This window comes from Eublepharis macularius, chromosome 5, assembly GCF_028583425.1.
Source record: "Eublepharis macularius isolate TG4126 chromosome 5, MPM_Emac_v1.0, whole genome shotgun sequence".
Classification (NCBI taxonomy): domain Eukaryota; kingdom Metazoa; phylum Chordata; class Lepidosauria; order Squamata; family Eublepharidae; genus Eublepharis; species Eublepharis macularius.
The window spans coordinates 100,204,587-101,279,988 of record NC_072794.1 but is presented as its reverse complement, the minus strand read 5'-3'; the positions used below and the strand labels follow the sequence as shown (position 1 = coordinate 101,279,988).

Here is a 1,075,402-nt window from a genome sequence, read left to right as displayed (position 1 = left end):
GTCTTCTCTCCACCCAATGATTCTGGCATTTTACCAAGTCCCTCTAAATCTGATAGTACAAAATGTAGAATTAAGTGATTTCTGCTTTCCAACAATACCATTTCACAGCTTTGTATGTTCATTTCATACATCAGGTCATAGAAAGCACTGCAGTTTCCAGAAATCCTATGTGTGCACCAGTAATTTCCCATAACCTGAGATAAAGAGAGCTAGGTGTTGCTTTAGACTATTGTCTTGGATTTTGGCAAAATTAGCTACCATATATAGAAAAGCAAAGTCCAAAAGAGGACAAAAGGCAATGTGGTTTATTTAGTTTTTGAACACATGCTTCCCAGAGGATACTATGAAGGTAATTGGCAAAAATTCTCCAGCTGTTCAGAACTAGCAGCAGACATATTCTCCCACATAATCTTGTGCATGGGTGTGTGAACTCTCCCTTTATATTAACAATACAGAGAGTTTACAGAGCTGTGGTTAGCAAATGGCAGCCTCCAAGCTCAGTTTGGCCAATCAATGACTGCCACCTGGCCCACAGACCAATTTCTCTACCTCCCCTCTGCCTGTTGGCAGTCTACTTGCTTGCTTGCTGCCAATATAAAAGCCATACAGGCAGCTGGGCCTTTAAAAACCCTGCCTGCACATACCTAGGAAAAGTAAAGAAAAATAATAGAAAATAGGAACCTTCCATGAGTTTGTCTGTTCATTCTAGCTTATCCAGAAGCAAAGGAGGTGAGGGGACGTGGAAGCTTGCCCGTAGTTGCTCACACATGCTATTTCCCCAGTTCCTCTTGGATCAAGCCTTCTGCTAGCACGAAGCAGGATGGCATTTCAACCAATCACAAGAGAGAAGGAAAGACAGAGGCTCTCATGAGAATAATGAGAATGAATACAGTTTATATAAAGGGGCTGCCACATGTTGTTTGCAGGGGAATCTTTCCTTAGGCGATACAGTGTGGTCTGTCAGCCCAATTTTTAGCCCTAGGCAATCCTGTCAGCCAGTTCAGGTACCAACTGCTACCATATGTCATGCTTCTGTTGCTATTTCTCTTGGGAAACACAAAGACCTTAAATTACTCTGTGTAGACCTGCTCTCCTTTTCTTGGGACATTATTTCCTCTTGGTCCAGTAAGCAATGACAAGTGAGTAATCAGGTGTTCTTTTGTTTGCTTTATCATCAGAGAGGTTAAAACAATTTCCTTCTCGACTCGGGGAAGATCATTACGACATTGTAAGAGAGCCCCTGCAGTGACGGAATAACTGCAGTCTAATTATGTAACTAGCGTAACAGCTTGCCGGGGTGTATTGTTTTGAATTGATTCACTACAATTGGTATGGTGCTTTCATCACCACACAAGGTTGGGCTATTGTTCTCTGATATTGGGGGAAAGCTTGTGAGCGTGTCAATTTACTGCCAATGAAATATCTCAGAAGCTGTAGAATGAGAGCATCCCCTCAAAAAAATGCTGGAAGGAGGAATGCAGAGGAAAGTGAGAAACCTAGATGGAATGTTGAAGGAAAGAATGAAAGAATGGCAGTTGAAAGAAGACAAAGACCAAATGGGGGCAGTTGGGTGAACGGTAGTAGCTGGGGAAGGGCATGCATAATAAAAAAGATACAGAGGTCCAGAAAAGAAACAGAGAAAGGCTCAGGCAATGAAAAATGAGATCAACATTTAACTAGAGTGGACAGGGAACCTTGGCAGGGAGGATAAGGGAAACTTTTCCCATCCATAATCTATTGATCAGTAACTCCTTGGTTGTTGGTCAGTGAGTTGGTCCAAAGGCATGGAACAACTTCTTTGAAACTGAGGCTTTTGGAACCTCTGCAAGATCAGATTGGGTGGCTGTTACAGACAGTTTGTTTCTGTGGTACAGATCTACCAGTTACAAATGTTTGCAGGATACTGCCTCATTAAGTGGTGTTGGAAGACATGGTCTTCCACAGCCTTGGCCACCTGCCATTTCTTTCCAGGTTGGGCACCCACCACCTTCCCAGGTTCAGTACTTTCTGAATGTCCTTGGCCCTGCTCCTTTGCTGTCACCCCTGCAAACCTGCCTGCTTAGTGTGCCCAGATCCTTGGCTCCAGAGAGTGAACAGGCCTGAGGCTCAGCTCGTTAGCAGGGCTAGCCACCTCATCTGCCCCTGGCACTAATTATACCTCTGAGTGCTTGGAGATGCTGTTGTTGCTCATCTGTACCCAGCTCAGATGCAGAGGGTGAGGAACACCAACACAGCCCAGCTCGCCCTTCTCTAGCTCATTACGGCAGCACTATGACAGCCAAGCAAGGAGACAGTGGCAACATCACAATTCTTCTCTGGGTCTCCAGGGCACCCAGTTAATCCATGGCACCTAATGCTGTCTGCAGTAATAGGCAGCAGACTGTAAATGCCAGTACTCCAATTAGTCTTGCTCCTTGGCCCTGTCACAAGGAGGATCTCCTTCAAATCAGCATGAGGCATAGATCCCTTGGAACAGGGAATCTCACATAGTGGATGGCAAGAGTCTCCCAGGGTGACCTGGGGACAAGGACTACCTCTAATCACAAAATAGCACTGGAATCACATTTCCTCAGTCCTGCAAGGAGTTCACTGTGGTACCTCCAGGGTCAGAGAGTGCTTTGCAAATATGAGTTTTAAAGAAGCAATTGTTCTCTCCTGAGCAACAACTATGTCTGAAGATGAGCACAAATTTCATCAAGAAGTACAGCACACATCTGTCTCATGAAGAGCAAGGCTCTGCTAGCCAGTCTGCAGTTCACATATTTGGTTTCTGAAATAAATTTGATATATATATATACACACATACATTGTGCCATCTTCAACAGTGTATGGGGAACAGACATTTGATTCTTTATATCAAAACAGTGGCCACCTCCTTGACCTCCTGCTTACTCATCTGTTTGCCCCCCTCCATGTGAGCAGCACACAGCCCTGCTGTCCTTGGATCCTGTACTTTACATCCCTTTGTTTGCTCCCATTCCTATATTCCTTGTCTATTCTGCTTCCAGATTTTTGCTTCTCAGTTCACTATCTGCTTTGTCCTGCTTTTTTCAGCTTCTCTGTCTCCTGATATTTCTTTCCTTACTTCCACTACTATCACCTCTACCACCCCATCAATCCACTTGGCCTCTGTCCTCATACTGCCCACTGATTCTTCTGTATATAATCTCTAAAAGGCTCTAGCCTCTGAACTAAAGGTGCCTGGGAAGGTAAGAAGCACTGCCATGCCATTTCTAATCTTCCAACACATGATGCATGTAGAGAGACCATCCCATAGTTTCTCTCATGTACATTGCAGAAGAGCTTTAATGGGACAGTATTTTTCTGTATATTGGGTCTATAGAAAAGCTGAGAAGCATACACCACTCCTGACCTGCCTGAGGAGGGGGGCAGATGCAAAATGAAAAGAGTTTTAGACTTGATGAGCCATGTCACAGAACAGCCCCATTGGCCCTGGAATCCTGTTCCATTTTGGCCCTCCAAGATATTTAGTCACTCAGCAGTCATCATCAGTTTCTGTCTGGCAACGTGCTGCTCTTTGAGGAGCTTTCATATTTCTTTCTGGTATTTCTGCTGCCATCAGCTGGCCAGTTAGAGTATTAGGGCCAGCACTCCTAGCATTCTACCAGCAGTGTCATTTTAAAGGCTCCACCTAGCAACCACATCTCCTGCTATCTACTTATTGGCTGCTACAAGGAGGGTATATTGTACTTACACACTCCTGGGGAGATAGCAATCTAGCAAACAACCACCTCCCTTCCCCTGGCACCCATTTTAGATAGTGTGCTCAAATGGTTGCCATCTATGTGATATGGAAAACAACTACCAGCATGTAAAATAGAAACAGATTTATTGAAAAAAAAGTCCACACACATATTCTGTACAGCAGTGGATCAAGTAAAGAATACAAAGAAATGGCAGAAACATACAAGCCGCTGTTCCTCAATGTTATACATGCCCTAGCTGGTCTTATTCTAAGGCAAGCTCTTTAAGCTTACGAGTTACAGCGCTGTAAAAGTGTCCCATTACCTTGGTCTTCATCCAGGCTGCTGACCCTTTTGTTGGCTCCATGTTGCAACAGCAGCCATCCTGATGCGAGCAGCTGAAATGGACCCTGCTAAATGAACTACGCAAAACAAAACTTGCAGAATGGCCCCCCATTCTTCTTGTGTCCGGGGAATTTATTACCTCTTTCCTTCCTCCCCCTTGTGGGTCATTCCTTCTCTTGCTGTCCTTCCCAGGAAGAGATACTATTTGACATTTGGCATCCCTGAGTCTCTGTCCGTTCAAGGTATCACATTCTTGCCAGGCTGTGAGATGTCCCTTTGATCGGTCTCCAATGGTTCGAAGCATTTACATATCCAAACCTTAAGTACCAGGTGCTTGGGAGAGCCATCAACAGGATGGAGGCACTTGAGAGCAATTAAATTCTCTCTTGTTTCCTGTCCTGGTGCTAACAGAGAAGTAGTAAAATGAAAGAAGGGGGAGGTGTTGTAGCTAGAGATGGACACGAACCAGAAAAAAACAAACCGTGTGGTTCATGGCTCGTCACATTTCACGAACCACGAACTTTCATGAACCTGCCCCAATTCACGAACTGGTTTTGGTTTGTGAAAACGTCACTTCTGGGCATGCAAATCACCACTTCCTGGTCAGCATAAGGTCTGCAGGAAGCCCAACCCCTGTTGCCTAGGAAACTGATTGACTGGCACCAGGCTGTCTGCAGTGACGAACCAAAAAACCAACCAAACGAACCACCCTAAAGTTCATGGTGGTTCGTCAGAAATGGGCTCTGACAAACCGCTAGTTCGTGAACTATGAACTGGCCTGGTTCGTGATAAACTTTGGTTCATCTTTCAGTTTGTGCCCATCTCTAGTTGTAGCTCCAAAATTGAATGAATTTCTCCACAGGCCCATTAATGGCCTCTGCAAGTGTTCTACCTTGCCAAGGGTTAGATCTAAGGGCTCCCTATATCTTTCTGAGCCTATGGGTACTTCTGGAATTCTGAGGTCAAGAACTAGTGCAACCACAAAATGGCTGTTGTGGAGTGCTGTGTCCAATTGCAAAAAGTTGGCAGGTTGCAAACTAAGCTTCTTCCTACAATAAATGACTCTGTTATCAAATGGATGCTCCTTCCAGACACAAAGGCTTCCTGGGATGTTCTGAAGCAATCTCCTACTCTAATGAAGTTCAGGAAAGCCAAGACTGGCTCTTTGATTTGGGAAAGAGATGCTTTGTCAAAGAAGCAAATGGACACCAGCCATTGGCATTGCTAGGTGCTATGGCATCCATGGGCACAACAATGGGGATCACTGAACATCCATTCACAGGGCTATACATTATGTTTAGGACAAACAAGGGAGCCTAGTTCTCTCTGCAGTCTATATTTAATTGTTGCAAAGGTTTTTGTCCCATTAAAGGATGCTGGAGAAGTGAAGTACATTGCAAGAAATTGCAATTTCACAAAAAGCATTTTTGGCCAGGTGTTGGCCAGATGTCTCCAAAGAGGTGTATTAATTGGTTTCCTAGGGAACCAGTCCATAATGGTAGCTCATTAATGGAGAAAACATTTGCTCTTTTTACACAGACACTGCAGATTTCACCAAAAAAGACATTTTTCAAGCGATGCAGACATTAAATATGTAAAGTAATACTGTTGTTTTTACCAAAGTCTGTTACTGTACAAGTATGCAATCTTTAAGATTGCACAGAATTCTTCATTAAGTTGCATGGAGCGCAGCTATGGACCAGCTCTCATACTTTTTTCTATAGGAGTATGAAGGAATAGACTCACAAGCCCTGTTCCCTCAGGTCCTGGGAACTTGAAAAAGGCCCACAGTCATCCTAGGTCTCTGCCTAGTGATACAGCCCTTTCCCCTTCCTCCTGGGGAATATCAAATTTCTCACTGGGTAGTAGCCACTGCTAGTAACAAATCTGAGAGCACCAGCACTGTCCTCCACTGTCTTCCCAGGTGTGTGAGCAGGAAAGTCTTCCTAAATCTCAGAAATGGGCAGGGGAAGGGGTTTCATCACCTGGTTCCTCCTCCTGCCTGCTGAGGTGAAACACTGTTTGCTTGCTCTATACTTCATGCCAACACTCTCCTCCTCAGCCTCACCAGGAGCCCTTCCCTTTATAGCACCCTTCCAGGCCTCCCCCCTTGGGCCAGCCAATCTGTATCCATGCCTTAGGTGTTCCCAGAGCCCTCCACCACCCTCACCTGTTGCTGCCTCTAGGTACAGGACAAGCCCCTGTCTCTCAGCTTGAGGCTCCTCTTCTCCTCCGTGGCCCAATCCAATGGTGGTCTGGCTCCAGGTTAGTCCCAACCCCACCCCTCCTTCGGCAGGTCCTGCCCTCCATCCCACCAGGCATTGTTATCTCAGGTGGCTCTGCCTGGGCTTTCTCCGGCTTGGCTCGGCCTGTCACATCAGCTGCTGCCGTGCTGTTGCAGGACTCAGCTGACGAGCAGCTTGCTGCCACGCCGCCATGAGTCCCAGCTAGCTGACAGCCTTCTCCAGTCTCTTCTCAGCATCATGGGATGATCTCCTTTACGCCTTGCTGCGGCTGCCCCATAAGTTGGCTTGTGGGGGCTGGTGGGGGTGGGCTGGGGCCTTCGGTGGGGCCTCCCAGGGCCTTCTCTCAGCTGGGAGGTTGGCCCCGGGGCCAAGTCCAGGGCAGGCTGTCGCTACTCCAGACACTTATGTTGCCATTAAAAGTCTCTGCCTAACTGCTGTGTCCCCCTCTTTACTCATACCAACTAGCACAAGGACAATCAATCACACTTGCATACTTTTCATGCTATCACCTACTGTCTTCTCTTTTACTGCTCTTTGTAAAAACCAAATAAGTGTGGTATGTTTGCAGAGATCAGGTTTACAGCTTTCAAAATATACAGAAGTTTAATAAAAATATAAAGAGTACATAAGCATCAGGCTAAGCTAGGATATAAAGAAAGGTTGAAAACATGCAATCCTCTAAACCCTAAACTCTAATTAAACAATGTTTAATTAGGATAAGCTAGTAAATCATGAAATTGTATCATTTAAAATTCTATTAATATCTTAAGAGCTGAGACTTCTTCCTACTGTCCCTCAACACGTGGACATGATGGACTTAGTACAATATCCTAAGAAGAGTTACTCCAGTCTAATGGGCTTAGACTGGAGTAACTATGTTTAGGATTGCACTGTTAGTCTTTCATGGCTTGTACCCATCCAAGGAAAATGAATAAGGAGAGGACAACTTCCTTCTTGTGTCCCGAGTCAGTTCCCATTTTGGGGTCATTCTGGTCTTCCTACTTAGAAATGGAGAAATTCCTCTCTATTCTTTTGGTTGTTCCTGTCTCTCCTCTTTAGGTGTGACATTCCAGGAAAGAATGAGATATCAAGCCTTTTGTCCTTAATCTGGCCAGACTAAAAGCTGGACTCCTCTGAGCCTGGAAGAGAGACAATACATCTCCTGTAAATTTCCTTTTTTCATTCTTTTACCAGCCTCTGGAGCTTATGAGTGTAGGCCCAATGAATAAAATACCAAGGTAGATTCTAGAGTGAAGAGGTATTGCTTAATACCTGTTGCTGAAAATAATTGTAATCTCAAAATGCCTCACTGTCTTTAGACAGATATATTAGAAAGTCAATCAAGTAGCAGAAGGAAAACACTTTTTGGAGTGACATTAAACATGGTTTCCAGCACAAATGCTAGTACTCATCAATGTAAAGTGTAATATGAGAACCAGCCCTAATTCCATTAGTGTTAAGTAATGCAAATAAGTTTTGTCATTCCAGATAAACTATGAATCAAATCTCAGACTGTTTTAACTGCATGATATTGCAGTGATGATCTGAAAAAAGGAGGGGCTTGTGCAAAGCAGAATGAACCAGAAATCTCACTCAGAGACAACCCATCCAAGCTTCATAGGGCAAGTAACAGAAACAAATGACCCTGTCATAGTCTGCTGAGGGCAGAAAGAAACTACAGATGACTAATGGTTCTGGGGAGAAATCATTCAGTGAGGACGGGGTTTTCAATACAGAGGTTGTTATTTTGGGTATTAAATGAGAGATTTATCAGTGAGGCCTTAGGCCTCCCCTGTGGCCAAGCTGCAGAAACAATGAATGTTTGTAAACCATGACTATTCAAGCTGGCACCCACAAAGTAATAGGGCAGGAAATATCCTGCCTGGCTTTGACGGTACAAGGAGCATCACAGTAAAATCATATGACCTTTATCCACTCTTCATTCAACAGTCAGGGATTCCTAATCTATTTACCTACCAAATAGACATGGACCTTGAACAAGATTGTTAGTAAAAGAAACAAAAAGATAACCTTGTAGCTGACTCCACCAGGACTAGGCCAAGGATCATGAACAGTGCAATCCTAAACAGAAATCAATGAGCTTAGACTGGAGTAACTATTCTTAAGATTGCACTGTAAGTCTTTACTAGAAGATCCTTACTAGATTAAGCCATGACTGTTCGTTTTGGAAGGTTTTCAGTAGGAATTTGGAGATGGTTGGATGCTCACATTATTCCATCCACACACTTTTAAGCAAATTATTTCATTCCTTCTCTCTCAAATTGCAGAAATTTCCTCCCCGTAATTGTACCCAGGCCTTGCTTCATACCCATGAACTTGTACTTATGACAGTGGTTGACCTTTATGATCCCACCAGCCCATTCCACTGTATAAGCAGTTTTCTGCAGGTGAGTGACTCAGGTCAATGCGTGCAAAGGGATTAAAAAACAAGAGCCAGTGGGCTATCCATTAAAGAACTACAACTCAATTAAGGCTATTGATTAATCAATGAAAGCAAGCATGACTCTACTCCTCAGCAATAACAAAAATCTTGGCCAGTGATGGACAATTTCAAATTACAGAAAGGGGAGCTGGATTTCAGAACAGACCATGAATGGTGGTAAAGGATGGCTGCCAAAGACCATCATGGGTATAGTTAGCAAAACATGAGTGTGTCGATCCACAACTAATTAGAAAATCTCTGCCCAATTTTTTTATTCCAAATGAATGGCAAACTCAATGCAGCCAACAAATACACTGTGAGAAGAGGTGCCAGACAGGGGTGATAGGTGGGCATCTGAGACTGGTTTATAATTGCAGCTGGTGCTTCTCCATGACCAGGAGCTCCTCTCTTCTTATGCCTCCTTTCTAACTTCCTTTAGCACTCCATTGATCTGTAGGCCAGTGGGAAGGAATGAAATAGGTTCCTCTCTCTGTGCCTGACAACTTGGTGATTCAGCTGCAATGAATTTGTGACAGCTAAGTATCAAAGGACCATATTAATTCATGCCAATAGCATTCTAAGCCATGGACTCCCATCTCCCAGGTTTGTATGGGCTTATCTGGATCCTTGGCAATCAGTGATGAGTACCAGGCTGGGAAATGCACATACAGCAATACCCTAACTATGTTTATTTGGAAGTAAAAAGGTAAAGGTAGATAAAGGTGCAAGCACCAAGGCATTACTAACCCATGGGGGAACGTCGCATCACAACATTTTCTTGGCAGACTTTTTGTTTGCCATTGCCTTCCCCAGTCATCTACACTGTATTTGGAAGAAAGTCTCATCAATTTCAGTTGGATTTACTTGCAGCTTCAAGTGATTACATTTAGGATTGCACTGCTGCCCAAGTATGAGTGGTAATTCAGAAATGTCGCCTTTCCAGAGCAGCATGATGGTGCCTGCTAACAACAACAGCAGTGTCTGCCGGAGGGACAAGGAAGAGAGGGGTTAAGCATTGCCATGTCCTCACCAAGAAGCAGTGCCTGTATTTTTTCAGTGACCCTCCTTTTTCTTTCCATTATACACCCAAATTCATATTGTGTGCTAAATTCAGAAGTAGCATGAGAGTAAAGAAGAAATAATTGGGCTCTATTTTTTGGTCTCTTCTGCCATACTGTCTCAGCTCACATTGCAGTCACCTGTGGTTAAGTGCTGAAATTTTCAACCTTCCAGTGTCTTCTGCCTTGTGAGTCTTAATATGCTTCTAAAATGATGACACTCATTAAAGCCATGCCCATGAACGTAAAAAAAAAAACGTGCTTACACTAGACTAATCTATTTCTTTAGCTTTATGTCAAATTAGTAATGCCTAAGGCCAATGACGACCCATGGCTCCGTGGTAGAAGCTTTGCTTGGCATGCAGAAACTCCCAGGTTCAATCCTTGGCATATCCAGTTTAAAGGTTTAGGAAGCAGTGATATGAACGTCCTCCACCTGAGACTCTGGAGAGCTGCTGCCAGTCTGAGCAGAGAGTATTGACCTTGAAAGACTAATGATCTGCCTCAGTACAAGAGAGTTTCATGTGTTCAGTGAAATCAAGGAGTGTAAGCATGACATACTGCATAGGATCCATTTGTCATTTCTGGAAGAAGGGGTGGGAAATAGCCCTGTAGTGAAAGAGGCGCCCATGAGATGCTCATCAGCCCAGATCAGGAAGTGATCTAGCAGGACAGCTCTTGGATACTGATGAGGCTGTTTATACACAGCCTGGCTATCTTGCCATTTGCCTTTTAGAGGAGATGCTCCTTGGGCCAAAAAAATGCTATGAAGCAGAGGCTCCACTGCAAATCACTTCAGTCTTGCTAGCTTTATTAGCTCAGTGGAATTTTTTTTGTCTCAGTTTATTTTCTCTCTCTGTTAACAGGTGTAATAAAAAGAGGAGCCACTGGCCCATAGTCTGTCCAAACATTGGAAAAGGCCAGTGTGGGAAAGTGGGGTAATCCTGCATGCAGGAAAGACAAAGCGAGCTATGACTTGCTTTCTCTTCTAGTACTTGGCAAAGAGTATGAAGGACACTGCAGAGAACATAAATATTGTGTATCTCAATTTATTTGCCAATGCCTATCTTTTGCAACGTTTCAAAACATAAAGTTGATATTTTTCTTCCACACAATGTGGTTTTAATTTAAATTGACTTTCTGTGGACATGACACACACATTCAGCGGAGAATTGATATTAGTACACAGATTAAGATGGCAGCAGAGAAGATAGAGTATATGCTGAGCACTGGTAGGTTAAGGATGAAAGTCAGTAGAACAGGGTGGACAGGCTATATCTAGCTTAGCATGTGTTCTTGAGTATCAACATGCTATCACTACTTTTTCAGTATTGCTCAGTGTTCAACTACATGTTATACATAATTACATGTAAGAAAAAATGTTTTGGTTGTTGTGGGTTTTCCGTGCTGTATTGCCGTGGTCTTGGCATTGTAGTTCCTGACGTTTCGCCAGCAGCTGTGGCTGGCATCTTCAGAGGTGTAGCACCAAAAGACAGAGATCTCTCAGTGTCACAGTGTCTTTTCCACACTGTGACACTGAGAGGTCTCTGTCTTTTGGTGCTACACCTCTGAAGATGCCAGCCACAGCTGCTGGCGAAACGTCAAGAACTACAATGCCAAGACCACGGCAATACAGCACGGAAAACCCACAACAACCATCGTTCTCCGGCCGTGAAAGCCTTCGACAATACAAAAAATGTTTTCTTTGCTGAAAGCCAGCATGGATGGGGAAGTAACATTCAGAAGACAATGGCAGGGGCATGGAGGAACTTTACCTCCCTGCCGCTTTTCTCCAACAACATGCAAATATTGACTGCTTTCCCTACTTAGGGTTCCAGACATGTGTTTGCAAACGCATGTCTGAAACTCTACAGGCAGAAAATCAATTGGGTCAGTGAAGTTGCTTCAGAAAAACCACCATTTCTCCTCTGAGAATAATGATGCCTCCTGAGACTGCTTTTGACCAAAGCAGCAGGCTGTTGGGATTTTGTTATGCACAGTTGTGTGCAACATGTAGTTTGGCCAACATTAGAGAAGCGCTTCTGTGCCCCTACAGTCCTTCACTTGATCACACACAAACACATATCAGGTCTCAAACTCTGAAGGAGAGCTTAGATATGCCCATCAAGCCTGGCTGTGCATCTGCTTAAAAACTAGAAAATTCAGAGTCACGTAATGAAAAAAGTGTGGTAAGGAAAATGTGAGCATTTCCATTTTAGAGGGCACATTGTGTGTTGGATAATGTTAAGTGTTTTTCAGGAGTCAGGGGGAGAAGGCACTTCAATCATGGAGATTCCTCCTTGACACAAACAGGATCGTCATAATCCCATGTTGACACCTGCTAGAAATTTTTTAACAAATTAAAAAATGATCCCATTTTTGACAGATATGAGGCAGACAAACCAAGGCAGAGTGAATCACCCAAATCTGGTTGACGTTTTTAAAAGATCTGAGCTGGCCTCATCTGCTGGAGCCTGTGAGGTGGCTACATGCACCCTTGCTGTGGGCAGCAGCAGAACATTTGTTGAAGGCAGCCAGGGTAGTTTTCTGTCTTCTTAAAGGGATCATGCTCAATTAAAGAAGAGTGTGGGTAGGCAGGGAGGGAAGGCTGACAGAAGGGGAAGGAATAAAGAAAAAAAAGCTAAATGCTGGCCAGGTCTAATTTTGGCCTGAGACTCAGGTTTGGGGGCTCATTCTCAGGGCACCAGATTAAAATATCAAGGCCATCAACTTGCCCACGTACTCAACATCTTTTATGACTTAACTACTGCACATGCAAATTGGAGAAGAAATAATCTGGCACTAACAGATGGAACACATTTTACATTTGGTGCTTGCTTCATCTCCATGTTGTTGCTTTTTCTTGATGATGAATAGTCCATCTCTTCGAAGCTATACACACATTTATAGATACCAGATCATACAATTCCAAGTTGTGTGCAGAAATACTATCATTAGTATCGCGATTCCGTATATTATTACCAGGTCCTTTATGATTCTCAGCATCTGGGATAATGAGGACCTAGCAACCCTGAGCTAGTCCTATCCTAAATGACTGAATGCTCTACAGCAGTGATTTTCTAATGTTCTACTCTAAGAGAACCTTCCCAGCTTCAGTTGATTGCCAAGAAAGCTTGTATATTCCCAAGAGTTTGCTGTATACCTTAGGGCATATACTTAGGTCATTATAGGATGGTCAGGCCTGTACATCCTAGCTTATACTCAACACTTCACTGTGGTTATACAGTGCAGGGAAAAACCAGTCGTTAAAGAGAATCTGCCTTCCAATGGTTTGTCTGATGCTAATGTTCTTTCCATTGAGGAACCTCTGGACAACTTTTGAGGAAACCCAGAGCTCCCCAGAACACAATTTGAAAGCCATTATTCTAGAGCAGGAAAAATTAAGTGCTAATTTCTCCCAATGCCAGGATTCCCAGTGTTCTAATTATGGGAAGAAAAGAGGAAGACTCTTAATGAATCCATCCCTTTCCCCCACCCTTTAGTAGAGCTAGGAAGTCCAAATTACACCCCCCCCTCCAATCTTCTTAAAATAGTAGCTAAGTGTAAGGGATCATAGTCCTTCTGTACTTTTAACACTTCATAATAATAACAATAACAACAACAACATTTGCTTTATATACTGCCCTTCAGGACAACCTTGTGAGGTGGGTGGGGCTGAGAGAGCGCTGAAAGAGCTGTGACTGACCCAAGGTCACCCAGCAGGCTGCAAGTGGAAGAGCGGGGAATCAGTTCTCCAGATTAGAGTCCCACCGCTCTTAACTACTAAACCAAACTGGCCTTTATCTAACCCTGAAGATATTATAAAGATATGAAGCTGCCTTATACTAAGTTAGATCATTGTTCTATTTACTCTAGAGTATAGCAGGTGGAATTAAGGGGTTGGAGGCAGTTGATTTTATTCCTGCCATTAACTAATATTCCAAGAGATATTGTGAACTTAAACATATGCACGTGCATATCAGGATTTTGACCCCACACATTCCAAGCAGTTAGCAGAATCCTCTTGGGCAGCAGCCAGTTCAGTTCCTGCCAGGTAATGCAGCAAACAAATGCTGTACCATGAAGATCTGGAGATTTGTAAGAAACATTTAAGATTCTTTGGCTCTATGGAGTAAAAGTGTTGGGGGAAATGGGTTAAAATAGTTTAAAATCAGAGTTGCAATGGATCTTGAATCAAAGAGAGTCAGATGCCTGTTTGCTTTAAAAACAGTTTACTTCTAAAGGAAAAAGGTACATGAGGTTCCTACAAAATAAGAACCTCTATAAACTACATCTTGCTGCTACATGCTACAAACTTAGACCACGAGAGCAATGGAGATTCTTCCTCCTTCTTGTTGACCCCCAGAGAGATCACCTGACCTATTGACCAATTGTCATGTCTGTACCCCTACATCCATAACATTGTTCTATGTGCTAATGCTGTACCTTGTTTGCATTTTGCAAATGCTCTAACCAACACTTTTGTTTCTCTAACAGCCTGAGAACACAGCTGTGTTATCTCGTTTCTTTGAAGCTCACGGAAGTGACCTTGTCCTGTCTGAAATGTTACAGTTTACTTTCACGCATTCCCAGACCTTTTCCCGCGCAAACCTGTGGTCTAGCTGGGAGGGGGGGAAATGAGTGGGTATTTAGAATTGTAGTTTCCTCAAGTCTCTATTCCTATCAAGGAAGCATGTACTGCTGAGATGCTTTTTTGTCTCTGAGTAACTCTATGGAAATATATATGGAAAAGGCTGGATTTCTGAATAAAACCATTTAACCAAGAGCTTGGACTTCTTGTTGCAATGGTGCAGGGAGGTCCCTGTCTATCATATCCTGTCATCCATAGCCTGACACCAATAACAGTTTACAAACACATCTCAGTTTCCTGGGCTTTGAATCAGATAAGGCTCTGCGCCAGGTTTTCTTCCAGGTCAACAGAAACAATAGAAACACCAGGTAAACATGTTAACCCCATAATGACTGAATGTCAGACGGTGCAACATATATTCCAACCAAATCACCCAGACAGTTCATGCTGGTTCAAAAATATCCATTAAATCAAAGAGCATTCAACAAGTAGCTAGTTTATTTTTTTATTATTTATTTACTTACATTTGTTAGCTGCCATTCTACCATGCAGGAACTCAAGGTGGCTTACAATATAAATAAAAACAATCACAGATAAAAACAAAGTTACTTACAATATAAATAAAAACAATCAAAAAAGTTTTAAAACAGTTTAGTTAAGTAAGCAGGGCATTGCATGTATAGGAGTCGGAGATAAGAGAAACAATACTGATTACAAGGAAAATAGAAACAGAAATGGGAGCAGACCATTCCAAAAGAATAGGACATGGATCAAGTTTAGTAGCCAGATGTCCTAGGACCTATCCCACCCAAGCAGGACCAATGCAACTTTGAGGGAATCCAGATGATCATCTACCAAGATCTAATTTACTGCAGCATACATTTAAGTGACCGCTCACTAAATCGTTTGAGCCTATTCAGACAGCCAAGCTACTCTGGGGTGAGGAAGCTAACCCCAAAGAAGCACATTTGTCTGAACTGTGCTGTCAAGTTGTAAAGAAGATGAGATGGGATGCATGGTAAAATGCTTCAAAAGCCCACATGAAATAGAACGTGTAGTAAAAGGATTGTCTATATTGGCTCTCTTTATTGCCCTAGTGGCACAAAGTGGTAAGCTGCAGTACTGCAGCCCAAGCTCTGCTCACGATTTGAGCTCGATCCTGGCGGAAGCCGGGTTCAGGTAGCTGGCTCAAGGTTGACTCAGCCTTCCATCCTTCCAAGGTCAGTAAAATGAGTACCCAGTTTCCTAGGGGTAAAGTGTAGATGATTGGGGAAGGCAATGGTAAACCACCCCATAACAAAAAGTTTGCCAAGAAAACATCATGATGCGACATCCCCCCATGGGTCAGTAATGACTCAGTGATTGCACCTTTACTTACATTTACCTTATTGCCCTAGAGTAGTGAGGAGAATATTATCGCAGAAGTGCACCGGCTGGAAATTCTGGGAAAGCTGAAAGAATGAAAACATTGGTATCTTCAAAGCATAGACTATACTTTTCTAATTCATGAACTTTAGTTCTACTTAAACCTCCCAAATGTCCTTGTCCTATAGGGATGTCCCTTCTATGACTTCTCCATTTGTCACTCTTTATTCAAATGCCCAGATATTTTGGAATGCAGAACTACAGACATAACCTGGAGTAGATAACTGTGCATCTATTGTGTTGATGACCTTAATTTTTGGTCCATATTAGTGGGTCTAGTTAATCAATTGTTGTATCCAGTAATAAACTGGTTGGCCCCTGTATGGATGAGAAAAACAGTTTTAAAAGGGTGTATTTTAGTAGCTTTGTTCTGGACCTGGACCAAGTGGTAGCAGTTGCCAGGGGTGTCTTTCACCAACTTTAGTTGATTAGCCAGCTGCAGCACTGACTGTGCAGAAAAGCTCGTCACTGTAGTACACACCTTGGAAGCATCTAGATAAGGTTACTGTAATGCCCTCTACCTGGGGCTGCCCTTGAAGACTGTCCAAAAGCTACAGTTAGTACAGAATACTGCGGCCAGAATGCTAACTGGAGTGGGTCACAGGGACCATATCATTCCAGTCTTGTGCCATCTGCACTGTTTCTCAATTTGCTTCCGGACCCAATTCAAGGGGTTGTTATTAACCTTTAAAGCCTTATATGGCTTGGCCCCAGAATACCTTAAGAGCCACTTTCTCCCATAGGAAGCTAACCATTCACTCCGGTCATCTTCAGAGGTCCTGCTTTGGGTGCCCCCACCATCTGATGCCAGACAGGTGACCATCTGAGAAAGGGCCTTCTCATCAAAACTTTGGAACTGCCTCCCCAATGAGATTCGTCTGTCCCCCTCTATTGCTGTCTTATGCCAGTGGGTGAACACTTTTTAATTTTCTATGACATGCCACCAATAACTGTTACTGGTCTTCCTTCTTGCTCTTTGTGTTGTCTATTTGTGTGTGCTTTTATTGAATTGTTTCTATTCTTTTAAAAATGTTGCTTTAATTTTTTTAATGTTTGAAATTTCACCACCATGGGGACTCCACTTGGGTAGAAAGGCAGAATACAAATGTTTTTAAACAAACAAACAAACAAACAAACAAACAAACAAACAAACAAACAAACAAACAAACAAACAAACAAACAAACACTTTGTTGCACGCCTCCTTGAGCAGGTCTCTGGAGAAGTGACATGTATATTTTCTAAATAAATAAAATTAGACCACCCACAGACAAGCTCTATGTACTGGTGGGCAAGGGGAGAATCCTCAAGTACGCAGAAACTCACCTGCTTAACCAGTGAGATGCAGACTAAATATACTTCAGAGCCGAAGGAATTTTGAGAGCAGTTATCAGTTTTTAAAAGGGGAGGAGAAATCAGTCTGCGCAAGCCTCTGTAAGTTTAGAAAATCTTGACACAGATGAGAGAGGGAATTTCCCAATAATTTTGACTGTACATATTTCAACATAAATTATATTTTAAGCCTATTCACTTTACATTTTGGGAAATCACTTTAGATGCATTGCTAGAGTCAAGAAGTATGCAGGAATTCTTTAAAACAATGCCACCAGCAATGAAACTTTTTCAAAGGGGATAGATACAATTAACATCTGATTTTAAAAATTCACATATTTAAACTGTAGTTAATGCATTTGATTAATCACACCAATTAATAGAATAATAATGCTTTTAGTTCTGCTTTCTTTTTTTTTAAAAAAAGAAGACACTAGAAATATAGCTTCTAAGCCACATTTGTAATTTAAAAATGACTATCATCTGTAGTTTATGATGTGGCTCTCCTGACAGCAATGTTTCACATTCGGCTGCTTCAGTGAACTTTTATTTTATTACCATAGCAGAGTGGCTTTTAAAAAGTAGCTTAATATGTAAAATCAGTAGCACTTGAATGCACCTATTTAAATATATGTAAATCTGACTTTTATTCAGAAAAGGCTATTGACCCTAATGTCGCAACTAAAGAGGAGTAAGCAGACAGTTACAGCGATTTCACCTGAGGCTTTCACTCCAGCTAGAAGTGTAACTGACTCTCATTGGCTGCACCAGTACAGGGCAGAATAGGACAACAGTAAGTGAGGACTGTGGGGTTTCAGCTCCCTCCCGTAAACACGTCCATTGTTATCCTTTTCACTGTGCTTGAAAGAGCTTGATATAGTTTGGGCTTGTGTGGGAAGACTTCACAGACAGTGTTGTCTGAAAGAGACCACTTGGCTAACACAGCCAATATTTGCCATTAACTTCAAGAGGAGCCAGCATCATCATCTGTGCGCATAAGTGGGAGACACTGCAACAGACAATACTGGAAATGTTATGGAGCATCTCCTGACTTTAAGAATTCATTCATTAAATTAAACTCAAACTCTCTAAGAGTTTTCTAACAGCACTAAAGTAATATCATGAAAATTGCAGAGGGTGTTCATTAGATTGCTTGGTTGCAAGAAATTCTCCAGATACTCTGCACCAAGAAACTTATTTCCATGGAGAGGTGGGGAGAGGACAAAAAGGATGGTTATTTTAAAAGTATATTATCTGAGCTTTGCTTTTGAATAGCTGGGCCTTGGTGACTTTGCAAATATTAAATGTATGCACACATAAATTAACTCTCTCTTTCTTCCCACATACAGCCAGGCAGTTTGGTCTCAGAGAACAGATTTCCATCAGGACAGGTTTCCTTGCCAACAAAACAAGGAAGTTGTTCCAGAGCAGTAGCCATACTGGCCTGTTTCAGCACAATTAAACAGAATTCCATGTGGCATTTTGCAAACCAAAAGTTTTTATCCCAGTATAGGCTTTCATGAGTCAGAGCTCACTTTATGCATCTGATAAAGTGAGCTCTGACTTATGAATGTTATGCTGGAATAAATTTTGTTGGTCTTTAAATTGTCACTGGATTCCTGTTTAATGAAGCTTGTTGGACCCATAAGACATGTTCTCTTTTTCAGAAAGGAGCACTCACTTAGTATCTTGAAGACTGGGCTGGCTCAAGGTATTTCATCAGCCCAAAAAAAGAACATCCATTACATCCTCCTGTATTGCCAACAGTCTCTGCAGCTCAGATCAGACCTAGAAAGCAGTAGTATACGTCCAAGATAGAGGCAATGCCCATCACTTTCTAGCACTGCTAATAGCCAGAAATGAGCCAAGATCCTGCAGTGTATCAGTGCTCTCCTCATGGTGCCACCCCAAGTAAGCACTTGGGTGGCTAGGCCAGAGAAGCTGCCCTGCCTGGAGAGAGGCAAAACTAGAGTACAAGGAGTTAAGGAATTTCTCATAAGGAATCTCTGTTGACAAGAAGTAGGGGATACTGGTTCGTTAGATTGAGGTTTTTGAGGCATGGTGCTTCCTCACATTTGATGGGGTTTAGTAGGCTTTTGCTGATGCAAACATGAGCCTGGTAGTTATATAATGAGAGAGGATGAATGCTGAGCCAGGGACTGTTGTAGTCTATTGGTGAGAGTGAAAGGCAGAGAGAAGGGTTTTGGAAGCTGCTGAGAGAAGGCAGAAGAGATATTTGCTGGCTGATTACAAACCTGTTATGTTACATGGAAATAGTCCCTGTTTAACCCCAGTTTGTTTATGAGTTTGTAACCATTCACTCCTATTTTTCATCTTATAAATTAAGGGTTTTTTGTTGTTGTTGTTTAACCTTGGCTGGCTTAGAATTGTTGGCTGAGGGAAAATATCACACACAGAGACCTCAAATGCTCTGGTCGTGTTAAATGAGCCAAGTTTAAGTAAATGGTGGCAGTGTACATAAGGAAAATAAACTCTAAATTCCCTTTCCCCAATAGCCCTGGGCAGTAGCTGGATGAAAGGAAGTAAATATAGGGAACATGCTGCCTGCCTGTTGGAACCTCTAGAAGGTTAGCAGGACTCTGCCTGCTAAATTGGAGGCTAGACCAGTGGCGTATGGTAACCAACCCTTACCTGCCTGGGAAACCCCAAACCACTGAATGGAAGTTTAGGTTTCATACACCCTGCCACCCATCCTAAACCTTCCTTCACAGGTTCGGGGCTTCCCAGGCAGGAAAGGGCCAGTCAGCACATCAATTTAGCATTATTGCTGGAGAAACCGGTGAACTCAGCTGTGAAAAATATTTGCTTCCACATTTATTTACCACTGAGGTTGGCTCCCTACCTCAACACAGTTGATCCAGCCATATGGATCTATGCCACAGTAACCTCAAGGCTAGACTGTTGTAACTTCTTCTGCATGGGACTGCCCTTAAAGAGCTTTGAAAGTGCAGCTGTTGCAAAATGCCATATCTTGTTTATTATCGTGAGACAGGCAAAACAAGCATATTATGCTGATTCTGTAATTGCTTCACTGGTTGCTATTCTGTGTTCAGTTCTGAGTGCTTATTGTTGCTTATAAAGCCCTTCATGGCTTGGGACTAGGGTTGCCAGCTCCAAGTTGGGAAATTCCTGGAGATCTGGAGGGTGAAACCTGGAGAAAGTGGGGTTTGGGGAGGGGAAAGGACCTTGGCATGGCGTAATTCCATAGAGTCCATACCCCAAAGTAGCCATTTTCTCCAGGTGAACTGATCTCTGTGGCCTGGAGACCAGTTGTAATTCTGGGAGATCTCCAGCCACTACCTGGAGTCTGGCAACCCTAGACTCATTTATCTACAGGACTGCATCTCTCATTGTGCTCCATCTATCAGAGTATGGTTGCCAGGTCCCCTTACCCACCCAGTGGGAGGGAGGGAGAGAGACCTGGTGCTCAGCTTAATCTTCTTTGTGTGCGCGCTTCGTGCACGTGTGCTCCCAGGCCTGCACAATGACATCATTTCCAGGAAATGATGTCATAGTGCAGGCCCGGGAGCGTGCACATGTTTCACATCAGGCCAAATTGGGCCCCAAACAGACCCAATTTGGTGGCACAATGACATCACTTCCCAGAAATGACATTGCAGGCCCAGGAGTGCATGCACATGAAGTGCACACACACACACACAGAAGAAGAGTAAGGTGAGTGCTGGGTCTCCCCCCCACCCCGTCCTGCCAGGAGGATAAGGCATGTTCCCTTGCCTTTGCCCCTGCTGGCCAGGTGAGTAGAAGGTGGCAGAAAGTGCAGGATGGGACCAGGGGAATCCCCTGCCCTCACCAAGGGAATAGCAACTCTACATCAGAGCAAGGCCTTTGGATAGTGCCATCTTACAAACAAATGAAAAGAGTATCTGTTTGTACATTCGTGTTATTGTTAATAGCTCTCACTTGGCAGAATAACTTACCTGGCAATGTCAGAAAGGGACCACAGAGCTGCTTTTTCAGAAACTATACAATATGTTTTGCATCTAAATAGTTTGAATTTTATTTCTGCTTGCTAATGTTTTTTTAGTAATTGTTGCTGTGAATTTAAATGTACTCTTCTGAGAAAGAAGGAGGAGTGCTGGATGGGTGAATGGAGTACAATGTGATTGGACAGTAGCTGTACCCTAGGTGGTAACGTGAACTGCAGTTTTTAGAGAGTGTGCTGTGAGACTGTTTATTCTGGTTCAGTTAGATAATCTGTGTGGAGCTGAGCTGTTTGTGTGAAGTTGTGAGATATTCTGGTCAAAATAGGAAAACTGTGAGAAGCCTGAGAGAATCTTTGTCTATGTGTTTCTGAGAGAAAATATTTATTTTAGCTGAATCAGGCAAACTGTGTGGAATAGAGCTGCTAGCCCTTGGTGGGGCAGGGGATCCTAATCCTAACCCTAACCCTCTGCCCCCTGCCACCTCTCACCTGACCAGCAGTGGGGGAAGGCCCATGGAACAAGCCCAGGAGGCAAAAAAAACCCTCCCAGGCCAGCACACAGCAGGTGCCCTCCTGTTAGGTGCGACAACATCACTTCCTCAAGTAACATCATCACACTTGGCGGCAGTCTTATACTTCACAGGGACCAATTTGGGCCCCTGTAAAGCATAGGAGCATGGCTGCCACCAGGTGCGATAACATCATTTCCAGCAATGACACTATTGTGCCTGCACTATTTTTAAATTTTTTTTATTAATTTTCCATTTTTTAAATATAACAATAAAAACATATAACAAGTGCCTGCACTATTGTGCATACGTGCACTTCACTTGTGTGCAAGAAGATTGCCCAGAGTAAGTTTGGTGAGAGCCAGTTTGGTGTAGTGGTTAAGACTAATCTGGAGAACCAGGTTTGATTCCTCACTCCTCCACTTTAAGCCAGCTGGGAGACCTTTGGTCAGTCACAGCTTCTAGGAGCTTTCTCAGCCCCACCTGTCTCACAGGATGTTTAGTTGTGGGGATAATAATGGCATAGTTTGTAAACCGCTGAGTGAGCATTAAGTTGTCCTAAAGCATGGTATATAAATTGAATGTCATTGTTATTGTTGTTATTATTAAGTGCCAGCCCCCTCCCCCGGAGGGTAAGAAGACTTGGCAACCCTAATGTGGAAGCCTGAAAGGGTTCTCATTCCACAAAGTTCAGTAAATCTGTGTGGTGTTCTGATAAATTCTGTCTCAGTCAGGCAATTGTGTGTGCACCTGGGGCAGTCTGTGTTTATATAAAAGAGAAATTGTTCTATCTAGGTCAGGCAAGCTGTGTGGAAAAGAGTGAATCTATGTCTGTGTGGATGAATGTTTGTTCTGTAAGTGAAGATCTGTGTGGCAAATAAGTGTTACTCAGTCTGAATATATAACTATTTGTGAAACTATCAAACTTAAGAACTATTCTGAAACCAATACGCTTATCAAAACTCTGCAACCATCACACTTATGTTCTTATAAATAAATTCTACTTTTAAGAAAAAAACCCTTTCCCCCGCCTCACAACCATCCTCACTTGCTGACCATTCTGTCAAACTAGTATCTATAACAAGCATTCCCATATTTCAAGTTAAACCAAGAAGGTCTAAGATGAAGTATTTGGTGGCAGCAAAAACCTTTTGAGGGAGTAATGGAGGCAGTAATATAAAGATCACACAAACACAAAAGGGAAGGTGTTCTTGAGGTAAAAGCTTAGGTGAAGTAGAGAACACCTAAGGTCTGTGTGAGTGGAATTAAAATGTGTTGGCTGTAATCAGAGCCCTCCTGAGGTATAAATTTAAGGTAAAGTAAGGAGGAGCTGGATTAAAGGTCCAAAAGCAACGTTTTTAAAAGGTTATAAGGTTCAACAAACCTAAACCAAGCAAATCATTACATATACATGACTGAATTATTTTAAAGGGCATTTTTACAAAAGTGGGATGCTGTTGTGATACAAAGGTTTTGTGATACAAAGGTAAGCATTTCTGAGAAAGTTTTTAATTATATTTAGTGTGGTTTTAAATTTGTTATTGTAACCCCCGTTGAGGAGAAAGGCAGCTTAGAAATACCATAAATGTTCTTTCACACAGAAGTTATTAGAGGAATCCAAGAAACTCCCTATCTTCTGGGTCCTATTCCTATATTACATCAGGAAGAGCCAGGGCTTTTTTTCTGGGAAAAGAGATGGTGGAACTCAGTGGGTTGCTCTCGGAGAAAATGGTCACATGGGTGGTGGCCCCACCCCCTGATCTCCAGACAGAGGGGAGTTTAGATTGACCGGCGCGGAGGTCAATCTAAACTCCCCTCTGTCTGGAGATCAGGGGGTGGGGCCACCACTCATGTGACCATTTTCAAGAGGTTCCGGAACTCCATTCCCCCTGAAAAAAAGCCCTGGGAAGAGCACATTCTCTCTTAAGGTAATGAGCTCCTCAGAAGTCAAGGAGTCTGGTGGAAATGGCAGAGCAGAGACAGAACTCATTATTAAGTGTCTTCAAAGGGGCCAAACTGCCAGTTCATTACAAAACAATAATCCATCAGCAAGAGCTAAGGATTACCTTCCCTCCTTTGCCCCAGGCCTGCTTCTTCCTCAGATCATTTTAGGTTGATGGGCTTTTTAAGGCTATGGAGATGGACAACTGTTTGTGGGTTGCTTGAAGCCTACTAACAATATTATGTGCCTCACTCCTGCTAATCCCAGTATTTCCATACTGTCACAAATCTGATGTATTGTCGAAGGCTTTCACGGCCGGAGAACGATGGTTGTTGTGGGTTTTCCGGGCTGTATTGCCGTGGTCTTGGCATTGTAGTTCCTGACGTTTCGCCAGCAGCTGTGGCTGGCATCTTCAGAGGTGTAGCACCAAAAGACAGAGATCTGGTGACACTGAGAGATCTCTGTCTTTTGGTGCTACACCTCTGAAGATGCCAGCCACAGCTGCTGGCGAAACGTCAGGAACTACAATGCCAAGACCACGGCAATACAGCACGGAAAACCCACAGCAACCATTGTCACAAATCTATTTGTCTATCTGTCTAACTAATTTGACTTATATCCCGCCCTCCCCACGAATGGGCTCAGGGCGGCTCACATCATCATTAAAACACAATAAATTAGTCAACTTTAAAACAGATTTAAAAACTTATATTAAAATACTCTAGTGTCATTATACATAGTCTACTTTGGATACTAATAAAAGACCTGCATAAGTCATAGCTGTGGGTAAAACGCATAGCCGAGGGCAGTCTTGGCAAAGGTAGCGATCTTAGATAGGATAAGAGGGGACACCTGCTGGTCCTCAACCAAAGGCCTGGTGGAACATCTCCGTTTTACAGGCCCTGCAGGGCCCGGATCTCCAACGGGAGAGTGTTCGACCAGGCTGGGGCCAGAGCTGAAAAAGCCCTGGCCCTGGTGGAGGCCAGCCGGATGTCCCTTGGGCCAGGGACCACCAGGAATTGTTTATCTGCAGAGCGTAGCACCCTGCAGGGGACATAATGGGAGAGGCAGTCCCACAGGTATGCTGGTTCCAGTCCGTGGGGGGATTTAAACACCAAAGTTAACACATTGAACCAGATCCGGAACTCCACTGGAAGCCGGCACAGCTGGCATAGCACAAGATGGATATGTGCTCAAATAGGTGTTCCTGTAAGAACACATGCTGCTGCGTTCTGGCCCAGCTGCAGCTTCCAGGTCAGGCCCAAGGGCAGCCCAGCATAGAGTGAGTTGCAGTAATCTAGCCTGGAGGTGACTGTTGCATGTATCCTCAGAGCCACAGAAGCATGCAATATTACTTTAGTGTATCAGTCTAGGATCTAGGAGATGCAGGTTCAAATTCCCCCTCTGCCGTGGAAGCCCCAAGTAACCTTGAGCCAGTCTCACAATTTATTTGTCCTTTATAGTCCACCCTTCTCACTGAGACTCAAAGCAGATTACACAGTGCAAATTAGTATAGTCAGTTTCAAGAACATTTTAATAAACAATATAATAAGATATTTAAATGCAAATGTGCAAACATTTAAAACCAGCAGAAATCTAATACACCATTGAAGAAATGCTGAAACAGAGCATTAGCAATTAGAAGACTGACATATTATACATAGAACTATTTAGTAGAATTATACTTAAAGCAACATGGTAGCACATAGAGTAAAATCTATGAATCTATGATCCCTATCTGTTACGGCTAGGAAAGGGGGAAAGTGGCTTTCCTTGCTGGGAACAACTTAGATTGAGGTTTCCCTAGAAAGCACCCTGGTAGTCGCTCGCCACCACTCAGGCACCTCCAGAGAACAGCTAGACTGACCTGCTGAGAAGCAGCCCTTCCAGCTCAGTCCTAGCAAAATAACCAAGAAACAAGGTGGAAAAACTGAAAAAATATAGTGGACTGGGTAGTGCCCAAATAGTCTGGCCTGTAGGGAAGAGATTCAGAGAAATAACCCAGAGAAATGTTATATTAAGGAAACCAAAAACGCCTTTATAGACAGAAGGTTTATTATAGGAAAAAAGGGGAAAGGGTGGGTGGATTCAAAAGTGGTAGGAAAGAGGACAAAATACAAGGGGAAGCTCACTATCACACAGTCTCTCAGATAAAATAATGTTGAGCTAAGTAAACTTTACCTATCTTGTAGCAGGTTCCTCAGAGCATGTACAGAATTCCTTGCAGTACCAAAATAGTGGAGGAGTCTTTAACCCCTTGTTGACTAGTCTTGGGGGTCTCTAAATGTTCCAAAGTGGGGGACAAAGAAAAGTCCAGAGCTCCCAGATATTCATGGGGAATGGAGTCTGATCTAAGCCAGCCTCCTTGAGATCTAACCAATCCCAAGCAAAGCTCCATCTGTCAGAGACTATTTCCACCAATCAGAGAATTATTAGATGGTCCTGTGATTTTAATAGCTCTGCACTAACATGACAAAAAGAGAATCTGGCCCCAAAAAGGAGTAAGTTGGCCAGGTAGCCCTAATGTGGAATGGAGTATAAAGTGTTATTCTCTTGTAAGCCCCAGAGGTCCAAGAATCCAGACACTCTAGGTGGCACTCTTGAGCTGTATTGAATCTTAGGGTTCTGTCACACTCTCTCTTTACTGACCTACGTCTTTGAGACCATTATCTTACAGCACAGCTCTATCATCTGAGTAAAAAGCCCTCTTAAATAATTAAGTCTTGCATCATTTGTGGAAAGCCAGGAGAGTGGGAGTTTTCCTGACATCTTCAAGTAGGTCTTCCCATATGGTTGGGGCCGCTACAGAGAATACATGTGTATGCCTCTCACAGGGTGGTTGCAAGGATGAAATGGAGGAGGGGAGAATGATGTGTTCCCATTGGGAAGAAAGGCTTTGGATCCCATAGAGTAGAAAGGTGGGGTACAAATGAAGTAAGTATGTATGTATGAGTTCTACAGGTTCACAATGAATGGATATAATCTGAACCTGTAGCAAATGGAATCAAAATTAAGCTACAGTTGCAAGAAAATATATATGAAATTGTAAAGAAATATGTGATGCTTTGTATCATCCACCCACTGGGGGAATAACATGGTTCACCCGGCAGCCTCTTAGCTGGGCTTGCAATTGCAGCAGAAAGCAGTAAATGCCTGCCAACAAAAGGCATGAAGCAGACTGTCGCTCAAAAGCAGGAGTTGAGATTGATCACAGGATGTGTTAGCTTCATGAAGTCAATTGCTGGCATCTCCAGGGGATTAACGCAGCAACAAATTAATAGGAACCTCCTAGTTTACAGTCAAGCAACACATGGCGTGCTCTATGGGAGTTCTTGCAAGCAGTAGGAAACTTGAAGGGAAGCACTGAACACCCTTTCTTACACACTATTTCTAGATGTATGTTGTGTGCACATTTGGTTAAGCAATATCCCTCTCCATACCTACATTTGTTTACTGTATACATTTATGGTCAGACATGCATAGTTCAAAATGAACATTCTAGTTCCTCTGTTCCTATGGGCCATAGAATCCCTAAACACTCTGTAACCCCCCTCTTCTGTCCCCTTGGTCCTACATTTTTATCTGTTCTTGATTATAGGTTTTCATTACCCCAGTCCCAAGCAGCAAGCTTCCTTATGATATTTCCCATGCACATCACAGCCCTGCAAGCTGTAGGTGCAAGAATGACTGGCCCCAAGCAAGTGTGTGAGTAGGTTGACCCATCTCACCTCACAATGGGAATAATTGTCCTAGCAAAACAAACCATGGATCATAGGGATGACAAAGGAATATGATGGGTCTGGTATCCAACAATAAACATAACTATCCCACCCTAATGAGAAAAGGTAGGAGATGGCGGTAAAATGGTAGACAAAATCAGCAGTGGCATGTTCTACTACTCCTGGCCCCTGCAAAAGATTAGACCATTAATATCATTGACCTTCTTTGGCGTTTTTACAGTCTCAGTTCTGATTCTTCTCTCTTGCAAATGGGCCTGTATTGAAGTCACCACAGCTTGCTGCACAGATTTCTTAAGTCCCCTTGGCTGCCACTGGTTTACCCGCTATATCCTGGTAGCTTTATTCTTAAGAGCTTTAGAAACTGAATTCCAAGGTATAAGCAACATACATGAAAGTGAACCCCCCTCATTGATGTCAGGACAAGTTCAGAGAACTCAAACCCTATCAGAAAAATGGACAGACAATATTTTACTTGCATATATAAGATGGTAAATTAGAGGCAATTGTTTGCATGGCACATGCAAAACAGCATACTTAAACAACTGATATCACTCAGATAAGTAGAAGCAGGAATCAGCCCGGCTTGAACATACTTTTAAGGAGCTTCTCTGCAAATAAAGCTTTTGCTATAGATTTTTCTTGGGAGTTTTATCATGTGTACCACAGGGCCCAGAGCTTCCTGATCAAAACATTTGTGCTTGTCTTTGTTCATATAATTTCACTCTAGTTCAGAATGATGTCTGTTATTTTTTTAAACCAGATGAGATTTCCTCAAGAAACGAGTCCCTGCTGTACAATAGAACTGATATGGGGGAGGAACTTTCCACCAAGAGATAAAGTAGTACAGTACCAGAATTCAGAGCTAAGGTGGGAACCACTGCAGCAGATTTTGAAATCAGAGCCATTGTTTAGAATGCTAGTGAAATTTGCTGTAGGAAACAGAGTCCAAAGAGTAGGCTAACTGCACATTTTATGTGTCTTCTTTGCAAGCAATATTTACTCTCTTCCATATAAAAGATACTTCGCTGCCTGAAGCAAAGATCTCTCTAATAGTAAAAATATATTTAATAAACCAAATGCAGGCAATTTGCTATCCTTTAATGGGCTTTCAAATCTGCTAACTGACACAGGCTTCCTCATCACATTCAATAACTAGCCTCAATTCTGTCTTACCCTAAACTTGAATCACCCTCTCTCTTCTTTTGTAAACTTGTGATCTTAGTTTAAACTGGAATAGTGTGTGTGTGTATACATAAGTTTAAGTGTTTTTTTATTGTTGTATTTTTCAGTACACAAAACTCACGCTGTCCCCTTTCCCATCCCCTACAATACTCATCTTCCAAAATAAGGAAAAAATTAAGAAAGCAAGAAATAAAAGGCAAAAAATGATCATTTTCCTTCTTGAAATTCCAATGAATTCAGATTGCTCACAGAGGAGTTAATCAGTCCTAGAACTCCAGGAAATATGCCTACATTTGTTGAAAAATCTTCGCCAAACTTTTACCTTTATATACATATAGCAGCCAAGGGCCATCTTCACAAACCAAACTTGTATCATGGATGGAGCACTTTCCTTGATGTAAGAATAAGCTGCAATCTGTCCATCACAGTGAGCAAATCTAATAAATATTGTGAGCATCCAATATCAAGGACTACCAATACAAACAAGCCTCCATAAAATGTTTGTGAATATTAAATGTGTCCGCTGATTATTTGTAGAGAAGCAATATGGGTGAGCAGAGGTAGTATACACTACTTCTAATGCCTGCCCAAGAAATAGAAATTCAACAAGTTCAGCTTCTTATCAACACTGTACTTCCCACATCAAAGCCATAAAACAAATTAAATCAGAACTAACTAAATGGGACAAAAACACTCCTTCATAGTACGAAAAGATACCATTTCGTAAAATGATTTGCCCTTCCAAAACTTCTTTTATACGAGAGCAATATCATTACAAATCCCACAAAACAAAATAAAGCTTTGGCAAAGTATATTGAATCAATTTTTGTGGAAAAAGAAGCAACCGAGAATTGCTTTCAGAATACGTAGACTAAAAAAATCGCAAGCAGGCTTCAGTTATCCCGATTTAGAACTCTATCAAGCTACTACTAGATTGCTTAACACTCTTCAAATTTTAATCCCATCAGACACTACAGAATGAGTGAACATTCTGCAATTGGAAGTCAAACATAATAACATACAAAATCTACTTTGGAACGACAAAAAAGAACATTTGCAAAAAACAAATAACCCTTTCCTTGAAGCAATACTTAAAACTTGGGATCAATTTAGATATAAAATCATGCCAAAGATTTCTAGATTCTCCTCGTTTCTTGATCAGCAGTAGTTTCCACTAGGACAAACTAAGGCCTTTAAAGAGGCATGGTTGCAATCAAATATGACCTGCATAATAGACACATCAAACAAAGGAATCATAAGTAAAATGGAATTAGAACAAAAAATACATCAAAAATACACTGGTTCACTTATCTACAGCTCTCAAACATGTTAAACCAACTTGATATTCGGAAAATATTCAAAATATCTCTATCAGAATTCGAACTTCTTTTAGATACCAAAATTCTTTAACGGAAAGGTTTAATCTCAAAATTATATAACATTTTAATAGCTTCAGTACAGACTGACTCTGAAATGACAAACGAACTGGCATTTAGATTGTAAATCAGAATTTGCAGCTGAGCAATGGAAGGGAATCTGGACTTCAAATATATTAAACTCAAGAATAGTTACATCCAAAATCCAATCATACAAAATAATACACAGGCGGTATTTGATGTCAAAAAAACTCTCATTGATCACTACAGCAAATTCACCACTTTGTTGGAAAAGTTGCGGCAACGTAGGAACGTTTGCGCATTGTTGGTGGGAATGCCCTCAGATTGAAATCTTTTGGAAAGATGTTTTGGGATACATAAAAGAAACAACAGGCTACAAAATCCCTCTTGATCCAGAAATTTTATTTCTAGACAAATGGAACACAATTGAGATCCCTCAAATTAGAAGAGAACTGATTAACATCCTTTTTGTGGTTGCCAAAAGCTTACTAGCTTCAAACAGGAAAACACTTAAAATGCCTTCAATAGATGATTGGCTGGAAAAAATATGGGACTATTATATACAAGATAAAATATATGATAGAATATATCAAGCAGAACACTACCCAAAAGAAACTGATTTTACAGCAAAATGGTTACCATTTCTTGACTATATGACAACCGCCTAAAAACTTATTTTTTATCACTTTAGATCAATGAAATAAAAACAATTTGGTAATAAGAGATAGAGTTAATTATGTCAGTTTATTTGACTATTGTATAGTTATATACAAAATATGTACAGAATTTATAAGAATTTATAAGCATTTATATACAGTTAATGTATACTTATTGTTATCTGCTAGTTGTGTACAATGATTTTGCATTAATAAAACCTTTTTTTTAAAAAACCCACTGTACCTCCATTCTTTTATTTTATTTATTTAAAACACATATATTGCTTCTTCAGAGACCTGCTCAAGGTGGGTCACAAAATTTAAAAAATCACAAAACCGAACCCTGAAAAACCCAGCCAGCAAAAAAAACCAGGACATAAAACATCTAGCAACCCAAAAGAGCCTCACAATAATCTTCAGGCTAGAAACAGATTATAATTATAAATACATATAAAAACACAAACCTAAAATTCACACCTTCCAGTTCAGAGCACTGACCCACAGCCTCTCCAGAGACCAAGCAAGCAGAATACGGTTTGAGTTATTTGTGATACTGGAAGCTCTCCCTTTCTCAAAGGCTACACTTCCCAATCTCTGGTCCATTTCTGGGGTGCACCCACACACGTGAATTCAAGACTTCAGCTTGACAAAAGGTAAGTTCTTTAGTTAAGGAGAGTTTCTACAAAGCATGAAGCATTCTGTTCAAGCAACAAGCAATGAAACAAGAAATCCATATTGTTACTAAATACTAGAACCTGTCTATCTAAACTTAAAGGCTAACTAACTTAGTATCTCTAAGTGGTTTACCTAGTTGCATATCTCACCTAACCATCTCTCTCATATTTGATCAATAGCACAGGAACATGCTGAGAGTGATAAGAACTAGCATACAGCTTTCAGTGTCCAGCATGTAGTATCTTGTATCATAATAACTATGCAAACTGAGAAGTTGCTTTTCAGGCCTCACTGAATCATCCAGCAACACAGGAACCAATCAGAGTTAAGTCATTAATTGGCATTACAGCTGTGAGAAATCTAGGGCGTTAAGCACAGAGCGTCTTGAGAACAGTCCCTTCAAGGTCAAATCTCTACAGAACCTAGGAACTGTTCCACAGGTGTTCCCAATCAGCTCTGATAAACCCATTCCTGTGCTAGGCCATAAATTCTTACAGCACTTACGTACTTGAACCTAATTTAGCCATTTTCTCTAAAGACCTCGTCTTAGGTTGGCAACTTCCATACACTCCCTCACACAGAAGAAGAGTGGAGACAACCATCTCACCTGGCTGCATCTAAACATCCATACAATTCTCAGGCTGGAAGCAGATTATAAAAACAGTTAAAAGTTGTGTAAAAAGAAATGTTTTCACCTGACACCAAAAGGAAAGTGAGGTAGGCAAGCCTCAAGGGGAATGGTGTTCTTCAAGCTGGTGCCATCACTTTAAAACGTCTTCTCCTAGTTACTATTCTCCTTACCTCTGTAGACGGGTACAAGGAACAGGGCTTTTGAGGAGGATCTCAATAGGTGAACTGGATATTTCAAGAGGAGGCAGTCTTTCAAGTACCCTGGGTACATGTGCTGGGGCTTTAAAGGTAAGAATCAGCACTTTGAATTGTGTCTGAACACAAATGGACCATTAGTGCAGATCTTTCAGCACAGGAGTGAGATGATCCCTGTACCCAACTCTTGAAAGTATCTTGCACCAGCTGAAGTTTCCATAAAAGGTCCATCTATTACAGATGATTATGAATAAAAGACAGAGCCTCTGCCCAACAGTCCCACAGTAATCATTGCATAGTATTTCATGTTTGTTGCAATACAGTATGAGCATAATCTATTTTATGGGGTTATTATAAGGACTACTGAGAGATGTATTTGAAGAACTTTACAAACAAAAAGTGTTATATAAATGCAGAGCATTTTATTTAGTGGTTGTGAGTAATCGTTGTTATTACGGTTCATTGGAACCACAGTTTGAATGAAGAGATACAGAAGCCCAGTGAGCTGTAACCAAAGAGGCTTCTGCATCAAAGCTCACACAGCCTGCTCTGGATCCTACATCCTTTCTATCCTATCCCCAATCCAGCAGGAGCAAATGGATGGGGAGGGCTGACTCTGGAGTAGCTCAAAACAGCTTATACTCCATACACTCCATCATTTGCTGACTTCCTGCACGGCATGGGTCCCCTTCAGAATATGGCATTTGTGAGTAGCTAGCCTGTATTCCCCCAAATGAGGGCAGCCTTGACTTACAATGAGGCAGATGATGGCATGAATGGGAGGTGGAGTAGCACTTGCTTGTCCCATTCCCCAAAGACATAGACCTTGTTGTAGACAAGGACAAGGCACCAAAAAAGACTCACAAAAATAGCTGCATGCTTCCATACAGCTTTTTAATCTATCCCCAATCAAGAATGAACAGATGGATGGGGTGGAAGTCAGACCCCTCCTCCTGCTGAGGGGCAGTTTATAGATAGGAAATCATAAACACCTTTCTCATATAGCATAAGTGCAAGGCACTGCTTGGCCTAAAATAAAAACAAAATGGATGCCAGCCAGGTAAGAGCCTGGAAAATATTTTAGGAGGATCAGAGTGGCTGGCTGATTAAAGACCTCCCTCCATGTCCTGGAGATTTGCATAATTTAGGCCGATGAGGTCTCCTAAGAAACTACTGACTAATCTCATCCATGCCCTGCCTGACTTTCCCTCACCCATTACCCAGATTAAGCACCGCCTAATGCTATTCACCAAACCTGAGAGGTCTTCCCATCTGGTACTCAAAAGGTCATCAAGCATCATTTATACTTATAGTCCACCTCAGTTAGACCAATTAAGCCTCTCCCAACTCATTATCCACTTCCAGAAAACCCATTAAGCCATTGTTTGTGGAACAAAGACATCAACTTGCCCCAGGGAGCATTTTGCCCTATATCTGGACTCTCTAGCCACCAGTGAGTGTGTGCGTGTCTTTGGATCCAAACACACACACCCAAACTTGTTTGGGTCTTCTCTTCTTGAAGAGCCAGTTGTTTTGCTGCTGCCTCTGTGAACTTCTCTCTTCAAGACTGGTAACTATAGCCTTCCCTGAAACTGCTTTCTCCCCTTTTCCTCCATGATTTACTCTTAGTTAGCCTCGTATGTGTTCTGTGTGTGATTTTTGTACATTTGCCTTTTTGTTTCTCTTTTAATAAAAACCTTTCTGGTTGAACATCTGGCTGGTTCATTTTGAGAGTTCTCTTCAGGGAATAATCCTCATAAACATAGATGGAGAATCCCAGTTACCCCCCCCCCACTTTGTCTCCTTTAAACTAATTCACTCAACTAATTAGAAGACTCCCTATTTGGGAAACAAAGGATTTACCATCTCCCAAGCCTTGTTCCAAGACCCAGCTATTCTGTGCTCTAGCACAAGCTCAATATTTTGATGATATAAGACAAATTATTCTGGTGGTTAGCTGGTGTAGTAGAAAAGCAAGATTTGGGTCCAGTAGCACCATAAAGATCAATTAGATTTCCAGGGTATGAGTTTTTGAGAGTCAAAGCTGAAAAGGGGGAGCTCTGACATTCAGAGGCTTATACTCTGGAAATCTAGTTGGACTTTAAGGTGGTACTGGACCCGAACCTTTCTCTTGTAAGATAGATGGGGGCTCTTCAAACCTGTTTCTCTGAGTTGGAGCAACTAATTTAGAAAGTTTGTTTGTTTAGATATTTATACTCTTCTCTTCTCCCCAGTGGGGACTCAAATGGCTTATTCCCGTTTCCTCCATTTTATCCTTATAACAACTCTGTGAGGTAGATGAAGCTGAAAGGGAGTGACTGATCCAAACTCATCTAGCAAGCTTTCATTGCAGAGTGGGGATTCAAACCCAGGTCTCCCAGATCCTAGACAACTCACTAATATTACACTGGCTGTTCTAAGCATCTGCATGCTTCCCCACCCTCCGCTTTCTCCCTATGCTAGGTAAAGCCAGCCACCCCACTCTCTCTGCAGTACCATGGCTGCCTCAGAGAGCCTGCTAGCTCTATCATGGGAGAAACAGAAGCTGAGGCGCAACCTTATCTACAGCATCAGAACTTTGCTGTCACTACCAGAGCAATTAGCATCTCATTTAGAGTCTTTAGCTGCCATAATCTGCCTCTCACGCTGATTTACTCAGAGCAAGGATAAGAAGGAGTTACTAATGGCCCCATGGGATAAGGAGAAACCAGTAACATGAAGGCTGTGAATTTACATGGACATCCCAGGGACTGGACAGAACCAAGTATCAATTGCAGAACCCACAGCTAGAGACAAGGTATGTGCTGCGGAACCCAGCTCCTTGTGACTGCCTATTAACTCACTCAAAGCCTCATTCTCCAAGCTAGAAGAGCATCCTAGATCTCCCTTTCAACCTTCCCAATGCAACAACCCTTAGTTCTGGTGCAGTAGAAATACATCCACCTGACCTTCTCTGCAGTTAATTTCCTACTGTCCATTATTTTAAGGACACATTCTCACAAACCCCCATGGATGAGCCATGCGGTTCCAGATTTTTCTGCCTTATTGAAGTACTTATCCAACTGTCCTTCTGCCCAGGGATAGAAGTCCCCTGGAGGTTAGGCATGCATGGTGGGGTGGAATGGGAGAAGAACAGGACTGCCCGTCCAGCTTTCATAGAGAGGAATCATTGGGAACATGGATGCAGGCTGTAGAAGACCATCTGCTTGTACCAGCAGCCTGCAGCACACAGGCTGCTGCCACATGTTCTCTGGACAGTGCTACTTTTAGCTTTATCCTGAGGGACACAGCAAGTTCCCTCTATGGAGACAACATAAGCTATCAGCACAAGCATGTATAGGGAATTCTAATCAGTCCTAACATTGGAGAAAGTGCTCTCTTTCATTCTAGAGCCCATACTCGAAAAGAAAATGGTTCTTTTGGAAGGTATGTTAGCAGTCTAACATTGGGCTTGCCTCCCCAGTGACTTCCCCATATTCCTGGAGGTATGTATCCAATTCCTCTGCCTGTTGTTTTATCTATTGAAAGAGCCCAGATGCCAGGGAGAAGTGACTATCTCAGTGCAGTGACCTCTGACTAACTGGGGATATGTGGATCTAGCATCTTGTTGGCAAAGTCATTAAATATGGTTTTTATAAATGATAATGGAAGCAACATCCCTGGGGTCATTGCTTAAACACTATCAGGCTTAGCAACAGGAACAACATCCTGAGTAGGAAGTAGGGCTGATGCAAGAAAGCATCCATTGGGTGTCCCCTTCTCCTGCATACTATAGTATACATCTACATTTCTTGATCCTTAGAGTGTATACTATGGAAACTATTTTGACAGCAAGGTATGTAAAAGCCAGGTGGGGAAAGCAGCCACATACTCTCATTCATTCATGCTAGAAATCACATTTATTTAATAGCATTTCTATCAATAGCATTGGCAAAGGAGAAGCTGGGCCTGTGGATTGCCAGGTTGCAATCCAAAGGTGGAGTTGGATCCACATGGAACAGGACCAGCACTTTCCCTGGCTCACCCTGTAGTGGGGATTCTGGAATCCTGCTAGTCAGCTTTTTTCCAGAGAGCTGCTGGCAAAGAGATAGGTATCTCTTTGCAGATCCTGCATATAGACACAGCCTCCCTGTCTCATGCAACCTTTTAAAAATGCAAGCAACCTGAAAGAGGACAGGAGGGCACACCACATCAGAAACTCGGTGTGATCAAGAGACAGATGCCAGATGTGTGCTTTTAATACTGGAAATGAGGGGTGCACAGCTGAGAAGGAGAAGAGATTAAAAATTGCACAAAATGATAGGTCAGTTCTGCAAAATGGAGAGGACGTGCAGCTTGCTGACCTTTAAGAAAAGGCTAGGTGAGCAATGAAGCATTGAAACCATAAATTAAGCAAAACTTCTAATAATTCACAAAATGGCACCAGTTCAATGGAGTGAATTGTATTTCCTGTCTGTCCAACAAACAACGTCCGCTAACACCTATGGTAATTGCTATGCTGTCTAGGGAAAGAACTGCATTTTCCAGGGCATAACATTTTGAATGGTGCATGCTCAGAATATGTGATATTCCTATAGCAGAAGTACTACTTAGGGAAAAAACATTTGGATCCTAAAGAACTACAAATGAGTAACAACTGTTCATTTATTGCATGAAAAAACAATTGTGTAAAAAGGTCCTATAATTGAGTTTTTAAGTGCTGTTTGCCTCCTGGGGTGCTGGATAGAGGCAAGCTAATTACTCTCAAGCACCTTGGTTCCTCAGAGCTGAGAAATCGCTAATATTTCTGGGAGCTCTCCAAAGATCTTGAACTCAGAAGGTATATTTTGCAGGAGAAAAATTCAAGGCAGAGATGGTGGTAGCCCAAGAAGAGAAACTTGCTTCTTGGGAGGTCTTGGCTTTTTAATGCTTAGATAAACTGCAAGCTGTCCTTGTTAGTGCAGGGGCCAGATGCCATGGGATTGCTTGGATCTGAGACATGAAGGAAGCTGATCCAGGGTGCTTAGCCTTGTGCTCTTGAGACCAAGATCTAATCAGGCATCGCACTTCACCTGAGAAACTGTTTCCTAGTGCTTTCCAGACCGTGAAAACTCGCAGCCTGAGCCAAAAAAAAGGTCCTTTCCAGATGGAAGGTTCTTTCCTAGGAACATATTTCTGCCTTAGACACACTAGCCCTAATTTTTAAAAGGTCATTCTTAAAAAGGTATTTTTTGAAACTACAGAGGGTACAAAATGATGTGAGTATACAGAGGATGGAGTTGCGGAGAGGTGTCTCAGGCATCTTCAACAGGTACTCATGCCATTCATGCAACACCCATCTCCATAGCAACCTAAGCACAATAGTCCTGCTGGCTGGGGTAAGAAACATCATCGTCCAGCAGTTGCATCTAGCATTGTATCTTCTGGGAAATGGAGATTCTCCCCTTACTTTAGCAGCTACAGGATGATGGTCTGGCCTGTGGAGTTATAAGTATGAAGTCCTTCTGGGAAGAGCTCTTGTGTTGGGAAAGAGACCCAAACACAGAGTGTCAGATCTGCTGTGTGTGGGCTGGATGGCTGCCAAACCCACAACACTATCACTCTTCTGATATTTAGGGCTGTCACATAGCCGAGGTGAGCCTCATCTCATCAGAAGCTAAGCAAGGTCGGCCTTGGTTAGTAACTGGATGGGAGCCTACAGTGAAGACCAGGGCTACAGAGGCAGGCAATGGCAAACCACCTCTGATAGTCTCTTGCCATGAAAACCCCACCAGAGGTCGCCATAAGTCAGCTATGACTTGAGGGCACCACACACACAAGGAGTCTAGACTGTAGAAACTCTGCTTAGGATTGCACTGTAAAGTTCAACAATGGCCTATTTATATATACAATAATAGTATGGGTGCAGTATTACCCCTGAAACATGCCATTCCTAATCCAATACTGGGACATTAAGGGGTACCTCAGTGCCTGGGCAGGTACCAGTCCTCCTGAACAGCAAGTACTGTTATCCTGCCCCCATGATGGAGAATTCAGTGCAACCATTTATCTGCACAGGCTCCGGGAAAAGGTGGTAATTAATGAAGCTCCTTTCATTACTATTATGCAAATGTGATTAATTTCAGCTGGTATGAATATGCAAATATTACAATTATGATCTAATTACCAACACTTGTGATGGGGAACAGGCAAATGATAAAAAGCAGCTAAAACATCCCAGCGGTACCAGATGGACACAGGAGTGTGAGGTCAGTGGGCATCTGACATTTGGCAGAAAGGAACAGAAGAAGCAGGGTAGCCAGGCAGGAAGTGCGATGCAGGTACATGCTTAACACGGGGCATGGGGAGAAAAATTCATGCCTTCACCTTTTCAGTCACCTGTATGTCCTTTGCTACATTTGTCATCAGTCAGGACACACAAAACTCTGTGACAATTTATAACTACTGGAAAATGTTGCATAATGACAAGGAACTCTGTCACAGGTGCATGGAAGGAGTGGTACCCAAAGGCTTGAGACAGGATTGTCAACTTTGTTTTACTGGTTCTGCTGCTGTGCCTTGTATAGCACTCTAAGAAGCAGAGATTTAATGTCTGTGAAATGTGCCTAGTGCCAGATTTGGCAGTTCTCCAACCCCAAAGGTTTTCTTCACCCAGGAAAAGTTTGTCTGGCTCAATTTCTGTGAGTCAAGATGCTCTTAAAGGCATGAGGCAGAGGCAACACAAAAGGTGGCATCTCTAATGCAAGTTTCTCCATAAAAGGAGACAATCCACCATTTCCATGGCCAGGATTATGGGGGAACGATAAGCAATGGGACAAGTCTTGAAGAACAGGCAGAGGCTGTGAGCACTGCACCTAATCTTCTGTCCTATCCGTAGGCAAGGACCATTCCTCCAAGCATTTGCCTATGCGGGCCATATCCAGGCCACTCCTGGCTGAGTGCCATTAAAGTCATATCACAAGGAGTAACTGATTTAAACACACCAATGGCTGAGGCAAAGGCACTTCCCCATGGGACTTCATATTCACACAGCCTCTTGTTCTAACTGGGATGCTACCCATGCAGACCTTAATTAGCGTGCTGTGTGGGCTATGAATTTCCAGTGGGCTCATTAAGCACACAAAGTGGCTTTGCTTGGGAAGCCGCCCCCCAGCTTAAAGGGGACACTGTGAGAGTGCTATGTCCTACCAACCAGTGCTTTCGCCTTGCCAGCACCCTGTTTAAACCAGGCCTTAAGCAGTCAAATTAGTTCCCTTAACTCTGGTGCAGACTGTTGACCAGAGATGAGAGGGTTGGAACAAGAGGCTCATCCTCCTTCCTACCATGCTGCATTTCTGTTCATAAAAGTTCATATCGGCAGACCATCTCCTCCACAAAAGGCTACGGGGTTTAATACTGTTGTGTACTGGGCCGAGCAAGGCCTCTAAAGTAGTTACTGTATTGATTGTAATGCACTATACTGTGTTGAGCTTGAGGTTCAGTCAAGGCTCCCAAAGCCTGCATTCTCATTGGTCCATAATCCCTGCAATATCACTGGTTACTTTCTCAAGACAGCAGCCAATCGGTCCTCTATAATAAAGACCAATCAGTGGCCTGTTTACTTCAAACATTGTATATAGTTTATGCAAATGATGGTATTCTAAAGTATGTATTCTCATTGGCTATCAGTTATTCTGGGGGTGGAGCTGCTGTATATATATTGAGGGCTTCTGTTCAGTCTGTCAGTGTGTGTTGTGTTCCTGCTGAATAAAGAGCTGTTGAATCACCTAGTGTCTGAACCCACTATTTAACAAATACCATTTCCCAAATTGCTCAGCAGGCATCTCCTTCCCTTGAGTGGCTTCCGCCCCATAGATTTGCATGCTCGCTGGCTGGGTGGAGCAGTGCAATCATTTGCCTCTGCAGAGTTGCCTGGTGCACCACATGCAGCTACAGCAGCAGCAGCAGCCCATGTTTTATTTATAGATGCATAATTAGTGTTTTCCCTGGGAGAGGCAGAAGCTAAACATTGCTCATTAGAAGGGCTGAGCTTGGCACAGGCAAGGGCAGCTACATGCTGGCTCAGTGGCGAGGGGCCAATCAGGGAGTTGCTCCCAAAGGGCCCAGCCCAGATAGAAAGGACAGTTAAATAATTAGAAGGATGCCCACTCCAGAGGTGAAACTCAAGTTCTGCCTCCTACCTTATAATCAGCTGCTCTAATGAAAAATTAAGCAAGAGGACCTCCTACGGTGGTCCATCCAGCCCTTTGTCTTCAGCAGCAATTCAAAACATTTATCTTTAAAACACAAGCCAAACGTCTAGTCCTTATGACAGTAAAAGACATCTGAAAAGTTATCAGGACAAGACCCAAGAGCAATGTGGAATTTCCAGAAAGGAGGCAGGACGGCCCTCCTCTGTGTTTCTTCCTGTCTCTTTTCCACATGCCTTTATAGCCCATCTCACCCTGGTGCATTGTCACGTGCAGTGCTTGTACAGGGGTCTCATCATGTCTCCATTGCCACCTTCAAAAATGGCTAGGGAACCAATACAAAACATTTTGAATTGTATGAAATTCTGGATTTTTAAACAGATGGAGTTAGGAAACCTGAACAAGTACATGTAGTTTGTCATTTTCTGATCTTGGAATCTTGATTTTCTTATTGCAAATTTTGGAGCCCTATAGAGAAAAATCTCTACAAATAAATTGTCCCCCCAAAATATTTGGTACTATACAAGTTCATCCTGATCCAGGAAAGGAGATCCATACCCAGAAGCAGGCTTCTGCATATAAAAAGCAGTTTTATTTGTATTTATTTATTTAAAACATTTGTATGTCACTTTTCCATCCAAAACAGAGACCCCAAGGCAGTGAACATTAAAAACTAACAAACAATTTAAAACATATTAAACAATTTACATCTGAAGTATTTAAAATAGTATTAAAACAATTCAATAAAATACAGTTACACAAACACACAACACAAAGAAAAGGGAGGAGGGCCACACCAGATAAAACAAATGTCTTCACCCACTGGCAGAGAACAGCAATAAACGGGGAGAGATGAATCTCCCTGGGGAGGGAGTTTCCACATTTTGGTGCCATGACTGAGAGGGCCGTTTCTTAGGTTGCCACATATCTGGCCTCAGATGCTCCTGGCCTGCACCTGGAGCAGGATATCTGAAGATGATTGGAGTGAATGGGTAGGTAAATATGGGAAAGACCAGTCCTTAAGATATACTGGTCACAAACTGTATAGGGCTTTAAAGGTCAATACCAGCACCTTGAACTGGATCCAGAAACAAATCAGAAACTGGTGCAGATGGAACAAGACTGGAGTGATACAGTCCCTACAATCCACTCCAGTCAGCATTCTGCCTGCAGCATTCTGTACCAACTAAAGCTTTCAAGACAGTCCTCAAGGGCAGCCCTACACATAGTGCATTGTAGAGATGTTAATAGGGCGTGTGCTACAGTGGCACCTCTGACAAATGCTGCCACCTGTTTATCCAACAAGAGGCCTGGTTCCAGGAGAACCCACAAGCTTCAAATCTGCTTTTTTAGGGGGAGTGCAACCCCATCTAGAACAAGACATAACCAATTTCTTGGGTCAGAACTTCATCCTACCAGTAACACCACTGTCTTATTGGGATTAAGTTTCCATTTATTAGCCCTCATCCATCTGAAAACTGCTGATGTTAATCACATCTACATTTGTGTTTTAATGTTTCTTTAGGCAACATTGAATTTGCTGGATGCATCTTTTGACACTTATCCCCACCCAAGGAACTAGCTATTGTTCAAGTAGAGCTGAATCTATGTCACTGAATTCAGGTGTGCTTTCTGTTGCTTCTTCCAGTCAAGGGTAGCAGCAGTCATGCTCAGCCATCTCTGCCACTTAATTCACAAGGACGATCGTGGCATTTGTTGTAGGCTCATTCTTGCCTGCTGCCATGATGGTGGTGCTGGAGGCAGCAATATCTGGTAATGACAAGAGTAAGGTCGAGGTTAGTCATGGCTGCAAGAGATACAGAGCAGAACTATCAAGGTGCTGTTTCACAGGTAGACCAGTAGGTGGTACTCTTGTTTCAAAGCCAACAGAGGTCTAGGCCAGCAAGTGCCCTGCATCCTTCTGGATCCATTCCTGACACAGGAGGCAGAAAGCTTGACCCTTCCCCAGAAAGGATAGAGGAGGACAGTTTTTCACGTGCATATATTGATCCATTTGAATGCATGCATATTTAAAATTGTACTCACATGCCTAAAGTGTATACCAGTCATTTTCAAACTTTAGCTTCAGGAATGTTCTTGCCTTCCAAGGAACCCCTACGCATTTGATACAGAAAATCTCCACAGAAGAATCTGGAACATCTTTGAGGTCACACACTCAGTTCACACAGGGTGCTGGCCGGGCCTTGCTGGGCCTCACTGCTAGCCCTCATAATCCAGAATGTGTGCTAGAGCACAGCCAGCATTCTCCTGCCAGCTACATCCTACAAAGAAAGAGCAGACATGGCAGAAAAAAGATGGCTTATCTTCCAGGGAAATTGCTCTGCAATTACTAAGCCTCTCCGTGAAGAAGTGGCTGTAAATTCAACAGGACTCATAAGTTTGTAACATCACTACAACTTTGAAAGAAATAAACAGTGAAAGATTTCCCCAAAAGTACCCAGTGAGTTTCAGATAGGGACTAGAACCTGCATCATGCACTCTTCAAGCCATTATACTGCACTGCCTGTCAGGAAAAGAGGCCGTGTGCTCACACATGCAGGGTAGGGTTGTGCATAATGGAAAAAATGAGCCAAAATTACACACAGAACTCTCTGGTTCAGCTCGTTAAAGCAGCTTTCAGAATGCAGAATCAAATCTGGAAAACAAAACTGTAACAGGTCTCTCTCTCCAAAAAGCTTGTGTGTTTCATTTCAGTTCGTACTTTCCAACAGCAGGTAGGCACTGGGCTCGCTTGTTTTTCTGAACAGCGCCAATCCCAAGGGGACAGAGAACTTTATTAATTAACTTTGTTGGCTGGAAAGGGGAATGAGACCAATACGTATGGCATGAGTGGGAGATCCCAGATCCACTGGTGGGGGTAGGGGAAGGGGAACAGGCCTCCTGGGTGCACTCCTGGGGCAGCATGACAATGTCACTCCTGGAAGACTCCTGGGGCCGAATTGGGCCTGTTTGGGGCCCCAATCACCCCACTGTGGAGTGCTCCCAGATCCTGGGCTTCCTAGAGTGCACACATGCAGTTTGCACACACAATAAAACATCAACAAAGATGAGTGCCTGGTCTCTTCCCCCCCTGCCCGCCAGGAGGGTAAGGGGACCTGGCAACCCTAGTATCAATGCATCTCCCTCCCTACCCCCACATAGCTACTGAGGACATAGGTCTCCCTCCCTGCCAAACCAGTGCTCACAAGGGGAGACCCCTCCCCTCCTACCAACTTTGGAAACATTTAGAAGGGAGACTTTGTTCATAGGCTGCAGTTCAAAAGATGCTTCCCTGGGAGTAAGCACTATTGAATAACATGGGACTTGTGTCTGAGTAGATCTATTTAGAATTGTTTCTATAGACTTTCAGGGCTCTCTTTTTCTGAGTCAATTTGCAAATGTGTACCCAGTCCTCCCTTTCAAAAACAATCCTGCCTGCCTCACAACAAAAGGAAAAATTAGATCTGTTTGGGCAGTGTGTGTGTGTGTGGGGGGGATGGAATTCAGCCAATCAAAAGGAGGGATTTGGATTTGCTCCTCATTGCCAGAACAAAGCAGAAAGAAACATGAAACCAAGAGGCAATAGGAGAATGCAAAGATAATAAGTTATTGGCACTATAGAAAAAGAAAAAAGTGAACATGAAGCAGGATTATTTTTAATGTTGCTGAACTGCACTGCATGGAGCACTCTCCTACTTGGGAATGCCCTGCTGTTCCACCTGCCAACAGTCACCTTCTACAGGTCCATTGTTGTGTGTGTGTGCTGTTGTTGTTGTTATGATGCTTGAGGGAAAGCTCAGTGGATTAATGGTATAGAGTAGGAGGGGGACTAATGATTGATACTGTTTTTGGTTAAGCATGAAATCAGCTGCCCTAAAGCCTCATTTCTCCATCCTCTCTTGAAAAGAACAGCATGAGTCTGTGCATGTGCAACCAACGTGCACACAACGAACCAAAATAAAAAAAACCCAAACAGATCAATTCTAAGCTGGCATCAGTCCAGCCAGAACAAACTAGTAATGGGACAGAAGGATTCTGGAACCCCCGAAACTGAAATGGAAACTTCCTTGGTTCACACCTCTAGTGAAGGGTACTGAGAGAAACTGATATGGCTGAAATCCATACCTGTTCTGCTAACACTTGTGGCATGTGCAGAGCATGCTCATCCATTCAAGAAGCAGCCAGAAGAACCATCCTACCTGCCTTATTGCAACAGGGATGATGGCAAAAGAGGGCAATGACCAAGAGCATGTCCTTGCTAAAGCTTTTCTCCAGTGGACTCGCTGATGTTTGCACACAGGCAATTACTTCTTGGCATTACCTTTCCCTGCCTGTGCTGGTGCTATGGGGCAGCTTATCAAGTTGCCATGGCTCTCACTGTATGGCAAGTCAGCCCTTTGTTCAAGAGGAAAAGCTGCCCCACAAACATGTAAGCTGAGCAAAGGTGGACTGCTATTGGACAGGCATTTTGTGCTGCTTTAAGAGTCCCACAATACCCCTGATTAGCCCCCCTCCCCTCCCCCAAATCTTGCCATGGCACTGGGGTCTCTCTGGCTGTGCAGCTGTTTAATCCCAGCAGGAGGCTGAGAGGCGGCTCCATTTCAGTGCTGCCTGGTCCAAGCCATCTCTGCTCTAATGCAAACCATCCATCTCCATTCCAATTAGACATTACAAGGGAGTCACACGAGATGCTCCTATCGGCAGGAGCATCTCAGCTCTAACAGCTCTGCAGAGCTGGGGAATTAGGTAACCAGGCAACAGAGGAAGATGCAGCACCGCAGTGACACAGAGCTAAACCCAGCAGCATGAAGCACTCTGCAGCCCTATCCAATGACCCCTACATGTGCCCACTGAGTGCCAGTGGGCACTCCTGCCCCACACAGACCAGACAAGCCAGTTGCACAGGGTCAGCATCTAATCAACCATCCTGTGCATTTTTATCATATTAAATTCCACTTGCTGTCCCAAAAACATTTTTAATGCTAGAACTAAAACATGCAAAGGAATAATAAAATGAGCACTTTAGGACATATGAAGAATGTTTTCCCTTTACCGCCAAATAACCACAACCAGCTCTTTATATCAACTCACACCCCAAACACAGATCTTCATAAGCATCCAGCACTTTGGAGCAAAAGCTACAGCTTCCCTTGTCTGTTCTCTTCCCTGTCCTGATACCTGCCTCCTTCCATTCCCTGCTGTGTGGCACATCTGGGACTTGTTTATCACAGTGGGGAGGGAGGGGTGATTGATTGGACCAGGAAGGGAACTGGCAGGAGAAGCCACAGTGCCCCCCAGCCTGCCTCATCACATTTGCAGGTAAGCATCTGCTCTGCGGTCTGAGTTGCAAGGTGGCACTTCTACAGGCAGCTGTGGAAGTCCTTCCAGAAAGAAAGTGGGCAACACTAGTTTTGCCTATAGATATATACATCCCTGCAGCCTAATGATCTATTTTGCCTACAGACTTGTCATGCCTATACAATGAAATGAAAATTGGTATGTGCAGCCCTATAGTGACTGCTACACTCCCCTGCTCTTGCCCCAATAAGAGAAAGCCAACAAGAACAAGGTATTTCATTCACATGGGACACCATGAAGACTGTGTCCCCCTCCTGCATGTTGAGTCATGATAATTGCACACACCGAGGCTTTCTGCCTCATTCAGATTTTTTTCCTAAAAGCCAAGACTTTTTTAAAAAAAAAATAGCCAAGATTTATTTTGAATGTTAATTTATTTAGCTATATGCCTGGGTCCTAGGCTAAACAAAATATCCTTTCCAGGGAAGGGGGGTGCAACCTTACTGACCCATGATTATCCCTCCAATTAGTCATGGGAATCCTGGCTGCTCTTCCTTCTGCTCTTTCTGTAGTGGCTTGGGCTGCCTCCCTACTACCACCTGCTTTCATTCAGCTCTAATTTGTGCTAATTATTGCCTGCTCTTCTCCCCTCAGGGGGCAGGATGAGAGGATAAACACAGCCATGCAGGCGGGAATTACTGCCACACATACTTATCCCCCTACCTAACTGTTCAAGGCTGGTTGGCAAGGAGAGCTTACCTTGCCAGGTCACCCTTGCAGAAGCAGTCAAAGCAAAAGCTTTGAGTGGGTGGAAAATCACCCCCCCCCCAGGAGATTTGGCATGTGTACCGTTTCTGGGACCAGCTCAGGAAAATACACTGGTTTACACAAATTGACTTCTGCAGCAACAGTCTGCAGTAACTGAGCAAGTGATGAAAAAGGCATCTATGCTATACCTGTGTCATAAACTACTTTGCATTCATTTCTTTGCATGCACACATGACCTCTAAGCACATGCAAAAGGATCCCCCCCGAGCTCTGAGGCTCTGCGTTCACTGTGTAAAAGAAAGCAGCTAGAAAAAGACTTCTAGCTGTGACTATGAAGATGTGGAAAATACCTCTTTCCTTGTTCACCTTGAACGGTATGGTGGAAGGATCCATTACTGTAGGGCTTTGCTCAGATTGCATGGATGGACTGATAATCATATCATTAGTGAGATATCTGAATCTGCCTAAGTTGTTGCTATATTCTGTGTAGATACACTCAAGAATAAATTCAGTTGCAATTCTTACTTTCCAAAAGGGACTGAGCTGCCAGTTACATATTCTTCATCATAGGTGCAGGGAGGTTGTCCCCCACTGGAGAGATTATTAGTCATTTGCATTAAGGTCTGTGATGGGAAATCTGTTCCCTACTTCCATTCCTCAAAGCTTGGGGTATTACATTACAGGGAATGAGGCAACCTACAACTCTTTCTTCAGTGGCAGGAAAAGGGTCACAATTATGTCACGCTATATCTAACTGTTAGGCCACATTCACAGATGCCCTCTCTTGCTGTTGGTGAACAGGTGTGAAAAGAAAGTCAGTTTAAATGCATTTTTATTGGGTTTCTTAATTGATGGAGTATTGTCCAGAAAGGCTGGTTTGCATTCGGACCTTTCTGCCCTTTACAATGCATCTGTGATTTCAGTCCTTGTGTAAAACTACAGAAGACATTGGGCCTGGAGCTCTCCACATGGTATGGCACTTGCCCAGTTCAGATCAGGACTGTGGCATAATGGGATTTAAACCTTTCCCTCAAGCCGCTTTCATTACCTGAGTGGCCCTATGGAATGGCTAATTCCCCCACTGGGGCAAACATAAAACCAGTCTTATATTTAAGTTCAGAGGGAGCAGCTCTATGGGGCATTTATTGTCAGGAAAATAAAACAGGGGTAAAGGCTTAAATCCTTTTCCCTCCCTGCCACTAGCTGGAAAGAAAACACTTAGGAACTCCAATCACACCATTCCCAATGCCCAGTGCAATTTGGAAAGAAAGGCAACCTTGAAGTGAAATGCCCACTCTCTATTTCCTGTCAGAACCAAATGCTTTTATTCCAGTATCACAACATCCTTCATTATTGCAGCAGAGAGGACAATCCTGTTTGCTTCGATACTCAGAGGTTGGCAACTTTTTTCCAGGGGGAATTTCGAGGCCTTTAACAGCTGCTCAAATGCAGGGATAGAGCAGATGACACTGTGCAAAACTTCACTCCCATGCTTATCAGAAAAATCACCAAGTGCTAAATTTCTGCAAGTCAGGCAGTTGTTAAAGGCACAACCAAAACTTACCCCACCGGTTATGTGCTTAGGTGAAATAGGTCTCCATTTCCTACATTGCTATGCAGAACTATCCATGGCTGGCCGTAGCTCCCAGCAAGAATCAAGAAAACTGGAACAGCTTGCTAACCTGAACCCTGATTCCCTACTCTATACTCTCTGTTGCTAGCCCAACACTTCAGAAAGCACGGAGGAGTTTCTACTAAGATCTAAAGAGCCAATGTCTCTTGACGAGAGCAGGCACTGACGGTCAGTTGCCCAGACTTGGAGCGCTTGATGGCTACAGACATATAAATATGGTGTCAGAAGAGAAAGGAAGGTTTTTATGCCATATTTCAACCTGTTCTTCCTCTAAGTAGCTCAGAGCAGCATTCATGGTTGTTCCCTCCTCCACTTTATCCTCACAGCAACCCTGTGAGGTAGGTTGTGCTGAGAAAGTGAGTGGCCCAAGGTCACCCAGTGAGCCTTGGCGGATACTACTGTCACTACATCACACTGAGTCAATATTTGATTGTCCCTGTCAGGGAAGATGGGAACATGGGAATGAACTCTGTAATGTCCCAGGACCAGCTAAATGAGAGTGTTGGCTGCTGTTTAGTACTCCTAAAGTGACCACCCCCCATTATCCTCTCAGCATCAGGATGCCCACCGGGCTTCTACATACTCAGAGGATTCTCCTACTATGTAGAAAAAGCATGTCTTTGTAAATTAAACCAAAAGTGGTGGGGGGGGTGGAATCCTGATGAGGAGTAATGTTCCAGGAAAGGCACAGAAAATTGAAAGAAGCTGAAATTCAGTTAAGTTGGAGGGAACAAAATGAGATGAAGACACTGGTCTGCTCTAGCCCTGACTATGATTCCTTCCGGCCCCCCAACTTGTACTGGGACAGATTCTGTCAGCTGGATTCATGACCACTGTTTCAGTCAGCTCTCGGGATTTATACCATGAAGGGAAAGAAGGCTAAAAATCTTACTGTAGCAGGCAAAACTCACGTGAGAAAACGCGATATTTCGCGTTTTCCGCTCGACGACGCGCGACGTTTCGGGATGCGGAGGGCCGTCTGGAATCGGCCCTACACATTAAAACTGAGGGTTCTGGGGTTCTGAGAGGTGAGCTATCATCACATTGGGCCTGCAGTGTTACCCTATATTACATTGGCTATTAGTACTTCCATCCGGACCCAGCAGGCTGGCACACAGAAGGACCAATGAGAGGAAGTAGCAGATTTACAGATTTTGCTCTCCCCAAAATATCAGGCAGTAAACCTATGCATGAGCTCCCAGGTAACTCTGGAAGAAGCCTGTAGTATCACCTCTCACTTGCAGCTTTTCTTGCAGTCTGAGGCAAGACTGTCATTGTAGCAGATAATTGTTCTGTGTCTGTTCAGTCAACTCGGACTGAGTCAGGCAGCAACAGTAAGTAAAGGGGCTATATCCAGCATCAGGACTGCTCTGTTAAATTATGTATATATTTTGTGGGAGTTTTGTATTTAATTTAGATGCATTGCTGCTAAGCTTTCACAGAGCTGATGAAGACGGAAGTCCTGTACTTGAGCCACAGGGGATTAGGTTCGGGACTCTGGCTCCCAGCCCTTGATGGGGCACCATTAATGCCAGTTCTGAGGATTAAGAGCCTGGGGGTGATCTTGGATGCTGCCCTGAAAATGGAGGCGAAGGTCACAGCGGTTGTCAGGTCCTCTTTTTTCCATCTGCAGCAGACCAGGCAACTTGTCCCTTACCTGTCAACCCATGACTTAACTACAGTGATCCAAACAACGGTCATCTCTAGGCTAGATTACTGTAACTCGCTCTACGCGGGGCTGCCCTTGAGCCTGACCAGGAGATTACAGCTGGTACAAAATGCAGCGGCACGTTATTACGAGAGTGCCAAATAAGGTGCATATAACACCGTTCTTACGCGAGCTGCATTGGTTGCCAGTGGAGTACCAGGGCCGATTCCAGACGGCCCTCCGCATCCCGAAACGTTGCGCGTCGTTGCACGGAAATGCGAAATATCGCATTTTCTCGCGTGAGTTTTGCGCGACCTCGTGCAAAACTCGCGCGAGAAAACGCAATATTTTGCGTTTTCCACACGACAACGCGTGACGTTTCGGGATGCGGAGGGCCGTCTGGAATCGGCCCAGATCAGATTCAAGGTTCTGGTATTGACCTATAAGGCCCTGTGCGGACTGGAACCAGCGTATCTAGGGGACTGTCTCTCCCCATATCTTCCCCAGAGGCCACTCTGATCAGGGGACAAACAGCTGTTGGTGGTCCCTGGCCCCAAGAAGGCCTGCCTAGCCTTGACTATAGCCAGGGCCTTTTCGGTCCTGGTTCCCACCTGGTGGAACGCTCTGTCTGATGAATTCAGGGCCTGGCAGGATCTCCTATCTTTTCACTGGGCCTGCAAGACAGAGTTGTTCCGCCAGGCATATGGCTGAGGCTGGGCCTCCGCTGGCCTGAAAAAAGGGGTGTATAAATCTTAACCCTCCCTGTGAAGGCTGTCCACCATCCTGTTTTAAATGTGTTGTTTTTAATGTACATGAATTTTTAATTGTGTTTTTAATATGTTGTTATCCGCCCTGAGCCCACTCATGGGGAGGGCGGAATAGAAATCTGAAATAAGTAAATTAAATAAATAAATAAGAGCCTACTCTGAGACAGAGCAAGGAGAAGGAGCAGAGGCTATGCAGCAAGGAGCCTCTTCCTGAATGCTTTGCTAGCAACACTGTGGGAACATAGGCAGGAAGGGTTGCAGCTATCTCTGGAGAGGAGCTATCAGCCTGTCAGACCTCATCAGGACATAGTGGGGCCAGACATGATTCTTAGAACATGCTGAACTCATTCTGGCTAGTGCTAATATATCATTCTTTGTCAATCTGTTTGACGTATCTCTTCAGTTTTACTCCCCTAAAACAATAGTTCAGGTATAAGAATCTCTTGCTTCTTTGCCACCAAGCTTAGTCACTCACTGCCTGATTCTGTGTATGGTACTAGGAAGTTATGTCCATGAAGTTTGCTTCAACCTGTTCCCAAGTGAGCATGCATGGGATTGGAACCTTTCCAAATGATAAAAACATCCCAATATCTAAATTTCTTCGTTAGTGCTATACTTGTATTAGCTCCAATCCAATACCAATAGCACAGTGCATACAGGGTGCGGGGAAAACACTTATACTCATGGAGAGAATGCAGACATCATAATAAAACAGCATTTCCAGCAGGTTCTCAGGATACAGATTTCCAGCAATTTGACTAATTGTGGTTTGCTGTGATGTCTGAATTCACAAACCACAACTGGTTTGCTAGCACTGCCTCTTATGGCTGCCTGGCCACAGAGATGTCAGTTTGTGGAAAATGTTCTCACTGCTAGGAAGGGGAAAGGAGGCAAGAAGCACACAAACTTGGTTTTATGCACAGGTTTTTTAAGTCTGGTAGACTAAGCAGAGTTTGTTGCACAAGTCACAGTTTTAAAGAACATCAGCTTATCATGATATTTGAATGCAGCACATGTTCTCTACTTTTTAAAAAATTGCATTGCAGCTCCGGAGATGAGGGAATGAAGAACTGTATTAAAAATATAAAGCAAAAGGTTCAGTGAATGATACAGTATTCTTGCAAGAGATAACCTTGTTCTTGTTCATTTGCCATTATTATTTAAAAGACTATATGATTATTCTTGCACTTGAGTAGAATAAAAGGGGATTTTTAAAAAAATATATAAAGGTCATTAAATAGTGCATCAGCATAGAGGGTCATTTGTCATGAAAAATGTCACAGAAACTGTATTATAAGTGCCCATTGCATTAATAAAATTGCATTCCACACAGTCTTCATAACTGTAAAAGACACACTAAGTGGTGAGCATTGCATTTTCCTAATGATAACACTGCAGCTTACTAGGGAAAAATTGTGATATCCCTGCAGCCAAAACACAAAGCTGAATTGCAAGTTGGGCATGTGATGAAGCCATGGCATGGTTGTTTTGCCAAATTATGCAAGGACCTATTCACATACATATTCAGTATACCATAGGTTTGTGTGAGTCCTCCCTAACGGATTTGTACTGGACAGACTTTTGGGGTACTGCACCTTAGTTCTATTTGTGTGGGACTCCCCACTGGATAATTTCTGCACAATGGCAAGGCAAGAGTCCAGCTGCAAAGGACGAAGACACTGCTGTTGTTTGCAGCATTCCGCCCTCCAAGCCCTGCTCTGTCCCAACAAGACATAGCAAGGCCGAAGGGGTGGCAGATCAAGGCGCAGTGCAGCAGGAAAAGCTACTTGTGCTTTGTCTCCATAAGTCACAGTATTATTTCACATCCTTAAATGCAGGCAGCTGGCTCATGGCTTCTTCTTTCTACTGAGCCAGTTTTAATTACATACACCAGAGACATGGCCTGTCAGCAAAGCAGCTTCTGTCCTGCAGCAGAATACCAAGAGATGCTGAAATTGAAAAGCTGCTTCACACCAGGTTGGGGGGGGGGGGAGTACCATAGAGATAATCTCCATGTTGGAAAATCACAGTTCTCATATCCAACAAAGAGTCCCGTGGTACCTTGAAGATAAACTATTTTCTTGTAGCGTAAGGTACAATATTGTAACCCATTTCATCAGATGCATTTGTCAACTTCATTTAAAAAAAATCTATTTCACTTCTATCCTACCCTTCCTTCTGGGAGTAGGGAGGTGCATGTAGTCCCCTCACCCTTTAGAGCAACTTTGGGCAGCAGGCAAGGCTAAAAGACAGTGGTTGGCCCAAAGTTGCCTAGTGATCTCTGACTGAGTTGAGATTTGAACCTGGTTCTCCCTGTTCTTAGTCCACCACCCCTAAGTCCACCACAAGACACTACACTGGCTTTAGTCTCAGTAAAACTGTCTTTAAGTAGACCCTTTTGGTTTTGCCACAACAGACCAGTGTTACTACCTCTTTGGAATGTATTATAGCCAGGGCTTTTTTTCAGCTGGAACGCGGTGGAACGGAGTTCCGGAACCTCTTGAAAATGGTCACATGGCTGGTGGCCCCGCCCCCTAATCTCCAGACAGAGGGGAGTTTAGATTGCCCTCCGTGCCGCCGAGCGGCACAGAGGGTAATCTCAACTCCCCTCTGTCTGGAGATCAGGGGGCAGGGCCACCAGCCATGTGACCATTTTCGCCAAGGGCAACCCACTGAGTTCCACCACCTCTTTCCCCAGGAAAAAAGCCCTGATTATAGCACAGTAAAAATAGTCTGATGCAAGATTAAGAAGCCAATGTGCATGGTCTTCTCAACCAGTGTGTTTAAAATAGGAAAAATACTTGCACAGCACCAGACTCTCTACACACACACACACTTTTTCTGCACAGAGATAACATGTCATTGAGCAAAGTTAATAGCTGAAATGATACTCTGGAAAGCAAAGCTAACGTTATTAAAAGAAGCTTGATTAACCCCAGAATACATACCTTCAATCCCATAGTCCATGGCTTTGCCGCACATTTTGAGAAAGAAAAAAGAAATGCAAAAACCAGTAGTGCTGTTTTTACTACTGGGCATTAACAGTATTTTGACATTTCTAATTCTCCACCATGTCCCAGTGCTCCATTCCCTATTATACAGAGCCTCAAGGTTCTCATTTTAGTAAGAATAATTTACAATATAATCTGCAAATTACAATATTCACCATGAAGGACCATTTACCAGGACAACAAAGGGAAGCATCTTAGCTGGGGAAGAATTCTTACAGAGGGGAATGCCAGGACCACCCCATCTAGCAACACCCTCTCCAGGTGGAGCAGGTGTTGCAAACTGCAAAGAGAGCAAAGGGAGGGTGATGAATTACGGGGAGCTACTCATGTACCCATGCAATGGTGGAGCTGGGGAGATCAGTATAGGGCCACACCTGTCCAGGATAGGTCTCCTGAGCATATTCTGCTGGGTGCAGATTCTCATGCCATGGTAAGAAAAGCTGTTCCTGCCCGCCTCCTTCTTTCACCCAGCTACTAATGGCAGAGAACAATCTTTGTCCTCGTTTGCATCTGGGCCATTTCCAGATGGCTTACCTGCACCCGGTACGTCGCGCCACATTGCGGGGAAAACGCGAAATATTGTGTTTTCTCGCACGAGTTTTGCACGACATCGTGCAAAACTCGCACAGAAAATGCAATATTTCGCATTTTCCCTGCAACGTGGCGCTACGTACCGGGTGCAGGTAAGCCATCTGGAAACGGCCCAGGTCACCCAAGTCTGAGCCCAGAATGTGAGGGCAGTCTTAGTGATTCTGTGGCTCTGGGCAAAAGTCCAGGATGAGTCTCTAGAATCACTGCCACCCTCCCCCCCACCCCCACTGTGGTGAGTGCCCTTCACTTCATGTGAGGTGGATGGGAGTCACCGCTGCCACCAGAAGCCAGCTGCCCAAGCCCCAGGTGGGGCAAGTGCAACCAGAAGCAGAAGCCCTTCTTCTCTCCCCCCCCCATATCTTTGAGAGGGCAAGGCTGTGAGCAGTTTGCTTCTCCCCCCTCCATCCCAGAGCCCAGGGCAACAGCCTCTGTTGCCCATTGGCTAAAAACCCCTCTGCCAGAATGACGGGGACAGCCCTAGGGTTGCCACCTGCAGCTCCCACTTCTATGCCTTTTACAGTAGTCTGGGACACAGAAATTCAACAGGGGAAATTTGCCTCACCATTTACCAAGAAAGCCCCACAAGCACATGCATATGTACACCCAAGTACCAGGATGCTGTTAAAGGCATGGGAGTAAGAGGCCAGAACAAAGAGACAGCAACCTTGCTCCAAAGAGAGCAGGAGAGATCTGACAGCCCTAGGCAGCTTGGCTCCATTCCGGCAGCCTTGGCACCTCCAGGCTGACCTCACTGCTGGATGGAGACAATGCCTCCTTATCTCAGCATAATACACACACACACAAACTCACGGTAGCAATGGCTTAATGCCCTCAGCATCTTTGAGTCACAAAGTCTGTAGTTTAGAGGCCTCCACCTGGCTGGAGCAGTGTCTCCTTCCTCACCACCAGAGAATGACTCCCCTGACCAAAGCAACTCTGCCTTGTTTCCCAAGGGTGACAAGTCTCCCTTTCCTGTCAGCACATCTTTTGCTGTTGCTATAGTTACCTGTACTGGGTGTCCTTTATCCCATGGAACTCTCCTTAATGAGGGGTATAATGAAATGAACATTTCAAAGGAAAGGGCAGCATCATGTTCAGCCTCCTCCTCTACCCCCAAGGAGAGGGTGCAGTTAAGCACCCCACGTCTCTCCACACAGAGGGAAATCCTGCTTCCCAAGGTCCTTTTTGTCCACAGAGAAGGAGCAATGCATGACTCCACACCCTGACCCCAGCTCCTATTCTTGCAGCAGAAGCCTACGTTAGTGCCCAGTAGGAAGATGGCTGGGTTTGCTGGCAAATTGAGCTTCCCTTACGCCCTTGTTATTATCAGTACTGTGCATCGCCTCCCACCAAGAGCCAATTTGGGCAGCAATGTTGCTATGACTTTATCAGCTGCACGGCACACAGAAATTCAGGTGGTGCGCTTTGCACATCACAAGGATGCAGCAGCAGGAAAAGCTCTGACTTGTTTGTTATGCAGCTTGTGCAGACATGGGAACTCTACCTGACAAATAAAGTTGGCAGCCCTGCTCTGGTTCTCAAAGATGTTGCTGTATGTGCTTTCAGAGATGCAACCAAATCTGGGTATGGGAGCACAGGTCCTTGAGATTGCCAACTGTTTTTCTTGGCATGGCTCATGTGTACGATGGTAAAATTCCAGTAAATGTAGTGCTGAAGCAATGCATCACCCCCAAGTAGCTTCCTGTCTAACTGCTACAGGTTCTAGAAGAAATGCCCAAGGGACCTCCAAGCAGCACAGCTACAAGAAAACGTAGCTTTGCCTGCTGCCAGTGGGCTGCAACTACTCTTACACAGCACTCAGCTTTAACCTAACCAATCTGGCCTATCTTTTTCACTGCTTGTGCCCTTCTCTATGGGCATGATGAGATGACTACTTAAGTTGGTGGTGCACCAGAACTTGGCATGTAGTTCCTTAGAAAAGGTGTTGGTATCCTTACCTACTGATTTGACTACATTTAATGAGAAATGGCTTTGAGGTCCGGGGCAGGGTTTAAAAGCAGAGAATAGGAACAGAACTACTAGAGCAACACATGCCCCTTGGTTTCCACTATGATTCAAGAAATCCATCAATCTCGGGCTGATCTTCCTGCTTCCCATCCTGGGCCTGCTCCCCATCCAGGGCTAGTTCACCGTTAAGTGACCCAAGCAACTACTGGGGATGTCAAACTAGCTACGGGTGCCAGTGTGGGAGGAACTGATAAGTGTGGTGTGCCTTTCATAACCTCCTGTGCCGGTACTGTGGCACATGTCGGCACTTGCCAGGGATACTAGGAACTAGAGGTACAGGCACTTGTTCTACATGCCAACTTGGATCCTGCTCAGGTGGCACAAGACAAGGCACACAGTTTCTCTCATGCTACTGCCACCTGCTCAGGATTCATGCATGGCGGGATGCAGAAAAAAGGCCTCTGCATCCCACCTTGGATGTAATATGCTGGCCAGGCAGCAGCAGAGAAGCCATGCAGTTTCCCCGGGGCCACCAACAGGGATGCTCCATCCACCAGAGGTCCAGTGGTGTTTCCTCAGCAGCCCACCTTGGATAGTTCCCCCATAGTATAAGAAGAGGCATGCATCTTGTCTGTTGCCACCCACTCTTGGAGGCTGCTAGGGAGACAGGGAGGAGCATGCTTATGGCGATTCAATTGTTAGGGTTAGTGCTGATCCCAGAAACAGTAATTTTTAAAAAGATGGTTAGCTGTGATTAGTAGTACATGCTGGGAACATTATCTATACACCAGTGTGGAGTAGTGGTTACAGTGTGGGATTAGGATCTGGGAGAATCAGGTTCAAATCATCACTGCAGTGAAACTCACTAGCCTCAGCCCATCCCTTTCAAATGGTGGGTTGCAATGCTGAAAAGAGAAAAAAGGAGACATCCGGCAGGTTAAACGCTGGTCAACCAACAGAGCTGGGGACTGTTAGCGTTTGCTGGGAGAAAGGTTAGGAGGTTTGCTGGTTAAGCATGGAGTCCATTGGCTTCGGGTATTTTGAAGATAGGTAAGGTTTGGGTGCTGTTCCTGTCAAAAACTCTTAAGGACTTTTGTTCCATGTTATAAGTCTGAATCAGTCAAACAAGAAACCTGCTTGATAACTGTTACGTTTTCTCAGGCTCTAGGTCTCCAGTAACTTTACTACTGTAATTCTGAGAGGGCTGGAGAAAAGAAAAACAATGAAACAAGCCAGTTGTTTCTCACTTGTTTTTATCAGGCCTACTATGGTTGCTTCAAGTCTATAATCCCCTTGTAATAAGCCAAGTGAATGCAGGCAGAGCACCCCGTGTCCAAGCATTGCCCTCATTGAGGTCTAGAAGACTAAGTGTTCCCAAAAGCCTCAGTTATAAAAAATAAAAGTATAGAGAAAACTAAAACAGAAGTATTTGTCGGGTGTGAAATTTAAGTCCCTATTTTCTATGTCTGCAGACAGTATTGCCACAATGACCTTTAGCCATTCATTCTTTCTTGACCTAACCTATTTCACAGGGTTGTTGTGAAAACAAAATGAAAAATTGGGGGGGGGGTGAAAAGGGGAGGCATTGTGTGGAACAATGAAAGAACAGAAGTATAATAAGTAAATAATGCAAGTGTAGAGCATACTGGGGATAGCATATGGGCATTTCTGTCTTGTACTCTGCAGTTGTGCTGATATTGTGCTGCTGGTTGTATATAAGATCCTGCCTATGTTGTTCTAGCCAAAGCCGTACCTGAATGATGCCCATCTTACTGGGGTCATGAGATCAGGCTGCACATATTTAATTTGTAAATGTGTTTGACCCAAAAATGAATATCCTTCAAGAATTCACTTACTGGCACAGGTAATAGGATTAACAAAGGAATGGATGGGAAAGTGTCTTCTAGCATGAGGTTAACTAGCAGTACTTAACCCATCAAAGAAGATTTTCTGAATTATACAGGTCATTCACTAGCAGATGGGCAATTCCTCTACTCAGGAAGAATTATTTAGCATTTGGCAAACACAGGGACCAATAGGGAACAATGAAGAATGGGAGCTAAATCTGAATTCACATATCCTGATGCAGACTTTAAAAATTGTGCTTGAGTAGTGCAAACATTTTGCTCCAGCACCCAGAATAAACTATAACTCAGTATTAAAACAGGCATTGAGCTAGGTTTACATGAGATCCGGCTTGCTGTTCTCTTCAGTATTCTGAAGTTCTGAGTTATATGTTCCTGAAAGATTCAATTAAAATAAGCATTCAGGTGGACTTACAAAACAATAAGAAATAACCAGCAAGAAGGTTGGTTGGGTAAACTATCTAGTCCTCAGGCACAGTGCTGCCATTTGCAAGGCTGGCCTTGATTCAAGTTACTAAATTGTGCCCAAGTATAGGGCTTCCTTCTCCAAAAGGAAGGCATGTTCTGCTTTCTTGATGCCTTTTTATGAATGACACGAGTGCAGCTGGCTGAGTAAACAGTTTCCGGTTGAGGCCAGGGATTATGGGGACAGAAATTTTGGCCAAGAGACAAGAGATGTTATTCCAAAACAATCCTATTAAACTGAAAATACTTATTGTGGGCTAACAGCATAAGGATCCAGTCCCAGAACAGGTCTCATTGCGAAGGGCTATTTTCCCCCTACATGATGATTATGAGGATGGACCCAGCCCCAACATGAATAATTCATAACGCCATTAATCTCTGTGTCCAAATATCAATGCTGCAAGGGGAGTCAAAGAGCACTTAGGACTAAAAGCTTCACTTAAAGGCCTGGCTAGGTGGGGGTGGGGATTGAGGAAATGATATGGAAGGTTTGTCCAGCATTGCGGAGAAAGATATATGAAAGGGATTTGGCAACACGTAGGGTTACCAGATCAACATTTCAAAAGTAAGAGGTTATAAAGAGCTGGAAACAAGAGACATAGGTATGGAGTCTGGGGGAGGTACAGGAGAAACAGAAGGGCGTATCTGGATGGACAGACTGGAAAACAACTAAGCCGCTTGTGTCAATACAGACAAGGCAGCATTTGCAAAGTCTGGGCAGCCTCTGAAGGCAAGAAGTAGTGGCTTTAATTGTAATGCCTATGTGGTTCTCAGCAACAAATTCTTTGTCTTGCAGCTGATTCCTTTATGTGATCTCCATCCTCTCTTTGGACAGAAATTAGAGGGCTGTTGGGATAGTAATAACCAAAGGGAGTGAGAAGCCTACATGAAGACAGAAAGTAACATCTAGGAGATTAAGGAAAGAGGAATACATCTGACAGTTGCCTGTTAGCATTGTGCAGCAGCCTCTCTGACTAAAACAACCACCCAAGCCTCTAGTTGCCACTGTGCCCACCACTGACTACAAAAGGCGAGAACTGGAAAAAATAGATTCGCACCCAAGCAATATTGAGTCTTTGTGCAATACCAGGCGATGGAGCTGCAGATACAGGTTGCTCTGTGCAGACAGCATATTAATTTGCTTTGCATATCAGTTACTTTGCTAACTAGATCTTGCTATTTAAACTTCATTCAGTCCACTCAGCTCCCCAGGGCACAGTCCCTGGCAACACAGCTACACTTCAGCATAAGAGGGGTAAAAAAATACTCTCCCGGGGGCTCTGACACAGACCAGGGAGTGATGTACCCATCTGGAATTACCAGATGCTGTGTCTCAGCCACATACATGGAAGACTGAGAGACTTCCCTCTCTCAGCTTCTTCCAGACAGACAAGCTAGGGAGCCATGCCTGTCCTACCAAGGGCACTACTGAAGTACACAGATTGTGGGGTAAAATTTGGAAACTCCGGGTGCTGTCAGTAATGTAACAGAGAGGCCTGCTGTTTCTCTGCAATGATAGTTAATTCCAGACTTTCTCAGAACTTGCATCTGCCCCCTACCCCACCCCGCACTTGAGGTTAGCAGCGGCTGGGTTGTAAGAGATCCTGAGAAATTCCTGCACTTGAGAGCTATCTTTTGCAGATGCTGTCTGTGATTTAATTCTTCATCTCTCTTACTCTCGCACACACAGAACAGACAACAGTAAACATAAGATGTATGCACAGGGCAGGACTCATACTAGAGGTCACCAACCTTTTCTTTAATGAGAGCTAGTAGTGAAAACTATCCCAAGCTACTCCCCCTCCTTCCTCAGCAAACTACCAAGTTTTGTTCTGCCCAGAAACAGAATATGGACTAGAAAGAGCACTAGAAATGAAGTTATCAGCTAAGCAGCACAGAGAAAATCCTATGAAGTAAAGGCTTTTTAAAAAGAACTCTACAGCAGAACTTTTTGAGATCTTTTCCTGGTTCTTCGAGGATGCAAGGGCTTCTCTGCAGCAACTAGCAAGCTACCGGTAGCTCACAAGCTATCTGTTGGAGACCCCTGACATTGTGGGGCATCAACTGGAGAGGTATGAGCACTCTTTTCTCCGTAATTATTCCTTGTTTATTCCCTGCTACCTCATGGCAAGAGGGCACTGGGGCCACGTCAGGAGGAGTCCTGGTCAAGAGGTAGAACTGCTCCATCCATGATCAACTCTGAGCAAAAGCCTTTCACTGCCTAGTCCTTCCATGTGTCTTCAGAAATATACAGTGGTGGTATCAGCACTGTACCTATAGAAATGCACTGTGAATCTGGACGCTTAGGTTTATGATGGAGTTCACCATTTTAAAAAGCTGGGGGACTTCCTCACATTTGCCTTGATTTAACTTCCACTAGACACACAGCTTTGGGTGCTAGAGTGCCTTTTCATTATCAGACAGATGGTGTGATCATAGTAAAAAGTCTGTGCCTCAGATAACACAAGTCCATAGGACAGTAACGTTTTTTCACCTGATTTGCAACTGAATGTAAAAAATTGCACAATGTTAATTACAGGCTAGGCAGGTGCCACTGTACCATGTAGTTACTTGATCTGCATTGCAAACCATAGGTTTTGCTTGTTATGCCATTACTTGCAATAGTATCATTCCAATGTTAGTTTAGGTAGGCTGGATCATTCTGTGCTACACCATTTCTGGGGGTGCATGTGCATAGGAACTTCCTACAATTTCAGTTCAGCAAAACTAGAAGTATAAGGAAACGAGCCAGTTTGCTCTCTCATGCGTGCAACCCAGAAATCCCTGGTGTTGGCATTACATATCACCTTACACAAATGGCAGCCTTGTCTGCTGTACAGGAAGAAACTTGCATTGGCTTACCAGTGACCATTACAAGCTTCTGTGTTGCAGGCATCAGGCACATTGAAAGCACATGTCAATGGCTAAAGAGATATTGTGTGTATCTTAAGCTTTCATTCTTCCTGATACATCAGAACTTTGGGTTCACAATAATGCACCTATGACCTGGGAAGGAGACAGACAGCAAAAAACACATCTACAGCTAACTATGCAAAACAATTCATATTGTTTGATGGTTAGTAAATGTATGTCTATTAAGCTATGTATACTGAAGAATGCATTTGGTGTGGATGTGTAAATGATTATTCCAGCCATCAAGTCTGTGTTTTTTATATACTTTTCAAACTGTGGACATTCTTCAAACATAAATATAGAATGTAGTTAATTTATTAGGTATATAAGTGTTCACAGTCCTTTATACAGCAACGTAAAAAACAGGCCCTATACACCAAGGAAGTTATAATCTTAAATATCCATGACACTCAAAATGAGTTTAGAATTAACTAGTTCTATTCTAACTATTTAGCAGCAAGTAAACTGAGCAGGAGGTCAGTTCAAACATCTGCCTCAAGGCAGGGTATTTTAAGGGAAAGCAACAGTTTCCAACACATTATCCAGAGGATCAACAGAAGTGCAAAATAGCTCATAGCTCATCAAGAAGCCTCACAATGGAGTGCATGAACTTATGGCACCAGATGGATATAGAGGTTAATTCTATGGTCCTGCTATATTGGCACCTGCTAAGCCAAGGCTAACAGCAGCATAACATAGTTGTGCTCCCATTTACTCCCTGCAGCAATGTAAAAAACCCAGCTCAAGTGGCAAAAACACTGGCAAACATTCATAGACATTCACTGATTACTAGGGATGTGCACTTCAGGTTTCAGCAGCCTGAAGCAGACACAGATCAACCCTGATTTGGGTTGATCTGTGTTTCCCGAATCAGCCCCAGTAGAGCTGCCCTGATTCAGGAAACCTGAAGCAAAGCAACCTAAAGCGATTTGGGTTGCTTCGGGTTGTTCTGTGTAACCTTTTTCCCTTGCTGGGGCAAGGAAAAAGGATTTAAACAGCTCTTCTGTTCCCTCTTCCCTCTCCTGTGGTCAGGAGAGGGAGAGGGGGAGAGAGGGGGCATCAGGGAAGGGACTTGAGATGGGCTGACATAACGAGCCAATCACTGCAGCAGCCAGCAGCTCTTCATTTCCCAATTGGTGATTCTCTGGGAGTACATTGTGATTCTCTGGGAGTACATTGTGATTCTCTGGGAGGACATTGTTGTTGTTTTTTCAATTTTTAAAAAAATGCTGCTGCAGTGAGTGGCTGGTTTGAATTGGGGGCTTGTGCAACTTAAGCCATAAATTGACAAGTGTGCCCTGCTTAAGCCATGTGCTTGCCTCTCTCTGGGCTGGCTGTGCTCCTGCTGGACCAACTGGATTTTACTGGGCTACCCTGGTGGACCTAGACTGGACTGTCTGCAACAGGTTTGAGGATCACTGACTCACATTTTTTTTTTCTATTTGGGGGGAGAGGGTGGTAGTTGATTCTCTACTCTTGGTGGCTTGAAGGAGGGGGAAATTGTGGGTAAATCTTCTGTTTGATTATTGCTTCTTAAATATTGCTTCTGTTTAATCATTGCTGTGTGAGAGCTGAAGAGGGAGGGCTGAGTTTTGGCCTTGTTCTGTGCCTTGATTCTCCTGTTGCTGCATTTTAGTCCAGCTTTGCTGGGCGACTGGGAGGGAAGCACACTTCTTTTTCTGCTGCTGTGAGGTATTTGGTGCTGCCTTTGCTGTGTGGGGGCTTCTTTGGTGCAGTTTTGCTTCTGGGGGTCCACTGATTCATTTGCTTCCTGTTTACTGAATTGCTTTGCTGGGTGCTGTTGATTGGAGACGGGGGGGTTACATATTTGGGGAGGTTTCTGAGAGTTTTCTAAAAAAGAGGCTTTGAAAAGGTTTTTGGTAATTGTAGGTCTCTTTATACTTTTGCCCTCTGAATTAAATTGTTAGCTAGGGATCCAAAGCCACATCTTCTTGATTAATAGGCTTGTGTAGGAATTAGCAAGAGTTCAGGTTCTCAAGTAGTGTTGATAAATAGGCCGTCCATTTGTGCTTTTAACTAGGGTATTCCTGCCCATCTCTGGCTCCCTTGGAACCAGAGTTGGTACATTTAGAAGAAGGCTTCCCATTATAGGCTTCCCTATAGAAATTTGGGGTTCAGGGCCAGCTTGACTCCTGAAGAGGAATTCAGCTGTTTGCTAGTGTAGTGCCACAAAACTAAATAAGGCCTTGAAAAGACACTTCTGTGTCCATCTCCAGGAACAGAGCCACAAAAAAGCAAGTTTTCAGAGTAGGCAGGCAGTTAGTTCTTTAGAGTAAACTCAATTTGTGAATCAGTTCATTGCTCAGTGGGCCTTCTTAGTAAGGTTAGTTAATGCAGTTAATAAGGAACCGTACTATGGTGCAGTTCCTGTTGAGCCATTTCAGTTCTGTTAGGTGAGGGTGTAATGAATGTTGTACTGATGCTGTTGTTGTATGCTGTAACCCACCCTCAGCCCACTTGTGGGGAGGGTGGGGCAGAAATCCAAGAAATAAAATCTTTGAAAATTATTTTTGGTTTGTTTTTGGTTGTGTTTTTGGTGTGTTTTTGATTCTCTGGTGTGATGGTGGGGGTTGATTTAATCTAGGACTGTAGCTTGTGATTAAACATTGATGTGCTGTTTTTAATGAAACTTGGGAGGCCATGGGAGGAGGGTTGGGAGAGGGTCTCCTGAAGGTTTGATGCATTTTGCATCCAAAATGCCACCCCCAGCCTCCTAGAATTGCCCATTTGGTTTGGGCTGAATTCAATGGATGATTCTCTGGAGTGAAGTTGATCCCCTTTCATCAGTTTGGCTGTATTGAATGAGGTTGATCATTTGTTCACTTCTAGTTGCTCACTCACTTGCTTCATATGGTTTTGTGCATTTTAATAATTTTTTTCTTACTTTGATTCTCTGGTGAGAAGTTAGTCCTCATAGGGAATAATGCAGCTGGGGAGACCTTCTTTGAGGGGGCATAACTTGCCCCCCAAGTCCAATCTCCCTGAAACTTGGGAGGCCATAGGAGGAGGGTAGGGAGAGGGTCTTCTGAAGGTTTGGTGCATTTTGCTTCCAAAATGCCACCCCCAGCCTCCTGGGAACCTTCCCCACGGGTTTTCTCATAGGAAACAATGGAGATAGGCGGCGGCTGGGGGGACCTTCTTTGGGAGGCCATAACTTGCCCCCCCAAGTCCAAATATTGTTCTTTGCCTTATCATTCCCAGGTGGTTTTCCACTTTTGTTTGGTTGTGTGTTACCGGGAATTGCCCCTTTGTGTATCACTGGGTAAACCAGAAGCAGGAAACCCGAATCTTTTGGGGGTGCAGTTTGCAGATCAATGACACCTCACATTAGTTAGATACATGTGGAAAGCCAACAATGCTTTCTTTGTCAGAAGTCACCCAGCAGGACAACAACAGCAAAGGGCAGCAGCTGCCTGCAAACAGCCTTTTTGCCAGGGAAAAGGCAGAGAAAGGAGAACTGTCATTATAGCCAACCTGTAGTCCAGAGGATAAGAGAAACCCCTCACATAGAACTCCCAGGAGAAGGGCTTGAGTTCCAGACACTGTACACCACACTACTGCACTGGATGTCTGAGTGAGGCTTAACAGAGCCTTTCTATTGTCAATTGCTGGGAACTCACTAGGAAAAACCAAGACAACAGCAGATGTGGGTCTGACCACCTCCTTGCCAAGAGTTAGTAAGATGGTCTCTGAGAGTTTGCCCTTTCAAACTTGGAAGCTCGCATTACATGTGGTATACTGCTTTTAGTGCATAGGTCTCTAATTTTGTAATCTAGTTTTATTCACTGTTGGTTCTGTGTTTTATTCTGCTCCTACTATATTGTTTTAATCATGTGATCCATCTTGAGTCTCAGTGAAAAAGGAGAAATATATATGAAGTAAATTAATAAATGCCCTTGGTTTGGATGGAAAAGTGAGATGAACATATATGAACACATGAAACTGCCTTACACCAATTCAGACCATTGGTTGATCTTTCTTGGTAGTGTCTACATTGGCTGGCAGCAGCTTTCCAGGGTCTCAGGTTGAGAGGGTGTTTTCCAGTACCTATGATCTAAAATCCATTTTAATTGGAGATGTCAGGAACTGAAGTTGAGGTGTGCATTCAAAGCATGTACATTGCACGTGGCTCTTTCCTCCTGCATAGCAGGTCTAAAACCTTTGAATCCTGATCAAGTCTTCCAGGGGTGTAGTGATAATACACACTCTCCTCACCCTTCATATTAACCCAACTTTTTATGAAGCTGTAGTTCATTGTGACAGTACAATTTTAGCATACAAGAGGTCCCAGGTTTGCGTCCTTGCTACATATACATAGCAAAAAGAGGTGAGAACATACCTGAGACAATGTAGCATGATAACAAACCTGAGTGAATGGTGCAAAGACCAATGGTCTCTCCATACCAACTGTCATCAACAGCAGCCCATACACGAGCGTTCTCTGTGGTGGCCCCTACCCTATGAAACGGCCTGCCTGAGGAGGTAGGAGAGCCCCCACCCTCCTGGCTTTCCACAAACAATGCAAAACTGAATTATTCAAAAAGGCCTTTTTTTCTCAGCTAAGAGGGCAGTATTGTAGGAAGGGGATCCCAGATGTTTTGCTAATGAGTTAGAAACCATAGATTTCACCATTATGTTGCCTTACATATTATCTGTTGCTTTAAATATGTATTCCTATATCCTACCTGTGCTTTATGTTGTTCAATGTAAGTCCTAGAATTGATTATGTTCTGTTTCAACAATTCCTCAACCCTATACTGGATCCTTGCTAATACTATATCTTTGTAAACTTATATTCTTTTATCCCATGACATTGTTTATGGAAATGCCTGCCCTTGTCCTTGCCACTAATTGTACTCACACTATGTAATCCGCCTTGAGTCTCAGTGAGAAAGGCAAAATATAAATAACGTAAAATAAAAAAAATAAATAAGAAGAAGTAGTCATTCTGCCAAGCCTCCTCTATTCCTTCTAGGCAGCCATACACATCCTTATTCTTTTAACTGCTGTACAGCCGCTGTGATTATTTTCTGAGTAGAACATGCAATTATTTCCTTCTCTGCTCCACTTCATGCAGCCCAACTGCATCACTAGTTTATCACACCAGCAGTACATAATGGAAAGTTAAAAGGTAAATGAACTGTTGGGTGTGTTAAGTATTGCCTTTACACAAAGACAATATGAGTTCACAACTACCATAGACCAAAACAGAAGGTTACAAGTATAACTGGACAACAGCAACTACTTACAGACATGCAGGCCTAGAACACACTGCTACCTGCAGCCACCAAGCTTGAACTGCTAAACCAGAGCAGAGAAATAGAAAATATAACTTAGAAATATAGTAACACTTCACATAACAGGACACTGCTCCATCGCTTTTGCCAATGATCTAGTGCTAAGACCATAGTCAAGTTGCAGTCCAGACCTGGTGAGACATGATGGAGAACCCATTGCCTTCTCCACTGTATATTCTGCCATGAGAATAACTGAATAACAGGTATAGGGATCTATCAACTGTCATAGCAACAAAGACTCAGCAGAAACAATCATAGCTTTTAGTAAACAGCCCCACCAATAGAGAAAGTTCTTATTCTCACAGGATCACAATGCCTTTGAAAGCAGCAAGACAGACAGAAGAGTAACAGGTTTGTTGATATGTTTTTAAAAGGCAAATGATGTAGCAAGAATTAAATCGTGTTCAGGGAAACATTTGCAAAATACGTTACTATTTCTGGCAGGCATGGCAAGAGAAAGACTGGGCATGGCTAGAGTATTTTGACAATCTGGATAGTCTTAGCAGCTGACTTTGTTCACATAAAACTACATCAGTAGTCTAGTGTGGCTGGGCTGGGAGAAAGAGCTTTAGCTGGCTGTTCTCCACATTTATTCATTCCAAGGGTCTTTGCCCCATGCTGCTGGTGCAATCTGGGCCTGTGGGTTTGGTGCTCAATCTCTTCCCCATCAGGATAATTAATGGGCACTAGGGCTCACTCTCTACTGCTGACTTAATTGCTACAAGCTGCAAATGCCAGAGAGACTGCAAGGAACACAGGCAACAAGCAATAGATTAAGCGGCATTAAGTAGCAAATCACAGGTTGTCCATGCCTCCAGTTTCCACAGCTTGCTGCTCTGCGTAACCTGTCCCAGGAAAACAGGAGAAGCAGCACCAGGACTTATGGGATTTTGTGCCCCATCTGAACTCTTGTTCATCCTAACTAGTCACATTACATTTTATTCCCTTGTCTTCAGGGTAGCCAATGCCTTTACGAGGACACCACTTTAAGAGCAATAGGAAGCTCTAAACTGGAATGAAACTCGGCAATCTGGAGAGATTCCTCTTCTATTACCAGTCAGGCCTACCAAGATTTATGGTACTTCTAGGAGCACAGTGTGAACCCCAAGCAGACAGAGTGGAACCCACATTGAGCCAATCACTGTCCAGAAATAATAATGAAAGTGGACGTTCATAGAACCCTAGAACTGATTTATAGGCTAGAAAAATAAATGACAAGGCAATAAAGATCAGCTCTGAGCAAGGAAGTCTGAACTTCTCTTTTAGGGCTGTTCCTGTGTGCTAAGAGAGGTTCAGTGATCTGATGAGAACAAGAACCTCTGTCCTAAAAGGCCCAATGATAAAAAGTATTCTCAGTCCTATCCCATAGATGCAGTCCCCCCAATCATGCTAGAAAAGGAAACTGAGAGACAGTAACTTGGATATGCCACTCTAATCCAATGGAGTTGCTGCAGTTCTATGGGGTAGAAAAGGAACATGAGACCCACATATATTTCAGTAGAACAGAACTGTTAGCACCCAGCTATCAGCTGTATTGGCAGACAGCCCTGAGGCTCCCAGCTGCTCACTCCAGCTTGATAAATGTGCCCACACTATTGTGACTCCTAATGGATAGAGCAAATGGTAACTTGCCTATCTGGGACGAATTGCAAATCACATTATGGGACCACGTCCAGATCTCTAACATGCTAATTGTTCCCCAGCTCAATTAAATATTGGCACAAACATACACCCCCAATAGTCCCCAAGCAAAGGCTTAAACACTTAGTGCCTGCTACTGGCTAATTTGCATGGAACTAGAACAGGAGGGTGGAGCTCCCAGCTGTGCAATCAGAGGGGAGGAGGGAGGCCTTTGGAACTGTCAGACCACACCTTTAATTAGCTAAGATGGACAGCATTGGCAGGAGACCTGAGAAGCACATACAACCTTTGTTGCAAACAGAAGCAGCGCTGTGGAAATAAATGCATTTACAGATATAAAAATTGTGGAGACTAAGAGATGCTCTGTATAATCTGATGTATGGAATTAATGTAGAAAACTGAACTGCCAACAAAACCCTTATGGCAGAGGGATGCCTTCAGCAAAACTGGGAAAAAATGGGCAGTGTTGGGATTATTGCAGGGAAGGAGTAGACCTTGGTAGGAATCTCATATGCTCCAATCCTCTGTGCCAGCATAATATTAGGGTCAGACTAGATGTGACATTTTTAACAAGCTCATTCCCTTCAGTCATATGGTACTCGCATGTGGGATTCTCCATAAACTCCAAATAGAGTGTTTTACTTACATCAGCTGGGAACTAATTTCTCAAGCATTTCAGGGACCTAGTTCAGATTGTGACAGTGGCACAGGGGGAGAAGGGGCTTGTTTGGCCCTTAGATCAATAAATAGCTGATGTAAGTAAAAACACTCTATTTGGAGTCCATGGAGCATCCCACATGCAAGTACCTCCCTCTACCCCCACTGGAATTCATGTAACTTGGTAGCCAATCATAACACACCACAGCACCAGGAGAATATCACAAACATCTCAAAAGTCACAGCTGAAGGTTATGCTTCTCTGTGCCCATCTCTGTGAGCATAGAATCTTGGTGATGGGGGATCTTAGTAAAAGGGAGCACTAAGTAAATAGCTCAAGCTACCAATACTCCAGGCTAACAGCAAAGTAGGAAGAGGACTTTTGTCCTCTGAGTCTTTTTATGTACTCTGACTCAGGATGCTACAAACACCCACCAGGAACCTGACTTCTATTACTGCAATTGAGTCTGCCTATCCATGTATGCAGGGATAGAGGACTCACCAGAACTTTTTGCCATATATCCCCAACAAGTCAGGCATCCCTTGCTAAGCAGAGCACTGGGTTCAAACTCTAGTTACTGAATTTTAGGTAGCAAGGCCAGGAAAGGCTGCTGCCCACCAGAGCAGACACTACAGGGATGAATGAACCAATGGCTTGACTCTATGGCTGTGTATAGTGCCACTTTAGCCTACCATGGGAGAGGAAGAGAGCATATAGGCAATTAGTTCATATGGACATGTGTTGACAATTCTATGTGAACTTGAAGAAGCTGTGATGGATGCAAAAGAGCAGACCCTGCCTCACGCAGTGTGGCTTTGTGTTTCTTGCTAACTAATTCAAGAAAAGTTCGCATGTGAGGATTCAAAGTGGGAAAAGGCACATCCTGTAAAGGACTTAGTCCCAGGACCAGAGCCTTATTAGATCAATCAGGAAAAGAGAGGGTGTAATGCATGTGCATCTCTCATATGATCTTGTGTCCTTATTAAGCTTTAAACACAGAGCACCATAGTTCCCCTCTAGCCTACCATGAGAGAGGAGAAATGCACAGCAGTGGCTTTTGGGTGGCCTTTCAGCTTTGCTCCTGCACTTGCCATCTGTGCAGCGGAAGGTTTCTCAATATGTTCCTGCTCATCTGCAGTCAGATACGTAACAGTGAAGCAGAAGCAGCAGCAACCTCTACCATTAATATTTAGCACTAGTCAGAAGCAGGCCTGCAGTGAAGTCTCTGCCCAGATAGAGAAGAGGCCTCTCCTCTAGAGGCTGTACAGCTGTTGTGCCAGTGGACTGTGGATCAGACATAGGCAGGTCATTCTGACAGATACTATAATGAACACTTGACAACAACTGAAAATAAAGAATCCTGAGCACCTGGTTAGAACTGGTACTATCCTAGTCCTAATAAAGTTTTTATTTTCTGACAGAGGCTTAGAACCCAGCATCTAATGACTTCAGGCATCAACAGCATGAGAGATGGCAACCTCTTTCCCTCCTCCTCTGCTGGCTCATCTTGACCCCACCTGAGCAGCTCTAGAAAGGCAACCTTGAGCTGCCCACAATTTGCCCTTACGCAAAGTAATATGGGTCTTCTGGACTCTTTTTGGAAATGGGAAGGGTCAGTCTTGATTTCATTTACTCACACACACACACACACACACACAGAGTCCTGCCATTCCTAGGTAGCAAATCAGTCCTCCATCTACTGAGCTGGATGAATAGGAGTGATGGTGACTCATCCCTGTACACGCCGTGGGCTTGAGACGCTTTGTGTTTTGATTGTTCCTTGAATTACAAGTGAATATTTTATTGTAGGGATCAGGAAACTGTCACATTTCTATTATCACTCTCTATTCATTTCCTCAGCAACCCCGGCAAGCTTGAGAGCCCATCAAAGAAGGAGAAATGACAGTAAGTATAGGGATCACTTTGCTGCACCCACTGCTGAAATGAAACCTCTTTGGATGTGGGATGGAGCAGCCACAGAATAATCCACTGCAGGCTCATAATGCTTCTTCAGCCCATTTTGCACAAGACACACTTTCTGTGCAGGCATCACCTTTATGTTGGCAATGACATGAATCCAGCAGGAAGAAGTGTCAGGATCAGGCTGAGGTTTTGGTCCTAGTCAAACGGAGATTTTTTTCTGACTTGGAGTTCCTAAGGTGGGAGGTGGGAGCCAAAGTACAGCAGGCTCTTAGCTAAAGGCAATGCTCTGTTGACCAGACAAATGGAGAAGGCCATGCTCCCAGCGCTGGCTAATGTTTAGACAGTATGTCAGGTGAAGGAATCAGTTTTGCCTCCTGGTGTTCCCTTCTGTGCCTGAAGAGGGCTCTGGAGCCTGAACATATTCATCCCATGCCAGTTTATTAAGTGAATTTCTGCCTAGCAGAGAAGCTTACTAGCTGCCTGGCCTGATGCTTTCATTCTATGCTCTCATGCTGATCCTGCTAGTTCCTTGACTGCCATTTATAGCTGCAATGACCAGCAGATATTAACACAATCCTCATATGGAGTATGGGTATCAGGCTGACATGCTGATTCGTTCAGTGTGCCTGACACACCAAAGGCCTCCACCCGAAAACACAGGAAAAGGAATCCCATCTCCAGCTGCTGGACAGGTAGAATTAGTAATCTGCTGAAGTCTATAATTACCTGGTTCTGTGCAAGAATTTGGCTTGTATGTATTACAGACAGCACAATTTCCCCCAGTTATTCTCCACCTTAGAATATTGAATGAAATTCTATTCATGAGCAGCCAGCATTAAGTAGACCAGGTGCTCAAAGTCAACAGTTTTGAGTTGTGCACAGGTGTCTTTCAATGTTAACTCCTTGCTCCCATTGAAATTATGGACATTTTAAAACTAACATTTATCACAAAATAATACTACACTGTTTGGACAAATAAACAGGTAGAATATCCAAGCCACATGTGGCGTTGTGGCATCAGCGTTTGCTGGAAATTCAGTCATGCATATGGTAGCTAACCAAGCTACAGTCTCCAGGAGAAATGCAATGGTATGCATGTGCACAACAACATCAACATGATGTATCTATGTGGAAAGAACTCTTGGAAGACAGATAAGCTTTTATTGAATGCTCTCTGAGAAAGCTTTTATATACTCAGCCAATTCCATATCAAGCTCACGCATCACTAAATGCGGCTGAAAAATAAAACAGGTTATGGATTCACTCACCTCCATTGGACCTGCTCCAGTGTTAGGGCAGTGTTTAACAAGTTGTAAGAGTTGTACTGAGCCCATACCTCCCTACAAATCACACCATTCAGCCTACATGTAATTCTTCCTAACCCCATGTATGTGAAGGATGGCTATGATTACTCAGTGGAGAAGAAAACCTGTGTTGCCTGTGCTCCAAAACACCCTCACTCCCTTCAGTTTGTACTAGCATTGCCAAATGGCCTAGAGAAAATGGCCTGTCCTTTTAATAGAGGCTTAATGTGTGGAAATGGACAGTTGAAGCTTTTCATGGCATGGAGACAAATATCATTTTCTAGTAAATAACATCTTATTAAGCCTCTGATAAAGGAACAGGACATTTCCTCCACGACGCTACTTCATGCACTCTGGTGATGACGCCTAGCACTAAAAACAGGTTCTGAGCATGATCTTTGGCTTCTATTAATTCTAAGTCCTGGAATGAAGTACTACAATGCCTTCCTTGCAAGGAAAACTCTCACACTATTCTCTTACAGTACCAGGCAAAAGCAACCTCTAGCAACATCAAGCGTGGCCACGTAGGACTGCTGTTACATCAATTGCTAAGGATTTGGTAACCCTACATATATTTCACAAAAAAGCCCATTCAAGGCCCAGGTGTTTGCTGGCATCACTCACTGCTTTCATTCCATTCGGCCAAAGCACTGACAGAGTCACTCCCTCAGCAGCAGCAGCAGCCTTTCAGAGTCAGGCAAATGACTGCTCTGGGTCCTCAGATGAACCATCCTACCAGCTCTGGGCTTCACCCCAATGTGCACATGGTCACTGCCCTGCTCTGAGGAGAATTGCTGCCTCTCCAGCACTCCCAGGCACCGGGCATTGCAAACAAATGATACAGTCTCCGCCGCAGTGAATCCAATCAAATGCAGCAGTGCCCAAATCATGCCAGATGCCCCCGTGGCCTCTTAGAGGGAAGATACATAATCTGCTAACAGCTGAGGGCTGCAGGGGGATATGCACACTGAAGAGTAATGATTAAAGAACAAATAACAGTATAGAGCTCTGGTGTCTATGAGGGTTGGTGTTTGTTATTATTTGTGCTGCCCCATAAGAGTATATGGTATATTAGAATAACACAAGCAAGAAAAGTCAGGTTCCTGCCCCAAGGTGCTTAAAATGTAAGTTTTGACAATGCATGTGAAGGAAGACAGCAGAACAGAGGAAGAAAGGAGACGTGGAATGGATGAAAGAAAACACAGCTAGGTACTGGGAATGAGATCTGGGGCATTAAACATCATGGGAAAGGACTGTTTCAATCAGACCTGAAGGAGAATTCTGAGAAGTGCACCCTAGTGAGATCCAGGCATATGAGGCAGCAAGGGAAAATAGGTAGAGTTGTTTAAGAAACAGACCTTTCGGTGGCTGAAGGTAGTAGAGCTGGAGGTGAGACGTTTCATGGACAATCAGGATATGATGGCAGAAAGAGGGGACAGCATGGCTATGGCAAGAATACAAGAGGTGGTCTAAAAATGTAGGCACAATGTGGCGAAAGGGAACCCTGCACCAAGTATATAGACTGGTAAGACCAATGCAGTATAATGATTAGATTATTGGCCTAGGGCTCGAGAGACCTGGGTTCAAATGCTGATTCAGCCAGGAAGCTCATTGGATATTCTTGGAGCAGTCATGCTCTCTCAGCCAACTGAATTTATGGGGTTGTTGTGAGAATAAAATAGAGACTCTAAGAATCATATTTGCTACTCCAAGTCCTGTGGAGAAAAGATGGGATAAAAATGTGACAGATAGATTGGTAGGGGATCAGTGCGGGCTTCACAGGTACAAGATGCACAAGGGATGTACATCTAGTGCATACCCAAACTTTATGCAGATATCCCCTATGAGAAACTGCTCTGCTGCTAACAATATATAAACAATACATAAACTTATTGTCGAAGGCTTTCACGGCCGGAGAACGATGGTTGTTGTGGGTTTTCCGGGCTGTATTGCCGTGGTCTTGGCATTGTAGTTCCTGACGTTTCGCCAGCAGCTGTGGCTGGCATCTTCAGAGGTGTAGCACCAAAAGACAGAGATCTCTCTGTCTTTTGGTGCTACACCTCTGAAGATGCCAGCCACAGCTGCTGGCGAAACGTCAGGAACTACAATGCCAAGACCACGGCAATACAGCCCGGAAAACCCACACCAACCATCAATACATAAACTTGTTTAGAATGTTGTGTTTTTCTTATTCTTTATGTTTATTGTTTATAGTTTTTATGTTATTGTTTATAGTTTATAGTTTAAATAAAGAAAATTCTACGGTGAAGAAACTGATCTGCTGCTAAAAGAAAGAGAAAACAAATAGTTTTGTGAAAGCACTTGAAACCTAACCGATATACATGCTCAATCCAGAAAGCAGTCTGAAATCAGCCTCCTGAAACAGAAGATGGTCTACATGCTCCAGACAAATCCAGGAAAACCATTACTCAGAGCCAAGCTACAAGTGACGCCTTACACAGGTTGGACACTTGTCAGCTTCCCTCAAATTTTGATGGGAAATGTAGGTGTCCTGGTAACGGAGAGCTTGGCTCTCCATTACAGCTGCAGGACCAGGATGCCTACATTTCCCATCAAAACTTAAGGGAAGCTGACAAGTGTCCAACCTGTGTAAGGTGTCACTTGTAGCTTGGCTCTCAGCCCTTTGTAGAGTTTGCCCTCCAGATACAACGCAGCACCCAATATGCTCTCTTCCACCACTCTCCCAGTTAGTTCAGTCTGGTTCCCATGTACTTCTTGGTCCAGCCAGATAATCTACTGGTTGTTATGACAATCATACAGTCTCACTATACAAAAGCAGGGAGAAGGAACCAAGATTAGTTGTGGGAAATTGGCAGGGAGCATTCCTCCTACTATGAAAACACTGCTAAAAACACCATTAGAGAACGGTAGTGACTGCTCCCTCTTGGGGCTTCCCAGCATCATTAAGGATTTAGCAAGAAACATATTCCAAACACCAAGGTATTTTTCAGGGACAAAAATTAACAACAGACTCCCTAATTTAAAATTACACAAGACCATCAATTACCACAGCAGTATCTGGGAGTGCTGCTGGCAGTGTCAGCTTGCCAGTCATGATAGTTTTATTTGGATTTCATAATATCTGGATTATTTGGAGACAGGAAATTTCCTTAATTAATTAAATTTTTAACAAGCTAACATAATGAGCCATGTTCCTTCTCTTTACAAGCCCTCAGCTGTGACGTGGCCCAGCCTACCAGGGCCTCAGCAGCTCAGCCCCTTGCAAGCTCTTTGGCTAACTAACAACTCAAGAAACGAGAGCTCTTTGCATCAGGACCAGGATGACGCCCTTTCTGTTCTCCAGCAAAGTTGTTTGGCAGCTGAGCTTCATTGCCTCCATTGCTAAACATCCAAAAGCTGATATGGGGGTGGGGGTGGGGGTGGGGTGGCTTTCTAGAACTCTAGCTCCAAAGAATAAAAAGAAGGGCTGTACGTTTGGGTACTTTCCCACATTACAAAAAATCACTGCACATAAAAAGCTGTCTTACCAAAGGGAGGGTTGACATGCTAATTTACTGTCAGCAGCTAGGTGTTTTTTTTTTTTACTTACAAGAAGCTCTACCAGGACTGCTTTATTGCCTGTTTTTTTTGAAAGTGTAGGTTGGCCCTCACTAGCCGGTTTAGTTGCCCTGCAGCTTTTTCCTTGGAAGTTAGACACATCGCTCACCATTTGATTATTTCCTATCATGTTATTCCCTCTCATAGGGAAGGGGGAGATCTTGTGTCAGTCACTGCAGTGGCAAAACAAAGCTGCTCACAAAACAAAACAAAAATTGAAATTGAAAAAAATCACGAGGGACATTTCTATATACCTGGGGCAGCCCTCAAGTACACAGGAAATTACTGCTTTCCCCTTGTAAACAAAAAAGGGGCGAAACAACCTCAAACAAGAAGAATGGGGACAGCTTGTGTTGTGTATGCCAAGGAAAACTTGAAGCCTGAAGGTAGCATGCAAGCACCAGCCCTCCCTCTGCCCGGGAGCCACTTGCTCCTGTTCAGCCTGAAACATGATGGAGAAGGAAACTGGGGGATCGACCCCCTGGCCTACAGCCCCCATCTCTTTCCTTGACCTGTTAAGCTCTTAATGGGGCTGCCCCTTGGGAGCTCAAAGAAGCCTTGGGGGGATAGAACTTCTCTCCTGATTAATCCACAGTCAAAGAACTTTTATGCTCAGACTGGGGCCACATCCCTCACAGCAAGTAGAAATTCTGCTCCTCCAGTCTGCTTCTCCTCCCTAGCATCTCTGCTGCTCCTCCACATCTGTCAGACAAGCAGCAGGAAAACCAGCAAAAGAGGGAAAGGAAAGAAGCCAGAACAGTGGGGGCAGGGATATCAGGACCTTGCAGGTCCTATGACTGCTCTCCCCCAACCTGTAAGAGAAAAGACACAAATAATGGGACCATTTCCTTGACACTCCAAAACAGGCTTGCTGCCTTGGGAGGGAAGAAGGTTAAAATTTATTTATTTATTTTCTTCAATTTATAGTCACCCCTGCCCACAGAAGTGGGCCCAGGGCGGATCACAACAGACTTAAAATACACCACACAACTAATCAACATCACCATTAAAAGCATAAATAATACATATCATTCAATTTAAAATATATACTACAGCTATATAAATACAAATGTAAAAACAGAACATGGCAGCACGTGAGCATTTTACAGCAACTATGGGACAGACAAGAGGTGACATTGGGTGGGAGGGCATAAAATTTGACCCCCCCACCAGAGGGGGGGCACCGCCTAGCATCAACCATATGCCTGGTGGAACAGCTCCGTCTTGCAGGCCCGGCGAAATGCCAACAAGTCTTGTTGGGCCCTGGTCTCACAAGACAGAGCATTCCACCAGGCTGGGGCCAGGGCCGAAAAGCCCTGACCCTGGTCAACACCAGGCGGGCCTCCCTAGGGCCAGGGATCTTTAACAGATGTTTATCGCTTGAGCGAAGGGTCCTCTGGGGCTTATATAGGGAGAGGTGGTCCCGCAGATATGACGGTCCCAGTCCACTTAGGGCTTTGTAGGTTAATACCAGAATCTTGAACCTGATTCGGTACTCCACTGGCAACCAATGCAGCTAGCGCAACACTGGTGTTATGTGTTCCTATATTGGCGTTCTGGTGATAACCCACACCGCCGCATTCTGCACCAGCTGTAATCGCCAGATCAGGTTCAAGGGAAGCCCAGCATAGAGTGTGTTACAGTAGTCCAGTCTAGAGGTGACCATTGCCTCAACCATTGCCTCATTTGTCTCAACCATCCAGCCACGGCTTCAAAAGCATGCTCTAGGACATCCAGGGCCGATCCAGGCCATCCATCCATCAACAGATAGAGCTGGGTGTCATCCACATATTGGTGACACCCAAGCCCGAAACTTCGCACCAACTGGGCGAGGGGGTGCATATAGATATTAAATAATAAAGGGAAGAGTATTGCTCCCTGCGGCACACCACACACTAGTGGCCTACGAGACGATAACCTCTCCCCTAGCACCACCCTCTATCCCCAATCATGGAGAAAGGAGACTAGCCACTGCAGCGCTATCCCCTGAATCCCCACATCGGCGAGGTGGTGGGTCAGAAGATCGTGGTCGACCGTATCAAACACTGCTGACAGATCCAGTAAAACACTGCTGACAGACCCGCCCCGATCCAGCTGCCTGCGGAGATCGTCTGTGAAGGCGACCAGCAACGTCTCCACCCCCTGTCCTGGGTGGAAGCTGGACTGGAAGGGATCTAGGGCCAAGGTCTCCTTCAGGAAATTCTGCAGTTGTTTCTCCACCGCTCGCTCAACCACCTTAACCAGAAATGGGAGATTCGAGACTGGGCGGTAGCTGAGCAAATCGGTGGGATCCAATGATGGTTTCTTCAGGAGAGGCCGTACCACAGCCTCCTTTAATGCCCTAGTGAAAACTCCAGAGCTTAAGGACAAGTTCACAGTCGCCTCCAAAGAATCCCGTAGTCTGTCGACACTGGCTTTTACCAGCCACAACGGACACAGGTCCAGGGGACATGTGGTAGGCTGCACCACCTGCAGAATCCTGTCCACCACCTCCCCGAAAAGAGGGCTGAAACGGTCAAATATCTGCCCTGAAGATGGCCAAGGGGCCTCTAGTTCATATACTGTATCAACTGTGGCTGGTAGGTTGTGGTGGAGAGACAAGATCTTATCAGCAAAAAAGCTTGGAAAGTCCTCACAGCTTATCTCCAAATCCAAATTTTGATGGTCTCCACCTGATTGGGAGACCAATGAATGCACCACATTAAACAATTTAGCCAGGCGTAAGCTAGCTGATGCAATGGAAGCTGTGTAGAATTCCTTCTTCATAGCCTTCACTGCCATCTCATAGGATCTCATAAACAACCTGTAAGATGTTCTTGCCTTCTCGTCACGAGATCGCTGCCACACACGCTCAAGTCGTCTTAGTTCCCGTTTTTGTCGCCGGAGCTCCTCCGTATACCAGGGAGCTCGGTAGTTTCGGCAACGAAGAGGACGACGGGGGGGGGGGGGCGATTTCATCAATAGCCTCGGAGAGCCAGATGGTGAGAAGCGGCAGAGCTTTTTCTTTTTCATTTTTTGCAAGTACAAGATTGCAGGTTCCGTCCCCAACATCTTCACTTAAAAGAATCAGGTAGTAGGTAATATGAAAGACTTCTACTGGGAACCCCGGAGAGCTGCTGCTAGAGTAGAAAGTATTGACTCTTTAGCCCTATTTACATGTTACAGTGCTGTTTATAAGAAACAGTCAACATACACTTGTATATACAAACTAAAGTGGAGACCACTACCTGGATAAATGTGGAGTTGTGCATGTATTAAATGTAAAATGAGAATTCCTCATACTCATGTATGAAGAAAAATCAAGTGTACACAGATTGTATGCACCTTCACTATAACTGTTGAACTAAGCTAGTATAAGGCCACTTTATGTGTTCAAACATGTTCACCCACAGAGGCAACACACATGTATGCCTTCAAGCACATACACACACACCATCACCTTCTTCACCTTTTACTACATGCAGAGGGGAAGGAAATATTTCTTCAGTTGAAGGAGAAAAGGGGAAACAATGGACCATATCAGACTCCTTAGTAGCACATAGCATCCTGGAGGCAGGGGTTAGGGTCAAAGCATATGCTCCATGGGTGTCCTCTGACCTTAAACCCTCTCACATCAAGGATGGTATCAGCTTCAAAGGGCTCTAATCACTTTGGAATTAAAAGAATCCTGAGAGGCATTCACTAAGATCAGCAGAAAATCACATTCTCCAATCCTCATTAATTGCCCCAAGGAATGGGAAGGGGGCAGTTTCCCAGACAGTTCCCCAACCCCAATTGACACAAACATTCCGGAAAAGCTCTCTCATGCAGCACAGAGAGGGAGGAATTAATAATGCCACCACCCCTTAAGTGTCTCCTTAAGACTGGTGCTAAATGAGCACACACTGCTCAGTTTGAAGTACAATGCAGTCGTATGACAGAGCCAGACTACTGAGGATCAGGGCTTTGTGAGAGGGAAGTTACTCCTTTAGCCCCGGAGCTCAACAGTATTCCCCAGTTTTTATCCTGCTGCTGTTCCTCACAGGCCCCAGACATGTAGTCTCATGTTTGTATCTGTGACCTTATCCAGTAAACGTACAATTTGACAGTAATTCAATATACTGGTGGCCTGCGTATGGTGTTAACATATATGTGCATTCCATGCTACAACATTTTCCTTTATGTTCTAATTCTAAATGCAATAGACTGGCAATTTGAAACTGGAGAAGTATGGAGTTAGACATGTACTCCAAAGGCCACATAATACAATTCCCCTGCCGTAAGGAAAGATCCCTTACATGTAAAATATCTTTGCTGGATTCCTGGCCAGCATTACCTTAAAAGCTTCCAAGGAGATTCTAAAGAGGATGTTTCATTGTTGAACTGCTTTTAAAGTTTGAAAAAAATCCCAGTTTCTAACCTAAATTTCATTTCCTATCCTTTAAATGAATTGCAAGACTTTCTTTTATCCTCTGTAAATGTGATGAATAATTGTATTCTCTGTTCTTTCTGATGTCTTTTTAAGCAGCTGAAAATTGCTATTCCTTCATTTTCTTTTGTCCTGCCTAAACATATCCCGTCACTCTAGCCTTTCCTCATATGACAAACCTTCTAGAGTGGCCCCTTCATCACCCACGTCATTTTCCCCTGAATACTTTCCAATCTGTTGACAGCCTTCTCAAGTAATTAATCTGCAAGCATGGTTATGGATTGTTCCATTAAATGGCACTGGCCTTTAGCGCTACAGCTTTACTTTGCTGTGAGGCAAGTAAACTGTTGGTGGCTGGGAATGGAAACAGGCAAGTCCCAATTGTCCAGCTTGAGATGGGTAAGCCTGGGAAAGTCATTATGTTACTCAAATATGCAGTCTCCTAATGAGTTGGGGGAATTAGTTTAAAGGAGACAAGCAAGAAGGGGTAACTGGGATTCTCCATTTATGTTTACAGGATTATTCCCTTAAGAGAACTCTTGAAATGAACCAGTCAGATGTTCAACTGGTAAAGTTTTTTATTAAAAGAGAAAACAGAAAAACATGCAAACATCACACACAGCACACATATGAGCCTAAGAGAAAATCAGAGAGGAAAAAGGGAGAAAGACATTTCGGGAAAGGCTATAGTTACCAGTCTTGAAGAGAGAGGTCTGCGGAAGCAGCAGCAAAATGACCAACATTTCACAGAGAAGAAGAGAAGGCCCAAATGAATGAGGGGTGTGTGTGTGTTCGGATCCCAAGACACACAGACACTCACCAGTGGCTAGGGAATTCAGATATGTTCCCTGAGGCAAGCTGACATCTTCGCTCCCAAAATAATGACTTAATGGATTTTCCGGAGATGAATAATGAGTTGAGAGAGGATTAATGGGTCTTCTTGAGGTGGACTGTAGATGTATATAGTGATGATGCTTTGAGTACCGGATGGGAAAAGCTACCAGGTTTGATGAATGGCATTAGGTGGTGCTTAATCAGGGTAAGTGGGTGAAGGGAAGGGAGGCAGGGGGTGGATAAGATCGGGAGTTTCTTGAGAGGCCTCATTGTCTCTCTCCAGGGCATGGAGGGCATGGAGAGTCAGTCAGCCGCTCTGACTCTCATAAAATATTTTTCCAGGCTCTTACCTGCCCGGCATCCATTTTGTGCTAGGCAGTGCATTGTACTTCTGACATATGAGAGAGGAAATTATTTCATATCTATAAACTGCCCCTCAGTGGGAAGAGGGGTCTGACTGCTAAAATTTACTGTAAAACTAGTCTGGTCAGACTTCACATGGGTAGGAAGGAGTTTATTCCCAAGACTCTCTGGTGTCATAGTAGGTAGCAGGTAAAGTAAACTTCATGTTTTCCTACTTTCACTTACTGGCAAGGCAAGGTAAGAAGGAAATATAAGGAAGAAACATGGGCTTAATGAATGCTCTTGGGAAGTAACCACGGCTCTGTGGTACAGTGTTTGCTTTGCATACAGAAATCCCCATGTTCATCCTCCCCACATCTCCAGCTAAGAGGATCGGGCAGAAGGTGGTGTGAAAGACCTCTGTCGGAGACCCTGGAGAGTCACTGCCAGTCAGAGTAGACAGTACTGACACTGATAGATAAATGGACTGACTCAGTATAAGGCAGCTTCTTGCGTTCTCCATATCCTAGCCAACACAGACAGCTGCCTCACAAACTTAATTAGGATGAATCTGGCTTATGTGGATTTCTTTGGTTTCAAGATCTCAGAATTATTAGCAGTGTTCAAGAGGGAAATTTATGTTGCTTGTAGAAAGGGACCACATTGGACAGGGACCACATGGCTGATCCTATGCTATGTTAGAGCCAGGCGTAGTCTCAGAGGGGCCAAGGTAGGACTGTGTGATCACTACACCTCCTTTTGCAGTCTGCAATCTTCATCACAAGGATCCTCTGGAACCCTAAGCTGACAAATACGCTTTCTCTGCAATGTCTGACTGAGGTAAACCATGCAGACATGGGCACCGGGGTGGGAGACAGTTCTTCTCTGTCAAGGGCTGTAGGTTCAGCTGCTTTCTCTGAAGGCTGTCTCTGAACTCATCCTGCATCTGGAAGGGAAACCAGCATCAAAGCGGCAACAGTGCTCTAGAGGAGTCCACCAACTGCTATGCCCCCTCTATTTAGCTCTCACCATACAATCATACCCTGTAGCCAGTCTAGGACATAGAGAGAGCGCCAAGATAAATATAGAACTCAGGATTGTTGTAATAGGTGACTCAGCATGACTGGACATTGAGGAGGGAGACGCTGCATGTTTCTCTGTGTGTATGTGTCATTTTCCTGATTATCAAAATACCTCTATTTGTCTAAGGTGAGAACACCTCCCTGGCTCTTCCTCCTCTTCCTGTATCTGTGGTGAGAGTTTCTATCTCGTCTCAGGGTTTTCCAAGGAGGAGGACACATCTTTCTATAGAACTCCTGTCATGGAGGCCTGCAAGCATGGTGCTGGAAAAGCTAGCCATGCCCAATAGGGAAAGTTCATTTTTGACTAGGATTCTTTCTTCTGTCCTCTACAAGAAATGCTGAGATTGGAATCTATTTCAATAAAATGTAAGTTTTATCTTTTCTAAAATATTTGTCTAAGAACCCAATTACTGCACATTGGGAAAAGTGCTTCTGAGTGGATAACTCTTCTATCAAACAAACTATAACTATTTCCTAATAAGAATAACAGTGAAGACTGGATATGTATGTCCCACAGCATGAACAAGCACTCACATCATGTCCCATTTGCTAGCCTATGGGGTGCAGAGAAGATAATAGATGTATTGCTCTTTAATGCTCAAGCCAGTTTGCAACATCAATAAAAATAACATATGCTGAAGAGTAAAAACAGGCATTAAAAGCAGCAATAAACAATAAATAAAAGCAGCAGGTAAAAATGACTGTATCCTGCAAGTACAAGTGTGTGTGTGTGCACACACAATTAACTAAGTCTTTGGGCAAATGAAGTTTTCATCTGTTGTCTTCAGCTTAAGAAATCCGGCACCAGGTGCACCACTATGCTCAGGACATTCCACAGCTAAAGTGCCTCCACAGAAAGGCCTCATCATTGGTTGTTCCTCACTTTATCCCAGAGGGTAGGAAGGAGCACACATGGTAGAGCCTCTGACACTGGTCTTAACTGACAAGCAGGCTCAGGCGGGAATAGGCAGTTTTTCAAGTTCCCTGATCCTAAACCATTCAGTGCTTTAAAAATAAAAACAAGAACTCTGAATTGTGCCTAGAATTGTGCCTATTAGCAGGTTGGCAGCCAATATAATTCTTTTTGAACTGGCAGAATGTGCTCTCTCTAACCTATGCCAGTAAACAATCTTGCCGCCGCATTTTGTACCATCTGTAGTTTCCGATCAAAGGCATCTTGGCAAAGCATTCCAGCAGATATTCTGTCATTTCATCCCCACCCAAGCACATAGACTCCCATTTCCCTAACAGGGCCTGACTCTGTTTTCAGGTAATAAAATGGTTTAACATCCTCCCTCCCATGTACCTTGATCTACTAGGAAGAAGACCGATATTTAACATAAAATAAGCAAATACATTCATTCTCTCAGGGGACTTGTAACCTGTCTGTCTGTGGCTCATTGTTAAAGGGGTCTTCATGCAGAAAGGACAGGATGAAGAAAAGTACCAATGCCCTGTGAGAACTGCAACAAGGTGACTGTAGACTGCCTGGGGTCCTTCTAAAGGATCTGCAGTTTGGCCTTGCAAGAAGAGGAGGAATCCTGCAAGAAAACAAGAGAGAACCTTCTCAGCCACACAATGGAAAAGCATCTGCAACCTGAAGTAATTGGCTGCATCATCCTCTGTGAGCATGCAGCTTCAGATGCCTCTCAGCACAAGTCCTCGATGACCCCCAAAGGATGTGAAGCTCTGACAGTGCTTTTAACTGCTCCCACTCCCATTGGCAGCTTAGTGCCCTCCTTGCCTTGTCTTTCAAGGAAAAATCTTCACAGTGTGCAGCCACAAAGGACTGTAGTAGTACCCAGCTGACAATTAATGCAAGACCACTCAACTGGAGAAAGAGGAGCCATGGCTGCCTCAAAAGAAAAAGAGGCTTATATAAAGAGACTGAGGGCACATTAAACCAGGTTGAGGGTTAAGCTGACCCAATCAAGTTGCATATCCAACCAGTATTTTTAAAGCTCCAAAGCACCAGAAGAGGATAAACACACAGTACTTTCCACCCCACTCATTCACCATCTCCTTTCTCTACCTGTTCCCCCAACTAGGGCAAGTTCAAAGTCTTGCTTGCTTCTGGTGATGGGGGGAAAGGTAGGCAAAAGTAGAGGAGCAATGGAGCTGAAGCACAGCTTCTACTCTCACTCACCACACCAAATCTATACAGGAATGGCTGAAGTTCCAGTTGGGAAGCACTGTTAGGGATATTTTATATTAACTCATGGAACCATAAAAAAGTCAAATTTCCAAAGAAAATAGCAAAGCCATGTTTCTCTCTTCCTGAAGAAGACAAACTAACTGTTGGAGTACAGATACTGCAACAGTCTCAAGAGTCTCTGTGGCATTCAGTGTCAGCCATGTAAGGTTCATCTTAGAATAGCATTTCTCTACTTCTCCCCCTCCCTCCAGTCCATTTGAATTCTCCTCCAATTATTTTGACATTACAAAAAAAGGATGAGCCAAACCCATTTCCCCCATTGTCAGACTCCGCAATAGGATTGTTTGAGCCTGGGGGGGGGGGGGAGGGCCTGCCCTCCAACATGGCCTATTAACAGGGCATGCCACAGGAATGGCCTCAGAATTGGGGGAGAGGAGGGGGGTTTACACCACCCTTGCTCCCACTCTCCCTCCGTGGGGTTGGCGCAGTTGGCTTCCAATGATTTCTCTATCTTGCCACGCTTCCACCTTGCTCTTATTCTCGCTCTTGCCTTCACCTAGCCACTATCTACTCCTCATCGGCCATCCTGACAACTGCCCTTAAATAGCCCTTCTGGAGGCAGTCCTTGCCCTTCCACTCAGGCTATACCCTGTCTGGGCCAATCTCGCCCTCTCTCCCCTGATGGCCAAGTCAGCTGGCCTCTCTCTGCCTCTGGAGATGTGTTGGCTGGCCCTTGGTCCAACCCCTAGTCTCTCTCTCTGCTCTGCAGGGCGGGACCGGCTGGCCTACTCTGGTGGATGTGGTAGAGCTGTTGGGTCTGTCCGTCCTGGGAAGTCCAGCCATCTGCCGGTCCACCTGGGTCTTGTGTGCTCGCCGCTGTGGTTGCTGATGTGGTGGCCCCGATGTCGCTCCCAGCCACTTGTGTCCGCCTGTCTGCTGGGTTGCCCACACAAGCAGCCCTTCCCAGCTTCTCTGGCATCTTGCTGAGCCTGGCTGTCCCTCTGGGGCCCTCTGCTGCCTCCAGGCCACTCCCTGGCTCTCCAGAGGCCTCTGTGCTGCTCCCTGTCCCCAGTGGGAACCACGCAGCGGCTTGGCCTGTGGCTCTCTTGCAGCTCGCTGGCTCGTCTCTCTGTTCCAACTGCTGACCATCGTCCTGAACCACTGTAGTTGCCGCTGCTTTGGCCTCCAGCCCCGGGAGCCTGCGCTGCCACCACTAGGTGGATCCTGTGGGGGTTGGGGAGTGGAGTCCAGGGGGGAGCTGGCTTCTCCCCTCAGACACTCATACTCTTTTCCCATAATATGCCAGAAAAATTCACATTCCAGAAAGTCTATGCAGGTTTTCCTGATCTCGCTATCAACACAGAGTAATTTTGAAAATATCCAAGAAAAGATCATTAGAAAATGCAGTCTTTCCAGATGTAAGTATATGAGATGCTCAACACTGAAGTCCTACAAGTATCAATAATTACCATCTGGCAAATTCTGTGATAGCAATCAGGACATCAGGCTTAGCATTTCAAAGGCATACATAAAGGGTTGAACTTCAAGAGCGGGTGTCTGCAGATCGTGTAAAAATAGATCTCCATGGATTTGGCACAGGCCTAGATTAAAGCAATTGTGTGAAGAAGAACAAGCATTTGCATGCGTCTACACAGAATCGTAGAAACCATTAATGGGTCTTATGTTTTGCACAGAAGGTGACCATCTTCCCTTCCCTGCAAGTTTGGTTATGCGGACTTGCTTGATGCATCACATCCATAAAGCTTGAAAGTCTCTTGTAACATCGGACTCATGTAAAGATTCCATTCCAAGATCGTGTGTGGCCTACGCCAGCTGCCTAAGCGGCAAGTGTCACCTGTTGCTGCTTGCAGCGTCACAGCCAGAAACCACTTCAGCTTAAGCTCTTCCACACAAAGAGGCCAAGACAAGCATTAATGACGATCCCTTAACATGCTCCTGCAAACCTTAGGCAAACACGGCCTGCATCTAAAGAGAGAGCCTCAGGGTCTGGCTCAAGGTGGCATGGCGCCTTCAGTCTGGGGAAAGGAGAATGGCTCCTCACCTACTTGGGGGGGGGGTCTGCTTTCCTCCCCTGGCAAACAACAAGCAGAAGGCCTTAAATGGTTATGACTTTAGGATTTGAGTGAATCTTTTCCCAACTTACCGGGTAAGTTGGTGGAAACTATTATCAAAAATAAAATTAGTGGGCACATTGATGACCAAAAGCTGATGAGGAAAACTCAGCATGGGTTCTGTAAGGGAAGATCTTGTCTCACCAATCTGTTAGAGTTCTTTGAGGGAGTGAACAAACAAGTGGACAAGGGAGACCCGATAGATATTGTTTATCTTGACTTCCAGAAAGCTTTTGACAAAGTTCCTCATCAAAGGCTCCTAAGTAAGCTCAGTAGCTATGGGATAAAGGGCCAAGTCCTCTTGTGGATCGAAAACTGGCTAATTAATAGGAAACAGAGAGTGAGTATAAACGGGCACTTCTCACAGTGGAGGGTGGTGAGCAGTGGGGTGCCACAGGGGTCGGTATTGGGTCCAATGCTTTTTAACTTGTTTATTAATGATTTGGAATTGGGATTAAGCAGTGAAGTGGCTAAATTTGCAGATGACACGAAATTGTTCAGGGTGGTGAAAGCCAGAGAGGATTGTGAGGCACTCCAAAGGGATCTGTCGAGGCTAGAAGAGTGGGCATCCATGTGGCAAATGAGGTTCAATGTAGCCAAGTGCAAAGTAATGCACATTGGAACCAAAAATCCAAAATATAAATACAAGTTGATGGGGTCTGAACTGGCGGAGACTGACCAAGAGAGAGATCTTGGAGTCATGATAGATAACTCACTAAAAACGTCAGCACAGTGTGCGACTGCCATAAAAAAAGCTAATGCTATGCTAGGGGTTATTAGGAAAGGGATTGAAAACAAATCAGCCGGTATCATAATGCCTCTGTATAAATCGATGGTGAGGCCTCATTTGGAGTACTGTGTACAGTTCTGGTCGCCACACCTTAAAAAAGATATCATAGCACTGGAAAAAGTACAGAGAAGGGCAACTAAAATGATTAAAGGGTTGGAACACTTGGAAAGGGTTGGAAAGATTGAGGCGCTTGGGGCTCTTTAGCCTGGAGAAAAGACGACTGAGGGGAGACATGATAGAGGTTTACAAGATAATGCACGGGTTAGAGAAGGTAGAGAAAGATGTGTTTTTCTCCCTTTCTCACAATACAAGAACTCGTGGGCACTCTATGAAATTATTGAGCAGTCGGGTTAGAACAGATAGAAGAAAATACTACTTTACACAAAGGGTGATAAACACATGGAATTCGTTGCCACAGGAGGTGGTGGCAGCTACAAGCATTGCCAGCTTCAAGAGGGGACTGGACAAATATATGGAGCAGAGGTCCATCAGTGGCTATTAGCCACAGGAGATAGATGGTATTCTCTTTGTGGGGAGGTGGTGCTCTGTTGTCTTGGTGCTGGAAGGAAGGCAGTGGGAGGGCTTCTGGTGTCCTGGCCTCACTGACAGTCCTTTAGATGGCACTGGATTTCTAGCCACTGTGTGTGACAGAATGTTGGACTGGATGGGCCACTGGCCTGATCCAACATGGCTTTGCTTATGTTCTTATGTTCTTAACGTGTTGTCTGCATAGGGGTAGCTAGTTACGAAGACCACTGCATCATGTGTTAGAAGACCCTAGGTCACCCAAACAGCTGCAAATTTGTCTCCAAATAGTTTAAAGTGGAGCAGCAAAGGGGAGATGAGTACCAAGCCACTTTCCCTTCTACAACTGTTTCCCTAGAGACATTTTCCCAGCCAGGTGCCAAGAAAAAAAAATACACCCAGCCATGAAAAAAGCAACTTGAGAGAGGAAAGTTCTGGGTTCGAGTGGAGGGTTCAGCACCTCTCTCCTGCTTACTACTTCTCTTTAAATCACCCCTCCTTCCTCTACAGCTATGCAACCTGATCTGTGTTTTAAGATAGAACTTGTGTCACCATTGTGTCTGGTTGTGTCACTTGCTTATTTTCTGTGTCAGGAAGTAGAAGGGGCAAGGCTACTAGAAAGGTGGCTACCCTGAACAGAAGCGTAGCCTCACAGGTGTAGTGTGCATGGCACTTGGTCACGTCGCACCTCACTGATGTGCTGATCATTGTGTCCCAGCTGTGGTTGATTCACATGCAAATTGAGCACAAGACCGTTCTAGCGCTCACACACATAATGAAGAGACCGAGGACTCTTAAGAAAGTGTTGATAGGTGCCACTTCCAGTGCAGGAACATAGCTATCCTGTTGCTCCAGATTTAGGGTTGAGGTTGCTGCAGAGCAGGGTTTCATAAAAGGTGTAGAATTACATTGGTACAAAAATAAGGATGATATGGCACTGGAATGTGGGACTAGTGCTGCCAGTGCCCCAGCACCGTGCCAGTGCCCCAGCTGGCAGTGATAGTACCTGTTTCCTTGTGCAGCCATGCTGGGTGAGATTGCATTGATCTCAGCAAGTGTGTCATGTTGTCACTCTGCTTCACGCAACAGATGCCTTCCTGTCAGGCTTTTCTGAACACAACAGGTGACTTGTATGAGAAACAACACTCTGCCATGCAAAACATGCATTAGAATGAGTATGAACAAGGCAGTCTCGTACACAAGCTTGCAAGCCATTCTTGCCTTACACATCCATCCTGAGCTCTGCCTTGGTGCTGTGTTGCACAAAGCACATTTGCTGGAAAATTATGAGTGTTACAACATGAGGTGGCTTCTCATTTATTGCCAGGTGAGGAATGAACAAGCCTGTGATGAAAGGGAATTACACATTTTGCTGGAACTCACATAAAATTATATTGGCTCTGTATGTCAGTGGCTGAATTGTGGTGGAATGTTTTATCAACACTCAGTGTACCTGTCCATTTCCAATTTCACCACTGGAAACATCCCAATCAGCAGCGACTAGTTTGAGAAAGCTAACATTCTGGTGCAGATGGGCTCCCTGGCAGCAAATGCAATTCCCAATAAGATTCGGTGCTTCCAGGGTTAAAATTCTTCTGTGTGCTGCCCTCACGATCACTCTTAATCACTCTTAGAAATGATTTTATTTGCTCTTGTATGGGTTCCTGTTTCTGAGATTCCACCTCTTGAATATTTACTTTCCCCCTCCCACCAACAACTATTGAGTCTAAATTCTAGCTTCCAACTTTGCACTTTGGCAGCTGCAGTGGCTTTTGGGTTCCCTCCCCCATTTTCTTTTTTCTGCCACTATTCCAGTGTAACACATTAGTCTTTCAGGAGACAGTTGCATAAGGCCTGCTGCTTTCTGAGTCTCCCAGATGAAGAGAGCTCTTGTGAGTCAGCCAGACACCACTCCTCCTCCTCTAAATAATCAATGCCCAGCTGGTATGCTATTAGACAGGCTTGTCCCCTGTAGATCATGCTGGGTCATAAGAAAATGTCATGCTGGGATAAGCACAACCAGCACTCACCTTGGCCAGGGACTATTAACCCTATCAAGGCAGGAAAGCCCGGTAAGATTCACAGCCAAACTCTTGAACTAACTCAGCAGAACACAAGTTTTGTTGTCTTGGAGCTTCTTGAATGCAGAGTCATGCAGATAATGTGTTTGCATTATCTTACATGGAAGTATTTCATCATAAATCATAAGAAGAGTCATTTTTATAACAAAGGCAGGAAACAAGAATTTGCTTGCTTGGATTTTTCATAAGTGGAACTATTGCATGAAATACTGGTCTGTCACTACCATAATTAACACCCCTCCACCCATCTCAGCTAAGGTGAAGGAGGCGAAGCCTGTACCACAGGAACTTATCTATGGGCAAAGTGAGAGAAGGGAAAGGAAAATGTGGTGATCTCTCTATGCTTTGTGTAAAACTAAATCCAGTTGCGTTGTGGTAATTATTTATTTTATTTATGTCATTTAGCTAATGGTCTTACAGCAGTCCCAAACATATTTATTAGCACTGAAAATTAAGAAGGAATTAAAAAAACACCTCTTCAATATACTTGGGGGGGGGACTTCGTTGTGGGAGAAGGTAAACTTTTACATGCAATGTGTTGTGTAGATTGATAGTATTTTGGACCAAGAAAATTAATTAAAGCAGGATGCTATGCTGATTGAATATAGTCCTGCCCAGACCTCACTATGGTCTTCTCCATTCTCTGAGATTTTTCTGATCCCAACACTTTTTATGTAGCTATTTATTCCCATTTTTCTCCCAAGACTCAACACAATTTATAACATTCTCCTCTCCTCCATTTTCTCCAGACAACAACCCTGTGAGGTAGGTTAGTCTGAGAAACATGATTGGCCCAAGGCCACGAATGAGTCTCCATGGCAGAGTAGGGATTTGAATTCTAGTCCAATGCTCTAACCACAATGCCAGATTGGCTCTCTATGATAAGCTCTCTAAGAAAACTCTGAAAAGTGTATGTCCTCCTAGGCATATCAAATGAAAGCAGAGCTGCATAGCAGAGCTGGCAAATTAGTTGTTCTGGATTTAGAGCCTAGCTTGGGGGAAAACAGGCTAAAAGGAGCTTGGGGGCAAATGTAGGGGAGACTTGCTGAGCAGTAACTACCTGTTGAATTTCTTTGCCATTCATTAATTGAATACATGAAGCTGCCTTTTACTGAATCAGACCGCTGGTCCATCAAAGTCAGTATCGTCTACTTAGAGCGGGACCACAAGTGACGCCTGACACAGGTTGGACACTAGTCAGCTTCCCTCAAGTTTTGATGGGAAATGTAGGCATCCTGGTCTTGCAGCTTGACTCTCTGACTGCTGTCCAATGGACTTTTCAACTGTCACTTGTCCAACATTCCGCCAAGCTGCCTACATGGCAGTCGCTCTCCAAGGTCTCAGGCAGAGGTTTTTCAAATCACCTTCGACCTGATTCTTTTAACTGGAAATGCCTGGGATAGAACTTGGGAATATCTGCATGAAAAGCAGGTGCTCCACCGCTAGGGTTGCTCATCTCCAAGGGGCCAGGAGATCTCCCAATATTATGACTCCTCTCCAGGCTACAGAGATCAGTTCTCCTGCAGAAAATGACAGCTTTGGAGGGTGGACTCTATGCTATTATACTCTGCTGAGGCCCCTCCCCCCCAAACCCCTCCCTTCCCAAAGTTCACTCCCCAAATCTCCAGGAATTTTCCAATCTGGAGCTGGCAACCCATCTACCACTGAGCTATGACCCCCTCCCCTTCCAAGGCAAGCCCAGGGTTAGGATTGCTCTTTGCCTCATAAGGTGAAGTTCCACCCAAGAGAGGGCACAATAACATAGTAGATAATAACAAATGCAAGTCAGGAATCCCCCAGTTCAGATTTTGTCCTAGCCATGAATTCACTAGGCAGCCTTAGGCAAGCAGTTACTTGCTCAGTCCTTCTCTCCACCACACTAAAGTGGCCTACTTTACAGATCCGGAAATGAAAGGGTTATTGAGAAACTCTACGTGCAGCACTTTGCACTTTAAAGAGCTAAATGAATTGTAAAGTTTATTATTATTTCTACCTCATCAGAGCTCTGATTCATTCCTAATGTCTGGGAAAGTGAGAAGGAGAAAAGGTAGCAGAGGCCATTTTGGGGCTGTTTTTCCTCAGAGGTGCAATTGTGCTGATCTGTGGGAATCCTTCTCCTGGTGTTAGGCTCCTTCATCAGTCACTGTCTTGTTAAATGAGATATGGGTTCCAAGGGGAAATGACCCCAGGCTGACCCCTGCTCAGGCGCTCCCTTCCAGTCAAGAACAGCCCTCACATTTTGGACTGAGAAAGGTATGTGAAGGGGAGAGGAGGGAGGCAGGGAGGGGCAGAGATAAGCTCAGTGGAATGCAGAGGCTTCTGACAAGGGCAACAGCATCCCAGCAGCTTGTGCAAATTCCTGCTGTGCCTCCTCCGGAGGAATGTTCACTGTACCAAGCAAGAGCATGAGGAGCCCGTGGGGGAGGGGGGAACTAGCTTCCTGATGGCATTCTTACACCTGAGTACCAAACAAAGGCAATGAAAGAGGTTAGAATAATAGAAACATAGGGTTTAAAGGGACCTGTAGGGTCAATTCTAGTCAAATCCCCTGCACAAAGCAAGAAAATCACAAATACTCCCCCCCCCACTGCAACACACACACACACCTAGTGACCCTTACTCCATGCCCAGAAGATGGCAAAACACCATCAGGATCTCTAGCCAACTGGACTGGGGAAAATTGCTACCTGACTCCAAGGTGGCACTCAGCCTTACTTTGGGCATGTAAGAAGGGGCCACAAGAACTAAGCACTGATGTAGCCCTTCCTGCCCTCCTTCTCATGATCTGCCTAGGTCCACAGAATAAACATTGCTGTCAGATGACCAACTAGCCTCTGCTTAAAAACCTCCAGCCCACCACCTCCCAAGGAAGCCTGTTCCACTGAGGGACCACTCTGTCAGGAAGTTCTTCCTAATGTTTAGCCAAAAACTCTTTTGATTTAATTTCAACCCACTGGTTCTGGTCTGACCTGGGGCAGCGGAAAAAAATTATGTGCCATCATCTATATGACAGCCCTTCAGGTACTTGAAGATGGTTATCATATCACCTCACCGTTATCTCCTCTTCAGGCTAAACATACCAAGCTCCTTCAACCTTTCCTCATAGAACTTGGTCTCCAGTCCAGACCCTTCACCATCTTCGTTGCCCTCCTCTGGATACGTTCCAGCTTGTCTACATCCTTCTGAAAATATGGTGCCCAACACTGAACACAGTACTCTTGGTGAGGTCTAACCAGAGCAGAGTAGAGCGATACCATCACTTCGCATGACCTGGACACTATGCTTCTGTTGATACAGCCCAAAATCATATTTGCCTTTTTAGCTACCACATCACACTGCTGATTCATATTCAGTGTATGATCTTCTAAAGCCCCTAGATCCTTTTTGCACATACTACTGCTAAGACAAGTCTCCCCCATCCTATAATTATGTATTTGATTTTTCCTGCCTAAATGCAGAACTTTGCATTTATCTTTGTTGAAATTAATTTTATGTATTTTAGCCCAGTTTTCCAGCCTGTCAAGATCATCCTGTATCCTGACTCTGTATTCTACTGAATTTGCTACCCCTCCCACTTTAGTATCATCTGCAAATTTAATAAGCATATAAAAATGTTGAACAGAACAGGTCCCAGGACTGATCCCTGAGGCTCTCCACTTGTCAACCAATTACAGATCCATCTAACAGTAATAGGATCCAAACCACATTTTACCAACTTGTCAACAAGGATATTATTTGGAACCTTATCAAAATCATTACTGAAATTGAGATAAACTGCGTCTACCGCATTCCCTTAATCTAGCAAGGTAGTAACTTTCTTAAAAAAAAGAGATAAGGTTAGTCGGACATGACTTGTTAATAAACCCATGCTGGCTCTTAGTAATCACAGCTATCCTTTCTAAATGCTTAATGACTGACTGTTTGATGATTTGTTCTGTTTGATGATTTGTTTGATGATTGGTTAGATCCTTTGGTTCTCCCAAATTGCGTTTCTTAACCGAACAATGCCAGCCTCCATAATAAACCCATTAACCTTCCTAACAGCACAGTGCTTACTCCTTTCTGTCCCAGGCAGGTAAGAGATGCTGCCCATAGCATCAGCAAATCCATTGCAATCATCTTCCAAAGATACCTCCAGTTGCTTCAACAGCTTTGAAAAGCCAGATCAAGGGCAGGTGTCTAGTTGGAGAATTAAGGCCATTTTCACATGGCCATGTGCCTGGAAGATCGCACGAAACTCACGGCATAAAAGCATCTTCCTAGCGCGATTTCACAGCACGATCCCATTTAATGGCCCTTTTTCTGACGTCATTGGGCCATTAAAGGAGATTGTGCCGGGAGATCGTGCTAGGAAGACGCTTTATGCCATGAGTTTGCGTGATCTCCCAGGGCGCGTGTGAAAACGGCCTAAATCTGTTGACCAGTATGCTCACCACACTTGACTGATGGTGTTGCTGGAAAGATGTTTGCCATGAGAAGATATTTCTTTTTTTTATACATATAAACTTTTATTAAAATTTCTAAAATAATTATAAAACATATACATTCAACTTACTATGAATTATGTGTGTTATGTGCTGTCAAGTCACCTCCAATCTATGGCGACCTATGAATAAAAGACCTCCAACATGTCCTATCATTAACAGACTTGCTCAGATCTTGCAAACTGGAGGAAGTGGCTTCTTTTATTGAATCAAGCCATCTTGTTTTAGGTCTTCTTTTCCTACCACTTTCAACTTTTCCCAGCATTATTGACTTTTCCAGAGAGTCTTGTTTTATTACAATGTGACCAAAGTACGATAGCCTCAGTTTTGTCATTTTAGCTTCTAGAGAGAATTCAGGCTTGATTTGATCTACAACAGATTTATCTTTTTAACCATCCATGGTATCTGCAAAACTCTCCTCCAGAACCACATTTCAAATGAGTCAATTTTCTTCCTGTCAGTCAGTTTTCTTCATTATCTAACTTTCACATCCATACATAATAATAGTGAAAACCATATTTTGGATTATCTTGATCTTGGTCCCCAGAGAGACATTCTTATCTTTAAGGATCTTCTCTAGCTCCCTCACAACAGCTCTTCCAAGTTTCAGTCTTCTTCTGATTTCTTGGTTGCAGCCTCCTTTTTGGTTGATGATTGAGCCAAGGAATAAAAAATCTTGAACAATTTCAATTTCCTCATTGTCACCTTTAAATTTGTGTAATTCCTCAGTATTTATTACTTTTGTAATGACTGTAATCCTGCTTTGGTGCTTTCTCCCATAGACGCATCTCCCACACATAAGCTCTAGTGTAAGAATGCAATCTGTACATATGCTGTAGCATATTGGTAAAGTGATTGGGCTATGAATCAGCATTCTGCTGGTTTGAATCTCACTTCTGCCATGAACTCTGCAGGTAGCCTTGGGTAAACAACTCCTCTCAGTTCCAGCTCCCCAGCTGTATTGTGGGGATAATAACAACACTGACTTTGTTCACTGGTCTGAGTAGGACACTAATCTTTCTAGAGAAGCAGTATATAAGTGCAGTTGTTATTATTATCATTATCATTCTTATTTAAGGCCCCCCTAGCCCTATGGGTCACAAACCTAGGGAGCTCCCTTTATGCACTTTAGTTGGTAAACAGCAAACATTCCTCTTCAATCACTGCTATTGCTGCTCAAACTCTTCTGATTTAGAGGCAGGCACGGACTGGGGAAAAACCACGGACTGCTGGTCCATGGTCTGTTGCGTTTCACAGATCACGGACCATGAACTTTTCATGGACCCACCCCTGTTTGCGGACTGGTTCATCAGTCCGTGGTCTGTCACTTCCAGGGACCCTAGGAAGGCCCCCTTCACACTCAGAGATGCCAAATGCGCTGGGAGTCTTCAGTAGGCTCTCCTCCAGCCACCCCACCTCCCCAAGTCTGGTGAAGACTGGATTTCAGATGTCCAAGTTATAGACACCCAAAGTGGCTGCCCCCAGGGAAGTTCCATTAAATATATAATAGGAGCCGCAAATATCAATTGACTTGCATTGGCTCCATTGAGATACATTGCAGCACCAAAAAGTTGCAATAAAAACTTGGAATGGAGTTAAGAGAACCTTCCTCTGAGAACAGAAAGTGCTCTGCAGAGACACTGTTCTCTGTTATTTCTGCACAAGCTTAGATCCACTTCTCTGCTCTGGGCCTGGGGTTGCCACCCTCCAGGTGGTGGCTGGAGATCTCCCTGAACTGATCTCCAAGCCACAGAGATGAGTTCATCTGGAGAAAATGGTTGCTTTAGAGGGAGATCTCTATCCCCTCTCCAAACCCTGCCTTCTTCAGGCTCCACCCCCAAATTCTCCAGGAATTTCCCAACCTGCAGCTGGCAACCCTATCTGGGCCTGGAATGAAGGCCCCCAGAATGGAATGACAGTCCCTGGGAGCAGCTAAATTGCTCTGGAAGTGGAATGACAGCCACCAGAGTGGAATGACAATCTCTGGGAACAGATCAAAGGGAGTGGGTAAAAGTCAGAACCAGATGATTTTAAATGGATCCTCATGAATTCATATGATTTTTATATTGAAACAAAACAAAAAGGCTGTTATATTATGGATCATGTCCTAGTCTACAGACAGCACTGAAAGAATAATGCATCCACTGATCCGTGGCACCGCCACGGCGCAAAAACATGCTTCAAAAACACAGATCCTCATGGATTCTCTTGGTTTTTACATGGGGCCACCCAAAATTCACAACACAATCCCATATCATGTCTATTGCCACAAATTGCACCCAAAAAACCATGCACTCACCGCTTCGTTGCACCACCACGGCACAAAAACATGCTTCAAAACCACATATCCTCATGGTCTAGTGGCAAGCAATTCCCAAAGGGTGTGTGTGTGTCATGGGCCAGTCTCGGCTGGGCTCTCTGACTGCTGACAAGTCCTCCTCAGAGGATGAGGGGTTGGAAGAGCCAGCGGAGCCAGCAGAAGACCCAGCTGTGGTCCCAGAAGAGCCATCCAGCGACCAACAACCAGGTCCCTCTGTGCAAGCTAGTGAGGGCAAGGGGTCACGTAGAGAGGGGGAGGAACCAGCGCCTCAGAGACCCAAGCCTCTTGAGCTGGCAGCAAAGTGGAAGGCTCTAGCGAGGAAGGTCGTTTGGGAACGGCGAAGGAGCACGCGCTGCAGGCACAGCGGCGAATGGAGCTGGATGCCGAGAGCGAGGCGGGGCAATCAAGCGAAGGGGAAACACCTGGCCCTCGTCCTCTTATGCCGTCCTGAGCATATAAGGAGAATGCTGGGCAGAGCTCAGCGTGGGAGCAACGTCGTTCACCACTCCTTGTGTCCAGCAGCTCGGCTCCTGGAAGCTTCACCTCTGCCTAGTACCCTGCCCTTGCTTGGATAGATCTCCTGTTTCCTGACCTCGGCTTTGTCTTCGACCATTCCTTGCTTGTCTCTGCATTTGACTGACAACTTGGTTCTCAACCTCGGCTTGGCTTTCGGACTCTCGTTTGTTCCTTCCACTGATGGACTATTTTCCTGGCTCTCAACCCTGGCATGTCTTGGACTCTCTCTCTTGCTCTCTCCCTCTCAGCCCAGCGCCAGAGCAGGTGCCCCCAGCCCTGCCTGTGACAGGGGGGGTTCAGATCCTCCTGAAATTAACCCAGCTATGGACAACGAGCCCCTCTGCTGAGATATAGCCAGAGGGTAGCAGGCACTGGTAGACTAGGGGACGGGAGGCAGCTTGGGGATTCTTAAAATTCCCATTGTGGGGGGAGGATTTGCACTTGGCAAGGACAGGGGGTGGTCCAGAGCACTGACCCACCCAGGCACCTTTGCAGCTGGGACAAATGCTCTAAATAATAATGATACTGTTAATAAGTATAATATATAAAATTATTTTGTGAGTCCTCACAGGCTTAGCCCCTGAGCCTGGCTGTGGAACGGAAGCAGCCAGAATCTCAAGCAAAAGCTTCAAATACCTCCCTCTGTGACTGAAAAACCCACCCTGCAGTTTCTCCTGGTCTTACTGCCTACTGAAAACTGAAACCACTTGCCTGAGAAGTGGGAGGGAATGTACTCCTTCTGCTCTCATAGAAAAGAACGGGAGCTCTCTGTTTGATAGCCAGAGAAGGTATGCAGATGTCCCCTCCGTTGCCTAGGGAATTGATTGCTCAGCACTGGGATGTCTGGTTTCAGAGACCAACAGACCAATGGACCGGCCCCAAAGTCATCACGTCTATGAAAAATGCCCATCCCACAATCCACTGGTTCGCAAACGTGGAACTGGGCTGGTCCGTGTCAAATTTTGGTCTGTTTTTTGGTCCGTGCCCACCTCTATTTCTGATTCATTCAGTCATCCTTGCAGTATCAGGGCTAGATAGTACTCAATAAGATCACTTTGCTGTATGCTTACTTTCCAGTCTTTCTTGAGGAAAGCTATGCCTCATGAACAGAACAATATCAACAAATGGTCACTAAATATAGCTGGCTGCTACAACAGCAATGCCCCATTTTTCGTCTGTGGCAATAAACTCTCACTTGCACTTAGGTCATAGAATGACAGCTTCCCACGCTCTCAGTTTGATGCTTTAATGTAAAACAGGGAAGTGTGGGAAGCAGTACCCACAAGTGTCCCTGCAGGGACATACCCTTAATTACTGTGTACTTTACTTAGAAGGAGTTCTATGTCTCTTCAGTCAGAGCCTTCTGCCACCACAGAGGAGTTTCAGCCTAATTTAGGCCTCCTGCAGCAAGCCGATCCAAATAATAACAGAAGTCCTCTCTCTCAGCATCCCATGTTGATGGGGGAAATTGCCAGCCACTTACTTTCCCCTCCCCTGGAAGAAATATGTGCTTTGTGACTCTTTTAGTTCCCTTGGCCTGGCCTAGGAATTTTAAGCTGCATTCCTTATATGCATTTCTCCAAGCTATCCTAAAACACTTCCTCCCCCAAATCCTCCCCTGCTATGGAGCCATAGAGAGGCCAACTGCATTTTCTTCTTAATTCTAGCCCAGAATTTTTTTTCTTACTCTCTCTGGTCCAGAGTTCAGTTTGCACAGGGGACACCTAGGTTAAATCTCTGCTCAAGCATGAAGCTCACTGAATGGCCTACAGCAGATTTTTTAAAATCTCAGTAAGTTATGAGGATATATTTATTTTACTTCATTATTTCATATTTTAGAGTTTGTATATTACCAATCCAACAGCTTAAGGCAGTGAGATATAATGGGACATAAAGCACTTGGCATATGGAAAAGAGGTCTAGAAATAGTTATTAATATATAATAGTTAAAAATAGTCATGTTGGCAGTCTGACTAACTCAATAGTGGTACTAATCTAGGGTTGCCAGCCCCCAGGTAGTGGCTGGAGATCTCCCAGAATTACAACTGATCTCCAGGCCACAGAGATCAGTTCACCTGGAGAAAATGGCTACATTGGCGGGTAGACTCTATGGAATTATGCCATGCCAAGGTCCTTTCCCTCCCCAAACCCCACTTTCTCCAGGTTTCTCCAGATTTCACCCCCCAGATCTCCAGGAATTTCCCAGCTTGGAGCTGACAACCCTATACTAATCATAAACTCAGAAGTTAATGCAAGGGAAAGTAAGATAGGATCTGAAGCTAGCCTTATTCTAGGGGGCATATTATGTGCCAACATGTTACATCCAGGTTGTTGGCCTTTAATTGCTTCACCACCTTTATTAGGAGGTAAAGAAGTGTGGTCAAAGTGAGCTGCCATATTCAGTTTCTAAAGCCTGAAGTCTTTGAGCTGTTTCAAATTTTATTTTTAGCTGCCTTTGTTATTTCCTTGACTTATAGGAGTTTTCCTCATAATTTGGGCAATACCACAAAAGTGCCAAGAGCACACATAGCCATGGCAACATCTATGATCTGCAAGATACAATGATAGTACAGGGTTTGATGAGACTCTAAAGCTTGTACCCTAAAAATCTTGTTGGTCTAAGGTGCTGCTGGACTCACATTAACGATGGTACTGACACTTTATTGCTATCAAACCTCCATATTAGTTGGCCTCTTTCTTTCACCTCTGAGACCAGCTTTCTCTGCCACTCACATGGAGCACAAAAATGCAGTGTTGAGCAGACTAAAAGGCAACAGAGCAGGAGGCAAGACTGGACACATGCACCTTGATCACATTACACTCATGGGAATACAATGACTAAGAGATCCAGACCCACCTGGCTCCAGTGTTTTCAGACCATTAATCAGCACTTCACAATTAATCAAAATGCCTTTTGACATGATACACTCCTATTGCATGAACCTTTCTTCTAACAAAGATCCAAACCACAAACTAGCATATTCAAACAAAAGGTTTTTCTCTCACATGACTCACTACTCAGTGTAACATTCCACATTTCTATAAGGTAACTAAACTAGTTTCTAATATGCCTCCTGTCAGCACCAAACCTTCCCCTCTTTTCCTTATTAAGAAATGTTCCCCAGACATGGGAACTTCCTTCATCTTCCTCCACCAATCAATCTCTGTGAAGTTTCCTGAATTCTCCTCCCCTTTCCCAAGACTAGGAAAAAGGAAGTGTGTAGGATACAGGCTTCATTCCCTATAACTAGAACCAGAATTTACCTCTCCAAAGTATGCTTTATGATTTTACCCCCAGGTGCAGCTATAGAAATTTCCCCCTACTCGGCAAATGTTGCTTGTCTTCCTTTCTTCTCCTTGGGCCTTTGCTCTAGATCCTGGTAAGCGCCCCTCTAGCTGGCTGGCTCCAAAGCCCTCTTGGTTTGTACAGCCGCAAAGATTCTTTTTGGATGGCAGCCCAGACTGCTGGGACTCTCATTTTTAATTTTTTTAAATTTTTGTTGGTTGCAATACAAAACAACATACAAGTATGAAACATTAAAAGGAACAATCTTAATAACATACCGATCAACGTTTGACAACCACAGCTTCAAAAGCGTTTCCAAGTAAGTACAATACAACTTATATAAAGATTCGAGACCTAAGTCAACAAGGAGAACTATATCATTGTGTTAATACTCTAACAACTCATAAAAAGATTTGTCTATCCTTATTCCATCTGTGGGGTTTAATTTCTCAATATATTCCAATATGGGGAGCCAAGTTTTAATAAAAATAGAATTGTAATTTGGATATTCGATAGCCTTTAGGTGATCTGAGATCTTTTCCATTATCAAGCTATTCCAAACTTTCAAATACCAAGTTGTGATCTGCGGAGCTCTTTTTTCCCTCTAGCAAGCTGCTATAGTTGTTTTAGCTGCAAATAAGAATATGGCTAACAATTTTTTTTGTGATGTTGGTAAACCCCTATCTTGCCATATGTTTAGAAGGATTGCCTCCGGTAGCAGGGGAATTAGGAAGCCTGTCATCTCTGCAATAATTCTGATGACCTGAATCCAGAAATTCTGAATCACTTTGCACCCCCACCAACAATGATAGAAGGTACCCCGTTCCCCACACTCTTTCCAACATAAGGAGGGGGAATTGGGATCGATATGATTCATTTTTGAAGGTGTAACATACCACCTTGTTAAAATTTTTAGAGTTTGTAACTTCATATTGGTAATTTTGCATTTTAGGGGAGGAGAATTCCAAATCTCTTTCCATTGGCTCTCACTAAATACTTTTTGACAATCATTATGCCATGATTTTTGATATGGTAACAAACATGAGGTAGTATTTGAACTTAGATTATTGTACATTTGGGATATTATTCTTTTTGAGTCGCTAACATCTTGACCCATTAATATCTCAAATGTAGTGTTAAGTTTTGTTATAGAAGTTTTAATATCTGGTCTTTCGAGTAAATGCCTCACCTGCAGATATTCTAACCAAGGTATACTAACTCCTGCTTTTGCCTCAAGTGTAGTTTTGTCCATGCATATATTGTTCCTTAGTAAATCCTTAAGTTTAGTTATGTTACCTAATTTCCAATTTTGGTAAGAGTCTGCCGTCTTTGCATGTAAGAACCATTGTTGATTTAGAAAAGTAGTAAATTTTGACATATATGGCACTAAGAAACGTCTTTTTTTATCCCAGATTCTTAGTGTCAAACTCAGAAATGGGTTACTATTGATATTATGTGTTCTGAAGTTTGGAGTAGTCCATATGGCAGCTTGGAGATTCTTAAATTCCATATAGATTTGTTCCATATTTTTCCAGTCTGGTGTATATGACTGATCTAACATTATTAATAAATTTTTCAATTGGGTTGCATTGTTATATAACTTTAGATCGGGAAAGTTCAGACCACCCCTTTTATAGGGTATGTTAGAAGCTATTCTTAGTTGCCTATTGTTCCAAGTAAATTTTAAGAGTTTCTTCTGCCACTGTTTGAGATCTGTATCAGGAATGTTTATGAAGGAGGCGGGGCATCAGCGTGTATGCTAGACGCGTGAGTTTCAGGCTCCTAGATCTTCCCTTCCCCCGACAGAATTATTAGCTCCTTAAAGTGATCCTAACAAGCTACAACTATGGGCAAGACAGGAGGAAATAAAAATAAATCTTCAGAGCCGATTTCACAATCAGTAAAAACCTTTTTTTGGCAGGAGAGCACAGAAACAGCGCTGCAGCTGAACCCCACTCTACAGCCAAAATGGCCTCCGTCATTGCTGAGGAAATAACTGACACAGAAACCCAGGTACAAGAAACAAACCTAAGTATTAAAATAGATCAACTGGAAGATAAAATTGCCAATAGAATGGAGAGACTTCTGAAACCTATGAAGGATCAATTGACTGCAATATCTGAGTCTCTCCAGCAAGTAACTCGCACTGCAGACTAGAGCTCAGCTTATCCTTGCAAAAAGAAACACGCACTTTGCAGGCTAGCGAGAGCTGGATGAGAAATAAAATCATGGACCTGGAAAATAAATGGAAATCAAATAATTTAAAATTTCGTGGATTCTCAGAATCAGAAGAAGGCTCAACTGAGTTAATAGTCTACCTGTCAGGGTGGCTGGCTCAGGAACTACAATTGGAAGACGGTGTGGAACCAAATATTGTAGCTGCGTATAGGATGGGCTCCCTCCGCAACTTAAGAAAAAACACTAACAGAGATATTATTGTTAAGTTTATGGACTCACGTACTAAAGAGAAAATCCTTCAAGAGGCTAGAAAAAGAGGCTTTTTCCTTTTTCAAGGGCAGAGAATTCAAGTTTTCCAGGACTTGTCAAGTGAAACCCTTTTGCAGAGAAGAGAGCTTAAACCCATAACCACTCAACTAAACAGTGCAAACATCAGATACAAATGGGTGGCCTCCTCTAAACTCCAAGTAGTATATCAGGGAAGAACTCTTCAAGCAACAGATCTGTTATCTGGCACATCTCTTCTTAAGGAACTGAATTTATCCTCACCGGATCTGAACAAAAGCTCTACTGTCGCACAGAAATCCTCCACTATGACAGGATGGGCCACGATACCGATGAAAACAACTGCCTGAGGGAGAAAATGCATGCAAGCAACCATCATTTCTTAGAGTTTTTCTCTCCGTCAATATTGTTCTTGCCCTTACATTTCTTTTTCTTCTCTATCTGTAGCTTCAAACCTTTCTGTAACTGTAGTCCTCATCTCTTTTCTACTTCTTTGGTCGGGGGGGAAGGGGGGGTAAACCTGGTACTCATTTTAGTTCCCAGTTGTATAGGATCCTCCAAAAAAGGGGAGAACCTAACCATTCTCCTTATTTGTGTTGACACAGACAGTTTAGACCTGTGCCTCTGGAGAGATTGCTCCTTCACACGAAGGAGCAGTATTATGTTAACTGATGTTTTGTTTTTGTTCAAGGGGGTGGGATGGGGTTATTGTATTAATGTTACAGTTCTGTTTGACAACATATATTATGCAATATTGGAGGAACCATACAGAGTAGCTGAAAATAGGTTATCAAAGACTCAGAGGATGCCTTATTTCCTCATGCTCACAGTTTTATCTGTCCGTTATATCATTCTATTTAACACATAACTAGTGACAGATAGAATCAAAATTATTACTCTAAATTGCAGAGGATTAAACAATCCTATAAAACTTAAACGTGTTACTACAGCTTTAGTGAAGCAAGGGGTAGACATACTGTTTTTGCAAGAAACCCATTATAGGAAAGAAATGCCTCAGGTATTAAAGTCTAATCGTTTCAATGTGCACTTTCAAGCCCCAGGCTCATCCAGTGCCAGGGGTGTTGCAATCTTAATCTCAAAGAATGTTAGATTCCAATGTGAAGGCTCAAAAATAGATCCTAGGGGGCACTTTATTTTTGTCAAAGGGGTTCTGGAAGAAACAAAAATAACCTTGGCATCTATTTACGCTCCAAATGACAAACAAATTGAATTTCTTCATGAAACTCTATCTAATTTAAGGTTGTATGCAGATGGTGAAATTTTAGTAGGGGGGGATTTTAACTGCATAGCAGATTCAAACCTGGATCGATCCCAAAACAACAGGGTATGTCAGAGAAACAAAGCAAATCGATCACACCTCAATTTACTATTTGACAAATTTGAGTTTAAGGATGTGTGGCGTTCACAGCACGGCCTAGAGAAAGACTTTACCTATTTTTCCGCCCGTCATCAAATCCATACTAGAATAGATTACATATTGGCTTCCCTCAAAATTTATCATAATATAATCTCTTCCACCATAGGCAGTAAAATCTGGACGGACCATGCCTGGGTAGACTGTTTTTTGACCTTTCCAGAAAAAATAAAATAAGACACTCACTGGATACTGAACAAATCTCTTTTATTACACCCAACAATTAAAAAAGAAATTGAATTAGAACTGGAAAATTATTTCAAAGAGAATACAGACGGTGAAGTCTCTCAAGCAATAATTTGGGAAGCCATGAAGGCTGTAGTCAGAGGTAAAATCATATCATTAGCCTCATTCTATAAAAAAGAGAGAGAGAAGACTAGATCAGAAATTATATCCAAAATTCATGCTCTTGAAAACAAACACAAAAAATACTGCAATAAGAAAGACTATAACCAATTGACTTTAGAAAGGAAAAAGCTGGAGGCACTTGAGACATCTTCCATACAAAAGAATCTACTGTTCTTAAAACAGGGGTACTGGCACAAAACCCCTAAAACGTTACGCCTCCTAGCTTGGAAAGTTAAAAAGAAATCCTCTTCCGACCAAATTTCTTTAATTAAAAGCAATGGTAAGTCTCACACTTCCAATAATAAGGAAATCCTAGATATATTTCGTGACTTTTATTCTACTTTATATAAATCAAAGAATCCAACACCATCTGGTATTGAGGACTTCCTAAGCTCTCTTACAACCTTGAAACAAATTGCTGCAGAGCATAAAGCTTTCCTAGATCTACCGATCTCCTCTCAGGAAATCACTGAAGTCATCAAAAATCTCAAACTAAATAAAACTCCCGGCAGAGATGGGTTCCCTGCCGAATTTTATAAAAAGTTTATACACATTCTGTCAGAACCCCTTCGCCAAACTTGCAATGCAATCCTTTTAAAAGGCAACTTCCCAAAAACATGGTATGAAGCTACAATTATTGTAATCCCTAAGCCAGGGAAGGATGCCACCCTCCCATCTTCTTACCGTCCCATATCATTACTAAATCAGGACGCAAAGATATTTACAGTAGTACTGGCTAATTGTCTGAATAAAATCATAAGTCATTACATACAATCTGATCAAACTGGCTTCATACCAAACAGGAGTATTACAGATAATGTAAGAAAGACTCTAAACATTATCAATCACTGTAAAACCAATCAAATAGAGTCAATCCTGCTCTCATTAGATGCTGAAAAAGCCTTTGACAGCTTAGAAACAAATTATTTAATAAGATTGCTCTCTAGGATGGGATTTGGCCATTCTTTTATTCAAATTATCAAACTATTATATGCTTCTCCTAAGGCCCAAATAAAACTCAATGGATTGAAATCAAAAGACTTTGAGCTCACAAGAGGAACCAGACAGGGATGCCCGCTTTCCCCATTATTATTTGCCTTATCCATAGAACCTCTGGCTGAGGCTATACGGCAAAACAACGCCATTAGTGGCATCACTATTGGAAAACACGTTTATAAAATTTCCCTGTTTGCGGACAACATGGTCCTTTACCTTGCACACCCATGCACCTCATTACCAGCCCTGGAAAAAACCCTGCATGATTTTGGTTACATTTCAGGTCTTAAAATTAATAAAACCAAATCAGAAATTTACCCTATTCACCTAACTCCAATCATTAGGTCAGAGATAGCTTCTAATTTTACATATCAATGGACCCATAAGCAATGGACATTAAGATACCAGTTGATTTACTGGATATAAAAGAAGCTAACTTTAAACCGTTACAAAAAAAGATTAAAGACAAAATTAAAGAGCGGGCGGAAATGAAGTTGTCGTGGGCAGAAAAGATTAATCTGGTAAAATCTATGATTCTCCCACAATTTTTATTTAATTTCCGCATGCTACCAATTAAACTTACAGATCAAGATTCCCAACATTGGCAAAAAATTATAAACAGTTTTATATAGGATGGCAAACGCCCTAGGATAAACTATTTAACCATGAAACGGTCTGCTAAGAAAGGTGGATTATCAGTCCCAGACTTAAAACAATACTACATAGCTGCGCAACTAGCAAACATCGTAATACTAGTAAATACTGTAGAAGGTTCAGGTTGGCCACAAATTGAATCATCACACATCTACCCACACGACTTACAGGATGTGATATGGGCTGAACCTAAGAATAGACCACCTCAAATTCATACTAACCCCTTTCTAAGAACCACCTTAGACATATGGGACAAGTTAAGGCAACATCTTGCTCCAACCATCTCGCCATTATCATCTTTTATAGATCAGAATTGGTTCCCACCTGGCATGGACTTAAATTCTTTTAAATTATGGAAAGTAATTAAACAAAACAGGATTATTGATATAACCAAACATGGGATTATCCTGAACAAGGCTCAAATAGAAAAGGATACAAATGCTACAATCCCATGGTTTCAATACCTCCAAATCAGGCACCTACTAGAAAGTCAGCCACTTGTAACCTCATTAAAGCGTGAACTAACTTACTTTGAATATTTACTTAAATTAACACAATCTCATAGGAAAGGTCTAATAGCTAAAATATATGCTATTTTAAACTCAAGGAATGATCAGCTCACATTGAAATACCAAGCAAACTGGAGCAGAGACTGTAATACAATCTTATCTGATGCTCAGTGGTCTTCCATCTGGTCAGGAAACTGCTTGCAATCTAAAGCAGTGAGCATCAGAATGACATCCTTTAAAATAATGGCGAGGTGGTACCTGTCTCCCACTCTTCTCCACCGCATTAATCATGAAACGAAACTACTATGCTGGAAACAGTGTGGACAAAATGGAGACTATATTCATCTATGGTGGTCTTGCCCTAAAATTCAGTTGTTCTGGGATCGAATCATACAAAAAATTAAAACAATAACAAACTATGCAATTCCCAAGTGCCCTGAAGTAATCCTGCTAGGACTCTGGGAGGACCGGACGGTCCCATCTATTAGGAAAAATCTGATATTTTTATTGATTGCTGCGGCAAAATTGCTTTTAGCCTCAACCTGGAGACAGGAAAAAACTCCAAGTGTATCACAATGGCTCAGAAAACTGTGGGACATTTTCATAATGGAAAAAATAGCGGATCACCTTAAAGGCATAGATAATCCACAATATCAATCATGCTTTCTTGTACAATGGCTACCCTTTTTAACCTATTGTCATAATACCAATCAGTTACCTAACGTAGATTTACATACACTTAGCTTCTTTGCTATAATGTGACTTCTTATACTCAGTGTATTGTTTTCAATGTTAATATTGGCTGTTTGTTAAAACATCAAGGTTTTCATCTCTTCCACGTATTGCCCATTATGCTGTTGTTTAATTTGGTTATTTGTAGTTTTGGAAAAAGTTATATAAAAATGCAAAATAAAAAGGTAAAAAAAAAGGAATGTTTATGGAAATAGACCTGAAATAGAATAGAAACTTGGGTATAATTATGGATTTCACTATGTCAATTTTTTCTAAAAAATTAAAATCTAAGTGTTTCTACTGAGTAAATAAAGTCAAAATTGAGTTGGATAGTTCTTTATTATTATATTTTATAAGATCTTTAAGGTTTACTGGAATTTTAATGCCTAGGTAACTTAGATATTCCTTTACCCAACTATATGGGTAATTTTTTTAAATATCACTTTCTTGTTCCTTGGTCAGATTGATAGGATATATCTCATACTTTGACTGATTTATTGTAAGTCCTGAGACAAGTTCGAATTCATGTAGCTCTTTATTCAAAGTGGCCATAGAGTTTTGGGGATCAGAAAAAAACAAAATCATGTCATCTGCAAATAATGATAATTTATATTCATGACTTCCCATATTTATACTTTTAATTTCTAAGTTTTGCCTAATTTTGATCGCTAAAGGTTCTATCGCAATGGTGAATAATAAGGGAGATAGTGGGCATCCTCGACGAGTCCCTCTCCTTAGTGCAATGAGATTGGATTTCAGCCCATTAATCAGTAATTGAGCCTGTGCATCAGCATATAGTGCTCCCAAATAATCCAAAAATCTCGGGCCAAACCCCATGGACTCTAATAATTTTTGGGTGTAGTTATATTCTAGACTATCAAAGGCTTTTTGAATGTCTAGAGTTAGCACTAAAGCTGATTTATTTTTTATTTTACAATAATTAATAATATTTAATGCTTTCCTTGTATTATCTGTAATCTGATGTTTGGGCATGAACCCTGTTTGGTCCTGATGAATAAACTCTGCAATATGGGTGTTTAGCCGCTAACACCGAGGTAAATATCTTTGCATCCTGATTAATAAGGGCTATAGGACTATAGGATGCTGGATTAGATGGGTCCTTGCCACTTTTGGGGATTACAATCAAATTTGATTGTGACCATGAAGGAGGGATTGATTTTGATGTCACTATGTGGTTGCCTGTTTCTGCAAGGTGATCTGCCAGAATGTGGGCATATTTTTTATAAAATTCTGATGGCAGACCATCATTTCCTGGATCCTTGTTTGTTTCAAGTATTTTAATGTTTTTTTATTTCTATAGAAGTGATAGGTCGTTCAAGTAAATCTCTAAAGGAGTCATCAATTTTAAAGGGGTGTTTAAGGTTACCCAAGTAACTATATATTAATGTTTGAGGTGGATTGGTAGAGTTATACAATTTTTGATAAAATTGTGTAAAATTATTTAAAATTTTACTTGATTCAGAGTGTAATATACCCTCTGGGTCTCTTACTGATTGGATATATTTCGAGGCCAAATTTTGTTTGATTTTCCAAGACAGAATACGAATAGATTTAGGGGACTTGTGCCAATATTTTTGCTTTAAAAATAATTTGTTTTTTTTATTTATGAGCATTCTAGGGCTTCTAATTTCTTTCTTTCAATTAGAATTTTTTTATAAAGCTTTTTACTGCAGGTATGTTTATGTTCTGCCTCTAGAGATTGTAAAGTATTTAAGATTTCCTCTCTAACTTTATCCTTCTTCTTTTTATATGCAGAGGCCAAGGAGATATATTTGCCCTGGATGACGGCTTTCATTGCATCCCATATTATGAGGGGGGATACCCCACAATTTTGATTATTCTCAAAATATTCTGAGATTTCATTTTCCATTTGTTGGAATGATTCTTTATGAAATAAAAAAGTTTATTTAATTTCCAATTTGAAGTGGTATTTTGTTTTGTGTCAAAATTCAGAGTACAGTCTACCCACGCGTGGTCAGACCACAATTCAATTCCGCCTGGGATTCTCATTTGAGGAATCTCTGCTCAGGATACTAAATAGGTCGCTATAAGTTTCAGCTCTCTCTTCCTACTCAACTTCTTTACACCTCTGGAGCAAAACACACTGTAAAAGAGCATAGGGCTATCAGTGGCAACCAGCCATGGAGCCTAAAGAGAATCTCCACATGCAGAGGCAGTAAACATCTGAATCCCAGTGCCAGGAGGCAACTTCAGGGGAAGGCCTCAGCCTCTATGCCCTGTTGTTGGCCCTCCATAGTAAATGGTTGTCCACTGTGTGAGACAGGATGCTGGACCAGGTGGACCACTGGTCTGATCCTACAGGGCTCTTCTGCTGTCCTTAAGACTGTGTGGGCATTTGGAATATCTGCATTTTAGTATTTTGTGCACTGGCTATTTCCCTCAATAAAACTATCTCTGTTTTCACCATATTCCAAATCTCAGTGCTCTCTCCAGACTTGTCTAAGAGCCTCTTCACTTTCTTAAACTATTCCTTAGTTATTATTGTGTGTGTCATCCCCTAAAGCTGGGTGCAATACCCAATCCAGCAGCTTCTTTTAGCATAAAACATGAGAAACAGCAGAAAGAGGATTTCTCCCTTATGTTCAGAGTTCCCCAGAATGAATATGGATCAGGGCTGAAACTGGGCTTCATTCACATATATCCATGTCTACCACACACATCTCCCCCCTGACACACACACAGTAACAGAGTTAGTGGAGAAATATCGGTGTTGTGTGTCTGGGTGTGTTCTAACATGACCTGAGCACATACTGATGGCAGATTTCCATGGCGAGCCTGGAGAGGGTTTGAAATTTGGCTTTCAGCTTTCTTGGTGTACTTATATTAAGTTTGGGACTTGGCTATGGTTGTATAGGCTGGACTAAGATTGCGCATCCTTGCTAATTTCTCTGTTTGCCAAAATAGTTATCACATTGGGCTGGTCGGCGTGGTTGTCTATCCTGTCTATCCTGTTGGTTAGACTGGGCATTGGAGAGAGGCACTTTCTGGGCAGGATAGTGACTAGCAGTACACTTTGAGATTGTAGTGGTGGAGCAGGAATATCAAATTGACACCATCCTTTTAATTGCATCAGTCAGGCCTTGGTCTAAAAGGTTAAGATTCTTTTTAAAAGACATTGATGAGCAAGGAAATTCTGAGCTGCCTAGCTATTGCATGGTTATAGTTATTTAAAAGTATTTTTGTGGTGTAGAGCCAGTGGTTAGAGTGTTGGATTAGGATCTGGGAGTCCCAGGTTCAAATCCCCACTGCCATGGAAGTTCAGTAACACACGCTCAGCCTAAGCTACCTCACAGGGTTGCTGTGAGGATAAAATGGAGGAGAGGAGAATGAAGTAAGCTGGTTTTGGTTCCCATTGAAGAGAAATTTGTGAAATAAAATAAAAATATCCCATCTGGGCTACTAGACCCTTGCACATTTGTGGTATTGGATTGGCCAAAGACATGTTTTCTGTAGATCCGTTGTAGTTTACAGTCTAGCTACAGACTCATAGTTTGGGTTGCCAGGTCTCTATACCCTCCTGGTGGATGGGAGGGTGACCTGGCACTTACCTTGTGCCTTCTGTGTGTGTTTTTTTTCATGCGCAAGCAAAGCACAAGTGCACTCTCAACGCTTGTGTAATGACATCACTTCCAGAAGTGACGTTTTCACACTGGTCACAGGAGCACTTCCATGCTTTGCGTGGGGCCAGTTCTTTGAGAATCAGATCATTTGGGGATGATTTCGGCCCCAAACAAAGCACAGGAGCACAACAACATCACTTCCAGAAGTGGCACTGTCAAGTCTGCTTGCAGCAAGCGAGCCATGCATGTTCATGGGGTGCCTGTCGGTGGTGGACATGATCCAGGGGTGCCAGCAACCAGCAGGCCAGTAAACTACTGGGAGATTGCCCACCACTGGCAGGCACCTCTATCCCTACTCATAGGAGAGTTGCATTATCAGGATTTATTTATTTATTTATTTACTTCACTTATATCCCATCTTTCTCCCCAGTGGGGACCCAGAGCAACTTATATCATTCCCCTTGCCTCCATTTTATCTTCACAACAATCATCACAACAAAGTTAGGCTGAGAGTGTATGATTGGTCCAAGGTCACCCAGTGAACCTCCATAGCAGTGGGGATTTGAATCCGGGACTCCCAGATCCTAATCCAGCACTCTAACCACCATACCACACTGGCTTGCTAATTAGTGCTGTAGCCAAAAAAAATCTGAATTTGGCTAAAGAGAAGGGAATGTCCTTTGGAGGGTTCAATGTAATGTTTTGTTGCTGGACATCCTGGGGCAACCCATATGCTTTTTGAAACTTAAGCCAAAAACTGCAAATTTTTAAAATCCTTGATAGAACTCAAAGACTTGAACACTGGATTCATAGGAAAGGATGCCAGTTCATCGCAACTCTGATTTATTGCTCAAGCCTGTGAGTGTCCCCAGAATATTTTGTGAAGTTTAACCACATGGGGAAAAGGAAGATCTGAATGCTGCATTGAGTGTGTGGAGTACCTGTTTGCAGCTATGTTTTGTGTGGCATTATAAGGCAAGGAATGATTGATAAACTACAGAATCATGTGGACTGAGAGAATAATAACCAAAATTGATAGAAAGTTGATTTTGTAGCAGAAAAATTAAAACTTTCCTACACAGGAGGGAGAAAAGGATGCTAGGTTATAACTTTAGAGTTGCAAGAGAAGTTACCAGTTTCCAGGCCCCAGGTGGCCTCTCTTGTCTTGGCTAACCAGAACTTGCTGCCTGGAACCTCCTCCCAGAACCTGGACATGGACTTTATATATGAACTGTGCACAACTTGGCACTGAGGCCAATCCCCTGCAAGGGAAGGGACTTCATGGGACTAGCAGGGCACCCCTCTAGTCAGTGCCCACAAGCAACATTTCCCAGGACCACTCTGGAGTAGCCACTTTGCACCCAGATCAATGTGCCTGCTTGCCAAGATGCCAGCCACTGCTGAGATCCTTAGAGCAACTGGGACCAGTAGAGAGACAGAGAGGAGCCATGTTACAGAAACGGTTTAAAAAAGGAAAACAAAAAGGACAGCTATTTTCCTGTGGAAGCCATGACATGCCAGTGCTCTTGTCACGAACTGCTTCCCAGATGTGCTTCTTGATATGCAGATTCCAGTGACAAAGACTGTGAAGCAAGGCGCCTCCAGACTCTGTTAATCCCACAATATAATCACTCCCACCCATCAAGCCTGGGACTATCATAAAAATCAATCTCTCCCCATCCGCTCTTGCTCTCTGCCCTTTTGTTATTCTTGAGGTGTCACAAATACAAACATTAGATTCCCAAAGTGTCCATTCCCGATTTCCTTTGCCCCCGCCACCAATAAATGGTGTATTATTTACTTTTGTTAAATTTCCTGAGAACCATTTGACAGGGCATGAAGCTCACCCTGGGTCTTGCCCAGGGACAGAAATTGGCTATTTAAGGGAGATGCTCGAACCCCTTGGGTGTGCACTCCTACCCTATCCCATCTAGTGTAGTGCAGGCCATTACACTAGACACTCTGCTCCTCACTCTGCTTCTCTTTGGACAGGTGCATATTGCCCACCAACGATTTTCCTGCTAATACAACCGTCTCTATATTTTCCCCACCTTTGTTTCCTAGTCTTGTACTGAATGTGTGTGTGATTCTTGGACTCTGTATGCTCAAACGTTATTAAGTAAAAGCCTTGATTCACTGAAGTATTAGTCTCCTCTCTTATTGTACGTGCTCCAGAAACTCTGACCCTGGTATACACAGGTTATGATCCCTTAATACACACCAATTGCCTATTAATTCCCCATCTTTGAGGCAGTTTGGCTAACAAATTGCTTGGCTAAAGTCATGTGGAATGTGAGGCTACCATTATTCAGCTAAAAGACCAGTTCCAGGTCTGTAGTGTCATAATTGTACATGTGTGTGTTCCTGATGACACAATCATAACAACATGAACAAAATGTCAAGCCTATCTTTTATAATACACACACAGTATCGCGTGTGGCACTTACTTTTTAAATAAAATAGCACACAGTGATGTAGGCTGGGGTTAGGAATATTCTGTTCCCTCTCTCCTTGGAATCAGCTTCCTGAAGTGACTGCTTCCATTATCTTTGTGATAAGGCTGGGCCTGATTCTGGAGCTTTGGAAACAACAAAAGCTCCCACAGTTAAAGCCTGTATGTTCCAGGGCGAAAGTGCTCTGGCTAATGTGTAGATAATACCCATGAATTATGAGTGGTGGAAAGTAACATGAACCAGTATCAAGATCTGGAAAACCATTTGGGAATTAGGTGCTTGTAGCTGATCCCTGGAGACTGAAGGTCAAGCAGCTGTGCTCAGAGGTATGGAGGATGAGATACATACACAGAAAGAAGCCAGTGTGGTATAGTGGTTAAAATGTAAGAGTAGAATGTGGAATGTTGGGGGCGGGGTCTTGTTATTAGGACCTCTTCCCTTCCTTTCTTGGGTCTAGAATGTGGGACAGCCAAGTTCAAACTCCCACTCTACCATGGAACATTGTTAAATGACCATGAGCCAGTCACACACCTACCTCACAGGGCTGTTGTGAAGATAAATTGGAGACAAGAATGATGTAAGCTGCTTTAGGTCCCCACCAGGGTGAAAGGATAGATAGATAGATAGATAGATAGATAGATAGATAGATAGATAGATAGATAGATAGATAGATAGATAGATAGATAGATAGATAGATAGATAGATAGATAGATAGATAGATAGATAGATAGATAGATAGATAGATAGATAGATAGATAGATAGATAGATAGATAGATAGATAGATAGATAGAACATTGGTTACTAGTTATGTAATCTTCAGAGAAATTTCACTCTGCACTCCAGCTACAAAACAAATTCACAGTCATACTGTTTCTGTGCTTCATTCATGAACTATTTCCCACCATCACTTTCCTAGTACCTTGTTCAGCCTCATTCTGCTACTATTCTGACGTGACCCTGCTCCTGTGTAGAAAAAGGCATAACTCAAACTGTTTTTGCAAGGACGTTTGCAACAGACGAAAAACATCCTCCAACATTTCCCAAAGGAAACTAGGGTTGGGGCCATGGCTCAGTGTTAGAGCATTTACGCTGCATGCAAACAATGTCCCATATTCAATGAAAAGGATCAGCAAGTCAGGGATGTGAAAGACTTTGACCTGAGACCTTGGAGAGCTGCTGCCAGTAAAAGAAGACAGTAGGGGTGTGCAAGCCAAAAATTTTCGGCTATAGCCGAAAGTAGAAAGCCGAAAGAAGATTCTCTATCGTTAAAGCCGAAAGCCGAAACAAGAATCTCTTTCGGCTTTCGGCTTTCGGGATTCTTTCGGCATTATTTCGGCATTCTTTCGGCTTTTTTCTATGGGAAAATGCCTCCGTCTTCCAGGACGCCTGGAGGAGGCATTTTCCCACCGAATAAGCCCAAAATTGGTGGGGACCTTCCTCTAACCCTTCTCTAACAACCACCCAAGTTTCAGACAGATTGGACTTTGGGGGGCCATGTTATGGCCCCCCAAAGCAGGTCCCCCCATCCTCCCATAAGAAAGCGAAGGAGCAGCATATTGTTAGCATGCTGCTGCTGATCTTTCTTCATTATTTCCTATGGGGAAAAAATGAAGAGGCAGGCTTCCTTTGCCAGGGGTGGCATTTTGCATGCAAAATGCCCCCCAGCCCTCAGGGGCCCTTCTCCCACCCCTCCTCCCACCCCCCACCAAGGCTCAGCCTGCTCCCACTTGGGGGGGCCATTTCATGGCCTCCCCAAGTAGGTGCTCTAATCTCTACCACTGACAGCTGGGGGAGGCTTGTGTTGCCAGGGGTGGCATTTTGCATGCAAAATGCCCCCCAACCCTCTGGGGCCCTTCTCCCACCCCTCCTCCCACCCCCCACCAAGGCTCAGCCTGCTCCCACTTGGGGGGGCATTTCATGGCCTCCCCAAGTAGGTGCTCTGCTCTCATCTCTACCACTGACAGCTGGGGGAGGCTTGTGTTGCCAGGGGTGGCATTTTGCATGCAAAATGCCCCCCAGCCCTCTGGGGCCCTTCTCCCACCCTTCCTCCCACCCCCCACCAAGGCTCAGACTGCTCCCACTTGGGGGGGCCATTTCATGGCATCCCCAAGTAGGTCCTCTCAGCCCCTAAAGTCCACCCCTTACAGCCCCACACAAACCCAATTCCCCCCCAGCTGCCACACACAGACCCAAATCCCCACATTAGCCCCTCACAGACCCAAATCCACCCCCACCTGCCCCACACCCATAACCCCAGGAACAGGCTGGCAAAGGCCAGCCCTCTCCCTTTGTTCCCTATGCTGGGAACTTCTAAACTCTCTTTCCCTGGGCAATTCTGCACAGCCCAGGGGTGCCACAATGGTGGGCACACTTCTGAGTGCCAGCTGGTCCCTGTGAAAGAGCACCTGAACCACAGACACCCTCCCTCAAATTCCCCCACCACCTACAGAGATGGCTGGCCAGCCAGCCCCATTGTTCCCTATGATGGGAACCAACTGCACAACAAAGAATAAAACAAGAACAACACAAAATAAAGTTTTAAAAAAAATATATTCTCCCTTCCAAAGTACAAGTAGGCAAAGCATTATGACACATTACACCAGCAGTCCCCCACACAGAAAAATTAAAACAAAACTCACTTAACATCAGAGAATCACAAAGCATGATTCCTGTCAAAAACACTTTATTTCTTGAACAGCTTTAGGTTACACAGCAGGGGGGAACACCAAAGGGCATGGCAGCACTATCTTACACAAAAATAACACAACTCACTTCACATTAAAGAATCACCCCAAAAAATTGCTGTCAAAAGCACTTTATTTCTGTAACTGCTTTAGGTTACACAGTAGGAAGGCACCACAGAGCAGGAAAGCAGTGTACTACACAAAAATAACACAACTCACTTCACATCAGAGAATCACACAAACACAATTGCTGTCAAAAACGGTGAAGTGGGTTGTATTATTTTTTGTAGTACATTGCTATCATGCCCTGTTGTGCCCTCCTACTGTGTAACCTAAAGCTGTTCAAGAAATAAAGTGTTTTTGCCAGGAATTGTGTTTTTGTGATTCTCTGATGTTAAGTGAGTTGTGTTATTTTTGTGTAAGATAGTGCTGCCATGCCCTTTGGTGTTCCCCCCTGCTGTGTAACCTAAAGCTGTTCAAGAAATAAAGTGTTTTTAACAGGAATTGTGCTTTGTGATTCTCTGATGTTAAGTGAGTTGTGTGATTTTTGTCTGAAACTTGGGTGGTTGTTAGAGAAGGGTTAGAGGAAGGTCTCCACCAATTTTGGGCTTATTCGGTGGGAAAATGCCTCCTCCAGGCGTCCTGGAAGACGGAGGCATTTTCCCATAGAAAAGCCGAAAGAAAGCCGAAAGAATCCCGAAACGTTTCGGCTTTTTTCTTTCGGCTACCCGAAACGTTTCGGCATTCCCCGAAACGTTTCGGCATTCCCCGAAAGAAGCCGAAACACTTTTGTTTCGGCATTCTTTCGGCATTCTGAATGCCGAAACGCACATCCCTAGAAGACAGTATTGACCTTGATAGACCAGTGGTCTGGCTCAGTATAAAGCAGCTTCATCTGTCTGCATGTCACAGTTGTTCCTGTCTAAGCCCCCCCCCCTCCCCGCCTTCCACACAGCTGAAGTTTTTATTCTGAGCTCTGCTGAGTGCTATACTAATTTATTCTACAGTAGCCTGTCCTGTTCTGTTTCAAAAAGCCATAAGGGTATTTGACTTTAGAATAAGACACACTAGAAAAACATCTTTGTCCTACAGTGTACACCAGAGACAAGATGCTTCCATTCTCTGCTCAATGATTTAACATCTAGAGAATCTAGGGAGGAAGCTGAATCTAAGGAATCACAATGCTAGCAACTCACACTACAGATTTTAACAAGGCATCTCCTACCCCAAACAGGATGAATGATTTATCAGGAACAGGTACTATAAAACATAAACTGTCCCTGGTAAATAGGGACTGATGAAGAAAATGACTTTCTCTCGTGTGACATAAACTCCTACTGTCCCTGTGGACCAGTGACACAATCCCAATTTTTTTGGGTACCATCCTTAGTTAATCGCTGCATTCGGGAGCAAAATTTATGAAGGCCTTCTTATATTTTGTTAAGTGCCACTTAGTTTAATGAAGCCTACCTCATTGTAAATGTGCTTGATATTAGACTCTTATGCCTTACTATAGACCTGCTTTGTAGGCTTTCAGATAATTCTTGTAGCTTGTCTTCATAACATCAATATCTCTGTTGAAAGGTGGAACAACAATCCATTACTGGTCATTGGATACAAGCCTGGGTTACTTCCTGAAGAGTTAGCTAGTTATTCTACCACTGGTGGATTGGTTTGTGCAGACTTGATTACTAGCATGTGGTAAGTGAAGCCAAGACAAAGGGGACAAGAGAAGCATGTAGGAAACTTGCAGTTGTATCTTTAGGACATAAACCAAATGTTATCAGATATGAAGGGATAATGTAGACGCCAATATCATGGAATGAAAGGGATATTTGGAAAATGAGAGCAGTTTCAGATTTTGGGGAAGAGCAAATTTAATGATAAATGTGGAATTTTTTTTACAATAGATGGTTTTATGATTAGTATATGACATAGATGCTTTCTTTCTCCTTTTTTTTTGACAATTACTACAATTTTATTATCTGCCACAAATTAACAACAACAATAAAAAATTCTCAGCCTCAGTTCTTCTCTATAGGATCTACCTTAACGGCTATTTTGATAATAAATGAGAAACTTTCTGTAAAGCACTTTGCACACTAAGAAATACTGCGTAGAAAATCATAAGTAATGAAACCCTTTACCTGAGCTCTGGTTTTTGCTATGGTACGTGTTTTGGAAAAGGAGGAAAGAAGAGATCAGGAAGTTACTTGGCAGCTGTTTTGAGAACAAACTACTTCTGACAGGAATGCACAGCCAGTTCACACCTTCTGGACCAGCTGCTCAGTTGGGATTCAGCACAGACGGGAACTGCAGGACAAAATAAATTGCAGCTTCCTCAGTCTGACCCTCCCTTACATGCTGCTCAACCTCACCCCCCTGTCCTCCAACCATCTCTGCTTCCTCTTGCAGCCCAACTGGGCTAGCCCAATAAGGCTGTACTTACCATGCCAGTTTCTTGCAACTGTTTGGTATGCTACACCTGCTGCCCATGTTCAGCTGCAGTTGAGATCAGTCAGCACAATAAGAACAATGCCTGTGCCAGGTGTGGTCCCATGCTACATTGCTCCTGTTCAGACAGGAACTTTCCTTGTGATGTTATTCCTCTGTTTTCAGCTGAAGTGGGAATAGTAGAATGTACACGCCCTGACAAAGAATAACTAATTGTTGTTGTTACCAACTTGATTTCAAAACTAGAGACTTGCTGGGTAGAGCCAATGGTGGAGTGAGATAATAATCCTTGTGGGTCATGGCAGAGCTAAAAGGAATGGGGGCGGGCTACACAGGTGAAGCCAGAACTTCATCTGGACAGTCCTGGGTGGAGTAGAATATAGAATGTGGTGATCAGTCCTCCTCAGTACTAGTTACTTGTCAGAACATAGTTTATTCGTAGGACCATAAACAGTAAAACTATCGGGCAGCAAATACATTTTCTGCTCCAAGGTTTCTTGTTAGCAGCAGGTACCAAGAGACACTGCCAACCTGAACTCATAGGAATAGACCTTCTGTTGCATGAACAAGATGACATGGCAGGGTACAGAAACAGAAAAGGGTCCTTTATTTTATTTTTTATTTTATTTACATTCTTTATAGTCCTCCTTTCTCAAGAATGATTACATAGTGTAAGTCAAAGGGGCATTCAATAAACAATGCAATAGAGTTTAGATAGCATAACAAGCAGAAAACTGGTACAGAGCTAAAACAATGCTGAAACAAAGCATAAGCAATTAACCCTGACATGTTAAATGATGCAGAAACTAACTAGTAGAAGCATATTTACAGCAACAGACAGTACAGTACAGTGCCCACTCCCCATCCCTTTACCAAAGCATCATTCTGAACTTCTCCTTACAGAACAGCCCTCTTACCTGCGTAAAAAAAGCCCTCCTGAATAACTTAGTTTTGCATAGCTTGTGCACTGACAACCTGCATTAGATCTATAACACAATATTGCAATTGAACCATTTACTGCAATAGATGGACATAGACTTAAACCTGGTCCTCCTGGCCACCTGCAGTTTTCAAAGTGATCGTTTTGTATGGAGATATCTCCTGCCAGTCTGGGAGTATGGAAGCTAGATAAAGACCAGAGTGCCAGGTGCTAGAGGTATCACTGGTGGCCACTCCCCTTGTTTCACTTGGAAGGCCAAAGCTGCATAACAGCAATGGATGTAAAAGATGTTGTCTTTTGCTGCCCCTGAGGAAATAGTTTATGAGAAACATGTTGCTGGACAAAGTGACACAAGAGTATAGGTATGCCTCCTGCATGAATGGTTACTTTAAATGAGTGGAAGTTCCCACCTTTTTATGGATGTGTTCCTTTGCCTTAACAACTGTATGACAGACAGAAATACAATAGATGAAGCTTTTCCTGGCCCTATTTCTCCATGGTGGTAGAAGGTTCAGTTGTTGCATTTCTGTCTGTTAAGCAACTGTTAAAAGTACTTAAACCTGTCCTTTTAAAAAGTAGTGGCCCTTGAAGAGTTTTTGCATGACATGCACTTTTTTGTTCTATTTCTTGTTCTTTCCTCTGTGTTTTGTCTAGAACTGTCTGTACTGCTTGATACTACAATAAACATGAAATATGTATTGTACATAGTTATTAAAGTTTACAACAGTAAAGAAATTTGATAATGATAAACAATAAGAACAAAACACCAATTTTTAAAAGCCATACAACATCGCAAAATAGAAATGAGGAGAAAAAAAGAAATAAATGTTTAAACAATAAAATTAAACTTTGTTCAATTTTTTGGGCATTGAGGGGAAAGTTCTATCTCCCATCTCCAGTGATTATCACAAACATGGTGACTTGGGGGCCTTTTCTGTCATCTGCACTTGAAGGAATACTTTCATACAGCTCCAGAACAGAACATGGATGGAAAGACAGCATCTTTAGAACACAACAATTCAAAATCTACTTCTGAACAACTGCCATCTCTCCAATCCATCCAACGCAACAGAAAAAAGGACTCTATGTGGACCCCATCTGATGGTTGCAGGGCCTCTCTAGATCTCTACATGGAGTGCTTTTGCTGCCAAGCCCAAACTGACGTAAACAAGAAACATCTTCTCTCACAATACAAACTCACCCGTGCTGAAAGAAATACCACAAACAGTCATGCAGAAACCATCCAGACATCATAATTAAAGAAGCTGACAAAGGGGGAGCAATTGTCATAATGGAAAAATCTGACTACTTTCAGGAGGCCAAAAGACAACTCTTCAACACTATTTTCTATAAATAACTATCCTCAAGCCCCAATCAAGAATATCGAAAAGAACTAAACAGGATTATAAAGGAATTACCCACAGCCATACAAAAAGAAATATATATGGACACACCACAGGAACCCCAACCAGGCACTTTCTATCTTCTGCCCAAAATGCACATGCCTGGCAACCCAGGCATGCTATTGTATCGGGCATATGCCTCATCAATGCAGGGATGTCTCGGTACGGGGATTTCATTCTCAAATCGTATGCCATCAATGCCCCCAGTTATGTGTGCAACACCACACATTTTCTATGAAAAATACAAACTATTGACAATCTTCCAGATAACACCATTTTGGCCATCATGGCTGTTGAATCTCTATGCACCAACATCCCCCACAAAGCTGGACTACAAGTCACTAGGAATACCATCTCCAACAACACCACAGCTAACACCACAGCCAATCTTGCTACCAAGCACTGCCCGTTTTTTCTCACCCACAACTTCAGATTTGGTGATGATTTATTTCTTCAGATCAACGGTATAGTCATGGGCACCCACTAGGGTTGCCAGATACATGTAAGGAAATTCCTGGAGATTTGGGGGGTGGAGCTTGAAGAGGGTGGGATTTGGAGAGGAGAGGGGCCTCAGAAGAGTATAATGTCATACAGTCCATTGCCCAAACATCCATTTTCTCCAGGGGAACAAAGTTGTCATCTGGAGATAAGTTGTAATTCTGGGAGATATCCAGCCACCACCTGGAGGCTGGCAACCCTAGCACCCACATGGCGCCACAGTATGCCAGCATATTCATGACTGACTTGCAGCAGCGTTTTTTCAGCTCCCTCCGTTAACATCCTTCTTATATTTGAGATTCATTGATGACATTTTTATCATCTGAACACATGAGAAAGAAGCACAGGAGGGATTTCACCTAGACATGGGCACGAACAGCATTACGAATGGAAAAAAACCTCGAACAGGCCACTCGGCTGCTCATGAACAGGCTGTTTGTGATGCGCCATTCCAACCGAACAGGTGGTCGTTGCAAGCCTCGTTGCACTCGGCTGCTGTTCGGGAAGCCAGAAACTCAGGCACCTTCAATCAATTGCCTCGGCAATGGAGGGAGGGACTGCCTGAACTCTGTCTGCACTCCCTCTGTCTCCCCAGACACCCCAATCAAAGCCCAACTTAGCTTGATGGGCAGGTCTTCCTTCCAAGCGTGGAGCTGCAAAATCGGTTACAATTGGTAAAGTGGGAGCAGACACCAGGGGGGAGGGAGGAGGGGGTGTTCTGTGACCATGGGAACTCCAATCTCATCCCTGCAAACCCTGTTAGGCAGTTCTGACTGCCAGCCACAGACCTCCTGTGTTTCTCAATCAGACCTCTGCTTATAAAAGGGTACTGTGCTCCCAGTTCTGGCTTTCAGTTTCAGCAAGCAGTGGAGTGGGACAGAGCTGTTGATAGCCTTTGCGGGGAGAGAGAAGGAATGCACTGGAGCTGGGTTTTTTTCTGTGTGTGGTGGGTGGGATAGGGAGCTATCCCCTCTGGTTCCAGGGCTGCTGACAGGCCCTGGGGCCAAGCTCAGTGGGCACCTCGGCTGAGGGCTCACACTGATTATTATTACTATCAATATCAGTGCCTGATCTGGTGGTCAGGCTTGTGGGTGTGCTGGGTTAGGGCTCTAGCCCCAGTCTCTGGTTCCAGAGCTGCTGCCAGGCTCTGAGGCGAAGCTCTGTGAGCACCTCGGCTGAGGGTTCACAATGATTATTAGTAGTATCAATATCAGTGCCTGATCTGGTGGTCAGGCTTCTGGGTGTGCTGGGTTAGGGCTCTAGCCTCAGCGTCCGGTTCCAGGACTGCTGCCAGACTCTGGGGCCAAGCTCTGTGGGCACCTTGGCTGAAGGCTCACACTGACTATTATTATTATTATTATCAGTGCCTGATCTGGTGGTCAGGCTTGTGGAACCACTTCGACCCTTACGAATGACCTCTCCTGTCCTGCCCATCCCCTTCTTTCCGCGAAGGCAGGACGGCGGGTCATGTCAGCCACTGCTTCACGAGGAACTCTCCTGTTACTAATCCCTCCTTGGTCACAAGGGAGAGCTCAGCTGTGATTGCACAGCTGATTATATCATATAGGGATATAGCATGGTTGCACAGCATGGTGGCTCCCTTGTCAATGGGACTGACTGAACCCCTTTGAGCCGGGTGGGAATGTGTCCCGTGACTCCCGTCCTTTCTGCAAAGGCAGGAAGATGGGTGATGGCAGCTGCTGCTGCTGCCCTTCAACCCCTCCCAACTACCTCTCACTTGGGAGCTTTCCAGTTCATGGTCCATACCTCTCCCTCTCGGGTACTGCCATGAGTCCCTTCCTCACCACTTGCACCACCCCATCCCCTCCTTTTCATGACAGCAGGGAGGTGGTTGATGCCAGCAGCTGCTGATTCATGGTCTTCCCGTCCCCTTCACAGGATCTTCCAGGTGCAGCTTGTCGCCGTGGCCAGAAGCCCTTGGTCTCCCTCTACCTAATCACTCAGCAGCCGCAGTCATCAACCACCTTACTGCATAAGCAGATAATCTGTTCACCTCTGACCCAGAGGCCTGGCGGGCAGGCACATGGGGGGTGCCAGCAGCCAGCAGCCAGACCCCCTACCCCCTGAGGGGAGGCGGCCCACCACCACCTCCCCGAACCCACCAGGCCCGGTGGCCTCAGTCATCAACCACCTTGCTGCATAAGCAGATACTCAGTCCACCTCCGATCCGGAGGCCTGGCAGGCAGGCACATGGGTTGTGCTGCTGGCCAGCGGCCAGACCCCCCACCCCTGAGAGGGGATGCGGCCCGCCTTCAGGTCCACTGCATGGGGCCAAAGTGAACTGGACTGGGTGGCTCCATTTGTATTGAATGGGAGTTTCCTAGGGGCGTCAAATTTGGGAATGTATAACTCCGAGATCCATACTGCAATCTTGACCAAACTTGGGTGATAAGCCAAAAAGCAAAATAAAAGGGCTAACCAACGAAGAAATATAAATGTATTTCAATTCAATTTTGTCAAGGAATAAAGTGCATAAAGAGTGCAAATTGCTATAGAGACATACAGTCAAAATTTACAACATAGCAGGAACAGTGGCAACCAACAATAACAGCATAGGGAAACAGTCAAGAAATTCACACCAGGGCTCAACCACTAAAGCCCAATGGTGCAACAATGAGAAGTGCTGTTTGGTTCCGTTCATCTGTTTGTGTTCGTTGTCGGGAACGAACACTGAACAGCCTGTTTTTCCCGTTCATGCCCATGTCTAATTTCACCACGCCTTCAGCGGCTTCCACCCTACTATCAATCTGACCATGAATCAATCCACACAGAAGTACATTTTTAGACACCATTGTACAAATATCTGACAGAAACTTCAGAACCACCTTATACTGAAAACCAACTGATCACCAAACATATCTACATGCCTCCAGTCATCATCCAAAACACACCAAACAATCCATTGTCTACAGTGAAGCTCGAAACTCAGCCACATCTGCTCCAGTCCCTCTGACAATTCCTTACTCACAACAATGCACTTCCCAACAGGGACACAATCTCTGGGACCAGGGCCTACAACAAGAAACCAAGAAGCCAGCTCTGCCTCCATGTTCACTCCAACAACACTGGACCTAACAGCACCAGCTATACCATCTCAGGCTTATTCACTTGTTCATCTTCCAACATTACATATGCCATCAAGTGACAGCAATGCTCTTCAACTCTCTATATTGGACAAACAGGTCAGTCCCTTCATAAAAGAATGAATGGACATAAATCTGATATTAAAAAATCGTAACATTCAAAGACCAGTGGGAAAACATTTCAGTCTGTCAAGACATTCAATTGCTCAGAGTAGCAGTTCTCAGGCAAAGAAACTTCAAAGGAAAATTACAATGTGAGGTTGCTGAGGGTTTATTTGCAAATTTGGAACAATGGCCCCCCCGGGGTTGAACCAGGACATAGGATTTTTCTCACAGTACAGATACTAATTTTCTGCACTTCGCACCCAGGCCCTGTCAAGCTAACTACAATGTGTATTCTTCCTGACACTCCAATTTACAATACTCCTCTCAGCCTCTGCCTGGATTATAAGGATCCCTTTCTTTTTCCACTCCTTGTATCTGACAAAGAGAGCTCTGTCTCTTGAAAACTCATACCTTGGAAATCTAGTTGGTTCTTAAGGTGCTACTGGACCTGACTCTTGCTCATCAACATGGCTACTCACTTGAAACTAGTACATGCCTGTGACATGTTTTCATGCAACCACATTTCTCACCACAGTCAGAGTAGCATTGTGTCATGCTTTCAGGGGCTACAACTGCTTTTCCCAGCAACAAACAATTCTTAAGTTGAGCGCTGGGAAAATGTAACTTTCTCACAAACTGGGTTTGCTTGAAAAAAGACCACTCAGAGAGCAATAACAGTTTTTGTAAAATAGACTAGTTTGTAAGTCATCTTTGGTTCTATCTGAGGCTTAACTGACATCTATCAGTGCCACCCTGTTCCAGCTCCCACAGACCAGAGATCTGTTAGTATGGCAACCCTCTCTTTCACAAACAAAACTCCCATCCTTTCTCATGCTTCTTTCTGTGCACTCCTAGAAAGGGATCAAGCTCATCATCCAGGAGTTCTGGCAAAGTTACACCTAGTGGGTTCTTTTTCAGTCTGATTATTTACTCAGAGATCCATTAAACAACTCCTGGACAACAGCCCCACCCCTACCCCAAGACATCTAACAGGGCATGGAATAGGACAGCTGTCCTTTCATAAGCCAACAAGAGCTCCTTGTGCTGGTTAGAGAGCTCATTATATGGTAGGAAAGCGAAAATGTAGGGAAAACCCCTGCAAGCTCCAGCAAATCCAGGTCTTCAAGGGTCCAGAGGGCCCTGTCTGTGCCAGTAAACATTAGTACATTCCATGCCCCCAAGGAGGGCGTGTGAGCTTGCTGGGGACATCCAAGCTTCCACAGCACAGCTAGCTGTCAGCACTTTAGATAACACTTTGGAAGCCTGCGTGGAGCTGCCTGCACAATTGTTTGGGAACATTCAGAATTTGTTAAAGAAATGAATAGCTAACACAGCTTGACACAGCACTAGGGAGCAGTGAAGTCTGTATTGCTGAGAAGGGAGGGATTGCTAATTCAGAAGGAGTGTTCACAGAACCAGGCACCAGGTGCATTTGGGGCCTGGTCTGGCAGGCAGCCTGAGAACACAAGCCTCTTGCATGCAGCCTTTCCCTACAGGGCCCCAGCAATGTGGCTGGCACCCAAAAAAGTTCACTTGACATCCTCCCTCGTATTTCTGAGGCCTTCCTACGCTAAGTCCTCAGGAACCTGCTGTTGGAGGAAGCAGTTGTCCCCCACCCCCTTCTGTAGCCGAACACCAGTGAGTAAGGCAGCATCTTCCCTGCCAGTGACTGTCAGGAAGCTGAACAAGAATGGAGCTCTACCATTTCAAGTGCTTTATAGCAGAGAAGGGAGAAGAGTGGGGAAGACGGCCGCCTAATAACACACACTCAGCTCTCAATCATCTGCTTCTAAAAAGCTGCATTTGCACTCTATTCAGAGTCTCCTGTGGTGGCAGGCTCCAGCTCTTTAAAATCAAATGGTGCTTAAAATTAATTCTGTTAACTGATGAAAGAATTCTGATTGATGAATTATATTTCTCAGCTTTTTTAAAGGAACATCTGCCAACACCTTCCCCTGTGACGCCGGCACTAGTCTTGTACTCTGGGAGAGGTTGGGGAGGGAACTTACTTTTTTTGGATACAATGAACATGCATGCAGCATGTGCATGCTCCCGGGATGCTGTGATGACATCACTGTGGGAAATGACATCATCACACTGTCCCCCACTTCCAGGCACTACTCCCAGGAGGCACTGCACAGCCGTAGGAGGCCACCTGGATGCCCAGGCTTCTGCCCACTCTCCTAGGCTGCATCACACAACTGGAAGAGAGGGAGAAAGGAGAGGAGCCATGTGTCGAGTTTGGGGGGAACATTTTCCCCAGACAGTGTGCCTCAAAATACTGGACTGTCCAGGTGAAACTTGGACACCTGGCAACCGTACTCAGAATGCCAGGTGAAAAAGCAGGCCTGCTGCTTCCGAGGTGTGGTGGAGGAAGCTGGGCTCAGTACTCCTCCAGTGCTTAGGCAAGCAAGTGAGCCCACCGCTTCCTGGGTGCAGTAGAGCAGGCTGGGTCAGCTGGGCCAGATGCTCCTCTGGAGCTCAAGCAGGCCTGTGCTTCCTCAGGTGGGCTGGAAGAAGAGAGTTGGGGAGAAGGTGAAGATGGTCAGGAGGCTAGGTGGACTGGTTGGCCACTCTCCTGGGAGGGTGGGCTACCTGGAAGCAGGGGAGAGGGAGAGGATACAGAGACAGCGCAAGGAGGCCTGCTGGTGCTACCTCCAGTTTCACGGATGCCAGCAGCCACCCACCCCTCCTCCTCCAAGATCCTGCATTTTCCCCAGACGGTCCCCAGAAAAAAACCAGACTGTCCGGAGGAAAAGCTGGACACCTGGCAGCCATAAACACAGCACATCTTCTGAGTCCATTTTGTTGGTCTCTCTCACATTCTTCTCCCATCTCTACTTTCTTCTCTTGCAATGCATTATGATTCAAATGGAGTAAAAGCAGGGTGCTCATCAGAGACTGAAGTCCAAGGCATTAGTGCAGAGAGAATTATTTATTGCTGCTCTACGTTTCATATGGATTCCTTGGAATTCCCTCTCCCCTGGCATTTGTTTTTTAAAAAAAAATAAGAGCTCAATTTACAAACTTCTGTGGTTAAACAGGCATCGATCTTATGAAATTTGATAGTAAATTAGCGAGCATTGGACACCTATTTTTTATTTTAAATGTAAAATTACATTTCATTTGATTTAAATTATTTAGTAAACATCTTTAATTGACTATGCTTCTGCTTCTTTGCAGTCACTTCCAATAGCCTCCCAGTACATGCTTAGGTAACATTTCTGGCTATAATCTGGGCAGTGGGCGGTGGGGGGGGGGCTTACTAGTACCATATATCTTTAAGCAAAACTTCATCAGAGCATTTGCTGAATGTGAGAAGCCAGCAGATTGGCTATGAGGCAGAGTGCTGGAGGAAACAGTATTTAAGAGGATTCTTAGCATTTCATAGAAAATGCAGGGCACAAAGGAGCTGCACCTTCAAGAACAGGTAAACTAATATGCTGCTTTACCTACAGTCTAACAGTTGGGAAGAGGAAGCAAAGAAGATATTTACTAAAGAACTAGCCCAACTGGCAGGCAGTAGCACCTAGGCCACTTGAGCAGCTGTCTGGGAACCCAACACTGCCAAGGAACGTTGTTCCTTGGATGTCCTTTGTCTATAAGGCAGCACATGGAGATTCACAATACAACAAAGTCAGCTGTCAGAGCTGCAGAACATGACACCATGCTACATGTTTAAGCAAGTCTGGACCTTGCAAAAAACAGCTGTTATAGGAGCTCATTGACTCTTTGGAAGATGAAGGAGAGTTTTTCTCAAGTTCCTCCAGTGGTTCCAGGAAAGCCACCAATATTTTGGTGCGACTACAGCAGAACGCAAGTGTGCTTGTCATGAGACCTGTGGTATCTGTGCCCAGCTACTATTACTGTTTATAAAGTCTGTTCTGGACATTGTTAAGCATGTATTCCTGTATTGCTGTATCCTCTGTATTCCTACAAAGTCACTGGAATCTTCTCTTTATCATAACAGCTAAACTGCTTCACAAAAACACAAATGTAAGGCTATAACTCTAGTCAATGCTATGGTTCTCCAGTGGGATCCAAATAGGGATCTCATTCTTCTGGTGGGGGTGGGAGATCCCTCACTCCCAATCTCTGCCCCCCCTCACCTGGCCAGCAGGGGGACAGTCACAGGAATGTGTCACGTCCCGATGTGCTCTGGAATGCTTTCGCATTGTGCCAGGAATGATGTCACCTCAGCGCAAAGTGGAAGTGTTCCAGAGCGTGCCATGGACTCAGTAGGTGGCCTTGGGTAAGCCATTCCTCTCAGCCCTAGCTCCCCAGCTGTATTGTGGGGATAATAACAACACTGGCTTTGTCCACTAATCTGTCTTGAAGAGCGATATATAAGTGCTGTTGTTACAGGGCTTTTTTTCAGCAGGAACGTGGGGGAACGGAGTTCCGGAACCTCTTGAAAATGGTCACATGGCTGATGGCCCCGCCCCCTGATCTCCAGACAGAAGGGAGTTTAGATTGCCCTCCGCGCCGCTGAGTGGCACGGAGGGCAATCTAAACTCCCCTCTGTCTGGAGCTCAGGGAGCGGGGCCACCAGCCATGCGACCATTTTCTCTGAGGGCAGCCCACTGAGTTCCCCCACCTCTTTTCCCAGAAAAAAAGCCCTGTGTTGTTATAATAAATTTGTTAATTTTACCTGGCCTCATGTACAAGTTACAATGTCATTGGTATTTTTGTGTTCTCATCCTGGAGGTGTCTGATTTTATGGATGGAGTATTAACACATTACAGCACGAATGGCTTGCTTTAATGAAGGATTGCAATTTGCTATTCCACTCCAGCTGATGTCCCTACCCACAGAATTGCTAAGAGACCTCTCATTGGTTGTTGTGGATTTTCCGGGCTGTATTGCCGTGATCTTGGCATTGTAGTTCCTGACGTTCCTGACATTATAGTTCCTGTGACTGGCATCTTCAGAGGTGTAGCACCAAAAGACAGGGATCTCTCAGTGTCACAGTCTCAGATCTCACACTCTGACACTGAGAGATCTCTGTCTTTTGGTGCTACACCTCTGAAGATGCCAGTCACAGCTGCTGGCGAAACATCAGGAACTACAATGCCAAGACCACGGCAATACAGCCCGGAAAATCCACAACAACCATCGTTCTCCGGCCGTGAAAGCCTTCGACAAGACCTCTCATTGGTCCACTGAGTTACAAACACATGTAAGTTGCTGGACCAATATCTTTTCTGTTTCCTGCTCTAAGTTCTACTGGGCCGAATCCACACTTCCCTACCTTCCGGTTTTCCTGCACATTGATTGCACTGGATTCTATCCCGCAATGTCCCAGGCTGTGTTCACATTCCCTTTCTTACTGAGTCAGTGTTGTGCTATGCTTCGTTCACATCCCTGGGAGAAAAGTGGGATAAGGGGCGGGTCTAGATCTGCCGTCGCCGATGACATGTTATTTTTTTTAATTTAATGAGAGATTTCCGCTATATCGATTTTCCGCTGTATTGCAAATTTACTCCTTCGGCAGTAAAACATTATTCACTGTAATAAAAATGACACACACACACACCTTGATGCCTCCACGGGCTTTTTACAACGCCACTTCCCAAACTGCTTGGGAATTGAAATGGGATTGCGCAATAGCGGTAGGAAAGCACCCTTTAAAAAAAAAACTGGATGGGGGTGCGGGCATGCCTCAGACAGAGTTGGGACCATAAGGATTGCTTGGCAAAGAGGGACAGTGTTCCGGAAAGGCAAGAAACAAGGAAGTGGGGGCGGTTAAGAGGGGGCGGTCTCTTTGTGAACCGCTTTTATTTGTTCACATCCATGGTGAGAACTGTACAAGAGAAGCGTTGGAAAGCAAGACAAACTCGTCTGAGGCATAGCGCAACAGATGCGAAAGAATGGCGGGATTGAAGTAAGAGTATGTGAACAGCCCTCTGAGAAGCGCATAAATGGCAGGAAAATAGCGGCAAACTTGAGACGTGTGGATTCGGCCCTGCTCACCTAGTGCACTCCTTGCCTGTGCATTGCCATCCCACTATATGGTCAATATAGAAATCTTGCTTTGGAGTAAATTCCCAGTTATTTGTTCTGCAGTTTTCAGCTTGGATGTTTGTGCTCTCTTCATTGACAACATACTTTTGATAATCAACCATAACCAGAATGCTGAATTATCAGGATTGTCTCGTCCTTTGGTGTCTCCTAAAAACCTTTGCAATTTCTTGCATCTCTGTCCCCTGCGCCTCTCTGTGACCCATTCTCTGCATCCACCCCTATAGGCTTGTCATATTGCCTTCTTCTTCCTTTCTGGAGGTTGGAGGTTGTGTTGACTGTTGAATTACAGAGCAATGAAAGTTTGCTACTCACTACCAACATTCTCAAGAATATAAAAGGAAAATGGAAATCGATGCAATGCACCCCCACCCCTTTTTTGTGAACATGAGAGATAGTGTCAGAGTTTAGTTTGAGCCATCAGCATAATAACCCATAACCTGTTTTCAGTGTCAGTTCCTAGGTATGCAAAATGTGTAAGAAAAATTGAGTATTGTAAAGAAACTGCCTTGTTCTGTATTTGATAAGTATATCTAGAGTAAGTTTTCTCTCATCATTGAGAAATTAAGAGGTAGAGCTTCTGGGGGTTTTGTTTCAAGGCTTCTGATCCACATAGCCCAACTGCATGGACATTTCATCAGGTGCTGGCTCCTTACAAATCCATGTGACTTACTGGGAGTGCCTCAGGGAAAAAAAAAACACTTTCCCCTCTATGGATTATAGTTGTGCTCCCATCTGTGCATTATTTTGGGCCATGTGCTATTTTGCCAGCATAGCAGTTCTCTACTCATATATTCCAACTCAAAATGCTAATTACCAATAAAAGTCATTGCAAGTTTCTCAGTTTTCACCTAAATTCATTGGCATATGCCCTTCAGTGTAGGATATTCCCTGAAATGTGCAAATTGACCAGATGTGGCTGTCAAACCTAAAGATAGACAGACTGACAGATGCTTTGCATTGTGAATTAGATGTAATTGACTACAATTGACCACCCTTTTGTAAATGCCAAGCCAACTTCTTTCTGAAACAGCTTATGATTGGCAGATACATGTATACAGCTAACACTAGGCAACCCTCTTATGATGTAAGAAAGAAACAGACAAGCCTAGGGTAAAATATAAGAACTATCAAACTGAAACCTTATCACCCACAGCTTCGATGTTATACCAAGATCTGTCTTTTGACAACAGATAGTAACTGCTGGAACAACTAGGTGTGGTGAGAAAGGACTTCAGTCTGACCTTGCTCTTGCAAGAAAATGGCATGTCTGCTTCTGAGCAAGGGGAACGACCAAGAACGTCACAGCCAGCATTGTTATTGGGAGGATCTTTTGGTGCACATGGTTGGCAAGCATGTGCACAGAGGACATTAGACTGTAACCATTATTCCCAGAGCTGTCCCGTACGCTGCATATATTGTCCTTAACTCCAGTTACACAGAGAACTTTTAAGCACTGAACACAGAATGTCTGGCTGGTGTTGATCTACGCTACCTAGACTGGCTTAGGCTCTCTTTGGTAGACCAAGTTAAGACAGAGTTGCCAACTCCAGGTTGGGCAATTCCTGGAGATTTGGGGACAGTCTGGGAGAGCAGGATTTGGAGAGGGGAAGGACCTCTGTGGGGTATAATGCCAAAGAGTTCACCCTCCAAAGCATTTATTTTCTCCAAGGGAGCTGATCTCTGTAGTCTGAAGGTCAGTTGTAATCCAGGGAGATCACCAGACCCCACCAGGAAGTTGGTAAACATAAGCTAAGAGCTTGTGGGTATTCTTGGATCCAGCCTTGTTGCTGAATGGTCAGCATTATTGCTAAGATCACCTTCTTTCCATTACACCTGGATTGTAAACTGGCCCCTAGCTAATACTGCAGACCTAGCTATGCAGATCCATATCACCTCCAAATCGGACTACTGCAACATGCACTATGTGGTACTGCCTTTGAACACAATTTGTACAAAATGTAGCAATGAGATTCATGTTAGCGATCACCTGCTCACAATAGATAACTCCAGTACTACATCTGTTGCACTGGTTGCCTATTTGCTACTGGGCTAGGGTTGCCAGGTCCCTTGACTTCCCCGGCAGGAGATCAAGGGCCTGGCACTTACCTTTGCTGCATTTCTGCATCCCTGTTTGCCCATGCACTCCCGGCTTGCATGATGATGTCACTTCCAGGAAGTGACATCATTGCACAGATCAAGCGGTAGCCTGAGAGCGCTCCCGCTCTCACCAGGGGGGTGAATTGGGCCTGCTGCGGGGCATGATTCAGCACAAATCGGGCCACTGTGGGCACAGGAGTATGCTGCACCGCCCAGGGGCACACTGTGCTGCCCACGGGGGGGGGGGCCCAGGAAGTGGCCTCCCCACCAGCCAAGTAAGTGGGGACGGGGAGAGCAGGGGATCTCCCACCCCAGGTGGGGGAATGGCACCTCTATTAACTGGGCCCAATTCAAAGCATTGATTATTACCTTGAAAGCCCTTCATGGCCTATGGTCCTCATGTTTATCGACTCAAATCTCCCAGAATACTCCTATGCACCAGTAACACTCCTCAGACAACTTTCAACCCACTTTTAGGGCTGACGTATGGCAACAGGTAGATCATGGACTTTCTCTGTGACGGGCCTTGTACTCTAGAATGGACTACCTACATGGGTACAGAGGGCATTTCCCTGGCTACATTTACAAAGGTGTGCAAGACTGTTCTATTTCAGAGTGCATTTGGAGGAAGGTGAACTGTTTCAGCAGATTTAGCTGTGGGTATATGTATTTTAAGTGTGTATGTGCATGTTTTAAATCTGTGTACATTTTTAAATCTGCATTATTTTTATCTCTTAATAGACTCTATGTTCTGCAACTTGTAATTCTGCTGTTGCCTTCAGTCCAAGGAAATAAGGTGGGATATAAATATTTTAAAGAACTAAAGAAAGAAATAATAAAGTGCCCCTAACACAGCAGGATACACAAGACCTGATTGATGCACATTTTTAAACTGTGACATCAGCTGTAATTAGGGTGCCAACTCTGGGTTGGGAAATTTTTGGAGATTTTGAGTGGGTTCTGGGAACGACAGAGTTTGGGGAGGTGCGGGACCTCAGCAGGCTACAATGCCATAGAGTTCAGCCTCCAAAGCTGCCATTCTTCCCAGGGGAACTGCAGTCCAGAGATCAGTTGTAATTTTGGGAGAACTCCAGTCCACACCTGGAGGTTGGCAACCCTAGCTGTAATCTTAAAGGACGTTTCCTGGGAGTAAGTCCTCTTGAATAGCCTGGGACTTACTTCTTGCTTAGGATTGTCAATAGAGAAATTTACAGATCCTCAGCAGGTGAAGGCTCAGTGTTGGATAATAAGCATTTGTTTATTTAGTTATTTCTATTCTGTATTTTTCCCCTCATTGTGGGACTAAAGGCAGGTGTCCATATGGTTCTGAATTGAGGACCCAGAGTGCTTTTCTGGCATATTAAATCTGTATCATTCAAAGGTATAACTCCGGACGTGATGGTTTCTTGTCTGTGCGCACAGCCGGTTTTAGGTTGTGAATGTACAGGGTCCAAAGACAAGGTGTTAAGACTGGGAGTTAAGCTGAAGGTTCCACATGAGGAACCAACTTTTGGGTGCATTTTAGGGATGCCAAATCTTTGGAATGTTAATGTTCAAATTATGCCATTCTTGATTCTAATTTCATCTACTTCCCCAGTGTTTCTTGCCCCAGGATAGGTTATGATCTTTATTCCTTGCCCAGCACTCAAATCATGCCATGACTTGACACTACCTTGGATATGCTCACACATATATACACTGTTGTTGTTGACTGCAGTTTTGCATGTTAGTCCAAAGAAAATTCAAAAGTACATATAAGATTTTTAATTAGAACCAACCAAAATAATAGAAACAATCTGCAAGCTTTTCAGTTCTCCAGAACTCTTCATCAAATTAGAGGTTTAAAAGGGGAGGGAAGAAAAAAATTCAGATCCTGATCTTAATACCTTTTGTCTACAGGAGGATATGCCAGGGAGACAAGAATGGAAGAAGATGCTGACTAAGGCAGGGGTCCCCAAACCTTTGAGCCTATGGCGCATTTAGAATTTTGACACAGGTGGTGGGCAGAACCACACAAATACACATTGAGGAAACCCAAGCATAGGGGACAAGAGGAGCAATGTAAAATATATATACTGGGGGAGTGAGGGAGAGAATAAAACCAACACAGGGGTGGGAGCTGCCAGAGAAATGTTATTTTAATCTGCAGAGCCAATCAGATTTCCAGTGGCTAATCAGAAACCCTCTTAGGCCACTTAGCCCTACCCACTTTTAAAAACACTTGGCAGATGCCCAGACAGGTATCAGTGGGCACCATGGCCCCCATAGGTGCCATATTGGATACTCCTACATGCATAGTAGCTCATACCTTTGCTGCCTGCAGTAGAAAAGGGCAAGGTCAGCTCTGCTACAGACAAGGCAACTTCTCTTTTCCCAAAGCCCAGGATAAGTTGTCCAGCAGAAACATGAGAAACCTGAATCAGCCATAATGGCAAAGAATTACTGTTCCTAGCCAACTCCATCTGACTGATGAAAAAACATGAGGGGGAATAACCTGCCAGCTCCAGAAACTCTCAGCTAAGCTGCATTTTTTTCTCACTACCAAGATTACACTTTTCCACTAGAACAAGTGTCCCCTGTCACAGATACGAGATAAGGACTAGAGAAATATAGATATAATCAAGCATTAGAAAAGATGCTCAGAAAGTCCTTTTGAATGTGTCAGATTTCCCTAAGCCTTAAAATTGTTAAAACAGTGGTAATGATGACTCATGGAGCCTGGAGTACACTAAGTACCATGCACTGTTATATATATAAGCATATTAAGTAGCCATTGAGTAGAGATGCATTAAAACAGTGCTCATATGATTTTAGTATCTGGCCTCAGGAATCGGCATGGACACCAATAAAGACAGGTGTTTGGGATGTGGGAGAACCATGCTCAAGTCCCCCTAAATCTCACTGGGTAGCCTAAGACCAATTTTTTTCTCTGATCCTGTTCCTGTACTACAGGATTGTTGCAAGAATAATTAAGAGAAGACCTGAGTAGCCCTATACACTAAAAAGGATGGCAGAAATTCTAAATTAGGCAGACAAATCAACTCTCATACGTTAAATCATGTTCTTAAATGATTTCATTTCCTTTCACCGGAAATATAGGCTGATCAGCTTCTACTAGGCTGGTCATCTTTATCGGCTTTGCCCCACTGCTGCCCTGTACTTGGGCCTTGAGGCTGAAAAGCATGGAATAATAATAAAGAGAGAGTGCATATGGAATACTATCGCTCACTAATAAAATATCCACAGCAAGCCTTACTCATGAATTCAATAAGCTTAGTTTTGACTGGTTTTTATGTGGCATACTTTATTTATGGCTGTTTTATTGAGGAGTTATGGTTGATAGTTTTTATATCTTATAAGCTACTTTTGATTCATTGAGAAAAGTCAAGCAAACAATGAAACCCTTCTAAATCTGTTGAAGTAAATGTGCTTAGAAGGGTGTAACTCTGTTTAGGTTTGCCTGGAAAGTGTCTAAATAAAGCTGGAATTAGGGCAAAGGCCTTCTGTCTACAGAGTAGCACTTCCAGGCAGGCTTGAGCCTCTCTGTTTAGAAATTAACCACTGATTGATGATGGAGGGATGAAGTGGGTGACACAGAGGAACCCAACACAGAGCTATAGCTAACAGCTCTGTCGTTCAAACCCTATGCAATGTGTAGATGAGAAAGTTCAATCCACTGTTTAGCAATTTTTCTTAGACTCACCTTGCATAAAATTCCATTTGTCTCCAATCTGCTTCCTCTATATTTGCAGATTTTCCGCATTTTCAATGCCAGTAAACAGTCTTCCTCCACTCTCCCTGCTCCCCACACTGTCTGTGTGGCAAAGCCCAGAGCTATTTATATGGTAATTTATTTGTCTTGCCAGCTTCTGTTTCATGGCCACAGGGTCAAGCCATTATTTGCATTGTCCCAAGTGGGACAAGACTGAAAGCCTGTTCTCATGACTCCCTGAGTGCATGGTCCTTAGTCAGTCTGTGCCGACCTTAGCTGTACTGCCATGAACTGAGTGGTTTGTGTGAATGCAGACACTGTGTGCAAAACTAAACAGAGACTGGCTTGTGCACACTGCAGTGACATTAACTTTTGGGGCACCAGCATTCATATATTTGTCTGAGCATCACTAAATGTCAGCATGAAGTGTACTTGGTTTGGGCCAGGCACTTGGTGAGATGCTATGCAGCCGCAGCACTCAAAACATGGCTGGTCACACGCAAATTTTCAACAGATTCAACAATTCTAGAAGGGGACTTTACTGCCTCAGTATGCACTTGGGTGTAATGACATGTTCAAATGCAACCCACCCCCATGTCATACACCTCTGATACACTGTTTTTACACATGCAAGGAGACTTTTATGTGGGGACGTATGTAAGAGGACTATACAGCATGCTTTCAGCAAACATTTGAATAGGGTCTCAGTCTCAACAGCCTGTTTTCACTGTTTCATAACAAGCAAGATAAAAGTTTAAGGCATCAGTATTCAGTGCAAGATCCACAGTCACTTTTGTTGCAGTTACCAAAGGAACAGGAAAGACTGTCAATGGGCAAGGGTTGTCAGCATAGCACCCCTCTGCTCCCTCTAGCCTGTCCTGAGGAAAAACCTTTGCAATACACTCTAAACTTCAAGATTTATTCTGATTGCATTTGTATCCTGCCCTTCTTCAAGCTTAAAGCAGTGCTCTGGCTTCACAACAACCCTGTGATGTAGGTTGTTGTAGGCATAGAAATGGTGTTACTTGCCCAAAGTGCACACAGTGACCTTCACAGCTGAATGGGGATTTATACTTTCCCATCTGTAAACCCTACATCTTGTCAATTGCACCACACTGGCTGTGTGCATTCCATCTGTTAAATTTCTCCCACTCGTGCAGCTGTTACAAGCACCTGTCCCCTTCCCATCCCCCCAAATGCAAAACATCTTCAGTGACAGTGAAAGGGGTGGAAAAGAGCAAAACAAAGGTAAGAATACTATCCAGAGACAGTGGAATGATCAGACAATGACTTGGCATGGACAAGCAGGTCAGGCAGCATAGCTAAGCAGAAAGTAAATGATAATGTTTCCAAATTATAAAGGACAAAGTGACACTTGCTTTCACCGCTCTATAGGAGGAACATTTTCCTGAATATAGTAGGTAGAATTACTGCTTTATTGCTGGCAAATGCTTTATAATTTTAACAGCTGCATGACAGAGATCCAGCAAGTGCTGTTTGCTTTATCACTGCATCCCCATGCCAAGAAAAATTTGCACCTGTAGAATTTCTGCATGTTATGCAGATGTTAATGCCAGGTAGCCTATATTTGGGAGGAAGTAGTGCTAATAACAATGCATAATCCAAGCAGGATAAAAGCTAAGTGCTAGGGTTGAATCGTGAAACTTTCCCCCACTGTTAGAATAAAACAGAATGGGGGGGGGGAGAACCCAAGTAGTCTTCTGAGGTTACTCAACAAAAGCTGAAAACTTGATATAAACTCTTTTCAGTTCTGGAAGGTAAATATCCAGTCTTCCCTCTTGGATGCACACCTAAATGGGTTGAGGGGGTCTGAGCATGTCAGTGAAGCTGAGAGCAAGACCATCCAGAGTTTTGACTCTGTCAAGAATCTGAACTCCTAGAAGAGTCATCCACCCCTTTCAGGAATCAACAGTCACATTAGCAGAAGAGAAATGATAGTTCCAGTGGCAATGGAGGTGAAAGAATCCTTAAACAGTAACTACTGGGCAGAAGCAGTAGTGGAGGATGACACTAGCACAGGATCTTTCACAGACAATGGCAGTGAGTGACACTTCAACTAATCCTGGTTTGTACTGTCCAGAAGGAAACAATGGTAAACCACTTCTGATCATAACAATAATAATAACATTCGATTTATATACCGCCCTTCAGGACAACTTAATGCCCACTCAGAGCGGTTTACAAAGTGTTATTATTACCCCACAACAATCACCCTGTGAGGTGTGTGGGGCTGAGAGAGCTCCAGAGAGCTGTGACTCGCCCAAGGTCACCCAGCTGGCTTCGTGGAGGAGTGGGGAATCAAACCCGGCTCTCCAGATTAGAGTCCCGTGCTCTTAACCACTACACTAAACAGTACAAATAGCACTGTTCTTAATGAAGCAACCAGATTAAAGCTGAAAGGACATTCAGCTACCAATGCAAACAGATGCAAAGGGGATGTTAGAAGTATGTATCAAGGTTGCTCAAAATAAAAAATAATAATAAATTTATCATTTTAACATTGTAATCCTGGGAGTGAGTGAACTAAAGTGGACTAGATTAAGACATTTTCAGTCAGAGAATTACGAAGAGTTTTACTCTGGAAATGAAAAACTCAGAAGAAACAGTGTTGCTCTAATAGTGAGGCAAGATGGTGCAAGCAATCAAGGGCTATAATGCAAAGTCTGACCAAATAATATCAATCAGACTTCATGGAAGGCTTGTTAACATAGCCATCACTCATGTTTACACCTCAACTACAGATCATTAAGAGAATGACACTGAAAGCTTTTATGCAAGTGTCCAGGAAATGATCATACACCCAAACAAGATGCAATGATAATCATAGATGAGTGGAACTCAAAGGTAGAAAATAAAGCAGAATCAAATATTATCAGAGAATTTGGACTAGGATTATGAAATAAAGCAGGAGAGCACCTCATGGAATTTTGTGATGCCACTAGTTTGTTCACTGCAAACACACACACTTTAGGCAACCAAACAGAGGTTTGTCTGAATGTCACTGGATGCCCAATACAGGAATCAAATAGATTACATAATTGGAAGCAAAAGATGGAGAAGCTCTATTCACTCTGCTAAAACAAGAACAGAAGCTGAAAAGGTACCAGAGACCGTATTGCATATTTAAATCGGTTACTGAAGTATGCCAGAGAATTTCAGAAGAAAATCAGTTTGTGTTTTATAGATTACAGCAAAGATTTCAGTTGTGTAGATCATGAGAAGCTATGAATGGTTTAAAAAGATGCCACAACATCTGTATGTTTTGATGTGCAACTACAACCTGGACAAGAGGCTCCTATTAGGACAGAATATAGGGACACAGAATGATTTCCAGTCGGCTAAGATGAGAATCAAGGAAGGATGTATTTTACCTCCCTGTTTGTTCAATCTATTTGCAGAACATATATGGAAAGATGGATTAAATTTAGATGAAGATGAAGACTGGTGGAAGGAACATTAACAATTTGAGATATATGGATGACACCACATTACTGGCAGAAAATAGTAAAGAACTACTGATAAAGGTTAAAGGAGAAAGTGCCAAAACTCGATTACAGGTGAACATCAAGAAGACACAAGTAATGATTACTGAGGAATTACAACATTTTAAGGCTGACAGTGAAGAAACGAAAATTATAAAAGATTTTCTATTCCTTGGCTCAATCATCAACCAAAAGGTAGACAGAAATCAAGAAATCAGAATGAGATTGAGACTTGGAAGGGCATCCTTGAAGGAACTAGAAAAGATCCTTAAGTGTAAAGAAGTGGAATCAAGATCAAGATTTATAGTATGAAATTCCCCATGATTATGTATAAATGTGAAACTTGGACAATGAAGGAGGTGACATGAAGAAAACTGGTTCATTTGAAATGTGATGATGTAGGAGAGTTTTATAGATATCATGGATGGCCAAAAAAGACAAATAAGTGGGTTCCAGATCAAATCAAGCCTGAATTCTCCTAGAAACTAAACAACTAAACTGAGGCTATCTTACTTTGGTCACACCATGGAAGCACAAGACTCACTGGAAAATAATGCTAGGAAAAGTTGAAGGCAGTAAGAAAAGAGGAAGACCCAGCATTAGATAGACTGACTCAATGAAGGAAGCCACAGCTTTCCGTTTGCAAAACCTGAGTAAGGCTATCAAGGATGTTTTGGAGGTCATTAATTCACCATAAGTCAGAAGTGACTTCACAGCACATAAAATACACACAATGTCCAATGAGAGTGCATCATAAATCTGGCTAATCAGAGAAACTGATGCAGTATAAAGTAGATCAAATGTTAATTCAATTTTAAGGAAAGCTTAAAATTTGTGTTCATTATATATAGTTTGTGGTCTTGGAAATGTGAAGTGTATAGGAAATTAGAGTAGTTAGACACAGCTCAGAAGACAGACTAAAATTGCATATTATGAAGCGTAATTATTATTCTACCATAAAAAGCTAGTATTGGAGCAAGAATACATTAGTTTAGGGCCACTTACTGAAGTCAGAGCAGAGAGAGGCCAGAGCATCTGAAGGCCTGAAAGGGTCTATACAATCAGCAGGAAGATCTGCTCAGCAGCTTCCTTCAACATTTCCTCACTCTGCAGGGAAACTCTCAGAACACAGCTTGCAACTTCCAGTCCAGTAAATTTAATTTGTATTTTCAATAAGTTTGGTACTTAGAAAATGTTCTGAGGAGCTATGGATATCTGGAAACTATTAGGCCATGGACATACTAAAGAATCTCAAAGAAAGGGGAGATAGTATTGCCAGCAAAGCAATAATCCAAACAACAACCAGTTTAAGGCTAAAACCTGATGAAGAGCTGCTGCATTTTTTACACTAAAATCACTAACTAATAACATTACAAATTGAACTCTTATAGAATTATCTTCTACATTTTGCTTGGCAATAAAAGGAAGTGGTAAAAGACAGTTACAAAGACTGGAATAACTGATGTCACAGAAGGGCACAAATGACTAGCAAGCAAATGACTAGCATTCCCCTTTGGGTCCTCTGAGAGGCTTAGACCTCAACAGTTGCCACAGGTCTCTGCCTGCCGGCATACCATTCTCCCAAGCCCACCTGATTCCAGCAGGATTTCTTTTCTTCTCTCTGGGTATCTACACTGCCACCAACTGGGCATTTTCGGTATCTCCAGCCTAAGAAGGCCAACACTCCTACACCATCTGCTTCATTGTTTGCAAGCTCTGCCTAGGGCCTGTATCTCCTGTTTGCTCCAGTTAGGTACAGTAGGGATGGTTTACTGCACTTACACACTCCAGGGATATAATGATTTACTGGCCAACTACCACCCTTACCTGGTGCCTTTTTTAGTAACATGTTGGAATGGGGCTTAATGTGGTTACAGAGGACAAACTTCCAACATTCAAAGTAATAAAAAAATTATTAAAACAAGTATGTCTCATGTCAAGGGAATTTATCTCCTGTGCTTGCTCACCTTCCTTGGGTCAGTCTTTCTTTTCCTGTTATTCCCAGGAACAGATACAATCTAGCATCCCCACATCTCTGTCCCCTCCTAGGTGTCACATTCCTGCAAGGGTGTGAGATAGGCCTTTGATTATTCTCTGCTGGCTAGAATCATTTGTGTAACCAAATCTTGTGTTGGATGCTTGCAAGAGCTATGGCCAGGATAGGGGATGCTTGAGAGCAATTACCCTTGCTCCTGTTCTAGAGATGAGCACAAACAGCAATACAAACAAAAAAAAGCCACGAACAGCCCAATCTGCTGTTCGAGAACAAGCTGTTCATGAGGCCCCATTCTAAACGAACAGGTGGTCATTGCAAGCCTCGTTCGTTGCTGTTAGTCAAGCCAGACAGTCTGGCACCTGCAAACAATTCCCTTGGCAACTTAGGCAGGGATTGTCTGAACTCTGTCTGAACTCCTGCTGTTGCCCTGGAAACCCCAATCTAAGCCCAATTTAGCTTGATAGGCAGGTTTTCCTTTCAAGTGTGGAGCTCCAAATTTGTTACAAGGGAGCAAAGACCAGAGAGGAGGGGGGCTCCCAGCTCTGGCTTTGCAGAGAGTGGAGAGGGAGAGACAGCTGCTGTTGGCATTTTGATAGAGTGCATTGGAGCTTGAATTTTCTTTGTGTGTGGTGGGATAGGGATCTACCCCTTCAGGTTCCAGGGCTGCTGCCAGGCTCTGGGCCAAGCTATTATTTATTATTGGTACCTTTCCTGCTGCCTGCTTAGATAAGGTTTCTGGGAGTGGTGTGGTAGGGATCTTGACCAAACTTGGATGATGGCTGGAGGAGAGCCTGCTGGCCCCCACAAACAGCCAACCACGAACATGTTCATGAACAGGTCATGCTCGTAAGTGTTTGTGAGTCCCTGTTTGTTGATGGCAACAAACAACAAACATCATGTTCATTTTTTTCCCTGTTTGTGCCCATCTCTATCCTGTTCCCTGTTTCCTTACCAAAAGAGAAACTTCTTGGAGTGAATGTGAGGGGGTTGTAGCCCCATAGTGTGATTTATTCAAATGTGGGAGGGCATTTCTCTGCAATCAGAACTACTCAAGACTCTGGTAAAATGTTATAATTACAATTAGTGATGATGTAACCAGTATTCATAGCCACTGGATTCTGTTTCCAAACTTTGGCAGACTAAAATGCTTGCCTTCCATCACAGCCAAGCATTACAGCCCCAAAGGCTGTTTTCACACAGGGATTTTACCCCATAATGGCAGTGAGAAGTTCCTACTGTATTGGCATCTACACAACACCATGCACAATCCAGGCATGACTCATTTTTTCCTATTGAGGTGGGTTAAAGAAATACCTCCTTTAACTTATCAAGAAAACTACACAGTGACTGAGGGGAAAGCATCCACGTGGATCTGTAGCTAAAATTCCATTTACAAAATGAGGCAGCCCTGCGCCATTCTCCCGCCATTTAGCCTTTAAAAGAACTTTCAAACTTCCCTAGCTGAGCCACGGTGCAGCTTACTCATCACTAACTACAGTACTCTTAACAGTCAGTCTTATTTTATTTGTTCATTTATATATAAACCTATGAGTTGGGTTTTTTTTCTAAAAAACATTATTCAAAGCAATGTCCTACCAGCCCCATAGCAGCCAATGTTTCTCTGTAGATTGTGAAAGATTTATTAGTCTATATAGCATGGTGGTCATCACATAGAGCCCGCTCCAGGAAATACATTAAAATAGTACCATGACATTTCCATAAAATGGGTCTTTTGGAAAACTATTATCCTACAACTGCTGTTACTGTTTGATTAAAGAAAAACTGAAAGAGGCCTCTTCTGATACTGTATAAGAAGAGTGAAGATAGTGTAATGCTTTCCAGTTTAAAAAAAGAAGAAGAAAGGAAAATGCTTCTTCAAGTTTAGTTTTAACATATAACTTGTAGGATACTATCAGTTAATGCTGACTGAAACATTCTCTATTTATGTAAAAATTTTTATCTTGCCCTATTTTGTTTCAGAATTATGTGAAACAGATAAACAGATAAATTTTACTTCCTCGAACACAATTCAAGAAAATTCATAATTAAGACAATTGCTACAATCAACACTAAGCAATACAACCTTAGCCAAAGCGCTACTGGTTTACATGTGTGGTTTGGGATGTTTTTTTAAAAAAAGAAGATCCTATTCTCTGAAGAGAGCATGAATGCATGTGAAGGAAACTTCAGATGGTCTGCTGTCGAGATATGACGCCATTTTCTCTACACGTCTCTTGCTTTTTTTTAATGGGCACATGGGGGGAAGGGCAGTTGGAAACTCTCAATAGACCAGATTTGCTCCAGCAGCTTCTGGTTGCTGCTCCCTATTCTACTTTCAGAGGGACAACTCCGGGTTCTACTGTGGAAGAGGGAGCCTCTGTGGATCCAGGCCAGGCTTGGTTATATCCTATCTCATTCATCTGCCGTTGAGTTCTGAAAGCTCCATTTTCACTAAAGTTTATCATGAAAGTTAAAAAGTGATTTGGAGAGGTTTTTCATGATTATAAAATATGAGAGTTTTATAAGCTTTTTCTAACATTTTTTTTCAGGGAGCCACACATTGACTGGCTATATCTAGCTAACCAGAAGAACTAAACACACCTTCTGTGGTTCAAGAGACGATTGCTTCTCCAAGAATCCAGTAAATATACGAAGCTGCCTGAGTCTGGTCATTGTTCTATTAAACTCAATATTGTCTCCACCAACTGGCAGAGGGGAAGGTTGAGGGCAGGTGATACAGCAATTTTGCTCAAGCTGAACAAGTATGGGCCTGGATGTATTAAGCAGAGATTTAGTCTTAATGACTGCTAAATTCCCAATCAATTCCATGACCTGACTCTTCAGTGGGAGATGCCAGGGATGAAACCTGGGAACATGTGCTCTTCGCTAATAAGCCATAACCTTTCTCCTAAAGGCTTGGACTTGCCTTATAGAGGCTAGATTACTGTCTCCTCAAAATGGCACTCAAAGACCTCTCTTCCATTCCCTTTTGCAGTTTGCCTCTGCTAGCAGATGGCTAACCTCGCAGTGCTTTTTAAAATTTGAGCTCCTGGGGATCTCAAACATGAGGCAGTCAGTGCTTTTGGAGAACTTGTTTTAAGGGGATGAAAACTGCAAAGCAGAGGCTGCCCTCAAGTTGGCTACTCTCATCTTTTGAAAGACAGCAGGAGGGCTGAAATAGCAACAAAAGGGTCCTGGTTACTAGTAGTAGCAAAGTGTCATTACAATGCCAGAGTAATGTTTTCTGTCCTTGTATAGTTAATAAAAGACAGGCAGCCGAAGCAACCATAACTCACTTCCTGTGTGAGAAGAATCGAGCAGCAAAAGCTAATGAAAGCACACTCCTCTCCTGCTACTTGCCTGCCCTGGGCAAAGTTCCTTATTCAGTACTTCTCTGTCTCCAAACTACTTCAAAAGGAGGAATCCGTCACACAATCTCAGCAGCTGCTGCCACCCGCCAAGCAATTTAGCTGTTGCATCACAGCAAATGACTCCACACCTGCTGCCAATCAACTGCCTGAGCAATTACTTTCCCGCAATAGCTTGCATGATCAGCAGCTCTGCAAGGTGAGAGGACAAGGTGCTAATAAGCCCCAAGGAGGTACTAATGAGCCAGCAGTGGCAAAGTACCCTTTGGCCTTAGGATGACACTTAACAGTCTGCCAGGGAAATGTTTTCAAGCAATAATGCCATGGCCAGCAGGGCAGGCAAGGGGCATCTAGCACATGGCCCCATGCAGAGCACAACCAGTGAAAGAGTTCTGCCATTTGTACCATTCTGGCGTACCCCTTCCGTGCTTCCCCTGGTCATTGTAGACATCACAGAATCATAGAGCAGAAAAGATACCTTATAACCATTTAGTCCAACCCCTTGCACAATGCAGGAATAGTCCAAAACATCCCCAACAAGTATTTGTCCAGCTGTTCCTTGAAGTCTACCAAAGAGGGGGAATCCATCACATCCCTAGGCAGCCGATTCCACGGCTGGATTACTCTTATGGTGAAGAAGTTTTTCCTAATGTCCATCCGGTACCTTCCTTCCTGTAGTTTAAACCCATTGTTTTGAGTCCTAGCCTATGTTGCCAACAGGAACAGCTCCCTTCCCTCTCTAAGTGACAGCCTTTTAAATACTTAAAGAGAGCAATCATGTCTTCCCTCAATCTACTCTTCTCCAAATTGAACATTGACAGGTCCCTCAGTCTTTCCTCACAGGGCTTTGTCTCCAAACCCCTGATCATCCTGGTTGCTCTCCTCTGCATCAATTCCTATTTGTCCATATCCTTTTTGAAATGAGGCCTCCAGAACTGTACATAATACTTCAGGTGGGGCCTGACCAACTCTAGCCTGGAAGATGGCTTCTTAGTTCTTATCTCAAGTCGACACAGTCTACCTGGCCACCTGGATCCATGCTATGGTAACATCAAAACTTGACTATTGTAATGCTCTATACATAGGTCTCCCATCTAAGTTAACTAGGAGGCTCCAATTGGTGCAAAATGCTGCAGCTCAACAGTTAGCAAGAACGGGCAGGAGCATGAACATCACTCCCATCCTACAGTCACCCCATTGGCTACCTATCAGTTACCGTGGTTATTACATGCAAAGCTCTTCACAGCCTTGGCCCAACATACCTACAGGACCGCCTCCCTCCCTATGTCCCTCCACGGCAGCTTCGCTCATCCGAACATGGTCTCTTGCAGGTGCCAGCCTGCACATGGGTGAAATCAACAGCAGCCTGTACATTGGCTTTCTCTGTGGTGGCCCCTACCCTGTGGAACGGCCTGCCTGAGGAGGTCAGGAGAGCCCCCATGCTCCTGGCTTTCCGCAAACAATGCAAAACCGAATTATTCAAAAAGGCTTTTTACTCAGATAGGAGGGCGCAGTATTATAGGGAAGGAGTCTCAGATGTTTCACTAATGAGTTAGGGACCACAGACTTCACCATTATGTTGCCTTACATATTATCTGTTGCTTTAAATATATACTCCTATATACTACCTGTGCTTCATGTTGTCTAATGTCAGTCCTAGAACTGATTATGTTCTGTTTCAGCAATTATTCAACTTTGTATTGGGTCCTTGCTTATCTTATGATATTGTTTATGGAAATGTCCTTGATACTGATTGTACTAATCTCACACTATGTAATCCGCCTTGAGTCTCAGTGAGAAAGGTGGACTATAAATTACATAAATATAGTGGGATAATAACATCCTCTGATTTGGATGTTATGCCTTTGTTGATATACTCCAAGATTACATTTTCCTTTTTTTTTTTGCTGATGTGATTGACAACTATTTGTTTGGGCACAGTTATCCAAACAACTGTTACCTATCCATCTAACCATCCTAGAGTCCAGTTCACAGTCCTCCAGTTTACTCATCAGAACATCATGAGGAACATTGTCAAAAGCTTTACTGTCAAAAGCATTCCTGTGATCCAGTAAGCCTGTCACTTGGTCATAGGAGGAGATGAGGTTGGTCTGGCAGGACCTGTTGGGGACAAATCCATGCTGACTTCCCCATATCACTATGTTATCTGTCAGATATTTGTAGATTGACATCTAAGGCAACTGGTTCCTAAGGCAAGTGGCTTCTTGGGTAGGGTTTGGAGGTTTTTTGCCATCAAGTGGATAAAACATCCCCACTGGTCTACTCATGTTTAAGATTATATAGATCCTACAACAAATAATTTTTTTCATGCATATTTCAAATTTATCACCCCAATATTCATGTTTGTTCATGTAGATTTATGCAATTATAAGAGAGCCTGATCTGCCATTCAAGTTGGGAGAGGGAAACTTGAACCTTTTCTTACAGTAGCCTGAAAAGTTAAATTCATAGGACTAGTAAAGCAGTAATTTTTTTAGGACTAACCAATGTGCCTAACACAATCTGCAAACTGAGTTTCTTTGGATCTTGGCCTAAGTGGGGATGTTCAAGACTATATCAATCACAATCAGTTTCAACTGATGATCTCTTATATTACATCCCCAGCTCAGAGACCTTTCCCAGCAATTAGGAATGCCTGTTTCTTTCTGTTCTTTGAATTATTTTTCCAGTAAAAACAAGTTGGAGAATATTATTGAAGGAAGGCAGATGGCGGAAACAGTTGAACCCTTGTTGCAGGGCAGTGGGTGGGTTCTGTTCATTTGACTCTTCATTTCTGACCTGTTCAGTTAGTGGAACTGCTAAGGTGGTAACCAAGGAGAAGGGGGGGGAATCAAAGTGCGCTCACCCAAGTATGGAGAGGCACAGGAAATTAGAACAGACTGCAGATACAAAGAAAGCTGTGACCCATTCATTAATGTGTCAAGAACAATGTAGCACAGGACAGCAAAGATCAACAGGTGACAGATGTAATCTTAAGCTCCAACATGCATCTCCTGGACTTTTTCTCCACCGTTCATCTATACAACCGTGCTCCTGTTGGTTTGCAGTTTGTTTACGTAACAGGATAACATTTCAATTAAAGCAACAAAATAGAAGAGGAGATGACAGAGAGCATGAAAGGCAGGAGAAGGGAGTCTGCCAGGATTCCAACATGAAATTGAGTTTAGCAAACCATTGTTGCTCATTGCTAGCTGATAACAAGAACAAGAGGCAAACTAGTACCAAGAGCCAAAAATTTATTAGGCAGCAGCTGGAGAGGCCAAGAGCAACGGGGTGAAGAGAAAGATGATAAAAGAACATCTGTCAAAACTAACCCAACCTCTTGTCAAGGTAGAGGCCTGGGGGCAGCATGCCCAAGCCTTTCTAAAAGAACTTTGAAAAGTGATCCCTCACTCCCTGCAGGCACCTGAGGGAATTGAGAATAGCTCCCATCCCCATTAATATGTTGGAAGGGGTAGAAGAAAAATGTACAAGCCAGTCAGCAAAAGGATTCCATCCCTTTTCTCACACATTCCAAAACAACATTTCCCCTGAATCTCAGAGACGTTCAAATTGGGTCCAGCCCTTCTGGGTCTGTATTACATCATCATTTAAACACAGCATGTTTGTTTTCAACTAGCACCTTCTGAGATCTCTCTCTGTTTTCTGTTGAGAGTGGGTTTTTTTAAAAAGTACATTGATTAATATTTTAACATGAAGTAAACATTAATGTAATTTCTTAGTGGTAGGAATATTACTCTAAAATAATCACATTCTTAAAATAAACAATTGTCTTTCCCTGTACTCTCCTTCTTATGTTGAATTTTCTTTCTTTTCTAATTTACAATGCAAGACCCTTTGGGGCTGGGGCTGTTTTAAATTTTATTATAATTACAACTCAGGACCCAGTTATGTAATCGTGTTTTGTATCCTGGCCAGTTTTTGTACAATAACAGACTATATAAATGTAGGTAATTTAAGAAATAGGTAATAAAATAATTGGTTGGATCCAATCCTTCAATGAATGTAGCAATTTAGTGGGAGAGTATTCTGCCACCATTTTCTTCCCAGCACAGCCCTCTGCAAACTTCTGAAAAGCTTCTTCTGGAGGTCATGAACAGGATCCTACACCAGGAGCACTCCCAATGTTCACCCTCTCTGATCCATCTGCTGTTGACCTGACAGTCACACAACTGCTAATGTGTTGATCAGAGTATACCCTGCCAGAGAAATCTGGTTAGGAGGAAAGTAGATTGCAGTAGCGCAGGATCAAGATTCAATTTTGCTTCAGCTTCAGATTGACATGTATTAACTCAGAGGTTAACCATGCAATTTTGTAGAATAGCTTTGAGCATGTTCAGTTCAGTGTGTGTTCTCTCCTTACCTCACCTGAAAACCCCACACTTGGAATTATAGGCAGAGGTTTCTAGACATATGGTGGAGTCAACTTGAGACCAGATACCTCTCTTTGTGAGAATTATATGGAGCAAGGATCTGTAGGTTTGTGTTCCCTGGGTCTGAATGGCTACAGGTGCGTTGCTTGCAGTGGGTCTTTCCTCTCCACTTCTTGGGTTTTGCACATTTTACAGTGATTTCTGTTTCCTATAACATCAGATGATTACAGAGAGAGAGGCAGATACTGATAAACAGTCTCTTTTCTAGATACCCGAACTACATATTTCTTGCAATTTGGCTTTATGGTTTTTATAGTTATCACAGTCCAGAATACCATTTTGCTGCATGGATTCCTTGCTGCCTTCAGACTTGGTGCTTTTCCAAGTACGCCTGGCTAGAAATGATTCAAAAGAACATCTTTTACCACCTTATGAAAATTTAAATCACCCTCAGCAGCACTTTCTCTCCCAGTACCTTGACTGGAATGTTTCCCTCTTTTGGATGCTCTGCTGCTTATGGTTTTGTTTCCTATTCACATTCCTGGATTGTTAGCATAACTGGGACAATCTGAAATCACTGAGATATTGCTGCCTAGTTAGTATGTATTTATCCATCTTGTGAAATTACTGGCCACCAGAACGCACCCTCGAGCTGGTTAAGTCAACTGCCAACAGGCCTAACAAGATGGGGAAATGAGTTCAACTTCTTTTCTAAGTGATTTTTGGCTAGCGGTTTTATCATGACTAATGGCTGTGCTTCTCTGGGACACTGGGGCCTACATTCCTAGATTTTAAGATTGCTCATGAAACGTATTCACATATTTGAACGTGGAGCACACTTCATTGCCTATAATATCCTTGATAGCTTGTAATACCATACACACTGAACTAGGAATCTCATCTGTTCTCAAAATATATACTGCTTTCTCCAGCTTGAAGATAGTTATTTGGGAAAGCATTAACCTGTTTAATTTCTATCTACAATCCAACTATTAGAGGTACAGGATCCTTGCCAGGAAAAAACAAACACAAACCTGGAAATGTTATCCATGACAGAGCATATGAATGGTTGTTGTGGGTTTTCCGGGCTGTATTGCCGTGGTCTTGGCATTGTAGTTCCTGACGTTTCGCCAGCAGCTGTGGCTGGCATCTTCAGAGGTGTAGCACCAAAAGACAGAGATCTCTCAGTGTCACTGAGAGACACTGAGAGATCTCTGTCTTTTGGTGCTACACCTCTGAAGATGCCAGCCACAGCTGCTGGCGAAACGTCAGGAACTACAATGCCAAGACCACGGCAATACAGCCCGGAAAACCCACAACAACCATCGTTCTCCGGCCGTGAAAGCCTTCGACAATACATAGAGCATATGAATGTTAGAGTGACAGGTTGAACTGTGGTATTTGGTTACAAAAGGAAGGGGGGGTTGGAGTCAAGCCTTACACAAATGGAGTAAGATTGCAGAAGGAATTTTTGTTTTCCTCTTCCCTGTGTGACCCTTTCCCCTCCAAATCAGGTGTTGAGTGACTGGGGGACCTCAGGAACAATGAGGAATGCAGAAAATGGAGCTGAAAGCAGAAAGGGGAGTTGGTACAGAAATCTCTTCCATTACATAAACTGTTGCTCCATTTCTGGAGCTTGCTCTGCTTACCCAAATGTGTCTGTGTGTCTCCCAGTTTCCCCTTCTGCCTCCTGTGATACAAGTGGAGAAGAATGACCCCCTGCCAATATTGACTCTGTACCTGTTCAGACCAAGGGAAGCCTACAAACTGTTGTTCCAGAACTGGCTACATAATTTCTGTACTGATCATCCATTAGCAATTGTGACTGCAAGGTCAACACCAAAAGGTTCAGATAGAATAAAAATGGAGCGTAAGGTGAAATTGGTAGTGTTTCTTAGGTATGATCCTGAGAAGATTCCAGTATTCTGAAAATTAAGGAAGCTCATTTGATCACAACAGCTTTGAAGTTCAAAGATTCTCTTCTAAAGCCAGTTTATAGTACAAGAATGCACAGTAGTTACTCCTTTCATGCAGTGAATCTAGCTATCATCCTTCTATTCTAGGCAGGATTGCTAAGAAGCCTAAAGAAAAATGTCCTGCTCCTTTAACAGGGGCAGTTGAAGCTTTTCATGGAATGGAGGTAAGTAACATCCCATTAAAGGGACAGGACATTTTTTCTGCAGGCAGTTGCAACCATAGTGTGGTGCATCTATTGTAAATACGTTGCATTTCCCCATCACAGGGTACAATATTTTGTAAATTAGAAACTAGGACCTCTTTCTGTATAGAGGAAATAAATAGAATGGTGGTAGAGAATGTGTGTGTGTGTGACATCATTAGCTGAATGTAACTAATAATATCTCTGTACTGTGAACTTCCTGCTGTCTGTCTAGTTTTGTGAACTCTCACAAATACATTATTACGGGACAGGGTAAAAGCCGGAACGAGACGGAATAGGCCGGAACGGGCACTAAAGAAATGCCAGTGCCACAAAAAAGAGGGGGATGTGTTAGAGACACTCCAGAACAATATTTTAGAAATTAAAACTCTGGACTGGCACCCTTTAATTAACCCATTCCATGCCAAAAAGCTCCTGGAACAGCACAAAACAGCCCGGAATGGGCACTAAAGAAATGCCAGTGCCACAAAAAACAGTGGGATGTGTTAGAGAAACTCCAGAACAATATTTTAGAAATGAAAACTCTGGACTGCCCCGCTTTTATTAACCCATTCCAAGCCAAAAAGCTCCCGGAACAGCACAAAACAGCCCGGAATGGGCACTAAAGAAATGCCAGTGCCACAAAAAACAGTGGGATGTGTTAGAGACAATTCAGAACAATATTTTAGAAATGAAAACTCTGGACTGCCCCGCTTTTATTAACCCGTTCCATTCCAAAAAGCTCCCGGAACAGCACAAAACAGCCCGGAACGGGCACTAAAGAAATGCCAGTGCCACAAAAAAGAGGGGGATGTGTTAGAGACACTCCAGAACAATATTTTAGAAATGAAAACTCTGGACTGGCACCCTTTAATTAACCCATTCTATGCCAAAACGCTCCCGGAACAGCACAAAACAGCCCAGAACGGGCACTAAAGAAATGCCAGTGCTACAAAAAAAGTGGGATGTGTTAGAGACACTCCAGAACAATATTTAAGAAATGAAAACTCTGGACTGCCCCACTTTTATTAACCCGTTCCATGCCAAAAAGCTCCCGGAACAGCACAAAACAGCCCGGAACGGGCACTAAAGAAATGCCAGTGCCACAAAAAACAGTGGGATGTGTTAGAGACACTCCAGAACAATATTTAAGAAATGAAAACTCTGGACTGCCCCGCTTTTATTAAGCCGTTCCATGCCAAAAAGCTCCCGGAACAGCACAAAACAGCCCAGAACGGGCACTAAAGAAATGCCAGTGCCACAAAAAACAGTGGGATGTGTTAGAGACACTCCGGAACAATATTTTAGAAATGAAAACTCTGGACTGCCCTGCTTTTATTAACCCGTTCCATGCCAAAAAGCTCCCGGAACAGCACAAAACAGCCCGGAATGGGCACTAAAGAAAGGCCAGTGCTACAAAAAGCAGTGGGATGTGTTAGAGACACTCCAGAAAAATATTTTAGAAATGAAAACTCTGGACTGCCCCGCTTTTATTAACCCTTTCCATGACAAAAAGCTCCCGGAACAGCACAAAACAGCCCGGAATGGGCACTAAAGAAATGCCAGTGCCACAAAAAAGAGTGGGATGTGTTAGAGACACTCCAGAACAATGTTTTAGAAATGAAAACTCTGGACTGGCACCCTTTAATTAACCCATTCTATGCCAAAAAGCTCCCGGAACTGCACAAAACAGCCCAGAACGGGCACTAAAGAAATGCCAGTGCTACAAAAAAAGTGGGATGTGTTAGAGACACTCCAGAACAATATTTTAGAAATGAAAACTCTGGACTGCCCCACTTTTATTAACCCGTTCCATGCCAAAAAGCTCGCGGAACAGCACAAAACAGCCCGGAACGGGCACTAAAGAAATGCCAGTGTCACAAAAAACATTGCGATGTGTTAGAGACACTCCAGAACAATATTTTAGAAATGAAAACTCTGGACTGCCCCGCTTTTATTAACCCGTTCCATGCCAAAAAGCTCCCAGAACAGCACAAAACAGCCCGGAACGGGCACTAAAGAAATGCCACTGCCACAAAAAACAGTGGGATGTGTTAGAGACACTCCAGAACAATATTTTAGAAATGAAAACTCTGGACTGCCCCGCTTTTATTAACCCGTTCCATGCCAAAAAGCTCCTGGAACAGCACAAAACAGCCCGGAACGGGCACTAAAGAAATGCCAGTGCCACAAAAAGCAGTGGGATGTGTTAGAGACACTCCAGAACAATATTTTAGAAATGAAAACTCTGGACTGCCCCGCTTTTATTAACCCATGCCATGCCAAAAAGCTCCCGGAACAGCACAAAACAGCCCGGAACGGGCACTAAAGAAAGGCCAGTACCACAAAAAACAGTGGGATGCGTTAGAGACACTCCAGAACAATATTTTAGAAATGAAAACTCTGGACTGGCACCCTTCAATTAACCCTCTCTATGCCAATATGCTCACAGAACAGCACAAAACAGACTGCAGTTTTCTGCTGACTCGGGACTGAAAGCACACCCAGACCATGTTTTTTGCTTCCCTCCACCCCAACAATTATCTGTTGGTAGCCTGGGACTTAGCCTCAGGCGAAGAGGAGTTACCTGGCTGGATGCTCCAAGTAACAATCAAAAAATATGTCCTATTTTTTCAGTTATTTGTTTGTTTATTTATTTGAAAAAAAAAATTAAGAGATGTCCGATTAATATATATAATAAACCAAAAAAAGGAATCCACTTTAAGGATTGCTTCCCATAGACCAATTCAGTTAGAGGGCCAAAATGAAGGTGAGTGCAAAAATGATGTGAAGGGTGTGTGTGTTTGTACAGTGAACAGTGGATTAATGTGAACAAAATCAGTGATGCAAAAATTCGTGACAGCTTGGTTGGAAAGCTGCATGAAGTATTGGTATCTGAAGAGGGTTTTGACTAAAGTGTCAGCAGGTGCTTGGAGAGACGGTTCAAGCATACAGGAGGGAATAGCAGAGCTGATTTGAAGAGAAGGAGACTGGGTAAGGTTGCAACCTCCAGATAGAGCCTGGAGTTCTCCTGGAATTACAGCTGATCTCCAGCTAAGAGAGATCAACTCCCCTGGAATAGCTGCTTTGGAGGGAGGACTCTATGACATTATATGCCACCGAGGTTCCTTTCCTTCCTAAACCACACCATCCTCTGATATTACCCCTAAATCTGCTGGCACAAGCAGGAGTCAGCAACTGTAAGACTGGGGAGGCTGAGGATGGTGAAGCAGCAAATATCATACTCTAGAATGTAACAAATAAAGGGCTTCTAAGCAAGATCAGGTTTGCCATTATGGCCTCTAGGAGAAAATTTCCTATGGGATGGTGGTCTGGGGTACCACTTGTCTGCACACGACACACACACACGTCAGTGCCCAGGCAGCCAGGAGGGCCAATAAGGCTGGCTAGGCAAGAATCAGCCAGTGGTCTAGTGGTGCAGAAAAGCCTGGTGCTGCAGCTGCTGCCTATCCTCCTCACTTGGCTTGCCTTTGCCTCAGTTGCCCCATCAGTGATCCCTCTTGATCAGAGACACCAGCCACAGATGACCAATGATGAGGCAAGTGAGGCAAAGACGAGCCGAGGGAGACAGGCAGCAATAGTCCTTGGCTTCACTGTGGTGCTGCCTCCTGCTGCTGGCTTGTACTTGCATATTAGCCCATTATCTGTTGGATCTCCTCCAGATGAGGCAGTGTTGATGGAAGAGGGATGGGACCAATGGTGAAGAACCATTTTCCATGGCTTCTTTGGCAACCCTGTCCGCCCCCGTTGCCACGTCATAAAGATGATCCATTTCAGTCTGATTGTTGCCCTCATCATGGCAGACTAAGATCATTTGTTGCCCTGATGAATGCCCTACACTGATCCTCTTATTTGGAAACTGCATCCTTGTTTGTTTTCCTGTACTTCTTAGTGCCTTTTGATATCATTGACAATGCCATCCTGTGACAGCACAGCATTCATATTTGGTAACACTGTGACCTGGAACCAGGTATTTGGGACACGGGGAAGTTTATATCCCAAACATCTGTCTGCCATGCAGCCACAAATAGGTAGGTAGAAAACATGCACAAATGATGTCTTCTTCACCCACCGGTTTGTAAAGTGTGGGTTGGTGAATCCCCAAAAATGGAGCCAGGGCATCCATTGTAGATGTCAGCACTCAAAAGGCAAGGATTGGGGGGGGGGTTACCTACCCCTGTCACATATGTGGAAGAGAACAGCTTCTCACATATGTGAAGGACAAAGGCTTTACATTCAGAAGACAAATGACAGCTTTCTCCCTCCCTCCTCCACGGTATCTGAAGACAGGCCTGATCAGGTGAGCAAAGCTGCTGTGGTGGAACATAGAGGAAGAGGTTGTCCTACTGATATGCCAGGCCAAGGCCATGTCACAGTCAAGACCTTGAACTGAGTTTGATAACTGATGGCGGAGGCGGGGCGGGGGGCGTCGGGGGGAGCGGTGCAGCCGCGACCCCCGGGGGCCCGGCTGTCCTTGTCCTTGTCCTTGTCCTTGTCCTTGTCCTTGTCCTTGTCCTTGTCCTTGTCCGGGGATGGGGATGGGGATGGGGATGGGGATGGGGAATTTTATTTTTGGCAACCTCTTCTACATGCAAAACTTTTTTGGTACAAAGTTGTAATGTTATAAAATGGTAAAAATTTCATAAAATTGTAATTTTACTAACAATCCAACTCAAATAAGTTTATAGATAATTCAAACAGTATTGCTTCTATAATCATATTAGGCATAAATATTAAACATAACTTTTAAACATTAAGTAAAAAAGTATTAAATACTCGGTAGAGATGGGTTGAAGGTTCCTGAGCAGCTTGAAACCTTCAAGTGAGAACTGAAAACACGTTTCTCTGTTTTAGAGAAACTGCTTTTCAGTACAAAATAAACGGGATGTATGTTTTTGTTGCACTCTCCCAACCAGGAGACAGACTCCTCCTAAGAGTTTAATGGCTTCTTTCATTAACAAACGCTAGTCGTTTTCATTACATGAGGTATCAAAATATAAATGTTTATTTAAATAAAACATAGAAAAATAGAACAGATGAACACAACAAGAATTAAGTTTCCTAACATTTCTTAATGAAATCTAACTCAGATTAACGATGAAATGCATTCAAGCTACCGTAGCACATATTACAAGGGTAAGTTTCCTGCCTAGATCTTCATGGGATTTCTTTTGGCCAAAACCCTGATCTGCTATTTGGATTACCATTTTTATATATTATCTTATGCAGAAATCTAAGATCATTTCATATGATAACAAAGATAAATATCAAACCAATCATAATTTAGTTCTTTTTTACTATTTCCAATCATGTGACATTCTACCTAGCCAAAAGTACCACTATGCCCAGCTGCAAGATAAGAGATATGGATAGTAAAAATGACAAGAAAAGTTACATGACCAGATCATCCTTGGTCTCTGCTAACAATTACAGAACATGTATCTGATACTGTTCACTATTTTTAATTGGCTGTCAAAGATAAAGCACCAGTTATACACCATACTAGAAAAAGAACTACAGTGATGTTCATACAGCGTTATTTAGAATGCATATGTTTCACGAAGTATGTGTTCTAAACCATAATCAGCAGTCTACTGGTTTGAATCCCACTACTGACATGAGCTCAGTAGGTGGCCTTGGGTCAGCCACTCCTCTCAGCCCCAGCTCCATTGTGGGGATAAGAATAACACTAACTTGTTCACTGCTCTGGGTGAGGCACTAATATGTGTAGAAGAGCGGTATATAAGCACAGTTATTATTATTATTTATATTTCCATGACGCCATCCCTTGACCTGTGAAATTAAGTATTTTGATAAATATGAAAGTGATACAAAATATAAATGCATTGCATAATGTGTGAGTGTACATATACAAACTTTAAAAATTGTATTGGATAATACCGCAAAGCATGATTACTGAGAAAGCTGCTTTCACTGCTTTCAGTGTGGAGAGCTGCTTGTAGATCAAAACAACCTGACGAGCTGTCTTCATGCAGAGTACACTTGATTCTCTTGGCTTTCAATTCTGCTTTCGTTCAGCATGGGTAAATCAATGTGTCAGCAGTAAACATTTGTATCACTCCTCTCTGAATGACCTTTTAAATTTTACTGCCTATCGTGTCAAAGCAATTAAAATTAACAATACAGTTACTAAGCTGCTAAGATCAATTAATGGCTCTTAGGCTTTATCTATTGATCTTCAAAACCCACTGGTAACAGACTATACATACTTCTCTTCTATCCACAATATATACACAAGGATTGATTACATATTCTTATCTTCTAAATTACATATTTAAATGACATATTCTTATCTCCTAAATTAATCAGTCAAACTCTTACATCAAGGATTGGTGACAAGTTGTGGACAGACTATGCTTGGACAGAATGTACACTGAGAATAAATGACATCAAACAAATTGGAAACTAAATAAATCACTTTTATTTAACAAATAAATTTCTTCTGAAGTCTCTTTAGAAATTAAACAATAGAAACAAACTATGTGGTATTCCTCAAATCCACGTGTAGGATGCTATGGAAGTGGTACTTAGAGGGAAATTAATCTCCGTTGCCTCCTGTCATGAAGAGCAAAAAGAAAACATTAGAAATGAAATGATATCTAGAATAAGAAAACTAGAAGATGAACACAAAAAAGGCCACCCAATCTATAAACTTGCTTGCATGAAAATTAGAGGAAAAAACCTCCTCACATTCTATACAAGCTATTAAAGGCACCCAGGAAAAACTCAAACTAATTCTGTAAAATTAGCCGATGTATTTGCTGAATACTACCAAACCATTTGTACATCAGACAATCCTGACACTAATCGTATTTTAAATTATTTATCATCACAGGAAATTTGGAAAAAAACCTCACAAGAACATAATATCTGGACCAACCAGTCACAACAGAAGATGTTACAGTCACTATCAAATCCTTGAAAAAAATAACAAAGCTTCAGACAGGGATGGATTCCCTGCCAAATTTTTACAAAAAAATACATTCACCTACTTTCAACTCCACTAACTGCCACATGCAACTCTGTTATGTTAGGAGGTAGCATCCCTCTATCTTGGTCAGAGGCTGAAATAGTAGTTACTCCAAAAAAGGACAACCATATTACAAATACTAAATCTTCTCAACCAATACCCTTACTGAATCAAGACCAAAAGATCTTTACAAGCATATTTGCCAAAACATTGTCTAAATTTAAATAACCAACTACATTCATGGTTGTTGGGGGTTTTCCGGGCTGTATTGCCGTGGTCTTGGCATTGTAGTTCCTGACGTTTCGCCAGCAGCTGTGGCTGGCATCTTCAGAGGTGTAGCACCAAAAGACAGAGATCTCTCAGTGTCACAGTGTGGAAAAGATGTAGGTCATTTGTATCTACTCAGGAGGGGTGGGGTTGAGCTGAGTCATTCTGTAAGAGTTTCCCAGGGTGTGGAATGCTAATGGCGGGAGGCTTCACTGAGTCATTCTGTAAGAGTTTCCCAGGGTGTGGAATGCTAATGGCGGGAGGCTTCACTGTATCCTGAGGAGGTTCTTTTGCATATGGATTGGTGCTTGATGTGCTAATCTTCTCTGCAGGGCTATTGTCGGGTGTGGAGTGTTTTGTTGGCCTGGTGTTTTTCAGAACTGGAGCCCATGCTCTGTTCATTCTTAAGGTTTCTTCTTTCCTGTTGAAGTTTTGCTTATGCTTGTGAATTTCAATGGCTTCCCTGTGCAGTCTGACAAAGTAGTTGGAAGTGTTGTCCAGTATTTTGGTGTCCTGGAATAAGATACTGTGCCCTGTTTGAGTTAGGCTATGTTCAGCCACTGCTGATTTTTCAGGCTGTCCAAGTCTGCAGTGTCTTTCATGTTCTTTTATTCTTGTCTGGATGCTACGCTTTGTGGTCCCGATGTAAACTTGTCCACAGCTGCAGGGTATACGGTATACTCCTGCAGAGGTGAGGGGGTCTCTGCTGTCTTTTGCTGATCGTAGCATCTGTTGTATTTTTCGGGTGGGTCTGAATACTGCTTGAAGGTTATGCTTTTTCATAAGCTTTCCCATCTGATCAGTAATTCCTTTGATATATGGCAAAAACACTTTTCCTGTAGGTGACTGTTTTTCCTTGGTTGTTTGATTCATCCTGGGTTTGATTGCTCTTCGGATTTCATTTCTGGAGTAGCCATTTGCCTGAAGTGCGTGGTTTAGATGATTAATTTCCTCATTGAGAAAGCGCGGCTCACATATCCGTCTTGCACGATCCACTAATGTTTTCATTATGCCTCTTTTCTGTCGGGGGTGGTGATTGGAGTTTTTGTGTAAGTACCGATCAGTGTGAGTTGGTTTCCTGTAGACCTTGTGACCTAACTGAGAGTTTGCTTTGCGGATGACCAAGGTATCCAGGAATGAGAGTTTTCCCTCACTTTCTTTCTCCATTGTGAATTGTATGTTCAGGTGGATGTTGTTGAGATGATTCAAAAACTCCATCAATTCTTCCTCCCCATGGCTCCAAATGATGAATGTATCATCCACAAACCGGAACCATACACTGGGTTTGTGGGGTGCTGATTCTAGAGCTGTTTTTTCAAAATGTTCCATGTAGAAGTTTGCTATAACTGGGCTGAGTGGGCTCCCCATGGCCACCCCATCCATCTGTTCATAGAATTCGTTGTCCCATTGGAAGTAACTGGTTGTCAGACAATGATGGAATAAGGCTGTTACATCCTCTGGGAAAATCTGATTAATCAGTGCAATAGTGTCTTTTACTGGAACCTTGGTAAACAGGGATACAACATCAAAACTGACAAGTATGTTTTGTGGATTGAGTTTCAGAGAACTGATTTTGTTGATGAAATCTGCTGAATCTTTGATGTAAGACGAGGTTTTCCCGATGTGGTCCTGCAGGAGATCTGCCAGATGTCTAGCTAATTCATATGTCGGTGAACCAATGGCACTCACAATGGGTCGGAGTGGGACTGAATCTTTATGTATTTTGGGGAGTCCATATAGTCTAGGTGGCTGTGCTTCAGTCTTGCATAGTTTGCTGTGCGTGTCGGGATGTAGTGAGGAATTCTTGATCAGCGCATTTGTTAGCCTGGTGATTTTGCAAGTGGGATCTCGTTTTAGTTTTTTGTAGGTGGAGGGGTCCAGGAGTTCCTTAATCTTCTTTTTGTATTCCTCCGTTTTCATGATCACTGTAGCATTGCCTTTATCAGCTGGTAGAATGATGATGTCTGGATCTGCATTGAGGGTCTTGATGGCATTTCTCTCCTTGCGTGTTATATTGCTGGTGGGAAGCTTTGCCTTTCGTAGAATCCTGGCTGTCTCTCCTCTTATTTCCTCAGCTTCCTCTTCAGGTAGATGACGATTCTCCCTCTTACGTGAGAGAATCCACACTACCCGCAGAGAACTTGCTGCCACAGACAAGGAGCTATTTTGCTTGCATATCAACACCAGCCATAAAATGAGAAGTCAGGATTGGGACAAGGTCGATAATCTCACCTACAGAAAGATGGAACAAGTGTTTATCAACCACACATCCAGACAGAAGCAGAAGTTTAACAAACTACAGGAAAAAAGACAGACAAGCCCAATGCTCGACAATGCACGCATTGTCATCAATCTGACAGACCGTCAACTCTCACCAGAAGAAACCTCCATCTTGGCAAAGGGAGGAAACTTTGCAGTCACCCCCACCAGAATTCCTGTGGAAGACATCATTGCAAATGTAGAAGCTGCCATTCGTCATCTACCTGAATATATGGATAATAGATATCCATATAGCAAGGGGAACTAGACAAGGCTGTCCCCTTTCCCCATTTCTGTTTGCCATAACTATAGACAGGGCCAATGCTACCATTAGATCAACTAGGCAGCCGCCTTGGGCACAGACCTCAAGAGGGGCATAGTTTTAAACAGATTACTTTCTTGAAAAAAATGCAACTGAGAAAACCTATTGAGCACCCCCTAAATGGTTCTGTCCACAGACATCAAGCAGCTCAAGAGCTCACCGTAACTTTTTTATTTATTTATTTATTTATTTGATGTATACCCTGCCCTCCTCACAGATGGGCTAAGGGTGGCTAACAACATTAAAAAATACATTAAAATCACAGAAACATAAAATCAATCATATTTTTTTAAAAATAATTAAAATAGTCCAGGAGCAGGCTATTTAAACAAATATTGGGAGTCCGTATACAGGCATGGCAGATGGCTGAGGGCAGCTCCGGAAGAAATGGTGGTCTTAGATGGAAGAAGAAGGACACTCGCTGGCACTCAGCCAAAGGCCCAGCAGAACATCTCCGTTTTACAAGCCCTGCAAAACTGTAACAGGTCCCACAGGGCCCAGATCTCCAGCGGGAGAGCATTCCACCAGGCCAGGGCCAGGGCAGAAAAAGCCCTCGCCCTGGTTGAGGCCAGATGGATGTCCTTTGGGCCAGGGACCACCAGGAGTTGCTTGTCTGCAGAGCGCAACACCCTGCAGGGGACGTAATGGAAGAGGCGGTCCCGCAGGTATGGAGGTCCCAGTCCATGAAGGGCTTTAAATACCAAGGTTAACACCTTGAACCAGATCTGGAACTCCACTGGAAGCCAGTGCAGCTGGCACAGCACATGATGAATGTGCGCTTGGATGGGCGTTCCGGTAAGGATGCATGCCGCTGCATTCTGGATCAGCTGTAACTTCCGGGTCAGACCCAAGGGCAGTCCAGGATAGAGTGAGTTGCAGTAGTCTTGCCTGGAGGTGACCGTTGCATGGATTACTGTGGCCAGGTCCTGTGGTGAAAGATAGGGCGCCAGTTGCCTGCCCTGTCGAAGATGAAAAAAGGCACACCTGGCAACAGTCATGACCTGGGCCTCCATTGAAAGTGTAGCATCCAAGGTCACACCCAGACTCCTCACCATCAGGGAAGGTTTCAATTGTACCCCATCAACAGCTGGGAGCCGGTTCCCAGCTCGATTGCCCCATGATCCAGACACAGAACCTCTGTCTTCAGGGGATTCAATTTCAGGCGACTCTGATGTAACCATACCGTCACAGCCTCAAGACCCTTGACCAAGGAATCCAAAGCAAGATCGGACTGGCCATCTGTAATGATTCCAAGTAAATGTGTGCATGTATCTTTAAATGCTTGATGAGATAGGTGAAGAGTGGGGGGTGAAGGAGATGGATGAGTGAGTGATATGTGTCAGGCTATGGCATTCCAGACTTGATAGTCTGTTTCACTCCCTTCTGCAAGAAGACGAGGTCTTTTGATTTCAAAAGGTTTATTGTGAAAGACAGCATTCAAGCCCAGATGTGCATATTCCAGGATTAGAGATCCTGGCCGAGCAAAGCGTTGCTAGGAATGAATCATAGAGCAAAGGTTGTTACATTTCACACTCCCGGAGCCCAGCCTCCCTCCCCCCCCCCCCGAGTTCATACAGCAAAACTTCTCAGAGGTGCGCTGAGCTGGCCAAGGTCGAAACAGCAGATAAGACAAGATCCTTTCCCGTGGAATCGGCTCCTTGCAGGTGTTGCCTGGAGGGAAAGAAGTCTAAACACTACACGATTAAATATGGCGTTACTTAGGTTAAAACAGTTTCTGACAATATGATTGGTTGAGGACTGAGAGGGTGGGTGGAGTGAATGCAGTTTGAGACTGAGAGTAGAGAGAAATTTTTTAGTCAGAAGAAAGCAGGCTAGCTGTGTGCTGCCTGAATATGTTGAAGTGTTTATGAGAGAAATATAACCTGTGTGGAACCTGAACTGAGCATGTTTGTGAAAGGACACTCAGTCAGGGAAAGAGAGGCCAGCTGTGTGAATGAGAGTAAATGAAGTAACTTTAAGAACCGAGAACTACGTTTATGAAACCGATACGCTTCTCGAATAAATAAAAGCTTATTTTTGTTTTGCTATATCCCAGTGTAGCTGTCATTGCTATATCCCATTCCTATCTTCAGGGCCACATAGAACCACGAAGGAGCCTGACGCTTAGGAACGTTACCAAAGGGAAAATTTAAATAAAATATCTTGGAATAAAATATTCCGGGTGGCAGCAGACTACCCAGAGGGTTAAGGGATAGATTAAAAGAAAAATCTACCCTAAAGAAAGTAAAGGTCATAACACCATCCATCAGCAGATAGAGCTGAGTGTCATCCGCATACCAGTGACAACCTAGCCCAAAGCTGCAGGCTAACGGGGCAAGGGGGCACATATAGATGTTAAATAGCATTGGGGAAAGAATCGCCCCCTGAGGGATGCCACATACCAAAGAATGGTAAGCAGACATCTGTTCCCTGAGTGCCACCCTCTGTCCTAGATTGTGAAGGAAGGAGTTCAGCCATTGCAGGGCTGTTCCACAAATCCCCACATCGGCAAGGCAATGGATCAGAAGATTATGATTGACCATGTCAAATGCTGCTGTAAGATCTAAAAGTATCAGCAGTGCCGACCCACTCCGGTCCAGGTGTCACCGCAGATCATCTGTGAGGGCAACCAGAGCCGTCTCTGTACCATGGCCAGGCCTGAAGCTGGACTGGAATGGATCCAGGATAGAGGCATCACCCAGGTATACCTGCAGCTGTTCTGCTACCGCCCTCTCAATTACTCAAAGTTATCTCAGAAGTCTCAGTCAACTTGAGAGGAACAATCCTTAGTGAAACTACTCCTTTTTAGCTCTCCAGAGAGCCAGCTAAAAAGAAGAAAGCAAACAAATTAAGTAACTGCAGACAAAAGTATCTCCTTTTCAAATACAACACAATTCTCTCTCTCATTGTCTCACAGCAAACATGAGAAGGGGGTGGGAGTAGAAGACACTCTGTTGTGCCAGCCAGGAAAAAGGTGGGGAAATAGCTTCCAATGCTAGAAAAAGAAACTTTTCAGCAACTTGAGGAAGCCAAGCAAGAAGTGAGAAGGAAAACAAAAGGGAAAAGGTGGGAAACTGCCTCCAGAGCTAAGAAAAAAACCCACTTCTTAGAGCAAACTGTATCCCAGCAACACCAAGAGAAGAGGCAGAGTGGAAAACACTAAAATCTTCACAGCTATTCTGCTGTGTCTGGAAAGAAATGGGCAGAAAGTCAGCTTCATGGCTGCAATAAAAGGGAGGAAAGTAGGGAAATTCTGCTGTAGCAATGCGCATAGCATACTTGCTGCAGAGGAACAAGTGCAGGGAAAAATACCTCTGCACTAGAACCTACAACTATATAGCCAAGCTTTTAAGGTTTCCTCAAAATCTGAAAATCCTTTAAAGAGTTATGATGACCTCGTCCAATCCTTAAGGCCACTTTTGGTAGGTGCTCGAGAGGGAAAACTGGTCAAGACCAATTTGTCATCTAAACCTTGGTTTGATCAAAGCTGTATTTGTGCTAAAAATGCTTTAATCTATGCCTATACGCTAGCACTGAGAGCTGATGAAAAGACCAGACAAGATGCATATCGTTCTCTTTCATTTTTAAAAAAAGAAGTATAAATCACTGGTTGCTCGCTGTAAGAAAGAACATACCAGAAAACTGTGGGCCAATATAACTGAAGCAGCTACGAGCAAAAACTCAGTGGTGTTCTGGAAACTAGTGTCAAACCGCGCCTCCACAGCCGCCTCCCCCTTGGTTTCCGCTATCCCCCCAGATAAATGGACTTCTTTTTTCCAAAAAATGTATGATGATCCTATTCAACCCCCTCCTGCCCTAACAATAGAAAATCTGGCCAAATGCCCCCCAGTTCATGCCGAAGAGGTAAAAGCTTATATTAGCCAGTTAAAGAATGCAAAAGCCCCTGGGCTTGATGGAATATCTCCAGAATTACTAAAAACAAATAAGGACTGGTGGGAAACTTTCCTAGCCTCCCTATTTACTTATATTGATGAAACCGGCTACATCCCCAATGATTGGGGAATGGCTATAGTAGTCCCCTTCCATAAGAAGGGAAAGAAGGAGGATCCATCCAATTATAGACCAATCAGCTTACTAAGCATTGTAAGCAAGTTGTCTACAAAACATCTGCTGAAGAAATTTTTAGACTGGCTAGAACAGGATTATATAATTGCTGATGAGCAAGCTGGGTTTAGAGCTGGCAGGTCAACAATAGATCACTGCCTAGTAATGCAACACCTTGTAGAGAAATACGCTACAGGAGACCAAGCATCACTTTACCGGGCATTTGTTGATTTAAAAGCAGCTTTTGACACAGTCTCTAGAAATAGACTTTGGAGGAAACTGCAGGCCTCCTCTATTGATAGGCGACTGCTGTCCCTTTTGGGGGCTACGCACAAGCAAACTGCCCTGAGTAAGGTGCAGCCGAATTGGGCATTTGACTGACCCCATTCAAACTTACAGGCAGGTGTGCCTTCTAGCCCCCTTTCTGTTTATCTTCTACATCAACAATTTGGTAAACCTTTTGAATGACCCTGGATTGCACCCTCCCGAATTAGCAAATAGGCACATTCACGTACTGCTCTATGCAGATGATGCTGTATTACTTTCTAGGACCCCCATAGGGCTGAAACGAGCCCTAAAAAAATTCTCCCAATTCTGTGATACTGAACACCTTCTAACTAATTACCAAAAAACTAAGATCCTGGCTTTCGGTAAAAATCCAAAGATCAGACGATGGGAGCTTCAGGGGCATCAGTTAGAACAACTTACCAGCTTCAAATATTTGGGTGTAGTTTTGCAAGCCTCAGGTACCAAAACAACACATAGCAGCTTCATTGCTGATGTGGGAGAAAAAACAGCACACGGTATACTGAAATTCTATCGATCACAAGGGGGGCAGTATGTACCGGCTGCACTCAGATTGTTTAAAGCCAAACCATTGGCCCAATTAGTATACGGATCATTCTTGGGGCTGCCATCCTCCTCTTTCTCTCAACTTGAGAGAGTGCACTCCAAATTCCTTAGAGCTCTATTACAAGTGCCCAAATGCATGCCTAACTCATGGGTTAGACTGGAAACAGGAATGTTAAGGGTAGAGGCCAGAATCACCATCCTTTCAATTTTCAAATGGCTGTCAGGACGTCTAAACCCGCAAGGTCTGCTCCCTCTGTTATTCCAAGACAATCTAATTGGCAAAAGGCGACTCTGAAATCCCTGGGAAAATTGGGTCTTTCCCCTCAAAGTTTGCTAGTCATGGGGTTAGACCGAGCAAAATCACTCATTAAGCAGAGAGTGACAGACATTGAAAGACAAACATTTTCTTAGAGCACCAGGTTTTATTTCTTCAGATACTACTAAATATATTGCCGCTCCTGCAGCCTATTTTTACTTTCTTGAATCCAGTAACTCCAGAAGGGCATTTGCTTTAGCTAGAAGTTCAACTCTACCCTCTGCCGTTCTGGAAGGAAAGTTTAAAGCTGTCCATTACTCTCTTAGGCTTTGCTCCTATCCCCTAAGAGAAATTGACTCAAAGGAGCACATCTTCTTCAACTGCCCAAGTCATAGTAAAATTAGAGCGGAAACCATCAGTCCATTAGTAGAAAGATTCCCTGGAAGTTCAAATAAAATCAAACTTGATTATCTTTTGTCTGATCGGAATCACCAGACACCATGTCAAGTAGCAAGATTCTGTGCCCAGGTCTACAAGCAACGTAAATCACATAAGGCAGCTTAAACAACTAATTTGTGATGATCTTATTTTTTTACTCTTATATTTATTCATCGTTCTTCCCCGGTATCCAGTCTCAACTGTTTTTAAACTGATATGCAAATGGTTTTATATGTACTGGTCGCAGACTGCAATAATAAACTTGACTTGACTACCTCTGCACTAAGAACAGCAGAAATACCTGAACCTACTTCATGGGGTGAAATATCCTAGCTACCACCAGAAGAAGCTGAGAAATGGAGAAAAGCGGAGGGTGTGGTGTTGGTGTTGAAGAGAATGATAGCACATTGAAAGAGCTCCGTCTCTCCCATGCCTGAAATTTAAAATTTATGTTGAGAAGGTAAAGTAAAAATATTTACCCTTCCAACATAAAGATACGCTAAGAGATCCGAAAGGCAGATTCATATTTATTAAAGGCACTATAGAAAACCAAACTTACACATTTGGCTCAATTTATGCCCCAAACCAAGACAGCCTAATAAAATTCTAAAACAAAGTTCATTAGAATACACATGTATCACTTAGTATAATTTGCTCTAAACCATATTTTCATGACAAACCCACAGAAACAGCAGCAACATAATCTAAGAGTATAATGGAAAGCAACAAATAGAAACAGAAGGATTAAAAGTATCCTGCTCACTAGGTTGGAGGCAAGTTCTGACGACAACAGGGCCAACAACAAAGGTTCTCAGGTCAAACTCCATGGTCAAGTAACAGATTCCAAAATCAAAGACTGTGACCCACCAAGGCTCAGGCAGCCAGAACCGCAGAGCTCACCAACAGTCAAGTCCAGAATACCACAATTGTGACTAGCTAATCCCATGCTAGCTGCGGCCTTATAAAGGGAGTTTCTCCTACAGGTGAGGCTGGGTTCATTAAGCTTCTTTCTCCACAAATTACAACTGATCTCCAAATGACAGGTTTTGTGGGGATCTCCATTAAGCTTCTTTCTCCAAGCTGGCTCATCTCTGTTACTCAGGAGGAGTAGATCAGATCCTGTACTGGCTCTCCTGACATTACCTCAGCAGGGGGAAGGCCGTGGGCTGCCAGGCATTTGTTGTAATTTTTGGAGAAAGAAGCTTTAATGTTGTTAGCCACCCTTAGCCCATCTGTGAGGAGGGCAGGGTATACATCAAATAAATAAATAAATAAATAAAAAAGTTACGGTGAGCTCTTGAGCTGCTTGATGTCTGTGGACAGGACCATTTAGGGGGTGCTCAATAGGTTTTCTCAGTTGCATTTTTTTCAAGAAAGTAATCTGTTTAAAACTATGCCCCTCTTGAGGTCTGTGCCCAAGGCGGCTGCCTAGTTGGTCTAATGGTAGCATTGACCCTGTCTATAGTTATGGCAAACAGAAATGGGGAAAGGGGACAGCCTTGTCTAGTTCCCCTTGCTATATGGATATCTATTGAATGTACATTGTTAGTCCTAACTGTAGCTTTTGGAGAAAGATAAAGAGCATTAATGGCATTTTAGAATTGGTCAGAATAACACAAATGATGGGACTGGTTCCAATAGAATTAGACACCAAAGGGAAAACCCAGGAACCTCACACTAGCAGTAATACAATATCAAAAGCTTTAATCATAATAACAATTTGTTTTGTGAACGTTTTCCATAAAAGTCATAATACAAAGTACACAGTACAATGAATATGCATATACCAAACGCTAGATTCCATCTATTTCAAAGAATTTGTGAGCTCCGGCGTGGACTATAATACATATTCAGCGGTCTGTGATATTTTCATCAAAATTTGCAGATACATAGAATTGTATTTTTTGCCTACTACGGCAGGACATACATGGACCATTGAGTCCTCTTTGGTTAAAAATTCTTTGAAATAGATGGAATCTAGCGTTTAGTATATGCATATTCATTGTACTGTGTACTTTGTATTATGACTTTTATGGAAAACGTTCACAAAACAAATTGTTATTATGATTAAAGCTTTTGATATTGTATTACTGCTAGTGTGAGGTTCCTGGGTTTTCCCTTTGGTGTCTAATTTTAGAATTGGTCGCCAAAACCCATTTTTTGAAGTAAAAGTTTTAGATATGGTATTTCCACTTAATCAAATGCCTTCTCTATATCAAAGGCCAGAAGTAATGCAGGGGTTTTGTATGCTTCACAGAAATTAATTATAGTTAAAGTGTTACGTGTATTGTCTGGTCAAGGTGAATGTAGTTGGTTATTTAAATTTAGACAATGTTTTGGCAAATATGCTTGTAAAGATCTTTTGGTCTTGATTCAGTAAGGGTATTGGTTGAGAAGATTTAGTATTTGTAATATGGTTGTCCTTTTTTGGAGTAACTACTATTTCAGCCTCTGACCAAGATAGAGGGATGCTACCTCCTAACATAACAGAGTTGCATGTGGCAGTTAGTGGAGTTGAAAGTAGGTGAATGTATTTTTTTGTAAAAATTTGGCAGGGAATCCATCCCTGTCTGAAGCTTTGTTATTTTTTTCAAGGATTTGATAGTGACTGTAACATCTTCTGTTGTGACTGGTTGGTCCAGATATTATGTTCTTGTGAGGTTTTTTTCCAAATTTCCTGTGATGATAAATAATTTAAAATACGATTAGTGTCAGGATTGTCTGATGTACAAATGGTTTGGTAGTATTCAGCAAATACATCGGCTAATTTTACAGAATTAGTTTGAGTTTTTCCTGGGTGCCTTTAATAGCTTGTATAGAATGTGAGGAGGTTTTTTCCTCTAATTTTCATGCAAGCAAGTTTATAGATTGGGTGGCCTTTTTTGTGTTCATCTTCTAGTTTTCTTATTCTAGATATCATTTCATTTCTAATGTTTTCTTTTTGCTCTTCATGACAGGAGGCAACGGAGATTAATTTCCCTCTAAGTACCACTTCCATAGCATCCTACACGTGGATTTGAGGAATACCACATAGTTTGTTTCTATTGTTTAATTTCTAAAGAGACTTCAGAAGAAATTTATTTGTTAAATAAAAGTGATTTATTTAGTTTCCAATTTGTTTGATGTCATTTATTCTCAGTGTACATTCTGTCCAAGCATAGTCTGTCCACAACTTGTCACCAATCCTTGATGTAAGAGTTTGACTGATTAATTTAGGAGATAAGAATATGTCATTTAAATATGTAATTTAGAAGATAAGAATATGTAATCAATCCTTGTGTATATATTGTGGATAGAAGAGAAGTATGTATAGTCTGTTACCAGTGGGTTTTGAAGATCAATAGATAAAGCCTAAGAGCCATTAATTGATCTTAGCAGCTTAGTAACTGTATTGTTAATTTTAATTGCTTTGACACGATAGGCAGTAAAATTTAAAAGGTCATTCAGAGAGGAGTGATACAAATGTTTACTGCTGACACATTGATTTACCCATGCTGAACGAAAGCAGAATTGAAAGCCAAGAGAATCAAGTGTACTCTGCATGAAGACAGCTCGTCAGGTTGTTTTGATCTACAAGCAGCTCTCCACACTGAAAGCAGTGAAAGCAGCTTTCTCAGTAATCATGCTTTGCGGTATTATCCAATACAATTTTTAAAGTTTGTATATGTACACTCACACATTATGCAATGCATTTATATTTTGTATCACTTTCATATTTATCAAAATACTTAATTTCACAGGTCAAGGGATGGCGTCATGGAAATATAAATAATAATAATAACTGTGCTTATATACCGCTCTTCTACACATATTAGTGCCTCACCCAGAGCAGTGAACAAGTTAGTGTTATTCTTATCCCCACAATGGAGCTGGGGCTGAGAGGAGTGGCTGACCCAAGGCCACCTACTGAGCTCATGTCAGTAGTGGGATTCAAACCAGTAGACTGCTGATTATGGTTTAGAACACATACTTCGTGAAACATATGCATTCTAAATAACGCTGTATGAACATCACTGTAGTTCTTTTTCTAGTATGGTGTATAACTGGTGCTTTATCTTTGACAGCCAATTAAAAATAGTGAACAGTATCAGATACATGTTCTGTAATTGTTAGCAGAGACCAAGGATGATCTGGTCATGTAACTTTTCTTGTCATTTTTACTATCCATATCTCTTATCTTGCAGCTGGGCATAGTGGTACTTTTGGCTAGGTAGAATGTCACATGATTGGAAATAGTAAAAAAGAACTAAATTATGATTGGTTTGATATTTATCTTTGTTATCATATGAAATGATCTTAGATTTCTGCATAAGATAATATATAAAAATGGTAATCCAAATAGCAGATCAGGGTTTTGGCCAAAAGAAATCCCATGAAGATCTAGGCAGGAAACTTACCCTTGTAATATGTGCTACGGTAGCTTGAATGCATTTCATCGTTAATCTGACTGAGTTAGATTTCATTAAGAAATGTTAGGAAACTTAATTCTTGTTGTGTTCATCTGTTCTATTTTTCTATGTTTTATTTAAATAAACATTTATATTTTGATACCTCACGTAATGAAAACGACTAGCGTTTGTTAATGAAAGAAGCCATTAAACTCTTAGGAGGAGTCTGTCTCCTGGTTGGGAGAGTGCAACAAAAACATACATCCCGTTTATTTTGTACTGAAAAGCAGTTTCTCTAAAACAGAGAAACGTGTTTTCAGTTCTCACTTGAAGGTTTCAAGCTGCTCAGGAACCTTCAACCCATCTCTACCGAGTATTTAATACTTTTTTACTTAATGTTTAAAAGTTATGTTTAATATTTATGCCTAATATGATTATAGAAGCAATACTGTTTGAATTATCTATAAACTTATTTGAGTTGGATTGTTAGTAAAATTACAATTTTATGAAATTTTTACCATTTTATAACATTACAACTTTGTACCAAAAAAGTTTTGCATGTAGAAGAGGTTGCCAAAAATAAAATTCCCCATCCCCATCCCCATCCCCATCCCCATCCCCATCCCCATCCCCATCCCCATCCCCATCCTGCGCCGCTCCCCCCGACGCCCCCCGCCCCACCTCCGGCTCATATTCACCAAATATGAATGCTGTGCTGTCACAGGATGGCATTGTCAACGATATCAAAAGGCACTAAGAAGTACAGGAAAACAAACAAGGATGCAGTTTCCAAATAAGAGGATCAGTGTAGGGCATTCATCAGGGCAACAAATGATCTTAGTCTGCCATGATGAGGGCAACAATCAGACTGAAATGGATCATCTTTATGACGTGGCAACGGGGGCGGACAGGGTTGCCAAAGAAGCCATGGAAAATGGTTCTTCACCATTGGTCCCATCCCTCTTCCATCAACACTGCCTCATCTGGAGGAGATCCAACAGATAATGGGCTAATATGCAAGTACAAGCCAGCAGCAGGAGGCAGCACCACAGTGAAGCCAAGGACTATTGCTGCCTGTCTCCCTCGGCTCGTCTTTGCCTCACTTGCCTCATCATTGGTCATCTGTGGCTGGTGTCTCTGATCAAGAGGGATCACTGATGGGGCAACTGAAGCAAAGGCAAGCCAAGTGAGGAGGATAGGCAGCAGCTGCAGCTCCAGGCTTTTCTGCACCACTAGACCACTGGCTGATTCTTGCCTAGCCAGCCTTATTGGCCCTCCTGGCTGCCTGGGCATTGATGTGTGTGTGTGTCGTGTGCAGACAAGTGGTACCCCAGACCACCATCCCATAGGAAATTTTCTCCTAGAGGCCATAATGGCAAACCTGATCTTGCTTAGAAGCCCTTTATCTGTTACATTCTAGAGTATGATATTTGCTGCTTCACCATCCTCAGCCTCCCCAGTCTTACAGTTGCTGACTCCTGCTTGTGCCAGCAGATTTAGGGGTAATATCAGAGGATGGTGTGGTTTAGGAAGGAAAGGAACCTCGGTGGCATATAATGTCATAGAGTCCTCCCTCCAAAGCAGCTATTCCAGGGGAGTTGATCTCTCTTAGCTGGAGATCAGCTGTAATTCCAGGAGAACTCCAGGCTCTATCTGGAGGTTGCAACCTTACCCAGTCTCCTTCTCTTCAAATCAGCTCTGCTGTTCCCTCCTGTATGCTTGAACCGTCTCTCCAAGCACCTGCTGACACTTTAGTCAAAACCCTCTTCAGATACCAATACTTCATGCAGCTTTCCAACCAAGCTGTCACGAATTTTTGCATCACTGATTTTGTTCACATTAATCTACTGTTCACTGTACAAACACACACACCCTTCACATCATTTTTGCACTCACCTTCATTTTGGCCCTCTAACTGAATTGGTCTATGGGAAGCAATCCTTAAAGTGGATTCCTTTTTTTGGTTTATTATATATATTAATCGGACATCTCTTAATTTTTTTTTCAAATAAATAAACAAATAAATAACTGAAAAAATAGGACATATTTTTTTATTGTTACTTGGAGCATCCAGCCAGGTATCTCCTCTTCGCCTGAGGCTAAGTCCCAGGCTACCAACAGATAATTGTTGGGGTGGAGGGAAGCGAAAAACATGGTCTGGGTGTGCTTTCAGTCCCGAGTCAGCAGAAAACTGCAGTCTGTTTTGTGCTGTTCTGTGAGCATATTGGCATAGAGAGGGTTAATTGAAGGGTGCCAGTCCAGAGTTTTCATTTCTAAAATATTGTTCTGGAGTGTCTCTAACGCATCCCACTGTTTTTTGTGGTACTGGCCTTTCTTTAGTGCCCGTTCCGGGCTGTTTTGTGCTGTTCCAGGAGCTTTTTGGCATGGAATGGGTTAATAAAAGTGGGGCAGTCCAGAGTTTTCATTTCTAAAACATTGTTCTGGAGTGTCTCTAACACATCCCACTGCTTTTTGTGGCACTGGCATTTCTTTAGTGCCCGTTCCGGGCTGTTTTGTGGTGTTCCGGGAGCTTTTTGGCATGGAACGGGTTAATAAAAGCGGGGCAGTCCAGAGTTTTCATTTCTAAAATATTGTTCTGGAGTGTCTCTAACACATCCCCCTCTTTTTTGTGGCACTGGCATTTCTTTAGTGCCCGTTCCAGCCTGTTCCGTCTCGTTCCGGCTTTTACCCTGTCCCCATTATTACTACTTATTATTTAATTCAGCAAAGGCTAAGCATTGTCCCACTGTGATATTCACAAGCAAGCATCCTTATGTAATTTTTTAAAAAAATTATTATCATCAAGACTATCCTCTCCTTCCACAGAAATGCCCTCATTTAAAAATATTCCTTCTTATAATTTTCATATAATTATTTGAATGTTGTTTTAAAACAATACAAAAGCAGCAGTAAACATAATTATGGCTGTTCATCTTGCACAACAGAATCTTCCAACTCCTTTGTGAGTTGCCATCTTTTTCCTTTGGGATTGGACAGAGATCTTTAGAATGTTCAATCTATTGAGAGACAAATCAGCTACAGCTATTCCCACCCACCTGATCCCTGGTCCTGTTGTCTACTTCCTCTCATCTAATATGTGACACTTCTACCTCAGCAGGTAAGAAAAAGAGATAGCTGACAAAATCAAGGAAGTAAATGGATAGAAGTGGCTACTTAATCTCCCACTGTATGGAGAAATTTAAGTGACTTTGTCTGGCATTCAAAATATATTGGAAGCCCTTATGTTTCACTGGAAAGAAAATCAGATTATACAACGCTATTGCTACAAGATTAATGCTAATACTAGCATAATGGGAAAAAATCTGTGGACTTGTTTATATTTTGGGAAGGCCTTTGGTTTTCATTTGCTAATGCAACTGAATCTAAATGGCAACCAAGGTGCTAATTTATATTACACTTCAATCTAGATTAATTTTGGATGTACATACTCCCACATGCCCACAATGAGTCAAACAACTCAAGAGATTAAGCTTTGTTCTCAATAGCAAGTGATTAATCATTAATCAGATTAATCTAGAAATAGATATACATGGTTTGAACTCACAAAGATCAAAAATATTGTTTTAAATATATAAGTAATATGAAGAGGTAGGAAAATTGTGAGAAGCATTTTATAGGAACTGGGCCTGCCTAAGACTGAAGTAAGGAGATGACAACAAACTGCAGTGGTGATGCAGTAGTGTAAGTATATTCATCTCATCTCTGCATGCTGTAGGGTGGACTGGGATTGCATTTGTGGCTATCTAACTAAAGTGACCTAATTTAGAATGCTTGGGTGAAACTCTTATTCTGAAAGATGCTGAAAATTCCAAAGAAAATGGTAAAAAGACCATTTAGGGACTCTGAGTAAAGAGAGACTTGAAGGAACTAGTTTTATAATTTAGCTAAGGGAAGAGTCAGGGGATAGTCTCTCTGTCTATAAATACCTTCAAGGTAACTATATAAATGAAGGAAGGGAATTAATTCACAGGCTTAGATAGTGTCAGGACAAAGAAGAATCATCTGGAGTTGAACAAGAAATATTTAGGCTAAATATTGGAAAAATCTGCTGTAAAAAAAAAAGTGTTTGTAGCACAGTAGACAACCAAGAGTGGCTGAGGAAGGTCCCACTGCAGCAGGGCTCCAAACACAGGCAAGAAAACATCAGAAACGCTAGAGTGGGATATGGCTAATTTTTATAGAGATCCTTTGACTCAAACTTCCCTAGAAACGCTGCCAGCAATCCGCAGTGTAAACAAGGTGGCTGTGGGTATTCAGTTTTGACATGTTCAGTGGCTTTCCAGGTTTAAAGAGTGATGGAGAGGTGGTAAGGGCTTCTGTAATTGTAATAAAAGAAATTTCAGCAGGTTGAGCTGTAGCAAAACAAAGCTACACCTGGTCAAATCCCCTCTACTACAATCATATATCTGGTCATTCTAGTAGTGGTTCATATTATACTCCAAGATAGAAACAGACCTGCCTAATATTAGATTTAAGGCTGCAGCAAGACTGTGTTGCAGCAGGGTTACCAAATGCCATGGATTGCAGGGAAATAAAAGCAGAGAGGGAAAATATTCTTTGCTAGCCAAAAACTCATAATGTAGATAGAGTCAGGCTCTGCTGCCCAGGGCACATTTGCTTTATTTATTACTACTGAAAGATGCTCTCTTGGCAGACCCTAAGCCCTCTTTAGCAGAACCGGAACAGCATAGAGAGTGGAGGTGGATGCTGGCTTCTTATGGGTCTGTAGTGAGAGGAAGGTACAATTTCTGCATATTTGCATTCTTCTCATTCTACAAAAAAATGTGCTGACCATGGTAGCAGTGATTCTAACTGAATAACCCTAGGGGTCATCTCAGGCTGAAGGAAAATCTCTGGCTTGGAGCTTAGCTTCTGGGGACTCATTCAGGATATTTAGCATCCATGTAGCTGTTTATATCAAGATTCTATAAGCAATAAGGGGCAATGCTGTTTGATGGGAAAGGAAGGCCTTGGAGGCGGGTAAGATTGTGTTTGTCTGCACTTGATTCCTTATGAAACCTGCTCTCTGCAGCTGTTAGAGGCTGGTATTCCTTTGGATGGGATAATTATAGGCTTTTAAAAAGAGAAAATCCTACAAATCTATTTTGAGGGAATTTTTTTCCTCCCCCCTAAATTAAATAATTAAACCTGAAAAAGCCTGAAGATTGTGCATCTCAACTCTGTCACAGATAAGAAAGCTTTGCCGCTTACTTGTGCCTTTCAGCTTCTCCATTTGGTCCATGTGTGAAAGAAAGGAAATGCTTACCTGAAGAATTTCTATTCTTCCAGTAGACAGATGCGCATTCAGTTTGGGGAAGATACTGCTCCTCTAGCATCAGGAAGGCAGGCTTCTCCCAGATCCTCCGGGAAGTTCCATGCTAGAAGATTAAATAAAAGGTGAGATAAAAGGATACAAATGAGAGCAAACACCTCCCAGTCTCTACAGTTTCACCTATTGACATGGTGACATGGGCTAGAGCTGTAATATCGATACATCTGACTGGAGTGGGCAGAATGCCAAGTTGCCTTTAGGAGGAACAGAAATTCACCAAGCAAGAGATCATTCTCTCTAATCATAGGCAGGAGGGCATTATACTCAAGCCAGTCAAAAAACAGTACACCCAAGACCAGGCAAATCTACTACATAGCCCAGTTATTCTGCAAGACAAGATCCCTAAGGTTTCATATAAACTCATTTCTCCCAAGGCTGACCCTCCAGAAGTGCCCATTCCCCAAAGATTATCAAGGCAATAGCCCCTCTACTATAATAATTTATTTTAGATTTTGGAAGTAAGGTAGAGTGGTCCATGCTCTAATTCTCCAGAAATTTATAGCTATGAGATCTTGTTTCCAAGGGGTGATGGAAGTCTATGACAAGAACTGCAGACAACTAGATGGGCTAGTCTTGTCTCTGTAAAAATGGACAGCTAAACTGACATTTGAGAATTGTTACTTCTACCCTTGAGGGAGGACAGACAGATGGAAATAGGAAAAAAACAACTGCTGTAGAAAAGCTGAACTGAACTACAGAATGAAATACGGCTATAGATCTGGAAGATGTAAAGGTTCTTTCTCCACTGAGAGGACTCCTGGCTCAAATACCGAATGAGTGGACAAGATGACTCTCAAGAGAAACTTTCTAGAAGGTTCTGATCTTTAGGGTTCCAGATTTCAGGGGCAGGTTTGGTAATGCTCAAAGGACCACAAAAGGCTCCACAACTGAATGCTGTTGTTTAGTAGGGGCTCTCTGAAAACATAGCTCTCAGCAACTTCTTCAACACTGAGTGATGAGGCTTCTATTTCACCACTGGATAAAAGAATGCATCTACCAAAATAGACTAGACTTGAGATTCAAGCACAGACATCCTGCAGGAATTGTGATAGTTCAAGAACTTGTGTGGTCAGAAGGGAAACCATTGCACTATCCCTAAACCATACAGGTATGCATGCTGCTATAGACTCTAGTGGGACGCCACACCCAGTTTTAAAGGACCAGTTATTTATCTGAGTGCTTTTAACCTGCTTTTGTCCACTCAACATGGACTCAAAGAGGTTTACAGCATTACCCCCTCACATACACACAAAGGAAAACCAAAAATATTTAACCCAAGTTAACACTATTTAACACTTGGCTGTCAACAAACTATCAAACAAGAAGAGAAAGGAGGCAGAGCAGGTGGTAGCAGCTCTGGCCTTGATGGCAACAGTCTCTCCCCAGACAGGTAGATTTTACCAACTTCCAAACAGAAAGATGGAATAGAATATGCTGCACCTTAAAGACTAGCACTTTTATTTCAAGATGAGCTTTTTTGAGTCAGTGCTGACTTCTTCAGATATGTATGGAAATCAACCTGAGAATCATTCTCACGCTTTCTTTTTCCACATAATGAATCTGCACTTGAAAGACTCATGACAGAATTCATCCTTGATCTTAATCCCCATCCTGCCCAACATGCCCTATAAGAAGGTTTCTAAGTTTGATTTCCGCATCTGAAGAAGTGAGCAGTAACTCACAAAAGCTCATACTGAAATAAAAGTTCGTCTTTAAGGCACCACTGGACTTTTGTTTTAAATTCATGCTGACTGGCTTTCTTGTGGTTCAGGTGCTATTCTGACTGTGGATTTCTCAGCTCAGGCAGTTAGCCATTACCCTATACAAGCACCTGGAAATCTAACGCCAACCAACATTTGGAACAATTGTGCTTTAGATAATTACTAAACACATAAAAGCTGTCCAAATACAGTATCTCTCTCATAGACTTCTACTCTTCTAAATGTCACAAAGAAAATGTCCCCTTTCATTTTAGATGGAAGCTCAGGAATGGCAAACCTGGCACCTTAGTGCATGCATCTTCAATAGCCTGAAGTCCATTTGCCAGTTTTCTGGGGCAAATAAACAAGTTCTGCACAGTGTTGCAGCTCAGAGGGATATGATGTGCAAATACAGAACTATAAGCCTGGATTTTTCTTTAGAATATTCATGTACCACCTGTACAGAGAACTGCTTGAGGTGGCTCACAAACCAAAAACAACATAATTTTTAAGAAGTCAGGATGACAACAGGAAACATTTCCAGAATGTTTCAATTTTGTCATCGTTAGGATATCCTAAAACTGGGCACATCAGCAGGTTGCAAGCCCATCAACATGAATAGGATCAAAACCTAAACCTCTGGAATTGGCCTGTAACCACTGGTTTTGAACAAAGCGAAAGAGGAGACTTTGTGGCACCAAAAAGGTTTCAGTATGGTAGCTGTCTTGGTCTGCAGTAGAACAGCATGGTTGGAGTCCAGTAGCATCTTAGTGACCAACAAAATTTTCGGGGTATAAGCTTTTGAGAATCAAAATTCCTTTTTTCTTTGTATTTGAAGAAAAGAGCTTTGACTCTGGAAAGCTCATATCCTGAAAGTCTTGTTGGTCTCTAACGTGCCACTGGACTCAAACTGTGCAAAATCTTTAAGGCTTCCTGTTTAATTCTGCACCTGCATACTCCCCTGTGAACAAGGAGGCCTTCCCTTGGCTTCTGCTGCAGGAGAGAAGGCAAGTCAGGCACAGCTGCCCTTGGAGGCTCACTTTTGCTTCAGATCCAGATTTGGGGTGGGGGGGTGAAGAAGGGCTGTGAGCCTGCAGAGAAGAAGGCAGCTTTAAAAAAGAAAACAAGAGAGCCAAGCTGGAGCCAGCTCCAAAGCAGCCGTACTAAAATAAACTCCCAACTGTGTGATCCTAAGCAGAGTTAATCCAGTCTATGGCCATTGATTTCATTTTAGATGGAGACGCTCAGCTTGCCAAGACAAGGCAGTCAGATCTGGTTCTTGGCCAAGTCTGCATTTCAGGCTATAATAGCCACTTTGGAAGAGGCCTCGAAAAGGAGGCCTCATCAGTGGCAAAGCTCAACCAGCCTCCTTCAGCACCACAATGGCCTTCTCCTCATCATCATCTAGCTATCGGCGGGCATGATGAGCGCCTGGCCCAGCCCTCCACCCTCTTTCCCCTCCTCATCATCCTGCTCGCTGGCCTCCTTCTCTGCCCACCTGGGGGCCATGGAAGCATCTTGAGACAGAACTGGGAGATTGGATTTGGCACCCAACCTATTTATGCAGCCTTTTGCATAGCAGCACAGATGAAATTCTGGGAATAAAGGCCATGAACTGTTTACAGACTTAGGGGATTGGACTACATTTCTTCCTGAATTCATTAAGAACCAGATTTCAAGGGCAAGATTCAAGGAAGATACAAAACAATTTGATCACCACTGTCTCTGATTCATATGATGTTACCATGAGAACATAAGAAGAACCCTGCTGGATCAAACCAGTGTTCCATCTAGTCCATAAAGGTCCCTGATGCTGGCTTCCAGTGCTTGTATTCAAAGGTTTCCTGCCTCTGTATATGGAGGTCCCCTTAGCTCACCATGGCTAGGAGCCATTGATGGACCTCTCCTCCATGAAACTGTCCAATCTCCTTTTAAAGCCATGTACATTCATGGCCATCACTACACTCACTGGCACTGATACCCACAATTTAGTTACTCTTTGAATAAAGAAGAATTTCCTTTTGTCTGTCCACCAACTTTATTGAGTGCCCTGAGTGGCAGTATTATGGAAGGAGGAGAAAAAGCTCAGACTTTGGTCTCCATCCTATGCATAATTTTGTAATCCTTTATTGTGCCCCTCCTCTTATTATATCTCATTGTAATTTAGGTCCTAGATTGTGGATTTAAAAACAATCTTCACAATGCAACTAAGGAAAGATGGGGTGTATTTTTCTACACGCCTGATGGAAGTCCCGGGTTTGCAGAAAACGTTTAAGTCTATAAAAACCTACACGTGGGTAAAACCCACAAATAACAGAAGGGACACTTATACTTTTAAGAGATGAATGCCTACTGAGATCTCATGAGGCTATGTTCTGAGTTCTCAACAGCCACTTGGGGGGTTGCTAGACAACCACAGCAATAAGGTCCTGAGATGCTTGGGAGAAAAGCAAACTTACAAATATTTTAAATGAGCAAAAATATTCCTGAGCCATCTATACTTTGTTTTCTTTCAAAGGTGGCATGGACTGAAAACAGTAAGAAAAATGGAAGGGAGCACAGACAGGGAAGAGAAGAAGGAGAAGCTGACCTGGAGAAAAGAACAGGGAAAAAGTTGTTAGTGGAAGAGAAAAAAAGGGGAGTGGCTGCCAGGTGGGAGGAGGAAAAGCTGAAGACAGTTGCAGGGGCAGATAAAGGATGGTTGGTTGGAGAAAGAAAAGGAAGCAGAGAAAGTGGAGAGAGTAGAACTCCTTTGGTTTGTAGAGGGGGACATGGGAAAATGAGATGTTCTTCACAGGTCCCCTGCTTGTGTCTGAAATATTACCCAACATGGTGGGGGCATTTTGGAGAATGAATAGAAGGGAAATGAGCTGGTTCTTTTTAATATACACGGATTCTGAAAGTATCATTGGCCTGGAAAAGCCTGGAATGAAGCCTCATCTGCTGGAATAACTCACTGATGTGCTATGCTGCAATTCTCATGCTAGGAGACTTCCTTCATTTTTTTCAGATTTACTTTGCCTGATAAAATGCCGAAAGGATCAAAAGTGAGCTATCCTGGAATGCAGACTTCTTTAGCCAATTAAGCAAGCAACTGTAGTAGTGGTGCTTACTCAGTGACTCAAGAGCCACATGCAGCTCTTTGACATGTCAGCTGTGGCTCTTCTGAACACTGTTCCCCAGCGTTGCACCTGCCTCATGTTTCAGTAAAGAGGGCAAGGCCCTTATAGTTGGCATTTGGATCCTACCTTGAATCAGCCACTGCCAGAAGAATGAGTAAGCAGCAAGCCTCATGTTCAGGTTAGAAGGAAATGTGGCTCATTTGATTGATGGTAATTTTGAATGTGGCTCCTTTTTGAGCTGCTGTGTGAGTACCGCTGAACTATGGTGTGTGTCACAGAACCAAACTTGGCAAATGTCTATCTTAATGAAAGAATGCTAAAGTAGAAAAATACATGCTCCCCTCCTCCCTCACATGCATTAACCAGGTCCAGTAGTCAAGGCAAGACTTAATGGACAATGCTGGGTACTAAAAATTTAGCTGCTACTGTTCCCCAATCTACATCAAGGTGATGGAATGTTCATACTCACTGTGTCGCACAACCTAGAGAAAGCATTCAGGTAGTGAGTACCAAAGCTAGTGAGTACATTCAGGTAGTGAGTACCACACAGAGCACAACAGCGTGTTCCCCTACCACAAAGGCAGCAGTAGCAAGTGGCATGGGGACAGGTGGGAATAACACACACTCCATCCCTACACTTTACATTGCAGCCACCCCTGCTCTTTCTCATTACCTCCAGCACATCTACATTCACAATGTTGATGGTAATGGTTTCAGCAACCCTTCCCCCCTTCTCCAGTAAGCTGTGCTGTAAAGCTACAGATCAGATCAGCTGGAAAGGGGGGAACCTGAAAAGGATGAAAAAGAGGGAAAGATAGACCTTAATTCCACAGGTTTGCTAACTTCCAGATGGTAGCCGGAGATCTCCCAGAATTGCAACTGATCTCCAGGTCATAAAGATCAATTCCCTGAAGAAAATGGCTGCATTGGAGGGTGGACTGTATGGCATTATACTGCACTGAGGTCCACCCCCTCCCCAGACCCCACCTTCTTCTGGCTCCACCCCCAAAATCTTCGGGAATTTCCCAACGTGTAGCTGGCGTATAACTCTACCATTTTGAAGGCTGCAGGCACTGCCACTGCCTACAGAGCAGTACTGGAGGGTAATCTGAAGCTGGCTAGGTTAGCTGACCTCTGCCTATCACACTTCTGAGGATATGACACTCATGGACACTCTGTCTACAGACCCCTCAAATTTTTCCTTTGAATAGAATCAGAGGAAAACCTCCTTTGATCCAGTTTAATTGGAAAAACCCTAGCATAAACATGGTGGTGTGTGGACGCTTCCTTTCAAACGGGAATTCCTGTGATCTCTGTGGGTGAAAATCTCTGTGTGAAAGCAGTCAGAGCTCTGGCTTCTTCTTCCCCTTCCCTAAAACACCAACAAGGAAACATCTTGGGCTGAACTGAGGCTCAAAGCTCTTTTGATCTCTTATTAATACTTTGCTGTTTTTAATCTGCATTTCTCAGCTCAAGCCCTGGGAATCCAGTTTGTCTTTAAGGTGCCACAGGACCTGAATCTTACTCTTTGCCTATTTAGTATCTCAGGGGTGGGATTTTCCCTGAGCTGCATGTACACCTGCCTTCTAGGAATGAATAAAATAGCATCTATAACCTCAGCCTTTAACTATCCCTTCATGCAGCATCTTCCTTGACCTGCACATGAAGGCATTGGTGATTATGGCATTACGTGTGTAGGTGTCTGTTGTTTGATGAACTGGACTGTATAATTTAAATGAATATTCATGTTTCCTGTGTGCCACATACATTTTTCAAACATCTTTCTCCTTGTGGTGCTGTCTATTAGAGTTGTGCAATTAGTAACTGTCAAGTTGTAGACTTTTCTTATAGTAGTCTAGTCTCAGTACTTTGGAATGGTTTTGAAATGTGGAAGGTGCCCACTGTTCACCTTCCGGAAGGCTTGTAAAAAAAAAAAAGGCCTATTTCAAAGGAGGGTAAATGTTTCTGGGAGATTTGGCTGTGCTGTTTTTTTATCCTGTTGATAAGATTTGTTGAATTACTTTGCAACTTCTTGTTGCTTTGTTAAGCATCTTGAGTCTAAGGCAATAAAGCAGGATATCAATATTTGGTTTGTCTTTATAATGGCATAAGCCACCATTCTGAATACGACTTTCCACACACGATGGCTTCTAAGGATTTATTATAATGTTGACTTCATATCACCTGATTTAGCAGACTTGTTGTTGCATTAATGGCAGCTTTTGGCATGAAATTACTGCGCTAAATAATGTATTGACATTCATACTTCTCAAGATACAGCAATTAGCACTCATCCTACTGTGTAAGCAGGTTCCCTTAAGGTGTGCACTTGAGCTTGCAGATTTGGCTGGGGAGTGATAAATGGGGCAGCCAGGCTGGCAAAGTTGTATACACCAAAAAGAGAAGACAAGCTTACCTTTCACTGTTCAGCAAAGAAGACCCACTGTAATGGCCTTCTTCATTTATAGTTATTAATGGCAAAGTCCAGGTAAAGAAGAGAGGCCATCATTTTAAATGTCAAAAGAACATCCCCCTTTCAACACAGGAGATTAGTTTCTGTTTTAGAGCTGTCACCCTTTGCTCTTGAAAAGGGTATGTTCCTTTAAATGTGGCATGACAGATGGAAGCACAACTGGTACAGCTTCAGCGATACTATCTTTTTGCAGAGACACTGCACCCGTTGAATTTCTATCAATCATACAGCCACTAAAGGTGTAGTTCCTCTCTCAGGAAAAGAGGTGGCACATCTTTCTTTAAATAGGTAAACAAACAAGTACACAGGAGCAGCTTGTATTACCTTGAAGTCTTGAGAGTATTATAAAGAATAATATGGTATCTTGTGAGTCAAGGCTGGAGTCGACCAGTCTCCTGTTTTCCTTACTGCTGTCAGTGTATTATGTAACTGATGTGATTTAAAGAGACAGTGCTAAAGTCACAAGGTTTGCCACATTTTCCCATAGCACTTTTTTACAATGTGTGCTTCTTAGATTTTCTTTCCCACATGTCCTAGTGTTTTTTGTTTAATCAGCAACACAGACGGGTGAAAGAGAGCAGCCGATATACCTAACTTGCATATATGCTACCTGTTCAGCTATATGTGCTCTACCCAGTGCAAAAACCCTAAAACTTAATATTCATTATGCAAACAGTCCAAAGTGGAACTCCATCCCTTGCAAGGGTTGGGAAGAATATGATCTTTGTTCTCAGTGGAGACTTGTTTAAAAACATGGAATATATTTTTTTATTTATTAAAACATGTTTACCCCATCTTATCTCTTGGTTCAAGGTAGATTTTGTATGCTGCCTATACATACATATTTGCGTGGATACTTGTGTTTAGATCCTTTCCAACCTGGTTTTAGATCTGGTTATGGGACTGAAACAGCCTTCGTTGCCCTGCACCAGGAGTTAGCCAGGGGGGGAAGCAACCCTTTTGATTCTCCTGGTCCTCTCAGCAGGTTTCGATACCATTGATCATCATATCCTTCTGGACTACCTTTCAGAGCTGCAATTGGGAGGCATAGTTTTGTAGTGGTTCCAGTATATTTCAGAAGGTGGTCCTGTGGATCTCCTGCCTAGCCCTTTGGCCTGTGGCATCACACAAGGTTCCATCTTATCCCCTATGCTCTTTAACATTTACATGAAACTGCGGGGTGAGGTCATCAGGAAATCTGGGCTGGGTTGTCCCCAATATGTAGATGACACTTAGCTCTATCTTGTGTTTCCAACTGATCCCAGGGAGGCTGTAGAAACTCTAATCCGGTACCTGGAGGCACTTTTGGGGTTGATGCAGTATAATAAATTGAAGCTTAATCTGACAAGATGGAAGTGCTACTGGTGAGCAGAAGATCTGACCTGGGGCTTAAGGCATCACCCATCCTGGATGGGGTTGTACTTTACTTGAAGGAACAGGTTTGTAGTTCAGGGTTCGCTTGGACCCTACTGCTGGACAAGCAGGTGGCAGCTGTGGCCTGGAGTGCTTTTTACCAGCTTCAGTTTGTTAGCCACCTGAAGGCTTTCTTGGGCAGAAAAGATCTGGCCACTGCAGTGCATACGTTGGTTACGTCTAGATTAGATTACCTCAGTGCACTCTGTGTGGTGCTGTCCTTGAGAAGTATTCAGAAACTTCAGTAGGTGTGTGATGCTACAGCCAGAGTTGGTCCTAGGGACCATATCACTCTAGTCTTATCCTATCTACACTGGCTTCCGCTCTGTTTTTGGCCACGTTTCTGGTATGCTGGGACCAACATACCTGAAGGGACCACTTAGTCCTTGGCCGTCGTCACACGGGCATTAATTTAGCGCCAAGATAGCGGCGTATCCCGCAATTTGTGCGATTTATACCGGCTCTCTTCCGCTTTCCCCATTCTCTCTGTACCACGCATTCCTACTCTAAATCTCGAACTAATCCGCTACCGTGTGGCTGTCCGTTTACGGAAATGAACCGTTTGTTTCGGGAAAAGTTTTTTTTTTTAATTCACAACTCTTATAGCGCTATAAGGTAGTTGCGCGATAATGTTGAAGTAACACGACAGTCTCCAGCACATTTTCTGAAATGCATATAAGCCCGTCGCCGCCATTAAAAAAATATTTATCTGCCATTTCCTCCCCAATGACCTTCCCTCCCTCCTTGACAATAACCCACAAAAATCCCCCTGCCTATCTTCATATGTGCCTAGGAATCGCCATTTGACAAGTGTTTTTTATATTCCGTTATAGCGCATTAACAAGTTAAGAGCCGTTGATTTTGGCGCGCAATTTGACCGTGAGGGATTTTTTTTAGCTGGCACGCACAGTCAACTTCCGCTTTTACTGTCTCCAAGGGTGAACTGAAATTGCTGTCGTTTGGTTGGTCTTCCGCAGCGTGAGTAACATTGCTGAGGGAAATAAATTTCATCTGTAAATGTCATACCATATATTTTTGAGATTCTCTTTTGCTATAAACCCACACTTGATTCTCCCCCCCGCTATGACCTCAGTATGTTAATTTATTTATATTTATATAATTTTATTTATATTTTAATAACTGTTCTGGGATCACTGTATCACAAAGGCACTGAGACTGCACCAATATGTTACGGAAATTGGATAGACGTCAATAATAGGAAAACTGCCGAGCCTTCAAATTGAAGAAAAGTTATTTGCATTTTTAAAAGCAGTTCCACCAAAGGGAACCCCATGTCACTGGAGCTGAAATTTCTTCCCTTTGAATTCCCCCCCCCCCCAAAAAAAGGAAAAGGACCTGTTGTTCAGTTCTGGTCCTGGAAAGGGGTGGCGGGAGCAGGGGGCAGAACAAATGGACTGAACTTCTCACCAAAAAATTGGTGAAGTATGCTTTTTGAAGGTGCCACAAGTCAAGGGCTTTCAGCAACTCAGGGGCTGGGGAGGAGACAGGAGAAGATTAAAAACAACCCTTGCCCTAAATCACAATATACAAAGATGGATGCCTAGAGATTGACTGCTGCCCTTCATGGACTTCATTCCACATAGAACAAAGGAGTCCATCTGTGAAAATGTGAGATTCCACATGTGTATGGTGTACTCGAAAATAATTTTTAGAGTAACACAGAAATTCCACACAAACAGTTATTCTGTTTGCATTTGAAAACAGACACCATTGTGGTATGGTCCCTCCGCCATTTCTCACTAAGGTTGCCAGCTCCGGGTTTGGAAATTCCTGAGGAGTACTTGGTGAAGTGGAAGATGGAATTTTGGGAGGGGAGGAAACTCAGCTAGGGAGATGATTTCGAAGACTCTGATATTAAATGCTGCCATTTTCTGCAGGGGGACTGATTTCTCTCTGCAATTTGAATCTGTATAGGTTATAGCTTATATTTTGGAGATTCACCTTCCAGAACAGCAATGGCTCAGAGTGGGGACAGACTTGTTAAACGTGGTATCTCATGGAGACATAGAGAAATAATGGATCTTCTGCACTTCTGGGGAGAGGAGAAGATCCAAGAGGCCCTAAAGAACACCCATCGAAATCTGGACTACTTCGAAAGAATATCAGAGCAGATGGCAACCCGGGGCCATAGGCGATCGGCTCTGGAGTGCCGCTCCAAAACTAAGACCATGCAGCTAGAATATAAAAAGGTTGTGGCACATAATGGAAGGTCTGGAAATGCACCCATCACTTGTCCATACTACAGAGAGCTGGAAAGCATTCTTCGTGGTGACGCCAGCGTTAAGCCAAAACGACTTGCAAGAAGTATGATTCTACAAGTGATGGGTCAGGTGCGACCTGAACCCTTGGTGCTCCAGGCAGGATCGGAGGAGCTGTTCTCACACGAGCTGGAAACCATCAATGTGGTCGACATCAGGATGTCCTCCCCTTGTCATTCAGGTAACAGTGGTGTGGAAGGGGTGGGGGTAGTGGTGTGCAATCATCCAGGGAAAATCATAACATTTCTCTTCCCTTTTTAAGGGACTAAGCCAGGCAATGTGTCCTCTGCTGTGATTCCATTGCCAAAGTCCACCTGCATGCTTTTGCTGATCAGTGATGCGCTTGAATGGCAGATAATGGAAAAGACAATTTTCATACTGGAAAGGTCAAAAATTTCTAAAAGAAACAATATTCTCTACTTTTCATCTTTTACATCTATTTTCTACTTATCATCTTTTCAAGGAATGCCCAATAACACCGGAGATGAAAACAACAGTGATGTGGAACATGAGCTGGATGTCACACCTGACGGTCTGCTAGAACACGGTTAGTGTGAATGCTTGTGCCAAATACAAAACATTTTAAAGGAAATTCTCATGGTACGCGGTATGGTGTGGCACGGGCAACGTGAAACTCTATATGGAAGCACAAGGCAAAATGGAAATTTGTGGTGTTTGTGATGAAGTTGAAAACAGGGCAACATGCGTGCTCAGCGATAAACCTTGAATATTTCCAAAGTTAAAATGTAAGTAGACATTCCACAATGTGTTGTGGTTCCATGTGTGACTGGACTAACACGGAGCGTTGACTGCAAACCATGTATGCTGGCACTGATGCATCGATTATTGACATCTATATACACTTCCTGAAAAATACGGTGCCAGTAACAATGTTAGAATTAACACTAAAAGTTGACATAAATTTTTAATTTTGTTTAAGAGACCAGTGATGTCTGCATAAGCACTCCCACTGATGTGTCTGAAAAGGAAAACAACCGTCCCTCACCTGGTGCAAACTCAGAAGGTAGGTGGCAGATTATGAGGACTGATATCAGAAATAAACACCTCTATTCTGTTCAAATCAGAGCAGGAAGTATTCAACCCTTGGACAAACACAGTGTTGGAGTCCATCAAAGCCACCAAACCTCTGTGGTGCTCTCATCTATAGATATATATTAAAGTGGCTGTTTTTCCGTTTGGTTGCCGATTGAGATGATTGTTGGCAGTGCATGTCTTGGCTGTGTTGTATAATGGCTCTTTGAGAAGCTCATGATTTCAGATGGAAGAATGTTTGGTTCAAAAATGTCATCATCAATTCAATAATGCTGCAGACGCGTGGCCTTTTCAGAGTGAATTTTTGACGCCTCACAAGCATCTCTCCTTGTCATTTCACAACTCCCAGGAGCAAAGGACATGGGTTGAGACAGCTTCGTGAGGTGACACTTGGAGAACAATCTGCCACATCAACCCTCTAAGTGAAAAAACACAACCACACTCTCAATTGCAAACACTGCTGCACCTAACTAATCCTAAATTGATCAGGGGCGGGGGGTGGGCTTTGATTTGAAATCCTTCTTGACCGCAGTGACATAGTTGTAAGTTGATGTAACATGCTTCACCATAAGATTACATCGTGTTTGATTTTGTTCCACACCCACCTAAAAATTTCTTTTTCCCCCCCTAATCAGGAACCCCCACAAGGACAATGGTGGAACTGTCGCCTGGAACACGGCTAGCAAGAATCAGGTCTAGGAAAAGGGGTGGATCTGCAATCCACAATGCTGCAGACCGATTTCTGACACAGGCCTCTGAGGAACATCAGGAAGAGATGGAGCATCGCAGGAGGGAACAAGAGGAGACCAGGAAATGGCGTGAAGAGGAGGGACGCCGGCACAATGATTTTCTTCTGGAGACCAGAATGGAGCGCCAAATGTTCCAAGAGGCCTGGTCAGAAAACATTGATGTGATGCGATCATGTGTGGGAACGCTTAGAGAGTTAGGGAACGCCATTACACGTCAACAGCAGCAAGTTTCCCAACAGTTGGTCCCTGTCACTGTGCAGGAGTGCTCCTCTGACTTAGGCAGAAAGGGGGCACCCAAGAGATCTTGTGTGGGAAAAGCAAGGGATCGTTTCACACCATAGGATCACACATTTGGAACCACTGGTCAGTTCTTGTTTACACCAAAGAACGTCCACTTTATTTTCCAGGGCACTGTGTGATCATTGTTATCAAGAAAGAAAAACCACACCAGTCACTGATATGTTCAACCTTTTGGGGGGGGGGGGTTCAACTGAAAATGTTTAAATTTGAAAATGTTCCACACATGCACCGTATTTTCTCAAGTCAAGTAAAACTATATACAACGATCAGTCCCATAAAATCATGGGTCCTGGGCCTGTGAAGGCGCAGGGGTGCCTCTCCTTGACCGGTTGCGTTCCCTCCTCTCCATTGCCAGCAGCCTTCGCCCATGCCTTGATACACGGGCCTGCAGAGTTCTCACTTCTGTCTGCAAACTGCTCACTGAAACACAAACATAGAGCACTGTCAAGATCTCAAATGCTTGCTGATGATTTGGGCATTCTATCAAGACAATTACAGTCCTTACCGGAGGCCACAAGTCTGCCTTCCATTGCATGTATCGAGGAAAGGATTGTCTCCAAAGTGGGAGGATCTTGGGTGGGCTGTTGGGTATTGCGGCCGCTTGTGGATGGTCTCTCTAGATCAGTGCCCCGAGCATCACCACCTGCAGTTTCTAGGGAAAAAAAGGGATTCAATTTGATCATTATTTTCAGTGCTTGGTTATCAAAGAACAGGAAACAGTAAAGTTTTTTAAAATGTCAGCTGCTGACTGCCCAGTGTTTGTTGATAATATTGCTTTGTGTGGTGAATATGTTGCAATGTTGTTGAAAGCTCCTTCCTCTTTAAATTTATTCTTTGTAGATGTTCTGTTGTCTTTAATAAAAGATTGATTGTTTCATCAACCACTTGTTGCCTCTATTTAGCCACCTTGGTAAATCATCATTTGGTTTTTCTTTCAGTGGTGCAGACACCCACCTCCCCTCTGGAGATGTTTTTGAGGATGCAATTTTTACTCATTATTTTTCGGTCTAGATATTTTGTTGTACAGCTTGAAATGAAAGTCACTAAGCTTACCATGTGGATCATCAGTGGATGCTGTGGGAGCGCTTGTTGGCTGCTCCTCCTCAATGACAGGCTCTGTTCTGTCTTGGGAAGCTTCAGGCAGTGATCCTGCCTCATGCTGACTGTCTCTCCCCCTGCGCACAGCTGTAAAGAATTTAGATTGCAGTGGATTAGTTATCATGTCAGTGTAGCTTCTGTCCCTAGTAAGAAAACAATTAATGGTTAGCATGTAAATAGTCATCGCATCCAGGCATCGTATGATAAGAGTGGCATGATTATTTCTCAAGCACTAGGTAACCTTGATAATTGCAGCTGTTGTGTGCATGATAAAGGGTGAATCCAGGATCCCTCATGTTGTGACTTCAAGACTGCAGCACCCGAAAAATATTTAATAATTTTCCAAATATTTATTTGCCATTATAATTTGAAAAAATTGCATCCACTGTGTCTGCTCATCTTTCAATCTGAAATGAACACCACAATATCCATGCTTTTTTGTGATTCGGAAGACATCCTGGAGCCTAGCATGGGAGCTTTTCATTTTGCACATAGCACTCCAAGAATTGGCATGCAGGCATTGTCTGTAGACATAAGCAAGTGCAACCATCCCCTTTTCATCATACTTAGGAAAACACTCTGTAGGTTAACCTTTCAAAAAAACAGCCTCATAACGGATTTCCCCATTTGTCACATCTTATTTTCCACTGTGGTCACTCAGCAATCCAACACCACATATAGCACACATAAACTGCACACTAACTATCCAACATATCACAAACTAAAAAGTATAATTGGAAGCTTGACACACTCTCACCCCCCCCCCCAAAAGGCCATTGCACACAGCAAAATTAGATTGACTTACCGGCATGTCGCCTCTCCTGCCAGTTTGGTCTGCCAGCCGCCTCCCAAAGACGCATCATTGTGCCGAAATGTGGTGGTCTCCCACTCTGGCGTGGGATTCCCTGCCAGGACTCCAGAGCGGTGAAAAAATCTCCCTTTGTTCTTTTGAACTTCGAGCGACACTGTTCAGCCGTTCTTTGGAAGCCACGTGCTGTAAGTCGTCGTGACAGCACCACAAAAATTGCCTTTGTGGGTAGGTGGGTGCTGCTCATAAGTCTCTCGACCTTACCACTGCGCAGAATAAGGTCCAGCAGCGCCTCCACCTCATCATCACACCAGAAAGCGCCGCGGCGTCTGGGAGGCATTTTTTTTTTAAAGAAATGTGTCATAACGAAATAACATTTCTGAGCATGCTCAGTTCAGCCATAACCCGTATTTTGAGCGGGAAAAAATGGGGTCAAGGTTCGTGCCTTAGTGTCACAAGTGAAATTGACATTATTTTCTAGTGTGTCTAACGTATTTTTTTTCTTTGTTCGGTTATACATGTTTTGGGGATTGGAAAATAAATGGGGAAAAAACTATTTTAAAAAGAAAATTCAGGCGGCATGGCGATCTAACGTCCATTTTCTCCCACCTACATTCTGTGCAACATCCCTTGTATTGAAACCCCCCCCCAACAACAAACAAGCTAGTCTCCGTGAATTGTGTGTTTAAGTGGTGTCTGTACAACTTTTCAAAAAAACCATGAAACAATCAATGTGTTGTCTGAGGCTTTCACGGCCGCAGAACGATGGCTGTTGTGGGTTTTCTGGGCTGTATTGCCGTGGTCTTGCCAAGACCACGGCAAAACAGAACGGAAAACCCACAACAACCATCGAAACATTCAATTCTCCTGCTGTGAGAGCAGCAAGTAACACTCTCATGCGTGTTCCATTTCCCCTATTCCCGCTGAGATTGGAATCTAAATCCAATCCAAACAGGATTGTTTACTCTGGCAGGAGATTTTACCGTTGACACATCAGCCATTGCAAAAGAAACATTTTCGGGGTGCTCTGAGGGGACAGCAATTTATCAATCATTTTGCTACGATGTTATAACGAAATAAGGTTAAAAAATCAATTTTTGAACCTCCCACCTCTCCAATCTCGGATTACGGAGTGGCTTCTCTAATCCACAATAGTTCAGTTTACCCCTGCTGACCTTTTATTATGAGTCACTTTCCAGTACTCTTTACAAAGCTCCAACGCCAGACACAGTCCCATTCACCATCCTCTTTCATAGTAGGCAGTAATCGGTTTCCTATTCCCTCTTTGATAAAGAAACACATGCAAAATGTCTGTAGGTGATTGCAGTCGAGATTGCGTTCAGCAGGGACACAATTTTTATATTCTGCCACTGAGGGAATTGATAAAATGGGATGATATTGTCTGGTGAAACCGATGTGAGCTCCATACATGCCGTTAACACAGAGCAACCTGGCTTAAACTACTTGAATCTTTGGTGTGCTTTGATAGTTCCCCTCACCGCCACTGAAGCTTTATCATCGGATCAGCATTGACTCTTTCTTCTTATATCCCCCTCTTATATCAACTCATTACTTGTTTCAACAACAATTTCAAGAATCCACCATTGTAAAGGGAGTTCTAGGTCTAGTCATCAAACAACATTGAAAAAAGAGTCATAAGAAGAAATCTTTAATGTAACACAACTTCCTATGAAAAAAGGTAACCATCAACATTTTTTTCCCAAAAACAATTTTTTTTTAATAGACAACACATACATGTCACAGTTTCCACAGTGGACATTTCACCGCTGCCTCCTTTGCATGTCCATAAATTTGGCGAGAGCATCCCTGACTTCCTTTCCAGCCTCTAGCAAAGAGTTATTGTTATCCATGTTTTCGGTGTCCTCGGGAGGAACAAACACTGGAGTGGGATCTCTTAGCTCTCCAAGAACCCGCTGTCCCTTGGCCTCGCAGATATTATGAAGGATCACACAGCAAGATATGATTGAAACCAGATTTTCCTCCCTTGCCTTCAGTCTGTACAGCAAGCACTGCCAGCGCCCCTTCAGCCTCCCAAAACATTTTTCGACCTGGTTCCTACACCTGGACAAGCAGCGGTCAAAATAAATCTCTCTTGGTGTTGTTGCAAGCTTGCCATACGGCTTCATGAGCCACGGCCGCATTGGGTATGCCCCATCAGACAGGATGATGGGTGGCACAGACACTCCATCCAAGTTAAGTGTGGGGTTTCCGGGGACAAACGTGCCGGCATCCATTGCTGCGCAAATGCATGAGTTTTTAAACACAAAGGCGTCATGGTTTTTGCCACTCCAGCCTATCTCCACATCTACAAATCGGCCAGAGTGGTCCACGGTGCCCTGCAGTAGCATAGATGAGAAATTTTTACGATTTCCATACTGTTCTGGGCTCCCGCCGGGTGCACAGATGGGGATGTGGGTGCCATCAATCGCTGCTATGCAGTGCGGAAATCCCATTTTTGCAAATCCATCCATAATCTGAAATACAAAAATATAATGCAGAGAATGTCACCAGTCAAAAGGATTGTTTACTCTGGCAGGAGATTTTACCGTTGACACATCTGCTATTGCAAAAGAAACAGTATCGCGGTGCTCTGAGGGGACAGCAATTTATCAATCATTTTGATATGACGTAATATCGAAATAAGGCTTTAAAAAATTTTTTTTAAAAGCATACCTTTCCGATCTCGCCGCCAAGACACACAGTTCTCACAAGAAGTTCAGCTTCTAGTGCATGGCAAACTTCCAGAACAGCTGTTGCCACTGTAGACGGACCCAGTCCAAAGTGGTCCCCAGCGACGCGGTAACAAGCACCTGTGGCCAAAAACCAGAGTGTGACTGCGACACGCTGCTCCACCGTCACAGGTTCCCGCATGTTTGTTCGTTGCCGTTCCAGTCGTGATTGCAGAATGGCAACCAAGTCCCAAAATGTTGCCCTGTCCATCCGGAAACATTCGAGCCACTGTTGGTCGTCCCAAGTTGTCAGGACAACCCGTTCCCACCAGTCCCGACTCCGCTCGCGGACCCAGAATCTGCGTGGAACAGCCATGCTGGCAAGGGCATGCCAGCGTTCGTGAATCCTCCGTCTTCTATCCTTCCCAAAACGCCGGTTGGATGTTGAAGGTGCATCCGAGCACTGGAAAAGAATAGATGCGACTCTTCTCCTACGTTGTATGGATCGCAGGTGTGCTTGGCAAAGGACAATGGTGCTCTGAGAAAGACAGCCTACCAGCTGGGCCACCAACCGAAGCAACATCCTTTGTAGGTCCATGGTTGTCGTTTCTGAGAGTCTCAGAAGACAAGGCAATTCTGGCATCAATTTGGCTATTTACAGGGATTCAAATTTGGAGAAAAGGTGAATCAGCCAATGTCATCGCTATTTCGTTGGCGGGAAAGCAATTCCACCAATCCTTTCAAAGCGCAAATATTGAACAACATCACGCTGTTATGACGAAATGGTGTTATATCGGAATTAATCGCAATAGTTAAAAAAAAAAAGGAAGGGCGAGGGGAGGGACTGCATTGGAGTGCCCGGATGTGAAGAGGGTGTTGATAACGTTCTATATGCGCATTCCCTGGATAGTGAGGCTGACTGAAAGTGCAAATAAGAGGGGAAAGGAGGTATGTTCCACTCTAATTCCGATAACAGAGAACGCGGTTTTGGACGCTAAAATTGCGAGAAAAGAGCCCGTGTGACGACGGCCCTTATGAACCTATCCAACCAATGTGGTCATCCAGATTACAGAGTTCAAGATAAACCTTTATTGCATGCAAAATCCACATTTTCTGAGGAATTGTGAAATAACAAGCCAGTTTCTACTTGCCTGCTAGTGCATCATATTTGTATTCTGGAATACCTTTATACCGGACTCCAATGTACAGAAAGGGTGTGGAGTAATTTTGCAAGATGTACAGATTACTCATGTTGAGTAAGGAACGTTAAGGTTGTAATCTTAATGATTTCAGAAGTTGTGTTCCAAACAAGTGCACTTTTAAAAACGTGAAAATCCTCCCTTCAAAGTCTGCAAAGGTTTAGGTTTGGATCTCTGTACTCTGAGTAACTTAATTTCACTAAATGGAATTACTCACATTTATAAAATTAAGCCTACATTTAAGGAAAACATATGCTTTAAATTAAGCAATGTTTGGTTAATCAAACATTGTTTCCTGAGAGGTAAGGGAGAGGAATCTAGCTCCAGAATTACTAAATAGAAAATCCCTGGATAACAGCCTCTTAAAGTTGCCATTCTTTTATAGATTTTATGGATTTTTAAAAAACAGTTATGCAGTTTGCTGCTAATTTTGGTCTCTTGGGTAAACACAAGAGCAGGCAAATTTGCAAAACACGTCTGCATGCCAAGGTGACTCTAAGGGCTCCTTCTATCAGGTAAACATACAATTAGCATGTTTGCAAATAAATTGATTATGCACATGATTGAAGCTGGCTCCGGCTGCTGCACAAATAACATGGATTTTTTCCCCTCAAGTTCTGTAATGAGTTAGTTCCCCATCAAGCGCTTTTCTCTGTTGGGGTTCTGTGTATGTGCTGTCAGTATCATATTGTATACAGGTGGCTCTTTTTATAGACTGCAGTGCAGGTTAGCTGCAGACATGATATATCTAGAATTGACGACCAGCAAAAAGTGGGGGGTTGCCACCAGTGCCAACCAAGCCTGCTTCATCTGCTCTGTTGGGTTTGCTTGCTTCTTGTGTGTTCTGTTATTGTTATTTAAAACTGCCTGGATCTTAAAATCAACAAAGTCAAGCAGTACTTGTTTGTATTTACATATATAAAAAGAGGGAGGATTGCTTTTTATATTTTCTTTTAAGGTAAAATAATTGTATGTTTGTTGTTGGATTGACTAGAATTAGCTCAATTTCACCTCCAGCAAAATGATGCTATGATCTCATGCAAAATTGTATGGTATTAAAAACACTTTGTCTCATGGAAAAGGTGGGTGGCATAATTGTTACTTTTACATTATGAACTTCTATTGAGGGTGACCAGGTACAAAGAAGGATGTTATTCCTTTACCTTTGCTAATTTTATTTTTATCCCACATTTCTTCCAAGGAACTCATGACAGTTCACACAGGTGTTTCCTGACCCAAAATCCTATCAGAATAAGAGATGCTATCTAGCCCAAACTTATTCAGTGAGCTTTCATACTGTGTTATAGATGCAGAGGAGTTAGCCGTGTTAGCCTGTGGTAGCAAAATCAAAAAGAGTCCAGTAGCACCTTTAAGACTAACCAATTTTACGAAGAGAACTTGATTCTCGAAAGCTTATGCTACAATAAAATTGGTTCGTCTTAAAGGTGCTACTGGACTCTTTTTGATTCATACTGTGTTGGATTTGAACTCTGATCTCCAAATTCCTCATCTAATGCTCTAACCACTGCACTGACTAAGAACATTTAACAGTTTCAAATAACAGATTGTTTCACTACATGCAGCATGTCATACAGGAGTGAGAGCTAAGCTATAAGTGACGCCTGACACAGGTTGGACACTTGTCAGCTTTCCTCAAGTTTTTATGGGAAATGTAGGCATCCTGGTCTTGCAGCTTAATGGAGAGCAAAACTGTAAAACCAGAATGCCTACATTTCCCATCAAAACTTGAGGGAAGCTGACAAGTGTCCAACCTGTGTAAGGCATCACTTGTAGCTTGGCTCTGAGAAAAGCTGCAGCCACTAAAATTCTCTCCTCTGTACAACAGTTAAAGCTCTGTGCTCCTTGGCATCTGCTCATCATAACCAGTTCCTTCAAAGGTTTATCTGAGAAGGAGAAGCTGTAAAAGGTAAAAAGGATTCTTTTAGGCAGTGGAAAACTAGTCGGAGTGAGGTTGATAAAAAGGAGCATAAGCTGTGGCAAAAAAAGTGCAAGTCTGTGATCAGACAGGCAAAAAGGGAATATGAGGAGCATATTGCAAAGAACATAAAGAAAAACAATAAACAATTCTTTAAATACATTAGAAGTAGGAAACCAGCTAGGGAGGCAGTGGGGCCCTTGGATGACCAAGGCGTAAAAGGATTACTAAAGGGTGATAGGGAAATGGCCGAGAAGCTGAATGCGTTCTTTGCTTCTGTCTTCACTGTGGAAGATAAGAAGTGCATGCCCACTCCGGAAGCACTGACTTTGGGAGGGGTTTTGAAAGACCTGAGTCACATTGAGGTGACGAGAGAGGAGGTTATGCGACTGCTAGATAATTTAAAAACTGATAAATCACCGGGCCCAGATGGCATACATCCAAGAGTTCTGAAAGAACTCAAGTGTGAACTTGTAGATCTCCTCACAAAAATATGTAATCTGTCATTAAACTCTGCATCTGTTCCTGAGGACTGGAAGGTAGCTGATGTTGTCCCCATCTTTAAAAAAGGTTCCAGGGGAGATCCGGGAAATTACAGGCCAGTCAGCCTGACGTCAATACCGGGTAAGTTGGTGGAAACTATTATCAAAAATAAAATTAGTGGGCACATTGATGACCAAAAGCTGATGAGGAAAACTCAGCATGGGTTCTGTAAGGGAAGATCTTGTCTCACCAATCTGTTAGAGTTCTTTGAGGGAGTGAACAAACAAGTGGACAAGGGAGACCCGATAGATATTGTTTATCTTAACTTCCAGAAAGCTTTTGACAAAGTTCCTCATCAAAGGCTCCTAAGTAAGCTCAGTAGCTATGGGATAAAGGGCCAAGTCCTCTTGTGGATCGAAAACTGGCTAATTAATAGGAAACAGAGAGTGAGTATAAACGGGCACTTCTCACAGTGGAGGGTGGTGAGCAGTGGGGTGCCACAGGGGTCGGTATTGGGTCCAATGCTTTTTAACTTGTTTATTAATGATTTGGAATTGGGATTAAGCAGTGAAGTGGCTAAATTTGCAGATGACACGAAATTGTTCAGGGTGGTGAAAGCCAGAGAGGATTGTGAGGCACTCCAAAGGGATCTGTCGAGGCTAGAAGAGTGGGCATCCATGTGGCAAATGAGGTTCAATGTAGCCAAGTGCAAAGTAATGCACATTGGAACCAAAAATCCAAAATATAAATACAAGTTGATGGGGTCTGAAGTGGCGGAGACTGACCAAGAGAGAGATCTTGGAGTCATGATAGATAACTCACTAAAAACGTCAGCACAGTGTGCGACTGCCATAAAAAAAGCTAATGCTATGCTAGGGGTTATTAGGAAAGGGATTGAAAACAAATCAGCCGGTATCATAATGCCTCTGTATAAATCGATGGTGAGGCCTCATTTGGAGTACTGTGTACAGTTCTGGTCGCCACACCTTAAAAAAGATATCATAGCACTGGAAAAAGTACAGAGAAGGGCAACTAAAATGATTAAAGGGTTGGAACACTTTCCCTATGAGGAAAGATTGAGGCGCTTGGGGCTCTTTAGCCTGGAGAAAAGACGACTGAGGGGAGACATGATAGAGGTTTACAAGATAATGCACGGGTTAGAGAAGGTAGAGAAAGATGTGTTTTTCTCCCTTTCTCACAATACAAGAACTCGTGGGCACTCTATGAAATTATTGAGCAGTCAGGTTAGAACAGATAGAAGAAAATACTACTTTACACAAAGGGTGATAAACACATGGAATTCGTTGCCACAGGAGGTGGTGGCAGCTACAAGCATTGCCAGCTTCAAGAGGGGACTGGACAAATATATGGAGCAGAGGTCCATCAGTGGCTATTAGCCACAGGAGATAGATGGTATTCTCTTTGTGGGGAGGTGGTGCTCTGTTGTCTTGGTGCTGGAAGGAAGGCAGTGGGAGGGCTTCTGGTGTCCTGGCCTCACTGACAGTCCTTTAGATGGCACTGGATTTCTAGCCACTGTGTGTGACAGAATGTTGGACTGGATGGGCCACTGGCCTGATCCAACATGGCTTTGCTTATGTTCTTATGTTCTTATGAGACTAAGTGTTAGTTTTGCTCATGAGTTTGCCATGGGGACTTGTAGCCATACTGCAGCTGCAAGTCCCCATGGCAACTTTTATGTGAAAAGACACAGATGTAGCCAATTCTGATTAGGATAGTGGTGTGGGGAGAAGAAAGGTTTCTGCCTCTCTCCCCCGCTCCCTACACCATTTTCAGCAGCAGAAATTACCAGGGGAAACTGAAAATGGCAAGGGAGGAAGGCAGGGGCCCTTTCTCTTCCAACATTGCTGTCTTGATCAGAATCGGACCTGTCTGTGTTTTTCACACACAAGTTGCCATGGGGGCTTTCAGGTGCAGTATGGCTACAAGTTTCTGTAGTGAACTCTTATTAAAGGTAATGTCTAGTTTGGCTCTTAGAGTGCTGAATACCAGGAAGAAAAGATCTCTCACCTGTGCAAAGCACCTCTGCTGGCATTGTGTCAGTTACTGGAATCTCACAACTGCTGAAGCAGCAGGCATCAGCATTATTCTCTATGATTTCCAGTCCCTATCAGACATGCTTTTTAGTATCCTTGGGGCTGGAGAGGGGAAATCTTGTTGAGATAGAATCCTTCAAGGGATACAGCAAGAAAGAGTTTTGCCTGGCAAATATGATTGAGCCAGAGGCCATGTGTCAGGGGGGCCAGAACACTACTTCATGTATGATGCTGTTACCACAGCTAAAACAGTTTAATAGAATCCAGCTCCAAGTCACCCTCATCAAATGGTTACTGGGGTTTGCCCAGTATAAGCCTCTGTTCAAAGTACATATAGTAGCAAACGAAATATGCTGCATTAGATCATTCTAATGTGACAAAAAGATATCTACAAAGCCATAAATGGTGGTGCTTAATATTATCTGAAAAACCATGCAGTAGGAATTGGAAAGCAGTGTAGCACAATGTATGGTGCATTATGGAGCATCCTTCATAGAGAATGTCCCAAAATACATCAGAGAGAATTCATCATGAACCAGACAAGCAGAGACAAATAAGCTTCAAGGGTGACATTTATTGAGAAAAAGCAACATGGAAAGATTAGTATGGAGAGCATGCCAAACAAATGAACAGGGGGAGAAAACGTGGAAGAAAAGTCCTTCCTTGCCCCGTGGAGAATGAGAGAGGATGAAGAAAGGCTCCAGACCCTGGGATACTGCACTCAGGAGATAGCTGGGGACAAAACAGCCCTGGAAGTTTCTTGTAGTCTTTCAAATGTTTTGCTGGAGTGGTTACTGTGGATCCCAAGTAACAAATATTCTGATCTGAACCCCCAGAAGTTTATTTGCATTTGCAGTTTATTGCAGAAACTATGTCCTAACATGGCGGAGCTTGTACAAATGAGTTAATAGTCGATGATCCCAAAGTAGTTCCAAACATTCCAGGACACAGTGAATGGCTCAGGGACAAACAGTAACAGTTATTACCATTCATCCAGATAGAAAAAGTTGGTAAGTACCATCTTTTTTCTTGAGCAGGAGCAAATCAAGTTTTCTCATAAGGAAGAAATAAAAACAAAAGTAATTAGGACGGAGTAGAGAGAAAGAAGAGAATGAAAAAAAGAAAGAGATGGGGCAGAAAAATTGTCTCAGCTAATTCTGATTTTTTCCCTTCAATGGCAAATTCAAGATTGCAACATTTAAAATTATTTTTTATTGTTTTCCTGAGCACCAAATAGCCACTACCAGCATTTTATTTATTTATTTAAAACATGTTTATGCCACCTTTCTCCACAAACAGGGTCCCCAAGGCAGCAAACATCAAACATTAAAACATTTCACCTTTATAAACATTTAAAATAAATTATGTCTACAATAATTCAATAAAAATACATAAACCGACATAACACCAAAATCCAGGGAGGAGGCGAATCAGTTCTTGAGGACGTGCCAAACAGAACCAAAAAAGCCATCATCCACTGGTGGAAGACAACAATAGAGGGAGAAGGATGGTTTTTCATGGGGAAGGAATTCCAAAGTTTTGCCACCACCATTGCAAAGGGCCTTTCTTGGGTTTATACCCACCTGGCATCAGATGGTAGGGGCACCCAAAACAGAGTCCCAGAAAATGACTAGAGTGGATGAGTAGATTCATATGGGAGGACTCCTTAAGATATGCTAGCCTCAAACCTTACAGGGCTTTAAAGGTCCCAAAAAGGTCAATACCAGTACATTGAATTAGGCCAGGAAACAAACTGGGAGCCAGCATAGATGGAACAGCCTGGAGTGACATGATCACTACAGCCATTATCAGTCAACATTCTGGCTTCAGCATTCTGTACCAACTGTTAACTTCTAGACAGTTTTCAAAGGCAGCCCCTACATAAAGCACACTGCAGTAATGTAATCTAGATGTTACCAGGGCACAGTGGCAAGATCTTTCCCTCCGGGAAGGGCAGCAGCTCACTCACTCACCAAAGTTGGTGAAAAGCATCCCTGACTACTGCTACCACCTGTTTATCCAACAAGAGGCTCGGGTCCAAGAGCACTCCCAATCTACGGACCTGCCTTTTTAGGCACAGTGCAGTGCAATCCAGAACAGGAGAAAATCCACTTCCTTGTTCAAACCTTCCCCTCACCAGTGGCACCTCCATTTTGTTGGGATTATATATCAGATTAGGGACAACCACACCCAGAACAGATAGCATGCCTTCTAAGCAGGCATAAACACTGATGCTTTTCTTTTTTTAAAATTAGCCACTGGGTCCATTAACTGGGACCATGTTGGTCTCAGGCCAGGATATACAACCTCATCTGCTTCGGCTCCAACGTTTTGTCTGGCTTCAGTGACTATGTATCCTGATAGGAATGGACCAGCTTCCTTTAAGCTGTACTCCGCATGTGTTTGTTGTGTCTATAGTCGTAAGAACACTTCTGAGGAAACCTTAGGATTGCTCCCAGTATCGTTGTCAGCAGCAAGCACAAGCATGTGCAGGGGTGGTTCCACACTAATAAAAGGTAGCATAATCACCATCATCTGTACTCAGTTATAATGGCGGTTCCAGACAGTGTCATTAATCTACTGTGCTCTTGTTTTCTTGTTATGGTCCTGTTGTTTCTAGGATTTGGTGTGATTTTTGTTCTTTCTGCAGACTAGAAGTGCTGTCTCTGTGGTATGTGGACAGTCTTTGCACTACTATTTTACCATGTCCTCAAGATTACATGTTTTATCCATGTTGAAAAACATAGTTCTGTCTATCTACTACCAAACATATGACTGTTGGCATAAAAGAAATTGGCACTATTACACCATTACATCTGGCACCATTTCTATTTCTATCATTAGGTGAGCCTCCTCAAGGTATAATAGCACTAATTTGTTCGAACTAAAAAAAAAATGGAGGTATACTTTAACCAAAGTCAAAAAAGTAGCAGGAAGCAGATTAATAATTATAAAGGACCAGAATCCACTTTAAGGATGGGAAAATCCAAGAAGTAAATGATTTCAAAAGCATGATATTCAGCAATATGCAGACTCTTCCTTTGAATGCCATGTAGTACTAGTGCCAGAATGATGATTACTTCATTGCAGAATGACCCAAGTGTGGAGTTAGTCATCCTACCAAGTATCCTTTGCTAGATCATTCAAGAATCTAGGCAAAGTGTGAGATGATCTGCTGCTGATTGCTCACATTTCTTTAGTCTACTCCTGGCTTCTAAGATAATTGCCTATTGCTTTCTTCTTTCCTTCAGAGAGGATTTCAACTGAAATATGCCCAAGAATATGCATGGCTTTCCTACTTCAAAAATGGCAAGACAACAAAGAACAAGGAGAAGTTCATGTAGCAGGTGAGCAAGTGTCCATATTTAGCACCAAAATTATAGGGACCCTCCTATGAGTTTTCTTTCCCAGTATACATAATCATACCCCAAGTAGCTTCACAGCGGCACAAGACTTTGCACCCTAGCTGACTAATATGTATAGGCAATGGCAAGTGCTGCTTGTGTAACTTCTCTTTTCATGGGTTCTATGGGGCTTAGGAAGCAACTTTCACACAATTTTAAGAAATAACTTTTTTTTCTTTTAAACTTTTTAACAATTAATAAAATACAATTTAAAAAAAAAATTAACTCTTAAGTGCAACCATACAAAAAAACCCTCCAAATCAACAATGTCCTTGAAAAGGCCAACATCCAAGAAATGATGAGTCCTCTCTCATCCATTCGAAGCAACTGTACCCCAGGCTTCTGTCTTCTTGTTGGGGAATTATAGCCCTGCAAAAAACAATACACTCCCAGTAACACCAACCAAACACAATACACAAACACCACTTTAAATCATATTTTACATACAACATTTGATTACCTTCTTCAAGGCGATAAGAGCTTATAATTTATTAAGCTTCCCAGCAAACAGCCTCCTCCTCAGCAGCCTGCCTCTAACTTCTGACTCCACCCCACTGGGCTAAACCAATTAACCTCACAGGGTTGTGTGCAGGCCACAAGGAGGGGGCACATGGGAAACATCAGATGGCTGGGTGGAATGGGACAGCCACAAGCTGCAGTTGCCTGGAAGGTGGCACTTGGTCTTCGTATCACTATGGTTACTACTTAACATTTATCATCAAAGCCCCTGTGGTATACAACTTCATTGAATCCTTACTTCTGTTCATTTTTGCCCCTACATAGTCTCAGCTGTATAATCCTTAGTAAATAGCACTACTATTTGTCCAAGTTCCTGATTATTCTGGATAGCTCCATAGATAATAGCTGGTCAAACCATGTTGTACAGTAGTGTGTTTGTGTGTTGACAAAAGAGGGTGCAAACTGCCTGGAGAGGAGCAGGAATGCTGAAAGTTTACATACTTGCCCACAGAAATTGATTCAATAAAGGATATCAACCTTCCTTGTACTCACAGTGTTATTCTCTGCCAGCCCAGCAGCAACATTCCAAACAAATAAAAACCTTACAACTTAACAAAAGCCAAATACTTTTATTAGTGGCATCACTATAAACACAACAGCACTCTGAACACTACACTTGGCATCCCAGTGAACTGCAAAAGCTCCCAAGTGTGTTATAACTGGGGAAACACAGATTGCACCCCACGTCTCAAAGACTGCTAATGTTACAATGGGATTTGCTGCTGCCAGTCTAGTCAAAGCAATTTGCCTCTCTCGTGACACCATCAACTAACAAATTCATGACATGGATACAGATGTTTAGGAGCATCTGTTTCCAGAGGAGTCTGAGAAGCCAGGAGGAGTAGAAATGGATAAAACTGCTATTGTGCCTTCTTCCTCAACCCAACTTTAAATTAAACTTCTTCTGCGGTGAAAGGGTTTGTGCACAAAGGGTTTTAATGGCATTATCTTTTGACAGCATGTGACACCAGGGAGGAAATTTGCTTAGGCTTTCACTCTTTCCAGTTGGTTGAGTTTGACCACTATCACTACGTATGTCAGATCTCATGTCACAGCAGAAGTGATGGAGAACTGCATCCATCTTGTTAGCAAACTACAATCTCTTGCTCATGAAGAAATCTGGAAATATTCCCCCCTTCTTCATTCATGGGGAATCCTTGCCAAGAAAGAGAATGCCAGGCATATGTTGATGTGGCAGCATACTATCTGCTGCCTCGTGAGAGTGTAGAAATGCATCCTTGCTGCGGAAAGAGCAGTGAGTGGTATCCAAGTAGGTGTGGATGGCATTCACACAGCCCAGCAAACCCACCCCCTTCCCACTTCCAAGATCAGGTAGAATGCAAAGTTGCACTGCGATTTAGCTGTGAAGGAAAAGCTCATTGAAGGGCAAAAGGGGCAGAAGGGATGTAGAGCTTAGTTCTGCCATTTTGGAGATGGAATTTAGTTCTGCCCTCATCCCCACATTTGCTGGGTGCAGAACATCCATATGGACACTCTCCCTTCAGCCAGCCTAAGGTTATTCCAATGAACCAGATTTAAGGACGATTTTTGTTTAACATGCTTTACTGTGGGAAAGTATGGGAGCCACACACATTGTGCCTGGATTGAGCATGACGTGGTATGTGCGTTCCCAAATTCAGTGGCAGTTTCCTGCTGTCTAAATAAGGAAAAAGTCTTTCTGCAGGAGCAGCTGGTGCCACCCTCTACCTTTGGTAGCAAAAATTTAAATAACTTGCTTCTGCTATTTATTAACATTAAGTGTCCTAACTGTGTGCTAGGTCCTATAGAGAGCATGCAATAGAAGGCTTTGTTTTAAAATGCTTCCCTCCCTGGAAAAAATACAAACATTTACTACTTTAGTTGTTAAATTTCTGTCCTCCCTTTCATCTGTACAACTCAAAAACATAAACAAGTTTCCCAAGCAGCCAGGTACAAGCTAGGTGCTTGCTTGCTTGCTTGCTTGCTTGCTTGCTTGCTTGCTTCCCAAAATTTATACCCTGCTTTTCTGGCCTCATCAGGGCCATCATCTAAGAGATTAAAAACATACTGTTACCAGAACTGCTCTATTTGAATGGGGAATTAGCTTTAGCAGTCTGTAACTTAAAATTAGCGCGGATCTAACCTATGTTTACGGAGGTCCCGATTCCAGACACTCTAGTGACAAAGAGGCAGACTACAAATAGTTTCAATCACGTGTATTTACTAATAATGTGGCGTAAGCCTAAACTTGCACAAGCATACAAGAGAACACACAAGATCTAAGAAATACAGAGTAGGAAATGCAGAGACTTTCGCATTAGCGGGTTCCCAATGATGGTGGGGAATACTCACAATCCTGAAGCGAAGCAGAGACACAACAGCGAGGTGGCCCAATGCCGGCACTGGGACCACAGACGGACAGCAAGGGATTCTGGATAGGATGGCACGCGCACCATGCGGTCTGGGAGACCGGCTTAAATACCCCAAAACGTACCCTGGGGCTGGTGCTGTACTTGGTGGTTCTCACCGTTTAAAACAAAGGTTCTAATGGGCTACTGAATGGCTTGGATGGGCCACTTTGGTAATCTGATTGTGATAAGTGACACCTCAGGAAGAGGGGACAAAAGAGGGAGGGGGAAATCCAAGTGGGCTGAATGGATGTTCCAGCGGACAGGGCTTGTCCTGATGTCATCAGCTTCTGGAATGCGGAGGTTTCTTTGAGGTGCATTCTCTAAGTGCTTGGGATGGTCGGCACTTAGTTCCTTCTCCGGGGCGGCTCCTAAGATATGCAGAGCGGGGTGAGGTGCTCTCGCTGCGGACGTGGTGTGCCCGCTTCGCCGAAATGGCTTCCCAAAGCAGTCTTCTTCCCTGGGTCTTCTGGCTGCCTAAGAACATGGATGCCGGCTGGGCATAGCTGGGGCTGGATAGCAGGCTGCCCGGTAGCGAGGGCAAGCTCGGCGACCGGCCCGCGGGAGGTTCCAGGCGGGAACTGACCAAGGAGCGCCTAGCCAGGCTCGCTGGAGGTTTCCCCGGCAGGCGCCCGGCTGCTAGCAGCGGCTTGGGCCCATATGAGGCAGGCTTCCATGGAGGCAGGGGGAACAGCACATAGAACACAGTCCAAAGCAGGGAACCGGCCCGGTCCGTGGCAGATGGCTATACAGGCACGGGGCACGCTTGTAACACAGTCCAAACACACACTGGGAAGTCCAGATATAGGTCAGGGCAGGGCTGCCCAGAAAAAGAGTCCTTTGTGCAGTTATCCAAACATGGAGTCAGGGAACTACACAGTCTATGGCAGCAGCAAGGTACTTAACACGCAAGCAGGAAACTGACATGTGTAACAGAACACACACGTGCAGGGCAGTCTTTGATGCAGTAGTAAAACAGCAACGCAGGAAATTTTAACACAGTTCATGGCAGGCCTTAAAGCAGGAGAGGGGGCCTACTTGGCAACAATTCCCCCCCTCGGGGACCACGTGACGTCAGGCGCGTGGCTCCCCGAACTTGACTTCAAAGGCGAGGTGGTCGGCAATGTCCGATGGTCAAGCTTCGAGCAAAGAGGGAGTGGGAGGGGAAGGGGGAGGAGGCGTCACTCAAGAATTTAGTTTGGAGAACCACCTAACCGAATAAGTGCAATTTGGATCAGCCAATGGGCTGCAGGTCTCTGGGTTCACACCAGGAGGTGTGCTAAGTGCAACCGTCTGAATAAATAGCAATAATTCATAAGCAGTAGCAATTCATATCAATGATCAATCCATATACAGCGATCAATTCATGGGTATAAGGTTAAAAAGCAGAGGCAATTCATTAGCCAATTAAAAGCGGAAGTAATTCATGTATAGCATGAGCAATTCATAGGCATGAGATTAAAACCATAAATAAGCATATATGTAAAAGCAATTCATAGAAGGGGGAAAATTCATATACGTTGAAAGTGAAAGGTGCAAGCAGGGCATACACGAGCGAAGAAATTCATAGGACATTTCATAAAGGATTAAAAGCAATATATATATATATATATGAGATTAAAAGCAATAATTTAGGAGATTAAAACCAATTCATAGGTAAAAGCAGCAATAGTAAAAGCAAGTGCGTGGAAACAATTCATGAGGGGAGGCGGCGGAAGGGCTTATAGGGGGTCAGAAAAATAAACTTCGCAATTAAAAGACCAACTCATACAGTCAGATTAAAACCAAATTCATGGAGTCTAAAATCAGGAATAAGATAACCTTTAAAAGAGACCATTCAGGAGGGGTCCCGGTTAAAACCAAATTCATAAAGTGATAAATAGGCTAAAATCACTTCAGCGGAGGGAGTCAGGTTAAAAGGCAATTCATAAGGTTAAAAGAAAATTCATAGGAATAAAATTGATAGGGGATGATTAAAAGATCCCAGTTCATGGGAGGATCATGGGCGCACTTGCAATAGATAGAGCGAGGGATTAATTCGGGGCTAAATTCATAGGGGTAAAATTCATGAAGGCAATGGAGAGAAATTCATAGAAACTTAAAACAATAGAGTGGCACAGATCACAGACGGCTCAGTTCGCAGTATAGCTGCTAGACTGGGTTGCATATTTACAGGAACAAGCAAACTTAGTCCATGTGTTCCAAAACACACTTCCACCCCCCCTTGCTGTCTGCGTCAATCCGCAGAGCAGGGTTGGCGGGCGGCGAGAAGGGCTTCAGGCACACAGTTCTAGTCCTCATGGAGGTGGCTGGTGGTTCGAAGGCTGGCCGTGGGCTGGGAGGCGGAGAAATATGTCCCCCCCTAGTCCACAAGAGGGCCTCGGAGCAGTATCCGGCAGCAAAGCATCCATGGGGCCGGTTCAGGATCCATACACATAAAGGCATAAGCATAGTCCATAACAACATAAGTAATGAAATAAGCAAGGGATGAAAATGGGGCGCCAATAACAACCATTAAGGCAGAAGGAGGTCGGGATTGTAACGATCCAAGCGGTAGGACATCTGGAGTTGCTGGAGCTGTCGGCGGCTCCAACAGCCCAGGTAAAGCAGTGAGGCACACAACAAAACTTGGAAGGCCAAAATAACAACGATCGGGTGTAAGGCCAAATTGTAAATTCCAGTGGCAGTGGGGCTCCAGCCAAAGAGGGTTTCCCACCATGAATGCTCTCCGGTGGTCTTGATTCGTTGGACCAGGTCCAGGATCTCCTTCCCGTTGTGGGACACGACCAGCGCAGTAGTGTCCCCGTCCCTCTGGATGCTCTGGAGGGTGCGGTGGAGCTGCGGGTGGGTCAGGAGCTCACGGATTAGTTCCAGACCGATGCCAAGGGAGATGGGCTTCACATAACGATAGATGGAGGGTGCCACCAGGATCTCTTCTTGGGTCCAGACCGGTACCGTGTAGGTGAAGTCGCAGGCTGCCACCGAAGACAGGTTGCAGAAGCAGCGGTTGACTCCCGGGATCACGGGCTTGAGCTGGAACGAGTTCAGGATCACAAAGTCGCAGGCCGTTCGCACACAGGCACATCCTTTCCCAAGGTAGACCACAGTGGAGCTGTTCTCCCGGACGACCTCAAAGGAGCACTCGTTGAGGGCGTCGACTTGCGGGGCTACACAGGGGTGATGCGGTGCAAAGGCTTGGTCTTGGCAAATGAAGCCGGTCTGGTCCCGATGCTGGCACCCTTGGAGGCTGACGAGCTGCCATCCGGTCGGGGTGAAGCGGGCCCAATGGTCGGGGTGACGGGCATAGAGAACTTCGGTGTCGCTGACTTGGAGTCCCAGAGGCACGACTGGATACACGTGGAATGACTCGTGCGCACTGGTCGTTAATAAAAATAATGTAAGCTCCTGGGTGGTCGGTGAGAATGAGGAATTTACAAGAGACCACCAGGATTCAAGCTCCAGTTCAATGGGTGACAATTTGGGCATAATCAATCTTTTAATTTCCAGGGGCAAGTACCCGTCCGTGGCTTGCCGAATTAGCCCCATGGCCACAGCCTGATTTAATTGTTGGGCTTGCATACATGCCATGGCTACTGACACGTTGCGTTCAAAGGACTGCGTTCCCTTGAGCAGCAGAGAAAAATCTCTTTCAATTTGACTCTCCCAGTTAACTAAAATGGAGCTGATCTCGTGTTGCCCATTTGAAATGGAATTTAGGGACTGCACCACCGGTTTACCTAAGTCGGAGATGCTAGTCGTGACATGGGCAAACTTATTAGCGAGAGTCTCAATATTGACCGAATCCATGATTGCTAAGCCTCCGGCTGCAGGAGCAGTCCAGTCGGCAATGCTTCGTCTGGCACGCGAGAGAGAGGGAGGGGGATCGATCCACAGTTGTAGTCATGTGTTCCAACCCTTGCTACTGGCCTCCAGATAGGGAGCGCACTGCGGCAGCCTCTGGGTTATATTTAGCTCAGCTAAGTCTATGCGGATCTCTTTCAAAGACATTTGCGGGCGGACTAGAACTCTCTCTCGAATGTCAGTTTTCAAAACATGGGAGCCCACTATATGCGTGCCGCCTTGGCTTAATTGTTCATTGCTAGCAATCAAAGGGTCAATTTGGATGGCGTGGGTCTCCTGGGTCCGGATCAGCAGGGAATAATTGCCTGGTTCATGAGTCAAATTTACAAAGAGCAGCCCAAGCCAGTGAAATTTCTCTACTAGGGGCTTGGTTTGGCATTCGGGCGTCTGTTGAACCAGTATCCAATCGGGTGGGCCGTGTTTGTCTAGGTCTTCCTCTTTTACAATCCAGGTCAGGTTCTCCCAGTGCTCTATAGCAAAGGAGAGAACTGTGCCTGAAGGGGGCGTGATAGTGACCGATGCAGATTCAGTGGCAGTAGTGCCTAGTAGGATGGTCATTCTAAAGGGGTCTCCTGCCTTCCATACTGCGGCCGACACTAAAATTACTTCACAGTATGGTCCGAAAGCCTCAGTAACAGACGGCGAGGTTTCGAACTTGGCAGGGGTGGTATATTTGTCTACCACCGGGACTGCGGTGGGGGCTGGCCTGATACGGGGAAGGAACATACATGGAATTGGAGCAAGTGGTGAAACCGTATCGGTAGGCGAGTAGCACACTAGCTCTTGAGACATGGTTTTTACTCCCACACATAATATGACAAGCTCTGGGGGTCGGATCCACTGCTCTTCACAACTGCGGAAGTTGGTGCGATCCGTAGGGGTGGTCATATTGCTCTGCTGCACAACTTTGCAGACCATCATTTCATTTTCTGCTAGTGTATTAATACATCTCCAGTGGGGGTAGGGCATTAATTTGGACGGACGTCCCTCTGTTAGGGTGCCTGCCAGCACGAGCAAACACAGAGTAGCCAGGTGCCTCATCTCCCGGCCTTCCTTTCCTTTTGTGGCGAAAATATCCTGGGGAGACCTGCGGGTATAAGTACAGGTTCCCTGAGTTTGTTGCAGCAGCATAAAAAAAATGAAGCGAAGCGGGAAAAAAGGAGGGTGTTTTTCTGCCAGCACTGTCTATTAAGCGGGGTTCGAACGAGAAGTCCCGGAGCATTAAGCGAGCCTTCCAGCTTGATGCTCTGGGGGACTCCTGTGCGGGGGCTTCTTCCTAGAGCATGTATATTTCAGGGGGGGGAACGTCTTTGCGTCGAGCGAGGGTCGGCTGTACGTTAGGCGGGATTATGCAAACTCGCCCCGGGGTCCCTGGGTGCCTAGACTATGTGGCCTTCAGGTGCCCCTTGCTCGGTGGTGGGCTGCTTTTATTTTGCGGGCTGAGAGTTATCGGTCCGGCTCGGCCTGGCCTTGCCGTTTGTTTGATTGGAGAGCGGTTCTCGGTAATCTTAAGGGCTGTTGCTACAGGAGACCTTCGTCTAATTTTTCTGAAATTATTTTTAAGTAGGGGTGGTTAGGGTTGAAGGTATGTTTTATGATGGTTTGCTTTTGCTTTGCCTTTTTCCCTCTGCTTTTTTGCAGGACCTCTTGTATGTATTTCGGCAGACCATTTTTCCTAGGAACAATTTTTGGAGGGACTCCCTCGGGAGGCCCCATTTTCATGTTAAAAGAAAGAAACACACAAAGCAAAAGCACACGGGTGCGGGGTACTTTTAAGGTTGCCCTCACTTGGAAGGCCTGGCATGGCTTCGTTATAACTTCAATAAGTCTCCCCCCCTTCTTTTCCCTTATACGGTACGGGTAAGGGAAAAGATTACGTTAGATGGGGCGGGCGGCTGCTGGCAGAAAGGGCCGAAATGGAGCCGAAGACGCTCGGCAGCGTTCATCGAAAAGCGGCGGAGGCGGCCGAGATCTTTCGGCGCCGCTGGGTCTGGGTTATTCAGGGGTCGTCTTGGCGTGGGGGACTCTGGCTATGTAAATGAGGCACGCTGCCTCTTGTGCGTAGCGAACGCACCTCAATAACACATTCAGGAGGGCACATATTTACAAAATACTGGCGGGTCTTTTACTTTTGCACTAAAGCGTACTAACTGGTGGCGCCGTATAGCAACTCACCATGACGAATATGAACATTAGTAAAAGAGGGGGTTGACGGGCTGGATGGGGGTTTCCTTCAGGGGAGGCACGGCCCTCAAAGCCAAAGCCGACCATCATGCGAGAGCGTGGGTCTGGCAGGTGAGACCCCGAATCTACGTAGATGCGGGATCTTCACCAGCACGGCTGTGAAATGTTTTCAAATACAGAGATCACCTTTATTGGTGTGTCTCCAATATTGGAAATGCATTCACTTTTGGGCTAAAGCCTTCCCAACACTTGCCACAAGGCAACTCTCTTTTGCCTGTGTAATTTTTTTCCAAACATGCGGCTTAGATCCAATTAAGAATCACTTTCGCTGGTGGTCCTATTTGGCTTTGGTTGCTGTGTTTCCCCCAAGGGTCCCAACTATGGGGCCCGCCTAAGAAAGTTAAAGAATAGAACTGAAACAAAACTCTTAACATTTACATATTGTCTGCCTTTTCTCTACACTAAAGCTACAAAGGTCTGGTCTAAGGGGACACAGGGTATCTCTGGCCCAGGGCGGAGGGATATCTGGCGAATCACTGGGCAGAGGGGGGCTGGACTGGCGGCTGTTCCCCCAGGATCATACACAGGCAGGGCGGTTTGGAGCGGCTTTCCTTTCCATTCCTTTAATTGGGAAGCGTGGAAGTATTTTAGCCAAGTGCCTCCTGTCTTCCTCTGAATGGCTACCTGATAGACAGCCGGGGAGACTCTTTTCGTGATTGGGACAGGGCCTTGCCATTTGGCTGCTAACGAGTGCGCCTTCTGTGAGAACTTCTATATAGAACGAGCTGTCCTTCCTCCCACTGCCTTGGGTTCTTGACCCATCCTAATTTGCGGTCCATGTCCTTCTGAGCTGCGCCTAACTTCTGGGCCACTTGCATGTGGACGGCGTGTATGGACGAGATGAGGTCCTGAACCCAGGCGTCATTAATTACTACGGGTTGCATATCAGAAGGGAGCTGCGTGTTTAGCCAGAAGGCTTCTGGGAGCTGCATTTTCCGTCCTGTCATGACCATGTGGGGCGTGAGCCCGTGAACTGCGGTGGTGCCTCTGACGGCCATTAGAATTATGGGGAGTTTTTCATCCCAGTCTCTCCCGGAGGAGCGAACCATCTTGCGGAGCCTCCTTGAGGGTCCGGTTGGTTCTTTCTATGGCGCCGGAAGCCTGGGGATGGCCGGCTATGTGAAAGCGTTGTTGGATGCCTAATGCCTTACAAAGCTCCTGGGTAACTTCTCCGATGAAATGTGAGCCCAAATCGGAATCCATAACTCTCACAGTGCCCCATCTTGAAAATACGTTATTGAATAGCAGCTTGGCGGTGGTGGCTGCGTTGTTACGCTTACACGGGAACGCTTCGACCCACTTGCTAAAGGGATCTATGACAGTGAGACAGTAGCGATTGCCGCGGGGAGTGGGAGGAAGGGGACCGATAAAGTCAATTTGTATGCGAGCTCAGGGTCCATCAATTCTCTGATGCTGGAGGGGAGCTCTAGGTCCGGTGGGGTCTGCATTGACCATAGCGCAGGACAGACAGTTGTCCATCCATTGTGCTACTTCGGTACGCATGCCAGGCCACCAACCAACCTCTTTGACCCTCTCCAGAGTCAGGTCCTTGCCTCGGTGTCCTTGCTCGTGGACAAACTGAATCAGGTCGGCCCTGACTTCCAGGGGCACTACCCAGTGGCGTTCGCCAGCTGCATCTACTGCCCATACTATGCCTTCCTCTTCTCGAATCACTAATCTCCCTGTCTGGTCTCTTCCCGCTGCTAGGAGGCCAGCCACTTCTGGGTCGGATGTCTGTAGTTGGGCTAGGTCTAGTGTACCTGCGGTTCTTTGGGCCTGGTTGCGGGCCTGTGCCCGAGTGGTGACAGGGTGGAGGGGATAGCCTGAGGCTGGTTCTGGTACGGGAGCATTTTCAGTAGCAGCTGCCTTGGCTGCAAGGTCTGCCTGGTCATTCCAATAGGCAGTCTCCGAGTTAGTCTTTTGATGCCCTTTAACATGTGTGACCTGCGTTGGGCCTGTATGGGACAGAAGGAGCGCGGCCACGTGCTGCCACAGCTGTAGGTGGGCTATGGGTTTCCCATCGCTGATTCTCCACCCCTGATTCTGCCATACTGGGAGCCAGACCGTGGCAGCTTTGGCCGTCCAATCCGAGTCTGTGTAAATGGCGAGTGGGCTTTCTGGGGGCTCAAACTCAAGCACTGCCAGAAGCACTCGCACCTCAGCCGCTTGGCTGGAATGGGGGCGGGCTGGACCTTTGAGGATACATGCGTCGCCCACTCGCACAGCGCCGTAGCCTGTCCGAGGGGAGCCACCAACGTGAAAGGAGGAGCCGTCGCAGAACCAACATGTGAAGCCGTTCAGTCGAGCTTCCTCTAGCGGGACTCCCCAAGTGGCTGGCCAGGCAACCTGCGGTGGCAGATCCAGAGGGCATTCGTGTTCGGTCCCGGTTACTAACAGGCCATATGGGGTGGGTGGTTCAATTGCTTCTTTTTTGAATTCTACTCCGCGGTTGACCAGGGCCAGGGTCCATTGTGCTATGCGGGCGTTCGACACCTGCCCGTCCTGTATTTTGCCAGATAGGATATATTTGAGGGGCGTGTGGGTGGTCTGGACTATCGTGCACGAGCCTCCTATGATGAGTTCCCAATGAGTCAGACTCCAAACTAGAGCAAGACAAGTCTTTTGGCATGGGCTGAACTTGGTCTCTACCGGAGTTAGATTGTGAGAGGCATAGGCTACTACTCTTGCGGTCCCGGGTGGTGCTGGGTGAGCATGGCTCCTGTGCTTTTGTCCGAGACTGCTAACTGAATAAAGAACGGCTGGGTGACATCCGGATGGGCTAGAGCCGGGGCTGCGGCCAGACTACGTTTCAGCTCGGCTAAGGCTGTCTGCTGATCTGGTCCCCATTCCCAGGGAGTGTTCTTTTTAAGTAGGGCATAAAGGGGGCGAGCCTTGTCTGCAAAGGACTCGATGAAGTCTCGGGAGAAGTTGAAGGTTCCTAGAAGGGCTCTAAGGGAGGGGACGTCGGTGGGCACAGGCAGCTTGGAAATGACCTCCATTCGCTGGGCGTCCGGGGTACGACCCTCGGGTCCCAGGGTCAGACCCAGGTACTTGACACTGGTCTGAACCAATTGGGTCTTTTCCCTGCTTGCCTTGAACCCGGTCTCGCGGAGGAGTTCTAGGACTTCCCTCGTGATTTGGCGAGCTAATTCTTCCATAGGGGCGTGGACCAGGATATCGTCCACGTAGCTCAGAACATGGGGCCTCGAGGAAGGTTGGAGGCGTTCCCACATCTGGACTACATGGGCATGGCAAATACTGGGGCTGGAGTGGAATCCCTGGGGTGTCCGCTTGAATGCGTATTGCTGGCCGCAGAAAGTGAACGTGAACTTGTACCAGCAAGACTCATGCAATCGGATGGAGTGGAAGGTGTTGGCCAGGTCTATGACCGAGTAGAACCGGGACCCAGCGGCAATGGCTGTCAGGATCTCGTTGTACTTAGCCACAACCGGGGCGACTGAGGGGGTGGTGGCATTCAGGGCACGGAAGTCGACCGTCATTCTCCAGGTCACTCCATCTGCTTTCAGAACCGGCCACAATGGGGCATTGCAGATGGACTGCATCGGGAGTATGACGTCCCACTCAAGGAGTCCTTCTATGGTTTTGGCTATCCCTGCCTCAGCTTCGGCTGGGTACTTATACTGTCTCTGGGGAGGGGGGTCCTTTCCTTCAATTAGGACGCAGGCGCCCTTCACTATCCCACACTCGGCCTTATCTGTTACCCAAACTTCGGGAAAGTCCTGAACCCAGGGGTCTCCTGTGATAGGGGCGAGAGGCAAGGGGGCCTTAAGGGCTGCACACCGATGGACTGCATTGACAAAGTCTGGGCCTCCCAGGATGCGCCACAAGAGCCCGTTTGCTAAGTCAATGGTCAATCCCTCGGCTTGGAAAAACGGCATGCCCAAGAGTCTGTCATCTTCTCCCCGGTTTGCGCATGCCGAAATCCGGGTGGCCAGGCTCCCAACAGTGAGGGGGATGTCCTGCCAGACCGGGGATTCCTGCATGCCACCTCCAAAACCGGCGAGTTGCATGGTGGTAGAGGTCTGAGTTCCCTTTGTAACTATGGTGGGCCGGAGTATATTAAGTGAAGCTCTGGTATCTATGAGGAGGGTGGCAGGCTTCTTCTTTTCCCTGGGAGTCCCGATCCCTGCCTTTACTGTCGGTCTCCCCCATGTGTCCGGCTTTAGTCTGGCAACTATGCCCATGGAGGGAGACTGGGACTCGGGGCAGCCCTATTCTGATCCTTTGCCCTGGTCGGTGGACGTGGCGCTTCCTCTGAAGGGGTTGTTGGGGCTCGGGCATTCCCAGACCGCAGCTATTGGGGGACCCGGGAAAGAAAGGTCAGGCGGTAAAGGGGGCGCCGTCGGGGGTGCCGGGGGCTGCTGCTGGTCTTCCCAGTCCATGATCGCCTTCATCAGAACGGACGTGGGCTTTCCATCGAATAGCTCCATGTTCACTCCGATGTTTTTGAGGCGCATCCAAAGTTCCCAACGGAGGGGGTCCCTGGACTGGGGCGTGTTGCCGCGGTCCTTATAGCCCTCGTGGTCGCCTTGCGGTGCTCCCCAAGCGTTAGACTGATCTGGAGGTGGGTAGACCTGGTGGTTGTACGGCTGCGATGCTCGAGAGTGGGAAGGGGCTAGGGGCGCATCCTGTGACCGGGGCTCGTGGGGTCCCTGCTGGGAGGAGGAACCATAACTCGGGGTGGGTGCAAAGGAAACTCCCGGGCGGTAGTCCCTTGGCCCTCTTCCCCGGTTGAAACTGCTGCTCCTTCCCCGCAGGATTCCTCCCCTTGCCTCCGAGTACAAGTTGCGTCCCTGAGGTCGGTACTGGGAGTGGGGGCCATGGTTGGCATAAGTGACTGCACTGATTGGCTCGCTCTCTTTTCTACGGGGGGCCGGGGACTTCACATGGCAGATCGCTCCGGTTTCTCGCAACAGGCCAGCAATGCTCCTGATGCGAGCTTCCAGGTCTCCCCATGAGATGCTCCCAGGTTCAATTCCTGCCAGAGCTAGGCGGGTAGTACTGTTGAGACCATCTATGACTGCGCTTCTGAACTCTAACTCGTCGAAGTCGGGCACATCGCTTGCGTCTAAATCTACTTCGTCCGCTAGCTCAGCGAGAAGCTGCTTCCTGGCTAGGTATGCTTCTGGGTCCTCTCTGGGTTTTTGGGATTCTGCAATGTATAGGGCTTTTAAGCTCTTGGTGGGCCATAGGAATGCGCACAACTCTTTGATGGACCCATACTGACTGCGGGTGGCTAGCCTTCGGTTACAGATATAGGCATTGAGGGCCGAGACTATTTCAGGGGCGGCGCATTGGCGGGCCAGCTGGGCCACGTCGGAACCACTAGCGGAGGGCTGAGAGGTGGTTATGTGAGTGAACCATTGGATGGCCGTGTCTCGGTTTAGGGGCCCCATTCGATCTGCTATGGCTTGGAGCTCATCGGGCCTCCAATTGCGGGTTTCCTTAACGACCCGGTCTGTCTTCCTGCTGTCCTCGTCCAGGGAGACGATTTCCTTCGTGGCTACCGGATGGAGGGGCTGTGGGGCTTCCTCGGGCTGGGGCGAGGGGGATGACCAGCTGTCGGTACTGTCTTCGGGGAGGGCCAAGAGGGCTGCGGGATGCACGGCAGAAATTACGGCCTGTTGCATTCCCAGATGCTGCTTTAGGGCCTCTAGCTCCCTCTTACAAGCGGAGTGGTCCGCGGCGGCCATCTTTGCAACTTTCTGCTCTGCCATGAACTGGGCAGCATGGGTTAATTTGGCAATTTTCTCCTGTCCTTCAATTACTGCGTGCTCAGCCATATCGGCACGGGCGGTGGCTATTTCAGCCTTGTGCTGGGCGTCTTGGAGGGCAGTTGTTAGTCCCTGTTTTTCTATCATGAAGTTAACGCGTTCTGAACGCCACTTGGCAGCTCTCTCCTCATATTCCTTCTTTTCTTTCCTTAATCTCTCTATCTCCTGTTCATTGTCTTCCTGTGCAGCCTGCAACTTATTAATTAGGGACACGCTGTCCTGTAGGGCGGTGAAAAGTGCCCAAGTTCCATATCTATCTTTCTTGCTAGACCTAGGTTTCTCCTTGTCACAGAAATCCTGGAAGGCGCTTCTAACTATCTGGAGCGGGTCGGGTCCCTTGAAGGAACCGGCTTCCCAAGGGCAATCTCCCTTCTTAACTAGCCACTTCTCCAGGCGGGGCACGGTGGGGGTTGCCCGGTACATTTTTCCTTTCATTTAAGGCTGATCTCGGGGGAGGTTAAAGAGTGGATCAGCGACACCAGGGGTGGGGCGATTAAAGCTCCCTATAAGTTTTCCCGTCTATGGGCCGTTCAGAGGGGTATTTTCCTTCGGGTCCTCGGGGATTCTTAAACTGGATTCTTAGGGGTTTTAACAACTTTTCCTCTCTATGTTCCTTTGGGAGGTTTATCCTTCCCTCCGGTCCTCAAGGATTTTCAATAGGTCCTACACAGGGTTTCACCAGGGGTGGTTTTAAACGGTCCTACTTTTAGGTACACAAGGGTATTTTAAGGGTCCTACACTCGGTTCTCCTCCACCGGGGGAGAAGGGAAAATTCCTATTCCCGTTTCAAGCTTGCCTACAAGCCACGGGACCAGGAAAAGTCCGGACTAGCAACGGTGCTGCCCGGTCTACTGGCTCAGAAGGTGCTCCCAAGCTCTCTAAGCCCAAGAACCAAAAACGCTCAGTGCTTCTAAGCCTCTGCTCAGAAGCCAAAGCTCAGGGGTCTCCCAAGCCTATACTCGGAAAACCAGAAAGTGTTCCAAAGCCTCTGCTCAGAAACTGAAGTGCTCCCAAGCCTCTGCTCAGAAGCCAAAATGCTCTCAAGCTCTCTGCCCAAGAACTCAACTCAAAGTGTCCCCAGGCCTCGTGCTCAGAGACTAACAGTTAAACTGTCTCCAAGCCTCGACCAAAAGACTGAAAGTGCTCAAGGACTGCTTCTGCAAGTCCCCAAGCAAAAGTGCCCAGGAGTAAAACTACGGTACTCCCAAGCGAGGTGCGCTCAAGAGTTCAAACAACTCCCAAGCAAAATGCGCCCAAGAGTTCTACTAACTCTCAAGTGAAGTGCGCCCAAGAGTCTACCTTAAAAACTCTTAAGCACGGTGTGGCCGGCTGCCGCGGGGCTTCAGGAACCTGACTTTAGATTCCCAAAGCTAAACTGACTGAACAAACGGACTAACGATCCCTTCACATTTCCTCTGGAGCGGGGATTGAAGCCTAAGTGCTGGCAGGAACGGGGTTTGGACGGACTTAGGAGGGACGGGGGAGGGCGGAAGAGAGTTTTATATGTGCTGCTTCAGTATATATAGAGAGCCTACTTCTGGGATCCCACCCACATAGACGCGTTTAGGCGGCCCAGAAGGTGGCCAGGAACTTCACCAGTTCAGAGGTCCTCACCCACAGTACACCGGTTATAACGGCTGGAGGGCCTCGCGGTGCACCACAAAAGGCAAGTAGTCCAAAGCTGGTTGAAGGAGGAAATGGGGGAAAGCCAACCCACAAGATAGAAATGCTCGCTAGAGCCACACACACTCACACTTTTAATTCCCTGAGCTAAATTGCGCTCTGTACACTGAGATCTGGAAAATTTTCCTCTACGGCAGTTCGCTGAAAACACGCGTGTCGACTCACGTGGATTCACACGAACTGGGTTATGCCCGCATTCTCCACCAGTAAACTGTTACCAGAACTGCTCTATTTGAATGGGGAATTAGCTTTAGCAGTCTGTAACTTAAAATTAGCGCGGATCTAACCTATGTTTACGGAGGTCCCGATTCCAGACACTCTAGTGACAAAGAGGCAGACTACAAATAGTTTCAATCACGTGTATTTACTAATAATGTGGCGTAAGCCTAAACTTGCACAAGCATACAAGAGAACACACAAGATCTAAGAAATACAGAGTAGGAAATGCAGAGACTTTCGCATTAGCGGGTTCCCAACGATGGTGGGGAATACTCACAATCCTGAAGCGAAGCAGAGACACAACAGCGAGGTGGCCCAATGCCGGCACTGGGACCACAGACGGACAGCAAGGGATTCTGGATAGGATGGCACGCGCACCATGCGGTCTGGGAGACCGGCTTAAATACCCCAAAACGTACCCTGGGGCTGGTGCTGTACTTGGTGGTTCTCACCGTTTAAAACAAAGGTTCTAATGGGCTACTGAATGGCTTGGATGGGCCACTTTGGTAATCTGATTGTGATAAGTGACACCTCAGGAAGAGGGGACAAAAGAGGGAGGGGGAAATCCGAGTGGGCTGAATGGATGTTCCAGCGGACAGGGCTTGTCCTGATGTCATCAGCTTCTGGAATGCGGAGGTTTCTTTGAGATGCATTCTCTAAGTGCTTGGGATGGTCGGCACTTAGTTCCTTCTCCAGGGCGGCTCCTAAGATATGCAGAGCGGGGCGAGGTGCTCTCGCTGCGGACGTGGTGTGCCCGCTTTGCCGAAATGGCTTCCCAAAGCAGTCTTCTTCCCTGGGTCTTCTGGCTGCCTAAGAACATGGATGCCGGCTGGGCATAGCTGGGGCTGGATAGCAGGCTGCCCGGTAGCGAGGGCAAGCTCGGCGACCGGCCCGTGGGAGGTTCCAGGCGGGAACTGACCAGGGAGCACCTAGCCAGGCTCACTGGAGGTTTCCCCGGCAGGCGCCCGGCTGCTAGCAGCGGCTTGGGCCCATATGAGGCAGGCTTCCATGGAGGCAGGGGGAACAGCACATAGAACACAGTCCAAAGCAGGGAACCGGCACGGTCCGTGGCAGATGGCTATACAGGCACGGGGCACGCTTGTAACACAGTCCAAACACACACTGGGAAGTCCAGATATAGGTCAGGGCAGGGCTGCCCAGAAAAAGAGTCCTTTGTGCAGTTATCCAAACATGGAGTCAGGGAACTACACAGTCTATGGCAGCAGCAAGGTACTTAACACGCAGGCAGGAAACTGACACGTGTAACAGAACACACACGTGCAGGGCAGTCTTTGATGCAGTAGTAAAACAGCAACGCAGGAAACTTTAACACAGTTCATGGCAGGCCTTAAAGCAGGAGAGGGGGCCTACTTGGCAACAATACCTAATAAAATACATCTTAAAAACCGTTAAAATCAAACAAAAACACAATTCAAACAATTAAAATCAAGTTAAAATACACATATTTAAAAAATACAATTAAAAGCCGGGCAGGAAGGAGGGATCCCTAAAGGAATGCCAGATGAGCAAAAGAAGTCCTCACTCACAGGCAGAAGATGGCAACAGAAGGGGAAGGAACTGGGGAGGGAGTTCCAGAGAGTCTTGGTGCCATGACTGAGAAAGCCCTCTCCCAGGTTGCCATTCACCTGATCTCCGAAGGCTGGGTCATACAAGCAGGTTTCCATGCAAGCATTTGAAAAGCTCAGCCATGACATTTGGTAGATTACTCCCATTACGGTCACAGTTTGTTCCAAGAGGGCTCTTGAAATGGTCTGAAGACTGACATTTCTTGCAATCAGCGCAGCTCATCTGAATAATTCTTAAATATAAAATTATTTATTATTTTACTAAAGTGAAATTTTGACAAGCTCTGGTTTCTTATCTATCCTAGTTAACTGATTAACTCTGGATTCTTTCATTTCTTCCAACCCTACTCTTTTTTTATTTAAAAATTTCACCTATCTTCCCCTGTAGAGCTTTATTGTTCCTTTTCTGCTGAGGATTGATGGAATAAGTAACGTGTAGATGTTTCAAACCTGTTTTGTATCTGATAATTGCATGGTTTCCTTTCAATAACTTTTTTATCATAGAATTCCTATTGTAATTAAAACATACACTGGAAATGAAGAAAAGGTCCAGATGCTGTCTCCATGTATATATCTCAGTTAATTAAAAACGGGAGAGGAAAAACAAATAGAAAATGTAGGACAGACTTGTCTTCATCCTGAATACTAATTTCAGTGGAGGGGTAAGATAAGGATGCATTCATCAATGCTGAAGAGGTAGCAAGAGTATGGCTGTATTAACTATGAAACTAACAGTGCAAACCTACAGAGATACAACTTTCTAAGCCCACTGATTTCCATTGACTTAGAAGGGTGTAACACTACTTAGGACTGTACTGTAAATAATGTACAGCACAAGGCTTTAGCCAAATTGTGGGGTTTATTATATCTGGGAGAGTACTTTCCTTGATGGTGGCTATTATCAATTTTACTAGCGGCAGAGCCCATTGTGAAAAAATACAACAGGCTCTAGCAGTGGGGCTGGGCCAGGTCACAGTGGGCCAGGCCGCCACAGGCCACATTGCGGCGGGCTGAGCAGCCCCATGCTGCAGCGGGCTGCCAGCTAGGCTGCCCCCACCCAGTGGGCTGCCAGCCTTCTCCCTGCCCGGATGAATAGCAGATGGGCTCTGCTGCCACCCCCCTCGCCTGTGGGTCAGCTGGGCAGGAAGAAACTGGTGGTTCGCCTGCCTTCTTCCTGCCCAGCTGAGAAGCCCTGAGACAGCAGGAAGGCCCGGTGTCACAGCACTGGGCCTTCTTGCAGCCGCACAGTGGAGAGGCAAACTGTTTTGCCCCCACTCACTTCTTATCACTGTGTTCTGCACATGCACAAGGATACGAAGAGAGTCGGCGGCAACACAGTTTGTCTTATATGTCTTAGGATGACAAGTGAATAGTAACTATGTTTCCAGGTGTGAAAAAAAATCTTTAAAAGGCTGGTTACTTACCCAAGGAACAAAATATCCACATTTTCTGTAATGAAGCAAGTACTGTGTAAGGGCTAGGTAAATAGGGAGTTGGCAGATGAAAGATGAGGGAAAGGAGCCTTAGAGCAGGGTTTAATTCAAAGCTCTATCCATTATTTCTCATTTAGGAAAGCGAATGTACTGTTTCAGGAGTTCTACTCCCTGGAATACATATGGGCAAGATTCTTTAGAATCATAATTCAACATGCATATAATCTTTCCGCCAAGTGTTCCAGCTGGTTCACATGCATTGTCTTAGATATCCTTATAATAAGCCTATAAGACTAGTCAGTAAAGTTATCTCCATATTACAAATGGAGGGGATAAGTCTGGTAGTAACTTGCTTTAGGAACAAACTCTACCTTCGATGGAAATCTGTTTTTAGATCTCCTTATTTAAAAAAATAAAAATAAAAAACAGCTATGGGGGGGTCCAAATTTGATCAAAGCAAAGCATGGGGGACAGAGTGCATAAGTCTTGGCTAATAAGGCTAATGCCAACTTCAGAGTGGCTGATGTTTAGATCAGGAAAATTGTTGGAGCAAAGGAGACTCATATGCTTTGGACGCTTGAGGGTCTTATGTTTCTCTTTGTATTGGAATCAGAATGTTCCAAAGGGCTTGTGCCTCCTGTTAGAGATCTCCAGAAGGATCTCTTTAAATTAGGTGAGTGGGCAATTACATGGCAAATGAAATACAGTATTAGTAACTGCAATATGATGCACATACAAACAAAAAATTCTAACTTTAATATATGCTGATCAGTTCTGAATTGGCTGAGATTGAAAGAGATCTTGGAGTTATGGTAGAAGGCTCAATGAATACCAATCCAGTGTATGGCAGCAGTGAAAAAGACAAACACCATGCTGAGAGTTATTAGGAATGGGATTGAAAATAAAATGGCTGATATTGTAATGCCCTTGTTTACAGCTATGGTCCAGCCTCATTTAGAATACTTTGCATAGTTCTGGTTGCTCTGTCTCAAAAAGGATACTGCAGAGTTGGAAAAAGTACAAAAGAAGGTGGCCAAGATGGTTAAAAGTTTGAATCACATTTTAGTATGAGGAAAAAATGAAGAGTATGGGACTTCTCTGTCTAGAAAAAAGATAATTGGGAGGGCATGATAGAGGTTAATAAAATTATGCAGACAGTGGAAAAGTGATAGAGAATGTTTTCTCCCTCACCTATTATACTAGGGGTTCAACTAGATGTGATGGTGTTCCCAAATCCCCAATGTGTTAAATTAAACCAAAAAAGTTTTTGGCTAAACATTAGGAAGAACTATGTGACAGAATGGTTGCTCAGGGGAACAGGCTTCCCTGTGAGGATGTCTACTGTTCTTCTTTGGAGGTTCTTAAGTAGAGGCTAGATGGCCATCTGTCAGCAATACTGATTCTATGACCCAGTATGAACTTAGGCAGTTCATGAGAAGGAGGGCAGGAAAGGATGAACCAGTGTTCAACCCTTTCTCATGTTCACTGGGTAATGCCTATCACCACTTTGGGGTCAGGAAGGAATTTTCTTCCAGGCCAAATTGGCCAGGAACCCTGGAGGGTTTTTTAAAACTTCTACTGGGTATTGAGCAGGGTTCACCAGAGGAGTGGAGGGTCATCTATGAATTTCCTGCATTGTGCAAGGGGTTAGACTAGATGACCCTGGGGTATCCTTCAGATCTATGTTTCTGTGATTCTAAGTCCACCATGGGGCCACCTTTGTCATTTTAGGAATGACATTCTCTCTGGTTGTTGTGGGTTTTCCGGGCTGTATTGCCGTGGTCTTGGCATTGTAGTTCCTGACGTTTCGCCAGCAGCTGTGGCTGGCATCTTAAGATGCCAGCCACAGCTGCTGGCGAAACGTCAGGAACTACAATGCCAAGACCACGGCAATACAGCCCGGAAAACCCACAACAACCATCGTTCTCCGGCCGTGAAAGCCTTCGACAAGACATTCTCTCTGTTTATAAAAGCCATGAAGACCCATGGTGGACTTGAAGACAGCATCATGTCTAGTTGAGCCCTAGAATTCAGGAGTGCCCAATGAAGTTTATGGGCAGTAGGTGTTAGAAATAACAATGTCTGGTGTACTGCAGCAGCAAGAAGTAAGAAGAGCCTACCATGCAGGGGGCAGCAAGGATCACTTAGTTAGGACAGTGAGAGTAGCACCTCTCTTGTTCCCTGGGGGTCATTTCCTTGTCTTGTCTCCTATTGGGCTAAACAGGGCAATATCCTGCTTCTTCTCTCTCCTGCCACACTTCTTCTCTGTCTCTGCAAGATGTAATCAGATAGCTAGGATCTATCTCTCCCCCTTTCCCTCAAGTATGTAACTTCCTCAAATAAAGCTTTTGCCTCTCTAACTAGCTCAGCGTTTAATTCCGCAGCGTTGTTTAACACTCGCTCTAACAGGGTAATGGGCCACAGAGGCAATTAACGCAAGCTGAAGTTAAGAGAGAGCAATAAAACTTCTGCCGTAGCCGCAGGCTAAAAGCACAGAGGGCAGACAATAGAGGAAAGATGGCGGACTCCTGGGGAGCACAGCAGGGGTTCCAAGTCGACTGACTAGGCGACAACAACTACGATCTTTGGGCAGAAAGAATAAAAGCCCATCTTATTCAACTGGACGTCTGGTCTGCAGTAACAGATGAAAAACCGACTGGAGATCCACAGAAGGAAGCCAAATGGGTCAAGCAGGACAATAAGGCAAGATCTATTATCATTAATGCTTTAAGTGATAAACAATTGATAAGAGTTATTCATGAGCCCACTTCTAGACAAATGTGGACGTCTCTTCTAGAAATAAACCGTCAAGAATCAATTAAAACTAAAATTTTACTAATGAGGCAATTGTATCGGATTCAGATGAAGCCACAGCAACAGCTAAAAGATCATATTGCAAATTTCATGGAATTAACACAGAAATTAAGATCCCTTGGAAAGGAGATCCAGGATGAGGATTTGTCTATAATTTTGCTAACTAGCCTTCCTCAATCTTATACAAGCATAGTACATGTTTTGGAAATGAGAGAAAGTCTAAGCTTAAACTATGTACTTGCAAGACTGCAAGAGGAAAGTCTTAACAAACAATTTTATAAACACGAACCAAAAGGGCTAGCTTTAAGAGTCAGTTCAAGAAATGATTTCTCCTGCAGCATCTGTAGAAAGAAAGGACATTTAAAGGAAGACTGTTGGTTTCGTGATTCACAGAGAGTGAGCAAACCGCCACGAGGGACGGAAACAAAAGGCTTTGGAATGCTAATGCAGCCATTAAGTCACCTAATGCCGATGGTCAAAGGAAAAGCAGATCTGATAAGAATTGTTTAAATGTTGGTAAAAATGATCAAAGCATATGCAAATGGGCAATTGACAGAGCATGTACTAACCATCTTTGCAACAATGAGAAGTTTTTTAATGAGATGAATGAAAGCCATGATAAATTGTATACGGCAAATGGAGAGGCTTTAACAGCTCGGGGACAAGGGACCGTATCTGCATGTTGTGCGCTACCCAGTGGCCAAACTAGAGAAGTGCAGATCACTGATTGTCTGTACGTACCTGAAGTTAAGACTAACCTATTGTCTGTATCTGTGATGGCCAAGAAAGGAATTGAAACTGTATTCAAAGGAGAGAAATGTTTTATTAGCAATGAAGGTGAATTAATTGCACAAGGCACATTAGAGGATGGCCTGTATATGCTGGATTGCTCTGAAGGCGCAGTGAATTTAATTGAAAAGTGCACTTCACAAGAATTGTACTAGTCTTATCCATAGAAGGCTTGGACATGCTAATATGGATTATATATATCAGCTTGAAAGGCAGAATCTGACTAATGATTTGCAAATGAGAAAATGTCCTGATGCAGAGAAATGTGTTTGCTGTATTCAAGCCAAAGGCACAAGACCTTCTTTCACCAAACAGAGTGAGAAGCAGACGACAAGACCACTGGAGCTGATTCACAGTGATGTCTGTGGACCCATGGGAACAGAAACACCCAGTGGAAGTAAGTACTTTCTGACTTTTACTGATGATTTTTCAAGATTTACTGTGATTTACCTGCTCAAGGAAAAGAGCCAAGTACTGGAAAAATTCAAGATGTACCTAGCAATGGTGCAGAACAGATTCCAGAGAAAACCAATGGCTATCCGCACAGACAATGGAGGCGAGTATGTGGGGAAGGAGATTACAAGCTTCCTAGCAGATGAAGGAATAGAGCATCACCTGACCATGCCATACACCCCCGAACTCAACGGGATCGCGGAGAGGAAAAATCGTTCTCTCACAGAGATGTGCAGGAGCATGCTGCAAGAAGCACAGCTACCTCAAAAATATTGGGGAGAAGCTATCAGCACTGCTGCCTATCTGCAGAACATGCTACCTACAAAGGGTGCAAGCAGCACACCATTTGAACTGTGGTACAACCGCAAGCCCAATGTAAGGCATCTGAGAGTGTTTGGATCAAAGGCCTACACTTATGTTCCGAAGAAAAAGAGGTCTAAGATGGATCCCAGAACAGAAGAAGGCATATTTGTTGGATATGCACTGGGATGCAAGGGATATCGAATCCTCAACCCAGAGACAGACACGGTGAAGATCCGCCATGTGGTGTACATTGATGAAAAAGAGAAGGCAAGCAAGCCTGACACCAGAGAGTCTACACCAAAGGAAGCTGATGCAGCACAGCAGCCAGAAATTGTGCAACTCTGGGACCTGACTGAGACGCAAGAGACACCTGCAGAGCCCACAGAAAGAGAAGGGGAAGCAGAGCCAAGTGTCAGACGCTCAGACAGAATAAACAAAGGAGTTCCACCACTGAAATTCTCTTACCTGGCAAAAACAGAAGCTGTACCAGAACCTTCTAACTGGGAAGACATAGAAGGAATGCCAACAAGAGAAGCAGAGAAATGGAGAAAAGCTGCAAAAGAAGAAATTGACTCTCTGATCCAGAACAAGACATGGATTCTCACAGAACTACCACCTGGAAAAAGGACAGTAGGATGCAAATGGATTTTCAAAACCAAACTTGATGCAGATGGAGAAGTACAAAAGTACAAAGCAAGACTAGTTGCAAAGGGATATTCCCAGAAGTATGGAGAAGACTATGATGAAACCTTTGCGCCAGTAGTGAAACACACTTCAGTAAGAACACTACTGAGCATAGCAGCCGCAAGGAAGATGCATGTGGAGCATCTGGATGTGAAAACTGCTTTTCTTCATGGAGAGCTGGAAGAAGATGTGTATATGACACAGCCTCCTGGATTTGAACAGTCCAAAGACAGAGGACTTGTATGCAAACTGCAGAAGAGCATTTATGGACTAAAACAGGCTGCAAGAGCCTGGAACCAGAAATTGAACCAAATGCTCATCAAAGAAGGATTCAAGCAAGGCGGGGCAGAACGCTGCCTGTACTCAAGAAAGAAAGACAACAAATGGACTTTTATTCTGATTTATGTAGATGATATTCTCCTTTGTTATGAGGATCAACAAGATTGTGATGAAATAATTCAGCACCTGAACCAAGAGGTTGAAGTAAAGCATCTTGGAAATGTCAGTTTTTACCTTGGAGTTCAAATAGAGCGAGAGGAAGATGAAAGCTATCTTCTCAATCAAAAGCAAAAGATCATGGATTTCCTAAACTACATGGATATGAAAGATGGAAAACCAACATGTACTCCAATGGAAACAGATTTCCTGAAACAAAATGCAAACAATGAACCTCTGAGAAACATCAAAGTATACAGAGAAGCAATTGGAAAACTGCTCTACATAAGTACAGTGACCAGACCTGACACAGCAGCAGCAGTTGGAATACTGTGCAGGAAAAGTGCATCACCAAGTGTGAATGACTGGCAAGCAGTCAAAAGACTGGCAAGATACCTGAGAGGTACTGCACAACTGAAGCTCAAGCTACCAGCAAGTGACAATCCCAGACTAGTGGGATTCATGGATGCTGACTGGGCAGAAGACATCACAGACAGAAAGTCTACCAGTGGACGAGTATTCTTTTATGGTGGAGGAGCAATCAGTTGGACAAGCAGAAAGCAAGACCTAGTAGCGGCATCAACTACAGAAGCTGAATACATATCAGCAGCAGAAGCATGCCAAGAACTCAAGTGGATTCTACAACTATTAGAAGACTTTGGGATAAATGAACCCAAACCTATACAACTCTTTGAAGATAATCAATCCTGCATAAAGCTTGCAAATACAGAAAGAATTGGATCAAGAACCAAGCACATTGACATAAAGAATCACATTGTGAGAAATATGCAAGAAGATGGACTTGTTGAGCTACAGTACTGCCCTACAGAAGAAATGATAGCAGACATCCTCACCAAGCCACTTGCCAAAGAGAAATTTCAAAGTCTACGTGAAAGACTGAACTTTGTGGACTTTGTACACTAGACATTGAGAAGGGGTGTTAGAAATAACAGTGTCTGGTGTACTGCAGCAGCAAGAAGTAAGAAGAGCCTACCATGCAGGGGGCAGCAAGGATCACTTAGTTAGGACAGTGAGAGTAGCACCTCTCTTGTTTCCTGGGGGTCATTTCCTTGTCTTGTCTCCTATTGGGCTAAACAGGGCAATATCCTGCTTCTTCTCTCTCCTGCCACACTTCTTCTCTGTCTCTGCAAGATGTAGTCAGATAGCTAGGATCTATCTCTCCCCCTTTCCCTCAAGTATGTAACTTCCTCAAATAAAGCTTTTGCCTCTCTAACTAGCTCGGCGTTTAATTCCGCAGCGTTGTTTAACACTCGCTCTAACAGTAGGCTCATGGCATATGAAAGGAAATACTTATTTACTCGATAATTATTAAATTTTGGGATTCAGTGCCAGTGGGCATAGTGATAGCCATGAGTGAAGATGGCTTTACAAGAGGGTTAGACGATTCATGGAGGATACATCCATCAATGGCTACTAGCCCTGGTGACTAAATGGAACCTCCCTCAATATATAGAGGCAACAAACCTCTGAATTTCAGTGCTAGGAGGCAGCGTCAGTGGAAGACCATAGCCGCTATGGTCTTTCAAGGTAGCTGGTTGGCTGCTATGTGAAACAGGATGCTGGACTAGATGAACCACTGGCCTGATCCAGCAGACCTTGTCTTACGTTCTTCTTGTTTTCTTATGAAGTTTTCAAAAGGGTTTAAGCTGGACATAGGATTTCTACTTCATGCACTGATTCATCAGCTCTCAAGCATGACCAGCTACTTTTTGGGTATGCCTTTAAAATGGTTGTCTCACAGAAATTTATAAGCAAAGCAAGATAGAGGGAAACAGAAGCAATATTGTCAAAATACCTTCAAGGATGCCGGTCTTTGGAAACCTAAGCTGAGAACAATTAGAGACACATAACTGAAAGTACAAGCTATGACTTCAGTGCTTAAAGAATTCAGGAGGTGGAAGCTACATAGCAACAAAGGTCACAGCTCAGGAAGAATTAAAGTTGAGCACTATCTAAGCAGAGGAGGAGGAGCGGAGGAGTGTAAACAGAAAGCTCTTTTTCCTTTCTGCTGCAGAAGAACTGAAATGAAGAAATTGGGAGTATTCCACTACTCCCTGCTGTTTCTTTTGCTAAGAATTCCAAGCATTTCAGTTTTGGAGAAAAAGCACCTCAAGTTGCTTGATATCAGCTGATATAAGTAGCATACTGACCGGAGTGTTTGCAGAATGACTACTCCTATTACCAGTGTGTGCCAATAATGTGCTTACCTGTCTACTATGCAGCTTGACTAGTCCTTGCCAAAACTTTCATTTATGCCCTCCTTGGTATAAATTTCCTCTGAATGTCCATGTTGTATTCTGAAGCACTGCTGTTTATGCCAGTGAAGAAAATAATGGTTAAAGTTTGACTCGAATTTCAGAGACCCGTGCAAATCTCCACTCCACCATGGAAGTTTGCTAAATGACCTTGGGCCAGTCACACAAGCTTGGCCTAACCTACCTCAGAGGGATGTTGTGAAGATAAAACAGAAGTGGAGAATGAAATAAGCTGCTTTGGGTCCCCACTGGGTAAAAGGGGGGCTATAAATGATGCAAGTAATTAAATTATGCATCTTAGCATGGCTGATAGTTTATATATAATAATGGGATCTTTACTAATCAATGACAGATTGGAAAATATTCTGGACTTACCATTACTATTACTATTAGCACTGAAGTTAATTTTAGAGGATCCAGTGGTAAAGAGTCTGGGTGTGCTCCTGGATGCCTCCCTATCGATGGTCACGGCGGTTGCCAAGTCTGCATTTTTCCATCTTCGTCAGATCAGGCAACTTGCCCCCTACCTGACGCCCCAGGACCTGGCTACAGTGATCCATGCAACGATCACCTCCAGGCTAGATTACTGTAACTCACTCTACGCTGGGCTACCCCTGGGCCTGATCCGGAAACTACAACTGGTCCAGAATGCGGCAGCGCAGGTCCTGACTGGTATACCTTACCAGTCACACATCACACCTGTCCTGCGCCAGCTGCACTGGCTTCCAGTTGAATTCCGAATCAGGTTCAGTGTTGGTTCTTACCTTTAAAGCCCTGAGCGGGTTGGGACCGGCATATCTTCGGGACCGCCTCTCCCTGTATGTTCCCCGGAGATTGCTTCGATCAGCGAATAAATATTTACTTGTGGTCCCCGGCCCTAAGGAAGCCCGCCTCGCTTCAACCAGGGCCAGGGCCTTTTCAGTCCTGGCCCCAGCCTGGTGGAACGCTCTGTCAATGGATACCCGGGCCCAGCGGGACATATTATCGTTCCGCCGGGCCTGTAAGACAGAGCTGTTCCACCAGGCGTTCGGTGATTGAAGGGGGTGGTGCCATGTTGGCCTCCCACCTTTGGGGTGGGGGAGGGTTCTCCCCACCACTGCACTTTGTTAATTTGTTTTATTGTTTGTATATTGATTTTAGTTCTTGTTTTTATCAATTTTAACTGTTCACCGCCCAGAGCCCCTGGGGATGGGCGGTATATAAATTGAAATATAATAATAATAATAATAATAATAATAATAATAATAATAATAATAATAATAATAAACCAAACTGTCCTTGTGAAAGGGCATTCTGCACTGATGCTGCAGAAGTGAACTATTCACCTATTAACTGAGGCACTTGATCTCAGGGTGTGCCTCTGTGAGGTGTTGCACCAGAACTCTAACTGGATCAGTTCGACAGGTTCCAGCATCTATATAAGAAAACAACCCCTCTACACACCCTTCACAACAAGAGATTAGTTCTGCTGTACCAACACTTTATTTTGGTTGTGCTGCACAAGCTGTACTGAGAATGTTTGGGCAGGAATAGGTAGAGGAAAGGCCCTGCAGTGGCCATTTCACTACATCCTGTGAATTGTTCCTCAGCCCCAGAGCCAACCGTGCTATTTCCTAGTAGTACCACTGTTGTTAGTATGGGAAGCTTAGGACAAGCAAAGTGAATGAAAGACTCTTGCTACTTGCCACATGTTTGTGGCTTTAGCTTTTGCAATTAAATTTTTGTTTGCACCAAAGCAACTATACTTAATCTATGGGATCTGACTCAAATAGAAACTTTTGGTGAGTAAAGGGAAATTCTTATTTTCATTAAATACCTTCTAAATACTTAATGCATTCCACATCAGTCAGATTTTTAATTGGTTTGTTAAACAGTCAAGTGGTGAAGAGCAGGCATTTTATTGATGATAGCCCAGTTTTGTGACACATGCAGACATACATGCTGAGGATGGGATGTAGCCACAGCTGTGTCATGTTAAAGATCATAACATGTGATGTTGCATTTCCATTGCAGGCATATATTTAATTTGGATTATTAGGAGCAGGGTACAAAAGCCTCTAAACTAACTGTTACTGTAACATAGTAGTTAAGTGGCAGGGCTGCAAATCATCACTCTACTAGTTCGACTCCCACGACTGCCATGAACTCTGCAGGTGGCCTTGAGTAAGCCAATCCTCTCAGCCACAGCTCCCCAGCTGTATTGTGGGGATAACAATAACACCGACTTTGTTCACCACTCTGAGCATGGCACTAATCTGTCCAGAATGGCAGTATATAAGCACACTGTTGTTATTATTAACTGACTGATAGTCCTAAGTTGATATTTGTTCATGGAACAAACAAACAAGTAAATGGTTCATACATGCAGGGCCGGATCAAGGGGGGCAGGGGGGTAGTCTGCCCCTGGTACCACCGGGGGGGGGGCCGCCGGGAGCAGCTGCCAGCTGCCAGAGGGCGCAGGCAGCAACACGGGCAGCCTCGCAGCCCCCCACGCTGCCTTTTGCCTGCCCCGCAGGACAGGGGGCGGCCGGCTTGCCGCGCATCCCCTGTCCTGCAGGGCAGGCAAAAGGCAGCGCAGGGGGCTGCGGGGCTGCCTGCGCCATTCGCCTGCCCTGCAGGGCAGGGGGCAGCTGGCCACCCCCTGTCCTGCAGGGCAGGCAAATGGCGCGGGTGGCCGCGCTGCCTTTTGCCTGCCCTGCAAAAGCCGCCCCCTGTCCTGCGGGGCAGGCGAAAGCAGCGCGGGGAGCTGCGAGGCTGCCTGCGCCATTCGCCTGCGGGGAGGCAAATGGGGCGAGCGGCTTCCCAGCCCCGCACGCTGCCTCCGTTCCGCCCTGCATGACAACGTCACCGAAGTGACGTCATCACGCAGTGCGGGGAGCGCACGCATACTGTGTGCATGCGCGAGGCGGCCGGCCAAGGGTTGCCCCGGGCATGGGCAACCCTAGATCCAGTGCTGCATACATGCCTGGAGCCTAATGGTACTTTACAGGATAAAACTAATGTGTGACACTGTAGGTTTTTACTCTCCCCTGCAATGTGCAGCATGACTGGCTGGCTGACTTCAACCATCTAGATTTGTTTGACTGAACATATTATTTTCTACAGGCATCTCTTGCATCAGGTGGCAAAGGTGGGGATCCTGAAATGGTTCTGGTTCTGTAAACTATGATAGCAACATTGTCTTCCTATGCCCTGTCCATCTGCTGGATAATCACAGGCTCTTTTTGCTGTATGGTTGCAATCTAAGGATTAAGGCATACTTGTTTGTTTATGAATTATCATAGCTGGGTAGGCAGTGCCAGCTCCAGTCAAAGATTTAGTGGCCCTCAACCAACTAGGCAATTGGCCTGCAACACAGATGGCTAGCCTGCAAATGGTAGACATACTGTGCCCTGGCTCATCCTGTTTTCTGCTTTTGTCACAAATGATCACAGGCTGCATTCATTTGTTAGATGGCTAAACTGTTGACAAACAGGGAATTCTGCTTGGAAGTAAGTCTCATCAATTTAAATAGATTTTTCTTCTTTATAAGAGTGCTTAGTATTGCAGCCTTTTATCCTCCAGTGTCTGATGATTGTATGTGGCTCTCCCTCTGTTAAGTAATAAAAAGCCCTTTGACCTGGACAGGACTCCATCCATCATAGTTGATGTTTTACTAGATACTATGAGAATCTAAGAATAATCATGCCAGATCAGAACAACAGTTCATCCCAGTATCCGATATCCAGGAGTAGTCATTTCTAGTTATTTTAGATAAAGAATATATATCACACTGCCTTAATAATAAATTGTATAGTACTCTCTGCCTTCTGCTTCTAGAAGCCTAAGGGTTAGATACACTCCACCTATGAGGATACATGCTACTACCTTGATGGTTAATATTCCTACTAAAATTATCGTAACTACATATGCACTGAAGATGCCAAACTGACCATGACTGTCCAGGAAAAGACATTTGGGGATTGTGTCTGAATGCTCACTGAAGATATCAAAACAGTGTTTGATGCAGAGGAAAAGGCAAATTAAATACTGGGCATTAAAAGGGATTGAAAATAAAATTGCAAGTATTACAATATGCATATGTGAAACTGTCTTATATCATCAGGCCATTGGTCTATCTGTGCAATCTTTTCTGGTTGTTGGCAGTTCACCAGAGCCTAAGGTCTTCTAGTCCCGAGTTCCCTTGTCCCTTTCAAATAGGAGATGCCATGTTGAGTTGAGCCAGAAACTTTCTGTATGCTGAGCACGTGCTCTACCTGTTGCCATGGCCCTTTCAATCTCACAGTTAATGCCTCTTTATAAATATTTGGTTCAGCCACGCTTAGAATACTGAGGATAGTTCTCTTTGCACCATTTTACTATGGATATTGTAATGTTGGAAAAGATATAGAAACAGAACTGTAATATTTTCCCTTCAAGGGAAAGGCTTAGGGTGGGTAGTTATATCTATAAAGGTAATAACTAGGAGGAATGCGCCTGAATTAATGGTATGAAGAGAATGCAGAGATAATAATTTCGAATACTAGAATTTGAAGATCTCATGATAAAACTGATTGTCAGTAGGTTGAAAACATGTATATCAAAGTACTTCTTCACACTATGCATAATTATTAGGATTGCCACTCCTCCCTGTATCTGAAGAAGGGAGCTTTGAGAGCCAGTTTGGTGTAGTGGTTAAGAGTGTGGGGCTCTAATCTGGAGAGATGGGTTTGATTCCCCACTCCTCCACTTGAAGCCAGCTGGGTAACCTTGGGTAAGTCACAGCCCTTCCAGAGCTCTCTGAGCCCCACCCACCTCACAGGGTGTTTTGTTGTGGGGATAATAGTAACATACTTTGTAAACCTCTCTGAGTGGGTGTTAAGTCATCCTGAAGGGCGGTATATAAATCGAATGTTGTTGTTGTTGTTGTTGTTGACTCTTGAAAGCATATACCCTGAAAATCTTGTTGGTCTCTCAGATGCCACTGGACTCAAATCCTGCATAATTATCATGGAATTCTTTATGGGATTAGCTATGTCCTCTAACTTAAAATGGTTTGACAAATTAATAGAGGATAGGTCTGTCAATGGCTGTTAACCATTAAAAGTAGGTGGAACCTCCATGTACAGAAGCTGCATACTTTTACATACCAGATCCTATGGGCAAGCATAATGAGAACATATTCATGCCTTGCTTGGTAATTGCAGAGGCTTTTAGATTAGACGAACCTTTGTAGGAACCAACATAATATGCTAGGATATGCCATTAATTTCTATACTCTTTTTTTTAAAGAAATCTTGTTAGCTTTGTAATTTTTGTTACTCAATATCATTGTGGCTGATATCTATGAGTAACAAACATTACCTGTGTGCTAAAATATTTCCTTTTGTCTGATTTGAATGGGCAGAGGTCAGTATCATCAGATCAACAGACTTTAGTAAGGGGGAAAGCCTTCAAGCCTTTGTGGGATGGAGACCTATCTTTAGAACTCCTCATCCCTCCCCAGCTTGCTACATTCAGCTCCCATAGAGCAGAGCCACAATGTTTGTTATGCCTGGGGATCCTGTGACCTTTCTAGCCTCAGGATGAGGAGGAGTGCAGCATTCATGAAATGTAAGAAAAGATGTCAGCATACAGGAGGTCTGGGATACCGTTGCTGTGGGAACAGTAACATACTTTATCTCTTACCTTTCTGTAATTAAAATATCAACAGAAAACTCAGATGTGTTTCCACTCTGAAAATATATTATTTTGGTGCGATACATATTTTTTTGTATCTGTGGTATGTGAAAGTCACATTTGCTTCATTTACATTAACAAGCTGGAGTTGTATAAGCCATCAGCCCTATAAATTAGTTCCGGGATCTGGAAGAAAAGCTAGAGTCTTTGTAATCCAGAGCAATGAATAAGGAAGTGCAAGGCAAATTCTTCTCTCAGTGAAAACAATAATAACTATTTACTTCTAATTATGTCAGAAGTTGCACCTATTATTATAAAAAGGGGTCACATGCCTGTAACAGTGACACAACTGGAAATAAAATTAGAACCTATTTATTAATGCATGGGAAAAAATAACATTTTAACACTACTGAACAAAAAGTAGGCAAATCTTGCTTTTGTTACTAAAGTCAGCAGGATGACTGGTTTAGGCAAATGACAGAAAAGTTTGGATGAGTAGGTGCTGCCATTTAATCAGAGTCTCTTCTCAGCGCATTATTAAATTTGAATTTTAAACCGAATGTTAAAGAACTTTCTTTTGCAATAACAGATAACTGTAATTTCACATTTACTGTATATGCTATTTATTAATATGAGACACTAAAGAGATTTTTTTATTCTAAGATAGAGGTTTGCAAGCCCATTTCAGGTAAAGATTTTAAGAGCAACAGCTGGATTCACAGACCAGTTCTCTACTGCAATCTTTAATACTTTTTTAAAAAATGTAATATTCCTTGTTGTCTCTCCTATTCAGAATATATGCACATTGTAGTACTTACGTAGTTCCTCCTATCACACTTGGCTGTTCTTTGTGTTTGGGGCCATATAGGCTGGTGGTTGTTATGTGTGTGTGTGTTTTCGATAATGCAAAATCTATTTATAGTTCTAAGTGTATGCCACTCACATATGAGCTTTGCTTTTCTGAAGAAAAGCTTGGATTGCTTTCCTGATTGATGGGGGGCAGAGGGGGTGGCAGACCAACCATTCTGGAACTCCTCATTCTCTTGTTTACCCACAGAAGGAGGGTAAGTATTCACCTCAGTCCTGCTTCTCTAAGACAATGATGGAGTTTCTATTCCAGTGGCAAGAATATTTTGTGCAGTGTGTGCTGATTAATAATTAGAGATCTCTAAGTATGGCTCAAGAATTAACTGGTTATTTATTAAGAACAAATCTTCCCAGAGTTATTCTGCTTCATCCACACTGTGCCCATAGGAGTTCAGCTGGTGTATCTGCTAAAATTTCTCTCCCTGCAACATATCCTTCTCTTTCAAAGTTGTATGTAGGTTGCTGCAACTTTCCTTTTAACAGTGCAGATATATAATTTAGTGATACTCCTACCTGCGAAGGCCAAAAAAATCTTGTAGTCAATCAGTAACAGGAATATGGCATCCACTAGACCATTGAATCCAGTTTGGGTGCATAACTGCTCTGATATGTAGGTCTTCCAGTTTCTAAGTAGGGTGAACACTCCACATTAACTTGCTTCTGCATTGCCACTATACTGTTTGTATTTGGTTAATCTCCTCCATATTATATCAGTGACCCAGATGATGAGAGAAGCCTACAACTAAATTGAATCAACACTAGGTGTTATAGGAAGAAAGGAGGATGCTGGAAGGAGACATAGCAGCAACCTAACCTGAAATATCCCTACGAAGGGACTGACTTTTTATTAATTGCAGGGGGAGAGGGAGGGAGAAGAAAACAGTAAGGCTGGCCATGGCACAACATAGTTTAGATGGGGAGGGATCTTTCTGAAAGTGGTGAATCCAAAAAATAACCCAAAGGATATGGGAATAACATCTGGAGTGATTAGTTCTGGAAAACCTCTTTTTAAGGACATGCTAAACACGACCACAGTCAAGACCATGTATACCTCACAGTGCTTGGAGAAGTTCTGATGGCTGTGCAGAGTTACTCTCTCTTCACAACCAGAACTACAAATTTGAGTTGACATTTTGCTCTCTGCTCATCTGAAAGTCATCATAGCTTAGCATAGTACTGAGTCTGTATTGCATCTTCCTCATCATTCCCAGTAAAATAAAATGGATGCAAGCCATTAACAAAATCCTATCTCCTTCCATGTATCTTATACTGAAGCCTCCACTTGAAGCCAGCTGGGTGACCTTGGGTCAGTCACAGCTTCTAGGAGCTCTCTCAGCCCCACCCACCTCTCAGGGTGTATGCTGTTGTGGGGATAATAATAACATCCTTTGTAAACCACTCTGAGTGGGTGTTAAGTTATCCTGAAGGGTGGTATATAAATCTAATGTTGTTGCTGCTGCTGCTGCTCCTGTACTGCTGAATGTCACTTACAGTGCAGTTCTGAGGGCTACAGAGGCAGCTGGCTGCCAGCGCAACAGCGGTGCCACTAGTCCATTCTCTAAAGGGAATCTGCACAGTCAGGGCCAGGACGGTCATGGCATTCCCAGCAACAGTGCCTTTGTGCCCAGCAGATGGCACAGCAGTGACAGGTGGGGGAACCAACCAACCACTGCATGGCCGCCACTGGGAGCCAACTTTGGGAACATGCAAGTGGAGGGGAAGGGAGGGGCCACATGTTTGTGGGCCATGCCCTTGGCACCCCCCCATCCCTTTAAAGGCATAAGCCCCTGCCAAATAGAATGGAGACAGCAACACAAAAAGGGGGAAGGGGACCCACTACCTTGCACACTGACAGTGATCTCAGACTAGTCCATCCAGAAATAAGCCCCATGTGAAGCAATGGGTGCAACCTCCGGTAACTAGCAAAGGGAAAACAAATGAAATATTTGTTGGTTTGTTTAATATTTATATCCTGACCTCCCCGCAAGCGGGTTCAAGGCAGCTAACAACATTTTAAAACAATTTAAAACATTACAACTGTATAAATATTAAATATAGGGCTGGAGTGTGTGCCTAGCAATCACTGCTGGAGCACCAGCACCATGGTTACTGGGACAAGCCTGGCCTCAGGACACAGAACTGTGGAGTTGGAGGGGGGGTGCAAGGAGGGGCCAGTGCAAGGCCACAGACTGCTGCCACAGGTCTGCAAGCAGCCACTTGAGGTGCCCCATAGCCATCCCCTGAGGCGATGCAAGGCCCTCCAAGCACTGCTGACCATGGGCCACAGCATCCCTCTGTTTTGAACTGGGTCTCCAACCACTCCTTCTTGATGCCTGCCCACATGGATGACAGGATGGGAGAATGCACTGTGCTTGGCACTGGTCTTGCAGCAGCTCTGACTTTCCAAGTCCACCAGGGGTGCACTTCAGGTGCACCATCCTGGACCACACCAAGCTACACCCTGTCCTTGGCAGCCTCCCCCAATCTCTCACAGCCCCCTTCCACCCCATCTAAGGCTGCAATGCCTCATCCACAACCACCTGCCCCAGGGAGTCCCTGAGGCCTTAGGTCTGGAGAAAGACCACTCTGGCCGCCATAGCCCATCTCATAGAGTGAGGTTGTAAAGATGTTCCACAACACTGACAGAGAAGGGCAAAGGAGCTGGGGAGCAACAGGAAGCAACAATAATTTGGCAGGATCCAGCACTGATACATGTGGTCCCACAACCATTCCCCATGGCCACCTCATTTCCACCCCATCTACCTCAGCAGCCACGACAGTGAGGATGGCTGCCCCATTGCTGACCTCCGTCTTCTCCTAACTCACCAATAGGGTATGCATGGCATGGATGCAGCCCATTGTGGGCCCATCAGAGGATTCACCCAGGGTAGTTGATGGGCTCACAATGGCACCAATATCTTCTTCCCTTTGGCTTTGGCCGGGTCCATGATCCCTGAGCTGGCATGTGTCTCAGCCCCCTTGCTGGCCTTGGCAATGTGGCCCAGAGCAGAGACCCACTCCAACACCATACATGAGAAGGCACAGCAGCAAGCATTCACAGAACTGACCCTGGTGGTGGGAAGAGCCATACTAGCGCACACTACCAGCAGCCCATACAGCAGCACCTTCTCCCTCTCAGTTCAGTTGGGTGTGCCCTCGGTGTACTTTCCCCCACCCCCATCCAGCCCAGGATTGTGCTGTTAGTGGTATAACCATTTAACTGAGAACAAATTACAGACCTGCTGAACTACTGCTTATTTCTTCAGTGCAGCACACACATCCTAATGCCTGCTGTGTCCTTCAAATATTGCCTTCTGACAAGTCATGCTCCAAGTAGTTTGGTACAAGTTGGTACAAGTCAGACAAACTCCCTTACCTACTTGAGAGAAGTCATATTTCAAAGCAAATCTCATTCTAGCTGCTATTGCCTCAGGACTCTCAAGGAAAACAGTCTCTTGTAAGGAAGCAGCAAACTCCTCCAATAATAACGATAGAATCACAAGGATGGAGGGCAATCCAGGGGTTATTTTTCCAGTGCTTTGTAGGATTCCCTATAACTAAGCCTCCTCCAAAAGATGCCTAGCAAGCTACTTCTTTTATCACACAAAGGAAATTCTACAGCTTTTCTAGTCAACCTGTGCTATTGTTCTCCTCCATAGCCTTTAGATATATAATCACTGAATTGTTATATCAACCATTTAAAAAACCTGAAAGCTAACATGTTTATTACAACTTTCTTCCTCCCCCCGAATCTTTTGATCTGTTTAAAACTTTATTATTTATTTTTACTATTTAAGAATTTCTATGCTGTTTTATCATGTAGTCCAAATCGGTTTGAAAATCAGAACCACAGAACAATAAAAACATAAAACTTTTTTTTATAAATGTATTTATTGTAATTATAAGGAAATACAAGAACAATCAACGTCATGTATAAGGAAACAGAGAAACCAACTAGTTAACATTTGTCTAGGCTATCTAAGTGGCTGCAAATACACAAATATGACTCCGTCATCATAGAGACTTACACAGTTTGAGTAAAGACACTCTTACAAGCTAAGTAGAACATCAAAACAATCTTTAGGTTTAACAATTTGTTTAGTATAGTTATCTGTCGACAGAAATTCCAGAACTGGAAACCAAAATTCAATAAAATGTGTTTTTTAATCTGGGTTTTCACGTTGTTTGGTGTAGTCAATCAACTTAGCTAAAATAAAGAGATCCCTGACCTTCAGCAACCAGTTGGAAATGGTTGCGCAGTTTTCACTCTTCCAGGCTGCCGCGAGAACGGATTTACCCGCTGCCAACAATTGAGCTATTAAAGCTTTTCTTTCTTTTGGGATGGGGATATCATGCCAATCATTTAGTAGATTGGGGCGGGGTCACCAAACATATGATTACTTTCAAGAGGTGCAGGAACTGTGTTCCACCATGTTCCCGCTAAAAAAAAGCCCTGGGTTAGGCTGAGAAGGTGTGACTGGCTCAAGGTCATTCAGCGAGTTTTCATGGCAAACCAGGGAATCAAACCATCACTCTAGCCACAACACCATGTTGGCTCTCCCAGAATTGTGTTTATCTTGTAATTTACCACAACTTGGCCTGGATACATCTCATTTGCTACTGCTGTATCCCTACACTGTGTATTTGTTTATGTGGGACAATGCTGTTTTTCACTGAGTTACACTTTATTGTTTTCAGCTCAAGTTTCCAGTTTATCATTATATCTTTAATTGCACACTAATCCTTCAAACTTCAGTTCTCTCCAATTTTGTCTCACCGGCAAATATTTATAACTATGCACTGCACTATTTTGCCAAATAAGTAATCAAAATAGAATAAAATGCAGAGTCTCACTTCACAGCCTTAACTCTAGGAAGGAGAATTATAGATTAGTTATTTCTGCTGGTTAATAGCTTGGATTCTTATTGTTAAGCTTAATCTTGCAAATCTATAGCTTTTCTGGGCTCAGAGAATCAAACACTAACTGCAAAAGGCATTTCTATGATACCCAGGAGAAGCAAAGAGATTTCCCAAAGTCTCATCTACAGCAGGAGGTGGGAGAGCTGCAGGAAAACACTGAAAAGGTGTTGGAATGCCAAACACAGCCATATGGTTATCAAGATGTACTGCAAAGTGGAGCTACAGATGGAAACTTTCCCTTGCATCAGCATGAATGAATTCAAACATTGGATCAGACACTGGTGATACAGTCCAGAAGACTGCACCAAGCAACCTAAAAGCTGGAGAAAATCTTTAATTAACTGTAACAAACATGCTCAGTCATTAGAAAAAGTGGTGTGGGAGAGGATTAAATTCCGTCACACATATAACTCATAACATTGTTCAATGTATTCAATGCTTTTAATAATATAGTATTTAGTATTTATATAGCTCTTGAGAGTGTGCCAAGTGCTTCATGTGTATTTTTAAATTTATGTTGTTTATAGTCCACCTTTCTCACTGAGATTCAAGGTGGATTACATAGTGTAAGTCAATATGAATACTGTCTGGGATAGTCAATAAATAATACAATAGGGTAAGATAGCAGAAATCCAATACAAAGCTGAAGAAAAACAAAAATAATAATGCTGAAACAAATTATAAAAAAACAACAAATTATAAAAAAAACTGTCCAGTAGGAGCATAATTATAGCAGCAGACACTATACAATATTACAGTCTACAGTCGCCAATGCATTACTCTGAGACATTTCTTTCCAGCACAGCCCTATCATCTGAGTAAGATAGCCTTCCTGAATAATTTGGTTTTGCATGGTTTGTGGAGAGCCAAGACCCTGGAAGCCTTCCTGACCTTTTCTTGTGGGCCGTTCCATAAGGTGGGGTCACCACAGAAAATGTGCATGTACAGGCAGCTGCTGATTTTGTTCATTTGTAGGGTGGCACCTGCAGTTGAATTCCTATAACCACTGAATAGGTTCAGTAAGAATTATAACCCACGGAATATAAATATGAGGCTGAGACTGAAAGATAGTGGTTTGTTTCAGGACAGCTAGTGAGTTCACATCTGAATTAGCATACTGATGGCACCCAACTCCAAAGTTTCGGAAAAGCATTAAAAGATCTTATATACACATATATTTAAAAGCATGGTGGAAAAAAGTAGACCTTATAGCACCCTGTAGTACCAACTACAGCGTCATGCACAATCACCTTTTGAGTACAGTCAGATGAAAAAGAAACCACCTTAAGACCTTTCCCTTAACTCCTATAAATTTCTTTCTGTCATTTGTTGAAGAGAAACCGCCAACTTCCCATTACTGATTTTATATACATACACATACACACTTAATTATTCATATCCTTTCCTATTGCTTTTTTTAAGACTCAGATTTTCCACTTAGTAGCTTGGATTTCAAAGAAAAAATCCCGTAACAGAAGGGGGGGGGATTTTAGCTGGTTCCCCACTCTCGCTGCTGACCTCTGACTCCCCCCCCCCATACTGTTCCTGAGTGTCCCCTGTCCCCAAGGAGCAGAATTTGGAAGATCATTTTGGGCTGCAGCAAAGAGGGGAAGGTAAGGAATCCCAGTCTGCTGATGGAAATTTCTTCTGCCAGTGGAAATTTAATAAGGGATCCAAGCCAGTATTCCTACTGCTTATCTGCTTAGTTCTGCCATAAACTGGGAAGATGAAATTGACAGAGCCTTAGGGGAGGCAAGGATGAAATTAACAAACCCTCTGAGGAGTGATCTCCACCAGCTCTGTGTAGAGAGGTGAAACTGAAAGAGCCTTTGGCTCTGTCTCTTTAAACGATGCTTCCCAGCTAACATTGCATCTCCCTATGCTTGAGCTTTCTCATGTAAGATGTCCCATGTAGAGAGACTCAGAAATCTGACAAGAGGCAGATGTCTGAAAATACAGCAATAAACCAAGCATAAGCATATTTAAATGACACATTAAACAATGCAGAAGTTACATAGTAGGAGCATACTTACAGCAACGGGCAGCATGCAGTAGTCTATAGTCTCTATCCCTTTACCAGAGCATCATTTCCTTACTCTATAGCCCTCTTACTTGTGTAAAAAAGCCCTCTCGAAGAATTCAGTTTTGCACAGCTTGCAGAAGGCCAGGAGAATGTGGGCATGCCTAACCTTATCAGGCAGGCCATTCCACAAGGCAGGGGCCGCAACAGAGAATGCAGGCAATAATTTTGCCCATTTACAGGGTGGCACATTATGAATTATCAATTTAAAAATAAGCCATTAAAAACAAACCACTGGCATAAAAACAGCATAAAACCACCAGTAAGCATCCTAAAAATTTCCGTAAAACAGTCCTCAGTCCTCAGTCCAGCAGCAGATTATAAAGATACAAAAAGATAAAACCCATTCATTAAAATAAATGTCTCGTCCCCACACTGAAAATACTATGGTAGGCACAAGGCAGGCCCCAAGAGGAAGGACATTCCAAAGACTTTGTGCCATTACTGAAAATGCCCAGTCTCTGGACATCACCTGCCTTGCCTCTGAAGGCATGGGCATGGAGAGCAGGGTTTAAGAGGCAGGTCTTAACTGGCAGCCTGGATAGTGTAGGAAGCCTGGATAGTGTAGGAAGAGACAGTCGGAGGGCCCTGGCCTGAAGCCATTTAGGGTCTTAAAGGTAAGAACCAGCACTGACTTGTGCCTGGAAACAGATGGGTAACCAGTGCAGATCTTTCAGCGCATCGGTGATATAATCCTTGTAACCAACCCCCGATAGTAGCCTGGCCACCACATTTTGAATCAGTTGAAGTTTCTGGCAGCCAAATGTAGAGCACATTATAGTAATCTAACCTGAATGGGATCACAGAACAGATCACTATGGCCTGATCACCCCTTTTAAGGAATGACCATAGCTAGTTATCAACCAAAGCTGATAAAGGAGCTAAGTTACATGGAGAAGACCTGTACCTCCAACTGTACACCAGAATCCAGCAGAACCGCCAACCCCTTCAGAACAGACTGCCTCTGCAGTCCTTGAAAACCTCCTCCATTGAGCACAGGACCTGTTCTGTCTGGATTTAACTTCAGTTTATTGGTCATCATCCATTCCATTATCTTTTCAAGACACCTGTTCGGGACTTCCACAGACCTACCTGACAGCTGTTCAGAAGTAGAAATGGGTTTCATCCCCATATTGGTAGTACCTCAATCCACTGGTACCACCTCAGACATGGAGAGAGAGCAATTTTCAAACAGTAAAGATGTAGTGAGGTTACAAAGGCCCTCAATCTGAGAGTGCTGCAACCATCTTTGACATCCATTCTGCTGCTGTATCCCAGTTCACTCACAGTAGTCTTCCAGTCTTGTTCTATTGCCATTAATATGGACAGGTATAATGTACTTTATTGTATATTTATGTACTTTTAAGGTACACTTGCTCAAAGAGGCAGTGATTAGACCTGTTTTGAAAAAGCCATTGAGCACTTCTGGCCAGTCTCCAATCTTCCATTCTTAGACAAGGTGCTAGAGCTGGTGGTTGCTTCGGAGTGCCAGGGGCTCTTGGAAGAGACTGAATTTCTGGACCTATTTAAATCTGGCTTCAGGCCGGGGTTTAGAACAAAGACTACTCTGGTCGCCTTGGTTAATGACCTCCACTGAGAACTAGACAGGGAAAATGTGACCCTGCTAATTCTGTTTGATCTCTCAGTGGTCTTTGATACTATCAACTGTATTATCCTGTTGAGCCACCTCTTGGCACTGAGACTAAGGGGCACTGTGTTCCAGTGGCTCAAATCTTACCTGGGTGATCTGTCTCAGAATGTGGAGTTGGGGGACTCCTGCTCCAACCCATGGCCACTGGCCTATGGAGTCCCTCACAACTCTATCCCCCCCCCATGTTATTTAATATTTACATGAAGCTACTGTGAGAGGTCATCAGGTGGTTTGAGCTGCAGTGCCACCAATATGAGAGAGGCCCTCCTGACTGTCCCATCAGCTAAAGAAGCTTACCTGGTGGGTACACGAGAGAGGGGTTTTAAGTGGCAGTCCCACAAGTATCCCCAAGAGGTTCACCTGGCCCCCTCACTGCTGATCTTCAGGAGGCAGCTGAAGATGTTTTTAAGATTGCTTTTAATTAACTTTGTGTTTATATTCATTTGCAGTACTGAACTATATTTTTAAACTTTGTTTTTATTCATTTTATTATAGTTTTTATCGTATTGTAAGCTGCCTTGAGTTCCTACAAGAAAAGTGGCTAATAAACATTTTAAACAAACAAACCAGTTAGCTGGGTCAGCATCAGCATTCCTCAAGATGGGGCAGCTATTGGGGCCCAGGATTTGGATTGGGTCCACTGCCACTGATTCTTCCACACACACCCCATTGCCCTTTTCCAGCCTGCTCAACACTCCTGGCTATACATGCTGCCCAGTGGCACTGGGGAAGGGTGTGTAGGTGATGAACAGCAGCAGTGCTTGTGGTGGTGACTATAGTGGCACTTAGAGCTGCACGTACTGCCCTTTACAGTTAGAGAAAGGGCATAGGTGTGGGTGTGAACATGCAATGTGAGAGGATTTCTGGAGGGAGATAGTTGCAGCCGTGGGGGAGACCAGCAAGTGGATGGATGGGAAGGGAGGCACAAGCAGAGGGCCTGGTTGGGGCAGAGGAGGAGAGGAAGACACGTTCTGCCAGCCCCCCAGCCCCAAACATGAAACCAGCCTCACCAGTCATGATTATTGATTTGGACCATGTGCCTCCTCCCAGCTGTATTGGTCTGTCTGTGAAAAACTTACAGTTATACTTAAGTTTTTTCTAGTGTGGATAAAAGTAGCTCAGAGGGAAGCCATTTTTGTCAGGAAAATGGGGAGGGAGGGCAAAACAGCCCCTTTCCCCCTGTCAATCTTTCCCTTTAAATCATAGCCCACAGCTGCATTGTAATTCTTTTTTTTAAGTTGATACAAAAGATCACACAACTACACATAATGTGTAGTTCTGCCTTCATATGCATACCTTGTGAAATTTAAGTCTCAAATAGCAATGTCACTTCTGCTGTGGTGTCAACCTGTAAGACAAACTTAGCTATACACTCCTCCTACCCACACTGTTAATTACTTTTTCTTTGTGAATCTTACTTTAGAGAAATGTAGCAAAAAACACAAGAAACAAAACAAAAAAAACTCATCTTCATATATAAGGAACCTTGCTGCAAAAAGAATCTGGATGAGAAACTAATAGATGAGGAACTAACATTAAAATCCTAAGCAGAGTTACCCCTTCTAAGCCCCCTGATTTCAGTGAATTTGGAAGGGTTAATTCTTCTAAGACAGAAAATAGTCCTTTAAAACTGTGAATAGTTGAGGCACTTCCAGTAAGAATCTTTGTCTGGGGGCTCCTGTTGGCTCTTGGCAACGACGCTCATAGCAGCACTAAACTGGAAAAGAAAAATTGGGGAAATTCCAAAAAAGAAATGCTAATTAGAATAGAAGACTGGTGTTCCCATCACTGTTTTTGGCCTAATGATTCCTATGCCACCCATGCACTAATACTGCAAGTCTACCTGGACTACCAACAATCAGCACAGGCAGGGCTTTTTTTCTGGGAAAAGAGGTGGTGGAACTCAGTGGGTTGCCCTTGGAGAAAATGGTCACATGGCTGGTGGCCCCGCCCCCGATCTCCAGACAGAGGGGAGTTTAGATTGCCTTCTGTGCCGCTCAGCGGCGCAGAGGTCAATCTAAACTCCCCTCTGTCTGGAGATCAGGGGGCGGGGCCACCAGTCATGTGACCATTTTCAAGAGGTTCCGGAACTCCGTTCCACTGCGTTCCTGCTGAAAAAAAGCCCTGAGTACAGGGATCAAATGTTCAGAACATCTATCAAATGAAAAAAAAAAACCATTTCTCTGGAACTTGCTTGCTGCAATGCACAAAAGGTTGGTACATATATTACCCACTGAAAAAGCAAGAAATGGTGAAACAGGACCTTCCATGTTGCCAGAATCTTATTTATAGATTCAGCTCAACAGGAATATAACGGTCCGAGACCGATGATTACCTGAAAAGTTCATGTGGTGTACTTGTAAAGATATCATTGCAAAAGGGCCTCTATTTACTTCTGAGACATGCTGATAGATATCTTTAGCTGTACAAGTAAAAACAAAATAGGAAAAATGAAAACTGCAAGGGATATCAATGAGGGTAAGTACCTTGGAATTCCAGAGACAGACACAATCAAGTACATGAATGTGCTTTCCTATAATAGTCCAGCAACAAATATCAATTTAGTTTGGTGAGGAAGAGGCCTTCTAAATGTGTGGACATCAGTCTCTCCATGGACTATGTTATCATCTATCTTCCATATGAGATGCCCAGAGTGCAGTATGTGAATATTTCCTCATTAAGAGTTTGAATGAACTCACAAGCTCATTTATTATAAATGTGTAACCTACTCATCAGAGAGCAATAGCTTTTGGTTACTGCTGACCTGAGATGGGGCCAAACCAACAGCCTCCACATTATTCCCAGTTCTGCAAAGCCATCTACTTTTATTATTCAATTTTCAAACAGTTATGCTATTAATATTTAGAAACTGAATTCTGAGCATGCACTAAAACCTTCTTGCTATTCATTTATTTGGATTAAAACTGTGGTAGCTCTATTACATGCTATGGATCTATGACAAAATAAATAGGATATACATGATAAAGTGTGCTACTTTCTAAAAGCTGACTTAAAGTAGACTCTGACATTAATTAACATGAAAGCATTTCCTTTTTCTCTTATCTCATACAGCATTGCTTATTTTAAAAAATCACCATGGTTAGGAGGCTGATATGCTGAACCAGCCTGCTGTTAGCCCATCAGTATTAAAACATTGTTTTCTTGTGCTCCAATTTGTCTGTCATTTCTGTCTGCTGCCTCTAATTTATATGGTAAGTTCTTTAGAAGGGACTGGTTGTTGTATTCAGAGAGGATTTTGTGCATGACTAAAGAGCTCAGCTACAGCTGTTATAAATTTAATTGACTGAATTTATGTTCTGTCCAGTAAGCATCAGTATTCTCACACTACAGAGAGGCTAGGGTCTTCCAGGACAGAAGATTTGACTTCTAGGCAGATAAACTTTCCATTTTAGAAATGGACTGAAGGTTTGATAAGAATTAGAAGTATTCTTTCCACCTGAACCTCCTCAACCTAGTTTTTGTATACAATTATCAGGTCAGAGGCAAACTTTCTGATGTAGAAAAAAAGATTCATGCATATTGTCAGCAGAAATCTGAATACTTATCCCAGTGCTCCTCTAAACTACACTGAACTGGCTAGATACATCTTTTAATGCAAATAGGGATGAATCTGCATCCAGTGCCATCGATTGTTAGGTGTCACTACTTCCCTGTGACTTCAACTCAATAGGGGCCAAAGTACTGGCAAGTGCCATCAATAATGCAGCAAATGTAAAATAAGCAATTAAATTACATTCCTAATTCCGTACATAATTAGGGTTTCCAGGCGCCCACCAGTGGTGGGCAAACTCCCTGGGGTTTCCATTCTTGCCCGCTGACTCACCAGTGATCAGCGGGAGGTGACAAGCCCCGTGGAGGTTGCCCACCACCAGCAGCCACCCCAGGAACACATGCGGTGCACACACTCCTGGGGGGGGCATGACAACGTCACTTCCAGGGGTGACATTGTCACATCGGCCATGCAAACACTCTCATGCCTTGTTTGGTGGTGATTTTGGCCCCAAACAGGCAAAATTGGCCCTGCGCAGAGTGCAGGAGTGCTCATGCATCCAGTGCAATGACATCACCCCCGGAAGTGACGTTAATGCACATGCACTTAGGAGTGCACGTGTGCAACCTGCTGCTGGCACAAGGTACCAAGTCCCCCCATCTTCTGTCAGGTGGCCACTGATCTGCAGCCTACTGCCGGTGACCACTGATCTGCAGGAAGTGGCAAGCCCCCTGGTCACTCACCACTGGCAGGCACCCCGGGAACACGTGTGGCATGCTCCCATGCTTCGCCAGGGCCAGTTTTGGCCCCAAACAGGCCAGAATTAGCCCTGCACCAAGTGTGAGAGCACACCTGTGGCCAGCATGATGACGTCACTTCATGAATGCCAGGAGTGCACACATGGAAAGGATCATGGGCAAGGCACAAGGTAAGTGCTGGGTCCTCCCCCACCTGCCTAGAGGGTAAGAAGACCTGGCAACCCTACACATAATACTGGAACATATGAATCCCTCCCTGTTGTTTGCAGATTATTTTGCCTTCCTGGATCCACAGTGTAACGTTTTGCCTGTAAATAAGTTTTTGTGTTTTATGTATGTGGTTAGTGTAGAGTTTTGAATATATGTTTACTCTGGGATAATATGCAGGCCTCTGAAGTGAGAATGAGGGGGTTGGATAGGTGAGTGAAGTATGCTGTGATTGGTTGGTAGCTATACCCTACAGGGCAGAGTGAACTGCAGTTTTAGTCAGAGAACAGAGGGAAAGGTTTTTAGTCAGTCTTTGAGTATCTCAGCGAGAGGTTATTCTAAGTCAGTCAAACTGGTTGGAAGCCTGAGATCCTAAATTCTGTCTAAGTCAGACAAACTGTGTAGAAGCTTGAAAGGGTCTCTTCTGTCTAGGTTAGACAAGGTGTGAGGAAAGGCCTGAGTGAATCTATGTCTGTATGGATAACAGAAGTATTTATTTCTGTTAGTGAAGATCTATGTGAAAAAAATAGTCTTTCTGACTGGGTCTGTGAATATACCTTTAAGAATAAATAACTATTTGAAACCACCATGCTTTAGTGTTGCAAACTCCAGGCTGAGAAATTCCTAGAGATTTGTGAGTTGGAGCCTGGAGATGGCAGAGTTTGGGGAGAGGAGGGACCTTAGTGTGGTATAATGCCATACAGTCCACCTTCCAAAGCAGCCATTTCTTCAGAGGAACTGACTTCTGTAGCCTGGAACTGGCTGTAATTCTGGGAGATCTTCAGCTACCACCTGGAGGTTGGCAACCCTACCAAGCTTATGAACCTATTCTGAAACTGATACACTTATCAAGATTCTGCAGCTATCATGCTTATGTACTTATAAATTCTAATTCTGATTAAGCAAAAGAGAATCCCTTTTAAACCCAGCCACCAGCACAAGCTGACCATTCTGTCATATTATCTATCATCTATAACAAAGCCTTTCTATAATACCTGTTAATCAGAAGAAATATAAGGCAAAAGCCTTTGGTAGTAGCAAAAACCTTTTGGGAAGCTGCTATAGGTTACACACAGGGAGTGTTAGCGGTGGGGTTCAAACCCCAAAGGGAAGGCATTCTTGAGGTAAAAGCCTGGGTAAAATAGAGAACATCTGAAGCTGTGTGTGTGGAGAAAAAAGGAGTGTTGGTTGTGACCTGGCCCCTCCTGAGGTAAAAATTTAAGTAATATGAAGAGCTGTAATAAAGGCCAAGGCAAAGTTAAAAACAAAAAACCATTACACACACATTATTGTGGGCTTTATCCTTTTCCCCATTGACCTGATACAGCACAGCCCTGCCTCTCCCCCCACCCCAGTAATGTTCCCCAGGACATCTTTGTTCAATCTTAGTTAAACATGTGCAGGATTCTAACCTTGTTTGCATGAAGAAATGCCCAAAAACAGAGATTCATTCAATTGGACTCCTTAGCTCTTTAATTTTATTAATTATGTGTATGACATCTAAACATAATGCTTCTATTATTGTTAAAATGCCACATTCTCAGATAGTCTTCCTCTTTACTTTTAGTGAGTAGATAGTATCCAGATGGCACAATCTCATTTTCTGTTTGCTGCCGTGACCAGCTACCTTTACAAACATAGCAACTAGGCTAATTAATGGAAAATAGGAATACCAACAGCTGTTAGCTAAGGACCACTTCACACACTACTATTTTTCTACACAGAGATAATCTCTGTGTTGGAAAATAGGGATTTACCAGGAAGTATGTTCCTATGGACCTGTTATGCCGGTGGAACTGTGGTTAAAGCCTGTGAAACAAGCCATGATCCCATATCTATCCATTAGCAAAATCAGAATCACAATAGCATGTAGAAACAAGCACCAGTGTAATACCAGTAAACATTGATGCTCACAGCCCACCAATCACAATTTGCTTGTAACTACCACTGACATATTGGCAGTGATCAAAGTATGGTGATGATAAACAATCTCACTACATCATCCAGTCTGGTATATGAATTCTACACATAACATAGGCCATTTCCACATGTTCTTAAAGGGATGACCCGCTCACTGAACGCTGGCAGAATTTCCCCAGGAATCCAGATGGCTCCAGGCTGTTTGGCTTCCCTTTTTTGGCACCTTTTCTGGGAATGCACTTTCCACATTCCCAGAAAAGCGCACCAAAAAAAAAGGAAGCCAGTCTGCAGCTGTTTTGCAAATGGAGCCATCTGGATTCCTGGGGAAAAGCCACCAGCAGTTGGTGAATGGGCCATCCCTTTAAGAGTTACTGGAAATGGCCATACTGTCAAAGCAGACCATCAAGGTGCAATGGGCAGGCAGGTAGCAACAGAGCAATGATGCTGACCAGTAAAGCCCCACATAGCCTGGGACCACAGTATCTGAAGGTTTGCTTCTCCCTTGTGTGCCTTCTCACCAGCTGAGAACCTGCTTTCCAACAGCATGAACTGATTGACAAATAACCCATGTAGAAATAGCCTATGAAAGCAATTGCTTTATGCCTTCTCTGTACCATCTCAACTGCTGCAAGTAAGCCCTGCATCAAACAGGTCATGTTTACTCGAGAAGCAGCTTTTGTTTTTTAGGCTTTGGAAAGTCTGTAACTGGTTTGAGCCAATTCTAATGGTAAACAAGCCTTGGATGTTGACATCCAGAGAGACAACAGTTGATTGAAACCAGATGGGAGAGGTTATATAAAAAAAGGAATCTGCCAACTGTTGATTGGGACTATCTATCTCCCACATAAGGAGACTTGGGGGCTTGGAGTGGAGAGGTGGAGGATTCCATTCAATGGAGGTGTCAATGGCTATGTTTTTGAGGCATGATCAAGATATGGTGAGGGAATGAGCAGATTGGTGAAATTAGTTAGCAGAACATTGACTGGTAACCCAGTAAACAGGGGAATATCATGTATGATCAGACCCTTCTAGAGTATTCTATACAATGCCAACAACCCATTTCCAAAAGGAGGGTTTAGCTATCAAGTTGATATGATGATGTCAAGTAGGGGACTACACCACAAACGTGTATAAAATAAGAGTAACACCTTGAGAGAGAAATTCTATCCTCTATACCTATCACTTTTTGTATTCCATCTGTCCATTCTATTTGTCTTTGTTACCCAGTCCTTCACTGTCTGACTGCTCCAAGCAGGCAACAACTGTCCAGCCTGTTCTGTTTGCTGTGTTACTCCTGGAAATGGTAAGTTCATTAAATATTTGTTTTTTATTTTGCAGGGTTATCACTGTAGCATTACATTGATGCTAACAATATTTTAAGAATGTTCTCTTTTGATGAACTGAAGGGATCAGTAATTGAGGAAGGTACTGTTAGCTTTGATGCTGAATTTTTAAATTTATGCATGACACAGGGCCTGACAATTATTGTGTATTTCAATAAAGTTGAAAATAGTTAAGGTAATCAAGCATGAGTCCAATCTAATTTGTTTCCCACATTTTCACTAATGCTCATGTGAGGTTCAAAGACCTACAGGAGTTCTCCCAAGTTTGTGGGCTTGGAATAAAATCTCGAAATTACAATTGTTAACACTTTTCTGAAGTTGAGCCTATATTTCTTTAGGATCCCAGTGAAGATGTTTCTATTATCTCAAGCCTTTTGACCTCCCATGCATTTGATTTTAATTACCCTATTCTTGTTGAGAGTTTAGACTAATTTTTTCATATCTTCTTTTAGGACATTTATGGTTTTATTCTGCACTGTTTCAATGTGTTTTTCGACTGCTGTTTTAATTGCTGGTTCTGTTTTGTCTTTGAAGCTTTTATAACTTTTCCCTGTATTATTTATACTGTAAGTCACTTTTGGATATAGTTATATAGAGATGCAGAAGATATTGTAAATAAATATATTTTAAATAAATATACTGATGCCTACAGCCATAAATACCAGAGCTTCCTGCAAACAAGGACTTTAATCCCCTAGAAGAACAAATATAGACAGCCTGTAAGCAGTCAGTGCTGGTCAGGGAAGGAAGGGACTGCGATTCCAAACACAGCACCCAATAGCAATGCATGGAGTATGCAGGGGCTACCCAGAATAAGGGTTTTACTCAGGATTTTCCCACCCAGTTAATACTCTATTCAAGACAATTGTATCAGTGCCTCTGTGAAAAGAGGTGTTTTTGCAATGAAGACTGTCATATGGATATGAGGATTTGAGTCCAGTGGCAACTTAGAGACCAACATCTTCATGATATCTGAAGATACCATGGTATCTGAAGAAGGGAGCTTTGACTCTTGAAAGCTTATAGCCTGAAAATCTTGTTGGTCTCTAAGGGGTCACTGGTCTCAAATCCTGCTGTTGTACTGCAGACCAACATGTCTACCTACCTGGATATGAAAAAGCAGCAACAGGAAGCATGCAGGATTGAGCACTAGTAGCTGCCTAGTAATTCAGTGGAAGAGAACACTGCAATGGGAAACAGGAGATGTGGATTCAAATTCTGTCATGGGGAAATGTTTGCATTATCACTACAAGTCAAAGCTTATCTTTTGGATGTTTTGCCAGCAACAGTTCTTTTAGATGAATATGGACTATACAGGAGGACTGGAACCCAAGTTTTCCACACCACAGAACAACTCTTTAACATAGGGTTGCCAACTCCAGGTTGGGATATCCCTGGAGATTTTGGGGTGGAACTTGGAAAGGGTGGGGTTTGGGAAGGAGAGGGACCTCTGTGGGGCATAATGCCGTAGAGTTCACCTTCCAAAGCAGCCATTTTCTTCTGGGGATCTTTGTCACCTGGTGATTAGTTATAATTCTGGGAGATCTCCAGCCACCACATGGAGGTGGAAACCCTACTCCTGTTCTGCATGGCTATGTTTTTAGAGTGCTGTAATTGCATGGGAGGAAACATTGTTTACTTCCCAAAGACTACAGTGGCCCCATCCCGAGCTTGTTGCCAGCCTCTAGGTGGTGGCTGGAGATCTTCTGGAATTACAACTGGTCTCTAGGCCATAGACATCCTAGAGAAATTGGTTGCTTTGGAGGGTGGACTCTATGGTATTATACCTCTAGAATTTCTTGCCTCTAGAAACTCTGCCCTCCCCAGACTCCATTGTGAAGATATGCACATACAAAACAAAATAAACAGACTCAACTGTAAAAATACAAAGGGAAGGCAGACATGCAGAAGAACTGTTCCCAAACTGCTTCCTGTTCTTGGGAGCTCAGTACTAAGAAAATCAGGAATAAGTTGAGTGCAGAAAAGCCCAAAGATGTAGAATATGGCAAAGACTAATTGCATGATTCAGGTAACTGATTCGCTATTACCACAGATAACTCTTCTGTAGTCTGACCCTTTTGCCCCATCCAATCATGCTCTTCTTGTTGATTGCCAGTGCTTGTGGACCAATTCCCCATCTACTTAAGAGCTTGGGCCATTCACAGACTTTCAGCCTAACCTATCTCTCAGAGTTGTTGAAAGGATGAAATGGAGGAGAATGATGTAAGCCACTCTGGGTTCCCACTGGGGGAAAGGTGAGGTATAAATGAAGTAAATAAATAATCAAGAGAGCCAAGGGTGCATCGTTCTCTTTAGACCATTCTAATAGCTAGTTCTGGTAACACTGTGGCTAAGATGCTGACCCAGCTCTGCATCTCACTATCCAAATCTCTGTGGGATACAACAGAGATCTTAGGTTGTTGCCTGACAGCTGAGGCCAAATGGCTGAAAGCAAACAAATTGAAAATGAACCCAGACAAGATGGAAGTGATGCTGGTTGGGAAGGCAGGAATGTTGAAGGGCATTGTACGTCCCACTTACAATGAAGTTCATCTGATTCAATTAAGAGCCTGGGGTTATCCTGAATCTAACACTACTTCTGGAAAAGCAAGTTAAGGCAACTTCTCCCAACTCAGTCTAGCCTGGAAGATGGACCCCTACCTCAATATGGCCAGACTGGCCACCTGGATCCATGCCATGGCAACATTGAGACTTGACTACTATAATGCACTGTACATAGATCTCCCCTCTAAATTAACTCAGGGACGCCACTTGATGCAGAAAGTTGCAGCTCAGTTATTATCAGGAGCTGGGAGGACCATGAATATTGCTCCCATTCTGCAGTCACTCCATTGGCCATCAACTACCAGGCTCAAATCAAGGTATGTGACAATCACATACCAAACTCTTCACAGCCTTGGTCCATCTTTTCTACAGGACTGTCTCTCTCACTGTGTTCTACCATGGCAGCTTCACCCATCTGAACAGGGCCTTTTGCAAATGCCATTTTGCACATGGGCAAAATCAACAGTTGCCTGTACATATGCACTCTGTTGTGGCCCCCACCTTATGGAATGTGCTACCTGAAGAGGTCAGGAAAGCTCCCACTATCCTGTCTTTCTGCAAACTATTCAAAATTGAATTATTCAAGAGGACTTTTTACTCAAATAAGAGGGCTGTCTTGTAAGGAAGTGGTCTTAAAGAAATGCATAAGTAAAGGGATAGGGACTCTAGACTTTACTCCTATGTACTGTCTGTTGCTGTAAGCATGATCCTGTCTGTTTTTTAATATATCAGTCTTAGAATTGCTTATTCTCTGTTCTATCATTTCTTCACCTCTGTATTGGATTCTTGCTAATTCTAAATCTTTGAAAATTTGCATTTATGTATTCTATTACATTGTTTATTGAAATTGACTGCACTGATTTACACAGTGTAATCTGCTTTGAGTCTTGGTGAAAAAGGCAGACAATAAATAGCATAAATAAAAAAGGTTAAAATTAATCTATTATGCCCCCAACTGAAGTAACTGAATAGACAACTGAAGTGAGTAACTGAATAGAGGTGAATAGGTGTTAATGTGGTGAATAAATCAGAAGAGAACCACAATGCAAGGTAATGTCTTCTCTAATACAGAATCAGAAGTGCACTTCCAACTAAACCAATGCTTGGTACATTGATTCTAAGGAGGATAAGTTCTAACTCTGATGGTCAACTGTCCAAAAGGTATATTATCACATCGGTAATTTCGTTTCATTGAGCCACATTTAATTAACTTGTTTGTTCTTTCCATGTGCTAATGGTGAGGTGCATGTTGAGACATAAACCACTTGCTCTGGCATCACATAGAACTGTACGTAAGGGGAAAATGCAGTCCCCTGCACCTGTATTTCAGAAGCCATTAATTCATAAATGAAAGTGCCGTGTCATGATATATACTGTCCAATGTTTCCATCTAGATATTATGTTGTTAATGCATTTTGTTTTCTGTGGCTAGGGGGCTGTTGTTTCCAAGTATTCTGGTACTTCCCATTTCTGTTTTGAGTTCACACTCTTGTTCCTATTTGACCAGTAGGTATCAACAGTTGTCCACTTTCCACAACCCAATTAGGCTAATCAATAATATCAATGAAACCCATGGAAGAAAATACAGTAATTGTTTTCCTGGCAAGAAGGCCATTCCAAAAACTGAAATTGCTGTACATGATTGCAACCTTCCTTGCTGTAAGAACAGTCTGTGCCTCTGGCTTCTACTTTCCAAGCTGAGTGGGACCTCTCTCATCAAATTCCAGGATTCTAGCTAAAACAGACAATCTCCAGAAAATAAACAGACAGAAATACAACAGGAAATGCATACAACAGGGTTTAAAACTGTGTTTTGTGACCCAAAAGTAGGTTGCAGCACTCTTACAGATGGGTTGCAAGGCTCAAACACTTGAAATGGGAGATAAGGCTGTGGACCTCCTTCTTCCCTGCAATGGGAAAAGAGGGCAGAGTGACCACATTCATTCCTCTCTTCAGCTTGCACCCCTGCTTTTCCCAGATAGTCAGCTCACTATGAACTTTCTGCAGTATAGGAGGTGATGGGTGTGGACGGATGGACTGGAACTGTTGACCACCTGTGGCACTGCTGTGGTGGGCCCCAAAGGTAGAGTAAGTTTAGAAGCAGATCCCACTTCAGGTTTGAGAACCATTGACATAAGGCATTCCCAGTTTTGAGGTTCACTGTGTGGGTTCCTGACCTGTAAAATAAAACACAAGAAGGTGGATGGGTACCCACCTCTAGTTCAAGGAGGTTTAGTGCATCCTCAACATCTGCATGTGACACACAGTTAGTACATAAAGGCCATGGAATACATCACCTAGTTAAGCAAAAGCTGTCATTCTTATGTTGATCAATACACATCTTAGTGCCCATGAATCTTTTCCTAGCCAGGTTAACTAACAAGAGCACCCAAAAAGTTAGGTCAGTACCAATATATTATATGACCAACATTCAAGTCCAGTAGCACCTTAAAAACCAACAAGATTTACAAGGTATATAAGTTTTCAAGAGTCAAAGCTGCCTTCTACTGCAGATCAACATGGTTACCTATCTGAAGAGATGAGGGTTTTTTTTCTCTTACCGTACATATTATTTTATGTAGAGTACATATTATTTTATGTAGAGTGGGTGGCATATATTGGGGAATGTCCAATGAAATATCTACTGCCTGATTGAGAAGGCAATCAAGACACATTTCCTCTGTATTCCTTTTATTGTCTGGCAATTTCCCCTCTCTTCAGTTTTTCTTGTTCATCTCTTGAAGAGGGATTTAGGGTATTCCATTGTTTACATTTTGTTTGTTACCAAAATGCATCATATTTCTAGAAGTCTTCAGGACAAAGCTTCCCCTGTTGGTTGCAGGGACTCTTCTTCTCACTCAAAATGCTGAACTGAATTTGCTTTAATTTCTGTCTAACCTGTTTTAGTCATATTATTAGCTTCCTAGTATACTGTTCCCTGTCTATTGGGTTGGATCCCTCCTAACATCTACCCAGTTGGAAGGGGGCAATTTCCACCAATTTCCCCCTCATCCTTTTCTTGGGGGCCCATCACCTAGAAACAGCATTTCAGGGGGCATTTTTTTGGCTGCAGTGGGATGGTAAAAGCAAGAAATCCTTTCCATCAGCAAAATAGTAAAGAGTCCAGTAGCACCTTTAAGACTTTAGTCTTAAAGAATCCTGTAGTAGTCTTAAAGGTACTACTGGACTCTTTACTCTTTTGCAACTATAGACTCATATGGCTAACTCCTCTGGATCTATTTCCATCCGCAGTAATTTTAGGCAGGATTCAAGCCATAGTGCAAGGGATTCTGATTAAGCAGACTCAGATTCTCTGCTCTAGTTTTTCATTCCTTGGTTCCATTCCTGTTCCTTCAGTATGTGCAAAGAGTCTTTTTGCCTGTGTACTCATCAAGTTACTTGCTTTATGAACTTGGGGACAGAGTAATGTAAACTTGATATAGGAATTTAGAGATTTCTAGCTTCATTTTATATATTCAGATGATAGGTTACAGTTGACTATACAGTTAATTAGAATCCTATCCTCAATTTCAGTTGTGGGGTGGGAGGGGGGGGGCAATAGTCTGGGCCAGTCCAGTTCATGGAATTAAAAAAAAAACTTACACTGCCTTTTTTACAGGCAAGCATTACACTGTCATGGGAGGAGGCAGGAGTCAAGAGCAATTTATAGGATTTCTCCCTCTACCTCCTCCCTGCTCCATTTTTTCCTGCTTGTCCTAGCATTGCTCTACTTGCATAATAGTTCCACAAACAATAGGTAACATCCTGGTCTAATATTTTCCCATTGGCCTAGTATTGTGCTCTGCTTACATACAGGGTTTAAGAGTGGTCCCATCTCATTCAATGAATATCTCAAGGACAAGATTGCTCTAATAGAGTATTAAGTATAGTGTGGTACATGATTTTGTTTTGTGGCACAAATACATAGATCAGGCTGCGTATGTGATGGCAATCCAACACTTATAGCCTATTTCACGCATGGTCATAAATTATTTTCACATGTAGAGACTACTTCCATATAGGAAAATTGGGGGGTGTATACATACCATCAAGTTACAACTGATATAAAGTGATCCCAGGAAGGGGCTTTCCTCTGCAGAGCAACCCCACTGTTTCTTGGTGGCCTTCCATCCAAGTATTGACTCTGCTTAGCTTCTGAGATCTGGTAAGATCGGGCTATATCATATCATTCCACCAACTGATACAGGAAGATAGAAACTACTCTAAAATAACTAGGCCATGTATCTTGATGCTCAGTTTGTGAGTGAACAATAACAACAAAAGAAACACACTGAAAGTTTAGACTGAACAACATGTAAGGTAAATAATGTATCACAAAATTTGTAGGAATTATCAGTAAATATGAATAAAGTATTGTGATTGCAATGGGCTATGAATAAATAATATCCCTTTATTTTTGCATACAGGTGATCCATTTGATATAGCAGTGGTTTCCAACCTTTTTGGTATTGTGACTCATCCAGGGATGGCCTAAGAGATTGAGAAGGCGCTGGAGGGGTGGGTGCTGGGTTGAGGAGATACAAGAAGATGGCAGATGTCGACAAGGAGGTGAGGGCAATTGGGTCAGTGTGGTACTTCACTGGATGCAGGTAGAGGGCAGTGAGGCACAGCAAGGGGCTGGGCAAGAGGTTGGGATGCTGAAGGAGCACCACAAAGACAGAGCCTATGCTCACACACCCCTCTTTTTTCCCTTGTTTGAACAGCTCCCATCCACTTTCCAGCCTTTCTCCCCCTTCTTCCACCTACTTTCATAAAGTTACTAGTTGCCAGGCAGCTTTTCCTCCTTTATTATGGTTGCCAAGGGGAGGGCAAAACAAGAATGTGAGCAGCTAGAAAGGAAGAAGGGTGTAAAGGGCAGAAGCCACATTAGGGATGGCTGGCCTGTAACCCACTTTCAGAGGCTTTGTGACCCACTTTTGGGTCTCAACCCACAGGCTGGGAAACACTGTGATATAGCATGCTTTGATTTTCAAAGAACTTTTGACATGTTCCTTCTTAAAAGTTTTTAAAAATCCAGCTTGTTCTCAAGTGGCTTTACATAGCAGCCAGCTGCCTGTCTTCAACGTCAAACAGTATTTGCCACAGTAAACAAGTAAATTGTGAATGGGAAATATACAATACTATATACTATACTTTACGCAGGAACATGTAAGGGAAGTACAATGGAGTTCATTGAATGTCTTAACTGTTTATCATACTGTATTTTGCTCAGTGAATGTCCTAGCTGTTGATTATATTGTATTAGTCCGCACTATGTAATCCACCTAGGTTCTCAATGAGAAAGGTGGGCTATAAACAAACAAACAAAACAAATCTGACCACACTTCTCTAGCATCTCTTGCATGTTTGTGGAAACACATCTTTTCATACATGTTACCACTGAACCACTGGCAGAATATTGCTGTAACCTGCTGGCTATGGAATATGTGGAGCAGCTCTAATTTGTAGTGGAGATTGATAGAACTATACTTTCAACTGTCTTGCCAATGAACTAGAATGGTAGTAATGGGTAAATTCTGAAACTCCAAATTTCTAAAACTTTCTAAATGGTGGAATGGGTAGTTAAGTTGTGTGGTTTACACTGATCTGTGCTTTCTAGGTCATTGCATGGAAAAAAAACAACTGTCTGTGTAGATATTCTGGAGTTCTAGATTGCTTAGTACCCATGGAGGAGATAGAATTAAGCTCGTTAGATCTCAGCAACAGCACGGACACAGAGTCCTACAGCTTCACCATGGATTGTGCCACATGGTGTGAAGGTAGGATTTTGTATGTATATGTGTACATGTGACCATGTATATCTCTTATATTCAGTGAGTGATGTGTTCAGGGGCAACTTATTATTTTCCCTCGGTTCCATTACAGCATAAATACCACATCCTTGACTCTTAGCCTGCATTCTTGTAATTGCAAGAGAGTAAGAACTGGCTTTCAAGACACCCAATCTTATCATCAAAATTGTAGGTGAGGACTTGAAAAAAAATGGATAAAAATGGTCTCATGATGCCACTGATCGTGGCAGAAGGTTTATTATTATAATGCTTTTTATGAATATAGCATCTTAAAAGGCTACCTCCCAATCTACTAGAATCTTTCTGCAGACTATAAAAATCGATGTCGTATCCAAACTTTAAATACTCCATGTGGTTCAACTCACATTTCAGTAGAATTGGAAAATACATGTTACAAAGGCAATATATGTTTGGGATGTGGAACAAGTTCCATAGATGGGTCAAAACCCACAGCCTCTGAGAAAAGACAAAAGATTCTGAAAAGAAAAAAGTAACCTATTGTTCTCCAAAATGCAACACCATACAAATCACAAATGTACCTGTCCAGTGTGATTTGTTAAAAATTAATAGCCATCAGTTTCTACAGACACAAAACCCCTTCCAACCCACCCCCTTTGTATAATATGCTAGATTTAATTTAAGATAAAGAGATTAATTGAGCTTTGTAATGGGACAGATTCAAGATATATATTGTGGCTTGGTTTAAGAAAATTGGAATAGAAAACAGTGCCCAAATAATATTCTGATGAATATCAGGGAATAAAACAACAAAGAGGCAAGTGAGAAGTGGAGTGGTAGTGGCAAATGAGGAACCTGTACAACACACACAAACAACCCCAGGATTAAAAACCAAGTAAAGATAATGGCTTATTTGGTTTTTACCTGCTTTTTGCGTGTCTCCATCTGTCTCTGTTTCTTGTTGTCTTCTACTCTTTCATTTCAGAAGCAGTTAAGATATGGATCTCCAAGCCTGTGCTTGCCAGTATCTTTTGGCCCCAAGGCCAGGCATGCCCCAACAAGCATAAACTGTACAACACATGTAAGAGAAGCTTGGATTTTAAAGACATGGTTAAAAATGCACAACAGTGCAATTTTGATTTATGATAATTTATTTTTTTACAGCACAAGAGGATGATGGAGGAAAGTGAACTCAGGAGCAAGCAAGCACCATGGGATAAGAACATTTTCAAAGGAACACCTCATCTACCTCTCTTCAGGATCTTCAACAAAGAGGGTTGTTGTCTTACCTACTTTGTTAGCTGTCTCTACTAGAGAGAACTCTGTAGGTGGGGCTTAGAGTTCAGGCAAGAACCAGTGAGGAAGCAACCCCACCTCCAGTCTTTCTTGGGAGGAGGAGTTGCTCAGGTAGTGCTGGGCGTGTCTCTCTTGTCGCTTTTTCAGTTTTGCTAACCTTTAGCCCTGGGGCTCTAAAGCAGTTCACACCTTTTCTTGGCTAAAATTGCACGACTCAGCGAGCGAGACTAGGCGGGAGGGGGGGAAATGACCGACGAAGAAAAGAGATTGCACGTTTCTGGTTATAGCAACCCTCTTCTACCGTCTGGCAATTGTGTGAAATGGCTAGTTCCAGCGTGTAAATAATCCTTCCCCTCCGACTTTCTCCCCCAGTCGCTGGCGGGGAAGGGGGAGAGTATCCAGGAAGAGAGACCCTGCGATGTGCTAGAAGTAATACAATAAAACGACAGGGTTGAAATTTAGCGGCGCGGGGGGGGGGGTGTTGAAGAATTGTGTTAAAACAGATCGGGGGAGCCAAAACTGACACAATGAAATGGGGGGGGGGGGTCTGTGGGAAACGATGGGAAAGGGCGAGGCAGGATTTGGCGAAGTAACCCGAGGAAGGCGGGTGGTGGTGGTGGGAAGCGCTAAGGTGACTGTGCAAAGTACACACCGAGGAGTGCGTGCCTTGTTACACGCGGCGCAGAGCAGCCCTACCCTTAACAGGTTTACTCGGAAGTAAGTGCCGCTGATTTGACTAGATTTTACTCCCAAGTAAAGCGTGCATAGGACTGCAGTCTAAGGCACAAATCATACGAGTACGACAGTGGGGGGCCGGGAGGGGGGGAAGAAGCCCAATGGAGCCGTGCCACACGAGGGACTCTTCAGTTGGGGAAGTGGCAACGAAGGGCAGGGGCCATTATGTGAAGAACTGAATCGAGCGCGGCTATTAAAGCGCCGCAGCAACCCGCGCCTTGGGGGGGGGGGGGTGCAGCCGTGGCGGCAGAGAGCGAACAACGCGCGATAGTGGGAGGGGTCGCGAGGCGGGCGGGCGCGAGGCACTGCCGGGCTCTGCGGGCGGGTTGGCTGGCGCTGGGCACGCGCGGCGCGGGCCTGCTGAGGCGGCTCGGCGGTGCTGGCGGCTCTTCGGGCGGGGGCGCGCCGATTGCGTGGTCCCGCGCGCCGAGCGAGCGAGCGAAGGGAGCGGAGGGGATCCGGGCGCTGTCGGTGTGTGCGTGAGGGCGGCAAGACGGTGGCAGAACCCGACGCCTGGTTGGCGGGTCAGAGGAAGGCGGCATGCGGGTGGCGGCGCCCCGGGCGCGTGTGGTAAGTATCTGCTCGGAGTCTCGGGCTCTTGCGGATCACCCGCCGCCTGTTGAGTGGGGTCGGGGCTGGGGGAGAGTGGGCAGTTGCCTTTCCTCGCTTAATATAAGAAATGCGCCCCAATTTCCACGCCAGATATCGGGCTTCCTTCGGTGGGAGGTCCTCTGAGCGTGCCGCCGCTTTCCGCGGAACCAGCCGGTATCTGTCTCCCGGGGCAGGAGCGCCGCCTCCCCCCTTGTTCTCCTGGGAGCCTTTCGCTTCTCCCAACAGCGAGAACTTGTTCTCCTCAGAGAGGGAACCTTGGGGACCCGATCCAGTCGGCTGTGATGAGTTCTGCGGGGGGAGGGGTGACGGGCTGCATTGTTGCTCGCCTGTTTCTTGCCTGCCGCTGCAGCCACCATCCTCTTTGATTTTTTCCCCTTTTTATTCCGGATTCCAGGCGAGGGTCTTTCCTCCGATCTCCTCCCCGCCTGTATCGATCCTGGGCATTATATTTTCTAGTTAGAAATTATTACTCGGGTGTACCTGTTTCGAACTGTTGCGTGATAGGGCATGTATATCCCCCCCACCCCCAGCCACCGCTCTGCGCCGCGATTTGTATTTAGGATTCGTGTTTGTGGCTAGATATTTACAGTCAGAGTTTATTGTCTAAAGCCATAGGCCGTCACAAATTTTCCAAACATCATGTCAAGGCTCGATATTTAAAACGCTCATATTTTAAAATCAAATGGCGACGTTGTTTGCAGTCGCTCATAAAGAGGAAAAAGATCAATGTAAAGGTTGTGGAGACCCCTTTTCCATTTATGTGATGAAGGTTTTTAATTTTGTGAAAATTTAAAAGACTATGCCCGGTATTTGAAGAGAATAAAAGGGAAAGGCATCAAGTGTCTAAATAGTCTTGTAGCTTAGAAACATGAAATACATTTCCATATTAATGAAAGTAGCCTGGTGACCTTTCCCACTGAAGAGGCGATATACTGGAGTCATCGGCAGTGCCTGTAAGAAGATCACTCTGAGTGTATCCCCCCCCCCCCCGCCACGGTGTTTTTAAAAGGTGAAGAATAGAAATGATCAGACTGCCTAGCTTCTCCTGCCATGCCTGCAACCTAAGATTTTCTCAGTCAGGAATGTTGCCTTGCCTGCTTCTCCACCCAGAGACAAATGTTTAGAAACAAAATCTTTGGATTTCTCCCAGGTCTATCATACTATCTGGAAAAGAGAGTCAGTGACACCACTCCAGTAATAGCCCTGAAACCAGATGCTTTTAGAAAACCTGCTTTGCCTTTTTATATGGCAACCAAGAGTGCTGGGCTTTTTATCTTTGCAGCTTTGTTCTTTTTAACTGCAGATTGATGGAAAGAAATGAGAGAGAAACAATGAGTTTCCAGGCTTTGGTTAGACTGGTTTGTGGTTTTGCAGTCCCAGACAGCTTTAGAAAGGTGCCTTCTTGATTCAAAGTCTATGCATAGTGCTGTAAGCTAAATGTGGGGTAATTAGAAAACTACCTGAAACACATTTTTGCTCTGACAGTTGGTTATTAGCATTTATAATTTTTCTTCAAAGGAAGAGGTGCATGAAAGCCATCCAGAGCTTTGGGTATGCTCATAATTTGCATATCTAGTTTTTGTGATGCAGGTTCCTGTCACTAGAATACCATTTCTGGACAAAAATGAGACATCATGGTTTGTTTTTTGGATTTAAATAAAACGTTAAATGATAATTGGTGGTTACTGTTAAATAATGAAAAAAGTTCTGCCAGATGTCAGTATGTTATGTATTGACGACAAATTAACTTGAGCATTTTCCAGAAAACAGTGAAAGATTTCACTGCCACTGTAAATTCCTTTTTTATTTCCTCTTTGGAGTTCAATCTTGGAGGTGCTCTAATATTCTTGTGTGCAGGATTTAAACTTTTGCCCCCTGTTGGACTGGCAGGAGTACTTTAGATGAGAAGAAAAGAACCCTTTTTAAAATGCAAATGGTGTAGGCACTTTGTCAGCCAGCTCCCACTCAACCTGTTGGTTTCTTTTTAACAGAAGTAATGACTGGCAGATTGTATGAAATCCCAAGACTACTTCAGAATATCAGGAATGAGAGTAACATTTTCAGTGTTGCACTTGCCAGTATTTTTAATCTTTTCATGCTGGCCTTATCAGTGCAAAAATCTGAACTGTGGATTCAGAGTAATAATTTTTAGTTCAGTATTGTGGAAGGCAATGCAACTGATTAGAAATATTAATAGGATGTAGAAAAATGAGTGAATGCAAATGTTGGTTATTTTTCTTTATATTTTATTTCTGTAAAGTACTTCCAACTCCTTCAAGTACAGTTTCACTTGAATGTAAACCCTCAAAGAATTTATGTGCTAAGAAATGTGCGTTCATGTAAATGGATCATGACAGTTGCTTCAAATAGTGTGGAAGATCCATGCTTATTTTAGCTGTATTAGATGTAATCAGTTATAGTTATACAGACTATCAGAATGGCTACTTGTCAAGCAGAGAATTTACAGAGTGATTTGTACTAGGTATAGCTGTGTGATCAGGATTGGGAAATTAGCTGTCTTAGTGTTTGCCATGTTGAAGTTTCTGACTGTAGTTAACAGACTATAGTAAAAAAAAAAAGAATGGTTGCTCATTCCACTGCATACTCATTGACCACATATTCCTTTTCCTACTCCTATATCCTTCTCTACTTTTAGAAGGCAGAGAGAGGACCTGGGATAGATAACTGATTTTAGGTAACTGTGTTTCCATGGTACTGTGTTTATAGTGACTTCAAGACCTCCCTCCCCGCCCCGCCCAATTTTCAACCTCCATAACACAGCAGTGTGTTTAGCATAGCTGCATTATGAAGATTTTACATTTAGGGCTTAGTTTCCAGTTTAATTTCAAAGTGTTTGTTTAGTTTCCTGGAGACAATTTTTACTTACCATAGGGGAATGAACACATATGGCATAATGCTCTAGGAATGTCTTGTGCTGAAGTCTCATCAGAAGGAGTAAGAATACAGGAGCCCTAGCGTGTATGCAGATATAGTTAATTTCTGTGAGTCCTGGGAAGGCACAGGGGCTGGTTGCTTCTGTTAATCATCATATATGCTCATCAAAAGGGAAACGTTACATGACAGTTTTCGATTACCAAGACTGTTGGCTGTGTGGGGTTTTGTCATTACTGGTCCTGGGGAGACAGTAACTTCATATTAAAAACTGTGTGTAAAAAATATGTACACTTCATTTCTCAATGCTTGTCTCCCAGTGACCAGTTTTATGTTGCTGTCAGTGTACTTTAATCCTTGGTATATTACTATGCTATTGTTTTAGCTGTGGTTCTGAGAGATTACTTTTAGTAGTGTAATCAGCAAACTCAGCTTTGTAAATAAGAAATGTAGTCTGTCATCACAGCAGCTAACCTTGTGATCTGAATGGGTAGTAAAGCAGTTTCCAATAGAAATCTCTTAACTTACTAACTTGCAGGATGACCGTATTTTGGCATTCATAGCAAGAAGTTGAAAAAGATTATGACCAAAGGGCTAATGCATTCCTTTAGCTCAAAAGGTTTTCGTAATTCTGCTTAGTTACAAATATTGCTATCTGCCCTTCTTCCTTGTTTTATGTGCTGCCTGCTTATAATAGCGTTTTGGCTCTTGGCAGAAATAATAAAAGAAAATATAGTTTTCCTTCCTATATTCTTTTGCTGAAAATGTCAAAATGTTTGGAAAACAAAACGGGAAAATTTTTGAATTGATGCCTGTAGTTAACAGTGGCTGGAAGAGTGTTTGGGTTATTTTTCCTCCTTGTGTGGCTATGGTTGGACTCATGAGAATATCTGACCAACATTTGTGGCTTTACCAATGACAGTTGTCTGAACTTGTGTGTCTGAGGAAGGAGAAAGATCTAAGCTCGCCTGATGGGGGAAAAGCTTTCTTCTTTGTGTCTTCCTAATACTGGGCTGTGGGAAGAGATGCTTAATGAAGGTGATTATTGCTGGGTTCTTGGCCTTCTGTAAATCTGTTTGCAGTAGAGATTTATTCATACATTCTTAGAATCTGCAAATTGCAAGGATGGCGTTGGCTAATAGCTTACTGTCAAGGAAACACAGGGTGCTATCCCACGCATCTCTATTTAAGTATTACTTTTGCCAACAAATGTTTTAACAGAGACTGAGCAACTTTTGAAAGGAACAGAATGTATTGCTGATGATGTTATATGAGATTCTATTTTCCCTACCCTGTGTATGTATGACTGTGGACTTCCATTGAGGGTAACCTATTCAGATGTTCCCCCAATAGAAACCAATACCTGAGAGGCTACTAAAAGATATTCTAATAGCAGAAGAGCTTAGTAAACTATTTCAGCAGAGTGTGATTAACATGTTTGTGGCTGCATTGTTTGTAATTGACACTTTTGCATAAGTTGGTTTGTGTGATAATGAAAAGGTTGAGATTTGTATTTTGTATGGTAATAGGATTGTAAGCTTACAAACCCATCAAGTATTTGTTGGATCAGCTAAATACCAGTAGGCAGCAGTTTTCTGGTCTTCTTAGTACATTATGGAGGCCAAACCTTTTTGCATTCCAATTTTACAATGGTTTCTAAAGTGCTTTTCAGAAGAGGCTAAGATTTAAACTACTTAGTTCCCATTATGCAACAAAAATAATTTTTAAAAAGTCCTATACAAGATGTTAGGCCAAAATGCTGCTGTATAATGGTAACGCAATACAGAAGTGTTAAGTATCCATTCTGTAACTCAGGTAAGAGAAGTCACGTTGTTTTAGGTAACTAAATATTTTGTCTGTTGCATTTGAAATTGTGTATCTTTAAAATTACAGTATATTATACAGTTTGTGCAAAAGCTTGCACAAGACATAGATCAGCAGGACATAGACTCTGAAGTATAATTTTTAACAGCATGTAGATTTCTGCTGTAATCTTGAGATTATCAATGCTTTTAAAAACACTTTCCTGATCTGTGTAACTATAGGTAACATGAGTGATATTTTAAGAGAAATTATCAGAAGAAGTGACTAGAGACCCACATTCTGTCTTAATATAGTATGGCATCTAAGCATGTTCCAGGTTTAAGGTCTGAATTTTGATGTTGTACCATTGGGAATAATACTACTTGGACTTTGGTGGCTCATGCTGAGCAAAATACTTAGTTGTCATATTTGTATGTATTATGCAAAGTATATTTTTGCACAGATAGTGTTCTAAGCAAATCCTGTAGCTCACTGGTTTCTCATATGATCTCTAGTGCTAATACGGTTAAGAACCTTACTCTGGAGTGTAATTGTATGAACTGCAATTAACTATGGGTGTATTATTTCTTCTGGTTGTAATTCTCTATGGAATCTGTTCTGTTCATTCATATGTGCAGTTACAAATTCTTGCTTCTGGTCTTAAGCCAGTTATCAAGACTTTATTTTTAATTTAGGCACTTTTAACCTGCTTTGCTCAATGCAGACTCAAAGTGGTTTACAATATTAAACAGAGAACCATTAAATGTACACTCAAGTTATTGAACAAAAATATCTGCAGTCAACAAACTAACCCACAGGTTGGGAAGGAAGACAGAGCAGGTGGTAACAGCTCTGCTCTTGACAGAAACTCAGTCTTTCCCCAGGCAGTTAGGCAGGCATTTTAAATGTCATTTCCATGTTCAAGCATGCATCTCACTTCCATTAGGAAGCTTAAAAAAATAGTTTGATCTTGCATAATCCATAACAGTAAAATAGTTATATGTCCATGGAACTTTCTCATAAAACTGTTATCTATGTGGCTCTTAGCAAACAAAAAATGGTAGAACTAATCTGGGGCAAAGTGGTTATGCCTTTATTGAACTAGCACACATGGTCATTAATGGGAAAGCAGTGGGAAAAACTTTCATACAACAAGAAGGAACAAAATAGTACTTCGTTTGAGCTATTATGTAGGAGAATTGAGAATGATAGTTACATTTGGTTTTTTGTTGTACATAAATTTATTTAAATAATTGTATCAGAATGTTGGTGGTTTGCCTTTTAGCGGATTAGCTAATAAAACTGGATAGGATATAGAAAAAATGGTAGACCAAGATTGAGCAGTGTCAGTCAGTGTGCAATAAAATGGTGGTTAGGTCCAGAACAATAGGATAGGCAGAATGGAATGGATTTATGCTGTATGAAACAGGAAAGGAAGAAAATTCAGGTAATGGAATGTCAGAAATATAATTTCTGTATTGGGAGAAGTGTTCACATTTGAGAGGTTGTTCTTCCCTTTGTTCATTCTTTACTTTAAGGAATTTTTTTACCCACACTGTTACCAGTGGGACACAGAGACACATTTTAATATATGCTTATTTATCCTGCCTGTTCTCCAGGGAACTCTTGTTCTTTTTCATATTCTTGCGTTGTCTATGAGAATTGAACCCAGGCCTCCTGTGTGGCAAGTGAAGTTTCTAGATGTGCCTGTAATAATTGCATGTGCTGTTCTGCTAAAGTTTTCTTTTACGTTGTCATATGTTTTCTCTTTACTAATAAATCACTTCAGGGTTTCTGAGAGCCACTTCTTACCTCTGCTGTGAATATAGTAGGTGGCTTTAGGCATTACTGTATAATGACTTTCATGAGTGCTTCAAGGCTGGAAGAGGTTTGGTGTGGGAAAAAGAGCTGGTTCAGAAAAAAATTATTGCAGATTATAATGTCTGTCGAAGAAAAATAGTAATTGTCTGGTATTGGATCCAGTGAAAGGAGACTGTGGTAATTTTTTTTTCTTCGGTGACTATTGCGGCCTGTCCTATTAGGAGTTGTCTCTATGTGTTCTCCTTTGGTTTAGGCATTTTTAAAGTTCGTATGCATGATCAGAAAGCCCTTGCAGAGTTAAACTACACAGGTGTTATTTTGTCATAATTACAACTGAACTGCAGGAATTAGCCATGCTGACATCAAACCAGCTAAACCCTTGTTCCAGAGTTCACAAATGGTTTACTAGCCAGGAATCTTCTCTTGAAATGAAACAAAGTTCCACCCCTTCTTGTCTTATCCTCCTTTGAAAAATATCTTGTTTCGTGTCATGCTTCAGAGAGCACAGAAAGGAAGAGATCCTGTTTTCTTCAAGAGCTGGATTTATTACATTGCTTCTGGATGGACTGGTGATGACTGTAGCAACAACACCACTCTGTTTCCAGTGAAACACCAGTGAAAGGTTTCACTGGAAACAGATTCATGGTGGAATCTTGGAAAACTAAAATGCCAGAAACACAATATATGTATTACCGTTATTAGGACCAATCCAGTGACACCTAACAGTGTGCAAGCTTTTGCATTCTCCAGAAATCTTAATCAGGCCAGATGTTACAAAATAGAAAGGAGGGGAAAACAGATTTTAAGGTTATAATGGTCATGATGAATTTTCTGACAGGCAAAGAAGGTTCAGGGTCCAAGTTTCTGCAGGCCAGGGGGCCATGAAAGCTGGAGGTAACATAGCAACAATTCCTCCAAAAGTTCTAATCTTCCTCTTAACCGGTGAGTCTACGATAGCCTCTCTGTTGAAGCCTAGCACAGCTCTTTATGTTGCTGCTGCACCATGGAATTCACATCTTAATTCTACTCAAGCAAGTTGTCTTCACACACACACCTAATTTGTCACTAGCCTCTAAGTAGCAACAGAAGTTCCTCTAGATACCAGCAGTGGCTATGAATCTGAGAAAGAATTTATGAAAGAAAACCTGCCCATCCTCAGGAAAAAGCAGAGACACCAATGGGGTGGTGGTGGTTATTTAGCCATTGTCAGAGAAAAGAGAGTAAAATGAAGGAGGAAAAGAGAACGTTTAAACAGCTGGGGTTTCAAAGGGTGGCTGTGTTATAGTTGGTGATGGCAGGAGAAGAGGAGACACCCTCCCCAAAGCTAATGAGAAGGCAAGGGGATTAATTAAGAGCACCCATTCCCTTTCCTGGTACCTAGACAAAAAGTGTGGAAGGGAGAAGCTGCAAAAGGGACTCCTGCCTTCTCTGAAGCTTAAGGAGTGACAAGACCCTGCCCCTGTCCAAGTTATGTGAAAAACAGAGTTTTCTGGAAGGAGTCCACGTCATCTGATATATGTTCGTTATGGATTGATAAGAGCACTGATGGTAGTCACTTTAGAGCAATTAGTAAAATGGTGATCTGTGAGTATATGTTGTATATATGTATCAAATAATGATGGTTGTAACAGGGGTTGTATATATTTACTATATATTTATACAGATGCATTTTTGTTACAGTCCAGCTTTAATTGTGCCCAGAAGAAGTGTGATATACACGAAACGGGAATTGTATAGTATGCCTGCATAATCCCGTCGGCACATCTGTGGATATTATTGCAACTTGGATTGGACTGGAGTCACCTCTTCTCTTAGCTCTGTGACTTTTATGAGTGAGCCCATTGTGGCGTTTACTACAGTTTTGCTGGATATAAGTGTTTACCATAACGACTTGGACATAGGAAAAGGATTGTGATTAATTGTATTTATTGAAATTGTATATTTATTAAGGCTCCTGTGAGTTAGGTTTGGCAGAGAGTAACTGGCTTGCCCCAGATCACACAGTGAGCTTCCATGGCACAGTGAGGATTTGAATCTGGCTCTCCTACTTCATCATGCTAGTCTGGAGACAATGAATAGACAAAGGAGACAACTTGAGTGACAGTGGAGAAAGACTCAGAATTAATCCAACAAGGCCCGAGATCGAGCTCATTTTGAAGCCTGCTCTGTGGGGATGATAGCATCAATGAAACAATATTTCTCTGTCACCATTGCATTCACACTGGGAGACAGTAAATGCCTCCCTGAGAGAAGAGGTTGGCTGCTCCTGCCTTGAACTGGAAAATGGTGCATTTACTCCTAAAGAAATCTACTTTGGACCAAGGAGAGTTGAATAACTACTGTCCCTTCTCAAATGTTCCATTCTTGAGAAAGGTGATTAAATGGGTGGTGGCTGGCCAAGAGATTCCTGAATGAAGCAGACTGGATCCATTCCAATCTGATTTCAGGCCTGGTTATGGGACTGAAATGGCCTTGGTTGCCCTGGTTGATGACATGCGCGTGGTGATGGACAGGGAGAGTACAAACCTGTAAATTCCCCAGGACTTCTTGGCAGCTTTTGATACCCTCAATCGTGGAATCCTTCTGGATTGCTTTTGGAATTGGTTCTGGTCCTACCTCAAAGGTAGGTTTCAAAGTGTGGTGCTGGGGGTGGGGTCTGCTGCTCTGCCCCTTAGCCTCTGGCCTTCTGGGTTCTGCAAGGTACCATCTTGTCCCCTATGCTTTTCAACATCTTTGTAAAGCCTCTGGGAGAGGTCATTCAGAGATTTAGGTAGAATTGCCACCAATATGCACTCAGACACTCAGCTCCAATATGAACCAGTATGCACTCAGACACTCAGCTCTGTCTTGCACTTCCAGCAGATCTCAGGGAGGGAGACTGTGGAAACTCTGAACAGGTGCCTGAAGGCAGTTTTGGAATAGATGAGAGCTAGCACACTGATACTTAATCCTGGCAAAATGGAGGCGATACTGGTAAGGGGAAGGTCTGAACCAGGAACTGGGATATCTCCTGTTCTGCATGGGATTGCACTCCTCCTAAAGGAGCAGGTTCATAGCTTTGGTATGCTCCTGGACCTGTGCCTCCAGTTGGAAAAACAGGTGGCAGCTATGGCAGGAGGTGCCTTTCACAGTTTTTGCTCATAGCTAGCTGTGGCCCTTCTGGGATGGGGGGAGATCCTGCCACTGTGGTGCATGCCCTGGTAACATTGCATACTGCAATGCGCTCTTCATGAGGCTGCCTTTGAAGACTGTCCAGAAGTTGCAGTTGGTACAGACTGCTGTGGGCAGAAGGTTGTCTCGAGTTGGTTACAGGGATCATATCACTCCAGTCGGTCTACACTGGTTCTCAGTTTTTCCTGGCCCAATTCGAGGTGCTGGTATTGACCTCTAAAGCCCTATAGAGGTTGGAGTCAGTATACCTTAAGGACCACTTTCATGAACCTACTGATCCACTCTGGTCATCTCTGGAGGTCCTATTTCTGGTTCCCCTGCTATAGGAGGCTAGACAGGTGGCAACCCGTGAATGGGCCTTCTTGGTTGTGGTGCCAAAATTTTGGAACTCTCTCCTTAGGGAGATTTGACTGTCTTCCTCCAGCAGATAAAGACTTTTTTGTTCTGTTTGGCATAGCCCCAATGTACAGTGGTGTCCAGAAGGTTGATGGTGAGTTGGAAGATGCTGAAGGTATAGACACCACTGTTCAAATACATGACAGAAGCTTAAGAACTACCTTATAGAGGAAACCTACTGATTGGGAAATGTATCTACATACCTCCAGTCACCATTGTAAACACAACAAATAATCCATCATCTACAGCCAAGCTCAATGTTACAGCTGCATATGTTCCAATCCCTCTGACAGAGATTCTCACCTGCAGATCTACAACAGACATTTTTGGAATTAAATACCCATCTGATGTAGTAAGGAAACAGATCAATAAAGCCAGAATGGTACTGTGAGATAACCTGCTACAGGATAGGCTCAAATAAAATAACATTAGAATGCCACTGGTGGTCACATAGAGCTCTCAGCTCAATCTAGTTCAGTGCATCATTAATAACCTGCATCCTATGCTGGACAATGTTACTTTTCTCATAGGCATTGGGAGACAAATCTTTTCTTGTCCCCTAATGTTAAACAACTTCTCATTAATAACAATGTGCTTCCTAACATGGACACAGACTCTGAGACCAGGGCCTGCAACAAACTAAGATGCCAACTTTGTCCCCATATTCACTCCAGCACAATTGTGGGACCTAATAGTACCAGTTATACCATCTCAGGTTCATTCACTTAGAGTCATAGAGTTGGAAGGGGCCTCGCAGACCATCTAGTTCAACTCCCTTCCCAATGCAGGAACAGCCTAAAGCATCCCTGACAAGTAATTGTCCAGCCACTCCTCGAAGACTGCCAATGAGGGGGAACCAACCACATCTCTAGGCAGCCAATTCCACTGTTGAATTACTCTTAATGAGACAGTTTACAGTTCAGGCACAGCATAACTTTAGCAGATAACCGTAACATCCAGCCCCAGCCCTCAGGCATGAGCATAGCAGATGCTGCCAGCATTTGACATTCTTCCCCCCCCCCCCCAACTCAATCTCCCCCCAGCTTCTCTGGATATTTCTTATGGAAGTCTCATACTAATTTAGGCGCTCGGATATCAGTTGATTTAACCCACTCAGCTTGACTTTTAGGAAAGTATTTCCATTGGATTAGATAATACAGCCCCTCCCACTGTTTTAGTTTAGAGTCCAGAATTGGCTCAACTTCTTGGTGTGGTTGTCCCTCCACCACAATAGGGGGTGGAGCTGCAGGTTTGGGGTGCCATTTGTCCTGTCCCGGATCCTTCTTGAGAAGACTAAAATAGAATACAGGGTGAACATGTTTTAGGTTTTTAGGCAGTTCCAGTTCCACAGTTACATCATTAATTAAACAAATTACTTTGAAAGGTGCTCGATCTTTCCACCCCAGTTTTTTACTTGGCTGAGCCCCCTTGAGGTTCTTTGTGGATACATACATACTATCTCCTGCTTTCATATCCAAGGGGGGGGGGATCTCTTTTTGTCTGCTTGCCTCTTATAGGCCAGTTCAGCTTGATCCAGAGTTTGCTTTATAGATCAGTCCACCAGTTTCTTAACTCGCCCCCCTTCATGTCTGGATCAGGTTCCAACAACGGCATTGGTTTTCCTTCAACCCCCCGAGTCACTTTAAAGGGGGAGGCTCTTGACTGAACTGTGTACACTGTTGTTATAACAGTATTCTGCATAGGGAAGGAAGTTATCAATTACCTTGCTGATACTTGATATAGCATCTCAGAAATTGCTCTAATATCTGACTTGTGCGTTCTGATTGCCCATCTGTTTCCAGATGATAAGAAAAACTGAGTCCTTGTTCAATTCCAGTTACTTTTAAGAGCTCCTGACAGAAGCTGGCAACAAACTGACTTCCCTAATCTGAAATAATATTGTTGGGGAAGGAATGCAAACGTATGACGTGTTGCATGAACAAGCTCGCCAATTCCTTTGCTGTGGGGATCTTAGAGCAGGGAATGAAGTGAGCTTGCTTAGAGAACAGATCCACCACCACCACCTTCCTTTACTGGGGGGAAGACCGTGGGGTTCCACACGTGTCCTTGACACCCTTCTGCGGGGAAGCAAAGGCAACCTGCCTTCCACTGTATATATGGGTCGTGGTCATAGAGCTATCTGACTTCCTGCACTGCTGGGAATTTTGCAGTGGGACTGATAACAAAATAAAATCCATGGAAGTGGTAGCCCAGGGCCTGGAAGGAGCCTCTAATGGCTGTAGCAGCCCTGGAGGTTTCCCTCACCACTTTTTCCCCATCACACACACTTGACAAGTGGATACATACTGCGAAATGTCTTTTCTCATTCCCGGCCACCAAAACTGTCTTTGGGCTAGATGCAGTGTTTTTACAAACCCAAAATATCCAGCTAGCTTATGACTTTTTAAAACACTTCTCCCCGAAGGTTCTCAGATATATACAGTCACCCCTGGCGATACCAGCATCCATTCTCTCCCTTCACCAAAGGTTCTTGCAAAGCCTGCTCCCCCCTCCTTCTCAGTCTCTAATTCTACTCGCTCCAACCATGAATTGGGAGGGGTTGGGGGAGTTTGAGATCGTATTACAACCACTCCTCCTAGTTGGCTGAGTGTAAACATTGTGTCAATAATCTCCTCCCTCTGATTCTCATGTTGTGGGAGGCGGGACAGTGCGTCTGCTAGGAAGTTTGATTTTCCTGGGAGGTGTTTAAGAGTTAATCAAAACTTAGAGAACAACTCTGCCCACCTGAGCTGTTTTGTGCCTTAACTTTCTGGGGAATGGAGAACCTCCAAATCCTTATGATCCGTCCATACTTCAAATGGTACCAACCAATGTCTCCAAGTAGAGAGTGCCAGTTTTACAGTTGCTGCCTCTTTATCCTATACAGACCAATTTCTTTACATCTCGGAGAATTTCTTTGAGACATAAGCACAGGGGGTGCAACTTGTTTTCTGAGCCCTCTTGCAGGATCACCCTCCCTCCATGGCAACATCACTAGCATCATCTGAACAATTAACTTTTTATTCTCATCAGGTTGACACAGTATGGGTTCAGAGGTAAAAAGTTCCTTTGGTTTTTCAAATGCTTGTTGGCACTCATTAGACCAGGTCAGTTTAGCCCCCGACTTTACTCCTTTGAGCCCCTTCCCCTTGGTTTTTAGTAGATCAGTCAATGGCAGTGTGGACTGGGTGAAATTCCTAATGCCTGCTGGGCATTCCTAATGAATGGTCTATAAAAATTTGCAAAGCCCAAGAATGATTGTAACTGGCATCTCTTTTTCAGGGCCTAGGACGGCTTGTGCTTTGGCTGGGTCTATCCCCAGCCCCCTCCCTGGTACTCGATACTCCAGGAAATCCAGTTCCGCCTTGTGAAATTCACATTTTGACAACTTTGCTTATAATTGGTTCTTGTAGAGGGTGCTCAGTACCTCCCTTACCAATTTTACATGTTCTTCATGGTTATTAGAATATATCAACACATCTAAATAAACCACTTCCCCCTTTGTACAGGTGCTTATGCAAACCCTCATTAATTAAGTTAATGAAGACTCCAGGTGCCCGTTGGAGTCCAAATGGCATGACCAGATACTCAAACTGACCTATTGGGGTGTTGAACACTGTTTTCTATTCATCCTCCTTCCTGATTCTTACTCAGAAGTAAGCATCCCTTTAATCCAGTTTGGTAAAGATTTTCCCTTTTGCCACAACTCCAAGCAGGTCTCTAATTAGGGGCAATGGATATGCATTTGACATGGATACTGCATTTATTCCTCTGTAATCAGTGCACAGTCTTAGCCCCCCCACCCCATCCTTCTTCTTGTGAAATAGCACTGGGGCAGCACGGAGTGAGCTTGCAGGGCAGATGAAACCCCTCTTTAAGTTCTTGTCAATAAACCTGTGGAGCTCGGCTTGCTCAGCAGGGCTCATAGAGTACAACTTGCCCTTGGGAAGATCCTGCTTGGAGATTGACTCAATGGCATAGTCAATGGTGTGGTGGGGAGAAAGCTCATCAGCCTCCTCCTCAAAAACTGGCTTTATATCCTGGTATTTATGGGGGATCCCAACAATCTCCTCCCTTGTTAAGCACACAGTCTCAGGCATGAGAGGTGGGGTGGCATCCCTCCGAGGGTTCCACATGTGTCCCTGACACCCTCTGCAGGGAAGCAAAGGCAACCTGCCTTCCACTGTATGTATGGGTCATGGTCATAGAACCATCTGACTTCCAACACTGCCGGGAATTTTACAGTGGGGCTGATAACAAAAGTTCTTTCCTCCCAATGACTCCCCGTTCCTACCAGGATTAACTCCGTCTCATAATTACACGGGGTTTCCTTCATCGGGGACCTGTCCATTTGCTCAAACTGAAGCTGCTCTGGCAACTTAACCAGATCCAGTCCCAAACTCGTGGCCAGGGCAGGGGCGATCAAGTCTCAACTGCATCCAAAATCAATCAGGGCTCGAACCCTGATGTGGGCTCCCTGTCTTGGGTGACCAGGGTGATGGGGATAGATAAAAAACAAAGTTTCTTTGGGCCTCACCATCATTGGCACCGGGTTTTTTGGGACCTGCTGACTAGTGGTTTTCACAGCAGATGTCTGCCTTTTCCCACTGGCTGTACCTCTTCTCCTTCTCTGCTGGAGGGGGTGCCATCTCCCAAGCTCTCCAGCTCTCCGCTCATTCCTGCCGCTACTGCCTTCTTACTGGCTGGCTGGCTGGGCACCTCCTCTCTGCTTGGGACAGCTTGGCACATTCTGTTTGGACACCATCTTTGTCTCCAGTGGCACCTTCCTCTCACTAGGGCACTCAGCTGCAAAGTGGCCAGCTCCCCCGCATTTTAAACATTTGAAACCTTGTTTCAGCCTTCTCTCCTTCTAAGCTGAGCAGGGCTGTCCTTTCCCCCTAGGCTTGTCTTCCCTTCAGGACTTGGCAACTCCCCGAGTCTGCCAGCCTGATGCTGAATGTGGAGCAATTTCACCACTTGCTCCCAGTTCTCAATCTCACATGCCAACTTTATCCATCCTAGCAGGGTGCGTGGATCATCTTGGACCATTGCTTTGGCCACTAGGTCTGGATCCAAGCCGGCATGGAAAAATTCCACCTTCACCGATTCAGTCCAATCTGGCACCTCGGTTGCAAACTTGCGCACCGGCCACTTCCCCTGCCGCATGCACCTCATCTTAGTTCTCGCCCTCTCCTCCTCGTGGGGATCTTCTTACTGAACCTGTAGTGCACGCATCAAGGCTGTCATGCTTCAAAGCTCCGGGGCTTGAGCTGTGTAGAGAGTCACATACCACTTCACCCCCCCCCCACCCGGGAACCCAAGTAGCTCACCTGGCTGGCTTCATCAGGGAAGGTGTGTCCCCATTCTCTCAGGAATTCTGCCTCTTGCACTAGGAAGTACCCTAACTCCTCTGGATCTCCTTCAAAGCAGGCTTCTAATTTCTGCTGGCCCCACGGCTGCTAGGGTGGAAGTGGTGGGCCCGGGTGAACGGGTTGTGCAGATGGCCCCAATGGAACTTGCCCATCTGGAGGATTAACTGGTTGGCCCCCTTGGTCCTAGGACTCCTTGCCCTTCTGGAGGAAGGAGCAGTGGCCCCCTCAGTCCTGGGAAAGGAGTGGTGGCTCCACAGGCCCTGGGACTCCTTGTCTGTCTGGAGGGGGTGCGGTCTAGGTGGGATGGTAGCTAGTAGCCGGCATTGCACAGCTTCTATGGCCATATTCACGTGGAGGAGCTGTCCCATGAACGCATACACATTGTCCCTCAGCTGTTTCACCTCAGCTTGACACTCCATCAGCGAAGGCTGCTCCCAATGCTCCACTCCCCCTGGTTCCTCTATGGTGTCAAGAGGAATCTTCCGAAGACAACGCCTCAGAGTCTGTGGGGTCTAAAAGACTTCCCTCTGGCAATGTTACCACTCCAGCTCCAGCCAACGCACCCGCCTTGGGCCCATGCTTCTTTTCAGGGTCTTTAGGTTCAAGTTCATCCTCTGTCAACCCTGCAGTCCCAATATCCTCTCCTGGTCCAGCCATAGCTCATGTATCAGGATTCAACAGGTGCTCAGGTTCAGGAATCAGAGGTTGAAAGGGATTCCTGACAAACTGTAAGGGTCTGCCAAGTAACCTTCAAAAGATTTCACTATTGGTTAGTAAGAGCTTTATTGAAAAGTTGCTAATATGATCTTACTGTTTTTTTTGCCAGAAATGAGGGTACAAGCAGGTATCAATCATATATATCATTCAAAGGCTAACACTCCCCCCTGGTTAATCCCCCCCTTTTCCTCAAAGCTGGCTAATTCCACTGGGAGACATCTGTGCAAGGGATGAGACACAGGGAGAGATGACACACAGGGTTTCAAGGTTATGTAGGTTTCCTTTCCCATAGCCTGGATGCAAGAGCATAGTCTAGCAGAGATAACTTTAGGAACAAACAGACTTACACCCTGGGAGAGTGTAAGAGACAGCTTACAGTTCAGGCACAGCATAACTTTAGCAGATAACCTTAACATCCAGCCCCAGCTCTCAGGCATGAGCATGGCAGATGCTGCCAGCATTTGACACCCAGCTCACCAGGGGCTTTTGCATTTGTATTTTTTTAAATAATAAATTTTATATCGATATATCGACCTACTGTTATAATAATGTGCAGCAGGTACTCTGAATTCCCAACTTCCATTTTTAGCAAAAGTAAGCCTCTGACCACTTCTCTCACTGAAATAAAAGGAAAATGGCACATCTCTCCAATGGAAGGGGATAGAGACTTACGGTTAAATAAATGAAAGCTGGGAATTCAGAGAAACTGCTATGGTAGGTCAATATATTGATATATTAAAAAATCAAAACAAAACCAGGATGGGCGGAGAGGGACGGTAGGGGAGGAGTGGTTCAACAGTGTTTAACATCCAGTCATTGAAAAGTGGGTTGGAGGTGAGTGGAAATGGTCAAGACAAAGAAAACTGAAAGAAGCTTTACGCACAAGGAAAAAAATGGACTCAGAATGGACTTCCATAAAAATATCTGGGTATAAATGGTCTCAAAAGAACAGTAAAAGAAAGCAATGGGAGGGAAAACCCAAAGCGAAAACTAAAAGCAAAAACATGCTTGCAGAAATTGAAGCAGTATGAGGCCAGTACTGATGAGAAAAAATGTGCTCAAAACCCCATAGAGTATGAAGTTGTCCTGTAAGCAGCCAGTGCCTCATAAAGGATTTTTTACATGGTTTTTCTTGTTTACTGACCAACTGTAGGCTCTTTCACTAATTTATTCATTCTCTCAACAAGGCCATTGATTGATTGTACTGACTCATACTGTATAATCTGTCTTGAGTCTCAGTGAGAAAGGCGGATTATAAATGAGGTAAATAAGTAAATAAAATAAATCTGGCACAATAGAGGCAGTAGATCATCTTTTGTTGTACTACGGTCAATGGACTGTCTCCAGGGCCCTTTGGATTGCTCCTGTTTTGGCTAAATATCAGCTTCCTCTTGAGTCCTGGATGGTATCTTTATTGTTAGCGACTTTGATCCTGAAATAACTATCTGTTGCAAAGTATTTGGCCATCATGGTCTCCTTAAAACATTAAAGTGAGTGTATTCTGCTGTTTATCTGGAGAATTTATTTTATCTAATGTATTTTAGCTTTTGAGATACATCTATTTTTTTATTCTCCATTTGCTCTCGCTTGTTTTGTAATTTTTTTTATCACGTTGTGATGTATTGGTTTTACGCTCAACATCTTTTGTCATATGAGCTGAACAATAAAGGAACATGTAAAATAAATAATAAATATAAAGAAAGTGTTTTTTGTCTAATACCATTTGTGTGGAGGTATAGATTCATTTAAGCAAAAGTTAGTTGTATCCCATTATATATCAAGAGCTCTTTAGGGAATCCTTTCCTGGCAAAAGTTGAAGGATGTAAATTTTAATCACTGTCTCTGTGGAAGCCTTAGCAGCAAATTACTATGGCAAGTCTTTGGCATGATGGCTGATCATACAATCAAGGGCTAATTTCTCTCATGCGCTGGAGGCTTAATCAGCTAGTAATACAGGGGTACAGAGGTTTTTTGGGACTTTTCACTACTGGTAAAAGCTACACAGTTCTTTATTCCCCTCTTCTATTTGTTTGCCTGTCAACTGTTTTATCACCAGAAAGCTTGTGGCAGTTGCCTTTTGGGTAGCCAAACCAGAGAAATAATCAGCAGTTACAGTCTGGGCTTTTGGAAGATACACTGCCTCAAAACCAGTCCATGGGTTTTGCAGCCCATCTCTCCAGAATGAAGTGGGGCAAGGAGACCTTGAGCCAATCCCTGAAACCTATCCTACCTGCTGTCTGTTCTAACCACTCCAAGAACTCTCTTCCTCATAATTTGAAATAAGTGGAGAATTCTCATCCATACATTTTCCTTGCTAGGTAGGCAATGTTTGAACTGAGCCTTAGTATTCCTTTTGAGAGAAAGCAGCAACAAAATGTTAAGGGCCTGGGAAAGCTATTTTTTCTGATGACAGCTGTGCAGACCATCAGGCTACCTTGCAGAGTGCTTGGGGGGGAGGCGGGTGTTAAATGGCCAGAGTCAGTTAGCAGATATAATTTTCTTAGTAATCCTGTTCCTCATAATCAAAAACCAACTGGAATAAAAACAAAAGTGCTCCTGCTGCCAAACTTAAACTACTTATGTCAAGTGTTCAGATTCTTGTTTTTTTCTCTTGATTTTCTGGGAAAAGGTACTCCATAGTTTAGGGGCAGTTGCTCAGAATGCTTCTCTATATACTACATAATAACTATAATAGCCCTAATATAGTGCTTAGGTGATAAACTCAGTTTGGCACTCCTTAGTTGAAGTTCCAGTTTTGTAATGAATTCAGATACTGTACACATCTAGCTGCTATATGTGCACCTTTGATATTTCATGACCAAACACTATCTTAAATCCTTGTTACTAGTATTAAGGTTGTGGACCTCCTTGCCTCATATGCCACGGGTAGAAAAATTGGTAAGCTATTACCAAGCACATACCTTCCCTGCTTCCCCATCCTACTGCACTTACCATCCTTGCTTCCACATCCTACTGCTGTCCAAAATATCCTGTGAAATGCTGCTCCTGGGTAAGATGGGGAAACCTCTAGAAGCAGCATGAGGGTGGAGTTGGAGGGCTGCTGCAAGATTGAGGAAATTGGCAACCCCCTCTCACATATGCAAGTCTTTTCAACAGCATCCAACCCATATGTTTTAGGCTGCAGTTCTATGCACACTTGTACAGGATAGAAAAGAGTCCGGTAGCACCTTTAAGACTAACCAACTTTACTGTGGCATAAGCTTTCGAGAACCACAATTCTCTTCAACAGATGCTTATGCTACAGTAAAGTTGGTTAATATTAAAGGTGCTACTGGACTCTTTTCTATTTTGCTACTAGACTAACACGGCTAACTCCTCTGGATCTATCACTTGTACAGGAGTAAGCCTCATTGAATTCAGTTAACTCAGTGGGGCTTATTTCTGGATAAACCTGCATAGAGAGTGTTGACATGTAAACATGTTAAAACAAAAGTAGTAGTATTCCATATTAAATAAAATACCTTGAACTGTGTTACTTTGTAAAATTGTCTGGAACTACAGACAAATAACAAAAAAAGTTTGACCTTTTTATTACCAGAGTGAAATGAAAGTAGTTAACTGTAATGGTATGATTAATGAAATGTTGAATCCTAGAACTGAAAGCACACAAACATGCAAATATCTCATGTGTGTACTCTTCAAGTGAAAAATACTTTGTGCGTAGATATCTACAGTGCCATCATACAAAATATTACATTATTAGCATCCATTAACCACTTTCCTAAATTTTCCTGTAATCCAATGGAATAAAATATTTTTGTTGAACATCTGTTTGTTCTTGTAAGGTGCTTCACTAAATTTTGTTTTAATTCATGAGCTTGTGTATTTTTTCCCCGCTGTGGAAAAGTTTGGGATTTTTTGCTGTGATCTTGTTCCTTGGCAACTTCCAATTATGCCCCCTGGGTGCAATCTTCATGAAACTTGGGGTGTAGTTAGAGAACAGGAGGAGTAGGCCCCCTGCTAATTTGGTGAAATTTGGTCAAAATGACCCCTGCAGGCCACTGGACATTTCTGAATTGAGTTTCCCATAGGAAACAATGGCTGAATTTTACTGAATTTGCTCTTTATTACCAAACTGAACTTGAGAAAGAATTTGGTATTCCCTGAATTCTGAATTTTTTTCCAGTTCAGTATTACCAAACAAAATCAACTGAATTTTTTTCCTGTGCACATCCCTAGTGATATGTGAAGGAATCTGTGGATTGGGTCACTGGTCAAACACTAGCATTATAAGAAGACAGGGACAGGACATCAGACTTGCCCTTAAAGCCAGCCATCATAGGAAGGAAGAATAAGGGAAAAGAAGCTGCTGTAGTTCTCAGCGTTTCTCAGGTTTGGTGGATGATACTCTAAACTGTTGCTGGGAGAAAAGTGTCTCTGACTCTGGCTGCTGCAGGATTCTTTAGTGTCATCCTCCCTAGCATGCACAGCACCCTGAAGGTCCTGCCCCATGGTTTGATAACCACAGAGTTAAATATGAGCAATAAAATTGATGTCAGCAGAAACATTGATGTGACAGTTAAATTTACTGAAGAAATGCAGATGTGTGTGGTTTTTACCATGAACAAAATTAGAATTCTTTTAAAAATCCTCACAGCGGTGTAATAATTGATGATGTGACTGTCAGTTGGGATGACCTACCACTATGCAGAAATGACTTGAGAGAATGAGTAGACAAGATGGACAAGAACCCAAAGAACTGTGAATCTGACTCCATGAGCCCAAGATTGCTTTAGGCTTGTTTTTCTCCAGTCCCCCATGCCCCATGGCTAACTGCTTTTGAGTTTCAAAAGCAGCTTGTGGTATAGCATGAGGGCTAGCTGTTCAGAGAAAAACACAAGCCCCTAGTTGAGCCTAAGTAACGCTTTGGGTCCCAGCCATGGTGCTCAGATCTTTAGAGGATACAGAACTGGAAAATAAAGAAAACTCTGTTGTTGTTATGACTAAAAGTGAACAGCATTAGTTTGTGAACAGTAAGTTAAATTCATGTTTAAGTAATGGGGCAGCTTGAAGAAATTTAAAGAGCTATCATAAAAAGATTGCGGAAAGTTTACAGAAATTAGAGGGGGAAGGACAGGAAGCATTGCTGAATTTTGAGAAGGAATTTGCAAAATGAATGTCATCTTTATAGCCTTGGAAAATGAAAGTATTTAGTCTACTTATTGAGCTTATATGATTGTTTTACAGTTTGTCCTATGCCCATAGCAGTTCTACAAGCAATGTTGTTTACTTCTCCTTTATAGGTGGACTAATGCTGACACATACTAAGTTGTCCAATACAAACCTATTTGCTTTGTGTGAACAGAGATTTGAAACTAGGTTGAGCACTGCCCCCCCCCCCCCAATCACCAAGCAACTGTGGACTCTTGTGTAATATTACCAACCAAATGCCATATTCTAGTTGCCTTGAAACTGATGTGGAACAGAATTGTTTCCAGAGAGAACACTTCTTTTGTAATCTTTAAGTATGAAGTTTCTTCTCTGATTTCAGAATTCATTCACACTTCCTTATGTACTTGTTTTCTCGTATGCATACTTGAACTTAATAGCAGTTTACTTCACGGTTGCTTTGTGTGTTTACATACTTCTGGTTTTTCATTTGCTGTATCTCTTGCAGAGGGTCATTTTATTTGATATTATCAATTCTTTCTTTTTGCCTTTCAGTAAACTCTCATTTGGACTAGAGCGCAGGACTGTGTTCTGCTGTTGGCATACCAATAGCTTGATTGCAGAGATTGTCTTACCCACAGATACATCTCAGGTTTTCTCTTTTTTGAATGAGCAATGCTAGTTAAGATCAATCATGGAAGGTTGTTGTTAAAATGGATGATAAGAATCTGAATGTGTGTGAAGATTTTATGGTGTGTCCTTGGGAGATGGTACTGCTAAGATCTTGTGTAAACACTAGGCAATTTCAGGGTAATTGCATCATGTGAAAAGTGACCCAGATAGGTAGATATGGTAATATTTCTTACTGTGCTAACAAAATCTGACATTGGGATATGTGGTACAAACTGCTCATAATATAGGTAGAAACTGTATTGTAGTTTCAGGGTATTCCTTATATTGTGTTTTTTGTTTTTTTTCTTCTTTAAAAGGGTAATTTTTAGGGGTAAAGGTTTTAGGCACAGAAAAAGGAAACAATTCCTCTTGGTTTAGAGCTGTAGAGTGGAGGAGGAATGAATACAAGTGGAAGAAAAATTGGTGGAGCTTCCTGAAGAGATGATATTGGCAGGTCACCATTTCCAGGCAGAATTTTTTTTTCTTGACGGGACAAATTCTCTTCAGATTAGCAAAGATGTTAACAAAGAGGCAGCATGAATTATTGAAAACTTACTCTAGTGGAGTGTCCACCTTTGTTCTTACATTACTTTAACATTGTGAGGGTGATTATCAGTGCTTCTCCATCCTGAATGGCAGGGTAGCTTGGAATACCTGGGCCTTCTCAACTTTCCAAAGATTGCAACTGGCTTGTATGGAAATGACAGCTCTGGCTTCTCTTGTATGTTCTGGAGCTTTCCCTTTTGCCCTAATGATGTAGGAAGGAGCAGTGCTCCTGTGGCTCCTGTGTAAGAACACAGTTTTGGTGACCTTGAAATGTGTCAGAATTGCGTCTGTGTTTTCAGTAAGTCTTGATTTGAAGACTTTTTTTTAAAAAAAAAGCATTAGTATGTGTTTCTTACCTTCAAGCAGAGCAGGACTTGAACTAGCCTTCTGTGAACTTTCCCCCCTGTTCAGTGTCCCACAAAAGAAGCATGTATTGGTTTTTTGCTATAAATAGGAAATAGTTTGGTTGGCCAAATGTTAAATGGCTGAAAGTTGACTGACATAATCACATCTGTAGCTAAAGAGGGACAGGTTTTCTAAGTGTAACTCAGTGTTTTGGAATTATTGGTTTTCTCAGTATCCTAAGTGATTTGACAGCCTGTTGGATTCTAATTGCACAGTGTAATTAAAATAAACACCATAACACTGATCATTTATGTATTTTGCCTGTGGCTGAGGTTTTAAATTGGGAACTGTGATAGTTCAGTGAAAATGTTTTTATTACTATTATTCTGCTTGTTTTCAGTCCAGTAATATTTTTGAAAGTGGATAAAATATAGCTGCACAGTGTCATTCTGGTTTTTCATTACTTAATTGTATATTCTAGTAATAATGTAATTATTGCTTTTAACAAAATCTGCCTGACTTGAGTATTTAATTCTATCAGACTCAAGCAGTTGCTGATGAGGAGAATAAATGACAGGTTATACATGGATATGAATGCACAATTATTAGCTGCATTGGGGGAAATATGTTTTGTTTCTGTCCAATGACTAGTGTTGCAAATCAAAACAATATACCAGATGTTTTTTCTTAATGACTGCAATTCAAGGTCTTTTTTAAAAGAACAGAGATAAGATCTAAAAGAAAAGCATCTCTTGCCATTTTAAATTTTCTGTTAGTGCAGTGCTAATCTGGTTCCATTCTCCCACCCTACACTTGGACCCAGATCACCTTTTTGAGAGAGTTCTTTGGGCTTTTGATTCCCCACTCCTCCACTTGATGCTAGCTGGGTGTCCTTGGGTCAGTCATAGCTTATCAGAGCTCTCTCAGCCCCACCCACCCCGCAGGGTGATTGTCATGAGGATAATGATAACACACTTTGTAAACCACTCTAAGTGGGTGTTAAGTTGTCCTGAAGAGCATTATATAAATCAAATGTTGTTATTATTATTAGATTTTAACTAAAAAAAGGGAATGATAAGGTAGCTAATCCTGATAACTGTTCTTTTCAACTTGTAAGGTAGTAGTGAATACCACTTTAGTGCACTGACTAGCCACTGGCGTATGGGAAATACAAGTTATGAACCATCGTGATCTGACTGAGCAGAGTCAGCCCTACATAGTGTAGATTGCAGTAATCCAGTATTGAAAATACCTTGGCAAATATTACACAGAGGTTGGATCCTCCTATAGGAAATAGAGTGGCTGGCACACAGATATAGCTTGATAAACACATCTCTGACCATAGTAGCCATCAAGTATCAGAGCTGACCATCAAGTATTAAATCTGGCTCTAGAAGCACCTCCAAGTAGCAAAACTATGACTTCAGGGGAGCATGTTCCTTACCCCAAGATCAAGCTGGCAGACTAACATCTATTTAGTTATTTAAGGCATTTATAGACTACTTTTCTGTATAGCTCACCTGTGTGTCACTTGGCAAACTGCCGACACAATGTAAGATAATCTCAGTGGCCAAGTCAAGCACCACCAACTACAAGTCCTGCTAGGAAACAACTACAACCACGACTTTCATACAGGGGTATGTGACGTATTCCACACATTAGTAAGAGCATGCATGTCAGTATGAGTAAGGTGATTGAGGACATGACAGAACACCTTGAAACATTCCTGAATTATACATCTCTTCTTGTATCTTTTCTGTCTGATTACAGGCTGAGGTAGAGAACCAAAGCAGTATTGGTTGCTCTGGCAGACCATCTGCATTGCAGGTAGATATGTCAGATCCTGTTCCTGTTGGTCCTGCTAAACTTGTCAGTGGCATTTGTCACTAATAATTCCATCTAGCAACTTTTGGATCATTAAGCAGCTATAAAAGGAGTGTATCCTCACTGATTCCAATCCTTTTTGTGTGATTAGATGTAGAGTAGTGATGGAAGATGCTGAGTCAGCAGCTTTGAAGTTGACATGACGTTATCCCAGTATTCTGTACTGCCTCCTATGCTGTTTAATATGTATGTGTGAGATTGCTTAGCGTGATAATGTGTGGCTTTGAATGTGGATGTCATTAATATGTTGATGATACCCTGCTACACGTTTCCTGAGTAAAACCTCCTGAAACATCTGTTTTGATCATATGTTTATGCTTGGATGCCACGGTGAAGTGAGAACAAGCTAAAACTGAATATAGGCAAGATGGAAATGATGTTGATCGGTAAGTCTGATGTTATGTGTGTTAGGAGATGCTTACTCTGCCGGGGTGGATTTTCACAGCATGGGAATCTCCTTGAGTTTAGCATTATTAATGGAACATCAGGGTGATGGTACTTTCTTCCAAGATACAACTGATCTGTCCAAGTTGATCTGTCCTATTGTATCCTCAAGGTCGGACTTCTGTAATGAGCTCTCCATGGAGCAGTTCTTGAAGACAGCAATTAGTCCAAAGTATGGCAGCTCTCTTGGTCTAGCTGTTTCAATCATATTATATCCAGTTGTCAATTTGGAGGGCTTTTTACGGATTTTGTTAATTTTATAAGACGTTTTTGGATATTTTATATCATATATATACTTTTATCATATATACTTTTATATTTTTAGACTCAGCTGATCTGTTCCATGCTTGTGTTACCTCATGGTTGGATTACTGTAACATGCTCTACATTGGGCAAACCTTGAAGACAGCTTAGGAACTACAGCTATCCAGAATGCAGCAGCCTGATTAATGTCAAGAACTAGTCAATGGAAACATATGTGGGCTATTTTGAAACATCTACATTGGTTGCCAGCTTTTCCAGGTTCAATTCAAGGTGCTGATAATGGCCTTTAAAGCCCTTCACAGCCTGAGGTCTACATATACAATGGACTGTGTCTTCCCATATATTCCTGTACCGGTTATGGTCTTCAAGCTGGCGGTTGTTCCTCCAGTCAGCGTGGCCTGCCTGTGCCAAGGCTTTTTCCAGCACAGCCCCCATATCGTGCAGTGGGCTTCATAAAGAGGTGAGGGGAACCCCCTTGTTGGATATATTCAGGAGGCACTCCAGGGCTTGTTTGTTTATCAGGATTTTGATGGGGTATAAATCGCAGGCATCTTCAAAGGAGGTATTTGGGAGGTTATTTGATTTTAATCTGTGAGAGGGGAATCTGATTTGGGTAGAAAGGAGGTATACAGATGTTTAAAAATAAGTAAATGGTTATTTGTAAGCCACCTTGAGCCAAAAGGAAAGGCAGGCTAAAATGTTTCAAAATGATGTTATGGCATATTTGTTGCATGGAAATCACTTTGAGTTGTAAGGAAAACACACGTCTTTAAAAGCTTCAGACTTCCCCTTTTGGGGAGTGTCAGCAGAGAACCACGTGGACACCAGGGAAAACATTGGTGGATGCTGTTGCATCTCTGGACAGCACATTGGAAATTCCCAGCATAAGGTATGAGCCAGTCATCATCCTTTCCCCCCCTTTTTGTTTTGGCATTGTTTGAGGGCTGGGCTAAATACTATAAATACAGAAGCAACTGTGGGAGTTTTTGTAACAGAAATTAAATGAAGCTCCGAAATGCCCATAACAGTGGGCAGTGGGGCTGTTTTTTTGCTAATCTTCTGTGCTGACTTGGGTAACTATAAAAGAAACGCACCATCTACCTATTGAGGATGTTCATTTGCAGAATTCTCTCTTTTACCCCAGTTGGCCAGAAGCCCTTGGATTTGTTTGATGTGCAGAAAATGTTCTGAGCAATTAAAGCAATTACTTCCCTTTCACTGTAATTTCAGGATGTAAACAAGACCTATGGAAAGGGAAAGGGCAAATGGCTTCTGGACGTGAAACATACAAGACTCAAATGTACCAGTATCTGTATACTCTCTGTAAAAAACAGTGGCTGAAACATTTCAAGGTCTCTAAGCAATATAAAACATAATATAAGCCCTGTTAGGAATCTATTAAAATATTACCTGGTTCACTGAACATTCTGTGCAAGTTTCTTCTTGGAATCCATTACATTCCTTTTAGAAAGATGTTTTTAAACCCTTAGCAACCTTGTCTGGACAGGTGGGCATCAGGGGATTTTTGTAGCTTTATTTTTATAAAGAAATAGTGCGGAATTAATATTGATTTAATATAAGAGCATCACTTTATTGAAGGAATGGTCACTTTCTACTTCTGCTTTTCAAGCCTTCCACCCCCAACAGCTCCTTCAGTTGAGGTCTGTTTTTGGCAGGGGTAAGGGAATTAGGGATCGCTCTTACTCTGCTTAAAATCCATTTTTGAAAGTTTTATTGCTTGGCTTAAGCTATTATGAGACTGAAATTCAGTGCATAAATTCTTGGTATGCATGCTGTTATAAGTCAGCAGCTGTATGTTCATTGATTTGCTTACCTTTCTCTTTTAGATACATTTTATTCCATTTGTAAAATAGAGTAGTAGGACTGGACACATTTCTGTTTTAGCCTCTTATTTTTGGTTAATGTGCTGTGGAAGGCAGGTATGAATCATGAAAACTTTGTCACCGTATAGTAATTGTGCTGTTTGATCTTGAAGAATCCTGTTTAAGTCTCCAGGAGCCTAAGTGTCATATGTATACTGCCCTTAATTTCACACCAAAGACTGAGATTTTAGTATCTACAGTAATGAGGTTAATACTTAGCTCACATTTGCTTTAGGTGTTAAAAATAAGAGTTGGGCAAGTATCATTCAGGCAAAAAATGACAGAGGTGAAAACAGCCTCGGCAAATAGTAGTGATTTGTTACTTAATCTAATAGGGTTGGATCAGGTGCATTCCTTTGGCACAAGAACCCTTCCACTGTTGTAAGGGGCTGTGTGTGTAAGAGCAAATTGGATTAGCAGAAGAGTTTTTGCATTAGAGGAATGTGCATGTGCTGATGAAAAAAAAATTGTAAGATCCAGCCCAATTGTAGGTTGCTGTACATCTTAGGTGAGTAAATATATTATTTGAAAAGAAAGAATTGAATCGCAATTATGCTGTGTTTTGGCAAAACAGCTCCATTCTGAACTTCTGCCAGCTTCTGTTCTTGTGAGGTCTTGTTGTCATGAATACACATTGAAAAGTTGTATGTTATACCCTGCACTATTTCAGCAAAAATAAAAGTAGGTGCAACATTAGAAAAAAGAAAGATCTGTGAATAAAAGACAGAGGGGTACTAGACTATGAACTGTTGCAAAGATCTCTATCTGCTAAAATAACCTTGGTAAATTTTATTCATGCTCTTGGCAGGGAGAGAAATTCATCTAGCCTATAAGAGGTCAAGCAAATGTAGGTTTATTTATCATGACGACTTTGTTGCAGAAATGGAACAAGTTGCTTTTGTGCCAAATAATTCGTTGTGAAATTTTGCGAGGGACTGCTTATATATGTAGAAAGGTTGTGTATGAACTTGCTGAAAACCTGTTTCCTTAATATGGCTACAGGCTCCAAAACAATTACTGTGAGGGATTAAATATAGGTATCACATATTCAGTTTTTCCAAATTGAGAAATCATTCAAAAGCTTCAGCAGTTTGTATTCCAAAGATGCAAAATACTATTTCCTTGCTAACATAGACATAGTTATGAAGTAAAAGTAGGAACGTTGTAAAAATTCTTTTGACGCTCTGATCCAAGATTTTAGAATAAAGAATTGTCCTCAAATACCAAAATACTAGTTAGAAGCAGACAGTCTTAACTAGCAGCAGTGCTGCCTGCCATTACTGGTTGCTACAGAATTGTATTAGTTATTACATTTTAAATGTAAAAACGTAGAGTCTGGTATTGTATTCTTGTTTCAAAGAAATCCTTTTCATTTCTGATCATGTGGATAGCACAAATAAATATAGCAAAATCTTGATGTGAAGAAAATATGAATGTCTTTCATGTATATATTTCCTTTCCTTTTATTCTTTACCATGCTTAGATCACAAAATTACATCCATTAACAAGTTTAAAACACCATAAAATTGAAAAGACATAATTCAGAATCAAATAAAACATTCAAAGATAAAATATCCCAATAAGATAAACACAGTATAAAATACATAGTGGGAAAGGATAAATAAGATCTGATAAAATAGCATTTGTCCTAATATTAAAATCTCTAAACTCATGGTTTAGTTATATAAAAGCCATTTAATAAATCAGATAAATATACCTATTTTCGTTTATCCCATTCCTTTGATGTTTTAAAGAAATCACTATTGTCAGAAATTGTGTCACAGAATGAGTTGGATCAGAATCTGCCAATTACAGAGATATCACTCAGGGTTCTAAAGGTTGTTGGTTTTTAAACAGGACTGGAGTTATCCAAAGAGACCTGGATGTATGTATTTCATGTTCTCAGTGTATGTGGAAGTGTTGGAAATAAGATAGACTATGATATTGTGTCAGTTTATCAGCTAAGGCTCAGTCTGGTATCTTGGACTACTCAGAATCAGCCTAGGTATATTTTTAAACCAGATATACTGAATTGCATATCCCTACTGTTAATCTTTAAGGAACTACCACATTCATTGTTGCTTTTGATTAGGGAATGCACTTTGGAGTAGAGTTATTAACATAAACATTGTGCTTTGTGTCATAGGTCTCATTTTCTTACTCTAAAATTTGAAGTCAGTCCATTAATTTATACACAACTTTTCAGGAATACTATGAGAGTTAATTAGATAATTATTGTAAAATGTATGATAGCTTTACCTTACTCATTTAGTTTGACAATAAATGCCAGTTGCTAGGGACAACAGCAGAAGTGGGTGTTCGCTCTTGCTCTGGTTAAGATCCTCCAGAGGATGTTTGCTGGGCCATTGTGGGAAACGATGCTGGACTAGAAGTCTGATCCATCAGGCAGTTTCTATAATGTTTTTCAACAAGTGTCTCCTGGATAGTTTTACAATTTAACACTAAGTATCTTAATACATCATAAAACATTAAAATGAAAAAAAATACAATAAGACACAAGAGCTTAGCATCAAAAACTTTATAAAAGGGCACAGATTCCAGAAGCACAATTTAAAAAAAGATAGTATAGGGAACTAAATGAACATCTTGAGAGGGGATGTTCCAGAGTTCTACGGCTACTATAGAAAATGCCCTGTCTCTTCTGGAGTCTAACGTAGAACATGTTTTTAATACTTCTTTAAAATGTAGAAGCTAAAGTTTGGTGAGACATCCCTGAGAAAATGACTGAAACTTTATAAATCTAAAGCACCATCTTGAATTGCGCCTAAAACTGATAGCACAGATACCTCAATTGAGGTATAATAAGACTGTGTTACCTTAAATGCTGTCAGTAGTTGGGCAGTGGCATTCTACACTAGTTGATGTTTCTGGACTGTGTTCAGGAGCAGCACAATGCAGAGAGGTCATGAGTAGGTAAGCCAACCATTGACTATTCTATTGCCAAGGACCCTGATGACAGTTGGAAAAGAGCTGTCAGAGCCGTCTCTCCTTAGATCTGTGTCCATGTCCACATCCTCCCCTGTTTTTTCTTTCTGTAGTACTTTCACATCAACCTACTTTCCTCCCTCCGGCTGGGCTTCAAAACTTTCGCTGGCTTTATTAGAGGCGCCAGGGTTGGATATGGCTTCCTGCTCTCAGGAGACAAGGAGAAAGGAGACAGAAATCTTAACTTAAGATAGCTAGGTGCATTAGGAATTTCGCCCTGAGCCTGTTGGTGTGGGGAGGGTGGAATATAAATAATAAATAAATGCATGCATGCATTCATACATACATACATACATAAAAGTTTTGTTATGTTGAGTGCTCTTTTTGTAACTTTACCACTTTGACATGTATTATTAAGTGACTAAGCTTCTCACCTTTTGGGGATTTATATTTGTTAATTCGGCCTGACTACTATTCTTTATCCTTCAATTAATGTTTTCTTCCTGCCTCTGTGTAAAAAGTAATCTTGAGGGGAGGGTATCTGAAGTATGCGTTTGTCTATCCTATAGCCATTCACAGTCTGCTATGTGGCAAATCCTCTGTGTGTGTGCATGCACGTGTATATATATATATATATATATATATATACAGAGAGAGAGCCTGAAACATGTGGGATCATCACTGTACAAATGTAGGGAGAGGGAAAAACCAAGGTGTTCCCGTTCAGTAAGTTAAGTCCTTGGTGGTGGCAGCTGCGATAATCAATCCTAGCGCCTGGAGGGGTGGCAAGAGAAGTAAAGGGCTTCTGTGGTGGCTCTTCTCCTCACTTGTGGTAGCCCGTTCAAGACATGGGGCTGTACAATCAGCTGTGTCTTCAGAGTAGGTTGTAACAAACGTGTATTGCAGTTTCCTGCATTAATTTCTGTATGATGAATAGCAGAATCTAGGTCTTCATCTTACAGCATCTGGTGTAGTTGGCATGTTAGCTGCAGCTTGTGTAAAGTAATCCAAATCCTACTTTATTTGCTTCATTTATTTATACCCTGCCTTCCTCCCTAGTGAGGACCAAGAACAGCTTACATTATTCTTCTCTCTTCTATATTGTCCTCACAACAACTCTGTAAAATAGGTTAGGCTGAGTGTGTGTGACTGGGCCAAGGTTACTCAGGAAGCTTTCATGGCAGAGGGAGCAGTTTGAACCAGGGTATCCAAGATTCTAGTCTGATGCTCTGATCACTACGCCACACTGGTGATGGGAATCCAAGAGCAGTTCCAGGTTCTCCCCATAACTATGAACCAGCTGCCTTTTTAGGAAGAATGTGATGCAACTCAAGATGTGTATATCTCTTGCTGGTCATGAGCCATTTTGCCTGGCTTATGTTTAAAATTCATTTGCCCTCATACCATCCATTACTGATTTCTGACATCTTGCTAACACTGAGCCCCACTTGCCTAGATAGCCTCCCTTAATGGCTTCAAGTAGATTTTTAAAAGTGTGAGAGGCATGGAGTGCTGAAGAAATCTGCAAGACATTTCTCTCTGGAATGGAAGGAACAATCTCTATGTAACCATCTCTATATAATCAATCTTTACATAATCATCTCTATATACTACTTAGAAACTAGATTGGTCTAGATCTGGATAATCAGATGTATAAAAAAAACATGGAGCTGTCAAATACTTTTCCATAAAAGGCAAAATGGAGACTGGATAACTGCTCAAAAGAGCAGACTCCAAGATGGCTTCCTAACAGTCAGTGGAATATGCCCTTCCAAAGTAACAAACAGGGTATCTTAACAGAAGTGTATGATCATCTGCATTTTGCAAATGTCTCAGTAGTTTCACAGATTTTCTTAGTAGGAAGCTGTTCTTCCTCACAGCTAAAAATAGTTCCACAGGATGACCGTACAGATGCCATATTGGTCGAAAGGAAACGACAAATCAGTTGGTCTCTCTCTGTCTTGATCTAACTGCCTTCATGAGCTGATCATTTCAGTTGGTCCCCACCCCTGTGGAAGGTGAGTTCTGTGAATTTCTCCTGCCCATGACATGTAAATCAATGAAGGCTTCCTTATCCATAGAATGCAGCCTCACTCCCAATTGGGCCTATGTTTTGGACCAGAAATACATTGGAATATAAATATTGCATAGCTATAAATATTGGCCATGAAATTCTGAACTGCACCAGCAGCCTGATAGGGAGAAAGAATGACTTCCACCATTTTCAGATATCCCTGATAAAAATCAAATAACGTAATTTTGTGACTAGAGAATGATGCTGGTAAACTTAGCTTTTGTTTATATTTAAATTGTAATCATGGGAATTGACAAGATGTTGATCTTACTAGAATTGAACACTAGCTGTTTCTGCTCTATTTGTTTGATCGCTTTGGTAGTTTTACTGTGTTTACTTTTCTGTATATATTTAAAATTGGTGCTTACCTTGCTTTTGCAGAGAAGGGTGAGGTATAAACTCTTTTATCTTGTCAATAGATTAAATAATTATAGTCACTGATACTTTATCTGTTCGACAGAAAGTATTGGCACTGTAAATGGGCTATATTTTTCCTGATGTTGAATGGAGGTTACAGCAGTCTTGCTGCTCTTTTCTTGTCACAATTGAGAATGGTAATGTGTACTAGCTGCTGATGTTTATTTTAAATGTCTATATCTTGCCTTTCAGTTAGTTGATCTCCAAGATGTCGACAACATATTAAAACAATGCAGGAAATATGGCATCAGACTTTGGCTCCTGGTGGTGAAGTGGCTGAAAAAAGATGCACAGGCACATGACGTTAAAGCTTCTGTGGTATTGCTGTTGTCCTTTCAGGGTCCACACCAAAGACAGTGGAAATAGCTTTCCCACGGAAGTGAGCGATCAAGCAGCATCAGTGGGGCGGCTTCTCTTCAAGGACTTATAGAATGTGGCTCCTGGCTCATTTGCTTTAGAGTTATTTCAGAATTAAAGCATCATAAGAATTTTTCACTTTCTTGGCTAAAAGCATATCTTTATTTTGCTTTGCAAAGCACTGGTAGATAGTATTACTTGGATCTAATTCTATGGTCATCTTGGCTATCGTTTATCTATCTTCAAAGTAGGAAGAGGTCAGGTAGAATGGTGAGGGAGTTGTCTGCTCATGTGGTGAGATCTTTGAATTCTAACCAGTTTTGAAATAAAGTAACCTTAACTATACTGTCAATTAGAGGGACTGTAGATATATTGTGGAAGCTGAGATGCAAATGGCTGTTGTAGACCAGGGATGTTCAAGAGCATATAAATAGCAGTTCAGAGGTATACCAATTATATTTTTCCGAAAATTAAATAGAGCAATGTAGGGACATAATGATATGGCTAACTTCCAAGCTGTGAAGGAATGAAAACCTTTCCTCCCCTCTCTAAGTAAAATGTACTTTAAATGGTGAGAAACAGCTAGAGGCCAAATCCAGAGGTTTTTAGTCAAACCTTGTTTTGTAGCCCTTAGGCGCTCAAAGTAATGTTAACTTTATATAGTTCATTGTGAGGTAAGGATTTAATCCAGCCAGGATGCCTTCCACTGATTTTGAACATTGAATAAAGTGTGCTTGTGATCCACAAAGCACTCTAGCCATCATTAAATGTTTTAAATATCAGATTTCAGGTAGCTCAAATAAAATATAATTAATAAGGCTGAGGTTTTTGTACATATGCTGGATTAGGATTTCATGCAAAGCTATAATGTTTGAATCAGTGGATTCTTGTAATTTTAATCATTTAGATGAGAACAACCTGAACACTTTCCAGAGTAGAAAAGAATCTAGTAATATCTGTATTTTAGCCACAGAAATGAAGATCCAGAATGAACATAAAAATGCATGCTTCATTCATGTAGATGCAGGAAACTGGCATGTAAATGTTGGCTTCATATTGTTGTTTTGGAGAGGGACAGTTAAAAAGCTCATAACATGGAAGCTGTCAAGCCTATACTTGCAACAAGGTCAATAATTAAAAGTCAGATATAAAAAAATTAAACTGCATTTTTAAATTTTTGAAAAAGTTTCAGCTTTAAACTAACTTAGTTTAAAATGAAATATGTGTTTAATACTAATATATCCTATATATAATTCCATGGGTGGCCCCACTATGCATATCCAAAAAAATCTGCAAGGGATAGCCTGTACACTGTTAGGGTAGATTTGGGAATGTATGAAAGACTGTTTTTGTTTGTTAAAAAAATGAAAACTTGGGGAAGAAATTTGGGATTAAAACCCTCCCTAAGTAATTAGTGTAAAAGTGAAGAAAAGATAAGAATTACCCATGTTGGAGGAGCGAGGTAAGAGGGATGTGAGCAATTATGGGAGTTGGGGAGGGGTGAGAAAATTGGGCAGGTGGCAAAGGGAGAGTTGGGGAGAGGGAACTGACACTTGGGTGTGTGGACTGAGGGAAAGATCAGAGGCAAAGCAAGAAAGAAGGAAGTAGGGAAGTATGGGCCCTTCTGCTTTCCTGAAAGTTCTTGACAGTCTCTGTTTTTCAGCTGTTTTTTTAGGCTCAGAGTGTAGCTGCTGTAACTATTCAGGTATGCTAAACACAATCTGCAAAATTTTCTTATGAGTACCCACTTGTAATCTTTTAAAACTCAACATTATCATCTTAGGTAGGAACTCCTTTTGTTTGTAAAAAAAGAAAATTGTGTAGCAACAATCTTCACTGGTCATTATAAATCACAGTACTGTTAGTGCTTGCAATAGTGGTTTGACATTGGGACCAGAAAGTTATGATGTATCCTCATCTTTAAACAATAGAAATGGCACTAGAGGCATTTAGAACATGCACAGACTTCAGTTCTTGCTCTTCCCAGATACTTAAAGGCTTCTGTTTTGAGTTGGGTTGCCAGGTCCCTCTGTCCTCCCCTGGGACCTGGCACCTACCTTCTCTTCTGTTCCTCATGCGCACGCAAAGCATGCACACACTCCTTGGCCGTTGTGATGATGTCACTTCCAGGAAGTGATGTCATTGCGTGGGCCAGGGCTACCCTGGGAGTGCTCCCGTGCTCCATGAGGTGCTGAATTGGGCCCAATTCAGCCTGGATCAGGCAGAATCAGCTGGATTCGTGCCAGTTTGGCATAGATTGGGCTGCTGTGAAGCACAGAAGCACTCCCGTGCTCTGCAGCAGCATGGAACGAGCCCAAATTGGCCCGGATTGGCCTGGAACAGGCCACTGTGAAATGTGGGAGTGCTCCTGTGCTCCGCAGTGGCCTGAACTGGGCAGCAGGGATCAGGCCCGGATAAGTCTGGAACGGGCCACTGTAGAGCATGGGAATGCTCCTGTGCGCTACAGTGGCCCGTTCCTGTCTATTCGGGTCCAATCTGGGCTGGATTGGGCCCACGGGAGTGTGCTGCACTGTCCGGGAGTACATCCCCAGGAGACCATGCCTCTTCCACTGGCCAGGTAAGCGGGGATTGAGGGGGGTGCGGGGATCCCCTGCCCCCAACGGGGGACTGGCAACCCTAGTTTTGAGGCTTTGATTCCTTGTATTTCCACAAGCACTCTAATTTATTTTCTGTTAGTATTCTCTTTCTCTTCTGGAGTTAGGAATGCTGGTACCCACTTTCTAGTACCCCAGTCCCCTTCTCTTCATGCACCAGTGCTTTCCTTCCATTGCTTGCTGAATTTGAAAGTCTCCACAGGCAGTTTCCAACCACACCCGACCAGGGATCTCTTCAGTCTCCAGAGCTACCTCCCTGTTTGATTCGGTAGGAAAATCTCCTCTCCCTAGAACATCTATCCCTTTTTGGGGGGCCCATTTGGGAGTCTGCAGCTACCCCCAAACCTTCTTGCCAACTTTCCCCAGTTCTCCTGCCAGTGTTAAAACTGCTTTCTGTTAGGACTCCATCTCCCCCAACTCTGCACACTCTATCCCTCTCTGCTAGAAATGAAGAAAGACCCTCTTTTTAAACTTCATGCTGTCCAATCAGATCCCTTCGGAGTAGTTTGCCATTCAAAGCTCTGTTATTCTGTGGGGGATTAACCTTTAACAGTCCTGCAGCTGTGTGTATACAGCACTTCCAGGCTTTTAAAAACATGCTATCCGTCCCAAAAGTCATTGCAGGTATCATCCTCTGATCAGTATCAGTGACACTGTACTTCTATTTTATACCTAATTATTATCCAATCTAAATATATATATTTATGGCTGCTTACCAATCAGTGGTTAGCATCTTGTATTAAACAATGGCTACACAATGGAGAGCCAACAAGCAGGCCATAGAGACAGAGCCCTTTGCTTGATGTCACAGCTACATACTGAGTTGACATTCTGGTCCAATTAGCTACTGCAGCCTGAGATCATTCCTCTTCTCACTCTGTTCCAGTTCATATTGCATCAGGATATATTTAAAACTGGGATTTTTTTGTTCTCCCTCTGAGGCGGAGGACATCTTGGGTGTTTCCCTTCGCCCAATCAGGGAGGCAGGAAGTAGAAAAAAAAATTCTTCCTCTTCCTATTGGCGTCTGGAACACCCCACTCTCCAGTTCTTTCCTGCCTCCAGGGAGAGCAGTTGCCTAGGCAGTTCTCTCTGCCTATCTTCTTTATCTGCTACTTTTGCTTTCACTTTCTCTTTAAGCCCTTGCTTTCTATTCTCTTTACTCATCTCTCTCATTAGCCTCCCCTCTGTGTCCTGCTCCTTTCCTTCTCTTTGCTCTGACCTTACTGAGTCCCCCTGAGATGGAATCCAGGGACTCCGACGGGAGCTTCATGGATGCCGAGGAGGAGAACTCGGCAGCGGCGATCCCATCCCAGACCCTGAGCGACCTTCCCGGTACCGTCCTGCCCCTCGAGCTGGAACGGAATCCCGGCACCTTTCCAGCTAGCCAGCCGTGTATCTCTTCAAAGAAACAACCCAGAAGAGCTCAGGACCCGAAACCGACATTGCGCGCTCGCCGGGAAGAAGAAAAAGGCGCAAAAAAGGCAGCTGCGGAAAAGGCGGGAAAAAGCGGCAGTGTTCGCGATTTTACCCGCGCGGCTGAGAACAACGTGCTTGCCATCCTCCCGCCGGGAGATTTGGCAGAAAACGACTCCAGGCCTGCCTCACCTGCCTTGACTACTGAAAATGCTGAAGCAGCAGGTACTGTACCCATCGCTTTCGGGCAGCCGCAGACCCATGGAGAGCCCCCAGCTGGGGACTTCATTCCACTCCTGAGACAAATGATAAGGGAGGAGGTTGGAAAGCTTCACCAGCCTGTCTCCAGGTCCCTTAGCAATCGGCCCCTTACCTCTGCCTCCCCTCCTAGCAAGCAGAGATGAACTGAGGTTCACTGGCCAACTAAAGCCGCCCAAAAGTCTGCCCCAACGTACGCCAGGGACAGCGGGTGCTTCTGGGGGGATGCATCGTCCTCCGATAGCAAGGAAGGGGAACAAGGGGACTTCCTTTCTGAGGAAGAGGAAGAAGAAGAGATGTCTATCCCAGAACAGACTAATATGCTCTTCAAGGCTGAGGACTACCAATATTTACTATCCAAGACCCTGGCTGCCTTAGAACTCCAGGAGTCTCCGGAAAAGGGGGAGGAGGACCCCAAAGGTGTCAAGGGGTCTTCAAGGCCCAAAGGCTGTAGAGAATTCTTCCCTAGAGATAGTACCCCAGAAAGGGTTTTTCCTTTCCCCGAGTACTTTGAAAGGCAATTGAGGACAGAGTGGTTTAAACCAGCAGCCCTCAAACAATACCACAGCTCTGTTAAAAAACTTTATGCCTTACCTTCTTCCACCAATGAGTTCCTGCAGGTACCTAAGATCGACGCACCCGTAGCGGCATTCCAGTCCTCCAGCCTGCTGACTGAAGACGGTCAAGGAGCGGTTAGAGATAATTTGGATCGGAAGGCGGAGACTGCACTCAGACGGGCGCACGAGGCGTCAGCTATGGCCATCCGAGCGGCATCATCTGCTTCCATCGTGTCCAGGGCGGTGATCGTATGGATACGTAAACTTATCCAGCTCCTGCCGGGTAACCGCAGACGTCTGCTAGAGGGAGCCAACAGAGTCCTAAAAGCCAACACCTTTACCGCCGACGCCACTCTGGACACTTTGACTTTCTCTTCCAGGGCAATAGCTTCTGCGACCGCCACCAGGAGACTACTTTGGCTGAGAGCTTGGCCTGCGGACCTACACTCAAAGTTTATTCTCATGGCTTACCCTTTCCAAGGCGACAAACTGTTCGGAGAGCCCCTGGACAAGGTCCTGGTCGAGACCAGAGATAAGAAAAGGGCGCTCCCTAAGACACTCAGAAGGTCAGATAAACACAGTTACCCCTCCCAGTCCTTTCGGTCACAGCATGTGCTACCCAGGTTTCGTCAAGACAACAAACGACCATCCTGGAGCTCCCCCAAGCCCACTCAAAGGAAAGGATCCTTCGGTTCCAAAGCCTACAAAGTGTCTTAGTACAGAGGGTACAGTACAGACAAGGTTTCGGGCCCAAAGCTCCAAAGTCCTGACTCGGAGCAGATTCCGGTGGGGGGGAGACTACAGTACTTCCGTCATGTATGGCAAGAGACTCACTCGGACGAGTGGACCACCAAGGTAGTCTCCCAAGGGTATGTCATCGAGTTCAAATCCCTACCACCGGATCGTTTCCTCAAGTCACCTCTTCGCAAGAACCTGCAAAGAAAATGAATCACCATGAAGGCGATACAGCATCTCCTGGACATCGAAGCAATAGAGCCAGTGGCACACCACGAGACAGGCCTGGGGGTCTATTCCATCTTTTTCACGGTCCCAAAGAAAAACGGAGATTGGAGGGCAATCCTGGACTTAAAGTTCGTGAACCAATTCATCCAGCTGAAACATTTCAGAATGGAAACGTTGCGCTCCATCTCCGAGGCTCTCAGGCAGGGGGACTTTATGACCTCGATAGATCTGACCGAAGCTTACCTACACATACCCATTCATCCTTCCCACAGACGCTTTCTGAGGTTCTGCGTTGGTGGACGTCACTTTCAGTTCAGAGCGCTCCCCTTTGGTCTGGCCACGGCGCCCAGGGTGTTCTCAAAGGTCTTGATCAATCCTATTGTTCAGCTTCGGGAGTGCGGGATTCACGTCCATCCCTACCTGGACGACATCCTTCTACGGGCACATTCGAGAGAGAAGGCGACCCAGGACACGTGGACGGTTGTTCGCTGCCTCCAGGCTCATGGTTTCCTGATCAACATGAAAAAGTGCTCCATTGTTCCATCACAAAGGCTCCAACATTTAGGGATGATAATAGACACCAAGAGGGGTCTCATCCTCCTGCCGCAGGAGAAGATTCTCAAAACCAAGGACTTGATCAGATCAGTGATTCAGGACAGATCCACGCCTTTACTAAAGCTGGCCAAAGTGATGGGCACCCTTGTAGCCGCGTGCGAGGCCATCTATTGGGGTTGCTTCCACTCCCGGATTCTACTCAACTTCCTACGTCCCTTCCAATTTCGGATCATGTCCAAGCTCGACTGCCCGGTGATAGTCCCCCGGGAGGTCAAGGAGAGCCTCAGGTGGTGGACCAGGGACTCGAACCTACGTCAGGGAAAGTCCTTCCTGAACCACCAGTCGATACAACTGTTCACGGACGCGAGCCTATCGGGCTGGGGAGCAACCTTGGACGAACACCCAGCACAAGGTTTGTGGTCCAAAGAGGAGTCACGTTTACCCATCAACTTCCTGGAGATCAGAGCGATCCGCCTGGCTCTAACTCACTTCTCCAACTCAATACAGGGAAAGCACATCTTGATAAGGACGGACAACATCTCTGCCAAATCATACATAAACAGGCAAGGGGGTACCAGGTCCTCCAGGATGCACAAGGAAGCGATGGAAATCATCTCGTGGGCAGAGTCGAATCTACTTTCCATCCAAGCGGAACACATCAAAGGGACAGCCAACCTCCAGGCAGACTGGCTGAGCCGACAGTCCATCCTCCCAGGGGAGTGGTCCTTAAAACAGGAGACGTTCCGCCTGGTCACGGACAGACTTGGGGAACCCATCATGGACCTGTTCGCGACACATCTGAATTGCCAGACTCCCCGCTTCCTGTCGAGGTACCTTCACCCGCTGGCAGAGGGAACCGACGCCCTCTCAGCTCACTGGCCAGAGGGTCTCCTCTATGCCTTCCCTCCTCTTCCGGTTATCCCGAGACTACTACGGAGGATAGCAGAGTCAGACGCGGAAGTGATAATAATCGCCCCATGGTGGCCAAGGAGACCTTGGTTTTCGTCCCTACAGTCCCTAGCAGTATCATCACCTTTTCGACTGCGTACTGCTCCAGACTTGCTACACCAGGGACCGATTCTCCATCCCGATCCGGATTGGATGTGTCTGACCGCCTGGAAATTGAGAGGCAATTGCTTTCCAAATTAGGATATTCCACGCAAGTGGTTCAAACTATGCTGTCTTCCAGGAAGAAGTCGACCATGAGAATCTATAACACCGCCTGGAAGGCCTTCGTCAGGTGGGCAAAGAGGAAAAAGGTGGACTACATGCATCCTCAACTGAACTTCGTGCTGGTCTTTCTACAGGAGGGACTTGATTCGGGACTGAAACCAGCCACCTTGCGCAGGCAGGTGGCAGCGTTATCGTCAGTACTGTCCTCACAGGACGGGCTTAGTCTGGCTCGACACCCGCACATTCACTGCTTCCTGCGCGGAGCTGCTCTGTTAAGTCCTCCTACGGTACACCGTTTTCCGACGTGGAGGCTGCACATAGTTCTGTCAGCACTGACCAAGGCACCCTTCGAACCTCTGCGAGAAGTCCCAATGAAATGGCCGAAGCTTAAGGCGATTTTTCTAGTGGCCATCACATCCACCAGACGGATTTCCGAACTAGGGGCTCTCTCTATCAAACCTGGACATTGCGAATTTCATAGGGACAAGGTGGTCTTGCGCACAGACCCCACCTTCCTGCCCAAGAATATTTCCTCATTCCACAGATGTCAGGAGATCAACCTGCCTTCTTTTTGTCCCAATCCTTCTCATCCAAAGGAGAAGGAATGGCACAACTTAGATGTGAAGCGCACCATTAAGATTTATCTGACCAGGACTGAACCGATAAGGAAATCGGATTTCCTATTCGTCAATACCTCTCCACCGAACGTAGGCAAGAGAATGTCCAAGTCTACCATTGGCAGGAGCATTCGGACCTGCATCACGGAGGCCTACAAAGCCTGCAAGCGAGATGTCCCCCAAGGAATTACGGCGCACTCGATCAGAAGTGCGGCAACCAACGTGGCATTACATAACAACGCTTCAGTGGAAGAAATTTGCAGAGCGGCCACATGGTCCGCTGTCTCCACCTTTGTCAGACATTACAAGCTGAACCTATACGACTCTGCGGACGCCGCATTCGGCAGAAGGGTCTTGCAACATGTGATGCGGGATGAGAACCCTGACCCACCCAATGGATATTAACTGCTTTGGGAGCACCCAAGATGTCCTCCGCCTCAGAGGGAGAACGGACCTTTGGACACTTACCGTGAAGGGTCCTTCTCCTCTGAGGACAGGAGGACATCTTGCCCTCGCAGGGTTCTCTTAATTCCTCTGCCTCTGTTTGCCTATCTGCATCACTCTGTTCTCCATGTCTGACAGTACTGTTGTCCTGTACCCTTGAAGTTGTATGTTTATTCTCCGTGTTCTCACGTTGTTCTAGTTTCTGATGTCCCCATGTTTTAGGGATCTGTTTTTTCCCCTCTTATGCTACAAGGGCTGAGTTTTTCCGTGAATTCTTTACTGCTGTTGGAGTCACCCGAACTGGAGAGTGGGGTGTTCCAGACGCCAATAGGAAGAGGAAGAATTTTTTTTCTACTTCCTGCCTCCCTGATTGGGCGAAGGGAAACACCCAAGATGTCCTCCTGTCCTCAGAGGAGAAGGACCCTTCACGGTAAGTGTCCAAAGGTCCGTTCCCATGTACATCACTTTGCACTTAACTACATTGAACTTCATTTGTCATATTGTTGCCTGCTCATCCAATCTTCTTCCTTTAACTTTTTACAATCCGTTGGGGTATCTATCCATCTAATTTTTAGCATCCACATGTTTGGCTACTACACTCCTCAACCCCAATTTCAGAGTATTAATAAACAAATAAAGTAGCACCACTGGCCCAAATAACAATTCTTGTGGGCTCCACTGCTTGCTTACCACCATTTCTAGAAGTGCCCAGTTATTCCTATTATCTGCATTCTGTTGTTTTAAACAATTTAAATTATTCACTATTCTGAGGTCATTTGCTGTGTAGAGGATAGCAGTAATTGGCTGATCAGTACTGGGAACAGGATATAATCCTGAGGGAAGTACTACTGAGCAGTTCTTTTAATGGAGAGTCTCCATTTGCACATGTACTAAACTCCTGATTGATTTTTGCTTAGGTGTGTGTGTGTGGGGCGGGGGGAAGCTCGCTTTTGCACTCAGGCTAATGAAAGAAAAATAGGTCAGTGCTATATTACTATGTTCCTTCCAAATGGGGGCACTTTGCATTTAGAAGGTGGAAACTTGTATCACAGGGATCCCTGAATGAAAAAAGGTGTCACAACACTACTGTATTCACCTGTGCTGTCCTTCCAATGTTTCAGCCACAGAGTGTCTGATCCTCTTGACAAAGTCATGTGTCTGAATAATCTATTCTGTGTTGTCATAGCTGCAAACCTGCAGGTTTTAAAGTTATCTGCAAGGCTGCAATGGTATTATTTTGTTCATGTGAATTGCTATTTGAGAAGTTAGAGGCAGTTTCTTTCTACACTAAATCAAGAGGATCATCTGAAAGCTGGGGACTTGGGTACAGCCTCCGGTACAGAATGGGAGACAAGGAAGTCACTGTGGTCAAGATTGCACATCGATTTCGCTGGTCCGTTCCAGGGTCACACCTTCCTGATAATTGTAGACTCATATTTCCAAGTGGGTGGAGATTATTTCAGTTGGTTCTGCAACCTCCCACACTGTCATACGAGCACTGAGGAGGTTGTTTGCAACACATGGACTACTGGACACCATAGTGTGGGATAATGGGGCACAATTCACATCTGCAGCGTTCCAGTCGTTCCTGGCAAACAGGTTGATATGGCATGTTACGTCTGCCCCGTTCCGCTAATTGACAAATGGCCAAGCTAAATTAATGGTGAGAATGGCAAAAGATACCCTCGGATTATCGATGGCAAGTGGAACCAATGGTTGGCAAATTTCCTCCTAATGCAACATATCACCCCTTGTACAACAACAGGAAGGAGTCCGGCTGAGCTATTGATGCATTGGAGGTTGACAACACTGTTGAACCAACTTCACCCAGACTTGATGGTGGAGTGGCCTATATGGGATGGAGAAGCATGAGGGACCCCTTGCTCATTCTCACCATTGGTCCCAGTGTTCACCCGTAACGATAGGACTGGTCCAGCATGGATCCCTGCTGAGGTCACGGGGGCAATGGGCCCAACATCATACAGGGCAGAAACTCCTGATGGCCATGATTTACGCCAGCATATGGACTAAATAAGGAGACGATTGCCTGGACCAATCCCTTCCATTGTCAGTGCCAACAATGAGTGCCATTGCTCAGGGGGCACAGTAGAATCGAGGGACTCAGAAGGGTCTACAGGACTAGAGCAAGAGCCAAGTAAGACTGGACTGGACTCAGGAGGCCAGTTTGAGAGCCAGTTTGGTGTAGTGGTTAAGAGCATGGGACTCTAATCTGGAGAGCCGGGTTTGATTCCTCACTCCTCCACGAAGCCAGCTGGGTGACCTTGGGCGAGTCACAGTTCTCTCAGCCCCACCCACCTCAGGGTGATTGTTGTGGGGTAATAATAACACTTTGTAAACTGCTCTGAGTGGGCATTAAGTTGTCCTGAAGGGCGGTATATAAATCGAATGTTGTTATTATTATTAGGTGAACCGGAGGGTGTAGATCCATGAGAACAAAACCTAGGGGTGTCAGACACTCTTTCCCAGGGGCCACGTCGGTCACAGATGTGTCAGATGCCAGCCAAGGCATCTTCTGCACTATTATGACTAAGGGGGAAGGGGTATTATGTATTTGGACTGTTAGAGCCACTGTAGTTGGAGGTGGAGTCACTAGCTCTCCTCAGAGTTGAGAGAGTGAGAGCAGAACCACAAGTGACAAAAGGCACAGATTGGACACTTGTCTGCTTCCCTCAAGTTTTGATGGGAAATGTAGGCAGCTTGGCGGAATGTTGGACAAGTGACAGTTGAAAAGTCCATTGGACAGCAGTCAGAGAGCGAAGCTGCGAGACCAGGACGCCTACATTTCCCATCAAAACTTGAGGGAAGCAGACAAGTGTCCAATCTGTGCCTTTTGTCACTTGTGGTTCTGCTCTCAGTTAGGAGTTACAACCAGATAGAGATGGCTGCAGTTGTTGTTCCCTGTTACTGGTTTTTGTTCAATAAATCATTGATTGTTGAACCTCTGCAGTTGCCTTCCAGTCTCAATACTTATTACAGACCTTCAGCAGTGCCACCGTTAAAGATGTTGGGACTCCTTTAAGAACTGTGGTCAAAAAGAGAAGCCCTTCCACCAGCTAGTGGTTACGAAGTTGGGTCACAGTAGAGTCTAAAGATTAGAAATGTAAAAGCCCAGGAAAGAGAAAAGAACCCTGTGGGAAAAAACAGAAAGATTGTAGAGTTTTTATCCATGCCAATGCCATATATTGCCCGATAACTCTCTAGAAAATTATTTATAACTTATTTATTTACTTCATTTATTCCCCACCTTTATCCTTAATAGGGACCCAAAGTAGCTTAAGTTGTTCACCTCTCGTCCATTTTATCCTCACATTAACCCATTGAGGTAGATTAGGCTGAGTGTGTGTGACTGCCTTAAGATCATTCAGCAAGTTGCTATGGCAGAGAAGAGATTTGAGCCTGGGTGTCTCAGATCCTAGACTGACACTCTAACCATTACAGCATACTGGCTCCAAATCAAAAAAAGCCAGAAGGAATGGAGTGCAGTTATTTTTCCTTGGGGGCAGAAGTTATGCTGTATTTCCAGATGGGAATGGGAGATCACCTTTGAAGTTCCTGTGATAGAAAGGACCCGGAGTGGTTGTCCATTCCCATCTGAGCATACTGGAATCTGGTCCGCTCCAAGGTACAAAGAGGCCTGAACCTCTTTCAGCTTTTTAGCCCCCTAGGCATAATAAAAATAAAAACACACAAGATGCACATAAAAACAAGTTGTGAAATATATCAACTGCCAAAAAAATTAAGAGTCTGATTCTGAATCCCCTTTGAGCTTGAGGCCCTGGTCAAATGGCCCTCCTGGTCCTGCTGCTGATCGGCCCTGCCATAATTACTTTTTTTTGTTTCTGATGACATTTCTGATGAGGCTATAAGGAGCATGAGAGAGTTGCACTTCTGTGCCTTTTGGCACACTTCTGATTGCGTTGGGAAATGGGAAGTTAGGGCCCAGAGCTCCCTGCATAATCTCCTGCAGAGAAACCTATCTTTCATGTCCCTGTTGGAGAAGGGTGGCGCTCGGGGAGAGGGTGTCATCTCGTAGGCCACTGGTTTGTGGTGTGCCACAGGGAGCGATACTCTCTCCATTATTATTTAATATCTATATGCGCCCCCTCGCCCAGCTGGTGCGGAGTTTCGGGCTTGAGTGTCACCAATACGCGGATGACACCCAGCTTTATCTGTTGTTGGACGGGCAGCCTGGATCGGCCCCTGATGCCCTGGAGCATGCTTTTGAGGCTGTGGCTGGTTGGTTGAGACAAAGTCGGCTGAAATTGAATCCCACGAAGACGGAGGTCCTGTATGTGGGTCGTGGGGAGATGGCTTTGGGACCCCAGCTTCCTACACTTGATGGGGCAGCACTTACACTGGCCCCGAGGGTTAGGAGCCTGGGGGTGATTCTGGATTCCTCCTTGAAGATGGAGGACCAGATCACTGCAGTTGCCAGGTCTTCCTTTTATTATCTTCGGCAGGCCAGGCAGCTTGCCCCTTATTTGTCTCCCCGTGACATGACTACAGTGGTCCAAGCAATGGTCACCTCTAGGTTGGATTACTGTAACGCGCTCTACGCTGGGCTTCCCATGGGCCTGATCCGGCGGTTACAGCTGGTACAGAATGCAGCAGCGCGGGTCATTGCTGGAGCACCGGTGTGGGAGCATATTACACCGGTGCTACGCCAGCTGCATTGGCTGCCAGTGGAGTACCGAATCAGGTTCAAGGTTTTGGTGTTAACCTACAAAGCCCTACGCGGACTGGGACCGACGTATCTGAGGGACCGTCTCTCACCATATGAGCCCCGGAGGACTCTCCGCTCTGGCGGAAAACATCTTTTAAGTGTCCCTGGCCCTAGGGAGGCCCGCCTGGCGTCGACCAGGGCCAGGGCCTTTTCAGTCCTGGCCCCGACCTGGTGGAATGCTCTGTCTTGCGAGACAAGGGCCCGGCAAGATTTGCTTGCATTTCGCCGGGCCTGTAAGACAGAGCTATTCCGCCAGGCATATGGCTAACGCCGGGCAGTGCCTGCCCCCCCCCTCGTGAAGGGGGGGTTAAACCATCACCCCTATGCAAACACAGAGGCATGTATGAACCACTGGGCAGCATGAATTGTTATATTTAATGTTTTTAAATGTTTTTAAATGTATTATTTAATGTTTTTAAATGTTTTTAAACATGTTTGTATTTGTTATCCGCCCTGAGCCTGCGAAAGCAGGGAGGGCGGAATATAAATATAATAAATTAAATTAAATTAAATTAAATTAAAGTGGAATATGACTCTTTGGAATCCATCCCACTAGCAAGTGGAAAATTGCCTCAGAACCTTTGGGGACTTCTCAGATTTTTTAGTAGGCAGACCATGAGAGGGTGAAAAGTTGTCTAAAGGGCAGTGCCAGATCAGTCTCGGCCCTGTTAAAATCAAAAATTGGTTTAATTAGTTTGAATACTGTTCCTACTTTATAGAGTTTCTATGTTAAAAAGCCATCTGTATTTGCTAATCACTTGGGACAGAATTTCCTGTTTTCAACAAATTTGTGAAATAAAGTATGTTTAATTTTTCCCCTCTCTTACAGAGCTTATCATAATTTATCTGTTTCTTCAGATTTCCTGTTCATTATCAATAGCCGCAGCTCTGTGGTCACCATAGTACATATGTATGTACACTGTAGTTTGATTTCGCTGTACAAATAAAAAATTCATATTGGATGCTTTCTGTTCTATTCTTTGTGTGTGTGTTACGTGCGGTCAAGTCACTTCCAAAACATCCTTTCTTTAACAAATTTGCTCAGATCTTTCAAACTGGAGCATGTGGCTTCCATTATTGAGTCTAGCCATCTCATTCTGGGTCTTCCTCTTTTCCTACTGCTTTCAACTTTTCCTAGCATTATTAGCTTTTCCAGAGAGTTTTGTCTTCTCATGATGTGACCAAAGTACGATATCTTCAGTTGTGTCATTTTAGCTTCTAGGAAGAATTCAGGCTTGATTTGATTTAAAACCCACTTATTTGTCTCTTTGGTCATGGTATCCATAAAACTCTCTTTGGTCATGGTATCCGTAAAACTCTCCTCCATCACATTTCAAATGAAGCAATTTTCTTCCTGTCAGCTTTCTTCATTGTGCAACTTTCACATCGATACATAGTAATGGGGAATAGCATAGTGTGGGTTATCTTGATCTTGGTGCCCAGAGAGACATCCTTATCCTTAAGGATTTTGTTTTAATTCACTCATTGCTGCCCTTCCAGATTTCTTGGTTGCAGTCTCCTTTTTTGGTTGATGATTGAGCCAAGAAATAGAAAATCTTTAACTATTTCAATTTCTTCATTGTCAACTTTAAAATTGTGTATTTCTTCTGTAGTCATTACGTTTGTCTTGATGTTCAAAAACACAGAATAGAGTTGTGCAGAGTGGCTTGAAAATGTGCAGACAGTTCTTAGTAAAAATTCAGAAACCATAATGGATGCTAATCAGGATGTTGTTAGTTCTAATATAGGGCATCAGTTCACAGAGTACTTCTTTGCTAAACTTTATGCAAATTTTCATAATTAATTTGGTAAAATTCAACTTTCCGTGGCACAGAATTACTTATTTACGCATATAATATTTACAGCTAAGATTCACACATGCTGCAGAATAAGGTTAGGATGTTGAGATAGACTCCTAATGATGGAATGTTTGAGGGGATCAGGTTAGACTAAAGCAGCCATACACAATTCAAATAGTTATTTTGGCAAGAAACAATCATGCTTGGAGCCACAGGGGCTGTATTGTGAAAGAATGTATTATTAGGCCCTAACCCCTGACATTCTCAGGCCTTTCCCCATGAGTTGCAGTGTGTGAGGAGATGGGGATTCGGCAAAACTTGAGATTCAAACAGATGCAACAAAGATCATGTGTGTGAGGAGATGGGGATTTGGCAAAACTTAAGGTTCAAACAGATGCAACAAAGATCATGTTCCTCACGCTGCCTGTAAATGTAAGTTACAGGTTTGTTTGGCCTCAGTTAGCCTGGTGTCTGGAAGGGAAGAATGGTTTTCACTCTTCAGTTTCCATTTAGTTTTGCTGTTCAAAACTGTGTATCCTGCTTTATTAACGTTTTAAAGGAAGAAAATGTATGGTATTAAAACAGAAGCCTTTATATCTCAGCAGCTTGCCAAAGTGTTGCCACCTATCTCTTATGGCATGGCTGCATTAGCACTGTTGCCCTGACACTGTTGAACTGTCCCCTGCTTAGAAGCAGATCGAGTTGGGACCATGGAGTCCTACTAAGTTGCAAAACTGACAATGGGGTTCACAGGCTGCACTCCCATGTGTGCTGAAGAGCAAAATGCAGCCTCTAGGCCATATATTATGCTCTCCTGGTCTACAACCTCTTTGTGTCTGTGTTTGCTTCTTACCAACAGGGAGATTTTACATGGGGAGGAGCATTCAGAATTGGCATACTCTGCCAGTATCCCCACCATACTGAGCAGTGGCACAATGCACTCTGTCACATTTGGAGTCTGCTACCTCATTGTCTTGCATCAAGCCTATGGTAGTGGCATGGCTCAGTGTTAGAGCACCTGCTTTGCATGTAGAAGGCCCCAGGTCTAACCCCTGGCATTTCCAATTTAAAAAGGACCGAGTAGTAGGTGATGTGAAGGCCCTCTGTCTTTGACCCTGGAGAGCTGCTGCCAGTGAATAGACAATACTGATCTTGGTGGACCAGTGGTTTGATTCAGTCTGAGGCAGCTTCATGTTTTTGTGCCTAGGTTATGAGGCAGACTCTGTCTGAAGATTTATAATCTAGAATTACATTTCCTTATCACAGTATATATCCAGCCCACTGCAGCTTTCCTGGTTTTAAACTTTCAGCTAGCAGTTTCCCTACTCCAGCATCCTATCTTTGCTTTCACCTTTGCCCTGCATATTTATTATATGTTATATGCTTTCTGTGCAGGAATGGTATCTGTGTACTGCACCTTGTTTAGCACACTGCTGGTGTTAATTTACAGTAATAATCTCAGGTACTACCTTGGCAATAGTAGGTATTAAGTAAAGGGCTTCTCTCACTAGTTGTTTCACTTTTGTCACAATATGTGCAATTGCCAAGGGTAAGATGTCTTTTTGATTTCTGGTAATGCGTCATTTTCCTAGCATGTTGTTCACCACTTTGTTCTAACATAGCTCATACTCTCATGAGAGAGCTCCAGTGTCGTTTTTCTGGATATTAGTGAACTTACTGAAGGAATATTATAAAGTGTCTTAATGAAAGCAAAGATAGGCAGCCAGCCCAGCTTGATAATGGCAGGTTCACGTTTCAAAGTAACTGCCATGACCTTGACTGTGCACAGAGGAGTTATATGTGGTACCGATGAGTTGCACGGTCCTCTGAATCCTTTCTGCCTTGCTGTGGTTAATAGGGGATTTTATTATTGGTCTGGCAGTTCCAGGCAGCCACATATTTTTCAGATCTGTTTTTGAAAGTGTTTTAAACGAGAGACGTGAGAGACTGAGATACAAAGAAACCTTTTGAAGTTGAAAGTGGGTCTGCATGAAAATGAACTGCTCATCTGTGAAAGGAGTCAAGTGTGAAAGAATAGGATAGTTTCACTAAATGAATCTGATAGTCTGAATAAGACACTGTAGCAATGCTGAGACAAAAAAATTGTAAAGGTCAAAATTGATCACATGATATGAAACCAGGCAGAGGAAAATACATGAAAGGAATTGAGTGGAAATGCTTTAGTTTACGTTTTCTTTTAGTGGTCTATTTTGTCAAAAGGAACTTGAGAAAAATAATAAAAGGAGCTGGAAATCTGATTCCTTTGGGATCTTGTCCCCCTTTCATTCAACTCTTTTCTAGTTTCAAACTTATGGAGATCAAAGAGAGAGAATTCTTCATTATGTGAAATATCTCATTAGAAAGACAATTCTAATGCTGCATACTTCATTTGGCCAGTACTATTGTGCACATTTTCTTCCAAATTATCATTTAAAAAATATTCTTAGAGGAGTTCTTGTTAGTGTATTTCTTTTTTTACACTCTAGCAATCAACATAATTTGCAGTTTCCTGTACTATAAATCTGAATTACTTAGAACAGTTGAGTTGTGAAAGATATTTTGAATACCAAACGTTACAGTGAAAGTTGATGTCTAGGGCAGCGGTATCTGCATAACATTGCTATGGCCCATTTTTTATTAGTGTAACTAAGATATTATCAATTAGGTTGCAATTGGTATTTTCAGTATTAAAGCCTGTTCTATTCATCTTATTTTCTTACCTCAGCAAGCTCAGCTATTGGAGTAAATTTCAAGAGTTGATTGACAGATACCAAAATTTGGTTTTTGGATTTGTCCAAGACAGTAACTTGCCTGCAGTCTAAGCACTGTATAAAGCAGGACGGGGGTGACTTCAACCCTGCATGGTCTATATTATCTTAATGGTCCACCAAAGTGTGTTTTAATTACAAAGCAGGAGTGCATACTCAGAATCCCTGCAGACAGCTTGGTGGCTCACTGTTAACTGGCTAGAAGTTCACATCTGCTCACACCTGATGTAATGATTAAAGTGATTTCTCTTTCCTGGTTTTTGTGGCTATAATTATTTAGCCACCAACTGGACTTGAAGAAACACTTCTCCTAAGGTGGTACAGTGGAGCATTTGAGCATACCAGCAAGACTTGTACTGTGTATTGAGAGGTATGTTGATATCTAAGTGTCAAAAGCCAGTGTGCAGAGGCTTTAGATCAGAACGATCAGTATGACAGGTAGACACATCAGGTGACATAGAGTCAGATGGTTAACTTAAGAGTCAGGAGACCATGAAGTGAATGACTCAGCTAAACTCATGCATGTATCTGATTGGGTGTCTACATGTATAAATAGCTACCATGTACAGTATGGTTGGGGCTTCTTGCAAGTCCAGGTGTAGGCGAAGCACTTTGTCTCTCTGGACTGTAAACTTGTATATATTGCTCTTTATCCACCTATAAATAAATTGTATTATACACCTTTACTAAACAAACAAGGTGTGGACTCTTTGTGGATCCTCCTTAAGCTGGTGCAGTCACGCTGAATACACACTATTCAACAGGGTTATGGGCCCAGATAGACTGCGCCAAGCTGAGGAGGCTCTACTGAAGTACAGACGCAGCAGAGTCGGTGGTGGATGTTGGCACCTGACGGCCGCGGTCCCTCGGAGGAGGAATTATTGGCGGTGGAAAGTGTCAGTGACCAGGAGGAGGAGGAGGCAAACGAGCTCCCTCAGACCGGTGCAGAAGCAAGTATGGCACAGAGTACGGTCGTGTTGGTGGAGAAGCTGACCTCTGTGAACTACTCCATTTGGTCGTTGCGTATGGAGCATTTTCTAAAGAGAGAGGGGCTGTGGAAAAGTGTCAGCAACCCCCCAGCAGCCCCCAATGATGCGGAAAAGGTTGCAGATGAGCGTGCTTTAGCTCATATCGTGCTGGCTGTGGGGGATGACCAATTGCTTCACATCAGGGACTCAGCTACCAGTTCAAAGGCCTGGGAAGATTTGAAGCTGATCCATGCCAGAACATCTGCAGGGTCATTAATTATGCTGACACGTCGCCTCTACAGACTTGCTCTCAAGCCGGGGGAGAGCATGCAGAAGCATATAAACAGTTTGACGGAATGTTTCCAGCAACTGGCTGCTCGTGGAAAGCCCACGGAAGACTCTGATAAAGCATACATTCTGTTATCAAGTGTGCCTGATGTATATTTTCCTCTTATTGCAAGCCTTGAGAGCCTGGAGCCAGATAAACTCACTTATTCCTATGTTACGTCTCGTCTTCTTGAGGAAGAGGCTCGTGTTTCAACATACGGAGGCTGGCATTCAAGGAGGGAGCAACGAGCAGACGGAGGGGCCCATCGAGGGGTTTCAGCCACTGACGGCGGAGGAGTTGCTAGCAAGCAGCGGGAGGTCACCCAGTTGTCAGCAGCAGCCGTGAGAAGATGTTACAGTTGCGGCTCCACTTCTCACCTTCGTCGCTTTTGCCCGGACAGGAGAAGAAAACAACAGAAGCAGAAGCAAGGACGTGTACAGGAGCCTCGGTTTCCGGATGAACATGCGAGGCTGGTCACTGCATCTACTGCAAATACGTGTTCCCAATGACTACTGGATAGTGGCACTACTGAGTCCTTCTCCCGATCGGGGGAGGTGCTGTATAATTTACAACAAAGCAACCTGCAGTCCGTGTTGTTGGCAGATGGGAGAGAATCTTCAGTGAGTACTATGGGAACTTTGCGGTTTACAGCTCTGGAGGAGGACTTTGCGCCTGTGTATTGTGTTCCCTCTTTGTACCATAATCTATTATCAGTAAGTAGGTTGACCCAAAAAGGGTTTGAGGTCCGGTTTATAGGGGACAAATGTTCTATAAGCAGGGCTGGCAAGGTTCTAGTGAATGGGGAACTGAAAAACAATGTTTATATTGTAGAAAATAGGCAGGCAAAGGCTGACACGGTTACAAACAAGTGTAGCCATGACAATTGTGTGCATTTATTGCACAGGCGTTTAGGGCACACTAGCTTTGGGGTTATAAACAAAACTCTAACACTCCTGAAGGGAGAAAAGGTGTCAAGCTGCTCAGAGTTCCTAGTCTGCACTGTTTGCAAAGCAGTCAAAACAAAGGCATTCCCTGTAGCTAAGAAAAGTGGCCGGGTGTCTACAAAGCCACTTGAATTAATTCACATGGATCTGATTGGTCCATTCCCCAAAAGCCATTGTCAACATTGTTATGCCCTGGTCCTAACGGATGATTTTAGCCGGTACTCATGGCTGTACGTTATGAAACACAAGTCTCAAACTTTTGATTTGTTTAAGGTTTGGGCAAAAAGGGTACAAAAACAGTTGGGGCTGGACATAAAGGCCATCCAGTCTGACCAAGGGGGGAAATTCATGTCTGTAAAGTTCTCTCACTGGTGTGATAAAAATGGTGTATTGCACAGGGTAGCAAATACAAGTGTGCCACAAGAAAATGGTCTGGCAGAAAGGCATGGTGCCATTATACAGGAAAAAATGGCTGCTATGTTAGCTGATGCTGGTTTGCCAAAAACTTACTGGGCTGAGGCAATTATCTGTGCTTGTTATGTGGTAAATCGTCTGTGGTCCCGTGCTGTGAATGAAATACCTTTTAGGTTACTTTTCAACAGGGACCCTAATCTAAAGTTACTAAGGGTGTTTGGCATGACTTCTTGGGTGCATATCCCTTTAAAACAGCGGAGAAAAAGGGGCCCAAAAGCCTCTAAGATGATATTCATTGGATACCAGAGTGGCATGAAGGCCTACAGGTTCACCAATGAAAACAAAAAGGTATCGTATAGCCGGTCTGCCAGTGTATGTGAACATGGAAGTTGGAAAAGGCTTCACGGGTATGAGAGTGAAAGCCAGATTGCGTTGCCAGTTACCGATGAAATGCCTGAAACAAGTCCAGAGGGGGACGTGAGTGTGAAAGAGGAGATTAGTTCTCCAGCCAGGCAGGTAACACAGGACACACAGAGGTCTAGTCCTCCTATACGTGTGTCCAGTCGTCCTAATAAAGGTGTCCCACCTCAAAGGTATGGTTTTGAAGCTGCAGCAAACTGTGTACTGGCTAAAGAGCCAGCTACTTATTCAGAGCTTCTCACTTATGAGGGGGAAGAGAAAAAGGCTTGGCTCGAGGCCATGAAGGCCGAATATCAGTCTCTAACTGACCATGAAGTGTTTACAGTTGTACCTAAGCCAAAAGACACAAATATTATTGGTTGTAGGTGGCTGTATAAGGTGAAACGACTTCCCTCAGGTAATGTGCAAAGGAAAGCTCGCTTGGTAGCCCGTGGTTTCTCTCAGGTACAATTCCAAGACTATGACCAGGTATTTTCTCCTACTGTTAGGCCTGAAACAGTAAAATTAGCCTTATGTAAGGCAGGGGCTCAACACAAAAACATACATCATTTTGATGTCTGTACAGCCTATCTCCATGCTCCTATACAGGAATGTTTATACATGGAGCAAATACCATGGTATGAGGTGTCAAATAAACATATGGTGCTCAAATTAAACCAAGCTTTGTATGGGTTGCGTCAATCAGCACGAGCTTGGTTTCAATACCTGTCACAATCACTAAAAGCAGCAGGCTTTGAGCAGGGCAAAGGTGATGCCTGCATATTTACAAAAATGGTAGGAGGTTCAGAAGTCCAACTCCTTATTTTTGTAGATGATATATTGTGTATATATGAAACAGAAGAACAATTATGTTGGTTTAAACAAATAGCCAAGGATATTTGCAAAGTGAAACATTTGGGTCCTATCTCCAACTATTTGGGAGTGCAAGTGTCAAAAACCCAGGACGGATTTTTCCAACTGAATCAGAGAGATAAAATTACAAAGTTGCTCTCAGAGTATGGATTAACTGAAGCACATGGTGTGTCCACTCCTATGACTACAGGGTATACCAGGGAGCCAGATGATTTTCCCTGGGAAGATGTACAGAGATATCAGTCATTGGTGGGCAGTCTTTTGTATCTCTCATGTTGGGGCCGTCCAGATATAACACAAGCAATAAACATGCTATGCCAAAGGTGTGCTAAGCCTTTCCATAGGGATTGGATAGCAGCAAAACGCGTCTTAAAATATCTTAAGGCTACTCTCAACTTCTCTTTGGTTCTAAAAGCCACTGAACCTATGCAGATCACTATGTTTTGTGATGCTAGTTGGGCAGATCGCCCTGACGGTAAATCCACTACAGGACTAGCCATATTTGTAGGAGGTGCTCTCATTGCACATAAGACATTAAAATAGTCTTTGTTGGCACATTCATCTTGTGAAGCAGAGTTCGCTGCCATGAGTCAAGGTATCTTAGAGCTGGAAGTAATACAACAGGACATGAGAATGCATTGTGCAGTACCTATTGCTGTTTATAGGGATAATACAGCAGCACAACAGTTAGCCCAAGATGGTGGAATCAAAACACGCAGTAAACACATCTTAATCAGGTATTTGAACATAAGATGTGCTGTAGAACAAGGATTCATAAGATTGTTTAGATGTACATCTGGTGACAATATAGCAGACATGTTCACTAAAAGTCTGTATGCTGTACCATTTGAACGATTATGTGATGCCTTAAACTGCTCTCATACTGGCTTGGAGGAGTGTTGATATCTAAGTGTCAAAAGCCAGTGTGCAGAGGCTTTAGATCAGAACGATCAGTATGACAGGTAGACACATCAGGTGACAGAGTCAGATGGTTAACTTAAGAGTCAGGAGACCATGAAGTGAATGACTCAGCTAAACTCATGCATGTATCTGATTGGGTGTCTACATGTATAAATAGCTACCATGTACAGTATGGTTGGGGCTTCTTGCAAGTCCAGGTGTAGGCGAAGCACTTTGTCTCTCTGGACTGTAAACTTGTATATATTGCTCTTTATCCACCTATAAATAAATTGTATTATACACCTTTACTAAACAAACAAGGTGTGGATTCTTTGTGGATCCTCCTTAAGCTGGTGCAGTCACGCTGAATACACACTATTCAACAAGGTATTCATCTTCAAGAAGTAAAAATGGGAGAAATGTGAATTGATCATGAAAGAATTGAGATGGCTCTTCCAGAAGGCTGTAGAAAAGAAAAGATTTGGTTTCTTATTTTTGTGTATGTTGGACTTTTTTAAAAAAAATAGGTGCTATACAATTTTTGCACTTGCTTGGGGATTACTGATAAAAATAGCTAACAAAATTATGCCTTACTATTGATAATGATTGACAGCAGTTTATAAGCAGTCTGATTGCCACATAGGAGAATAGCCAGATGCAGAAAACGTAGAAGCACAACTAACCATGATAACTAACTTTCTCTGATCCATGATTGGCCCTCAGTGCCCAAACCCATGACCCACTTAGTGGGAAAGAACAGCAAGGAAGAAACTGAATCATGAGAAATTAAGTCTCTTTCTTGCAGAAAAGGGATCCTTCCCATTTTCTGAAACGAACTCTATTCAGTATTGCTTAGTACTATTCACTGTTGTTTGTAAAAAGACTGGCAACAACTGAATAACAACAACAACAACAACATTCTATTTATATACCGCCCTTTGGGACAACTTAACATCCGCTTAGAGCAGTCTACAAGGTATGTTGTTATTATCCCCACAGCAATCACCCTGTGAGGTGGGTGGAGCTGAGAGAGCTCCTAGAAGCTGTAACTGACCCAGCTGGCTTCAAGTGGAGGAGTGGGGAATCAAACCTGGTTCTCCAGATTAGAGCCCTGCCGCTCTTAAAACTGGCTCTCACCAAACTGGCTCTCAATAACTGCTTCATTGTCCAGTTCTGCCTTCTCTCCCCCCTCAAATAATTTCTCATGGCTGAAGAATAAATATCTGAACTTGTGGTATGTTGATGTGGCAAAAGGGACTCAGAATGCTGAAAGTCTGTGTGTTTATGTAGAATTTATTTTATTTTCTTCTCAAAGGTCTTCAGTTTTTATCCCCTCACTTCTAGTGATTGCTTTGTCAAACTGCTGTGGAATGTTCTATGAAACTGAATTTTTCTGGCTATGTAGTGTAACACAACTCCAGATACTTAGATATTCAGTGGCACCTCGTATCTCAGATGCCATATCTTTTTTTTTACTCTCAGTTATAGCAGTGACTTTTTTCAGGAGCAAGCAGATACCAACTACAAAATCACAAAATTAGTTTGTAATCTGGTGTTCTTGGGACTGAGTGTAGATCCTAATGGGTTTCTGGAATAAGTATGATGGCATGAAGACTCTTTGTTCATTAGTTGCTTTTCAAGGAGAAATCTCAACTTTATAAGAGTCTTAGCCTATTGCTAAGAGAGGGCAATAAGTGAATTAGGCTTTACCACTTTTGTTTGAATGTGAGAGCTCTCTGGATAATTTTAATACTGATGACAGCTTTCTAACATATTAGGATGGATTACTTGTTGGCCTGATCTAGTCTGGTTGTGACAGTTGATCTCAAGTTCAAAGACCTCCCCACCCCATCCCAATGTGTATTCAATACTGTTACAGTGAACAGTCTTTTGTGTCTGTAAAGGCTAACAAATTTATTTTGGCGTAAGTTTTTGTCACACAGCTGACAAAATGGGGTCTGGCTCATGATTGGTTTATAGCAACATACATTTGTTAGCCTTTAAGGTACCACAAGACGCTGTTTGGTTGTAGCAGCCTAGTATGGTTACTGCTGTGCAGTGTTATAGCACAGTAATTTAATTTGGTTTTTATTATTTTGTTATTTCCTATGTACTGTAATTTGTCAATGTGGTAATATTGTGAACAGTTTGTATTGTGGTTTAAATAGATTTTGGTTAATCAGTCTTCTCTAGTAGACTGCAATGAAATCAAGCCAGCAAGGGAAAAGCTTTTGTTAGGAAAAGTATAGGAAGTTATTGGATTAAAGTTGTTAGCATTTGTAAATTGATTATGGTGTTGCTCACTATTCCTGTCTATGAGAATGGCTATGGTCTACATGCAGCTATTGTGCAGTGCACAGAATTTTATAGACTATTTCTTATAGATATCATAGTTTTACCTGAAAAATACAGGTAAATTGGTGCACTTAACTTGCATGAAAATGGATGCTTACACCTTGTAAGATAATTTAACTGAAACATAATGTTGCAAATTATGTGCTTGTATGTTGGTACAGGATATGTACGAAGTGAATTCTATTTCCAGTTGTCCACAGACTTCTTAGTAGTTTCATGTTTCAAATGGGGTGAGCGTTTATCATTGGTTTTGAAGGAGACAGTTGTACAGCCCTTATTAAAAAAACCATTGTTGGATCCTATTGATCCAGTCAATTACCACCCAGTTTCGGATCTTCTGTTTCTCGGCAGGGTAATTGAGAGGGCAGTAGCAGAACAGCTACAGGTATTCCTGGATGATTCCTCTATCCTGGATCCATTCCAGTCCGGCTTCTGACCCGGCCATGGTACAGTACCAGTCCTGGTCGCCCTAACAGATGATCTGCGGCAACACCTGGATCGGGGTGGCACTGCTGGTACTTTTAGATCTCATTTCTGCATTCAGTATGGTTGATTACAATCTTTTGACCCACCACCTTACCACTGTGGGGATTCATGGGACAGCCTTGCAGTGGCTGAGCTCCTTTCTCTGTGGTCGGGGACAGAGGGTGACGCTAGGGAAAAAGATGTCTCCTTGCCATCCTTTGGTGTGTGGTGTCCCTCATGGGAAGATTCTTTCCCCAATTTTATTTAACATCGATATGTGTCCCCTTGCTCAGGTGGTTTGTAGTTTTGAGCTGAATTGCCACCAGTATGTAGATGACACCCAGCTCTATCTGTTGATGGACAGCCAGTTAGACTCTATCCCAGATGTCTTGACCGAGTGTTGGACCATGGTGGAGTGGTTGTGTCAGAGTCGCCTGAAATTGAATCCCCTTAAGACGGAGGTTCTGTACCTGGGTCGTAGGGTGACAGATTTGGGAATCCAGCTCCCAACCCTTGACAGAGTGCAGTTATAGCCTTCGTTGATACTGAAGAGCTTGGGCGTGCTCCTGGATGCCACACTTTCTATGGAGGCTCAGGTCACGGCTGTTGCCAGATCTGCATTTTTTAATCTTTGGCAGGTCAGGCAATTGGTGCCTTATCTCTTGCCCCAGGACCTGACTTTGATAATCTGTGCAATGGTCACCTTCAGATTGGACTAGTCTAACTTATTCGGTGCGGGGCTGCCTTTGGTCTTGACCTAGAAGTTACAACTGGTTCAGAATGTGGTGGCATGCATCCTTATTGGGATGCTGTTTAGGGCATGTATCCATCCTGTGCTGTGCCAGCTGCACTGACTTCTAGTCAAGTTCTGAATCAAGTTCAAGGTGTTGGTTTCAGTGTTAAAGTCCTTCACAGACTGGGACTTGCATACCTATGGGACCGTCTCTCCCATTATGTCCCCTGCAGGGCCTTGCACTCTGTGGATAAGCAGCTTTTGATAGTCCCTGGCCAGAGGGACATTTGGCTGGCTTCTGCAAGGGCCTGGGCCTTTTCTGCCCTGTCTTTGGCCTGGTAGAATGCACTCCAGATGGAAATCTGGGCCCTGTGAGACCTATTACAGTTCCGCAGGGCATGCAAAACAGAGGTGTTCTACCAGGCCTTTGGCTGAGAGCCAGCGAACTGTCACCTTTCCTGACCACCATGCCCTGCCTGCAATTGCCTTGGGCCTGTATCATGGCTGTGCCTGTGCTTTTATAGTAGTTTTACAGTAGCCTGGTATTGTTAGCGGCACCTGGATTTTAGCTGTCAAATTGGTTTTATATTTTTATGATGTTTTAATTGTATGTTTTCTGTTGTAAGCTGCCCTGAGCCCGTTCGCGGGGTGTAAGTCGAATAAAATAAATTTTAAAAATAAATATGTTAATTGTAGAATGTATCCATTTCAAGACGTACCCATATAACTACAGCATCCATTTAAAATTACAGTCCCAATTAATTCCGCTTTTAACTATGCTTGTTTAAAGTTCACTTAATGATGATTAAAAGCTGCCTTATTTTAGGAAAGATGTGAGAAAGCTGATAATGAGTGCCCTCATTTACAGTTATGCTGAAATCCCCTTTTAGTTATAAAGTGTGCTGGGTGACCTTCGGCTAGTCAGTCACACTCTACCTCTGTCTAGTCTGCTCACAGGGTTGTTGTGACTATAAAATGGCAGGTGGGGACATCAGTTATAAAGGGACACTGCCCTAAGCTGTAGCAGATTAAGGATAAAAATGAAATAAAATGAAAGATGTTGATGACTATGGGGACATCAGTTTTTGCTGGATTTCAGCTATTTTTAGAAATGTGTTTTCTGTTCCTGTTTTATCCAGATATTGAAATCCATTTGTCTTTTAAACTACAAGGTGGTTCTGTAGGTTCTTAGTAATAGTACTTCTTCTCCGCCTGCCTGCTTTCTCAATTCTATGCAAAACCTTTATTTTGATTGTTCACAGAAACTAAGAATAGGAATCCTATCCTTTATTGCTTCATTTACTTACAAAATGGGATTTCACCAAGCAGACAGTCACAGCATGATGCGAACTGTGCACTGCTTCTTTAAATACCTACAAACTGTATGCTGCAGCCAGTTGCATAAGCAGAATTTTTCTCTTCTATAATTAATTAATTTAAACTATTTTGAAACTGTATTTACTTACACTTGATATTTGAGTAGCACCGGCACGCTACTTTTAAAGGTGAATTGGTAAAGAGCTATGTGTTTGGTCCATAATTTGTGAAAATATGAAAAAGCTCAATCTTTTAACTTAAACCGTACTGTGAAATCCTGTGATTTGTAATCCATTTTGTTTGCATTTGCAAAGTTTTTGAGTTTATCCACTTATTAAATCAAGAGATGCTTCTCATAAACTACGGTTATGGAAACAGTTGGAGAAATAGCCAGTCCTTCATAGATCTTCTTGTCATCATGGCAAGGGCTCCTTCTCAGTGTGAAATAGACAGATATATCCTTTCTCTGTATGTAATCTCAGTGTGAGTATGGTATTGCTCTTTGAACACATTCACAAACCCTTGGAAACTGTTGTGGAAAGTCTGCCTCTCACACTACTTTTGATTTTAGAGTTTCTAGCCTGGACTGAACATTGATTGCAGAGCAGTGTCCCATAAACTAGTACTCTTACATGTTTCTCCAGATCCAGTAACCCCTAAAACACAAATTTGAGGCAGTTGCCCACATGTCAGCAATAAGGAGCTTTTGACTGAGAGATGAAGTTCTACCACAAGTTTAGAAGGAACTTACAGATAGAATAAAAATCAGGATAATTATTATTAAAGGCGAACAGTACAAGTATGGAAGGTAGCAGTGGTGAATTAGGACATCTGACCAAGAGAGTAATTCCAAGCGCCAAGAATATAAACAAGAATGTTTGGGGGGGGGGGGGTAAAAGAAAGTTTGTGTGTGAGATACATGTTGGGGGGTAGGGAGGGTTAAGTAGGCTTCAGTACAAAAGTGGGGGTTCAGGGTAATGGAACCTCTCAAATTAAGGAGGAGGGTGTATGTTGTCTCATGTTTTACTGAGCATCTGACAGGTTTGGCTTTTGCCCAGTCAATGCCTGTTGCAGCCTCTAGTATCACTTTTACATTGTTTTTTGCCGAAGACCAAGGTTACACAAACATGACATTTATTTCTGTGTATAGCTGAGTACATGAATTTTCATTGTATGGGGAAAAATATTGTGAACCTGCTGTTTATATGGAGACAGGAGCTGCCATGATGATCTGGAACTGGGGGTGAGCAGTGTAGTGGCCAAGTTTGCAGATGACACCAAGTTATTCAGGATATGAAAAAGAAGGCTTACTGTGAGGAGCTCTAGGGGGATCTCCACAAATTGGGTGAGTGGACAACAATGTGGCAAATGAAGTTCAATGTACGTAAGTATGAGGTGATGCACAAAAAATCCCAACCAAGTCTAATGGGGTCTGAATTTGCTAAACCTGAGAGAGAAAGAGACCTTGAGGTCATAGTGGACAGCTCAATGAACATGTCAATTCAGTGTGCTGCAGCAGTGAAAAAGGCAGACTCAATGCTGGGGATTATTAAGAAAAGGATTGGAAATTAATGCCTTTGTATAGATCTATCGTGTGGCTTCGTTTGGAACACTGAAGTTCTGGTCACTGCATCTCAAAAAGAACATTGCAGTGCTGAAAAAAGTACAGAAGAGGCAATCAAGAGGATTAGGGAGTTGGAGCACCTTTCCTATGAGGAAAGGCTGAAGAGGCTGGGACTTTTAAGTTTAGAGAGAGAGACGACTGTGGGGGGGGGGCATGATAGAAGTTTATAAAATTATGCACAGAGATGAAAAAGTAGACAGAACTTTTCTCCCTCTCCCAAAATACTAGAACTTGAGGGCATCCAGTGAAGCTGATGTGCAGTAAAGTCAGGACAGACAAAAGGAATTACCTCTTTACACAACAAGTGTTTAAAATGTGGAATTTACTACCAGAGGATGCAGCGATGGCCACAGGCATAGACGACTTTAAAAGAGGATTAAACAAATTCATGGAGGACAGGTTCTATCAGTGGCATGGCGACTAACAGACACCTTCACACTCAAGGCAGTAAACCTCTGAATACCAGTGGCAGGAAGTAACTTCGGGGGAAGGCCTTGGCCTCTATGCTTTGTTGTTGATCCTCCATAGTAACTGTTTGGCCACTGTAAGAAACATGATGCCGGACTAGATGGACTGCTGGCCTGATGCAGCAGGGCTCTTATGTTGTTATATCCACCATCCCTGATCCTGTAAATGGCTGCAGCTGGTTCACACCCAAGACGAATTAATCTTTTGTCAACTGTATACATGATCATGTAGAGAAAATGTGTGAATCAGCTTCATGGAGAAATTGTGTGTTGAAAAGTAGCATATGAAGGGTTCTATCTTCTTTGCCTAGCAAATATTATTAAAGAAAAAAGTTAATTGACTTGTAAGCAGGAAATCTGTATACTATTTAATCTTGAAGGAATTACCCAATTAACATGTTCCCAAATGTCTGCCCTGATGTATTGCTCAGCTAGCAATATTTTTAGCAAACTCGGTCTCGAAGGCATTGCATTGAAATCTTTCTCTTTAGTACTTCTTTCAGCAAAACCCTGCTTGGTTCAGTGCAATTAAAATAATGCTCAGCATTGTTCTAGGCCCTTGGCAACAGGCTCCTGTTTTTCTCAGAAATAGGAATTAGCCTAGAATATGTATATATGTAGCATTGAGGGGCATAGCTAGTTGGGTCTCTAACACACCCATATCAAACAGTACTAGATAATGAGAACTGTAGAAGAGATATACTAAGCCCCAGCTAGATACTCTTGAACTATACTACAGTCTCTGTTTCCTCTTCCCATCCCAACTTATGATTAAATCAGCAACTTGTTCACAGTATGTGAATGATATGTGGAGATCAAGGAATATATATTTCTAAGATACATCATATAGTATGCATGTTCCAACTTGTTTCCAGTGAGGACTAGAGATGGGCATGAACAGCAATACAAACAAAAAAAAGCCATGGACAGCCCAATCTGCTGTCAGAGAACAAGCTGTTCATGAGGCCCCATTCTAAACGAAAAGGTGGTCGTTCCAAGCCTCGTTCGTTGCTGTTCATCAAGCCAGACAGTCTGGCACCTGCAATCAATTCCCTTGGCAATGTAGGCAGGGATTGTCTGAACTCTGTCTGAACTCCTGCTGTTGCCCTGAAAACCCCAATCTAAGCCCAATTTAGCTTGATAGGCAGGTCTTCCTTCCAAGTGTGGAGCTCCAAATTTGTTACAAGAGAGCAAATACCATGGGGGAGGGGGGGCTCCCAGCTCTGGCTAGTCTTTGCAGACAGTGGAGAGGGAGAGAGAGCATTTTGATAGAGAGACAGGGAGAGTGCATTGGAGCTTGAATTTTCTTTGTTTGTGGTGGGATATGGATCTATCCCTTCAGGTTCCAGGGCTGCTGCCAGGCTCTTGGGCCAAGCTATTATTTATTACTGGTACCTTTCCTGCTGCCTGCTCAGGTAAGGTTTCTGGGAGTGGTGCGGTAGGGATCTACCCCTTCAGGTTCCAGGACTTCTGCCAGGCTCTGGGGCCAAGCTATTATTTATTATTGGTACATTTCCTGCTGCCTGCTCAGGTAGGGTTTCTGGGAGTGGTGCGGTAGGGATCTACCCACCCTCAGGTTCCAGGGCTGCTGCCAGGCTCTGGGGCCAAGCTATTATTTATTATTGGTACCTTTCCTGGTGCCTGCTCAGGTCAGGTTTCTGGGAGTGGTGCAGTAGGGATCTTGACCAAACTTGGATGATGGCTGGAGGAGAGCCTGCTGGCCCCCATGAACAGCCAACCACTAACATGTTCATGAACAGGACCATGTTCATGGTTGTTTGTAAGTCCCTGTTTGTGGATGGCAACAAACATCATGTTCGTTGTTTTTTTCTCTCTTCGTGCCCATCTCTAGTGAGGACTGGTATCTTTAGTAACTTCCCTATCTCTTCTTTATTGTTCTTATCTGTCGTTTAAGTAGCTATATTTTGTGTTTTAGTCAGGGCTGTACAAAAAAAGCTGCACTGAGAAATGAAATTCTGCGATACACATAAATATTAGCATATATTTTGCTTATTTTTGCAGGATTTATTCTTCTACTGCTAACTGAAGATAGGAAGGAGATAATTGGGACACAGCCCTATCTTCTGACATCTGAAATTCTGTGTAGAATTGTTCACAAATGTAAAATATATTTCCCTATGCATAAGCACTAGAAATCTAATTTTTAAAATATGAAATCTGGAGCATCACAGAACAATGAATTCTGCACCCAGTACTAATTCTGTTATTTTGTGTGGCATGTTGAGGAATGTATGCACCCAGCACTGATTAGAATTGTGGAAATTCTGTGCTGATTGGAATTGTTAAAATGCAGTTAAGTGGTATTGGATGAAACACTTTAATATGACAGTAACGATGCTTATATTAAGTGTGGCATAAGTGTTTATACAGTTTTTAGTTCTAGAAACTAATTCTTAAATGTGTATCATTTTTTGTCATGGTGCTAAAATTTGGAAGACATTGCTGTACCAAACCCTTAGAGTGAATTTTCTGATTAATCAAACAATTTCTTAGATCAGGTGTTAACACTTTTTCTTTGGATCTAGGGACAGACTCAAAAATTTAGGAACCAGGTTCATTTTTCACTCATCCCATGACATCTCCAGGCCCTGCATCCAGCTCCTGGAAGCCTCCTATGTGTTGCCCATTCTGTCCTCCATATCCTGCTTCAAGGAAGGATCCTCCTGAGTGCTCCACATATGCAAATCCTAGAGAGTCTCTTGTCTGACCACAGATAAAGCAAGGAGCTCAAGCTAAAAGCCTTGGAAGCAGGGTTGGCAACCTCCAGGTGGTTTCCCAAAATTACAGCTGATTTCCAGATGAGAGATCAGTTCCCCTGGAGAAAATGGCTCCTTTGGAGGATGGACTCTGTGGCGTTATATGCTGCTGAGATCCCTCCGAGACTCCACCCTCAGAATCTCCGGGAATTTCATAATCTAGAGCTGACAGCTCTTCTTGGAATGGATGTAAGCTGCTGAAAGGATGGGCAGCATCTTGTGCTCCAACCTCCCAAGCACTGAATGAATCTCTCCAACACGCAAATGAATCTCTCAACACACCAACTAGTAGCAACAGCATCAGTTTCCAGTGGGAATCTAACTGCCTTGCCGCTCCCTAGCTGACACCCATAATCTACTCTCCTTTCCTGGTTTGATCCTGAGGTGCTGCAATTCAGATGGGAAATCCTAAAGGAGGCGGTTACTATAGTAGCTGCAGTATCTCAGAGTGGTCCAGCGGGAGTTCTGAATATGTCACGGGAGGACACATTTTACTGTGAGAATCTTGTCTTCCTGTTGGAGCTGGCTGACACACTATGATAGTATGACCATGATGCCTCAGCCTCACTTAGGAGGTGTCTATTGCCACCAGACCAAAGCGGTCTCTTTTCCAGCCTCATGGGAAGGGGCAGGTAAACTGTTTATTTATTTTATTTGACTTATATCCAACCCTCCCCACGAATGGGCTCAGGGTGGCTCAAGGCATCATACTAGGCACCATGATGAAATTTCTTGGTGATCTGATGATTGAGACTCGTCATGCCTTGCCTTAGATATTCACAAATAGTATTGCTGTTGCTGGATATTCCAGAGTGAAAGAGGAAGGAGATAGGAAGGGATGTTCTTTAAGTAGGTTATTGGAATCTGGGATTGAAGGCCAATGGATACAGGGGATGTGATGAATGAATTCTAAGGAAATCAAAGAACTGGGTGAGAGGGGATGGTATGGAAAGGCTTCAGACTCCACAAACATTTCAAGATTTATAAAAAGCCAAGTATGTTCAGTGGAATATAAAGCAAATTATGAATAAGGTTCAGCATGTTATTTTAAATTTTAATAATTTTATATTGTGGCATTCTGAGTTGGTATTTTCTTTTAACTCTCTGAATAATGCATTGTACTATTGGTGATGCTTGCTGAAGATCTGCAACCCGTGTTGCAAATAACTTTAATGATTATCTCATGCTTTGGCAAGACAACATAGCTGAAGTATGCACTGAATTAATTTCCTTGAAATTATTTAATATTCTTGGAGTCAGGATTGGCTCCAGATGATGGCAATATTGGGCACTGGCCAGGGTTACAAGTCTGGCTCACTGCCCAAACCAGTCACAGCATTCTTATTTTATGCACAAAGTACCCAAGAAATGGTGTAAGAGAACTCTTGGTTTCCTTACCCAGCCTCTGGAGGTAGCTCCCTAAGAGAACCTTTTCTGAGAGCCTCCATTTCCTTTAACTGGCCTGCTTTTGGAGTGCTTGACCATAAGAAATGAAATACATCATCAGTTTCAGAGGTGTTGCCTTCATTTATTTTGGATAACTGGGGAGTTTAACATTTGTCTCACAACTGCTGGTTGTTTAGGTCAGTGGTCTTCAACCTTCATAGACCTTGGGACATAATGAGCTGTATGCATGCAATGGGAAATCATGTAACATCAGTAAAGTGACAGAAAGGGGGGGGGCAAAGTTATGACCTCACTGGCAGTGAGGCCAGGATTGTGGAGAGTTCAGGAAACATGTGGAGTACCAGAAGGTGTAATACAGGGAGGAACAAAACAAGAGTGAGAGCCATGGATGGAATCCCCTTCATTCCTGAGTGACTATGTCTCACCAGCCTGCTGTTGCTCTCAACATGCACGTGAAGAGTAATGAGACATGGCACCTTTGCTCCCTACACATGTGTACCAGGTCCTTCCAAAAAGCAACAAAAATGGGCAGCTCAGTTCTAGGTCCTACAGCCCAGTGCGTGGGTGGGGTCCCATGGGTTGAAAACCACTCATTTAGATGGATAAAGCCTGGGACATGGCTATGAGTACATATGGCAATAAATAATGAAGTCACCGGGGGGTGGGGTTAGTGACAAGGATCAGCTGTGTGCGCGCTTAGTTAAGTTCCTCTCTGGAAAAACTTGCAGTATTATTTAGCTGTTTTTCACATCATATAATTTTGCGTGCCCTTTGAACTAATTCATTGTTTGTAAATCATACGGATTTTCAATATGATCTTTGGAAGGTAGTTAGTGATGCAAGTATAAGAGCTGGCAGATACTGTAAGAGTTAATGAAAAATGATAGTTCCAGTTCCAGTTATTGTTAAAATTGTTGTTCCTTCTAATTTTTACATTTTAGGTGTCACTGATAAATTCTGTGGATGTTGCAGTTTTTGCAATCTCTTCAGTTCAGTGTAGGAGTATTTTCTTAGTGTTCTTTTTTTTCCCCTTTAGTCCAATTTTGAACACTCAGATGATGGAGTGTTCTGTAAAATAAAAATTCCCTTAAACCTTGATGCTTCATTTCCCCATGTGTTGGAGGGATGCATTGATCATGTCTTGATCTTCTTTGTAGAGATTGGGGGCTCTTCTGACTTCCTCAGGCAGGTCATTCCACAGGATAGGGGCCACCACAGAGAAAGCTCGTGTACAGGCTGCTGCTTACTTCACCTGTGTGCAGCCTGGCACCTGCAGGAGATTCTGTTCAGATGAGCGAAGCTGCCATGGAGGAACATAGGGAGGGAGGTGGTCCTGTAGGTATGCTGGACCAATGCTGTGAAGAACTTTGTATGTAATAACTAATACCTTGAACTGAGCATGGTAACTGATGGGTAGCCAATGGAGCTACTATAGGATGGGAGTGATGTTCATGCGCCTGCTCGCTCCTGAGAACAGTTGAGCTGCAGCATTTTGCACCAATTGGAGCCTCCTAGTTAACTTAGATAGGAGACCTATGTTTAGAACATTACAATAGTCAAGCCTTGATGTTACTATAGCATGGATCCAAGTGGCCAGGTCAGCTGTGTCAAGATAAGCCATCTTCCAGGCTAGAGTGAGGTTGTAGTAAGCATTTTTGCCACTGCCTTAACTTGTTTTATAGTAATAATGCTGGATCCAGTATAACCCCATGGCTCTTAACTGAGTCTGCAAGGGTCAGACGAACTCTATCAAAGTGGGGAGTACAATGTCCTTCAAGATCTCTGCTTTCCCAACAAGCATCACTTCTGTCTTGTCTGGGTTCAATTTCAATTTGTTGTTTTTCAACCATTTCACCACGGCTGTCAGGCAGCGATCTAGGATTTCTACTGCATCTTGTGGGGACCTGAATAGCAAGATACAGAGTTGGGTGTCATCTGTATATTGATGACATCCAACTCCATAGCTGTGAATGAGTTCTCTTAAAGGTTTTACATAGAGATTGAATAACATGGGAGATAAGATTGTGCCCTGCGGAACCCCGCAAGATAGTTCCCATTCTGGAGATAGTTGACCTCCAATGACCACCCTTTGAGTCTGCTCCAAGAGAAACAATTTAAACCAGTCCAGGGCACATCCTTTGATGCTCACTTCTGTTTCTAAATGCCTCAACAGGATGGCATGGTCTACTGTGTCAAAGGCTGCAGATAGATCCAATAGAAGCAGTAAGGAGGCATGGCCTTTGTCTATATTCAGACGGAGATCATTCACAAATGCTACTAGTGCTGTCTCTGTCCCATTCCGTGGTCTGAAACCTGACTGGAAAGGGTCCAAAGCGCTAGAGTTATCCAAAAAGGTATGGGGTTGGTCAGCTACTGCTCTCTCAGTCACTTTGCCCGAAAAGGGCAGATTAGAGATTGGGCAATAATTGGCCACATCATTTTTGTCTAGGGATGATTTTTTAAGTAGCGAATGGACAACCGCCTGTTTGAGCTGCTGGGGAAAACTGCCCTGAGTTAGTGATTGATTTATAATAGACCTCAGTGGTTCACTTATGTGGTCCTTTCTTGGTGTTAACAGCCGGGATGGGCAAGGATCGAGCGCACAAGTAGTGGTTTTCATAGACATCAAGATCCTTTTAAGATCTGTCATTGTGATTGGTTCAAAGCAATCCAGATGTAAGATGGATGGTGCATTTATCATTTCTTCTAGCTCGTTTGCATTGCAGCTAGCATCTAGATCAGAGTGTATTCGTGCTATTTTATCAGTGAAAAAATTAGCAAAGGCTTCGCAGCTAATTGTTCTTGGGACTGTAAAGGTTCAGATTTAGGGGTTAGGAGGCATCTGAATATCTTAAACAATTGGAATGGTTGTGAACTAGCCGATGCAATAGTTGCCGAAAAATAACGTTTCTGTGCCCCTTTCATTTCTGCTTCCTAGGTCCTCCAGTGGGTTCTGTAGCATGTTCTATCTGCTTCGGTGCGAGTTTTTCGCCAGCGCCTTTCTAGACGTCTTCCAACCCTCTTTAAGTCAGCCAGCTCTGTGGTAAACCATGGGGCCGGCATTGGTCCCAAGGGCTGGAGTGGTCAATAGGGAGCAATGGTGTCAATAGGTTCAAGGAGCTTTACGTTCCACACTCCTACAGCAGCTACCATGGGACATGTGTCTCGGATTCTAAAATCTCCCAAGGCATTTTGGAATCTAGATGGATCCATGAGCCTTTGTGGGCAAATCATTTTAACTGGACCCCCAATTTTGTGGGGAGTTGGAGCTTTATTAACTTTTGCCTTCAAAAGATGATGGTCTGACCATGGTTCAGGCCGAACCTCCAATTTTGAAACAAGGTTTCCTCTTAAAGGCTCAGTGCAGAATATTAATTCTAAGGTGTGGCCTGTTTCATGTGTAGGGCCTGTCACAATTTGCAAGAGGCCCAGGGTTGCCAGGAAAGCTATAAATTCCTGAGCTGGGCCTGACTTTGAACGCTCAGCATGGATGTTGAAGTCTCCCAGAACAATAAGTCTAGGTGTCTCCAACACCATGTCTGCTAGCAACTCCGCCAACTCAGAAAGGGTGCTTATGGGGGAGCTGGGTGGTCTGTAAACAAGCAGGATACCCAGTCTGTCTGTAATTCCCAGAGACAGGAACATGCAGTCAATACCAGTTATAGCTTGTATTGACTGCTTAATGATCACATCATTAAGAAAAGTTCCAGGTACTACTTTTGAAATCAGTTCTATATTTCTACAAATTTTGCTGATCTGAGTATTATATTTATCTCCATGGTTTGTATTCTGATATTTACATGTTGAGGCTAGACATATTTTGTTGTTCTTATACCTCAGTAATGTGCATAGAGTAGCAGGCATATGCCCTAAAGGAGCACACAACTTAAATTGTAATAGAAGGGGGAGGCAATGGGAGTGGTGAAGAAAGAGGCAGGAGTAACAGAGGACAAATACAGAATATTTAGCTATTGCTTTGACCATAAGGAAAGTTTACTTAAATATGCTGCTTCAGATTTTCTGAACAATTTTAATTGCTGTACTTTAAGTAGCAATACGTTGTATGCACCATCCTTCTCACTGCGTATGTGAGCTGTTTTTTAAAATATGTCTTCTGGGCAGTTTTCCTCATTGACTGCGATGGGTGGTGATCTGCATATGCAAGGGGATTTTCAGTCCCCAGAGGTCAGGAGCTCCCCAAGGTTAAGGGGCTCTCTGGAGCCAGTATGTCATCAAGTGTGAGGAGCAGTATCACATACATACTTTGTATATTTATCAAAGTATAGAATGTCCTTATGAAACCTTTACAACTTTGAATCATGAAAGCTTTACAAATTTGAATTGCAGCAAATATTGAATGAAAATGCCTATGGTTTGCTTTATTGAATAGAACATAGCCAGAAGCTTATTTAAATGTTTTTCACACAGTTATCCAAATTCCACTTGAACATGGCCCCCCATGCCATTCAGAGGATATCAAGTTCGTGCTGTAACTCCAGATTAATTCAATGTCTTGTACCATTTCTCACACAGTATGAGACTTTTCAGATCCCCAGAACACATTTTTAATTGCTGTATTAAACTTTCTGAGTTGCTTTACCATATGTAAAAAACTGTTATGTGAAGCTGTAATTCAAAATTTGGAAGCTGTACTTAATCAAAATTGTAAAGGTTTTATGTGGACATCCTCTATTTTCTCATCAGGCTGGATGATGATGGAGAATTGGTTGGATTTGCAGTTCCTCAGATTTTCTATTGTATGTAAATGTCAGGTTTTGTTTTGTTTGTTGGGGTGGTATCAAGCAACTGGGGTTGGATCACAAAATGTTTGATTATTTACCAGTCTTTGTCCTCCTGAATGAATTTATACTAACAACGCTCTATTGTGCTATATTTATTGTGTGTGTGTGTGTGTGTGTGTGTGTGTGTGTTATGTGCTCTCAAGTTGATTCCAACTTAAGGTGACCCTATGCATTAACGATCTTCAAAATATCCTATCACTGACAGCCTTATTCAGATCTTACAGAGTGAAGGCTGCATGACTTCCTTTATCGAGTCAATTCATACCAGGTTAGCCCTTCCTCTTTTCCTACTACCTTCCATCTCTCCTAGAATTTTTTGGTTTTTTGAGTGTCTTGTCTTTTCATTATGTGACCAAAGTACAGTAGACTTAGTTTAGTTATTTTCGCTTCTAAGGAGAATTCAGGCTTGATTTGATCTAGAACTCACTTATTTGTCTTTTTGGTGGTCAATTGCATCAGTAAAACTCTCCTCCAGCACCACATTTAAAATGAATCAGTTTTCTTCCCATCAAATTTTTTCATTGTCAGCTTTCCATGCATAGTAATGAAGAATACTGTAGTATGAGTTACCTTGATCTTTGTCTCAAGCATTACTTCCTTACACTTGAGGATCTTTTCTAGTTCTTTCATGGCTGCTCTATTTCTTTCTGATTTGTTGGTTCTAGTCTTCCTTATTTAAATGCTTTACCTTAAAATTAAATCAGATTTTTTTCATTTGGTTCTTCCTTTACGTAAAAATGTAATGCTCAGTAATAAACAGGCCATGTATATGATAGTATAATGTATTCTATTTTAAAACATGTATGTTCTTATGTTCGTATTCTGTCCAGATTTAATTTCAAACCAGTCTGTTTTTGAAGAGAACTCACCATATTAGGTTTAATGCCTATTTTTAAAGATGTTAAAAGCAATGATTTTTTTTAAAAAAAATAACCCTAAATTGGAAAAACCAGTGTGAGTTAGGGATGATGGTGAAGTTGGTTTGGTCTCTGCCATGGTGTTACTCAGGGGTGGTCCATCTATTAGGCAGATCTAGACAATTATCTAGGGCACCAAAGATGGAGAGGCACCAACTGGTCCTTCTGCCACCCTGCTATTCAGTGGCAGGCCATCTTCTTCCTTTCTTTTCCCATGGAATGAGAAGAGGAGGGCAGGCTGTGTGTTACTGCCTCCCCGAGGTTTGTGTGGGGCCAACAAGGCTGTTGTCCTGTTTCTCTGCAGCCCAGCAGGAGGGTGAGGAGGGCAGGTGCTATCATCCTGCCTCCTTGTGGTAAGGCAGAGGGCAGGTCAAGAGGGGTAGGTGCCATCATCCTGCATCCTCACAGTGGGGAGGGGACGGCAAGGAGTGCAGGCTTTGATTCTGTGCCTGCTGGCACTTCAAATTAACTTTACAATGTCTGGGGGATGGAAAAGTAACTTTTGAGACTAATAGGAAGGTATTATAAGGGACGACAGGACAGGATTAAATGTTGGAAAAATAAAAAGCTACCAATTTGTTGTGTGATTGTCCTTTCCTTTGAAATCCTAAAATCAGTTTCTGTTATTGTTAATAAGAACTTGCCCAATTTTCTTTACTTTGCTTTCTATTTCTAATGTCAGATTTGTGTCCAATCTGATATATGCCCTCATGTGCCAATAATGTCCTTCTGCTCTGTACATTGGACAAACCAGCCAACCTCTACGCAAAAGAATAAATGGACACAAATCTGACATTAGAAATGGAAACGTCCAGAAACCAGTGGGAGAACACTTCAATCTACCAGGACATTCCATCAAAGACTTAAAGGTCGCTGTAGTTCAACAGAAACCTTTCAAAAACAAAATCCAATGGGCGGCTGCTGAATTGGAATTCATATGCAAATTTGACTCTGTCAAGCTGGGACTGAATAGGGACTATGAATGGTTATCACATTATCACAGGTAACAGATTTCCTTTACAGAGGCGGGGTCTGGGGGAGCTCAGTGGCACCTGGCGTGGGCTTTCGGGAACCACAGATCTCTTTGTCAGATGCATCTGGCAGGGAGAGCTGTGGTTATCGAAGGCTCATACTGCATTGGAATTGGATGGTCTAGCTGTTTGGCTGCTACAAACTAATAGGGCAAACTCCTTTGAAGCCAACTGATCCACACACCAAAAGGAGATGTTTACATATACTAGCAAAGGAATGTTTTGGTTGCTCCCTCCCCCTCCCCCCTAATTGCCTCTTCTCTCTCCTCCTCTTCTCCTCCCTCCTCTTCTATATTTGACCAGTCTCTGTATCATGCATCTGACGAAGAGAACTTGATTCTCGAAAGCTTATGCTACAGTAAAATTGGTTAGTCTTAAAGGTGCTACTGGACTCTTTCTGAATTAGTCAGATTTTTATTTTCCAGTTGAGAGCAACCATTTCTTACTTCTTCCAGTAGCCTTTGGTGCAATCTGTTTTGCACCCACTGTTATCTAATCTAATTAAGTCTGTGACACCACCTGTTTTCTACCTTACCACGGCTATTAACTATAGGCTTCAGGCTTTTCCATAATACTTGGAAACTCCTCTCTCCGTCTCCCACCTCCTTATGGTGTTTCGTTGTTTATACTGAACATCCAGTCTGCTCAGGATTCCTGGGGAACCTGCAAAGCTTATTCACTATTTTCTGCTTGCCAAAGTGTAACATTATTGCTGCTTTTTGGTGTTTTAATAGATGACAATAGCTGTTTATTATACAACATAGTTTAGCCAATAGCTCTTTACCTCTTTGAAACCAAGTAGGTAGATAACCTGCAGGAGCCTTGCATGCACCTCTGTCCTCTACCGCTCACACACTAGTGTTTAAAATGCTGCTGTTTCAGTCAGCAGTGGGGGATGGTGAACATTGTGGCCTTCTCTCTCCTAGGTGACAGACCTAATTTCCACTGGCAATTAGGCTACTATAATTGTGCTCCTTTGAAGATAGAATGAGATAATGAATTCTTGGTGGGCAAACTATATTCTGTAACAGGTGGAGACCAGGAGGAGGGACATCACGGTTTCCAAGTGCAAAGGCACCCTGATAACTGTAAATCTCAGCCTTGAATAGATGTTACCCTCAGTTTTTGAAGTGTTTTTCTGCTATCATGAATGTTCAAATCATTCACATTTGTAAAACGAAAGTTGAGATTTCATAGAATGCAGCAGAATCTGTACTTGAATCCACTTGAAACACATTTTTCAGCAAATCTCCTATACTTTATCCACTTCATTTTACAAGCTCAAAGCTCAGTCTAATAAGAGCTTCCCTTGCTCAAGTCCTTTGACCTCTCCAGCAGAGCTGTAATACACAGAGTGGTGGCGTTAGGAAATTTTCTGTGAACAACAACAGTGTAGAAATTATCTATCTGCAGGTTTTTATGAGTGTTTTTACTTGTGCTGTATCCTCACTTTGTTGCCTTCTAGAAAATATTCAACCCAAGTCAATCCATAACCTAGACAGAATTTTGTAAAATGCTACCTGTGGTAGTGAAATCAGGTACACTAATTTTGTTTCATATGCTTTCTCCTGTATTTGTAAGCTTTTTTAAAAACAGGCCTTTTTGTTAGAAAAGTTCTAATCTTCATAAATGTCCAGCATTTCTCATTGCTTGTGGCCCATATATTATGGCTGGCTTTGATAGCTAGCCTGTGTTTGTGGTTTCACTCATCGGGCCCTTCCACAAAGTCTTCTGGTATACATGGAACATTGGAGGGGAGGGGGGGGTCTTACTTCTAATCAGGGCTTTTTTTCTGGGAAAAGAGGTGGTGGAACTCAGTGGTAGAACTCAGGACTGCACAATGACATCACTTTGGGTTAGCTGGAACAAGGGGGGAGTTTTTAAAAGTTTAAATCGCCCTTGGTGAAAATGGTCACATGGCCCATGGCCCCACCCCCTGATCTCCAGACAGAGGGGAGTTTAGATTGCCCTCTGCGCTGCTCCAGTGGCGTGGAGGGTAATCTAAACTCCCTTCTGTTTGGAGATCAGGGGGCAGGGCCACCAGCCATGTGATCATTTTCAAGAGGTGCCAGAACTCTGTTCCACCACGTTCCCACTGAAAAAAAGCCCAACTTCTAATAGTGCAGAGCTTCAAAGAAATCTGATTGCTTTTATAGTGCCATTGCAGCCCAGGAAGAGGTCAGATCTCAAGCCTGTCATTCCCCTGAATCCTCTTTGTGAGCTAGACATGCACAGTTTGCCCTTGAGACCTCTTCTTCTAATTCTCTGTGCTATATGGAGGACTTGAAGAAAGGAGGATATGTTTCACTTTGTTTTAGGGGGTTACCAGAATTAAATATATACCTATCACTGGTGGCCATACTTGAATAATGATTCAATTATATCATTTTATCTAAAAGCCAAGGGTTGGCCTCTCTGTGGATCAAAACGTGGCATGGTGTGACTAGCCATGGCTGCAGTTTGAGACTTTATAATACTAGGGAACCAACAGAATTGCAGAAAAACCTGATTTGTTAAACAAAAAATTGGAAAGTACCCATCCCCCACTAGGGTTGCCAAGTCCCTATGGGGGCAAACCGGGGGATGCGGGAGCATGGGAGGGAGTCATGTGTGTGTGGAAGGGTATTTATCGCCCCATGTTGCACCACTAATGATGTCATTCCTTGCATAATGCATGCACATGTGGGGGTACTCCAGAGTATGTGGGAGCACTCTTCACCCCCAGCATGGCATTCTTGCACCTTTCTTTCCCCCGCCAACCAGGTAGGAGGCAGCAGGGAGAAGAGGCTTGGGGCAGAGTATTCCCTGTCCCCATTGGGTTAATAAGAATGAAAGGAGGCTCCTCCACACAGATACTGTGAGAAAATGAAGATGCGGATAACCACAATGGGAGGGAAAGTTATCCAAAAACTCACAACAAGAGTAAACTCTGTAATGTGATCAATAAACATCAAGTCTCATCCAATGGAAATTCACATAATAATAATAGCAATAAGGCAAAGTTCATACACAATAATTATGTGCAGGCAAGCCGCTCAAGAGAACCTGCATAGTTCGAAGTCCAACAGATGAAGTCCACCTAATGACTGGTCTCCACTGCAGTGAGGTTGAGGAGTAAACAAACCCAATGGAAGATGCAAATGAAGGTTTCCACAAAGTATAAGATGGTAATGTTTCTTTCTTGCTGTCTTGCAATGGTGTTACAGCAGGGGAAAAGAATCCCGGAGTGCAAACTCCACCGCCCAACAACCAGGGCCGGCTGTTGCCTGTTGTTTCGATCCAAAAACACCTCCTCAGGGTTGGCAACAATTATCTCCTGTAGTCACGTAATGTATAATCAGAAATATACAAAAATTCATAAGCAACAGTATCTCTCATATACATGAGTAACATATGACCATCTATACACAAAAACTCACCAATGTAGTACACGTAGTAAAAAATAAGCATTTCATCAAGTAGAAGTCAAAAAGAGAATGAATCAAAGCGGCAGCCAAGCGCCAAGTTGCCCAGGACGCCCAGCTTTTATAGGTAAAAGCTGGGCGTAGGTAAAAGGTAAAAGTCTTAAAGAGAAATAACCCAAAAAGTAAGGCAGAGCTCAAAATGAGCAGTGACAAACGTGAGTTAATTGATACCAAGTCCAAAGTATATGAATTACAAACAGCTGACATTACAATTTAGACACAGCTTGATAATGGATACCTAAAGGAAACAACACAAATTTAATTCGTTATTTAAACCATGCAGTTTAAGGTAGCGCAAACTATGGATCCAGTAACACTCCTGCAGGCGGGTTTTTTATAAATTACAGGGAGGGACCAATTGTCCTGAATACAATGTTGTGATTGTGAGAAATGCTCCAACAATAAACCAATGTCTGTTGATTATTCTTTTAATTCCTTGAAACAAGGGGGTGAAGTCTAGAATCCAACGGAGACGGTTGTTCTGATCTCTACTCCTTTTGGTAAAAAGGGTTTCTCTGGATATCAGAGATGCACGATTTAGAGCCCTATCAAGGGTATGAGATGGATAGCCCCTATTATAGAAAGCCTGCATTAAGGATCTTGAGTCTCGTTTATAATCTCTGTTGTAAGAGGAGTTGTGTCTTATGCGAAGTAACTGACTAAAGGGAATATTTTGCTTGAGAGATTTGGGATGATGTGACATGTAGCTCAAATATGAGTTACGGTCCGTAGCTTTATGAAAGGACCTAACTGCCAAGGTGTTATTCTTGGTCTTAAAAACAACTATGTCCAAAAAACTCAAACTGGTTTGACTCCATGTCCAGGTAGCCAGACATGACTCCATGTCCAGGTAGCCATGTCCGCTTAGCCAGACATCAGATTAATGTGAGCAGGAATGCAGCCAACACTTTGGCCAGAACTATGGCCTCAGCAGTTGTTCTACGATGGCATGCTTGGTTGCGCACCACGGCATTACCAACGGAGACTCGAAATAAAGTCAAGGATCTCCCTTTCGAAGGGAAATCCTCTTCTTGGAGAAGACAGACGAATACCTGTCGCAGAAGCGTAAGGATCATCTCATGGCACACTCCTATGGAGTTCTCCCATCTACTCAGCAGGGAGGTCGTGCCCAGTGCTGGCAATCCCAGTTCAAGGGCCACCCCTACAGATACCAGCTTTATCGGGGGATATTCATCTCCTATTCAACGCCCACTCCAGGGCGGTCAAGGTGCCTTCTCCAAATGGAGACCAAAGACAGCGACATGGATCCCAGTTCCATCAGGGCAAGAAACAGGTGCAGAGGTCTAAACAATTCTAACTAGACCAGGAACCGACCCCAATTATTGGGGATCGGCTATCTAGTTATTTTCCTGCTTGGCAGTGTGTTACTTCTGATGTTTGGGTGTTAACAATTATTCATTCTGGTTATAAAATAGAGTTTGAAAGTTACCCGAGTTTGGCTCTTCCTATCTTATTGGAATCTCAGTCATGCCCCCTCCTGGGGGCGGAGTTGTAGACCTTGTTAGACAAGGGTGCGGTACAACAGTTGCAGGATGGGAACCCTCAACTTGGGTTTTACTCCAAGTTTTTTCTAGTCGAAAAGAAAGATGGCGGAAACAGACCCATCTTGGACTTGAGAAACTTAAACAGTTTTATTCCTGCCCGTAAGTTTAGGATGACTACCCTGCAGACAGTGATAACTCTCATCACCCCCAGTTGCTAGTATGAAATATTTTCATATTTCGATACATGAATCTCACAGAAAGTTCTTGAGGTTCATCATTAGGGATAAGATCTACCAATACAGGGTGCTATCTTTCGGGCTGTCCATGGCATCGAGGGTTTTTACAAAATGTGTATCAGTAGTGATAGCCTACCTGAGGACCAGAGATTGCTGCGTCTACCCGTACCACGATGACTGGCTCATAATGGGCCGGTCAGAGGTGGACGTGAATAGGCAAGTTCAGCTTATATTACATACCTGCCAGGATCTAGGCTTACTGGTGAACCAGAAAAAGTCCAAGTTGACTCCTGCTAGGGGGGTGCAATTCATAGGGTCCCTGGGAGACACGTTTTAGTTGTCCTGGTCAGGTCTTTTCCTGTATGCATCCCCACCTACCTCTCTTTTGACCAGGGTGATCAGGAGACTCCAGTTGAGGAAGCTGAAAGCAATTCTGGTAGCTCCCTCCTGGCTGAGGCAGCCTTGGTTTCACGGCCTAAGGAAATAAGCGAGAGATGTTTATCCATTTCCGTTAAAACCAGACCTGCTGTCGTGGAACAGGTCTCCACCGTGAGATACAGAGACTGACAGCGTGGTTAATCCTCTAGCAGGTTTGTTATTGGAGGGCATCGCCAACGTCATCTTGAACTCCAGGCGTCTCTCCACCAGACAGTCCTATGGGATGAAGTGGGAAAATTTAGGGAGTGGGCGTCAGTCAAGGGCCTGAACGTTGTGGATTGTCCCTTGAGTGAGGTTTTAGAGTTCCTGTTTGAACTTAAGCAGAAAGGTTTATTGAATTCATCTGTCAAGGTTTACTTAACGGCAATAGCAGCCTTTCACGCCCCTGTTTTTTTTTTTCACTTCGTATTGAAGATGTTCTTGAAAGGACTACAGAATATGTTCCTGACTGTACGTAGGGTGGTACCTCAATGGTCACTGAGCGTGGTGCTTATGAGGTTGATTTTTAGACCCTTTGAACCCCGGCTACCTGCGAACTGAAGTATTTGTCTCTAAAAGTAGCCCTTTTAGTAGCACTCATGTCGGCCAGGTGTGTTAGTCAATTGGCCACGCTCAGTAGTGAACTACCTTTTCTGAAGATACACTCAGACAAGGTGGTTCTCTGGACGAAGTTAGATTTTTTGCCTAAAGTGGTATCTAGATTTCACATGTCACAGGAGATAGTCCTACCTGTTTTCTTTAAGGAACCAAGTAGTGCATACAGGGCGCTCCTTTTTTACTTGGATAGGACCAAGTTGTTCAGACTGGACTCTCATCTTTTTGTTTGCTTTGCGGGCCCTAATAAGGGGGAGAAGGATAGCTCTCAGACCATAGCCAGGTGGGTGGTCCAAGCCATCAAGCAGTGTTATGACTGTGCTAACCTGCCTTGCCCTCTGGAGGTTTGTGCCCATTCCACAAGGTTGCAGGCGTCGTCTGGCGCTCTACTCAGAGGAGTTCTGATTCCGGACATCTGCCGAGCAGTGATGTGGTCGTTGGCCGACACATTTGTCAGGCACTACGCTCTGGACGTCCTAGACAGAAAGAAGGCCACAGTGGGTACAGCTGTGCTCCAGTTGATCTTCCTGTAAGAAAATTCAAACTCCACCACCCAGGTAAATATGTGGGACTGCACAGGAAGACCAACGATGAAAAACAGTGTTGCACTTACCTGTAACTGTTGTTCATCGAGGACTTCTGTGCAGGCACACGCACCCTCCCTCCTTCCCCGCTCTGTCTCTTCATACTTACCTGAGGGCACAGAGGCGAAAGAGGACCTGAGGGTACATGAGGGTGCCCCGCCTCTTAAGAGGGCCGTTTCAGCAGGCCGTGCATGCGCTTTGAAAGGCAGGGGCGCCCCCTAGTGGTTATTGACCTAAAGAAATCTCTGATCTCAGCAAGCCTGCGCATGCGCAGTCCCATGTGTGCCTGCATAGAAGACCTCAATGAACAGCAGTTACAGATAAGTCCAAAACTGTTTTTCTTGCTCTGTTAGTTCCTTGTTTTACAATCTGACTGATCTTCGGCTTTTGGACTTTGAGTCATCTTGTTGACTTCTCTTTTGGATTTTGGACTTGGATTCTATGAGTTTTGCGGTTTTTCTCAACTATCGAACCAGCCTGACGTCTTTCGGATTGCAGACTTAACTTGGCATTTCGGCCTTTTGAGCCTCATCCTAGGCCGCTATGGTGGAGGCAAAGGCTTCCTTTAAGAAATGCATCCAGTGTGGCACCAAGATGACACACTCTGATTTGCATGACCTCTGCCTTCTCTGCCTTGGTGAGGGGCATAATGTTGGAGCGTGCTCTGCCGCCAATTTACACCTAAAGCATGCAATGTGAGATTGGTCTGGCTCAAGACCATGCAATGGCAAAAGGTGTTTGCTGCTAAAAGAGTGCTCCCAACTGAACAACCATCCCAACCTATGGTTCAGTGTGACAGACCATCTTTTTCTTTTAGTTTTATTTTCTTTATTTAAATGGTAAACAGTAAATATAAAAGGTATAAACAATAAACCTAAAAGATAAAAAACACAACAATCTAAAGACACACTAACAATACATATAGATGTACAATAACAAACTGAGTTCCGATTTCTCCGCAACAAATATATATTGTTTTCAAAGTCTCACTTATTCTGTGTTAAACATAAGAACCCTCTTTTTTCTATTCATGTTTCTTAATCCATAAATCCAGATATCATCAAGTCATTATTATCTATTTCATGCAAAAAGTCTATAAACGGTTTCCATTCAGCCACAAATGTAGCTAATGTCTTTTCTCTAATCAGTGGAGTAAGTTTTGCCATTGATGCAAACTCAAAACTTTTATCCTCCATTCCTCCATTGTAGGCAACGTTGGAGTTTTCCATTTTTGTGCATACAGTCACTCTTGCTGCAGTAATCAAATATAGAAACAAAATTCCAAAACTTCTTTCCAACTGGCTGTCCATTATTCCCAACAGAAAAGTCTCTGGTTTCAACATATGATAAAACGTCCCTTCTTGTTTAGTACATTTCCAACAAACATTTGAGGCGTCCTTGTACATTCTAGCCAATTTTTCAGGGATCATATAACAATGATACATCATCTTACAGAACTTCTCCTTAATATTTGCGCTTAATGTAAATTTCAACCCCCTTTCCCACATATTTTCCCATTGCTCCATTAATGTCATGTCCACAATTTTTGCCCATTTAATCATACATTCTTTTACTTGCTCTTCTTCTGTCTCAAACGTCAACACTAGCGTGTACATTTTAGCAATAATAAATGCTAATCCCTCACCGGGTTTTTTTCCCCTAGTCCTCAAAAAGGATGGAGGCCTTAGGCCTGTTCTTGATGTGAGAGGTCTCAATTGGTATCTGAAGATGACAGAATTTAAAATGGTTACACTAGTGGCTGTCTTAGCCTTGTTGAAGCCTGGTGAGTGGTTTGTAGTCCTCGACCTTAAGGATGCCTACTTTCATGTGGATATTAGAAGGGACCACAAGAAGTATCACTCTTTCAAGTACTTGAATGCATTCCATCAATATACAGTTCTACCCTTTGGGTTATCTACTGCACCCTGAGTATTTACAGAATGCATAGTACTTGTCAGGGCTTTTTTTCTGGGAAAATAGGTGGTGGAACTTTCTATTATCACATGCGCGCTCCCGGAAATGCATGATAACATCACTCTTAGAAGTTTCGCCACTTCCTGGAACCCAGCACAATGCATTACAACAAGATAAATGTTAGTAAGCTTGGGAAATTACACTATTATGAGAAAGGGTTTTTTTCCCCTTTCTGTATCCTCTGCAAAAAGTGAAATCTTCCATTCCCTTTCCCAAACGTTATGCTGATCATAATCCCTTACTGATAGAGCAGCAAGAAGAAAGTAGAAGATGGAGGTTACATGACAAAAAATGAAATCTTTCATTCCCTTTCCCAAACATTTCATTTCTTTGGAATCATATTTTAAAATATGCAAGAAGGAGGAGACCTCTAAAAATCCAAAATGGGCTCAAAATGGCCTGGTCCCAGCCGTTTAGACCCCAATCTGGGCCCAAAATGGCCATTTCCGGCGATTTTGGGCCCGTTTGGGCCTGGATTGGGGCCAAACTGCTTGGATTGGGGCTGAAACGGCTGGGATTGGGTCGGTGCTGGGATTGGGTTCCCCTGCCCAGCACTGACCCAATCCTGGCCATTTCAGCCCCTATCTGGGCCCAAAAGGGCAACTTTAGGCCATTTTGGGCCATTTTCTGCTGGAATCTGGGACGAAACAGCCAGGATCGTGTCGGTGCTGGGCAGGGGAAGCCTCTCCCTCCCGACACCGACCCAGTCCCATCCATTTTGGCCCTGATACGGGCCTAAATGGTTCCAAAAAGGACATTTTTGGCCATTTTGGGCCCATTTCTGCTGGGATCGGGGCCGGAATGGCCGGGATTTGGTCAGTGCCGGGCAGGGGAACCCTCTCCTGCCTGGCATTGACCTGGTTCAGGCTGTTTTGGCCCTGATCTGGGCCCAAACGGGCACCAAATTCCCATTTTGAGCCCTTTTGGGCCCGTTTTGGTCAGGATTGGGTCCAAAACGGCCCTGATCGGGCCACCGCCATGTCGGGGAACACTCCCCCATCTGGCAGCAGCTGAATTCCTGCCATTTCAACCTGATCAAGGAGCGTGACATATGCTAATGATTTATCCTAATGAGTTCCTGCCGCTCTTTTTCTACGAAATTACCCCTGGTTACAGCTATTAAGACATAAGAACACCTATATCCTGATGAATATATTGATGAAAGCCTTCTGTGACTTGGTCACAGCCATTCATTCCTAGCATAAAACTGGAATAACCATAACCGATATTTTAACTAATACAAATTACCCTAACTTATGTTTTTAACGAATATAGAACCAATCTGCTTTCAAAAGCTGTGGGAACCATAACAATGTCAACTTCAGTCAACAGAAAAATGAAAGCAACACACACACACACTCACAGCTTCCCCCACCCCTATGAAAAGAAAGCATAATGAACTCAAAGCAGCACACACACACACAGCCCCACCCACCCACTCCCCCAATGAAAGTAAAACAATGAACTCAAAGAAACACACATACAAGAGACCTCTGAATGAAATGGAAAGCAGAATGAACTCAAAGAAGCTAAAGCCTCCTCTCCAAAGCCGACCGCAGCAGCTCTGCTTACACTCGCTGTCTCTCTCATGAATGAATGAATGAATGAATGAATGAATGAATGAATGAATGAAAAAAGCAGAATGAACTCAAAACAGCTAAAGCTGTTTTAGGAGCGGAACAGATGACAATGTCCACTGCCCGCCTTAACCCAGCTGGTATTAGAAGCAGAGCAGGTGGAATTTCCCCATCTACCTTAACACAGCTGTTATTAGGAGCAGAGCAGGTGGCAATGCCACCCCTGACCTTAACCCAGCAGGTATTAGGAATGGAGAACTTGGCAATGCCCACCCCCCTTCACCCAGCTGGGATCAGAAACAGAGCAGGTGGATTTGCCCACCCACTGCCTTAACCCAGCAGGTATTAGGAGTGGAGCAGGTGGCAATGCCCACCTCCACCTTAACCCTGATGTGATCAGAAGTGGATCAGATGGCAATGCCCGCCCTCCACCCAACTGGGATCAGGAGTGGAGCAGGTGACAATGCCCCCCCCCGCCTTAACCCAACTGGTATTAGGAGTGGAACAGGTAGCAATGCTATCCGCTGCCTTAAGCCAGATGGTATTAGTGGTGGTGCAGGTGGCAATGTCCACCCCCCACCATCACCTATTTGGAATCAGGAGTGGAGCAGGTGGCAATGCCCACCTCGCACCTTCACCTGGCTTGGGTCAGAGTCAGAGCAGGAGGCAGTGCCCTTCTTCCCTTCACCCAGCTTGGATAAGGAGCAGAGCAGGTGGCAATGCCCACCCTCTTCAACCTACTGGAATAAGCCACTGAGCAGGTGGCAATGCCCACCCTGTCTTCACCCTGCCAGAGTCAGGAGCCAAGCATGCAGCAATGCCTGCCTCCCCTTCAACCTTCCGGAATCAGGAGCAGAGCAGATGACAATGCCCGCACCCCCTTCACTCAGCTGGGATCAATAGCAGAGCACCCACCTTCACCTGTCAGGATCAAGCGCGGAGCAGGAGGCAATGCCAGTTCCTCCCTTCACCCAGCGAGGAGCAGGTGGCAATGCCCACCCCTTTCACCCAGCTGGGATCAGGCTCGGAGCTTGCAGCAATGCCTGCCCCCCTTCACCCAGCTATAGTCAGGCGTAGAACAGGAGGCAATACCCCCTCTTTACCCGGCATGCATCATGAATGGAGCAGGTATCAATGCCCACCACCCCTCCACATGGCCAAGATCAGGCAGATCAGGCGTGGAACAGATGACAATGCCCACCCTGCTCCTTCACCAGCTGGAATCAGTGACAGAGGTGGAGCGAATGCCTGCCTGCCTGCCCTCCCCTTTCTAGAACCCCTTGTATTTCCCCCCCACAATGGGCTTTGTTGCTAGTCCTTTATAAGTCTCCCCACTTGGTGCATTCTGCTCACTGCTTTGCCTTGTTCTGTGTTGAAGATTTAATATTGTTGGTACTAGGTTTTTATAGATTAAATCAGTGGTACTTGCTCTGCAGCTCATAGAGAATCCCATTTGCAGTTAACATCAAACCAAAAGAGCCATATGACTGCTGTATATCCTGATCACTGGACCACCAAACACACACACAAGTGATATTAAATATATAGCTGTAACTTTTAAAATTACCAGATATCCTTGAGCATGAAGGATTGTCTCTCTCCACCACTGTAGAACCTTAGGCAGTGCTTGTGCATCTACAGTGCGGAGAAGGACTTCCCTGTCTGTCTTCTCCTTCTCTTCTCAGCATGAGGCACAATAGCTCAGGAAAGAGAGTGAGATTGCCAAAGCTCCAGACAAGAGCAAGCTGGTCGTGGAGAAAGGGAAGTAAAACCAGCAACCCCCCCCCCCCCAGTGTGTTCACTTTGCTCTTTCCCGGGTGGCTGCCGTGGAGGTAGAGATGGTGGTTGCACTTTCTTTTCTCTGTAGCCTGCTTACTTTCCTCCTGACTGCTACCCAGATGCTGTGATTAGAGTGCAGAAGCTGTGGAGAAGGGTAAGAGGTTGTTGGAGAGGATGGGCTCTTCCATTCCTGGCATGAGACCTGCAGCTCAGGGAGGCTTGCAGCTTATTTAACTTCTAGTTCTTTCAGTGGTGGCTGTTTCAAGGTGGGAACTACATGCCAGTGACAAGGTCTACCATGCAATGGCTTTTCCCACTTTCCTAGAACATGAGGAAGATGCCACATTAGGGAACAGCAATCAGAAGAGCCACAGGTTGCATATCAAACAGCCACATGTGGGTCTTGAGCCACTGTGTGAGTATCACTGGATTAAATCTGTTTTATGTTGTTATAATAATTATTAATCCTGATGTATATTCCACATTATCTGTAGATACTTCATAGTAAGATGAAAGGTTCCATAAATATAGCTGACTGCTAATAGCTGATAGATGGTCCTGCTTTCATAAATGGTAAATTATGGACTGTTGCAATCACAGTATAGCATTAAGTGTATTTTCATTCTTGTAACAATGTAGCTTGAGAAGTAGTGAACAGTACAATGCCAACAATTTTAACAACATGCAAACTGATACTCTGTATTTATAATGAAATGGCATGAAACGAGGGTACTTTCATGGAAAAAATCTGTTAATTGTTCTGTGTGTTTGGCTTGTTTTTCTTAGTAAATTCTATTCCTGCAGATTCACATACCTATGCTTCCATGAGTAATATTCTGGCGGTTGACTTCAGTTTTATTTAGATAGTTTTATTTCCCAGTGTCCATGATGGTATTGTATTTTGATGTCTTAATTGAATCCTGATTGTTCAGCCATTTTTTTCTTTTCCTAGTTAGATTTTAAAAGGTCAAATGTCTTAGCTTGCTTATCTCTAATTGCTTGTTTCATATTCAGTGACCCAAGTTGGATTTTGAGGGAAGATCGAGTTTCTCTTGATTGTCATGGCCCTTATTCCTCTTAGCCTCTTTGGCAGCAGTAATTTTTGGGGTATACTTATGCTTTCCTGCATGTTGCAGTTGACTTGTGTAAACTACTTGTTCAGCTCCCTCTCACTCTGTTTTCAGTGGAGGTTTAATAAATTGCCTTTCGTGTGCAGTCTCTTTGAAATTCATATTGTCTAACACCACTATCTTTGAGGTATCATGGGATTATCCAGGAGGTGTACTTTAATTAGAAACTTGTTATACTTGCTGCAGATTTTAAAAATATATGTGGATTTTTATAATTCCTCCAATTAGTCTTCTTTGGTCTTTAAATTTCACTAAGCTAGAATTTCTGAAATAAATTTATTTTGAGTAGTTGAATGTTGAAAAAGTACAACTTCTCCCAGCATCAAGGGGATTATTTAAAGATTAAAGATTTATGGCTTCCAGATTGCCAGGTTTGCAGTGATGGTTTTACATTTCTCTGTGCTAGGTACTATACAGATTGGGACCTCGCAAAATCTATTCTTGGAGTAATTGGTTTGTAGGAGTAATTCCTATCTTTTGATACTGCCCAGGCTAACATAGATGGGTGCTATATTGTACCTAACTATTTCTCAACTGCGTAACCCCCAAAGCTAATTAAGTATCTTGAAAATGCAGAATTTTGAAGTTTCTAGAGCATGAGAAATTAGTCTGTATATCTAGTATAATTTTGCCATCTTTAAGAGGTCCTCATATTTTTAAATTGTTCACTTTATATATTACACCTCAGATCAATTCCAACATTTCCTTTCCTCTAGAATATTCCTCTCTGAGTTTCATGGTATAAAGTTGCATCTCCTTTCCAATATATGCTGTATATTGCAATTTTCTGTTACTACCCTTCTTTGCTTCTACTAGTTTATCTTAGAATACTTTCTCCCGCAGACAGAAGTTGTGTAATACCTTTTATTTGGACCAGCTGAATTATTACTAAACATGGTGCAAGCTTCAAGTTTTCTAGTGCGTGTCATCAGGCTGTGTTTTTAAATATCTTACAGTTTGTCTCCAATTTGCATTTTTTTCCAGATTAAATCACATTTTAATGTCTTGCTTCAGCAATCTCATCTGAGTTTTAGGAAATTTCTTTTCCTGCCCCCTCTTGCTGCATTTGCTGCATTTCCTAACTTAGAGTCTGAATATTTAATTGAGGTGTTTATCCTTATGCTGTTAATGAAGTAAGTAAAGCCAAGTGGATTCCTGTGTCATCTTTATTGGTGCGTTCCCCAGTAATAAATGCTGCAGTCACTTTATCTATCTATTAACAGCTCTTTTGTATGGTTAAAAGCAGAGCAAGACTGAAAGGCCTAACTTATTTGGAATGTATTTTACTTTACTTTGTATTTTTCAAATTTGTTAAAGATGGTAGTATAGGAATGCTTTTGTCTGGGATAAACTGAGCCATGTTTGCATAAGCAAACTTTCCTACCTGCTTTGCCCTTGAAATCATGTCCCTGGGGATCAATGGACCCCGGGAACAGCATGGGGAGCAAATTGGGGCAGCAGGAGGAGGGAATCGGGGGAAAAAATCCCTGCCCCACTTTGTACTGATAGAATCATGTTCTGCTATCAGAAAAACATGATTATGATCCAACATAGTCTGTGTAAGGTAATCAACCTACATTTAGACTTGTTTATGAAAATGGGGGTGAACATGTGATACTACTTCGCAAATTGACTGCAGCTCATTTAACAACAGCATTTTTAGAATTATGCTTGTTTGTCTGAGGCATATTTTTCAAATATATTTTTAAATTCCAATAGAAAATGCTAAAATTGAATTGTGGTTAATGGCTGTTCATGCAACAAAAGTTGTTCTGGCAGAAGATGTACAGTGTCTTCCATCCATAATATTTACCATAAAAATCCCAAGCACCTTGTTCTGCTCCTAGGATCACAATTGAAAGAATCAAGTTTGCTATCTTGTTCACTTTATTTATCACTCCCTTCCATATCAATCAAGATTGTGCTGCCCATACAGCTGCCTTGCATGCAGAACAAGTAGCTACAAATAAAGTAGTGGTGGGGGGGAAGGAACATCATGCACAACTTTCCTCCTGCACCTTTAGCTCTGATTTGTGAGAGTTACTACATGGATGAATTATGGTAGAAAGTGTTCTCATGCGAAAAGTGCTGGTTATGAAATGAGTGTTGCATTGGCACAATTTTCTTTTTATTTCTAGGACAGGCTGTAAAAATATCACTGCTAAGTCATTGGCCTGGATCCAGTGGAGGATTTTCCACAAACAAAAGGGTGGCATTTTTGCTGAGTTTCCCCACCTGGTGCTGACTCTCTTATCCTGTTGCTGGGGGACCCCTTTACTCTGGAACAGTATTTAGGAGGAGTGCAGTTTGCGATGCACTGGAAGGGGGGAAGTAAGGAAGACTCTCCCTCTGCACGGAAGTCTCTTCCATCTGCTGAAATCTCCAGTGGATGTGAGCAATTACATTTTGTTTGTTCTTGCTGCTGATCATTCATCACAACAAAACATATATTCCAGCAAAGACAGTGTAGCAGTCTGTCTGTCTGTTCTAAGTAGAATATTTAAGTAGCTGTTTATTCATTGCCATTTAGCTAGAGCAATGGGATAAAATTTTTGAAGATGAGTTGGCATTGTATTGAAATTTCTCAGGACTTAAAATTTTGCAGAGTCTTACATTTTCAAAAGTTTACAATAGAAATGCTGATGAAAGCATACCAGTAGTTTCACATGGGCTATGAGAACAACTCTGTTGATGCCTAAAAGGATTAATACTTTATTAATACTTTGCTGAGATAAGTTTTTGCTTAGTTTTTTTTGATGCTACGCTAAATATGTACACTGGGTTAACTTCTCATTTACGTTTTCCCCTTGCAGATGAGAGCTTACTGTTCCTTTGAAGAAGAATACTTGTCATTACAGATTTCTGGATTTTCTGGATTTTTCTGAAGGGAGATGAATAAAGGTTATAGCTGAAGTGTTGTAGTATTTGTCATAGTTGGTATCCAAAGCACATTTGGAATTAGACAAATAGAGATGCTGCCCTTTTCTTACAGAAAAAAAATATCAAAATTTACCCCCAGTGTAGAAAACAGCATGGAAGAAAATTAAGTGCCCTGGTACACTGCCGCCGAAGAGCCTGAAATTCAGGCTGTATAGTAGCATCTCTCTAAATCATTTGGATTTTGTACTATGAAGTCAGGACTTATTTATGTGTGCATGTCGTCATGTTATCTATATTGTAAAATATTGATTAGTCTTATACTATTTTTTAAAATATTTTTCTCTTGCAAAAGATCCTCCCTTCACCTTCCCTCTCTTTGTTGATATGCTTATCTGTTCCCTTTTGAATGAAAACAAAGAAAATCCTGAGTATCTGTTTAAGCAGCTCAGCATCATTCTCTTTATTCCCATTGCTGTTGCCATAGCCACATTCTAGTTGAGCTTTATGCTGTCAGCTTTGCAGGGAGAGATGTCATCAAAACCTTGATGCATTTTAAATATAACCGCAGATAACATACAGCAGCAAATCAGCCTCTTATTAGAAAGCTCTCTCTCCTCTGCAAAACTCTGCTCCTTATTTAATTTGTTCTCTGCAGAATGAAGAACAAACTTGCATTACTTTAATGTTTAAACAAATTACTGTAATACAGAGGCAGATATGCATGATTAAAGCTAAAATGTAATACTCTACTAGTAATCCTTTGCAGTAAAGATAGTTTAGAGGCAACAACAGTAAGGTGCATGAAGATTTAATAATTGTTAATATATTTGATAAATGGTTGAAAGAATTATATTGGCTAGAAAGTAGAGAATTTTCTTGTGTGAATACTCATAACTTTTGCAGGAACACTCTATGTATCATTTGCATGTAGAGACTAATTACGTTTAATTTGTTGTAATTCCCTGTTCTGTGTTCATTACATATTGTCTTTATTACGGCATTTGAATGCTTATTGTACTCTTTATTGTTTACAAGAAAAAATGAACTAATAATCCCCTGGTCAAATTTATCTAGCCCTTTCAAGCAAAAATAAGTGTCTCTGTGCGATAAGAAAATTGTTAAGCAACATTTGAACAGACCCATCATATGTTATAAATCTCCTGTTATACCTTTTAATTCAACATTTTGGAACATCTTTGTGTCAGAATTAATATTAGAGCCAAAGAAGCGTTGTGACTTTTCTTTTGACAAATTTTCATCACAAGTTTTAAGAGACAATTATGGAGTTCTGGCTTTAAAGGGCATATCTGACAGTACACATTTCAAGGATTTTAATGATCATACCCTCTTCTCCAAAAACACGTTACTTGTTCTTGGAGAGGAGCATGGCTGAATGAAACTAGGTATCTCTAACAGAATCCTTCTCATGTATACCCTCCTACAGTTTTTAGAATTCTCTGTCTGTGTGTGCGTAGAACAGACTTAAAAAAATTAGCCCTTAGCCCTGAGGAACTACTTGTCCCCGTGGTCTGCTGCTCAGCTTTTGCTACTTAACAGTACAGGAAAGGTTGAGGGGGAGAGGGAGGCAGTTGTTTTCTAGAGACAAGGAACTTAGAGTGTTCTTCCACCTGAAACACAGAAGAGATTTTCTCTGTCATTCACACACACACTGACTCCTGAAGACTATTTTAAGGCAGTGTGGACAGTTAAGAGTCGAACCCCAAAATTATGTTCTTCCCAAGAGAAGAAAATATGAAAGGGGCTGGACATTGTGCATACGAATATGTCAACCTTATTAAACACATGTACCCCATAGCAGGCCCTTTGCATCTTTACTTGCACAAAAGCATTTTCTGGCTGCTGCTTGCTTCCTGAGTCTTGGGGAAAATCCAGAAGGTCTTCAATAGAAAAAATAAAGAGAGCTTTGGATAGCAATGATTGACTAGCAAAGCATAGAGCTCATCCCAGGAAGGTGTGTTATAGCCATGTGCCCTCATTTTGACTGTAGGCACAGACTTTCTTATTTCTGAGCTTGACAGCCTCTTCCTGTGTCTGTTCAAACCCTCTCCTTTATTTGGAAACTAATCACAAACAGTGTTGCTCCCAAACCAGAGCTGATCTGCTCTCACTGGCAGCCACTTTGTAAGGCCCTGTTCTGGATGGCAGCCCTTTTTTAGCGGTGGCAGCCATTACCTGTTCTCAGTTCCAGATATTCCTACAGGCTTAGCAAGGTTAGGGGCCCTGCTCTATTTATTTATTTATTTATTTATTTATTTATTTATTGTCCATCTTTCTCGCTGAGACTCAAGGCGGATTACACAGTATGAGTTTAGTACAATCAGTATCAAGTACATTTCCATACAGTGTCAAGGACATTTCCATAAACAATGCCATAGGGTAAATATAAACAAGTTTACAAAGACATACCATTAGCAAGGATCCAATACATAGTAGAAGAAATGCTGAAACAGAACATAATGATTTCTAGGTGTGACAATAGACAACATGAAGCTGAAACAGAACATAATTCTAACATTTGACAACATGAAGCTTGGTAGTACATAGGAGTACATATTTAAAGCAGTAGATAGTATGTGAGGCAACATGGTGAAGTCTATGGTCCCTAACTCATTCGTGCAGCATCTGAGACTTCATCCCTACAATACAGCCCTCCTATATGAATAAAAAGCCTTTTCAGATAATTGTTTTGCATCATTTGCGGAAAGCCAGGAGAGTGAGGGCTCTCCTGACTTCGTCAGGCAGGCTGTTCCACAGGGTAGGGGCCACCACAGAGAAAGCCCATGTATGGGCTGCTGTTGATTTCACCCATGTGCAGCCTGTCAACTGTAGGAGACACGGATCAGACGAGCGAAGCTGCCGTGGAGGAACATACAGAGGGAGGCGGTCCTATAGGTATACTGAACCAAGGCTGTGAAGAGCTTTGTATGTAACAACCAATATCTTGAACTGAGCACAGTAACTGATAGGTAGCCAATGGAGTGACTGTAGGATGGGAGTGATGTTCAAGTTCTTGCTTGCTCCTGATAATAGTTGAGGTGCAGCATTTTGCACCAATTGGAGTCTCCTAGTTAACTTAGATGGAAGAACTATGTTTAGTGCATTACAATAGTCAAGCCTTGATGTTACCGTAGCATGGATCCAGGTGGCCAGGTCGGCTGTGCCGATAGAAAGCTGTCAAAGAGGCCTGGAAAAGTAAATATTTAATAGTCCTGGACATGTATACACAGTGTTCAATAATAATGTGCTCCAGCAGGGTTATGTCTTCAGAAGCTCCCTAACTAGCTTTACTTAAAAATATTCTGGGGATATAATAATGGCAGACTTTGCAGTTTCCTTCTCTGTTGTAAAACTGGAATGTTGGAGAACTGAAACATTCTGTTTCTTGGTGCTATCCTTTGTGCGCGCATTCTGTAAGGAAAATAGAACTGTAGGTTATTGAAGCAAATGGAAATTTTGAGGGAAAGCTGAATAATTTTCTTTTACACAATGAACTGGTTAATTCCATAGCTTGTGCTGCAAAAGTAAATCAGATGTAATGATGAGTCTTCACTATGTTTGGTTTCTAATAATATCTTTCCTGAACAGTGGGAATGATATGCCACTACTTTAATTACTTTTAAAATGCCGATTATAAGGTCTGTGTATTAGTGATGATCTGCTGCTGTTTCAGGTCAATAAATGCCCTATTTCAATTTATTCTAAATTGATTCTTTACAGACTTAAGGAAAATTATAATAAGGCCTTAGTCTACAGTAATGATGTCCAACCCAGGGTGGTTCATATATAATTAACTATTGGTAGTCAGTTTAGTTAAGAGCAGTGCTAAAGCTGTGTGAAGGCCAACTCTGCAAGAGCTCTCATGCTGTTGGGATTGAGAACACCTTTATTAACCACCCTCTGGGTAGTATAAGATTTAAAGATCATTGGAAAACTAGTAACATCTTCAAAAATTTCATTTCCTTAATTTATTTCTGCTATAAAACCAAAGCAATAGTTAACTGTATTCCCCTTCTAAGCTATTCTTAGATATGTGAGTTTTTGTTCCAGAAGGGATGCTGAAAGGGAGATTATGTCAGCTCAGGTTTCTTACATAAAAATCAGGTTGAAAGTACAAGTACTGAATACTTATATTTATTTAGTTAGTTTAGCATATGGAAATGTTTATTGAAGTATCAGTTTTCAACTGACCGAACAGTGGCGTGTAAGTAGTTAACAGGCATTCTTTTGCATTTAAACACACAGCTAGATTGCCCTTGCATATGGCAAGTGACATTGCCATTGTTATAGTACTTTGAAGGTCTGAAAAATGCAGCTTGAATACTCCTTCCCAGTGCTATTGGCAGAATGGTCATAGGTGGTGTTCTCAGTGTTGGAGCACAATACAAAAGGATAAATCTAAATTAACATGTTATGCCCATAGTTTACGGTGAGTCTTAATTTACACAAAAGTAGTTGTGCAGGGGCTACTAGTTGGGTCGGGGGTGGGGAGTTGTTACCCTTTCCTGCAAGAAGTTTCCTGATCTAAACTGCACCCCATCTCCAGCTGCTATTTGATGTCTCGGGAAAAGATATGTTTTCCCTAGTGGGGCTAATAGCATGTAAGGGTGGAGATTTAGCTCAAGAAACAAGTATGGGAAAAGAAGGTTAACCCTTGCTTCTCACAGTGCTAGTTCCTTGATCTAATTAGTAGTTCTCCTGCAGCTACTGTTAATTGAAAATTAAACATGGGGAGACCAGTTCATGGATCTACACTGTTTTGTGTAGTTTGATCCTCATTTTCCTGGACTTAATTGTTTAGTGGCAGCTCATTTGAGCAGAAATAAGTGAAGAACTGTAAAGCTAAAAAAGGGGTGGGGAAGCTGATTGAATTTTTGAAGAATATTTTTTCTGTACATTTTATTAAAGTTTTTAAACAGCATACACAAGAAAAGCTAATATATATAAGTTTAGTTTTCTAAACAATATTATAATTTAGAAAATTATATATGTATGTTAATACTTTTTCTTTAATTATATATACAGTATAGAAAACTATATATATATTAAAGAAAAATAAAAGGCAAAAAATAACACAAAGAAATAGGAAGGAATAACCTCCAATTTTCCCTGTGACATATTACATACTGCATACTCACTCTAAGATTACCTTAAACAAAAAAAAATCTCTTTACCCTGTACTTCTCTTTTTTACCTCCTAATCTTCAGAAGTACAAATCAGAAGTTTTTTTCCACTTCTCACAAAAAGTCTATACGGGGTTTCCAGGCAGCTATGAATTTGGATAATGTCTCTTCCTTAATCAAGGAAGTAAATTTGGCCATCTCTGCAAGCTTCATCATCTTCACTAACCATTTCTCTGTTGTAGGCAATGTCGAAGTTTTCTATTTTTGAGCATATAACAGCTATTGTCATGTACAAAAATAAAGTTCCATGAGTAATTTCTAACTGTCCATTAGTCCCAACAAAAAAGCCTCTGGTTTCATTTGTATATTAATCTTTAAGATCTTCTGAATAAATGAATGTATTTGTATCCAATTTTTTTGGCTTTTAACATGTCCACCATAAATGGTAAAATGTCCCCTCATACTGTTCACATTTCCGACACACATTTGAAACATTTTTATATGTTTTAGCTAATTTATCTGGTGACATACCAATGATACATCATTTTATAAAAATTCTCTATCGGACTAGAACTCAATGTAAATTTCGTTCAACCACAAATTTTCCCATTGTTCAATTTGTATATTTCTTCCTTTATCTCCAATTTCAACTAAAATTTATACATTTTAACAATAACATGTTTGCCATTCATACATAATTCTGTTTCAGATACCATTGTAGAGTGATCAAATCTGTACAGCCTTTTATCAGCTTTAATTAAACCTTTGTAATAATCATGTGTAAAAAACCCATAGGCAGCTATATCCTTGTGCAATCAAATCTCTCGTATTCATTTTACATTCACCTTGTAAAAAATCTCATAAGTCACAATACATCAACCGCTTCTGTTTGGTTATCATTTCCAATCTTTAAAAAAGGCTTTCTGTGTTGAGATCTACAAAGGTTTTTTTTGGGCACAGCCTAAGAGCAGAACCACAAGTGACAAAAGGCACAGATTAGACACTTGTCAGCTTCCCTCAAGTTTTGATGGGAAATGTAGGCAGCTTGGCGGAATGTTGGACAAGTGACAGTTGAAAAGTCCATTGGACAGCAGTCAGAGAGCCAAGCTGCAAGACTAGGATGCCTACATTTCCCATCAAAACTTGAGGGAAGCTGACAAGTGTCCTATCTGTGCCTTTTGTCACTTGTGGTTCTGCTCTAAGTTTCTATTTGTTCCATTCTCTCAGAATGATATGCCTTATATAGCCACATTAACTTTAACTTTATTATACCATAAATAGGCATGCCATCCAAAACTTAAATTGTTTTGGAGTATACTGCATACCCTGCAGCTGTGGAGAAGTTTACATCGGGACCACACAGCGTAGCATCCAGACAAGAATAAAAGAACATGAAAGACACTGCAGACTTGGCCATCTGGAAAAATCAGCAGTGGCTGAACATAGCCTAACTCAAACAGGACACAGTATCCTATTCCAGGACACTAAAATATTGGACAACACTTCCAACTACTTTGTCAGATTACACAGGGAAGCCATTGACATTCATAAGCATAAGCACAATTTCAACAGGAAAGAAGAGACTTTAAGAATGAATAGAGCATGGTTTCCAGTCCTGAAAAACACCAGGCTAACAAAATACATCCTACAATAGCCCTGCAGAGAAGATTAGCATATCAAGTACCAATCCATATGCAAAAGAACCTCCTCAGGATACAGTTAAGCCTCCCTCTATTAGTATTCCACACCCTGGGAAACTCTTACAGGAAACTCAGCCCAAACCCACCTTCCTGAGTAGATATAAATTGCCTGCCAACATCTTCTCCACACTGTGACACTGAGAGATCTCTGTCTTTTGGTGCTACACCTCTGAAGATGCCAGTCTCAGCTGCTGGCGAAACGTCAGGAACTACAATGCCAAGACCACAGCTATACAGCCTGGAAAATCCACAACAACCATGCAGCTATGCTGTTCCTTGAACAGCAAAGAAACACTGCTTCTTGCCTTTTTTACCAGATGGGAGGGGGGAGAAGGGAGTGAGGAATGATTCAGAGGCAGAAGGGAGAGGGATGTATTCCGAGGAGATAGTGGTCCCATAGTCTGTCCATCTTGCCTAAACAGCCATCTTTGGCCTGTATATGCCCTCTAAGATGTGCCTTGTGCTGATTCTTGCTGGTGTAAGCTCTGACCTCGAGATGGGATTCTCCCCGTCCCAGGCACAATGCTGGGAGGGAGGGGTCCACTAGGCACCTGGATTAAGAGTGTGGGTAACATCTTGATTAAGAGAGGACCAGGCAATCAGGCCTTGGATGGTGCCAGGCACTTAGCCTCATCAGTTAAGCTTAGATCACCAAGGCCAGCCTTGGTCCTCTAACTGATCACCCCTCCCTTTAATCAGTCTTTGTTAGGGATGGTGACAGGACCAGGTGAGCCCATGGACACTTTATGTATATAAATCTGAGGCAGAGCCAGCAAGAATCAGAGCCTCGGCACAGACTTGGCTACAGAGAGTGCCATGCAGAACCGGGCCTACAGAGTTCGCTCTTTGCTGATTGGGGCTCCCAGCAACTTGGCAGAGCGCAGGGCATAGGTGATCTTTCCTCTTGCTATTCTTTCTGGTGTATGGGTGGTTGTCTTTTACTTTGTATATTACTTCACTGAGCACTGATTTCCCTTGTATTGTTTCTGTGGCGTGTGTAATAAACTTTTTTTCCTCCCTCAACATCTGTGTTCTTATTGCATCCAAATCCTAAAAAGAACCACCTGCCCCTTGGCAGAACAAGGGAAGTATGAGTGGCCAGTCCTTGCAGCAGCTCTCCTTCTCTGGCCAGTGGGATTCTCAAGAAGGAGAGTGTCTTTTTAAAACTGTGGCAAAGAATTCAATTAGGAGGCTTGCCTCAGTCAGCGTCCATTTTGCTCTGGCCTGGAGATTGAGAGATACTGCCTGCTTGTTGCTGCTGTCCATTGGCTTTCTCTCCTGGCCTCCTTTGAACTGCCACTGAATCCTGCTGTCCATTGAGCGGAGTGGATTCTTGGCTGCTGCCTGGTTAGAGAGTTGTAGACTCAGGTTTTTTTTCTCTGTGGAGAGGAGTTTGGCCTGGTGTTTGCTAAGGAGAGGGGTGGGAGGAAGGAAAAGGATTTTTTTTTAAACTTTGCTTTTTGAAAACTGCTTTTTTGCTGTGGTGGGGCTTTGGTTAGGCTTTTCTGTCGGGGAGGCTTTGATTTCTGGCTTTTGAAGTTGGTTATATTTACTGGTTATATTTGCAGCTTGTTCTTCTGGGGGTTGTTTTAGCCTGTTGTGGGTAATTTGTTTGAAGTTTTATAGCTCCTGTTTTTTTTTTAAATAGATTTTATTGGATGAGGTGATATAAAGTAGTTGGTTAATACATACAACTTATCCAAATTAAACCTTTCTAAATATATAATCCCACCCTCCCCTCCCCCTTTTCTCTATTGACTTCCAACAACACTCGAACCCCCCGTTTATTCATAGAGATTATTATTTCACTATGATACAATTATATTATGTTACCCATGGTAGAGATCTTATATATATTCCCTTCGTTAAAATCTTAATAAAATTTAAAATCCCTCCAAAGACCACAATTGTCCTTTAACATCGCATTTCTTTTCCAAATATTTCTTAAACTTCTTCCAGTCTTCCAGAAAAATTCCTGGATCTTGCTCTTTCAGATTTCTAGTTAATTTGTCCATTTCGGCCATGTACAACAGCTTCCTTGTCTGTTCTCCAATATTCGGTACTTCTTTTTTCCAATATTGAGCATATAAAATTCTTGCTGCTACTATCATATAATACAACAATATCTTATCATTTCTATTAATATCTTCTAAATGTAAAGATAGTAATAACATTTCTGGATTTTTAGGGACATTGTATTGTAATATCAAAGACATTTCAGCACATATTCTAGACCAGAAGTCTCTAGCCTTTTGGCAAGTCCACCACATATGAAATAGAGAACCTTCATGCTTCTTACATTTCCAATATTTATTCGATAACTGTGTGCTAGCTATGGCTAATTTTTTCGGTGTTAAGTACCATCTATACAGCATTTTATAACTGTTCTCTTTGATACTGGTACAAGTTGATATTTTTAAGGTATTTTTCCGTAGTTGTTCCCACGCTTCCATTGCTATTTCCACTTTACCATTTGCACCTTGACTGTTTCATCTTCTGTAAGCCACTTCAATAACAACTTAAACATTTTAGATATTGCTTTACTATTATCCCCCAATAATAGTTCCTCTAGTTCTGAATTTTTAATTTTAAAACCATTCTTTCTATGTTCTGAATCAAATAAATCTTTAATTTGTCTATATTGTAACCAACCATATTTAAATGGCAACTCCTCATTTCTCTTAAGTTTTAACCCATTATTTTCTAATACTGTTAATTCTTTGAGGGTAAGCCATTCCTTTCCCTGATATTCCATATTTGGGTTGATTACTTCAGCTGGAACAATCCAAAATGGTTTCTTTAGCTCTGTAAATTTCTTATACTTGAGCCAGGTTGACAGTAGATTTCTTCTCAGGTAGTGGTGCTGAAACATTGCATCCATATTATGCTTCCCGTACCACATATATGCGTGCCATCCAAATAGTTTATTATGTCCTTCCAATGTTAATAACTTATGATTGGTCAAAGACACCCATTCTTTTAGCCACACCAAACATATCGCTTCATGGTAAAGTCTTAGATCAGGTAACTGCATTCCTCCTCTTTCCTTAGCATCACAAAGAACTTTCATCTTGACTCTTGGTTTCTTTCCTGCTCAGACAAATTCTGATATCTTCCTCTGCCATTTTTCAAATTGTTTCTTATTTTTCACAATTGGAATTGTTTGCATTAAAAACATCACTCTGGGCAGTACATTCATTTTAATTGTGGCAATTCGACCTAACCACGACAAATTTAATTTATTCCATTTTATCATGTCTCTTTCAATTTGAGTCCAGAGCTTTTCATAGTTATTCTTAAACAAGTCTATATTCTTAGCTGTCAGCTCTCTCCCCAGATATTTAGTTCTGTGTACCACTTCGCAGTTTGTTAATTCACTTAATTCTTGTTGTTTCTTCTTAGTCATATTTTTAGTTATTATTTTTGACTTCTTTTTGTTTATGTAGAAACCCGCCAAATCTCCAAACTCCTTTATTTTGTCCAGCAGTCTTGGCAAGGTTTGTAGAGGGTCTTCCACTATAAACATCACATCGTCTGCAAATGCTCTCAATTTGTAGGAGGATCCTTTTATTTTTATTCCTTTTATACTATCATCTTCTCTAATCCTCCTCAATAATACTTCTAAGACCATCACAAACAAAAGCGGCGATAGTGGACATCCTTGTCTGGTTCCTTTCCTTATTTCCAGCTTCTCTGTCAGGTCGTCATTAACACATATTGTTGCTCTTTGTAAGTTATAAATTGTTTTCACTGCTTGTATAAATTCATTACCTAGATCCATCTTCTCCATAGTTGCGAACATAAAATCCCAGTTCAAATTGTCAAAGGCCTTCTCTGCATCCGCAAAGAAAAGGCCAACATCCTTATCAGGTCGCTTATCGTAATATTCAGTAGCATTTATCACTACTCTCAAATTGTCTTTTAACTGCCTATTTGGTAAAAATCCGGCCTGATCTTCATCTATAAAATCCATTAACCATATTTTGAGCCTATCCGCCAGTATTCTTGCCATTATTTTGTAGATATTGTTTATAAGCGATATGGGTCTATAATTTTTCAACTCTGTCAAATCTTGGCTTTCTTTTGGGATCAGTGCAATACTAGCTTCATTCCATGTATCTGGGAGACCCTTTCCTTGAAGCATATCATTCATTACATTTTTTAAAATCGGTACTAGGTCCTCCTTCATTACTTTATAAAATTTAGCTGTGATCCCATCAGGTCCTGGTGCTTTCCCAATCTTAGCCGCTTCAATTGCCTGTATGACTTCTTCTTCTGTTATTGGAGCATTCAGTCTCTGTTTCATCTCTTCTGGTACCTTTGGTAAGTGGGCATTCCTTAAATACCCATCTATCTCTTGTACATTCACAGATTTCTTTTGAAATAATTTAGCGTAGTATTTAAAGAACGCACGCTTAATTAGTTGATGATCTTTCAATTCTTTACCTTCCTCCATTATTGTATTAATAATTTTCATTTCCTTCCTTTTTTTCAGTTGCCAGGCTAAATACTTTCCTGGTTTATTTGCTCCTTCAAATGACTTCTGCTTTAATGTATTTAACTTCCATTCTAGCTCTTTATTACTAATGGCTGTTATTTGGTCCTGCAATATTTTAATTTCCTGTATGATCGACTTTTTTCCTGGTCTTTTCTTCAATTGTTGTTCTTTTTTATATATTTTTTCTTGAATTTCTTGCCATTTCTCCTGCTTTCTTTTCTTATCCTTACTGTTAAGTAAGGTTAAATTTCCTCTCATTACAGCCTTATAGGTATCCCATACCATCTGTGTTGAGACTTCATTGTTGTTATTTGTTACAAAAAATTGCTTAGTTTCTTCTTTCAAATACTTCAAATTTTCCTGATTTTGTAATAAATCCTCATTTATTCTCCATCTAAATTTTCTTCGACCCATTGTTCATTTCCATAACATTGGATTGTGGTCTGCTCTCACCTTCGGTAAGATTTCCACTTTTTTTGTCAATAGAGTCAAATCTTTTGTTGCCCAAATCATATCAATACGTGAAAATGATAAGTGCCTTGTGGAGTAGTATGTACTTTTCGGATTTTCTTTTCTCCATACGTCTTCCAAATGTTCTTGTTGAACTAATTCAAAAAAAGTTTTTGGTAGCTTCCCTGATTTTTTAACGGTTAATTTTATTAAATTCAGTTGTTCTTCTGGGTGACTGTTTTCCCCTGTTGTTGGGCATTCTTTACAGAAGTTTGGTGTTTTTTGCTGGGTTATGTTTTCTGTTGGCATAGAAATTTGGTTTGGTAAGGTGTCCAATTTTTGTTGGTTATTCTTCTGGGGGGCGGGAGTATTTGTTTGGATGCTTGGTTCAGTTTGTTAACTTAACCTAATGATGTTTGGGTGTACTTTTGGGGTATCTTGAGGGAGTTGTGAAGTGTGAACTTTCAAAAAGTGTTTTTAACATAGGTTAGTTGTAGGTTTTTTCCCATAGGGAATAATGGAAATTGGAGGCGGCTGGGGGCACCTTCTTTGGGGGGCCCTCCTGTGGCCCAATCTTCATGAAACTTGGGGGTAGGTAGAGGACAGTTAGGAGTAGATCCTAGGCAAATTTGGTGGATTTTGCTTTCAAAATTCAACCCCCAGCCTCCGGGATAGCCCCCATAGTTTCCCCATAGAGAATAATGAAGATTGGAGTGGCTAGGGATACTTTTGGGGAGGTATAAAATAGCCCCCTGGGGTCCAATCTTGATGAAAGATGGGGGTTTATTAGAGGGCAGTTAGAAGTAGGACCCCTGCAAATTTTGTGAAAATGATCCCCCTCCAAGCCACTGAAAATTTCTGAATTGTGTTTCCCATAGTAAACAATCACCGAATTTTACCAAATTTGCACTGTATTACTGAACCAAACTGGAGAATAAATTTGGTATTTTTTGAATTCTGATTCCCCCCCCCAGTTCAATATTATTGAACGAATCAACCAAATTTTTTTCCTGTTCACACTGGGGGTGTGCACTTCGGGTTTCCAGTTCAGGATTTTAACCCAAATTGGCCTGATTTGGAAAGATTTGGGATTCCCAAAATGACCCCAGCACTGCTGAGCTGATTCAGGAAAAGTGCTGCTTTCAAACCCTGCCTCTTTTCAGCTGAAGGGAGAGGTTCCCCCATCAGCTGAAAAAGCGGCTGGCGTTTGAATGCCGGCGGTTTTCTTCAGCTGATGGAAGGGGGAGGAGGGACCCCCCCTCCCTCAGCTCAAAAAAGGGGCAAATGTTTGAAAGCAGCACTTTTCTTGCCATGCTTTCAAACTGCTGCTTTATTTCAGCTGACAGGAGGGGGATTCCCCCTCCCATTAGCTGGAAAAGCTGCTTTCAAACACTGGCCACTTTTTTCAGTTGAGGGGAGGAGGAGGAGGAGGGACCCCCTTCCTCAGACCCCCTCTTCCTCCTCCCCTCAGCTGAAAAAAGCGGCGGGAGTTTGAAAGCAGCAACTGCTTCTCTTGCCACGCAAGAGAAGCAGTTGGTAAAGCAGCTGTAAAGCAGTTGGGGTTTGAAAGCAACACTCTTCTTGCTGTTTGCAAATGGCAAGAAAGGTACTGCTTTGAGATCTAGTGGACTCTGTAAAGGTTTCCGAATCTTTAAGGAGCATACCGAAGCATTTAAACGCCCAAATTGTTTTTACGCTTCAGGTTACAGAAGTTCTCCTTAACAATGACAGTTGTAATTTTTCCCATCTTACCAAATCTTTTTTGATTTCTTTCCAAGTCTTAACATAGTTGTTATTGAATAACATGCTGAGAAGTTAGCCGTGTTAGTCTTTGGTAGCAAAATCAAAAAGAGTCCAGTAGTACCTTTAAGACTAACCAATTTTATTTTAGCATAAGCTTTCGAGAATCAAGTTCTCTTTGTCAGATGCCTGATACAGAGACTGGTCAAACACAGAAGAGCAAGAGAGGGAAGAGGCAATTAGGGGGGGGGAGGGGGAGGGAGCAATCAAAACATTCCTTTGCTAGTATATGTAAACATCTCCTTTTGGTGTGTGTATCAGTTGGCTTCAAAGGAGTTTGCCCTGTTAGTTTGTAGAAGCCAAACAGCTAGACCATCCAATTCCAATGCAGTATGGGCCTTCGGTAACCACAGCTCTCCCTGCCAGATGCATCTGACAAAGAGATCTGTGGTTCCCGAAAGCCCACGCCAGGTACCACTGAGCTCCCCCAGACCCCACCTCTGTAAAGGAAATCTGTTACCTGTAGTAATGTGATAACCATTCATAGTCCCTATTCAGTCCCAGCTTGACAGAGTCAAATTTGCATATGAATTCCAGTTCAGCAGCCTCCCGTTGGATTTTGTTTTTGAAAGGTTTCTGTTGAACTACAGTGACCTTTAAGTCTTTGATGGAATGTCCTGGTAGATTGAAGTGTTCTCCCACTGGTTTCTGGACGTTTCCATTTCTAATGTCAGATTTGTGTCCATTTATTCTTTTGCATAGAGGTTGGCTGGTTTGTCCAATGTACAGAGCAGAAGGACATTGTTGGCACATGAGGGCATATATCAGATTGGAGGATGAGCAGCTGTAAGAGCCAGAGACAGTGTAGTTGATGCCATTGGGTCCTGTAATTGTATTCCCTGGGTAGATATAGGGGCAGAGCTGGCATCTGGGTCTGTTGCAGGGCCTGGTACCTGTGCTGGTGACTCTGCTGGCCGATTCATGGTTGTGAGTGAGAAGTCATTTAAGGTTGGGGGGCTGTCTGTAGGCAAGGAAAGGTCTTCCACCCAGGGCTTCTGAGAGAGAGGTATCATTTTCCAGGATGGGTTGTAGCTCACTGATGATACGTTGGATGGGTTTGAGCTGGGAACTATAGGTGACAACCAGTGGTGTTCTGTTGTTAGTTCCTTTAGGCTTGTCCTGGAGCAGGCTGTTTCTGGGTACTAGTCTGGCCCTGTTGATTTGTTTCTTCAATTCATTTGGTGGGTACTGTAGTCCCAAAAATGCTTGTTGTAAATCTCTTAAGTGTGAGTCTCGGTCCAGAGCATTGGAGCAGATACGGTTGTAACGTAAGGCTTGGCTGTAGACAATAGACCGAGTGGTATGTTTAGGGTGGTAGCTGGAGGCATGTAGATATGAGTATCGGTCTGTTGGTTTCCGGTATAAGGTGGTATTTATTCGTCCATTATGTAGTTGTACAGTGGTGTCCAGGAAGTGTACCTGTTGTGTAGGGTGGTCCAGGCTTAGGTTGATAGTAGGGTGAAAGTTATTGAAGTCTTGATGAAATCTCTCAAGAGCTTCCTTCCCATGGGTCCAAATGATGAAGATGTCATCCAGGAATCTTAAGTATAGTAGTGGTTCCAGTGGATATGAGCTGAGGAAGCGTTGTTCCAAGTCCGCCATGAATATGTTAGCATATTGTGGTGCCATGCGTGTGCCCATGGCTGTGCCATTAATCTGTAGATATAAGTTGTCACCAAATTCGAAGTAATTGTGAGTGAGTACGAAGTGACAAAGTTCAGTGGCGAGGTGTGCTGTGGTTTTGTCCAGGATAATATTCCGTATGGCTTGCAGTCCATCCGCATGTGGGATATTGGTGTATAAAGCCTCCACATCCATGGTTGCTAGGATGGTGTCATCAGGTAGGTTGTCAATGGACTGTATTTTCCTGAGGAAGTCAGTGGTGTCCCGTAAATAGCTGGGTGTGCTGGTGGCATAGGGCCTGAGGATAGACATGGACTCACACTTAAGAGATTTACAACAAGCATTTTTGGGACTACAGTACCCACCAAATGAAGTGAAGAAACAAATCAACAGGGCCAGACTAGTACCCAGAAACAGCCTGCTCCAGGACAAGCCTAAAGGAACTAACAACAGAACACCACTGGTTGTCACCTATAGTTCCCAGCTCAAACCCATCCAACGTATCATCAGTGAGCTACAACCCATCCTGGAAAATGATACCTCTCTCTCAGAAGCCCTGGGTGGAAGACCTTTCCTTGCCTACAGACAGCCCCCCAACCTTAAACGACTTCTCACTCACAACCATGAATCGGCCAGCAGAGTCACCAGCACAGGTACCAGGCCCTGCAACAGACCCAGATGCCAGCTCTGCCCCTATATCTACCCAGGGAATACAATTACAGGACCCAATGGCATCAACTACACTGTCTCTGGCTCTTACAGCTGCTCATCCTCCAATCTGATATATGCCCTTGTCCGGGGTCTGAGCCCCAGCCCCCAGACTTGACAAGAGGGAACAGCAGGGGACAAAAGGGTGGCAGCAACTCCACCCCCCAAGCTGGCAACCAGGGCCAGAACCTACCTACTCCATGGGGAAGGGGCAAAAGGCCAGTACCTCAGAGGGGTGGAGGGGGCAAGGAGAAACCAGCCAGCCCCACCCTCCAGGGGGAAGAGAGGGGGCTAGGCAGGCTGGAGGGAAAGGGACACAGCAGGGAGAAGGTGGGTCCAGCAGCAGCAGCAGCAACCCAAGCAGAGCCCTTACCTGGCAGGGAGAGGACGCCACCGCCGCTGCAGCCCAGAGCCACACCATGGCTAGAAGACAGCAGCCTGGCTCAGGAGTTGCTAGAAGCCAAGCCTCTCCAGGGGGGGCTGCCACAGGCATTCTGGGGGAGGAGATGGGTAACCCCGCCCAGCATTGCTGAGCAGGCAGCGCAGAAGCTGGCTAAGGCAGCTCCTCGTGAGCAGGGCCAGGCAAGCTCAGTAGCTCAGAGGCTGGCTGGGGCAGCTCCTCGGGAGCAAGGCCAGGCAAGCTCAATAGCACAAGGGCTGGCTGGGGCAGCTCCTCGTGAGCAAGGCCAAGGAGCCCTCAGCTGGGGATGGCTCGCACTCAACCCCACCCTGCCAGCATGGCAAAAAGGCCCAGGAGGGATTAGTGGTTGGAGGGAAACACCTGGAGGAATGCACAGCTGGGCCCAGTCAGGAGAGGGAACAAGCCTGGAAGGAGGGCGGGGTGGAAAAAGGAAACCCTATAAAGGGTGGCTGGGAAGAGCTCTGCGGTGGTGGGTGTGAGTGAGGAGTGATGATGTGGAGTGAGAGCAGTAGGATGCAAGGGTGGAGGCTTGGAGGAGAGTTCTGGAAGGAGGAGATGGAGGACACAGAGGGTAAGCAGGCCAGGTTGAGCAGGCCAGCGAGTGGACTGAGAGGGAGTCTGGGTGAGGTATACCGCCCCTCCTTCCACAGAGCAGGGTCCTGCAGAGTCCCTGGCCCCCCTGTGATGTCAGGAGCAGACCGCCCAGTGCCACGCCCAGTGGCAGCTGCGGCAAGCCCTGACAGCCCTCATGTGCCAACAATGTCCTTCTGCTCTGTACATTGGACAAACCAGCCAACCTCTACGCAAAAGAATAAATGGACACAAATCTGACATTAGAAATGGAAACGTCCAGAAACCAGTGGGAGAACACTTCAATCTACCAGGACATTCCATCAAAGACTTAAAGGTCACTGTAGTTCAACAGAAACCTTTCAAAAACAAAATCCAACGGGAGGCTGCTGAACTGGAATTCATATGCAAATTTGACTCTGTCAAGCTGGGACTGAATAGGGACTATGAATGGTTATCACATTACCACAGGTAACAGATTTCCTTTACAGAGGTGGGGTCTGGGGAAGCTCAGTGGTAGCTGGCGTGGGCTTTCAGGAACCACAGATCTCTTTGTCAGATGCATCTGGCAGGGAGAGCTGTGGTTACCGAAGGCCCATACTGCATTGGAATTGGATGGTCTAGCTGTTTGGCTTCTACAAACTAACAGGGCAAACTCCTTTGAAGCCAACTGATACACACACCAAAAGGAGATGTTTACTAGCAAAGGAATGTTTTGATTGCTCCCTCCCCCTCCCCCCCTAATTGCCTCTTCCCTCTCTTGCTCTTCTGTGTTTGACCAGTCTCTGTATCAGGCATCTGACGAAGAGAACTTGATTCTCGAAAGCTTATGCTAAAATAAAATTGGTTAGTCTTAAAGGTGCTACTGGACTCTTTTTGATTGAATAACATACAACTGATATTTGATAATGTAATTCCCAAATATTATACTTTCTTTTAAACTTCAGAACTTGTTTTATTCATCAGCTCAGCTTGTTCTTGTGGTTTCATATTTTTGTTAATATCTTTTTAATTTATTCAAACAACCGATATACAGATATATACAGAAAAGGTAACAAAATTTATACATTATCAAACTAAGTCCACTCATCCTGTCTCCATAGTCATAAAACTCTTCACCATCAACTGACAGTATCAGTACTATTTCCAATTATATAATTGCTAGTTTCATTTCTTTGTATTTTTCATGACCATAAAAGATCTATACTAAATATCTATTTTTCTGATGAGCAGTTATCTTTACTATGTATAGATTGCCTTTGTTTTCAACAACGAAACTTGCAGCTTGGAAGTAGTTTTTTTTATTCCATTGCCTGGAAAAAACCAGCCTGGCAGCAGTAATCATATGTACGGCAACCGATTGTTGATCTCTATATAAATCAGGTAAATAATTCAGCAGTAGTGTCTCTGGTTTATGGGGAATTTGTTCTTCCAATCTTATTGATATAATTTTCATCACTTGCTTCTAATAACTGGATGTAGGTATACATGTCCATCACATATGAAAGAAATCTGCCTTCTTTACAGAACCAGCATATGCTGGTCTTATAAATCTTTGCCAGTCTAGCAGCTCAGTCCTGGGGGGCTGGGGTACGGAAAGTGCTCAGGGAGCGGACAAAGTGGCACGGCATCAAAACTCAGACTTACAAGGGCATAGGCCCTCTGGCTGCGACTAGGATCAGCAGCCAGACAGAGGCATAAGTGTGGCACAAGTCCCTGCGCTAGCAGGGGCGGCCCGAGGGGCAGGCCACAAATGAATCAGCTCCCAGAGTTGCTCTAGGCTTGAGAATGCCCCCTGCAGCAGCAGAAAGTGATGCTGTGAAAAAAGGCAGCATAGCCCATAGATGGCATTGAACAGGAAAACTTGGCTCCCCCCTGGTGCCCAGCCCCACCCACATGGGCCGGCGAGGTATAGGATGCTGACTACTGCAGGGCCCAATCTGCTTGTGTCCCGGCACTGGCCTAGCCCTCTTCTGTATGCCCAGTCAGCTACCTGAGCATCCTACAGTCAAACATTGACTTTGTAAGATTGTCTACTATGTATTCATTGTTATGGATTTGAGCACTTTTTGCACTAATTGCACTGTATACTTTTTTATTTGTGTAGGACCTTGTGCATAAGAATTTTAGCTTTCAGAAAGTCTGAGTATCTCCCCGTGGCCTCTTGTCCAGTGGTGATGGGGAAAAAGGTATCCAAATAATCTCTGAATTGGTGGCTCAAGGAATGTGTACACACTACACAGTATACACATCTCAAGGACTGAAGCCTCCAGAGGGCATCAGAACTCATTCCCTAAGGAGCACAGTGTCTTCTGTAGCATTTGATATTAACACATCATTAGTTGAGGATTTAAAAAAAAGACTTCCTCTGCATCTATGGTGATTGGGAGTAGATGGGCAGTTCTTAACTTGAAAAAGAGTTCTCCAGTTCATATTCTGGTGGTGGCATCTCCAGTTCATATGGTGGTGGCAGTGAAAAGAAATCATAATTGTTTTGGGGTAGAATAAGAAGACTGAAGAGGTAAACTCCTCATTAGAGTCTAGAAACTTGGGACCTAAGCCAACTAAGTAATATCCTATAATAAATGAGATGCTCAGAGGTCTGCTTTGCATTATCTTTTCAAGAGGATTGGCTTTCTTCAGAGTGTTTTGGGCTATCTGGCTGCTGGACTTAACAGTATCCCTGATCTTTTGCTGCACTTCTGCTTTTTGACTTTTAGGAAAAGGAAAAGGTGAAAGCCCAGTAGGAAGGGCATAACACTTCACAGCTGTTGGATTAGGAGTGGACTACATTGGGTGGCATTCTGGGCATTAAATATAGGACTGTGGCCTCCATCAATAAATAAGAGAACATTTGAAGACTATATCAGTTTAAGTTCAGGTTCTTTAACCATCCATATGCACTGTCTTCCTATTTCAAAAATGAGTAATGGGGGGAGGCTGTGCTTTTGCCATACCTTTTTGTGTGGGGCACATGTGTGTGTGTGTTTTTTTAATACGCTATCTTCTACTGCTGTGTGTGCCTGGTGTATATATGTCTTGTATGAGTAAGGAAAGTATTGATTAGTGCCGGTCAGGCCACAGCAGCTTCACTCTGTTGCTTACAAAGCATTTCACTCTGCTGTAAAGGGCTGCACTGTGCTAATCCTCCTTACACTGCAGCGCTTGTCACCTACCTGATAGGTGTTAAATACTGCATTCTGAGGGGATTATCACCAGCTCCTCTGCTTTGGCAGTGAAAGAGAAAAGAAAATGTATTCTTGCTGGTCTCACAGGGAAGAGCAAGGTGGAATCCCAAAGGCATGATTGTAACATTTGTGTAAAGCGGTTTGGGATCCGCTGGGATGAAATAAATTGTTATACAAACATGGGGATTAATAATGCATTTTTAAAACATGACTTAGTTTAAAAACTGTTAATGGCAGTTTGAGGGTTTTAAAAAAAGAATCAGGTGCATCACTGAAAGTGTCTGAAAGCTGTGTATTGATGTATAAAAATTATAAAAGTTGTGATTTGGTGGTTCAGCTTAGATATAGAACACTCTCATATGCTAAAACATTTGGTATATGCTTATAGAATTGTTGTGGGCTGGTCGGGTAGCGTGGTCAAAGTCCATTCCAAGGTCTGAACCGGAGGTAGTCCAAATAGCACAGTCAAGAGGTCTATGATCAGTTACTGGTGATAGGCTATGCATACAGGGGCGGCGGGCCTATTGAGGCCAGGTAGGCGGTGGCTGCAGGCGTGGGGTGCTGGAGGGAGCGCCGGAGGAGGTGCGGCACGCGGGAGTGCGCGCCACAAAGCACCAGCCTCCTATCCCTCCCACCCCGCGCCGCCGCCGCCAGCACAAGCCCCCAGCCAGGCGCAGCCACCGCGGGCAGGCATCTGCGGCGGCGCAGGCAACCGAGCGGGAGAGCTCGGAGGCCGCCCGCCGCAGCAATCGGGCCGGCGGCGGCGCATGCGCTCCCGTGATGACGTCACGTGTGACATCATCACGCAGGCTGGCTGGTGCGCGCACGCGTGCGCACGCAAGGGCGCCCGGCCAGCCGGCCGGCCGCGACCATGGTAAACCCTTGCGCCGCCCCTGTATGCATAGGCATAGTCAGGGCACAGTCCAAAAGTTGCAGGAAATAAGGTAAGCAAGGCATGGTCTGAGGAAGTTGTTGCAGCAGTAGCAGGATACTGGCATGTTGCTTCCACACCTGGCAGTTCCTCTAGATTGGCTTTTATAGCCAGGTATGGTTTGCACCCAGCTGCTTGGGCTCTGTCCTGGTGCCTCTTGTCATCGCGATCCACAAGCAGCTGGCGTTGGCCCAGGAGGTCAGCACTGCGCCATCTCTCCTGCAGTTCCACTCTTTGCCTTTGTCTGTGGCGCTCTCTGGGTGTGGGTGAACCTGTTGAGTTGGGCGTTCCTGGCTGAGCTTTACCTGTGGTGTTGGGGCTGGAGGTTCTGCCTCAGCTGCTGGCTGTGAATTCTGGTCAGCCGGCAGCTGCAGCTGCTTTTCCTCATTGCTAGCTTCCATTGACTCAGCTGGCAGACTCAGAGCCGGCTATTTGAGGCTCCCCTGCTCCTGAGGACTCCTGAGCTACACTGGGCTCCTCTTCTCCCAAGGAGTCCTCACTAGCACTGAGCCCTGGCTGCCTCATGACAAAGAATGTATTGGTGGCATAACCAACATTCTGCTTGGGGAGATACTGATTCTAGCAATATCAGGCTTCACAATAAACTGTTAGAACAACTATACCATTCGCACTGTCTTCTGCTGTTTATGTATAATGGTCACATATATCAGTATCTGCACTGAGTTACGATACAGGATTGAGCTGGATATTAGTGAAAAATAATAGATTTTAAAATAATAGTTTATAGATTTACCCTATTCTTATCTGACTCAAAAGAACAGCAAATAGCAATTCTTATTTCTTATGGGCTGGGATTTAGAGGATTTTGATTAACTCAATGTTTCCATTATGAAAATACACTCTATTAAGTTCTTCTTGCTTATAACCTCTTAGCAATGAGTACAAAGACTTAATTATGAAAGTGTAATCTTCACATTTATAATATAAATTACATCTGTTTTAGTTGGGTTATTGCTGTGTTTGTCCCAGTTGCTAAGGAGATATGGACATACCATTTAATACCTTGCCCAGAGTATTTTGTACGTCCCATATTTAACAAGAGCAATACTGGCATCTGTGAAATATACTCTGTTAAACATGTGGTGCCTACTCAATGATGAGGAAAACAAGGGTAAAGTAGATTGCAGGGTGTGTGTTATGCCTATGTCTAGTTTTATTTTTATGTTGAATGTTTACAGAAATGTGAACTCTCATTTAATTGTGAGTTTCTCTTTCTGGGAGTACGAAAATGGTAAAATATTAAGAAGAGAACATTGTCATATACTTGTCACATGGACTCGTATTCTCAAACAAGAACCTCCAAACCTTTATTTTTAGTGAATGAATTAGTGCCCCTGTTAAAATTGTGCCTTTAAAGTAAAGGATAGATTTTTCTTGGAGGTGATAGCAGAATACTAGAAGGCTTGAGCTGCCTTGATTATAGGCTTTAAATGTTCTGAAGATTCACCATGCTTTCTTTTTGTCTAAAACCAAAAATTACCATATTCTTTAAGTAAATCGAAGGTTTACCATAGAAAAATGACAATAAATGCAAGTAAAAAAATTCAAAATGTTTTTAATCTCTTTATTTAAAAGTCTGTTATTGAGATCAAGGAAAAGTTACAGTGGCCTGCAGTGTTAGCACGGAGTTTTCATATTTTTTTCCTTGGAGCTTGGAATCAAGATTTAGCAGCTGTTTAAATAAGAAGAGTGGGTGACTTATAAGTCATTTCTGAGAACTGGCAGAGTAGAGCATGAAAAGGGATCTGTTAGATATGAAGTGGAATATGCAAGCTACCATAAATATATTGTTGGGGTATTTCTCTTTAGTTTTTAAAACAAACCCAGATGGCCAGTACTGCTTTTTTTTTTTTTTTGGCAATCTATAGACAAAAGAGCTTACACTGATTATTTGAAACAGGATCAGTACCACAAACAAATTACTAGATAAATTGCACTTCATAGTTTATGAAAAGATTATGAAAAGTTTATGAAATAATTAGAATTCATGGGATTTATGGGTGAGCTTTGCATACTGTTCTTGGCTGTAATTGCTATGTACAAATTGCTTCATGTTTTATCTGTATTTCAAGTAACAACCTGTTCCTGAAGTGGGGCAGTTGGTCTTCCATTAATTATATGAGTTCCTGCTTCCTATCCAGGTATTACACAAATGTTGCTTGTTTTTTGTTCCAGTAACCATTGGAACTAGTATGGTCTAATTTACAGATCAAATATACATGGGCCAGAATTGGCTTTGATTGGCAGTACGTGGACTACATTGCAAAAGTATTACATCATCTGACCTCACTCCAGCTATTTGGGATGCTGGGTATTTGGCAACACTTCAGCATAAATATTTTTGTCGTCATAATGCAAGAAAGTAATCATTACAGTGGGGTATATCACAACCAAGAGCAGTAGCAGCCTGCTCACTTCTCTCAGAGAATAAACCTATGCATTTTTAATTAGTTGGGCTTACTTTCATATAGATGTGCACAAGAATGCGGTTTAGGCTTAATTTTCATAGGATGCACTGTAAATCTATAAAAGCAAATGTTTTGCAGCAGGCTCGGGTAAATGTCTTGTTTGTTCCTATTTCACATGTGTGGTGCTGCAGCCAGTGAGTGCCTCTACCCATTTACAGATGGAACCAGATTGACCCAATGGAACCAATTGACCCAAAGAGCCACACCAATTTGTTGTAATTCTGGATAGGTAGCCGTATTAATCTGCAGTAGCAAAACAAAATAGGAGTTCAGTGGCACCTTAGAAACAAAGAAAATATATTCCGGCATTTTTTGTGCGCCATGAAGAGAGCTGTGGTTCATGAAAGCTTTCAATGGAATAAGTTGTGTTAATCTCAAAGGTGCTACTAGACTCCTGTTTTGTTTTACTGATCCGCTGCATGACCTATTTCTTTGAGTCCCAGACAGCTCCCAGTGATCACAGGTCTCATCCAGCATCACTATAAAAAGCACCACCATAGATTTTGTGCTCTATAGCCGGGGGTGGTATTTAAAAACCTGAACTCACAAGCCCAGCCACAAACTGTTGACCCTTGCTGAGTGGAGGTGGGCACAGACTGGAAAACCCCCATGGATCATCAGCCCGTGGTCCATTGCATTTCATGGACCACAGACCACAAACTTTTCATGGACACGCCCCGTTCATGGACCGATTCATCGGTTCTAGATCCATCATTTCTGGGGGCCCTAGGACCACCCCTTTGCACTCAGAGATGCAAAACTCACAGTGAGGCTTCAGCAGGCGCTCCTCCAGCCACCCTCCAAGTTTAGACAAGATTGTATTTTGGAGGTCTGAGTTACAGACACCCAAAGCAGTCACCCCCAGGAAACTTCCAGTAGATACTTCCAGTAGGAGTCACAAATGCCAATTGACTTGCAGCACCAAAAAGTTGCAATGAAATAAAATCAAACAGAAAAGGGTGGGGAAGAGCCCCCTCACTCACCACACAGACACCTTTCCAGCCATTGCCTAGGGAATTAATTCTTGCTCCTTGCTCGCATAGAGAGGAACGGGAGCTCTCTGGTTGGCAGCCAGAGCTGCCTATCAAGGTTTTGAGGGCTAGGATTGGTGCATTCCAAGGTCTGCAGAAGGTCTGCGAACATCCATTCCATTGCCTAGGGAGGTGATAGATTGGCACCAGGATGTCTGGACTCATGGACCACGGACTGGCTCAAACAGACCAAAGTTCATGAAAAACGTGAGTCCCATGAACCATGTGTTCACGAACCACAAACCGGGCTAGACCGTATCAAATTTAGGTCCATTTTGTGGACCATGCCCATCTCTGTTGCAGAGATGTATGCAAGACAAGAACAGAGGCAATTCACTGCTGTAGTAATGAGTGTTAACAAAGGTATGAAGATTATTATGCCAATTTAGCACCTGTAACAGGAGAGAAATCCAAGCTACTGATTAAATTTAATATGTAACTTTTTGTATAGTTGTAGATTACTAGTCATATAATAGTTTTTCTTCATATGTAAGACTGATGCTTCGAATCAGCTGTCATGTCACTCAAGTGGTTATGGCAGGGGATATGTCACAGCACAATGCTTTGGAATACTACGTAAAATCTTGTATTGCAAGGTCATTTGTATGTTGGTAAAAACTACAATACATCTTACATATACATATATACATATGTATATTTGAAGCTGCCTTATATTGAATCAGACGATTGGTCCATCAAGATCAGCATTGTCTACTCCAGACTGGCAGTGACTGTCCAGGCTCTTGAGTAAAAGTCTTTAACATCACCTACTATCTGATCCATTTACCTGGGACTTTCTACATGCCAAGTACATGCTCTTCCACTGAGCTACTCCGCCTCCCCCAGTTTGTCTGCACATAAAGAATACAAGTCTTAAAATTGCAGCACTTCAGGTTTGAGGTTAAGGCTGATTCATCTTGTTCGCATACATATATCAGACATGCTTAGCCATTTTTAACCCATATTCATATGTGATTGTTGTTTTTCTGGATTATCTCATAAGACAGTAGATCAGAATTGAATTTGTGTTGAATCCAAGCTATAGAACAACCAATGGAGTGGGTTTGGAGTGGGTTATCAAGCTGATTCCACAAAATGTGGCCTCATTCTCTTTCCAAAACATTCTTTTTCAAGTTTCCACAGTTAGATAGAGGTCTTCACAATTCACTTATGCTTGAACCACTCTTGAAGCTTGTGGCGGCAATGAGGAGGTGATGCGGGGAGGGAGAACAGAGAGAGAGGGGAGATTTCTGAGGTAACTGCCCTCTGGATTTACTAGGAATGCCAGGTCTCCCTACCTTCCCGGTGGGGGAGGGGAAACCTGATGTTTGCCTTTTTGGCTTTCCAGGGTGCTGGAAAGCCAAAAAGGTAGCTGCCAACACTTCCACCACTGACTTCTCCAATATCTCTGGATATGCTCTAGTGATGCCAAGTTCCACATCCACACCTGGAATAGCTACATTTAACTGCATGGAGAGTAAGTGAGACTCCCTTTCTCGGCTAGGATATTCTCAAGAAGTAACCAACATGCTACTAGCCTCTAGGAGACAGTCCACTAACAGGATATATAATGTATCACAGAAAGCCTTCATAGGAGATGGAAAAGAAAAAATGGTTAATGTCATGAAACCCCAAACCAGATCCATTCTATACTTCCTACGGGTCTGTCATTCAAGTGGTCTCAGAGCCTTAACCTTAAGATGTCAGATCACAGTCTTAACAACAGTGCTGCCACACTACCAGGGTCTGAATCTGTCCAGACACCTCACATATGTAGCTCTCTCTAGTGTGATACTCTGAAGGACAGCCAGAGGTTCACCAATTTCTAACTTGGAAATTGCATGCAGTTCTGTCTGCTGTTACCAGACACCCCTTCAAGAGCCTATCAAGGAAATTCCTCTTAAGTGGCTGAGGACTTTGTTCCTTACCACAGTTACATCTGCAGGAAGGGTATTCGAACTGGGTACCCTGTTAATTAGCTTGAGCTACGTATCTTACACAAAGACAAAGTCCTGAGAACAGATCCCACCTTCATACCAAAAGTGATCTCTCTCACAGATCACTGGAATTATGTCTACTATCAGTTAACCAAATACTTTTCATCCCAAAGAAGACATGTGGCATACTCTGGACGTAAGACTTATTCTAAAAGCATTTCTTTGTAGAACAGAGCAAATCTGGAAAACTGCTTCCTTATTTATCTCTATATCCTCACTGATTAAGGAATGAGTATGTCTAAATCTGCCATTAGCAGTAACCTCAAGGCATGCATCATTGAAGCATACAAAATTAAAAAACTAGACATACCAGCTAGGATTATTACTCACTCAATATGACGTGCTGCAACCAAGGCTTTTTTTCAGCAGGAATGCGTGGGAACGGAGTTCCGGCACCTCTTAAAAATGGTCACATGGCCGGTGGCTCTGCCCCCTGATCTCCGGACAGAGGGGAGTTTAGATTGCCCTCCATGCCACTGAGCGGTACGGAGGGCAATCTAAACTCCCCTCTGTCTGGAGATCAGGGGGCGGGGCCACTGGCCATGTGACCATTTTCACTGAGGGTGATTTAAACTTTAAAAAACTCCCCCCTTGTTCCAGCTGATGCAAAGTGACGTCATTGTGCGGTCTTGAGTTCCACCACCTCTTTTCCCAGAAAAAAAGCCCTGGCTGCAACCAATGCAACATTTGCCAAACATGCTACGGTGAAGAGATTTGCAAGGCAGCTACTTGGTCATCTGTATCTACCTTTGTTAAATATTAGAAGCTGAACACCTACAACTCAGCTGATGCAGCATTTGACAGAAGAGTATTACAACATATCTTATGACCAGATGACAATGACCCACCCAGAAAATAGGGACACTGCTCTGGGAGGTCCCATCAATATGTCCTCCATCTCAGAGGGAGAACGGACCATTGGATACTCACTGGTAAGGGTCCTTCTCCTCTGAGGAAAGGAGGACATCTTGTCCTTCCCGAAGTTATTGTGTTTTCACTCTCTTCCTCCTGACAAATTCCTGTCCTGTTGTTTCCCCTTAACATGTTTGTTACTCATCTTTCTCCTTGTTATTCAATTCTAGAGTGTTATATTAGTAATTATGACAATATAACTGCTTTTGGAGTTTCCAAAACTTAAAGAAAGGGTGACTCCCACTAGGAAGACAGGAGGTAGAAAACTTGTTCCTGCCTCCCTGAATGGAGGGTGGCAATCACCCATCAATATGTCCTCCTTTCCTCAGAGGAGAAGAACCCTTCACAGTGAGTATCCAATGGTCCATTCCACCTGCACACACACACACCATTACCCCCCCCCATCTCCCATTTTGGGCCCCAGGGACCTGGCAACCCTAACCGTGCCCCTAAGAATGATGAGCCAGAGGTCAGGTGGGAGGAAAAAATGGCAGAGGAAAGGACCCTGTCCCTGCCTCCCAGAAGAAGGGAGGGAGAAAAGAAGAGCTAGCTTCGGTGATTATAGGCCTGAAGAGGGGAGGGGAATGGTGTCAGCCAAGCTAAGGGAGAATTTTTTTGTCAAAAATACAGTTAAATGTCTAGATGCTTGCTAGCCTGGCAAATAACTGATGTTCCAATAGCTGGGTGAAGCCAAAAAATAGTTAAAATCTTTAAAGTCCTGTCTAGTCTTCACATGCAGAAATGCACTCAAAGGGCTTCTTCGCATATTAAATATTCTGGGTTTACCTAAGATATGGTTATAGTTACAGCTAAAACTGTAGTGTATGGGTTTCACCAGGTTTATCAGCTCCCTATTAGGTGTGCACTCAGAGGTATGTGCCATTTACTGTCACATAATGTGTGAAATTATCTTAAAAACTGTAGAAGAGAGAAACACTGTAGAAGAAAGAAAAGTAATGGCAACTGGAAGCTCAGTTTTCCCATTTCAGTTACTGGCACTCTTGCTTCTTCTAAAGAAATATAGTATAGGCATCCATTCCTCTTCATTATTTGGTGCAAAATGGCGCTGTCTAAATCTTTGAATCACAGGAGGGAATCACTCCACTCAGCAACTTTCTATTTAGTTGATTCTAAGGAGCCTGTAACCCATTTTCTTCAACCAATCAGGGCCTCACTCTTGTAGGCTTCAGTGAAATAGCTAAACTGGAAAAGTTGCTAATTTCAAACACAGAATCATGTTTGCTGAACTTGAAATGCCTTTGCAGTAACATTTAGTTTCAGGACCATAATGTTTATTCATAATTTTAGATACAACAGTTTTATATAACAGATTGAAAATGTTGTCAAACCTAACATGGTCTCTGTATTGAGCTAAAATACTGTTTTAGCTTGTTTTCTCTCCTGGAGTTGCACCCTGGGAAGTTTGCTGTTACTGACACATTTCAAACCATGTTTTCTGATTCTGGTTTGCCAGCCAATACACCAAACCATAGTTGAACTTCATTTGTATTGTTTGACATGATGTATGGATTAAGGCTTAGTGTGAACTATAAATTGTTATTGGTGACATCTGTACCACTTGTGTGTGTATGTTATGTGCCATCAAGACGCCTGTGGCGACCCTATGAATAAAAGACTTCCAAAACATCCTATCATTAACAGACTTGCTCAGATCCTGCAAACTGGAGGATGTCGCTTCTTTTGAGTCAAGCCATCTCATTTTAGGTCTTCCTCTTTTTCAATTGCCTTCCACTTTTCCTAGCATTATTAACTTTCCCAGAGGATCTTATCTTATCATAATGTGGCCGATAGCCTCAAGTTGTAATTTTAGCTTCTAGGGAGAATTCAGGCTTGATTTGATCTAGTACCCACTTATTTGTCTTTTTGGGCCGTCCATGGTATCTGCAAAACTTCAGCACCACATTTCAGATGAATCAATTTTCTTCCCGTCAGCTTTCTTTACTGTCCAACTTTCACATCCACAAATAGGGAATACTATTGTTTGGATTATTTTGATTTTGGTTCCGGGAGAGACATCTTTATCTTTAAGGATCTTATCTACTCCCTCACAGCTGCTCTTCCAAGTCTCAATCTCCTTTTAATTTCCTCATTGTAGTATCCCTGTTCATTGATGATTGAACCAAGGAATAGAAAACCTTGGACAATTTCAGTTTTCTTATTGTCAACTTTAAAATTGTGTGGCTCCTTAGTAGTCATTACTTTTGTCTTCTTGATGTTCAGATGTAATCCTGCTTTGGTACTTGCTCCTTTAACCTTCATCAGTAGTTGTTTCAAATCTTCACTTCTTTCTGCCAATAATGTGGTATCATCTGCATATCTCAGATTCTTAATGTTCCTTCTGCCAATTTTTACTCCAACTTCTTCTAGATCTAATCCAGCTTTCCGTATGATATGATATGCTCTGCATAGCACTTGAACAGGTAGGGAGATAATACTCATCCTTGTCTGACACCCTTGCCAGTTAGAAACCTTTCTGTTTCTCCATATTCTGTCCTAACAGTAGCCTCTTGTCCAGAGTACAGGTTGAGTATCAAAACAATCAGATGTTATGGCACCCCCATTTCTTTTAACACTATCCATAGCTTTTCATGACCCACACAATCAAAAGCTTTGCTGTAATCTATAAAACACAGGCTGATTTTCTTCTGAAATTCCCCGGTGCATTCCATTAGCTATTGTAAATTTGCGATGTGATCTCTAGTGCCTCTTCCTTTCCTGAATCCATCTTGAACATCTGGCATTTCCTGTTCCATATATGGTGAGAGTCTTTGCTGTAGAATTTTGAGTATCCCTTTGCTTTCATGAGAAATTAACGCCATAGTCTGAAAGTTGCTGCTCCACTTAGACAAAAGTATGGGTTTAGTTTACAAAAGATTTATTTAATATTTAAGCCGACATGATGTAGTGTCTAGAGGGTTGGACTAAAATCTGGAAGAACCAGGACCAGATCCCCACTCTGCCGTGGAAGCTTGCTTGGGGACGTTGGGCCAGTCACTCATTCTCAGGCTAATGTTCTGAGAACTTGTTCTTTTAGGCAAGCTGAGCTATCCCTGTTAGACTGAAACAGAAAACAGCCACTCTGTTCCTTATAACAAAAAAACCCTTTGTTTTAACTGTGCTCGGGCTCTGGGAGTCTCCTACCACAGAAGCACAGAAAAAATCACCTCATAACATTTTATACTTTTTACATAAAAAAGAGAGAGAACAAGGAACCAATAGAAACATTAGAAGACAACTTTCTCCTTATATGGGAGAATTGACAGTTATCTCAATGTTGCCAATATACCCTTGGGCCTGGCATATGTGACCTACTCACTTCAAGCTTGTGGCTTTATTCCTGACCTCTGTCAGGATCTTAGTCAGATTTCCCAGGACACTAACCTACCTAACCTTAGCCTATCCGACTTAATCTACCTCAGTCAAACCTTCCTTACAAGGTTGTTGGGGGATAACATGGAGTAGAGGAGAATTATGTAAGCCACCTTGGGTCCCCCTTTGGGAGAAAGATGGGGTATAAATGAAGTAAACATAAATATTTTGAGTATTTTTTCCATTAAACATTTTTGATATATATTCAATTCAAATTTACACCATAACCAATCTTGGATTTTATTTTTCAAGTAAAATGCAAAATGAAAACGCCAAAGAAAAATTTGCTCAGAATCATAATAAAGTTTTTAAAAGTTTTTTTAAAGTATTCTAATATTAGGCTGCTTTTAATGGTCTGAGTAAGGTCTGGACTACACATTCAGCAAAATGAGGTGGAAGATTCCACTATATTCAATTCATGTTGCAGGCATTTTTAATACCCCATGTTAAAAACTCCCTGCAAGTAAAAATATAGGGCAATAGGGACAAAGGTTCTATCCAGCCTTTTATGCTGGTATTCTGCCTGCAGAGGTTTTTTTTTAATATAGGAGAACATTTAAAATATGATCCTCATATTTGTTCTCCCACCTCAGTATTCTACCATCTCTTCCCTTCTTCATTCTGCTGTTTGTTTAAACCAGACATACCATCTAATAATGAAATTGTTTTCTATAAATAATATCACACTCTGTTTTGAAGTAATTGAGTAGTTTTCTGTAAATGAAATCATGCTGGTTTTAGGTGAGGTTGTTGAGCATTTTAAATGCATTATAATCACATGCTAAATTTGTAGTTAATTTGACTGTTACACAGTGTATGTGACTTAATGTAAAATCAAACCTGCCTACATTTTAGCAGCTTCTAGGATGTGCCCATTTGCAAAACATAGAAAGGATTAAAGTATGCAATACCATCTCACTATTTTGCCATAGGGAAGCATTGCCCTCTAATAAATAACACTGTCTTCAGCTCATAAACCAGCACTTTACCATCAGCCATCAGGTAAATTTGAAATGTCAACTAAAGGGTGCATGAGCACTCACAGATTTCTGTTGGAGGCAGCAGCTAGCATCATAGATTAGGCAGAAATCTGTAGGAAGGAAATGTTGACCTTTCTTAAATATTTCCTCTACACACATGTATTTTAATTAGTGGTCCCTGAAAACATAAGGTCTTTCGATTTACAGTAGCTGATATGAGTGAGAATGAACACTATTGAAAAAAAAAATCAGGAATTCTTGGTGCTAATTCTGGCTCTGATCTTCTAATATGATGATAAATATAAAAATGGACAGCTTGATTTGCATCCTCATGACATAGAAAATTGCAGATCAAGTTATTGTGTCCCTTTCAGAAAACACACCAGTTATTAGAGCCAGTTTGGTGTAGCGGTTAAGAGCACGGGACTCTAATCTGGAGAGCTGGATTTGATTCCCCGCTCCTCCACTTGAAGCCAGCTGGGTGACCTTGGGCTAGTCACAGTTCTCTGGAGCTCTCTCAGACCCACCCACCTCACAGGGTGTTTTGTTGTGGGGATAATAATGGCATACTTTGTAAACCGCTCTGAGTGGGGATTAAGTTGTCCTGAAGCGGTATATAAATCGAATGTTATTATTATTATTAAATTATGAATTAAATGTTGCAAAGGCTTTCCTAAGAAGTTCTTCACAAATTGGGATTAGAAGGCTAAAAGTAAGCATTACCAATAAATGGGTGGAGGGGGGATGTCTTGAGAATACAGAGCTAGTTCAAGAGTGTCATCATGTTTCTCACAAATCAGATGTATGTAGTAAGCTAAGGATTGCATATTCAGTTTTCTGCAAATTGTGTCTAATTTGGATATACCTAGAAGACAGAATTATTACTGAGGTACAATATAAAAAAATCAGGTTTCAGCCTACCCTTTCAAGAGTAACTAGTTTATATGTACCTCTCTATGTAATTATGATTTTCTTCTGAGATTTCATTGGGAATTTTCAGTTGGCTTTCCATGCAACTGTTGGTATCACTAGCATAGTTAATCTGCTGGATGATGTATTTTCTTTGCTTATGGATGGAGCATTAGCTAATTCTCCCCTGATTTAAATAAAACCATGTTAAACAGGTTAGTAGTATGGAAAGTAATAATGCTTAAAATGTGTGATTAGAGGGGAGAAATTGAGACATTCATTTCAGTTGGATTATTTGTCAGCAATGTAAATAAGAGCAATGCTGAGATTTGAGTCAGTATTTCTAGAAAGAGTAATGAGTAATTGCTAAACACTTACAATAGTGTATGGGGACAGGGAAGAGTGAGGCTGCCTTTATTGTAGAATTTAAATTATTGTTCAGTAAGCTTGCCAATGGGAAGGAAGATGGCATGGTATAGCCTGATCTCTTCAGATCTTGGAAGGTAAGTAGGACCAGTACTTGGATGGGCAACCACCAAGGAAGACTTTACAGAGGAAGGCACTGGCAAACCACCTCTGCTTCTTTCTTGCCTTCAAAACCCCTTGCTGATCACACAGCAGACACTTCCAGACCACCCAAGATGCATGGGGGGGATTGGGGGGTGGAAAGTGGAGGCCAGCTTGACAGGCAAGCTCCTTATCCCTCTCTCCCTCCTTTGAAGTGTGGCTGGGGAGAACAGACATGCTACCTTTGCCATGGGGAGGGGCAGAGCCAAGGCAGGCCTGGGGCCAGTCCTATTTTGGGAGCCATTTTTCTGAACCAATCTGACCCTGGTTTAGAAAAAGATCATATGAAATCATCACAGAATTCTTAGTTTATCCCTGCGGTATCAAGCTATAAAATCATCTCTTATAAATGAATAATATGTCATGTGACAACAGAAAAATACATGCTGATTATATCATGTGGTTTAAAATGGTATATTCCAATTACAGTTTGGAAAACATGCTAGCTGTGCATAGGGAACTACAGCTATCCTGAGGATCGGTAGTATTATATAGTTTTCTTGCAGGATCTCTCATAATTTACTGAAATTGGTTCACTTTGTATTTTGTAGGGGACCACCTGATGGGTCTTACCACTGTGAGAAGGATCTACAACTTCTGCTTGCAAAGGAGCTGCAAGAAAGTTTGCTGCTATCAGGTTGGTGTAACTATGCACTATATAGTATATGTAAAATGGCATTTTGTTAATGGAAAATTGCAACATAGTTATGAAACATGCTTAGCTGTTCTTCCAAAGATTGTAAATGGAATGGTTTGATAACCTTTAAAAACATAGGAAACAACGCTAATCATTGCAGTTGTTTGACATCTTTGGAGTTTAGGAAATGGCTTGGAAGGGTAGCTTCTTGGCAATTTGTAACTGAATTTCATTGGTCCTGATCTGTGTTGTGGCAATTAGTCTTGAGTTTAAAATTTCCCAAGTAGCTGTAGTTGCTTTCTTCTAAGTATCCAAAGAACTTGCGCCGGATTTAGAAAACTAAATTTAAAAATATTGTGCATTTTCATGATTCACATCCAGGTTGTCCAACTGTTAAACAATTTATTACTTTAAAGTGAAAGTCAGAAATAAAATCACTTTAATTCTAGCAATATTGCCCTCCTTCCAGTAATTGCCTTTTGTGTTCTCTTTTATCTAGTCATGGCTTTTCTACTAACTCAAGAGAACAAGGGTTGGTTTTAGGAGGTTTTGAAGAAACAGTAAATATGTTTCTTGTATCTAAGGATATATTCTACATTGTGATTTCCTGGGGAATTCTCATACCTTCGTTTGGGGATCTTTCCCATCTTTAATTCCTGCATCACTGCATTGGCCTTATTCTGCTTTCCCCTCAAGCTCCCTGGTGTAATTGTCACCAGTGGGCTAAAAAGAAACCATGGAGTTAAAACTGTAACAAAACTAATTTTCCGCAGTTAGTTAATAAAATGGTAAAAGTACCCCCCACCCCTCCTCCCCATGTACAGTGATTTAAGGGGGGAGGGTGAGAACTACATCAGGGACTTTCCATGCTGCATCATGATATAAAAGGGGAGTGTAAGTTACATTTTGGAAATAATTCCAGACAGGTATACTAGGCTATACCTGGGAAGGTATGACCCTATGTTGAAGCAGCAGTACCAGGATACTGGCTTCATTCTTGTTTTTGCATTATCAAAATACATGTACTTTCGAAGTATAAGGAGACAGGTTTCTGCCTCATCATACCAAGCTGAAAACTTTTTTCTCAAAATGTATTTTTGGCCATTCAGAATGTGTTTTTATTTTATTGGATTGCTTGGGTAGTTTTGCAGCATCTTCTTTCTTTTTGTTTTAGTTTTTAAAGAAAAGGTATAGGAGAAAATTAAATAACTATTTAAAACAAAACACTAAGAAATATAAGGAGGATTAAAATCCCAGTAGTCTCAATGAGTATTTTATCTTGGTTTTTTAACTTGTGAAATGTGCATATTTAATAATAGTTTTAAACCATTTTATCTACTCTGAGCTGTTTAGTCGAACTATACTGTGATATACCCCCCCCCCCCCATTTAATTGGCCTTGTTTAATGCTAGCTTTTTGAATTACGTTGTGTCATCTATTCTGGAAATTTATCTGCAAGCATGATTTCCTTAGGTAGCTTTTAATTTGCACATTAGTTAGGGAAAGTTATTCATTTTAATCTTGAATCCCTTTATATTTCTTTAGCTAACTTCATTCCAATTTGTAATCCCTTTTCACCTTGAAGTTTGTAATTATGTCTGTGTAGGACTTAGTGAAATTTTGACATAGTCTTTGTTTACAGTTATTATTTCTGATTTAAACAACATTCTCAAGTTGCTGTCACATTGGTAATTTTTCTGCTTAACCAATTAATCAAAAGCTGTATCTATGAAACACAGGAATTCCTTGTTCCATGGATCTAACAACTAAAAAAGAATTAATGTGTATTCTTAAATGTTTATGTACTGTTTTGAGAGAGAAATGCAGAGACAAGTAAAGGTGGTGCAGTCCATATTTGCAGGAAGTAGCTCCTTCTCTAGTTCAGGGTTGGACTGAAATCAATCCTGGAGGGGAAGGGCTCTTCCCTTAGTGCGCCAGTTTTTTCCAGCACGGTTGCATTTTTCTTGCTCCAGAGAGCAAGCAATCCCAGACAAACTTAAAAAAAAAAGACAACTCCATTCAGTGCAAGGCTTGTCAGAGTAAAAGGAAGGGCCTGTCCCTCCACCTCCCCTCCCTCCTAATCTCCGACTAGGAGAAGAGGTCTTGCCGGGAGGCGCGAGGGACAGTCAAGCAAATGAGTCGATGACTCCTAGCCTGCCTAGGACCCAGCTCCAGTGAGGCCACAGAGACAGGCGTGCAAAGGAGGGAGAAGGCTTAAGTCAGGCACAGCCTCCTAATACTGCGTGCGAAAGGGAAGGCCATCTTTTGAAAAGCCTGGGAGCTGTTTCTCTTGTCGTCGTCGGCAGGAGCCTCAACAAATTCTTGTGCAGCTCGCTGAATCGCGATAAGTCGCCCAGATGGGGCCACGCCTTTCCTTTCCCTCAGGGAGGCCTACAGGTGAGTGGGGGAGGAAACTGGTGCAGCATATGCCCTGGGAGTACCCTAGAAGATTTTGGGCAATCAGATTGGAGACCAATCTGACCAATCAGATTGGAGACATAGTTCTTATGCCCTCTCTGTCTCTCTCTGTCTCTCTCTCCCCCCACTCTTCTCATCTTGGCTTTTAGGTGGGAAAAGAGTTGGTAGGGCGGGAATGGAGAACAAGGAGGCCTCGACAATGACCTTAGTAATTTGGAGCCACCAAATTCACCACTGTCCACACAATCGTTACCAGGCCCTAGTGGAGATTATGATCTAGACCTCTCAGGCCAGGATGCCAAAACTAATATCTTAATGCCAAAAGATAAGGCTGTTCCTAATAATATCTTGGCATGGCTATGAAATGAGATGAGGAAAGAACTCAGAGAGGCTCTGAAGGAAATAAAGGGGCAACAGCCACAAAAGCGGGTTCCTAGTAAGGGGAAAGGACCAGCAAAATCGCACTCTCATATTAAAACCAAAAGGTGTAGAAGAGAGGAAAACTGCTTAGAAGGGGATGTCCAGGGTCAGCAGCCCAGCCTCCGGACTTGCTGACAGGTAACGGCAGGGGGCAGCCGGGAGACAGCAGTTCAACTGCTCTGTCTGGCAAACAGAGCCAGAACCTGCCTACTCCAGGGGGAAGGGGCAAAAGGCCAAAGCCTCAGAAGGCTGGAGGGAGCTGGGAGAAACCAGCTAGTTCCACCCCCCAGGGGGAAGAGAGGGGGCTAAGCAGGCTAGAGGAAAAGGGCCAAGGCAGGGGGAATAGGGACCCAGCAACAGCCCAAACAGAGCCCTTACCTGCCAAGGAGGAGAAGCAGCCACTACAGCCCAGAGCCACACCCCGGCTAGAGGACAGCAGCCTGGCTCAGGAGGTGCTAGGGGCGAAGGCCCTCCAGGTGGAGCTGCCACAGGCATTCTGGGGGAGGAGATGGGTAGCCCCACCCGGCATCAATGAGCAGGCAGCCCAGAAGCTGGCCAGGGCAGCTCCTCGCGAGCAAGGCCAGGCATGCTCAGCAGCACAGAAGCTGGCTGGGGCAGCTCCTCGCGAGCAAGGCCAGGCATGCTCAGCAGCACAGAAGCCGGCTGGGGCAGCTCCTCGTGAGCAAGGCCAAGAAGACCTCAGCTGGGGATGGCTCGCATTCAACCCCACCCGGCAAGCAAGGCAAGGAAGCCAAGAAGGGATTAGTGGTAGGAGGGAAACACCTGAGGGAAGGCACAGCTGGGCCAAGTCAGGAGAGGGAACAAGCCTAGAAGGGCGGGGTGGGGCGGGGAAAGGAAGACCTATATAAGGTGGCTAGGAAGAGCTCTGAGGTGGTGGGTGTGAGTAAGGAGTGATCGTGTGGAGTGAGAGCAGAGCAGTGCGAGAGTGGAGGCTTGGAGGAGAGTTCTGGGAGGAGGAGATGATGGAGGATGCAGAGGGTAAGCAGGCCAGGTTGAGCAGGCCAGCGAGTGGACTGAGAGGGAGTCTGGGTGATGTATACCGCCCCTCCTTCCACAGAGCAGGGTCCTGCAGTATCCCTGGTGCCCCTCTGATGTCAGGGCTGGCCCAGCTGGGGTCCCGCCCAGCGGTGGCAGCGACAAGCCCTGACAGGGGATTCTAGCCTCTCAGAGGAACTCAATTCAGGATCAGGGCAGTCAGATGCTCTGTTTGAGAGTGAGGAGGGGGAACTTTCAGATGAAGAAGAGGAAGCAGTTGGCTCCGCCGAAACCAGACTATTTTCCTAGGAGCTGTACTCCAAGATGTTACCAAAGGTCTTAAGAACCTTGGAAATAGCCCAAATGAGTTCAGGGAAAGAAGATACAGACTCAACTTACCCACAGGGTTTAGAAAAGGCCCTACCTAAAACAGGACCAACACAAATAGGAGTGCCCTTACCAGCAATGTTTCATAATGCCCTTAAGGCAGAATGGGAAAACCCAGCCAGTCCAAAACTGTACCAATCTGTCTTCAACAAATTTTAGTCCCTGGTACCAGACGCAGTGAAGAAAATCAAATTACCTATTGTGGACCATGTGATCACTAGCCTAGCTACCACTTCAGTCCTACCCATGGATGCAGAAGGGATGCCAAAAGACCCATTGGACAAGAAAATAGAACAAGCGCTGCGTAGAAATTTTGAAGCAGCGCTGCGTAGAAATTTTGAAGCATCATTGGCCTCCCTAAGATTGTCATCTACTGGTTCACTCTTTGCTAGAGCAGCATTTACTTGGGCCTCAAACCTGACAGCAGTGGGTAGTGAAGTGCCCAAAGAAATTAAGAATGAAGTCAAGAAAATAGCCCTGGCAGCAGCCTTTGCAGCAGATGCCACGTTCAACTCCTTCCAAATGTCAGGAAGAGCCATGGGTTTTAACGTCACTGCCAGACGCAGCATATGGCTGAGGAACTGGGACGTGGACCCTCCTGCACATAATAAGGTAGCAGCAATACCCTTCTCAGGATCCAAGCAGTTTGGAGAAGCCTTAGATATATATCTAATGGAAGACGCTGAAAAGAAGTAAGTCCTTCGATCAAAGAAATGGGAGGGGTGGAAGCAAGGGCAGGCACGTGAGACCCCAAGTGCACCTCCAAACAAGGAAGCGACAAACCATTCAAGAGCCACTGGCAATCTAGATCCAGGAATGACAGCAGACCATGCTCCTTTCGCAGACCAGGACATCAGGCAAAAGGACAAAAGAAAGGCGGTCAAGCATGACAACCAGCCTCAACAGGCGATTACCAAAATAGGGGCACGCCTACAGAAGTTTGCCCATCAGTGGCAACAAACAATAACGGATAGGTGGGTACTGGACACAGTATCCAAGGGTTACTCTTTGGAATTCGAAGCAATCCCACCAAATTGCTTCATCCAAATCCCAAGAAATTGGATGAAACAGAAACACAAAAATAAAGGAGCCAATACAATAGCTGTTAAGGATACGAGCAATAGAGCCAGTACCGCAGGAATACAGGAACAGGGGAGTTTATGAGCTATAATAAGACATGGCAAACGTTCCATTCCTGGTGTGAGGACAGAGACCAACATCCACTAACTACACTGATCAAACAAGACTTACTCTTTCAACAAGAGGGGCTGCACAAGTACTTTAAAGTGACAAGTGGCGGCTATCTCAGCAATAAGGTGATCCAAGAAGGGAACATTGCTCACAAGGCACCCCCATATTAGAAGATTCTTGAGAGGAACCATGTTAATAAACCCTCCTAGTATTCACAGGTTCCCAAATGGAACTTCAGCATAGTACTCATGGCACTCACAAGGGAATCATTTGAACCTATGGTGGCGTGCTTTCTGAAAGAACTAACTCTCAAACCCATTTTCCTAGTAGGAGTAACGTCGGCAAGATGGGTGTTGGAAATAAGAGCACTATCAGTGAACAGAGACCTGTGTATCTTCCATAATGACAGGGTGGTTTTAAGACCTGACCCAACCTTTATACCAAAAGTGAATTTGTCTTTTTATAGAGGGGAAGACATTGTTCTTCCCTCTTTCTGTACTTACCCTAAACACAAATTAGAAAGGGAGTGGCATAAGTTAGATGTCAGGAGAGCCCTTAGTTACTATGTAGTAAGAAAGGACCAAACAATTCCATAAGGTAGAAAACATGTTTGGGCAAATCCACACGCCCTCAAAGCATCCCGGCGTTGCACTAAATGTTCGCTAAACACCCTGAAGTATAGTGTCAAGGGTGTGTGGATTTGCCCTTTGTTACTTTTAGGAAAGGCTCATTAGGGGAAAAGGTGTCAACATCCACCATAAGCAGATAGATTTGGTTCCAGCCACATCTTCCTTGGTTCCACCTTGGTGCCAGGCAGAGCTGCCTGCTAAAAAGACTAAACTCAAATCGAAGTCATACAAGAAGAAGTAATTCTCTTCTCAGATACGACCACTTCGGTTCCATCAAGTCCATCCATTGTTCTGGTAACCCTATCTCCAACTCCCAGATGTTGTTCTGCTTCAGTTCCATCTCTCTCAGAGGGTGAGTTTTTTGAAGTGATTGAATCTACTGTGGTAAGGCAGAGAGGATCCTCGATTCCATCTGAAAATGATAGTCAGATGGAACTAGCTCATAATCAAAGATGCCATAGGTTCCATTACTCTGTATAGTTTCACTACCATTAATATGCTTACAGATACGAAGGTTCGCCTGGTATGAACCTTCCCCCTCATTACTTCTTACATGATGAAGACCCCTATGTATCAGTTCACTTGGAACCAAGATGTGAAACAAAATCTACATCAGTTCTGACCATGGTTCCATAAGACAGTACTGCTCCAGAACCAACATTGAACCATTCTACACAGTCTGTAGCAGTCTACACAGTCTGTAGCACCCAGACGTGCTACAGGATGATTCTCCACCACAACCTGGACACTAAAATTCTCAGCCTGGTTTGTGTCTCCCTTGGACTAATTTTTTCTTCACTGGTTCAAAAGGTCCTGTTAGAGGCTAGAAAACTATCCACCAGGAAATCATATTTGGCCACATGGAAAAGATTTTCTTTTTGGGCCAAAGACGACTATCTGAACCCTGTCTCTACCTCATTATCCTCCGTTTTACACAATTTGGTCCAGTTTAAAGGACCAAAATTTGGCTAATTCTTCTATTAAAGTCCACCCAGCAGCTATTTTGGCCTACCATGACAACGTAAGCAGGATGTCTTTTTTTGACCATCTACAATGCAAGTTCTTGCTTCGAGGTCTACTCTAGCCTATATTCTCCAGCATCCAGGCTGATTGCCCAGTGCATACTCTCCTTTATTCTCATTTCAATCATGCATAAACTTTTTGAGCCCATAGCTACCTGCTCCGTTAAGGTACTGGCAGGTAAAACAGGCTTTCTGGTGGCCATAACCTCAGCTAGTAGGGTGAGTGAATTGCAAGCCCTGAGATATGACCTTCCTTTTATTACAATGTTCGCAGATAAGGTCATTCTCTGTCCGAGCCTCCCTTTTCTGCCAAAGGTAACCTCCACTTTTCATTTGAACCAGAACATTGTCTTACTGGTATTCTTCCTACATCTAAGTATGATAGAGAGACTTTTGCACACCCTTAATATTAAATATGCGTTGTGCTTCTACTTGGACAGGACAGATCCTTTCCGAAAGGACCCTGATCTCTTTGTCTCATTTAAAGAGCCCCCAAAGGACCAGAAAGTCTCCGTACAGACTATTTTGAATTGGATAGTGTGACTCATTAAGGCTTCTTATAAACGGTCTAAACAACCACATTCTACAAGGGCTTGATCCACCTCGTCAGCCTTCAAATGGGCATCCCTCTAGCTACCAGGTCTATGCCATCCACATTTATCACACATTATGCCATTGATGTAGAGTCCAGAAGGGCTGGAGCTGTTGGCAAGGCCATCTTGAAAAGTCTCTTCCATTAAAGAGCTTCACACCCACCTCCTGGGTAAGTTAGCGTGCTAATCTCCCATGTGGGACTGCACAGAAGACATGATGATGAAACAGAGTTGCACTGACTGGTAACGGTTGTTCATCAAGTTGTCTTCTGTGCAGGGACACATCCCTCCCTCCTTCCCCGCTATGAGCTCTTTTTTCTTACCTTCCTTCTGCACTGGCAGCTTAGAGAACTGAAGGAGGGAGCCACTCATCCCATGTTTTATAACTGCACCTGGCTGAAAGTGCATGAAAAAGTTAGGTGAGAGTCTTTTGCCTAGGAGAGCTTTAGAATGTTCTGCACAGAAGACCTCTTGCTGAACAACAGTTACAGGTTAAGTGCAACCCTGTTTTTCATTCGCAGAACACTAGGCTGGCAGTTCTAAAACTACCTGTAGATTTCTGGTTCTGCAGATACCTAGATGAGATACGATGTTTCTTGGTTCTGGCTTGTTTTGACTGTATTAGCCTGTTCCATCGCTGATTACAAATTTTACAAGTAAACAACATTTGCTATAATATTATAAATGCAAATACTTCAGCTCATAGTTCAGCTTTCCTGATTGAACATTGCATGTTAAAGTAAGTTTGACATAATTCTTTCAATATCTAGGCAAATCTCATGTCTTTTATTACAGATAACCTGTATGCTAAAATTTGATCAAATGCTGTCTTTGGAGCAGTGAGCTTAACAGAAACAATCTCTTTCAGATGTTTGCTTTTTTGCATTGTGAAAGTGGAATTGGGTGCCATAGAAGAAAGAAAACTATATCCCTCTGTCTTTTGAAGCACCAATATCTCATATAAATTGAAAATATAAGTGGTATATCATCGCTTGAGTACGTCTGTATCTCTTTCCAGCCCTGTGCTTTATCAGATATTGCGCTTCAGAACAGGCATGTGCATATCTTGTCTTACTAGTTTTAACCTTCCTCTTTCACCTTTTGCTGATCTCAACAACCAGCTTAGCTACTGCTTGCAACAGTTTTAGCTTAGCCACCATTATCATTTGGGTCTAATGTTCCATCTCATAACTGACCTGTTGAACTTTCTTTCTTGTAGAGAAGGTGATAGATCTTGTGCCCAAGCAATGTCACTAAGCACCAGAGCTGGCTCTCAGCAACAGGTGGGGTGGGTGGGTGGTAGGGAGAACATAAAGCCCCAAACTCTTTCCCCTTCCTAGAGTAGTTTTGGAAATTTTTGTCTTCCTGGTTGAACACACAGGCTTGGAGCCAAAGGAACCTTGACCAGAACTCTGCATGGGAAATGGCTTTTTCCTGTCCTTTCTGTGGTAGCTTGCTGTGCTTCTCAGAATAATGGCACCTGTGAATTGAGGGACCCTTGGGAACAGCATGTGAGGAGTTATGTGCTGTCTGCAGTGAGGAAAGGTAATGTGAAAATTACCCTCTCCTTGTGTGGAAAGAGTACTTTAGATATATCCACGGTGTCTCTCTTCTCTTTTATGACCATCAACAACTCTTCAGGATCTACCCTAATCCTATTGTCTGACTCCATTACCTGGAGATGACAGAAACTGGGCCTGTGCATTACATATACTCCTAAACTATTACCTTTATCCTCTTGGAGGCAAAATTCTGTTCAAACTATTCAGGATAGCCCTTCCAGTAAAATTGAAGGATCAACTTGAAGAGGATTTTGTTTTCAGATGCTAACGATATGGTTTATAAAACTATTTTAACAGAAAGTGTTGTATTTTAGACAGAAAACATAAAACGGCATTGATTCCTTGTTTCTGTGCCTTTTCAGTTAAAACCAGATTAATGATAGCATAAAATTATTATTGGTATGTGTCTGCATGGAAGTCTGGTTAATGTTTTATTACTGCTGCAAGTAGAAAAGGTAACTCTGAACCCATATTCCTATTCAGGAAGCATATCTTTTATAGTTCAGCTATTAGGTATTTGTAGTAAACATCTTGAATACAATATAGTAGGATCCTCTTAAATACAAATTCCGCATAGCAGGTGACGGAACATAATAAAAACATAAAGTGTTACACAAATAACCTGTCAGAAGCAGAACACTGTTATTATAAACAACAATACAGTTTGTGTGCTGCATTAAGGTGTTGCTCTGAGGGTCTATGTTGAAGGATATAGCAAAGTCTGTAGAAACATCAACTGTGTTGGGGAGACCATAGGTTAGATGGAGACACAGGTGTTGTAGTGGCAGATTCAGACAATGTGGAGTTAACACATCTTGACTTTTGTCTTTGGTTTAACATCATGTTGCTGCAAGTACCCTGGAACGTCTTATTGAATAAAGGTCTACTTTTTTCCTGTCGGCAGAGAAGAAATGCAAAGTGTAGGCTTTTATTACCCTGATTATGTTACATATAATCTTTAAGTCTTTGAGTATGTTCAGTGTACTAGCATTGATCTTTGGCTCCCTTTACCTAAACACACCAAGGCTGCATCACCTATGACACAGTGTTATGTTGTATGTTAAACTAAAATACCTAATTCATTTTGTAGAGCATCTAAAATGCACTCCAATATTTTGAGCTGCCTGCATAATTCAGGCATGGTAATTTCACCCTAGTGAGGTCACAGTAGTGTGAAACTTCAAATAATTTAGATGACTTCTGAATACATATAGTTCATACTTTGCATAATGCTGAGTTTTCAGGTCACTTAGTTTGTGACCCAGCAGTCTCGTTCCCTGGCAGACTTGTAATGGTGGATAGTATAAATTTGCTATTCTGGGCATGTTATTTTATACTTTCAGCATTTCCATGCAAAAGATCCTGACTATAGAACAACAGTTACTTCAGTCAGCTTTATTACATCATTACTGACAGGGTTATTTCATTTGTGCTTGTACAGTCTGACAAATAACTTGTTGAACGTTTGCTGGTAAGAGATTCTAATATGTTTGAGAAACCAAGTTGAAAGAGTCCCAAGTAGGAAGGGTAGCTCAAAACAAAACAAAACATTTCTATGTGTATTCTCAACACTAGTGTCCCCAAAGCAGCTAAGAGTAGCATAAAACATGGTAATTAAATAGGGAATTAAAATGCTATATTATTTAAAACAGACATAAAATTGCAGTTTCACAGAAGCCCACCAGTTTAACAATATCTGCATCAAGTGCAAAAGCATGCCCCAATAAATCCAGCCTAAGTTAACCCCAAAGGTTGTCTAAAGTGAGAGGGTTGCATCATGAGGGAAGGTTTTACCAGTGCATTCTGGGGAATAGCTCTCTAGAGTCTGGGTATCACTACCCAAAAAAAGATCTGTATCATACGAAAGTCTGTGCATTGCCAAGAATGGGCAAAAATCTTACAGTTTTCATGGAGAGGTGGGGAGAAGCTCACCAGAGAATGAGGAGTTAAACTTTTGAGTCCTGGCCCAGTCAGCTTCTAGGAGTGCTGACTAATGTAAGATGCTAAATTAGGAATAGCAAATGCTTGCTATGGTAAGGTAGGCAGTGACAGTACTTCCCTTGAAGCTAGGTAGTGAGTACAAAACCCCTAAATGTTTAGAAGGCAGGATGCAGCATTAAGTAAGGGGTGTTTTGGCAGTAGTATTTTGATAGACTTCTCAGAGAAGCGCAAAAACAAAAGGCTTCAGACAAGTGATATCCAGACAAAGAGGAAGGTAGAGCATTGCTTTGAAACCCACATTTCCTGTGGTTATCTTGCCCATATAGCACCCAAGGATGCAGGTTGGATTTGTAAACAGGATTATATCAAGATGGATCAAGAAAAGGCCATTCTATTACAATAGAGCGTTATGGTTTCCAGGGCATGTGTTTTCACCACAACTCAGAAAGCCTTGCTCCTTGCACAGTAAGAAGTAGAAGTATTCTGCCCTTAATGTGGTCATTCCTGGGAAGATAAGGTTAATTTATTTTCTAAAAATGCAGATGAATTGTACAGCAATAAGACATCTTCAGGAATAACTATAAGATAGGTACCTTATGCTGTTTGCTTATATTTATATGAATGCAGGTGTAGCTCATGGAGCTCCCTGGAAATCTCCCAGCGTGCCATAAAGCAGAAAATACTGTTTTTGCATTGGCAGATGTTTCCAAAGAAAACCACCTCTTTACAATTCATGGTTCTTCCCTTATGGTATAATAATTTATGGAAGCAGCGACAGTGTGCATTGACTCTGCTCTTCTGTTCAACAAGGAGGGAGTTGTCCCTGAAGCAATGAGATGTTTTAGTGCATGGCTTTGAATGATCAAAATCAATTCTGGGAATCGTTATTAATTTTATTTCCAAAGTTAATAAAAGTTATTGTTAACAGTTACAAAGGCAGATTTGCTTTGCTATAGCACATATTAGCTTCAACATTGATTTTGTCTTGAAAATGTCCAAAAAGAGAATTTAGGGCAAATAAAACTGGTGTGAAGATGCATGTTTTGCTTGTATTCATAAAGATGATACTTTAGGGATTTATGTGAAATAGAAAACCTTCTGCTGTTTGTATGATATATAGTAATTTGTGCTTAAAAACACCCCCCGTTTGACTATAAAGATCTTATCTCACCTGTGTAAAATATTTATGTGTAAATGCATACTTTATACTTTGCCTTTTATAATCTTTGGGTTGCTTTATACTTTCCATAAATGGCAGTTGTGTTGCCTTTTGGAGGCAACAAAATGCGCTTTGCATTTGATGTTATAACTTTGACTACTCTCTTAGTTTATTTTGAGTACAAAGTAGAATTGAAGAGGCTGCAAAGAGTGGAGTATGAAGATGATAAAAGCAAAAGTTGAGAGCTAAGATGATTTTTTTTGTTAGTTCTTGCAATTATCTTGAACTCTTCATTACTCACTCTATTTTTCTGATTTTTGAGTTTAATTTCACTGGCAGCTTTTCTTCCCTTTAAACAGCAATAGTCTTTTGTTTATTGGTAGATATCACCATAAATCTTTGCTTTTAAAGACCTGCCTGGTACAATGTAACTGGCAGCGCCTGTTGAGATGGATGGAAGCTGAAGGCCTGTCTTTCTGTCTCGTTACTGTGTAGCCACCACATTTTTGCCTTGCCCTTTCTCCAAGGAGCTCAGGGCAGCATGTATGGCGGTTTTCTTCTTTATGCTGGCCTCATTGTGAAAGTCATTCAAGAGCCAGAAAGTTCCTTTTACAATAAATTATTGGAGTATTTGCTTGACTTAGCTTAACGTACAGAGGGAGTTATTTGATCCCAGTACATAAAGGATCTGATAACACCTGTGCTGAAGTGTAATAAATGTAAATTGTGCTTTACTTTACATTGTGGGAGCCAGATTTAATTGCTAGAAAGAATCAGTGAATGAGGTAAGTTGTATTAATTGTTAATGGTTCTGTAGCTTTTTAAGGTGCTGAGAGCTTCACATGCACCTCGCACACACCTTTGCAGTGATTTTTACAACATCCCCAGTGAGTTCAAGAGCTTAGTATAGAGTGTCAGTAAGAAATCCAAAAATCCAGAACATGTTACACATAATACTGTTTTTAAGGACCAATCAAATAACACATAACAGCCTCTGGCCCTTTTGTTATCCCTACAAAACAACTGGTTGGCCATTGTATGAGACAGGATACTGGACTATATGGACCACTGGCCTGATCAAACTGTTTAGGCTAGATGTTATTTTAAAAAAAACAGGGAAAGGAAAATGCTTTAGGACATGGAGTTAAGTTGTAGTCAAGTCTACAAAGGATGTTAAATGTAGTGTTGTGTTAAATGTGGCTGGTACTAACCTTTTCTTAATATTAGGAAGACCCAAGTTCACATCCCTATCCAGTCACAAAGCTTATTGACCTTGACAAGTCATGCACTCTCAATCTGACCTACTTTACAGAGTTATTCTGAGGATAAAATGGAGGAGAGGAAAACATGACTATTATTCTGATCTCCTTGGAGGAAAGGTGGGATAAAGATAGCTGAGGTGAAATTTCAAATGACCTTCCTAGTTCAGCATATTAGTCACAAATCTGCACTTTTTGTTTCTTGATATGCAAAATGAATTGCATTTTTGGTAAACTGAACAATCCAGATTTGATACAGAACACTTGTATGTAAAGCCCTTTGAATACTTGAAATGCACTCTCTGTAGATGATGATGATTAGACATTTCGGGGTATTCCTCATCTCCAGTACTGCATTTAGGCTAGATTACTGCAAGACTTGCTTTTATGCTTAAAAAGGTGTCAACTTTCCAACTGAAGTGTGTAGCGCAGAAGTTGGAAATAATGTCCTCCTTGTAATTGTGGCAGCATAACCCACTTGTGCACAGAAGGGGAACCATTGGAAATAAGTTCCCAAAATAGTGGGAATAAGTGAGTTGAGATTCTTACCGCTGTATTATTGAAAGTCAGTGAGGAACAGAAGGGAAAGGATTTTATAACAAAAACACTGTAGTGGCTTAAATGATTTTAAATTTATTGTGACATACAGTTTTATGGACTAGTGCCTACTTAGATTGCTTCCACATGGGGATGATTCCCCCTTCTTCTCTCACGCTGCTGGAAATGCAGAGGCATTTGCTGTGGCAATACAGCAACAGAGCTTCCCCATGGGTGCATTCCCCATGGTATCCTCTCATGCATGTCATCCCGTCCCTGCCTCCACAGCTTTTTACCCAATTGCTAATTTTTTAAAAAAATGACAGAAGCTATGTAGAACAACAATGCTATAGCAATATTGTTACTATTGATTTTTTAAAAATAGCTGGAAAACCCTGCCAGCAGTGAGGAGGAAATCCTTCTTCCCAAACTCTTCCTAAATATGCTTTTCAGGAAACATCATACCAAAATGGGTTTGAGAAAACATGCAGCAGCACTGGGGAAAACCCAGAAGGTGGATGACCACACAGCAATGTCCTCCAAAGAACTGGTGCTTTGGGGGCAGAGGATGTGGAGCTAAGAGGTCCGAAAGCTGCCTTTTGACAGTGTGCGGGTACAGGGTTCATTTTGAGGGGGAACGCACAGGAACGCAGTTCCAGCAGTTCCCCAAAGAGGTCATATGTCAGGTGTCCCCCGCACCTGACTCTCAGCCAGGGCTCATTTGGAGCCGGAACGCACAGGAACGGCATTCCCGTACCTCTAAAAAGAGTTCACGTGGGTTTTGGCCCCGCCCACGTGATTACTTTTTCTCAGTGTGCAAGCCGAGTGGTGCTGGGCTCCAAAGGAAGGCAAGCTGATTGCATTCATTCTGCTCTGCTCCTTTACTTTCGTTTGTGACTTGGGGCGGGGGTGGGGGAGAGAAAATAAGTGAATGCTGAGTGGTGCTGGGCTCCAAAGGAAGCGTCTATCCCTAGTGTCGATTACAAATCACGACTGCAACAGTTAGAAAATCAGGTGAAGCAATTTGAGGCATGTACTAAGGAGATTAAAATTAAAAAATATAAACGGGATAATTTAGACTATGCTAACAATAGGGTCTATTTTTGGTGGGATCAGTCGAGGACAAACTCTGGAAGACAACGCAAGATCTCGTGGGCAAGCCCAGTCAGTACTTATTCTGATTTGGAGACCTCGGGTGTTTCCGACAGCTCAGGGGACGAGGGTCCAAGCAGTAAGACCCTTCGTACAAGGACCATATACCCCCACCAACGGGGTTCTTCTTTTTTAGAGAGAGGCAAGAGGAAACCTTTTCAAAGACCAAGAACGAAAATTTAATTTTCAATTTAGCCTCTCGCCCTTTAAGCTCTGCTGAACTGTCGGTTCTTAATAAGGGCTTAGGTTTTGTCCCCACTCCCCCGTATAGACCCCTCCAAACACGTGTCGACATTTATAAATTAGTTCGCCAAATTAAATTAAAATTATTCTTTGAAGCACTGGCGCCTTCGGGGAGTAGCATATCTTTTCCGTTGCCCCGTTGCCTTAAAGGCACATTGGCTTTTGTTCCCCCCGTTGCTGACCATCGGGTTGACACTTTTGAATTTATGGTTTTAAGGGATATTACCGCACTAGAAAACAAGTCTAATCGCGCGTGGCACAATTTGAACCGCGAAGAGAGACAGGCAATAAAGAGTTTACGTTCAGACCCCACTTTGGTAATCAAACCTGCTGATAAAGGGGGAGGCATAGTGGTTTTGGATAAGGAGATGTATGTGAATGAGGTCCTTAGACAGCTACCGGACCCCTCCAGCTATCTAAAGATTCCATCAGATCCGACTAGCCACATACAGGGCCTTATTAAGATAGTGTTGGATGAGGCGAGAGAAATGGGGGAAATTGAAGACAACTTATACCATGCCCTGCAGGAGAAATCTCCAAGAATTTCGTTATTTTACATATTGCCAAAGGTGTATAAACAAGTCTTCCCCCCACCAGGCAGGCCAATCGTGTCGGGCTGTGGTTCTGTTCTAGAACCTTTAGCTATTCTTTTGGATTCGGTTCTTCAACCGTCTGTGATGAAGATAGATTATTTGTTGCGCGACACAAGGGACTTTATTAATCAGGTAGAGGATTTTCCGTTGGAAGAAGATGTAGTATTCTTAACAATGGATGTGAATTCCCTCTATACAATTATTCCTCACGAGGCTGCCAGGGAAGTTGTTGAAGAATCACTTAGGCAAGGCACAGGTGTTTCATGCTCCCCACCAGTACCACTTTTGTTACAAATGCTGGATTTAGTCCTAGAGAAAAATTATTTTAAGTTTCAGGATTAATTTTATCTCCAGAAGAAGGACGTAGCCGTGGGGTGCTCGGCTGCGCCTAGCATCGCCAACCTTTTTATGGATCGATGGGAGAAGATCCACATTATGAATGAGGCCAATCCCTTTAGAAGTAATATTTGTTTTTACAGGAGATACATTGATGACCTTTATTTTTTGTTTTCTGGTGTACATCAGATAGAGCCTTTTTGTAATTCATTGAACTGTAGGGATCAGAATGTTCAATATACTTGGCGTTATGCCAAAGAACACATTGATTTTCTGGATGTTATTACATATAGACACCCCTCATGCAAGGTCAAGTTAAGAACGTTCACTAAGGCTACTGACTGTAACTCATATCTGGATTTTCACTCTTTTCATCCTAGACACCTGAAAGAGAACATCCCATATGGACAGTTGCTGCGTATTAAATGCAATTTGTCTACTCCCCAGGATTTTTTAAAAGATGGAAGGTCCTTATGCAGGGACTTTATAAATAGGAATTATCCTCAAAGACTCATTAACACAGCTTTCTCGCATGCCAAGATGACAGACAGGACAATGTTGTTTCAGACTAAGTCCAGAGGGATGGTAGATAGGATCAAATGGGCACTGGATTATACTCCCCTTACCAACCACATCAAGAGAGTAGTGGACCAACATTGGACCATTGTACAGGATATTAAGGGCTGTGAACAGCGACCACTATGTGGTTTCAGGAGAACAACTAGCCTTCGGGATAGTTTGGTCCATGCACGTTTGGACACGCCAAAAGAGAAAGCCCACCTACCCCATGGTAATTTCAAATGTGGAAGGTGCGCGATGTGTAGTCTTATGTGGGAAGGAAGGGAGTTTTGGGTTAAAGGTAAAAGATTAACCTTTGATCATTTTGCCTCTTGCTATACTGCAGGGGTGGTTTACTTGATAGAATGTCCATTTAAGTCCATATATGTGGGTTGCACCTCCAGACCATTAAAAACCCGCATTTTGGAACACCTTTCCCGTATTCGGAACAAAGTGACAGAAGCGCCTTTGGTGCAACACTTTGTCGATTGTAAACATGCGGATAACTCTTTTCGGGTCGTGGTAATGGAAGTTTTACAAAGGGAAAGCTTCAATCAAACTGCTCTTTTACGTAAAGAAGCCTACTGGATTCTGTATTTGTGATCTGTGAAGCCACAGGGATTAAACAATGAACTTTCCCTGAATTGTTTTCTTTAATTTATGTCATCAGAGAGTCACCTGCCTCTTTAAGAATTGTGGGCGGGTTGATTGAATAGCTTTAAAGACGAGTGTCCCAGTTAACACAAGGCGCGCAAGAGAATTTACTGCCGCCACGTGCAACCAGTGTGAAAATATGCTGTAAATATCTTGATGATATGCAGGCTATGAATATTTCCAGGTGAATGTACAGGTTAGTGTTCAAGCAGTAGGTGAGTCAATCCAGTGGGGCAGGTATTGTAATTTGATTTGTATAAAGATTTATTTGCTTTTTAGACGTAAAGAACGCATGCTTCCGGGTGTGAATAACAACAGAGATATACGCCCTTGACGAGGTGTGGGACGAAATCTGTGCTTCAGCTGGCCCCAGATTGGGCGTGTCTCTTCGTCTTGACCGGTTGGCTACCACATTGAAGTGGATTTGAATTAGGGGGCTTGTCCCTCAACTTAGTGTGCTTACCGCTGCTACCGTTTGGACTGCCTACACACCTGATTACTTGATTGTATTGGTTGTACATATGTAGCCTGTATAATGTAAGGCATTGCCCAAAGAAATACACTGGATGGGTTATTTTGATTTTTGAAGGTTCATTCTGTATAAGTTATTATTGTACTACTGAACTAAGATCAACTTTTGATATATAGAAAAGGTGCATAAGTATTGGTTACAGCATTGTTCATTACTAACCCTTGTGGGTTTTCCCCCTTTAATTGGCTCATTTTGGCGAGGGTAGCCCCCCTTTTGCTTGTTACGTTTGGTATGGGCTCCAAAGGAAGGCAAGCTGATTGCATTCATTCTGCTCTGCTCTTTTACTTTTGTTTGTGACGGGAGGGGGGAGAAAATAAGTGAATGCCAAGTGGTGCTGAGCTCCAAAGGAAAGCAAGCTGCTTGCATTTATTCTGCTCTGCTCCTTTCATTTGTGAGGGGGGGGAGAGGGAGAAAATGAGTGAATGCCGAGTGGTGCTGAGCTCCAAAGGAACGCAGGGTGCTTGGAATTCATGCTGCTTTATTTTCATTTGTGACTTGAGAGAGTGAGTGGCTGCAAGCAGGGCTGGCTCTCTAGAGGAGGGTAAGCTGCTTTGAGTTCATTTTCCTTTAAAGAAATACCTGGAGACTTTTGTGGAAAGGGGCCTGGGGGGGGGTGGATGTTGCCTTCTGACACACTTCCGGTGATGTCAGGGTGTGTGGCATATGCTAATGAGTTATGCTAATGAGTTATGCTAATGAGTTCCTGCAGTTCTTTTTCTAGGAAATGACCCCTGCTCTCAACCATTTTGAGCCTGTTTCCGCCTGGATTGGGGCCAAAACGGCCTGGATCGGGCCTCTGACAGGTGGTGGATCACTCTCCCACTCAGCAGTGGCCCGATCCTGAAAATTTTGGGCCCCTTTTCGACCATTTTCAGTCCCTGTTTGCCATTTTGGGCCCAATTTCGGCCCTGAATGGCCAGGATTGGGTCAAAAACAGCCAGGATAGGTGATGTCAGGGGGTGTGGCATATGCAAATCAGTTATGCTAATGACACACTTCTTGTGATGGCAAGGGGTGTGGCATATGCAAATCAGTTATGCCAATGAGTTCCTCCAGCTCTTTTTCTACGAAATGACCCCTGTGCGGGTATATGTACATAATCAACTGAAGATACATAAGCAAAGGAAATGCAAGCAATTAGTGCTGTATACAGTTTCCCAGTCATAATGGAGTCTTAAGAGGACTGGTAAATGTACAGCATCGATGAATTGATGATCCAGTGAAAGGTAGCTATACACACTGCCACTGTTGTTGGAGGTAGGGTTGCCACCTCTGGTGTAGAAAATTCCTGGAGGGTTGAGGGAGGTGGTACCTGAGGAGGGTAGAGTTTGGGGAGGGAGCTCATCAGGGATGTCATTCCTCATCAGGGAACTTATCACTGTAGTCTGGAGATAATTTGCAATTCCAAGAGATTCCTAAGACCCACCTGGAGGTTTGCAACCCTAGTTGGCTATAACCTGGACTCACCTTGACTGTTAAGCATTCCTGGAAAGATAATATTAACACTATATGGGATGGAGGGAATCATGATGACTTAATTTCAGTAATAAAAGAACTGTTCTTAATTTTGGTTTAAACAGTGTCACATCTTCTAATGAATTCCAACTCAGTAAATTATGTTCTAATTAAATATATATAATCTAAGGCGGGACATAATACATTCTGGCAGATTAAAATTCTCCACTGGTTTCTGAATGTTGCCATTTTTAATATCTTTGTATATTTGCTACTTGTTTGGTTTATATAAATATAAAAAAATATATTGAAGTACAATGTTGAGCTGATAGGAATTTATTAAATGAGCATCATAGTTTTTACCAGTTGATTCTTTCTATAATATTACGCGAATTCCTTTCCTGTTGAATTAATCACCTACGTATTTTGTTTGTTTGGATTTGTTTGTTGTGTTGACACCTTCTACTGGCTTTCTTTCTGCCAATATTAATATTGCTTGCAACTGGTGGCCAGAGCTATCTTTCCTATGAAACTTATTTGAGTACTCTGCTGTTGTTAATGGTGTAGAGATGAAAGATGCTCTCATCTGGATAGCCTGGACAAGCCTAATCTCATCAGATCTCCGATGCTATTCAGGGTTGGTCTTGGTTACTAAATGGATGGGAGATCTTCAAAGAAGCCCAGCATTGTAGAGTCAGGCAATGGCAAATCACCAGTAGGGGTCACCATAAGTCAGCTGACTTAACAACACTTTCTACCACCACTAGAGATGAAGGACACTGAGACAGTAGATAGATGTATATGGAAGCTTTTCCCAAACACATGACAGCCAAACTAAATCAGTCCCTAACAAAATAATAAGTAGATATTGGTGAAACCTCATGTCAGGGATTGTCAGTGCTCCCCTCCCCCCCATAACTGACTAAGATGATTTCTTTTCTGTTTTAGTTTGTGAGTAATGAAAACTATCTGATTTTATGTACTATGTTAAATGAATTTTCCTAGTCCAATTTTGTACAATATAACTGCTCCTTTTGTTTTGAAAGTTCTTTGTATAGTTTTTCAGAACCATTCTTGTTCTAGTCAGTACATTACATGAGAGGAAAAGTATTTTGTTTACTGCACTTTTAACCTATCTTTTCTCCATGATAATTTACATAATTTACCATTGTGCTTTTATTATTTTTGTATTGCATCACTATTACCTTGCTCAGAGCTCAAGAATTTTATATATAGAAAAAAAACACAGGCATTAGTTCTGTCAATTTAAGAAAACACTATATGAATATCTTTGCTTCCTCTTCTTTGAAAGAACATTCTGCAGGTTTTCTACATAGCAAAAACTTTTCACTATAAATTTGTTTACTTGGGTTTCACTTAGAGTCTTAGGAGATGGATTCTAAGAAGAAAATATTGAAGTTTTTCCTATTAGTGTTAGCCTCTCAAAATAATTTGTATAGTAGCAAATTGGGTTGAGGTAGCATGTACCATAAAAATGTAGGTAATAACAAATAATTCCTATTTGTCTGAAATACACAAGTCAATATTATAGGAAACAAAATATCTGGTTATTGTAAACCTTCAATGAATTTACAATCAATGGGAAAGTATAATTACTCACCAAAAATTCTATATATTGGCTTGCCACATTCTTAGCTCAGAAGTTTGGTTGTGACACAGTAAGAGATTTATCATTAACTTGCATTAGAATAACCACTAAAGCTTGGCAGAGCTTTTTGCCTTTTATCTCATTGACAAAGAATGTTTTATTTAGCAGTAACACTGAATTGTCAGAGTTTGAAATGGGCTCAGTTTAAAGAAAACAAAGAAACCTTCTGTATTATTATTTAAACAAGAAATGATAAAACCGTATCTAATGTGTTTTGGTGTTATAAAATTAAGATAAATATATATTGGTCTTTAAGTGTCCACCTATGGGGATTTATCAAATTAATAGAAGCTTTCTGGAAATTTAAAATAAAATAAATGTAATTTGAGTTGTGTAACATTTTGGTATTCCTGGTGCTGTTGCGTGAAACACTCAAGTAGAAAAGCTATGCATTGAGAATCAGGACTGTTTGTGATGCATATATAAGTTTTTGGATATAGCTTTTCAACTGTTGCATCTCCTGTGGTGAAGTGGCATAATAACTGCTAAAATACAGAACATCTTTAAATCAATCTGTATCTAGAGTAGTTACTGGAAAAGGATAAAAGCCTATTCAAGTAGCTACAGCCACAGAGTTAATGCTAATGTTTTCACAGGGCACATAGAAGTCATTACATATATTTCATCAGAAGACATAAATCATTAGGGTTTGAGAGCACAGCTGGAGATGGATTGTCAGAAACTCCAATTAAATGTCTGCTCTGAAAGTGGCTAATGATGTAATGCATAACCCACAAGTTATGAGAATATTTGTGGCCAAGAAGCAAGAGATAGCTAATTTTCTGCAATTAGGAAATGACTTTCTGCTTAAGACCAAGATGCAGTGTCATAAATAACTGCAAGGGGTTTCTCCAGCTTTAGAGGATTAATTCTACACCATGCAAAGTCGATTGCAAGTATTAGAGACAGGTTAATGAGAATGCTCTGGTGAAAATTCTCTTCTTGATCTGGGCATTAAGTTTAGAGGTTTTAATTAGTTCAGATTACAGTTTGATTTGCAGGCAGGTAAAGAGATAATTTGTGGTGTTCTGGGGTTTAAACAATATGCTGCTGTTTAATTTTTTTTTAAAAACCCTCCTAGTAATAGATGTATATTTTGGCTTATACCCACTTTGGATAGTTTGTAACTTAAAACTAAGGCCTAGTTCTCAGTGAGAGATAAATCCATTAAGGTTTTGTTACTTTAAACTCCGTGTCTTTGTGTGTGTGTGTGTGTGTGCGTGTGTGTGATGTGACTGACTTCACACAAAATCTAGGCAGAGAAAACTAACATGCTAGTTTGTTGCATTTATTTATTTTTATCCTGCTTTTCTCTTCAGTTGGGATTTCAGAGTGGCTTAAGACATTGTTCTTCCCTCCTCTACTTTCCCACAACGATTCTGTGAGGTAGGTCAGGCTGAGAGTTTGTGATGGGCCCAAAGATATCCAAGTGAGCTTCCATGGTATAAGTGGAGATTTGAACCTGGATCTCCCCAGATCCTAGTCCTACGCTCTATCCACTATGCCACTGCCGGCATATAGTTTTTTCTATCTATATGATGAGAATTTTTATATGGAGAAGCATCCTATCATGAGTTCGCCCCTGCAGTCTTAAGTGGTACAGCCCAAACACAGGTTTCCACCTTTATTTTATTAAAGTTTAATAAAAGCTAAGTCTAGATCAAAGATTCAAAGTTGGAGAGAGGTGTAGTGCTTTGTTCATGTGTCATTTTCCTGATCTCAGTTGTTCTTCACCCCCTATCTCTTCTTTCCTTTTCCTGAAAGCACCCATTGCCTCTGCTCTTTTCCTGCTTTCTTCTCTTTCTCACTCACCAACCAAACCCACCTTTGTCTGCTCCCCTGCCTTCTGTTTCCTGCCTTCCCTCCCCCAGGAAAATTCTGGCCCAGTTGTGTGATGATGGTCACTGGACCAGGACCCAGTTGTGTGGGTAGTAAGTTTCTAATGGCTGCCCCCTAACCATGTTCCCTATGAGGTTGTCTCCATTAGCAGACATGACAGGGGCAGAGGACAAGACCTTTGAGGAACTGTTCAAAACTGTAAGTGCTCCCACTCAGTGCTTTGCTTTACACAACTCAAGACTCAGAAGGCTCAGCAATAGTGTTATGGTTGCCTCGCAATCTCCGGAAAAGCCACTGAGGTCTCAGTGAACATTCTTTCCTTAAAGTCACAGTTGGTCGTGTCATTATTTGGGGGAGTTTTAATACCCTGATATATTTATTTATAGATTTCAGTTTTTTCTGTAAACTTGGGACTTCTTTCAGGTTTGTAGAGTAATTCCCTGAATCTGTCCTTAGCTCCATTTTGCAGATCTATTGATCTACACTCTGTTGTTCAGTTCAGAATTTCTATAGATGTATCAACATGTTTGAAAACTTGTCCATCATCTTCTCTCTAATCAACATGCAGTGTATACTTTAAAGTACAATGAAAGATAACAGGCCCTGGAATTTCTCAGCATGTCTTTGATTTGAAATCTGTTCTCTTTTTCAGATGCTTTTAGATATGAAGTTACTTTGAAAATGATGTATTTTCTATTCCATCTTTCAGAGAGTACCTTAACATTATTGATTTATATTAATATCAAAGGAAATGTAAATCTAAATTTCACCAGGTAATTTGCCACAATAGTAATAAGAACAGCTTTGGGAAATGTTGAAATACAGAATATAAATATTGTAAATAGAATAAATAGTTCCTGCAAGAAATTAGGCAAATGCTTGTGACCTTTACTTTATCTGTTAGCATTAAGAAATACAGGAAAACCGGTGGTGATTGTATAGCAAAATCACTGAGAATTGCAACAAAGAAATTTTGCTAGAAACAAAGAATTTGGATATAGTTTCATTCTACCTTAATTATAAGTTCTTCATTGAACATGGGCTTATGGAGGGGATATGGCGAGGCTAACTACCTGTGTGGAGATAGAGTGAAGTGATCAGGTAGCTCTTGGGGATTGAAGTCATCTTCCGTCCTCTCGGGCACCCAGGTTTCCTGAGAGATTTGCCAAATATGAGAGGGAAGATGCCTTGTTGACTGGTCTTCTGAAATCATTTCATGTATTTCTATCTTCCCTGTTAAATATTCACAGTAGATTTCAATGTGTGTTATTTCCCTAGAGGACACAACAGATGCTGTTCTCCAGGAGCCAAATATGATGAAGGAATGTAGACTAAGCACTGCTACCTGAATTATGTGAACATGTTATCTGATGAATTGCATAGAGTATGCCTTAGGGATGTGCTCCAAGAAAGTTACTGTTTCAGTTTTGGTTCCAGGGGGTTCTGGAATAATTCCATTTCATTACTAGTTTGCGCCAGGTCGGCTGGTAACGGCTGTGAACTGATCCATTTGGTTTTTTTGTTTTGTTTTCATCAGTCCATTGTAGGATTGCCAGGTGCCTGGAGAGTGAAAGCAGAGGATGGGGGGGTTGCAGGAGGGGAGTCACGTGAGGTGGTACTTACCTTGCATGTGTTTCTGAGCACCCCATATTACACTAGGAATGACGTCATTCCTGGCATGACACAGAAGTAGTGGTTTGTGCCGGGGGGTAATTCGAGTAAAAACCAGCTCCAAACACTAATGAGAGGGGGGGATTTTTCCTCAGTTAGCCCCCAGCATGACCGATTATTTCCACATTGCACCAGAAAATGGCATAATTCTTGGCATGACATGTGGGCACTCCAGAGTACACGGAGGTGCACTTGGGTCCCACCTCTGCATTCCCACACCTCCCCCTTGCTGACCAGGTGAGAGGTTGGCAGGTAGAGGCTGGGGGCAGGAAATCCCCCCATTCCCACCAGGGGACTGGCAAGCCTAGTTCAGTGTATATGTGTTGGCTGCAGAGGTGCAATTGCACACTGTTCTATTTAAGGGTGAGTGGGGAAATTAGTTTCTGGGGCAGCTATTTTCACACTTAACCAAAACAGCATCAATAATTAGTCCCTCTCCTAGTCTTAAACCATTGAGCCAATGAGTTTTTCCTCAAGCACAATAACACAAGCACACACACAAAACAACAGGCCCATAGAAGGTGAGTGACTGTGGGTGGAGCAGCGGCAGTGGGGTGTTCCCAAGTAGCATGCTCCTGCAGTGCAGCAGCATTAGAAACGAGCCTGCTCCATGTTTACTTTTTTCTTTTTCTATAGTGCCAGTAACTTATTATCTTTGCATTCTGCTGTTACCTATTGGTTTCATGTTTCCTTGTTCTTTGTAGTTTTGTTCCCAACTTCCCACAATGAGGAGCGAGTGCAAATCCTCCCTTTGATGCTCAGTGTATTCTGCCCTGAGCCTGCCTGTTCGGGGAGGGCGGAATAGAAATAGAAAATAAATAAAATAATAAAGTGTTCGTTGTTGTGGGTTTTCCGGGCTGTATTGCCGTGGTCTTGGCATTGTAGTTCCTGACGTTTCGCCAGCAGCTGTGGCTGGCATCTTCAGAGGTGTAGCACCAAAAGACAGAGATCTCTCAGTGTCACAGTGTGGAAAAGTCAAAAAGAGTCCAGTAGCACCTCCAAGACCAACCAATTCCACTTCAGCACAAGCCTTCGAGAATCAAGCCCTCTTCGTCAGATGCCTGAAGAGAACTTGATTCTCGAAAGCCCACGCCAAAACAAAACTGGTCAGTCTCAAAGGTGCTACTGGACTCCCCTTGATTTTGCTACCACAGACTAACACGGCTAACTTCTCTGCATCTATGAGTGTGGAAAAGATGTAGGTCATTTGTATCTACTCAGGAGGGGTGGGGTTGAGCTGAGTCATCCTGTAAGAGTTTCCCAGGGTGTGGAATGCTAATGGCGGGAGGCTTCACTGTGTCCTGAGGAGGTTCTTTTGCATGTGGATTGGTACTTGATGTGCTAATCTTCTCTGCAGGGCTATTGTCGGGGATAGAATGTTTTGTTAGCCTGGTGTTTTTCAGAACTGGAAACCATGCTCTGTTCATTCTTAAGGTTTCTTCTTTCCTGTTGAAGTTTTGCTTATGCTTGTGAATTTCAATGGCTTCCCTGTGCAGTCTGACAAAGTAGTTGGAAGTGTTGTCCAGTATTTTGGTGTCCTGGAATAAGATACTGTGCCCTGTTTGCGTTAGGCTATGTTCAGCCACTGCTGATTTTTCAGGTTGTCCAAGTCTGCAGTGTCTTTCATGTTCTTTTATTCTTGTCTGGATGCTGCGCTTTGTGGTCCCGATGTAAACTTGTCCACAGCTGCAGGGTATACGGTATACTCCTGCAGAGGTGAGGGGGTCTCTACTGTCTTTTGCTGATCGTAGCATCTGTTGTATTTTTCGGGTGGGTCTGAATAATGCTTGAAGGTTATGCTTTTTCATAAGCTTTCCCATCTGATCAGTAATTCCTTTGATATATGGCAAAAACACTTTTCCTGTAGGAGACTGTTTTTCCTTGGTTGTTTGATTCATCCTGGGTTTGATTGCTCTTCGGATTTCATTTCTGGAGTAGCCATTTGCCTGAAGTGCGTGGTTTAGATGATTAATTTCCTCATTGAGAAAGTGCGGCTCACATATCCGTCTTGCACGATCCATTAATGTTTTCATTATGCCTCTTTTCTGTCGGGGGTGGTGATTGGAGTTTTTGTGTAAGTACCGATCAGTGTGAGTTGGTTTCCTGTAGACCTTGTGACCTAACTGAAAGTTTGCTTTGCGGATGACCAAGGTATCCAGGAATGGGAGTTTTCCCTCGATTTCTTTCTCCATGGTGAATTGTATGTTCAGGTGGATGTTGTTGAGATGATTCAAAAACCCCATCAATTCTTCCTCCCCATGGCTCCAAATGATAAATGTATCATCCACAAACCGGAACCATACACTAGGCTTGTGGGGTGCTGATTCTAGAGCTGTTTTTTCAAAATGTTCCAAGTAGAAGTTTGCTATAACTGGGCTGAGTGGGCTCCCCATGGCCACCCCATCCATCTGTTCATAGAATTCGTTGTCCCATTGGAAGTAACTGGTTGTCAGACAATGGTGGAATAAGGCTGTTACATCCTCTGGGAAAATCTGATTAATAAGTGCAATAGTGTCTTTTACTGGAACCTTGGTAAACAGGGATACAACATCAAAACTGACAAGTATATCTTGTGGATTGAGTTTCAGAGAACTGATTTTGTTGATGAAATCTGCTGAATCTTTGATGTAAGACGAGGTTTTCCCGATGTGGTCCTGCAGGAGATCTGCCAGATGTTTAGCTAATTCATATGTCGGTGAACCAATGGCACTCACAATGGGTCGGAGTGGGACACATGCAAAAAGAACCTCCTCAGGACACAGTGAAGCCTCCCGCCATTAGCATTCCACACCCTGGGAAACTCTTACAGGATGACTCAGCTCAACCCCACCCCTCCTGAGTAGATACAAATGACCTACATCTTTTCCACACTCATAGATGCAGAGAAGTTAGCCGTGTTAGTCTGTGGTAGCAAAATCAAGGGGAGTCCAGTAGCACCTTTGAGACTGACCAGTTTTGTTTTGGCGTGGGCTTTCGAGAATCAAGTTCTCTTCAGGCATCTGACGAAGAGGGCTTGATTCTCGAAGGCTTGTGCTGAAGTGGAATTGGTTGGTCTTGGAGGTGCTACTGGACTCTTTTTGACTTTTCCACACTGTGACACTGAGAGATCTCTGTCTTTTGGTGCTACACCTCTGAAGATGCCAGCCACAGCTGCTGGCGAAACGTCAGGAACTACAATGCCAAGACCACGGCAATACAGCCCGGAAAACCCACAACAACCATCGTTCTCCGGCCGTGAAAGCCTTCGACAATACAATAAAGTGTTCCTCTACAAAATGAAGTGTTCTCATTGCCGGTCTTCTTCTTCATCATCACCACCACCACCACCACCACCACCACCACCACCCAAGGGCAGGCAGGCAAAATGATTGGTCACATCCTGGTTAGATTAATGTGCATAGGACTTTTGTTGAAAACAGGAAGCTTCAGTTTGTTCAAATTTCTGATTATAGAGATGTTATTATTCCTGTGATAAAAGAGTGATATTAGTTTCTTATCTGTTTACAAGCATCATAATTCTTTCTTCCAGCCTTGCAAGTAGTCCATTGTTCCCCAGACAGATTCTTCTGTTTGCTGTGGCCACTCTATGATAATCTCTGGATATTTGTTGGGAGTCTTGATCAGGTGATCCAGATTAGATATAACTGATCAAGAAGAGAGATCTGTGCTCACTTGTGCAATAAGGGATCGGTGTGTTAGAATGCATGTCAACCTAACCTTGTGTTCTTGCATACTATTTACAGCAGAATGGGAGGCAAAATGAAACTGATTACTTATGCTTTTTATTGGGTAAAAAGCAGTACTTCTAGAAGTATAGGAGCAAACTAAGTGCACCAGTTAGTTTAAAGCAAATCTGTTAACTGCTTTCATAAATTGGGCCTGCCTTTATATTTGATGTAACAGAATATACCAATGTCGATGCTTCTGAGACAATGCAGAATTACTGTAAAGCACTATGGGAAAAACAGTGGTAAAAATCGCTCTTTAGTATTGACTATATGTAAGAGGAACAGTGGTGGTATTTTAACCTCCACTAAAAAAAGATTCTTGTATGCATTTTTATTTTGCTTCATTTATACCTTGCCTTTCTCCCCAATGGAGACCCAAAGCTTGCTTACATTGTTCTCCTGTATTCCATTTTATCCTCACAACAATCCTGTGAAGTAGGTTAGGCCAAGTGTATGTCACTGGCACAAGGTCACCCAGCAAGTTTCCATGGCAGAGTGGGCATTTGAATCTGGGTCTCCCAGATCCTAGTCCAACACTCTAACTGCTACACCACAGCGGCTCAAAAAAACATATTGAAACAGAAACCTAGAGCTGGAAGCAACCCCAAGGGCCATCAACACCCTGTGTAATGCAGGACATTCACAATATGCTAATGACACCCAACTTTATCTGTTGATGGATGGCCAGCTGGACTCCACCCCGGACATTCTGGCCAGTGCTTTCGAGACTGTGACTGGTTGGTTAAAACAGAGCCAATTGAAATAGAATCCCATGAAGATGGAGGTCCTGTACCTAGGTTGTGGACTGTCAGGTTCTGGGATCTACTTCCCGACCATTGATGGGGCGCCACTGGCACCTGTGCTGGCAGTGAGAAGTTTGGGTGTGGTCCTGGATGCCTCCTTGATGGAGGCCCAGGTCGTAGCGGTTGCCAGGTCTGCATTTTTTATCTTCTCCAGGCCATGCAATCTGCCCTCTACCTCTTGACCAATGACCTAGCTACAGTGATCCATGCAACAGTCACCACCAGGTTGGACTACTGTAACTCATTCTATGCTGGGCTGCCCTTTGACCTACTCCAGAAGCTGCAACTGGTCCAAAATGCAGCAGTGTGTATCTTGACTGGGACTTTGTTCTGGTCTCATATAACACCAGATCTGTGCCAGCTACAGTGGCTCCCAGTGGAATTCCAGATCAGGTTCAAGGTTTTTGGTTTTAACCTTTAACGCCCTTAGCAGACTGGCACCAGCATACCTGTGGGACCACCTCTCACCGTATGTTCCCTGGAGGCTTCTTCATTCAGCAGACAAACATCTTCTGGTGGTTCCCTGCCCCAAGGAGATTCTCCTTGCCTCAACAAGGGCCCTGGCTTTCTCAGACCTGGCACCAATCTGGTGGAACCTTCTGTCTGCGGCAACCCGGGCTCATTTGGATTTATCATCTTTCCGCTGAGCCTGCAAGACAGACATATTCCACCAGTCATATGGTGACTGAGGCAGGAGAGCTGTCCATATTGTCTAAACTGGCCTCCTGCCATGGGGGGCGGGTGTCTGTCCTCCCAATTCTGTATCCATTTGTAACTTGTCAACAAGAATATCATGTGGAACCTTATCAAAAGTCTTAATGAAATCAAGATAAACTATGTCTATAGCATTCCCTTGATCCAACGAAGTAGTAATTCAACAAAGGAGATACGGTTAGTCTGACATGACTTGTCCTTGAGAAACCCATGCTGGCCCTTAGTAATTACACCTGTCTTTTCCAAATGGTCAAGGACTAGCTGTTTGATGATTTGTTCTAAAATCTTTCCAGATGTGGACGTCAAGCTGATGAGGCGGTAGTTTCCTGGATCTTCCTTTAGTCTGATTTTTCTCAAGAAGTATTACTTTTCTCAATAAGGTCAAGATAACCTTATATACATATAAGGTTATGATTATGATAATATGAATGTGGAAAGTATGTCTTTAGCTGCTTGGTCTATAATTTTAAAATTCATTCTTATGCTCTGAACAAGAGATATTACACTTTGCTGAAGGGCAGTAGGGCTAGAATTTGTTCCATGTAATGTGTAGGGTGAGGGATTTGTTTCCTAGCTGCATAAAGCAAAAGGACTTAATCTTTTTTTTAAAAAATGTGACTGCTTTAAACCACTGGCATCTGAAATGTGTAATTTCCATGCATCCATGGTTTACACGCCATTCAGAGTCTAAAACAAGGCCGTCTGCTATTGCCTTGTAATTTAGTGCCTCTGGCAATAGCTGTCGGGAAAAATGGATCACAAAAAGGCTTGACTATAGGGAATGGATTGTAGAAAGCATTTCATTGTGGTGGCAATCTGTAGTTTCTCCAAAATGCAACTACAAATCTAGACGACCAAAGACGTTTTTAGTGTTTAATAAATGGCCTATATTGTTTTAACCATAAAATTAGAATTTGATTTATGCAAATTCTAAGCTGTCCTTCTGACATACAGACTTCAAAGTGGCCTAGAAATGATTTAAAATAATCATTATATACATAATAATTATAGTAATACAAGCATAGGGAGATTCTAAAACTAACTTTAAAAAAACTACAATTTATAATTGCAAAGAAAACATCAGGTTTCCTTTAGATACCAATGTCATATCCCCCTTGAAGAACATATGTGAAAACATGTCTGTCAATCAAGTATCTAATGTAGGAGAAATGTCTATAAAATTTAAAATGTTTTTATTCTCATTTCTTGACTCCATAATTAATCTCCTCTTGGAACTGTTGGTAATCAGAAATCCCCAGGTGAGGGTTCTATTGCTGTTGATTTCCAGTGTTTTCAGATAGAATTATCTGAAATTAATTTTTCTTATTTTAGCATCCTTTAAGTTGCTGCCTACTTGTTAAGCATATGGAAACAATATATATTAGAAATGACTGCTTTCCTGTTCATCACCATGCTGACTACTTGAGAAATAGGATATTTGTGTGACAGCTGTCAATATCATGGCAGAAAAGCTCACCAACTGATTCAATGTGTTGATTTTAGAATTTTTTACCTGCTATTATCCCCAGTGGGGAACCCCGGCAATATATATTGTTCTCTGTCTTATGCCTACAATAACAATCCTATCAGGTAGGTTAGGTTGAGAATCCTATCAGGTAGGTTCGGTTAGACTGGCCCAAGGTCACCCACAGGGTTTCTAAGGCAGAGTGGGAATTTGAACCTGGGGGTTGGATCCAGACTAAACTAGTAACTTCAACTGATTCCTCCGACTTCCTGCAGACACCCTTTAGACTGTTCTTAGTGGTTCTCTGTGCCCTAGAAGCAGCATTTCATGGAGCATTTTATGGGTTGTAGTGGCAAGCGGGAGGCAAGAAACTTCAATTTTGCTAATGAAAATTTAGTCTGGACCTAACCTTTTTTGCCTAATGTTTTAATACTTGATTTTATGTTTTTGTATGTATTATAGCTCTGGTTTTAATTGTTTTAATGTGTTCTTTGTTTTTAATGGTTTTGAAGATGTGATTTTATTGTGTACATTTTAATTGTTCAGCTGCCTTGGTGGCCCTTACAAGGGCAGAAAGGCAGGGTATAAACTTTGTAAAATAAATAATCAACAACCCTGTGTCTCCAAGTTCATAGGTCAATATTCTATACACTATAAAATGCTGGCTCTCAAAACCTTTCTCAGAACTGAAGGAAATCTCATTCTTGTGATAAACTTCTCTTATCTCACATCATTATGCAATGAATGGGAGAGGTGGTTAAAAGATAAGTTCAGTACATTTCTTCCAAATGTACAACACATTCTGTGCATTGTTAAGCCCGTTTTGGAACCTAAACCACTTCAGAAGAATGGGGAAGGAGAGACATGAGATATAGTTTAGAACAATTCCATGACATTGGTGAGGCTAAAGTTAGTTTATTGGATCTAAAAGTGCTGGTGACAGACATAAATGGAGACTTTTTTTTTTACTCTTTTTTTTTTTAAATTTCTGTTTTTATTTCAACTTTAAACATAGCATTTGAATTCAACAATACATTCTCTAAATAAGCATGTACAACAACAACCAAAGAAGAAATGCAATAAACAATGAACTATATTCACAGGCGGAAGCATCTAATTGGAGCTGCTATTCAAGGTGTCCGCAGTCATGGGTCATGAGGAGAGAGTTCTATATATTGCAGAGGTTTTCTCAGATACAGAAGGGATCCACTGGATGTGGCTTGCACGGCTTTATGTCATGGTTAATCATATAATCTAAAACTGGTAACCAGTCTTCCCAAAAGGAGGATTGAAGATTCACTGAGTCTTCCACTTATATTTATGCATGTTCTTAATATGTGTGGTGATTTCTCTTTGTATATTTAGGGGATACAGTTTAGTTTTGGATTGATTAACAGAAAGGCCAGAGATACGTTTAAAGTCAGTTAGAAGAGTCTTGATGTTAGGTAAGGATTGTTTGGGATTAGTTACGTATAACACCAAATTGTCTGCAAAAAAACTGACTTTATATTCCTGGGATCCAACTGTGATTCCTTTTATTTTGAGATGTAGTTTAATTGCAGATGCTAAAGGTTCCATAGTTATAGCAAATAAAACTGGAGAAAGGGGACGGCCTTGCCTGGTTCCCCTTACTATGTGGATACTGGTTGAATGGACATTGTTGGTCCTAACAGTAGCTTTGGGAGCTAGATAGAGAGCATTGATAGCATTTAGAAAATGGTCACTAAAGCCTATTTCTTGCAGTAAGGCTTTAAGATAAGGTACTTCAACCGAATCAAAGGCTTTTTCTATATCCACAGGTAGAAGTAGAGCAGGAATTCTGTATTGTTCACAAAAACTGATTATATTAAGAGTTTTGCGTGTATTATCGAATAAATTCCTCATTGGCATGAAGCCAGTCTGGTCAGGATGTATGTAAGTAGCAATAAAACTGGCTAATCTCTTTGCAAGTATGGATGTAAAAAATTTTTGGTCTTGGTTCAATAACGAGATTGGGCTATATGATTTGGTGTCTGTGGAGTCCTTATTCTTTTTTGGGATAACTGTAATTTCAGCCTCTGACCAGGATGGAGGTATAGTGCCTGAGGTCATAACAGAGTTGTAAGTATTTTTTTCTGTAACTTTCCAAGCCAATAGTTTGATAGATTTGGGTGATCTCATCCAATATTTTTGTTTGGTATATAGTAAATGTTTCTGGATTAGAGAGATTTCTAGATTTTCTAAAACATTTCTTTCGATTGAAAGTTGCTTGTATGTCCATTTACTGCCGGTTTTTTAATGTTTTCTAATTTTCTAATTTTAGTTATACAATTTTCTAATTGTAGTTATTTTCTAATTGTAGTTATACAATTTCATTCCTAATTTTTCCTTTTTTTTTAATGATAGGAGGCTATGGATATAAGTTCACCCCTAAGCACCACTTTCATGGCACACATGAATTTGAGGAGCACCACAAAGCGAGTTTGTTTCCAAATATTATTTGATATCCAAAGAGATTTCTGAAGAAAATTGTTTATTAAATAAAAGTGATTTATTTAATCTCCAGTTTATTTGGATTTGTTTTGTGTTGTTTGTTGTGAGTAAGTACTCTGTACAAGAATGATCTGTCCAGGTTGTCTCCAATGCTTGTTGAGAGGGTTTGGCCAACTCACTTAGGAGACAGAAAAATATAGTCAATACTAGTGTATGTGTTATGTGTAGGAGAGAAATACGTGTAATCTCTTACCAGAGGATTTTGGTGACAACAAAAGTCCTGCAGCCTACTCTAGTCATGATTTTGGAACATAAATGGAGACCTGAAGTGGAATTGTGGTTGCTGTGTCAGACTATGACTGGGGAACATGTAGAAACAAATCCCTGATCAGTTATGATGTTCTTTGGGTGACCTTGTGTCAATCACTGTGTCTCAATCTAGCTTCCTCAGAGAATTGTTGTGAGACTACAGTGAGGTGAGGGAATCTTATGTATACCTCTTGGAGGAACATATTTGTAAGTATATAGGATAGAAATGAAATCTGTTATATTTTCCAATTAATGATGATATTCTGATTGGCCCTACCATCTACATCTGATCACTCTTGCATGTTTATATGGCACTTCCATTATTATAATTAAAGATTTGAAATTTGGAGAGATAAAGATAAAAAAATCCCCCTCACACACAGGGGTTTCAGTTTTTACAATAGAAATTTGAACATTTGGGAGGGGGGGAAACTTGTATGATATATTGTGCATGAGAAGTTTTATGGCAAAGTTTTAAAATATTTTAGCTGTCCTTTGCTCCCTCAAAATTGATTCTGATTAGAGGAAGGAACTTGAGGTGGTAGTATTTTCAGTGATATATTTGTTATTTAAGTGACAGGGTTGCATGTGGCTAATACTGTGCACAGGTAATAAGACACTTATCAAGTTCCTCATCATTGGGTAGTTGCCCGAAAGTCATACTGCTGACCTTTGTTCTTCTATCTTGCCTTATTGCTTCTTTCTTGTGGCTTGGTTCCCTCCCTCCCTGCTTCCTTCTCTCTCTGTATTTCTTTGGATCTTAGGCATGTAATACTACAAACCATTGTGTGTGAGAATTAATCATTACTACATTTACCAGGTTCTTTTAGGATTCCAATTGAGCCAAGATAACTAACTACTCATACTACAGGTACTACTGCTACTATAAATCAAACTGCTTTATTAAGCACAGTAGTACCAATAGATCAGCACTAGCGAACCAGTTAAAGCAGACAAAAGATAATATAACTTGTTTTGGATGCTCTTTTCTTATTGTTTGGTTAACCATGGGCTGTCCCACTCACATAGTTCTTCCCATTACAAGAACGGGAACTGAGCCTGAGAAAGTGAACACTGAAGGCTTACTCATGTATCTTGCAGGTCCAGATTGCTTTCTTATGGGAGTACATGTTCATATGACTAGAAATGTGTTCCCAGTAGTTATTGATTCTGAGGTATTGGCTTAGATTGCTGTTATTCTTCTATGTGGGCTCAGTGTATCCCAGAGGTATTTCCATCCAGCTTACTCTATACCTCTCTACAGACAACCCCTCTGTTGGTTGACTGAATGGGTGGAGAGGGAGAGTGGGCACGAGCATGCTGGCTGTGCCTTCACATAACTGTTGGTTTGTGAGCACAATGTGTTAAGGCAGCAGCTGCACATCTGCTTCCTCCCTGTTCTTGGGAACACTACTTTCTGAACATTGTTGGCCGGGGGAGGGGGGCGGCTCTGTGTCTCTTCAGTCAATGTATGAATGAGGAGGGCTGCTATTTTATAACTGTGGGGCCTCCTTGAATTTTGAACTATAAATCATTTCCCATCTTGCAGTATTTTTTAGTGTACAAGAGACAAGAGCCTGTTAATTATCCAGAAATTCTATTTACTTTCAGCACAGGTCAGCCTCTGATTAATCGGATATTGTAAATTAAGGATTTATCTAAAATACAGTAACAATTTGGATTAATAATCACACCTGACATGCAAGTTGTTCTGATAGATTTAATTGTACAGTTTTCAGATTCTTGTATCACTTCCAGGTGGCTAGAGCGGAATTAAGGCCAGGTGGAGTGTGGCAGTAGCAAGAACCAAGAGCTTGATCACCATTTGAGAATCTTTATCTGAATACAACGTCTGTTTGGTTGATTGAAAATGGCATGCACTAAAGACTTCAGTAGTTCTATTGATGCAATTCAGAATTGTGCCCTCTTTAGTTGCTTGGAATTGTACTTTGTGTTGTGTAATGTTATTGTGGTAGTATAAATAATACTTTGTTTATGCTTTTATTTTTAAATTGGAAATACTAATGTCATGCTCTGAAAACAAAGTGCTGTGCCTAAATTTGTATTTTCCTTTGCATGATCTTCTTGGTCACTGTATGAATTGCTGTACAATACATTCTAAATATTAAGAGAATGTAATTCAAATAAGCCAAAAAAGTAAAATATTACAATCTTGGTATGCATCTCATGCCTTCACAGCTTCATACATAAGAAACACAATTAAATTTCCCTTTTTATTTAGATGTTTTACATCGGTTTCACATTTCGTTCTATACTGTTGCCTTAGCCAACTTACCTCATGAGTACAGCTTCACTGATGTGCTTCTTTTCCTTCATCTCCTGTTCCCTTTGTCCCTCCTCCTTCGGATAATTTGCTAAAATATCTTCTATCAAAAGAGGGATATGGAACATGATGAAGCAAGTTGGAATAGTTAGTACGTAGTCAGTTGGTGTCTGTTCATCTGCTAGTCTTTGCAGATGAGAACCTAGTTTTGTGCCAAGAACTTGGCTTGCTAACAGAGGGATAAAAATTGCTAATGTAACTGTTAAATATGGTTGCCATAATGAACATGCCCATGTGCACACACATACATATAAAACCACACACCAGCTATTGAAAAGAGATTGTAATTGTGGTAGTAATCAGAGTTAAGAAGAGCATAGGATTTAATGAGACAGTAACTTAGGATTCCCATTCTTTGTCCTTTAAAATTGTTATTTTTAAAAATGCTTGTTTAATTTTAAGAGCATTAATCAATAGTCTAAATGGTAAAGGCTGTTTCTAAAGAAATAAAATGGTATCTCAATGATATCTTTTGCTGAAAGATGTGCTTCTTCTATCAGTTTTCTACACCCTCAAGCCAGTGATATGCTTGTGCTTGCTAGAAACATACAAGCACAAGTGCATGTGGGTTCCTTTTATGGTTAACACACAGGAAAAAGCAATACAAAATATTATATTTTCCAAGGGGGTGACGTGACTTACAGTCAAGGAACAAACGTGCCGAACCAATAAGAATTACATGCCCTTCTGAGGTTGCTGTGAAAAATATAAACAATGCCCCAGAGAAGCAGCTATTCTAGTATTAGGAAAGAAGAGCCGGTGTGCTTATCAGTAAGCACAGAGTTATTGCATACAGTTTGAAGAACTGGGGAAAATTAAATGAATTTTAAGTATTATTTGATCCAATGTGTTTTTTCTAAAAAGCCCATGAATTTGTGTTAAATTTATCTTGGCTTATGAAAAGAGATGTAATGACTTTTGCTAACAAGATAAAAGAAGGCAGCGCTTAATTTCCTAGGTGATACACAAAATAAAATGATTTGCATTCCTTCAAAAGCTTATGCACAATCTTGTTAAATGTAGCACAATACAAATGAGTTACCCAGATAGCATGCATTTTTTGTATCTCAGAGTTGCTATATACAGAATTCCAATAGAGAGTGAATCGAGGCACTTGTTTTTTCCAGTGGCTCTCAAGTTTTTGATAATCTTTGTTGGAAAGAAGATGTATGTGCACATGCATTGGTAATCTTAGTGTGTGGATATGTGGGTGTGAATGTGAGTTTTAAAGCAGTGATGCATCAGTTTAAAACTTCCACTATCCCATTGTATTTTGGTGGGAAATGCTGATTTGTCAGCATCTAAAATCTAAATTAGTTGTACCTTGGTGGATATATTTTACTTCCCTGTCTTGCATGTTTGCCTTAGAATATGTTATATATTCAAGTCAGTTTAGCCAGAGATGCTCCCAGTTATTGAAGAATTCCTACTTTTTGAAGTGTTCTGTATGCAAATAAACTATCTGTAGTGGTTCCAGAAGGTGATTTTGCAATTAGACTAATCTTGTAATGAGTGATTAGGTGAGCGACAGCACACTGCTTGCAAACAGTGTATATTGACTGGTGGAGCACAGTAATGAAGCGTGGAAAGCTTTATGCCCAGTGCTCTGTAGTGGAATTGTCAGTCACGGGCACATCATGGCTGAAACAGTTTATTGAGTATGACTGCCAAATCTTACACAGGTGCCAGATTAATTTTGATGTATTGCACTTAGAGCAATGGCTTTGGACAGTTAGTTTGCAGTATGTTTGCTTGAAAGCCATCAGAGGGAATTTTTAAACACTTGGACTAAAATAGCTGTGTTACTGTAAATCTTCAGTAATGCTTTAAACTCTGTATAATGAGAAGTTAATGCTTGTGAATTATAATGTATTTCTACTATAAAACTATTTCCCATTGTTTGCTTAGAAGGCCATTTCTTAGGTAGAAGGATTACATTTTAATTTTCTTCCTTCTCAACATCAGATACAGAACTTGGAGTACTGGTGTCATGAACAAGAACATCCAAGTGCAACATGAAAGACACTAGGCAGCCACAGGCTAATCGGTTTTCACACATACGCTGCAGCTGTCCTTACCATGCCACAGTTGTTTTGTTAGGTAGAGATACCTGGTTAACATAATCATCAGTAGAACTGACAAGTTCAGTGCAACCCTTGTTATTCACTCTCCTAGGATATGAAGTAAAATAGCAAATGGTAGGTAATCTTTCCTAACTACCATAGCTTTAAGTAAAATAAGAACAAACCAATCCAAGCTTCATCTCACTGGCACTGAGATGCCTAAGGCTCAGCAGAGGAGGTAGCAAGCTGCTCTGAAGTCAAGTGTGGCACAGACAAGCTGCCCCAGGCCCTGCTGCAAAGGCCGCAAACCACTCCGAGGCCAGGCATGGTGTCAGCAAGCTGTCCCCAGGCCTAATGGTGGTAGCAGCAGCGAGTCTTCTGACACCCAAGTAAAGAGTCAGCGAGCTGACCCAAGCCTGGGTATGGGGGCAACAAGCAAGCTGCCTGAGGCTTGGGCAACGAGGCAGCAAACCGCCAGAGGCTGAGCAAGGAGGTGGCAAGCTGCCAGAGGCCTGGTCAGGAAGCAGCAAGCCACTCTGAGGCAGGCAAATCTACGGCGAGCTGCTACAGGTCCTGCTACAGAAGCTGCAGGCTGTTCCAAGGCCAGGTGCAGCGGCAGCGAGATACTTTGGGGCCTGGCACCCAGGCAAAGAGATGGTGATATGCCCCAAACCTGGTTGCAGGGGCAGCAAGCAGCCAGAGGCCCAACCAACAAAGCAGCAAGTTGCCAGAGGCCTGGGTGAGAAGGTGATGAGCCGATCTGAGGCTGGGTGCGGTGGTACTGAGCTGTTCCAGGCCCAAGCGAGGAGCAGTGGTGGGGGGACTTGGGAGAAGGGTCTTTGGAAGGGGAGGAGGAATGGGGAACTGTGTAGGGAGGGAGAGGAAAGAAGGGAATGGCAGGGGGTCTTTGGGGCAAAATAGAAGGGTGTTTGTCTTTGAGGCAAAGGGGAAGGGTGTTTTGGGGGTTGCAGAAGGAAAGATATTTGAAAGGAGGAGCAAAGGGGAATAGTCTTTGTGAGGGAGGGGGAAGGGTTTTTGGAAAGTGTGTGGAGAGAAAAAACCAGACAAGAATCGTTGGGAGTGAGCAAAAGCCAAGGATGTTTAGATGGGAATGAGGAATAGGAAAGTGTATTTTGGAAATGGAGGAACATGGAAGGATCTAGGTGCTGCTAAGGGATAGAAAGTTGTAAGTCATTGGTATCTGTTAGTAGCACTTGATTGGCATAACCCAGTTGAGGAGGAGAATCATGGGTTTCTCTGAAATGTCCAGCTGCAGAGGTTTGTAGATCCCTCTGCTTTCCAGCAACCTGAGTGGCGGAAGGAGCTATAGCATATTCCACAAAGCTGTTGGTTTACTTTGGTCCCTGAGTTGCCATTTAGACACCAAAAAATAATGCTCATGAGCATAGGAATGAAAAGGACCTCAATTAATTTAATCAAGAACAGAAATTATTTGTCATGTCAAAAGCTGAAGGCAGATCACGTAGGCGAAGAACAGGAGACTGAACCACATGATTTAGTAACAGGTCATAATTGAACAACAAAAATGAAAAACCATGATCTGCTTCTCTTTATCCAAAGAGGTAGGCACTAGGCAGCAGTCACTTCTGATCTAGACTGTCGGTCCTCTCAGGTGTGTGCTCAGGATACAAATGCACACTATTATATATATAATATGAAACAATGTTCTTGAAATGTCCAGGGATTGCTGTGGAAGTCACTGAACATTGTGTTTTTTTTTTCTATCATGACTTTTAAAAGGGCTTAATAAGCCCAATTTGCTTATGTGCTTAACCCGTACCATCCTCCCCATGTTAAAACAAAGCAACCATACTACCTGTTCTGCCACTGATAAGGAAACAGGCATAGCATTGCTTAAGAACATTAAATCAGAACTCTTAATGGATAAAGAGAAAACAACACAGAAGCAAAAAAACCTTCAAGATTTGTCTCCTTGTAAAAGCAGCAAGATTCTAGTGCAACTAAATTGAAAGCCCAATTGGGACTTTTTTAAAAAAAAGAACAATTATTTTGGTTGTAATAATAGAAATGAATAATGAAACATGTTGGGGGAGGGGGGAATCGGATGCATCTTGCACTTGCTCCCACTGTTTGGTTTATTGTACTCAAGTTTGGTTTTTTTCCAATAACTGATGGCAAATGTCCATACAGTTACAGAGTAGGGGTGTGCAGGGCCAGGTCGATTCGGGTTTCCCGCTTCGGGTTTACCCGAAGAGGTGAAAAAAATTGGGAATAGCATAATTCCAAAGCGGCAAGCTGCTTTGGAATTATGGTATTTTACTCGGTTTGGTATGCTCTGTAAATATTCGGAGCATATTGAAATGACTCCCCCACCCCCACCTCCCACCCCCCTGGGGCAACCCCTCCACCGCCACCCCTGGGGCAACCCCTCCACCTCCCATCCACTTACCTTGCTCTGGAGGGAGAGGGGGAGGGGATCAGCTGAGTGGCAGTAGCGGTGGCGGCGGCCTGGAGCCAGCCGGCTCCTCTGCTCCCACACAGCCTCCTCCGCCACTTCGCAGCCCCACGGGCGGTGGGTAGGGCCGGAGCCACCGCCGACCATGGGTCCAAGGTAAGTGGGGTGGGGGGCTGTTTGGATGGTGTTTAAAGGGTCCTGCTGCTGCTTGCAAGCAGCGGCGGGGCCCTTTAAACTAAGCCCCAAAGCTTTCCAAGGCATTCCGAATGCTTCGGAAAGCTTTGATTCGGGATTTCCGAATCTTTATGGATCAGATCCAATTCGGGAATTTTTCCCAAATTGGATTTCTGAACCGCACACCCCTATTACAGAGTACAATAGTGTTTGAATGTTGAAGTTATTCTTAGTGTAAGAACTATTACTTTGGGTGATATAGGAGGGGGGAGTTGGGGAACGGGTTGGGCAGTGGAGGGAATGGGAGGGGGAGGGTAATAGGGGTTATGTTGACATGTTTTGTAAGGACAATATTAACTGTTACAAGTTTTTGTTTATATTTTTCACTTTACTATTCTTGGCTAAAGCAATTTATAAAGGTTATTCACTGTAATGTACTTGGATGTTCACTAACATGTTAAAAGCATATTTAAATATTTTTTCTCTCACTAATATTCTAACTATTACCATAGAAAAAAGGAAAAAAGAAGAATTATACGCATTTATGAATAGATAGTAGTTAGGAATAATGTTAAGAATGTTATTGCCTGTCTTAGTGCCGTCAAATTATTGTACTTTACTTATAATAAGTGAAGAAACATTTGTATATAAAATATTTTTGAGTTAGCAATATCTAAATTACTCTAAATGTATGTAGTGGAAAATGTATTTTGTAGCACTGGCTATTTTTCTTGACTTTGTAACTGTTTATGAAGCATATTTAAATTTTAAAAAATTGGGGGGAAAACAAAACAAAAACAAAGCAACCATCCAGAAGTTGACAAAGGTTGCAAGTGAGTGTTTTATCTATTACTAGTATTGTCCAATAGATACCTGAAACAACCATACTCACATCAGTTGAAGCTTAGTGTAGATTAGGTCAAATTTCCAGGTATAAGTTTAAATGCTGTGAAACTGGTTTGCCCAAAGATCATGGCAAGGTAGGGGAAAAAACGGAAAAGCTTGCGTGTATAGTGGACAACAATGGCTTTTACAATATCACCTCAATGCCTTTGGAAAGTTATTTCTGTACACAGTTATAATGTCTGGGCAGGGGAGATGAACTCCCTGTTCTGCTTTTGTTACCGTTGTCCTTTTTGGAAGGCTGTGGTAGCACATGGTGGTTGCTTCTGGGATCTCTCACTTAATATTTCTGGTGGCATGTGTTTGCTTTTGTTACAATAGATAAACTCTAGAAAAGCAATAAAATGTTTACAGAATGAAAAGCTTCTATCCTGTAGCCTGCAGATCATAGAGGCTTTGGGGAAATAAATGCATGCAAGTGTGAAGCAAGCTCACTGTGAACAGCCTGATTCAAGCTTTCTTATTCCTATTTCCTACCTCCTGTCTGCTTCCTTGCTGTTCCATGAAAATAGAGCAGTTCTGTTTCCCAAATGACCGCTGGAATAAAAAGCCCCACGGCAGCAATACAACTGCTCTTTTTTGAACAAATTGTATAGTATTTTTTTTCTGTTAACAAATATCAGTAATACAAAAAGTAACACAACTAATTAATGCAGGATTTCTTTTCTGTGAAATACAACGTACAGAGCTTTTCAATCTTATATATTAGATATATTTCACTTACAAGGATGGGATAATTAGAACATAAAATTCCTTTTTGTCCTGAACAGTGGTAGATCAAAAAGAATACTTTAACATTCATTACCTTCCATAACAGTTAAATTAATGCTAAGATTTTAATTCAAGCCCTGAAGAACCAGATTTCTCAACCTGGAAAGAAGGTAGGCTTTTTAAAAAAAAATACCACACAGTGTAGTTCATGTTTTAGATACGGATGTTCTTTTATTATATACTCAAATATCAATATCATTTGAATGTTAATGGGGGACAGTAAGGCCATTTTCTTATGCATATGTGATGTCTTCATTTTGCTTGCTTTGCCCAAGGCTGGAAAATTCCAAGGAAAAAAACAGTAGAAAAGGAGGAGTATGGCAACAGGTATGTGATTTCTCTTTCACTGGATGGAAAAATTGGACACGTATTATATATTCACATCAAGAAACAACACCTCAAAACATGAAAGTTTTGAAGTGGTGACCTGAGAAATACTTGGTGGGAACTGCAGGAAGATCAGCCAGATCAACAAGACTGGCCAAAGAAATTGTGATAAAGTGTATCCATGGAAAAGAGTTCTGGCTAGACTTACTTTCTGATGTTCGTAACTCTGAGATCTGTTGCTGCTGTCTATGGACGGCTGCCCCCACCTCATACCTAACTGGAGCAAGACACCTGGCAGAGAGATCAGGTCTGAATTAGTCCCATCCCCAGGGCTGACTGCACCAGTGCTTTCAAATGTGCTCCTCTGGTATGGATCCTGAAAAGCATGTTGGCCCAGCTAGCATTGGATGAGCAGCAAAGGTTTCTTTAGAGGACGCAGACTTAATACTTTGCAGCTGATATAGGTACTCTTTTTGTCATCTAGCGTAAAGAGTGGCAGGAATCATTACTGTAGTGGGACACAGAGACACTAATTGCAGAGGATATTTCTGGGAAACATATGGCACAAATACCAAGTTATTATTCCCTGTGTAGCTTAAACTATGCTTTGGCCATCACTTGAAAAAAATTGGCCCTTTAATGGTTGCACTAAAATCCTTTCAGATCCAATAAAGTAGCTGTCTTAATTGTTGTAATTTGATAGTAAGTTCACAACTCACACCAAAGTAGAAAGTAGTTAAATTGTTAGGCTTATCAACCCGAAAGATGCATTGTCTCAGCTGCCAAAACTGATTTCCTTCTGTTTTTTATGTAGTGAGCAAAATATTCAGCTGTGTCGTTAATTAGGAATCATTAGCAATCTGAACAAGCAGATGTGATTTTAGCTACTTAGTTCTCAGCCTCCTTTTAATCCGCTTGAACACTGATATTCAGGTTAGTCTAAGAAATTTCTCATGCAGACCTTAAATTGTGTTATTGCTTAAAAGGTGAGCAAATCTTGATGCAAAATTAGATGAGAACCTCCTGTCTTCATGGTCCTCATTCCTGCATATCTGAAGCACAAACACAACATTATTGAACTAAGTTAATGGTTCATCCAATGTAGCAACTCCTCTCTTATTGTTACTTCTATTGAATACTATTGTTATCTCTATTGAATATGCCTGGTCAAAGTGTACCACTCCATTTTCTGTTTTGGTATGCACTAGTGCTTGGGACAGTAGTTGAGTTGAAAAAAGATACGCGCTTGAATTGTGGATTTTGGAATTTCGTTTCAAACAATTGTAAATTACTGACTAATTTATCTTTCTTTTACTAAATGCACTTCCATTTTTTATTATAAGAGAGACAGCATATGCATATTCCAAATAAATAACTGGGACCAGCATATCTGCAGGGACCACCTCTCACCATATGTACCTCGGAGGGTGTTCCGATCAGCTGACAAAAACTTGCTGGTGGTCCCTGGCCCCAGGGAGACTTGCCTGGCCTCAACTTCTGCCACGGCCTTTTCAGTCCTGGCACCAGCCTGGTGGAACTCTCTGTCTGCTGAAACTTGGGCCCAGCAAGATGTACTATCTTTTCGTTGGGCCCGTAAGATAGAGATGTTCTGCCAGGCATATGGTTGAGGCTGAGCCATAGGTGAGTTTCCTGCTGGTCTCCTGTTGGGGGGGTAGTGAAACCCCCAGCCTGGTTTCCCATTGGTGGACCACTGCTGTTCTTCACCTTCCACACCATGGGAATGTTTTACTGGGGCTGGGAAAAATGGGCTGCCATCTAGAATAGTTTTTATTACTGAACTATTATTTATTGTGGTTTTAATGTTTACAGTTTTAATGTAAATGTAATTTTGATGTTATCTGCTCTGAGCCTGTTTGCGGGGAAAGTGAGCTGCAAATGTAATCAATCAACTACATAAACCTGTGCAAATACAACAGGTTTGTTACTATTATCAGTACACAAAACTTTCAAAGTCTTTTATTTCTCATTAAGCTAGTATAAATCTGTACAGGAAAAAATATATAAATCATTCAGTAATGGGACACCTTTATCTTACTCAAAGATCAGGATTACACGTGCATGAGGTTGCAGCAATTAATGAAGTAAATCTAGACTTCTGAAGCCAAGTCTACTGAGTTTATTATAACAAAATATCTACCATTAAAAGGCATTTCTAATATGAATCCATACTTGCAAGCACAACTCTGCCATTTTACCACTTTATCAGGTCACCCTTCAAGTAATCCTGTTACGATGTGACTTGGAAGTAGCCCTAGTGACTAAAGAACACCTCAGTTACTTAATAGTAGCAAGACAGAAAACACCAACTTAATGAGCAGGCGAAGCAGCATTTTTACAAGCAAACACCAGTATCAGTCCCATCAGTGGTTGTAGGGTCAGCAAAAGGTACATAGAAGATTTTAGGTTTTGTTGCATTTAGATGACAATGAAAGAAACTTTGATACTTGTTTTGGAAATGTTAAGATTTCATAAAGCTATGTCTCATGTTCAGATGCTATGCTGTTCAAATGCTACAACATGTGTTGACAGAGATAATAGGGAGGGCATACTTGCTCTGTATTCAGCAGGCTTTTCCAAAAGGCAGTGGAAAAGGTGTGTGTCCTCTTTTGTGACTCAGTGGGTCTGTGACTCACTTAAGGGTTGTAACTAGGGATGTGTACTTTGGGATTGGGATCTGGGTTTTTAACCCAGATTGGGCCTGATTCAGGATGTTTTGGCATTCCTGAATCAGCCTCAGCATTGCTGAAGTGATTTGGGAATGCCAAAACAAAGCTTACTGAATTGCTTCAGAACACTTCGGTAAGCTTCTGGTAGCGTTCTTAAGGAACGGCAAGAGGAAAAAGTACTGCCTGCGTCCGTGCCTTTTTTTGGCTGATAGGGGGGATCAGTGGGTTGGAGTAAAAGGCAGGAGAGGGAGGAGGGAGAGGATCAGGGGAGGGAGGGGGCTGTGAGAGAGTGGCCAATTTCTGCAGCAGCAACACTCCTTGGGGATTCTCTGGGAGGAGTGTGTGTTTTTTTTAATGCTGCAGGGGAAAACTAGAAGGGTGCTTTCTAGGTGGCTGGGGGTGACATTTTGCAAACAAAATGCACCAAATTTGCAGGGGACCTACTCTTACTTGTCCTCTCAAGACTCCCCAAGTTTCAGGGAGATTGGACTTCAGGGGGATGTTATGCCCCCCCGAAGAAGGTGCCCTTATCCCCTTCCAATCTCCATTATTCCCTATGGGGAAAACTAGTGGGCTCTCTAGGTGGCTGGGGGTGGCATTTTCCAAGCAAAATGGACCTGGGCCTGACTGGATCTGATGACTAGCAGGCTGGCCTGGCTGCACCTGGAGGAGACTGGTTTGAGAGTTACTAGACTCACAGGGTTTTTTTTCCTCTTTGTGGGGAGGGGGTTGTCTTGGTGGATTGAAGGAAGGGAAAATTGCTATTAGTTTGCATTTTAAAATTTCTGTTTGATTTTGGCTGCTTGTTTGCTGAATAGTTTTGCAGTGTTTGAATAGAGGTGCATTGTTTGGCTTGTTGGGGGGGGGGGTGTTGTGTGGGGTGTGTGCTTTACTTGGCTTTTACTGTTGTTAGTTTTCTGAGAGTATTTCTGAGTCTGAAGCCAGCAGGGTCTGTCTTTTGCAGCTGTGCTCAGCAAATGCCATTTATGGCTGAGTGCTGTTAGCGTTAGGTCCCTTTCTGTGGTGTTTCCCCACTGGCTGAACTCAGTGCCTGGCTGCAGTGAATGACACTGGTTTTGCTGGGCTAAGTTGCAAGAGTCTCCTTTGGTTCAGTTTACTGTGTGGAATGGATGTAATTCTCTGGTGTGAAGTTGCATCAGTTTGGTTATGGGGGGTATCATTCCTCAGGTGGGGTGAGCCACCTTACACTGCTACCACTTCTGGCCCAACCCTTCTGGCCTCCGTAGCTTGGCCAATAAACAGACGTGAGGACCCAGCAGAGTAACAACAAACAAAAGGATTTATTTACAAGGAGGTCAGTTAATATCAAACAAACAAGCAAACAAGAAAGGTGCATTAGCAAGAATAGATGGGTGAAAGCAAAATAAACAAAAGGACCTAGCACAATTGAACTCACTGTCCCTCTGTCTGCCAGACCTGTCTTCTCATCCTACCTGAATGAGGGCCTCTCTCCCTAGCAGAAACCTCCTCTGGCCTGCTCCCTGGGAGCTCCTTTCCCCCTCCCTGGGAGCTCCTTTTCCCCTCCCAAACTTATATAGCTCTAGCCCCCTGTGTTCTGATTGGCCAAAAAGGGTGCCAAAACAGCCCAGGGGCTTCTGGGAATTATAGTCAGGCCTACTACCACTGCTAACAGGCTTTGGAGGCCTTGCTAGGCCTTCCTGGCACAGCCAGATCATGACAGGGGGGCTTCAGTTTACTTTAATATTAATTTAATACATTACTATTAAAATACAACATAAAGTCAAACATTGAAGAAACAGCAATACAAAATACAGAAAACCATATGAAGCAAGGGAACTCTTGAAACTAAACTTGCTGTTTATTCCATGCTTGACTATATGTTGTATTTTAATATTAATGTAATGTAAATTTAACATTGATGCTGTTACCTGCCCTGAGTCCACTTGTGGGGAGGTCATGCAAGAAATCTAATAAATAAAATGTGTTTAAATTAATTTTTTATTAGTGTGATTCTCTGATGTGAAGGTTGATCTTCATAGAGAACAATGGAGAGTGGCTGACCAGCCTGCTCTGGGGATGCTGGGGGTTTGGGGGCATGTGTGTTTGGTTCTGTTGGGCTTTCCCAGGGATGATCTTGCATTCAGGAGCATGCCTCAGCTGTGGCATCCTTGCCGTGTGCATAAGTGCCCCCAGGAAAGACATTTTTAAAGTTCTCATCATAGAGAACAATGGGAAGTGGCTGGCCAGCCTGCTCTGGGGGTGCTGGGATTTTTTTGGGGGGGGGGGCTTCAGTTTGGTTCTGTTGGGCTGTCTGGGGTGTTGATGGTAAGTGGGAGTTTGCTTCTGACCATGCCACAATCTTTGTGTTTCTGCTGTAGGAGTCCTGTAGGATTTTTCCCACAATAGAAACAAATGGGGTGGCTGGGGGCACCTTCTTTGGAGGGCCATAAAATGGTCCCCCAGGGGCCCAATATCCCTGATACTTGGGGGTTCTTGAGAGGACAGATAGGAGTAGGTCCCCTGCTAATTTGGTGCATTTTGCTTGCAAAATGCCACCCCAGCGTCCTAGAAAGCCCCACTAGTTTCCCACTTAGAGAATAATGGAGATTGGAGGTGGATAGGGGCACCTTCTTTGTGGGGCCATGACATGGCTCTCCCGAAGTCCAATCTTTCTGAAACTTGAATAATCATGAGAGTTTGGAGAAGGTCCCCACCAACTTTGATATTACTAGGAAAGAAAATGACGCCCTCCCACCCCAGGCCTCTGGACAGCTGGAAGCGGTGTTCTCCCTCTGAGGCGGAGGACATCTTGATGGGTGAATCTCACCCTCTGTTCAGGGAGGCAGGAACAAATCTTCATACTTCCTGTCTTCCTGGTGGGTGTCATCCTGTTTCTCAGTTCCTTTCCTGCCTTGATAGGGAGAGCAGCTTGCTTCTGGACGCTGCATTGCTTTCGAACTTTTACTTTCACTTTCGCCTCTCAATCCTTCTGCTAATCTGCATCTGAATACTTGCTATTCCAACACCTTCTCAGCATCCGGGCCATAGAACCCGTCCCCAGGGGCTGGGAGTGTACTCCATTTTTTTCCCGGTGCCAAAAAGGAGTGGAGACTGGAGAGCGATTCTGGATCTTAAGTTTGTCAACAAATTTATCAGGCTGAGACACTTCAGAATGGAGTCACTGAGATCAATCACGGAATCCCTAGCACCAGGGGAGTCCCTCACCTCCCTGGACCTGCAGGAAGCTTATCTTCACATCCCAATCTTCCTCGGACACAGAAGATTTCTCCGCTTCTGTTTTGGAGATCTACACCTGAAGTTCAGAGCCCTTCCGTTTGGCCTTTCTAAAGCACCCAAGGTCTTCACCAAGATTCTGATTCACCTGATTGTACAGTTAAGAAAACAAGGAATTCACATTCATCCATATCTGGACAACCTGCTACTCAGATCAAATTCAAAGCACAGATAGATACAGAAAAACCCATACAGGACTTTGGCTTTCTAATCAATCTTCAGAAAAGCTCTCTTCACCTGAGAACACCTGGGAGTCCTGATAAACACAACAAACAATTGCACCTTCCTAACGGAAACAAGAGCAAAAAAGATAAAAGAAATGTCTCTTTCTGTCCTCAAAGCCAGGTTCTCTTCCTTGATGACCCTTGCCAAACTGATGTGATTCTTAATCTCGAGTATCGACACTATTCAGTGGGGTCGTCTCCATACCAGACCTCTTCAACAACTCCTGAGACCCTTCCAGTTAAAAATTATGAACAAAGTGGACCTCCTCATTCAGGTTCCTCCAAAGGTAAAGTCCAGCCTCATATGCTGGACCAAAATCTCCAATCTCTGTCAAGGGAAGCAATACCTCACTTTGAATCTTAAGCAGATTTTCATGGATGCCAGCCTGTTTGGATGGGGAGCAATATTGGAAGACTCCCCAATGCAGGGTCGATGGTCCAACAGAGAGAGGCTGCTACTTATCAGTCTTCTGGAACTAAGGGCAATACATCTGGCCCTACTACACTTCGGCCCACAGATATCACTGTCAGACTGTGGCTAAATAAGGCACTCACTACAGGGTTCCCTTTAGAAGCAAACACAAGTCCATTGTTTGGAAAAGGAAACTTTACTGCAGAAAAGGTCCATTATAGTCCACTGTCCTGAATAGGAGAATCAGGATGGTACATGATCATTGTTACCAATGAAGAGCAAGCATAAGATACAGAGTAATAATACCCAGCTGGATCAGCCTCCCCCCACAGTTCTCAAAACAACATCTCTCAGTCCTGGGAAGCTGCTCTCCCTCAAGGCCAATGCTTGGTGGAACGGTGTTAGACAAAACAGTCTCCTCCGGTGGGAATGCTGCCTGGGAACTGGTGCACCTGGGAAGAGAACACTCAAACACTAGAAGCATTAGAAAATGGAGTCAGTACAGTTTAGATATACACTGGACCTGACATTCTGCCCCCCTTAAAATAGATCCCCCCCTGGCTTATATGGGTAGCGAGTATGAAAAGCATTGGTTAGTCTAGGAGCATGAACATGTGCAGAGTTCACCCATTCATCGTAACCAGAATCAAAGTCCTTCCATCTAATGAGGTAAAAAAGCTGATTTCGTTTGAGTTTAGAGTCCAGGATTTGCTGTACCTCATAGTGTATTTGGTCGTCAATCAAAGTTGGAATGGGTGGAGCTTTGACGTGCCATTTGTTGTCGGTGGGAGCTTTCTTTAGAAGACTGACATGGAACGTGTCATGCACATGGCGCAGGTTCTTGGGCAAAGTTACAGCAACAGTCACTTTATTTATTATCTTGCGCACAGGAAAAGGTCCTAGGAATTTCAAAGCGAGTTTGCGGCTGGTCTGAGCAAGTTTTAGATTTTTTGTGGAAATATACACATGATCTCCGGGTTGTAATTCCCATTCGGCCGCACGATGGCGGTCTGCGTATTTTTTGTAATCCAGTTTGGCTTTGTCAAGGTGCTTCTTAATAAGAGTCCATTGCTGCGCCGCCTCCCCCCACCACGAAGATACATCTGGCAATTTAGAGGAATGGAGGGGGGGGGCATCCAACGGGAAGGGATTGAAGTGAGTCCCGTAGACAATTTTGAAGGGGGCCTCCCCCGTTGAAGCGTGTACACTGTTGTTATATGAGAACTCAGCCAGAGGGAGAAGGTCCACCCAATTATCTTGTTGAAAATTAATGTAGCAACGAAGAAACTGTTCTAATATTTGGTTTGTTTTTTCGGATTGCCCGTCGGTTTGTGGGTGGTGGCTTGAACTGATTCCTTGTTCAATATTCAACATTTTCAAAAGCTCCCGCCAGAAGTTGGCAACGAACTGTCCGCCGCGATCCGAAATCACCTTGGACGGAAAAGAATGTAATTTTACGATGTGTTTTAGAAACAAATCTGCTAGTTTTCGAGCGGAGGGTATAGTAGTGCAGGGGATAAAATGAGCTTGTTTGGAGAACAGATCTACCACCACTAAAATGCAATTATGTCCTTTTGAGATAGGTAGATCAGTGATAAAGTCCATAGATATTATTTCCCAGGGTCTGTTTGGCGTTTCCAATGGTTGCAGGAGACCCGGAGGCTTCCCTTTTCTGGTTTTGGCGCTGAGGCAAATAGGACAGGAACTAACGTATTGGGAAATGTCTTTGCGCATGCCCGGCCACCAGAATTGTCTTTGGATTAGGTGCAAAGTTTTCAGATACCCATAATGTCCAGCAGTGGGAGCATCATGACAGCGCTGCAAAACTTCCAGTCGGAGGCTGTCTGGGACATAAAACTTGCTCCCGGCTAACCAATCCCCTTGTGGGGATTGGGTCAGTTTGCTTCGTGGAGCCCTATCCCCCTCCTTCTCTACCTCAGTTTTGAGTTTCGATTTCCACTCTTGGTTGGCCGGGAGGGACTGCTTGGCACGGCTGCGAGTAGTCACCACGCCCCCAAGTTGCGTAGGCGAGAAGACAGTGTCGACAGTCTCCTCCCGTTTGCTCTTATGTTGGGGCATGCGCGATAGGGCGTCTGCCAAAAAGTTAGTTTTGCCCGGGAGATAATTTAGAGTGAAGTTGAATTTGGAAAAGAATTCCGCCCATCGCAATTGCTTGGCATTCAGTCTGCGTGGGCTTCGGAGGGCCTCCAGATTTTTATGATCCGTCCAGACCTCGAAAGGGTATCGCGCCCCCTCCAGCCAATGTCTCCAGTTAGTAAGGGCCGCTTTTACTGCAAAGGCCTCCTTCTCCCACACATTCCAATTCCTTTCCGCCTCCGAAAATTTTCTAGACAAGAAAGCACACGGCCGCAGCCTACCATCCTCCCCCTTCTGCAGTAAAACCCCCCCTATCGCCGTATCGCTGGCGTCAACCTGTACTATGAAAGGGGATTGTTCGTTGGGGTGGGAGAGGATGGGTTCTGTTACAAATTGCTTTTTTAGACAATCGAAGGCCGTTTGGCAATCGGGGTCCCATTGCAGTTTGGCAGAGGGTTTTTTAGCTTGGTCCCCTTTATCTTTGGTTTTCAGCAAGTCTGTTAAAGGGAGCGTGATTTGGGCGAAATTTGCTATGAAGTCTCTATAGAAGTTGGCAAAACCCAGGAAGGATTGTAGTTCTTTACGGGTGGTGGGTTTCTGCCAGTCCTGGATCGCCTGTATTTTGGCTGGATCCATTTTCAGACCTTCTTGGGAGATACAGTACCCGAGGTAAGTGAGTTCGGTTTTATGGAATTCACACTTGGATAGTTTGATGGGCAGTTTGTTATTCAGCAAGGTGGCCAGGACCTTTTGTACCATTTGAATATGTTCTTCCTCTGTGTCCGAGTAAATTAAGACATCATCAAGGTACACCACCACCCCTTTGTATAGAAATTCGTGCAAAACTTCGTTTATCATGGACATGAATACAGACGGGGCTCCCGTCAATCCAAAAGGCATAACTAGGTATTCATATTGTCCGAGGGGGGTATTAAATGCGGTTTTCCACTCATCCCCTGCCTTGATACGGACATGGAAGTAAGCATCTTTTAAGTCTAATTTTGTAAAGATCTTACCTTGGGCCACGACGTTGAGAAGGTCTCGGATGAGTGGTATAGGATAGGCGTTGTTGGTGGACACTGCATTAAGTCCCCGAAAGTCCGTGCACAGTCGTAGTCCCCCATCCTTCTTTTTCACGAAGAGAACCGGAGCGGCGTGGGGGCTGTTGGCTGGGCGGATGAACCCTCTTCGGAGGTTGGTGTCGATGAATTTCCGGAGCTCTTCTCGTTCATGGAGACTCATGGGATAGAGTCGTCCTTTGGGCAGTGAGGCTCCGGGTAAAATTTCCACCGCACAGTCTGTTCGTCGGTGCGGGGGTAGAGTATCAGCCTCCTCCTCAGAAAAAGCGTTTAGGAAAGGCCAATACGGTTCGGGTATTTGGTTGATTTCTTCTTGAGTAAGGAGGGCCTTTTCAGTGTGAGTTGGATTAATGCCCCAGTTTTGGTTCCAACGGTGGGTTTTGCAGTTGGCATGACTGAAAGTGATGCATCCTTGGGCCCAGTCTATGTAGGGATTGTGATCACATAGCCACTTGCTGCCTAGAATTAACGGGTATTTGGCAGTGGAGCTGATGACAAAAGACCTCTTCTCCCAATGTTGTCCCATGCCTGTGATCACGGGGATGGTCTCAGTGGTAACAGGGTTCATATTGGTGCCATCCATCTGTTCAAAGATTACTGGATTTTGTAATTCCCGAGTTGGTAAGACTAGTCCATTGACTAGGGCTGGGGCGATAATGTCTCTCGAACAGCCCGAGTCGATAAGGGCTTGCACTCGGATGTGCATTTTTCTCTCAGGGTTAACTAGAGTCACTGGCATGAATAAGATGGACCCAGGCGGCCGGTTCCGTGCAGGGACGGGCTTGCGATGGATCTGTCGGTTGGGTCCCTTTACGACAGATCCATTTCGTTTCCCGACTGGGGGCTTTCTGGATTTTCCTCGGTATTGGGGGAAGCGGGGTCGTATTCCATAACTTCTTCCGCTTCCAGTCCCCTTTCCGCGGCAGGTCGTTGGGAAGCTCCCCGACCTCTGCTCGCTCGTGGCGCGGGTACAGGGCGTTGGAGATTTGGAAATGGAGCAAGGGTTGGACGCCTTATTTGAAGCGGGGGTCTTTGCACAGGCCGGTAGGGGCATTGCGCTGCAAAGTGACCGGGTTGTCCGCATTGCAAACACAGCCCTTGTTGCCATCTAGCATCTCTCGCTCCACGGGTGGCGTATCCAGCTCCTCGTCCTCCCTTCTGCAAAGTTAAGGGTTTTCTTTGTCCCGTTTGTTGTTGTTGTTCAACCAAACGAACTTCCAAAATGCGGTTTTCGACTTCACAGGCTAGCTGGATCCAGCCTAACAACGTCGGGGGATTGTCCTGCATGAGGGCTCTGTCCAGAAGCCTCGGGTTTAGCCCTTGCTTGAACAGGATAATTTTGGTGGACTCTTCACACCTAGGGCATTTGGCAGCTAGTTGCCGGAATTTTGTAATATAGTCCCTTGCCGACATACTGCCCTGTTTAATGGCTTGCAATTCTGTTCGGGCCCGGGTTTCCTCTAAGGGGTCTTCGTATTGTGCTCGGATAGCATCTACCAACCCCTGGAGAGTATTGAGTTCGGGAGCCCCGATGTTATATAAGCCTACATACCAGTCAGCTGCTTTGCCTTGCAAGCGGGAGCCGAGGTGCTCAATTTGACTGGCCTCGCTGCCGAAGAGGTGTCCCCACCGGTTGAAAAATTGCACGACTTGCACCAGGAAAAATCCTAGTTTGGAGGGATCCCCATCAAAAGTGGCTTCCAGTTTCACCCAGCCCATCGGGAGATCTTGTCTCGGAGCCGGTGCTGGGTAGAAGTCCATCGGAAGCATTAGTGGCGCTTGAGGTGCGAGGGGAGGTAACTGGGGCCCCGGCTGGGGCAACGGTGCGGGTTGCATTGGCGGCGGCAACACCAGCTGTGCTGGCAGAGGCAGCCGGGGCTGGGCTGGAGGGGGTGGTCTCGGCTGGGCCGGAGGTGGCCTAGGTTGGGCCGGAGGCTGCAGTAGTGGCCGAGCAGGTGGCTGCAATCTTGGTCTGGCTGGTAACACGGGGGGCGTCGGCAGTAGCTGTCGAGGTGGAGGAGGCCGGTGTGGTTGAGTGAGGAGCGGCCGCTGAGGGGGGGGTTGGTGAGGTCGTAGTGGTGTAGGCCCTCCCGGTTGATTCGGAGGTGGTAATACGGGCTGATCCTGTGGCCAACGGATCGGCTGCTGCAAAGGTGTGAGCTGTGGTCGGAGCGGGAGGGGCCGCAGCGGCGAAGGCCGGATGGGTGGTAAGCCGCGCGGGCTTGCCCCTCCAGGCGTCGTTATTCTGGGAGGCAAAGGCTGGTCTTGTGGCGCCGGTAGACCGTCCCCTGGAGTTTGTAGGATGGGGACAACTTCTAGTGGTTGTCGTGGTGATTCCTCCTCAGGCGGGGCCGGGCGCTCTTCCGATTGATCCGGCCGAACCGTTATCGGAGAAGTATGAGGGGGTATCACCGGTGTCTCGATTGGCTTTTCTTCCCCTTCCGTAGGCCTCTCAGTGGGGGTCTCAGCTGGAGTCTCCTCCGGTGGTAGATCCCCGTCCGATTTGGGAGGTTCAGTCGGAGTTTCCCCAGGTGGCTCAGCCGGGGTATCCCCTCTAGGTGGAATTTCGTCTAATCTGGGAAATTCCGCGGGCTGTTCTCCCGGTTCTCCAGGGCAGGCTTCCTCCTCTCCCGTGGGTGCCGGCTGTTGCTGAACTACCTCCACCGGATAGGAGATAACACTTTGGAGGGTAGCTATCTGCACCGCCATCTCTTCAGGTGATAGTCTCTCTCCTGCCCCCATTGCTGAGATTAGATGAATGGCATGAGCCAAACTTTCTTCCATGTCCATCAGTCTAGCTTCTAACTGTTGCATTCGACTTGGCCCCGGTTGCTCCATCATGGAACCTCCGTTCGCTGCACTCACCGGGGAAATTGGGCCCCAGGGCGGAGGGTCTCCTTGATCGACTCGCGATCTCGCTGCTAAAATTCCCTTGGCCAGGCCCGTCACTGCCGAGATGCCGGAATCTACAGCATGGGTGCGACTTTGCGGAAGCGGAAGAAGTTATGGCGGTTTGTTATTCAGCAAGGTGGCCAGGACCTTTTGTACCATTTGAATATGTTCTTCCTCTGTGTCCGAGTAAATTAAGACATCATCAAGGTACACCACCACCCCTTTGTATAGAAATTCGTGCAAAACTTCGTTTATCATGGACATGAATACAGACGGGGCTCCCGTCAATCCAAAAGGCATAACTAGGTATTCATATTGTCCGAGGGGGGTATTAAATGCGGTTTTCCACTCATCCCCTGCCTTGATACGGACATGGAAGTAAGCATCTTTTAAGTCTAATTTTGTAAAGATCTTACCTTGGGCCACGACGTTGAGAAGGTCTCGGATGAGTGGTATAGGATAGGCGTTGTTGGTGGACACTGCATTAATGTCTTAATGCATCATGTCTTAATCAGAACAGACAATGTTTCAGCAAAATCATACCTCAACAAACAAGGGGGATCCAGATCTACAGCCCTACCCAAGGAGGCATTCAAGATCCTAGTGTGGGCAGAGTGAAACCTGGCATTCATCACGGTAGAGCACATCAAGGGATCAATGAACACACAGGCAGATTGGCTCAGCAGACAAACTATCTAGGAAGGCGAATGGTCTCTGAAGAAAGATCAGTTCCGATTCATCACGTCTCACCTAGGACTTCCCCTGGTCAATCTGTTCACATCCTCGACCAACCACCAAGTGAACAGGTTCTTCACCAGATTCCATCATCTAGAGGCCGAAGCGACCGACGTGCTGACATCACAATGGCCAGAAGATCTCCTGTTCGCCTACCCCTCGTTACCAGTTCTTCCCAAATTAATCAGGAAGATCAAAGAACAAAAAGCTGACATAATAGTAGTTGCTCCTTACTGGCCCCGGAGACCGTGGCTCTCTGCCCTGCAACAACTAGCAACGCATCCACCACTAACTCTACCAATATCTCCAGACATGCTTCAGTAAGACCCAGTCTGGCATCCACACCCGGAGTGGCTACATTTAACCGCATGGAGATTGAGCGGGAACCCTTCTTAAGATTGGGATACTCGGAGGAAGTGACCAACACACTATTAGCCTCCAGGAGACAGTCCACCACGAGGATATACAATACGACATGGAAAGCTTTCACTAGATGGTGTAGAAGAAAGGAAGTTAATGTCTTGAAACCCAGGATTGGGTCCATCTTATTATTTCTGCAAGATGGTCATTCAAGTGGTCTCAAATCTGCAACTCTGAAATGACAGGTTGCGGCCCTGGCAACAGTGCTACCACATTCTCAGGGAGTAAATATATCCAGACACCCACACATTCATCGTTTTCTTAAGGATGCAACCCTAAAGGACCCACCACGTTTGCACAGATTCCCAACTTGGAAACTACACACAGTTCTATCTACCCTAACCAGGGCTCCCTTCGAACCTATCAGAGAGATTCCACTCAAATGGCTGAGGATGAAGGCCTTATTCCTGACTGCAGCCACATCAGCAAGAAGAATTTCTGAAATAGGGGCCCTCTCAGTCAGCCCTGAGTTGTGTGAGTTTCACAAGGATATAGTGGTCCTGAGGACAGATCCAACATTCATTCCCAAAGTGAACTCCCAGTTCCACAGATCTAAAGAAATCTATTTGCCGTCCTTCTGTCCAAATCCCTCCCATCCTAAGAAAAGGATGTGGCACGCCCTGAATGTAAGATGTGCACTGAAGATGTTTATATGCAGAATTGAACATATCAGGAAAACCAACTCCTTGTTTATCTCCATCTCTGCGCCGAACAAGGGATTGAAGATGTCGAAACCAGCTATCAGTAATACACTCAAAGTGTGTATTATAGAGGCATATAAAGCTCAGAAGCTAAACGTACCAACCGGGATTACAGCCCGTTCAATTCAGAGCTCCGCTATTAATGCAGCCTTCATCAGACACACCACAGTCGAAGACGTCTTCAGGGCAACCACCTGGTCAACCATTTCAACCTTTATTCGACATTATAAGCTCAACACGTATGATTGCAGATGCAGCATTCGGCAGAAGGGTGCTGCAGCATATATTGCAAACTGAAGGCAATAACCCACCCAGTAACTAAGGACACTGCTATGGGAAGTCCCATCAAGATGTCCTCCGCCTCAGAAGGAGAACAGACCATTGGATACTCACCGTGAAGGGTCCTTCTCTCTTCCACCTTCTGCCATATTCTTAGATTCACTTCCTGTCCTGTTGTTATTCTTGTCTTGATATCACTTATCTTTCTTTTATCACCTATTAGAGCGTTATGTGTTAAAGTTTATGGAATGTTATCTGCTCGGGGAGTTGCCAGAACTGAGAAACAGGGTGAGACCCACCAGGAAGACAGGAAGTATGAAGATTTGTTCCTGCCTCCCTGAACAGAAGCGGCTTGCTGGTTCGGGTTTCGGTTTTTCCCGAATTTTTTTTCTGCATCAGTAAACCCGAAGCAGGAAACCCAAATATATGTCAAAGTGCACACCCCTAATTGTAATCCATGGGTTGAATACACTGCCTTACAGAATCCAAGCAATGTGTCGCGCACAGGGCTGGGCACAGCAGGCAGGAGGCTCACTGGTACTGCAGGGCTGAACACAGCAGGCAGGAGTTCAGTATTACAGAAGACAGCAAACCAGGGTCCAGGAGTCAGGCCAGGTGTCAGAGTCAGGTTTCCTCAGCATCTTCCTTTATTGCTGTCCTAATGAGGGACAGCTGTTGCCTCTCCCTCGAACAGCTCAGCTCAGCTCGGCATTGTGCTTGCAGACGGCCACTCCTACGCCTCTCCAGGTGCGCTGCCTTATCTCTAAGTTTCCTCCTTTCAGCTGGCCCCAGAGGCTCGGATTTCGCTCTTGCCCTGGGGGAGTCTTTGTCTCTTACAGCCTCTGTGGAGGTTTCTGGCTGTTCCTCGTCCCTGACAGTCTCTGCAGAAGCTCCAGGCTGTTCTTGCTGGATTCCCTCTGGAGCAGCAGCAGTGGTTTCTGACTGCTCCTCCTCTCCCATAGCTTCTGCAGGGGCTTCCGACTCTAGAGGAGATCCTGCTGGCCCTTCCTGCTCATCTTCTGAGGAGGACTCTGACGAGGACTCTGAGGCACTAGGTAAGGTGGCCAGTCGGGGCTGGGGCTGACTCATGACACAATGACTCAAGAAGGTAATTATTTTACTTTAAGCTTTTGTGAAAACCATACTTTTGCAGCCAGGCCAAATATATGATTAGTAATCAATCTAGGAAGCTTCAGCCCATGATAATTTTCTGCCTCCACACTGTGTGTGAGATATCTTGGTGCCAAGGCTAGCTGTCATAATCTTTCATTTTTTGTTTGTTGATGACCTTAACTATCAAGTAGTTAACGTTTTGTATTCCAAAAACGAGTCTTGACCAGAGTTTCAGCATGGATTTATGGGAAGTTTTTGCTGCGACATGTGACAAATAACATGCTGAGCCTTTCAGCAAAATCCTTTTCTATGTAGGAAGAGTAAATCAGTCACAATGAAACATAGCTTTCTGAGAAACATAGTTACAAAAAGTTTGAACTTGGGTATGTTACTGTTATGAGTCAGTGTTGGTCCCTTTGAGACAGTTTTCTTTGTAGATGAGTTTTTGAGTGAACTGCATACATCTCTTGATACACAATACAGAATTATAATTTTCCTAATTTAAATTATTTAGAGCGGAATATGGCTGTTAACTTTAGAAGTACTCAAAAGATATCTCCTGAACAGATAATACAAATGAATTGTTTAAATACAAACAAGCTCTTAAAAATTGTTTTTAGAACCTTGGTTTATATATACAGTTCGTTGTTCAAAATGTCAAATCCTGTGCTGAATAGCCATATCCTATGTTATAGCTGTTGTTTTGTAGTACATTTTAAAAAGATCAATGGAAATCTTGTAATGTGATACTTTATGTATATATATAATAGTTCTTTGCTCATAGATCAAGATGGGTAGCCATGTTAGTCTGTAGCAGTAGAAAAGAGCAAGAGTTCAGTAGACTAACAAAATTTGTGGTAGGGTATGAGCTTTTGTGATTCACAACTCACTTCTTCAGATAGCACTTCTTTGCTCAGTTCAGATGTCATATCAAACCATGGCTGAGGAACCTTAGTTGCAACTTGGTATGATGTCTCAGTTGTCAAACCTTGTAGGTGGGAAAATGGAATAAAATGAAATATATCAAGGAGATAGAAGAAAACATGGGGGTTTTTTCCTTTGGAAAAAGATGCTGTAAGGTTTCAGTTTCAAAGAAAAGATTATAATGCTCCCTGCACAGCCACAAGGAGCACTTTCTAAAACTAGACTCATTAGAAAGCCTGTGCCTGTTGTTGAGCGGAGGGCACATGGCTGTACTAATATGTGATGACTTCAGCACTTTGCTAGTCAGTAAGCTGGTAGAGAGTGACCAGAAGCTTCTTGGGTTTTTCTTTCTGTTTCATTTAAGACATTTTGGATTTATTCCCAAGAACCAGAGGGCACCGGGAAACACATTGAAGGGCATCAGGGCATGCCTGGATGCTGTACTGGAAATTGCTGCAGTAGAGTCGGCCTGTGCCCCATTTCAATTATTGTATTTGAATAGCAAGAATATTGGAGGGGGGGGGTGTCTGTAAAGGTTTTACAGCTTATCAGAAATTAAAATGTTACTTCTGGAAGTTGGATGATTGAGAGGAAATTGAGTGGGTTAGTGAGCTGCAGTGGCATGGTGGTGAAGCAGAAATTGTCATCTTTTCTTCAGAAAACATGTCTTTAAGTCTTTAGAACTGTGTGGTATATGTTCTATTGGTGGAATGCTGCTTAAGGCAAATGAGGTATTTGTTCTGTGGATATTTTCTGGCTATAAAGTCTCACGATTGTTTACACAGGCCAGGTTCAAACATGATATGCTGCATGAGTAGAACTTACATAGGCAGCATTACACATACCCATTGTCTCATTTAAATCAGGCTCTTGTCCACTATGTGTGCACTCTTTCGTGACAATACAGTGCCTGCTGATACGACAGTTCCATGACATGTAAGAAGTACACACCCAGGCAACATGACTTGACTTGCTAGCTGGAAACACATGGCATGGAAAGTTCCTTTTGCCTGCCTAGCATTACATTTAAATCAGACCTTAGAACAGAAGAATAAAGTGGCCACTTTCTTAAATGAAAGTGATGTCGTGGCTTTTGGGAACTGAATTTACTGGTATTTGTTAAAATTAATTCAACCTTCTATTTATATAGATTGTGTAAAATGAATTCTGCTATATAATGGATATTGCCATATAAATGCAATTTGTTCCTGTAAAATTGGTGTACCTTTACAGCAAATGTAATTGGTTTGAGATAAATTGCTGATTTTTAATTTTGCAGATAATGCGAAACCTGTTGTTAACATAAATAACTTTTTGAAGAGCAATATGTAACACTAATGACTGGATGAGCACCTGTTCTCTGGGTACTGGCTAATTCCACAAATTTCACTTCCTTTGTGACATTAGTTTTTTGGTGTTTCATGTTCCCCATATTTGCTCTCATTTACCATGCAGTGCTCTTCAGGTCTGGGGATATTCACATTACCTCAGTTTAAAGCTACAGTTGGATTGGAGCCGTACTAGATGTTTCCATGGGTGCAAGGATTTCCACTCATGGGACACAACTTTCCTGCTTCCCCCCTCTCATAGTAGCCCAGAATGCCTCCAGAAATTCTTTTATCAGGGTCCCCTCTCACCCACAAACAGGATTTCAAGGGGCATTTTGAGATATCGTGGGAAGGGAAAGGCAGGCAAATTGTGCTCTGTGGACAGAAATTGTTGCAACTGCAGAATTGTTAGTCTGGGTCCATACCCCTGAGTGCAAAGGTTACTGAAAGCAGATTTCTACATGTCCTGCTTTACCACCTAGCAGTGCAGCTAGAAACCAGCACAGGTTGGTTTAGAAACCATGACAGCTGTGGACTGTGGTGCTTGTGTGAATGAGCCTTCAGTCTGAGAGGGGCAATTGGACAATGAAGCTAGCACTTTGATCCTAACCAGAGACAACTGAGCTAGGCGTAATGTCAGCGGGCAGCAAGTTTTACCTCTGGGGAGCTGACTGAATATTTGATAGAATAATTCTTAAGAACAATTGAAATCTTGTTGCTAACTTAAACTAATGAGATAGCCCATAGTATAATGAAGACTGGCATCCTGCTTCCAGTATGCCATGGAAAAGAAAGTTGAAGTAAGATCATGCAAAGAGAACAAAGTGAAATGTAGTTCCCTCTCTTGTGCAAGGGCTTGCAGGAGCTTTGAGGGGCCTGATGGTAAGCAGGCCAGGATTCTAACTCGAACCACAGAACTAGGAAGCCCACTGAGGCATGTCCAGCAAGAAGCCAAGGAGCTGCCCACTTCTGCAAAAGCAGAAGCTGATGCAAAGGCCTGGCTATCAGTCTCAATATCCTGGTAATGTAAATAGGCTAGTTTGGATTGGAAGCTTCCATATTGTTGCCAGGTAGAGGGCAGGATCTCTCCATCTGTGCCTAGGAGGTAAGTCATCCTATAAAAGGAACCATTTAACTTTCTGTACTTGAGAACAGAGAGTCTTGAGTGGGCCTTCGTAACAGCATTTCATAAGTGTTTTTTGCCTGTCAGCAGGAAGTATTAATGGAATTTAATCTGATTTTGTAGAAATATAAATGTGCTAGTCTGTATGGCCTGTACGAGAAGATGGTCACTGTGTATCAGAGCAGCTCTTATGGCAGTTGACAGATATACACAATTTGTTGTCTTTGATCATCTGACTTACTCCTATAATTGAGATATTATGATGAAACAATATGTTAGCAGAAGCTATCGGAAAGATGTTACCTGTGGAAAGTTGACAAAACAATGCACCATCTCCAAGTGAGCTAGAAGGCCAGCTTGGCCAAGAGGAGTTGTGTGGCAGGGTGGCAAGAACTCATGAAGTACCTGTCATCTACTTTCTATTTCTCCCATCTTCTCTCCCCTTTTTTCTTTGGAAAATTAATCCAGGATCATAAAACCTAATCTAGCTGTCATTATGATATTTTATGTAGACAAGATAAATTGTCAATGGGTGAGGGACACCAGGTGAGAGGTATGGAAGGGAAATGGTAACAAGAGGGTCAGCGAGCAGTAAAGAGATAGTTGCTATCTCTTGCTAATGTAGATGTGTTCTTTAAATGTATTGTGAAACTTGATAGATTGGTATTCCTTTCCTTTTCTTGGAAAATATAAAATATTGAACAAAACATTAATAAGCAAGAAAGGGAGGAGCAAAGGGAAAAAAAGGCAGTGGAAGAAATTGTCACAAAGAACTTAGGAATGTTGCTGATAGGAAAGGGATCTTCAGAGCATTGTTACCAAAAAACCTTGTATTCATTGGTGTGTGCATTAAAAAAATCACATATTGGTGTGAAACTAATCTTCCTCCAAGAAGCCTTCCTCCAGCATAAGGAGCTTTCATCCAACTTGGGAGGATCTTATGTCTGAGGCTACAGGAACACTTTGCTCAGTTGAGTGGTAGGACAGGGCTGGATCCACTCTATTAATTTAAACTTCAGTTGGCTTGTAAATCAAGTTATAAAGACAATATAGGGAAATCTCTTACAGCTGGCATCCTGATCTTCTTGATTAGTGTAGGTTTCTTGTGACTTGCACTGTTTCAATGTTTTCTATGCAGGTGTTTGCAAGTGTGTGGAAGTAAGCTTTGGAGAAGAATTGGTTCTAAGAATGTTATTGTAGTCAGATTGTAGTACATAGTGTCAGTGGCTAATAGGAGCAAACCTTTAAATTTTGTTCTTAGTCCTCATTAAGTCCGTCCGTCCGTCCGTCCGTCCGTCCGTCCGTCCGTCCGTCCGTCCGTCCGTCCGTCCGTCCGTCCTTCCTTCCTTCCTTCCTTCCTTCCTTCCTTCCTTCCTTCCTTCCTTCCTTTCTTTCTTTCTTTCTTTCTTTCTTTCTTTCTTTCTTTCTTTCTTTCTTTCTTTCTTTCTTTCTTTCTTTCCTGCCACTATATTTGTAATCAGCTATATATTTTGAGTTAAAGCAGTAACTGTAAATGATTTATACCTTTGAAATTAGGCTAGCTATGCATGAAGTTTATTGTAAATATTCTGCCTTTGTAATCCACTTCCAGGTATGTCATGCCTTACTTCATAGTTTGCATTGTTTTCTAATTCTGTAATTTTAGTACTATTACATCTATATTTATAATCTACCCCAAGTCTCAGTGAGAAAGGTGGGCTGTAAACAAAGCAAGTAAATGAATAAATGAATAAACTCTTATGTTACTCTTATTTAAGTTAATGTTATTTTATAGATAGTATTTAAAAGAACAAATTCATATGGTAGAATAGCCACTGGTTGTATAAGAGGAAGGAGCATTCAGATGAATGCTGCTGATGACTCATTTCTTTATGCAGAAATAGAGAGCATTGCCTTCCTTACAAACTGGCTTGCCTTGGCTTTTTTCTTGCTGAGCCTGATCTTCTTGGTCACCACTTAAAAATTACTAAGATACAGGCTTTTTAATGAGTTGGTTGTTCAGTCTGAGTAGTCAGGTGGCAGTGTGAAGCAGAAACATTGATGTGGGAGGAGTAAGTCTGAATCCCTGTGTTTAATTTGGCTTTGTTATTTTATATGCATGCTCATAGATTTGAAGAGACCTACCTCCATAGTGCCATCATCAGGGTCTGTGTGCGAGTGATGTTAGCACCTGTCACCTGACCCATGATTCCATTTTATTTTGACTAGGTAGCTAACTTGTTCTTTTCTCTGTGGGTTTGTGTGCCTTGTGTGTCTCTATCATGTCTCATCTGGAAAGGATCCTGCCATTCAAACACATTTTCTTACTTAACTTTTAAGCACAGCTAGTTGAGGGCTGCTCAATAGTTAGAGCAGTATTATTTAATTGAAGAGTTCACCCTTGTACCTGTTGTGATTTCTAACTGATCCCTATGTAATTTCTGCTCTTTGTGCTGGTAGCCAGATATCAGAATGGTCTAGGTTAAGAGAAACCATAGACTACCCCCCCCACCTCCCACTGAGCTTGTAAAGAATTCATTGGACATCAATACAACTTATATTGTACAACTTGTTGGTAAGGGGAGGATGGCCCAGGATGGGAGATTAGTACACAGATGTGTATTGATTTGTGCAGTCGTTCTGAGTGCATTGAGGCTATTTTTTATTATTTTATTTTTATTCTTTATTATTCTCCTATGGGTTTTTGTTCTAACTGCAGCAGCAAAATATTGTAGTATACAGGAATTTTCTGAATGTGGGTACTTGGTTCTGGAAGTCACTGTGCCTCTAAATCCTTGATGTCCTGCTGCATTCAATTGCACTCATTGTTAGGGTTCTTTACAATTTATTCCATCTTGTTTTTGAAGATTTCAGCTTGGGAACTTGTTCAGGTTCATTGATGAGAAATGAGTCTTCTTAAGCCTATTACCAAGAAAGAAGTTCTTTTCAGAAGCGTGTAGAGAATAACCTGAAGGAGAAGGGTTTTATTTTATCACTATGAGGCCTTGGTTGTTGTTCATACAAAATGGAACTCTTTCCCTAATGAACATTTTCCATAGAGCTAAATTCCCTTAAAAAGAGTGGTGGGTGATGCTTACGCATAATGTTGATTGGAGAGGAAAGGATGATGACCCTGTTTGTTAACCAATATATTGAAATCACATACTGAAGTTGCTGCAAATTTGAAAAAGCATTCAATAAATGTTTTATTATTGTGGTTTCCAAACCATGTTGTAAAGAGAAGAAATGTAATTTTAGAGCTGTCAATTGGCCTTGTATTGGCATTCTTCTGTAAGTGTTGGTTACAGTTATGCAGGTAATTCAATCATTGCAGTGCTGTTGAAGAAAATACTAAGCCCCATCTCAAGCAATATGTAAAATAAGTTACTGTAAGATATGTGAGCAGTTGGCTGCAAAACCCCCACCCTGCATGGTTATGATATATTACTGACTTGGTTGTAAAAAGGGTTTTAGTTCAACAGGAATCAGTGCTTGATCTATGCTATTTCAATATTTTATGGTGATATTGAATTAGAATTATAATGGTGGATTTTTTCATCATTAATGGGAGAACTGCAGATATAATTACATAGCTGTTAAAATGTTATGTAGTGTTCAAACCTGAATATTCTGCATTTGGTGCATGGGCATATGGAGAAAGTATATTTATTTTCAGCTAAAACATTTCCTTTACGATGCAGAGAAATTGCTTCTAATCAAACCTGGACTATTTCATTGGAAACATATAACACAGATACACTGCAAATGTAAGATACCGCTTCCCAAAAATGTAATACATTTAATTTTTACTGCATGTAGAAATAGGATATTAGTTTGAGCAGAAATAAAAAAGAATTAAGATTATCTAATACTGACAAGACGAACATTTGTGCTGAGAACTTTCACTTTTTATAGCTTCAGAAGGAAGGCAAATGACTCTCAGATAAGTTAAATGCATTTCATTCCAGGTTTTGTCTTCAAGATAAATATCTTCTCTTGAAGCCAGTTGGAGCTACATATGCCCATCTCAGTGAATCCAGTTAGACAGGGTATGTGAAAATTTTAATTTTGTAGAGATCTGTAAATTCATGGTACTACATAGCAACTGTAAAGTTAGAGAGAATACGGTAGATGCTCATTATTAAATAGTGTTGCTCAATTATGAAGTCAAAAGCAGTTCAAGTGGATATTTTTTGGTTGTTGTGGGTTTTCTGGGCTGTATTGCCGTGGTCTTGGCATTGTAGTTCCTGACGTTTCGACAGCAGCTGTGGCTGGCATCTTCAGAGGTGTAGCACCAAAAGACAGAGATCTCTCAGTGTCTCTGTCTTTTGGTGCTACACCTCTGAAGATGCCAGCCACAGCTGCTGGCGAAACGTCAGGAACTACAATGCCAAGACCACGGCAATACAGCCCGGAAAACCCACAACAACCATCGTTCTCCGGCCGTGAAAGCCTTCGACAATACATTGGATATTTTTTGTTGGGGTGGGGGCAACAGTGTAGATGTGTATGCTGGGCAACGGTACTATTAATTTGTAATTTATGAAAGAATTTCTGATTGTATGTTCTGTAGACATAGCTAGTATTTCAAAGTAAATATAGAATTTTTTTTCTTTTAGTTTCTATATTTCTTGCCGTTAGACATTTTTTATTGCTTTTCTCCTTTTCTCTTTTGAATTCAAATATTTTTGGTTACTTGAGAGGATTGAAGCCAGAGTGATGGGTAGAAACCTGAGGAGAGACTGTTGCCACCAAGGACAGAGTTTTTACCACTTGTTCTTCTTTCCTCTCCTCTGGATTAGTTTGTTGATGACAGGTAGATTTGTTGTATTTGATAGTTTGTTGTTAGTATTTTCTCATATGGTAAACTAAGCCCCTTTGAGTCTATCCATACTTACTGGAGAAAAGCAAGATAAAAATACTCAAATAAATAAATAAAACCGTTTTCAGATTGTGTTCAGACATATAGTTTAACTGCAGTTTGTATGTTGTGATTTGCACTGACAAACTTCTGTCTCCCCCCAATGCCCTAAGAAGAATACATCTCATCTCAGTACACCCCTGCCACATACCTTGAGTAGAGAAAAATTCTTCTGGTTCATTAAGTCTGAAGGCATAAACATCTTCAAGAAGATTTCTTGGTATCTGTGCCGCTCATAATGAAATTACCCATACTGCAGTCACCGCAGGGTCCCTACATTTTTGCACCTGTCTTTCCTTGCAAGACCACATAGAGTTATATGTGATAGATAACTTCATCTATCATAAGCATGTTCATTTGGAACCATCTCCAAATGCAAGTTCTCTTTAGTCTAAGCTAGATGGCACATTACTACTAAGATTCAGCCACAGTGGTTATCAGCAAATGTCTGACATGAACCCTGACATGATCAGGCAGTGATACTGTCTGATCAAAGACCTAGATGACCAATCTACATTATGCTATAAAATGCAGTCTGCATCCTCTGCTGCTTTTCTAGTTGTAATGATGAATAGCTTTTTACATCTTCTCTTGGCACATTATACCTGAAGGCTCCTTGGTAGAAAGTAGATTTATATCACTACCTGGCAAAGGCAGAGGTCTTGCAGAAACATTCCTAGAATCAACATTTCTTTTAAGTTGGTAATTGCTCAGCAGAAGGTTGCTGTCTGCATGTTTTCTGCAGTGGCTTCCTGTGGTAAATTTTCTACTGTAAAAGGAAAAGGGGATTCAGGTATAGAGAGTTCTTGAACAAAATAACTCATACCTAATGGGAATTAATCCTTTTCCCGTTGGAAGGGCTCAAATTCATATATAACAGTTGATGTTTCATAGCTTAATGTACGGACTAACTTCATTGAGAAGAGGTGTGTATGATAGAAATGAAAGTTTTATCTGTGGTATTTTAACACACTTAGTAGACTCAATAGGTGATTTCATCATGTGTTAACCAGCCAACTAGGGTTACCAGGTCCTCTTACCATCTGTTGGGGGTGGGGAGAGACCTGGCTGTTACCTTCTTCCCCTCTTCAAGTATTCCCTGGCGGCTGCATGATGACATCATTTCCGGTGATGTCACCACAGTGGCCCATTTGGGGCCTAAATCAGCCTGTGGCAAAGTGCTCTTGGGCTGGTGCGATGATGTCAGTGATGTCATTGTGCTGCCCCAGGAGTGTGTCTGGGAAGCCCATGCCTTCCTCCCTTGCCGGCTAGGTAAGTGGAGTCAGGGAGTGGAGGATGAAAGTGGGGGATCCCCTGCCCCCACCAGAGGAATGGGATCCCTACAGCCAAAAGAGAATGGTTTTGCTTAATTGTCGATTGCTGTACCTTTAATTAGAAGGAGTTTAATTTCCTTAAGGGAGATTGGCTTGAAGAAGATTTGTATTTTCTCATATGTTAAGTAGTACATAGCTTAAGATAACTTGGGCAAAAGAGTACATCTATCTTTGTTGGTCCCTTGGTGATGGGTGGATGATCGTAATGGCCAAAGGGATGCATGCCATATCTTGCCCTGCCGTAATGACCAATTCACAAATAGTGAACCTACAAGTATAGTTGTTATCTAGACATGGGCACGAACAGAAAAAACCCTGAACATGGTGTTTGTTGTTCATTGCCATCCATGAACAATGAACATTGACAAACATGACCTGTTCACAAACATGTTTGTTGTTCATGGGGGCCAGCAGGCTCTCCTCCATCCATCAAGATCCCTACCGCACCACTCCCAGAAACCCTACCTGAGCAGGCAGCAGGAAATGTACCAATAATAAATAATAGCTTGGCCCCAGAGCCTGGCAGAAGTCCTGGAACCTGAAGGGGTAGATCCCTACTGCACCACTCCCAGAAACCTTACCTGAGCAGGCAGCAGGAAAGGTACCAGTAATAAATAATAGCTTGGCTCAGAGCCTGGCAGCAGCCTTGGAACTTGAAGAGGTAGATCCCTATCCCACCATACACAAAGAAAATTCAAGCTCCAATGCACTCTCCCTGTCTTTCAAAGTGCCAACAGCAACTGTCTCTCCCTCACTGTCTGCAAAACCAGAGCTGGGAGCCCCCCTCCCCCCTGCTCTTTGCTTCCTTGTAACAAATGTGGAGCTCCACACTTGAAAGGAAGACCTGCCTATCAAGCTAAATTGGGCTTAGATTGGGGTTTCCAGGGCAACAGCAGGAGTTCAGACAGAGTTCAGGCAGTCCCTGCCTCCGGTTGCGAAGGGAATTGATTGCAGATTGTCTGGCTTGACGGACAGCAACGAACAGCAACAAAGGAGGCTTGCAACAACCACCTGTTCATTTAGAATGGGGCCTCACAAACAGCTTGTTCGTGAACAGCTGATTGGGCTGTTCGTGGCTTTTTTTTAGTTTGTATTGCTGTTCGTGCCCATCTCTGTTGTTAACTCCTGAGAACAAATACTGTTTTCAGATAAGGTCTTGTAAGATTTATGTTGGGTACAAGTGGATCTGAGCACATACATTTATATGAATATGAAAAACTGGCTTCCAGTTGAGATACAGATTATTTTTATGGTTATAGTAGTGCTTCACTAAGGAATGCTTCCTACCATCCTGGTTTTTACTGCTGCTCTGCTGTGAGCTTCACCATTGTATGCACAAGTGATCACATTTTGACAACATTATGTTTAGGTTCTGCAGAACCATAATCAGTTGTATGAATGCAAACTATTCAAGCTATATAATAATTTCTGAAGCCTGCCATCTCACACTTCATTATTGTGGAGAGAGGCAAGCAAATGATAAATTGCTTGGAAATCAGAAATTGTTCATCTTCTGGAAAGGCTTAGTAGAAGGAAGGGAGGGGAGGGCAGAGGTTGAATGTGCTTTTTAAAAACATCTGTAGTCTGAGGCAGGGTAAAAAACATTTTCTACACATTCTGTTAAATTGAACAGTGGGAAAAAAACCTTGAAAATAATGAAAATTAGGATTCTCTTTGTTTTCAGTGTAGCAGTATTCTAAAATAATGGAAAACTAAACAAATTACCATTCTGTTGAATTTCAGCTATTGATTTTTTTGAGATAATAGAATATTGCCTAATGTTTATGGCCATGTTTTGTGGCTGTGTATTATTATGTTGGTGTCTCCTGGAAAATACTTTTTGGTATTGTTGAAGCTTGTCCATTAACAAGACAGATTGCAAAGACTTGTATATATTCACAGTAAATTTCTTGTCTCATTAATAAGAAAATGCAAAGATATTACCCCAAATTTCTGTCTAATATGCAGAAAATGCTAAACTTTTATCGCATTGCAACAAAAATAAACTCATTTACTGCTGCACAAAAATGATTATGCCCTGTGTTTGCCTGCTGTAAATTTGATTTATTCCTATAGTAATTACAGCAGTTGATTTGGGGAAAGTTGAAAACATTTCTTTCCCGGAGCATAACAAGGCTTCTGTGTTCCCTTTGCTGCTGCATTGCAACACTTTGAACTTGCTTAGCAGACACGACAAAAGGGTTTAATTAAAATAGTAGGAGTATGAAAAATACATTTGTCTGCTTTAACTTTGTACATTTCCCATTCTTTAATTTTAATAATAAAAGAAAAATAGTACAAATGAGATAAGAGGTTATCCTTCCCTTTTCTCTGTGTCCTTTCCCCAAATGCTTGTATAAAGGGTTGGGCAGTTCTGCAGGATGATTTGGTAATTCTGCTGCATACCCTGAAGTACAGTTTAATTATTAGCTGTTGGTAAATAAACAAGAAAGTAAATAGGTTCCATTGCTCAAGGTCACTATAAAATATACTTATATGGAGAGAATTAACTCTTGATGGTAAATAAAATGCACATTATTCCTAAGATCTTTAAGTAAGTTATACACTCCCTTCCAGATATAATTATCTCTTTGTTTTGAGATGCATAGTTTGAGCTTACCAAAATATACCTGCTTTGGTCAGGATTTCATATTTTATTTTTAAATTTAGGAGACTGAATCTGTTACTATAATACCAAAGGAATAAATTAATTGTGTTTTATGGAAAATAGATGTAGTTTGTATAGAATTGCCATTTAAGACAAATTCAACAAAAAGCCTATAGGGCCCATTCACATTGCTCATCTGCCGGTTAAGATCAGGTATAGTAAATGCTGGCAAGTGTTAGTGCTACTAAATCTAAACGATTGAATCTGGCATTGCTCATTTGAGTTAGACCTTAATTTAAGATTAACCTAAACAACTTCCTCCATTAGTCTAGTATTTGTAATGTAAGTTGCACCCAGAAACTTTGATAGAGTTCTGGAAGTTGCATAAAGGCCTGCTACTGTGGATGTAGCCTAGGGTTCATTGCAATTAATGGTGTTGGTCCAGCCACTCCATTGAGCAAGGTTTGAAGCCTTCTTCCTACCTAAGGAGCCTTCATCCAACTTAAGTGGATATTCTGTTGGAGAAAGAGTGACTTAACTTGGATGAAGGTTTCAAACTTTGCTGAGCAGAATAGTTGGATCCACCCCAGTATTTTTTTCATCTGAGGATCTCTTTTAATGTACAGGAGTAGTAGTAAACTAACCAGCTTTCACAATGGTCCTTGGACAGGATAGTTACTAGAGGTGGGCACGAATCACAATATGAAGCAAAAAAACGCATGGACCAGGCCGATTCATGGGACCGCATTTTCTATGAACACAACTTTTTTGACCCAGTTCGTGTGAGTTGTCAGTGGTTTGTAAAGCTAGACAGGATGGCGACACTGATCGTGTGTGAAACTGACAGCCCCTTTCTCCTGTCCCCCAAGTGGCAGGAGAACGGGAGCTGTCAGTTTGACAGACCCCGCGCCTGCCTCAGCTCATGGGCTGAACCTGACATGGGGTCTGTTAGACTGACAGCTCTCGTTTTCCTCCTGCTTGGGCGGCATGAGAAAAAGGCTGTCAGTTTCACTCACCCCACGCCAGGTTCAGCCCATGGGCTGTAGCTGGTGCGGGGTGAGTGATGCTGACAGCCCCATTCTTCTGCCACTCGGGGGACAGGAGAACAGAGCTGTCAGTTTCACATGCCCTGCGCCGGCTTCACCCGATTGGATGAAGCCTGCGTGGGCTGTTTTGAAACTGAGAGACTTCTCCTGCCACTTCGGGACGACAGGAAAAGGGGGCTGTCAGTTTCAAACACCCCGCACCGGCTTCAGAAGCCGGCACTGGGTGTTTGAATTCCACGAACCAATTCGTGAACTTTTAAAAGTTCATGGAAGTTCCTGGTTCCTGGTTCGTGGAATAGCAATGAACCACAAATCAGGTGGTTCGGGGTTTTTTTGGTTCGTGCCCATGTCTAGAAGTTACCAGACAAACTGAGCCATGAGTTCATATACCTCTTTCTCATCCTAATGCAAAAGTTTTCCAGCCTCATCTTCTAACCTCTTAATGAATATTTCCCAACCAAGTGTGTTGAAGCTCGTGTTTCTCTAGGCAAGAGATTCTAAATCCTTAAAGATGCATATTCCTATTCTAAGAAAGTATAGTCTTGAAAAAATGGGACATCCATTCTGGTATACAAAAAGTATTAAATGCTTTCTGGTTTAGTAATATATTAATATAATTTTAGAGGTGCATGGCATATGGCTAACATATTGAATTAATTTTTACAAATGCATACTTGAATCATAGCCTTTTCCCCTTCAGAGTGGTAGATGTGACTCTTAAACACATGTCATTCACTGTTTACAAATGTGATGCTTGCTAGCTTTATGAAAACAGTTTCATGTGAAAACTGTTTTTGGCAATTACTGCATCTCTGACATCATGTTTGAACTTAATTTGAGAGTTTTTTAACACTCCTGAGTCACTCTCCACACAGAAGGATTCAATGAAAGCTCTCTTATGCCAACATTTTGAAGCCAACTCAGTTTAAATATGAAGTGAAAGGTTTTCAGTAGTCCCTGCTATGTAGCACATTGTAAGCAATTTTTCTCTGGTATAATTAGTTATCAATTAATGTAAGTAGGATGCAGAGTACTTTCATAGACCTGATGTGTACTTTCAGAAACCTGTGGAACAATCCTTTGGAACTAGTGCCATGGATTGATAATTGTTTGTTGTGGTTGTGTCGTAGCGTCAGTTTTCTCATTTTCCTGGGTTGTGTGCATTCTTCCATGGGGAAGGAAAGAGTGCCTGCTTGCTGCTGTTACAAAAAAAAGGAACTAGAGCAAGTTATTTGTACTGATGTGCTGTCGAATTTTGTTGATTACCTTCTGATGGGATTAGATCAGATATCAAAAAGGTAAATTGTAATAGCTTTGGTTTCCAGTCTTACTTTCTATTTGCAGTACATTAGGGGTTTCTTCACTTCTGTAGGATGTGCTGGTTCTTCACATCAGAAGAATTCCATTAATAATCAGATAGCCTTTTCTCCAGAGGAAGCAACCAGTTGCCCTTTGGAGTGGATTAATCCTTCATCAGATGAATGGCACAAGACAGTAATTATTCCCTACTTCTCATGCTCTGAATTATAGAAACTGCATTTGGGCACCTCTCTGAGCAGCATGGTGGTTATAAACCAATGAAGGGAGATATTCTTGTCGCATTTTAATTTGTTGAAGAGGGGAGTACTCAGTAACAGGTGGTATGTAGAAACTAATATTTGTGAATAACAATGTGTTATGCTAAGAAAACGAATCAATCTCTATCTGAATATTTATGATGCTGATTTTTCAGGGCTTCTGGAATTGCACAATCCTTCTCCAGCTGCTGTTGCATGTTGTTTTCTTGTCATAACATCCTGCATAAAGGTGAACTTCCCTTGACAGTGTGTAACCAGCTTGCTGGGAGTGAGCCAGTTGAGCAGATTAGCAGTATATCATTCTCTGAACTGTGTATTCTTGATAGTTGAATATTAATGGGCACTGAGTCCAAAACACTTTACGTATTCTTTGCTGTAACAGTGCACCATGCAATTTGGATTGTGATTTCATCCTATTAAGAGTAATCCATGCACTCAGATAATGCTATATTTGAAGTGAAAGCGGGTGTTAAAGGTTGTTCGGTCTCAACACTTTGTGAGAAAGTGTTTTACAGTAGATCAAACTTGCCTAATGTAATCTTCATAATACTTTCATTTGAAATGTTCCCTGTAGCTTATGTTTGGAGGGACTCAAAGAGAAGAATCTGCTTTGTTTCTTAGTGGTGCGTTTTGTATTTCATGCATGTTCACAGTTGCTATTTGAAAAGGATAATGCGTTTTTAACCTCAATGAATGTTAGATTTATAGGCTTTGTGATTGTAGTACATTTCCTACAATGCATTCCATTGCATAATTACTCCAATTTTGAAATTTTGATATATCAGAAAAAATTCCAAATATACAAATTCAGCCAAGAATTCAACATTTGTGCAAAAATAAACAGGCCCAAATATCACACTAAAAGTAAATTTTATATTGACCTTGGATATAAACTTTATTTTGAAGTTTAAGTAAAGTTTATTTAAATTTGATATTTTGATATTTGAAAAAAAGATCAGATAATATAAAAAAGAAGGGAAACATACTTTACTTTTTCTCTTATAAGCTCTTTATGTATCAGCTCTTTACAATAAAGCCATCAGCTGCAGCCCATCCTGGGTGACTAAGATCTTCCCTCTGTAGTACATGCCAAGGTAACATCTAGATTAGATTACTGAAGTGCAGTCTGTGTGGGCCTGTCCTTGAAGATTGTTTTGAAGGCTCTTGTGGCCCTTTCTTATATGCTGACAGTTGCCACTTTGGGATCAGGAAGGAATTTTCCTCTGGGCTAGATTGGCCAGGGACCCTGGAGGTTTTTTGCCTTCCCTTGGACATAAAGCAGGGATCACTGGATGAGGTGGTGGTGGTGGGGAGATGGCTGTGGATTTCCTGCATTGTGTATTGTGCAGGGGTTGGACTAGATGTCTCTTGGGATCCCTTCCACTTCTGTGTTTCTATGAAGCTATTGTTGGTACAGAATGTTGTGGACAGATACCCAAAACTCAGATGCAATATATAACAGCTGACGATGTAGAGGGAATACAGAAAGGGGAAAAAGAGAATGATATAACATGATTGTATAGATCTAAAATAGTTATATAACAGAATATATAAAACAGGAAATGTTTTTCCCCAACATCTCCTTCATTACATTTTTTAAGATTGACTCTCTGTCTCTCTCTGTCTCTCTCTCGCTTGCTCAGTAGGCTCGGTATCATTTATATCCGATAGTAAAAATGTCTCCTGTGCTCTCATATTAGGCAGTTCCATACTTTTAAGTAGGAGGTAATTAAGCTAGCCCTCAACTCATTAAATATGGGACACTATAATCAATGGTTTCAATTTTATCATATGGGCATCTGCATGTTCTGTTAGCATATGGTACTTTCTTATATCTAACCTCCAAAACAGCCAAGGGAAGAGCAGTCATTCTTGCCAGAGTAAAAACTCCTCTAAACGTTGGTACAGTCAAATGATAAAAATACTTCAGCAGTTGTATTGGGCGAGCAGTACTTAAGTAAAGAGTCGAACATACCCTCTGCTCTCTAACAGACGAACTAGTAATGTCCAACTTCTTGAAATGTATTTTTATTTGCCTATTTATATCTTTGTTCTCCATAATCCTGACCATATTGTTTGTTATTCATAGGCATTTCATTTTCTTTCCCAATAGTTGATCCCATTGACTATTATATTTATCTTCCTGAGTCCAAGTAGAGTGGTCCCTTCTGTCAGGCTATGGATGGCAGGTTATGGCAGACAGATCCCTGGACCATTGCAGCAAGACATAGGTTCTTGGTTAAATAGTTTTTATTCAGAAATCAGATCATTTCCATATATATGTCCATAGGACTACTCAGAAGCAAGGTAAGCATCTAAGCAGCAAGAGTAAAAGTTGATAGGAATGACATCATGTGAGAGAGACTTCTCTTTTAATATTCAAGCCTGCTCATTTCCCCCCTCGCAATCGTTAACAAAGTTTTAGCGTTCTCCTTGTGTGAGAACGTTCCACATATTTGTAATATCAAAGTGAGTCACTAAGAAGCAAGACATAGCAAAGGCTGAGAGGGGGTACAAGATCAAAAACACTGGAAGCTGTTACAGTCCATCAGATAAACACCTGTGGAAGCCTGTGAAAGAAATAGTTATGACACTGTTAATATGACACTGAGTTACAGCAGGATACAGTGGTTCAGCATAGAAGGATCATTAACGTTGGCATGGATGGGGCTCAGGCATGACATTCTGCCCCCCTAAAGATGGCCCCTCTCCCTAAGGTCCAGGTTTGTCAGGGTGCTGCCAGTAATACAGTGTCATCTGCTGTCACAGCTGCTGGTGCCCAGGGTAGCTGTCTGTAGGCCGCCACCACTCTGGTACAGGTTTCTGAAAGAAGGGCCCAGAGCACCCCACTAACACCTTTTGTTGATTCTTTCCCAGTAGGTTTGATTTAGTACATGACCAAATGAGGCATAAGGACCCAGGCAGAATAATAAAGAACTTTATTTAAAAGGTTTATTAATAACGGTTCTTAAACTTGGTAGATTAAAGAAAATAGTAAAAGTTGGTGAACAAACAAAAATAAAATACCCTAACGCGTCTAACTAGACTGCTCTTAACTGTCCTCTGGTTACTGGCTTCCAACTGTCTCACCCCTTCTGGATGAGGGAACACCCCGTCTGCAGCAGCCTCTCCTCAGCTGTGCTCCCTGGAAGTGAACACCCTCCCCCTGTGATGAGGCCTTTTATCTCTTCTCTCAGGAACCATCTCCCTCCTTTCCTACTGGTGCAATTTTCCCCTCAGAATCCCCTCTCACCCAATCACAGGGGCCAAAGGGAACCTGGGAAATGTAGGCCTTGCAGTAACTTGAGTACAGGCTTCCCCAGAGCCACTAGGCCCACTAGGCTGAGGCTCATAACATCTGCGTATCTCAAATTGTTAATGTTCCACAAATTTTCACTCCAGCTTCTTCTAAGTCTAATCTAGTTTTCCTTATGATATGCTCTGCACAGAGGTTGAACAGAGAGGGATAAATATACATCCTTGTCTGACACCTTTGCCAATTGAAAACCATTCTGTTCCTCCATATTCTGTCCTGACAGTAGCCTCTTGTCCAGAGTACAGGTTGCGCATCAAGACAATCAGATGTTGCAGCTAGACATGGGCACGATCCAAAAAAAAATTCCGATTAAGCCGTTCGTGGATCTGGGCTGCCACCGAACGCAGGTCACCGATTCTAACCGATCAAGTCTCGTTTCCGGTCCGGAATCGGGAATCAGGGAGGCCAGCGCCCAGGGCAACTGTAATCAGGCGCATGTGCGTGCGCGCGCACTCCTGAGTCGCCCACACCCATGCAGCAAGCCGGCTGTCCTGGGGTGCTGCGGAGCTGGCGGCAGCGTGAGTGGCTCGGAGGCTGCCCGCGCCGTTCATCTGCCCCGCAAGACAAGGGGCGGCTGGCTTGCCCGCGCGCCCCTTGTCCTGGGGAAAGGCGAACGGCGCAGGCGGCCTCCCAGCCTCCCGCGCTGCCTTTTGCCTTTCCCCAGGACAAGGGGTGGCTGGCTTGCCCACACACCCCTTGTCCTGGGGAAAGGCGAACGGCGCGGGTGGCCTCCCAGCCTCCCACGCTGCCTTTTGCCTTTCCTTTGTGCCCATGGCTTCAGAACACCCCCTTCCCCTTCCCTCCCCTGGGTTGCTGCTCTGTGGTTGGAAGGAAGCCTGCTAATCAAGGAAAGCTGGGCTTCCATTCGTGTTTCAAGGGCGACAGAAAGAGGGCAAACACAGCTCATTCCCCTGACTCCGTTGCCCCGGGAATAAATTACTGGCGCAAGAGTGTCTGCAATTCCGAACAGAAACTGACCCGCTTACAGTTTGGGCATATAATGTTAAAAAATAGTTAAGGATGTACTGCTTAGAATAATGGAGAATATATATTTGTTTTAGATAGAGGAAGCTAATAAAAGTAAGGGAAAGGGGACAAAGGGTTGGAAAGCTGTTGGAAGTCAACAAAAAGGGGGGGGAAAGGGAGGGGGTTAGAGATGAAAAAATTGGGGAAAATTGAATGTAAATGTGGAAATAATTGATTCTAACCCAATAAAAATTTTTCAAAAAAAAAAAAAAAAAGAAACTGACCCATCCGATCAAGTCCCGAACAAGCAAACTCCCGACTGCTGGGTCGGTTGCCGTGGACAGAACCGATTAGCTGAGTCACGATGGCGCAAACGCCAAAATCGGGGTGGGTGGGTTTGAAATTGTAATTCAGTTCGGGCCCATCTCTAGTTGCAGCACACCCATTTCTGTTAACACCATTCATAGTTTTTCATGATCCACACAGTCAAAAGTTTTGCTGTTATCTATAAAACACAGGCTGATTTTCTTCTGAAATTCATTCTTTGAAGGAGTCTGTTATTCTTCCATCTCTTCCGTGTATTGTTTCCATCTTCTGTATTGCCATGTTGATCTTTCAGCATGCCTATCTATGGTTTGAATTTCCCTTTTATTTCTTGGATTTTGTGGAATAATTCTCCTTTTTTGTTGTTGTTTTCTTCCATTTCTTTGCACTGGTTGTTATAATAGATTTCGTTGTCTGTGCGTGCAAGTCATTGAAAAGCTACTTTTAGAATTCTATTTCTATTTCTATCCCCTCTTACTTTTGCTTCTCATCTATCTTTAGCAATTTTAAGAGTGTCACCTGTCATCCATATGGGCTTCTCCTGTCTTTTAGCTACAGGAATAGTCTTTGCACATTCTTCCTTGATAATATCTCTGGTTTCAGTCCACAGTTATTCTGGTTCATGATCAATTAAACTCAGTAATGCAAATCTGTTCTTTAGATGGTCTTTAAATTCTTCAGGAATGCTATTTAGATTATATTTTGGCACTGTGATTCCTTTAGTGTTTTTCTTCAGTTTATTCTGATTTTTGATATTAACAATTCGTGGTCTGTACCACAATAAGCTCCTGGTCTTGTTTTAGCAGAGAGAATAGAGCTTCTCCATCTTCTGCTTCTGATTATGTAATATATTTGGTTCCTGTATTGGCCATTCAGAGATTTACATGTCTACAACTGCTTATTTGGTTCCCTGAAGAATGAGTTTGCAGTGAATAAGTCATTGGCTTCACAAAATTCTATGAGTCACTCTCTTGCATTATTTCATAATTCTAATCCAAATTTTCCAACATTGTTTGAGTCTGCTTTGTCTCCTACTTTTGCATTCCAGTCACTTATGGTTATCAGTGCATCTTGTTTAGTTGTGTGATCAATTTCTTCTTGGTCACTTGTGTAAAACCTTTCAATTGCTTCTTCTTCAGCATCTGTATTTGGGGCATAACTTGAATGATGGTTATGTTGATAGGCCTTCCATGAAGTCTGATTGATATTAATTGGTCAGACTTTGTGTTAATAGCTCTTAATTGCTTATGCTACATCTTGCCTCACTATTAGAGCAACACGTTTCTTCTGAGTTTGTCATTTCCGGAGGAAAATACTTTAGGCACATGGAGGCTATTGTTCTGTGAGAAGGTGAATTGGAAATGAAGGTCCCAGCTACCATTCCAAAACTACCTTCACTGCCAGCTCCATTGACCTTACCCTTGGTTTTTCCTGGTTTCCAAGGCATCCATATACTTATGTGATGCTGTGCCTGGGGGGCTTTGACTTCCCCACCATGTCTCCATATTACTCCATACACAGAGCACTCATCTGTAGTCCTGTCCCACTATCATAGAGATTGCTGTCCATCCTCAGGTTGAGCATCTGATTCTGATGAGGCCTAATCCACCAGATCAGATCTCGCATCAGAATAGTCTCTTGATTATACTGATGGTTACACAGCACCCATATCTCCTAGTGAGGACTGGAGACTGTATGCAGAAAAGATGATCCCTGTGGCAAAGTCATTAGAAACAGATGTTTTACAAGTGGAGCCTCTGCAAAAATTGTGTGTCTGTGGGATTTCAGGGAGCTGTGCTGGGCTTCTGGTCCCCTTCCCTCACAGAGAGCATTCTCTTTTGCCACTACCTTTCCAAACACTATTCCCCTTTGCACTGCCTCCAAAGGGGAAGGGCCCTTGGGGGGGGGCAAAGGGGAAGGAGGTTGGGAGGGCCAAAGGATGAGGGGAAAGAGGAAAGGTCTTTGGGAAGGAAGGGGGAAGGGAAAGATGTTTGGAAGTGAGAGGTGGAAAAGGGGAAACCATGTTGTCAACCACCTTAACTTATTAACCTTTCAACCTGCCATTTTCCCTGTTAATTTTTGCTTCCCCGAACTTTCCCTGTTAATATTTCCCCCCCTACCCAACCACCTTTCCCTGTTAATTTTACCACATCCCCCCACCTCACATCCTTTTCTTGTTGTGGAGGTGTTGCTTCTCAGCTTGCTCCAGTGTTGGGTATGCAAGGGAGAGGTGACATCAGCTCCTAGACTCCTGTAGCTACTTGGCTTGTGGTGACTTCCTACCCAATCATTTGGAGCACCCATGTCTCTTCCCCCTATCTCCTCCCCCTGTCTCCTCAGAACTCATTGTCTGGCGGCTGCCACTGCTCCGCTCCCCAATGTCACTTTATAGATGATTTTATCTGTTTAAAATGTTGCTGTGAAGCCCTGTTCTGGATTGGGTGCAGGGTGATCCATATTGAGGCCTCGTGTTTAAACAGCTAAAATGTTGTTTTCTGTGACCTGGGAGAATCATGAGAGGGGAGATTCTAGGGAGCCTTCCACCCCCATTTGCCACCTCTGCATCCTCCACTGCCAACCATGACAGAGGAAGAGGAAAGTGCTGTCCCACTATCGTGTTTTGGGATTTTTTAAACCCTCTGATGTATTTTTTTTAATCTTAGAGATTTTTCTGCAATCCTGCGGGGTCCCCCAAGGTTGCAGAAACTTCTTTTTTCTAACCTAGTAGTCCCCATTAGGGGTGAGAACCCCCCAAAAGATTCGAGTTTCCTGCTTCGATTAACCCGAAGCGGTAAACCCAAATCTTTTAGGGGTACACACTCCTAATGGGGACTATTAGGCTAGAAAACAGAAGTTTCTGCAACCTGCAATGGAGACTACTAGGATTCAGGAAAATCTGAATCCTGAAACAGCAAGCCACTTTGGGTTCGAGTATTTAAACCACTTCAGGATTATTAGGGAAGATTCGGCCATTGTTTCCAATGGGAAATACTGCTCCTGGCTATCGGGGGCCTAGGGGGCCATTTTCATCCATAATAATCCCAAATTTGCAGGGGACCCTCTCCTCACCCTCCTCTCATGACTACCCAAATTTCAGGGAGATGGTGGGCCATGCTATGTCCCCCCCAAAGAAGGTGCCCCTATCCACCACCAATCCCCATTGTTCCCTATGAGGACCAACCTTCACATCAGAAAATCATACTAAGAAAAATTTAATTTAAAATACACAAAACCATATGAAGCAAGGGACACTCTTGCAACTAGAAGTAAACTGAAACCCCACCCCCCATATAATCAAACTGATGCAAAAGGAACAACTTCACACCATTCAACCCAAACCACTCTTGCAACTTAGCCCAGCAGAACCAGCGTCAGTCACTGCAGCCAGGCACTGAATTCAGCCAGTGGGGAGAACACAGAACCTAACACTAACAGCACCCATCCACAAGTGACCAGAATAACAATCTAAAGCAAAGCAAGCTGAAGCAACTATGAAACATCAAAGCCCCACACAACCACAGAATAAAACAGAAGCCCTCTCCCAGTAGAACAGTAAAATAACAATAAGTATCCTCCCAGCAGCCATAGGGAATGGAAATTGGAGGTGGATGGGGCACCTTCTTTGGGGGGCCATAACATGGCCCCCCAAAGTCCAATCTCCCTGAAATTTGGGGGCCTTGAGAGGACAGGTAAGAGTAGGTTCCCCTGCAAATTTGGTGCATTTTGCTTGCAAAATGCCATCCCCAGCCACCTTGAAAGCCCCACTAGCACTGTTTCCTCTTGCCGTTACTTAGGAACGACAAGGGAAAGACTGCTTCCATGCTACCCAAAGCTTAACGAAGCGCTTTGGTAAACTTTGCTTTGGCAATGCTGACGCTGATTCAGGAATGCCAAAACATCTCAAATTGGGCCCGATCCAGGTTAAAAACTCAGATCCGTAACACAAAACACTCATCCCTAGTCCCCATCCGCAGATTTAAGTATCAGTGGGAGAGAGGGAAGCACTTGGCTATGAGTATATTAGTTCAGATCTAAAACTGTTGGATCCAATAGTACAAGGCCTGTTGCCCTCCAAGTTCTGCAAAGTTTCTTGGAGATCTCTTAGTGGCTTTGGAATAAACTAGTATCTATGCTAACCTTAGCCTGAAAAATCAATGTACAAGGTCCAAATGGAGGATTGTGGCTTTCTGTTTACCCACCCCAAACTCCATCATAGTGGATGGTATTCAGTCTAAGCAGAGAGTGGGTACACACTCTGCTCTGATTGATGTGGAAGGGCAGCAAAGGGATACAAAGTTTCCTTCTCCTTGCCTCTTTCATATAGGCTAACTACCAAGTTATAGTGGTGAGATATCTGATGTTCCTATGGGGAAAATGTCCCATAATATTAACCTCCTCCTGGGGTATAAGGAAGTCCTTGCTAAGGTCCTCCATTTAGAGGGTATAGAACTCTCAAAACAACAGATATATTCAGCAGAACATGTTGCTGATCGTAGTATCTATGCTCTCTAGAAAGGTCGAGAATTTTCTGCTGAGGCCAGCCTGTGCAGTCCCAATGTGTGCCTGCAGAGAAGTCTCACAATGAACAACATTAAAGGTAAGCACAACCTTGTTTCCTGCAGGGGAGCGGAATCATGGAATTCTTTGTGAACAAGCATCTTGTCTTTCTGGGGTGCAAATTACCCTTTTATTTGCATTTCTATTCATAGGCAACCCTGGCTGTATCTCCCTTACTGAGTTTTTTGAAAGCAGCTTTTCGATATTTGATTTGCGGCAATAATATTGCAGTTTCCAGTATAACTCAACGCTCAGACTGTAGACTAAACTATTGTGGTTGGCAAACTGCAGAATGCTGGTCTCCAATTTCACTGCAGCAAGCTGACTTTACACTCATTACTTTTATCACATAGGACATTATATAAGATGAAACGTGGGCATTTTCATGTCATTTTAAAAAAATAGTGCTTGGTAAATAAGATGTTATTTAATAGCAGAATTCTAACATCTTTTGATTATGTTGTCTTAAAAGCGAACCAAATAAGCGTTGTCCTGTTGAGCTTAATAGTTAATTTCTCTGGCCAATTTTCATGGGAAGCAAAAGCTTAATACCACTGTTTTGAAACAATTGATCAAGATACTGAGAACTTATTTTACTTGGCAGGTGTTCCCATATAGCAGTTAAGGATTTGTGTGAAGGTTGAGAACCCTGTATCATTGGCAGGAAAGGCTAAATACTGCAAAATCATTCAGGTTCTAAGAATCATGGGGTAAACTTTGCCAGGAGCAGATGGTCTTTCAGAAGGTTACAGGAAAAAAATAAAGCTAGGGAGAGCTTTGGGCCAAGGTGGTGTGCTCAAGTGTGGTCAAAGAATTGTTGCTGGAAGAAGCTACAAATGAGAGACCAGGTGTTCAAGACTTTATGCTTCACAGAAGCTACTATACAGAGGAAGACTAATTGGCAAAGAGAGTTGACATTCTCTTTAATAGCTGGATCAAGGTTAGTTTAAACTAAATCCAGCTTTGTTTGTTTGAATTTTGTTTGTGCTTCTGATGCCACATACACAAGAGTGATGAATAGTTTTGTCTTAGCATGGAAATGCAGGTGAAAATCTGTTTGGGTGGAACACCTTGTTTCTGAGGAGTGCAACAATTTTTTTTGTTATATAGTACTTTTTTTTTCTTATATAGTATAGTACTTTCACACACAAGTTAAACTGGTCTTGGTTCTTGAGCATGCTACCACCTTAATTAAAAAAAAATCTGTGTAAAAAGAAGAAAGGTCTCTGCCAGTTTATTATACTCTGTTGCCAATGACAAGTAAATTATTGACTGGAAAAATCAAAGAGTGATCAGAAGGTCCTGTGTTTCTTTGGGGCCCAGGCAGTGCCAATGAACAGGGAAGCATGTGTAGCACACATTTGGTAAATGGACTGACAGTTTAGCAAGTCAGCATTGTGTTACTCTTTTACATGCTTCTTTGGATTACTTGTGCTTTTGATGCTAGAGAAAGTATTATGAGTGAAGGTGACACCTCCAAGTTATATTACTTTTCTGTGTGAAGCACAAAAAGCACTGGCTTATTTTTTCCCTTTGTTTCTTTGGCTTTGGAAAAAGTCAGTTTTTAGAATGTGGCCAATGGAGGGTAATTTTTTTGCAATTCTCTTTCTTAAAAAAGAGCCTATAGCAGATATGCCTTGCCTCTGGAATATGTCTGAGTGAGGGGTCTTGAGTGGCATGCAGCAACATCTTTTAAAGTAACTGTTTTCTACTTCAGTTGAAGAGAAGCCTTGTGATCTGGGTCATAGTTTATCTGTAGGGGCTTTTCTTTGTTTCTTCAATAAATCAATTTGATTTTAATAGAAAAAGTGCTTTTATTATAAACAATTGTTCCTCCAGAAATAAAAATGAAAGAAAGCAAAATAGAAAGAGGGGGTGGAGTCTCAAAGTTGCTTTTCAATGTTGTCAGGCTGGATATGTCAGAAGGTTGGCGGGGGGAAGAATGGGGGTTAAAAACAAGTCTCTGAAGATGTATAACCCAGATTATTTGCATTCAGATTCACTTTTTGTAAAAATTGGCATCTCTATAACTTTCTGAAGCAATCATTCTTTTTTTAAAAAAATGTGAGTTCCATGCATTCCTGCTCTTAAGAGAGATTTAGCATAATGCCCGGAAATATTGACTTACAAGTGGGGGACATGTAAGGACATGGGGGGGCATCTCATTTCCCCCTCCCCCGCTATTTCCTTTTTCCCTTCCTTGGAAACCCATCTGTTTGTTTATAATTTTTCTATGCTTCCTCTTCAGAGTCCTGCTTCAGGCGGCTTGCAATTAAAAACTACAGTATTAAAAAAAAGCCATTAAAAACTCAAGCCATAGCTCCTTTCCCTCCTTCAAGCCATGTCTCCTTTCCCTCCTTCCTTCTTCCCACCCTCCAGCCAATCTACTTTCCCTATCTGCATCTTTCCCTCCTTCCTTCCCTGGGAACATCTCCCTGGGAAAATTGTGCAGTTCCAGCTGCTGGGCCAGACTGGGCCCAGTTGCATGGTAAGGAACCATCAGGGACTTGCAGGAGGCACCTTACTTTTCTCTGTTTTCCCCGTCACCACACTATTTCTTCATTTCCTCCTCCCAACAACCCCCATATCCTCAACATTCCATGCTTCTTTTTTTCCTTCCCACCCCCCAGCAACCATTTATATGCCCCCTATCTTCAACTATATTTATTATGTATTTACTTCATTTATACCCCATCTTTCTCCTCAGTGGGGAAGCAGAGCAGTTTATATCATTCTCCTCTCTTCCATTTTGTTCTCACAGTAGAGTTGCCAGCTCTGGATTGTGAAATTCCTGGAGATTTTGAGGATGGAGCCTGGAGAGGGCAGGTTTTAAGAGAGGAGGGACCTCAGCAGGGTATAATACCATAGAGTCCACCCTCCAAAGGAGTAATTTTTTCCAGGGGAACTGGTCTCTGTTGTTGTAATTCTGCGAGATCTCCAGCTACCACTCAGAGGTAACCTTACCTCATAACGATCCTGAGAGGTAGGTTAAACTGAGCATGTATGACTGGTCCAAAGTCACTCAGTAAGCTTTCATGGCAGAGTGGGGATATGAAGCTTTGGTCTCCCAGATCCTAATCTAAAACGCTACCCACTACACCACATTGACTGGCTGCTGTTAAATAGTAGGAAAGAGGTCTGAGTGAGTCATGCAACTCTTATGGTAGTAAGTTCTCCAATGACTGTTACCAGATCTAGCCCCTCAAAGGCCAAAACAGCTGGCAATACTGTTGTGGTACCTTTTAGTCACCTTGTTTTATTTTACAGTGGGTGTTTTTTCAGATAAGAGCCTTTCACAAGGAGTGGTGGGGGAGAGGGAAGTTAAAAATAAGTCCCTCCCAGTCATCTTTCCTTTCTTTTCTTTTGAGTCATGTATCTCACTAGGTCTAAACTACATATTACACTCATCTTTGAGTAGACCAAAGCTGGGTGCAGCTTTGATGCACCCAATGTCTATTTGGATTGGGACCATGCCATGTGAAGTGAGGGGGTATAAACCTCCCCCCTCCCTGCACCATTTTTCTAGTCTGAAATTTCCCAGGAGCTGCTGTTTGCTCAGTCAAAGGCTACAAATTCACTGATGGGCTACATATACAACTTATGATGAGTCAAACAATGGCTCCCTGGAGCTATTTCAGATTTTTAAAAAGTGCCCTGGTTTTGATCTAGATTGGGCCTCATATACTTTGAAGTTGCATTCCCAAGGGGACCTTGCAAAACAGCATCTGAAAATCCTTTTGACCACCTATAGATGACTGTAATATGTAGTTTAGTCCTAAGCTGGGAGATAGGTGCCAGGTGGGTAGCCACATTAGTCTGTTGCGCCATAGACAGTAATTAGTCTTGTGGCACTTTAAAGACGGCAGATGTATTGAAACATACGCTTTTGTGGACTAGAGCTCAGTGATGATTAGCCCAAGAAAACTTAGGCATGAATAGATCTAAGGTGCTGCAAGACTCTGGTTTTGTGCCAATTAGTGGTTGACTTTGGTTTTATGTAATGCCACCCCCACCCCCACCATTACAGAAGAGATGTTTGAACGCTTGTCTCACTTTGCATCATAGTTGTATATTTTTGAACTTTTCCTATACTGCATGTGTCCACTTAAAGGTGATTCTCAGTAATATTCTTTCTCACAGAAGTGTTTATGTCAGAAGCATTTGTTCAAGCAACAAGGGTGGAAAGTGGTCAGCAAAATCACAGGGAAAGTCAGATTTTTCATCTCGGTCAGCAGTTTGTCAGGTTTTTAAAAAAATTGGTCAGCAAAGTCAGCATTTCTTTGTTTTTTGTGAATGAAATTTCTGGGTTTTTTTTGTTTTTGTTACTGCATTTTGGGGGAAACGTGATGACTTCCAAGTGATGCATTCCGTAGGGGCATGGAAGAACTGGGAGACAATGCATCATCCAATTTAATTTTCCTTCTTCGTGATTTTTTTGATGGGTGGCCATCACAATGGGAGGATTTCACAAAAAATTCGAAGAGATCTTGGTATCCCAAATCATTGTTTCTTGAAGCATGTTTCTTCTAGAACAGGGGTGGGCAAATTGCGGCCCGCGGGCCACATGCGGCCTGCTATAGAGTTTTTTGTGGACCGCCAAGACAGTAGAAAAGTGTGATAGGGTACATTTGTCTCATTAAACTGATTCTAAAATTAAATGTGCTTGCAGATATAGATGATATGAAATTAGCACAATAAATTGAATAAAACTACCACTATTTTATTTAATTTATATTTATTGATTTTTATGATACAATTTATACCTTTTCTGAAATGCAAAGTTAACTAATGAATGCAATCATTTTAAAAGGTGCGGCACTCCGCTAACCTCCGCTCCCACAAAGTGGCCCCCGAGCCAAAATAATTGCCCATCCCTGTTGTAGAAGATGGTTATCACTAGGGAGTGCTGCTGTAGGACTGAACAGTGGCCAGCAGTTACGAATTACTTTAAGTACTTTGTTCCTAAGAGTAAAAGTGATTTGGTGAAATCTTCCACAAAGTATAGAAACAAAATTAACCTCTTAAAACATGAGACGATGAAAGCAGAGGTGATGTTCTGTTCCACGAGTGCGCGTTTATTTACAGAGTTCACTGGAGCGTTCCAGAAAGAAGAGCCTTTGGTGCATGTGGTGCACAGTGAAGTAAAAATGCTCACAAGAATGCTCACAAAAATGCTCACAACTGTTTGTATGAGTTCAGCACCATTGTCTCTTGAAGCATTCAGTGATGAGCACTACATACCTGTGAGAGAAGTAATCAGTGGCAACAGAATCTGCAATGAACTGGAAAAACTTTCTGAAAAGGAACAGCTACTCTTTTTAACAGGAGCAAAAAAACCATTTCATAGAAGCCTGCAAACACCTTTTACTTCTTTGGACAAACCCATCCTCAGAAATCTTCAGTGTTTAGCTCCAGCACAGCAAGTCAAGGAAGGAACCCACAAGGATATAATGAAAGTAGCAGCAGCACTCCCAATGGATATTCCACTGGACATGATTGTGGATGAATGGAAACTTCTTATACTCGAAGATGAAACTGCCAGTGAAACTTGCCGCATAGATACATACTGGAATCAGTTCTTTGAAAAGACAAAACCATCTGGATGGTTTCTGGAAACCCACTGGTTATGAAAGTGGTGAAAGCAGCAGTATCATTATCACATGGTAGTGCGGACATAGAAAGAGGGTTTTCATAATCTGGACGCATTTTGACTGATGAAAGGGCCAGCATGTCAGATAGAACTTTGAATGCCCACCTGATGGTCAAAGAAACTTTATATCATGTATATGAAAACAAGGTACACCGTGTTAATATCGCACAGGAGCTTTTACAGATGGCAAGAACGCACATGTTCATTATAAGCAATATTGTGATGAACAGCATGCCATTAAAGAAAAGGAGCAAAAAGAAAAGAAAGGGAAAAGGCAGAGTTGTTAGAAAGGGTTAAGAAGATAGAAAGTGAAAAAGATAGTATATAAGAGAAGAAAGCAAAACTGAGACAAGAACAGAACGAGAAGAAGATGATTGCTTGAACATTGCTAAGTGATGCAACCAAACATGTAAAGGAGGCTTCTGAGAAAAAGGATATGGTGACAGAGCTCATGCTAGAAGGAGTGGAAAAAGCAATGGAAGAAGAGGACAAGAAAAAATGCTTGCAAATGCAGTGCAGAAAACTGTTGAGAAACAAAAGAGTGTGTTTATAACTTCTTTTTTCAGCAAAAACCCCAAAGATAAAGTAAAAGCAAAGACAAATCTTACCTTACAGTAATTATGTTTTGTTTTAATATGTTTTGCTGTTTTATTATCTGCAGTATGCAGTTATTTTTAAAAGTAATCTTTTTTGCCTTAAATTTTGTACAATAATAAACCATTCCCTATCTTCATAAAAATATCTTTTTCAATAAAAAGATGTGCAATGGCTGGCTATGGGGATGGTGGAGGCCAGATGATAATTTTTTAATGAAGTCCCAGTTTTACTTTTAAACTGCTAATTTATTGATAGGCTGAAATTAAATTGTTCAGTAATTTGTCAGTTTTTGTCAGCTTTTTGTGAGCTTTTTTTGAATTTTGGTCAGCAAAATCAGCATTTTTGACCGTGTGACTAGTTTCCACCCCTGCAACAAGAAAATTTATTGTTAGTGTTATGCCACAAAAATGTTGTTAGGAAAGATATAAAAGTCATATCAATTTGCTTTTCATAATAAAATATATTTTTAAGACACCCGCCAGATCATTCACTCATTCATTATGGTCCTAAGACCAACATATAAATTAATCAAGCAAGGATACAATTAAAAGGATTGGCTTTAAGAACTTTTAAGATACAATTCCTTAATTTAAGAATTAATGCACAAAATTTAGTGACTTAATGTATAATCCTAAAATTTTCATCAGATAAAAACCAGTGGCACCTTGCGTTATTGGTGATTATATGGTGAGGGATCATATCAAATAATGAGGTAATGAATCTTAGACGAACCTCCCTATAAAATGGACAACTAAAAACGTACTTGACAGACTCAACCTCTCCTAGAGGGCATGAGCACAACCTTTCTAGATAGAGGATTTTGTTGTACCTGCCTTTGATAACCATAGATGGAAGAGCGGAGCACGAAGTTAGAGCAAATGCCCTTCTAAAACTGTTTGCTTCCATAGAGGCCAAGTACGCTGACGGCTCAAAAGTACCTTTGACATTTAGCAGCACCTCAAGTTTTGATGCATTGGAGAAAGATTGACACTCAATATCCTCTATTCTTTGTTTGATTAACCCTTTTGCTTGTTTGGTTCTGTACATTAAGAGAACCTGAGGGGGAAAAACCTGTTCTATTAATATGGCTATAAACAGCCTTGAGCCAGCTGGATTGGAAATTGTCTTGAAAAATCAGGAGAAACAAACCTTGTGGGTTAAATAGCCTTTCAGCCACATATAAATTGATTGATACCCTAGCTTCAAAACTAAGTCTACCAGATTCCAAACATATCCAGGCATTAGATACACAGTTTGGGACTTACTGAGCAGCTCTCAGAAATTTAGACTAAACTCTTTCTTGCAGAACAAAGCATGAGGAGGGTGGTTCAAAAAACGTTCTACTTAGCAGCTGGGCCAGTAATTTGGCCTTGCATAGCTTTAGGACTGCAGGAACAAAATGTCTGCCTTGAGTTCGAAAAAATTTCAATATGGCATTTGCCGATCTTTCTCCTTGATCAACAGCATAATGGCTGCGTTTAACTCTAGAGCCGTTGGCCTGTATAACTATGCCCAGGTATTTAAAATTATCTACTTGTTCAATCTGATGGCCATTAATTGCCCAATTCCTAGATTTCACTCTGCTCCCAAAAGCTACAATTTTAGTTTTCTGATCGGTATTGTCAGTAGCTCGGTTTTACAAAACGTGGCAAACTTCCTAAGGGCTCTCTTTAGACCGACTGGGGTTCTAGATAGAAGTATCCTCTGCATACAAAAGTACAGGTCCATGCTGGTTTGCAAGTTTGGGAGGATGAAGATTGCACCCACCAGATCAAACTTCTGAACATAGTAGTAGTAGATCCCAGAATCTGGTCCCTGATTAATTGGACATCATGGTATGATATCTTTTGGAATTTACACTACTGCATTAAAGTGAGGAATTAATTTTTGGGGGTAGCAGTGTATGGATTTTTAAAGCTATGTAAAAGGTGGTGTGAAATTGGGTGATACTGTACTGCTTAGTTCATCTTGTCCTAGGTGTGCTTTTGTAGCTATTCTGCAGTACAAAAGAGCTTTTAAAACCTGTATATCTCACAAAACCAATATTAACAGATACTGTGAGATTGTGCAGATTTAACCTTATTTACTGAATCAAATAGTAGCTGTAGCCCACTGCTCCTTTTCATTTCATTTTTTGGCAGTTTTTGTTTAGTCATTGTCAAATAATAAATTAATTTTGGCAGTTTTTGTTTAGTCATTGTCAAATAATAAATTAATTTTGGTTTACATTAATAAAGGGGATTTTAAAATCATCATAATTGTCAATCTAATTTTTTTTGTAACTTTTTATTTTTGGCTTTTAAAAATATACATATAACAGAATCAAATACATTTCACAACAAACTATCTACAGTTTCCAAGATATAGCATGGATTTCTAACAGGTTGGAGATAACAGGCAATCAGCTGTGTAGATACACTGGTGAATATTTGAAGTAGTTTCTTACATACAGAAGGGTTCCAATGGGTAGGGCTTGCACGATTGTATCTCATGGGTTATCATGTAGTCCAATATTGGTACCCAGTCCTCCCAAAGACTGGATTGTAGTACAACCGAGTCCGCTTGTTTTAGCTGGAGAGTTATTTTTTCCATGAAATAACGGTCCCAGATTCTGCTCTGCCAGGCTGTAATGGAACAAGGTAAGGGGTTCTTCCACATGGAAGCTATAGTAGTTTTGGCTGCGGATAGCAATACGGCTATTAAGTTTTTTGTGCCTGTTGGTATAATTTGATCCGTCCACAGATTTAACAATATCAGCTCTGGCTTAAGTGGAACTTCATAGCCCATGATTTGTTTAATGCAATTAAGCACTTCTGACCAAAATCTCTTTATAGTTTTACAGGCCCACCAGCAATGATAAAAGGAACCTGCTTCCCCACACAGCTGCCAGCACTTTGGGGAGATGGTTTTGTTACTGTAGTTGAGTTTTTGAGGAGTAATATACCACCTTGTTAGAGTTTTTGAGGAGTAATATACCACCTTGTTAAGAGCTTAATAGACTGACATCTAATATTAATTGATCTGGACTTAAAGATTGACAGTTTCCAAATTTCAGACCATTGAGAATCTGAGATATTGTCAATCTAATTTTTATACCTCCTATTGCTTGCCACCAGTTTGGAGGTAATAAAAAGCTGTTCCATAACTTGGTGTTGTGGTCTCCTTTGGGGAGACACTCAATTGTAATTGAGTTAGTTTTGTTTAGTTAAAAATGCCTGCTAAATTGACTCATACTTCAGTCTAAGTATTGTGTTCAAAATGTACTGAAGTGGAAATATATGAAAAGATGAAAGTGGAGAAAGGCCCACAGATTTCACATCTAGTTATATCCTGAAAACTGTTTTGGAGTCTTTATGCAGAAGTTGACATCCAGCTGTGGACATTCAGGAATCAAACTAATGTTATGTTATGGTTTATGACAAGAACATGGAGACCTATATCTCTTTTCTGTAAGTAAATTTTCTTTATTATTCTTGTACAATTGCACAAACAATAAAGTTAAATCTCTACTTGAATGTAAAATGTTAGTAATTAAACAGAGCCAAATACTTAACTATAAGCCTTCTGAAAAATGGTGAATAGTGTAATCCTAAGCACACTTTCCCCCCAGTGAATAGACCTGACTAGGTGTAGATCTGCTTAGGATGGCACTGTTAATTCTAGAAACTCTTAAGAATAAACTATGAATTTTCAACATCTAAGTGAAAGTGGGGAGCGGGAAGGGCAACATGTTATAGCCCAATCTCATCAGATCTTAGAAGTGAAACAGGGTTGGTATATAAAGGCAATGGCAAACTACTTTTGCTTCTCATTTGCCTTGAAAGCCCCTTGCTTGTTACCTGAATTGGTCTCCTTGCAATTACGAGAATTGTGGGGGAATTCGCAAGCAAGGAAGATGGCTGTGTGAGAAGTTGGTAACTGCGGGATCTTTTTCATCATTTTTTATGGGGTCCCTTCCAATTTAACAAACGAGGCTGGTGCTTTAAATTCAAAGAGCAAACTTTTATTAAAAAGGAAAAATGCATGCACATACACACAGGAATACAGGGTAAAAATTATTACACGCACGCAAAGTCCTAGGAAGCTAGTCGGAAATTGGAATAGAGTGAGGGGAACAAGTATATTCTGAGGAGTAGTCCAGTCCACGGGAGAAGAGAGTAGCTTCAAACGCCAGCATTCTCAGCCAGGAGAGCAACAGGCTTAGGGCAAACCTCAAGGGAACAGCGCTTTGGATCTGGTAAGCGTGTACAATTTGAGTGGGGCCAGGGCACTACTTTTATAGGGTAAAACGTGCCCTGAGGTGGGATAACCCACCTGGCCATTAGAACACAGACTCCAACAGTCAGTTCCTGGGAGTAACAAAATGTTTGATGGTTGTTGTGGATTTTCCAGGCTGTATAGCCATGGTCTTGGCGTTGTAGTTCCTGACGTTTCGCCAGCAGCTGTCACTGGCATCTTCAGAGGTGTAGCACCAAAAGTCAGAGATCTCTCAGTGTCACAGTGTGGAAAAGAAGTTGGCAGGTCATTTATATCTACTCAGGAAGGTAGGGTTGGGCTGAGTCATCCTGTAAGAGTTTCCCAGGGTGTGGAATGCTAATGGAGGGAGGCTTCACTGTATCCTGAGGAGGTTCTTTTGCATATGGATTGGTGCTTGATATGCTAATCTTCTCTGCAGGGCTATTGTCGTGTATAGCGTATTTTGTTAGCCTGGTGTTTTTCAGGACTGGAAACCATGCTCTATTCATTCTTAAGGTCTCTTCTTTCCTGTTGAAATCGTGCTTATGCTTATGAATTTCAATGGCTTCCCTGTGCAGTCTGACGAAGTAGTTGGAAGTGTTGTCCAGTATTGTAGTGTCCTGGAATAGGATACTGTGTCCTGTTTGAGTTAGGCTATGTTCAGCCACTGCTGATTTTTCCGGATGGCCAAGTCTGCAGTGTCTTTCATGTTCTTTTATTCTTGTCTGGATGCTACGCTTTGTGGTCCCGATGTAAACTTGTCCACAGCTGCAGGGTATGCGGTATACTCCTGCAGAGGTGAGGGGGTCTCTACTGTCTTTTGCTGATCATAGCATCTGTTGTATTTTTCTGGTGGGTCTGAATACTGCTTGAAGGTTGTGTTTCCTGGTGAAACGTCAGGAACTACAACGCCAAGACCACGGCTATACAGCCCGGAAAATCCACAACAACCATCGTTCTCTGACCGTGAAAGCCTTCGACAATACATCGAACAAAAAGTTTGATTACCTTGATTGGTAGCTGCCAGGGCATGTGAAAGAGAATGCAAAATTTGTTCTAGCGCTGCACAAAGGGGCAATTTGCTAATAAAGTCCACCGGAGCTAAGTTGATGAATTTAGTTGGGGAATGTACCTTCCTAGGAATGAATTATAAATACTTGTGAATGCCATTTAATTAGCTCCTCAATCAAAGACAGATCTCATCACGGATGGAGGGAGAGGAATGTGTTAAGTGGGGATGACTCTGCAAGACCTTTGTTGCACTGAACTCCTCCTGGAGCTGGAGGGACTGCAAACCCAATCACCACTGATCACTCTGCATTCCTATGCGGGATTCCATTCATACCTGTGTCTCCTGAGTGGGACTCAGCAACTGTTAGCTGGACTTCCCCTGGCTGCAATACAAACTGCCATTTTAAATCTAGGGGCCTTGTGATTTTTAATATCACAGGGAGCCAAATTAAATGGCTATTAAAGATGGCAGAGGCCGGATCGACTGCTTACATGCTGGGGTTGACATAAATAAGCATGTGTGAACATACATAAGTGAAAGTGAGAATTTTGACACTGTTGTAAATAAAATAAATGTTTACATACACTATATGTGCTGTTGATTGGATCTCTGCTGTTATATCGCAAGTACATGTTTTGCATGCATTAAAGTCCCACTCTGTGTAAACAGATCTCAAGTAGCAGGGCTTAGGAAATACTTCCTTGGGGCCTGGGAATGCTGCTACTACTTGTGTTAGACAATATTGGGTTAGATGGATCAGTAGTCTGACAGCTTCTGTGTATAACATTTTGTATAATACATGAGATATTGAAGGAACTGTATATAATTCATTTGTAGGAAAAGAAAGTTGTGAGGATGCTATGGAAAACAACTTGACAAAAGCTTCCAAATGCCAAGTTAGGATACCATTTTTTCTCTTAATGATGCTTGAATGTGTGTCAAAATCCGTTGATCTCTAAAACAATGTTCTAATCTTCAGCTTATTATTAACCTATATTATTAACCAGCCATAATTCACCTTTCAAAAAATACAACTTGTGTTTCCTGTTCCCCATTTGGTGGGAAGATGTTTAATTTGAGAGAGAGGCACAAAAATCAGTTTGGGACAAAACTGAGAAACATGGGGCAATTGAAATGCTTTCAACTGTATTCCCCCCAAAGCACTATATCTCTTCACAGTTGAAGGATATGTACAGTAAAACGATCCAAATAGCTCAAATAAGTGAGTGAATTCTCTTCTGGTTCGAAATATGACAATTGGATTCTGAGCATATAAGCAAAACCAGGCTAGTGTATAAGGTTTCCTACACAGGAAGACAGAATAAATGAATTACCAGTACCTTTAAATTCTGTGTAAAACAGCACCATATTCTTTTCTTTTTAAGCAGGAGATTGAGAGATTGAATATTTTTTGAGACAGTTGTAACTTTTGGATTTCAAAACAAAAGTAGGAGGCAGACTTCAATGAATCTGCTTTTCTTTATGTGTTTGTCTTACGGAATAAAAGTAACTTACAAAGCTTCTGCTAATTACAGTTTTCCCGAAGTTGGGAAGTCTGAAGGACTTTATTGCTATGATACTTGGCATACTTAATAACAAGTGAAAATAGTAATATATAAAGCTAAAAATCAGTGTCAGTTTTTGGTGCCTCCAAAGCCAACACCTACAAATAGAATTACGAAGAGTTGATTAGCATTCTTCTTTTTCTTCGTATAAAGAAAGGCAGTTTTGGTTTGTGCTCAAGAATTCCATAGAAGGCAGGAAAAACCCTGCAAGAGGCAGGTAGGAGTTATTTTCCCTGCAAGGAAAAAGTCTTTCTAACCTCTATTAGTAAAAATTGGCCTATGTGTAAAAATGAAAGTTTGCATCTTTTGCATGTGTGCACGCACACACGCGCACACACACCAGTTAATCCTTGCTCCTGCAACTGATGATGTCTTCGCTTGCCTATAAGGCTCATTGTTATGTAGTAGATGTCATGAGAATAATAATGCTGTCAAAAATATATAAGATTTTCTTTCACCTCCTTGGATGCTAGAAGGAAGGAGAGATCAATAAGAATAATATAAGACAATAATGTTTGGCTTTGTCTGAACTGGTAGTTTTCCATTTTGCCATATTTTAAAGTAGAGTTGAATTAAAGCAGATTCAACATATCTAACTTGGAACACATTTGCACTAATGTCTGAGAATCTCTATAGTTGCCCAAAGACAGGTATGAGGGATAGGCATGATTTCCTGATAGGTAAACTTGTTAGAATGGTCAGGCATCCACAAATTGTGGCAGGGCTTGGAAGCTTTAAACATCAAACATACAACAATTAAACTGACCGTCTTCAGTGCTTGTTAATAAACTAATGAACATAGGAAGTGATCTTGACTTTTAAACTGTGAATAAGTTTGTAATTCTGATTGGTTTGCCTTTTCAAATTATTACATAATTGTTACACAGACTAAAAATCCTTTGCATTTTGTACCAGTTGAAGTTTCAAAACCGTTCTGGAAGACAATCCCATATATTGCAAAAGTCTAACCTAGAATTCTTGATGCATGAACCTTCAGTAGATTATACAAGAACATTATTTGTATCATACTGCAGGATTAAGCTGATCTCAGAGAATGGTAATGTAGACTACTAATGTTTTGCTTCTGATATGCAGGCAAGAGATTTCCTTTTTTCAAATGAGCAAAGACCTTGAGTAAAAAATGTGTGATCAATAAAAATGAATTATTTTTCCATTTTCATGTCATTTGTGATTGATTTTACATTTCTTGCTAGCCCATGGTTTATCAGCATTCCTGCAAAAAAATGTTAAGTGAATTTTGATCATGTTTTAAAATAAGTATTGTTACTTTCAGGGCAGAACAAAATGTTGACTAATAACAAAGAATATAATACATTTGTGGTTTTAAATAAGCAGTTCAGATAATTTTGTTGAAGTATGAAGTTTCTTGAACTACATCATTATGTACTTGGTAATATCTGGAGAAGCTTCTTTGTTAGGCAGTCTGTTTACACCATTCTTGCGGTCTTCAGTTTTCTTAATTTCATGTCTGAGCATACTTCTCCTTTTGTCCCACTTTATCTCCCAGCTTTCATTTCTACCCGTGGATCTTCTTTGCTTCCCTTCATTTTCCTGGACCATTCAGTTTCTTAGGTGTTCTGCATCTCCCACCAGCACTTCCCTTTCTCAGTTTTCTGGAGAGTTTATCCCCCCTTGTGCCTGTGATCCTATATCTGCCCTGCCCTTTTCTAACATCTGAGCAGTTCATCCAGTGTTAAGAAATGACACTTAGGATGAGAAAAACTCAGCTGATGGCAAGGAACGGAGTTCTTATACACAGTGCAATTAAGCCAAAGACCCTTCTGACAGTTCTGACAGCCTGTGACAAGTAAGCATCTGGGCCAGTCATTGCCAAGTAGAGCTAATGTTCTTCAGCACCACTATCATTACATCCATTTGTGCATTACAATATAGATAATTCTCTCTCTTTGTGTCTGAAGGAGGGAGCTGTGACGTTCGTAAACTGGCACCCTGAAAATCTTGTTGGTCTCTAAGGTGCCACTGTACACACATCCTGCTGTCTCTCTTTTTGTACCTCACTTAAAATGTTTTGTTTTGTATATCCTCCCTCATAGATTTGTGACATGTGCTTAAATGTTAGAATTTTCCAGTTTGCTTTCCTTGTTTGTTCCTCAAAAATAACCCAGAAAAAACAGCAAAATAAACAGGAGATATTTGTATAAATGGAGCTACAAAAAGCGTTCAGTTGAACATATCAATTGCAAGGGGAGTGTCTTGTTAAGGGAATGGCTTGTAATCGTTGCAGTGAAACACAATACATTACATGCAGTGGTTAAATATTAATATGCATAGGCAATGTTTAAAACTCAAGAATGAATCTTACTGAGGATGAGATTTCAAAGCACTTAGGTTTCATAATGAGAACCTTGGATATAGTAAGCTCTGCCTTATCAAAGGCAGTCACTCTTTCATGAACAATTAAATGAAATGTTGTTTCTTGAAAAGGTTTTGCTGACAACAAATGCTGGAGGTTTTAGACTAAAGGTCCTATTTAATTACCTTAAAAATTTAACTGTGGTTCTTGACAGTTAACCAGATTGGCCACTGTGAAAGAGCAATTGTGTGTCTCACTCATCCATCTCTCATCTTTAATCATACAGATGCCCTTTTTTCAACCAGTTCCATTACACTAATGAGGGAACTTCAGTGAAAGGTGTGGCTCATTTTAAGATTGCTTGTCTCTATAGCCACAGCCATCTGCAGGACCACTTTTTAAAGCTAGTAATTAGGAAGCTGACCCTGCCTGTCCATTGGAGCACAGTGCTTTGTGTCAGAGAATCCATATGCATGGAGTGGCTTAAAGGACTTAAGATCATCTGTGTGGTCTGAGTTAATTGTAGCATCTGATATTCCCTTCCCATATATAGTGCATGAAAAGCCTTAAAATTAGAAGTTTGATATAGATCTTTATTTTTCACAGGTAGTTCTTCACTCTCTGCATGGTACAGATGTGGAACTGAGCTTCCTTCCAAATGGGAAATACCTTCTGCTTAAAGGCCCCTATTAATTCCAATATTTGTAACTTAGTTGTTTTTCACAGTGCATATTATCCATTGACGCTCTATCAATCAAGGGGTTTTTTTAATTGATAAAATGCATCAGAAACTGAGCTTGATAACTTAATCTATAGATGTTATGACAAGGGTATCATTATTTTTTGTTGGATAGCAGAGTGACGGATTGGCTGTAGATGTTCCTGACACTTCTTGTCAGAAAGGGTTATTTTATCTGAAACCAGTATGGTTACAGATGAGAGCAGTCCTAAAAAACATCATTCACTTCTACTAGTGACATCCATCACTTGCTAATTATTTCAGTTCTCAGGTAAGAAACAAGTGCTTCTTACTGTCCCTTAAGGGACTTGATTATCAGAGATGTAACCAGACTCTGTTAAAATGACATGGTAACCAATAGGATTAATTTACTAGATTTAGGGCTTTAACGTGGAACCATATATTTTGAGTTCATATACCAGCTAATTGTGCCGACACTAGTAATGCTAAATTCAATACAGTGGCAGGGTTTAACTCATTCCAGTATTCATGTTGAAAAATTAGAGACATTTTTGATGCATAGCTTTATGGAAACACGTTTCATAGTATACGGATGGACTCTAGCCTGTAAAGTGATAGAACTATGAGAAACACAGAGTTCATATAACTTCATTCCTCATTGTTTGAGAATCTTAAATATATGACACAGAAGGTTGAAATATGCAAATTTAACCATCACCACCCCAATTTATAATCCCCACATTTCATTAATTCTAAAAGCAGTATCAGAGTCTTAATCACCAGCTTCAGGGCCAGTTTTTTATTAATAAGGCCACTGGTTGCTTCAAAAGGTTTGTCTGACAAAAAGGAACTTTTCCATTTCTGGCACAAGCCAGTTTAGCTATCAGAGTTGTTAACTTTCAGTTATGACTTGTGGGGGAGCCAGTCAGTCATCCTGGCTTTTTTTACTGGTATTTGGAGTACTTTGTGGATTAATTGAACAAATGAATCAAGTTTTATGCAGGAGGTAGGAGACAGACTGTCTTGGCTAATATAGCCTGTACCCCCCAAAACGATCAGGAACCTGTGAGTCTAAAGTTGTAGACAGACTTCATCTTGGATCAAACCCATGAATTTTGATAGGAATCAAAACGACATCCATTCAGCAATGCTTTTCCACGTTCCTTGCCTTGCTGCTGTGAATGCTAAGGCCTTTGTAACAGCAGCAGAGTGTCCACACAGTAGTTTCTCCATACTTCATTTGTCCAAGCCCCCCACAGCTGCTATTCCCCTCTACCTGGTCAACTGGATAAGTTTTAGGAGTGTTTTAAAATTGTTGTTAATTGTTACATCATTATATTGTTACACTAGCTCGATGCCCGTGCTTCATGACGGTATTTAACTACTTTAAATCCAGTTATAATATTTATGGGTATGTAACGTTTTTTGGTTGGGGCGGGGGGTTGAGTTGGTTTTGTAGTATAATAGCATAGTACCCGAGCTTCACAAAAGTGCTGGAATAAAGCGAAGCATGTTGATGCCTAAAACTGATGAAGTGAATTTTGAAATGTAACATTTTTTGAAGAGATTTTTAAAAGGAAAAGATTGTAGTGCAATAAATAAAGTGAAAAATATGTACAAACTTTTTTTTCTACTGAAGGACCTCTTCGTAGACCTCTTTGGTGGTTTTTCCCCACTTTGGAGCCCCCACTTTGAGGAGAAGCTTGTGGGCTTAGAAGCCAGGAGGGTTGTGCATGTTGAGGAACTCCACAGGGTAGTGGACTGCATCATCCATTTGCACCACTGAGTCCACAGATCTGTACTCCATTTCTGCCCCTTCAAGGGAGTTAAGTTGTGTTTTATTAATGATGGCAGCCTTGTCTTTCTTGGGGGTCAGAGTGGCACACTTGCACAGCCCGTCCATGGTGTTCTTCATGATAGTAACGATATCGGTATATCGTGGCTTTTGGGTCTGCTAGGGTCGTCACTACTGTGCCCAGGCCTGCAGGCAGGGGCGGCGCAAGGGCTTGCAGCGCTTGCGGCTGGCCGGCCGGGCGCCTCCCTGCGCACACACAAGCACGCGCGCACTGGGCTGCATGATGAAGTCACATGTGACATCATCACGGGAGCGCACATGCTGCCGCCGGCCTGATTGCTGCAGCGGGCGGCCTCTAAGCTCTCCCGCTTGGTAGCCTGTGCCGCCGCAGATGCCTGCCCGCGGTGGCTGCGCCCGGCCGGGGGCTTGTGCTGGTGGTGGTGGCAGGGCGGGAGGGATAGGAGGCTGCTGCTTTGTGGCGCGTGCTCCCGCCCCCGCGCCTTCTCTGGCGCTCCCTCCAGCACCCCGCACCTGAGGCCACCGCCTACCTGGCCTCAATGGGCGCACTGGCCCTGCCTGCAGGGATGGTCACCTTTCCCTTGGACTCAGGACTTGCTGGTACTTGCCCACTGCTGCTAGGTGCACCACAGGAGTACTATGTGCATATTTCTTTGCTGCATCTCTAAGTTGCTTCCTCCTTTTAGCATTGGTGTATCTTGCTTGACATCTGCCAGGAGGCTTCTTTTTTTTTTTTTGAAAAATTTTTATTGGGTTAGAATCCATTATTTCCACATTTACATTCAATTTTCCCCAATTTTTTCATCTCTAACCCCCTCCCTTTCCCCCCCCTTTTTGTTGACTTCCAACAGCTTTCCAACCCTTTGTCCCCTTTCCCTTACTTTTATTAGCTTCCTCTATCTAAAACAAATATATATTCTCCATTATTCTAAGCAGTACATCCTTAACTATTTTTAACATTATATGCCCAAACTGTAAGCCTTTGTTTCTATCTTAGATAAACAATTTATCCCAATTTTTCAATTTCAGGTATTTCTATATATCATAAACCATATAGATCATACATTCGTTTATATCAAACAATTTGACTTATTCTCTATATATATTACTCATTCTATCTTTTTATAATAGTTCTATATATCTCTCCTCACGTAGTCAATCAATTTGACCCATCTATATCTTCAGACATTCAGTTTGGTACAAAACTTGTCAGAAAAAAAAGAAAATATTGTTAGTTAATCGCTCCTTATATTCAGTCCTTATAATTAATTATTTTCTCTATGTTCTGTTTGTTAACCTATATATATCTATATATATGTCAATCTATTAATCTGACTGCTTATTAATTCACATTTATCTCTTCTCCCCCCGGTAAAGTCTCCCCCCTCTACTTCAATACTTCAGTAGTTCTCAAACTGCCACAGTTTTCCTCCCACCTCCCATTTCTTCTCCAGGTATTGTTTCAGCTTCTCCCAGTCTGTGTTGAACTGCCCTGAGTCCAGATCTCTCAATTTTCTTGTCATCTTGTCCATTTCAGCCATATACAGCAATTTGTAAGTCCAATCTTCAATAGTTGGCACTTCTTGTACTTTCCATTTTTGCGCATACAAAAGTCTAGCTGCTGCTGTCATATAAAATATCAACGTCCTGTGTTGGGCTGGAATTCCCTCCATTCCCAAGTTCAGTAGCAGGAGTTCTGGGTTCTTATTAATTTGAAATTGTAAAATTTCACTCATTTCTCTTATTATTTCCCCCCAGTACTGCCTGGCTACCTCACACGACCACCACATATGATAGAGGGAGCCCTCATGCTTCTTACATTTCCAGCATTTATTAGAAGTATTCAAATTCCCTAGCGCAATCTTCTTTGGTGTCATGTACCAACGATAGATCATTTTATGAATGTTCTCTTTGATATTAATACATGTCGTTGTCTTCATTGTAGTTTTCCACAAGTATTCCCATGCCTCCATTGTTATTTCTTTATTAAAGTTTATAGCCCATTTCACCATTTGTGTTTTAATTATCTCATCCTCGGTATACCACTTCAACAGTACTTGGTATACCTTGGATATTCTTTTCTTATCTTCTTTAAGAAGGGTCTGCTCTAGTTCCGAATTCTCTATTCGTATACCTCCCTTTACAGAGTCCGAATTATATAAGTCTCTGATCTGTCTATACTGGAACCAATCGTAGTTAGGTGATAGTTCCTCTTGTGTCTTTATTCTAAGTTTGGATGCTTCAGTTTTAGTTATTTCTTTATACGTTAAACATTGTTGTTCATTATCAACAGCTCTCGGGTCTATCACCTCATATGGAACCACCCACAAAGGGGTTCCTTCTTGTAGATAAATTCTGTACTTCTTCCAGATTATGTATAGACTTCTCCGAACAAAGTGATGCAGGAACATCGAATTGACCTTTACTTTGTCATGCCATAAATATGCGTGCCATCCAAATATTTTTTTATATCCCTCTAGGGCTAATAGTTTCTTGTTCTTTAATGTCATCCATTCTTTCAACCAAACTATGCAGATTGCATCATGATAAAGTCTCAGATTGGGCAGTTGCATTCCGCCTCTTTCCTTTGCATCTTGTAAAACTTTCACTTTCACTCGAGGCTTCTTGCCTGCCCAAACAAAATCTGATATTTTCCTCTGCCATTTTTCAAATTGTTTGGAGTCTCTGATGATTGGTATTGTCTGTAGCAAAAACATTACTCTTGGTAACACATTCATCTTAACTGCTGCAATCCTACCCAACCATGACAAATTCAATCTATTCCATTTAATCAAGTCTCTCTCTATCTGAGTCCATAGTTTTTCATAATTGTTTTTGAATAGATCTATGTTCTTTGCAGTTAATTCGACTCCCAAATATTTCACTTTACTTGTTACTTCACAATCCGTTGTTTCCATTAACAATTGTTGTTTCTGCTTAGTCATATTTTTGCATAATATCTTTGACTTCTTTTTGTTAATGAAGAAACCTGCCAAGTCTCCAAACTCCTTGATCTTATCTATCACTCTTGGCATGTTCTCCAATGGGTCCTCTACAATTAACATTATGTCATCCGCAAATGCTCTGACCTTGTATGAATAGTCCTTTATTTTTATTCCACGAATTTCATCATCTTGACGGGAGGCCAGGAGGCTTCTTGACGGCAGTAAGAGGTGATGGCTGCAAAACGTGTGAGGTGGAGTTGGACTGAGGGAGGGGTAGTGTGGTGGGCCCTTCAGCAGGTTCATGTGAGAGGTGAAATGACTCCTAGAAAGGTTGTGCACCATCTCCCCATGAACATTTAAAAACTCGGCTGCAGAGTTCTAGTGAGGAGGGCAAGGAAGGCGGACACCCAGCAAGCAAGCTGAGGGACAGCACTGGTAACTTGCCGTGTGGGAGTTTTTCCACTCGAATATCTGCATGGATCAAAAGACAGATTGTGAGTTTATCCCATCTGCATTCCTAAGACTGCTTGCGGGGGGGGGGGGGGCTTTTTTGCTGAGATGTAGGTTTTGGCATTGGTCCCTGCCGTAGCATTTGGAATCTGGGAAAGTTATCTTCACTCATAGCAGTGCTGGAGCCAATAATTGACACCAAGCTTTCCGCTCCTCATTTCTTGATGTTAGAAGAGACTAATTTAAGTTAACGAAGATAGATTTTCTCCAAGACAATAAGATAACATCCTTTGGGGAGAGATCCTTTTTTTTTAAAGGAGATATAAAGGATGTTTGAATAAATCTTTCTTATATAAAATTCCTTTTCAGGAGTCTTGTACTGTCTTTCTTCAACTGTCTGCAGTTTTCTTAATGTAATTTTTACCTCAGAACACAGTTCCACAGCTCACCCATCAGCCTGCATGCGACACAGGAAAGCCAAGCCCCACAGAGAGATTGGCAACCCTAGAGGGGAGGTGTATTTTTTGCCTCAGGACACGTTCAATGACTGGGACATCTTTGAATGTGTCCTGAGTACCGCATGTGTCCTGCATGCTGTTTAGAATGTTGGGCTAATGGCCACTCAAGGCCGCATATGCAAATAACCTCAGGGCAGAGTGGCTGAGTTGGCAGTTGGCGGGGGAGGGGGATGAGCAGCCTCCCAGTTACACAGGGAAGCTATATCCCTATGGGAAAACACATTTTACCCCCTTAGGGGGTAAATTTCTTAAAATCCCTTCTTAGTGAGTCCCTACATCACAAAAGGAATGTCCTCCCCAAATTTTACGCTTCTAGGTCCAGGGGTTTGGGCTGGGCGTTGATGTGTCAGTCAGGACACTTGTCTTTATATATATAGAAGACTACACTGATATGTTAGTTACTGGTTTTTTAATGTGTGTTTGGGGGGCGTGTGTGAATGGTGGTCATGGGGACTGAGGGAAAAAAAATTGTGCTGATGTGGAATCTACAAAAATGCACACTTTCCCATCCACATGGAATGCTTTCCCAAAAGATCATACCAAAGGCCAAATTTGGGAAAGATTTCAGCAACATGAAGGAAAACATAAAAAGTGGATGATTAAGGAACAACATTGTGTGGATGCATCCCGCCCCCCCCCCCCCCCCCCACAAAAACCTACTACAGTTTAGACACAGAACTGGAACAAAACGTCTATGTGGAAGCAGTTTCATTGCTATAAAATGCTATATTACAATAAGACAACCAGGCTCCCAACTGTTCCCCCCCCCCAATCTAGGATCTGTCTTATGACTACATGAGATGTCCCCACACCCAGCCCAAATAAGCCACTAGCCAAAACGGTGTGAATTTGGGAATAACAGGACCCATTTTAGCCCACCATTTTAGATTAAGATTCATACCGCAGCTGTTCACCAACATTTTGTATTTCAGGATCAGGCAACATATGAATTGCTGCATCCCACTCCGTCCCACCACTACACTATGACTCTAGTTATATGGTTGTGTATACTCAGAATTGGGATCCAAAGCCAAAGAGAAGTGCATGTGGAAGAACACCTACCTTTCTGATGACAAGCTCTTCTGTCTGTATGGAATTTACAGTGTTTGCAGCATAATATCTAACATCACACTCAGTCCTTTCCAGGTCTGCTTCCATTGTACTTTGTGTTTATACTGTACATGCGCAATTGCCGGATCATTAACAAAATCTTTGAGGAATGAAAAGCCAAGCTTTTACAACATACATTTTGCATAGAATGGTTAGTAATGTGAGAATGTACGTAATTAGATATTCAGTGTATTTGGAAGGCGCCCCCCCCCCCACACACACACATTTCAGCTACAGCATATATTCTGAAACATTCTGTAATAATGTAGAAGTTTCAGGAAGATTTCTCTGTCTAAATGCCTGAATAAAAACAATCGATTCATAGGGAAAACAAATAAAAATGTGGCAGATAAACATAGGATCTTGAAGTGTTATGGAAGAAATTGTTCTTTTGCAAGCAATATGCGCCCAATTTTCAGGGGACCTGCTCCTACCTCTCCTCCCATCCAACCCCTGAGTTTCAGGGAGATTGCTCCGGGGTGGGGGGGAGGGATTATATAACCATATTTCTACTGTGGGGAAAATTCCCACACAGCAGAAACACATGGATTGTGGCTACCAATGGCTGCAGCCATAGTCCACTCACAATCCATCCACCAACAGCCCAACAGAAGCAAAGACACACACCCAAAAATCCTCCATCACCCCCAGGGCTGCCTGGACAGCCACTCTCCATTCTTTCCTATGAAGAGAACTTTACAGACTTTGCTTCCCAAGAGCATTTATGCACAGGGTGGGTGCCACACAGCACAGGCATGCGCCTCTGATGCAAGCTCATCCTGGGAAAGCGAAGCAGAAGCAAAGACATGCACCCCAAAAGCCTCTATCACCCCCCAGAGCTGGCTGGACAGCCACTCTCCATCATTCCCTATCTTAGCACCAGAGAATCTCACACACAACAAAAATAATTTTCAAAAATTTTATTTCTCAATAACGACATTAACCATCACAATCCACATCATCGTCATCATCACTATAAAATCACAACTTACAGTATTACAACATCTCCCACCATCACACCAGAGAATCTCTCTCACACACAAAATAATGTTTAAAAATTTTATTCTCAACAACAGCATTAACTGTTGCATTTCACATCATATAAAATCACAGCTTACAGTCCTAGATTGAAACAACCCCCAACATCACACCAGATAATCACACAACCCAACAAACATATTTTAAAAAAAATTATTTCTCAACAGCATTAAACATCACAATTCACATCATCACTATTACATCACAACTTAACAGCCCTAGATTAAAACAGCCCCCAACATCATACCAGAAAACCACACAAGCATAAAAATAATTTCTTTAAAATTTTATTTCTTGGACTTTCTGTCCTCCCTCCCTACATAACAGCATTAATAACATTACATTATAGCAGTACATCACATACATTACATATTCAAATCATGTAGTCCAGTTTGAACCAAAAAATATAACACCAGAGAATCACACATCAAAAAATTACGTATAAAATGTATTTCTTGGATTCCTTCCGCTCCCTCCTCACAAGTGGGCTGAGGGCATGTAACAGCATTAGTGGCACATTAAAATCATAATCTGCAGTCCAGTTTCAACCAAAAATTATATCACATCAGAGAATCACACACCAAAAAATTACTTTAAAAAAGTATTTCTTGGATTTTCACCACCTCAACCATTCCACCCAAACCAAATACAACCGGGGGACACTCTTGCAACTTAGTCCATCAGAACCATTGTCATTTCCTGCAGCCAGGCTCTGAGTTCAGCCAGTGGGGAAACACCACAGAGCAAAACCAGACAGTACCAAGCCACAAACACAACACAATGGCATTCGCGGACCACAGTTGCAAAGGATCCCCCCCCCCCATGCCAACTTCAGGCTGAACACTGCCTATGAGGCGATGTTGGGATCTAGCCCTCATCATCAGCTGGCGCCCACCCACACCATTTCTCCCCACTCCCCCCACCCCTTCAGCAAAAACATTTAACAGCAGTTAATCAACATTTAACATCAACAACAGAATTTGAACAACATTTAAGAGAATTAAACAATATTTAACAGCAGCAGTTTTAAAACATTTAACAACAGTAAATAGCTTCATTTGGTGCGGCTTCTCTGGGTTTCCATGTGTCCTTTTACAGTTTACAGTTGAATTTACCTAATCTAATCTGTGTCTCCCTGTCTTCCCATTCCAGTGGCAGTCAACATTTCTGGGGCTTCTATTCACAGTTATCTGAACAAATTTGTACCCGCAGGGACTAGGTCAGTGCTGCAGTATTCTGTGTGTGTGTGTGTGGTTGGGGGGCCGGCCAAATTGCAGGGTGCGTCCCTTCTACCACTGAGTTCCACCCCCTCCTGCTGATGCTCTAACTAATTTTAATTATGGGAAAAGCACTATTCCCCAGGTCATAGACTTGCAGAGGGTGCAGGCCACAAGAAGGCTCACCTCAATCGCTCTGGAAGTCCAGTCCTGAGAAGTTGATGAGCCACGTGTTGACCTTCAAGAAGACCAACTGCTCGACTCTCCATGGGAGAAGGCAAATGCGATGTGGGCTGACAATGTCGCCTGCATACGAAAAGATGCGCTCGCTCTCCACGCTAGATGGAGGGCATGAGAGGAGCCGCTACGCCTCAAGGGAGAGGTCTGGCTAGACTACCACCTTCTTAGCCCAGTAGCTCAGCAGATCAATGGATAGCAACTCACAGGGCTCTGCAAGGTAGTCCCTGACCATTGCCTTTGTCGAATCCTGTCTCTTATGACTCACAATCCCAGAGGGGCCGAGGGGCCGCCGGAGCATGTCCATCTCTATGGACATCCTGGCGGTGGCTGTGGGGGGAGCCTGCTCAGAAGGGGTGCAAGAGGGACCCACAGGGCTGGGCCCCTTTCCCGTCCCCTCTGATGACAGGTGGCCCCTCTTGGCCTGCCTACGCCTCATTCGCACACAGAGGGCATCTCTGGCTTGTGTGAAGTTCCCGTCCTGCTCAGCAAAAATGCCCTTAATCCCTGGGTTGCACATGATCTCCAACATGTATGACTCTCTTTCCGTGAGAGGCTTTAGCCTGGCAGCTATGCCCTGCTGCAGCCTTCTCACGAGCGCACGCACTGCTGGAACAATGTCTGCACGTGCTGCGTCTGTGTCCACAAAGGAGGCCATTGAACTCTGGAGCGTGTGCACCAGAGGAATGACCAGAGCCAGGGTTGCCATGTCAAATGAGATCGCCTCAGTGAAGTCTTTGAAGGGCTTCCCAGTTTGCAAAAGAGCAAGAAAAGTGCTCCTTTCAAGCTTCCTGCCAATTTTTACCAGATGGGAGGGGTAAGGAGGAGGTTGTAGTGAGTCACTCAGTCCTTCTCCCCCTCCCCTATTGTAAAAAAGAGCAGGAAGCTTTTGCTGAAGTTTTCTGGCTGTTTGCAAGTGCAAAAAGGCAGCAAAGTACTCCCAGTTGAGCCAAAGTAACCTGAAGCGACCTGAATTGCTTCAGGTTGCTCCGCTTCAGTATTTCCGATTTGAGGCCAGCATGCTGGCCCCGATTCAGGAATACCGAATCAACCCGAATCAGGATTCGGGATAAAAAACCAAACCCGAATCCCAAAGTGCACATCCCTACCGGTAACACATAATAGACATATATTTCTAATATTAATATTTAGGTTAATAATTGATTTTGGTGGATTTTGTATGAGTGGATAGTTTTGCCAGATTGTTTAAATGAATAAAACAGAGGATTCAAAAATCACAAGTTATGAGGGGGCTTACTAATTATAAGAAACATTTTGTCTTGAAGAAAATGTATATATAGTTTATACATTTAATGTATTGTTTAAACTGCTAGCTTTGAGGACACAGTTTAGTAGTCACAGTAATTAAATAACCTGGTAATGACAACAGCTCTTGTTTCTACCATGGATGGAAGATAGACTTCCTGAGACAGAGAGCCCCATTATATTAACACTCATTTTAAATTCAGGCCCAAGGGTAAAATCTACTATCGATAAAAGATGAAGGAATGGGTGGCTCTTACTTTCCTGCTAACCACATTGCTGGCTTCCCTCTGGCAAGGGTAAATTGGTCAGTTAATATGGTCTTGCTAGGCACAGTGCTAGGCATCTGTTACATCATCTACCAGCCATGATATCCAAACATTTCTAGCACACTTTTTCATTTTCTTTCATTTTTCTCTGTCCATCATTTTATAAGGTATGAAAAAAATTGTGCAGATAGCAATAGTTATTTGCCAACATAGTTAGGACAACAAATCCTTATTTGTAAACTGATAGACGAAGAGTCTGAATGTCAGGGAACGAGATATTCTTAATCATTTATATGCCTCTCTGAAGCATCCTGAGCTTCTCACTGTATGGTTTATTACACTGGCCTGGTCAAAGGTCTCTTGTTCTTAAGAAACAAGGAAGGGGACGTAGAAAAACTTTTTGTTATAAATCATTGGTAATATTTACAGACAAATGCTGTGGTTTCAGCAATACTGCTCACCCTGGTTGTACAGGTACAACTTCTTATTCTCTCTCACTGGCAACTCAACAACACAGGAATAATGCCAAAAGAAGTAAAAATGCAGGAATCATAGCAATCAGTCACACAAAATCCATAGTACTTGTCCTGTAAATGATAGGTAACCAATGGAGTGACTGTGGGATGAGAGTGATGTTCATGCTCCTGCCTACTCCTGATAACAGTCAAGCAGCAGCATTTTGCACCAATTGGAACCTCCTAGTTAATTTAGATGGGAGACCTCTGTATAATGCATTACAATAGTCAGCTTTTGATGTTACCATGGCATGGATCTAGGTGGCTAGGTCAGCTGTGTCCAGGGCTAGAGTGAGGTTGTAGAAAGCATTTTTTGGTGGCTGCTGTAACTTGTTTTTCTAGTAGTAGTGTTGGATCCAGTATATCCCCTAGGCTCTTAACCGAGTCTGCAAGGCTCAGACGAACTCCATCAAAAGTGGGGAGTACAATGTCCTTCAAGATCTCTTGCCTTCCCAACAAGCATCACTTCAGCCTTGTCTGGGTTCAATTTCAATTTGTTATTTTTCAGCCATTTCACCACGGCTGTCAGGCAGTGATCTAAAATTTCTACTGCATCCTATGGGGACGTGGATAGCAAGATATAAAGTTGGGTGTCATCTGCATATTGATGACATCCAAATCCATAACTGCGAATGAGTTCTCCTAAAGGCTTTATGTAGAGGTTGAATAACATGGGAGATAAGATTGCGCCCTGTGGAACCCACAAAATAGTTCCCATTCTGGATATAGCTGATCTTCAACGACAACCCTCTGAATCCATTCCATGAGAAATGATTTAAACCAGTCCAAGGCACATCCTTTGATGCTCACTTCTGTTTCTAAGCACCTCAACAGGATGGCATGGTCTACTGTGTTAAACGTTGCAGATATATCCAGGAGGAGCAATAAGGAGGCATGGCCTTTGTCTATATTCAGACAGAGATCATCCACTAATGCTACTAGTGCTGTCTCTGTCCCATGCATTCTCTTTCCATGCATTCACTCTTCTTTCTCAAGACAATGCATCTAACTGGACTGAATTGAGACATAGGCTTCCTGTCTTATTACCAATGCTAATTTCTCCACATCCACTACTCCTCTGCATACCCCACCCTATTCAATCATGCCTGTCATTGTCATTCACCAGCTATTATCATTCACTCCACTCTCCAAGATATAAGGACAGATGGACTCACATTCTAGCTGTATCTGAAGAAGTGAGCTGTGGCTCATGAAATCTCATACCCTACCACAAACTTCGTTAGTCTTATAGGTGCTACTGGACTCCTGTTCTTTTTTACTGCTACAGACTAACATGGCTACAGACTAACATGGCTACCTGCTTGACTCTTCTTCTCCACTGCTTCCGATTGTTTTTTCCCCCTCTGTCACACAAGTTTCTCTGTACTCCCATCTGAACAAAAGAACCCTTTCGCTTCAGTCCAAAGGGTCTGTCTGGTCAAGCATTCTAGTGGCCGATCAGATATTCTCAGGAAGCCCCCAAGCAGAATGAAGATGAAGACCTTTCCTCTGACAATTTTGTCTACACCTCTTTTTGGGAACTTTGTAAAGCGCTTGCTTTTATGTGTTCTGAATTTCCTGTCAATAAATTGTATTGGATGATTCCCCAAACCTTATGCTACAAGAAAGTGATGGGGAAAAGTCTATTTCTATATCATTATTGATTTTATTTTAGGCATTTTATAAATTTACCTAATGCTTCCCAGCTTAATAACTTCTTCATTGAACAGGAGTGAGTGGAGGGAGGCATGCTGGGTGGCTAGCTGGCTATAACAGGCTGCAAAAATTGGTGCCAAATTTACCAGACATCTCTTGATCCAGGGAGAGGAGGATCAACATGGATTGTAACAGAAGCATTCCCTTATCCCCTGATTGGTTTGCCTCAGATACAAATATTTCTACAAAAAGACGGTAAAGGGATTTGCCCCAGGGGCTGTAAATAACTAGGGGAAGGGAGGTTATGCTACATTTGACAATGATCAGTAGTTTTTTAGCACACTTATTTCTATCTCAGATTACAAACTGCATCCACTTTGCTGTGCCCACCATCTCTTCCCTTTTCCACACTGTGTTCCTAACTGTTCCATAGACCCCTAGCATCCTCACACATGCGCTATCTTGGCAGCACCATAGGGATAGTCATAGTGATTGCCAGGTACATCTGAATATGTTTGGGTGGGGATGGGGAATGGGTGTATGTGTGTCGGATGGGGGTGAAGAGAAACAAGCCCATGTAATCTTCTTGATGTGGGAGGGATGGGTTGTAGGGATAGATGTTGAACTATCTCAGAGTCTACATGAGACCTCTTACACGAGATCAGTCAAGTGCAGGGAGATGCAGTGTTAGCTGGGAAGGGTAGTTTAAAAAGACAGAGCCAGCAGAGATCGCTCCTCAGAGGGTTTGTTAATCTTTGCCTCCCCAAAGGCTCTGTCAATTTCACCCCCTTTTCGGTGGAGGCGAAGATTAAATTAATAAATCCTCTGAGGAGCGATCTCTGCTGGCTCTGTCTTTTAAAACTACGCTTCCTGGCTAACATTGCATCTCCCTACACATGAGCTGCCTCGTGTAAGAGGTCTCTCGTGTAGAGAGGCTCAGTATTCACTTCAAATTGGATATCCAGCACAGACCTTCTTTGGACAAAGATTCTTTATCAGTTTGAACTTGCAGTAAGCTCAGTCTAAGCTAATACTGTTGCCCTATTTCTAATATTGGCTGAATACAGTGATCGTAAGAATGGGTAGTATAGTTATTGTAGGCATATCTATATCTAAAAGCCTCATACAGGTTTTTTAGAAGTATATTTGGTTTTCCTCTTCTGCTGGTTTGGTGTAGTGGTTAAGAGCGGCAGGACTCTAATCTGGAGAACTGGTTTTGATTCCCCTCTCCTCTGCTTGAAGTCGGCTGGGATGACCTTGGGTCAGTCGCAACTCTTTCAGCCTCACAGGGTTACTGTTGTAAGTATAACAACAACACACTTCATAAACTGCTTTGAGTGTGGCATTAAATTGTCCTGGAGGGCGGTATATAAATTGAATGTGGTGATGATGATGATGATGATAATAAAGAAGAAGAATTCCTTCTTATCTTAATGCCAATAGCTTACTCCAGTTTTGCCTGGAGTAGATTTTGTATGTTGAAGCATCTCTAGCAATTTTTTCTGCTGCCTTCATGGCCAAAGTTGTCAATTCAGGCTTTCAGCCAGACCTTCTGAAATTTTTCTCATTCTTACAGTGCTTCATTCCTGATGTACCAATATACTCATCCACTAGGATTGCCAGCTCCAGGTTGGGAAATTCCTGGTGGGGCCTAAAGAAGACAGGGTCTGGGGAGGAGAGTGACCTCAGCAAGATATAATGTCATAGAGGCTACCCTCCAAAGCAGCCATTTTCTCCAGGGAAATTGATCTCTAGGCAGTTGGCAACCCTATGGTGCACCTTCTGGAGATTCTAGAGATCTGGCACTGTGTTTTCTTGGTTATTTGGCAGCTACAGCTGTAGCTCTTCCCTAGTGGCATTTGTGCCTTAGCTGTTGTATTGTTGAGCTTGCTTCTCAAGTCTTTCTGTCTCTGAGCTTAGTACCTGGCTGCCAAGTGAGGGATCATATTATCCTGTTGCAAGCTTGGAATCTGTTTCTATTTAGGTGATGTTGGTATGCATGGCATATGCTTCAAAAGTAGTAATTTTTAATTTTATTCTCTCCAATTTAATATGAGCTTTTTAATAATGTAGCATTTCAGAGATAGAAGCGATGCATTTGCATATGCCGGCTACACACCATCAGGTTTGTGTCTTTATCTGCCTTGTGTTTTAGTATCAAAGCCTGTTTCGTTGTTTTTTATTTAATAGCACCCAAAGGTACGCTAGGCATATCACAGAAGGCATAAAGAGAGACAGTCCTCACACTAAAAAGCCTGTGATCTAAATTTAGGATTGACGTAATGTGTGCGGATGGGAGAAATTGTGTGTTTGAGGAAGGGAGAGCCAGAAGAGAATGAGCAGGGAAATTACATGTTGTATCTTTAAAAAATAAACTAAATATCTTTAAATCTTTTGCAATTAATTGATTTGTTTTAACTTAAGAATCATGTTTTATAACACAGACTAGACAATTAAGGAAATGATCAGGCCTGAGTATGGCTCAGAAAGGGTATTTTTTTTTACTCCGGCCTTGAGACATGCTGTAAGGAAAGAGGAGAGAGACTCATAGCAGTAGGGGTAGGTTGAGGGAAGGGAGCTTGCACAGTGATCAGGCTTAAATAAGATACCAATTCATCTACCTACTACATTCTCAAGGACAACTCCACAATCTCTCAACCATGGTTTGCCCTTCCGCCACCCTGTTTGCATGTTTCCTTAGTACAGAGGAGAAGATAGCTGTTCATTCTCAGTTCAGTTAGTAATCTGGTTGACAAGACCCAAGAAGGCAAGTTCCTCTGGGGATACTGAATGCCAGTGCAGATTCCTTCCTGACCTCAGCTTCTCCAGTCTGACATATAATCTTGAATTTTAAGGGGAGTTTTTCCCCCTGTGAGTTTGCAGCCCTCCCCGTGTCCAAATTCTGATGCAATACTGTGTACTCTGCTGTCAGGCCCTGTGATCCTGACAACACCTGGCATATACAGAGATGGTTCTATCTGGGTCCTATTCAATGACACTTCCACTTTAATGGCAGGGTGAGGCCGTACTTTATAATATCACAAATATTGTGGTTAAACATACAGCTTTATACTCAGGGCTGTGTGTGTGTGTAGAAGCACAGACTGTTATTGAGTGCACAGTTTAGCTCTGATAATTTCATCTTTCATTTGTTAAAGAGCAAGCAACTTTCTAGTTCTCATGGCTGCAGATAGGAAAAAGTAGAAAATGACTGCTAAAATCTCAGAAGCAGAATAGATACATGATAACCAGTGGTTGGGTTCTGCCTAACTCCATATTTCTTCCTTTGACCAGCAGAACTAGAATATGTTGTATAAAATTTGAAAAATGCAACATGATATATATGTTGTATATAGCTTTTTTGCACTGTGTCTGGACATCCTGGGTACAAAGTTCTGATTTTATTTATTGATACCACTCATCCCTTAATGAAATCATTGGTTTGTGTAGCCCATTGGTTTGTGTCTCACTGGCAGCAGCTCTCCAAGGTTTTAGGCAGAGATCATTTCCTTGCTTAGTTGCCTGTCTCCTCTCCTCCTTTTTACCTGCACTACCCTATGAAATTGGTTAGGCTGAATGTGTTTGCCTGGCCCAAGATCACCCAACAATAGGGATGTGCACACAAAATTGAGGTAAATCTGGAGTTTTTTACCGAATCTGAGAAAAAAATTGTAATTCCCTGAATTTCGAATTGATTCTCTAATTCGGTTAGGCTATTTCTGAAAAATTTAGCCCTTGTTTATTCTGGGGGCTATCTGGTGGGTGGGGGGGCATTTTTCGACCAAACTTCACCAAATTTGGAGAAAACCTACTCCTGACTGTCTTTAAAAGACTCCCATGTTTCATGATCATTGGACACTGGGTTCCAATTTGATGGCCCCTCAAAGAAGGTACCCCCATCCACTCTTCATTATTCTCTATAGAGAAAAATATCTGGGAGCTACCCACGGTGGCTGGGGTGGCATTTTTAAAGCAAATTCTATCAAATTTGTAGAGGACTTACTCCTGAGTGTCCTCTAAAGACCTCCTCCCCAAGTTTCAGGAAGTTTGGACCCTGGGGACCAAGATGCCCCTAGCCACTCCATTGCACAACAGAAGCAAACTGAAGCAAAGAATGCCTTGTGCTTTTGGCTGAGTTCTACTTGGTTCTGTTCTATGATGTTTCCCCACCGGCTGAACCTAATGTCTATCTGCTGTGAATGACACTGGTTCTGTTGGGCTAAATTTCAACAGAGTTGCTTGCTTCAGTTTGGTTTGGGTAGAATGGATGTGATTCTCTGATGTGATGTTAGTCCTCTTGCTTCACTTTGGTCCTTGGGGGATTCCATTCCCGTGCTTCATTTTGGTTCTTTTGGGAGTTGGGAGTTTTTCTAGGATGAGCTCAACTTGCATTTGGGAATGTGCCTTGACCATGGCAGCCTTGGCCCAGAGTGTTTCTGCAATGGGAGTCTCTGCTTTGACTTTTTTTCCATAAGAAACAATGGAGTAACAAGGGGCACCTTGTTTAAATCCCATAGAATTGGCCCCCAGGGTCCAATCTTCTTGAAACTTGGGGGGCGGTCCTTAGAGGACAGTCAGGAGTAGGTTCTCTGAAAGGTTGGTGGAGTTTGCTTGAAAAAATGGCAACCCAGCCCCCCCCCGGCAGATAGCCCCAAGATATTTCTTCCCTTTAGAGAATAATGGAGAGTGGACAGGGGCACCTTCTTTGGGGGCCATAAAATTGGCCCCTGGGGTCCAATCTTTCTGAAACTTGGGGGTTCTTCAGAGGACAGTCAGGAGTAGGTTCCCTACAAATTTGGTGGTTTGGTTGAAAAATGACACCCCTCCAGCCCCCAGATTGGATAGCCCCCAGAGTGATTTTCCCATGGAACATTTGATAAAAATTCAGAATGCCTGGTTTTTGATTCAGAATACCCTGATTTTACAGAATCAGCCAAAATTTGGTATTTTTACCCGAATTCTGAATCGAACTGCAGACCCCTGCCGAACAAGCTTCTATGGCAGAGTGGGGATTTGACCTTGCATCTCCAAGATCCTAGTCCAAGACTCTAACCACTACACAATACCACATCTGAAATTCTTTATTCATCTTTCATCTGTACCCGCTGTTTGGCAAAACTGTCTTAGAGAGTTGGAGAAGAGGGTAGGTAAAAGAGTGGACTGGTAGTGGATTGGGAAAGGATACCTAAATTGCTTGCATCCTGTTTCTATTGGGAAGGGATCTCCAGGTTGTAATCTCACATTTCCGCTAGCTGAGGAAAAAATGGCAGGTTTTATATATTAGGCTGTGGTAACAGCTTAGGTAGGCTTTTCTTCTCTTCAAAATGGTTGCCCGTGTGTCTTTCCCTCCTGAAACATCAAATTTTTAAAATCTTTTGAAAGATGAAAGTACAAAGTATCAGTTCCTTATAGACCAATTTGTGACCAAGGTAGTGCCAGCGTAAAGTTCTTTGCAGGGAGGATGGGAGAAGCCATCTGTCAGTGCTTTCCTCTTGTAGCTTTCCCAGTGATCTGGGGGAAAGGAAGCCCGAAAATGTTTCTGCATTAGGTAGAACCCATCTTGGCTGTGATACTTGGGTGAAGTGAGAGTTTCTGGGATAATGGCACTATGTAGCTGCCAGTGATTTAAATATTGTACTGGAAAATACAGCACAGGTGTTTAATTGTAATCCTTGAAGTCTTTCTTTTTTTTCTTGTAGAACTTGGCCTAGTTAATAATGACCAAATATGAATTAATATTCTCTTTAGCCTGATTCTTAGATCTGAGATCATGTAAATGTATTATTTTGACAGAGATTAGAATTTGAAGGCTCTGATTAGCAACTGTTTTATTTTTCTGTTGAGGTTTGGCAGGCAGGAGTACAGTTCATTGTTCAGTTTGAAGAGGGAATTATAGGTTCGTGTTTTGCTCTTCCACTAGATAAGGAATTTGACTAAATAGCACTTTTAATCAGGTTTAATGATATTTCCTCTGGGTGTAAGGGTCCATAAGGTACTTAAGTCTAAAGGTCTTCTATAATAAACTCTGCTGTTAGATTTGTTTACAGATCACATGATGTGGCGTCCCTTTAATAATGATGTGTGTTGACCTTTGTTCCTAGTTTAAAGTTAATTAGAGAATTCTTGTCTGTTAACATAATAAAGTTACTCATTGTTGATTGGGGTATATTGCACCATACAGAGTTTTGAAGGAATTAAGGTATTTTCTTGGCATTGGTTTACAAAATTATTAACTATGTGTATGTGTATAGAGCGATGTGAAGACCTGGCGAGGGGAGGAAGAAAGTTTTACGACTTATTAGAAAAATTGGGAATTTAGAGGAACACTGAAAAAAACACTTATGTGAAAATATTTTCTTTTTGAGAATGAGTGGAATACTTTGAGACAAGGTTTTATTCATTCGAAATGTATAGCATGAAAATTATGAAAGACAATCTGCAGCATTAGATAATAATTTCAATATATACTGTACACATAAATAACATAATTGCAAAGACATGTTTATTGTGAATTATTTTGGCAACAATTGAATATGCTTTAATGTGTTTGCTAATATGCTATTAAAGAGTTTAATGTCCTCAACATTACAAAGTTGATTCAAATATGCTGGTAGTCCTGTTATGACTATATAAGATTGCTTCTGTCCAGATAATATGCTTCCTTTCATTTCCTGCCCCTCAGGTGGCAAAAAATTTAGATTCTATAAATTCTATAAATATGTCAAATACTACAACTTTATATGTGAACAGAGTTAAAATTATACATTTTATGTTATTGTTAAAGGGATGTAAGTAAATTTAGGTTTAATATGAAAATAACAATTGCATATATTTCAATTTCCCCCCAGTTTCCATCCCTTTTCAAAAACTTTTCCATGTCTTCAAAATTTCCAGGAATTTTTCATCTCTAGGTGTCCTTTGGCTGATGAGTAAGATGACTACAACAGTATAGCACTGCAATCCTTTGCAGATAATAAAACTTAGACTTAATAAGCCCGCTAAAATCAATAGGTTTGGATTGGAATAACTCAGCAGAGGATTTATTATTGGCTTTCTGAGTGCAAGCTAAAGGTGCAATGTTTGCGAAATAACTGTATGCAAAATAACAGTACTTAAACTTGTACAGTTCTTTTGAATGCTCAAAGTGCTCAACCGACATTATCTTTTAGTAATTCTTTAAAGGAGGGAAGATTTATTATCGCCATATTTAGAGGTTGACAGATTAGTGGTTTACCTTAGGACATAAAGAGAGTTTACGTTAGAGGTGAGAGTCAAGCTGGAGAGCTTGTGTCTCTCAGTTACTAATTTTTTGGCCTAGAGAAGCAGGTGAGGTATGGGGTGCAATTCAGATTTTTGAACTGTACTTTACCAGATAGATCCAAAGTAAAATACAAATGTGGGAGTTACCGATCTAGCTCAGCTATCAATATAGCATCACTGCCCCTTCTCCACAGGAGGCCTTAAAGCAAAGTAGAAAAGTTAATGAGGCAAGCCCAGTGGCAAGAGGAAAGGAAGTTCTGTCTTCCTCCTGACTTCCTAGGGAGAAATACCCCTGGTTGAGCTTTTAAGTGTTTCTTAGTATGACATCCCCAAAACCAAACGTTGTAAGCATACAATTAGTACATGGAAATAGGTTAAGTATCCTATGAGACTAAATTCATTTTACAGAGTTCTACTTTCACTCACAGTTTCAGGCTCCCTTTCTAGGAGTAGTCTCAATAAATGGTCTCAATTTAAAATATTGGAAAACTATTGCATGAGAAGCAGTCCAACAGGATTTATTTGAACTAGTAATCAGACTTGAACCTGGGATTGTGTACCAGAACATTTCCCCTGAGGCAGACAAAGATATTTGAGCATGTGCTGAGTATTTTCTCCCATCTGACTGCCAGCTCCTATCTAGGGTTAAGGACAAGGAAAGAGGATGTACAACTTCCAGGCATTTTTGAGCAGAGACATTTCTTGTTTTGACGAAAAATGATAGTAACCAGCATGGAAGACATTTTGAAACCTAGGGAGAAATCTGCGTGGACTATCTTAAGATAGTCCATTGTTTGTGAAGGTGGGTTTGATGGCCTGATATTCTCAGGACAGAAGTTTCATCTCCCTAGAATGCTTTCAGTTATAAATGAATCAGAGCCATGAATAAATTGTTGTATGACAGAAAATGTATTGGCTACAGTTGGGAACAGAACTGATCCAGCAGGGCTTTTGTAATTGATTTTACAAAGCCATCACATGTTCTTGTGTATAATATCATAGTGTTTTGTAATACTCTTTCCACTGCTGTTGTACAGGGAAGTCTGTCTTGTATTTGGTGTATGATATTTTGTTTTGTTGGCAGATTACTTTGTGTGTGTCTTTTAAGATTTTATTGACATGTAGTGGGGTTAAGTTCCTTGTACTCACTAAATAGTATATTCATTGTGTGATGTGGAAGAGCATCCCTCTACACCCTCTGTTTTTCTTTTATATCTCCTCCCCCTATATATCCCACATTGCTTATCATTGCCCCAAATAACTTTGAGAACAAAATGGTGGTTTTACCGCAACTACTATGGTGACATGATTAAACAAAAGTGCTAACAGTTAAAGAATATGTGGAGAAGTTTTTGTAAAAACATCAAAACAGGTTAGGAGTATTTACATGATGGAAACTATGGATTACAGTTTCAAGCAGAAACTGTTCTGTCTTTACTAGTATTAAGATGGTGTTTATAATCTTCATGCTACCTGATCTGCCCAGAGGGAGTATTGAATTAGGGTTTAATAGCATAGTGTCCTATGTATGATTCAGTGTGATGCATTCTCTTTCTGCAGTAATTTGCCCTTAGTAATGATCAGTGTTTGAATAACTAGATAGTTCTTTACTGAGATTTCATTCCTGAAACTGCTCTTAAACTAGTAAATCTCCAGTGGATTGAAGATTACTACCTTTTGTTATGTGTTTCATTCTATCCTTGATTTATCTAATTGAAATGCAGCCCTAAGCACAACTATTTAGATACTTTAAAGATGAGTGCCAAAATTTAAGTTCAGCAACAAGAGCCACCAAACTAAATAAAGAGAAGATATAAGGCTGCCAGTCCTAAATAGCTTATTGGCAACATATAAACTTGGGAAGTTTCAAAATGTCCAAACCCCACAAAATTAACAGAGATCCAGATAACTTCATTTATGAATATTCAGACATGCTTCCTCAGATAAAAAATTAACAGATAGATTCAGTGACACCATTTTTCTATTTTAAAAGTAACCATAATATTTTGTGCCTAAGAGTCTGCAGCTGCATTCATTGTATTACTGGCTGGGTTTTTTTTACCTGTTTCTATTAACACAAGAGAGATTTTGACCTGTTTTTCTGCACCTCACTAAGTGACACACAGCTTTGAAAAAGGGTCGTTGTAAGCATATTGCTAATGCGCAGTAGAGAGTGACTATGAGGTGTATTCCTTGGGTTGTCCCTTGACACATGAAAAATAATTCAAGGCATAAAAATTCCTGGAGAGTGGGTAAGTTCTCAGTATTGACAGAAGCACCTGGTGCTTAGGAGTGCCTGTTCATAATCCCAGAGGGAGCTGTCACGAACATTTCCTTGTATCTGGAGCTGTAGAGTATACTTCAATATCAGTTTCTTCTATTGAACTTTCTGTCAACTGCCTGTGTATTTATGACAATAATGGACATGCCAGCAGCTTGACTGAGACAGAACTATGTATGCATGTCTGTACTTCAGTATTTTATTTTATATCTGGCAGGACCTGGTGTCAGCATATGCAAAATACTTGAATTGTATCATTATTAGTTACAAAAGAGCCATTTGACACCATCATAAAATATTCTTTTGTTATTGATCAGTTTTAATACTGAATTTGGATTGTGCCTTTAGCTTTTTTTGTTTGTTAAATGGGAAATGTTCTTGTAGGCCAGATTGCATCTGCCTTTGAAATAATACTTTAGCCAAAATCAGCCTTTTAGTATATGTGTTCCAGCCGTTGAATTTTTATTTAATTGATCTTTAGGCTTCTCATATTTAATGATGGTGTGTTCTGGAGCTAATCCAAACATTACTGCCTTCTGCAGCCCACATGGTTCTCCATGCATGCAACAAGAGGATAGTCAAAACCTTTCTCTGTGAAGAGTTTATATGTAAGGTGCCTTTGTAGTATTGCTGCTAGGGATCCCATTTCCCTGGTAGGAGCAGGGGACACCCTACTCCCAGCCTCCATCCCCTGTAACCTCTTCCCTGGGCACAGGAGCAAATCAACAGACTTCTGCGTCTTCCAGAGCACTCTTGCATTCTACTGGGAATTATGTCATTCCCTGCATGATGTGGAAGCACTCCAGCATGAGGGGTAAGTACTCTTGGCACCTCCCCACAACCCCCTTACCCCCATTTTGAGCTCTGAGGGGCCTGGTGACCCTAATTCCTGCTAACAAAAATCCCCTCCTTGGTAGCATAGTATAAGATTAAATATGGAAGTTCTTAAACAGTTATAAATTAACCTCCTCTCAGCAATATAAATATTTTAGAAGTCACATAATGCAGTATCTATTTTTGTCTCTTACCTCAGCTTTAATAGCTGATCTCAACTGTCACTATATTGTTAGGAGTTTCTCTGTTGCAAGGTCATTCAGTCACTAACAAAGGTCTTCCTTAGGCTGTTCTGAGTTTGAGACAGAAGAATATAAATGCTCAAAGAACTTCTGGTAATGCTGGTACAGAACTAACGTGCCTTTGCTATTAAATGCATATCCAGTGGTTTTTCAGTCAGGCCAAAAAAGGAAGCAGGTACTGAATGCTAACATACTTTTTTTTCTGTTTCATCCTGCTTATCCAGGCTGCTGTATTACACCTGTTAATACGTGGTAAAACTTTTGCGGAATGGTGAAATAAACATTTCTTCCACCAAGTCTGTTTCATAATAAGGAAGCGAAAGTTCTGTTGGCTGTATCATTGCATATCAGCCTATTATAAATAAAATATCTGCTTATTAAGCTAATGTTGTGGAGCAGACAGTGTCTTTTGTGGGGGGGGGTCAGTGTTTTTTCTCTTTTCTAAGCAGAGCTGCGGCAAGATAAAAAGAGTAGCAGCATTTGCTTGTTATCCATTGCTTGTTAATCCAGTAGACTAAAGGAAGAGAGCATGGACTCATGTCATTCTGTAGGATCCAGTGCTGAGGTAATGCTGGCTCTCCACAAACCAAATTTGCAAAAAAGCTGCTGGCCTTGGAATTATGTTCTCTCTTCCTTTGCCTAAACCCATAGTTCAGCGTAATACACTGGGGCACCTCCACGAACAAACAAGCTGAACCAACTACAAAACCAAGGAGGTAGAACCAAAAATAATAAATTTAAATTTTAAAATTTTTATCCAAATGCTTTTTCTGTATTTAAAGTGCAAAGTGCAAAGTGTGAGTAATACAAATCTCTATACTAAAGTTATATTACACAATCACAACAATAACAGTCAGTCAAGGACCATGATATTCATGGAGAATTAATAACAATATAAATGAACCAACTGGTGAAAAACCAAATGCAATTAATATTCACAGTTCATCTTTTCATTTTGCAGAGAGTAGACCATCCTCCAGATGGAAATTGAGCTGTAATGTATCTTCATACGGGTCTTTTGCCAGCTGATTCTCAATTCCCGTTTTGTACAATAGACTTCCTCACGGGCATGATTTCCTAAATGGTCTCTCACAGTCCTCAAGCACATCAACCAGTTGGTGGAATCCGACGGAGCAACGTGGAAATCACACTTTGCACTTCGCAATTTAAATACGGAAAAAGCTTTTGAATAAAAATTTTAAAATTTAAATTTATTATTTTTGGTTCTACCTCCTTGGTTTTGTAGTTGGTTAAACCCATAGTTCAGGCAAATGAAGGATGGAAAGAAGAATTTTTCTTTCAATATAGGAGCAGAAGTATGTATTCCCAAAACTGGCTCCCAATTTGCAAATCGTTGTTTTCAGGGAGATTGTGTTGTGTATGTACTGATGCTAGCTAGAAAAGCCAAGCATGTGTAGAAAGCTAGGTTATCCTGTTAACTCCATTGATACCTCAAGTAGTAGTATAATTGTCTTCCTGTATTATTACATAGCTTGGAAGGCCTACTTCACTGGCTGTCTGCAGTGAAGTGGGAGTTAAGCCATGCAGTTTACATCTCTTTAGTCCATTCTTTGGATAAGGAAGGAGGAAAGACAGCCAATCCTTTAGCTTAAAAAAATCTCCTTGGTGTTTGCATTTCCTTAGCTTCAGTGGCTAGTAACCTGGTCACTTGATAACGGGCTACAACATTTTTGATTATGCACTTCCAGACCTGCTCCATCCCCACCCATGAACCCACCCCAGCTGTTAACTCATTCAATCCTGTTTGAGGAAATTTTTGGACGGTTTAATCAAGATGTATATCTGTAATTCATGAAATACATTGTGAATAAGTTGCCAAAAAACAACCGTTATTTTGACATATTACAGTATGTTGAACCATAACTGTTAATTCATTGTTGGTCATCTGTGCAGGCACACATAGGACTGCATGTGAGCAAGCCTGCTTACTGTAGAGGAGGGCAACCCCCTCCACCCCCGAGCACTTGAGCAGCTGTTTCCTACCCAACAGCCCACACTGTGGGAGGGGCAGTGCCCTCTACCCTCAGTTTTCTTTTGCCGCCGATCGAGGAGGAACGTCTATAGTGAAGCGCTTTCTTTTGAGGGCTTTTACGTGGCTGGCATTGCCTGCAATGAGAGGAAGAGAGAGAAGAAATTTGTGAGATTATGGCTGAAAAAAGCATTATTTAAGAAGTGCACTCAATGCAGCACTAAGATGACCAAGACAGATGGTCATTCATTGTGTCTTACCTGTTTGGGAGAAGGGCATAACATCGGCATGTGCAAGCATTGCCAAGTATTCATGCCTAAAGTTCGTGCTGAAACATCCACTCAGCTCTAGGCAGTTCTTTGTGAGAGGGCTCTCTCTAGGGCTAATAGGCTGGCAATGAAGTCTACTTCTCTGAGGAACTTGCTGATCAATCAGAGCCAGTGCAGTTAACCACCTTGAATTTGACTATGAGAGCATCAGATTCAACAGACCCAATTTGGATCTGACAATGTTAGACCTTGAAGGACCTCTCAGGGTTAGCACTGAGAGCCTCATCTCTGACCCTGATGTGATCAGACTCTAACAGAGAGAGGTCGAGGTTGCAGTTGCCAAGGACAAGTGACATTGCTTGAAAGGCTTTAGAGCTACCTAAGAAAAAGGTGCAGTCAAAGTCTAAGCTCTCCAACAGGAGGAAAACCGACTCAATTTACTGAGCCATGCCTGCCCTGGATGCACGTGATCTGCAGATAGATTATTGGAGTTCCTCACACTCTGTCAGCTCACTCCCAAGTCTCCGTCATTCTGTTTCTCAGAGAGGAATGGGAGCTTGCCCACCTCTCAGATATGATTCCAAATATGATCAGAGGTTTACCACATCAAGGTTGCTGCTCCCATAAGTTGGTGCATCCCAAGATGTACTGATGTCTATTGCACCATATCCCTCAGACAAATGTCCTTTCAGCTGTCAGAGTTGGAGGTGGAGCCATTTGCCATGGAGTGAAGCCCAAACATCCCTCCTTACCTCTTCCCTGAGTAAGCAGTAAGGGTAGAGAACTGTGTTGTTGGCAGAGCAAATGACAAGGATGGCAAAATCTTTGGATATAGACATTTCCTCCACAGAATCCAAACTAAAAGACAAAATATTGCAACACCTGTATTCAGGGAAACCTGTGAGTGTAGCTTTCCCTATGATAGAGGGATTTGTGGTTTTGATGGAACATATGTCCAGAATTAGACTCAAAGTAATGGATGCACCTATGGTGGAACATTTTGTGAACAATAACCACAGACATGATGATTTCAAATTCACTGTTTTGTTTTCTGATCCAAGGATCCCTAAATGTGATCTTCAGAAAGTATTACTGAGAAAGGAGGCACAATGGATATTTACCTTAAAGAGCCTTAGACCTAGAGGCTTGAATAGTGATCTTGATCTCTCCTGTTTTTTGTAAGTTGTATTTTGTTGATGTATATACCAAACAGTAAGTTTTGTCAAGATCTCTCCCCTGTTATTATTCATTGATATATAATTGCCCCAGTGGCTTTGCATGGTGCTACGATGCCATATGATACTTGCTGAGACTCATCTTTGACTTTGACTGACTTCATGTGCACTCTGTAAGAATTTACTCTTGACTGGTGGTCTTTCATATTTTGTTTTTTACGTGTATCATGCGATGGTTGATTACATGTACATTGTTACACTTTTTTATGTTGTTAATGGTAGAATTTCGCCCCTGATGATGTGAACATCACGAAACAGCAGTATTCAGCCGGCCCTGACTGTCGGGCGCAGCAGGCAGCTATTCAGCAGGGCACAGCAGGCAGCTATTCAGCAGCCCTTTGGTTTCCTTTTCTACCTGGAAGAAAGGAAGTTTATTTGAAAGGAAATATTTACCCTGTTGGACTTACCGTTTTTGGACTCATTTTCTTCCTTGGACTTCTCTAACCATTGTACTTATCTTGATTCTTTGTACACTGGTCAATTAACTGTTTATGTATTCACTGTTGATTGTTATTTCTTGATACACTTAAGAGTGTTGGTACTCCAATAGAACATATTTGATACTTTGTAACTGATTCATTGCTTATGCCTACTTATGTGCTCGCACCTTCCTTGTTTATTGTTCATTAGTAGGTTCCTCTCTTTTGCTAAGTTTCAGATCAAATGGTCAGGACACCAGTTTTATGCTTTCCCGCCTCTGCCACTGATCCTGAGAGTTATCAGCAAAATGCAGACAGACAAAAGCAGATGCATATTGATAGAACCATCCTGGTCAAATCACCCATAGTTTTTAACAGTTACTGCTTCTAACCAGAAACAACTACTGCCACTTTTCAGTGGCACCAGATCTATCACTGTGTGGAAGACTGAAACATAACAATATACCTAGACTAAGATTCACAGCATGGTTAGTTTCTCCAGAGAAACAAACTTTTCAGCTGGGGTAGCAGAAGTTATTTTGAATGCTAGAAAACCCAATACTTGCCTTTCGTATGTTAGAAAGTGGGACAGATTTGTGAGCTGGGCAAGACACAAGAGTATCAACCCCCAAACATCAACTATTGCCTCAGTGTTGGAATATCTCCTAGAACTGAAGAAAGAAGATCTATCGATTTCATTGGTTAGGATCCATATAGCTGCCATATCTGCCTTTCATGTCCCAGTGGATGAGAAAACACTTTTCTCACAATACCCATCAAAGCCATTCAGCCCTCCTGAAAAATTCAGTTTTGCATAGTTTGTGAAAGAACAGGAGAGTAGAAGTTCTCCTTACCTCTTCAGACAGGCCATTCTATGGCGGTGGGGGGCAGACACAACAGAGAATGCATGTGTATGGGCAGTTGTTGATTTTGCCCATTTGCAGGGTGGTGCTCACAGAAGACTCTGAGCAAAACTGCCACGGTGGAGCATAAAAAGAGAGGTAGTCCTGCATATATAAGGGATCAAGGCCATGAAGTTATGTGATAGCCAAAACCTTGAATTTTTACATCAGTAATGTGCTGCTCTTTCTTTAAAATCTAAAATTAATTCATTGAAATAGAAAAGAGCAAGAGTCCAGTAGCACCTATAAGATGAACAAAATTTGTGGTAGGGTATGAGCTTTCATGAGTTAAAGCTTACTTCAAAAGTGGTATCTGAAGAAGTGAGCTGGGTCTCATGAAAGTTCCATACCCTACCACAAATTTTATTCGTCTTATAAGTGCTACTGGACTCTTGATCTTTTCTACTGCCACTGGCAGGCTAACACACTACCCATCTTGATCTACATCATTGAAATAGAGATACAGATAAATAGCCTCTATAAGTTTCTCCAACTCTCCTTTGATTGCTCATTTTCTCTTATGGAAGGCACCTGTTCATACAAGCATGCAGATTTTGTAGATGCTCAGTTAAGCCTATAAAAGTTCAGTAGGCAGCTATTACAGTTTTAAAAGAATATTTACCATACTGGCAATAGGAGGCTGAATGGAAAAGGAGGCTCTCATGTAGCGCAGAGGCAATAAGCCAGAGCAGCATATGAACAATAAGCAAGCTGGGTTTAGTAGATCTTTGGTCATTTCTCTGTTGCTTTTTGGATCCTGTCTGTTGTAGCCATGCATTGTGTCATCATCTATTTTGTAGACAGTTGTGAGACTGAAGAATAAATAGCTGGCTAATTCCAGCGTTCTGTGGGCTGACTTTCTGCTGAGTGGGAGCAGAACAAAACCAGCTTTGTGATGGGTTGTTTTTATGTTTCCCCAAGGAGCTGTTGGAAGTCTAAATTATAGTTTTTCAGATGGCTATTTGAGAAAGGGCAGCTAAAATAGGGTGGGTGTTGCTGGGAAAAGCAGTTGTCAGAGCTCCGATGGCTGCAATAGAGGTTTCCATTAGCAGATAAAGCACTAGAGGGGGAGGTCTGTAGAGTCTTATCAGCGTTGATATGGAAAAGGAGAGTGGCTGTCAAAGATCAGTTTTCTGAATGTATGTCAAGGAAAATATTTGTCTGGAAATAGCTGTGGCCCAAAGAGATGGACTGGAGCTGATTAAGCCTGGAGAATGGTCAGATATGGTAGGTAAGCTCCCAGGTGCGGGATGTTGTGCTGTTAGGAATCTGGACATTGTTTATGTTGGAAGCTGAAATGAAAGCCCAGTAACTTTATCCAAATTCAGAATAAAACTTCATCAATACTAAAGTCATATCTGTTGACATAGATAATCAGTACCTTTGATCAATAGGTCACTAGCTAGAAAGCTCAAGGCAGGCAGTTGTCGCCACAAGAATCAGGTTCCTCATCCAGAAACTTTGAAATCATAATTGTCCTTCGAGTATTCCCTCTAGCATCATTTAGATTGCTCTGTTTCAAACAAACAAGTAATCTGGTCCTAAGAATTGATTTTATCAGGAGACTGTCCAACTCCATGTGGATTTATTTGCTGTAGAATTTGTTTGAAGCATGTGATCTTTGGTAGAGAATGGTTATCTTGAAAATAAAACTCTTTCTGGACAGCAGTTCTGTGTGTGATTTGTTCCCCTCCAGGGCATCCTTGTTTTTGTTTAGCATTCTGTATGCCATATTGAGACCTGGGCCTTGTTTAATCATTTTGGTTCTGATTGCTTCCTTGTGTCTATGGGTCGCATCTTGAAATCAGTATTTTGCATTACAAATTTACTCTCAGGAGATGGGCAGAATATATGGCTCCATCTGCCATGTCTCATTTTAGCTTTTTTCACTGTGTTCCCATTAACAGGTGAAATACTCAGTCCACAGAGAATTTAGCTCATGTCTCGGTGTACAGTTGAAGATGAATACTGTCCAGACAACTGTTCTGCCACTTGATGATGAGGTGCTTGTAACAGAGAATATTCAGAAAGTATTAATTTGTTAATGCTGCATATCATACATTACAGTCATGTGATCGACTTTCTGTTTTAATCCCAAGATATATTTTGCAGACTCTCCTATTTGGCCTGTGTTCCAAATTCTGTATGCTTTAGAAGATGCAAGAAAGGTAGATTACTCTTGTGCTGTGCTCTTTCAGTCTTTGGGATTTATTTAGAAATGCCTCAGAAATAAGAATTTCTTCATATGGCCCTAGTGATTTAGAAACTTGCTAGATTTTATAGGTCACTTTCCACCCATTGTCCATGGCAATAAGTTTGAGGCAGTCCCACATCTGAACTACGTGAGTGCGGCAAATCCTAGGGTTGGAGTGGAAACCCTGTAGGATCCTTTTAAATGTGAACTGCTGGCCACGGAAGGGGAATGCAAATTTATACCAGCAGGACTTGTGGAGGTGGATGGAATGGAATGCATTGGCTAAGTCTATGAAACTGCAGCAATGGCTGACAGGATCTCATTGTATTTCACCATAATGGGGGTGATAGGAGGAGTGCAGGGCTGGAACTGGGACCATTGTGTTGGTCTCTCCAATTTTGGCTCCGTCCACTATTGCCAGTCTGATCTCGATTCCTCCCCACCAGCCTGCACAAGGCTGAGCACAGCAGTTACTTCCATCATTCCTGTACTAGGAATGGGGCTTGTGTCATGACTCATGATACTCAGATATGCCGGGTAATGCCCATGTGATCCACCATTGATCTGTTACCCAAATAGTACAGCTCCTTAATTAATTGGAGGAATTAGCATTATGGAGGCAGTGAGAGGGGGTAACTGAGATCCTCCACCTATGTCTATGGGGATTCTTCCTCAGAGAACTCTCACATAAGCAGGCAGATGTTCAACTGAAAAGGTTTCTTGATTAACAGAGGAATAAAAGGCTAGCATATGGATACACAGCATACACAAAGGGCTAACTAAAAGGCTAGCATATGCACACACAGCATACACAAAGGGCTAACTAAGAAAACACTGAGGAAATGGTAAAGCAATTTTGGGGGAAGGGCAATAATTACCAGTCTCGAAGAGGAGGAGGTTCATGGAGGAGCAGCAAAACAACCCGTGTTTCACGGAAGAGAAGAGGCTCAAATGAGTTTGGCTGTCGGATGTACAGGATTAATGTTACTATTCAGAATGGGGGCTGAACCATTAGATGAAAACAAGAATAAAACATCCTTCCCATGCACCCACCTCCCATGCACAAAGAATATTGTATGTACGGTTGCCAACTCTGGGTTAGGAAATTCCTGGAGATTTTGGGGGTGCAGCCTGGGTTTGAGGAAAGGAAGGGCCTCAAGGGATATAATGCCATAGACTCCACCTTCCCAAGCAGCCATTTTTGCAAGGGAACTGATCTCTGTCACCTGGAGTTTTAGTTGTAATAGGATTGCCAGCCTTCAGGCTCCACCTGAAGGCTGGCAATCCTATTTGTATGCAATGACTAAAAGTGTTTTTATAAGGCCATGGCTGAAAGTTACATTGCCCTGATCCCATTCAACTGAAATGTGCCTCAGCTTGGCATCTCAATTCTGCAGCATTTCTGTGGGGCATTTCTAGTGGAAGTAGGAATCCTTCAAAAACTCGGATGCAGATTCTGACTTCCGGAATGAGACAGTGAAAGCACAACAGGAGAGTTTTATGAGCTCCCTGCCGTGACCTTCCTGGTTCCTTGGGAGCTGAGAGATCGGACCCCCAAGCCCTCCCCCCCGTAGAGGGGAGGCAGGCTGGAACAAGGTGGAAGAGCTTAGGGGGACTGGCAAATCTCCAGAAGCCCAGATACCGGTTCTGAAGCGAGGACCAAAGAAGGAGCCAACATGGCTACTTAGCTGTGAAACCAGGAGTCCAACAGGCTGAAAGAAACCACAGCAAATCGAGCAGATTCTTAACAAGACAAATAAAAAAATAATTCTAAGAGAGCTTAACTGACCCCACAGCCTTCCATCAAGTAAGTGGACAGATTCATGGTTTTATGGGGGCACTCCAGCTTAATTGTGCGCGGCTGCCCGAGCGAGCTGGGAGGGGCAGAGACGGGAGGGGAATTTTAAAGACTCTCTCAGCAATTGCTGGAATGCTATAAATCTTTGAATATAATTAAGCAAAACAAAGCTTTTTACCACTTTCTGAAATGGCTTCTTGGGAAGAAGAGGTACTTGCTAGTTTGCAAGAAATGTCTAAAATAATGACTGAGTTACTAATTAAAATAGACAGGATATTTGGAGTGGAAAAGGATAAAAGGATTACAAGAAATCACAATCCAGAAAAAATTTCTGGAGGGACAGACTTAACTGAAAGAAAAATGGAGCCAAATGAGGGGAAAAACAGTCTGCGACACACTTTGCAAAATGGACGATCTTATCAGGACGTCCCCTTCAAGGCAGAAAACTTTAGTAAAGAAAAGGCGGGGCCACGGAACAGACCTGCACGGAAAGAAACAGGCATCCCAACACAGAAAGGGGAGGAAAGAATACAGCGGATCTTAAAACAGAAAAACAAGCAGAGGAGTAACTACATCCATATCGACCCCCTTCAGAAATGGCTGGAAGACAAGGGAATCTACCTTTGGTGGCCCAGATGGATTAGGGATTGGATGTACTACATCTCACGAAGGAAGAAGAAGAAAAAAGCAGATCTGCATGGAAAGAATCAAGCATGCCAATACTGAAAGGGGAAAGAGGGATTAAGGACTGGATGTATCACTTTTCATGAAGAGAGAAGAAAAAACAACGATCAGAATCTTAGGGCACATCAGGATTCATTAATGCAGACTTAACCTCTTACTTAAATAGCTTTTCTCTTCTTTCCTTATTTTTTCTTTATTATATAACACTATATAGTCTATGTTAATGGGTCTTTGGAGTTTATTAATTGTACTTAGACTGTACTCCTTCTCAAAATATAAAATACTGGCTAAGTTAAATGACCACCTGCTCTTTTTAACCTTACGAGTATGAAAACCCAAGTAAATAAGTCCAGATGGTCAAAATAAAATAGATGGAGTTAATATTTTTAAAAGGTAAAATTGTGTTTTAACTATATAGTTATGTGATCACTCTAGTCTTATCAATATGAAAACCCAAGTAAATAAGTTTGGCTAGAACAAAATAGATGAAATATATATATATATATAGAGAGAGAGAGAGAGAGAGAGAAGGCATGGCCAGAACAGATACAAGAAAGAGAGGAAATTAATATAAAAATTGCTCTTATCTTTATGTTGATGTATATTACTGTCCTGCTGATATTGTATGTTTTGCTATATCCACCTCCTACTCCTAGAACTATTATGGATTTAAGATCCCTGATTAAAAGGTAAAAGAGGTAAAATGTGTTCTATCTGTAATATGCACAAAAGAAAAAAATTATTAGAAATATAAGGTACAGAGTAAGTGGATTAAAAAGTATAGAAATTAATAAAAGGGAATCTTGAAGGTATATGGGGCGCTAATTACATAGATAATGGCTTTTATATCTAGATGGATGATTATGTGTCTTGTATATGAATCTCATAAATGCTTATGGCCTGTTGTAATCACTCCCTATATTATAAAAATCCAATAATTTTTTTAAAATAAAACTCTGATGCAGATTCTATAGAGATGCCTGATGATAAAATAGATGAAATTAATTCTGTTACTGTTGGTATTTTTAAATATGTATTTCTGAGATTTTAAAATATGAGATGCAAACTGCTACAGTTTTGTAGTATTACATGAAAAATGTGCCTGGTTCACTGTTATTTTAAAGACAAATGCTAAAACCCTGTTGTTGTTTTTGATTTACTGCTAAGACTTCTCTCCCTATACCCTCGAACTCATTCTGTGTTCTTAATGGTTTTATTTTAAGTCATGCCCACTTTATGTTTATGGTCTTAAGTGACCATTCTGAATGAAGCAAATCTGTTCTGGTTGCATCAACAGGCCATTTAGCATTCACACAACAGAGAATCATCCTTCAATTTATGTAATTAGAGTAAAGCTTAGGTCATATTTGGAAGGAAAATTATGACTCACTAGTGTTGCTGTGCTATGGAGCTATTGCTTGTGTGCTTTTAGGAATAACATTTCTTTGAGGGATTTATCACAGGCTTCCTCAAAGCTGTTAGGTTGGCAGGGTCTCTTCTGTCCTTATGTCTGAGAAGTTTCTCCTAGTATTCCCCTTATGAAACAGATTGCAATTGCTCTTTTTAAAGGAAGCAATTGAGTGTAGCCTTATTGACTGCTGGATCTACCTATCTGATATCCTGCAGTTCCTCCAAGAATCTCAGAGCAGTGTACATACTGTATTTATTCAAAAGGAAGACAGCCCAGAATGTAAGATGACACCCTTAAAAATGTTACACACAAAAAAAAATATTATTGGGCATAACTGAAAATTATATGTTTATGTAAGATAACACATACCCCTTTTGGTGGCACACTCAGGAAAAAAACTAGTCTTCCATTTGAATAAATAATGTAGCTTTACTCTCTATTTTATGATCACACAACCCTTTGAGGTAGATTAGGTTGAGACTGGGGGGGTGGGGGGGAGAAAGAGAGAGAGAGATTGCTATCTCAAAGGGTTGAGTAGAGATTTAAACTTTGGTATCCCCTGTTCTAGTCTAACACTCTAACCACTAAAGTGTATCGATTTTTTGGACTTTGTTGTCTTAATTTAGTTCTTTCCAAAATGAGGGGGGAGAACTGTCTTTCATAATTTCATGAATTTATAGTACAGTCCTAAACATAGTTATTCCATTCTAAGCCCACTGATTTCCTCTACTTAGGATTGCACTGTTAGTGTAGTTTGGAGGTTTGCCTTCTTACCCTAGTTGCTAAGCTGCCACACTTCCTTTGTCACAGATGGATACCTGGAACAATCGGTGTGAATAATGTGGGTGGTTGGCTGCAGTGCAGTAACGTGGCTGGGGACTTCAAACGGTATAATCTTACTGTTGGTTTTGGATTGATGAATAGGGGTGAGCTGTGCTGCATTAGCTGAATGAATGGTATGTCATCCAACTCCTAACTTTGTAAATGATGGGTGAAAAGCTTTAGCTAATGTCTTTTAAATAATTAATTGGTGTGTACTGGCACATCTTAAAGCCATTTATGATACAGCTTTGATTAATTACTCTTTCTTACAAAGTTGTAATAGATTTGTCTGTGAAGAAACATTATACATTTATTTTCATTGATCAGCTAATAATGGATCAGTTTAGATGCAGTTGGCTATAGCTGAGCCGTATGTATTGAGTAGAGTGGTATGCACATTAATGTTGAAGTAATAGAACCTGTTACCTGTTTTGATGAACTATTGTCTCCTGCCCATCCTGTATTATTTTCTAAGAAATGCGGCATTTCATTCAAAACTCTGCTGGGGGAAAAACTGTTTCCAGTATTGTACAGTGTTTAAATTCATGTTGCCGATTAGTAGTCAGAAGCTTGTGTCAAGAAAAGTGAAACACTTTAGTTGGCCTATGACAGCATCGATGCTGATTTTAGAAACACTCAGATATATTTAATGAAGAAATTTTGTGAATGCAACATAAAATGGGACCAGATTCTATAGAGTTCCTGTCACTGGACAGCTCCATATTCAGAAACTCCTCAAGATGAGTAATACAGATAAGACCAGCCAACGAATTTTAATGACAAGAATTAGAGCAACTTAAGACAGCCCAAGAACTGTTTACCAAAATTAAAATATTTATTCAGGCATAACAGAACATAAATTTAGGCACAAAGGGGAACATGAAATAGCATTTCAACATACTCATACTTTAGCCAGATGTCAGACTGCAGTACCTGGAGTTGCACAGAACATATAGATTTGACTCGTACAGTCTTCAGAAGGAAAGTTCTGTCTCAGATTGGTAGTGACTGTCTGCACTGATACACATGGAAACCTTCATCAGATGAGATAAGCCGGACATGATTTACATATATGTTCCTTTATGAATGGAGGAAACTGTTCCAAGTATAGTAATGGCACAGTTCCTTGTGGCAGCAAGAGTGATCTCCAGAATCTTTTTGAAGTTTCTGGTGTAACAAAAAACTCTTTAATATGTGGATCAACCAGTGATAGTATCTAGGAATGAGAAATGTGAAGTGATCAAGTAAGAGTCCTCTTGAAACAATTGGCCCATTTTGCCACAGAGTTGACTTGGTGGATAACAAGAAGTCTCTGCTTTAAGTGAAACTGGAGGGCAAAGAACTGAATGTGATTTATCCCTTCTAAATTTAAAAATTAAAGATCGTAGTTCTTGAAGCTCAGCCTTTAGCAGTTTTACATTAAAAATGGTACATAACTAATGTACAGAATACCAATATTCATATTTGTCAAGTCCCAAGCCTACACCAGCCTTAAATAACAAAAAGTACGTAGACATAAATTATAATGGAATTAATTCTCTGTGTTACCTCTTGACCTTTTTTTTCTATGGATTGGTTTCATTTGTGGGTATTAGATTCACAGCTGGGTACAGAGGTTCACTTTTTGATATAATCCACAATCATGGATACCTGCAGGACAGAGAAAAGGAGGAGATTTTATTTTTTACTCTTTTTTTCTCCAGTGGTCCTAGGAGTGGGGCAGTCCTTACATCTGGGATATAGCTCCTCTTCTCCAAAGGCAGGGTCAGTCAGCTGATTTTGATCCCAGAGGGGAGGGGCTTGTCCCAGGGATTGCCAGTCTTCTGGACCTGCCTTCTGAGCCGGACATCTTCAGTGGCACTCTACAGTGCAGCAATCCCGGATGAAGAACAGTGTTGAGCTTGCATGGGAAGGGAAGGGCTCTATCGCCCTGACCCCCTCCCACTGTATTGCTGGCGAGCGATAGAGCCAACAGCCCTAGGTAGTCCTAGGTTCCATGGCCACAACCACGGACTCCTGCTAAGGTCACCAACCTTTCGGCTGGGAGGAACCCTCCCTCAGATGACCAGAGGGTGCAGTTTTGAGTCTGCAGTAGCCTGTTATGGAGCCGACACTCTCAGCAACTCCCACATGCTTGGAAGGAGCAGGCTCCAGCAGCAGCATCAGAGGAGCTGCTCCAGTCCTGGCAACCCTGACTAAACTGCAGTAAGACTGATCCAGCAGGGAACGGGACCCACAAAAGGGAGGGTGAGAAGAGCAGCAGAAGCCTCGGAGCCAGCTCATCCCAAATAAAAGGGAGTCCTTTTTATTTCTCCTTCCTTTGGCTGGGGTTTCTGAAGTGTACTTTCACTTCACTTTCGCTTTCTTTTTTTGGTGGGAAGATTTCCATTGGCAGGAATGGCAGGCCTAGCCACCTCCCAGGCCTCAGAGAGCTTAATTTCTACCTCTCAGGCCTCAGGGAACATAAATCTGCAACCTAGATTTGCCAAATTCCCTAAATTGGCCTCCTTCCACGCCTAGTGAAAGGGAGAAGGTCCAGGCGAGGCTGCAAACCCTCTCCCCCCAAAAAACAAAAACAGAGAGCGCCACTGTAACATAGTGGTGAAGTGGCTGGACCACAAATCGGCACTCTGCAAGTTAAAACTCCATAATTGCCATGAGCTCAGTAGGTGGATCTGCATAAGCCACTCCTCTCAGCCTCAGCTCCACAGCTGTATTGGAGGATAATGATAATACTGACCTTGTTCACAGTTCTGATTGGCACTATTCTGCTTAGAAGAGCAGTATGTAAGCACAGTAGTTTATGTTATAACAAACCTACTAGCATGTCTCAGGACAGAAATAAGAAGGAATTCAAAGAGGTCCTGAAGGAGCACAGACAAGTAACCTAGCAGCTGGACCCTCATATGGACAAGAGAGGCAACCTGGTGTGTGGGGGGTCAGACTCCAAGAAAAGAAAAAAGGGCAGAGATCTCTCACCCCCGCCCCTGATCAAAGAGGAAGCAAATGCCATAGAGAGCACAGCCCTCTGTTAAACCTTCAACCTGAGGACTTTGAACTGCCTTATTTTTCCTTGGCCAAGAAGGAAGGAGAACTATTAGAAGAGGGGAATTTACCTAGTACAACATAATCACCCTGATGCAAACAAGGCTTTCCCCCCAGGAACCGTATACTAGAATGCTCCTTAAAGTACTGAGGGTCCTAGAGATTTCCCATAAGGCCAAGGGGAAGGAGGGACTCAGCCTAGGTTCCCAGAGGGGTTGGAGAGAACACCCACACACACAATCAGGAACAACTCCTTCAGGGTTTCCCCTCCCAGCAGCCTTTTATGCCTTGGTGAAGGCTGTGAGAAGCTCCGGTAAAACCCAAAGCTAACCACCCTATTTTTTCCTAAGACTTACACACTGGTTCCAGAGGCTACTAAAAGGGTCAAACTGTCATTGGTGAATGATCCAGTGATCAACGTGGCAGCTAATCCCATGCTGCCCACTGACATGAATGGTCTGCCCAAGGATTCCTCTGTCGGGCAGATCAAACTAGCTCTGCACAGAAATTTGAAGCTTCCGCTACATCTCTCAGAGCATTGGAAGCAGTTTTTGCTCTTTGCAAGAGAGGCATTCTCTTGGATTTTCAGACCTGACTGTAGTGAGCAGTAATGTCCTCAGCTGAAGGACGGAACCAAGAAAATTGCCCTGGCAACAGCCTTTGCGACGGACGCGCTCTTAGATGCTCTGCTATTGTCAGCAAGAACCATGGTTTTCAGCTTGGCAGCTAGGCGCAACAGTGAGCTTAGGAACTGGGATATGGATCCTTCAGCCCACTGGAGGACATCCTGACAGGAGTTACCATGATGAGTTACCGTGAAGCTGACATCCTGACAGGAGTTACCATGAAGCTTCCTTTCTCGGTGGTCCAAAAGTGGGACAGTCCTACCCACCTGAGTTTCTTGGGGGTGGCTTCTAGGATTGACTGAAGTGTTAGGAAGGTAGATTTCCTCCTGCTGGTGTCACAAGAGGGATCTTACTATTAAAAAAAAGTTGAGGGAGCTGTTTTCTCTCTTTGTATCATTATGGGCAGGTCAAGGCTTGGGAACGGAGTGTCGATCCCTGGGACAATCTCCTCTCCTCTGAGATCAAAATCAGCTGACTGATGCTGCCTTTGGAGAGGAAGAGCTATATCCCAGAAGTAAGGACTGCCACACTCCTGGACCACTGATAAAAAAAGCTTCACGGTAAGTGAAAACAAATCGTCCATTCCCACAAATTCCTCTGGCAGGCGAGGGGATCCTGAGGAGGCCTGGCATTTTGTCCAAAGAACTCTAGAGGTACAGAAATAGTGTATGTGTCTCTCTGTGCGTCATGTGCCATCAAGTTGCTTCCAACAAATAGTGACCTTTTGAATAAAAGACTTCTAAAACGTCCTATCATTAACAGACTTGCTTAGATCTTGCAAACTGGAGGATGTGGCTTCCTTGAGTCAAGCCATGTCATTTTGGGTCTTTCTGTTTTCCTATTGCCTTCAACTTTTCCATTGAGTTGTCTTCTCGTGATATGACCAAAGTACGATAACTTCAGTTTTGTTATTTTAGCTTCTAGGGAGAGTTCAGGCTTGATTTGATCTAGAATCCATTTATTTGTCTTTTTGGCCACCCATGGTATCTGCAAAAATCTCCTGTAGCACCGCAGTTCAAATGAATCAATCCCTTGCTATCAATCTAGTCTGCCCTCTCCCCATTTCTTGGGGGAGGTTGTTGCTGGCTGGATGGCCTGGGGTTTTTCACATCCACGGATGGGTTGATTGTACAGCTTGTGGTATCAAGCAGCATTGATGGAGCCCAAGCTCCCCTCTGATTCTCACTTTTTTAGCTGCAGGTGTGGTGCTGGTTCCAGTGCGGCCTTACCGGAAGGAGTTAGAGGCTGGCAGGTCCGGTGGGGGGAAATTGGCCAGGACCTGGAGTAGTGCGCTGGCTTGGTGGATCCTAGCAGTGGCTGTGTGGGCATCCTGCAGTTCTTAAGGATGTGGGGAACTCCTCCGGAGCCCCAGCTCAGGATGAGCCTCCTTTGGGCAGTGGATCAGAGGCTGTGGGACAGCCGTGTAGTCCCACGGGGGGATTTCCCCCCCATTCAGCTCTCATGGAACAGTGATGGTTCTCGCCTGGTGATGTTCGTCCAGCTGGGGTCTGGACATGTGGTTGTAGGACATGGAGGGGCCTGCTGGGCTTGGTTTTGCAGCTCTTGGGAGCGTTGGCAGTGAGCCATTTTGTGGCTCTTGTGGCGTATTGGGCATTCGGCACCGATCTGTTTGGGGGGAAACAGGGCCCTCAGGCTCAGTTTCCCTATTATGGGGATCTGAGGAGTGAGGAATGGCCAGTGCATGCCCAGTTTAGGGCTGTCAGTCCGCCTCACTCCCAGGTGGCAGGGGATGTTTCACACAGGGGTGTATACCCATGTGGCATCCCACTGACTGTCATCCCATGGTTCCCCCCCCCCTCAGCAGGGGCCTGAGGGGGCGTGTGGGTCATCAGCTTGGCAGGCGGGTCAGCCAAAGCTCAGATCTGTGCCCTATGTGCGCCTTTGCTCCTTGAGCTGTAATCTCAATAAAGTTGTAGCCTTCTTTACCTCCAGCACTGTGTCCGTGTGTTTTTGTCGCTGCGCCCCCTTCCCGCTCTTCTCCCCCACTCAGCACTCGCCTGCAACTCCTGAGACATGGTGTCATCCCCCCCCCCCAAACTCCTCTTGCCCAGTAGCTCCTTCTCCCTCAGCCAAGGCAGGGCTAGTATTACTATGCTCCTCTTTGCTGCTTTGGTTTTACAGGTTCCTGTGAGAGAAGTATACATGTGTACTCTCTTGCATTTCCTGGCTCTGTGGTCTTACGTATTCACACATAGAAGGGAACCAATGTGTGAGGCAGACACATACGCTCCTGAGGGGCTCTCAGATTTGGGGTGGGGTAGGAGAAGAGTACTCTCAAGTTTCTCATGAGAACACCAAACCTCTCTGTTATAGGCATTTCTGATACTATTTCTGATACAGACTGATAGATGGTGAACTGCCTGCATTTTAAAACTCTATCCCCAAGGAGCTTAATTATCTGCAGAATAGCTACATACTTTTTTTTCCTGCCCTGCTGTATATTATATGTAACATGCATAAAATACATATATTTCCTCCAAACTACATCATGGCAAGTGGAGGTGCCAGTGAATCTTAAATCAGCGTCTTGTAAATGTAAATCCTGTCAAATCCTGTATGTTACCTAAATAAGGCTGCAGTGTATTTTGCCCATTAAGGATTGCTACAGCTCATAATAACATCAAATTTGTATTCTATATCTGTCTACAGAGTCATTTGGATATGAAAAACAGTAATGGTATGCAGTACCTATTTTATCTATTAAGAGTTCGAGGGGAGGGGGAGCAATAAAGAAATGCAGTAAAAAATGTCCCAATTGTCCCTGCTATAAAATGCTGTTGGGCCTTCTGGCAGAATGTCGTGAGCAACGAATGGGGCTGCACAGCTGTCAGCAGTCATTTAATAATGAAATACCACAGATCCATTCAGTAATTCTCTTCCTTTCCTTCCTCAGTGCTGTGCTGCTAGACTCACTGAAGCGAAGATTCCATGAAATCAATTAGCAGAGCTACCTGTTTCATGCTGGGTAGAATTAGTTGCAGGGAGAAATCACAGTTTCCTTCAGCTTTAGGTGAATTGTGAGACCAATTAGTTGCCTTAAAGTTTCAAGAAACCTTTTTTTAATTAAAAAAAACTGGCTAATTTGGCATGCAGACATGACCAGCTTCCCCACCTGTGTATTTGCTGTTTGAATTAAAGTTGGCCACTGAAAGTCTCATCTGGCCGAGCTTTCAGTAGGCTGCTATTTATAGCTGTGTGTTTTGAGAAGACCTAAAGTCTAATGGTGTTTAGAAGAAAGTGTACTTAATACTTATGTGTTAACTTTGCTTCTGCGAAGAGGGTCTGACAGTAATAACTGTGTTCAAGACTTAATTTGTCTCTAGTACATGCATATTCTCAACCAGTTTGGGAACAAATTAGTTGTGATGGTTGCTTTCAAGTGTCACAGTCATTTTCTTTTTCAAAGTGTCTAGATTTAAGACTATTTTTTGTCTTCTCAGGTCATAGTTTAGCATAAAATTGTTTTTAAAAAATGGTTCATGATTCAAAACTGCATGACCCCTAATAAACAAAAACCTAAACATCTGGTTTGCTGTCGTTTCTGTATTTACCTAAAGTACTGCTGTCCAGACAAATAACAAATTGTATCAAATAAAAGAAGTTATTGATGGCAGATGAGTTTTTTTGGTTCCTGTTTCCTTTTTTTAAAAAAAGTTTACTGTTTCTGATACTCACTTTTGACGCTTAGACTATGCTAAAAAGCACTTTATAAATTGGTGATTCGTGCCATAAACTTTCAAAGTCCCTAGAGGCAAGAATCTTGTTCCATTAGTGTTAACTGGAAATATCTGAATTGTTTAATAAATATTTCATACTGTGTGCTGTGGAGGAATTTTTGACCTTTCCTAACCCATACAGCCCGGAAAGGGGAAACAGAAAATTTCACAAATAAACTATTGGAATTTTGTTGATCCTTTGGAAGCTGGATTCTTACTGCATATTAGCTGTTGTGTGGGGTTTTGATGTCCTATTGCCTGACAAATCGTTATTTTCAGAATGGGGATGCAACCTAGTTGCTCCTGTTGTCAGACAAACATCTTAAAATAGACTTATAGTAATCCAAAGCATAAAGGTACTGTTTCAGCAAAGTGGTTTAAGACTAATTTGAAATGAGGGGGTTCTAGGTCAGCATAATACTTCTGTGTATCAAATTTTGATGCAGGAAGACACTGACTATTCTAACTCCTGCAATGGGGATGAGATTGCTTTCCAGTTAGCTAAATTTAGAATTTTAAGTACTTCAAGAATCTCTAGTATACAAACTTTTATTAACATTGGGCTAAAGAAATTGATTCCAACTACCAGTAAGATCTTAGCAGTTACTAAAGTAGCAAAGGACTGACCAGTTAAACCAGGGGTTCTGTATAGTCTGGTTGCCAAAATTTTACCCGGAATCTGGACATATCACCTCGTGCTTGTTTGTCACAAAGGCAAAATGTGTTGACAGTTTTCTGTAAAGGAAATATGACTCTTCTGCCTTCCGTAAGTTCTAGACAGTGAGGGAAATCATGGCTGTGAAGGATACGACAAACAAGGAGCAAGGATGCCAACAGGCCTCGGGAACGATGCCCTGTTCTTTTAGTAGAGGCTAAGTATGAAAATGGGCAGCTGAAGCTTTTTATGGCACAGAGATAAATACATCCCCAATTGTGCCTCTATTAAAGAGGCAAGGCAGTTTTCCTCCAGGCTGTTGGCAACCCTAATAAAGACCAATGCTTTGTTCCACATTGCAACCAGATGCTTCTTCCGGACTTGCCTTAGTTGAGGGCCTGAAGTAGTGAGAATAAATCAGGGTTAGACTTTCACCCTAACCACCTTTAACCTTTGTGCTTAATTGACAATAAGTTTAATGGAAACCAGTGACACCAAACTGAAATCAATATGATGTAGTTGTGCACAGAATAGTAACCAACATCTGACTTCAGCTGACTGAAAACTTTTAATTTATACTAATTAAGATTGAATTCTTCATGTTACAGGAATATGTGGTTTTCTAGTTATTTTTTTAAAAAAATATTTAACAGTCGGGTTCAAGACTTGAGAGAAAATCAAACAAAAACTTCCTATACTTCCTATACCTTCTAATTGCATGTTAACAGAACAGATACAGAGCCATGTACTGCTGTAGCAGCAGAACCAAATACCATAGGGTGCATAGCCTTGCTCAATCTTTCTCCCAGTCAAGTTGTGATATTGTGGTTCCTAACCTTTTTGGTACGGTGATCCACAAGTCCAAATTTACTTTGGTGACCCATCCAGGCTTGCCCAAGTGATTGAGGAGGGGGCACCTAGTTGAAGATGGCAGATGTTGGCAAAGAGGTGGGTGACAAGTGGCTCACAGCAGGTAAAGAGCAATGAAGCAGTGCAGGAGGCTGGGCAAGAGGTTGAGCTCTTGCACATGCCACTTTCTCTCCTCCTCTCACTTTTCCATGTGCTGAACAACTCCTGCCATATCTCCAGCCTTTTCCACACTTCTTCCACCATTAGGGATGGCTGTCTTCTGACCCACTTTCCAAGGCTTTGTGACCTATTTTTGGTTCCCAGCCTACAGGTTGGGAAACACTAGTTTAAACCAAGACCGAAAATTATCCTTTCATCTGCTATTATTCAGGCCTTAGGCTTACACAGTCATCTTTGTGCATGCTAACACAACATCTGACTGTGTTTTCTGCAGTCTCAAAGTGACTGTAAAGGTTGCTTCATGTATCAAGTAAAGTGTTGCTAGAGTTAACATGAAATTATTAAAAAGAGATGGTGTTTCAAGTAACCATTTTAACAGCTTCGTAGCAGAAGTCTGTAACACGTGCTTGTTTGAAATTGTAACCTGTGATGCAGCCCCAAACAGCTCTTGCATTTGCTGCTGTTTACTTCCCTTCGTTATGCATGGAAGAATACATTACTGAACAGACGGAAGGAAATCATGGGGAAAGGATCTTCTGGGAGTTCAGCTAGACTTTGATTTCTTCTAGCATAAACTATCAGTCTTCTGACTTTTCATTCTGAAATATAATCTACTGACAAGATAGTTTCAGATGGGTAGCTGTGTTGGTCTGCAGTCAAAACACAAGATCCAGGTCCAATAGTATCTTAAAGACGAGCTAGATTTCCAAGGTATGAGCTTTCGAGAGTCAAAGTTCTCTTCATTGGAAATCATTGGATTTTGTTGGAAATCTAGTTGGTCTTTAAGGTGATGCTGACAAGAGTTATCTTCCGAGATGGAATGACCCATGGTGCAGAGAAAACACTTTGTTAGCATTAGCCTGGATACCACTAGGCATAGTTGTTTAGAGGAGTATATAGACTGTTCTGTATTTTTCTTGTACATTCTAGGGCATTAAACAGTTTACCACATCATCAATATGTTCCCTTCCCAAATATCTATCACTTCTACAGTAGATATATTAATTAGTTAATTATAAACGTACGTACGTACAGAGCCCTGGCGCAGAGTGGTAAACTGCAGTACTGCAGCTGAAGCTCTGCTCACAACCTGAGTTCGATCCTGGTAGAACCCGGGTTCAAGTTGCCAGCTTAAGGTTGACTCAGCCTTCCATCCTTCTGAGGTCGGTAAAATGAGTACCCAGTTTCCTGGGGGTAAAGTGTAGATGACTGGGGAAGGCAATGGCAAACCACCCTGTAAAAAGTCTGCCAAGAAAACGTCGTGATGCGACGTTCCCCCCATGGGTCAGTAATGACTCGGTGCTTGCACAGGGTTTAGAGGAGTATGTAGAGTGTTCTGTATTTTTCTTGTCCATTTTAGGGCATTAAATAATCAGTTTACCGCATCATCAATATGTTCCCTTCCCAAATATCTACTATTTCTACAGTAGATATATTAATTCGTTAATTAAAGATGGTCAATGACATTTCATCCTCTTTAAGGCTATGTTCAACAATCCCTCCAGGAAAATTTAAGTACCCTAAATACACCTTTTCTGCAACTGTTGTTAATTTTATTTTATTTTATTTTTTTTATATTTCAATTTATATACCGCCCATCCTCAGGGGCTCTGGGCGGTGAACAGTTAAAATCAATAAAAACAAACAACAACAATACTAAAATCAATACACAAAACAATAATGAAATAAATTAACCAAGTGCAATGGTGGGGAGAACCCCACCCCCACCCCAAAGGTGGGAGGCCGACATGGCACCGCCCCCTTCAACCACCGAACGCCTGGCGGAACAGCTCTGTCTTACAGGCCCAGCGGAATGATAATATGTCCCGCTGGGCCCGGGTCTCCATTGACAGAGTGTTCCACCAGGCTGGGGCCAGGACTGAAAAGGCTCTGGCCCTGGTTGAAGCGAGGCGGGCTTCCTTAGGGCTGGGGACCACCAGTAAACATTTATCCACTGATCGAAGCAGTCTCCGGGGAACATACAGGGAGAGGCGGTCCCGAAGATATGCTGGTCCCAACCTGCTCAGGGCTTTAAAGGTAAGAACCAATACCTTGAACCTGATTCGGAATTCAACCAGAAGCCAGTGCAGCTGGCGCAGGACAGGTGTGATATGTGACTGGTAGGATATACCAGTCAGGACCCGCGCCGCCACATTCTGGACCAGTTGTAGTTTCCGGATCAGGCCCAGGGGTAGCCCAGCATAGAGTGAGTTACAGTAGTCTAGCCTGGAGGTGACCGTTGCATGGGTCACTGTAGCCAGGCCCTGGGGCGTCAGGTAGGGGGCAAGTTGCCTGATCTGACGAAGATGGAAAAATGCAGACTTGGCAACCGCCGTGACCTGGGCCTCCATCGATAGGGAGGCATCTAGGAGCACACCCAGACTCTTCACCACTGGCAAAGTTGCCAGTGGTGTCCCATCCAGGGCAGGGAGCTGGATCCCAACATCTGGCAGCCCCTGTCCCAGCTGCAGGACCTCTGTCTTCACCGGGTTCAGTTTCAGCCTGCTCTGTTTCAACCATGCCGTCACAGCCTCCAGAGCTCTGGCCAGATTGTCTGGGGCTGTGTCTGGCCAGCCGTCCATCAACAGAAAAAGCTGGGTGTCATCTGCGTATTGATGACAGCCCAGCCCAAACCTCCGCACCACCTGGGTGAGGGGGCGCATGTAGATGTTAAATAACATCGGGGAGACTATCACCCCTTGCGGAACCCCGCACATCAAAGGGTGACGGGGCGATAGATCTCCCCCAAGCACCACCCTCTGTCCCCGACCCTGGACAGTTGATATTTAATAAAATTAACACTGTGCTGCAGAGCAAGAAGTTGACTCTTTTGCAGGGAAATAGTTAAGATTAAGAGTACCAATCTTAGTTAAGATTAAGAGTAGTAATTAATTAAAGGATTATGGAATACATGTAGTTTCATCAATTCTAAAGTAGTAGTTTTCTGTAATCCTCTAGCATTAGGTCTGATCAACTTTTCTGCCATTTATTTATTTTATTTATTCAATTTTTATATCGCTTCTCTTCAGTTAAGATCTTGAAGTGGTTACACTGAAGTATGTATCACTTCAGCTAGCCTCATTTCTGGTGGTTTTGGATTGAATTTACCCAGCAGCTCCTTTTTTTAAAAAATTAACAATTTTACTGGAGATTTTTATATTAATAGTTTTACTATACAGTGTCACTTAAAGATTACAAAAATACAGTTAACCTTCTATTATCAATTATTCTTCAAATTTCATATTTTAAAACCTCAAGGAAAAACCGTTTTTCAATGGCTGAACAAATTCCTGTAGTAAGTGTACCTTCTTGATATGGCAGTTATATTTAAAAACAATATACAGCAGGAAAAAGCGACATATTTGTTTGGAGAATGGATGTAATAGAGAGCAGTTTCTTAATTATGTTTCCTCTTTTTGTGAATATTACAATGTGAATATTATCCATGTTACAAAATTGATTGAGTCTTCAACTCTCTCCATCTAAAGATTATTGGAACACATATTTCCAGGGTTCTTTTATTGTTTCCTCTCTGCTTTGTAGTGCTCATCGTATGAAAGCAAATGGAGTGCTTGGCTCTTCTGTTTTCCTACTAATGAAAATTAGCAAGTACAGCAGTGTTACTCTTGGGGATCCATATATACGCTGAGGAAAACAAAGTATTTTCACCTTCTGATCCACTTGCTGATCCTTATCACCTCCATTTCCAGATCACAGGGAGGGAGGAGCTATCCAGGTGTGCAGACAAAACATGTTTGTTTCCTTTTCCAACTTGTAGACACAGGGAGGAGCCAGGAGGGGCACTTACTGCTAGCATTGTGGTGTTTCTTTACAGTGCAGTGATGATGCTTGTTTGCATTCTCCCTTCCCTTGAGTGAAGACTTCAACAGTGCAGTCCTAAGCAGAGTTAGACCCTTCTAAACCCATTGACTTGAAAAGACTTAGAAGGGTGTGATTGTGCTTAAGATTGTACCATCAGTCTAGGATGGTGAAAGGACCTTAGTCTGCAAGCATCCTCCTTAGCATCCTGAAAACTGAGAACATTCTGATTCTCTTTTTCTTTACTGTGGAGGCCCAGGGAATAGCAGTAGTGTTGGCTGGACTAGCTGCCTGTCTCCCTTTCTCTAGCACAGAGACAATTAAGATCAAGCTCCATTGCATTTGAGCTGCTGGGTGTACATAGCAAATTTGATCTTGCCCTGCTTTTCTTTCTATCACTTTTCCTCTTCTAGAGAGAAACACAAGAAACAGTGAGTCAGTCTAGACACACCCTTCCATATGGAGCTGTGTAAGACAAATGATGGAGGAAGTCTCTTATCTGTCAGTGAGGAAAGATAAGGCAGACAGCCCAGCTTTCAGCCTCCAGAATGGAGGATCTTTGTCCTGAAAACATATATGTGCTTCTGTCCTTTTTAGTAAGACATGAGCAATAGGAGGTGCTCCTTCCAAATTTATGGGGCAACTTAGTGTACAGAGGTCTATTGTGCTTTGAGGCATTTTTAGTTGCCCCAGGAAAGTAATTAGGTTTGTTATGATTATGACATAAAAATCTAAAAATGCCCCTAATCTGTGATTCCTAAATGCTACAATCTGGATGTCAGCCAAACAAAGGAATGGGTTATGCTGAAGCTAATTGTGTTAAGAGGCATAATAATTTTATCGATTGCAGTTAACAAAAACAATTAAAATGTAAGAAAATGTTTGTGGTTTTAATATTTTCAGCTTTTAATTCTTCTGATCATAAAACACATATCCTGCAGCTTTTGGTGAATGTGCATTGTTAAAAACCACAGAGACTAAAATGGGAAAGTTCTAATAAGAGTTCATCAGTAGGAGAAGCATTTCCATCATCATTCCCTCAGACCATTCTGCATAGTCCTTGCCTCTTGTCCACAAGGAACGACCAAGAATGGGTGCTGGTGCTACTTTTCACCATCATAGCTATATGCTGATATAGCTACAGCTGTGAGACATAAAAAGTCCAAAGTCTGCAGTGCCTATTCATACTACATCAGACTTACCAAGCCTATTACTTTCTTAGACTTCTGTTCCAAGTGATGTATTTCCCTGTTCTAAATGACAGCCTATGCACTAAATTGGATTTGTCAGGTTTCTTGTCTCTCTCTCATTGCCCCAATCTCCAAAATGGTGCTGCAGACACCAGTTCTATTTACATAAACACTGAACTTGAAGCTAGTGAACACTGGCCATAGCTCAGAGGGTGGAGCTGGCTACAAGTGAATAAACACTCATATAATGTTTGATGGAACCCACCTTTCTCTGAAAAGGCTTAGGAGCGCTGTTAGATCCTGGCCTCCTACTGCAGGAGCAGTATGGTGGTGAATAGTGGGGGGAAATTCGTATTTTTTTCAGCGATGTATGGCTTGTAGCTTGTTTCTTTTCTGCAGACACGGCCTATGGCCATGCTGATCAATGCTACAGTAACCTTGAGATTTGATCACTAGCATACTCAAGGTGGGAAACTTACCTGGTTCAAACAGGTAGCAACTTGTTTATGTCTGGGGGCCAATGGGAATATACTACATCTATTTTGAGGCAACTTGCTCTGGACACCTATTTGTTTCCAGATCCAAATTAACAGTACTGGTGCTTGCCTTGGAAGCCTTTCCTGAACCCAGACCCACATACTTCAGACTTTTTCTCCCAGCATGTTCCTATGTAGCAGCTTGGTTTCTCCCCACAGGTTCATCTTATTGTCCCCTCTATTGCTAAGATTTGATCAGCTAGTACATGGCCCATTTTGGTGGCTGCCCCAGTTGTCTCCCTGTGTACCTGTATCTAGATCCAGACAGTAGTGATGTTCCATATCTGTGATGAATACAAGAGAAGAGAACTGCATGAAAGACAGAGCAAAAGAACAAAAAATGGTGCAGTGGGGAAAATCAGTTTTGTTCTGTTATTTGTGGGTTTCCTTACATTTACCTATTAGGAAAATAAATGGCAAAATTATCAGCATGCTCATCCATCTGTAAATGTGGTATACTGGAAACTGCAAAGCAGCTACTTGGATATTAGAAACAAGGTGCTATCTTGATGACCAGTTGTGGCACAGTCTTATATTGTTGTTACCTTCCACTGCTAGAAAAGATATAGTTGCAATATACTGAGTGCTTCCTTAATTTTAGCTTTGTCTTAAAAAACAAGCTAATATTGTAAGATTTGCTTGGTTCCTTTCACACCATTACATTTATTTTGTTTTTTTCTCTCCATAAAGCTTTTGCCTTCAGGAATGTAAGTTTTGGCAACCGACAGAATTAATATAGCTTTCCTTCTAAGTGCTGTAAAAATGCATGTGTGCGTGTTGAATTGGATCATAATGACTCAGAGTGTACATTTCAGCACATTAATGCCTGAATGGATTGAAAAATCAAGTAGCAGTAACTTTATTCCTTCAGCAAATTCAGTAAAAAATTTACTGAAAGCCTTCCCAAGAGGCTGCGCATTCTATATCCCCTTTAGGTATTACACAAGGTCACTTAAAGACTGTAGTCTGGAAAGAGGGTGAGTAACTTCAATAGCAAAGCAATGAAATTCCTGCAGGTAGCAGATGGAAGACACCCCTTTTCAAAAGTCTTTACTGTCTGGGGGAAAAATCTTCATTATAACAGGCCACTTCCTTTTGTGATGCACATAACCCATTGTGGTGGATCGTCTCATACAATCCAGGTTTATCTTGAATCAGTCTGTTAGTAGAGGTTATTTCTCTTGGTGAAGAAGATGTATAACCATTATAAGACATAATTTTTTTAATAGCTTTTTGTTGGTTTTCTCATATAGGAATGTGGGGGGGACAGGGGGAAAGGTAGGGAGGGAATATCCAATATATATCAGAGTCTGCTCGAGTTAGAATTCTACTTATCTATATCCTTTCATCATAACATTTCATCAATCATTTAACTGTGATTATTAATAATACATTTCAGTAGTGTCTTCATATAGTTACTACATTCAAGTCACTATATTTGCTTTTTATCCATTCATAAAATGGTGTCCATGGGGCTGCAAAATCTTCTATTTGCCCTTTCATTAATGAAGTTAGTTTGTCAATTTCTGCATTTTCCATTATCTTCGCTATCAATTATTTTTCTCAGGGTATTATTGCTATTTTCCAGAAGGATGCCAATAGAGTTCTTGCTGCTGTTACTCCATGGATTATAAAATATTTCTGATCTTTTCCAATTTCTTCTGGTACACAATTTAACAAAAATATTTCAGGTTTAAAAGGAATTGTACATTGTAAAATTGGTTGTAACAGGTTATGCAACATTATCTAGAATTTGTGGATTTCTTTACATGTCCACCACATATGATAAAATGTTCCTGTGTGTTTCACACATTTCCAACACTTGTTTGACATATTTTTATACATTTTAGCTAGCCTATCTGGTGTCAAGTACCATCTATAAAACATCTTATACAGATTTTCTTTAAAAGCAACTGATTTGGTTATTTTAATATTAACTTTCCGTATCTTATTCCATTGCATCAAATCCAAATTACATCCTTAGTTTTGTGACCATTTCGTTTTATATTCTTCCACTCCCTCATTTCTTTTTTCCAATTGCATTAAAAACACATACACCTTTTTTATCAGTTTCTCATCAGAATTACACAGCAAAGTTTCGAATGCATTTTGTTCTAAGTAAAAACCTCCCGGTTTTTTATCTTTGTTATATCTGGAGTCAATCTGAGCCCTTGCCCACCAATCTATATTAAAACCTTTTCTTTGGAGTTCTTCTTTTGATTTTTATACTCCTTTATAGTCTAAAAGATCTCTGTATCTAATACTCTTATCTAGGGAAAACGTCCGTTATAAGACATAATTGAGATACACGAAAAACATGCTTATAATTTTTGATAGCTGGAGTGTGAGATTTTGTTTTAAAGCTGTGCTCCAGTATTACAGATAGTTTCTCCTCAACACCAAGGCTCAAAGATAAAGGGAAGAAATTGAGGGAAGTTGAGAATTATAAAAGGCCACTTACTTTTGATTATATGTACATGCATTGGTATAAGAATATTTTGTGGCTGAAAATATCTATTTTGTTACATCCTTACTAAAGTCTTGTTGCCAAACTGCTAGCTTTATGGTTTTGCAGCATGCCATAGATGAAACTTGGGAGTTTTTGTGGTAGATCTCATGGAGAGATCTCTTAACATGTATTTAAACCTCCAAACAATAAGAAAATGTGGAAAGGTGGAAATGGTGATGAAGTACCTTTGTCATTTAAGCTCCAGAGGTAATCTTTCCAGAATTTCATCACTGACTTTCTGCTTGCTTGTCTCTAAGCTATGAGGAATTTGAAGGAATAAGTTCTAGAGTACAGCTTTTTATTGTCCCTAATTTCCATTTTCAACTTTCAGTACGTGAAGCTACAGCTTCTTGGTGGTCCTCTGGCATAGTGGAAAATAACTATGCAGCAGTCTTGCCTGTCTTTGATCATATATTCAGTATGCATTCAGCAGTCACATGGGGCAGGCACTGCGGTGCGTATGCCCATATGGTAATTTTACAAATATGTATGCAGAGGAAATAGGAATAGAAAAAGATAATAGGAACCACCAGAAGCCTTTTTGATGGGGAGAGGCAACTTGCTTACTTGACCTGTGTAACATGATCATTTGACTCATCTCCTGTCCAAGGGGCTTAGGTCTAGACATAAGGGAAGCCCTTAGGTAAAGGCAAAGGTAGTCCCCTGTGCAAGCCAGTTTGGTGTAGTGGTTAAGACCACGGGACTTTAATCTGGAGAGCTGGGTTTGATTCCCCACTCCTCGACTTGAAGCCAGCTGGGTGACCTTGGGCTAGTCACAGTTCTCTGGAGCTCTCTCAGCCCCACCCACCTCACAGGGTGTTTTGTTGTGGGGATAATAATGACATACTTTGTAAACCACTCTGAGTGGGCATTAAGTTGTCCTAAAGGGCGGTATATAAATCGAATGTTGTTGTTGTTGTTGTTATTATAAGCACCGAGTCATTACTGACCCATGGGGGGACGTCGTATCACAACGTTTTCTTGACAGACTTTTTACGGGGTGGTTTGCCATTGCCTTCCCCAGTCATCTACACCTTTATATTTGGTTAGATCCGCTAGAGAAAGCCAGGGAGAATCTCCAAAGGAGTGAATGCTTGTAAAGCAGTGGGAATTAATGAGCAATGATTTAGGCTTGGGGGGGAAACATTGTCAGTGCTATTTAATTATATTATTCCTTTGTGTAGATGTGGTGTGCTACTATAGCATATGTATATTAGGATATTTCTGGTCCAAAGGTATGAAAAAACCCTTGCCATTTTTTCTGGATATATTTGGTGGTCTGGATGGTATTTGGGATTTTTCAGGATAGTGGTAAATGGGTCCTGAAAAGTTTTGGAAATATTTGGGAATATACGTGAATATTTGGAGCCAGCATTTTAAAACTGCTAGGACTGTTTTTCTTCAAATTTTGTGGTGTGTCTATGGCAGTGTCTTCTTGCCAGGTCTTGGTATTGGTTTGCCAGGTTGGTTTGCCTTAGATTCTCTGATTTTACATTGGTTCTGTTGGTCTTCTGATGCTGTCCCTTGATTAAGTTGATTTGCTTTGAATTCTCAGATTTGGCACTGGTTCTGTTGGGCTTGTGGGTTCTGTTTGCATTGGGGAGCTTTTGGCCAGTGGTTGCTTGCTCTAGTGTGTTTGGTTATTGGCTTCTCTTGCTCTGGAAAAAGAATGGAAATTTTTCCACATAGGAAACAATGGAGATAATTAGGATGCTGGGGCAACTTGTTCACAGACCTGTAGAATTGGACCCCTTGATCCAATCTATTTGAAATGTGGGGGGTCTTTATTGGCAAGACTAGGTTCCCTACATTTTTAGTGTCATTTGCTTGTAAAACGGACATTCTCATTCCCACCCCAAAAAGATTCCCCACGGGGAATGCTGGACAGAAAAAATTTGGTACCCTCCCCCCCAAAAATCCTGAATATTGAAGAGGTATTGGGAGACCCAAGTAACCTTTTGTGCTCTTCCCAAAATCTGAATCTGAAAAATACCATTTTTCCCAGATACACATCCTTATGCTATTCAATTGAAAGGGGGGCTGCAAAACTACAACAAAATTTCTTTTTTAAAAAACAATGCTTGGTACACTTGAGACACTTTTTTAAAAATAAGGGCTGGATTTATTGAATTTATGTCTGAAGAAGCATGGACATTTTACATAGGAAGTCGTGCATGTATATATTCTTGCCATTGAAGAGACAATGTTTTTTTTTACTTGCTACATTCTCATTTTTTGCTACAGATCTGAAATAGCAGTTTTCGTTCAAAATGATCCTCTGTATGGCAGAAGATGTGTGCAGGATAGAAAACTGTGCAAGAGCCCTTTCACTCAGTGAACTTTTGCACATGTTTCTTTGGAGAGAACATTCTTCTCAGCTAATTCTAAGTGGATTTACTAGAAACTGTGTGTTCTTGAATGGGTTGTTCTGCATGTTTCCATGAATAGCCTTCTTTGCTGGGTAGGATTTGGCAGTTGTACTTACTTTTTGATGTGGGAAGGTTCTCAACATTTGCCTTGATCTGGATAGCCCAGGCAAGCCTTGATCTGGATAGCTCAGAAGCTAAGCAGAGTTGGCCTTGGTTAGAATTGGATGGTAGACCTCCAAAGAAGACCAGAGTTGCAGAGGCATGCAATGGCAAACCACCTCTGTTAGTCTCTTGTCTTGAAATCCCCAGCAGTGTTAGCTCAATAGAGACCCTCGTAAGTACAAACCAATAATACACACACAAAATTTCACTTTGTTGTTCTGGTGGAAAAGCAGTTCCATGTGAAGGTCGGTCGGAAGGACCTCTCATGGAATAATCAACATATTTCTTCTACCCAGAATAGTTTAGGGCTTTCGTAGAACCAAACTCAGATCCAGCACATTTCTTCTACCCAGATGCCTTTATGGCTTTCATAGAACCAAACTCAGATTCATCAGCAGGGGTTGCCATAAGTCACCTATGACTTGATTGCACTTCCTAAAAAATGCTTTAATAAAGGGGAAAGGACTGTAGCATATACTAATCTGTATAATATCAGTTTCAATTATTCAGTTTCAATTATCTTCAATACTAATCTTATTACATTGTTTATTGAATGTCCCATCCTGTTGCTTTCATTGACTTTTTTATACTGTGAGAATAAGGTGAGAGTGGACTATAAATAACATTAAAACTCTGCCCAGATGATATTGTAATGTCCTGAATTTGTAAACTGAATTGATTTGTGTAGTCTCTTGAAGTCTTTCTTCTCATTGAATAGAATACTTGAAAAATACTCAGATTTTGTATAAGCTCAGTTTAGACACCGTGCCATATGACGATTTGAACTAACAATAGTCTAGAACCCAAGCTGTGGTGTGACCTTCCAAATGTACATTTTCTATCTACTTAATGCTTTTATCCTTTCGTGTTGGCATCTGCAGTTGGACCAATGGCCACAATTATGGTTTGTCAGTTGAGACATCAAGCCATGTAATTAGCATAAATTAGTTTGTAAACACACTTCAGATCATCAGTATATCTAATTCTCAATATGGTTAAATCTGAAGATACTTATAGCCATGAACAGACAAGACAGATCTTGCTACAATCCTGAAAAATGTCACAGGCTTGCATACAATTCTGAAATCTAAAACAACCTCAAAAAAGAAAAACATTAAGGGTTAAGACACACACCCCAATAATAAAAGCAGTGCATGTAGCTTTAAGAAACAAGTGCTATCAATGGCTGTTGCTAGGCAACCACAATAGTGTTGCCAACCTTCAAACCTTAGTTTTTCACAGTAAAAGGCAGTGGGAAGGGGAAGATTCTTTTCCAAGGCTTTTTTGGCTTTTAAAGGAAGACTCATTGGAGTTAGGCCTGCAGCAGCCACCAGGCAACATGCTACTACACAACTTCATGACTTACCCAGGACTAGGTGCTTTTCACTTTATGAAAGCTGGCATGGGGTAGTGATTAGGGGTGTGCGCTTCGGGTATCCAATTTGGGTGAAATACCTGAATCAGGCCTGATGCTGGCCCTGATTTGGAAATACCGAATCAAAGCTTCCTGAAGAATTTGTAATGCTTCAGGAAATTTTGGGGGGGGCCGGGGGTTAAGTTTAAAGGGTCCTTTCGGAAGAGACAGGGCTCTTTAAACTTTTCCATTCCCCACCCTTACCTCCCCACCCCCATTTACCTGGCACCGGCTGGAGGAGGAGGCCCTCCCATCTCCCCAGCTAGCCTTTGGCAGCAGCGGCAACCTTCTCTGCTGGCCAGCCATGCCAGCCGTGGCTGCACAGCGGCAGCAGGGAAGGCCCTTTCTGCTGGCCAGCTGCGATAGCCGCGCCTGTGCGGTGACAACGGCAGGGAAGGCCCTCTCTGCCGGCCAGCTGCGCCGTCCGCGGTTGCGCAGCAGTGGCAGGGGAGGCCTTCTCCGCTGGCCAGCTGGCCAGCGCGGCATTGGTGGCTGGAGCCTGACCAGGTAAGTGGGGTAGGGGTGGGGGATAGGGTTAAAGGGTGGGGGTGGGAATTTAAGGGTGGGGGGCCTCCTCCCATCCCCGTCACTTCAGTATGCTCCGAATCTTTACGGAGCATACCGAAGCGACTTAGAAACTCGAATCCGAAGTGGCATGCCGCTTTGGGTTTCAGGTTTTTTTCTGAAACTTTTTCCCACTTCGGGAAAACCTGAAGCGGGAAACCCGAAAATTTTTCAAGTGCACACCCCTAGTAGTGATTAGCATTTCAGACCTAGGTTCAGATCCCACTCTGCTGTGAAACTCCCTGGGTTTCCTAGAGCCAGTAACATGCTCTCAACCTAACCTACCTCACAAGGTTGTTGTGAGAAGAAAATGGAGGATGGGAGAATGATGTAAGCTGCTTTGGGTCCTCATTGTGGAGAAAGTAAATAATGTAAATAAAAAATATAGCTGATGATTGGGGCGCATTAGGTTAGTTGGTAGGTGGGAATGAGAAAAGGAAGCAGGAGATGGTATGGATATGGAAGTTGCCAGGAGCATGGAAAGAAGAAATAGGGAAGGGGATACAGAGGGAAATGTTTTTGAGGGTTTTTGAGGGTTTGCCTGGGCCAAAGTTTTACCAGGCAGAGGCTGCCAAAGGGAAAGAAAGCTGAGTACAGGGATGGGGGAGGTAGATAAAGGTAGGTTGGCTGGTGGGTGGGGAGAAGGAAGAATGAAAGGGGGAGGAGGTATGGGGGCTTTCAGGGAAGAGAAAGAAGAAATAGTGGGGGAGAGGAAATTAGATGCCAACTAATTCTGTATGTTGGCTGTCAATTTGACATCAAACCAAACCGTAGTTAATGATGTGATGTGAATACATAAGCTGAATATCATTATTAGCCATGAATACTTCAGGTCTTTGACAGGATGTGTAAAGCAGTCCCTCCATCACACATATTGACAAACTAGCACAGAATTTGTCCTTTCACAGACCGTTCCTAGCTAAGAATACAAACAGTCCTTTTTTCCTCACTCCCTGTCTAGTAATGTGCTGCTACTGTCTTCATTACTGCAGTGTTTTGTGAGTGCATCCAAATCATGAAGGTGTAGTGTTGAAACAGAAAAATGGGAATTAAACCCAATTAGACTGTATTAAGAGGCATCGGCCATTGCTTATATATGAGCAGATCATATATTATGCCAGGATCAAGGTGAGAGAGGTTGGTTTTGCGATATTTTAATGGATTGCCTTGTTGCAAATCTGCTTTCCTCTGCTAGAGGTGTGGTTTTGTACTACTGAATCTGTAGTCCCTGATGAGAATTAAACTGCTAGGCTTATTGCACTAAATATGGTATGCATTTCAATTAAGGGAGTGATATGCAGAACTCTGTTTCCTTATCACTCCATTTAAAAGGTTCTGCAGCGGGTTTTGGATTAGAGAGTGTTCCCTGCTTTTGTCGGTGTTCAGTGTTCAGTGCTGATGATGGGAGGGGCTCAGGTACTCAAGGGATGCATACTTTCTAACCCAATATAACTGTACTTGTTTAACACGGCTTCTCTCAAAGTCTTGTGCCAGTAAAAAAGTCTTGCCTGCTGGGCAATAACACCTTTCAAAAGGCAGTCTCTGCAGGAACAAATACAACCTTTGAAGAAGACCTCAGCATCACAGATACTTTTTCCTTCCCCTAATACCTTCTCCAAACAGCCTCTCATGCATTTTGTGAATCTCAAAAAAACCAGCAATTGCTACCTTTATCCTAAGCTATCAAGCAGTGCAGATCTAGTTGAGGGAGTTTCTTAGAAAGAGGAGAAAGGCGTTTTGAAAGGTATTATTGCCCAGCAGGCAAGAGTATTGTAGGTATGTCTGCTAAGAATTGTGATACAGTTAGTGTTTATTCCAGTGTTTCTGGTCTCCATTAACGTTACATCAGGTCTGATTTCTTCCTACCCCAAACTATATTTTTTCTTGCCAGTATTTCTTATCAGTTTTCCCAGTGATGATAGTGTTGGGGTTCAAGAAGTTTCCTTGAGAGATTATTCTACCTAATTTGCCTGGGCAGTTGCTGAGATCTTGTCTCTTCATTTTCTGTTCTTTTCATTGCACTTTTTCATATGTCTGTGACAAAGAGTTGCATGTCAGGCAATAGCAGGAAGGAAGGAAGGTGGTTGCCATTAGGCTGGCCTTAGCCCTTAGGCCTAGTTCACACATGCAGGGGGATGACAAGGCAGAAACTGGAGGTAATAAAATGGACTGTACAACTTCAGACTGTACAGGATCATAGAAAATCAGTTTGGAATGATCCCTTTTGATAAAAACTCCATACAAATACAAAGCAATCAAGCAAAGAGGGCATTGTAAAACCTTTCAATCTGATATGATAGTTTTCTAATTGTATGGAACTTTTTTGATGCAAAGGAATATTCATAGCGAAAATCCAACTGCAGTCTGAAGTGGTGAGTTCTTTGTTCCACCTGAGAGTTCTGCCACATTGCTACCACCTCATTCTTCTCCTTGTGTGAACCAAGTCTCTGTAGTGAGTGATGGAATGGAAGCATGCTTCTCTACAGTATGCTCTCTACAGTATAGCTAGCAGCAACAAAACATGGTCTAGTTGGAGATGTTGAATCTGTGACTGTCTTCCAGTTGAATGTGGATTTGGTACAGACGGCATGATTGCTGTATTAACAACAGGAATATTGAATCTGCAAAATGGTTACACGTAAAAATAAAATTTTCATTATCCCTACTTAATCCCCCCCTCAAGTACTGCTAAATGTAATTGGGCTGTTTACAGGGGGTCCCAATGACTTGTCTACCATCTAATGTGTGTGTATTATCAAAAGATTTTAAATCAGATTGTTGCATATCCTTTTCTTTTTTGTGTGTAGCCCACAGGCCAATGTGTACGCTGGAAGAGGCAGCTGAGTATTACTACATTATATTGGTCAGAGTAGTCACGTGTTTTAAATTTTATCATGTGGTCCAGTTGTATACTTTCCTTAGATAGATTTTAATTACATGTGTAGTGCCCAAAAAGGCTGCTAACTTTCTTTCATGGATGTTATTGGCACCTTCCTAAAGATCTTTAGTGAATGAAGTTTGTCCCTCTTGCTAGCTGATAAAAGGCTAAGAGTTGGATTTGGCTCCTCTTCCAATGAGGCAGTGTAGTTCATTGTTAAACCTTGCTCAAGTTTTAGATCTTCCCCCAGTGATTGATATGCAGACCTGAAAGTGCTAAGGAAGGTTCAGTCTTTTTTTCTCCCTCAAAGAGCAAATCTGTGTATAGATTCATCTGTGTAGAATAACATTATCTTCCATGCTGTATTGGGCAGAAGTTGCCTTTTCCGCCAACACAGATCCTAAAATAGGTTTCATAACTCATTTCTCAATGGAAAAAGGATGGTTTTTGTCTCAGTGAGAAGCAGCCAGATCCACCAGCAATCTAATGTACCTTGTCCTCATTTTGATTTTCAAATTGATACATTAATAAGTTTGTTTTTCGTTCATGCAAGTCCCTTGTCTCCCTCCTCCTTCCCAGTTCTCTGTTCTACTTCTCATTTAGCTCTTCTTTCTGCTACTCAGAGATGGTGACCCATTTCTTAGACACTTAAGGAGAGATTTCGGTCTTCATTTTGGAGATGCTCATGAGGGATAGCTGCTGTTCTGAGAGGAGGAGTCTTGTTCACACACCACAGCCCCCTTCATACCTGAATTTCCTGCACATCTCTTATTTCCATTGTTAATTAAATTGTTAGTGAGTTTGCAGAGGAATCAGTTGATGTATTCCCATTTCAGACCTGCTCTTCCACTTTAACAATAGCAAGATTTGAGTCTAGTGGCACCTTAGAAACCAAGATTTTCAGGCTGTAAGTTTTCAAGAGTGAGAGCTCTGTTCTTTAGATACAAGGAGCAGTGGAGATACCTGAGTCTATCAGCACAATCCTAGCAAATTTATTCCAGTCTAAACTCATTCATTTCAGTGGGCTGAGACTGAAGCAATTCTACTTAGGATTTCTCTGTATATTTCTAGGGATCTGTACTCCTCCCAGTATATGAAGGGAACTTAGGCTCTCAAAAGCTTATACGCTTAAAATCTTCTTGATCTCTAAGGTGTCACTGGACTCAAATCCTGCTGTTCTACTTAGGGTTGCCAGCTCCCTATACTCTTCCGCTGGGAGGGGGAGGGACCTGGCACTTACCTCGTGCCGGTACGTGGATGTCTTTCATGCCTGCGCTCCAGCACCTGCACAATGACGTCACTCCTGGAAGTGATGTCATTGCACCAGCTGTGGGAGCACTCCCACCCTCTGTGCAGGGCTGATTCTGCTTATTTGGGGCCCAAATCAGCCCCAAACGAAGTAAGGGAGCACCTCCACAGCCGGCACAATGATGTCACTTCTAGGCGCATTCCTGGGGTGCCTGCTGATGGTGGGCAACCTTCAGGAGCTTGCCACCTCCCGCCAATTGTGAGAAGTGAGATCGGATGCAGAGGTTCAAACAAGAAGATATTTTAGCATATGGTACAATGAATACAGCATACACAAATGGCAGCATTTGCTGATGTTTTTAATTTTTATTTTTATGTATTGTTTTTTTCATCATGGGAGAAAATAGTGCAAATAATAATTACCTCTCAGTTAAAAAAAAATAAAATCATGGTTCCCTGCCCTTAATGGTTTACATTTGTAACTAGGAACTAAATATTTTGTAAATAGGACAACAAAAAATAACAAAGAGGAAGAGCCTCCTCTAATATCTTTGGTATAGTAGATTGAGAAGTATGTTGTGGTGATGAGACAGTCAAACATACATACAGGACTGATACAGGACTGATGAGATCTGGGCTGAACATTACCTCTCATCTCAGCTAAGAAGCTTCCTGGGATGACCTTAGATCCATCACTATTTCACAGCCTATCCTACCTCACCGGCCTGCTGTGAACTTAAAATGGAAGAGGGGAGAACCATCCTCAGCTCCTTGGTGGAAGGGTGAGACAAAAACATGACAAAATAGAGAGATTGATGCGTACAAACCAGGTTTATATGACATTTTCCACTGGTCTCCTACACTGTTAAGATATCAGGTGAATGATACATATTGCATGACTCTGCCGACTGTGATTTCATATAGAATTCAAACAAGGAATTTCAAGTGTTACATTTTACCAAGTTTCTGAGATAGAATTATGTAGATATAACATCAAAGGAAGAGAAACTGTTGCTGTTATTTCATTTTAGATGGCCTTTGTAATCCCTTCAGCGTGGCCTGGGATCTGTATGCTTCATTGATAAACAGCACTCATATGTTGAAGGATCAGAGAAAGACTTATTCCCATTAGCTGTTGTTTTTAATTTATATACTTTATTAATTTACTTCATTTATACCCTGTCTTTCTCTCCAGTGGGAACCCAGAGTGGCTTACGTTAGTCTCCCCTCCGTTTAATCCTCCCATCAACTCTGTGAGTTAGGTTAGTCTGAGAGTGTGTGACTGGCCCAAAGTCACCCAGCAAGCTTCTATGGCAGAGTGGGGGGATTTGAACGTGGCTCTCCCAGATCCTATTTCAATGCTGTAAGCACTACACTGTGCTGGCTAACAACTTACCACCCTTCCATACACTTCACACTTTTGTTTTAGTGTTTTTGATTGTTTGCTGCCTTCGAGGCCCTAAGTAGGGTGGAAAGGCAGCATAAAAATGTTTAAAATGGTAGGCATTTACTTTTGACCTGAATTACATAAACAGGGAAGTATTTTTGTGTATCCAGATTTAAAACAGAGTGACAATTACTTAAAGGTGTCAGCATCGAAAATTATTCCATTTTAGAGAGATTTAAATATTGTCTGGGGACAACCTTAGCTTATACACAATAACAATACTTGAGAGAGGGAGGGAGGGAGGGAGGGAATCCACCTTTTGACTCCTGGGCGCTTGCTAATCTTTGAGAGCAGGCAAGGTAAGAATGTCATTTAAGGTACTGGCTTTTCTTAACCAAGATGGGTGATTTATTAGGCTATTAGCATTGAAACATTTTAATTGATTCATAACACCTGGCTTTTAATTGATCTGCTAAATTTAAATAAATTTGCAAATTACCAAAACTACGTTTGCAGAAGTACCTTTAAAAGATATTGAACACAGGGAGGAGGGAGAAGAAACACCATGTAAAAGAGGAGTTGCTATGTGGAAGGGAACTGGGCAAGATTAAGCATGAAAAGCTGGTAAGAGCTAAGATACAAGAGATGAATTATACGAGGAGGAGCACGTGAAGGGAGTTGCAGTGTTAGCTGGGCAGCTGAGTTTTAAAAGAGATCGAAGGCTTTGTCAATTTCCCCTCTCTACAGAGCTAGGGAGATGCTGCTTAGATGGTTTATTTCTTCTTCCGCTCTTAGAAGGGGAGGTGAATCTGACAGAGGCTTCTAGAGGCAAAGAGGAAATTAACAAACCCTCTGACCAGATCTCCCTAGCTCTTTAAAGGGAAATTGCCAAACGCCTTCCAATCACTTTTAAAACTCAACTTCCCGGCTAACATTGCAACTCCCTTCACGTGCTCCTCCTTGTGTAATTCGTCTCTTGTAGCTTGGCTCTAACCCTGGGGTTTCAACTGAGGACTGTTTGGTTTTGTTGCCTGAAGTAAAATTAGGGTTACTAGGCATGACCTTGCAACAAGGGGGAGACTGGGGGGAGAATGCGACCATTGGCAACGGTGTAACATCACTTCTAAGAAAACCTTGAAGTGACAGTATGCCCTTTTAGGAATTTCTGGAAACTCTTTTGTTATACCATAGAGTTTCTGGCGATTCCAAGAAAAGTGTGACATTCCTTTTGGGCTTTCCCCAGAAGTGACATCACACTGTTGGCTTGATAGCCATTTTTTCGCTGGTGGTGGAAAATGAGATTTAGGGGTGAAGGATCTCTCACTTCCACTGGTGGGGGGCTGGCAACCCTGAATAGAATACATTGAAGAGCAAATGTGCTAGCTTTGGACAATGTTGCAGAAAAGATGTATTGTCGGAGGCTTTCACGGCCGGAGAACGATGGTTGTTGTGGGTTTTCCGGGCTGTATTGCCGTGGTCTTGGCATTGTAGTTCCTGACATTTCGCCAGCAGCTGTGGCTGGCATCTTCAGAGGTGTAGCACCAAAAGGCAGAGATCTCTCAGTGACTGAGAGATCTCTGTCTTTTGGTGCTACACCTCTGAAGATGCCAGCCACAGCTGCTGGTGAAACGTCAGGAACTACAATGCCAGGACCACGGCAATACAGCCCGGGAAACCCACAACAACCATTGCAGAAAAGACTTTAAGTTTTTAAAAATCAGTTCTAACTAGACATGGGCACAAACCAAAATAAATCCAAACCACGTGATTCGTGGTTCATAGCTGTCGGCCCCCCCTGCGTTCACCTCACTGGATTAGCACTCTGCCGTGTCTTCTGCTGCCCCACCTAGGGTAGGGTGGCCTCCCTCTGCCTCAGAGTTGGGGTAGGGGAGGATGTTGCACCACCTTATTCCTCCTCCTACCCAGCTGGACGTGCTTCTCCTCATCCCAGGCCACACCAACTACACTCATCCCCGGCGTCATGGGGAAGTCTCCCTTTATACCCCTCCCAATCTCCCCTTTCTTCACCCCTCCACCCGCATTTGTCCCTCTGCATGCCTGTCTCTTCCCTCCTGCAATCCCCCTCTCATGCTGCCCGCTTCCTATCTCCACTCCCTGCCCTGATAGGCCCCGAAAGCTCTGCATCCCTTTATACCCCTCCCAATCTCCCCTTTCTCCACCCCTCCACCTGCATTTGTCCCTCTGCATACCTGTCTCTTCCCTCCCCCAATCCCCCTCTCACACTGCCCGCTTCCTATCTCCACTCCCTGCCCCAATAGGCCCTGAAGGCTCTGCATCCTGCCTCTCACTACCTCCTGGCCCCTCCTTCAGCATCAAGCCTGCCCCCAGCCTCAGCATCAGCCCCCCCCGTGCCCTTCGCCTACACGGCGAGTGCTCCTGCTGCTGCGGGCGGGCCAGTCCCAGCCTCCCAGCATGGCCACCCAGGGTCGGCCGGCTCGCCAGGTCTCCCGGGCCCGGACCACATCCATCCTGCTGCTGCCCGGCCTTCCCCACCATCCCAGCCTCCCTGGCTTGCTTCACCGGTGGCATCTGCAGCGCAGCCTCTTCCTGCACCTCCTCAGGTGATCGGAGGCCCAGGGTCTCCGGCGGCATCTTTGGCGGTGAGCCGGTCATCCCTGCCGCCAGCTCCTCCACGAGCCCAGGTAAGGAGGGCTTCGACGGGGTGGGCCATGGCACTGACCAGGCCGGTGGGGACGGTCCCGCCGTACAATAGTGTTCCATGAACCACAAACTTCCTACCTTTTCCCAGTTCATGGTTCGTTAGGCTGTCATTTCACGGTTCCGGTGTGGGGTCTGTGAAACTGACAGCCTCTTTCTCCTGCTGCCAGAGCGGCGGGAAAAGAGGCTGTCAGTTTCACAGACTGTGCACCGGTTCTGGTGCAGGGTCTGTGAAATGACAGCCTCTTTGTCCTGCTGCTGGAACAGTGCGGGGTCTGTAAAACTGACAGCCTGGGCAGCAGGAAAAGAGGCTGCCAGTTTCACAGCCCCCACGCGGGTTCCAGCACGGGGTCTGTGAAATGACAGCCCTTTTCTCCTGCTGCCAGAGCACAGGGTCTGTGAAACTGTTCCAGTGCTGGGTCAGCGCGGGAACTGTGTAACTGATAGCCTGAGCAGCGGAAAAGAGGCCATCAGTTTCTCAGACCCCGCGCCAGTTTTAGCTTATCGGCTGAACCCAGCTCGGGGTCTGTGAAACTGACAGCTCCTTTCTCCTGCGCAGGGGCTGTCAGTTTCACAGACTCTGTGCTGGGTTCAGCCAATGGGCTGAAACTGGTGCAGGGTCTGTGAAACTCCAAACCGGCCACATCATGGCTGCAAAAATTCGTTTGTTCCGTAAACATGCGTTCCCATGGAACACATTTCGGTGCAAATGAACCAGCCATTCCGTATGGAATTTTGTTCCGTGGTTCGTTTTGTGCCCATCTCTAGTTCTAACACATGAAATGGAGAGCCAGTTTGGCAGTTTGCCTTTTGATCTCAACCTTACCAATTAATTGAGGAAGAGGGCAGATTTTAATCTGCTGTTAAAGCTTTAGTTGATTGATCTGCCAATTAAATTGATTAAAGGTTACAGTCCTAGAGATTACAGGGAGGACAATAAATGATGAGTGTGAGAGCAGGACTATAAAATGTCATTTATGTAACTTGAAGCTCATAAGTTTGTTTTGGTAGACTTTACAGCTATCTCGATCTGAAAAAAAAGTCATAAATCTGTGCAGGCCAAAATTAGATTTGAATTATTTTACAAAGAATGACTGTGAATCTGAGGGAAGCTCAGTTCTCCTGGTAAGGATTTTGTATTTCACATGTAATGGCTTAATTTACATATAAAGGCACACCATAGTTTGGGTGTTCATCCCCAAAGTTTGTGCATGCCATTTTCTCTTTAATGTTTTATTTGTATTAAAAGATTTAGACTTTAGAGCCTAAGAAGTAAAAGTCACAGAGCAGTTAGTAAAGTTGTTTCTGTATGACCAACTTCAGGAGGCGGGGGGCCCAACCAGGGATAAATTAAATACTAGATTCAAATGGGTAGCTGAGTTGGTCTGTAGTAGAAGAGCAATATTTGGGTCCAGTAGCACCTTCAAAACCAAAGAAAGTCTGTGTATTATACCTAAGGGACATAGAATTAAAAATCCACTACAAATCTAGTTGGTCTTCAAAGCACTACTGGACCCAAATCTTGCTCTTATGCTACAGATCAACACAGCTTCAGCACAAAATACCTTCATGAAAGGCAGCTCATGCAGCTGCCTGGAGTGGATATCCATCAGCCTAAAAAAAAAAAAAAAAAACTTGCACAGGTATAGACTGATACTACTTTTCTTACCAAATGCAAAAGACTGGATATTAAACCTAAGGGACTGAGAATTAAAACCCCACTACAATTTAGTTGGTCTTTAAGGTACTACTAGACCCAAACCTTGCTAATTAAATATTAGAATCTCCCTTTTAGGAGATATTATAAAGAAAGGGTTTATCAAGCTATTAGTTGTTTAGTGGTTATTGTTTAAAATTCTTTCCCCAGAGTCAGTCTGGTCTGCAGCAGGCGAGAGAAAGCCTACATTATTACTGAGGGAACAGCTAATTTCTTTGTATGCCCAAACGAGAGATATAAAGTATCGAGAGCAGTAGCAGGAGGATAAGCCATTGAAGAGGATATGGTAAAGAAGTCCAGCACTTCTTTAAGTTAACATTTTGGACTTGCTGAGTGTTACTGGACACCATTTATTATAATCTGCCTTTGCTGAAAGTGTACTTTCTGAAGGGCACTGCTGATCTTGTTTCTACAAATGTTTCTATGTTGATAGCTGTTATGAGTCATTTATACCAGTGGTTGTAAAGTTGTTGGGGTGATGATAAATGTCTGTTAACGTGAAAACTGTGATACCTTGAATGTTTTCTTTTTGAAGCAATTTCATTATTGTTTCACAAGCCCCAAAGGCTTGTCATTTGTTGAACTGAATTGTCCCCAGCTCTCCTACTGGGAAAGATAAATCTGGAGACTGATCTGTGTAGTTAGGGTTCTGGTGGGTTACACTTGCACTCTGTCCTCCCCTTGTACTTTCATGCACTTTATCATTCTTAGCTATTTGCTTTTATATCCAAATAAGGCAAACAATGATCTGCATGCACGAACCATAATTTGAGTGGAAACGATGTTTTACAGAAACCATAATTTGCCAAGTTCACTTTGGATCCAATGGAAGACTATGAGGCTGGATCTTATAAACCTCTGTCACAAGTGCCATTACCACTCTTGCCCATTTTCTCTTTGACCAGAAGGTGCCAAAAATCCCTGAAAAGCCAATGCTGGAGGAAAGCCACTCCCCCCATCTTGTTTTAACCTTAGAAGGAGGGAGGTGGGGACAATTTACCTGATTCTTCTTTCTCACTGCGGCATTTTGTCCACAAAGATCCAGTGAACTCCATCATTAGATTTTCAGGGGTCTAAGATGGCTCCTGGAAGAAAGGAAAGGCAAGAAACAGAATTTGTAGGATCCACCCAATGGCTTGCTGGGGGAAGAGGGAGGTATATACAGAAGGGAACCTGCAATGCAAACCTGCAGCACGCTCCTGATTTCCACTCTACAGTTTAGAGTATTAGGAATGTTATATCCAAACTGATCCAGTATCTCTGAACTGGGTGTTATTGAAGATCAAGTTTTGTAGTATTTAGTTACTATAGTGTGGAGAAAAAGATTGCCTTGGGGATGTTTTATTTATGCATTTACATGAACCAGAGCTCTCAGTAAGCTTCTCCTCTTAAGCAAGTGGATCGATCTGCCTACAGGGCCATCTGTATGCACATGGAAAAATACATTTAGACATTTGTCCCATATCCCTTTTTCCTATATAGAAATGAAGAGAGAGCATTTTGTCTGATGAGGTCCTAACGCATGACATCTTACAAATAATTTGTTCACTTGATAGGGGTGTAGCAGAGCAAAGACACACAGGAATGTGGTTCCAGGACATTTTTCAGACCTGGAGCAATGATATCTTGAACAAGAACTCCTGGCACATAGAGGTGCTTAAAAGCATCTGGTCCGCTCATCAACTGAAGAGTAACTCCATCCTGGGATTTGCAAGAGTTGTGGTTTTAGGAGGTAGCAGTGTCACAGAATTTAAACACACACACAGCTAGACCTAGCCTAGGAACTGCCTTCCTTATGACACATATTTTACACATGAAAAGGTGAAACTTACAGCCAGTATTTTCTGCCTTAAAAAAAAAGAGACTCCTGAAAGAACCCTGCAAATTTTCATTGATCAAAACAAATCCAAATGCCCCATTTTTTTCTTTCGTGCGTTCTTCTGTCTAGACTCTGCCCTCCCCACCCATCTAGCTGTTTAATTCCTTCCAGGTAAGAAAAGTTGGATTTTTAAGATGTACTTTTTTAAAACACACACACACACAAACAAAATACCACTTTTAAACATTTGGGCTTAGTGATGTTGAAAATGCTTCACCACAATGGCTTGCTTTGGGGTAAAAACAGTGACTAAGGTATGATGTGCCTTGAACAATTTCAAACACACAACATAGATATTTATATTCTTTGTAATGGCATTTATATCTTTGATTACTTTAAAAGAAGATTAGTCAAATTCATGTATCGTCTATCATGTACTCATCACCATGATGGTCATTTATGGTCAAATGCATGATACCTCCGGAGAAGAGGGGAGCCAAGAAAGCAGTCTTTGTATGCTGCCTGTGAGCTTCCTAGAGGCATCTGGTTGACCACTATGTGAAACAGAATGCTGTATTAGATAGACCATTAGTCTTATCCAGTAGAGGTTTTCATGTAAAATAGATTTTTGCAGTCCTTATAACTGCCCTGTAAGATAGATCAGTACCCATGTATCGTAAAAGTGGTTTGCCTTATGACATCTAACAAGTTTGTCTGATTCAGTCTTATGACTTTTCTGAGCAGACTCGTTAGCAATTGTGGTGAAGCAGCATGTAGTCTTAATTCCACTTCCCAGAGCGAGCAAATTTGAATGGTATTTGTATTTCATATTGGTGTTTAACTTCTGAAGTGAGAATTATTGAACTACCCAGAGGCACATGGTTGGTGCTCCATCAGGGACATTCCTTAATCTTGGGTTAAGCTAGGGAACCCCAACATTTTTGAGCCTATGGATACCTTTGAAGTTCTGAGACAGGGTGGTGATCACAACCACCCTGCTGTGGGAGGCGGGGCCAACAAAATGCTAGGGAGCAAGGTTATATACAAATCTAACAGTAACTCTTCAACATTTCAGGCAGAAACTCTGTTTAACAGGCTACCTTTAAAATGAACATAACACTTAAATTTTGTTTTGCATACACACATGCAGCTGCTGCCAAAGCAACATTTTTAAAACCCTGCACAACCAATCAGATCTACAGTGGCCAGTCAGAAGCAGTGCTGTACAAAAACTCAATCTGACCTCACCCCCTTTTTAAAATCACTTGGCAGACTCCAGAAAAAGTGTCAGTGGGCATCATGGTACCCATGGGCACCACTCTGGAGACTCTTGTTAATCACTCATTTCAGGGAACATCCTGTTTTTTTGTTGTGCAGTTTTACCGGGGGCATGAGTTGGGGGTGAGAGGGTGGTTACCAACCAAAGTCTCTCCCCTCTGTGGAAAAGAAAAATGTGAAGTAAACTAATGGGCTTCTTTAGTGTGAGTAGCACAGTGTCAAATACCTAAACAACCTAGCTGTCAATTTGCATTTGTTTCGATTTGCCTGAGATCTGATGCATTTTACATTTTCCCATTGTTTTTCAGGTTTAAATCTGTATATGTGACTCTGGATGTATTGACTGCTTGCCTTGGAGTAAAGGTGACTTACTCGTCTTTGGAATATGGTGCCTACTTTCAGCATCCCAGTATTTGTTGTGCCAACAGTAATTCTCTGCTGTTTGATGTCACCAACAAAGGCAGATAGTAAGTAATACTCAAAAGAAATGTTTTATGGCTAAGAAAATATCAGCAGACTTTCTCAATCAGATGTTAAATCTCACTGACCTAAAGAATGTACAGTTGAAACACTGGGTAGGAAGGATTGTAAGTTGCGCAGTGTTTGTTTCCAGCATTTGATGCTGACAAACAAATCACAAAATGATGGGGAGGATATTGAATCCTTTCATTGTTTTTCTATTTTAGGTTTAGGTCATCTTGGATAAGAGGGAGAACAGTGCTTGATATCTGAGATCCCTGTTTTGCTCTCTGGCTCTAGAAGCATATGTGCTACTTTTTTTTTTTACATTTTGTTCCTTGAACCCTGTAGTATTGGCTGAAATATTAAACATATTTTCCATGTTTACCTATGAGTTTATATAGAGCCTTTTAACTACCTTATTTATTAGCTTAATTGGCCAAATAATTTTAGTCCCTATCTACATGAAAAGTGCTCTTGCTCCTTTCTGCATCAGTTTTTGTGGATATGTTGGTGTATACACACAGGCCTTGACAAATTTTCTTTGGACCTAGGAGCCAGTCCAAAAATTAGGGACTGCAGACTCATCCATACCAAATACGTTTTTTCCTCTTTCATATGTTGCCTAAAAGTTGTGAATAGGGTTGACAGCTGGCCTGGAGAAAAATGTCCTGTCCCTTTAACAGAGGATTAATGGGACATTACGTATCGAGTGATGGTATTCACCTCCATGCCATTGAAAGCTTTAACAGTCCATTTTAGGGTTGCCAGGCCCCCTCAATCTCCCAGCGGGAGATTGGGGCCTGGCTCTTACCTGGGGGGGGTGATGATGTCACTTCTGTGACGGAACGCTCCTGCACTTCGCAGCAGCCCAAAACGGGCCCAATCCGTGCCAAAACGGGGCCTGTTTTGGCGCAGTTTGGGCCCGTTTTGATGCGGATCAGGCCCGTTTTGAACTCCTGTGGAGAGCAGGAGCGTTCCTGCGCTCCGCAGGGGCCCACAATGGGCCCGATCCGTGCCAAAACGGGCCCGATCCGTGCCCTTTTTGGCACGGATTGAGCCCATTTTGACATGGATTGGGTCCGTTGTGGGCCCCTGCGGAGCGCAGGAATGCTCCCACGCTCCACAGGGGCCCCGATCCGTGCCAAAACAGGCCTGATCCTGGCGGCTGCTGTGCGCGGGGGCGCACATTACAGCAGGGGGGCACGCATGGAAGGTGCGCACCCCCCTGCTGGCCAGGTAAGTAGGGGCGGGGGTCGGAGGGGAATGCTCCTGTGCTCCACAGGGGCCCCGATCCAGGCCAAAACAGGCCTGATCCTGGCAGCTGCTGTGCACGGGGGCGCACATTACAGCAGGGGGGCGCGCATGGAAGGTGCACGTCCCCCCGCTGGCTAGGTAAGTAGGGCTGGGGGTCGAAGGGTGGGGCAGGGGATCCCCCACCCCCACTGGGGGTCTGGCAGCCCTAGTCCATTTCCATACATTAAACCTCTTTTAAAGGGACAGAATGTTTTTCTCCACACCAGTTAGCAACTCCAAATTCAGTAAGTCAGCCCTATTCTAAGAGGTAGGAAGATCAGTTAGTTGTGAAGAGCAGGGCCTTCACTACAGTTGGCCTAAGGCTCTGGAATGGCTTCCTGAAAAAGGTTCTGAGTTGCTTCTTCCTCATCTTCTTTCAGATGGAGTACAAAATGTTTTTGTGCATCTGAGGACGTTTTCCTGAAGAGGCACAGCCCAGGAGGGGTGGTGGGAAATAGATTTCAAACAGGAGCCCCTCCTTCAATGAAAAGTCTCTTACCTTTGTCTTCCCTTCCAGCACAACCCCCTACCAGCCTTCAATTTTCCCTCAGCTATAGCAGGAGAGAGCAGAAGTTCCCACAAAGGCAAAAGTTGTCCTTCTATATGGTGGTGGTGGTGCTACTAAGCAGGCTAGGAAAGAGAGCAGAGATTGAGCTCTGTTTGCAGCAGAGCTTGCAACATAGTGACAAATTAGCTCTGTGATAATTTTTTAAACTTTATAAGAGGCTGAGCACCACTAGAGCTCCAGGTGCCACAAGCAAACTTCAGGTTACAGTGGCGACCTGTCAAGAACTGTCAAGGCCTGTATATTTACATACACATTTAAGATATTTATCTGTATATATACATCAGAGACTGATCAGGTTTGATATTAGAAAAAATAAATAAATTTCCTTTGTGAGGTGGGATGAGCATGTATTCAAGATGTAGTGTTCAAATGATTTCTGTAAGACACTTTCCTATTTTGTTTTATTTTCTACTGCTTTTCTTGTTAATCAACATGATCTGTGTTTTTCTTGAATGATTGCTATACATTGCACTAATGTGTTTAGATAATTGGTCATAAGATCATATAAGCAAAACAGCAGTTGTGGTTTGAATTTCTTTGCCAATGCAGCACCTATCAATAAGGACTTCCTATGCACAAGCTGCTGTTTTTTCTTGCTATGTTTATAAATAGGGCTGAGGTGAAATGATGGGATGCTGCTTGTGAAAACTCCCCCCTCCCATCCAACAAAAGCTGCTCCCCTTTCACAAAGGAATAGGCTCTGATCAGAGTAGCAGTATTTGCCCATTCAGAATGAGGTTTATTTTGGTTAGCAAGCATTGCACTCATTCTGAACTGGCTTTATGATATCACATAACCTAATCTGGATGTTTGGAATTGAACCTTGGTTGGCTGGGATCATTGGAACCAAAACATTTAGGGATTTAAAGGCCAACTCTGGAACTTTCTACTGGATCCAGAAACTAATAGGGAGCCAGTAAAGTTGGTATAGCGCTGGCTGTCTGGAATGGGTGGGTCTCACAGTCAGTAATTTTTGCTTTTGCATTTTGTACTAGCTGCATTTTCTAATGCAGGCCAGTGTCTCAATAATAATAACGATGATGATGATGGTTTATATACCGCCCTTCAGGACAACTTAATGTCCACTCAAAGCGGTTTAAAACTGTGTTATTATTATCTTCACAACAATCATCCTGTGAGGTGGGTGGGGCTGAGAGAGCTCTATAAGAGCTGTGAATGACCCAAGGTCACCCAGCTGGCTTCAAGCGGAGGAATGGGGAATCAAACCCAGCTCTTCAGATGAGAGTCCTGCCATCTATTATATTTTTCTCCCATTCTTCTTCTAAAGAATTCATGGTGACATATATAATTCCCCCTACCTCCATTTTCTCTACAACAACACTTTTTGTAGGCTAGGTTGAGAATGACTAGGCTAAGGTTATCCAATGAGCTCTATGGCTGAGAGGGGATTTGAAAGGGTTCTTCAGTCCTGATCCAGCATTCTAACCACTACTCTACACTAGAATGATATTAGCTCTCCAGGATTACCTGATTCTCAGGAGCCAAAAGAATTCCAGTCAGTGTTCGTATGTTGCCGATGGTAGTAATACTTACTGCAGGCCAAAATCTTGAGAGGGTAGTACATTGATCGGGGTGTGGGAGCTCATTTTTGGCCTTCAGGGCAACAACTGTAAATACCTGATGCTGATCTCACTTCTCTATTTAAAGGGCTTTGAAGCACAATCTTTCCATCTTTTCATAAAGGTTTGGGGGGGAAAGTACTCTTAAGAAGATGTTGTCCTCTTAGGCCATAAAGACCTTTAGAATTAGAATTGAATCCAGAGACTGCAGCCAGTGCAGTTACTGTACAATTAGTTGAAAACTCTTTTGCATTTCTGTACCTGTTAGATGATCTGTGGTGCTGTGTACCAGCTGCAGTTTTGGGACACGGAAAGCCCTTCTTAGTATGCATAATAGTCAGATATTAAGATTACAACAGTATGACTCCCTGTTCAAGGAGAATCAAGACCCTCTTCTAACATTATCACATATGGATTTGTTTGAGCCTGTTGTTGGCCCATATCCACCAGTGATTTCCAGTGCGGTAGCTGCACGTGCCAAGGTGCCTGCCAATGTGTTTCCTGATGCCTGTGTCCTCCTCCCCCAAAGTATCTCTCCTGCAAAGCAAATAGCCGAATCTCACTTTCCTTCACATCACTGGAGATAATTCAGAAGAGTACCCACTCAGAAACAGCATCATAGGAGGGCATGTGGCCTGGAATATCCCCAGTCTTTTGCAATTAGTCCCTGCCTCCATAGTAGCCATTTTGTGGCTGGCTACACCCATTTTATTATTGTGCAGTATTGTCAAATTATTGTTTCCTGATGGGTAGGGTGGATTTTTGCAGAGTTGCATATTAGATGACTTTTTACCATTCCAGACCACCCAGGTTAAATTAAAAGGTTCTTTGCATGTGATGTTTGGTTTGGCCTTGAAATGCAACTCAGAATTCCAATTTTTCCCTTTATCCATCCTCAGTGGTACTCTTGATAACAAGGTGATACTGTTCAGAGCAAATTGATCTAAATCACTGCATTAGGGGGCAGAATGGAAGTGCATCAGCTGCAACTAACTGCGCTGCTGAATGTTGGCAATTTCATTTTTTCTAGCTAGCTGTGTGGCAGGCAGGAATCAGAGCAATCAAATGCCCAGTTATATGGGGCATTTGGATGCTATGTGGAGATGGAATTGTGTGTTTTACCGAAAAGACAAATCCACTGAAACACCATGCAGTTATAGCTGTCTGTTTTCTGAAGAAGCAATATGCTAGTGAAATAAAAATACAAAACATTTACTCCCAAAGGGGAATCTAGAGAGGAGCTGACTTAGAACTCCTGTTCTTTATACTTAATCTTTGCACTGTTGATGAGAAGACATCATCTGTATAAACACAACTCTCTCTCTCTCTCTCTCACACACACACACACATGAGACACAGAAGCCCTCTCCCTGCTTCTCTGAAATCACCAAAAAGTACTATTGAAGTGTCAAACCCAATTAATATCTGCTAAGTGCTTCCCCCCCCCCCTCTGCTTTAACATCGTAGTAGAGAGTAGAGCTATAATTGACCTAGGTCCCTGGGCTTGGTGAGAGAATTGTGTTTAGAAATGGAGTATAATTGATAATACAGCAGGTTGGTACATGGATCAGCTGTGCTGCGGGTGTATCTGACTCTCAGAGCCACGGATCTCCCACTCTCAAAATCTGATCTGTTGCTGCAGCAGATTTAGTGCTACTGCTGCTGCTCAAACTTCTTGACGATTAGGCAGCTATGCATATAGTGAAACATCACAGGGTAAGATAAAACAGATTGTGGGATTGCTGTTTAGTGGTGCTGGCATTCTATAGACTCTCCTAGGGCTAAATTTACAAGATCCTGACAAAATAGTAGTTGTGAAAATCAGCATGTGACTAAAATATTTCAGTTTAGGGTGGCGCTAGTGGATTATCTTGCTTCAAAAAGTACTAGGATAAGCCAAGCATATGTCTTGTTTAGTTTTCATAAATATTGCTAGTGAAACAGTGAACGAGGCCTGTGCTGGTGCATGTCTGTTTAAGACTATTTTTAATTTGCTAATGCTAATTTGACAGAATTCGTCCAAATTTTCCTCTGCAGAGTACAGGGGAAACGATTAAATTTCCTCTGATCTGACTGTTTCTGTCAAGGTGACCCTAATTCCATTACAGTATTTTGGAACTGATTCAGGATGATTGTTCTACACTTTCTCTCCCAGCTTTTTCATGTTTGTCTTTTATGCGCCCTCTCTGCTTCCCCTTCTGTCAGCTCTTGACTGTGCAGGAGAAAATGGCTTTGCAGATTTCATTTAATGTTCATTTCAATTGTCAAGGAAAAGATGCGCTTTTGAGGCTTCTGGAATATATTGCTTAGAAAAAAACAAAACACTGCAAATCTTTTTCTGGAAACCAGGAAATGAAAATCAGTTCTCTCAGCAGAGGCTATCAGGATTGTTGTCCTTTTCTCTTTCTCCCCCTCTCCCATCCTTTTATTAGGCTTTGTATTTGAAGTTTTGGCCCTGACTTCCATTAGCTGGGATTAAACAAAAATGGCTGTTCCTGTACCAAATAGACAAAATCCAAAAGAGAATACACTCACAGGAGCATACAAATTATAAATTTATAAGTCAATTAATCAAGTGCAATTGCTACATATTACTCATAAAGAGTGACCTTATTCATTTTAGTCCATTAGAATCAGGATGAAAAAGTTCAAAAAGTTCATTAAGTGTTGTTCCCTTGTAGTTTCTTCTGTATCAAATTAAAGCAACAGTGCCCCAAACGAAATTTTTCCTTTTCCTCTTCTCCGGAAAGGTTCCCAGTATATTACGCCACGGTAGTATTCCAAATGATGGTTAATGCCCAATCTGACTGCCGGCTGTATAAGCTCAGATTTCGTTCATTTGCTTCCTCAGGGGCATTATATACCGCTGTAATACATACATATATTCATACATAACCATTGTATTATCAATACAGCAAATTAAAAAATAAACTCCTCATCATTTTACCCATACAGACCTGTTGCTTTCTTGTATTTTCTGAATTTCCCTTGGAGAGGGAGGACACCGGTGGCTGCATGTGGATTCGCGCAGCCTCCCTATTGTCCATCGGTATCTCTTATGCAAATTCTTTAGAATCCTTTAGAATCAACCATTTCATTTAAAGGGACCGTTTCTAATTCTCAAGTAAAACCCTTGTTACAACAATTGTGGATTCATTTATCAGAAAACCCTTTACAAAAAACAATTTAAAGAAAGTTCATTATTCAAGCCTGAAGGTTTAACTGTTTGTAATTCATGAATCCAAAAAGCCTCCCTCCGTAAAAGAACAGTTTGATCTGTTACCTCAAGGACCGCAACTTTAAAACATCTCTCATCGTGAGTTCTTTCCACAAAATGCTGAACTAGAGGCGCTTCCAATATTCTATTCCGGATTCGAGACATGTGTTCCAGTATACGTACTTTAAGGGGTCTAGTAGTACATCCAACATAAAATAATTTACATGGGCATTCAATTATATAAACCGTATTGTAAGTTTGACAGGTAGCAAATTGTTTCAATACCAGTTTCCTGTCTCCAATCTGTATCTCCTGCCCCTCCCAAATAAGTCTGCACACACTACAGTGACCACATTTAAAGGTACCTGACGGGAGTTTGGAATCAACTCGCGGTTTTCCCAGCTTAGCATGGACAAGCCTATCCCTTAGGCTACCTGTTCTGCGTAATCCACAGACGGGGCGCTGTTCACATCCTTCAATACCCTCAACAATGTGCCAATGCTTATTTACAATCTTGATAATCTGATTTGTCAAAGGGGTAAAGTCAAGAGCCCATTTAATTCTCTGTGTTGGTTGCTGGAGCTGTATCTCAAACAGGCGTGATCTATCAGTGGCCCTAGCACGATTTAGGGCCGCCCGAACAACCCTCCAGGGATAATTCCTATTAAGGAAATCCCTGCACATATTTTCACTGTCCCTTTCAAAATCACACAATGTCGATGAATTACGTTTGATACGCAATAATTGGCCATAGGGAATATTCCTTTTTAAGTGCTGTGGGTGAAACGACCCATATTCCAAGTATGAGTTCCGGTCAGTGCTCTTTGTATATGTCCTGATCTTAACCTTATTAGTTTGGTCCCTATAGGTGATCACATCTAAAAAATTAATTTCCTGTCCATCATAAGTCCAAGTATACTGAACATTATTATCTCTGGTATTCAGCCAATTGCAAAAGGGTTCCACTTCCTCCTTTCCCTTGAATATGAAAAATAAATCATCCAAAAATCTAGCAAAAAAATATATACACGTTCTATATGGATTAGATAAGTTCATGATATGTTGTTTTTCCCAGCGTGACATAAATGAACTTTTTGAACTTTTTCATCCTGATTCTAATGGACTAAAATGAATAAGGTCACTCTTTATGAGTAATATGTAGCAATTGCACTTGATTAATTGACTTATAAATTTATAATTTGTATGCTCCTGTGAGTGTATTCTCTTTTGGATTTTTTCCATTAGCTGGGGGCAGGTCTGGGTGACCACAAAAGTTGTTTTTTCCCCATGCCCAGCAAGTTTCAGATTATCTCAAACAGAATTTCAAAGTCTTTAAAGAAAAAAAGGCACATCACAAATGACCTTGCATGATGGAGGAACAAAACAGGAGCTTATCTAAATAGAGGTGTGAACTAACATAGGATCTGTTCAATTACCTGCACTTGACTTCTTGACATTTGGGAAGAGCCTGGCTTCCCTGGAGAAAGAGCATGGATGGGGCTGCAGTAAAAAGAGCAGTCCTGAAAAGGCATTTGTGCCACATTATCTGCTGTTTACATGGATCTATACTGTATCTGATTTTCTGTTGTTATAAAGAGTGGTTTATAGCATGCAGCACTTTCACACTTTGAGCTCCAACAAACTGAAATCCAGGAAAATGGCAAATACATTGTGATGTGGTTTGGAGGAACATCATTGCTGGCCATAGATGTTTTTAGAACCATGGAAACACTGTTTATAAATGGTTGTTGTGGGTTTTCCGGGCTGTATTGCCATGGTCTTGGCATTGTAGTTCCTGATGTTTCGCCAGCAGCTGTGGCTGGCATCTTCAGAGGTGTAGCACCAAAAGACAGAGATCTCTCAGTGTCGTTCTCCGGCCGTGAAAGCCTTCGACAATACACTGTTTATAAATACTTTGCAATAAATAATCAGTGGGCCCTTGTTGGCCTTGTTATAGTTGCTGGATCCTGCACAGAATTGTCTTGTGGTTTGGGAACTAATATAAGGATCTGTCAGTGTCTGACAAGCATAAGCTAGGCTTGAAACCTCTAGTAGTTACAAGGGTTTTTATTGGCCATTGGGTAAGATGCCTCTCCTCCCTTTAAGATTACTGAGCTGGAGTTACTTCTTGCTAATGAACTTTGCTGGTAAACCCCTGCCTAGCTGCCATTGGCTTTTGATGTTTCTTCAAAATTTCTCTGTCACTTCTGCCAGCCCCCCTCCCCTCCCCAATCAACTACATTTCAGGCTTGGTATATTTCAAAGGAGGCTTCAACTCCTTAAAGTTTATATAATGGAAATCTTGTTGGTCTTTAAAGTGCTATTGAACTTTAATTTTGCTCTTCTACTGCAGACTAAACTACCCACCTGAAACCATTTCAGGCTTGGGTGTCTGGTAAAGGCCTATAAAGGCCCCATACTCTTAACTGTCAGAATTAACTGATTTTTGCATTTTAAAAACTCATCTAGAACAGGCTGATTCTTCAATCCATGGTTGACTATATTTTCAACCAACAGCACTTCAGTCTTGTCTGGATTGAGCTTCAGTTTTGAGGTTTGCATCAGCTAGCCAAGTTGAGGCTCTGCAGGGCGTATCTTTACCTGTAGCTCTGGCCTTCTGGTCCTGAAACCCATCCATTTCACATTCTTCCCTTGTGCTTTCCAATGTTCAGTTGATGAGGACTCTACTCTGTACCTAAAACTTCCAGCAGTAATCAGTGCTGGTCAGCTGCTTTAATAAGATGGAACCTACTTAGAAGTACTTTTGAATTACAAGTAGTAAAGTGTGGTTATCAACAGTTATATGTTCCAATATCTTAATTTTCTTCCACGTAAAGGTCTGAAGCAATTATAAAAAAATCTATCTATATAAACACAAGTGTTCTGACTGACTCATCAATGCCCAGCCCAAACTCCTGGACCTAGAAACATGACATTTGGGGAGAACATCCCTTTCATGATGTAAACACCCACTAAGAAGGGATTTTAAGGAATTTTCCCCCTAAGGGGGGTAAAAAGGGGTAAAATGTGTTTTCCCAAAGGGATACAGCTTCCCTGTGTGGCTGGCAGGCTGCTCCCTGCTTGCGCCCCCACCAGCTTGGCCACTCTTCCCTGATTGGGCTAGCCTTTCAAGGTCATTTGCATATGCAGGCTGATTGGGGTTCACAATATTCCTCACCTCATCCCTCCCCCCCCCAAGACAGTTGGAACACAGAGGTCATTTGCGTATGCAGCCTGATTGGTCCTCAGCCCCCACATTCTAAACAGTATGCAGTTGCTATTAGGAGTCATTGCATGTGTCTTAAGGTAAAATGCACCTCCCAGTCTTCCCCTAAAAGTTTACTAGGGTTGCCAACTCAAAAACAACAACAACAACATACAAACCAAAAAAAATTACATACCCATAAGTATTATAACTGGATTTAAAGTAGTTAAATACCATAGCGAAGTACGGGTATCAAGTTAGTTAGTTATAAAGAAACCTCAATGCACACATAGAGGGTGAACTGGAGTCTTTGCAATCTGATTAGAGGAGCAGTCTCTGTGAGTAGGCTGCTTTAGCTGGTTCCATCCTTGACATCTCTATGTAATTTTAATATATTACAGCTTTGTTGCTAAGAATATTTTCTCTTCCAAACTCTGCTGTGCCTTGCCAGGTATGCAGCCTCTGTAGTGTAGAAACGTTTTGATTGTGAGAACATCTGTATGGCAACCTCCTGCACTGTCAGCTCATTGCAAAATCTGGACATGTGGGAAGAGGAAAAAGCAAGCATGTAGAAACTGCAGGCCTCTTTCTCCCTATAATGAAAGGACATATCTTGCTTTTAGAAACACAATTTGTTGTGAGCTCATCATTGCCCAAGTCTGCCTTTGTTGCATACAGGATTTGAGGGATCCTGTGTTGAAATTACTGCCATTTGAGGAGGGCAGATGTGCATTTATTTATATGTTTGCTTTTCTCACTGAGACTCAGGGTGGATTAAAGCATGTAAAACAGTGACTAGGTCGATTCTGCCAGGGAAAAGAAAGTCCCTTTCTACTCAACAAGTGTTGAATTCACTGTCAGAGGATGTAGTGATGGCCACAAGCACAGGTGGCTTTAAAAGGGGAACAGACAAATTCATGGAGAAGATAGGCCCGTCAGTGGCTACTAGGCCTGGTGACTAAAGCAAACCTCCACCTTCAGAGCCAGAAAGCCTCTGAATACCAGAGCTAGGGGGGGCTTGGTTTCTATACCCTGTTGTATATACCTGTTTCTATACCTCTCATTTTTAAGATCTGTAACTACTGAAGCTAAGCTTTAAGAAGATTATTATGTCTAATGCTTGTGAACTACTCTGTTCTGCAGTCAAAGTTTACCTCAGCTTTACTTTCCCCTCCTACCTATATAGCAACCCTGCCTATTTAATAAACCTGCTGTTTCCCTTTTGAACTTTGCTCAGTCTCTAGTGCCATTTCATTTGATGAAGTTGTGGACTCTTGCTTCTCCCCTACCAAATATCTGGGCTGGGTTATAAGCCATAAATACATAAACTGAAAGTGTGGTACAAAAATACCTTTAAATAAGATCGAGAGACGTACTACTATAGGCTGCCCAACCACACCAAACAACGTTGATAGTTGATAGTTTCAGCTCTCATGCAACATTGATAGTTTTAGTTCTCAAGCCCCTATTGGTTTTATTTTGAACCAAACTTGTATCCAGCAGCAACTTTTTCAGGCAGGATTAGCAGGATCTCCTTGGTTGGCTGAAGAACCAGAAAGAAGAGTGGTCATAACCTGACAATCCTTTCTTCTCCTCCTCACATGGCTTCCTTCCACCACCATATCTCTTTCAGCAATATAGAGTAGGTACATGTTTTTGGGGAGGGACCTTTGCACCAGTCTGCTCATGAGTCCTCCTTTGCTTACTTGTGTGGGATGCATTGTACTTACATCCGGAGTAGCAGAGGCTCTAGTTCAGTGTATGCCCTGAGGTGGACTAAGATTTTGAGCCAAGCAGTGTTAGTAAGTTAAGGTAATGATGTCTGTCCTCTGATGGCTGTCCTTTGGGATGCCCAAACTTTGGGGTGAGGGATCTCAGCCCCACCAGCAACAGGGAAGGGGAGGTTCTCTTTGAGGGACCCCATCCCCCGCAGCTGGGGATGTGCCAGGAGCTTCAGAGGCCTTGGCTGGAGCTCTCAAGCCCCTATTGGTTCCAGAAAGATCTGACCATTGCAGTCCAGGGGTGAAAGGAGGGGAAAGGTGCTGCAGCCCCCACCTTGCACATTCTGAGACCTGGGGAAGTCCTCTCTGGGCTCCTGGCATGACAGCATTAGGCTGGCTGGAGGAGGCTGGCTACACAGGGGCTCACATCCTCCTTCTTGGTTGTCTTTGCAAAGTGAATTTCTCTACAGTTCCCACAACCAAAATGTGTCCAGGGTGAGGACGGAGAGATATACCCCTGTGTTGCATACCCTGTCATTAAATTGCCCGAGTCTTTAAATATTTCATGTCTCTAGAGAATATCTGAATGTAACAAGATGCTTAGTCAGTTTGGTGTATGGTTAAGAGCAGCAGGTTTGATTCCCCACTCCTCCACTTGTAGCCATCTGGGTGACCTTGGGTCAGTCACAGCTCTTTTAGAGCTCTCTTAGCCCCACCCACCTCACAGGGCGATGGTTGTGGGGATAATAACACACTTTGTAAACCGCTCTGAGTGGGCATTAAGTTGTCCTGAAGGGTAGTATGTAAATCGATTATGGTTGTTGTTACTTCACCTTTGTCAAGAAACAATCTTCATTTTTTTCATTTGATAGTTAATTTCCCCTGAAATTGCAAGTTCATGTTTAAATGTGTTTGGAATTTGTATGTTCTCTGCACCATTCTGTCAGTTCTTGCAATCCTTGTGGCATAGCTGCTGTATGTGCAACTGAGGAGTGATGAGACTAGAACCTGCACTGCTGAAGGCCAACTGCCACGTATGGCTGAATTGGTTATGTTTATGATGCAGTCATTTAAACTAGTAATATAGTATATTAGCAGCTTTATACAGCAGTGACTATTGATGGTCATGTTTTATGAACTGACAGTAAAGTGCAAATGGTTTGTTGATATGGCATTTTGGTCTCTAACAATCTTTCTAAAGTTTTGCTTTAAAATGGGTAGGCTTGATAAACAGATCTCGGCTCTCTTTTCAGCATGGGGGTACACGTTTCATTGAAACACTTCTTTTGGACTACAAGTGGGTAGTATATTAGTTACCTTTGGATTTTCCAGCTCAGAATGTTTTGCATAAAGCTGTAGGTTTTTCTCTGAAATCCCTCTTGGACTCTCAACTCTAAAGTACATCAGAATTGTATGTTCTTTTAAAAGAAATATCAAGAAAACATTTGGCCTGCTTGGCAGTATAAGTAAGTTCTCAAAACATGGACATTGTTTCAGTTGTCAAAGAATAGTTCAGATGTGCAGTTTAAATAGCATTTTAAAGAAATAGAGTAAAAACATTTTCACAATTGTCACTTGGTCTGAGTATCAAAAAGGACTTGGACTTCTTTTGAAAAAAATCCAGTTCAGAAGAAGGAAGATTCTATAATACTGATTTTTACCTGAGGAAAATACAGACTAGAGAAAATAAAAAGCTCACCCCTTTGAGCCTGAGAATCATTCAGAATGCATCATTTTGGACAAAAAGTCCCTTGTCTGTTGATAGCATTTTGAGATAATTTACATATCATTTGCTCCCAGCCACCTTAATCAAACTCCTAGGTATCTCCATCACAGCTCTTTTACATCTAGGCTATGAAGGAGCTCAAACAATAATTAAACAGAGACTATGGGGGCATTTCCCTCCAATTGGACAGACCATTCATGAGCCCATCTCATTCTGGCAGTGGAAAATTACAATCAAAACTTTGTTCCATCTTCATATCTCCACATGTTGGAATTCCCCAAACACTATAGAGCTTTTATCCTTGCCTGACGTAATGTCCTTCCGTCTGCCCTTCTTGAAGGGAGATATGCTCATATCCCACATGAGAATGCCATTCTAGTATGGTAGAAACAATTGAGCATGTCCTCTTATATTGCTGGTTTTACCAGAACATTCGGAATATGTACGTCACTCACTTATGCACAATTATCCTGGCAAATCAAATCAATTTTATATTTCATTCCTTCTTGATGACCATTGTAATGAAATCTTTAAAGTAGCTAGATTTTGTGCCTTAGCGAATTTAATTAGGCAGAAAAACATGGCTTTGTTTTAGCAAATTTTAATTAAGAATTACATTTTATGTTTAGTATATTTTTATATATTTATAACATATTCAATGTATCTGTCTATTGATGATTCTGATCTTGGATCGTAACAATAAACATTCCATATCATATGGAAACTGTAAGATTTGAGTCCATCGGCTCCTTAAATTTACAGGGTATAAGTGTGGAAATTTGGGGCTGATTGTGATAGCTGGGAAGTGGGATGGATTTTATCAACTGCACTGGGATGCAGCATATGTGGTTCCACTATAGCAACAAGCATACAGATGCTGGGAGCTGATATTGGCGATCATCTGTTTCCCACCCTTTATGAGGGACATCAGCTACTTGGTCCTGTAGGCCCCTTAGGGCTTTATTGGAGCCAGAAGGCAACAGAAAGCCTGTGTAGCTCTGGAGCATTTTTGTAATTTTCTTCCAGCAGCCTGACCAGTTAGACAGCAAGTAATATCAAGGAGGTAATAATTTGAACATTTGGGGGTACTTTGTATGTTGTAAACCTTTTGCAGTCATAGCTGTTGGCCTGAGTGTAAGTTCTGTCATTTGTGACAATAAAAGTACAATCTGCACTGGCTGTAGACATTTAACACCTACAAGCCATTCATTAGCTGTTGGCCTTCTCTACAGTACACACTGAATTTTTGGCTAAAGCTCAACAGTCACCAGTGGCAGTGTTGGAGGCATCTCAAAAGGGATTAATAATTTATAGTTGCAGCTGCTGCCTCATTCTGAACCCTTCATTAGTCAACTTAGAGTCTGTCTACCATCAAGTAGGTTTATACAGCTATACCAGTTTTATTCTGTGTCCAAAATGTGGACTTGCATGTTCTCTGCTCAAGAATTTTTATCATCTCTGAATCTGATGGACCAAGTGTGCTTGTGTTCTTCTACCATTCTGTTCCTTACTGTAACACGCTGTAACTAAGGAAACAGTTTTGCTTGAGGAGACTAAATAACCCATCTAGACCAAGATCATGTTTCCCACAGTGATCTCCAAAAATTTTATATGGGCCATGTATTTGGAAACTACTCCCATTCTCTGAATGCTTTTGTTAAGACCACCCAAAGCAGTAAAGTTGTATGCATTGAGTAGAATTGTTAGCTAAGTGAGATGACTTAACTTGCATACATTCATTCTGAAATGTGTTATACCACCATTATGGATGCTATAATGTCTAGCAATCATGGGGCTAGAGCTGCAGCCTATATGCAGCAGAATGAAGTGGCAGATATCTAAGGTTATAGAATGCACAGTAATTCTGCTGTGTATGGTTGAGGATTACATTTATAAAACTTCTCCTCTATTTAAAACATCTCTCCCCACCAAAGAACTTCCTGCAATTAGAAAATTAGCATAGTATGGAACAGGTTGGATAAAACTTAGCTGTGCTAGTTCTTTTACTTGCAATCTGCCAGTGTAGTCTGAAGTGATACTTCCTATTCTAACATCTCATCCGGCTGTGAGGTTGCATTTGCATTGGAAAATAGCCCACCAGTTGAGCAGCAAATGAAAATGTTCTAATGAGAATTGATTTGATTGCAGAGGGTACGATTTTCTGAAAAGTGTAGTATATACATGTTCAGGAAACTCCTTCTGCATAGAAGTAGGACTAACTTGGCAATTATAAGAAAGTAGTTGGTTGACTTTCAGTAGAATGACACTGATCTCTGTTAGGTGAGGATTGAAAATATGTTGTATAGGATTGGCCAAGATGGGTAGCTGTGTTAGTCTGTCTGTAGCAGTGGAGAACAGCAAGAGTCCAGTAGCACCTATAAGACTAATAAAATTCATGGTAGGGTATGAGCTTTCGTGAGCCACAGCTCATGGTATCTGAAGAACAGAGCTGTGGCTCACGAAAGCTCATACCCTACCACTAATTTTGTTAGTCTTATAGATACTACTGGACTCTTGCTCTTTTCCACTGTATAGAATTGGTTTGTGGCTATACATTACATTATGTGTTTTATAGCCACATTGCAAGTTACTAACAAGCTATTGAATCTGTATCTGTAATGTCACAGGTTGCATGCTGAACACAGACGAAAGGAAGGGTTATTAGGAGGAAACAGAGATGGGGAAGCTGCCAGTGATACTTGAAGAGCAGGAAAGGTTGATAGGTTGTTAATTCTTTAACATAGATAGCCTGTGTATTTAATAACACTGTGGATGCTATTTCTCACTCTTGCTCTTACATCACATTAACTTTTTCTTTCCTTACATCTTTGTAATAATACTTGTTTACCCCTGGTCTTCTTGAAGTCCCCCTGATTTCAGTAGAAACTTCCTCCATATATTCTGTTCAGTGGCTCTAGATTGTTACTGCATCCTAATGAAGTTTCTCAGCCAGAAGAAAGCTGACAGGAAGGGTTCTAGATTAAATCAAGCCTGATTTCTCCATTGAAGCTAAAATGAGGCTGTCATCCTTTGGTCAGATCATGAGAAGACAAGACTCAATGTAGAAGATAGTAGGAAATATTGAGGGCCATAGGAAAAAAGGAACATGAGATGGATTGATTCGATAAAGGAAGCCATGGCTGTCAATTTGCAAGCCCTGAGCATGGCTGTCAATGATAGGGTGTTTTGGAGGTTGTTAATTCTTACATTTCTTCAGAACAACTTGTGGGTCTATGTTTAAATCAAGCACTTAATGAGTTCACCTTTCTTCAATACAAGGCAGACCTCTGTGCCATGTTTCTGTGGCCACAGGAAAAATGCAGATGGATGAAGATATAATGACTGTATTATAATTTATGTGCTAGGAAGACAGAAATGTTTTTGATTTATAGCTGTTTCCCCACCAGAGTTGCTTGGACAGCAGATTCCAGAGGGGGTTTCATTTTCTTTCTCTATTCTCAAACTCTGTGTTCTTTAATAGAAAGAGTGAGTACTGGTAGAGTAGGGAGGTTTTGACTCATTTCAAGTGCAAAAATATCTAAAGTTGGCACAGGTTTTATTGATAGTTTTAACCAGAAGGAAATTACTGGTATTACATTGGTGTAAAATTGTAGTAATACTGTGAGCTTCTTTGTCATTTTGGTAGCGCTAAACTCATCAGTTTTGTCAAATGTTGCAATTGGAAGCCAAAATTATATAACTGTTTCTTGGCCTGAATGTTTTAATAGAAACTAAGACTTACTTCCTGCAAACTAAATAGTGTAGAATTAAGGGATTGCACTTAAAGGCAATGGAAACAATTGTTTGAAAGATTTAGCTAGGAAGACTTGACTGCTGTGGTCAGGGTAGTCTCCTGTTGTATATGGATTTAAATCACCAATATATTTTTATAGGATCAAGAATGAAGTGTAGTATCCTGATATGAATAATAGAATATGGTAATATTACTGTTGCATACAACAGTTCCACAGGCTGAGAGCACAGCTGCTGTGTGAATTTTAAAACATTCTCAACCCTTTGTCAACAGAGTTAAGAATGGCAATGTTACGTGGCTTATTTCTGCATGAGGGTATTTTTGTTAGAAAATTTAATGACAAACTGTTCTGCATTTTGGCCTTCTATAAATACTCCGAGCTTTTGCATCTTCCACTGAATTGGTGAGATCCTCAAATTAAGACATGTAGAATCTTAATGGCCACTCTGACATTTTGCTAGACCTGGCTGGCTGAGTACCTGAACTTGATTAGCTTTCTAATGTGCTTGCTCTGCCAAGCCTGAGACACCAGCGTTCGGGGTAGTTTAGTTTTCTGTAAAGTGATTGCACTGCAAACCTCTTTCCAATTAAAAGGTGATGCTTTTCGAGTAATGGAAAGTTGTTTTATTGGTACTGTCCCTTGATATGCATGAAAGCAGAAAGGATTTAGGAAGGTTATATAGCTGGTGGTTTTGGCTTGTTATTTTATGCAACAGGTATTTATCTACAAAAATATAGAAAATATCTCATGAACCTTTCTGACTAGATGACAGAGCAGTGATCATCAAGACAACTCGTTGGGCATTAGAGAGAACTTGATGAAAGGAGGTGATTTCCTGTTCTCTAAAATGCTTTTAAAAACAAACAAGATGACATAGCCAGTGTCATCATGACAGCCAAACAAGTTTCCAGATCAATGTTGGATTTCAAACTGATGCCAAGAGTAGCTCTTGCTTTAAGGCAAATAAATTATCTTTTTTCCTCTATTATTTCACAAGCTTATTTCACAAGATTCAGATCTTATTGTGTGCTATCAAGTTGCTTCTGACTTATGGTGACCCTATGAATTAATGATCTCCAAAAAGTCCTATCACTAATAACCTTTCTCAGATCTTGCAAACTGGAGGTTGTGGCTTCCTTTTTTGGGTTGATCCATCTCATTTTGGATCTTCCTCTTTTTCTATTGCTTTCAATATGATAGTGATATGATATTTAAATGTTTCATTTCTTGTTTTACGATTTTGAGTTTACCTTGATCCGTATTTCTCCCATTCCATGTTGCTGTTATATGTGTTGCATCAGTTCACATCAGCAACTGAACGAGCTTTCAACTTGAATCCAGTTGTGTCATTAAGAACAGTGCTGTTGGTACTTGTCCTCTGCTCTTCTCTAGTAGCTAATTGAGTGTCTTCCAACATGTAGTCCTGTCTTCCAGCACTGTATCTTCTTTCCTTTTGGGTTGTCTCATCATAGAGTTTTTGAGGTATGAGATAATCATACATTGTTTATCATTGCCTTATTCTGTGCAGTACTAACCAGGGCTAGCTGAAATGACACTGCTCTTGTCTATGAAAGATCCTCTACCAGTGTCATCTTCCACTACTGCTGCTACCCAGAAGCTACACTTCAAGAATTTCTCGGTCCCCGCAACTACTGGAACTGTCAGTTCTTTTCTGCTGATGTGACAGTTGATTCCTGAAGGAGGTAGATGCATCTTACTGGTGTCTCAGCTTTACAGTTTTGTCTTGAGTGACTCTGCTAGGAGGTTAGATTTTTGACAGGGTCTAAACTCCTGACAGTATTGCTCTCAGCTTCACTGATACACTCAATCCTCCTCACTGTGTTAAGGTGTGCATCCAAGAGGGATTCAGATCTTTGCAAAGATAAACTGGTAAACTGCAAAAAAACAGGGGAAATAATTATCAAAATTGTAGGTTTGCTAGAAAATGAGTCTAGGATCTGCTCTTGGACATTGAAGAAGTAAGAAGGTAGCTAGAAATGTCAGAATTAGTGTGTCTAGTTTGCCAAGTTCTTTTGAAATACATGGAGAGACAGCCTGCTGATTCTCATTTCCAGTCTGCAGTAAGAAACCTGAATAGAAGCAGTTCACTGAACGTGTCTCCATGTTTGGCAGTGGGTCCCAGATCTGATTTATAGCATTTGTTCAGCTTTCAGCAAACAGTAAATGCATTGCTTAATTATTCATGGCAGATGTATTGCAGGAAATTAAGACATCAAGGAACAAGTAAAAACTGTTACTGAAGAAAGCAATAAACAAAGCTAAAAGTGGAAGGAGCGGTAAGGTGATGCTCTTGAAACATCAGGGGCTGGCCCTGAAGAACAGATGATTCACACCTTCTGAAAATAATTGGTTAAAATTCCCAAGTCCTTAAACTTCTCACTCATCACACATAATTAATAGTGTTATATTAGCTTGCAAGTTTGATTTAATTTGTTTAATGTGTCATTTAAATTATCACATTTGCAAATGTGAGAACCCCCTTCTATTGTCACCTTCAGCAGAGAAATGTGTGTAAACAAACTCTCATTTTCTAATTGTTAACATCCTTTCTTTTTGTGGAAAATGGCTTTGAGCTGCTTTGGGAGGTAATTTTTGCCTTAAAAGCAATATAAAAAATAATAAATAAATGCTAGCTTATGAAATATTTCTTAGGACAGAGTTGAATGTGGGAGGTTATTGTGTCCCAAATGCATGCAGTGTATAAATGGTACCTCTTAAAGAAAGGAAGAGGGCTATATCCTAGCAACTTCACAACTTCTCCATAACAGTGGAGACTTCCTGGAATTCTCTAGATTACTTCTGTTGAAACCAGAATGGTGAACTAGATAGATCCTCAGTCAGACCTGGCAAAATTATTTTTGTATTACGTTCTGACCCTTTACAGCTTCACTGTTTCTCTCAACACCACTGTATAACAGTTGATGAAATGAAGATAATGTCAGATACTGTGAGACAGGGAGATAATGCAATATTAGTCTCATCTCAGATGCTGTCAAGCTTTGTCAAACGAATCAAAATGAATGAGGTGGAAAGGATTCAAATGTCTGAGCACAACCCACAGCAGGAAAAGAAGCGCCTAAAAGGAGTGCCAGGAATTCCTTTGCCAACCATAGGCATCAAGAAGGAGGCTTTGTTGCCTCAGAATATGGAGATTCCCTTTATTCACCGCGGCTATTAGCCACTGTGGATCTATCCTCTGTCTAACTCCCTTTTAAAGCTGTCCATTCTGCCAGCCATCACTTCATCCACTGGCAATGAATTGAATTGTTCATTTACTCATTGAGTAAAGATGAGTCCCTTTTGCCTGTTCTGAAACAATTCCCAATCAACTTCATTGGGTAGCCCCAAGGTGAAATACTTGGATATTACTTAGTCAAATATGAATTGTATGTTATTTCAAAACAATTACATTAAGATTTGGAATGAAGTTAAAAGAGATACGTTAAGATGGGACTCTATCTATCTATCTATCTATCTATCTATCTATCTATCTATCTATCTATCTATCTGTCTGTCTGTCTGTCTGTCTGTCTGTCTGTCTGTCTGTCTGTCTGTCTGTCTGTCTGTCTGTCTGTCTGTCTGTCTGTCTATCTATCTATCTATCTATCTATCTATCTATCTATCTATCTATCTATCTATCATCACCTGCTTTCCCTGCACACGGGCTCGAAGCGGATTTACAACATAATACATAAACAATTAAAACAGTTAAAAACATTGATAGCAGTCATAAAATACAATATTGAACAGGTAGCACATTTTGCCTCTACCACACACCTTGGGCCCACAGAGCAGAGTGGTTAAGATTCAATATATGTAGAGCTAGGGACATATTCCCCCTGCCACTCAACTCCCAAAAGCCTGGTGGAACATCTCCATCTTATAGGCCTGGCAAAATGATAACAAAGCTTGTTTAGACCAGGCCTCCACTGACAGAGGGTTCCACCAGGTAGGAACTAGGACCAAAAAAGCCCTGGTTGAGACAAGGTGAACCTCCTTGGAGCCAGGGTTCACCAGAAGTTATCTGCTGATCATAATGTCCTCTGGGGGATATAGGATAAGAGGTGGTCCCGTAAATATGTCGGCCCCTGTCCACTAAGGGCCTTGAAAGTCAAAACTAAAACCTTGAACCTGACCCAGAACTCCACCGGGATCCAGTGCAGCAGGATCCCCAAACCTGATAACCCACAATCTAGATGCAGGACCTCCGTCTTCACAGGGTTTAGCTTCAGTTGACTCTGTTTTAAACACCCAGTCATGGCATCCAGACCACTGGACAAATGATCTGGGGTGGAGTCCGGCCAGCCAGCCTTCAACAGATAAAGCTGGGTATCATCAGCATATAGATGGCAACCAGGCCGAAACTCCACATCAGCTGGCCGAGGGGGCACATATAGATGTTGAATAGCATTGGGGAGACTATCGCCTCTTGCAGGACACCACACACCAAGGGGTGATGTGGCGACAACTGCTCCCCAAGCGTCACCCTTTATCCCCGACTGTGGAGAAAAGAGATCAGCCGCTGTAAGGTTGTCCCATGTACCCCCACCTTTCCTTGTCGCTGTTGGGAAGAATAGCTACAATTAAAATGAATGTCTTACCTAGAATGCTATTTTTATTGCAGACAATTCCGGTTTTCACAACTGAGGCACCATTTAAACAATGGCAGAGGGATATATCTAGATTTATATGGCAAGGCAAAAACCAAGGGTTAAATTTAAGGTTCTGCAGGATGCAAGGGAAAGAGGAGATTTGGATGTACCTGATTTGAGATTATATTTTGCTGCCAACTCTTTGGTTTGGATGAAGGAATGGATTTTGTTAAAAAAAAAGAAAATTATTGGATCTCAGAGGGCATGATTTAAAATTTGGGTGGTATGGATATTTATGTTGTGATAAGGCTAAGGTTAATGTAGAGTTTAATAATCATTACATTAGACATGCTATCCTGAGAATATGGAACAAATATAAATTTAGGATTTGCCCAAAAATTCCCCTGTGGCTATCGTTGCAAGAAGCCCATTTTAAAAGGGACATGGTGAGTCCAGACAAATGGTTAATGTATCAAGATATGTTGGAAGTTAAAATTAAATCAAGAGAGGTTTTAGTAGCAGAAGGAAATGTTTGTCAATGTTTCTCCTATATGCAAATTTTGAAAGATTAAAGTTAGACAAGAGGCATTATGACTTTGAGCAATATAAGACTGAATTTGAAATTGTCCTCTGTGCAAATAATGAAAATGTTATCTCTAAAATGTATACACTTTTGATGAAGTTTGAGACAGAAGAAGCGCAAGTGAAAGAATGTATGATTAAATGGGCAAAAAAAATTGGACATGATATATTAATGGAACATAGGGAAAATATGTAGTTAAAAGGGTTGAAATTTACATTATGCTTCAGTCTTAAGGAGAACTGTTACATAATGTACCCTTATACATTCTGGCCAATTTCTCAGGCGTCATATACCAACGCCTGAGAAATTGGCTAGAATGTATAAGGGTACATCCAACGTAGGCTGGAAATGTGCTAACCAAGAAGGATCATTTTATCATATGTGGTGGACATGTAAGAAAGCAAAAATTTTCTAGTTGCAGATACAATCATTAATTCAAGAGATTTTGAAGATTAAAATAGAATTGGGAATGATAGTCAGCTGGAAAGAAGTTTTGGAACTCTTTTTTATATATGATTACGGCAGCAAGACTACTGTATGCACAAGGCTACAATGGAGGAATGGTTGATAAAGGTCTTGGAATTTGCATCGATGACAAAACTTACTTTGTTGATTAAAGTGAAGACAATATCTTTTGGGGGGGGGGTTAATGGAAACCTTTTATAAACTTTTTACATGAAATAGATAATAATGATTTGATGATATGTGGATTTATGGATTAAGGAATACGAACTTGAGAAAAAAGAGAGCTTTTATTCTTAACATAGAGCAAGTGAAAATTTGAAAATGATACATATTAGTCGTAGAGAAAATCGGAACCCTGCTTGTAGTAATTTTCTTTATGTCTTTTTTGTTATTATGATACTCTTTTCTTTTCTTTTCTTTTCTTTTCTTTTCTTTTCTTTTCTTTTCGTTTATATGAATGGTTTGTTTGTTTGGTTTGTTTGTTAAATGGTTTTGTTTTTATTTCTTATACATTGTTTTTTTTTTTTTTTTGAAAAATTTTATTGGGTTAGACTCCATTATTTCCACATTTACATTCAATTTTCCCCAATTTTTTCATCTCTAACCCCCTCCCTTTCCCCCCCCTTTTTGTTGACTTCCAACAGCTTTCCAACCCTTTGTCCCCTTTCCCTTACTTTTATTAGCTTCCTCTATCTAAAACAAATATATATTCTCCATTATTCTAAGCAGTACATCCTTAACTATTTTTAACATTATATGCCCAAACTGTAAGCCTTTGTTTCCATCTTAGATAAACAATTTATCCCAATTTTTCAATTTCAGGTATTTCTATATATCATAAACCATATAGATCATACATTCGTTTATATCAAACAATTTGACTTATTCTCTATATATATTACTCATTCTATCTTTTTATAATAGTTCTATATATCTCTCCTCACGTAGTCAATCAATTTGACCCATCTATATCTTCAGACATTCAGTTTGGTACAAAACTTGTCAGAAAAAAAAGAAAATATTGTTAGTTAATCGCTCCTTATATTTAATCCTTATAATTAATTATTTTCTCTATGTTCTGTTTGTTAACCTATATATATCTGTATATATGTCAATCTATTAATCTGACTGCTTATTAATTCACATTTATCTCTTCTCCCCCCCGGTAAAGTCTCCCCCCTCTACTTCAATACTTCAGTAGTTCTCAAACTGCCACAGTTTTCCTCCCACCTCCCATTTCTTCTCCAGGTATTGTTTCAGCTTCTCCCAGTCTGTGTTGAACTGCCCTGAGTCCAGATCTCTCAATTTTCTTGTCATCTTGTCCATTTCAGCCATATACAGCAATTTGTAAGTCCAATCTTCCATAGTTGGCACTTCTTGTACTTTCCATTTTTGCGCATACAAAAGTCTAGCTGCTGCTGTCATATAAAATATCAACGTCCTGTGTTGGGCTGGAATTCCCTCCATTCCCAAGTTCAGTAGCAGGAGTTCTGGGTTCTTATTAATTTGAAATTGTAAAATTTCACTCATTTCTCTTATTATTTCCCCCCAGTACTGCCTGGCTACCTCACACGACCACCACATATGATAGAGGGAGCCCTCATGCTTCTTACATTTCCAGCATTTATTAGAAGTATTCAAATTCCCTAGCGCAATCTTCTTTGGTGTCATGTACCAACGATAGATCATTTTATAAATGTTCTCTTTGATATTAATACATGTCGTTGTCTTCATTGTAGTTTTCCACAAGTATTCCCATGCCTCCATTGTTATTTCTTTATTAAAGTTTATAGCCCATTTCACCATTTGTGTTTTAACTATCTCATCCTCGGTATACCACTTCAACAGTACTTGGTATACCTTGGATATTCTTTTCTTATCTTCTTTAAGAAGGGTCTGCTCTAGTTCCGAATTCTCTATTCGTATACCTCCCTTTACAGAGTCCGAATTATATAAGTCTCTGATCTGTCTATACTGGAACCAATCGTAGTTAGGTGATAGTTCCTCTTGTGTCTTTATTCTAAGTTTGGATGCTTCAGTTTTAGTTATTTCTTTATACGTTAAACATTGTTGTTCATTATCAACAGCTCTCGGGTCTATCACCTCATATGGAACCACCCACAAAGGGGTTCCTTCTTGTAGATAAATTCTGTACTTCTTCCAGATTATGTATAGACTTCTCCGAACAAAGTGATGCAGGAACATCGAGTTGACCTTTACTTTGTCATGCCATAAATATGCGTGCCATCCAAATATTTTTTTATATCCCTCTAGGGCTAATAGTTTCTTGTTCTTTAATGTCATCCATTCTTTCAACCAAACTAGGCAGATTGCATCATGATAAAGTCTCAGATTGGGCAGTTGCATTCCGCCTCTTTCCTTTGCATCTTGTAAAACTTTCACTTTCACTCGAGGCTTCTTGCCTGCCCAAACAAAATCTGATATTTTCCTCTGCCATTTTTCAAATTGTTTGGAGTCTCTGATGATTGGTATTGTCTGTAGCAAAAACATTACTCTTGGTAACACATTCATCTTAACTGCTGCAATCCTGCCCAACCATGACAAATTCAATCTATTCCATTTAATCAAGTCTCTCTCTATCTGAGTCCATAGTTTTTCATAATTGTTTTTGAATAGATCTATGTTCTTTGCAGTTAATTCGACTCCCAAATATTTCACTTTACTTGTTACTTCACAATCCGTTGTTTCCATTAACAATTGTTGTTTCTGCTTAGTCATATTTTTGCATAATATCTTTGACTTCTTTTTGTTAATGAAGAAACCTGCCAAGTCTCCAAACTCCTTGATCTTATCTATCACTCTTGGCATGTTCTCCAATGGGTCCTCTACAATTAACATTATGTCATCCGCAAATGCTCTGACCTTGTATGAATAGTCCTTTATTTTTATTCCACGAATTTCATCATCTTGACGTATTTGTATCATCAGAATCTCCAATACTAAAATGAACAACAATGGAGATAACGGGCAACCTTGTCTTGTTCCTTTACTTATCGTCAATTTCTTGGTCAATTCATCATTCACCACAATTGCTGCAGTCTGGTCTCTATAAATTTCCTTAATTGCTCTGATGAATCTTTCTCCCAATTGTAGCTTTTCCATAGTGGCAAACATAAAGTCCCAGTTTAAATTGTCAAACGCTTTTTCAGCGTCAACAAAGAAGAAACCAACCTCTTTGTCACAACGCTTGTCATAATATTCAATAGCATTGATCACTGTCCTTAAGTTGTCTCTTATTTGTCTGTCTGGCAAAAAGCCTGCTTGTTCCTCCTCTATGACTTCCGAGAGCCACCCCTTCAATCTCTCCGCCAATATCTTCGCAAAAATTTTATAGTCATTGTTGAGTAGCGATATAGGTCTATAATTTTTCACATTAGTCAGGTCTTGGCCCTCTTTTGGGATCAATGATATATTCGCTTCACTCCAAGTTTCTGGAATCCTTTGATCCCTTAAAACCCCATTCATCACCTCTTTTAGGAATGGTGCCAGTTCATTAGCCATTGTCTTATAGAATTTAGCCGTAAGTCCATCTGGCCCTGGCGCCTTTCCTAGATTTGCAGATTGTATTGCCTTACTTATTTCCTCGTCAGTTACTTCACTATTCAACTTATTTCTCCAAGCTTCCGAGATTTCTGGAAGTTTGGTTTTCTCCAAATATGACGCTATTGATTCTTTGTTTACTTCTTTTTTATTATACAGCTTAGCGTAAAATTTATAAAAGGCTCTACTAATGGTAGCCTGCTCCAAATACGTTTTGTTATCTTCGCAAATTTTATTTATTATCTTCTTTTCCCTTTTCTTCTTCAATTGCCATGCCAGGTACTTCCCAGGTTTATTAGCACCCTCAAACGCTTTTTGATTCAGTCTTTTGAGATTCCACTCCAATTCTTTATTGCTCATTGCTGTTAGCTGTTCTTGAAGTATTTTAATTTCCTGGTATACCTTCTTTTTCCCTGGTCTCTTTTTTAGCTGTATTTCTTTGGCTTTTATTTTCTCCTCAATCTCTTGTCTTTTCTCCTCTTTCTTCTTTCTTGCTCTACCATTTAAGTCCATTAGTATGCCCCTTACAACCGCCTTGTAAGCATCCCAAACTTTATTGGTTGGTACTTCTTTATTCACGTTGTATTGTATAAAAAACTTTGTCTCTCTTCTCAGTATTTCCATATTCTCTCTTTCCTGTAACAAGTCCTCATTTATTCTCCATGCTTTCCTTTTTCTCTTTTTTCCAAATTTCCACATAATTGGGTTGTGATCTGAGCCTACCATAGGCATTATTTCTACCTCCTTAGTCCATAATGCTAAGTCTTTTGAGGCCCAGATCATATCAATTCTTGATAATGTAGAATGCCTTGCAGAATAAAAAGTAAACTGTCTGCTTTTAGGATATTCTCTCCTCCATACATCTTCAAGAGTCTCTTGTTGAATCAACTCAAAAAAAAGCTTTGGTAATAGTCCTCTTTTCTTTTGTGCCGTTGTAGTCTTTTTGTCTAGTTCCAAGTCTGTCACTCCATTGAAGTCTCCAGCAAGAATTATCTGATCGTATGCAAGATCGTCTAAATGCTTCCTTAAATCCTCAAAGAAGCTTTCTTTTGCACCGTTAGGTGCATAAAGTCCGACTACCAACACTCTCTTTAAATTCCAAATACATTCCACTGCTACAAATCTAGCTTCCACATCTCTCATAACAAATTTTGGCTGTAGCTCCTCTTTTATGTACAACACCACTCCTCTTTTTTTCTTGTTGGAGGCCGCTACATATTCTTTGCCCAATTTTCCAGATTTTAAATATTTTACATCCTGCTTTCTGATATGGGTCTCTTGCAAACAAACAATGTCACATTTTTGTTTTAGTAGCCAGTGAAAAGTATTTTTCCTCTTATTCGGTGAGTTTAGTCCATTTACATTCCAAGATAATACTTTACACTCCATACTCATGATCTTGTTGGTAAGTCTTTTTCATTGTCCTTAATAAATCGCTCCATCTCTCGCTCAGATCTGATGCGTTTTTTGGCCCCTCCAAACTCAAAGGACACTCCTTCCGGTAACTCCCATCTGTACCTGATTTTCATGTCCTTCAAAATCTGAATTAGCACTTTATATTTTTTCCGGTCCAGTAACACTGATCTGGGCAGTTCCTTCATTATAATAATCGTCTTGCCATCAATCTCCAATGGATCTTGAAACTGTTTTGTCACAATCCTCTCTTTCATATTTCGTGTTGTAAACTGCACAATCACATCTCTTGGTAGTTTCCTCTGGGTTGCTATTCTCGAATTCACACGGTATGCCACATCTAGGATAGCCACAACTTCCTCCTCCTCCTTCCCCAGGTACTCAGCCAACACCTCAGTCATCTGTTCTTGCGCTGACTTTCCTTCCACTTCTGGCAAGCCACGAAAACGTAGCTGCTTCTCCATATGTTTAGTTTCTGCAACTGACATTCTCCCCTTCACCAATCTCATCTCTGTTTGTTGCGTGTCTGCTAAATTCTCCATCGCGTCTTCTACTGTTTTAACTCTCTGCTGCGTTCCTTGTAATTCACTTCGTATTGTTTCCATACCTTTTTTCACTTCTGACAGCTCCGATTTTACTGTCTGTGTAACCTCTTTAACCTCTTTTATCAGCTCCAATTTCGTGTCCTTAAGTTCTTTAATCATATCTAAAAGTTTTTTGTCCAGGTTTTTATCCAGGTTTTCTATTGCCGATTGCCACTCTTTTTTTGACATCGTGGGGCTTGCTTTAGCTCGCTCCCACGAATCCGCTCTCTTCCTTAACTCCGTGGCGTAAAATTTAACGTTTTTCTATTTTAAATGTCCCGGTCTTCTTATAGAAATTAAATTTTAAAGAGTCCAAAATGTCGGGCGTCTTTTCTCTATGGTTTCTCTATGATTTTGTAATCCAAGATGGCCTACTTCCTTTTCCGCTGAAGCCGCGACCCTTCCCCTTTCAAAAATGGCGATTCCCTACTTCCTGCCCTCCAGCAAGGGCCGCTTCTCTCCAGCCACTCTATTGTTATTACGCACTTCCTGTCTCCCGTCTTCCCACAGCAGATCTCGCGATGGTGTCTTTTTCTCACAGCTCCAAAGCCACAGGTATTCAAAACAATAGTCCCATTTCTTTAATAACTTCTTTAAACTTAGTCTCTTTTTAAATTCGATTCCTGCCGAGTCTTCCCCTCCTTTTCACTAGTCTGTTGCAGTTTAAAAATCTACTTTTTTTCCTCTCTGTTTTTATCAATCTGTCCCGTCTCAGAAGATAATGATCTTTACCTTCTCTTCACTTTTCTCGGGTTGTAATCGCTGTTTCGATTTTAAGTTCTCCTCTCAGCTTCTTCCCCCAATCGATGCTTGGGTATGTAGGTCTTATGCCAGCCGAATTGGCCCCAAAACTGCCGCAGAGATTATAGCCGACCCGTCGCAAGGTGGGACCTCAAGGATCGGGGGGAGACTCGTTGTGTAGAGCCCCCCCTCGTCCGAGATCTAGCTCACCCTAGGGTCTTAAGCGTTCTTTGCCTGCTCCCCGCCTGAGAGCAGTCGGCCGCGGGCTATTTTCACCCCGCCGGCCGGTTAAAACGGCAGTCCGGTCAGCTCCGCAAGTGGAGCTGCGTTAGACCTCCATGGATCCCAAACAGGAAGTCTCATTTCTTATACATTGTTTAGTGTTTATTGCTTAAATAAAAATATATCAAAGGGTGGCCCCAAGTGTGAGTATTATGAGAGGGAGAAAAAGTTTGCTGTTTCCACTTTCTTCACTCTATGCATAATTTTATAAACCTCTGTCACATGGCCCTGTAGTTGTCATTTTTTTCTAGATTGAAAAGTCCCAGACTCTAGCCTTTTTTCATATGAAAGGTGCTGCAACCACTTAATCATTTGGGTTGCCTTCTATTGTACATCTTTGGGCTCTGCAATATCCTTTTTGAGATATGACCACAGCTGCATGCAGTAATCCAAATGAGGCCTTATCATAGGTCTATAGAAGGTCATTGGACGTTTTATTTTCGATTCCTTTCCTAATCCCACTATGGAGTTTGTCTTTTTCTCTGAGCCATCCACTACAATTCCAAATTCTCTTTTCTTCTCAGTAACTGCCCATTCAGACTCCTTAAAGTTAGGGGTTTTTGTTCCATTGTACATCACCTTACACTTGACTACATTTGCCATCTTGTTCCACACTGCCCCAATTTTGGTCTTTTCCACGTGGGGCTTTTTGATTGGTTCTGACTCCATACTGTATCAGTTTCTCTCCAGAGTTCTGCAAGCATATTCAAAATACCTCCATTCAGTCTCTAAACCGCTTCCCAGAATTTTTGCATTCTGCATCGAGAAACACAGCATCTACTACAGAATCAATCTTTCCCTGTTTTTTCTGTGGCTTTTCCCGCTGTGCACATACCTCAATGTCTTTCCCCCCCAGTGAAGTCAACCAGGGCTTTTTTGAAGTGCAGAATGCTTTCTTCGGTGTGAGGCCTGGCCCTGGCCCTGCCTGTCACCCTCCCCTTTATCCCTCTGCATTCTGATTGGTTGAACAGCAACCAATTCAGTTTTTTTCCTGGATTAAAAAAAAAATTAAATAGCAACATTGCAATGTTGGTGCCTCAAAAAAAAAAAAACCTTGCAAATGCGGGGGTGGGGGAGGTGGGGAGGAATGCTGCAATATGGCTAACACAAAAACTCTGCAGAGAGCCCTAAATGCTACTTGATATTTTAGTTTCTCTCTATGCTTCCTATACTTTTTAGTCCATTCTTTTTCTTTTTGCTTTTTTGCTTTAAAAAAAAATTAAACTGCAATGTTGTGATTTTGGACTCCATTAAAAAAATTGTAAATTTCCTCAGCCCATCAAATGCCAAGACCTCAGCTGATCAACTGATAAAACTGATGTGTTCCCCAGAAAGCTGGCAGCAGAAATGGGGCATTTTTTTAGTGCAGAAAAAATAAATATCACTTCAGTTTGACTCCTTCAGGTGTGGAATTACAGAGGCCCAAAGTAGATTGAGTATCCAGAAAACCCAGTGTAAACATGCATGTAGAAAACACCTTAGAGAAATTCTCCTGTAGCTCTTCACATTCTGCCTTAGCATCCTGAATAATTTGGTATCACCAGCAAACCTGGCCATTGTGTTGCTTACCCAAATTCCCAATCTGAACAAATTTAATAGCTTCAGTCCCAGTACTGATCCTTGTATGACTCCACTCTTCACTTCTAATTGTGAGAACTGTCCATTTATTCCAACACTCTACTTCCTGCCATTTATCCAACTGCTAATACCTTAGCAGAAAGCCTTTCTGAAGTCCAGGTATATGATGTCTACTGAATCCCCGTTATCCACATACTTGTAGCTTTCTCAAGGAATTTGAGAGGGTTGGTGAGGCAGAACTTCTCCTTTGGAGAAACCATGCTCATATTCCTTTGGCAGGCTTTGTTTTTCAATATGCTTAATATTCCTTTCTTTAATAACAGTTTTTACTAATTTACTTGGAATAAATGTTAAACTAACTGGCCTTTAATTTCCTGAATCCTCTCTAGACTCCTTTTTAAAAGTTGGTTTAACATTTGCTACTTTCCCATCCTCTGGTATGGAGGCTGATTTTAGTGGTATTACCATATACTAATCAGTAGATCAACAGCTTTACATTTGAATTCTTTAACAACCCTCTAGTGTATGCCATCTGGATTTGGAGACTTTTTGGTTTTCAGTTTGCCTAGCAGTCCCACAACCTCATCTCTCATTGCCACAGTTTGACTCAGCTCTTCAAACACCCTTCATGAAAGTGGCAATGCCGAGGGGTGTGCCTCACGTTTTCCACAGTGAGAATGGATGCAAAGAATGCATTCAGGTTCTCTGACATTTCTTTCTCTTCCTTAAGCACTCCGTTCATTACTTGGACATCCAAAGGCTTGACTCCACCCAGGATGTTAAGATGTCAAAATACAGGCACCTGGATATATTTTAGCTTGGTTCTTTCGTACAAACTGGGGAAACCAAGCTCCAATTTGTTCAAGACCCTACTTTTTGATATTGCAGTAAATTGGAGTTTGATTTGAAGGCTTCTGAAAGGCTGCCTTGCTAGCTGCCATATTCAATGCAACCAACTAGCAGATGCAAAACCACTAACCATACTCTGCTAAATTTAAATTGTGAACAGTATTATCACCATTTTACCTCAGTACAATAGATGGGGTACTTAGATTGAGAGAAAATGGCCAGTGTCAGCAAGCTAATTTTGATTTCTTAAATGCATTTTTTTGAGAAACTTGAAACATCAATAGATCAATTTTGGTGAGATAGTTTTCTTAAACCTTTCTAACAAGTATCCAGTATTTGGGGCAATTGCTTCCGATATTAATTAGCTGTGAGATGATTTCTTCTTTTTCTTCTTCTTGATGTGTATAAAATGTTTATCCATTTCAACCTTATATCAACATGATGTCCCACTGCTGGAGCATTCATTTAGTTGTAGCTGTTGATTCTCTAATGCTGCAGCACCCATCTGTGCCAATTGCATGTAGGTATGATAATAGGGTTTTCCGATGCCTGAAGTCTGTATTGTTAGACCATTAATGCTGCCAAAATATTTTGTAAGGTTCATTGCTTAGATAGCCATTGTATATGATGTTTTAGGAAAATGTTAACATGTAGATTTGTAATAAAAATGCCTTGCTGAGAGTTAGATGCAGAGGAGTTAGCCGTGTTAGTCTGTGGTAGCAAAATCAAAAAGAGTCCAGTAGCACCTTTAAGACTAACCAATTTTATTGTAGCATAAGCTTTCGAGAATCTAGTTCTCTTCGTCAGATGCCTGATACAGAGACTGGTCAAATACAGAAGAGGAGGAGAGAGAAGAGGCATCTTCTCTCTCCTCCTCTTCTCTTCCTATGCTGAGAGTTGACTTCGAATCTCAGTGAAAATGTTCAAGCATCTTAGCTGAATCTTTAGTCCTCTAAGATTCTTGTCAGAAAATAAGTGATTCTGTTAAGAAGGACATAAAATTAGTCTTCTAGAATGCTTATAGGTGCAATTTATAACTATGTGGAAAGTTGTACTTGTAAAGATCTGTTAGAGGTGCCATGCAGTTTTGATCTATTTTATATTTTTTCTCTCTCCCTTTCTTGCCCCCTAGTGGTGTGGCTGTGATGGTGAGTGTTAAATGCTTATGTTCAAAATTCGACCATAAATGAACAATCCAGAGAGCTGAGTAGACAGTGCTTAATTTAAGAATTGACCAAGAAGCTTCAATTTTTAAATACAGCATGGTCTTGAGGAATTGTGAAACAGATACCTGTGACTGGGAACCTGAACAGGCTTATTTAATTGGATGAGTTGCCATTACATCAGCATTTCTGGGTATGAAGCTAGGTAAAGCACTTATTTGAAATCTATGCTCCTCCTAACATAAAAAAAAACCCTATATAGAGAGCTTCAGGGTAGTAAAAAAAAAATAGTAGCAAGATGTCCAGAAGGTCATGATACCATGTTAAGGTTGGTAATGTTTTCTGTTTCACTAGAAAAATATTAGAAGCATATTCTTCCTCCCTTCCTTCCCTTTTTTCAAACCTTTTCTTAAGGAGCTGAGAGTTTGTTCAGATAAGGAAGGTTGTTTGAGTGCAATCAGGATTGGTTATGTATGGATATACGTGGTGAGAGCTGTTACCATTCCGACAGCTATGGGCAGAAATTGTTCAAGTATGTGGTTTTGTTTTTCTTTGTTTTTCTGCTGCTGCTTTGTTTTGGTTCTTACATTTTCCTAAATTTACATCTCAGTTTTGCACTTAAAGGTATGAAGTGTCTGTTCTTCCGTGAATAATAAAATCAAATGCCCCAAATTATATACTTGGTCCATTGGTTCTGGAACATACTGTATATGTAAGACAGCATTTAATGAATTTATCTCAGGTTATGCACAAAGCTAGGCATGACAAGCAGAATCACTTAAGAGCCATGGTTTGGGGGAAATAGCTATTTACATAGCCCTTGGTATAGAATAATTTTCTGAACCTAGTTTTGTTCTGGAGAGCAGTAAATGAATAAAGTTGGTCACTGATTCTTTATAAAAAGACACAAAAGTTAGTGTGGTCTATAAAATACTGTTCCAGTGTTTCCTCCTGTCTTTCATAACATGAGATTTTAAAAGCAAAAAGCATTCCCTGTTTAAAATAATGTGAGGGAAACAAACTTTGTAGAGTTGGCTCTTTGCTAAAACTCATGCTGTTCTGACGTTGCCCTGATGTTTTTAGTAGAATCAACTTCAGTGAGTAAAAATCTGACAGATGGCTTTAAAGGGAACAATATCAACAAGACTTCTTTTGCAAAACAAATGCTGCAGTTGTGACTTGAGGTTGAAATGATTAATGAAGTTTTTATAATGTGGGCAAAACTTGTTTTTCGAGTCAAATTAAATTCTCAGGAGGCACAACAATGACAGACTGTGTCTGGTGTAAATAGAATGTTAGAAGAATATGTGACCCAACAAATTCTTCCAGTTCAAGGGAATGTTTATACAGGGTTGCTTACAATTGCTTGCATCTATACAAGTCCAAGGTTCATCATCAGTCTAAGAGAAAAGGGAGCATCTGTTTGTGCTTCTGGTATATACGAGACCTGGTTCTAGTTCACCTCTGGTCATTGGCAGCATACTGATTCTGATCTGACAGTTTCAAAAGTGATGGGAATTAATAAATGATTGAGGGCCTTCCTTAGATTATAAGTGTAATTAATTTGGTGTGCATCTTTCCAAAAGATGCTGCAGTTGTGCATGGATGTAAAAATTTGATTCTTTTTGCAGCTAGTGTGTCATGTTATATATTTGTCACATGCATTTTTTGATGTGCCCCATGATGACATCTCCAGGAATGAGCTGCCTAACATGCATACTTAAACCCACCTCAAGCCCTGCCATTTTGTGAGCGTATTTTAATATTTGTATTTAGTTTAATATTTTTATTTTCACATCTTTTAGAGACTGAGTGCTGGTCCACTGTATTGCTCAAAAATAGGAGTGCTTATTAGGGGTGTGCTTTTTGAAAATTTTCAAGACTTTTTTGAATCGGTGGCTGTTGAGTGAATCGCCAGTCATGACTGGGTACTTTTCTGGTGGGTGCTGCAAAGTGGGACTCGATATTCATCAGTTATTTTCCATTCTCATGATTTTTGTGACTGTTCTTTTCAGTGGGAAATGGGAGGGGGACCACAGTCACACAGAACAGAGTCTTTCCTCTGATCTAAACCCTCCTATGTTTCAAGCAGATTGAACAAAGTGGGGTGATTTTTCAGCAAAGTTGGTATCTCTCTGAGAAGCCACACTGAGTTCTCTCTGCTAATTTTTAAAATGGCTGTCAAACAGCAGCATTTAAAACAAAAAAGCCGTCTGCATTTGTTTCATTTCTCTACTCTTACAGTGACTGATATTTTTTTAAAAAACGTCGTATTTTCACTGAAATCTCTGCATTTGCCTTCCTTCCTTGCTGTGGTTGGTTGTTTCCTTTCTGAAAGTGAGAAAGGCTTCCCTTGCCCTCTGCCCCACCATCTTTGCACTTCTATTATTTCCTAGGGCAGCTTAGTTGTTTTTTAACCAGATTTCACCAAAATTACAGCAGAACGTTTTCTGCCTGTCCTTGAAAGAACCCTCAAGTTTTATATTGTTCAGTTGGAGTGGCAATCCAAAAAAGCCTGAACAAAATTCTAAATTGTTGATATACTGCAAAATTAACAGTTTCAGAGAACAAGAAGGGTTCTCATTTGACTACTGTGATTTGTTTAAGTATGGGCACTGGTAGCATTGAAAAGAAATCACTTACCAGAGAAAGGTAGTTCAGCATCAAGCCTTTCTACCACTAAGACCTCATTCCTTTCTCATGTGTAAGGGAAAGGCCAGACAGCAAAGGTACAAGACCATCTGTGTAAACTAAGGGTAATTTCAAAGAGTATGTTGCAACAAACACAAGTTTCCAGTGAGTTTATGTTTGATATGGAATCACATTCAATCCCATCTGCTGACAAGTGAACCTGTACTGTTGTTTTTGTAACTACACATGTTTTATGGGGTTATGTAAAACAGCTTATTTTTTATTTTTTTATTTTTGTCACTTATAGTCACCTTTCTCACCGAGACCCAAGGCAGATTACGTAGTGTGAGATTAGTACAATCAATATCAAGGACATTTTCATAAGCAATGCTATAAGGTAAATATGATACAACTAAGTTGCACAAAGCAGCCATTAAATGAAGAAGGCATTATCCTGGGCAGGGTTGGGGGGTGTATATATAGATATCTGTCTGGATGAAACCACCTCCACAGCCCCTGCATTTACAGTGCTGCATTGACCAGAAAATGTATCTGCATTGATAAAATCCATAAACAAGAACCATGTAATTGCTTTTCTTAAAAGCAACCAAAATAATGTGAAACAGGATAGAAGCTTTCAAGATCTCCAGGACTCTTCATCAAACTGAACCGAGGGACCTTGCTTAGTTTCTGAGATCTGACAAGATTTGGCTGGTGTGGGCAGTAAGGTTCCCTTACGTTGGTCTCCAAGCTTCCCACATCACAGGAGTTGTAAGTTGTTAACTATTACATTCTTCTTGCCCTGCTTCCAATCTAGTATACTTGAATATAGATTGTTTAAAATAGTATTTTGGTAGTCTTTAAAGTCACTAGTCTTTAAAGATACAGTCTTTGGTTTTTGTGCGGGGGACTTGATTTTTTGTTGGTTGTGTGCTAGTTTAAAGTGCTGGCTCTGAGGGGAACTAATCTTTTTTAAAAGATTAGGAGAGTCAGAGTTTATTTAATGATGGTCTCTATTTTAGTAAAATCCTCAAAATATTTCTGTGAGCTGCCCCACATCAAACTCTGTAAGATTCTCTGTGTTAGTATGACCTCTACATATTCTTAAAAATCATCAGTATTTCAATTTGACTGGAGATGCTCTGAGTTAAACCTCACAAATGAACAGAGATCAAAGTACTTCCCTGGGAAAACTTCTTTTTAAATATATTGATGCTTTAAATCTAATGCCACAGATGTTTTCTCATTCCCCAAGGAGTATCCTTGAAGAAATAAAAAATTGCATATGTGGACATCTGCAAGGGAAAAGAACAACAAAAAAATCATCTATCGAATGTGTTCTTACCAGTTGTAGAAGTATGATACTTCTTCGAAGTTCTGCTAAGAGTCTCATCCCTTTTTCATGTGAAGGCATATTTGAACAGTTAGATCTTTAGATACCTGCTTGATTCATACACTTCAGTTGATTGAATGCTACTTTGTCCTATTATTTCAATGGGTGAAGATCATGCAGTGGGAAAGTTGAACGTTCCAGACATACACAGTGCCTTTTCCATCCCGGCTCTGACCTGGTGGAACTCTCTGTCTGTTGAAACCAGGGCCCGACCGGATTTGTTATCTTTCTGCCAGGCCTGTAAGACAGTGATGTTCTGCCAGGCATATGGCTCTGGCTGGACGAGGCCTCTGCCAGCCATGTAGGAGGCAGAGGTGAATGAGTCAAACCTCCTTATTAGATCTGTCCACCACCCTGTGCACGTGTTTTTAAAAGTAACTAAGCAGTGTTTGCCACTACTGCTTAGGAGTTTTTTTGGTATCAAACTCATGATTTTACAACGCTTTTATGTGTTTTTATAGAACTGTATTTAATAACGTAAATGGTGTGATCCGCCCTGAGCCTGTTTGTGGGGAGGGCAGAATAGAAGCCAAATAAAATAAATAAATCTAAAAGCCCACTTGTCATAACAAGAGCTATTTTTTTCATACCCAGTGGGTGCCCTATGTGAGATCTTTTCCTGTTCAAACCAATGCCCTTCTTCAATCACAGAGGTTGCACTGCATCTCAGTGTTCTCTGTGTTGATGCATTTATCCTGAGATCTTAAAATGTTTGTAAGCCTCTGATATCACAACAGTTAAGTCAATGACATTTTAAAAAATGTGTCCTATATGTGATATTAGTGATGTGGTCATTTACTAGGATGGGGACTTGCTTATCCAAAGAACCCCAAAATATTAAAGGAATATTCAGTTGCAAAGAAATTGAGTCTGAACATGCTGAGCTGTCTGTATAGTTATTATCAGGGAGCTTTAGAGAAATGTCAAACCATTCAGGAGAAAACTTGGCAAGTTTTTTTTAAAATGTAGTAAAGACACTGCTGGCTAAATGAGTATATGAGAAAGATAATTTCCCCCTTTGAAACCTTTCTTAGTATCATCCTATCTTTTCTTTCCAGTTGTAGACTACAAAAAGCAGTCTTAAATATACACTATGCTAGTTGGAATAAACCCTCTACAAAATCTCTACAACTATAGGCTTGAAGCTAATCTTGGTACAAAGTGACTTCCAGCAATAGGCTGAATATTTCAGTCTTTTATTATATTAAAAACATATTATATTAAAAACATATTATATTATATTAAAAACAAAAGATTATTATTATTACTTTTGAATTAGTTTACAACATATAACTCACAAAACATAACATTAACAAACTTCGACAGATGTTTAAAACAGTTCGTTGTAACCATATTATGAGTTATTAACTTACATTAAATTAACAAGTAAAATGTTATTATAGCAAAAGCAGTATTAAACAGAACTTTATCTGGGTAAGACTACCACAAACCCCACATTTCCGTATCTAGGATATCTTGAATGCATATGCTTTTAATAAGGTTAAATAACTCTGTCCAGTGAAGCAAAAGTATGTAATAAATGACCAGACTGCTAGATCACGAGCTGAAACAACCATGTACAATTCTTAAGAAGAGAATATCAGAGGTGAGTAGATAGGTGGAATATTACCTGATCTGCTATAAAGAATCTTGTATTTTGTTATATGGGGTGCTTGCTAGCATAATAATGAGTTCTCACTTCTATTTTGAACCCAGTTCTATCTTGGACCACATACACTTCTAATTCCCAAGCACTATACTTGTGATTAATTTATACCAAATGTTATCAGAAGCATTCTCTGGTGATCCTAGGAATGGGGCAGTCCTCATGAGTGGGATACAGCTCCTCCTCTCTGAAGGCAAGATCACTTGGCTGATTCAATCTCAGAGGGAAGGGGCTTATCCCAGGGATTGCCACTTTCTGGCCCTGCCTTCTGAGCAGAACATCTTCAGTGGCACTCTCTGAAGTGCAACAATTAGAAGAAGGAGGAAGAGGAAAGCAGTGGAAGAGCTCACAAGGGAAGGGTTCTATCATACTCAGATCTCTCAGTGCAGCAGTGAGTGCTGAGGCCAATGGCCCTTTTTGTCCGTAGGCCCACAGTGGCAAACACAAACTCCTGGTGAGATTCACATCCCTTGAGCCACGAGGATCTCCTACCCAGTAGACTCAAGTGCCCGGTTAAGTCTGTAAGCCTGTCCTGGAGTACCAACATTGCGGCAGCTCCCAAAGGCTTAAAGGAGCAGCCCCCAGCAGCAGCGAAGGAGTGGCTCCATTTCAGACAGCCCCAGCTGAGCCACGGTAAAAACAATCCAGCGGGAATGGGGGCTGTAGAGGGTAGGAGAAGAACCAATTGGCTGTTACAATTCCCTTCCTACTTTTTCCCATCTGTAAACCCTTTGGCTGTCCTGGAACAGAGAGAAGCCTGTGGAGTGTTTTCACTTTCATTTTTGTTTTTGGTGAAAATTTCTGCTAAGGTAGACCTAGCCATCTCCCAAGGCTCAAGGAGCACAGTGTGTAACTTTGATCTACTAAACTCCCCAGCCTTCCTCTTCCAGAGTCTTCTAACGGGCTAGTGATGGGGGAAAGATCCAGGATATAGATCTATCAGGGGAGGATGCCCCGTTAACCTGCTGGCATGGATTAGGACAGAGATGAGAAAGGAATTCAAAGAAGAAGATCAAAATTCCTAAAGAACTGAAGGACGAGATCAAGAATTAATTTATTGTGTTTTAATGATGATGTGAGCTGCCCTGAGCACATTCATGGGGAGGGTGGGATATAAGTCGAAAGAAAGAAAGAAAGAAAGAAAGAAAGAAAGAAAGAAAGAAAGAAAGAAAGAAAGAAAGAAAGAAAGAAAGAAAGAAAGAAAGAAAGAAAGAAGTAGCCCTAGCAACAGCCTTCGCCTCAGATGCATCTTTGGATGCTCTACAGTTAGCAAGAGCCATGGCATCCAGTGTGAGGGCCATATGCAACACTTGGCTTAGGAACTGTGTGAGGCCCCGCCCCGCCGGCCGCGTCCTCCCCTCGTCCTGCCGTCCTCTGGGCTACCACCAGGGGGAGGTTGAGGGAGCTCCCTCTGCCTCAGACTTGGTAGGGGCAGTGGTTTGGGCACCAGCGTCTGCCTCCTACCTGCTGCCTTGGAAATCTCTCGCACTCTCTCTGACCAACCTTCCAACCAGCCTTCTCCTCCCCGGCATCATCGGGAGCTTCCCTCTTATAGTCCCTCCTGGTTCTGCCCCCTGTCTCTCCACCAATCCCCTTCCCAGAATCACCCCTCCCCGGTCCCGACACCTGGCTGCCTTCACCTAGTTGGGCTAGACACCTCTCCATCACCCCCTCCGCCCCTGCTGTTGCCTCTGTGCTCGTTTCTCCCCTCTCCCACCCTTCACCAATCCCCAGTGTCCCTTCAGACTGAGGAGCCCTCCCAGGACCCGTCCAGCCAACCCAGCGCGGGGACGGCTCGCTGGGCGTTCCTCCCCTCATCTGTCCTGGCAGGGCCCTCCCCCTGCCGGCGTTCGGCCGCGCCCGTCCCTGGGATGCGGCCCGGGGCGGCCGCGGCGGCGGCCGTGCTGTTCTTTCCCCGCAGTTGCCTCCCTCCTCCCACCCTGTCGCCGTCGCCGCGCCGGGCGGCCGGCCTGGTTTCGGCCTCCCCCTCGCCGCGAGCCTCGGTGGCGGCGCCCGTGGCGGCAGGCCCGGCGGCGGCGGCGGCGGCAGGCCCGGCCGCTCCGGCGGCAGCCGCGGCGTCGGCAGGCCTGGTCGTTCCGGCGGCGGCGGCGGCGGCAGCGAGCCCAGCCGCTCCGGCCGTAATGGCGGCCGTAGGCCCTGCTGCTCCGGCGGCCGCGGCAGGCTCGGCGTTGGTGCGCCGGGGAAGCTCGAGGCGCCCGTCGTCTCCGGGCCCGCGGCCGCGGGCCCTTGGGTAAGCGGGGGTGCTTGGCGGGGGCCGGGAGGCTGGCAACGGGCTCTCTGAGGGTCCGTCGGCTCGGGGGGGAGGGCCCAGTCCGGGGTGGGCGAGGCCCACTCCGGACAAACTGGTACGTGGACTCTTCGGCACAAGCCAGAGTAGCTGCAGTTCCCTTCAGAGGTATCAACCTATTTGGAGAAATACCTGGTAGAGGATAAAGAAAAGAATAAAGTCCTCCCTTCAAAAAAAAAGGAAGGAAAATTAAGAATGAGGTTTCAGTCCTTTCAGGAGTCCAGGTGTCCCTCATGCACTGGGTACTCCAGATTGTTCAAGGAAAGATGGCATACCAAACCTCGAGAGGACAGTAGATCCTCCTACTTCAACAAATCTGGTCAGAACACCAAAGGACTGAAGAAAGGAACCTTAACGTGACTATGCTGAGACAACAGACATGTTGGGGATTGGATGATGACTATAACACTTTGCACACCTCTGGCAACAGACTGGGAACCAACAACTGAGAGGGAAACTTCCTAAGAAAGCACCAACAAAAGGAGAGCAACTGCTCAAGGAAGAGGAAACAAAAAAAGAGGTTCCCGTGTTGAACCACAATTTCAAAGTCTATAATGCCTTCCCTTAACTGATATCAATAACAAGATAGTTTATGTATCACTGCACAAGTCCCTTATAAATACATCAATACGTCATTGGGCCCCAATACATGAATACAAATATTATAACAACAAGTGTACATTTAATCAGGAAAGTCCCAGAGCGTAATGCATTAGCAGTTCAATTTGCAATTCATTTGCTGTTCAACCCAAATGGTGTAAGCTAATGCCACTTGTACTCTAGGAAGCAAAGGGACCTCCAAAAAGGCTTGCGGTCAGCTGGCGTGGCCAAGGACTTGCTATCCATCCAACCCCAATAGGGTAAACTAACGCCGTTCGTTCCCTTACGACAGGGAGAGCTCCGACTGAGTTCGCGGGCAATTGGCATTTCCAAAAACCTGGCTACGAGCTTCTCTGGCCGTAATAATTCTTATTTGCTCGTTTCGATGCTATTCTTCTTCCGGCCAGTTAATTATCGAGTCATGAGTCCCCACATTCAAAATCTCCATTGCCAATTCAATCCATTTCAATTGGGTCAATTGAAATGGATTGAACAATATCGAATTTCCAATATCGAATTTCCAATATCGAATTCTTCCCTTTGGCTTAGAGTCAACACTCAGGGTGTTCACAAAAATCCCAGTAGCCCTGGTAGTACATCTGAGGTTTCAGGAAGTATCCCTTTTTCCATACTTGGACAACATGGAGACTTGATCAGGACAACATTCAGATCAAGTCTCCATCCCTATACCAGGGAATGGTAGCTTGCCTGCAGGATTACAGCTTCCTGATCAACAAGAATTGTCTTCTTCCAACCCAGAAAATTGTTCATCTGGGAGTAGTGATAGACCCGGTCCAAGATAGAGTCTTCCTATCACAGGAAAGACTTCTGAAGTTTCAGATTATGGCAACAGAGATCTTAAGGAAACAGAAAGTAGAGGTGATGCTACTGGCACAGTCCTGGGGATGATGGTATCCGGTCAGGATGTCCTCCAGTGGTCAAAGTTTCATACTGTGCCCTCCATACCAAGAGGCATAATTCATTTAACAGCGAATCTCAAACAGGAGATCAACTGGTGACTGGATCCTGTTCACTTCCACGGTGGCACTCCACTCAGAGAGCCAAAGATTATAGTAATGACAACAGATGCAAGTCTTTGGGGTGTGGAGCCCACACACAGGGATGAATGACACAGGGTACCTGATTGAAAGAGGAGATGGTCCACAGTATAATCCTGTGGGTTACAATGGGTAGAGAGCCACATAAAATCTCTAAAAGAAGTGCATGTAGCAGGCCAGGACAACTCTTTGGTGGATTGGCAGAGCAGGAAATTGGTGGTCCAAGCAGAATGGATGCTATCCAGAGAGATTTTCCACAAGTCTACCAAAGATACAGCAAGGCAGAAGCGGATCTATTTGTGAGCAATCTGAACTGTCAACTTCTGAGATTCTTTTCAAGAAACAGGGACCCTCAGGCGATAGGGATAGATGCCCTAAACAGAGAGTGGCCTCAACAGCTACTGTAAGCCTTTCCTCTGATACAGCTGCTGTACAGAGTGATTCAAAACATCATAGAACAATGGGTGGAAGTGATACTAATAGCACCCTTTTGGCCAAGAAGGTCATGGTTTCAAGACCTGAAAAGGCACTCAATAATGGATCCCTGGCGACTCTCGATGAAGCCAGTTTGGTGTAGTGGTTAACTTACGAGCGGTGGGACTCTAATCTGGAGAACCGGATTTGATTCCCCACTCCTCCACTTGAAGCCAGCTGGGTGACCTTGGGTCAGTCACAGCTCTCCGGAGCTCTCTCAAACCCACCCACCTCACAGAGTGACTGTTCTTGGGATAATAATAACATACTTTGTAGCCGCTCTGAGTGGATGTTAAGTTGTCCTGAAGGGCGGTATATAAATCGAATGTTGTTGTTGTTATTATTAAAGGACCTTCTAATGCAGAACAATACTTCACCTTCAACCAACTACTAAATCTCACAGCTTGGAGGCTGTGCTCAAACTAATAGATTAGGTTATGCAGAGTGCATAATTCGCGCCATGTTAGCTTCTAGGAAGAGCTCCACAAACAGAATATATAACACTTGGCAGGTTTTCCAGACATGATTCCTAGATAGAAACATGGATCCATTATCAATGCCAGTTAAGGAAATTCTGTTTTTCCTTCAGGAAAGCTTGGATAAAGGGCTTAGCACCCGTGCTCTTAAAAGACAGGTGGCAGCCTTATTGTCAATAAGGGGATCTAAGAAGGGAAATTCTCTAGTACAACGTTCTCATATCAAGAGATTATTAAGGGGGATCTCATTGTTAAACCCTCCACAGGTTCACAGATTCCTCATGTGGACTCTTAATCTAGACACCAAAGCCCTCCTGACTTATGGAGTTTAGTTGAGCACTTCCTTGAGCAAATTTCTCCATGCTCCGAGGGCTTCTTAAACTGCTTTGTAACATCCTTACTCTCCTAAACCAGCTAGTACATGGTGATCATGGTTCAGAGAGAGATGTAACTGTAACAAGGCTTTCTTTTTGTATGTAATTGTAAGTAAAGTCTCTATTATACCAAATTATATTTAAGTTGTGCCTTTTTGCTTAGAAAACTGGAGCTGCTTTCTGTGCTTCAAATGCTGAACACTCTGCTGCTCCTCTAGTCACAGCATCCTGTGTTGTCCAGAGTAGGGCAATAAACTGATGCCTAGCTATGGCTCAACAGCTACTTGAAAGGAGGCAGAAGAAACATACTGCCACAATTTGCATTCTGTGCCATTGTGGTGTAGCAAATCTCCTAATTCAGTATTATTTCTGTAAGCTGTCTTGATAGTATATATAATCTGAATAGGAAACAGGAAAGCACTTCTTTTCCAAAGATAAATGTTAATTCAAACTTTTTTTAATGGTCTAGATCGATGTAGACAATGCAGTTGTGTTTTTAAAATGAAATTACAAAATGATGATAAGTGCAGTGGCGGAAGAAAAGGAATTGTTAATAGTGTGAGAAATGGCTAAATAAAGGTTGGTTAGATTTAGCATTTACTGGAAAAAAGACAGTTTGAGAATTCCGTTTCACTATAGTAATATGACTCAGTTGTCAGGAAAGAAGGTGTGCTTCAAAGAAAAGTGCATGCCTGCCACTCAGAGTAGTTGATTTACCTGGCAAGTTTCATTGGTTTGCATATTATTAAACTATCTGTAGGTGACAGTATTGGTGGCTAGAGTTTTGGAGTTAGAGAAGTACCCCTTCTGTTGTGGTAATTTTAAGAAATTAATTAGTTTATTGATTCAATGCTTCTAAATATGTTGCATCTTTGTGTCTTCAGCAATGCAATTTTAATTGAAACCGTTTCTATGTGGTCTTATCATCATCCTATTCCTTTGCCTAGGGCCCCCCCCCCCGTCAAAAAAAGAACTAACTACCCAGGTAAGACCTATAAATGCATCTACTACAAAGCAAATAACTAGAAAGAAAAGTAGCAGAGGAGGAGGGGCAAAACCAGACTTGATGAATATATTGAGAAAATCTTTTTTTAAAAGATATAAACTGAAAAGATGCCTGTCAATTAGATGTATTGCCTTTGGTGAATTTAAACAAAATGATGTAGCATCTTTTCCTCAGCACTGTTTCTGATTTAACTGTTCTTCTCTTTTTAAATAGAGATGGTCAAGTGTTTGTGGGTTATAGTTCAAAGAAAACTCTTTTCTTGGGCTGAAAGTACACATTGCATGAAGAAGCATATTTTCAAAACCAAAAATCAGCCTAGATATGCCATGGGATATGGCACAAGAAGGATTATTTGAGATGAACAGTTCAACCCTTTCTCCTCTGGTGATTTTTCAGCTTAAGGTCATTCTCCTGGGCCTGCTTTTTCAACCACCGAGGGGGGATTCTCCCCCTCAGGTGACAACTCCTTGAGGAGCATGATTCCCCCCCCCCCACCCTCAAATTATTAGAAGGGAAGTTTAGCAACCTCTGTCTATCCATTCTTCCCTCTGCCCCAATTTTGTGCCCTACCCAGAAAGGCTTTTGTTTTAAAAGAAAAACACAGAACTTCATCTACAATGTAGTTTGAGTCTCAGATACCACGCAACCTGGAGATTATTTTACCTCTTAGTTGGAGACAGGTGTTGCTCCGTGCTATGAATATACTATAAATACTCTGTGATCCACATTGGAGCTGTGATTTGTGTCCAGCCTGAATCTATATCTACACATTAGATTGGTGAAATCATATTATCATTGCAGGGGATATGGTCTCCATACAAGTAGGACTAATGTCAGTAATTTGTGATGGGAGCACGGGAAACCCCCAGCTTTCACAATAGGCATAACTGTAAATGTAGGAACCAGACTGTCATTTGGGCAGCAGGTGCTTGACCTTACGCTGGGTGGTTTGATTCACTGTCAAAATAAATTGTGCTAGACAGAATTTGTTTCCTCTTTGACCTGTGTCATGCTTTGGGGCGCAGATCCTGTGTCCTTAGGCATGCAGCACTTCCCTGTCTCCTCAGTCACTGCCTTGGCAGTTTTTTTCCTAAAATCAATCCCTTCTAACTCAGAGTGAGGTAAATCCAGTTAAGGTAAACAGATTAACACATTTCCCCATATCTAATGTGAGAACTGAGAGTCTGTCATTTCCCTAAAAGCATTGTATGTGACAGGTCCCAGATGTTGAGCTTCTCAGGGCAGCTGCCTGATTTACTTGACTGGATTGGGTTTACAGCTGGTGTCCGGCTGTTCTTTGTTATGTTTATCTGCTGTCTCTGCTGCTAATCAGATTAGCTGATAGCGCTATCTTGGTAAAGATCCAATTTCCCCTGAGCCCAGGGGGTGTGGTCTTTACAGGACTTTATCATTGCTAAAGTGGGGCTCTGCTTTGGGATATTAGTGAGATCAGCAAGGAATGGCAGCTGTGTCCCAGCATAAATCCAATCCCTGTGTTAGGCACAAAGATAAAGATTAGCCATCACCCAAAGGTTTTTTAAAACAAGGTGGCGTCTGCAAAGTGACAAAGATGCTAATGCAAGGCTACACAATTTATTAATATGAACAAAATTCAGGTGGCTTAATCTTGCCTCTTCTTCAAAGTAGTCAAGCTTTTCTTTATAACTGCTCTATTTTTAATCACTTATTTACTGTTGGATTATAAAATAGTTTAATGATTTACCTGGAATCTACCAGGCCAAAACAAAAGAGTCTTCTGAAACCTTGAATAAAAACAGCAGTCTTGTTCAAGTTTAAAGACAAACCAATTTATTTTGGGGTGGTGTTTATTTAAAATATTTTTATATTTGTATTTTATACTTAAAATATTTTATCCTGCCTTTCTACCAAATTAAGGCCCTCAATTAAAAACGCATTAAAAACCAACTTCAATATCCGTGTATCTATCTCAGCAATTAAAACATAAACAGGAAAAATGGTCAGGAAGGGAACATCTAACGAACCAAAAACTTTACCTATTGGTAGAAGACAAGGACAAAGGTTAAGTTTTCAGGACAAGATCCTACTTCAGACACACTAATATAGTGGGCACTGCTTCCCAGAAACTTATATAACAGTAAATCAGTCTTTACACTTGCACAAGACTTTGTTTTTTGCGGGGAGGGGGGCTTTTTTGTCACCGCGGAAGTAAAATTTTGTCAGCGGGTATGACAGCTCCTTCTGTCAGGACCATCTCCCGGTTTGTGTGGGCCCTGGGCAAGTTACCTGCAGCCAGGGATGTGGGGTAGACAGTGTTTTATTTTTCCATGGAAATTTTTCTGGTTTTGAAAATCCATTGTTTTTTAAAATGAGTAACGATGAATGGATGCCATTTTCAATGCAATAGTTGAGAAGTGTGGCAGTTTCAAAGTTGTGATTAATATTTTCAAATGGATATTCCTATGAATTGTGCGAGAGTGCATGCAGGTTTTATTGACTTGTAAATGTTGTGGGGTAATTAGCATCACATACCCATATCATGTCTCCTCTCACATGATGGAATCCTCTCACATATTATAATTGCCAATCTGATATGGAACTAACAAGTAATTAACGCGTGTGATGTGGTGCTGTGGGTTTGGGGTAGTAAAACGTAGTTAACCCAATTACCTCCATGGAAGAGAGTTAAATTCTGTTGAAACTGATGAGCGAGTGCAATAAAGAGTTCTTATAAGTAAATAAATTTGAGGTGTCACTACACTCCTGTTTATTTTTTAAGAAGGCTAGATAGATTATTGGGAGAAAAGGAGCATGTAATGCAATCTATCCAAATGCTTTATGGCATGGAATATAGCTATAAAAGCAAACCAGAATGTTAAATGACATATTACCGTGGCACATTTTTAACTTAAATAAAGTTCTTACAGTTTATAGTCTTGAAGGGGCTAAGGTAAGCTGCACCTGTTGGAATTTTTTGTTTTGTACAAGAATTCTCTCAGCAAATGTGTATATATATTTAGATCACTTCTGTCCTATCTTTCTGTACAAAATACTCAATATGATTTACAGTCCCAAAGCAAAAGTGAGCCGGTGTTGTGTAGTGGTTAGTGTTGGACTAACCAGGTTCAAATCCTTACTCTGCCATGGAAGCTCACTGGGTGGCCTTGTGCCAGTCACACACTCTCAGCCTAACCTACCTCACAGGGTCGTTGTGAGGATAAAATAGAGGAGAGGACAATTATGTAAGCCACAGATCCCCACTGGGAAGAAAGATGGAGTATAAATGAATAAAAAATTAAAAAGACTAAAATTAAAGTACATAAGCAATAAAACCAAAATACAAAAAATGTAAGTCAGCATCAGTAAAAATCAGTAAAATCGCTTTATGGAAACATTTGATGAGCAGTAATCAAAATAAAAAAATAGCGATGATAAAACCAGCAGTTGAAAGATCACTTTGTCAGTGTAATCAGTAATTTACCAGATCCAGAATGCCTTCCAAAATAAGTAGGTTTTTTTACCAGGAGATGGAAAGGTAAAAAGAGAGGGCCAAGCAGGCTTCTGCCAGTAGTATATTCTAGAATTTTGAGGTGCTGTTGATAAAAATTCTGTTTCTAGTTGCTGCCAGCTTGACCTCAAATAAGGATGGCTTGTAAATTACAGCGTGACTCACAGGCAGTTTCATATGCGTGAAGGGAGTCTGTTGTGTATTTTAGTCCCAACAGCAGCCCCTTGAATTGGGCATGGAAAAAAGCCAGAAGCCAGTGGAGCTGATACAACACTAGCTGTATGTCTTCATGGTGGGTCCCAGTCATTTTCCTGCACGTTTTTCAAAAGGAACATCACATGAAGTCTGCTATTAGTAGCCCATTCTGGATGTTACCAAGGCCTGGCAATTCCTATGCCCTTTTATCTTTCTAGTTTACAATCCTCAACCCTCTAAATCTTACTTTCATAATCTTTGTGAAGATTATTTGAAGGCTTTCGCTGCCACTGCTTCCTTCTTGATGCACTTTTTACTCTAGAACACAATCACCTGTCCCTGCTTTAAATATGCTGCCTCCTATATCCTTCAGCCATCGTGAATCTCAGACAAATCCCTCCCCCCCCCTCAGCTTTCTTCTCTTATTTCCTACCTCATCCTAACCTGATTTTCCCCTTCTGACCAACCCAGTGACTATGACATGGAGGGATTAGAGGAAGAGGCTTGGAATGAGATAGTGTAAAGGAGGCAAAGAGCCGGGTTGCCAGCATGCAATGCCAGCCTGGATCCAGAACAGGGCTCTGAGCATAGCACTGTTTTGCAGGATCCTGGCCCAAGTACAGCTCAGCTTCAGAGCCTCCACACATGCCAGCAAATACAGCTGAGCCAGATCAACTCCAGCCTGTTTAGGCTTAGACGTGGGACGGCTGCATTGCTGGATTAACTGGTTCAGTAGGTGCAAGCCTGGTACTCCAGACTCCCAGCCTTAGTGCCAAGTTCCCACCCCTGAGTTCCAGTCTAGCCTGGAGCCTTACTCAAGAGGAGTCTAGGCCTAGCCTGCCTGTAGAGCACGGGCAACCATCAACTCACAGATTGCTGTGTTTCCTGCTCCCAATTCACCTCTTTAGTTGACATCAGTATTCTTTCCTCTGTCCTCTGACAACTCTGTCTCCTCCTTTAACCACCCTACCATTTAGCTTCCTTACCTCCTTGAACAGTAAAAAGTCCAGTAGCACCTTTAAGACTAACCAACTTTATGGAGGCATAAGCTTTCGAGAACCACAACTCTCTTTGTCAGATGCATGAATCTCCTCTGGATCTATTACCTCTTTGAGTCTCTTCTACACATCAAACGAATGCTTAGTCTCCCTGGCTGCCTTCACAGTTCCTCCTGTCTCTAGGTTCTGTGTGAAATTTTCATTCAGCAAAACTGATCTTTCTCTTCGCTTACTATATTTGGATTTTCTGCATTTCATAATTCATAGCTCCATTCTCTCATGAGTTTTAGAATGTTTGTGCAAATTCTGCAACACCATAGTGTCTCATCCAATCACAGCTACATGGTTAGCCACTACAATTGCAGATAGTTACTTCACACAGGGCTAATGTTGACTTGAATGGGATGTGAAATTCTTCTTATTCATGCTTATTGGATTGATATAACTGAAGGCATTCCTGTATTGCTTTGTCCTGAGTGGTGCGCAGCTATGTTTTCTGTTGATGAAACCAGCTTTGTTTCGGTTCATAGAATGATAGAATCAGAGTTGGAAGGGGCCTTACAAACCATCTTGTCCAACCCCCTGCCCAATGCAAGAACAGCTTAAAGCATTTCCAGCTGCTCCTTGAAGACTCCAGTGAGTGGGAACCCACCACATCCCTAGGCAGCCAATTCCACTGCTGAATTACTCTTAAAGTGAAGATGCTTTTTTTAATGTCCAGCCGCTACCTTCTCTCCTGTAGTTTAAACCCATTGTTTGAGTCCTATTCTCTGATGCCAACAGTAATGGGTCCCTTCCCTCCTCTAAGTGACAGCCTTTTAAATACTTAAAGAGAGCAATCATGTCTCCTCTCACCCTCCCCTTCTCCAAACTGAACATCCCCAGGTCCCTCAGTCTTTCCTTGTAGGGCTTGGTCTCCAGGCCCCTGATCATCCTGATTGCTCTCCTTTGCACCCATTCCAATTTGTCCGCATCCTTTTTGAAGTGAGGCCTCCAGAACTGCACACAATACTCCAGGTGGGTCCTGACCAGTGTGGTATATAATGGAACAATGACATCCTGTGATTTGGATGTTATGCCTTTGTTAATACACCCCAAGATTGTGTTCATCTTTTTTGCTGCTGTATCACATTGACTGCTCATATTTAGCTTCCTATCTACCGTATCCAAAGATCTTGTTCACACACACACTGCTTCCCAGAAGTGTTCCCCTCATCCATTATGCACTTTGCATTTTTGTTACCCAGGTGGAAAACCTGGCACTTATCCATATTAAATTGCATCTTATTCAGATCTGCCCACTTTCCCAGTTTATTCAGATCTTGTTAAATTCTATCACTATCTTCAGGTGTGTTTGCTACTCCTCCAGTTTGGTATTATCTGCAAATTTAATGAGGAATCCCTTCATACCATCATCCAGATCATTTATAAAAATATTGAAAAGTACTGGGCCAGAACAGAGGCTGAGGCACTCCACTGGACACCTCCCTCCAATCAGACATGATGCCATTGGCAACTACTCTTTGGATGTGGTTATCTAGCCAGCATCTAACCATCCTAGAATCCAGTCCACCAGTTTACCCAGCAGAACATCATGAGGAACCTTGTCAAAAGCTTTACTGAAATCCAGATAAATTACATCAACAGCATTCCTGCGATCCGGTACACCTGACACTTGATTATAGAAGGAGATGAGGTTGGTCTGGCAGGACCTGTTGGGGACAAATCCATGCTGACTTCTGTGTATCACAATGTCGTTTGTCAGATACTCGCAGATGACTCCTCTAATATCCATTCCAGTATCTTCCATGGGACAGAGGTCAGGCTGACTAGCCTGTAGTTCCCAGGATCATCCATTTTTCCTTTCTTGAAGATTGGGATGGCATTTGCCTTCCTCCAGTCTTCTGGTACATCACCTGTCTTCCAAGAGGCCTGGAAGATGATCAACAAGGGGTCTCCAAGCTCTTTCAAAAGTTCTTTAAGAACTCTTGGGTGTACCCCATCTGACCTAGGGGATTTGTACACATCCAATGCAGCAAGGTGCTTCTCTGCAACTTCTCTCCCCATGTCAACAAGCGGGCCTGAAGCAATGGTTTACTTACTGCCATCTCTAGGTGGGCCTGTTCTCTCCTTCATGGAGGAAACTGAGGCAAAGTAGGCATTGAGCCTTTCTGCCTTCTCTCTGTCCTCAATCAGAGTTTCTCCGTTTTTACCCAGCAGTTGGGGTATTGCCCTTTTCACCTTCCATTTGCTCCTTACATATCTGAAGAATGCCTTTTTGTTACGACATTTTGTTTTGTTATGGCCAGTCTTGGCTCATTCTGAGCTTTGGCCTCTCTGACAGCTGCCCTACAGTGCCTAACTACCCCTAGATATCTTCTTTGGATGCATTTCCTTCCTTCCATTTCTTGGACATCTCCTTTTTCCTCCTTAGCTTATCACAGAACTCTATGTTCATCCACATTGACTTCTTAGATCCTCTACCACATTTCTGTCTTGCTGAAATGGTGATAGCTTGAACCTGCAAGAGTTCTTCTTTTAGGAGTGTTCACTCTTCACTAGCTTCCTTCCTTTCTAGTGTTCTTGTCCATGGAATAACTCTAACTATATCTCTAAGTTTATTAAAATTTACCCTACTAAAATCTAACCTGTGGATTTGGCTACAAGCTCCCTTAGCACCCCGCAGCAAAAGGAATTCTCGAAAGATGTGATCAGTTCTCCCTAAGGTTCCCACCACCTTTAACTCATCAACCAACTCTATCTTGTTGGTTAATATCAAGCCCAGTATGGCTGAGCCCCTTGTCGCTTCCTCCACCATTTGAGAAAGGAAGTTGTCGGCCAGGCAGGTCTGGAATTTGCATGACCCCTGGACATGTAGCAGAGTTGGCCTCCCAGCACATATCAGGGAAGTTGAGGTCTCCCATAACCACAAGGTCATGTTTCTTGGATATCCTATTAAGCTGCCCATGGAAGGCAGAATCCACCTCATCTCCTTGTAGTCAGGTAGTCTATAATGGACCCCAACTAAAATACTGTTCATGCTTCCTTCCCTTATTTTCACCCAGACACTTTCTATAGGGTTGTCACTCTCCTTCTCCAGTATTTCCTGAAAATCAAGCCCTTTCCTCATATTCAGGGCCACTCCGCCTCCTATGTGATACTTCCTGTTCTTGAATAACTCATACCCATCCACTACTGTATTCTAGTCGTAGGAATCACCCCACCAAGTCTCTGTAATACCAAATAAGTCATATCTTTACATCTGCATTCGTAGATCAAGTTTCTTCTTCTTTGGACATCAAGTTTCTTCTTCTTTGGCACCAGAAACCTTGCAACATTCCCCTCTTTGACTTGGCCTTCCCAGGTAGGCCTCAGCGATTTGCTCTCCTTCTTCCCTGAAATTCCTATGCCAGATGTCTCCATTCCTCTGCAATGTCAGTTTAAAGCCCTCCCAAAGAATTTCTCCAGGTCCCTTCCAAATACATTCTTCCCTGTCCTTGACAGATGGAGTCCATCACATGCAAGAAGGCCATCTTCAGGAAAATGTAGGCCATGATCGTAGAATCCAAATCACTCCTGCCAGCACCATGAACCCAGCCATAATCTTCTGTTCCTGTTGCATTCCTCTTTCTCTAACTAGCAGAATTGAAGAGAACACCACCTGTGCCCCCATTCCTTTCAGTTGCCTCCCGAGAACTTCATAGCCTGCCCTTGTGTGTTCAGTGGTGTTCACAGCCATGTCATTTGTTCCCACGTGGACTATCACAAATGGATAATGGTCTGTTGGTTTGTCTGACTTGGCCATCCAGTCTGTACTAGCCTTGATCTTTGCCCCTGGCAAGCTACACGCTTCTTGGGCCATGAGGTTAGGCCTGGACACATGACATTACATACCTCTCAGTAGACAGTCACCAAATCACCAAGACTTTCCTTTTCCTTCTAATGTGATTTGCTTGTAACTCCATGGTGCCACAGCTTGTTCTTTCCAGTCTTTGTTGTTGTACATCTGCCAGCGATTCTGTCACTTGTTGTTGAATTTGTCAAGCCCAAGTTTATTCAGTATACACACCCAGGTGTTCAACAACAGATATATTACCAAATGTTGGTTTGTGCCCCAACATGTCTTCATTTAGACTGATATCGTTCTGTTACTGTTGTATTTAGAAGCCAGCGTTTCAGGAAAGAGTTCTGCAGCAGGCCCCTATCCTGTCTTCGGAATCCCGGAATGTGGTATTAGAGATACATAGTGGGCTATAGCACATTATATGATACATCTAGACTGGCAGAGCAAGTCTACCTATGGCTGATAACATAATAAGTGCCTTGTAGCTGGTTAGTTCTGTTTCAGCCTGCTCCCGTCCCAAGGATTTACAGCAGTTATCAGTAGTGTAAAAATAAAACAATACAAGTAATAAAAACAAATACCCCATTTAATCAAATGTTTAAAGTTGACAATGAGGAAATTGAAGTTGTTCAAGATTTTCTATTCCTTGGCGCAATCATCAACCAACCGGGAGACTGCAATGAAGAAATCAGAAGAAGATTGAGACTTGGAAGTGCAGCTTTGAGGGAGCTAGATAAGATCCTTAAAGATAAAGAATGTCTCTCTGGGAACCAAGATCAAGATAACCCAAAATATGGTATTCCCCATTGCCATGTATGGATGAGAAAGTTGGACGGCAAAGAAACCTGACAGGAAAAAAATTGATTCATTTGAAATGTGGTGCTGAAGGAGAGTTTTGCAGATACCATGGACAGCCAAAAAGACAAATAAGTGGATACTAGATCAAATCAAGCCAGAATTCTCCTTAGAAGCTAAAATGACAAGACTAAAGCTATCGTACTTTGGTCACATCATGAGAATACAAGATTCTCTGGGAAAGTCAATAATGCTAGGAAAAGTGGAAGGCAGCAGGAAAAGAGGAAGACCTGAAAAGAGATGGCTTGACTCAATAAAAAGAAGCCACATCCTCCAGTTTGCAGGATCTAAGTTTTCTATCTGTTAGAGATAGAATGTTTTGGAGGTCTTTTATTCATAGGGTCGCCATAGGTCGGAAACAACTTGACGGCACATAACACATCCATATACCTGCTAATTCCACCCATATGTTTCTGCCTAGGTAGGAACTGAGATCAGCTAGTGGTGCCCAGATAAGAGAGTCTGTTTTGCCAGAGATGAGGTTGTCCTTTTATTCAAATGGTTTGATCCAGATTTAGGATCTTGGTAAAACCTCCTGATTTAGATATCATGACAAATTGCAGTTTACTGAAGATTTCATGGTTTGCAATTCCAGCATAATAGGAAAAGAGAGGAGGGGAATGAGCAGAGAAGCCTGAGGCCTTTTTGTTTGTTCTCATCATCAACAAATCATGATTTGTAGCTGACCTCTTTATTTATTTAATTTATTTAATTAGACTTATAGTCCACTTGCCCTGCAAGAGTGGATTACAACCATAATATAAAGATATGAACATGGTAGCATAAAACAATAAAATATCAATGTACAGTTTGTTTAAAAACAACAGCGCACATATTGCACAACCTTCCAGCATCAACAAACCTATAGGACAGGGTGACCAGTTAACAATAAGCAGCAAAATGAGAGGTTCATATGCCCCCCTATGGCAGAAGGCTGGTTGGATGGCTTGCCCACCTCAACCATCATATACAGCTAAACGCAGCTACTGAGTTTCGATACTGGAAAATTTGGTATGTATCCAGTATATACCATAGTAACACAAGAACTGACATTGCAGGATTCGGTTTCGTTTTCCCGGCCATGTCGGACGCTCCTCTCCGCAGGTCCGGGAGGAAGCGCCCGAGCAGCTTGACCGGGCGGTTGACCTGCGAGGGTTAACCCCCAGGACTCCCAGTGAGGGGGTCAGGGTCCGGAGCGCGCCGGGAAGAGCCTCCTGAAGTCGATGCAGGGGGTAAATTGCCCGTTTGCTCCTACGGAGGCCGGCAGACTTGCGTAGCACATCACGTGCTGCCGGGCCATGGAGAACGGCAGAAAGCAGGTTTAAGGTGAAAACCTGTAAGTAGCGAATCCCTTCTGTCATTTCAAGCGTATGCGAAGGATTGGTGGGAGTTGAAGCTAAGAAGGTTCGGATATCTTCCCCTTCACTGCGTCTCGGAACTTAGTTGGCGGATTCCCCTCCCCGCTAAGATGGCGATGAAAAAGCAGAGCCCTGCTATGGGCAAATCTGTTTCGGCTGCCTTGCAGGGGAAAGGAGAGTCTCTTGAAGAGCTGGTTAAGCGGTCGGTCGTCGAAGCTATAAAGCCCTTTGTTGATAAGCTGAATGAAATCGGTCAAAGGGTTGGCTCAATTGAGAGCGAAGTGAAAACCATTAAGGAAGCAGCCTCGGGGGCAGAGCAGTCTACTCAGGAAAACGCAGAACTCATGAAGGCAACAAACAAAGAAGTAAAGCTTTTGGAGAATCAACTGATAGGGCTACAAGTGGATCGTGCTCAGACGGTATTGCGTCTCCAGAATGTGAAGGAGGAGGAAAGTGAAAATTTAAAGGACTTGGTGTCGGAACTTTTGGCGACATCCGCGAAGGCAACTAAAGAAGAGTTAAAAAGCGACATTTTGGAAGTCCGTCGGACATCTTCAAAATATGCAACGAAGCGTCAGCTGCCTCGCGAGATTATTATCGACTTTTCATCTAAGAAGACTCGGGACACCATCTTATATAATTCGTACAATATGGATTTGGACTTTCTGGGTAACAAGGTTAAGATATTGAAGGACGTTCCATTTTTAGCTCGGAAAAGAAGATTCAAATACAAAAGGTTTGCAGCTCTTCTGAGGAAGCGTGAAATAAAATATAAATGGTTATTTCCGGAAGGTATCTGGTTTAGTTATAAAGACCAAGCCTACAAGATAACGTCGGAAGCACAGCTAAGGGACTTTGTGTCTAACTATCAAGAGTTCCAACAAGAAGAGGACTTAGAAGCTGAAGGGGGGGGAGGGAGTGAGCACAGCTACTGTAGCTGTTCAGAGAGAGCTGCGACCGAGACGCGGGGGGGGGGGGGGAGAAGACCTGATCCTGATTGTAGTTTGTATTTTATAAGATCTACCGATCTAATAGCATATTATAAAGTTTTAACTTTAAACAATTGTAGTATGAAGGGAAAGCAATACCTGTAGATGTAGTGTGTGTGTTTTTATATGTTTTTTCCCTTTCCCCCTGTTCCCATTTTTCCCTTTTTGTAGTGTTAGTAATTAAAAAAAAATTATTTTTTTTTAAAAAAAGAACTGACATTGCAAGCGTTTTGTGTGCTGAATAGATATTCATGTTTTAAGGATCAAGAACCATAATATTGGAGAATAACCACGCTCCAAATATAAATGGGTTAATTAATTCTGTTTGGAAGTGGAAGGTAAATCCTTTAAAAGTTTGAATCTGAGTAAAATATTAAATTAGTTCATTTTGTTTGACACCTTATTGTAAATACCAGGCTGCTAACATGTGGCTTTCTGTAATAAAGATTAATTTTGCTCTCTTCTGGTAAAATAACTTATCTTGGAATTTTTAAAAACCTGCAGTTTACAGACTTGCACAATCTACCCCTGTAATATAACTATAAATCTGAGCTTCTTAAGGGTACTGACTAATATGTACAGCCCTTTCACTTCTGTATATATGGGATAATTTGGTTTTTTTACGGCCATTCCTTTGCTTATTTAGTTCAAAATGTATACTCTGCCTCATCCACAATGTTTTGGGTAACTTCCTACATAAAAAGCATACTTCAGTAAAATATCAACTTCTATAGGTACATTAAATCAAACACATCATCAAAACTATTAAAAGTAGATAAAGCAGCAGTAACAATAAAACAGCCCAATTAGCCATTCCCAAATGCCTGGTGATTGATGACTCAGAAAAAGCTTTCAGTTTCTTACAGATGTTAGTAGCAAGATACATTGCTGTACTTCTGCTGGTAGTCCATTCAGCAACCTTTGGGTTCCCATTCTTAAAGGCCTTGTACACCCTGAAACTACTTGTACTCTGTTATCAAAAGATTTTGGAATTTGGCTGAGCAACAATACGTTCTTTGAGTTTTGCAGAGTAAGTCCCAGCATCTGTTGCATGCAAATAAAGAATTCTTTGGCGACACATAGTATGTTTCCCAGTGATCATATTTCTTCTTGCACTTGCCTGGTTCCTAGTGTGTACAGTTTCAGCTGTGTTTCATTACCCATTAGAGATTTGCTCAGCAGATAGGAGCATTTAAATAAATCCATTTCTAATATATTATTTTGCCTAGCACAAACCAATTTCAGCCATATGTGACTGAGCCCACACATTACAATAGTTACACCCATGTCACAGTTATGTGAGATAGCACATGGGTAAGTATCTGTCACATGGCTTTGTGTAAATATACCCAGGCAGCATTAACTTAATCATCAAGACATTCATTGGGTAGAATCTAAAAAAAAAGTAAACACATCATTTTCTCATGGAATTATCCATTAACTTCAAACTTGCTTATGACTGTTAAAAGTTTTTTTGAGGATGCTTCTAACAAGTAGCTAGTGTGATTCCTTAGGAGAAATGAGCATTATATTTCTTCTCCACCCTTACCATGGAATGTTTTTGTTTTAAATGTACAGGGTCTGAATTTACTCAACTATGATTCACCAGCAGGAGATGTAATTTTGCTTATTTTTCTCATGATCTCATGAGTTGCTGTTAAGTTTGCAACCAAGAGGTAGAAAGAACAGCTGATTCTGTGACTTTGTGGCAAGTTGCTTAAGTTGCCACGTCAGAGAACTGGCACTTAACGTTTGCTTTTTGCTGTGTCTTCCATTGCTTCACTGTGCCTGCCTTTAAAGCATTCTGTGACTCTCTCAGGTCAAAGCTATTTCTTCCTGAGAGGAGAGGGCACAGCCATTGTGCAGCCAGAGCAGCTAAAATCCCTTTGTATGTAGCTCTGCAGCATTCAGTGTCTTTGTTTCCGCCCAAACTATGGTTGGGATACTACTGAGAGGAGACATTTGCACAGAACACTTAGAAAGTGACTTAGCCTGTTGACCTGTGACTTAAAACATAATTTCATAGTGAAGTGAGCTTGCCCAGCAGAAGTCTTACTAATCATTATGAAGATTCTTAACTGTATGCAATCCTTCAGGAAGTCATTGGCAACCAGCCATAAGATGATGGCATATTACATAAATCCTTGGCAATGAAATGTTGATGATTAGTAAAAGAAGATACTGTCAGAAACTAAGGATGATGGCATGTGATTACGCAGTGCTGCTGGGGTATCTGCAGAACAGCTAATACAGAGTTAGCTAAATAAATATTGGGTTTTTTCCATCGAGAGTCCCCAATTACATAATGAGCAGACACTGTATGATGATGTTGAGTTGCTATCTGTGATCAAATGATATGAATGTGTGACACACAAAAAAGTTTGTAGCATGATTTCAGAACTGCTTAGGTGGTTACAAGGAGGAACTGAAAGAAGTTAGTTTTTATTAATATTGGCAGAGAGCAATCGGCTGTGACTGAGAACATGTGGTAGTGATTCCTATAAAGCTTCTATTATTCTTAAAAACGTTCATTATTCCAAATGCAAGTTGTTATTTTCCACCTGCTTAGAAGAGCAGAGAGTGCAAAGTTTACAAAGTACACAGAAAGAGAAAGCAGCTTGGAATTACAAGCTCCCCGACAAGCAGCTGATCCAAGCTGGTGGAGGGTGAAATGCTCCTTTCCCTACTGCTGCAAAGCGGCAGGGAAAGGGGCATTTCACCTGATCAGCTGGTTGTCAGGGATCTCCCCAACAAGCAGCTGATTCAAACCGGCTGGGATGAAATGCCCCTTTATATGCCGCTTTGCAGCAGCATGGAAAGGGGTATTTAAACCCCACAAACCACAAACCGGTTTGCAAACTGGGCCAAGGTTGTGAAAGTTCATGGTTCATGGTTCCTGAAATGGGACGAACCATGAACCACACGGTTCGTTTTTTTCCTGGTCCGTACCCTCCTCTACTCTGAATATTCCCGAAGTTTCAGGAAGATTGAACCGTGAGGACCAATTCTGTGGGTGTCATGTATGCTAGCATACCTGCCATGATTGTATTCTGCATTTTGTACTGGTCAATGCTGTTTGCCAGAATTATATGCTGTATTCTGTGTCTGAGATCTCAGATCATCTGAGAGTGTCTTAATTGCTAATATTCATTTCAGGAGGGCCAGTGGGCCTCTCCGTTATCTGTTGAAAATATGTACTTTCACTTCTTCCTGCAAGTGTCCTTGGAGGAGAGCTGCTAGCAGTGCACATTGTATCTTTTCCCAGAGACTGGGATATTTTGCTTTGTACTTCATGTAGTCTAAACTAATCTGTTCCCATGCAACCTCTTTCGCGTCAGAATGTCAACAGAGCCCAGAGGGCGAGACATTTCCCTATAATTAGTTATGCCTTTGTTTAAATTGTCATTTCTGCCAATTGCCACCTTCGGGTGAACACTTGTACTGTATGGATCTCAATAAAGCTACTTCAGCTGGAACACCTGCGTGTTAACTGTGGAGGGCTTGAGAGACCTAACTGCCAGGGACTGACAGTGGGTCTCTGAAGAAGATGCCCCCAGCCACTCTCCATTGTTTCCTATGGGGGAAACATTTCCAATCTGGGAGAAACCCAGGAAGGAGCCAGCCAGAGGCTGAAGCCACATTTCTCGGATTTATCTGGGAGTGAAGACACAGATCGGAACTGGGATTCTCCAATTTGATTCGGGCAAGCTGGATTTAGCTGGATCAGCAAACACCTGGCTTCCCCCCCCCCATCCCTTATCCAGATTGTACACCCGTACCGAAAAGATGCCCCCCTACCTTGACACAGCTGATTTGGCCACCTGGGTCCAGTTCATGGTAACATGGAGACCAGGCTACTGTAATACACTCTACATAGGTCTCCCCTCAAAATCAACTCGAAGACTGAAGTATGAGCGGAATGCCACAGTTTGAGTATTATCTGGAGTGAGGTGGAACATGCATGTTATTCCCATTCTACAGTCACTCAGTTGATTTCCTACCAGTTACCAGCAGGGGTTATTTCGTAGAAAAAGAGCTGCAGGAACTCATTAGCATAACTCATTAGCATGTGCCACACCCCTTGATCGGGACGAAATGGCCAGGATTTGGCTGCTGCCAGACGGGGGAGTGTTCCCCCACCTGGCAGTGGCGTGATCAGGGCCCTTTTGGCCCCAATCTAGGCCGAAACAGGCAAAAAATGGCCATTTTGGGCACATTTTGGCCAGGATGGGGCCCAAAATGGTCCAGATCGGGTCAGTGCCAGGCAGGGGACGGGTCCCTGGCCAGGCACCGACCCAATCCTGGGGGGTTTGGTCCTGATCCCGGCCCCGTTCGGTCAGGGCTGAAACAGCGAGGACCAGGTCAGTGCCGGGCAGGGGAGGTTGACCTCTTCCTGCACCAACCTGATCCCAGACATTCCGGCCCCAATCACAGTGGGAATGCCGCCAAAATGGCAGAAAATTTCCATTCTAGGCCTGTTTCAGCCCAGATTGGGGCTGAAATGGCCAGGACTGGGTTGCTGCTGGGAAAGGGAGGCTTCCCCCTCTCGATACCAACCCAATCCCCACTGTTTCGGCCCCAGTCCCAGCAGAAAAAGGCCCAAAATGGCCAAAAGTGGCCATTTTGGAACTTTCGGGCCCAGATCAGGGCTGAAACGGCCCAGATCGGGTTGGAAGCGGGTGGGGGTAACGCTCCCCTGCCCGGCACTGAGCCGGTCCGGTCTGTTTTGGCCCCAATCCGGGCTCAAAAGTGCCCAAAATGGCCATTTTGGGCCTGTTTCATCCTCAATCAGGGCCAAAACAGCCGGGAGGCTTCCCCCACGCGGCAACAATCTGATCCCAGCTCTTTTGGCCCTGAAACAGTCACAAAATTGCTGAAAATGGCCATTTTGGGCCCATTTTGGCCTGAATTGGGGCCGAAATGGCCAGGACCGGGTCGGTGCCCAGCGGGGGAGGCTTCCCTCACCTGGCACCAATCTGATCCTGGCCATTTCAGCCCTGATCCCGGCCGAAATGGGCCCCAAATGGCTGAAAATGGCAATTTGGGGCTTGTTTTAACTCGGTTTGGGACCAAAACGTTCAGAACCGGGTTGGTGCTGGGTGGAGGAGGGTTCCCCCACCTGGCACCAACCCAATCCAGGCCATCTCTACCCCAATCTGGGCCATGTCGGCCCTTATCCAGGCCGAAATGGACCCAAAATGGCCCAAAATGGCCATTTGGGGCCGATTTCGGCCAGGATCAGGGACAAAACGGTCAGGTTCAGGTCGGTGCCAGGTGGGGGAGGGTTCCCCCACCCATCACCAACCCAATCCAGGCTGTTTTGGCCCGGATTTGGGCCATTTTGGCCCCAATCAAGGCCTAAACGACCGTAAAGTCAGGTGGGTGGGACCACCTGACTTGGGGGAACTGCCAGAACGCCATTCCGGTGCTTTCCCCCTTGAAATGAGCCCTGGTTACCAGACTCAATTCTCCTGGTTTTCTGCAAACTGTGCCAAAACTAAATTATTCAAGAGCGATTTTTATACTGGCAGTAGGGCTGTATTGTAAGGAAATGGTTCAGAGAGATGCACCAGAAAGGGATAAGAACTATACTGTCTATTGCTGTAAATATACCCCTGCTGGTTAGTTTCTGTGTTTTAATGCTTATGTTTTGCTTCAACACTGTTTTGGGTCTGTATCAGATTTCTGCTTGTTTTCAAATTTCTGCATACCATATTGTATCGTTTATTGAATGTCCCAGTCATTGATCATATTGACTTTCACTGTGTATTCTATCTTGAGTCTCAGTGAGAGAAGCAGACTATAATAATAATAACAACATTCAATTTATATACCACCCTTCAGGACAACTTAATCCCCACTGAGAGCGGTTTACAAAGTATGTCATTATTATCCTCACAACAAAACACTCTGTAAGGTGGGTGGGGCTGAGAGAGCTCCAGAGAGCTGTGATTAGCCCAAGGTCACCCAGCTGGCTTCAAGGGGAGGAGTTGGGAATCAAACCCGACTCTCCAGATTAGAATCCCGCGCTCTTAACCACTACATCAATGTAAATAAAATATAAAATAAAAAAATAAAAATATTAACTGCTACCATTGGTGTTAACTGTTGCAGATTTCAGGTGGGCCTGAGTTGTTTGCCTTTTCTGGAAGGAGTAAAAGAGACATGAAGAAGTATCTGTCAAAAATCAAGTGTGTTGGTCTGCTGGAATGCTGCTGGTTACAGAGATTTTTGGCAAACGCACAATATGGCACAAGTTGAATCAGAATAATTCTGTATGAGAAGGAGGCATTTAGCGTCTTGCAGGAAAAATAAATAGTGGAAAAAACTTCCAGTGGAACTGCAGTGGAAAAAGGGAACAACACACATCAGTGCTGTTCTTAAGTACTCTTTTCTTTCATCTGGGCTCTCAAATTCTGCTATGTAGCAGAGCTCCCCTTACTATTTGTGTAATTTTTCACAGTGTTCAAAGTGCTCTCAGTAATCCTTATGGCAAATGTATATGGTAGGTCAATTTTTATTCCTTCATAGGAGAGAAGAGGGAGACTGAGTTTGAGAGGCTTATCTAAAGCAATTTCAGCCAGATCTTTTGTATGTTCCCTTGTAAATATGAGAGAAAGTTCCATTATATACAATAGGACTTCCAAATAGATGTGCGTAGTTCTTGTGGTCAAACTTGAACCAAGTACTTCCTGCTTCACAATTTAGACTCCTAGAGCCAAGCTACACGAGATGCCCGACACGTGGCGGGTTCGCGCAAGTTTACCTGAGAAGTGTAGTTGGGCCAGCAGTGGCAGCAGGCTAGAAGGACAGGAAGGAAATAGTCAGCGAGGAGAGCCTGAAGAGAACCTTCTGCCACTGCTAGCTGTCTGCCAGCCTTGGACTCCCCTTGCTGATTCTTTTCCTCCTGTTCTTCTGGCCCTGCTGCTGCTCTGACATGCCCTCCCCCCACCTCCAAGCTCCTGGCGGAAAACCCGAACGGATCCACTCTGTTCAGTTTTTCCTCCAGGAGCTCAGGGGTGGGGAGAGGGTATGTCAGAGCAGCAGCAGCAGCAGCTGACAGGTGGCTAGCAGCGGTAGAAGGCTCTCTTTCCCCACCTTTGGAAGGCCAGACAGTTTGCCCCCTACCTCTGAACCTGTGATCTAATGACAGTGATCTATGCAATGGTCACTTCCAGATTGGACTACTATAACTTGCTCTACACATGGCTTCCCTTGGGTCTGACCCGGAAATTACAACAAGTCCAGAATGCTGCTGCTGCATGTGTCCTTACCAGTGCTTCGTATAACGTGCATATTATTTCCATCTTGCAGCAGCTGTACTGGCTCCCCATGGAGTTCCGGATAAGATTCAAGGTTTTGGTATTGACCTTTAAAGTCCTTAGTGGACAGGGACCAGCATACCTACGGTACCGCCTCTCACCATATGTACCCCAGAGAGTGCTGAGATCAGCTGATAAACACCTACTGGTGGTCCCAAGCCCCAGGGAGGCTAGGCTAGCCTCGACCAGAGCCAGGGCCTTTTTGTCCTGGCTCTGACTGGTGGAACTCTCTATCGGTGGATACGCGGACCCACCAAGATCTTCTGTCTTTTTGGTGGGCCTGCAAGACTGAGATATTCCGCCAGGTATATGGTTGAGGCTGGTCCAGCAGTCTTCTGGAGAGCCTTCCAGCTGGCTTTTTATCAGGGGGGCCTTCTGATCATTTGGCCCCCCTACATGAGTTGCAATGTAAACTGAACCACCTGTTTCCCCCCTCCTTTCTCCCATCCCCTGTGTATTATTGGCAGGAGTGGGTTGTAGGGTCACTGTCTCGGGGTGGTGTTTTTTATGGAAAATGCTGTGATTTTATTGTAAATAATATAGTTTATTGCTGTAAACTGCCCTGAGCCCACTTGCAGGGAGGGAGGAATAGAAGCCTAAGAAATAAATAAATAAAATAAGATTTCCTCTAATGGATTGGCAATGTTTGCCCTTGTTTTTACATATATGTCTTTGGAAGAGTCAATTTTGAATTACCAGTCTATCATGAGTATTGCAATAATTATGTCAAAAATATTCTACTTTGAATCCTTACTTGTTAGTTTTCATCTTTGGGAAATAAGTAAATGTTTTTGTCCAGTATTAGAGCTGTCCATAACAGTTTATGCCATGAGTCCCCAACCTTTTTGAGCCTGTGGGCACCTTTGGAATTCTGACACAGGGTGGTGGGTGCAACCACAAAACAGCTGCCACAGGAAGAGGAACCTACCACAAAAGTTAAGGAGAGAGGCTATGCATAGGTGTAATAGTAAATGTTCAATATTTCAGGCAGAAGATCTGTTTGATGACTTTTTAGGTGAATATACTGTTTTAAAATATTTTCTTCAATACACACAGCTTACACTCAGTCACACAGTGGAGATCCTTGTGCTGTAGTGTCAGCTACTGCCAAAACAACATTTTTTAAAAGTCTACACAGGCGATCAGAAGTTCTGCTGTTCAAAAGCTCCATGTGGCCCCACTCAATTTCTAAAAACATTTGGCAGGTGCCAGGAAAGGTGTCAGTGGGTACCATGGAACCCACAGACACCTCGTTGTTGATCCTTGTTTATATTCTTTATTTCATTGTGCATACATCAATATAATTATACAAAAAGGTGTAGTAGCAGTGATTTTATGACAGTGAAGATTAAATCCTCATTAGGAAAAATTAAATAAATTAAATAAATAAATATTGGCCCTTAAGGTTTTTTTAATAATATATTTTTTATTAATTTTCAATAAGGATACATACACATAAACATAAACATAACATCAGGTGATATCAAACATAACATCATAGGATATCAAAGGAGATAATATAAAACAAAATATGTATTATATTAATTTTCCATCTCTACAATTCCTTCCTCTTTATATCTTTTCCTTATTCTTGACCTAGTTTTCCTGTAAGGCTACTCTGCTTGATTCTAATAAATATCCTCTCCTATCCTCATAACATATACTTAATTTCTTGTTCCATATTTTGATTTGACCCATCTATAGAAGGGTGTCCATCTTTTCTGCGAGTCATATCTACTTTGTTCTTTTATCAGTTCTGTTAACACATCCATTTCTGCTGTTTCTAAGATTTTTTCTATCAGTTCTCCTTTCGTTGGTACCTCTGTCTTCTTCCAATATCTCATATATGTTATTCTTGCTGCCGTAATTATATGAAACATCAAATACCCATTTTCCTTCTCTACCCCCTCCAGCATAGTGCTCAGTAAGAACAGTTCAGGTTTGAAAGGTAATGGTCATGCCTAATACTTCTTGAAGTAACCCATGTATCATCTTACAATATTTCGCCACCTTTTCATATGACCACCACATGTGATATTATGTACCTATCTTATCTTTACATTTCCAACATTTATTGGACGTGTCCGCGTATATTTTAGCCAATTTCTCTGGTGTCACATACCACCTATAGTACATTTTATACAGATTTTCTTTGAATGAAACTGACTTGGTTATTTTAATATTCGTCTTCCATATCTGAGACCATTGTTCTAGTTGATCTTTAAGGTGCGACTGAACCCAAATCTTCATCTTCTGCAGACCAGCAGAGTTACCCACCTGAAACTTGTTTCTCTCTGGCTTCTCATCTCACTTAACTTTTTATCTCAGAAGGCTGGGGTTTCTTTGTTGTTTGTTATCCTGTATACATGCTCAATTTGGAGTAAATCCTAATGAATACAGTGGGACTTATTTCTAAATAAATATGTGTAGGCTGTGTGCTTATCCATGGAGACTGTGCAATGCCATGAAACAAGCCTCAGAAGTGAAGTAATACACATTGCCATCTTAATGGGGTATACAAGTCCAGAGTCTAAAATTACCTGACTGCATTTCTGGAGTTTTCTATTAACAGGAAGGCCAGGAGGGAGGGTGGACAAACAGCAGCTAGTGCAGAAGCAACCAGGAACTGTCTATTCATACATCCACCTTCCACTGTTCTGTTGGTACTAGCTAAGAGAGGATAGCTCTTGAGCAGATTATGTGGACTTAATTCTCACTACCACTTCAGAGCTTACTGTTTCATTGAATGTTTATTTCCTCAGTCTGTGATCTGATTGTAAGTTTTATTCATGTTTATAGTTAAGGCTCTTCAGGTGTCACTTGTGGACACAACTGTGGCTATCCTTATCTCTGTGAAAATAATTCATAACAATAGATGTTTGGAATCAGCTCTCTCATGGAAGTTCATGATGTTCCAGTCCTTGCTGTTAGATTATACTCCTACCATCTTTTCCTGGGCAGTAATTGTACAGACAGGTGACCTTGAGTCTGAGAACTCCCACATAGGGAGTAGAATAAAGAGATGAAATTCTTTTGTTTCAGGAGAGGCAGAGGTTTGGCTCTATCACAGGATTTCCACCAAAGGAAAGGGCAGATTTTTCCCTCTTTCTGTACTCCCCTGACTTGCCCCTCCTGCTGTTCCTGGGGGTCTGCCATTCCACAGAAAGGAGCATTTTAGGCTGCAGTGGGAGGGGGAAGCAAAGTCACAATAATCTGACAAAACCCACTTCCATCAGGAAAAATAACCAGTGAATCCAAGCCATAGTCTACTTGCAGGATTTTCTGAAAGGGAAAGGATCCTGGAGCATCTGCAATGGTTGTTGAAAGCAGCTACTTCTTTTAAAGTTACTTCTTCAGAAAAAGGTTGTCTAAACCAGTTCTGGTCTTAAGGATCTCATTCTGTCTATGATCTGCTTTAAAAGGTAAGCAAGCAGACTATCACCTTTTCACACCCCTGCAAGTGGCTTCCAAATGGACTGCCACAGTTTCCTTACTAGATTTATTATTTTTTTAAAGTTATATCCCACTTTTCTCTCCTAAAGAGGACCCACAGCAGCTATGGAACCTATGGTTCCAGGAGATTCTTTTAATGGAATGTAGAGGTATTGGGCTGCAGGACTCCACCCAAACTTACCAGCAGGAAGGCAAGGCTCATCAGCAGCAACGCAAACCCCTGTCCCTCTCTCCTCCATAACAATAATAGACAGCCAGGACACCACATCAGCCAGGCAGTGCTCTGTTGGAATGATGGCAGCCTGTACTCGTTTGGTCAGGAGTGATGCTGGCCTCGTGTCACCCACCTCCTCCATGGCATAGCCAGGGTAAAGGGGCAGCAGACAGGCTGCAGGACTGGCTCCTGAGGAAAGAAGCAACCTAGCAAGCATCTGGTGGAGGCAAGGACATAAGCAGCGGGCATGGCTGGGTTTTGAAATAAAAGGAACCTCTGCAGATAGGTAGTGGGGAAAGACATCTGACAACACAAGATGGACGGCGGCAGGAGGAACCTGGCCAGGACAGTAAGAGTTTTCGTCCAATCCCCTGGACATCCAAGTCACATGGGTGGGGTGGAATGGATAAGAGGGTGTGGCATCCCACTAGCTATTTAAAGATAACAACAACAACATTGGCTTTATACACCTCCCTTCTGGACAACTTAACACCCACTCAGAGCAGTTTACAAAGAATGTTATTATTATCCCTGCAACAATCACCCTGTGAGGCAGGTTGAGCTGAGAGAGCTCCTAGAAGCTGTGACTGACCCAAAGTCATCCAGCTGACTTCAAATGGAGGAGTGGGGAATCAAACCCGTTTTTCCTGTGCTTTTAATCACTACACCAAACTGGCTCTCAGTTTGGAGAATCTAGAAGCAGGCCAGGGATATTGTAGCTGAACCTTGTCATGGTGCTTGGGGAGCAGAGGTCAGTGGAGAGGAGAAGGAGGATCCTGGTGTTGCAACCCCTCTCCCCTCTCTTCACTGAGGCCTAGCAGGTCCTCCAGTGGTAGGAGCAGTTGTGACAGATGGGCAAGTGATGGACTGGGGCAGGAAGATCCCTTAAGGATTTACTGATGGAATTAGCTCTGCCTCCTGCACCAGCCACCCTGACCTGGATAGCCCAGGTGAGCCTGATTTCAAAAGCTAAGCAAGGTTGGCCTTGGTTAGTAATTGGGTGGGAGACCTCCAGTGAAGACCAGAGTTGCAGAGGTAGGCAGTGGCAAACAATCTCCTTTAGTCTCTTGCCATGAAAATCCCACGAGGGGTTGCCATAAACCCGCTATAACTTGAGGGCTCTCTCCACCACCACCTGCACCAGCCATTTTGTGTTTGTGTCCATCACCCTGTGTCGGAATTCCAAAGGTATCCATAGACTCAAAAAGGATGAGGGCCCCACGTATAGGCAGTGTCCCCAAGGAGAAAAAGGAGGAAGGATAAAGGCAATCAAGAGGGAGAAGGGGGAGGTGAGTCCAGGCACAGAATAGAGGAATGAAGGTAAAATGAACAAGTGTGGAACCATAGGTGGAACCAGATGAAATTTTCCAGTCACACAAGGCAATTCTCTCAGTGGAATAGAAAGTCCCTCTTCACATACACAGAGTTATCCCTGACATGCTGCTCCTTGAGGGAAGGGGAACCTCAGGAACAGCATAAATGACTAATCAGGGGTTTGAAGCTGGAAAGGAGAATTAGTTAAATTACCCCACTCCTGTTAGCAGAAAATGTAGATGGCATCCAACTCATAGGACTGGAAGGAAGTGAGAAATTTAGAGGATAGCAGTACATGATGAAAAGTCTGGAGGGGGGGAAGGGTTGCTAGCCTTCAGGTGGTTGCTGAAGTTCTTCTGGAACTGGAACTGGTCAGAGATCAGTTTCCCTGGAGAAAATGGCTCTTTTGGAAGATGGATAAGTGGCATTATACACTGCTAAGGTCCCTCCCCTCCCCAAATCTTGCCTTCTCCAGGCTCCACCCCCAATCTCCAGGAATTTCCCAACCTGGAACTGGCCACCCTGGAGGGGAGGGGTTCTGATGGCTTGGAAAGGAAGGGTTCTGGCATGGAGCATAGAAATTGAGGAAGACGGAGAAATTCTTATGTTGCCTGATTCTGAAATGTAAATATTGTCAAAAGTTAGTGTTATGGCAGTTAGTCCTGAGGTGATACTGAACCTAAAATGGTGGACTAAAGTATGCATTATTCTTGATGTAAATGGAATAGGTTGGAATGTCTGGTTATTATCACACAAGCACAGGTGGTTCCTGTGGTTTGGGTATGAAGAGATCTCATGAAATCGTACAACAAGCCCTAAAGGGAGGGGTATGAAAGTTTCCTGTGTGAACATTTTATTACATTCAGTTCCTAGCATGATTCCTTGTTTTGATCCAAGATGAAGTCTGCCAGCAGCTTTGGCTTCATAGGGTTCTAGGAGAAACAATTAAAACTATTGTTTATCTAAGGTACGTATTGGCCACTTCTTTTTAAAAAATGTTTGGAGTGGCATATAACAATACGCATAAGATACATTAAAAGTATGCATGTTTATTTTATTTATGTTATTTATAGTTTGCCTTTCTTGCTGAGACTCAAGGTGGATTACACTGTTTATCAATAAAATAAGAGAAATTAAAATAAAGCGACATTAAAGCAATCCATTTAGCATGTCAGTCAAAATTAGTTTAAGTTATCTACATTAAAAGTAGGCAGCAGTTAAACAAATTAGCAACAATTACTATTATTGAAACACTCAGGACATCAAGCAAAAAGGAACAAGATCAACAAAATGTTGGGGTGGATAATCTGATGCCTAATGCTTGAAGTCTGGGCATCAGACAAATCACGGAAGGGAGGGAAACTCTGTCTTCAGTTCTGAATGGAATCCTTGCTTACACCATCAGGTCACTTCTTGGAGGAGTCCTCCTTAGAGAACATCTCTATGTTGAAGTGGAATTACATATAGAAAGTCTTGGAAGATTTGGGAAGGGGGGTATTGCAAGGACAGGTTCTCTGCTTAGAGCAGAAGGGTATAAATTGGCTGGAGATAACTGCTATGAGGTTATCTCTTTTTTCACAGTTGAAATATATTGGAGGGCTGCTATGATAGTACTGATCATTGCTATAAAGGCCGCATCAGCTGCTGAGACTCAGAGATACTGTGGTAGAAAGGAGAGTTCCCGGAGCCCGGAAGTGTGTAGAGTACTTTTCCCTACACTTCCAGACTGATGTCTCTCATAAAACCTTAAAAAAATTAGCTGCAACCATTTTGGATACTGAAGGATTCCAACCACATCTGATCTTTCTTATAGAAGAGTCGGAGCCTCATTATTACCAAAGAACAAATACTGGCAGCAGCCTCCCAGCCAACTGCCCAGCTGTCACTGCCCTGTCGGCTCCAACTGTGGATCCTTGACAGATTCACTACCCTGACGGCTTTGCCAGCCAGCAGTCAGCTGTAGACAGGGCATGCCTGCATGGAAAGGGTGAGGAATGGAGTTTAGGGGACCTTGTCTGCTGTACCTGCACAGCTAGCCTTTCCTCATGGTCCAGGCTCTGCGGCACTGTGCCTTTTGACTCTGGGAAGAAGACAGCATATGTGGCAGCTGCAGCTCAGTTGCCTTAAATGCTACCAGTTGTGGGCTTCTGGTACTGTGGATTGCCCTGGTGGCTGGGTTTGAATCCATAAATTGGCTGAAGATAAGCGCTGTGTCAGTCAGGTGAGAGGGTGTACATGCTCGGCAAGGGATGGATGCTAGGGGATCGTGTCTACCTAATCTCTGCAATCAGCCAGTTAGCCAGCCAGCTTTCCTTCCCAAATCAGGCTACAGCTGTGTAGCCCCATCTAAGGCAGCATGTGCGATTTGCACTCAGTGTGTACTTGATGCTCCTTCTCCTTGTTCAGCCACAACTGACATCAGCATCTTCTTTTCTTCTGAAGCACACCAAGTGTAAGACCCTGGGTGGCATCTCTGGTACCTGTCTGAAGTTTCTCTCTCCTTTCCCCTTCACCACTCACCCAGTTCACACAGCTGAAAGCCACTTCCATCTGTTACTTTGAGGTATAATCAAGTATCAGGATTCTTCTCCCCCTTCAGAAGGTAAAAAGAGCAAAATTGCATGCTGGGCATTTGTTGAGGATAAAGAAATTGTGTGTGGGGTTGGGTATGGAAATGCACAGCTAGTTTTAGAGAGGGTGATTAAGTGAATCACTCAATGCTTAATTGCTAAAATAAGAGGCATCTGCCTTGCAGTCATGCAATTTGTTGTGGAAAATCTTATTTGTAGTCTCAGATGATGTGTGGTTTCTCAGGAAGAAAAGGCAGTTTGTGATGCACATCTTTAAAGATAATGCTGTTCTTTATTATGAAGTTTCTTTGTATCAGACCATCTATCTCACATAGGCCAGTACTATGATCAACAGAGGTCTTTTGCAGTCCTGCTGCCTGAGGTCCTTTCAAGACACCATAGTTTATCTGTTTACTTCAGTTATCCCTTGCGTTCCTCCCCAGTGGGGAGCCAAAGTGACTTTCATTGTTCTTCTCTCCATCACCATTTTATCCTCACAATAATCCTGTCAGGTAGGTTAAGCTGTGAGTGTCTGGCTGGCGCAAGGTCAGTATTCTTGTTCAGAGCCCTTTCTCTGGTTGGGTTGGAACAAAGGATGTATAGGGACACCATCAATGAATTTTGCCCAGAATACCAGAATCAATAAGACCATACCTGCCCAGGGACTGGGAATCAGAGATTTTAATAAAATGTGAGCTTTTAAAAAGGACTACTGAAATTGCTGGAGTGAGACTATCGCAGCAAAACCTAGTATACCCCACTCTTTACAGTTGCTTACTAGCTTAGCAAAACTAATGAATGGTATGTATTTTTCTTGCCTAGCTTTGAATTTTAAGTATTTACATTTCATCGTATACTTCCCTCATTCTGTGTCCCCTTAATCTTGTTCTGTTTTTTCCATACCCCTCCATAAAATGATAGTGAGGATCCACTCGCATCATTTATTTATTTAACAAAATATATCTGCCTTTCTGCCCTTGTAAAGGCCACCAACTTGAAGGGGTAGATCCCTACTGCACCGCTCCCAGAAACCTTACCTGAGCAGGCAGCAGGAAAGGTACCAATAATAAATAATAGCTTGGCCCAGAACCTGGCAGCAGCCCTGGAACCTGAAGGGGTAGATCCCTATTCCACCACACACAAAGAAAATTCAAGCTCCAATGCACTCTCTCTATCAAAATGCCAACAGCAACTCTCTCTCTCTCTCCACTGTCTGCAAACTAAGCCAGAGCTGGGAGCCCCCCTCCCCCCTACTCTTTGCTCCCTTGTAACAAATTTGGAGCTCCACACTTGAAAGGAAGACCTGCCTATCAAGCTGAATTGGGCTTAGACTGGGGTTTCCAGGGCAACAGCAGGAGTTCAGACAGAGTTCAGACAATCCCTGCCTATGTTGCCAAGGAAATTGATTGCAGGTGCCAGACTGTCTGGCTTGACGAACAGCAACAAACGAGGCTTGCAACGACCACCTATTTGTTTATAATGGGGCCTCACGAACAGCTTGTTCACGAAGAGCAGATTGGGCTGTTCATGGCTTCTTTTTTTTCGTATAGCTGGTCGTGCCCATCTCTAATCTGAAGAAGTGGCTTCTAGGATGAGCTGACCTATTGGTTAGGTAATGGAGCTGTGATGCAGCGCTGTGCTGATTCAAATCTCACAACTGTTATGAACTTACCAGGTGGCCTTGGGTAAGCCACTCCTCTCAGCCCCAGCTCCCCAACTGTGTTATGGGGATATTACTGACTTTGTTCACTGCTCTGAGTGGGTATTAATCTGTCCAGAACAGCAGTATATAAATTAACTGTTGTTGTTATCCATCAAACCTTATGCTGGAACTAAATTATGTCAATGTAAAGAACATGTTCCATGGCTGCTCCTCTGGAGTTATAAATTCAGTTCTTTATTCTCAGATCATTTCCAACATCATCTAAACCATAAATTCCACACAAGAACTGTGGACTGATGTGCCTTTGGCCCATACTTTGGGGTCCACCTAAGAGAAAAGAGATTTTCCAACCTAAGAGAAGAGGTAGGAAGTGCAGTATTGCTGCTTGAACTTCTCCAAACACATCATAACATCACTTTTAGCTTCTCTCTGCCTAACAAGGGAGGCAAATTATCAAGTCCACAGGATGGAAATGTTACTATTTGGATTGGTGTGCATTTTAACCAATGAGAAAATGTCAAGCAGCTGGATAAGCAAGGCACAGGAGAATAATTCTTAACCAAGCACTCATAAATGACTGGGCCACGTCTTTGAGCTTATTTTGTTGGTGATTCACTCCCATCAAGCCCAGGAAAGAGAGAGAATTCAGCAGTTAGCAAAACAGACTAGGAAAGCTTTCCAGATTTTATGGGAGGAACCATGGCTCAGTGATAAGAGCATCTTGCTTTTATTTTATTTAGAACATTTTTATGCTGCCTCTCTAGGAACCTGCCTGAGATAGCTACCTGAGATGGCTTCCAAAATAAAAATAATAAAAGAAAAACATTAAAGATACTAATTAAAATCCAGCATTAAAAAGCTGTAGCCCAGAATAACAACAGATTATTAAAAACAGACCACAGGCATCTTAAAATAACAGTTAACAGGCTAAATTCGTGTTTAAAAATCAACCTCTTAATTAAAAAGCTAGGTGAATAGAAATATTTTGGCAAGCCTCAAGGGAAAGGGCATTCCACTAGTGAGATGCCACTGCTGGAAAGGCCCTTTCTATGGTTGCCACCCACCTGTCCTCAGAAGGCAGGGGCACAGAGAGTGGGGCGTGTGAGGCAGATCATAACTGGCAGGCTAGACAATATGAAAGGAAGTGACCCTTCTGCTTGGCATGCAGAAGGTCTCAGGTTCAAACCCCAGAATCTCCAGTTAAAGGATCAGGTAGTAGCTAATATGAAATACCTTGACAGTAAGTCAGAGTAGACAATACTGACTTGGATGAATTAATAGTCTGATTCACTATATGGCTGATTCATTTGAATGTGCTTTTACCAACTTAATAGGGAAGTTGATAAAGTCTGTGGTTCAGAGTTCTCCTCCATTCTTTGCTGTACAGCACAGCACCTAAACATTGATTTTAGCAGTATATTTTCACTGTATCTTCAATATTAAGGTGTATACTAGGGTATGGACTGCAGTTCTGTATCTAGACCTCAAGACAGTGCCCCCCCCCCCCCAAATCAGAGGGGTGAAGTCTGATGAGTGATTTGTGGAAGTTCAGTAAGCAGAAAATACTGCTCTGTTGTCCTGGTTAAAGGTGAAAGTCAGTTCCTATGCATTATGCCTGGCCAATTCACAGTTTCCATATTGCTGGCCTGTTGCAGGGGCAGATGTTGCAAACTTTTATTTCTTTCTGTTCCTGATGCTTGCTGTGAGGCTTGAGACTATCCAACCCAAAGTAGTTCCTTATGCTAGGTCTCATATCTAGAGACTCTTGTTATAAGCCATGGAGTATTTTAAAACAAGTGGCATTTACTGACATTTCAACCAAGTTGAATGGTTTCTAAACCAGATTGTGGTGGAAGAACCTTGCTGAACCGTGAGCACCAGTCTGTTCTGGCCCTCTGAGGCATCTAGACTCCAGCAGTCACCTTGTGTTTCAGCTTCGGGATGCACCATTCTCTTTGCTTGCCTGACTTTCGGAGGGGTTATCTTTATCGGGTGCTTCTCCTTCAGTACATTGCCACGAGCTAGTCAATTTTGGAATTACCCACCAAGAGGGCCAGCACTCCTCGATTTCAGTGTTGGCCTGTGTCTCCTGCTACTCAGCGACTGGTTACCACAATGATGGCTTGCTGCATTTGTGCACTCCTAAGGAATTAGCGATCCAGCAACCATCTCCCTTCCCTGGTACACATTTTGAATAGTGTGTTTGATCGGTGGGGATCTAAGCATTACAGAAAATTACCACCAGCATTTAAAATAGTGACGAATTTATTAAAATGCACAGCAGCAGATTGACCAAGATACATGAAAGAAAGGTTGTAAAGATGCAATCCCCTATCCCTCAACTCTGTACATACCTTAGTTGGTCTTATTCTAAGGCAGGCTCTTCAAGCTTACAAGTTACAGCAATCTTAAAGCTTCCCAATACCTTGGAGTCTTTGTCCAGACAACCAGTCACATGGCAATGGCAGCCCAAGTGTGAAAGTTCCTTCATCAAGATGGAATAATCCAAAATGGATCCCTCTACCTCTGTGTCAAGGGATTTTATCTCTTCTGCCCTACTCCCTCTGGGTATCACACTTCTCCTTTTCCTCTCTCTCCTAGGAAATGATACTTTTTGACATCCCCAAGTCTTTGTCTCTTTCCAAGGTATCACATTCCTGTTGGGTGTCAGATGGCCTTTTGATTGTTCTCTGCTAGCTAGAAGCATTTGCATAACTAAGCTTAACTACTGGGTGTTTAGAAGAGCCACCAGTGAGATGGAAGCACCAGTGAAATGGAGATGGAAGTACTTGAGATCAGTTAATTTCTCTGTTGTTTTCTGTTCTGGTGCTGACAGAGAAACTTCCTAAAATGAACGTGGGGATGTTGTAGCCCCTAAATGGAAAACATTTTTCCACACAGATATTGCAGCAGATTGTGCACAGGTTTAAGACAGCGGAGGAGGATAAAAGAAAGGAACTTACAGCGTAGTCCTAAGTAGAGTTACTCCAATATGCCAGCTCTGTTAGTTTCCTTTCTAACTACAGATATCCCTGACCTTAGAGATGAGAGTTAAAAATGCTTTTTTGCCACCCTTGGGGTGCTCAGATATCCCAGAAAGGTAGGGAAAGTGAGATTTAAGTATGTATTAGTTATCATAGTTACACAGTCCTGGCTGAGAGTTTTTTATGATGTTCATGAACATGTAAATCTTTGTAACTTAAACAGATATTGATCCCAGGAAAAGTGTTAGCACTTGCAGGGTGATCAGTTATTGGAACTCATCTACAGACACTATAACTTAAACTGTTAGGGTGACTTTATTAGGTTCCAGGAAGACCTAGGGGATTAGGATATGATTAAAAGAAATCAATGTATAGCTGACTAAAACTACCTCTAATCAAGGTAGCTAAGTTTCAGTAGCTAGCTAAGTTTCAATGAAGTGCTTCCAAAGCAAGTCACACATAGATTGCTCATGTTCTTCCCTGTTTGGAAAAGTGGAAGAAGGGGTGTCTCAGTTCGGGTAGACGAGTTGCTGTTCAGAACAATCTGTAGATTGGAGAGTCAGTGTGATGTAGTTGTTAAGTTTAAAATATAATAGATAAAAACATACAACAATCAAGTTACTAGCTGTAGGTATCTTGTAGACATTGCACATAGACCTTAAGCATGCCTATTACCTTTCCCTCCACCCCTTTCACAGTTTTTTCAACTTCTGATTCTAGCAGGAGGGCTAGTATTATCCAAGACACAACAAAAGGCAGGGAATTGACCACTTCACTGTCCAATTCTTTTAGATTTGTTAAGGGAAACCCTAAGCAATTTAGGCAGATGTATCAGTGCCGTTGTGATATATAGGCTACATAATTTCTGTGGACTCTGAATATGCCAAGTCCTTAGGGAGCTGATATCTTACAGAAGGATTTCAGCCATTAATATGGGTCTTTGATACCCAAAGGAGACTGTGAGTTGGCAACAAATCAATTTTCTTTTCATTTCCTCAAGATTCAAAGGGTTAAAGGCAGTTTAGAGCTATTTCACCGGCTACGTTATTACTTCACTACCAGAAGACTGGACAACATCTTTACTTGGAGTAATGCTAGCTGAGAAGTTAAATGACACTATATCTTGGGAGTTGTATTTAAGGTTAATAAGATGAGGGAGGAAGTAGATTCTGTGAAGAAAATGTGGCTATTACTATTTTGCTGCAGCTTCCTGGCGATAATGACCCTTTTTAAAGGCCTGATGCTCTCCCCACCCCCGTCCTTGTTTGCCTCACCTTCAGGCTTGTTCTCTTGACGTCAAAGCACAGTCTTGCATGAGGAGGTGGGAGCAAGGCTGCACATTCTCTTGGATGCTGTCCTTTTAAATTTTGTCCAAGGGATAGTGTGGCTGGGTTTTTAACAGACTGCAAGGTGAATCCAGTTACCAAGCAAGCAAATGCAATACACCCACCCCAATTTCACAGCGAAGTCTGGAGTAGAATATATGCAGGTTGATGAAATGAATGCTCCCCCCCACACACACACACCATTCCTCAGAGTTAAGATTTCCTTGTCAGAACAGAAGGACTCAGTTTCAATCACAGATATGTTCACATTTTTCCTTGGCCTTTTCTGTTTGGTTGGTTGTTTTGGGTTGATTTGGATTTATTTGAGTTTGTGTGATTTAAGCCATTATTTAAATTGTCATGGGGAAAAGAAACATTTGTCTCATATTGAAATTAATGTACTTCCTGAACAAGCATGCATACTAAATGATTGCTATAACAAAACATATTGGTTTTCAATTAAATAGAACAGTGACACAATTCAGAAACACAGCTCAAAATGTGTAGTCATGCAGTCTGTATGCACTGCAGAATTATATCTGCTTAGAGACAAGAGCAGACTTTTGTCTTTCTCTGTTGTCATGTAAGAAGACTAAGTAAGATCATTTATTTAGAGGCTAAGGTACCAATCTTATGCACAGCTTTTTTTAAAAAATTGAACCTTATTTAACAAAGTGGTACTTACCTTAAAAGAATGTGTGCAGAATTAAGTGTTTAGAAGTTTCTACAAATAAGGGTTCATCATTACTAGGGAAGTTACCTGTTTTCTATGAGATTGACCATGTGTGTCCATGGTACATAGAATCATACATACTCAAAATCCATGAAATAAACCTGTTGCTGGACTCTGATAGCTGGAAGGTATAAAATAGAAATACAAGATCACCCATAAAATTCCATGGATGAGCCAGATGATAACTCCTCGATTCTAGCATTTGTGATTCCTTTACAGTGTTCATAATTGTTCATGATACATCCCTGTTACATTTTCTATCAACATATGTTGCTTTATTTGGCAATTAAGAGCTGCTATATTCTTTTTTTTTAAAAAAAATGTTAGTTTTGTTCCATCTATCTTGGTGAATTGAATTCACCTGACTCCCCAAAGGAGTCTGTTAAGTGTACTTGGTTGAGTGCCAGCCCGTCATTGCCTAATGGAGTTAAGTGCAATGTGGATATACTCAGAAACCACACTGGATGAATTATATACATAGGTACCTGTTAATGTAATAAGAATAGCACTTATATTGTGTATGTAATTTACTCCATGAAGTTCACTTATTCATAGGTGAAGCACCAAATTAGCAAAACAAAAGTGGCTGGTAATGTTGTTAATAATGATCGCAGAAGTCTGCAAGATAAATCCCAGGCTCTGCCTGTTGTGATGCTATTGAATTTAGAGTGTATCGGATTGGGGCAGTTTACCTAGTGGGAATTTTAGCGTCTCTTGAAAGTGATTCTGGACTATTGTGTGCAAATAGAAATTGCTTTTAAACCCCTGTAACTTTAGAAAAGCTGCCTGCTTATAGTAGAGGATAGGCTGGTACTTCTTCGTTTGTGTTGAAGTGTGATGGTCTCCAAATCAAACGCACAACCCAGCAACAAACAAAAACACTGCAGAGCTTGAAGAGGTATGGGATTAATGCTGGTGGTTTTCTTGTAAACTCTGAGTCATTTAGTTTGTCTTCCGCATCAACAATAAATACTGTAAGAATGCTCTGCTGGCAAAGTTATGAGGTAAATCATGGTCTAGACCTGTAATGGAAGTCAAAGTCATTAGCTAACAGTGAGATTTTGTTTTCACAGTTTCATCTATAATTTGCGTTTTTCTTTATAGTTCTACTGGCAATACTACTGAGGAGCTGTACTGTACTTAGAAGCTATGAAGCTGAATGGCCTCCATGTTCTTAGGGCAGAAAAAGGAACACAAACTTCTGAAACTGGAAGTAGTTCTTAACTGACTGGGTTGCAAAGTGGCAATACTGTTAGAGCTAAAAATTCTAGGCGGCTTCTGAAAAGCAGTGGGACCTTGATAAAAACAACTTTGGTACACCAATGGCACCAAACTGCTGTCTTTATTTGCACAGTAGCCATGATGTTTGCTTATTTATCTCAGAAAGATCTCAAAGCAGAAATATATTTCATCATACTGTTAGAAAGATATATTGTTAATGTCCGCCCTGAGCCTGCTGATGTGGGGAGGGCGGAGTATAAATCCAATAAATTAAATCAATAAATTAATGTACTAGCAAGCAGTTCAACTGACCTTACAAGCATGTGTTTTTGTCTGTCTTTAAATGACCGGAAGAGGAACACATTACACTTCAACACAAAGTTAAAGATAAAACTGAAAACAAATCTCACTGGCCACTTGATTGATTGCTTGATTGATTGTATATTCTGCCCTCCTCATGAATGGGCTCAGGGCAGATAACAACAATAGTTAAAACCAGCAATAAAATCATAAATACAAACAATTCAATTAAAAAAAAATATCATCCTGAATGGCATCTATACTTTCTTAAGCCCAACCTACACACCCCATGGAGTGGAGGAGGTAACCAGATGAACTGATGAACAACTTATGGGCACCAGAGCAGGGGGTTATATTACCCCTCCTAACAGGAGACCAGCCAGAAGGCTTGACCCTACCCCAGCCTCAGCTATATGCCTGGCGGAACATCTCTATCTTGCAGGCCTGGTGAAAAGATGATAAATCACACTGGGCTCAAGTCTCAGTAGACAGAGGCACCAAGACAGAGAAAGCCCTGGCTGTAGTTGGTGCCAGGCGAGCCTCCCTGGGGCAAGAGACCACCAGCAACTGTTTGTGAGCTGATCAAAGCATCCTTCAGGACACATATGGGGAGAGGTGGTCCCACTTTGAATTATTTCTCCTAAAGGCTTTAAATAAGAGGTTGAATAGCATGGAGGATAACATTGCACCCTGTGGAACCCCACAAGATAATTCCCACCCTAAAGATAGCTGGTGTCTAGCAACAACCCTTTGAGTCTGTTCCATGAGGAATGATTGAAACCAGTCCAAGGCATATCCCCTGATAACCCACTACTGCCTCCAAATGCTTCAACAAGATAACATGATCTACTGTATCAAAGGCTGCAGATAGATCCAGGAGGAGCAACAAAGCATGGCCTTTGTCTACATTCAGACAGATATCATCCGCTAAAGCCAGCAGCGCCATTTCTGTTCTATAGCCTGGCCTGAAACCAGATTGAAAAGGGTTCAGAACACAAGAGTTATCTAAGAAGATCTGGCATTGGTCTGCTATTGCTCTCTCAATCACATTTCCTAGAAAGGGCAGATTAGAGACTGAACAATAATTGGCCACGTCATTTTTGCCTATAGATGTTTTTTAAAGTAGCGGTCAGATGCTCAGCTCTTTGAGTGACCGAAGGAAGATGCCCTGTGTTAGTGACTAATTTATGATAGACATCGAGGGCTAATTTATGTCATCTTTACAAGATTTAGCTGTCAAGATGGACAAGGACCCAATGCACAAGTAGCAGCCTTTACATATGCCAGAATCCTGTCAATATCTATCACTGTACCTGGGCAAAATGGGCCATAAGCAGACCAAACAGTGTATTCAGCATTTCTTCTTCCTCACATATAATATGAGCATTATCCAGATCAAAGTATATCTGTGCTATTTAGTTAGCAAAAAAACTTTGCAAAGATGTCACAGCTGATTGTCTGTTTCTGAGCCAATAAAGGTTCAGATTCAGCAGTTGGAAGATGTCAAGATAATCTTAAACAGTTTGGATGGTCGTAAACCAGGTGATGCAGTGGTTGCAGAGAAACAACTTTTCTTTGCCGTGGACACTGATGCTTCATAAGTTTTCTGTGAGTGTGCGTTATGTGCCGTCAAGTTGCCTCCAACCTATGGTGACCCAATGAATGAACATCATAGGGTTTTCAAAATAAGAGATTAGCAGAAGTGGTTTACCATTGCCTTCTTCTGTGCAGTACTAACCAGGGTTAGTTGAAGTGACATAGCCGTTGTTTGTGAAAAATCCTCCGCCAATGTCACCTTCTACTACTGCTACCCAGTAGATTACCTTCAAGAATTCCTCCGCTCCCATCACCATTGGAACATTCAGTTCTCTTCTTCTGATATGACTGTTGATTCCTAAAGAGGGTGGATGCTTCTTAGTCTGGTGTCTCAGCTTTGACCATTCTGCCTTGAGTGACTCTTCAGGAGTTTAGACTCTTTACCAAGCCTGTGCTCCTGACAGTGTTGCTCTCAGCTTCACTGACACTCAAACCCCCTCACAACATTAAGGTGTGTATCCAGGAGAGGGGATAGGTCTTCTAGTGGGTTCTATAGCATGCTCTATCTGATTCAGTGTTTTTTTCCAGTGTCTTTCACAATGTCTTCTATTCCTCTTTAAATCACCCAGCTCTGTACTAAGCCATGGGACTGGGGGAACAATCTTGTCAGTAACTTCAAGAAGCGTCATGTTCCAAGCTCCCACCATAGCCTCAACAGAGAATATGTTAATTCAAGTAGGTAGCTGTGTTGATCCGCAGTAGAACAGCAGGATTTGAGTCTAGTTACACCTTAGAGATTAGCAAGATTTTTCACTGTTTAACCTTTTGAGAGTCAAAGCTTCCTTCAGAGAATGTGTTAGAAATTATAAACCCTGCAGAGCATTTTGAAATCTGTAAGGATCCATGAGCCTCTCCGGGTGGACTATTTTAACTAGTCCTCCCTTTTTGTAGGGTTTTGAGGCTATATTCAACTTTGTCTTCAGTAGACAATGTTCAAACCGTAGTTCAAGCCAAATCTCTAGTCCAGAAAGACCTCCCCTCCAAGTCTCAGTACAAATGATTGTCCAAGGTGTGGCCTCTTTCATTTGTGAGGCCAGTCATTATCTAAGAGAGGCCCAGGGCACCAAAAAAGCTATAAATTCATGGACTCCTGGCCCTGATAAGGAGCGTTCAGTATGGCTCTTGATGTCACAGAAAACAATCAATTTAGTTGCTTCCAGCACCACATCTGAGAGCACCTCCACCAACTCAGGAAGGTCTGGGAATCATGTCTGGGTGTGTGCTCTTGATGAGAACATAGAATATCTTCTGAAATTTACACTTTAAAGACAATGTTGAGAAATGTGTTAAGGACGCACCATTATATCTTGAATTGAGAATTACCATTCACTAAGAGGCCTATTTGATTAAGAAGGTTGGGAGGTAGCTTCTTAAGGGTACTCTAATAATACATAGAGATCAGCCCTAGATCTCCAGAGTTCTCAGAACTCATTGGGGGAAAGTGTGTGCTGGAAACGTACAAATTGGAAAAGCTCAGTGCATGTATGTTTAAAACAGTAAAGGTAATTAGCTTTTTCAGTAGCTTTAACAAAGGAGTGTGATTAAAGTCCAGATTGGAGGGCTTTCTAAAAGAGATGCTGCTAATTAAATTGCAGAGGTGCTGCAGGGTTTGTGGAGGGGGCTCTATGCAACCCATATTAAATTGAAAGTCAGAACAGACAAATTGACTCTAAATGTGTAAATGTTAAAGTCTGAGGAAGGGATAGGTGTTTTGGAAATCCCCAAACACGAAGTTATTTACATCCTTCCAGTATTCTCTTTGAAATTTAAGTAAGAATTAGTACATTGGAAACATAGCTGAAAATACCATTGCTATATATATTCAAGACACTGCTGGATTAATTTATTTCATATTTATTAGAGATTTGGCATCTTCGTAACATGTAAAAATGCTGTATTTATCTGCAGATGCTTTATTCAGAACTATGTATGTGAAAGTATATACAGGTAAGCAAAATTTGCTTGTGTAGTGGGAATGGCAGTGTGTTCTCATTATCATTAGTCAAAATGCTTTCTTCACCAGGTAGATGAGACCAGGATCCAATTCAGAGAACAATGTGTAGTATGATTGAAATGGACTGCACTTTTATCTGAACCTCTAATGGTCAAGAGAAGTGTTTGGTACCCTACCTAATCCAGGCGTCCCTAAATTTGCTAAGTTTATGGGCACTTCTGTTGTGTGTGTGCCACTAAATATTAAATGGCTGCTGGCACTAATTACAAACTGTTGTGCGGTTCCAAGTCAAGCATTCTCCTATGTTGGGGGCCAGCTGTTTCTGAAAGGGTGTTCCTTGCAGATGTAAAGGTGATGCCTCCTAAATTGTTTTGTGGGATCTCTTGCACCAAAGAGGGTGCCACAAGCCAGAAGAATTGGCTCTTTCCTTTCAGAACAGATGCTTTGGGAAGAAGGGTTTTAGGAAACATGTTGGTGGGCACCATGGTGGGGATTATTACCCCAACAGGCAGCATAATGAGATTGTTTACAGTGGAGTTTGCTGGGGTTGGGAGGCTAAGTAATAGTGTGCCCTGTGTTTATGTGCAAAAGAAGTCTGAGCCTACTTAAAATTCTTAAACTGGAGGGGAAAGCATTAGACTGGTAAGATCTTTGAACTTATTGCATCAAGGTCAGATGCTTGCAAAGGGGGTTAAAACCTTTCAATCCTTTTGTGCAAAATAATATTATGTTTAATTTAGCAAATAAACTAGCAAAATTAATTTTCAAATTTCTTTTTACAAGCAAGAGCGTTCAACTCTCACTTTTCAGGCAGGAGGAAATTAGCTCTTTTTTCCTGGCAGTGTTATATTGTAGACTTTTTGCACATTACAGTACAATTTTGATATTTTGAAGAAAATTGCAAATTATGAAGTGCCTGTTAAATGAAAATTCCCTGCGACAACATTAAAACGAGGGGCAGACATTGCTAGGAAGGTTGCTGTGGAAATTTAATATAAACTTGCAAATAAATACACAAAAATTGTGAACCTACAAAATTTTAGTAGGCTGCCTGCCTACTGATATATATGCAATGAATTTAATTTTTTTTGGTTTTTTGCTAATTTCAAACATTGGCAAACCCAGATTTTTTTTTGTAATCCATACATAATACATAAGAGCCCCATGGTGCAGAGTAGTAAGCTGTAGTACTGCAGCCCAAGCTCTGCTCAAAACCTGAGTTCGATCCTGGCGGAAGCTGAGTTCAAATAGCCAGCTCCAGGTTGGCTCAGCCTTCCATCCTTCCGAGGTTGGTAAAATGAGTACCCAGGTTTCTGGGGGTAAAGAGTAGATGACTGGGGAAGGCAATGGCAAGCCACCCCATAAAAAGTCTGCCAAGAAAACGTCGTGATGCGATGTCTCCCCGTGGGTCAGTAATGACTCGGTGCTTGCACCCTTACCTTTACCTACATAATACGAAAACAGAAGGAAAAGAAATATTGAGATGAGGTGATTTTTACGTTGGTTTCGTTTTAAAGGACCATAATATAACATACAGAAAAATTGTGGCAACAGTTATTTATTTTATTTATTGATTATATTTTTAACCCACCCTCCCCACAAGCGGGCTCAGGGCAAGGTACATTGATTAAAATACAAAACAATAACCACAGCATAAAAACAGCCATTAATAAAACCATTCCAAGACAGGGCAGTCCTGCATTCCTGCCCAGCAGCATACAAAAAGGGGAGGTAGTAGCAGACAGAGAGAATACTGTACCCCTTTTCGGGGCAGCCAGCAGTGGACTCTCCATAACCCCTCATAGAGGGAGACCGGTGGAAGGCTCGGCACTGATGGACTAAAGTTAGCCTTCACCATATGCCTGGTGGAACATCTCTGTCTAACAGGCCCACCTAAATGATACAAGTTAGACAGAGGTCTTTAACTGCTTGTTCTCCTACATACTTACAGATCAATGACAAAACATTCTACAGAACTCTTTGAGTGTGAGCATCCAGATCTTCTCTCTCTCCTCCCCCTCCCCCCAACTTGAACCATAAATTGCCAGATCCTAGGGCTCAGCTCAAGTACGTGCAAAACAATAAATAGTCTGAGCCACTAGTAAAGTGCCTTTTGCTATAAACATTACCTCAGTCTCCATGCAAAAGTACTTTTTATGCTTTTTCACTTAAAGCAGCTGTATATCTTCTGCAGCAAGTATAAACAATTAATTAAATTTCACTTCAGGTTTTTCCCTATAAGACAGTCTCAGGAGAAAGAAAAAGTAAATAGGTGATAAAAGTTCCTTCTAAGATTATATCCTCAGACAGTTCACTGATCATGAGTTGCTGCAGCTGAGGGCCTCTTCACTCACCAACAACAACTGGACAACTTGTTAATGACAAACTACTGATAACTTTTTGTTCAGGAGCTACATGCCCCCCAGCAATGTTCTAGATTATTCTTAAGTTCCATTGTACTTAAATCACTCCTCTGTGCTTTCCCACCCAAACAGTTGGTCAAACTGTAAACAAGGGCATGAATTAAACAAAATTAATTCTGACAGTAGATCGTGGTGACTTCAACCAAAAGAACCCAAAGGATATATTACTCAGCAGTACAGAAATTGTTGTTATATTGAAGAGTTACAGTACGTATATAATTAAGAATCAAGTCTTCATCTGGAAATAATGCCTGGGGAGATATTGTAGCACTCATAAAGGTGATCCTCTGGTGCAGTCAATTAGCTGGATTTGCAGAAGTGCTGTGGAGGAGGAAAGGAGAGGATTTAGCAATAGCATCATTTTGTATGAATCAGATTGCAGAAGGTTGTTGGCCTGAGGCATTAACCGTACCCTGTAACATTATATATTCTGTGTAATCAGCATTTATTCCACATCTCATGACACAGTAGATCCTCTGCCAATTGTATTGAGCACCTTAGTTTAGCATTTTGCCTACTCTAGCACCATCTACTATGAACAGGTAAATTTCACACACACACACACACACCGATTCACTGTTTGTTCGGTGTAAAATGTTTATTTAAGCATAAGCAGAACAAGTTTGAAGTTATAAAATAATAATGATTTGTCAGAATATGGTTAAAGATTTAGTGCATAAAGAATTCATAAGTTCACTAAATTCAAGCCTCATTGAGTATAAGTTTATAGTAATGTGTACTCAGAAAACTAAAGGCTGAACAGGATGAACAAAAGGGTTTTTTGGAGAGAGTTGAGTGTAGATTTGATTACTATGGACAAATATGCATATTGAAATACAATGACATTCAGATTGGGTTGCAATACCAAAATAGCTTGTACAAGTTGTTGGGCATGTACCGTTTAAGAGTGTAAAGGGCAGCATCACTATAATTGTGATGACATAATAGGAAGGTTGATGTGTTCTGTGTTTTACATATGTTAAATTTACAAATACAACTAACTGTTCAAAGTCTGGGAAACCTGTGTTCAAGTTACAGTAGTACTGATACATTTCAAGCTAGAAAAATGAAATGTTTTATAGATATGCAATTTTTAGACAAATCCCTTTATCAATGCTTAAAACAGTCCAATTAACATATCATTGCCAATGTTCTTCCTTGAAGTGGATTGAATCTATTGCTGTCATGGTAGCAGATTCTGTTATGGGTGACTCATTTGCTTGTTAGCTGGTTGATTCTTCCACCTGCGATGGCCAAACCTTAAAAGAAAACCTTATATAACATACAGTTCGTCTTCGTTCTTCTGTGCATCCCCACACTGAGACTGCACCTGCGCAGGCCCAATGTGTGTCTGCACAGAAGAGTCTCGATGAACAACAGTTACAGGTAAGTACAACACTGTTTTTACTCTCCTTGTAAATTTAACGTAATGTGAAACATTGTATCCAGTGTATCTGACAATGAAGGAAGTTAATGGATGCAATTTTTAGCACTTTCCTCCAATAGCTACCTGTACCTCCCACCAAATTAATTTGAGGGCCAAGGGATCTTTCAGAACAGTGGACTGAATCCAGTAATCTATCATCAGAAGGCATTGGTAGATATGAACATTTTTCTGTCCACCTCCCCTGGCAATCCTTTCTGACCCTGGGAAGTTTAATACCCAGATTCATGGGAGAGGAGGGAGGAACATAAGAGCAGCAGTGCTGGAGTACACCATTTAGTCCAGTATCCTATTTTATGTAGTGAAACCTGATGCCTCTGGAAGGCTTATGAGTAGAGCATAAGGGCCAGAGCTGTCCTCTGTAGATGGCCTCTCCATTACTGATATTCAGAGGGTTACTGCCATTGTCAGCTCTATTTATAACTAATTTAATTGATGGATCTAACTGCATTTTAAAACCAGCTACATCCTGTGCCAGTGAATTCCACAAGTCAAATACTGATTGAGTGAAGTACTTCCTTCGTTCTATCCTGAATCAACTGCCCATTAACATGGAGAGCCTGTGAGTTTTTGTATTATGCATAATTTTATAAACTTCTATTACATCCCCCTTCAGGTGTCTTTTTCTCTGAACTAAAAAGCCTGAAACCACAAATCCTCTCCTCTAGGGAAGACATTCCAACTCATTTTAATTGCCCTTTTCTGCACTTTTCCCAGTGTCATAATGTCATTTTTTAGGTATGGCAACCAGTGTTCCAAATGAAATCACAACATAGGTCTTATACAAAGGCATTTTAATACTATCCATAATCCCTAGCATAAAATTTTCCTTTTCTCTACTCTGTTATTTTCATCAATCTATTCACTGTGATCTTTTCCCTCCTTGCTCCACCCCAGCCACCCACCGGCAGCACTGCGTGATGACGTCATCATGTCATCATGCAGTCCGGGGGGCGCGCACGCACAAGGCTGGCCTCCAGCGCCAGAAACCCTGGCACCGGGGCTGGACATATGGCCATTAAAAATGAAATGTACCTACCAATGCACCTTGGGGTTTATTGCAATTACAATTATTCTGCACCTTTTATAGTCTTGTCACTCATAGTAACAGTGTGATTACTTTAACAGTCTCTTTCTGTAGAAGGCTTTCATTTTGCCACCAAGATTTATGAAACCAGAAAGGGCAGATGGTAAAGAAACTGACACAATTCATGTATTGAAAGAATGTATACCATTTGTACCATAGAAATACCTAATGGTGTACACATTCATTATTGAAAGAAAGCATGACTTTAGATCCTCCAGAGAACTAGCCAGTCTCAATTATGTATGTTACTTTAATAACAATGACCTAATTACTATGAATTCAGAAGTTAAGTATCTCGTTTGGAACTGTAATTGACCAAAAAAACCAAATTTCTGGAAGTTTTGCATATTTTTTTCAAGCTGATCACATACAAATTTAAAAGGTCACAAGTCAGGCTACTGAAGGATGCAAGAAGTTGTATATATATATTTACCATCTTCTAATACTGACTTGCGCTTTTTCTGTCCAGTACCGTAATATTCCTTCACAGCTACCACTAGAAAATTGCATTGGATGTAAAACAACCGCTGCTACTCTGATACTAATACATAGATCAGCAGACTGCTAGAATCAAATAATTAGAGATTATATAAAGTATAACAAGAACTTTTAGGCTTTAAAACTACAAATTACTAACAACAGTTTTAGAATAAAAAAATATTTAGTGTGTTTGTAGTCTACCACTATGATAAAGTTGGGCTGTGTAGATTAATACTGCTACCAAAAACAAAATACTTCTTCAAGGGTACAGTTGTTAAGGAACTATAAAACACATTAATAACAAATATGAATAATAAATAATAATAAAATATGAATAATAAATATGAATAAATAATAAATGTGAATGTGGAAGAGGATGAGTTTAACTTCAGTCACATCATCATTTAAATTAGTGCCACCAAGTATAACTCTGCTGGCTAGATTGGAACTGTCAAGATAAGCAAAATTATTTGTGTACCACAACATTTATGCTACGAAGTTTTCATTTGGTTCGTTAATTCCACAACTGTTGTTTCCTCAGCAGTACCATCCATGGGTTCGGGTTGTGCCTAATCCCTATATTGCTGACAGCTGAGTGCCAAAGAGCAGGATATTAGGAAACTGCGTTATTGTATGTTTCTAGAACTTAACTTAAAAAAAAAATAGGATAGATTCGGGTGGGTAGTCATGCTGGTCTGCAACAGAACAACAATATTTGAGTTCAGTGGCACCTTAAAGACCCATAAGATTTTCAGGGTATAAGCTTTCGAGAGTCAAAGCTCCCTTCGCCAGATACAAGTAGGAATGGAAGTCCATAAACCTTTATATCCCACTCAGGAGGTGAGAGAGATATAGCAAAGAAGGGAGTCAAAGTGCAACGGTATAATGGTACAGTGCAACTTGATCTGAGTAGAAATCAACATCTGTAGTTTAAAGAATCCCATGTTGTTGGTCTTTAAGGTACCACTGGAGTCAAATCTTGCAGAAAACTGGTAGTGGAATGGGTGAGCCTTTGCTGTGGCCAGTAAAGCTGCTGCGAATAAAAGCATTTTGTGAAAATATTTTCTAACCCTTTCTTTGGAATGGTCTTTGTTTAGCTAGAGAGCCATTTTTAAGAACATAATTATCCTATTTGTAAATTTGATTAAGCTTTTGAAATCTTGTTTTCTAAATGGGGATCACTAGTTACAATGGGGAAATTGAAATGTTAGGTATTTGTTATGCTTTAATACTTGGGGTTTCTGGACTAGTACTGATAATGTGGGAATTGGGGTTTCACTGCCATCTTCCAAGCTTTGGGGAGGTTCTCTTGTACTTTTAATCACATCTTGGCTAGGTTATTTTGGATAAATCATATAATTTCTCTTCACCAGTCAAACATGCATTATGTGTCTGTTAATGTGGGTTGCAGTAATCTGTCTAGCTCCATTTCTGACACCTTTCTGTTTTCTTACTGCTTCTTAACTTCTGGACATTTTTTGTGGCTAAAGTGATGGAAGCAAAATGTTTCCCCCATTTAGTTTTCTCCAGGTTTCCCTGTTTGGACCCTAGTGAAGACAGGTGCCTGGGCACTGGAGTCATACTGAGCCAATTCTGTTTGCCTGCTAGAAACCCCAAATTTCTTTTTTACCAGGTTTCTTGACTTTTTTCCTGGCATTTTAACTAGTTACAGAAATTAATTTGAATTTTGGTTGACACCGTTTGTAAAAGAAGGGGGAAATGAAACTAAAGACTATTGCTTTTCAGCCTATTTTAAACATTTTTAAAGATACTATGTTCTACTAAGTCTGGTTCCACTGAAGGAAGTTTATTTTATAGCCCGCCTTTCTCACTGAGGCTCAAGAGGGGTTACCCAGTGCGAGTTAGTACAGTCAATTTCAAGGAAACTTCAATAAACAATGTAATAGGATATATAAATGCAAATTTGCAAGATTTAAAACCAGCAGAAATCCAATACAGAGTTGAAGAAATGCTAAACAGAGCATAAGCGATTCTAAGACTAACATATTAAACAATGTAGAAACTACCCAGTACTTAAAGCATCCCTTCCCTCTGTGAAAATCTCCAGTGGATTTCCTTCACCCTGAGAAAACCTCCTTCAAGATCAAGCTGATGCCTGTGCAGAAAACAGTCTCATAAAGGCTAGCAGCATATCCGAATATCAAGTTAAACTTAATAGCCTTGAAAATGCTGAGCTTTTCAGTACTATATTATGATGCACATTATAGCATATTAATTGTGGTCAAATAAGCCATAATTCAGTAAAAAATATATACTTGAAAGTATGTTGTATATGTTTCCAGTATACTCAGAAATGATAATTTTCTAAAGTTACAGATCATCTTACATTAAAAAAATCTTTATACAACACAGTATGAGTGACTAAATTGTCTTAAAAAGCATTTCACCCACTCCCTTTCTTTTAAAAACCTCTCTTAAGTATTTTTGAGGCATTGCAAAATTTCCATTTTTGTTTTGTTAAAAAATGTTTTCAGCGCATGTTAGCTAGCGTTTTTCAAATGTTTCTGTTTTTTTCCTGTGCCTTCATATCTCCAGCCCTGCTGTTTTCCATTGTGAACAGAATATCCATTTGAACATGCCCAGAATTTCTTTATGGGTACTCGTTTTTGGAATTTCTTGCAGGTTGGAATGCTTGAGTTTTTCTGTGTGCCTTTGTAAAGTGTTCTACTTTTGTATGAGCAGTGCTCCATGTACACAGGCAGGGGAAAGGTATGCAGGATGTATAATTTCTGCATTGTGTTCTCTAGGGTAAGAGTTTTAGACTTTGCTTCCTGTCACTTAATTTATTTAGATAGTTTATTATTATTGCAAAGTAAGTAACAAAAAAGAGTAAATCAAATTAAATATAAAACAAATCAGTTGAACTGGTCTGCATTGCAAAACAATGAATCAGACATCAATCACCATCACCATTCTGAATCTTAAATCAACATCTTTCTAAGGAAGGTAATAAGAGTTAAAGAAACAGATTATGTAAATGTAACTAATTATGTTACTAAGTAGATTAAAAAATATGTGAAATCAGTCATGATAGTTGACTTACTTTACTGTCGCACTACAATCTGTGATATTTTGGATGTATGTAAGAGAGTGGTCATCTTTCTGAATTTCAAAAATGTATTCTCTGAGATTACCTTTTTCTTCCCTCCACTAGGCCCACATTTAGGTTCTTTTTCATTATGAAGATATATTAGGCTTTAAGCATTTTCATAGAACTAATTGTATCATAAAATACCTTGCTAAACTGGGCTTAGAATACGATGATGTCTATTTGAATAAATTAATTGCACGAGTTTGGCAAATTATCCCCTTTCCTCAAAGGCAAGCTATTGTACAGAATGATATAAAAAGAATTAGGGCTTTTCTCCTTCAGATTCTTTACTCCCCAGTAAAAACAAAACGTTGTCAAAGAGTTAACAATTTGATCATCTTATCTCCTCTGATTGTCTAATGTCCTCATCTCTGATTGGATTTCTGACAAGCTAAGGAGTGAGACCCTTGAGGAATTGTAGGAGGGAAATAGAAATTTCCCTTGACCCCCATGTCCAACTGTCCTCCTTCAGGATTCTGTAGAGTCTTGGAGTGTGTGAGCAAGCCTGTTTTCTCTCCCAATTCCTCTCTTTTAAGTGATTTTCAACAGTTTTCTTATATTTGAGGTACTATAAAACAATACTAAGCTACTATAGAATATAATCTTCTGGCAAATGGTGCAACCAAGATAGCCTGCAGAGAACTTGGAATGTGTTCCTTCTGTATTATTTTAGTTGAATATTAGGTTCAAGTAGGCAATTGGTTCTTGTGGTTTTCAACAAAGCATCCCATATGGGTGCATAGATAGCTGCCCCCAGACCTCCTAATTTTTGGCTCTGATCACAGCCACTCCAACTATCAGGCAGGTGGGACAAGCTACCTTTATAATTTAGAAACTGAAAGCTTTACCTTCCCAAGACCTTGGCTTTCAAATCTCCAGGTTCATTTTGGGGTTGTAACCACATTCAAGTCAAGAATTCTAGATTCAGCTTAATTAAAATATAGTTTATTAGTTTTAAGGAGTGTTGCAAAGCATAAAGCACTCCGACACATGCAATAGACATAAAACAAGAACACCTTACTGTTGCTAGCTAAAAAATCTGCCTTGCTAAATCTTAAGAGCTTGCTACCTTTAAGCATCTCTGTTTGGCATCCATTAGTTGTTCATCTTACCCATCAGGGAGAGTGCATGCCCCCTTGATGCCTAGTTGGTCTGGCATAGGGGCATGCCAAGGTGGAAAGAATAGAGAGGGGTGTTCTGGGTGTACTGAGAAGCTATCTTTTCTATAACTTAGTGCATCACCTAGCAACTCAAGAACCAATCAGGGCCAAGCTGCTAATTAATGTTACATCTGTGAGAACATCTAGGAAGGACAGAGACTCTCTGAGACAGCCTTTCAAGGTCAAATAACTTGGGAACTCAGAGATCATTTGCAGGTGTTGCTGATCATCTTCACCAGCACATTTGAGGTTTGCCCAGAGCCTGCAAACACTCACATACTGAACCAAAGTTCAGTCATTCTTACTAAAATCCTGGCCTTAACTGGCAACTTCCATACACGGGGCAAAGGATTTCTTCTTCTCTTCCAGTGATAAAGAAATTTAAAGATAAGTAGGAAGGATATCATTGATGCTCTTTACTGAAAAAGGCAATACACTCCATGATTTCTAACCAATGTATTTTTATTATTAGGGAGTGACATCACCAAGAATGTGTTGGTGCTTTGTTGGGGGGGGGTCTCAAGTGTGAATTTTATTGTAGCAGGAACAGTAGGTATTCAGTAAATGCCCCAAATCAAGAAAAGCAGGGCAAACCTTGTAGAAATCCCTATATACCCTGTTGTGAGGGTGCCCAAACTGGTTCACTCATAATTAAACAGTGGCCTTGTTCTATGAAATAGCTGTTCATAATCTATAAGCACATGGAGTTACAGAGCCAGGGCCCTACTTCATAGAAGTACATTCTGTGATAGCAAAATTAACACAGGTTTCAGGTTTTTCAGACAACAATTCTGACTTGATCATCATGACATTTGTTAATCCTAATCTTTTAAATTGGTGTTTACAGGTGTCCACAAAATTTTTATACTTCAGTCAGCATTGGCTAGTTTTAGTTAGAAATGAACACGGAATTTTAGGCTAGAATATACAATGACAAAACCAGTTTCAACTTGTTTTTGAAGTGATTGCTGTACATTGATGGGTTTGTTATTTCCCTTGATCACTAGACCCTTGTGACTTTGTGTCGGTTTGAAAATAACCTAAATATTGGCTCTGTTTAGATGTCATGAACAAACCAACATTTTCATGATAGGTACAAACCTAGTTAATTTATATGCTTCCGGGCTCCATCCTTTTTAATCTATCACAGTTTGCCAAGACTAAAGACAGTATACTGTTACATCTAAATGTAGGCACGTTAATAAATTGGTTTATTTTACCAGTAACCAAGATTTTAATATACGTAACTAGAATCTGAGTTACTGGAAAAGAAGCAAGCTCTTGCAAGTTGTGGTAACTGCATTTTGATGTTACAACAAATTGGAGTCAGGTGAAGAAGACTTAAGTCTTCAATCTTAGCTCACTGTATGAGGGAGGGACAGAGCAAGTATGCAAGCCCAGCCTTTAACTGTGTTCACTGGCCATTATGAATAAAACTTAGCTTCTTCATGATATTGAATTACTCAATATATTGCTATATATTATATTACTGCAGCTGATGCATTAGCTTGGAATGTTTATAATATTCATTAACTTTATTTAGATTCCCTATCTCTTCAATATTTTACTAACCAGTATTTTACTATCTTTTCTTTTCATTTGTAGGCAAGCCAAGCTTCATGAAAGCTCCCGAGGACCAGACTGGAATTTCTGGAGGTGTGGCCTCCTTTGTATGTCAGGCAACAGGAGAGCCAAAGCCGCGCATCACATGGATGAAGAAAGGGAAAAAAGTCAGCTCCCAGAGATTTGAGGCAAGTAATTTTTCTTCATAGTCCACAAACAGGAGTCTAGTGGCACTCTAAACAGTTTAATCTAGTAAAAGTCTCTGTGGACTAAAGCTTACTTTGACGGATGCATATTGTGAGTCTTCACTAGGCAGATTCAGATAACTACATTTACTCCAACTTCTGGACATCCAATGAAGTGAAAAAACAAATTGATAAAGCCAGACTGGTACTCAGAAATACTGTAGTACTAATCAGGTCCCAAAGACATAATAACAGCGCATCATGGGTTGTCACTTACAGTTGCTAGCTCAAACCAGTCCAATATGTCATCATTGAGTTATAGGCCATTCCCGGATAATGTTTCTCTTTCACAGACCTTGGGTGGCAGGCCTTTCCTTGTTTACAGATAGCCCCCTAACCGAAAACAGCTTCTTCCCAAAAACATGGGCTACCTAACAGGCCCAGGAACCAAGCTGTGCAATAAACCAAGATACCAACTTTGTCTCAATAGACATTCAAGTAATATTTTTACACTTCCTAATAACAATCATCTATTCCATTTGAAGTTTATCTACTTGCTCATCTGCCAACATAATGTATGCCATCCTGTGTTGTCAATGCCCTTCTGCCCTATAAATTGATCAGGTCAGTACTTACATGAAAGAATATATGGGCCCATATTTGACATTAAAATGCAATATACACAAACCAGTGGGAGATCACCTTAGTCTCCCAGGGCACATTATCACTTTCACTATTCTCCTGTGGTCCTGGAGTGGGACAGTCAACACTCTGGTAGCTCCTCCTCCATCTCTTGCGTGGGATCGGACGAATTTGCGATCCTGGGGGAGGGGCTACTAGGCTCTCAGTTCTTTCCAGCCCTGCTCAGCAGGGGACGCATAGTTTCTAGCTCTGCGGAGCAGCGATCCTTTGAAGGCACCAGGTGGTGTGGGAAGACGTGCGCTTGCTGGGGAAAAGGAAGGACGTGTTCCTCCTCCCCCCCCCACTGAGCTAGTTGGCGGTGTCAGGAGCCGTGGGGAAAAGAGGCAAGCTGCAGAGCCGACAATCATAGATCGTTAAGACCCAACTTCTGCAAAGGCCAGCCAGGATCGGGCAGGGATGCCGCGGCAGCCACAAATTGAAGGACGGACCTCCGGGGCTCCAAAGGCGGTGGAGGCCTTACAGAGCGCGCCAAAAGTGAGTCAACTCAAGGCACTCCCGCGGAGAGGCTTTTTTTACACCCGAAAAAGCGCGGGGGGGGGTAACCTTGGAGAGCTGCCCAGAGAAAGACTAACTTTTAAAGTGACATCTGGGTTAGGCAGGCTCCCCCAGGGCTTGGCGCTTGGCAGCAGACCCTGAAGCAGACTAGCTTCTCCATACTGGGCCTTTAGGGGATTTCTCCTTGCCGCATTTAGGAATACCTGCCCCCATTTACTTTGCTTTTAGGCGGGAAGATTTGGCGGGAATGGCGTCTAAGGCTGGCATAACAGAGGCAAAAGCAACTGAGCCAACACTTAGTGGAATGGAAGCCCCAAGCCCACCACAGCCCACAGGATCTACCCAAGGAGAACAACAAGGGAATTTTGACCCTGATCTGTCAGGACCAGAGGCAAAGGCTAATATCCTGGCATGGCTACAGACAGAAATCAAAAAAGGCCTAGACAATGCTGTAAAAAATCTGAGAGGGGAATTGGCCACCCAAAAGAAAGACAAACAGCAGCCAGGTGCCTCTCAGGGGAAAAGGCATGCGAAAGCCATTACCCAGGGCAACCCCAAAAAGAGACAGGTAGACAAATGGACAGAGGGGGACTCCACTGACTCAGAGGGGTCGCAGTGGGGTTCAGAGACATCCCATAAAACCTTAGAAAGTGAGGAAGGGGAACTGTCAGAAGAAGAAGCGGAGGAAGATGCGGGTCAAATGCAAACCAGGCTTTTTCCACCAGAGGTGTATTATAAGCTGCTTGCTAAGGTACTAAGAACTCTGGAGATCTCACATACTGAAACAGATAAAGAAGCTGCAGAGCGATCTTACTTCCAAAGATGAGCACTAGACAATCAGGAGTGCCTCTTCCAGCTATCTTCCACGACAACCTTAAACTGGAATGTGATAACCCAGCGAAACCAAAAGTGTACCAATCAGTGTTTAACAAGTTCTATTCTCTCACATCTGACGCTGCCAAAAAGATAAGACTCCCGATTGTGGATGACTCGGTTACTAGTCTAGCGACAACCTCGGTTCTGCCCATGGATGCAGAAGGTATGCCAAAGGACCCATCTGGCAAGAAGATTGAACAAGCCTGCGTAGGAATTTCAATGTATCAGCAGCGTCCTTGAGGTCATCAGCGACTGGGTCACTGTTTGCTAGAGCAGCTTATACCTGGGCCTCAGACCTAGCAGCTACAGGTAGAGAGATCCAAGAAAAAGTCAAGAATGAGGTCAAGAAAATAGCCCATGCAGCAGCTTTTGCAGCAGACGCTACCTTAGACTCTTTCCAAATGTCTTCCAGGGCTATGGGGTTTAATGTGGCAGCATGACGGAACATGTGGCTGAGAAATTGGGACGTAGATCCACAAGCTTGCAGCAAGGTGGCTGCAATACCGTTTGCAGGAGCCAAATTGTTTGGAGATGCACTAGATAGGTACCTAGTGGAGAATACAGAGAAAAAGAAGGTACTACCATCAAAGAAGAAGGACCCTAAATACAAGGGAAGACATTCCTTTCAAGACTTCAAGAGACCCTCATGACAGAACACGGACAGACCCTTTAGAAGTAGATGGCAAAGCAAACCAAGGTTCGACAACAGATCTTTCATCTTCAGAAAATCAGCCCCCCAGACCAAAGGCCAAAAGAAAAATGCTCAATTATGACTATACCGAGCATCAGACAACAAAGCAGATAAGGGGACATCTTCAGGAATTTTCTTACCAATGGAATCAAACAATATCAGACAAATGGGTACTGGAGACAGTATCCAAGGGCTATTCCTTGGAATTCGAGAAGGTACTAAGAAGGCACTTTTTACAGGTGTCTCAGAATCCTTCACAACAGAAACACCGGGAAATTATAAAAGCCATTCAACACCTATTGCAGATATAGGCGATAGAGCCGGTGCCAGCACAACACAGGAAACAGGGAGTGTACTCAATCTCCTTTATAGTTCTGAAAAGAAACGGGAATATCAGGGCCATTCTAGACCTAAAATGATTGTATCTCCACATACGATCCAGGAGGTTCAGATTGGAGACTATGAAGTCCACCACGGGGGCCATGCAGAAAGGGGACTATCTAGCTTCCATAGATCTGTCAGAGGCCTATCTGCACATCCCTATAAGAGTCATTCACAGAAGGTACCTGTGTTTTGCTTTCGACAAGAAACATTACCAGTACAGAGCACTCCCGTTTGGCTTGAAATCTTCACTGAGAGTTTTCACGAAAGTACTGGTGACTCTGGTAGCCTTTCTCAGAGTTCAAGGAATAGCCCTGTCGCCTTACTTGGATGATATCTTGATAAAAGCTCCGTTCCTAGATTCAGCCCAGGAGACCATAGCAATGACAGTGAGCTGCCTGGAGGGACATGGGTTTGTCATCAACCATCAGAAGAGTGTCCTTACACCAAGGCAGCGGATAACACACTGACGGAAAGTCGTCTGTAATTAGTGCTTCCAAGCGCCCCGCTTAGCCCAACAACACAAAACACTGGAGCCAAGACGTTGTGAGAAGTAGTGCAGATGGTGTATTTACAAGTCCATATTTACAAGTGCAAAAATGTGCTCAGCATACAAACAGCAGACTGCAGCAACTAGCAGAGTCACAGCCTGACAGAATGAGAGAGCGAATCCAGAGTCCAGTCCTTAGGTCAAGTCCACAAGTATCCCAAGTTTTCTCGTGTAGAGTGACAAAGGTTTGCACCAGGCACCAAGCTGAGCAGATCAGCAAAATGCAGACCTGTGGCTGGACCTTTAACTGTCTACCAGCCTATAGGGAGAGGTAGAGTCAGCCAATCAGCACAAGGCTGATGCAATCTAGCTGCAACCCAGCTAAATGATCAGGTGTAAACCTGTCAGAAAAAACTGCTGACTCACCTCCTGTTAAAGGGCACAGCAGCCCGTACACATGTGCCAGTGAGTTTCCGGTTACTTTGAGTTTTTATTTTTGAGTAATAGGAGTAATAATAGACACAATTATGGACAATTATGAACTTTAGTATCCCCAGAGAGACAACAGAAGATCACGTCCCTGATAGTATCAGTCCAGAACGATAAGAAGGCGGAAGTGATGCAACTGGCCAAGCTTCAAGGGATGATGGTATCCTGCCAGGATACACTTCAATGGTCTAGATTCCACATGAGACCATTACAGAGGTTCCTGCGTCCCTACCAATGGATCATAACTCACAGGTGGAACAAGCTCGTGGAGATCCCACAAACGCTGTCCAAAGAACTGAGTTGGTGGATGGAAGCAGGCAGGTTTGAGGAGGGTTCACCACTAAGGGAACCAAACAAAATAACGATGACAACAGACGCGAGTCTGACTGGCTGGGGAGCACACATGGAAGACAGGATGACCCAGGGAGAGTGGCACCCCGAGGAGAAGGGGTGCAGTATAAACCTTCTGGAATTAAGGGCGATAAAGAATGGCCTATGGAAGTTCCAGGACTGTCTGAAAGGGAAGCACATAATGGTGCACACAGACAACATGACAGCAAAAGCCTACATAAACAAACAGGGAGGCAGCAGGTCCAGGGCCCTAAGCAAGGAGGCAGAGGAAATATTCCTCTGGGCAGAGGTGAACCTAAAATCAACAAGGGCAAGCTGTGTTGTGGGACAGCAGAACATTCTGACGGACTGGCTGAGCCGGAACAGAGTGGACCAGTCAGAGTGGATACTGAACAAACAGGTCTTCTCACAGATATGTCTGAGGTTCAGCAATCCAGAAGTGGACTTATTTGTCTTGGCTAAAAACACTCAAGTTCCCAAGTTCTTTTCAAGACGAAGGGAACGAGAGGCAATGGGAACAGATGCCCTGTCCAAAAATTGGCCCCGAACGCTCCTCTACGCCTTCCCTCCTCTGAAAATAATCCACAGGGTGATACAGAAAGTAGTGGAGCAAAAGGCAGAAGTAATAATGATCACACCATTCTGGCCACGGAGGCCATGGTTCCAAGACCTCAGAAGGTTGTCAAGGGAGGAACTGTGGAGGCTCCCATACAGGGACGACTTACTGACCCAAGGGGAGATTTAGCACCAAAACTCCAGGTCTCTAAAGTTGACAGCCTGGAGGTTGAGCACAACCAACTCAAGGACTTGGGTTACTCCGAAAGAGTTATCTCCACAATGCTAGCTTCAAGGAAAGGCTCAACAAACAAAAGCTACAATAAGACATGGCAGGTGTTTCATGAGAGGTGTGAACAAAAAGGGAAGAATCCACTAAGCCTCTGTTAAACAGATCCTACTGTTCTTACATGATGGCCTTGACAAGGGACTTAGTACTAGCACACTGAAAAGACAGGTCGCAGCGATCTCAGCGATCAGAGGGTCGAAGAGAGGAGCGTCTCTCACTGTACATCCCCATATCAAAAGGTTCCTAAGAGGGACTGTGTTACTGAATCCTCCACAAGTGCATAGATTTCCTGCTTGGAACCTGAACTTAGTGCTTAAGGCACTTACAACGGAGCCATTTGAGCCAATGGCAACTTGTCCCCTTAAAGAACTGACCCTTAAGACAGCCTTTCTGGTGGGGTTGATTTAAGCGAGAAGGGTGTCAGAGATAGGTGCGCTGTCAGTAAATAGGGATCTGTGTATTTTCCACTATGATAAGGTGGTTTTAATGACAGACCCTACCTTTATCTCAAAAGTCAATTTGACCTTTCATAGAGGGGAAGATATTATCCTACTTCCTTCTGTAACAATCCAAAACATGAGAAGGAGAGAGAATGGCATAGGTTGGGTGTGAAGCGGGCATTGAGCTATTACATAGAGAGGACCAAACATATACACAAAGTAGAGAGTATGTTTATCTCATTTAGGCAAAGCTCATTGGGCGAGAAAGTGACACCCTCGACAATAAGCAGATGGATTAGGGAGTGCATAGGGCTGGCATACACATCTAGGAAGTTGTCGCCCCCTAAGAGAATTACCACCCACTCCCTGAGAGGGACAGCCACCTCGGCAGCATACAGATCTTTCCCATTGTTAGAAAAAATGTGTAGGGCTGCAACTTGTAAGTCAGTACATATCTTCATGAAGCAGTATAGAATAGATCAGTTGGCTTCAGCAGAAGCAACCTTCGGCAGGAGGATGCTACAGCACACCCTGGAGACATAGGGTCTGAAATACCCACCTGAAGGTATGCTGCTAGACATATATCCTGAGTGTCGACTATCCCACTCCAGGACCACAGGAGAATGGAAGATTTATATTCACTTACTGTGAAGCTTCCTTTTTCAGGGGTCCTGGAGTGAGACAGTCCGAAACCCACCCAATCTCCCCCCCCCCAAAAAAAAGAGAGGGGGAAAGAAGGGACAACGAGGACACTTTCTAGATATACGTTAATATAAACGTCGTTGCAGTATTGCAGTTGAACAGTTTAATCTATTGGAGTTCTAGTTATAATGAATAGGGTTTGAGATACCAGAAAAGGAATCAACGGGGACTATTGAGGGCTTGGAAAGGAACTGAGAGCCAGGTAGCCCCTCCCCCAGAATTGCAAATTCATCCGACCCTGCGCAAGAGATGGAGGAGGAGCTACCTGAGTGTTGACTGTCCCACTACAGGACCCCGGAGAAAGGAAGCTTCACGGTAAGTGAATATAAGTCTTCCATTCTCCAGCAAATAAAAACTTCAAAAGGAGACTACAGCATGAAATTGCTTAATTAGAATTCATCATGAAGTTTGACTTTAGATTTCCAAGCTATTACAGAACTAGGGAAATCATCACCAATTACTACTGTTTTGAGTGGTGTATGAATTTGTTGTGATTACATTTAAATTTTGTATAATTATGTCTCACCCTGTACTTCCTGATTTCATAACCATTTTACTCTGCTCTTTACAACTTTAATTCTTCATAATCTTGTATAGAGATCAGTATGAGGGTAGATATTATGCTGGAGCTATTTTTTAATTTTGTATTTATTTATATTATTTATAGTCTGCCTTTCCCACTGCAAGTCCAGGTGGATTACATGTGTGTGTGTGTTGTGTTACATGCCGTCAAGTCGTTTCCGACCTATGGCGACCCTATGAATGAAAGATCTCCAAAACATTCTATCTCTAACAGATAGAAAACTTAGATCCTGGAAACTGGAGGACGTGGCTTCTTTTATTGAGTCAAGCCATCTCATTTTAGGTCTTCCTCTTTTCCTGCTGCCTTCCACTTTTCCTAACATTATTGACTTTTCCAGAGAATCTTGTCTTCTCATGATGTGACCAAAGTACGATAGCTTTAGTCTTGTCATTTTAACTTCTAAGGAGAATTCCGGCTTGATTTGATCTAGTACCCACTTATTTGTCTTTTTGGCTGTCCATGGTATCTGCAAAACTCTCCTCCAGCACCACATTTCAAATGAATCAATTTTTTCCCTGTCAGCTTTCTTTACCGTCCAACTTTCACATCCATACATGGCAATGGGGAATACCATATTTTGGGTTATCTTGATCTTGGTTCCCAGAGAGACATCTTTATTTTTAAGGATCTTATCTAGCTCCCTCACAGCTGCTCTTCCAAGTCTCAATCTTCTTCTGATTTCTTCATTGCAGTCTCCCAGTTGGTTGATGATTGCGCCAAGGAATAGAAAATCTTGAACAACTTCAATTTCCTCATTGTCATCTTTAAAATTGTGTAGTTCCTTGGTAGTCATTACTTTTGTCTTCTTGATGTTCAGTTGTAATCCTGCTTTGGCGCTTTCCCCTTTAACCTACATAGTGTAAGTCAATACAATCAATGGCTGGGGACCTTCAGAAAACAGTACAATAGGGTATGGATTGCAGAAATTTGAAAACAAGAAGAAATACAATACAGAGCCGAACCAATGCTGAAACAAAACACAAACAATTTAACACGACATATTAAATGACACGGAAACTACTCAGTAGAAGCATACTTGAGGCAACAAACAATACGCAGTAGTATAGACTACAGTCTCTATTCTTTTACCAAAGCATCTCTCTTAAACCATTTCCTTACACTACAGATCTGTTACCTGTGTAAAAAAGTCCTCTTGAATAATTCAGTTTTGCACAGTCGGCCGAAGGCCTAGAGAGTGGGAGCTTTCCTGACCTCTTCAGGCAGGCTATTCGATAAGGTGGGGGCCAAAACAGAGAATGCATGTGTATGGGCAGCTGCTAATTTTGCCCATTTGCAGGGTGGTACCTGTAGAAGGCTCTGTAGTTGATCTATCTGACTGATGTCAACCGAGTGCATAGAATTGTGAAGGCCACTTCCTGTAAATTGTATCCTTGCCTCTCTTGGCTATAAAAATTTCCAGTTTTGTTTCAGCAGTGTTTCCCTTATAGCTGAAAGAAGCTGTGATAAAATTTCTTCTTAAGAACTCACCTGTAGTTAAAAAGGATGTACTCAGTCGCCTCGTTTTGTGGTAGAGCAACTATAGGCTGTATGACACGTCTTCCACCTCAACCCATTTCTATCTGGCTTCAGGCTGGGATTCAGGATGGAAATAGCATTATTGGCCTTGCTTGATAATCTCAGACAACAGTTGAATGATGGCAGTCCATTACAGCTGATGCTGTTAGTTCTTTCAGCAGAAGCAACAGTGGAAATCACAACTAAGGGATTGAAAGAACAAATACCCAATCTTAACAAATTATAAAAATACTTTCTATTGATACGAAACAATGTAAAGACCCTTTAAAGTGACTTAATACAAATGAATAACTAACAATACAAATAGATTCTCATATTGAGTCACTTTAAATAGTCTTTAAATTGTTTAGTATCAATAGAAAGTATTTTTATAATATGTTAAGATTGGGTACTTGTTTTTTCAATCCCTTAGTTGTGGTTTCCACTGTCGCTTCTGTATATTGTCAATAAGGGTGCTTTGTTCTCTTGTCTTTTGTTAGTTCTTCCAGCAGCATTTGATATGGTCAATGTTTTGGTGGACTGAGTACAATCCGCATTTGAGATGAAGATAACAATCCTGTTGTTGGCTTCATTCTGTCCTTGTTGGCAGGAAACAGTCTGCAGAAGAAGCAAAATCACTGAGTTGGGACCTGGGCCGTTGTCACACAGGCATCTCTTCCGTTAAATTTACAGCATATAGCATCCTACCTGTTATCGGCACAGTAACGTTTCTTTGGGTCACCTAACGGCTCTTCGCGCCACCAGCTGTCCACACCGAAGCACTCTGTTCTGTTCTCTCTAACCGCGCAGAAGCAGCTCCTCCCCCCTTTTTTTTATTATTCTGGCGTTTAATTCCGCTATAACGGAATAACAGCATATAAACATTCCGTTAGAGCAAAACATTACGACCCTTTTGTCTTTCCAACTTTGAAATTATATAAATAGCCCTTTGCCCGCAGAAAACTCCCTGTCTGACGTGATCCCCATCGCTGAAGACTCTGCCATGGCGATTGAGTCATTTTTACTTCAGCAGAAAGTTTGCATTGTGTTATGTCGTTATGGCGTTATAAGGACATAATAAAATAAAAAAGGGGGAGTCGCAGGAAGAAATGGATTCTGGGATTGAAGGGAGGGCATAGGGCGTTGCGAGGCGAAATACATCGATGTGAGGCATTCACACTGAGGCACAAAATAGCGCGACTATCAAGCACAAAGCAGAAGAGAGAAAATCGCTACAGTGTTGGAATAAGGTGGGTGTTTGCCGGGAAATAGCGCCATTTTAGCGCTAAATAAAAGCCCGTGTGACGACGGCCCTGGTTTGTAGGCTGCCCAGAGGGTTCATTTTTATCCCCAGTGCTTCTTTAACCTTTATGTTAAATCTTTGGCCAAAATCAGAAACTTTAGAAAGAGTTGTCACCCAATGGACATCCAGCTGTGTATCTCATTATCTAAGCTTCCAGAAGCTGCTGTGAAGGTTCTGGGCCAGTGTCTCGAAGGTGAAGTTGAATGGTTAAGATGAACAAGATTAATCTAGACAACACAGATGATGGGAAGGCAGATTTTTGACTGTTATTGATTGGCCTTAGATGGGGTTAAGTTCGCCTTAGTCATTCAAGTTAAGAGCTTGTGTGTTCTCTTGGACTCCGACAGATTGACAGAATTGCTAGGACTACCTTCTTTCAATTACATCTAGCTCATAAGCTGGTCCTTTATTTAGACTCTACAGACCTAACCATGCTGTACCTTCTAGAGTGGACTGCTGTAATGGGCTTTATATGGGGCTGCTGTAATGGGCTTTATATGGGGCTGCTGCTTTGATTTCAGAGGCCATTTGGTGCAGAATAAAACATTTTGACAGATCTGGCTGTGTTTTAAACCTGTGTGTTTTTAGCTATTGTTGTTTTATCTTGCTGATGGACTCTTTTGGTGTCTGCCTTAAGTCCATGGAGATGAGGCAGGATGCAAATATTTTAAATAAATCAATATGGACCCACTAAATGCTTCTGATGAAGTAGGCTGTAGTCCATGAAAATATACTAGAATAAGAATTTGTTAGCCTTTAGGGTACAAAAAGAGTCTTATTTGTTTTTGTTGCAAAAGACTGTCCTGGTAATCTGTATCCAGGATTATTTCAGTTGTCTGAGTTGTTTCCATATGTTGAGTGGTATTAGCTATGGTGATCAAGCCTGGATCAAGCTTATTTGTTTATATGCTGTGGAATAGGACAGTTCTGCCATATTAAAATTCTAGACTGGACCCTTGAGAAGAACATTTCCCGTTCAGAGGAGAGTTGGTTGAGTTTCATCTGAGAGCTAAAACAGTAAGAGTAAGTTGGTATCCCCAAGTTTTAGTATAGCTTTCTGGATATTACTATATAATATGGATGACATTATGCTAGTTTATGTGATATTAATACATTGAAATTAGATGTGTGTGAAGTTAACTAAGCCAGATGCTGTTAACATTAAGGAACAGTTTTTAAACGTTCACAAGTTTACAATAACTAATGTTCCTTTTTTAACTCTTAAAATGGTTAAAGCGTTTCCATTTAATGAAAGGAGAATACTTCATGGCAAACATTATAATTATGGTTGTGCTGGTCTATTCCCTGTTGTGTCCAGGCAAATAAAGCAATTGTAAAGAGTCTTATTCTAAGAGACTCTTCAACATTCTGTCAGAGCAATGTGATCCCTAATTTAAAATTAATCCGGTTTGTTAAGTCCTTCAAACTTTATGCTTCTAAATTTGATCAGTTAAGAAGACCAAGTTCTAAATAGTCTTTGATTGGCTGTTAAACCTCTGAGATGGTCTCAGATTGTTCCTCACCAGTACCCCAGTGTTTGTACTAGTGATTTTTTTATTAGAATCTTTATTGCAACATTTTCACTAAATCATATTATATTATTAAGGCAAGGGCTGGTATGTTTCTTGCTCTGAAGCCAATTAAAAACATTTATACCTAATAATGTGTTCCATATTTAAGCAGATATGAAACAGTTGAAATAGTTGTTTCATGTGTATTCATAGGCATATTTCAGAAATATGCTTTGGGCAACTGCAGATATAATTCTCCCACTAACCTAACTAGTATTTCTGGGATCATGCCCTCCCTGCTCCACGTCTGTCTCTTCTCCATTATGAATGCCCTCCTCTTGCTTTAACTTTTGTTAAAGCTTATATCAAAAACCACCTTAAGCAAACCCAATAGTTTGTTGTAAACAAACAAACCAATTGTTTGTTTGTTTACAACAAATAGTTTGTTGTAAACTAGAGTTTGAGCTTCAAAAACCAGATTAACAGTGAACTCTAGTATTAACTCAGACTGAAGTATGTATTGGTGTAAACCTTCATTCTAGTGTGTGTGCGGGGGCGGGGGAGATTAGCTTTCATATGGGGAGGGTCTACATGAGACAGTGTTCAAAACCATGTCACTCTCCCAGTAGTTAAGAGATTAGGAATAATATATGGGCTACATAGCAGTTCAACAAGCATAACAAAACTGTTTTTCTCTTTGGAAAAGGTGATTGAATTTGATGATGGATCTGGATCTGTTCTACGTATTCAGCCATTGCGTATCAATCGGGATGAAGCAATCTATGAGTGTACAGCTACCAACAGTGTTGGGGAGATAAACACCAGTGCCAAACTGACAGTGTTAGAAGGTAGGCTGTTTAATTGCTGCATTTAAAAGTTAATATTTTCATCATTATGCTTTTTCACATCACCTTCAGTATAATACTGTAATTATTATGAGCATGAATATAGGTGCCTGGAAGTATGAGCCAAAGTATTCCTCTGGATTATATTCTTTACATGGAGCAGCAGCTACAGATAATGTGTGTTTGGAAGGGGGCATTTCCAGCAAGACCTGGATTGCAGCATTGTATTGATAATGTGATGTAGTGTCTGAGACAGTTTGGTGTAGGGGTTAGAGTGTCAGACTAGGATGTGGGGCACCACGGTCCAAATGCCCACTCTGCCATGGAAGCTTGCTGGGTGACCTTGAGCCAATCACACACTCTGAGCCTTACCTATCTCACAGGGTGGTTGCAAAGATAAATAGAAGAGATGAGAACAGTGTAAGCAGTTTTGGGTCCCCACTGAGTAGAAATTAAGTAAATAAGTAAGAAAAAAATATTTTAACGTCACCCTTCTTTCAAGGAGCTACTTCTCACTCTCACCATCATTTCATCCTCACAACAAACCTGTGTGGTAGACTATACTAAGAGGAACTGACTGGCCCAAGGTCGTCCTGGAAGTTTCTTCACTGTGTGAGATTTGAATCTGAGCCGCCGTTCTTATTATAATGCCACATTGGCTTATATTCCGAATTGAAAATATTGTCAAAATGTGTGTTATGAACCAGCCTAATAAATGGGTGCCTGAAAAGTAGTCAGCCTACCTGTGGGTGCCAAAATGGGGAAGGAGAGAGCGGGATGGAGTGGGATGGAGGATTATAGATAAGGTATGGAGGTAAAACCGGCTTTTTATTTCTTAATGTGCCTTTCTACCCCTCCCCATCTGTTGAGGTTCACAAAAATTTGCTGCTGTCATTCTGCAAATATACACAACATGTAAGCATGAGCCATAAGTCTCTCTTCCCTTGGAACTGGAAGTTAAGCTGAAGGGAAAACAAGAAATTTTCCTGCAATGTACACATTTATGCAAATGTATTGCCGTTTTCCAGATTTAATTGCCACCCAAAGTGGTCTGTTAAACTGTACGTAAGAATGCATTCTCACAGATCATATGACTGTGGGATAAATAAAATGTATATTCTGATGCCCACCAAACTGTAAATAACTGCATTGCTTTCTATGGATTGCGGACTCTGATAAACATTCCCACCTACTACATTCAGCTGAAAGCAATGTAGTGTTGATAGAAAACATGCACATTGGTATGGACATCCAATTTAGGCCTATAGTTTCTTATGCAATGATGATGCATGTGCAAAAGGCCGATTTCACATGAGACTCACCTTAGTTGGCTCTAGGGAGTAAGCATGGGAGATTGCAGGTAAAAGGAATGGGGGGGGGCACGACTCTTCTCTGTACCTTGCTGCTTTTCTCCCTCCTCTGAAATGTTTTTGCAGATCCCATCCCTTCCATTTGTTTGATACTACTTATCTAGTGACTTCATAGGTGGTCTGAAGATACCAAGATATGCAGTTTTCTCTGAATGCCATTTTAGTTTGCACTAGTGGTCTAACTGGAAAATCTGTTTTCAAGTAAAATTTAAAGCAGCTTTCTTGGTTTATATAAATCATCTCCTATTCCAACGAGAAGGCTTATGTTGCATTAGCTCAGTTTAGTAAAACATGATGACTTCTTTTTTTCTATGGCTTTGCAAATTTTTCCTCAGCTGGAACATATATGTTCTTGATTGGGCAGGAGAAATGAATATGTTCCTATTTACAGCACTCTTAATAGAAGTTTCTGTATAGCTGAGTCTTAATGGATAGATGGTTTAAAATAATTTGCAGCTATTGTACTAACTGCTGCTCTGTCACTTTTTTGCCATTTACTTACTAGGCTCCTGCTAAAATGCTGCTAAATATATCACAGGGCATTGGAAGACTTGCCTGTATTTCAAAGGGTTTGGGCTTTAGAACAGGGAATGTTTGTGCGTGTACAGCAAAGAACTGTTAGAAAGTTTCATAGAAAAAGTTTTATTTCCATGCAAACCTTTGCATTTCTTCACCATTTGGTACTTCACCAACTTCCATAAGTATGGCACAGTGTTGTGTGCGCTTTCACTCTTCAGGAGTACATCTGTTTCTTCACAGAGGTTGTGGGGCTCTTTAAGAAATGTTAGAGCAAACCATTTTGTTGAGCTGTTCTGTTAAGGTTGGACTTGGATTAATCCATATAATATCTTCCTTTATGAATATGTTTGGGAGTGGTGCATGATTTGATTGAAAGAAATGAGAAAAGGTTTGGTCAGCAAAATACCTGTAGAGCTTGTTTTGTCTCACAAGTTTAGCAGCTTAAACAAGCAGGGTAAGGTTTAAGAAATTGAATTATAAAGCCATTTTACCAATTGTAAAGTTAGTAGCTGAAGGTTAGTACAAGAAAATTATCCTTCCTGTAGGGATTATTTCAGGCTTTTATTTTTTAATGAATTCTGAATTTGGAAGCTTTGTCAAGGATGCAAAAGATAGTCTCAATGTTGGTTCTTCTCTTATTGCTCCAGAGCTGACTGTCAGGGGTTCAAAATAATACTTGTTCATCTGCGGTCTTCCTGTGCAGTCCCACATGGGACTGCGCACACGCAGGCCTGCCGACTTCGGAGATTTTTATAGCTCAGAACCACTAGGGGGTTCTGACAAAATCGGACGGTCATCCTGAATGCTGTACTGTTTGGGAGAAACCCACAACCTGCAGGCATGTAAGTACTGCCGCACCTTCACCCCGAAGGCCAGGGCAGAGAGGTCAGGTAGACTTCAAGTGTATTTATGGCGACGTGCGATGGCGGTTACTGACCCACCTGTACCGGGCAAATCCCCCGCGCTTGAGAAATCCACTACACTTCAAAATCTTTGGAGAAGTCGCCATGCTCCCGCCAGTCTCCCACTCCGACCGATCCAAGACCACCGAGTCCAACGAGGTTGGTTCGGAGCTCCTCGGATCCGACTCCTCCTATTCCCTCTGATCCGATCTCGGGGTCGAGACCTGCTTCGGAACCACCTGGTTCCTTGTCAGGTGATCCGGCTAGGAGGGAAAGTTCCATGGCCTCGTCGGAACCGAGAACCTCTCGGAGTGGATCGCTATCGGACTGTCGCAGCACCTCGCGAAAACCGTTGGAGCCGACACACTCTTCGACCTTGGTGGAGCCGAGTCTGGAAAAGAAAAAGAAAAGGAAAAGAAAGCATCTGTCTTCTAAGTCGGACAGACAAGTTCTTGAGAGCGTCATCACCCCTCAGCGCAGTCAGCAGGGTGCTTCTGAGTCCGAGCCACCTACTAGGAGTCATCGTGGCTCCAGGGACGCAGCTTCCCCTAGGAGAACCCTGGCATCCGAAAGATCCCGGGAATCAGATGTAATTACGATCGAGAAGCCCCCGACTCCATCGGGAATACCTTGTTCACCTTCTCGTGACTCATGGTCTTTGCACTCTTCTCATGCGGACAGAGGTCGTTCGAGATCACGCCGCACTGACAGATATAGTCCTTACTCGACCAGGCGTCGTTATTACAAGGAAGGATCCTATGGTTCCAACCATGAAACCAGGAGACGCTCTCGCTCGCCATCCCTACGTCCCAGCTCCCCAGGGGGATCCAGACGGACCCCAGGCTTCTCTGACACCGAATATGACGCTTATGCTCCCTATGAGAAGCCTTATAACTCCCCCCCATCGCAGTCGCCTGATGGAGCGATTGGACCGTCGGAGGAAGCTTCTCCGACTGAGGATTTTTGCGCCTACAATGAGCTTCTTCAGAGGATGGCAAAGGCGCTGGAGATCGAGGTGGCTTCCTCGGAACCATGGTCGAAAGACAAGATCCTGAAACACATGTATGCTGGATCGACTCCTACAATTGCCTTTCCTATGATCGAAGGCTTCGTGGAACTTCTTTCAGGGTTAAACCTGAAACCTGCCTCTACTCCTGCCACTAACAAGAAAATAGAAAACCTGTATAGAGTTAAAGACGAACAGTGTCCATTCCTCTCTCTCCATCCCCCTCATTCCTCACTTGTTACGGAAGATATGCAAGTGAAACCCAAGCAAGGCTCTTTATCGGTTCCGTCGGATAAGGACAGTAGGAAGATCGATTCCCTGGCCAGAAAAGTTTATACGTCAACGGCATTTGGCATTAAAATTGCCAATTATGCTGCAATGATGGCCGCCTACCAATTGCTACTATGGACAAAGGTAGCGACATTCGTGCCTCAGTTACCGGAGGATCAAAGGATCTTCCTTAGAATTATTCAGGAAGAGGCAGTTCGGCTATCGCGTCACCAAATCACTGTGAGCAGGAATTTGGCTGACACCTCTGCCAGGGCACTCTTGTCCGCTCTTGTGTTGCGAAGGTTCGCTTGGTTGAGGACCAAATGTATGGAGATGAGGGCCAAAGTGGAAGATCTTCCCTTTGAAGGACAAAACCTGTTCTCTGATAGAACAGATGAATATCTTTCGAAGAAACGTAAAGACAGACTGATGGCTCGATCTTATGGCGTGGTACACCAACACCAGCCTGGTCGCCCTCAATACAGATCCTACACCAGGAACCGTCAACAACGCTACCACCCTTATTATGGATATGGTTTCCAACCTCAGCGTCAATACCAAAGCCTGCAATCTACCTTCCAGAGGAGGAGACAGGGCAATAAGAATAGGCAGGGAAATAACCAGCACCAACCCAAGGAGTCGGGACATGCCCAAAAGCAATTCTGACAATCACAGGGGCCTGACCCCTATTTTGGGGACAGGCTGTCTCTTTTCTTTTCTGAATGGAGTAACATTACTTCAGATGTTTGGGTGTTACAATTGGTTAAAGTTGGTTATAAAATTGAGTTTGTTCAGTGGCCTGGTCTCCGGCTCCCTGTTTTCTTTTCCCAGACGCCTCAACCGGGTGTGGTTTCAGAGTTATCAGCCTTATTATTGAAGGGGGCTATCGAAGAGGTCTTCTTCTTCCCCCTTTGGTTTTTACTCTAACCTTTTCGTAGTAGACAAGAAGGATGGGGGTGTTCGCCCCATCCTGGATCTCAGGGAATTGAACAAATCTATAAAGGTCCAAAAGTTTAAGATGACCACCCTGCAAATGGTCCTAACCTTGTTACCTTCTGATTCTTGGTTTGGAGTTCTAGATCTTAAAGATGCCTACTTCCACATCTCAATTTTTCCTGAGCATAGGAAGTTTCTTCGTTTCACCTATGGTACTCGAATTTTTCAGTACCGAGTTCTCCCGTTTGGTTTGTCCACGGCCCCCAGAGTGTTTACCAAATGTGTAGCAGTGGTAATTGCCTTCCTCAGAACTCAGGGCTGCTGTATCTTTCCCTACCTTGATGACTGGCTGATTGTGGGTCAATCAGAGGAGGATGTAACCAATCAGGTCTCGATCACTTTGACTACCTGCTTAAAGCTGGGGTTATTCGTTAACCAGAAGAAATCGAAGCTTATCCCAGCTAAGGTTATCCAGTTCATCAGGGCCATTATTGATGGTTCCCAGGATGCAGGTTTTTTGCCCTTGGACAGGGCTGATAAGATTAAGGCACTTGTCAAAAAATTTAAGAGATGCCGGTTCCAACCGGCCAGACTTATTCAAGTCCTCTTAGGTTATATGGCCACCACTACGGCTGTGATATCCCTAGCGAGGCTTAAAATGAGACCATTACAACTTTGTTTTTCTAGGACCTTTTTCCCTGAGAGGGACCCCCAACGGAGGAAATTTAGTATTCCTCGCAAAGTTCTTTTATCTCTGGAATGTTGGTTGCAGGATTCTAACCTGTTTGGGGGAATTGGTTTTGGTTATAGGCAAGCAGACCTGTCAGTCACCACCGATGCATCTACCCTAGGGTGGGGTGCTCATTGTCAGGGCTCATATGTTCGTGGTTTGTGGGATGAGTCAGAATGCTCGGAGCATATCAACCTCCTTGAGTTACGTGCTGTTTACTACGCCTTAATTTCTTTTTCTGATTTAGTATAACACCACCACTATGTTTTATTTAAATAAACAAGGGGGCACGATGTCTCTGGCTTTATGCGAAGAGGCGATGAAGATTTGGAATTGGGCCATTGATCACTCTGTTTGGCTAGTAACAGTTCATATACTGGGTGTGGACAATGTTACAGCTGACCACCTTAGTAGACTGGGGGGTGACACCCACGAATGGTCTCTTCACGACAAGTATTTGCGTCCTGTCTTTGCAGAATGGGGGACCCCAGACTTAGACCTTTTCGCCTCAGAGGAGGACTACAAGACTCCCCGTTATTGCTCCAGAGGAGGCATCGGCCTCGAGTCTCTTGGGGACGTGTTTCAGTTAACTTGGTCAGGTCACCTTCTCTACATATTTCCCCCGTTCCCCCTGTTAGCCAGGGTAATCTCCAAGATCCAGATGAACAGAACATCAGTCATTCTGATAACCCCTTACTGGCCGCAGCAGCCGTGGTTTCATGCCCTTCTGAGACTCCACTGTCGGATGCATCAGTTCCTGGATCAACCGGATCTACTGTCTTTTTGGGGGTTGCTTCATCACAGAGTACATACACTCAGACTGATGGCGTGGCTGATTCTGCAGGACGGGGTTTCTCTGAGGGTGTAATGCATGTACTCCAGAATGCCCGTCGTTTGTCCACTAGGCAGTCGTACTCCCTGAAGTGGAAAAAGTTTACAGAGTGGTGCGAGGGTCGGGGGGTTGCCCCTCTGACCTCCTCCCTCTCCGAGGTTCTGGATTTTTTGTGGGGACTTAAACAATCTGGATTGTCAAATTCTTCTGTTAAAGTTTATATGGCTGCGATTTCTGCCTTCCATCCCCCAGTTGATCGAAGGGCTGTTTTCCCATTACACATCCAAACTGTTTCTGAAGGGGCTCAACAACTTGTTTCCCCCAGTGCGGGTGTTAGTGCCTCAATGGTCGTTGCCGCTGGTGTTGACCAAGCTTCTTTCCAAGCCCTTTGAACCTTTAGCTACTTGCCCTCTGAATTTACTTTCGTTTAAGGTAGCGTTTTTAGTGGCTGTCACGTCTGCCAGGAGGGTGGGCGAGTTGGCAGCTCTTTCATGTGATCCTCCTTATTTGAGTGTTCACCCTGATAAGGTGGTCCTAAGAACAAAGATAGAGTTTTTACCCAAAGTGGTATCCAAATTCCACCTATCTCAAGAAATTTCTCTACCTGTGTTTTTCAAGGATCACTCTTCAGAGGCAGAGAGATCCCTTCATGCTCTAGATGTTCACAGGGCTCTCCTCTTTTATTTGGATAGGGTGAAGCCCTTTCGGAAAGATTACCACCTTTTTGTTTGTTTTGCTGGTCCAAAGAAGGGGATGGGAGCCAATCCTCAAACTTTGGCTCAGTGGGTAGGGCGAGCTATTCTGTTAAGTTATAAATGTGCTAACCTACCTTGTCCCTTGGAGATACATGCTCACTCCACCAGGTCTCAAGCATCAGCAGCAGTGCTCCTGAGAGGTGTCCCTATACAAGACATCTGTAAAGCTGCGACTTGGGCTTCTGCGGACACGTTTGTCAGGCATTATGCTCTGGACGTCTTAGACAGGAAGGAAACGATAGTGGGTACAGCAGTCCTACAATCAATCTTCCTGTGATGATGCATCTGTGCCTACTACCCAGGTATTTAAGCTTTGTAATCTCCCATGTGGGACTGCACAGGAAGACCGCAGATGAAAAACAGTGTTTCATACCTGTAACTGTTGTTCATCTAGGTCTTCTGTGCAGGCACACATACCCTCCCTCCTTCCCTGCTAATTCTCTTGGTACTTACTTTGTAGTCGGAGGCGAAAGAGGACTGAGGGTACGTTGGGGGCGCCCCGCCTCTTAGGAGCCATTTTTCGGCAGGAAAGGACGGCCGCGCATGCGTGTTAGGAGGCGGGGACGCCCCCTAGTGGTTCTGAGCTATAAAAATCTCCAAAGTCGGCAGACCTGCGCGTGCGCAGTCCCATGTGTGCCTGCACGGAAGTCCTAGATGAACAACAGTTACAGGTATGAAACACTGTTTATATGGTCCTGGCATTATTTTTGTTCAAGATGTCAAGTCCTGTCTCTCATACATATTATCACAGATTTAAGCTGTAAAAGTTTTATGAAATATTTGTCTCATACATTTTTATCCCATTGTTCCCAAGGAGCCAGCTCAGGGCACCATTCACCTGTCTCCCGTCTTTCATTTTAGCCTCACAACAGCCCCATGAGTTCGAGTATGCTGAGAGAGACTGAGAGTGACCCAAGGTCACCAATAGAGCTTCATGGCATAGTAGGGATTTGAACCTGGCTCTTCCAGAACCTAGCCCAACATTTAAGGACTATTGCAAGCGGCCAACCAATTGGCTTCTGTGGCATACTTTCAGCAGGCTTATCTGGGGGATTGATTTAGATTTCTGTTATGCAATGTGTTGTCCTTTCTGCTTGCTAACATATTCAATTTGGTACATCATTAAGAGACAAGTGGGAACCAAGAATCCAAACACAAGCAAATGTTTTGTAGCAGTTGCTTCCCTGCGCCATCCTTCATTTTCTGCTTCCATCTCTCTTACTTCACATCCTGTTGGTGAACAGAGCTGCATATACTTAGTGTAATTGAAAATTATTTCCTTTGTTGATAGGGAGAGAGGTAGACATGCGAACACCTCTCCTCTTTTTCTCTTGGGCAGCTGATAAGCTGAATAATGTATGAGTCATATTGAGCATTTCTGTCTTTTTCAATTATGACCTGCAGCAGCACAGAAATCTCTTGCATGCCTAGCAGGAGAAGGATTTGAGCAGAATGAGCAGGAATGGACCAGAATCAATAAACTGACACACCATTCACAAGGAATATTTCAAGGCCAATTAGTGGGCACTCAGTGTCACAAATTAATAAATGTATGAATGAATTGTAAGACTGAGGAATACAGCTTGCATTACTGATGTATTTAAATAGGAAGATTATATGGAACATAGAGAAAGATGTTGCAGCATTTCTTGCACTGCAAGAAATGTCCTCCTTTTTAGAGAAACATAGCAGCTCTCTTGGACATGACAGATTGTTGCTTACTGATCTTCTCTATAGTCTGCATTCTCTCTGTATCTGTCTCTTCCAGGCAAAAAAAAAGGGAGGCTAGCTGCTTTCTGACAGTATGTCATCTATCCATTCTCCAGGGCGCCTCAATTACAGATTTACTTTATGTTCCTGATCTCTTGTAAATGTATTAGCAATGATGGATAAAAATTTTCATTCCAGGATAAAAAATTTCATTCCAGGAGTTTAAATCTGTCACGAACATCAGTGCAAAACTAATATAAACTTGTTTTAAGACTTCTTAGTTAAATATTTGGTTTTTCCCCATCTGTTAATACATTTACATAGCTGCCTTTAGCTTTGGCTCCATAATTCTATATCAACAGAGCATTGGCTCCCCCAACACTGTGTTCAGATCTTTTTCTGAATGCTACTCCCTTTTGTTGATATGTGAAGCAACATCGGCTTGGAGCTGGTCTTGAAGTGACTTGGATTTCTAACTAGCTCTGCCAGTTGACTTTGGTGTGGTACTGCAGAGAAGGACATTTTGTGTTAGCATATTTAGCCTGGGAATATAGCAAGTCTACTAGTTGTGGATGATTAAAAGGAGAGCATCTCTGTCTTTTCATGGCTCACTGATTACTGAACCATATCTTGATTTTAATTTCTATCACCATCTGCTGGCTTCATCCCAGTTCCTGGAGTTACCCAGTTTGAAACACAGTAAATGATAAACATTTGATTGTTACAGATGATTTCTAAAGACCTAGATCTCCCATAGTTTGAGACAATATGTCCTTGTAAAGCCTCATCTAACATTGATTTCACCGTTTCAACAGTAAACAAAAGTTCGCTGTGTTTAATCCTTATTTACGCTTAATTAATTATAAAAGGATCAGCAAGAATGAGGGAGTTTGGCTTATGTTTGACTCATTTTGTTTTATATGTTACTGCCAAGAAAGGACTGTTGCTTATAAAATTAGGATAAGTGAGTGTAGAGAGGTTATATTTGAATAGTTTTTGTAAGCAAAAGCTGGTAAATGAACATTATGGATTGTTTTAAATTGGAGAGAAATGCTTTATTTTTACAAGATAGTTTACTCTTTCTGCTCATTAGGACAGAAGGATTGTTGCTTTAACTGCATCATAGGGTCAGGCTAGAAACCCCGTGCACACTGCCTACAACTGTTCTGAGAAAATCTCATCCACGTTGGTTTCTTTAAGAGTAATTTCTTTAGCATGGAAACGAATCCCCACTCTTTTGAGATTCAGAGCTCCCTTTGTCAGATACCAGAGCTCTGATTCCTGAAACGTTATGTCCTGAAAATCTTTTTAGTCTTTAACATGCTATTGACCTTCCTGTTCTACTGCAGACCAGCATAGCTACCCACCTGAAACTGTTAGCAAAAGTAGTCTGTGAAATAGGCCTCAGGTGTGCTGTGTTCTGGCTTCTCAGTTACAAGTAGACATACTCCCAGAGAGAGACCAAGCTTTGTCTTTGACCTTAAGATTTGATAGCATTCCTGTGATATTCAGTCTCATGGTCTTGAATTCCTGTATTTATTTAAAATTGACAAAGTAGTATAGCATCACTTTGTTATATTATTTTATTTAATAATTTTATTTAATAATAATAAGACTGTCTCTAGGTGTACATGGGATAATATTCTCAGTAAAAGGAAATTTATGGTTATCAGTCTCTTCTCCAAAAAGGTTAAAAGATCTGTAGAAGTTATCAACTCAACATGTCATCATTTCCATGTCTTATCTCTGTATAAATGATTGACTGGTGGCACAAGACCATATAATTTATCCACAGTGACCAGTTCCATCAAGAGGATTGTCATGCACTACTGTTATTAGATAGGTTCATTCCACAAGGTTTATGATGCAGGAAATACTACCTTTGAAAATTTTTATAATGGCATCTTAAAAAAATAATAATCAGTGAAGCACTTGGTGTGAAAATCTTGAACCAGGAAGAGATTGGCCTCCATGTCATAACATTATTTTTCTTTTAGAGCCTTTCTTCCTATCAGATCAGACCTTCTAAAATTGCCACAGATTTGGGGCTAGAAATTTATCACATTTGGCTTGCCTTCAGGATGGCATCAAGAACATGTGAAATTCATAATGGGCTCAAAAATAAAATAATTTATTTTACACTATTTTGGATAAAGCTAGTTTTAACAGAGCCCAAATCCTATTCAAGAAACTCCTTTGTGGGCTGATGAGGGATAGGGAGTCTTGCAGTGGACTCAGGAAGAAGAAAGATGATCACTAACAATAGGCTCAGATGGGCTGGCTCAGGGATACTCTGGCAGCCACCATCAGTCAAAGATCTTCTAGGTGGATCAGGGGAAGCCTGAAGCTCATCATCATCATTACCACCATCAGAGCAGGTGATGCTACAGGTCTTCCTTGGCAGGAACCCCCCTGGCTGCTTACTTTCCACTCACTGTCTACTTGTTCTAGGCCTCTATCAATCCCACCTCTGACATGGAGAATCTGAGAGATGTGTAAGCCAGAGAGTGGAAGCTGGCAGATCTTCATGAATGTTTATATTGTATTGAACCTCCACAGTAGTAGGGCCAGAATGCTTTCTTCACAAATTGCTGCAGTGTGCCTACATGCACAATAAAAATAAAATTAACTTCAAGCTATAAATCTACCACTCCCCAGAATCTGCCATCTGAAGCACCCCATCTTCATAATAAGGGCCACTGAGAAGTGATGTTGGGAAATAGAAGCAAGGGACCAGAAAGTATTCATGCAAAACCAGGCCTATCAAAGACCAGCAAACTTGGGCCAAATCCACACGCACTCACCATTCGCTTATCTTGCGCAATCATGGCAGTTGGGTTCATTCCGCTACCATGCTGGGCATCATCACATTCACCCTCCCAGTGCGTCTTTGTGGCGCAATCAGTTCTCCACACGCCACTGAGTAAAGCGTTATAAGTGGGCGGTTCCCTCCTCCGTCGTCAGTGTTGATGGCGCACGTCACTTGCTTTTTTTAATAAAAAAAAAGGTTAATTTTGCGCTATACCGACATTCCGACTTTTAAGAAATGGCAAGGTCCCCTCCCCCTCAACTTTTATTGGCCCATTTTTTGCTCGTCACAGACCACTTTCTAACAATTGGCTGGTTGTTATGGTGGGCAAATTTGAAAATAATTTGTCACATTAAAACATCCTCCGGAAACCCTGTTGCTCACAAAGTAGGTTTTCCGATATACCAACCTTTCTTTATTGTGCAAATGCGCTATGAAAGCCCTTTAAAAAAAAAAAAGGGCCGGGCAAAAACAGATTTGCGCCATTATCACATGGTACGGAAAGGAGGTGCAATTGTGGCGCGGTGATGGCGGGGAACACACGGAATGGAAAAGCGTGTGAGTATCTGCTTGAACAGCACTGCGGTTGCGAAAAAGGTGCGAAAACAAAAAGGAAGTGTGGATTCGGCCCAATATACTGAAAATGTAGTTCAGCCCTACAAATAGTTTGTTTAGGAATGACAGTTCCCTACACAGCAACTTCTTGTTTTTGTATCATAAAATGTAAGCATATAACCCACCCCACTCCTTAAGGACATCTTTTGAGACCCTACTCTGGATTCTCTGCCTTGTCAGTCAGGCAGTAGAAGACAAGATATATTACTGTGGTGGTTCCCCCTATTTCTAAAATATCTGTGTGCCAATATCTTTTAAGTACCAGGTCAAGACATTCTCCCATGAATGTGGCTGAAGATTGTTGGAGGTGTCCTTCTTTCTAGTGCTCATGTTTCTTTTGTTTCATTTTCTTGTGGCTTTTTATGTTTGGCTTCTCCCCCCTGCTTGATTGTTTCAATTGTATTTGAAAGCCATACTTTTGGGGGGAGAGTTAAATTTCTTAGCTAAAATAATTGTTAGTGCCAAAATTCTCATATGTTTCATCAGGTTAATTGTGCAGTGTGTCAGAGTAAACACTATTTATTTTTAATATTGTAGTATTGGGCCCATTGTGTGTTAAATGTTTACAGCCACAACACTGGGATCAAAACAGAATCTAATCATAGGTTGAAAAACCTCAGATTCTAGGACCAATGTGACTTTGCTATATATAAAATGCTACCTGATAAAATTACAAACTATAGTAACTGTAACTGATTCCTGGAAGGGATTTGAGCGCTCTATAACACGTGTTTACCTTGCTTCTGTCTGCATTGACCTGGCAAGATGTCACCAAGTATGTTGTTATTCAGACTGCTGCAGGAGCAGTGTCCTCACAGGGCTGCATCCTTAAAGTTTATTTGTAAAGTCTGATTTTGTATATTTCATAAGTTGAACTTCAGTGACTGATTTCTAATTAATCCTTCCTCTGGTGCCTGTGGGAAAGCTCCCTTCAGTAGACTGATTGAGGGATAAAACCCCACTCACTGCTGCTCACTCTGATCTCTCTCTAAACTAGTGCACTAACAAAAGTTATTTTAAGTTTGAATGACAGTAGAGAACTGGTGTTAGAATCAACACTATACCTCACTGAGACTCAAGGTGGATTATACAGTGTAAGTCAGTATGATGAACAGTGGGGATATTCAATGTATGGCTCTGCAGTTCTGTCATTGAAAGTTGGTAGTAAATGTCAATTATTATTATTTTATTATTATTATTTATTATATTTATATCCCACCCTCCACACAAGCGGGCTCAGGGCGGGTTACAACAGAAGATAAAATATACAAGATAAAATCACAATAAATTAACACAGCTTTCTAATAAAACACCTGCTCACCATATAAAAACCATATAACATCTGACGGAAGTGGAGGTGCGGCTTAACCATGCATGGCCGCTCATATATGGGGGGTAGATGGTCAATACCCCCTAAAGACATAGAGGAGACCGGAAGAGAGGTTCATTTGATGGAAACCCTGATGGCCTCAACCATACGCCTGGCGGAACATCTCCATCTTGCAGGCCCGCCTGAAGGAGACAAGATCTTGGCGGGCCCGGGTGTCCTCAGACAGAGAGTTCCACCAGGTCGGGGCCAGGACCAAAAAGGCCCTGGCCCTGGTTGAGGCCAATCATGCCTCCCTGGGGCCAGGGACCACCAGTAGGTGATTACCAGCTGATCTCAGCACCCTACAGGGAGTATATGGGAAGAGACTGGTCCCAGTTCGTTTAGTGCTTTATAAGTTAATACCAAAACCTTGAACCTGATCCAGAACTCCACGGGAAGCCAGTGTAGCTGCTGCAGAACTGGAGTTACATGTGTCCTGAAAGGCACACCCATCAAGACACAGGCAGCAGCGTTCTGGACCCGCTGTAATTTCCGGGTCAGACTCAAGGGAAGCCCTGTGTAGAGCGAGTTACAGTAATCCAATCTGGAGATGACTGTTACATGGATCACTGTTTCCAGGTCACGGGTCGAGAGATAGGGAGCAAGCTGCCTGGCCTGCTGAAGATGGAAAAAAGCAGACTGGGCAACTGCCGTGACCTGGTCCTCCATTGATAAAGAGGAGTCCAACATCACGCCAAGACTTCTGACCACGAAACAGGCACAAGTGATGTGCCGTCAAAGGCCGGAAGCTGGATCCCCCCCCTCCAACATCCCATGACCCTCAGGACCTCCGTCCTACAGGACCTCCATCTTCGTGGGATTTAACTTCAGTCTGCTCGGCTTCACCCAACCAGACAAAGCATCGAAAGCTCTAACCAGGGCTTCTGGAGCTGAGCCAGGCTGGCTGTCCAACAACAGATACAACTGGGTGTCATCAGCATACTGGTGGCAACCCAGTCCAAAACTCTGTGCCAGCTGGGCGAGGGGGCGCATATACAGATTGAACAACAATGGGGAGAGAATTGCCCCCTGGGGGACGTTGCATACCAATGGTTGGCATGCAGACACCCTCTCCCCTAGCGCCACCCTCTATCCCCGACCATGGAGAAAAGAGACAAGCCACTTTAAGGCAGTCCCTCATATTCCCACATCAGCAAGGTGGTGGGTCAACAATTCATAGTCAACCGTGTCGAACGCTACCGAAAGATCCAATAACACCAACAGCACCAACCCGCCTCAATCCAGATGCCTACGGAGATTGTCTGCGAGGGCGACCAACACTGTCTTAGTCCCCTGGCCCAGGTGGAACACAGACTGGAATGGGTCCAGGACCGATGCATCTTCCAAGAAAGTCTGCAGCTGCTCCACCACCACCCGTTCAATCACCTTACCCAGAAACGGAAGGTTCGAGACTGGGTGGTAACTGGACGGGTCGGTGGGTTCCAAAGTTGGTTTTTTCAGGAGAGGCTTCACCACGGCTTCCTTTAACACCCTGGGAAAAACCCCAGAGCTCAAAGGTAAGTTGATAATGGCCTCCAGTGAAGCCCTCAGCCCATCCTCGCTGGCTTTCACCAGCCACGAAGGGCAAGGGTCCAAGGAGCATGTAGTGGGCCTCATCTGCTGCAGGATCCTGTCAACATCCTCCTGGGAGACCAGACTGATCTAAGATCAGCCCAGAGGACAGCCAAGGGGTCTCCAGTTCCCTTACTGTATCAACCACTTGAGCAGGGATGGCTCCTGCCTACCATAACTGCCCCGGAGGAAACAGCCATACAGGGTTTTTACTTAGAAGTGTAGTGACTGGCCAGGGTGAGTTATAGCAAGAGTCAAGGCATGGCCTCTACTACTAAATAACTTTATTATCTGCTAGATTAATGCAAAATACAGGAATACAGTGAAGCATGCAGTCTAAGAAAATAAAAAGGAAAACAGGGAAAATGTTGCTAGCTTAAGGAGTCTTACAAGTTCTGTGGCTTCTGGCTCTGGCTGAGCCGGAGGGGTGGACACATAGCTCTTTGTGTGAGACACACAAATATGATCTCCCATCTCACAACACACTAAGAGACAGCACTTGTTTGGGGATTCACCCAAGTGGACCCCAAGGTAGATTAGCCACTCTGGGCTTGAGGTTCTGGACCTCCAGAGCCCACCATTCAACTGGTCCAATAGAAAGACATTAACAAATCAAAGAGACTGAGATGTTTTCAAACAGGGCTGTAAAGAACAGTAGTCCGGAGATGCTGAATGGTTCCCAGCCTAGATGTAGACTGAAAGATTCTCACTTGGGTCCTCTATCACCATATCAGCCAAAACACTATCTCCTCCCGATGTTCTTGCCCCACTTCATTTCATAACAATGGTAAATCAGAGTAATAGGAGCCTGATATTGGCACAGGTCAGTCCTTCCCAAATTTAGCGAGAGAATGTTTTTGGAGTGTTTTCATTAAAAATAATAGGGTTCTTGTAGCACACGAAGACCAAATCTTGAATATCTTTCTAGCAATCAGTGGAAAAGAATGAAGACTCCCTTGAACTCCAGATACTAACAATTCTGCACAGATTACTTACTAATGATTTGAAATTAAGATGCAAAGAATAAACGCATATTCTCATTTACTTGATAATATATAACTGCATCTCCAATGGGATAGTCAGTTGGCATTGAGGGGGCACTAATTTTGTTATCTAAGAATTTTGTATAATTAAAGTTAAAATAAGAGAGTTCAGCTTTATTTGTTTTCCTAACATTATGACTCTATGCAAAGAGCTTTAAAATTGAAAATTCTGCTGTCTGAATTTATTACCTAATGCAAAAATAAACAGGAATCTTATGTTAAAGACTAACAAAATTTTATTCAAGCATAAGCTTTCATGGACTACAGCCCACTTCTTCAAATGCAGTGAGTCGATCTCTTCAGTATGTAGTTGTTTTATATAGGAGATATGAAAAAAGACACATAAGAGTCGAGGGGCCTTGAAATGCAGGCTCATATTTAATTCAAATCTTATGTTAAGCTAGTTGATACAAATAACTAGTGGGAGGTCTCTGGTTTTGCTTGGATTGTTAATGCTTACAATGAGATAAGAAATCCCAAGTCCAGGTTGAACCAAGGGAGTTAGGGAAGTAGTGTATAAACTCTTAATGACTCCCAGTTCATTTCCAGAGTAATTGATAGTTCCCCACTGAAACTCCAAGTCTTATGATATATTTGTATGAGTGACTGCTTAGTGACTCTTACAGCAGCTTTGTGCCAGCTCAGTTTCTGTTTTGCCTTGGAGCCCAGAGTAGGTATTTAATTCTTTGTCTCAGAGAATAAGATCTCTATGTCAAGGAAACCAGTTAGCATGTGACAGTTTATGATTCCCCACCCCCCACCCCCCGGGCCAATCTTCCAGCTCCTTAATGAGCTGGGTCAGTTTGTGCCATAGAAAACCCCGCTGTATTCTTCCAACATGCTAATCCTTCCCTCTGTGGCTTCAATCCCTTTATCACATTGGCCCAGATGAACTGTAATCTCTCCAAGTTCTTGCTTACCGAGCTCAGTGGAGAAGCCCCAGTTTTGATTTCAAGTGGTAGCCTTGCTCAATCTTACCAATAGCTGGTTTTTGGCTCTGCCGCAGCTTTGTGGATCAGCATGTCGGTATAGTTAACAATTCAGCAGAACTACATGCAGACTCTGTAAAGTGCATGACACCATCTAAGAACATAACAGCCCTGCTGGATCAGACTAGTGGTCCATCTAGTCCTGTGTGTGTGTGTGTGTTATGTGCCGTCAAGTTGCCTCCAACCTATAGTGACCCTATGAATGAAAGACCTCCAAAATGTCCTATCATTAACAGACTTGCTCAGATCCTGCAAACTGGAGGATGTGGCTTCTTGTATTGAGTCAAGCCATCTCATTTTAAGTCTTCCTCTTTTCCTACTGCCTTCCACTTTTCCTAGCATTATTGACTTTTCCAGAGAATCTTGTCTTCTCATGATGTGATCAAAGTACGATAGCCTTGTCATTGTAGTTTCTAGGGAGAATTTAGGCTTGATTTGATCTAGTACCCAGTTATTTGTCTTTTTGACTGTCCATGGTATCCACAAAACTCTCCTCCAGCACCACATTTCAAATGAATCAATTTTCTTCCTGTCAGCTTTTTTCACTGTCCAACTTTCACATCCATACATAGCAATGGGGAATACCATAGTCCAGTATCCTGTCTCAGTTACTCTGGAGGGCCAACAACAAGGCATAGAGACCAAGGTCTACCACTCAGGTTACCTCCTGGCACTGGTACTGAGAATTCCCCTGACCCTTGCAGTCTCAGTTACGAGCCTAGGGGTTATATTGGATCTAGCACTACTGCTAGAAAAGCAAGTTAATGTAGCTGCAAAAAAATGCTTTCTACAACCTCAATCTAGCCTGGAAGATGGCCCCTACCTCAGTATGGCTGATCTGACCACCTGGATCCATGCCATGGTAACATTAAGATTTAACTATTGTAATTCACTATACATAGGTCTCCTCTCAAAGTTAATGTGGGTCTGAAAAATACTCAAGTCAGAATTTAACTATGGAAATATAATTCATGCTATAAACACCTGGGCCATCACAGTGATTCGATACTGCGCTGGAATTGTAGATTGAACACAAGACAAACTGGATACACTAGATTGCAAAATGAGGAAAATAATGACAGCCAATCGTGCTCTACATCCTTGAAGTGACATAGATCGACTTTATTTACCATGAAGCAATGGTGGCTGAGGATTGTTATAAGTAAAACAAACAGTAGTAGAAGAAGAAAGGGCATTGAAAGATTATATCAAGAGCAAGAAAGAGAAGATGTTGGCTGACATTTACAGAGAAGGAATAATTAAAGTTAAGGGCATGAAAGATGAATATAGGAAAGAAACATTGAAAAACCACATGGAAGCCTGGCAAATTAAAACATTGTATGGTCAACACATTAAGAATACTGAGGGCAAAGTTAATAAGAGCAACAACTGGAAATGGCTAACACAAGGGATACTGAAAAAAGAGACAGAAGGACTTCTGTTAGCTGCATAAGAACAGGTCTTAAGAATGAAAGCAAAAATTGAAAAGTCCACAAATGACAGCAAGTATAGATTATGTAACAAAGCAGATGGAACAGTAGACCAGTTCATCAGTGGGTGCAGTAAGATTACACAAACTTAAGTATAAAAAGTGACATAATAAAGTAGGTGTAATGCTACCTTGGAATTTATACAAAAAGTACAAGCAACCTTCCACAAATCATTAGTGAAAACAGTAGCACAAGAAAGTTGTTGAAAATAAGAAAGTTAAGATCTTGTGAGATTTCAAAATCCAAACAGATTGGAAGTTAGAACATAATACTCCAGATATTGCTGTGGTTGAAAATAAGAAGGTCAAACTGATTGTGGAAATCCCAGGTGACAGTCAAATTGGGGGGAAAAAACTGAAAAGAAAATATCAGGATCTAAGACTTGAAATTCAGCGTCTCTGGGAGAAACATACAATGTTTATTCCTGTAATGATAGGAGTGCTGGGTGTGATTCCAAAAGGACTAGCTAAACATCTAGGCAATATCGGCATAGACAAAATTGTGAGTGTTCACAAGAAAAAAATTGATAAATTTGGTTCAGTAATACCAAACTGGAGAAAAAAATTGGTGTTCCCCAAATACTGAATTGATTCTCTAGTTCAGTTCGGTATTATAGAGCAAATTCAGTAAAATTTGCCCATTGTTTCCTATGGGAAACTCAATTCAGGTATATCTGGTGGCCTGGGAGAGGTCATTTTGACCAAATTTTACCAAATTTGCAAGATATTTACTACTGATGTCCTCTAAAAATCCTCCAAGTTTCATAAAATCCTCCAAGTTTCATAAAAGATTAGAACCTGGGAGGCATTTTATGGCATTTCATGCCTCCCAGCCACCTCCAATCTCCAATATTTCCTATGGGAAAAACTATGGGGACTTTCCCAGAGGCTGGGAGAGGCATTTTGCAAGAAACATCCTCCAAATTTTCCGGGGACCTACTCCTGATTGTCCTCTAAAGACCCCTCAAGTTTCTGGGACATTGAACCCTAAGGTCCAATTCCATGGACCCCTGAACAAGATGCCCGCAGCCACTCCATTTGTCCCTATTGTAGAGGAAAAGTCCAAGCTGAAACATGTGGACCAAGACTGCCATGGCCAGAAGCACACGCCCAAGCACCAGACAGTCCAACAGAACCAAACTGATGCAAGGGGACTAACTTCACAACAGAGAATCACATCAATTCCACCCAAACCAAACTGAAGCAAGGGACATTCTTGCAACTTAGCCCAACAGAACCAGTGTCATTCACAGCAGCCAGGCATTGTGTTCAGCCAGTACGGGAACACCACAGAACAGAACCCACCCATAAGCACAAGGCAATGGCAAGCAAGCACTGCTGCATAGATGGATCCCACCCATGGACCCTCAGGCTGAAAGTGACAGTGAGTTACTTGGGACACCAAAGTAATCCTCTCTCTGTAGCAACCTTCATCATTGGCCCCCTCCTGCCCCTGCAATGAGGAAAGTTAAGTTAACATTAGAACAACACATTATATTATATTATATTATATTATATTATATTATATTATATTATATTATATTATATTATATTATATTATATTATATTATATTATATTATATTATATTATATTATATTATATTATACAAGAACATTCTGCAGCTTCATTTGGGTGTTTCTGTGGGTTTCCTTCTGTGACATATTGTCCATCATTCTACTTTTCTTAACATCTCTCTCTGATTCTTCCCATCCCAGTAGCAAGACAACAACATTTCTAGGGCCTCTTTTCTCAGTTATCTGCAGAGATGTGTGCTAACGTGGGCTGGTGGTTTTACGGTGGGAAGGGGTCCAAATTGCAGTTTGCATTTGTTGTGCCAACTGGATTAACTATCTTTCTCCTGCTGGTTTTCTACCTAACTTTTAAGTGTTGGAAAGAGCATTTCTTCTCACCTCACAGACTCACAGAGGATACTCCACAGAAGCTAAGAGAGGGTATCTCTTGTGCTGGTGAGGTTCCTTGCCCGCTTGGTTAAAATGTTCTTTTTTGTTTTGTTTTGTTTTTTATTATTTTTTTTAATAACAATAAACTATTAAACTATATACAATCATGAATTTGCATGTTCTTGATACACGGGTCGTACATGATCGCCAACATGTATGACTTCTTCTCCTTGAAAAGCTGCAGCTGGGATGCGATGCCCCATTGCAGGCATTTCATGAGCATGCTCTTTTGCAAATGCAAAAGGAATGATTGGGAAAATTTTCCTTCCCCGTGATCATTTACGTACCCTATAAAGTCTGGCTGTAGAAAGTAAATATCTAGCTCCTTTTTCCATAGTCCCTTTATAAGCAGACCAAATAAGCAAGCCATTATTTTATCTTCTGACAGACTGTATGGTGGGAGGATTTCCCTGTTGCTTGGGGAAAGAAACGTACACCCCACACAATTTCTGCTTAAATTTCTGTTTAAATCTGGGAAATTTCTGTTTAAAATTTCTACACTTCGGGTCAGGGCTTCTGGATAGCAGCTTCTGGATAACAGTATGTTCTTCTGGTTAGTAATCTTAAAAGGACATGAACAGTAAGGAGATGCAGCTCTATATGGAAATTGCCTACTAGAACTTAGGCTGGATAACAAGCAGGGTGCTTTCTCTTTACCAGCTTCCTAATATAGCCCTCCAGGGCAATTCCCCCTTTAGGGCTGTACTTCTCAGCTTCTTGACTTTGAAAGTCTGTTTTTTATCTTCCCAAGTTATGTAGCTCAGAAATGGGGTCTTGCAAGGAAATTGCCCTAAAAAACTTGATTAGATGAAGAGCAACCTATAGCATTCTGCATCATTTTTGTTGAGGGTTTCCACTTGTGACTGCACCAGTCACAAAGAATTAAGAGATGCATACCTAGAGGAATTTGCAGTTATGCAAAAATTACTTCCTTCTTCATTCTCCCAACATAGGGAGGCCCCTCCCCTACAGACTGCTGAAAGCATTGTACCATGAGGGCAGAGCACTGATACAAGTTCTCGCTCTGGGCTATGATATGCAAAATGGACGTAAGCATCATGGCACTTACTTCCATATGGCCTACAATTCAACAGAGCTGTGGAAAGTGCCATGTGGAGGCAAGGGGGTAGTTAACTGCAAAACGTAGCTCTTGGCACTCTAAGACAATCGCACTATAGTACTAGATTGAGGTTCAGGATCATGTGTGCAGAAAGATTCGATTTGTTCACATAGTTCTGCAATCTCAGGGCTGATGGGGTGAGCTCTCCCAGTTGTCTCCCCCCCCCCCCGCATAATTCCTTGTGGGGCCCTAACTTTTATTAGTTTTAAAAAATGGGAGAATGGTGGACTAGGGGGAACAGGCAGGGTCTTTACTGATGCCAGGGGCCCCTGATAGTTTCCTCCCAAATTGCAAGCACTGGGAATGACACTACTTCTGTGCCTCTCCACAAAACCCCCCACATGAGTACTGGATATACATACTATAAAATTAAAGATAGCAAACACAGATAGGGTTCTTTGCCACTGCTTAGGCACCCAATATAGAGCAATGGAATCACTAGAGAAAACTTCGGTAGTTAAGTTGTGTAATTAGTGATTGAAGACTCAGTGTTTTGACCAAAGTGTGGTAAAAGGAGACATGCTGTATACAGGGCCACCGAGAGAGAAGGGAAAGGAGGATGAAGGAAAGAGGGGAAAGGAGGACAAAGCAAGCCACTTTGGAAATTGCTTTTTGATCAAATTCATTATGCTCCGTAAAGATTCGGAGCACACCGAAAAGCTTTTAAACTTCCAGCTCAGCCACTTACTTCACCTGATGGCGGGAGGGGGCTCCCTCCTCCCCCCATTCTGGTGAGGGGGAGGAGGGGACTCCCTCCTCCCCCTCCCTTTGGGTGAAATAACTGGTGGGGCGGGAAGTTTAAACCTACATTTTTCTAGCCGCTTGTAAGTGACTAGAAAAGTGTAGGTTTACAATCCTACCCCCACTCACTTGACCCGCTGCTGGAACGGCCAGGGAATCCCCCAGCCCCTCCCACAGTGGGTGAAGGAAGTAACAGGGCTGTAGGCCTCAGCCTGCAGCCGAGCCATGGAGCGCTCCCTTTGCCTGCTGTTAAGAGCCTGGGGGTGATCTTGGATGCCTCCTTGAAAATGGAGGCACAGGTCACAGCGGTTGTCAGGTCCTCTTTTTTCCATCTGCGGCAGACCAGGCAACTTGTCTCTTACCTGTCAACCCGTGACTTAACTACAGTGATCCAAGCAATGGTCATCTCTAGGCTAGATTACTGTAACTCGCTCTACGCGGGGCTGCCCTTGAGCCTGACCCGGAGATTACAGCTGGTACAAAATGCAGCAGCCATCTTATTACGAGAGCGCCAGATAAGACACATATAACACCATTCTTACGTGAGCTGCATTGGTTGGCAGTGGAGTACCGGATCAGATTCAAGGTTCTGGTATTGACCTATAAGGCCCTGTGTGGACTGGGAACAGCGTATCTACGGGACCGTCTCTCCCCTTATATTCCCCGGAGGACACTCTGATCAGGGGACAAACAGCTGTTGGTGGTCCCTGGCCCCAAGGAGGCCTCCCTAGCCTCGACTAGAGCCAGGGCCTTTTCGGTCCTGGCTCCCACCTGGTGGAATGCTCTGTCTGCTGAAATCAGGGCCCAGCAGGACCTATTATCTTTTCACCGGGCCTGCAAGACAGAGTTGTTCCGCCAGGCATATGGCTGAGGCTGGGCCTCCGCTGGCCTGAAAAAAAAGGGGTATATAAATCTTAACCCTCCCTGTGAAGGCTGTCCACCATCCTGTTTTAAATGTGTTGTTTTTAATGTACATGAATTTTTAATTATATTTTTAATATGTTGTTATCCGCCCTGAGCCCGCTCATGGGGAGGGCGGAATAGAAATCTTAAACAAACAAACAAACAAATAAATAAATGGGTCCATTTTGGAGATGACGTTATCCTGCTGATTGAGGGCTTGATTAGCTTACTGGGTATGGTTCATGATGCTCTTTGATGGGAATATTGCATGGTTTAGGTGGAAAGGGTTATAAACACTCTTTCTTACAGTAGTCAATGCCTAGAAATGTAGCATTGGTGATATGTGATTGTATATATGGTTGTATGTCCCCAACAATGGAAGTTAATGGTTGTTGTGGGTTTTCCGGGCTGTATTGCCGTGGTCTTGGCATTGTAGTTCCTGACGTTTCGCCAGCCCGGAAAACCCACAACAACCATCGTTCTCCGGCCGTGAAAGCCTTCGACAATACAATGGAAGTTAACATACAAATACTTGAAGTATTTGCTAGTATCTAGTTTTGTTTAGGTGTATGTATGCTCTCCTGTTATCAGTTAGCAATACTTTTTGCATAGTACTGTTATACTCTTCTGAGCACATTGACTTCACAGGGCTTAGAAGGGTATAGCTTTGTTTAAAATTGCTCCTTTAAAAAAACACTTTAAAAACACTGATTGAAGGGCGGAGAGTCTCAAATAGAGATGAGTGTGGTCTAATGAATCCCATAGCAGAACACATTTAAACAGTATTTATTCAAAAAGAAAAAAGCAATATAGTCCTTTGATAGAAAATAAAGAATGTTTCAAAACAGATGCTCCAACTTTGCAGCTAAATTGCTGTCTTTAGAGATGGTAAATCATCGTCTTAGGCACATTTCGTCTTAATGGTAAGTAAACTACTACTGTCAAGAAGAGGCTTTGAATATGAGGCCTTACTATGTATGTGCTTGAGTTTATGCCATCCTAATGCTCATACCTTCACACAATTACTAAATCACATTATTGATTTGTTTATTTAAATAATTTATTAACTGCAAATCTTAGCAATGGCTCCCAAGATGGTTTACAATGTAAAATAGTAATAAAAACAATTTAACAATTGAGTAAAACCAACACTAAAAAACATGTAAAAAATAAAGTCCTTTAAAAGCTTACACAGCAAAAAACAACCAGCATAAAACACAGCATAATTATATGAAGCAAACATGAAGGACAGCAAAAAAAATATCAACCAAAATTCTGGTCCAAAGAGAAGTTTTTGTCTGACACCTTAAGCTGTACAGACTGAGCGCCAGACAAGCAGTTGTGGAGTAAAAGACCTTGTCCCTGCTGGCCATCTACCTCATCTCCAAATGCAGGGTTACACAGAGCAGGGTTCCCAACTGCCAGGTAGGATTGTATGAGAGTGAGAAGACAGTAAATGCACTGATCCCAGACCATTTGAGCTTTTAAAGGTAATGACCAGGGCTTTTTCTTTCTGGTTCCTCACATCTCTAGTCAATTCAGAACCCACAACATCAAAAGACTGCCCAAACTTCTTGGGCTGAAAAGTACCTGCTTGCTCTTGCTCAGAACTCTGGATCTGACAATCAATGTGCTAAAGTAGAGAGTGTGATGCAACACATTGTAACTTCTCTAGGAAGGACACCCCTGATATTGAGGCATGAACTAAACAGTAGTTAGATGCTCATGATAAGGTAAGCTGGCTCACTTCAATTACTGTGCTTGGGTGCCCAGCAGGCAATCAGCTATAGGCAAAAGCTGTGTTCTCTGAAGCTGCTTCAGGGTAGAACATTCATTAAGCTCACAATTAAATTCAAACAAATTCAGTGCTTTATGTGGAAATTATTTTTACTGAAGTTATACTTGTGAAACTATAGTATGTATTTCCCTTATTTCAGTTTAGAATAAGAACTAAAGACACTTAAAACTATTGACACACTAATTTTAGCATACCCAAAGAACTGTTCATGATAAGTCTTGATTGTTCATTCATCTGTTTCAACAGAAAGTAATTTTGCTCCAGGCTTCAAAAACAGCTCCCTTGACTTAATTCTAGTGAACTTGAATATGATTGTGGCAGGGATAACTGTGGCCAGGTTATACCTTTCATAGAAAGGGTGCAGCAGGTGCACCAGTTGAAGTTATCTAAAGATGCTACACACCACAGATGAGACCTGAGCCTTTTTTCTGTAGATATGGATCTAATAGCAACCTCAAGCTACAAACCTGCTCCTTCAAGAGGAGTGCCCTGCTAGCTGGAGCAAGCTGACTCCTCAACCTTGAAATGATGTATCAACTACCAGTACCTCAGTCTTCCTAGGATTTAGCTTCGATGTATTGGCCCAAAAGTTACCATACCAAATTTTAGAAGCAGGAAAACAAAGTACACAGTTCACCATTAGCTGACTCACCTGATGCTGCTGAAAAGGAAAAATAACTGAGTGTTCTATCTACATGCTGACAATACTTTGTTCTAAATCTGTGAATGCCCTCTCCCACCAGTTTCATGTAGATGTTAGTCAAGATGGAAGAGGAGATAACCCCCTGCAGAACTCCACAGCATTAAACCCCAGAAGCCGAGTAGCTGTCCTGTAGCACCTCCTCCTGATACATACCAGTCAATCAAGTAGGACTTGGGTACGGTGCCTGTGATACCCAGCTTGATCAACTCATTCAAAGGGATACCATGACTGATAGTAGTAGAAGCCCACCAATTAATCCAAAACAATCTGAATTTCCCTGGTATAATGAATGCTCACTAATGAATCTTTAAACTTCAAACAGTAGATTTGAGCTTTAATTTTAAAAGCTCAGTATAATCAGAAGCAAATTTTAAAAATACAGTAGAACGAGTCTCATCATCTCACTACAGTGTAGTTGGGAAAGGATTGAGGACAATAATACCCTGTTACACACTCTTTACACATACACACACTTGAAAAAAAACATCTTGAAAAAGAAGAAAAAAAGTTCAAAATAAAAGGTATGTAAAATCCTCTGACAGAAACCACACTTGGTTTCTCTAAATTAAAATTCCCTTCTCCAAACCTCTCCAGTTGAAGAACCAAAAGAAACAGGACTCAGATTTCAGTAAATGTAAAAGAAAAAGAATTCTGTAATTGAGGAGAATCCTTGGACTGTTGCTGATGTTTTACAGCATTTAGAAAATAATTCAAAATGATGGATAGAATTATGTCATACAAGAGTTTCTAAGCAATCTGCGATTCCTGAGAATCCAAATTTTCATGTCATATAATGTTCCAAAGTGATAGAGCTACCACTGAGAAGGCTCCACCTCATATCCCAGTATATTGATCCAAAACATGGCCTCTTCCACAGAGCTTAATATATTTGTGGATTCATACAAGGAAAAGTGCTTCTTAAAATATACCCAACAGATATATATTCCGAAAGCCAGTTTGGTGTAGTGGTTAAGAGCGTGGGACTCTAATCTGGAGAGCCAGGTTTGATTCCCCACTCCTCCACTTGAAGCCAGCTGGGTGACCTTGGGCTAGTCACAGCTCTCTGGAGCTCTCTCAGCCCCACCCACCTCACAGGGTGTTTTGTTGTGGGGATAATAGTAACATACTTTGTAAACTGCTCTGAGTGAGCATTAAGTTGTCCTGAAGGGCGGTATATAAATCGAATGTTGTTGTTATATTTATAGGTAAAAATAAATAGCTCCTTGAGTTGAGGCTGAAAGGTAGGGAACAATTATGGCAACTCATAAAAGAGGAGTGAGAATATGCCTCCTGTTGCCAGGAAATCTGCTGCCCCAAGAGAAGTCTTATGTAGAATACATGGATAATGGAGGTTATCAAATCATGCATTGTGTGTAGCTGAATTTTTTCACCTAGTGCCGTTGAACACCAGATCTGGGTTTCTTTGGTGCAGAATTTAATTAGTTTTACAACAGCAAATGAATAGATGAAGTAAATGTTATACTAGAAGTTCCTTTATTTCTCCTCTGTCCAATTATTAAGCAGACCAGTCTGGGGCAAAGGGGGGCAGTACCCACCCATCTCCTTGAAATAGGGTTGCCAGGTCGAGGTTGAGAAATTTTTGGAGAGTTGGGGGATGGAGCCTAGAGACGGTGGGGTTTGGGGAGGGGCCTTAGAATGGTATAATACCATAGAGACCACCCTCTAAAGCAGCCATTTTCTCCAGGGGAACTGATATCTGTCACCTGGAGATCAATTGTAATTCCAAGAGATCTCCAGCCACCACCTGGAGGCTCAAAAAAGCAACAGGAGCAACCCTCAAGGGAATACCAAAACAAGTAATATATATGAGGACCAGCAACTACGCCTTTGGAGGTGCTTGCTTTTCCACCAAAGAGCTTCATGGTGGTGATTTATTATTTTCAGGTGTTATCTGTGTTGCGACTCCTGATGAAGATATTTTGAAACAAGTTCTTTGCCTGGCTCCTTGTAGAGTCGCTGGGGTATTGTGCCCCCAGGCTTTCTTCCTGACACCTGTAAAAAAGAACATAAGTATCTTTAATAAGAAAATAATTCTATAACTTTATATGTAGCACTCACCTTGTACTCCATTACCTTGGTTGGTTGTATTGGTCGCCGCTGCCTGTTCTGATTGTATTGCTATGGTACTGTAGCATGTTGCACTTTAATTAACTATACATTTGTTGTTACTTTTTCAATAACACTTTATACTAATTTTTCACTGTGTTGCCCTCATATATATTGCTTGTTTTGGTACCACCTGGAGGCTGGCAACCCTACCTTGAGATATGATGTTGATTTGAGATCAGGTACACAAGTGTAGGCTTACAGTGAGAGATTACATTGTTTGTCCTCATCCCAGTCAAGTTGTCATATACATTTCTCGTTTTCCTGTCAATGGTCTGGCTATAGGCATGACTCGGATATTGCTGCTTACATTCTCATTATGCTGACAGGAACTGGTAGCAGTTGATTGCTGTCAGCTTGCTCTTTTCCAAGTGAAGTCTGCCAGATCTCTCCACCCCCCACCCCAACTTCCCTGTTCATTGTTTTCTTCTAAACCCATTTTAGTTTGTTTATCATACTGTGAATTGTGTCAATTTCTTTCAGGCATCTCAACATCGGTTTTTTTAATGGCTGGAAACATGTTGCAGTCATGATAGGGATGAACATACTTCTCCATTCAGTGTGTATGTATGTATGTATGTATGTATGTATGTATGTATGTATGTATGTATGTATGTATGTATGTATGTATGTATGTATGTATAGTACGCCCTTCTCATGGTCAATTACATAGTGTGAGATTAGTACAATCAGTGTCAAGGACATTTCCATACAGTATCAAGGACATTTCCATACATAATGTCATAGGATTTTACAAAGACATAGCATTAGCAAGGATCCAATGCAGAGTTGAAGAATTGCTGAAACAGAACATAATCAGTTCTAGGACTGACATTAGATAACATGAAGTACAGGTAGTATATAGGAGTACATATTCAAATCAAGAGATAATATGCAAGGCAACATAGTGGTGAAGTCTATGGTCCGTATCTCATTAGTGAAGCATCTGAGACTCCCTCCCTACAATACAATACAATACAATCCAAGAAACCACACAAGATTATCAATATAAATACTGAGAGTGTGGACTTTCCCCCCCAACTTTTTACCCAGGTTGGGAAATAAGAAGTTGATCATTGTTGTTGGGTGAGATTAAAAAGGAAATAAAGTAGCAGAGTTTGATAATAGCGCATTGGAAATAAGTAGACAGACTTCTGTGGTTTTAGCTCTAAATTTTTTTTACTACATAACAGAGGGAAAGGGTGTATTTGGTAAGAAAATAAAGAATATCTAACTAACTACATCTTGATGGCTAGACTAGGAGCTTAGAGAGAGAAAGAGACTGAGCTGAGAACTGAGAGTAGAGAGTACTGAAAAAAGAGCAATATAACCTTAGTATATGTTGCTAGCTAATTGCCCCCCCAATAAACTGGCTCATCCAATAGACAATCCTAGATTCCTTTATTTAGACTAACGACTCCCCTTTCTATGACGGGAATTTTTACTCGAGGCCTAAATGGTCCTATGCTATCTGACTAAACAAACAGAATAACAATTTAACTCTTTCATGACTGAACGTCAGAAACACGCAAAAATCCCAACAAACCCCTTCTCAAGTGTCAGAAGCTGAAGTCATGAAGGTTCATCTTCTTGCGTAGCTGTTCAAATTTCTCCTTCTTATGTGGTTTGATAAGAAAATCTGCAAAATAAAGAAACTGGTTTAAGTTTATCTATGACAAAGTCCTTGAGTAGATGGATGATCCATTCAAGCTTACTGCAGGCTTGTGTGTCAGATATGCATTCAGCTTCAGTGGCTGACTTAGTGACTAGAGATTGCTTTTGGCTTGTCCAGCTGTTCAGGTTGTTTTCAAGTCGCATTCCATCAGTGAGGTTGAAATAAGCTTGTTCCATTGATGTGTTTATTTCTGTGGCATTCTGCATTCCCAGAGATTGTACAAGGTTCAAGATATGATGACAAAAAGTTACCCAAAAAACTGGAGATCAGCTTTGGAGAAGGGAAATTGGCCTATTGGGTGACTTGGAGAAGCAGGGAGGGAAAGTGAATGAAAAGAAACAGTTTGGAAAGTAAGCAGGGAGATCTGAGGGAGGATGGGGGTACAAGGGCTTGCAGGGATGGATGGGAGGAATCTCCCTCCTCAGGAATCCCCCTCATCAGTGCTGTATCACTGTCATGTTATATCACATTTGATGGCCACTGGGCAGGAGTGGAATTATAATTTGGTATGCACCTTTCATGTAGAGCTCCTAAAACAACTATAATACGTTGCCCATTCCTGAGCTACTGAAACAAAGAATTGTTCTCTGTTTTTAGTGAGGGAGTAGCTAATTTGTCCGAATTATCTTTAAAGATGTTTAAAAGCATTTTTAAAGGCACTGCCTTTGAATTTGCTCCTGTCAAGTCCTTGAGGACTGCCCCTGCACTTCCTGAGTTGTCAAATGCCAGTGAATGCCTTTAGGTTGTGGGATGAATTCCTTTAATATTCTGAGTAAGGATTCTGCTAATGGAAATATTTTATTATCCAGCTATTCTTTGACCCATTCCTGCTGTATTGGGGAGTAGTCCACCTATATCTGAAGGTGCAGCTTTTTCTCATAAAATGTGCTGAGCTTTTACAGTCTGTGCTGGATGAGAGGAATTCATCTGGTTAGTACAGAATCAGCTTCCCATAATGCAATTTGTATCCATTGTGTGCTTGTCATACTGCTGCAGACATTGTCACTGATCAAAGGACCTGGTATCAAGATTCAAATGCAATAAAACTGAATCCCCCCCCCTTACCTTCACTCTGTGTCTCTCAGGAGGAAGCAAGAGGAGAAAGCGGCAGGAGGAGTTGTGTCTTTACTAATTAGACACTAAACATGATGGAAGCTTTTTTAAAGCAGTACTCTGGCCCCAGGCATGAATTTACTAACTTTAGTTTGTTGTTAGGTTTGGTTCATTGATCTTGTCACAATTGATGATTCATTAAGTTGTGACTCGTGTAGAAATTACAATGTGCAGATGAATCAGAAGGACGCATCTGAGCGCTCTCAAAGTGTTAATTATTTAGGAAGGGCTCTTGGTAGCAGGCATGTGCTGCACTCTAAGCACCAATTGCCATTTCAGTTTCCCAGCTCATAGCCTGTGGGTGGCAAAAACACAGCCCTTTTAATTCCTGTCGCTCAGACAGGTCAAGGTTTTTTTTTTAATTCCCTCTTAATTCATGTAGCATACAGTTTTGTTGCTCTCTTAACTTCTATCGCCATAACCTTTTGCCGAAACATTGAAGGTTTCAAGTATCACCTTAAGCTGTGTTTATGGCTACCCCACTCTCCCCTAGTTAGATTAAGTCAGCTCTTTATTTTATTTGCCCATCAGGATTTTGTACCAGCTACTTTTTCAGTACTAGGGCTACAAGTTGTAGCTGAAGTATGACCATTTCCATACGGCTTACCTGTATGCGGCATGTCTCGGTAAATCGTGCAAAAAACGCGGAAGATCGCGTTTCCTCGCACGAGATTTGCACGATGGCACGCGATGTCGCACAAATCTCGCGCGAGGAAATGCAATCTTCCGCGTTTTTTGCACGATTTACCGGGACATGCTGCATACAGGTAAGCCGTGTAGAAACGGCCCTTGTTTCAAATATTTGGAAAAATACTACTGAGTAACTGAGCTTGTCCTGTTAGCAGATGCACTCACTACATTCAGAGAGTTGTGCCTCAGTTTATTTAGAACACAAAAATTTTCTTATATTGTTTCTCTGCTCTAGTATTTTTCATAACAGTTAGATGGCTTTGGAAGTCCCCAGGAAACTTTTCTTTGACTATCACACCACAAACCCATTTCTGTGGTTCTAAGACATACAATATTCTCTTTCTCACAGTAAATTTTATAAAACAGTACCTTCTTATTTATTTTAAAGATACACATTATACCTAGCTCTCCCCAATCTGCTTAAAGTGGCTAACATGAAAATATAAAACAATAATTTAAAAATAAAAATACAAAAAATTGAAAATAATTCGATGATAAGCTTCAGTCAGCCACAATAAAATCATCTCTAATATATCAATTTCTTAAAAGCAGTCAATAAAACTAGCAATATAAAACAATTTCAGTATAAAAGAAGATCATAAAGCATAAAATTTCAAAGTTTACATAACAAAAATAAAAACAGGAAAAGGTCAATAAAACAAGAAATGGGATAAGACTTAGTTAAAAGTCTGGGGAAGTGAAAAGTTTTTAGCCTGTCACCCAAAGGCCAATAATGTAGCTGCCAGGCAAGCTTCCAAAGGAAGAATATTTCACAGGTGTTGGGCCACTGCTGAAAAGGCTCAACATCTGGTTGCCATCTAATTCATCTTAGCTGGTGAGATAGATAGTATGGGAGAAGGCAGTCCTTCACTTACCCTGGTCCCAACCATTTAGAGCCTTAAAGAGGTAATTAGATGTTGAATAGCATGGAGGACAAGATCACACCCTGCAAGACCCCAAAGCATAAATGTTCACAGGATGAAGAAGGAGTCCACCAGTCCCACCATCTGAAAACAGACAGCTAAGTTTCAATGGAACCATCAAAGGACAGTGCCCTGCAACTCAGCCGGCCTCACCAGAAGGATACCATGAATAATTTTATCAAAAGCCATCAAGAGAATCAGGAGAACAAGTAAGGATGCACTCCATTGGTCACTTTCCCAGTGGAGATCACCAATCAGGGTGATGGAGGCCATCTCTGTCCCAAATCCAGGCCTGAATCCAAATTGACATGGATTTAGATAAACCATCTCCTCCAGGTCATAGATCCAGAGGAGTTAGCCGTGTTAGTCTGTAGTAGCAAAATCAAAAAGAGTCCAGTAGCACCTTTAAGACTAACCAATTTTATTTTATTGTAGCATAAGCTTTCGAGAATCAAGTTCTCTTCATCAGATGCCTGAAGAGAACTTGATTCTCGAAAGCTTATGCTACAATAAAATAAAATTGGTTAGTCTTAAAGGTGCTACTGGACTCTTTTTGATTCATCTCCTCCAGGGTTGCCTGAAGGGATTGTGTAGGCTTTTGTTTTATGAGTATTTTGTCTTGCCAGGCAGGCAGTCATTGCTTAAGGAAATTTACTAACTTGAATCATATTGGTTTGCTATAAACATCTGTGATAAAGGTCAGATCAAAATGTAGTAATTTAGATTAATTCTAATTGTTTAAGGGACTTTGTTGATTTAATTAAATTGGCCCATGATGATAATATAATTTTACAGCAACTGTTGATGTCCATGTGAGTAACCAAATATCTTTTAAATTGTTCTCTCATAATACTGCGAACTTACCAATTACTAGAGCCCTGAAGTTGATGAGAAAAGAAGGTAATCTTAATAGCACAGGAAGCGGTTTGAATAGTAGTTGGAGCTAAGTTTTAATTTCTTTTGCCCATCTCTAATTAACACTCTTTCATTTGTCCGCTTTCTTTACACAATACAATCAATTTGGCCATTTTATAAGGAGAGGAAGAAGTCTCAGAAACAAAGGAAGAAATTAAAAAGAAACATGCAGAGCATTTAACAGATTTGTCTGGAGCATAAGTTCAGTCACAAACCTTGACAGCTTATCTTCTCCACCTTCTTATTGTCTGAGTCACTAATGTTCACTGGGGCATAGAACTGAAATACATCTCTTAACCTTTTCTTTTATAGCATAGGTTGAAAACAAAACACTTGGGATCAGCAACTTACATTAAGCCTGAACTGCTATTTTACATCTAAGTTTGGGAGCTTCTTTGCTGATAAAATCTTGTCTCTCCACTGCGACTTGCCAGCCACAGTTGATTCAGTGAATGAGCTAGAGACCCCTTGGCCATCTTCGGAACCAATATTTGATCATTTCAGCCCACTCTTTGGGGAGGAGATTGACAGGACCCTGCGATCAGTTAGGCCCACCACGTGTCCCTTGGACCCATGTTCATTGTGGCTGGTAAAGGCCAGTGCCGATGGGCTGTGGTCCTTGCTGGAGGCCATTGTTAACCTATCCTTAGGCTCCAGGGTTTTTCCTGGGCCATTAAAGGAAGCTGTGGTGAGGCCTCTTTTAAAGAAACCGTCGCTGGACCCCACCGAAGTTGTCACTTACCACCCGGTTTTGAACCTCCCGTTTCTGGAAAGGTAATTGAGCAGGCGGTGGTGGAATAGCTGCAGGACTTCCGGAAGGATGTCTCTGCCCTAAATCCCTTCCAGTCTGGGTTCCATCTGGGACATGGGATGGAGACATTGCTGGTTGCCCTCACAGACGATCTTCATAGAAATCTGGATCGAGGCGGTTCGGCGCTGCTGATATTGGATCTGTTGGCAGCGTCTGATACAGTCAATTACGATCTTCTGACTCACCACCTCACCGATGTGGGGATACGAGGGACTGCCTTACAGTGGCTTGTCTTTTTTCTCCATGGTCGGGGACAGAGGGTGGCGCTTGGGGAGAAATTGTCATCCCACCTCTCTTTGGTGTGCGGGGTCCCACAGGGAGCAATACTCTCCCCATTATTGTTTAACATCTGTATGCGCCCCCTTGCCCAGTTGGTACAAAGTTTCGGACTTGGGTGTCATCAATATGCAGATAACACCCAGTTGTATCTGATGATGGACAGACGGCCCGGCTCAGCCTCAGATGTCCTGGAACATGCTTTTGCAGCCGTGACTGGTTGGTTGAAGCAGAGTCGGCTGAAACTGCACCCAACAAAGACGGAGATCCTGTACTTGAGCCATTGGGGATTAAGTTCGGGATTCCAGCTCCCGGCCCTTGATGGGGCACCATTAGTGCCAGTCCCAAGGGTTAAGAGCCTGGGGGTGATCTTGGATGCCTCCCTGAAAATGGAGGCACTGGTCACAGCGGTTGTCAGGTCCTCTTTTTTCCATCTGCGGCAGACCAGGCAACTTGTCTCTTACCTGTCAAACCATGACTTAACTACAGTGATCCAAGCAACGGTCATCTCTAGGCTAGATTACTGTAACTCGCTCTGTGCAGGGCTGCCCTTGAGCCTGACCCGGAGATTACAGCTGGTACAAAATGAAGCGGCACGTCTTATTACGAGAGTGCCAAAAAAGGCACATATAACACTATTCTTATGCGAGCTGCATTGGTTGCCAGTGGAGTACTGGATTAGATTCAAGGTTCTGGTATTGACCTATAAGTCCCTGTGTGGACTGGGAACAGCGTATCTAGGGGACTGTCTCTCCCTGTATATTCCCTGGAGGACACTCCGATCAGGGGACAAACAGCTGTTGGTGGTCCCTGGCCCCAAGGAGGCTTGCCTAGCCTCGACTAGAGCCAGGGCCTTTTCGGTCCTGGCTCCCACCTGGTGGAATGCTCTGTCTGCTGAAATCAGGGCCCAGCAGGATCTACTATCCTTCCACCGGGCCTGCAAGACAGAGTTGTTCTGCCAGGCCTATAGCTGAGGCTGGGCCTCTGCTGGCCTGAAAAAAAGGAGTGTATAAATTCTTAACCCTCCCTGTGAAGGCTGTCCACCATCCTGTTTTAAATGTGTATGGATTTTTATTGTATTTTAATATGTTGTTTTTATTGTATTTTTGTATTTTAATATGTTGTTATCCACCCTGAGCCCGCTCGCGGGGAGGGCGAAATAGAAATTTTAAATAAATAAATAAATAAGTCTAGTCAATTTTATTTTACCTGAGCCAAATAATGGCTTGTGAATATCTGAATATCTTCTGGCGATTCTTCAGCTTATGTACTTCTTCGCAGTTTATTGTGAAATTTATCCAAATCTGAAGTATCATATTGTAAGCAAATTGGGCTAAACTGGCAAGTGGGTGAAATGTAGACCTGCTAAGTATAGGAATAAACTTTTTAGAAATTAGTCACTTTTCTTATACAGCTAAGTGTGTGATTAGTCCACTAAAAATTCTTCTACAGGCTGTTTATCCATTTACTAAAAATTGAAGATCTTAAGAACAGGTGATATAATTGTTACAATTCATTTTGACAATACTGTCACATCCACACTCCATAATGTTTTCTACTCCTTCCCCTTCTTGTGTATACACAAGTAGTTTGTCATCTGAAGGATACTTTTTGAAAGATGCTACTGTCACACTATTTAGTACTGGAACCCAAGTAGCAAAACAAAATCCATTTTGTCTGGGATTCCTCTAGCTTGGCTCAGCAGTATGGGTGGTTCCCTTTACTTGTGTTAATTTACAGTGTGCACTCCAAATGTGCTACTCCAAGTGTATGTGTAGTGAGTGTGACTTATTCTCAAATGACTATTTGGGGGGAAAGTAGAGATTTGCTGGTGCAAGATTATTTATTTATTTGCCATGTATTTATAATCCAAGGACCCAAAGTGTTTTTAAAGTTAAAATGATTATCGGTACAATAAAATCCAAATGATATTTAGGGATCAGATACTGTGATGTGCAGTGAGGCTGTTTAAATGAATTCCATGTGGATTGCAAAATACATAATAAGTGTTTTAAGGTAGGATTTTTAATATGATGATATAAAAACTAATTATATCCTGATTACTTTATTCAGCACTTTTCTTGTTTGTTGCTTTTTCACAAGTACTTCCACAATCATGAGATACTGAGATGACTTACTACAGAATATCTCATATTATCCTTTCTTCTCTATGGGTTTTATTAAAAGGATATGTTGTACAGTAGTGCTGTGGTGTGACCTGCTGCTGGTAGCTAGTGTAAAAACTTGGGAAAGATCAGAGGAAATGTCTTTTATCTGACCACTTGCTCAGGAGAGGATTCCAAGGCGTGGGAACACCCTCTAATTAAAAGAGAGGATAAGTCCTCATAGCTGAAATAAGATTTAGGCTGCTGTATTGTGCATACTTCCTTGGGATTATGGTGGGGCTTAATTCATTCAAGTATGGATAAGATTGCCATCTAATCCTCACTTATAGGAGGAAGTGAAAATTTGGGGTTTGGAGGTTAGGATCATGGAAGGAGATGGTAGGATGTAGCATTAGAAGGAAAATGGAATGAGTATAGATGTGGATCAGTGATAGGGGAATTGAATTTTGGTTTAAGAGGGATGGGAAAATAGTAAATTGGTAGTCAGAAGTTCACTTCAGGCACCGAACTAGAAAGACTAGACTAACAATTTCTGAACTTGCCTCCCTGCCAGTTTGAAAGCAATACTTTTGCTTTTCTGAGAACCTTGGTTTGGGACAACTAGCAATATAAGCATAAGCATATACTCTGCTTAAATTTTCTACATCCTTGACTTTAACTGATTTCTAAAAGCAAGTAATTGTATCATTCTTTGCATTTTTGTTTGTTTGTTTGTTTTGGTCTATCATGCCTGCACATGCACAAATGCACACTGTCCTTTTCAGAGGGAATGGGGAAGCAAGGCTTTGTTTTCACACTTAATCAAAACCAGCATTAACCATTAGTCCCCCTCTTAATCTAATCTATCAATCAGCTGAGTTTTTACTCAAGTACAATAACATGCGCACACAGCAACAACAGACTCATGGAAGGTAAATGTCAGCTGATGGAGCAAGGGGGCATTCCCAAGTAGGAGAATGCTGCAAGAAGTGCAATAAACAACCCTGCTTCATGTTCACTTTTTTCTTTTTCTATAGTGCCAATAATTTACATTCTGCTTTTGCCATTTGGTTTCATGTTTCCTTTTACTTTGCTCCCACAATGAGGACCGAATTCTGCAAATCCCTCCTTTTGATGCTCAGCATTCTGCTGCAAATTGAGCATTCTCGCTGCCAATCTTCTCCATTGCCCAAGTGATTGGCTGAATTCCTCACCCTCCCTACCCCTGCCCCCAAAGGCATTCTCATACCCTCCCCCCCTTTGTAGTATCTTATTCATATAAGAGTGTGGTGATTTCTGGACTTTGGCAAGTAAATGGTAAAAGCCAGCAACATGTATGATGTTTCTAACAGTGTAAATGTACCCTTAGGTGGCTGCTAGGGTAAGTGAGAATCTTGAAGTGGCTCTGAATTCCTTTCTTCTGCAGTAATTGAAGCCATTAGCTGAGGTGTTTTCACTAGTTAGCTGTAGTCAGACTTACAAAATGTGGAGTGATTCACTTATGACTGACTTTACAGTAAGTGTTATGTGACATTTTATTTGCAATTGTAAATACAGAAAACGGTAGTGAAATGTGAAAAATGTGATGTGTCATAAACGTTACAGCCTCCTCATTAAATTTATTGCATGTTTCTGAGGTACCCAGCAAATGAAATGAAACTGGGACTCTGTTGCCTCACAGCCATAGTTAAGACATTTTCTCAAAGATTTGCAAATAAGAGGCTGAAATGTAAACCAGCTTTTCGTTATCTGTTGATTTGAGATGGTCAAACATCAACATAATTATAAAGTCCACCAGTTTTGCTTGAGTGCCCATTGCCTGCAATTGACTGTGCATCTGTTAGCTGTGAGCTGTTGGTTTCCACGGAAACTGCATGTACCGCTACCTGTGAATAATTGAGAATGACAGCTGTAATGAGGGAATTTGGGGCAAATTGTGTAAATATTCGTAACCAGATTACCCTGATAAAATATTTTCACAGCAGATAAAGACATAACTTCCAGGCTTAAGGAGATCAAACTGAAGAGGAGCAGGAAAGGGTCCATCAGAGTGAAATCCAGGAAATGAGTGCTTTAAAACCTGTAACAAATTCCCCGTATTTGAGAGTAGTGTTGTGAAACTCTGATTCTATGCACCACTATCTCAAGAGCTGAAATCCTTTGTAGTTTTGTTCCTGTGGGCAGGTAATTGGATTGCAAGTGCTTTGAATATACAAGTACTCTGGAGCCAGAAGGGAACAGCCAAAGAAGCTGAAGAGTGGAAGTGGGGACCTCATCTGTTAACTATTTCAAGGCATACACAGCAGTGGAGTGTTATGAGGAAGGGATCATGCTAAATAGACATCAAAATAAACCAGTCTTCTATGTCATTTATATCTTTCACCTATTTAAAATAAACAAAGTTGCTGTTTCAGCTTTACGATCTTCCATGCGTTCCAGCAAACCAACTAGGAAGCTAGAAATTTTGTATGTGCATGCATGGAGGGAGAATGGGCCGGCAGGCAGGCAGGCGTAGTCATCTGATTTAAAAGAATACAATGTGTTTGCTACCTAGATCTTGCTGGCTTCTGTTTATGTTGGTTGAAGTGACCTGAAGAATTTCCATTGCCTGTTTCTGAGTTCATCGTCTCTCTGCTGAGCCTACATACAGATGGAACAAGGGCAGTCATGTCAGCAGGAGAGAATTTAGTTCTAAATTAGCACAAGAGGTGTGTGCTCTTATACATGTGTGTGTGTACAAATGTTCTGTTGTAGTCTGTAGTTAATGAAGCAGTTCGACATTGAATATCACAACTAACCCTGTCCAAAATTACCTTTTAATTTTCTCGGCCGCCACAGTTTTTTAGCATTCTAAAGTCACTGTGCATGCCTGTGTGCACATTTGCCTTGACAGAGCACAGATGCAAGGGATGAGGTGTAGCACATGGATGGATGAGGTATGGATGTGGTACAGGTCCATACTGTGTTTACTGTTCCCAGGTCTACTGTGAACCAGATGACTGGTCTAAGAGAAACACCAAATGACACTTTTGTTTTCACTCTCATAAAGAATGAAGTTCAGAAATTCCACAAAAATTAAGGTTAATTGGATGGATACATTTAGAAGAGTGTTTTATCTCTTATGTTTCTGTTGTTTAAAATTGTTTTGTGACACAAAATGAGAATTTGGGGGAGTGACTTTGCAAACAAGCCATTCTGGCTGAGATGGAACTGGTTAGAAGCAGTGTGCTTATGCACTGAAGCATTTGATTAAATGATTGTGTGTGTGTGAGTGAGTGAGTGAGTGAGTGAGAGAGAGAGAGAGAGAGAGAGAGAAATTGCAATGCCATTTAGGGAGTGTATGAGTATTTGAGTGATGGAAAAATGACTTTATTCTGAAGGATTCAGCAGCTTTAATTATTAAAAGTGAAGCATCTCTGATGATTTTCCTCCTGATATTTAAAGGATTATTGCTCCAAACTTCGTAGAAGGATATGTGTATGTATGTGTATAACAAATTGTTCTTGGTTGCTGGCTCACAGCATGTTGTTAAATCTGATCATAAGTGGGGATTAACCAGAAATAAATTTGTCTGTTCTAGTCCCAGCCTATTTAGGGAGCCAGAGCCTTGTCAGAGTGAAGTATTGAATTAACATGAATGGCTATGTGGCTTCTATCTGTTTCAGAATCTCTCTGAGAATGATGAAAAGTGTTACTTTATTTTTGCCCTCCGACCCTACAGCCTATAAAACAATGAGAGTTTCCTGAACAGACACAATTTCTACTGCCTCCGTGGATCTTACTGCTTTTGTCAACATTTCTAGTACAAAGTGTTGGCATGCTCATGTGTGTTTTTATCATAATGAGAAGTCCATGAATTTAAGGTTCACACTGTAGACTTTCTCTACATTCGTTTAGTAAATTTACTTTGCAAATTTAATTCCTATTGTAAAGAGTGTTCTCCTCCAAAAGACATCCCCTGAGAACATCAGCTGACACACAAGAGAATCATCACTACTTGATTTAAGTATTTTTTGTAGAACAGAAGAATTTTGTGTCTACCATGTCAGCTAGCATAAGAGCTAATGGAGTATACTGGCTAGGAGACTGAGCTGTTACCCTGGAGTCATTGGCTGAAATCTCATCTCTGCTATGAACTCACCAATAGAAATTTTTCTTTTAAAGTTCTGATTCAGGATATTTGGTAAAATTCCTACAACTGATGGGGGGTATTATGTCATCTGTTTACAGACACACTTTATTTCCAAAGTTCATTTTTTATATTACCAAAATCATTACAGCTACTTTTTATCTATTACAATAAAGTGGTTGCAATACAAGGCTATATTTGTAGCAAAGGAACAGTTCTGATTTGATTACTTGGTATTTTCTACCCAAAAAATGACAAGAAGATATGGCAGCTAGCTATTACATGTTCTGTTGTTTCTGATTTATCTCTGACTTTTCTACAAGTGTCAGTGGCCTTTGTTACATATTCTTGATAATTATTGGTAGCAGTTTCACAATCTTTAATAGCAGTAATAAAACTGTAAGTGTCTGCTTTAAAAGCAGCTGCTGTTATTTATTCTGTGTTTGACCAGTGGCTGGGAATATCTTGGTCTCTCAGGAAGGCTGCACTCAGCTCTGTTTACCTTTGCTTCATTCTCTATAATCTGTCCCGTTCATCTTCCACCACAACTACCATGTGTCTTGCACATGTTTTATTTCTACTTTGTTTTGACCTTCTGCACCTCAAGTGATACTTGCTCTGTTGCCTGGAGTTTTTCCTTTCCTTTCACTTACTCCTCTGGATTCTCAAAAGCCCATCTTGTTCTCTAAGCCAGTTTGGTGTAGTGGTTAAGAGCGTGGGACTCTAATCTGGAGAGCCGGGTTTGATTCCCCACTCCACCACTTGAAGCCAGCTAGGTGACCTTGGGTCAGTTACAGCTCTCCCAGAGCTCTCTCAGCCCCACCCACCTCACAAGGTGTTTGTTGTGGGGATGATAATAACATACTTTGTAAACCACTCTGAGTGGATATTAAGTTGTCCTGAAGGGCGGTATATAAATCAAATGTTGATATTATTATTAGTAGTATTGCCCATTTTTTCACTGTTCAGAGACACCAGTACCGCTACCACCAAATGACTGGCCAGTAAAGCTGTTCATTGTAACATTTAGCCCTGTCCTTTTCTGTTTCTTCTGTCTGTGTTCACTGCACTGGGACTGCAAGCTATGTTAAAAAGAGATGTATCATTTTTAATCTCTGTGAAGGGTTATGGAAGGTTAAAGTACGGTGTTATTTATAAAGGTATACAGTGTAATGTTTCTCCAAACAGAAATGTGAACCTGCAATTTAGAAGTTCTCTGCAAAAGCAAACTGTTAAATGGTGACCAACCTCATGGATTTGTAGCAAGGAGAACCAGGATTAAGATTGTGAAGTATATTCAAAATGATCTAGAAGAAGAGACTAGTATAATTTTGTTTTTATCCACATATTCTCCCAGAAGATAGATGCACCTGCCATTTTTGCTGTTGATTTTTTCCTATTTGGGATCACAAAATGCACTTTCTCTCTACATTCCCTACACATACAGGGCTGTGGGATTTGCTGAGTTCTAAGTATTGTCTTTAGCAGAAAAGAAGATACAAAATACTTTTCCCCATCCAGTTGCTCAGGGTCTCCCTTTCTTAGTTTTAGTCATTAGGCTATAGAATCTGATTTATAAAGCTAAGGATGATAAATACCAAATATTTTAGCTTTTTCCAGAGATTTGAATGGGCAAGGCAGTGGTAGTCTACATTTTACTCAGTGCTGGATCAAGTGTGGGAGTTGCTTCTTTTTCCTGAACAAAGTACTTGTCATTTGAGCGGGTAAGATTTTCTTCCACTGTCAGAGATCCTTTCTACCGAGTTGTTAGGACCTGGATGAAAAAATCTCTTCTGCACAATAGAATGGTGCATAATTAGATAGCAAAAACCCTTTGTATGCTGGTGGATGCCATTGTTTATTATTATTTATGTAAACAATGATTATTATTTATTGTTATTTTTATTGGCAGCTCAAATATTGGCAGCTCATAAAGTGAAAAACATACCACGAGGGAGGGGCTATGGCTCATGCTTAAAGTCCCAGATTAAATCTTTGGCATCAACAGGTAAAAGATTAGGTAGTAGGTGATATGAAAAACCCTGGAGAGTTGCTGCTAATCAGAATACACCGTACTGACTTAGATAGACCAATGGTCTGACTCAGTATAAGGCAACTTCATGTTAAATTTTTAGGGGAGAGATAATGGGCTTAATTGTTGAACCTCTACTTTGCATGCAAAAATGCCCAAGTTCAAACCTTGCCATCTCTAGTTAAAAGGATCAGATAGTCAGCGATGTGAAATGCCTCTTTCTGAGAACCTGGAGAGTTGCTGCCAGTTAGAGTAGACAAAACTGACCTTGATAGACTAATGGTCTGAGAGCCAAACTAGATGAAACGAATTACATGAGGTCATTCAAGTGTCTAGAATCATGTCTGTTCCTACCTGCCTGTATCCATTTTACCCCTGAAGAACACATGTCCTGTAGCCCTAGTCCATGCATGTGTCGGGTAACTGGTGTAGTCGCGGTTGCGAGTGTCCATAGTCATAATCAGTGAGTCGCCATTACAGAGCATCAATTTTGAGCAGCTTCCGCTTCCCTCTCCCCTCTTTCTGCCCTTATATCCAGCTTACACTCAATCCGTTTTGCTTTTAATCTGGCAAGTTTTAAATTCTCCCATTTTCTAGTTGACGCCATCACCTCCCTACTCCTCCTTCCTGCACCCTCCTTCCCTCTTAACTTCCTCCTCCTCCTCTTCATGCAGCGTCTTCTGTCGGGATAAGGAGGAGGTGGGAAGAAAAATCATGGCAACACAATTCAGCATCTCAGCAAAACTTCAGAAACATGCCGAATATATGAACCTGAAAAAATAGATGGGGGGGGGGGAAATACTCATTCTCCAGTTTGGCTCCGCAATATAGGGCAAATTGGGTAAAATTTGGCCATTGTTTCCAATGAGAAATGTGATTTGGGGCTTTCCGGAGGTCTGGGGGGGCATTTTAGGACTGAATGTTACCAAATTTGCTGGGAACCTGCTTCTAGCTGTTCTCTAAAGAATCCTCAAGTTTTATGAAGATTGGACTTCAGGGGCCATTTTATGGGCCTTGAAAGAAGGTGCCCCTAGCCACCTTCAGTCTCCATTCCCTGGGGGAAAACTAGGGGAGCGATCTAGGGGGAATAGGGGTGGCATTTTGCAAGCAAAACCCACCAAATTTTCAGGGGAGCTAGTTCTATCTGTCCCTTAAACACCCCCCCCCCAAGTTTCAGGGAGAATTGACCTGGGAAAGGCATGATCGATGGGTTTCCCCAGTTCCTGTCATTTTTTCTTAACAATAGTAAAAAAGGGACAGCTGATGGCACCTACTTTGAGGGGCTCCAAAATGACCTTCCCAAGGTCCAAAATCCTTCATATTTGCAGGAGACCTACTCCTCACTGGCCTCTAAAGCGCCCCCCCCCCAAGTTTCACAGAGATTTAACCCTGGGAAAGGCATGATCCATGAGTTTCCCCAGTTCCTGTCATTTTCTCTTTACAATAGTAAAAAAATGGGATGGCTGATGACACCTTCTTTGGGTGGGTGGGGGGCTAAAATGGCTCCCCAAGGTCCAATTTCCCTGAAACTTGGGTGGGATCTTTAGAGGACAGTTAGCAGTAGGTCCCCTGAAAATTAGATTTATTTTGCAAAATGCCACCCCCATCCCCCTGGATAGCCCCCATAGTTTTCCCCATACATAATAATGGAGATCGGAGGTGGCTGGAAACAAACAGGCAGGAGTCGATTCTGGCTGACAGCAAGAAACGCTGCCATGGCTTCCAACGTGGGGATTGCCCACTCCTCTTTGCATAGATGCTCAGCTGGCAGGCCGAGCTGCAAGATCTCAGCAGATGTGTAGAAACCCCATTTTCAGCCCTCCCCAGGAAACTTGGCGGGTTTTTTTTCCTGATACATCCAATTGAGTAAACAAGTCTCCCTCTCAGAAAAGCTGCAGAAGAAAGTTTTAGCATGTGTGAAGAGAAGGTGCATCATGGGATACTGTCTCTTGTCTGGGAGGAATAGGTAAAAAAATGCGTGCCAATCCGAGCACAGGATCAAATGCAGTGTGGCCGCATTGTGCGTGTGAACAGGAAAGCAACGGGGAAACACGTGTAAGTGCATTCATGTGTCATACACATGCAATTCATCTCGTGTAGTTTGGCTCTGAGTCAGTGTAAGGCAAATTCCTGTGTTCAATAAATCGTAAAACCAGGTCAGTACTAAAATAACCATAAAACAAGAGTTGGTTAAGTACGTAAAAATGGCATAAAACAATGTTCAGCATTCTAAAATGGTGTCAATAAAACAGTTCTTAGGTGAGAATCAAGCCACAGAAACAACTTCTAAAAAGATGGAGTCCCTTTAAAAGGCATAGCATAAGAGTGCCCCAGGCCTCTTTAAAAGGCATAGCATAAGAGTGCCCCAGGCAAGGCAAGTATCTTGCCTTTTCTTTTTTGATCTCCCACACGATGAAATCAATTCTGGTGATGTCATTGTGCAGGACACAGCCGCCCCCCTCTGCAGCAGCTGCCTGCCCCATTGCAGCCAGCTGGGCTGATGCAGGAAGGCTGGCTCAGCACTCAGCGAGCCAGCTGCCCCATCAGTGTGTAGGCAGTGCAGGCGGCCTCCCCAAGGGTGTGGCGCAGTTTCTGCTCCACTGCAGTGGCCCACACCACCACAGCCAGCTCGGCCCACTGCAGGAAGGCCAGCTCGTGCCCAGTGAGCCAGCTGACCCATCAGTGCACAGGTGGTGCGGGCAGCCTCCCCAATGGCACAGCACAGTCTCTGTGCTGCCGCCGCCACCCATACCGCCACAGCTAGCTCAGCCCATGGCAGGAAGGCCAGCTCAGCGCCCAGCAAGCTGGCCACCCCATCAGCACGTGGACAGCACAGATGGCCTCCCCAAAGGGGAGCATTCTCTTGCTCCCCTGTGAATTTTGCGCCCAGGACAACCGCCCCTCTGCCCCCCCCCCATGGTACAACACTGGGTTGAACATTTTAACCTGATACCTAAAAAACAGTAAAGTACATGCTACATGAGCCAGGGAGAGAGAATTCTGGAGCCAAGGTAGCACCACTGAAAATACCCTGTCTCTCCTTTCCACCTGACTCACCTCTGCAGAGAGCAGTGGCAAGATTGACAATATGGGAGAAGGCAGAAGCCTGTTAGAGCCTTAGAAATAAGAACCAGCTCAGAAATATCTGACTTTTCTACTGACAGCTCCACAAAAGTGCATTATAATAATCTAACCTAGATGTGATTACAGCATGGATTACAGTAGTCAGATCGTGTTTTTTGAGAAATGGCTGTACCTGGTTCATGATATGTAAAGATTAGGCATGTGCCTATTTTGCTTGTTGAAAACTCACTATCAATTGCAGATTCTCAGTGTGTGTATATATAGCAAGATAGGTTCTTGCAGCTGCATGACCTTCACATGATAGTATGCATAGATTTTTTCCTATACTACCTTGGTAGAGAAAAATGTGTCTTTGATATGTGTCTTGGCTGATACAACTATCCTGCCTTTTAGTAAGCTGCTTGCAATAATTTATTAACTACCATATGTCCTCAAAGGACTTATGGCAGTATATATTGGGCTATCCTATTGTATCCTTACAAGAAACATATGTGATGATGAAAGTGTGACTAGACCAAAGTTGTGCTTCATGGTTGAGAGGGGATTTGAATCCTGATCTCCCTGATAAAACTCCCACATCTAAATAAAGCATGTGTTCACAAAAGTTACTCCGTAACATTTGTAATGATTGAATTTTAAAGGCATGATGCAAGTAGTATGTCTTTCTCTGACATCCCAAGGAGTTTAACTCTCAAAGTGCAGCTTTTCTATAGGGCAATGAAAATGGTCACGGAAGTTTGAACTTACCTCCTTGCTGAGTATTACCGGCTGTGAATAATTCATAAATAAATAATTCATATTTATTTATTTATTTATTTATTTATTTATGTCATTTATATTCCACCTTTCTCATTGAGACTCAAGGCGGATTACATAGTGTGAGATTAGTACGATCAGTGGCAAGGACAAGGGCAGGCATTTCCATACAGTGTCAAGAACAATTCCATAAACAATGTCATAGGGTAAACGAATACAGTGTCAAGAACTTTTCCATAAACAATGTCATAGGGTAATAGAATGCAGTGTCAAGAACATTTCCATAAACAATGTCATAGGGTAAATGAATACAGTGTCAAGAACTTTTCCATAGACAATGTCATAGGGTAATAGAATAGAGTGTCAAGAACATTTCCATAAACAATGTCATAGGGTAAATGAATACAAGTTTATCAATAGTATTAGCAAGGATCCAGTATGGGGTTGAAGAATTGTTGAAACAGAACATAATTAATTCTTGGACTTACATTAAACAACATGAAGCACAGGTAGTATATAGGAGTACATATTTAAAGCAACAGATAATATGTAAGGCAACATAATGGTGAAATCTATGATTCCTAACTCATTAGCAAAACATCTGGGACCCTTTCCTACAATACCGCTCTCTTAGCTGCGAAAAAGGTCTTTTTGAATAATTCAGTTTTGCATTGTTTACGGAAAGCCAGGAGCGTGGGGGCTCTCCTGACTTCCTCGGGCAGACAGTTCCATAGGGTAGGGGCCACCACAGCCCGTGTATGGGCTGCTGTTGATTTCACCCATATACAGGCTACCACCTGCAAGAGACCCTGTTTAGATGAGCGAAGCTGCCATGGAGGGACATAGGGAGGTAGGCGGACCCATAGGTATGTTGGACCAAAGCCATGAAGAGCTTTGTATGTAATAACCAATACCTTGAACTGAGCATGGTAACTGATGGGTAGCCAATGGAGTAACTGTAGGATGGGAGTGATGTTCAGGCTCCTGCTCAGTCCTGATAATAGTCGAGCCCAGGGCTTTTTTTCAGGGGGAACGTGGGGGAACGGAGTTCCAGCACCTCTTGAAAATACTTGGCAATAGTGCTTGAAAATAATACGATTTCAAAGAATCCCATGTGTTTCTTCCCCATTTCCCTCTTGAGAGTTCCGCCACCTCTTTTCCCAGAAAAAAAATCCTGGTCGAGCCGCAGCATTTTGCACCAATTGGAGCCTCCTAATTAACTTAGATGGGAGACCAATGTATAGTGTATTACAATAGTCAAGTTTTGATGTTACCATAGCCTGGATCCAGGTGGCCAGGTCGGCTGTGTCGAGATAAGAAGCCATCTTCCAGGCTAAAGTGAGATTGTAGTAAGCATTTTTTGCGACTGCCTTAACTTGTTTTTCTAGTAGTAGTGCTGGATCCAGTATAACCCCATGGCTCTTAACCAAGTCTGCTAGGATCAAACGGACTCCATCGAAAGTGGGGAGTACAATGTTTTTCAAGATCTCTGCCTTCCCAACAAGCATCACTTCAGTCTTGTCTGGGTTCAATTTTAATTTATTATTTTTCAGCCGTTTCACTACGGCTGTCAGGCAGCAATCTAAGATTTCTATTGCATCCTGCGGGGGCTTGGATAGCAAGATACAGAGCTGGGTATCATGTTTATAGCTATCCTTAATATCAAGTGTGAAGGAAAGAACACAAAATATACCTGACCAGTTGGAGCAAAACCCTGAACTCCAAACTTACTTGCTATGACAAAAGAATCATAGCAAGAGTGATAAAAGAGTTAGCTCTTTCCATGTCTTGTCACAACTAGTTCCCCTTCCACCATCCAGCCATACACTGGAGCCATAGCCTGCTGCTTCAAGTGATCTATGTAAATAAATTGTGTCCTCCTACAACCAGAATATATACCCATCCTTCCAAAACATCCTTGTATTCAGAATTAGAACATTTGCATGAAGTTCTGGATTTCAGCCAGAATCCAATTTGGATGTGCCCAAGAAAGAATCTGATAAGAACTAATCCAGTCTTCTGGATATAATTTAATAACTAGTATGGACAGAATAGCATAAATTGAAGAAAACGTGCCATTGCCCTTTGAAATTACCTTATTAATTTTGCTTCTGTGAAAAGGTTCAGCTAGCTGGGAATAGACCTAGAAAACCAGGGTGCCTGTGAATAAAATGGTAGTGAACTTAAGTGGAGAATATTGATTATACTGTGCAACGCCTATTGGCTTTCAGACAGGTGGGTGTGGTTTGCTTTGCTTTTAAGAGGGTTTTTTTTAAAGAGGCGATTAGAAGCTTTGTTTCTGAATCATTTGGATTCTGAGAGTAAGTTCTAAGTGGAGCAACGCTGGGAAGTTCATATCCACATAGTTTTTGCAATGGCCCGTCTCTTATCATTGATAGTGTGTGGTAGTGGGCGAAAACTTTATTGGTGCTGATATTTAGTTATCTTGAACACCACCACAAAACTTTGTGTAATTCCTGCTACATCCTCCTCTGTATAACATTTGCCTATGGAACTCTGGGGAAAAATGTTATTCAAATCTGGCAATAGAGAGGGGAAAGAATTTGTCTTGATGCTTCGTATTCTCTTTGTAGTCCCTCCTCCACTCCCTTCTCCAACATAGTAATTTGAGTCTGGTACTCTGTGGTGATGAGACAATTCAGCATTTTCTCTCCACTGTTCCTGTGTTGTATGCCTGTTTTGGTGAGTGCATAAGGTGCACTTTAAGCTTATTGACATAGCTTGGGAGGGGAGGGGAGAGGTGGTGTTGCCCCTGTTATAAATAGCCAGGATGGCAGAGCATTTTTCCTGCCAAGCACTGTCACAGCTGGTGCTTTCAAGTCCAGACTATGAGAGTTCCTGTGCTTTGATCTACTGCATCACGTCTGCCTAAAAGGATTAGCTGAAAACTCCTACCTCAACAGCTTATGGCTGTCATCTACTGACACCTGTACTTTGGCAGTTGCAAACTAAGCCCATACACTTAAACAGGTAAGTGAGCTGTGTTCTACATGGATAAAATTGTAGGATGCACCCTGTTTTAATTAGAGTTGGTGAAGCTTCTTTGCGTTCCTCCTGTTTGCTATCATAAACACATTGCATATGCTTGTAGCAGAGTGAAAAAACATAGAAAAGCAGGTGCTGCCTTTAAAGCAACAAATCAACCTCAAGGTAATTGAAAAAAGCCACAGTTATTTTCCAAACAGGTGGCTAATACAGAAGGTTTGGAAAGGAGCAGTGCTACCTGACACCTGCCATGAATTTGTTAGAAAATTCAAAAGAAAAGCAGTGGTGTGTTTTGGCTTTCGGGAGCAGCCCTGTGTGAAAAATTGTTTGAATCCTAAGAGGGTATTTGTGGTCTCTTTGTCTTGACTATGTGAAGTTCATCACATTCCTGAGAAAGCAGTAAACTTGCTCAGACTGTTATCTGTTTGATATGTGAAATATAGTTTGCCTTAGCATTTGCTGGTAGGGTTACCAGGTCCCCTTACCCTTCCAGTGGGAGCAGGGGAGACTGGCACTCACATTCGTGCCGTCCTGGGTGTCTTCGTCACGCGCACGCACTTTGCAGTGGGCCAATTTGTGGCCCCAGTCGGCCCACTGTAAAGCATGGGAGCGCTGTCGAGGCAGTGTGATGACATCACTCCCAGGAAGGGACATCAGTGCACCACCCTGGGAATGCGCCCAGGAGGCGAGTTCCTGCACCTTCCTCACCCCCACTGGCCAGGTAAGTGGGGGGGGGCAGAGGGTGACAGCAGGGGATCTCCCACCCCCACCAGGGAACCTGGGATCCCTATTTGCAGATCATTTGTGAGCTAGTCAAGAAATGGAAAGGAAAATGTACACGTTCATGAAGTGTGGGCCAGTTACAAGAAAAGTATACTTTAAAAAGCCAGGTCTGTATCTAAAAGTAACTCAAAACTGCAGTGATCTACTCCCTCTCCCTTCGGTGCAAGCTCGTGTTGAATAAACCCAGTCAGTTGTCCTGCTCAGCATTTCTGCTTTGTCTTCACCTTTCTGACTTGAAGGTGTAAAGGCTCACAATTTTTGACCTTGATATATGTTAGTTTAAACTGGTCTCGTCTGCATTTCCTTAGTTCTCTGATTATGATTCTTTAAAGGAAATAACAGTCAATTTTGATTTGGCATATTCTTTTAAATCCCCATATTTAAGTTAGAAGCTTTCTCTCTTAATATTGATACAAGGTTGAGTGCATGAAAGGTCAGAATTATAAATTGATTGCTGCCAGATTGTGTTCTCTTCCCTCCCCTTAAGGGCCAGTGCAACCCACCCTTTTGTCTCCTCTTCCACCTCCTCATTTTCTGTTGACTGTTAAGAGCTACCACAATTGCATTCATTGTGGCATTACAACATAGAGATATTGTATACATTAATATTTTCCATACCTGTTCATTTATACATTCTTCTTTCTTACTTACTAATCAAGGTTTCTGTTCTTCTTCTTGAAGGCTGTTTTTTAAAGACACCCTCACAATCTCACATTTTCAAGTTCTTGTTAATATAATTCTCCCTCTAATTTGTTAACAGGCTTACTTTATCCCTCGTTACTCTTTCCCTTGACACACATCCCCCTGAACAAAAAAACCTTCATTAACTTACATATGAGATAATTCAAACGTACTTTTAAAAATTGAAATACCTGAACAATGAGGATTATATATTAAAGCAAAACACTCCTAGAACAAATGTATGTCATTTCCATGCTTCACCACAATTGCTCCCTGTGTTATTAAAAGGAGTATCCTGTGCATGGGCACACAGGGTACAAAAACAGAACGAGGGAGAAGGTTGTGATGGTAAGCATGTGTAGCTGGAGAAGGGGATCCATGCAGGTTGCAGGAAAATCTTACTCTTAAAAACCCCCAAAGAAGTCAGTCATATATCCCTGGACCAAACTCCAGGATCTGAGGCTTATACAAGCACATAAAACCTGGCAGCTAGGGTTGGTGATCACTCGGTGGGCTCAAGGGATCCCCCACTCCTCCCTCCCACTCACCTGGCTGGCAGGAGGAAAAGGTGGAGGAACGGGTCTCCCGGGGCACTCTCCCAGTGCAGCACAACATCACTCTCAGGAATGTTGTCATCGCACAGGCTATAGGAGTGCTCCTGCACTTTGTGCCAGGCTGATATGGGCCCCAAACAGACTGTTTCTTTAAGAATCAGCCCGGTGTGAAGCGTAGGAACACTCCTGCAGCCTGCACGATGATGTTACTCCCAGAAGTGATGTCATTGTGCCACGACAGGAGCTCGTGCAGGAAGACTCCAGGAAGGTGAGTACTGGGTCCCCCCACCCCTCCCACCAGGAGGATAAGGGGACCTGGCAATCCTACTGGCAGTGGACAGTACTGTGCAGGTGTGAGCCCCCAGCCATCTGGGATAGGAGGCAAAAAGAGAAGCAACTGGTTTGCTGTTTTACTTCCCTTCTGCTTGGTGCTTAATGTGTATACACCTGGCCAACTGAAGAGAGATGCACTCCCTCAGGCAAACAGTTTGCAAAGCCAATTCGCTTTCTTTTTCTGTGTCGCTCTGACGTTGACACACCCACTCCTTCCTATGAAGGTGAGTACTCCTTCACAATTTAAGAGATGGTAGAGGGAAGGAAAAGAGGCAACAGTAGGTGCACATTGTGTAACATGCATTCCCTGTGCCAAATGAATCCCTTAGAATTCTTTAAGCTGTGACATTCCTTTGCAGCTGCCCATTCAGGCAAGTAAGTGCCAATAGCTTAGTAAGAGGCAGCTATAGTCATTTACTCCTTACACTTTCCTTCTCTAGGTAATGATGAGATTGGGTCTGTTGGCCCTGCTTCCTGCTACCACCCAGAGTGAGAGCAAGGAGCCATGGCATCTTCTGCTCTTTCACTATGTATAGAGGAGAAGCAACTGCTACTGCAAGTGGCACAGGAATAAAGGTGCCATCAGTATGACTGGGGTCACATCTTGGCATCCTGCCAAGGCCCTCCAAAACAAAAGCTAGCCATTTATCTGCCAGGCCTAAGAACATAAGAGAAGCCATGTTGGATCAGGCCAATGGCCCATCCAGTCCAACACTCTGTGTCACACAGTGGCCAAAAAACCAGGTGTCCTCAGGAGGTCTGCCAGTGGGGAAGGGACACTAGAAGCCTTCCGACTAATTGCCCCCACCCCCAAACACCAAGAATACAGAGAATCACTGCCCTAGACAGAGAGTTCCATCTATACCTTGTGGCTAATAGCCATTGATGGACCTCTGCTCCATGTTTATTCAATCCCCTCTTGAAGCTGTCTATGCTTGAAGCTGCCACCACCTTCTGTGGCAGTGAATTCCATGTGTTAATCACTCTTTGGGTGAAGAAGTACCACAGAAGAATCCACAGATATGTCCATAGGATTGCTCAGAAGGAAAGCAAGCAGTTAAGCAGGTTGACAGGAATACTTAAAAGTGTGAAATCCATTCTTCTTATAGAGCCCAGATACTCATCCCCCCTCCCACTAGTAAAACATAACTTTCGTCGCGTAACAGTGTTTGGTACTCGCATAGTTTACATATCCAGACACTAGGAAGGCAATAAGATTAAAGTTGAAACACAGTAATTCACGAGAACAAACAGTTTACAAGGTCAGAAGCCCTGGGAGTTAGATAAGGCACCTGCGGCTTTAGTAGGCCTGTGAAAGCAAGGCAATTATGATATTGGAAATGTGACATGGAGGTACAGCATCAAATAATGGTTCACAGTAACAGCTCAGCTTACAATAAGGGCATGGATGAGGTGCAGACATGATATTTACTGCCCTCTAAAGATGGCCCTTCCCCTTAAGGGCCAGGTTTCTCAGGATAGCGTTTGTGAAACTGTGATATGAGTCTAGGAGCGTTCATATGCAATTTTTCTACCCATTCCCTTTGAGATTCATCAAAGTCCTTCCATCTTACTAAATAGAGAAATTTACTGTGTTTTATTTTGGAGTCTAAGACTTCCTCCACTTCATAATGGATTTGTCCATCCACTAGAATTGGGTGTGGGGCTCCCTTTTCTGGATGCCACTGGTCGGGGGGGGGGAGCTCTTTTTAAAAGACTGAAATAAAAGATTGGATGAATTTGTCTTAAGTTCTTGGGGAGTTCTATTTCCACAGTTACTTCATTGATCAATTTCTTTTTTTCTTTTTCTTTTTTAATTTTTAAATTTTATTATTATAACATATGTACATAATCATACATTGAACCGTATACATCTATTGATCAATTTCTTTACAGGAAAAGGTCCTAAATATCTCCACCCTAATTTTTTGCTAGGTTGCTCTCCTTTGGTGTTTTTGGTAGAGATGTATACAAAATCTCCCGGTTGTAGTTTCCATTGTTCAGAGCGTTTTCTGTCAGCAAACTTTTTATAGTCCTCTTTCATTTTGTCCAAAGTCTTTTGTACGATTCCCCATTGGGAAGTTAAATTAGTCCACCGTTCTCCTAAATCTCCTGTCTGTTGGGAGCCAGGGGTAGTAGCAAAAAGTAAGGCATTTCCTTCATATCCATGTACTATTTTAAAAGGGGAAGCCCCTGTAGAAGAGTGTACTGAGTTATATTCTGCAAAATTGATAAAATCAATTTAATTATCTTGTTGGTAATTGATATAACATCTTAAGAACTGTTCTAACACCTGATTTGTGTGTTCAGTTTGTCCGTCGGTTTGAGGATGTTGGGTGGAGCTAAGACCTTGTTCAAGTCCAGCAACTTTAAGAAGCTCCTGCCAGAAGTTGGCAACAAATTGTACACCTCGATCCGAGATCACCTTGGTAGGAAACGAATGCAGTTTGACTATGTGCTTCATGAAAAAGCTGGCCAGTTTCTTAGCTGTAGGAATAGTGGTGCATGGAATAAAGTGAGCTTGCTTTGAGAATAAATCCACCGCTACCAAAATTACTGTATGTCCTTTCAAGGGGGGAAGGTCTGTAATAAAGTCCATTGAAACCACAGCCCATGGTCTAGGAGGGGTTTCTAAAGGTTGTAACTGTCCGGGGTTTTTTCCCCTCCTAGATTTCCCCATTATGCACACTGGGCACAATGCTACATATTGTGAAACATCTTTTCTCATAGCTGGCCACCAAAATTGTCTTTGCACTAAGTGTAAGGTAACCGAAATGTCCCGCAAGCTTTGCATCATGGCATTGTTGTAAAACTTTTCTTAGGCTGGCTGGGACATGTAATTTGCCCATTCTATACTAGTGACCATCTTTCTCTTGTTTTAAGTTGGCTTTGGGCACTTCCCCCTCTTCTTTTTCAGTTTTAGCTTTCACCCTCTCTCTCCACTCTGAGAGATCAGGTTTCTGGTTGTTTGGCGTTTTTGCAGCCTGGCTGCATGTCATCACCACTCCTCCCAACTCAGCTGGTGAAAAAATGGTGTCAATGATTTCCTCCTTCTGGCTTTCATGTTGGGGCATGTGCAATAGCGCGTCCGCTAAGAAATTTGATCGGCTGGGGAGGTACTTCAACACAAAGTTAAACTTGGAAAAGAATTCCGCCCACCTTAACTGTTTGGCGCTCAATCTACAAGGGGTATGTAGCGCTTCTAAGTTTTTGTGATCAGTCCACACTTCAAAAGGAAATTTAGCCCCCTCTAACCAATGTCACCAGGTGGTGAGTGCAAATTTCACTGCGGAAGTTTCCTTCTCCCATACACTCCAATTGCATTCTGTTTCAGATAATTTCTTGGAAATATATGCACAGGGGTACAATTTTCCCTCCTTATTCAGTTGTAGGAGGACCCCTCCCACTGTGATGTCACTTGCATCTACCTGAACCACGAATTTTTGGTTCTCATCTGGGTGCTGCAGAACCGGTTCTGAACTGAATAAGTTTTTTAACATTTCAAAAGCCTTCTGGCATTCTATAGTCCAATTCAACTTAGCGCTAGGCTTCTTGCCTTGCAGTCCCCTCCCCTTTGTTTTTAGCAAGTCTGTTAAGAGGAGAGCGATTTGAGCAAAGTTCTTTATGAAGGGTCGGTAAAAGTTAGCAAAACCTAGAAATGATTGCAACTGCCTTATCGTTTTGGGGGGTTGCCACCCCACTAAAGCCTGAACTTTTGCTGGGTCCATTTTGAGTCCTTGATGTGAGACCCAGTATCCCAAAAAATCCAGTTCCTCTTTATGGAATTCACATTTAGACAATTTCACCGGCAACTTGTAATTCTTTAATGCGGTTAGCACCTTTCTGACCAACTCCACATGAGATTCTTTATCAGGAGAATACATCAACACGTCATCTAGATAAACCACCACACCTTTGTACAGGTATTCATGTAAGACTTCATTAATTAAGTTCATAAACACACCTGGCGCCCCCTGTAGGCCAAAAGGCATCACGAGATATTCGAACTGCCCCAGGGGGGTGTTGAAGGCAGTTTTCCATTCATCTCCCTCCGTTATTCTTACTCGGAAGTAAGCATCTTTTAAGTCCAATTTTGAAGAGATTTTTTCTTGTGCCACCACACTGAGCAAGTCTCTAATCAGAGGGAGGGGGTAAGCATTAGACATGGGCACAGCATTTATTCCATGGTAATCCGTACACAGTCTTAGCCCCCTATTCTTCTTTTTGTGGAAGAATACAGGCGCGGCATGGGGGGAGCTGGCTGGGTGGATAAATCTCTGCTCCAAGTTTTTATCAATGAACTCTCGTAGTTCCTTCCTTTCTGTAGAGCTCATACAATACAATTTTCCTTTAGTCCATTTTTTCCCTGGAAGTAATTCGATAGTGCAGTCTGTAACTCTATGAGGAGGAAGTTCATCAGCTTGTTTTTCATCAAACACTTGTTTTAAATCCGTATATTCAAGGGGAATGGCTTTTTCCTCCTCGGTGGTTAACAACACAGTCTCTAATGGGGAGGGTGTTTCCTGTCCCCAAATTTTAGTCCATGCATGTTTTGCGCATCGATCCCCTTTAAAGAGAATTTCTCCTGTGGACCATTTGATGTGTGGGTCATGGTCCCAAAGCCAACAGCTTCCCAGCACTAGGGGATATTTGGCTACATCACTGACTACATATGTTCTGTTCTCCCAATGAGTCTCTATGCCCATTGGGGTGGGTTCGGTCCTAAACGCAGCAGGATTCATACTAGACCCGTCCATTTGTTCAAAAACTATGGGGTCTTTGAGTTCGATAACCTCTAGCCCTAATCCTGTGACTAGAGCTGGTGACATTAGGTCCCGAGTGCATCCAGAATCCATTAAAGCTTGCACTCGCACATGTGTCCCCTTTTTTGGGTTAAGTAAAGTCACTGGCATAAACAGTACAGCCCCTGTTTCTCTCACCTCTGGTGGTTTGGGCTTTTGGGGGACCTGCCATCGGGACCTTTTTACGGCAGGTCTGTCTCGTTTTCCAGCAGCAGGGCAAGGCTCTCCTCAGCTTCTTTCTGTGCAGGTTCCTCTGCGTCTCCAGGACCCTCCTTGGCATCCAAGCATGTTTCAGGCATCCCACGTTTCGGAGGCAATCTTTGGCTCGGTGGTTTAGGGGGCCCCGATGGTTTCGCCATGGCTCAGCCCCTTCCCCCTGCGGGCATTGGTCATACAGGGCAGTGAGATGCAAAATGTCCAATGCCTCCACACTGCAAGCACAGTCCTTATTTCCTTCGCAACTCTCATTCAATCCCTAGGTGGGAAGTTTTGGCCCCGGATGGCCGCATCCTCGCCCTCCCGTGGTTGGCTTCCTCTCCCCCACCTGTTGTTGCATTCGCACAAGTTTCACTATTTGGTTTCTATTTTTGACCTCTCACACTAGCTGGATCCATCCCAGTAGGGTTTGCATTAGTGCCTTATCTGTGCCTTATCTGAGCCATTAGTGCCTTATCTGAGCCATGAGAGACAGTTTGGTGTAGTGGTTAAGAGCGCGGGACTCTAATCTGGAGAGCCAGGTTTGGTTCCCCACCCGTCCACTTGAAGCCAGCTGGGTGACCTTGGGCTAGTCGCAGTTCTCTGGAGCTCTCTCAGCCCCACCCACCTCACAGGGTGTTTTGTTGTGGGGATAATAATGACATACTTTGTAAACCGCTCTGAGTGAGTTGTCCTGAAGGGTGGTATATAAATCGAATGTTGTTATTATTGTTAATATTATCTAATAAGTCGGCATTTAGTCCATTCCGGAAACATTCAATCTTGATTCCTTCATGGTAATCATGCACTTTGGTGGCATATTGCTGGAACTCAGCGACATACTCTCTCACAGATTGTTGCCCCACCTTATAGTCTTTAGTTTTGTATGGGCCTTCTCCTCTTCCAGAGGATCCTCAAATTGGGCTCTTAGGGCTCTCAGTCGGGAAGCCAAATGGCTCACTCAGCTGTGTTCGGTTGGGAACAAGAGTCCCCAATCCTGGAAAAATTCCATGGCTTGCACTATAAAAAATCCCAAGTCTTCTGGGTTGCCATCAAATCTGGCTTCTAGTTTAAACCACCCTTGTGGCAGCCCTGTGGCGGGAGCTCCTGCTCCCTGATTTTCTACGAGATGCTGTATTGGGGCCACTCTGGGGGGTGGCTGGATGGGTCGCTGCGCCATGTAGGGTATGTGCTGTGCTACATTTGCTCCATACAAAATAGGGGCTGGTTGAGTCACCACTCCATGCGATGATTGAAAGGGTTGTGCTTGACATCCCGATACTTTCCAAGGGGGGTATACTGTGGGGCCTCCTGGCAGTGGATGGCCCATTTGTAATCCTGTCCCCATTGGGACAAAGATAGGGGCTCCCAGTGGTTGGGCGCTCCGTGGCATGCTCATCCCTGTGGTGGCAACGGATGCCCCTGTGCTTATTACTGCAGGCGGGATGTTAACTGGCTGTGTTCCTACTTGCTGGGCCACCCACTCTTCCTTGGGGTGGTAAATTTGGAACTGTCACTACTGTGGGTGGTGGAATTTGACTCAGTAAGCTCCTCCATACTTTCATCCCTGAAGTGGCGACAGGCGCCCCTTTGCTAGTCACGGTTGTTGGGATGATTAATGGTTGCCTTCCCCCCCCTTGTACGACCCCCACTCTTCAGGGTGCTATATTAGAGGCAATTACTGTAATGGGAGGTTGGGCTGGCCTCCCTCCCCCTGCAGGCATTAGTCCCACAACATTTATCGGTCTTTGCCCAACTTGTGGAGCTCTCTCTTGCTCTCTCGACAGCAGCTGCTGCAGGAAAGTCTCTGGCCATAACTCCTTGCCAGGGGTCATTTCCTAGAAAAAGAACTGCAGGAACTCATTAGCATATCTCATCAGCATATGCCCCACCCCCTGAAATCACCGGAAGTGTGTCAGAAGGCACCATCCACCCCTCAGGCCCCTTCCCCCCAAAATCTCCAGGTATTCCCTTAAAGCGGAATGAACTCAAAGCAGCTTACCCTCCTCTGGAGAGCCAGCCCTGCTTGCACCCAGGCACGCACGCACGCACTCACTCACTCACTGTCTCTCGCAAGTCCCAAATGAAAATAAAGCAGCAGAATGAATTCAAAGCAGCTTATCCTCCTTTGGAGTCCAGCCCCACCCGTCTTGTACTCACTCATTTTCTCTCTCTCTCCTTCCCTCTCTCTCACGAGTCACAAATGAAAATAAAGCAAGCAGCAGAGCAGAATGAATTCAAAGCTGCCTACATTCCTTGGGAGCCCAGCCCCACTCGGCTTGCACTCACTCACTCATTTTCTCTCTCTCTCTCACGAGTCACAAATGAAAATAAAGCAAGCAGCAGAGCAGAATGAATTCAAAGCTGCTTACGTTCCTTTGGAGCCCAGCTCCACTCGGCTTGCACTCACTCACTCACTTTCTCTCTCTCCCTCTCTCTCATGAGTCACAAATGCAAATAAAGCAAGCAGCAGAGCAGAATGAATTCAAAGCTGCCTACATTCCTTGGGAGCCCAGCCCCACTCGGCTTGCACTCACTCACTCATTTTCTCTCTCTCTCTCATGAGTCACAAATGAAAATAAAGCAAGCAGCAGAGCAGAATGAATTCAAAGCTGCGTTCCTTTGGAGCCCAGCCCCACCTGGCTTGCACTCATTCACTTTCTCTCTCTCCCTCTCTCTCATGAGTCACAAATGCAAATAAAGCAGCAGAGCCTGCTGCTAAAGACGAGGACAGCCAGGAGGAAAAGGAATCATGTGGGTGGGGCCAAAACCCACGTGACCTCTTTTCAGAGCTACCGGAATGCTGTTCTGGTGCGTTCCACCTCCAAATGAGCCCTGCTCCTTGCGCTTCTTGCATGTGATTGAAGCCGATCTCACCGGCAGGCTTATCATTTCATTAACTAGTTGGGGCAGTCTGCCCCAACTCTTTTTCATCATTGCCACTTGGGCTTCAATGGTCCTATACCTCTCCTCCACTTCTCTTGGTTGCGGCTCCTGGCCCTCGAACAGGTCTGTTGGCCCAGCTGCAGCTCCTAATTCATTCCAGTCCACGGTATTGGTACCATCGGCATCTATATAATCCAAAAAATCCTGCCCATTTCCAGAGGGTAATCCAGGCCCCCCCTGCATTTGTAAATCCTCAAGTAAGGCTTGTGTCGATATCTCCTCTGCATTGCCTGGGGGTAATCCAGGGTCCCCCGGTATTTATAAATCCATTTGGGTTAGGGTACGTTGGGCATCCACAGTGCCTCTCATCCAACTCCTGGTAAGCCCTGTTAACGCCAACAGGTCGTATCTCATCACCTGAAGCTGTTCACTGAGGAAATCCAAATGATCCTCTCCTCTTAAATCCATCACATCATCTGGCTCCGGTGAATCTCGGGCAAGGAACAAGCTCCCTTGGCAAATGCTTTTCCATTGCCTGTGAACCTTGCGGGACTCAGGGTCTCTCCCTCCTTTTTGAGAGAGATCTGGAGGGGGCTCCAACCCCCATGGCAAATAACTATCCCTCTGCAGTTGGGGAGCTTATGTAATGTCCAAGCTCATCGTTCCACCATAGATCTAATTCACTCGCAGCTATATACATTACTTCTCTTTCGAATGTGTTTTGGGATGTTCTGAACAAAGAGACCCCCATGGGCAGGTGCCTGTGAAATGTCAAAATGTCATGGATGAGGTGCAGACATGACACCTGCTTCATTTTCCTTGAGACAAAAAATGCTAGGTTTGCAGTAATTTTCTCATCTTTCAAGCCTTCATTTTTAAGGTATTTTTAAAAGCCACAGCACCATACATTTTATCCTTGCTCTGATGCTGAGTGCTTTAGTTGACCACTCCTGATTTTTCTCTTATGTTTGTAAGTGTTGTAAGTAGGTAGGTGGTTAAACATCCTCATTGCACATTGATGTTATATAGAGGATAAAAGCAGCATCTTTTATTTTATTTTTTTAATTGGAGTGGGTTGCTCATTTTTATATTTTAAATCATTTAAATCCACCTAGAACCAGGAGCTCTTCCGAACTGTGACACTCATACACAATGTGATAAATGACCACAATATCAAAAAGTGTATTTGAGGAACTACAGTATCCTCAGCCAATTTCAAGTAAGTGAATCTCTTGTCCATATATATATTAGCTATAATTCCTTTACGTTTATTCCCCTTACAAGGTCATGCTTTTAAAGACACCCATAATTTGTCCAGTTAGATCCAGACAAAGTACCCTGGAGAAGAAGCCAGCTGTTCATGGCCCAGATTTCAGACTCATAGACAGGCTGGCAAGCTTGTTGAAATAGAACTTCCTGAATGGGTGGCAGTTGGTTTGCAGCTTGATGTTTTTGTCTCATTTATAGAGCTAGAATGCTCACAGAAGACATTCAAGCTTTTGAAAGTGATGGGAGTCTAAGGTTCAGTTCACATAACTTTGCAATCTTCCACCATTATTTGGAGAATCAGGAACATAGTATGAATAACCTGCCCCTGCCCTTTACACCCTGAGATTCCTTCCCCTCCCATTTCTGAACAAAATTTATTTTTCAGTCAGTACCTTTTATTGGCATTCAATAAAAAAGCCCCCCAAAATGCTGAAAAAGACGAACCAAGGAACCCTGAGAGTCCCTCCCCTCCCATTTCTGAACAAATCTTATTTTACATATGAGCCAGACAAACTCTGGTTTCCATACAAAGCATACATTGCCAAAAAGCAAAATGGGAAAATAATTAAATAATTAAAATAATAAATAATTAAAATAATTAAAATCTAACAGCAGTTAAGAATGGGATAAAATCAATAACAGACCGCAATAAACAGAGACCCCGAGCAACAAAACTACTAAGCTAGCTACTAGACTGTCAAAATCTTGAAGCCTCAGCCTTCAGTCTTCAAAAGCCCAGCAGATGATTTATCTGCTTCCAAAAGAATGTCAGACAAAGCTAGATCAACATCTGGAAGATGCTTGGACTGTCACTGAAAAGATCTGACTCCTTGTGGATAAGAAACTAGTATCCACAAAAGGTACTCTTACCACTGTCACATTGGTTGATCTTGAAATTTATGGAGGACAATGCAGAAGAAGATGCTGATAGTCCCTAACCATTAGATCTTTATGGGTCCAGAACCTTGTTCTTTCATGTCTGGAAATTGTATGTGAAAATGAACTGGATAACCAATAAAATTGTTTCAAAATATGTGTAATTTGATCTAATAGACTTATGTTTGTCAAGCACTGGGCAGCTGCATTCTGGAGAAGTTCCCCATCCAAAGCACATGCATGTAGAATGAATTACAATAGTTGAATCTGGAAGACAGAAATGTTCAGTGTTCCAACCATGGGTAGAGCTGGTGGATCAGCTCAGGCTGGGAAAAAAGCATTCTGATTCATAGGTGGTATCTGGGGATTGAGAAGTGATTCTGAGTCCAAAAGTACCCTACAGCTTTGAACCTGTTCCTTCAAGGAGAGCATTACCGCATCCAAAGTAGGTATTTTCTCAGTCAACCAGACTTCTGAGTCCCTTTCATTATCATCAGCTCTGTTTGGGCTGGGTTGAACTTCATTTAAAATCATCCAGTTCATTAGTGATCTCAAATTCACGTTCAAGGCTGTAACTACCTCGCCTGGCTCTGATGAAAAGGGAGAATCAGAATCGGGTGTCATCAGCATTATTATTTATTTAAAACATTTATTAGCCACCTTTCCTCCAAAGGTGCTCAACTGTAACACAGTAAAATCCAGCCCACATTAAAAATCTGTCCTAAATAAAACAGTCTTCAGCTGCCTCCTGAAGCCAGAGAGAGAAGGGGCCAGATGCGCCTCCCTGGAGAGATTGTTCCACAGTCATAGAACTGCCATTGGAAAGGCTCTCCCTTATATACTGACCAACCGAGCTTCTTTGGTTGATGGGACACTCAGGAGGGCCTCCCCTGTGATCTTAACTCCCAGGCAGAAATGTATGGGAGAAGGCGGTTCTTCTGATACCATGGTCCCAAGCCATGTGGAGCTTTAAATGGTAGAACCAGTACCTTGAATTGGGCTTAGGAGCAGATTGGTAGCCAGTGTAGTTACCACAATATTGAAGTCACATGTATCTGATAGCTGGCCCCAATCAGCAGTCCAACTACAGCATTCAAAGGTAGCCCCAAGTAGAGCGCATAGCATAGTCCAGTCAAGATGTAACTAAGGCATGGATCACTGTGGCTAGATTTGACTGAACGAGGAATGAAGGCCAACAAGAGGAGAATAGTCTCCAGTAGAGATGGGCACGGAACAGGAAAAAACCGAACCACTTGGTTTGTGGTTTGTTCATTTTCACAGAACACAAACCACAAACTTCCGAACCACAACTGGTTCCCGAACCGGTTCGAGGTTCGGGGTTTGTCTGAGCCAGGACAGCCCCCTTCATGCTCAGAGAGCCCAAACTCGCAGGAAGGGATACCACGGTTGATGGTATTGAAGACCACTGAGAGATCCAGCAGGACAAGGAGGACCACAGTCCCCCTGTCTAGTTTTCAGTAGAGGTCATCATCTTCCACAACCTCCTTATGCCTTCATAGTCAAAACTAGGGATATGCACCCCCCTCAAAGTCTAGGAAATCCAGATCAGGTGTTCTGGTGTTCCCCTATAGTTCTAGCTATATTCGTGACACTGGGTTTCAGGGATCTCAAAAAGATCCAGGATTCCTGAAATCCAAAAAAAGATTACCGAATCCATTTAAGACCTATCAGAGAATCCCAGTTTATTCTGCAATTATTCCCTATGGGAAAAACTATCTGGGGGCTATCTGGGAGGCTGGGGGGGGTCATTTTTCAAGCAAACTCCACCAAATTTGCAGGGAACCTTCTCCTGTTTGTCATCTAAAGCACCCCCCCAAGTTTCAGAAAGATTGGACCCAGGAGTCCAATTCTATGGGCCTCCCCAAAGAAGACACCCCCAGCCACTCTCCATTGTTTCCTATGAGGGAAAACATTTTCAAGCAGGTTCTCAAGTGGAAACACACAGGGGCAAAACTGCCAGTGGCCAAAGGTACACTCCCAAAAGTAACCTCAATCCTGAGAAAACCCAACAGAACCAAACTGAAGTACCTCCCAAACCCAAGCATCCCCTGGACAAGCTGCCCAGCCACTCTTCATTGTCTCCTATGGGGGAAATATTTCCAAGCAGGTTCTTAGACACAAGCACACAGGGGCAAGGTTGGCAGTGGCCAAAGGCACACTCTCAAATGCAAGAGGAAGCCCAGCTGACCAACATCAAACCAGAGGATCAGGTCAAAACAAAATTCCACCTGAACCAAAGTGAATCAAGAGGACCAACATCAAACCAGAGAATCATGTCAAAAAAGAAAATCCCACCCAAACCAAACTGAAGCAAGGGACACTGTTGCAACTTAGCCCAACTGAACCAGTGTCACACACAAAAGCCATTCAGGTAGGAAGAACTCCTGCATGGATTGGCCACTCACTCCCCTTACGCCTCTCTCTACCCCTCCCCTCTCAGGAAAAAAGTGAGAGAAGTCCAGGAAGGAGCCAGCCAGAGGCTGAAACCACATTTCCTGGATTTACCCAGATTTATCCAGGGGTCTAGATAGGGGTTCCTGGATTCTCCTGTTTGATTAGGGAAGGCCAGATTTAACCAGGTTTGCAAAAATTTGCCTTTTCCCCTGAACCCCAGATCCAGATTGCACACTTCTAGTTTGATTCTCGGAACAATTTTACTGAGCAGTTTTAGGTAATTTTTATAAATGAGAGACATAAATGAATCCTAAGGTAGATGTCATTGTGATAGTGGTTGATATATAAGAAAATTAGGGATGTCCTGTCCCATATTTTCCTCAATTACATATCTTGTCCTTTGAAAAAGACACAAGCAAGATTTGTACTGGTCTCCTTGTCCAGCACAGCAAAAGTTTTGTTCTTATAATATTGAATTGGCAAGAATCTTAGCTGGATTCAGCACAGAGCAGCATGGGGTGTTATTAACTTTTCTCTTGATTGGTGTTTTCAAAAAGTAAAATCCTCAAAAGTGTTGTTAACATGTTTGGTGATGAAAATGCACTATACATGTACTCAGAGGATTCATTTACTTTATTGTTCCTTTACATATTCTAGGTCTGTGATTCATTTTTAGAAGGGATGAGGAATGAGAGGGGTTTAACTCATTTAAAAATGTATATTAAAATTACTGGTTATAATTATTTTCCCTTTACGCAACCCAATTTTGAACATTTTTGCCAGGATTTCAAAACATATGCTATATGCTGACAAACACATTAAAGTCTTTGTAGTTTTAAATAAACTCAAGTTTCTTAAATGTGAATAAGAGCCACAACTAGGATATAGTTACAGATACAGCTGTCTATGGGGGCAGCAGCAATGGCAGAGTAGAGCTGCTCAGGCAAAAGAATATCAGATTGTGTGTTTGTGTGTGATTGAGAGAGTTGCAGGGAAGTTGGCTTCACCCAGCACTCAGTCCTCCATACTTCTTAATTCTCTATTAGTAGGCTAAGACCTTGTCTGCACAGGGCAAGCTAAAGGGACCACCCTTCAACCGTTTCTCCCATGTATTCTCTTCTTTTACCTTATCTCCATACTGGCATCAAATATGTCTACTACTTTCTCCCTTACCTGGCTGTTACCCAGAAAGCTAAAGGGATACATGCATATGTTCTTTATGTGTGCACCTCCCAAGCCAGTGGTAGAGGGAACTGTCCTGAGGCGATACTGAACCTTAAAAGCCTGGCTAAAAGAAGGTTCTTTTATATCCAGAATTCAAACGTTTTTCCATTCCTTGTGATCCACCCACTTGGTGGAGATAGTGTTTTCTTTTTCCTTGAGTTACCCTGAGGGGGAAGCTAAATGGGCAGGAGATGAAGTTATCCTGCTAATTGTGGGCTTCATACAGGTCTGGACCTGTATAGTTTTGGATGCTCTTTGATGGGAATGGAATGTCAGGGTATTGTCAGGGTATTGTTTCGCACAAGCACATTTTGGTCAGTTTGGTGATGTGGATATCCATGGAATCACAAGCCATCTTTTGTACTCTTTTCACTGCTATTTTGTGTATATTCTCGCCCTCTCCCTTTGCCTGCTTTTCTCTTTCCCTGTAGAAATTTTATTTATTTGGAATATTTATATCCCTTCTCATTTTGACCCCAAGATGGCTAGCAAAAATGTTAAGCAAGCATAGCAACATGTACAAAAATGTCTTACACAAACAGTTGTTGTTCCAAGGGAATTGAACTGGGTGCACTGCATGTTTAAAATGAGAAGCTGTGGAACTTGAGACTCTCTGGAGATCCATAGACTTCAACTTGAAAGCTGTTCCATTTGTGTGATGGCTAGAAAAGCTTGCATGTTGGTGAGCAAAAAGCATTCTGCACATACTCAAAGACACTATCTTTCTAATATGTTGAGACTGATTCTTCTGATCCTATTTTGAGTCATCTCAAGGGCAGTGAAGCATCTCCACATCATTAAGTTGGTTAGACGTATTTGTTGTAGCAGAACTTGATTAGTGATCAGTTTTATGCATCTTGCTGTACTACATCTGTTCTCTGTTTGCAGTATGCAGTGGTATTGGTTGTGGAGATGTATGCAGGTGTATAAATGCACAGTGTAGGAGGTCTTGCCTTTCAGTGGAAGGTTGGACTGGTTGATCTGTGGTTTCTTGGAACTCTGGTTCTCAGTTTTTGTCACACAAAATGTATTTGAAGGCAGAAGACATATTGGCCTCAAGATTCAATTTATACAAGTACTTTTTAATTTCTGACAAGGATACTTGTTGTTATTGCCCACTATCAAGTGCTTTTCTGTGACATGCACTAGTAGGCAGGACAGACACTTGTATATTTCTGGTTTCTCTTTGTTACTTGAATTTTAGTTGTGCATTGAAGTAGATTTCTTTTGTCTCTTGGGATTTGCTGTTGTTTTCCCTGATTCTGAGGAGGAAGATACAGAATATTTTAAAATAAATCAATGTTCACTCCAGTAATGGAAATACTAGTTTGCCGCAATATAGGTAGTATCTCTAGCTTTCATTTTTACTATGTATTATTGTTGCTGTATGCAATTAGTGCCAAACTTATATTAACTAACTGGATTAATCCTAGTGGATTCATCCTAGCTTGATTTTTGTGTTGTGGCTCTACAGATCTGGAATGGAATGCTGTTCATCTTGAAAGAGTAGAATTTACATTTTCCAAAGAGTTTTACTAGGCTTCCACTTTGTTAAAGGTTTTGCCAGCATGTCATGGGAAGGGATGGGGCCATGCAGAGTTTTGTTGGGGACAGGGATTCCCTTCCAAGGATCCCTCAAGCCTCACACATGTCATCCTTCTCTCCTTCCCCCTAAAGCCCTGAAGCATGCAAGTGCTTTAACTGGCTGCCTCTACTGTGGTTCTAGGGCTTGACTGGGGAAGAGTCACTCAGGTAGCTCGGGGTCTGTGCCCTGCTGTATGGCCCAATATGAGGTGTGAAGGCAGAGTAAACTAAACTAAATAATGTAAACTAAACAAATAATGTAATGTAATGTAATGTAATGTAATGTAGAGTAAACTAAACAAATAATGTAATAATAGACGAAGTAAGAGAACAGTTATGAAAATAAGACAGCTTAGCACTACAAACACAAAGGGCAGAGCAAAACTCACATAGAAGGAAGCCAGCCAGAATGTAATGTACTTTCTGGATTCCTACCCTTCAGGTCAGACTCATTCACACCTTGGGGTGAGACATCAGCTGCCTCACTACTACCCAACTTCAGGGACTAAACATCCTACCTCTCTGCGTAGAGTATTATGTGCTCTCTGTCATGCCTTATTGTCCGTGACTGGATCCCTCTTTCCCCTCCATTTTCTCCAGCCCAGTTCTGAAACTGGGAGGTTGCCTGGAAAATGTAGGCCTCCAGGGAAATTTGCAGCAAGGCCTGAGGTCTGTGTTTGAGGGAAGTCTGCCTTGAAGCCTGTAGATCACTCCACCACTCAGCCTCAGGCTTAGTGCAGTAATTACCATTCCCAATTTACTGATGTACAACTGAGTCTGAAACTGCTGCCGGGGCAGGATAGCATTTTTGTACTGTTCTCAGAAATGCCCTTTTATTAGTCTGTAGAGGTGTTCTGTACTTTCTTTAGACTCTTGAGTTTTCCTCCAGCAGTCTACCAGTCTGTTTCATCACTGCTAGCTCTTCAGTGAACCTAGTAGCCAAATGAGATGGCAGAGAATGCCTAAGAATAATCTTGTCTGTGTCATTTTCACTTTCCAGAGATCAACCAAGATAAATAATAATATATAATAACTGTGATATACCACTTTTCTATACAGATTAGTGCCTCACTCAGAGCAGTAAACAAAGTCAATGCTATTATTATTCCCACAATACAGCTGGGAAGCTGGGACTTAAAGGAGTGGCTTTCCCAAGGCCACTTACTGAGCTCATAGCAGTAGTGCCATTTGAACCAGCACGTTGCTGATTCACAAACCAATCACTGTGTTGGTAATGTTAGTTGGAAACTTCTCAAGGGCCATGAAGAATCCCTCCAGAGCCATGAGGCTGTGTGTGAACTAGGGTTGCTGACCTCCAGGACTCTGGAATTATAGCTGTTTCCTGGAATACAGAGATCAGTTCCCCTGTAGGAAATGGCAACTTCAGAGGGCAACTCTATAGTATCCCATCCCTGTGGAGCTCCCTCCCCTTTCTCAACCTCCATTCTCCCCAGGTATTGCCTCCAAACCTCCAAGATAGAAGGCGTATTTGTTCTTTATTGTTGCATTGTTTGCCTGAAGGAGAAGGCGTCTGGTACGCTCTTGTGCACCATTCTGTTGCTTCATGAAATCTTTGTGTCTCTTTCGCATGTATATGTCTGATTACAAGAATGTGTGGATGAGTAGTTCATTTTATGTGATTTTGAGAAATATGTACTTGCTATGTGTGTAGTTTCATGTTTTAGGTTTATAGTGTAGGCTTAACTATGTTGTTTTTTTAAAGGAAAAATTTAGCATTTAGTGGAAAGCAGAGAAAAAGGAAGTGTGCATGTTGCAAATATTAATGGTGTAAATATAAAAAAAGTAAAGTGAATTGAAAGTTTTCCATGTTGTAGAATCCAATATTGGTTGGTATTCTGTTTTTAAATGCCATTAAGCTTTGTATTACAGAAACAAATATTATAGATAGATGGTGGGGAAGAGAATACAGCCATGCTTCAATTAGCAGTCCTACCCTTTGCATCACAAGTAGCAAAAAAAAAAACGCTCCTGCTTTGATGTGTCTGTCTGTATGGTGCAAAATAGTAGTTCTAGCTTCCTTCATCCCATGAAATTCAGGGAATATAAAGAGACTTAAGTAAGAATCTTGGCTTATATTTATCTAAAGGAAATTATCTGTATTATTGCAAATGCAGGGAGAAGACCAGCTTTTTCATTGAAATTTTTTTTTTAAAGTTTACAGCCATGTATATTGAAAAAGAAGCTATATTAATTCCTAGTAAGATACAGCAAAAGGTTGGTGGAAGAGAATGCAACTGTGCCTTAATACATACAAATGCATTTGAGGAGTTTGGGGGGGCCGGTTGGTGGAGACAACTTTTTGTTGGGTTCCATGTACTTGAAGTCTTGCCTATCACGTTTGATATGGAAGTTTCCAACCTTCATCTGGACTATACACCTGTGAAGAAGGGTAAGTCCAAGTTTACCATCTAAATCTCAATGAAAAAAGTGAAGAATTCGCCTAGCGAAATGTATAACTTTGAGTTCAGTTCATCTGGCCCACTTGAAATAAGCCTCAGATGAAAGTACTTTACAGTTCGCAGATACCAGGAACATAGTTGGATCATGCCATTGATTGCACATGTGGCCTTCTGCCAGCAAGTTTCTGTCAACGTTTGTAGACTTACTTAGAGGTAAAAGTTTCACTAGAACCAGCTTTCTCTTAGGATGACGAAAATTCAGTGAAATAAACATGGGAGTAGAGTACACTGTCGCCATGCATCCTTGTTTGAGAAGGCAGTGCCTATATGATCACACAACAGCCCATCTGCAGCTTCACTTAGTGAGTTTATTAGACATGATAGATATTTGACAGACATGTCTAATTTCTTGATATCGTGCTTTTTTTCTCTAAACAAACTATGCACAAATTATTCTTGTACAGCAAACTGAAGATACGAAACACCCAGATATACTGTAGCATCAAGGATCCTGACAGTGTGTTCCAAAGCTTAAGCAAAATCTAGAGGTACAACTGTAGTCTCCTTTTTGGTAGTGTGGCACTTTATTCTGCTAACATAGACTTATGGCTATGTTTTGATTACTAAGTGAGTGTGAAATTAAGTTGCCTTAGAATCAAGTTCATTCAGTTCAGAACTTTTGCATCTGGGAAGCTGTCAATTTCAGCTCTAAGTCACATTGAAACCTTCTGTAACCTATAAGGGTAGTTTGCCTGAATAGAATTTGCAAGCAAACCAGAATGTATTGTATTTCTGTCATCAACTCAAGGCATTAACCAGAGCTGGGTTCAGAGCTCTGTCTGCTTTGCTATTCTGGAGAGAGAGAAATGTACAGACACATTGCAGAGAATCATTTCTATGACCTGGGTTTGCTTTATGGATAGGTGATTCCAGTGACACACTATTGTGTGCATGTGAACACTTCTGTCTGGATGTAGGGTGTGTAGACTTAAAGATACTTTCTTCAAACAGAATTCTGTTTGCATTTCAACAGTGACATTAAAAAACAATCTCAGTCAATTGAGGAGCTTCCAAGTTAGAAAACCATACTCCATATTATGCAACTTCTGTGAATATTTTTTTCCTGCTGTAAATTGTTTTATTTATTATTTTATTTCACTCACTATATCAAAGTCACTAAAATTTATCTTAGGGATAAAGTTGGTGACCAGTGACCACCTAGCTATCAAACATACTGGTGTCCCTGGCTTTAACTTTATTTATTTATTTATTTTATTTATACCCCGCCCTCCCCACAAATGGGCTCAGGGTGGCTAACAACATTCACGAAACAGCGAATCAATCACAAAACCATAAAATCAATAATAATCTTAAAAGAATCATTAAAATAGTCTAGGCACAGGCTACTTAAATAAATATTTGGGAGTCCGTATATGGGCATAGCACATGGCTGGGAGCACTGCCTGAAAAAGTGGTGGTCTTAGGTGGAAGAAGAGGGACACTCTCGGGCACTCAGCCAAAGGCCCAGCGGAACATTTCCGTTTTACTGGCCCTGCAGAACTATAACAGGTCCCACAGGTCCCGGATCTCCAGCAGGAGAGCATTCCACCAGGCCAGGGCCAAGGCAGAAAAAGCCCTGGTCCTAGTTGAGGCCAGACGGATGTCCTTTGGGCCGGGGACCACCAGGAGTTGCTTGTCTGCAGAGTGCAACGCCCTGCAGAGGACGTAATGGAAGAGGCATTCCTGCAGGTATGTAGGTCCCAGTCCGTGAAGAGCTGGGCTGCTGTGAAGCTGGCAGCCCAGCATAGAGTGAGTTGCAGTAGTCTAGCCTGGAGGTGACCATTGCATGGGTTACTGTAGCCAGGTCCCAGGGCGAAAGATAGGGCGCCAGTTGCCTGGACTGTTGAAGATGAAAAAAAGGCAGACCTGGCAACGGTCGCGACCTGGGCCTCCATTGAAAGTGTGGCATCCAAGGTCACACCCAGGCTCCTCACCATCATTGAAGGTTTCAATTGTACCCTGTCGAGGGTTGGGAGCTGGGTACCCAGCTCGATCACCCCATGACCCAGACACAAAAACTCCATTTTCAGGGGATTCAATTTCAGGCGACTCTGATGTAACCATGTCGTCACAGCCTCAAGACCCTTGGCCAAGGAATCTGGAACGAGATCAGACTGGCCGTCCATCACCAGATAGAGCTGGGTGTCATCCACATACTGGTGACAACCCAGCCCAAAGCTGTGAGCTAACTGGGCAAAGGGGCGCATATAGATGTTAAATAGCATTAGGGAAAGAATTACCACCTGAGGGACACCGCATACCAAAGAATGACGAGCGGACATCTGTTCCCTGAGTGCCACCCTTTGTTCCTAATTGCAAAGGAAGGAGTTCAGCCATTGCAGCGCTGTCCCACGAATCCCCACGTCAGTAAGGTGGTGGGTCTGAAGATTATAATTGACCATGCCGAATGCTGCTGTATTTAAAAACAGATAAGTAACAAAAACAAGATTGATGTGGGAAAGAGATGGCAATGCAGTATGACCAAAGATACAAGAAGTACCAGAATATAGATGAATGTGGGGAAGCAGAATATTGTGATCTCTAATAGGAAGTCTACTGCCCTCTTGGGAGAAGTCTATAGGTGATAATAAATCAAGAGGAACATGATTTCTGGCTGTTCCTGGGGATTATATTGCTCAGGCTCTAAGAAAAGAAGTTAAACATGCAGAGAGGCAGACTGGCTGTTTTTCAGTTTGTTTTTTTTACTCCTGGAAAATGCTGACATGGTTACTAATTCTGTAATAAGAGGGTAGCTATGAGAAACTTTATAACCTGACACCTTATGTTTTTGAGAACAAGTGATAGATAGGATGCATTGAAATGAGATAAGGGTGCAGTGCTCAATCTTGATTGATTCTGTTTTGAAGGCTTTGTGGCCTTTACTGAGCATTTAACCCCTTCTTCTTGTTTGCACCAGTAGTGCCTTAAAACCTTTTAGCTCTGGCAAATAAATCAGTGCATCCATGTTGTGGACTGTATAAACTATGCACATTGTTAAGTTTGCATTATTACAGGATATCTGCACTTCAATATTTCTGAAAATGTCTCTGTGTGTGCGCGCGTGCGCATGCTGGCCTTGTCTTGGTTGCTATGTGTATAAAGTATATGCTTACAACTTCCGTTCTCTCTGAAGGTGTTCAGTGGACTTTCTTGTCTGTGATTGTAAAAGAGGGAGGGAATACTTTCAGAATCACAGTGCTAAAGAGATAAATGGAATTGCCAGAGGGTTACTAATATTCTTTTAAAAGAGAAATAGTCTCTCTCCCTAAAAGAGATGGGGGGAAATTAAAGCAATTACATACGTATTGTGAACTTCTATACCAAAGAGAGCAAAGAAGAAACAGGAAGCCTTTTTCATTCAGTGTTCTAACTGAATAATTGGTCATAAATGCTTGGAGGGAGAGGGGGAGGACAGTTTCTATCCTCAGGAGTTTTGTATCAGAGGATAATTTCTTTGTATTTGAGTGTCAGTGGGCAGTGGTTGGTAGTTAGAACAGGCTTTGTGGCCTTTACTAAGGGCATCAGCCTAATATGTCTACACAGCTGTGTCCTAGTTGCACATGTCTGTTGTATATGGGGAGATTTCGATTCTTTAGTAGTCCAGGCTAATGATTTGTGCCTAGTGAATACAGGTGTTTCCCAAAGCTAATGCTGCTCTTTACCTGGATAAGCCCTGCTCACTGAGCTCATTTACTTTCTATCTGTAAGCAAGGCCTCTGATATTTAATGTAGAGTCTTTCTACTTCAATGGCAAAATAAGACAACTCAAAATTTGCTAGCAATGTAATAAGTGTTTGCAGATTATTGCTGAACTGAGCCAAGGCAGCACTGGAAACTAACATCATGAAGAAATAAATGTTATTTTAAAAATAATAATCATATACAACAAATTCTAATAGATCAAAGACTGAGCTTCGTATAATATTAAAAGCACACCAGCACTAGTCAAATGACCTCTCAGCAATCACAAGAAGTGTTGATAGTGTGCATAAATATTCTTGAAATAAAATATCTTCTCTGGATTCCCGCTTGGACCTCCCTTCACAGCCTTTAAAGATAATAGGCTTATCTGGTAATGTTTTAGAACCAGCTTAGATAAGCATTTGCCTGAGGCCTCGCATGCCATTCTGCTCATGGAAGAACCCCCAGTTCTCTGAGGTAGAGCAAGGATGCTCACACATTTATCTGCTTCCCAGGGCCCTGGTTGTTAGCATATTTTGCTTTTTCCACTGTGCACTTTTCATCAAATGTATCTTGAGGTCCACATATTTCTGTTCATTATATTTATGCTTGGCTTCATTTAGACAGCACTTCTTGCATTATTGATTGTACTGGTCAGTACTAAATGGAAGTTCAGGAAGCAATACCAGAAAAAAGAGGTACAACGTTGCATAGGGCTTCAAATGGAAATCCCTTGTTTGCACTGTGCCAGCACTGTTGGTCTCATTAAGCTCTTAGTCTGCAGTGTTCACTAACAAGAATCAAAGTGGGTGCCCAGAATATCTTTGGCTATTGTGTTTTCCTCCAAACTAAATGTTTAAAAGCCTTACCATCGAGGCCATCCTTTGGGTAGATCAAATTGGGGCAATCACCTCAAGGGGCAGCCTAGAGAACACTGAACCATCTGGAACCTTTGCCTCTTCTACCCCACTGAGAACACATGACATTAGTGCAATGACTTAGGAGTTTAATTATTCTATGAATAGTTAAAGGTTAGGCAAAAGTTAATGGAGCTGGCTAAAAACATACATTTCCCAGAGTGGTCCTCCATGAGAGGATCTAATGAATACATGCCAGCGATAATTCAAGTTTTGTTCAGGTAGTTATTTCGATACACTAAGTACAGTTGTTGCTGACTAACACTCTGCACATACAGATGAAAGATTCCAGCCATGACATAAACTGAGCCAACAAGGATGATGCTGAGCTTAGAGGACTTGAAATGGTAGATGGGCAGATGCGTTAAGGCATCATTGAAGCTCGTGGGTGAACTGAGAGATCCGGAGACATCCAGAGCTGGCCTAAGAGGAGTGCTAGGATCACAGTGCCATGGCATGCTTTGTTACCAGCTGGCTGTCTTAGTTGGTGCAACTGCGCTACAAGTTCAAGAAGGCTTTCTGTGCAGCCTGGGTCTTGGTGCCTGATAAAGCCTCCCTTGGCCAGGGCACTGAGCAGCCTTTTCCCATCCTCTTCCTGCTGTATGAGAATGGTGCCCTGCTTGGCTTTGAATACACCTATGAACACAACCTCATCAAGGTTAAAAATAAATATTACAAATGGAACTGCAACATAAATGGTAATAAGGCTTTCAGGTAGACCCACCTTATTACTGTGATATTGAAGGGAGGGAGAGAAGATAGTGGTTTGTCCACTTTCATTTTAAACAGCCAAATTATATGTGATGGTAGTGAATCAATGAGGCTAAACCCAGGCTTGCTCCAATTACATGTAAAGTATGGTCAGTTCAGAGAATCGGTATTCTAGAATCTGATTATATATGTGCTAGATAGGAGGCATCTCTCTCCAGCAGTAAGACAAACTGTCCACCCCCCATGGCCCTCTGCAAAAGCATGCTGGGTGGAAAGCTGGTTCTGCCTCAGGAGCCCATTCCCCCAAACACAGACCATTTTGAAGGTAGGTGTGGTCACACATTAAATGCATATTGGATTAGGGTTTCCCCCAATCCACCACGTCTAATGCATCTGTAATTGGACTCTTAATTCCCCAGTTTGTTGGCTCTGAAAATCAGTATTCCTATCCGCAGTAAAGCAACAGGCTGGCTCCTTTACCAGATTCATTAGGGGAAGATAAGCAGGGATCCCATATAGGCTGATCTATATGGGGCTCTGCACTGCCCTAAGTATGGCTTTGCCTACTATTCTGTTCTTTACATGCACTAAACAACCTGCAAGAGAATATCTGTGCAGTGACACCAATATCAGGTTTCTGGCTTAGAGGGAGGCCCCCCATAAAGGAACTTCGGTAGTATCACTCAGGGTTTTTTTTCTGGGAAAAGAGGTGGTGGAACTCAGTGGGTTGCCCTCGGAGAAAATGGTCACATGGCTGGTGGCCCCACCTCCTGGTCTCCAGACAGAGGGGAGTTTAGATCGCCCTCCACACCACCCTCTGTCTGGCGATCAGGGGGTGGGGCCACCAGCCATGTGACCATTTTCAAGAGGTTCCGGAACTCCGTTCCACCGCGTTCCTGCTGAAAAAAAGCCCTGGTATCCCTTAATCTGTAAAAATAGCAAGGTCTCTCCCTTTTAATTAAGCAGAGTGTTTTGGTCCGTTCTGAGCAGCAAGGAAGGAACAGATTAATGTTTAGGTTGACACAAACTCTTTATGAACAGAAATAAATGAGCTCTCAGTCTCTTGAATGGGCATCAGTGAAATGACTCATTTTGTGACAGCCAAGTGAGTAATTAACTCCTTCACAAACTTCTGATATTGTGTGCTCATTAGCAAAAATTAAGAACCAATTAGGTTTTAGTCACCAAATCCTGAATTCTTCATTCCATGCACAATTTTCAGTGCAGGAGTGAACTTCCTGGAAGGATAAAGAATTGGGAATATGGAATAAAATGGAGTCATTTTACAAATGCCCATGCAAAAAGTCATTCTGTATTGTGTAAAAGAGCACCATGCAATTATTGCATCCTCAAGATACTAACTCAGGGGTCCTTGCAATTATTGCTGGGATATGTGCCAAAGTAACTTGGTTCTTCAGTGCCTCTCACACTGTAGAAAGGTACATTAATAAGCAAAAGAGACAGTGTCCTGCTTCAAGCAGCAAGCAATTTCATACAGCTGCCACAGCTGGTCCCTTTAGCTGGAGCTACAGTTGCCAGATTCCATTGTGGGAGAGTTTTGATGCCTCTTCAAGTTATGTAGAATGGAAGATTTTAGCGGAGTGTGATGAAAGGAGATTTAGGGTAGTTGAACTTGTACTGCAAAGCTAAGAGAAATTTGTTCTGCTGGAATATACAGTTACATGCATCTTGTTTGCATGTCAGAATCAGGCAGTACTAACCAGAATAGAGTACAGGATATGTAGCTGCAGAGCATCTGTTAACTTATTCATGTGAGATATGGAGTCAAGGGCAAGTGGAGAAGTGACCTAATTTCCATATGACACCAAATTATTTAGGATGGTGAAAAGCCAAAGCAAGTAGTAAAAAGGCTCCAAAGAGATCCCTCCAAAGTGGATGAATATGGAGCAAAACCTTGAGTGTAAAAAAGTGTAAAGTCATGACTGTTGGACCAAAAAGTATACACTGGGATCTGATCTGGCTAACCAGTGACTAACCAGGAAATACAACTTGGGCTTGTGCTGAATAGGCCAATTAAATTCTTGGCTCAGTATGCAGCAGTAGTGAAAAAGGCAGATTCCATCCTGGAGTTATAAGGAATTGAATTATGTAAATAAATCAATGCCCCAGCAGAACTTTGGATATTAACTGATTTTATTACATTTTATCCTGCCCTTCCGAGAAGTATAGGTTAGCATACATGTACTACATACAACTGTAGAGTTGTACTACATACAGCTCTTTCCCATTTCATCCACACAGCTCTGTGAGACTGACTGTCTCAAGGTCTCCAAATACTGGTTACTGTTGTGATGTGCTAAGGTACATGGTTGATACTCCTGTTAGTACCCTGCTTGGTTTATGGGATGTGGAGATGACCTAGACAATTGACTCTGCTGCTCCTAAATGCTGTCTGCTATCTCACCAAACTGAAGATGAAATTAACAGAAGGGAACACAGGATCTGGTAAAAGAAGTATAAGTTAATAATTACATAAACAAAAAGAGAATTTGAGGAGCAGATTGCTAAAAGCATCAAGACAAACAGTAAGCATTTTTTAAAAAATATATGTGGGGCAGAGAAGCAGTTGCATCTTTGGATGGCCAAGGAATAAAATAATTGCTAAAGGAAGATGGGGAGATGGTAGAGAAGCTAAATGAATTTTTTGCATCTGTGGGAAGTGTGGGGCATGTACTCAGTTGGTTCCAGTTGCTCCCTCGACAGTTCCACCTCAGTGCCAGTCAGAGCCACCTGAGCAAACTGAATACAGGTTATCTTGCTAATCTCCCATGTGGGACTGCACAGAAGATATAACAATGAAAACAGGATTGCACTTACCTGTTCATCAAGTGTTCTTCTGTGCAGACACACATTCCTCCCTCCTTCCCTGGTGTATGCTCTTTTTTATTGTTAATTTCCTTCTACACCAGCAGCTTAGAGAACTGAGGGAGGGAGCCACTCATCCCGCCTTTTATAGTTACACCTACGGGGAAAGTGCACAAATAGGCTAGGTGAGCATCTTGTGCCTTTAGGAACTTTAGAATGTCCGCAGTTGGCCTGCTCATGCCAGTTCCCATGTGTGCCTGCACTGAAGAATACTCAATAAACAACAGTTACAGGTAAGCGCAACCTTGTTTTCCAGCTATATGATGGGCCACGCCTTATGCGTTTCTATGTTTGAGTGATTGTTTTTTTCTCAGAATACAATTTATAGCTGAGACTAAGTTAAGGAAGGAAAGCACAAGTAAGCAGTTAAGGTATTCTTGGGTTTTGATGCATTCTTTTGTGTTTAGAAATAAAAACCTTTTGTTTTCTTTCTTTGAAGCTGAAGGTTATATTTTTATATATTATAACTACATAGAATCTGACACTAGGTCCCTAACGGAGGGTAATAAGTCATTAGGAAGGACAACCTCTCAGAATCTGGAGGATAATGTTTCTCAAATGCATATACTAGTATGGAATGTTTGAGGTTTTTCTAGCACTTAGGGAAAAAAGGACATTTCAGCCTCAAGTGCAAAATATAGGACAGGGGTCATAGGTTGACTGTTCAGAGCAGCAATACTATTTGTGAGTTTAATATCTTTTACTGTACCTGAAACCTTCAAAAGATTGTTTCATGGCAGGAAATGTTGTTTTAAAGGCCACAGTAACACCCACATCCTTATAGGTCTCTTCTCAATGTCTTCTCAAAGTATTTTATATACTTTCCTTCAAATTCTTTTTGCCTTAAAGTTGTGCTGCAGTTTCCAGATGTTTTGGAGGAGCATGTCTATGAAGTCGGTTTATAGCAAAAGGAGCCACTTTCTTTAATTGCTGCTAGAAAAATTGGCAGCCATATATAGATATTTTGTAAGTATCTGAGGAAAGAAATATAGGCCGTTTTCACACACCTGTAACCCTCCAGAAAATCGCACAAAACTCACAACATGACAGCGTCTTCATAGTGCAATTTCCCACCATGATCTCATTTAATGGTGTGATTTCTGATATCATTGTGCCATTAAATGGGATCATGATGGGAAATCGTGCTATGAAGATGCCGTCATGCAGTGAGTTTTGCACGATTTTCCAGAGGGTTACAGGAGTGTGAAAACAGCCATAGTCAGTAGTGTGTCTGGCAGTCTAAATTTGGTCTGTAAGCTGTTTAGGACAGGGACCTGTATTTTCCCTTTTCTGTTAAGGGACATGTATATAGTTGTGTTACATAAATTATAACAAATACTTTCAGCTAAGTTTAATAAGATATTGCAACTTTCTCCTGACCAGTCCCAACAATTTGAAATATGCTTTAAGAAGTCACTGTGATAATCAGAGTGGTCCCTTTGCTTTCTCAGACTAATGTGTGAGATGTTTGTAGAGTATTAGATTCCAGCTCTTCTAAATAGAAACTAAGGTACTACCATCAGTTTCATATTCTCAGGTAGCAGGCAGACTTCCTTGAAAATCTTAGAATCAGTCGGACATCTTTAGGATCCACTAACTCCATGAGGGTTAGATTCTTAGAATAAGCCAGTTCAAAATCATTTGATTTTGCACAACACTTGAAGCCTAACTTACGGCAAAATGCAGCAGAAGTTTACATTTTTTTAGTCATAGCAATGGGGTGGTTATTCTGTCCCTAAGCATTTCATTGTTGCTACTTTGCCCTCCCCATAACCTTCTAGAACAGAGGTTCCAATCTGGTACCTGCCAATACCTTTCTTGGTGCCTGCCAAGTATTTTTAGAAAGTGGGCAGGGCCAAGTGGAGCTTTTTGAGTTTCTGATGTTTGTGATATAATGCGGACAATAGTTTTTTGTAAAGTACTTAACCTGTGCAAATTATTTATTTACTTATTTCATTTAAACCCCACCTCTCTCCTCAGTGGGGATCCAAAGCAGCTTAGATCATCGTCCTCATCTTATCCTTACAACCCCCCCCCCCCGGGGGGGGGAGGTGTTTAGGCTGAGAGCATGTGACTGGCCCAAGGTCACCCAACACGTTTCTATGGCAGAGTATGGATTTGAACCTGGAACTCCCAGATCCTCTAACCACTACACAAAACTGCCTCTCTAATAGCAAAGTGATATTCTAAAAGCACAGTGGGACTTCATTCTGACTGAACATGATAAGAAAGCATAGCTTAGATACTTAATGCACTTAACTGGAACATCTGCTGAAGTCATCAGTTCTTTCCAGTTTGGATATATTTTTATAATTCAGGTGGAAATTGATAATAACATCACTACATCAAATTTTGGTCACTTTTCAAAAATCACTGATGTTCCTATCTAAATCTGGCCAGAATCTTTCTTACTGTACACATGTGTAAAGACTAAAGAGCTCTCACCAGCCATTCAACACCAACTGTGAATGTTACAAGAAATAGTGCAGGGTGAAAGTGCCTGGACTCATAAAAAAAGAACTCATCTATAGAGGCCAGGAGAAGCATTTTTCTTTTTCCTTTTGCATAAGTGTTTCAGATGTCTGCAAAATGAAAACAGAGAGATTCTTAGCCTAGCTCAATGTGTATACTTATTTTGTGTCTGTAAGAAAATATTTTTAAACAATGTGCTGATTTTAAAAGGCATCGCAGTAAACAGAGCTTCTGTCTAAGTGCTGAAGAGCTATGCATAAACTTACTCCATGACATTTTATGGTTGTCTCTGCCTCTTGTGGCAGCTATTTATACTTACCACCCTCTGCCAAAATTCCAAGTGTGCCCGCAGGTTAAAAAAGGTTGGGAACCCTTGTTCTAACAGTTCTGAAGTCCAGTCTTTCTGGCTGTTCCTAGTTAATTAACACCACACATTGGCAGTATTTAGTATCACCTGATTACGCACGCCACTAACTAGACTGATGAAGTCTCATTTACAACTGACAACAGATCTGCCAAGACCATTATGTTTAGCACAAATGTGATCTTTGTGCTCAGATTTTTGTTGTGCTTTGTAGGGATTCTTCCTTGAAACCTTGCTTGAGGCAAAGACTTGTAAATAGAGAAGAGAGGTTAGAAGATTACAGCAGACTGTGCCATGTATTCCTGATTTTTGAATCTACGTATTAAGGAAGTGGCACACTTCTGTTTTTAAGGGTTATCCCTGATTGTAGCTCATAAGAACAAGAATCATATATTACCCTGGGCTGTAGCTTGGCATTCAAAAGGTTCCAGGACTGGGCATAGTATGATCAAGAAAAACATTGCAAGGTAGAAGAGATGCAGAACTCTCTGAGATGGGGTATGCAGTATAATGTGGGGAGAGCACCAAGCAAGCATGAGAAAATGCAAAGGGAAGGATATTGTAAGCCCAACATCCCCATGTGGTACTTATCTCTAGGCCCCATTTGTTACTCAGTATTTTAAAATGATTCCAGTGGGAAGCTTAGGTTGGTAGTATCCTTTTCCTGGGGGAAATTTTTCTAACTCCCCACCCCCACAAGGAAAAGAAACCTGACTACACAACTTTGGAATAGGGGTAAAAGTGACCCCATATTACAACAAAAATATTGGAAACCTGATAGCTCTCTCAATTTTGGCATTAGCCACAAAGAAAAAAATCAGACTTCAAGAAGAATTTTCTTCAACAATGCAGGACAAAGAATAAAATTTGGAATCAGGGTCAAAAATACCCCTCGCTGAAAACATCAAAACCCCAATGGGGTCAAATGGAGTCAAATTGACCCCTCCATTTTAAAAGCATAAGACACAGTTGGAAATCTGTAAAACTGTTTATTTTTAACTGTTACACTGAAAATTAATATAATAATAGTGCAGTGTGGAACAACAAAAAAGTGAGGTAACAGGTGACACAAGTAGAATGTTTTTAAATAGGTAAAATACACTACCATTTTAATAGAACTTTTACAAAGGAGCAGTTTTATTCCTTGAAAAGTGCCTACTTGCATGCATTGCATAGCAAAACTACATGTTGTATGCAGACAAGACATGCACATTATATACATTTTTAAAGGTCTTGCAATCCTTTTTTCTTTCACACAGGTGACATCTACTCCTTTTCCTTTCAAAAGTTGCAACCCCTAGCAGTTCAGTGGCAGCCTGTCTGGATCCTAATGGCAAATGTTCAGTGTTCCTTGCTTGAATCCAAGGGATTTGCCTGTTAATAATTTACCACCCCCAACCCACCCTCCACAAATATCCTTTCAATCTCCTGTGTCACATCCTTCAATAACTGTTGTGGGATAATTAGTCCTATTCTTTCTGACAAGATCAAGATGGGTAGCCATGTTATTCCGTTTGTACCAGTAGAAAAGAGCAAGAGTCTAGTAGCACCTATAATTCTATAAGCACCTATGTTTTGTAGTAGGGTATGAGCTTTCATGAGCCACAGCTCATTCTTCAAATATCTGCTCTTCTGACAACTACAGCCAATTATATCAATATATTCCCAGTTTATGTATACCCAGATTAAAATGTAATAACCCCACAGAAATTGAATTCAGGTCAAATTGACTCCACCATTTTTAAGCCTATGACTAGGGGTGTGCAGCGGAGAAAGATTTGGTTTTCCTGCTTCGGATTTACCCGAAGCAGGAAAACTATCTGGAATACCCCAAAACTCGAAGCGGCAAGCCGCTTTGGGTTTGGGTATTCGGGAATTGCTTCGGTATGCTTAGAAATGATTTGGAGCATACCGAAGACCTCCCCCTGAGCCCCCCTTCCCCCAACCACACTTACCGCAGCAGATCTTCTGCCACTGCCACTGCGGCCACCAGGGTGGTGGGGAAGGCTGCAGCCGGTGCCTCCACCACCCGCACTGCTGCGGAGTCCTCTGCGGTGGCCGGCAGAGCACTAGCAAGCACCAGCGCCTGTGCCGCCCACGCCGCCGTGGAAGCCTCTGTGGCGGCCGTCAGGGTGGCAGCAAACGCCGGCGCCCGTGCCACTGCTACAAGACTGCCCCAGGTGGGATGGTGGCAGGAGGGCAGGTACCCTTTAAGGCCCCGAAGCTCTCCAAAGCAATCCAAATTGCTTTGGAAAGCTTTGATTCAATATTTCTGAATCAGGGCCATTGTACCGGCCCTGATTCAGAAATACCGAATCTTTACAAATTGGGAACCCGAAGCGCACACCCCTACCTATGACACAAAAAATAAAAAAGTAGGCACATATCAGACCCTTGTAATTGAAAGGAAAATTCCATTCCTGCCAGTTAAAGGATTAACAAAAAGAAGAGAATGTACCTGCATTCTTTCTGCTAGCCTCCTTATAACCTGTTCTCAGGCTGCACCTGTTGGATCCTTACAATTAACAGTTCTTCCTGAACAACAAAGGGAAACAATCAGCTTAGTAGGGTTCATCTAAAGTTCTAAGTTGAATGGCTCCCTCATACATTTGGAAAATGTGAAGAGGTTCAGAGGATGCCTGCAAACATGCCCAGGTTTTGTCTTTTGCAAAATGACCCCATTTTCCAAAATTGTAATATAGTTCAATTTGAGCTTTTCCATGTGGCTGTGGGACATAAGAGAAGCTTTGATAGAGCACAAACACAAAACTATTGCCTGCTCCTAGTATATACACAACAATACAGGATGCAAACACTTATTTTCCCTGGTGGTAATTTTAACTCCCAATTCCAAAAGTGGTGTAAAACCCCACATCCTAAAGTGTGATATTTTTGCACAACAAATACTTATAGATATAAATTATGGAGAGAAATTTTATTTTTCACCATTTATTTGCTCCATCTTCCTATAAAATGGAGATAATAGGTGTTAGCCCATTTATTTTTACATGGAAACAGTGCTAAAATCACTTTTCAGTATTTGTTGGGGCCTTAGAAACCCCAAATATGATTATGCATAGTACTTTCAGTTTCAAGCCAAGTCTGTTTGGGGGTCAGAATGACCTCCCCTTACCCTTTTGATGAACCTCAAACTTAAAAAAAGAAAGACAGTGGGGTGGGGAGGGATTTCAGGGCATTGCAGTTCATTGAGGAGAAAGTGTAACAGAATTTTGGTGTCTGTAGAAAGTTTTAAATGAGTAAAACGTTTTTTCCCATGACTTCTGGGGTCAAAATACACTCCAATTAACATAGGTCCTTTATAGTTCCCTGAAGTGGAGAGCAACACAGCTGTGATCTATTTCAGTTAAATTGCTAACATATTTCCAAAAATCTAACAATCATTAAAACTTAAAGTACAATACAAAGCAGAAACCCTTGTAAATCTGCTGAAGTCAATAGGCATAGGATTGCGCTGCTAAAAACCCACTCACACAAGAGTGTACTAGTTAAATGCCCGTGAGATCACGTATTAATAGAAACAAAACCCTAGCTTGGCTACCTAGTTCAAGATTTTGTTTACATATTTCTAAGGCAGGTATTTCTGTTCGGGTGAGGAATCTGCTGGATTTGCATTTTTTCTGCAAAGGAAATGTTTGCAGATACCTTTGATTTATTCTTAATAAGAAAGCCGCGCCAATTTTTTTAAAAAATTACCATTCTCTGTGGCTTCCTAAGAGCCTACTGTTTTTTCTCCTGGATAAGGCAGCTTATGTCAACTTTCTGTTGTTGCACCATGCTCTATAATAATGGAGCACTGACATAGTGAGCCCTTTGTTTAGGAACTTATTAATCTGTGGAGAGGAAACACTCAGTAAGAAGAAAGAGATGGGAGGGGGCAGCAACTTAAGTGCAGCCATTAAACCATATTATGGAGACCCTGGGTTTGTTCTTAATAGAGTAAAATTAGCAATGCAAATATTTCTACTCGCCAATTATCTTAGCTATAAATAGAAGGTCAGAGATCTGCACAGTAAATACCAGTCATGTTGAAACCTTTTCTCAGCAGTTCACCAACAAAGTGGTTTTGTGTTTTCCAATCTGTATTCATGGAGCATAAGGGACCTAGTGAGGGGGACGGAAAGGTAGAAACAGGTGTAATGGGCTGTGAGGAGTAAATGTTTTCCTATTATAAACAGAACAATCCAAAGAGTTTTGGTTTTTCCATTATATTTGTAACCTATCAACTACTCCCCCAACTCTATTCGTGTAGAATTAGCCAATGAAAGTTTCTTTATATGATTATTTTGAACAGAGGTCCAAATGTGGAAAGATTTTCATACTCAGTTAATAAGCTGCTAGGAAACACCAGCGGGTAAGGGTAGTGCTTAGTGTGAGATCTGAATAGTCAAGAAGCTCCTTCATTTATGCATTTCCCACTGGTTCTAATCCTCAGATTCTCTGTGAATGAAATGAGTGACTGCAGTTTTTCCTGACAACTTTAGATGGTCTGTTAAAATGTAGTAAATTTTCCTGCTTAACAAGAAAACAGCGTGCATCAGATCTGAAAAAAATGAGGTTTGGTGTTTAAGGTCATGCTCAGATAGCTCTGACTTCAGAGCCCAGGTGTGCTTTTTTATTCTAGTCCCCATACTTGTATGCATACATAAAGTGGTCTTATACTGAGTCAGACCACTTGTCTGCTCTGATTAATAGAAGCTCTTTGGGATATCAGGCAGAGAAATGTCTTTTCTAGCACTTACTACTGCAAATCCTAGAAATACCAGAGTGAACTGACAAACCGTGCGCTCTACCATTAAACCCAGACAAGAATGAAGTGATGCTTGTTGGGAAGTCAGAGATCTTGAAAGACATTGTACTCCCCATTTTCAATGGAGTTAATCTGACCCTTACAGACTCGGTTAAGAGCCTAGGGGTTATACTGGATCTAGCACTACTACTAGAAAAAAGTTAAGGCAGCCGCAAAAATGCTTACTTACAATCTAACTCCAGCCTGGAAGATGGCTTCTTACCTCGACACAGCGGACCTGGCCACCTGGATCCATGCTATGGTAACATCAAAACTCGACTATTGTAATGCACTATATATTAGTCTCCCATCTAAGTTAACTAGGAGGCTCCAATTGGTGCAAAATGCTGCAGCTTGACTGATAGCAGGAGTGAGCAGGAGCATGAACATCACTCCCATCCTACAGTCACTCCAATGGCTGCCTATCAGTTACTGTGTTCAATTCAACGTATTGGTTATTACATACAAAGCTCTTCACGGCCTTGGCCTGGCATACCTTCGAGATCGCCTCACTCCTTATGTCGCTGCACAGCAGCTTCACTCATCTGAACAGGGTCTCCTGCAGGTGCCAGACTGCACATGGGTGAAATCTTTTTTTTTATTAAAAGATTTTTATTTGGTAGGTTGACATACATGTTCCAGAATACAGAATACAGAATATACCTATATTTACCCCTTTATATATGTATATGTCCCCACCCCTTTTTCTTTTAGACCCCCAACAGCACTATAACCTCTTTATTTCTTATCATTATCTCTATTCTAATATTTGTCCCTATTACCAAAGGTAAAGTTCATACATACTCTCTATAAATCTTAATAGCTGTCCAAAGACCATAGTTGTCCTTTCACATCCCAGTTATTTTCCAAATAGTTTTTAAACTTTCCCCAGTCATTTAAAAATTCACTTGGATTTTGTTCTTTCAACTTTCTTGTCATTTTATCCATCTCCGCCATGTACAACAGTTTTTGAATCCAATCTTCAATTTCTGGTATCTCTTCTTGCTTCCAATATTGTGCATATAGTAATCTTGCTGCCACCATCATATAAAATACCAGTGTCCTGTCCTTTACATTAACTTTTTCCATATTTAATCCTAACAGTAGCCGTTCAGGGCTTTTCAGCAAGTTGCTTTTCATAATTAATAGCATTTCTGCATAGATTCTAGACCAAAAAAGCTTGGCTTTTTCACACGTCCACCACATATGATAGAAAGAACCCTCATGTTTTTTACATTTCCAACATTTGTTTGACATGGCATTACTTACATTTGCTAATTTTTTCGGTGTTAGATACCACCTATACAACATCTTATACCCATTCTCTTTTAAATTTACACATGTAGATATTTTCATTGTATTTTTCCACAAATATTCCCATGCCTCCATTGTAATTTCTTTATTGAAATTTACTGCCCACTTCACCATTTGCGTTTTGACCGTCTCATCCTCTGTATGCCATTTCAATAAAAGTTTATACATCTTAGAAATCATTTTTATTCCCCCTCCAAATAAAAGCTTTTCTAATTCTGAATTTTTACTTCTAAAACCCAGTTTTCTTTTATCAAATTCAAATATGTCTTTAATTTGTCGATATTGTAACCAACCGTACCTAAACGGTAAGTCTTCTTGGCCCTTCATTTTAAAAGAGTCTCTGTCCATCCACAATAGTTCTTTGTAAGTTATCCAATCTTCTCCCTTGTACTCAGTATATGGATTTACAACTTCTGCTAGAACAATCCACATGGGCTTTTTCTCCCCCATAAACTTCTTGTACTTTTGCCAAACCATAAAGACATTTCTTCTCACAAAATGATGTTGAAACATACCGTCCATTTTATACTTACCATACCATAGATATGCATGCCAGCCAAACAGGTTGTTATGCCCCTCCAAAGTTAACAATTTATGATTAGATCATTTTTCCCAATCTCTCAACAATGTTAAACATATCGCCTCATGATACAATCTCACATGGGTGAAATCAACAGCAGCCCGTATACAGGCTTTCTCTGTGGTGGCCCCTACCCTATGGAACGGTTTGCCTGAGGAGGTCAGGACTCAGGAGAGCCCCCACTCTCCTGGCTTTCTGCAAACAATGCAAAACTGAATTATTCAAAAAGGTCTTTTTCACAGCTAAGAGGGCGGTATTGTAGGAAAGGGGTCCCAGATGTTTTGCTAATGAGTTAGGAACCATAGGTTTCACCATTATGTTGCCTTACTCCTATATACTACCTGTGCTTCATGTTGTTTAATGTCAGGCCTAGAATTGATTACGTATGTTCTGTTTCAGCAATTCTTCAACTCTGTATTGGATCCTTGGTAATGCTGCGTCTTTGTAAAATCCTATGACATTGTTGTGGAAATGTTGACACTGTATGCTTTGTGGGGCATGTGAAACAGGTGAGACTAGGGTCTTGGCTTGGGGCTCCTCCCATCATACCCGTCCCCTCCCTCTGTGCCTCAAAATGCTGCCTCCCCAGCAAGTTTGGGCTTAAGAGACTGCCAGCCTTGGTTGTGGGACTGCCCGCAGGTGTGGCTCGGCAACAGAATCCTGCTTCCAGGCTGCGTTGAGCAGCAGGCATGGCCATCTCTGAGAGTGGACAGGCCAGGCCTCCCTATCTCACTTTTTGCCTGGATCTCCCTCCACCTTAAAGCAAGGCATTGCCTATCAGAAGCAAATATCAGTGTTCCTCTTCTGATGTTCCTTTATAGCCTGCTTACTATTAGTGATAAATGTCAGGTCTGAGATAGGTTCCTTGTGTATTCTGACCAGAGAGACTCCATTTTAATGCTGTCAGTGTTTTAAGCTCTTCCTTTGCAGGTGCCAAGCAGTCCAACAACACTTATCTCAACAAAGAGCACTGTTTTGACTACAGCCTTTCCAGCCTTGGGAAAGTTTCATTCTCTCAGCTTCAAGCCGCATGTTTTGAGAACTGTGGGGGGAGGATGGGATTTGCTGGGCTATGCTGTTCTGTATCTGAACCCTTGCTTTCATTCGTAACAATATACGTATACCAGCCAGGATATTGAATCTTGGCCAGTGGACTATAATGGTTGTTTATATTCAGTAAAATCTTTTGGAACCAATGGACTCATGTCTAATTGCAAGAGATAGTCTGGATTGCAACTGTTAATAAGCCACAGTCTGACATTTTGTTATGAATCACATCTGATCGTCTTCGTCCTTCTGTGCAGCCCCACATTGGGACTGCGCAGGCGCAGGCCAGCCGCGGAAAAGATTTTTCTAGCTCTAAGAGATGTGAGGGGGACGTTCGGATCCACCGCGCATGCGCGCCGGTGTTCCCGCCAATTTTGAATGCATATATATCCGAACGTCCCCGGCATTCCCTCAGTTCCTTTTTCGCCGCCGTCGAAAAGGTTCTTATTGTCTAGCGTTCGTTTCCAGCGTCTCTTCGGAGTTTTGGATCGTTTCTTCTGCTGGTCGGTATTTTCCCCTTGTCATCTGTCGGGAGATACCGTTCATTATGTCGCAGACATCTTTGTTTAAAAAGTGTCATAAATGCGGCACTAAGATGACCCATTCGGACGGCCATGAGCTCTGCCTCATCTGCCTGGGCGAGGGGCATGTTGTCGAGCGCTGCTCCATTTGTATGTCCTTCACTCCGAAGGCAAGGAGTGATCGGAAGGCCAGGCTCCGTGCCTTCTTGTGGGATGCCAACCTTCTCCCCCCCAAGCCATCGGGCTCTTCGGGAGATAGGCCGCGCTCCGCCGCTCCGTCACCGGCGCCGTCTCGTAAGTCGCCAGAGCCGCTCCCCTCGGAACCGACGGGGCAACCCGTTCCGGAGGCCCGACCTGATTCCGGTTCCGGGGATCGTCCTTCGAGCCGGAAGGCCAAGAAGCGTTCCGCTCCCAAGCCGAAGTCCTCCTCCAAGCCTTCGGTTCCGGAGGCTGTTTCGGAGCCCCCGTCCAAGAAGGCCAAGGCGAAGTCGAGGGCCAAGGGCCGTGCATTGTCCCCAGCTCCGACTGTGCTGCCTGGTTCTCCGGCCGAACCAGTCCTGATACCCGACGATGTGGTGAGTCTCCACACCCCGTCGCCTCCTTGCACGCCTCCTCCGTCGGTTCCCGAGGAATTTATGCCGTTTCCGCCTTTCCCGGAACCGTTCCAATCTTTTGAGCGCTCCCTGCCGTCCGCCCCGGCGCCTTCAGAGGCCTCCGTTCCACTGCCGTCTACCTCGTCGGTTCCGATGCCTCTTCGCTGGCCTGCCCCGGTGCCTGCTCCTCTGCCCCCTTGCCAACCGGTCGCGGGGGTTGGGAACATGACCTCCTGGCAGGATTTTGTGGCGTGGTTCCAGCAGTCGCTGCCCTTCCTGCAACATCCGTCGGTTCCGATGGTCTCCGTTCCGGCTCAGCCAGTCGGGCTCCCAGCACCCGCTCCTCCACCTCCGGGCTTGCCTCTGCGACCGCCGGTTCCTGCAACTTATCCGTCGGCCCCGACCGCTCACCGGTCTTCGGTTCCGACGCAAACCTCGCCGGAGTTTTCGGATTCCGAGGATGATGAAGGTCTGGCGTCACCGTCGGAGTGCTCTTCAGACGCGGCCTCGGATCCTTCCCCGGATGACACCGTGGGTGGGCCCCGCTCATCGTCCCCGAATGACGATTACAGGCTATTCTCCGAACAAATGGTGCGGATGGCCGCCGCGCTGGAGATAGACGTCTCCTCCACGACCTCCAAGCCCAAGAGTAAGCTGCTGGAGGCGCTGTATTCCGGGTCCCCCGCGTCGGTGGCGTTTCCCCCTGTGGAGGATTTTGTTGATAACGCTCTCGCGCTCTGGCAGACGCCGGCGTCCCTGTCCGCGACGGCAAAGAAGGTGGAACGGTACTACCGTTTAAAGCAAGATGATTGCCCGTACCTCTTCAATCACCCGAAACCCTCGTCGATCGTGGCTGAGGAGGGTCAGGCTCGGTTCCGTTCCGGTTCCTCGTCGGCCCCGGCGGACCGAGAAGGCAGAAAGCTGGATGGCGTGGGCAGGAAACTCTACTCATCCGCGTCTCTGGGATTCCGTATTGCCAACTTCCAGGCCATAATGGGATCCTATAATCTATTCCTGTGGAAGAGGCTGTCCTCTTACCTCTCCGACCTCCCGGAGGATCGCCGCCACCTGGTTAAGGCCCTCCAAGCCGAGGCCGTGAAGCTGTCAAAACAGCAAATGACAGCTGGCAAGGACGCCGCCGACTCTGCAGCGCGAGTGATGGCAACTTCGGTGGTCTTGCGTCGGCACGCCTGGCTCCGGTCCACGGCCCTGCCTCCAGAGAAGAAGGCGAAGGTGGAGGACTTCCCGTTCGAGGGGCCCCAGCTCTTCTCGGAGAAGACGGATGAGTCCCTCTCCCTGATGAAGAAGAATCAGCAGACGGCCAAGTCCCTCGGGGTCGCCCCCTCAGCCCAGTCGTCGGGTCCGAGGTATCGCTATGGTCGGTTCCGATCCTACCAGACCCCTTACCAGCCTTACCAGCAGCGTCAAGGGCGCTTCTTCTCGGGCCAGTCCTACGGTCACCGATCCTACTCTGCCCAGCAGCGTCACCCTTCCAGGCGCTCCGGCCGGTCCAAGGGCAGGCAACAGCCCTCTTCGCCCAAGCCTTCAACCTCGGCGCAGAAGCCCTCGGTCTTCTGACTATGCCTGGACGCTCCCCCGTTGGCCTCCGAGGGTGCTTCCTCTGCTGCCCAGTTTCTGGACAGGCTTCGACCTTTTTTGCCCTGTTGGCAACGTGTTACTTCTGACGCTTGGGTCCTGTCCATTGTGGCCCATGGTTACAAGTTAATGTTTACGGATGCACCCCCTCTCTCTCTCCCTCCCCGTTGTTCTCCATGTTGTGATGTTGTGTTACACAATAATGTTATGGAGTTGGTTACCAAAGGTGCTGTCCGGGTGGTCAATGTCTCTACTTCCCCATGGGGATTTTATTCCAGATACTTCCTTGTGGATAAGAAGGGTGGAGGTTCCCGGCCTATCTTAGACCTTCGAGGCCTCAATGGTTATTTGAAGGCTGAGAAGTTTCGCATGCTGACCCTGGCGCGAGTCATGGAACTCCTGGAAGTGGGCGTCTGGCTGGCCATTCTAGACCTGAAGGATGCCTACTTCCACATTTCTATATTTGAGGGCCACAGGAAATACCTGCGGTTTGTGTATGGGGATTCTGTGTATGAATATACAGTGTTGCCCTTCGGGCTAGCCTCTGCACCCAGAGTGTTCACAAAGTGCATGGCCACCGTAGTGGCATACCTGCGGTCCCAGGGTTGCTTTATCTACCCGTACCTGGATGACTGGCTCCTGGTGGGACCCTCACCTGACTCTCTCCAGGCCCATATTGCCCTCACTTTGTCCGTGCTGGCTAGGCTGGGCTTGGTGGTTAATGGGGATAAGTCTATCCTGACCCCAGGCATGGCCATTAGGTTTATTGGGGTCCATTTCAATTCCCTGCTGGGTAGAGCCTACCTGCCCCCAGACCGGTTGGCCAGGCTTTCCGCTTTGGCCCGGCATTTTATGCATTGCCGGTATCAGACTGCCCTTTTGGTTCAGACTCTGTTGGGCCTTATGGCCTCCACCACAGGGGTGGTTTTCTTTGCGCGCCTGCGTATGAGGCCTCTGCAAAACTGGTTTGTCCGGAGGTACAACCCCCTCACCATGGGTCAGCACCAGAGGTTTTCCATCCCCAGGGTGGTGCTGCGCTCTCTGGCCTGGTGGACTGTCCCTGGGAACCTGTCTGAAGGTTGTCCTTTCGGCCCCTTCCTACCTGAGGTCACGGTTTATACCGATGCCTCCAACTTGGGATGGGGGGGGCGCTGTGGACAGCTTTCGGCTCAGGGCATCTGGTCCCCATCTGAGGCATCCATGCATATCAACCTTCTTGAGCTTAGGGCGATCCGTTACTCCCTCGCTTCTTTTGCAGATGCCATTCGGAACAGGAGGGTTCAGGTCCTGTCGGACAATACCACGGCCTGCTACTACCTCAACAAGCAGGGAGGGACGGTCTCGCTCAAGCTCTGCAAGGAGGCAACGACTCTATGGAATTGGGCCATGGTCAACAACGTCCTTCCCAGAGCCGTGCACATTGCCGGGGATCTCAACACCTCGGCGGATGCGCTGAGCAGGGTGTTTTTGCCTCAGCACGAGTGGTCCCTAAACAGGGTTTACCTCGACCAGGTTTTCCGCACATGGGGCACGCCGTTGGTCGACCTCTTCGCCACTGCCCGCAACAAACAGGCCCCGCTGTTCTGCTCCCGGGCCGGCATTGGCCGCCACTCCCTAGGGGATGCCTTCCAAATACCTTGGTCCCCAGGGCTCTTTTATGCCTTCCCGCCCTTCCCGCTCCTGTACAAGGTTCTTTCCAGGGTCAGGGCCTTCCGAACCCACTGTATCCTCGTTGCCCCTCGGTGGCCTCGCCAGGATTGGTTCCCCCTTTTACTTTCCCTGTCCCAGGGGCGATGCCTCTCCCTGCCTCACGCCCCGGACCTCTTAACCAGGGACGGGGTGTGGCATCACGATGTGGCTGTACTGAATCTGACTGCCTGGCTTCTGGGCACCCGGGAGTGAGCCTCTCTTCTGGAGTGCTTGGGGTGATCTTGAATGCCCGGAAACCGTCCACCAGGTTGTCCTATCAGAGGAAGTGGTCACGTTTTTCCCGGTGGTTGGCCCTGAAGGGGGTTTCTCCCTTTAGTTGCCCGCTTCCTGTCATCCTGGACTACCTCCTGGAACTCTGCTCCCAGGGCCTTGCGTTTTCCAGTGTTAAGGTCCACATGGCTGCAATCTCTGCCTTCCATGAGCAGATTGATGGGAAGACAGTTTTTACTCACTGGCTTTCCAAGCAGTTCCTGAAGGGCCTGTTCAAGACCTTCCCTCCTAGGGCCCATCCCATTCCGCAATGGAGTCTCTCCCTGGTTCTCTCCCGGCTGATGCTCCAGCCCTTTGAGCCTCTATCTTCTTGTCCCCTACCTTTGCTCACTCAGAAGGTGGCTTTCCTGGTAGCAATCACGTCCTCTAGGCGTGTTGGGGAGCTGTCTGCCCTGCGGTGTGACCCTCCCTTCCTGCAGTTTTTCCCTGGTACTGTCATGCTCCACACTAGCATGGAGTTTCTGCCCAAGGTAGTCTCAAGGTTTCACCTACAGCAAAAGGTGTTCCTCCCTTCCTTTTTTCCAACACCTTCATCCCCAGGGGAACGAGCACTACACACATTGGATGTAAAGCGTGCTTTATTGTTTTATTTGCACCGCACCAAATGTTTCAGGAAGTCTCCTGCCCTGTTTGTGTGTTACTCTGGCCCTCGCAAGGGCTCACCTGCTTCTGCCCAGTCCATCTCTCGCTGGATTGTGTCTACGATTAAACTTTGCTATCAGCATGCTGGAGTCCAGTGTCCCTTGTTGGTTACCGCTCATTCCACTCGAGCGCAAGCTGCTTCTGCTGCCTTCCTACGAGGAGTGCCGCTCCGGGACGTCTGCCAAGCTGCGACATGGTCCACTGCAGACACTTTCATCAAGCACTATTCTGTGGATGTGCATGCACGACGTGACTCGGCTGTGGGCACAGCTGTCCTGCAGTCCTTGTTCAAGTAGACACTCACACCCGCCCCCATTGGTGAGATGCTAGTTACTCTCCCAATGTGGGGCTGCACAGAAGGACGAAGACGATAAACAGGGTTTCTCACCTGTAACTGTTGATCGTCGAGTCTCTTCTGTGCAGACACACATTCCCTCCCGCCTGCCCCGCTGTGAGTGCTTGGTTTCTTCCATTGTTTCTCCGGCGGCTCAGGTGAACTGAGGGAATGCCGGGGACGTTCGGATATATATGCATTCAAAATTGGCGGGAACACCGGCGCGCATGCGCGGTGGATCCGAACGTCCCCCTCACATCTCTTAGAGCTAGAAAAATCTTTTCCGCGGCTGGCCTGCGCCTGCGCAGTCCCAATGTGTGTCTGCACAGAAGAGACTCGACGATCAACAGTTACAGGTGAGAAACCCTGTTTTTCCAATGCCTAAACCGGGGCAGACGGATTCCAAGGGCGCTCCCAACAGGGACCCTTTGTTTGATCCCTACACCTCCCCTGGTTCGGAAGGACTGGAACCTACGGGACCCGTCCAGGGAGGGACGGAGCCCAGACGTACAGCGCTGATTACCCTCGCACCTGACAGAGCCGAAGGTAGGCCCAGGGCGGCAGCAGAACCTCTGATATCTCTGCCTACGCCGAGGCAGTGGGGCTCGAGGCTGCGAGACACGAGGGAAAGGAGGACAAGTGCGGTGTTTACCAAGTCGCAGATGGACGGGAAAAGCAGTATCGGCTCTATACCCGAGCATCCAGGTAGCCAGCCATGGTACCACTGGAATCGAGAAGCCGATCAACTCGAATGGAACCGGAGAGCTGCAGAAAGTACCCAGGTGTGGGAAACCTCTCGTCGCGATGTGATGAGTTGGGATTATGCAGAGAGTACCCCGTGGATGGGGCAACGCGAACCAACCGAACAGAGTTGGGTACAATTGCAAAGTCGAACTTTGGCAGTAGATGCTGGAATCTTGGCGGTAACTGGATTAACCAAAGGGATATTGGCGGGGAGATCGGAAATGGAACAAGGTAACGGGGTGCAGGGCATGGGAGAAATCCGACCTTGGCCCCGTGCTACAGCGTCTTACACAGAATATATGGAAACTACTCAAGTTCCCAGAGAAACTCCCCAAGAGTATGCTGAAGAGGGGGCCACGGCAGCCCCAGAACGAGTACAAGTACTCGAAGAAAGACTTTGTACTGTGGAGGAGAGTTTAGCGCATGCAGTTCATTTGCTCTCCATACTTGTTGTAGGAGGATCCGAGGAAGCCCCAACCCAACTGGAAGGGGCTCCCTGCCGAGTTGTGGAGCGTAATCTGGCCGCCCTGCAAGCTTTAATCCCGAGGGGACAACCGCTGATATCTCCCGACGATCAGCAACAGCCAATACCTCCTCCTGATCAACCTCCGGAGCTAGCAGATGAAAGGCTGGAGGAACTTCCACTAGAGGAGCCAAGAGGGCCATGAGATGAGGAAGACGAGGAAGATGCACTGCCAGACCAACCGCAAGAACAACCGCAGGAGCAGCCCCAAGAGTTGCCGCCGGGGCAACCCCAAGAGCAGCCGCAGGAGCTTCCGATCCGCCCGGTACAGCCGCAAGAGGAGGCTCCGGCACTCTCGCCGCCACCACGGGGGCTACCACGGGGGCCGCCAGGGCCTAGTATCCCGCCACCGTTTAGACTGCAAGGTCCACCCCCACAAGGCTCCCCAGCCCCGTGACCGCAGAGACCTCAGCTGCGGCCACAAGCTCCTCCAATACCGAGGCCCTACGGAGTCCCACAGCCAAGACCCCAACTCCCTCCTATGCAACCGCTCCCGCGCCAACCTGACTGGCAGCCAAGGCAGGAATGGGTGCCTGTACCATATCACCCACCCCCAGCACCGGCGGCCAGACCTCAAGAATTACCAATGGGATGGGTGAAGTTGGAAGCTACTTTCGATGGGGATCCCTCGAAGTTGGGATTTTTTCTAGTGCAAGCCATGCAATTTTTTAATCGTTGGGGACACTTGTTCGATGACGAAGCTAGTCAAATTGAACACTTGGGATCCTGATTGCAAGGAAAAGCAGCGGAATGGTATGTAGCATTATACGATTTGGGGCCCCCAGAATTAGATTCTCTACAAGGGTTAGTAAATGCACTTCGAGCGCAATACGAAGACCCATTAGAGGAGAGCAGAGCCCGAACGGAATTACAATCGATCAGGCAAGGTAGCATGTCAGCTAGAGACTATGTTACAAAATTCCGACAGTTAGCTGCCAAATGCCCAAGGTGTGAGAAAACCACCAAAATAATCATGTTCAAGCAAGGTATGAATCCCAGACTATTAGATCAAGCCCTTATGCAAGATAATCCCCCCACACTTTTGGGTTGGATTCAATTGGCTTGTGAAGTAGAAAACCGGATGCAAGAAGTGTGTCTGGTTGAGCAACAGCAGGCGAGTGGCAGCCGCTGAACCTCCATAATTGTTAGAGGGGGCAGAGGAGCAGGATATGCAACAAGAGGAGCGAGAGATGCTAGATGGCAACAGGGACTGTGTCTACAGTGTGGTCAAGGTGGCCACTTCGCAGCGCAATGTCCCTTCCGGCCTGTGCAAAGAATTCCGTTCCCACCAAGGCGTCCGGCCCCTGCCACCCTCCCTCAGCCATCCCATCCGACGTCCGCTCCACGAACTTCGCGTGGGAGAGGTACGTTCAGAAGAAACCCTCCCGAAAGGGGATTAGAGCTGGAGGAAGTTATGGACTTCGACCCAACCGCTCTAATCGGCGAAGAAGCGCCCAAGAGTCCTAGCTTGGGAAACGAGATGGATCTGTCGTAAGCGGACCCAAACAGCGGATCAATACTCAGTCAGTTCCCATAGTGGATAGACCTCAAGGGTCCATACTATTCATGCCTGTTACATTAGTTAATCCAGAAAGGAAGACTCACATTCGGGTGCAAGCACTCATTGACTCTGGGTGCTCCAGAGATATAATTGCACCAGCTCTGGTGAATGGACTAGTACTCCCAGTACGAGAACTTGAAAATCCTGTCATTTTTGAGCAAATGGATGGCACTAATATGAATCCAGTTACCACTGAAACAGTGCCAGTTATTACAGGCATGGGCCAACACTGGGAGACAAGATCCTTTGTAATTAGCTCTACAGCAAAGTACCCATTAATTCTGGGAAGCAGATGGTTGTGGGATCACAACCCGGACATTAATTGGGCAGCTGGAAGTATCACATTCAAAACAGATATTTGCCAGTCACATCGTTGGAACCAGAATTGGGGTAATAATCCTACCCTCACAGAGCTTGCACTTCTGACTCAGGAGGAAATTAAGCAAATACCCAAACCGTACAGAGCCTATTTGCAAGCTTTTACCGAGGAAGAGGCCAACACCTTACCTCCCCATAGAAGAACCGATTGTGCAGTGGAACTCATCCCAGGAGCCACCTTACCCAAAGGTAGACTTTACCCCATGAGCCCAAATGAGAGAGAGGAGCTCCGCAAATTCATTGACACTAATCTCCAAAGGGGATTTATCCGACCAGCAAACAGCCCCCATGCTGCACCAGTACTGTTTGTAAAAAAGAAAGATGGGGGTTTGAGACTGTGCATGGACTTCAGAGGGCTTAATGCAGTCTCCTCCACAAACGCCTATCCCATTCCTCTCATCAGGGATCTTCTCAACGTCGTGGCCCAAGGTAAGATCTTCACAAAATTGGACTTAAAAGATGCTTATTTCCACGTTCGTATATGAGAAGGGGATGAATGGAAAACCGCGTTCAATACGCCATTGGGACAATATGAATATTTAGTTATGCCTTTTGGCTTGTCCGGGGCCCCTTCGGTTTTCATGTCCATGATCAATGAAGTACTGCACAAATTTTTGTACAAGGGGGTAGTTGTTTACCTAGATGATGTGTTAATTTACTCTGATTCTGAAGAAGAACATGTTCGCCTGGTACAGCAAGTATTAACTACTCTCATGTGTAATAGTCTACCCATCAAACTGTCTAAATGTGAATTCCACAAAACTGAACTTACTTATTTGGGATATTGTATCTCAAAAGATGGGTTGAAAATGGATCCGGGCAAAGTCAAAGCTGTGCAAGACTGGCAAACCCCCACAACTCGTAAAGAACTACAATCCTTCCTGGGGTTTGCCAATTTCTATAGAGAATTTATACAAAACTTTGCCCAAATAACTCTTCCCCTCACTGAACTCCTAAAAACAAAAGATAAGGGGGAGCAAGCTAAACAGCCAAAAGCTAAACTGAATTGGACGCCACAATGCCAATTAGCAATTCGTATCCGAACCAGTGCTGCAGCACCCCGATGAAAATCGCCCCTTCATAGTGCAGGTGGACGCCAGCGATACGGCAATTGAGGGCGTCCTCCTCCAGCGGGGAATAGACAATACTCTCAGACCCTGTGCATACCTCTCTCGTAAATTTACCGAAGCAGAAAGAAATTGGAATGTGTGGGAGAAGGAGGCATTTGCTGTAAAAGCGGCACTCTCCACTTGGAGACATTGGCTAGAAGGGGCGCGTCATCCGTTTGAAGTTTGGACTGATCATAAAAATTTAGATGCGTTACGCAGTCCCCGAAGGCTCAATGCCAAACAATTAAGATGGGCGGAATACTTTTCAAAATTCAACTTCACCCTCCAATTCCTCCCAGACAAAACCAATTTTTTAGCGGATGCCCTTTCGCGCATGCCCCAACATAAAAGCAAGCGGGAAGAGACAATAGACACAGTGTTTTCGCCTACTCAGCTAGGGGGTGTGGTTACTACGCGCAGTCGCACAGCGCAACCTCCTCAAGCAGACAATGGGTAGAGACAGAAACTGAAAAGTGAAGTCGAAAAGGAGGGGGATAATATTCCCAAAGATAAATTAAATCAATCTGAACAGGGAGAATGGCTTTGGGGAAATCGATTCTACGTACCAAAGACTTTAAGAAAAGAAGTACTAAATCGCTGTCATGATGCCCCAACAGCTGGCCACTATGGATATTTAAAAACTCTTCATCTGGTTCAGAGACAATTTTGGTGGCCGGGCATGCGCAAAGACATTTCTCAATATGTAGCTTCATGCCCCATTTGTCTCAGCGCCAAATCGTGTAAGGGCAAACCTCCTGGACTTTTACAACCCCTTGAAACTCCAAATAAACCATGGGAAATTATTTCTATGGATTTCATCACAGATCTACCACCTTCCCAAAATCACACTTGTATTTTAGTGGTTGTAGATCTGTTTTCTAAGCAAGCTCACTTCATTCCTTGCACTACGATGCCTTCGGCAAAGAAATTGGCGGATATTTTTCTGAAATACATTGTAAAACTCCATTCTTTTCCGTCTAAGGTGATATCCGACCACGGCGGACAATTCGTTGCCAACTTCTGGCGGGAGCTTATGCAACTAATGGGAATTGAACAAGGTTTAAGTTCCGCACACCATCCGCAAACCGACGGGCAGTCCGAAAAAACTAATCAATTGTTAGAACAGTTTCTCCGTTGCTATATTAATTTCCAACAGGACAATTGGATTGATTTGTTACCGTTAGCTGAATTTTCCTACAACAACAGTGTACATTCATCTACCGGGGAAACACCCTTCAAAGTTGTGTACGGCTACCATTTTAAACCATTTCCTTTTGAAGCTCTCCCCCCTGTAACTGCATCCCGTGATGTTTCAGAATGGTGGGGGGAGGCAGCTCAGCAATGGACTCTTATTCAACAGCATCTTAACAAAGCCAAGCAGGACTATAAAAAATACGCTGATCGCCATCGTGCGGCCGACTTGGAATTGCAACCCGGGGACCTCGTGTATTTATCTACAAAAAATTTGAAAGTCGCCCAAACCAGCCGTAAATTAGCATTGAAATACCTGGGACCCTTCCCAATCAAGAAAATTATTAATAAAGTGACCGTAGCACTCGATTTGCCAAAGAACCTTCGCCACGTCCATCCGACTTTCCACATCAGCCTGCTGAAGAGAGTCCCTCCAGCAGACCAATGGCACACCCATGCTCCTCCCATTCCAACTTTAATCGATGACCAAGTCCATTATGAAGTACAACAGATTTTGGACTCTAAAATCAAACGTAATAGGCTGTTTTACCTTATTAGGTGGAAAGACTTTGATTCTGGGTTTGATGAGTGGGTGGAGGATGTTCATGTTCATGCCCCTAGATTAATCAAATCCTTTCACAATCTCTACCCTCTCAAGCCAGGGGGAAGGGCATTTTAGAGGGGGCAGAAATGTCAGGTCTGAGATAGGTTCCTTGTGTATTCTGACCAGAGAGACTCCATTTTAATGCTGTCAGTGTTTTAAGCTCTTCCTTTGCAGATGCCAAGCAGTCCAACAACACTTATCTCAACAAAGAGCATTGTTTTGACTACAGCCTTTCCAGCCTTGGGAAAGTTTCATTCTCTCAGCTTCAAGCCGCATGTTTTGAGAACTGTGGGGGGAGGATGGGATTTGCTGGGCTATGCTATTCTGTATCTGAACCCTTGCTTTCATTCGTAACAATATACGTATACCAGCCAGGATATTGAATCTTGGCCAGTGGACTATAATGGTTGTTTATATTCAGTAAAATCTTTTGGAACCAATGGACTCATGTCTAATTGCAAGAGATAGTCTGGATTGCAACTGTTAATAAGCCACAGTCTGACAATAAAGACCTCACAGAAAGAGACAGAAATCACAGATTTCTCCGCAGCATGTTAGGAAAATATACTCTAAAAAGTCCTTCACATGAAATGTATTTACGCCTCATTGTGAGCACTCACATGAACCAGCTTTTGGTAGCAGATTTCTTTCTTTTTAATGATATGCCTATACAGAAAGCTTCCTATGTGTCTAATCTGGATGATATCCAGCTCTATCTTTCTTTTCTACTCAATTTCAAGGATGTCGTTGATGTTCTCATCCAATGCTTGGAATTGGTAATGGGCTGAATAAGGGTGAACAAGCTGAAACTGAATCCTGACAAGACAGAAGTTCTCTGAGTTAGTAGAGAAGCAGGCCAGGGACTTAAGATCTCTCCTGTCTTGGATAGGGCTAGACTCCCATTGAAAAGTCAAGTTCACTGCTTGAGAGTGCTAGTCAACACAACAGTTATCTTAGAAAACCGGGTGGTTGCTGTGTTTTGGAATACTTTTGCTCAGCTTCAGTTGGTGCATCAGCTGCTCACATTACTGGCTCCGTCAGATCTTAGTGGTCCATGTCTTAGTTACATCTAGACTGGACTATTGCAATGCGTTCTACGTACTTGGGGCTGCCTTGAAGAGTGTTCAAAAGCTGCAGTTAGTGCAGGATCTTGTAGCTAGACTGCTGGTCAGGGCCAGCTAGCAGGAGCATTTGAACCGATACAACAGCAATTACATTGGCTACTAATCTGCTCCTGAGGCAAATTCAAGTTGTTGGTTTTATCTTTTAAAGCCATACATGGCTTAAGACCAAGATTTCTGAAGGTCCATCTTCTTCTGTATGTTCGTGCCTGGGAATTAAGATCACAGGGATTGGCCCTCCTGACTGCCCTATCAACCAGAGAAGCTTGTCTGGTGGGTACATGAAAGAGGGCCTTTTTGATGGCAGTCTCACAGTTATGGAACAACCATCTCTGGGAGTGTATGGCCGCCTCACTGACAATTTTTAATAGGCAGTTGAAGATTGTTTGTTTGTTTGTTTGATTAATTTACTTTTTCTATTTGCTGGCAGTCTTACTGTGGTTTTAAATTTTCATCTTTTTGGTGTAGTTTTTTTTAACATTGTAAACCTCCTTGAATATTAAAGTAGAAAGACAGCCAGTAACTGTTTTAAATAAATAAAATAAATCTGGTCTCTAACAAACCCAGCCAGTTCCAGAAAATATGCAAGTATAAAATATAAAAATATTGAGCAAGTGCTAAGTATTCTTAATCCTAAATACCTGAGCTACAGAATAAATCAAAATGGTCCTACCCAGGAGTTTTTTGATAAATTGTCCAGAATGAGACAACAGAATTTTGCACCGTTCAGGTTCAGTCTACAAGTGGAGGATTTAATTTTTGAATGCTCTTCCAGAATATTTGACATCAGAGTCACAAATATAACCATATACATTAAACAACATGGGAACATATAAGGAATTATTGGGGGGAGGGCAAAGTACTTCCTCTCAAAAATTCCTTTGGTCCCCTTCCTACTGTAGCATCAAGCCAATCAATAACACAAAAAAATTGAGCAAGTGTACCATCTAAGTAGAGCCATAAAGAAAGAGTTGCCCTCGTGGGGGGAGGGAAATGTATTAGAGCTTATATTGGTCATCCGGAAAAAATGTGTGTGTGCATGTTACAAATGGAATATTAATGGAAGATATTGCTTGTCTAAATACTAGCTGTGAGTATGGGATAAGGGAAAGACTGGATCTAACTGGTAACATGGCTACTAAGGAGGAGGATTAATAAGGGGGATAATGTTTTTAAATGATTTAGGAGACTATCTGAGTTTTTATAAAATTGCATCTTAATACTGCTTTCTGATACAGCTGCTGGACAGGGCTTTAGAAAATATTTTTGTTCCTCATTAAATTCTGTAAGTTAGAATTTTGTGTTCCATATTCTGTAGCCTGCTCTTCTGCACCACTCCCAGAGTTTGGGAGATGTGCTCATTCCTTTGTAACTGACTGTATCTATCTTTCTAATTGTGTTAATTTCTTTTGTATTACATTTCCCCTTGGAGAGAGATTTTGTTGTCCTTGTGCATCTTGTGCTCTGGTAGAGGGGTGTATAGCAGTAAGTCTAACCCAGACTCAATCTGAATGTTTTATTACACTTCAGGGGCACCATCTGGATTCTGATGATTAAAACAACCCTTCAGAGCTGCATGGAGCTTTCAAATTGCGTCATCAAAAACGCAGAACAAAGTAACCCACACAAGTATAAAAACAAAATTCTCAGATGGCCAGAGTAGAGACAAGGTGGTTCAGAAGCCTAGAGCAAACTGAGTGCCAAAAGGATTTATCATTCAAACCACAGATAATTCAGACATTGCTTGTGCATAGTTCATTGACTTGGCAGCATCATATCCTCTAAAGGACAGGAGAAATAAATGAAGGGGAGGGAATCCCAGTGCACAACAGGGAGGAGTGCAGAACAAATAGATTGAGGAAGAATGCTTGTAAAATCATGCACTGAATATATATTAACAGCTGAGTTCTCTCCCTGCTTGCAAGTGAAACTACCACCAGCACTTCCCTCTGCAAAATTAAGCTTTTGCCTGCTGAGCAATTATAACCTCTAATAATGTGTATCCACTGCAGGAGATTCTCAGGGACTTACATAAAAAAAGAGGCAATTACAAGAAAAATCTAAAATCATGAGTGTGAGTGTATGTATGTATGTTTAAAGGTATGAACCGATATATAATCTTTATAACATTCTTTTGTACGATCCAGATCCTGCACGGCTTGTGGATGAATCCTTTTGAATGATAGTCTAATTCTAGCTTGGAAGTCTTCTGCTTTGTAGGCCCAGCATAAAACCCTGCATCACGTACAAAGTCTATCAGATTTCCTATGAGATGTCTGTCTGTTTGCAGCAGTCTTTCCGCAGAAGCTGGAATCTCTGACGCATGTGCAACTCTATTCCTCTACCTACCTTCTACCTTGAAGCCTTAAAGACCTTAACTTCCTTGTATTTATCTACCCTCGATAGCTGTGATCCTTATGCATTTGCCCTCTGCTTCTAGAGATATTTTCATTCTTTCACCTTTCCTGACAACTTGAAAATGGATCATATAAAGGAGGCTATATAAAACTGTTTATGTTGGTGAAATACCACTAGCTGCACCATCAAATTCAGAGAAGAATCCTATGTGGGCCTATATACATGTTTCCTTCAGTTGCACTTTATTGTTTCTAAGAATGTAGCTAACAATGTTGAGTGTGCAGATACCATAGAAATAGGGGAGGGGGGTTGATGTGGAATCAGGAGAGGGGTGGCATCATCTACTGAGCATAGGAAGGTCCCTTAATAGACATTGCCTAGCTTTTTGCTGTCACCATAACATTGAGAATTAGTTAACATGTTTAAGATTGAAAAATGAGCTTCTCAGGATGCCATATTTTCTTCTTACCAGATTCCATTACTGTATTTATGTATTTTGTATAGTGATTAAAAGTGTGGGACTCTAATCTGGAGAACCAGGTTTGATTCCCCACTCTTCCACTTGAAGCCAGCTGGGTGACCTTGGGTCAGTCACAGCTTCTAGGAGCTCTCTCAGTCCCACCCACCTCACAGGGTGTTTGTTGTGGGGATAATAATAACATAGGTGGTTGTTGTGGGTTTTCCGGGCTGTATTGCCGTGGTCTTGGCATTGTAGTTCCTGACGTTTCGCCAGCAGCTGTGGCTGGCATCTTCAGAGGTGTGGCACCACCTTTTGGTGCTACACCTCTGAAGATGCCAGCCACAGCTGCTGGCGAAACATCAGGAACTACAGTGCCAAGACCACGGCAATACAGCCCGGAAAACCCACAACAACCATCGTTCTCCGGCCGTGAAAGCCTTCAACAATACAACAATAATAACATACTTTGTAAACTGCTCTGAGTGGGCGTTAAGTTGTCCTGAAGGGTGGTATATAAATTAAATGTTATTATTATTATATTATTATTATTTACATTATTTATAGTCTGCTTTTCTCACTGAGACTCAAGATTGATTACACTGTTTACTCTGACAATCTCTGTCAGTACAGTCAATTTCAAAGACATTTCAATAAATATGTAATAGGGTAAAGGTGAAGAGTGCCCGCAAGTCACAGCTGACTTATGGTGACCCCCTGGTGGGGTTTTCATGGGAAGAGACTGCCTGCCTCTGCAACCCTGGTCTTCTTTGGAGGTCTCTACTAACCAAGGCTTGACCCTATGTAGCTTCTGAGATCCAACAAGATCAGGGCCACCTGGGCTAACCAGATCAGGATATGTAATAGGGTATATACATGCAAATGTGCAGATTTAAAAACAGCAGAAATTCAGTACAGAGCTGAAGAAATGCTGATGCAGAGCATAAACAATTCTAAGACTGACATATTAAACAACATAGGAACTATGTATTGTCGAAGGCTTTCATGGCTGGAGAACAATGGTTGTTGTGGGTTTTCCGGGCTGTATTGCAGCGTAGGAGAAAGGTTAAAGAACAGAGTAGATGTGCTTTCTTGTTCCGAAGTGTTTCCAATCTCCGGGTCTGTTGGAATGTTTCCTCCCCGTAGAGGTGTTCGATGTATTGTCGAAGGCTTTCACGGCTGGAGAACGATGGTTGTTGTGGGTTTTCCGGGCTGTATTGCCCGGACCATGGCAATACAGCCCGGAAAACCCACAACAACCAACATAGGAACTACCCTGTAGGATCATATTTACAGCTAAACTAGAAAAGTCTATAGTCCATTTACTAGGTATGCCAGGTCCCTTAGGCTTGAAACCAGGGGATTGCTGGGGGGGGGGGGGCACTAGATTGGGAGCCATTTTTTATCAGATCAGCCCTGTGCAGAACGTGTCACTTTCTTGTTGTGCCAGGAATAACATCATTCCTGGCATAGCAAGGATCTGCTCAGCAGTGTGCTGCGGGGCTCCCAGGCCTGTTCCTGTGCCTTTCCCTACCACCAGCCAGGTGAGAGGTATGGGGGAGCAGAGGCTGGTAGTGGGGGGCACTCTGTCCCAACTGGGGTAATGTGATCCCTACCCATTGTTGATGCGTTGTCTTGAGACCGCTTCCTTATACTATGTAAAAAGCCCTCTTGAATTGAATCTGGTAACTGATAGGTAGCTAATGGGTGGCTTTCAGTAGGAGCCCAAGTGTATGATATAGCTGCATTATAATATGAAAATTTGTAGTTCGTTTAAATCACATTTTGTACAAACCCTGATTATTATACCAGACCTGCATAACAAACCTCAGGTGGCTGATAGATCCCAGTTAGTTTGCTTCTTTATCACCAAGCAGAATTCCTAGATGCTACTCAAGTTGCCTTAGATTATCCAACTGCCTACTTGCTATTGGTCAGCTACTATAAATAGGTATGGAAAGGGCAGAGGACTCCTATGGCAACTAAGCTGCCTCCTTCTACCTCTTGGCTAAGGATATTCCGCTCCCTCTTCCTCTCTGACTGCTTCACTACGCTAACAAGGTAACATCAGTGTCAGAGGACCAAAGCCTGCAGTATCTTAGAATAGTTACTTAGCTTTGTTATTTTCTTCCCCTGTTTGCACACTTTTGTTTGTATTCTTTTACATTCTTCTTAATAAACTCTATTCATTATACTTCTGTGGTGTTATTTTGAGTTTCGTGCTCAACCTGAGTCCAGTACTTTGGCCCATTTTGGTCACAGCTACCCAAATATGTGTTTTGGGGAACTTAGTCTGCTGGTGTCCTACCTTGTAGGGTTGACTTCCTTTTTAATGCCAGGTACATCTCGGAACTTGTCTCTTGGTTCCACAGCTGAGGGTTTAGTTAAGAGAGACTGGTGGTGGCATGTTACCCTGAGTTTCACTCCCCAGTTTGAATGTTTTGTTCCTGACCTCCCATTCAGGCTGCTTATGGATACAGGAGGCCTTGACAGAGCCATTGCCAGTCAATGAGGTAGATGAAACAATAGTCTGTCTCAGTATAAGACAGTATCATGTGTGTGTGATGAAAAACTTGAGAATACATTTATTTCTTTAAATATTTATATTCCACCTTTCCTCTTGATTCAAGATAGCATTAAAACTAAATAAAATTTTAAAATCTAAATAGCTCCCTTCCACTAAAGATGTCTGTTGCTTGGTCAGGTCATTCACTCACTTTACTGGAACATAAATGGGAATTGGAAAAGGCAACTCTCTTTATGGAGAGGAAGGTAAGTTAGTAGGTGGGAGGGTTGTATGGAGAGAAGGAAAATATAGATAGGTGTCCTCAGACAGCACCATTATAGCTTAATGCAACTGGAGAGGCTAGGTTTTGTATTGCTCTGTGCAGCCATCTCAGTGCACCCTTCTGCTATTTTGTAAATACAGTGGATTATCACAACGAAGTTGTAAGATTGCTCTTTGCAAGGCAGAGAAGGGGAAAATGGTTACCTAAAGTTTACACAGTTTGCATATTTACTTTAAAAGATTGGGAGAAAGCCTGGCTTCATCCCACACTGTTTTCAGCTTTATATGGAGAGGCTAGGTTTTGTATTGCTCTGTGCAGCCATCTCAGTGCAGGAGGCTGAGAGGGGCAATGCTACTGAACTAGAGATAACAAATTTCCAGAAATTTTGATACAACAGGGGGGGAAAAATCCTGTACTCCCTTTTTTCCCCCAGGAAAAAATGGAAAGGGGGGGGGGAATAAATGCAGTACTTACTTTCCTGTCAAGCTTGAACTTGCTTTGCTGGTTTAACAACTTAAAATGCACCATTTATAACTCATTATCATATAAAATTCTACTATTTGGCATGTTAATGGAATTCTAAAATATAAAAGTCTTTGTTTTCTGTAAGAAAAATTACAAATATGCCTAGTACTTGAGAGAGAGTTGCAAAGTGATGCACCCTATACTATCTTAATACATTACTAGGATTCTTTATACTTTATTAGGATTCTTATCTTAATTCAGATGCTAATTTTTGCTGTAATCAAAGCTGATTTATACCTTTACATCCCAACTCCTTTCTTTGCTTCATCCCTCCCACCTCCTAATTGGGATATAAAGGCTCAGGGATCTCCACTCTTTCTTGTATCTGAAAAAAGGTGCTTTGACTCTCAAAAGCTTATACCCTGAACATCTTATGGATTTCTAAGGGGCCATTGGACTCAAATTCTGCATTCGTAATACTTGCATCTTAGTTTTTGCCATCTAAAAGGTAGAGATAAATGAAAGTTGAAGGTAGAAAATAAATTTCTGTAGTAAACAAAAGAAAGTGTATTATTTGGACATAAATGCTCTCATAAGGTCAAAGTAGGTAGGACTACCAGCATAGTTAGATATTAGGTTAAACTTTATAACTTTGAAAACGCTAAACTCTCTAATAATGTGTTATCATATTTATTGTTGCCAAAATTATCTAGATTTAAACAAAAACTTATTCTTGATAATATGGTGTATAAGCTAATAGTATTGGTAATATCAATATCTCTAAATCTCAGTTGTGGCCCTATGTACGGATTCCACAGATCAGGGTAATGCAGAGGGAACCCAGGTTTTCAGGAAAATCTAAAATTGTCACAAAAAAGGGTGTGTGTGGTTCAAAATAAAACATACCAGCACAGCAGTGGGAATGGGATGTGGCAGACAGAGAGCCTCCCTCTCCCCCCACACATAGAATCAGTGAATAATAATAACATAATAATAACATTTGATTTATATACCACTCTTCGGAACAACTTAACACCCACTCTGAGCCCGCAAAAAAGGGTGGCCACCGACATCACCCGTGTGCTGGATGTGACGGTGGTCTCCCATGGAGGCATGCATGTGGGCGCACAGGGGGTACCACCGGCTGGTGGCCAAATGTGATGGTGGCCACTTGTTGGGGCGAGCAGGTGGGCACAGGGGGCAGGTGCTGCCAGCTGGCGGCCACACACCCCGCTCCCAAGAAGGGAGGCGACCAACTGCCTCCCTGAGCCTGCGAGGAGGTGGCAGCCACTGACATCACCCATGTCTGGATGTCCATAATTTCAAATGGAGCCATAAGTCAATTGGCATTGATGGCTCCAGTTCTATCGAATGGGACTTTCTGGGGGCTCCGGTTTGGGGGTTTTATAAGTCCTAGATCTGTAGTGCAATCTTCACCTAACTTGGAGGGTGGCTGGAGGGGAGCCTGCTGAAAATTCCCTGCGAGTTTGGGCTCTCTGAGGCTGAAGGGGACTGTTCTGGGCTCCAATGAACCACGAACCTTGAACCAGTTCGTGAACTGGGTCAAGTTCATCAAAGTCCGTGGTTCGTGGTTCGTGAAACAGAACAAACCTCAAACCTCGCGGTTCAATTTTTTTTTTTTTTTGGTTCGTACCCATCTCTAGTCCCTGCTTGTCATTTTCCAACGCTGGAGACTCTTACATTAAAATTTCATATTATACATTTTGAGTAAAACCTTGTATTAAACATTTTACTCATTCCAAAACAGAAAATATTTCATAGGATTTTTTTCTAATTCTCCCCTAAACCTCCCAGTTTTTCTATTGGAAAAATTGAAAAAGGTCCTATGGAAATCCCTCCACACCCCATTTCCATTTTTATTTTTGGGTCTTATATATATTGAAGATACTGGCATTATTGCATCCATACATAGTGATCAACCACAGTTAACAAACCCCTACAGCCAAGTTTAGAATCCCAGTTTAACAGCTGCAAATATATCACAGTTTGTGAAGCAGCCTGCATTCAGATATAATAAGCTCATGTTTAATCCAGCTATGATTTATATACCATGGTTGGCTGAATAGGTGGGGCATAGGGAGAGCAACCATGGCCAAGTGTATGCACAAAAATATTTGAGTCAACCAAACAAAATGGGTAACGGTAGAATAAAGAGGAAAACAACGAAGCTCCCCCCCCCATACGCTGTCACTGTAGAATTGAAACACCTTTTTATTCTGTTTTTTTACACAGAGATGATAGATGAGAGACAGAAATGGGAAAACAGAATGAGAATGCATATGCAAAGCATTTGTGACCCTATTTGGAATATTTTAAAAACAAACTTTTTGAAGTTCAGGCGTGCTGTACACATTTTGCAGCCTGAACAGAGATTTAAACCCTGTGAATTATGGTGATGTGGTGGTATCACTGTACTGTACTTTATTCAAAGGGCAAGGGGAGACATCTAAATTGATTAGAAGAATTCTGAGCAGAGGTTTACTGGATCATTGAGCTTGACTTAAAATAATTTGTTTTGCACCATATTCACCCCAAATTGCTCCATAGTTAGAACTGTGCATCAGCCTCAAAGCAGTCGAATAAATCTCCAGCAGTGCCAAGAATTTTGGCCTTAACTAAGTGATGCATCAGGTATGAATTATGCCTCCTCTCTATTTTTAATAGGCACAGGTATGTGGGAAAAGCTATTTCCCAAATGTTCCTTGTTCTTAAGGTTTGTTTCCTTCTGGGAAAGTTCCCTTCACAAATACTTTCATAAAACTACCACCTGCTTGATGTCCAGCTTCATATATTTTCTCCCATTCCATTGTTTCTTCCTTGACGTTTCTCTGTTGCTGTCACCAGCATTAGTCTCTTTATTCCTAGACCTGAAGTTTCATGTCTGCTATCAAACACCATGACCTTGTCACCTCATAATGCAGTAATGATCTAGATTGCCATATTGACAAACTAAAACAATGGTTCCCAGTGTTTAGACACTGAAATATTATCATTTAAAGCCCCCAGGGAAATTAATAGTCCATTGTACCATATGTATATTTCAAAAGGCTGGTGAAAACCAGATGACTCAACTTCCGCTCACCAAACATTACTATTGAGTCTCTCAATGGACATTTGCATGTCAGAAATCTGTACACAGTGCTTTCACTACCTCTGAACAGAGCTTTATATATTCTGTTGACTAGTTGATCTGGCTACAATTTGGCAGCATATAAACCACAGTTTGATTATACTCTAGTTTATCATGATTGATGGTCTGGGTTACATGTGGTAACTTATTGTTCCATCTATAAAATCCACAAATACTCTCTTTAGAAGAATCTATCCCTTTCTTCCTCATCAAACAGAAATTTCAGTTTGGCTGATCAACTATGAACTTACATGTTTCTGCTGTACAAGAAGCCCATCAGGAACCCTCTAAGATGTTAGCTCTAATGTTTTGTAGCATGGCTCTGCTTTTGATCAGAAACTGGTGGGTCTGTTCTTTACATCTTATATAATGTAATTGACTGCAGGCTCTTAAAGTGAGTGACAGTGTTAAAAATCAACAAAAGCTGATCAGATTTGAGGCTGAAATAGTACTGTAAATATGGACCATGCAATCCATTATTGGAAATAGTTTTAACGGTCATTTTTAGCCACTTTCCTCTAAAACAAGGCACAAAATAATCTGATGATAATAATGATAAGCAGCCCAAGGGATAGTATGGATCAAACCTGGCAATAGCTTTCAGAAAGTATTTATTACAAAGCTTTGCAGCCGGTGCCACATCCCTCGTGCACTATTATCCTGGACTGCTGCTTGTATTAAAGTTATGCTTTCAGTTTTTGCAGGGACATTTTCTAATATAGTATTTGAGAAAAAGTATAAGCCTTGAGTCTCCCTTGAGAACTCCATGCAAGTCTGTGCTAATGCCTCAAAACCAGACAAATTGTGGTAGTTTGAAAGTGTTTGTTGTAAACAAGTATCCAACAAGTCGCTTAACAATGGGGTTAGGTAAATGGATGGGGGGCATCTCATTCACATGCCAGAAATCTATCAATACCACTTAGCAGTGCTCTTTGAATCCCTCATCCAGTTTAGGGCAACCCCAACCCTCTCTGGATCATAACCTTCAAGCCACTGTTGAAGCATTAGTCTGTTGGTCGGCACTCTTGATGTCAGAAATGCACTGCAGAGATTAATGCAATGTTGACTGTTTGTGGCCAATAGAAGATTTTCCATTGGTGATTGATTCTAAACTCTTTGCAACAATGCCCTTTTAGTGGCCTCTATTAAAATTGGAGGAACAGATGACTGTTGTCTTGTCTGATTGCAGGCATGGAGATTTATTATGTAAGCGCTTCAATTCCAGTTAACTTCCTTTCAGCTGAAACAAAGTACTGCTTAAGCATAAGCAGTTACAACTGAGACAGCTAGGAGGAAACCTGTTGAGAATGCTAGATTCCAAGAGCTTTTGATTCCATAGATTGTGATTTAGATGCCCATTTACACATTATTGGTTCACACTTCCTGCTGCAAATACCGACTTCTGGAAAAATGGGGCAGCCTTCCTTCTCCCTAATGGCCAATGTAGATGTTATATTTGGAACGCTAGGGGGTATTTTTCAAGTAAACTATACCAAAATTACAGAGATACTAGTCTCGCCTGTCTACTAAAGACTCTCCCAGTTTCAAGGCAATTGGGTCACAGGGGTCCAGTTTTATGGCCCCCTAAAAAGGTACCCTCAGCCACTCTCATTATTTTCTAGGGGTGGGGTAACATTATCCAATGCTTTCTATAGGTCAAAGATACACACCTTTAAAAAAGCCTTAACCAAACACACAAGAGCAACCACACTGGCAAAAAGCATCCTAATGCAAACAGAATCCAGCAGACCCAACTGAAGACAGGGACACTGTTGCAAGGCCAACAGATCCAGTTTCACTCTCAGAAGCCAGGCAGAACCTGGGGCCAAACAAGTCCAACAGGACCCACTTCTGACCAAAGAATCCCAGCATCCAGCCAGGCAAGCCAGTAACATGAGAGAATTACTGTAATTGGCCAGATTCTTGGAGCTCCCCCTAACACTAGGTCTCATTTGCCAGTGAGGGCTACCTCACTCCCTAGTCTATCCTGTAGTCTGCAAAACATGCAGAGGAGGAACAATCCGGCTGCAATTCCCAAATGTTCCTGAACTAGTGCCAGAGCCCATTGTGTCTTAATACAACAGGCTCTAGCAGGGGGGCTCTGCTCCCAATGAGTTGGGCAGAGAGAAGAAAGAGGTTTGCCCGCCTTCTCTCTGCTCAGCTGTGACGGGCACCACAGTGCCCCTTTGCCCGTGTATCAGCTGGGCAGAGGGAAGGCAGCCACCCAGCTGGGCAGAGGGAAGGCAGCCACTCTGCAATCCCGTTTGCCTGCAGATCAGCTGGGCAGACGGAAGGTGACTGCCTTCTCTCTGCCCAGCTGAGGCAGGCTCCACTACACCACTTGCCCACCTAAGGAAGCGCTGGGGACTGCTGCCGAGCAGCAGCGCGCCAGTAGGCAGGGCCACGGATCAGCTGGGGAGGGAGAAAGTGGCATTTCCCTGCCTTCTCCTTGCCCAGCTGAGAAACCCTGAGGCAGTGGGAGGGTCCAGTGCTGTGGCGCTGAGCCTTCCCATAGCCACTGGTGGGGAGGCAAATGGATTTGCCTCACTCACCTCTTATCCCCGCGTTCTGCAGCCACTGATGGGGAAGCAGTTTTGCCCCACTCACTTCTTATCCCCACATTCTGCACATGCGCAGGGATAAGAATTGAGTCATTGGCAACATGGTTTGCCTTTTATATAGTAGGATAATTCCAGATATATTTGAGAACTGCATGATTGGCATATCTTATAATCCTGGACTTATTTGGGATTCCCAAATATTTCCAAAACCTACCAATAGACGATATTTTCACCTCAGGAATACCAAATTGCACACTCCTACCTGAGAGTATCCTTGGCTGTGATAGATCACCAAAGATAGCAGGTCAGGGGTAATCCATCCACCAGTTTCTATTTCATAGGGCTTGGTGCATCCACAGTATTGCTGATTCTGAAGGAATACGTCGATGATGTGTGCTTGTGATGTGCTTATTGCTTTATATTCAAGAATTATTTTTTCTGTCATTTCTGTTGAGAACAGCTCACCATTAATAAGATCAGTGATCAAAAGAAAAAAGAATGTACTTTAGATTTGTGTTGGTATTTCTGTAGCAACTGCTGAAACTGAAAGGCTAGATCACTTATCACAGTCACTTGCATTTATACACACATTTTAAATTATACCCCATGTATGTGAAATCTTTTCGTTGAATCCGATGAACCTTACTAGGCCCTGTTTGCCTGTGTATTGATCTAGAAGAAAGGCTCAAGAGCAGCCCTTAGGGTTCAAATTAAAAACAAAGATCACCATTTTGTTCGGTGTTACTTTACCTCATGATGAATAAGCTGTGACTTATGCTAGTGATTCATTCAGGAATAGCTCTCCTCATTTTACTTTTGAAAGGTGTGCTTTTGAAAGGTGTGTGTAATGTATTGGTCAAACTCTAACAAGCAAGGGAACTGAAGCCTACGCTATCATTGGCTGCTATTTGCGGATAGCAGCCAATCAGGGTGACAAGATAAAGACCAATCTCGGAGCTGTAAATAAGTTACAATGTACATTGTTAAATACAAATGAAGGGTTCCTGTTCTGTATGTTCCCATTGGGTGTTGAGATATTGGGGAGTGGTTTAAGACTGAAGTTGTGTATATATATATGGGTGTGTTGCCGCCTAAAGTCAGTCTGTGTTCCTGCTAAACAAAAAGCTGTTGAATTATGTGATATCTGAACCCACTATTTAACAGTGTGAGCAGATAAAATAAAAATTAAGAATATGGAAGGTCATCTTTTCCATATATCCTATGCACAGTGCTTCAGATTCTTGTAGTTGTTTGGTTTTAACATTTGCTCAAAAGGGCAAAGTTTGAAAGTGTTTGGTGAAGGGGTGAGATATCTGGGATGCTCTAAGAAAACAAGGAAAGCATATTCCAGTACTGCTATTTTTATACAGCCAGAGCTCAAAAACAATATTAAATTTTAGAACAAAATTGTCCATGGCCTGTGGAATTCTTGTCCATATAATAATCTGGTTTCTGTAAATAAACTATTTCGACACAGCTGTGAGATGAATTGCTGAAAGCTGTCTGTTTTGTATGTATGCTTTGTGATTATTATCCATCTTAAATGCAATTACATGATCCACTATAATGTGGAAATTAGGCTGTAAAATTAGAAAGCAGGAAATGCAAATATTTGAAAGCCACATTTTCAAACAGACCCTTATGGTCAGTGGTTCCACTTGTCATATAGTTTACTAGAAGATCTAAATTAGCTGGGTAGGTGAGGGCATGTGGCCAAGGTTTAATTTTTAGCTAGGCTGTTTGCTAGATTTAGAGCACAATCCCACTCAGGTCTATTCACTGATGCCTGCTCCCAGGATTTTATTTTTACTTAAATTTACTTCCTTTCTCCCCAATGGGAATTCCCAATGGGAATTTACTTCCTTTCTCCCCAATGGGAATTCCCAATGGGAATTTACTTCCTTTCTCCCCAATGGGAACCCAAAGTGGCTTACATCATTCTCCTCTCTCCCTTTTCTTCCATCACTACAACCCTGTGAGGTAGGTTAGGCTGAGTGTGTGTGACAGTCCCAAGGTCACCCAGCAAGTTCCATGGCAAAGCAGGGAATCAAACCTGGGTCACCCAGATCATAATCCATCATTCTAGGCATTACACCACACTGATTCTCTAAGTGCCAGTACTTAGGACAGAATTGTACCAAGTTGCTATGGCGGTGAGCCTTTGTAGAATCCCTTGTTACATACTGAGCCCTATGATTTTCTGTCACCTCAAGACACAGTTTGAGCAGAAAATCATTTCTGATTTCTAGTTTATTTATTGATTTTTATTTAATAAAATTTATATCCTGCCTTGCTACCCTCATAAGGGCCACCAAGATGGTTAGTTGATCCATCTGTTTTTAATATATTGTATTCCTCTTCTGTTTTTGTTCAAGGCCTATCACATTATTACTGAGCTACACCACCTGTGTAATCAATTAATATCATTATCATCTTATATACTAATAGACAAGTGCCCCTCCCCCACAGATACTTAAATCTGTGAATTGGAGCTACCATTGCACAAGGGAGATTTTCTCCAAATTGGGGACCTCCCCAGGCTTGCAGAAAAATCTGAGGGCAAAAAAGAGGGTCTGGAGATTTAAAAAACAAAAACAAAACAAATCACATTGAATTTTTCTCAGCAGGTGCTGGGTGGAGGTGCCACTACAGAACTTACCACAGGCGTAACTATTCAGGCCATAGGCCCTCACCTTTTACCACCCAGGCAGCTTAGCTGCAAGCAGCCCTGAGGCCAGGATATCCTGGGCCACCTCAGTGAACCGCAGCAATGCCACGTGAAGCTGGAGTGAGGGAGACCCCAGGTAGGGTTGCCAGGAGTCTGGTTTTTCCCCAAACTGCCCAGAGCAACAAAGTTGTGAAATACCGGACACCTGTGCATGGGCCCAGGCAGGCAAGCAGGCTGGCATGCCAAGCACCCAGGGAGCAGCCAGTCTGCTTGCCTGCCTGGCCTGCCACATGGCTCATGCCCCACTCACCCAACCTCTTGGCCTCTTGTGCTCCAACAATGACATCACATCCATGTCATCATCACGCTGGGGCTGGGAGCATATACACAAAGGAAAATAAAAGGGCAACTTCAGCTTCGGTGGGTGGGGGCTTTATGAATTTTCAGAATAAAAATCTAGTATACTGATGTATGGCTTGGTTACTCATATCAAAAAGCCAAGAATTGTCAAACCACTTTCACTTAAAAGAAAATTCTGGAACCATGTTGAAACTTTAAATAGCACTTTATCTCAGCAAGCAGCCACCATACTACCACATTATTTATAACCAGGCAGACCATAATACCTGGATAACTGTGCCAGAGTTCAAAGAGCTGGCACAAGTTCCATTTCCCTTTGTTTGCTCAATTTGAGATGTACACCTTCTTAATCCCCTTCAGAAAAGTCTGTTGTAATATGTACTATAACTTCCAAACAACAGAAGGCACAGTGGCAGACTAGAGTAGTTTGGAATATTGCTAGAGCACATGCTTTATCCAAGTTGACTAAGGAATCAGGGCAGAAAATTATATAAACAACCATACTAGTTAAGCATTGACCTAGTGTCACAGACTGCACTTGAAAGCAGGTTTCCTAACTGCAGCTATCAGAGAGCTGGGAGGAAAAGTGTTAACTCTTGCTTAGAATAAAAAGTTTGAGTGACAGGCTGCTCCCGCCTCTCTGATTGGTCAGTTAGAACCCTGTTGAAAGACTGGCAGTTGGTTTCTGACCAGATTGTTTGGAGAGAGTTTTGTGTGTGTGTCTGACAGAGAAGGTTAGATAAGTTCCCATTTGAAGTGAGGGAAGAGAAAATATGTTTCTTAACTGTAACATCACTGTGCTGAAGAAGAACTTTATTTAAGCATAAGCTGAAGCTCACTTGACACAGACACCATAGAATTGGGAGTGAGTTTTGGCAAAAGTGATTGAGTAATAGGTTGAGACTAGGGGTGTGCAGGGATTTCCTGCTTTGAGGGAAATCTGGAATAACCTGAATTGGGTATTTAAACCACTTCGGTATGCTCCGTAAAGATTCAGAAAAAAACAAAGTGAAAAAGCCAACGTTTAAAACACTCCTGGCGCCATTTGCAAATGGCACGGGAGCGCTTTAAACTTTAACCCCCCTTCCCTCCAGCTGACTAGCACTAGTCAGCTGGAGAGGGGTTAAAGCAAAAAGCATGGGAGCGCTTTACACTTTTAACCACCCCCATTCCTCCAGCTGACTAGTGCTAGTCAGCTGGAGGGAGGAGGGTTAAGTTTAAAACACTCCCAATGCCATTTGCAAATGACATGGGAGCGCTTTAAACTTTAGCAACGGCCAGTAGGGAGGCGGGGAAGGCCCAGATCCGCCATTTCCACCACTGCGGCAGCCGGCGGGGAGGCAGGGAAGGCCTGGAGCCTCCACCATGGCCAGCAGGAAGGCAGGGAATTTCCAGAGCTGCCACCTCCGCTGCTGCAGTGGCCAGTTGGGAGGCGGGAAGGCCCGGAGCCACTGCTTCCACCATGGCTCTGGGCCTTCCTGCATGCTGGTCCCGATTCGGGATCCCGAATCTTTACAAATCAGGGCCAATTCAGGTATTTTTCCCAAATCTGAAACCTGAAGCACACACCCCTAGTTGATACTCCCTTTCAAGCCAAAAGTGGAAGGGTTATATCTTTTTAGAAGAAGAATAATTCCTGCCCAGTTTCTAAAAGGGGGTTTGGTTCTGAGGAGGACCCCGGGTCTGTTGTGAAGGGAAAACAGTTTTTAAACTGACTCCAGGAAACTTGGGCTGTCATAGGAAACTCTATGAAGAAACATTGTTGCTGTAACTAAAATATTAAGTAAAACACCTCTTATTATTAACAACCAAGAATATAAGAAATATAAATTCCTTTTGTAAAAGCAAGATGCGACATCCCGTGCTCCGCTGGCAGTCGTCCTGGGCTGTGCCACAGCTATGTACATGGTTTTTAAAGGTATTTATTATAGCCTGAGTTGATCATGGTGCTAGTTGTTTTATACTTTCTTTATGGTTTTTAGATATATATGGTTTTCATTGTATCATATATGTTGTTAGCTGCCCTGAGCTCGTTTGTGGGGAGGGGAGGGTATAAATTTCATAAAATAAATAAATAAAATATGACATAAAATAACTATGGGCATCGAGTTTGCTAACGTTGAAGAAAATCCTGACATATTTCTGACACAAAACAAAGTGAAGCCTAATTTATAATGCATAGAATATTAGTAGAAGATCATGGTGGTAATTAAAAAAATCTAAACAAATAAAGTTGGCAGGAATGGCCCAGCAAGCCCTTTCCTATACATTCTTAGAAGAATTTAAGTCTAGGAATTCTGGTCTTTGGAGACCTTTTCAGTTAAAATGCTATGAATAATTTCTTTTTGCCAATGAAGGTTCCAGTGCCGCCTCCATGAAGCACAGAACATTTTGCCTTTTTGAATGCTTACAGCATTTTTCTTCAGTTCACAGTAAAACAGATACATGATGGGCTGGTAAAGTTGCAAGCTGATTATTCTTTTTCCTAAGCAAAGGAATATGGCTTTACCAGAAGGGTGAAACCTCAGGTAATATATTCTTTTTCCACTATGCAATTGAGGGAAAAAGCAAAAGAATAATTCCCAGCGCTTTTAACAGCAAAGCTCTCACAGAAGTACAGAACTCACTCAAGGCTTTAACAAGCAGCTGCAATGTTAAAAAAGCCCTAAATCTTTGACCCAACTTAACAGCTTTTCTAAAAGAGTAAACAGCAAAGGCTAGTCTGGAAGTCAGCTGGAGAATGAGCTGGTGCATACTGGACACCCAGAAGGTACCCACCCCTAGCCAGTCCGTCTCAACAAACCCAATGGGATGCCCAGCAAAGAGTCTCTTGGCAGACTTGCTGTAGTTAGCTAGATATGGGCACGAACAGCATTACGAACGAAAAAACCCACGAACAGCCCGTTTGTCTGTTCGTGAACAAGCTGTTCGTGAGGCTCCATTCTAAACGAACAAGTGGTTGTTGCAAGCCTCGTTCATTGCCTTCATCAGCCGTTCATCAAGCCAGACAGCCTTTCAATCAATACCCCTGGCAACGGCAGGGACTGAACACTGTCTGAACTCCTTCTGGCTTTCCTTCTGGCTTTAACCCTTCAAAGTCCTTCCAGAATTTCTACTTCACCTTCTCTAAATGTTTGAAGTCACTTATATATCGGAAATACAGTAACATAATAAACAAGTTTATTTGCCATGATACTTCTTTTGCCATCCTCTGAGTGTTACTGTTTGCCATTTTATTAGCCCATGACTATATTGTTACAGTACTGCCAATTGCATTTCAGTGTGGAAGATTTCAAAAACTCTCTGTGCTTCTTAATTATGGTGGGAAGCATGACCCATTTGGAGAGTGACTGCCAGAGCTCATTTAATTAGAAGCTCTGGTTAGTGATGGTGTCAGATGTCAAGGAGTATGCTCAGGACTGTGTTTTGCCAAAGGGTGGCCAAGATTGAGAGACAGTTTGGTGAAGTAGATAAAATGTCAAGCTAGGACTGAGGGAACTCTGGTTCAAATCCCCATTCAGCAGTGAATGTTGCTGGATGACCCTGGGCCAATTGTACTCTCTCAGCTTCACCTATCTTGCATGGTTTGCAATGATGCAGATATGCCACACTGAGCTCTTCAGAGCAAGGGTGGGGAAAATGTGACTGGTGGAACCTGGGCATTTTTAATACAATTATGAAAATTCAAAGTCCTTTTCTGATTTCTGCAGAGATTAGATCTTACCATGGACGAAATATTTACTTTGTTCAGGCTCCATTTAAAATCTCACCCCCCTTTTGTGTTGTTACTTAGCCTTCATACTGGCCACACACAGATCCTCTTAAGGGGTTTAACAAAAATATTTGTGAATCTCTGATAAAAGAATGTCAACCTTAAAATTATACTTATCATTTACATTTACGGCAGGTGGCTGTTGGCATTATATGACCCTGATGAATCTCTTTTCCTTAGTCCTCCCTGTTTTGCTGCAACTAGGCTCAAATTACTCTCATTTCTGAAAAACATGACTACTTAAATCAATACAACATGAATAAAAAATTCAAATTATTAGAGCACTATTTTCCCCTTTCCAGTAACAGCACTGAAAAGAATTGATTGAGTTTTTGAGTTGCATTTTAAACAGCCATTTTAAGATAGTTCATATTTTTTTCCTTGTGACCTCTTGTATCACATACAGAAACTGAATATCCACTTACGATGAACAAATACAAATGACAATATTGAGTACTGCTTGTGGTGATAGGTAATGTAAGTCCTGTCATTTTAGCAATTATTTTTGGTATATATTAATAGTAATAGCCATACCAGGAATTAAATGTAGCAATAGTGCTCCTATAGGATAGGGGTGTGTATGTGTGTGTACATGCATGCCATTCTGTTTGCTGAATACAGCACAGAATTGGAGAAAGGGATATTTTTGCTTTCTTCATCAATGCAATAGCACAATCCTGTCCTACATTGTAATTGAGAGATTTAACATAGGTATTACATTTCAGACTTGGATGATCCAGGCTAGCTCAACCTTGGAAGCTAAGCAAGATTTGCCCTGGTTAGTACTTGGATGGGAGACCACCAAGGAAGACCACAGTCACTACACTAGAGAAAGGCATGGCAAATCATCTCTATCTCTTGCCTTAAAAACCCTATGGGGGTGCCATAACACTGCAGCTTCCCAGCCAGCCACTCAGAATAGGAGAATCCATTGCAGCCAGTGAGGAAGAGGAGGAAGGAGAATTTGAAACAGGATTTCCCCATACAACAATTCCCATGCTTGTGTGTTGCTTGAAAACATTGGTACACTGAGCAGTTGATAGAAGGAAGATCACAGATTGGATCTCACAAGCCATGGGCACAATGATCCTTCCCTCCCTCCCAGCCCTTTCCAAAACCAGAAAATTTTATTTGGGGGGTGGAGGGATTTGCATGTGCTAACAGCCATGTGGGTTGGACTGCTGCTATAAGGATGTGCAAAGTTGCTCCCTTCCCTTTCGTGAGCAGAGCTCCACTCATGCAAAAGGCAGAAAGAGCTATCTCATTTCCATTACCTTCCCCAGCTTCACTGCAGCAAGCTGACTCATGCAACTGATAACACATACAATTTCCTTTGCCTGGGAATAAACTTTCCCACAGTTGGAAAGGGCTTGGGTGGGGAGGTAAGGATGGGGAAGATGTTAGACTGTAAGCATCTTCCAGTTCACAGGATCAAGTCTCACATCTGTGCCTGATTGTCCTGCCTTCCGAGTGTTTTACAGAACAAGACAGAGAGTGTATACATTTCCCAATATCAGTAACCAGGGCTTTTTTTGAGGGGGATCGCTCTGGAACAACATTCCGGAAGCTCTAGAATCTGCCCACATGATTCCTTCTTCCTTCAGCCCTGCAGACTCTGCAGAGGACGCTTAGCTGCTTTGAGTTCATTCTGCTTTTTCCCCATTCCTCTGTGTTTGTGAGAGAGAGAGTGAGAGAACAAGCTGGGGCTCGGCAGAGCTCTGCAGAGGAGGGTAAGCAGCTGTGAGATCGTTCTGCTTTTTTCATTTGTGAGAGAGAGAGAGAGAGACAGCGAGTATAAGCATAGCTGCTGGGGTCGGCTTTGCAGAGGAGGCTTTAGCTGCTTTGAGTTCATTCTGCTTTCCATTTCATTCAGGGGTTTCTGTGTATGTGTGTGCTGCTTTGAATTCATTCTGTTTTATTTTCATTGGGGGAATGGATGGGTGGGGCTGTGTGTGTATGTGTACTGCTTTGAGTTCATTCTGCTTTCTTTTCATGGGGTGGGTGAGGCTGTGCGTGTGTGCATGTGTGCATGCCTCTGTGTGTGTGTGCTGCTTTCATTCTTTTGTTGACTGACATTGACATTGTTATGGTTTCCAAAGCTTTTGAAAGCAGATTGGTTCTGTGTTAGTTAAATATATCAGTTATGGTTATTTGTATTAGTTAAAATATCAGTTATGGTTATTCCAGACTTATGCTAGGAATGGATAGCTGTGTCCAAGTCACAGAAGACTTTCATCAATATATTCATCAGCATATAAGTGTTCTTATGTCTTAATAGCTGTAACTCAAATGGTTCTCCCCACTCTCAGCTGATTAACATCACTGAAATTGCAGTGGACATATGGGTGTTAAGGAAGTTTTTATGAATATTGTTTGTCTGGGACATTGGAATATTTATGAGCATTTCACAATGTCACAACAGCTTAGCCATTGGTAAGGTAGAGTTGGCAGGCAACAACAAAAAAAGCCATTTTTAACTAAGTATCACTCTAATGCAGCTAAAGTTGAGTATCTAATTTTGAATTGCTCCAGTAAAGCCAAACCCTCCTTGAAAATTTGAAAATTCAATATTCATTAGATTAGGAATTTCAGACTCTGTGGAATTTTGAGAAAGAGTTAGAATTTTTTTCTACGCTGGCAGAGGGAATCTTAGAATTTAGATTTGTGAGATGGGTTTTGGATTTTTAGAGGCCTCCTCCTTCTTGCATATTTAAAATATGATTCCAAAGAAATGAAATGTTTGTGAAAGGGAATGGAAGATTTCACTTTTTGTAGAGGATACAGAAAGGAAAAAAAAAACATTTCTCATAATAGTGTAATTTTCCAAGCTTACTAACATTTATCTTGCCGTAATGCATTGGGTTCCAGGAAGCAGCATCACTTCCAGGAGTGACATCATCATGCATTTCTGGGAGTGTGTGCATGCTTTGCATGTGCACATGTGATAATAGAGTTCCACCACCTCTTTTCCCAGAAAAAAAGCCCTGTTAGTAGCTATATGGTGTTGAAATGATATTTCCATTACAGTGAAATATCTACACAGTTATTTGTGATGCAGAAATCTAGTGCACCATTTGTGTATCCTGTAGAGATGGACAGAAAACGAACCACGGAACATAATTCCGTTCGAAATGGCTGGTTCGTTTTTAAAGAAACGCGCTCCGAGCAGCCACATTTTTAAGGAACAAACGAACTTTCCTACCGTTCCATTTTCCTGGTTTTAGCAGCAACACACATTCATTCCACCACCCAGGCAACGGTGGCAGTCTTCAGGTTGCCTCCAATCTGAGGCCTCCATGTTTGATTGGCAGCTGTCCTTAGCAAGTAGAGAGCTCCCATGTCTGGCCAATCCAGCCAGGGAAAGGGGGGGGGTTGGGATCTCTAAGGCAACTGAGGAGATGGGTCTTCAGCAGCCATGGCAACACCAATCTCTTCCTCCAAAACCATGTTAGGCAGGCTTCTCCCCACACTTCATATATTTTTATTTATTTATTTCATTTATAATCTGCCTTTTTTTACTGAGATTCAAGGCTGATTACACAATTAAAACAATACAATAAGAACAGTATAACACATGCAGCCAACAATGACTAAAAATCAGTTTATAAAACTAGAGAATAATGCTGTAAAAGCAGTTTAATACATAACAGTATAATGTATACAAAGATAGATTTCAAAACTGCAGAAGATGCAATACATGTAATATATACAATGAACAAAACAATGAAATTACTTGAATACTCATTCAGTGATGACTAAATGGGAAATTCAGAGCAGAGCTTGTTTACAAAAAGTATAATTACTTTACAGGGCTTGAAAAGGGAATTATACAAATTAATTCCTTCAGTGGTCCTTCAATGACCATTAGTTAGGACAGCAGTCATTTTATCCTGTCTATTGCATTTTTATCTCACTGTTCCTCTAAGAAGTTCAGGACAGCTTAAACTGAGGGCCAGACTACAAGTGACGCCTGACACTAGTTGAACACTTGTCAGCTTCCCTCAAGTTTTGATGGGAAATGTAGGCGTCCTGGTCTTGCAGCTCCGACTGCTGTCCAATGGACTTTTCAATTGTCACTTGTCCAACATTCTGCCAAGCTGTCTACATTTCCCATCAAAACTTGAGGGAAGCTGACAAGTGTCCCAACTAGTGTCAGGCGTCACTTGTAGTTTGACCCTGAGAGTCATTTATCCAGGATTATCCAGTGCGCTTCATGACTGAGTGGGGATAAGTTTTAGACTGATACTCTTTCCACTGTACTATTATGGCTAAAAGGAATTTCGATGTTACATCCCTCACCCCTTGTTTGCTTGTCTGAATACCAGTTGCTGGAGGGGCAAATAAGGGATGAGGGCCATTTCCTTCATACTCTGCTTGTGGACCTTCCAAATGCATCTGGCTAGCCAGTGCTGGATTAAATGGACACTGGATCAGATCCAGTGGAGCTTTTCTAATCTTCTTAATTGGAGACCACGTAGATAAAAGAAATTGGATTCTTTTTACTGAAGGGGGTAGGTGGGTTCAGAGAGAGATACTCCAGAATGTGGCTGTGTATACGTACTCTCAATTAGTGGTTCTTGAGCTGCTTCCAGAATCTCAAGGTTCCTCAATGAAAAGATTGTTGAGTAGACTCTCTTATCTCCTGATAGTCTCCCATCTGGAATAAGGAAGCAGAACAATGACAGGGCTTTTCCTCTAAGATACATGTGGCAATAAAAGAAATTCTCAAAGGCATAACAGCAGCCTTTCTCCCCACTGGGTGCTTTCTATCACCAGGCTTGCCACATCTCAGATAAAATTGCCAGCTCTTAGAGGCAAGGGTGGAAAATCCCAAATCTTGCGAATTAGTAGACGTTTATTCATTCAAATGTGTGAATGCTTAAAATTTTTAATTGCCTAACATTGAGATTTAACAAAAATACAATCCTGGATCTGACAGCCAATCAACATAAAAGTGCAAAAGATCAGAAAGGAGGTAAAAACTATCTCTACATCCCTATACTTCGTAAGAAAAAGGATTTTGCTACTCCACTCAAAGATGGGATAGTGATAGGATGATGCCAGCTACTGCCCTAGCTCCTTTCCTCTATCCAGGACTTAAATAGGTATAGAACCTCCCATTTGAGGAGCTCATGCAGTTTGAATCAAGCAGTCTTCTTCACCCTCCTTAAAAACTGACCTTATGTTCTCTAATAGAGCTATAGAATCTCCCCCTTTAGCCCGATTTAGCAGTCTTAATTTAACTTTGCTTTGTAACTACCTTTATCTCTTCCCTGCAGCTGTTTCTCACTTTATGTCTTTTGCCTACTCCATTTTCAAGCCAGCTATTTTTCCCTCATCATCTTAAGGAGCTACTCTGGCATGTTTTCATGTGCTACATTCATGTTTTGGAGCACAGTGGGTTTGTTGTATCTTCACCTTGACCAATAAGAGATGTGTGCAATCCAGCTGCCACATCGTCAGCCTTGCCAGCGATCCCATCTCTCCCAGCTCTGTAGAATAAAGCTCTTGATTTGGCTTCCTAAACAATTTATTCCACCATAAAGTGACATGTCTGTTCATGGTAGGTATTTTATAAGCTTGCTATTTTGAAAGTTTCAACATATGTTCAAATTTCAAGGTCATCTGTATTTGGGAAGCATTGGCTATTTTTAGGAGCTCTGATCACACAGGTTGATTGTGACAAGAGTGTATCCGTAGCAGTTTATAAAATCCAAATTTGCAATTCTATCTGCTATATGATAAGTGAAAGAACTATCTTGCATTTCATAACTCTGTGTCTAAGACCTGACTTGACTGCGTGGGCATTTTTTACCAAACCTGTAGGTGGCGTGGCTCTTTTGAACACTCCCTTTCTACAGAAAATCAAAGGGGTTGTTCTGAGTTCTGTGTCACCCATGCATCTCCCCTATTCCAAATAAATGTTTGTTTTATGATTTCAGTCTTATGTGGAGAAGATTCCTGACACGTAAATGTGCATGCTAATCTACAGGTCACAAGCTGCAGTCTATTGTTAGAGAGAGACGTTTTTCCTGTTTAAAACATAAATTTTCCATCTTTCCCTTCAAGGGCTGATTATGTGCAAGAAAAGTCTTGAACAGAGTGAAAAGATTTTGCTGTCAGCAGCACAAGCTATGGAAAGAAATTAGGTTTTCCCATTCAACATAGCTAGGGAGAAAAGGGTTCTCCCTTCCTCCTCCCCACGCACAGCAGCGACACTTCTGTTCTCTAATGAAAGGAAGATAAGTGGTAATAAAACAAGGAGGATTCAGAAAGGGATTCAGCCAGGCTCTGACAGGCATCAGGTGAGGATTAGTGCTGGAATCTGCACAATAATATGACCATCTCTAATTTCCCTTTTCTGCACAGTAATGCCAGTGGCATTTGCTCTTTTATTTAGGCATCATAATGGGTAATCATAGATCTCTTTTAAAATCATTTCCCCTCATCATTCCACATTACAACAGCAAATACAGGCTTCCAAGGGCCTTGTTATGTGCTTCCATTTCTTATTCAGTGACACTAATGTAATGGGGTCCTCCTCACACACTAGCGCTGAAGAAGCCTAGAGATTATTAGTGTGAATTTAAATTCAGAAAATAATTTGTTAAAACCTTTTAACATATTTCTACAGAAATCCACGCAAGCATTTGGGATATTCTCAAAGCACCATCAAAAGGTTTGGGGCATATGTGCTTCATTCTGATTCCAGAAAAGCAGCAAATCACTGTTGCTACAAAAAGATAATTCTCTTTAAAAGACTTTCACTTAATTTTGATTGCGGTGTGAGCTTTCATAGAAAACAAAACCTTAAGACCAGAGATTCATAGACAACAGCTATCTTCATCAAATAATGTGATTGTAAAAACAATATATTCCTCCCTCCCAGCAATTACATTAAGTCATTCTAAAAATGAAGAGTTTGCAGTGGAGTTAGTTCCTCCTGTGAAGTATCACATGTACATTGGGGTGCAGTTTATGTAACAAATGCCAGATTGTCGAGATTTGAATCAAGGCATGAACACCTGAGAAAAGGAACAAAAGAAGCTCTGTTAACAGTTAACAATAGTGATCAAAAATGATTCCCCACAGTGGTATGGTGAAGTGGCAGAGCAGCTGCCAGAAGCTAGGTAGAATGCTAGTGACATTCTGATCTGTGCAATTAGGAATTTAAAAAGCAGCTCTCTAAAATGCAGAACTGTAAAAATGCAGTCACTTTGCTCAAATCATTTTATAATGGCCTAATAAGTGTTGTATGTAGTGAAAATGCAGCAGCGGCACCAGAATGCAGGCTTCAAAGCCCTTGGTGGGAGTGAAAGAAGCATTCATCTTAAAATAAATTCAAAACAGCAGTGAGATTAAAAAAACAAAACAAGCTTTTAAAATGCCAAGTTTGATGTAGCCAAGGTAGAAAATAAGTGGTGGTATTTTTCAGCTAAAAAATAAAGGATAATAGCTCCATTGTAAAAATAACCTTCTGTCTCTCTCATATCCAGAGATGCACATGGGAGGTGTTCAGTTTCCTGGGTCAAGGATTTTCCCCTACTTTCCTTAAACTAATTAAGAAAAACCCTCCAACAATATCAATCTTCACATTTTACTTGGGTGAAAAATTAGCATCTATTTAAAGAATGTTAAACTGTAATTCTCTCCATCAAAGGTTTCCCTCAAATCATTGCATCATTAAATGGAAATTTGCTGCATTATGCATATGTAACAGAGAAGCAGCTGTAACATCTTGGTCAAAGACTTCATCACCTTTCAAAAACTCCACAAGGTGCCAAGAGGCAGCAAGACTTTCCAAACATTCTTGGGCAATTTCTCTGTATAGATTGAGATAAAGTTTGCAAAACTGTAAAGACTCTTCCCTATTTCTTACATGGGAATGTGTGATTTAAGGCGTATTCCAACACCGGGCTGCAAGCAGCTAATTTAGATAGGGCAGAGGGAAGTGACAGAGGAGCTGAACTGAGATTTTGTCATAATGTATAAGATGTCAAACTTGAAATAAACATCCATCACTGAAAGGAAGAGCCCAACCTATTCACCGCAGACATCATCAATGGTTCAAGTGGAAAAGTAAATGAACACTGCAGGCATACCAGCCATTTTGGGTGACCCTTCCGAACCTGATAATTGCATGAACATCTAATTATGCAGCATTCAAAATGGGAGGACGTTTTGATCTATTAGGACACTGCTGCCGCCGATCTGAAAGTCACCGTTGTTCCAGCAGGGGATTCCAGCATGAAATTGCTGAATCAGTGTTTCTCTGGAAACTTGACACTATCTAATTAGGCCTCAGTAAACATAATACCTATCATACTATGGGTGTTAATTGGCTTAGCATGTCTAGGAAGATTTCATTATGCTGCTGTGAATGGTCACAGCAACACTCACAGATGATCAGACCAATACTGAGGGGCGAGTCAGAAATGATCAGGGAGCCAACCAAACTTTACACCAGCATGTTCCAGATTTACCCTGGCATAACACACACACCCCATGCCAACACAGCAGCCCGGTGCCACTCTGCCTGGGCCCTCCACCAGCTCCTGGCCACAGTGGCCAGATGCTGCCGTAACCACAGCGTAAGTCCCTGCACCAGCAGGTTGGGGGACAGGCCAGGAGGTGAGGCGCAAGTTAGTCAGCTCCCTAACCCATTTTGGATGCGGGAACACCCCCTGCAGTGGCAGAAAGACACTGTGGAAAACAACGATATGGTCCATACGTGCTCATTTTGTGGGAAAAGTTGACCACTCCTCCACTCGCACACAGCCCCGCCCAAGAGGCTTGGCAAGGTCTTCCCATACAGGGGCTGAGAGGGAAGGGCAGGGTTCATGAGGGAGGGAGAGCCACATCCCACCTGGACTGGAGCCTAGCACCTAAAACTGGCCCCTCAGACCATGCCTGGAGGCCTGTGAGCAGCTTCCGGCTGCTCTGTGCTCATCCCACAGTTTACCAGCCACAGGCAGGGGGAGGGTGTCTCTCTCATGGGGCTTTCCCACACTGCACAGCCATGACTCCACATTCCTATCTGGGGGTGGCATGACCACAGAGTACTTAGGGAGGGAGTGGCAGCCAGTAGCAAGTAGCGGCAGCTGAACTGGACTGAAGCCAAAAACACAATCCTGTACAGCCTGGTGATGGAGCATGCCAGCGTCACCCTCACCGTGGCCAGAGGCGCCTAAGCCGTTAGTCACTGTCAGGCCTTTGGTGCACAGCGGCAGAGCAGGTGTCAGCCATGGGGCACCTGTAGCTGTCCGCCATATAGCGCTGGACCAGCTCCTTTGGGACAGCTTGGAAGTGGGTCCACACCCTCATGGTCAAGGATATGGCACCCTCCGTATGGGTGGGCAGTGCAGGAGGCTTTGCCAGCAGCAAAGGCAGTCACGCAGGTCGGTGATCCCTCCTGTTGTTGTGGGCAGCCTCAATATCAAGATGAGCTCATGAATGCGGACAGCGGCATGGGCCAGGGTGGATAGGGCATCTGGGAACGGGGCCTGGCCCCCCTCACAGGCCCTCACTACTCTTTTGCAGGTGAACCACTTGATGAGGGTGCCACTCGACAGCCATTGGGTGATGCAGGTGAGGGGGCTGCCAGGGAGGGTGTCAACCAATTACAAACCCCAGGCCCAGCCTCCCCTGGGCTGCGGGGAGCCAGGAGGAGATGGAACTGGCTGATGCACCAGACGATCCTGGTACTGGAGCATTGGACACAGCAGGTGACTGGGGTGAGGAGGCAGGAGGCGATATGGGACACGGGCAGCATACCTGGGGCATGGATGCCCTGCCTAGGGAAAAAAACCCTGTTTGACTGCCTGGGGCATGCATGTTGGCAATCTGCTGAACTGGTGGCACATATTTGAGCCATGACCCTCTCTTGATGGGCTGCAGCAGCAGGGATGGCTACTCTCCAGATCCTTGGCCTTGGCGGATCCACAGAGCTGGCAGCCATGGTGAACTCTGTGTTACGAGCAAACTACACATCCTCCGAGGGAGGGTGACAACTGTGGGGTGTGCAGTGAGCACTGCAGCCTGCTAGGAGGGGCAAACCTGGGGCAGGTGTTACAGGCTCCACCTCAGAGGGGGATGTGGGGACCCAGGGCCCAGGCCCAGGCAGCTCGTCCCCGTTACCTTCTCTGCCATGTGGGTGGTGATCAAGAGGGAGCAGCTGGGGATGCACAGCAAGTGGAGAAAGGCCATATCCCAAGGTCACAAATGCATGGCTGGCATGGCCACATTGGTGGTGGTCGCAGACTGCCTTAGGGATCTGCTGGTTGTTACATGCAAGGGCCAGGCATGCACTGAGGGGCAGCTCGAGCAGTTCACAGCTGTAGCTCATGCCCCCCCTCCAGTCCCCACATCGCACTGCCTGCAGGTGTGCCACAGGGTACACCGCGGGGTTGCCCCCCATGACGCAGCCAGGAGATCTCCCCGGTGGTGAGCACAGTTCCCCCCTGTGAGCCGCAGCCCCCACCTAATGCCCCAGAGGGCCATGGCAGGCACTGGAACATGGTTCCCACATGCAGTTCCCTGGTTTTTGGCAGGTTGACCCCCTCATCTGCATAAAAGGATTCTTTGTGGTGGCAAGAGAGGCAAGGGCAACAAGCAGACAACCCCCTTCACACCCATGTGGCCAGGCAGAGATGGCCTGCCCTGTCTAGCAATGCTGGCACTGGAGGGTGTTGCGGGACTGCAAGCACCGTGGTCAGGGTGGGATAGTGGTGTCGACGAGCCACAAGGATCGCAGCCCATGCCTTGGCTGACCTTTGTTTGCCACTCACGCTCATGTCAGGGGAATAGCACGGCCATTGGAAGATGTTGGCAGGGCTGCCAGGGAAATGGCAGGGCATCTGCTGTCATCAATGGCCTCACTGCACCTTTCTGGCCTCAGCCACCAATGCAGCTGCCCCACCAAAGTCCCTAGGGAGTGGACTAGTGGTGCCGCAGTCACACAGGTGTGCCGTTCACAGAATCACAACATTGGAAGGGGCCATACAGACCTTCTAGTCCAACCACCTGCCCAATGCAGGATGAGCCTAAAGCATCCCTGACAAATATTCATCCAGCCTCTTCTTGAAAACTGCCAGTGAAGGGGAGTTCACCACCTCCCTAAGCAGCTGATTCCACCTTTGAACTACTCTGGCCGTGAAAAAGTTTTCCTAATATCCAGCCGGTACCTTTCTGCCTGTAATTTAAGTCCATTGCTTCGAGTTCTATCCTCTGCTGCCAACTGGAACAGCTCCTTGCCCTCCTCCAAATGACAGCCTTTCAAATATTTAAAGAGATCAATCATGTCCCCCCTCAATCTCCTCTTCTCCAAACTAAACATTCCCAAGGCCCTCAGCCTTTCCTTATAGGGCTCAGTCTCCAGACCCCTGATCATCCTCATTGCTCTCTTCTGCACCCTCTCAATTTTTTCCACATCCTTTTTGAAGTAAGGCCTCCAGAACTGCACACAGTACTCCAGGTGCAGCCTGACCAAGGCAGTACAGAGAGGGACTATGACCTCCTGTGATTTCATTGCAATGGCCCTTTTGATACAACCCAAGACTGAGTTTGCCTTTTTTGCTACCGCATCACACTGACTACTCATATTTACAGTCCGCTCTTACTCCAAGATCTCTTTCACATATACAACTACCCAGAAGTGTGTCCCCCCCATCCTGTATTTGTGCTTCACATTTTTGTGGCCCAGATGTAATACTGTGCACTTACCTATGTTCAATTGCATCCTGTTCACAACCACCCACTTCTCCAGAGTATTCATGTCTTGTTGAATTTTAACTCTTATCTTCTTGGGTGTTTGCCACTCCTCCCAATCAACAAATTTATTGAGTACCCCGTTTACTCATCCAGATCATTGATAAAAATATTGAAAAGTACTGGGCCCAAAACCGAGCCCTGTGGCACCCCACCGGACACCTTCCTCCAATCTGATGAAACGCCATTGACCACCACTCTTTGGGTGCAGTCCTCTAACCAGTTCCCTATCTACTGAACTGTCCTATAGTCCAGTCCTCAGTCTTCCAGTTTATCCATTAGAATGTCATGGGGAACCTTATCAGAAGCTTTACTGAAATCCAGGTAAATCACATCGACAGAGTTCCCACGATCCAGTAAGCTCGTCTTTCGATCAAAGAAGGAAAGCAGGTTGGTCTGACAAGATCTGTTGGGGACAAAACCATGTTGACTTCCCCAGATCACTAAGTGGTCTTTCAGATGCTTACAGATCTTAAAATCTTCAGATGCTTCAGATGCTTAAAATCTGCTCTAATATCTTCCCAGCAACAGAAGTCAGACTGACCGGCCTGTAGTTTCCTGGGTCATCCTTCTTCCCTTTCTTAAAGTTTGGGATAACATTCACTCTTCTCCAATATTGTGGCAGATCCCCAGTCTTCCAGGAGGCCTTGAAGATGATGGACAGAGGCTCTGCACGTTCTCTAGAAAGTTCTTGGAGCACTCTTGGGTGCACACCATCCAGCCCAGGGGGGTTGTATTCATCCAGTGCAGCCAGATGCCTCTCCACAGCCTCTCTGTCAGGTGTCCTGTCATGACTATTACCATCTCTAGATGAGCTCAAGTACTTCAGGGTGAAAACAGAGGCAAGAAAGTCATTAAGCCTATATGCTTTTTCTCTGTCCTCCATCAGAGTTTCTCCTTCCATATCCAACAGCGTTCCAATTGCCTCTTTTATCTTGCGTTTGCTTCTCACATATCTGTAGAAGTGTTTCTTATTGTAGCGAGCCCCCCTGGCCATACCCAGCTCATACTTAGCTTTGGCTTCTCTGATGGCTGATCTGCAGTACCTAGTAACGCTCACATATTCCTCTTCAGAGGTCTGTCCTTCTCTCCATTACCTGAACATTTCCTTTTTCTCCCTTAGCTTATTCTGGAGCTCTCTGTTCATCCCCATTGGTTTCTTGGAGCCCTTACCCTGTTTCCATCTTGCTGGAATAGTGAGGGCTTGAGCTTGCAAAAGCTCATGTTTTAGAAGATCCCACCCTTCATTGCTCCTTTCCCTTCTAGCACACTCTCCCATGGAATGACTCTCATCAAGCCTCTGAGTTCATTGCAGTCGGCCCTACGAAAATCTAACCTACGAGTCTGTCTATGAAATTCCTTGCCCCCCCCACAGCAACTGGAATTCAAGGAGGACATGGTCACTTTCCCCAAAGCCCCCACCACCTTCATCTACCAATTCTTCCTTGTTGGTTAATATGGTCTAGTATGGCTGAGCCCCTTGTAGCTTCCTCCACCATTTGAAAAAGGAAGTTATCGGCCAGGCAGGTCAGGAAGTTGCGTGATTCTTGTCGCTTTGCTGAGCTTGTCTCCCAGCACACATTGGGGAAGTTGAAGTCACCCCTAATTATAAGGTTCTGATGTCTGGATACTCTACCAATCTGTTCAAGGAGGGCAGCATCCATTTCCTCTCCCTGGTCAGGCAGTCTGTAGCAGACTCCAACAACAATACCTTTGTCCTTCCTCCCCTTATTTCCACCCATATACTTTTCACTGGGCTGTCAACTCCATTCTCCAGAACTTGCTGACAATCAAGCCCTCTCCTCACATACAATGCCATTCCGCCTCCTCTTCTACCCTTCCAGTTTTTCTTGAACAACTTGTACCCATCCACTACCACATTCCAGTCATAGGAATCATCCCACTAAGTCTCAGTAATTCCTACTATATCGTAGCCCTCTGTTTGCAATAGAAGCTCAAACTCTTCCTTCTTATTACCCATACTTTGGGCATTGGTATATAGGCACTTGTAGCCGTGTACCTTTCTTTGATCTGTCCTACCCAGATGGGCCCCTGTTGTTATCACTTCTTCATTGAAATCCCCATGTTGATCGTCCCCTTGCAGCATCAATTTAAAGTTCTCCTGATGAAGCTCTCCAGATTCTTTCCAAACATTTTCTTCCCTGACCTTGAGAGGTGAAGCCCATCATGTGCTAGAAGGCCTTCTCTAAGAAAACTTATCCCATGGGCCCAGAACCCAAAGTGCTCCTGCCAGCACCACCACCTCAGCCAACGATTCACCTCGAGTATGGTCTGCTCTCTCTTCCTTTGAAAGGAAGGATAGAAGAGAATGCCCCCACTGTCTTCAACTGCCTTCCAAGAACTTCATAGTCCTCTTTAATTCTTGTGATGGTATTCGCAGCCGTGTCATTTGTTCCCACATGCACCAGTACAAATGGGTACTGATGTCAGTCTGATCAGTTTCAGCAGTCAGTCTGTAATATCCTGAATTCTGGCTCCTGGCAAACAACACATCTCTCAGAGTAGGGGATCCTGCCTGGACACATGATGTTCCATAGCCCCGAGCAGAGAGTCCCTGATGACCACCACCTTCCGTTTTCTTCCACTTCCATGTGGCCCCATGCCCTCTTTATTTCCTCCTCCAAGTTTTTGTGGTTCTTCTTCCACTCTCATCTCTGTCACCATCTCAAGCACCTCAAAACAATTCTTGAGCTCCAGTGGACTAGAGCATCGCCTTAGTCCACATCTTCCGGTTTGTATTGCAGAACTTAGAGGAGGCTCAGAAGGGAGATCGACTCTTCCTTCTTCTCTTGGACTTATTTCTTCATGCTTGTGCAGAACCCTCAGGCTCTTCTCAATAAAATCCTCCCCTTCCTTGATTTTCTGAAGGGTGGCGATCCTCTCCTCCAGGCTCTGAATCTTAAAGCCTGACCAGCTTACGCTTCTGACAAGTGAAGTCCATCTTCTCTTCCGGGAGGAAAACAAACATGGCACACTCCATGCAGGTGACTGGAAGGAGGCCTTCGGTCAATATCATTGCCTTCCAAGTATATTCCAAGAGTACTCTTCTAGCTGCAGGTCCCTTTCCTTCTCCTTCTAAGAGCCGGCTGTGATGTGCCTCTGGTGAGGAGGAGCCTAATTCAATTCAAGGCTCAGTCAGTAGAGGGTGGGTCCAGCAGTTAGCCCCAGGCAAAACAGACACTCTCCAATTAGTAACAATCCCCCTCTGCAATCAGCTCCAGCTCAGGCAAAAAAGACAAACACAAGCACTTACTCCAACTGGCACCACTTTACAGTAGGCTCTACCCACTCACACAGCCCCAAACACTGTCCTCCCACACAGTAACCTCAGTAAATTCCCCCAGCAGTTAAGGAAGGCAACAGAAAAAAACTCACCGCTCTAGCAGCTCCCTTTCTTGCTCCTTCTCCAGTTGCCAGCAGCCCAGTAGGCATCAAGATTGCATTTACCGTCTCTTGCATTTTATAGCCTTTAACCCCACTGTTTATAACTTTCCTTCTTCTAGCCAATGTATAGGGGACTCTAGTTCAGGGAAGCGTGTTTCTTTAAGATTCCATTAGGTATCTTTCTTTCCCAAGAGAGCAAACCCTTAGAGAGCTTTCAATAAAGTGCATCAACAAACACAAAAAAGTAACTAAAATCTGAAATAGAAAAGTTTGGTTGGAATAGCCTCAGGTTGCTATTTCTGCCATGGTCTTGAGGTGTTGACAGAGGAATGAAGAGATTCATTTTTTTATAGGTTTAATTGAGAATTTTCCAGATTGTTCTGCTAGACTTGAGCAAGTCAAACCAGTGAAGTTCCCTTCTATCAGTGCAGTATGCACTCTGTATGGCTAATAAGTAAGTGAAGATGTGAGCTATAATTGTTTTAATAAAGTGCCTAGATGTGGCTGAATGCATACAGGGAATAGAGCTGGTGAATAAAAATATACAGTTTTTGTGTAGTCACTCTTCTTTCCTTAGCTGCTCTTTAAAAAGACAAAGGATTATTTATAGATCACTGAGAAATGTTAAATGAGTTCATTGAATAGTCTGTTAATATGTAGAGATGTGAAAACAAAAGATGCCACTGTAAGAGTTCTTTTGTATCTTCTTTTTCTCATCAGAGTATCAAAGATAAATAATACACTTGAAAGACTGCTTGCAGGTTTGGATAAGAAGGGAACCGGGCTCTTGTTCAATTGGAAGAAGAGACAGCTTAATGGAGACAGGAGAACAGTCTGTTCATACCAGAAGGGACATGGATCAACTATTCTCTTCAGGCAGTGAAGACAAAGGCTGCAGGATTGGCTAGAACGGCAACAGAGAGAATAAAACTAACAATTTTTTCGTATTCACTGTTGGTTATGAGCCATCAGCACAAGAGAGAGGAAGAGATTGTGGGGTAGGAATGGGGAGAAAAGATTGTGGAACAACAGGAAGAAAGCTCTGTAACAGAGCAAGGTATTCTCGCAATGCTGTCTTGTCTCCACTAGAGCAGGTTCTAAGAGGAGCCAATCCACGGAACAGCCCTGAGATTTTCACTGGTTTAGTGTCTGAGATTTGTTGCAGAATCTTTCCCGTTCCTGACACATACATCTGAATTTATTTTCTTCCTGATCAACTTTAAAGGTGTGTAATCATGCGAAATGTAGTCTTTGACAGCACAATTTTAATTCTTGCCAACCACTCGACAGGCAATCGGTACAGAAGGAACAGAGTGCAGGTTCCCTCTGTCTCCTTAGTTTAATAGATTCATTGCTATCGCTGTTCCATTAATTGCCTCATTTCTAAACACAGTATTAAAATGTTATCGGGTTCTTCTTGGCTGATTTTCACTCTTACCACAATTGGGTGGGGTGGGCTTAAGGTTACATCATCCAGTCATTGAGTGCATACATTTTCTGAGCTGTGCAGTCTTTTCCAGGACCTTGATCCTAAGGCATTCAACATTTAATTCATACTGCATAACTGTGAAGCAATATATTCTCGCCATAGAAGTGATATATGGATTTCTTTTATCTGTTCCTTGATTATTTTATATCCCAACCCATGCAACATTCTGGACAGCCAACATGGTATGAATTATGGTTATTATATGACAGCTGCATAGAAAATGTGAGGAGAAACTATATATACAGGAATCTGTACCATTTCCATTTAGGTTTGGGGATGAAGAATTTGCCAGGAGATCTTGGAATGCAGTGGGTATATCCCAGTTGGTTCATAATGCTATGCAAAACCAGGATGGTTTCTCGCAATATAGATCTATGTGGTTAGAATCTGAGCAAACAGTAACTGAGATAATGTAGAAGAGATCCTGATGAACTGTATGACTATTTTCTTACATATCATAACTGTTAGTTCATAAAATGAGCATGAAGAGAATCTAGAATGACTGTATGGTGCCAGGCTGTGGCAAGCTTTTGTGGCCCTTGGACCTGATGGTGATCACATTTGATACTCTTGCTAAAAGTGGCATAAAGAAGATAATTACGTTGCCCACAGAAAACATGAGGTGGGTGAATATGTAAGAGGTACCAGGTTGTAAATGCAAAGCTATACAAGTCTGCCAAGTCAGTGTTTGTGTTCTGCATACCTCTTTAAAATATAGCTGGTGGTTTTTTAACTATTCCAGCTGTGTACAATCAAATGTACATTCAATTAAAAATGTTACTGATTAATATTTACACTTAACTCATTCTAAATGAAAAATCGCCTGTAGCATCAAGTATAAAACTGCCCTTAACCTCGCATTAGTTCAACCAGCATAAGAAAAGTCCTGCTGGAGCAGACCAAAGACTCTTTTAGTCCAACTTACAGTCTCCATCGTCACCCAGTTCTCAGCCTTTGGTATGCTTCTGAAGCTTCTGTTTCATTATCATAATATGAACAAGGTATCTGTGAGGAGTTTAGTGATGTGAAAGTGGTTTTATCCCTCGTAACCTGTTTCATAAATATAGACATGTTTGTTCCATATGATATTTTATTTTATTTATTTATATTCAATTTATATTCTGCCCTCCCTGCATCAGCGGGCTCAGGGTGGATTACATCGTGTACATTATAAAAACTTTAACAATTCAGCTTTAAAACCAATAAACAATAATATATAATTTAAAAGCTAAAAATACAGAGTACCAAAAGCAGCAGCATAGAAACAATTCATATAATCCATCATCCAACCGTCCCTAAAAGAATATCACAAAAGGGTTGGGTGGTAGCTATTTCCTGATAGGGAGGGATGATCTCCTCTATCCAACCAGTGGGGGGCCCTGCCCAGCATCAACCAAATGCCTGGTGGAACAGCTCTGTCTTACAAGCCCAGCAAAAGGATAGAAAGTCCTGCCAGGCCCTGGTCCCATCAGACAGAGCATTCCACCAGGTTGGAGCCAGGACCGAAAAGGCCCTGGCTCTGGTCGAAGCTAAGCGGGCCTCTCTGGGGCCAGGGACCACTAATAGCTGTTTTTCACTAGAACGAAGCATCCTCCGGGGCTCATATGAGGAAAGAATAACATTTTCCCCCAAGAAAGGTAATTAGAGACCTGCTATGAAGACCTCTGTGGTAGTCAGGCAACTGCATAGGATCGCAGTAAACCATCCTTGTTTAAGAGCATGTGTTTCAAGCCCTGATGTGCTGATAACCACTGTGCAGAGTTGTCTTCTGGACTTCAAGAATATGCTCTGAGTGTTCTGAGAAAAACTGTCTCTAAGATTTGTCTGTTCAGCTCTGTAAAATTTTCTCTTGAAAAAGAATATTCTGCTATTAACAATGTAGAAGTGCTGCTGGTAATTGAAATGAAATTATGCTCCAGTGTTAGCACTGATCAAAGAGTGTAGCCATATACTTTGTCTAAAAGTTGTTAAACTGAAAAGTAGCATTGGGGTGCAGGTTCTGAACACTGGATATTTTGCGTTTTGTATGTTGGGCCTTGTTCTTAGAAGATAGCTAAGGGTGAAGTGTAAATTGCTTTGGCGGGTGGTCTTTATTTCCATAATTCATCTTTGAAAGATGTTGATCGTCAGTATTTAAAAGGGCTCAATTAAAAGTTCAAATATATTACAATGCACAACTAATAAAGGACCTGATATGAAATGCAATAGCACTCTGGTGACATTGTGCCAGCCCCATTGCTAATGACCAAAATATTAAAAGACTTATTGAAGTTCAGTCATCAATCAAGGTAAATAGATTCTTGTGGCAAGGAATGTAAATGTGATTCTTTGATATGGTGTGAATACTAACTATCCCTGCCTGCCTCTTTGCACTTGTATCTACTATTATCAATATATGAACAGCTGGTCTAAAATGGTGAGGGGAGAGCGGGGTGATAATTAACGTTTCATTTCCTAATTGCTGGATAGAGCTATCATGACAATCCTGATTACTGAATTAGTCTTCTAATTGCACCTTCGTTTTCTTTTCAAGTTGCAGCTCAGAGTTGTAGTTCTTGCACATTCGTGCACCCAGAAGGGAAAATTAAGTAATAAATGTTATTATAGGGCATATCATTCTGAAAATGTAAACTGGTTTAACTTGTCAAGGCTTCTGTTCAAGCAGCCTCTTAGAGGCTAAGTTCTGTGACAGGGCTTGTGATCAATCTCAGCACAAAAAGTAATTCTCATGATACTTTAAGGGAAGCTGTTATAGGTAAGGAGGCGTAGAACAGCGTAAATAGTAGGGTGGCCAACCTAATAAAGAATGTTTAGTTGATTAATCATCCACCATTTAAGTAAATGGTTAAATAGACTGGCATATTTCCAAAACCCCAATGTAGGTTTCTTCCAGAGATACTGAACAAAGTGTCAAAGAACTTTCAGTCTGAGAAGCAAATATACACTACTTGTCATTTCTTTTTTAGTTTCCTGTTTCTGTAAGATCAGAACCAAACAGCATTAAAATCAAAAAGTGCCTTTAATTGAAATCTCACTTAAATTACAGGTCTTTTTCAGTGGTACACCTCACCTGTGTAAAGCTTTTCAACTTGAACCTCCACTACTTTCTTTAGGCACCAAGCTAAAACATTGCTATTTACACAGGTTTTTAATTAAGGTATTGATTTTTATATAATTTTATTGTCTATTTTTAGCCTGGGAAATACCTAGCTCATTTTAAGCTACTCCATGTTTTAGGCACTGGCTGTTTTTATATTTTTATTATGTTTTATTTTGTGAGCCACCATGGTCAGATTCCCTGGAGAGGTGGTAGAGAAATTTTTCAAATAAGTAAATAAAATTTACCATCACCAGTTAAAACTGGCACCCACTGATTAATTAACTAACATTTTAAACAATCTATATACTGATTAAAAGTAGCAGCTCTGTTAAATGTGCAGTGTAATTTTACTCTCTTGGTGGGGGAAGAGGGAGCTTGCAATTGTTTCTCAGGCATAAGGAGAAAAGATTCATACCTGCCTGTTTCTGGTGCTCATTTAGTGTTGCCATTCTACAAACTGGGTCCAGAAAATGTGGGTGTTATACCATTTATATGGTATAAGTTCAATCACTTATAAATGCATAGATCTAGAGTAAGGATGGGCAGTAATGTTGGTTCCAATTATTACTGAACCACATTTTCTGTAATTGTAAGCTTATATGTTACTTAGGAAGTTATGCTCATTATAAAGCACTAGCTTGTATGGCTTTGGGGGCTTAATTCCTCTAGGCAGGGATTTCTCTTTCTCTTAAATTACATAATAGCTGGAAGACTAATGCCAATTTATCTAGGAATACATAAAAGTATGCATGCTGTGGCCCTCTTTACAACACAGTGTGGTCTTGCTAAATGTGACCTCCTCTCTGAGAGTGCACATCTCTGCAATAAGAAGGTGAATACTAGGATCAAGCTGTGGTCATTTCTCAGCTCCACTAAGTCAGTAGCATAATTCCTTTGAAGCCTAGACTACCTGGAATCTCTCTTACACACATGCATACATATCAGCTTTTGATTTTGAATCTGTTGGGAGATGTCATCCTTCATTGTGCCGCTTCATCAGGTAGGCTCAGTGCCTTCAGCGTTTTCCCCCAGGGCCCACTGTGCTAAAGTGGATGCTGTGTGAAGAGGTTTTCTCCTTTCCCTCTTGCTTTTTTGTTTGTTTCGTTCTGGTTGCTTTTGATGGGATGTAGAACCCCCTCTTTCTTTAGGTTATTCTTCTGTGTTTGTTTTTATGCGTATATTGGTTCCTGGCTTTCTCTTTATTTTCTGGCATGCAGCTCTCTCTTGGATCCCTAGACAAATAGCTGCTCTTTGCATAAAACTCCCTTTATGAGGCCCACAAGTGCTACCATGTGTCAATAAAATCCAAGCTAAGTTAGCAGCATCCTCTTGGGCTCCCAGAGCATTGTGTTGCCTGCCTGTTTAATTGGTAAGCTGCTAAGAGCTGAGCCTTCTCTTTTATTTGTGTTGTGTATGGCAATGTGAACAGTTTCAGCATTTAATAATCTCACTCTCTTTGGAGAGTACAAGCAGTTTCTAATCCTATCAAATGGTCTGAATGAAGAGATGTGTTAGTAGTAAATACTGTATTTTGCATGAAGCTCTCCTTCTGCAACAGAAACTACTGTACTGTACCTCTCTGATCACTCCTCCTAGCAGTGCAAATAAGGTGGTGCCTGCCTGAACACCACAGCTTTGTGTGTCTTTATCCTCTCCTGAGGTGACCTTTGGAGAAGTATACTGCTCCTCTTGAGGTTCCGCTCAGGCTTCTGGTCTTGTGTGCTTTCTGCTTTCTTCACAGCGTTGCTATACATGAATGCAAGCCAACTGCTCTCTTCCAAATCCCTCTGATCTGTGCCCCAGGAGCAGTTCTGCCTACATGTGGGAGCTGTGGAGATCTAATGGCTACTAATGATAACTGCCAATTGCTTCTTATGCTGCCTGTACAAATGTCACATTAGGCTTTAATAATGAAAAGGGAGAACAAATCATTCTTTGCCTCAAGGGGTAAGAGCTGGAGCTAGGGATTCTGTTGCTTTGTTTTTTTCAGATACATAGTATGTGCTACGAAGCACAGTGATAGTAAATAATATTTAGATTTAATAAAAATAGTTTCATTTACTAAAAAAAAAATATAAAAGAGAATAGGCTTCTAGGCTCTAGCTAACTGCAGGAGGTGTGTGACCTAGGAAATGATACAGCACATGATGAGCATAATATCGTTATGTAAGGACAAGTTTTTGTAAGAAAGCCAGGGCCCCTCACTTCAGAGTTTCTTGCGCTAGAGCACAAGAACAGCAAAGTGTTGTGTCACCCTGCCCCATTGCTCCAGTTTTTCAGGCTGTGGCAATATCAGCAGTGTATTTGGAACTGAAATGTGAACAGGTGAGTAAGTGTTTCCTTACATCAGAAGGATATTACAGGGAAAATTGAGCAGGGGTGGGGAGGGGCAATCTCAGGAAGGCAGCCTATGACATTTGTATTTTTCAGTTCCTTATAATAAAGCTCTAGAGGGTTACGTCCCTACTGTGGGACCATACATTCCACCTGCAACCCAAGCACTGATAATTAACAACAATATCTGCATAGGACGATAGCCTTGTGCAACATCGTGTTGTCCAAATTGAAACATTTATAAGGTAGTCAGAAATTGGCAGACCTGACAGCAGAAGTGACTGTGGCTGGTTTCACCTGCTCACGGAAAACATTGTCACCTTTTCTGTAGTTGTCAAGTGGAGAAGAAAATATAGTACCAAACTGCCAGTACATCTGGCACAAACTAAAGGTAAGCATCTGTCCTCAAAAACTGTCTGGCTAAACCTTAGCCAAGAACAAACTTCAAAGAAGAGCTGACAGGTAGCAGATGGTGTGAATAAGTCTGTAACTTAGTTACATTGGGTGTCACTGTCAGTCAAATGTTTGTAATACAGTGCAGTATCCTTAAATGGAGGATGCTGGTTGAGAACCTTATTCCACATAATATCTTTTGTATGTCTCCAAATGCATCCTGTGGTGCTGCTGAAGCTGGCTCACCAAAGCTCAACATTCACACCAGATTGGCTAAAGTAAGGTACCCCTGGGGGTAAATGCAAAGCTGATGTAAGACAGATTCATCTAATCTAAAATTGTTTCTCTGTCCTTAGCATGCATTCATAAGCTACTCAGTCCACCTGTGAGAAGCATATAGAGCAAGTGTCCGTTATCAGCTGTATTTGGATGTTCCTCCTTCCTCCCCATCCTTTATATTCTGCATCATTGCTGAGAAGCATTGTATATATTTGTAAATGTTTTGAGAGAGAATTAGCAAGCACTTTATTTGTGCATGCTCTTCAGGTATAGCCATTCACACAATTATTATATGTTAAAGGTCACCAAGGCTCATGGATAAGTTAGCTAATAACTGTGAAGTGTGAATGTCTTGTAATGGGAGATGGTGTCTACAGATAAAGATGAGCACAGGGAACAGGTTTGTTGGCAAATTGGTGATCTGTATCATTTTAGATACTTTGCTTGGCAGAAGCTCTTTTTTATTATTCTGATCTGCAGAATTTAATACAGTGTATGGACTGTCTGGACTGCTGACATCCTGTTCCTGCATCAAGTTTTCGGTGTTTTAGCATAGATAGAGCTATGTAGCTTCCGAAGTATTCTAGGTATGTGTCTGGGATTCCATTATACACAAATGTTCTGGAAGAGGTACATCTGGTCCCTGCACTTTTGAGATCTGTTTTCCCAAAGACTGAAGTGAAATGGTTTCTCTCAGACAGCATCAGACTACCTATATTTTTCTTGCTTGAATATTTTGGCCTTTCCTGCTCTTCACTTTTCCACTGGAAAATGGGTTGACTCATTAAACCCTTAATGCGGTTATAACCACAGTTTCTCTCTCACTGCAAATATATAGAAACATTTATCTTCTTTTGTTGCCTTTTTTACTCCCAGAAGCATCAATAAACATTTTCTCTCATAGGATTATCGCAAAGCTATTTGTATTGAAGTTTATGGTCTCTTGACAATTAAGACTGTCAAAGACTTTATTGTATATAAATATATGTATAAGAAATTAAATGTGCACTAGTAGGAAATCAGTCTTTCAAATTAGAAAAGATTTATTATTCAGAGAGCTACCAAAGTCACCTCTTTTTGATGTTCAGTACATAATGTTGCAATAGAAATGCCACAATGCAGTGTAATGTGTACAATGAAGCAACCGTTAACAATGGCTTTTTAAAGACCCTTCTGATGATTACCAAGCAAATTGTGCACTAGCTAGCAAGAGAAGTGCCTCGACAGTGCAATAAATGGAACTGTAAAGCCTTAAGATTATGGTTTCATATAAAGAGACATGGTATGCCTTCCTCTGCATTATGCATTTTCCCCCTCCTGTGTGCATCTCTCTTGCTGGGTTTTAGGTATAGAAAAGATGGGCAATTATGCTAGCAGAGATCATTGCTTGCAATCATATGTCATTCCAAAGAAGCAAAGTCTTCATAATTAGTTGAGAGAGCAAAATACTTAGAGCTTTCTGTAGTGAATGTCCAGGATTCAAAGCATACTTTAGAATTTTTTCTGGAACAATCACAGCAGAGCTTCCATCATACTGGACTCTCAGTTTTGCTGTCTTCTTCTTTTTCACTAGAGTCCAGTTTACACATCTGGCTGTGTACTCTGTGAGTTTGTATTACAAGCAGCAAATGCTAACTACAGCTTGGGGAGGCACTGCGTGTGCTATATTTTGTTAACACATACAATCCATCCTATTGTTGCACTTTTGCACTGTCCTCATGGTCCCAGTATCTGCTGGGTATGTCACTGTTGTAATTGTTACCACTTTTAACATCTGCTTTTTAACATCTGCATGAAGCTGCTGGGAGAGGTCATCTGGAGATTTGGGCTGGGTTGTCACCAATATGTGGATGATATTCAAGTCTATCTCATGTTTCTGGAAGATCCCATGAAGACAATGGAAACCTGAACTGGTGCTTGTAGGCAGTTTGGGATAAATGATGGATTAAAAAAATAGAAGCTTGATCCCAACAAGACAGAGGTATGACTAGTGGAAGGAAGAACTAACCTGGGAATTGAAGTTCCATTGTCATGTCTTCTGTGCAGTTCCACATGGGAACTGCGCATGCTCAGGCTGGCCATGGATGTATCAAAGCTCAAAAAGGCGTGAGATGTTCGCCCACCCTTTTTGCGCACTTTCAGTGGGAGCAGCTATAAAAAGCAGGATGAGCGGATCCCTCCCTCAGTTCTTCTTTAGCCGCTGCTTCAAGCTCCTCTTCGACTCCGAGCTGATAGAAAGAAGATATGATTTCAATGGTGCTCTTCAAGAAGTGCCTCAAGTGAGGATCCAAGATTACCCAATATGATGGGCATGAGAAATGCCTCATGTGCCTCAGCAATGCCCACGACACTGTGCACTGTGGCGTTTGCAAGCAGTTCACGTCTAAGGCCTGGCATGAATGAGCATCGTGCCTGAAAGCGGCTCTTTGGGAGTCAGCCCTGAAGGATGTCTCCAATTCCGAGGTGACTAGAGCCACTAAAAAAGGACTGCAATGCCCAGAACAGGTCTCCTCGGTACCTCCTTCCAGTTCAGCTCCAATTGCTGATAATATGAACCAGTTGGTTCCAGAGAAAAGAGCCGTTATCAAAAAAGCCAAGTTCAAGTCGAGGCACACTATTAAGCACCTGACTACAAGACCGCATAAGAAGCAATGGTCTTTAGCTTTGGCCCCATCCGCCTCGATGGCATTGAGCCCACCAGCAGTTCCAAGAACTCCCTCGCTGACTCCTAGACATCATTCGGCCTCAGTTCCTGCCATCTTAGGATTTCGGTTTCGTTTTCCCGGCCATGTCGGACGCTCCTCTCCGCAGGTCCGGGAGGAAGTGGCCGAGCAGCCTGACCGGGTGGTTGACCTGCGAGGGTTAACCCCCAGTACTCCCAGGTAGGGGGTCAGGGTCCGGAGCGCTGCAGGAAGAGCCCCCTGAAATCGATCCAGGGAGTAAATAGCCCATCTGCTCCTATGGAGGCCAGCAGACTTGCACAGCACATCGCGTGCTGCCGGGCCATGGAGAATGGCAACAAGCAGATTTAAGGTGAAAACCTGTAAGTAAGCGGATCCCTTCTGTTACTTTAAGCATATGGGAAGGATTGATGGGAGTTGAAGCTTAAGAAGGTTCGGATATCTTCCCCTTCATTGAGTTTTGGAACTTAGTTGGCGGACTCCCCCCCCCCAAAGATGGCGACGAAAAAGCAGAGCCCTGCTGTGGGCAAATCGGTTTCGGCTGCGTTACAGGGGAAGGGAGAGACTCTTGAAGAGGTGGTTAAACGGTCGGTCGTTGAAGCTATGAAGCCCTTTGTTGATAGGCTAAATGAAATCGGACAAAGGGTTGGTTCAGTTGAAAATGAAGTGAAAACCACTAAAGATGTAGCGCTCGAAGCAGAGAAATCTACTCGTGAACATGCAACACTCATGAGAGCTACAAACAAAGAAGTAAAGCTTTTGGAGAATCAACTGATAGGACTACAAGTGGATCGTGCTCAGACGGTATTGTGTTTACAGAATGTGAAGGAGGAGGAAAGTGAAAATTTAAAGGATCTGGTGTCGGAACTTTTGACGTCATCCGCAAAGGCAAAGAAGAGTTAAAAAGCGATATTCTGGAAGTCCATTGGACATCTTCAAAATATGCAACGAAGCGTCAGCTGCCTCGCGAGATTATTATTGACTTTTCATCTAAGAAGACTCGGGACACCATTTTAAATAATTCGACTGACGTGGACTTGGACTTTCTTGGCAACAAGGTTAAGATATTGAAGGACGTTCCATTTCTAGCTCGGAAAAGAAGATTCAAATACAAAAGGTTTGCAGCTCTTCTGAGAAAGCGTGATATAAAATTCAAATGGTTATTTCCGGAAGGTATCTGGTTTAGATATAAAGACCAAGCCTACAAGATAATATCGGAAGTACAGCTGAGGGATTTTGTGCTTAATCATCAAGAGTTCGAGCAAGAAGAAGATCCAGAATCTGAAGGGGGGAGTGGGGAGGAGGGAGTGAGCGCAGCTATTGTAGCTGTTCAAAGAGAACTGAGATCAAGACACGGGGGGGAAGAAGACCTGATCCTGACTGTAGTTCATATCTTATAAGATCTACCAATCTAATAGCATAATAGAAAGTTTAACTTTAAATAATTGTATTATGAAAGGAATTCAATACTTGTATTTGTAGTCTGTGTTCTTATGTTGTTTTTTCCCTCCCCCCTTGTTTCTTTTTTACTTTTTCTGTTTGTAGTTTGTAGTTTTGTAGTTTTGATGTTAGTAATTTTTTTTTAAAAAGTTCCTGCCATCTTAGAGGGTGAAATACTGGACCTTCTCAAATTTGGTGCGGCTCTGTCTCCATTACCACCTTCCCCAGTGCAGCCTGTACAAAAAGAGGCAGCTTCCTCAGCTCCAACTGAAACCAACAGCTGTCAAAAGGTGCTTAGAAGCCATAGACATCCATGGGCTCCATACCCTTATGAGTTCCTTTACTCCTATTATGCCTATGGATTTGAAGGTTCCACACCATTACTACTTACTACTGCCACACCACTACTACTTACAGGAAGACCCTGAATACTATCCTCCTGATCCTACTCCTTCAGTCGTGAAGGTAAGACCAGCCTCAGGTCCTGAAGATTTCGAGACCACAGAACCGACACTTGATCCACCAGCACACTCCGATGAAGGTTCTGACGTGGCATCCGAGCCATCTTCTCCAGAATGAGTAACAGAAGATTCCGCTGTGTCTCCTACTGAAGACTTTTGCCTGTACTCCAAACAGTTGGTCAGAGTGGCAAGTTCCTTGGAGATTTAAGTGTCTTGCTCAGCTCCGACATTGTCGGATCCAGTATTTAAAGTTCTCCATTCTGAGGCAACAGGCTCAGTGGCATTCTGTATCATGTAGGGAATGATAGAAGTCACGAAAGAAGTTTGGTCGGTTCCGGTATCCACACCAATGACTTCAAAGAAGTTAGATAACCTTCATAAAACCAAACTAGACAGGGCTGGGTTCTTATTCAACCACCCTCCTGCTAATTCCATAGTCACGCAAACCCTCCAAAGCAAGAGTCTTCCACGGGGTGCTGGCCATTCTGCCTCCACAAATAAAGAGTGCAGAAACCTCGATATTTTAGGGAGAAAGGTTATAGCTCCTTGGCCCTTAACTTCCGTATTGGCAATTATGAGTCCATTATGGCCAGGTACCAGTTATTCCTCTGGGACAAGATTGGGCCTTACTTGAGTCTCATCCCTGGTGAGAAACAGTACCTCACAAAGATCCTGCTGGGAGAAGCTCTTAAGCTGTATAAGCAATAGATCCTCACTGCAAGACACATAGGAGATTACTCTGCACGGTGCTATGACCTCGATCATCATTATATGGAGACACATGTGGCTTAGAACCACTGCATTGACACCCCATCATAGATTACAGGTGAAGATCTGCCCTTCAATGGCAATGATTTTTTCTCGTCTACTACAAACGATGCATTAAAGAAGATAAAAGATAATAAGGTGACTGCTGGGTCCCTAGGGATTACCTCGGTCATACTATAAAGGCACCGGTTCCCTCCCAGACCTAATCCCCACTACAAGCCCGGATACAATTGGTTCCAGTCCCAACCTATCCAACATTTCTCTCGAAACCAGCAACATGCTACTTCCATGTTTCCATCTAACCAACCTTGACGGAGGTACTTCCGTCATAAGTCAAAGGATGGTTCCACTTCTCCCAGAGAGCAATTGGGTTCCACCAAACAAAGTTTTTGACATCTTGACATCTTTCCCCTTCCCTTTTGGTCAATGCCTTTCCCTATCTTCATGGAAGAAAATCACGCAGGACCTCTAGGTATTGTCCATAGTCCAGGAGGGTTACTCACTAGAATTCAGGACCACTCCTCCAGTAGTTCCTCCCCAGTCAAACCCTACCCCACCTCAAGCACTTTTGCTAAAGGAAGTGCAGAGCCTGTTGCTGAAACAAGCAATAGAGTAGGTTCCAAACCTCAGTTCTGAAGGGGTTTATTCCCACTACTTTATGGTGGTCAAGAAGTCAGGGGACTAACACCCTTTCTTGGATCTTCGTTTTCTAAACAAGTTTATTGTTCCAAAAAGTTCAGAATGTGGTTGTTGAAGAATGTTTTACCCCTCTTCGAAAACCACTGTTGATTCATCACTGTTGATTTGAAGGACACTTACTTTCATGTGCCAAAAATATCCATTACAGAAAATATCTCTGTTTTCAATATGGTTCCAAAAGGGTCCAATACAAGGTCCTCCCTTTTGGCCTTTCTTCTGTCCACCAGGTGTTCACCAAGGTTATGGCAGTAGTGGTTGACCAAAAAGGTTGCACCATATTTCCCTACCTGGATGACAAGCTTATCGTAGGCCAGTCCAGAGTCTGTCTCTCATCAAAGAGCCTGTTTGGTGTGGTTAAGTGCTCTAAGTGTGGTTAAGACTCTAATCTCAGCCCCACCCACCTCACAGTGTGTTTTGTTGTGGGGGTAATAATGACATAGTTTGTAAACCGCTCTGAGTGGGCATTAAGTTGTCCTGAAGGACGGTATATAAACCAAATGTTGTTGTTGTTACACTTCCTTAGTCCTGTTGACCCGCCACTAACTGGATCTATGGGTCAATTTGGAGGTCTTCCTTGGTTTCTCAACGTAAGGTAACATTTGTGAGACTCCACAGTAGCTCAGGTTTTTTCCACCACAGAACAGATAACCCAATTCCTAATCACTTTAAGCAGGGTACGTTCTTTCAGGCACCAAAGCACAAGGCAAATCCAAAAACTGTTAGGTTTCATGGCCTTTCTAATGCTAATAGTACTGTTTGCCAGGCTCCAGCTACAGCTGTTACAAAATTGGTTTGTCAGGGAGTTTCATCCACACTACCAGAACCTATACAAGCAGTTCTTGGTTCCAAGGATTATACACAGATCCCTGACATGGTAGAACGACGAATCCCATTTAGTTCCAGCCTTATTCACCTATCCATCTATATAGATGTCTTTCTGTTGGGTTACGGGGCTTGTTCTGGAAAAAATCAAGTGAAGGGTCTTTGGTCTCATCACAAGTCCAAGCTGCATATCAACCTGTTGGAACTAAGGACTATTCGGTTTGCTCTGAAAGCATTCCTTCACCTTGTCAGGGGCAGAAATGTCCAGATATGCATGGACAACACAACTGCCATGCATTATCTGAACAAGCAGGGAGGCACGGCCTCTATGTCCTTCTCCTAAGGGTCCTCCCTTATTTGGGAGTGGGTGATCCAACATCAAGTCTCCCTCTCAGCCATCCACATTGCTGGAGAAAACAACATTCTGGCAGATGCCTTGAGTCAATCCAGGGACCAGAATTATGAATAGTCCATTCACATGGATTTCCTACAACCTGTATTCCTACAGTGGGGGTTTCCCAGCATAGACCTATTTACTGCTTCACTCAACAAGAGGTGCCCACAATACTGCTCTCAAGCGGATAATGGAAAGTTGTCCCTAGGAGACGCTTTTCAGATATCTTGGTCAGGCAACCTACTTTATGCCTTCCCTCCTCTCCCTCTCATGACCTTGACACTCAGCAAAATGATGAGGGAGAGGACATCAGCCTTTGTAATCGCCCCTTATTGGCCAAGACAGGATTGGTTCTCCACCCTTTCTAGACTGTCGCAAGGCAGGACATATCAGTTCCCACTGTCACCTACCCTTCTACAGGACAACATGGTCCTTCACCACGATTTAGACACACTGAAGCTGACAGCTTGGCTTGTGCCCCACCCCCGGAGTAGAATTCTTTCCCCCAGTTAAGAATGTACTTTTACAGGCTAGAAAACCTTCTACCCAGAAATCATATTCTGGCAAGTGGGAATGTTTTTCCCGTTGGGCTATAGGACAGAGTTCGGTTCCTTCTTTGGCATCCCTGCCATCAGTCTTAGACTACCTGGTCCTACTAAAAGACCAAGGACCTCTGTGAAGATCCATCTGGTGGCCCTTTCAGCCTATCACAAAGTGAAAGGCCAAGGAGTAAGTCCCTTTTTTCCCAACCTGAATGCAAACCCTTCCTTAAAGGGTTAGATAACATCTACCCTCCAGTGTCCAAGCCCACTCCCCAGTGGAGCTTGTCGCTGGTTTTGACAACACTCGTGCATAAAACTTTCAAGCCTCTAGCTACTTGCCCTCTCAATTTCTGACAGCCAAAATGGCCTTTTTAGTGGCTATAACATCAGCTTGGAGGGTGAGTGAATTACAAGCACTGAGGTACGATCCACCTTTCTTTAGGATGTTTGCAGACAAAGTGGTTCTCCACCCAAGCCTCCAGTTTCTGCCCAAGGTAGTCTCTGCTTTTCACCTCACCTTTTCACTTCTGCTTTTCACAGTGTTTTTTCCTTCACCCTCCACAGAGGCCAACAGACTGCTGCACACACTGGACATCAAACATGTACTGTGTTTCTACCTTGACAGGACTATTGTCTTTAAAAAGGATCCTAACCTCTTTATCTCATTCAGAGGACCCAAGAAGGGACAAAAGGTAACTGCTCAGACCATCTCTAACTGGTTGGTGTGGCTCATCAAAGAGTGTTGTAAACATTCCAAACATCCTTGCCCTCTGAGCATCAGGGCATGTTCTATAAGAGCCTAATCTACCTCATCAGTGTTTAACTTGAGCATTCCACTAGTGGACTTAGTAAAGGGACCACCTGGTTGATGCCGTCCACCTTTAGTCAGCATTATGCCATTAACATAGACTCCAGAAGGGACGTTACAGTCCTGAAGAGTCTCTTTCGATGAAGAGCAGCATGCCCACCTCCTGGCTAAGTTAGCTCACTAATCTCCCATGTGGGACTGCACAGAAGACATGATGATGGAAACAGGGTTGCATCTACCTGTAACTCTTGTTCATTCAGTGTTCTTCTGTACAGGCACACATCCCTCCCTCCTTTCCCTGCCATGTACTCTTTAATATGCTAATTTCTCCTTCACCTGTGGCTTAGTGAACTGAGAGAGGGATCCGCTCGCCCCGCCGTTTATAGCCATGCCCACTTAAAAGAGCACGAAAAGGCTGGGCGAGCGTCTCGCACTTTTTGGAGCTTGCCACTGTACTGAACCTTGATTCAAGGAATTATAAGAGCTGGTGGGATTCCAGCCTAGTTAAGAATGTGCTGGCTAAGCTAATTGAAGACACCTGCAGAGCAGTCTCTGTTCTCTAGAGATTCAGCCTTGAGAGACTGTATCATAGAGCCACTATCTGCACTTCACATTTTCCCATACAGCTGGAAAGCAAATTAACAGTTTTGCCCTGATTGGCCCTTGGCCGATTGGGTGATGTGTTAAGACCTGAAAAGATGGCTTCTCAGCTCACTCTGTTCACTTTTTCTATTCATTCTGCTTCATGCTCTACTCCATGTAATAGAGAAGCTGAGAGCTCCATGCTGCTCATGACTTCAGCATGCCCTGTGCAGCTTGGCATGGGAGAGGGCACACCTGCTAACAAATGGGTGAGACAAACTACCAAGAATGCTAAACCAGAGATGCTTAGTTAGTAAGCTTTATAAGTTTTAGATAGGCAGCTTTTAGCTGGCAGCAGTATAGGCTTATGTAGTTTGAATCTGTTGCCTGTGTTTTGCATGCTTGATTCTTTGCAAACACTTCTTTAGTCAATAAAGTGAGGTTTTATTTAGTCTCTGGACTCATACCTTGCACGTGGATGCGCCCAGAGTGAATCCTGAGTACGAAAAGTCTCACAAACAAATGAACAGGTACTTCTCTCTTGCCTAATTGCTATAAGTTGCTGTTATCAGCACCTAGAATCTGGAGGTTGAGGGTCCTGGCTCATGTACCTGCCTAAAAGCTCATGTTATACACCATAGTTTTACAGGATAAAGATGAACTAAAGGGACACAACCTTTCAGTAGGGTGATAGAGAAAGGGTAGAGTTGCTAGCAGTGGTATTTCTGTGTTGCTGAGCCGTCAGGGTTTGGTATTAGTTTTTATATTAAAGCCCTAGAAAATCACAGATTTATAAGAGAAGAGATAATATCTATCAGAAGGCTAAGTAATAGGGCCAGAATACATGACATGACTCCTTTTTGCCCACAGCCGCTCAACAGCTACATGGAATATTGGCTTCTATAACTTAGATAGTTTTATGTGTTTTTAACCCTGTATTTATTGATGTTTTGATGATGTTAGCTGCCCTGAGCCCATTTGCAGGGAGGGTGGGATAGAAATCTAATAAAATTAAATAAAATATTGTTTTTAAGCTTGTAGGATCCTGATTTGTCTCAGGACCATGTGATTGGAGGGAGAGGCTCTTGCCTTCCCCCTCCATTATTTTTCTAAGCCAAAATGGTCCCAAGGGAGTTACTTGCCCCATTTTGGAGCTGAATATGGAATTTTCACATCCTCAAACTTCTTGCCATATCTCTTCTCTGGCATTCAATGAAAACTTTCAAGAGGTCTTAGAACATTGACTCTCAGGTGATAATTGGTGTCTTGACCCTTCCCAAAAGGGAGGGGAAACTTGGAAACTTCTTGCCACATCACAGAGTAAGAACATGGTGAGAATATGGAATCTTGAGCACTATGTCTCAGTTGTTCTCTGGGCTGAGAGGTGGCATTCTAACTTCCACCCCCTCCCCAGAAATTTCTGCATTGCCTCCCAAACTTTTGTGATTGAAATGTTTCCAAGAGTGGGGTCAGAGTTCCACTATGTTGGCACTTCCATCTCCCAGCCTCATGGGACAGGGCTGCAGAAAACACAGCATGGCTCCTCTGGGCTGAATGCAGACACGAGCTGTAGGTTGTCCACCCACATGCTAGGCTGATGAGGAGAATGGCTGCAGTCTGGCTGTGTCTACAAGCTCAACATCACGCCTTGCAAAATAAGATGTGTGATTATTCAGTAATCACAAATTCAGTAAGTTTGCTTTCATTTACAAAAGAGGGAAATTCTCTTTTGGAACAAAGCCTGGAGCAGCAGCAGCGATGCGCTTTTCAAAATGTGCTTGTTTTTCTGGTGCCAGTAGTAGTCACCCTTGTTCCCATCCCCAGGGTTTTACAGTTATTTTATTGTCATTTTCATGTATATTGACCTATCAATATAATAATACATGGAACAGAGTCTCTGAATTTCCAGCATTTTTAAAGACTTTTTAAAAGTATTGCAGAGATATAAGGAAATCTCTGTAATGGAATGGGCTAACAACTTACTTTTTTAATATAATAAAAGTTGGGAATTCATAGAATCTGCTACGTGTATTGGTACAATGGTAGATCACCATACTTATGATAATTATGATTTTTTTAAAAAATAGCAAACAAAACGAAAAGGTAAAGAAAGGTGGGGGGAAAGTGGTTTGATGAAGATGAAGTTCAGTCATCAAAAAGTGGGTTGAAGGAGGGTGGGAGTGGGTGGGACAAACAAAACTGAAAGAAACATTATGCGCAAGGGAAAAAATGACTCCAAATTGGCTTCCAGAAGAAGATCAGGGAAGAAGTGTTCTCAAAAGAACTGGGGGGGGCAGGGAGGGCAAAAAAAGAAGTGAAAATTAAAGACAAAAAATGCATGTGGCAGTCGGGATAAATCGAAGCAGTATGGGGCCAGAACCAAAAAAAAAAAAAACCCATATGGAAAACTCCATGGTCATATAATAATTGGTTCCAGATTTTCATTGGTAGCTGAATTCATGCTATCTTAACCCATTATTTTTGGGCTCCCTAATGTTCCTGTTCCTCTGTTTTTGTTTAGAGTCAAGTTGCTTATTCAGCAGTTTCTGTTTTGGTTTAAGAAGTAGAAATGTTTTACTTTAGGATCCTTTAAAAACAAGAGAAAGAGCCAAAGCATAAAGATTAATTCATCTGGAAAGTGTTGCATATAGAACGAATTCTGAGCGAGTTTGTGAGTCTGGTGTTTAAGTCTTAAATTTGCTTTTAATGGCTAGGTTCACACAAGCTCTGTGGAGAAAACATGACTGCAGCCAAGTTTCACCCAAATGCCCACTTGGCAATGCGTGCCTAAAGCAGAGAGGAGCAGTATGAATTCTCTCTGATACAACTATTTGTCTTGGGGCTGCTTAGAGATGTAACCCCTACAATAGAAAAAAATACTCTCTACAAACTACTAGTGTTCCTTGTGGAGTTGCCTGAAATACATTGCTGTACCATGTTCATGTTAGAAATAACAATGTCTGGTGTACTGCAGCAGCAAGAAGTAAGAAGAGCCTACCATGCAGGGGGCAGCAAGGATCACTTAGTTAGGACAGTGAGAGTAGCACCTCTCTTGTTTCCTGGGGGTCATTTCCTTGTCTTGTCTCCTATTGGGCTAAACAGGGCAATATCCTGCTTCTTCTCTCTCCTGCCACACTTCTTCTCTGTCTCTGCAAGATGTAGTCAGATAGCTAGGATCTATCTCTCCCCCTTTCCCTCAAGTATGTAACTTCCTCAAATAAAGCTTTTGCCTCTCTGACCAGCTCGGCGTTTAATTCCGCAGCGTTGTTTAACACTCGCTCTAACAGGGTTATGGGCCCAGAGGCAAATTAACGCAAGCTGAAGTTAAGAGAGAGCAATAAAAGTTCTGCTGTAGCCGCAGGCTAAAGCACAGAGGGCAGACAATAGAGGAAAGATGGCTGACTCCTACAGTGCACAGCAGGGGTTCCAGATCGACCGACTAGGCGACGGGAGGAACTATGATCTTTGGGCAGAAAGAATAAAAGCCCATCTTATTCAACTGGATGTCTGGTCTGCAATAACAGATGAAAAACCGACTGGAGATCCGCAGAAGGAAGGCAAATGGGTCAAGCACGACAATAAGGCAAGATCTATTATCATTAATGCTTTAAGTGATAAACAATTGATAAGAGTAATTCGTGAGCCCACTTCTAGACAAACGTGGAAGTCTCTTCTAGAAATAAACCGTCAAGAATCAATTAAAACTAAAATTTCGCTAATGAGGCAATTGTATCGGATTGAGATGAAGCCACAGGAACAGCTGAAAGATCATATTGCAAATTTCATGGAATTAACACAGAAATTAAGATCCCTTGGAAAGGAGATCCAGGATGAGGATCTAGCTATAATTCTGCTATCTAGCCTTCCTCAATCTTATACAAGCATAGTACATGTTTTGGAAATGAGAGAAAGTCTAAGCTTAAACTATGTACTTGCAAGACTGCAAGAGGAAAGTCTTAACAAACAATTTTATAAAAGTGAGCCAAGAGAGCTAGCTTTAAGAGTCAGTTCAAGAAATGATTTCTCCTGCAGCATCTGCAGAAAGAAAGGACATTTAAAGGAAGACTGTTGGTTTCGTGATTCACAGAGAGTTAGCAAGCCGCCACGAGGCACGGAAACAAAGGGCTTTAGGAATGCTAATGCAGCCATTAAGTCACCTAATGCCGATGGTCAAAGGAAAAGCAGATCTGACAAGAATTGTTTAAATGTTGGTAAAACTGATCAAAGCATATGCAAATGGGCAATTGACAGTGCATGTACTAATCATCTTTGCAACAACGAGAAGTTTTTTAATGAGATGAATGAAAGCCACGATAAATTGTATACGGCAAATGGAGAGGTTTTAACAGCTCGGGGACAAGGGACCGTATCTGCATGTTGTGCGCTACCCAGTGGCCAAACTAGAGATTCAGGTGGGGATAGGTTAGTTATTTAGTATGTGTATTCTGTTGTTCTAGCACCCATTAGTATAGTTAGCGCACCAGAATGATTTTGTCCCCATTTCTCTGTGCTTTGGGGGGAGGGGTGGAATACAATATTCTCTGTTGATTTTTGCTTACCTTTCAGTGTTACCCTTGAAATTCCAACAATCATTTTCTGTTACTGGCATCCTGTTGCAGCCCATAGCACAAACTCTCTAATATCTTGGAAAGGTTGCATCAGCTTTACTAGAAAAGGCACGTTCCTCAAAGAACTCCCAAAATAAGTAATTACAGCTTTAGGGTAACACAGAAGGACAAAAAAGTCAACATTTTGGTATCTCCTTATTTATAAGGCAGGTGGTTCAGTTTGGTGTAGTGGTTAAGAGCGGCAGGATTCTAATCTGGAGAACTGGGTTTGATTCCCCACTCCTCCGCTTGAAGCCAGCTGGGTGACCTTGGGTCAGTCACAGCTTCTCAGAGCTGTCTCAGCCCCACCCACTTCAAATGATGATATAATATTAACACACTTTGTGACCCACTCTGAGTGGGCATTAAGTTGTCCTGAAGGGCAGTATATAAATCAAATGTTGCTGTTGTTAAATGGCTGCTGGAAAAATATTACTAGGAGACTGTCCGGGGTCTGGGTCCCAGCCCCCAGACTTGGTAGGAGGGAACAGCAGGTCAACCGGGCTGACGGGCATACAGAGGGGGCAGCCAGCAGCCAGCAGGCCAACTGGTCAGCCAGCAGACAGCAGGTCAACTGGTCGGCCAGCTGACAGCAGGTCAACCGGTCTGACTGGCAGGCAGAGGGGGCAGCCGGGGGACAGCAGGCCAACCCCTCCCATGGGCAAATGGGGCCAGAACCTGCCAGTGCCAGGGGCAAGGGGCAAAGGCCCAGGGCCTCAGGAGGCAGGGGGAGACAGAGGCCAGCGAGTCCCACTCCCCTAGGGAAGGAAAGGGGACTAAGCAAGGCGGAAGGGGGCAAGGGCAGAGGGATTGGGGGCCCAGCAGTCACCCACCCAAAGGCCTTACCTGAGGAGGAGAAGCAGCAGTAGCCCCAACAACCCAAAGCCATGCCCCAGCTAGAAAATAGTAGCCTGGCCCAGGAGTTGCCAAAAGCCAAGCCACTCCACGTGGGGCTATTGGAGGCACTCTGCAGGAAGCCCTGGGCAACCAGCCAAGGAGCGGCAGCTGGACCCACCTTCAACCATCAGCTCAGCCAGGGAGGCCGGGCTGCTAGCCAGGGAACTGCAGCTGGACAGGCCTTCAGCAATCAGCCAAGGCAGGGAGGCTGGGCAGCCAGGGAACAAGGCACAGCTGGTGCTGGTCAGTGGGGCCAGATCAGCTACCCCAGCTGCAACTGCTTGGTGCAGCCCAAGACCAGGCTGGAAGAGGGGTGGGACAGTAGAAGGAAGCCCTATAAAAGCTGGCTGGGAAGAGCCCTGGGATGGTGGATGTGAGTAAGGAGCGATGATGTGGAGTGAGAGCGGTGCAATGCAAGAGTGGAGGTTTGGAGGAGAGTTCTGGAAGGAGGGGATGAAGAAGGACCCAGGGGGCAAGCAGGCCAGGTTGAGCAGGCCAGCGAGTGGACTGGGAGGGAGTCTGGGTGAGGTATACCGCCCCTCCTTCCACAGAGCAGGGTCCTGCAGCATCCCTGGCCCCCCTATGATGTCAGGAGCAGACCGCCCAGTGCCACGCCCAGCGGCAGCGGCGGCAAGCCCTGACAGAGACTAATTTTGCTTTTGCTTATTTCATCCCTTACTATTTATCACTAGTAATGGCTTGCACGTTACATTGGCAGCACTGCTAGGCTGAATGTGGTTGCTCCTTGACATGTTTAGGCTCTACTAGAGATAGGATAGGATTTCAGTCATGTTTTATTCACAGATAAGTGGAAGGAGTCTTGTTGAATTATGCATGATATTAGGCAACAATAGTCACTGCTCTTTCCCAAGCTGATAGGGGCCCAAACTTCAATGTGATTATATTGCCACCTTGAGTCCATTTGTGGGGAGGGCGGAGTATAAATAAAACGGAAATAAATTATGGTTTTCTTGGGCAGTGACTGAACTGGATTTATGCACAAGATAAGTAAAGTTCAATTTAGAGCCTCAGGTTATGCACGATTTATAAATAAAATATATATGAACTGCAACTAAATTGCCATTTGTTTCTTAATGCCCTGGGGATTCTTAAACTTGACATAGTTTAAGTCCTGTCATATAAAGGATGGCACAGAGTTGTTTTCCATTGCCCCAGAAGGTTGGACCAGAAACAACAGGTTGAAGTTAAATCAAAAGAATTTTTGGCTAAACATTAGGAAGAACTTCCTGACAGTTAGAGTGGCCCCTCAGTGGAACAGGCTTCCTCGGGAGGTGGTGGGCTCTCCTTCTCTGGAGGTTTTTAAGTAGAGCCTAGATGGCCATCTGACAGCAGTGCTGATAGTGGGTGATTCCGCACGAATGGTTTTCCCTGCTTCAGCTTCTAAATGACCTCGATTTTTTCTTGTGTTTCCACATGTGGGAAGGCAATCCTAGCAGCAGATTCGAAGTCACTGCACGTTTTGTCCGTTTTTTTTCCATCCTGCTTTCCCCCAACTTATTTGTCCATGCGCAGCAGATTAGGGATTTTAATCATGCGAAATTCTTTATCCGATGTTCTCCCCACCCTTGCCCTTTTCTCTCGCCCTTCGAATCAACTTAATTTGATTGGCCAATCATGTTTTCTAAGCTACACCCACTACCCTTTCCCTTCCCCTCTTTTTTTTTTAAAAAAATGTAAAAAAAAACGTTGCAACGTTTCTACAAATCTATGCAGAAACATATCCTGTGTCACATGACAACAGCTGACCAATAACGGGTCCATTTTACAACAAGCCAAATTTGTTACTTGTTGCTCGCTGACAGCTGACAGCTTATGAGGTATAGTGAAAGTGTGATGGAGGGACTTCAGCGTTCAACTAGTGGTCTAGGCATTTCATGGAGGGAGAAAGAGACCGTCCTCAACACAACACCTATCACTAAACCACACTGCTCACGAAGAAAGCAGGAAAGATAGACGCAGGGTCATTGGTAACAATTTTCCCTCAAATGTCAATAGCCAATACTCTTCCACAATATTGGCGGGAAGTGCTCTGGCCTATCCAATATGTTTATTTGATGCAACGTTTATGTGTAGCAATGTTTTTTTGTGAGAATTTTTTTTTCTAATGTGTTGGTTTGATGCAACGTTTATGTGTAGCAACGTTTTTTGGGGGGAATTTTTTTTAAAAAAAATGAAGATGTGCATCATTCGACACTTGCCCCAGAAAAAGCGATGAGGAATCGATTTTTATCCTGTCAAAAATTCCGCATGATGGACTTTGAGCCGATGAAATGTGCGAAACAAAAGCCTAATGTGGAATTGGGGAGAAGTGGATTCGTAGGACTCCACCGCAGCATGACTGCTCAGAAAGTCCGATCAAAATTAATCATGCGGAATCCCCCTCTGTGAATGTAGGCATTTCATGAGAGGGAGGGCAGGAAGGGTTACATCAGTGCTTAGTTCTTGTGGCCCCTTTTTACATGCCAAGGATAAGACCAGTCGCCACCTCGGGGTCAGGTAGCAATTTTCCCCAGGCCATTTCAGCTAAGGATCCTGAAGGTGTTTTGACATCCTCTGGGCACGGAGCAGGGGGTGTGGGGGGAGGTAGTTGTGAATTTCCTGCATTGTACAGGAGGTTGGACTAGGTGACCCTGGAGATCCCTTCCAACCCTAAAATTCTGTTATAATTCAGCCCTCAGCTATAGAGTGAGTATGGGTACAACTATTCACAGTATTTGAAGGGCTGAGTTCATACAACTAATTTCATCTTAAAGTTGCTTTTAGCTTGCCTTATTCATGTTTCAACAATATTTTATTTATTTACATCATTTATAATCAGTCAAAAAAATAAAACATATAAACAGAATAATTATAAATACTGTGTATCTTATGTTTCAACAGCTCTTTTTAATCATTATTGATGGAATTAATAACCATTTGTACTGATTTCTCTGTTCCTATACTTTGCGCTGAATGGTCATTCCAAACTGCTTACAGTGAGCAAGGAGGAATGGAGATAATAAAACACTCAAAACATTTAATATCTCAGGACTGACTTATTAATGTTTTTTTCATGTGAAAACTATTGCTCATTCTTCTCATGAACACTAATAAGTATGATGCTGCTTTAGCATCAAAAATGACTTTGGGTTTATTCTGTGGGACTGCTGAAATCCACCCCCTAATATATAAGTAAAATAGAGAGAATTTGCACACAGGGATATGAGAGCGAGCGAGCGTGCCCATGCAGTGTTCTCTTAAACCCTCCAAAGGCCAGCTCCCATGCATTTGATCCCTTGGAAGAGCTGACAAGGGTGATTTTTTTCTTATTGCTACCTCCCATTCCTGCTATGTGTTATGAGTTGTGCTTTGCTGACTTTCACCGCTTCATAGCAAGAAAGGTCAGGAACCTCATAAACAAGGTGAGGAGAGAGCTGGGGGAATGCAGAGCAGCAGTCCAGGCCACTGATTCTTTCTGACATTAGAGCACTAATGAATGTTCTGTCATGGTCCTGTGAATATTTCAGGAAACATTCTCCTCCCATGTTCACTGGGCCTCCTGGTTACCAAGGTTACCAGACATGACTTTCCTCAGAGAGAGAGAGAGAGGTAGCTTGTACATTGGCTGTTCCTGGCATGCCTGCCTCCTTGTGAGTGAATTTCCCTGGCAAACAGCTCAGGAAAAGGTTTCACCTGTATTTCTTCTCCATCAAGGTGATGCCATTGCAGTCTCCGTCCCTACAGCTGGTGTGTGTGTTTAAATTATTCTTTGTTGAACTATTGGAGTAGGATCATATTAATTTTGTTTTGCTTGCATAACCTGGACTGGTATCATGTGACTAATTATGCACACATTTTCCTTCAGACAACAAATGGGAAAGATAAAACTGCAGCAGGTTTATGCAATTTTTGCTTATCAAATTACAGTAATTATTTGAAGAATGATTTAAAATTGTAAGGAGTAATGAATTTAATTATTAGCTTGCAGCAAAGCCTCTTGCTGCATGGGGCTGACAAACAGGCTCTTCAAAAACTGACAGCAGGCATGGTAACATAGCAAGATGAGGAGATCTTGGTAATGCAGAACGCAAAATCAAGAGGTGAGGCTGTATTTGAGAAGACTGTTTAATGGACATTCTCACAAGTCATGTTGATCTGCTCATTCTTGTATGAAACACCACAAGGGCAGCACTGGAGACCTTAGCTTTTCCTTTATATTCATTTTGCACATGTACAACGTAAAAATAAAATACATCTATCTCTGGAGGAATGACTCCCACTCCTGATTTAAAACTGGGAAAGGGGTTTTATATCAAAATAACAGCAGGATTTGAGTCCAATGGCACCTTAGAGACCAGCAAGATTTTCAGAGTGTAAGCTTTCAAGAGTTAGAGCTTCCTTCTTCAGACATGAGTAGGAATCCATGTCTGAAGAATAGAGCTCTTGACTATTGAAAGCTTACACTCCAAAACTTTTGTTGGTCTCTAGGGGGGCCACTGGACTCAAATCCTGCTGTTCTACTGCAGAACAACACAGCTACCCACCTAAAATAACATGCTGTCATGGCAAATTAGAGAATTATTTTCATCCACAATATCACCAGCTTGCCACAGTTAATTTGTCATGCTAAGTTGGAAATTGTTGTGTTCATTTTATGCTGTGGGATCTGTAAACACAAGCAGGGGTTCCAGGGAGCCATACCAAGGTTCTGTCCCCCCTCCATTGCACAGAGCCTTCCCTTTCTGCACCTCCCTTCCAAACACTATGTCCCTTTGCACCTTCTGTCCAAAAGGGAAGGGTCTTGCAGGGGCAAGGGAAAGGGGGTTGGGAAGGGAGAGAACCGTAATATCAGAGTAAGATGGCTGCAATGGAAAGCTCAAATAACTACACTATGGATAATAGTCTGATGTGGCAGGGCTAATGCAGAACAGGTTGGTTTTAAGCTATCAGTGTAGCTATTGGTCTGACAAGAAATGGTCCTGCGCAGCTTAGATACACAAAGGCTTAACCATATGTTACATGAAGATGCATGTAACTGAATTCTTACGGCACTTTCCTCTTTCAAAGAAAGTCCCTTTTTTGCTCTGAACCACCATTTCCTAGAGTGGAGTTTCTTCATAACATGTTGTAGAGCACTGAGGTATCTGGTTTCCTTTCTAAACATCTTGTGCTCTGGTCTGCAGCCTCAGGGGTGGCTTACTGTCATGGCTCTGCTCTGCTCTTCTCTTGCAGAATCCTAATGTGTAAAATAATAACCATGGGTCATTTGCCACCAAGCTCCAGGGAGCTGTCTGCTTCTAGGCTATTCAGCGTTTTAAAATGATAGTTGTCATAAAAGTTCATTGGGCAGCCAGTCTCCTTTTGACTTGAAAACAGCAGGATCTCATTGGGAGAAAGAATGGACAGTGAGAAGCCCTTATGTGTTATGTGAGGAGCTAGATTGCCTAAATGGGGTTACAAACCATGTCAATTCTGTTCAAGTGAGAGGCTGGAGAAGATTATTAAATGAGCTGGAGCCCAGGATAGACCTTCTGGTATTATAGTTGGCATCCAGTGTATGAGAGCTTTGTAGATACACAAAGGAATCATTAGAAATGGAAACTGTAAGACAGAAGAGAGAAATAGCTTAAGTCCTTTGACTGCAGTGTAAGAGGAGGCGCCTGAGAAATGTGTGGTTTTCTTTACATGAGAGAAAGGTAGTAGTGCATACAGCTCTCTCTTCTTTTGCCTGGGAGGAGGAGTAAATTCCCATCTCCTTAGCTGTCATTGGCTAACAACACTTTTCTGTATGTGGAATGGGATGGAAATAGGAGACTTGCTTATGCCCTGAAGCATATGATTTCATTAAACTTATTGTTCTTAGCTTTTATAGCTACAAATGTTATTAAATGTCATAAAATTGTCCAGTCCTTTTAAGTCCAGCCTTAGTATTTGTCTTAATTTGCCATCATATAAACCAAGAAGCAAAGCCTGTCTCAGAAGAAATAAGAAAATAACAATTGACCTAAATGTTCAAGCTCAACTTGAAAATAATGAATACATTCATTATATATTTTGAATATCTAGATGGCTTCAAGGGGGAACTGGCCAAGCTTTTCCCTACGTAGTCACCACAACTATGTAGTCTTAATCAGAATTTGCTTTTTTTTCTTAATCAATTTTTAAGATTGTCTTTTCTATTTGGTGCAACCTTTTGTATTCTTATCCTCTTGAGATGGGGTTTTGTTCAACTTGTAGGTATTATTTCATCCTTGTATTTCCTTTGTAAGGCTTCCAGAAAACATTCCCTGTGTCTAATTATTGTGCATTAGGCTGATTTTCAAAGTGAAATAGTATGGATAGTCCATCCCGCTCAGCTACCCTCTAGACAAGAGCATGGCTGATATTGAAGGTATGGCTGAGGATACAAGTTACAAGACTAAAGAAAGGAGGAGGGCAAGGGCTCTGGTCAAATGTCCTGGCTCTTGTTTTGCTGTTTATCTGGTTTGTTGTGTTAACAATTACTTTTCCATCACTTTGACTTTACAAACTTTACAACTGCCTTACAGTTCTTTTATTTATCCATGCAACTTTGTGACAGTGATTAGTTGAGTTTCCTAAGGTAACCCACTGTGCTTCATTGTACTACCCTTCATCCTAGTTGCAGACAAGCCCATCTCTTCAGAGATGTACAGCAAGCCTGCTCAGCAAATGAAGTTGACAAAGATTTGTTCTTTACAAACTTTTCAGCAGATCACTGAGCCATGTGCTGTTGGATTGCACCTCTATTTTCTGGGTGGACACATTTCTGATGAACATCTCATGCTTTTCTCCAATGCTTCTGTGTAAGGCAGCTGTGGTCAATCTCAATATAAGAGACTCATTATTCAAACTCATTCTCCCTGGCATCTATATCCATCAGGGGCTGCTTATATGATATGAATTTCAAATTGGGGATATAGATTACAGTTAGGGCCAAGCCAGTGATGGTGGACTACCATGGGAATATCTTGTAACACTGACCCATGCAATTAACAGTCAGTGTGAATCTTCCAGATTTGCTGTACCCAGTATAAATACTGGAAGTTGCTGTTTCTGCTATAGTCTGGTTACTAGAGCAATGTCAGAAAGTGGCACTTTTCATGGTCCAGATTCCTCAGGCTGTCAGCCTCTCAGAGTCTCATCCTTCAAATTGTGGCCATAATTAATCAAAGACATTCATTACAGAGGAAAGTAATGTACTTTATTGGTTTTGCTCCAGTTTGGTTTACAGACCATAAGTTAGGCAATATTGTAAATTGCATACCTGAAGCTCCCATGCTCTGAGTCCTGGCTTTCTGCAAACTATGTTATATTGAATTATTCAGGAGGGCAAACAATGGCACAGCCAATTGGCAAACCGTGATCCCTGCTTCTCAGCAAAACCCAGAGCCTGTTTGTGCAGCAGTCAGAGCTACAAGATCCATTCCCACTGTTGCCCTCACAGGAGCAAGGCAAAGATGTGGGCTGCCTGGGGAACCACTCTCTGGGTTGGGCTTCAGTGACAGTCAAGGAGGATCATCAGGGCAGAGACAGTCATGCTCCCTGGCTTCCCTGATGGGTTGCAAGCTGTCTGAAAGGGAAACAGACATATGTGTGGCAAGTGGAACGGCTCCAGCAAGCCCCAGCCCAGTCTGCAACGTTCTGCGTTCATAGCGGAGGGTAGCGGTGGCTCCATTGTCACAGGCACTGCCAGCAACCAGATGATGCATGCCCCTCCAGCAAGAAAGTGCCCCTCATCCGCATTGGGATAATCTGTTCCTGTGGCTGCTTGCAGCTCTGATCCTGTGAGGGAGACAGTCAAGGGATTGTGTGCCCACCATCGACAGGGAGTTACAAGAGCAAGCACTCAGTCACCCCGACCCATGGCTGCACTCTCTCCCTTGCCTGAGAGGGTCACATCCAAGGGTGTTCACTGAGAGCAGAGCCGAATCAAGGGGGGGCAGGGGGTAGTCTGCCCCTGGTTTATGCCAAAGAGGGGGCGCCGGGCGCAGCTGCCAGGTGCCGGGAGCACACCGGCAGCAGCATGGGTGGCTGAGCGGCTGCCCACGCCATTTGCCTGCCCAACAGGAGAGGGAGCGCGTGACAAGCTGGCCGTCCCCTCAGCTGGGCAGTGAATGGCACGGAGAGCTGGGAGGCTGCCCGTGCCACTCGCCTGTCCCGCTGAGGGGGCAGCCGGCTTGCTGCGTGTTCCCTGTCCTACTGGACAGGTGAATGGCGCAGGCGGCCTCCCAGGTCTCCATGCCATTCACCTGCCCGGCTGAGGGGGCAGCCAGCTTGCCATGCACTCCCTGTCCTGCTGGGCAAGCAAGTGGCACGGAGGGCTGGGAGCCCGCTTGCGCCATTCGCTTGCCCAGCAGGACAGGGAGCACACGGCAAGCCGGCTGCCCCCTCAACCGGGCAGGCAAGTGGTGCCAGCTGCTTCTCAACCGGCAGCGCTGCCGGATGATGTCACAAAGTGACATCATCACGCAGCATCAGGAGCACATACGTGCTGTGCACGCACGAGAGAGCAGCTGGAATTGGGTTGTCCCGGGCGCCGGGAACCCAAGATCCGGCCTTGACTCAGAGCCATGGCATGGGCCACTGGAATCCGCCCACCCCATGACAGCTGTGCCTAGCATGGTTCCTTGGGCATTTGTCTCCTTGGCAGGCATGGACTGTGCAGGCTCGTGGGCAGGGGCAGTGCCCCCTTCAAGGCAGGCCTCATCCATGGAGGTGGGGCACCTGTAAGGGGAACAGGGCAGCTGGCATGAATAAGCGAACCAGAGCAGGTGGCTCCCCAGCTCTTGCTTACTTGTAGGTGCGCCCTCGGCCCTCCCTGAGCCAGGACTCAAAATCACCTGCAAAGAAATTTGAGTGAAAGTGGTTAGTCAGATATTCAGGAGCCAGCTCTCCTTCCCTGAGTGAGTGCTTGGCACTCCCCTAATTTTAATAAGTTCCCCCACTGTACTCTTGCCCTGCCACCTTGTGAGCCCACTCCAAGCTTGTACTCTAAGTCCCCATGGCAGGCTGCTCTCAGGCAGGGCCCCCGGCTGCGCTCCCACTTACCTGGCGCCATGACCACACTGGGCAGAGGCTATGTAGGGTGCGTGGAGGACGGATTGGCTGCCAGGGAGGGGGCTCAGCCACCATGAGAGTGCGAGTGGATTGGTCCCCACAGTAACCAGCATCCTGTACTCTGCCAAGCCGCTTGGGCAGAGCTGGGTGATGGGGCAGTGAGTGAATTTTTCCCATATACTGGGCGCCAATGGGCTGCACCGCCATTTTTTACAGCAGGGTGTTCCCAGGCCCAGAGCAGCTTTGGGAGCCAACTACCTTGTGTCCCACCTCCTGGACTGCCCCCCTGAGCACCAGCACAGGGATTTACAGCACAATTGCTCCCCTGGCTACCATGGCCAGATGACAAGGGGGGGCGCAGCAGAGCAGCGCCACAGCCAGGCACCCCACGTGTGTGTGTGGGGGGGGGTTACACCAGTGTAAGTCCGAGTTACACCAGTGTGAGCCTTAGTCCGCTCCCTCACTGCTTCCCCCCTCAAGATGGAGCACTTTATGCTGCCTCTGTCTTGAATATGGTAGATACAGCTTACCTTTCAGCAAAGTTTAAAAACTTAAAACTTTCAGTCATACCCCACGGATAGACAACTCTCAGCATTCATGCTGAACAGTAACAAGCCAAACCATTTTGCTTCGCAAACTGCACTGGGTTCTCTATTTAAGCATCCAACTCTGTGTTTATGTACAAGCTGAGGGTAAGCTTTGCTGGTAGAGAGCAACCAAAACTTTCCTCCTCCCCTCTTTCTATTCCATGGAATCCCTCTGGGTTTTATTCACAAGACCCAGAAAGCATGTGGGCTCCAGAAAACACATCAGTGAACACCATGACATCCATGGGTGCCACATTGAGGTATATGATTGCCTTTCTACCCTACTAGACATCTGACAGTCAGTAAGCACTGTGAATTCATGTTTTTCCTAGTATGAATTGTTTCAAAAATCCCCCTTCCTTCTAAGGGTATCATTGCAGCAGAGGTGTGTGGACTGATTGTGGGGGTTTTGCTTTAGTTTTTTGCAGTGTGCCCCAAGTAATACAGAAAGATTTAAGAACAGAATTATCCTCAGTTACTTTGGGACTGTTCTTTTTCCTTACTCACATACAGATATTCAAGGACATTTCTAAAAGTGACTGTTCCAAATACCATAGCAGAACTTTGGATACATCTAAGAACCAAAACAATAAGGCAGTCATCTGAACTAATATTGGTTAATGATGCATCACTATCCTCAATTATATTTAGCTTGTAATACTTTCCCAAGTATTCTAGAATCTAGATCTCTTGTAAATTTCATTGTATTGGTATTCCAATTAGTGTGTTCCCAGAAATAGCAGTTGGGATATAATTTTGATAATAATATTCATTTTGACTAGAAGTATGAAAATTGTATTTTATTCCCATCTCTGTTCAAAATAATTTTCTACTGAAATATGAAGGTTAATTGTTTACTAAGTACACTGTACGCTGTCATTTTTTTTACCATTGGAGAGGGTCTTTCTGATATCAGTATCAGGCTCCTATGCAAGTCAGTGAACTAACTCAGGAGCAGTTTAAGTCAACTTAACTTATTTGTACTAATGGGGGAAAGAACCCTGAATATCTGTCCGTGCCATGCCATATATCAAATGGGTCTCTAAAAGGGAAGGGTTGGAACTGTTTTATACCTTTAAAGGACACGGAGCAAAGACAGCCTCCTCTCTTATCTAAAATCTGGATCCAGCTGAGGATCCAATTACTTATTCAGATAATGTATATACAAACAGTGGTTTTAATTTAAGACTTCCCTATTAGCTCTTCTTCATGTGCATCACATTTTAGAAAGTACTTTAAATAGCTTTGTGTATGAAAGAGTTGAATCAAGGACTGAGTTGTTACAGTAAGGTGTACAATAACTGAAAGCAGAAATTGTTTTTAATTTGGCATAATTTTCAGAGACTACAAGTTTAGGTATTAGGCATTCAGAACCAATTTCTAAAATGAATGATGTAGCATTATTGCTTCATAATTCACAGCCACTAATGTCTGTAATGGATGGTCCTCATAGCTATCAACCTAGGTAGTGGAGGTGACAACAATGACTTTTGCATAGATGCAACTGAGAGCGGAACTACAAGTGACAAAAGGCACAGGTTGGACACTTGTCAGCTCCCCTCAAGTTTTGATGGGAAATGTAGGCAGCTTGGCGGAATGGTGGACAAGTGACAGTTGAAAAGTCCACTGGACAGCAGTCAGAGAGCCAAGCTGCAAGACTAGGATGCCTACATTTCCCATCAAAACTTGAGGGAAGCTGACAAGTGTCCAACCTGTGCCTTTTGTCACTTGTAGTTCTGCTCTGAGACTCCCTGCATCTGGAAATGGCTAGGTCTATTTTCATGAAAGTTTCCTTTGGATGTATTGAGTGAGACCACAACTATTGAGCTAGTGTTTTATTTTTTAAACTAGCTGCCAGTCTAATCTGTGCTGGCTGTTGCAGAACAAGGCCAGCATTATGTAATTCAGATTCTAGATTCTGACTCTTGAAGAGAAGGAATAGAATGCATCTTTGTTGCTTTCAGAGGACAAACAGTTCAGCCATTACAATGTAGAAAAGTATGTGGATTGTTTTACAAAAGTCATCTATCAGTTCTTGTTTGTAGGTAAAGAATGACAGGTTTATGGGAAGAGTACTACTAGTTAGTTAATATGCAGTCACACGAAAAAGTGAGACAGGAAAAATATGGTCCCTTCTTAGAAGTCAGCAAAGTTGAGTACCCATCAGTTGCCATGCTCAGTTCAAGGTTTTGGCCCCCACTCACTTGGTTTTCCACAAACTGCGCAAAACCAAATTGTTCAGTGCATTTTTACACAGGTAATAGATCTGTGCTGTAATGGAATGGTTCAGAGAAATGCATTTGAAAAGGATAGAGACTGTAGACTATACTACTGCATACTGTCTGTTGCTGTAAGTATACTCCTAACTGGATAGTTCACCGTCATGTAATATGTCATGTCAAATTTTCTTACATTTTGGTTTAGCTTTCTATGACTTGCGTAACATTTCCAGTATTTTGGGTTTCTTTCTCCCTGCCTTCCAAAGAAATAAAGTCAGTTCATTCAGGTGTATATTAACTCTCATCTAGTGAAACTGCTAGTTGTCAGCAAGGGTCAGCAGCTTAGATATGTTTAGCAGTGCTGAGAAGTTTTGTTGGTAATGGGTCAAGATCAAGTTCTAATCTGTCTCCTTGGATTTTGCATATTACTTTCTTGGGTTGTGGGAATACTTGCTTGCCCATATTGCTTTCCTCTTGGTGCATTTTGCCATAGGGTGGAATACAAAGCAGACATGCATACTCTCAAGAACTTAAACGTGTTCTGGGATTGCTCTTCTCTTTACAGATTGTTTTTAGAATCAGGGAATGAAGCAATTCTGTTCTCTGAAAACAACAGATCCCCTTAAATCTCTAGTTTAACAGAAAACTGCACATAAATATCTGTGAGGCCTTTTCAGTGTGTTGGGATATATATGGAATAAATTTGGGGGCATTTCATCCCTGAGTAGTAACATTAAAGCCACTATGTCAAAACAGCAGATGTGGTTTAAGAAGAATGCTGTTTTACCTGTGACCTAAAATGAGAAATGCCTTTCTGTCAGAGGAGCTGAAGCTTCACTGATGAAAATATTGGCATCCTTACTATGTAATTGGGGAGCAAGCAGTTTTTCCTTCACTTCTGTGAGGACCAGATCCATGAAGCATCAGCAAAAATCTAAGATACAGTTTCTGAATTGATGTGTGGGAATTTCAGTTGCTCTACTGTATTATGTTTGTATTAATGCAACACAGAAAGGGGCGGGGATGCCCTGATCCCAAAGGCCTTGGTGTGATTCAGCTGTCACCTGTTGTTTCTCTACAATGCTGTCTTTAATTCCTAGGGGATTTGTTTTAAAGCCCTCACTGGAATTACCAGTCACGGTTTTTATAGTATGTGGGTTTTGAAAAGGTGGGTGATGTTTCACCGCAGTGACCAGAGCACTGAGCTCCTGTAGTACTTGCTGTCTCTAAAAATGTTTTTACGTCTTCCCATTAAACTCTGATCAGTTACATCAACCCAACGTTATAAAACATTACAGATCATTGGCTTTCCATTGGCTTCTCTCTGCCTGGACTACATGGGCTTTGCAAGGTGATTAATGTGTTCAAGTTCCTGTGCCTAAATTTCAGGAGTTGCAAGATCATCATTACTAATGATGGTTTTTCCACTTACGTTATAGCAATTAAGGAAGCAAGCGTGTTTATAACATTTTTTAAAAAGGGTTTCCTTTCACCATTTTTTCCAGCCAGTAGAATACTTATCTCTTCTGTCTCATGCCATAATAAAGTCATTGAAATTTGTTGCAGAACCAATTTAATAAACTTACTTCTGGCTAGTAAATTCACTGTCCTATGGCCCTTTTTCTATCATTTCTTTATCCTGTGATGCAAGAGATGAAGTATATAAGGTTATCCAGTGACTTCATGACTTAGTTGAAATTAAAACCAGGGACTCTGAATTTACAGCTTGTGTCTTAGCTGCACTTAAATCACATTGTGTTGCATTATAGATAAAGGAGTCACTGTTTCCTGCATTTCCAGACCTTCTCTAAAATAGCTGAGGTGGCATAACTGAAATGTCATCGCAAACTGTGCACACTTATCACACTATAGTGTTTGGTTTTGCAGACCTTCATTATGCATACTGTTAATTATACTGCTGTTAAAATAATAACATGTATGTTACAGGTACAAGGAATGGCTGTAGTCTTACAAATGTTACTGTGACATGTCACAAAACATTAGCATTTTAAAGGTGAACGTTATCAATTCTTACAACCTAAATTCAGTTTTAATGATGATTATATCTATAGATTGTCCAGCTAATTATTTTATCTATCTGGTATACATAATGCTGCTGAAGAAGTAGTTATCTTGAACTGGCCATTAATTTCTGGAAATAAATCCAAACTCAGAATGTCCTGACTCTTCCACAGGCATCATCAGGTGGCCTAGTTTGCTTCCCTTCCTCCTTGCAGCACAAAGTGAGAATAGTTAGCTTTGAAATCAGTTGACTGACAGCAGGAATGCTTACCGTTAATATGGGCCAAACTCTTGGAAATTGAGAAGATTATCAGATTAAAATATTTTTCTACACTATTTTATCCAGTGAGCAACCATTAGGCTTAAATATCAGTTCAATAGCAGATTACATTTAATGATATATGAAAATTCCTTATTGATTAGTTAGCCAAAAATGAAAATCTCCATACCAATATCACATATGGGTGATAAAGTCTGAAAATCTCTCATAATTGCCAAAGTGCAATAGAATTTAGTGATAATCAGAATAATTCCTTTCTCCCAAAATATGGCCTAATTTATTTCCATAAGTAGGTTTTTGGCACAGCCATCCTAAGCAGAGTTATATGCTTCTAAATCTATGGACATCAGTGTGCTTTGAATGGTATAACCCTGCTCAGGATGGCAATAGCACCAGAATTCTGTTGGTTTTGGGGTTTGTATTTCAAATTTATAACTAATACAAAGAGAAGAAAGAAATTTAAGTGAGGGGAAAAATACAACCGCCATATTCTGGTAAATAATAAAGATGACAGTTTACAGTTAACAACTTTTACAAGCTACATTAAGCATCAAGTTAAGCATTAAACAAAGTTTTTGTCATACACATGTATATATCAAAATTGTTTAAAGAGTAAGGTCTTCCTAAAGACATTTAAAAAAAACTTTTCCTTGTACCCCTATTCTGAGCATACAGAATTTCCACACAGTTGTTTTGCAGCGGTTCAGTTTCCATTCTGCTTCCCATGATCTCGCGAGTTCCACATGTGCAAAGGAGTAATGGAACGCAGAATCGAATATTGTCCATCTTTTCCACGAGTCCCCACCCCCACCCCCGTGGACATACCATGACTTTTTCTTAACGCTGTCTCTGAGTCGTCACTAATGTGTCCTGTGTATGTGCAGAGTCTTAGTCCCTAACTACGTCTCCCCCCTCCTGTCCTTTTCCTGGGTGCTGATTGGTTGGCTGCCTGCCAGTAATCACTTCCACCCTCCTTAGTTCTCTGAACTTAAAGCAAGGTAAGATTCATAATGCCACAGCTTCATTACTTCATTTGCTTCCTCCCTCCCGGCTTTAAAAGTGAAGGACAGTTCATAAGGCTGATGCTTTGTTCGATTCCTCCCTCCTGGCTATGCATGCTCTCTCTCCTTTTTTTTTAAGCCAGGAAAGAATCATAACACTGCTTCATTCACTTCCTCCCTCCTAGCTTTAAAAGCCAGGAAAGGGTTAAAAGGCTTGATGCTCCCTTCCAACTATGCTTCCTCCCTATAAACACAATGAGAAAGTGCTAAAGTGTGTTTATAGCCCAGAGGGAGGAAGCCAAGCAGTCTTTTAACCCTTTCCTGGCTTTCAAAGCCAGGAGGGAGGAAGTGAACGAAGCAGCAATGTTACGATTCTTTCCTGGCTTTAAAAAAAAAATGAGAGAAGAACAAGCTCGAAAAGTACATGGTTTTTCCCCAGAACTCTGCCATCAATTGCCTCTCCAGTGGACATGGAACAGCCCCATCAGCAAATAAAGAAGGGAGTGGGCTCCAACATTACGACGCATGCACAATTTTTTTTTTAAAGTGACTTTGGCTCCAGACCCCACTAATGGCAGTTTCAAACAGACACACCTCAACTCGTCAGCAGACACCAAATTTCCTCAAGGTCATGCAATGCAGAATGCCGGGAACCCAAGCCAATTCAGCACTGAGCAGTGTGAATATGCAGAGGAGCCAGCTTAAAGTGTGCTGTATGGAAAGGGCCATAGTTTGGCACAAGTTTTGACTTAGTTTAATGCTCATTCAGTTTGTTGTGGAAATCTGTGGGTGAGCATTTACAGCAATTTAAATGTCCTTTAATCAGTTTTGTATTTTCAATCCAGTCTAGTTCAATCCATATAAAAGAGGTGGTTTCAAATATTTTAAAATGTTTAATTAAAATTGCATATGGTGATATGAGTACATTTCATCATACTTGTAAAATCGATGGTATGTTATGCCTGTAAAACTTAGGTATGTCTATAAAACATTTTCTTTGTGATGATAGAGATACCATAATAATACAACTTCATATGGGATGGAGTAGCAAAAAAAATTGGGGGGAAAGTTGGTATATGATGAGATTTTTTTAAAATTTGAAATTAAAAATGCTTTGTTGAGTTTATATACAGCAGAAAAAAAGAAACTGGCACATAAACCATTAATAGCTGTGAGATCTACTGTATCTCATCATTGGAAACTTATAACAGTGATTGCAACTGGTATGTGCCTGAGCATCTGTGGAATATAACTTGTTGGAAAAACTAACACATCAAATTAGATAGTACAGGTGCTTTTTTGCTGTTTGGAATCCATGTATATCATTTGTCAGTCAACACTCAACAACTCTTTATCTTCCATTTAATAATATTAAATTATGGAAAATTGTGATTTAATAAATAATGTAGGTAATAAAGCTGCAAAAATATCTAGTTGAAACTGTAAAACAAAATGTATAATAATTGTAAATTTTTATTTATGTGTGTGTTTGCCTTTTTGTTCCCTTGTTTATGTTTTGTTAGTTTATTGTTATGTGTATTGTGTAATTGGCTGATAATTTTTTTAAAAGAAGAAAACCTGTTCAGCTTTATACCATAAATAACAGAGCTGCATTAGAACCATATCTCCTTCATTGGTTCCCCACAACTGATCAATGTGGTTTGTGGTTAGTGTTCTGAGCAGATCCAGACACTTGGTTTCTTTGAGCAGCAAGATGCTCTTTATGGTTTTCTACCCTTTGAAAGAAAAGCTAACTGATACCATCTCCTTCCCCTGCAATGGAGTGTCCCTGCCCCCATTTCTAGCGATCACTATTTTCATGTTAGCCGGATGGGTGCAGGAAAGGTTTTCCCACTGTACTTACAAAGGACTTAACAGACCCCAAGGGTTTTCCAGGCCACAGATTGAGAAACTCTGTTACAAACTGTGCTACAAGAGTGAGAATGGTTGCATTTGAGAAATGTTATGAGAAAGCACAAAATGACATCCATGTTTACAGGATTTTCTCAACAACCACGAGGAGTAGATTTCTTGTTTACTTTTTAGTGAGACAGTCAGGATTTTTTGAAACTTTAGTTGCAAGCATAAAACTTGTTATCTGTGCATGCAGATAGCTAGTTTGAGAGAAAAAGATATTCAAGAAATAAATTGAGGTTGAGAAAAAACAGGAGAAGCAGCATATCAGCGAAGGAGGTATCAAAAATGGTAGCAGGGTTTGAGCTCACAAGTAGACATGGGCATGAACGGGAAAAAAACTTGAACAAGCTGTTCGTTGTTCATTGCCATCCACGAACAATGAACAGTAACGAACATGACCCTGTTCACAAACATGTTCATTGTTCGTTGTTTGTGGCCCCTTAAAGATCCCTTTAAACCATCAGGTGGCAGGGGGAATTCCCCCCTGCCGCCTGCCAGCTGATGGTTTAAAGGGCCCTTTCCTGCCACTTGCAAGGGGCAGGGCCCTTTAAACACCCCACAAACTGACCTTCCCAATGTCCAATACCCACCAAATTTGCAGGGGACATAGTCCTCACTGTCCTCTGAAGACCCCCCAAGTTTCAGAGAGAGTGCACCCCGGGAAAGGCATGATCCATGGGTCCTTCCCTTTGTTGTCATTTTCTCTTCACAGTGGCAAAAACAGGACTCTGCTGGAAATACTTTGAAGGGTTAAAGCCGGAAGGAGTTCAGACCGAGTTCAGTCCCTGCCGTTGCCAGGGGTATTGATTGAAAGGCCCCAGACTGTCTGGCTTGACTAACGGCTGACCAACAAGGCTTGCAATCAATGACCGCTTGTTCATTTAGAATGGAGCCTCACGAACGGCTTGTTTTCAAACAGACGAACAGGCTTTTCGTGGGTTTTTTCTATTCGTAATGCTGTTCGTGCCCATGTCTATTCACAAGTCAAGGCTAAATAAAACCAAGAAACTGAACTAAATTGAGACAAGTAAAGCAAATACTCCATTTAGTGAAAAGGTATAATTGATGGAATTAGAGAGAGAGAGGCTCACTTCTACAGTTGTGAGGAACTGACCATGTTTCCACTAGTTCTTAACATGTTTCTTTAGTGTTTTCTCCCTCTCTTTTGAGAACATTATGACTTCCATTGCAGGTCAACCAGTGATCCATCTCTCCCAGTATATTGTTGGCTTCAACAGTGCCAGAGCTTAAGGCTGTAGTACAAAAAGCTATGGGGTGAGAGAGCAGCTATCATTCATTACCAGAATTCAGCAAATGAGTGCATAGATGCCCAAAGAATAAGAGCACATTTCTTATTAAGACAGCATTCCTTTATAAACTTTTTTCTTTTTAAAACACAAGTTGTCTTCAGAAGTTTAGGTTGAGTCAAATGCTTTCTTTTTGCGAACAGTTTTGCTCCAGGTATTTTAAAAGTACCAAATATTTGTTTATGTTCTGCTCTAGCCTGTTGTTTCATGTGGTTAAATTCCCCAGAGAAGATCCTCTTAAAAGCTTCTTATTTCAGTTAGAATAGAGCATTTTGAAAATGTGCCTTCAGTATGTCCCTTCGGAGCGCCACATCATAGGCTGTTGGCGGAGCTGTCGTTAGAAGCTGTTATATATTTGTGTTCCTGTTGCTATGAGTAACCCAGATTATTTGCCTTCCTTGTGATTAATGCAAAGTCGCTTTTAAAGGCCTTGTCTTATGAACTTGTCTTTTGATGCCTGGTTGCTGTTGAGTTGTACTTGTGTTTGGTAGGAACAGGCCCTCACTTGCAGTGCAGGCAAATTGTTCTTTGCTTTACTGCACTTCCCAGGCAATGTACATTAGGAATTTTTTAAAAAGGTTTCCTTCGGAGTTGTTCATATTAGTTCATTTATACCCGGGTCTGAACAATGCTGCACCTCATCCCTCATAAACTGCAGCTGTTCCTCTGGCCCTAGAATTGCTCTCTTGCTCTTGATTGTCTGGCCTTAATTGAGCGATAGCATCATGTAGTCTGTGCCAAAGCCTTGGAGGCTGTTTATTGAAAAAGCACTACAGCATGCTACGTGCTGGAGTTTTAGAAGCTTGCACCTCCCAGTAATAAATGTTTCTACTGCTCAAGATGTTATTATCTTATTTATTCATAGGACTTATTAATCACTGTGTTTCTATTGTAACGTTCTAAGTGGAGCACAAGTAATTAAAACATGAATTACAAAAATAAGCCACAAGCATAACAATTAAAATAGTAAAAAGCAACAATAATATCATACCATCCTAATTAAATTGAAATACTGCATAACAAAAACTTTAAAAGCTTATTAGAGAGCAGGACCGTTTTTGGTCTGGAATAAAAAAGCTTTACATCCTTAGTGAGGCTACATTAGGGGACAAGCATTCCCTAAGGTGCGCTAGGCCCAGTACCTTGAACTCAAAAGCGAATTGGCAAAAATAGAATGAATATACAAATTTCTTTCAGTCTGGTCTGGTCAAAAGATGGACACCAAAACTGCCAGCCACAAGGACTGTCTTCAAAGGCAGTCCTTGTGGAATATGTTAAAGCAAAACAACTTTCTGTAGCTGCCACTTTAAGTAGGAATAGAAAAAAATAAAAGAATAACAGTGCAACCCTCTGCAGAGTTACACCCTTCTAAGTCCATTGAAGCCAGTGGTCTTAGAAACCTGTAACTCTATTCAGGATTGCTCTGTTAGATGGAACCGGAGCTGGAACTGGAACAGTGTCCTCAGAGTGTCTGGAGCTGAGCAGCCAACACTTGCTTAACTAACTTGTCCAGAAAAGACAGATTTAGAGATCACTTCAGTGACTTTTTTAAAAAGCTGTGGTTGAAACACAACTTCTATCAATACTGGAGAGGCAGTCTGCTTTCTCATGAAGGATATTGATGCAACTGTCACTAGCATCTCTAATCACTCCCAGCTTCTGTTAGACAGGTAGGGCAAGAGCTGGTCAGCTGTATCTCTCCAAATTCCTGGTCCATATCAGCAGGCATCACAAACTGAAGCTGATCTTATTATCAATGGTATTGTTTTGGAACTAATTATTCAAATTTGTGGGTGGAGGGGGTTGAAATGTGTGAAGTAACTTTCTCTGACTGTTAATCAGAGGCTCATTTCCTCATTCACCCCTTTCTAGTACTTTGGGCCCTTACCATTTTAGGAGCAATGGAAAAAGAACCTTAAGCTGCTTTACACTGAAGATTTTCACTGGTTTCATCTTCATACTGGAGCATGCTGGGGTGGAGCATCCATGCCATGTCATCCCCTACAGTCTTTCTCAACCACGATTTAGTATGATCTTTGAAGAAATATCATAATCAAAGCTCCTTTGCACATTATAGATGGAAAACTGCACATTTTTGCATGTTCTGTCCACATCAATATCATTTTCCTTGCATCAGTCCCTACAGCCACTGTTGCCACTGTACTGAAGGGTTTTTTTTGTTCTTTTTTAAAAATTGGGAGTTATACTGACACAGCAGTAACCGATATGCTAATTACCAGTTTTAAGTTATAGCAGTGTGTCAGTTACATTTGGTAATTGACATGTCACTATAGCTTAAAATTGATAATTGACATATCACTGCAGCTTAACTCTGTAGCAACATGACAGCTATCAAATTTTTAAAAAATTTAAAAAGCTCTCCAATGGCCTTGAAGGACTAGAGTAAGAAAAGAATGGAGGAAACTGCTATGTGGACACTGTGAATGCCTTTGCATTCACAACAGCAATGTAAGCAACATGGAAAACTGGGACCATGTGGATATAGCCACAGTGTATCTTTTTGTGTTCTTTGTGGAGTCCTGTATTTCTGAGTTAGGATGTTAGAGCTATATGAAATCCTTCACAAAATTCTGACAGAATATGCAAGGGCTTACTGTCTTTGTGCTCTTTGCACAAACTGATGACTAAAGCCATTGTCTTCCCACCCAGCAGCAGAATTTTCCCCCCACAAAACGTTTGTTGAGAAGTTCTTTTATTTTTGAGATAGACAGGCACTTTACCTGCATGTTTCTTTTCTTTCTCTGCATATTTTGTTGTTAGCTTTATTCCCTTGCACTCGGATGCCTTAATTTTCCTTGTTCTGATCTGTGTCCATTCCAGCAAAGCCCCCCACCCCACCCCGCCCAACGTTTATAAGGTAAATTATGACAAGACTTTCTTTTACATAGCCTGAAGTGCATTAACCAGTGGGATCTCCAGATTTGCTTCCTGTCAATTATGTATTTCATGCATTTTCCTTTGCCTTTCACCTCTAATGTACTGAAGAGTTTCTCCCACATTTTCTGCTGACCACTCCATAATTTCTGAGTAGCATTATCCAGCAGTCACCAAATTACCAGTCATATCCATTTTTCATGCTGTATATTCATACCCTGTTTCTACAATACAGAGTGAAAGGCATTTGAGGACAGTAAGTATAACAAATATTTTTAAATCAGAGAGCAAAATACAAGGTTTCATGGTTAGGATTGTTGTTGTTGTTGTTGTTGTTGTTGTTGTTATAACAGTGTGTTTATATATTGTTCTGCTAGACATTAGTGCCCACAGAGCAATGAACATAGTCAGTGTTATTATTATCCCCACAATACAGCTGGGGTGCTGGGGCTGAGATGAGTGGTTTACCCAAGTCTACCTGCTGAGCTTATGGCAGTAGAGGGATTCAAACCAGCAGAGTGCTGAAAGATATCTAAAACAAAAGGCATATAATGCCTTTTTATTAAGACCAACCAAAATATCACAACACAGTGTAGCAAGCTTCCAAGTTCTCCAGAATTCTTCATCAGGCTGTATGTTAAAAAGGGAGGGGAGCTTTCTCAAGCCATGATTGCCCTGCTTCCCTTTCTCTTTCTGTCTTCCTCTATGGCTGTTCAGTTACCCTTTCAGGACAAAATTCTTGATCATGGTTTGAAAGAGACTTTGAGATACAAGTCACTGTAACCCAGATTTTTGTAGTAAAGGAAAAATATTTTACAAGTATACATTTTGTACTGACCCACAAAACAATTTTGGCTTTTTCACCTAGGTCAAAACAGTTTGATAGGTAGGATCTGTCTTCTGTTATGATACAAACCCTTTGCAATGACTAATAGGCTTACATCCTCCTAATGTCTTCCATTCATCAAAATAGAGAAGTATGCATTCAGCCAATCATTCAAATCATATTACCAGGTCATTCCAATTTTAAATAGCTGCATCTCACATTATACATCATAATAATCTGATATATTATTTTAAAAGCAACCCAACCTTATTATGGTGATAATGTTTTTCTTATGTCACTGTGAAATGTCTGGGTTTCTCTATCCCCTTCTTCATTTTCCCTTTCACAGCCAAGGAATGTGTGTGACAGCACATGAATTTAATGAGAAGGTATTTACATGCCTTTGTAAGGTACTTCCTATTTCTGATTGCTGCCTGATTCGTATAACCACTGCTTTATGTTTAGTATCACATGGTGACATTCTGGTGTAGCAATCAATCTTTGTACGTCTCTAGTGGAAGTTGTGGTCATCATAGCCAGGGCTGGATCTATGGTTGCCAGCGCCCAGGGCAACCGTAGTCAGACCCTGCGTACGCGCATAGAGCATGCGCGCTCCTGACGCTGCATGATGATGTCACTCCCATGATGTCATCATGCTGCCCCCCCGCCCCCACAGCAAGCAGGCTGTCCTGGTGCACCGCGGAGTTGGCAGCAGCGTGAGTGGCTTGGAGGCTGCCTGCGCCATTCACCTGCCCCGCAGGACAAGGGGCGGCTGGCTTGCTGTGCGCCCCTTGTCCTGGGGAAAGGCAAAAGGCAGCGCGGGTGGCTGGGAGGCCACCCGCGCCATTCCCTTTTCCCCAGGTACGCTCCAAGGGCTGGCAGCGTGCTCCTGGGGCTGGCAACTGCGCCCGGCGCCCCCTCTTTGGCAGCGCCGGGGGCAGACTACCACCCTGCCCCCACCCCTGTTGATCTGGCCCTAATCATAACTCCCTATTTTCTGGCCATGCTTTGAAAGTTTTGCAAGAAGTGGCACAAGAGATATCAGAGTGTTCACAGTGACAGAAACAGTACCAAAACAGTCAATGTGGCAGTTTTTTTCCTTTGCTACCCTCTTATTAAAAGATTTTTAATAAAGCAGCCCTAACAGATGGCATTGGGCAGGGCTTGACCTTTGTGCATTCTGAAAGGCTGATTTTGCACCATTCCCCCTCTCCCCATTACCTATCCATCCATTTTTAACCCACTCTTCCTCCAGTGAGCTTGGGTAGTATGTGTGCTTCTCTCTTCCTCTATTTTATCCTTGCAGCAACCTTGTAAAGTAGGTTTTTCTAAGAGAGTCCAAGTTGCCCATCATCTCCCCAGTCCAAGAGTATCAGGAGACATACGGAATCACATTCATTGACTGATTTTTTGTTTAACATATTCCCTCACACAGTGGGAAAGATTTGAGACAGTTTAGGGATTAAATTTGGTCATTTTGGAGGGTTTGGTCTCTTCGGATTAACTGCCTATTTTCATATTGCAGCCAGCAAGGAGCAGCTGTAATTCAGGCACACTTGGCTAGTTCAAAGAGAGTGTTTTTGTTTGCTGTACTTTGTCTCTGCTGTTGCAAGCTAAGCTGTGTCTCATGATACTCTTGTATATCCATGCTTTTGTTTAATTTTGAACTGTAGAGGAGTGTGTGTTGCAGTTGTGTCAGCGCTGCTGTTGCTTGTTATTGAATGCTAGCTCTGGTGTCTCTCCAGTTAAGCTCTGTGTACCTTTTGTCTTTGAAAATCAATAGAGAGCAAATAAAAAAGAACTAGTTTTCAGTAGTACCTTTTGCACAAAAAGCCTTTTATGTTTGCTGGGGAAGAGGAGGCTTCTGAGGAGGCCAGAATGGGAGACATAAGATGACTTGGGCTCTTATAAAGCTTCAGTTGCCTTTTTATTTCTTTAGAATACTGTACATCCCCACGTAGCCTCTCGCCCTCTCAGCACAGGAGCTGGGTTCCAACCCAATGTGTTGACTCATGCTGCAGAATCACAACATGGAAAAGAGGAGGCTACCTTTGGGGGGTTTTGCTGGATAAGGTGAGATATTTTTAGTGGTCCAGCTTTGTGCTGTAAATATGTTGAGCATTCAGAGAGATGTGATAGAGTACCAGTGGGGGACTAGTAGTACTGAAAGGGTTATGCATATTATAAATATGTTAATTGGACATGCTAAGGTAATATAAATGATGCATTCTTTATACAACATATCCTTTATCTCTATAATTTGACTTTGTGCATATAATGGTTTGCTAACATCATAGTTCAGATAATTCAGTGGAAGGGACATAAGAAAAGATGGAGGCTGAAAAGGAAAAATATTTAGATTATGAATTTGGGTATAGTGTTGGTATGAGTCCAAGGCATCTAAGGCATTCTTCTGGGTCTACTACAAGAGATTTGATATACCTTACAGTCCCAGATTCCACTGTGTCACCTTTCATCAACTGTTTCTATGTGCTCTAAAATAAAAGTCTCAGGATCCCGACATGCCTGGAGGCCCTGTATTCTTACCTGAAAGCACCTTCCCCAGTCGTAGATGTCGGAGGGGAAACAGGCTACACAGTGATAAAGCCTGGGCACTCTTCATATGTTTAGAGGCATAATTCTTTCTTGGAATATGAAGTTTCTTTAAGCTATTGACAAGATTGCTCCTCATTGAGGTCTCACCCTTGTGACGGAAGCCAACCCCATGGTTTACTGCAGAGCTGGGTGACCTAATGAGGGTCTAGAAAGATGCTTGTGGAAAACTTGCACTGAATTTGATTGAACATGCTACAGACCCCATTGAAAAACCTATGAAGCAGCAAAGAGAGCAGCAAAGAAACATTATTTTTTGCATCCATTGCACCAACTAGTTCACAGCCATCCTAGTTATTCAAGGTATCTCAACATCTTCTAATTCCTAAATTTGAACCTTTATAATCTCAGGAACAAACAATTAGCTGTGATGCCTTTGCAAAGCTTTTTGCTGAAAAAATAGCTCAAATACTCTCTGATCTGGATGCCAGCTCTAATATAGGTGTCATGGAAGAAATGCTTAATACACTATCTGGTTCACTTATAGACCTCTTTGACCCAGTTATAATGATGGATGCTGATAGGGTCCTGGCATCTATGAAGGCCACTACTTGTGCACTGGATCTGTGCATATCTTGGCTGCTAAAATCCTTTTAAGGAGTACATAAATGAGCCCTTGATGTCTATCATAAATCAGTCACTAACTCAGGGTGCCTTTCCTCAGCCACTCAAACTGTCAGTTATCAACCCACTAATTAAAAACTATCCGACACAAAAATGACATCTCCCAGACTCTAATCTACCCTTTCTGGGCAAAGTGAATGAGAGAACAGTAGCTGATCAACTCCAGGTCTTCCTAGGTAACTCTAATGCTTTGGACCTTTTCAGTCTGGATTCAGTCCAAGCTATGGGACAGAGACTGCTTTGGTGGCTTCAGCTGATGATCTCTGACTGAATATAGACAAAGACCTTCATTATTATTCCTCCTGGATCTGTCTGCAGATATGGCAGACCATGCCATCTTGTTGAGGCATTTGGAGGAAGAAGTGGGTATCAAGGGATGTGGACTGGTTTAAATAGTTTCTCATGGAATGGACACAAAGGGTTGCGTTTGGCATCCAGCCATCTTCAGGGTGAGAATAACCTTTCAGGGTTCCATGGGGTGCAAATATACCCCCCATATTATTCAACCTCTGTATAAAACCTTTAGGAAAACTCATTCATCAGTATGGAGTTGGATGTCATCAAAATGCAGATGACACCCATCTTTACATCTCACTATCCAAATCACTGCAGGATGCACTAGAGATCTTGGGTTGCTGCTAGACAACTGTGGTCAAATGGCTGAAAATGAACAAATTGAAACTGAATCCAGACAAGATGGGGAAGGCAGAGATCTCGAAGGATTATTCCCATTATGCAGTCAGTCCATTGGCTACCTATCAGTTTCCAGGCTCAATTCAAGATATTATCTCGTACAAAGCTTTTCACTGCCTTGGTCCATCATATCTATGAGACCACCTCTCTCTCTGTGTTCTGCCATGGCAGCTTTGTTCATATGAACAGGGCCTTCTGCAGGTGCAACCTTGCATATGGGCAAAATCAACAGAATGTGTGCATTCTCTGTGGTGGCCTCCACCTTCTGGAACAGCCTTTCTGAAAGGGTTAAGAAAGCTCCTACTCTCCTGGCTTTCTACAAACTATGCAAAACTGAATTATTCAAGAGGGCTTTTTACTCAGATCGGAAGGCTGTACTGTAAGAAAGTGGTCTCAAAAAGATGCATTAGTAAAGGAACAGATACTATAGACTTTACTACTATGTACTATCTGTATGATCCTACTGGATAGTTTCTGTGTTGTTTAATACGTCGGGCTTAGAATTTCTTATGATCTGTTTTAACATTTCTTCAGCTCTGTTTTGATTTTTTTGCAAATTTGCATGAATATAACCTATTATATGTTTATTGAAATGTCTTTGAATTGGACAGTACTGACTCACACTGTGCAGTCAGCCTTAAGTCTCAGTGAGAAAAGTGGACTATAAATAGTGTAAGTAAATAAATAAACAGTGATTCCACACACGTTGGATAATGCACTTCCAATCCTCTTTATAGATCATTTGGAACGTAATTTTTTTGTGTGCAGAACAAAAAATCCACCTCAAACGATTGATAATGTGCATTGAAAGTGCATTATCCAACGTGCGTGGAATCAGCCAAAATTAGAGTATTAACTGAACTCTTAGACCTGGTTCTTGATGCATTTTGTGCCTCAGCAAATAGACATGCTGTTGTCATGAATAATTTTGCTTCCTCGTCTAGTCTCCTACAGTCTCGTCTACTTTTATTATGTGGAGGAAACTGGAAAAGGTTTCTAGACAATGACTTTCCACACTTCTGCCATCAAGCATGGTGCCAGTCAGGGCTCATTTCGAGGGGGAACGCGCAGGAACGCAGTTCCGGGAGCTCCCCAAAGCGGTCACATGTCAGGTGGCCCCTCCCACCTGATTTGGCCATTTTGGGCCCATTTCTGCCTGGATTGGGGCTGAAATGGCCTGGATTGGGCCTCTGGCGGGTGGTGGATCACTCTCCCACTCAGCAGCTGCCCAATCCTGCCCATTTTGGGCCCCCTTTTGGCCATTTTCAGCCCCTTTTGGCCATTTTGGGCCCAATTTCGGCCCTGAATGGCCAGGATTGGGTCCAAAACAGCCAGGATAGATGCAGCATATGCAGTGGGTGTAGCATATGCAAATCAGTTGTGCTAATAACACACTTCCAGTGATGACAAGGGGTGTGGCATATGCTAATGAGTTATGCTAATGAGTTCCTCCTGCTCTTTTTCTACGAAATGACCCCTAGTGCCAGTAATTGTGATTCTTCTGCCTAGCGTGAAGAAGTTTCAGTATCAGATGGAAGGATTACATGATGACTAGCACTTCACCCTGCATTGACCCTGGGTACCAAATGTCCACTTCTGCTTTTGTTCACATGGTAGATAGTGTGTAGTTGGTCTAAGATTCTGATTAATGATAGCAAAAGTAGTGATAGTTTGACAAGCAAAGGGCTCCCCTCTTTCTCCTGGTAGTCAGTAGAGATGGGCATGATCCGCATTACGATCAAAAAAACCCCACAATAATGGCAATCGCGCGATCGTGACTTGGCAGATCGCTATCATTCACGGCCAACGATCCAGCGATTGGGAGGGGGCTGGATCAGGGCGATTGGGCTCGGATCGGGGATCCAGACACTCAGGCGCCAGCAATCTATTCCCCTGGCAACGGAGCCAGGGGAATGCCTGAGCTCTTTTTGCCCTCCTTCTGTCGCCCTGGAAACCCGAATGGAAGCTCAGTTTTTCTTGATCAGCAGGGCTTCCTTCCACCCATGGAGCAGCAAAGCAGTCACCAGTTGGGAGAAGACACCCAGGGGAGGGAGGGGGAAGGGGGTGTTCTGTAGCCATGGGCACTCCAATCTCATCCCTGCAAACCCTGATAGGCAGCTCTGACGGCCAAACACAGACGGCCAAACACAAACACAGATGCCGTCAGCATCACCCACCGTTCCTGTATCACTGGGAACAGTGGGGCGCCCCTCCGCTTTTGCCGCCACGATCCACGGATCGGGAACGGGAGAAGCTTGGTGCGGGTCGTTAAATCGGGATCGTCGCTGGCGCTGATCCACGATCAGCTTGATCGTTAATTTTTTTTGGATCGTGCCCATCTCTACTTGTCAGTCAGACCAGAGGCACTATTCATTGGCTATAACAGAACAAGTGTGTGTGAAAGAGAGCATTACTTTGTACTGGGATATCAAACACATTTTCCTGGGTATCCAACACCATTATGAGGAACAGAAACTTTTTACTTTTAAGTTTAGAATCTAGATTCTGAAAACCCCAGTGAAACACCTTAATCTACATAATATGACCAGTCTCCTCAACTTTTGAACCTGTACTGTGCCTGTGGTCTTTAGGGCAGTGGTTCAACCTTCCCAGACCTAGGATCCTAGCTATAGTAAAAGCAGGGAGGAATGCTTTCTGTCATCAAATATCCAGATTGGAGTGTCTGCTGAAGTTGGACTTGTTGGCAACAAATGAGCTAACAGTCTCAGGCTGTGGCAAGACTAATTTAAGTATTTTAAGGAACATTTATATGGTGGTCTGGTCTGCCAATCACACTCCAGGTTTAGCAGAGAACAGCAGATCTTGTCTCAGATGTGCGGAAATGAGCTCATCTCGGCAGTTGTTTTGGAGCATGCTGGGTTTTTCCACATAGGTCTCAAAATGGGGTCAGATACACTTACCTGCAAGTGCTATGGATACTGCAGGCAGAATGATCTCTTCCTACTGTAGAATATTTTAAACTGTTCATCATATTAATACTTTCATCTTATAACAGAGAAGCAAGCCACAGCAGGATATGCATTCCTCAGTTTCTGCACGCATCAGGTATCTTCAACTGCTGGGGAAAGTAGCTGGCAGCTTCCTAATGTGCACCCTGGCATGGATTGGTGCAATTACTTTGGCTTGTTAATTTTATATTCATTTACTCCTCATAGTCTTTTAATAATCATATTTGCTGTTGGAAGAGCAGAACAACATGGGAAAATTTGCAGTGTATCCCTCCGCTGTGAAAGATAATTGCCAAAGATTTGAAGTGCTTTTTAACTGTAGTCATTGCATAAAGATGTATACAGATATGCAATATTTGCATGGTTGAGCCTGTTTGGAAGAGCTTTCATTTCATTCTCTACAGATGTACATTCCTTATCCAGGACTGAGATCAGGGTAAACTGGTTCTACCTGTTAGCCATAAGAGAGAGCTGTGCTCAGTGCTGTATACCAGTTCCCTCCCCCCCCCCCCCACACACACACACAGTTCCTGGAGCAGTTTTGGATTTTTCTTTTAAATAAAGTGACAGATGTTTAAAGGAATAAATGTTTATACTGAATTTAATCAAGCCTGCTTGCCAACAGATTAGGAGAGAAGTATGACAGACCACTGAGATCAGTGTTTGAATTGTTGAATAATATATCTGTTGAATATATCGAGGTGGGAGAAACCAGACTTCAATCTGTAGTCACAGCAAGTCCTTTATAAAGATGCATATGTACATACTTTAATTCAGAAGAGTACATGGGCTTTTTATTTATTTATATACTGCATTTATGCCTCAGTTTTCTCCCCCGTGGGGACCCAGAGTGGTTTACATAATTCATCCTTGTGAGGTAAGTTAGACTGAAAGCATGCAACTGGCTCAAGGTCACCCAGCAAGCTTCATGGCAGAGTAGGGCTTTAAACCTTGGAGCTAAACTACAAGGGACGAATTACACGGGGACGCTCACATGAAGGGAGTAGCAATGTTAGCCAGGAAGCCGCGTTTTAAAATACAGATCAGAAGGCTTTGTCAATTTCCCCTCTCTACAGAGCCAGCAAAGATCCTCCTCAGAGAGTTTATTTCCTCTTCACCTCCTGAAGGCTCTGCCAGTTTCACCGCCCTTCTAAGAGGCAAAGAGGAAATAAACCCTCTGAGGAGCAATCTTTGCTGCTCTGTAGAGAGGGGATATTGGCAGAGCCTTTCGATCTGTCTTTTAAAACTTGGCTTCCCAGCTAACATTGCGACTCCCTTCTCGTGAGTGTCTTCGTGTAATTTGTCTATTGTAGTTTAGCTCTTGGTCTTCCAGATCCTAATCTGATTCTCTGACTACCATATCACTCTGGATCTTAGTTTTGTCTGTCAGTCCTGCTGCATGATGGTGTAGGGTGAGTCTCTATTGCAGTAAAAATCATGACATGTCCCAAGATTATTGATCTGAAATAGCATTAAATTTAGCAGATTTTCTACTTGTATACCAACCAATCACTCTAAAGATCCATAAGGAGTAGAGATGCCCCAGAACTCTGTAAATTATGTGATTTGAGACAGCCCATAGGTTTTCCCAGAGGCAAATGCAGATGCACGCATATGAAGATTCTTCTGGCTCTAATAAAAACTTCACCAGGTTTATAATTATGGAAGCACACACAAGGATGATTTTGCTGCAACATTCCTTGTTCTGCATGTGAAGAAGTTGTCTTATTATTGTTAACATTGTCCTTTGTGTTTTCTCTTGCAGAGAGCCAGCTCCCATCTGGTTTCCCAACCATAGATATGGGCCCGCAGCTCAAAGTAGTAGAGAAGGCCCGCACTGCCACAATGCTTTGTGCTGCTAGTGGCAATCCTGATCCTGAAATCTCCTGGTTCAAAGACTTCCTTCCTGTGGACACAGCCACTAGCAATGGGAGAATCAAACAGCTTCGTTCAGGTAAAGCAACAAAGGCTTCTCGTTTTTCTGAGCCCCCTAATTGTTCTCTACAGAAATCAACTCTTATGTTTTGTACATAGATTATGGGCTCCGTTTTCTTGGCCCAAATTTTACTTCATTGTGACATTATTCTTCTGAAGATACAACTTTGGCTGGGGATAGGAAAGCAGGTTTCAGCTTATAGGAGAAACACTTCTGAGGGCATTCTTTTCCCTGCTCCATCAAAAGAGGGTGGTGGTTCTTCATACTTCAGTAGCATATCAGGTTATAAGTGTGTAATGTGAGTCACTCCACCTCTGCTGAGGAGTTCCTTACAGGGTTCTACGTTCAGAGTAAAGGAGCAGATGTTCAAGCTGTACCACTTTTAACAAGAGGTTGAAGAAAAAGATTTTGATTCATGAATAAATGGTTGCTCAATTATCTCTGTCCCTACTCAGTTTCCAAAACATACTCTGTTTTTAAAAATATTTTTGGAATAAGATAGCAAAACACACTGCATGAGATGTTGTTCATGTTTGACACACTGATACAAATTTGCCAGTTCCGAAATTGAAATATGCAGGTTCATATTTTGCCCACCCCTGGGTGTAATGGTGCACTGCATAACATGTTGGACTTGAAATCTCAGTCTCCATTATGGACTCTTGAGTGAAATTGTGGACTGGTGTGGGGATGAATGAGATCAAGATTGTAAAGCACTTAGCACATTAAAATATGCATATCAATTATTTATAATTTAAATATTTCAATTCTGAATGTACCAAAGAGAGTTAAACATTTCAACAATTCCATTATGTTCCCCTGAAGTGCAGTATCTTCAGTAATTTTTTTAAAATGCCTAGATGCAGTAGTAGTGCCAAATGGGGATGGGAAGCAAAGAAAATCCCACTGAGGGTGTGAGAGATTTTTACTGAGTACTTAATTGCAGTATGCATGCTCATAAGCCAGACCCCAAAGTACTCCATACTTGCTGCAGTAGTGGTCTGACTTGGGAATAAAGCAGCTTCATAAGGGATAAATAAGATTATAATTAGCTCTCTGCTGACACCTGTGTTAAACCTCAGTCCTACACTTGGCTCTCCTCATATAGAGCAGTGAGCGCACTCACTACACTGATACAGTTTATATACTTTCACAGTGACCATTACATTAATCTCAAGATGTTTGTGCTGAAAGAATGTCTCACCCTTGCTATTTTATCATGAAAGTTGCTATGTGCACCCCTGGATCCGTGCTCTCCATACTTAATAAATCAGCAGCCGCATTTAGGAGCATAGATGAGCAACCTTTAGACACATACTGGCTTCTCAGCAACATTCATATCATATGCACTTGGCTGTTGCTGAGCAAACTTGGGGTGGGATGGGGGCTGGATGTAAAAACACATGTTCAGCACTGCTGTCATGTCCAAAGTTTGCTTTGCTTCTTTCTTCCACTCAAGCAGTGTCTCAAATGAATTTCACTTGGGATTCAAACTCTGTCATAGAGCTCCCTGGTTGTAGAAGACACTTGACTTTCCAAAGGGCTGGTTAGAAATTGATAGCACATCTGTAGACCTGAGAGAGAATTGATCAGGATATATGTTGGTAAATGAGGTTTGCAGACTTCCTTATAGCATGCTTGGAGGAGAGGTTAACGTCTTTACTTGGAGAAATGGAAAGGAACTCACAAAGCACAACTAATGTGTACCCCAGTAATAATCACCTTTACATGGAAGTAGGCCTCAATGTCAGTAGAGCTTATTTCAAAACAAAAGTGCTTAGTTCTTCATTTATATTTAGGGTTTCCAGGCCCCTCTATCCTCCCATCAGGAGGGTTGGGGACCCGGCACTTACGGTGTGCTGGCAGCGTGTTGATCTTCCAGAAGTGATGTAACCATGCTGGCTGTGAGAGCACTCCCGCGCTCCGCACAGCCTGTTTGGGGCCTAAATCGGCCCCAAATGAAGTGCAGGAACGCTTCCACGGCCAGTGCAATGATGTCACTTCCATCACATTCCTGAGGTGCCTGCCAGTGGCAAGCAACCTCCAGAAGTTTGCCCCCTCCCACCGATTACTGGGCAATTGGCAAAGGGGCAAATCCCCAGGAGTTTGTCCATCAGTGGCAGGTATCTGGAAACCCTATTTATATTTCACCTTCATAAACTAAATAAGGGGGCTTTGTAACTCTGGCTGCATAGGACTCAGAACAAGCACTATTATAACTACTCAGCTGCTGCACACTTGTGCCTTTCTAGATAATATTCTGTTTTTATGTTTTAAAATCAGTATTTCCCTTAATCAGCCCTTTTGGGTTTTTCAAAACTGATTTAATCAAGCAATAGAAATGCAGATATTGCTCAATTGTTGCACAGGATCCTTTAAGGAAATGATGCTGTTTTGGGGATATAGCATTTTTCAGTGCTCAGATTGGAAGGAGAGGGTATTTGTCTTTTTCACCCTTATGAGTCTAATAACTGCTGGTGGAGGACAGTTGCAATTCATCAAAATGTAAAAGGGAAGGTAAACTCTCTCTACACCCAGATCCCAATCTGAATCAGAACCCTGAGTAGCAGCTGTTTCCTTTTGAAAAACGCTTAGATGACCTGATCACAGATCTGTAAATTCTCAGGTTTCATCTGGTTTGGTCCTTAGAGTGCAGTGAAGAATAGAGTTGTATAAGTGTTGCAGTCAACTGTTGGCTAGCACCTGTGACACCTCTGATTAATGGTGCGACTGTCTTTCCCACTCACCCCCTACAATGCCTTTTTATGACTGTTTCTAAAGCTTTCTTTTAAAATGTCTTTAGACGCGGAATACTCAACTACAGAAACACTTATGTAGGCCCTTGAAAGGGTTGGGGAGGGAGCTATGTCAATATCAGCAATGCTGTCCCCTCTCATACAGCAACATCCTACCATTTTGTAAATGTTCTTCATTACCTTGGAACATTATGTGCTCTTTCTGCCCACAACTACAGTACACCTGTTTTGGGAGGAGTTTTCTGTTTTTTGTTGTTAAAAAAAGAGGGAGTGGGAGATCGATTGTTTATTTCTCAGTAGCAAGACTATCCCTTCTGTAACAAAGCTGTCCGTCCATATCTACTCTACCCCTTTACCATACATGTGAATATTGTACCATTGCCATTAGCTTGGAACTAGCACAATTCCTCTGCTTAGGAAGAAGTCCACAAATTTTAAAATCTGGATAAGCCTTTAGTCACCATCTCTGCATTTCCTGTTGATGAAGGCTTGTAGACAGATCTGGATTGTGACCCTGTCTCTTCCTATGACATCTGGAATGACATTTTGGAAAGAACTAGACAGGCAATTTCTTAATACTTTTTCCAACTGTGAATAAAGGATTAATTTCAAAAATAAAGTCAATAGTAACAAATTATTAATCATAAAATTCCTGCAGACAAGACATTCTGATAGAAGCAGATTGGCTTATCTGTATAACATTCCATGAAAGAAGAATAAAGTCACAGAATTGGGTAAAATAGTTGGAACTTAAGAAGCAAATGTATTTGGCAAAATGTGTAAAGGTTTTAAACCTCAGCTGTTTTCATGTTGGCTTCAAAATGTCACACATTTTATATGTGGTATTATGTAAGGTTCATGGATTGCTTCCTAAGTCAGGGATATGCAGCTCAGAAAAAAGAGCTGTATCAGGGCTTGGCCGCATTGTCCCTTGGATGCTCTTTAATTAATTTGCTTTGTAAGTTTTAGTGTTACTAATTGTATATATTAATATAGCATGGTGCTCTAGGTTTAGGTTTGGGTTTCAGGAGTTGTAAAACAATGTTGGAAAATACAATAAAGGTATATTACATTTTTAACTGATAAGACTATAGAGGATGAAGGTATGGCAGTGTCTCTGATTGGTAGGGTAAAAATATGGGGCTAAAGGGTGGAGGAGACAGTTACCTCGTGCTGGAAGTAAAAGTGAGTGCAGGTGCCAATGAGAGGCAATGCAAGAGCTCAAGATCATGCATTAGCATTAGCTAATCAGGTGTTATGTAGACAGCATAATTACTAAAGGATGACATTTCTGAGGACATCAGGTACTGCTTCTGAGATTATATCTGCTATCAGGTAATTTTACAGGTAAGGCAACAACCCAGACACTGGCAAAATTCAGATGCTGCAGGAAATAAAAGCCCCCTACTCTGGAAAAGGGCTACCACAAATATGAGAGAAGGCAAGACTCAGTGGGCAGTTGTTTTGAGAACAGCTATATAAATGTCCTCTGAGAGAGGCTGATTACAGCCAATAAACTTGAAATTGTTGAAGGAACTTGAAATGGTTAAAGAGTACATGCACAAAGGTACCGGCATGCACATGCACAAAGGTACCAGCTGGACATTAGGAAAAACTTTTTCACGGTCAGAGTAGTTCAAAAGTGGAATCAGCTGCCTAGGGAGGTGGTGAGCTCTCCTTCATTGTGACAGTTTTCAAGAAGAGGCTGGATGAATATTTATCAGAGATGCTTTAGGCTGATCCTGCACTGGGCAGGGGGTTGGACTAGATGGTCTGTATGGCCCCTTCCAACTCTGTGATTCTATGAGTATAAATAGTGTATATATGTGAATATATGAGTATATCATGTTCATACTGTTAAAACATCTCATTTGTTTAGGAGCACTTATTACAAACTAGCTGAAATGGACCCCAAACGTATCACTTAAGATGGGAATGTGGCTAAATTTATTTCCTATTGCATGGAATAGCTTGGAGCCAGAGACAGAGTCCTTAAGGCCAGAGCTTCCTGTGCACTCATGGTGAAAGAAAATACAGAAATATGGCTTGCTTAGAGCAGGGGATCCTTATATGACAATGCTGGTGTTCTGCATTCACATTTGTAGGCTTTTCTAAAGGCTTACATACCAGCTTTCTCTTCAATATTATTATGTATGGCTGCACATTGGGAAAAGTCAGGCTTCTGTTTTGGGGGTATTGGGTCACCTGTAGATAATATAGTGTTATATTCCAGAAGTTGTACCCGGTATCTTATTCCTCAGACTGGAAGAATACCAGTCCATTCAATCCTGAATGCTCCTAATACAGATGTTAATGTAGTGATTAGGGCATTTAGTGCAATGTTGATAGTCTCATTTATTAATATTTTAGCATTTGAGAACATTGAAGGTACTGGCAAGAAGTCGGACAAGGGCAGCTCTTGGTCAGTAGACAACCTGTCATTCACTATGTAGAACACCACATATATTTAATAATGCATATAGAACAAAACAAGCATATTTGTTAGGATACACTGGCAGCTTCTGAATTTTGGTCCATTTTGAAATTGTATTCCATTGAGTTTGTGAATGAGAAAGTTTGCCTAACCCAGCGCTCTCCAAAAATTTTGAGTCTGCGGGCACCTTTGGAATTCTGACACCGAGCGGCGAGCGCAGTCACAAACTGTCTGCCACAAATGGTTGCTGTAATGTTTTTTTTAAGTCTGCAAAGCCAATCAGTAGCCCTCCTGGGCAGAAGCCCAACTGGCCCCTTCAGCTTTCTAAAAACATTTGAAAGGTGCTAGGAGAGGTGTCAGTGGGCACCATGGTGCCCATGGGTACCACATTGGGAGATTCCTGGCCTAACCTTTGCTTTTATGGTACATATCTCCCATGTTCAACAAATGAACTTGTTAGTGGGGAAAGTGATCCTGGCCACGATCATGAAGGCTTCTGGAGAGTTCTGTGTGACCGCTTGTTGGTTTTCTACGGCTGTCTGTGGTCACCAGTCCTCCACGTAGGTGTGATGCTTCATTGCACTCTTAGCTCTAGAAAGAGTTACCATGTGCACTGAGACCTAAAGCCTGGGCCGAAATACAAAAGAATTGAGCTACAGTTAGGGAATCCATTTTGAATGTGTGCTAGATTCTTTAGATTTGCATAGACATTTCCATACAGAGTTTTCAGTTACTAGCATTGGGTATATTTAAAGATTTGTTTGAGATCTGCTTGTGTAAAACAGGTAGTGCTGCTTCAGTCAGCCAAGAAACCAGCAGGGCTTCCTGGGCTTTTTGAGGTATCTGGTGTCTGTTAACTGCAGAAATGGGGAGAGGGAATGTCAGTCTGGACTGAGAACCGTTAACAGCGCAGGCTTTTGCTCAGTAACTCTAAGCCCCCTGAAATCAATCTGCTTAGGCTGGGAGTATCTCTGCAAGTATAGAAATAAGAGGGAGACTAGAAAAAAGTGAGCACTCAGCACATTTTCTTAGTGGACATAAAGCAATAACCCTCTTCTCCCTGTTAGTACAGCTTGTGAGCCACGTATGCTTTCGTGATAAGAACAGTTATGTCAGGCGGAATGGAATGGTAGTTAAGAAAACAGATAAATAGGCAGCAGATTTATTATGGCAGAGATTACCCACAACTTCAGCAATGGTGAGAGCCTTCCTGATGCTTCACTTATCTGTGCATCAGAAAATATAAACCAGCCATAAAGTGAAAATGGAGTAATGTCATTTAGCTGTGGAGAATGCTAAACGAAGCAGTTGAAACTGCTTCTTCTGATTAAAAGCTGGGGCTACTGCCTGAAGGAACAGGCGCTTGGAGAGAATGAAGGAAAGATAATAAGTGTAAATATTTTAATTACTCTTTAAAAGGCAAGTTAAACATGCTTAAAATCTGCCTTCTTTGTATTTACAGAAACTCTTTGAGTGTCTTTCTTTGTTTCCCATTGGGTGATCAGTGCTGTGGATAATGGAATGTGGGGAGCGGTTAATCTCAGATACACAGCACTCGTATGCTTACTGGTATTTATTGATCAATACACCGAACATGATTTGACGCTCTGTGTCCTGTTTAACCCTCTCTTTCTGTCTGTTTAAACTCCCCAGTTAACGTTGGTAAGTGCTTGGTGCTCTGATGTGCAAAATCTGCATCAAACCAACACATACCATGAACTGCCTACAGATTAGATCTGCATGAATTTCCCTCCCCTTACTAACAGCCTTCATTTGCACAAAATGAGACCAAGGGGACAAAACTGGGGATCAGAGCGTTTTTATGTCAGCTTACATACACAGGTCTCCCTCTGCACGTCTGGACTTTGCTAACAATGAGGCCCACAACTGAGCAAATCCTTGTATGTAGCTGTGCTTCTGCTGGCTTCTTTGGAGCATCTTAGCTTCATTATTAAGCCCTCCTTATAAGATGCATTCATAGCATGTGGAATTAATTTCAGCTCCCTTATAAAGAGGGTAGGAATTATCTAGTACACAAATTGTGCAGAGCTTGCCTGGTACTCCATTGGTCTAATGAAAGGTTGAAGAAAGTTTCTTTACAGTTTTATTTGAAAATTCAAAAGTATATGACAGCAGTTTCTCACCAGGGGGAACCTAATGTAGGAACTGTCCATGTTACCCCTGTATTCGTTACTCAACTTTTAAGTTTCACTTATGAAATCAGCAGATTTTGTCCCCAACGGTCTGTATAATCTTAAACCAATAATGTGTCTCACACCAACCACCATATGCTTAACTTTTCTCCCTACACACACTTCAGTCCATTCACTCTGGTACACCAACAGCCCCATCTTTTGGCAGAATGAAAGGGCACGGCACCCATCTCCCCAGAAGCTCCTCCATTTCAGCTGTGGCAGTGAATGCAAGTGGCTTTGCCTATTAGTCAGCACTCTTCTTTGTGCAGAACAGCAAAACTGTAACTGGAAAAATGGGGCCAGATGTTGTGTTTTTGGTAGCAGAGAGCTTTACTAACTTCCTGAGGACATCACTCTAACTTGTTACTGCACATCTTTTTTGTTGATGTTTACTCCTATTACGTGAATAGCAAAATTTAGCTTTGAAAAACTTTTAAGTTACAATTTTCTTCCTTTCCTCTTTGTACTAACACTTCTCTCTGATCTTATTTGCATTCAAATTACCTCACCAGGTGGTACACCAATCAGAGGTAAGAATGCTGAACTGTGCCTCTAGTTGTCATGTCACTTCATTTTCTTACTGCCCTGCCACTTCTCCAGCAGTATCTCATCTCTAGCTGTTATTTCACTCCAAACTCTGTTAGCACACTTGCTCATCCACAGTTCCCTCACTTGTGTGCTTGTTTTTGTTTATTTTTAACATGGCCGCTTGTAGAACCATCCATTGTAGGTATGTGCAGGTCAAAGGGGGTTATTCAACGGGAGGTTTTCAGAGTAGAAAATGTTCTCCCTCCTCTGCCCCTTGTGCCGCAGAGGGCAGTGACGTCTTAGATCTTTCAAATTTGGTCACCCTCTGGGGCTATGAGTCCAGACACGTTAGAAGAACTAGCCACTGTGGTGTGTTTAAGGATGCAAACATTTTCAGAAAAGAACAGTGAAGCTGTTTCTTTTGTACTATGGCTGGCAGAGGTGAAATTAATCTTTGAAAAATGAAATGTTGGGCAAATCTGGCTGGGAGATAAGCAGCATTTTTTTTCGAGACCTGTGGATGTTCATTTCCAATTTGTTCACCCATCTAATATGAAGGTAAAGGGAGGAGATGTAAAAAGCCAGCTCCACCCTTTCTGAAGCCTGACAAGAACCTAGGGAACCATAGCACTGAAGATTTGTTATGAATCAGTTAATCAGATGTGTGTCTGCCTGACTGAATTCTTCAGTTGTTCAACCTCTCTCCAATGTGACAGCTCTGCATTCCTCAGTCCTGCTAGTTTCACTACCTGTATGTGCTGGAGATAATCCTTTCTTTTAAAGGGGGCTGTTTCCTAGTCTGTACACTCAAAATGGTCCCTGGAATTTAATTTTAAAGTGTTAATAATTGCTACGTAGCCTGAAACTCTGAGCTCTTTTGACTTCTGCTACTGCTGTTGACTGACCCCTGAATTTCCTGATAAACTTATTACCACCACTAAATTACTGTCACTCATTTGTCCAATGCTCCCATTCTTTCCTTCCCTCTCCACTGAATCACTGCTGGAAGTTAATAGCCAACTCTTTGGGACTGGTTCTGTTGCTGGGGGTTAATGTTTTTCAGTTCTCGTTAAGCAATTTTAGAGCAAATGAGAGTTGCTGTTTCAAGTGTATTTACATCAACTTGTCTTTATGGGAAATCTTGGTCAGCAAAAAAACCCTGCAAACCTCTTTTGTTATGAATTTATCTGTCATCCTCTTTTTGGAATGCTCCAAAATTGACAGCTGTGATGTTATAAGTTCTTTAAACTATTTCTCCATTTCCATCACAAATCTTAAAACAAAATGACAGAATGCTACGCAGCCATGCAGGCCATGTTCCCCACTACATCTATGCCCACAGTAGGCTGGGCCTTTCTCTGCATATAACTGCAGTAAGTTCTGCTTGTCAACCGAGGACATTAATGACTCAGCACCAGAACCGCCTAGATGTTCTTTATATCCTGCTTGGGGAAATGGGTTTCTGTAACGAGAATCATCCATCTCATAAAACATAAACTTCCCCATCTGACTTTTAATGAGATATTTTAAGAATGTGCTTGACATTATTTAAAAAGTATGTTCCCTGCTTGAATGTCAAAGACAACATTTCTGTAAGTGCCAACAACCACCTCTTGGCATCTCATACAGGATTTCCACCAGACTGATACCCTTTGGTAAACAACACACAGGCAATTGAGTCTCTAAAGATACCAGTTGGGTAGGTAAAGGCATTTTTTGTGAAAGGGAGGTTATACTCAAATATCTGAACTGTGGTCTTCACCAAGGTAAGTTTGTTGAACGTTTGGAATTTAAACTGGAAATACGTCAAAACTAATGACTCTGTATGCACAATAAATGGGATGGGGATTTTTTGATGGTGTGTTTTGATAGATATATTTTGTGTGGCAGGCCATGAAGCCCAAGCACAGTCCTTACCTATTGACTGAATGTGTAGTGAGAAGTTAAGCCAAACAACTATAGAAAGAATTTTGTTTCTGACGCTAACCTTTACTTTGGGTCTTGGAGCTGCAAGCCCTGCTCTTGCTGTCCAGAGGTGCTGTCATTTTTCTAGCTGAGAGCTCTATGTTTGCAAGACGTGTTGTCGCTTTTAACATTCCCCCTTTGCCTTTCAGGTGAGACCCAGGCTGAAAGGTCAGGGTGAGTTTTGATAGACTGTTCAGAGATGCATGGGCCCAGCTGGTGACTGGCAGGTTAGACCAGAGAACGATAGAATGGATATATGTTTTGAAGGATGGCCAATAGGCAGCAATAAAAGTTCCTTGGAAGAAACAACACATCTTTCCTTTATAAAAGTTCACAGGTTTTTTGTGTTGTCATAGACTGAAATTAAATACATATAATGGGAAATGCCTCAAGCTGCTGTTTATTATAGAAGCAGAAAATTTTGGAATGTCATGGAAACCCTGACACTTCTGAGATGCCATGCTGAGTATATGAGTAGTAGTGGAACATTAAAATAACATTTTAAACTCTTCTTAGAATGAGCTTCTCTGTGCTTAAGAATTTTTTAAAAAGTGGTAGAAAGCACAGATTGGTTAGATTTTTCCTCCAGTGTATGTTCATACCTGCAAAGCAGAAAGAAAGAAAAATGACAGAGGCCTCTGAAATCCTAAAGATACCTTTTATATAATACTTTTAATATTAGACAGATTTCCAGATGCTTTTGTCCTTAGTGTCCTCCTAAGAAACTGATACCCTTTGGCAGCCTGGCTGTGATGCTTATCTTGAGATCTACACCTAGTAGTAGTAGTAGTAGTAGTAGTAGTAGTAGTAGTAGTAGTAGTAGTAGTAGTAGTAGTAGTAGTAGTATCTGGAACGAGAGAGTAAATGAAGACCAGACACATGATACAGCAAAGGAAGCCAAATATGGTTGAGTTCTTGCATTTGCCCTTGTGTGCTGTTCAGTTTCACAGAAGCAACAGTGGCCGTTTCCAGACGGCCCCCCGCCTCGCGAAACGTCGCGCGTCGTCGCGCGTCGCGCGACGTCGCGCAAAACTCGCGCGAGAAAACGCGATATTTCGCGTTTTCTGCGCAACGACGCGCGACGACGCGCGACGTTTCGCGAGGCGGGGGGCCGTCTGGAAACGGCCAGTGACTGCCTCTCTTGTAAATATCAGAGCAGCTCAGCATTCTTTCCAGGTCCCAATTATGCCAATCATCAAGCTCAGGGAGGAGATGAACATAACAAGCATTAATAGAAAAACTGCTGTGGTGGTTCCCTTTTTTGCATTTTTGGCAGTAAAGATAGTTAAAATGGGCTTAGGGGTATTTGGCTGCCTTTCTGAGTAGCACCTATCAATCATAGAAATGTTCATTTAGCAGACCTAGTAGAGGAATTGACCAGAAATAAAAGGCAAGTATTCTTGATGAGCACCAGTTAAGCAGTAAAGACTGCAGACCTGCAGCTTTCCGTGTGAAACTACTGTTGAATGTCTAGGTTAAAAACCCTGAACTTTGCTGTTCATGTTGCTCAGCCTCAAACTACGTTATGGTTTCTTCCATGATACTTTTCAAAAAGCTTTTTCTCCCTTTCTCAATGCAGCCGCTAGGGCTGAGAGACAACAGTGCAGAGGGAGAGGAATTCCCTAACCTTTTCCTCCTCTAATTTTCTGACTGAAAAAAGGCACACTGTTTTCTCCAGTGTGGTTACAAACTTGGGTTACCATTTTTCAATGAGAGAAGAGCAGAGAAGCGATGAACCCTCCTCCCAAGCCAGGTCCTTTGTCCCCTCAAAAAAGTAGTCCCAGTAGCTGCATTTGGAAAAGAGAAAATAGTCTTCCAAAATAGTTATGGAAGATAACATGTTGTTTGGGCATCAGATTTCTTAATGTTCAGTAACGTTGCAGGTACTACCACAGCCAGGATGTCATGTTGTCCTTTCCTGAAGAAATGTAGGGTAGTGGCACCTGCAGAACTTTTCAGCCATTTTTAAAAGTATTTATCTTTGCAATCCCTACTGAACTCCAACCTGTTCTTAATTGAAATCTATTTCCAAAATGTCCATGCACAGAAAGGCAGCTTCCCCCCCACACACACTGCTGCCCAAAATTCCCAAGAAATGTTGGGATGGATGAGAGTTGGAAGGCTCTCATAGGAGAGGGAAATCGACAAAAGGCATGGTGTGGTTCTTTTGATGGGATCCAACACACTTTCTGTTCCTTCACTCAACTACTTCTCTATTAAAACTAATTCATTCTGCCTCCTCCCCCCGGTATACTTTTCACACAACCGACATTTAGGGAAGGCATCTGCAAAAATCCTTTTTTTAAAAAGTATAACCTCACTGTAGACCTAGCAGATTGATTCCAATAGCAAAAGACACTACTTCCTGTTGCGAACTTATAGGAAAATTCCTGGTCCCTAGAGTGTGGATTAAAAATGAGCAGAAAGTGGTAAAATAGATGACTGTGTGCTCATAAATGGAGAAGGTCACTTCAGAAACAGTACAAGATACCCACTGGATGCAGAAATAAAAATGGGACACAGCTGTAGAGAGATTGTTAAAGTATGGTGCAGTCAGTCTATTTGTGATGCTCCTTGGTGGCCAGTCCTGCATGTGAACAATGTCATATGGCATATAATGTTTTATTTTCATGCACTTTGAACACTTTGACTCTCCCTATTGTTGTCAGATGCTTGCAGCCATTGCTGCTGAAGCCAAAATTTATTTTATACTAAATACAGGGAATGCATTCCATTCTGATTTACTTCATTCATCACGCCAATACAAATTTGCATTTACTTTTAAAGCGCAACACTTATTGGTTTGAAAGAACTTCCCAAGGTTTCTATTTTAGCCCCAGTATCCACTATGCATACATGATGCAAATGTTGAATAAATAGAAAGAGGAATCCAGAAAACAGATTTTGTCTGATGTTGGTAACATGTTTGTTCATTCACACACACAAGCATATGAAATTACCAGGGAGATTTTACAGTTATTCAGGAAACTAGATTTACACTGCAATCTTAAGTAGAGTTACTCCAGTCTAAGCCCATTGAAATCAATGGGCTTAGACTGGAGTAACTCTGTTTAGAATTATGCTGTTAAAGTCAGCAGGAAACTTTTAGTACTAACAGAAACCAAGTAAGATAGGCCCTAAGCACAGAGTGAAGGGCACCTGATATGCAAGCAGTTGAAGTAATTGCAAAACTGCCCACACCCACAAAATATTTACCAGATACTTCATTAAATCTTTCTACAAAAAAATCCTAGCCTTGCTTAAGAAAAATACCAAATGAGCATGGAGACCAGAAGAACAATACTCCCTGCTACCTTAAAACAGAACCTAGTACATACATTGACTCTGGCACATTCTGCTATGACTTTGCTCTTTTACATATAGCTTGCTGAATCAAATTTGTGACTTGTAATCATTTTAGATCAGGAACAAACAAGAGGTAAACAAATAAGGCCATTTTTTCCATCATCCCTAGGTTTTACAAGCTACCACCAAAATTATTGCAAGCAAAATGTGTTTGTGTAATGCAGCCATGAAGTATAGTTATGACCAGCCCTGCTACTCATTTTGAGTAGGTATTTTTGAATCCTCAACATCATCTCTTTTTGCTCATAATTATTTGAAATTCGCATAGCCGTAAACCAAAAAGAGGGCTGCAACCTTTTAGTTTCATTTGTAAATGTTCTGCCTGGACTGCACAAGTAGCAGCACACTTTGTTGACCCTTTAATAGTAACCCCTCTCTCCTTGCTCTTCTAGCACATACAAGAGCAGGCAGAGCAGGAAAGATACCAGCCAAACTGAAGCAGTACTTCAGTTAACCCTGCTCACAGAATGGTAGCAAAAATTCAAGCAAACTTAGCTCCCACCTTGTACAAATATCTGTGAAGGTGGTAGACTGCCCCATCGTAGAACAAGAAGCAAGGTGCAGTGGAGGTGAAAAAGGAAATATTCTGTGCAGTAAAAGTAAAATTCTACTAGAATGACGTGTCTTTATAGTGGATCTCCGTGGGCTGGGAAAGCCAGACTCCAAAAGTATATGTGCATCCCTCCTACAAAGTGATGCTCCACCACAGCTCTAAAGTGATAGTTTTCCCGGTAATCCATTAGTTAACATGGGCTCAAATTAGAAACTACTGTGGAGAACTTAAAGAGAGAGAGATGTATATAGATGTGTGTGGAGGAGGGGGTGGAGGGGTAGACGGAGATTGAATGATGACTTACAATCCAGAAGACATTGAATCCCCTCTAACTTTTTCTTTCTGCTCCCCCCACTTCATGATATTACCTAAACAAACCCAGTTACAGTGTTATCAGCTTATTTTGTTTGTTTATACTCCTACCAATGTTAATCTTTTGGAACAATAATTTCAATGAACACTTATATTGGGTGGGTAACCATGTTGGTCTGCAATAGATGGACAAGGTACAAGACTCATAGCACTATTTTGACCACCATGGATGTTGAGTCTCTATACACTAACATCATCCTCAAAGATGCTCTACAAGCCATTGGGAACATCATCTCTAACAACACTACAGCTGACCTCATTACCAGGCTCTGCCATTTTTTCTTCACCCATGACTACTTCAGATTTGGTAATAATTTATTCCTTCAGATAAATATGCCAACATTTTCATGGCTTACTTGGAGCAGTGCTTCCTTATCTTTCAGCCATCAAAACTGATTTTATACATGAGTTATATTGATGACATTTTTATGATCTGGACACTTGGGAAAGAAGCCCTGGAGAAATTTTGCCAGGCCTTCAGTAACTTCCACCCTAACATTAACCTGACCACGAATCAATCCACACAAAAAATACATTTTCTAGACATCAGTGTACAAATACATGAGGGAAGCATAAAAAACAACTTATACCAGAAATCTACTGATCACCAAACATATCTTTGTGCCTCCAGTCACCATCCTAAATACACCAAACTATCCATTGTCTACAGTCAAGCTCTTTGCTACAACTGCATCAGTTCTAGTCCCTCAGAGATTCTCACCTTCAGGACCTACAACAGACATTTTTGGAATTACAATACTCACACAAATTTTCTGTCTGTGCTTTCTGGAAGAGAACCCTTGAAATGCCTCACTGAAATCTGAAGGAAGAGTTAAGCATCCAGAATTCAGAAGAAAACCTGAAGAGATATGGAGCCAAAAGCTGCAAAAATCACCCAAGCCAAAAAGGGCAACAACAAAACATCTCACCTCAAACCGGTTCAACACATCATTAATGACCTGCAACCTATGCTGGACAATGATACCCGTCTCTTCACAGGCACTGGGAGACAACCCTTTTCTTGCCCACTTATCTTAAATCCTCCAATCTTAAACAACTTCTTACTCACAATAATTCAGTTCCTAACATGGACCCAGACTCTGGGACCAGGGCCTGCAGTGAACCAAGATGCCAGCTTTGTCCCCATATTAACCCTAAGAGCCTGATCACTGAACCTAACAACACCATTCATACCACCTCAGGTGAATTCATTTCTTCATCTTCCAGTGCTATATATGCCATCAAGTGCCAACAATACCTCTCCACTCTCTTCACCAGACAAACAGATCAGTCTCCACACAAAAGAATAAATGGACATAAATCTGACATTAAAAACCACAACTCTCAAAAAACAGTGGAAGAACATTTTAACCTTCCAGGACATTCCATTGCTGACCTAAGAATGGCAGTCCTCAAACAGAGAAATTTAAAGGGAAGATTACAATATGAGATTACTGATTACGTTCACAAATTCAGAACAATGCCCCCACCCCTTCCCAGACAGAATAAAGATACAGTATGATGGTTGTTGTGGGTTTTCCGGGCTGTATTGCCATGGTCTTGGCATTGTAGTTCCTGACGTTTCACCAGCAGCTGTGGCTGGCATCTTCAGAGGTGTAGCACCAAAAGACAGAGATCTCTCAGTGTGACACCAAAAGACAGAGAGAGTAGCACCAAAAGACAGAGATCTCTCAGTGTGACACCAAAAGACAGAGAGAGTAGCACCAAAAGACAGAGAGATCTCTGTCTTTTGGTGCTACACCTCTGAAGATGCCAGCCATAGCTGCTGGCGAAACGTCAGGAACTACAATGCCAAGACCATGGCAATACAGCCTGGAAAACCCACAACAACCATCGTTCTCCGGCCGTGAAAGCCTTCGACAATACAAAGATACAGTATTTTTAGCTCACTACAGATGCTTATTTTCTACATTTCTGCCCCTGCTCTAATCAAGATAATTACATCTCACATTGTACATATCTTACTTCTTTGCAGCAGCACCCTTATCACCTTCAGACTGGGATAAAAAGACTCATTTCTGACAAAGGAAGGTTGACTCTCAAAAGCTTATACCCTGGAAACTCTGTTGATCTTAAGGTGCTAGAGGGCTTAAACTCTGCTCACTTGTATTGGGCTTTTTCTTCCTTACTAGATTTCTTTTTAAAATATGTCTGTTTATTCCTTCCATAGTTAATTAATGTAAATAGGTAGCTGATTGATCAGTATTGACTTCATTCATAAAATCACTAGTGATCTTTTTAGTGTTGTATTAGTTTTGTATCATGCAAATATGAATAGATGTATCCTAAAGAGCCAACTTCAAAGGCACTGGCACAGGAGATCCTCCTTTTTGTCAGCAACTGCTTACCAATTAAACACCCTTATAAATCCCACTCTTCAGTCACTATTGTCATAATAAGGATAAATTCACTGAGTTTATAAATGAGCAACAGGTTTTAGAGAGCCAGTGGTCCTACTGGTAAATGAGGTAACTCAGGTCTACTCCATAATGTAGTCTTGGATCCAAGAAAACAGGTAAAATAACATCACAAAACAGAGAGCATCATGATACATTAAGAAAGCTTTGAATTAAAAGTTTAATGTTACTAAAGGATTTTAACAGTATATACAAGAGAGTTGTGATACTCCCTGCCAAAAGGCTTGTCTTCACTCACTGAGATCACCCCAAAGAAAATAGCTGGGATGACCGATGTCTGTAGCACATTAAAAATCTATTCCTAAACACTCAAGAAATTTCCAAAGCTATCAGATAGAGCACAGACTTCCTTCCTCAATGGAATAACAAAAGATAAAGCATCTCCTGTCATAAATAAGCACTGTCCCAGAGTTATCTTCAATGTTGTGGCTCCTACTCCTCCTCTCAAACCACCTGACCAAAAAATCCCACAAAAAGTGGAATAAATAAGAGATCCAACTCCCCCCCCATGTCAATTTCTCTCCAAAAGAACTGCCACTTTTACACTGTTGAAGCTGAGCAACAAGATCATGCTTATGCTCCAGGGCAGGCCCAGACAAAGTGGGAGCCTTTTTAAATCCTCCCTGTTTTGTCCTTCCTACTGCTTACTACCAGCTTTCTACTGTACTCTGTCCTCCTGACATTGCCCTCTAATTGCCCCACGTTTAGTAATCTCCTTTCTAGTCCTTCGTCCATCTTCCTACCAGTTCATTCTGTTGCTGTATCCTTGAGCTTTCTGGACTACAGCACCAACTCTAGTGATCTCTCCCTTCTATCTTGTCATCTATCTTTTCTTCTGAACTCCAGCCCAGTTCTCCCCTTCATCCAATTTGTACTGTCTCTTTCCTCTCAAAACCCCACTCGCAGCCCCAGATTTTGTTTCTCCCATCCAATCTGTCCCTCTGATTTCCTCCACCAGCATTCTCTTTTCTCCATTTCTTCCCAAACAAGTCTAGCTGAGGATTCCAGATACCTAAGGTGAAAGACAGCTGCCCTCTGTCTATTCCTCCCTCTTCTAACTCTGTACTTGGGTCCCAAAGCCTCTTCTCTCACAATCTTAACATTGGGTTCCTTTTTCACCCACAATTAAAACTACCTTGCTGTATCCATTCCTCCGGGGATAGTTTCAAGTCATGCTGGTCTGCAGTAGAACAGCAGAATTTGAGTCCAGTGGCACTGAAGAAGGAAACTGACTCTCAAAAGCTTATACTCTGAAACTCTTGTTGGTCTCTAAGGTGCCACTGGACTTGAATCCTGCCCTTTCCCTTTGTATGCTTCTCATACAAGTGTGCACAGGGAGGGATATGCAAAAATCCTTCTCCATACGGCAAGCATCTGTGAGTCTGGTTCCAGATGGGTCTTTTTACTGCTTATGCAGTGAACTTTTTTATTGTATGAATTGCTAGTAAAATTGCCTATTTTCTGACTTTTACCTATCCCTTGTAGCCCATAAAATTGTATTTTTGAATTAGAATGGCCTCTTCCTTTCCAAGTTATCTTTTCCAAATATGCCTATGTATACATAGTCTATACATTCGAAGTGCTGTTTCTTACCTATAAGGCCCTATATGGCTTGGGGCCAAGGTACTGAAATATGGTCTACTACATATTGTCCAGCCCTGTAGTTGAGATTGAGAACCGCTTCACAAGGTGCCCACGGATGTAAGGTGGATGGCAACAAAAGACAGGGTTTTTTTGGTGGTGGCATCTCTCCTTTGGAATGCCCTCCCTCTTGAGGCCCAGCTACTTTACTCTCCTTTTGGTGTCAAACCAAAACATTTCTGTTTACCCATAGTTTTAATTAAGGGGTTCCCTCTTTGGTCTGCTCCTAACCTGATGACTATTTTACCACTATAATTTTAGACGGCTCTGTTTTATGTGCTCTTATGTCCTGGACTGCTTTTGTTGGCTGTTCTATTGACATAGAGTTTATTGATTTGATTTGTTTTATTTTTCTTTTCTTTTATTGATTGTTTGGTTTTGTTGTATTATTGTGAATTGCCTTGAACAAATTTTCTAAATAAGTAAATAGTCTCAGAGATTCCACACCTGAGTTAGGTGTGCATTTGTGAAGTTGCACGCATGTGCACCCCTTTTATTTCATGGTAACAATGCATTTAGAAATTTCCTCAATCAAAGCAGAGAAAGTTAAAAAATTGAATCCTTTTATTGCTTATCAGTTACAGCTCAGGTTACCATCACGTCATCTTATTACATGTAAGATCTTACACATATTGTTGAGGATTGCCTTGTCTGCATCATTAAAGCTCAAAACTGCTTGACAGAGCAGCAAATAACAAGATACAAAAGTGCAGACTGCTTTCCAGTAGGACATGTGCAAGTACCATTCTAGGAGGTGGCAAGAAGCAGGGGTGTCTGGCTGCAGTCCCACTTTCAGCCCTAATAGAGCAACAGGGAGGATACTCTACGGCATTTTTATTACATGGCAGAACTCAGTGAAGTTCATTTTTTCTCCCTGACATATAGACTTAGGCTACAGTCTCAATTTATCCTTCTAAATAATGTAGGTGGCAGCGGTTGATTCACATTAGTTTTCCTTCTGTTCCAATGATATGAAAACTGAATTTGACCTCAATGCCTTGAAGTGGGAAGAGTGGAGACAGCAATTTCTGCTTCTGTTCACCATGCTGTTTTTTCCTGTCAAATGGAAATGAGTTCAGACTCTGACAAGCAGATAGGTTAATGCTTTCTCTCTTGGTTCAGGTGTGTGTGTGTGGATTGTGAGCAGTTGTGGCCCTTTCCTGTCACCTCTGGAATCTCAGCTTCTGAAATCAACATGAAATAGTTTCTTAGCTGCTTTTACTCTTAGTTACATTATTTTTTTGCCTTTATCATTGTTATGCATACTTTATGTGCAGCTGGATGCTATTATGAAGGGAATTCAGTTGAAGACACCTGAATAATGCTTAGGTCCCATTTAGGTTGATCAGGCTAATGAGCAAAAATCTAGTAAATGCCATTCCATTTAGTTGTGTCCAATGTTGGCAGCATTAGGTTGAGACCTAAATATAGTTGCTTGGGTGGATTTAAAACCAGTTTTTACTGTAGTGGTGGGCAGCCACCTTTAAGTATAAAGGAAATATTTTCACTAACATGAGTAAGAGGATTACTCTTTAGAGGCAGAGAAGCAAAGGAACCTGTCGACATGTGGCCCTTTTCTGTTTCTAGGTTTCCAGAATTTGGTTATTCATACTTCTGTCTGGGGATAGGGACAAGTATAATTTTTAGAACTGAATTTTGATAGTAAAAAGAATTTGAGAATAGTGTGCAGAATTGAAAATTGCTGTTGGAGCACTATCTGTTTCTTTAAAAAGCAAATGGTTGAAATCGACTTGAGTTTTTCTCTGCTATTTTAACTGGAAAACCTCAAATTCTTTTGAAAATTTCTTTGCTTAGTAGGAATCTCTTTAAAAAAAACCATGGATGTCTACATAAACAATAAATCAAATGGTGCCAGTAGCCTGTTTGCCTGTGCAGCAATAGAGGCTGGACACACCAAATGTCTTTTAGCACAAGCATGGATGCCTTGTGGCTATTGTAAGTGTTTTAGTGATTCTCCGAGAAATGTCATGTCACATGTTTAGCAGAGACTCCATATTCTTGTGCTCCTGTCGGAATAGGGGCACATAATCCAATTGTTTGTATTTGTAAGGATTTTGCCATAAGCTATGTTGTCTGTGTCTTGTTTCCATATAGGAGCCCTGCAAATTGAGAACAGCGAGGAGTCGGACCAGGGCAAATATGAATGTGTCGCCACAAACAGTGCAGGGACCCGTTATTCTGCTCCAGCCAACCTTTATGTACGAGGTAATGCAAGCTTCCATTTCTTCTTTTTTTCATTAGCATTCCTAGTCACATGATTCATGGGATAGGTGTGAATGATGCAACTTAAATGCCCACTTAATCCATGTATTCGAATGAGTGAACCTTGGAAATTCATCCTGGTTCCTCTCACGAGTGCTTCTATGATAAAATAGAAGTAATCAGTTCTAGAATATGTCATGAGATAACATGAGGTGAAGGGGAGGAGGTCAGAATTATTTGTTTGGTAGCTTCTGTGTTGGGCTGGATGAAATTAGTGGTGCTCTTACCCTAGACGTCACCTGTTCTTCTTGCAAGGGAGCAGGTACATCAAAGTTAGTTTTTGAGTGGCATGCTAGCTTTTGCAGGTTGTCTTGGTCAGCTTCTCCTTAGCAACAGGGATAATTACTGCAGCTATTGCAATCACTCCCATCCCTGCTGAGAATCAGCTGCAGTTTGTTGCGCAAAGCAACTTCGCCAGTCTATTTTCTTATCTGTTATTCCCAAGGCTCAAAATAGGAGGGGCCTTTTTCCTACATTAAATCTGATACTGAATGTTGTAATTGAAGGGCAGAGAGTCATGTACTTCATTAAGAAATGATGAATTTTCTCTTCAGTATTTCAAGGGAACAGTGTGTTTCCCCCTTTGTAAGATTTTACATAAGCTTGGACAATAATGATAGACAGCAGTAGGAGGTGGCTTGGGACTTGTATAAGTGTAGGGACAAGAACATGAGTGTAATGTGGTACCGTTGACTCTTTGTCAGTTTAAACCCATTTTTTATTTTCTCTTAGGGCCTGAATCCTACTAACTAATGATTTTCAAGTAACATTTTCATCTGCCTTGCTTTCTCTTTTTCTTCCTCCTTCTCCCCTCCCCCTTAGCATACACCTACATGCACACACCATTTATGAAAAAGAGCAGTCTTAACCAAGCTGAGGAGAAATTATTCTCAAGAGAGGCCAAGATGACCTGCTGTCTGATTGCTTCTAGGTGTCTCCGTTGTTCTCATTGTACTCAGTGCTCATTTTCTACAGGTGCTTTTTTCTTTTTGCAGAATAATTTTGGTGGACTAATCTTTCAAAAGCTGAAGTTTCCAACTGAAGATCACTTTTTATCTGTGCAGCAGAATCACCCATTTCACACACACAATATGATTAGAATTGACTTTACACTCTCTGAATTCTTACAAATCATTGTTCAAGCCATCGCTAGTAAAACTTTGGTTGTCTCATTTCACCCAGGAATAGAGGCAGGATGTTTATTTGAATTTTTCACATGCTCACATTGTTGTGTAAATGATTATACTTTTTTTGGCCATGGTTGCATGCTATAGCAATGTCTAGCCTTTGCAGACAGAATTGGGGAAGTGTAATGTTTCACCTGAATGCACAGCTTGCCAAGGCAAAGAAACCTCACCTTTAAACCTGCCTGATTCCCTGTTTGCTGAGTCTTTCTTTATTTAGCAAGAGACTCCCCTTGGACTCTAAGGAGTGCAATAAACTGTGACCCCAGGCTTGATACGAAGAGCAGGTTGTTCAGGTAGCTGGCTGGTTGGCTGGCTGTTGAGATAAGGTGACGTGAGCCAGGCTGGTAGAGAGATGTTTCTAGTTTCATGTGTATGGCTCATTTTCTATTAACCGTCGTATTTCTCAGGCATAAATTTTGGAACAAGCTTCCTTTTTATTGCACATAATCTTTACAAGGTTGGACTCCAAGCTGCAGGATTGAGATAAAGCCCAACAGTATATAAAAGGCAGGTTACTACATAAATTGTGCCCTGTGGAAGTTTGCCATATGTACTGTTTCCTAGACAATATTTATGCAGGTGGCTTTGTTTTACAAAACAAAATAGGTGGCATAACCAGCATAGGGGAAGACTTTTCACAATTCATCTGGTCCCAAAACCATCATGTATGCCTTTGTTAAATAAATGAGGCTCGTTTTCTTGCTTCTCAGATCTGAGAAAGTAAAATATATATGAGTTATATTTGTGTAGCCGTGTAAACTACATAATAATTGAATGGTATTTATTTATTAATTATTTTATTTTTAAGATTCATATCCTATCTTTCTGCTTAACAAGCACACAACAGTAGGTTACAAACAGAAGTTGACAATAATGTAAAATAAAAATACCAATTAAATTATAAAAACAACAGAGTAATAAAATAAAAGCAAACCAGATAGTAGCAGTTACACTATATCCTGAGGTCCATCTAGATTTAACTTAAAACTTTAGAAGCCACCATAAAATTGACAGAACCAATAATCTGAAAACCAAAAAAGTCTTAGAAACATAATTTGGCAGGAAAGCAATCAGGTTTGCAAAGATGATTTCTTCAGTATCTCCTCAGTGGTCCTTTAGAAAAAGGTAATACAAACACACAACATTGCAGCCAGGTGTAAGAAAGCTCTAAGAACTTCTTCTCCTTTGTAAAGCCCCCTTAGGAGGGAAGCTTTGCATGGAGAGGAGTGGAATGCTTACTTAATCTTTCTCCTGACTGTCTGTTACTGCCTGAAACTCCGCCCTGCCACAGCTACCTTTACCCACACATCAGTGTTCTGGTCTAATGTTGACCTAGCAAACACAGCTCAGGAATTCCAGTTTCAGACTAAGAACTGAGCGGCACAGGAAGTGCTCCCTTCCCTACCCTGATTGAAAATGCTCCCTCTTGAGAGGTTGCTTTACCCAGGAGGGATCATCGGTGCTTTGGTACACGTAGCTACACTGCACTGTTAAAAGGGGGGGGGGAGTTGCCCTTTTATCTTGTTTGTTTGGAAATTTATTACTCTGCTTTTTCTTCTCAATGAGGATACAGATGAGTTTATACATAAATAGAATTTAAATAAACAAAAGTTTAAATATATCTTAGAGGCAGCTGTATCTGACTGGCAATTCCCTGTATACACAAAACCACGGTTCCTACTCTAGTGAGACAAAAAACCCTGGACTGGCTACTTGCTTATGGGAAGAGATGTTTTGGGGGGAAAGCAAATAGGCATATTTACATGAATATTAGATGGCCTTTCTAAAAAAATTATAGACAAAGGTTTTCAAAAAAAATTACTGTACATTCTTGTAATTTACATGCAAATGGAAAACAACCTCCTCTTTTTCTTGAAGGAACATCTTGAAAAAATAATCTTCCTTTTGGGTAAATATAGTAATCAGCAAACCCACGTAAATTGTGTATCTGATATCTGTGAAACCAGGTGATTCTGTGGGTAGGTAATAATACTTAATACAGTACTTTTCCTAAGTGCTTATAATATTTCACACACCTTATTTATGTAATCCCTATACCCTGTAAGATTGACTGGTGGTACCAGATATGAAGACCTCAAGCTGGGAGATAAAGCTTGCTGAAGACCACACAATGTGTTTGTGGTTGAGCTAAGTGAACTTGAAAACTTTCCAACTCATTGCCTAAACCTTGACACTACAGTAGCTCTCGTGACAACCTGAAAATCTTGCATGTTCCTGGTTCATATTTCAATGCACAAGGGGGGGAAAGCTCAGTCGCAGGGAAAAGAAGATAAGGGAGCTAAGGTTTTCCTCATAACAGCATCACTTCTTCCCATGAGTATACTGAATCAGTCATATACAGACTACAACTCCTTCGGTCTCCTTTGGAGGCTGGCAGGGAATTTTGGAATGTAGCTTGTAACTGTCAAATGACCTGAATGAGGACATGCAGTATCCTACCAGAAAGCTTTTGCATCCCAAACCCCTGATAATTCAGTGAGTTGTCACATGACCCATTTTGAGACTTCAGTCAGTTTGTCTCCAACAAAGTCTGATCTTTTGTGATCTGAAATCCTCTGTATAACATGGCTGAATTGCATTTTTCTAGTGCCTTAAACATATTGCTGTATAAACCACATAACCTGTACTGCTGCAAAACCAGAAGAAATCAAACATTAATCAAAAGTCAGCCATCGCTACTTTGATGGGTCAGCCCAAATACCGCTGCCAATTTGGGGGGAATTGCTCTTTGTCAGTACTTGAATACAACAGGGTTGCTGGTAAAGAACAATTCTTAAAAATCCATACTATTTCTTATCCTTCAGAGTGGGAAAAGTGGAAGTGTTTGGCTAGTGGTTTTTGACATCATAGTAAGGCTTCCCAGAAGACCCTTCTTCCCTCTCCCCCTGTCATTTAAATGACCTTCCTCTTCAGAAATATTTTTACTCCAGTTTTCTCTACCTTTCTCAACTCAATCATGTGTCTAAAAAGCTCTTTTTTAATTTTATCTTTTAAAATATCTATATAAGCCACTTTAGGCAATGGATATTGCAGAAAGATGAAGTATACATATTTTATTTTCACACCAGGGCAAGGTCCAAGCTAGAAGAAGATTGAGAGATCTATGAATGGCTCTCATAAGCCATATTTATTAGTAAATAGCAACTGAGGACTCTCATTCATGCTGCCAGAAGGGGAGGTTAGCCTCTCCATAGAGCTGCTGTTTGCTCCACTGGGGGGAAAAGCAGGCAACATATTCACAACTGTGCCTGTTTTCCTCCAGCAGGGAACATAGCACCTCCAGAGAATAATTTAATGAAAATAAAATTGTGTGTGGAGGGGTGGTGGTGAAACTTGGCCCACTCTCCAGCAGCTGCTACTTCTCAGTAACAAATCCTTTGGAGAGCTAATCATGGATCTCTATGTCTCATCTAGTTTGGCCCTAAATCTGTCCTTAGGCTAGTCCCTTTTGCTTCTATTGTATGAGGATCAGGCAGCTGAAGTAAAGCACTAGAAGAAAACAGTATTACCATAATGTCAAAGCATCCTTTTTCTGTCAGTGTGAAAGTCTCCAAAGGTAGACATTACTGAAAACGACACATTTTAATGAGTAACAACCTGCATGGTCTATGTTGAGTGGAGTCAGTGTGAGGTTAATGCATCCCACAAGGATTATATACACAAGAAAATGGCTGCCACCTCAGAATTATGTATATTTGAGGTGGTTCTAAAGCTAACACACAAAGCAATATTATTAATACATTTTGTTCATTTAGAAGTTCCTCTGGGCCGAAATTTTGCATAGCAGTTACCCCAGAGAATCTAATTCAAACAGTCCTCTGGGGGCTGCTTTGGTCTGCATCACTACTGAAAGCTGTATTAGAGAAAGGGAGTACCCAAGGCAGATGGATTGTGAGATTATACCCACAATTAATGGGTAAAAGGAACTCCATGACCACTGCACATGCTGCTCTTCTTTCTCAAATATCAGAGGAAAAATTCATGCTTGCAGCAACAAGAAGCCGAGACACCTGGAAGATTGCTTGTGTAAAGGTTGTTAAGATAGCAGCAATAGTAATAACTGGAGGATGGTCCACCACAGGTGATAGTTGAAACTGCTTAGAAAGGGATAACTCAAAGGTAGATCATTCTTTGGAAGGACAGTTGTCTCTTCTGAGTTGGCTGATTTCTAGAAGCAGCTCTGGACTTATTTAAGCATTTGTCAGAACTTTCCTGAAGGGACTTTTTATTAAGGTTAGATGTAATGAGCTAAGAAAGTAACATTTAATAATACCTTAAGTACGGACTGGGTCATAGATCAAACTCAGTCAGTACCAAACTTCTGCCCAGTAGCATCTCTGTAGGATATAATGGGTGATATGCCAAGTTCTCTTTTTCAAAAAAGCAGCAGTTGTCCCCTAGTTTCTTCTTACCTCCCATGTAAAAACTTTGTACAATATTATAAAAACATATACTTTGTTGCCAAGCCCTTGCACAGTAACAATAATGTACTTCTGTTCTTAATACATACTAACAACTTCTATTTCCTGCTTGTTAATTGTTGACTGAATTGTTATGAATACGTAAACCTGACTTGATGGCCTCAATGACATTTCTGTCCTTGTTCATTTTATGTTGCTTATTGTTTTGTTAAGTTTTTACTGCTATTGTTATTTGCTTTTTCTGCTTACAGAACTTGTAAAATTCATCATCAAACTTATGTTTTAAAAATATAATGTGTGATATTCCACTGCATAAAGTTTCTTATGGCAAGGGTGTGTGTCAGTCCTTTCTGCAACTGTCCTCAATTATCACTGTAGCAGTTTTGGCTTGCTTTTTTCTATACATTTATCTGTATTTGCTTTTTCAGCCGCCTTGTCTTTTTATTGAGTGACAGAGGAATTAAATAACTTGATTACACTTCCTTTTCATTACATATTGTTGAATATCCCTAGAAATAGCATAAATAGGGTGTTTGTTTACCCTTCTCTGTACAGTTGATTCTTGCCCTTTTGAGTGAAGAAAAGATGGGAAAGGCACAAGAGAAGAACATAGGAAAAGGTCAGGGACATGAAACTCTCTTAAGAACAAACCAAAACATTGTGATACTTGAGCTTAGAAACTAGAATGCTAATGGGGCTTATATGTCTGTAGTAAATAGTATAAAATTTTGTTTTGCGTTATGCTAACTTTACACAGAGATGTACAGGAAACAAAGAAGGGTGTCTGCATAGAGCATACACCTGATCTCTGAAATTTACTGCTCTAAGATATGTGTGACTGCATTTTTTTAAATGAGATTAAAATAGGGTATTATTGGAGGATCAGTATGACTTTTTGTATGTCTTAGGAAATCTAGCAAGATTGTATTCTAACACCTGCCTTGAGCTGATGCTGGATTACTGCCCACCTTTGTATTTGGACTATCCAGGCAATATATTGTTTCATAAATGATGACAGCTGTTCAACTACCATAATACTTCATACTGTTAAAGCAGTGTGTAATGATTTCAAGAAATGGGTGCATGTGTCTTTAAATGTTTGGTGAGATAGGTGAAGAGTGGGGGTGAAAGAGAGAGACGAGTGAGTGATATGATTGGTTGATGACAGAGAGTGGGCGGAGTGAAGGCAGTTTTCAGTTACTGAGGGAGAGAAAAAGATTCAGTTAGGGCAAGAGAGGCGAGCTGTGTGCAGCCTGAGTGTGTTCATGTATTTGTGAGGGAAAGGCAACCTGAGTGGAAGCCTGAACTGAGTGTGTCTGGGAGACTGTATATTCATTCTATTTGAAGCAGGCAAACTGTGTGTGCGCCTGAGAGAGAAAGAATTGAGTGAAAAGAAAACAGGCTAGCTGTGTGCTGTCTGAGGAGTTCTCTGTGAGAGAAATATAGAGCCTAGAGAAAGAGGCTAACTGTGTGTGAAGACTTACAAGAGATCTGTGTGAATGAGTTTGGATGAAGCAACTAGAAGAACTAAGAACTACTTTTATGTAACCAATAAGCTTCTTAAAAAATAAACTGTTACTTTGTTTTGTTATATCCCAGAGTAGCAGTCATTGTTATCTCCCATTCCTATCCTCAGGGCCACATAGAACCACGAAGGAGCCTGACGCATAAACACGTTACCAAAGGGAAAACTTAAATAAAATATATTGGAATTTAATATTCCTTGTGGCAGCTAACTACCCAGAAGGTGTGAAGGGAAAGATTAAAGCAAAATCCACCCTAAAGAAAGTGAAGATCATAACACAGTGGTTCCCAACCTTTTTGGCATGGTGACCCACAAGTCCAAATTGACTTCATATGGTGAGTCCCATCCAGGGCCGATTCCAGATGGCCCTCCCCATCCCGAAACGTCGCACGTCGTCACGAAAAACGTGCGAAAAAATGCGATATTTCGCGTTTTCTGAGCGACGACACGCAACGTTTCGGGATGGGGAGGGCCGTCTGGAATCGGCCCAGGGCTGGTCCAAGAGAATGAAACAGCGCTGGGTGAGCAACGCTGAGTTGTGGAGATGCAGGAAGAAGGCAAATGTTTGCAAAGGTGTGCGTGGCCAGTGGCTCAGTACAGTACATCTCCCACAGCAGTTAGAGGGCAGTGAAGCACTACAGGGGGCTGGGTCTGAAATTGGCATGCTAAGGGATAGTGCAAAGACAGAGCATATGTTCACATATACTGCTTTCTCTCTCACTCTCACTTTTCCATGCACCGAACAGTTCCTGCCAGCTATCCCTTTCCCCTACTCATAAAGTTACTAGTTGCCAGACAGTTTCCCCAACCCCTCATTATTTTTGCAAAGGGGAGGGTGGGGTGAGAATATGAGAAGCTAGAAAGGAAGGAGCCGCCATTGGGGTGGCTCACCTGGGATCTACTTTCAGAGGTTTCATGACCCAGTTTTGGGTCCTAAGACCCACTGGTTGGGAGACACTGGTTTAAAGCAGAAGCATCTCCTTTGGAGGGCTTCTATCTGGTCCCCTTCATATACACATACTACCACAGGATCCATTTCCCTTTGGTTTGATCCCACCAACCAAACTACCTTTTATCAGTCACCCAACTTAGCTATATTTAGTATTTCATGTATACCCTGTCTTTCTCCGTAATGGGGACCTAAAGTACCTTACATCATTCTCCTCTCCTCCATTTTATCATTCATAACAGTCCTGTGAGGCAAGTTAGTCTGAGAATAACTGAACCAAGCTCACCCAGTGAGCTTTCACAACAGAGTGGCATTTCAAACCTGGGTCTCCCAAATCATAGTCTCTAACCACTACACATCACTGGCTTTCATGAGGTGGCTGGTGTTGAACAGCAAGCTGATCCTGGATAAGTCATGCAAGTTGCATGGTAGCACTAGTGGTTACTGGCTGAATCCTCCCTTAAAGGCCAAAATAGGCCTGAAAGGGCCCTGAGCCCCCACCACCTTCTACTGACAAAAACCAAAGCTGGAACTGGCTGGCAATACTGTATGGCTGTGTTTTCATGGTCACTGAGGGCATTCGTTTCTTAAAACTACAGGCACTGCTTCTGTTATTTGGGGGGATTTTAACTTCAGTAGTATTTTTTTTTTTAAGATTTCAGGTTTTTCTGCAAACATGAGGCTTTTCTTGGGTTTGTAGAAAGGTCTGTCTTGTCTGTTCATTGCTCCAGGAGCCGATTTTAAATATCCACAGATTGGACCATGTTAAGAATTCGATATCTTGATAACACCAATAAAGAAGTAGCTCCTGTGTGTCTGTGTGCACATGAAAAGACGGTCTTTTTCAGTACATTTCAGATGAGGTCACAGAGAATGCCACCATTTAAATTTCCTGTGGAAGAGCCCTAAATTTTAGCCATATTCTCTGATGTTAGTTAGAAATCTGCCTTTGCTCTATTGCATATGTTAAGCCTGTCATTTGGAACTAAGCTAGCTTCAGAAGAATGTAATATTCATTATTTGGGGGGCTGTTTTTCCCATGTGTGTCCCTTACTTATAATTTAGAGGGAAGCCAAAATATTCTGCTCTGTATTCAGTTGATGTGCATATTAAAATCTGTGAAGGTTCTGGGTTCAGTGCCACTCTTTTGGAGCCCCTTCCTGAAAAAAAGCCTAACCTCTCATAACTGTATAGATACTTGTGAAGAGGGTAAAGGCACTGTAACTTGACTAGGCTTTCAAAGCTTTAACTGCATGGTTCCCATTGTTGTTTTAATATGATATTTTTATTTGGTTCTTAGGACCAACCCCACCAATAGACAAAGTGATACAGCTGCCTCAGTCATCAGATGTAGCGCATTGTTAAATGACAACCAGTTGTTGGTTGTTTGTTACTATTTTTTATTGCTGCAAGGAATACAATTTTCTTCTTCTGGAGCCAAAATATCATTCTGATTATATTATTTTGTGAATTGTTTTTCTAGTCTTCAGCTTTTACTATTTTATATATTTGCTGTTAGCCAGGGACATGGAGTAAAAGTTTCATAAATTTTAAAAAATGTTCAGAACAGTCAGTATTAACAGGATTTTTCTCTGTTCTGAGTTTGGATTCATTTGTTCTCTGTTTCTTAGTAAAATACAGTGAATAGTTATGTCTTGTGATCGCTTCTTTGGAGTCATCTTTGCCCTTGTGAACCCATTAACCATAATCAGGAAAGGTAGACCTAGTGACTGCTAGCAGGCAGGAAGAGCCCATGAAACATGATAAGCAATCAAAACCTGTCCTTGCTCCTCTGCACTGAAGCAAGACTTTGGGTTGCGGATATATTCTGCATTTTTAACTTACGCTTCCCATGACATACATAAGTTACTGTACTTCTTACTTTAAGTCCTGGTGTTCTGAAAATAGTAGAAAGGCTTGCTTCTTACAGTGCCAAAGTGAAGGGCTCTGGGGGGAAATTGAGCATTCCAATTCAGTAGATGTTGGCATATTTTCCAATAAAACAGGAACAATTTCAACACTAGAAGAGAAGGCGTAGCTCCTCACATGTAGGGTCTCTTGTTTCCTGAGCAGCATCAGCCACAAATGTTTATTTCCTATAATCCATTAGTATAAAAAGAGATTAAGATATAATCCAACAATTAGTGACAAATAACAGGCCCCAAGCTCATCCTTGACTGACAGGCAGGAAAGTAATCTATTTATATTGTGTTTTGTGTTTTGTGTTTTATGTATGCACCTTTTTTTACAGAAATTGAAGAAACCAACACACGAGGGCAAACCACTATAGCTTGCCTAGTCTGCCATCTGAAAATAGCCTTTGCTCTGCCAATGTACCAGACATTGTAAAAGAGGAAGCAATGGTCAGGCTTTACAGAATATTTATCATTCTTCTGCACCATCAGCTACTAACCCTCTTAGACCCCACTTCATATATCAGGGGCATAGGGGCATGGTTGTGAGCCACTTCTACCCATGCCATCAAAAATCCTCATCAGGGGGTCCCTGATGTCCTGGGTGTCACCAAAATTAGCCTCTGCCATGTAGGTTGCCACTTTGCTGACTGTAAAAGTACCTAAGCAGTACAGCTTCCCAACAATTATAAAAGTCTCGTAACATGTGAACCAGTTTGGATGGAATGTCATATTGTATCACGCAGAGTTAGGTAAAATATCATTTTGATCAGGACCTTGAATGTATTTGCAACCTTACTGAGCAGGTAAAATACATTCTGAGGTCTAGCCATATCTACTGTAACTTCAAGGCTTGACTACTGTAAAATGGTCTATAAGGGGCTGCCAGAAAGTACAATTGATTTAAAAAAGCAACAGATCAACTGTTGTCTAGAGCTAGACACAGTGTATACATTACTTTTGTCTTGAAATTGCTATACCAGTTGCCTACTTGTTTTCAGGTTCAGTTCAAGGTAGCTTGTTCTTTTCTTTAAAGCCTTTCATGACCTGGAGCCCATCTACTATCTGAATCTTGCTATTTATATGGACCCAGGTGGCAGCTCCAGTCTTCCCAGCAGTCCCTTCTCTCTGTCCCCTCCTGTAGACATATGGAAACTGCCACTGTCTGGTCTTGGACTTCTACAGCAGCAGCACTCATGCCATGGAATGGTCTCTCTGAAAATGTGAGGGAGGCATCTACTGAAGGTCTGTGGGTGATAAAAAGACAAGGGAGGTGGCTAAAGCCACAGTGGAGGAAGACTTAGGACAAATTTGTTAATACACAGGCGAAAACTCATTTTAAAGCATACTCTGTGCCAGTGATGGCAGTAAAGAAAAAACTCTTTTCTACCACAATTGTGTCTGTGCCGTCAGAGGTCTGTTGGGATCTAGCCTGCAGGAGATGGTGAACTGCTTGGTGGCTTGCTGTGATCATTTTGCTCAAGACTTCGCAGATAAAATCTCTTGCATCTATTCCAACTTGGACTCTGCATTGGCAGTGATGGGGTCAGATGGTGCCATGGTGCTGGCTTGTTCAGCTGCTTAATGTAGACAAGATCCTTGGAAGTTTGAGTCCTGGCACCTGCTTGTAAGATACTTACCCTTCCTGGCTACTTAAATCTGTTGGTGGGGGGGATGGGGCCTGGCTGACTGGGTACAAAAGGTAGTTAATACCTCCCTGAGAGAGGGGATGGTCACCCCAGCTTTGAAACAGGTTAGTATATAGCACGTCTACTTCTAAAGAAGTCTGTCCTGCACGCAGGAGATCAGTAGTTATCAAGCAGTCTCAAAACGTTCCATTCTTGAGCAAGGTGATTGAACTGGTGGTGGCTGGACATCTTCAAGCTTTCCTGGGTGAAATGGATTGTTTGTATCCTTTTCAGTCTGGTTTTAGGTTTGGTAATGGGACTGAAGCAACCTTGGTTGCCCTGGTGAATGGGAAATGGACAGAGGGAGTGCAACTACATTGATTATCCTGGACCTCTCAGTGGTTTTTAATACCCTCAATCACGGTATCCTTCTGAACTGCCTTTCCAGGCTGGGATTAGGAGTCACCATTTTGCAGTGGTAGGTTTCAGAAGACTGAAGACTGGGGGACTGCTGCTTAGCCCCTAGGCCTTTGGCCTGTAGAGTTTCACAATACTCCATCTTGTCCCACATGCTCTTTAACATCTGTATGAAACTGCTGGGTTAGATCATCCAGAAATTTGGGCTGGATTGTCACCAATATGGCATTCACCTCTGTCTTGCATTTCCAGCTGATCCCAGGGAGGCTGTAGAAACCCTGAACTGGTACCTGGAGACAGTGTTGGAGTGGATGTGGGCTAATAAACTGAAACCTAAGTTCAACAAGATGGAAATGTTACTGGTGAGCAGAAGGTCTGGCCCAGGATTTAAGGTGTCTCCCATTCTAGATGGGGTTACAGTCCCCTTAAAGGAACAGGTCGATAGTCTGGGGGTACTCTTGGACCTGGCCTTCTGCTGGGTAAGCAGGTGGCATCTATGGCCTGGAGTCCCTTTTCCCAGCTTTGTCTGGTGACCCAGTTGTGGCCTTTCCTGGGCAAAATGATCTGGCCACTGAGACTATTGCAATGTGCTTTATGTAGGGCTGCCCTTGAAAAGTGTTCCAAACCTTAAATGGTGCAAAATTCCGCAGCCAGGATGTTGACTGGAGTGGGTCATAGGGACCATAGATACCATCTTGATGAATTTACGCTAGCTCCCAATCTCTTTCTAGGCACAGTTAAAGGTGTTGACCTTTAAAGCCCTAAATGGTTTGGGACCAATGTACTGAAGGATCACCTACTGCTTTATAAATCTTCCTGACCACTATGATCATCTTCAGAAGCACTGCTTCGGGTGTCCCCAACTTAGGCAGGTGGCGTGCATATATATATATATATATATATATATATATATATATATATATATATATATATATATATATATATATATATATATATATTTAATTTGTTAGCTGCCTTAGTAGCTCTTATGAAGGTAGAAAGGCAGGGTATGGATTTTGTAAAATAAAAAATAAATTATATAGTTCAGGAAGCCATGCAACACTAAATTATTTAGGAAGCATATGAAAATGGTTTATTGGTTCTGGAAACATTTCTTTTCCTTGCTCTGGCCCTCAGTTTTTATTGTCTAAATTAATTGTTTTTTATTAATGTTGTATTTAAATTTTTCTTTGAGTCTCTTTGGAAGAACAGCAAGTTATAAATGTTTTAAATAAATAATGGATTCTTACTTTCAGTCCTTTGGTTATGTATTCAGAGATAAAACTTGTAGCTTCTTCCCATGCCATACATGAAAGAATTGCACAGAGGGTGCAGTCCTCCTACCAAAAGACAGCACTCGCTCCAAGCTGAGATAAAAAGCCAGTAGAACTGAATCAATCCTCTCACTGTCCTTAACAGCTGTTGTAACAGTAGTGAATGAGAAAGTGATCATAATCCCTCCCCTCTGTTTGCAATTAGAGCATTGAAAAGCTGCCCTGAACAGAGTATGCCTGTGCTGGGAGCAAGTTCTGTGGATTGTTTAGTATCTCTTGGTGCAATCTCTTAAAAGAGCAAGTTGGTGGTTGAACATCAGCAAAACTAGTTGAAATCCCATCCACTCTAATCCCTGCAAATGAGTTACTGACAGTACAATTCACTATATATTGTCCCATTGAGGATTTTTAATTCATGGTGTTTTCTGCTGATGGGCAAGTTTTTCCTCTCTTTCCTCCTACCCTGAAAATCTGACTCGTAAGCAGTTCTTAAACTGCTAGAGCAGCCTCTGCATTCTCTCACCAAGGGTTCGGTTTCAGGTGATGCGCCACAAATACCTTGCTGCCATAAGGGCAGTCTTGCAAAGGAAATGAGATCTTCCATGCCCTTCTGGGAATCATAACTAACTTCTTACTGTCTCTCCTGCAGGAACAAAAATGGGGCATATTCTGGATTGCCCTGCTCCTTTTGGATGACTGTTACTTTCACTTCTTGCCCACTTTTCCTTTCCAATTCAGTGCATCAGGGGGCCTGGCACAGCAGTTGATTCATATTGCAGTAATGGTTCTCTGCTGCATTTAGCTCTGTGTGGAAAGAGGGAACAAGAGACTCTTCATGCTAGAAGAATATCCGTTGTTCACCAGGACTGCTTTCTCTGTGCCAAAGTGATGGGGTGTGTGTGCATGCTGACCTGTATGTGTGAAAGTTGGGGCTCAGGTGCCACTGTTGTCGCCTTTAGAGACTTGTGATGTTTGAGACGTGGTGGATATGTACATGTGCGTTGAGTGTGCATACATTTTCTTTTATCTGTAACTGGCCAAGAGTGGGGCTGCCTATGAAAATCTCTTCAACCCTTGGTATGACTGCTCTTGTGTGTTGGAGGTGGGGTTATGTACATCTGGATAAGGAAGAGAAGTTGATGCTCTATGGCAGGAGTGGCAATTTTGTATACATGCCGTGTGTGTGTGTGTACACACGTGTATACTTGCACAGTTGGGTAGTCCTGGCCAGTCTCAGCCATTTTGTCTTGTTGTTTCAGTGCTGTGCAGACACATGGCCTGTTTTTACTCTCTGTGTTTTTCCTTGTCTTTTTTTATTCCCTTCTCATCTTCATCGCACTCTGTCATCAAACAAAACAAACTTTCATCTCTCAGCTCAGCGAGAAGGTTGGTCGTTTTCACTTCTTATCCATCTTCAGTATGCCACCTCCAGTGGGACTTTTCCAGTAAGGGATGGAGAGCCAGGCGTGCAAGGGGAGGGTCTGGAGGCCCCTGGCTCCCTGCCAGACACTGCTACAGCAGGCCTGATGAAATCTGCTTCCAAATTGCTATGACCTTGCTGACAGCATTGACCACATTGCTTGCATGCCTTTGTTGCTTGGTGTTTCAAATGCACAGATTTTCACCTGCATGCAGCCTACCCCACAAGTTTCCTTGTTTGAGATGGGAATGGGGTGCATGCGCCTAAGGAGTAGGCAGCAGAGAAGGTATTCTGCCTAAACCTGTTACCTCCTGTTAGACTCCATGTGTTCTGTCTCTGTCAAGGGATCCTCCTAAGTGCTCATGTGATGCTTAGATCAAGACGAACCCTCCTCTCTCACAGTGAGAGCTGCTTAGAGTAGGCTAGGATGCGTAGGAGAAACTGATGCAATCAACATAGCCGCTTTTGAAAACACCTGTTATTTTCTGAAAGAAAACAAGTGGGCTTGTACTTTAACATCTTGCCTTTGGGATGCAGGGCTTATGATACACGCAGCGTGCCACCGGAATCATTGGAGAGTTCTTGCTGGTCCATTTCCTTTACAATAATTTTTCTTTATAATCCTGAAAGGTGGTAATGATTTCTCCAAGTAATGACTCAGTAGTGGCATCAGCCATACCAGGAAAGAAGTTGTGGCACAAATGATTCTGTGTTGCACCTAGGTATTAGATAAAAGTTAATCTATGGACATCATAATGAGTAATGGGCATGCAAAACTGGCAATGGCCAAACAAAATCTGTACATGATATTTTTTGAATAGGCAAATTACCAAAGAGCCATTCATGTGGTGAGTAATAGGATATATCCACACAGCAGTTTTGAAAAGAAAGTAATGTACATCCAGTCCCTGCAGTTCACACTTCACAAGTCTATCCCATATTGGTCTTCCATCTACCCCTGTATTTTGATAATCAGAGGACCGATTGGAGGGGCAGCAGATGCTCTTTTGTTTTTCTCACTCTTCTGGTTTAGTGCAGCAATAAGCAAGCACAGGAAACCACTGTTTGGATGTGCCTTTAAACTGAGGCCGCCTCCCCATAAGCCTCTAAACCATACTAAGAAGACTTCATTATGATTGTAATTAGAGCATGTATAATGAGTTGCTTCTGCAGTTGTCCCAGAGCAGTAGCTTTTGTTCTGATTATCCTTCTCTCAGAATGTGCTTCCTTTGGACAAAAATAGGGTGTGAGAGAGTTAAACTATTATCAATCTTAAACTAGAGCCTGTTGAGGGCAACATTCCCTGACATCGTGGCAGGGATAGAAACTGAGAAATAGTGAGAAGATCCCAAAACTGCATAAATTCTCCTTGATTGGAGAGCACTGCTGTGCAAGGTCAGATAACATTACAAAATTAAAAACTGTCCCCACTGAAGCATTCAGGAACATACGCCCAGTAACCTGGGCTGACAGATGGACTCTTAGAGCTGTTTCCAATTTTATTTATTATTAACTATATTTATATCCTGCCCTGACCTGGATAGGCAAGGCAAGCATGATCTTGTCAGATCTCAGAAGCTAAGCAGGATTGGCCTTGGTTAGTAATTGGATGGGAGACCTCCAACGAAGAACAGAGTTGCAGAGGCAGGCAATGGCAAACCACCTCTGTTAGTCTCTTGCCATGAAAACCCCACCAGGGGTCTCCATAAGCCAGCTATGGTTTGAGGGCACTCTCCTCCACTGCATTTATATGCCACCTTTGTTCCATCACTGAACTCAAGCAGGCATTCATAAGAAGTCTGCCATCCAAGCACTGACCAGACCCAGATCTGCTTAGCTTCAATGCCCTCCAATTATGCTCTGAAAATATGTATAAGTGTAGCAAAACAGACACAGTATTTTCATACATTAAGAATTCCTGGGTGTATACTTCTATTTTTTTCATGGTCCACATAAGGGAACTTGGGTTAGTTCTAGAGCTCTAGCCAAATAACTGGCATTCAGCTCCCTTGTCAAGGAATAGAACTGCTCCTGTGCTTGCCTCAAGGATATGGGTGTATGCCTTCCAGCTTGGTTTTCTTTTGTCCGGTGTACAGTAAGTAGCCCTATGTCACTTCTACTAAGAAATTCTCTTCTAGGTTTTCTCTCTGCTTTGGCTTTTAGGAACTTTTCCTTCTTACCCTTACTGTTCTCTGGTTTCTTTCTCCTTTCACAAGATACTTAGTTGATTCCCCCCTCCATTTCCCCTTAGCTATGACAGGCTTAAGCTGTTCAGGTTTTAAAAATTTCACAGCTGTGGAGGGAATTTACCAGTGCGCAGTGATTCATGACCATTGTCTTCTTTATTAAGAGAAAGATTTCCTGCTCCCATTGCAATAATTCCCATTGCAATAATCCCATTGCAATACACAGTGTCAGAGAAATTGTGTTTCCATATTTAGGTTCCTGCTTTGGGAGCCATCCTTGTTGACCATAAAAATGGCTCAACCAATCCCTTCACTGTGCTTAGCTGACATCCTCCATTGTCCTCTGTTTGCTGCTGAAGTTGGGGCTTGACAAACACTTTCCATGTTTCCAATCCAGAGTACTGTTCTCAGGACTATGTGATGCTTGACTGAGAGGAAATCTCCATAATGACCACACTCTAAAAGGAGTAAAGTTACAAGTGAATTGACTGCTGTAGCAGCAAAGCAGACAAGAAAAAAGGACAACAAGGTTATTAAATTGGAAATGTCTCCTGATATTGTGATAAAAGTTTCTACCATCGTAACTCTGACTATACCATCCAACATAGTATCAGTACCGTTGTCCATGTCAATAGCCACATTTAATTTAGTACTGGCAGTTCCTGAACATTCCATAAGGCTTTTCTAAGAATTTCTTCTCAAGGGAGTGGTGCAACTTCTGTGGAGAAAGTGAGAAATAGAGGACACCACTCCGCTTTCCTACCCATCTCTTCAGTCCACAGAGAAATGCAGCAGGTCACCAGTAAGATTATTCTCACACAGTGTCAGTTCCCATACTGGTAGAAGGGATAACTTCCACATTATTAACTAGAGAAATTTAGAGGATCTTTCCACAGTTAAAATGAAAGAGATCACTACCAATCTTTTGACTCTGTCAAGTACTACCCATTTAGATATTATTGTGCATCCTTTTATTCTTGGCACAATTATGTGGTGATTGGTGTTAGTACAGACTTAATGGTTGGGAAACTCAGTCTCAATGCTGCAGTCTGAGGTCTTGATCCACTTGCCACCAAGACTACCAGGCAAAGCAGTTTACCACTTCCTCTTCACATACCTCCTATCAGAGCATCAGTGGGTGAAGTAGTTGCAACATGGAGGGTAGAGCTCCTATAAACAGAAGCAGTGTTGGATAGCTTCAATACTAACTCAGTTTTATCCAACACTGCTTCTGTTTATAGGAGCTCTGTTGTGGTTTGCTTATGTTGCACTGGCCTCAGTGGCAGGTTCAAGAGAAGACACGACACACCAAGCTTTAGTACAAATGGTGTATTAAACAATATTTACAGGTGGATACATTTACAAGCTTATTATGCTGGCTGACACAGTGCTTCGCCAGACAACCCGCAGAGCTGGAGCCCCAAAAGTAAAGGACTCTGTCCTCTTATGTATATATTACTAGCCTATCACAGCAGGGTGCTGACTCACTGTGCCAGCCCAAATGTCCTTGACATTTACAGAGAAATACATCACCTGGCTGATATCATGTGATAGCCACCTGTCATCACTCTGTAACTCCTGATGACTCTGATCAGTCACTGCTAGCTGCCTCTTCCTGTGTATGTTTACCTCAACAAGCTCTACCCTCCATGTTGCAACAACTTCAACCACTGACAGCGGCAACTGTGTTGCTGTCTCCTACCTTTGCTGCACTATCCCCTGTGACTTAGATCCCAGTGCAAAGTCCCTACCCTTATTTGTATGGATATGCCATCAAGTTCAACACTCTCCTGAACCAAATGTCCTTCTCTGTCACCTTTCTCCCCTTAGAGGTTCAGTCTCTACATAGGGAAGGTGCCATAGAACCAGTTACAAAACTTTCAACAGTATTTCAGACTGTCTTCCTGTTGCTGCGTGTCCTAAAAGAAGATGAGAGCATCTGACCAATTAAGGATCCCAGAGAAGTAAACAAATTCATTACATGCAAAAATTTCAGAATCATCACACTATAAAATATTCTGCTTAACAAAAGAGTATGGTTCAAATCCATAGATTTGTAGGTATGTTTACTTCCCCATCATAATCACACCACCTTAGAAGATGTCTTCATTTTGCCATAGAAAACCACCATTATTGATACTGCCATGACCATGAGAATATTCACCAAATATTTGGCTGTAGTAACAGCATTGTGAGACAACAAAAACATTTCTTTATTTCTCTACATAAACGGCAGGTTTTCGATTACCAATTCACAATTCCATACATACAACCCTGCACTCCCTCTGCTTTCTTGATCTCAGTGTCAAAATACAAAAGTCTCCCCTCATCCCAGCTTATACGCTGCAGTTCATTAGAGCAGTTTTTGACACCACTATCAGATAAGCCCTTCTTGCCAGGACCAAGTTTCTGCCATTGTTGCTCCCATTAAATTTTTCATCAACCAATCACATCAAACAGCACTCAGCTCTTTCATCATTTCCTCAGCCTTATAGTAGCCACCACAGGCTTCTTACATCCCCTCGCTCCAATGTGGGACCATCAACATGTTCATTTTCAGTTACTGACCATCTGCTGCCTCTTCCTTGATGGATAGACTCAGTTTTCAAGGGCACATACCCCCCCTGTCACCCTCCAGTTCTGCATATTACATTTATAACAAACTTTATGCAACTTCTGGAACAACTTCCACCAGGTGGGTCAGTTTGCTGATCCCCAGTACATGGAACAGTTCAAAGACCATAAAGAAGAAAAAGAGTTTGCTTACTTGCAATTGATATTCTTTGAATGGATATTTGTTCAGTCACACAACTTACTCTCTTTCCCCACTGCTGGCATCTCTTATTATTTCTTTTTGATGAGAGCTGCTGGTGGTAACATAAAGGAACTAAGCAGTAAGATACCCCTTCTTTTGAGATATGTGCTGAGGAGAGAAGGAATTTGACCACTAAATCTTTAGCTAAAGTTCTATAACTTTCTAGAGCTGCCTTTTGTGCCAGTGCAGAACCCATATGTGTGACTGCATAGCTGAACATGCAAAAGAACACCAGTTGCAGGTAAGCAACCTGTTTTTTTCTAGCCCACCCACCACCACACTCTTGTAGGAAAAATGCCATATGTGAAACAAACCTTGACCAACCAACAATGGGTATGTCATATTTTGCCTCACTATAAGTGCCCCAGAGCACAAGTGTTTAATGGGAAGAAAGACATTAGGTATTAAATATTACAGCGGGATTTTTCCAGGGTTTATAACTTGTTTGGCACTGATAATTACATCTTAGGAGTTTTTTCCAACTTTGCTTACAACTTTGTACTGTTCACCCATGCATTTAATTATTGCTCTGCGATTGCTACCAGGTTATTTATTAAAGACTTATTTTATCTTGATAAGCAGCTCTTTTCTCCCCCCAACCCCTGCCAAAATTTATGTTATTTTCAGAAGTGAATGAATGCAAATTTCAGAGCGGCATATTCTGCCTCTCCCTTGCTTTGCTATTAGCATGTCACCGGGTTGAACCACGATGTGTCTTTCGCATTGCACTGCTGTAATGATAGATCTTCTTTTATATGGGGTTGTCAGTGCAAATAATTAGCCCTAAAAGTTATAGCTGAAATGTAATCCAAAAATGGCAAGGCCCTGTTTTGGAAATTGTCTATAAAATGTCAGCAGTCAGGGATGCATTGGGAACATAAATACTGCAGTATTGTTTGAGCAAAAGATTAGACTCTAAATGCATTTTCCCTCCTTCCAATTTTCCCCTCCTGGTGGTGATTCTGTCAATAGATTGTGAGGCCCCAGGCGCCACCTCTCCATCAGGAGATTTTATTTAAAAGGAGAGTAACAAAGAGAGGAGGGAGTTGGTCAGATCTGATAGATAATGTTTTCCTGTCTCTGCCTTCTCTGCCTTCCAGAAGCAAGTTAGGTGATCAGAAGAAGCTAGAGCAGTGGACATAATCTATAGCAGAGTATATAAGGCAAAAGAAGTAGCCAGTGTCTTAAAACAGTGCTTTAGCCCTGTCCTCCCTCAAAGCCCAAACCAAATATGTAAGTTGACGCAGGTAACCTAGTTATACAGAAGACAGGAAGATAGTACAGCCTTTATACAGGATATAGTTACCACCATTATGAGAGACTGATAAGCCAGTTAATCCTCAATAGAGGGAGAATTAATTTTGGCCTCTTGCCCCTCACAATTGCAATTTACTGCAGTCATAATTCAGTAATTCTTTAATGAAAGTCAAGATTGGTATAAATTACATAAGATTTCTATTTTGTTACCACTACCTTGTCTTTGTGTTTTACCTGTTGAGGGAAGTCCTGGGTTTTTTTTTAGTAGCAACCAAGAATGCCGCAAGCTAAGTAAAGTCTCACATCTTTGAGCTCTAATCACCTTGAATCCTGAAATGATTTATGATAAAGACTGGGAGCTCTAAGCATAAGACAAGCAGAGAATACCTGTAGGAGGTGAGGCAAGATGAGTGTGTGGGGACTGAAGGTGTAAGTTTAGTTTAGTTTATTCGGTGTTTAACCCGCCCTCCCCACAAGTGGGCTCAGGACAGGGTACAACAGTAATAAAATATAATCGCATAGCAGATTCTACAATAAAATTCAGCAATTAAAATTATATATATACAAAAACCTGATATAGTTGAGAAGTAGTAAGAAGTAAGCAGATATAGTAAGAAGAGCAGAATCTCTGGAATCAGATGAGTAGCCAAGACATGTAGTAGTAATTGCACAAATTACTTGTATCCTTTCAAATAATACAGCATAGATCCTGCTGTGCAGTAATTGATTTAAGAATGACCAAGCAGCTGGAAAATTAGTTGTCCTAATGCACCCCTTGCTTTGGACTAACAGTGTCTAGCTGGGGACCTTCACTTTCATTTTGGATCTGCCACTTGCACTACTCCATTTTTTCCAGTGGCTTATCTTTTCCTAGCTTTGCTGCCGTTATTTTTAATAATTTTTATAATTACCCAGCTCTGAGCAATTGTCTAGGGCCTGGAGTTTCCCGAGCTGGAAGCAGAAAAGTAAGGGGGAAGGCTTAGTGAATTTACCTCATTGTATGATGAAACCTCAGAAACAGCTGTTCCAGTAAGAGAGAAGCAGGGTGATTGATCCATGCTCTTTTGCTCTGGATGCAGGGAAGGTGCACGCTAATGCATGCTTATTTATTAACACCTCCCCACCTCCCTCCCAGTACTGCCTGTATCTCCCCTCCCCATCTCCAGGAATGTAGAGCTGGTTTCTGCTGTGTTCTTCCCACCTCTGCTGCTGTTAGAGGGCTTAGGACACTCTGTCATTTACTTTCCACCTCAAGGGCCAAAATATTGCAGAGTCTGCATGCTGGGGAAGCTTGTTAGATTGTTCATCTTTTGCAAGCCATGTGTGGAGTCTTGCTCTAGGATGAATGACAGTGAATCTCACGTTTGATAATCTGCTGAATGAAATAAATCTTAGACATCATTGCCCATTGCCATGTACATAGCTTTCCTCAAGTATTTCGTGCAAAACCTCTAAGTTGCTTACTTCTTTTTTATCCAAAAAGAGTATTTTTTTTAAAAAAACCCCAAACCTGGCAAATTTTGTTCAGGAAAAGAAGTGTTGTGAAAGAAAAGGTTTATTAGTGTGAATAATATTGAGAATGTTTAGGAGGCATCTGGGCCAACTTGGCCACGGTGATTTGTTTTGAAAATTGGAAGAGGTTTCTGCCGATTTCCTGCAGTTGGTGAGAGTAAAGCTGCCTTAAATTATTAATGGGCTCTTATGGCAGGGAGAAGAGAGAGATCGGAGCCTGGCAGAAGCATGTGTGGATGCTATGTAAGCGACTCTCGCCTGCATTCTAATGCTGATTGACAACCTTGCTCCACATCCCACTGGATTCAACAGAGAGAGAAGCTGCCAATTATCCTAGAATGATACACTGGCGCTGGGCTGGAATCTGGCTCATTTATAACCTTTCCAGGCATCTTTACTAGATTATAATCCATGCTGGATTGACATCAGCAAGCATCTCTGAGCCCATGCTTCCTTCTATTATTGACATTATAAGACCTTGATGTCTCGTTTAATGGCAGAGGAAAAAAAGGAGAGGCAGTTACTCCTACCCTCAGTGAGCCTCCATCGATTGCCCTGCCCCTTCTTCTCCTTTACGTAATGAGAGCTACCATTTCATTTGAAGCAGTTCCTCTGAGTTTTCACAAACAGATGAGCAGTCTATCAGAAATAAACCGCATGAGAGAATCCATGCAGGGAAGCAAAGCCTGAGGTCAACAATATTGAATCTAGCAGCTGCTAATTTCTACCCCACCAACTTCTGTAGGGGAAGTCCTTTTTTCTCCCTCTAGTCAACATGTCATCAGTTTGTGCAAGGAGAATTGCACAGCATCTTCTCTCTCCGCTTGCAGATTGCAGAGCTGGTCTCTGCTGGTTTGTTTTTCCCATTTCCATTGCTGCATGATGACTTAGGAAATGCTATTTCACATCTCCCCGCCCCCTACTGTACCCTCAGTCCTGGAAGCCCTTATTATTTCCTCTTGAGGTCAATATACAATCTATGGGTTGGATCACATGGAAAAATTCCAAGGACAGAATGGATTTCCATCTATAGAGTGCAACTTCTCCACCTCTATCTCCCTCAACAGCCCCAAATGCCCCCCAAATGTAGCCCCCTGGGGATGCCTCCCCTCAAACAAAATGAGGGAGGAGTCAGGTGATGAAAATCACATCACCTCTTCTATGTGTAGAAATCTCTGCTGGATCCAAACCTATTTATGCAAGAGCTGTTACCAAGATTTGGTGTGTGCAACCTCCATGTGAAACTTCCCCTCCTAGGATAAGAGAATCGGTCTACATTATTTGTGCTATGCAATTTTTAGCCTACTTAGAGTGACCAGAGAGTATCCAGCTGAGTCTAGACTACTTGGGTACGTCATGAGAAGGACAACCCCAAAGCAGGAAGAAAGCTGCCTTGCCAAGCAATAATTGAAAATGAAAAGCTGAACAAAATGGCATCTAAGAGAAGAACTGAAGCAAATTTGTTTCTCCACCCTTATGCCCTATTGCTACAACATCTAGGTGCCATGAGAGAAGAAAACGGTTTTCCAGCTCAGTGCTTGTACTGGCTTTAAGGAGATAAATATATGTGCCTAAGAGTGGCATTTGATTGAATCTTCTTTCAGAATCAGTAGTGCTCCTTTGGTGCTCCTGAGTCCTATCTTTGTAAAACTGCCCTTTGGCAAAGGGACTTGCCTGAAGCCTGCCTTTAAACATACTTGTTTCTGTGCAGAAAATGGAGGGGAGGAGGAGGTTTTCATTACCATTCATCCTGTGGCGGGGGTAGAAGGGACCCATCACTGATACATCATCAAGTAACCTTTTCTCTTACCATGTCACTAGAATAGTAAACAGCAGCTTTCAAAAAGGGCAAGAGGGTTTTTTGATAGCACTTTGGTGAATGAACTAAATCGCTTATCAGCAGATACACAAGCTGTGTTCTTTCTTCCCAAGCACGGTTCTTTTATGGCCACAATGGAGACAGCTGGGGGCAGATGTCTGAAGGACATGTCGGGAATGCAGTTCTGGTGGAGACTTGCTCTAATTCTAACCATTATTCAGGCATGCATTTGGGGGTGGCTTCTGTAAACCAGGGGTTGCTGTAAGTACTGTCTTGCCTGTTCTCACTGGGGTGGGTGGCAAAAGTAGTTTCTGCATGCTAGTGGCTTCTTTTAGCCCTTCTGCATGAATTCCTCCCAGTTTCACTCCTGTGTCCAGTGTCTGCATTTCTGTGCATTTCCTTCCCTTCTACTCTGTTTTTTGTACCAATTGTATAGCATCTTCTTTCCTGTAATTGGCCTCCTGCCTGTCCGGCGCATGTCAAGTCAATGAACAATTGCCATGCACGGGCCTGTAGCAATACTCCTCAAGCTTGCTTTTCTTTTATACAAGTTTGGATGGTGAGTGGGTGGGAAGTTGTTTAGTTCCTGGATTGAGATTCAATACTTAAACAACCTCTTCTTGTACTGGCTCAATACCATGTTCATTGCAAGGACTGGGGTAGGGGAGAAGTCCTGCTTTTTGCCGACCAGAACCAGGCTGTGTTGGACAACCACCCCATCATGTTGACCCATTGCCATGTCCATCAAGTACCTGGGTATCATAACTGTGTAGAGCACCGGTTTGCTTAAATTTCTGTCTTGTTTGGGAAGCGCTTCCCTGTCAGTCAGGTAACAAGCCTATCACTGGCAATCATGCATGTAGCGATTGATTTGAGGTTAAATAATTGATTAAAGAAACAGCCCGCAACACTGTAGATTTAGACATTTGAAAATACACACATTATCATTCCCTCCCCCCTCAAGCTGGCAAGAGCTAATGAGCTCTGTTTTGTCACTGAGCTGGTGTATAGTATGCACACACTGTTGACAGTATTATCTAATTTATCCCCAAACCCTCACTCTGTTGTACATGCTTGCGTGGGGGCTTCTGTGTTCAGTCTGTTTCTGTGAGTTTGCTGGTTTGGGAATGAATCATCAAAGAGCTCAAGCAAAATTTGATTAGGGGAAGTGTCAGCCTGTCAGGCTGAACTGTATCTTGTCAGCACTCTGTCAGCAGCTGCCCCTTTTTAAACAAGATTTTGTGCTGCTGGAAATGGCACAAGAGGAAACCCAGCATGAGGTGCTCCCAGTGGGCTCCATCCCTGAGCGAGTCTCTCCCATCTTACTAACGAAAGGTTCTGCCATGCTGCTTTCAAGCCAGCCCTCTTTGCACCGCAGCTCTTCACTACTCTGCCGGCCCTGACCTTGTGAACTGGAGATGCTAAGGAGCGGAGGGGCTCCCAGCAACTAATCTGCTCTATGCACACATGTGTGCACACCCATTACAAACATGCACTGACATCTCCATTTCAGAGAAGCAGGCTTTCCAGAGGAGGAGAGAGACTGCACCTTTTCCCTCTTTTTAAATACAGCTTGAAATGAGTTTGGCCAGAGGAGACAAAGATTTACTGCACTCGGTTGTGTTTCTCTATTCCTACTTAAATTGGCCCATAACAATGTCCTTACAGAAGGGGCCTCATTTCTCAGTGTCATTTTTGTGACTGAAATGTGAGCAGCCAAAAGCCAGGGGGCTACAACGAATCTGAGGGTTTGACTACAAATAAGCCCAGTAAGGAGTTTGAAATGAAGAGATGTAGCACAGTGAAATCAGGAGTGATCTATTACTCAGACTGCATTCCCAAAGGTGAGGAGGGCCCCGTCACCCAGGCCCTGCGCTGTCAGCTTGGATTTGATCTCCTGTCCATAAGCATGAGCTCTTTCCTACCTAGCAAACTGATCTCATTGGGCTCTGAGGTGACGTAGGCTCAGTTCTGCATCTTCCACAGGGATGCTGTTTTAGCTATCAGTATTGCACACAGTAATTTAAAATAAAATCCTGCAGTTATCTTGCAAGGTAGGTTTGGCCTGCAAGTTGTTTTGCTGTCAAGACAGACAGTTGAGCGGGCAATTTCATGTTTTAGAGGCCTAGCTAACCTTATGAATGAAGATGAACACATTTTCTAATTAATGGAATACAGATGAAACAGGAATACATTTAATGTCATTTATATGGTTTAAGCAGTCATAGTTGTGGTAAGAATAATGGTGCAAAGAGGCCAGTTGCTAAAAAGGAGAGTCATGGGCAAGCAATTTGGCAGAGCAGTGAACAGCTCTTGCACAGAATTCTTTTTTTTCCTGAATTGATCTGGTATCTCTTACAGCAAATTTTGATCCTTTCCCCTCCCACCGCCCTGTCCAGGTGAGTACCAATGTCTTAGGCTGTGGCTCTACTAGCTATCTGTTCCTTGTTTCAGTGCGGCGAGTGTCACCCCGATTTTCAATCCCTCCAAGCAACCATGAGGTGATGCCTGGAGGTAGTGTGAACCTCACATGTGTAGCAGTGGGGTCCCCAATGCCCTATGTGAAGTGGATAGTTGGAATACAGGAACTAACAAAAGAAGATGATATGCCAATGGGCAGGAATGTTCTGGAACTGGTCAATATCACTCAATCAGCCAATTACACCTGTGAAGCCATGTCCTCATTGGGCATAATCCAAGCAACAGCACAGATTACTGTCAAAGGTAAGAAGCTCCCTTTAGTACCTTGTACCTCCTTACAGTGCCAGTGGTTAACATTCTAGTGACAACATAGATTTTGTCTGGGATAGGAAATCCTCCTTTTCTTTGGAATTATTTATGAATTAAGAGTTTTGAAGATCATTTGTCTACTCTGATAGGAATGGGTTCCCTAGTTTCTCTTCAGCAGCTGCTACCTGGAATCCTTTAAATGAAGATGCTCGGGATGGAATCTTTTGTATGCAAAGCATGTTCTCTTATACTGAGTCTTCGTCCTTCCCTATTGAAGCTAACAGAAGCTCACCCTGCGTTAGTGAACACTGTGCAGGATCTTTGACATACAAAAAGTCCCCAGCTGAAATGGAAGCAAACCCAATGCCAGATCTTGAAAGGGAAGTAGATATCCTTTGAAATTTTTAAGGAGATATGGGTCTCGAAACAGTTGAAAGGAATCTCTAACCCTCCTAATGGTTGCAGATATGGACTGTAGTTGCCAAGGGTGGCAAAGAGAGGCCTAGGCTTTCTCTTTCACCCTTTGGGATGCTTATAAGCATTTTGTACAATTAATGTGGCAGATAGGAAAGAAAGGAAAAGCACTGACTCTAACAAAAATAGACCATTCTTCACCTGAGCATAAAGTTCGCTGTTCTCTTCCCTCTCAGAAGGGACTGGTTGTGTCTCAGTGGTAGAACATCTGCTTAACATGTAGGAAGTCTCAAGTTCAGTCCCCAGCATCTCCATTGGAAAAAATCAGGTTTTAGGTGATGTGGAAGACCTCTACCTAAAACTCTGGAAGGTCACTGCCCATCTGAATAGACAATACTGACCATGATAGACCAATTGTCTGATTCAGCATAAAGCAGCTTCATTTGTGCTCATGTATTCCACTGTCTTGACCATGAGAGATCTCAGCACAGCCCCTGGCCATGTCCCTATTGAGTGGTTTTATGAATTCTCCCCTTTAAATTGGTTTTCTACAATCGATTGGGCCTTGCTCCAGCATTTCTTTCTATGCATTCAAGGCTTTCTATCATATCTATGGGACCATCTTTCTCTGTGTGTTCCACCTCAGCAGCTTCACTCATCTGAACAGGGCCTTTTGCAGGTACTGCCTTGCACATGGGCAAAATCAACAGCTGCCCATACACATTTATTCTCTGTGGCGGCCACCACCTTATGAAATAGCCTAGCTGAAGAGGTCGGGAATGCTCCAACTCTCCTGGCTTTCCACAAGCTATGCAAAACTGAATTATTCAAGAGGGCTTTTTATTCATATAGGAGGGCTATGTTGTAAGGAACTGAGGAGATGCACAAGTAAAAAGATAGGGACTATAGACTTTACCACTATGTACTGTTTGTTGCTGTTAAGTATGATCCTACTGGGCAGTTTCTATGTTGTTTAATTTGTCAGAATTGCTTATGCTCTATTTCAGCCTTTCTTCAACTCTGTATTGGATTTCTGCTAGTTTTAAATCTCTGCAAATTTGTGTTTATATACCCTATTACATTGTTTATTGAAATTCTTTGAAATGGACTGTACTGACTCACACTGTGTAATCCACCTTCAATCAGTGAAAAAGGCAGACTATAAATAATGTAAATAGTAATACATAATAATAGTTATTTAGCAGAGCCATTTCTAGGTTTGTCTGTCCTTCTTAAGGTGCAGTCTTTACTGGGAAAGTAGACCACAGCATCTCAACAGGCCCTTTCTTGCTAGAGATGCCTGTCTGTCAGCTCTCACAAGCCAGTTTCTGTGCATCATTCATATTTTTGTTCAAAGGGGATGGTCAAACAATATTGTAGGACTGATAAGTACCCCCTGACCCTGGGGGATTAAGAACAAATTATGCCCCAAAATTCAAAGGAGGCTCACTCCATAAACGTTTTATTTTTCTGTAGGTTACTCAGCTGTAATTTCCTTGAGCACCCTGACTGAGTATTCATATGTGAATAAACAGAATGACCACAAAAACACACTTTTAGAATGCTGGGAGAGTTTTTCTTGTTTAACGTCTCCACTGTATTTCCTTGTAATTCTTTGCATGCCCCCCTTATCAGGATGGCCTAAAATTGCACTGAGGACAGCACACTTGTGTCAGTCCAGTTGAAAAAGCTTGGTGGGAGTATCTGTCTTTCTGCTTTGTTGCTTTGCTGAGCGCTGTCAGACCTACTGTGTTTCACTAATCCAGCCCCAGAGGGGGATCAGTAAGGAAGTCAAGGAGTCTGGAGCCACAGAAATTACTTTGCTTCCTATTTTGGGGTGGGTTTCTTTTTGGTGCTTTGGTACAATCCAGCTAAATTGTTACATAGGGGAATCCCAGCGTATTAAAATGTAGTGCTGGCCACAGTTTTTTCTAGTATGGATGTGCACATGAGCTGAGGTACTTCAGCTTTCTGGTTGATTTTTTGGAATGACATAGTAGATGATTCTCCTACTCCCACAAAGCAGTAGTGAATATCTTGATAATATCCCAGGCTATATCATGTCTCCATATTCTAGCAAGATAATGTCCCAGCATCTAAATATGCTTGCCATAGCATCTTGCATTTTACAATCTTCTGCTACAATATAGCTGGAGCTACTGTTACCCATAGTGTTCTTTCTGAATTGATCCTGGTCCAGGCTTTCCAGATTGTACCCCAGCCGAAGAACCCCTTCCCATTATAAAAACTGCCTTGAATCCTTGTTTAAATTACCTTTATTTAGCTTGCTGCTAGCGAGTGCTTTGAGCACATTTAATAACATGATTGCTGTGTTTACCCTTCCATTAAGAAGCACTTCAAGCAATATATGGTAATATGTAATATAAAAACGTATATTCCTGGATATGAAATTATTTCTGCCTTTAAAGGAGAATGTTAACAGAGGCCTGAACCTATTTTATATCTCTGGACATTGCATTACTTGCACTAATAAAATTATTGACAGCATGCTTTCTGTTTTCAGCTCTGCCAAAACCACCAACAACACTAGTAGTGACTGAGACAACAGCCACAAGTGTGACTCTCACCTGGGATTCAGGAAATGCTGACCCTATCTCCTACTACGTCATCCAATATAAGCCTAAGACTTGGGAAGGCAGTTTCCAGGAAGTGGATGGTGTGGCAACCACCCGTTACAGTATTGGTGGCCTGAGCCCTTTCTCAGAATATGAGTTCCGTGTTATTGCTGTCAACAACATTGGCAGGGGCCCCCCTAGTGAGTTGGTTGAGGCACGGACAGGTGAGCAAGCCCCATCAAGTCCTCCTCTCAAAGTGCAGGCACGGATGCTGAGTGCTAGCACCATGCTGGTACAATGGGAACAACCTGAAGAGCCCAATGGGCAAATCCGGGGCTATCGGGTGTATTTCACCATCAGTCCTCACCTACCACTCAACATGTGGCAGAAACACAACACTGATGACAGCCATCTAACCACCGTTGCAAGTTTGATAACTGGGACTACCTATAGTATTCGCGTCTTGGCTTTCACTTCAGTAGGAGATGGGCCCCCTTCTGATGTCATCCAGCTCAAAACCCAGCAGGGTGGTACGTATGATAGGTCAGAGCTGAACACTGTCCTTAACGTGTTTGAGAAGAAAGGGAAAATCTTTAACTTTGTGCTTCTGACTAGGATTGATGAGCAATTCACCCTTCACCTATATTGAAGGCAGCATTCCATCAACACTGTTGAAGTTAATATATGAGTGGGGGAGGGATGCCTGCAAAATTAACAGTGGCTTAGATGGGTGGGGGGGATACATAAGTTAATTTATCAACCTGAAAAAGAGCAGAACTTCCTTTGCTTGAACTCGGAACTTGGGGGGGGGGGGAGAAAGGGTTAAATAGAGTTGATAGAAATGCTACTGAGATGCATTGGCATTAGGATTCATGACTTGAAAGTTTCCTGGAACCTCCTTGGCATTCTTTCCCAGTCTAGTGACTCTTGTTTTATTGACTTTCAGTTCCATCTCAGCCAGTGGACTTTCAGGCTGAAGCAGAGTCTGACACACGGATTATGCTGACATGGCTGCCAGCTTCCCAGGAACGCATCACAAAGTATGAGCTGGTGTACTGGGAAGGGGATGACAAGAACCAGGTGAGGCGCACCATGACACATTGCTATTAAAATATCTATTCCAGGGCTACCTGTAGATCTGAGATGCATAGTTTGATGCTATCTGACTATTAGGCTTAGGCCCAGTTAAAATGTTCATGAAAATGCCTGAAGAGCTATGGGTACATTAGAATCCACTTCCCGCGTGCATCCATGCAGTTGTGTAACTGCCAGAGCTGCATCTCCCTGGGGGCCAGCAACACAAACATGTGTATGAAGCTTAAGCCCTCCTGCAGTTACATAGAATCTGACCATGAGATGCATTCTTTAGTGGCAGCCACACCTATATATGTATACAGGCCCTCAAGCTATTAGTTCATGGTTCCAAAGCTTTTCTTCCATGTATGTTATTTTACTAGTTCTTATATTAACAACATACCTTGTTATCCAAATTTGCAGTGGTAAATTGGCATGACTGCAGAGAAAATGCACAACATCTTTTTGACTGTGAAATATTTATTAGATCTTTATCCCTCTAAACAAACTTGGGTCAGTGTACATTACACCCCCAATTTATCCTCATAATAGCCCTGTAGTGTAAATTAGAATATAAGAGGAGCTTGCTGGGGATTGGGTTCCTTCATTCCTAGTTTAACCACCATATCACACTGACTCTCCCTAGTCCCCTTGAAATGTGATTACACTATTATTGAGTTGCTGTAGACATAGTGCAGCTGGGGAGCAGAGCTAGTAATAACGGCTTTAGGGTTAACATGAGATCTGATCCGAACTGTTATCTTTTCATGTGCTTAACAAAACAATAAAAATTCTTCGTTAGAGTAACTCAGCTTTTGTTCCAAGATGCTATGGATCCCATGACAAGTATGGTTTGTACAAATAAAGCAAATCAGCATCTATGTGTTCGTTGTCAAAATGTATTCTTTCATGGAGAAGAGGGTACTTAACCTCACTGTCATGATAACTGGAAATCCCACTCTCTCTGGCTTTAGAGATTCCATTGGGCATTTTATTCTTGGAGAGGGATAGGGGGAAATAAGTTCTCTGTTGCTGTGGTGTAAGGGTTGCTGGACTGGACTCCTCATCTCAAGAGACTATACTGCCTCCCAAGGCTTGTAAAGGAGTATCTTCTGCTGTAGAGATGCAATACTAGTACTGACGAACTTGATGCCCAGTGCTCTTGCTGTCACATGAGTAGTATGTAAAAACCCATAGTCAGGAACCCAGGTTTCTTGTAGGAGTGGGATGATTTAGAATGGGTGGGATAGTTATTCTTAATTTTCATGCAGGTAAAAAAATATATACCTCTTGCTTTTAACAGCATAAGAAGACATTTGACCCAACCTCTTCATATGCAGTTGAAGGGCTTAAGCCTGACACAATCTACAAGTTCCAGCTGGGAGCCCGCTCTGAGCTGGGGCTGGGGGTGTACACCCCAGTTTTGGAAGCCCGGACAGCACAGTCTAGTAAGTATCTAGTAAGCTTAGTTACAAGAATGTGCGCAAGATGCAAAGGGACATATTTGCATGAAAAGTAGTAGGGATGGTGGAATCAGTAGATAGGCCAGCTGTGGCCTCTGAAGCACAGCCATTTGGGTTGGGTAAGTCTTGTCCCTTCTGTCCTTCAGAACATGCTTTTCCCCATTTCAGTTGGTGGACTCACAGATATGCTGGGGAAAGGAAATAGGTGGGAAAAGCTGGTAGGGATTTAGTCCATGTATCTCTGTGAGTTTACTAGCATATTCTCTCTCCCTCCCCTTGCCACTACCATCCATTTGTGAGCAGGTCTAGACTGAGTGCCTGATTTCTGCCTCTTCATGCATCTCCCTGCTCTGCATGTGCCATATCCCAACCAGAGATGCCATTGCTGTCCTTTTCCCACTCTTCTAAGGCATATCCAGCTACCTCTGTATAATAAGCATGCCACACACATTGCATTGCTGCTACATTGCAGGCATTTTCAGGGAAGCAAGAATTAACTCTAGGTGGGGGCCTGATCTTTGGAAGTAGGTGGAATACTTAATAGCCTCTTAGGGGAATGTATGGCGAGTGAGATGTTGTAGTGTATCATTGGGATGCTTGACTTTTATGGAGCACAAAGTTTCTGTGGTTTCTGCTCTGATAAGAACGTTCAAGTCAAAACAGCACAAGGCTATAGTGAGATTTAACAAAAGGGCCAGATAAAGAGGTGACCCAAGCTAGATTGCTTTGTTCTCTTCTCAGTCCGTGCACTGATGGAGTAGGAGACTAGTGCCCCTTATTGGCAGCTCAAAATTCTGCACATAAGCAGATTTAAAGCTATCAAAGAGCTCTGAGATAAGCTTGTTTTCGTTAATGATTTTAGGGCCTGCTTTTATGCAAAGATCTTTAAAGGGGGAAAAGAGACATTTCTGTTTCTACCATCTGTCAAGTATTTAGCAACTGTGTGGGGCAAGCAGCAGAAGAGGCAACAGCAGTTCTCTCTGCATGGAGCAGAGGGCGCCTGGGATGAATCGGGATGGAGAAGAACTGCTCTTCTCATGATTGGAACGACCTTTCCTCCTTTCATTAGCATATCAATCATGAGGATTCCAGCAGCCTTGTTCAACTTGCACTTGAGCTAATGGGATCTTAATGCCAGGGCAATGGATTGAACAGAATATAGGAAATAATATTCAAATGGAAGCATTATAAATATTTGACGTTGGGGGACATGCTCTGAATGTGGAGACTGGTCATTGTTCTGTTTAGCAGCTACTAATGGAACATGTGTACTGATAGGCAGTGACTGGGCACTTTCCCAGCCATAATGTTAATAAAACAAAGCTGATAAATCTCAGCTAAAGCAAAGTGCAGTGCAGAGATCTCCAAATGGTGGCTCATGTATAGCTCTGTATGAATAGAGCCATGTTAGGCGTCTATGCAAAGGGCAATGAGGTCCAGCAACTTTAAACAAAGGTTAATCTGATTCTTGGTAATTTTAAGTATGTATTTCATTCAACAACTAAAGGATGGAACCATTCCACTGAGGATAGGAAAGGGGAAAGGGGTGAATGGCACCAGTCATTTGTTTTCCCAAGGTTTCATAGAATCATAGAATCATAGAGTTGGAAGGGGCCATACAGACCATCTAGTCCAACCCCCTGCCCAGTGCAGGATCAGCCTAAAGCATCTCTGACAAGTATTCATCCAGCCTCTTCTTGAAAACTGCCAGTGAAGGGGAGCTCACCACCTCCCTAGGCAGCTGATTCCACTTTTGAACTACTCTGACCGTGAAAAAGTTTTTCCTAATATCCAGTCGGTACCTTTGTGCATGTAGTTTTAGCCCATTGCTTCGCGTCCTACCCTCTGCTGCCAACTGGAACAGCTCTTTGCCCTCCTCCAAATGACAGCCTTTCAAATATTTAAAGAGAGCAATCATGTCCCCCCTCAACCTCCTCTTCTCCAAACTAAACATTCCCAAGGCCCTCAGCCTTTCCTCGTAGGGCTCAGTCTCCAGACCCCTGATCATTCTTGTCGCTCTCCTCTGCACCCTCTCGATTTTGTCCACATCCTTTTTGAAGTGAGGCCTCCAGAACTGCACACAATACTCCAGGTGTGGCCTGACCAAGGGAAGACCTTTCTAAGAAATGAAGTATTTGGAACAGTAACACTGCTGAACTGGTCATAATCCTCAGGAAGATCTCACCAATAGAGACTATTGGCATGAATGTTCAAGTGTACCATTCAAGCTCTCAGAATTATCAAGTTTTTCAAGCCTGCTTTATAATAAGAAACTGGAGGGTCCAACACACATGTTATATGGATCCCATTTTGTATAAGGTGGATTGTGTGAATGCCTGTCTAGTTCAGATGGAGGAAGGGAAGAGAGGAAGCCCCCTTGGTTTCACTAACAGAAACTGGGTTTCCTGAGCTTTTATTAGCATTTTAAAAGAAAAAAAGAGCTGAAGGAGCCCAGTTTCAATTAGTGAGACCAAGTAGAAACTGAAGAGTTAAATTGCTTTTCCCTTGCTTGTAATCCAAATCAGGACTGCAAATGTGAACAATTTACCATTTGCAGACAAACAGAGAGATCCTAATCTTTGTCATGTCAGTATTGGCCTGGAGCAACTCAGCTTTCTACTAAGCCTTAGAAAAGACAAGTTCACTTGCTCTTGAGCTTTTTCCTCATCCACTCTTACATTGTTTCGTCACAGATTGACTGTGGAGGAGAAGCATCCATGTTTGCAACAGGTCATATGCTGATGGTGCCTGCTACTGAATGCTCTTTTTTAAGCGCTTGCGGTGGCATGCTGAGTTGGCATCTGGGGACAGAAGCAGGGAGGAGCTCTCTGACTAAGAAACCCCATTTGTATTATAAAAAGAGAAATGCCGTGGAGCCAGCCCTGCTCAGATGTTGCAGCTCCTGTGTATGGGCTGTCTGAGGACCTAACTATACTATATGTTTTCCCAGAATGCCCCAGGGTTAGGTAGTGAAGTTTATTTCAGTCTGAATCAGGTGCATGCATGCCTGAAAAGCACAGATTTTCAGATCGTGCTTCTTCACCTGACCTGGAGGCATCCCCGGGGAAAATGTAATATGCGATTCCCCTTTCAGTGAGAGAAGACATAACATTTACTTAAAGCCAAGCTATATGTCTTCTTCTTTAATGCATTTTCATCCCACCCTTCCTTCAAGAAGCTCAAGGTGGCATAACAGGTTGTCCCCTTCTCTGTTTTATCCTCACTACCCTGTGAGGAAGGTCAGGTGGAGACAGAAGTATTGGCCCAAGGTCACCCACTGAATTTCATGACAAACAGGAATTTACACTGGATTTTTGTACATGTAGTCCAACTATTACATCACACTGTTTCACTGGTGTATTGCACTGTGGCTTCTTCTCCATTGTCACACACCTTCAGAAGTTTGGAGGATGCTTAACCTTTCCACTGTCCACCGCTTCCCTGCCACTGCAAAAAACAAAGCCTGTGTTTGTGAGGAAAATGTAGTCCAGAACACTAGAGAAAATAAAAACAGCTTTGGGAATCATAGCTGGCAGAAGACTACTTAAACACCCACATCCTTTTTGTGCTTCAAAATGACCCCCTTGAGGGCCTGTTAGCCTAATGTTATGCACAGTTTCAGTATAACTTACGTTTGGCCATCAGAAGCACTACCTTCTGCAAATATTGTTCATGAACAAAGAATTCTCCTGAGCTAAGTTATAATTTTAGAGAACTTGGGGTCCAGAGTACCATCTCACCTTTCACAGAAGTCAAGTTTTTCTGTTTTAGAAGAACATCTCCAAGGAAGTTTGCCAAAACAGACATGTCCTGATCTTTACTGCTAAACAGTTCTCACATGCCTCAAGAGCTCTATCTACAGTGCCATCCTAAGCAGAGTTACTTCAGTGGACTTCGAAGGATGCCACTTAGGATTGCACTGTCCGTGTACCAGGCCTTGGACAAAGTGCTTCTGCTCCTAGCATTTTGCTTTTGGATGTTACCCTATTGAAAGGCCAGCTGTGTGTCCCTAACAAACATACATTGAAACTACAATCGTAATTTGTCAAGCAAATGACCATTCACCAGAGCAGGGATTTGAGGTGCTTACAAATATAGGGAGAATATAACTTGAGGATAAATGTGTCATATTGCCTCTGAGAATGTTTATGTGTTGTGCTGCTCATCTTTTAAGACACCTATGGACAGTGTGTGTGCACTTGCATGTTGGTGTGTCACGAAGCACATTCCTTATCACATATTTTTTCTGTTGATTCTACTTGTATTGTTGAGTTTTATTTTGACCTCTTCTGATGTTAAACTGTTGTTTGTGTATTGGCACTTTACAGCTGTGACTCCTACCCAGCCATCAGCAGACATGGAAAATACCCCCTTTTTTTTATTCCAGTTGTTATACTTGCCACAGCAGTTTCTCATACCAGTGACTGGGAGCTTTGGCAAACAAGGTCAAAATGAGGTCTACTATCCAAAATCTCTGCTTAGTCAGAGAAGGAATTCCTTGCAATTGGGCTCTTGTCTTAAGCAAGAAGCTTACAAATTCATCATCTGTCCCTGCCTTCCCTTTAGGTTTAGGTCTCTATTCACTTTGCTTGACTTTTTTCTTTCCCCTCTGTATCTCTGTCTGGCCTACTTCAGGAGTGCTTCTTGCAAGTTTTGTTCCACTTCTGTAGATACTCTCTGGATGGCCTTCTATTCTGTGTCTCACCTTGGAGCAATATTTCAGGTGCACTATACTCATTCTCCAAAGTCGATTACTGCCCGTTTTATGCACCTTTATAGTCACACCTTCTTCAGAAGATATGTGTCCCAGAAGTCTTTTTCACACAGAGCATTACCAAGAAATTCATGGACATGCAACATTGTTCTTGCTCTCTTCTTAGTTTCTGTCTTTTCTGTTTCCTTTTCAGAACTCATATTTTCACTTGTTCACCTCCTATTTTCTCATTCTATTTATCCTATTAATACGTGATCTCTGTTATAGATTATCCCTTACCTTTCTAGCATTGATGGCCTAACTGCTCTTCATTATTCCAAAAAAGGAAGGTGGGGATTTTGCTTTATTGTAGGAGAGGCTGTATTGGCTGGGTAAGACCTCCCTGTAGACTTTGTTTTGTTTATTGTCCAACCATTTCCCCTCATCTCCCCACTTCATTTATTTATCCCTAGCCCCTTCTGCCCCACCCCAAGAGGTTGAGTGTGTAAGCACCAGCTCCACAACCATCCGGGTAAGTTGGGTGCCACCACCGGCTCAGAGCCGCAATGGAGTCATCACTCAGTATTCCATTGCATACCAGGCGATAGAAGGAGAGGACAACACCAAGCATGTGGTTGAGGGCATCGGACATGAACACTCCAGCTGGGATATCAGCAACCTGGAGAAATGGACAGAATACAGAGTGTGGGTAAGGGCTCACACAGACGTGGGTCCTGGGCCAGAGAGCTATCCTGTTTTGGTTCGCACTGATGAAGACGGTAGGTTCCTGACCCATGGTTGAAGGTAACAAGGCCTCTTGGTTCTCCTATTGGAGTAGCATTTGCAGTGGTGTTGGGCAACTTTCTTCCTGATATTAATTACTTCCTTTTGTGACCTAAAGGCATTTAAAATTAAGCATGGCCAGCAGCTTTTTCAGACTTTCTAGAAAATGGATCTTAATTGCAGCGAATAAAGAAAGAAAGGGTCTTTTGTGGGTGAAGTTCATATGTATAAGTCTATAATCCCCACCCCCTTGCAGGCATAATGCCTGAGTTATCTGTTTCCTCTCTGGAACCTGGTGATCACATGAGCTGAACAGCTCTCTGTCAGGGAAACTCTGAGGAAAAATTCGGTGGCATTAATCAGCCTGTCAGTTATGTCATGCCCACTTAAGCCTCTCCCTTAGAATGTGCCAGTGCTCATAGTGACAGGAGGAACTTCCCAGGCTGTCCTCAGAGTCCAGCGAGGGCACAGGCAGGCAAAAGGGGAAAGGGAAGCCACTCAGCAAACTGAAAGCATGACTTTTTTTCCTGGTCATGCTATATTACCCCCTTGCACTGCCACAGTGCTGGGAAGTGGTGCTTGGTGCAATGTTCATTGACTACTTCTGAGGGTCACTAGTGCATCTGCATGTCCTGCTGCTTGAATTGTTTGCTTCAGTTCTCATTTAGCAAAGCCCTTGCCGGAGGGAAACTGCTACCCCAGAAATGTCGCAGTAAGCTCTCTGCATTAGTTTGAGGGCTGCATAGTTGGCAGTCCCAGCTAAGTTCTCTGTCAGGAACAGTTTGGGAGCTTTCTGAGGTACTGATTTTTCATAGACAGAAACACAAAAAGGGGGTGAAACGTTTTTTGCATTCTGGAATATTATCTTTAACTAGTACACCCTACCTATAGCTGGGGTGATTTCCACTGACCTAACAGCACCCAGTCCCTTGATATTTTCTGTTATCAAGGTGGTAGTGGAAAGTGTCATCAAGTCATAGCTGACTTATGGCAACCCCTGCTAGGATTTTCAGGACAAGAGACAAACAGAGGTGGTTTGCCGCTGCCTGCCTCTGCAACCATGGTCTTTGTTGTAGGTCTCCCATTCAATTACTATCCAAGGCTGACCCTGCTTAGCTTCCGAGATCTGATGAGATCAGGCTGCTGTTATCATAAGGCTTTCAATTTTAATAAGATATTTACTGCTGTGTCTGTCCCAAAGTAAAGCCAAGAACACAATTCATGTAATACCTTTTATGAGGACCAACCCAATAAGACATAACTTTGCAAGCTGATGACCTCTGTCGTGGTGAACTTTAAAAAGTGCACACAATCATGTGTCTTTGGGTTTAGCCTTATAAATATATTACAGGGACTGTGTTCTTGACTTTCTGGATTTTTCATTTTAACGCCATTATCAATAGGCATTGTGATAACTGTACCTTGACAGAACTCATACCAGTGCTGTCCTAGCCACACCAAACTCTAGATACATTAAATATTAGTTAGGTATCCTGCTGTAGTCAGATTTAGTTCCAGCAACATGTGTTGAGGTCTATGATTCCGTTTGCAGTCCCCCCACCCCCCAATCTCTTCTTAATCCCTGGGCCGCTCTTCACAAAAATATCTACAGTTAAGAGTGAGATCCGTAGAAAATAACCTGTTGCTTGAAGCTAAAAAGCTGCCTGCCTGCTTGCTGTGTAACTCTTTAAAACAAATTCTGCAAAATCCATACAACAGTCTGTTCCTAATTAACCTTGTGCTACCCTGACAATTTGAGGCATGGTGTGCTTTTGGACTCTATGGGTGTTGCCTGCAGTAGAAGAACAGTGTTCTGCATTTTCAAGGTAAAGCTGAGTAGGATTGTGGTGACCTTTGCCAACTCCAGGTTGGGAAATTCCTGGAGACTTTAGGGGCAAAATCTGGGGAAGGCAGAGTATGGGAAGGAGTGGGGGGGGGGGGGAACTCAGCAGGGTATAATGTCATAGAGTTCACCCTCCAAAGCAGCCATTTCCTCCAGGGGAACTGATTGCTGTAGTCTAGAGATCAGTTGTAATTCTGGGAGATCTCCAGGCCTCACCTGGAGGTTGGCAACCCTATATGTGTACAAGCAGAATGTAATTTTAGAGAACCTAATTTTTGTATGTGTTAGCAATTTTTTGGTCTCAGTCAGTGCAAGAAGCCAGAGTAATAAGGATGTAATTTTTCCAAATTGTGAATACGGTATAAACTGAATGTGTTTGCCCTTGCAAGGAAATTGAAATTTTTCAAGCCAGTTTCATTTTTTATTTTATTACCAAAAAGCACTGCGTAAGCTGAATATACAGCCAAGAATTTCAATCTCCAGAGCTGCCTTTTTCATGTGCTGCTTCCTAAAGAAGTGGAATCACTTGTTCTTAGAGAAATCATGTTATAAATGCTTGTTTCTTCTTTATCAGCCTGTTTCTTCCACTGCTACCCACACTTGATAGGTTTGCATTGTAGGAGAGGCACATAATTATTAAGGCATTGCTACTTACTTGCATCTCTCATGTTACTGCTTAAATAACAGGACAAGCTAGATCAGCAGTCCAGTCAAAATTATGTGCCATTCCCTATTTGGGGGATTTGTGTTTAATATACCCAAGTAAGACATACAGCAAAAGGGCAGAGGGTCCTCTTGTACAGAAAGGAACAATGTCCTTTCTGAACAAAGAAATTTGAGGGTAAGGATTGCTTGGAGGTAAAGGATGTGGCTGTTTGACAGTTGCTATGTAATGGTGGTCTCTGACTCAGTTTCCCCATGCAAATTCTAGTGCCCAGTGCTCCACCAAGGAAAGTGGAGGTAGAGCCAGTGAACTCAACAGCCATTCGCGTCTCCTGGAAATCACCCCTTTCTAACAAGCAGCATGGCCAAATCCGGGGCTACCAAGTCATTTATGTGAAGCTAGAGAATAATGACTCACGTGGACAGCCTGTCATCAAAGATGTCATGTTCGCAGAGTCCCAGGTATGGTATGGACGGAAATATGTGTGCAGAAGGGCCTACATTTGCTTTGGTAGGGCTTCAGTCTGTAAGCGGGAAATCATTTTTTAAAATTCGGTATTGTTATTGGGTTGAGCCTTTGATTGTACTCGTTCAAATTCTAAATAAACAGTACAAAAGTTTATGAACAAGTACTCAGCTTGTGATGTGCCTCATGTAGCCAGAGGCTGCTAAAAGACGCTTACAGAACAAGTAATAAATAAGAAAAGGATGAAAAAGTGAATTGTTCGAGTAAATAATTTGAAAAATACAGCTAACTGGATCTTGTCTGAAATATATTGTCCTTGGAGACTGTTTGATTCCTTGCAACAAATGCTTTAAGGAACGGTTGGTGTGGTTAAAATGTTGCTGCTCCTGCTAAAAGAAAACAGAGCAAGGAACAGCCAACTGACATTTTAGGATTAAGTCGTTCCTTAGGACTGCTTTGGAAACTAACTTAAAGACCTGTTTATATGTTCTTCCTTTTTGCCGTATGTGCTTGGGATTTTCTACTAAATCTGGAGGCTTGTAAATAGAGTTGCCAGGTTCCCCAGGGTCCAAACTAGGAGGCTAGGGAGTGATAAGGCGGGGGAAAGCAGGATACTTTCCCTTGCACACACATGTACTCCTGCATTTCCCTGTGGCACTGGGAAATGATGTCATTTTCTGGTGCAGCAGGGAAGCTATGATTCAACCTGGGGTGGGGTGCAATTCATTAAAAATCACATATGGGGACAATTCTTAATGAATTGCCCCACCCCAGCACAACCCATAGCTTCCCCATTGCACCAGAAAATGATGCCATTTTCTGGTGCCATGGTGGGAGAGAGTGCATGGGTTTGGCATGCACACACACACCCCAGTGCTTCCCCTCCACTGGGGGGCAGAGAATCCCCTGCCCCAGCAAGGGGGATGGTACTCCTACTTATGAAGTCTCTTCTCTAATGAGAAATGGACAGTGTGGAAGAAGGATGAAATGAGTTGGATCTTGTGAGTTCTGGTCCCTTCCTAGCATTATCCAACACATTCAGGGAGCAGAGTAGGACAACCATTCCACAATATCTCTCTGGAGCCAAGTGACACTCCCGGCTTCTCAGAACTTGCAGAGCACCAGGTTATATCTCCAAGACTATCCCTGCAACCCTTACTGAGGAAAAAAGGGCAGGAGTTACGATTTCCAAGTACCCACTAAAAATTGAACATAGTCTAAAACAGAATACTTAACGGGGTAACTTAAATGATACTGTTGGTCCCAGGGTTTGTACAACTGTAAGTGTAAGAATTACCTTTTGTGAGCTAAACTGCTTGACTAACATAACATCCAGTAGATTAATACAGTGACTAATTGATCTGTCTCCTGAATGTAGTATTTGAATAATTTATATTGTTAACAGTAGGGAGCAAAGTTCAGCAAAACCCCCACATTTCCCCTCCTTCTAACTGTGAAGGATAAAAGCCCAGCTTCAAGGAACAAGGGGAAGCACTAAGGTGAGAGATGAGCTGCATTTAGATATCGTGAACAAAGTTTTCTTCATGTCAAGCGCAGACCCTGTGAAAGATCTCCTGGTTTCAGAAGCATTTCAGTCAAGCTTTCAATATGCTCTGATGCCCAGATGTGGAGCAGCTAAACAAAATTGAGTTTTTTCTTCCGCCCAACTCAAGAGATAAGGGTTCAGTGTATTCCTGATTATCCTTAATGGCTGTGAGTGTCCTTGTTACCAATATTTTCTCAGAAGCCATAGTCATCCTCACCTGTTCTCCACAAAGTGAGCACATGTTTTAATAGTGTGGGTCTGTGTCTTACAGATATCCTGTTCTCAGAGTGTAATGCTGCTGGTAGTTTTACAGTAACAAGTTCCATACAGATGTTTGCCAATGCATTTCCAGACTTTTGGAGCACTTGTATACATGTAGTGAAGTTTATACAAAGTTCATTGCTTCCCACTGTTTATTGCAGAAATGTTTCAGCACAATTGTTAGGATTAAACTGGGGAGGCACTGAAATAGAGCAGTGTTCTTAGTAAAAGAATAGGTCTGCTTAACTTCAGTGAATTATTACCAGAGAATCAATTGGAGTGGGTGGCACTGAGGTGTCTCAGATCATCTTAATATAGATAGGTGTTCTTGGTTATTAACCAGAGTGATGGGAAACCTGCAGGTATAGTCAGGTTAAATATCTCTTGTTTTGAAAGCCAAAATACAGAAATGTATAATAAATTTAAGTATATACCAATAGAGCCTATATCAGGAAATCTATGGAGCCAGAAGAGGATTCTGTTAGTACTTTCTTTCTTTTGGGATTCCAGGCAGATTATCTGTGCAGCCTGACTAGGCAGATTAAACAAACTTTATATCTGCAGATAGATAGGAAAGAAATGTCCATATTGAAAACAATTCTGACTAGAGGTGGGCATGGTCCAGAAAACGGACCAAAATTATGCATGATCTGGCCTGGTTCATGGTTCATGAACACAGTTCGTGGGACTCACCTGTTTCACGAATTTTGGTTCATTTGGGCTGGTGCGTGGTCCATGACTCCAGACATCCTGGCACCAATCTATCAATTCCCTAGGCAGTGGAGAGGACGTCCACAGACCTTTTGCAGACCTTAAAAACGTAATAGGCAGCTCTTCCTGCCAAGCAGAGAGCTCCCATTCTGCTCTATGCGAGCAAGGAGGAGGAATTAATTCCCTAGGCAATGGAGGGGTGGACATTCTGCAGCCAATCTTAGCCCTCAAAACCTTGATAGGCAGCTCTGCCTGCCAACCAGAGAGCTCCCATTCTTCTCTATGTGAGCAAGGAGGAAGAATTAATTCCCTACGCAACGGAGGAGTGGACGTCCTGCAGCCATAGAAACACCAATCTTAGCCCTCAAAACCTGGATAGGCAGTTCTGCCTGCCAAGAAGAGAGCTCCCATTCTGCAAGGGAGGGGTGGACGTTCTGCAGCCGATCTTAGCCCTCAAAACCTTAATAGGCAGCTCTGCCTGCCAATCAGAGAGCTCCCATTCTGCTCTATGCAAGCAAGGAGCAAGAATTAATTCCCTAGGCCACAACTGGGAAGGTGTCTGTGTGGTGAATGCGGGGGCTCTTCCCCCACTCTTTTCTGTTTGATTTTGCCTCATTGCAACTTTTTGGTGCTGCTAGCCAATGCAAGTCAATTGGCATTTGCTACTTGAGTATCTACTGGAAGTTTCCTGGGGGTGGCCACTTTGGGGGGGGTGTAACTCAGATGTCCAAAATGCAATCTTGACCAAACTTGGAGAGTGGCTGGAGGAGAGGCTGCTGAAGATTCTCTGCAAGTTTGGGCTCTCTGGGTGTGAAGGGGGCAGAGCCAGGGCTTCCAGAAGTGACGGACCACGGACTGACAAACTAGTTATGTGAATGGGGCTGGTCCGTGAAAAGTTCGTGGTGCGTGAAAATCAACAGACCACGGGCCGGTGGTCCGTGGGATTTTCCCGGTCCATGCCACCTCTAATTCTGACACTAACTGTGCAGTGATGGAATTGTATATGCAAGAGAATGGAGTCACTTCACATATTCAGACACTGCATGGTTAGAAAAGCCTGTCTTATTGAAACTGGAAACTTGATACCTTTAATGAGAAGAAATATTTCCTTGATCTAATTTAAGCCTCCCCTATTCTCTTTCTGTAGCTTTACAGCTAAATGCTTTTAATATGCAAGTTTGATTAAGTCTGAAATTCCCCAATCATATGTTTATGAGTAGAAGAGGTGGTCTAGAACTTGTGGGCACCCAATGAAGTTGATGGATAACTGATTCAGAACAGACAAAAAGAACTTTTTCACTGAACAAGTGGTTAAATTCTGAAATGCCTGCCAGTAGATGTAGTGACAGTCACTATCATAGATGATTTTTAAAAGGGAATAGACATATTTATGGAGGATAGGTCCATCAGCCACTAGGGGTGTGCGGTTCGGGTTTCCGATTAGGAAAACATGCCCGAATTGGACTCGATCTGTAAAGATTTGAGTTGTTCTAATTGGGGGGAGCGTGCTGGCTCTGATTCGGAACAGCTGAATCAAAGCTTCCCGAAGCAATTCGGAAAGCTTCGCAGCCCTTTAAAGGGCCTGGGCATGCTGGAGCCAGCTTGAAACGGGGAGAGTTTGAAGGATAGAAGGCTCCCATGCTGTTTGCAAAGGGAGGGCAGAGCCTTCCACCGTTTAAACTCTTCCCCCATCCTTCCAGCCAGCTGAAAAGGGGGAGTGCTTAAAGGATAGAAGGCTCTCCGCGCTGTTCACGAACAATGGCAGAGCCTTCTGCCCTTTAAGCTCTTCCCACGTCCCTCCAGACAACTGGAAAGGGGGAGAGCTTAAAGGGTAGAAAGCTCTCCATGCTGTTTGGGAATGGCGTGCAGAGTCTTCTACCCTTTAAGATCTTCCCCCCTCCCTCCAGCCAGCTAGAAAGGTGGAGAGCTTAAAGGTTAGAAGGCTCTCCGTGCCGTTTGCGAATGGCTCATGGAGCCTTCTGCCCTTCAAGCTCTTCCCCCATCCCTCCAGCCAGCTGGAAAGAGGGAGAGCTTAAAGGGTAGAACCTCTATATCTAAAGACTGTAAATCTTTAAATGCTGGTGCTGGAAGGCAATATTAAGGGAAGGCCTTGGCCTCTATATGACTTATTGGCAGCCATCTGGCAATAGGGTGCTAGGCTAGATTGTCTGTTGGTCTGATCCAGCAGGAAACCCTCACATTTCTCACCTAGCCAGAGTGGGCTAAAAGAAATCTTCTCCCTGTGATAATCCTTACTCCACAACTTCCCTGCTACTGTGCTTTGAGTTAGACCAATATGAAGGCTAGAGCTCCCTTGGAGCAGTCACATGGTACCCTTATCTGATTCTGTGGTTCTGGTTTCCTTATCAACAGCTCAGAAGCTTATGCTTGGCCATTTGAGATACTGTCAGTTTTGTCATGTTGTATCTTGTTGGTGCATATTGCTGTATCATGTCTTTCCATTCCTCCACCCCAGTCAAGTTGCCTATACAAACCTCCCTGCCTCCTGGTGTCTAAATGAGTTCTAGGAAGACTTAAGAGCAGCAAACCAATATACCTTAACGTCCACATGTTTTTCTCAGAACTTGTATGGTTGAAAACCAGAAACAGGCACCAGGACCTTGTGCTGGCAGGATTCCCCCTTCAATCGGTAAATATTCTGTCCCTGTTTTCTAAAAATATTCACTGAGCACATGTGTGAATTGGGGCTGGGAACAAAAGGATTATTTCTCTTTCTTTTGAAAACTTGATGTATATCTTCCTGCTCATTGCGCCTTATGCTTATTTAACATGCCTAACATGTTTCAAATTCTGCCAGAATCTGAATCTTGTAATCATAAAACTGTTCATGCAAGTACCAGTAAATTTAATTTACATCCTCTTGAATCTGAATTCTTTCTGTTAATGTAAAGCCCTTTTTGAGTATTATTTGACAATAGAAATATGGAATATAATGTAAAATAAATAAATAGGATGTTTTCTCTTTTAGTAGCTTCATTTGAAATTAAGTATACATAACTAAATAAGTCTATAGTGTCCATTCCATACAATTTACAATGTGTTGCCAAATTAAACCTATATGAGAAAAATCTTTGGGTTTTTTTTTAAGAGTCGATAACTTCATGTTCAAATAAAAGGTCTTAATTTTCTGCACAAAATAGGATGTTTTCTAGTATAGTCTATACATGGCCCCGACCCTAGTTTATTTATCTCCTTTTTAGTGCAGTCAGGAATGTCAACAAAGTATGAGTTTTTGTGACAAAAATAGGACTTTTGTACCAACTAAAGTAACACACCAAAGAAAAAGGAGATCTGTGTGATAATCTTTCCTTTGGAGAATTTGTTTTTGTTTGTTAGTTTATTTATTTATAGTCTGCCTTTTTTGCTGAGATCCAAGGTGGATTACAGCGCTGCAGGTGAAAATATAATGTAATTGACAACTAGGATATTCACTGAGCAAAATACAATAATAAACAACAGTTAGGATATTCAGGGAAACCTATACAATAGGGAATGGTAGCAGAAAAATTTTCAACAAGCATAAAGTCGAGCATAGAGATGAAATCTATGTGAAACAAAGCATAACTAATTTCCATGGCATATTTAGCAGTGTGGAAACTTGTTAGTAGGCACATATCTACATCAGCATACAATAGCATAGTGTTGTGTCAGTGTCACTACCAAGGCATCTCTTTGAGCTATTTCTTATGCCTCAGTCCTGTAATCTGGTTAGAAAGCCCTGCTGAATAACTGAGTTTTGCATAGTTTGCAGAAAGCAAGGAGAGTAGGGGCTTTACTGACTGCATCAGGCAGGGCTTACTGATCACCTCAGGCAGGCCATTCCATAAGGTGGGGGCTACCACAGAGAAAGCTACTGTGGCGGAACATAGGGGGAGAGGCAGTCACACTGATATGAGGGGCCAAGGCCATGATGGGCTTTGAATGGTTTTAGTCATGACCTTGAATTGAGCCCAGTAACTGTTGGGAAGCCATGGAGCTAAAAGCCTCTCTGCAAAGCAGCTAAAGCCTCCTCTGCAAAGCAGCTCAAAGCAGCTAAAGCCCCTTCTGCAAAGGTGACCCCAGCAGCTCTGCTTACACTCGCTCTCTCTCTCACGAAAAAAGCAGAATGAACTCAAAGCGGCTTACTCTCCTCTGCAAAGCCCTGCCGGGGCCCAGCTGGCTCTCTCACTCTCTCTCTCACACAGTGGAATGGGAAAAAGCAGAATGAACTCAAAGCAGATAAGCATCCTCTGCAGAGCTGAAAGAGGAAGAAATCACATGGGCAGATTCAAGAGCTTCCGGAACAGCGTTCCAGTGCATTCCCCCTCAAAATGAACCCTGAACCAAAGTATTAAATAAAACACCACTTCAAGAAAACTTTTTTGCTGTTACTTAAAGAATATTCAGTTTTTACCAACAAATGTTACCTCAGCTCTTTCATTCCCTGACTGCCCTTATTCCATCCATGCCTGTTCAATAAAGCTGTTGTTCCTTTTGAACATTATACAGTCTCCAATGCCATTTCCAACACAGAGGAAGAGGGCTCCTGTTTTTTCCCTATCAAGTTTCTGGGCTGGATTAAAAACAAAATTATAACTGCTTATCATGGTAGGACACAAAACGAACTTTAAAACCACAAACAGAGACACATAGGGTTGCCAGTCCCCCACTGGGGGCAGGGGATCCCTTTCTCCCACCCCCCAACCCCACTTACCTGGCCAGCAGGAGGAAACACACCTCCAGGAGCATACCCCCAGGCACCAGGTGATGTGGTGCACCTCCGGGCTGCGTGGCACACTGCCAGCTGGCACGGCACGCACCACAGTGGTCCAATTCGGGCCCAATTCAGGCCACTGTGGAGCACAGCAGCATTCCCATGCTTCACAGCAGCCTGAATCAGGCACAGCAGCCACTTCCTGGAAGTGATGTCATTGCACAGGCCAGGAGTGCGTGTGTGTGTGCGCGAGAAGGGGCAGCAAAAAGTAGGTGTCGAGCCTCCAATCTCCCGCCTCAGAGTGAGGGAGTAGGCTCTGTCATAGAAGGCAAAGGAGAACTTTTGTGGAGGGGGTAGTCTGTGAACCTGTCTGTGATAAGAATCCTCTCTGTTGCTGAGTGATCTTGCCTTAGCATCTTGCTGGCCCTTTCAGAGTATGTGCAAGGAGAGGCAGGAACATTGGTACTCTTGCTTCTTTATGCAACCCTAGCTGCTGATCTTTCCAAAATGCAGAGGGGAGTGGGAATGATGATCCTCTGATCAGGGAGAAGATCATGATATACTGAAAAGGCCTATATAAACATTATAAAAAATCTATTAAGACTGAGTGATGGCACTACTTTGCTGGCCACCTTTATGTATTTTTGATTTGATTATTAAGGAAATCGTATTGTTATGTGAGTTTTCTACAAGTTTTAGACAATTTGCTTATTTGAATAGTGTTCTTATATGCATGAATTTCTCATTCATATTGACTTCGTTTTGTTATATATGTATATATTACATAGTGTTTATTTTACTGTATACATTAAGGTTATTTGAGTGGAAACACCCCTTTTCTGTCTGCCCCTTTAGAATGCTTTTTGCTACGTTTTTACTCAGCTCTGATTTGCATAGCACAAGATAGCAGCTAGGGATTTCCTGGAGATGTTTTAGAAACTTTCTTCATAGCCTGGACTCTCTATCTTAAGATGCCCAGAGACTCTGCTTCAAGTCCTAGCAGGGAGGGAGAAAATTGTTCATTAAAAATAAACAACAACAAAAAAGGCTTCAGTCTTCAAGCATTCTGTAGTCACACTTTCAGTTGTAGGGATACGTAAACCCTGTCCTGATACACCTCTATTTTGGACCATAATTTTTTAAGACCATGATGTGTGAACTTTCAAATTACTGTTTATATCCCAAATACAAATCTCAGGTAATAATTCTGTCCTACCTGATAATTTTTTTGTAGGGATTACTGAGATAATGTATGTGTAATGCTTTAAGCACTTAGTAGAAGCACTATATAAATTCAAGTGATAGTACCAGTAATGCCCTACCAATCAAAATATCTCTGTTCATTAGGGGTCCCTGAGTCAGTAATAGTTGTCATAGGGCATAGTTTTGCCCACTATTGCAACTAATTCATGTCCAAGGAGAAAAACATCAAGCACTTGATATTCCTGAGAGACTAAAACAATGAGACAATCAATAAGGCTGTGTAAGGCCTTGAGCAGAAGGGCACATTTACTTGCTATTATGGGCCAAACCATTGGTTTTATAGGATATCTGTGTTGCTCTCCTGTCCTGTCCCTTAATATAGATTTTTAACATAGTTTATAAGGATAATTCCAGCGGCAGTCTGTTCAGTTTGGCTGGTGAAATACAATTGAATTGCAGAAGTATAGTTTAGTCAGTATCAGCTTTCAGAGACTAGGCCAATGAAAGTGCTTCAGATGTTCATGGAATTTAATGCTTGTGGTTGTCCCAGTCTAATAAACCACAGAATACAACTGTAGGATAGACCCTTGTACCACACTCATAAAGTACATCTCAAAGCCCCTGATGTGTAAGTGGTCGGCTCTGGCCTCCGTCTTATTTAATATACCTTTAATGCAGGCCTGTGATATAAAAATCACAGGGCCCCTGGTTTAATGCAGCTTGGTCTGCAACAGGGGAATTCCAGCAAGGGAGTTGCTGAGACCTGCCCGGGAGATTTGAGTCACATGCAGATTGACTCAGATGCAATGCAGAGGACTGGAGTGATTGAATTTACTGTCCTCCCAGCAACTGGCACGAGATCATGACAATAGTGGGCTTCGCTGAGTCCCCCCGTTAGCACATTCCGATGTCCTCTTCCCATGATTACATTTCCCATCCCAAGCTTGTGAACAATCAATCAGCACTGATAAGTTAATTTCTCTCTGGAAACCTATATTTCTCATATCTAAATTCATCAGCTCAGCTCCAGTAAGATTCATTAGCAAACTGCCTCTTTGTGCAATTCCAGGAGAGACTTTGCATTTCCTTTCACAAACCCCGGCAGCACCAATCAAAGAGCAATCAAACCTTTGTCATTCCCAGAGACTAACCTTTATGGTCTTTGTTCTGAGGGCCGAGGGACTCCCCCAGCCTCAGGACATGTTTTGCCCTATAACAGGGGTGGCCAAACTTGCTTAATATAAGAGCCACATAGAATAAATGTCAAATGTTTGAGAGCCGAAAGACATGATGCATTGAAGTTACTTCAGATGAGGAGGTGGGTTTAGGAGAGTGTCCTGAAAGTGGCATCACAGAAGGGGGTGGGGTTTTGGTGCAGTATACTGGAACTGACATCATCGGAAGGGGTGGAGCTTGGGAAGAGCCGTCACCTGACCTTTGGCTTGGAAGTGACATCACATCCTTGCTAGGCTTCACCCCCAAATTCCCCAGATATTTTCTGAGTCAGACCTGGCAACCCCAACATTTTTATTGAAAATATGAAAGACATGGAAAGAAAGAAGAAAGGAAAAAAGGAAAGGGAGGGAAAGACATGGAAAGAAAGGAGGAAAGGGAGTCAGGGAAGTAAACTAGACTAGAATAAAATGTATGGCCATGGTGATACCCAGAGACCTCCGGGAGCTACACAATACGTCTAGAAGAGCCACATGTGGCTCCCGAGCCACAGTTTGGCCACCCCTGCCCTATAAGAACCAGGGCTCTTGCCCCATTCAAACTGTGCACGCTTCCTGGATCCAAGCACTACTCCCTTGGGGTCACCTTCCCTAAGACTTTCTCTCTCTGCTGGCTAAGAACGCAGATTGTTTGAAGTTGCTCTCTTCCTACGTGAACTACTCTACTCTCCTGGATCGGTAAATATATTTCCCCTCCCCTCACTCTATTCCAATTTCTAACTAACTTCCTAGGACTCTGTGTGTGTGTGCGCCAATCATTTTTAATTGTCTCTTATGTATGTTGGTTTTTCATCTTTAAATAAAAATACTTTGACCTTAAAAGCACCAAGTCTCGTCTTCTTCCTTGGTGAAAGGACCTTGTAAGTACTGGTGGAGACATCCTGTTGTTACCCCTCTTGCATAGCCTTCCTCCTTGCTGCTAATTCCCCCCACTTACTCACAAGGAGGCCCTTTCAGCTAATAGATGGACATCTGCTTGTAGCTCTGTGTCATAGATACAACAGGCTTAGGAGCTGAGACACAGGAAGAATGTGAAACAAGCTCATTTTTCTGCTACCACTACATTTGCCCAGTGCCATCAGACAGAGGTTTTCCAGGTTATGAAGGGGCTTTTATCTCAAGCCCCAGAGGATGTTGACCCAGGAAACAAAAGGCTGATGTGATTCCTTTGCAATGCATTTTGCAGATAAAATTGCTCACATCTGGCAGACACCGCAGTTGGACTGATTCAATCTCTAGGTATTATTGGAGTGCAGCATGGTCTTAGCTGTATGGATGACTTTTATTTGATGAGCCCTGATGATGCGAACCAGGTGCTTCAAAGTGTGCAGCCGACCACATCCAGTCTTGCCTCTCATGGCTAATAGTATCATGCCAGGCTGGGTTGGTTGACTGGGTCCAGGAGATAATAAATGCCTCTCTGCTGGAGGGTGTAGCAGTGTCCACTTTGAAAGAGGTAGTTATGAGGTCCTTCCTGAAGAAGGCATCCCTGGACCCAAACAACTATCACCCAGTGGCTAATGCTCCATTCTTGGGCAAGGTGCTTGAGTGGGTTGTAACTACACAGCTTAAGATGGTTTTGGAGGAGATGGATTATCTAAACCCTTTTCAGTCTGGATTCAGGCCTGGCTTTGGGATGGAAATGGCTTAGTTGCCCTGACTGATGACCTTTGCCAGGAAGGTGATGGGGAGTACATCCATGTTGATTCTCCTGGACCTTATGCAGTTTTCGATACCATCAATTGTGGCATCCTTCTGAAGAGGCTAGCTGGACTGGCAGTAGAGGGCATTGTGCTTCAGTGGTTCCACTCTTACTTGACCAGCTGATTCTAGAATGTAGTGCTAGGGGGCTGCTGCTTAGCCCTGTGGCATTTATGCAGTGGAGGCCTACAGGGTTCCATCTTATCCCCCATGATATTTCACATCTATATAAAACCACTTGGACAGATCATCTGGGTATTTGGAGTGAGGTGCCACTTATATGCCAATGACACTCTGCTCTATTTCTCTTTAACAGCTAATCCAGGTTGGCCTGTGGAAGTAGTGAATAGGCACCTGGAGATGGTAATGGGATGGATGATGGTCAGTAAACTGAAGCTCAATCCAGACAAGACTGAGGTGCAGTTGGTCAATGGAGAAGCTGCTCAGGGACAGTGGAACCAACCTGTCTTAGAGGGGGTTGCACTCCCTCTGAAGGAGTAGGTTTGTAGCTTGGGGGTGCTTCTGGATCCTGACCTGTGGTTGGAGGTTCAAGTTTCCTCCATGGTACATAGCACCTTCTGTCAGCTCTGGCTGGTTTGCGAGCTACAGCTTTTCCTCAAGAAGTGTGATATGGCCACAGTGATCCATGCTCTGATCACATCAAAGTTAGATTACTGTAATAAGGCTGCCTTTGAAAATGGTTCAGAAACTTCAGTTGGTCAAAAATGTGGTAACCAGGCTACTGTCAGGGGTTGGTTACAAGGATCGTATCACTGCTGTGTTGAAAAATCTGCACTGGTTAACCTATCTGTTTCCAGGCACAGTAAGAAGTGCTGGTTCTTACTTTAAGCCCTAAATGGCTTGAGACCAGGGTACCTGAAGGCCTGAGTTCTCCCATACTATTGAGCCCACTGGTTAAAATCTGTGTCTCAAACTCCACTCTCTGTGCCCCTGCCTTCAGAAGTGAGGTGACAAATAGAAATCAGGCATTTTCTGTGGTGGCACCGCACCATTGGAATACTCTCTTCCTTTAGGCTTGCCTTGCACCTATTCTATTTTATTTTAGGTGCCAGGCTAAAACGCATATTTTTACCCAAGTTTTTAATTAGAGGTTTTATCTCATTAAATTTTTAGTGGTCTGCTTCAGTTTTATGAATTGTTTTTATGTTGCTTATGTCCAATTACTTGTTTTTTCTAATGGCTTGGGTTTTTTATACTGTAGTTTTTAATTGTAATTCAGACTCTGAAGAGGCAGCATAGAAATATTCTAAATAAATAAAAAATAAATTTTCTTACTCAGAAAAATGGTGACTATAGCTATGGGGAGTTATGTAACCTATGTTCTACTAGCATGAGCATTGTTCCATGTGGGAACCCTGGCTGTATGAAACAATTACTCATCCAGTTGCAGTAATTTGTGAACATGCCACTATAACTTTTTCTGCGGAGGTTACAATAGCATAGTTAAAATAATCAGAGCCATGTTTCATATAAACCATCTTCATGATTCAAACAAGTAAACCTCTAGGCAAGTGCCCTAATAGCTCTAGAGCTAACTTGGTCTTAAGAGCTTACTTCTGAGTTTTGTTGATATTGAAAACATTTATGATGCTTGCTTTAGAGCAAGCTGCAGTGAAGTGACTATAGGACCAATTAATTCAGGATCATAGTCCACTAGCTTGCCATGAGAGGAGCAGCTGCGAATCTTCATGAGCCTTGCTTCAGAACATGGTAGTGTTTCTGTAAAAAGCGAAGATCAGTAAATGTTGTGCAGTTGTGTATGTAATCCAGAAATTTGTTTGCTTTGTAACATTCATTGTAGGTAAATGTAATCTTTACAGGAATTTCCGTTACTGCTAATAATACAGATGCAGAGCCTGTTACGGTAATAAGCAAGGTTCTTTTCTACTGGTTTCTGAAGAATCTTTTCTTTATACACATGTCTTTGTTGCTTGTTTTAAGACAAGAAGTCAAAGGGGTACAGTAGTCTAATGGTGGTTGGGGTAGCTCAGGTTCGGGGTGGGGATCTTGTATTGAAGCTTTAATATGTCTTTGATTTCTGCTTCAGTTTTTCAGCCTCAGCCTATCATGTTGGCATTTCTGTACTTACCTGCCGCTTGGATTGTATTCTTCTACTAGGGATTCAGTATCTTACATTCAGATGGGTTTCTCTCTGTGTTTAGTTCATCCCTTTATAGCTAACAATGCCAAGATTCCATTTGTGAAGCTGGTGTTCAAAGCAACCCACTAAATGTACTGAACATTTTGAGCAACCTGCTGCATGTCAAGGCCAATCGTATGCATTTGCTTCTGGAAAGGACATTTTACTTTCTAGCAAGGAAGAGAGGGTACGGAGGAAAGGAATGTGAGTTTGTGTGAGATATGCATGTGGAAGAAAAGACAAATAAGTGGGTGCTAGATCAAATCAAGCCTGAATTCTCCCTAGAAGCTAAAATGACAAAAATGAGGCTATCATACTTTGGTCACATCATGAGAAGACAAGACTCTCTGGAAAAGTCAATAATGCTAGGAAAAGTGGAAGGCAGCAGGAAAAGAGGAAGACCTGCAACTAGATGGCTCGACTCAATAAAAGAAGCCACGTCCTCCAGTTTGTAGGATCTGAGCAAGTCTGTTAATGATAGGACATTTTGGAGGTCTTTCATTCATAGGGTCACCGTAGGTCAGAGGCAACTTGATGGCACATAACACACACATATATGGAAGAAAACAGTACATGTGCTTAGATCCAGCTAGCACCAGGTCTTGTGCATGCATGTTTTAATCTATAATATGGCCAAAAATTCTGTGGGCTGCTTACAGCCTGGTAAAGCCATGTTGTACAGCTCACAATCCCCTCCCGGGAGGCTGAGATAGGAGAAGGCATTTGGACATTACCCCCCCCCCAAAATAAAACCTCACCCTATCCCAAGCAGGGATGTATTCAGAAGTTTCTGGGGGTGGGGAAAACACAGACTCTCGGTCTGGAGAGCAGCTCTGAAGTAGCATTCTGCCTCCGTCCCCCATGGCTTAATGGAGCCATATAATGTTAAAGGGCGGCCTACTTCATATAACTATTTGAGTTGTGTACCCCTGATCTATAACCTTATTATTGCCAATTCCTTACTGTAAGCCATCTCTTAAAATTCTGTTTCTCCATTTTCTTTCCTTCTCCCTGCCCCCCCCACATCAGTGGAGGTTTAAGGACTCTGTTGACCACGTAAGTACTATTTGTGATGTGTTTGATCAGATCACAAGGGTTTGAAAATCATCTTGTGAAATCTGTATGCATAGTGCTGTCAAAACATCCCCGTCAATCCTCAAATGGTTCCGGGGAGTCGCTCTATGGAGCTTCCACCAGCAGCAAATCCTGAGCAAATTGGCATTTAGATTGCTGCTAAATGCAGAAAAGCAATTGACATTTTCCATAATCTGTATTTCCAGCTTGTTGCGATGCAATTTCAGGCAGATTCGGTGTGTGTGTGGTGGGGGGGAGCCCTCTCTCTGCAGTCTTTGGCCTAGCTTGTTATATGGCAGAGTCAGATCTATAATCTTTAAACCTCATTGATCCCAGTCCTGAAAAATACCCTGCTCTCTCAGCTGTGACCTTTGGTTGAAACAGAGGCTGTAATAAGAAAACAGCCACATTCAAACAGTTAAATTCAATTTTTTCCAAGTAATTTCAAAATATAAATTTGGAGGAACAAGCTTGAAAATTACCCTTGCGGGGAGAGTGATTCAATTACATACCCTGCTGTGGCTTCCTTTCTCTTCCAGGCAGAAGGATTTTGCTAGAGGGGGTTTGTAATGACAGCCCTATGTCTATATGGTATGGTATCACTCCAATTCCCAAGTCCATCTTCTCTCTTTCCTCCCTTTTTACTCTGTTTTGCTCTTTGTGGCATGCTTTTCCTGTGTGAGAATTTCTCTGTTGTTTGGGCTGTGGTGATGATTACATCTTTGGGGGATGTTCATAGCCTGTTGTTTTGTGCGTTTGAGTATCTCCTTCCATATCAGTTTGCCATTGATAGATTTTGCTCACTTGCACAAACTCCATGGAATCTTACTTACTCTCTGATTTTGGTGTCATTGTGATGGGTGCTTATTAATTTGGCTGGTTAATTTGGGTTTGCAAATGAAAACAATAAAGACATAATTTGGATTGTGGGGGCTGGACCCCATATCTTACTAGGGTTACCAAATAGCCAATTCATAGTTTTAATTTTACTGAAGTGATTGAAAGGATTATAATTATTCCAGGGTAGTATAAGAGAGTGTCCAACACTTTGGACAGTACAAGTCCTGAAGAGGTCCTGCTTTGTCTGTTTTGCACTTACGTAGATTTTTTCAAAGATCTCCTTTATGTTGTATTTTGCTTTCCTCATACTAATCATTATTCCTGCCAGTGATTTTCATAGTGCACATAATTAATGGTTAATAGTAAAGAGTTCAGTAGCACCTTTAAGAATGACCAACTTTTTATTGTAGCATAAGCTTTCAAGAATAACAGCTCTCTTTGTCAGATGCATTAGAGAGATGTAGTTCTCGAAAGCTTATGCTACAATAAAGTTGGTTAGTCGTATAGGTGTTACTGGACTCTACTATTTTGCAACTGCAGACTAACACGGCTAACTCCTCTGGATCTACAATTAATGGAATTGGGCTAGAAGCTGCCTTCAAAGAGTACTGGCTACATCAAATCCTGTATGAGGATCCAGATTTGCCAATAAAATGGAGAAAGCACAGGTTTTAGGGATATACTATAGTTAGCCTTCTGAAGGCCAAGCGCATCTCACAAAATGCTCCAAGTAGAAGACTCAAAGGCTTATTTCGCTATTGCTTGTTCTTACTGGCATAGTCTGGCTTTCGTGGTAAGGCACGTGAAATGAGACAAGTGTTGCCTGTCATTGTGTTTGCCTATGATAAGGAGCATGTACCTATTAATTGGTCATTGTTTTCTGTAGAGAAACATGCCTGCCTTCTACCATTTTTAGAGTGTGTTGCCAATTATCTCTGGTATAGATAGCTTATTTTTAAGACGCCATACTCTCTTAAATATCTTCACTTACACGTTTCACATCGGCAGATTTTCTCACTGTGCTTCCACCCATCCCAGTGTCTTTATGTTGGCAAAGTTATGCTTAGTTGGTGGTATCTGTTCCATTCTAGTTTATTTAATCCTTCTTGATATTATTGGAAGTGCCGGTACTGCCTTGTTACTGGGGAAATGTTAGATTCTTGGGAAACATTTTTTTCCTGTTTCACCCATGTAATCATAAGATATATGGCAGCACAGTGATCTGAGCCAGTCAGACTGTTTGCTTCATGCCCTGATTGGACTGTAGATCCTCCCTGCCAGATATTGCAAATATGTGCTTGATGGCAGTTTGTTGCTTTTATCCCACTTTCAAACAAAAATTGTTCTCAAGCAGTTTACAGCAATTTAAATTCTATAGGCAATGCTGCTGGTAGGCGCGATGTATCTATGAAAATAAGTTCCATAACTAACAGAACGTACAAGAGATAGGGTGTGGAGAGGAACAATCAAGGGGGAAGATGATTTTGATAATGCCAGAACAAAGAGTCATTTATATCCAGTTAGGATCAGGCTGATCATCACTTGAAGGAGTTCCAGCTATCCTTGGTCCTGTCAGCTGTGACAAGTTTGGTCGTGGTGGTGTCAAAGCTGTTCTTCTCTTCCTCCTTTGACTTACCGTATTTATTGGACTGGACAGCCTATCTGCAATTCAGATGCATTGCGGTAATATTTGAAATTATGGAATTTTTGGGAGGTCATTCCAGAGATTCTGCTATACCGTTTTTTCAGCTTGTCTCTGCATTAGGAGAAGATTGTGCTATCTAATGAGTGATAGCAAATGGCTGAAACATTCTGGCAAAAGCAAGTACACATAAATCACAGATGAAAGTAGCCTGTGGGCAAAAGTCTCTTGGCCTACTTGTTTGAGGTCAAGAAAGTTGTTTTCTCAAGGGAGCTGTCATGTGTTTTCCTGTATTAAAATGTAATGTCAATTTTACTTGGGGATGGCACACACTGAGAGGTGGAAGCCCTTGAATTCAAAGTAATCACTTAAACAGAGGTTGTACAGCTGCACAACCACTATTTTTCCAGCTGCATTTGGAAATGGAATACATCAAGTACAGAATCAGAAATGCTTTCATACTAGCCACTTGGTCTTGATATACCCAAATAGCTAAAGATTATTATTTCTCACAGGAAACAATCATAGGAGGTCTTTTACCTGAAACCACCTACTCTGTCACCATCGCAGCCTACACCACTAAAGGAGATGGGGCCCGCAGCAAGTCCAAACTGGTTACTACAACTGGAGCAGGTGAGCTACATGTTCAATGACTGGAGAAGTTTACTTTTGCATTTCAAACTTCTGAATTGTTAAAGCAGCAGAGGGGTTATGAGTAGAGATGGACACGATCCGCATTACGATCCAAAAAAACCCACGATAATGGCGATTGCGCGATAATGGCGATTGCGCGATCAGATTCCCAGCTATGTGGGAAGGTGGGTGTTGGCGGCGGCCACCGGGCCCAGTGGGCACGGGGAGATGGCGATGAGCCGCCTCCCCTCAGGGGGCACGGGGTCTGGCTGCTCCGCGGCGGCACCCCCCATGTGCCCGCCCACCAGGCCAAAAAGGAGCGCGCTGGTGAGAAAAGAACGGTGGGTGATGCCGGCGGCATCTGTGTTTGTGTTTGGCTGTCAGAGCTGCATATCAGTGTTTGCAGGGATGAGATTGGAGTGCCCATGGCTACAGAACACCCCCTTCCCCCTCCCTCCCCTGGGTGTCTTCTCCCAACTGGTGACTGCTTTGCTGCTCCGTGGGTGGAAGGAAGCCCTGCTGATCAAAAAAAGCTGGGCTTCCGTTCGGGTTTCCAGGGCGACAGAAGGAGGGGAAACAGCTCAGGCATTCCCCTGGCTCCGTTGCCCTGGGAATAGATTACTGGCGCCTGAGTGTCTGGCTTCCCGATCCGAGCACGATCCAGCCACGATCCAGCCCCCTCCCGATTGCTGGATCGTTGGTCATGGCCGATCATGACTCAAGTATCAGAGAAGACAATAATTGCCGATGGCAAAAAATCTCTTTACATCATCACAGACCCAAGTGAAAATAACCTCCCTCCCAGCAGCCTCACCTAACAGTGCACTCCCAAAGAGCCTGGGCACTGGGCAGAGAGCCAAGAGCCTTATTCTGTTGCCAGGAGCAATTTCAGGGACCCTGCTGGGCTGCTCTGCAATTCTACAAACTTGTTGTGTACAAGGCATGAGTGTGGGGCTGATGGGAGCTGTCAAACCACAAAGACACTTAAATGGAGTGTGCTCCCTTGCCTTAAACCCACAAGAGTGGGAAATATGAGCTCTTCTTGTGTTTCCAACTTCTGAATTGTTAAAGCAGCAGAGGGGTTATGAGTAGAGATGGACACGATCCGCATTACGATCCAAAAAAACCCACGATAATGGCGATTGCGCGATCGTGACTCAGCAGATCATGATCGGCCATGACCAACGATCCAGCAATCGGGAGGGGGCTGGATCGTGGCTGGATCGTGCTCGGATCGGGAAGCCAGACACTCAGGCGCCAGTAATCTATTCCCAGGGCAACGGAACCAGGGGAATGCCTGAGCTGTTTCCCCTCCTTCTGTCGCCCTGGAAACCCGAACGGAAGCCCAGCTTTTTTTGATCAGCAGGGCTTCCTTCCACCCACGGAGCAGCAAAGCAGTCACCAGTTGGGAGAAGACACCCAGGGGAGGGAGGGGGAAGGGGGTGTTCTGTAGCCATGGGCACTCCAATCTCATCCCTGCAAACACTGATATGCAGCTCTGACAGCCAAACACAAACACAGATGCCGCCGGCATCACCCACCGTTCTTTTCTCACCAGCGCGCTCCTTTTTGGCCTGGTGGGCGGGCACATGGGGGGTGCCGCCGCGGAGCAGCCAGACCCCGTGCCCCCTGAGGGGAGGCGGCTCATCGCCATCTCCCCGTGCCCACTGGGCCCGGTGGCCGCCGCCAACACCCACCTTCCCACATAGCTGGGAATAGCAGCGTGCCCCGCTTTGGCCTCCACGATACATGGATCGGGAACAAGAGATAATCGGTGTGGATCGTTTAGTTGGGATCATCACCGGCGCCGATCCATGATCAGGTGGATCGGCAATTTTTTTTGGATCGTGCCCATCTCTAGTTATGAGCTGGCAGAGATTTTAATCTTCAGTTGAATCAAAGATCTGTTTCTTTGACCTCATTCTGTAGTGTGCAGATCATTTATAGATGGTGGGAAAAGCTGGTGGGCTGCACTGTAAAGGAGAACACTGACAGTCAGTATGGATATACTAGTTTGAGTATCAGACTCGAACCTGGAAGATCAAGATTCAAATCTCAATTCAGCCATGAATCTCACTGTATGACCCTAAAGAGGAAGACCAAGGAAATTTCTCTAAGGATCATTTCACACATTATCGTTTTCATGCATGGAGAAAATCACATAATCCCACAATTTGTTTCTAACCGCTGGCCAGGTGCAACTGTGCCCTCACAATGAGAGCCCCAAAACAATGACAGTTCCCAGTGGTTTATCCCAAGTACCTGGTATTCAGAGCTACACTGCCTCTGTACATAAACATTCATTTATAGAAAACATGGCTAATAGTTCTTAATAGGCTTATCCTCCATGAAGTTGCATAAACCTTTTTAAAGGCATCCAAGCTAGTGGCCTCTACTACATCTAATGGTAGTAAATTCCTTAAGTGAAATTATACTAGGTGTGAATAGGATCTCTCTCTTGTTTTTCCCAAACCTATATCACTGGATGATCCTAAATTCTAGTAATGTGACAAAGGAAGAAAAGATTATCTTTCTTTACTACCCCATTGTGGTAATTATGCATTGCCCTGCATGAGAGGCTATTTCCTTACATAGACAATGTAATGGGTAAAGCTTTTGCTACTCTGCCAGTGGTCAAGAGAAAGGCATTAGCAAACCTTTGCATGCTTGGAGCACAACCTTCTTTCATCTTTGTTCCTAAACAAGTTCTTGGTGCTTCAGACACCCCATTTGGATTAGATTAAAAGTGAGAAGAGGTGTTTATATATAGTATAGAGCCAGTGTAGGATAGTGGTTATGGTGCTGACCTATTATCTGAGACCCGGGTTTGAATCTGCATTCTGCCATGGAAGCATTGTGTATGACATTGGGCTCAACCTAACGTACCTCACGGGGTTGTTGTGAAAATAAAATGGAGGCAAGGAGAACAACGTAAACTACTTTGGGTCCCCATTGGGGAGAAAAGTAGGGTATAAATTAAGTAAACGTTATTGAACAGTAGGGTGTTTTAATTTCAGCTGTAGAAGTATACAGAACAGGAAAAAAATGTATGTGGAAAACACTCCTGACTTCATGCACCTACCAAAACAAGAGGCAGCAAGCAGATAAGAGACGACTCCCAGGAGAGGACTTACCTTCCTCTCTTACTTGTTTCTGCTGCTGTTGGAGTAACTATGTGAGGGCCTTCTCTTGTTGGCATCTCACTTTCATCTTCCTTGCAGCGATGTATGCTCTGTTCACGCTGCCTCCTGTTAGACATCTGTATCTACAGGGCACTCACAGAACAACTTTACCACCAAATGTACTCAGCCCACATCCACAATACCAGTTTGCTATTGTGAATTTTCCATGAGTGCTACGATCCAGGGCAGAATATAAGTTATCTTGGCACTCTGCTGATTCTGAATGACATCAGTGTTGAGAGATCCAGAGGAGTTAGCCGTGTTAGTCTGTAGTAGCAAAATCAAAAAGAGTCCAGTAGCACTTTTAAGACTAACCAATTTTATTATAGCATAAGCTTTCGAGAATCAAGTTCTCTTCGTCAGATGCCTGATCAAAACAGTTTTGATCAGGCATCTGACGAAGAGAACTTGATTCTCGAAAGCTTATGCTATAATAAAATTGGTTAGTCTTAAAAGTGCTACTGGACTCTTTTTGAGTGTTGAGAGATTTATCTGTCAGCCTCATCTGATTTGGGGGCAAGGCTATGTCTCTGTTATGGGTGGAACTGAGGAATGAAACCATCCATTTTGTACAGCAGGTGTTAAGCTTTGAAGGGAGCAGCCCTTAATTTGTGCTACACACGTAAGATTTGGAATCCTGTTGCTGCTTAGCCATCACATCAACATTCTTAGCAGGAACCAGTTCATCAGCTCAAACACAGCACATTTTGATTGCAAACAGCATGGCACTCTCTCTCAACAGCTTGCACAGGTGGTGAAATTATAAAGATTACTACAGAAATTGCCTGCATCAAACTAACTGAGATTCCAGATCTGAGCCTGAGTATCACTGCAGCACCTTGTAACTGTGGACAAATTTCCCTGTGGCCTATCTCCTTCTTTGTCATTGTCCAAACGGCTACAGCTAGCTTAGTCCATAGTCCTTTCAGCAAAAGCCAGGGTTGAAGGAGAGGTTGGGTGGATACACTGAGATACAAAGAAGATACAGATACATGGAAGTTTTAAAGAAAGTTTGCAACAGGGTGTTGTTTTTCATTGCACTGGTGAGAATTGCTGCATTTAGGTTTACTTATAAGAGATTCACAGCAGCTGGCAGCTAAGTGCTTATTTCATTCACTCTGGTGTTGATTTCATCTCAACCCCTATGTATCGTCTATTAATGTACAGTATTAACAGGTCTACAAATTCCGTAGTTCTTCTTTCACAAAATATCTGCAGAATTTTGTCATCAGACACAGATTTTCAATCACCACTATTCCCAATCTTGCAATGCTATTGCTTTCACCACAGGTATTTCAGCAAAAATGTCCAGATTCCATAATCAGATTCAACAAGTTCTGCACTCAGAACAATATTAGTTAAGCCATGCAGACATTCTCTTTTCCACTGTGGAATTTAGAATTTTTAAGCAGAAATTCATTGTTTAGGTATAAAAACCTAGAAAAGCAAAGGGCCAAATTCACTGTACTATAGTATAATAACATTTCTTCCCAGTGCAGGCAACTTCATGCTGTAGTTCTCTTTTATGTGCTTCTTTTCTGTGTATGGAGAATGTTAACTGTGAGAGAGTGTTCGAACCTGGGATCCCCCATCTGCATTGTGAAATAGTTCAGTACAGGAAAGATTGTACCACTTGATGTTTCCCAGTTCTCATGCTGCCTGGATTAGTGACTCCCATAGCTAAAAAGCCATAGCTTGCTTTCTCTCCAATTCACAGCATGTCACCCTTTTTCTTTCCCAAAGTCCCAGGCAAGCCTACCATGATGATCAGCACTACGTCTATGAATACAGCCCTGATCAATTGGCACCCTCCCAAAGAGATGGTTGGAGAGCTCCTAGGCTATGTGCTGCGATACAAGAGTGCTGACGAGGAGAAGATGAAAGTCATTGACTTTGAGAAGAGTGATGATCACTACACAGTGACCAACCTTTACAAGGGTGCCACCTACATCTTCAAGCTGGCTGCCAAGAATAGAGCTGGTCCTGGGGAAGAATTTGAGAGGGAAATCACTACCCCAGAGGAGGCGCCAAATGGCTTTCCCCAGAACTTGCGTGTGGTGGGACTGACCACCACTACAACTAAGGTGACTTGGAACCCTCCTCTTGTGGCTGAAAGAAATGGGAAAATTACCAACTATACTGTTGTGTACAGGGACATTAACAGTCAACAGAATTTGACCAATGTTACTAAGGAGATGAGCATCACTCTGACCAACCTCAAACCAGACACAACCTATGACATCAAAGTTAGAGCCCACACTAGCAAAGGAGCCGGGCCCCTCAGCCCCAGCATCCAGTCTAGGACAATGCCTGTGGAACAAGGTAAGTTCCTTTAGCTGTGATTAGATATTTGAACACCTCGTCTGGAAAACAGGTCAGAGATAACCTGATGTGTCTTGTCACTGGATGCATAATGTTGCGGGATGATTGCATAATTGTTTTTCTTTCCTTCTACTGCGCGTAAGATGCCTGGCACACTGACTTTGATGTGGCTGGTGTCTGCTACTTTTTGATCATGATGAAGGGCCAAAGGGGAGAATGGATAGCTTAGTCTTAACCTCTCTTCTGTGCAACCAAAGTAGGCACTGCAGCTGAGAGATTGGTTGAAAAGCTGAGGTGTGCTTCTCAGATGAAAAGGCTTATTGTATGTAACTTAAATCATCAGAAGGATGGAAAGTCAGGGATTGTACTGATCCATTTTTCCCCATGGAGTCTACTCAAAAGGTCTGTTTCTAATTGCAGTGTTTGCAAAGAACTTCCGTGTCAGTGCTGTGATGAAAACATCAGTGCTGCTTAGCTGGGAGGTGCCAGATTCTTATAAATCTGCAGTTCCTTTCCAGGTAAGGGGATGTTGTTGTCATATTTAGAGATCTTATCTAAGTGCATTAACTGGACACTTCTGAACTCACTGTCTGCTGTAAACAATATGAAAAGAGCCTGGCTCAATGGGCCCCTAAGCCAGCAGTGTTGCTGTCACCAGCCCAATTTTGTTTCAAAGAATCCCCTAGTTAGGTGAGCATTTGAGGTCAGGAACTAAGAAACCTGGACATCTCCTTGTCTTGGCTACTGTAAGTCTTTGGGTGTTCTCCTATCCCCTATATTTTAGATCACCATAGTTTGATAAATCAGCAGTTAGGCAGTCTTCTAAAAACTGGTGGCAAACTCTTTCATTCCCAAACATTTTGGTCCTCTTGCTGATAATAAAGTATCTGAAGGTTCCTTTAAACTTTAACTATATGGGATCTGCTTTTCTATGGGCATCTTCTTCATGGCAGGGTGCTGATTCTGTGAGTGGGACAGGTGCAGTAACTTCTGCCAATGTAGTTGGGTCATTTAAATATTATCCCAGATGCTTTGGGAAGACCCGCAAGAAAGGGATTTCCATGAAGTTACGCTAACATTTTAAAGAGTTCTTTAGAGCAGGCTACAGTTACGGTCCTGCATGGCAAACCCTTTTAGTCTTCCTGATGACTGTGAAATGCCTTGGTCCTGGGTACCATTAGGGCAGAGGAAAGAGATCTTTATAACACTATAGGTCATATTATGCAGCTGAGCCTGTTATTCTTTCTTTGTAATATTGTAGACATAGATAGGCACTCTTGACAGCAAGAGAATTATGTGATGGGGAATCTGATAGTAATTAGTCCATTGGACTCTTTCCTACTGCTATATAGTCAGTCATTGAATGAATCAGCAAGACAGGTGTGTGACTTGAGCAGCACTATGTCTGATGTGACTGCCACATTTGAGGCTGCTGACATGAACAGAGAATTGACAGCAGTTACTGCTGAGGGCTGGCCACGATGAAGCACAGGAGCAGATGATGTTAGTGACTTGCTAGCTGAAGAGCAGCCATGCAAAGGAGTGTAAATGAGTTTTCTTCTTCCTGATGACAATCTAGATGTCCAAGCCATGCACGAACAGCAACAAAGTAACCCAGTGGCAGCTGTGATCTCTAGAAACGGGAACTTTACAGAAAGCCTCCCCCCCCCCCCGCAACCTCACCCCACCTTCCCAGCTGCTTAATTCAAGCATGCAGAATGCCAGACCAAGCCTAATAATCTAACAAGCACTGCTGATAAGTCTCCATGGGAACAATTAGCATTATCTACACTTGATAAACAGTCTCGCACTAAATCTACATCCCAAAGGGTGTCATCTTCCTCTTTAACAGATTTAATTAAAGCAGATATTGTTCTGATTTGTGAATACTGAGGTGCAGGCTAAATCTCATGGTATTTTTATTGAGGTTGAACTGAGACCTCTGAAAATTCCTTGCTAAAAATCAATAATGAGGCTTTCAGTTCTCCTCAGGGAATAGTCACTGTTTCATCTGGTTCAGGAGATAAACTCCTTGCAAAGAACCCGCTGGTCTGTGGAGTGAGGGAGAGGTGATGTTAAGGTGTGATTTATCTCACAAACACAACCTGACACTGTCTCCTAATCTTAAAGGGCTGATTTTCTGCCTGCTTTTGAAGCTTTAAAGAAAAGCATTCCTGAGCATGCCTTTGCTGTTGATGGGGCAGGGGGGTTGGAAATGATTTTTAGAAATTTTTGTGAGAATATTCTTGGACTGTTAGCGTTGGTCCCATCCTCATGGCCCTAGCCCTTGGTGGGTTTTCACTTAACAGATTCATATTACAGATTGATTGTAGCTGCTCTAACACAGTAACTTCTTCCATTACTATAGCTAAAGCTGGATCACAGCAAGTGAGGTAGAGCCAACTAATTCTACCCTAAACCAGCCCCACATCGCTCTCTTTCTGTACTTCTAGATAGGTAGCTTGAGGCTGCACCAGCCAAGGGAAAAAGGAGAGTCCACTCCTCTTCCTACATTTGAAAAATAAATTGCCTTTGCATGGGAGAGCTAGGAAACAAGGGAAGGATGAACCAGTTATTGGTTGAAAACATGAATAGTTTGGCCTCCAGTTGTATCTTCCGATAGGCATTGGGAACTTCCCATTTGAACCAGTTAAGTACTGTGTTTGTGCACTCTCTCCTGGATTGGGCTACAAATTGGGAGCAAAGAGTAATATATCATTAAAAACTTACAATTACTAAATATAGTCACAATGAGAAGTTTCATTATTATCGGGGGACGAAATAGCATACATCTTAAAAATTAAGCATGGGGTAAAATAATCACATCTCTTAAAACAACCATTAATTTCAAGGCTGAATTTGATTCTTTGGAGCCAATAATGAATCTCCATGTAAGGGATTCTCATGTGCAATTGATGCTCTACATCACTGGGTACACTTCATGGAAAACTTCAGCTTATCAACCAGTTTTCATTTCTGAAGATATTATAATGGAAAGCTGACAATTCTGAAAGCTGAGCAGGAGAGTATCCAAATGCCCAATTTACTGTCTTTAAAATAAATGTTATGGTACAATAGTGACATCTGGTTCTGTTGTTAGCCTAAAAACTTGCAAATCCAATATGTATTCTTTTTCCATTCCACCTAAAAACAGCAAGGATACCTAGATGAGCTGCACCCTCAGAACATCTAGCTTTCCTTCCTTGCGGATATTCCTACTTCATAAATAAACAACAGCCTAGACAGGCTGAACAATAGAAACATGTAAAGTGAATTGGAAGGAGGGAAGTAGAGGCTGCATCCAAACAGGTGTAAATCTACATCTAGTAGCTAGCACAGATTTGAGCTTTGCAGATGTGCAAACAGGAGTGTGGGGCAACATTCACACATGAAGAGAGAGGGAGCTTTGGGCCTCCCAGATGTGATGGGAGGGCTGGGGGTTGCCACTTGACATTATCTAAAACAGCCCAGAACTCCTAACTTTTCCCAGCAAGGGAAATAGTGGGTCCCTGGGGATGCTTTACAGAGACAGATTCTAAAGATTGTTGTAAACAAAAATACATTTCTCTGCCTGGCTCCTCTACTATCCCCAATGGAAAGCCAAAAGGCAGCACATCTGTCTCATTGCCTGCATAGGTTTGCCAGCATCGTAGAGCTGTATTCTCAGGCTGTGCTTGGAGCATTAGATCTGAAGTTTTGAGCTGCTGAGTGTCTTAATATTTACCTTTTTTGGTTTGACAGTGCATCAGGACTCTAAAGGTTCTGTGATCCTGCAAGCTAGGGATTTTCAAACTTATGAAGAGATCAGTTTCTTTGTTGCCTCGTGCAGTAAGATGATTGTAGAAAAGACACTCAAGTCTGGGGGGAGTAGTTTTGGAATGGGGCAATTTAGCCCCTTTCTGTGGGGAAGTCTGCTACTGTGAACCATGGTGATATATTTCCTCTGTTTGCAGATTCTGTACAATGGCCAAACTGTAGAGGTGGATGGCCTCTCCATGAGGAAGCTGATAAATGACCTGCAGCCAGACACAAATTACTCATTTGTGCTCACAAACCGTGGAAGCAGCGCTGGAGGGCTGCAGCACCGGGTCTTCATCCGGACAGCACCTGATGTCCTGCAGAACAAACCAATTTCTACACACAAATACATCAGTAATGGGCAGTTCACACTCATACTCCCCAGAGTACAGACCTCTGTGCCAGTCAGGTACATTCTCCCCACTCTGTGATTCTGCTGACGCGCCCCTGTCACTGGCCTTTATTGTGTTCTGCCAGAGGAGAAATGAGCAGCTCGGGTCTACTGTGCTTTTCTGTTGGGAACAGGATCTCCAGCATAAGTCCTTGCTTCTATTCTTCCATAGTTTAAAAGGATAGTATTGTGGAAACTGTGTCAGATTTCTCAGAATTATGAAAGCAATGAATTCATCTTCAAAGCAATATAAATATATCTCTGCAAGAAGTTTCTGAAAATAGGAAAAGAAATAGAAACACAGTATATAGAACTTGAAATGGTGACATTCAAGATTCTGCTCCCAGACTGCCATTTTTGTACATAATATCTACTACTTGTATGAAATGTAAGGGCAGAAAGCTATATTACTTCCCCCTTAAAGGAGCTAAGATTCACCTTCCCTGTTGCTGCACAGTTACTTTAATATATGTGAATGCCCCCATCAGGCTTGGTCAAGTTTCATTTGTGTTTGTCCTCTCCCACCAACATTAGGATTTCCTGAGCAAACAAATTATAGAGCTGTCCTTTCCCAGCCTCTGGGCACTGTCCTCACCCAGATTTTGGCCTTTGTGATCATTAGCCTTATAAATGCCAATAGACTACTGCCCAAGTCTCAGGAAAATACAAAGGAAATGCAGGTGGCAAGTAGAAGGTGAAGATCTATAGCAGGATTTAATCCTTCTCCCTTTTTGTTCCGCAGATGGTACTACATTGTGGTAGTGCCAATAGACCACTCAAGCAACATCCTTGCCTCAAGGTGGAGGACCCCAGATGGGATGGAATTGGACCAGGTAGGAGGACAAAGAAACCTGGTAGTATCAACACATCCTTCCACTTGTTTGAGGAAAACAGGCATTCAAGAAACTGGACCACACATATGAACTGAGTTGGGAAGATTATAGAAGGCAGTGTTAATGCAGTCCTCTGACTATGATTAGACTGCTTGGTTTGATGGTGCCATCACCAGTCCTCCAGCAAACTCCACATTCCTCAAATATCCATGATCTCCCTGCTATTCTCCAGTCAGCTATGAAAGCTGTTTTAGCTATTTAACTCCATGCTCCATATCCTTCTCCTGTACAGTCTTGTTATACCACATCCCTGCAGAGCAAGTTGTGAAAACTAGGTTCTCTGAAGCTTAGACATGGCATTGTGTATGTCTCAACTGAACAGGGAAGATTTAGAGGATTGGTCAAAGGGGAAGCCAACAGGAACCCCACTTTAACTGAGGTCAAAAGCCAGCAGTCTGCCTTCCTGGCACAACAGCATGGTTCTGTGCAGCCTCCACCTTCCTGATGTTCTATGTCTGCCATTCTGTGTTTTTGTGTGAAATGTATTTCATGCCTTCTCCTTCATTTTCAATTAGAATTTCTGTTCAGCACCTAGCATTCATTTTTATTCATTAGAAAAACATCTTTAAACATCTGAGAGTCTTTCTAAGCGGTGGAATTGAATGTTGGTGTGTTTATATCCTTTTTTTTAATTTATGGGTAACTATGAAATTTGACATTTTTTCTCTTGAATGTCCCATGAAATCTCTTTATTACTTTGTGTGATTTACACAAAGTCTTACTGCAAAATAGCAGGTGCAGGGGAGGGGGAAGTATCTAACAGTGCCCCCTCTCAAGCTATTCCTCATATTAGTGCAGATTGCAAGGGGTAGGCGGCGGGGAGGGAATCAAAGCCAGCTACACCCTTACTTGTCTCTGAAAGTTCAAATTCCAGACATTTAGTTTTGTTTGTAAAGCTAGCTTGGAGAGCTACATGGTTTTCCCTGCTCCAATCTCCAAGAGACGATAAACTTTTAAACACTTTTTGGCAATGCTGCTGGCAAACCTTAAGTATAATGACCTGTATATTACAAGATCTGCCAGTAAAGTAGAACCCATGAATTGGGACCATGGTACTTCCTCTTGCCACTAAGTGTCTGAAATTTTGCTCCTGGAGGTCAGCAGGGGAGCAAAAGAGGCAAAGCATGGGGTTTTAGTGGAAGAGCAAAATTAGCAGAAATCAGCCCCTTTCTCCAACAACAGAGGTGCTCTTCCATTGTTGGAAACAGGCGCTAGGATAAAATCCAATATTTTCTACCATTTTTATAAATCATACCTAAAACATGTTTAAAATAAAAACAAATATCTTGAGACACCACTTTTGTTCTCCTTTTCCTCTCCTAGAAAAACCAATCCATAGAATTTTCTTCTCCCTGGCCTACTACCCATGTTGATAGAAATGGCAATTTGAGTGAGGCATGACCTGACCTCTGTGGTATGTGCCATAGCTCTTCTCATGCTTGCTTTCTGTCACCACCAGCTACTTGAGGCCCTAAGCCAAGGAGCCCCAGACAAACGCCGGCGTCGACAGGCAGAACGGCTCAAGCCCTACATTGCTGCTCAAGTGGATGTTCTGCCTGAGACTTTCGTCTTGGGAGATGAGAAGAATTATAAAGGCTTCTACAATAAGCCACTTTCAGAAGATCTGAGCTACCGCTGTTTTGTGCTAGCTTCACTGGAGGATGGCGATACTGTAAGGACCATCAGTGGGAGAAGGTTGTTTCTTGCCTTCATAGGCTGTTTCCGAGATGGCAGTCATACTGTACACAATGCAGGAATCTGATTTGCAAAGTCAAACCAACAAAGTGAAGTTTATATCAAAACTAAGAGACTTTTATTCCTTCTCTTTGTCTTTCACTTTCTTCTTCCAATGCTTCCTTTGCCAGGATCTGTAAAAATATAGGCATCTGGAAGGGCAGAGGGGGAAATAAGACTTTGCTTGTCACTCTTTGCCTCTCTTACCTCCTTAGTTTGACCACTGGTGCAAGCCAGTACAAATGAGGGAGTGGAAAGGGGAAGGTGACACAGCTATTACAAATGTGTAAGTAATGTCCAGCCATAATGAAGATACTTTGGCCCTTCCACTGCAGCTCTTGCTTTCAGCCTCATTTGTTTGTAATGGCTCATTAGATCTGGTCAAACGCTTCATTACTCATCCAGTCCAAGCACACAGCCAGGAGACAGGTGCCCTCAGATTGACCAGCATGGGAGGCTGCCCTTATGCCACAAGATTGGGTACTGTGTATACAAGAGAATGAATGGATACAAGAATACTATGGTTGTGCCCATGACTAGCAGAGCTAATCCTCCATGCACCTGGTGTGGTTTTTTGTTGTTGTTGGAACTACAACTGCTGTGAATATAAGTCCCATTGCCACCACAAAGTTTTGGATCTCTTCTTACTCCAGGCTGTGAACCTCAGCTTGGAGCTCAAGACAGTTATCCTCTCACTGAGGTAGAGGTTCCCTCTTCACCACCTGTCTGATGTGCAGGAACAAGCCTAATTGAGGAAGGGACTAACATACCATTGTAGAGCCATGGACACCCCACTCCTCCCAGGCAGGTGCCACAGATAAGTCTTGGGCGTATATTCTTGATCCTTGCCAAAATGTGTTCCCTCGAAACCTAAATCTGTAAGCACATGTTGGATTCCTCAGTAGTGTGAGGAATATGGTCTGTGCTCTTATTCATTACATCGTCAAATATTCCAGGAATGAGCCCTGCAAGTACTTCCAACAAGGTGATAGACTGAGATATATTTACCATTTACGTTGACTGTTCTGCATAATCCTGTAAGAATGCAGCAATCACTGTTTAAAACCTTTGCATCCAAACTGGGAGACTTCAGATCAGCAGGAGGAATAGCTGCAATGGCTAAAAGTGAGGTCAGTTTATATCGCTTTCTTGGGCATGGCAGCAGGTCACCGTCCATAAGTGTCAGGAACATGTTCCCTGCCTCACATGTCCCCCCGACCTCAAGACGCAGCTGAAAATAGGAATGGCAGAAATAGTTCTCTCTTGGCATAGTATACCTAGAGACTGAGCCAGCTAATTTTGCATACAAGGTGCCAGACCCAAGTTTTTGAAGTTCCAGTTGCCAGTCCTGTGCTTGAAACTAAAGCCTGTGTTATGTGAGAAGCTTCATGTAACACCTGTTTTTTTCAGGGCTTAGGCAACCACCTCAGTGGCAGCCCTCATTTGGTCTGCCATTTAATGTGCCACATTTTGCCCGGTGGGTGTTCCATGACATATCACCCCCTGGGGCAATGTGTTTATATCAGTATAATAGATATTATAAACCCCTCAGTTAGTACCTGACATCCCTGATGCTCAATTGGCTGCAACTCCCAAGCCTGTAATTTGGCTCTTAGGGCATCTGAAATTGGCAGCTTTTGCTCAGCTGGACCATCCCATTTGGGCATTCAGGGAGATCACTTTCTGACCACTGTGGTTCACTGTTCCACTACCAAGGGGAGGAGGTTGTTTTTTTTTCTTTCTTGTATCTGTTAATTCCTTACTATCTGTAGGCAAACAGGTGCAAGCTGATGGGCAGTGGGGGAGGGGAGATGATGCAAAGGATCTGATGAATGATCTTGGCTGTTAAAATGTCTGCGCTCTTCTGTTCTACTCTCTAGAAGAAGTATGCAGCCAGTCCATTCTCAGACGAGATTGTGATGGAGGTGTCAGCAAAACAGCAGGACGAGCCAGAGATGCTATGGGTGATGGGGCCTGTCCTTGCAGTCATCTTAATCATCATCATTGTCATTGCTATCCTGCTCTTCAAAAGGTGAGTGACAGTCAGAGAGCATGCAGTGGGGTCCATCGCACAATCCTATACCAGGTTCAAGGACAAGGTCTCCCATAGAGTGAGGGCTTCCTTCGCTATACAAGAGATAATAAATGGTTTACCCAATGGCACAATCCTGTGCAGACTGCTGTGCTCTCCTTAAGGTGCAAAAGCAGTATTCAGAAAGGGAAAAGCCTCTTCTGATGGGACTGGGTGGCTGTATGCGATAACCTTTCCTTTGTAATAGGACAATGTATCCTGGGAGAGAGCTGGAGCTGTCACCAGCACCAGGAAACACAACTTTGCATTGTGGGGCCTTAAAGACAGAAGAGGACTGTTTAACTGTACTAGTTCACTTATATCAGTACTTACGGCTTGAATTATGTCAGAGGTTTTGGCCTGAGAGAATGACTCCGTACCTCAATTCATTCCAAGGGGCATAATCTCAATCTGATGCTTTTTCTCAGGAGGCCAGCCTTGTTAGCTCCTGAACAAGCTTTCCATGTGATAACAGGTACCTTTTCTCCATAGATTTAGCCCCAACATGGTCATACATCCTCCGAAACTTGTTCTGGAGTATGGATGACCAGTGTGAGCTGCCAGTGGTATTTGAACAAGCAGGAGCTGCTCATTGGGTTACAAAGAATGCTAACTCTATTCCAGCTCTGCTCCAGACCAGCTGCCATAATTTTTTCTGGCTAATATGGATGGTGCCAGAGGGGAGGTGACTTTGGGCTTTTGCATGCACAATTACTACCTGTATATAACACTGATCTCCTCTTTTCTTCTGTTTCTGGTATACCTGGATCTAGCAAACAAGAAAGGTAGAAATCCTCTTTCTTCATTTTGTCTTTTTCAAATCTACTGTTTTATTGTGTTGGGAGCAATAAATATAGGCCTTGCTGTCCTGGGTTAATTCATGCTTGTCTAGCCATTGTGTTACCTCTCTAATTCCTGCACAGATTTATACAGAGAACTTAACAATTAAGGTAGTTTCAGGTAGGTAGCCATGTTGGCCAGCAACAGCAGGATTTGAGTCCAGTGGTACCTGAAGAATCTGAAGAAGGGAGCTTTGACTCTTTAAAACTTATACCCTTGAAAAATCTTCTTGGTCTCTAAGGTGCCACTAGACTCAAAACCTCACAATTAAGTGTGGACATTTTTTTTATTCTAGTCGGTTTAGGATTATCAAATCTTCTAGAGGAAGTGAGAGTGTTTATTCTAGATTGGCCCAGGAGCTGGCATTGCTGACTCATATCCTTTGTATAATCAACATGGCTCCTAAGCCATTTCAGATTAGCTATGATCCAAGTGACTGGCTTTTCAGTGTAGGCCCCTTCACTTTGTGTCCGAAAATTTCTCCCACTGGTTGCTTGCTTTAGTATCAGTGCTGAATCTGAATACTGGTGTTTCTTCCCAGAGTGTCATTGACTTCCAGCAAGAAGTAGCAAGTAAAACAGAAGCTCTGGTCTCCTCCCTCCCCCTCTCCATTCTGCCAGCTTGTATCCTGGTCACTTTGATCAATGACTTCAAGTTTATATAGGATTCATATTTTATATGCCTGCAAGCTAGGTACTTTATAAATGAGATTTCTTACACATGTACCTACACAACTGAACTAATGTATAGAACAGGCCTTGTCCTTACAGACTATAAATTGGCACCAAAGTCTCACTACCTGCATGGCATCTGCTGTTATTGCTGGTAGTCTTAATGGGTCTTGCAGCTTTTTGGTAGTTCCCCCTTTCTATAAACAGGTTTGTGCCATCTGGCAAATTATTATGTTTTGATGATGTTGTTGACAGTGCCTACTCCAAGTTACTCATCATTTCTGTTTTAGGTTTTTGACAAAGCAGTGCCAGAGTGCCTTCAGTGCTGCAGAAGAGATCTAAACACACCCACCCCAGTTGTATTGCCTGCAAAACAGTGCACCCTGGTACCATGCTGAGGCACTGCAGTTCCCAGCAGCAATCAAAAACTCCCCCACCCATGCTTACATAGTTGCCCTAGAATGCACATTTGCAGTTTAGCACTGTGATGAGCACTAAGCAGCACCACCATGTGGGGCTATGTAGTTTCCTGCTAGCCAGTGAGCATCTCCAATAACTCTTCTTGCCATTCCAAAATTTCCTGTAAAGGTCTCCAGTTTAATTACAGGACAGGTTCATCTCTGCTTAGCTAGTGAAATCTACCAGGATAAGAGCCTGGGGTGGCAGAACTGAAGGCATAAATATAGCATGAAGAGACAACAGTGTATTTTATTGTTCCATTAACTCACGCCTGGGGGGCCTTCAGCCATTCAAGACAAGTATTAATGGACCAATAAAACTCACCCTGAAGAGCCCTTACCCTATTATATTAGAACTCTTCACATTTTAAATAATTTTAAATACTTGGCAAAATCTAAATATATTCTTCCACCACAGGAAATAGTCCCTAATAAATTATTTTTGGAGAAAAATGGTGAGGGGGGGGGATCTGGGTAGGATTTATAAGTTCTCTGTGGTGCTTCATGTACCTAGTTATCGATCCTCTGCCTTTTGGGGCATGCCTAGATTAATCTTTTAAGCTATGTTTTCTCTTCCTTAAGGAAAAGGGCCAGTTCTCCTTCCTCCAAGGATGAACATTCCATAGGCCTGAAGGACTCCTTGCTGGCCCATTCCTCTGATCCTGTTGAAATGAGACGGCTCAATTACCAAACACCAGGTAGGATATAACTGTTCTGCCTCCCTTCCCTGCTGAACTCTGTGACTTCCTTGCTGACAGATGTTCGTGATCAGGAAATTCTTGCTTCAACTTTCCTCTCGGAATGTGTACGCTCCACCAAGTCAGTCTCTATGGCGAGTGTCTCAGTATACTGCCCACATACACAACTGATAATAAACACAAACAGAATTGGGATGCAGGGCTTGCTGCTTGCTCCAAGGCCCGACAGTGCATATGATGTAAGAGAGCGGTAGATGAGGAACAAGTTGTAATAGGGCTTGTCAGGATTTATATTATATTCCAAAGCCAACTTCCGGTTCTGACCCAGATTCTGCTCTAGATATCAACCCAATTCACCCACAAGAGGCAAGACCTACATGTGGATGGATCCTACTGTTAAACAGACGTTGAAGTAGATGGCCACCTCAGTAGGCTGGTTTGTTGCTCAGTGTGACTCAGCTCCTGCAGTGCCGCTGGTATGTCTTGTTACAGTTACAGTGGATGCTGCTGCCCGTGTCAGCAGAACCGCGTCTCTCTAACAGGTCATGGGGTCATGGATTGGCTGCTCTCTGGAAGTGCCATATCATCTTTTCAAACAGTATTTTGGATTACATTCTCAGTTGGTAGACCAGGATCAGGAGCACTGCATTCTCTCTTGTTAGTGCAAAAGGAATTTGCTGTCCCTGATTGTGTTTGGGCAGGTGTGGCTTTCAGATGTGGCCTGCATTCCTTTCCTTCCAGACTGTTTGTCGTGCTAGCAGTAGAGTTTGAAAAAAGCATTCCAGGCACATCATAGTAGGAATAGTGTTCCACCCCAATATCACTCTGCAAGTAGGGTAGTGAACAGGATATAAATAGGTATGGCTTATAGAGCTGTGGGAAGGGAGCATTTCCACCTCCATAAGGGTAGCTTCACATAAAAGGACTTGGTGGGGGGGGGGCAGAGTTTGTCATGTGACCTCTAACGAAGAGGAGAACAGGAATGAACCCTACGTGGATGCAAGGCCTCTTACACAAAAGATAGTTGACACAGACACAGTTTAAAATAGGAAACCTAGTTCCCAGGTGCCTGTATGAGTTTATGTACATACTGTGAATCTGAGACATGTCCAGAGGTGGTAGATTGCTCAGCTGCTGTTTCTGGCCTTTACCACCCTTTTGCCTTTTCAGCTGGCAACTAGGAGTCCTATCAGTGTGGCAAAGAAAGCTCTGGTTCTGTTGCTGCAGCATAAAATACTGAGCTGCCTCCACTGAGCTGAGCCCCCATGCTGAGATGGATGGATGCCTTCTGTAGGCCAGACAGCAGCAACTGAAGCCTGAGCAGTCTAGTAGTTGATATCCCTGCTGGCAAATGTAGAGGCGGGAAGGGCCTTGCACAGTACATAATTAATCAGGCTGCTGTTATTAAATATTAAACTTATCACTTTAATAGTTGCTACTTCAGACACAGGTTCTTGCATGAATTGTCAGCTCCTTTGTACTCATGTACCGTTTTGTACAGTTGTGGCAGGTCATGCAGAGTGATGTTGCTGCTAAGTGATTGGGTGAATTATGACTAGAATTTGGTCACAAGGCTCTGCTGCTGGCTGATGCAGCAATGGAAGTCAGATCTTGAGAAAGGAGATTGTCGGGTGCCAGGCCGGGGCGGTGCAGGCCGTGTTCCCAGAGTGTGGAGGGCTCAGGCAAGGGGCTAGTCCCAGCAGCATAGTCAAGGTCCAGTCCTAGGTCAAAAGCACAGAGTCCAAAAATACAGTGGTAACCTGGTCCAAGGGGCAGTCCAGAATGCAAGGTCAGGGCTTCCGAGAGTCATCCGTAGGCAAGTTCCAGGGCTAGGCAAAGGCAGAGCCTGTCCAAAGAGTCACAGGAAACAAGGCAGGAGCCAATGCAAGGGTCAGAGGAGTGGCGACTTGCTGCTTCTCCACCTCATGGTCTTTCCTGGCTGGGTTTTAAATCTCTAGGTACCAGAGGGCTGGGCATGCAGCCAGCTGCTTGGAAGTTATCCTGGGACTATTCTTTGCTATCCACAAGCAGCTGGCGTCAAGCCAGGAGGCATGTGCTTTGCCATCTCTCCTGCAGGCTTGTCCTTAGCCTCTGTCTGCAGCACTCCAAGGGTGTAGGCAAGGATGGAGGGCCGGGAACAGTCAACTGGGTTTCATCTGTTGTTGCTTCCTGGCTGGAGGGCTTGGGTGACGCTACCTCAGCTGCGGCTATTCGTTCTGATGAGCCTGCAGCTCATCAGTCGGCTTGTTGGTTCCTGGTTCAGGGCTGGCTACCCAGGGAGTCCTCTTCTGAGGAGCCCTCAATGCTGCTGTGCCAACTGGCCCACGACAGAGATGCTACCTCAGATAGGAACTGTCTTTTCAGGCCAACAGACACAACTGCTCATGCCCTATGTGGGGAAAGCTAACTGCTATCCTCTCTGTGTTTGTAAAATATTCTGTTCAATAACCCTAATTGTAGCTAACATCTGTCTTATCACCCACCATACTGCATAATGTGTAGCAAATGTACAGGTTCCTTCCCCCAAGTTCAGGGCTTGTGAAGATGCAAGGGGAGCTTCCATTCTGCCCTTTGACCATCATCCATCTCTCCCTTGACTCTACCCTCAGTAATCGCTAATGGGATTTCTGTTCTTGCAGGTGCCAGTGGCCCCAGTTGCCCGAATATCTCAAGTTAGTTGTCTCTTCTCCTCCTTTTGCTTCTTCTCACTCTTTTTTTCTTCCTTTCTCATCCTTTTAATTTTTTTATTCAGTGTCATGAAGATCAATTTCACTCTCCACAGTCTTAATGACAGCACATGTGAGTGGGGTAGGCTGTTCCCCTGTGGATACTTTCTGGTGGGCTTGCACAAGATGCTCCAGCCTTCATGTAGGAAGCAAGGTCAAGTCTTCACAGTTTTCACAACAGAGCAACCAGCAAAGATGTATCTGATTTGCAGTAGCTCCTTGCTTAATATATTTTGAGAACAGCTTTAACTTTTAGGAAGACCAGCCTGGCTGCAGCTGCAAAGGGCACATCAGTAGCATGTGGAAGCAACCTAGCATTTCTTCCAAATGAATTAGAACAGCATTCTCCCTTCTTCTCCCATCCACCCCAATCTAATAAGCTAGAACTTGCTCATCTTCTGGGTGTGCTTGTTAGCTACTGTGCAACTGTTTTGTTGGTACTACCATCCTGGATTATTTTGAGATACAGCGTAGTTACTCTCCCCCCCCCCCCCGCCCCACCCTTTAATGAGCTTCAAAAGAGATGTGTTCCCTGCAAATACTGGTTTAGTTCTCTGTTCTTGGAATGCTAGTTAAAGAAGAGAGTTGGGAATTCATTGTCTTTCTCCCTCAGGCCTGTAGGCTTAACTTTAGCTATGGCTTTCCATGAAAGGGACCTATTGCCTGTTTCACTTTATGTTGCTTGCTTTGAGCATCATAGAGCAATAAAGAGGGAGGTCAGTTGTCATAGCAGAAAATCTAGCCTGTTGATATTCTGGAGGAGCCTGTTTTGTGTGATCATGAACTCTGTGCACAACTTTCTTTAGTATATTGACTGTGCAAAAGTCATACGGCCCAGACTCTGTGCTCTCCCTCCCCATTACTAGCTAAAACATTCTTTGTTAAACAATATGTTTAACTGCTATTATGACATGGGAATTCTTAGTTCTTCTACAGTGGAACTGTGTCTAGTTTTGTCTGTTGCCACAGGCATAGAAGGTACGAAATAAGTGAGTTAAGGTCAATTAAAATTATGGTTCTAAGCAAGGAAAAGAGACATCTGTTCTAGATTACTGTCTCTACACAGTAGTACATGCTTCTGTAGGGCACTTCTTTCTGCATGAGTTTTGTGCTGAATTTTATTGAGTGCTACCAACTGGTCCCAGCCTCAGTCTATGCAGGAGCATCTTCCCAAGCCTCCTTACCCTTTCTAATCTAGGTGTGGAAGCCACCTGGCTGGCTGCTGTCCTGTCTGAGCATGCAGGTGTATATTGTGCCATCACATGAGCACTGCATTTCATGTGATCTCACTCATGCTCCATTCATCTCACCAGCATTACACATTGTCATCTGAGCCACTATGCACATATGGAAAAAGTTCCTCTTTAGCTGAGCAGTAATTTTTCCCTCCCACCTCCCCTTTCTGTGGCAGGTATGCGTGACCACCCTCCCATTCCAGTGACAGACCTTGCTGACAACATTGACCGGCTGAAGGCCAACGATGGACTGAAGTTCTCCCAGGAATATGAGGTAAGCCATTTTAAGCAGTTGTTTGGAATCCATATTTGGCTAGTTGGCACTTTCTCTTGCAATTTCTCAGCCCAACCTTGCTGAACTAAGGAAGGAATTCCTTGAACCAAGTGGTTCCCTTGCTCTCATATCTGCCAGGACAATATAATCCTCCTGACCTTCAGTCCACACTGCTATCCCTGTATTTCCCAGTTCTTTCATTGCTTCTAATTTGAATCACTTCACAATTACTTTTTGCAACAGTGGTATTCATGCTTCATGCTTTACAAAGACAGTAAAATGAATGGTGGAAATAGCCAATTGAGTACTTGTTTTGCTGCCAGTGCACACATCTGGGTAGCCATTATATACAGTGGTTTCTCATTGTGCATACTGGAGGCCACACAAATGTTTAGATAACCGTTCTCATGTCACATTTTGTATCCTTTTCTGATAGTTATTAATATCTGTGTTAGAAAGTATAATGTGCTGTAGCCATCGAAGTGCTGTTTATACTCTGATGGAGGCCGCCAAAACAGTTGCATCAAGAGTCCAAGGATTGCCATGGCTCTTGCTGCCAAGCTCCTTCTCTTCATGCTGAACCGTTCACTAGGCAGATGATTAATATGAAAGATTGCTATGTTGGAAAAAAGTTCCCTTGCAGCTATTAGAGTCATAGAAACAGGATAAATGCTTTCCTGTGCTTGCAGCTAGCCCTGCAGGGCCCACTTCAGCAGTGAAGGCCTGAACGCATAAATAAAACACTCTCATATGAGGAGACAGGGAGAATGAATTGAGGAAGACTCCTTTGCATGCATTATTGGTCCTGCTTGAATTGTTATCTGACTTTGCCCCGCCTTCCCCTTGCTGCACTGTATCTTCCTTGATTCAGGAGATGTGATAACCAGCATTACCCACAATACAAGATTGTAAGTGCTGGAGTGCCAAGAAGCATTGACTAACTGGAGAATACCATGGGTATCAAGCTAGTATAATATATGCAGACTCATTAGTATGAGTGTTTCTGGTTGCACAGATCTGACAAGATCCCTAAAGAGCTTGATTTTGGAACAGTCTAATCCTCAGAGGGAGAAGAGGCAGAACTGGGAACCAAATCCTGATATAATACAGTGCTCAGGAGATCCTTAACACTACCAGTGACCCACCACCACCTGAGCCCCTAGATCCAGAGGCCTCAACAGAAGAATTTGCCTCAGGCTCAGACTATATTCCAATTAGAGATGGGCACGAACCACAAAAAACACGAACCATGAGGTTGGTTCATGAGTTTTCACAAACCAGGAACCACGAACTGGGACAAGTTTATGAACCAGTTCTTGGTTCGTGGTTTGTGGGGTTTAAATGCCCCTTTCCAAACGCTTAGCAGCAGCAAGGAAAGGTGCATTTGACAGTTTAAAGGACCCTTTCCTGCCTTGCAACTGGCAGGGCCCTTTAAACTGCCCAAACTCCCAACCCCAGCCCCACACTTACCTTGCACTGCGGGCTCGTGGCGTCCTCCCCCTCCTCCTGCGAGGGGCAAGAAGGCCGTTTTTGGCCTCTTCTGCTGCTGCGTGGGCGGAGGAAGCAGAAAACAGCCTTCCCGCGGCGGCCATTTGAGGGGCAGGAAGGCCATTTTCGGCTTCCTCCTCCGCCTTGCAGGCCCATACAGTGGCAGAAGAGGCCAAAAATGGCCTTCCCATCCCTCGCGGGAGGAGTGGGAGGACGCCACGGGCCTGCAGGGCAATGTAAGTGTGGGGTGGGGGTGGGGGCTGGAGTTTGGGCAGTTGAAAGGGCCCTGCTGCTTGCAAGCAGCAGGTCCGTTTAAACTATCAGCTGGCAGGCAGCGAGGGAGGGATCCCCCCCTGCCGCCTGCCAGTTGTTAGTTTAAAGGGCCCTACCGCTTGCAAGCAGCAGGAAACGTTTATATGGCCATTTCCCTGGGGAAATGGCCATTTAAACTGCCCCTTTAATACGACCTAAACGAACCAGTAAACCAGTTTATGGAAGTTCATGGAAATTGTTCTTGCATTTTTTTTTGGGTCGTAATTCGATTGCCAGTGACTGATTCAGGAGCCCATTAACTCTCCAGTTAAGAAGCTTTGCACCTTAACATTGGTCACTTGTTATGCTAGCATGGGTTGTTGCCCTGTCATCATTAATAATTTAATTTAATTTAATGTATTAGATTTCTTGCCCACCCTCCCTGCAAGTGGGCTCAGAGTGAGTTACAACACCATACAGTAATACAATAAATTAAAACAACACACAATAAAAGATAAAACACACCATTTCATTGTTCCAATACAAAAGTTAAAACCACAATCTAAAATGCAGCATGAGATAGTTCACCATAATACGTCCCACACACCAGTATCATGGAGGTAGGGCAGGCAGGTTGCCAGAATGTAAAGCAAGTGGACGAAAAGGCTACAGCAGAGAGGCCGACTAGGCAGTTTGCCCATGCACCACCACCGTAAGCCTGGCAGAACGTTTCCATCCAGAATTGTAACAAGTCCCACAGGGCCCTAGTCTTGATGGAGAGAGAGTTCCACCAGGCTGGAGCCAGGGCCAAAAAGGCCCTGGCCCTGGTCAAGGCTAGGCAAACGTCCTTGGGGCAGGGATCACTAGAAGATGTTTGTCAACATGTGGCTGAACCATGTGGCTAGCAAGTTTTGGCTCCTTCCAGCCTGCCCAAAAACCTGTATTGTATTGAAAGCATTGCCAACTATACAAGAAGGGCTCCTGTATAGCAAAAAGAAAACCAGCTGCCCAGTCACTGGACCTGCACACTAGTTTGTTAGTTGTATAGCTGTTTAACGCATGAGAGGCATGTCAGAAATTAAGGTTCCTCTCCTCTCACACATAATACACACACATGCACACACAGGTACTGGTTGCTTCGGTTTCATATCCTGTAAGATTCTACTTTGAGGTCAGTGTGGAAGTGTGATTCAGGTTTTACCCCACTGGACGGAGTGGAGAGAGGCTGGTCTGACCTTTAGTTGAAGTAGCCCAGCAGAAGAATTGTACTTAATAGGTTTCAGCTGCACTCTGGGTACCCCTCCTTCCTTGCCTTATTTACTCATTTGCTCACCATTAAGGGTGAGACAGGTGCACATTAATTCATCACTGGGGCTTAAATTAAATCATTTCACTTCTAAATGAGTCACTCATTTGCAGACATATTTAATTAGCACCTCTTCACAACCAGGTGGATTCTGCCTGCTGCCTTTCTCACCTGGTTGCCCTCTTATGGGGTTGTTAGTGATAGAACATGGTTTTTGCATCTCTTTACAGCAAAGCAAGACAATTGTCTTAATGGCAGTGCTGATGCTACTCCAGGGAGGTACAGGGGCATCTCTTCCAAGAAATTGCAGCTGTTGTGGCAAGATGAGATCCTGACAGAGATATATTTGCTCTTCTGACATTAGCATTCTGCTTTAGAACAAGAACTTTGGGAGAGCTCTGAAAGAGGCTTTCCACCTCTGCACAGCTGAAAGTGATATGGGCTCAGCCACAGCTATTCATTCATCATTCTACTGGAGCAAGAGTTTGTGCAAGAGATACTGGCCACATTCTCAGTTGTTTGCAAAAGCAAGGTTTTCCCCCCATCCAGCATTTACTGTACAGCTTGATATCTGATTACTGTGTTTTAGCCTTTCGCCATAAAAGGTCAAAGTTCAGGGTAGACAGTTCAATCAAATGTATGGTAATGTGATAATAGGCATTTCCTGTGCCTGTTTTTATCTTTGAACTACCTGCCCAGGAGCAAATGCTTCCAATCACAGATTTATTGCAAAAAGAAAGGCATGTTGTACACAAAAATCCAAACTGAAAGCTATTGCTCTACAGGAATGAGATGAATTCCTCTGGGCCAATGTGAATCAGATACCTGGAATCAGAAAATTTCTAGCATGTAAGACATGTGCTTAATGTGACTAAAGACTCAGCTATGAGCTACAGAGAGCTGGGCTACATCTGCTCCTGCCACTTTGCACTGCACTGCCTGCTTATTACTCTGATAATAGAAGATTACAGGGTTCTTGTTGAAAACGTCTATTTACATCCTGCATTTCCCAAACCACCTATTAGCAGTGCTGTGATGTCATATCCTCCCCACTGAGGCTGTGAAAATCCTCTTTCTTATGCTGTATGCTCTTGCTGGAAGCAGAAAGCCACTACCATTGAGCCTAGCATGAGGATGCTCTATTTGTCCACACAGCCAGTAGAACTCAGCCCTCTCAGCAATCCAGCCAGTGCACAGAGCTTACTGCTGACAGCCTCAGCCCATTGCCCCTGGAAGAGCAGTAAAAGGAGAAGGCCAGCACAGCCATCACTGATTCATAGCTTGAGCAAGGAAGCTTCCTGAGAGCATATTGAAGAGGGCAGGAGCGAAGTGAAATGCTGGCACTCTGAGCTTTTTTAGCATTGTTGAACTTGCATTCTGGTGCCATTCCATCTCCTTGCCCTGAGCCTTCTTTTATCTTAGTTAGCCATCTCCCCCATAGCTATGCCTGTAGGTCAGTAAAAAAAGGAAACATCTTTGTCCTTTACAATTTCTTCAAAGATGAGCTTATTTTCCAGTTTTCATGTCAGGCTTGGGACCAACCAGGGCTCATTTTGAGGGGGAACACGCAGGAACGCAGTTCCAGTAGTTCCCCAAAGAGGTCACATGTCAGGTGGCCCCTCCCACCTGACTCTTGGCCATTTTGGGCCTGTTTTGGCCTGGATTGGGGCCAAAACGGCCCGGATCAGGCCTGTGACAGGTGGTGGATCATTCTCCCGCTCAGCAGTGGCCTGATCTTGACCATTTTGGGCTCCTTTTCAGCCATTTTCAGCCCCTTTTTGACATTTTGGGCCCAATTTTGGCCCTGAATGGCCAGGATTGGGTCCAAAATAGCCCAAGATGGGAGATGTCGGGGTGTGGCATATGCAGGTCACCACTTCTTTGCAAATCACATCATGCCGTTGTACACAGAGAAGCAGGATTCCAGGTTCCCAAACACAGGATTCTTTCTGTAAGAAAAAATATCAGATACATATGTTTGTTTCTGTTTCCAGGCTTGGTTTTAAAGATATTGGGATATTTTGTGTTTTCAAGTGTCAAAAAGTCCTTTTCCCGCAACTGATCATATTTACTGAGAAATGGCACTCAAGAAAATTCACTCAGATAAGAGCATATTATGATTTAGCATTTTTGGCAATGTATTAAAAATCATAAAATTTGCTCAGTGCAAAAAATTAAATTTAAGTGTTGCATTTAGCACAAGTGGCAGTTCCCAAGATCACTTTTTAGAGATGTCTTTCTCAGTGGTTTTGCAGATGAGAGGCCAATGCAGGCCGATCCTGTGAATCAGGCTTCAGTTCCCCAATGTGATGCTTCTGCAAGCTTCCTTCCACACTGCTTTGCATTCTGGAAGTGGCTACTAGTTATTCCAGAACTAGTTATTTCAGTTATTCCAGAGTGGTACGTTGACAGTTGCTAAACATGCCACAGGTTGAGAGAGTACGTTGCATCTTTGCACCCTGGCAGCTACGTGACCTTCATTTCCTCTCTTCTTCATGGCAGTCTGTTGATCCAGGGCAGCAGTTTACCTGGGAGAACTCCAACCTGGAAGTGAACAAACCAAAGAACCGCTATGCAAATGTGATTGCCTATGACCATTCTCGTGTTATCCTGACTTCCATTGATGGTAAGTTAGTAGCTCTTGCTGCTAACATCATTTCCTACATCAGGTGTGAGGAGTCACACCTGATGCAATCAGCTTTTAAGCACTTTAAGGCACAAGGAACTGACAAGGCACCATAGATCAGGCAGTCCCTACTTCAGTGGTTATATATTTTGCAAGGCAGGTGATGGTTGTAATGAGGCTCAACTTGGTCCTTGCTGTTTTATCCAACTCTGTTGATCTAAAAAGTCTGGAAACAGACCTCAGTATCTCCAAAGTACTGAAAGTACTTGGAAATAAGCACAACTACTTTTGGGATGCTCATACCACTGCAGGTTTTTTTTATTTTTAAACTCCACAAAGCATGACAGTGAAGCAAAAGAACAAGATGAGAAACTGTGCCTCTCAGACTAATTGTGATTCTCTTAAAAGCCATGGTTTGTCTCCAGCAAAAGTTAATCTTGGATCCATAAGTTAGTAAGTGTGTGCATGTGTAGGACAGGCAGCTATGCATAGTACTCTATCCTGCTTATCGGAAAATTGCATCTGTGAAAGAACAGGAGTATGCACTATCTCTTGTAGCCATGGCTGTCAGACATCAGGCAGTACATAGCCTCTTCTGTAATCATAGCTAGAACTTTTTGCTGTCCATTTGTCTGAGACCCTGGACAGCTGCTGTCGATCAGAATAGACAAAGCACTGATCTAACTCAGTATAAACCAATGGTCAGGCTCAATATAAAGCAGCTGCAGGTGTTCAAGGCAGACAGAGCGTGTCACTGCAGAAGGCCTTGGCTGACAGATAGGCTGTTGGTTCCATGCTGTGCTTCTCCTGCCATTTTGCCCAATTGTGCCATAGTTTGAGCAAAACAGTTTGGGGGAAGGGAAAAAGTGTGACCAGGCCTTGCTACTTGTGTATCCTGCATTGTGACTAGCAACCTCATCTGAACCTTTTCTGTATGTGTGGGCTCCAAAATACATCTCACATTGCAGCACTCGGCCTGGAAGCTCTCAGCTGCTCACTTCCTGTCATACATGCTTCATGGACATTACAAGGTCTAGAGAATCAGACTAAGCACTGCAGAAGAAAAATAACAACTTTATCTCTTGTGAATTGGTCCTGGCTTTGCTAGATAGTGATTCTTTTTCACAGTGTCTAATTGTGATCTTTTTGCATTGAATGGGATAATACAAATTCCTCCTCTTGTCCCTCTTAAAATACTCCTTAAAATGGATCTGCCATCACTTTCCATCCTACCATTGGTCAGTGAGGCAACTGTTTCTCTGAATTGGGTGTCTGTGCCATATATTTCCCCTCGCAGGTTGGTCCAAAATTTTTGCTAATTCTTTGCTTTGTCAACCTCCAAAGATTCATGCTCTTTCACTGTCCTTCAGGCGTCCCTGGAAGTGACTACATCAATGCCAATTATATCGATGGTTACCGAAAGCAGAATGCCTATATTGCTACACAGGGGCCTCTACCAGAGACACTCAGTGACTTCTGGAGGATGGTGTGGGAACAGCGCACAGCAACTATCGTCATGATGACTCGGTTGGAAGAGAAGTCTCGGGTATGGACCGATTGTGTGTTGAGAATAACTTGTTGCAGTCCATGTTTAAAATGTGCACCATCAGTGCTCTGGCACATAGTGCTGCTGAGCTGACTAGATACTTTGTATGGTACTGGGGAATGATGAAATCCTAAGAAAAGGTTTTGGGGAAATTAGAGCAACAAAACATTCCTCACAAACAAAGACAGGAATGCAGGTTAATGCTGTACTGCTCCTCTTACCCAGCCCCGTTTCACATGCTGGCCTGGTTCTCACACAGGCACACCACTATTTGTATCCATTCTTGGCTTAACACTAACTCTGTTGTGGCCTATGTGCCAGTCATGTGATCTGTACACTGGAAAAATAGGGAGAGGGTACTATACAGTCATGCCCTCTGCCATGTGAAAGTCAAGTGCACCAAGGGGCAGGACATGCTGCTAATGTTACAATGGAAACTTCTCTCATATGCATTCTAAACATCTTCACAGAGCTTTAGGGAGGGCAATATAATTCCCTATGTAGGCAGACCCTGCCCACTTGCTGAGAGACCACCCAACTTAAGATACCTGAGTTCAAAACCCTTCAGATATATGGTTCTTGGTTTAGAATCTTGCAAGGAGGGTTCTGGATGAAGCAATATTCTTGTGGTGAGTATTTGTGCTTGCAGAATATTTTATGTTCCCAAGCCAACCTCAGGGCAGGGAGATGTGCACTTGGACTGTGGTGTACTTGGATCTTTATTCAAGAAGCTGGGAGACTGGAAATGGGGAATTTGCAGGGAAGGGGAAGAGGTTGAATGAAGGGGAGGAGGATGTATGCAGATGGAAAAGAGAATAAATTCAGGTGTATTGCCTACTCTGATCAACATTGAAAGCAGGGATTTTTTTTTATGCAATAAAAGGACTACGGAAGTAAATGGCAAAGAGCATGATAGGGACCAGCTTCTTCTGTCTCCCCAGGTAGGAAAAAAAATCTCTGAGAGAGAGAGAGAGAGAGAGAGAGAGAGAGCTTTTCAATATTCTCTTATAGTGAAAGGCATGTGGCCTCCCAACGTGCTGGGCTTCTGCTGCCGTGGTTAGTAGTCATTGATTGACTTATCATCTGTTTATGTTGCTTATGTTAGTGACCATCACAACACCCTGTAACTGTGTTAATTATGTATTATGCACAAACATACTTATGTTTTACTTAATCTGTACCTTTTATTTTAGCGGATGACCTTAGAAATTTCAGCATTTCTTCCTATTCGTTTTTCCTATACCACTCATAATCTTACAAATCTCTATCCAGGTTGATCTTTTTTAAAAGCTAGATAGCTCTCATAAAGACTATTCAACTTTTATATAATTTTCTTACTTTTTATTGCATTACTATCCTTTTTACATACCCACTATAACTTTTAACAAATAGATAATATATTGGAATACAACAATAAAATATATGATATGAAAAGAAAATGAAGGATATTTCTACTCAAAATCTATTCCTTTATACATTTGTATTCAACATGTTACATTTAAATCTTATTCTCATTCTGCTTCTACAATACAATACTTTTATATACAATTTTTTAAAAACTGTTTCTTATTCTGAGTTTGTCTCCTGCTTGCATAATACATATTCAATCTCTCCTCAGATTTCATGATTGATCTGTTTCTTAAATAAGTTGTTCGTTTCACCATTACTGCATACTCAGCAGGTTTATTTTCCCATTCTTCTAAGTTTGGACAGATGTCTGATTTTCATTTTGCTGCATAAATGATTCTAGCTACTGTCACCATATATTCAAATATCTCTTCCAGGACTTTAGGTAATTTATTGGGCAATATTCCTAATAACATATTCTTAGTTTCCATAGGAATCTACATTTTAATATATTCTGCATTTTTCCATTCATTTCCTTCCAATATCTTTTTGCTTTTTTGCACGTCCACCACATATGATAAAAGGTTCCATCTATATCTTGACATTTCCAAGATTTTTTTGTTCTACTTTTTTTGTCTACTTTCTCAATTTCCTTTGGCGTAATATACCATCTGAAAAACATTTTGTACCAATTTTCTCTTAACACCTGGCTGGCTATGAATTTAATTTCTTTTTCCCATAACCATTCCCATTGGTGCATAGGTATTTGCTCTCTAAAAGTTCTGAATCCACTTAATCATACATTTTTTCACTTGTTCTTCTTCTGTTTCTAATTGAAGTAATAACTTATATATCCATCGTAATAAATTATCTTTTTGTTTTTGTAATCAGCTGTTCAAACTGTCTTCTCTGTTAAGACTCCACCTTCCATGTTGATAATCTTTCGTCTTGATACTGATTGATAATATAATAACCATTGAATGCTGATTCCTTCATCGCTAATATCTTGCCAGGACTTGAGTTTCCCCTGAACATTTACCATATTGCCATATGTTAAAAAACCACTTTTATTTCTCGTATTCTTATCATAATAAGCTTCTATTGAGGACATGAGCAGAGAGTTTGGAGGACTCAGTAAGTTCCAATGTTTAAACCATATTCTCAAAAGTCCATCTCTAATTATGTGACTCCTTTCTTAATGATCATTTTGGTTGATTTCTTTATCCATAAATAATCATGTAAGCATTCATCTAAGTCTGCTGATTCAAGTTTTACTATTCTTTATCTTGGATTTTTGATCCAATCCACAATCCAGACCAGGCTTGCCACTTGACAATACTAATTGTATTACTATCCTTTTTGAGATGGCACAACAATATCATTGTTAGAGTGTTGGACTTGAACTTGGGAAGTCTGGGTTCAGATGCCTGTGAAGCCATGAAAAAATGATTTTGAGGGAAGGGACTATGACATTGGCAGAACATGTGCTCTGCATGTACAAAACCTCTGGTCAAATCCCTGGCATATCAAATTGAAGATTTTAAAGGAAAAGGCAGGCCTTCCATTGTCTAAGACCTTGGAGAACTGTTGCCAATCAGAGTAGACAGTAGTGAGCTAGTTGGACCAATGGCTCTTTATAAGCAATTCCAAGCTCATTTCGCTTGTGCAAGTAACAGTGCTGCTGCTTCAAATACCCAAGTAGAAAACCAACAGAGGCACTTGTGGGTGTGAATGCAAACCAAAAGGACCAAAGTCCACCCCAAACTCCAAGCATTCTCACTACAGGAGTCATATATTCTTTTCATAATCAATAAAGTGCTATGTTCCAATGATACTACATACAATCTAACTTACTCAGACTTATAACATAAGAGGTGCACCCCACTCAACAAGTACACCATTAATCCTGAGTTAATACTGTCACAGAAATCCTGAAGCTGAGTACAATTAATAAGAACCTAGTGCTGATACTCTCATATCCATACAAAATATGCAAACCTGCTGCTATTCCCAATAATAATACAAATGAAGGAAATATAAATAAAGTCCGAAAAGACTGTTCTTTTTCAAACACCCAAGTGGCATCTTTGTGTGGCAAGCATTTTGTGTGATGATTCCTCCATGACTTAGGCAGGTTTCAGTACACCAATAAACTTTTTTGTTGTTTGTGTTACTAAAATTGTGAGGACAGTGCACCTTGGCACAAACATATATCCAATTGGAACGGCTCCACTTGGTTACATAACAACTGTGTGTGCGCACACAAATCAGTTAGGCCTAAGAACTCCAAAATAAGCCTTTCAGTTTTAGAACAGTGTTTGTTTTTGAAGTAAAAAAGAAATGGCCCTTTTTAGTGTCAGAATTAATGAATATCCAAAGTCCAGTTTGCTTTGCTTTGGGGCGTCCGGCTATCAGAAGACACTCCACAGAGTGTGTTTCTCTAAGATAACATGTTCTGTAAGGCCCTTTGGGCACCTGTCTCTGCCTCCTGCTTTGCTGCTGTTGAGATGTGCATTATCTCCTGGTAACACACCTCCCTTCCTTCTCACTCCTAATTACCTCCTAGGAGACAGAGGATGCATGGCACCCTCGAGGTGACATACTTCAATAAGCTAACCTCTGTCCAACTAAGTGTAGTGTGTAGGGAGAGGATACATTTACCTACTTGTTCCTCTGTACTGAGTAGAGTTCAATACTCTCTAAAGGCCTGCCAGCCCATTGCCATCAAATACACATCCTAGAGAAGCAGGTACCGACACCAAGGGCATCTAGTCACTTCAGGAATCTTAATTGCTTCAGAGTGACATCAGGCAAAGATGTAGGAGTACAACGCCTGATCCAAAAAGCAGATTTCCAAGACAGGGTGCTCTTTTAACATCCCTTCACTTTGCTCACAGCCTCTTGAACTTACCCCTTTCCCCATTTCCAACTCAAGTGCAAAATCCCAGCCCAGGAACTTTTAAGAGCTGCCTCAAATGAGTGCTAGCAAGCAACAGCTATTTCTCAGCCCTAACAGTGATGCTTTGTATAGGTGTGGTTGCCTTGTACTTTGACAGTTGGGGGAGGGGGTTCAATGCTTTTTAAATCTTATGAAGGGGGATCATAATCTCTGCATGAGAAATCTATAAGAACCAAGGTTTTATGGCTTGTAGTTCTTGCCAGCTTGATGGCAAACGTCATCCTCACCTTTCATGTTTGCACACTACATAAAAGCTGCAAATAGCAGATCCATTCACTATCTTCAAAGTATTTATAATTGGCAGCAGAATCAGCAATACACGCAATCTGTCTCCTTCTCCTGAGCCTCCAGAGCTCTATCTAAGCCAGGAAACTAGTGCAGAAGGCCTGAATTCCATTTATTTCCAGAAGAGAATTTCCTTGTACTCTCCTAGTTTCTGTATCAGTCAACAGAAAGTGTCATCAGTCCCAGATACACTAGAACAGCAGGATTTGAGTCCAGTAGCACCTTAAGAGACCAACAAGATTTTCTGCAGAAGGGAGCTTTGACTCTTGAAAGCTTATACCCTGAAAATCTTGTTGATCCCTAAAGTGCCAGTGGACTCTAATCCTGCTGTTCTACTGCAGATCAACACAGCTACCTACCTGAAACTAGATACAGTACAGCCTCCTCATCCCTGGTTTTGCAAGGAGCATATATTAGGACCGCTGTTCCTAAGAGACCTAGTATATGTATATTCTAAACTAGTCCTGCTTCCTTCATAGCAGCTGTATGAAGGGGAAAACTACTTCTCCCAGCAATTGAAAGAGCTACTGGGCACTGCCAACAGTAAATGAATTTCCAGGTTGTAAGCATGTTCCTGACATTAATGAGAAGCGAGTGATGCCAGAAGAAAGACTCGCTTATCTGGTTTAGTGCCATCATGCATCAGCTTCAGCATAAAATTTACAGAGCTTGAAAATGGGGCATAAACATTATGGGTAAATTTGGCAGAAAATGTGAGTGACTCTTATCTGGTCATGAATAAATAATTTTCAATTACCAGCCAGGGCTCTGCTATTAAACCCTGAGATAGATTACTTCAAAGTTTGTTTTGTTATTTGTATGTACACAAGAATGCAATTTCATCAAGAGTTGGGCAGAAGATAGAGGCTGCTGGACACAAGCAGGCCTGCAACATGCCCTCAATTGCCACATTGATGTTTGCTCACAGGTGGGCCAGGCAGCAGGTCACCCTTGTAAAAAACACGTTGTGCAGTCCCTGGGAACCCAGATCCCAGTTAGCCAAACTGTGCAAACTGGGGAGTCAGCAAACTCCCCAGTTTGCACAGGCATGTAGTATTCATGTACAGGAAAAGAACAGGCTTTGGAATAAGCAACTGCTATGAAGCAAAGGAAGCTGCGCCCCATTGAAAACTCTCCAGCTCCAGGACACACTTTCATCATTTACCCAGTAATGGTTACAAAGCCCACCCAGTAAAAACATCTTCAATTAAAAGGCAGAACACTATTGATTTCTAATTAGGTGGTTGTTCCACATTCTCTTCATTCCCTGTAAATACACACAGCTAATAATTATGTTTACTATTTCTTGACAGGCTCAGATGATCCTCATTCATTCTTCCTAGTAGAGGGGCAGGGAGGAAGCTGCTCTGTTGTAGTCAGGCAGCTGCAGGGTTAGCTGGGCAGGAGAGACAGGTGCAGACAGAATAGGAAATGAGAGCATGCGATGGTTCTGAGGAAAGACTGGCATTCATCAGAGGTGGGGCAAGGGGAGAGAGGCGCAGCAGACACATCCGGGGATTTGTCTTGAAAACATTAAGATGCACACAGAGGAACAGCCAGCTGAAATAGCCCCTTGTGGAGTTAGGTACAGGAAACATGCTACAGATCCAGCTTTTTGGCTTTGATTCTGTTATTTGGGGATAGGGGGAGAAAGAGAATAGAAAAAAAAGCAGGCGTCATAATCTGGTTCATCCCCTGGTTACTTGTTACCTTCCCAGCAAAACAGTCCAATGTTGGTTTAGCAGAGAGCAGCATTCTCAGCCACTCTTTTAAAAACACTCCTCCCAAAATGAGCATTCAAGGTCAGATCTACATTTGTTTTGGGCCTGGTTTGCCAAGCCAGCCGTTAAGGTACTCATTATAAAACTTCCATTTGTTTCTCTAGGAGCTTTCTGAATGCCTGTACGAAAGGAGATCTCTGGACTTGCTGCTGTGTCTCAGACCGAGTCTCCTTTTCCCAGGCTTCTCTTGGCTCAGGCTTGGTGTTTCCATGCTGCTGCCCCTCTGGGAACATCCCACGTCCTCTGATCTGCCCCTTCACAATAGTCTCTTATGGAGGGCAATAGTGGTGACCCTCCTCCCCACCTGCAGGAACCACAGCAAAGGATTACACAGCAGCCAGACTTCTCACACTCAGCACTGAGGGGAGGAGGAATGAGCGTGCTTGCTTACAGACACTGATCTCTTCTGAAGAGCAGGGCAAGGACAGAAAATTACAGAAGAAATTGTTTTTGAATTAACCGTTTTTCTCAGTTTCCCTCTCTCTCATTAACATCCTCACTCCTTATTCCTACCTCTCAGCACCAAGAATCTTGGTGGTTCTTGTTCTCTGTCTAGCCATCCAGTATTACTTGCCCTTTGTAGAACAAGGTATAGGGCAAAGCAGAAAAAAAATCCTCTTGCTTTGTGCCTCTAGGCCAAAAATAGCGTGAGCTTTTTGCATTCCTAGAGTCATGGATTCCAAACTGCTGTTCGCTCCTAGTATTTACAGGTGATAAGTGAGAACTGAAGAAAATCAGCCTCTGTGCTTCAAGCATATGCACGGCATATGCAAAGCTCAATGGAGGTCATGCATCACACAGTTTTCTTTTCTCTGTGTCCCTCTACAGGTAAAGTGTGACCAGTATTGGCCAGGCCGTGGTACAGAGACCTATGGATTGATCCAAGTTACATTGCTGGACACAGTTGAACTTGCAACATACACAGTCCGGACATTTGCTCTATACAAGGTAAAGAAAGAAGGGGGAACATGTGAGCAGCTTTGGTTCTGGGAGAGCCCCCCTGGAAGTTTGCCAGCCAGTGAGATGCATGAATTGAGACCTGCCTTGTCAAGGTGGAGTTGCCTTCAATTCTTTTCAGAATACAGTTCAGGGAGATCAGTTGGCAGTGTGGTGGATTGAGACTGAAAGCACGCCACTGCTTTCAGAGAGGCGTGTCAATCTTTTATGATGCTTGGTGCAAGGGAACGCGTCATCCAAAATATATTGTAGATGGTTAAAGCAGAAGCTCCAGCTGCCATGCCAGTCTTCCTCTCACTGCCCATGGTTGCATGTCCAGTTTCTTGTGCTCAGTTACAGTTTGGGCATAGTAACCAATCCAGCTTTGAGAAATCTATGATAGTTGGATGGACAGTGTTGTATGTGAGGTTGTTTTGTGTTCCTCACATACAGTTTGCTGAGAAACAGAAGTGAGGCATCTCTGCCCTTTGGTGGGGGGCAGGTATATTGAGCTGAAGACGGAACATTTGAATAGTCTGAAAAATGTGTGTATATTGTAAGGTGTACAGTGATTTAGTGCTGTTGCATTAAATGGCTTTTGTTAATCTATATTTCTGAGCTGGGGAGGTAATTAAGCCCAGTGCTCACCATCTGGCATCTTTTGGCTTCTTTCATAGAATGGGTCTAGTGAAAAGCGGGAGCTGAGGCAGTTCCAATTTATGGCTTGGCCTGACCATGGGGTGCCAGAGTACCCCACCCCTATCTTAGCCTTCCTTCGACGAGTGAAAGCCTGCAATCCCCCTGATGCTGGGCCAGTGGTTGTACACTGCAGGTAAGGCCTACACATGGAGGGCAGATGTGTTTCTGGTCTAGTTTCTGGAGGGGGCTAGAAAGGGCCTTCCAGTCTCTGTGGTGGCACTGTTGCACCTCTTGGGATTGAAAGCTCCTCTGTCGCTGTAGAAACAAGGAACCACTATTATACTTCCTCTGTTAGCATAAGCAGGACTTTGGTGTCACTGCTCAACAGAGCAATTCTTAATTCACTATTTTCTCTGAGAAACAGCAACAATATTATACAAATTAAACAATGTCAGGAGGGTGTTAGAATTTCAGCAGAGATTCCATGTATGTGCCTAATTACAAGAATACTGATCACTCAGATGCACAGTCCAACACACACAAAACACACATGCACTTTGGCATTCACAAAATAGGCAATCATTATTCTTTTATTGACTTTTCTATATCTCAACTGATTCATTAAACCATAAAAATAAACTAAGAATGCATCAGTTTTTAGACAGAAAAAAAATCACTGAAACACAGTAAGATTAAATAACCCAGAGCTATGCATTCAGAATTCAACACAATGCTAATTTACAGTCGTTAGACTAGGATCTGGGAAAACCTGGTTCCATTTCTCCACTCTGTCATAGAAGCTCACAGTTGACATTGGGCCTGTCAAGGTCTTTCAAACTATGTCCCTCAGAGGGTTGTTGTTGCAAAGATAAAGGAGGGTAGAACAATGTGGTAAGCTGCTTTCAGACCCCATGGGAGAGAAAAATGGGTATAAATTTTAAAAAACCATATGATACTAACTCACATCACAATGAAAATGAATGAGCAACATGCCACATCTGTACAAAACACAAACGGGCATGGGATACAGGCTATCTGCATGTGCACTCATAGACTCTTCTTGATGCACTTTGTGATGGAAAGAAACGACTGCTTCAGCCACAAACATTAGTTTGCTAGGAATCAGCATCTTATCTAGCCAGTGATTTATCTCTTGCAGCTGAGTGGGAACTATTACTGAACAAACCACTTCATCACTGCAGCTTGCACAAACTCCTTAGAAACGGTATTTAATGCTCTCCCTTCATGCTCTGGTTCATATGGGAGTGGTGTATGATTAACACACACTCTCTCTCCCTATTAAAACCCTGTTAAGAATTTGATGTGAGCAGCAGCAAGATGTCCTGCTGCATCTACTGGATATTACATCTGTTGCTGTTTCTTTGTGTACTGGGAGCATAACAGAGTTGTTTGCTCCAAGAAGCATATCCCCATCTCCACTGAATAAGGATAGGGCTCCGTGGCTTTGTAAGGGAGGACACAGTGTATCTGGGGCAGATTGCAAGTTACCCATCATCCAAATTTTATATGGTTCTACTCATGAGATCCAGTCTACATCCTTTAGCACCCATCAAAGTAAAACCTGGAGGATCTCTCTTCCTGAAGCTTGAGGAAGAGAGAGAGTGTGAGGCTGAGTTTGCCCCTGAAAGACATGATTTCATGCTGTGTGCTTTGCCTTCACAGTGCCGGTGTAGGCAGGACAGGCTGCTTCATTGTAATCGATGCCATGCTGGAGAGGATGAAGCATGAGAAAACGGTTGACATCTATGGGCATGTGACATGCATGCGCTCACAGAGAAACTATATGGTGCAGACTGAGGATCAGTATATCTTCATCCATGAGGCCTTGCTTGAGGCAGCCACCTGCGGAAACACTGAGGTGCCTGCACGCAATCTATTTGCTCACATCCAGAAGCTGAATCAGGTACCTCAAGGGGAGAGTGTCACAGCAATGGAACTGGAGTTTAAGGTGAGCAGCAGAGCATTAACAGCATTTTTCACCTATATAGAGAAACAGCCATTATGTGCTGCATGGCTAGAACTGGCACCCTTCTGTCAACCCCCACAGATCTGTGAGCTCCTATGAGAAATCAATTCCTGGGTTGAAGGGAGATACACATTTTCTAGGGATAATTATTCTTTTGTAAATTTCTAAACCAGGTAAGAAGTGATTAAAACACATTTGAATTGCAAAGTGGGTGTAATCGACATTTCCCTCCCAGATTGGCAGCTTCAGGGAAGGATATAAAAAAAGGCAAATTGATATGAAGTTCTCAGCAGCGTTGCTTTGCAGAGCGGCAGGAGTTGCATCCAAAATCAGATGCAGATGGGGCATTAGTGATCATTGATGTCACTATGAACAATTTGTCAAGAAACTCTTCTGACTTTCAGTACCTGAAATGTCAGTAGCTCCAATGCTTCTTTCCTTGCTCAATGCTGACATCTCCAGAATTTGGGGAAGGTGAGAGGCAAGGTCAGTGTGTCACGTTGGCTGGCTGGCTATCAGAGGCTGCTTTGGTTGTCACAAGTGTCTGTGCTTGCCAGCAACACCACTCACTTACATGGCAGCCTCATACCAGTAATTCACACAGCTCTTACATTGTTTGTGAGTCCTTGCTAGTGCCCATGTTCTCCAATGCGATGCATTTGTGCAACAGAGACGTCTGGGGGAAGACAGTTCTCATAGGGATGCAACAGAGTATGGAGACCAAAACTTTGCAGAAGCCCTGTTCTACCCTGAGAATAGCTACTTGTGAAACCACAGCCAATGAATCAAACTTGCTGACTTTCTGTACAAACCACAGAGAAAGCAATACTGCCTCTGAACAATGCTGGCTCCAGGGGTTTTGTTGGAAGAGGGCAGGTGATGGGTGGGTTACAGCTGCTTCCTTTCCATTATCACTACCCACCCTCTCACTTCCTCTCTTCAGCTCACTATTGATCATCGACTTCCCCCAAGAGGATAGGGCAAGCTGCTTCTTACCTCTGCTACCACTCAGAGATAAGACGAGTAGCAAGGAAAAGAGGCAGGGACAATTGCCACCACCACTTTCTGGGCCTCTTGTGCTGCCCCAGAGCAAGACAGCCAGTACATGGAGGAGTGAGTAGTCTTTTCACAGGTGAAATAACCAAGCAAATAATAGTGTCAAGAAAAGGAAGAAGCCACCACCTATTTTCTCCCTTGCCCACCAGTTCTCTTCCGCTTGAAGTAGATGACAGGCACATGAGCAAGCGGACTGCACTGACTCCTGGTGAATGAGCAGGCCACAGAAACAGCTGCTTTTCTCAGTCCTGAGAGATCATCACAATGGAATGAAGGAGGGACGATCACCACATGCTGTCCTCTCCCTCTAGGTGAAAGTGGGGGATCCCTTCCCAGAGAGAAAAGGCATATAAGCAAGTGGATGGAAGCTACTCCTTTCCACTGCTATCACTGCTTGCTGGAAGAAGAGCACCTGGCCAAGGGGCTCTAGCTGGGGACCTTGGCAACCAGATGATGCCAACTGCAGCTCTAACTTGGCCTTGGGCTCACACTGGAATTAGAGCTACAAAGCAAGGATTGGGGGGTTGCGGGGGGGGGGAGAAAGGGTGGAATATAGACTCAGTGGAGCAGGATGACTTTGTATCAATGAGAAGTCCTCATAAGATTTGGAAAATCCATATTTATGCTGCATAGGGTTTTCTCTCTGTTGTGATACCCATGCAGCCTCATACACTGAGCCACCCTTTAAGCATAGGGCATTTAGGTCAGGGCTTGAGGGGCCCCTGGATGGGATAAGGGGCAGAGGGAGCTTAGAGAACCAGTGTCTGATGCTAGAATGAGAGAGCTGGTGATGGGGTATCACTAATGTACAAATTCAAGGGAGGAGCACAACATTATTGAATGATCTTGTGCCTTTACTTACAGCCCTTTCACATTACATCTTAAAGGTTACAACAAAGATGCTTTACTGAAGTGTACATATAAAAATATAAAGTGAATGAGACAAATGTGCACTTGTAAAGCATTTATGCATTTCACAGATATGTTCACCAGAAAGCTGTGATTGGCTGCAGCTCCCTGTTAACTGTACCTTCTGCTATAAGCATGGTTTACCTCTGATCTGTTGCCTTTCCTCCCCTACCAGCTCCTTGCCAATTCTAAAGCACATACCTCAAGATTCATCAGTGCCAACCTCCCATGCAACAAATTCAAAAACCGCCTGGTAAACATCATGCCATATGAGCTGACACGGGTTTGCCTGCAACCAATCCGGGGAGTTGAGGGCTCAGACTACATCAATGCCAGCTTCGTAGATGGCTACAGGTAAAACCCTCATTCTACTCACTCATGGTTGTTCTCTCTCCCCTCCATAGTGCAACTGCACTCCCTTCTAAGCTGGGCAGTCTTGCCAGGAAGCATCCAGGCAACAAAAGCAGTGAGTCGTCTTCCACCTGGGGTCATGGGCTGCCTACTTCCTAATGTCTGACATCTCAGTCATAGGCAGACACTTTATCCTTTTTAGCATCCATAATATTCCAAGCTTTAAGGTAGAGGTGGCAGATTCCTTCATACTCAGCTTTTCTCCAACCTGTGTTGCTAAGCCACTGACTTTTCTGTCTCCCAAACTCTTGCTCTCAAAGAGTGGTACTGCTTTGTTCCAAAGCACTATCTGGCAGACCAAGAGATCCATGCTTACTGAGAAGTAGGAGGTCTTTTTATTTAATGTGCTGAGTCCTGAATATGGTTAGAGTCACATAAGGCTGACAGTAGGCACTGGGAAACACTCAGTTTGAAGGAGGGCTCTCCAGTAAAACTCTTCCCGAACCTGGCAGGTGAGTTGCATCACATTTCCAGAAAGTTATGTCACCTTGCAAAAGAAAGCAATCAGTCTGTTCGCAAATTTTCCTGCTTACTGAAGTGTATCTTCTGCACAGGGAGAATCATTGCCTTCCATATTACCCCTCCCAAGATACCACATAGAGCTGCAAAGCAGCAATGGATTGGCAATTGCTGAAGATGTCTTGGGAATGGCAAGTAATGGCACAAACACACACAGTGATATGGGAAAGCTTTCTAGTGCAAATCAGAAAAAAAAAACTGATGCTAAGCCTCTAGGGTATCATGCAGGGGAATCAGGAGCAGATGAGCTCCTATCCACTCTTCAGCTTAAAATCTCAAAGTTTCATGGCGGTTTTGGAGTTACTACCTCCATGTGCCTGGTGCTGAAGGAGAGAGGCTGCTATTGATAGAGGTGTGCTGGTGGAAATGCCTGCCAAGCAGCAGGTGGTAGCATTTCATGTCGTACCTAAACCATCCCTGCAGGCCCCTGTTTATCTCTTTCTGTCCTTCCCTTTGAAGTGAGAAATCTTTCTCCACTTTATCTAAAGAGATCAATTGGCCCAAGGTGCAGTAGACGGCTCTGAAGCTGCATCTTTATTAGTGTCTTTGTTTCTTCCAATTCACTTCTCCTCCACTCCCACCTTTTATGATGACTTATAAATCCACCTTGGAGCAGCTTCCATCTCTGTCCCACACATTACAGCTGTCCTACAACAGATTCATTAATTTTTAGCACCAGTGGAGAGATTAACTGAGAGCGGATAAGGCTAAGAGCCCAGGACTACATTGAAGAGTCTGTAGTGCCCCACAGTGGTGACACAGAAATGTCACAGCTCTCATTTACAACTATCAAATTGATTTTACACTCTGGATACCCACCTCTAACATCTTCAGTGGACTGGACTTCGGGATCCTTAAGGGTGATCCCAGAGCCCCTGTGTGTATATTTTTTCTCTGTGCCTTTGAGTCTTTTGTGTCAGCAGTGCCACTAGACTTTCATAACAGCAAAAATCCCAGTCTTTTTTTTGGGGGGGGGGGTGTTAACCATACATCCCTATGTCAATGTGGACTTTTAACCAAGAAACTTTGTTGTACGCTTGAAGGCCACCGGCAGCATTAAACAGCAAGACTGGAACAGCTGCAACACCTACAAAGCATGATAACCTAGCCTAGGTATGCATTTTAGAAGATCCGCCTAGCAAATTGTATAGCATTAGTTACTCCAGTTTATTAGAGATCTCTCTTCTCAGGTTAAGCAGCCCTGGATAATTTCATTCCATTATGAATTAGGCAAGTGGATGAAGTAATTGTTATAAAATGCTACATAAGTAAGCATCTAAGTGGGTCATTGTGGACAAATACCTAGATGTGTGACACATTCCCATAGTAACAATTCCTTGATCTGGCTTCTTGCTCCATCAGCTAATCACGACCTTCATCTTTCAGCAGTGCTAAGTCAACCATCGATCTGAATTGTTTGGTATATTCCAGGCAGCAAAAGGCCTATATTGCCACGCAAGGGCCGTTAGCTGAGACCACAGAGGATTTCTGGCGGATGCTGTGGGAGCACAACTCCACCATTGTCGTGATGCTGACCAAGCTGCGAGAGATGGGAAGGGTAAGAAGCATCCTGAGCTTCTGGAGAGGACTGGTGCTAAGTAAAGTCTGTTTTGCAGGCTGGTTCCAGGTGTATGGCCCAGTATTTGGGGCAGCAAGTTCAAGACATCTGACTTTGCTTTCCTTCTCATACTCCCTGCCAAGAGTGAATTTCCCTGCATCAAGCTTCCAGCTACTTGGCACCCTGGCTCCACCAGGACCTGGCTGATAAGCCAAAGGAGTTTTCTTTGCAACCAAGGGTTTGATTTCTTTCTCTATCCAAAGCTGTAAGGGGAACTGTTAAGCTCAGATCACAGCCTCTGTTTGGATTTTCCAGGAGCCAGAAGAAATAGGTCATTTAGTCTAAATTGTGAACCATGTTTCTTAGTGGCTTGGTATGGGAGAGCAGTCTGATTGCTCATCAGGAAGTTATGGGGAATGGAGGTGTTAAAGGATTAAGGTGAGCATTCCTAAATCATTTCCATCGTGCTAGGAGTGAGGGAAAAACACAACCGACTAGCACGTTGCTGCTCACCACAGTAAGTGCTGTACCACCTCACACTAGGTCTCCAGATTGCCCCTGATTCAGTCACTTCATACTCTTGAAGGCAGTGAGCATCATCCTGTTTTGAGTGGTCCTAACTCTTCCTTTCCTTTTCAGGAGAAATGCCATCAATATTGGCCAGCAGAGCGCTCTGCTCGGTATCAGTACTTTGTGGTGGATCCCATGGCAGAATACAATATGCCCCAATATATCCTGCGTGAGTTCAAGGTCACTGATGCCAGAGTAAGTATCATATAGGTAATACCTTGGCTAACCCAGTGGTATTTGTTTCATCATTACCCATGTGCAAAGGTGCAGATGGGCATTTTACCTTATTAGGTATCTGATCTCTCATTGCCAGGACATTCTCCCACTGGGGTCTGTTTAAAGTAGCAGCAACCCTTTCATGTGTGCCTCATGGTATCATGAAACAAAGACAGTAAGCAGCAAAGGCATCCCTTTCTCAGGACTTCCTGGCACCAGTATGCAGGGCACAGCTGCAAAGTGACTATATCTTTCTCTCACACTATCCAGGACGGGCAGTCAAGAACCATACGGCAGTTCCAGTTCACTGACTGGCCTGAGCAAGGAGTACCAAAAACAGGCGAGGGCTTCATTGACTTCATTGGGCAAGTCCATAAAACCAAGGAGCAGTTTGGCCAGGATGGGCCCATCACTGTGCACTGCAGGTGAGTGCTGGGGTTAGACTGTCCACAGAAGCTGGCTGTGTGCCAGTGGTGAGGGACCTGAGACTGCTGAGGAAAGCTAGATGGTTATTGGATAGAATAACTTCCAAACCTGGAAATATGAGGCCATCTCCCAGGGGTAGGCAGGTGAGACTCTGTTCTTTTCCACAAGGGGCTTTTTCATCAGTTCTGGTCTCATACTGCATCGATTTCTCTCCAGCCTTCTACACGCACAGTCAAAATACTCTGATTCAGTCTCCAAAACCTGCTTTCCCAGAGTCTTTTGCATTCCGTACCAAGAAGGGCTGCAACTGCTGCAGAACTGATCTTTCCTCCCTCCACACATACCCTAATGTTTTTTTTCCAGCAAAGTCAAACTGGGTATTTTTTAAGTGCAGAATGCTTTCTTTGGTGTGTGGCCTGGCCCTGGCTTTCGCCCTCCCCTTCATTCCCCTGCAACATGATTGGTTGAACAGCAACCAGTCCAGGGTTTTTTTCCTGAATTTTTTTTTTTAAAAAAATTAAATGGCAACCTTGCAACATTGGTGCCATTAAAAAAGTTGTAAGATTCCTAAGCAATCAGCTGAGGAGCCGTCAGCAAGTCCTCAAAGCCTGCAGGAGAATCAGGGCATTTTTCTAGTGCAGAAATAAAAAACAAGCCACTTTGCTTCAACTCCCTTAAAGTGTAGAATTAAAGAATCAAAGCAGTATGGGGCCAGAATCAATTAATAAAGCCGATCCAATCCTTACGGGTAGAATACGCAGAAAACCCAGTGTAAAGTTCCCCATGGGGAAGAGGCCCTAGTCTTGCTGTATTGAAGACTGGACAGCTCAGTATCTCACGAAACAAAGCACGCATGAGAATGATCGCTTGTACTGAGGGACTTCAACACGTGGAAGCACCTCATGGCTGCAATCTCTTGGGCTTTCTGCTCTTTGTGGGCAAACATTCACGTTCCTTTCTTCCTTGTGTGCAGTGCGGGGGTCGGCCGCACTGGAGTGTTCATCACATTAAGCATAGTACTGGAGCGCATGCGCTATGAGGGCGTGGTTGACATGTTCCAGACTGTGAAGACCCTAAGGACACAGCGACCAGCCATGGTACAGACAGAGGTACATCCATCTGCCAGACTGTATGCTGCATCATTCTTTCCATTGTGCTGGGCTGCTAGGGCTTTGCAGTTGACTTGGGTATGACTGGACCAAAGCTCCAACTCCACTTGCTTTCACTTTTGTGAAGGAGGAAGAGCTGTAATTAGGCTATATTTCATATAATACTATTATGCAAAAACCAGTTTGCCATGTCTTCTATGTCTTCACAGACATAGTTATAGCAGATAAATGGCAATCAATTATACAGCAGTAGCAAGCAAGCAAGCAATCAGCTATCACAGAAGATATCTGCAGTGCTTTCCACAGCCTGGAAGAGACTTAATAGAGGAAAATATTTGATTTGGTAAAGAGCTGTTCTAGTGGGACTTTATAGCTCCTTTGCTGTCAATATCCTCTCCTTGACTTATGTCCCACCCGGAAACAAAATGATAGCCCTAAAGAGTTTTCAGTGGGAATGTGGAAAAATATTGTGTTAGCATCAGTGGCTTTTTGAAGTATGTTCACATATTCTACAGTAGGCTTCTTCCTGGAGTGTTTTACTACTGCAAGAACTTCTGGAGCTTTTTTAAACACTGCAGGGAGTCTCATTCTTCCTACAGAAAATACTGCTGGGAAAGTAACTTTGGTAGTAGGGCATGTGAGACATTAGTTTTTCAAACCACACCATATTTGCTGACCACCAGGAGAAGTCGAACAGGCGAATATAATTGTAGTGTGCATGCACTTGAACAAGGTCAGACCCTGGCTATCACCTAGAACCTTGCTGCTGCCTACTTCAGCATGGAGGCAGCCTGAGTACCACCACAACTGGATATTATCAAAGTTGCGTTCCAACCAACTGCAGCCCTAACTGCAAATGTTCTCCCACTGCTGAAGATGAGCAGGAGGGAGAGGCTAGGAAAAGACAACAGGCTATCTGCTTCTTGATCAGAATTGAGTACAGGAACTGATCCATTACTGTTGCTTTTCCTGTAGCCAGCCAGAACAATCTGGTATATTGTAGGTCTCTTTGCCCAGTACAAGTAGCTGAATGGAGGGGGAAGGGAATGAAGGGACAGTGGGAAGGCTCTTTATCTTCTGTACTGCAAGTACTCTACCTCCATGCTGTAGCCAGTGTCCCAGGAAAGTAATATACTCTGAGACTACTGCTAGGGGTAATAGTATGCATGAAGAAATCCCAAGATTTTCAGTACTTGGGTTCCCAATATGGTGAAAAATCTACCTGATTGCTCTCCATTGTGGCTCAACTGGGGATAAAGTCCCAACTTGGCATTTCTCTTTGGCACTGATCCAGTGAACCAAAGGCCCTCCTGTCCAGAGCCTAGCCTATAACTGGCCAGCCATCTACTTTCACAGTAAAAAAGCAGGAAAATAATGGCTTTCTGGCAGTAGCTTCGGGGAGGGGGTTATGAAGTACAGTCTGCATGTTTACCGTTTAGTCTCTGTGGCATGATGGAAGTAGTGGGCTGCTCTGGCTTCTTTAGAGGCTTCATGCTGATTCTTTCTCCTCCTACTCCTTCTGCAGGACCAGTACCAGCTGTGCTACCGGGCTGCACTGGAGTACCTTGGCAGCTTTGATCACTATGCAACGTAACTAGGGCTTTCGGCCAGTTGCAGCAGGAATGTCCAAGAGCAGAGACGGGTCCTTCCCAGCCAGCCGCCCATTCGTTAGTCCTTCTGTGCAGATAATGCTGCTGCTGCTGCTGCCACTGCCGCTGCAACAGCCTCCCCCAAACAATCCAATTCTGACCACAGTATTTAGGAACATTGCCACAGCGCCAAAGGTGGGACCAGCTTCTAGAGTGTTTCCAGCCACCAGATGACTATCTCTTAATGCCCCCACTCCTCCTCCTCCTCTTCCTCCTCTTGATAGCATTTCATTGTGAGGGTCACTGGGTGGATGGAATGGGATCTTTTATATATGTAAAATAGTTAACTAGTCTTTTTATATCTTTTCTTTTTTTAATTTGTTTGCAAGTCTTAAAGTTTTGCTCAGGCAAAACAGGAGAAAGGAGGTGATGGGGTTTTAATTTCCTTTTGCTTCCCCCTCCCCCACTTCCTTTGGCTCCATCATGTTGGCACTGCCCATTTTCGGGCAGCTCCAGGTTAATGTTAATGGCTGACTCACAGCTCTGGGACCTCTCCATTCCCTCTTCAGTCCTCTATTCAGTTGCACAGAGCTGTAGCCAACCTAATTCCTAAAGCCTTCTTTTCCATAGGTCTGTCTGTTCAGTGGGACTTCAGCAGGTAGCAGATGCTTGGTCCTATTGACATATGTCCAGTGACCTCATATTTGTCAGAAGATCCCATGTGAACTTTCCATATTGGGGAGAGACCCACAGTTCTGGGATTCTCTCTTATTAAGATGGGGAATATTTTGTGACAGCCTTCTTACTTCCCTGACTTCCCAAGAGGGACCTGACCACAGACATACATTTATTTAATCCTTTTCATGCCAGTAGCATCCTGAGGCACTGTTGCCTAAGCAACTGTAGCCAGCCAAGTACGTCAGAGCATCTTACAAAGTGAAAGAGCACAACTATGGGAAGTCCAGCTTTCCTGCACACAAAACCCCAGAATGGGGATGCCTTGGTTATCGGGAGGGGCGGGGAGGGGAATGGGTTTTTTCAGGTACGGGAATCAGTTCTCAGAGGCTGGATGTAGCTATAATTTTTGTGATCCTGTAAACATTTAAAAATCATTAGAATACTGTATTTTCCACTACGACAGGATGATCTAATAAACCAATGTGGCAAGACTACTGGACTTAATTTAACAGTACTCTGTATTAATGCTCCTTATTATTTCATACTTGCACTAAAGGCAGGGATATCACAGCCTTCTCCCAGGTGCATAGTTCTATAAAGGTGGTGGAAAGGTCTCTAACTGTATTATCCAATGTATCCAAACTGCATTGAAATCAACAATCCCAGGTTGGTGATGATGGAGAGAACATTCATTTTTACCTTGTGGAAGCATAGTGCTGTAGGGGTCACTGTTGTATACAGTCTGTTTTCTATTTGTTAATAAAAATCTACAGCATCATTGCATAATTCTTGATGTTAATAAATTTGAATAATCAGGTTTCCTACATTTTGGCTTGGCTGTCTTGTTTATTTGACAATCAGTAGATTATCCCCATGCAAAGAAGTCTAAAGAACCAAAGTTGAGTGGAAGTGATTTCTACCTTTCCTTGCAGCAGAACACAGAATTGGAATAAGAAAAAAGTTCTTTGAATGAGACAATCTCTTGTTGTGGCCACTCACATGAGAAGAATTAGAGGGTGGGGCTGTACTAGACTAGACAGGCCTGGAATTGTACCAGCAGTGATCATTCAGCTACTCAAACAGCTCTCCCTATATTGGTGCTGTTTACCTTCAGGACTCTGCTGTTGCTAAGATAGCAATGAAAGACTGCCATATCAACATGTTTCATATGGGTCAGGTGGTTGACTGCTTCTTGTCATGAAACTCCGCTTCCCAATGAGAAATGCATGACATTCCTTGAGACACCTCCCACACTCTGTTGTGTGTAAAAGTGTGTGAAATGGATATATACTCAAGTAACGTAGAACTTTCCTCACTCTAAGTAACCACTACTACCCTCCCCAAATCAGGAATAATGCAAAACAAGCAGAGGACCTGAGAGGAAGGGGGAATCCCATCCTTCCCTCCTGGCCCTCTTTCTCATGCTCTTTGCCTCCCACTTTTACCCACCGACCCACCCTCTGTTGCCCTCCTGATGGTTCCTGCTCCCCCTCCCTCCCTCCTTGATGGCTTCTCTGCCTTTGGTTCTGTTTCTCCCATCCCATCCCAGTTGCCACTTTCTTCTGGCTCTCCTCATCTCCTCACAACCCCCCTCCCCTCTTTGATCCTTGAGTCCAGCTTCTAGCCCCCTTTACCTCCAAATGGTATTAAATAACCACAAAACAGTTTTGAAGATACTGAACTCTCACAGGACTGCATTGTTTGATCTCGGCTGCCTTCCTGAATTGACTAGGCAAATCCAAATGGTGTCCAAAAACTCATGTGAAGTGAAGAAGGAAGGAAAAATACTTATAAAAGAATAGTTTACGGTAGAAACAGGACTGGTACTGAATGGGATTTCCTTCCACTTAAAGACATAGTAGACTCTTGTCTGTGCAGATGGGAATTACCAGGTTGTTATGAGGAATGTAGCATCGTATTAAGTGAAATGTGGATCTTCCATTCTAAATCAAGTTGCTGCAGGCTGCAAAAAAAGGAACAACTGACCAGTGCAGAAGATTTCTTTTGGGAGGTAACCATGGATGACTGAGGTTTCAGTCCCACCAGACTAATTTTAGCAATTAAACACTGTTTCTCCACCTCTCCTCAGTCAGCTGAACATAACTAATCCTCCTGGCTCCTCATACAGTACTAACAGATAATCTGCTTGTCCTTTGTTTTTCACTACATTATCCCAGAAACAGGACCCTATTTCAAATGAGACTTTACTACCCAAATGCTTGCGTGTACCTATCCTGACAAGAAATACCCCCCTTCATTCATCTATGGTTTACCATTTTCCTCTTTGGCAAATCAGTGGTTGCAGCTGATAAATCTAATTGCTGAAATATTTATGATAACACTCCCAATGCAGTTTCATTGCTGTGCTTCTGCTAATGCAATGGCACCTGCCTTCACGAGCAGGATCATATTACTGACAGGTTAAATGAAAACACTAAAAAGAAATTTATGATGAAAACAAAAAAATGAATTGCAAATAAATCTACAACCATTCTATTAAAGAAGGTAAGGGAATGGATGGCAGGATTCAAACCCTTGATCTGATTACTTTCAAAGATTGTAATCAGAAATGGACAAATGAAGCATTCTTGACTTCAAAATGCTGTTAAAGCCACTGCTACTTTTCAACACTAGCACTATAGAAGTTGATGTCCAGATCACAGAGACAAGCTGGCTTGCAATCTCTAGGGTTTGCATTGCAGGATGCCTGTCAAAATACTGAGGCATGATTTTTAAAAGGTGAGCCTGGGATTTTGCCTAATAAAAACTTCATATGCCACTTAAAGGCAAAAAGCTAATAGACACTGGTGATTCACTAAAGCTACAGAATCTCTGATCGTGCTTCCTTGGCCCATAGTAAAATTTTGCATACATATATACTGTCCAACAAAACTGTCTACCTTTGTCACATGGATATGACTTGTGTTGAATATATGCTTTGCCTTAAACGTTTTAGTTGGCCAATCATTCCCTGCAAGTATGAAGAATAATGGTGTCATGTGAACATTCTGGTTGATGGAAGATCTTTGGTAGGCAAGTTGTCTTCATTGAATAAGTTTCCCCAGAAATAACCACAATAAATTGGAGATGGGGGGTGGAGTGTCATGTGGGGCCCTTTCAAAGTATGTTTTTCAGTCTTTTAACATTATTCATGCTGAAAAGTCTGTTCTTCATGAAACAAAGAATATTTTTCCCCGGTGCTTGAAATTTGGAACAAACGAACTATCTAGTAAGTAGTACAATCAAGTCAAAATTGCACAAAATGTGATATAGCAGTTTGAAATATTTCATTGTCACTACTAGGGGTGTGCACCTGAAAAAGATTCAGGTTTCTCACTTCAGGTTTACCCGAAGCAGAAAAACAATTCAAAATAACCTGAATCCCAAAGTGGCTCAGCTGTTTAAATCGCTTCAATATGCTCCGTAAAGATTCGAGAATCTTTACGGAGCACACCAAAGCTTAAAGCAAGCCTTTTCTTCCAAGCAGCACAAAAAGGGTGGCTTTAAACTCCCTGCTGCTTTCTTTACCTGATGGGCGGGGAAGGAGGCTCCACCTCCCATTGGGTAAAGAAAGTGGCAGGGCGTTTGAAAGCCATCCTTTTCATGCCACTTGCAAGCGTGCAAGTGGCACAAAAAGGGTGGCTTTCAAACTTCTCACCCCACCACTTTTTCCCCCAATGAGAGGAGGAGGAGGGAAAGAAGCTGCTGGTCAAAAAGTTTGAAAGCACTTTACTTGCTGTTTGCAATGCAAACAGCTAGAAAAGTGCTGCAGGCGCGGCTGCTGCTGCTTTTCCCGAAGCTTCCCAAAGCAATATGAATCGCTTTGGAAAACTTTGCTTCGGGATTCCTGAATCAGGTCAGCAATGCTGGGGCCGATTTGGGATTCCAAAATCTTTCCACATCGGGCCCAGTTTGGGTTAAAAACCCAAATCAGAAACCCGAAGCGTGCATCCCTAGTCACTACTTGCATGTCCTGCAAAAGATTTTTCCCACCTATAGTGTAACTGCTCCTTTTCTGGTTTAGATTTAATTTTTTTAAATCAAGTATATATCTTTAGATCATGTGTTTGATGGAAATGCTAGGTTTATTCTTAAAATTTAATTGTTGTAAATCACTTTGGGCCTCGTTTGAGGGAGAGGGGGTATAAAAATCTAATAAATAAAATTTAGAGATGGCACACTGACTATTTTAATCAATGAGAACTAAAGGGGCCTATATCTAACAGCAGAGCACATTAGCAGTACTGGATTGGTAGCGGGAGGTGGGTATGTTTGATATGCTCTTCATTTATAGTCTGATCTAGTATGTATGCCACCCTTTGCTAGGAAAGTGTAAACGGAAAGCATACACAATTTAACCTTAGTGGCTCAGAGTCCAATCCTGTTCATATGTGTGGGGATTGTGGGGATGATTTTTTTTCGTAGTTGGGGGAAGCTTTTTTAAAAACTAATAACTTACAAGGAACATGACAAGAGGAAAATAAATTATACAGGATAGTTTCCTTGTAAAATTTTGCTTTGTAAGTCTAAAACAAGTAGAACTTAACATATAGTTTCCCCCTTCTTCTACATATTACATGTGTACACTCCCCACACTTTCCCCCTATGCATATTGTTGAAAGTTGCTTGGATATGTTCTGTTCTGTTTATTGTTTAATTTTTTAAACAAGGAAAATAAATGCAAAAGAACTGTAGTTGAAAAAGAGAAATGTTTATTGATCCAAAATTTAACTGAATAACTTGGGATTTTTGTTGTTTTTAAATGACGTTTAAATTGTAAGGATTTTATAGAAACTTCGCTCTTTCCTTTGATACAATCAGAACAAGATTAGCATAGCTGTATCAGACAAATGTCCATCTTATGTCAGCATCCTGTTTCCCACAGTGACCACCCAGAAGTCTCTGGGAAATCCACAAGAAAGGCATGCAGACTACCATCTTCCCACACTGTTAACTCCATTCCCACAACTATTATTGGGGTTGCACTGCCTTTAAACACCCTGCCACCCATCCTAAACCTCTTTTCACAAGTTCAGGGCTTCCCAAGCAGGTAAAGGCTGGTCACCAGATGCCACCTGTCTAGCCTCCAATTTAGCAGGCAGACAGTCCTGACCCAAATCCTTACAGGCTTCCCTTTCTCCTCTTCCAGAGGCTCCTCCAGACAGGCAGTCCATTCTCTGTATTTACTTCCCCTCACCCAGCTACTGCCCAGGGCTGTTAGGGAAAGGGATGGTACACTACTCCCAAAGACATTGCAAGAATCAATAAGGGTTACAGTGGACATTGTTGGAAATGTCAGAGCATGAATACAACATTTTATCATATGTGGTAGACCTGCAAGAAAACGTGAAGATATTGGATAAAGATACATGAAGAGATGCAAAAGATCCTTAAACTTAGATTTGAATTAAATCCAAAAAGTATGCTCTTAAATATCTTACTAACTAATGTTAGAAAAGAGCAGGCACATCTTTTCCATTACATTGTGACAGCAGCAAGAGTACTATTTGCAGCAAAAGGGAAAACAGATATCTGCCCTGATGTGTTAGAGTGGAGACATAATAAGATTTATGAATGAGCATCAATGGCTAAATTGACTGCCTATTTACATAATAGACCGATGGCTGGATTTTGGGGGAAATGGAAGGACATTTTAATTATTTAGGCAGAAATTGATTGATATAAAAGTTTGCATAGCTAAAACTAACCAAGGAGAGGGAAGGAGAAATATGATGTATCTATGCTTAGAATATTTTTTTTGTTTATTGAATGTTTATTTTTTTGTTTATTTTGTTTATTAAATGTAAGTTTAAATGTATTACTTGTTTAACTTTTAAAACCGTTCTATATGTACAGTTCTTACAAGATTGTATGTCTCAACACAATTTCCAATCTAGTATCCATATAATTTTTATTAGCACTTCTTATTTTTACATCTTATCTTTTTAAATAAAATTTTATTTTAAAAAAATGTTTAAAAGAACATAGGAGTGAATGGTTTTAAAATCAAAAATATAATGGAGTTAAACATGGAATGTTTTGATGTAACAGAACAGGATTAACTGCCAGCTATCTCTCACCAGCTATCTCTCAGCAGCTTCCCTCAGCAGCTCCAAAAGTCTTCTCTCTCAGCCTCTCACTCTCTCCAACAAGTCCAACTGTCCCTGGCTCAGGATTGCACCCCCTCCTATTGGTTGGCTTCTTAGGAGAGGTGGAGCTGGACTGTCCATCACTGTCATTAACAGATCATCCATTACCAAGCCCTTTTTAAAAATCATCAATGCTAATAACCAGCAGTACATATTGAGGCAACGAATTACACAAATTAATGATGGGTTGGGTAAAGAATTACTTTCCTTTGTCAGCAATCTTCTGCCTATCAGCTTCAAGGGGCGATTCCAAGTGGTGAAGTATTATGAGGGATGGAACAGTCTCTCAACACCATCAAGTCTCCCCTTGGTGATTTTTGACTAAAGAAAAAAAATCCAAAACTATCTTTTCTTTCCTTGTAACAAAAATGTTTTATTTCTTGATCATTTTGTGTTCATTTCTGTTCTACTGAACTGCTTAGAACAAAAAAAAATAGGAGGAAAGAAAGGGGAAGATGCACATTCAAGATGCATTTACTCATCATTTGCCTGAGCAGACAGGCGAAATCTCAGATTTTTGTCAGTATTCATGATAATCACAAAACACTCTAAAAAGACTGGGTTCATGTTTAGCCAAAAGCAAAACTAGGAAAGATTATTATTATTCAAGCCTTAACAGCACAGAAGAACAAAAAGAGCTGTGGCTCAGATCACTGGTTCATGTAGCCCAGCAAACTGCTTCATACTAGAACTTCCAGAGCCCCTGGGGGGGGGATCCCCCACTCTCAGCCTCTGCCCCAGGCCTCCCAGTCACACTCCAGGCACGGTGCTATAGGATCACTCCCAGGAATGATGTCATCGTGCAGGTCCCAGGAGCGCTCCTGCAGTATGTACTTGGCTGATTTGGGCTCCAATGCAAAGCACAGGAGTGCTCCCGGGGGACTGTGCAATGACATCATTCCCAGAAGTGACATCATCACTCAGCACTGGGTTTGCACACACACGGAGAGTAAGAAGGTGAGTACCAGGTCCCCCCTTTTCCCACCATGGCGTAAGGGGACCTGGCAGCCCTACTTCACACAAGAGGGCCAACAAACGAGGATTAGAAGCCAAGGCATTCCCCTGATGTTGCTTCCTAGCACCTAGTATTTAGAGGTCTGAATGTGGAGATTCCCTTTAGTCCTTGTAGCTAGTAGCCACCTGTATAGACATCTCCTTCATGAATCTGTCAAATCTCTTTTTAAAGCCATCTATGGCCATCACTACCTCCTCTGGGAGTTATTTCCATAATTTAATTCCTCATTGTCTGAAGTAGCATTTCCTTTTGTCTGATCTAAATCTGATGCTCATCAACTTCATTGAGATACATCCAAGTTCTAATATTATTCCACCCTATGTATAATTTTATAAACCTCTATCATGTCCCTCCTTAGACTTAGATTAGTCTAACCACAAGATTACCACAGTATGGATTAGCCATTAGCAGAAAGAGAACTTCTAAATCAAATGCAGCTGAGGAAAAGAAAAAAATTTGCTGTTGTATTTACCTATTTTTCTAACGGGATTCCTGAATCTAATAGGATTCAAAACTTTTAACCAGTTCTTTCAATGAAAGTTCCACCCCAACAGTGGTAGGGAGAACTTCCCCATCCAGTAGAGACATCTTACCAGCCACTTCTGTCTTACCTGGATTACGTTTCAGTTTATTTTCCCACAGCCATTCGACCACTGTATTCAGGCACTAGCTAAGCACAGAGATGGGAGTTCCTAGCAATTTAGAGCTAAACCACTCGAGATAAATTACACAAGGACGCTCAAGTGAAGGGAGACACAATGTTAGCTGGGAAGCGTAGTCTGAATTTCACCTCTCTCTACAGAGCCAGCTAGATCTCTCCTCAGAGAGTTTGTTGATAATTGACAGAGCCTTTGGGGAGGCAAAGAGGAAATTAGCAAACCCTCTGAAGAGCAATCTTTGCCAGCTCTGTAGAGAGGTGAAATTAACAAACCCTCTGAGGCATGATCTAGCTGGCTCTGTAGACAGAGGTGAAATTCAAACTACACTTCCCAACTAACATTGCATCTCCCTTCACTTGTGTCCTCGTGTAACTTGTCTCATGTGGTTTAGCTCTTAATCAGCAATCGAGTCAAGGTGATACAGAACTCGGTGTCACCAGCATATTGATGCATATTGATAACACCTTGTTTGGAATTATATATGACTTTATTCAGGGGCCTCTTACAGATATGGGGAAAGAAGGGAATCCTCACTGTGAATACAAGAGTTTCTGCATTTTTCGATTATTACTCTTCAAATACAGCCTATTAAAAAGGGTATAAACCATTTTAATACTGTCCCATCTTGATTCACCTCCTCTTTTAGGCACTTCAGCAATATGATATAGCCAAAAGATTTAATAAAAGTAGTAGGGAAGCATTCTCCTCATCCATTTGTCTACAAAGATTATCTGGTGGTGCTTCAAATGTCTGCATCTCAAAGCTAGACCCAGAGCCTGACTGAAAAGGACCATGGGCAGCTGTGCCATCCAAGTAAATGCAGATTTGTTCTGCTACCATTTGTACAATAATTTTTCCCACAAAAGGAGGATTTGACATAGATCTAAAGCTGACTAAAAGACTGCTTATCTGGCTCTTTTAGGGACCTCAGGGGGGGAAAACCCTCTAATAAAGAAACATTCAAAGTTTTTAGCTCATTACCTCACTACAAGTCTATAAGTCACAAAGGGAATGGGTCTTCGCTACAAGTGGTGGCTTTCACACTCCCTAGGATCTTGTCAACATAGCTCAGGGAAATTAAACTGAATTGATCCAAGCAATTGAGATTAGACAGTGCTATAGGTGCCCTAATGCCTGACCACTGATTAAATTAGTGTCTAATTCAGAGCAGATCTGAGAGATTGTGTCAGCAAAGAATCATGCAAAAAATATCACAGATAAATGTCAAACATTTACAGACTCACTCCAAGGAGTAATCGATTGCTGAATTAATCTAAATAATTGTACTAGATGCATTTCAGCTGACACAATGGAAAAGACAAGTAACATTTGTTTGCCACTATCACCACCACCTCATAGGTTTTATAATGGGCTGTAAACAGTGTTTTGTCAGATTCAGCCAGACTTTGCCATCACTATCGGTGTAGATGTCTGCCAGCCCTTTTTAAAGCATCCGGCTTTACAGTTAACCAAAGAAGTGGGACTGTCTCTCCCCATATATTCCCTGGAGGATTCTCCGATCGGGAGGAAAACAGCTATTAGTGGTCCCTGGTCCCAAGGAGGCCCGCCTGGCCACGACAAGATCCAGGGTCCTTTCTCGGTCCTGGCTCCTACCTGGTAGAATGCTCTGTCTACTGAGATCAGGGCCTGGCAGGATTTATTGTCTTTCTGCTGGGCCTGCAAGACAGAGTTGTTCCGCCAGGCTCATGGCGAAGGTTGGGCCTCTGCCAGATGTGGGGGAAGGAAATTTAACCCCCACCCTGTGAAAAACTGTTCACTGCAGTATGCATGCGAAATATAAGTCTTCCTGATGTTGCCGCCGCACAATACAAAATGTTGCTGTTTAAATGGTATTTTAATATTTAATATTTATACAGATGTAATGTTTTAAATTGGTTTTAAATGTTGTTAGCCCCCCTGAGCCTGCTTGCGGGGAGGGCGGGATATAAATATGACTGAGAGATCTCTGTCTTTTGGTGCTACACCTCTGAAGATGCCAGCCACAGCTGCTGGCGAAACATCAGGAACTACAATGCCAAGACCACGGCAATACAGCCCGGAAAACCCACAACAGACAATACTTCGACAATACAATTAATTAATTAATTGAATAAATCAAGCAAGCAAGCAAGTTATGGATCTAAGCAGCAGAGGACATCCTAAGAAAACAAAAGAAATTACTGTGCTTAGCATCCCATTCTATTTTCTGCTTCAGAGTTTCCCCTAGCTTCCAGAAAAATATTACATAGCCATTTGTTTCCAAAGTTGATGTGCTCACAACTGCATGAGCAGTGCATGCTTGGTGATGGAGATACGCATGTATGGAAGAACGTCTGCTATTAGTCCTCTGGCTCCCTCACCCAGCAGCATGATTTGCAGTGTGCATGTCCTCTTCCTGTTTGTTCACCTCCATCCTCTGTCCTCCTTCACTCAACCCCGCTTACCTCCTCTCCCTCCTTTTCCCCAACACCCATAAGCAGTCTATCTCCTCAGACTGCAAGCCCTGACTTCTGAGTCTCTTGTGGACTTAGGGACAGCACTGAGGATTTTATTTATTTATTTATTTATTTATTTATTTATTTATTTATTTATTTATTTATTTATTTATTTATTTATTTATTTATTTATTTATTTATTTATTTATATACCGCCCATCCCCAGGGGCTCTGGGCAGTGAACAGTTAAAATCGATAAAAACAAATACTAAAATCAATATACAAATAATAAAACAAATTAACAAGGGTAGCATAGAAGCACTGGGCACTCGACTATCCACTAGTCATCTACATTTGTTCTGTATGCTTTCATAGGATTGCCACAGGTTAGGATTACCAATATCTTGAATGTTTTTATAATAATAACAACATTCGATTTATATACCACCCTTCAGGATGACTTTACATCCACTCCGAGCGGTTTACAAAGTATGCCATTATTATCCCCACAACAAAACACCCTGTGAGGTGGGTGGGGCTGAGAGAGCTAGAAGCTGTGACTGACCCAAGGTCACCCAGCTGGCTTCAAGCGGAGGAGTAGGGAATCAAAACCGGCTCTCCAACTGGCTCTTAAATAGACCTGATAAAATCATGAATGGATCCATCAATAACCCTTAACAAAATGTAGTTTCAGTGTTACATGAGCATCTTGATTGCCTTTACAGCAGTAAGTGTGCCACTGAGAATAGAAGAGTCCGGGGCAACATGTGCTTCACAATGGCTATGAGGATGACACACAGCATCAGCAGAGCCTTGGAGAGGTAGTACAATGGCAGAGTGTCACTGGAGCAAGGCACGGCTAAAGTTACACTGCAGTGGGTTTGGGGTGGGAGTAATGACATGGCTTGAGGGGCTGTTATGCCACCCGGCCACATCTCCTTTCCTTGCACTTGGGCTGGAAGGAGGAGGAGGAACCAGGGAGCCACACCAGGAGGCAGGGCCAGGCAACCCAAAAAGAGGACAGAGAAGCAAAGAAAAGAAAAGAGGTGGGAAAGATAACCTCAGAAGGTTAAGGAACTTGGCATTGCCAGCCGCAGGCCCAGTGCCAGAAGTCCCCTAGAGTTGGTAATTAATCCAGAACATTGTCAATACTGGTGTGGAATAGGAAGGAGCCTTAGATGATGTAAGCTGAGCACCCAATAAGAGAAACAGTTAATTGGCTATTTCCTCAGTGGTGAGGAAATAATTCAACATGCCCTCCCCCAGACAAAGAGTTATGTGTTTTTTAAAATTAATTTTCCACCTGCAAAACAACCACCACTTCCACACATGTACATGTTCACAAAAAATCTGTCATCGTTTGGTGGCTGACTGGCTGGTTAAGTTTCCTAACTACTGCCTTCCTGCATCATTTATGCTACATTCATCATTTATGCTACAATATAATAAATGTGATAGCTAAATGATGGCGTCAACTGTAGCTAATGGGGTTGTTGTATTTGTGGTGCATGTTGTTCCTATTTGTCAATTGAACCTCAGATGGATGGGTGCCACAGCACAGGGGACATGGCATGCCTTCTGTTCTGCATCTTGGAGGGTTGTTTGCATACCTGACAATTGTTCTGTGGTTCGATGTTGACTCTTAATCCTGCTTGTAAACCTGAATCCTCAAATAGGTAGAAACCAGAGAAAGAGTTTCTATAGACTTCCACCAACTTCTCTACCATTCAGAGGCTTATAATGGTAATAAAATTAGGGCACATTAAGCTTTCCTGGCAAGGAAATGCTGGATAAGCAGCGTTTATGTGCCTTTTGGAACTGTTCTTTGTGGATTCAAAGATTTTTATTTCTAAAGCTGGATACTATTTTGGAAGATATAAGAGGTACCTTTTTAAATATATAATGCTTTGTTAACCTACTAGATACCAGTCCTTACTATACAAGTAAAAATATGTGATTATTCTGTAGGAAGACATTTATCTCTGGTTGGTGAATCCTGGTCCCCACTGACTTTTCAGGATTACCAACATTTCACCTAAGGGAGTCTTGGGATCTATCTTCGATTTGGAGGATGTCCCTCCCATGGTACCAGGCCTAAAATGAACATCTTTATAGCAACAACTTCACAGCTACTTTCTACAACCCTTTCTACTGAACAGAAATGGAATCTCTCCAACTAGCCTTCAAACAAACAGTATTTCATCCATAATCCCAATAACCCAAACACCATGTCACCCAAAACAAACACAAACCCCATTAATTTCAGTTGTTACCTGGTCTGCCAACCTCAAACAATGTGCCACTGAATTTGGGGTCATCTGAGCTGCCAAGCCTCAGGAGTTTGAGGTGGAGAAGACAAGACAGGAGGGAGAAGACCTGAGGTACTTGAATTCCGCATTCTCTGCCTGGATCCCGTTATCATTCGCCACTGAAAGGGGGCTCTCCAGATCAGAATCATGGCACCAATAACGTTAGGGGATTTTTCCAAGAAACTCAATTTTGGAATTAACTCTGGCCTGAAGCTGATCTGGAAGAGCAAGAGAATCACCCAAGGTTACTTGTTAGTAAATCAAGCAAGCTTTATTCTGAATGATCATTCGATGCAAGCAAGACAAAGCTAACTTGCATAAACAAGGAACAAGCTCTCTCACTTTTATACAGAGTAACAAACTACTCTAAGCCCCATTGTTTAGGAATCGTTAAGTTGTAAACTGTGCCCTTTCTCTGCCTGTTAATACTTTTCTCCTAAATACTCCTAAGGAGGTGTCAAGCTGGCACCATCAGTGCCATCCTGTATTCCAACAAGAGAGAGAGAGAGGACATCTATTGTAAAGAACATCTCCTGCTGTAAAACAAGGTCGCCTAAGGTTCAAACAGTCAAGCATGTAGAACTGTCAGAAGAGCCAATTTGGGCTCATCCATAAACCTTGCAACAAGAGAGCAGAAAAGCAGTCTAGCTAATCTAGTATTTCTAGAGCCTAAATTTTTCTCTAACAATTATAACTGCACCGAAGGCTCTTAAAATGTCCTGCTTGTTGTAATTTAATGTTTACTATAGCTTTGAACTTTACAGTGAATCTTGCCTGTCATTCCCACCTTGCTAAAACCTGAAATGGTGTCTCTGTGGTTGGCAGATCATCTTCTACCTCTTGAACAGTAAGACCTGGCTCTGTTGATATCTGGAAACAACCGATCTGCCTTTCCAAGCCCTTCCCAAGTCTTCCATTAACTCTGAATAATTAATTTCTAACCAGCTCTTTCCCCAGCTCCCCCCGCCAAACCATTTTCTAAAACTGGACAATGCATTTGGTGTTTCAACTCAGTTTCCTCCAGTGCTTGCAAAATAGCTTTCTAGGTGTTAAGTGAGCTTTGTGTATATCTGGAATAGTTATGGAATTATAAAACTGGGAGGAATCAAATGGCCGTTTATTCAACCCTCTTTCCCCTGCAGCACCCATGTGACAAACCTTCGAAGAGCAAACTATGCAACTTAGGAAAATAGTGTGTCATAGAAGATCACTGTAGAGCAAATAGTTGTGAAGCAGCAATCAAGGACAACTGCACAGACACACCCAAGATAATATGTACACTATATACTAATATTGGTTTTATGTTATGGCTTGTCCAAAGACTCCTGCAGCCTCTAATCATGCTCCCTGGTAAGTCACTCCCACTTCCATAAACTTGCAACAGAAGAAGTTTTAAAACAACTTGCAACTGCAATAGATATCTGTTGATCTGTTAGGCTATCGATTAGAAAAACAGCAGTAGCCTGGACAAAGATGTACAAGAACATCATTTGAAACAAGAATCTAGGTTTTGAGAAGAGAGAGGGGCCAGTAGATGAGGGTTCCGCAATATGCAGCTGAATAAGGGGATCCCAGGTGCTGGGATATATTCTGAAGATGCCTGTCTTAAACTTCCAAGCCTTAGCAAGGTGAACTCAGTTCAAGTAATACCCCAGAAAAGGAAAACCACCATGCTCCGCCATTAGCTGTGAGACATGAACTTTGCTGCCTTCAGTTGCTAGAGTAACCAAGAGGAACAGAAACAGAAGTCAAGCTGCTCCGATTAATGCAATTTAATGTCCCTACTCAGTAAGTTATTGTGTAGCATCTGCACCGTCGAGGCACTTCTTCAGCAGACTCTCAACAATGACAACATCACCCACAGAAGCCAGTGAAAAAACTCCAAGGACACCTGCAAAATGAGTGTCTGGCTCAGGTTATCAATCCTATTTTAAGCAAAAGGTTGTGTGCTTTTTCTACATCTTGAGCTGTACTTGTGCATTGCACCTTTATATATGTGTAAGATGTGGGGAATTTCTTGCATCACTTCATAAGAATGTAAGAGTGCTGCTGCATCAGATCACACAAGCTTGTCCAGCATCCTCTTTCCAATCATATGGCAAGTCTCCATGGTTTTTTCTTCTTTTAAAATCCTAAACACTCTAGCCTTGCTTTGATTATTTTGACAGATTTCAGAGGGGTTAATCCTGTGCAGTCAAAATAACACAATCTCATTAAAGACTAATAACTTTACTGTAAAAATTTTCTTCAATGACAGCCCACTTCATTGGATACATGAAATGTTATATTCAGTTAGAAGAAATACTGAAAGCTACAAGCAGAAAACATATATGGGGAGGTATTATGACCAACAGAAACCAGAAGACTTTCCAGATATACATCCTTAAGATGATATCCCTGTGGTCTCCACTGGGTCCTGCTGGCAGTTAAATCCCATGGTCAACATTTTTTAAAAAAACCTGCTACTGATTTTCTGTGCTCCTGTTTTTATCATATTTCTCAGGGGGAAGAAGAGCTCCTTTCATGAGATGTTTCTGCCATTTGTCTGACCTGGGACAGTCTTAGCCCATGGGCAACCAGGGCAGCTTCTCCAGGCCCCACATTGGGGGACCCCAGTGCCCACCCCTGCAACTCCTGATGGAAAGGGGAAAGAGCAAAAATCTGTTGCCACTGCCCACTACTTCTGGGGCTTGGGCTGCCAGCACATAATGCTAACCACTTGTGCCTGCCCTATGTGGGGTTTGGGCAGCTGGTTCCATGGCAATAGCTGCTTGTGCCCCAGAATCATTGGCAGTCCCTGATCTGGGGCCAAGTTTCTGAAATACTCACTGTTAAGAATCACAGACCCATTCCTGCTCCTCCTTCCTCAAGGCCAATTGCTAAACACAGAATAATTACAGCCTTCTTCCTCCGCTACTGCTTGACCTACCCCCTTTTCAATCATTCATGGTAAGTCCTTGACTTCTTCTATCAGCCCTTTTTTGCTTTATGCATTGAGTTTAAGCCCTCTGTGCAGGAATTGCTCTAAATCTACATTCCGCACAGTACCTAAGTAGCTATAACAGTTGAAATGATGCAGCCAAGCACAGAACCAGTGCAAAGAACTCAAATCATGCAGAAAAAGGCAGAGAAATTTGGTAAGAGGTTTGTAAGTGCTGTAACGTGTCAGTGGAGAGAAGCAAAAATATCTTTTCCTGGTCAGATATGAGGGGGAAAGATGCATCCAGATTTTACAACTCTGTTTTCATGTGCTCTTTGGTCAGAATGAAGGGCAGGCAAGCACTGTACAATACAGGTAAGGAGGACCTGGAGTTCTAAATGGCAGGCATCAACTAGAGCCAGGAAGTCAGTCAGGGGACTCAAGCATGGTCTGGCCTGCATGCCCCAACTCCCCCCCCCCTCCCCAGCCTTCTACCCCTGCTGTCAGGAGAACAACACAGGTCATATATGGCTTCACTTACTTTTCTAAAGGCAACAAGTAATGGAGGAAAACAAAAAGAAGCTGCACTTACCCTTCTAGCCTCAGCTTCAGAAGGGCTGCATGCTGCCAAACCCAATTTACATCAATTGGATACACCTGCTGGGGCCAGCAGTGGGAGAAGAAAGATGGTTACTACAGACTGAGGAGCAGCCGCCACAGCAGGAACCTAAAAGACAGAGCTTCAGCAACTGGATGAGCTATCAAAAGTCATCCCCAAATCCTAACTGGGGCCGAATCCACACGCACTCACCATCCGTTTATCTTGCGCAGTCATGGCAGTTGGGTTCATTCCGCTACCATGCTGTGCATCATCACATTCACCCTCCCAGTGCGTCTTCATGGCGCAATCAGTTCTCCACACGCCACTGAGTAAAGCGTTATAGTGGGCGGTTCCCTCCTCTGTCATCAGCGATGATGGTGCATGTCACTTCCCTTTTTTAAAAAAAAAAAAGTTAATTTTGCGCTATACCGATATTCTGACTCTTATGTAGGCAGAGCCAGGGAAAAGCCAGAGTATTTATAGAGGGGAACCAGGTTCCATTCAAAGCCGAGAGCGGAAAGTAACTGATGGACCATCATAAAGGACCATCATCTGTTTCTTTTCCCGCGCAAACCACTGCTCACTGAAGTAGGTTTTGCGGTATACCGACCTATCTTGATTGTGCAAATGTGCTGTGAAAGCCCTTAAAAAAAAAAAAAGGGCTGGGCAAAAACAAATTTCCGCCATTATCACGTGGTACTGAAAGGAGGCGCAATTGTGGCACAGTGATGGCGGGGAACACGCGGAATGGGAAAGCGTGTGAGTATCTGCTTGAACAATGCTGCAATTGCGAAAAAGGCGCAGAAGCAAAAAGGAAGTGTGGATTCGGCCTGGATTCATGCTAAGCACTCTCCCTTCTGTGTCCTGGTTTGTGCATGGACAGATGAGACTTTAGTTGGGGGTATCTGCATATGCAAAACAACTCTGCACTGAAGCTTTCTCAAGACACCTCACAGCAAAGTGACAGCCAGCAGTAGATCATAGACTTGTAGAAAAAGTAGGTGGTGATCTCTTGTTTAACTGTTCAAATGTAGCATTTGAACATTGCTTCTATGGTTCCAACAGCAAAACTCAGTAACAAGGCAACCTTATTTGCACGCTGAACGTTTGACAATGTAGGTTAAAAACAGCACCAACTGCCAGAGGCTGTTCACAGAACAGTGGAGTTGTTAAGTCTGTCCTGCTGTGACTCCAAGCAAGAGGAATTTCTCATGGTAGGACTCCTGTCTCATCTAGCATCAGAAGAACTAGATAGACCCAGGTGCTGGGTTACAAGAATCAGCAAGTGGCCAACACAGAATTCTCACAACAGGAAGTCACCTTGGAACATTCTGAAGGACTTCCAAAGTCAGAAATGTTAAGTTGAATATGTGAGGTTGGAGTTTCCTTTTTTTCCACAAAATACATTTTACTATCATAACATTCCAGTGGAATAGATCAGGCTAAGCAGTAGTTTTACTCTGAGCTGATTGGTGGTTGCAGAATGTGGTAGTGGAGCACAGCTGCTTAACTTCATGGCAGCTTACAAATTCAAATGTTAAACAATCGAAAATACAGTATCCCCCTCCACACCTAAATAATGCCTGCAGCTTACACTACATTAAAAGCCCAAGCAAACAGAGTAGCCTTGGAGCGCCTCCTATACATTGCTAGAGACAGTGCAGGGAGCCCATTTCATGGGATAGGACCTATGATGGAAAAGGCATGGGGTCTGGTTGATGCCAGACAGGCTACTTAAGCAAGGGGACAATTAGCAGGTGGCAACCTGAGCACATATGCAGAAGACTCACAGTTCTATCCCTCTCATTCAGGTGGGTCTGTAGAACAGGTGCCTGGAGAAAGTAATGGGATGGTAAACTGAAACTCAGTCACCGTTGTTCAATGACAAAGCTGCTCAAGTATTGAGGAGTCATCTAGTTCCAGAGGGGACTGCAGGTTTGTAGCTTGAAGTTGCTGCTAGGTCCTGCACTGTAGTTAGAGGCTCAGGTCACTTCCATGGCATATAGCACTTTTTATTAGCTTTGGCTGATATGCCAGTTATAGCCTTTCCTTGCAAAACATGGTCTGGCTATAACAAACCATGCTCTGATCACATCCAAGTTAGATTCCTATAATGCACACTGTGAGGTTGCTTTGAAAACTATCCAGAAACTTAAATTGGTACAAACAGTGGTGGCATTGTACAAACAGTCCCCATAGTGTCCAGTATGCCAGTTAAGAACTTCCTCCCAAGCCACACTCTCTGTGTCTCTTCCTGCAGAGGTGAAGTGGGTGCTGATTAGACAGGGCTTTTTCAGTGGTGGCACCTGGCCTTTGGAATGTCCTCCTTTGAGACTCACCAGGTGCCTAGTTTACTATCTTATAAGTGATGAGGGGTTTCTTTTTTATTATTTTATTGTCTGCTTTAAGCCTGAAATATAACTTTTATCTTTATGTGTTGGTTTCATATTGATTTTATGTCCCTGGTTTGTTTCTACCATTAATATTTATGTTCTTATATTTATAATGTTGTTTGATTGGATCCAGCAAAAGGACCTAATTAGATCTACACTGGGATCCCTGATTTTCCTCCCATGCCCAGCAGATGTTTCTGATTCCAGGAAAGTTTATTCCTAGGGTCACAGAACATCCATGGAGTAATAGCCCCACAGGTCAGGAGGCTGCACTGGGGAGGGGGTAAAAGCACCCTCTTCTGCCTCTTCCCTTCACAGAGCCCGGGAGTGGTTTTACCCTCACTGAAGCCTCCCAACCTGCATATCTATTACTGCACACAGATCCTGTGACCCCACAGATAAACTTTACTGGAGTCAAAATGGCGGTTGGCAGAAGGGGAAAGCTGGGAAGAGCTGCAGCTGTCGGCACTTTCTGCTGATGGATTAGAGGATGCAGCCTATTGTTTTGACTTGTGGGCCACCTCGAGCAAATCTCTGGAGAGACAGTATATAAATTCTCTAAATATAAATAAAATCAATAAGCAACTTTGATTTGTCCAAGACCATCCTGGGATTTTTATGGCTGAGTCAAAGTTTGAACCTGTATTTCAGACAACCAGATTTAGCCACTGCACTGCATTAGTACAGCTGATCTTCCTATAGGCTATCGAATGTTCAAACATTACAGCGATTGCTATGGTTAACCTCTTGCAAATTCTCTCTAACTGCAAACTGATGAGTCTAAAGCATTAGCTGATTAATGCTTTTAATCAATTAATTTCATTTTAAAAATATGGATTATTATTGAGGTTGTCCTGCCACAGTCGCTCCTGTACAAAAAATTAGACTAATAACTTGGTTGATTAATAAATTAATCAGAGTATTATTCATTGAATAAAGCTATAAATCAATTGACAATTGTAGTTATCAAAACAAGTTTTTTTTAAAAAAAAACTTTCTGGCATAGCCAAAGATTTATGGTATAACATCAGGTAACTCCCAACAATATATGTGGAATGTTTACTGTTGTGTCATATAATCCATAATGCCTCACTTTGTCCCTATTCTCTTCCTACTCAACAAACGCACAGAAGATTTATGAAATTACTACTGAACCAACTTTCAAAATAAGGGTGCAATTCAGCCAAAGTAAAATGCCAAATCCCATCTAAATTGTTTAAAAAGAAGATAGTTCATTATATGCTTGATTGTCTCACTGAAATCAAAGGGCTTAACTTTGATTGGATCTTGCTTTAACTCAATATTTCACAAGAATGCTCATTACATCATTACTCACTTGCTCACAGTTGCCCACCATTCTGATAAGCTCCTAATCACTACAAAAAGGTAGAGGCATGGCAGAAGTAGCTTCGAAATCTAAGCATCTGGTGAAAATAAAAGTAAACAATTCACTATTACTTATTTTGCATACACACCTCCATACATTCGTATATTTCCATTCAAGTATACTCCATCACATCATGAATTCATATGTTCAGCACCTATCTTTGTATACTGTTTTACATTAATCATTGCATATAGTGGCATCTCAGACTCATGCACATCCATGTGCATACCACTCCTAATGCTATATAAATATCAGCCTGTTGTAGACATAAGAGAATCAGGCTTTGAAGCTGTTTAATATACTGTTAATAATAATAATAATAATAGCAACAATAACAATAACAGCACCTTAACATCCACTCCTAGTGGTTTACTAAGTATGTTATTATTAGCCCCACAACAATCACCCTGTGAGGTGGGTGGGGCTGAGAGAGCTCCGGAGAGCTGTGGTCACCCAGCTGGCTTCAAGCAGAGGAGTGAGGAATCAAACCTGGTTCTCCAAATTATAGGGTCCTGCCGCTCTTAACCACTACACCAACCTGGTACAACCAAATAGCAGATTTGCTCCTGAATAAACTATAAACAAAAGTGCTTAAGAAATTCTGTTTCAGTCATGCACAAACAACTTCATATAATTTTGGAAGAAAGTGGGAGGTACTGAAGAGCAGCTGAATTTTTTTCTTACTGCATTGCTTCTGATCCACCAAGCAAACAGTCATCCAAGGTCTTGATAAAAATCTCACATTTTCCCAGTTTGAGATGCAAAAAAAAAAGGGGGGGGGGTTATCATGCATATCCTGACTTGAATAGCCCGGGCAAGCTAGTCAGGCAACTTAATAATTGGATGAGAGACTTCCAAGGACGATCAGGGTTGCTATGCAGAGGCAGGCAATGGCAAACCACCTCTGTTAGTATTATGCCTTCAAAATCCCAGCATGGGTCACCATAAGTCGGCTATGACTTGACAACACTCTCTACCATCATCATGCATATGGCTGGCCTCACCTGGTTTAGTGGGCTGGAAGTTGTGCAGGTCTGCCCTATGCCAAACTGAAAGGGATTGGACCAGTAAAATTTCCAAAATACTTTAACTTAAAACATCTCACATAGATTTCTATTTATTTATGGAACTATTTGTATCCTGCCTTTCTCCAAGGACTAACAATATGGCAACAGGCAGAAACCTATTATAAAAACAAAAATAAAACAACAATAAATCCAACAAGCTAGTCTGCATAACAGTCTATCCAGTAAAACATTCTATTCAACCCTCCTTCAGAACAGGCATATTACACACCATATCAAATAAAAACTTTTTTAAAAAACCAGTATGGTTTTACAAGCACTCTTAAATACTGGGAGTAAGGTTGCACTTTGAACCTCATCTGATAAGCTGTCCCATAGAATCTATCTAATGACCCCCCAAAAAAGCCCTCTAGAGCGCACCAAGGAACAAACAAACCATTTAATGAGAGGGAATAGCAAGAAGAGTTTATCAGGTACATACTGGGTGATGTAGTCCTTCTGATATGTGATTCCCAGATCACAAAGAGCTTTAAATGTATGAAGCCACACCTTAAAAATGTACATAGAAACAAATGACAAACCAGTGGAGAGGCTTCCAAATAGGTGGTGTTATCCCTTCAAAGTATCTAATCCAAGATAATATGGGGCTGCCACATTTTCTAGTTATTGAAGGTTCCAAGACATTTTAAGGATAGTCCATATAGAAAGTGTTATAGTAGTTCAGTCTAGAGATTACAGTAGCATGGATCAGCATAGCTAGGATGGATGAGTCCAAGTAGGAAGACTGCTTATAAGCAGGGATGATTCAAGATATTTTGTCACCCTGAGCATCTGTTACCTTTCCCCACAGCATTGAGCTGAGCCCCAGTAGTAGTGCCATGAAGCCTAGGCTCAGATTCTGCCGGCTGTGGTGCCGGACCACGAGTCACTGACAGCACAGGCTATGTCTGCTACCACCTCCTGCATCACTGTCAGCTAGGGTTGCCAACTCTGTGTTGGAAAAGTCCTAGAGATTTGGGACTTGAGCCTGGGGAAGGTAGAGTTTGGGAAGTGGAAGACCACAGCAGGCTATAATACCATAGAGTCCATCCTCCAAAACAGCCATTTTCTCCAGGGAAACTGATCTCTGGATATGAGTTATCATTCTAAAAGATCTCCAGGTCCTACCTGGAGATTGGCAATTCTAGGCAAGGCAAGGCAAGCCCCAGCAATGCTGCCAGAGCCTCAGTTCACATGGGCACAAAACAGAAAAAAAAACAAAACGAGAGTTTCGTGTTTCGTCACGAGCCACGAATCATGAATCATGAAATCTCACGAAACTGACACATTTGCCAAAATGATTTGTTAGTTTCATGATTCGTCAGAACCTGGGGCACTTCAACGGCCCCCTTCATACCCAGAGATGCCAAACTCACAGGGAGACTTCAGCAGGCTCTCCTCCACCCACCCTCCCAGTTTGCAATACATTGATCGTGAAGGTCAATGGGAAGGGTGGGAAGGGAAGTGCTACCAGAGTGCATGACTAAAATGGGGACCAGGAGTTGCTCGATCAGAGGAGGACAAAGGACCGGCCGTGGTGCGGAGCTGGGCCGGGAAGACGGAGTGAGGGGTGGACAGCAAGCAGGGACAGTTCCAGGAGTTTGGGATGTGGAGGACGAGCTGGATGTTTCTCCAAAACCCCACCATTAATCCCGAGAACAGGAGGTCTGTGGTTGGCTGACAGACCTGCCTGTGCCCACGGCTACAGAAGGCCCACCTCCTTGGTTGCCTAGGGGATTGACTCACAGCTTCTGGCTGTATAGGGCAGAATGTAAGCTCTTCAAATGGCTAGGAGAGCTGCCAGTCAAGGGTAAGTGGGCTATGACTGGAGTTTCAAATGGCAACAAAAGGTCTAGGCCCATTGTTGCCTAGGGAATCAATGGATCGGCGCCAGCCTGTCTGAAATTACAAATTGTTCACAAAGCTAACGAAACAGGCCAAAAATTCATGAATTTCATGATAATTTCGTGATAATCACGGCCCCACGAAACGCTGTTTCACGATAAACGAAACAGCCCGTGATGAAATTTGCTTCATATTTCGATTCATGTCCATGTCTATTAAGTAGTAGCAGCACAGGTCCAAGAAACATATCAGCACTGTCCATCATTGTGCCGACCCAAGCAACTTAATGGGTGGCTTAGGCAGATAAATGGCCCTGTTTCTGAGCAAGAAGCAATATAGAAGAAAGTAATCTTAGCAACTATGCTGGCCCACTGTTTTGTTAGTAAGGTCTAAGACTACTCCCAAGCTCTCTGCATGACCCGTCAAAGATTGATTCACCCCATCCTGGGCTGGCAGATCAGTCCCATCCAAAACATCAGCCTTTGCAACCAGCACCACTTCAATCTTGTCTGGATTCAGTTTCTGCTTGTTCATTCTCAACTAGGTGACCATGACTTTCAGACTCTGGTTCAGGCCAGCTACAGTTGGCACTGCAGGGATTGGAGGCTTAGGTAAAGAAATGTAGAGTTTCCACCTTTCCGCCCCCCCCCCAATTAATTTCTAGTATAAGCTGCTATACAAAGACAGACCTGGAGGTTATGTAAAGTTTTTCACAGTATATTTATTTCGTTGTTTTGTTTATAATCCCCTCTTTCTTTCTGAGAGTCAAGGCAGATTACAGAATAAAATGAAAGGGGGGATTATTGTATTCAAATATGGATATTTTCATTAGATGAAAGGTTCCTAATATGTGCAAAACATATTAGGAACCTTTGTTTAAAAACACAGGGTACCCACGACAATGTGTTGGGGGAATCTTTTTTCATGGCACAAGCACTATGCCTTTAACAGCTGCCTAACAGAAAAAGATAATCAGGTTGCTATTTTCTCTATCACCATACTTTGCTTCACAAAATGAATTTCTGCCTGTCATACAGCAGTTAAAGTTACAGACCATCTATCAGGGGGAAAAATCTCCTTACACCCACTTCTCCTTCCTCATCAGAAGATTCAAGATGGCCTGTTCTGATATAACCCTTCAGACTCAGGGCCACTATCTACACTGCCTCTCTTTTAATAGTTCCAAAGCAGTGAGAGAAGTTTAACAGCACAATCCTAAACAGAACTGCATCCTTCTAAGCCACACTGGCTTCAAAGGACTTAAAGGGCCAAACTAGACCTTACATTTTTAAAAGAAATTGGGTCTGGGTTCATCCTCTAGCCCAACTTGCATTCTCACAGCCATATGGCAACTGCAGGGAACTAGTTGCCCATGTGCCACAGGGGCTTGATTCATACTGGGACCACAGAACAAGAGAAGGAGGGACTTCAAGCCATATTAGTGACTAATTATAACTTCAGCCCATGGAGCAAATAACACCTGCACAAACTCACAACTCACAGCTCCCAGTTCTGAACACTGACCACTGCCACTTCAGAGACCAGGCAAGCGACTGCTGTTCGAGTTGTGAGACTAGAAGCTCTCCCTTTCTCAAAGGCCACGCTTCCCATTTTTGGGGTGTACCCACACAAAAGACATGAATTCCAGACTTCAGCTTAATAAAAGTTAAATTCATTAATTAAGGAATATCTCCACAAAACATGAAGCACTATATTCAGTCAGCAGGCAATAAAAAAAGAATACTTACTGTTGCTAAATATTAAAATCTTTCTATCTAATACTTAAAAAGTGGCTATCAAAGCATCGCCACGTGGTTTCCAGTTGTGTATCTCACCCATCCATTACAAAGTGAACCATCTCTCTCATACTAGGTCAATCCAGCATAAGGACATGCAAAGGATGATAAAAAAAATATTTTGTTTATTTATTTATGTCATTTACAGTCCACTTTTCTCACTAAGACTCAAAACGGATTACACAGTGTGAGATTAGTACAGTCAATATCAAGGACATTTCCATAAACAATGCCATAGGGTAAATAAATACAAGTTTACAAAGACATAGCATTAGCAAGAGTCTAATACAGAGTTGAAGAAATGTTGAAACGAAAGCAATTCTAGGAATGATATTAGATAACATGAAGCACAGGTAGGAGTACATATTTAAAGCAACAAATATTTATTTTGTTTGATTGATTTATTTCAAATTTCTATTCTGCCCTTACCGCGAGCGGGCTCAGGGCAGATAACAACATATTAAAATACAAAATACAATAAAAACAACATATTAAAATACAATAAAATCCATACACATTTAAAACAGGATGGTGGACAGCCTTCACAGGGATGGTTAAGATTTTATACACCTCTTTTTTCAGGCCGGCGGAGTCCCAGCCTCAGCCATATGGCTGGCGGAACAGCTCTGTCTTGCAAACCCGGTGGAAGGATAGTAAGTCCTGCTGGGCCCTGATTTCAGCAGACAGAGCATTCCACCAGGTGGGTATGGATACTTGTCTGTCAAGGGTTTGCAACTTAAATTGGTACAGCTGAAAACAACTGAAGTTAAATAGGGTTGCTAACTACCTGGATAAAAAATTCATTTCCCTTTAAGCATCTGGCCGGTATTGTTTTCATCTCTTGACTTGGGAAATTCCTGAAGATTTGGGGTTGCAGCTTGGGGAGGGTGAGATTTGGGGTGGGGAGGAGAGGGGTCTTTGCAGGGCATAATGTCATAGAGTCCTTCCACCGAAGCTGCCATTTTCTCCAGGGGAACGGATCTCTGTCGCTGGGAGACAGAGCATTCCACCAGGTGGGAGCCAGGACCGAAAAGGCCCTGGCTCTAGTCAAGGCTAGGCGGGCCTCCTTGTGGCCAGGGACCACCAACAGGTGTTTGTCCCCTGATCAGAGTGTCTTCCGGAGAATATATGGAGAGAGACGGTCCCATAGATATGCTGGTCCCAGTCCGCATAGGGCCTTATAGGTCAATACCAGAACCTTGACTCTAATCCAGTATTCCACTGGCAACCAATGCAGCTCGCGTAAGAACGGTGTTATATGTGCCTTATTTGGTACTCTCGTAATAAGACGCGCCGCTGCATTTTGTACCAGCTGTAATCTCCAGGTCAGGCTCAAGGGCAGCCTCGCGTAGAGCGAGTTACAGTAATCTAGCCTAGAGATGACCGTTGCTTGGATCACTGTAGTTAAGTCATGGGTTGACAGGTAAGGGACAAGTTGCCTGGTCTGCTGCAGATAGAAAAAAGAGGCCCTGACAACCGCTGTAACCTGTGCCTCCATTTTCAGGGAGGCATCCAAGATCACCCCCAGGCTCTTAACCCTCGGAACTGGCACTAACGGTGCCCCATCGAGGGCCAGGAGTTGGAGTCCCGAACCTAATCCCCCGTGGACCAAGTACAGGACCTCCATCTTCGTCGGGTTCAGTTTCAGCCGACTCTGCTTCAACCAACCAGTCACAGCTGTAAAAGCATGTTCCAGGACATCTGGGGCTGAGCCAGGCAGTACGTCCATCATCAGATACAACTGGGTGTCATCTGCATATTTTTTTATAATTATGTTTTTTTATTATTTTTCCAAATAAGAAAGAAAAGAAAATAGATATAAGATACAGGGAGCAATACAGTTTTCAGTACAGTTTTAGTAGGCTTGCTTAAGTCCACATTATAATTCTCCAAGTCTTCTAATTAATCTCAATAACATTATGACTGTAAGTTCTGATATTTTATACATTATTGCCATCTTGTTGGATTCTATTCTGTACATTTATTATTTATCCATTCGTAAAAGGGATTCCAGGGTGTAAAGAAGTCTTCTTCTACTTTTCCATTCAATATAGAAGTTAATTTGTCCATTTTTGCAGTTTCCATTATCTTCTCTATTAGTTCCTCCAATTTGGGTATCGCTTGCCATTTCCAGTAGGACGCAAATAAAATTCTAGCTGCAGTTATTACATGAATAGTAAAATGCATCTGTTCTTTGTTTATGTCCAGTATACAATTTAACAAAAAACTCTCTGGTTTGAGAGCAACTGAATTTTTAACACAGTTTGTATCAAGTCATGTACATATTGATGACATCCAAGTCCAAAACTTCGTACCAACTGGGCAAGAGGGCGCATATAGATGTTAAACAATAATGAGGAGAGTATTGCTCCCTGTGGGACCCCACACAACAAAGGGTGGCAGGATGACAATTTCTCCCCAAGTGCCACCCTTGGGTGACGCTAGTACGTAATGCAACATTATGGTGAAGTCTATGGTCCCTAACTCATTAGCAAAGCATGAGACCCCCTCCCTACGATACAGCTCTCCTATCTGAGTAAAAGGCCTTTTTGAATAATTCAGTTTTGCATTGTTTGTGGAAAGTCAGGAGAGTGGTGGGCTCTCTTGACCACCTCACAGGCAGGCCATTCCACAGGGTAGGGCCCACCTCAGAGAAAGCTCATGTATGGGCTGCTGTTGATTTCGCCCATGTGCAGGGTGGCACCTGCAGAAAACCCTGTTCAGATGAGCAAAGCTGACATGGAGGAACATAGGGAGGGAGGCAGTCCCATAGGTATGTCGAACCAAAGCCATGAAGAACTTTGTATGTGATAACCAATACCTTGAACTGAGCATGGTAACTGATAGGTAGCCAAAGGAGTGACTGCAGGATGGGAGTGATATTCATGCTCCTGCTCGATCCTGATAACAGTCAAGTTGCAGCATTTTGCACCAACTGGGATTTCCAAGATAACTAAGATGGGAGACCTAAGTATAGTGCATTACAATAGTCAAATCTTGATGTTATTGTAGCATGGATCCAGGTGGCCACATTGGCCATGTTGAGGTAAGAAGCCATCTTCCAGGCCAGAGTGAGTTTGTAGAAAACATTTTTTGTGGCTGCCTTAACTTGCTTTTCTAGTAGTAGCACCGGCTTCAGTATAACTCCTAGAATCTTAACCGAGTCTGCAACAGTCAGATGAACTCAGTCAAAAGTGGGAAGTACAATGTCCTTCAAGATCACTGCCTTCCCAACAAGCATCACTTCCATCTTGTCTGGGTTCAATTTAAATTTGTTCGTTTTCAGCCATTTGACCACTGCTATCAGGCAGCAATCCAAGATTTCTACTGCATCCTGAGGGCACCTGGATAGCGAGATATAGAGTTGGGTGTCATCTGCATATTGATGACATCCAACTCCATAGCTGTGAATGAGTTCTTCTAAAGTAGAGGTTGAATAACATGGGAGATAAGATTGTGCCCTGCAGAACCCTGCAAGATAGTTCCCATTCTGGAGATAGCTGATCTCCGATGGAAACCCTGTTTGAGCGACCTAGGGAAAGGTGCCCTGAGTTAGCAATTGATTTACAATAGACGTCAGTGGTTCACTTATGTGGTCCTTACTTGATTTTAACAGCCAAGATGGGCAAGGATTGAGCTTTCATATATATATCAGGGTCCTGTGGCTTTCATAGATGTCAGGATCCTGTTAAGATCTGTCACTGTAATTGGTTAAAGGCAGTCCAAATGAGAGTCAGATGGTGCATTAAGCACTTCTTCCATCTTGTCTGCATTGCAGCTAGCATCTAGATCAGTGTATTCATGCTATTTTATCAGCAAAAAAACTTAGCAAAGGCCTTGCTGCTAATTGTCTGTTCTCAGGACTGTAAAAGTTCCGATTTAGAGGTTAGGAGGTGTCTGGATATCTTAAATAATTGGGATGGTAGTAAACTAGCCAATGCAATGGTTGCAGAGAAATAACATTGCTTTGCTGCTTTCATTTCCACTTCATAGGTCCTCCAGTGGGTTCTGTAGCATGCTCTATCAGCTTCCGTGAGAGTCTTTCATTAGCATCTTTCTAGATGTCTTCCAACCCTCTTTAGGTCACCCAGCTCCATGGTAAACCATGGGGCTTGCTTCCATCCCAAGAGCCAGAGGAGTTAACAAGGAGCAATGGTGTCATCCGCTTCAAAGAGCTTTGCATTCCACGCTCCTACAGTAGCTTCCGTGGAGAATATGTCTGGAATTCTAAAATCCCCCAAGGCATTTTGGAATTCAGAAGGGTTCATGATGAGCCTTTGTGAGCAAATCATTTTAACTGGACCCCCATTTTGTGGGGTGTTGGGGCCATATTCACTTTTACCTTCAGCAGATGATGGTCTAACTATGGTTCAAACTGCATCTCCAATGCTGAAACGAGACTCTCCCTCAAAGGCTCAGTGCAAAATATTAAATCCAAAGTGTGGCGCCTTTCATGTGTAGTACCTGTCACTATTTGAAAGAGGCCCAGGGTTGCCAGGGAAGCTATAAATTCCTGAGCCATACCTGATTTGGAACATTCAGCATGGATGTTGAAGTCCCCCAGAACATTAAGTCTTGGTGTCTCCAACACCATGTCTGCTAACAACTCTGCCAACTCAGAAAGGGTGTTTATTGGGAAGCTAGGCCACAAGTCTTACACTTAGAAATTGAACCTAAGTTCAGCCATTTTCTTCTAAAGACCTAGTCTCAGGTTAACAACTTCCATATAACACTACTGAGCCATTTTGGGTAAGGAAAACGGTGTGGTAGGAAAGCTGTAGCCATGGTTTCCCTATGCCATGGTCCCAATCTAAATCAAGTCCCTGCAGAGCTTAAGCAATGAGTTTCCTGCAGCTGCTGTCTGGCGGTGGGGGATGCAAGTCGAGTCAGGGGAATCCAGACCCAAATGTAAAGTTTTAAAAACTCTAGTTAGGGTGCTCCTAGGTTGCCAACTCTGGGTTGGGAAATCTCTGGAGATTTGGGGGTGAAACCTGGGAAAGGTAGAGTTTAGGGAAGGGAGGGGAGGCACCTCAGCTGGGTATAACACCATACAGTCCACCCTCCAAACCTGCCATTTGCTGCAGGAGAACTGATCTCTGTTGTCTAGAAATACGTTGTAATTTTGGAAGCTCTCCAAGCACCACTTCGCTGTGTGCCCCACCATCTATCTCCAGTTTTACTTTCCAGCAAGCAAAAGAAGTGGGTAACCAAAACAGTGGAAGAACAGGCTAGAAGAACAGCAGGTGCAGCCTCTTCCAGTGTGTCAGAGTTTCTAAGGATAGGTTCTCTGGGTTGGTATCTGGTACCACAAGTAAACTGAGGGCTCCTCTTGGACTAGGAAGAGCTTATTTCAGTTATATAATCACCAGATGGCCTCTGGCACTAGAGTTCTGATGTAGCTCTAATAATGGAACTAATTTGACTCACTTTACAGGGTTGTTGTGAAAATTAAGGAGTCTGCTTTGAAGCATACTATAAATGGGAGAAATAAGGTTTGGTGAAAAAATAACTGTTGGGCTGTCAGCTCTTGAGAACTACATTTAGCCTCCCTGTGTCAAATATTCACTTCATTTCCCCAAAGTTCAGTACTTCCTTTCATTTGCTTATATGGAAATCACACCCCCTACTTGGAGTGTGCTCAGGTGAGACCTAATTGTTGTGAGAGGAGTAATTTCGCCTCACCTGCAAATTGATCCCAGTGGGGCTCGGTGCTGCTGGACTTTGTTCTGCCCACATGCAGGAAGAGTTATCAGAATAAGCTCATTAGTCTAGAAGTGAACCAACTGGCTTTCATTTTCATAGTTAGCATATAGCTACAAGGTAGATGAATAAGTGACCTGACACATGTAGAAGAAATATATATATATATATTAGCCCTGAAAGCACTGTAGTTCATTAGCACTTTCCAAAATGGACAGCCTATTATAAATATTTCTGTCTACTACTTTTTAGGACTGGCTTGGCCCAGAAACAGAGTACAAAATAAACTACCTACTCTTGGCAGGTACAGAAATGCTTGGGGCTAGGGAAAAACCACTACTTGGCCATAAAACCCAAATCTTTAACTAGGCTGATCTGTGGGCGAGGACGGAGCAGCCAAATTGGAGGGAGAGGGGTGGACTCAGGAGAAACACCCCTCCCCCAGCCTGCAATTGGCAGTTTGGGCACATCTCAAGTCAGGACAGGAGGAGAGTAGGAAGGATCCTCGATCACTAAGCACCGCCTGTTGGGAAGGGGCGCAGCAGAGAGGCTTCTTTCGGGTCTCCAGCTCACAATGACAATCTATTCTAAACAGAATGTTGGGAGCAAACATTTTAAACAGTATGAAGAACAAATGGTTTCAACTTTAAATTGGTATTGTTAAGTTTCCAACTCTGTACCAAAACTGAGGATGTGGGGTGATCTAAGAATTCGGGAACACATTTTTTTCAGAATTCAACAGAACTGTTCTGGCTTGGCCTAAATGTTCAGCCAGTACCACAACTGAAAACCATTTCACTTATGAGGATGCTCACCACCAGTCTGCAACTCTAACTAGCAGTTAATGAACCTCACAACCCTAAATGATCAAGGATTGTCCTTTCCTTCCCATATACACTTCCTTCACTTTGACCTAAAGCAAATGCAAAGTTAGTTCCATTAACTCGGGCTTTTGCAAATACAAGAGGAGAGCAAGTGCTCACTTCTGCTACAAGGATGGGAGGAAGAAGATCCCCCTGAATCAAGGGAGAAAAATCACGGGTGTCAGAGGGCGGCAGGAGGGGCACTGGCATATTTCTTCCAGCCCTCCCCCACAGTTTTGCCATTAGAGAAGCAGATTGGGAAGCAAGAACAATCCCTAAGCAAGTTGCAGCAGTCCTGCTGAGCCCCAGATAGATCTGCTGAGTCAAATCCTGATTCCTGAAGAATCTTCCTGTCTGGGGCCTTTCGGTTTAGTCTTCACTCCTCCTACCTCCAATAGAAAAGAACGGGAAGGGTGGTCAAGAGAAGGATGGGATAGGGAGAGCTGCAATTGCATTCTCTTTTGTGACTGCTGGGGTGCTAAAGAGACAAAAGTGCTCCAAGATTGTGGCCTGGCCACCTGAGCGCTAGATGGTGGTATTAAGCCTGAGAACTTGAATTGCCTGTACAGAGGGGTTTTTTTTGTGGCAGCACTGGTACTGATTAGTACCAGCACCTTTTCCTGGGGTTCTCCCAAGTCCTGGGGAGGGGGGGAGGGATTGGTGGAAATCAGCACAGAGCACCAGCACCTTTAAAATAAGATAAAGCAAAGCAAAAAACTCTATGCCTTTATACCATGAACTTGTTTAAACTATTTTATGCTGGCTAGAGTGGAGACTGTCCTTAGCAGATGGAGAGTACTTTTCCTTCTCTACTTACTCTTCCCGTGAGGGCGGGAGTTTCCAAGCATGCCTGACCCAGGGCACCTCTATTCCAATAAACTGGGCAAGCAGATGATACAAGATGGTTTATAATAGTATGCTAGGTTTCTTTTTTTTGCATCCTATGCAATAAAGTTGGATAAAAATGGCACTACCCAGTTCATTTCAAGTCTGTGCATGTTTAAACTGCACATTCTTTCTATTCAATCGTTTTAACAATCTTGCTCTGAATTAGAGACAAGAAAGAATGCCATCAAATAATCCATTCCACTAATTTAGCATATTCTTGAATAAATTACTCACTTCAGTTGTATGTTTTGCATTATTCACATTCCTATGAAACGTGGCCCTTTCTCTCTTTTTCAGTATATCAATGTACTTTCATTAAGCTTATGCTGCTTCCTCTTCACTCCCTCATTTAGTCTGTGTTTTCTTCAGGCATTTATTATCTATATATTTTCAGGCTTTATTCCTTTCATATTTGTGAGATTCATTCTCTTAATGTTTTCTGCATTTTATCTGTACCTTGTCTTATGCATTCATATCGAACACAATTGCTGTCTTAGAATTTTCTCCAGTAGGCATCTCTTAAGACACTTTGAAGGTAAATTACATCTATAAAGCAAGGTCCTTAGGGCTTTTAAAGGCTACTTCTCTTCCATTAGCCTGAACAGAAATACTCATGAGCAAGTAGAAGCATCAGCTTTTTAATTTTAGTGAACAGGAAGAGAGAAGCAGCAATAAATGTTCACACAGATTCAAGTTGTCCCAATCACATTAGAAGAGCAGTAATTAAAAACTCTGAACAATGTCTGCTTGTAAAAGTTAATGTTAATTTAGTTCATATTTGCCTTTTTGTTTGGCACAAATATCTCGTGTGGTCCATATGCAATCCCAAGATTTATGTAGCTGCAGATTGCATTCATTACCCTGAGAACGGCAGCCTTAATTTGGAGTGGGGTGAGGGGAATATGTATTCCAGCCCTCATTACTGCAGAGATGTTTGAAAATATGATGGGATTAAATGCTAAAGGACTGAGAATATTTTTTAAAAGCTCAGATTAATTTGCTCTTTGAGTTTAATTATTTTTACATTCCTGTGTCAACTGTATTTAAGGCTGGGACACAGGCTCCTTGGTGAAACTTTTCTTCCCAATTAGGTTTGTTCCTATATTCCAAATTATCAAGTACAGCTATGATATAAACCACTGTACTGTAGCCTGTTGAGGAGGGAGCAAGGAAGGTGAGACCTGGACGCATTGTCTTCATATGTGTACTTGTAGCTTTGTCTTTCCTAAGGCAAGCGTGCCACTGCCACAGTAGAAAGGAAAACCGAAGCCTGCCACCCACTGTTCCGCTTACACATTACACAAGGCTTAGCCTGAACCAACCCAGCCCAGGATTTTCCTCTGCTGCTGTAGGTTAGATCAACCCAGTTTGTGAAATTCGGCCTCCCATCTCTATCTCTGATCCTTAACATTTCTAGGGCCAGATCCCGAACGGGCTCTTGTTCCTTTAACAGGTGCATAGAAAAGAAAATGCCACTAAGTGTTGGTTTTCCTACCATAATACTACAAGGCTATAGATAAAGCAAACCTAAGATACCTTGGGTCCTTCCTTGGCCCTCAGTACAGCAGCCCAGGGTTAGTGGATAACTTTCTGGGTTGGTGGGGTTGTGATTTTTTTTAAAAAAACTTTCCCTAATGCCAGGAGTTGCATCCAGGCTAATTTTTTCACCAGGGGAATGGAAATTTCCAGCGTCCCCCCTCCCACTGCAGCCCACTGATCTCCAGGAAATGCTGCTACTGGGAAAGAGAGGTCCCTGAGGAATGCCATAGGTGGTCTGCAGCTGGCTAGCCCTTACTTTATGAAATGGCCTGCTTCAGGTCCAGAAAGCTCCCACTCTCCTGGCTTTCTGCAAAACTATGCAGAACCAAAGTATTCGGGAGGGCTTTCTAGCCAGATTATAGAGCTATAGCTCAGAGACATGCATTGGTAGGGACAGGAACTATATGCTATTCTGTTGGATACTGTCTGCTGATGTAGACATGCAGTGAGTTTCCATGTAGCTAAACATGTTTCCATGCAGTAAGTTTCCATGTCGCTAAACATGCCATGTAAATTAGTTATGCCTTGTTTCAGAAAGATTTCATCTATGTGCTCAGCTGTATGCTTGTTTTTCAGATTTTCTGCTTATCATATTCTATTGAATCTCTTTTACTGAATGTTGTAACTGTTGTTCATAGAATCATAGGGTTGGAAGGGACCTCCAGGGTCATCTAGTCCAACCCCCTGCACAATGCAGGAAATTCACAACTACCTCCCCCTCACACACACACCCCGTGACCCCTCCTCCACGCCCAGGATCCCTAGCCAAACTGACCTGGGGAGAATTGCTACCTGATCCCAAGGTGGTGATTGGCATTACCCTGGACATGTAAGAAGGGGCCACAAGAACTAATCACTGATGTAACCCTTCCTGCCCTCCCTCTCATGATGATCTGCCTAGGTTCACAGAATCAGCATTGCTGTCTGATGGCCATCTAGCCTCTGCTTAAAAACCTCCAAAGAAGAAGAGCCCCATTATTGTACTTTGCTCAATGAATGTCCTAGCTATTGATTATGCTGTATTTTCACTTGCTCTGAGTAATCAGGGCTCATTTTGAGGGGGAACGTGCAGAAACACAGTTCCGGCAGTTCCCCAAAGAGGTCACATGTCAGGTGGCCCCACCCATCTGACTCTCAGCCATTTGGGCCCATTTTGGCCTGGATTGGGGCCGAAATGGCCCAGATCAGGCCTCTGACGGGTGGTGGATCACTCTCCCGCTCAGCAGCAGCCTGATCCTGACCATTTTGGGCCCAATTTCGGCCCTGAATGGCCAGGATTGGGTCCAAAACAGCCAGGATAGGTGATGTCAGGGGGTATGGCATATGCAAAATCAGTCATGCTAATTACACACTTCTGGTGATGTCAAGGGGCATGGCATAAGCTAATGAGTTATGCTAATGAGTTCCTCTGGCTCTTTTTCTATGAAATGACCCCTGTGAGTAATCAACCTTGGATCTCAGTGAGAAAAGCAGACTAATGATGATGATGATGCCTTGATCTAACTCCAGGACTTATGCAGTGCTTATAAAGGAAAAAATGTCTTGAAACATATCCTTCCAATTTTTTAAAAAATCTGCTTTACTCTGCACACTTATGAAAAGGAGAGATGGTATGTATGATTTCTAGACACAAAAAGGCCCAGCTCTTTTCTAAACCAGCTTATGCCACATGGTCTAAATAAATTCCTGAATGCATGTGATTCTTTTGGGGACCCATATATACCCATTGTACCACAACATGCTTTTTGAAATTACGGGGCACACTTGCTTCCAAATGCTTTTGTTTGTTTGTTTGAAGTAATTCAACATCTCAAAAACCATACCACTTGTCCTACAACTGAAAGAGCTGACTATTCCAACCATGGGCATAAATGGGGTTAATTTGAACCTGATAATTTGAACCTGAAAAGCTGAGAACCCACAGCTGCATTTTAGAAATTCACTTGCAAACTACCCTTCAGATCAATCCTCAAGACAGCTAGGTCCGTCAAAGCAAGCTGCAAAGTTCTTGTCTTACTTTCCACCACTGAAGAATCAAAAACAAACCAGTTACATGGAAGGGGAATTGTTGCACCACCTACCTCATTATTTTAGAATTTCATATATTTTAAAAAAAACCTGGTAAGGCAGGCACCCCTCCTCCTCCCCAAATAAGCGCACCTTAGAAGAGGTTGATCCTTCCTGCCAAAGCACTAATGTAAACTGTCTAACAGAGTTTACCCAGTCAATAAAATAATCTTGCCACCTCTCACCTATCTCTCATCTAGGTGGTAGTGGAATCTAGGTGTTCAGGACATCAGAATATGTCCAAAAACCTGGGGAAACAAGGCTGAATAAGCTGCTCAAACTCAGATGACGTGGATGGGATTAATTTTAGTAAGCCATGTGATGATTCAAGCTGCCTTTTTTGGAGTGCAAATCAGACAACATCTCTCTGGTAGCCCAGTATGGGCTGTTTTCTCTGAGAATTGTGAAGAACCTATTGTGTTTGCTTCTGAAGGACTGGAGGAGGAGGAGCATGAGTGAAGGAGCTAAAAAGCAGCCTATAAACAACCAGGATTCTTTCTATCTGCAAAGTTGACCCAGTTGAGGTGAGGGTCTGCCATCACAGCTCCCAACCCATGTTCTCCATCAGTGCTGCTGTCTCAACCATAACCTCTACTTTCTTCAGCACAAACCCAGTTTCCTCATATCTCTGCTCTTTGGTATTTGTTGTCTCTGCCCATTGCAAATTGCTTCTTTTAGCCCCCCTTCATCTATGCCTCCTTACACTTCCCCTCGGTTTTTTTGTTTCTTCAGCCATTGCCTGCTGTGCCCCCTTCTTTTCAACCTTCCAGCATTTGGGCTACATGCCTTACATGCCCACTTCCTACACTCTTTTTCCACTGAGCTTTTCAGCTCTCAGTTTCCCTGCCTTGGCCAAACAGTTCTCCCTAGGCCTGCATTTGAGAACTTTTACTTCAACTGACAAGGCTAGAGTAATGTGGCTGACAAGTTTTTGCAAACATTCTAAAACATGGCATTAAATGGAAGCTGGAGGCTCATTGTCATCTCAGTTGCTATTACCATAAAGTAATGATATAGATTGTTCAAAATCAAAACAGGTTATCAGGAAAAGTTGTCCAACAAACCCAGTTTAGCACATAGCAAAACTATACACTTCAGCAGTTTCCATGGAGCAAAAAAGAGGTGCAACCCATGCAGCTCACCACTGAAGAACAATTATCCCAAAATATAATTTGGTCTGATATATATATTGCACAAATTGATGTGTTATTTTAAACAAGAAGTGATTCACATTTAATTTTGTAATCTATTGGGTTCACACAGGATCCTTCTGGCAGGGAGTCCCCTGCACTTTGCCACTTAATGTTTTTATTTGTGAGGTTCCTTGAAGGCAAAGAGTTCCTTTCACTCATTCTGGTTATGCTGTCTTAACGGGAGCAGGAATAATTCTGGCCCCTTCAAACAGCTGTCTACTGCTGCCCTCTTGCTGTTTTTTAATAAGTAATCTCCAGCCAGGAGCAGCCATGGCAACAATAAATGTGTCACCATTTTCCCATTCTTCCTTTGGTGGTGATTCTAGACCATTTATCATCATAAAAAATAGCTCATGTCATCCTGAATGATATTAAAAATTGCTCCAGGACTTTTGTAATGAAACAGCATGCCTACCAGAACTATGGTGAAGCTAAGCACACACAGCATTTCCCTCACAGCTAATCGTCAGTCATCTGTTCCTCTTTTAACATAGCCAAAGTTTTTCAGACCATGTCTCTGGAAATCTTTGGAAACCAACCACCGTGGAGTTTTTTGCCTTGACTTTATTCCTTCAGGGTCAAATATTTGCAAGTGCCACTGCCTAGAGCCAGCTGAAATTTCTGATTTAAGAAATTATCAGAATGAGGTTTTCCTGAGCCTCAACTAGGTCCATATTAGAAAGATTCAATAGAACTATCCTAATCAAGTGTAAGAAAGAAATAATTGACTAATGTGGTTATTGAGCTCTGGCTTGGGCTTAGGGGATACTAATATAACCCCTATGAGATAGTTGGTTTAGCCCAGTAGGGTGGAGTCAGCAGCTAGAGCCAGGCAGCTGAGGAAGAAGCTGGTTGCTGGGGAGCCCTTTATCAGAGGCTTAATATGTGGAAATGTGTAGCTGAAGTTTTTTTGTGGCATAAAGGTAAATAACATAATCAGCTAAATTACATCCCATTAAGTTGGTATTAAAAGGGCAGGGCACTTTTCTTCCAGGCTTGTTGGCAATCCTACTCTTGGTTCCCTGTATAGACACTAAACCCATCAGAACGTTTACAACACCATGTTATGCAGAGCATTCATTTCAATAGGCTAGAGTGCTGTAATTATCTTGTGCGGTTCCGCAGGGCACAATCCTAACTCCCATGTTATTCAACTTCTATGTAAAGCCTTTAGGAGAACTCATTCACAGCTATGGAGTGGGATGTCATCAATATGCAGATGACAGCCAATTTTATTATTTTTTTAATAATTTTTTTATTTTTAATTGCTAACATCAAAAACTACAAAAAAAGAAAGGGAAAAAGGGAACAGGGGAGAGGGAAAAAACAACATATACAAAACACACACTACATCTTCAAGTATTGTATTCCCTTCATAATACAATTATTTAAAGTTAAACTTTCTAATATGCTATTAGATTGGTAGATCTTATAAAATACAAACTACAGTCAAGATCAGGTCTTCTTCTCCCCCCCCCCCCGGGTCTCAGTCTCAGTTCTCTCTGAACAGCTACAGTAGCTGTGCTCACTCCCTCCTCCCCACTCCCCCCTTCAGATTCTAAATCTTCTTCTTGCTGGAACTCTTGATGATTAAACACAAAGTCCCTCAGCTGTACTTCCGATATTATCTTGTAGACTTGGTCTTTATATCTGAACCAGATGCCTTCCGGAAATAACCATTTGTATTTTATTTCATGCTTCCTCAGAAGAGCTGCAAACCTTTTATATTTGAATCTTCTTTTCCGAGCTAAAAATGGAACGTCCTTCAATATCTTAACCTTGTTGCCCAGAAAGTCCAAGTCCACATTGTACGAATTATATAAGATGGTGTCCCGAGTCTTCTTAGATGAAAAATCAATAATAATCTTGCGAGGCAGCTGATGCTTCGTTGCATATTTTGAAGATGTCCAACGGACTTCCAGAATATCGCTTTTTAACTCTTCTTTAGTTGCCTTTGTGGATGACACCAAAAGTTCCGACACCAAATCCTTTAAGTTTTCACTTTCCTCCTCCTTCACATTCTGAAGATGCAATACCGTCTGAGCACAATCCACTTGTAATCCTATCAATTGATTCTCCAAAAGCTTTACTTCTTTGTTTGTTGCTTTCATGAGTACTGCATTTTCCCGAGCAGATTGCTCTGCCCCAGACGCTGCATCTTTAATGGTTTTCACTTCATTCTCAACTGAGCCAACCCTTTGTCCGATTTCATTTAGCTTATCAACAAAGGGCTTCATAGCTTCAACGACCGGCCGTTTAACCACCTCTTCAAGAGTTTCTCCCTTCCCCTGTAGCGTCACCGAAACCGATTTGCTCACAGCAGGGCTCTGCTTTTTTGTCGCCATCTTAGGGGGGGGGGAGACCACCAACTAAGTTCTGAAACTCAGTGAAGGGGGAGATATCCGGACCTTCTTAGCTTCAACTCCCACCAATCCTTTGCATACGCTTGGAATAGCAGAAGGGATTCGCTTACTTACAGGTTATCACCTTAAATCTGCTTGTTGCCGTTCTCCATGGCCTGGCAGCACGTGATGTGCTGCGCAAGTCTGCCGGCCTCCATAGGAGCAGATGGGCAATTTTCCCCCTGCATCGACTTCAGGGGGCTCTTCCCGCAGCGCTCCGGGCTCTGACTCCCTCACTGGGAGTCCTGGGGGTTAACCCTCGCAGGTCAACCACCCAGTCAGGCTGCTCGGACGCTTCCTCCCGGACCTGCGGAGAGGAGCGTCCGACATGGCCGGGAAAACGAAACCGAATCCAGATGACAGCCAATTTTATACCACATTATCCAAGTCTCCACAAAATGCAGTAGAAGTCTTGGATTGCTGCCTGACAGCCGTGGTCAAATGGCTGAAAACGAACAAATTGAAATTGAACCCAGACAAGACAGAAATGATGCTCAGTGGAAAAGCAGAGATCTTCAAATACATTGTACTCCCCACTTTCAAGGGGGTTTGTCTGACTCTTGCGGACCCGGTTAAGAGCAGTGGGGTTATACTGGCTCCAGCACTACTACTAGAAAGGCAAGTTAAGGCAGCCATAAAAAAATGCTTTCTACAACCTCACTCTAGCCTCAAAGATGGCTTCTTACGTTAACATGGCCATTCTGGTCACCTGGATCTATGCTATGGTAACATCAAGACTTAACTATTGCAAAAGAAAGAGGAGGCTTGGGCCTCCCAGATTTGAGATTATATTTTGCAGCTGTTTGGTTTGGATGAAGGAATGGATACTGTTAAAAAATAAATTATTACTGGACGTGGAAGGGCATGATCTAAAATTTGGGTGGCATGGGTATCTATGGTATGATGAAGTTAAAGCCAATGCAGAGTTTAATAATCATTATGTATGGCTTGCAATCCTGAGAGTATGGAATAAATACAAACAGGTTTTGTTCGAAAATACCTCTCTGGCTGTCATCACAAGAAGCTCATTTTAGAAGGGAAATGGTTAGTCCACCTAAATGGTTAACTTATCAGGATTTATTGGAATTCTCTCAGGACCAAGTTAAAATTAAATCAAGAGAGGATTTAGTAGCAGAAGGGCATGACTGTCAGTGGTTTCCTTGTATGCAAATTCTAGAAAGATTCCAATTAGACAAGAGTCATTATGACTTTGAGAAATCTAAAACTGAATTTGAAATAGCCCTTTGTACAAATGATGAACATGTTATTTCTAAAATGTATAAACTTTTGTTGAGGTTTGAGATGGAAGAAGAGCAAGTAAAAGAAATGTATGATTAAATGGGCGAAAAATTGTGGACATGATATATTAATGGAGCAATGGGAAAATATGTGGACAAGAGGGCTAAAATTTACATTAAGCTCCAGTATTAAAGAAAATTTTTACAAAATGATGTATCGTTGGTATATGACATCTGAAAAATTGGCTAGAATGTATAAGGGGGCGTCAAATGTATGTTGGAAATGTGCCAAACAAGAAGGGACATTTTTTCACATGTGGTGGACATGTAAGAAAGCAAAGAGTTTTTGGGTTCAGATACAATCATCGATTCAGAAGATTTTGAAGATTAAACTTCAGCTGAAACCAGAGATTTTTCTGTTGGATAATGGATAGCCAGTTGGAAAAAAGCTTTAGAACACTGTTTTTATATTTTATTATAGCGACAAGAGTACTTTATGCACAAAAGTGGAAAACTACAACATTGCCTACAGTGGAGGAATGGTTGACAAAAGTTTCAGCTTTTGCGTCAATGGCAAAACTTACTGCATTGATTAGAGAAAGGACATTAGTTAACTTCTTGACTGAATGGAAACCGTTAATAGACTTTTTGCATGAAATAGATAACAAGGATTTGATGACATCTGCATTTATGGATTAAGAAACATGAACAATAGAAAAAAGAGGGAGTTTATGATTAACCTAGAATAAGTGTGACTCTAGAAATGATATATACTTGTTGCGGAGAAAATCAGAACTCAACCTGTAGTGTAATCTAGGGATCTTTAAATTTGTTTTTGTTTTCTTTTCCCTTTTGCTTTTAATTATATAGATATATGTATTGTTAGTGTGTCATGTTTAGAACTGGGTTTTTTTTCTTATTCTCTATGTTTATTGTTTATTATGGTATATAGTTTATAGTTTAAAGAGAAATTTAGAAGGGTAAGACTTAACTATTGTAATGCACTATGCATAGGTCTCCCGTCTACTTAACTAGGAGACTCCAGTTGGTAGAAAATGCTGCAGCTCGGCTGTTATCAGGAGTGAGCATAAGAATAAATATCACTTCCATCGTGCTGTCATTCCATTGGCTACCTATCAGTTACCATGCTCAGTTCAAGGTATTAGCTATCACATACAAGGCTCATCACAGCCTTCACTCTTCACATGGGTAAAATCAACAGCTGCCCGTACATGTGCATTCTCTGTGGTGGCCCCCTGTCCTGTGGAATGGCCTGCCTGAGGAAGTCAGGAGAGTTCCCCCTGCCCCCGCTCTCCTGGCCTTCTGCAAATGATGCAAAACTGAATTATTCAAAAGAGCTTTTTTACACAGATAGGAGGGCTGTATTGTAGGGAAATGATCAAAAAGAGATGCTTCACTAATGACTTAGGGACCAGACTTCACCACTATGTTGCTCTATGCATTATCTGTTGAAGTATGTGCTCTTATGTACTACCTATTACTTTAAGTATGTCCCTGCTGGGTAGTTCTATATTGTCTAATATTCCATCCTAGAATTGCTTATACTCAGCATTTTTTCAACTCTGTATTGGGTGTCTGCTAATGTTATATCTTTGTAAACTTTCATTTATTTACCCTATGATATTGTTTATTGAAATGTCCTTGATACTGACTGTGCTAATCTCACACTATGTAATCTGCCTTGAGTCTCAGTGAGAAAGGCGGACTATAAATGACATAAATAAATAAATAAAACTCTGCATAGGATTGAATGATTTGTTATATCTATACATTTGATTTATAATCCCACCTATACAATTACTTGGGGAGGACAATTTCAAAAAACTACATGGATACTTGTCTGTCAAGGGTTTGCAACTTAAATTGGTACAGCTGAAAACAACTGAAGTTAAATAGGGTTGCTAACTACCTGGATAAAAAATTCATTTCCCTTTAAGCATCTGGCTGGTATTGTTTTCAACTCTTGACTTGGGAAATTCCTGAAGATTTGGGGTTGCAGCTTGGGGAGGGTGAGATTTGGGGTGGGGTGGGGTGGGGAGGAGGGGGGTCTTTGCAGGGTATAATGCCATAGAGTCCTTCCACCGAAGCTGCCACTTCCTCCCGGGGAACGGATCTCTGTCGCTGGGAGATCAGCTGTAATTCCGGGAGGTCTCCAGGCCCCACCCGGAGGTTAGGGACCCTACTGGCCAGGGTGTTACTTACCAGATGATATTTATCTCCATGCTGTGAAAACCATCAGCTATCATTAGCATACATTAACCCTGAATTAAAGAGAGAGGACATTTTTTTCTCCAGACCTGTTAGCAACCCTAGAACAGCCAGCCATCATCTTAAACCACATGATATCCCCTAGAAGAGCTGCACCAATCGAATGAAACCTCTAATTAAATCAGTACAACTTTTATGCATTTTACCCCAGAGTAAACATCTCAAGACACTGGATTCCCTATAGGATTTACAGTTCATCTTTCTCAGTGAGATTCAAGGTGAATTATGCAATTAGAATTATGTGATAAGAAAAATAAGTGACCAAAATTGGATTATAATATTAGAAAACAATGCACTAAGAAACTTGATGGAGGCAGCTGGATATTCCCTGCAGATACAAAAGTGATGCTGCCTGGGCTCTTCTCAAATGCTTCATGCTTCACTGAGATGAAGGAAAGGAGATGAAGACTTTTTGCTTTAAAGACGGTGGAAATAGACATCTGAACACCCACTGGTAGGCACGAAGCTGGGCCTCACTGGCCTAGGCATACGTATGTGAAGGGCTGCTGCCAATTCCAAACCCTGCACAAAGCACTTTTAAGAATTATGCAGAAGGAACATAATTGCAATTTTTCTGGCCCCCGCAACCCCTCTCAGGGTTTTGAGCTCTATTACTCTATCAAGACTACTATACAATCCTTAGCCTTTTGGACAATAAGTAGCTTGATGCCCATGCTTTGCTACAGTATTTAATTTAATTTATTAGATTTATATTCCGCCCTTCTCATGCCAGCAGGCTCAAGGTGGATTACAATTTACATACATTTAAATTCATCTAACAATTTACACAGTTTAAAATTATAAATATATAAACATCCTAACATTTAAAATACATATATATATACATACACGTATACTCAGCAGCATAATATAATGCACTATATGCATACACAAGGCACCTCCCTTTCACCTTCACCAGAGCATTTACAGTGGAGCTCAACAGATGGAGGATGTCGCTAGTGGGGAGGGCACAGACCATGCTTGACTGGACAGGGAGGCTCCACCTAGCATCAACCATATGCCTGGCGGAACAGCTGTCTTACAGGCCCGGCGAAAAGACAATAAATCCTGCGGGCCCTGTTCTCATTAGACAGAGTGTTCCACCATGCTGGGGCCAGGACCAAGAAGACCCTGGCCCTGGTCAACGCCAGGCGGGGCCTCCCTGGGGCTAGGGACGTTCAGCAGATGTTTGCCGTTAGAGCGAAGAGTCCTCTGAGGCTCATATGGGGAGAGGCGGTCCCGCAGATATGCCGGTCCCTGTCCGCATAGGGCTTTATAGGTTAATACCAGAACCTTGAACCTGATTCGGTACTGTACTGGTAACCAGTGCAGCTGACACAATACTGGCGTTATGTGCTCACACCTTGATGTTCTGGTGATGACCCACGCTGCTGCATTCTGTACCAGCGGTAACCGCTGGATCAGGTTCAGGGGAAGCCCAGTGTAGAGTGACAGTAGTCAAGCCTAGAGGTGACCATTGCCTGGATCACTGTAGCCAAGTCGCGGGATGAAAGATAAGGGGTAAGCTGCCTGGTCTGTTGAAGATAGAAAAAAGAAGACCTGGCAACTGCAGTGACCTGGGCCTCCATAGTCAAGGAGGCCTCCAGAATCACCCCCAGGCTTCTAACTCTCAGGGCCAGTGTAAGTGCTGGGGAAAAACCCCAGAGCCCAGGGACAAGTTAACAATAGCCTCCAAGGAATCCTGTAACCCGTCGACACTGGCTTTCACCAGCCACGACCGAAACGGGTCCAGGGGGCAAGTGGTAGGCCTCACCGCCCACAGAATCCTGTCCATCTCTTCCCCGGAACGAGGGCTGAAATGATCAAATATTTAACTACTTTAAATCCAGTTATAATATTTATGGGTATGTAACGTTTTTTGGTGGGGGTGGGGTTTTTTGGTGGGGGGGTGGGGTTGAGTTGGTTTTGTAGTATAATAGCATAGTACCCGAGCTTCACAGATGTGATTGAATAAAGCGAAGCATGTTGATGCCTAAAACTGATGAAGAGAATTTTGAAATGTAACATTTATTGAAGAGATTTTTAAAAGGAAAAGACTGTAGTGCAATAAATAAAGTGAAAAATACGTACAACCTTTTTTTCTACTGAAGGACCTCTTTGTAGACCTCATTGGTGGTTTTTCCCCACTTTGGAGCCCCTACTTTGAAGAGAAGCTTGTGGGCTGGAAAGCCAGGAGGGTTGAGCCTGTTGAGGAGCTCCACAGGGTAGTGGACCGCATCATCCATTTGCACCACTGAGTCCACAGATCTGTATTTCATTTCAGCCCCTTCGAGGGAGTTGTGTTTTATTAATGATGGTGGCCTTGTTGTTCTTGGGGGTCAGACTGGCATGCCTGCACAGCCCATCCATGGACTACTCCCTGATAGTGGCGATATCAGGGTATATTGTGGCTGTTAGGTCTGCTAGGGTCGTCACTACTTTGGCCAGGCCTTCAGGGATGGTCACCTTTCCTTGGACTCGGGACTTGCTGGTACTTGGCCACTGCTGCTCAGTGCACCACAGAAGTACGATGTGCATATTTCTTTGCCACATCTCTAAGTTGCTTCCTCCTTTTGGGATCTTGCACAACATCTGCGGGGAGGCTTCTTGGGGGCAGTAAGAGATGATGGCTGCAAGAGGTGTGAGGTGGAGTTGGACTGAGGGAGGGATGGTTTGGTGGGTGCTTCAGCAGGTTCATGTGAGAGGTTCACATTGAAATGGCCCCTAGAAAGGTCATGCACCATCTCCCCATGAACATTTAAAAACTCAGCTGCCGTACTTTTATATAAAATCCCTATTCAGGAGGCTTGTACTGTCTTTCTTCAGCTGTCTGTAGTTTCCTTTGCCTGATCTTTACCTCAGAACATAGCTGACCCATCAGCCTCCCAGCCACACAGGAAAGCCAAGCCCCACAGGGAGATTGGCAGCCCTCTACTGGGAGGTGTATTTTTATCTCAGGACACATTCAGTGGCTCCCAATAACAAGTATATACTCTTTAGAACGTTGGAGAGATGACCAATCAAGGCTGCATATGCAAATGACCTCAGGGAAGAGTGGGGGGGGGAGCACCCTGCAACCCACACAAGGAAGCTGTATCCCTATGGGGAAAAACATTTTACCCCCTTAGGGGGCGAATTTCCCTTCTTAATGAGCCCCACCACCACCACCAAAGGTACTTCCTGCCCAAATTTCATGTTTCTAGGTCCAGGGGTTTATGAGTCCAGGGCGTTGATGAGTCAGTCAGGACACTTATCTTTATATATATAGAATACCCTGCTGTTTTAAATTGGTTTTTGTTTTCATATTTTAAAGAGATGGGGTTTTTTTTTATTGTTGATCTTCATTTATTTGTAAATTGCCTTCGCAACCAGTTGATGCATGAGAGACGGTAGGATATCAGTTTCTACAATCAATGAATAAATAGGTAAAAATACTGATTTATCGCGTGTCAGCTCTGCACTTCGGCCTCAGCGTTAACAAATGGCAGTTCTAATATGCATATCCCTTAAAATTATATCCCTTAAAATGCTCGTTATGTATTTGGTAATTTCCCCTGTGGCAGAGGGGATCCATAACATTGTTTTCTTTTAAGCGCCAAGGCAAATTAAAGTGATAAGCAAACATATTAATAAGGGAAATCCCCATCCAGTCGCCAGCCCACAAGGACCGCCCCTTCCCCTTTAGCACTTTGAGCCTCGCGACCGCATTTCCGTTCTTCTAAGCCACGACACAAATCTGCTTAGTAACAAAACTCGTTCCTCCAAATGATTGGTTATCCCTTGATCGGTCTGATTCATACGCTTCTTCCTACTGGCTGTGACCTGGCCTATGCTATGATTGCATGAAATTTGTAGGCAAAACAAAGCTGGGGATGAAACAGCGGAACAACACACGGGAAGTAGAAGAAGTCTGAGAGAACTCTTTTACGACTCCAGCGGAGAAATCTACAAATCGACATTCAAACAAAAGTATCATGACATCGTCGCGCGCAGCCCAAAATCGTGCCGGAACTACTTTCACAGCAGGATGTATTAATTCTCTACGCCGTCGCAGCGGCGACAACGCTAACAAAATCACGAAGACGTAAGAGATTGGCAGCGCTTATCGCCTATGAGAAGTCCAAACTGAAGCAGGAGCGTGTTGGGATTGGGTTGTAGCACGCTTACCACGTGACGTGGAGGAGGGGCAGAGTACGGTGTTGGCCTCAGGCTGATCGCCGCTGTTGGGCCTTGACAGAGGCGGCGGCTAGACGGACGTAGGTGAGTTGAAAAGGCTGAGATTCGGTTATGGAGGACGACGGGGGTCGGTGAGTGGAGGGGTCAGGTGGGCCGGTGTGCGCGGGGCCCCCTGAGGTGACTGGGGTCTGGAATGGCAAGTCAGTCTGAGCTATGAGAGCGCAAGAGTCTTCGTGGAGGCGGTGGATTTGGTAAGGAAGTGGGGCTGGCCTTCTTCCCCACACCCAGCCTGGCTGATCTTCTGTTCAGTAAACCAAACGGCTCCGTGTCCATACCAAAGACGAACCGTTCTCTATAACGAGGGAAGGTCAGCCTCTCGCTTTCCTTCCCTTGCAGTGCGAGAGAAATGCACTGATCCCCCCCCCCCAACACACAGGTAGACGTACCCCGAACAGGAAGAACGGTGGTGCTTGAGGACTGCCTGGTTGGGGACGGGGGAGCGGTGCTGAGACTTTCCCCTACTTCAGTGACAAAATGTCCGGCCCAGGTAGATTTCTTCAGTATGTCCAGTATGTGTTTTACACAACGGTATGAGTGCTCAGTCACTGAGGTATATTTCTGTACCTCATCCCCCAGACACTGTTATGCTGGACACGATAGATGCCTCATCCGAGGGCAAAGTAACTTTATGATAGGAGATGGAATTCAAACTCCAAATTAATTATGCCTTAATCCAACAACAGTAAAATCCCTTTGTCGCTGTGTTTCTGCACATCAAACAGCTTCTGTTTCCAGGTTCAGGAGTAATGGGGTGTTTACTGTACAGTGAAGTTAATGCTATAGTGCACCTAGTATTTATGCTTTTGCTAGGCAACTTTATGATGAAACAGTTTCTGTTCTCAAATGCAAGTTTGTGATGTGAGTTTTAAGTTTAGGAAGGTGCTCAATATTGTCTGGGGATGGTTAGGAGGGTCTCCAGACTTTTCATTTGTAAGGCACTTTGTCCTTTATTTCAGCAATTCCTTGGTTAGTGCTCATTGATTTTTATTTATGCTATCTTAGATGGTATTGAGCTTATGCATTATGAGAGGGTTTTGTCTGTGTGTCTGCTAGTGCACAATTTCTTCTGATTCTCATGTAATACAGAAGACTGTGAACAAGAACCATGGCTTCCGAGTTAGAGAATCTAAATCCAAGTGCCAGAATAATGACGTTCCATCCGACTGTGGAAGAGTTCAAAAACTTCAGCCGTTACATTGCATACATAGAATCCCAAGGAGCGCACAGAGCTGGACTGGCAAAGGTAAAAACCCCACAGTGTGATTTAGTGAGGGTAGATATCTCACAAGAAATAGCTCTAAATTGTTCTGTGAATGTTACTGAGTTTTAAAGTACTACCAGTACTGTAAAGTACAACTGCAGTATACTTGAGCTAGGATCACAACAAAATGCTAATGAACATTAGATTTTGTCTCGGAAATCTTATTAAATGATGCTTGTACATATAACTACATACCATCAGCAGTAAGAAAATAGTGGTTATTTTCATGATGCAGGGCTTAATAGTCATCACTGTTGGTAATCCCACAGTGCGATCCTAAACTGAGTTACTGCAGTCTAAACCCATTAATTTCAGTGGGTTTAGACTGGAGTAACTCCTCTTAGGATTGCACTGCCATAATTCTAAATTTACACTGTTTGAACTCATGCAATGAATGGGCAGTATTTAGAATAATACTATTTACTGATAATGTTGAAATGAAGCCTGAAAAATATTTTCCTGAAATTAGATGTGAGAGGATATTAACCATACATTTGTTGAAAAATACACCATGAGCTATGTTCCAAACAGGCTTTGATTTTTGAGGTGTTAGACACAATTTATAGTGATCATAATCCATTGAGAATCACTCTTGGCTGCAGGGAGGAATCACCTATGCTATCTGGTAAATTCAACAGTACAATCTTAACCAGAGTTACTCCACTCTAAGCCTATTGAAATCAATGGGCTTAGACTGGAATAACTCTGCTTATGACTGCTCTGAAACTGTTGCATGTGTTTTAGCTATACCTCTGGTTTTTGGATGGGGAGGAGTATTTTTCCTATAGTACCAGCATTTTCAGAAATGTTACTTCTCTGAACTGGAGTTACTGGAGAACTCCCAAGTAGTTGAAATTTAATGCTCAATACTGATCGTTCTTGTCCTGAACATAATTCTTACATTGTATATGATCGATCATGGTGCTTAAGAATACTCCTGCTAGTATATGCATGGGTTTACTAATTTATTATTTTAAAATTGTATACTCAGTTTTTTTGTTCATAAAATTTAGCTTTACTCAATTTTTCTGTTTATAAAAATTTTAGCTTTAAAGTCCAGCTATCAGAGGTACTGTGTACCCAGAAGTTGAATGTTATACAAACTTTAGTTACTTGGATTGCTTTTTCATCTCTTAAGTGCCCTGTTCTGTAACATTGGCAATAATTGCCGGTGTGATGAATTGTCAGGAGTATTTTATGATTTGGTATTGGCATCATAGCACCTCTGAAGAATTATAGTGCCTCTGTTACAATTAAATCTCACAATTTTAATGTGTACAGTTGTTATAAAATCATTTCATAAAATGGCTTTTGCCTATGTGTTGGTCCCAGGAAAACTTCTTAAAAGGTTTTATTTACTTTACACCTTTTCTTTATCTTATGTGTTTTGATTCAGGTTGTTCCTCCTAAGGATTGGAAACCACGTGCATGCTATGATGATATTGATGAGCTGATCATCCCTGCCCCCATTCAGCAAGTGGTCACTGGCCAGTCAGGCCTTTTCACACAGTATAACATCCAGAAGAAAGCCATGACAGTTCGGGAGTTCAGAAGGATAGCCAATAGTGATAAGTAAGACAGAATTTTAAGTTACAGCTCTGTGAGATGAATATTTTTACATAACATCTCTTTATTTCTCTTTGGTCTACTTTAAACAACAAGTTAGTGTTGAAGTGTGGCCATATCCTTTATACAGAGCAGTTTAAAGGTTGCATTTAAGTCCTTGAGTTATTTTATGTATCTTCCTAAAAGCCAGGATACAGAGTTATATACTCCGGCTGATAGGAGCAATCCAGAAGCCTAGCATATTTTTAATTATGAAGGGAATGCTAGTTAAGCAGGCCCTAATTTAAGATTAAACTAAATTAATGGCCTAAAACTCAGAGATTCTTATTTGAAGTTATGTATAGTTTTAGAAAGTAGTCAGTTTTTAAAGCTATACATAGTTTTTATTATGCTTTGTTTTATTTCTTAAAGTAATGGTCTATGAAATAGTATCTTTAAGCTTTCAGGTTTAAAATTAAGATTGGTATCCTTTTAGGACTTTAGGTAAAGTACTTTCTTGCAGTGTGAGCTCTAAATTTCTATTTGAAATCCCAGCTTCAGTTTTCTGCTACTTGTAATTGCGGAGAAACTGCTTTGTGCATGGACTGTCCTTTACTTCAACAGGAAGAGCAGATCTCTGTGCAAAAGAAATGGTCTTGGGGAGCTCTGGGCATTGGAACCTGCAGCTGTAGAAATAGGGAGGGATCATTTCTGTAGCTTCAGCTGACCTCTGAAACTATACTTCTACTTTATATGCTAAACAGTGAATAAACAGGACAAAATTATACACAACACTATTTCTAGACTGACCATAAGATTTTCATTCTCTAGATATGCAAATAAATTTGGGGCCGTAGAATTTGAGAACAACAACAACTGCACAGTGTACAACCATTTTTACCAAAAGAAATCACAGTTGAATCCTTGGCTTCTTAATTGCCTGTGATTGTGCTTAAACACCTTCAGTAGTAACTGCCTAGTTCTTTCCTGTGCCTTTCCTATGTCTCTAGTATATTTCTGTTCTAGTTTGCTGGAGTACACCATAGAATGGCTGATTAATAAAAACCTGTTATTCGTTAAGATGCCATAAAAGTATTTTTTGCATATTTTTAAAAGTTAGCTCAAAATTGCTATTAAAAAACCTCCTGGTCTTAGGTACTGCACACCTCGCTATACCGAGTTTGAAGACCTTGAACGCAAGTACTGGAAGAACCTCACGTTCAATCCTCCAATCTATGGTGCTGATGTTAACGGCACACTCTATGATAAGGTAAAACTAACTCTTACTAGCCCTCCCTGTTTGTGTGTTTTTTCTGCATTTTTGTGTATGTTCATTTTATATTTTGTTTAATAATTTAAAATATTTATATATTTTTGTTTTAAATACTTTTTAATGTCTCAAATATTTTAATGTTTTGTTTTAATGTTTATCATCTTGGTGTCTCTGAACTGGGTAGAAAGGCAGCATAGACATGTATTAAATAAATAAAGGGAGACCTATCAGTAATATCTTCCTTTATACTTGTGGGTGTTTAACTTGCTCTCAGCACTGATTGCAGTTGCACAGCCTAGATGATAAACTCTGCTGACAGCAAAGGGTATGAATGGAGTTCATAGCTTATTGATTATTTCCTGGAACATGTTTTCTGAGAACTGTCCAGCTCTATGTCTCTACCACTTATTATGTAGAACGAAGAGAGTTACTATATATCCTTCACTGGGACTTTCCTCTGCCACATACATTAGTGAAACAGTTTGCAGCTCTTAATAGAAAATTACTCATAAGAATATTGACAAAAAGCTGAGTAGACTTTGGATGTGATATTGATTTCTTTGACTATGTTAGAAAATGTAAAATAAATGTAATTGATTCTAATTTTCTTCTCTAGTGAGATAAGAAATCACGTTTGTGTGGTATGGCAAAGACTTGTAATAAAGTAATATGAGTAAATATAGCAAATTGATACCTTGCTTTGCTATGAGTGCAGCTCCATTCTTCTTTATAACATTAGAAGACTTCAGTCTAGTCTGTTGTGGGGGGCAGGGGAGATCTCTACTGCTACAATTGCAAGGAAGCAGCAATAATACACAACAAATAAAGATTGCTTCATTTTAAGAGGCATAGAAAAATGTATTTCTAGGCTTGCTATAGCAGAATATGGTGTGAGTGATTGCACTTGTCATGTTGTTTGGTTTGTAGTCTTATTAACTGGCCTCATATGATCCCTTTAGCATATAGATGAATGGAATATTGGCCACCTGAATACAATTTTGGATATAGTAGAGAATGAGAGTGGCATTACCATTGAGGGGGTGAATACTCCTTATCTCTATTTTGGTATGTGGAAAACCTCCTTTGCTTGGCACACTGAGGACATGGACCTGTACAGCATCAACTATCTGCACTTTGGGGAGCCCAAGTCATGGTAAGCTGGATTTATTTATTTCAAAGCATCCATGCTGCTTCTCTAGACAACCTGCTTGAGGTCGCTTAAAACTAGAGCATAAAAACAGCATAAAACATTGAGCAGCTTAAAATAAGGCTTACAAAACAGTTCTCAAGCTAGAGGCAGACTATAAAAACAGTGTTAAAAGATCCCTTAATTAAAAGCCCAGCCAAAATGACATGCTTTGGCTTAGGGCCTAAAAGAGAGTAAAGTGAGCATCAGGCAAGCCTGAAGAAAAAGAACATTCCACAGGTCACCATTGCTGCTGAAGGCAGGGTCACTGCAAGCAGGGTTGTGAGGAAAGTCTTATCTGGCAAGCTTAACAGTATGGGAGGAAGTGATCCTTCAAGTATCCTAGCTCTGAAGTCATTTAGGATCTGAAGGGTAAGAAACAGCTCTTTTCAAACAGATGATCAACTAGTGCAGATCTTTTAGCACCATGGTGATATGAACCCTGTAATGCCCTCTAATGATGTAGTGTATTATATTTGTGTTATCTATAAATAGATTATTCTTAACCTAATGTAATTCTTGCAAATAGTTTTACTTAAATTTTACTGCTATTTCTTTTGAGTTAGTTTATTATTGCCTTGTGGGTAAGTATACTTTTTAATTACCTTTTCAGGATGAGCATAATAGGCCTGTTTAGCAATTAAGGAAAAGAAGGAAGACTGCTTGCTTAAAAATCCTCCTTATTTGGATGTCTAAACTGTGTTTCTGTTGAACTTTCTCAACTAGGCTAATTCTGAAGCTTTTAAAAGGCTGTAATGCCCCTGTTACTTTTTCTTGTTTGTCTTTGCCTCCAGGTATTCTATTCCCCCAGAACATGGGAAACGGCTGGAACGTCTTGCCAAAGGTAATCATTCATTTCTGTTTCAATTACATGTAGACATCTGAAGATCAATGGAATCTATGTTCCATATAACACTTCTATGATGGTAGCTGTAATCCAGTATTGCAAACCTAATGGGGGAAGAATGGGAGCTTGTTGCAGGTGGGAAAAATCCTGTTAATTCCTTTCTTAATTATAGTAACTCGTGCTAGTCCTGCACAGTTCAGTAGATTGTTCAGTGAAGTAGAGAAACAAATTAGACAAGATTGCAAGAAGCTTCCGAAGTAACTCCTAGCTAAAATATTTAAAACTGGTGGGGCACTGTGGAGGGGCTGGTGACCTTGTATTTCTGTCCCTTCTACTTAATGGCTACATGAGCAAATGAGCTTTTGACAAAGTTCCTCATAATATTCTGAAGGGTAAACTGGAGGGCTGTGGACTGGACTCTATGATGGTTAGATGGATAGGGAACTGGCTGGATAACCGCATCCAAAGAGTAGTTTTCAGTAGCATCGCTTCTGATTGGAGGGAGGTGTCCAGTGGAGCACCACAGGGCTTGGTTCTGGGCCCAGTGCTTTCCACTATTTTTTGTTTTTACTTAGTCCCTTACATCCTGGATGAGGGTGTGAAAGGATTACTCATTAAATATGCAGATCACACCAAACTGGGAGGCGTAGCAAACACCCGTGAAGATAGAGAGAGAATTCAATGAGATATGAACACACTGGGAAAATGGGCGATTAAGATAAGATGCGGTTTAACGTTTATAAGTGTCGGGTTCTCTACCTGGGTAACAAAAATACAAAGCATGCATACTGGATGAGGGATACACTGTTGGATTGCAATCAGTGTGATGCAGCAGCCAAAAATGCAAATGCAGTCTTGGGGGTGTATTAATAAAAGCATAACATCCAAATCATAAGGTGTCATTGTCCCACTTATACTATGTTGGGCAAGCCTCACCTGAGTGTGGTTCAGGAGCCCTCATTTCAAAGAGGATGTGAACAAATTGGAATGGGTGCAGAGGAGAGCAACTAGGATGTTCAGGGCACTGGAGACCAAGCCCTACGAAGAAAGACTGAGGGACTCGGGAATGTTCATTTGGGAGAAGATGTTGAGGGGAGACACGATCGCTCTCTTGAGTATTTAAAAGACTGTCACTTAGGGGAGAGCTGTTCCTGTTGGCAACAAAGGATAGGAATCAAAACAGTGCATTTGAGAACTCGTGTGGTGTCAAGACAAGGGAGAAGAAAGGCATCTACCTCTAATGCCCTGATGGTAACAGGTCTCCTTGTTGCAGCCAGGTCTCCTTATTGTCTCAAGTGCTCTTTAATGTGGAAGCGCAATCAAAGGGCTGCAAAAAACAGCCCCTCTTTCTCTCTGTATCACAGCTACTTCAGAAAGATCTAAGAGTTTAGAACAACATATTCCACCCTTTTTCCTGCTGGGTGGTATATCTAGATGAAGCGAACATGTTGAATATCTTGTACATTTCATAAACAGGGTTTTTTCCTGGAAGTGCCCAGAGTTGTGAAGCTTTCCTCCGGCATAAGATGACCCTTATCTCCCCATCAATATTGAAGAAATATGGCATCCCATTTGATAAGGTGAGGAAGGAGCATTGGCATTAATATATCACTTTAAAATAAATCTTGGAAGCTTCTAAGAATCCTGCAGATGGCAAGAGTAGAATTTTTGAGAAGCAGATAAAATGATGCTGAAGGACAGAGGGTATATCTCAAATAGTTTCTACCTGACAAAGGAATTCAATTTTGATACACCTCTGATTACTGATTTCTGGTTCTAGTAAAGTACAAGGGAATTATGAGGCACATACCTGAATATTTGGGGAGTGAATGGTAGGAATAGATACATAGCTGTTGATTTGCACCCACATAATATAACAGCACGATTTGAGTCCAGTGACATCTTAGAGACCAACAAGATTTTCAGGGTATATGATTTTGAGAATCAAAGCTTCCTGTGACAGATTGCACTTAACAGCAGTTTTCCAAAGTGCAGGAAAAAAACAGAGCTGGGAAGGGAAGGGTTAACTATTCCCTACAATTATTATTATTTATGTAATTTATAGTCTGTCTTTCTCACTAAGACCCAAGGCAGAGAGCTTGAGTGACAGGTCAGTTAGAACCTGTCTGAAGGCAGCCTGTTTGTTTGTTTTTAAGTCGGGGAGTCTGACAAGAAAGTCAGACGGTTTCACCTTTAGAGTGAAGGGAGAAGACTCCTTTGCCTTTGTAGTATTACTGTCCTGAGGAAAAATTTCTGTCTATGAACTCTAAGTGTCAGCATAAGCTGAAGTACGCTTTACACAGAGACCAGGGAACTGGGAGTATGTTTTGGCAAGAGTGATCAGGTAGTGAGTTGAGACTCCCTTTCAAACCAAAAAGAAGAGGGTTTATATCTTCTGAGGAGAAGATTAATTCCGGCCCAGTTTTGAAGGGGGTTTGGCTCTGTGGAGAACCCCAGGTCTGTTGAGAAGGGAAAATGGTTTTAGACTACTGAAAAGATAGAAATATCCTCTAGTTTCAAGAAAAGAGCAAGTTAGGTGCACAAAGAAAGTGATTATCTCCAGAAACTGAACTGTTATAGGAAACTTCTTGAAGAAACATTGTTGCTGTACCTAAATTACTAAGTAAAACATGTCTCACTGTTAAGAACCAAGAATATATGAAAATAAGCTCCAAGGATACTATTTTACCTGTTACACAAAGTGTATTCTGTAATACCAACCAAATTTTACCTCTGCGTTTCCATCCCCTGACTACACTTTCTCAGTCCCTGCCTGTTAAATAAAGTTGTTTCTTTTGGAATGTTATACACTCTTTAGTGCTATTTCCAACAAAAATGAAGAGAGCTCCTGCTTTTCCCCATCAAGTTACTGGGCTTGTCTAAAAAGCCAAAATTATATCTGTCAGGGTGGGACAAAGAGACTTTCAAAACCACAAATATTAACATACTACTCAGGGCTGCTTAGTCAAAGCAGGGAAACTGAATTTGGGTGAAAAAATCTGCCTCACAGTGGGGAGAGTGAAGGGGAGGGGGTCCCACAGTGGGGAGAGTGAAGGGGAGGGGGTCCATCATACTCCCTTCTTCAGATACCCTGAAGATCTTGTTGGTCTCTAAGGTGCCACTGGACTCAAATCCTGGTGTTTTACTGCAGACCAATATGGCTACCTACATAAAACTACTTAATATAATTTGCTTTTTTCTTTTGCCATTTATGAAGTTTATAGATGAAAAGACAGCTCTGCAGCAAGTTATTATTCTGTTCATACATTGTTTAAACATTTGGTTACAAATGTTTGGGAAGTCAAAGAATATTTAATTGAAATTTATATTGTGCCTCATTTTGTTTTCCTGGCAAAATGGAAAGAAGCCAAATAAAGTTCAGATCACATAGGTTTTCAATCTGCTAGAAGCTGAACATTGCAAATGTTTGATTTAGGATAACTAATCAAAATATATGCATTATGTCCAGTACCAGTTGTCCACATTAGTTGATTGTGGGTTAGCTAGATGGCTTATACAAAATTTTGTTCTTGGGATACCATTTTTGGTTTCTTTGAATATCTGGCATGTCACCTTGCTATTTCCTCTTTCCAGGTATTGGTAATTATAAAATGAGTTTTAGAGCATATCCATCTATGTAGGCTTTCCTCTCTTTCAGGTCACCCAAGAGGCCGGTGAATTCATGATAACCTTTCCTTATGGATATCATGCTGGCTTCAATCATGGCTTCAACTGTGCTGAATCTACTAATTTTGCCACTCTCCGGTGGATTGAGTATGGAAAACAATCTATTCTAGTAGGTTCAGTTGCTAATTTCATATATGTGTCAGAGGAAAAAGGACATTTCTGCCTTAGTTCCAAGTTAGCAGTTTGATGTTACGGGGTGAATAGAGATCTGGAAGGCATTGTAATTTTTTTATAGGAAGTTTTTTTCTTGATAAGTATATGCTGTAAAGTTGGAATGGCCAGCTAGTGTGTCAGATTAAGGCATGCATTTTAAAAAATGAGCAGTGAGGTTGTTGTGAGGAAAAGAAATCTTCAGTAAAGAGTTCCGTTTTCTTTTTGAGCTGGATTCCAGGATAGTTACTCGTGGACTTGCCTGGGTGTTGATACAGAAAATGCTTGCCAAAAATAACTTGTTAGGCAATATTGGAGATATATTTTTACAGCATTGTCTTCCAGGTGGATAAAAATCTTATTATTTAAATGGCATGAAGTTGAGTCTAGAGGGTTTTTTTATGCCAATGGAAGGAGTTGGGTGGGATTTTTGTTTTCCCCTATCATGCAAGTGATGTCTATTTCACATATGCACACTGTTCTGAGCGTTCCCTGTTCAAAGGAGAACAGTTTTGGTGGGCAAACAATTTTGGTGGGCTCAGTTGGCTAAGGGGGTAAGTTTTGTTCTGGTTTTGGTGGTGCCTTCCATTCATGGAAAACTATTTTTGTGTCCAAGCCAAGATTTGTAAAATGACAGTAAGTTGATGAAGATTGGGATCGTCTCCAGATCCTCCTCTTCGTTTGTATTTTAAATTAGAAAGCTCCAGCTAGAATCATTTTATCATTGTATAAACTGAGATCCTTGAACATTTTGTTCTGCTTCGGGGTAGAGGAACTTAAGTTCAGAAGACTTAAAGCAACCTTGAACTGAAATAAAACCATGTGGTTTCAATTTGTTTGTTGTTCCATGCAGTGTTCATGCCGAAAGGACATGGTCAAAATTTCCATGGATGTTTTTGTGAGGAAGTATCAGCCAGATCGCTACAAGCTCTGGAAGGCAGGGAAAGATGTGACCATCATTGACCATACTCTTCCGACACCAGAGGCAGCTGAATTCTTCAAAGGAGAGCTCCTCCAGAAAGTTGGGAAGCAGTGTTCTGAGGAAACTGAACCAGAAGAAGAATGTAAAGCAGATATAGACACAGATGAGAAGAGGAAGTATGTCTAAATGGCTTTTATCCGTAAGAACCCCCGTAGAAACTGGATGCTACCAGTTAATAAATATTCTTCTCTTTATAAGGATAAGATTATTTGATGTAAGTCCACAATAGCTGACTTTGGACATAGCCATCAATCAATAGTAATCTGAAATAACCAGCTTTCAGAAGGGTGGATCAGTTTTTAGATGAAAACAGGAAGCGTTAGCAGGAGTGGAGGAGATCAATTAATGCAACTTAGCTGGTTTGCTGTCTTTGAATATTTGCATTTTAAAGCAAATTATGAATTACTTTAATTAGTAAATCTCTTACTAGTTTAGTCTTCTGATCCACGGTAAGGTTGCATCCATCACGAGCACCTTGTATTCAGGATGCTATACAGTAAGCATATGTATCTCTTTAAATATGCAATACTTGCATTTGAGAGCTGGGAATGCTACAAAACCTAGTTCAGGCAGTAATGTCAACTAAAAATCAGTGGGTTATCCTTTGGTGAGGAGAGTGAATGGAGTGAAGCCTCTGACAATTCTTTCTTCAGGGATGTTGTTTGTCTCCATAGTGATATGTGCATCATGTTTTGGATTCTGGACTCATGACTGAATGAGTCTTTACAGATAACTGCCTGAGCTGTTGGCTTGTTCTTTGTTTGTGTTTCATTTATAAGATTTTTCTTGCAGTGTGCCCAAGCACCGCATTGGAACCAAGCGTCACCGTGTTTGCTTGGAGGTGCCTCACGAAGTGAGCCAAAGTGAAGCCTTCCCTAAGGAAGAATTGGTTCCAGTGCAATTTGAGATGGAAGTGGCAGAGCCTCCTGTTGGACCTGCTAGAGAGCCTGTGCAGCAAGGTGACCAAGGACTGGCACCTTCAGGTAACTTTATTTCTTCAGGGTTCTATTCTATTACATCTCACTGTAGGCCATGTCACTGGAACTGTTTTTCATACTGTTTTTCAGGTATCTTATTCCAGTGACAGCCTGAACTGGGTTTAATGGTGGTAGGATTATTTTACCATTAAAAGGAGAATCAAACAAATTAATGTAATAGTTAAACTGGAGTTTAAAAGTACATTCAAGGAACCTGCAGAGAATTCAGGTGGATTCTTTGTAGTGTTGATACCATAATTTGTTTTTTCTAAATTGAAAATAATGTACTTTTTCAGCTTTGCTTGGAAGGGGCCTAATGTCAAAATAGCCTATCTGACACATTGAGTGCTTGGAATTTTAGGGTTCTATACAAGACATTTTGTTATCCATATTAAAGAAATTGATAGAACTGTGTGTTTTGTTTACTATATCAGTTGAGTTTTAATAAAGATGATGAAATGTAGTGTTTGGCCTCTGCATGCTTGCTTACATTGTATTACAAAGCGTGAGCATGAGGGCAGGGTTATAATTGCTTACTAAAGCCTAATTTGCAGGCAACTTGGCAGTTAAAGTTACTAGTCTTGACTCTGTTCAGTTGCTTCACTGGGAGTCGCCAGTTGGATTTTGGTTTTTCCTATAGTTTATATTCTTTGGATAATAGCTATTTCTAACGTATGCTTTAAACATTGTGTTTGATTCAGAATATGCAGATTTCTCAGAAGTAAAGTTTGAAGAACTAAAAAATGTGAAATTAGATGAAGAGGAAGAGGAGCCTGAAGCAGCTGTTTTGGATCTTTCTGTTCCCCATTCCATGACTTCCACCTTGTCCCAGTCTGCTCTGAAGCGGAGTCCAGTCTCCAGTCTTCATTCTGGCTCTCCATTGTGTTCTGGTTCTTCAGATTCCGAACCCATTGACCTCCCCAGGCAGGCTTTTGAGCAAGCTGAGGTGCTGACTGTACACAGCTATGCTAAAGAAGAAGCAAATGTCATGGACAATGGGCAGCCCTCTGGGAAGAAAGTCAGTGCTACAGCAAGCATGAATGAACAAGAACTTGCAAAAGTATGAGAGAAGGGGAGGTGGGGAGTGCGCATGCAAATGTTTTGTTACAGCATGTGATTGAGCTGGAGTGGGCAGACTTTAACTATCAGTAGCATCAAAATAGTATGAATCGTGGGCTAGGCAGTTGCCTTAAAATAGGTCTTATGTAATATACTGTTAGGCTGTTCCCTGGAGTAGCTAGCGCAAGCATAAGTTAAATGTTAAATTGGTGTTCATTTTATAGAAGATCATGGTTTTCAGCCTTTGAGTACCAAGGTGATAATGGTCTATATGTTTACGCCTCTCTCAGATTTTTAGAACCTTTTTACAGAAGTTTTGTGTGCCATGTCAAAACCACCAAGCTACTTTCAGTTTCAGGCCCTGTGCAGTATGTTTTGAAGGGCAGAGACATATCCAGAAGGTGGTTTTTAGATAAAACCAAGTCTGTTTTTGCTAAACTTATAAATGCTATACTAGACCTGCTCTCTATAATGTCATGGTTGTTTTATCTTGTTTAGATGGCAAAGGAGTACATAAGATCAGTGAAAGATCGTAAGAAGTCAAAAGGGCGTCGGCAGCCTTTGAGCAAACTCCCACGTCATCACCCACTGTTGGTGAAAGATGGCCTCAGTGATGATGGTGAGTTCTGTCCTTCTTACATCACTAAAGAGGTCTATTGTGCCTGGCAGCAGTAAAAATCCCATTCAGTAATTAAAATGTACTGTTGTCTTTTGGGACCTTCTTAGATTCTCTCCCCCTTTGTTATGCTGGAGCACAAAAAGCCCTCCATATTAGTATTCTCTGAAAGATAATGTCTTACTTTACCCTCTTAGCCCTCACTTAGTTAAACTCTAGTTATTTGGGGGGTGAATTTTCAGCCCTTGGCCAGAACTTCCTCTAGGACTCTGATTCTTAAAACAAAGGCAAAAGAAAACCTTTTGGTATCTCTTTAATGTTATTGGAGCCCACAACACGGCCAAGATGTTATTGGAGCCCACAACATGGCCAAGAATCATGTTCATAAACTTACCAGGTGATGTGAGTTGAACATAATTTCGACAAGTGGTACCAGTTTATATTGTTTATGTAGTTAGTCAAATTAAGGCCTTTCCCAGTAATGTAGATGTGTTGTTCCCTATACTACTTGGCACCGAGAGGTGAATTTTTGTCTGTGTATTGACTTACATTGGTGTTTCTTACTGCAGAATTGTCAGAGCAGCTGGCACCAGAAGAAGAAATGGAAGAAACAGAACCATGGGCAAAGCCTCTCAGTCAGTTATGGCAAAATCGCCCTCCAAACTTTGAGGCAGAAAAGGAGTATAATATGGCTATGGCTCAGCAGCCCCCCTATTGTGCAGTCTGCATGCTATTCCAGACCTACCAGGTGAGCAAATTAAATCCTCTTTACAGGCCTGTGCAGTGCACCAGGGAAATGTTGTCAGTGAAACACCAAGGTGCTGCAGCTGCTAGTAGTACTGGGTTTTTAATGGCTGGGGTTTTGAAATAAATGTAAATATTTTTATGACTTTATCTTGTTTTATTTTGTGAGTTGCATAACAAAATAAATATGTAGTGCTACTTTTGTGCCATTCCCAGTAGCTAAATAGTCCTAACGGGCAACATTTCTTCCTTGTAAGAACAATTTTTGTCTTAGGCTCTGAGGTGCTATAATGGATTTTGTAAACTGGCTGCACGTTACAGAGTTTAACCGTTGAACAACTTAATGTTAAATGGTTGTTGGGGGTTTTCCGGGCTGTATTGCCGTGGTCTTGGCATTGTAGTTCCTGACGTTTCGCCAGCAGCTGTGGCTGGCATCTTCAGAGGTGTAGCACCAAAAGACTTTTGGTGTCTTTTGGTAGTCTTTTGGTGCTACACCTCTGAAGATGCCAGCCACAGCTGCTGGCGAAACGTCAGGAACTACAATGCCAAGACCACGGCAATACAGCCCGGAAAACCCCCAACAACCATCGTTCTCCGGCCATGAAAGCCTTCGACAATTAATGTTAAATATTTGTATGAATGTGTGCACATGATTATTCATTCAGTTACTTTCTCATATGGCATGCACATAGCTCATAAAAATACGAGTAAATGCTTACACATGCATATTTGCTCTCATGCACACTTGTATTTCTGTCTTACTTGTGCAAGAAGCATGTGCTACATATACAGCAGTTAGAACAACATTTATAGTATGTGGTATATTTTTAAAGCAAACAAGCAGTGCTTGGATGCTATGATCCTGTGACTTTTGGTAGAGTTGAGGCATAATTGGGAAAAGGCACGTGTGTACCAACATCATGAGGTTCCTTTTTAATACCATTTTAATGTATTCTTATTACCACTTGTAAATTTTCTCTACACTGGGTTTGAGATACATCTGATACTAAATTTGCATGTATTATTATTAATATCATATTGGTTCTGCTGTTAAAACCCTAGTTGCTTTTGTGTATAACATTGCATTGGTTCTGTGGCTAATTTTGTTCTTTATTGTTAATTACTCCCTTCTCACTATTTTGTAGAGAGACTTGGGTTCAAATACCCGTGTAACCATGAAACACACTCTTGGGCTAATCTTCCTCAGAGGATTGTTGTGATGGAAAATGCAGGGAGGGAGGGAGGACCATGTACACTGCCCTGAGCTGCTTAGAGGAATGATGAGATAAAAATGTACACAATACATAAATTGCTTGTAAAACCACTTTTTAGCTGTGAGAGCGCTTTACTCAGCAGGTCTCACGCTACTATGTTCAGCCTAAGTTTTGAACTGTCTGCTGCTTCAACTAGAAACCCAACCACCAGACTGATGTGGGCGATGATGTAGTCCTTGAAGGGCAAGGCAGTAAAACAAAGTAGAGTCGAGAGACTCGGGAGTTGCAGAATGGTGGATGAAAGTACAGCCTGAATTATCCTGTTCTACCATGACACAACAATTTGTTTAAAACAACAAACTAACATTCTCTACCTTGCCATGAGAACAAGTTGGCTTGCTCTGTCTCTCGTGTTTTAATAGTTTGGTGATAATACCCATTGTCACCTTCTGCATTGGAGACAGAACTCAGTGTGGCTTGCTTTTGATTTGTCAATCATTTTGTCATTAACTGTGTTCCTTGTATTGCAACTTTTGTGCTTTGATGATGGCAGGGACCAAGAGGATTCTATATTGTTAGGCAACATGGATGAGCACATGTTCTTTCATGACAGCTACACTAATTGTAGATTGTCTGGTCTTCTGTAAACCTTATCTTTTCTCCCTGGCAGGCAGATTGTGGAGGCCAGAGCTCTCAGGCAGCTCTAGATGCTGCTGATGGAAAGATGAGAACAAAACCCCTGATTCCTGAGATGTGCTTTACTACCACTGGCTGCAGCACAGATGTCAGTCTTTCCACACCTTATTTAGAGGAAGATGGCACCAGCCTTCTGATAACCTGCAAGCGTTGTCGGGTCCGCGTGCATGCTAGTGAGTGCTGCATGTCCTAAACCTGGATGATTTGATACTACCTTCTGCCCTCTATTAGCTCATGTTAATAGAGGGAAGACAGGGTGTTGCTGCTGTCATTGTGGCTTGTTCTGCAAGGAGGGGAAGAACATGGGGAGAGGTTAGAGAGTTGCATTCTGGAAACTGCTGTCAGAACTATTAAACAATTCCAGTTGTACAGTTGAAAGCTAACTGGAAAATTAATAGAAAATCTTTAATCGGCTTACACAAAATAGAGCAATTAAGACGCACCAAATTTAGAACAAATGCAAAAACGTACTTTTTACTCAATACATAGATGAACAGTCACTGGAAAACTTAATGGCCAGCAATATACGTATTTAGAAAAGAGCAAGATAGATGATGAATAATAGGAATATCAACAACTGTTAGGATGGCCACAGTTAAGTTTCCTATGCAGTGTATAGGGTGTTCGTGATACTTAGAACAACTGAAGATGCCGAGTGAGAGGTTTGAATGGGTACTGTAATAGTTACTTGTGCTATTAATGTTCTGGATTATTTAAGGGAGATAAAAACAAGGCGGGGCCAATTATGCAAGAAAATTAAAAATTACTACTCCTACATGTTTTGCCAAACAGGCCTGGTTGGCAAAACACATATGGACTTCAGGAATTTTTAAACTTGATTAATTATTTTTTTCCTTTCATGCACAATTGGCCTAACTTTGTTTTTATATCTCTCTGTGATAGGTGCAGCTTTTTATTTTCTCTCTGGATTATCTAAATCTGGTAGTAAATTTATCAGATTGAGCATTAACTTATGTGTGGAGTAAAGCTGAAGCACTGTAAATTAGTGTTTCATTTTGGTGCTAAAGTTGTATGTGATAAGTAATAGTATGATTTGAGTGGGGGGAATGGAGTAGCAAGTGTTACACTGTAGCTCTCTCTCTCTCTCGCACGCGCGCTCTTTTTCTGATCTAAATGACAGTCTTTTGAGGGGAGCAGAATTTTAAAGACTGACATTTGTTGTTACTAGATTTAAAAACTGTTGCTTAGCCTGCTGAAGTTCTGTTCATTTTTAGGTTGTTATGGAGTAGCACCTGAGAAGGCATCTGAGGACTGGAAATGTTCCCGATGTAAAGCTAATGCTTTAGAGGAGGTAAGAATGCCTTCCATGCCATAACATTAACTGAAACTTCCTTATGCTATTTCCTCCCCCCCCCCCCATCAGAGATGCCATTTGCCTGGTTCAGGTGGGCATTCTCCCGCCACTGGATCATCACACCTGCCCTTGCTTTCTGGCTTGCGATGCATGTGTGTGCAGATGTCATGTGATGTGTCAACGTTACATCTGGGTGAAAACCTGGGCATGACATTAGCTGACTGGAAACTCAATGGTAAATACTCTGATATCATATCTTCCCCTTACTCTGCCTCCAAAGTTCTCAAGAGCGCCAGTCTCAGTAGCCTCTCTTCCATCCCTTGTAATACAGCCAGAGCCTGCTTGGTTGTATTGTTCACATCCATGTGAAGGCTTTTGGAGTGTTGACTGGGGATGGAGGTGTACACGTGAAAATCTTTCATTGGAATGTGGACAGAAGTTCAAAGAACCCTGTAAACTAGTTTCTGTCAAGAAATTGGTTTCTGAAGTTGTCTTCAAGGGCACAAGGTAGTTAAGTCATTTTTGCATATGAAATGTTTTCATAGGTATATTTGTGATAATCCTTCTGAAAGCTAGCCATGGATGTAGAACATCACACAAGAGATGACTCAGTAAACTTTGTCTGAGTCTGAACATTATAGATGGTAGCTCTCCTTCAGGCTGTAGCGGGTTGCTCCAGAAAATGCTTCCTAAGTGGGGGCCTCACCCTCCCCAATCCATATTTTTAAATATAATTTCAATTAAATGAAGCACAGGGGGTGGAATGCTTCATTTTTTCTAAACAAGAAAGTATTTGAGTAACAGTATAGAAATGTGAAAGATGACAAGAGTAGAAAGAGTGTGAACAGGGCAGAGGAGGACAAAGAAAAGAAGGAATCTTGAAAAGGGATAAGGTAATGGGTCAGGAAGTGGGCTTCAAGAAGCACGTTGGTAGGTACTAAGTTGGGGATTGCTTTTCTGGTTTTCTTTGTTCAAATGGATGTGTATGGCTTTCATTCAGTGCCGCTGTCTGACTTGCAGTTTTAAGGTTGGTATCTGCTGATTTAGAAAGTAATGTCTTACATAGTGTGCTGTTAAGGAAATATGATGGGGGGGGGGGTGTTGTCTGCCTTCACTTGTTTGACATTGCTGACTTGTATCAGGTCTGTATAAGAAATTGATCTACAAGAGGCACTCCTGTGCAGTTTTAGTGAACTAGTAGCTTATTGAATAGTATGCTATGAACTTATTATCCTCCTGAACCAAAAAGAGTGCCTGCATCACCTCCATCTCCAATTTCTATTGTAGAGGAAGGTTTCTTTAGTTTTTCCATAATTAGAGCTCTTTTAAATACATTCTACTCAGCATGAGCTAGTCATTAAGACCTCTATCCCTGCAAGTTACTATAAGACTGGCTAGACTTCTCTTCTGTAGTCTACTAAGGTGGAACTCTCTCTTCTTTTCCATGCAGACAAAAGCAGCTTAACACACTAGGTGGTGATTAGCTTTTAACAGCCTACAGCACAGAACAGTTGTCTGTTCAGGGGAACAGAGGAAGGTTCTGACACAATTGGGAAGGTGGGATTCTGAGAAAAGTGTGCTAAATGTGACTCTGATAATGGGGCTTTCTTCTTTTGGCAGGATTGTTGTCTGTGCTCACTTCGAGGAGGTGCACTTCAAAAAGCCAATGATAACAAGTGAGTCTCCAGGGATAGTCAAATGAGGAAGGTTTTTTTCTTCTAAATTGCTATTTCAACCAGCAGTTTTGTAATGGGATGCAACCAGCAAGTTCATTGTAGATGCAAAATCTAAGGCGTATCCAATAGCTGCTGTCTACTTGGAGCCATATCTTCCTGATGCAATGGCTTCTTGATCTATGTGCTCTTTTGTAGTGCTGGACTACTTGGGAGGCAGTTTATATAGACACATGGTTCTTTGTGTTTTATACTCGCAATGGCTGCTGACTGAGATACTTCAAGAGTACCAAATTAGCTTTGTTTTTCTGCAGCCCATTTTTTCATTAGTGGGTGCTGATATCTAGTCGTCTAATTTTTTCAGGTGGGTCCATGTTATGTGTGCCGTGGCAGTTCTGGAGGCCAAGTTTGTGAACATTGCAGATCGCAGTCCAGTAGATGTCAGCAAAATACCTCTGCAGCGCTTCCGGCTGGTAAGGAAGCAACTATTTCTGTGTCTCTGACCTGGAAGAATGCACACAACACCAGCTTTTATTAATTTTTTGCATCATTTACTCTGAGAAAGCAAATAGATCAAAGCTACATAGATCAGATGTCGTATGCTAATAGATAATGGAGGACAGAATTAAATCATAATACTTTGTGTTTTTAGATGTTTGAAGCTCTTCTGATTAATCTTTAGTAATTCTTAAAATACTCTGACCTGGATGGTCCAGGCTAGCCTGATCTTCTCAGATCTTGGAAGCTAAGCAGGGGTGGCCCTGGTTAGTACTTGGATAGGAGACCACCAAGGAAGAGCAGAATTGTTATGCAGAGGCAGGGAATAGCAAACCACCTCTGAATGTCTCTGTCTTTAAAAACCCTAAAGATTGCAATAAGTCATCTGTGACTTGATTACACTTTCCTCCACCAGTCATTAGAATAGCATGATAAGGTGGACCCGTACTATCCCCTACTTTGCAGTTACAAGGTTTAAAACTTTGACGAGGGGCCTAACTACAAACAGACCTACCTGCTCCAAGTTTGCTTGTCAGAAGCATAATCCATTAGAAACATCTAATTCAAATCACTTGCCCCAAGTTTTAGCCATCAGTGTTCATCTGCAAGAAGAATACATCTTGCCCAAGTAGGTATAGTTACAGATTTGGAAGGAAAGGAGAGGCAGGAGCAGAAAGGATCTTCTGGATCTGTGTCAGATTTGAAATGTTCAGGGAACAATCCTAACAGATCGCAGGTTGATGATTCAAAGAAATATGGAAAAATAAAATATCTCAAAAAACTGGACCATGATACTACCTCACCATATCTGTGTCATGATACACTCCAAGAAAAGATAGGAACATTGAGCCACTTTGATATGCAAGCCCTGAGCTACTTTATAAGCTTCCATGAGTATATGGAGAGGCAGGATATAAATGTTGAAATCTTTGAGTTCTATGAAAAATATGACTGTGCTTAACAGGGTTCCAGATTAATAGCATTTTCCTGGTCCTTCGCTGCTGTTTTTTTTTTTTTAAAAAAAATCTTTTTATTAATGTTTCTGAAGGGTTACAACTTATAATCAAGTAACTATTATTTCTAATACACAACAAATCAAAGATGAATATACAAGTATCTCAACCAGCTATATACAAATGCTAGGAATGTATTCGAATCTATATTAACAAGAGATCATGTATATCAATAATATAATCATTTTTGACAATATTAATATAATTATATTTAATGAACCTAACTAGAATAGCTTAAGAAGTTTCATAGTATTGTTAAACCCCTTCATTCCCCTTTTTCCCACCCACTCCCACTGAAGAGATTATATTTACTAACAAATATAATTCAGATAAACTTTGTTATATTTAACTCTCCCCCTTTAACCCACCCACCTCCCCCGCTCAACAAATAATTATTAACTAGTAGCATTTACACACTCCTCCTCTATGTTAACACAAATATACCAACTGTTCGTGTACCCATAAGAAAAAAAGAGAAAGAGTCTGGATAGTCCCTTGCTGCTGTTAAGGAAGAGGGAGAGCCACTGGAAGAAGAAAACTCAAGATGGTGCTGCAGAGCATTTATCCTGGAATGAAAAATCATTCAGGAATTACTAACATAAAACTACATGCAAATAAGATGCATGATGGATGCAGCCCTCTCATCTCATTTGCAGATACAAAAATGCTGAGGATTTTAAAATATGGGAGTTAAAAGAGTTCAGAGACAAAAAAAAAAGCTTGGAGCATGGTAAAAATGTTCCTTTGCCTTAAGATAGTAATTTCTGTTGACTTGTTTCTGTGAAAAGAAGAAAATAATGGAACAAGGGGCGGTGAGATGTTCGTTGCCTGTTTATTTTACAGTGAATCTGGGGTGAGTCAGTGAGGCAGCCACTTACTATGCCTCTGCCAAGGGCATGTCTAATGAATCCAAATGTCGTTTTTTGATGTTGTCGCTAGAATAATGAACAAGGAAGGAGTTTCCTAACCCTATTCCAGTAGCTTAGCCAAACTATGGGTTGGATGTTCCATTTTTTTTTCTGCTGGTGCAAGAGGGAGGAAACCCTTTTTTGACCTCAGGAAAGCTGGTTTTGATCATGGAACTATGTGGATGAAAAGACACACTAAAGAGGGGCTGTATTAAGGAGTGGAATTGGTTCTTTCTCCATCTTGAGTCCATGGAAATGTTGATAAAATCTAACACCATATTGGTATGAGGGACTTAAGACTTATTTTTGCCTAGTTGCAGAACCTTGCTTTTCGTTGTAAAAGTTTTGTGACATCACGTCTCCTTTGTTTTGTTGTTGTGTGTCTGTTTTAATTTTATTATTGTATATATTATTTTAAATGCTGTTTTAATACTTTGATGTTTGTTGCCTTGGGCACCCTGTTTGGGTGGAAAGGCTGCATATAAATAGAATACTGTTGTGTTAGGTCTGCAGTTGTCCTGCTTTTGGCCATTTCCCCATTGTTTGAGATGGGAAAGGAGTTGCTGGATGAAACAACTTTGGTAGTTTTCATTGCATTCCATCTATCTGCCTTTATGTTGCTTTAAGATATATTTGTGTGAGAGTAAGAGATCTGTTGCACATTTTATTTCTAGTCAGCTGCCCTCGTTAATGTGGTGAGATGGACAGAAGTTTGATGTACATTTGAGAGCAGATATTACAACAAACCATCTGCAAAAGTAAATATTTGAGTCACTTTACAGTTGATGTCACACATGTATTAACACTCTTCCTTTTTTTTGCTAGTTCAGAACAGCCTGCCCTATCCAAAGTAGGACTTATTTGCAGATTAGGCTCTAGAGACACAAGAGATTCATCAGTTCTTAGCAAGAGTTGATAAATCATAATACTTTCATAACATGATAGGTGTGACATGCATATACGTAGCATACAAATGGGATTTGCACAGATATACAAAATCTGGAATTTGAAAGAAACAAGGCTATATATTGAACTATTACTTCCTCATCCCCCCCCCAAAGGTACACAAACAAAATTTGACTTTGGTAAAATTCAATATGTCCTGTGTGGTTGAAGGCTATTGGTATCCTGTTACCTGAATTCTCTGATATATATTGACCTGAAACTGTCTTAAAAGATTTTAATGCTGAATTTGTCCATTCACAGAAATGTGTTTTCTGCAAAAAACGGCGGAAGAGAATTGCTGGCTGCTGTGTGCAATGCTCTCATGGCCGATGCCCTACATCCTTCCACGTCAGCTGTGCCCAGGCAGCTGGAGTTATGATGCAGCCAGATGACTGGCCTTTTGTGGTCTTCATCACCTGTTTCAGACATAAGATCCCATCTCAGGCAGAGGTGAGTGTAATGGAGACTGCTGGATTTGGTTTCCACTCAGCTAGATTTTTTTTTTTTTGCATGCAGACTTCATAACCTCCTAATCAGCTCAGCTGAATCCTAGGCAGTGTTAAATGAAGCCAGGATTTGAAAGACATTTTGTAAATACCTGCAAAACATAGGATGTTGAGAACACATTGCTGAGTTCTAGAGGAAAGGCTATGAGAGTATTTCAGTCTAGGGGGGAAATAAATTCTGCTTTGGTCAGGTCATTCCAGCTATCCATGAAATGCAAGAACTTTCGCAAGGTCAAGGACATTATGGGACCCTAAAACCTCCAGATTGGTTTTGATATATAGGTATCAACTGTTGTCTTCTGTCTCTTCAGCGAGCCAAGGCTGCACTGCAGGATCTGGCTGTGGGGCAGGCAGTGATCAGCAAGCACAAAAATGGACGTTTCTATCAGTGCGAAGTGGTCAATCTGACCAAGGAAACTTTTTATGAGGTCAACTTTGATGATGGTTCCTTCAGTGATAACCTGTACCCAGAAGACATTGTGGTATGATATGTAGTAAAAGTTCTGTTCCACTAGAGGGTGTGCAATTCAAGGGAACACTTTCTAATATACAAGTACTAAGTGTCACTGTAATGGGGCAATGTGATGGACAATCCTCAACTAGAATTGGGGCATTTCTAAAGTATCTGAATGGAGCCTGGAGTATCATTGTGGGTATAGATTCTGAGCACCTTTCTTTGAGCAGTCCAAATATATTAGTTTGAAAGTGTTGTGGTAACAGTGCAGATCTTATTGGGAGTACAGGGTTATTTTGTATTTACTGCCTGATGTTCATTTGTAAAGTTAAAGATCATAGACAGGTGCCCGCTGTGGCAAACTAGCCAGAACTGGCTCTGTTCCTAAGAGCAGGCATGCATTTCAAGCCTATTTAGGTTTGCAGACTACTCAAGACAGGAATATTCTGCCTGAAATGTGAATTCAAATGGATTCATTACTACTGCCAGCTTAGGAGAGAGCAGGAATCCCACTTATCTCAGGATTTAACATTTGCCTTTTCTTCTCCTCATGCTCTACATCCCAGCAAAACTAGAATGGTTTGGGTTACTTTAAGAAAATTGTTTATTGTGCTCACGTGTCAGTAGATAACACCTAGCTTTCTAAAACTTGCTTCCACATGGCTAGAGTCGAGATTGTCTCCAACTGGGTCCCCCATCTGAAGGGGACACTGTTCAAGTGAGATGGACAGATGGTCAGGTCTATGGAGCCACATTTGTGGCCTCACATGTCATCCAGATGTACCAGGTAAGGTGGATAGATTGGACTTTTCCTATCTTTTTACAAGTTGTTTATGACCCAGTAATTTGGAGGCTTCTGCTCTGCTCACTTTGGAAAATTCTGTGAATCAGTTGAAGTATTTGCTGTTGTCTAGTCAATTACTGCTGAGTAAAAATCTGAAATTAATTCCTGTAGGAATATATGGATTGAGTTGATGTTCTGAAGCTTGTGCAGCAACTCAGAGTTTCAAAGTGATCAGCTGTTTAGTGATTCTGATCACATACATAAATACCTTATTTGGCTAGCAGCAGGAGGAGGAAAGAGTAAAGTGTTTGAAAATTCCATGCTTGGCTAATAGAATTATATTTGGGGAAAGTATCCTGTGCATGATTCCATGAGATTTATGGGGTGGAATAGGAAACCAGGCATTTTTCTGAACTTTGGGAAGCATAGGACATGTGACTGCTAGCTGTGCTCACTTGAATGCTGCCCTGACATTTCTGGGTTTAGGTTGAGTTTGAAGATGGATCCCAATTGATGGCAAAGAGGGATGATGTGTATACACTTGATGAAGAGCTTCCCAAGAGGGTCAAATCAAGGCTGGTAAGTCAAGGGAAGCTGGCGGCTGTAGTCTTTCTCACCGAGAGGCCAAGAAAAAAATTGATTGCTAATTACTGGACCTCTCTTTCCATGCCTTGGTTTCCTTTCAGGATGCCTGAAGTGCAGGTATTCTTAAGTTTCAGATACGTTGCTAAACTCAGTTCCCATTTGGCCACCACTATGTAAGTGAGATTCTTTCCCTTCCAGGTGCAATTCTACCCTTGTCCCTACAAATAGATAGTCAATGCCCTGAGAAATTTAGTACAGCTGAGGAATTTAAAGCATCTTTAAAATTTTCTTGCAGAACATTTCAAAACTAGCCCGTATAAATTTGCAGGAGACTTTTTAAAGCGTTTTGTTTGGCTTACACATGCTGGCCTTGTTGGAGAAAACTATATGCAAGACTTCATGTACTCAGTGCCAAAAGAAATCAAAACTCCCCATCAGGAAAATCTGAATTTTGAGACCTGTATTATTGCTCAAAGTAAACAAATTTGTGTATTTTCTTTTTTGGTACTTTACCGTGCTGCTAGCCATGGTGAGGTGCTTGGCGCTCTGTCGAGCACTGGCACAGAATGCTTGAAGTCCTTCCTTTCCATTTGACATTTTGCCAGCCATGATCATATGTGGTCAGAAGCCCTGTGAATGCTACTTAGAAAGAAAAGCTGAGATATCAGTTCACAGAAAATTGTCAAACACATTCAGGCCTCCCTAGAGAGTATGAGCACATAAGTCAATCCCATGCTTGTAGACCTTGAGGCTTGCTGACCAAACTGGATTAATAATGTGTCAATTTCAACACTTTAGTTCAGAAATCTGTGCAGAAGGGGAGGTCAAGTATTTTTTTCTGAACAGATTGTGACAGTTCCCCTTGGGAAGTAAAGGACCTTAATACTTTTTCCTTATATAGGCTCCTTGCTTTTATATCCACTCTATGGCTATATGTACACATCTGTGTGATACTTCTTTTTTTAAGATCAATGGCAAGTACTCTCCATAGTACTTAAGATGTGGACATATACCATGAAAGGGATTTTGAATGTTTCCTAACTAGCTCTAATATTAATAGCTAAGCAAACTGAATTGATTGTAGAAGTTCTTTGAAAATCATGGAATCATTGCGCGTTTTTAACTAACTCGGACACTAGTCTGTCACTGTGCCTTAATGAAGAAGAAGGTGGGAATAATTGGACCTCCTCCAATCATGTGTATAGATAAAACTCCTGTAAGTGATTCTCATCTCAATCTTTGTTTCAGTCTGTTGCCTCTGACATGCGTTTCACAGAGATCTTCACAGAGAAGGAGGTCAAGCAGGAGAGAAAAAGACAGAGGGTGATCAACTCACGCTACCGTGAGGATTATATTGAGCCTGCACTGTACCGGGCCATTATGGAGTAACAGCTGGCAACAAGATTGCAGTGCCCACATCCTAGGTGGATCGTAGCACTCCAGCACAGCAGAGGCCAAACAGACTGTCTTCACATCCAGTTATTTTTTAAAAAATGAAACAAGTTTAGTCTACAGCAGCTGAAAAGTGGCCACTGAATCATGAAATACTCTGCTTTGCTGCCCTAAATGTGGCAGACTCTAAGCCTGGAGTTGGGGAGCACTTCTCTGACTTTCTAAACCAGTTGGGCCAGAAGGTCTTTGGCAGCAAGTTTCTTCATATAGTGTGAACTGTCAAGAGTCAGATCTTCTCAATGCCATCCCAAGAAGCAACCCAGGCAGCTGCAGTGCTTTGAATGAACCCCCACTTTTCTCCTGGATAAAATGTCTGGGAGCATTTCCCAGTTCATCATGCCTGCACAAAGCTGGCAACGTTACTGGTGCTTGACAGTGAATTCCCTTTTTATATTTATAACCCTGTTTTTGTCATGAGCAGCTTCAGATATGTGTTTTTCAACATTATCTCTGAGGCAGAGCCAAGTGGGCTGAAGAGAGGAGAATGAAACTCATGAGCCCCCTTTAATCCCAACTTCTTGAACCTTTGATTAAGCTTTTGTCCCTATTTTGTATTCAGAGACTTATTTACTCATGCGTTTAATTGTAATAGTATGTGCCTATGTAATAGGAAACTGTTTGGAGCCATTTAGCACCGTGCATTCCTCAGGCAAGAGAATCCTGGGAAGTTCCCCTCGTTAAGGCAATAAGGACTGCAGGGATTCCCAGCCTCTATTCCTCTGGGAGGGCAAGAAGTCAGACCCAAAAGTATAGCAAGGATGCTTTGGGAAATGATCAGTTTTATATCCCTTAAAGTGGTGCTGACTTGTGGGATGTCTGAGTACAACTAGAGTATTCATAAAATCACTTGTGTTACTGGTATTTCCATTTGGAAGTGCTGTGCTCCCTTTGCCACAATATATGCAGGTACAAGTAGCATGAGGGCATTTGTGTACTTATTCCTGTGCTTTTAGGGGGAGAGTGGGAGAAGATCATGATTTTGATGGGACAGCCTTCCTACTGTACAGCCATGGAGGCAACTTTCAAATGTATTCCAAAAAAGTGTAAAATGATTTTATCTGGTCATTAGTGTACACTTTTGGCTGCAGCTGTATCACCCTGAATGCACCCATCACATCTGATCTGGGAAGAAAACGTACCTTTGTGATCACTGGTTGCTCTAGGCCTCTAGTCTCTGCCCTCTATTCATTTTTTCTCTTGCTGCACAAATATGCTATATAGCAGACGTTTTGTCTCACAATAGACCAAACCTTTGGATAGAATATGCTTATCGCTTCTACTCTGCCATACATTGCAAATCTTTATAGTAATTCATTGATCCAGATTTTGACCAAAATGTTCTTCAATCAAGAGACATACAAAGTCTTAAGATTTCTTCTGGGCAGTCCTCTTCCTTTGTATTAGCTGCACTATTGGGTGCATCCTGAGACATCCTAGAACAGGAGAAGAGATGCAGACTTTGATACCAGTGTTAAACTATGCTCTTTGTTAATGTCGAGTTAAAACTGGTCAATATCCCTATGAGGGGGATGGTGTCTTCAACAACACTGTGTATTTGGGAATTTTTCTATAATAGTGTCTGTAACTGAAGACACATGCCTTAAAGTCAAAATGGCAGTTGTATGTGAGGCTAGGAGACTGACTTCTTTGCCTTTACTGCAGAAAGGTACCTCCCTAAATGTGTCAATTTGCCTCTGGAGGGACATTTTGGAATTCCTTGAATGTCCATATGCTCCATTCTTCCTATCTTTATCAAGTTGATTGTGCCATCTGACTAGTAGGGAGGCATATATTTTTGGAGCTTTGGTGTTAGGCAAAAGCAACTGTGAGTGATCTATTATTTCATCTGTCAGTATTCCTTTGATTCCCTCAGGTATGATTCTCCCCTTCCCCCAATGAGACTGTTGCTATCATACTAGTATTTCCTGCAACCTGAGTCAGGGAGGATTCTTTACTTGTACTCCACTTGACAATATTCATCTGTGCATAATAATGTGTATTTGAGCCCTTTTGTTGGTCTAATTTGAATATAGCTTGCTAACTTGTACACCTCAGCATCAACCCTGAGACTATAAAAACCAAATCAACAAACATAGAGGATTCTTCACACCTCATGTTTTTTTCCCTAAAATGCCTTCTAATTGAAAATTAAATCTAGAAAGCATATATCACGAGATAAAAATGTCCTTAAACAACTGTAAATGGCAACTCAGAGTCTTTCTAAAGTTTTCTGTATCCATCATGTTGGGCTAATTATATGAGTGTTTCTCTGAAATTAGTTCTATCCATTCCAGGGTATGAGACGAGGTGGCATAATGTTAGCAAGACAAATTTAAACCTAAATATATAATGTATTAACAATATGCAATGGCTTATACATAGTGTATCAGTCAGCACATTTTATGAGGATCTGAATTTATTCTGAACCCTGTCCAGAATTTATTCTAAGCATTCTTTTCCCCATGGCACCCTCATTTTTCTCATTTGTATATTTATGGCTTTAGTTAGGGTCAATGAATTGCATTTTATCTTGATACAGGCTGGGAAATAAGTCAAATGGCAGAGCAAGCGTCTTGCCCCTCAAAGTGCTAATTTCATTATTTTGTATCTGTTGATGCAATAATTGGGGAAACTCCCATCCTCCCTATTGTTAATAGGCTTTTGAGGAGTTAAACTCCACCTCCTTAGCTTCTCCCCCACTTTAAATACAGATCTCTGTATTAGGAGCGGACTGGAGTATGTGATATGGACACAATTTGCTTATTACTCCATTATCTTACTTGTCTGCTGTTGTCCTGATTTTGGAATGCCATTGTAGGATGGATACAAATAGGCAGCTTTATGTATTGTTTTCAACCTGATCTAGTAATATAATTTCTAACTAGACAACTGATTAAATCTGAAACACTTTAACTTTGAAAGTCTTGTGTCTTCAGTTACGCTTGTTTTGCCCAGGGTTTTTCCTCATGTCAGTTTCCTTGTTTCATGGGTCTTGGTCCCTGATTTCTGCAGTAGGGGCTGTGTGGACCAACTGTTGTGTTTTCTTTCCCCAGCTAGGGAACCATTAGATGTTGTCTTGCAAAATAAATGCTCAACAGTTGCCTGTAGCGGGTCCATCTTTCACATCTAAGGTAAAGGTAATTCTTCTGTTGCGGAGGCATTTCCTCTGTTGCACTTTCCTATCCAAAATCATATGTATTCTGATAACCAACTCTCCCCTGCAACTGTCTGGGACCACAGACATGGAATAGATTCTCTTTATATACTCCAGCATAAAGAATAGAGCAGAGAACAGTATGCAGGTATGAGTCCTCTCCCAGCAGAGTTGAAAGCTAAATTGAAGGGGAAATTAACAGGTTTGCCTGGGGCCTGAAGGTGTGGTAACTCTGCTCAGAAAATATGTGCCCTCAAGATCTGCTCTCAAGGATTTTTTATTTTAAAATATTTATAGCCTGCCTTTACCTGAAGAGCTCATTGTGGCTAACAACAACAAAAATCAGATAACTACATAAAAACTTACTCATAAAGATTTTATTAAATTCCACAAATCACTCCAAAACAGAATACCCACAAATCAACATAATAAATCAGCAGAACTAACACTGATTTCTCTCTGCTATTAACTAAAAGCTCAATGGAAGAGAAATTTCTGAAAGATAAGAAAAATAGAGCCAAATAAGAGGGGTCCTCCAAGTGTAGAACACTCTCAAACTACAAACCTCGAAGGATATATTTATATATTTAATATGTTTTGTAATTTTTTTAATATTTTTAATTCATACAAAAGTGCAAGCCCTCAACTGTGATAAATATTGTACAATATCTAAAATCTACAACTAATAAATATTCTTCAAGCATCCAATCCTTCCAGTCCACTTTGAATAATCAATTCCAATTTCTAGACTTGTAAACTGTATTTTCTTTGTTCTTGCTCTATTTCAAAGCTGTTGATATCTCTGTGGAGCTTGAAAGCTATGAATATCTGTGTGGAGTATCCTCCGATGAGAACATTGCCTAGTGGTTACAGCTGAACCTCTCCAAAATTGGGCTATGAAAGCCTGAATTAGCTTGTTCTTTGTGCTATTTCAAAGCTGTTGATATTTGTTTGAAGTTTCAGAACTGTTCATATCTGTATGGAATATTTTCAAACGACAATATTGCCTAGTGGTTACAGATGAAACCATCCAAAAATTGGGCTGTAAGAGCCGGACGTTGGCAATGGTCTGTTGGCGCCTTCATTTTCCAGGAAATGAATATGGTGGTGTTGGAGTGATTTGTATGTTGTTTTGAGACTTTGAAAAAGACATTGTCGAAATGGGAAAGTAGGCTGACGACACCCGTCAGGCTCTTACAGCACAATTTTGGATGGCTTCAGCTGTAACCACTAGGCAATATTGTCATTTGAAGATATTCCATACGGATATGAACCGTTCTGAAACTTCGAGCAGATATCAACAGCTTTGAAATAGCACAAAGAACAAGCTAATTCAGGCTTTCATCGCCCAATTTTGGAGAGGTTCAGCTGTAACCACTAGGAAATGTTGTCATCGGAAGATACTCCACACAGATATTCATAGCTTTCAAGCTCCACACAGATATTAACAGCTTTGAAATAGAACAAGAACAAAGAAAATACAGTTTACAACTCTGGAAATTGGAATTGATTATTCAAAGTGGACTGGAAGGATTGGCGCTTGATTAATACGATTATTTATGAATATTTATTAGTTGTAGATTTTAGATATTTATTGTACAATATCACAATTGAGGGCTTGCACTTTTGTATGAATTAAAAATACAAAAATTTACAAAATATATAAATATTTATTTATTTTTCAATTTATATACTGCCCATCCCCAGGGGCTCTGGGCGGTGAACAGTTAAAATCGATTAAAAACAAGAACTAAAATCAATATACAAATAATAAAACAAATTAACAAAGTGCAGTGGTGGGGAGAACCCTCCCCCACCCCAAAGGTGGGAGGCCGACATGGCACCGCCCCCTTCAATCACCAAATGCCTGGCAGAACAGCTCTGTCTTACAGGCCCAGCGGAACGATAATATGTCCCGCTGGGCCCGGGTTTCCATTGACAGAGCGTTCCACCAGGCTGGGGCCAGGACTGAAAAGGCCCTGGCCCTGGTTGAAGCGAGGCGGGCTTCCTTAGGGCCGGGGACCACAAGTAAATATTTATTCGCTGATCGAAGCGATCTCCGGGGAACGTACAGGGAGAGGCGGTCCCGAAGATATGCCGGTCCCAACCCGCTCAGGGCTTTAAAGGTAAGAACCAACACTTTGAACCTGATATAACCTTCGAGGTTTGTAATTTGTTTGAGAGTATTAATATAGTCTCGGCCAAGTACTCCAGAAGATTGAAGTTGCTCAAGAAAAGTTTAAAACTCCTAGTTGGCAAAATGGGAAAAGGAACCCTCAGTAAATACACTAGGCAAACCTATGACGGTACGTAGCTTCATATCTAGGTTGTGATGGGCTTTAAAAATGATCAGCACTTGGAAATGAACCCAGAAACAATAAGTGTAATTGAGCACACGTGATATAAGCCCACTGTGGCTAAACCCAGTCAATTGAGCAGCTGCATTTTGTGCCAATTGAAGCATCTGAGTTTTGTTTTAGCAAGTGACATTGCCCTCAAATACTAACCAAAAGCCCTGTTCTAATGTTTGACACCTCATTCTTCTACTAATGCTTGGGTTATTGGCATCTCAAGGACTTAGTTTTGCCATGTGTGAAAGTAGACGCCCATTGTAACCACCTAGTAGGCAGACTTTATATGCTTTCCTTACATGTGCATGTGTTCCTGTAGTAGTTGCTCTATTGAAAGGAGCAGTAGGAAGGAAAGTGGGAGGTGGGGTAAAGAAAACGAGGATAACCTGAGTTGTAAGTTATTGTGTACTATTTCTAGAGCTGGTCCTGGCTTTCTTGCTCAGCTACACTCCTGCAGAGATGGAACTTGAGCAGCTGGTGTACCATGTGCTACTCTACCATGGCAGTATGAGAGAGAACTGATGGGCCAAGATTTTACTGTGTTCAGTTACTGCTGCAACATTCTTGTGCATCTTTCTCAAAGCATGGGACAAAAAAAATCATAAAGTAAAAACCTGGATTAAACCAAGTTTTTCTTGACCAGTAATAGTTAGGCAAAGCGGGGGGTGTAGGTATGATCCTAAGCTGATCTTTCCAGAAGCCTTTCCCTAGTGAATCTCCATGTGGTTCCTCCACCTATCCATACGTTGTAGAATATTGTGGGTTTGAAAATCTACGTACAATTTTTTAGAAAGGTTTCTAGCGTCTACTGCTTCTCTGCTGCAATATCTTCACTAGAAAGCAGAACTGTGATGGCGCGGTGCACATATTTGTTTGCACGTTTTTATTTGTAAATCTCATATGCTTGTGTTGGCTTTGGTTTTATGCTCTCTGCCCTGGTTTAAGCCGGAATGCTTATACACAATATCCTACCTGTGGCAATTACTAGAAATTAATAGAAGGCTGTGGCAATGGAGGTTTGTTTTGGGGCTGCAGGCAGAATTCAGGAAGAGCTGTCTCCACATAAAGACAATCTGCCAGCCGTTTGCACAGAGTGTAAGCATAAAGTCAGACTTGTCCTCTTAGCTTTTCTGAGAGGCCCCAGCAGGGCTGGAGAGGACTGGCACAGTGGCTTTATGTATTTGTGCTAGGGAAATGGGAGGAAGGCCAGTGGGAGCTGCTAGAGCGGTACAAGGGGAGCTCGTGGCTGGGAAGGAAAGAAGTGTTCACTACGCCTGAGGTGAGATTTTTCAGTCCTCACTGGTATCTCTTAACTTCTTGTCTCTGGGCACTTAGATGTGGTGGGCATATTTTAAATGCATTCACCTTTGCCTTTTAAATGTTTTTTAATCCACTGTGCCCCCTCAAAATAGGCTGGGATAGAAATCTGTATAAATCTAGTGATTAGAAATTCTAATGGGTAGATGAGAATTGGTAGCATCAGCTGCAGATACAGTACAAGAAGCGAAAGGGGTATTGTTTCTGGTTCACACACTGAATTAACAGCAGTCAGCATTTTGTTGTAAATCCAGAATTCTATTTTCCTAGCCCTCTCAGATCTTGACTGAAGGCTGATTTTGGCCTTTTCTGGTCTTGTGTTGTTTACTAGAATCCTCAGTATCCTATGAAGCATTTTAATCTTAAAGATCAAAGAGTACATTGTAGAAGGCTTTCACGGCCGGAGAACGATGGTTGTTGTGGATTTTCCGGGCTGTATAGCTGTGGTCTTGGCCTTGTAGTTCCTGACGTTTCACCAGCAGCTGTGGCTGACATCTACAGAGGTGTAGCACCAAAAGACAGAGATCTCTCAGTGTCACAGTGTGGAAAAGATGTTGGCAGGTCATTTGTATCTACTCAGGAGGGGTGGGGTTGAGCTGAGTCATCCTGTAAGAGTTTCCCAGGGTGTGGAATGCTAATGGAGGGAGGCTTCACTGTATCCTGAGGAGGTTCTTTTGCATATGGATTGGTGCTTGATGTGCTAATCTTCTCTGCAGGGCTATTGTCGGTTATAGAGTGTTTTGTTAGCCTGGTGTTTTTCAGGACTGGAAACCATGCTCTATTCATTCTTAAAGTCTCTTCTTTCCTGTTGAAATTGTGCTTATGCTTATGAATTTCAATGGCTTCCCTGTGCAGTCTGACAAAGTAGTTGGAAGTGTTGTCCTGTATTTTAGTGTCCTGGAATAGGATACTGTGTCCTGTATGAGAGATCTCTGTCTTTTGGTGCTACACCTCTGAAGATGCCAGACACAGCTGCTGGTGCAACGTCAGGAACTACAAGGCCAAGACCACGGCAATACAGCCCGGAAAATCCACAACAACCATCAAAGAGTACATTGTTCTGTTAAGGCATAGTTATCCTGACCCATTTGGGTTATGTAGAAGGATATACATGCAAAAAAAAAAAAAAGATCCTGAGTATGCGTTACTACTTTAAAATGTAAGTGTTGTTCAGGATCAGACAAGGATCAACATAATTCCAGCAGTCTGCAGGTTCTTAGTATTCCATCTCAAACTAGCTGTTGGCTTATTGTCTATCCTCGTGCTATTTTGAATTTGACTTCTGTACTTTTTATAGAAAGCCATAGTAAGTAACATATAATTTGTACACTTCCCCAATATTTTGCAGTTCATTTATATAGATTTCCTGTTAGCACCCGTCCCATCCCCCCCCCCACACACACAAAGTTCCCTTATACTGAGTTAGACCAGTGGTCTATCAAGGGCTGTACTATCTACTTGGATAGAAAGTGTCTTTCCGAAGTATCTGGTGGAAGTTCTTATCATCTAGTGCCTGATCCTTTTAACTGGAGATGCTATGGATTGAACCTGAAACTTTTTGCATAGCAGACACTCTACCACTGAGGCAGGGGTTTCTACAACATCCCTGGGGGCTAGGTGACAAAAGTGTAGCCACACTCCATAGAGGTGCCACCGATGACAGCATTTAAGTCTGGCATAGATAATTTGTTTCTGCTTCTCTCCAGTCTTGCTTGGGTTGAAGTGCTACTCTGGACCTAGTACAGGCAGAGAAGGTACAGATCTTTGTTTTACTGTGGCATTGTATGAGTTTTGTATCCCCACCTCCTCCAGCAGTTTTTGACCCAAGAATGCCACTATGAACCCAGTGTTGGGAATAATAACACTAAGAGCTAAACTATATGAGACGCCCAACACATAGTAGGTTCCTGCAAGTTTACCTGCGAAGTGTCGTCAGGCCAGCAGCAGCAGGGTCAGAAGGACAGGAGGGAAAGAGTCAGGGGAGCCCGAAGCTGACAGGTGGCTAGTAGCGGCAGAAGGGGCTGCTGCCACCGCCTGTAAACTCGACCATCCCTTCTCACAGACTCCTTCCCCTCTGTGAGAAGGGATGGTTGAGTAGCAGTGGCGGTAGTGGCAGCGGTGGCAGCCTCAGCTGCTCCTTTTGCCACTGTTAGCCGTCTGTCAGCTTCAGACTTGACTCTCTTCGGGCTCCCCTTCTGTTGTCTTTTTCCATTTAAGATCCTTTCATCATCCTAGGTTATTCAAATAAATGATCCTATCAGTTTGCTTCAGCAGAGTCTGGTACCATAGCATTTGGATATATTTTTAAAATGAGTAAATAGCCCACTGTGTTACATAAAATCCACACCTCTGCCTTTTTCTCTCTTGATTGAAATTAATTTTTGCCCTCAAGTTATAGTTGACTCATGATGACCCCTTGGTGGGGTTTTCATGGCAAGAGACTAACAAAGGTGGTTTGTCATTGCCTGCCCCTGTAACTCTGGCCTTCATTGGAGGTCTCCCATCCAATTAGTAACGAAGGCCAACCCTGCTTAGCTTTTGAGATTTGATGAGATCAGGCTCTTCTGGGCTATTTAGGTCAGGGCTTTCTTTTGGTTGTGTAATTCAACATCACTATATGCCTGAATGTGACCATGGTAAAATGCTAGCAGCCGCCCTGGATTAAGGAAGAATGTGAAAGTTGGTTAGAGTCTTCTCTCAAGTATTCAATTGCCTGAAATGGTTTCATTTGAGAAATACAGTGGCAAAACTATATTAAACCCACAACATCTGGCAGCTGCGCAGGTTATCACTTTTTATGATAAGAGTCTGAGACTCTATCCTTGGGATTTCTGGCAACTCTTATGCTCCTGGGAGTTCCTTGAATGCTAGGGTCTGTCCAGGTAATTACTACACCCTAGTGGCTGGCTGACTAGTTGTGTATCAATTCAGACTTTGCTGCTTGTTGTGCACTGTATGAAATGTCTTGGATACAGACATTCTCGGTGAGAACAGACTGAATATGGCAGAGCAGCTATTCTGCAGGCCCCTGGAGTATATAACTTCTGTAATGTGAGAGCAGCATTAGCTTGCCAAAAAGCACCCATGGATGTCTGTTCAAAGTATTCATTGTGCTGCCAAATGCTAGTAAAAGAGTCCCAGGGCCCAAGTGAGCCCCAAAGCATCATGCAATTTAAAGAACACATTAGCTTTAATTTGTTCCTAATCTATGCTATGAGTGCTCTGATGTTTGCAAACACTCTTGGGTTACCTGCTGTGTCTTAGCATAGGGAACGGGAAGGTAAACAGACAGCAGGCGTACCTGCAAAGAGTTCCCTGTCGATTTTGATAACCCTCGTTCCCACCTCAGGGGAGCCTACATGCTGGCAATTAGTATTATAAATTATTGTCCCAGAGTGGCTTTTCTTTGCTAGAGTTCTTGATGTAGAGGTCGAAGAAAGTCACACAAATAACTGGGGGTATAAGCAGTTTAATTAGCTCACAGGCTGCTTGCTTGGTTCTTGGTGGAAAACTGTATGGCAGGATGAATGCTCACTACTCCTGCTGTTGAGGACCTTTCAACTACAACAGCTCTTAGGAGCCTGATGATGGAAATGGTAGAACTATAGAGCAAGAAGAAATTTTGTGGGCTTTCTTATTCACCTTCCAGCCATGGGACAGGATTTGTAACAACCTAAATACCCTTAACAGTATGCTTCTCCTTTCAAGCAAAGTACGATCTCTAATCAGGTGTATGCACTCTACAATAAGGTCAGTAGAGAAATGATCTTGCAAATATGAGAATCCCAGGGCCACAAATGGTGGTAAGTTACCAAAGGTAGAAACCAGCGTCTTGTATTGGGCCTGAAATAAATAGGTACTTCATGCAGCGCTTTTAAAACTGACATAATATGCACATTTTGTGGTTGAATGTCATTCTTGTTTATATGTTCAAAGAAGGGGATCCATTTTTCATTAAAAATATGCACATTCCAACCAGCTCTCACTAATAAGTTGCAGGATTCTGTATCAGATGAAGCTTTTGGGTTCTATTTAAAGGCACCCTCAAGGAAAGCATGTCATAATAGTTCAGCTTGGAGGTTTCCGTGGCATGGATTAGCATGGCCTGGTTGTGTGACCTGCAAAGATGCCTTGGTCATATGTTGGTTGTGAACAGTGTTACCCACAATATACACAGCACAGACTCTATCACTGCCATCTTCCTTTTCCTCATTGTGTAGCTCCACAAGATTGGAATTCTCTACCTTATCGGTGGGCTACAGGACAGCAGCTGGGTGATACACTGCTGTGTTAAATGGCCCCTGTAGCAATAATGCCAGCAAACAATGTCTCGAAGCTGACAGTAGTCAGGCTTATGTAAGATTACCATGGCACATGGAAAGAGTTCTCTGTTTTGTTTGGAATAGAATTAGAAACCTCCTGCTGTGGCGGTAGAAATCGACTTACAGGGGTCAAAAATGGTGGTGGTGAGACTCTGTGCTCCAAATAAGAATAAAAGTGGATTTTACAAAAAAATGGGGAATGTTTAACAGATTTAGCATATGAAAATTGTTGCTTGGTGGGGGGCTGGAACGGAGTGATTGACCTGAAGATAGATAGATGCTCTGAGAGACATATTAAGACATTTCAGGGTAAATTGCCCAAAGCTTTCTTTGATTTAATGGACAATTTGGGTTTGATTGATTTGTGGAGACAGAAAAATGGCAATGCAAGAGAGTATACTTTTTTCCAGAAAGACATAAATCTTTCTCAAGAATAGATATGATTTTGACATCAAGGGACATTACCACTAGGGTGGTTAAAACAGAGGTCCTACCTAAGACCTTTTCAGATCATTATCCTGTATCTATGACTTATAGTTGGGAAAGGGATACCTTTAGGTGGAGATTAAATGATGCTGTGTTACAAAATGAGGGGATTATCAAAGGCTGTAAAAATAAACTAAAAGAATTTGAATTAAATCTAAATAAAGGCACAGGCATGAGAATGGTCTGGGATGCAAGTAAAGCATTTATTAGAGGTTATCTAATCCAACATAATGCTCAACTGAAGAAAAAGAATCAAAATAAAAAGTAACACATTCTGGAGGAGATAAAGAGCAACGAGGAAAAACTAAAGAGAGCTCCTGGAAATACAAACATATTGCAACATATTAACATCTTACAACAACTATCGATGTTAATGTAAAGAGAAATGGAAATAAAACTGAATTATGCCAAAGAACATTTGACCATGCAAATAAGCCAGGGAAATGGTTGGCATACAAACAGAGAAAGGAGAGAGAAAAGAGAATGATATTGATGAGGTATTAAATACTTCCAATATACAAAAGGTATACTATCAATATTATGCAAACCTATATAAGAGTTGTGATGTATCAGTGGAAAAAAGAAATGAACATATTAATAACCAGAAATTACTTAAGAAAACAGAACAATAAAGACAAATTATGAATGGACCTATTACAGTAAGAGAAGTGGGAGACGCTATAAAAAAGAGTAAGTTGGGGAAAGCGCCTTGACCAGACGGACTCCCAAGTAGTTACTATAAGTGTTTTGAGGATGAACTTCTTCATCCTTTACAAAAGACGATGAACTGTATCTTAGAGGGAGGTAAAATGCTGGAGACGTGGAAGGAAGCCAACATTATACTTATACCAAAAGAAGGTCAAGACCAGACACTGACAAGTAATTACACGCCAATATCATTATTAAACAATGAATATTATTCAGACAATTCCAGTATTGATAACTGAGGCACCATTTAAGCAATGGCAGAAGGATATACTGAGATTTATATGGCAAGGCAAAAACCCAAGGGTTAAATTTAAGGTTCTACAGGATACAAAGGAAAGAGGAGGTTTGGGTTTATCAGATTTGAGATTATATTTTGCAGCCAACTGTTTCGTTTGGATGAAGGAATGGATAATGTTAAAAAATTGAAGACTATTTGACCTTGAAGGGCATGACTTAAAATTTGGGTGGAATGGGTATCTATGGTATGACAAAGTTAAGGCCAATGCAGAGTTTAATAATCATTATGTAAGGCATGCCATTTTGAGAGTATGGAATAAATACAAACCTAGGTTTTGTTCAAAAATACCTCTTTGGTTGTCGTTGCCAGAAGCTCATTTTAGAAGAGAAATGATGAGTCCAACTAAATGGTTAACTTGTCGTGACTTGTTAGAATTTTCTCAAGGTTAAGTTAAAATTAAAGCAAGAGAGGATTTAGCAGCAGAAGGGCATGCTTTCCAGAGTTTTCCCTATATGCAAATCTCAGAGATTTAAACTAGACAAGAGTCACTATGTCTATGAGCAATCTAAAACTGAATTTGAAATTGCCCTCTGTACAAATGATGAACATGTTATTTCTAAAATGTATAAATTTTTGTTGAGGTTTGAGAGAGAAGAAAAACAAGTAAAAGAACATATGATTAAATGGGCAAATAATTGTGGACATGACATATTAATGGAGCAATGGGAAAATATGTGGACAAGGGAGTTGAAATCTACATTAAGCTCTAGTATCAAAGAAAATTTCTACAAGATGATGTATCGTTGGTATATGACTCCTGAAAAACTGGCTAGAATGTATAAGGATGCTTCAATGTATGTTGGAAATGTGCTAAACAAGAAGGGACATTTTACCATATGTGGTGGACATGTAAGAAAGCAAAGAGTTTCTGGTTGCGGATATGATCATTGATTCAGAAGATTCTGAAGATTAAAATCCAGTTGAAACCAGAGACTTTTTTGTTGGGAATAATGGACAGCCATTTGGAAAGCAGCTTTGGAACTTCGTTTTTATATTTGATTACGCCAGCAAGAGTACTCTATGCACAAAAGTGGAAAATTCCAACATTGCCTACAGTGGAGGAATGGTGGATAAAAGTGTTGGAGTTTGCATCAATGATAAAACTTACTTCACTGATTAGGGAAAAGACTTTAATTTTTGACTGAATGGAAACTATAGAATTGATGATGACATCTGGATTTATGGATTACGAATCATGAACAATAGAAAAAAGAGGGCTCTTATGTTTAACTTGGAATAAGTAAGATTCTGAAAATGATCTATATTTGTGGCAGAGAAAATCGGAATTCAATCTGTAGTTTAGTTTAACGGTTTTTTTCTTTTTTCTTTTTTCACTTGTTTGTGTATTGTTAGCGTCTTCTTTTTAGAAGATTGTTTTTTTTATCTTCTACATTTCTTGTCTATAGATTTTATGCAATTGTTTATTGTTTAAATAAAGAAAAATTCCAGACACCAAAAAGAAACCTCCTCCTGTCAGTTGAGATGTGGGGCTGTGATGTCACTATCAAGGACTCTCACGCTGCCACTCAACTAGCTTCCCTGCAACACTTGGGTTCAGTGTGCTGTTACCTCCATGGCCAAAGCAATGTCCACTTTTATTTTAAAATCAATGTCTAGTTTTTTCTTTATTGCCTGATCAAGTAGTTCAAGAGGGATAGCCATGATACTGTATTATAGCAAAACAGAACAGAAGTCTACTTGACTTCTGTTTCATTCTGATCAAGTAGGCCTATTGCAAGTCTGTCATGCGCATTTGGTTTAAGGCATCTTCAGGTGCCAGAACTCTGCTAAATAATGTGGTTCTGCTAAAAATTCAAAACTATTTTCAACAGGGTGCTGCCAGCAGCTGTGGAGTTATAGGGACTATACCACATCTGAAAGCTCACGTCTTGCATATTGTTATACTAAACATGCTTTTCCCCCAAACATTTCTTGCCTGGATTTTGTGGTGCTACAACTTCTATAACTGGGCATGAGTATTCTGCTGATAAACATTTTTTTAAAACTGCAAGAGGAGGCAACAGGTAGCAACTGTTAAGCTGATACCTATCACTGGAGCCGTCAGGTTTATATTACCATCATAGTCTGCCCCTCAGTACTTGTTTCCAATAATCTTAAGATTTTCATAAATTCACCTTTGAAATGTTGCTCTAGGCTTTACTCAGTACCAACATGCGTCTGATAGCTGCCTACTAAATTTATTTAACTGTAGCAGAATAGATTATGAGTTACAGAATTTTACAATTATTTGCTCTTAAACCGATTGACAGGGAAATCCTTTTCATTTAAAAATTACTTCCCACTTCTGCTCTATAAAACTCCATAAATATAATTGGGTTTTATATGTTAAAATTATAGTTCTGTTCTCTAGATGTTCTTGTGTTAAAGTTTTGATGGACCAAGAGGCCTTTAGTTGATTTTGTAGTTCAGCTAAAGTTGTTCAAACACTATCTGCTTTCTATTAGCTAGGCATACATAGAGTCAGCCCCCAAATCCATCAAACTAATGGAAACACAGAACATAAAATATGACATATTAAAAACAAAAACATTTCTGTGAAAGGCTGCCTAAATTCTATGTACTACATAAACTGGTGAATTGTAGCATGGAGGAAGAATCAGGGGTCTTCTGGTGTACAGTTTGGAAGACAGTTTAAGAGGTAGCATAAAAAGCAAAGCAAGTTGGAAGTGTAGGATGGAGAAGACATAAAGGAGATGAGTGAGGAAGGGTGGGAACAGGAAGATGAAATGGGAGAGAAAAGGGCAGAAGAGGAAGAAGTTAGGATTGCCAGCTTTGGAACTGGTCACTCTAGCCTGTTCCTTTCCTATCAGTTTGATCTGCAACAATTATCAGATGATATTGTTTAGCTCCACGCCATGAAAAGCTTCAGCTGCCTATTTCTGTTTATTAAGCCTCAGTTAAAGGGACAAGACACCACCCCCGCCCCAGCAGCCAGTTAGCCAGCTTAGGAAAGGAAGGGAGGGAAGGAGCAGGAAGAGGAATAAGAGTTAAGAGTCAGGGGGAAAGGAGGGGAGAGCCAAGTGGAAGGAAAGGAGATGGGAAAGGGAGAAATAGAAAAGCTCTGGGGAGGGAGGGAAGAAAGAAAGAAAATTGTTTGGAGACCAATAATTCAATGAGTTATTGCAAAGGTTGCAGCCGTAAACTTCTGCTTGCCTGTTTACCATAGAGATACGTCCTCTAGTTTTGCTAGTTTAGTATGGATCAATCAATTTATGAATAACTGGGAGGGAGTTATAATAAAAATTAATAGCACAGGATTGTCTCACCTGGCCATACTGTATTACAGTATTATAATCTGGAGAAAGCCCAGACATTAGTCAAGCAAACGTTTTCTAATATTACCTACCAAAACATGCATGCCCTGGCATATAGACCTTATATACCGGTGCGTGTGTGCGTGCATATGCACCATCAAGTTGCAATCGACTTATGGTGACCTCGGCCAAGGGGCTTTGAAGGCAAGTGAGAAGCAGCGTTGGTTTCCCAGTGCCTTCCTCTGCAGACTCTTCCTTGGTGGTCGCCCATCCAAGTACCAATCTTGTTTAGCTTCCGAGATCTGATGAAATCGGGTATACCATGCCACTTTCTCTCCTGTTCACCTTTATACCTGGACCTAAATTTCCATCACTTAAGACATGTGCAAGTTGTTTAACAACTCTATATAGGAGAGCTTTTACTCTAACCCACTACAGTATTTTGCCATCAGCAATACTTAAGGACCATTATCACATTCCTTTAAATTACCATTCACATCCTGGTTGGAGATTCTGTTCCACATGCGGTTGACTGGTAATTATTATAAGTGAATTAGGGATTATATAATTGCTCCAGTTCTTGCTGGGTATCAGGCTACTCAGCAGAATAGCTAGTTGCCCTTCTTTCTGGGAGAACTGGAGGCAATATAGCATTTTTTAAAAATGTAGCCATTAATATATGGCCTCAGAAGAAGAAATAACTCTGTTAATCTCAGCTGAGATCATTGCAGCGTGTAACGTTTATAATCTGTCCTTGGACCTTTATTACATTACCTTAATATCCTCCTTACATTATCTTACATTTTTACCTCAGGAGGGCCCTGGCCATAACCAACAATGAGCTTTAGGCGTCCTCTACTTTACCCAGGCTTTTACCTCAAGAACGTCTTCCCTTTGGGGTTTGAATCCTGCTGCTAACACAACCTGTGGCATTTTGTCTTGTTTGTGTGACCTATATTTTGCTGCCACCCAAAAGGTTCTTTGCCACCACCAAAGGCTTTTGCCTTAGATCTCTTCCATTTAACTGGTATTATAGGAAGGCTTTATTATCAATGGTAGTATTACAGAATGGTGGAAGGGAAGTGGCATGGTATAGCCCAGTCTCACCAGCTCTTGGAAGCTAAGCAAGGTCAGTATTTGGAAAGACAACAACCAAGGAAGCCTCTGCAGAGGAAGGCACTGGCAAACCACCTCTACATCTCACTTGCCTTGACAGCCCCTTGATGGGGTCGCCATAAGTCAATTGTGACCTGATGCCCTCCCCCCGCCCCACAAAAGATAGAATGGTCTTGATAAGTATATTGGTTTCAGATTAGGTTTTTACACTTGACAGTTTCAAAATAGTTATATACAATGATGATTCTATGACTTAATATGAATTTATGTAGATTGGGAGAGGGAGGGCATGAAGGGATTAGCCAGGGCTAGGCTTTTGTGGTCTCTTCTTATATGCCCAGGGTAATACCAATTGCCACTTTGTGGTCAGGAAGGAATTTTCTTCCAGAACAGATTGGCCAGGGATCCTGGAGGGGGTTTTTTTTGCCTTCTTCTGGGCATAGAGCAGGGGTCACTGAGAGGAGAAGGCAGGGGGAGATAGCTGTGAATTTCCTGCATTGGGCAGGGAGTTGGACTAGATAACCCTTGGAGTATATCATCGTGTATTCAGTGCAGTCCCACTTGGGAACTGCACATATGCAGGCCGACCATGGATGTTCTAAAGCTCCTAAAAGTGTAAGACTCTCACCTAGCCTTTTTGCATGCTTTCCCCCCAGGTGTGGCTATAAAAGTTGGGGCCAGTGGCTCCATCCCCCAGTTCTTCTTTAGCTACTGCTGGAGAAGGATGTGTTATTTGTTCTGCTCCTCAGTTCCAGATAGATGAGAGTTTGAGCCTTTGGCTCCATGGTGTCAAAGGTTCTCTTCAAGAAGGGTTCACATTGTGGAACAAAAATGGTCCAATCAGATGGGCACAATAAATGCCCGCCATGTCTGGGCAAAGGCCATGACACTTTGCTGTGTGCAGTCTGTAAACGATTTACGGTTAAGGTGTGCCATGAAAGGGCATCACGACTGCAAGCAGTTCTTTGGGAGAGTCCTGAAGGGTACTACCAACTCAGAACATAATGCCATAGGGCTCCTCGGTTCCTCCAGCATGCTCGTCGCTTATTACCACTGAGAAGGATCAGTCAGTTCCAGTTGCTCACTCGATAGCTCCACCTCGGTGCCTGTCAGCGCCGCCTTCAAAAAAGGCTACACTCAAAGCGAAGCATGCTAATAAATCATCAATTTTGAAACTGCAAAAAAAGGAAAAAAATCCTCCTCTTCAGCTCCAACTATGTTGTTTGCATCACGTCTGCCCAGGGTTCCACGAACTCTGTCTCCAACCCCTAGACAGCATTTCTCTTCGGTTCCATCCCTTTCAGAGGGTGAGATTCCAGATGTTGTAGAATAGTCAACAGCCATTTCTCCATTACCGCTGTCACCAATATGGCCTGTGGAAAGATGGAGGGCTTCCTCAGGCCCATCTGAGAATGACAATTGCTTGGAACTGGCTCCTCATCATAGACACCATTCGTTCTATTATTCTCCATACAGTTCCCCATTACTACACTTATGGGTTTGAAGGTTCACTGGGCGTGTGCCCACCTCCTCATTACTTCTTCCATGATGAAGATCCTTATGTTGCCATTTGTTCAGAATCTAGAAGTAAAGCTAAACCTACACCGGTTCCAGCCATGGTACCTGAAGACAATGCTGTCTCGGAACTTACATTAAACCACAATACACAGTCTGATGACTCTGAAGTTAGTTCCGATTGGTCAGAACTAGACATGGGCACGATCCAAAAAAAAATTCCGATTAAGCCGTTCGTGGAGCTGGGCTGCCGCTGAACGCAGGTCACCGATTCTAACCGATCAAGTCTCGTTTCCGGTCCGCAATCGGGAATCGGGGAGGCCAGTGCCCAGGGCAACTGTAGTCAGGCTCTTGCGCGTGCGCACTCTCTCCTGAGTCACCCACACCCATGCAGCAAGCCAGCTGTCCCGGAGCGCTGCAGAGCTGGCGGCAGCACGAGTGGCTCGGAGGCTGCCCGTGCCGTTCACCTGCCCCGCAAGACAAGGGGCGGCCGGCTTGCCCGCATGCCCCTTGTCCTGGGGAAAGACGAACGGTGCGGGTGGCCTCCCGGCCTCCCGCGCTGCCTTTGCCTTTCCCCAGGACAAGGGGCGGCTGGCTTGCCCACGCGCCCCTTGTCCTGGGGAGAGGCGAACGGTGTGGGCGGCCTCCCGCGCTGCCTTTTGCCTTTCCTTTGTGCCCATGGCTTCAGAACACCCCTTTCCCCTCCCTCCCCTGGGTTGCTGCTCCGTGGTTGGAAGGAAGCCTGCTAATCAAGGAAAGCTGGGCTTCCATTCGTGTTTCGAGGGCGACAGAAGGAGGGCAAACACAGCTCATTCCCCTGACACCGTTGCCCCGGGAATAAATTACTGGTGCAAGAGTGTCTGCAATTCTGAACAGAAACTGACCCATCCAATCAAATCCCGAACAAGCAAACTCCCGACTGCTGGATCGGTTGCCGTGGACAGAACCGATTAGCTGAGTCACGATGGTGCAAATGCCAAAATTGGGGGGGGGGGGGGTTGAAATCATAATTCAGATCGGGCCCATCTCTAGTCAGAACCATTTTCACCAGAATTCCTTGCTGAGGATTCTGCTGTGTCCCCATGTGAGGATCACTGCTTGTACACCAAGCAGTTAGTTCAGATGGTGATATTCCTAGATGTTGAGGTGACCTGCTCTGCACTGACTTCATTGGATCTGGTCTTCAAGGTCCTGCATTTCAAAGCAGCTGGTCCAGTGGCATTTTCAATCATGCAAGGCATGTTTGTGGTGACGAAAGACATATGGTTCAGGCCAGCCTTGACTCCAGCAACATTGAGAAAGTTGGAGAAGACGTATAGAAGCAAACAAAAAGGTTCTAGTTTTCTATTTACTCACCCGCCTGCTGATTCTATTGCCACTGAGACCCATCAAAGTGTAAGGGCTTCCAAAAAAGCATGGACCATTTGGCTTCTATCAATAAGGAAGGCAGGAAATTAAACATACTGGGTAGAAAGGTTTGTTTCCTCAGCCTTAAACTTTAGAATTGGCAATTATGAGGCCATTATGGTCTGGTATCAGCTTTTCCTATGAGAAAAAATAGGCCCATCCTTAAGACTAATTTCGGATGATAAACAAAGACTTGCAAAACTTTTGCAAGGAGAAGCTCTAAGGCTCTCCAAACAACAAATTAATACAAGCAGATATATTAGAGACTGCTCTTCTAGAGCTATAGCTTCCACAATTGTAATACATAGGCATGCGTGGCTCAGAACCATGGCATTGGCTCCTCACCATAGGATGAGGGTAGAAGACCTTCCTTTTGAAGGTACAGGCCTATTTTTACCTGCTATGGATGATGCACTGAAAAAGATTGCAGATAATAATGTGACAGCACAGTCATTAGGTATCACACACTTTTACTCAAATCCCTTTAGACAACAATTTCCTCCCAGGGCATATGCACCTTATAGCAACAAATACAATGGGTTCCATCCCCAGTTGATGCACAAACTGCCCACAGCGTTCTTCCTCAGCCTCTGTTCAACCTTGGAAGAGATACTTCTGAGCCAAATCAGCTTGTGCT

The 1,075,402-nt window shown here is 42.6% G+C and overlaps 3 protein-coding genes across 10 annotated transcripts; all 3 read left to right on the top strand.

Annotated features, from left to right (window-relative positions):
- The first annotated feature begins 187,007 nt into the window (after positions 1-187,007).
- Positions 187,008-190,720, top strand: LOC129331181 (uncharacterized). Its single transcript, XM_054981587.1, has 5 exons — positions 187,008-187,036; positions 187,994-188,518; positions 188,801-188,884; positions 189,278-189,361; positions 190,026-190,720. The coding sequence occupies exons 2-5, from the start codon at positions 188,035-188,037 to the stop codon at positions 190,478-190,480; spliced, it is 1,107 nt and encodes a 368-aa protein (XP_054837562.1). The 5' UTR covers positions 187,008-187,036; positions 187,994-188,034; the 3' UTR covers positions 190,481-190,720.
- A 74,091-nt stretch (positions 190,721-264,811) lies between these two features.
- PTPRF (protein tyrosine phosphatase receptor type F) lies at positions 264,812-982,284 on the top strand. 6 transcript variants are annotated; one of them, XM_054979543.1, is made up of 35 exons: positions 264,812-264,856; positions 389,267-389,352; positions 528,141-528,294; positions 559,033-559,191; positions 653,756-653,901; positions 665,978-666,119; positions 854,504-854,692; positions 875,038-875,148; positions 902,004-902,273; positions 905,218-905,799; positions 906,216-906,349; positions 907,647-907,791; positions 912,973-913,278; positions 916,057-916,250; positions 930,813-930,839; positions 933,855-933,972; positions 938,898-939,476; positions 939,897-939,994; positions 943,430-943,683; positions 944,408-944,498; positions 946,018-946,230; positions 948,173-948,324; positions 950,915-951,030; positions 955,168-955,265; positions 960,814-960,937; positions 962,308-962,483; positions 969,684-969,803; positions 970,469-970,623; positions 972,114-972,399; positions 974,558-974,736; positions 976,744-976,870; positions 977,510-977,635; positions 977,927-978,081; positions 979,056-979,191; positions 980,717-982,284. In XM_054979543.1, exons 4-35 carry the CDS (start codon positions 559,110-559,112, stop codon positions 980,783-980,785), a joined length of 5,700 nt encoding a protein of 1,899 aa, XP_054835518.1. In that variant the 5' UTR covers positions 264,812-264,856; positions 389,267-389,352; positions 528,141-528,294; positions 559,033-559,109; the 3' UTR covers positions 980,786-982,284. The 6 variants fall into 6 exon arrangements, with proteins under 6 accessions (XP_054835518.1, XP_054835517.1, XP_054835516.1 ...); XM_054979541.1 differs by lacking the exon at positions 264,812-264,856 and adding an exon at positions 265,226-265,444; XM_054979540.1 differs by lacking the exons at positions 264,812-264,856; positions 528,141-528,294 and adding exons at positions 265,226-265,444; positions 472,552-472,636.
- Positions 982,285-1,028,308: 46,024 nt separating this feature from the next.
- Positions 1,028,309-1,057,729, top strand: KDM4A (lysine demethylase 4A). Of its 3 annotated transcripts, none has more exons than XM_054979706.1 (22): positions 1,028,309-1,028,470; positions 1,029,533-1,029,689; positions 1,031,104-1,031,279; positions 1,032,408-1,032,522; positions 1,033,485-1,033,678; positions 1,034,506-1,034,555; positions 1,036,035-1,036,138; positions 1,038,217-1,038,354; positions 1,039,249-1,039,493; positions 1,040,170-1,040,360; positions 1,041,056-1,041,414; positions 1,041,912-1,042,032; positions 1,042,599-1,042,777; positions 1,044,658-1,044,856; positions 1,045,919-1,045,995; positions 1,047,619-1,047,674; positions 1,048,036-1,048,144; positions 1,051,297-1,051,485; positions 1,051,853-1,052,023; positions 1,052,663-1,052,782; positions 1,053,266-1,053,358; positions 1,054,613-1,057,729. In XM_054979706.1, exons 2-22 carry the CDS (start codon positions 1,029,552-1,029,554, stop codon positions 1,054,751-1,054,753), a joined length of 3,165 nt encoding a protein of 1,054 aa, XP_054835681.1. In that variant the 5' UTR covers positions 1,028,309-1,028,470; positions 1,029,533-1,029,551; the 3' UTR covers positions 1,054,754-1,057,729. The 3 variants fall into 3 exon arrangements, with proteins under 3 accessions (XP_054835681.1, XP_054835682.1, XP_054835683.1); XM_054979707.1 differs by having other exon boundaries at positions 1,028,309-1,028,517; XM_054979708.1 differs by having other exon boundaries at positions 1,028,455-1,028,470; positions 1,029,536-1,029,689.
- Positions 1,057,730-1,075,402: the final 17,673 nt, after the last annotated feature.

Excerpts from the sequence above, each read along its gene's own strand:
- LOC129331181 (XM_054981587.1), top strand. The coding sequence starts at position 188,035 with ATGGCTCAGAGTGGGGACAGACTTGTTAAACGTGGTATCTCATGGAGA. Across the intron at positions 188,519-188,800 it reads GTCCTCCCCTTGTCATTCAG|GAATGCCCAATAACACCGGA; the intron begins GTAACAGTGGTG and ends CATCTTTTCAAG. Across the intron at positions 188,885-189,277 it reads TGACGGTCTGCTAGAACACG|AGACCAGTGATGTCTGCATA; the intron begins GTTAGTGTGAAT and ends ATTTTGTTTAAG.
- KDM4A (XM_054979706.1), top strand. The coding sequence starts at position 1,029,552 with ATGGCTTCCGAGTTAGAGAATCTAAATCCAAGTGCCAGAATAATGACG. Across the intron at positions 1,045,996-1,047,618 it reads AAGCTAATGCTTTAGAGGAG|GATTGTTGTCTGTGCTCACT; the intron begins GTAAGAATGCCT and ends TTCTTTTGGCAG. Across the intron at positions 1,047,675-1,048,035 it reads CAAAAAGCCAATGATAACAA|GTGGGTCCATGTTATGTGTG; the intron begins GTGAGTCTCCAG and ends TAATTTTTTCAG.
- PTPRF (XM_054979543.1), top strand. The coding sequence starts at position 559,110 with ATGGTGCCTACTTTCAGCATCCCAGTATTTGTTGTGCCAACAGTAATT. Across the intron at positions 875,149-902,003 it reads AGCCAACCTTTATGTACGAG|TGCGGCGAGTGTCACCCCGA; the intron begins GTAATGCAAGCT and ends TCCTTGTTTCAG. Across the intron at positions 960,938-962,307 it reads TATCCTGACTTCCATTGATG|GCGTCCCTGGAAGTGACTAC; the intron begins GTAAGTTAGTAG and ends ACTGTCCTTCAG.